General features: G+C 38.4%; 1 protein-coding gene across 3 annotated transcripts; it reads right to left on the reverse strand.

Annotated features, from left to right (window-relative positions):
* Nucleotides 1–11,659: 11,659 nt before the first annotated feature.
* On the reverse strand, nucleotides 11,660–664,225 carry CSMD3 (CUB and Sushi multiple domains 3; the record flags this gene model as incomplete). 3 transcript variants are annotated; one of them, XM_080610433.1, is made up of 71 exons in its annotated part: nucleotides 11,660–11,819; nucleotides 13,068–13,203; nucleotides 19,108–19,195; nucleotides 21,081–21,193; nucleotides 24,053–24,211; nucleotides 25,292–25,357; nucleotides 29,956–30,135; nucleotides 31,430–31,541; nucleotides 39,387–39,460; nucleotides 39,707–39,880; nucleotides 44,101–44,274; nucleotides 48,308–48,487; nucleotides 51,478–51,654; nucleotides 53,315–53,497; nucleotides 59,519–59,692; nucleotides 63,980–64,165; nucleotides 66,259–66,432; nucleotides 69,690–69,863; nucleotides 83,415–83,588; nucleotides 83,996–84,190; nucleotides 85,502–85,687; nucleotides 88,034–88,222; nucleotides 90,440–90,586; nucleotides 91,063–91,251; nucleotides 96,109–96,222; nucleotides 97,314–97,394; nucleotides 100,097–100,242; nucleotides 102,810–102,987; nucleotides 109,485–109,673; nucleotides 111,585–111,794; nucleotides 118,487–118,603; nucleotides 120,297–120,366; nucleotides 122,503–122,621; nucleotides 126,621–126,725; nucleotides 127,643–127,739; nucleotides 137,418–137,542; nucleotides 140,608–140,811; nucleotides 142,362–142,457; nucleotides 143,097–143,210; nucleotides 164,473–164,589; nucleotides 196,310–196,504; nucleotides 205,844–206,031; nucleotides 207,986–208,124; nucleotides 209,443–209,634; nucleotides 226,058–226,260; nucleotides 227,073–227,199; nucleotides 232,308–232,499; nucleotides 236,229–236,385; nucleotides 246,308–246,477; nucleotides 258,715–258,903; nucleotides 259,466–259,681; nucleotides 271,124–271,240; nucleotides 286,542–286,730; nucleotides 288,163–288,350; nucleotides 293,043–293,181; nucleotides 299,494–299,688; nucleotides 313,442–313,768; nucleotides 314,870–315,052; nucleotides 353,319–353,431; nucleotides 359,504–359,607; nucleotides 372,929–373,050; nucleotides 380,572–380,696; nucleotides 387,674–387,761; nucleotides 392,962–393,039; nucleotides 403,543–403,851; nucleotides 432,292–432,404; nucleotides 462,841–463,048; nucleotides 494,441–494,635; nucleotides 548,246–548,358; nucleotides 573,381–573,603; nucleotides 664,048–664,225. In XM_080610433.1, the coding sequence occupies 71 exons, from the start codon at nucleotides 664,223–664,225 to the stop codon at nucleotides 11,660–11,662; spliced, it is 11,121 nt and encodes a 3,706-aa protein (XP_080466559.1). The 3 variants fall into 3 exon arrangements, with proteins under 3 accessions (XP_080466559.1, XP_080466560.1, XP_080466561.1); XM_080610434.1 differs by lacking the exons at nucleotides 83,996–84,190; nucleotides 403,543–403,851; XM_080610435.1 differs by lacking the exons at nucleotides 142,362–142,457; nucleotides 143,097–143,210; nucleotides 392,962–393,039; nucleotides 403,543–403,851.
* Between the last annotated feature and the right edge of the window lie 489,208 nt (nucleotides 664,226–1,153,433).

Here is a 1,153,433-nt window from a genome sequence, read left to right on the forward strand (position 1 = left end):
AGCAATTTAAAAGCTTAAAGAATCAGGAAAAAAACATCTCTTCACCCATCTTTTCACCACAATCTTTGTACAAGACTCACTAGAGGTGGGTTTTTTCCTGCCTTTTTACTGTAAAGCAGGATTTATTCATATATTGGTCTAATAGATTACAAATTAGTGATAGAAATGCATTATCTTATCTGAATAGTTCATCACATTTTGGACATTTGAGGAAGAACTTCAAAAAAAGTGATAGAAACTCTGGCTAGTGAATTTGGATCCCTATTCTGCCATATTTGTTTAATAACTTTGTTGCTTATCTAACAATTTGTTTAATGAACTCTAAAGGATTTCAAGTTCCTTTTTTTCCTAAAAGCAAATGCACTTAATTATTTCTTAAAACATTTCATATATAGTGCATGGAAACCTCTCTCTAGGACTATGTCTAATTCATGTTCTTGTTTTCATGTAATATTGTAAAGCTTTCACATGCTACCAGTTCAAAAGCAGGATAAAAACGTGGGTGATGGGAATAGACACAGTTACACTACAGTCACAATTGTGAAATGGTAGGGGAAAAAAATGTCAGTAGACCATGGTTTGTGTGTGGGTGCTTTTTTGTCTTGGTTTTCTTTTTTACCTGTGCTGTTTCTGTAGTGTTTCTCTCTTGCCTACTTCTGTATAGATTCTTCTAAAGCTTAAATGTTCCATGCCTTAAACAAACAGACAAGTATGCTGCCTAGATGGCATAAGAGTGAAGGTTATTATTTTACCAGGCTGAAAAAATTGCTCACATTGTTTTTTATTTCCAAGTATATTTACTTGTGACAGCTTGGAATAACAAGGTGGGAAAGTAGGAGGAAGGAAGTGCTGCTAAAGTTCAGATGTAGGAGTCTGAGGAAGAGGAGGGCAGGAGGATGCCCAAAGGAGGCTGTGACCCTATGGGAAGCCTCTGCTGGAGCAGGCTCCTGGCAGGACCTGTGGCCCTGTGGCCCCGTGACCCTGTGGCCCCTTGGAGATAGGAGCTCTGCTGGACCAGGTTTGTGGCAGGAGCTGTGACCCCATGGTGGACTCATGCTGGAGCAGCCTGTTCCTGAAGGGCTGCACCCATGGAAAGGACCCACGCTGGAGCAGTTTATGAAGAACTGCAGCCCATGGGAAGGACTCCATGCTAGAGCAGGGGATTGCCTTTTATAATGAAATTTACCATATTTGTAGATGAAGGGACAGCAGTAATGTCATTTGACTAAGCTTCAAGTCTTCGACAGTCTCCCAGAATATTCCTGTGTCTAAGTTAGGACATTATGGTCTGAATGGGTGGATAAAAAATTGTTTGGGAGATCATGATCAAAGGGCTGGTGGTGTTCCTCAGGGGCCCATTCGGGAACACGTCCTGTTTAATATTCTGATCAATGACTTAGAGGAGATGACAGAGTTAGTCAGAAAGTCTGCAAATGAGAAAGTGTGAGTAAGGGAATGGCCAACACTGGTGAGGGCACAGCTGCCATCCAAAATGATCCATGCAGGATTACAGGAACATTACGAAGTCCATCGTGAACAAACAGGAGATCTTGCACTTGACAAAGACATTCTACTGGCTGCAATTTGGTTGAGGGACCTGGGTTTATTTAACCTGGAGAAAAGATGACTTTGCTTGAGGACTTAACGCAATTCTTCTCATACCTGTGAGGATGGTCTCAAAAAGACAAAGAAAAATCTCTGCAGCAATACATGACAGGAAGGCAAGAAACAACACATAAAATTCACAAGGGGGGGCTCCAACTTAACATGGAGAGAAACATTTTCCCCAGGATAACAGTCAGACAGTGAAAGAGATTACCAAGGAAGGTTGTGCAGTATCCATTCCTGGAGGTTTTTAAGATCCAATTGGATAAAGCCCTAAGCAACCTGGCGGACCTCACAGCTGACCCTACTTTGAGCAAGAGGCTGGAATAGAGAGCTCCTGTACAGTCTGAATTTCTCTATGATCATATAATACTATAATTCTGTGAGAACAAATTCTGCTTGAAATTTTTTCCTACCCCTTGCCATATTCCTGGCTATCATAACTGTAGTTTTCTGTTATTGCAGATCAGTCCACAAGAATCTGAGCCTGAAGTTGAAAAATGGATTAGAAAGAAATACTGAGAGTTTTATATATATATATATACACAGATACATATTCTACTTCTGAGAACTTATAATTTTGTTTCTATGTCTGAGTTATATAGCCTTGCCTCCTTCAGAACATTTTCACAAACCCCACAGAATTTGTGGCTCTATCAAAACAGAAATATTTCATAAACACAGTTTAAATGTCAGCACAATACTGCCAGAAACGTTTAGCTGCATATAGTACTTAGATAGTCTCAGCTACCAGAGTCAAGAAGTCAAGGGCTTGGAGGTATCTGTGAACTGCAAGTGTTTTCAGAAGAGTAGCATGCAGAATGTGATTCTGGATGGACACATCTTTCCTTGTAAACAGTAAACAAGAATCTGAACTTTCAAAACCCTCCACAGAATGGAATTAAGTGACTGTTTTCTTAGTGATTTTCATAGACTTTTCTATGACTAAGAATCGTAACTGACAATCTGTTCTCCTGTGAGATCCATATTACTGTGATATTACTTATCACTTATAAATGCTATCTTTTCATGTTACACAACAGCATAGAATTATAGAATCATTTATGTTGGAAAAGATCCTTAAGATTATCAACAGTAGATGTATTATATTTTTATTCTTTAACTATCTCAGCTAGGGAAGAATGTGGTTGATGTTACTTTTTTTTATCATTTTTCTTTCAATTTTGTTTTTCTTTTTTTTTTTTTTTTGCTAAAAAAGCTGCAGTTAAAAGCAGTTTAAAGAGCCTTTGTCATATGTCCTGGGTTCAGCAGTAGCAGTCACTTTTTCTCCTTCTTAGTAGCTGGTGCAGTGCTCTGTTTTTGACTTTCAGCCTGGGAACAAAACTGATTAACACCGATGTTTTTAGTTGTTGCTAAGTAACGTTTAGTCTGACCAAGGACTTTCTGAGTCTCATGCTCTGTCAGGGAGGAGGGGAAGCCAGGAGGAAGCAGAGACAGGACACCTGACCCAAACTAGCCAAAGAGGTATTCCATACCACAATATGTCATGCCCAGTATATAGAATAGTGGGGTTACCTGGAAGGGCTAGATTGCTGCTCGGGTCAGGCTGGGTATCAGTCGGCAGGTGGTGAGCGGTTGTATTCTCTTCCCTTGTTATTTCCCTTATCATTATTATTATTGGTGGCAGCAGTAGTGATTTGTGTTATACCTTTAGTTACCGGACTGTTTTTATTTCAACCTGTGGGAGCCGGGGGGAGGAAGAGTTGGGGTGGGGAGTGAGCGAGTGGCTGCGTGGTTCTGAATTACTGACTGGGCTTAAACCACGACATCATTAAGCACTATATTCTGCCAGTTTTCCACATGTTTTCTGATAACCTAGTCCTGGAATGCTGAAGGATGGAAAGGAATAGATAAAAGAAGATCGATTTTAAGAAGACATTTTAAGATTTGAGACTAATAATGCCTAAGTTCACTGTAGGTGTCTATGAAGGTTGTTACAGCATTTGACACTGTACCTTTTTCCATTGTTCATAAGGTATTTTTGAAATTTCACATGAAAAACATCGCATGAAATCATAGTTTTAGTTTTCAGTCTGTAACATTGATGAATTGTACCTCAAAAAGCTTCAAGTGTTATTTAACTTCTATTGATCCATAGTTCTGCAACATAATGGAGCAGTTACTACTGTATTTTTTAATTCTGCTTAAAAAAAATCTTGCCGTATTTTCATGAAGACCTTTATAATACAGAAAAGTGAAAGGTCCTACACATTGACTGGGGCAAATCCAGACACATCAGCAGGTTGGGTGGAAAAGAGATTCAGAGCAGCCCTGCAGAGAACTTGGGGGTGTTTGTCAATGAGAAACTGAACATCAGCCGGCTTCAGTGTGTGCTCACAGCCCACAAACCAACCGTATCCTGGGCTGCATCAAAAGAAGTGCTACCAGCAGGTAGAAGGAGGTGATCCTGCCTCTCTGCTCTCATGAGACTTCACTTAGAGTACTGTGTGCATTTCTGGTGTCCTCAACATAAGAAGGACATGGAACTGTTGGAACAAGTTCAGAGGGGGCCATGAGGATGATCAGGGGACTGGAGCACCTCCCATATGAAGACAGGCTGAGAAAGTTCGGGCTGTTCAGCCTGGAGAAGAGAAGGCTGCGTGGAGACCTCATATCAGCCTTCCAATACCTCAAGGGATACAAGGATGCTGCAGAGGGACTCTTCATTAGGGACTGTAGTGATAGGACAAGGGGTAATGGGTTTAAACTTAAACAGGGAACTTCAGGTTAGATGTAAGGAAGAAGTTCTTTACTGTGAGGGTGGTGAGGTACTGAACAGGTTGCTCAAAGTGGTAAATGCTCCATCCCTGGCAATGTCAAAAGCCAGGTTGGATGGAGTCTTGGGTGACATGGTTTAGTGTGAGGTTTCTCTGCCCATGGCAGGGTGTTAAGAACTAGATGTTCTTAAGTCCTTTCCAACCTTAACTGTTCTATAATTCTGTGATTCTATAATCTCTGTATTTCTAAATTGGTGTAATAAAATCAACTTTCAGACAACTACGCCTCATCTTCCATGAACATAAAGGCATTTACAGGTTGTAATTCACACCTGTAATCTTTTAACACTAAATATAACATCTTACTAAAGATAGTAGATACCTTATTACCATAAGCATTTACATTTTGCAGTGATCTATAGACAAGGTCTTTTTGCAGATATGGCTCAGTATGTGGTAAATATATTGCAATTTGAAGCAATAAATATTTTATGAGGATTCATTACTTGTAAAATCAACCTAACATTAATATGAGTATATACATTTATTAAAATATATAAAGTATAATACACTAAATATTATATACATACACTATGTTATATATAGTATATATACATAATTTAGAGTATATATTTTATACATTTTGATTTTCTTTAAAAGAAAATAGGGAAAACTTCATCATCATACTTTTATTTTACATTATATGTTTGCATGGAGATATATATATAAAATTATGTTTTATATAGTGTATATATATGCCATATATATGTGTATAAATATATCTATACACAGATTATGTATACATAGTACATATATAGTCCTCACTATTTTCTGGACATGCTTAGGAACGATACAGGCATCTGCCTTAACTGGTTCTTCAGCTATTAGCTCCTTAGCTTCCTTAATTGCTTTTGTCACTTTGCATAAATCTCTGGAGTCCATGGCTGTGGTGAGGACAGTTGCCTGTTCTGAATTTTTCTTGTGCTATATAATCTCTTTCTCAAAATTGACAATTGACAGTTCATCTAAGCTCATTAACATGTGCTAAGTATTAATTTCTTCACTTACAGGAAAAAGCTCCTTACTCCAGGCCAAGCATTATTTTTGCTTTTCACTAGTAACAAAGTCCATCATCATCATATTTTAGAATCACAGGAACTGATTTTGTGCACTTGGTCTTTTTTTAGATTTGGTTAGAGATAATCTGTATCATGTTGACATAGTTTCAGCATCTGGAGAAGGTAATAAAAGGGGTAAAGAACAGTTACTTTATTGGAAATACATTTTAATTAATGAGTCTTACATAAGTCCTGCTTTGTCGTTAGTAATCTTAGGCGTTCTTATAGGCAACATAAAAAAAGCCATAATAAGTACAGTGAGAGCTTTTCATTAATTTTCTCTTTGTCTGTAACTTTAGAAATACATATTTTATTCTACATAACACTGACAGTGGCAGAATCTCATGACTATGTATGCAATTTAAAATACATTTACAAATAACATGAGAAGTATAAATTTACAAGTCTCAAAATATTTTTGCAATTTGTTGTTGGTTGAAGAGGTAGAATATATTAATTTTACTTTAATAAAATATAAAGCCCCAAAATGCTATCAAAAAGCATGTAAATCATAGTTTTTAGCAGATCACTAAAATAAGATGGACCCTGTTAGAATCATAGAATAGTTAGGGTTGGAAAGGGCCTTAAGATCATCTATTTCTAACCCCCTGCCATGGGCAGGAACACCACGCACTAAACTATGTCTCCCAAGGCTCTGTTCAACCTGTCTTTGAACACTGCCAGGAATGGAGCATTCACAACTTCCTTGGGCAACCCAGTGCCTCACCACTCTCACAGTAAAGAAAGACTTTCTAATTTCTTGTCCCCCTGCAAAATTTTTTTGGATCAAACACCTTTTCAAACCAGGTAAGAAATAATTCACTAGGTACGAGGTGGAGTAACAAAAACTGTTGTCAAGATATAAGTGGAAAGAACAGGTTAAGCTGATCTGAGGGCGTGGATGATAAAGTCACATCGGCTTCACATTACTCATCTGGTTTAAGAATCACTGATCAAATATAACAACATTTAGCATGCTAACATAAAACATTAATCTGTTTATTCCTTTACGCTTTCCCAGACTTGTGTGTTGGGTTTTTTTTTTTTCGTTTGATCTTTAGGGTCTTCTGACCACTTTTCTAGCATCTATCTATTTCCAAATGCATGAGTGAAAATAAAAGAAATAATCTTAGGGACTCATTACTCAAATTATGCTACTGGTCATTCTCTTGGTGGGCTAACGATAAATGTGATGATTACCCATGGATTCTCAAATACTGCTATTGATATACAGGAGCAGAATCCTTCTGTATTCTGCTTGTCTTATAGAAGAATCTATTCACAATTTGAAGAGGCTGGTATTATTTTTTTAATTTCCAAATTCTGATTCTAGCACTTAACTGGCAAAAGTCTGATCATTGCAGAACATGATAAAGCAGCAAGCAGAATGTCTCACAAGAGTCACCACAGGATACTTAGAGTGTTCAGATATAATCTCCTGTCATTTAAGTATTGGAAAAGAGGATAAATATCTAAATAATTTTCCCATACACAGCCTATTTTATTTTAGGAATATAAATTATTTTATCAGTACTAGGTTATTCAGACCAAAGTTCCCTCTGACAAACATTATGTAAATCAATATTAAAAGGAGCGTGACCAACAGGTCCAAGGAGGTGATCCTGCCCCTCTACTCTGCTCTCGTGAGACCTCACTTGGAGTATTTTCTGTAGTTCTGGTGTCCTCAACATAAAAAGGATATGGAACTGTTAGAACAAGTCCAGAGGAGGGCCATGAGGATGATCAGGGGACTGGAGCACCTCCCGTATGGAGACAGGCTGAGAAAGTTCGGGCTGTTCAGCCTGGAGAAGAGAAGGCTGCGTGGAGACCTCATAGCAGCCTTCCAGTATCTGAAGGGGGCCTACAAGGATGCTGGGGATGGACCCTTCATTAGGGACTGTAGTGACAGGACAAGGGGTAACGGGTTCAAACTTAAACAGGGGAAGTCTAGATTGGATATAAGGAAGAAATTCTTTACTGAGAGGGTGGTGAGGCACTGGAATTGGTTGCCCAGGGATGTTGTGAATGCTCCATCCTTGGCGGTGTTCAAGACCAGGCTGGATGAGGCCTTGGGTGACATGGTTTAGTGTGGGGTGTCCCTGCCCATGGCAGGGGGGTTGGAACTAGATGATCTCAAGGTCCTTTCCAACCCTAACTATTCTATGATTCTATGATTCTATGTATATTCTTGGAAATGTGGACATGCAGCTAGAGCATAAAATTTTGAACACTAATTCATGTTGGTTTAAGGTTAAAATTTATGTGCAGCCCCTTTTATAGAAGTTATTTTCTCTTTAGTCTCTTTGGGAGCTAGGGCACTTTCTACAAGTGTGTTCTCAGTATACTTCAGACAAAAAAGTACTTTGACCTAATCAGCTTAATATGTCTGATTTGGCATGATTTGTATGCAGCAAATATGGCGCACTGACAACATATTCACTGAATACTTGACTAATTGCTAGAGAATTATATATGTTTTCAAAATTAATAATTTTTCACAAAAGTATGAGACCTACTTTTCAGAACTACTCCTACTCTTACTCCTGGTTGAGCAAGTCAGGATATTAAGTTGCCATAGGTTCAGCATCTAGAAAATAATGAATGGGGAACACAGCTACTCCAGTGATTTTTTTTCATATAATCAAATGTTTTAGTATTGGTCCTGCTTAACTGTGTAAATTTACACTTCTGATTTTATTTGTAGTGTGTTTGCTTCAATAATCATAGCATCATTGAATTATAGAATGGTTTGGGTTGGAAATGACATTAAAGATCATCTAGTTCAACCCCCCTGACGTGGGCCAGGACACCTTGCCATAGACCAGGTTGCTCAAAGTCCCATCCAACCTGGCCTTGAACAGTTCCAGGAATGAGGCATCCACAACTTCTTGTGGCATCCTGTTCAAGTGTCTCACCACGCTCACAGGGGAGAGTCTAATTAATTTCAGCTACCTTCCTGAGAATAACAAGAAACAGTGAGTAGACTGTGTTAATGAACTCCAGTCAAGAACTGAAATATGAAATTCCATATGCCTCAATGAAAATTAACCACTCCGCTACTAGAAAGCTAAACAGTTCACACATAAACGATTTATGAGTCACACAGCTCAGGAACTACAGTAAAAAACAAACAACAAAGCAACAAACACCCCTAACCCAAAACAAAATAAAAAACCAAATCCAACTCAACAACAGAAATTCAACAAACTTATGAATAGTTAATTCTCTATTACAATGAAGTCAGCATAAATCTTGAAAAACGCAAAATGGATACTAGCTTGAGCATTAATAGAATTGTTGAACAAGTTCTATGTAAGTTTCATTTACTTTTATATGTTAAACATATAATGCATAAACCGAAAAAAGGAAACTTCAGATTCTGGGTTGCATATGAAAGTTTGGCCACTGTGAAATAGTGTTTTCCTTTTGCTTTTGAGAATTAACCAATTTGCTCTAGAACCCCTGCAAAAAAACATTAGCGCATATTCCTCATAGTATCATATTTACAGTGACTCCTTGCTCCTCTTTCCAAAGTATTTAACAACACAGCCTTCAGTGATTTCAGCATGGGCCAAAATGGGCCTTTTCAGTTTATATAGAGCACAAAATTGACAATAGAATTTCTTTTTCCACCAGTTATCCTATAAATATCATTTCCGATCAGGATTTGTCATCCACTTTCCATGCTTGCAAGCAAAAGGGATAGTTAAAAGATAGTTTTAATATTATAGTAAAATAATTAAGATCCTATGCTCCAGTTCAATGTCATTAAAAAAACCCACTGCTTTCTTATAATGACAGAACACACTGTATGCGTTGGTACTGTTTGTTAATATGCACATCCTCTACACTCCTGCAGAAAAAGGTAGCAAAATTCATGTGCAAAGTAGGCTGTCTACAACTTTGAAGAACGCTTGATTTTTCTTTTTCTTTTTTTACTCCTTTTAAAATAAAAATGAAGATTTTCTGTGCTTTTGATTGGATTGACAAGTATAGGTCTCTTTTTTTTTTTTTTTCAATGTAACACATTGTGCTCATTGTTATTTGTGAAAGAACTCTGAGTCTTGCTACTTCACCTAAAATTCTTGCCACTTCACCTAAAATTCACAGGAAGGTTCAGGAAAAAATAACTTGATTTTAAGACCCACAAAAATACCATATTTGAATTATTATTTGGTTATTCTCTTGGCTTCACAACTGAAATGAATTTAAAGCTCATCTTCCAAAGAAGAAACGTGGTTAAAAAAAGCAATTGTTCATTTTTATTTTGTTTACATTGCACTGAAAATTTACATCATACTCTTACAAATCCTTTTTCATAAAAATATACTTCTTTACAAAAGTGTATGCATTAATATAAGAGGAGTAGCCAGTTGCTGAAGAAACATTTTAAACGATCTCAAATGTATTAACTGTAACATTAATGAATGAATCATAGTTATTGCAGTCATTTGAATAAACAAGAATAAATAACAACCAATGGTATAAAATATAAAACAGCATCCTTTTAGTAGAATACAGTTTGACAGGTTGTATGAATATTCAAAACAAAGTGTTGTAAAATGGTTTATAAGAAATTCATCAAACATTATAGAAATCCAAGCAGCAATCCTGGGTACAATGATTTTTGGTAGGCACTCTCTATTATGGTAATAAAAAGTTTAGATTTTCATAGAATTATTAATGTCTGAAAGGGACAGTAACAGGTAATTCACACTGGCTAACACACAGCATTTGTGAGTCATGCTATGAATGGAAGACAATGACCTACATCAAATAAACTACTGAGTTGCCACTGAATAATTCTGACATGAAATAACTGTTCAACTGAAAATTCAGTTTCCTTAGAAGTGATTCTGGAATATCTAAAACTTCTATCTGAGGGTTGTGGAATCTGAATTGTCCCTAAAATGAATGTGTTGTCCTTAATAAAATCATGGCTTTTTTTTTTTTTTTTTTCATTGCACTACGGTAATATATTAAATTTTAAATCATTAGCTGTATGGATTTGTTTCCATAAAGTATGGAATACATAGATAAAAAGATGTAAAAATGGTATTTCCAAATTATAGCTTCCTCTTACCTTATAGGCCTGATCTCAAGTTCAATGAAGTCTGCTAAAATCCATCAACTTCAACGGGATTTCTCCATGCTTTGTGCATGTGTTTTAACAAAATGCCGAAGGAATAAAATGATGTGATACAATCTAGATTTAACTAGCATGGATTGAAAAATGGACTCTTAAATTTTTGATCTATGGATATCATTGCTAATGTTACTGTAAACTGCACTTTTTAATTGGAAATATCATTATGTTTTCACCTCTGAAAAAATTTAGGATGGTCACTCTTTTGAGTGGTCTTCAACATTAAGGAATATAGCCACATGACAAAGCTCAAATCATACTAGCTTCTTGATTGAAGAATTTGTCTAGTTGTATGACTGACAAAAGAAATGTAGACCATTTGTTTGTACTGTTAATGGAAACAGAAAAGAAGCTTGACTTGGAACATAAAAAGAAGGAAGATGTGAAGCAGGGAAGGAAATTCATTAAAGAAGAATGTGATATTTTAATTTTTCTTCTGTCACATGAAAATAGTTGTATTTGCTGAGTTCTAAATAGTACATCCTGGACTTGTAAAACTTAACTGTTCTGAGAAAAACAGAATACTAAACGGGCTCAATAAATGAAAAAAAGGTACAAACTCATAAAAAAGATGTAGCATATGACTGTTAAAGAGAAGTCAGTGACCTACTGTCTCCTGTAAGTATAGCTCTTATTTTCTACCTATAATGTTTTTTTAACCCAATCCCTCTATTATAGTTTTTATAAAGCACAGAAATACAGATAGTGGATGCTCCTCCAATATATGCAAATATGTTTTATGTTTTTAGAATGACCTCCTTTTTAAAAAAGCAAATAAAATGTGAGTAGCACTCATGGAGTGCAGCAATTTTTTTTTTAAACTCTCCATGTTACACATGAAGAAGAATTTTGATCCAGTTTATGAAAAACAAAATCAAAACAAAATAACCACAACCCATTCTTGTCTATCATTGTCAGGAAAAGGTGACCCACTATATCCTGAAAAGTGTGCTTTAATTTTTTTTTATTTTTATTTTTATTTTTTAATCAGTGAACTGTGTGTGCACTGTGTTGTGTCAATTTCCAGACTTTGAAGACATATCATTACCACATTATACCATTGTGCAGACGGTGTTCAAATTGGGGTCAAATCGTACTGCTTTCCCTTCCACAGACTTTGCATTTGTGTCATACATGGGGTTTTCAAAAGCAGCTTGTCCATTATTATTTTCATGTACAGAGCATCCAGTGTACTGTGTTTTAGGTGCAGTCCTGTAGAGGAAAGACAAAGAATGTTTGTAACTGCAGTTTTCCTTGCTGACTTCATGTGCTTTAAGAATTTGAACAAGGAGCTAAATCTAACATCTTGGGGTTTTTTTACAGTATGTGTGCTCAAAGTTAGTATTCTCTCAAAGTTTAAAGAATTTATGATTCATTTAAAATGATGATCACTTAAAAAACATAGTTAACCTGAGAAGTGGTACACATTTCCTTTTGGATGATCAGATGATAAATAGTTGAGTACAACAAAATCTTGCAAAAAATGCAGTAATTCCCCAGCCAGATGACTGAGATTTCCTTTTTCTATTTGGAGACTCGACAAATATATCAAGAATGATTTTATAGTTGAAACATTTTCTTATTCACTAAATAACTCAAAATATAAAAATTAAATCCCTTAAGGACATTTAATCTATGTCATTATGCAAAATGCATACTGCATTGTAAATGAGCAGTATAAAATGTAAAGACAAGTGCCTATCGCACACAGTTACAGCATGTACTAAAATGTTACATGAGCATTTTTTCATATTCTGAAGCTCTTCAAAACAAGTGGTACCATTTAGAAATGATGGAATGTGTTTCAAAGTAATGTTATCCAGCACAGTTTATTACAATTATTGTGGCTATGTAACATAATTACACATGGCAGTGTTCAAGGCCAGGTTGGATGAGGCCTTGGGTGGCATGGTTTAGTGTGAGGTGTCCCTGCCCATGGCAGGGGGGTTGGAACTAGATGATCTTAAGGTCCTTTCCAACCCTAACTATTCTATGATTCTATTAACTAATAATTTCATATGCAGAAACAGTTCCATAATGAAACCTCTCAGTGGCATAATAATTTCATGCACTTGCAAGGCAATAAACAGAGCAGTCGTTAAAATAAATTACTGAAGATATGACTCATAATTCTGTCACATATGAAAAAAAATACAGGCAATCAGCTGTAAATACACACAAAGTCTATTCATTATATTATTCTCTATATGCCAATAATTTATTACATCCATTTTGTTATGAAAAGAGAAATTTATAACATTTTAAATAGGTAGGAATGAAAGTACAGAACAGTACAACAAACTGATCTTTCAGTCATTATGCCAGACCTAATGGAGGAAGGTTTGCATACCTTGCAAACACTTTATGGTTTTACAGAAAAAATTATTTACACTAAAAAAGATTGAAGGCACTAAAACCACCAAGTCATACAGGAATTCTATATACTTCATTTGTACTCACCTTTGTTTGTAAAGATAAAAGCCAAACCCAGCAAATATAAGGGCAAAGAAAGGCACAAGGATAGCAATGGCCACTGAACTACTATTTGTACCATGTGGTTGATTGGAAGAATTTGAACCCTCAGACATGTTAAGACCTAAAAAAGAATAATAAGGGGAAAAAAAAAGAAAAAGTAATGTATTCTACATGTGTCTGTTACTGCCAGCACATAATACTCCATAAATTTCAGAATTCAATAATACCTTGAGATTGGGTCATTATAATTTGTTCACCTGTATACATACAATTCTATGCTGAGACCACCTGGAAAGTAAATGTAGTGTGGCATGCCACATTTCGATTAATAAGTGGATGCAAATTGTTGGGACAACAATAAATATATTTTGTTGCAGTAAATATCTTACTGCATTAATTCTGTATGGGATTCAAGTTTTGGATGTTATTAATACACATTAATGTGCCCAGGGAGGTTGTGAGTGCTCCATCCTTGGCGGTGTTCAAGGCCAGGCTGGATGAGGCCTTGGGTGGCATGGTTCAGTGTGAGGTATCCCTGCCCATGGCAGGGGGGTTGGAACTAGGTGATCTTAAGGTCCTTTCCAACCCTAACTATTCTATGATTCTATGATTCTGTGATTCTCTGTTACCAAAAGTCGATTATATAATAACGCACATGTTTGATTATATTACTGATGAATTTGTGTATTACTGATTAATTTGAAATTAATAAATACTGCATGTATGAAAAGCAAACATCATTTCAAGGAAAGGGTAAATTATCTGAAGAGGCAACCTGAAAATTCATCATGTTGATTTCATTTGGTGCTGCTATTCATGAATGAAAGAGGTAGGAACAACTGACTAGAGCTAAAGCCAGGTAGTGATGAAAAAATAAGAATATGATCTGCTGCATGGTTGAGGAATACATTACCTAGATTATTTACTCAGACAAGATATATAACTTTTTAATGTGAGGAAGTGAGTAACAATGCAGCTTCAAAGGTATTTTTTAAGCTCTAAAGGGGACTTTTAAAAATTGTGTAGGTCCTAATATTTTCTGACTTTCTTTATCTTACAAGGCAATATATAGAAATTAAAAAAAAACCAACCCAACCAACCAACCAACCAAAAAAAAAAAAAAAAAACAAAAAAACCCCCACCCAAACAAGTAATCAATATACTAAAACATAGAAAAGCAAAAAAAAAAAAATGGAAAAAAAAAAAAAGGAAAATTTTATGGGAACAGAAATAAAACTATTTTGTTCCAGATAAACCATTTCTGTGTTTGTGTGAATGAAATAATGGTAACAGATAACAAAATGTGTTCAATGTAAATTTCTCCCTAACTGTATTAATGTTTGTATTAACTACAATTAAATCTTGTACAGAATTTAAACCTTAGTGAACCACTTTGTTCCTAGAAGATATAAACGAATAAAAAGTACCTTCTCTATATTACAGGAAAAGAATCTTACAGCTACAAAAATGAAAAAATTAAAAAAACCCAACAAAATCAAATTAAGAATACAATTTTCAGAAAACTTTACCAAAACACATTGCCAAGGATGTCTTACATTTTATTTTTTATTAGGTGACTTTCAAATATTTTGAAGAAGTTATTAAAGGGAAATAAATTTTAATATTAATTTAAATATTTAAATTGCTGAATATTTAAATTTTGAATTGCTGAGGTGAGTAGCTCAAGAGAGGACGCCTTCAACACCGGAGCAGGGAGGAGATCAGCATCCAGGAGCCTCTACTGAGAGCAGCCAGAGCCACCGAGGGAGCCTCAGGTCCTTGACAGGACTTGCCCAGGAACCAGCAGCTCAGCTGACGCGAGCAGCTGACTCACAGGGGGCGGAGCCACGAGGAGCAGCACCAGCTCTCACTGGTCAAAAACCTGCCCCTGGGAGCGCAGCGAACAGAGTGGGCAAACAGGACGGGTCGAGGCAGTTTGCGCGGCAGTTCGCTTGGGCACGCGAGCGGGATGGTGAGTACTCGCTGTATGACCGGGGCCCGGTCTGGGAGCTCTGCTCTGGCTGCCCCGGCAGTGGCCAGCGTATGCACCCATACAGAGCCGATGAGAGGGGAGGCTGCAGTGCAATGCTCAGAGTGTAGAGAGTAGCTGCACTGGTCTCCTGAGGGAGCAGTGCCAAATGGGCAGGGCTGTACTCAGTGCTCCCTGGTGCAGGTCCTCCTGCAGCAGGTGGCTGAGCTGCGGGATGCTGTTAATAGGCTGCAAGATGTCAGGGAAGCTGAGAGGAAGCAGGACTGCCTCCTCCAGGCCCAAACTGTGCAGGGGCCTCAGGCGTCCCCTGAAGCTCATGGGGAAGTGGAGGAGGCTGTCAACCCAGGAAGCTGGGAAATAGTAACAACAAAAAAAAACAAAAAAAGAGGAAGAGGACAATTAAAAACAAGGGGCTTCCTCCTAAAGCTGTTGTCCCCACCCAGAACCGCTTTGCTGTCCTGCAGGGGGCTAAGAAGGAAGGGCACTTGCATCAGAAACAACTGGCTGGTGTGCTGGAAAAGAAGATCACTACTGGTGCTGCCAGGAAAAAGAGACGGGTCATAGGGGTAGGGGACTCTACTTTGAAAGGGACAGAGGCACTCATCTGTCGGCCTGACTCGGTCTCGAGGGAGGTGTGTTGCCTACCTGGGGCATGGATCAGGGATGCTGCAGAGAGGCTGCCTGCTCTAGTGAGACCCACGAACTATTACCCACTTCTGGTGATCCATGTGGGTGCTGGTGATGTTGATAGCAGTAGCCTGGAGAACATAAAGAAGGACTACAGAGCCCTGGGAGAGGTGGTTAGGGGCTCTGGAGCTCAGAGGGGACCTCAGGGTCCTCAGAGGGGAGCTCAGGGTGAGACCTTCAAAAAGCTAGGAGGATTGGCCAAGTTAATAAATGGTTAAAAGGATGGTGCCATAGTCAGGGGTTTGGGTGTTTTGAATACGGGACCCATGTTAGTAGGCCAGGTCTACTGGGGGCTGGTAGAGCTGATCCAACAAAGAAGAGGAAGAGAGGTTTTGGTAGGAGGCTTGCCAGGCTGGTCAAGGTTTCTTTAAACTAGATGTGTTGGGGGAGGGGGGCATCGTTCCATCCCAACACACCCAGTCAGTTGCCAGCACCTACAATAAATGCTCGGAGCGATGCAGAGAGATTCCAGCCGCTCCAGCCAATGAGCCGGCTTCATTTGGAGCTCGGCTCAGGTGCCTCTATACAAACGCCCGTAGAATGGGAAACAAACAAGAGGAATTAGAGATGTGTGCACGACTATGGGAGTATGATATAGTAGGCATCACAGAAACATGGTGGGATGGCTCCTATGACTGGAGTGTTGGAATGGAAGGTTACAGGCTCTTTAGAAAAGACAGGCCTGGCAGGCGGGGAGGGGGAGTTGCTATTTATGTTAGGGATAGGCTGGAGAGTATGGAACTCTGTCTGGGAACGGGTGAGCAGTCAACAGAGATTTTGTGGGTCAAGGTTAAAGGGAGAGCAGCGATGGGGGACATTACTGTGGGGATCTGTTACAGACCGCCTGATCAAGAGGAATCTGTGGATGAAGTGCTCTATAGGCAGATAGGAACAGCCTCATGCTCACAGGCCCTTGTTCTCATGGGAGACTTCAACCACCCTGACAGCTGTTGGAGTGAAGGTACAGCCCAGCACAAGCAATCCAGGAGGTTCCTCGATTGTGTGGAAGACAACAATCCTGCCTGACCAACTTGGTGGCCTTCTATGATGGGGCTACGAAACTGATGGACAGGGGCAGAGCCGTTGACGTCATCTACCTGGACTTGTGCAAGGCCTTTGACACTGTCCCACATGACATCCTTGTCTCTAAATTGGAGAGACATCAATTTGATGGGTGGACCACTCGGTGGATAAAGAACTGGTTGGATGGCCGCACGCAAAGATTTATGGTCAATGGTTCAATGTACAGCTGGAGACCAGTAACGAGTGGTGTCCCTCAGGGATCGGTGTTGGGACCAGTCTTGTTCAACATCTTTGTCGGTGACATGGACAGTGGGATTGAGTGCGCCCTCAGCAAGTTTGCCAATGACACCAAACTGTGTGGTTCGGTTGATATGCTGGAGGGAAGGGATGCCATCCAGAGGGACCTCGACACGCTTGTGAGGTGGGCTGATGCCAACCTTATGAAGTTTAACCATGCCAAGTGCAAGGTCCTACACATGGGTCGGAGCAATCCCAGGCACGGCTACAGGTTGGGCAGAGAAGAGATTCAGAGCAGCTCTGTGGAGAAGGACTTGGGTGTGTTGGTCGATGAGAAAATGAACATGAGCCGGCAGTGTGCTCTCGCAGCCCAGAAAGCCAACTGTATCCTGGGCTGCATCCAAAGGAGCGTGACCAGCAGGCCTCTCTACTCTACTCTTGTGAGACTTCACTTAGAGTATTGTGTGTAGTTCTGGTGTCCTCAACATAAAAAGGACATGGAACTGTTGGAACAAGTCCAGAGGAGGGCCATGAGGATGATCAGGGGACTGGAGCACCTCCCCTATTAAGACAGGCCGAGAAAGTTGGGGCTGTTCAGCCTGGAGAAGAGAAGGCTGCGTGGAGACCTCATAGCAGCCTTCCAGTATCTGAAGGGGGCCTACAAGGATGCTGGGGAGGGACTATTCATCAGGGACTGTAGTGACAGGACAAGGGGTAACGGGTTCAAACTTAAAAAGGGGAAGTTTAGATTCGATAAAAGGAAGAAATTCTTTACTGAGAGGGTGGTGAGGCACTGGAATGGGTTGCCCAGGGAGGTTGTGAATGCTCCATCCTTGGCGGTGTTCAAGGCCAGGTTGGATGAGGCCTTGGGTGGCATGATTTAGTGTGGTGTGTCCCTGCCCATGGCAGGGGGGTTGGAACTAGGTTCTCAAGGTCCTTTCCAACCCTAACTATTCTATGATTCTATGATTCTAAAGGAAATATTTATTGATAAAGATATTTCTAAAAATTCTTTTCAAAGAAATTGCCTATGCAAATACAGGGAAAAACAAGACCTCCCCCCCAAGTATTTTACTGTGATTTATAACAGTGAAAAACAGAAAAAAAATGGCTTTACTTAATACATCCATTAATAAACCCTTCCAGCACACTCAAAAATTAAAGAATTTCCTGGTTTTACTGAAAAAAAAAAAAAAAGAGTGGACAATACTTTGCAGCTGAAAGAAACTAGTTGCATTCACATGTAGGAATTTTATGTGAAGATATGCACTCTAAGGACCCACTTCATTAGTGAGAAGTAATTCCTCTTCTAAAGTTTTCTCGATAGTATTTTATCATTCAAGATTTCAGTATTAATAAATACAAATTCTTGTGGTAGGAGAAATATCACAGTTCTTGAGACAGTATCAAACAAGTAAATGATTTTTTTTTGCTTATAAAGCACAACAGTATGCTGTTACTAGAGCTTTGTTATCAAAGCTGTTTTCTCCAAGAAAGGATAAATAAAAACTATTAGTTAGACTAGAAAGGATAAATAAAGACTATTAGAACTGAATGTATAGAACTAGGAAGTCAATTTTTAGGGCAAAAATAGTGCTTATCATGTAAGATTTGGGGGTTTTAAGAGTAACATAAAAAAATTACTTGCAAATATTTTTCAGTTGCACTCTTCTATGTTTAGATGAAATGTTTTTTCAGCACCATTAGCAAGAAATCAGATTAGGAAAGCATTCTGTAACATGGGTTTTCTAAAGAGTTAGTGAGAAGTGAAACTTCTCATTTTATAAAATTTTTAAAATACATTTTTGAAATGCATTTTTAAAATACATTTTACATGTATTCATAGAAAAAACATTGCTCAAAACATCACAAATGATAGCTATACGAAGCAGTACATTTCAAGGTATACATAACTCCTTACAACTTCTGAGAAAACACTTAAAATGAGATTTTAAAGGTATGACTAGCTCAATTTTCTATAAAATTTCAATTCTGTTAACATCCTGTGGATACCCTTATACTACTGGACATGACAAAAGAGAATATTGAACAATGAAGTGGAAAAAAAAAGTGGTAATTGCTGAATACCTAATCGTTGAAGTCCAAATTGTCCATAATCTTTACCCTGGATGAATCCTTGAAAAACATACGTTGCTCCATCAGGTTCAGCAGAAACCTGTAAAAAAAAAAAGTACTCTGAATTAAACGGGGGGAACTTCGTTACAAGCTATCTATTTGTTATAGAGATACCCTAATATGCTTTACTGGTAGTTGTTACTCCCCATTAAAAACGCTCTCCTTTTTTCTAGGAAATCTATGAAGTTCAAAGGAAATGACAACTGTTGAAGGAACAACTTAGACATGTTGGCTTATGGTCACATACAATACCTTATACTACCTTTAACTGTATTATTTTTAAAAAACAACAAAACAAAGTTTCTAGCAATTAATGATGTCAGTATTTTTAAGCATTTTACATACTTCATAATTATCTGATTTATTTAGGTAGTAGATGGTCAAGTTATACTGTAGATCATCCTGTTGTGAGAGGGAGGAAAGGGTTGTGATCCTATGAATATCTCCTTTGTTAGGGTAAGTACATGCTAAACTAACACTGTATTCAAATTTACAGATACTTGCTTTCCAGGATAGTTTTTAGGTTTAAATTCAGTTGTCCTGAGACAGGTTCCTTGAGAAAGGGAAGTTTAAAGGAACCTTAAGTATGTCTTCATCAATGACCTGAAGCTGTGTTTTCACTGAAGAACGTGAATTTCTTACTTTGGGTTAAAATAACCTGTTTGGGCTATTCCCAGATTGAAAACAAAAAGAAACTGGTAAAATAGGAGCAGTATGTATACAGCATGGAATTTAGCGACTGTACTGTTACCTTTGTACATTTTGAAGTCTGAAAGAAAATTTCTTGCTTTTACTTTTTTTTTTTTTTTTTTCACCTCAGGAGCATGTTCATGAAGCCTAAAGTTTTTACAAGCCAGGGATTTAAGCCCTTTTACCAGTATACTTATTAAGCTCTTTTAAGTTTGTTTTTTTTTTTTTTTCTTTGGTTTCACACCTTTTTAAAATTATTATTGAAGCAGTGCCACAAGTTGTATACATTTATTCATGCACTTCAATGTTGACCTCTTCTGTTGGCGTGTGTACTTACATTGGTGTATCTGCAGTACTTTACTAGTAGGTGAAACGTAAGAAAACAGACAAATTCCATAACAAATGAGATGGTGTAAAAGGGATGTATGTGTTCATAATCAGCCAATTTAGGCCCTTTGTTTTCTGAAAAATCTATTTCCTTCTCTGGCAAATAAAGTGTCTCAAGCCTTCATCACACTCAAGCTTTTTCCAGCCTTATCATTATCTTGGGCAATGTTTGCCCTTCCTGTCTGTTCTCTGAAAGGATTTTCTTTTCATGGTTTAGACAAGCCCTAGTCACCTGGGCTGTTATACTTCATTTTATCCCTTTCCATCACTTCTCCTTTTCCCAGTCATGCATTCTCTTCTCCCTTTTAAAGTATAACCTCATATATAACCCCATAAAAAGTATATTTTTAAAACATAACCTCAGTCCCAGAACATCAAAGGGGCTTAATGTTTAATTGGAACAATCTATTTTGTTTTCTCCATACACATAACAATTCAGCTTTTTCATCGTATTTCTCAAAACATCACCAAAAAATAAAACATGACTGCTAGCCTAATGATAAAAAATTGCTATTATATTAATATTATATATTAAAATACTACTACAAATTCATATATTGTCATGATGATGAAATTCCTCAATATATTGGAATTAGATTCAATGAGAAGTACGAGAAAGGTTTCTCTGTTAACATGCATTATAATTGTGCCTACACAATAGGACTGTTCCCATATTTTTCCTCAGACTGGTTTCCTATATCTTACAATAAAATTTCCATTTCATGTAATAAATCAGTATTGCTAACAAGACTCCAATTGATATTTCTCAGGATTTTTTCAATGTAGAAATAATCATTATTAAAAAAAAAAAAGTCTTTCCTTCTCTTTTGTAGCAGAAATATACTCACAAAACCATCCATAGCCCATTTTTCATCTTTCAGCTTGCTCACAGATGTATGGGAAGGTGCTTTAATGAGATATATGTGGAGCATTAGCCGAGCTTCCTGGCTTTTATACACTCCTGTAGAATATAGTTTTTAAAATTTATATTTGTGTTGAGAAGAGAAATACTTTCATCTTCAAGAATAAGCATTTAATCTGCTGCCTTAAAAGGGTAAAGCAAGAAGAATGTGTAGCATTTTAACAAACATTTTTGTTAAGCAAGCTGCATTCTTTTGTGAAATTATTTCAATTATCCCAAGATTTCAATGGAAACTGCTTAGCCTGCAGAGATGACAGAAGGGAAACCCTATACACACAATTGTTATTTAACAGTTATTTTAACAAGCATTAGACAGACAAACATTGACAGTAATCTGATTTTAGATGGAAAATACAGTTCTGAATCAGGCAGAATGCATTTGAACTTTGCACTCCTACTTTCAGTATTGCTAATTTAGTCATCAGGTAAAGAAGGTGATACTAGAAACATCCACATCTAAATTATTTTCCAATAGCTAGTGCTAAATTAAAAATTTCTGTATTTGTAAATATCTCAAAAATTTGAATTGTTCTTCATCAGTCAGTATTATGACACATTTTTTTCCAGACATTCCTCACTCACTAAGGTTAACAGCTCCAGTGCAGGTGTGTTCCACAACAAAACAGGGGCTTTGAAACAGGAATCACATAGTACTGGGCAGGTTTTCTGAAACAGGAAACCCCGGAAGAGCACCAAGACCTGCCAGGAGCTGGCAGCTTGCATGAGAGCAGTTGACAAGGTGCAGGCAGGGCCAGGAGTAACACCAGCTAATCCCTACTCCCATGGAGTGCAGCTCTAGGGAGCACAAGTGACCAGGAGTGATGTGAACAGAGTAGGCAAACATGGTGCAGCAGCACATCAGTCAGGGCATTGCATGGCAGTTTGCGCAGAAGGGAATGCAGGAAAGGCACCTCTTTGAGGGAAGGGCATTCCAATGGTCAAGTGGAGAGACCTGAAGGCCTCACAGCCCAGCAAATGGGCAGTGTCTGCACAGGCCAAGTACGCTCATCTTACCTGATGCTCAAGGCAGATTGGTGGGCACTAGCCTGACAGCAAAAGCTGTAGCTCCAGCTGGGAGGTCTGCAACGCCTACCCTGGTGTTGGCCAATGCCTCCACCCAGATGGAGCTGCTGAAGGAGTCTGCAGTGCAGACCTCAGACTGCAGGAAGTGCCCAGACCTCTCTCCTAGGGCAGGGACAGGCAGCAGACCTGCCTGCTGACGGTGTGCCCATGTGGAGGACCACATGGCTTGAGCTGCAGGAGGTGGTGAGGAGGCTGTGTAACATCAGGGAGGCTTAAAAGGAGTTGGACACCTCATTCCAAGAGCAGTCTGCAGTAGACCTACAGCCCACGGCCAAACAGTCAAGAAGTATACTGGAATACACAGAAAAAAGGGGTGCCAGTAATGCAGAAGAATGGAAGCTGGCAATGGCAAGGACCTGCAGGAGGAAGAGACTTCCCCTGGAGCCTGAGGTGGCCTTGGAGAACCACTTCACTGCTCTGCAGACTCAAGAGGAAAGATCTGTTGCATCAGGAGAGACACTGGAGCTCAGTACATCAGCATTATCTGTTTCCTGTGTAACAACCAGCACAACTAAGAAAAGGTGATGGATGATAGTAGTAGGTGACTCTCTTCTGAGACATGTGGAGGCATCTATGCTGCCCTGACACTCTCCAGAGAGGTTTGCTGCCAACCGGGGGCTCCTATCAGGGATATCACCGAGAGACTACCAAGCCTCATAGAGTCCACTGACTGTTATCCACTGCTGTTGTTCCACATAGGCACCAGTGGTGCAGCAAGGAACAGTCTGAGGAATATTAAGATGGATGACAGAGCACTGGGAGTGGTGGTAAGGGACTCGAGCACAGGCAGTTTTTCCATCAATCCTTGTAGTCAAAGAGAAGGAGTTTGAAAGGGCCAGTTGAGTATGGTGAATCAACGGATGTTATGGGACTGGTGCCACTGCCAGAGATTTAGCTACTTAGACCATGGGACTCAGTTTGAGAAACCTGATCAACTGGGGACTGATGGGGTCCATCAGCCAGAGAAGGGGAAGAACATCTTTGGTCATAAGTTTGCCAAGGTGGTGAAGAGTGCTTTAAACCAAAGTTGCCAGGAGAGGGAAACCTCAATCCATTCCATTCCTACCACGTTTGATGCCAGTATCAGTGAGAGATGCCCAGAGGGATTGGAGCTCAGCAGGACGGCACCTGAAGAGCAGCACAAAGGAAATCCAGCCACTCCACCCAGTAAGTTGGCTTCACTAGGAGTTAAGCTTAAATGCCTGTATGCAAACCCATGTAGCATAGGGAATAAACAGGAGGAGTCAGAAGCATGTGCACGCCTGTAGGGTTATGACATCATTGGCACAACAAAGATGTGGTGGAATGGTTCCTATGACTGGAGTGTTGGACTGGAAGGATACAGGCTGCCCTGGTTTCATCTGGGATAGAGTTAATTTTTTTTCCTAGTAGTTGATGCAATGCTGTGGTTTGGCTTTAGTCTGAGAATAATGCTGATAACACACCGGTGTTTTATTCTTTGCTAAGTAGCACTTACTCTGGTCAAGGACTTTTCAATCTCTCATGCTCTGTCACTGATGAAGGGCACAGGAAGCCAGGAGAAGCATGAGAATCAGGATGATTCTTTCACTTCTCCTTGACTATTAATTCCAAATATAATAAACCCCTCCAAAATTAAAAAGTGGGAGAGAACGTAAAGGTTGAAAAATCCCCACCTTTGAAAAGGAAGCAAACTAGAATGCAAATTTCTTTGATAAGCTAAAGAAGTTTGCAAAAGATGTTAAAAGTTTTAGTTTTATGCATAAAGTTATAGGGAACCAATTTATATACGGCAGAAAAAAAAAAAAAGAAAATAAAGGGGGTTTTATCCCATACCTGATAGCAGCAATTCCATGTTGCTGTTTGTAAGTGTTGCATTTACTCTTCCTGAAGTTGCATTGAAACTTGTGACTGTCAAAGTCATGGGCTGTTTCTTGCTTTTGTAATTATACGAGCCTTTCCATATATAATTTTGGGCAAATACATCATCTGGAACTATACAGATATCAAACATTTCCAAAACATTTTGAAATATTTAATACTTATGAAGTCAAGCATCCAGCAAAATGTATGCTAAATATCAGTATTTTCTCTACTTTATACTGTCTCGTTTTAAGTCTATTAAGCATAATAAAAATACCCCAACACTTAGATGTTGGATCTACAAACTGCAAGCAAGGAAACTGCATGGTGCAGAGTCTGATGCTGTTGATTTGCTATCTGACTGAAATTTATTTCTCTACTTTCAGGAAAACTGATCCTTATACAATTTATTTGCAATTAATTGGGATTGTACAAAAGTTTCTGAATGAAAGGAAATATGACTAATATGCAGTACATCATTGACAAACAGTTTTGAAGTAGTATATTTGTTAAAGAAAAGGAAAAAGAAACTGACAAAAATCCATAAAGCTCCACAAAACCCCCAAAAAACTCCTATGCAAAGGAATTACTTTTAAATCTTTATTAATTATCAATAAACATTTAATAGTGTTAGAGTTAAAAGCTAGTTTAAGTTAAGAAGACTGCTGTCTTGAAAAACACAGAATAGATTCTCTTGGATCTAGTCAGGACATCCAAAGATAGTCTTCTTTAGCAAACCAGTTAAAACTGGAGTTGACATTAGCCAGAGTTAGCTAAACTACTTTCTCTAGCCTAAAAATTAACTCTTTTGAAGGCTAAGTTGAAGGCTAATACTGAAGTATTTAGGTAAAGCAATTCAAATTAGCACTACATAAAAGAAGCGCAAGACTTAAAAATTGTGAAAAATCACATCTTTATTTCTGGGTGAGCAATATAGTATCTTATACAGAACACAGTGATTTCCATAAAACTAATAAAACGCTCCTCATGTAACAGCTAGAAACTGTAAATGGATACAAATAATAACATGCAGTATAGATGGACATAAACAATGGGGAATAATTTAATGAATACGGGTTTATTCTGTTAATGTAATGCCCAATCTAGTACCCTTTATTCATTCTAAGCCATTCATTGCAGTTTCACTAAATCAATTCTTGTTGTCCTTCCTACAGAAATTGTTTACAACTATATATTCCTCAAAGTACTCACCACTTAGTTTGGGACTTGGTGTTCCCAAAGCTGGTCTGGGATCCTTCACTAATATTTTGGAACCAGCTGTTAGAAAGAATAAATGACAAAACCAAAAATCAGTAGCAAATATATTACTCAGAAACTAGGAAAAAAATTTCCATAATGGAGTTTATTTGCTATAAAGAATGTAATATGTTTCAAACTTGATCAGTATCAAGGCTAAATATCACAGAAACACTGGTTTCTTCCATTGCCACATTTTCTCCCAAGTCAGTCACCTGGATGCGACAAACACATTTGCGACAAACACATTTGCAACAGTGTGGGCTTTCATTTCAGAATCCACAGTTCAGAATTCACAGTCCTGGACTACACACTTAATATGTTAGATGTTGTCTGGTTATGTCATCTAGGGCAAATTATGCCATTTAAATTGAGATTGACACAAAACAGCAGTGTCAATAGTGCTTTGACTAGAAGCAATTTAACACCAAACAATGAAGACATACGTAACAAGGGCATTTTAAATTCTGCTTGTCTTCAGAATTTAATTGTCTTTTACAGTAGTGAGCTAGATATCACTTAGGTTGCACAGAGAGATGGTAGATGTGCCATCCCTGAAGACATTCAAGGCCAAGGCTGGATGTGGTTTTGAACAACCTGATCTAGTTGAAGATATCTCTGCTCGTTGAAGGGACACTGGACTAGATGACCGTTGAGGGTCCCTTCCAACCCAAACTATTTTGTGATTCTGTGTTTAAGACTCTGAAAACCTAAAGATGCATGCTTAATGTCCTGCTAATGGAGGAGGTAGCTGTTTCTTTAAAGAATAGCAACAGAAAGAAACAAATAAGGCTGTCCCCAGCATCTTCAACTGCTCAGATGATTTGAGCATTGGAATTTGGGGAATTTATTTAATTTCTTCTGTGCTTAGAGCAAGAACTCTCCCACCACTGTAGACAATCAGCTAAATGCAATGGGACAGTGTAATTTCCTGCACCTGAAGCTATTTTATTTTGCAGAAACTAATTGGGATTCATTTGGCTATAAAGATGACACATAATTCTGTCTCCTAATGTAGCATAGTCTCATGCAATGCTAGGCTCCATTCCTTGCTTCAACAGTTATTTCAATATTTTGTATTTTGGATCTTGGCTTTGAACACAAGCCTTTTCTCTCTGATTGATACTTCAAAACCAACAGACAAGAAAAGGAACAACCTTCTCCCCAAGCATTTTTCTGCACAAAAAGGAAACTTTAGCAAGAAGCCCTGAGAATGTTTTGAGAATAACTTCTAGCTTATTACAGAAAGTTTGTTCTTGGTATATAGCTTAAAACTGACAAGAAACTCGGGCAGGGGTAGGAATTCAGCTTAAAGTTCTCATGACCAGTTACTATTGATGAATTAATCTCTATTTCCTCCTCATTTTGAACAGAATTTACTGAACTTCAGCAAATACGGCTGACCTGAAGGGTGTGCTTCAATAGCATATGCTTTTTGACTACATCAAGCTCAGGCTAGAAATATCTGGATCATACTTTCCAAACAGGTTTAGTATAAAACGCTGCCAAGTCAATCAGCCCTGTCAAGGTGAATACACTTCTAGTCAAGGTTAGGACTGACATTGTAAATAGAAAATTATATTTAAATACAAATTTTAAATACAAACTGAAAACTAAACCAAGTTATATATGAAGTTTAAGTTTCTAGGTCCAGATATTTGTTGAGTAGGATTTTCAAGATTTGTATTTAAAGGACTAAATTCTGATTTAGTTTCCCTACAGATCTTTTTAGAGCTTTCAACTTCAAATGTTTTATTCTTTTTCATCTACTTCCAATTGAAGTGAGCAACTTCACCTGGTGCTTTTCTCCCTTCCATAGGAGAGAGATGTTTCCCCCTCTGTAATAGGTAACATTGAAAATATTTAAGAGATGTTTTCCTTCATCTACATAGAGTCCATACTTTACAATATGTTGCTGATTCTTAACTTTCTCCCCTGCTAAAAAGGAAGAAGCAAAGCCTCTGATCTTAAGTTTTTCATTTCTGTGACAATTTTTCAGGACATTGGGAAACTAAGTTATATGACAAGGTAGATACACTCATAGTTACAACTTAATAATTTTTTAAAAAATGTCATATAGGTTCCTTACTATCAGATAGGACAGCTAATAGTACTTGTTTCAATATCATCAGCAGAAAATTCTTGGATCAAAATACAGTGCATGAATCACGTTTGGCCTTCTGTAACACTTCCTGAGTACAGAACAAGTCATAAACTTCCTGGCAGCTTGCTTTCCAACACTTTCCCAAAGCTCTACTCTGTTTTCCTGCAGTGCTTGCCTCGCATGTAATATAAGGACACCTGTTTTTTAGTAATACAAAATATTCATTTCGTATTTGTCTCCCAAGTAGCAGTGTTTGGCTATATCTTTTTAATGCCTCTGAAAGAACCCTGGGGATAACCATATCCGAAACATTAAGTACCAGTAATCTGGAAGGTGCTTTAACTAGTCAGGAAATAGAATTCCAAACAGTTGCTATACTTGATGATGTTTCTTATCTTACATGAAAAGCACCATTCTCACCATGATTTTGCTATGAGGCTTTTCATGCCCAGCCATGTATTAAAAAAATACAAATAAAATAAAACGTTGGAATATTAAGAGCAAGGTTTGATTGCATTTTGTTTGCAAGTACTATATTGTTGCTTATATACAAATATAAAATAATATTAAACCCTATGGAATCAATCCACGCAGTAATTCAGACACCCACATGGGACTTTACACATCCATCTTCAACATCAGAATAGAGTAATAGTATCACAGAATCATTTAAGTTGGAAAAGTTGATGACTTATAAGTTCATCAAGTCCAATTGTTAACCTTACACTGCCAAGTCCACCACTAAACCCTATTCCTAAGCGCTACATCTACATATCTTTTAAATACCTCCACCCTCCACTTCCCTGGGCAGCCTATTCCAATGTTTAATAACCCACTCTGTGAAGAATTTTTTTTCCTAAAATGCAATATAAACCTCCCCTAGAACAGCTTGAGGCTGTTTCCTCTTTTCCTAATGCTTGTTACTTGGGACATCCATTTCACCACAACCTCCTTCTACGTAGTTGTGGAGAGTGATGAGGGCTCCCATCAGCCTCCATTTCTCCAGCTTAAACAACCCCAGTGTCCTCAGCCACTCCTCATAAAACTTGTACTCTAGACCCTTCACCGGCTTTGACACCTGTCTCTGGATGCAATCCAGCATTCTCAATATCTTTCTTGAAGTGAGGGTAGAAAAAGTGAACATGCTATTCAAGATGTGGCCTCACCAGTACAGAGTACAGGGGGATGATCACCTCCCTAGTCCTGCTGGACACACTATTTTTGACACAAGCCAGGATGCTGTTGGCCTTCTTGGGCACACTGCTGGCTCATATTCAGCTCCTGTCAACAACACTCCCAGGTCCTTTTCCTCTGGGCAGCTTCCCAGCCACTCTTCCCCAAGCATGTAGTGTAGCATGGGATGTGATCGAAGTGCAGGACGTGGCACTTCACCCTGTTGAACCTTATACAGTTGTCCTTGGCCCATCAATCCAGCCTGTCCAGATTCCTCTGTAAAGCCTTCCTATCCTCCAGCAGATCAGCATTCCTACTCGGCTTGGTGCTATCTGCAAACTTACTGAGGGTGTTTCGGTAGTCCAAGGTAGCAGTCCTGCTGACCCTTTTCCTTACTTCTCCAAGAATCAAAAACTCTTATAATTTCAAAATATGGCCAAGACAGCCTCCAACCATTACATCACCCACAGGTCCTTCTGTTTTCAAACAACAGGTCCAGCAGGGCTCCTTCCCTAGTAGGCTCACTTACAAGCTGTGTCAGGAAGTTATCTTTCACTCCAGAAACTTTCTAGACTGTTTCTTCTCCACTGTATTGTTTTTCCAGCAGACATCTGAGAAGTCGAAGTCCCTCATGAGAACAAGGGCTAGCAATTGTAAGATTTCTCCCAGCCATCTATATATATCATATATCTCTTTGTCCTGGTTAGGTCCGGAAGAGACTCCCACCATGGTATTTCAGTCTTGTCCTTCCCCCTGGTTCTTACCCATAAACACTCAACCCCATTGTCACCATCATCAAGGCTCCAGAAAGTCAAAACACTCCTTAACATACAGGGCTTGCCACTACCTCTCCTTTATTGCCTATAACTTTTCATGAGTTCATAGCCATCTATTGCAGCACCCGAGTTGTGCAAGTCATCCCACCATGTGTCCGTGATGCAGCTATATCATAGTAGTGCTGGAACTGCAATAGCTGTCTTGCGGCTGACAATCTCTGTAAATAGAATTATCCTAATCCATATTTAGTAGGTATGTGCAAAACCCACTGAGATTCTTATTCTGCTGAGCTTACAAAAATGGAATCTACATCTGACTCAGTCAGAAGTCTGAAAGTAGGTGTTACCCAAATATTTGGCTTCCAGAATAGCAACTAGAACTGACACATCTGAACATGCAAATGAACGACAAGTACATTACACACAACAGGGAAAGGATTACAGTTATGCTTTCAGATGTTCTCCCTCCTAGTTTTCACTATTCTGCCTTATCTTATTGGACTGCAAGTAGAGAAAATCACTGAAATATGAGAGATGAGAGATGCAATGGGAACAGAACAGCTTACCTTCACAAACTGGAACCTTCCCAGTCCATGTACCATCAGACCTACAGGCTCTATGCTCTGATCCTCCTGCCAGGAAGAAGCCTGGCTGACAAGTGTAAATCAAAGTATAACCAAGTGAGGGAAGATCCATTCCTACAACATTAGCATGAGCTGGTGTTTCTGGTTGTTTACAGCTGTGAGCTACAAAGAAAAGATAAAATATCCTTCAGTTAAAATGTCGAAAATATTTCTGAAAAGATAATCTATACCCATTCTAACAGGTAACTAATAAAAAAAAAATCACTAAACATAAAATATTAATAAATTTTAAATTCACATTAAAAATTACTATACAAACTATAAATTACTGTCCTGAGCCTGTAAATACATCTAGAAAATGGACCTTTCAATTTCAAGGGATCAAGAACCAACTTAAAGGTACTTGCATAACCAAAGATAATTGGCTGCATATGCAAACATATACAGCACACATCTTACCACAGTTAAAAGCAATCATAGATTGTTAGTTACATGACTTATGATATCTGTGTAGCATTGAATAACAGTAAATAAATGGGTCATTTGGAAAACACTATGAAAGATTGTAGATGAGGCAAGTTTTAAATATCAGGTAGAAAAATAAATTACTATTCCTAATCTCATGACAGTGTCTTATGTCTTTAACAACCATAAGAATCTGAAAGTCTTGTGTTATCTCAAAAACAGCACACCTCCAAGATCAGACCTCATCTTTGAACACACTGAGCTACTGATTTGCTGTTTGCTTAGGGAGACTGCCAGCACCAACTGAAATGTTAATGCTGTTTTCTTCTGTGGATAAGCTCTCCATACACTGAAGTGATTCTGTAAGGTCAGACCTTATAAGGTGAGACTATTTTCAGAAAAATATAGCTGGCCAGCTGATTAACTATGATGTTATAACTTCAGTAAATTAGCACTGTTTACCAAAGCATAAAAGATCTAAAAAATTAAATGTCACTTCCTGTACTGAAGTAAGCATGTTCTCTCCATTGCAGATTCAAAACTTCTGAGTTACAACCCTCTTTTCCCCCTTCTTAAGATACGCTGATTCCTTAGTTGGGAAACAACTCAAAGTTTTTACTAGAACTGCTAGGAATTGTATGCTCTGGTAGAAGTTAGGGTTCTGCAGGGCTTTACCTACATGATCCTGTTCTCACCATCTCCTCTTTTCCTTGGAAGGGTTGCACCCTTTTACTTATTTTCAGGATATCTTTGGATGAAGAGCTGCCTGTTATTCTGTCTGTTATTATTTTGTGTTGTGCTTTTCTTTTAATTCTATAGGCTATTGCAGAAAAATTCACTCCAAAACCACATATCTAGCTTCTGTAAGATAGTAATGTAAATTTTTATTAACTTTAAGCTACTAAAGCTATATGAATTAACTTTATAACAGTGTTATGGTAACTAAATACCCTAGATAAAATGATTGATCAAAAATCTATCATTTACTTACGTATACATTCTGGCTGGATTCCACTCCATGTAAGATCAGGAAGGCAAGTTCGTGTTGTTGAGCCATGGAGAAGGTGTCCTTTTTTACATTGAAATTGAACAATATTTCCCACCTGTTGGAAAGTAGAAAATACAGTGATATTGTTGTTAGGAAATGTCACCTGGTTTATTTCTTCCAAATTCAATAGTAAACCCCTCCACATAATACAGCCTCAATAAGCTGTGATGCTCCTGCTGTAGAAAGTAGTTTCACAGAGCATTTTGATAGGAAATAAAAATTTATTTCATTCTTATTAAAATTCTCTCCCAACAACTGAAATCCTTTATGGAAGAGAATCGAAATTTCATCTCCTGCAGTATCTCTGGTGTGTCGCTTTTGGCCCAGAATAGCTGAGGCACTGTGAATCTGGAAACCAAGCTTAATGTGGCTTTGTAGCTCTCAACCAAGGATGAACCAGTTAGGCAATCTTGCAGAAAACCAGAGAAGTGGCAGAGATAAAATGGACAATAGATTCTGTTGGACATTTGCTGAACTAAACCCTCTTTGTGAAATGCTGCATGAATTCACAAATTATAATCAGAAATATTTCATCAGAACATGTAAAGTCTGGTAAACAAAACTATCTCATGCATCAGGGATTATAATACTCCTATAACGATTCAAATTTTTTGATTCTAAGAGGTAAAAAAATAATTGGTTTTTTATACCATACGGATAATAGAAACCAGAATGCAAGTACATTACAATTTACAACAGCAATTCATCTGAGATGAGTTTTTAATTATTATTATTGTGTGCATATGTTGCATGAAAAGGAAAATAGAATTCTTTAGTGAATAACAGTTTCTGCACAAACTTCTTCAGTATGTCCAGTTATGGTGACATTGATGAAAATGCAAATAATTCTCAGTTTCACTCAAGAGCAGGGAAATTCTCTTACAACCATATAATTCAAGAAGTAGTTTATTACATGCTCTGTGTGGTTAACTCAAATATTAAGGTGCAAAGATCACATCTAGTTTTCTACAGTGACATGTACTAATATATTTATCAACTCATGTTTAAACAAGAATTTGAAAATTTTGAACTCTGTCACAGCACATTTATGGTTCTGTGTGGTTTTTTGGGTTTGTTTTTTTTTTTTTTTTGTGTTGGATGATGATGATTATTATTATTTTGTTTAAATGTATAACACAATTCAAATTGATGCTCAAAGGTAAAATCTGGACTTGGCCACACCTAAAGCAAACCTCAGTTTAACTATTAAACATAGTTTCTTAAAAAACATAGGACTTTAATGTTCTTTCCACTTTATTATTTCAAAGCTGACTCTGATCTCCTTGAATATAAAACATCAAAGAAAAAATATAATTGTTTTGTGATGTGGAGTGGCTGTACATCATGGAAGCCAATGAGGTCAAGAGGTTAGTTGGCTACTTATACTCAGCTACCTAATTATAAACTGTAACTAAGTTAATTAGAGATTTAAACTCTAACAATCAATAGCAACTCCAGAAAAAGCTACTGTAGGGCTTTAACTCCTTAGTTATGCTACTTCACCTATTTTCAATTAACACCTTATGTGCTGCATTCTTTTAAAAAAAGAAACAACAACTGCATCTTCTCTTCAGAGTTCAGCAGTTCTTACAACATGATTATCTTTCATATATTAGCTCCACACCATGTAAATATGGGCAGTAGTGAATTAATCAGAAAACTGCAATCTTGAAATTTTCATCTACTTTTTTGGAGTATATTACCTAAAATAAATCTGTCATCATGTAGAATCTCTTTAGAGGAATAAAAAATCAATAGATCAGAAAAATGAATTCAGTATACACAGTAAAAATCAGTGTATTGTAATTCTACTCATCAGAAAATTCATACTTTGTGAGTTGAAAGAACTGGAGAATCATGTCCATAATAGTCTTAGACCTACAGGACTCAATGGGTAACAGCGGAAAAAAGGAAGGAAGTTTATTTTTTTAATTTTCTGTAACTTCTCACTCTTCTGTAGCTGCCTATTCATCACTTTGGATTAGTCCTTTATGAATGGAGTCTTCTGCTGGACAAATATATTGAAGGAAAACTGTTCACCTGAAGAGCAGAACCAAGAAATGCACAGATTTTTTTGTTTTCCACTGTCTACCCATCTTCACTGCAGCTCAGCCTACCTTATGGCTTTACTGCAGTTTGGTTGCCTAAACACCAAATGACTTCTTTAGTCTTCAGTAGCAGAAATATACCACTGAGATAAAAAAATGTATCAAGTTGCCAAGTAAGTGGCAAGGCCTACAGCCAAGTAATGAAGATGCTTTCAGAAGTGCTGCCATGTTAGTCAAAAAAAAAAAAAAAAAAACAAACAACAAAAAAACAAGCAGCTCCCTGCTCCTAAAAATTTTAACTTACTTTTTTGGGAAGTCTGTTTTACAATATTATTGTGCCAGAGGCACCAGGTGGCGCTACAATACAGCAATCCCTGGTCTTAAATAAATTCCCAGTCCAACATGTTCTGAGTTGTTCAATTTTTCTTTTTATACAGTTTGAATAGAAGCACTAGTGGGGAGAGCTGGGGAAACAGCTGAAATATCTTTGCTCACTGTACTCTCCTGTTTTAGGGAAGTGCACCAAACCAGCACAACACAACAGTGTTTGCATGCAATCCTGAAAGAAAATAGGGCTTTCCTTGTATACTGCTTTTCCATAGTGTCTGCTATGGTTTAAATATTTCCAAAATCAACATCACTAACTTTGCCTTTTGCTAAGAACCAAAAACCATGTATTTGCTGTTCTGTAACAGGAGAAATAGCAGCCCGAGAAGAAAATGCGTGAATATACTTGTGCATCCATCTATAAAGAACAGGATAGTACTCTATTTAAAAAAATAAATAAGTAAAAAATTACACTATAGTAATATATAATATTTATAAAAATAATAATAAATTATTACCCTTATTATTTCTTATGCTCCTTAAAAGAACATAAGATATTTCTAGCTTTCATGAGTTACTCTAGATTCAATTTTTCCTTAGACTTCAGTTTACCAAAGAACATGAGGGAACCCTAATAAGCTTCTCCATCCCCAGCAATTCCTGCCAAAGGATCGACAGGCTAAGGGAATGTCAGTTATTCTTCACTAACTTTTAGAATCACATTTTAAGTGAATGAAAACACAACTCATTAAGTCTTTGCTGTATCTGTAGTTTAGTAGCCCAGCAATACCCTATTGCCACTATTAGTAACAGGCTATTGAGATTGCAAGTCCTCTGGGCAGAGTTTGCCAGGACTCCTTTGTCTGAAAGTGTCCTGAGCTGCCTGGAGTTTTGTTTAGGTTTTTTGTTTGGTTTGTTTGTTTGTGGGGGTTGGGGGTGTGTGGTGGTGGTGTTTTTGTGGGATTTGGTTGGTTGGGGTTTTTTTTGTTTGTTTGTTTTATTTGATTTAGCTGTAACATCAGATTTTCTTGTGATCTGGTGTTTATGAATTATTTTTATGCCTTCATTTACCTTTTTGTGATAAACCACATTTTTATATCCATAGTAGTAACAAGAAGCAGTATGAGCTATTTATCCTTAGTGTGATGCAGTATAGCGTTACAGGCCTAAAACTGGAATGATAGCAAAGGCCTGGAGACTTCATTGCTGTGAAAACTCACCATGGTCGTTTAAAGAAATGCAGACTCAGACAGAATCAGGTTTCAGTGGTTAAAAGGAGCAAGTATCACAGAGGTGAAATGTGCCTTATAGAGTAGACTCAAATATAATGTGAAGCTGCATGGTGAGCGGTATAAAACTGTGTTGGAAAAACCGCAAATAACCCCAGGTGAACCAAGAATAACAGTGACCAAAAAAAAAAAAAAAGAAAAAAAAAAGAAAGGTCAGGAAGTCAAAATCACATTCCTGCCAGTGACATACTCCAGATTCTGATACCAACACACCCCACTGACACCAGGCTGAAGCCAGAGACCTCAGGATCCCAAGAAGTAGAAGAAACCAGGAAAACTGCATGGTGTCTGATGAGCCGCAAATTTCATTTTCATTGATGCAGTGATGATGTGAACTGTGTTAAGGGAGATGACTACATTAGCTGGGCTACTGGTAGCACAGCATTTCTCTTAGAATCTCATCCTACATTTCAATCAACTCTGAAGTTTTTATAAGCATTACATTCAGAAAGAGAGAGTATTTGCAGGGTTGCTCCATATCTACAGATCAAGTTTCATATGTCATTTCATAAAACAGAACCCAAGAGCTTACACAGAACTATCACTACTGTAATGAGGTTATTTTCTTTTCTAAATTTGGACTGCTGTTTGGCTCTCTTCAAGATTTAATGTAAGGGGAAATAGCTGAATTTCTACAAAAACATATGCTGGAAAAGTATGAGAAGTAATAAATCTTACATATACGACCGGTTGGTCTAAGCAGTTCTAAACTGTTCCTTCAATTCAGTAGTATGTTGTATTACAACAGCTTAAGATGAAAGTGCTATAAGCATTTTTCTACATTACTAGCAATATATCTGAAAAAGTATTTCAAAACCACAGTTTCTTTCCAAGGAGCAATTTATTTTCCAGATTACAGATGAAGCCAGCATTCACTAAGTTCTAAAGATAGCTCGTCTTCATTGCAACACACTGTTAAGGTAGATCTGTCAAATCAAAAATACTCAGATGAAAGGTAAACATCCTAGAAGTACATACTGATAACAGTTAAAACAGGTGATGCTACTCATTTACATGCCATGCCTGATATCCAAGTAGCACTCAACTGGTATTTTGATGTTATTTGAGCACTTGATGTTCTTGAACATTAAGAACACTTCATATTACTTGAACCTGATCTGCTTCTGCCTGCTGAATTCAACACTGAACAGTAAAAGCCATGCAAAATTCTGTTACCTCTGTGTAACAAAACTCCTATTTAACCACTGAAACACCACCTAAATGTGTCAGGTTTTGATATGCCTTTCAGTCAAACCTGGAATTATGTTATATATGCCTGAACTTTCAATGAAGTCAATGAGACAAGACTAGGAGAAACAACTAGATAAAACCCCCAGAGCTGTGGAAGTTCACAATGTGAAATCAGTATTGTAAAAAGCAAGTGACAGTTAGTGATATAATCAGGTAAAAGAGGAGGTATTGTCAATTGTTGAAAAGCACTTAAAACAGAACTCCACATAGGAAAACTTGAATTCTACTGTAAGGCTACAGCTGGAAATTTTTATGAGACAGGGGCATAAATTCAAAACTTAAGTTACTTAAGTCACTCATATTAGTTTAAAAAGTGAAATATTTAAGAGAGTTAAACCAAAACAAAACCATATAAACAAAAAGAAACCACCAAACCCCCAAATGAGAAAAAAAAAACCCAAAACAACATTCTAAGAGTCAGAAAACGGTCTTGCATATTCAACAGTAACAACTTCTTGTTATGCATTTGCCAACTGCAAAACATTTGGCTGAATTTTGCATATGCTTTTTTGTTCTGTTGTTTAAAATGGTAGACAATAGATCCATCAGACAAAAGAAAATCACAGCTATCTCATCTTCAGTATTTTGGTATAATTCGGAATTATTCTTTACCTTTCTGCTACGAATGGAGGCAAAAGTAATTAATACAGCAAGTTAATTATAGCACAAGTCAATTAATGTATAGTATATTTGTGGTTTAAATTACTCATAACATTATTGAATATACGGTGATGTAATATTTCTTTCCAGGATCTACAGACAATAACTTGTCTAGCACCAATCATTTTCACGGTTGTTTCCTCCCGATAAAGAGCTAAACTCAGCTTCAGCTGTATGAACGATGAATGATATTCCTACCCTTTCTGTATTAAGTAAGCAATCACATTTAGAGTACCCAGAAATTGCATGCAGACATTTAGTTACTGTATAAAACCAAATTCACTACACAAGCATGAGGATAAGCTGCTGTATAGGTAAGGAGACTATAGTTCATACAGTTTAAATCTGCTAGGCACTAAACTTAAAACTGTGGGATCAAGGTTGTAAAGTCTGCCAGCAAAAACACTGCTTTTAGAAAATATTTATCAGTTGACATTTAGCCTGGTATTTTGACAGTTCCATGTTAGCTGTGAGTGATGCTTTCATTCACAACTACAACTACAGAACAAATAAGAAAGTTGCATTAGCTTCTTCATTGATAGAAAGCTTGTTAATATGTCAGAGCAACTGTGACAATAAAACTGTAGAAAATGGTCATTGTAATGATTCACTTCTTACACAGTTGAATTGAGTTGCCCTCTAGCATAATGTTGTATTATACCTAATGAAAGTTAGCTGAAGGACTGCCCCTGCATATTCTCTATCTTGGCAGAAAACAGTGTTCTATTTCCTGAAGAAAACTGAGACTATTTTTTACCACTTGCATATGATTGTGATCTAGAAGAAACTGAAAACCCAAAGACAACTAAAACAATCACTAAGCATGAGGAGTGTTGCATAAAGGCCACAAAAAGTCAAATCAAATAAATTTTTGGCCACAGAACATTGGAAATCTTTAGCAACAACCTTTGTTTTCAAAACTAATTTCATTTTGTAAATTTGTTCAAATTTTAATCAGCTCTTTCTTGCATTTTTTGCAATCTGCAGTTATTGTTTCACTCCTGCTACTAGACAGGCACTACATACAACCGGGGAGCTGATAGCTTACTCTTCTTTCTAGTCCTCTTCACATGCCTGCAGTTTCAGCCTCGACACCAAACACAGTTGTTTAGACTTTCTCTTAATTTGTTTGCAGCTGCATTATCAGACTCCTAGCAAATTATAGGGCTCATTTTTGCATCTCTACACCATTCACCCATAAACCTCTCACTGATGTCACTGTTTGGTGTGATTCAGAAAATCAGAAATTCAGAAGCATTTTCAACACAACACAACCTCGTAGAAAAGGCAGCCAATAGCCTCCTGGGATGCACCAGGCAGAGCACTGCCAGTATGTCAAGGGAGGTGATTCTTTCCCTCTGCTTAGCATTGATGAGACACAAGTGGGTGCTCCGTCTAGTGCTGGGCTCACCAGCGCAAGAGAGGCAGGGACATACTGCAGTGATAGGCCAAAAAGATGATTAAGGGACAAGAGCATCTGGGATACAAGGGGTGGCTGAAAGAGCTGGAATTGTCCAGCCTGCAGAAGGAAAGGCTCAAGGGGAATCTTATCCGTGTGCATTAAAAGTTACTGGGGGCATGAAAAGTGACAGACTTTTTTTCAGTGGTGCCCAGTGATGAGACAAGAGGAAATAGGCACAAGTTGAAACTTACAAAGTTCTGTTTAAAAATAAGAAAAAACATTTTCACTGTAAAGGTGATTAACTTGGAACAGGTAACCCAGAGAAGCTGTGGAGTCTCCATCCCCACAAATATTCAAAACCATCTGGGCAGAGCCCTGATCAGCCTGCCCTAGCTGACCTTGCTTTGAGAAGGTGGGTTTAACTAGAAGCTCTTCAGAGGCACCTGCCAGCCTCTATGACTCTGTGATTCATTTGCAGTCACATCATTTCCAAATGTAAAAAAAGAATTACTTTCTAAAAAAACAAACAAAAAACAAAAACAAAAAAACCCCAAAAAACCAACAAACACAAACAAAACAAATACTGCTTTTTTAGAGTATGTTTACACTAGAAGTTTGGCATACAGTATACACATTCTTAAGGAAAAAAGCCTACTTGATAAACAGTAGGGAACACTTCTATATAGGCAGGGAGATGCTGAACTCCTTCAAGCTGAAACCAAGCAGGGTTTTACACAGTGTACTGCTAATAGGGACACAAGGTCAATGTAATCCAACAGGTAGAAATAACAAAACAGAACAACTTCAGCAACCAGCTCTTAAAAGGTGTAAACAGTTTCTGGAACTCTAATCAGAAGTTTATAGCCTTTGAGGTAGTATAAAAACATTTTAATATGCAAGTTAAAAAAAAGAGTATACTTTACCTGATAGCCAAATGTGTTGTTTTGCGATCCATGCCTTGGAACTCCTGGATTTTCACATGCAGTGCGAGTAGGTTCTTTAAAAAAAAAAATTGACAATAAAGACAAAATTAATTACAGTATTTTAATGATACATGCATTACAAAATTGAGCTTGTTCAACAACTTGCATTACACTTATGAGAGAAACAAAAATAAAGTTTCTTGATTCTTAGTGGGCATAGAATAACAACAGGATAATAGCTGAAAACTCCTAGATTGACTCATCAGGAAAATAAATACTAAGCATTTCAAGAAATCTCAATAATATGGTTGTAACTTTACCTATACATCGAGGGAAAGATCCACTCCACATGCCATCTGCTTGGCAAATCCTGGTATTGGAGCCAACCAAAATAAAAGGAGGATTGCAGCTGAAAGAGACTTCTGATTGATAGATGAAGCTTTTGCCTTCTCTTTTCCCTTGAGCAGGTACTCCAGGGTCACCACAGAACTTTGCTATGAGAAAAGACATGGTGGAAATGGAAAGTGTCATTTATAAAAATACACAAAAAATAACACTTACCTGAACTTGGTGACGCAGTTACTCCAAATTTTATATTTATTTTATTAAACACAGGTGTCCTGGGTTCAGCAGTAGCAGTCATTTTTCTCCTTCTTTTTAGCTGGTGCAGTGCTCTGTTTTTGACTTTCAGCCTGGGAACAGTGCTGATAACACCAATGTTTTTAGTTGTTGCTAAGTAATGTTTAGTCTGACCAAGGACTTTGTGAGTCTCATGCTCTGTCAGGGAGGAGGGGAAGCCGTGAGGAAGCAGAGACAGGACACCTGACCCAAACTAGCCAAAGAGGTATTCCATACCACAACATGTCATGCCCAGTATATAAACTGGGGGCAGTTACCTGGAAGGGCTAGATCACTGCTCAGTCAGGCTGGGTATCTGTCAGCGGAAGGTGAGAGGTTGTATTTGCTTCCCTTGTTATTTCCCTTATCATTATTATTATTGGTGGCAGCAGCAGTGATTTGTGTTATACCTTAGTTACTGGACTGTTCTTATCTCAACCCGTGGAAGTTACATTCTTTCAATTTTTCTCCCCATGCCTCCGGGAGCGGGGGGGAAGTAAGGGGGGTGGGGGGGTGGGAAGTGAGTGAGCTAATGGCTACGTAGTTTCTGAGTGACAAGCTGGGCCTCAACCCCAACAACAGGTTAAATAAAGAAACATTTAATAGGAATTCAGAGGGAAACTAGATAGCCAGTCTAGTATGCTTCAGTTTGCAGTAGTTTTCCTAGCTGTTCAAAATGCCTACATAGCAGGCTTGGTCAGTAGCTTAAAGTTGGCACTCAGAGTTACACAACTTCTTTTATTAAGGCACAAATAACCACAATTTACCTCTGCCCCAAGCCACATCAATACGCAAATCCTCCTATAGAGAGCAATCAGAGAGCGTATCAAAACTTTATGTCAATTTCCCAGCCTCTTCTGCTTTCTTTCTTCTGCCACCTAACATTTTTCAACATTTTTGTGTCATTAAATACTTGTCAGAAAGATTTGAGGAATTGCAAATTTTTACTTCCTCATCCTTCACTGAAGCATACGATTTGCTATGTATGGAAGTAAAACACTTAAAATTTGGTACAGCTAGCAAAAAAACCCTCAAACAACATAATAAATTTCAATAGCAATCTAGAAGTCAAACACTAATAAGCTGTTATTAGCCAGGATAAACTTGACTGATGAGAACATATTCTTAAATTGGTCTTTTTAATTTATACCTATCACCTAGAGATTCGTTATGTCTAATAGCACAGCATAACTAAGTGAATGCACTGCTGGCAAATATACTGTCTTCTGCAGCATAAAGTACTGATTATTGTAAGAAGCTGGATTTTTAATAGATTGTGGAAATGCAATCAGCTATGGCAAACCCTGTGTCATCAGACTATATTTTTCCCTGACACTCTATGAAAATGCTGTAATACACACACAAAAATAAAACACTAACCTGGATGTGAACAATGACATATTTCTAAAAAGACAATACTGTACATAGAGTGGAATTTTCTGTTCCACCTTTCACTTCTACAAATAAAATTTAAATTACATCTCTTAAACAATCACCTTCAAAATACATTTCTAATATCTCTTTGTCATTTATGCCTTAAGCTTTCCAAAGGACGTGCTCACATGAAATGCTCCTGCCCTCTACTTCTGTAGACACTGACTGTATGGGAAATCCATGCACACAAACTTCGTTGAAGAAAAAAGGCTTAATCTGTAACATACAAAAAATGTATTCAATTTCATCATTTTAAATTGAATGGGACTGCATGCAGTACTATAGGCCAACTTATGAAAAGATCTATGAATTGGGGATAGTGTCCCACAGAGAACCTCATTGTGTGATTGACAGATCATGACTGTAATTTATGTTTTCATTAAAAAATTCGGAGGAAGTCTTAATTTGAAAATACATTAAACACTAATTTTTAACACAGAGGTTTGAACTTATCTCCTGAATAGCTCCTTTCACCCACAAATTATCAACCACTCTCAGGAAAAAAAATAAAATCCTCACACTGAAAAATGTTATTTTTGGTAAGGATATTACTTTTCTATAAAACTAAGTAAACTCCACCACATAATTGTCAGTCAACTTTACTCAGTCATTGAAGAGCTATTGGATATCTGTATTCTATAAAAGTAACCATGGAAACCAGGCACCATCATAAAACATGGCAGTTTTCCTCTGATATTGGAACAGAGGATTACAGAACAAACTAATGTTGCAGCAAACTGGAAGCTCTGTGAGTGCTTCCACTGCCAGCGGAAGTATTTTCCAAAGGACTCTGAGAGCCACTAACAGAAACAGGGTCATGGAGCTTTGACACTGAAGCTGTGAAGCTAGTCTCTCTCTTCAAAGGCATTTAATTGGTTAAGAGCAAATTATATCTCTAGATGGGAGTTTTCAGGCATAGGCCTATGTATATTTTTTGCTACTGCCAAGCTTATAAAAACAGCAGTCCTTTATTCAAAGTACTATATGAATAATTAAACAGACAAATTTTCTAGATCATAGATGATGAATACTCACCCAAAGACATGACCATATTCCATTCTGAATAATTATTCCATGTTATAACTATACCATGCATATCTTCAGCTACAGGCTCTATGGAACCAAGCTGGGAACTAGGTTTCTGATGTCAAGAAATGCTTAAAGATTGCTCATTGAGAATGACTTTCATCATCTCCCTCTCATTTCTGCCAGATGGCAGCTAGTTTGAGCTCTTTGACAAGCACTGGCTGCCAATTGATTTTTCTTGCAAGCCAACAGGTAACCACTGCACATTAACAACATTCAGTTAATGTAATCTCTGCATGAAACAGACTTTGATTACCAGGCAACTGTTCTCTGTACTAACCATATCTTTTATAAAAATTAAAGGTGGAGCCCGTTTTTCAGAACATATTGCAGTATTGAGTATTCCAAACTCAAAGATGACAAACAGCTTGTGGTATCTGAAAATCATGTAAAGACACAATATTTGAACAAAAAGCAAGTTATGAAAATAATTTTTCATGGTCTTTGATGTTCACAATATAGTTGACCCTAGAAGAGCTCTATTTAGAAAACTTGAACAACAAATGGTGATTTTTCTTTTTCTTCCAGAACCAATGCCTTTCAACATGTTCCAGCTCTGACACACACAGTTGCACGATCATTAGGCAGCTGTTATTGATGGTATGAGACTATCATCAGGAAAAAAAAAAAAAATCTATATTGTGTGCATTCATAGTAGTAGGATATACCCAATTTTAAAAGGAAGAATGAAAAAAAAATAGTAAAAGAACGGAGAACTGCATTTTGCAATGTTTAGCAAGCTACCTGGCAAGCTCAGCTACTTGGCAAGCTTGAATTAAACTTCAAAAACTATAAAGCCACAAACAGTTTGATTCCTTGCTCAAGACCATCATAGAATTTCAGCAGAATAGCTATTCTGCAAATAACAGAACCTCCTTCTTTAGTGCAATCAATCAAATGTCTCTCAGAAGCCTCACAAGCACTTCTTTAAAAAGATTTTTTAAATAATGAGTCGAATGATGGCAACCTAACAAAAAAAAAAAAAAAAAAAAAACAACAAAAAAGCCACATCTGCTATTACAATGACATTTGTAGCAATATAAAAATCCATCAGTGTTGTAACTTTCAGGTTAACGAAGTTTACAGCATAAAACATGTAACTTAATTTAGTGTAGGGGGAAATACAGACAATTGTCCAGGAATCACTCTGGAGCCTAGCCAACATCACCAGCAGAAGAAACCCCTCTGTGACATCAGAGAAAGTTCAGGATAAGTAATGAGCAAAGAATAGAGATTATAATGAAATTACCCCTATTCTATATGTAGCCGTGCCTGAAAATAAGACAGCATCTCTTAATCTTGTTTTGCCTTGGATCATCTGGTACACATTGCCTGTAATATTTCTTTTGTGTTTGTGTTTAAGGCTTCCTATAAGCTCACAAAGGATTTACAGACATTCCTACTTCTTCCACAATCTATAAATTACGTTATAATTTTGAAAAATACAAAGGTTTGAAATTAACTTAGCCACTGCTGGGTGAGAAAAAGAAAAATTAAGAAAAAAGTCAAAAACTTTAGAGGAAAAAAAGCACTATGGTTGAATAAAGAAATAGAGGACTATAAAGTAAATACATACGCAAGCACTGAGGTACTTCACCACTCCATGTTCCATTCCCAACACAGGTCAAAACAGCAGGAAAAGAGAGTTCATATCCTGGAGAGCATACATAACTAATGCTAAATCCCCAGTCCAAATTTGTTCCTTCCAACCTTCCATTAGAGATCTGTGGCGGAGTTGGGCAGGTAACAGCTGCAATAATATTCAAAATAATTAGGCCCAGCTGCTGTAATATCCCCAGTGTACACAATTACTAGAAGAACCATATGTGCTAATTTCACCTTTTTTAGAGAACATTACAGTCAGGACATGCTATCTTCCACCCTGTATTTTTGCCTCATTTCCTGAAGTTAGTACTTCTGGTTTCCTTTGTTTAGGAGAAAGTGGCTGATTGATGGAGTGTCTTAAATAAAACTGGATGCTGCATCAAACTGAATAGGAAGACTACTTAAAAATCAGTATGGAGACTATGAAGTGTACAACATTTAAGAGAGGTCTAGTCTATTACAAAATTATTTTGTTTGTCTGTTTAGACCATATGGAGTACAATTATCTTCAGTTACCTTGGTAACAGTCAAATACTTTCTTCCTATTAAACCTATTAAACCAGTTTAGGTTTCGACAGATATTAATGCCCAGGGATGAAATTTCAGGACACTTGACTTGAAAGCCTGCTTCTAAGTAGCATAATCTGGTCAGTATTTACTTAATGAAGAGCCCTTCACCAAAAAGCATCTAGCTTCTAGCTAGAGTGAGAAAATGTAAAGATTTGCAACCTCTTGAAATGAGAAGGCCAACAATAAGTATTTCAGTGTAGTCAACCATATACTGGGCTGCATCAAAACAATCATGACCAGCAGTTTGAAGGTGATCCTGCCCCTCTACTCCGCTCTTGTGAGACCTCACATGGAGTACTGTGTGCAGTTCTGGTGTGCTCAACATAAAAAGGACATGGAGTTGTTGCAGCAAGTCCAGAGGAGGGCCACAAGAACGATAAGGGGGCTGGAGCACCTCCCATATGAAGACAGGCTGAGAAAGTTAGGGCTGTTCAGCCTGGAGAAGAGAAGCTGCACGGACACTTCATAGCAGCCTTCCAGTATCTGAAGAGGACCTACAAGGATGCCAGAGAGGGACATTTCATCAGGGACTGTAGTGATAGGACAAGGGGTAATGGGTTTAAACTTACACAGGAGAAGTTCAGGTTAGATTTAAGGAAGAAGTTCCTTACTGTGAGGGTGGTGAGGCACTGGAATGGGTTGCCCAGAGAAGTTCTTGATGTGCCATCCATCCCTGGCACAGTTCAAGGCCAGGTTGGATGGATCGTTTTGTGACATGGTCTAGGGTGAGGCATCCCTGCCCACGGCAGGGGAGTTGGAACAATATGATCTTAAGGTCGTTTCCAACCCAAACCATTCTATGATTCTATAGTTTCTCATTTCCAAGCTTCCCAGGAAAAAAAATAGAAGCATCTACTCAGTTGTAGAAAAGAGGGCTGAAAAATATCACAGGACAGTAGAAACAAACAGACATGACTAGTGACAAAGATAAAAGTGTTGTTCAGTGGTTAATGGTGTACTAACAGAAAAGTGCTACTTGAAAAGTGCAGGAAAAGGGGTGTAAAAGAAGTTAAATGAAAAAAAGGAGAATAAAAAGAGAAAAAGAAGAAATTTAGGTCAAAATTACTAGAATAAACAAGAGAGAGAAAAGGAGTAAAAAAGAGAAACTGCTAGCAAAAGAGAAAGAAAGGAAATGAAACTAGTATGATTTAATTTAGTGGAGACAGTTGGGGCAAATGAGAAAAGGTGGCGACCAAAAATAAAGCAGAGAACACAGGCCACAAGAATGGAGGAAAATAAACGCTGCACTCATAATCTTTAAACTTATGTTTAGACATCTGTCATCTTGCAGTCTCAGAATAAGTCAGAGGTGCTAGATTGGGAGTACTGCATATTTGAATATGACCTGCAGAAGGTTTATTGTGTGCCACTTCTCCATTCTTATACTCCTCATTGAGAGAATCTTAACTAATTACACCACAAAGATTCTCTGGAGCATCATGCATGGCTCTTTGAGAATGCTGGATGTAGTAATATTATCAAATAATCCTCTGCCAACCAGTAAACCAGATCTAAATCTTAAGGCCCTTTTTATTTATACTTTCTGTTTCTCTTGTTCACAGTCAAAAACCAAACCATCAACCAACCAACCAGAACCCAGAAATGGACATGATAGCTTTTGCCACACTTTCATGGTGTTTTAATAAAAGCAAGTCACAATAAGTACTCCAAGCAGCAGAAATTTGTGGGCATTCTCTAAGAACTTCATGACTAGTCCTTTTAAAAAGATCTGTATTTTTTAACCTTCAAGCTGAATAATATAGGAAGAAATACAGGTCTATAATTAGGAAATTAGACAGAAGTAGCATGAAAGTATATTAATATCAGAATTTTGAGGTGGAAAATGCAAAACAACACCCAGCAACAAGGCAGAATGCCTCTCTAAATATTTTGGTCAGAGATTTAACCATAAATATGTACATCCGTTTAAGACCTATAGGTATATTAAAAATGCAAGTCTGCAAAAAAGACAATGCTTGAATAGTTGAATATTTAGTTGCAGATGAAAATGCATCCTTTTCCAACTAGGCAAAGCCAGAGAATGATTTGTAACTTCTATTTCAGTGGCATGGCGAAAATTACGTATCCATTTTCTGCCTAGTTCATTTTCCAGTTATCTTAACTAAATGGTACCAGAAGACCCTGACACTTCCTCTTGACACTAAGAACTAGTTGTTATATATTTCAAACGTACTACTGCATATTATATTTTGCCTTTAACTACGCAAGTCAAATAAATGGGGTTTATTAACTTACCTACTGCACTCCCACAGACCTGTGTGAAGTACAGTAAGATTCTGAGAACATTAGAGATTCTGTATATGATTATTATTTACTGTTTATACAAGCCATACATACAAGCCAAAATCAGAAAGACTTAAAACTCAAAGCCAAAATTGACCTTACTTTGTATGGCTCCATTTGAATCAAATCAAAGTTAGATTTTCTGCTCCCGGTTATATGCCCAGTAGTCCTTCAGGATTTGAGGCTGTGAAACTCTCATAAATACTTGTTCTATCTTATGATCTTCTAGCTATTTACTTACAGCACTCTTGCAGACAGACAGACTCTAGAGCAATAGGACCAGTATGGTCATTCTTCTGTTCTTAAAATCAGTTTTGTAATTGAAGCTGAGGCTCACTCAGAGCACAATACAAATAGAAAAAAAAAAAAAAAAATTAAAGAGGATCTCAAAGTCTGACATTCTCAAGAATGCGTTTGGAAAATAACTTTTAAAAAATTATATTATATTGTCAGAGGTGAACCAGAATTAAACTGGACTTGGTAAGATATTAGGAGAACTGTACTCAGTGAGGAAAGTAACTGCAAACGGGGTGGAGATTTAAAATTTATTTTGTCTGTTTTGATGAATGAATTCAAGATTGGAAAATGAGAACTGCTGAGCAGGTATGTATCTGTGCTTTGTTAAAACAACATAGAAGGAAGATGGATGAAACAAAGGAAGTACAAACTTAGCCAACTAAATTTTAAAAGAAGAGAAATCAGACATACTTAGTGTGAACCCAGGAAGAAAATGCCAAAATGGTAATGCTGTGGTATCAGGAAGAGTGAGAAAAATTACTCTAGAGAGATGTTTTAGGATTTATCAAGCGAGTTTCTCAGAGAAAACTGTTTTGATGACACAGATAAGGTGGTCTTTCTGTAACATTCAGATTTGTCACTGTTTAAATTTCAATGGAGAGCAATAAAAATTTCCAATAAAACAGAAAAATGAGGAATGCAGTCTTTTTCTAAAGCCAGGGACATATGCAAGGTCATTTTTGGTATGACATGCTAACCTTAACAAGCAAAAAGAAAAGCTAAATTATCATTTCATATTGTCTAATTCAGCTTAGCAGCAAGCGGTAATAAAATGTTTTATAAAGCTACAAAGAACTGTTCAACATACTATGCTGGCATGAAGAAATAAAAGGGAAAAGAAGCAAAGGATGAAGTCACCATTCCTGCAGCCAAAAAAAATAAATTTGGTGTGCTCGTACTAACAGTAAGTTTTCATTTCTGTGGAAGTATTTGGCTGACTCATTACAATAAACAGTGGATGTAAATGTCACAGAAGAAATAATTGACAAGAAAAATAAACGTTGTACCTTTGCATGTTGGGATTACTCCACTCCATGTGCCATTGCTAGTACAAGTGCGAATTAAGGAGCTATTTGATTCCATCATATAACCAGGTTGGCACATATAAGTAACATTTTGTCCAACAACATAATCATCACCATATCTCATGCCATTGGCTGGGACTCCTGGATCTCCACAACTGATAACTGCAAGTAAATAGTTGAGGAACAGATTTTAGAACCTAAATGTGATTTATTTATATGAGAGAGTAAAAACATAGGGCAAAACTAGAAATTTACTGGGGAAAAAAGGAGAAGGTAAAATTATCATAAATCTCATCTCCATCAAGAGCAGATAAACATGTCATCTGAATTAGCTGCCAAACACAACATGTGGAGCTGTGTAACAGTTACATTTGGAGAATATCAATACATATATTCAACAGTAGGAACAATGGACTGTACAATTTGGATCAGTAAAATTTCAAAATTGTAAAATGAAAAAAAAACCAAAAAAGGCACGAAATAATCTGTATGTCATTACCACTCTTTGATACCCTCAAATTTTCCTAGCATTATGAAGGAAGCAGGTATCTATTATTACTTTTCCTTGGGTACATCCTGAAAGGAAATGGAGTCTGGAGAATTTCAGTTATACATCTGTAAAAATCTCATACTTTATAAATGCTTACATGCACATGGTCACTATGCACATAAACAGATGAGAATGTTCAGGCAACCCCAAACATGGGCCATGGTTTATGCCAAAATGGATCTAGACTACTTTAATGAGTGGTAGTGGTTGTAAAGCTTCTTGTGACTTCTAGTGTCAAGAGATAAATTCAATCTCCTAATGAGATTGTATATTCATAAGGAGCTAACAAAGAGTTATATAATTATAATCTGAGAATAGGTAAGTTTCTCTCAGATCTGGTGAACTGGGTCTATCAATTTCTGGAACAGTTTTCAAAGCAAGATATCTTGAAAACCCCAGTGGCAATGATAAAAAGCCATTGTTCTCAAAATAAAACAAAAACAAGAACACCAGGAAAAAGCCTCGCACATGGAAAAACAGCATCCATGTGTTTTACAGTTTATCTTATAGTAAACTTGACAATCCCCCTACAGCGTTGTTATTAATTCTGGAAAATTGTAGGAGGCAGTTTCCAGGGTAGAAAGCACATAGTGGCCACTTCCAACTCAAAGCCAAAGCATGACTGATGGGAATGACACCCTCTTTGTACTGTGGTTTCCAAAATGAGAAAACCCAAGGCTTCATGTCTGTAGTGTATTCTGACCAGGTCCCTTGATATAAATAATTGGGGAATTTAGAATCCAAGGTATATAGTATGCCTGCTCTACAATTCATCACAGTCTGAGTGAGCAAATAATAATTAAACTACATGTATCAAATTAAAGCCCAACACAGTCACTGGCTATGGATACAGAAGAGACTATAATATATACTACAGGGCTATATGGGTTAGCCTAAAGGTAGCTAGTGCAGTAGTAAAGAAAACTGGAGTTCAGCCTTTTTTATTTTGCCTAGTAACACAATTTATTAAAAAAAAAAACAAACCAACTTTAAAAGTCATAGCTTCTTTGTTTGCAGTTCTTAAAAAAATATAGACTGGCGAAAGACAGCTATTTTTCTTAGAAACACAAGTAAATTCAAATACTTCACATGTTCTGCCTTTCTTTATTTGGCATATTCCATTTACTATCCTTAATGTTGCAAGCTCAACTGAGATAATCCTTGATATTTTAGCAGGTATACTATTATTTTGACTCTATTACAACATAAAGCTTATGTCTTTATCCTTTTTTCTCTAATCCTTGTTTTACCTCTTTAGATTTTTCTGTATAAAGAATATTTCAAATCGTCTCCCAAATTTAAAAACACGCAAATACCTTGGCTTTAAGCAGATCTCTAGATTGTTCTACCTTCTCAAAATTCCTACCTTCTTATCATTAATTTTCCAAGTTATATTACAAAGAAAATAAACAAAAAAAAAAAAAAAAAACAACAAAAAACCCAAAAAAAAACCAAACAAGAAAAAGAAAACACAACCAAAACTCAGACCTGATTTTTTTTTTCTTATATTTTTGACCTTTTGTATTCACTAATCTTTATCTTACTACTGGAAAAAGAGTTGCATGAAGAAAAAGATTAAGATGGGGGAAAAGAGTCATTCTTCATATTACTGTGTTGTAATATTAGAACTGTTCATAGAGGTGAGTTAGGAGTAATATGGGAAAAGATCTGCTTGCTCTTGTGCCTTATGCTGCAATGTTTGACTTTCAAAATAAGCAAAAGAATATGTAAGGAGGTGACCTAGATTTTTACTGAGACACTGTGTTTTGTCATAAACATAAGAATGAAGCTTTAACTAAAAGCAACATGTAGTAGCTACTTAGCTGGCTCAGTGGTAGCTCACAGATGCAGACAATCAAAAGAATTACAGAATGGTGAGGTTGGAAGGGACCTCTGGAGGTCATCTCATCCAATACCCTGCCAAGCAGTCCATCCAATGACCCAAAGTTGGAACACCTCCATTTAAGTCACTGTAGTAGGCAAAAAGGAGCTTAAATTGTTGTAGTGATGCTGAGCAGAAGACCACTGTACATCGAGGAGTCAGCGAGACACAATACAGTTAGCTTGAGGAGCCTGAGACCTGTACCACATTTTGCTGCACATGCAGCATGGCTTTCAGACCTGTGCTGCACAGATCCTTTGGCCTGGGCACAACTTCAGCAAGCACATTGCAACACAGGAGCTTTTGGGAGCTCCCGCTCAGTATCAGCAACTACACCAGCTGCACATCCTTGCTTTTTATCTAGCAGCGTAGAAACAAGTTCTCATGAGAACATTGTTTCTCTTTGACTGTAGAAATTATTTGCTTCATCGTAAGAAAATCCTTTCATAGCTTGAATATAACAGCTTGATAACATTTTTATGGTATCATTACAGTTATGAGAATTAAAGTAGGTAGATCATGTAACCATACAACTCCCTTATTACACTGTCTTTAAAAAAACATATTCATCTTTTTAAGTATTTCATGTACACAAAATTATGTATGAACTAGTACAAGAAAAAGCTGAAGACTTAATTCATTTGCATCAAACTTTGATATTTTACTTTATTGTCTTTCAGATGAGAGAAAAACAAACACTATTCATTAGAGATGTCTTACTTGTGCAGTTTGGCAAGGATCCAGACCATGTTCCATTGGCAGTGCATTGTCTTACAGATGATCCGGAGAGTATGTATCCTTCCATGCATGAATAAATTACTGAATTAGAGAATGTAGTTCCATCAATACGAAATACTTTTCCATTAGCGGTTGTTCCTGGATTACCACATTGCACAGCTATAATGCAAAATGTTAAATATGTTTAAAATGTAGTAAAGATGATTTTTGACAGTCCTGCTGCCAGCAGTGTTATGTGGTAGAAATACGTGCTGCTGTTCTGAAAAATGTAAGTTTTGACCACCTACTGACAGGGCATGTTGTACAGTACATATCTGTTTCCATTAATTACTTGTTTTTACCCTTTTGCATTAGGGAAGCACAGCCTCCAAATTTAAGTTAAAAATATGAAATAAAGGAAAAATAGCTTACCTCTGAAAACAAACTCCCAATTACAAAACAGACAGATATACAGTTGTAGATTCAATTTGAATCCATAGTATGTATGCATTTATAGCATCACCAAAGTACATTTTCTACCTAATTCAAAGCACAGAATAGAGTCAAACTATTATTTCATAGGCATGTATAAGCCTGATGTTTCCCAGTTCTTTGATGATTAACTTTGTAATTGAAATGTGTCTTTCATATGTGATTACATATATACACATACATACATCTAATTGATATGTCCTAAACTATAACATACATACATGTGCATCACACACACACGTATATATATCTATATACCTATACACCTATATACCGTCTATGAACCAGATTCATAATTCAAGATTATATTTTTTTTGAGACAAAAATGACACCAAAACTATCTTAAAATGTAAAAGGGGTACTTCATTTCTGTAATAGATAAGATCAAAGAAGCACAGCAGACAGTTCAGCTGGGTTAAGCATACCCCTTTAGGTACCAGCATACAAACACATACACGTATTTATGTTAGGTCAGGATGGCAATCATTCAGCAGAAAGGGTATCAGAAAACCAGCATGTTGAATAAGGTTTTAAAATTAGATTATTTAAAACATATAATGCCGTCAACAGTGATAAAGTGGCAAGTAAGAGTACAGCTTCTCAAATGACTTTCTGCTTTTCAGGAAGCTTTTCTTTCAAAAGGAATCTCTTGGGAATTATTTCCTATTTTTGAATTAAGATAACTAAGGTAATAAATTATTGTCCAGAACTATTCCATTAGAACTTTCTTTAATGATAATACATCTGGCTTGAAATTTCTAGAATTATTTTTTCCAAATAAACTTGTTTCAGCATTTCATTTTTTATTGAAAAATGTCAACAGAATTAGTAAATAAAAATTTTAAGCCAACTGTTTATGACACAGATGAATCTAATGAAATCCTAACATTGACATTTTCCTAAAACTCAGTTCTTTTCTCTGATATCCAAATGTATGTATGTAATGGTTGCAATAAAAGATCAGGTGATGGTGTGATTTTTTTTTTTTTTTTAAGCAAAAATTGAGTTCTAGAGGCCTTACCTATTTCCTTTTCTGTTTGGTTTTTTTTTTTGTTTGAACTGGGTGACACAAATAGTTGATGCTAACACAAGATTAAGAAGAAATAAACAGTCCAGTACACCTTTTTTTTCTCAAAACTTTGAAAACATGCAGTTTTCCCATGGGTGCTGGGAGCTGATTTCAAATTTGTCACCTGACGCCAAGCTATTGTTTTGGTGTAGTAACTTACGAGAAAAAATTGTCAGTTCAAAATCAACTGTATACCAAAAATGGCAATATAAAATTGGTCTTCTGATCACTATTTTTAACAAGACAGTTTAAAAATACAGTGGATCCTCTGTGATTTACCTTTGCACTCTGGTTGTCTTCCTGTCCAACTTCCATTTGCCAGACATGTCCTTTCTTCTGAGCCATGGAGGATATAGCCAATATCACAGCTGAAATGGACTGTACTTTTAATTTTAAAATTGTTTTCTTCTCTAGAGCCATGACCTGGGATACCTGGATCACCGCAAGAACCAGCTGTGTCACCTAGAATTTAGAGTGCGAAGATCAGAATAAATACGAAACATTATTATGACACTGCATTTAAAATAATGTTTCTATATATTTATAAATATATTTGTATTTATGGAAAAAAGAAATCCATATATCTGAGTAGGTGTGAGTTCCTGTAATTACAAAATTACTGGATTCTCAAATAATTTCTTTGTACTTCTTTTATGTGAGTACAGAACAGAAATTGTAATTATCTCAAGATTCCCCTTAGATCATGCTAAAGTTTTGGTAACAGAATCATCAAACAAGAAAAGGGAAACAAAAAACAAGCCAAACAAAATACCCTTGACCATTTTTCATTTGAAATAAAGAATTCTGAGCAAAACCACAGTCCTGATCATAATTTTCTTGTTTACCTATACAGAATGTTCATATAATACTTCCTGTTTTTATTGTATCATTAGAGTTGTAGCAGTTTTATCAGTGAATGAAAGTTGTAGTCAACAATTTTACGTATATTTGACATGAAGAACTTCTCTGATTTATAGAGATGTTGAAAGTTCACTTCAAAGGCTGCCTAACAGCTAAATCTCCCTCAGCTAGAAATGCTTAGCAAATTCTAAGATAGAGTTACTGTTTTCTACTGTTTTATAGCAATGTCAAAATAATCAACATAGTAATAATATTAATAATAATATCTAAGACTATACATCTAAATCATTTATTGTGGGAGCTTTTAGGAAGCTCTAGGTAACACTGTATTTGCACAACAGATAAGTTATTCAAATCTTTTAGTATATACTTAGGATCTGCTGTTTCATCTGTTTAAAGGTCTTTAAGCTAGACTTCTATCTAATAAGAGATTAAGGTATATTGTGTTACTGAGAACACAGAAGAGTTGAATTCTAGAATCCTTGGAGCTGCTCTGTTCGGGTTTTCACCCATAGCATAGAGTTTTCTGTGAAACTTGCAAATAAACTGAACAGTCTTCTATACAAAAAATGTTTCAAATGTCAGAATATTTTTCAGAACGTTTTTTGTAGTTAGTTACACTAATGTAAGTAAAGAAGAAATATTTTAGGCAGCTAGAAGGCTTTAATTCAGATACTGAAGAACATCATATTACACATATATTCACATTTGTGACAATTATTAAAAGAGTTATACAAATTATGCAAAGAATGCCATATTTTTCTGGTATTAATTTAACTTTAAATAGCAGTAACAAGGGACGTTCTTACACAGAAATAGATAAAGTGGACTGCTCCAAGTACCAGAAGACCAAAAGTTGCAAACTCTGTATCATAGGGTTCTATGGGAAGTTAGGACTCCGGAGTTGTAAATGCAGAGAAAAACAGAGCTTCCCTTGTTTTGCTTGACACTGTATGTCTGTAAACTATACTGCTGGAGTGACTGGATGGACACATCTCTTTACTGACAAAAGCATGCACAGAACAGCTTTCTTTGCTTTGAGAATTACAGTGTCTGAGAAAATACTTTGTTTAGTCAAATGCATTTTTGTCACTTATAAAAGTAGTTCATATGGCTGCCTGCAGTTTTGTAGGTCATGCTTACTATTTTTTATTTCCTTTCATATAGGCCATGTTTCCTTCTTTCCCCACAAAGTCATTGAAAACCAGCATAACTCTAAGCACCTCACAGGAGCTGATCTGCACCATTACTTATAGGCTTATGGAAAGGAAAATGCAGTTATGGAGCCTCAGTCTGAAGGTGTATCTGGAGAGTCAAAGAAAAGGCAGAACTTTGCTTGAAAATGCAAAAAAGAACAAACCTGGCAGTTCATACTTATTCAACTCCTTTCTGAATCAGCTGACAAAGTAGGCTAATTGTGAACCACTCTCACTACTTTAGGAAACAATTTTATAGTTGCTTAAGTTAAACAAGCTTCAACCAACACTTTTCACTTGAGAATACACAAACTAATGTATCCATGCCTATTACACTGTGAACTGTTAGAGCATCTATGTGCAAAAAGTACATGGCCCTATGTATTCTAGCACCTTCAGAAAAAACAAATTAACTCAAGTAAGTATAAGAGCTAGCTGACTGGTTCAAAATCACAGACTCAAAAGTTTAGGCTCTTCTCTGTTTATGCACTTCATTATGTGAAACACATTAGTAAAGCAGCCTCCCAGGCCTGTTTAAAAAGAAACTGTAAATAGTTCCAAATTATTGTAAGCAAAAGACTTTTATAAGCTTGCAAAATACTTCATGTCCAAGTTACTCAGGTGACTTAACATCCCTCTAGTTTAAAATAGTCTGCTACATATTTTTACAATAATTTTAAAATGTCCTAGATCAAGATTTTTTTTTTGGTTTTGGGGAATCTGTATCTTACATTTTCCAATATGATTTATTTAGACTATGAAGGATTTGGAACCAGGCCTATTCATTATGCTATACTTGTAAAAACTCTACAATAACAGCTCATTTTTCAGCAAGTTATTTGGCATTATGCCTGAAAAAATTTTCAGATAAAAAAATGAAAATAGGTTTTTTACTATGCCAACTATAAATTACATATTCCTCGTGTAAATGAAATCTTGTGTTCCTTCCTAATGCCTAATTATTACTGTGAAACATTATTCTTGTAATCATAGAGAGGTCAACCACCAGCTCTTTTGATTGAAGGTTACAGAAATAATTTTTCTAAATGACTAATCACATCAGGAAGTTACAGAGATATAATCAATGACGTCACAACGGAACAATTTCTTATTACCTTATGCAGAGATTCAACTAAGAGATTTTCAAACTCAGTTATGAGCCATCCTTTACCCACATGTGTAACAAATTCTCAGTTGGCATTTAATCTTAATGCAAAGGAGGACATTTAAACCACCTAAGTAAGTGCATAACCATCTCTGCACTTAGAAGGAATTATAAGTTGGTGCAAATTTGTGACTCAGTGATGACCAGAAACTGTCCTTCTTAATGCTAACAGGCATCCATGAGATATGAAAATTCCTTCTTACTCTAGGAAGTGAAACATAAAGTACCATGTGACAAATGGAAACTGTCTTAGGGATGATGTGACAAAATCTGGTTACCTTGTATTTGCAGGCTTAGCATTTTCTCTTTGAATTCTTCCCCATATATTAAAAACACAAGCATGCTGTATTTTTTATCAGTTGAACATCCTATATTATGTATTATTAATATTATCCAAGAAAAAAAATACAATTTTTGAGGCTTTAATATGCATTAAAAATGAAGAAGTCAAGTTATTAAGGCTAATAATAAAATCCAATGATGTCACATATTTCTAGATACAAAATATGGAAATTCTGTATGGTAAACTGCAAATTACTTTAATATGAGAAAGCACTGGAGATAGATACACTCTTCGAAAACAATGTATGATACACTTTGAAAAACAAAATCTCAAAGTTGTCCAAAGCCAGAACTATAGTCAGGTACAGTTTAGCTACAGAAAAATAACAGTTTGTATCCTGTCACAATTTGATTTGCTATGATTAACATTTAAATCTATGTCAAAGAAATGTTTCTACATGTATTAAGAAAAATTCATCAGCTCTGATTAAAATTTCATATATGTAGCTAAAAAATTGTCATTAGAAAAAAAAAAAAAAGGATTTTCATATACCTCACTTACGAATGCTTATCCCAAGATATTTGAACATTTAATTTAATAGCAGGATGATTATAGAATTATTATTAACTTGTTTTCCAGTAAGTTCCTTTGATGTTTTCATATACATTTTTCAGGGCTCCTATTTCTTGTCTTGATATTTTTGTCTATTTTTTTTTTAATTCATAAATTAGATATTTTTTTTACGAAGACTCTAAACAGATTTTATCTAAAGAGGATCTTTTTCCCCAAACAAATATCTATGCACACTAGCTATAAAAAAAAAAAAAAAAATTTGAATTTGCAATTGATATAAATGTCTCATAATTTATTAAGTAATATTTAATATTAAATTTGATTTCTGGTGCGTAGCTCTAAACATCACAGGTTATAAGATCCTAATCTTTGTTTCCATTGTGGTATAATTTCCTCCGATTTTATTGATGGAATGTTAAGAAATCAAATTAGGTGTTCACATTTTCTAGTTTCAGTCACATTTTAGGTTGTAAAAGAAGATTATTGAAAGAAGACGGACTCACAGAGCAAGATAACATTTATATTTTCCTTGCCTGCAACCACTTCCTAGAAATTTGCAGTGGAAGCTTCAAATACTGAAAACTTCTTCCAACGATTTGGAATTTAGTGCAAGAAGCATCATTTAATTTTTTTTTTTTTTTTTTTTTTTTTTAATATTTCTGTGCCATGGGCTGTAAAAAAAACCAAAAACAAACCAAAACACCATATTCTGAAACTGTAGCTGACATAACTGGTTTATACCTGAATACACTAGAGAGATGAAGGCAGAAGTTAAAAAAAAATTTTGGAATATATGAGTATGTGAGACCCCACCTGGAGTACTGTGTCCATTTCTGGGGTCCACAGTTCAAGAAGGAGATACACCTGTTAGAGCAGGTTCGGAGGAAGATCACAAAAATTTAGCATAGGGCTGGAATACCTCTCCATGATAAAAGGCTGAGAAAGTTTGGGCTGTTTCATCTGGAAAAAGGAAGTCTCCAGGGAGACGTTACAGCAGCCTTTCAAGATGCATAAAAATATTAGGAAGATGGTGACTTTTTATCAAGGCCTTTAGTGACAGGACAAGGGGCAATGTTTTAAAACCGAAATAAGGTAGGCTTAGGTTAGAAATAAGGACATTTTTTGTAGGATGTTTGTGGTGGATATTGGAACGGGTTGCTGAGAGAAGTTGTGGATGCCCCACCCCTTGAAGTGTTCAAGGCCAGGTTGGATGGGGCTTTGAGCAACCTGGTCTAGTGGAAGGTGTCCCTATTCATTGCTAGGGGATTGGAGATGACCTTTGGAGGTTCCTTCCAACTCAAACTATTCTATGATTCTAGTGGAAGATGTCCCTGACCATGTCTGGGGGCTTGAACTAAATGATTTTAAAGACCTCTTCTGACCCAAACTGTTCTACGGTTTCATGATTTACTAATGCTGTAAAGAATCTCGTTTTTTTAGTGTGAAGCTAGTAGAGCAGTATTGTCAGATTTGCATATCAGTTATTTTTCATCTCTTGATTTGGCATTGTTGTAACCCAAGAAAAACATGTGACACTTTTCTTCCTATCTATCTTCTGCCTTGAAGGATATCTAAATACACTGAATTACATAGGTCTGAGTAAGGTCCAAAACCCCACTGATTTCTTTAAACTATATAATGGAAACATGACTATGACAAGAAAGAACCTCCCACAGTATTTACTGAGAATTGAAACTCTTAATATGATTAAACCGTGCTACAATCTGTGTTTACATACTCTACGATAAGAAACGGGATTTATCAAAATCCAAAATTGGATTTGTTTTTTCACTTGATCACTGATTTTAAAGTGAATCAAACAAATTGTGAAACAGAGCATTTCTAAGCATCAGGTTGTTGAGAAAAACATAACTAAATTTTCATGAGGGCTAATGTATTATAAGCATTAAAAATGCGTATAAAAAACCAATCACCCTATTTTGAAATTATGTGGAGCCCACTTGGCCTCATAAAGATGGATGTATCATGCAATTAAGACATACTTGTGGTGTCATTAAGTCAGTAGATATTTTGCTAGTTAAAAAAATACTCAACAAACCTACCATCTTGAAAAGATAAAGATGAAATGTTTCCCCATTGAAATTAGTACTTTCCAGAACTCACACAGGAAACATTTTCAAAATAAACTGGTTCCTTTAACATTGTACTGAATATACAATTTCTTTTTTGTATGTCACTGAGAATGAGACATATATGTATGCCATTGAGAAAGTCTACTTCTTCCAAACTATTTTCTTGTTAGTAGTTTATACCTTTTTTCACTTCTATTGAGATAATACGTCAGTTTTATGTATGACTTTCTAGGTTTTAAAATGACCTTTTGATAAAAATCAAAACACATTCAAAACAACTTCAGGACACATTCGTTAATTCAAAAATATTACCTGAGCAATGAGGAAGAGATCCACTCCAGTGCCCATTTAACTGACACGTGCGAGATGCTTGCCCTAACAGTGATCGTCTACCTGTGCAGGTATAATGAATGGTAGACCCAAACGTGTACTTATCTCCAGACAGGACTGCGTTAGGAGGAACGCCAGGATGGCCACAGTCAATCACTACAATGCATAATTATTGGAGATAAAAGAAGGTTATTATAACTGATCGAAAAGTTTGTAGTTATGATTTTCATCACTCTATACATCTATTTTGTGAAGAGACTGATATTTTTAGGGTTTGGGGGTGTGGGGCATATTATCTGATTGAAAATGCAAAATATATTACAGACCAAAAAATGTGAAACAAATATTTGGAGATGTCAAAAAGGTATTTAATTTATAAACATTCATGTCAAATTACATTAAATCACCAGGATGATCTTTATGGCATGAGCACACACACACACAAGCATACACTCATGTATATACTCTTCAGAGAAAAAATACACGAAGACAGTATCTGCCAAAGTCACTGCCAAGGTAGAGAATATGCAGACCTTCATCTTTCATTGACAGGTCCCAAATCATTGGTCATGACTTCTATTAGATCTATAAACAAAATCATTTTGCTAAATTTCACTATGAACCTTAATGCTAATATACTAATCTGAACTAATATACTAGTCTGGATCTACCTTCTTCTAGTTCAAAACCATTTCCCCTTGTCCTATCACTACAGGCACTACTAAAATGTCTGTCCCAACCTTTATTATTAGCCCTCTTTAAGTGTTGAAAGGTCATAATAAGGTCTCCCTGGAGCCTTCTCAGACAAAACTACCCTAACTCTCTCAGTCTTTCTTCACAGGAGTGGTGCTCCAGCCCTCTGCTCATTTTTGTGGCCCTCTTCTAGACCTGCTCCAACAGGTCCGTGTCTTTCATGTGCCAAGAACTCCAGAGCTGGATGCAGTACTGCAGGTGGAATCTCACAAGAGCAGAGCAGAGGGGGAGAATCATCTCCCTTGACCTGCTGGTCACACTTCTCTTGATGCAGTCCAGGATACAGTCAGCTTTCTGGGCTGTGAATGCACAGCTCACGTCCAGCTTTTCATCCACCAGTTTCCCCAAATTCTTCTCCACAGGGCTGCTCTCAATCCCTTCATCACACAGCCTGTATTGATACTGGGGGTTGCCCTGACCTCCAGCTGCAGAACCTTACACTTGGCCTTGCTGAAACTCATGAGGTTTGCATAGGCCCACTTCTCAAGCTTGTCCTCTGGATTCCATCCAGTCCCTTAGGCTGGTTAACTGCATCACTCAGCCTGGTGGTGTCTGCGAAGTTGCTGAGGGTGCATTCAGTCCCTCTATGTCATTGATGAAGATATTAAACATTACTGGTCCCAGTACAGACCTCTGAGGGACACCACTCATCACTGATATTCATCTGCACATTGAGTCACTGTTTGCTACCCTCTGTATGCAACCATTCAACCAATTCCTCATCCACTGACCAGTCCACCCATCAAATCCATCTTTCCAATTTAGAAGGATGTTGTGAGTGACTGTGTCAAAGGCCTTGCAGAAGTCCAGATAGACGACGTTCATAGCTCTTCTCTTGTCCACTGATGTAGTCATTCCATCATAGAAGGCCACTAAATTGGTCCAGGCATGACTTGCTCTTTGTGAAGCCATGCTGGCTGTCTTGAATCACAGGAGGATGTGTTGCATGATTTTCACAGGCACAGAGGTGAAGCCGTCAAGTCAGTAGTTCCCAGGGTTCTCCTTTCTACCCTTTCTAAAAATGTGTGCAACTTTCCCTCTGTATAGTCACCAGGGACTTGACCTGACTGCCATGACTTGGAGAGTGGACTCATGGACAGTGACTTGGCAACTACACCAGCCAGTTCCCTCAGGAGTTTTGGATGCATCTCGCCAGGTCCCATAGAGTTAGGTCTATTCAGGTTCCTCAGGTAGTCATGAACCTGATTTCTCTTACAGTGTGTGGCGCTTTTCTCTGCCAAGCCCTGTCTTGCAGTCCATCCACTCAATAGGTTTGCAAAGAGAGGTTGCTAGTGAAGACTAAGGTAAAAAAAAACCCAAAACAGTGGTTGCATACCTCAGCCTTTTCCTCATCCATGGTTACCACTTTGCCAGTTGTCTTCATCAGGGGCAGGGGTACGCTTCCTTTGACCTTCCTTTTCTGGCTGACATACCCATTTAAGCCCTTATTTTTCAGTCATGCCTCGGCCTTCCTGACCCCATCCCTACATAACCAGGCAGCATTCCTGGTACAGGTACTCTTCCCAGAATACCTCTCCCAGCTTCCACTACTTTTGAATTTCCTTCTTGGCCTTTCGTTTGACCAGCAGGTCTCATCTCACCCACACTGGTATCTTGCCATCCTTTCCTGATTTCTTATGCTTGGGGATTAAGAATTCTCACTTTCTACAGAAAATGTCCTTAAATATCTGCCAGCTGATCTCATCCTGTTCCATCACATACCTGCACAGTAACTTTTTATAGGTGTGTAAATTTAATCTTACATTAAGCTTTGATTCAGATTTAAAGGACAAAGAAGAAAAATAAAAGAGAATAATATTATTAATCTTCAGAGTATGTAAAATATCAGGTCAAATGTTATTTTTTCAGTATTATGGACAATTACCCATCAATCTCTGTCTCCCCCAGAACCTCTCTTTCCTAAAATAAATAAATAAATAAATAAATAAATAAATAAATAAATCCGAAAGATATGCAAATTTTTTTTTTTGCCAATGTGCCATTTCAATGGCTATTTCTTTTCCCCTGAAACCCATAACCCTTAAAACCCCAAACCAAAATACACAGTCAATACTGATAATGGGTGAGGTATATAACATTTTGGAAAAACAGAAAGAAGCGTAAATTCACATCTGCTTCTGGTCAACTATGATGACATACCAGTAAAATTACAGCATTATTAGTTTAAAGCCTGATTAAATTTACAAATGTTCAATTAAATGAAATGTTATACCCTAATTCTTGGGTATTGAATTAAAAAGTAGGCTCAAGGGTTTTTTAATCTGTATAGTTGTCAAAAACTTTTATCATTCTACCTGACAGCTATGAATGTCTGTATATGTCATATTGTGAGGGAGGAAATGTCAGAACAAGGTGCTGCAATAGATTTATCAAGAGGATGGCACACACACTAGCAAAAAACTAGCCTGTATTAATTGGAGATTTCAAGCTTGGAAGGTGTGGATTGTGTGCACTCACATCTCAGCAGCTTAAGAATAACAAATCAGAGCATGTCTATCAGAACTAAATCAAGAATACTTTGCCATACAAAATCCCTCTGATATAGGCACTGGAATTCTTTGACATATGTTGTCCAAACATGTCTTCATTTTTAGTACTTTTCAAATCTATTTTACTGGCCACATGTAATCAAATAGTGTAGGTCCCTGGAAGTCTTTAATTAAAAGACAGAGTTGAAATGGCATTGTGATCCAGGCCAATGCTGAATTCTGCTTCTTACAGGATTTACAGAAACTAGCAATCTAGCTATAACACATTTCAAAGGAATTGAGCCCCTTTACAAGTGAACAACTTCTTTTCTCCTGTTACCATGTCTCTTCTTCATGACTCTAGTGATATTTCAAAAAAAATCTCTGTACCTTTAGTTTTAGGTTTTCTTTCTCTTTGGGGACACATTAGTATTAAGTAACATTTATCTTTCTGAAACTGGAATGTTACCTTAAAGTTTAATGTGAAACTGTTAAACTCATTTTTATAAGCTTATCTGTGACTTGCAATCAAGCTATTTATCCTATCTAAGAATGGGACAACCTCCAGAACCACGGATATGAACGACAATAACAAAGTTTCAGGGGGGTTTATTTATTTGTTTATTTATTTATTTAAAGAGAGAGAGGAAAAACAGAAATGGAGAACCTTCAGTTAGGAACTAATACTGCAAATATCAGTCCATGAATCCTACATAAGGAACCCTTAGCCTGTTTTCCCCTTCAATCTCCAGAAAATAAAGATTTCAGCCTTTCTCAGAGAAAAAAACTGATCTTCAAGCAGAACGTTTTTCACAGACTTACAGAAAACTGGGTAAACCAGCTGTCCCATACAATTAAAAATATATGAAACATTTATGGGTGTATCTACATCACAGTTGCAAAGTTGTCCATGAAAAGCCAGAACAAAAACTACCTGCTCTTGCTGATCCCCTTCCTTAGTGGATCATATTACTATGATGTTCAGATACATAATTCACAGATATTTGTTTCATTTCCCAAAATTTCTCCAAGAATATAACTGCACTACTTCAGCTGCTACTAAGACCTTCCATCATTATTGCACACACACAAATGTATATGATTATTCTAGTTGCTGTCATGAGACTGATGGAAATGTTATGTAAGTTAATACCTAGTCCAGTCCACATTCTTTGTAGAAACATACACATTATCTACTTACTAATGCAGTCAGGCAGAGGTTTGTCCCAGTGACCATTTGGTTGACAAATTAAAACTGAAGAGCCAAATAAAAAATATCCAGGATTACAGTCATAAAATACCACTGTCCCATATGTGAAATTTCCATGTTCAATTTTACTTTCTCTTATGGAATTTGCAGGAATTCCAGGATCAGAACAATTGACCACTAAAAAGAAAAAGAGCACAGACTTGAGAGTCATACAATCTACTAAAATGGCCTTTAAATGGTCTCTTTTTATTTCTATGACAAACTTTCAATATGTTGATACCCTGATTTTATATTTAATGATACTGAATTAGGAAGATAATATGAAACCAGGAGATGCTAAACTCAGAGCAAATGAAAGGAGATGTTTCTTCACAGAACGTGATGATGCTGTAAAAGTATTAGCCACGAACAGTGACTGGACATAGCAACATATTGAATTTATACCCTTTTATAAACGACTGCGCACAGCTGGAAGGCTAGACATGCCTCTGGTCTAACCCAAACAGCCATGCAAATGTACTTATGTTCCTATACTAACATTTTGATAATGAAGCACCTTTGAAGCAGATGCTTTCAGCTAAAGGGCACACGATCAGTTAGGTAAGACTGTGGTGCTCCTACCAGAACAGGGAAATATCCCAGCAAATGGGTATGTGCTTTTTTAAAAAAAGGGTATTTGATGGTTAAGAATACTGATGGACTTTTTTTTGAGTCTACAATTTAAGATTCAGATGTTTGAAAAAATCAGTGAAGATTTTTATTTGATTGATTGGTTGGGTTGTTTTTTTTTTCCTTTTTTGATACATACAGCTAGTGAGGGGACTATAATACTTATTCTGGGGGTCATGAAGATTTTTTTAGAAGTTTCCATGCAATAGACTCCTCTGGTCAAGTAAACACATCATCACCTACTCAAAAAACTACTTACTCCAGAAAACTACAGTTCATGTAAAAATTACTATCCCTATAAACTTAGAATCAGTTTCATGTTTATATGCATAGATGTGTATGTATCTGTGTGCACGTATATATATTTCTGCATGTGCATGAATGTTTGTACATAAAAGTATCAGAATATGCTGAAAATCTTTGTAATCTAAAAAGAAATAAAGCTATTTGTCAGATGCAATTTAAAATCCTTTTTCTTACCTACATCACTCAATACAGTTATTTTACAGCTCACCTATTTCTCTCTAGTCATTACCCTAAATGTTGGAGTCTGCTTGTGTAGGACTCCTGGGAGTTCTCAATTATTGGTACCACAAGACTAGAATAGATATATTTTTCAAGGACAGAAATAACTTTCTAGCAACTGGACTGAAAATGAGGTTTACTGGGTACCCTTAATACATGGTATGTGTTTAGTATGGCAAATTAAAAAAAAAACAACAAAACTTCTCATCAAAAAAGGTCCTTGGAAGTTTAAGTTCTGTAAACTATTTGGCAATACCACTTAAGGCAAAGTGATCAAAGGAAAGTGGAGAACACCTACTGGAAGGAAAGTACAGTAAGTAAAATTACTATAAATACATAATGTGACCGAGTCTGTGTACAGGTAAAAGTCCATAGAAACTGCTGGGAAGATGTTGAGAATCAATCAGCACAATTTCTGCATTTGTGCAATCAGGTTACAGGAAAAAAACACATTTTTCTAAATTAGAACAATTAAAATATTTAAAAAGCACATAAGAACAGACTTTAAATGGATAATGGTGTTAAAACCTTTCTAGAATTGCTTATGAAAACTCAAACAGAAATAACTTCACATATTTTTATTTTCAGTGGAATAATTTTAAATATAATATCTGGAAGTGTTGATAACCAACCTTAACGGATTATGTTAACAAATTAGAATAAAAATTTAAAAATTTAAGATAAGCAGTCAGCTCACTGGAAATGAAAAAGAAAAAACATGTTTTCTTATGCAACTATTAGAACTATGTTGGCTAAAAACACAGGGAACATTATTCTGGGACTTAAGCTCTTCATTATCTCTGCATAATTTTGCTTAAGGGACTTGTATAAAACAATTAAAAAAAAAAGAATACCAACTAAAGAAACCTAAGAAAGTTTCTCTGCAACAGTTATCCTGGCAATGTGAATGTAGAACAAACCTAACTGAAAAATAATAGAATCATGAAACATCTCTAATAATTTGATGCCTGTTAATAAGGGAGTTTCCAGTTTTTTCTTGATAGAGTCCCTTTACCTTCAGTTTATTTTCACATTAATTTTCTAACTAAGTTTGAAATCTGTAAATACATTCTTACCTTTGCATATTGGAGGTGGGTGGCTCCACTGCCTATTAGCCTGACACTGTGCTTTCATTGGTCCTTGCATAACATATCCAGTATTACATGAGAATGTCACAACGTCATTGAAGTTGAAGCCATTTCCACTTGTTCTTCCATAAATAGGACTACCAGGGTGACCACAGCTAATGGCTAGCATAGCACAAAACAAAGAAACAAAAAACAGTGCATGTTGCTATCACTTTTCATGCTTTAAGATATCATTAAGATAATCATTATAATCACTAGATAATACTATTTTAAAGTTTGATATTCTAAGATTCTGAGTACTTTCCATGAAAGATTCACATTCTCTGAACTGAATAAGAACTAAGACATACATTAGAAAATGTTGGAGCACTTATCTAAATATGTAAATAAACTGAATAGAATTTGCCATGCAGAATGAAGAAAGCTTTTCTGAAGAATCAGAAGAAAAGCAAGCACTTGATTTTCACTACATATAGCCTGAAATCAAAAGGAAGTATTTCAGTGCATTAGTTCCTCAGGTATTATTTCTTTACAAATACGTCCTAGTATCAACTCACTCTGTTTTATCTTTCCAGCTTAAGTACTTAGTGAAGTTATAAATTTATGACTAGATATATGACTAGATGTCGTGGTTTAAACCCTGTCATCAAGTTAGCCATGCAGTCCACTTCCCTTCCCCCTGCCCTTTCTTCCCCCCCTCCCCTTCTCCCGGAGAGACGGGGAGGAGAATCGAAAGAATGCAACTCCCACGGGTTGAGATAAGAACAGTCCAGTAACTAAGGTATAACACAAACCACTACTGCTGCCACCAATAATAATAATGATAAAGGAAATAACAAGGGAAGAGAATACAATACCACCTGCCGAAAACCAGCCCGACTGAGCAGTGAGCCAGCCCTTCCGGGTAACTCCCAGTTACATCCCGGGCATGACGTGCTGTGGTATGGAATACCTCTTTGGCTAGTTTGGGTCAGGTGTCCTGTCTCTGCTTCCTCACGGCTTCCCCTCCTCCCTGGCAGAGCATGAGACTCAGAAAGTCCTTGGTCAGACTAAACATTTGAGCAGTAACTAAAAACATCGGTGTTATCAGCGCTGTTCCCAGGCCGAAAGTCAAAAACACAGCGCTGTACCACCTACTAAGAAGGAGAAAAATGACTGCTACTGCTGAACCCAGGATGCTAGACAAGTATCACAATGACTATGGGCACTTGTATTTATACAAGAAGGTAAAATTTCTTTTCTGTGCCCACAAAGACCAGATGCAAAAATTGTAAGGAAAAGAAAACATAATTTTATAAAATTAATTAAAAAAATGTGTAAATATTTTCTTCCATGTTCCAACAAACCAGTTGTTGATAAATAACATGTTCATAAATAATTTTAAATTAAAAAACCCAACCCAGAATAAATTATTTAAATCAATTTTTGATCACTTTAAAAACCATATTTTTTTCTAAATTAATTTTTTTAGGTCTAACAATGTATGTTCTTTTTCTCTGTGTACAACAGACTCATCATGATAACTCTAAAAGAAACCCACTAATATAAACTAAATAACTTTTTTAGCAACAATACAAAACTGAAAATGGTCCTTCAGAATGAGTATAGCATGCAGACCAGTCACAGAATAATTTATGAAGTCAAATTGAATTCTGCATGTTTTACTAATATCATCATTTTTTTTAATTAAATATATTACCTTTATGTTACTGGTAACAGAAATTTTTATATAAGGAATTGCATTTTTTTCCCCCAAGAGAGTAACTGGAATCACACACTGAACTGCTAACATTTGCAATACTGTCAGGCAAAGATATGCACTCAGCCTACAGAGATTTTGGGGCTTTTTTTTAAAGAAAATATAATAACAATAAAAATTATTCTTTTAAAAACAGAAGTATGAAAGTGCATAAAATTTTCATTAATACACATGCATATTCAGTAGCAATACACAACAATAGCAATATGTCTGCCCACTGTATGAGCAAGAAGAATGATGAATCCAAAAGTGAAAAGGTCAGAATTTTTAATTTTAAACACATCTCAAAAATGCAATTAAGTAATCTAAAGTGAAATAAAAAAATGCAAGAGTATTTTTCTACACATCATTTGAACCTTTGATCTGAAGTGGAGCTGCTCCTGATTAATAAAGATAAATGCAGCTGTTGTTTATAGCAGCCTTTTTGCACATATAAGGTCTTTCCTAAACCTTGTGTCCTTTTCTGAAGTGATATATTGTACAGTCTCCTGTATTCACAGAAGCAGCATCCATTTGATTAGAGAATACATTCATCTTTCTCTGCTGTTAGCACATCGAAAATGCACTTTTTTTTCACTAATTCAGTTCTAAAATTAATGTTAATATTTTAATTTAGAATTATTAACAGTGTCTAATTTTATTGCCTTAAAAGTTAACTATAAAGAAGTGTGCTGATCTGAAATGTAATATAAAGAAGTAATGATCTATTACTATTTCATAAAGTGAAAACAAAATTAAGAAATACAATTATTTTAGTGGTTTTATGTACATCTAGTTCTCTGTAAAACAAAGTAAAGAGTGAGTGGTAAGGGTAATGAACTGACATTGTGGATTATGATTCATCATTCAGCTAGTTTCTGATACAAAAATGTAGGTGTAAAAACAGAATATTTGGAGGTCGACTAATACATTTTCAATAGACTGATATTAATGAACCTGAACTAATGAAACATAATTGTAGTTTCCTTGAGAATCCTTCAAGAACTCTCCAATTCTCTTAACTGGAACATAGCATTTTTATTTATTTTTTTTGTTACTCCTTAATGTGATATGTTGAAATACTTATCACACAAAAGGATCCTCATTACCAAAATGCAAAATTCATGCTAAAAAAGCCAAAACCAGAAAACAAAGTAACAGTATCTCTGTGAGGAGAAAAAAACAAAACAAAACAAAACAAATAAAACCAGTGTATGCTTGTTGCAACAAATATTTTAATCATCAATGCTGACAGTGTAATTCAAGAGTATCTACTTATCTAACGACAGCAATGAAAGTCAATGTACATTATTTCCAAAAGCCACTAAGGAACATGAAGCCATTTTCAAATTTGAGTAAGACCTAAGTCCCATCACTTTTTGAATAAACTCTATATTCATATAAAAATCACAGGTATTTAGTAGCCAAAAGAAGCAATGGAAATTTTAAGTGACAACACAGAACTTCAACTTATAGATGAATCACAGATTTGAGGTGGCCACATAATTTTTGAAGATCTGTTTTAAATATTCTGGGGGGTGGATGATAGGGGTGGAGGGTGCAGACAAGAGTTTGCTTGGGTTTTTTTCAAATGAATACTAAGTTGCAAAGTAAGTCCTCATCTTGCCTGACACAGACATTTCTGTAATATGGATCACTATGTGCTGCCATGCTTACTTACGCACACAGGATGGAAGCTGTCCAGACCAGTGATGATCCTGTTGACATATACGTACAGAAGAACCAATCAACCGAAACCCAGGACTGCACTGATATACAACTGTGTCTCTATATCCGTAATTTTCTCCAATTACTTGACCATTGACTATAAGATCTGGAATACCACAGTGACCAGCTATGTTTTTTTCAAAGTAAAAAAAAACACAAAGAAAAATTAGTAAATATGCCAGAGAAATTTTTAGCTATAATTACTTAATTAAAACAAAGAAATGCTGAACAGCTTTAACATTTTTTTTTTAATTTATTTCATTTTTCATTACTTCATTCTTCATAGAGTTTATTTTCATTAATTTGGGGAAACCTGATAGAACGCAATTGTCTAAGCAGAAATGTACACATATAAAAAATTATAAAAAGACACTGTATTAAAAACATTAAATGTCATATATGTAATCAAATTTATTTTCAAAAATGTAAATCCTATTTATTAAAACTTTTATAATTCTATATTATTTCCCTTAGTTTTCTCTTAAGATTAAACTCAACAAAGTTAGCATTACACCACTCCATATTTAAATGAAAATTAAAAATACATATAAGTACAAATAAAAATAATATAAATATTATAAATATCAATCCACATGAATTTCTTCTTACAATGGAAACAAATTAATTTGAACAATACATTGCTGGAATCTGACTCTGGATTGACTTCCATTTTTATTTTCTTATTGATCCCAGAGGAATCCCCAAAAAGATTAACACATCTGGGTTACAGACAGTCAGTGCAGCTACATCCAAATGTCCTGCAAACAAAAACCATTGTATATCTCGTCATAATCTTCTACCCTTATTCTCAAAATACAAGAATTTTTTTATTTATGCCACCAAAGTCACAGACAGTTAATCCAGACAGAGTCTGGGAAAAAAATGGACCATGTGTCATTTGTTATTATTTTCCTTAATAAACTCTGGAAAATGGGCACTATTATTCAGCAAATAATGTGGTAATGCAAAATGCTCTGAGAGTGGTTGACCTCATGAAGACTGTGTCATATGGCAGAGAAGTCACTGCAGAAACAATTATGGCAAGCAAGAAAAACAACCAGTGTTTCATCTAGTACTTTAGTGAAAAAGAAATATTACCAGCCACTCAAATTTCTCTGTTCTCCTTTTCTCCACTACTTCCCTTCTTCCCTCCCAAACAAATCTCCAAAACATGGGTCTGACAATAAGAAAGGACATTTAGCAGCAGTATAGTTTGGATTGTTTTTTTCCTTTGAACTTTCAAGTGTTTATAATACTCTGGTGTAATTTTCGGCATTTTGCCTCATTCTTTCAGGGCTAGAAACTTCCTATATAAAAAAATAAAAGAATAAAAAAACCAAAACAAAACAAAACACCCCCCCCCCAAAAAAAAAAAAAGTTTTTCTTATAACTTACATCTGGCAGCTTAAGCTTCGTATAGTATTTCATCACATGAATCATGATAATGTCTGAATCTACAGTAGAGGTAGAACATGAAAATATACACTTATTAAATTGATGAGTACAATTTGACTTCGTCATTAAGAATGGGAGTCCAAATCTGGTACTGTTCAAGGGTATATTCCACCCTTGTTTGCTCCTTCCCTATTTCCCTCATTGTTAAATAAGGACCAGACATACTTGAAATTTGTTTGATGTTTTCTGAGATAAGATGGCATATTAAATGTTCATATAATTTTTGTCAAAGTACTTCGTGATTCTCCAGGGAAGTCATAATCTGTTTAGTCAGCTGATCGGACCTAGCACAGCTAGAGCCGGAGCCGACACGCTTCAGAGACCACGAGATTCAGAAGAGATTAGGAAAATCAGAGGGGATAGCGCAGAGACATCGCAATTCCCGACATCGCGATTCCCGACATCTCCTGATCCCCGAAGCCCCAGCAGCCCTTGCGAGAGAGCGGCTGATGTGACAGGGGGCGTTTCCACGGTAACGGCGACCGCACCCCTGCCCCTTGCCTTGAAAGAGCCTCTGAGAGGGCAGCGACGTCTCTGCCCACCGGGCGCAGGGAGGAACAAGCAGGTCGTGTTGCGAACCGTGTTGCTGGTGTCCCAGACTGCTGACCAATATGGTCGCCTCCAGAAGGAGAGCTTGCAGTAAGGAGACTGTAGCAACTCAGACAAAGACCCCGTCCCAAACCGTGGCTGTTCAGGTCTCTGGCTGCAGGGAGTGCCAGAGCCTGCTGCTGCCGAGGGAGGGAGGCCAGCATTCCACCTGCGTGAGGTGTGAGCAGGTAGAAGATCTGCTTAGATTGGTGGCAGAACTTAAGGAGGAGGTCGAGACACTGAGGACCATCAGGGAGTGTGAAAGGGAGATCAACTGGTGGAGTAACTCCCTGGCGTGCCAGTCGGAACGGTTCCAGGGAGATACCCCCCAAAAGGGGATGGACCCCCTGCCCTCTCAGACAGAGGGGGATGGCCCGAGACAGCTCCTGCCCTGTAGCTGTCGCACAGAGGTAAGGGACCAAAAAGATGATGAGGGCTGGAAGCGAGTTCCAGTTCAGAGTCGTGGGCAACCCTCCTCCCTTCCTGCCCTGCTTCCCCAGGTGCCCCTCCGTAATAGGTTTGAGGCCCTGGATCTTGATGGAGAGGTAGGTGAGGATGTGATGCAAGGCCAGACTACAAGGTCACATAGGAAAAGGCGGTCGACTTCGCACCTCAAGACTGTCTCTGATAAGAAAGAAAGAAAGGTCATTGTCATAGACGATTCGCTTCTGAGAGGAACAGAGGGCCCGATATGCAGAGTTGACCCTCATCACAGGGAAGTGTGTAGTCTGCCTGGAGCCCGGATCAGGGATATCACCAGGGCGCTCCCCAGCCTGGTGCACCCGACAGACTACTACCCGCTGCTGGTCTTCCAGACAGGTGGGGGGGAAGCTGCTTCCCGCAGTCTGAGGGGGATGAAGAAAGACTACAGGGCCTTGGGGCGGATGGTGAAAGAGTCTGGGGCTCAAGTGATCTTCTCCTCACTTCTTCCATCTTCCGGTGATGATGTGGGACTGAATGGGAAAATTCAGTCCATAAACGATTGGCTACGAGACTGATGCTTCAGGCAGGGCTTTGGGTTCTTTCATAATAGCTGGTTTTATAAGGCTCCAGACCGGATAATGGCACGTGGGAAAGGTTTATCTCACCGAGGCAAATGGATGCTGGGGCATGAATTAGCAGGGCTCATTTGGAGAGCTTTAAACTAGATTCGAAGGGGGATGGGGTTGTAACTGGGCTTGCCCCAGTGGGGCAGCACTCTAGGATTGATGAAGACTGGGAGGCCTCCTATAATCCTAGGGTGAAATCGGTGAGCTCAGCTCCCTCCTTGAAATGCCTATACACCAATGCGTGCAGCATGGGAAATAAGCAGGAGGAGTTGGAGACCTGTGTTAAGTCAGGAGATTATGATCTGGTGGCAATTACAGAGACATGGTGGGACAGCTCGCATGACTGGAATATACTCATGGAGGGCTATGTCCTTTTCAGGAAAGACAGGCCAGCCAGGCGGGGTGGTGGGGTTGCTCTTTATGTGCGAGAGCAGCTGCAATGTACTGAGTTCTGTCCAGGGACAGGGGACGAGCGAGTTGAGAGTCTGTGGGTGAGAATTCAGGGGCAGGCTGGCAGGGGCGATACTGTTGTGGGTGTCTGTTACAGGCCACCAGATCAGGGTGAGGAAGTTGACGAGGCCTTCTACAGGCAGCTGAGAGCGGCCTCACAGTCACAGGCCCTGGTCGTCGTGGGGGATTTTAACTTCCCTGATGTTTGCTGGAAGGACTACTCAGCAACCCAGCCACAGTCCAGGAGGTTCCTCCAGTGTATGGATGATAACTTCCTCATGCAAATGGTGGATGAGACAACCAGGAGAGGAGCGCTGCTGGATCTCATCCTCACTAACAAGGAGGGGCTGGTCGAAGCAGTAAAGGTTGAGGGCTGCCTTGGTTGCAGCGACCACGAGATGGTGGAATTCAGGATCTTGTGTGGTAGGACCAGTACAATAGCAAGTAGAATTGCAACCCTGGACTTCAGCAGGGCAAACTTTGGCCTTTTCAAGCAATTGCTAGAGGAAATCCCATGGGCAAGGCTGCTTGAAGGTAAAGGGGCCAAAGATAGTTGGTTGGCATTCAAGGATTGCTTATTCCGAGCTCAAGAGCAGAGCATCCCGACATGTATGAAGTCAAGGAAGAGGGCCAGGAGGCCTGCATGGCTAAATAAGGAACTGCTGGGTATGCTCAAGTGGAAGAGGAGAGTTTACAGGTCATGGAAGGAGGGGCTGGCCACTTGGGAGGAATATAAGGCTGCTGCTAGAGGATGTAGGAAGGCAGCTAGGATGGCTAAGGCCTGCTTAGAATTAAATCTGGCAAGAGGGGTCAAGGACAGCAGAAAGAGCTTTTTCAAATACATAGCTGATAAAACTAACACCAGAGGCAAGGTAGGCCCACTGGTGAATGGGATGGGTGCCCTGATGACAGAAGATACAGAGATGGCAGAGTTATTGGATGCCTTCTTTGTCTCTGTCTACTCTGCCGGAGGCAGTCCTGAAGAGCCCTGTACTCCTGAGACCTCAGGTGAAGTCAGGTCACTGGAGCAGTTTGCCTTAGTCAATGAGGAATGGGTTAGAGACCAGTTGAGCAATCTGGACATCCATAAATCCATGGGTCCAGATGGGATGCACCCGCGGGTGCTGAGGGAACTGGTGGAAGTCATTGCTAGACCACTCTCCATCACCTTTACCAAGTCTTGGGAAACGGGAGAGGTGCCTGAGGACTGGAGGAAAGCAAATGTCACTCCAGTCTTCAAAAAGGGCAAGAAGGAGGATCCGGGTAACTGTAGACCGGTCAGCCTCACCTCCATCCCTGGGAAAGTGATGGAGCACCTTATCCTTGATGCCATCTTAAGGCATGTCAAGGATAAGAGGGTTATGAGGGGCAGTCAACATGGCTTTACCAAGGGGAAGTCATGCTTGACCAACCTCATAGCCTTTTATGAGGAAATAACACAATGGATGGATGATGGCAGAGCGGTGGATGTGGTCTACCTTGACTTCAGCAAAGCATTTGACACAGTCTCCCACAGCATCCTCATAGCTAAATTGAGGAAGTGTGGTCTGGATGATCAGGTGGTGAGGTGGACCGCAAACTGGCTGAAGGAAAGAAGCCAGAGAGTTGTAGTCTATGGGGTGGAGTCTAGTTGGAGGCCTGTATCTAGTGGAGTGCCTCAAGGATCAGTATTGGGACCAGTATTATTTAATATATTCATCAATGATTTAGATGAGGGAATTGAGTGTACTATCAGCAAGTTTGCTGATGACACTAAGCTGGGAGGAGTGGCTGACACGCCAGAAGGCTGTGCTGCCATCCAGCGTGACCTGGACAGGCTGGAGAGTTGGGCAGGGAGTAACTTGATGAAATTCAACAAGGGAAAGTGTAGAGTCCTGCATCTGGGCAGGAACAACCCTAGGTTCCAGTATAGGTTGGGGAACGACCTGTTAGAGAGTAGTGTAGGGGAGAGGGACCTGGGGGTCCTAGTGGACGGCAGGATGACCATGAGCCAACACTGTGCCCTTGTGGCCAAGAAGGCCAATGGCATCCTAGGGTGTATTAGAAGGGGGGTGGTTAGTAGGTCGAGAGAGGTCCTCCTCCCCCTCTACTCTGCCCTGGTGAGACCGCATCTGGAATATTGTGTCCAGTTCTGGGCCCCTCAGTTCAAGAAGGACAGGGACCTGCTGGAGAGAGTCCAGCGCAGGGCAACTAAGATGATTAAGGGAGTGGAGCATCTCCCTTATGAGGAAAGGCTGAGGGAGCTGGGTCTCTATAGTTTGGAGAAGAGGAGACTGAGGGGTGACCTTATTAGTGTATATAAATATATAAAGGGAGAGTGTCACGAGGATGGAGCCAGGCTCTTCTCAGTGGCAAACAATGATAGGACAAGGGGTAATGGGTATAAACTGGAACACAAGAGGTTCCACTTAAACTTGAGAAGAACCTTCTTCTCAGTGAGGGTGACGGAACACTGGAACAGGCTGCCCAGGGAGGTTGTGGAGTCTCCTTCTCTGGAGACATTCAAAACCCGCCTGGACACATTCCTGTGTGACCTCATCTAGGTGTTCCTGCTCCGGCAGGGGGATTGGACTAGATGATCTTTTGAGGTCCCTTCCAATCTCTAACATAGTGTGTAAATACTGTGTGTAGTACGCAGCAGACTTTATTGAACATGCCATAAAGAGCCCAATTTCCCTACCGTATTACATTTGTTATGGTGAATGGGACTAACTGTATGAGGAGGAGAAACTGAAGTTCAACTAGACAGTTTGCAGTAATTCAGGCCATGTTCAAGGAAATATTTTTACATTTAATTACAATGTTTGACCTGGTTCTTAATTAAGATTTTAGTGCTGCTTTATGGCAGTGAAGGAAGCAGCATACATCACCAGAAAGGTCAAGCACTGTTTCCTGTGCAGAGGGAATAAACCCGAAGTAATTCAGCACATCAGGTGACTAATATTGCAATGTGTGCTCATCACAATATTCCAGTACTTAAAAGGCAGGTACAAAGAGGATGGAAGCTCCCTCTTCACAAGGAGAGGAAAAGGGCCAATGGGTACAAGTTGCACTGGCAGAGGTTTCAGCTTGACACAAGAAAGAATTTTTTACAGTAAGAACAAACATTCACTGGAACAACCTCCACAAGAATGTGATGCAGTCCCCATCACTGGGAGTTTTCCAGATGTGACTGGACAGGGTGCTAGATAATCCCATCTCAGCTCCCCTTCCCCAGAAAAGTTGGACCGTATGACCTCTTGAGGTTCCTTCCAACTTGGGCTGCTCTATGATTCTATTACTTCCTCTGCCTCCATTATTTTTTCCCACTCTGTACAACAATTACATATTTGGAGTGCTAACTGTACTGCATGATTAATTGCGAATTAGTCACTACTAGTAAAGAAGTGTATATATTTTAAATAGTAGAGCCTACGCCTGTCCCTGTGTAAGGTTTCTAAACTGAAAAATAAAAAAATAGAAATGCATGGAGAATATTACAAAACTGCAGTTCTGTAATAACAGAATTCTAAATCAGCTTATTGCAAGTGTTAAGGAATTAAATATTGTTTAAAACCAGGATATGCCAGACTTCTGACAGGTTTTTAATCTCAATTAAAAAATAAAACAAAACTAAATACAGTAAAACAAATAACATTTGGGATTTGCAGGATTTGTATCCAGTTTTCATTCTGCTTTTCAGGGGAGGTTTTGCCTGATTGAGAGGCATAAAAAAATTTCAAAACAAACAGCACCCCACCCACCAAAACAAAACTGTGGGTTCATCCCTATTTGTTTCATTTTAAAAATCGAACAAATCTGTCATGTAGATGCATGTGGAAAGCAATTCAGTGTGTTTGCTTCTGAAAGTGTATGTAATGCTATACATAGTTCCTGTTAAAAGAACCTGTAAGAACATTAAATTTCCACTAATTTATGCAGTTGAATAAATTCCCTAAGTTGCCATGAAGTCAGAGACTCATTCATATTTTGCAGAAGTTTTTTGTTTGTTTGCTTTATTTTGCCATGCTATTTCATACATCTAGAGAACTGGTCTCCCTCAGAGGAAGCAGATCTTTCACTAATAATACTTGCTATCACTACTAATCTAATACCAGTTAAAAAAAGAAGAGGAAGGAAAAAAAACAGCTAACCCTTAAGACAACAAAAAAACCCCCGCTACTATCCATCCATATTTTAAAAAGTAACTGTTACTTAATTACTCTTCCATTCTATTCTTGCTCTGTTGTGTTTCTTCTAAAAGCAAGGTGTTTATTTATTTTTCTCATTACTATTAGTGGAATTCTTCCCTTTTGCCATTTTCCTCTTAAGGTACCTGTGAAGAAAAGAATTCTAAAATGTTCCTTATACATTAAAGATATTCTCATATTCATTATTGCTTATCCTGGTAGTTTTCATGGTCAATTCTGCTGTTAATTGTTTTTCAGGACTTCCATTTGTGACAAATAAAGATGTTTATTTCCTGTTATTAACATTCTGAAATGAGTTTCTGAAGCCTGTGATACTTTTCTTTGTGTATTATGTGTTTACATGTAGCTGCATATATACACATATAATAGTGAGTTTGGGGTTTGAAGTCTTGGGTTTTTTTTGCTTTCAGATTACTGCTGATTCTTTGGTAGTCTGAGAAAAACAAATACTGCATGGGTATAGTTTTTTTGAAAAACTACTTTTGTTTCTGAATGAGACATCTAATTGAACCATTACAGAAGATGAGCATTTTAGTTTTGAAATTTGGCATTTTGAAACTGAAGAAAAAATTATAAAACTGTCGTAATAACTAGCCTTCATTCAATATAGCCACAAGGTGTGGCTAACTGCCTTTTGTAATGAGATAGCTAAATTATTCCTCCTAAATGCAATCAAAACTGCTCAGGAGCTAAGTTCTGCAGGTAGACTGTTTTCACTGGGGACTGAACACAAATACTGCAAAATGGGTATCATATTGAAAGAGATCTCTGTAAAGACAAACATAATCTGACAGAAAAACTACAGCAGAAAACTGAAAACAGATGAAAAACGATAAAGAAATAGAAAGCAAAGGAATGGTGTGAAAAAAACTTAAAGTACTTTTGGGAAAACAAAGGTTATAACATTGAGCAACAACATTGACTTTTTTTTTTAAAATAATTTTTCTTTTTGACAGGAAATGTATTTCACGAATAGATGAGCAAGCATTTAAGAAATACTGATTCTATTATCAATTTGCAGCCAATAAGTCATCGAATACTTACTTATAATGGATAAAAGATTTCATAATACTGTTATTATCTAATGGAATATCACTTTTTTATCTCCAAAGTAATATTCTGATTCTAAGACCAATTACAAGCAAATATAAAACTTTGTAGCCACCTTGACAGGCTATTGAAAACAAAAATATGAAAAAATAATCAAGTAAGATTTGTGGAAGATACAGGAGGAAGCATCTCAAGCAGCAAGATCAATATTGTACTTCTGATCTGCATTTATCAGAATGAGAGAAAAATAAATACACTCTTGCCTGGTATATTGCCAATAAAAACAAATAATAAGTAGAACATTTACTGCACTGCATTAAGAACTGAGTTATGGATAGAAGAAAAGCTGAAATAAAATTAGCAAATGTTAAGCAAAATCTGCATTCAATGATTTGCAACAATCAGTTTATCATAACTACTATTAACTGGGCAGGAAAAAGAATATTCTAACACTCTAGCAGTAAATAGCTGACTTCACACTAGGTTAGAGTGTTAGAATATTATACAGTAAGCTATTCTAGACTTTTCAGAATAGCCTTGTTCATTGTCAATTTATTTTAGTGCTGTACTGTAAGACTGTGTAGTTCCATCTTTTCTATGTTATGGATATAAAAGACGTATACAGCAGTTCTGAGAAAACAACTGAGACCCTCAGGTCTTAATGTAACCCATAATTTATAATACTTAATCAAAAGATGTCACTTTTGCAATGGCAATGGGTGAATGCTGCAGCAAAGTCTCAGATTGAGGAGGGAAGCACTATAACATTCTCTATTTCCAGTCTAGAAAAGCTTGAGACTAATAACTACATGAAATATTATTAAGAAACAAAATTAGTCAAAAAGAAAGAATGAAGGATATTAATAACGTGTGAGCACCAAATAAATTACCTAATTTGACATGAAATCCAGCTTTAGCAATGAATCATAGAATCATAGAATCATAGAATAGTTAGGGTTGGAAAGGACCTTAAGATCATCTAGTTCCAACCCCCCTGCCATGGGCAGGGACACCCCACACTAAACCATGTCACCCATGGCCTCAAATGAAGAATGAGCATAACAGCTTGGCGTCAGAACCTTTGAAACCTCAGCTGCAAATGAGGTTTCTTGTCTGCTGATTAAACTGAGATGCAAGAGTAGGAAAAAATGAATACAGAAACATTGCATTATATGGCAAGAACATGCCCATTTTAGCTGTAAGCAATGTCAAACATGAGCACAGAAGTGAAAGAATTCTACATATCACGATATTATTGAAAAAAAGAGAGTTAGGCTATTATTCAACAAAGTTAATTAATCTGTCAAGATGACCTCAGCTGAGGAGGAAAGAATTATTTGCAAGAAATCCTTTCTTCTCTACAGAGCTTGCATGTCTTGGAAAGAAAGGGAGTATTCATGGGAGACTGTAGTGATAGGAGAAGGGGCAACAGGGTCAAACTTAAACAGGGTAGATTTTAGGTTGCATATTAGGATGAAATTCTTTACTGTGAGAGTGTTGAGGCACTGGAACAGGCTGCCAAAGAAAATTGTGAATGCTCCATCTCCGGCAGTGTTCAAGGCCTGGTTGGACAGGGCCGTGAACAGCCTGGTCCAGTGAAAGGTGTTCCTGCCCATGGCAGGGGAGTTGGAACTAGATGATCTCAAGGTCTCTTCCTACCTAAACCATACTATGATTCTATGATTAAATGTCAACCAAAGTAATACAGGAAACATTTTAAAATCTAACAAATGACCTCAAGACAATGTATTTTAGCACATACTGATCTCCACCATATCAACTTCAACACACAGCCATATCAAAAATTGTGTTGCTTTCTGGAAATGAGTATGTATTTCCTCCTGCCAAGCCACATTAGCCAACCCCTCTCCCAAAAAACTAAAAAACCCAACCCAACAACAAAAGGTGCTGCAAAATTAATGATCTTCTGATGTGCTTCTCCTTTGAGTTAAAAAGTCTAAAATAGTGTTAATGTAAAAAGGGAAGACAATCTCAGTCTCAGAAAAACTTTTGAAAATGTCGAGAAGTTCTATTCATCATTCAGATATCAGTTTAAAAATTTGAAAGTACTATCGAGCCGTCTATGAGGTAGATCCTATTTATTTTCACTCTGGGAAATGCTCAGCTTAATAAATGGCTGATTACAGGTATTAAAATAAATAAATAACCATAAAAATTTTCTATAGTTATGAAAATATTTGTTTTAATGATCATTGTTACTCATTTGATTTAAAGCTCATCTTGTTCTAGTACTCTTTTGTATCTAATTAGGTTCAACACTAACTAATTTTAGGTTCTGTTGCTGATACCTGTATTCTCATTTATTCCAAATTTCATAAAATCCTCAAATTACATATAACTAGAATGGAAATTAAGTCGTCTAACACAATGAATAAGCAAAATTGAGTAGTACTTTTGAAAAAAATAATCTGTATTTTTTAACCAAATACGTGGATATTATTTTATCCTGTAGGATTTCATTACTGTCATGTAAGCGTACTCTTAAGGGCACCTTCCACACAGAAAATAGAAATACACTGGTAACCACTTGAGTCCAAGCATAAGTACGTAATTTTTCAGCAAGTAAAAGTGGAAAGGCTCTAAGATAAAATATAAAAAAGGTTAATGGCTGTGAGCAGAAAAGCTTTAGAAGCAGAAAGTGAAATTTAAATTTTTCTTACTATTTTTTAGTGATTGAGAACAAACCCCAGAATTTATTCATAAGTTGCACAAAAATGTATTTCTTGGATCTTTATCTGCTCCATAGATCTTCCTGCTGTATTTTATTTCCCTTCTCCCACATTCTACCATATCCTTAATTTCCTCCACCTTCCATCAACCTTTTCTTTTTCAAACTTCTTAAACAAATTTCTGACTTCAGATTTGTCATTGGCTGAACCCATCCCTCCAGCTTAATCATTTGTTGAAGAAACAAGAATTTAACTAAGTTACTCTTAGTCATTCCAGAAAGTTCAGTCCTGCACAGTGATGTAGCACAGCAGGCAGTGGTGCTACTGCAAGAGCAGTTATGGTAGCCATTACCCTCTCCCTTTTATAAATTTGCTCTGCCACTACCTTTTCCTTTTTCTCTTTTCTTTGTTTTTTCCAAGGCATACATACTTTTTATATATGCTATATATAATGAATACTACACTCTATAAGTAAAACTTTTATTCATGTTCTCTTCAACAATTTGCAATCATTAAAGCTTTGAAGATATACATTTGAATATTAACTGTAGTCCTATCAGTCTGATACAAAAGGTATCTTTTAGATTATTGTTTTCCTCTGTAGTCTTATCGTTGTTTAAACACATTTTCTTAACTGCTTATTGTTACTGGATAATATAGCATATGAACCTAATTATAATTAATATCTTCTGAGAAGAGTTGAAAGATGATGTAACCTAGTAATATAAGATTATATTAATTTTTTATTTTTAAAGACAAATGCAGGAGAAATTGAATTCATTCTGTGTAATCTTCAATTGACATAACGTTATTTTGGCAAAATTCTTAAATGCAAGTATTTTTTCAAGGTGCTATTCACAAATAGGAGACAATTTGGCTGGTTTCATAGTAACATTTCTCTCTTTTTCTCTCCAAACTTCAGTAGCTGTAACCTTTGCAGACAACCCATTAAAAGAAAACCCAGACATAACGAAAACCAGTCAGAAAATTTTGATTACACACATGTTATGGTGTCCTTAAACTTTTAGATTTAGAAGTCTGTATTACTGTTTCTGACAGCTTAGAAGAAAAAGAAACTCCAACATGAAGATTTCATTTTTTTTTCTTATCTCTCTCTGCTAAATAGTTTTCATTGTAAAACTGAAACATAAACAAAGCCTGCCTATCCCCTCATCTATATGTCAGGAAACATTTCAGCTTCGGACCTGTAGCCTAATAAGCAAACCTTTTGCTCATTCATGAGTCATCTAAATTAAGCTTAAATTAAGATTTGCACAGAAAAAATGCTGTATTACAGAAATAAAATTGTTTGGGATGTAGAGTGGCCTAAAAAGGTAAACAGCAATCTGCACAAAAAGATATCGCAACAATCCCTATATTTAATGCATAGTTCAGAATCTTACGAAAGTCTCAGGCCATGGATGTTCTTTTACATTCTCATGTCGAATAACAAAGTATAATATGACCTTCATATAGAATTCTAAAACTGGAACACTATCGTAGCTTCGATTTCTACTGAAACTAAAATGTTTATTGCATGCAGTGTTAAAATCAATGCCTCTGCAGTTAACAAAACAACCCAGATCAAGTACATATGATGATAATGAATTAAAAAGAAGCCCTGAAATACTTTTGCCAGGGATCACATGTTCATTTCATTCATAAACTCTTCAGGGACTGGTGTCTGAGTATTTTAAATAAGAGAAGATGCCTAACCATGTACAACTAAAGTGTGTCAAATTTTATATTGTCTGGATAGAGATTTTCTTTGAGAAATAAAGTTGCAGTGCTCCTGCGAAGTTTCCACGTTTTTCTTTCCTGTATCTTTTGCAAGTGTATGGATTAATTCTGTAACATAACCACTGAGTTCAGGTCTACTATGCAGGTATTTTATTTTACTGGGAATATGGATTAAAGCCGATACATCTAGAATCAATCAGTCTTACTGCTTATGTACAGGTCTACTTTAGAGGCATGCACAACAATTCAGTGACACAGGTTTTGTATGTTGGGAAGGTACTGAAAAAGGGACTCAATCTGTGGAAAGGTAACCATAGTTATAATTAGATACAGCCACACAAATTTCTAAAATGCAGAACTCTCCTCAATGTCTGTGCTAACAGGAAGAGACAAGCTGATTCATTTCACTTACTTTTGTCTGCTAGAGAGAAAGAAAATAAGGAAGCCATGACATTAATATCCATACCTAAACATCTGGTCTCAATTCCCCTCCAGAGTCCAGAAGACAGGCATTCTCTCACTGCAGAGCCAACTAGCATGTATCCGGAGTCACAAGTAAATATAGCTGTAGATCCATATGTGATTTGAGTTCCAATCTTCTTCCCATTTGGAGGTGTAGGAAGTTCTCCACAAGAAATAACTTTATGGCAAAACCAAATCAAAACAGGTATGTACAGCTGAGTATCTCAAGCACAATAATAATTATCAACTAGAAATACTTATCAGTACTTTTGCCAGTTATCAACTAGTCCACTTACCCCTATATTACAATGAACCAGACAAATACATTTCAGAGTGTTAAGTATTTTTCATTAAAAAAAAAGATACAGGTCATGATTACAGCTATTTCCTTGTCACTGAACCTAATGGACTTTATTTGTAAATAATAGCCTTCAGGATACCCAGGAATTCCAGCCAGGAAAAAATTTTCTAATTAACAGATTCCAATATTTAATTAGTTAACTTTTATTTCAGCCAAGAAAAAAAAAAAAAATACATTTTTTATCTGAAATCTGTAGAGCAGATGCACATACAACATGTACTCACTCTGGCAGTAAGGCCGTTCATTTCTCCAACTCCAAGTGCCATTAGCAAGACACTCGATAGATGCTGGTCCTAAACCATAATATCCTGGATCACAGCTGAAAACAACTTTTGTTTTATACTCATAATGTGAGCCATTCACTATTTTCCATCTTCCATGTTCCAGTGTAAAAGAATTGATGCTTGGACATGTAACAACTTCCAAAAAAATGAAAATACATAGTTAGTTGTGGCTTAATACAGGGAAATTAGGAAAATCTGTGCCCTTATTAATTCAGAAATATATTTTAAATACAGTGAAATAATATTTGAAGAGCAAGGCTGTACTTGAAATTGCCTGTGGTTAGCATGTATGAGTTGTCTTATTTAGTAAATAATGATCAATGGCCCAGATAGAGCAGTGACTGTGTATACAGAGCTATGCAACTGGTGTATACAGAATCGATACTATGATTGAATTCACTGTAAATTGATAGTCATGGAACCACTGTGATACTTTATGTCAGCCATCAGAGTCTTTACTAAAATGTTAGCTACATTTCGATTTTTCTACCCCGGTAAATTCTATGAGATCTTAAACACTCATTCAGAGAGGCTATACCTTGGTGACAGATAAAATAATATCCATATCCAAGATGGTTTTTCAGCAGCTACACAATTTTATGCTCTTCCTCCAACCCCTCCTAAAAGTTCTACAACCCTAATCTAACATATCAAAAGACAGAGAATAACATTTTTGCTGGATACTACTTTCTCTCCATTTGCACTGGTTCTTTAGATAGAGGAAAAGGCATGAGAGAATGGAATTTTCAAGAGCAATAAAAAGAAGAAAAGAAAAAAGGGGAAATCTTTGAAAATTATTCTAGGGTATGCTTTCCTTTCCAAAATTCATTGGGTGAAATAAACAAAATCTTAATGTGCAACGATACACTGACATTTCTTTATCAGTCTTACAATCACCTGGGTTTTCATACCCCATTTATAATGGATGGTATCCACTTCTTTCTTGGACCGAACATGCATTTTCTTTCAGTGACACTCCCCCAAGTTTAGATGGTGTAGGATTATAATGATAAGCGGAATATAAATAACAAGCAACTGTTTCAACAAAGTATCCCAGAGTACCAGAGCCTTTTAAATTCTGGATAGTAAGCAGGTTTTTTTAACAGTATATAAACAGTGTGAACTGTGAAACTCTTACTAAAGAGATGGCTTTTGCATAAACCTCTGCAACCATTAACATAGATTTAGCTATAAATTAATCATCAGTTTGAAAATTTTCATAATCTCTAGTGTATTTCTTTTGCTGTCACAGAATGTTTCAATATATAGCTCAGGTATATACATTTCAAATATGTATTTCACAATAATTTAATACCAACAATTATTCAAAGATTAAAATAACCAGAAGCTGAGATTTTAAGTAATGTGAAGATTTGTGCTCTGGATAAATAAACAAAATGTATGGCCAGGTTCTTACTCACTGGAGAGTTTTTACTTGTTACGTACCTACACAGCGAGGTGTTTTATTGTGATTGCTCCAGGTACCATCTGGCTGGCAAACTGCAGTAGTAAGTTCCTTGGCTGATAGTCTATATCCATCATTGCAAAAATAAGTAACACGAGTGCCAACTAAGTAATCTGTGGTTAATATCCCACCATTTAATGGAGCTTTAGGAATTCCACACGATATTGCTGAGTAAAGAGAAAGACATAGTTATTTTCTATCATCTTCTGCACTATAAACTTCCGCTTGCTCACCTCAAAGAGTTTATGCATTTTAGTTCCCTGGAAACCATGCTAAGAAAGATAAGGAGGTGATTGGTGACAGCCAACATGGCTTCACTAAGGGCAAATTATGCCTGAACTGATTTGGTGACCTTCTATGATGGGGTTACAGCGCGGCTGGATAAGCGAAGAGCAACTGAGATCATCTACCTGGACTTGTGCAAGGCATTTGACACCATCCTGTGTGACAACCTTGTTTCTAAACTGGTGGAACGAACCACTGATGGACCTCTCAGTGGATGAAGAATTGTCTGGACAGTTGTACTGTAAGACTTGCTGGCAGTGGCTTGATGTCCAAGTGAAGACCAGTAATGAGTGGTGTTTTGCAGGGGTACTCTCCTCAGTCCTCTCTCTCACACTGCTGTGCCGTGTTCTGCCCTGTGTGCTTCTCCCCCTCAACTCTGCTTTTGTGAAACCCCTCCTGCAGTACTGCATCCAGCCCTGGATTCCCCAACATAAGATGTACATGGGCTTGTTGAAGCAAGTCCAGTGAAGGGCCACAAAGATGATCAGAGAGCTGGAGCACCTCTCCAATGCACACAGGCTGAGAAAGTTGGGAGTTATTCAGCCTGGAGATGACTTAGAATTACTCTGTAGTGAAACTGTACTGCTCAGTAGTAGGGGAATGGCAAAGCTATTCTCGTCTTGTCTTGTAAATACCCTTTATGAAAGAACTTGAGAGCCATTTACTGATGATGTTCTCAAACTTTTGATACAAGTGATTGTAGCATAAACTGACTGTATCACCCATGTATGTCGGATAATTCTCTCCTCAGTAAAACAATGGAAAATTAGATGTATGGAAGCAGCTTATTCCTGAGGCATTATGCAGTAATGTCTTTAGGTTGAACCTGAAGAGTTTGCTGTTGTGAGCTGCAGTTACAAATAGTGGCCACAAATTGCTTTCTGTGCATAAGCACTTGCTGGGAGAATTGAGTAAGTTCATATCATGTGTCAAAGCTCACCTTATAATGCATAATTATAATTAACTGTTATTAATGGTTATTCCATTAATACATACATAATTTTCAATATGCTAACGTTTGGTGGCAACAGTCTTCGCATTTGATTAGACACCATGAGATTACTAAGCACTTAACACCATTTGTTCTTAAAGTATTATCTGAGTATTACAACTATTTCCATTACTGAACTCAGTATGTTGAGAATAATTATCTGCTACTTGAATTTGGTAAATTGCTTGTTTTGATTTGTTGGTTTATTTTTAATTCAACATTGTTTGCAACATATAATTAACAATCTGATCAAGTTCTAGAAATAACTGACATGAAGGCAGTCCTTAGATAACTGATGTGGGAAAAAAGCTTAAGCAATATATGTGGCAAATGCATTGCCTGTGCTTTTTTTGTGGGGGAGGGGGGCAATTTCAGGATTTAAAAATACAGGCACACTTTTTATGTATTAAGACAGATTTCTCAAAACCTTTTAAACTGAGATTATTTCACCTTTGATAAAGGTTAGGTTGCTTTCCCTTAGAAACATATAGTTCAAAGACTTTTTGCCCATTAACATGGAACATTCCTATATCATTTATCTCTGCTGGTTTTTTTAAATAAAGACATCTCCAAAGTTTCATGAAAAACATTCATTCTAATAGCTTACTGAATAGTGACATAGGTTAAGCTATCAGAACAATAGCTTTTATTTTTTCAGGAAAGGCAGAATTAGAAGACGGTTGTGATGGGTATTAAATAAGCATTTCCTTTTCATTGTTAAGTAGAAAAAGATTTGCTTTTTATAAGGCAGCAGAACTAAATAAAAAGTTAACTTGATGAATCTTTCAAATTTTAATTCAATCCACAGAAGATTAGAATGGCATCATAGGCAATGCTTTTTAATCCAGTGTCCTGTTCTGGGAAATGTAGCAAGTTTTAGGTCCTTCTATTTGCTATATAGTTTTTGGATCATAAATGAACTTTACTAAATATTCAGTCTCAAATGAACTTTTTGAGTAATTTCAAATTTAAAATTTCTTTTTTATATATATATATACACATCCCTCACAGAGATGTAGATTATTCTCAGTATCTGCCAGTCTTAAGAAATTTTGTGAAATACTATTTCTTAAAAAATACATCTTTTTTTTTTTAAGTCTTATCAGGCAGAAAAATTCTGGTAGAAAGGCACGACCATGATGTAATTACCTGCTATTCTTTTTTAACTGATGGCTTACACTAGAAAAGGAAAAAGAAAGTTTCTTACATTGTATTATTTTATAATGAAAGAATTTACCTTGACAAGCTGGGACTGGAACATCCCATGAGTAATAACCATATGGAGACTTCTTGCATACAGCAGTACTTTTCCCAATAAGCCGAAAACCTCTATCACAAGCCCAGCGAACCATGCTGTTGAGCTGTCCACCTGTCTGACTGACAATGAAACCATGCGGAGGGGACTCTGGAGTACTACAGTAAAGAGCTTTAAAAATAAATATTGAATAAATAAAAGATACATTTAGAATCCAGATGACAACTCTTGACAATTCAGTGGACATCTAATAACAAGCTGAGAAAACAGCAATAAAAGTTGTTATGTGGTTGGATTTTGTGTCTTGATCATGCAGGTATTTCATGCAATTTCACAAAGTGTAAAGGCGAAAAATAAAAGGGCTTCAGGCTTTAGCAGTCTCAAAGGAAATACCGTGGTAGTTCACTTGTATAACTGTTTTATCATCATCTTTCTTTAAACCAAATATGCTAAAGAATTTCAGTTCATGATAAAATTTATTGCAATTGTATAAATTTCAGTAGTATGCAATTTTATTTTTTTTATGATGGAAACATCAAGGGCAAACTGCACATAACTTTTTAAATAATCTTTTCCTTCTGGTCCTAAATGAATCATTAATTTCAAGTTCTGTGATACAATGAACTGAAGTGAGCTAGCAAATCCAAATAGATTTTAATTCTATTCATGAGTGTCACCATAAACCCATTGAAAAAAACATTGAATCTCGTAGGCCACTTGGGTTTAGCCTACCTTGCTGAAGGAATGGACCAGAAAGGACCTGCGACCTGATAGCAACATTAAGATAAATGTTGTTTAAGAATTTTATTTCGTCTCTGGTTTTGAGCCAAGACTGCTTAGTCAAGACAGCAATTTCCCATTTTGAAGGAAAGAAAATTAAGTTGGAAGTTTGCCTCATGCTTTGAAGATACATTGAAAAGTACTGGTACATATTTTCTCAGGCAAATACAGAAGTGCTATTTCACTTGCTTTTTAGGCCTTCTGTGTTCCATGACTTCAGGGCAATGGTTTGCTTAGACAAAGGTTTCTTCTGATCAGGACAGAATCATGTGGCTGTTTACTCTTTATTAAAACACTGTCCTATCTTTCAGATCACATGGTATGAAAATATTTTCTTCCTTACACTAAATTGCTTCTGCTTTATACTCTTGAAAGAATCAGACATATACACAACCCTACTTCTTCAGTGTATAAGAAAATATACTGTGACATTTTCTGTGTGGTACAGATCACCAGTAAATATTTCCTGTCTACCTCCTAATGGTTCTCTCACTGCCAGTAGGAAGAGAGTTTTAAGAACTTTCTCTTCTTTCTAACAAGTAATATATGCAACAAAAATAGGTACCATATAATATATTATGTCTAGCCGAAAGTGGATTTTATCTAGCTATACAACAAACATGTTACTTCTGAGAAAACTGTCCTCTCCTAAAGGGAAAGATGATGCTGATACTGATTAACAGACCTTTGTTAGCCTAATGATTTTTCTGCAATAGTGAAGTAGCCAAAAAATTAGTCAGGAGAAAAACAAAAAAAAACATAGCAGAAAGAATTTTATATTTATTCTGTACTGCCTTCTCCACTTCGTAAAGTGAAATTGTTTTATGCCAGTAACTTCTCCAATATCTACAGATACTATCCCCAGTACTTTTCATCAAGTGTAATGCCTTTTGTCATGATAAAAAAAAAAAGTTGCAATTGCTGTCAACTGCAACAGATCTACTTTAACTTAATTAATGAATAGTAGTATCCAGTAAAAATTGATATTATACAATAATTCTGTAAAAGCAATTATATAAAAATCAATCTTTGTCAAGTACCATCTTCACATCATATGCATAAATATGTTTATTTGAATTAACAGCACACACAATGTTGGCTTTTTTGGCATACTAACTGATCTTTTCTAATACTGATTGCTGCTTCTGTTGAACTTCACGAAGTTCCATCCTTCTGAGTTTCACGTTTTTTCACCTTATATCTGTTTTCGCTCCTGCATTGTTACACCTCTTCCTCTGTACCACCTGAAGTGTTAATGATCCAGTAATGAAGAACACAGAGGCACATGAATGCAAATAAATGATGGGAGGGAGAATGGGAATGCTGCTTCTTTCATCTTTAGTATTGGCCTATGCCATTTTAAAGTCCTGTGAAATATTTGCTAAAATCTCTACAGAGCATGTGTTTCATATATTCTTCTTAGGTTGTGTGTGGGTTTTTTAACTCACAAGATTAGTATCAACAGGTTCATATATAAAGCAGGTTGGATTTCCTTTTGGTCTGGGAAATTAATGTAGCAAAATTTAGCTCACATTACCATTTTCACATAAGTAAATTGTGTTACACACTGAAATTTTACACACGTTAAAGACAGTCTGACTTACATACCTACATATCTTATCCTGAAACCTTTTTTATTGGTGCCATGATCAGCTGACCACCGGAGAAATACTTCATGGCCATGGCTGGTTATATTTAGAGAAGACAAATAGTCCCCACTGAGAGAAATGAGCAATGGGCTGTGACTATTTGGTCCTTGATACAAGGAAGAAAGAAGAAATAAAACAAAAAAAAAAAAAAGGAAAAAGAGAAGAAGGGAGTTACAAAGTTTAAAATAACATACAGTGAACTATATACATACAATTAATAGACATAAAAACATCCTCCAAACAATGGTAAAACAATATGAATTAAAAAATAGAAGTTGATATTGTATGTTATACATTTAATTTACATATTTAAAGTAAATTAGTTACTTTAATAATTTACTTTAAGTACATATTTATTCAGAAAAAAAATATTTCTAAACATAATTAATCCAGTACAATTTTGAAAAAGTAATCCAACAGTTCTTTTTAGCACAACAAATCAAAATAATTTTTCATTTAAGATTTTTATATATATATACTGACAAATTATGGTCTGCATAAACAATAGTTATTATATAGATGCAGCGTAAAATACATATATAGAGAAAAAGGATCATCCAAAGTTGTGCATCCCATAGTTACCATCAAACACCTCAAGTATATCAAATTCCTTTTCTGTCTGGAAGAATTCGAAGAACATGCTTATATTATAACCCTTTTCCACAGTAATGGTCCACGCACACATCTGAAGATTTGGGTAGCTGTCAGGATATCCAGGGCTCAGTATTACTCCTGTTGAATCCAGACGCATCTCATTGGCTGGACAGAGAACTGTGAAATAGGAAGACTGGTAAAAATGCTGAAGACCAACATTTCTATTTCATGTGATTGACAAGATTTTCCAGAGTTTAAGAGATCTGCATTACTTATTTTAGTTCTGTAAATCAGAAAGATTGTCAACATTCTAGAAAATAATTTCTAAGTCAATTAGAATAAAACTCTAAATTAATGTATATCTTGAAAATAAGCCCTGCAACCCTCAGAAGTTATCAATTCATTACATTTTTCTTCTTTCATTCTCTAGAAGATAAGATATTCTTTTGGGCTCTACTTAAGTACAAAATTGTTGCATTGTTCAAAAACTGAACTGTAGAATTTTTTTCTCCCTCAGATTACTATTACTGTCAGCAATAATCCCAGGTAAAGACTTGCACTGAAAGCAAAACTTGAAGACACTGTGATTCTTCATTGTCAGATTCTAAATAAAGAGTAACTAATCCCTCCCACAACCTGTCTGTATAAAGTAGCACATTGAGTTCCTCAATCAAGCTCCAAGAAGACTGATGTACCTGCACAAAATGTAAGCACTATTCAGACATGACACCTTTGTTCTAGTAAAAAAACCCCATGCTTCAAGCTGACATTGTGTTGCTCAGAAGGACTAACTAGACAAGCAGATGACTTATGCTAATCCAGCTACCTAGTGTTTAGATTCATAGAAACATCAGGAAATGCCAGGTTATTGCCTTTACATGCAACAAAAACCTCTGTTTTTATTTTACCACACCTAATACAATTCTGTGTCTTTCCTTACCAAAAGAAGTAGCAAAGAAGAGTCCTTAAAATCAAAGCTTATGACTAGCAGTAAGTATGTTGGTGTTATAATCCTTAATGAGCTAAAGAATCTCAGGATGACTTTGGGTTCCTCCTCTTAACAAAAATGTATAACAGGACAACATTTCACCATATGACAAACACTTTCTGAGGAAATTAAGATCAAATTATGAGAAAAGAATAGGGGATTTCTGCCCCACTTAGAAGTAAAAATCCAAATATCACCCTGATACATACATATATCTATGTCTATATTTTATTTATTTATTTATTTTTATTTATAAAAATAAAATCCATATTCCTCATCAACCTTCAGTTCTTTGGTAAACATAACAGATGTAACTGCAATATATGTGATGTGCAAACAATCTACAAACTGTTTCCTTTTTATTAAATTTGTGTATGATACATTTTTAGTCACACATTCACAAATCCTGTGAACTCTCAAATCCAGACAAATGGACACTTTCCTCCTTCTAACACAGAGACAGACTCTCTCCCTGGGGAACAGATATTAAGTCACATGAAGAAGAAATTATAAAAATCAGAATTTCTTAATTGCTGACAGCCTTTTTCCCAAATTTAAGTATAGGAAATAAGAAAAGGAACATGCTTCATCCTTTTCTTGAGAACATTGCTGGGAGACTCTAACCCCCACAACATGAGAGTGTTTCCTGCAGGGATGAAAAAAGACACATGCTCATCCCTGCTGACCTCTTCTGCGGGTATTGCCAACCATACCTTCACCATAGTCTAAAAAATTACTTTTTCTTATTTTCCACATCATATTCTGAAGTTATTCACATTCCACTTACAGCTGTGCTGGAAAATACACAGCAGCTCTGGCTATTCTTAACTGTCATAGTCTCAGGAGGAACAGAGGATGCTAGCAGGAAAAATGTTACTTTGTAAATAATTTATCACAAATATTTAAAAGAGCCGCTCAAACTGAGAAAAAAAGTGTTTAAAATATGATAGGCTTGATTTTGAATTTATCTTGATTCACTAGGTCTACACAGAATAACAATCCCATTTAATAAAAACATTCGATAATACCATTTCATCTGGAAGAGAGTTAAACTTTCTCCTAGTAGCTGTTAAAATCACTCATACTCTGCCAGTGAGGAAGAGCACAAGAAGCCAGGAGGGAGGAAAAACAAGACACCTAACCCAAACTACCCAGAAATATATTTGACACCACAGCCTGTCATGCTCAGTATATAAAGTGGGGGGAGCTGGTTGGAAGTGGCTGATTGCTGCTCGGTTTGAGCTGGGTGTCAGTTAGCAGGTGGTGAGCATTTGTACTGTGCATCACTTGTTGGTCCTGGGGTTTATTTCTCTCTCCGTCTGTTTGTTGTCTCCATTTTCATTACAATTGCTATTAGTAGCAGTCATTGTTATTACATTTTATTTTATTTCAATTATTGTTCTTATTTCAACCCAAGGCTTTCACCTTTTTCTGATCATCCTTCCTATCTCACTGGGTGGGGAGTGAGTGAGAGGCTCCATATTTAGTTGCCAGCTGGGGTTAAACCATAACACCATGTTGTTGAAGCTTTTTTCCAATAGCTGGTTTTGCTTCATGATAAATGAACAACTGCCTACAGTTTATTCAGAACTGAACACTACTAAACAGGAGCCTTAAATTCTGGGTTTTTTTCTATTCACAACTAACACACAAAACTGCGTTAGTAGTCAGCTGTCACAAGTTATACAAGAAAATAACTGGATCTTAGATTTCTCCAGAACACTGAAAACAATGTTGGCTTATTAAATACAGAAATCATACTTTTCTGGGGGAAAAGTCATTGGACTATGAAGACAGATAAGAGAACACAGAAAAGAAGAGAAAGTGAGAACAATAAAGAACAATCATCTTCATAAACAAACCTTGTAAGACTCATAGAATCATAGGATGATTGTGGTTGGAAAGGACCTTTGAACATCATGTAGTCCAACCCCTGCCACAGGCAGAGAGACATGTTTTACTAGATTAGATTGCTCAAAGGGCCATCCAACCTGATCTTGAAAAAGAGAAAGCAATCTGTCCACATATTTTAAAATACTGATCTCTCACTTTCAAAACAAGCATTTGATTGCTAACTTTAGAAAGTTGATTCTCATGTCCTGTGTTTGTCTCAATGCATCAAGAAGAGATTGAATATAACACCTTCACATGAGAAAACTTATGGCTAGAATCTGGCTGCCAAACTACAGTGATGGGCTACTTGAATTCCAGACTATTCCGAGCAAATGAAAGGATTGATCTTGTCAGCTCTATACATATATATATATATATATATATAAAAACACACACACAGAGAAGTGTGGCAGGAAGGCAGGAAAAGCATCTAGTAAATAAACGACATGCTTCTTTTTTTTATTTGGCTGCAGTGGTTTATTTACAGCCAGTTTTGCTGATTCTGTACGATTCTGCTTTGCAAACTCTCCTCAATTTCAGGATCTTCAGCTAAACATCCCTCAGGAATTTTATAAAGGGCTAAAGACTTCTTTCTGCTCAATGGATTCTCTTGGGAATCGGGTAACTAGGGTACTTTTTTTTTTTTTTTTTATGAATCTAGAGCTAATGTAGCTGAGATATAGCTGAAAGTCATCACTCAAGAATTTTTTCAGGGTCCTCTGATTAAGATATAAAGTACAGTTTGAATCTTCTTACTCTGAAGCTTTCATTTTATCCTGAAAGTAGAAGATAATTTCAAGGAAAATTAAGGGCAAATTTACATGCTGCATATGGGAAATATGTTTTAACAAAAGAAGATGATAAGCGTTGGCATAAGCTTGTGGAATTTAGTGATTATTTTCTGATCTAAAGAAGGAAATGCTCAAGAATTTTAAGAAATACTTAAAAAGAAAAATAGAAAACAAAGTGGCATAGTTTTAAATAGTACTAAGTGTGGTGTAAACTAACCTGGAACAATTAAAATCACCAAATAAAATCTTAAATATGTTTTGCTTCAATATTTTCTCCTAGGGATACTTTGTTATTGCCAACTATGTCTTTATGCAATACCTTGGATTCAACATTAAATTAATTTAAATTCTGTTCAGCAGCACTTTTCAGATTTAATAAATAAATGAATGTTGAATGTGGGTATTAATTTATTTCAAATTAAAAATTGAAGCAAAATTTAACCAAAACTCACCAAAGAGTTGGTAAAGTGTCTCACATATACACAAGGTTAAGGCAACCAATGTTAACACTGTGAAGTCTAACAATAAATCTATGCTCTGCCTAATAAGAATTAATGAACTAATACAAACGTGAACCAACAGAAGAACAGAGTTCATTTCTGGGGAGTGACTCTTATGCAGAGTGTTATAGCCTGCACAATTAAAGTATGGTAGCTTATACATAAACCAGTGTAGTATATTAAAGTTACAAAAGACATAAATTTTAGGCACAGAATTTTGTTTTGGGTCTTGCAATGAATATGAATATGCCTTCAGCAACAAATGCTGAAAGAATGCCTCAGGATCAGCACATAAGTCTCTGTTCATCATGTTTTAATCTCGTTTTGACCTTAACAGCGAGGTAATGTTATATCTCTCCATTCACAGTTTCAATAAAAGGTGGGAAATATGAATGTACACAGGTGCACACACACACACACGTACAGAAAGCCTATTATTTGGAATACCCTGAATAAAAAAGTAAGCACTTAAAGTTGCACTGAAATCTGGTGTTGGAATCTTGTTCACCCAAATCCATGCTATATTAATTTAGCATTTTTTAGAATTTCCATATTATTTTTCATATTATTATGTCTCATTATATATTAAATTTAGACTCCCTCCAAAAAAAAGAACTGTGAAATTTTCACAGAGCAGAGCAGCAGTCCTTTAAACTCATCAAATTTATTAAAACATTACTAATTATTTTGCATTAATAGGTGATGCTTATTCACCATAACCAACAGTGCTAACATTGGGAATAGTATCAAAAAGACTTAAATATTTTCAGTATGCCATCTTTCGTAAAGACGTAGTGGAGAGTATTTAAGGAATCACCATTCAGTTGGTCTGGCAGGAGGAAAAGAAAAAGGGTAAAAGAACCTTGGCAAGTAGGTGGTGCTCCATCCATCTGAAGCCTTTCACCAAGTCGGCAAGTCAGAATCTCATTACCAACCAATGTAAAGCCTGGTTGACACTGGTATCTTATTATGTCTCCTATTTGGAAAAACAAAACAAGACAAAACACAAACAAACAAAAGAAACATTAAACAGCAATTAACTAGGACTTTTTACTTTAAAAAACATTATTGATTAATGAGGTTTCTTGCCATCATATATAATGGGCTAAATGACCTCTGGCATAAACAACTTCGATTCGCCTAAGAAATGTGGTAAGTTGCACACTTTGCTGCTTGCTGTTTTCCACCACATTATTTATTGGATAGTTTGATAATTTGTCTGGGTTTGACTGATGCTGTGTGAACCAGCTTTAAGCAATATAATTTATTGGATAACCATTATGAAATAAATAAACAGATAAGACTGAGTCAGTAACTCATACAATCCTGAGGGGGGTGTGGAAAATAAATAGGAACTGGATTTAGTTAATATCTAACTTTGGCATAGTGAGAATTAGAAATTGTCATTTTTAATTAAGAAATTAAAAATTCATATAGGTTTATGTACCAATCAGAGTAAAAATATTGGTTTTCTCTTTGTTAACAGTATTGGACTCTAATATTGGACTCTACTAAAAATAAATTTATTTTTCTTTGCCATAATGTGAGCAAAACCAGTTGATCTGATATTTTAAATCTGATCATATAAATCATACTTCTTTGACAGATAGGTGTTTAGGTAATATTATTAATATGTCTTAGAAGTCCAGAATGTCCTCCCCTTCTCAGATCTTTCTAATTTTTACAAATTTGACTTTATTCTTCAGGTCACAATACTTTATTTCTGCTACAGAATAAACCACTGTCTTATGTCATCTTTTGGGTTTTGTTTGTTTCTGTATAAGGCAATGTTTCCTATTAAACATTATGAAAAATATATTTTAAAATGAAGTTAATTAGAAACAAATTACTATGTTGCTTATATATATGGGATTCACGAAGTTAAAGGAAGAGGAATGACTTTGTAAAAAATTTATTTTCAAATATAAATCTAATATCTTACAAGCATGGCTTGCATTCCGAAAAGCAAGAAATTTCTGTTTTCAGGTTTGTTGGGGTTTTTTTGGTTTTGGGTTTTTTTTTTTTTTAAAGAAAGAAAAAGTTCTTTTTATTTTTCTCTTTGATTACCTATTTCAAATTCATCATCCTCAGTCAGAATTTCAGCATTTGGTATACTTGTTGGAGGCTGGCACACCCGGAGCTGGTAGGCTATAAACAGAAAGAAAGCATAGTTGACATTCCCATACTTAAGACAGTTAACTCACCCATGCAAACATAACTGATTCAATAACTGCATTAATAGCATCAAATCAAACATCTATTAATTTACTTTGAAATTTTCATGAGAGTTAACAAAGGAAATATTAATTTCAGAATTGAAGAAAAATTGGAAGTTGCACCTGCGATCTTAGTTATTTAATTTCAGTGGCAAACCCCTCTTCATAAATACCTAAAAGCTTAGAAACAGGTGTCAATTTTCTCACTTATGTGATCTCATCTGAAAAGCAAATATTTTATGTATTATGCAATCATTATTTTGTTTGATTTGGGTTTTTTACAGCACATTTTTGCTGCTGAACGCTTCCACTTTTAAAACTGTAAAAAAGACAAGTTTTAGAATCTAAAATATTCTACCTACATGAAGCATAACTGATGGACAGAACCAGTTTCAATGTGAAATTTCCCAGTAAATAAATATTGTGGAGCCCATCTCACCTGCACATATTCTCAGAGAAAAATGTTGCTTTCAAACTTCAAATCCGAAGTTTCCCATGAAAAAATTTTCTGAGTTAAAACATATGTATGCACCAGCCAAGCAAAATAATTAAGTGAAACAAATGATAAAAAAGGACAAGTAGGAAGAGCAGGCAGAAGCCATATAGCTGTATTTTATTCACAGAGAACCTGTGCAGATGGGCCTGTGTTTGGACACAGAAAAAATTCTCTTCAATCTGAATTCAATTAGGACAGAAATAGGCCACAGAAATCACACTGAAGTACATAGTCATCTACACTTTAAGGTGTACCTTCAGGTTGATAAGTGTTTCTGGTTTTCACTGAAACTACATTTTCATGTAGCATCTCTCATTAGCAGGAAACATCACCTACTTATGGCAGATGATGATTCAGCTACATTTATATACCTCTTCCTTACTTCCTGTGCTGGTATCCTTTAGTAATTAAATTGGTCAATTTTGTTTTAGTCAGTCACAAAATTTATATTGCAACCAGGTAAAATCATTTGTTTCTCCTGACTAAACATATTTTAGATCTTCCTATTCCACTCATTTTTGTTGATCATATAATGAATAGCCACTTAAATCAGTGAGTCAGAAAGCTTACATCCTGCCTTAGGATATAGTAATTTAAAATAAAACACACCATGCAAACATGGCACAGCTGTGCTATTAGTATTTTTTTTTAAATAATAATAGTAAAAGACCACCAACATAATTCAAAATTTGATTCAATAATTAATGTAATTTATCTCAAATGTCTCTCATTTAGAGGTATCATTTGTTTTAATCTCCAAATTATCTATTTTAAGTAAATTTGAATACTCTCACTACTTCACCTTTATTGTTATTAAATTGTGTGTATCTGTCTGATGTGAAGGATCATAGACTCGAGGATACTCAGAAACTTACTTTTCTTGACAACATCAATACAGTGTTTCAATTTTCTTCATGAATAATGCTTTGTACTGCTCAGTTTGCATCTTCATTACACGTTAGAGCCCATGCTCATGGAATGACAATTTCCACAATAACAAAAGAAATAACTATAAGGAGATCAAGTTCTTTAGAGGCATTTTATTCTAGGAAGTGATGAGAAGAAATAGACTCAAGTTGCACCAGGGGAGATTTATATTGCGTATTTGGAAAAATTTCTTCACTGAAAGAGTTAAAAAGTATTGAAACAGGCTGCACAGGGCTGCCTGGGGAAGTGGTTGAGTCACCATCCCTGGAGGTATTTAAAAGATGTGGTGTTTAGGCACATGATTCAGTGGTGGACTTGGCAGTGCTAGGTTAATGGGTGGACTTACTGATTTTAAAGGTTTTTTCTATCCTAAATGATTCTATGATTCTTTTAGACCATTTTTTACATCTGTTTGGTCAAATACTAATGTATTCATATATATTAATATGTATGAATTCATATATAGAATCATAAAATCATAGTTTGGAAAAGACAGTTAAAATCATGAAATCCAACTTTTACTCCAGGACTGGCAAGTCCACCACTAAACCAGGTCACTAAGGGCCCTGTCTACATGTTTTTTGAACACTTCCACGGACAATGATTCCACCACTTCTCTGGGAAACCTGTTCCAATGCCTGCTTACCCTTTCAGTGAAGAACTTTTCCTTAACCAGTCTAAACCTCTCCTGGTGCAGTGCGAGCCTGTTACCTCTTACTCTCTTTTCATTGTCAGTATTTAATTCAAGGGCAGTTTAATATTAACTATACAGTGTAATTCACTTTCATTGGCATCTCTACAACAACAGTTATTTCTTCAAAATATCCAAATATCTAAAAGAAATTTAATGTCCCCCCAAAAAAAATTATATTACAAAGGAATTTCAGAAGCATTGAAAGCAGTGAGAGGATAAGTACCTTGAACTGTACGGTCTTAATGCTACATTCTTTGCCCATGGCTCTTCACAGTGATTTTGTTTGTTTGTTTGTTTTTTCTTGATTACTAGTAAATTTACTACATGGAAGGAAAATATCTTGTTTTCATAATTCGTAATTGTCTCTCATATGTTTGCATTACTTAAGTGGTGAGCAGTCCTATTAATAATAGCAACTCTTCCCCGAAAAAAAGTAATTAAAGTAAATCTTTTTCATGACTTTTCTTTCTGCAGTAATCTCTGCAGACAGCAAAATACTACAGTTTGTCACACTTACCATGATAACTAAGTACAAAGAAGCCGCTGGTAGTAAAGTCACTATGAAACTTGATCAGAATCTGATTGGAAGTGCTATAGACTGATTCTAATGCAGTGTTGCCACTAAATTGTCCAATCTGAGGAGAAGTTTGGTCCGGTCCATCCCTAAGGAAACAGATACAAAAATGTTTTTCTTCGTTCAAACAAATATTTTAATTTTGGCTGTACTTCATCTTCCTGTCACAGACTGATCACGTTTAAGTATCTGTATTTTCAAATGTGGCTACCAGAGAATAAATAAACCGAATACTGCTCATGTCCCCCAGTCTTCTGAATTTGGTCATTTCTAAGAAAAATAAGAGATTAGCATTATTCAATTTTAAAAAGAAAATAAGCTAATATTGGCTTCATTAAAAATGTTTATACTCTAATGTCAGCATTTTTAACATAGCTTCTCCTCCCTCCCCCCCATCCCTCCCCCAAATTAAATGTTACAATGCTATCTTAAATACATGTACTGCTGGTATGATCCCTACTACCTTATGGAAGACTGAAATACTCATTTAAATAGAAAAAATAAACCAAAGTTAGTTCTAAACAACAGTGGAACTGTACAGAAAACAGAATCATAATGCAAAGGCATTTTTTTTTTCACTTGATTCCTTCCAGATCAAAACTGATCAACATTAAATAATGAAAGTTTAAATTTCGTGTTATTGGCATAACACTCTAGGTGAAATCTGAAATAAAATATACATGAACAGCATAATAGATGCTTTAATTACAGAATATTCCCCTAAAAGTGACGTTATGCTAAACAGGATATAAAACATTTTTAAATATCAGCAAAGAACATACAATGAACAAAACCTGGGTCATAGTATAGACAATTAATTTTAGCGTAAGATCTAAATTTGTAACACAGCCAGGACAACTGTAAGCACACGAAATCACTTGGTAGAAAGGAAGAGCCAAATGGAAGAAGCACTAAAGGTGGACAGTGGTGTTCTAGTATTTGTGGAATAAAATAGAGAAAAGATGTCTGTATGCACACAAAGGTGTAATTTAATTCAGGAAAGATTCTGAAGGTCAGCTTAAATTTGATACACAAAGCACATGGTGAAGAATTAAAGGAATTCAAAATTATCTCTTTTTTATCAGAGCAATAGTCTGAGTACATATTCTGATCAAATTTTGGTTAGACTTTAAGGCAAAGAGATCAAGTATCCGGGATGCCGGCCAAGACAGTTTGTAGTAAACATGATGAAAAAAACTCCAGGACCTACAGAAACGTTCACAAAAGGGTGTAGAGAACTATTTAATGTTTAGGAAAGTCGGAATGAAATCCTCAGTTAAGTGAATTTATATGAATCCAAATTAGATTTTCATGCAACAGACACATAAAATTAATAATTAATATTCCAAATTGCCTCTCATTATTTTGCACTACTCAGACTACAAGACTACTGTCTCAACCTGTGGATTTTCAACCTGCAGATTCAATTACCAGTGGATTATTGTTTTAGGCAAGCTTCCAAAAGGTCTTAACCACTGTAGAAATGTCTAGGTGACTCACTGGTAGCAGTTTCAAGATTACTATAGGAGCTGCTACACTTCCTTACATCCTTCTGCCTTTACCAGCTTTGCAACTAAGAACAATGGGGGCTTTAATTAAGACTTTAATGTCTGAAAAGATTCATGATAGACATGGAATCAAGTATATAGAAAATTTAAATAGTTTACATTTATTGTCAGCTCAGCTCTTCTTGTCATAGCCAAACATAGTCTCTCCTTTTCTGTACTCTTAACAGTTTAGAAAAAAACAACTTGCAAGAAATTAAGAAAGTGTTGCTGTAGTTTTGTCCCGGGTTCAGCAGTAGCAGTCACTTTTCTCCTTCTTAGTAGCTGGTTTTTGACTTTCAGCCTGGGGATAATAGTGATAAAACCGATGTTTTCAGTTGCTGGTCAAAATGTTTACCTGATCAAGGACTTTGTGAGTCTCATGCTCTGCCAGGGAGGAGGGGAAGCTGGGAGGAAGCAGAGACAGGACACCTGACCCAAACTAGCCAAAGAGGTATTCCATACCACAGCATGTCATGCCGGGGGATGTAACTGGGAGTTACCCGGAAGGGCTAGATCACTGCGGGGTGGGGGTGAGTCAGCAGGTGGTGAGGTGTTGTATTCTCTTCCCTTGTTATTTCCTTTATCATTATTATTATTGGTGGCAGCAGTAGTGATTTGTGTTATACCTTAGTTATTAAACTGTTCTTACCTCAACCCGTGGGAGTTACATTTTTTTGATTCTCCTCCCCACCCCTCCAGGAGGGGGGGGAGTAGAAACTGCGTGGCTGACTTGCCAACAGGCTTAAACCATGACAAGTTTCATGTATTACACACATCTGCAACTGCTTATTATCACTCAAACATTTTTTCTCTTGGTTGTTGATGAACTGTCATATTGATTCTTCTGTACACTTCATTAACAAACTGAGGCACACTAGTATCGTTTTTGAATTCTTAAGACAAGGGCTATGAAACTTCATGTCCAGTGCTATCTAGAGAGAATGGTACATTAGAAAGCAGGAATTAGTGCAAAGTTTCCCCTAGAGAGAACACCAGTTTCAAGGGAAGAATCACAAATATACTCTTTTTAATCCATACTTTGCTGCATTGTGTCACAAAAAAATAAAATAAAAAAAAAATAAAAAAAAATGCTAGAAGTGTTTTCTTACCAGACAGTTATGAAGTCATATATTGGCTCTGTTTGAAGAATTGTGAAATTGATGTAGATTCCGTTACCAGGTGGTACTCTTACAAGCCAGAAACAGTCTTGAAAGTTTGGGTATTCATCAGGGTACCCTGGAGAGTATATGGTGCCATTCATTGCAGTTATATTTCCTCCACAGAGAGCTATAAAAAGACATTTGTGTTTAAAACACATTAGTTGCTTTTTGCATTCTACTTAGACCATGTAAAAGCTCTTCTTTTAAACACATTTGGTAAACTGTAACTAGATTGTGTAAAACCATTGCTGTAATTTACTGAGTTTTTTGCAGAGTCAGAAGTCTATTTTGACATTATTGATAAAATCTAAAAGAAAAAAAATTCTGATGTCATAAATGCTACCAGAACTGGAAACTAAAGTAATATTTAGACACTGGGTTAAATTATTCCCTGTACAATTGAAAACCACTTCGTTACAGCTTTGTGTAAATGGCAGCTACAAATTAGCAGTGAATCTTATTAATTGCTTCCATTTATTTTCACAAGAAGGTAGCTCACCTAAATTACCAAGTGAGAGAAAAGATATGCTAAGTGAAGGACAGAGAAAAATTGGAAGGGAATTCAAAAATTAAAATATTGTGTGCTACAGTATGAACAGCAATTTTGCATTTCTGAAGACAAATTCTGGTAGACAAAAAGTCCTTTCTGCAATTCTTGATGAAGTGCACTAATTTTAGACATCATACAGTGTAAGATTGACAATAAGGTTTTGGACTTCCGGAACTATGCATTTTGGGAAAACTGTTAAGTTGCAATTACATGATTTTTTTCACAGAAGTTTCAGATGCATGCTGAATATATAACATCACCATGTTTTATTTTTATTATATTTTATTTTTATATATTTATATAATATAATATAATAATATAATATATATATAAAATATATATAATAATATATAATATAATAATATATTTATATTATATTTTATTATATTTATTTTTATTACAGAAAAGAAACTCTGTTATAGAAACCTAGCTCTGGAAAAGTGAGGAAAGCCTAAAATTGTATAATTTTCTTCATTTTGCATACATTCCTCCTCACTCCACCCCAAAAAAAGGGAATGGAATGACAACCCAGATTCCCTAAAATATGCTTAAGAACCTATAAATAGAGAACAGACTGTTGGAAATATAGCTTTGAAATATAGGAATTATGCATTGTTTGTTTTTAGGTAAAGCATGCGTTATGGTTTATATATAGATATACTTTGATGCTGAACTGTAGGGTAAGGAGACTTTCAGTCACACCTCATCCATTCAGACTCAACAGCTGTTATAATGCTTTTCCTCAGCTTTTACCTTCAAAGACTTAAGGGGCTTTGAGCACTGCAGACAAAATTTTTCTGCAGCAGGGTCTTAGGGGAGTGAAGATATAGGCAGATGATTGTCAGGAAATGAGATTTCTTGGAAAAGGAGAGGGAACAGCTTCCAAATGGATGAAAGTGAGGGAGATGAGTTAAGAAGGGTCAGAGAGTAGCAGATGCTGCTGAGCACAGGTTAGAGGGATTTTAGGTGCATGAGAATTGAAGAACAAAACTGTTTACACAGGAAGCATGTCCAGTGATATGACTCTAGCTGTCTGTTTCAAGAAGTCTGAGGCATTGAACAAGACTTAGTATATGCTGCCTTACAATAATGATATTAAAGCAAATATGAATTTATAATATACTGTGCATTTCTGGAACTAGGCTGAAATTTCTGGAAGAGGCTGAAACTCGATACTAGCAGTCAGTCAGCTGATCGGAGCTAGCACAGCTAGAGCCGGAGCCGACACGCTTCAGCGACCACGAGGTTCAGAAGAGATTAGGAAAATCAGAGGGGATAGCGCAGAGACATCGCGATTCCCGACATCTCCCGATCCCCGAAGCCCCAGCAGCCCTTGCGAGAGAGCGGCTGATGTGAGAGGGGGCGTTCCCGTGGTGACGGCGACCGCACCCCTGCCCCTTGCCTTGAAAGAGCCTCTGAGAGGGCAGCGACGTCTCTGCCCACCGGGCGCAGGGAGGAACAAGCAGGTCGTGTTGCGAACCGTGTTGCTGGTGTCCCAGACTGCTGACCAATATGGTCGCCTCCAGAAGGAGAGCTTGCAGTAAGGAGACTGTAGCAACTCAGACAGAGATCCCGTCCCAAACCGTGGCTGTTCAGGTCTCTGGCTGCAGGGAGTGCCAGAGCCTGCTGCTGCCGAGGGAGGGAGGCCAGCATTCCACCTGCGTGAGGTGTGGGCAGGTAGAAGATCTGCTTAGATTGGTGGCAGAACTTAAGGAGGAGGTCGAGACACTGAGGACCATCAGGGAGTATGAAAGGGAGATCAACTGGTGGAGTAACTCCCTGGCGTGCCAGTCGGAACGGTTCCAGGGAGATACCCCCCAAAAGGGGATGGACCCCCTGCCCTCTCAGACAGAGGGGGATGGCCTGAGACAGCTCCTGCCCTGTAGCTGTCACGCAGAGGTAAGGGACCAAAAAGACGATGAGGGCTGGAAGCGAGTTCCAGTTCAGAGTCGTGGGCAACCCTCCTCCCTTCCTGCCCTGCTTCCCCAGGTGCCCCTCCGTAATAGGTTTGAGGCCCTGGATCTTGATGGAGAGGTAGGTGAGGATGTGATGCAAGGCCAGACTACAAGGTCACATAGGAAAAGGCGGTCGACTTCGCACCTCAAGACTGTCTCTGATAAGAAAGAAAGAAAGGTCATTGTCATAGGCGATTCGCTTCTGAGAGGAACAGAGGGCCCGATATGCAGAGTTGACCCTCATCACAGGGAAGTGTGTAGTCTGCCTGGAGCCCGGATCAGGGATATCACCAGGGCGCTCCCCAGCCTGGTGCACCCAACAGACTACTACCCGCTGCTGGTCTTCCAGACAGGTGGGGGGGAAGCTGCTTCCCGCAGTCTGAGGGGAATGAAGAAAGACTACAGGGCCTTGGGGCGGATGGTGAAAGAGTCTGGGGCTCAAGTGATCTTCTCCTCAGTTCTTCCATCCTTCAGTGATGATGTGGGACTGAATGGGAAAATTCAGTCCGTAAACAATTGGCTACAAGACTGGTGCTTCAGGATTCTTTCATAATAGCTGGTTTTATAAGGCTCCAGACCGGATAATGGCACGTGGGAAAGGTTTATCTCACCGAGGCAAATGGATGCTGGGGCATGAATTAGCAGGGCTCATTTGGAGAGCTTTAAACTAGATTCGAAGGGGGATGGGGTTGTAACTGGGCTTGCCCCAGTGGGGCAGCACTCTAGGATTGATGAAGACTGGGAGGCCTCCTATAATCCTAGGGTGAAATCGGTGAGCTCAGCTCCCTCCTTGAAATGCCTATACACCAATGCGTGCAGCATGGGAAATAAGCAGGAGGAGTTGGAGACCTGTGTTAAGTCAGGAGATTATGATCTGGTGGCAATTACAGAGACATGGTGGGACAGCTCGCATGACTAGAATATACTCATGGAGGGCTATGTCCTTTTCAGGAAAGACAGGCCAGCCAGGCGGGGTGGTGGGGTTGCTCTTTATGTGCGAGAGCAGCTGCAATGTACTGAGTTCTGTCCAGGGACAGGGGACGAGCGAGTTGAGAGTCTGTGGGTGAGAATTCAGGGGCAGGCTGGCAGGGGCGATACTGTTGTGGGTGTCTGTTACAGGCCACCAGATCAGGGTGAGGAAGTTGACGAGGCCTTCTACAGGCAGCTGACAGCGGCCTCACAGTCACAGGCCCTGGTCGTCGTGGGGGATTTTAACTTCCCTGATGTTTGCTGGAAGGACTACACAGCAACCCAGCCACAGTCCAGGAGGTTCCTCCAGTGTATGGATGATAACTTCCTCATGCAAATGGTAGATGAGACAACCAGGAGAGGAGCGCTGCTGGATCTCATCCTCACTAACAAGGAGGGGCTGGTCGAAGCAGTAAAGGTTGAGGGCTGCCTTGGTTGCAGCGACCACGAGATGGTGGAATTCAGGATCTTGTGTGGTAGGGCCAGTACAATAGCAAGTAGAATTGCAACAATGGACTTTAGCAGGGCAAACTTTGGCCTTTTCAAGCAATTGCTAGGGGAAATCCCATGGGCAAGGCTGCTTGAAGGTAAAGGGGCCCAAGATAGTCGGTTGACATTCAAGAATTGCTTATTCCGAGCTCAAGATCAGAGCATCCCAACACGTAGGAAGTCAAGGAAGAGGGCCAGGAGGCCTGCATGGCTAAATAAGGAACTGCTGGGTATACTCAAGTGGAAGAGGAGAGTTTATAGGTCATGGAAGGAGGGGCTGGCCACTTGGGAGGAATATAAGGCTGCTGCTAGAGGATGTAGGAAGGCAGCTAGGATGGCTAAGGCCTGCTTAGAATTAAATCTGGCAAGAGGGGTCAAGGATAGCAGAAAGAGCTTTTTCAAATACATAGCTGATAAAACTAACACCAGAGGCAAGGTAGGCCCACTGGTGAATGGGATGGGTGCCCTGATGACAGAAGATACAGAGATGGCAGAGTTATTGGATGCCTTCTTTGTCTCTGTCTACTCTGCCGGAGGCAGTCCTGAAGAGCCCTGTACTCCTGAGACCTCAGGTGAAGTCAGGTCACTGGAGCAGTTTGCCTTAGTCAATGAGGAATGGGTTAGAGACCAGTTGAGCAATCTGGACATCCATAAATCCATGGGTCCAGATGGGATGCACCCGCGGGTGCTGAGGGAACTGGTGGAAGTCATTGCTAGACCACTCTCCATCACCTTTACCAAGTCTTGGGAAATGGGAGAGGTGCCTGAGGACTGGAGGAAAGCAAATGTCACTCCAGTCTTCAAAAAGGGCAAGAAGGAGGACCCGGGTAACTGTAGACCGGTCAGCCTCACCTCCATCCCTGGGAAAGTGATGGAGCACCTTATCCTTGATGCCATCTTAAGGCATGTCAAGGATAAGAGGGTTATGAGGGGCAGTCAACATGGCTTTACCAAGGGGAAGTCATGCTTGACCAACCTCATAGCCTTTTATGAGGAAATAACACGATGGATGGATGATGGCAGAGCGGTGGATGTGGTCTACCTTGACTTCAGCAAAGCATTTGACACAGTTTCCCACAGCATCCTCATAGCTAAACTGAGGAAGTGTGGCCTGGATGATCAGGTAGTGAGGGGGAGTGTCACGAGGATGGAGCCAGGCTCTTCTCAGTGGCAAACAATGATAGGACAAGGGGTAATGGGTATAAACTGGAACACAAGAGGTTCCACTTAAACTTGAGAAGAACCTTCTTCTCAGTGAGGGTGACGGAACACTGGAACAGGCTGCCCAGGGAGGTTGTGGAGTCTCCTTCTCTGGAGACATTCAAAACCCGCCTGGACACATTCCTGTGTAACCTTATCTAGGTATTCCTGCTCCGGCAGGGGGATTGGACTAGATGATCTTTTGAGGTCCCTTCCAATCTTTAGCATACTGTGATATACAAAAAAGCCTGCTTCTTTTTAATACTTTTGAACACAAGGCTTTTATCTCAAATCAAACCAAGTACAACTAGAACATAACAATTTATCTTTTTCCTTCGATAATAAAAAATAAGCAAAACTCAAAAACATCAGTAGCTTACAAAATTGTCAAAAACCCTTAACTAAAAATACCATGGCAAATATTTACATAAACCCCTTTGTAATTTAAGGAATTTCACTGGTATCTGAGTAATGTTGTCAGGCCAATCATGCAGCATAGTACATATGTTAGAATTTGATTATCAGGGTGGGGTTTTTTCTGTTCATCTTTTCACATCACATTAAGTAGAAACAAAGAACTTTCCACCCTGTTCAGGAGCTTCATCAAAATTGACACTCAGAACAGCAGCATGTTTTGGGCATTTTAGAAATTTCTAATTAAATTCTTGCTTCCAGTAAGGCAATTCAAAGGAACAGAATCACTCCATTCCATAAATTATTTTCTTGACTCTGAGGCACACAAAATATGGCTAGAACTAAGTAATAGGGAAAAGCTAATCTGTTTAGTTGCTAAGACGTGAACCATTACTATTTCCTCAGGATCCAGAAAATGGAGGTTGGAACTTAACTGTGATAAACTAAATTCTTCCCCTTTCAAAAGACAGGCAGTATAGGTGTCATCTGTCTTCTATATGGTAAGTGTTCTCCTTCTGAATTCAGTATCAGTTGGAAATGAATTTAGATACCACATCCCTCAGAAATGCCTGTGGCTCATTGACTCCGAAAGGAATTTTAAGTAAGGAGGCTTCAAATTTAAGTACCTAAATTTAGGTAAATGATTCACAATAAAATGCAAAAAATCCAGAAAGAAGGCAGCTTGTTATTTTCTGGGTTTGATTTCTCCTTTCCCCTTCTCCCCCCACCTACCCCCAGGCATTCCTCTTCAACTTACTTGCTACTGGAGATGCTACTGGAGATCCCATTCTTAAAGCTGAACTTTTACCATTTAATATAGAGGGAAGTTAGGCCTTTAACTCAGGTCCTATGCCTATGTTTAGGCATGTAGAAAACTTTACAGTCAATTACTTAATTGCTAAATGTATTTGGATCTTGTAATCCCAGGATCGTAGGATTTTGGGATGACAGCTTTCAATATGAGTATCTTCACTGTGTTTGTGCTTTTTCAGGAATCTAAGGAAGATTTTCAAATAATGAAGGGCTCACAGGTCACCCAGAACATACCTTCACATCTTGGGAGAGGATGGTTCCAGTTACGGCTGATGCCATGGAGACAAGTCAGAGCTGAATTTCCAATTAACGTGTAGCCAGGGAAACACTCAAATGAAATAGTTTGTCCCACAGTAAAGTCATTCCCAATAACAAAACCATTACGAAATGGTCGAGGGTCAGGACAGCTTTGTAGCTGATATGCTGAAATAAATAAATGGTAATAACAATGGGGGTGAAAAAGTAAAATGCAAATTTTGTTACTTCAAAAATAAAAGCTTTTCATTAGATTAAAACCACGTCTTAAGTTCCATCATGGTGATAATCAAAACCATTGGTCCTACAACAGGAGAAACAGTGAAAAATTCCCACAGCAACTCCAGAAATATGCTTAGAAATTTCCAATTCCAAACCTCACGTGGAAAACATAATACTAATCCAAAGTTTAAATGATCTTCTGTTCCTTACACTTTGATAATCTAAGTGTGTGTGTGTGTGTGTCTGTGAGTAAACAAACACCAGACACCCTACCACATAGGTTTTTGGAGCGGAGTCTGTAAAGGCAAAAATGAGACTACCCTCTTAATTCTTTTAATTTCAATAAGTACAGAAGTAGCACAGTAAAAAAGAGTATAAGGGAATTCTGACTTTGTGTTCTCTTCAAAAATGTATGACCGTCTCTTTAAAGCTTCAAATTGCTTCCACCCTTAATATTTAAAAAGCTGCAGAAGACTGTCTAAAATAGAAGTGTGGGGAAAAACCTAACAGTTACAGAAGACTGATGTGATGCCATGACAGGCAGGAGGATAACAGCCCATGCACCTCTAAAAAAAGTGCAGGAGAAAGGCAAACAGCAGAATTACAATAAATATGAAAAGCAAATCAGATAGACTAAATTGCATGATGAGTGAGTGTTGTGTGCAGTATTAAGGAACAGAACAAGCATCTAACTAAAAAGCCCCTTCACATCAACAGCCTAAAAGACGAAAGGTGGATTCTAGAATGCTTGAACCAACCAACAACCCGTATGTCAAAGGATGCAGTGTTGCCAAGGGAACACTTTTCCAAGACTGAAAGCACAGAGAGATCCAGGTGGAAGAGCATTACTGCTGTTTAGACATTATATTAAATGCTGCTACTATTAATAGCAGTAATAGTATATGCTCTTACCTTTTACTGTCCTTTTTAGCAGTAGATAAGATTAATACTAGTTACTACTAGTAAGATTACTTACTTACAAGTAGTAGTAAGTTCCCTTACTCCTACAAATTGTATCATATTCTAAATAAGAAATGAAAATCTTACCTGGCAATTTAAGTCATAAATTGACATGTTAAGAAAAAAAAAAAAAAGGCAAGCACTTTTTTACAGTGGTTCACTTCTGGAATGTTACATAGAAGTCAAGTCAATTTGGACTTGTTACTATTGAAAGAGCAATAGCAGACTGCTGTGAAGTAAAAACTGTTTAAATCATCCTTGGACATTATTCGTATCATGAAAACAGGTACAGTTTAAACTATACAGTTGACCTTTTTCTGTGAACAGTGGTGCTCTAATCCTTTTTAAATGAATCTGCAATTATATAAATAGAATAATGATCTTGCAGTCTTCTTAAGCTCAGTGTGACCTATTTGGGTACAACAGAACAAGAAACTTGGAGGGAAATTATGAACTAGGAAATAAAACAGATTTGGAGATTTCTGGGTTGGCATTATTCTGTACTAGCCTACATCAATCCAGTAATCTAAAACAATATTCAGATACTTCCCTTCCATAACCCAAGACACAAAATTGAGATTCCCATATGCCTATAAAGATTGAACAATAGAGATGCTTACTTTGTAAAGCCATGCAATGTAAATTAATATACCAAGCAAATTCAGATATAGGCAGTTATCTGTTTGCGTACATTTGAACTCCTTTTCAGATAGACTATGCAATTATTTTTGCTTTTTCATCTTGATTTTCTCAATTCTTCTGTTTGATCTCAATGCATAACACTGGTTTGAAACACACTAAATCTTTTATTTCATGTTTATCCTTTAGAAATACCAAGAAAAAACCAGCCTTCAACAGTCACCTTGTTCTCACATAAGAATGTCAAAAAAATCTCACCTTGATATACGATATGAAATCCTTGTTTGTTCTGTGAGTAATCGCTGTGAAAGTATAAGCTGGTTTCATGAGTTGTGCTGAACAGAGAGGCTGGTAGCTGAGGACCACTTAGTCTCCCGATAACAGTGCTAGTTTCTGTAGATCCACTCCTAACTTCTAAGTAATCATGTATGGTCTCCGTCGAAAAATTCACAAATTGTAAATGGACACCTGAAAAACATCATCAGTAAATAAAAAAAAAAAAAAAAAAAAAAATCAATACCAGGAGGGAAAATTATATTGGTACATTGTACACTGAAAATATCAGTAAATAAAGTAATCAGTGGAAACGCATGTGTTAGGTCCCAGATGCAGTCCATGGAATTCAGTCTGAAGCATTCTCTTCATGCATCACTAATTCTGATGGGATGGCAAGGTAAAAAAACCTAAAACTGAAATACTAACATGATCCAAGGCATTGAATGTAGGTTATTCAGTGTTCACTGGCAAATGCTCTGACCACACCACCTAAGTCTTGGAAAGCAGACGCAGGAACTGTGAGAATGAAGACTCTAGGCTCACTGTAGGAGAGGGTCTGGTTCAAGACCATCTTAAGAACCTGAATGTACACAAGTCCATGGGACCTGATGAAATCCAGCCGAGGGTCCTGAAGGAGCTGGCAAATGAAGTTGCTAAGCCACTCGTCATTACATTTGAAAAATCATGGCAGTTGGTTGAAGTTCCCGACGACTGGAAAAAGGGAAATATAACCCCCATTTTCAAGAAGGGGAAAATGGATGACCCAGGGGACTATGGACCAGTCAGTCTCACCTCTGTGCCTGGCAAAATCTTGGAGCAGAATCTCCTGGAAAGCATGCTAAGGCACATCAAAAACAAGGAGGTGCTTGGTGACAGCCAGCATAGCTTCACTAAGGGGAAATCCTGCCTGACCAATTTGGTGGCCTTCTATGATGGGTCTATGGAACTAATGGACAGGGGCAGAGCAGTTGATGTCATCTACTTGGAATTGTGCAAAGCCTTTGACAGTGTCCTGCAAAACATCCTTGTCTCTAAATTGAATAGACATCAGTTTGACAGATTGACCACTCAGTGGACAAGGAACTGGCTGGATGGCCACATGCAAAGAGTTGTGGTCAATGGCTCAATGTCCAGCTGGAGACTGCTAACAAGTGGTGTCCCTCAGAGATCGGTGTTGGGACCGGTCTTGTTCAACATCTTTGTCGGTGACATGGACAGTGGGATTGAGTGCGCCCTCAGCAAGTTTGCCGATGAGACCAAGCTGTGTGGTTCAGTTGATATGCTGGAGGGAAGGGATGCCATCCAGAGGGACCTTGACATGCTTGTGAGGTGGGCTGATGCCAACCTTATGAAGTTTAACCATGCCAAGTGCAAGGTCCTCCAGCTGGGTTGGAGCAATGCCAGGCACAGCTACAGGTTGGGCAAAGAAGAGATTCAGAGCAGCCCTGCAGAGAAGGACTTGGGGGTGTTGGTCGATGAGAAAATGAACATGAGCCGGCAGTGTGCACTCGCAGCCCAGGAAGCCAACCGTATCCTGGCCTGTTTGAAAAGGAGCGTGACTAGCAGGTCGAAGGAGGTGATCCTGCCCCTCTGCTCTGCTGTCGTGAGACCTCACTTGGAGCATTGTGTACAGTTCTGGTGTCCTCAACATATGAAGACAGGCTGAGGAAGTTGGGGCTGTTCAGCCTGGAGAAGAGAATGGTGCTTGGAGACCTCATAGCAGCCTTCCAGTATCAGAAGGGGGCCTATGAGGATGCTGGGGAGGGACTGTTCGTTAAGGACTGTAGTGATAGGACAAAGGCTAATGGGTTAAAACTTAAACAGGAGAAGTCTAGATTGCATATAAGGAAGAAATTCTTTACTGAGAGAGTGGTGAGTCACTGGAATGGGCTGCCCAAGGAAGTTGTGAATGCTCCATCCCTGGCAGTGTTCAAGGCCAGGTTGGACAGAGCCTTGGGTGACATGGTTTAGTGGGATGTGTCCCTGACCATGGCAGGGGGGTTGGAACTAAATGATCTTAAGGCCCTTTCCAACCCTATCTATTGTATGATTTTATTCTATGATTCTATTCGTCTGGTACTTTTTTTGCAAAGTTACTTCTTCGTGTATATAGGGCAAATTTCAGTTCTGAACATTGAATGCATTCAATTTAGTCAAATCTTTCCTGTTTCCAATGGCATAAAATAATCTCTATTCCTATTAAAATGAATACTGTGCATACCATACCTGGAAAAAAATAGTGAGAGAACCCTATCCCAGAGACAGTGTATCCAGAGAGCTGTGGTCCCTCACTCTCCTCAGTAGCTGACACCACACTCTGCAGGGCACTCGTATCCCTGGTTTGTCTCCAGGAGCTGCCACCAGTTTTCATACACACGCACCTGCACTGGTCTCACCAGTAACTGGCACTGAGACCCCCACACTTGCTCCAGTAGCTAGCACCATGGGTCAGGGGCACCCACACTGCTGGTCTGACTCCAGTAGCTGGCACCAAATTCCACTCACAGATTTAAGTCTCACCAGTAGCTGGCACTAAGTCCTTGCAGCACACATGCACACAGGATAGAGTGAAGCTAAACTGAGACTTAGTTAAGATTTCATAAGAAGATAAGAGATAATAGGACAGACTGGTGATAACGTGCAGGGTTGAGTCAGACAAATGTACTGACTGGCCCCTTTTTGCATGCAAAATGACCAGGTGATGTATCAACCAGGTGATGTATCACAATGATTATGTGGCAGAAGGAAAAGGCGCAGCAGCTGAGTAGTCATAGGGCTCTTTAAACATTTTCCTGCGTATGCATATTTCTATATAATTTACAACAAAATAGAATTTGTATTTTGTCTGGAGCTAGCGCAGCTATGGAATGATAATGGAATATTTTCATTAAGAAGATGCTTGAGTCCCACTGGTGTTACTGGCAAAGTCAATCAACATGATTTCATATAAAATTGAAAGGAAAAGATGTAATGTTAATTACTGAGGAGTCATGAATAATTTTGTAACTCCTAGACCGTAATAGCTAAATAGTGTTTGTCACTGTCTTTTGGAGCTTTCTCCCCAGATACCATGTAAAGTATATGAATGGTTTTCTGAAGCATGTAGCATTTTATATGCTACAGGAAAAAATGTTGGTGCATAATTAAATTACAGTTACCTTGATCATGTCTGTCTCTCTTTATTTGAAGATAGTTTATATTGATGAGAAAGCTTCTGCTCATAAGTGTCATTCTTTGACTTTGCCAGCCTACAAATATATTTCCTACACAGAGAATCCAGTTATATTCAAACTTTGCTCTTTCTATATTCATGGTATTTGTAGGCTTGGCCTTTTATATGATCCTGTGAAACAAATGCTTGTCCAAATTGTAAGCTGTCATTAATAACTGCCAACTCATGCAATTTTACTGTCAATCATTTTCTCTTTCACCCATTTTGTTCGATATAAAACCAGCTGTAATATATTTTTGCCCATCATTCTGCTCTCTGTACCCTACTGTCCTTCACTACAAGTTCTGAACCATATCAGTCTTTCAAAGTAGTCATCCTTTGCTCAGCCTGTAACACCTGCCTCTGTTTGTCTCAAACTTCTGCTTTTTAGGCTGGCTTTTAATATGGCTTTTTTTTCAGTTTGGATGCACCTTTGAATTAGCATTTAACATAAAATCTAACCACAAATCTCAAAAAAGAATAGCAACAAATCATATAAAGTAACCTTGTATATTTATTCCAAATCAACATAATGCCTGTCATTGGTTTAGATTACACCATTAGCTGCCATAAAGTAGAAAAGCTTATGATACATAACTTCTAACTCAGAAAAAAAATCTTGTTAGAAACACTTAAACTGAAAGCCTACACAAAGTTCCCATGATAGCATTTCTGAGTATGTGCCACTACTGAACTAAAACCACAGCATCACTAAAACCAGTTATAGCCATCACTTTTTCATGTCACTTTTTTCATTTTTTTCAATGAAAATTGATTTTTATTTTCAATTCAGTTTTAACCATATCTTGTCTCAAGATGGTCAAAAATGTTAAGCACATTTCAATCTGTGCAGCTTTAATTTTCTTCTAGAAAAAGGAACATTTCGTTTTCCTGTTCCTGAACTGGAGAACAGTTCATAAAACAAGTGAATAAACAGTTGGTACAAAGCAGTGCAGAACTATTAATTTTGGTGGAATTCAATTTATTTATTTCATCCAAGAATTCGTTTCCAAAATTTCAATAGCTGAATTTCCTTCCTAATGGAAGGGAAATTACATAGTACATTAATAATATAATGTTTAAATAGGAGTCTGAAGAGTCAAACTAAAATTCTTGGACATGGAGTAAGAAATGGAGACATAAGCCTGGGAGACTGCAAGCAAAGCAAATGGATTGGAGTCAGGAGTCAGTAGTAGAAAAGAGGCAAGATAGCAGTAAATTAAGGCATGAGGCAGAATCACAGAATCATAAAAAGGTTTGAGTTGGAAGGGACCTTAAAGATCACCTAGTTCCAGCCCCCCTGCCATGGGCAGGGACATGAGACCAGGTTGCTCAAAGCCCTGTCCAACTTGGCCTAGAACACTTCCAGGCATCCACAATTTCTATGGGCAACCTGTTTGAGTGTCTCACCATCCTCAGACAAGACACTTGGGATAAAAAGACAGCAGTTTTTATATGCAGTTGATCACACCATGTTATGGAATTTGAAATTTAATCTATAGTCCAGATTTTTATTATTTTTTCTTTTTTAGCAAATGTCTTTGAAAGCATCTGGCAACATATGCTGTTCCCAGCTCTGAATATCCCTTTTCCCTCTAACTTTGACCCAGGGATGATGCACTTACTACTTCTGTAATTTTCTTTGATAACTCACCTAGCAGGGATCTGCTTGGGATCTGAAGATTCTAGACAGCATTATAACTCATGATTAAACAGCTGTTACATCAAGCTGTCTAAAATTCAGGTAATAGCAGAATTAAATTTTCAATGCTATTTCTCTAGAATGCTAATACAAAAAATCAATTATTGATTTGAATCCTGTGTCTTTTGAAAAAAATGCAAACATAAAAATTGGGTTCTATATGGAAATCTCTATCCTGACATAATTTATTTTCCACAGATAAATTCTGTTAAGTAGGTACAGTGTTACTGAAAGTTTAATATTCTTCAATTTAAACAACCCATGTAGAACAACTAGCTTTCATTTAAATCATAAGTGAACTGGGCTCATAGGACATACAATTAAAAAGATCAAAGAATTGATTTCAAAAAGAGGAGATAAAGAATCTGAACAGAATACAGAAGGAAAAACTGTTTAGCATGTCACATTCACTTACTGTGTAAGACCCAAAAATTCTATATAATCAACTAAAGAATATTGCAGAAGATGACAAGTATACAAGGAACATCTGAAAAAACAGTATGTCATTCAAGTAGCATATATAGGAAAAATGAAAGTGCACGTGCTCCTGCAAAAATGCCACAAGTGTAAAAAATTATATGGGACAACTGTATTGGCTAACTTTGAATAAACATTATGCAATGATAGATATATAGGATCCACCCAAAGTTGCTCAAGAGGTTAGCCTATGTAATTGAAATTCTGATACTACCTATGCAAAAAAATGCAAAAAAAAATCATGGTGAATGAGAAGTTCTGGTGACCAAAAAAAAGTCTGTAGACATATCCACCTTTAAGACATGAATGGGTGTTGTGGTAACTGCAGGTTCACTGCAGTCTATGGAAAGATTATGGAATTTGTCTAAATGGAGACAATTTCCAAATAGATAACAGACAAAAAGGGACTCAGGAGTAATCAACACAGATTTATTAACAGAAAATTACATCTAATAAACCATTATTTCCTTCTGTGATTAAAATGACAAGGGAGGATATAACATACTTTCATCCTGCTATGGCTTTTCACTGACTTGTATCAGAGTCTCATCTGGAAGCTGAACATGTATGAGCTGGATGAATGGAGAAGAAGTAGGTTAAAAATAAATGGAGCTTTAAGGCTCCAGGGATGATAGTCAGTCATTCAATGTCCGGCTGGTAGCCAGTAAAAAGCACAATATTCTATGGGTTGATATGGGATCTTACACTATTCAATGTCTTCATTCTTCAGGAGAAACCTGTAGAATTAGAATGCATCTTCAATAACTACGTGGAGGATTGTAAACAAGGGGGCATGGATGATTTACTAAATGGCACTTCTGTCCAACTTGAGGACTGAGAAAACAAACCCTTCTTAAGGGTTTGCAGAAGAAGTGTGAAGTTCTGCATATGGACCATAAGATCCCTTTCTGTTGGTACAGGCTGGGAATTGATTAGGTGAGTAGCAGCACTCCTGAGAAGGACCTGCCAGTTGTAGTGGACTTGATCTAGTGTTACTGACAGTTTCACTTTGAGTGGGAAGCTTGACACCTTTGAGTGAGAGGCTTCTATAGGTCTCTTCCAAGACTATTTGTATGATGCTGCGACATTTACCTAGCACATTCAAAGAAACTTAATGATAAAATAAGGAATTCAAATGCAGATTTAATTTCTCCTAAAGTGACACTAACTTGGTTTAAAACACTTGTATTTATTTTTGTTGGGTTTATGACCTCACAGAGAGAAAGCAAGCCTGTTAAGTTATAAAACAGTGCTTGATTGTAATATTTGTCTTCCTTTATTAGAAAATTGTATTATATGTTAGATGAAAAAACAAGAACCTTGTAGATTTTCTATTCTGTAGTTTTCCTTCAAGGCTTTGATAACTTCCTTAAATTAATTATAGCTCCTTTTTTTTTCTCCCCAAGATATATATTCACAATATTTGAAAAACTAGGTTCAGGGGTTTGAATCTGTAAAAACCCTAACAAATTAAATCCACAAAAGAACACATACCAAAACCAACAGGCAGCTTTATTGTCCATGTGCAATCCAAACTGCTAGGATAATTGCCAGGGAACCCAGGGCTGAGGATCACTCCACTGAAGTCTGACATGGCTCCACCACATTGTGCTGCAAAAAAAAACCCAGACATTTCTTCAGAGGAGTAGAATGAGCTAAAAAATTATCCATAACATTGAAGATTCTTCCAGTATTATCAATATCATAATAAATATTTTTAAAAACATACAAACATTCCTTCACCACTATTTGTAACAAAGTAACTTACAAATAGGCACTTCAAAAATACGTATCTACTCTGAATTGACTAGGCTTTAACTTAGGGAACAATGTGCCTGAAAAGAAAACAGATGTTTACTCAGTACTCTGTCCACATAGCCATCCTTGTGAACAGGCAAGCCACACATATCAATCATCCCATAGGAACATTGACACAGCTCCACATCAGTTTGTAAAGGAGCATCTTAATAATGTAAGATAATAATGTATTTTAAACAGGTCCTGTACTCAAAAGTGTTTTAAGAGGCCTTTTAAAAACTGCATTTGTATCCTGCTTTTCCAAAAATTAGATAAAATAAACAGATTTAGAAAATTTTCATGCATACACAGAATCATAGAAATATATATATTTCTGGGAATTGAACAAAACATGTTTGTTTTTTTTTTTTTTTTTTTCCAGGCATGGCATCAGTGTATAAAGTACCTTACAATTCAATACGGGATATGAAGATGTTAATTCTGCGAAATACAATTTTGTTTATTTTTTTTCCCAAGTAACAGTTGCTACATTCTTTGAAACAGTTAAAAATCATTACTTGCAAAAAAGAAGGAAAAAAGAAAAAAAAAAACAAACCTGAAATTTCAGCACAGTCTTCAGAATTTACTACAGAGCAGTGCAGTTATCATATCAGACTTTCTAGACATATACTACTGCATAATGACGGAAACTGAAGACTAACCCCTGAGAAAAAATCTTACAAATATCTGACTCTTGTTGAATATTTATAAATTCTAAGCTGAAGGATCTCAGTACCTCATAGGAGGTTTTAACAACTCACAGGATTAAGAACAGAATTATGCGAGGCTACTCAAGAGGATACATAATCTGGTTTGAAGAAAAGCAAAGTATAAAATCTTTAATGAGGTCTGCATCATCCTGCTTTCCACACATTAAACATTACAAAGATAGGTAACTTCTGCTGTTAAGAACCTGGAAAAGGGGCATTTCTATTCAGTGAAAGAGAATGCAGATGGAAAGAGTTTACATCCCTCAAATTTATTCATCATATAAAAAGAGTACATTTGAGTGCACTTCAGATGTTTTATTTGGGCTTCTGGCAGGCTTCCACTGCTTCTTCCAATAATATTAATATGGTCATGTATATAGTTTAATTTGAAAAATAATGTATCTTCTGGAATTGAGCAGACATGCCTATGCTGAAGTTATTAGAGATGAAAATGTTTCTGGTGTAGTATTTCTGTTACAATCATCACTCTGTGGGGAAATGATTCATAAATAAATTAACAATGTTTGCAAGAGTCTCCAGAGGTCACATCACTGATAGTGAGTTGATGATATATTCTGACTAGAACATATTTCATTCTTTCTTTTTATGATTGGACATTTCAGAAAAGGCTTGCCGAAATAACTGTGCAGAATACTTAGAAAATCTTCAGCTTAACTGACCATTTTCACTTCTAATTAAATTCTTCCAGTTCCCCCTATTCTTTCTCCTACATCTACCTCATTATTTCTGAGTCCTCTGGCTTTCTCATTCTGGTATGTTTAAGAAAGTTTACATACCTAAGCATATTGGAATCGGATAATTCCATCTTCTTACTGGTCCAGGCATACAGGTGATATGTGAATGTCCCTAAAATGATGCAATATTTGATAACTCATATAATAAAAATACACACAATACAGCATTAGTATCTCAAAAATATATTTGTAATTTAAAACATCATTGAAATATATAAAACTAATAAGATACAACAATTTTATTGTACATTGTAAATTATGCCTTCAATACAGCAGATAAGACTGCAATATTAACTGTTAGCCCACTAGATAATTGTGTCTGTGTCCTTAATGTTACTTCTAACAGTGTAACAGTATCCAGATGAGTTCTATAATACCAACTTTAGTATAAACCAAGGGTCTAGAAACAAAAAGCTTAACTGAAGCAACAATTACATTTGCATCAGTTGTTGAACTTGATAAAAAAGATATGAACTATATACATTATGCAGTACTGACTTTACATCTTAAATTCCTAATACCTATTCTAAATGCAGTCATTACCCTCATTGTCGAAAGAGCTTAAGTTGCCAAATGTTGAAATATTCAAGAAAATTTTACAAGAAGTGTCCTTTTACAATAGAGGTGTTATGATTTCAAGGCAATCTGCTACAAGTGAGTTCCAAGACCCACCATAAAAATGAGTGGCAAAATCATAGTATATAAGCTACAAAGATAACATGGAGGGAAAAAAATTTACATCTGTGTTTGCACAGTTCTTTATTTCAGACACTTACTGTGGCTTGTCTGCTTACATATTTGTAATTAAGTATGAAACTAAAGAAAAAAAAAAAAAGAATTAAAAAATTGATAAGTTGTTCCCAGGAATGACCAGTTAAAATAAGGCAAGATAAAAAGTAAACTTCAATAGTCATTGTCAGAGCTGCAATCAGAGAACATTTCAGTTAATTCTTGAAATGCTAGAAGGCTGCAGACATGATTAGGAACTCTGTCTTGAAGAGGAAACTGGGAAACCTGGGAAACAGGTCTCAAATCCAAATGGCAGTTGAGAGCTGGAAGCAGACAAGTTTGTTTAGGTTCTATCACAGTTCATATACTGCAGGGTTTTTTTAAAAATATCCAGAAAAGTAATTAAATTTCTATTTTTGATGCAGTATATATGAGCCCAGTATTCAGGTCTTCACAGACTTACGGAAAATAAATGTTTGAAATGTCATATAAAATAAATGTTTGAAATATTATATAAAATAAATGTTTGAAATTATTAGCTTTTTTTAAACTTCAGTCAGTTTGACACTCATCAACGTGTTGCAGGCCAGAGAGATGTTAAGGAAGGAAGGAAGAAAGAAAGGTATGTAAGCTACTCTTTTGTTATTTTACTTGGAAGGTATCAATAATTCCATTAGCAGTTAACCATGTGCTGTCATATACAAAACATTTTCTGTCTTTAAGACTTACTAAGCATGGGTAATGTGATTGTTTTCTCTCTTTTTAGACTCTCAAACAGCTAGGTAAAGTGGAAACTGTAGGGTCTTCAGAGTCACAAATGAGAAAACATAGTTGTTGAAAACAATAAACTATCGGTTGAAACTTCAGTCCTTTCAGGGACTCAGGTGGAAACAATACACAGTTTTGGATCAGTTCGACAGTGTAGCTGTACAAATTTTTGAAAATATTCTCAAGAACTTTCCTACAGGCAGACAGATTCCAACTGGTGATTTACGATCATTGCCTTGCCCCTAGTTATACCTTTTGCCAATGCAAGAGCATAGCAAATTTTCATGGCAAAAATACACCCATACTTGAAAAGAAGCCCAAGAAAATACTTAAAGAAAATAATTGACAAATCTACTGAGAAAAACAATTATTTCCTTCCCTTTAGTTTGTTTTTATTCCCCCTCCTCTCTTCCTCTTTTCTCCTATATATGGAGAACAAAAAAATCTTTAATGGATAATTACTTAAGTGATTTAACTTGATTTTCCAGCACTTTTGCTCAGCTATGAATACCAAAGATGCCATCAGTAATAGAGAACAACCTATAATCACTAATATAGAGCCATACACTTCTTATGGAATATATAGACAGTTGCTAATTTAACATTTGGCAGAAAAGCCTACCAGCTCTGCAAGCTTATCACATGTTCAAAACTTCTGAAGAGTTCAGTGTCCATTTCATACTGACAGACTCAAACGTAACCACTTTAAAAGAACTAAAATGCACTATTTGTAATTGAAAACTTGGCTCACCTGAAGAGAATAGCCCTGATCACACTGGAAAGACACCACATCACCAACCATGTATCTGTCTCCAACTTTAATCCCATTGCTTGGGGTCTGTGGTTCAGGACAAGAGTCCAAACCGATAGCTGTGAAAAATTGAGAAGTTTGGACAATTTAAGGAACATAAAATCTGGTTTTAGATTCACACAGAACTTTTGTGTATGCTGTACATAGGCATACTGTATTGATAAGTTTTAGGAAGCTCTTGGGTACCAGCAGTTTCTCTGTGGACAAGCAACTAGTGAATTATTTTGTACCAAATGTTATGTAAGGAGAAAAACTTTCTTCCCTGAGTAAAGGAAAAGGAAAGAAGAAATTAGGGTGGCAACAAACACTTCACAATAATCTGCAGTCTCAACTCAAACTCTTCTCTAAATTTCCACTATCTCCTGGCTCAGACTCATTCATTTTCACTTCCAGTCTCACTCCTAATTATAGCCACCTAATTCAAACTGGGAGCACCCCACTCTTCTTTCTCAGCATCTGTTCCAGCGAATGCTGGCCAATACCACACTAAGCACAGAACACAGAAACACCAGGGCAAAGTGTAACTGTTCACCTGCATTCAATTCTTCACAGGCCTGACTCTACTCTTTCATTCACGTACACACATACAGAGAGTAAATATTTACATCAAGTTTCACCTAATCTGCTATTTTTAATGGAATAGCTGTAGAGTCATAACACTAATATTTCAACTTTCTGATTGCAATAGAAGCTGGTTTGCCAAAAGACTGCATGCTTTTTTAATTCAAAAGAGAAATAGATTCTTCATTACATCTACCCAGGAAGATCCAGAAGTCATGGCAGTTCTTTGATGTTCCCACTGATTCAAAAAGGGGAAATGCCCCCATTTTTAAAAAGGGAAAAAAGAAAGACCCAGGAAAATACAGGCCAGTCAGTCTTGAGGGCCTTGGTGCATGGCAAGATCATGGAGCAGACCCTCCTGGAAACTATACTAAGGCAAGTAGAAAATAAGGAGGTGACTGGTGATTATTTCCAGCTTTAGCTAGTCTGGTCCTATAGGGTGATTGTCCATGTGTGATGGCATTAGCTGAGATATTGAAGTACACTCTCCTATTTAGTTTTGCATGGCAGGAATCCAGATTGCATCCTCTGAAACCATGCTTTAGTTCTGTGGTGTGAGTCAGAGAGAGGTAAACAAACAGGGATGCCTAATATATTGCATTTTTCCACAGGTATTCTCCAAAACCATGTCATTATTTTGCAATTTGCAGTATAGAAATTTACTTACAATGAACCTCTCTTTTAACTTCAAAATAATCTTGACAACAATTTCTGGTTTATTTTTATTAAAAATTTATAGACTATTCCACAGATTTTATGGAGTTATAATGTTCACTTAATTCTATTCTGTCCTTTGAATATCATAGATTTTACTTCAATAATTCCCACATATGCACAATATGATGGTTATTTTAGAGTGTATGTTTATAAAATGTACCACACATCACAGAAAATCTTAATTAAGAAGTCACCATAGTTTACTTTCCAACTGCAATTCTTTACTTCCCATGAAATTTCTGCTCTTAAAGTTTACATTTGTTTACAGTAAAGATAATACATTTAGACATTGCAATTTCCTAACTCCATCCCAAAGTCTGTGTCCTGTTTTCATCTCAGATGGATTTAATATTCTTTCTAGTAGCTGGTACAGAGCTGTGTTTTGCATTTAGGATAAGAATATGTTCATAACACACCAATGTTTTAGTTGTTGCTAAGTAGTGTTTACACTAAGGACTTCTCAGCTTCTCATACTGCCCTGCCAGTGAGGAGGGAGTGGGATGTGAGGGGTGGGAAGAACTTGGGAAGATATAGAGCCAGGATAGCCAAAAGGATTTCCATACCATATGATGTCTATTCAGTATACAAACTAGGGGGAAAGCTGGCCAGGGACTGCTGCTCAGGACTGGCTGAGTATCGGTCAGCAGGTGGTGAGCAATTGCACTGTGCATCACTTGTTTCGTATAGTCCAATTATTATTAAGAGGGGAAGAAGGAGGAGTAGCATGTTATCTTCCTTTTCTCGCCTATTAAACTGTCTCAGTGCATGAATTTTACTTTCCATCCAAATCTTTTCCCCATCCTAATGGTGAGGGGAAGTGAGCAAGCAACTGTGTTGCCAACCAAGATTGAACCACAACAGTCTATATGATGTTTTAATCACATATCTCTATCACCTGCACATGCAAAGTTAATTATTAATTAATTTTGTAAAATAGCATATTTCACGAAGCTGGTTAATTGTGTATCTACTGAGGGACATCAGTATTATTTCCTGAATCACAAATTTTCAGCATATACTTTGGGTTCAGGCACTTACACCAAAAATGTATTACATTTGTACAGATTCACGCATATACCCCTGTATAAATCCATATATACATATACAGCTATTGTTCTTGGTATGTATCACTACTTTAAATGATACACTGTGAATTCTTTATTTAGAGGTGAAAATTGCAAACCAGCAGTATACTACACACTTCTGTTATTTGGACACATAGGAATACACAGATGCAATTTCACTTTCACTAGATTCAGTCTCATTATACTTTGTTTTCCTAACTTTCTTCAGTTTCTTCCCCTCTGAAGTTGTAAGCAGCTGAAAGAATATCTGAATTTCAATCCAGAATCATTCTAACCTATAATTAATGTTTAGTTAAAGACAAGTGATCAGGCAGCAATTTTGGAATGCCATGCTCTCCAAACGGCTAATCAGACAACGAGAGCATAGGATTTGCATACTGTAAAACTGACAAGAAGTAACTGTGACACAATTATGTAGATCAGACACCAGCACCAATATGAGCAAAGGGAACTGCACAGCTGGGAAGTAAAAAAAAAAAAAATCTGCAACAAAATACTAGTGACTGCGAGAATTCCTGTCAGTCAGCTCAGGCAGTCTCATTGAGACAGAAAGCAAGTTTATAATTATAGCTTTTTCCACTGAGGTACTCAGCAATAATAAAAGCATTTGAAATAATTCTGCTGTGCTTTCACCAACCTGTGAGCATTTGTCATTTAAGAAGCACAGCTGCTATTTTCAGTTTATTCATTCTCTCATTTTCACTGAGAGTGACTCAGTGTTGTGTCCTACACACACATATAAAATACATACTATATAGTACAAACACATTATTGTATTGGGCAGAATTTGCAGATTGGGAGTGTGGGGCTGCAGGGATGGATCTGAGAGAAGAGATGAGGGTCTATATTAGACACAGACAGTTCCAGCCTACTCCAGCTGACCTGCTGCTGGACACAGATGCATTCACCAGAGGAGCCTGTGGTGTGTCTGCACCCATCAGATCTGCCTCCATGAAAATGTGCATAAATGTCAGTCAGCACCAAGAAAGGAGCCAAAAGGCCAGAGCAACCAGAGAGAGGAGACCTCGCTGAAGTAGGACAGAGAGAACATGACTGACCATAGACTGCAGCCAAAGCAGTTGGCTGAGCAGTGGCGGGAGCCTGAGAGCCTACCCAAGTGGGCATCAAGAGCCGGGATCCTTGGAACACTGACCCAGCCTGCTGCACTGCCCCTGCCTCACCAAATGTACAATGTAATATTTGATGAGACCAAAAGCATGTGTCCAGAGGGAAACGGGTGCTTTCCATAAGGGTTTGTTTTGTTATTATATTTCTTCAGTATCAGAATCAGTAATTAATTTTTAATTGGCAAATAAGTTAAATTGAAATCCCCCAAATCAGTGTGCTGGTTTTGCCTGCAATAATTATATAAATATGGTCTATCTTGGGATCAGGATTGTCATATCCGCTTTCACTCCTGGCTGTTGTGTGTTCAGAAAAGCTTTTCAGAGAGCAAAACAAATTAAAGGCAAAAGCAAGACAAACTAAATTTTGCAGCGCTTACAGTACAGCACAGGTTTCAAGCATGATATGGTTCACTTTTAATTAAATGTGAATTTTATCAATTACTCTGAAGTAACAGTATGTAGCACATTATGTGCAATAGGACTGAATATTCCTCTTTTCTATTGTTTAGGTACACCTGATGTCTGGAATCAGCAACAGATCTTCATTAATCTAACATGTTTGAATTACCTGTATACTCAAGATGAAATCCAGCAGCTGAAACACTGATATCAGACTGAAAATTTAGGTACAGATTATTTGATGTGCTGTTGAGAAGCGGAGGAATAGTTGTTCCTGAAATGAGAAATCAAAATATTACTGAAATGCACAGAAACTGAACTAAATACGTAAGTGTGTGTGTATAAAAAGAGAGAAAGCAAAAAAGAGAAAGGGGGTAAGGGAGAGGGGGAGGTCATATCACCAATTCCACCATATTTTTCCATCATGGATGCTACCAAGTATCTGTCCCTATAAAAGTTTTATTACATTTTCAGTGCACCACAATATCAGAGACATGAACTGTAGGCATTCAGGGAAGCAAGGTCTAATATAAATTTATATTACATGCTTTCATCCAGGAAAAGAGAAATATTCATGAGGGTTTTCATAAAAGCAAGAGCAAATCCTGTATATCAAGAAGCTCTTAACATATTTTGTAGGGCTATTCTTAGAAATGTGATTGATCACCTGTTTGTATTTCAGCAAAAGACAAGACAACAATATTATTGTCTGTGATCTCATTCCATAGACATGAACAAAGCAGAAGAAAGGAAAACAAAACAAATTAAGGCAAATAGAACTGTCATGTTTACATAAAATAAGTATAAAGAATGCATAATTTATTTCTTTGCAGTTTCAAGAGGCATTTTGTTTTTAGACCCTGCTGTTAAGAGTGAGCAGAACCTGAGATTAACAGATATCTACTTTGGGAGCCTCTGAATGTTATTTCATTTCTAACATTTTCAAATATCCAGCTTTATAAAGTCTGCTAAGATATGACTGATTAAATCAGAAAGAATATTACCCATTGTTAATTACAGGAGGAACAAACACACACACAAGAACTAGAAGTACAAGTCCATGGGAGCTAGCAAGATGCATCCGCAAGTCCTGAGGGAACTGGCAGATGAAGTTGCTAAGCCACTATCCATCATATTTAAAAAAGTCATGGCAGTTTAAAGATTTACTTATTGTAAAATCTTCTTAGTCACCTGAATAACTTCCAAGCCTTGGAGCATTGTTGTCAGCACCATCATAAAAGTCTAAGGAATCCCAGTTGTGTTCGGTGGCAAAACTCACCACTTGCACCTATGAAGAAAAATGTGAGGTGAAGAACATAAACTTGTCTCCTCTGTATTCAAGCACAGAGATGATTAAACTGTGGCCTCTGTTGCTTTCACAACTTTTCAGTCATGAAAAGTTGTGAGTTTCTCACACTGTTAAAGAGAATTGGAAATCATAATTAAGTGAATAAAACAGCACTACAACAGTGTTTAATTGCTAATTATGACTTATGAATCCTGTGACCCTTAGTGATAACCACATATTACCTCTGACAAGTCACACAACTGTGAAAATCATCTGGGTATAGAATGATCCCCATGTTAGAAGGACTCTCAGGGGAAGACAAAATGGTATCGTCAACTACTGTAGTTTCTTTGTGATTCTCTCTAGTTTATCCAGAGCTAAAAACAGTTCCACAGTGATGCACACTTCTTCACCTGTCTTGCCATGTTCAATTCTGCCTCAAGGTAACAGCAACCTCCTTTGTTTGGTTAGCTTCACCACTGACTCATCTCCTGACGAGAAGCAGTCACTAGCATGCTAAAAGCAAATGCCAGAACATTCACTTAATTCCTTACAGAGGTGGTAACATCCTTTCACTCATAAGGAGATGTAAAGTTGTAAGCAGATAGACTGCAAGAGGGAGGATATATCTGTTCTCACATAGTGAAAACACTCTCCACGAAACAGAGAAATTCCTGTTCCTGTTTTAGAGGGGAAAGGTTCTGGAGGGCTTTTTTTTTAATTTTATTTAGTGAAATAACTGTTCAATGAAAAGCATTTAAAGAGTGACAGAGGCATGGATAAAACCCCAACCACTCTCAAAAAGGTCTACCTTAGCCACTAAGTTAAAGAATCATGCTTCTTTTAGTGCTCTTTTCCTTCAATTATTCTTTTATTTTTTCCAAAATAGAATAGCTTCAACAGAAGAAATAAGCACTGGTTCCAGTACAACTAGGTAATGAAGTTATTTTTCTAGGTGAAATATACAACTTGGACCTTCTTCTATGTAGAAGGAAAGTTCAGTTTGGCTACCTATTTCTTGGATGGGGGTCTTAAACACTGTACTTATTTGTAGGAATTAGTCAGATACTACAGGGAAAAGACGACTTTTATTTTTAATTTTTTTGAAGTGAAGCAATGGAAAGGCTGTTACTGTTAGCATGTTTTATTACTTGGAGGAGGCCTAGTGGATCTGGTCTCTCAGAAAACTGTAAGGCATGGCTATTTATTTTTTGGTTCACAGGGTATTTAGATGAAACTTAGGTGTTCTGTCAGAAATATTTCTGAAGACTTACAGAATTGGAAGTACAGGCACCTAGGAAACTTTCAGAACAAAATTCAAATTATCAGATATTTTGACTGTGTTTCCAGGGCCAGATTGCTGCTGACCATGCTTTTTGTATTTGTCATAAACCACCTAATTTAAAATATCTATTTTACTGCAACTGATGCTATTTGCTCTAACCTCCCCATGTAGTCAATAAATACAGACATACCTTCAGGCAGTGATTTGGAGCCAGAGTTTGTAGTAGATGTTTTGAATCATCTACTCGAGGTGTCTTTCTGCTCTAACTTCATAAGGAACTACGGTAGATTAATTGCCTTATACAAGGCATTTAAGTTAGGTGCCTGAAGGAAGATCTGGTACATGCTTCATATTTACCTAAATCTATTTTTAAATGTTTGGTTCTCAGTTTAATATAAGACAGCTCAGCATTTACATCTGATCATAGTTTCAACAAATTCAACAACATAATCATACACATCGATAGTGTTATACCTAAATAGCTTAAATTCCATCTATACATTCCATAGAGAAATATGCATTGGTGACACATTTTTTTTATCTCCTTTAAAGCTGGAAAGTGTCTTTTTTACTTTGAAAGAATAAATATTGGTCAGGAAAAATGCCCAGATTTTTTATGCATTAAAAAAAATTGCATTAAAGCAAAAAAATATGCATTAAAGCATTAGCTGCCACAGTATCTTGAATATCCACATTTGCACATATTCTCAGGTTGGACAAAATCAGTCCACATTTTCAAATGCTGCCTCAAGTAGCTGATTTTGACAGTAATAATTACATTTTTACATATGTCTACTAGTTTTTTCTTTCTTATGAAGTGAAAAAAGAATTATGACAACTATTTTTTTTGTCATTAGTAGCTATAATCATGGCAGTCAGGTGAAGTTCCCGACGACTGGAAAAAGAGAAATATAAACCCCATTTTCAAGAAGGGGAAAATGGATGACCCAGGGAATTACAGACCAGTCAGTCTCACCTCTGTGCCTGGCAAAATCTTGCAGTAGATTCTCCTGGAAGGCATGCTAAGGCACATGAAAAACAAGGAGGTGCTTGGTGACAGCCAGCATGGCTTCACTAAGGGGAAATCCTGCCTGACCAATTTGGTGGCCTCCTATGATGGGGCTATTGAACTGATGGACGGGCAGAGCAGTTGACGTCATCTACCTGGACTTGTGCAAAGCCTTTGACACTGTCCCACATGACATCATTGTCTCTAAGTTGGAGAGACATCAATTTGATGGGTGGACCAGTCGGTGGATAAAGAACTGGCTGTCTGGCCGCACGCAAAGAGTTGTGGTCAATGGCTCGATGTCCGGCTGGAGACTGATAACAAGTGGTGTCCCTCAGGGTCCTACAGCTGGGTTAGAGCAATCCCAGGCACAGCTACAGGTTGGGCAAAGAAGAGATTCAGAGCAGCCCTGCGGAGAAGGACTTGGGGGTGTTGGTTGATGAGAAAATGAACATGAGCCAGCAGTGTGCACTCGCAGCCCAGAAAGCCAACTGTACCCTGGGCTGCATCAAGAGCAGCGTGACCAGCAGGTCGAAGGAGGTGATCCTGCCCCTCTACTCTGCTCTTGTGAGACCTCACTTGGAGTATTGCTTGCAGTTCTGGTGTCCTCAACATAAAAAGGACATGGAACTGTTGAAACAAGTGCAGAGGAGGGCCATGAGGATGATCAGGGGACTGGAGCACCTCCCGTATGAAGATAGGCTGAGAAAGTTGGGGCTCTTCAGCCTGGAGAAGAGAAGGCTGCGTGGAGACCTCATAGCAGCCTTCCAGTATCTGAAGGGGGCCTACAAGGATGCTGGTGATGGACTATTCATCAGGGACTGTGGATGACTTTCTGGCAAAGAACGGCCATGTACCCAGATCAGCAAGTGCCTACGTGGAGTTCGACATGAACCAAGGAACAACAAAAGGTGAAGGAGGATGGGAGCGAGGCACTGGGAGTGAGAATCCCAGCAGGATAAGAAGGAGCTGGAATTTACTGAGTTGATAAATTGAGGACTGTTGGAAAACTTTGAAGGTCAGGTTCTCACACCTGTGCTTAACCAATTATATGTTAGTTGTTAAGGGCCTCACAGATATGTATCCAATCACAATGGGCCAAGTTAGTGCAAACAACTTTAAGAAATAGTATATAAAGAGTTAGTTTTCTATAATAAATGCCTTTGTTTGATCACATTGATCTCCGACTGAGTCCATTCCGCGACAAATGGCTCCAAACAGGCTTTTTCACATTGAAAATGAAGAAAGCAGTGCCGCAAGGAAGTCGTTCCGGCAGGACCAGGATTCATCCGGCAGGACTGGGATCCGGCAGGACCAGAACGAAATGGAGCCTTTGATCCCGGGAGGCAGAAACCTTGGAATGGAACGGAGCCTTTGAGCCCAGGAGATACTACAGTGGAATTCAGGTGAGCAGCCGAGGAAAAGGATTAAAATGGGGACTCAATTGGGTAAAGAAGCAGCAATACTTAAGCTCTTCCAGCATATCCTCTTTATGAGAGGAACAGAGTATGATGACTCTATGTTGGAAAAGTTCTTGCTCTGGAGTAAAGAGAAAAACTTAATCCAGGGGGTTGGCGAAGCCTTTGAGCTTGGGACTTGGGAAAAGATGGGGGCACGCTTGTGGGACGAAATTACCCTTGGGTCTAAAGAAGCAAAATCTCTAGCTACCCTGTGGCAGTTACTAAAAGAAACTATATCCACAATGAAGGTCGAGGAATAAGTAGTAAAGTCTGCTTTTACGGCTTTTTCTGACACCTTCACAAAACCATGGGGGACCGGCTGCTGTGGGTCCGACACATGACGCCGTAGCTAAGGGGGAACTCCCTCCCGCTTCAAGCGCAAAACATCTGGTTCGAAAGCTTGTGCGCCCTAGAGTGCGAATGTTTGCGGATCCAGCACATCTTCCCTATCCTGTGCTGACAACGCCTTCACCGGCCACAGCAATAACTAGTGACTGGGATTTTGAAAAGGATGATGTACCGCCAAAACATCCTAACTCGAATCCTTTTTGTGCCACTACCATCCCTGAGCCCAGCCCCCAAATTCCCCCGCCTGCCTCTCACGTCGACGCCGGCCCCCCCGCCCCTCACGCCACCATCACAGCTCCCCCCCCACCTTATGACCACTTTTACACCGCCGCCACTCCTCCACCACCTGATGCAGAGGAATGAGAACCTCCAGAGGAGGACAGTGAGACTCCGAATTTATACCCACCTGTACCATGTACACCATCGTTAGCGTTGCCCCAACTGGGGCCAAAAAGTGAGCAGGACTGGGGGCAGTGGACTAAGCTTTTAGATAAAAAATTACAGGAGCTACGAGACCAATTGGAGCAAGGAGAGAGGGGCACAAATCAGAGAAGTTAAACAAGGTTAATCCTTTTGCTACGCCCTTGCCACCTGCCTCGAAGCCCCCTCTGCAAGCTAACCCTAGTGCCTTGAGATGGCGGGGTCTTATTCAAGACGCAATCATAGACAGCACGGTTCTACCGATTGACATTCTCGCTGCATTTCCAGTTATTACGAATGCTCAGGGACAAACCCAATGGACTCCTATGGAGTGGAAAATCATAAAGAAACTTAAGGGAGCAATTTCTCAATATGGCTTGTCTTCTCTGTATACACAACAAAAGTTAACTGCTTTGTTTTGTAGTATGGTCTTAACTCCCAATGATTGTCTTAAGGTAGCTTCAGGCCTGTTAACTCCTTCGCAGCTATTACATTTTAAAAGTGGGTTTGAGGAGCTTGCTGAAAGAGCCACTGATGATAATTTGGGTCACAATCCTAATGATCCCTTACATGGTGTTACATACGAAATGTTAATAGGGAAGGGACAATTTCACCCTGATGCAGTACAGGCTCATATGAGAACCGAGGTGTTACAGCAAGTGCAGCAATTGGCCTCAGCTGCTTTGAAAGCTGTGCCAGAAGCAAGAAAAGCTAATCCCTCCTATATGTCAATAAAACAGGGAATTAATGAGCCATATATGCAATTTATTGATAGATTGATGGCAGCTATTGAAAAGAATATTGATTTGGCACCTAATGGTAAAGAATCTGTGCTTATGTCCTTGGCCGTGGAAAATGCTAACCCAGCTTGTAAGCATATTTTACAAGTTTTACTGAAATCTGCTGGCTTGCAGGAAATGATGGACGCTTGTTCTAAGATGCTAGCAGAAATAATCACATAGCCGGATACGTTTGGAAAACAGAAGATGATTGGAAGAAACAGAAAATACCTGGTCACTCTACAGATTCCTTACAAACGTTAGAACTAAGTGTTATTGTTGTGGTATTTCAACGATGGCCTGATATTCCGCTTAACATTGTCTGTGATTCTTTGTATGTCATAGGAATTGTTCAATGTCTAGAGAGGGCAATTTTACAGGAAGTTATTAATTGCAGGTTATGGACTTTGTTGAAAACTCTGTTACATCTTGTAGATAATCGTAACTGTAAATATTTCATTATGCATATTCACAGTCATTCGGGCCTCCCAGGGAGCCTTAGTGATGGTAATGACAAAGCAGATAAATTAGTTGCTCCAGCTTGGGCAGGACCACATCTAGATATTTTTCAACAAGCCCGAGCATCTCATGCCTTCTTTCACCAGTCAGCAAAAATGTTAGTTTGCCAGTTTGGCTTGTCCCTGACAGATGCCCGAGGCATTGTACAGTCTTGTCCTGATTGTCAGACCCAGACAATAGGCATAGGCCTTGGAGTCAATCCTCGAGGTCTCCAACCTCTCCAACTTTGGCAGATGGATGTAACCCATGTATCATCTTTTGGAAAATTGAAGTATGTCCATGTTACTATCGACACCTTTTCTCACTTTGTTTGGGCTACCCCGTGACTGGCGAAACCGCACGCCACATAATCACGCATTTGCATGGCTGTTTCACAGTTATGGAAGTACCTTTACAGCTTAAAACGGATAATGCATCTAGCTATACTTCTTCAACGCTGTCTAAATTTTTAAATAATTGGGGCATTGCTCATATCACTGGTATTCCTCATTCTCCTACAGGTCAGGCTATTATTGAACGTACACATCAGACCTTGAAACAATTGTTAGAAAAATAAAAAACAGGGGAAGAAGGGCTTACCCCAGCAGCAAGAATACAGAAAGCTGTGTATGTTATGAACTTTTTGAGATTGGTAGGAGACTCTAGTGACCCTCCTGCTGTAATACATGGTCAAGCGATAGGGTCAGGTTTTGTGAATAAGACTCAGGATATACTGGTCCAGTATAAGGATCTGGAAACTGGTACCTGGAAGGGTCCTGTGGAAGTAAAACTAACTGGAAGAGGATATATGTGTGTAATCACAGACTCTGGTCTGCGTTGGGTACCAGCTCGATGGGTGAAACCTTGGAAGGAGCCAGCGTTGCCAAAAGAAGCCAGAACACCCTCATTGCCGAAGAATGAATCGGCTGGATGACAAGGCACGAGCCAGGCTTCACGCCTAGAATTTTTGAAGGACAGTTTGAGCTGCAGAGATGGGTATTGAAGCAGAAGAAGCAGATACGCATTATTCAGTTTGAATGTTCAAAGCCCTTACTGGTGCCATACAAATGGCAGATTCCTCCTGAGCATTGGGAGGGGACTAAGCGAAGGTGTGCTAAGCGATTTGCTTAGAAGCATGAAGATAGACATAGTCATAAGTGTAAATAGAACCTTCATTCTTTCAATATTCATGTTTATGTTACAGATAGCTATACTACTTTTAAGGCTAATGCTTATGTAGATCTGTTAGAAAAGGTAGTTAATTATACGCAAGTGAAAAACTGTTGGGTGTGTGGAAATGCAGAGCAATTTAATGCACCATTATTAGGAGTCCCTTTAAGTAAATGGGCAAGTCTTAACCCTTATAGCCTTTTGAACACGTTATATGAGTACCGTGGCGGACTGTGGACTTGGGACCCCATATACAACTCATTTGATAGTCTTTCTGTGATCCACATGTACTAGAAGATGGCAAATATAAGTATATCCACGTTTCTATCAACCCTTGGAGACTTTTATGGATATTGCTGACCACTTCTTCCGATATAGGCTGGCCACCTGCATCAGAATGTGTGTGCATTTTGGTCAGTGTAAAGGCCCAAGGCTCATGTGACGGAGGCAGAGCCTCTGCAGGGATGCCCACTAAATTTGAGCCTGCCACCTTACACTGCGATGATGCTTCTTGGAGCTGGTTTCTTGATTGTCTTCACGGGGTCCTTACGCCATGTTCTGTATGAGGGACCATGTAGTGGGAGTAATGATTGTCTGGGTTTTGTGTTTCAAATATTGTAATTGTATGGAGTTTGCTTGTGGGATCCCATGCATGTGTGTGTGTGTGTGTGTGTGTTGAGAGCAGACGGTGTTCTGTGTATTTTATTGCCGTGTATTTTTCAATGTATTCAATGCATGGTTATGAATGCTACAAAGCACGTTTGGCTTGTGTAAAAAGAAAAAGGGGGAGATGTGGATGACTTTCTGGCAAAGAACGGCCATGTACCCAGATCAGCAAGTGCCTACGTGGAGTTCGACATGAACCAAGGAACAACAAAAGGTGAAGGAGGATGGGAGCGAGGCACTGGGAGTGAGAATCCCAGCAGGATAAGAAGGAGCTGGAATTTACTGAGTTGATAAATTGAGGACTGTTGGAAAACTTTGAAGGTCAGGTTCTCACACCTGTGCTTAACCAATTATATGTTAGTTGTTAAGGGCCTCACAGATATGTATCCAATCACAATGGGCCAAGTTAGTGCAAACAACTTTAAGAAATAGTATATAAAGAGTTAGTTTTCTATAATAAATGCCTTTGTTTGATCACATTGATCTCCGACTGAGTCCATTGTGCGACAAGGGACTGTAGTGAGAGGACAAGGGGTAACGGGTTCAAACTTAAACAGGGGAAGTTTAGATTGGATATAAGGAAGAAATTCTTTACTGAGAGGGTGGTGAGGCACTGGAATGGGTTGCCCAGGGAGGTTGTGAATGCTCCATCCTTGGCGGTGTTCAAGGCCAGGTTGGATGAGGCCTTGGGTGGCATGATTTAGTGGGAGGTGTCCCTGCCCATGGCAGGGGGGTTGGAACTAGATGATCTTAAGGTCCTTTCCAACCCTAACTATTCTATGATTCTATTCTATAAAGCAAAGCTTAGTTGTGAAAAATAATGCAGTAAAAATGATATGAAGACTTCTGACTTACTGATCCTGTATTCAGTTTACTATACCTGAGACTTTATCTTCCACATATAGCCCTGAAAATCAGATAGGATTCAAAGGATGAAGCATGAATACCACATTTCATGACTGTCCTGCTTTAGTTACAATATTAGACTTTCTAGAGATATAGTTAAAATAATACAGGGTATGCCCTGAAACTGCCGTGCTGTCATTACATTTATAAAAGTATAAGTGAATAACTTATTCAGTTAGTGACAATATAAAGGAAGGATGGCTTTTCACTAGCTCAGGAAAAAAAAGAATTGGGAGAACTAGAAAAAAAAAAAAACAAACCAGTAAATATCTCTTTTCATTGTAACTCTGGAGCAAAAGAATATCATGCAGATTAGACACCTAACTTAAAATAAGTTAGTAATTTAATCAGTCTGTGATGAGAGACAATACTTCCAAAAAGCAACAGTGACTGCCTAAACCAGGAAGTCAATTAATGTGCAATTTAATTCCTCTGAACTACTCTCTTAGCGTTTAACTTCCATTACTGATTGTGTAAGAAATCTTATAGCTTTAGTCAACCATTTAAATGAAGTAGTGTTCCTCAAAATCAATCTCAAAACTGATTTAAGTTATTAAATATTATTGTTAATGGACTTAGCTTAATGGATACTTTGCTGCTATGTGTTCCATGTCTTAATTTAAGTAAGTAAACAAGAATTCTGCCAGTATATTAAAGGAGGAATTCCCATCTCATGCTGAAACATACTGGAGCGTCTTTATACCACGATGAACTTCCATAACTATAGAGTAATTAAGGAGAGTTTCTAGGAAAACATTTATAACTTGTCCATTGAAACAACCCACTTAATTTCACTCTGTTAGAAGAGATTTATCCACTTTGGGGAAAAAAAAAAATCACAGGAAAGCCTCTTAATTTCCTCTGGTTTACAAGGAGTCACTGACGTATTGAAATAAATAATTTTAAAGTATTGGTGATTTTCTTTTAAGCAAAAAAATTACAAGTGTATCTTTTAAGATTTCTGTAGTTCTTACAACTTCTAACAACTGTTGGAATAAAAATGATGTGTAATAAATTCCACTGTGAGAATCATTAGTGAGATAGAAAAATGTATGAATAAACGATCTTTTCATAGTCTTGCATCAGGAAAAACAGCCTTAGATGTGATGATAACAAGCAAATTGCAAGTATACTTACTTGAATCCCAGCTCCCTCTGGTACTGTGATCTTCCACACACAATTCAGGTTGTTGTCATAAGGCTCAGGGTAACCAGGAGACAAAATGGTCCCTTTGCGCTTTGTCAAAATTCCACCACAGGGCACTGTAAGGAAACGTGTAAGTCAAGAAAAGAAGTATGAAGCTTCAGAAGTGAGAACAGTTATTATAAAAGCTTACAAAATATTCAGCATACCATGGCTGAAAACTTTTTTTAAATTTGTGCCACATTAAAAAATTTATATTTGCCTCAGGAAAATAAAATCTTGTATCTCAAAAACCTTCATTTCCTACTAGTTTTCTACCCGGCAGAATCATGCTCATAATTCCCTTACTTGTCTGACCTTTAACAAAATTAAAACCAGTCTGTTATTTCTAGGGTTTAAGAATGAAGTTTGAACAATTATGTATTGTATTAGTATTAAAGTTCAAAACATGTTGTAAAAAATGGTATGTTCTTTCTTAATATTGTTGCTATGATGCTTTCTAAATAATTAATAGCATCAGTCTCAACTGCTTGACTCTTTGTGTATATGAATTAACCCATTACAGACAACGGATCTATCACATTAGTTAGTAAATTGGTATGTGTTTGCAAGACTGCACTCACCGTATCCATGCCCATAGATAAATAGAATCATAGAATCATAGAATAGTTAGGGTTGGAAAGAACCTTAACGCCTAGTTCCAATCCCCCTGCCATGGGCAGGAGCGCCTCACCCCAGACCATGCCACCCAAGACTGTCCTGTCCAGCCTGGCCTTGGACACTGCCAGGGATGGAGCGTTTACCACTTCTTTGGGCAACCTGTTCCAGTGCCTCACCACCCTCTCAGTAAAAAACTTCTTCCTTATATCTAACCTGAACTTCCCCTGTTTAAGTTTAAATATATTACTCCTATCACTGCAGTTGCTGATGAAAAGTCCCTCTCCAGCATCCTTGTAGGCCCCCTTCAGATACTGGAAAGTGGCTATGAGGTCTCTAAGCAGCCTTCTCTTCTCTAGGCTGAACAGCCCTGACTTTCTTAGCCTGTCTTCATACAGAAGGTGCTCCAGCCCCCTAATAAAAGTGTTATGTGTGAAACAGGACAGAGGCATTCAGTATCACCAAGTTTATCTTCTAAATATTCAACTTGAATGCATCTTGTCTAGATCATTTTAATAGGGACAAAGAATATTACAGCTTAATCTAGATACGGATACTCTATATTTAAGAAGTTGAAGGAAAAGATTAATGAGATGGTTTATCAAAACCATTAGAAGCTAATGTATCACTTCCATGCAGTGCTACTAAGTTCTGAATGGATTTCATTAGATATAAATATGAAGATTTAGAAAATAGGTAGGAGAATGCAACTTACCTTAATACACAATACTGTAGCTACATTTTGTGTGGTATATAATTGATAGAATTTGTTGGGAACTACATGGCTAAACTAAAGGTCAGTGTCACTTAAAATGTTTCAATAATTACTCATAATAGGATGAACAGACAGAACAATTGATGTCTACTATTTGTAAGGAAATACTCTAGCATTCACTAGAGTTAAGACAATTTAATACGGTCATGTCTACCACTTCAATTATTAAACTGATTTAGTTCAATGTAATCTTCACCTCATATATATTTTGATTGGCACAGTAATTTTCACACATAAGGTGACCTGTAACCCTTTCTCAGTTCAGCTTGTCTAGGGACAAATAGCATTGTCTTCCACAGGCTAAATTGTATACTAAAATATCAATAATATACTGTGATCAATGGTCAAAATAATTATTTCAACACTATGTTGAGTTGTCATATCTGAAAAAAAAAAGGAATACGTTTCAAGAGGATAAATGGTACAAAATCTGTAATCACTGAGAATAAATGAAACATATACTTCATCTTCTGATTGATATATAAATTGTGGTTCTGTGTCTGTGCCTGAAACAGTCTAAATAAACATTATTTGTGTATAATAGCTGGTTAATCATATTTTATTAATATTACCTCAGGGTACGTACTCTTGCTCTCTAGCAACAGCTTAGTATTTTTGAGAAAAATCTTGTATTTTATTGAAAAGTATTCAGACTCTACCATGCTTATTAGCACAAAAGATACAAAATTAACCTGATGAAAAACAATGTTCTCTATTTCCCTTACCTCCCACTCATGTAAAACTCTTCTTATGTAATTCTTAATGCTCATAATGTCTTTTTGTAATGAGTTAGGATAATTTTTATAAAAAAACTCTTCTCTATCAGGAAAACTAAAGTAACTTTAACTCATACATGACTAGGAATGGAGTTTTTCAGATGTCTTGATCTTCAAAATGAATACTTTTTAAAGTATTCAGTTTGCATAAAATTAATGTATAATGCAGTCAGTACTGCAACAAATGTTACAAGTGGAAAAATTCGGTGGCATTGCAAGAACATTTATGCAAATGATAATCAATTTTAATTCATTTATAAACAACTGGGGGTTTCCCATATAAAAAAACCAAGCCAAGCTCTAATAAAACTTAATATGCAAATATGCCATATTTGCCCTTGACATAAACCTATGGAAAAATGTACCATTTGAATTTTATCTCTGTATTGTGCAGCTTTTTCAGCACAATCACCAGATTTCCAATTGGTGCAAATCAGCTTTATAAATGTCAATGGATGCACATTAATTTGAAATTTTAATTCTGATAATTTAATCTTTTATGACTAGAAGCAAAGTGCATTTTCTGATCTGAAATAGTACTTTTTTCTGACAAATAATGAAATTTTAGTGCAACTACTTCTAAATCTTTAAAATAGTAGTGTTCTTTATAATAGCTTGCAATATCTCATTAGAGATCTGCAAGTTGAGAGCATCTTAGATTTGCAAGCAGTCAGGAAACAAACTCATATTTTTGAGTCTTGATTAAGGGACAGACAGGCACTGTCACTGATGTTAGTAAGAGAAGCTAGCATGTAATTTATAGCAGCAGAGTTTGTTCATAAAACTTGTGAAATGTCACAGCAAGGTTGCAATAGAAAGGGGAATAAAATCTTAACCTTGAATGAAGGAGAAAGTGAATAAAAGTAAGGAAGAATAAAATATTGTGCAGATAACATAGAAGGAACACGCTCAGCTAGAGAGAATGGTTTACACTTTAGTCAGTAATTAGTTCTACTAAAGAGACTTAACAACTCACCAACACATGTAGGGAGTGAATCATTCCACTGTGCCAATGCATTTGGTACTGTATCACATCTAATTGCTGTTGACCCGTGGAGGATATAGCCTGGATTACACTCAAAAAGAACCAATGACCCAACTGCAAATTCATTTCCAATCCTTTTTCCAAACCTTGGTTCAGGCACAGAGCTACACTGTGTTGCACTTGTTCTTGGAACAGCTGCAAACATACAAACAACTATGGATTCTTCATTTTAGATTTGGTGGACAAATACAGATTTTGAACCACAAATATTCAAAATGACTGGAAGAAACACATGGTTATTTGACAGTTAAAGAGTATTTTCACAATCCCCAAATGAATCTTCACTATATGGATGGCATACTTCTTTGATGTCAGAGCTTTTATTTAGAAGTGCATAACACTGATACTCTTGCCAAGATTAAAAGCAATGCATAAAATCCACACTGAAACCTTTCTAAAATGGCTCTGAAATACAACTATGAAATATTCAGCTAATACATGGTTTAAAAATAATGTTTTCTGTGTCAGATCATAGAATCCTAGAATCATAGAATAGTTAGGGTTGGAAAGGACCTTAAGATCATCTAGTTCCAACCCCCCTGCCATGGGCAGGGACACAACACACTAAACCATGCCACCCAAGACCTCATCCAACCTGGCCTTGAACACTGCCAAGGATGGAGCATTCACAACCTCCCTGGGCAACCCATTCCAGTCCCTCACCACCCTCTCAGTAAAGAACTTCCTTCTTATATCCAATCTAAACTTCTCCTATTTAAGTTTGAAACTGTTACCCGTTGTCCTGTCACTACAGTCCCTGAAGAATAATCCATCCCCAGCATTCTTGTAGGCCCCCTTCAGATACTGGAAGGCTGCTATGAGGTCTCCACGCAGCCTTCTCTTCTCCAGGCTGAATAGCCCCAACTTTCTCAGCCTATCTTCATACGGGAGGTGCTCCAGTCCCCTGATCATCCTCATGGCCCTCCTCTGGACTTTTTCCAACAGTTCCATGTCCTTTTTATGTTGAGGACACCAGAACTGCACACAATACTCCAAGTCAGGTGTCACGAGAGCAGAGTAGAGAGGCAGGATCACCTCCTTAGACCTGCTGGTCACACTCCTTTGGATGCAGCCCAGGATACAGTTGGCTTTCTGGGCTGCGAGTGCACACTGCCGGCTCATGTTCATTTTTTCATTGACCAGCACCCCCAAGTCCTTTTCATTTAATAAATATTTGCATCTATTCCTGAGGACTTCTAAATGTGTATTCTGATTGTCAGCTCATGATTTAAATTTAAGGAAAGAATGAATTGCAGTTGCAACTATTGATGTATAAGGCCAATAATGTAAACCAAGAAAAAGTATCTTAATAACAGTAAGATCACTGATTCACTCACAGCTAGTAACACAGTTATTTATATTAAAATTGAGAGATAAACCAGTTCGAGCAAACAGATGGATCTAGCATTCATTAGTCAATTAGATCAGCAAACAGAAACAGCTGCTTCATATAACTGTATTCTTAAATTTGAAACCTCCCTTATGCTTCTTAAATATTTGATTTAAAATTTAAAATACAGATAAAAGAATGGTCCTAAACACTTTTCAAAACATGCAGAAATAGTGAAAGCTATGATATTGCTAACAGGCTATTATTTTCCTTCCCATTCTCAGTCTATTACTCTCTGATGATTTAAAATTTGTGATGAGAGAATAAACGTACACATTTTTCCAGATTTTCTCACCTTGGTAAACAAAATGAAATCCTTTAGCTGTTATCGGTCCAACTGAAGTAAATCTAACTGTGATCTGGTTACCTGAGCTCAATGGAAGGGATTCACCTACTCAAACAAAGCAAATACAAAGCTATCATAACCACTTTTTACTAAGGAAGCATTCAAAATACTTGTCAACATGTTTGCAGCTAGAAATAATCCTCCTAACCCCCTGTTCTGCTTCAGTACACTTTGCAAGATACATGCAATTTCAGTATTTTATACTGGCAGTATTACTTTGTTCTAGAAAAGGGGGACAAAACTCATCTCAGGTATTAGGAATATTTGTTGTTCATTTCCTTTACCAAAAAAAAACCCCCAAACCCGGTATGTCTTTCAACTGAGTCACATATAACCTATATGGTTTTACTTTGCTACAAACATACAGTGCTTTAAAATATATAATACCCATTCCAGATTGCTCACTATATAAAAATCATAAAGGCACAGAGTAAGAAGTCCAAAACACTCACTATAATAACTAAGTTCTAGAAGAAAAAAAAAATCTAAAAATACAGATTCAATTTTACTTCATTTTATTCAATAATGCAATGAGGGTTGAGTGTTTAGGCTTTTAGTTAAAAATTTTGATTTAATATTTTTGCCTGAATTGAATCTAATAGATTGGGTTTTTTTCCTGACTTCACTATCTTTCTAGGTTTATAAAAATAAAAACATTTTAATAAGAGTTCTATTAAAGGATACCTGAATGAGATCCTGAGAGAGAGGATAACAAAGATGACTGCAGAGTAGGGCCATCATATACTTCAACTACATCATGGAGTGATGTCTGGAAAAATACAAACTGGCCAAAAACCACTGATGAAGCAGGAAGGAGCAAAAGCAAGAGACACCAATGCCCAAAGAAAGGGTAACAGAGTAAGAAAGGACAAGGAAAACAGGGGAAAAAAAAAAAAAAAAAAAAAGAAAGAGAACAAAATGCATTAATATATTGTTTTAAATATAAGTAAATTAAAATTATATATAATGATTATCTGCTCTGGTATTTAAAGTTATCTTTCATACCATTACAGCAGTAAATGAATAATAAATGCAATTTTATATATATATATATATATATGAAAGAGACAATGAAGGCACACAAACATACATATATTCATTAAAAGATTATAGCAATTAGGAAACAAACCCATTTTTCTGCTGTTTAATATACTTGAAAATTCTCTGTTCACCACCACTCAATTCACAGCTAAATTCTCATTGCAATATCTTCCTTTATAATTCTAGGTGTCTTGCATTTTATGAATTTATTCTGTTAAGTCTCTGTATCACAGAATCACAGAATTTTTAGGGTTGGAAGGGCTCTCTGGATATCCTCTAATCCAACATCCCTGCCAAGGCAGGGCCACCTAGAGCGGGTTATAAAGGAATGCGTTCAGGTAGGTTTTGAGTGTCTCCAGAAAGGGAGACTCCAGAACCTACCTGGGCAGTCTGTTCCAGTGCTCTGCCACCCTCAATGTAAAGTTCTTCCGCACGTTGAGTTGAAACTTCTTGTGCCTTAGTTTATGGCCATTGCTCCTTGTCCTGTCACTGGGCACCACTGAAAAGAGTCTGGCACCTTGCTCCTGGCACCCACCTTTGAGATATTTATAGGCATTAATGAGATCCCCTCTCAGTCTCCTCTTTTCTGGATTAAACTGGCCCAGCTCCCACAACCTGTTCTCATGAAAAGAGATGCTCCAGGCCCTGATCATCTTTGTGGCTGTCCACTGGACACTCTGAAGTAGCTCCTTGTCTTTCTTGCACTGAGCCCAGAACTGGACACAGTACTCCAGAGTAAGTTTTACTTACCCTTTACTTACGTTGGAATATTTATTTTTTTATTAAGAACATTAACATTCAGTGCATCTTTACCTTTGTGAAATAAATGAGCAACTGATCCAAAGCAGCAAACACTTTTCAGAATACACATACTGAATCACAAGTTATTTTTTGAAGTCATACTACTAGGACAACTCAATTGAAGAATGTTATTTTTGCACTTCAGTTCAAAGGTCTGTGAAACACATTCCCATCACAGGTGTTTACACTTGCAAAAAAAGAAAAAAAATAACTGTTTGGATTAATTCTGGCCCCAGTATCTACAAAACATTTACACCCTAATTTTATCGCCATTGCTAGCAAAGGAGGGGAAAATGACTTACAGACCATAAAAATAAAAAAAAATAGAAGCAGTTATATATATGTAAGTACTAGAACAGCTATAAAGAGTAACAGAACCAGTTCTAGTTCATTATCCAGGTTAGACATTTGGGGATAAATAGTCTAATGCGTTGCTACTAGACTGTATTTATTCACCATATGTTCTATAATATCTTTATCTGGTATATTTTGTTACAAAGGATGAAGCTAGGCACTTACAATTCCTCCAATTCATACATCCTTAAAGCATTAAAAATATTCTATTAAAAATGTAATGCCTTCAAATTGCCCTTTTTTTTTGACTGACTTAAAAAAAAAAAAAGGCAGTTCCACCTGGCTAACTAAGGATCTTGTCATACTCTCTTTTCAAGAAGAAAAGAAATTACTTTTTAAAGAAAACCTTTTTATACTTACTAAAATTTCAAACAAAAGTAATTTTAAAATTGATACACTTCTGAATATTTTTTTGTCCTAATTTAGGAGGAACCATAAGATGCCAAATTACATCCAGCATTTTTTCTTCAAATTAAACATTGAATTTTTTTTTTTACTAGATCTGCTTATTTTTAATAATATTTAATTTCAATAATATTTAGCAGCAGTCAAATCTTCTCTTTGGTGTTGCTAAAGATAACTAACAAAGTTAATCCAAGTAAATTTTTTTATCACATTTGCACTTTTATTAAATTTAATTTTCATACACAATGAATCTGATTTTGCTATTCAGCCAAGTAAAGGTCCTTGGGACTTCCAATGCTATTTCCCATTTTGAATTAAGTTGCAAACTGTATACGGAAAATTCAGGCAAGTGCTGAAGTGTAACTTAACAATCACATGTAACTATTATCAAGAGCTGTATCCTTGGAAAATTAAAACAGAATTAATAAGCTATATTTGTGTTGTAATGGGTTATCATAAAATATTTATACAGCAATTATACAGTATAGTGAGAGAAATTCAAAGGTCTGCTTCTGCATTTCATATTTCAAGATTGCTGTTGCCTCCAGTTTTGTCTGAAGCACCTTCTTCTCTAAAAGCATAACACAAGAAAGTGAACAAATATGTGACTTGAAATCAGCCATTTTGAAAAGAGAAAGCTCCACAGATCACCTGTGGTAACTTTTTTTTCACTGTCAGTTGAGTATTTCTTAATAAAACACAGATAAAATCTGAGAAGGTAACCAAAAGTTATCATGTTAGAAATAAAATACGTTATGAAGAGTTTTAAGGTGATTAGTATGGCTGAGACATGACAAAGTACTGACAAATAGCAGCTGCTAGCAGAAAGCAGTTAATATAAAACAGCAGTATACTCAGGTAAGGGGTTTTGAGTCCACTGCTTTATGATCAATTTAAGTTCAAGTGAATCCTCTTTTTGTGTCAGGATACTTCTTTTTTATTAAATCATCTGTGAAATACTGTAATGCATCTGATGATCAGCTGAGATTGTCACAAGAAGGGAAATTCTGACTTTTAGAACAGTTCATTATTCCTGTTTTCTGTGGATTATTGTTGTCTGCACATTTGGCATGTATTCACTCTCTTTATTTTTTACTGTTTGAAAATAATTTTCTTACTAACAATCCATGGCAAATGTAATTTGAAGACAAAAAATATCTGCTTCAAAATTAACAAAACCTGATAAAATATAAACATGAGCATTCAGTATAATCTGTACAATCTGCCCTTGGAAAACTCATTAAAATACTATTAGCCAGTCCAAATAAGGATCAAATCACTTTAACTGACAAAATTGGGGGTTGATATATAAGTGCACTACAGACTAGACGTCAAAATAAGGCTAGTGACGGGTGTATGTGTAAACCACTAGAAGAGGTATTCCTACTGACATGAGTAAGGGTAGGGAATTGCTTACCTGCAGCAGACAATTATTAACAAGAGTGACTGAGCAAATGGAACTATATAATTGATATAACGATACAAAAATATTAGATATAAAAATTAACAGAAAATATGAAAGAACTTAAAAGATGCTAAAGCTGTTATATTAATTACGGTATATACTATCTACAAAAATAATAAAAAAAATAATATGTTGTAACTGTTATGTAATACAGAACCCTGAAGGAAACATCACTCCATATCACCTTTTCTGTAAATAGGTATGTTTCAATTTGACAAAACTGAAATTCAAGTATCTATTATTATTTGTTTAAATAGGTAACAATGGCTTATCTACCCCTATGGACAGCAGCTTACCATTTTGAAAACTTTTAAAGCTCTGAGGATTGATTGTATACCTAAAATGTCGAATTTATCTCATTTTGTCTAAGCTACTTAAAATTTATATAGTTTGTGGGGACTTATTTTCTTGAATATTTTCTTGAAGAGGAATGAGTCATGCTCTGGAGGGACCTATCTTTATCCATTAACTAGAGTGAAACCTAGACAACTATTGTAAACTAGATATTCACCTTTTAGATGGCTGATGAAAGCTGAGATGAGCCTCATCCATAATATTTTGAACCTTACAGACACAAATTTATTTTTCTTTTTGCCTTACAAAGCAATCTTTTAAATACTTCAGTATAAACTGAAGACCTTAAATTATATCCCACTAAATAAAAAAAAAAAAGTGTGTTAAATAAACAAATGTGTTTTTACCTGTGCACAAGCTGAGATAACATGTCATGTGTACAGCAATAGAAAACGTTTCCTCCAGAGTATACTGTTTTGTTCTTAAGAAGGAAATAAGGACATATGTTGTGAAAAAAAAAAAAAAGGCAGAGGCCTAGAAGACCATAAGTTGCTTTTTCATCCAATATAAAAATCAAAGTATTCAATAATATACTGACAGAGAATTTATCTTTAATATCATTTATAATACCATATTTTCTCTTGTGTACTTTTGAAAATGAAAGAATAAGACTATTGCAAAATGTACTTTAAAATACCTAAAAATCAATGACACATTCAAATACTAGTAAATTAAATTAGGTTTTCCTTCAATTAATGAGATTCAACAACTATAATTAACAGAAGGTGTTCAATACAAAGTAAGTATCCATAAGACAAGAAGTGTTAAATTATGACAAGCTGTTCGTGTTACAAGTTTCTAGGGCATTAACTGGCTAGAAGCACCCCTGCTTCTAACGAGAGAACTTCACAAACGGTTCACTAATGTTTGCTTAGTTGTGTCTTATTGTGCTGCTAATGTATGTTCTTATCACATACAGATCACATTTAGCTGCTGCTTTAAAAACAAGTTGGATATAATTTTATCCAATCTTGTGGCATACAATCTGTAAAACAGTAACTGTTAGTGAAAACACAGTTCACAAATATTATCTTTTTGTGTGTTCTGCTCAGTATGGAGAACAATGACTAAACTTCCAGTCAGAAAACAGATTGTCTGCTGAATAAGGAATCAGAAAAAAATCAGACATCACAGGCTGGACTATTCAGTGTTAACATGCATGTTCTTTCATTTAGTTTCATTCAGTTCCTATAAAATACGGGTACAAAAAGAACACTTAGAAAAACAGACAGAATAATAATAAGGCCAAATGAGGGGAAAAAAAAAGAATTTGTGAAAGCTGGAGAAAAGTACAAAAGAAAAATAGATATACATATGAAAAATAAATTTCAAATCAGAATACAAGTATATACACTGAATGGAAAAAAAACCCAAAACTATTACATATATGATGAAGATATTTTCTAAAACCTGTGGCATGCTGGCAAGCTTTTGAATACTTCTTTTTTCCACTCAGATCATGACACTGCATTTAAAAAGAAGAAGGCCTCCTGTGGCATTTGCTTAAGACTTACTATTTTTTTTTCTTGTTCATTGGAAGAAGGTCAGTCTCAAAGTTTTGAGTGAAAATATAACTGAAATATAAACCAAGGAAAGGAAGTTGAAATTATAGTACAACCCTAGCAGAACAGTTTGTCAACAAATACAGATAGATGGCTATAAGCAATAACCAAATTATATTTCACAGATTGAGAGTGAAAAGACCCAGAACACTGACTAGAGTGGAAGTAAGTGATCTATAATTTATTTAATCTGAAGAAAATTTGCACAAAAAAGCCTACTGCAGGTATATATTTTTTGATGTGTAAGCACATCATTCTTTCAAAATCTCCTGCTAAAACACATGTATCATTATGCATAGGACCAGCTTAATAAATGGTTAGAAGGGTGGTGAAATAGTCAGGGGTTTGGGTGTCTTGAACATGGGACTCAATTTAGGAGGCCGGGTCTCCTGGGGGCTGGTGAAGCTGGTCTGACAAAGAAGGGGAAGAGTGGTTTTGGTAGGAGGCTTGCCAGACTGGTCAAGGATGGTTTAAACTAGATGTGTTAGGGGAGGGGGGCATTGTTTCATCCCAACACATCCAGTCAGTTGCCAGCACCTACAATAAATGCTCGGAGCGATGCAGAGATATTCCAGCTGCTCCAGCCAATGAGATGGCTTCATTTGGAGCTCGGCTCAGATGCCTCTACACAAACGCTCACAGCATGGGGAACAAACAAGAGGAATTAGAGATGTGTGCACGACTACGGGAGCATGATATAGTAGGCGTCACAGAAACACGGTGGGATGGCTCCTATGACTGGAGTGTTGGAATGGAAGGTTACAGGCTCTTTAGAAAAGACAGGCCTGGCAGGCGGGGAGGGGGAGTTGCTATTTATGTTAGGGATAGGCTGGAGAGTATGGAACTCTGTCTGGGGAGAGGTGAGCAGTGGACAGAGAGTTTGGGGGTCAGGGTTAAAGGGAGAACAGCGATGGGAGACACTACTGTGGGGATCTGTTACAGACTGCCTGATCAAGACGAATCTGTGGATGAAGCGCTCTATAGGCAGATAGGAACAGCCTCATGCTCACAGGCCCTTGTTCTCATGGGAGACTTCAACCACCCTGACATCTGTTGGAGTGAAGGTACAGCCCAGCACAAGCAATCCAGGAGGTTCCTCGATTGTGTGGAAGACAACTTCCTTCTGCAAGTAATAGAGGAGCCAACAAGGAGAGGTGCCATGCTTGACCTCGTGCTCACCAACAGGGAAGGGCTCATTGGAAATGTGACGCTCCAGGGCAGCCTTGGCTGCAGCGTTCATGAGATGGTTGAATTCGAGATCCTTGGGACAGTGAGAAGAGCGTGCAGCAAGCTCACTGCCCTGGACTTCAACAGAGCAGACTTTGGCCTCTTCAGGAACCTGCTCAGTAAGGTTCCATGGGATATAGCCCTAGAGGGCAGAGGGGCCCAAGACTCTTGGTTGGTATTCAAGGATCACCTGCTACAAGCTCAGGAGTGTTGCATCCCAACTAGAAGGAAGTGCAGCAGGAGGGCCAGGAGACCTCCTTGGATGGATAAGGAGCTGCTCAGGAAAATTCAAAGGAAAAAAGAGGCTTATAGAAGGTGGAAGCAAGGACAGGCAGCCTGGGAAAAATACAGAGATGTTGTCTGGGAAGCTAGGGACCAGGTGAGGAAGGCTAAGGCCCAGTTAGAATTCAACTTGGCTAGGGATGTTAAGGTTGGGCAGAGAAGAGATTCAGAGCAGCCCTGCGGAGACGGACTTGGAGGTGTTGGTTGATGAGAAAATAAACATGAGCCAGCAGTGTGTGCTCACAGTTCAGAAAGCCAACTGTATCCTGAGCTGCATCCAAAGGAGCATGACCAGCAGGTCGAAGGAGGTGATCCTGCCCCTCTACTCTGCTCTCAGAAGACCTCACTTGGAGTATTGCTTGCAGTTCTGGTGTCCTCAACATAAAAAGGACATGGAACTGTTGGAACAAGTCCAGAGGAGGGCCACGAGAGTGATCGGGGGACTGAAGCACCTCCTGTATGAAGAGAGGCTGAGAAAGTTGGGACTGTTAAGCCTTGAGAAGAGAAGGCTGCGTGGAGACCTCATAGCAGCCTTCCAGTATCTGAAGGGCGGCTATAGAGCTGCTGGTGATGGACTATTCGTTAGGGACTGTATTGATAGGACAACGGGTAACGGGTTCAAACTTAAATAGGAGAAGTTTAGATTGGATATAAGGAACAAATTCTTTACTGAGAGGGTGGTGAGGCACTGGAATGGGTTGCCCAAGGAAGTTGTGAATGCTCCATCCCTGGCGGTGTTTAAGGCCAGGCTGGACGGAGCCTTGGGTGACATGGTTTAATGGGATGTGTCCCTGCGCATGGCAGGGGGGTTGGAACTAAATGATCTTAAGGTCCTTTACAATCCTAACTATTCTATGATTCTATGATAGGACATTTTTCTTTTATTATTTCAGTCCTACACATAGTTTTCCTTAACCACAAAGGTAAGTCTTTGGTCACTAGTAATGTTTTTAAATTAGGTATTTTTCTGGTATCTAACACACAGAGCTTAAATCTATGCTGATGCTTTCCATATCCATTAGTGATTAATGCTATAATCACTATATGCAGAATATAGTGCAGAAGAATGAGAGACTTGTGTTTCATATCTGCTTTGCAAATGCTGTGTTTCTTTTACCAACCCAGTAAGCAGAGCTTGAGACCTTGAACACTAATGATACCAGATAAATTATTGTTACTCATGCTAAGTGATCCTGCAAGATGACTAAGCAAGTCCTTATATAGCATGGGTTTAACTTTACAACTATATTGGCCGAAATCACTATATGTTACCAATTAGAAAGCCTTTATCCTTTATTTCCACAGATTTATTTACATTCTATGGCCTTTCATTTAGGACACAAGTTAGAGTTTTATTTTTTTTTATCTTAAGGAAATGATGCATATGCTAACTATAAAAGGAATCTCCTTTCACAATTGCCAAAATCAGTTAACAAGGAATTTCAGCAAATGCTGTTTAAAGGAAAAACATTTACAAGTTTAGGAAATTTGGGAAAACAAGAGTAGGCACAAATAATTGTATTTATGCACAGAGCTGTGCAGGGATGTGTGCCAGGAATTGTGATTTTCAATATATTCTTAAATTATTTTAAAAAATCTAAGTAACAGTTACAAAATATGATGATGGCACTAGGCTGTCCAAGAAGTAAAAACAAGAATTAACTGAAAGACATTATTGCAATGAAAAAGTAGTGACAGAATAGTAGGTGAAATTTATTGTAAAGTACTGCACATTAGGAAAATATAAACCCACTTTATATTCACAATAGTGGGATTTGAATCAGCTATTAACCACCCAGGACTGAGATCTTGAAGTTACAGCAGGTAATTCCTGTGAAACATCAGTTCGGAGCTCAGTAATGACAGGGAATAAAATATTAGCACTTACTGAGAAAGGATACAACAACAAGCAATTATGAAACAAATGTGAAAATCACAGGTGAAAGGGAATAGACATTTTGGCCTGCCCTCTGCAAAAACAGCAACAGGAATTGTGCAATGACCTCCTTTCCATCACGAATAGATTTGAATTCTTCATTCTGCAAAGGAGATTATTAAGGGGCAAATATGATAGGAATTTATAAAATCGTAAGAGGTATGGAGAAATTGAAAAAGGGGATTATTTTTACACTCCTTTCAAATGTAAGAATTGCAGAGCATCAAGAGAAAAAAGAACAGCACGTTTAAAACTGGAACATTTCTTTACATAATACATGCGTAAGGAGTGGAAGTGCTTGCTCCAGGATGTCATAAATGCTAAACCTAAATAGGATAAAAAAGCAGTTTTGTAAATCAATGGAAGAACTCATGAGGGGCTATTAGAAATAAATGTAGATAAGCAGCTCCTTCAGTCACAGATTAATGGAGCCTGAGAAAGTACTTCTGAGGACCACCAGAAAACACTGTCCTAAGAATATGTTATACCTGATGTCCACGTTTATTGCTGCTAAAAGGACACTGTGTTGGGCAGACCCTTGTTTTCTGTCCTGGTATTATGATTCTTATGGTAGAGGTGTATGGCTTCATAATTTATAGCTACTTGTAGTGGAAAGTCTTGATGTAAATACTTTAAGTGAGGGAACTGCAGAATATATTTAGGCAAATTATTCCACTGTCCATTAATTTCATTGTTTGGGGTTTTTTTGCCCTCTGTGTATTTCTGATTTATTTAGGTCTAAGTTCTGATCAGTATGTACCAGACTAAGTCTGTAGACTTCACGATTTTGTTATGAATACTGATACACTCAGACTTTAGTTATGATAATACTTACAGTGATTTTTAATGTAGGTAAGTATAAGCATATTTTTTTAAGAATTTCTTTAAAGGTATCAGGTTTTGAAATCTGAAATTATTTCAATTCTATTATACATAGCATATGATATTATTTTCTTTAAGCAGAAAGGGGTATGGACTCAATCAAAAAGAACAGCATCAAAAATGTTTATACTCCACTTAACTCATTTTATATGCACATTACAGTCAAATATGTTGCAGATAGCATAACATCATTCCGTATTTGACTACACTACTGACGGACTTAATAGTCTCAATGGTATTAAAAAATCCAGAAGACTTTGATCTTAGTAACTGGTAATTTACAAGCATTAAAAATAGATACCTGATTGAATACATTAACATTTATTACATAGAATACATACAACCACACTTTGATCTTTTTTCTCTACTAGACATTGGATATTACCTAAACTGTTACAAGCAATGAACCTAACTTTGCCATTTAATTAGTGTCTTTAAAAAATATATATTATTTAATAAAGATTATACTTGCAAACAGTAACACTGTAAAGATTGTTTGTTGTATATTATACAACATATATAGCTGATATATGATCTTTGTATATCAGAAACAAATAGTGTTGTATTTGTTTCTAATACTATTTTATTTTAAGGAGCTATGAGGAATTCATGATGACATGGTTGAGGAAAAGTGCGGTAGACTCCTTTGCCTCCTTCAAGAAAATTTCTTATTTGTTTCCAGTGAGATACATTCTGAGGGAACAGAGTAAACTTGGATTATAGATGCACCAAGTAAAAAATTGAACACTTTGAATAGGATCCAGGAAACATGAGTCTAACAGTTACGTGGCCTTATTTTGAAAAATAAAGAGAGAATTTGATTTAATAAGATAAGTCTAGAATAAGCCCTCATTTTTAATTATGCAGTTTGTTTTTATTTAGTTTGGTTAAGTTTGGTTTTTTAATGCAATAATATTTGGAGGAACAGTGTTCACAAAATAACTAAAAAATAAATTATGAACATGATATGGTGAGTACTCGCCATATGACCAGGGCCCGGTCTGGGAGCTCTGCTCTGGCTGCCCCGGCTGTGGCCAGCTCAGGCACCCAGACAGAGCCGATGAGAGGGGAGGCTGCAGCACAGAGCTCGGAGTGTAGAGAGTGCCTGCACTGGTCTCATGAGGGAAAGGTACACAATGGGCAGGGCTGTACTCGGTGCTCCCTGGTGGAGGTTCTCTTGCAGCAGGTGGCTGAGCTGCGGGATGCTGTTAATAGGCTGCAAGATATCAGGGAAGCTGAGAGGAGGCAGGAATGCTTCCTCCAGGCCCAAACTGTGCAGGGGCCTCAAGTGTCCCCTGAAGCTCATGAGGTACAGGAGGAGGCTGTCAACCCAGGAAGCTGGGAAATAGTAACAACAAAAAACAACAAAAAAAGGAGGAAGAGGAAAATTAAAAACAAGGGGCTTCCTCCTAAAGCTGTTGTCCCCACCCAGAACGGCTTTGCTGTCCTCCAAGGGGCAAAGAAGGAAGGGCACTTGCATCAGAAACAACAGGCTGGTGCACTGGTAAAGAAGATCACTACTGGTGCTGCCAGGAAAAAGAAGCGGGTCATAGTGGTAGGGGACTCTACTTTGAAAGGGACAGAAGTACTCATCTGTCGGCCTGACCCGGTCTCGAGGGAGGTATGTTGCCTACCTGGGGCACAGATCAGGGATGTTGCAGAGAGGCTGCCTGCTCTAGTGAGTCCCATGGACTATTACCCACTTCTAGTGATCCATGAGGGTGCTAGCGATGTTGATAGAAGTAGGCTGGAGAACATAAAGAAGGACTACAGAGCCCTGGGAGAGGTGGTTAGGGGCTCTGGAGCTCAGATTGTCTTTTCATCAATTCTCCAGGATACAGGGGAGGACCTTAAAAAAGCTAGGAGGATTGGCCAGGTTAATAAATGGTTAAAAGGGTGGTGTCATAGTCAGGGGTTTGGGTGTCTTGAACATGGGGCCCGAGTTAGGAACCCAGGTCTATGGGGACCTGGTGGAGCTAGTCTGACAAAGAAGGGGAAGAGGGTTTTGGTAGGAGGCTTGCCAGACTGGTCAAGGATGCTTTAAACTAGATGTGTTGGGGGAGGAGGGCATTGTTTCATCCCAACACATCCAGTCAGTTGCCAGCACCTACAATAAATGCTCGGAGCGATGCAGAGATATTCCAGCTGCTCCAGCCAATGAGATGGCTTCATTTGGAGCTCGGCTCAGATGCCTCTACACAAATGCTCACAGCATGGGGAACAAACAAGAGGAATTAGAGATGTGTGCACATCTACGGGGGTATGATATAATAGGCATCAGAGAAACACGGTGGGATGGCTCCTATGACTGGAGTGTTGGAATGGAAGGTTACAGGCTCTTTAGAAAAGACAGGCCTGGCAGGCGGGGAGGGGGAGTTGCTATTTATGTTAGGGATAGGCTGGAGAGATGGAACTCTGTCTGGGGAGAGGTGAGCAGTCGACAGAGTGTTTGTGGGTCAGGGTTAAATGGAGAACAGCGATGGGAGACACTACTGTGGGGATCTGTTACAGACTGCCTGATCAAGAGGAATCTGTGGATGAAGTGCTCTATAGGCAGATAGGAACAGCCTCATGCTCACAGGCCCTTGTTCTCATGGGAGACTTCAACCACCCTGACATCTGTTGGAGTGAAGGTACAGCCCAGCACAAGCAATCCAGGAGGTTCCTCGATTGTGTGGAAGACAACTTCCTTCTGCAAGTAATAGAGGAGCCAACAAGGAGAGGTGCCATGCTTGACCTCGTGCTCACCAACAGGGAAGGGCTCATTGGAAATGTGACGCTCCAGGGCAGCCTTGGCTGCAGCGTTCATGAGATGGTTGAATTCGAGATCCTTGGGACAGTGAGAAGAGCGTGCAGCAAGCTCACTGCCCTGGACTTCAACAGAGCAGACTTTGGCCTCTTCAGGAACCTGCTCAGTAAGGTTCCATGGGATATAGCCCTAGAGGGCAGAGGGGCCCAAGACTCTTGGTTGGTATTCAAGGATCACCTGCTACAAGCTCAGGAGTGTTGCATCCCTACTAGAAGGAAGTGCAGCAGGAGGGCCAGGAGACCTGCTTGGACGGATAAGGAGCTGCTCAGGAAAATTCAAAGGAAAAAAGAGGCTTATAGAAGGTGGAAGCAAGGACAGGCAGCCTGGGAAAAATACAGGGATGTTGTCTGGGAAGCTAGGGACCAGGTGAGGAAGGCTAAGGCCCAGTTAGAATTCAAATTGGCTAGGGATGTTAGAAATACAAGGAAGGGATTCTATAGGTACGTAGCGAGTAAAAGACAGACTAGGGACAACGTAGGCCCCCTCCGGAAGATATTGGGAGAACTGGACACCTTGGATTTGGAGAAGGCTGAGGTTCTTAATCACTTCTTTGCCTCGGTCTTCACTGGCAAAGGCTCTGACTGCACCACCCAAGTCTTGGAAGGCGAACGCAGGGACTGTGAGAATGAAGACCCTAGGTCTACTGTAGGAGAGGATCTGGTTTGAGACCATCTTAAAAACCTAAATGTACACAAGTCCATGGGACCTGATGAAATCCAGCCGAGGGTCCTGAAGGAGCTGGCGAATGAAGTTGCTAAGCCACTGGCCATCATATTTGAAAAATCATGGCAGTCAGGTGAAGTTCCCGACAACTGGAAAAAGGGAAAAATAACCCCCATTTTCAAGAAGGGGAAAATGGATGACCCAGGGAACTAGAGACAAGTCAGTCTCAACTCCGTGCCTGGCAAAATCTTGGAGCAGATTCTCCTGGAAGGCATGCTAAGGCACATGAAAAACAAGGAGGTGCTTGGTGGTAGCCAGCATAGCTTCACTAAGGGGAAATCCTGCCTGACCAATTTGGTGGCCTTCTATGATGAGGCTAAGGAACTGATGGACAGGGGCAGAGCACATGACGTCACCTATCTGGATTTGTGGAAAGCGTTCGACACTGTCCCACATGACATCCTTGTCTCTAAATTGGAGAGACATCAATTTGATGGGTGGACCACTCAGTGGATAAAGATCTGGCTGTCTGGCCGCATGCAAAGAGTTGTGGTCAATGGCTCGATGTCCGGGTGGAAACGAGTAACGAGTGGTGTCCCTCAGGGATCGGTGTTGGGACCGGTCTTGTTCAACATCTTTGTCAGTGACATGGACAGTGGGATTGAGTGCGCCCTCAGCAAGTTTGCCAATGACACCAAGCTGTGTGGGTCGGTTGATACGCCGGAGGGAAGGGATGCCATCCAGAGGGACCTCGACACGCTTGTGAGGTGGGCTGATGCCAACCTGATGAAGTTTAACCATGCCAAGTGCAAGGTCCTACACCTGGGTTGGAGCAATGCCAGGCACAGCTACAGGTTGGGCAAAGAAGAGATTCAGAGCAGCCCTGTGGAGAAGGACTTGGAGGTGTTGATTGATGAGAAAATGAACATGAGCAGGCTTCAATGTGCTCTTGCAGCCCAGAAAGCGAGCTGTACCTGGGCTGCATCAAAAGGAGCGTGACCAGCAGGTCAAAGAAGGTGATCCTGCGCCTCTACTCTGCTCTTGTGAGACCTCAGTTCTAGTATTGTGTGCAGTTTGGTGTCCTCAACATAAAAAGGACATGGAACTGTTGGAACAAGTCCAGAGGAGGGCCATGAGCGTGATCGGGGGGCTGAAGCACCTCCCGTATGAAGACAGGCTGAGAAAGTTGGACTTTTTACAATGGTTTTAGAAACACTTTATGGTAATTTGCTTTTAATTTCTCAGTGAAATTGTTATGGTTGAATGGGAGGAATTTTCATGTAAGTACTCAGAGAGAAATCTTTCACTATACAGGCCTGTCAGATTATGGTATTTATTTAATTTAGGCATTCATCTTTGTAAATTAAATTTATCTGAAGTATACTACAGACATATTCTGACCTTTTGGTTCAGTTTAAGTTAAAATATCTGTTCGTATTTCTAAATCTTTATTAAGAGCACTGGCCATGAGAATTAAAGCAATGAGAATAAGTAAATGTGCAACAATCTTTGAAGATAATGAAGGGTGGATGGGGGGGGAAAGTTTTCTTTTCTTAGTACCAGGTATTAACAAATTCTTATCACTGTATTGTCACATTGTTCCATTTTTTGATAATCTCAGATCACCTTGAGGATCCTGGGTTTTGAGGCATAATATTCATAATCCAACACTCCTATTAATTTAAAATGTCTCCTGTCTGCTTGTGTTCAAAAACATTTCTTCAGATGCTAAAGTTAAAATGTACTTATTTCCTTCTCCTCAGACTCTTCTTTAAGGAAAAGACAATTAGTTATAATTATGACATGCAAGCAGTCAGGATACTCTGAAAGAGAAAACACAATTAGGTGGCACACTTCTCTTTAGACTCAGTAATTGTAGCCTATAGCTGGTTAAGTTGGTTTTTTTTTTTGTCTCCTGCAGTTGGTGTGTGAACAGGATGGAGAGAAAAAAAAAAATCCAAGGCTGTACAGATGATAACTACTGACATTTATTTTATGCTGAAAAAGCTACTGCTCAGAAATTATTCTGAGACCAGCTGCATGCACTTCATGCTCTGTGGTCACTTTGTTTATTCATTTTATGAACAAAAATAAGAGGAAGAAATTAGAAGAAGCAAAGTGTAGAAGGCCACTGCCCTGCTACTACAAAGATATTCTGAACTGTGGCAGAATCTCAAAATGTGAAAATCTTGTTAATTTTGAGCATAGGCAGCATTTTCTAGTCCTGCTTCATTGCTTTCCTATAAAATTGCGTATTTGCTTTTAGAAAATGAATCTGAATCACACTTTCAAAGCATCAGACTGTCTAAGCAAGTTTTATAGAAAGAAAGAGATGGTAAATGATCTGATTTTTCTGTTGCTTATTTTTATGTCTCTGAGCTGAAGAAGAAATAAAACACCTGCAATTTTTTTTCTAAATTTACAATTAAGTAAAAAATCTTATTAAGATGCCAGGTTTAATTCAAGCCATTTTATTAAGTAACAAGGCGTCTAGATTTAATGTAAAAGTCACTTTGAAAAATCTGCTTGGTTCTTCAATCACCTCTCAGCTAATTTAGAGTTACTAATTAAAAGTACAACAGCTTTCGAATATAATAATTATCTTTTATTATCCTATCAGTAAATGTTATTGTTTAGGTAGGGTGATTCATCAGTTCATTCATCTGAAACAAATTATCACTTCAGCTGAATCATGTGGATGAAATTAATACTTGAATAATTATTTTTTCTTTTCATTAGTAGGCAAAACAAAAACATCTCCCTACAAAAAAAAAAAAAAAAAAAAAAAAACAAAACAAAACAAAACCAAAAAAAACCCCAAAACCCAAAACAATTAGGAAACACTGAAAAGTTCTTTCACATCAATTATCAAAAAGCATATGAAGAAAACCTGTGAAGGAAAAGAATAAAAATATTCCAGCCATTCGATAGCTGTAAACAGGAGACACATCAATATGGTCCATAAAGTAGATGCAACCATTTATCAGAGTTTCCAGTCTGGCAACAGATGTTTTTAAGAATTTACTAAATATCATTCTACTCTTTTCATCTGCTAGTACAAGATCCATTGAAAAACTTTCCTTAAAAAAATGGTGTTAAGAGGAAAAATTACTACAGGACAACAGAGCTGAAAGGATATCAAGAGGAAAAAAAGGGGGTGTGAAATTCCCATCATCTATTTATATTGCTCACACATCAAAAAAGTTCTTCCTATTATTAAAAAGAAGTATTTGTATGTACATCCTCAGTATTGCATGATGTTCGCTCTGTACTTCAGAAAACTGATAAAGTATACCAGAAAAACTGAAGTACCATATTCCTAACCAGTTGTCATGCTAAACTAAATTGAATGTCATTAAATTTCTGGATTAAGTGATTCACCTTTTTAAAAATATTTTAATTTTTAAATGAAGTGTCCTGTGATACAGTCAGCTTTTCTGTCTTTATGCCAAATTCTTGTAAACACATACAGAAAATGCTGAAGATTTTGTCTTAAAAAAAATACAGTTTTATTTTGTTTTGTTTTGTTTTTAAATTATCTGGAAAGAGAAAAGTATTTTTCAAAATGCACAAATGGTCACTTCATGTGGCTTTGAAGTCATTCTCTTTTCGGGAAGGAAAGGTGGGCTGACTTACTTTTTATAAAATACATAGCACAAGCTGGATCATTGTCCCTTTATCCTGAAATTAGTGTCTTTGACACTTTATACAGCTGGGCATATAAGCATTTGGAGCAGTCTTTGTGGTTTCACTCAATATTGCTGACAAGTAATCATTATTTGGACATTGCAGTCACACTGACTTAGAAGTCGTTGCTTGTAGGAAAAGAGGGTAGGAAAAAGAGTAAGATACCTGTCTATGTTAGCATTTTGGTATTTCAGATCATCCTCTATCATCTCTACCTCCTATTCAGCAAATTGTTGGTTAAATTGTTCATGGATAAAAGTATTAAAGCCAGACTTTCAGCCGGACATATATATATGTGTCAGTCCATATATGTCTGCCAAATTTCTTAAATGAAAGTAAGATGGACACAAGAGTGCTGCTGGATCCAAGTTATGAAAAGTAAATGTTTTACTTTAAGGCTGCTACGTATTATCATAAATACAATTTGGTTCTTACTACTTTTTGATATGGGGTCACCATTTGACATATTCTGCTACTTATAATCTTGCTACTTATAATCTGTCCTGGCCAGCTTCTTTTCTTTCTTAATGTAAACTGAGTTTGAAATCAAATCAAGCAGCACTGAAGTAACTCTAGAGTGACACAGCTTTTAAGCTGTCTAACAATTCTAGATGCAATGAGCTGTCTAACACAAAACACATGTTGACAACATTGTTTGCTCAGTTTGTGCCTACATTGGCAGAATAAAAGTTTACAAGTATCAAGAGTTTCAAAAAATTACTTTTTACCTTTCAAGGATATTATTATTAATAATAATAATGATAATAATAATAAAATACCACCATCACGAAACCCCTGCTCATTGGCTCTGTTTGTTTCTTCTGTCACTTATTGACAATAGTTCAGGGCTACCTCATAACACAGAAATTCAAGAAAAAACACAAGGAAAAGATTAAAATTATATATCTTTATGATAGAAACGTGTCTGTGAATACAAAGCAGTTGCTCAGGAATTAAAGAGAATAGTGGCTTTTAACTTCCCTGTTTATAGTTAGGAGACAGGGTCTGCCTTCATTGCCAAAATTTTAAGAAATCTTGTCCCAGGATGTCATCCTTGTCAATAAAGTGCTTGTAAATATTATATCTTATTGTAAATGTATAGCAAATGCACAGTCTCCATGGAAACTAGACATTTTCTCAATGACATACATGGTTTTTTAGTTTCTTTGTAAGAAAAAAAAGCTCTGATTTAAATTTAATATTTTTGATGGCCTCTTAGAATTTGTACTTAATTTTCTGATAGACTAGCCCATAAACCACACTTATGTCTTACATATCTTATGCTACATCTTTTTGCTCTAAAAAATAAGCCATTTCCGAGGCAAGTTGATATGGTATTAATTTTACTGTTAAAAATACTAACATATAGAGAACAGAGTATGCAGAGCAGAGCACACACAATTAATTCATGTGCAACAGGAAAACAAAATGCAATCTTAAATACCTACAATTTAATTGTGAACAGTGCTGGATTTCATTGCTGAACAATCATTACACCATTTAAAAATATCAGTGGGAGAGTGTCAAAGAAGATGAGTCTTCCATGTTTACAGAAGGTTTTGCTTGTGGCATACTGTGTACTTTTGTGCATCATTTAGCTTCTAGCTTAAACCTGGCATGGTATGAAATATTGCAACTATGATTCTGCATGGCAGAATAATGAAAAATTGAAAAAAAGTCCACACTGCAATGATTTTTCCACAGAATTTGGGGCTTAAGAACCTGAAAAGCTGTACATGAAATAGCTTTCCTTTTCAACCCATCAAAAACTAATGCAGGCCTATGAGTTCTCTTCTACATACTGAATACGCTATTTCATTTAGCTTTTTTTTTTTTTTTTTTTTAGTGTCCACTATTATAAAATCTTGTCTACTGTACTGGATGCCAAAATAGTTCCTGAAGAGGTTCCATTCACAAAGTATTTTAATGCCATATTTCACACTGAAAGCTGTAGCCAGAGGAAAGATTATGGAAGCATTTTTTTGCTGTTTTCTCTAGGGATATTACATTAAATTATCTCATGTCAGCAGGTTTGCTGGAGTTCCCTCCATTCTCTAAAAAGCTTGTGTTAACTCTTTGTTGTGCACATTCTCTGTGTCATGATGCACATTAGTAGGTGAATTCAAGATGAAATCCTGTGTCTTTATTCACAAAGGCAAACATTTTTTGAGATAATTTTGTCAGTGATTGTCAAGCATTTCAAGGAAAGGCTTTTTTATCAATGCAATGTCTTCCTTCTATCAGGACCCAAAATAATGGAGTTACAGGGAATAATTTCTAAAACTGATCTTAAAAAGAGCTCAGAATTAAAAAATTATGGCTATCCTTCTCTGTAATTGTACTCGCATAAATTGTGACGAAATAGAGATGAAAGCTATTAGATAAAACACACACGTTACACAAATATTTAATATTTCAGATAGATAAATAATTATCTTGAATCTAGCAAGTGCAGGTTGAGTAGATTGTCAGTACTACTTTGACTTTCTTAATGGTTGTTAGCATAATAATCTTAGTAATGATAGATTAGAGAAATAGTATGGGTAAGAAAAAAACCCATATTAATATCTTATCAAAAAAAAAAAAAAAAAAGGTGCAAAACCCATCATTGTGTAATTCAAACAGATGTTCATATTTTAAAATTTGAACTTTTGAAAGCAGCTGAAATGGAAATACTTGTTTTGACTTATCCAATTTGTCATGTTAATCTCCTTTTTGAATGTTATACTGTTTTTTACCTTCCTCTTTTAACACACAAGCATTTCTCTTTACCAGATATGATATTTACCTTTCTCTTTCAACACAAGCATTCCTGTGTTCTGTATTCACAAAAAGTGAATTAAATACTTCCGTGATATATTCTGCAGCTACCTATTGTAGCTATCAAAATATGCTGCTTAAACACAAGAAAGAGAGTAAAGGTCCACCCAAAGGTAGGACAGACAAATTGCTTGAGAGAGATGAGAGATACTTTATGACAATGATATCCCTAATACATCACTGAATCCTGGTATGACAGTTAATAATATCTAAATCATGATCTTCTTTCTTTGTATGAGCATTTTTTCCTTCTTTTTTTTTTTTTAAACTTTGTATAAGCAATATGAAGGGGTCAAACAGAATTCTTCAGTACTGTTCTTAACACAGTGTGTAAAGAAAGTGAGTATTTGTTGACTTATTCAACTACGCAGAATAGCGGGATTTTTTTTCTTATATTCATGTCTTATTTTGGAAATTCTGTCTTTCTTTCCAGAAATCCCAAAATTACATTTACATCCAGAACATCAAAGATATGAAGCACAGAGCATGAACATTTTAATTCCTCTCCTGTAGTTAATTTTAATTCCTTAAATGTTGACACCTGTGTCATAAAGCACCAGATATGATGGAAATGGGAAGACATAATTTTTCCAGTTTATCTAAAACAAATTAGCTAGGTCAAAAGCATATGCTTGTAAAACCTAGAAACAAATCAAGAATTGTCCAAAAGTGTTTAACCTTTTCTGAATGTTCTAGAGGACTAAATACAGATTCCTGTGGCTTAGGAGACAATATTTTTAAAAATGTGTCTGGTAGTAGTCTATGAATCTCTGTGGTATACATAGGAAGAAATTAATTGGATGTCAAGGGAGTTCAGTCATCATGAGTATGGCAGATGGATACACAGCAGTTCAAGCATTGTCTTTAATTTGGGTAAATTGTTTGCAGAATCAACATGAAGGAAGATTAATATATATCCATCCCCATCCCCAGGCACCTGTTATTTGACAAGCTGAAATGTGAGCAGTGGGTCAGAATAAAGTCCTACTTATCCAAGCATAAATCTGAAGCATGGATATTTAAAGAATAAACAATATTCAGTATGTGGCATACCACTTACAAACAAGTCAAAGTGAACAACGAACTATCCGGACATGTCATTATAGGCATTGTTTAACAATAAAGTGAGATAAAATAATACATAAATCCAGAGAGATAAAACACTGCTGTAAAATCCCTAACTTTACATGGGACAGAAGACATTTTAAAAGATCCATTTAGCCATCAGAAAACATGTTAGGATGGGAGTGAAGTTTTGATGGAGGACCTCGGAATCTACAAAAACCTGACGGATGCATGCTGCTCTAATTCCTCAGGAAGGACTATGCCATTGCCTCAGGATGCAGAGAAGCCAAGGACTATGAGAGCAATACCAAACAGTTAAGGCAAATGTTCCTTCATCTGCTTAGGCGAACTTACTGGAGCTACACTACACTTTCAAGAACCTTGGCACATGATCTTGGGTGAAAAGAAACATTAACTGGTACCACTAGTATATTTGGCTAGCACCACAGCAATATGCTGTGTTTCATGTTGGTTGCCATAATGAGATAAAAATAAATTAACAGTAATTTCAAAAAATAATGGTAAACATAAGAATTTTGAGAAAATAGTGCACTATAAAAAATGGCAAAAAGTATAAACAGAAATATCAGTTTAAAGGAGCTTTTTCATACCGGCATGTTTAGTATAAAAGCAATCATACAAATCATCCAGAATTGCTGAAAGTATCCAAGCAACAAAAAGATATGAATGAGACGAGATCTACTTACCAAATTCCTTAGGAACAGTGATAGAATAAACACAATTGTGACCAACACTATAATTCTTGGGGTAGTTTGGTGATAATACAGTGCCTTCAGAGCCTGTTGACCGGCTTCCACAGGGTGCTAGAAAGTGAAGATAATCAGTTTTGAATAACATAAGAAAAAAATCAGCTTACAGCTATATGTTGGCATATGCTATTACAGTAAATTTTATTACACTTCTACACTAGATTAAATTTGTATACCCTGTGAAGTACTAGGTATGCACAACTTTCTCATGTGTCAAAAGAGAATTGATGACACCCTTCTGCACACTAGTAAATTCTTAAGCATGCTAATAGATACATAATTCGAAACAATGTACAGAAGTACTGAAATAAGCAAGTTAGGATTGCTTGACTGAAAATGATATACCATTTATCCATATCTCAGTTATTTAAAACATTATATATATTAAGTTATGAACAAGCACACAAGCATGATGTTTATTCCACCATTAACAGACATAATACTTTAGGTATAATGGCAGATAAATAACAATATTATTTACTACAACAATGTATGTTTCTAAGGTTAACAATAGAAGTTAGACTTGGCATTATTCAGAACTCTCAAGCTAGACACTGGGTTTTTTTTTATTTTTCTTTGTTAAATGTTCAGGTGCATTTAGATGTCATAAGTGTTCCGTGTTTTCCTATGTCTTTTACCTGCTTCTCTGACTCTATTGTCAAGATTATGACATCTTTTTAGAATATTTCTTCTAAACATCTTGGACCATAAAACATTTTTAAATGAGTTTAATGATAGCATGTCTCTCTAACAAATTTGTTTCCTCCGCTAACACCTAAGTGACTTTCTAAAATACGTACTACTCAAATGTTTCACTTGGCGCACACCAAAAACCCCTGGGTTTTCTGGTATGCTCTCAAAAGATTACTATCTTTTGAATTACATTAAATAACAAAAAGATGGCTTTCTTACTACTATTTCAGAAGATTTTATCTCATTATTTGTCATATTAAATACAAACTATTTATTAGTGTAGCTACAAAACCAGTTTTCAGGCAACTTTAAGTTAATTCACACAAAATGTATGGTACAGTATACCATGAAAAGAACACATCTTTCAATGCAGCAGTTTGACAGCCTGTGTACCTGAGAGAGGAGCAGATGGTATCTACTGCTTCAGTCTGCATATAAAATTTGTAAATGATTTAATGGGCTAGTGTGAAAGTCATGGTATTTGAAGTAGGTCAACAGAAGGATCTTGACTTTTGCCTGTGCACTGTGTGTGTACATGTGGTAGATGTAGCACATATATCAGAGATTAGCATATTGGTCAGGACCCAGAACAGAACATAGTCTTCGTGGCAGTACAGCTTTGCTGATAGGTACCGACTCTGGGATATGGAGTAAGCATGAAGACTACCATACGTACATGGAATATTGTTCTCTATGGCTGAAAGAACAATCCCAGTCTCTTCCCTCAATCTACCATCATATCAGAAATTCATATCAGAGATGTCAGAAATTCATGCTTTCTTGTGAAAATGTATTTAGGTAATAAAATAATTGGTACTTTTCGCCAAGAAGCAAGAGTCTTGGCTGAAAGCCTCACACCCAGTGACTTATTTGACTTGGGTTATCTGGAAAACACAAACTAGAAACTCTTCATTAACTGAATGTGGTAAGTATAGCACTCATATAATTTTTATACTTCCCTAATCAGAAGATATAAAATAATGTTCAAATTCAGGGTAAAACTAGGATTTCACTGAAGCCAGCACCACTGACACTAAAAGGGAGAGAATTTCACCCTTAATTTTTAATAAAACTTGTAGGAACAGCACACAATAGCAATACTTATGTTAATAGTTACCTATTCAGTTCTTAGCATATGGTGGACCATTACATATAAAGTCCAGACTTTCTATGTCCTTATTCTTTTTTATTCCTACATGTTATGCAATTAAGCAAGGTTTATGCGATTTTACAAAACCACTAATATTTTACAACAGAACAAAATTAAAAAAACCCCCAAGTTTCTTGCAAACATACATTTTTCCATAAATTCAATTAACATGCATAATTTTTCAAACAAAAATCAAATGTACTGCAGATTTTAAGAGTTTTTATTCACTTCAGTGCAATGTCTTACACTACAGATTATTGATATTAATAGTTCTGTCTCAAGTGATTTTTGAGTTCTATATTTACAAAATATGTAACACTATTTATGTTGTATTGTCATTGTAACACTGGATAATACCATAACATACTGTAATATCAAAGTGATGTTATCACAACATTTTTTAAAGCTATGAAAACAGAGAAACTAAATATGCTTGTGTAGTACACAAGAACTTAAGAAAACTACTACATTTTCAAAGTGTTCTTGATTTCTCTGAAGTAGAATTATTATTTAACTATATAAATGTCTAGCCAAAATATTTCACAATATTTGAAAGGTAGTATTTTCACAGGTGGTAGGGGAAAAAAAAAATCACACAAAATAATGTCATTGACAAAGGCACACAGATTTCCAGAAGTGATTAAACCCAGCAATTTTTTCAAATGAGAAAAAAAAAAAAAAATCAAAAATACAATTTGGTACTATCAATAATCTGTGAGTTCTCATTAATACTAAAGTCTGATTAAAACAACTTCAATGTCTATAGAAAATGGAGATAATGCCATTTTCTTTTTATAATTTATATTAATTAAAATGCCTATATGTCACATCGTCTGAAACATCTAAACATTGTTCCCACACACTGAATCCCACAAAAGCAGCACACATCTGCACTGGTCATATAGTGGGCACGTTACCTGGTCACATAAAAGGACAAGAGACATGGTGCAAGGCTGGAAGCAGAATTTCCAGCAAGGCTGCCTTGGGTGCAAAGTCTCTCAACAGAATTGCCTACAGCCTATGTATATGTTCAGTACAGTCTGGACTTAGGGATGAACTATTTGTCACCCTGACATATGCAAAGTTCAATTTGCAGCAACAATAAAATGTATAAAGTACTTTGTAGTATTTTTGTTCACTTGGTGTTCTCATTCTTGATTTTTTCATTCCTACCTTTCTTAGTTTACCTATCCCCTTATGGTCTTTCCCATTGTTTTCCAACTGCTGCTGTAATGACTCTGTCCTCACAAGAATTCACATACCTGGGTCTCAAAAACAGATAGTATAAAGACAGTTGAATCAAGATGTAAGCACACAGTTGACCTTTGCAATCTAAGAAAATATTTAACTTCATAGATCATTAAGTGGTGAAGCATTTAGTTCTTATAGCAGTAATACTGTTCTCCAAGACTTTTTATTTTGCTATAAAGCAGCAATACTGTTCTTCAGTCCTTCCTGAAAGTATCAGAAAGAAGGAAGAAGCTTATTTGATATTTTAGTAAATCCACCGAGCTCACTGACTGTACTTCCTTTTTTACCTTTTGGGAAATGCTTACTTTAAATAACACAAGTTTCAGGAATGGGAAATTCGACCCTGACCATCAATAAACATTACTATTCAGAAATCAAAGATGGATCCAAAGGTGTGCTACTATAGCTACAATGAATTAAAAATATTAATTTAATACAAAAATAAAACATATTTTTACCTCTGGAAAAAATCTAGTATGGAATCATTTGGTTGGATACAACAATTCCACTACCAGAATTTTACCCATTTACTTTCACTTACGCTTATTTCAGCTACGTAGGTCTCACTGTCTTTGAATATTTTTTACAGATTAATTTAGTTTCCAAATAACTAGTTAAATGTTACAAACTGAAAGGCTGTAAAAATCAACATCTCATTATTATCTCAATGCTGCTCATTGAAAGATCTACTTATAGTAAGAATTCTAACAGACACATCACACCTACAAATGTAAACTGTGTTATTTAACACAAAAAAAGCAACAAATGCTAAGCACCATTTCCCTAGGAATGAAAAAAAAATTACATAATAAAACACAGAAACAAACCAACCAACAACAAGAAAAAAACTTCAAATGGCAAATTATATTGTCTGATGTAATTCTCTGATAGTATTCCAGTATTTTTAATAATGTTTGCTTAGGCACTGAAATGCTGTATCACTTTATTTCTGCTTTAGTTTATTTTCTGACATATACAAATACTACTCAGTATGCTGCCCTTGTCCTGCCTTTCAGGATCAGCAGTGGAACACTAATGTGAGAGAAAGGGACTTGATTGTGGTAAGAATGTGATAAGAATCAGTGTGGTGATGCACTGCTCACTGTTTCCTTGAAACATTACTAAGCATTAGTGTGAAAAGTTCCTTCTCTCTGTGTGCTGAATTTTCTGTAATGGTATCTTGTCTCATAAAATAGCACTTCCAATAGCCCTTGAAAAAGCCCTATTGTAACAATGAAGTATCACCCACTCTGTATCTTAAATTGGTAAGCTTTTTTGTCAGGAAGATTACCCATCTTGATCATCGGTATTCATGCACCTTTGTCAAATTCTACCTCTTTATGGCAATGTTTTAGTACATAGAGAATACAATATAAAATGCATTACCATCAGCAGTGATACCTTTACTCATATTTCAGCATGTGCTAGCTGTAACAGAAATACAGATGATCACTGCACAGAGGCAAAATCACAGCAGAACCACATATCCTTGTAATCCACAACCAACTACCACTAGAAAGTAAAATTTTCTATAGCTACAGCAAAACAGTACAGGGTTAAAAGCCCCTCCCATATGCTTATTGTTCATGTGTTTTCCACCATGCCTTTGCAGTTTAATTAAAAAAAAGAGCCCATACAGAAAAACTTCAAGAAAAGAACTGTGAAGAATGGACTATGTATGTATGAGAATCAATCTCAAATCTCTTCACCTTTTGAAGAGTTGAGTATTTTTCCTACCAAATAATTTTTCTGCAGCTTGAAGCTTTTAATTCCTATTACTGCTTTCAGATTAAATACTTTCTAGGTCCTAAAGCTAAGATTCAATTAAATTTAATGCAACTACAGATTTAAGTGCCATATATTGCACCATCCATTTATAAGCAGCATTCCTCAGTGGAATCAGTGGGGAATATGAATGAATATTACAATATTCATATATATTAATATATGAATATAAAAAAATGAATGGCACAGTACACGTTTATGTCACACAGATGAATTTGATTACACAGCTATAAATACAATAAAAAAAAAGAAGAATAATAGTGTATAAACTCTGCAAAAGGAGAAAAAATTGACCTTGAAGAACTGATAATGGGATACTGACTTTTTTTCTAATGGGCCACTGTTTCATAAATCCAGACTAGGATACCTACAATTCAGTTGGTCTAACTGAGTAGGTTAAGCAAAAGTAATTTGGTGACATGATATATGCTTTTAGAGTTTAACATATTGTCATGGTTTAATCACACACAGCTACTAAACAATGCACAGCTTCCCACCCCCCACACCCACACACACACCCCCAGCAGGCTCTGAGGAAGAGAATTGGAAGAGTACAAGTGAGAAAACTTGTGGGTTGAGATAAAAACAGTTTAATAATAAGAAGGAAAGAAAAAGGAAAAGGGAAAAGGAAAAGGGAATATAAAAGGGAAAGAAATTGTAATGAATAGGAAAATAATGAGACAGAAATAAAACCCAAGAGAGACAAGTGATGCAGACAAGAACAATTGCTCACCTCTCACAAACCGATGCCCAGCCAGGTCCTGAGCAGCACTCCCTCCCACCCCCAGCTAACCTTCCCCAGTTTGTCAGTGAGCATGATGTTATATGGTATGGAATATCCCTTGGGTATGTCGGGATCAGCTCTCCTGGCTGTGTCTCCTCCCAGCTTGCCCTACTGGCTGGTAGGGCATGGTGAGGAGCAGAAAAAGCGTTGACTCTGTGTAAGCACTTCTCAGCAGTGACTATAACATCCCTGTGTAACGAACATAGTTCTCAGCACAAGGCCAAAACACAGTCCCACACTAGCTAATATGGAGAAAATTAACTCTACCCCAGCCCAAATCAGCAGATATATTAAATAATCATGGTTTTTCCTAGTCTGATATAATAAAATGTCATTCTATAGCTTTTTTAAGCCAAATGATGAGATTTTCAGTTGTAGTGATTTCTTGTAGTGGTTAAGTCAAGACTAATATATAGATAGCAAGAAAACAAATAAAGTAACTGATAAATCACCACTGGGAAATAAAATAATTTTTAAAAAGCATGCAAAGGAAATCTTAACACATAAAAATGGTAGACAAATTGCTTCCAAACTTCCAAATGACAGATACTTTTATTGTGGATATCAGTGTGCAAATTTGAATGTGATGAAACACCTAAAATTGTTTTGACAATACACTGCATATGGAAAAGACAGTCTGACATAGAAATACATGTTTTAGTTGCTGTTTGGAAATACAGAAATACATCAGAAATAAAAAGACACCAACAAATACACAGAGAGAGTGCACCATCATACACCTGGAAAGCAGTACCAAAGAAAGCAGTATCATAAAAATATGGAAGCTTTCCACACTGTCATCTCTTCAGTCTTCACAACACAGCTTATTTATGACAATCAAAATTGATTTAAAAAATGAGAGAGAAGCTCAGGCCAACATACGTTAATAGTATTTGAAAGTGGTTTGTTAAAACAGAGGGCAGCAGAAGCCGGTAAAATCCCCTCAGGAATATAGAAACTTATCAAAGCAGGGCCTAAATCATTAACAGAAACTGAAGAAATGATGACACTATTAAAAAAGAAAATCAAACCAAACCAACCAACCAAACAACAAACAAAAACAAAACCACAACAAAAAATCCAACAATGAAATTCAAAGTTGCAACTAAAAAAAATAATAATTATTTCCAAATGTAGAAATACAAAATCAAAAGCAACTCTAAGCTAGGCTTTCATGTATGAGACATAGAAGGCAATATTTCTGCTTCATCCAAGAGCAGTAAAGTGTCAGCAGGAACATCACACCAAGTTTTTGGCATTCAAAAATACAAAAAAAAAAAAAGTCAAAAAAGATTCCATTATGATCTAGCAGGAAATTTTGAACTAATTGCTTTTGTTTTGTCTCTTTGAAGTTTTTTTGTTTTGTCTCCAAGCAACAGCACAGAATAAGACTATGGGCAGCCTATGGGCAGGATCACCTCCTTCAACCTGCTGGTCACATTCCTTTTTGATGCAGCCCAGGATACAATTGGCTTTCTGGGCTGCGAGCGCACACTGAAGCCGGCTCATGTTCATTTTCTCATCCACCAACACCCCCAAGTCCTTCTCCACAGGGCTGCTCTGAATCTCTTCTCTGCCCAACCAGTAGCTGTGCCTGGCATTGCTCCAACCCAGGTGTAGGACCTTGCACTTGGCATGGTTAAACTTCATCAGGTTGGCATCAGCCCACCTCACAAGCGTGTCGAGGTCCCTCTGGATGGCGTCCCTTCCCTCCGGCGTATCAACCGAACCACACAGCTTGGTGTCATCGGCAAACTTGCTGAGGGCGCACTCAATCCCACTGTCCATGTCACTGACAAAGATGTTGAACAAGACCGGTCCCAACACCGATCCCTGAGGGACACCACTCCTTACTGGTATCCACCCAGACATCGAGCCATTGACCACAACTCTTTGTGTGCGGCCAGCCAGCCACTTCTTTATCCACCGAGTGATCCACCCATCAAATTAATGTCTCTCCAATTTAGAGACAAGGATGTCATGTGGGACAGTGTCGAATGCTTTGCACAAATCCAGGTAGATGACATCAACTGCTCTGCCCCTGTCAATCAGTTTCGTAGCCCCATCATAGAAGGCCACCAAATTGGTCAGGAAGGATTTCCTCTTAGTGAAGCCATGCTGGCTGTCACCAACCACCTCCTTGTTTTTCATGTGCCTTAGCATGCCTTCCAGGAGAATCTGCTCCAAGATTTTGCCAGGCACGGAGTTGAGACTGACTTGTCTCTAGTTCCCTGGGTCATCCATTTTCCCCTTCTTGAAAATGGGGGCTATATTACTCTTTTTCCAGTTGTCGGGAACTTCACCTGACTGCCATGATTTTTCAAATATGATGGCCAGTGGCTTAGCAACTTCATTCGCCAGCTCCTTCAGGACGCGCGGATGGATGTCGTCAGGTCCCATGGACTTGTGTACGTTTAGGTTTTTAAGATGGTCTCGAACCAGATCCTCTCCTACAGTGGGCCTAGGGTCTTCATTCTCACAGTCCCTGCGTTCGCCTTCCAAGACTTGGGTGGTGCAGTCAGAGACTTTGCCAGTGAAGACCAAGGCAAAGAAGTGATTAAGAACCTCAGCCTTCTCCAAATCCAGGGTGGCCAGTTCTCCTGATAGCTTCCGAAGGGGGCCTACGTTGTCCCTAGTCTGTCTTGTATTCACTACATACCTGTAGAATCCCTTCCTATTATCCTTAACATCCCTAGCCAATTTGAATTCTAACTGGGCCTTAGCCTTCCTCACCTGGTCCCTAGCTTCCCAGACAACATCCCTGTATTCTTCCCAGGCCGCCTGTCCCTGCTTCCACCTTCTATAAGCCTCTTTTTTCCTTTGAATTTTCCTGAGCAGCTCCTTATCCATCCAAGGAGGCCTCCTGGCCCTCCTGGTGCACTTCCTTCTAGTTGGGATGCAACACTCCTGAGCTTGGAGCAGGTGATCCTTGAATACCAACCAAGAGTCTTGGGCCCCCCTACCTTCTAGGGCTGTATCCCATGGAACCTTACTAAGCAGGCTCCTGAAGAGTCCAAAGTCTGCTCTCTTGAAGTCCAGGGCAGTGAGCTGGAGTGGCAGTGAGCTGAATAAAGAATTTCAAAATGGGAGAACCCCTAAAAGGCAATTCTTCCACAATTTAAAAAGTATAATAACTTTTAATAACAAAAAAAACCCCAAAACACAAAAAAACCACAAACCAAACCAAACAAAAAAAAAAAAACCCCAAAAAAAAAAAACACCTGGAGTTTTCTGAAAGATGTTTGCTTGAGAAAATATGCCTTATAAGGAGAGAACCACGAAACTGAAGATCTGTGTGGCTCAGCAGAGAAAGATAATTTGACACAGTTTAAGAAGGACATTTCAAAAGGATAGTATCACTTTCTTTTCAGCAAAAGAGCAAACGAAATTTTATCAGAAGCTAAAGCTAACTTTCATCTTACGCTTTTATTTTATATATAAGTATAGATATAAAATGCAATTAATCACACAATTATTTCTATGTAAACTTATTTAACCATTCATCAACTTTTACCACCAAAACCAGCAAAACTCAAATCAGATCCAAATAACTTTTGTTTCATCAGTTTCCTTTCTTTGAAATCTTCAAAACAAAATTAAATGTCTTCCTGAAGGTATGACAAGTACCTCACTTTAAACAGCTGAAGATGAGAAATCTTTTTACATTCAGGGGAAAAAAATGCGAAGGAGAATTGGTTTAGCCTAACTTTAGGAACAATGTTTGGTCTCAGTTTAATGATTAATAAATTTCAATGATATTCTTTTTATCCTTATGAACTGTGATGCATACAGTTTTAAAAAGTTCTAAATAGTTTTCTTTGATACTGAAATCGTGTGTTGCTTGAAATTAGTTTATCAAATTTACCCATTTTAGTCAAGTGCATGTAAAGTCTGAAATGAATTTTCTGATATGAACTGAGATGCGGCAGAAGGTCAAATCCTACATTTTTTTCTGCTGTGGAATGTGATCACAGCTGAGGGCTCCAAAATATTGGCTGTTACCCAAAATAGCCAAAATATCACCTATTTGCAAACTTACTACCTTCTTATTGATTTTTCTTACATTTTTCTGAACAAATACAATTAGCTGAAATTAAACATATTTCTCTTATGTCCTGGCTGACTTAATCCATGTCTATTTTAGTTGGGCAGTAGAGTGTGGAAGCATAAAAGCAAAATCCTGTGCTTCTATTTAAATTGTCAAAGTACTAAAGAGAAAATTAAAGAAAATGTGTAAAGTGAGATTCCTACTTTTCACAACCCAAAAGCTTATTCTGTATAAAGTTTCCATTTCTAAAGGTCAGGGTGGAGCTACACATCTGGAATTATTTATTAACAAAGCCTGTGGCATTTAGATGTCAAAAAAATCTACTAATTAAGCATAATCAGACAGTAAATACATACATTTATTGTATTACTAATTTATTGATTGTCCTGGGTTCAGCAGTAGCGGTCATTTTTTCTCCTTCTTAGTAGCTGGTGCAGCGCTGTGTTTTTGACTTTCAACCTGGGAACAGAGCTCATAACACCGATGTTTTTAGTTACTGCTCAAATGTTTAGCCTGACCAAGGACTTTGTGAGTCTCATGCTCTGCCAGGGAGGAGGAGGAAGCCAGGAGGAAGCAGGGACAGGATACCTGACCCAAACTAGCCAAAGAGGTATTCCATATCACAGCACGTCATGCCCAGGGATGTAACTGAGAGTTACCCAGAAGGGCTAGATCGCTGCAGGGTGGGGTCGAGGTATTGGTCGGTGAGGTGTTGTATTCTCTTTGCTTGTTATTTCCTTTATCATTATTATTATTGGTGGTAGCAGTAGTGGTTTGTGTTATACCTTCATTATTAAATTGTTCTTATCTCAACCTGTGGGAGTTGCATTCTTTCAATTCTCCTACCTGTCCCTCCAGGAGCGGTGGGAAGAAAGGTTGCGGGGGGGAAGTAGACTGCATGGTTCTAATTTACGGCCTGGGCTTAAACCACAACATTGATAAAACTAAAAAAAGTAATCTGATTGAAATCAGGATGAAACTAAGTGTCTTGTTAAATCCTTGTTTAAAAGATGCACTAGTGAATTCCGAAACTAATATAGCCAAATTGTAGACAATTATTAATTCTTCATTTTTCTACTACTACTGTACATTACATTTAAATACTTTACTGTACTTTACATTTAAAATGATTTCTCTACCAACATAATAAATGAATAAAAAATAGGAGAAAAGAACATTGGCAGTAATAGTTTTCTGGGGGAAAGTGTTTCAGAGTCTTTCAAGTCTATTTAGACAGCAAAAGGAAAAGAGCATTACATGACAGATGTGTAGAAGTAAAAATAATTCAGAGATTAACAAAGCTTAACACATTTTTAGCTACAGTAGCGGAGTTGAAACATTGACTTATGAGAAAGTATGAATGAAAAATGTGCAAAGCTTTACAGATCTCTTCACAAGAAATAATCATTCCTTCCTTAAAAAAAAAAAAAAAAAAAAAAAAGGAAAAACCCAAACTCATACACAATCTGTAAGTACGATCACATTCACATTAGAAGCAAACAAAAATAACTCATGCCAAAAAGTGTGGAACAAGGACTGAACTCTTGAAACACAGGAAATAAAAACAGGGTAAGAAACAACTGCTAATAGTAAAATAAACAATAATCAAAATAACTGGTTCATGGAATGAACAGTTATGAGCATAAGTATCAATCGAAAATATAAAAAAAAATAAATACAAGATTGGCCTTTAAAACAAGTAAACAGACAAAAAATAAATATACTCAGAATAGTCACTGATCTAATTTACACTGCTTTTGCTACACCTGGTGCAAGTGGTTTCTGTAAAAGCCGGTTACATTACTCTGACATTACCAGTAATAACTCTACTTGATTTTAAATTACAGTATGGCACGTCAGCACCCATCAAGACATTTCAAGCACCGGTTACAGATTTACAGGAGACAAGAATTGCCATTTTTATCACATGTTGCACAGAATTTCACTAGTGTTAAAATCTCAAACTCCTGCTTCTTGACTAAGTAATATTGATGCATATTGTTTGCCTCTTTTATGTCTAGCTACAGTCTGATTATACTGTATCTCTTTCTAACTCTTTAATGATTATACTTAAAGCAAGATTAAAACAATTACATTTCTAAGTTCTAATATTCTTTGTATATCCATGGCAAGTCATGTTTTGGGTACACATAAGGAAAGCAAATGTCTAGGACAGCAGATAACTAGGAAGGAGAGGAAGGAAAAGAAATATATGAAAAAGAGGGAGAACATGGTTTAAAGTGACATAGTCATGACAGTTTCTGTTACAAGTGTGTAGGGTGATGACAATACAACTTTAAAGATGTCAGCTTCACGGTTTTTATGAGACTCCAAAGAACACCTTTCTTTCAGAGCAGATTTTGTCAATAGCAATAACATGATCTTCTAAGTGTGAACACACATTTAGATGAACAGCCTGTCTTATGTCATGTCTGATACGTCCATAAATATTGTTAAGATAATTTTGAGTACATCTTCAATTAATTTTCAATTAAACCTTCCTTTTGATTTCCTTAACCTTCCTCCTGATTCTTTTTATTTTAATATGAAATGAATTCAGTATGTTACATTTGCAATGAACTGTACTGGTTAGAAATTAATAAAAGATTTAGGAAGGAACCATTTACTTTTGAGCCCTGCTCAACCTAATATTTGAGGTTTTTTACTAGTTTAAGAAAGAGTCATTAAAGGTAACATAATTTTTGTCCTGAGTGGCGACTAGTAGTTTTCAGCTTCACAACTGCAACATCATTCTAAATTCAGTTGAGGTGACAGGTTGAAACGCAGGGAAATACATGTTTTACCCATATGAGCAAAAGTTAGAAACTCACTATCCTGTTTAGAGTACACTGAAATAACTTAATAGCTTGAGCATATATTGTGTTAACAGCCTTCAATTCTGAACGTGTCCATGCCTACTTTATGGAAGTTGAACTGTCCACAATTAAATATTTAGCTACAAGTTGCCTTTTCAAATCTGCCAAAACCAAGTATTGAAACAAGTATCTACTTTCTGAAGAAGAGGAATCATACCAGCCATTTTTTGCTGTGATTTTTAATGGACTTTGAATTATGTTAATCGCAGAACATCCCAATCCCTTGGGATGCCATAATACAAAAACAAAGCAAGGCTGTTGATTTTAGTGTGTGTAAAAGACCTTTCCACGTTCTTCACTTGTATCACTAGGATTCCTTAGTGATCAGCAACCCAGAGAATCTTGTTTGTTGCATTTCAAATCACCAAGTTGAAGAAGGCATAAGCTACAGATCTGTCACTTGATAACAGAAAGATAGATTTAAGGAGCTTTTCAGTCAGCATTTCTCAACAATCTAAGACTCTTTTATTTCCTTGTAATACAGATAATATTTGAGAATGTCAATTTTATTTTTCCTTGAACTCTGAGCTCTGAAAAATAAACTCTTCTATATCTGAAGGAAAGAAGGAGATAGTATTTTTGCATTATGTTTATTTGTTCTAGTGTTAACAGGGACACATCAGAATACATCTCATGGGCTAGAACGCTCTATGAGGAAAAGAAAGTCCTCAAATATCCTTATAAAATTTTAGTAATCTGCGAAGAACTATCCATAATGATTTCAAGGTAGTTTACTTAACTCCTAAAAGCTAATTGTCTACCACCACATGCCTATACTTAGGGTTATTTCTTGTATGAGCATTTATTCTGCCTTTAACAAAATTTATGCCCATTTTACTCCCTAGTCACACAGTATTGAGGAATAACCTTTGTGGATTTTATTCTGGATTTGATTATGCAATATAAGTCTGTGATATCTGTGAAATATCTTTGTCACCTTAATTTATGTGAAGCTGTATTGGATGGCACAATTCCCAATATAAATACATCTGGGATCTTTATGGTAACCTTCTTTTATTATGATTTTTTTCTTTCAATAATATAAAACCCACCACCACACCAACAACTTTCAATTCATACTTTAATAATAAGTATTAATCCTACACATTGTATTACATTTCCCTTAAAAGACAACCTTTCTTCATGGAAGTCAGTCAAAACTTTTCAAAAATTCAATTATATCAACTGTTGTTAATTTCATTCATATGCTTGCTGAGTTTTAAGACTTATCAATATGCTCCACGTTCCTCCTCAAAAATTATATTGATTTTTCTTCAACATGTTTAACTATGCATTTCCCAGTTCTTTCTTTTTTTATAGTCTCTACCAATTTTTTAACTGTGGAAAATGACCAGTTGCTCATCATGGAAGATTTCTGACATGTTCATCACCTTCCACTATTTTGCTAGAAAGGCTAACTTAACCTTAAGGTCAACATTTATACTTCAAACACTCCATATCTATGATCCTTCAGAACTACACAGAAAAGACTGTCACATTTTAGCAGCTTGCTACGGTTCTGTTTATTGATTTTCTTTAACATCTCTTCTATAACTGCTTCCATTTTGACACAATTCTGTAGAGCTAAATGAATGGTTCTAATGCAGAACCTCTCTGGTTACCTCAATAAAGTAACAAATATATAACATGACATACAACATACAACATAATATAACATATCATATAATTTAGTTAAATTTCTGCAATAATGCTGTCTTTGAATGTATTTTTTGGCCTTGAACTTCTGTTGACAATTTAGTATGTTTCCTACTTTTCTCATCTTTAAAAAAGTGTGTTAGTGTTTAGATTAGGGTCCCATTTTCTACATTTGTTTCTAAAACCCCTGTTGGCCACATTTTCTACTGTCATCTTTTAAAATTATTTCCTCTTCATGGAATATGTATTTTAGTTTCTAGAATGCTAAATTTTTCTTTTGGCTGGTGAGACTCTAAAATGGTATTTCTACACAATTTCCAGGTCACCAGTAAATGCATACCTTTTTGACGTTGTCTTCAAATTCATTTCAATTACCTTCTTCAGTGTGATATAGCTCACCATACAAAGCCAAAAATTGCTTTTAGGTTTTTTTCTCTTCCCCTCCTCCCGGGGTGTCCAATCTGAGTGCATTATGGACAATTTGGATACATTCTGAGCATATTATTGTCACATTTACTCTCATTGAGAAAATCTGCTCTGTTTTAGGCCAGTTGTTTCTCTACTTGATACTTTTATCATAATGCTGAAATAAAAGATGTTAACTAAATAATATTTGAACTGAGGATAATTAAAATATCAGTGTAATGTTCTCTGATCTTCACTTACTCATCTGTGCTCTCAACTGTAACTCTAAATATAGCTTAATTTCTGAACACATCTTTTAATAAAAATTCACTTAAGAACCAAACCAGTGCATTTCCTAGCATGCTATGTAAGTAGAAATTTAATCTACCAACTTAATTACTCACTGTCAAAACAATAGAAAAATAGAAAATGAAGTGCAGTAAAACAGGGAAGAAAATTAAACTTCCAAAAGTCAGAGCAAAAAACAACTTCTGAGGTAGCTGGGAGTACACAAAGGTGTGTTAGAGTTGTGAATTATTATATTAACCTCTGTCACCACACAGCTACACTTCAGGATATAGAAAAGAAATCCATAATTAAAAAGGTTCCAGAGAATACCTGAAAAGAAGTAAAGTTTTGTTGTGGAAGATATTGTCCCTTAAAAATAATGTTAGATCAGAAAAACGCTGTTATAAATGCAACTTCTGAGTGAAACATCAAGAACACGAAATCTGAAAAGAGGCAGTTATAATTTAAGATTAATTTAAGAATTGCTGGGGTGAGTAGCTTGAGAGAGGACGCCTGCAACACCGGAGCGGAGAGCGCGGGGAGATCAGCGTCCAGGAGCCTCACCTCAGAGCAACAAGAGACACCGAGGAGGCAGCCTCAACTCCCGACAGGACTTGCCGAGGAGCCAGCAGCTGAGCTCAGTGAGAAGCTGATTCACCGGGGGAGGAGCCAGGAGGCTCGGCGGCAGATTTAAACCGGCCATCATCGACCATTCCCCGTCAATTGCTGGGGTGAGTAGCTTGAGGGAGGATGCCTGCAATACCAGAGCGGGGGGGAGATCGGCGTCCAGGAGCCTCAGCTCAGAGCGACAAGAGCCACCGAGGAGGGAGCCTCAAGTCCTCGACAGGACTTGCCCAGGAGCCGGCAGCTCAGCTCACGCAAGGAGCTGACTCACCGGGGGCAGAGCCAGGAGGAGCGGCACCAGCTGTGAGTGGTTAAAAACCTGCCCAGGGAGCACGGCGACCAGAGCAGGTCGAGGAAGTTTGCACTGCAGTTCACGCGGACAGGAGAGCGGGATAACCGTCTGATCAAGAGGACTCGCCTAGAGCGCAGGAGGAGGAAGGACTGCTTGCTTGTGCGGAGAGACATAGACGGACCAATCGACCAGATAGATCATGGTCACAACACGATCAAAAGCTGTAGTGAGAAATAATGTGGGTACCCAGACTGAGCCTTCCCGCAGACATGCGGCCATGCAGGTCTGTGGTTGCAGCGAATGCCTGAGCCTGACACTTGTATTGGAGGGAGCCAGTGACACCTCTTGTGTGCGGTGTGAGCAAATCAATGATCTGCTCAGGCAGGTGGTTCAACTGAGGGAGGAGGTAGAAAAGTTGAGAGCCATCAGAAAATGCAAAAGTGAGATAGATTGGTGGAGCAACACCCTAAGGCAAGGGCAGAGGGAAGTAATTGAACAAGCGATGGACCCCTTCCCTCCAACCATCAGATAGAAAGAGCGAACTTAAGGGACAAGGAAGTATGGAGGGAGGTCTCTCCTCGGAGAGGTAAGCGAAAACCCTTGCATTCCCTTCCTCCCTCCCAGTTGCCCTTGAATAACAGGTATGAGGTCTTGGAACTACAGGGCCAGGTAAATGGAGATGGAGGGGTAGATCTATCTAGTGAGTCACCTAGGGCTTGTCACTCACCCCCATGCCTTAGAACTTCCTCAACCAAGAAGAAAAGAAGAGTAATTGTGGTGGATGACTCCCTTCTGAGGGGAACAGAAGGGCCCATTTGTCGACCAGATCCATCTCACAGGGAAGTCTGCTGCCTACCTGGGGCTCAGATTAGAGATGTTAAAAGGAAACTCTCTGATCTGGTGCAGCCCTCTGACTACTATCCGCTGCTGGTTTTTCAGGTTGGCAGTGATGACATTATTACAAGGAGGGCAAGGGCAATGAAGAGAGACTCCAGGACCCTGGGACAGTGGGTTAGAGGGTCTGGAGCGCAAGTGGTGTTTGCCTCCATTCCTGTTACAAGCAAGGGTGAAGATATAAATAGGAAGAGTCTGCAGATTAATGTATGGCTATGTGACTGGTGCCAAAGGCATGGGTTTGGGTTTTTCAATCATGGGCTGCTATATGAGACACCTGGTTTGCTGGTGGCAGGTGGGATACAGCAGTCCCAGAGGGGGAAAAGGTTTTTGGGGCAGGAGTTAGCAGGGCTCATTGACAGGGGTTTAAACTAGATATGAAGGGGGAAGAGGAGATAACTGGGCCTGTTAGGGACAAGCCCAAGAGAAACATGCTAGGGCTTGAAGGATGGCGGACTAGGGAGGACTCTCAACCTATTGTTTCATTTGAGGGAAAGGATAGTTGTTTAGACCCTGTCCCGCAGGTGAAAAAGGGTACTAGGGCAAGAGTTAGCAGAGCTCACTCACAGAGCTTTAGGTTAGATTCAAAGTGTGAGGGGGTTGTAGCTGGGTTTGAACTAGTGGGGCATTGTGCTAGTATTAATGAAGACCAGAAGGCCTCCCGCCTCCCAAGGGTGCCATTAGCGTGCTCTGCTCGCTCCCTGAAATGCCTGTACACCAATGCACACAGCATGGGGAATAAACAGGAGGAGTTAGAAGTCTGTGTGCAGTCTAAAGGTTATGATCTGGTGGCAATTACAGAAACATGGTGGGACAGCTCACATGACTGGAATGTGGTCATGGATGGCTATGTCCTTTTTGGGAAAGATAGGTCAGCAAAGCGAGGTGGTGGAGTTGCCCTTTATGTGAGAGAGCGACTAGAATGTATTGAGTTCTGTCCAGGGGCAGATAAGGGGCAAGTGGAAAATCTGTGGGTACGAATTAAGGGACAGGCTGGTACGGATGATACAGTTGTGGGGGTCTATTATAGACCTCCTGATCAGGACGAAGGAGTTCATGAGGCTTTCTACAGGCAACTGAAAGCAGCCTCGCAACTACATGCCTTGGTCCTCATGGGGGATTTTAACTACCCCGATATTTGCTGGAAGACTCACACAGCCAATCATTCACAGTCTAGGAGGTTCCTCCAGTGCATTGATGATGACTTCTTAATGCAAATGGTGGACAAGCCAACAAGGAGAGGAGCGCTGCTGGATCTAGTACTCACCAACAAGGAGCGTCTGGTTGAAGTGGTGATGGTCAATGGCAACCTTGGCTGCAGAGACCAGGAGATGGTGGAGTTTAGGATCCTGTGTGGGAGGAATAGAATACCTAGCAAGGCCACAATTCTGGATTTCCGAAGGGCCAAATTTGGCCTTTTCAATCAATTGCTAAGGGAAGTCTCATGGGAAAGGGTACTAGGTGGTAAAGGGGCTCAAGATAGTTGGTCAGCATTCAAGGACCACTTCTTCCAAGCTCAGGATCAGAGCGTCCCAATGGGTAGGAAATCAAGTAAGGGAGCCAGGAGACCAGCATGGTTAAACAAGGAACTGCTGGGCAAACTCATGTGGAAAAAGAGAATCTATGGATTATGGAAGGAGGGGCTGGCCACTTGGGAGGAATATAGGACAGTTGTTAGAGGATGTAGGGAGGCAATTAGGACAGCTAAGGCCTCCTTGGAACTTAATTTTGCAAGTCGGGTTAAGGACAATAGAAAGGGCTTCTTCAAATATATAGCAGATAAAACTAACACAAGAGGCAATATAGGCCCACTGCTGAATGAGAAGGGTGCCCTGGAGACAGAGAATATAAAGAAGGCAGAGGTGCTGAATGCCTTCTTTGCCTCTGTCTTTACTCCTGCAGACTCTCCCCGGGGGCCCCAGATTCCTATAGCCCCAGAAGGAGTCAGGATAAAGGAGGAGTTTGCTTTGGTAGATAAGGATTGGGTTAGGGATCAATTAAGCAATCTGGACATCTATAAATCGATGGGTCTGGATGGAATACACCCATGGGTGCTGAGGGAGCTGGCGGAGGTCATTGCTAGGCCACTCTCCATCATCTTTGGTAAGTTATGGGAAACCAGGAGAGGTGCCTGAGGATTGGAGGATGACAAATGTCACGCCAGTCTATAAGAAGGGCAAGAAGGAGGACCCCGGTGATTATAGACCGGTCAGCCTTACCTCCATCCCTGGGAAGGAGATGGAACAATTTATTCTTGACACCATCTCTAGACATATCAAGGATGAGGGGGTCATTAAGAGTAGCCAACATGGTTTTACCAAGGGGAAGTCATGTTTGACCAAACTTATAGCCTTCTATGAGGAAGTAACTAGGTGGATGGATGATTGTAGAGTGGTAGATGTGGTTTTTCTTGATTTCAGTAAGGCATTTGATACTGTTTCCCACAGCATCCTCATAGATAAGCTAAGGAAGTGTGGGCTTGATGAACAGGTAGTGAGGTGGATCAAGAACTGGTTGAAAGGAAGAAGGCAGAGAGTTGTGGTCAATGGGGCAGAGTCTAGCTGGAGGTCTGTGACTAGTGGAGTCCCCCAGGGGTCAGTGCTGGGACCAGTGCTGTTTAATATTTTCATCAACTACCTGGATGAGGGAACTGAGTGTACCCTCAGCAAGTTCACTGATGACACTAAACTGGGAGGAGTGGCTGACACACCAGAAGGCTGTGTTGCCATTCAGCGAGACCTGGACAGGCTGGAGAGTTGGGCGGGGAGAAACTTGATGAAATTCAACAAGGGCAAGTGTAGAGTCTTGCATCTGGGGAGGAATAACCCCATGTACCAGTACAGGTTGGGGATTGACCTGCTGGAAAGTAGTGAAGAGGAAAGGGATCTGGGGGTCCTGGTGGATAGGAGGATGACCATGAGCCAGCAATGTGCCCTTGTGGCCAAGAAGGCCAATGGCATCCTGGGGTGCATTAGAAAGGGTGTGGTTAGTAGGTCAAGAGAGGTTCTCTTTCCCCTCTACTCTGCCTTGGTGAGACCGCATCTGGAATATTGTGTCCAGTTCTGGGCCCCTCAGTTCAAGAAGGAGAGGGAATTGCTTGAAAGAGTCCAGCGCAGAGCCACAAAGATGATTAGGGGAGTGGAACATCTCCCTTATGAGGACAGGCTGAGGGAGCTGGGTCTCTTTAGCTTGGAGAAGAGGAGACTGAGGGGTGACCTCATCAATGTTTACAAATATGTAAAGGGTGAGTGTCAGGATGATGGAGCTAGGCTTTTCTCAGTGATGTCCAGTGACAGGACAAGGGGTAATGGGTGTAAACTGGAGCATAAGAGGTTCCATATGAACATCAGGAAAAACTTCTTTACTGTGAGAGTGACAGAGCACTGGAACAGGTTGCCCAGGGGGGTTGTGGAGTCTCCTGCGTTGGAGATATTCAAGGCCCGGCTGGACAAGTTCCTGTGTGATGTACTGTAGGTTACCCTGCTCTTGCAGGGGGGTTGGACTAGATGATCTTTTGAGGTCCTTTCCAACCCTCGGGATTCTGTGATTCTGTAAGATGGACAATGATCTTGCTTACCATTCCTACAGTAGGTTGACTAACTGCTCTATGTAGTCCAGTCAAAAATGAAAAGAAGATTGAATTTCATTTTAAAACAATGCAGTCTCTTAATTGCAGTTTTTTCAATTCCATATAACTTCCCTAGTCTTCACTGTGACTTTTGCAAAGAATGAAGTATGCATAAGTCTCATACATGTAACTACCAATCTATCCCACCTAATAAAATCTTCTTTCAGTTGTATGGGTTACTGAAGTCTTATAAAACAAGCATGAAGACCTTCAGACTGCTGCTCAAGGTTAAGTTAGACATATGCATATTTATCAGATATAGCCACTGCAGATGACTGGATCAGTTTATTTAATTCCAGTAATTAATTAACTGACTTACCTTGATTACTGACTGATACTACACTATCCTACCCTACTTCAATATCTTTCAGCTTTTGGAAAAGACGTATTTGCTTATCTGTGTGAATAAATGGCAAGGGTTTATTTTCCTTCTAAGAATAGAATATCCTGCAGGCACCTTGTCTGTTCTAAAAAACCTTCAAAGAAAGATACGTACTTATGATGTTAACACTTAATACAGAAACAAGCATATATTTATTTAAACTAGTCCTAGAAGATGTTTTTCTCTCCACCTCAAAATACACAATGGAATAACATCTTTTAAGAAAAAAAAAAACCAAAAAAACCCAATTTTCTACTGGAAAATTCACATACTCAAAGCAAACAAATGTCACTATTTAATATTCTAAATTAAAAAAAATCACATGCTTTATTCTGCTTTTTCACCTGTGATTTCTATATGTTTTTATTGACAAATTAATTAGATACCATATGTTAGTTAATTTACACGTTTTATCATTTATGTTCTATACTCTATAAAACTAAATTTCCCTCATACATTTCCCTTGCTTGTTCATGATGTTTATTCAAACTAACAGTTGCATCTACTATTACACACAGCATTTAGTATACAAGGGACATTGTAAAGCTGTATTATGAATTCCAAATGTGTATGTAAAAGGTAAGCAAAAGTAGTACTTGGTGTGAATACATGTATGTGTCTGTACTTATTTTTAATTGTTTTCTGAGCTTTCTTGAATTACTAACCTTTAGAGCTCATTCAAGTAACATTTTCAAGCTTTCTCTGATATGAAGAGAAGAAAGGCTTAAGAAAACCTGAGATTTTAGCTTAATCACATTTTCAAAAAAATGTATAGTTTTTTTGCAAAATACCAGCTATCCACATAGCCCTATCGAAAGATTTTATTTTTATTAACTGTTTCCAAAACCATTTATATATTTTACAGTAAACTCTCAGTGGCTTGTCAATGGAAAAATGAGCCTGCTTTCTCCAAGAAATACATACTGATAACCAAATCCCTACTTAATTACTGCCAAAGCCTCTGGGTGGAAATTAGCTTTTCTTTTTTTGGCTTTTTTTTTGCAAAATACCAGCTATCCACATAGCCCTATCGAAAGATTTTATTTTTATTAACTGTTTCCAAAACCATTTATATATTTTACAGTAAACTCTCAGTGGCTTGTCAATGGAAAAATGAGCCTGCTTTCTCCAAGAAATACATACTGATAACCAAATCCCTACTTAATTACTGCCAAAGCCTCTGGGTGGAAATTAGCTTTTCTTTTTTTGGCTTTTTGACATCATAGTTCTTGGTGTACAATGGCGAAAAGTAATGACTGTGCTCATACAAAACAGTGTCTTTAGGGTGAGGGTTCTAGGGTAAGGTATACTCAGACTTAGACGACTACTCTTACTTTCTCAGTAATCTTCTGTCTTCTTAGTGCTAAGTTTTTACACAGATACGCAAAAAGTAACCCTACAATCCCTCCAAAATAGTGCTTGTTGTATGCTTTAATATCAAGCAGTATTATTGTCAGTGTATTCAGATACTTCACTATAAGTTGTATTTCTTATGCTGCTGGTCTAAAGTCACACGCTGCTGAGCAAGCAAGCACAGTAAATCCTGTTCATGCAGTCCAGATGGAAACATCAAAATGTACCTTCTTGATAAGCTCTTTGAATCTCCTTTGGTGATCTTCTAAGAAACCTGTCTCTCTCTACTGACTACATTGGAAGGAAAGCTTGGAATTGTAAAGAAACTGGCATATGCTTGTAAAAAACAGGCAGTGGAAGATTGCAACCAAAAATTTATTATTTGGAAGTTACTTCAGTCACAACAAAATATCTCATATTTTCTTCACAAGTCCTTCAACTGCCTTTTCAAGTTTTGACTATTAAGAATGAAGTTTTCATAATACATAGCATTTGAGTAGCATTTTACGCAGTCAAAACACAATCCTAATTGATTTAAATTATACTGCTAAACACTCAGGACATGGTCTATGTGCCTTTATAAAATAGACATGCTATTCTGTCCACCACTGGGGAGAGGTGAGCAGTCAGCAGAGAGTTTGTGGGTCAAGGTTAAAGGGAGAACAGTGATGGGAGACATTACTGTGGGGATCTGTTACAGACTGCCTGATCAAGATGAATCTGCGGATGAACTGCTCTACAGACATATAGGAACGGCCTCACTCTCACAGGCCCTTGTACTCATGAGTGACTTCAACCACCCTGACATCTGTTGGAGCGAGGGTACAGCCCGGCACAAGCAATCCAGGAGGTTCCTCGACTGTGTGGAAGAAAGCTTCCTTCTGCAAGTAATAGAGGAGATGACAAGGAGAGGTGCCATGCTTGACCTCGTGCTCACCAACAGGGAAGGGCTGGTTGGAAATGTGACGCTGCAGGGCAGCCTTGGTTGCAGCGTTCATGAGATGGTTGCATTCGAGATCCTTGGGACAGTGAGAAGAGCGTGCAGCAAGCTCACTGCCCTGGACTTCAAGAGAGCAGACTTTGGACTCTTCAGGAGCCTGCTTAGTAAGGTTCCATGGGATATAGCCCTAGAGGGCAGAGAGGCCCAAGTCTGTTGGCTGGTATTCAAGGATCACCTGCTCCAAGCTCAGGAGTGTTGAATTCCAACTAGAAGGAAGTGCACCAGGAGGGCCAGGAGGCCTCCTTGGATGGATAAGGAGCTGCTCAGGAAAATTCAAAGGAAAAAAGAGGCTTATAGAAGGTGGAAGCAGGGACAGGCAGCCTGGGAAGAATACAGGGATGTTGTCTGGGAAGCTAGGGACCAGGTGAGGAAGGCTAAGGCCCAGTTAGAATTCAAATTGGCTAGGGATGTTAAGGATAACAGGAAGGGATTCTATAGGTATGTAGTGAATACAAGACAGACTAGGGACAACGTAGGCCCCCTTCGGAAGCTATCAGGAGAACTGGCCACCCTGGATTTGGAGAAGGCTGAGGTTCTTAATCACTTCTTTGCCTTGGTCTTCACTGGCAAAGTCTCTGACTGCACCACCCAAGTCTTGGAAGGCGGACGCAGGGACTGTGAGAATGAAGACCTTGGGCCCACTGTAGGAGAGGATTTGGTTCAAGACCATCTTAAGAACCTGAACGCACACAAGTCCATGGGACCTGACGACATCCATCCGCGCGTCCTGAAGGAGCTGGCGAATGAAGTTGCTAAGCCACTGGCCATCATATTTGAAAAATCATGGCAGTCAGGTGAAGTTCCCGACAACTGGAAAAAGAGTAATATAGCCCCCATTTTCAAGAAGGGGAAAATGGATGACCCAGGGAACTAGAGACAAGTCAGTCTCAACTCCGTGCCTGGCAAAATCTTGGAGCAGATTCTCTTGGAAGGCATGCTAAGGCACATGAAAAACAAGGAGGTGCTTGGTGACAGCCAGCATGGCTTCACTAAGGGGAAATCCTGCCTGACCAATTTGGTGGCCTTCTATGATGGGGCTAAGGAACTGATAGGGGTAGAGCACTTCATGTCATCTATCTGGACTTGTGCAAAGCGTTCGACACTGTCCCACATGACATCCTTGTCTCTAAATTGGAGAGACATTAATTTGATGGGTGGATCACTCGGTGGATAAAGAACTGGCTGGCTGGCCGCACGCAAAGAGTTGTGGTCAATGGCTCGATGTCCGGCTGGAGACTGGTGACAAGTGGTGTCCCTTAGGGATCAGTGTTGGGACCAGTCTTGTTCAACATCTTTGTCAGTGACATGGACAGTGGGATTGAGTGCGTCCTTAGTAAGTTTGCCAATGACATCAAGCTGTGTGGTTCGGTTGATACGCCGGAGGGAAGGGACGCCATCCAGAGGGACCTCGACACGCTTGTGAGGTGGGCTGATGCCAACCTGATGAAGTTTAACCATGCCAAGTGCAAGGTCCTCCAGCTGGGTTGGAGCAATCCCAGGCACAGCTACAGGTTGGGCAGAGAAGAGATTCAGAGCAGTCCTGCGGAGAAGGACTTGGAGGTGTTGACTGATGAGAAAATGAACATGAGGCAGCAGTGTGCGCTCGCAGCCCAGAAAGCCAACTGTATCCTGGGCTGCATCAAAAAGGAATGTGACCAGCAGGTTGAAGGAGGTGATCCTGCCCCTTTACTCTTGTGAGACTTCACTTAGAGTATTGCTTGCAGTTCTGGTGTCCTCAACATAAAAGGGACATGGAACTGTTGGAACAAGTGCAGAGGAGGGCCACGAGGATGATCAGGGGAGTGGGGCACCTCCCATATGAAGAGAGGCTGAGAAAGTTCGGGCTGTTCAGCCTGGAGAAGAGAAGGCTGCATGGAGACCTCATCGTTGCCTTCCAGTATCTGAAGGGCAGCTATAGAGATGCTGGGGATGGACATTAGGGACTGTAGTGATAGGACATGGGGTGATGGGTTCAAACTTAAACAGGGGAAGATTAGATTGGATATAAGGAACAAATTCTTTACTGAGAGGGTGGTGAGGCACTGGAATGGGTTGCCCAGGGAAGCTGGGAATGCTCCATCCTTGGCAGTGTTCAAGGCCAGGTTGGACAGAGCCTTTGGTGACATGATTTAGTGTGGGGTGTCCCTGCCCATGGCAGGGGGGTTGGAACCAGGTGATCTTAAGATCCTTTCCAACCCTAACTATTCTATTATTCTATGATTCTGGCCAAAATGTAAAATGATAAATGTTTTTTGAGTAGCCAACATAGAAGAATTTTAAGTAAAGCATGCTACATAAGTGGTTAAACTGAACATTACTTTGAAATTATAAAACACAGAAAGTCTCATTCACAGTAACATTCAACTTCATTAGCTGCAAGAATACCCTGTGTCTTCAGCAACTGCTTGACTTATTCCTTATACACTTTCAAGTTTTGAAATAGATTTAATAGTGGCCCTTCAGAGGGTGACTTCAAACATAAGCAACGCCTTATCGCTGGATGAAAACAAAACTATTGATGCCCTCTTCCAATCACACTAGTGTATATAAGATCACTGTTGAAGATATCCAAACACACTCTCACCTGCGTGACAGCCTTAATTCTGCCATTGACTATCTTTTTAATGTTAGATTTTTTTATCCTTAATTTTTTTCTTTTTTTTTTTTTGTAACATATATGCCATGTCAGTTTATTACCATAATGTTATGATACTTTTACACACATAAATGAAATATTAATGATGACTTAATACTTTTATATATATGTACACTATACTATACTGTATAATGAATATAATTTTTGTTATTTTAAAGAACAAATGTTGCCTCTACACACTTCCTCTTGCCTCTCTTCATGTGTCATTTCTTCTTCACAACTTTAAACACAAGATTATGCAGAGTTAACAAAATAATGGGTGACATTGCACAGTAACATAAACACAGTCACTCAAAAGGGTTATGGCTTGGGTTGTTTGCTTTTTTATTCCCTACTACATGTTTTACAAATTTTCCTCATAAAGATTTAAGTGAACTATGGAGTAGTTTTAAATCAAGCGCAAATTCTGTCTTCTTGTTATATGGTGTGTATATCAGCAAGTTGAATTCTTTACCTACTCAAAAGATGTACAAGCTTGACAGTGCATGAGAAAAGTGCATAATATAAGAAAAATAAGTTATATGCTGTATGAATGCTCATTTAAGAAAGGTTTCTGAAGTAGACAGTAAAGAAATTTAGTCAGAATGGCCCCTCAATAGTCAAAATCCAAGAGCAGGTGGTGCAACTTGTTCACATTCCCATGGTGATTAATGAATTTCACTCTATTTTACGTAGTCATAATTCAAATGTAAAATAAGAATAAACTTCTTTTAAATAAAACTGTCATGCTTCAAGGGGAGGTGAATGGATGACTACAATTGCGGCATCACCTATACCATCCTTTCCATGTGTTTAATGCCTTTAGTACATTACTACCTTAATGGAATGCTGACAAACTTTGTTCTCTGCACTCCAATGCACAGTAACTCTATCAATGACTGCCTTCACTCTACCCTTTACACCACAAATATCAATCATTTAAACTCATGCCATCCTCAAAGTTTCTGGCTGAGGCCCTTTCCTAACATAAGAAAGATAGGCATTGGATTTCTGAGAATTAATTTCAAATTCATTTTGCAAGATTTATTTTTTTAGTGATTATAAGGTATCCTGCCTTTGTATCCTCACTATCTCTCTACTTCTCTTCCACTATCTTATTCAGTCTTCTGCCAACACCAAAATATGATGACAATGTGTTTACTGCAAACTTAATTCTCTGCCACAGATACATTATTTTAAAGCAATTAATCATGTTGAGGAACAAGCTTTTTGCAGAGAGTTGAAAAAGCCAGCATCAGCCTGGCACATTAAATTAATGAAAAAATTAAAATAATTTAAAGCAAAAAATACTTAATAAACAGTAACTGTAGCCAACCCAAAATATAGTCATTAGTATCTGTCTACGGTATCCCTATAATAACATCTAATCCTGATCTCAGTCACACTTTATATATACATTCAAGCTGTTCTATTAAAAGCAAGTAGTTTTGTCTAGAAATGAATTTTGATTTTTTTTTTTTTTAATAAGGACAAAAATGTTAAATACCATAGATGGTAGTTAATGAATTTTAGGTTTCTAACAACTGTTTTGTGCCTTTCAGTACCTTGTTTTTAGTTGCTTATATATGATATTTAAGGATTTGGGAGTACAATGAAGCACTCTACATTTGTATTCCAAAAAAAAAAGAATGGAACAAAAAATGTTATTGAAAGTTCCAAGTGATCAAAATCTTTACATCCAAAATACTATAAACACATAAAAAGTGTCTTCACTCTCACATATTTAAAATAGATCATGACATGACAGGTCTGATTGTTCTTATAACATGAATTTTTAAGAAATGTAAACTAAATTACATAGAAATTCAACTTTGTATTTATTTATCTATGGTAAATAAATATCACCCAAGAATATGTTTTATCCTGATGTGCCTTAGTCTTTTATCTTATTCTAGTCTTATACGTTGTCAATAATGTTAAAAATTATGTAATAGTACTCAGTCTGACTATGATTTATCATGTAAAAATATTGGCTGACTAAAGTCATGGTTTCAAAGGACCACACTGATATCTGATAACCATGTTAGAATCATAGCTACACTGCATAGAAAGTGCATAAAAATGTGACCTATGAAACATCTAATTAAGGAATCAGTATTGAATGATTGATGAAAAAGCTGTCAATATTTAATATATTGCAAAATAACAAATATTAAGATTAAGCTTTTCTGTGCAGTATTCCATCCTAAAATTTTTCAGGTATAAACCTGATCTGAGCTACCTCAAATATCTGTGACAACTTAATACAGATAGAAAAAAAATCATATAGAGGAGCATGAATTACTACAAATTAAAATAAGAGCTACTGTCAGTGCCAAAACAAAGTATAGGTACTTCCTCTGACATTTCAGTTTTCAGGAAAACATTTCTTTGAGTGAAGATGAGGCTGTAGGCACCACTTTTCGCAGCTCCTAACAAAACAAATTGTCCTCCAGATCATATGATAGTAGACCGAACATGTAGTTTAAAGACTTCTCTCCTTCCTCATAATGCACATGCATCTGTTTTTTAGCATGGTCTTTAATCACTAAACCACCATGACTACAGTATGCAATTGTGTACAGAAGACTGGGAATTCAGTTGTAAATAAGAATGTTATTGTTACTTTTAAATATCATGGTATGTAATATTCTGTGAGAAACCACAGGATTTTTTTGTTTTCTTTTGTTTAAAAGACAAACAGTACATATAAATATTCTGATTATTGATGTTTTGTTCTCCCCCCCAAGGCAAATAAGCCACAGGCAGCTCATGACATATTTGAGATTATTAGACATATCTTTCAGCTTGAAATATTTTGAGGCCTGGATTCAAATATTTCCAAGGACTAAACAACAGACTGAACAACATAATGAAATGTAGCAATATCTTTAGTGACCAATAAATTATTTCTTCTGTTAGGAACTAAATTTTTACACTCAAGTCATAAACATGATTTGCAACTACAAGGTTTTTTTTTTTTTTTTTCATTCTGTAAACAATTGCTTGTTACCAAAAATTTAAAATTAACTACAGTGGGTGAAGAAATCATTAATCATCATCTCTGTCACAGTAAAATTGCATCTGCATATGCTAATTACATCCTGTTCTTAACATCCACCATGAAATGGCAGATAGCTTAGCATATTAGCCTGGATAATATTTGCACGTGTTCATAAAAGAATTAAGCCAATGATTTAGTTCACTTCCCACACTTATTAGAGAGGCTCAAGGCCATTTTAAATAATGATTTCAACCAAATGCAAGTCATGCCTAATGCACATAGGACTAGGTCATAAAAAATACTTAGTGCAGAAAGGTACAATTACAAAAAATTTTTGTATTTGCTTTATGCACTGGGCAGATTTTGGAAAACTAGCCCTCTACAATCCTGAAAGCCTCTGCTCAGCTTTTATCTAACTCTAAATTCATGAGTTTCTGACTATTGGGGTCTATAAATACTCACATTCTCTAGGTATACACATTTTCCAAGAAAGCAAGTTTTGTCAGACTGAGGAATTCATCAGCCAGTTCATGCTGAAGCCTGACCAGACCCAGAAGAGCAAATCAGCAAAGATTTCTTATGGGGCTTGATGAACCAGACATTTTCAGAGAAAGCTTAAAGCCATACCAAATGGTTGCCCTTCATTTGCCTTTTAATTCTGAATGGAGAATGAGGTTTTTTCCCCACATTTTATCTAAAAGGCTGGACTTCAGAACAAGTAAGATCCGTAACTCCTTTCTCTATGTGAGCCATTCAAACTCATCTAACATTTCTCAGCAGTATGCCTTAAGTTACATCAAGCTGTTCATAATGGCTGTAGAGATGGTACTCTATTCTCCTCTACTGAGATTCTACTCATCAATGAAAATCAGAATCAGAATCAGAATTACCAGGTTGGAAGGGACCTTCAAGATCATCAAGTCCAACCCATGCCCTACACCTCGACTAAACCATGTCACCAAGTGCCACATCCAATCTCTTTTTAAATATCCATATAAATTGCAAAAAGAAGTGTTTTTATTGAATTTCTCCATTCCTCTTCTCTGACCTACTTAGCCACAAACATGAGCAAAATGAGGATTCTTATTCATAATACTCCTCTTCTTCATATTCTGAGATGAGGGCACAAAGACAGAACACCTGACTGTGGTACTCAGTTGCTGTCTGGGTTTAAATCATGACAGTAGGTGAGACTGGTGGTCAGAAGGCAAAATTTAGGTCTCAAACTATTTCTACCAGCTCAATGTAATTGAAAGCTAGTCAATTGATACCATCTTTCTCACAGCTGCATAAATGTTTTGTTTTTCTTGAGCTAAATCCCACTATAACAGAGTATTGTTTACATGGTAAAAATATACTATAATAAATCACAGCAACACGCCTACAAACCTACACCAACTCTGAATTGGGTGAAAAGCCAAAATAAGAAAAATAGATGAAAATTCCAAGCCTAAGTCACTTTATGGAGCCTATTCTGTGATACCATACCCTAAAGAAGTGTGGGGTTTGTCATCTTTGAAATAAAGCCTTGTTCATCCAGGAAAGAAAATGGTTCAGTTAGAATCAGTGACAGATATCAAACAACCCTTTCATTACAAGATTTTTTTTTTCCTTTTATTAAACTGACAGTTCTCCCAAGTAAAACAGTCTCCCTTTAGTGAATGTTAAAATAGATAGAACTTGAAGACTGATAAGCAGATTATAAGTGAATAGACACAATTATTGCATCGCTGACAAACAAACTACTTATCTTTTGATGAAAAAGATCTTCCAAAAGAAGGACACGTTTAGTCTCTTATACACAACATTCCTCACTGACTGCTATCCTCTCCTTCCAACATTTATATTCCATTTTAAAAAGAAAAAGAAACTTCTGCCTTCCATTGTGCACAGTCTACAAGTCGGAAACACTTCCAAGAGTTTCCTAGGACAAGTTTTCCAACTTGATGCTACTGAATTTTATTATTCCGTGTTATGATGGTTTTGGTGGATAATGAAAATTCCAAGTTTTTCAAATGCTTACAAAATTGGTTATTTTTTTATAGTTGACAACTTACATATTTTTTAATTTTATTTTTACTCTACCATCTAATCTGCAAAAGAAATTTAAGTACACAAAAGAAAGAAAATCCACACCATAGTTAAAACATTAAAATTGGAAATTGAATTAGCAGGGTTTGGTGTTTTTTCTTCAAATTATTAAAAGGAATTGAATTAACATGGTAATGAGGAGATTTTACTTTGATAAAGAAAATATTAATTTTATGATCTGGTATTTTTGCGTTGTTCATAAATATCTGGATAGATGGGAGGGTTTTATGCTCAGTTTTACAGATTATGTGAAAAGAATATTGTTTTGTTTTTTTTCTGAAGTGACTATCAATTGCTGGCAAGAATTAACACCAAATCAGCTAAACAAATATTGAATCTTTTAAGAGTTTAAACCTAAAAATATTTACATTTGAGATATTGGTAGTATAACCAAAGTCAGGGGATTCCTGAAATAAGTGGAGTTTTTCATAAAAGTTTGAATCGTTGGATCTTTGGTGCATTTCAAGGCTGCACTTTCCTAAAGACCACATGTGCAACAGGCTAAATGATGTAATGTTGCGTATACAAAATACTTCAACTATGTGATTTAAAAAACAGTAGTAACAAAAAGAAACAAACATATATTGTGACATCCAGAGTATACTTCATGCTATGTTTAAATACATATATATCGCTATACTCTGATGTAAATTTGCTGATTCAAGAATACAAGTTGGCATAGAGGATGATATTACTATTAACTTCTATTTACAATAGTAACTTGTAGCGCTGTTTAGTCACTTATTAAAACCTTGAAACAATATTTATCTAGAGTTATTAAATGCTATTTGTATTAAGTATATAATTAAAAAGGACTTTGTCCTAAAAGATAAGTTTATTAAAATGTCTTAATCTAATTTTATACCTGTTTCTTCCATGTGACAAAGCAAGAATAATAACAACAGCAACTATAATAAATGAAAAACTGCTCTTACCATGACAACTGGGTAGGGCTCTATTCCATCCAGGTCTTCCATCGTCTCCCATGATACATGTTAGTGTAGAATATCCTTGAAGTATGTAACCTGCATCGCAGTAATACGTGACAGTTGACCCCAGTTTATAATCCATTCCAAGTCTTGTTCCATTCATTATATTTCCAGGATCAAAGCAAGACTCACGCAGCTTTGCTATAGCAGAAAAAAAATGCAAACTTAGTTCTGAATATAATCTAAAACATTAGAAATATTTTTCTGGAGTTTCATAGCTTTAAAACTGTGGTCTGAACATTTTGAAGTGGTAGAAACCAATACAAGTAGTTTGTTACAAAATAAGAAGTATCCAAATGAATGTCTTCAAAATTAATAAATCGCAAATGAATATCTATATCCATGCAAATGATATACTGACATATTTTCAAATAGGGGTGGGAATTTTCCCTCACAAGATGACAAAGCATACAAATACTACTTAAAATTTATCTCCTTTTTTAGTTGTTCTTGTTATTTAGAGCTATTTGTTTAAAATTTTGAAATTCAAAAATATGAATATGCTCTTGTCTTTGCTTCCCTGTTCCTTCTATAATGTGAATACCTTTATGTTTAATATCCAAGACCTAACAAACTTCACAAAAATAACCACTCAGTGTTTCTAATGAAGAACATTACTATGCAGAAGGGGAGAAATAATAAAATTCCGGAAAAATTTGCAATATGTGTCCAGTTAGAAAACAAAAAAACAACAGAAAATGTTCTAGGACATGGTAGAAGCTGGAATGAAGCAGATGATTTTGTGCTGTGCAGGATGGCATTTGAAGTAATTTCTTTTATGAAGCACAAGATAGAAATTTCAGATTTTCTTCTTTACCAATTAAGACAGTTGTGGAGAAGGTCAATAGGAACACTTATTATTTTCTGCAAGATCGGTGCCTACTTTCTAATGCATCAAAAGAGGTGTTAATTTACCAGGCATATTTGTACTGCAGAACTTTCAGCTACGGGTAGGTACAGTTGTGAAAAGACAATATGAACTTTGAAATTTGAGGAAGGCTATTTAAGAGCTTCAAATACAAAGAACTTTATCTGATTCTGGCAGTATCAAAGCTGAAGTTTCTGAAAACTTAGAGATAATATGGCGTAATTATTATATATTTAACTATCATACAGTTTAGCCACATATCAGCTATTGATCACTGTGAGAGACAAGCTAATGAACTAAAGAGATCACTGGTTTGATCCCCTAAGGCCATTTTTATGTTGTGGTATTTATGAGAGGAAAGAATTACATTGCAAAAGTATTGCAGTACATTTACAATTGAAGAGGGAAATACACAATAATTCTGTTGAAATTTCAACATCATATCTTCCAAAAGAACATGAAGACCTCCTAATGTGATTAGCTGTTTATTATGATTTACGTATCTAATTGTTGTGTTTTAAACCCAGATGGTAACTAATCCGCTCTCTCCCACACACACCCTTCCCCCTCCCTGGGCAGGATGGGGAGGAGAAGCAAAAGAATGCAAATCCCACAGGCTGAGATAAGAACAGTCCAATAACTAAAGTACAATATACTACTACTACTACTACTACTACTACTACTACTACTACTACTACTACTACTACTACTACTACTACTACTATATATATATAAAACTAAAAGGGGATATTAAACCAAAACAAAACAAAAAACCCACACACAAGCGATGCACAATACAATTACTCACCACCTGCCAGCTGATACCCTGCTTGACCCAGGCAGTGATCAGTCCTTTCCAGGTAACTTACCCCAGTTTATATACTGGGCATGACGTGCTGATGGTATGGAATACCCCTTTGGCTATCCTGGCTTCTTGTGCCCCTCCTCACTGGCAGAGCATGAGAGACTGAAAAGTCTTTGATCTGGGTAAGCGCTATTTAGCAACAACTAAAATATCAGTGTGTTACCAGCACTGTTATCAGATTAAAGCCAAAGCACAGCACTGTACCAGCTACTAGGAAGAAGACTAACTCTATCTCAGGTGAAACTAGGACACTAACCTACAGAGTATGCTTCTGATATGAAAACCAGTATAATAGTACATAATAGTTACATCACATCGTTAATTGTTAAGAAAAGGTATTTGATACCTACACTGATTCACATAGGTAGTTGCATGGTGCCTGTAACATCTATCTCCTGTTCTGAATGGTAAGTTTTAAAAATACCATGTGACACTGGAAAAAGAAAGGCTAAAACTTTTATAACACTCATTCAAAAATTTGGATGGAAAATCGAAAGTTAAAAGATAAAATTTACTAGAAAGTCTGACAGTTACCACATAGAAATTAATAATTATTATGTAGGCAAATCACACTTTCACTTGAGAAGTTTGGCAGACCGTAGGGTAAACTAAAAATTCTTTCAAGTCCAAATTCTCAAATAAAAAGTAAAAGAGAGAGAAAAAAAGGGTGATCTAATTTAGGACTATAACACTTTGACAATAGCGAGGAAATATTGTGCTTTCTTCTTACTGAACTGATGTTAATATATTTGTATTGATATTAATATATTTTATATTAATATATTAATATATTTGATATTAATATATTTGTATTGATACACAACATCATATATTTATGATAAGAAACCTATATTTCATAATTCTAGAAGTCCTTGAATAAAGTAGAGATTAGTACTACATGAGAAATTAAAGACAGAAAAAGATTATGTCTGGTGCATAAATCAAAAAATGAGAAAAGACATGATCTGTCACAGCACAAATTTTCTCTAGAGAAAACTTACAGCCCTGTAATTTTCTTTTCCCCAAAGTACAGTTGTGACAGACTCCTGAAGTTGCTGACTAAACAGTAATAATGTCACTATAGAAATACAACTTGTTAATAACTATTCTGAAAAAGTAAAGCCTTGAATACTTAGCACTTTCAGAGTTCTCTGGCAAATCTGAAATAGCTGCTAAGTGAACTTGTAAAGAAAGTCAGTATGCTACACTACAATATATGAGGAAAAAGTCAAATGTAACAAAAGGATTCATTAGGTCAAGCTCAGAACCTGGGGGGAGGGGGGGACAAAAAATTGTAAAATAAAACAGATATGCTCCCAGGAGACAGGAGGAGAAGTTGTTTACCATCTATGTCATATTGCTCCAATTGAAGAAGTCAAGACACTGATGACCCCTTAACCTGTTCTCTTTATTTCCTAAGAATACTAGTATCATTAAGTTGAAAACAAAGAAGGGCAGTGGCAGGTTTAGCAGAACAGAGAATATGCTGGAGAGTGTGTGTGTGTGTTACAATTTTAGGTGTATTATTATAAGCTGTATTATTATAAAGACTTTTTCTGTAGTTGTATTTTTTAAGTTTTTTCTGTAATAGGAATGAAATAAAAATAGTCATTTCATTAGACAGGTAAGATTTCAGTTACAGTAACATTATATTTTTGGTTGCACATACTTTGCGCAAATTCCTTTTGCCGATAATAAAAGCCCAACAAGCTTCAAGAAAAACAGCAGTTACTTCTCCGGTAACATTCACATACTACTGGATCAATTAAGGCTTCTGAAATACAGGCTGAAAATAGGTAGCGATATGTGCTACCACAATCTCAAATTCAACAAGAAAGTCTCTTTTAGCTAATGTGGTAATGATGCTCAAATCCCTGTGAATGGAGAACATCATTGAAAGCCAAAAGAAGCAGGTGCTTTGCCCAGAACTTGATGACTTACTACTCCATCCATAAGTCTCAAAGAGAACACAGACGTAATAAGCTTCTTAGAGACAGTGTTACAGACATACCTAACTATAGCAAACATTCCACAATTATTCTTCAGAGCATATATTAGAACTAGCAACCTGTTCTTCCATTATAAACTAGAAATGAAGGGAGGGAGGAAAGGAATAACAAAACCCAACCAGAAATGTGATTGTAGACCAGACCTGAGACATGGGTGAGGTCTGAGATTTGTATCTGAAAAATACAGCCTGTTGAAGCACAGTTTGAGTACTATTGCCATTTAAGATAGGACTAGAGTAGTGTAGTCCAATGTGCTCACCTGGACAACAGCAAAATCTTTTAGCATATCTCACAGTTTACTCAGGCAGGGATAGGAATCCACTCTTTACCGCCTTGTTTACGAGTACTGCCTCTTTCTCCTCCTCTCCTCACGATGGCCCTGCTTCAGCGTAGCCTGCCTCATCCATTTCTTCCTCCTTTCTCTTCATAGCAGGAGGTTTTTTTCTTAGTAAATGACCTGACTTTCACATCCAGTATTTCGTTTTGCTTATAGGGGCAACTGATACTGGCACAGGTTGGCTCTCTGATTCAGCTGCAATGCCTAAATAGTGTTAAGCAGGTATTGGCAGGCATGGGCCAGGCCCCAGAACATTGCAGTGATTTCTGTCTGGAATTCCCAGGGTGACAGCATGTAATTCCAAATATTTTACTAGTTTTTCTGGATTCTGCACTAGTTCAGGGGTGGAGTTCTAAAACACTGGATGTGCCCACTGTTCTAAGTACTTTCCCACACTACCCCACACACCCTGCCTCTCACAACTATCCAGCCTTGGGACAGATCTCTCAATGGTATTCTTAAATAGTTTTTTATCTCTAAGCAATACCTGTAACACATTCAGGAGACATAGCAATAGGAACATGCTAGTTCGCACATCCCAGGGATGTCCAAAATTCTCAAGAGTTTTATAACCAACCTGGAGGTGAAAGGGAAGGGGAAGGGACAGGTGAAAGTGGTCCACCTTGTCTCATGTACAGATTGGCTCTCCAAGGAGAAAAGGTAAAGACTGTAATCACTAATAATTTCTGAGACATGGTTTCAAAAGTGTGGAGATGACAGCAGTGCTGAGTACAAATAACAGATTAGTTTCATGAAAAGTAATTTTATCTTATCATAAGCCAGTGTTACACAGTACAGCAAAACGATAACTTTAATCTGGCCCCCAGAGATGATAAACAGCACAAGAGGAAACAGAACCAGCAAATAAGTTGTTACATAAGACAGCTCTGAGAAGAAGCACAACAACTGTGAGAAAAAAAAAAAATCAATATTGTGACCATCAACTATTAACCTAATATAATGAATGCTTATAACAAATTTGTTTTAACACGATCTGGTCAGATCTGTTGTTATCTATTCGAGACCCGTGTCAGGTGCCAAAAGGACTGTTGTGGTTCAGCAGGCAGATAAACACCACAGAGCTGTTCAATCACTCCTCACCAGTGGAATGGGAGATAGAAAGGGAAAAGAGGTAAAATTCAAGGGTTGAGATAAAAAAAGTTTAATACAACAGAAAAGGAAGGAAAAATAATAATAACGATAGAAGAATATACAAAACAAGCGATGCACAATGCAAGCACTCACCACCTGCTGACCAGCCCACCCCTGAGCAGTGGGCTGCCAACCACCAGAAAACTCCCTCCATTTTTCTGTTCAGCATGACATTCTATGGTATAGAATACCCCCTTGGTCATTTGGAGTCAGCTGTCCTGCCTGTGTCCCCTTCCAGCTTCTTGTGGCCCAGCCTCCTCACTGACAGGGCAGCATGAGAAGCTGAAAAGTCCTTGATTTAGTGCAAGCACTGCTCAGAAACAGCTAAAACATTAGTGTGTTATCAATGTTACTCTCATCATAAATCCAAAATACAGTACAATGCCAGCTATTAGAAGAAAATTAACTCTGTCCCAGATGAAACTTGGCTCCTATAAGCCTGATTCTCCAACCTCATAGGATACTTTTAAATAGCAATGTACCTTCCACAGTACGGATACTTCCATCCAAACTGCTGCTGTCCACAAACTTGTTCTGGCTCATTGTACAGTTCATCAATAAAGAGAGCACTGCCCATATTATGAATCACAATTAAGACTAGCCAGAAGTTCGAGCTCAGCAATCAAGTCAATTTTCCACCCTCCTTACTATGCTCTTATCCAGCCTCCATTTCAGCTCTCAGGATACTGGGGAAGAGTGTGTTAAAGGCCTTTCTAAAGTCAGGGTATTCAATGTCCAGTACTCTCCCCTTGTTCACACAGCCATTTATCTTCTCATAAACAGTGATATGTTGATTGGGCATGATTCCCCACGGTAAATCCATAGAGACTGTTCCCAAAGAGCTACTTGTCCTTGTTTTCAGGAATAGTTTCCAGGTAGATTTGTTCCATAATCTTTCTGGGCACTAAGTTTAAAACTGCCAGCTCTGTACTTTGGTGGGTCTTCTTTTTTTTTTCAAGGTGCACATATTTATCTTTTCCATTCAACAAGAACCACCCTGACTGCCATGACCTTTCAGACATGATTGAAAGCAGCTTTGCAGTGGCATCAGCCAGCTTCTCAAGTCTCTTGGATGCATCTCACCTGTTCCAATGGAGATATGTGCAACCAGATGGCTTAATTGTTTCCTGACTATTTTTTCCTCCTTTATGGATAATGTTTCACTTCCACAAATCCTAGTCATAGGTCCAGGAAGGACTGGAAGCAAAACAGACCAGTAAAAAACAGTGTAAAAAGGTATTCAGTACCACAACTTTTTCCACTGTCTTTTCCTTGGGTCTTCTGCCCTAGTGGTGAGTAACCATTCCAATAGACTATTTTCCATACTCAGCTAGGAGATCACCTGCATCAAAAAATTGTCATGAACACCATCAAGAGATCCTTTGGACTGCTTCTGGTAAGCCATGTCGTCCTTGAAGCAGCTATGGGAGTGTTAAAAATTCCATGTGAATATGAGGACTATGCTTCATCCAGGTACCTATTTTCTCTTGGACAGCTGGTCTGTTTCTGACACCTACAACAATATCATCTGTATTGGTTTCCTCAACTAACTGAATCATTCTCTGCTCTTGAAAATGATAATCCTTTACAAAATGGAAGATCTTATTCAAAGTAATTTGGGACTTTCAGGTGTACACCTTAAATGTATTCTCTACCTTTCCCTGCCTTTTCCTTCCTAGTTATGACTTATTACACCACTAAAAACTTCTGAAATCTGTTGCTCTGCAGGCTCCCTGCCCAGTCATACATTATAAATAAACAAACAAATAAAACCAAAACCAAAACATTGGTTCATAAAAAATTCTAGTAAGAGTTTTCTCCTCAATAATGTAATTCTTAATTTAATCTCACACTTACAATATTTTGCTGCTTACAATATACTATCCAAGAAATTAACAAAAAATTTTTAAGAATCTTTACAACTGCTCTTTTGCCAAATAGTAAGTTATATCACTTTCACATATCAAGACATAGACTCGTAGAATCATTTAGGTTGCAAAAGACCTTGAAGATCATTGAGTCCAATCGCTACCCTGACACTGCCAAATCCAGCACTAAAACATGTCTCTAAGCGCTATATCTACACATCTTTTAAATACTTCCATCAATGGTGACTCAAACACTTCCCTGAGCAGCCTGTTCCACTACTTCAGAACCCTACCCATGCAGAATTTTTTTCTAATATTCAATATAAACCTTCCCTGGTTCAATTTGAGGTCATATCCTCTTGTCCTATCACTTGTTACTTTAGACAAGAGACGAACACCCACCTTTCCACAGCCTCCTTGCAGGTAGTTGTAGAGAGTTATAAAATATTCCCTGAGCCTCTTTTTCCTGAGACTAAACACCCACAGTTCCTTCAGCGGCTCCGCATAAGACTTATGCTCTAAACCCTTTACCAGTTTCATTTCTCTTCTTTGAACATGATCCAGCACCTCAGTTCCTTTCTTGTAGTGAGAGGTCCAAAACTGAACACAGAGTTTGAAGTGCAGCCTCACAGTAAGTGTCTTTATGATACTACTAAAATAAGTTAAGCAGAGCAGTGTCATATTTAGCAGTTATTCCCAGTAGAAACAAAATAATTCACTGAGTAAGCTGGTCCTCTGCTTATGGAATTTCGAGCTGTCCAAATTTCATAATTCTTGACATTTTTTAATGGGAATTGAAATCCTTCCTTTTGTTTATGTCTCATTGTTCTAAGGTAGATGCTGAAATGCATACTCCAGATATTCTGAGAAAAGCAGGAGATATAACCATATCAGCTGAACAGGGAAAATTAGGATTAGGTTGATTCCTTTCTCAAACTTCCCCTCACTTACATATAAACAGAATGCATAAACAAATGCCTAAATGCTCCCATTGCTTGTATTTCCAGAATCTTTACAAATGTGATGAAAATTTACATAATTTCTTTGGCATCATTACTCCTGGAAGCACAGAAAGAAAAGAGATCTTAGTGGCACACACAGGCAAGCAGTTATGTTATACTGTATTTCCCCTTGATTCCAGTGTGCAGCGCTTCACTTCTTTGTTTAAACCTAGATCAAGAATAAGAAGAGACTGCATCCTTAATGATCATCCTTCATACTTGGATTGGTGAATGGGAAAAACATTTAATTCCATTAGACAAGACTGTATTCAACAGCACAGCAGAAAAAGTTTTGGCCCTTTGAAAAATCAATATACTTTCTTATTCTTCAGAAGTTCTGTGGTCCTGAACTGCTTTCTATAGCACTTCAATTTGCATTTATCATTCTTCAACTTAATTGAGAAGGAAGAAGAAACATTTTTAAGTAATGTGGAACAGTCTCGGTCTCACCATACATCTGGGCTCACTATCAACATGTTTGACACCTACTTTTTATGCTTAGGGCTAGCTTAACTGTGGAGACATCCTTTACATCTGTTGATTCCAATGACTGTAGGAAAGTAAAAGAGGACTTTGTGGGTTTGCCAAAGCAATAAATGCATCAGTCTTTCCCTTGTAAATCTCTTAATTTATTAATTGCTTTTAGAATAAATGGAGAAGAAAATAAATCCGAAGAGGTTAGCATGCACTGCTCCTAAACCAGCAGCATCTATATTTTCTCTCTGGTTGTCTTTAAAGATTATTGGATATTTTCATATTCATTTAATACCAAGTATTTGTTTCTTGAGCCACAGAGGGGCAGTTATGAAAACTCCTATTTATTCTGAATTTTACAGGCCTGTATTTTCTTTTTTTACTGTGTTATGACCTCAGATCTCTCCAGGACATGCAGACAGCTCTACCATGGCCTATCATACAAATGTCTAGCCAAATATTTTTTCATTTTCAGTGCTTGTCTACTAGATCCTAGCACATTGTTTCATCTTACAGGATCTTAAACATATGCCAACATACCCTACTATGTAATGAAAAAATAGAAATAAATTATATTCTGAAAAATACATGTATGTATGCTGCTAGGTTTTGTTACTGAATCATTATTTTGGATATCTGTCAACTGTTGTCTCATTTTGCTTTTTTCCTTTGGAATCATGCATTTAACATCATTATGTATCAGCTAAATAAAATCATATTAGAGCTTTATCTTAAATTAGTACCTTTGTAACATTATATTTTGTATTTATAGATAATACACGTTATCATACTTCTAGGCAAAACCAAAATATTACCAAGCAGAAAATGATGAGAAATTCAAACAGATTAAAATTTAAACTCATACACTAAATGTTTTTAATAGAAAAGAAAACTCTCTTTATTTACCTTTGTACTCTAGATGGAATCCGGTAAAACTAACAGATCCATCACTCCGAAAAGCCAGATGCATGGTATTTGAACTGCTTTCTATCCTCTCTGGCAGCTTGCTATCTTGAAAGCTCCCAATAAGAGGGCTATTACTGTCTGGCCCATCATAGATATAAAGAAAATCATAATTTGGTTCTATACTGAAACTGTAGAACAAAGAAGAGGATTGTTAGATAGAACACGCTTTGCTAACATTTTCACTCTTATTAGCTTAAATAAAAGTTTGCTATCACTGTTTTCATAGAACAAAAAAGAAACCCTTCACTATCAGAATAGTGGTTTTCAGAAATGTTTGATTAGAAAACAACAGAAAAAATGTATTTATTGATCCTCTGCTTAGAAAAAGCATTTTACTGCTGGCCAGCGGGGAAAAAAAAAAAAAAAAAAAAAAAAAAAAAAGGTAAAAATTTTAAATAGAAAAAAATAACAACAATATTTCTAAAACCTCAGAGAAATAAACAACAAAAATTTACTGGAACCCCTGGCAGAAATGCTCTATGATACAATGCAGTCTGCTGCAGAGTGCACACAGCTTCCAGTCAGACTGAACACTTTCACACACCCAGGGAATGATCTTCCAGTAACCTTAAAAGCAAGATGCATTTTGCTTACAATCCCTTTAAATGAAAAGTAGTTTTGAAAGCTCATTTTTTCTTTTGAAATTCATTTTAGTTAATTTTTAAAATCTAATTAATTATGTAACTATAGACAAATTAATTAGCTTATTTTTAACTTAAATTTCGTTAAGGGCAGAGAGCTAACAAATTTACTTATAAGATTATCCCTGTACAAATGCAGTTTTAAAAAAGATTATTAATAAAAAACTGAAAAATCCAACCATTATTTTGTCTCTACTTCATACTAGTTCCTGATTAAAATTAATGGAGGCCTTAAAGACCTTGTCAGCTCCTTCAGGGAAAGTATTATTTCACTACTGGATTATTTCAAAAATATTTCCTCGCAAAATATTTGCAAAACTCACTCACATGTCAGCAGCTTCAACTTCTGAAGTGCCATAGTCTGTACTGAGTTTAAAAGGGTTAGCTGGGTAATTCCCACTCAAAAGCATATTTAACAGTATTCAGTGGAGTATCCAAATTTTTGTTTATATGTAAAGGGTTTTTTCCTCATTTGGCAACAGTTTGCATGTCATGAGTGAGCCAAGTCTCATAAGTGTGCAATCTGATGTGACCAAGACTAAGCTTGTCAGCTTCTGTCAAGAATCATAGTGATTGTCTAGATTTGAAGAACAACTCGGGGATCCCGCCCCTCTACTCTGCTCTCGTGACACCTCACTTGGAGTATTGTGTGCAGTTTTGGTGTCCTCAACATAAAAAGGACATGGAACTGTTGGAACAAGTCCAAAGGAGGGCCACAAGGATGATCAGGGGACTGGAGCACCTCCCGTATAAAGATAGGCTGAGAAAGTTGGGGCTGTTCAGCCTGGAGAAGAGAAGGCTGCGTGGAGACCTCATCGCAGCCTTCCAGTATCTGAAGGGGGCCTACAAGGATGCTGGGGAGGGACTATTCATCAGGGATTGTAGTGACAGGACAAGGGGTAACGGGTTAAAATTTAAACAGGGGAAGTTTAGATTGGATATAAGGAAGAAATTCTTTACTGTTAGGGTAGTGAGGCACTGGAATGGGTTGCCCAGGGAGGTTGTGAATGCTCCATCCTTGGCGGTGTTCAAGGCGAGGTTGGATGAGGCCTTGGGTGACATGGTTTAATGTGAGGTGTCCCTGCCCATGGCAGGGGGGTTGGAACTAGATGATCTCAAGGTCCTTTCCAACCCTAACTATTCTATGATTCTATGATTCTATATTTGGGTCCTATGAACTGTCCACATACCATACTATGCCACACTATAAAATATTTTCATTCTAAGATGGAAGATATCTTCTACATAAATGTACAATGTAAAGAGCAGAATGCTATTAAATATTTTAGGTTCATGATGCGTCTTTCACTAAACAAAAAAAGAAGTGCTGCTGCACAGTAAAAAATTGCTTAGATTTCATCATTCTACAATCACCAACAAAGTAGTTAAATTGAGCAACTCCCTGTAATAAAGTTACAAACATGAGCAAGTAGCAATTTACCTGATAAATGCTAATGATATAACATAATCATTATTAACAGTGATAGTCCAGTCACAATCTCTGCTGTGAGGATAAGGATGAGGGAAGTTTGGTGAAAGTATAAAGCCTGATGAGCCAGTCAAGTTTCCTCCACAGGGAGCTGTGAATAAAAATAAATTAGAATTGAAGAGAGAAGGTGAAATAAAAAGAAGCAAGTATCAGCAATCTGTTCACTGACATTTAACGTCCTCCAAAAGTTAAAGAAGAAACAACTGAAGTATTTACAAAACTTTAATAGAAACAAAATACGTATTCACATTTCTCCTTAGACAAATACTAATACTCCTAAGTGAAAAACTTGTTTTTTGAACTCTGTGTCCTTTTATTTGCTTGCATAACATTATGTCAAGTCTTTTCTGAAAATACCATGAACTTGAAAAATGCTCTAGCTGTACATATAAAAAAACTTAATTGGATAAGCTTTCCACTTTCTTCTTCTTTTTAAAGGCATTCTAAAATGGGTTATGAAATTTGATCTACTTACACCGATAATGCAAGTATCTGCATTTTCACCAGACATCACTGACTGAGATCAAAACTGATACAATATAAATAAAAATTGGACAGAAACATTCTAATAATTGCAGAGATAAAGAAAATATTTTTTAAGCACACATAGAATTTAACGAATGTATTTCTCTATGTGATTTTGAGGTTCCTAAATATTGTTTGTTTATGGTCCAGAAACAGAAATACTTAATAAAACCAGTACAATTACCATTATCCACATGAAGTCTTATACTTCAGCATCCTTTAATTAAGAGTTCACATAACAACAAGGGAATAAATGTGTTTTCTAAAGACATTTTCTGAAAGAACCTAAATTTTATTAAAAAGATTCTAGATACGGTTCATAGAGACTTGTAGAATCGCAGAATCATAGAATAGTTAGGATTGGAAAGGACCTTAAGATCATCTAGTTCCAACCCCCTGCCATGTACCAGAGAATGTAATTGATTGCTAAGGTCTTCTGTAACAGAGATTCTGTAAACTCAAAAGTTACCTTAATCACTTAAAGAATTAAAGAATCATTTAAGTTGGAAAAGACCTTTAAGATCATCAGTTCCAATTGCTAACCTTACACTGCCAAGTCCACCACTAAACCATGTCTCTAAGTGTCACATCTAGACCAGACTACCTGGGATAGTAGTCACTAACACTGACTTTTTTGCTTTCTCTGTCACAGATCATCAAATTATAAATGATACGGCCTTGAAAGGGACAGGATAAGAACTATTATGCTAGCAATTACAGTGTAAAGATTTTGATAATGTCCATTGGAGCTTCATACAGAATAATTCATCAGATGTGCAACACTCCTGTGCATTTGTTTTTCAAAGAAAGTTCCAAGAGCAATGTGATTCATTACACCAGAATTTCAAAATTTAGGTAAGCATTATTTGATTTTTTCTGCATACCTATACAGACTGGTGGATTGGGCTGCCAGAAGTACCGATTTTCTACCTGAATGCAGGTTATTCTCTCATCTCCTTGCAGTTCATAGCCAGGGTCACACTGAAAAATGACAGTGTCTCCAGGTTCTCTCCCATCCCCATTTCTAGTTCCATTCATGGGGACACCAGGATCACGGCAGGCAGTAGCAACAGAACCTAGCAGAGAAATAAAAAAAATATATATTTTTTTTAAAGTCAGCTTTTCAATCCATTTTTGTTCCATTACATTTTTCCTACTCAATTCTAAAATTTCGAGAAATAATCCAACAATCTGCTGCTTTAATACTATTAATTTATACCATTAATTTTTGACACCTGCTTTATTATTGGAAGTATTCATTTAATCTTTTTTTTGGAGTAAAGTCAGTAGAGCATTGTAATACGTAAAAATAAGAGTAGATTTCCTAGTACCCTAGACACTCAGCATTTCTACCTTAGAGGAATTGTTGATAGGAATAATGAAAAGAATGGATTATACCCTTGCACAATACATTTACCGTGCTTGGCTTTTGTAATAATATTAAAGAAATCACCTATACACAAAAAAAATACATATGGACTTAGCCTGATAGAAAATACAGCTACACATAATGCATAAGTGCAGATTATTACTAAGACCCCCCACACAATCACAATGACTATGAAAGAAGTATGAGAGAATTACAAATGTTTCCCCCGGATTTAACATAATATGATGAACATATTCTTTAATATACTATGTACCAAAATATGTAAGCTTATGTGGAAAGTAAACACATCAGTATTTATTTAAGTAAATATTATTTCCTAGTTACATTATAAAACAGCAATATGTTATATATATTACAAATAAATAACAAATGTCAGAGTTTCCTGTTGAACTAGTCCCATTGAGCTCAGCAACCTGTGTAACAAACATGAAGTGGCTGTACTAAGATTTAATTCAGCTGTCCTCTTTCTGGGGACCTAATACCAGCAGATAGCAATGTATTAATCTGAAATATTCACGATGGTTTTGAAGAACAAATCTTGATTTAAATGGGTTATTTCCCTAGAAAAAAAACACAAGCATCTTGCTTTCCAAGACACACTTAATAAAAAAAGAATAAAATAAAATAATTAGATCTATAAAGTTATGAGGCTTTTTATGGAGTTTTTTTCAACACAAGAAGTCCTGAGTAAAGGGGAAAACAAACATACAAGCAAAAAAAACATAAAAAAAATCGGCTATGTCCAGAAGTTAGAGAAATTTTTCCTCCTTATTCCTCAAAGATTAAATATTTTTTTTTAAATATTTACTGCATGATAAATGAAAGATAATATTTTTTTTAATATAAGTATTGAAGATCTTAAATTTTCTGCTTTAAAAACAAGGATCAGCACTCTTGTTTATATCTTTAAATAAGCTGCTAGTTTTTAATTTAGAAACAAAAATATTACTAAAATACAGAATTGCTAAATTTCACAGCACTATACTAGCAGATATTGCAAATGTTGCATGCAAGAGTATCAGATACTGGAGCTAGATCACACAGGAATGAAATTTCAACAAATATGAAAATATTAAATACACAGACAACATTTATAAATTAAAAGTCTGCTTTAAGACTAATTTTGGCATTGTAGCACTAGAATGCAAAAGACAGGTTCTCTGTGCCTACAGCAGAAGTAGATACATCCCTAATAGGTTTGTGGTTTAGGCTTGTAAGTACTCAATCTTTGAAAGTCTAATGCACATTTTTTTCAGAGATTGTTTGGTGATTTGGAAGGCTCTGTTAAGAGTATCCATTCTAACTGAAGGATTTATGAAATAATCTGACAGACAAGGTGAGCTATTATTTTAGAACCAACCATGAATGTCATACAGAAATTCTCAATAGGCTGATTAAAAGTAAATTAATGTAGTCTCAGTGAATAAAATATAACAAAGGGAAAGAACCCAGAATGCTACTGACTGCACCAGGATGCATGAAATGATGTATTTTAATTTTACTTTCTCATAAATGCATAATGATTGTGTTTTGATTTCTCTAAAATGTGAGGGAAACTTTGTTTCTATGGTCTCTGTTTTTAAGAAAGACAGAAAAAAAAAATCCATAATATTGCTACTACATGATACATGATTTATTTATTCACATAGTTGTATGACGTTATCTTCAATATCATCAGCAGATTAATAAAACCTTGATAATGTATTAGTGCAAACACACTGCAGAGCTGCAGAGCTACAGAGCTATGTTTTTCCCACAGTGTTTGGGATTGTGGTTGGGCAAATATAGTTAAACCCCTTGTATAGGTATGTGTACTGGAAAAGTCAAAGATGAGCTTTTTACACATCTTTAAATTTTTAATTTATATCTAGATAAAAATCTCCAATATTTTGTTGCTGTTGTTGAGAGCAAGCACTCCAATCAATTATGTTTATCGCATCTCCATTTCAAAATATACACACACCTCGACAGAGCATTTCAACAAATGTAACTTAACAGAGTGAGGCACAAAATTTCAGCTGTCATTTTAATTTGATTGCCATTTTAAATGGCAATAGAGGCTTATATATGCATAAATAATGGTACAGGTTTGTTTGCTTCTCTTAGCTGTTCCTATATTTTGTTGTGGGAATAAGTAAGCATTGTAGAATTCCTGAAAAAAAAAAAAAAAAAGATACTTTCTAATCTTCATTTTTTTTCCTCGTAGACAGGTATACATTAGGAGAAGGTATCCAAACAGATTTCCAAGCTTACAGTGAGATTAAAGCATAAATTATTCCTTTACAGTATTTCTAGAAACTGCATGTGTTTCTTTGTAAGCATGTGTCTAAATTCAACTCGCTTAACCAGGAGTGGAATCAATTTATATGAATGTTGGCCATGTGAAAGTTAGTTGTCTTATTAATGGGCCTGTTTCTCAGATTCCCTCTACAGTCAATATCACAAGGGAGACACATCACATTTATTTCTATCTTAGACACTTAATATTCTCATGTGATAGATAAGAAGGAAACATCACCCTGATACATCAATCTTTTACTATTGAGAGAAAAATGCGCATGAGTAATTCATATTAGACATGTAACCTCTATCTTAAGAATAAATTTGTTATAAAAAATTTGGGTTTACTTACTTGATCTATTTGCCTCAAATAAAGGAGATGGATTTTTTTTCTTTTTTTTAATAGATCAAATTGTCAGAATACGAATCCACAAATAAGGAATACGTTGGGGGGAGCAAGGTTAAAAATAATGATGTAAGAAGGAAATTCTCAGTACTGTAGATAGAACCAATGCATTTCTTGAGAGCTAGCATATGTTGACCATATATTCAATGAAATTTATAATCACATCTTTCCTGCAGTGTCTGCTGTACTCTAGTTTTTGTTTCATCTGCCTGACTCTAGTCCATCATCACTACTGTTAAAAAACTATAAAAGTATGTTTGTTTGTTTGATTTCAAAGATCTCTATTACAACTGTCTTGATAGGACATATTCTGAATTGCATTCTCAACTTTGTTTACGTCTTTATTCTGTTTATTTTTTAATATTTATTTTCATTATCTACCTTCAACCTACTTTTTGTCTGCTTTTGAAGTTTCTACACTGTGTTACTTATGAAGTGTCTATTCCAGTACAAGAACTGTGGGTTTTGGTTTTTTTTCTTACTATATATTCAGACACCTCAATCACTGCCTTCATCATTCACCATCAAACTTTGTGGAGTAAGCAAAAAACTTGGGAATTATAAAAGTCCCTTATAACTTTGCTATCATACCTGCAATGCACTCTTAAGAGCTTTAGCGAAAGAAATGGAGGAGACAATCACAATTCCCCTTAAATTCACATATAGGATCTGAAGATGTGACATATTAAAATTGATAGATAAAGTAAGAAAAGAATATATCAGGTTTTATTCTGTTATAATCATTGTAAACTCAGAGTTTAGAAAAGACTTAAGATCACATTGTCTTGAATCTAGTGAGGTGTGACTTGTAAATGTAATCAATTAAATTGCTATAAACTAGATTTTAGATGGGAAAAAGACAAACTCCAAAAAGTGGCTATTACCTATTACATGCAGCATGACAGGTACAAGGATGACGGTGTGCAGCATAAACTTGTGTATGATCATCTGAGAGGGTTTTTTTTCCTAATAAAGATAAGGAAATGCAGAAACCTATTTTGTTCTTTCTCTGGCAGTGCCAGTTTGGAAGAATTACATCACAATCAAAGATTTGTACTAGATTAAGAATTCCAAGAGGCAGTTCTTGACTAAGAACTCCAGCTTCAGGATGGGGATGAACTGTTCAACAGGTGAGAGATTATTAGACAGATTAGATACACAAAGTTTGTATGCCTTTCTACATGGTCAAAGTGACAGAAGGTTTTTCAGCATTAACATGTCACACTTCGGAGCTCGGTGTGTTTGCAAAATAAAACTCCAGATTGTGTTTTATTTTACACTGGGGTACGGGTTTGGAGCACATGAAGTGATTCTTTTGGGATGAAAATAAACTGAAAGATAGATACGCTTCTGAATTACACTGGAACAACTCTGGACTAAGAATATCTCTGAATATGAACAGCGTTGCCAGCAGGGTTTCAGTACCAGCTGTTTCAATTTATATATCAGCACTTAGTCTATGTTACTTGCTAATACAGAAATAGCCAAAGGACCCACAAGCCAGATTCCATACAGATTCCATACAAGATATTTTCAAATGTAGACTTTGAATATGAGACCACCGATTCTCCATAGAACCTGTGCCAATGAAGAGGCACAAGGAATAGTTACTCTGAAGAGTTATTTATTTTACCCTGTTTCTGCTACGTAACTTGAATGAACTGGGGCAGAATCTTGTTTTGGAGTTTCATAGCAGCCAAGCCACGTAAAACAAACAAAAAAAACCACTCCCCAATCTTGTTTATATTTTTCCTAAAAGCACTCACATAAACAGATTTATATGTTCTGAGCAGTTAAGATGAGAGGAGGGAGTATCTTAAGTCATCACCTGACTAGCTGTACATGACTGTCAAAATGCTCCTGAAGAGCTGCAGAAGCCATTAAACCAGCATTCTGTCACATCGAGAAAAAAAATTAAACACAGGTCTGTCTAAAAATGTCCTTGATGTGGGGTATAAAAAAAAATTGTTATAGTTTTAATAGTAAGGCACTGAAATACACTTAAACAATAAATCAGATAATTAAATTATTGTAAATTGATCATTCCTGCCTCAAAAATAGGAAGTTATCGTGGGGTCCAAAGGTTTCTGGTAGTTCATAAGTCCGGGCAATTTCATACATGACTGTAATGATCTAAGATGACAGGTCCACTTTCATGCAGGAAAGATACTTTGAAACATGGTAGTAGAAATGTGACAAAGCAGTAATAGACTCCTTTGATGCTGGGATCAATATAATAAATGTCATTGGATTTCTTGCTGTTAACAGTGATTTCTAAACTTAGTTTTCTAATGCATCAGATTGATTCTAATGATCTAACGTATCAGTAAAGAGTCTGTATCCCAACCCTGAGATAAAATTACTTGTTTATTTTGATTAATTTGTGCATGTCTTCTTGCTAGAAAAGAAAGAGGAATTTTATTTATTTGAGAATTAGGGAAAAAACCAAACAAATAAACAAACCAAACAAAAAAATCCAGACTTTTTTGTCTTATTTTCTGTTTGATTTTTTTTTTTCCCCACAGCACAAAGTCAGGGCAAATCATCCAAATTTCAAGTTCTTCATAACACGCAGCAGAAAAAAAACCCCATTATTCTAATTTAAACTGATATGTTCTTCTTAACTCTTCTCACTTTAAATAAATGCTTTCTGTAGTTGATCTTTCACACTCACATAAGCCTGACCCACTCCTGACAGACTGGACCTTCAAAATTCAATCTGTCCCAGACCCTATGTAATACCTTTACCCACACGGACACTACAGTTTCTCTGAATTTCTAATACTGTTTGAGAATCAGGTCAGCCTAGTATTTGCTATCTCAAATCCACCCTTCTATACAACTTTTCCTGAGAATGAAAGAATAAAATAGCCACGTGTTTTTATTCAGTCTTCTACCAACAGAAACATTGCTGATTTTTAAATTTTTTTTTGTCTATTTTTAACTTTTTTTCTGCTGTAAATCTAACAGAGATTTAGGAGCACAGCCATTAAAATTCTAACCATAGATTCAGTCTGTTGATTTTGCACAACTTCATAGAATCTATCTAAGTTTTTCAGGTATTGTTTGAAGATTAAAATGGGAAAATACTAAGAATTAAGCACAGAATCAGGATTTCATAAGGGACAATGAAACCCTTCAACAAAAGAGTTTAATTAAGATTTTGCACAATTATGGTTGTCTAGGTAAGCTCTCTGTTTGCCTAGACTTTTACCCACATCATTTTAGTCACTTAACCTTGGGTTTCACTCCTGTTAGATTCTGCAATAGCAAATAAGTTAGGAGGTGTAAGATAGGTGATGTTTATTTTTCATGGGAAACAAACAGAAAGCCTCAAACAAAAAACTCAAACAAACAAAAAAAAAACCACGAAAATCAGTAAACTGGGGCAGACCACAGTTCCAGTCTCTCCTGTCTAATTTGAAGCAAAAGACAGAATACATATTGCTGTGGCTTCTCTTGTAGAACTTTCTAACCAAGTAAAGAGTCAATAGCTCTCAGAATGTAATGAATAGGCTTAGCTTCAGTTTTGATTTCAAATAATCCTTAGATATTCTAAATGAAATAGAAGCTTTGAAAAAAAAAAAAAGCAAAATCATCAGTTTAAGTTTCAGTTTCAGATGTTCCAAGAAGACCAGACGACAAATTAAGCTCTTGATTGAACTTCTGTAAGAAGAGAAGGTCCATGTTGAATATTTAGAGCTGGGACAGCAGACTGGCTTACTTCTCTTGTTGTATGGACTGTGATGGATGACAGAGGAATTGATGCTGTGGATTGCCAATAGCATCTTCCAGGTCACACACTCCAAACCAGCTCAGAACAGCAGCAGTAACCACCTTCACAATCCAAGGCTCTGGCGTATCTTACAAGTCATAGGAATGGTACTTATCCTTGCAGATAGCAAGGCCCATCTCCACCAAATCTCTGTAACTCTCAGTGAACCTTTCTGAGTCTTATTTCCCTCTTACACTAAGCACTGACTTGGTACATCCTAGCACCAAGCTCAGTACCACACATCACAACAGGAAACAGATGGGTGAAGTTACACATTGAAGATGGTTACACGTTGGAAAAGGAAGGATAATACTCCTCCCCTCCACGGGAAATTCCCTGGCTGCCTATGAACTCACAAGGACTACAGCTTGAGCAGATCACAAAGGGAAGTGTAACACAGTCTGAAGGTCCTGACACCCCAAGCATTCCATGTATTTATCTACTTGTCCTTGTAAACATGTAATTGTCAAACACAGGTTATGTGCATGCTATTGTCAAAACAAGGGTTAAGTCAAGTAGACTGTTCTGTCCTGACAGACAAATTACAGATTTCTTGTGAGTTTGTGCACCTGTGTGGGGATTTCACTGGCGTCCCCAGGCTCACAGAAACTGGCAAAGCACAACTTGTAAAGTTCCATGAAAAGATACCTGGTGGAGACTGCTGCAAGGTCCTTTACAAGCTAATGGCTTTTTTTGTTGTGTGTTGTATGGTTGTTTTTTTTCCCTTTCCCTGTTTCCAAGTGCATAACAAATAATATTCCCATTTTGGTAATATTCTCCTGACAATAAATAACCAGTAAGGTCTTTCTGTGGTGTTGTTCTCTTAAACTTCTTGTTGCATTATATGTGAGGTCATGAATTCACATCCACACATAAACCGAGTACAAAGTTTTCTGGGAGATCCCAACCTGCAAAAATGCATCTGAGGTGACTGTGACTAGCAATCTTTAAAAAGCAGTTATTACCAGAAAAAATGTGGAAAGTAAAGCCATGCCTGGTAACCCCTATAACGTACTACATTCTAAGTATATATTTCACAAGTGGAAACAGGAGAGATTTTAGGAAAAAGCATCTACTCTCTGCAAACAACTGCTGAATCAAGCAATATAATCCAGGGATATGATTGGCTTGCAGTCTATCCATGAGCCAAGCTCCCCACAGTATAGGGCAGAAGCATCTTTTTAGAAGCCAAGCTCCTCATAGTGTAGGTACACGGCTGGAGACCAGCACTCCTACAGCATTTCTCAGGAGCTTTGTACTGAGCTGAAGTGGGGCTCCTAGGCAAGGGGATACCCAGTGGAGGATGCTCAGGGTCAGTAAGGCCTGTTCAGTGTACTGAACTCCCACAAATGGCACAATGTAGTAAAAGATCAGCTCACCCCAGAACCTGCTGGGCATGAAAAGGACACTCAACATAGAAGTAGCTCTGAAAGACATGACAGAATCTTAGATGCCAAGCCCTATGTTATTCATCATGTTCGTTTCATTTTGTATTGCATGCTTCTTTATGAAATCTGGAGATTCATACTTCTGTCTTCACAAAAGCAGTGGTTTGTATGACCAGTAACAGTAAGTTTTATAATCCTTACCTGGTAACACCAACTGAAAAACACAGACTACTTGGCCAGCTGCATACTTCAATATTATTGCATTGCTATTGTATTCAGAATTTGTATCCAGATTATTGTATGCATTCTACTGATTATCAACCTAAAGTATTTAGTAGCAATTGTTAAATGAACTTCTTTCAAAAGTGTTGTTTGCATTGTAACCTAGTATTGTCTCATATCTTTTTTTTGTCAGGGAATAGTGGAAATCAAGTTCTTTCCTGAGGGCCTTTACCTGACAGTAAAATCTTTCTGATACATTCTAGTTCTTGGGGAGATAACAGCTTTAATAATTAAAGATAACCTAATTTTTTTTTTCTTATTGTTTTTGTTGTTGCCAAGTTGCATTAGTTGTTAAAATGCATTTTGTTACAACCATCTGAAGTACTACACTGCTCTTAACATGTCTTACTGGACAACTTTATGAGTATTCTTTCATAGTTCATAAGTAGATCTCTTTTTTCCATAACTATGAACTTTTCAGTTCTGAACATCTATTATTCCTTAAGCATTTGCTCATAGCTTTGGCACCAAGTATAATACCCAGGCCCAAATAAATTGATTGACATATGGTTTCACATAATTGCTGGAACTCAGCAGAAAATGGATACTCATAGTATGAAATGACAATATGTATCTGTTTAATTTTATTCTTTACAGAATAGTGTGCAACCTGTTCTGTTGCAACTTCTGAAGATCCAGCTCAACAAAGAACAGCACTGCTTGATTTTGCACTTTGGATGAACTGAAATCCTCTGAAGAGAAAGCGAGATTGCTCCTATCTTAAAAGTTAAATTTTTCTTTTGCTTTTAGCATCGCAGATTGTATGTATGCATGCATTATAGCCTTACAGTTTCAGAACCCTATTAATATTTTGGGAGTTCTTACAGGTAGGGCCGAATTTGGAGCTCCTGACACCCAGTAAAACATGAAGGTGTTAAATCTGCCTGAAATATTCATCTTTTGTTGACTTTTTGCTACTTTTTTATTTATTTTTTTTTTAATATAATTGGACATTTTCACAGTGATATAGAATTGGCCTCATTATTTGGTAGCATTCTGTCCATACGCTGAATGTCATTACGCTGATCTGTAAGATTGCTGTATTTTTTTTTTATTTAAGAAAGCATCATACACTTGCAAAATTTAGAAAACTATCAGAGAACTTCTGTTTCCTTTACTCTTTGTAGAGATTGCAACTTCTCAAAACAACAATGGGAATATAAAAAATAATAAAGATTTGATTTGTCTTTTCATTTTCTTTGGCAAAGGTTTAAAATTCCTCCATGTAAGTGAAATATTTCTCATATGCATGTCTGAACAAGTCCAGCCAGTAACTGAAGTTACAAGTCCACAAATAACATTTTCTACAGTCATATATAAAAGACTGAAAGATGAACATTCCTTCAGTCAAATGTCTGCTGGGTTTGTTCTTTATAAGATCAGGCGGTTTACTGGCGTGCTTTTAAGAAAAAGATAAATATTTCTATGGCAATGAAATAGTAGCCTAAACCTCTTTTTAATTTAGCTACATTACAAACACCCAGCCTTAACCAGGAATGGGGTAATAGCGAGAACACACAGCAGACAAACTTGAAATAACCTCTATATTAAGCAGTCTTCTCAAAACTAAAGAATCAAAACTAAAGAAAGAAAATGCATATGGGAAGTAAAAATCCATATAAAGAATTGAAAGAATTATGGATTAAGAGAAGAGGAACTAGGATCCACCAATGAAAAAGCTTTTCAAAAGGTAGCAAGATTTGTTAGAGAACATGAAAAATTATCACTGATCGAGTGTAAATCTAGTTTGACTGCCTTCAAGGAATTTCACATTTATATTTTGGTCATTTTCCCAATATATTACTTCTCTTTGGAAACAGTTTTGCATTATCTTCCTTCCATTGCAAGCTAGCAAGAAAACCTCCAAAACACCTTTCTTTTTTTTATGGTATGTATAAAAGATCTGCATAAAGATCTGTAATGGATTTTGTTTGCAAGTAAAATGACCCACCAGAATTACAAATTTTATCAGAAAAACCTGAAGTACACTGTTCAATTTTGTATGGCATTAACAAAAAAAAAAAAAAAAAAAAAAAAAAAGAGGTGGTTTTTCAGATTCAAGTAAGATGTCATTCATATGAAGTTAAAAGAAAAATTAAAACATTAATTCCCAATTTGGAACCAGATCAGCTTGAGCTCACTAAAATGCAACATCACTAATCTGACAAAGCCTGTTTTAAACTCTAAATCTGTAAATTTAGGGCAGGTGTGTAGGCTTTGTTTTGATGTAAGTCACAAGTGTATTTGCCTGCATAAAATACACATACCCTATATACTACTTAACTAAAAAGTAACAGCTACTAAGCAGTTAACATCATTTACAAACCTGTTACAGGAATGGCATTTTTTGCCACTGAAAGACCCATAAGTTACTATTCCTTTTACTAATATCTGCTGCTCAGAAAAAAGGCAGTAGCTGATAGAAGGAAAACAAAACAAAGCCCATCTTCTTTCTGTTAAGCCTCTTGAAGATAAAAAAATAAATAAAATAATACAATAGAAAATCCTTGAAAAAAATCCAGACACAAGCAAACAAAAAAACCCAGGAAAACACCCCATCATCCCCCCCAGCAAAGTCAAAACTAATACACTGGGCTAAATTTAGAAGTGTGAATATTCACAATTATTTCTCATAGTCATCCTGAAATCTCTAAATCCAAAGGACTCCTCTCAAATTTAAAAAAAAAAAATTATCAGGAAGCCAGTGTATGAAAACATTTTAGATGAAAAACTGGTTCTGTCATGGAATAGATACAAGGAAGAACAAATTCTATCTTACTGATTTCAGAAAACTGAAAAAGTTATGTTACGAAGTGATCCCTACACCAGCTGTGATAGTAAACAGCACTCTGGGGAAAAAAAAAAAACAAACAAAACAGTTAAATCCCCCAAATACATTATCTTTGTTACTGGAAAAAAAAAAAAAAAAAAAAACAGAGAAAAGGAACAAACAAAAATGTACTGAGCAAACAGCAACAAAAAGAAAATCAACCAAAAACAAACAAACAAACAAAACCAAACACCACCACCAATAAAATACAAACAGACACACAGTACTAAAAAAAACACGAGGCTGTTCAGTGTCAAAAAATCTTCCTAAATGACACTGTGGTAAATATGCATTTCTTTGAACAAACAATCCCCCCACCCTCCCACCCTGCCAAAAAAAAAAACAAAAAAAACCCAACAATGAGAGCAAATAACCGCAAAAAAACCCAAATCAAATACAGGATATTTAAAAGAATGCATGGCTATAAATCAGCACTAAACCTAAATATAGAAAGCTGATTTGTAAGCATTTAATCACTAAATGTTATCAAAGTAAGCAATATCATGCATTATATTTCTAGAATGGAAATTAATATTGTTAAACTTAAGTCATCCAGGTTGGTATCTGACACAGTTTTTCTAGGCTTTTTCTGTAGTCTACAGAGACAATTAACTCCAAAGGACTATGCACCCAGTCTGAAAATAAGGAGGGAAAGCTGTAGTTTGACAGTAAATTAAATCCAAGCATTTTAAGGCATATCCTGTTATATAAAAAATTGCTCTTATATAATATAAAATACTGCTAAAGCATCTACTTACAAACCCACCCCACCTCCCACCCTGCACAAATACTCAAAACATACTTACAGGTTAGTTCTGCACAGGCTGCCTTATACTGCTCAAAAAACACTCTATACTGTGTGCTGTTTAATGAGCCAGAAATGTGACTGCACCTTACGCCTGAGCAGAATGCAGTCTGTAATGCTGAGTGACTCAGTAGTGCAGCTATTAATGGTGAAATAATGGTCTATGAAAGATGAATACAGATCTTGTCTGAAAAAATGATATGTGGCACCTGAACTGTTAAAAGCTAGCAGAGAGGAAACTTCCCTGCAATGCCAGATTCAAAGGCCCTTGAAAGCTATGGAAATAATCTCAAGAACTTCATTAGAATATGATACTGCATACTTCATGCATATTAAAGGAACTAAAAAGATTATTTTAGGCACACAAGATTACTATCACCCAATTTTTTTACTTCAGTATTCTCATTCAACTTCTTTCATTTCACTTTCTCTGACTTCCTTTCTCAACTGCTACTTGGTGACATAAAGCAACGGCAGCTGAAGAAAATGTTTCATTATACTTCATACTTCTGTCTGATCCTGAGGTGGTCATGTCTCTGGTAAATACACACTGTTTTCGTTCTCTTTCTCCTTCACTTTTCTTGAAGTTCTATATTTCTATTTTGTGCAGAATTCACTGACCAAATGAAGCTACTGCTGATTTCATTGGTGTTTTTTCAGTGTGTACTGGGCTTTTCATGTTGTCTGACAGTTCAGAGTAAATATGCTGTAAGAGAGGCTTCCTGTTTGCATGCTACTTGTGGCCTGATGTCAACCTTTCATTCGTCTCCTAATTTAAGGGAAGACCTCTGGCACCTGTTCTCTAGATGTATTATTCAATCTGTTCATTCCATTTAGACATGTTCCAAAATACATCCAAATCTATGCCAAATCCATCATGTTATCTTATCCTTTTCCGAGTAATGCACAATTGTACTAACTTTAAAAATTAATCTTTGTCAATGTCCTGGGTTCAGCAGTAGCAGTCAGTTTTTCTCCTTCTTAGTAGCTGTTGCAGCACTGTGTTTTTGACTTTCAGCCTCGGAACAGAGCTGATAACACAGATGTTTAGACTGACCAAGGACTTTGAGAGTCTCATGCTCTGCCAGGGAGGAGGAGAAGCCAGGAGGAAGCAGGGACAGGACACCTGACCCAAACTAGCCAGAGGTATTCCATACCACAGCACGTCATGCCCAGGATGTAGAATGGAGAGTTCCCGGAAGGGCTGGATCATGGCAGGGTGGGGGTGAGGTACCGGTTGGTGAGTGGTTGTATTCTCTTCCTTGTTATTTCCTTTATCATTATTATTATTGGTGGTAGCAGTAGTGATTTGTGTTATACCTTAGTTATTAAACTGTTCTTATCTCAACCTGTGGGAGTTGCATTCTTTCGATTCTCCTCCCCATCCCTCCAGAAGCGGAGGGAAGAAAGGCTGGGGGGAAGTGGACTTCGTGGTTCTGATTTACAGCCTGGGCTTAAACCACGACAGTCAACCATAAAAATGTCTGCCATATTGCTTAGAAATTTAGCATAGAATAGTTTCCTTCATATTAATTACCTGCTGAAGAGATTATGACAGTTAAAAATAAGGAAATACTTCTACTATTTCAGATAACAAAAAACCATGTCAGCTTCTCTAAGGTTCCCCCTCCCCCCACCTTTAAGTTGGTGAAGGTTGTTATCTCACCTGGAATTTATGTACCAGATACAAATCAATTTTCTGTACATATCAGATGATTTGTAAAGTAGTCAAACTCAACTTGGAGTATTGTGTGCAGTTCTGGTGTCCTCAACATAAAAAGGACATGGAACCATTGGAACAAGTCCAGAGGAGGGCCACGAGGATGATCAGGAGACTGGAGCACCTCCCGTATAAAGATAGGCTGAGAAAGTTGGGGCTGTTCAGCCTGGAGAAGAGAAGGTTGCGTGGAGACCTCATGGCAGCCTTCCAGTATCTGAAGGGGGCCTGCAAGAATGCTGGGGAGAGACTATTCATCAGGGATTGTAGTGACAGGACAAGGGGTAACGGGTTCAAACTTAAACAGGGGAAGTTTAGATTGGATATAAGGAAGAAATTCTTTACTGTTAGGGTAGTGAGGCACTGGAATGGGTTGCCCAGGGAAGTTGTGAATGCTCCATCCTTGGTGGTGTTCAAGGCCAGGTTGGATGAGGCCTTGGGTGACATGGTTTAGTGTGGGGTGTCCCTGCCCATGGCAGGGGTGTTGGAACTAGATGATCTCAAGGTCCTTCCCAACCCTAACTATTCTATGATTCTATGATTCTATGAAATGATACTACATTATCAATGGGGATTGCTCCCACTCGTTAACTAAATGACAGATGCAGAATTGTGTATGAACAGTTGACGAAATGAGATCAAAAAGTGTAAAGAATGAATAAGATGGTTAATTCACTTTTTACAGAAAGATTTTTTTTGTAAAATTAGGAAAATAATAAAAAAAGTATTCAAGGTCTTAAAAAGGTTTGAACATGAAATATCTTGTCATTGAATAACATTCCTCTTGAGGTAAAAGGACAAATAGTCCAGTTAAACACTCATACCTAATTTTGTGAAATCGTGAGAGGAATGTAAAAGCAGACACCTTCCCTGTGCAAGCTTTCTGTTCATTAATTACAGTGTACTAAAGTACACAGACACCATCTGTTTTGCTCAGACTACATTATATACTCAAAAAAAGTATATAAAAGCTTGAAAAAGCATTGCATAGAGTTATCTTTCCCTTTCCTCCATGTCTTCAAATATATTTCTTTCTCAGTTAGTAAAATAGCATGAAATCTATTAAACCATAAAGCAGCAGTGACATTCAGGTTGTGTATTCAGGAAAAAAAAAAAAAAAAGAAAAGATCTCTGCTATTCTAATATGGTATACCCCAACTGTGCAACACCAAGTACTGGACTGTGATTTTTGTGAACCTGGAATAAGAGAAATGCTGATACAGTAACTCTTCATGGATACTTTAAACTTTCATGATTAGATCTCAGCAGACTGAGCATAGAAATCAAATAAAATACCTCTCCATTCAGAGGAAACTCTAAAACCTCTTTTCAGGCAAAGCTCTTTAAGTACATCAGTATCTGTTTTATGGCTTTACTCCCATGTATCATCCATTTTTCCTTGCAACTCCATTCTTAGTCTGCACCAGTCTCTTTCCATTCACCCTAAATGACTGCCTGAGGAAGTTTCAGTGCATAATGTTCTTCCCATTCCCTTTTCAGCCTCAACATTAAATAAAGGAGCATGGAAGGCTGGAAAAAAGGTATGTGAGACTCTTCCAAACAAGCTGTGGAAGGCGGAAAGGTGGTAAAATGGCAAAAAATATCTTGGAGCCAACGAATTAAGAACTCTGCTCATGGCTTCAAAAACCATCAGATGGAGCAGATTCACTACTAATGAAGGATCATTTACTTTGTCCTCTCATTCGTATAATTTTTCCTTCAAATTACTGTCTGCACATGCGTGTATCTGTCATACACATAGAAAGAATGAGAGTAGGGTAAAACAAAGGCTAATACAACTGCCAAGCACAGGAAGCACAAGGTAGATTTTATTAAGAATCTCTCTGTAGACACAAGTTAGAAACCTAAGTTTATTTTGTTCAGCTACTGCAGAACAAATTGATGATACTAGGATAGACCTTGCTCATCTTAAAAAATGCATATATATATAAAATTAACTGGCCAGGAAAAAAAAAAAAAAAAAAAAAAGAAGCAAAATGGGCTTCACTCAATGATTTCTTCTTTTTCAGCACTAAAACTGACTAAAGGCATTTAATAACAGTTAAGTAAGCATTTAGATATGTCATCATGCTGCCTGTAATAAGACAAAATAGAACTAAATGGCAAAAGGGAGACGGACACTGCTGTTCCTGTAATGCTGTTTCCCATTTCATCCTATGCAAGTGCAGCAGGAATTAAAACTCCGCACATATGTCTCCAAAACCAGAAACTCTTACTGATTAGAAAAGGATGGAACCTTTAACATACCTCCATCACCAGGCTGAATGTGGTTTTGAGCAACTCGATCTAGTTGAAGATGTCACTGTTCACTACAGGGCGGCTGGGCTACATGACCTTTGAAGGTCCCTTCCAACCCAAATTGTTCTATGACTTGGGAAAAACACTAGTCATAATTACCAGCATTCTGGCACTGTCCCAGCTGCACTTGAAACAAAGCCAAACAAGCTAAGGACATGGGGGGTCTTTTTAAGATACAACAAATCTGAATCTGGGCAAATTGTTTCCCTAATGGGGTCAGAAATGTCACTGATCTCAGTTGTTCCCAGCACTATTCATCAGTGCGGTAATTTATTAAAAGAAAGAAAAAAAAAAATTATAAACTTACTTGAAAACTGTATGGCAAATCCAGATTTGCTGATATAAAAATCTGTGTCAAACTGGATAGTTACGATGTTGAGTGTACTGTGAATGCCTTCAGGAACAAGGGATCCACTAATTTCTTTGAGTAACATCTCGTTCTCAGGTGGACCATCCCAAACTCGTAGAATGTCATGGGAAGCCTCAGTATCAAAAGCAAGAAATTGAAGGCTGAAAGGATACAATAATTTTATAGTCAGTTTTCATATTACTCAACAACATGCCAGTAGCAACAAAAATAAACCAATAAAGCAAATAAAGTTTGAATTCCAAGGGTGATTTTCCAAAAAGTTTCACACCTTTACTTTTGGATGCATAAAAGCCCGATACATAAAAGTATTCGAATGGAAAAAAAAAAACAGAGACTAAAAATATTTTAATTTTTTTACCATAAAATGGTATGTTAATTTAGCCAAATAATCTGTAAGTATCCACACAAACTTTTCAGAAAATAGTTTTCTTAAGACAATATTATATATCACTTGTAAAAAAAAAAAAACCAACTGTAAATTCATGTAATTAGCGAGACAGTGTGAATTAAGTGTCTAACTAAGAAGCGCTATTGAATTGGAGGGTTTAAAAAATATATACTCTTCCACTAAATGGTTCTGCTGGCTCCAGCACTTTCTACATACTCAATCTTATAATTTTGGCATTAAAATGGCATTTGTATTAGATAGTTTTTAGATCAGATTTCCAGTTAACAGTTCCAGTTGGTATATATGTTTGCATTGGTTTAAAATTCATCATCATTTAAAAAAATTATATCCAATCTTAAATCTTGAGCTTCATCAGGCAATGTTTATTGAAAAACACAGTTTCAACACAAACCTACATACTCAAACTAAGAATGCCAAAATACTGGATGTTAGCTGCATCTTAAATTTTAAATCCCAACCCCCTTTTTTCTCCACTATACAGGTAAGATTTGGTTATTATATAATCAAAAAGATTTGTTATAATTGCACGATTTGTTTCGGTACCTGACAATATTTCCTGGGTCTACTTCAATCACCCACATGCAACGCAGGTTGTTGTCATAGGGAAACGGATAGCCAGGCGATAAGATTCTTCCTGATGATTCTCCTTTAAAACGGCCTCCACATTCAGCTAATAAAAAAACAATATTACATAATGTGTTACTTTTGATTCGTTACAGATAGTCTTCCAGCCAATCATCTGAGCAAACAATTTGTACATCTACTCTCTTACTTGAAGAACTTACACAACTAAACTGACTGCATGCCCTAAGATTGCAAGACAACATATAAGGACTTGAAGTGGTTAGGGAAAGGATCCTGCAAATGTGGTTTTATTGGAATATTTTTTATATTTTCCTTTGTCACCTATGTTTTTCCAATAATTTTGAACGCAACATAATTACTAGAAAACATATCATCATATACTGAAAGGAACACGGACTGTTACTTAAGAAAAACCCAAACCAATCAAAAAAAAAACCCCAACCAAATCAATCAAAAAACCCCACAAGAACACCATGTTTCCCTAAAATAGTAGAATAAAATTAAGAAAACTAAATAAATCACTAAGTACAAAGTAAAAATACATTGTGGTTTTTGTTGTTTTTTTTTTTTTTTTTTAATAAAAAAGGAAAGCATACTTAAAACAGGCTATTCAGAGAGAAAATCATCCTTTCAGTCTAGGAAAAAAGGTTGTAAAATTTCTTACTCATCCTCACAAGTGGAGGTGAAGCTATAATACAGTATATAATAGCTATAACATTGTATATAACATAGTGAAACTCTATAATTCTTAGAGGATCACAGATGGTAAGTAGCTCCTTCCTAGCTGGCCTCAGCCAGTCACTAGGCAAAACTGAGCATTTCATGATCTTAATACCTAATCTTTGAGAAAACCTATTGTTTTATCTTTTTTTTTTTTTTTTTTTTTTTAATGTAGATCCCTGGAACATTTGAAGCCTTCTTGTTATGCTTTCCTTCCTTTTAAAGTCACTGTACTGATTTCCCTCTTGTGAAGTGAAAAGCCAAAATAACTCTTTGATTAGAACTCTCAGTATAGTTAAAATCAGTTTAGTTTTGATTTAACATCACCTAAATATTTTTTTTAGACATTTATTACCTTATGATCTGTAAGTTCTGTGATAAAATATAACTAAAATGCCACACTTGACAGATTTTCTGACATACTAAACGCAAATCTGCAGAGACAAGTGGCCCTTCATACCTTTTTTAAGCTCTTTGCCAATCTGTTAATTTCTACTCTTAAAAAAAAAAAAATCCAAATTATTCAATTCAGAAGATATAGAACTGTAGAATCATAGAATCATAGAATAGTTAGGGTTGGAAAGGACCTTAAGATCATCTAGTTCCAACCCCCCTGCCATGGGCAGGGACACCTCACATTAAACCATGTCACCCAAGGCCTCATCCAACCTGGCCTTGAACACCGCCAAGGATGGAGCATTCACAACCTCCCTGGGCAACCCATTCCAGTGCCTCACTACCCTAACAGTAAAGAATTTCTTCCTTATATCCAATCTAAACTTCCCCTGTTCAAGTTTTAACCCGTTACCCCTTGTCATATCACTACAGTCCCTAATGAATAGTCCATCTCCAGCATCCCTATAGCCCCCCTTCAGATGGAAGGCTGCAATATCACAGTTTATTATTCTTCCAGCAGAGTAAGGATGTAAATAGAGTACACTGGAAGGAAAAAAATTACCCGCAAGCTGGATGAAACGTAAAATTAATTGCACTTCATCCAGAACCACTGATAACAAGCTTATAATTTCTGTCACAGAATGTAACCTGTTTGCTTTTGTTATGAATTTTAAAGGTTCCCTTTCTCTCTCCCCAGTAGCTTATTTCTGCCTCTCCATCAAGGTTCCAGCTCCCCAGTTTTGCTAGTTGCTAAATAAGCTGTGCAAGTGATGACTTCTCAGAAATTAGCATCCTCTCAGGCTGCAGTGAGGAGTAAAGGAACAAAGCCATTTTTTATCCTCCATCTCCAGATTGCTAACTATGAAGACAATCCTAGTAAAGAATTTTTGCCTCCAAGTGTTAGTGCTAAAGATTCTTCTAAGGATGTCAAGTTAAAGGAAATGCATTTCTGGCTACAAATTCCATTGATGGTATGTTGTATTGTAACATTTACTACCTGTTTAAAATTTCTGATTACTACAACTGCTTTAAAAAAGTTTTGCTATTGTCTTGTCAATGTCGCATTTTTCTATGAAATTATATTAAAACAAGAACAGTAGCAATTTTAAGTTAATTCCTGACAGTAGCAGCAAATCAAAATGTCTGTTGACTTATGTTGCTCTTAAGTATGCCAACCTAAAATGTTTCATGAAAAATATTGCTGTTTTCACATATTCTCAGAGTTTTCCTGAATGATCTGACCCTAATAAAACATCTTATGGTGGGCTGAGACCAAGTTCTTGTAAGCAAAACAGTGCATACATCTGCCTGATTCATAAACAAATACTTTGGAAATAAAGGGCATCAGTGTTTCAAAAGCAATTTTTATGGTTTGGGATTTTTTTCATTTTCTTTCACAGCAAAGAAGCTTAGTTTCTAGCTGATTATAACTAAAATTGAATGTTGAAAGGACTACTATAAACCAGAAATGTTAGAACAGTTTTACTGCTGATTTATCTCCACCTCTTGCTATTTAATCATTACTAAATTTAAAGTTTTGAAACTGACTATTTTGATCACAGATGAGTAAGCGATATTCAGACTTAGGCCATTGTTTGGACATATTAAAGAGGTATCTAAAAGAGGCCTCAGTTCTGTACAAAAACCACTGTGATGTAATTTTGCCGTTTTCTTTGGGGAACATTTCTAATCTCAGCATACTTTTTCTTACTGAGCTTGTGCATTTCTTAATTGCCCTTCTGCTTCCCAGATTTCTTCCACCCAATTTCTCCATGTTGTATCATTACTAAGACGTCATTAATCTCTTCTTACATATTTTTCAGCCCAAGAAGACATCAACAGACATTTAAAGACACATTATAGTGTTCATACTACATCCCTTAAAAAGTATGACCATTGATTAACATGAAAAACTAGAAGGCATGTGGAATTCAGAGTCATTATTTACAGCTGGCATTCAAAGCCTTTTTGATTTCTAAAGCTTGTCTATACAAAATCCTCACTTGTTTTTACTAAATTATTTTAAAATCTGTTTAGCCAAACCTATGAGATCTTCAGGTTGGAATGGATACTGCTGTTGATACAGACAACAGCCTTACAGCTGCTTACCTCTTCTCTGGATAGAAGTAATATGTTTTACTACTTTCCTATGGAGAAATACCTAATTGATATCAAGAAAATACATTATTTCTAAGCTAAGACAATATGTGTACTTTTGTTTGCTTAATTAACAGCAATGCATACAAATACATGGTATTCTGAACTGGATGGATAAGTAACCTCCCTGTGAATAGCAGACTAATAAATATATTTTGAGTATGATTAATTTAAAACTCAAGAAGTTTACACCACAGACTGAGTCACATTCTAAATAGATTCACCTACACAGAACATTTTGGAATAATTATAACATAGTTTTCCCAAGAAGTCTGGTGGCATTGCAAAACCCAGGTGCTTAATTTGTGTAATTTTTTTTTTAAATATAGTGATTTGAGTTGGATGGTTTACCAGTATTGAAACAAAAAAAAATATAAACCCTTAAAGTAGATGCAGCATATCATCACTTGTTAACAGAGGTTCAGATTCAGGTCTGGATTTCAGTTTGTTGACCCAATTCTAAGGTTGGCAACCTGTAACTTTTTAGCTATATGCATCTGTTCTGGAGAGGGACTGCTGAATAATTAAATTCAGGGACCTTCTTCCAAACAGCCTCTGTCATTTACAGGACACATGACAAGAGCATTAACCTCCCACGTGTGAATTATTCTACTGACCTCCCCTTTCAGCAGACCTTCTAGATCTTAAGTATATAAGGTTTTGCATATTAGTGTAGAATACAAGAAGATTGAATCTCACACTTAGTGTGAATAGTGCACACTACATAATCTAGATAATCAATAAAAAAAACAGAGGAATAACTTAAGACATATTCACCTTGGTCTGTTTTAAAACTAAGCAAGAACTCACATATATATATATATATATATATATATAAAGTGTTACTTCAGTGATACATACTATGTTTTTTAATGCTTATAAAGGGACTGAAGATGTAATTTGTTGTTCAAACTTTAATTTCAATCTTCTGGCACCTTCACATTTTATTGATATTTTCCTTTCAACTTCCAGCATACGCTGTTTGTACATCTATTTGCTACTTGCATATTCCTGCACCATACTTTCCTCTTAATTCTTTAGTTTCATATATCCTAAATTATGTACAAATTAGTTAAGACTTATCACAAAAGCATCTATTCCTTAATTATCATTCTAAGAGAGGTGTTCATTCCTTATTTGTTGCATATTTTTCCTAAATGGACTTTATTTCTTGATAAAGATATGCCAAAGCACATTGTTTTCTGACAAACATAAATCTATACACAAACTGCAATTCACCCCTTGCTTCTCCTATATTCTTCTCAATACCAATTTTATAGTATCATAGAATCAACAAGGTTGGAAAAGACCTTTAAGATCATCAAGTCCAACCTTTATCCCAGGACTGCCAAGTGCACCATGAAACCATGCCTTTGTCTATACTTATACTATATAAAGTATATAATATTGTGTTATTCATCACAGCAACATAATAGAAGCCAAGTGAAAAAAAAACAAAACAAAACAAAACAAAAAAACAAAAAACCCCTCTTTGTGTCTTTAAGTTTTTCTTTTAATTTATAGTATTTATATGTAAATATATGAAAAGTTTTGTAGCTTAATGATATTTAGATATCATTAGAAAAAAAAAAAGTTTTACAATACCTCATAAAATACCTATGGTCCTTGCTTTTTGTATCTAGCTGTATTTTTATGTTGACTATTTGCTGACTATACCCAGTTTTTTACATATTAGGAATTTCGCTATACATGAATGTTTAATAATTACTATCTTTTTTTTAAACTGAAAAAAGCAACAGCACTCACACAAATTTGGATGAGATCTATGCAGAGATTGTAAATGTGTAAATAGACCTAGACCTGTACACATATAGATCAGATACCACGCAGATCTAACAATCCTTACAATATTTTTTTCTTTCTTATACAATAGTTTAAGTAATAATAAAAATCTAATACCAATGCATGAAGGCAGAGGATAGTCCCATGCCCTTCTTTCCCCAGTCATACACTTTAGAAGGCTACTTCCATGGAGTGTGTACCCTGGATTGCATCCGTAAATTATAGTGCTTCCTGCAAAATGCCCTTGGTCACTGATTTTATATCCAAACTGTGGCACACCAGGGTCCTCACAATGTGAAAGCTCAAAACCTGTGTAGGAATAAAACATTATAGTTTCAAAATCAAACTGATAAATACATTAATGAAATGAAGATTTTCTGTTTTCCAGTGGAAAGCAAACATTTTCAGACTTCATGTAACAACATGTTTAAGGTTTCTTCCCTAGTTTTCACAGTCTAAGTAGGATAACTGCCTATACCCCTCATAGCATACAAACAAAAAACCTGTGCCATAACATCATTCTTCCCCATGTCCAATTAAAGACTGAAAAGGAAATCTCTTATCATTATCAATGAGTTCTAAAATTATGCAATAACTTATAAAATGGCAATTAAAATGACTGTCCATTTACTTTGAGGACAATCTCATTTGTGAATAGATATTTGAAGGCTCACAAACAAAACCGCACAGTAGATTTTTTACTGTGCATAATAACATCAATAGCACAATACCACCTACAGCACCAAAGAAATAATGCTATATTCACCAGTCTCTACCCTAATCCTGTGTTCAGTAGTTTGTAAATTCAAAAACAACATGCAGGAAGAAATTATAATGGTGATACAGAGAATTCAAGCCAAACAATTTGGAAAATTTGTAGAATTAAGAGACATAGATCAAGAAGGAAACAAAATGACTTAAACATACAGAAACAGGCAAGCATATTAGCAGTTAGGGAAACATAAAATGCAATTCAGAAGGAAGATTTTCTATTCTAAATAAGGTTTTCTCTTACTGACTGAGAAGCAGCTCAAAATCTCACTGTGCTCAAAACTAAATGTATTTTATAAATATCATTCATATCAAAGAGCTTGTAGTTAAAAAGGTAATTTTTGTCAGATTGGTATTCTTGTATGTAGGTGACATGGGAGCAAATGAAGGCCTTTTCATGTCTGCATTGTTCAGTAGTCATTTACACAGTATTTGTCCATCTGGTCAACAGTTGGTAGCCTTTCACAATCTCTCCTCAGGTACCGAGTCATTACTGTTGATTGACAAAATGTTCATTATTTTATTTCACAGACAAAATGCTTCATGTTGAATAAGGCTGTTTTGCTGAAAAATAACAGGTCAAATGCTGTATCTTTCCTGTTCTTCCATCAGCTCACTTAACGTCTGACTCAAAATGGTTCACCTCCTGAAGAGCCTACACCAGCTCAGAGCTGAACTTTTCTCATTGCAAGCTAAGCTATTGCTTCCAAGTACAGAATGCAGTGCGGAACCTCTGCAAGAGGCTTACGTGAGAAGAAACTTTTGTTGTATGAAGAAACTTCTTCGATATTGCCATTCTAGATACTTACTGACCAGTTAGAATTTCTTGTCATCTAAGAAAATGCTGGATCACACTGTATGAAAAACAAAAGTTAAAATGTGTCTTGATCCCCAAGATGTCCTCATCTCTGGATGGCCTGCTTACAGACACAGAACCAAGTAGTCTTTTTAACTGATCACTTCCCTCTTGAGGGTGAACACGTAACTCCATTGCCTAACCACTGGTGCTAGCAGCAGTTTTGCCGTCCTAGTTGTATTTCAGGTAACCACACAGTGCTGGCAGTTCTAGACACAGAATCAAAGAGAAAACTGTATCATTCTAGAGAGGCACCTGGTAGCAACAGGCTTAGTGAAGCAGATACAGAATGGCAATAGCTAGCTATTTTAGATAACTAAGAGAGTAGAAATTATAGAATCACAGAATCATAGAACAGTTAGGGCTGGAAAGGACCTTAGAATCATCAAGTTCCAACTCCTCTGCCACAGGCAGGGATGCCTCACACTAAACCATGTCACCCAAGGATCTGTCCAACCCCGCTTTGAACACTGCCAGAGATGGAGGATTCACAGCTTCCCTGGGCAACCCATTCCAGTGCCTCACCACTCTCACAGTAAAGAAATTCTTCCTTATATCTAATCTAAGCTTCCTCTGTTTAAATTTGAACCCGTTACTCCTTGCCCTATCACTACAGTCCCTAATGAAGAGTCCATCCCCAGCATCCTTGTAGGCCCCCTTCAGATACTGGAAGGCTGCTATGAGGTCTCCACGCAGCCTTCTCTTCTCCAGGCTGAACAGCCCCAACTTTCTCAGCCTGTCTCCATAAGGGAGGTGCTCCAGTCTCCTGATCATCCTCGTGGCCCTCCTCTGCACTTGTTCCAACAGTTCCATGTCCTTTTTATGTTGAGGACACCAGAACTGTGCACAATACTCCAAGTGAGGTCTCACGAGAGCAGAGCAGAGGGGCAGGATCACCTCCTTCGACCTGCTCGTCACGCTCCTTTTGATACAGCCCAGGATGCGGTTGGCTTTCTGGGCTGCGAGCGCACACTGTCGGCTCATGTTCATTTTCTCATCAACCAACACCCCCAAGTCCTTCTCCACAGGACTGCTCTGAATCTTTTCTCCACGCAACCTGTAGGTTTCTCACAATATGTCCCTGAAGACACAAAATGTTTCATTACATCTTGTGGGGATTTTGTTTACTGCTTAAAAGCAATAGGGCAAGCCCATGGTACTTATTGAACATTCCAGTGCCTACATCTACAGAAAACAAATATTAGCTGTATTTGCCAAAATGGAAAATGGCCAATGAATGATGATCAGTGGCACGCTTGGAAGCCAGTAACTAGCAGCATACCCTAGGAGTCAATATTGGGTCCAATATTTCAACATCTTCATTAATGATCTGGATGGTGGGGCAGGGTGCACTCTCAACCAGGCTTTCTGGTAACACCAAACTGGAATGACTGGCAGTACTCCAGATGGTCATGATCATCCAGAATAACCTCAACAGGCTGGATAAATGGGCCAGCAATGAACCTCAGGAAGTTCAACAAAGGGAACTGCAAAACCTTGTACCTGGAGAGGAACACTTCATCATCAGAATATTTTGGTGGCCGCCCAGCTTGAAAGCAACTTTGCAGAACAGACTTGGGAGTCCCTGGTAGATGCCAAGCTGAATATGATCCATCAATGTGCCCTTACAGCAAAGAAGGCTAATAGTATCCTGGTCTGCATTAGGAAGCATGTTGCCAGAAGACTGACAGAGGTGACCTTTCCCCTCTACCCTAAGCACTGTTGAGGCCACATCTGGAGTATGGTGTCCAGTTCTGGGCTCCCCATACAAGAGAGATGTGGAATTAATGAAGAGAGTCCAGTGAAGGGCCACTAAGATGATTATGAGATGGAAGCATCTCTCCTATGGGTAAAGGCTGAGAAAGCTGGGACTGTCCAGCCTGGAGAAGAGAAGGCTCAGGGAGATTTTACTGATGCAAATAAATCTGACAGGATTGTATAAAGGAAATGGAGTATACAGAGCCTGGCTGGGATGGGGTTAGTTTCTGTATCAGACATAAATCTTCAGTCTTAAGATGGAGAATCTTTTACGTATGAATTATCTTCATGAAAACATGGGGTTTAGTTACACATTTAAAACTACTTGCATGCTTAGATATATTTTATGCACTAGCACAGCTAACTGAAAATTATATTATTTTTTATTATCTTTTCCAAGACTGGAAAAAACTTCAGAATAAAAACCATAGTGGTTTAAGTATCAAACTACTTGAACTGCCATCAAAGTAAAGGCTTTTTATGCTATGTGTATTGATTTTTTTGAGGTTCAATTATGAAACTATATTTTGATTAGTGATTTGCTGTTGATATAATCATTATTTGTCTTTTGATCACATTTTCATTTTATGAGCAAAGAATTTTCATTCCTTCAAAATTAAAAATCTATTACAAATGTTTTCACGAATACTTACTGGTATACACAAGCTGAAAACCTTCATCAGTGCCTTCCAGGTCTGAGTTAAATTCCAACCATAAGTGATTTGAAGTACTACTTAGCGTCAGGCCTCTTAATGATGCCCCAGTATATGCACCAAGCAGGTGAGCAGTGTTGTCTTTGCCATCATAGATCTGTAAAATAAATGTCAGTTTTATAGTTTTGAATTAAAACAATGATATATTTGATTTACAAAATAATTCTGTACATTTCCACTAAGAGGGAGGTCAGCTTTGACAAGGGAGTTCTATTGCCACTCAACCCACAGTACTATCCAGATATGCCGTTAGCCTTTCTTGAGTTAACTTCATTGTGGTGATATTTCAAATGCAATTTAAAATATGCCTGTTACTTTTTTTTTTTTTTTAATATAAAAATAGAAGTGGGAAGACGTGCCATATCAGCTCAGTGTTTTACAACTCCCTGTTTTCTTTTTCATTGTCAGTATTGCAATGCTGGTAACAACCTATTAGCAAACACATATTTTGTGTAGCTACGTCCGACTCATGTCACTGAGGTGACATAATAAAAGCTCACATCTTCTCAACCTTGGCTTGCTAAATAAACCTGTGATTTTATTTTTTTTGTATGTGAAGAGAGGTTTCAAATTTAACTGTAAAGTTAAAGGAAACTAAGAAATAAAATAAAACTGACACCTGCTTCTGTAAATTTAAAGAGTAATGTAATCTATATGTAAATTGTAATACAGCATTTTTATTACTTATTTTTCTGCAAGAGTTGCTCTTCACCGTATGGAAAACAGAAACTTCCACCAGACTACTACATATATTAGAATATAGAATCACAGAATAGTTAGGGTTGGAAAGGACCTTGAGATCATCTAGTTCCAGCACCCCTGCCATGGGCAGGGACACCCCACACTAAACCATGCCACCCAAGGCCTCATCCAACCTGGTCTTGAACACCGCCAAGGATGGAGCATTTACAGATTCCCTGGGCAATCCATTCCAGTGCCTCACCACTCTCACAGTAAAGAAATTCTTCCTTATATCTAATCCAAACTTCCCCTGTTTAAATTTGAACCCGTTACCTCTTGTCCTGTCAATACAGTCCCTATTGAATAGTCCGTCCTCAGCATCCCTGTGGGCCCCCTTCAGATCCTGGAAGGCTGCTATGAGGTCTCCACATAGCCTTCTCTTCTCCAGGCTGAACAGCCCCAACTTTCTCAGCCTGTCTTCATACGGGAGGTGCTCCACTCCCCTGATCATCCTCGTGGCCCTCCTCTGCACTTGTTCCAACAGTCCCATGTCCTTTTTATGTTGAGGACACCAGAACTGCACACAATACTCCAAGTGAGATCTGACGAGAGCAGAGTAGAGGGGCAAGATCACCTCCTTCAACCTGCTGGTCACGCTCCTTTTGATACAGCCCAGGATGCGGTTGACTTTCTGGGCTGCAAGCGCACACTGCCAGCTCATGTTCATTTTCTCATCTACCAACACCCCCAAGTCCTTCTCTGCAGGGCTGCTCTGGATCTCTTCTCTGCCCAAGTGACCTTTTAATAATTCTCTGCAAATTTCCTGAAAAACTTGGCTGCTTTAAAACATCACAGGTTGCTGCATTACTGAAATTCCTAAAAACAATTAAGCTATAACTTAACTGTAATTGTTAAGCCAACCACTATGTCCTACAGGATTTATTTAGTGACTTGTATAATAACTAAACATCAATAAATGGGTTTAAAGAAAAATTTCACTTGCAAACCAGGAAATCAACCTTTGAACAGCTTTCAAAATGCAATATAGGGAAATGCTAAAGCTTTAGTTAAAAAAAAAAGAAAAAGTATAGTCTCCGGTTCTGCATAAGATCTAATTTTATTAATATGAAATGCAATTAAAGCTTGCATTTGTAAACAGGAATCCATGTCACAATGCCACAAAACAAACACACCACCAACAGTAGTAAGGCAACAAATTAAATGTGAAATATTCTGATGCCTGTTCCCCATCTGAGAGAATGACTTACACATGTAAATTCTCTTTTGCAGAAATCTTCATGTCTCATGTAATAACTTTAGATTTACATTTAATCATAGGTTGAAATGAAAAAAAAAGTCATTTCTAGCCTTCTGTAGCAAGCTAATTGCACAGCAATTTAATAAGCACAGCAAAATGATGTAATTTCTTGCTTCTAAGTGAGCTAGCAAACTTCCAAGCAAATTTCACATTTAAATGACATGTATGCAGTAAAAAAAAGAAATTGAAGACAAAAAAAAAAAAGGTGCCAGTAATAATTAGCAATGAAAAATGAATTTTAAAATATCTGTAATAGTATTAAAGTTGATGTCTTAATTTTATGTAAATCTTCTTTAAAAGTAAATTGAGATCAGTAATCAAGCCAGAAAAAAAACCCAGCAGAAAAAATAGTTCTAAAATGGACATAGGTTTATTTCGGCAACTGCAAGGAAAATGTCCATTCCAGAAGAATTACTGCTAACCTCATGACAGACTTAAAGAAAACCCTGCTTGAATTTGATGCTCTGTCTTCTAATCTCTCCAAGCTGCTTATAACTAATAACACCCAAGGATTCTGGATTTATTTTATTTTTAAACACTACATAAGAGTAATCCATTTCCTGCCATGTGTGCATCACTAATAATTAACCAAAGAAAGTTACTGCAAGTTATACCAATTATTCACAATGTCTTGCCAGGACTTCATGATACAAATTTTCTTCATGTTAGAATTTTCCCACAAATACTTTATTGCAAGTTTCAATAACTGTACTACTATATTAAACTTTTCACACTGACATACTGACATCTCTCCAGACACTAATTCTACTTTATGGGCTAACTAGCTGTCCCTCTGTATAATACTTCCAAGCCTATATCATTTCTATGAAGGAATAAAATTTATTTGAAGAACCCTAACATTTCAGAAACTATGATTCTTTGAGGAGAGCTGCATTTGGTTGACGGAGAGATGTGATTCACTTGAACATGAAACTAAATTTTTTCTTTTTTTGGTTGCCGACCTTCAAATAGTCAAAGTAATATATACCTCTCTTTTTGAGACAGTTGGTTCTTCTCCCATAGGACAATCAATGGATGCATGTTTGGTAGTACAATTCTCAATTTAAGTCACTTTGTCTCTTTTGTGCTTCATTTGAGTTAATGGGCACCATTATACAATAGATATTTCTAGTTGTAATTTAAATTATACAGTTAAGTTGCAAAGAAGTGGTAACAGCCTACATTCTCTTGTGGGATCTGCAGAACGAGCATTTTTTTCCTCCCTGAAATAGGTGGGAGTTTTGCTAAAGATTTTGAATGAGGTAGTAATTCAGCTTCAGAATGTGATCCAGAAGACAAGATGGTATGTGAATTAATGTAGCATCATTATCTTATTTTCTGTATAGGAATATTCTTTCTCCTAGGCCTAGCCAGAACACCTGGTTTCATGTCACTTGGGTGCTAAATGTATGGCCAGGAATAACCATTATGAAAATACTATTTGCTTGGATGCATTCTGCCTTCAAGTTCAATGGCTCGATGTCCGGCTGGAGACTGGCAATGAGTGGTGTCCCTCAGTGATCAGTGTTGGGACCGGCCTTGTTCAACATCTTTGTCAGTGACATGGACAGTGGGATTGAGTGCGCCCTCAGCAAGTTTGCCAATGACACCAAGCTGTGTGGTTCGGTTGATACACCGGAGGGAAGGGATGCCATCCAGGGGGACCTCGACATGCTTGTGAGGTGGGCTGATGCCAACTTTATAAAGTTTCACCATGCCAAGTGCAAGGTCCTACACCTGGGTTGGAGCAATCCCAGGCACAGCTACAGGTTGGGCAGAGAAGAGATTCAGAGCAGCCCTGCAGAGAAGGACTTGGGGGTGTTGGTAGATGAGAAAATGAACATGAGCCAGCAGTGTGCGCTCGCAGCCCAGAAAGTCAACCGTATCCTGGGCTGCATCCAAAGGAGCATGACCAGCAGGTTGAAGGAGGTGATCCTGCCCCTCTACTCTGCTCTCAGAAGACCTCACTTGGAGTATTGCTTGCAGTTCTGGTGTCCTCAACATAAAAAGGACATGGAACTGTTGGAACAAGTGCAGAGGAGGGCCACGAGGATGATCAGGGGACTGGAGCACCTCCCGTATGGAAACAGGCTGAGAAAGTTGGGGCTGTTCAGCCTGGAGAAGAGAAAGCTGCGTGGAGACCTCCTAGCAGCCTTCCAGTATCTGAAGGGGGCCTACAAGGATGCTGGGGAGGGACTCTTCATCAGGGACTGTAGTGACAGGACAAGGGGTAATGGGTTAAAATTTAAACAGGGGAAGTTTAGATTGGATATAAGGAAGAAATTCTTTACTGAGAGGGTGGTGAGGCACTGGAATGGGTTGCCCAGGGAGGTTGTGAATGCCCCATCCCTGGCGGTGTTCAAGACCAGGTTGGATGAGGCCTTGGGTGGCATGGTTTAGTGTGAGGTGTCTCTGCCCATGGCAGGGGTGCTGGAACTAGATGATCTTAAGGTCCTTTCCAACCCTAACTATTCTATGATTCTATGATTCTAAGTTATCCTGTAGCATTCATGCAAAGATAATTGGTTTGTGATATAATGTTTGAATAGGCCAGTGACAACCTATTCAGAAAACTGAAGTCCATCTTTGTGAGCTATTTAAAGACCTGATCTGTTAAATGATTAATTCACAAAGAGCAGCAAAGCCACAAAAAATTGTGTTAATGGCTTCACATCACAATGATACTTTGAAATGTTATTAGGGAAGGATGCGAACAGTTAACACTGTTTACGGAAATATGATTTGAGCTGACAAATGTAATGTTTAATTTGGGGAGGAGGAGTTATGTTTGCATATGATTTACAGTCAGAGAATAAAGAAATCTTCCTAGGCTTTTGAGGGGCTCTATTGTCAAGAAATTTAAAATGGAAATTTTCAACTAACATATTTAACTCCATAAAATTTTAGCAAAGGAATAGCATAAAGTGAATGTTTTAAATTTGTGCATTTTAATAAAACTATTTTTAAGATTTGCCATTGAAACATAAAAGGCATATGGATATGAAGATCTGTGCCTTTATAAAGAGAAGAAATAACATAAAATCAGCAGCTCAGAGCTGAGGCTGTCGACACCCTGTCAAATGTATAATTTATATCGCATGCAAATAGAAGCACTAATATAAAGACAGAAAAGGGCCCATATGTTTGGGGCTTTTGTTTGTCCCCTACATTTATTATCTATTTATCACTTATGTTTTCAGCATGATATTGCTAAATTATTATGATGGCAAGCGTGAAGATTCTTAAGAAACAAATTAGCAAAAAGCCCAAACATTACCTCCCTTCAAAGTCTTCAAAACCCTTCAAAAATTGAATCCTGTGCACACCTTTCAAAGCTATCCCACAGGTGAGTCAGCAAAGGCAGTAACACTCAACCCTCCATATTATGCAGGAGTAGAGTGCTGAGCTAAACACAGGCAAAGGGGACTCTTAATGCCAGTTCTATTTGGTTTAGTGACACACTGTGACCTGCCTGTTACTGCACTGATTGTTTTAGTGGAAGTAAAAAGAAAGATTGCTTCATTACAGTATAGAAAATAATTCTTAAATCCATTTTTTTTTCCACATAGGTGCAATCTCATCTGGCACATCAGCGTTCACTGTACATACTGCCAAGCACACAACCTACTACAAAAAGAAAAAAAAAAAAAAAGAAAAAAATCCCTGCAAACAGCTGCTCTGTTGTTCTCTTTTCATACTTGGTGTTCCTTTCTCTTTTATTTTAGGTTCACTTATGGAATCTGACTGCAGATTTTTGAGGGGCAGTGATTTGGTTTTTAACGTGGACAGAAAACTACTTATTAATTATTACCACGCATAGGTACATATTTATTTTTGTTGAAATCTACTGAAAATAAACAATCATATTCAAACTTATATTTCAGTAAAATATGTCTTTCCCCCAGTAAATTGGCAAAGTATACTAAAAGATCTTCGACATAAAAGAGTACTTTCTATATTCAACTGATTTCAACACAAATTGTTTTCACCACTAACAATGAACTATTCAAGCAAATAGAACGACAACTCTGTTCCTTTCTATGCAAATCTAAAGAGTTTGCTTACAGCTATCAGAGACTACAGATTTTACAAGCAAAACTGGTAAATGAAGATAAAAGCAGGGAAAAAAGGCAAACAGAAATGTTCTCATACTTTGGAAACCATGTATTCTTTCCCTCTGCTTCCCACATATGCAGTTTACTCTAAAACTGTTGAATTTTGGAAACAGCACAGAAACTCAAGTTATCAGTACAATTACAAAGGAGACAACTGTCATTCTGTTTCCAATTAAATGGATGGGCATGTAGTGACTGTACAGATCTTAAATTCTTCATATTCATTCATGAAACTTTCATGATTAGTAATACAAGATGTGAGACTATCAAGAGCAGGTTAAAGCCCTACACAAATAAAACTAAGAGATATATATTTCTCACAATTTCCAATAAAAAACAAACAGCTAAAAAAACCCCTACAACAATAATGTATGTAGCCAAAGTAGTTACATCAAAAAGAAAAAGAGAATTGCATACTAATTGAAGCAAATGAAAAACAAATTACTTGTTCTGAAATCTCTATTCTATACCAGTTCAGAATTGATAAATGGGAACTCCTCCTTCTCTGCCTGGGGAGTACCAGTAAGGGCGGTGATTTATTTGTGCTAAATATGCTGTTTCCTTCTAATACTGTATTTTCAATCCAGCTGTTTCACTGTTTCAATCACAGTGCTTGTCAGGTATAAATCTGGTCCATGGTCACTTAATTCATGTGGTAAGCAGCAGACCACACGACTTAACAATATATCAAAAGTTCAGTAGCATATTCAGTCTTTTCAGATTTTGAATGGAATTTTATCTACATATTGCTGGTAATCTAAACTAGTAGCCGATAAAGTAACAAAAAGTTCATGATTAACTTCTTTGCCGACATTTTCATTTATCATAATTGAAGAAAAGAGATGCATCATCCATTAAATGTCTAGCTCAAAACCTGAGCTTTAACTATGAAATATTCCGAGGTTGCTTTACTTGTGTTTGGGGAAAGGAAGCCCTTTCTGGAAGTTTTTGTAGAAGCATTTTTGTTTCCAAATAGCGACTTCCTTACACTCCCTACCTCACAGTTAAAAAACAAAAAACCAATGGTATATTCACAATACATCATTCAGCTGTTTGCTGTAAGACTGGATGATTTTTGGTTTTCTTTTTTTTTAACTTCTTTCCATTGCCATTTTTCATATCAGAAAAATCAATTATTTTTTACTTACTCAGAGATTTTAGTTTTGTCAAGGCATTAATGCTTATATCAATTCACAAAGTAGTGACTTATATTAGACAAGTTTACACTGCTGACAATTACTGACACTTTAAAGTATAAACCTAGTGTCCTACTCCTGTAGACAAAAGTGTATTCTCCGCAGAAAGCAAAATAGGCAATTTATGCAACATTTTCCCCCTTTTTTTTAATTTTAGTTACCGGTTCTACAAAAATAAAAGGAAATTCCTGCAAACTTATCTTCAAAGATATTTTACTGGGATATCCTAAAAGAACATTGGGGGGAAAAAAAAAGTGAAGAATTAAGACTGCTTTCCTGATCTTGAAGATATTAATGATAAATACTAGGAATATTCCCAAGTCAGCCACATACTAAATCTTCCACTGATTGTTTTTCAGCTCCTGGAGATGAGAAATAACCAATAATATTAGGGATCAACAAACAACTTCAGAAATGGTTGTTATGGAATGTGTAACTGCTGCTTTCTGTTTTCTGAAACAAAACTCCTTTATCAAATAAACATCTGAAAAGAAGTCTGATGGTGTTAAGACAATCTGTAATAAGAGTGTCATCAGAAGGGTGAGGCAAGGGTTTGACAGGATATCATTCCTTCCCACAATATTAAAGGTCAAGTGCCTCTCTCTTCCTACAATATCAGATGGAAAAAGTGATAAACATACTAAATAATACCTCTGGTAAGTTTTTTTTTTTTTTTAATAGAGTGGGAGGAACTCCAGCTCATTATTATACTTCAAGGCTGCTGAATCAAAAACCAGTCTAATTACTAGATATTACTTCCATTTAATAGACACATCTACAAAACACTGCAAGTATTTCTGCTACTGACATTTACAGCTGAGTGGTGGCCTCCCTCCATCTATAATTAATTTGGCATTCCTCTTAGTTAACAGCTTCTAATCAAACCTCTGTAGTGCATATGGTTGGAATGACAACTGAGAAATCTTAAGTGTACAGATCTTTTCAAAATTGCATGTTCATTAAATGAAGAAGGAAGAAAAAATTTTAACTGTTTTTATTTGTGTTCATCCACATTTACATAATAACTAGCTCCCTCCCTACAGTGCTATGACTTTTACACTAAGATAATAGATTTCAATGGTTTCAACCTAAAGAGTCTTGAGGAAATGCAAATGTATGCTTTCACTGAATGGGCATAAAAATTGTGGACAGAAATATGAGGATTAAGATTTGGGTGGATAAGGATTCAAGTTCATATGTAACACCTGAGTTTAAATCTTATGCTGATGTTGGTTGATTTAAAGATCTTACCATAACTTCAGCAATTCTTCTGCTTCACTAAGCAATTCCAAAACTGTTAAAATTATCTGCTTACATACATCATCTGGATGTTTTCAATGGAAACTTGAATAAACAGGGGGTTTGTTTAGGGTTTTCTGACATTCTATTTATATGTTAATAAATACTATACATCTTTCAAATTGAATCTTTCTGCATGTATTAATGTAAATATCAAAAGGTATCCAGTTGGTTCTGAAGTAAGTAGTGAAGCCAAAATAAAATAAACATACCTGTGCATGCTGGGCATCTATTAGTCTTTGGTTTATTTTTGTGTGTTTGTTGTTTTCTTTAAGAAGAATGTAATACCTGGTTTTATTTGAAAACTTTTTCTTTTTTTTCCTGTTGCCTGATTTCATTTTATATTGGTTGCTTAGGTCTGCTTGTGCCTTAGGTGTAAGTAATCCGTTTTTGGAAGTGCTTATGTCTGACAACTAATGACAGAAATCGTAACCTGATGCTCAGGTGGTTAAAGTTACATGAGTCTAACAGTCTGAATCATACTTTTTTTCTTACAAATACATCTTTCCATAATCCTTCTCATTTTAATAACTCAACTGGCACACTGTGGCAGAAAAACTTTTTCTTTAAATCAAACATGATTGACAGAGTACATCTTGTTCCTTTCATTTCTGGGAGGCAAGTTTAATTAATTTGAGTATTTTTAAACATTAGACAATTATTTAATCTCTTTTATTAATATCTTATTGCATTTAGTGCTAAAAGACAGCCACTATGATCATCATCAACTTTAAATATGTAGTTTGCTAAGCAATATGTGCCTCTGGAAATGTGTATTTTGGGGAATACAGTAATAAAATCTATGAACAAATCAAAGTAAATGCTACTGAATTTATGGAGCGAAACTGCTCTATAAAAGGCTGGAAAGTTCTAGTTTCCTGTTTTTCCTTTGTTATTTGTTTATTTAATGCAAAAATTCTCTTCACATGTAATTTCTGTGATTATAATTTTGCAGGAGATATTATGTACCACACAAGACTAATTTAAAGCATAAAACTCATATATAAAATGCAGTATGTAGACTGTGTATTAAATTAAGCTTCTGGCTGTAGTATTTATTATCTTTATATCATATAGCTCAAGTTATGAAAATACTGAGGAAGAAAACAGAGTTTACAAAAGATGTAACTGATAAATATTTAGCACTAAAAGTAGAATAAAAATACACATTAACGCAGTGTTTGTTTTACAGTTTCAGTCTCTTTTTTGATTATATGTAGTCAGAAAAATGTGTTTAAGAAGCAGATTACAGAAACACCTCAGGGTGCCTAATTTACAAATGGAACTGGTTTAGATACATATTTTCCAAGGAATCTTTAATATAAATTTAAACGATACTCTACTATCACAGATATAAACTTAAACGGTATGAGGAACTACAAGTAAGTACTAAGTTACATGATTACATACCTTAAGAACATCTCCTTGGGCTAAGTGAAATGTTCTGGCAGAAATATTGATTCCTTTCCCTGCTTGTACCTGGATGCTATAAATACATTCATGGTTGTTTTCATAATTAAGAGGATAATTGGGGGACAATAAGATTCCTTCATTATTTGTCGTGGAGGCTCCACATTCAGCTGCAATCAAAAGAAAATGTTAAGGTATATTTCAGTAGAAATCATAGATAATTTTAGTAATGCATACGATGGGAATGTTAATGCAACCTAGTCCAACATTGTTAATGTTTACTGGTATCTAGAATCTAGTTCTAAATATATATTAATGAAAATGATTGAAGACTACAAAAATATTTCTGAGCTGCAATACTTTAACAGAAGTTTGTTAAATAATAAGGAGATTTATAATGGTATTAATGGCATATTCCAGAATTATAATGTTTTAAATGATCTTTGTTGGAAATTGTTTTGGAGGAAATACACTTGCTTTTACTTCTCCAACACAGACATTCATGAAGACACACAGATTACATGAAAATAAAAGTACTCTAGAAGTCTAGATGTGTATATGTTTATATATACATACACATGTATAAATATACATACATGCAGATATAACATTTTCACAGATTAATGAAAATGAATCTTTCTCTATTACTAACTTGCTAAAACATAGTCAATAGTATAAATTTCAGTAGAAAAGTTATGCTAGATCTCCCAGCTAAACAACAACAACAACAAAATAATTTCATTAATAAACAACTACAAAAATAGTACCAAAAACCCCATAAAATCTTGTTTCAATGCCACATTGGGCATTAATATCTAACTTTCACTTACTATCATATTTTGGACTACTCATGTAATTTTAATTAAGACATTTTTAGCACTGAGGCATTTTAAATCAAGGACAAACTACAACAGTTCTTTCCTTCCCTTTTTATTTAATTTTAAATTTAACATAAATTTTCTGTCTTATATTTGTTTCAGGATCACTTCAATATTCTTGCCACTTATTTTACGAGTCTCATGAGAATATACCCATTTATTTTAACCTGGGAAATTCACTGGTTTATAATTTAACAGAATAATTAATAGTATTGTTCAAAACTATGTGGTACACTTAATGGTTTGAAAAGATGTTTAAACAATCTATGGTATCTATTTTAAGAACTATTGTTGTTTATTAACATTATTATAATTCCCTCACCAGACTTGTTTGAGCAAAATCAAGATATTGAAATATATATTATGTATATGAAATCCATACATTATGTAAAAAATCCATTGACAAACTATTTATTCTGCATGTAGCTAGCCCAAATATTATTCAGGGCCAAACCAGGCAGAGATTAAAGTAGGAGAAATGCTTGATGACTGTTTATTTAAATAGTGATACAGAACAAGTACTTCGGTGTCATCATTTTTTCTTAGAGCAGCTGGATACACATAATCTAGGCAGAAGTGGAAAACCTTCTAGTCCACATGATCATGTCTATCCTTTTATTTCATTCTCAAATAAATAGGCATTTGCTATTCTCAAGGTGCATAGGTCAGTTTGAATTACAACACATTGGAGTAAGATGACTGTAGTTTCAGGTTTGTGGGACATCCTTTTCCATTCCAGAGATAAAAAAGTCAAAAGACACAAGGTAATGATAGTATTAAACTGACCCCAGAGCTCTGGTTTTGTCAGAACTGTAATTTAAGGCAATTGTTTTTAAATCTTAACACAGCAGTGAGCTGCTAGGACATTTTAAAGTATTACTTGAGAACCGTGTTTTCTGTTAAAATAATGAAATTTTCATGTTGTACTATTTATGAATCTGATTGTACTTAACTCAGAGGTAGAATTTTGTGTTCCAAGTTGTGGATGTTCAGGGCAAGGCCGGATGGTGCTTTTTGCAACTTGATATAGTGAAAGGTGTCCCTGTCCACGGCAGTGGGGTGGACTAGATGATCTTTAAAGTTCCTTTCCAACCTAAACTACTCTGTGACTCTATGTACTATCTCAACCCTTGTGTTAGCAGACAAGTAAGCAAGTTTAGTAACAGTAGTCTTGAAAAACATATTAGAATTTCTCTTATAGCATTCAGTTACATCATTACAGTTCCATGGAAGCATACACTGCAGCCTACAATAGCTTCTTCTCCTGTGATTCTCAGAAATCCCCCTTCTAAGAGGGATTCTCACAAAATCAAGTTAGCTCCTGGCTTCTCTACTTGCCTCTTGTTCTCTTGTTACTATGACTTTGCACACACACACAAAAAAAAACCCCACACAACAAAAAAAACCCCAACAAAACCCAAAAATACGACCCCCCCAAAAAAAAAGGAAAAAAAACCCCAAACACAAAAACAACAACAAGCAAGCAAAAAAACTCACAAAAAGCAAATAGAAAGCCCCAATCACAAAATGCCAAACACAAAAAACCCCAATTCTGAGTAAGTGCTGAATCAAACTATTAACACTGCAAGACTTTGAAAACCATACCATAGGTTATTCTGTCTGCCCATCTCCACTTCTCTCTGTAAAAACAAACAAGCAACTACATTGCTTAAAACTACATGGAATTTCAGGTAGCCTGTGATTGCCTTCTGTTCTTTGATAGTATTAATACTATGGCATAAATGAGAAAATATAATACTTCTATGTGCAGATAAATGCTGAGTTTAAAAGTGTCAGGGAAGAAATGTTAACTGAGTTCTAAAGTTTAATATAAATAGAAATATTAAACACAAGTAATTTGTTTAAAGTATTTGGAAAAGCATTTTGACAGACGTTAAAAAAAAGAGACTTGAGAGCAAAGTTAAAGGATAAAATTAAGTGAAAACATGTATAGAGGGAAATATAGAAGAGGAAAAAAAAAGGCACAAAACACTCTCGAAGGTAAAGCAAAAATCACAGAGGAGCAGAAAGTCTGTGACAATTTTTTAAAATATATTTAAAGATGTTACAAGAAATTGAAAACATTTCTGTTCTGCCTTCATGTTTTGGTTTAGTAACAAACCAAATTTGAATTACAACAGGTGAAATTCAGCTTGCTTTAATGACAAAGTTAACAAAAAAAGTCCCTAAAAAAAAGTTAACAAAAAATGTTAACAAAAACTGTTAACAAAAAATGTTAACAAAAACTGTTAACAAAAAAAGATGAAATTCAGGTTGTTTTAATGACAAAGTTAACAAAAAAAGAACCTACCCTACACACTTTGATTGTAAGAAATAAATGAAATATGTGAAATATTACAACATCCAGCTACATTTTCATAATGACTTTTATTTAGCCTTTTATAAAGTACAAAGAAGTAACACTAAGACTGAAGTAAATAACTGTTTCTGGACATTAACAGAAATTTACAATCATGTCAGAATCATGTCAGTATTAGAAGGGAGAATAAACAAAAATTCAAAAAATAATGAAAGGAAAATAGTGATATAATCAGCTATTATACAAAATTACTGTTATGCTTTTGGTTATTAATGTGTGTTCATTGCACATTTCCATAATAAAACAGATGAGCTTAAGTTACTGTTTATTAGTGTGTTTGAATTCTGTAATCATGTAAAATGCCATTGTTATTGTAACCAAGGAAAGAAATGCATCTGTTTGGGTAATTTAACCTTTTGAAAACAATTTTTCAATGAATGGCTTTTTCAAAAAAATGTGCTCTATTGAGAAAATTTTGCAACATTTCTCACAATTCAGCTGATGGAAGGCTCACCAGAAATAATCATCAAACAAGAATATGTGACACACTGCTACAGATTGAAATTCAGCATTGTTTTCTTCAATGCAATCTTTGGAATCAAAAGATAACAGCTACAAATAGCAGTTCTGAATTCTGAAAAGATGGTAACTCTTGATCAGGACATTAAGACCAACAACTTGACCAGGCAAGTAACTGGAAGCATAATAAAAAGGATTTTATCAGGAGTGGTAGTAGGCTGCAAATTGAGTGTTATTTCAGAAAATATATCTAAATTCAGTGCTCAACTAGTGGTTCTTAGAGAATCATAGAATAGTTAGGATTGGAAAGGACCTTAAGATCATTTAGTTCCAACCTCCCTGCCATGGGCAGGGACATCTCCCACTAGACCATGTCACCAAAGGCCCTGTCCAACCCAGCCTAGAACACTGTCAGGGATCAAGAACTTCTCTGGCCAACTTGTTCCAGTGCCTCACCACTCTCACAGTAAAGAATATCTTCCTTATATCCAACCTAAATTAATATTAAACCTGTTTAATTTTGAACCCATTGCCCCTTGTCCTATCATTACAGTCTCATTGACCAACACCCCCCAAGTCCTTCTCCACAGGGCTGCTCTGAATCACTTCTCTGCCCAACCTGTAGCTGTGCTTGAATTACCCTGATCCAGGTGGAGGGTCTTGCATTTGGCCTTCTTGAATATGATGAGGTTGGCACTGGCCCACCTCTCAAGTGTGTCAAGGTCCCTCTGGATGGCATCCCTTCCCTCCAGCATGTCAACCGCACCACATAGCTTGGTGTCATTAGCAAACTTGCTGAGGGTGCACTCAATCCCCCTGTCCATATTGCCATCAAAGATGTTGAACTGGATTGGTCCCAACACTGACCCCTGAGAGACACCACTCATCGCTCATCACATGGACATTGAGCCATTGACCGCAGCTATCTGCATCCAGCCATCCAGCCAATTTTTTATCCAGTGGGTGGTCCATCCATCAAATCCATGTCTCTAATTGAAGAAACAAGGATGTCGTGTGGGCCCGTGTTCAATGCTTTGCACAAGTTCAGGCAAATGACGTTAGTTGCTCTACCCCTATCCAACAGTTCTGTAGCCCCACTGTAGAAGGACACCAAACTGGGCAGGTATGATTCGCCCTTAGTAAAGGTGGTAATCTTCAGATGTTCTACCTCTCCAACTGATAGCAGGCGTAAGCAAATAAATAGGCTCTTGTCAAAACAAGACAACAAAACAGAGGATAACAAAACAATCCTGAAAATATTAAGTTGTGACCAATACATTCTTTTCCCGAATAACCTGAGTTATGAGGTCATCAAAATTTTTCAAGGTGGTTTTGGTATACTAACAGAGTACAGAAGAAGATGAAGAAAATGAATAGACCATTGTCTTCAACCAGTAAGAACAGTGGGTTTTATTTTTATTTTATATTGTTCTAAAAGACAGGATATATTTTCATAAGGACAAAAACTAGTAACTGCAATATCTTAGCATGTATCTGCAATACATGCATCTACATCATCGTTGATTTGAACATCAGAAAAATCATGTAGCTGTCTGTGCATTAAATTTACTCTCAATATATTTGCTCATACTTTTTTTGGCTTTTATCTGACTGCATTGTTTATGTTATCATGAAAGACAGTATTGTCAGATTTGAGAAAGTCCTGTATTTAAGATCTAAACATAATTATAGAGCAAGTTGATGTTTCTACTAAAATGGACAAATATGAAAGAAATTACTGTCATAAACAATTATTTAAATTATTATTAGAAGCATTACTAATAATAATAACAGGAATTGATGGCTGCAGCTGACAAGAATTGAGTGGAGTCATATTTAAACAATAGGCTCCTGCACTGCAAAAGGATGGAGAAATAGCATGACAAATGAGATTCTGCATTTGTATTAACAAGATAAGATGTATTAACACATACATATTTTACATTAGGACAATTCAAACAACCAAAGTGCACAATTTGCCTTTAAACTAACTATAAAATTCTTATGAACAAATAAACAAACAAAACAACGCCCAACATGAAAATCCAAAACAAAGCACAAAATAGAATCACAGAATCATAGAATAGTTAGGGTTGGAAAAGACCTTAAGATCATCAAGTTCCAAACCCCCTGCCATGGGCAGGGACACCTTACACTAAACCGTGTCACCCAAGGCTCTGCCCAACCTGGCCTTGACCACTGCCAGGGATGGAGCATTCATAACTTCCTTGGGCAACCCATTCCAGTGTTTCACCACCCTCGCAGTAAAGAACTTTCTCCTTACATCCAATCTAAAGTTCCCCTGTTTAAGTAAAAACTTGAGAACTGTTGGGATTTAGTGGAAATTTCCACACAGTGAAGAATAATAGTTAAAAACTTTATATAAAATATTAAAATACACAAGATATGATAAGAAAGTGGTTATCACATTATAATGCCATTATGCTAAAGATGGTGAGTCCTCAACGGCTATATTTTGCTGTCTTCAGGATATCTGATCCTTGAAGAAAATAAGAGAAATAATAACATACTCAGAAATTACAGGAGAAATATTTAAAGAGATAAAATTATTTCTGACAAACAAAAGAAAGCTTAGGAGTAGTTTGTTCTGAGAGGAATCAATGACACATTTACAAGTGCATATCACAGTCCTTAAACTGTGAATTCATGCTGCCATAACATTCCACTTATTAAAAAGAAAACTTAATTAAAACTAGCAAAAAGGCAATTTTTCATACCCAGAATATTAAAGACAACCTTTGCCTTATATTTTGTGTATGTATAGAAACAAACAGAACTACGCAGCAAGACTCTAATAGCAATAACGAATAAGAGGCACAGAGGGTAGCTAACGGCTATCCTGCTATTTAAGAGACTTTGCAATTAATGCAGATTTATCTGTGGTAGAACCTTCACTTCATTGGTTACATAACTGTACTTTAGTTTAACACTGAATTTATTTTTTCTCTCATACAATATAACCTTTCAGACATTTCTGTTCTTCACTCCCCAGGTATTCACCGAAAAGCACCTTAACTCAGACTTGGCAAAGAAGCTACACCAGTGAACAGCAAAAAAACCTGTCACCTTCACAAAAATATAAGGGCCTACGCAGCAGGGAAGCCATGAGGATACTAGACTGTTTTCTTTGTTTAGACACAGAAACAGTTTTGGGTTATAAATTCTGACTTGACAGTTATAATGAAAGGCCATGCAATTTGGCTATTGGGAAGCCTTATAAGGGAAGGAAGAATAAAGGAAAATAAAAAAAGAAAATAGAAGAGGGCAAAGGTGAGAAAAAGAAGACATGAGAAATCCTGGCATAAAAGAGATTACTTTCTACATTTCACTAGAAATTGAGGTAATTACAAGAAAGCAGTGTGTGTGCTTAATATGAACACTGCATTTCGTTATTATTTGAAAAAACCACGAAAAGGAAACATGAAACTAAGGAATGACAGTATTCTTCCAGATCTTTAATCATCTTCATTCCACTACTGATTATCAGAAAAGTTTAATTGTATCTATTTTACTATTTGCACTTTAAAGTAACAATAATTTGTTTGTTCTTGTCAATAACCGTTATAGGGAAATTCAAACTGTCTTCCTGTAAGCTAACTGTGGAATTGAAAATTATAAAGAACACTAGGCAGAGACACCTGAACTCTCAATGCATCAGAACCAGTTCAAAGGCACAAACCTCTGAAAACAGCAGAACTGCATCTTTACAAAATTAAGATGATACCTGTACTCTATATCACAAGCTGGAGACATACCACAAACATACTGTTGAAAATGTTGATTACTTTGGACTATCCAGAGTTTAGATTTTGCTTCTAGAAAAAGCTAAAAATGAACAAGTTTTCATAATTAAGGTGTTGGGGTTTTTTTTAAGAATCTATTACTCAGAATCAGTATGTGGTGGTTTTGGTTTTTGTTTGTTTTGGTTTTTTTTTTTTCACTGCATCTATCTATCAATAGACTGTCCTGGATCTGGCTGAGATGGAGTTAATTCATAGGAACCCATATAGTGTGTGGTTTAGATCTGTGACCAAAACAGTGTTGATAACAAACCAGTGTTTCAGCTATTGCTGAACAGTGCCTGCCCAGCACCAATGCCTTCTCTTTCTCACACTGTCCCCCCAGTAAGTAGGTACAAGGCTGGGACAGGACACAGCTGTGACAACTTACTTGAATTGATCCAAGAAGTATTTCATGCCATAGAGTGTAATGCTCAGCATAAAATTATGGGAGTTTTTTCAAAGCAGTCATTGCTTGGAGATCAACTGGGCATCAGTCTGCTGGTGATGAGTGACTGCCTTTCCGTTTCTTTTCTTCTCATCGCTTATTAAACTCTTTGTATTTTGACTCACAAGTTTGTCTTTTGTTTGTTAATTGTTTTGTTTTTCTTTTTTCCTTGCTTTTGACCTATTCTCTCCCTTATCCCGCTGAGGGGAGTAAGTAAGCATATGGGTTCAATCCGTCACACAGATCAAGATCCTGTAATATTCAGTCTATTCCATGGACTTTTCAGACTATTAAAAATATGCAGTAGTAAACAAAGCAGTCTCAATAAAATAGTCCCGTGTGAAATTACCAGCTACTGGTTTTCTTTTCTTTTGTTTTCTCCTATAACCAGCACTTCTGAATGTTCTTGAAAAAAAAATAGGGAATTTGCCTGAATAAACAGAGGGAAAACTCAATAAAACAAATCAAAGTTTTATGATTAGCAATCAGCTGCACCAAAAGATGTAAGGACTAACAGTAGATCAAAAACTTTGAACAGCTGACTAGTATGTCTGACTTCCTCATAATAACGTGAGATTAAGATATATAAGTATTAACTTTCACAGGCTAAAGTATTTGATATTGTTGCTTGCTCATCATGAGTGTATATTCAAATAAGTATAAAAGTTTTCAGAATTGAATAATGATGTGACTAATTTCTCAATTTTTGTTACAATTTTTACAAAATTATTCATTGCATGTCTCCAGATGTACTGAAAAGGAACATTTATTTAGGTACCAAAAAAAACAGCCAGCAAAAGCCAAGTGAATAAAACAATGACAGTATGTTAACTTTGTTAGTTAACTGAAACTGCTATATATATACTAGAAACATAAGTGATACAATTCACAAGTGACTACAGACATCTAACCCGAAAATAAGCTGAATTATACAGTGGATTCTGGTAAATATATTGAGAATAAGTACATTTATTAGAAAGGAAATGTTGGGATATTAGGTATGCTGTACAGGTATATAAAAGTCATACATATGTATTCCTGTGAACTTCTACCAATCATGTAATCAGTGACTGTGTTTGTTCATGTTCATCAGGATTTACATACAGTAGTATTAATTATTTGAAGTTATTACTCATTTAAAGGAATCAGCTAAATATACAGAAATGTGCAAAATATTTCTGAATTTGTAGGAAAATCTTGTTATAAAAATTGTTCCAGCGCAACATCAAGCCCTATGTAATTCATATATTGCTATCATTTCAGCTGTTCATCTTTAAATATTCAGTAACAAATACTTTTTTCGCTATTTGAACATTACTTTTTATTTATTGATTATTTCCAAATTTTAGTCTTATTTTCATTTTTGAAAATAATGTCTTCATAAATTGAATAATAATATTATTCAATATATATATAATTTGTTTATCCATCTTCTCAGTAAGAATAGGGAAGACAGCTTCTGAGTCACTGGCAATTTATTTGATTTGGAATATATTATGATTGGCTACTCTGTTTCAGGACTCAGCCCACTGGCCTTTTGTTTCCAGAAAGGGATGCTTGATAAATGTTCTGGCAAGAATTCCAAATAATCTTGTAATCCACATACATTTACAACTGCTTTTTTAAATTTCTGTATATCATTGCCCAGAACTATGTCCACAATTGAAATGATGTTGAAAGAAAAAAAAATTATTTCTGTTTTACTTTAAAAAAGTAGGATTTTCAGCTGAACGTCCCTTTTTCTTGCACTAGTGGAAGAGAGAATTGAATCTCCTGACCTACTTAATTTTGCCATTTATTATAGGAAAACACTTTCACCGTTTCTCTGTTTATATTAAAATGTTTACAAGCTCATTATCTTTCTACCTTTCCTCCTAGCCCTTCTCAGAACTCCTACCAGCTCTAAAGTATTTTTACGTAGATAGTTTTGGAAATATTTCAGGTGAAACTAAAAGTTGCTACTTTAAAAGTTATTGTCCTCAGTCTTCTATATTATTTTTTTTTGGTCACATGACTAGAAGAACTGTGACCATCATGTGAATGGAAGCACTTTCATCATATGTTAAGGAAGCACTTGGGTTACATGACTTTTGTCTATACTGCTAAACGCATCCAATCCTGGAAAAGATCCTGGCTCACTGGCTAAATAGTGAAGTATGGTATCCATCTACACTGCTCAGAGCTAAGTCTGTGTAGAGAAGTCTAGTCATGTCTATAATAAATACTACATGGTTGTGAGAATCTTCCAGGTTCTATGTGGTGCTTCTGTGATCCAAAAGCACAAGCTTTTTTTTTTTCTTTTATGTGTGTGTGTGTTTGTGTTCAGAATACCCAAAGGTATTTAAGAACAGTGCTACATCCAAATTAGTTCTTATTCTTTTTTTTTTTTTATTTTTTTTAATAGCAAGAAGTAACACAAATGTGCAATATGACATGAAGATTTGAGTGGCAGTATGACAGTGACTGGTCTAAAACAGGCTTTGCTTACGTATGGCAAAAATCTGTTGTTAACGAGATGTCTTCTGGCAAACAGGACCAAGACCAGTGCAGTCTTACACATATCACCTACTGGAAAGGTATTCTGTAGTGAACTATCATTATATCCACTACCAAATTTTCTCTGTTTACTGGTGTCTGTCTTATACTGTATTTTTGTATTGATAAACTGAACACAAATTCTATGAACAGTGGTTGGTTCCCAGTTGAAGTTATGTGTATGTGAGTATGTGATGTCAGAAGCATTAATGCTCATGAATCACTTTGGCAGAAAATACCCAACATAAGCAACAGAAAAAATATGTAAATGTCTGAATTCTATACAAGTGATTCAGCATGAATTTCTACTCTCCAGCAGTTTGAATTATAGTATATAAATTAAATACAAAATCAACAAAGGCCTAATATTTATGAGGGGAAAATAATCAAGCCGTTCTTTCATTTTCAAAGATAAGAAGAAAACGCCTGGAAAATAACTGACCTTTGTGTTCCAGCTTTTTTTTTCTTCCCCCCACCCCCACAAACGTAAACATTATTTTCTGTATCATTAAAACTAAATAGCAATTTCTTTTTCATTTATGCTTCTTCACAAGTTCTTCTTTACTGATAATTTATCAGGTAAGCGTCAGTATATTAACACTTCCAGATATTACTAAAATTTAACCTCTCTTCACAACTATGCATGCATCAGTTTTCTTACTTATATAATTTTAATTCAGACTTTTTTAGCACTGAGGTGTTTTCAATTAACATGGACAAAGTATCACAGTTCTTTCCTTCCCTTTTTATTTAGTTTTAAATTTAACTGTAACACTAAACTTTCTATCTTATATTTGTTTCAGGATCACTTCAATATTCTTGCCATTTATTTTACCAGTCTCATGAGAACATACCCATTTACTTTAACCTGGGAAATTCACTGGTGTATAATTTAACAGAATCTCTTCCGTACATACATATGTAAAAGTCGCTTATGCACATGCCAAATTCAGAACTTTTGTTATACCAAGGTAAGCATCGGAATAGAACTAACACAGTGTTAATTTCACATCCATACATGTGACTGTGTAGCTCATAATCAGCAATAGTTATTATACAATCAGATTCTGAAGGGAACTTAAGTTTTGCTACCATACAATTCAGGATGAAAAAATAAAATATTTCAAATGCACATTGATAGAGATGTTTAACATACAAACCTTTCCTTATAGCATTACTTTTAAATAAATGAACAGACACTTAAGCAATTCTCCTACTTCTTAGAGATTTTGTTGTTGTTCGCATAGTTTTCAACAGAACTGAAAATCAAGATATATAGGAAGAATTTAGCTCTGACAACACTAGCCATTAAAAGTTTCTAGTCAAAGCTCTATATGTAGGCTAACTCTGCAGTGAGTGGAGAGTGTTAGGAATCATCGGAAAGTGTTTCCTCTCAGTTATCCTACTTACAATTTTAAAAGCAGAACAACTCTTCTGGGGAAATTCTGAGGATATGGTTCTCTAATTTATATAGGAAGCTGAAGTTGACTGAAATCCTATACATGGACCTAGTTTTATGAAGTAACTCTGGTCTAAGTGCTCTAACTACATTTACACAACTTTGAAATACAAGTATCACTTGGAAGCTTTCACTGACTGTGATTATTAGGCACTTGAAATAGTAAATGCTGATTTAAATTTATAGCCAGTTTTCCTAACTTACTAAACAAAATAAAAAGAGTATTGTGCTCTCAATTTGAAATTCTTTGAAGTATAAACTATGAAGTTCACTGACAGTTCTAATACTAAATATATTAAGAAAAGATTGAATCTGACTAAGGAGATACAGGGAATAGTAGTGTAGATTAAAAAAGTAAGAGTATTACAATGCTTTTCCAATCTGTAAATCTTCAATTCCATGGACAATGACTACACATACAAGCAAATGAAAGCAGCTGACCACGTACCCACACACCTTGGAAGAGGTGCACTCCATACTCGTCGGCCACCACCAAGACAAATAATCTCTGAAGCTCCTTCTAAACGATATCCAGACGAACAGGAGAATGTCAGAGTATCTCCCACTCCAAAATTAAATCCTATTCTGTTACCAAATTGTGGGATCCCAGGATCTTCACAAGGTTCAAGATTGTATTCTTAAAAACAAGAAAACAAGTCATCTTGTGTGGGCGAGAACATTTAAGTCATATTTGTAATCTTGAAGTTCAGTAATTTCTGTGTATTTCCACCTAAACTACCAATACAGATTTGAGATTTAAACCAAAATGAATGCATAAATTTTAAATTAGCAATTATACTACATTAAAAAGTACATTCACAATATATTTAAGATGCATAACACAACAGACTTTGTCAGTCTGTAACATCCATAAATGTCCCAGGTACATGAAGCAAATTAAAACAATAGCACAACATAAAAACTTAAACAGCTGACTCGGGCTCATCTGAAATTTCACTAACTGAAACTGGACTAGTTCTGCCATGTTTCAGATATGCCTCTACAGAGGCACAGAGGTTTGATTGCTTTGAAACTGTTGTACTAAAAACTGTTTCCTAAAACAACTTCCACAGTATTATGATTCAGTATATGTACTCATCAAAATAACTCAATTTTACACTTTTTTTTTTTTTTTAATCTTTACATAAAATACTGAAAAAATATTTTTCAGGTGCCAGGGATTGCAGGTATTTCCTTACCGGAAAAAGAGATATTAAATCCTTCATATGATATTGAAAAATCTGAAATAAAGCGCAACTGAGCTCTGAAATTTCCATAGAGACCAGCATTGATTGGTGAAGGAAGCTCTGAGCCAGTCAGACGTGCTAATGGCTGTGTGAAACTGCCATTCTCTGTTATTAGTAAGTAGTCATGATGATCCTCCAAATGAAAGGTGTAGAAAGTGAACTGAACTCCTATTAGAAAAAACAGAATTAGATTTACATATCACACTGTTAACATCAATGTAATTAAATCAAGGATAAAATTCATTCATTTCATGATGAATCAGTTCAGAAAATTAAGATATCTAATTTTTCTAAAAATTTATATTATTCCTGATTTTAGTGTTAAAATATTTTTGCAGCAGGTCTGGGTTTTTTTGATACTACCTTTCATTTTTGCCTTTACCTGCAAAACATGGATGCTTGATCTATAGTATTCAAAGACATATGCTTGCATTTTTATATGAAGTCTGATTATACACTATGGATGTTCAAAATTACAAAGTGTTTATGGCAGAATGGGAAAGGTAAACTTTATTTCTTACAGTCCCTGTACAGCAGCAGTACAGGGAAAGTACAAGAGAAGGTTATAAAATGTATGACATTATATTCTAATGGCACGTACAGTAACAGCAGCACTTCCTAAAAATAGGGAAGACTCTCAATAAGCTGTGGCATATGTCAACAGTATGTTCTTTTGCAAACCATCAGATAGAAATCACACATCAAGAAATGAAAATATATCCTGGAACACAACAGCAATAAGAAGACTTTAAGATCAAGCAGACAAATTACTTTTTCTGCATTTCTGTAACTAAGAGACCATGATCTTTGGGTAGAATGCACAGAAAAGTCACAAAAAAGAAACAGTTCTTTTAACTTTTAAACTCTGTTCCTGACCATTTAGTGTGTGAGTCCTCTGTCCAGAGCATGAGCACATGTGTAGCCACTAGCGAATATCAATATGGACTGCCTGGTGAGCAGCATGAGGTCAAGGGGCAATACCTAGAAAACAGGCCATCGGTACAGAGGAACAGCACCTGGACAGAGTGGGATCTGGGGGCCAGCTCCTGAGCCAGGACCTCAAAGGTTGTGGAAGCATGTTGGTGTTTCTCTGTATGACAGTGAACACACTTGTCTCTCTCCCTGTTAGCCTTTGTATGTATATGTGTTTGTACATACTGGCATCTTTGGAATACATGCTTAGGTGTGCTGTCAGCTGGACATATAAATGGGAGCAACAAGAGAAATCCCTTGAATCTTAAAGGCCTCTAGATTGTGCTTCCCTTTAAAAGGACTGGAAAATTGTTCAGTTTTTTTCAAATAGATACCTCCTTCTCTTCTTGGAGCTCCACTACCCCCAATTACTGTAGCTTGCAGAGCCAGATAAGCACACCCTTAGTAGCACTGATACAGAAATTACAGGATGGAGCTGCACTTTATGCACAGGATAAAACAAGATAAACCAAGAGATCTAGCCTGGATTTTAAAAATTCCTGGTTTGATAACTATATGAGCAAAGCCATTTATCTGCTTTGAGCATCCTATTTATTCTCCTAGACTGTGTGACAATAAACTGGCAAAAATCACACACTGAATCTTGGAATTAATGTTGTTTATCTTTTGAGCTAATGCATACAAATTTAAGTTTGGGATTGATAAACTAGTAAATAGTTTAATTTTTATTTTCATAGTTTTACACAGGAGACAGCATTGATCTGACATAAAAAGCTCTTAAAAAAGAAAAACTAGAAATACAGCATGAGGCTGAAATTCAGGTAATATCTGTTGCACTTACTGCATTCAAAATTAATTTTGGTCATTTTTTTGCATGCATGTATATTGCAACATTAAAATCAGAAATGCCAAAGAAATCTTATGGTAGTAACCCAAAATAGTGGAATTCGTGTGAATCACAGCTGAGCATCACTGAGTATTGTCCAAACACCAAACTCAAGGGAATGTTTCAATCAATTTTCCAGATTGCAATGTGTCGTGGTTTAAGCCCCGGCTGTAAATTAGAACCACGCAGTCTACTTCCCCCCCACACTCCCCAGAGGGATGGGGAGGAGAATCGAAAGAATGTAACTCCCACAGGTTGAGATAAAAACAGTCCAGTAACTCAGGTATAACACAAATCACTACTGCTGCCACCAATAATAATAATGATAAGAGAAATAACAAGGGAAGAAAATATGATACCGCTCGCCGGAAAAGAGCCCGACCGAAAAGAGGACGTGCCCTTCTGGGTAGCTCCCAGTTACATCCCCGGGCATGATGTGCTGTGGTATGGAATACCTCTTTGGCTAGTTTGGGTCAGGCGTCCTGTCCCTGCTTACTCCTGGCCCCTCCTCCTCCCTGGCAGAGCATGAGACTCACAAAGTCCTTGGTCAGTCTAGACATCAGTGTTATCAGCTGTTCCCAGGCCAAAAGTCAGAAACACAGTGCTGCAACAGCTACTAAGAAGGAGAAAAACTGACTGCCACTGCTGAACCCAGGACAGTATCCACCCCTTATTCCATACCATTCACGTCATGCTCAGATCCCACAGTTTCCATATACCCTCACTCTCATTTCAGTGCACTGTTATCTTAGTGCACGGACCAATTCCTATAAAGCTACTGAGTCCATTCGGTTCATGATGTTGGGCTCCATCTCTTGTAACAGTCATTCAGGGCAGGAGAAGCTGTATGCAGTGTTGGATCGTTGTCTGCTGATGCTGATCATTCCTTTACTGTAGAACTCGTTGGTTCTATCAAAGTTCATTCTCTGTTGGGATGATGGTCGGAGGGAAGTCAGGGCCAGTCGCTGGTGCCCTGCAGACTTCTAGTTGATGGCTATAGCAGGCAACAGCGTACAATTGAGTTCATTGTCTGTTTTCCCCTAAAATCAAATCCCTTTGAGGTACGCATCGGACTTCCCCATCTTCCTGCATTACCCACCAAGTATATCCAGGTCCCTGAGCAAAAGCAATCCCACGAGTGGGTTTGCCTTTACCTGAAGCAGGAATAACCCAGACTGTCTTCCCCAGCAAATTCTTCATGTGCACCACAGGAACTTTGTCCCCCTCTACAATATGTAAAAGTTCTGACTGGGCTGGGCCAGCCCTGTTAGCAGATCCTCTGGTGTTGACCAACCAGGTGGCCTTTGGTAAGTGTGTATCCCAATGCTTGAAAGTTCCCCCACCCATTGCTCTCAGTGTAGTTTTTAACAGCCCTTTATACCGTTCGATTTTCCCAGAGGCTGGTGCATGGTAGGGGATGTGATATACCCACTCAATGCCATGCTCTTTGGCCCAAGTGTCTATAAGGTTATTCCGGAAATGAGTCCCATTGTTTGATTCAATTCTTTCTGGGGTGCCATGTCGCCACAAAATCTGGTTCTCAAGGCCCAGGATAGTGTTCCTGGCAGTGGCATGGGGCACAGCGTATGTTTCCAGCCATCCGGTGGTTGCTTCCACCATGGTAAGCACATGGCGCTTGCCTTGGCGGGTTGGTGGGAGTGTGATATAATCAATCTGCCACGCCTCCCCATATTTATACTTCAGCCATCGTCCTCCATACCAAAGAGGCTTTAACCGTTTGGCTTGTTTAATTGCAGCACATGTTTCACACTCATGAATAACCTGGGCAATAGTGTCCATTGTTAAGTCCACCCCCCGATCACGGGCCCATCTGTATGTTGCATCTCTGCCCTGATGGCCTGAAGTGTCATGGGCCCACCGAGCCAAAAATAATTCACCTTTATGTTGCCAATCTAAGTCCATCTGAGCCACTTCAATCTTAGCAGCTTTATCCACTTGTTGGTTGTTCTGGTGTTCCTCAGTGGCCCGACTCTTGGGTACATGGGCGTCTACATGGCGTACCTTCACCACCAGGTTCTGCACCCGGGCAGCGATATCTTGCCACAGTGCAGCAGCCCAGATGGGTTTACCTCTGCGTTGCCAGTTGCTCTGCTTCCATTGCTGCAACCACCCCCACAGGGCATTTGCCACCATCCATGAGTCAGTATAGAGATAAAGTACTGGCCACTTTTCTCGTTCAGCAATGTCCAGGGCCAGCTGGATGGCTTTCACCTCGGCAAACTGACTCGATTCACCCTCTCCTGCAACAGTTTCTGCAACTTGTCGTTGAGGACTCCATACAGCTGCCTTCCATCTCCGATGCTTTCCCACAATACGGCAGGACCCATCAGTAAACAAGGCATATTGCTTTTCACTTTCTGACAGTTTACTATATGGTGGGGCCTCTTCAGCACGCATCACCTCCTCCTCTGGTGATATTCCAAAATCTTTGCCCTCTGGCCAGTCCATGATGACTTCTAGAATGCCTGGACGACTGGGATTTCCTATTCGAGCTCGTTGTGTAATTAGTGCAGCCCATTTACTCCATGTCGCATCGGTTGCATGATGTGTAGAGGAGACCCTGCCTTTGAACATCTAGCCCAGCACGGGCAACCGGGGTGCCAGGAGGAGCTGTGCTTCAGTGCCAATCACCTCCGAAGCAGCTCGAACCCCTTCATAGGCTGCCAGTATCTCTTTCTCAGTTGGGGTATAGCTGGCCTCAGATCCTTTGTATCCCCGACTCCAAAAGCCGAGGGGTCGACCTCGAGTCTCCCCTGGAGCTTTCTGCCAGAGGCTCCAGGTAGGACCATTCTCCCCAGCTGCGGTGTACAGTACATTTTTTACATCTGGCCCAGTCCGGACTGGTCCAAGAGCTACTGCTTGAACTATCTCACGTTTAATTTGCTCAAAGGCTTGTTGTTGCTCAGGGCCCCATTTAAAATCGTTCTTCCGGGTCACACGATAGAGAGGGCTTACAATCAAACTGTAATTTGGGATGTGCATTCTCCAGAACCCCACAGCACCCAAGAAAGCTTGTGTTTCTTTCTTATTAGTTGGTGGAGACATTGCTGTTATTTTGTTGATCACATCTGTAGGGATCTGGCGACGTCCATCTTGCCATTTTATTCCCAAAAACTGAATCTCCTGTGCAGGTCCCTTGACCTTACTCCGTTTTATGGCAAAACCAGCTTTCAGCAGGATTTGGATTATTTCCCTCCCTTTCTCAAAGACTTCTTCCACTGTATCACCCCACACAATAATGTCATCAATGTACTGCAGGTGTTCTGGAGCTTGCCCCTTTTCCAGTGCATTCTGGATCAGTCCATGGCAAATGGTAGGGCTCTGTTTCCACCCCTGGGGCAGTCGGTTCCAAGTGTACTGGACGCCCCTCCAAGTAAAAGCAAACTGTGGCCTGCACTCTGCTGCCAAAGGAATTGAAAAGAATGCATTGGCAATATCAATCGTGGCATACCACTTGGCTGCCTTTGACTCCAGTTCATACTGAAGGTCTAGCATGTCCGGTACAGCAGCACTCAATGGTGGTGTGACTTCATTCAGGCCACGATAGTCTACTGTTAGTCTCCACTCTCCGTTATTCGGTTTGATGTGATAGATCATCCCTACGATGGCTGATTCCCTCAGAGACTGGATGCCTTTGTCTAAAGCAGTCCACTTGGCCAAACGACTCGTAACATCGTCCTTGTATGGAAACCTTTCTTTCACAGCTGCCAAGAGCCGCCTCCAAAGACTGAGGGACTTTTTCTCTCTTGCAATTGCTTTGTCAATTCCCCCTTCTCTAGCAAGTGATCCCAGCTGCTTGGCTTCCGTACCTCCTAGTTCGTGACCATCGGCCCCATTGTCCCAGCATCGTAGCAACCAGGTGATGATGTGCTCCCCTGGTTGACGGGTAAAATCTTTTCGCATATTCCGTAGCTCAGTTGAGGTCCGAGGTCGAGAAGTCACCTCTTCTTCTTCTTCGTCATGTGATGATGACTCCTGATCAGATGGTGGCCCGGGTGGTGAATACATTGTTTCTTCATCTTGCTTCACCCTTCTTGCCTCTTTTTTGCTTTTTCTCTTGCGTAGAGGGGCAATCGATATTGGTACGAAATGGTCCTCTGGTTTAGCTGCAGTCATCACTGTGGTTTGAGTAGCAACAGTACTTGTCGCTGGGGGTGGTGTAGCTGCTGTGGTTGGAGCTGGGGTAGCTTCGCTGTCTGTTGCAGTTGAAGTTTGAGTAGCGGCTGTACTTGTCGCTGGGGTAGCTGCACTGTCTGTTGCAGTCGAAGTTTGAGTAGTGGCTGTACTTGTCGCTGGGGTAGCTGCACTCTCTGTTGCAGTCGAGGTTTGAGTAGTGGCTGTACTTGTCGCTGGGGTAGCTGCACTGTCTGTTGCAGTTGAAGTTTGAGTAGTGGCTGTACTTGTCGCTGGGGTAGCTGCACTGTCTGTTGCAGTCGAAGTTTGAGTAGTGGCTGTACTTGTCGCTGGGGGTGGTGTAGCTGCTGTGCTCGGAGCTGGAGTAGCTGCGCTGTCTGTTGCTTCGCCCTCAGATCCAGGGACATTTTTTCCCTTTTGAAGGTGCTGGATAGTGTTGAACAAGGCCCGGTAAGCATAGGCCAAGCCCCAGCACGTTGACATGATTTGTCCCTCTCTGGTATGACCAGGATGACAACACACCTCATTTAAGTGTTTTACTAATTCTTCTGGATTTTGCAGTTGTTCGGTGGTGAAATTCCAAAACACTGGAGGGGCCCACTGACCTAGATACTTGCCCATACTATCCCACACACCCTGCCACTCATGGCTATCCAACCTCGGGGAAAATCTCTCGGTCCCCCTATTTTGTCGTCTAACCCCAGACAAGACCCAAACCCGACTCTGCTTAACTCTTGGGATCAGACGTAATGGTTGTGAACAAAACACACTCTGTATGCGTGCCAACATGGTGACCCCCATCACAATCAGCAAACAGGTCTCAACAATATTAAAAGGCCACTCAAAAATTTCAAAACTCTCAAACGATGCTGCAAACGGTCTGGGAGGGGCACTGGGAGGGTAAAAGAATGTCTCCTTCATAGGTTGACCACCCAGGAAGGAGAAAAAAGATGTATAGTTGCTAAGCATTTGTATTATATACCTCCCAAAGTATAAAGGTGGTGACCACACTGGGAACACAAGCCAGATCAGTTTCATGATCAATCCTTCTATTGTATTACAAGTCATTGCCACAAAATACAACGAGACAACAACCTTAGCCCAAGCCCCACACTTGAAAAACACCAACACAGCAAATACCGGCTCTAAGTAACCTACGGCATATTGAGACTGTGAGATCAAAAACAACAACTTTGAGAGCCAATAAATCAGCATTGTGACGAGTGGCTATTAATCCAAAACACTGAATGCTTATCACAAATACGATTAGACACACTCCGGTCAGATCTGTCGTTATCTCAACCCTTCGTGCCCCATGTTGGGCGCCAAAAAAGAACTGTCGTGGTTTAAGCCCCGGCTGTAAATCAGAACCACGCAGTCTACTTCCCCCCCCACTCCCCAGAGGGATGGGGAGGAGAATCGAAAGAATGTAACTCCCACGGGTTGAGATAAAAACAGTCCAGTAACTCAGGTATAACACAAATCACTACTGCTGCCACCAATAATAATAATTATAAGAGAAATAACAAGGGAAGAAAATATGATACCGCTTGCTGGAAAAGAGCCCAACCGAAAAGAGGACGTGCCCTTCCGGGTAGCTCCCAGTTACATCCCCGGGCATGACGTGCTGTGGTATGGAATACCTCTTTGGAGAGTTTGGGTCAGGCTTCCTGTCCCTGCTTACTCCCGGCCCCTCCTCCTCCCTGGCAGAGCATGAGACTCACAAAGTCCTTGGTCAGTCTAAACATCAGTGTTATCAGCTGTTCCCAGGCCAAAAGTCAGAAACACAGTGCTGCAACAGCTACTAAGAAGGAGAAAAACTGACTGCTACTGCTGAACCCAGGACACAGTGACATTTCTGAGCAAAACCCTAAGCTATATCCCAGCAGTTTCAGTACAATTTAGTTTTCTTCAGAAAATATTCTGACATTAATATATGCCCTGTGACAGATTGTGTCTTCTCTAGAGAAGAATTTTAAAAGATATGTTCAGGTAGATTCTTTCTCATAGGCCACCTATGCCCCTTTTATATAAAGGGAATATTTAAAATCTGAAATGAAGACAGGAAAACATAACACTTTAATGTCATTTCTCAATATTATAAGCCAGACTGTTGGGGGATGGGTAAGTTAACTGTTATTTTAGTGAAGGGTTTAAAACACACCCCTGATACTCCACAAATTCAATTGCATCATATATTTAATTGCATGGTAACCACAGAAAAAGTAAAATACTAACTACTAAACATATTAACTATATTTAAAGTACACGTTTCATTCCTTGACTAACCAATCAAAAAAAAATAAAAAAGAAAATAAAATCATATCAAGTTTTTATGGACATTCAAGAATCATAATGTTGGTCCACAATAAACACAAATAAAAAATCATTACAGAATTCCAGAAGTTTAGGTACACATGAACAGTAAAATTAAAACATATATCTATTTATATTGTAGACATACAATGTTATTCAAGACAGCATATACAAACACAGAAACAGTTTTTCTTAGCAATATAACATATCCAGATGTAAAATTTAAATCTGAATGAAGCATATGCATTTAATTGCCCACTGTTATGTAACAGCACTATGAAAATGCAACATAGAATCATAGAATAAAGATGTATTTTTGAAAAAGTACCTCACAGCATTCTGGAGCTACAAGTTTTCCACATTTTCTTGGCAGTGTGACATTAAACTACAAAATTTCGTAAAAAAAAAAAAAAAAAAAACCTAAAGAAAACTTGAATTATTTTTTAAAATCATTATCACTAGTTAGTGACCACTAGAAGATACTCCTTGAAATTCTGAAGTTGAAATTATATTTGACATGAAGTAGAGCAGAAAATGAGATTTCCAGAACAAAGTTTTTCTCTTTCACTTTAAAATAATCCATTTATGTGTATGCGATTAATTTTCCCAAATGGAAACTATCTAAAACTTAGTCTTCCCAGTGACAATTCAACCAGGACTGTATAAACCCCTGGACATTAGATGATAGAGATAAATAGGCATCTTCTAGGCACCTTCAAAGGATGGTTCATTTCATCCACTTTAAATAGTTTTTCAGCATGAGAGGATTCATATCCTGAATATATATGCGTTTATCCATTAAATACAGAAGTGGCCTAATGAACTAGCTTACTCAGTCACAGAACTTTACTGTTAGAAATTTAAAGTTTAATTAAGAAAGTCTATGATTTATCGTCATAAAAGGAGAGCTATTTTCCTCAGGCAGTACCTACAGGAAGAGCTTAAAGTATTAATGCCCTTTTGCCAACAAGAAAAAAATAGGAGACACTCATACAATATTTCCTATTTCCTTCTCACAACAAATCCCCCCTATTCAATTGCTTCCAGCAGAGCTTTGAGCTGCATGAATCAAAATGCCCAAGTCAAATTACAACACAGCATTTATATTTAATGTTTTTATTAACAATTCCATAATATAAAATGCATTGACACAAGAATGTGCTTCCATCAACATAAGTGCATATATATAAGTACAGATGTGCTTATAAGTATAGATGTGCTTATATATGATTACCCTCTTTCCCTATATACTTTATTTTGATGTATTTGTTTTCTTAGGAGTCTCATTATATATAGTAGGGTTTTTTCAATAGCCTTATCTAAAATGTAATCACATTGAGAATTTCAGCTTTTATTTACCCCATCTTTTAAAGATTAAAAAAGTAAAATCCATAATTTTTTTTAAGAAAAATTAAAGTGTTAGTGTCTTTCAAGAAACCTGAAAAATACGGCTTAGCCTGAGCTCATGTTTGCTGTAGAATTTACATAATTCTCAGTCCCATGTTACTCCACAAAGCTAAAAGCTTATCCATGTCTGCTACTTCTCTTCAATGCCCATATTATAAAGCTTGGGCTGAGTATCCAATGGCTTTTCAGATAGGGTGTAAACTAGATTAATACAGGGCTAACAGTTTTCTTACACTTTATATCAGTTTTTCTTGCTTATCCAGAAGAACAATTATATACTTCCCACATCCTTTCTCCTTTGTGAACGATCCACAGTACCTTATATTCCTGCAAGTCTAAAAGCCATGTTTCGTACCTATAGGTAGCAAAGCCAAATGAAGCTTCTGATGGAGGCTTAGTAATTTCAGAATGCTTTTTCACTGTGGATACTTGGAAGTAAATTATATTGACACAGTGGCAGCACTTGATAGCAAAGAGAGACTCCAGAATAGCTGGAGCAGTAATTTTGAGGGATACACTTTGCCACTTTAACATTTTAAGGAGTTTTAAATGGGACATCTAGTCAGAGGGATTTAATATCTAGATGAGGAACTATTGTACTATTTGTACAAAATAGAACAAGGGAATCACACATCAGCAAAATTCCCTGTGAGGGATATCATATTTTTATGTGATCATGACAGTTTTAGAGGAATATATCATCAGTATGCTTTGTCTCATTTTCACACCCTCCCAGAGAAAACTGATTAAATTCAGAATTGAACTTCCTCTCCTTCTCTAATTCCTTTTTCTACATTCTTTCCAGTGTTACAAATGCAGTTCTCCATTTTGTGTTCTTATCACCTCACCCTATTTACATTCAGTTTCTTTTAGGATACCTGTCTCTATTTCCTTAACATTATTTTTTTTATGCTTCTCTAGCTCTTTCCACTCATACTAGAATAGCACTATGCAGTCACTCTCATATCTGAAAAAAAACCCCACTAAACCCAACAAAAATCTAAAGTTTGAACCATCTTCTCTCACCTAGTCCCAAAACCTTTCACCTTAAAGTAAAAAAACCTACTATTTCAAAGAAATTTTGCTGTCTGGAAATCCCATGTGTCTTTATATTTCTTTGAAAGAGCTCTTACTAAGGTCCTTTCTCAGAGCAAAATTAAAAACTTTATGTCTTTATCCTGAAATCTAGCTTCAACAAGCAACACGTTTCTTAAAAGTCTCCTGTCCTTAAGGTACTGTGATCAGTCATTATTTCTTTCTCACCTCCCTAACTATTCTCTTCCTGGATTTTGTTATTTATTATTTTTTCATCCCCCATTTATTTCAGTGTATTTATTCAACTCATAAATGCAAATGAAACTGCCATTTATATGCTGCTACTCTGAAAATGTGTCTAGGCAAGCTGGAACAGTTTCTTTTCTTCAAAATAATAGGACTTTTCTTGCTGATGTTTCCTTGTAGACAGCTAGCCATAATGTAAATTTAGCATAATGAGCAATATTTTAAACAACTCCATCCTCATTAATGTCATTCATTTCTTGTGCCATGAGTAACATCTTCACTTTTGTCTTCACTTCAATTTTTTTTTTGTTAATACCAAATCTGTATATCTGTATTCTGGCTAATCTCTCTCTAAGACATTTCCTCATCAGAAAAGGCATCCATTCTCTTTCACCTGTAAAAATTAATGTGCACACATCCAACTATAAATTTCTAGGGACTTTCTCTCTGTGGAAAGCATTAGGGCCTAGTCCATTTCTGGAATTCTAGGAATTACTATAATAAAAATAAAACCACAAATCAGCAATACAATTGCTAGTTCACTGCGGCTAACCTAGATCTACACGTGTAGAAAGAACACTGGACTTAGAGATTTAAAAAATACAGGTGCAAAAAGAGAAAGATTTATTTACCTTTTCCATGTGTAACATCCACCGTCCATGTACAATTCAGTGAATTTGGATACAGATCAGGATAACCAGGGGATAAAATTGTTCCACTAGGTCCTCTAACATCTCCACCACATAAAGCTAGAAATAACAAAGAAAATAACAATAATAATAAAAAAAAAATATAAAACTTACAGATGAGAGAAAATACAAAAAAAACCAATTTTTTTTAAAACTTCTCTCTTTAAAGCTACTTAAAAATAGTTGGTCAAAATATTTGCAATTGCACATATAACTACAGCCTGTTTTCACAAAATATGAAAAGAAATATACTCAATGAATAAGCAACACGTTTTAATAGGTACTAAGAAAATTAAAAATAATTTCCTTAGCTCTGTTTTCATATTTTCTTGAGACTCTGTGAAAGTCAGAAGTTCAGCAGGAAGATGAAGGCAGAAGAAGACAGTGAGCCAGTGTCCAGAAGCTGAGGCCGGAGAGTTAAAATAGTGTAGAGTGGATCTCCTACTGAAGAATTACTGACTGAAAATATTATTGCAGGGAACCATGACATGCTTTCTTGTATCTAATTACTGGATATGCGGGCATATCTATAATCAAAGTGATAACGGTAAATGCAAACATATGTCTTTCTGTAGTATCAACAGTGACTTCTTAAAAGTAATCAGTAACAAAGCATTATAAAACTTGAATTACAGCTTGAATTAATGCCAAATACAAGAATTAAATTGGCATGAATATCTTTACAATTCACCATTGCATTTTAATGGTGAATTTTCCATTCTAGAACTTTTGAATTGCTAAATTAATTGAGTAATTTTTAGTAAAGAAGAGGTTCTTGCACTTTAGAATTATCTTTTATCAATAATATTGATTAAAACTCAGTACCAAGCAAAATTTGCATCAGAGTTCTCTGAATATGTAGCGTGACCAGCAGGTCCAAGCAGATGATCCTGCCCCTCTACTCTGCTCTCGTGAGACCTCACTTGGACTATTGTGGACCGTTCTGGCACCCTCAATATAAAAAGGACATGGAACTGTTGGAACAAGTCCAGAGGAGGGCCATGAGGGTGAGCAGGGGACTGGAGCACCTCCCGTATGAAGACAGGCTGAGAAAGTTGAGGCTGTTCAGCCTGGAGAAGAGAAGGTTGCGTGGAGACCTCATAGCAGCCTTTCAGTATCTGAATGGGGCCTACAAGGATGCTGGGGATGGACTCTTCATTAGGGATTGCAGTGATAGGACAAGGGGTAATGGGTTCAAACTTAAACAGGGGAAAGTTTAGATTGTATATAAGGTAGAAGTTCTTTACTGTGAGAGTGGTGAGGCACTGGAATGGGTTGCCCCAGGAAATTGTGAATGCTCCATCCCTGGTGGTGTTCAAGGCCGGGTTGGACAGAGCCTTGGGTGACACAGTTTAGCATGAGGTGTCCCTGCCCATGGCAGGGGGGTTGGAACTAGATGATCTTGAGGTCCTTTCCAACCCTAACTATTCTATGATTCTATGAATCTATGAACATAGATTATCTCAGAAGGGCATATATTTCTTTTTATTTTTCATAGCCTAATTACATGCATTACTAAAATTACTTTGTAAAACAGTTGATCTTTAAGGTTCTTTCCAATCCCTGATCATATATGCCAGGATACAAAAAAACCCAGTAAACTATATTAGTACTATGAGACTTAAGCCAAATAACATAGTCTGTTTTAGGAAACATGATTGCAGTTCTTCCCATGAGCAGTTCTTCCAAAGTAGTTAACACAAACTCTCCCTTCTCAGCCTTAAGTAGTCAAGTTCTCAACCAGCATCCTTTAAGAATTTTCACTGGTACCAATTGTAGTTTTTCTGAGCCTGCACCCTAACCTCAGCCAGTATTCAGCACTCCATGAAGTTTTCTCTTTAGTGCACGCTGAAGCTGCAGAAGGATAGTTTGGGAGATAGGCAAACAGCAGTTACTTCTCTGCAATTCCAGTTGATATAACTACCAATCCCTCTTCCCCTTGTTATATAAGCTGTTGCTCACCTATTGCTAGTGTCTGTACTTCCCAGCTTGCTGCTGCACCAGTGAAGGTGCCCCACCTGCATGAGCTGGTTAACCCTGCTCCTACTTCTGCAACATCAGCAGCAGCTACCAACATAGTACTCTACACTATCCATTGTAAATGTGGGAGAAGTTTTTGGCCTTTCAGTTTACAAAGAGTGCTCAAACAACATCTTCATACTTCTTCAGAAGAAGGGTGTTGTGAGTAATTTGCTACATCATGACATTTATTCTAATCTATCTTGATCTATGTTCTACTTATGACAATTTATGCTTAAAGTAAATCATGAAAGTGGTACCTGTCTTTGCTTTTGCTACCAATGCTATTTATTTGGCAATGGGAACGTTCACCAGTCATGGCTTTCTGCTTGTAGAAGTACATTCAAAACTGATGTGAGGATAAGCCATACAGTGAATTGAGAGAATATCCAGAATGCACCTTCTGTCTTATCCTGTACCTAAGCAGACACTTGTCTCAAAAAAATAAAGGCATTTTTCAGACATTTCAGTAGCACTGTGAAATGTTTTCATAAAAGTCAGTAACTTTTCATAATGAGGTTACTGCAATGCATGGCATCACTATCTTTAGGGCACTGAATAAAAAGTATACATTAAATTATAGTTTTCTTATAAAGCAGAAATGGAACTTCATTATATACTAGGATGAAGCTCACCCTATTTGCCTATCTAAATTTGTTTGATCGTTCTAATTAACCACATTTATGTTTTAAACATGTATATTTGTCTGGTTAGCCTCATAATTTCTTTGTGTATGCTGCTTTTCCTACCAACTTTATAATTTTTTTGGCCTAGCTGTAAACCAAAAATTTGAAGATCCAGTAACACAGGCTAAAAATAGGGCATTCTAGGAATACAACTGCCCAATCTTTTAACTGTTGACACAGGGAAATAACCTTCCATCATACTAATTTTCCTCCTATTTCTTTGATGCAGAGACAATTAAGTTAGTCAATCACTGTCCATTTATCACCTGATCTTGTTACATTTAGGTATTCATGAGGGCTATGACAGCATGTTATTGGAGCTTCTGATGGTGCTACCTACTTTGCCCATACCTTAGGTCAGCCCTATTAAATAAGAAAATGCAATCAGTTTTTATAATCATGGGAAACAGTCCAAACAAATAATGTATTTTGCAGTGAGTGTACGGAAAACCTTTCAGGAATGCATATGGTGACAAACATCTTTGTCACACCATCAGGCACTCAGAGTTCTATGAAGGCTAGCAGATGGCAAAAAAAGGCATCAAGGGACCAGCATTTTAAAAAACAAAGCCAAGTTGACAGATCTGAAATACAAAATGTGCACTGGCCCTGATAAGATGGCAAAGAGCCCAAGCATATAATATCACTGCTAGCATCTGACTCTGTTTCAGAGTGCAAAGGAAAACAGAAACACAAAAATAAAACCAGCAAAAGATAAAGTCCCCACATTTTTCCAGATTGTACAAGAAGCCCTTCTTTCACTTTATCTTATTATACAGAGATGGTGGCTAGTAGAGACTAAAAAGTAGAATGAATACATAAGCAAATAACTGAAGCACTACCTTGGTGTTCTAATGTGGAAAATGGAATATTGCACTGTTAACACACTAATAATTTCTTTGTTATGAAAGAAGACATGCCTATTTTTCCCCTTCCACTAATATGTTTTCAGAATAGTGAGAAACAAAATAACAAAAAAAGAGAACAAAAATAAAGAGAACAATATATAGAAGTAGCTGTATGAAATACAGATAGGTATGTGGATGTATAGTACGAAGTACCTCTACAGCACTGTGGTGATCAGAAATGATATGACAATTTAAAAAGCAGGTTTTATATAGCTCTAAATTAAGATTAAAATTTAATAGTGGAGTTCAGTGGCTAATTCAGTTGTCTAGGTGAAATAATTTCTCATAATGTTAATTACTTACACCTCCTTTTGTTGTAAAAGATTGTAACTGCATTTGTTTTGCTCAGTAACATCACTCACAAAGAGTGACATCAAGAAATTCTAGCTTAGAAAACAGCCCTGTATAGTTGAAAAATAGTTTTGGCCCAATTTTAGAACCTTGATTCAGGCTACTCATATGTGTCTCAGTGGGAGACATGAAATAGAACAGTTGTAATGAAAGTACTTGACTTGTGTCATTCATAAAACTATCAAGTTCCATTTCAGGCCATATTTCATGCTACTATAAAACTGTTACAGAAAATCAATGTTCCAATACTAGAAATAGTCTCATAATTTATAGCCTAAATTTATTCATGGTAAATTTTTACCCATTTGTTCCTCTGCTTAACTGTCATTATGCTCTTTTCCCTCTTGGGGACTCCTGCTGGAAGGCTGGCAAAGCACATTAGTATCTCTAACTGAATCAGTTACATGAGACAGGTTTTCTTTACGTACTTCTGTAAAATATATGTTTCATATCCATGACCATTGCATTAACAATCTCAAGTACTTGCCTGTTTGTCATTCTTGTGCTACACATGTTTCAAGGACGCTTCACATTAGATTGTGACATTATTGTTCAGAGATGAGGGCGGTTTTTTCCTTCTTTTTTTTTTTTTTTTTTTTTTTTTTACATATATATATCCTTTGTTTATATTTTACTACAGAAGTCAGTCTGTCTTATCTCTTCCTGCAGAGGTCAGCCTATATAGCTTAGCTTAAAACTTTCACAGAAAAGCCTGTTACCTCTTAAATTTTGCTTTTTATACCATGAAATAAAATCCAACAATCCCTAATTATGTTCTCTGTCATACAAGGTCTTTGAATATGGATTACTATCTATTTAAAGATTATTTAGTTTGATATAACACAAACCAGTCTCAGAATTATGAAGGTTATACCAATAATACAAAGTTATCAAGAAAACGATGTGAAAAGGGGGTTACCATATGCAAGAAGGACAGAAAACTATCAAGAGACTGTATTTGTTATCTTAGTAAAGTAAAAGAAAATAATACAGATATACATAAATGTATATATCCATGTATGTCTACTCATAATGTTCACTAGCAACACGGTAAAAAAAAAAAAATATTGTTATCCCTTTTTAGCCAGTCTGAAGATGCTGATATCTGCGCAATTAACATTTTCCACATTTTCCAATTATAGCACCTATGTATAAAGATTTTTCAAGAGACTAGCCATAGGTTACCAACCACCACTCAGAAACAAGCATACAATGATGTATTTCATAATTTCAAAAGAGAAAATACACATAAGAATGAAAGCTTTCAGAAAAAATAAAACAAACTACTTTTTTTTAGTAAGACCAGCTTGCTTCAAAAACAAATAATTATAAACTGTATTTCAAAAGTGATGGGAAGAAAACACATTTATAACTGATCAGTAAAAATTAATAATTTTACAAATGGTTTCAAACATCAAAAAAGACTAACATATGCTAGTTCTGAAAGAAACATGGAGTAAAAAGCAGATAAACCTATTTATACACAGATCTGTTTGTGTATAAATACATCTAAATACAAATATATCTACATCTAAATACAAGTATATATATGTGCATAAAGACAGACATGCCATAATACATTCATTTGCTTAATTAACTTCCAACTAAGAACCTAACTCTGAAGTTATTTTCGCTTACTGTATAATTTGATAATAAAAGGAAAATATAGTTAAAAATTATTGAAACAGTGGGTTAGCATTTGAATCTTCTACATCGTTCTTCATAGACTAAGAAACTTCACCATGTCTTCTCCAACTACAGAAGATGCAATGTGTCTTAAAATGGGATGCAGCCAAGTAGTAACAATATAGAATCATAGAATCATAGAATAGTTAGGGTTGGAAAGGACCTTGAGATCATCTAGTTCCAACACCCCTGCCATGGGCAGGGACACCACGCACCAAACCATGTCACCCAAGGCCTCATCCAACCTGGCCTTGAACACTGCCAAGGATGGAGCATTCACAACCTCCCTGGGCAACCAATTCCAGTGCCTCACCACCCTCTCAGTAAAGAATTTCTTCCTTATATCCAATCTAAACTTCCCCTGTTCAAGTTTGAACCCATTACCCCTTGTCCTGTCACTACAGTCCCTGATGAAGAGTCTCTCCCCAGCATCCTTGTAGGCCCCCTTCAGATACTGGAAGGCTGCTAGGAGGTCTCCATGCAGCCTTCTCTTCTCCAGGCTGAACAGCCCCAACTTTCTCAGCCTGTCTTCATACGGGAGGTGCTCCACTCCCCTGATCATCCTCGTGGCCCTCCTCTGGACTTGTTCCAACAGTTCCATGTCCTTTTTATGTTGAGGACACCAGAACTGCAAGCAATACTCCAAGTGAGGTCTGACGAGAGCAGAGTAGAGGGGCAGGATCACCTCCTTTGACCTGCTGGTCACATTCCTTTTTGATGCAGCCCAGGATACGGTTGGCTTTCTGGGCTGCGAGTGCACACTGAAGCCCGCTCATGTTCATTTTCTCATTGACCAACACCCCCAAGTCCTTCTCTGTAGGGCTGTTCTGAATCTCTTCTCTGCCCAACCTGTAGCTGTGCCTGGCATTGCCCTGACCCAGGTGTAGGACCTTGCACTTGGCATTGTTAAACTTCATCAGGTTGGCATCAGCCCACCTCACAAGCGTGTCAAGGTTCCTCTGGATGGCATCCCTTTCCTCTGGCGTATCAACCGAATCACACAGTTTGGTGTCATTGGCAAACTTGCTGAGGGCGCACTCAATCCCACTGTCCATGACACCGACAAAGACGTTGAACAAGACCGGTCCCAACACCGATCCCTGAGGGACACCACTCGTTACCGGTCTCCAGCCGGACATCGAGCCATTGACCACAACTCTTTGCGTGCGGCCAGCCAGCCAGTCCTTTATCCACCGAGTGGTCCACCCATCAAATTGATGTCTCTCCAATTTAGAGACAATGATGTCATGTGGGACAGTGTCAAACGCTTTGCACAAGCCCAGGTAGATGACGTCAACTGCTCTGCCCCTGTCCATCAGTTTCGTAGCCCCATCATAGAAGGCCACCAAATTGGTCAGGAAGGATTTCCTCTTAGTGAAGCCATGCTGGCTGTCACCAACCACCTCCTTGTTTTTCATGTGCCTTAGCATGCCTTCCAGGAGAATCTGCTCCAAGATTTTGACAGGCACAGAGATGAGGCTGACTGGTCTGTAATTCCCCGGGTCATCCCTTTTCCTCTTATTGAAAATGGCGGTTATATTTCCCTTCTTCCAGTCGTCGGGAACTTCACCTGACTGCCATGATTTTTCAAATATGATGGCCAGTGGCTTAGCAACTTCATTCGACAGCTTCTTCAGGACCCGCGGATGGATTTCTTCAGGTCCCATGGACTTGTGTACGTTTAGGTTTTTAAGATGGTCTTGAACCAGATCCTCTCCTACAGTGGGCCTAGGGTCTTCATTCTCACAGTCCCTGCGTTCGCCTTCCAAGACTTGGGTGGTGCGGTCAGAGCCTTTGCCAGTGAAGACCGAGGCAAAGAAGTCATTAAGAACCTCAGCCTTCTCCAAATCCAGGGTGGCCAGTTCTCCCAATATTTTCCGAAGGGGGCCTACGTTGTCCCTAGTCTGTCTTTTACTCGCTACATACCTATAGAATCCCTTCCTATTATCCTTAACATCCCTAGCCAAGTTCAATTCTAACTGGGCCTTAGCCTTCCTCACCTGGTCCCTAGCTTCCCAGACAACATCCCTGTATTCTTCCCAGGCCGCCTGTCCCTGCTTCCACCTTCTATAAGCCTCTTTTTTCCTTTGAATTTTCCTGAGCAGCTCCTTATCCATCCAAGGACGTCTCCTGGCCCTCCTGCTGCACTTCCTTCTAGTTGGGATGCAACACTCCTCAGCTTGGAGCAGGTGATCCTTGAATAACAACCAAGAGTCTTGGGCCCCCCTGCCCTCTAGGGCTGTGTCCCATGGAACCTTACTGAGCAGGTTCCTGAAGAAGCCAAAGTCTGCTCTCTTGAAGTCCAGGGCAGTGAGGTTCCTGCACACTCTTCTCACTGTCCCAAGGACATCTTATTATCATCATATGGACATCTTATTATTATAATCAGCTTCCAGAAAGAAACCTTAGACTTGAGTTACATTACACAAAAGACTATCTTAGTAGAAACTAATGTAGCCTAGTTTACTCACAGCATAAACTTCATTTTACCTTCTGATTTAACTGAGAGCAAGACATGCTATCTATTTCCAGTTCTGGCATCTACCACACTGAATATTTGCAGCAGTTTTTTTAATTATTTTAGTAAAATTATTGGTTTAGCTTAGAGATGTCTTAACAGAAATGGCATAACACCTCTGTCACATTGTCACGGAATCAACAAATTGAGGCTAAATTAAATTTATTGTTCAAACTCAATTAAAGCTCCACCAATTAGGGTATCATCTATATACTGATATATGTGGACACCTGCTGGCACCTCCAGAATATGTAGGAGCTTGGCCAAAGCACTGTAAGCAATACTGGGGGAGCATTTATACCCTTGCAGGAGTTGGTTGAAGGTGTATTGCATCCCCTTTCAAGTGAAAGCAACTGAGGTTTATCTTCTTCCCTTAGGGAACCATAAAAAAACATATCCTTAACATCTAGAGTGGCCATCCAGGGATGGGCAGCAGCCTGTACTACTGTCACTACAGAAGTTATGCTCCAGACAGCAACAGTCAATGGTGGAGTATTATCACTCCATTTCCTGTGATCAACTGTTAAACACCACTGGCCAATAAACACATTTGTTCTTTCTCTTTTCAATTCCTCTTTCAAACAGTCCATCTCCAACTCATTCTCCAAATCACTCCTTGTAAAATGGTTCTGTGCCTGTACTGAGCACATGCCCAAGATGCACGCATGGCCTCTACCACCTCTCCCACATCCTCAGGATTGTCCTATGCTCCCCAGGGCCACTCCTTGGTCAAACCACTTCTCCTTCTCCATCATACACCTGGGGGAGAAGGAGCACATCTGTGCTTCTGTAATAATTCCTCTATGGACATCCTGCTGAATATACCCGCTTATATGCCACAGAACCAGTAAATCGAGGCTAAACGAAGTTAATTGCTCAAGCTCAATTTAAATCTCCTTTAACATCAACTACAGATTTGCGATGTCACACAGATTCATCGCCACTCTGCTGATTCTTAAAGTTCAGGCCAATGATCCAAAATGTGCAGTCACTCATCTGAAAGGGAGGGCTCTTGACCTGTAAAAGTTAAAGGGCAGGCCTACTGTTCCCAGGAAGACCAACAAAAAATGGCTCCCCAGGGTCTCCACTGCTGTTCCGATCGGATCTGAGCTGTGGTCACATATGGTCACGCAGCCCCCATGGGCTCAGGACCAACTTTCCTGCCCCTACACGCTCCACCACGTAGGTGGGACAAGAGCTGTGTAGAGGGAACACTCCTGGGCTCTGGCCTGTGGGGGGAAGCGTTTGTAGGCTTGGTATGGGCAGGTGTACCTGCTACATATTTTCCCTGGAAATGGTCCTCTCAGTACTGCACAAGTCATATTTGCCAATTCGTTTGCACATCTAGGTGTTTTCAATTTAAACAGTAAATGTTTTCCATCTTGATTGAACATTTTTCTTGCTATTTATTAATTTTCTTTTGTAAATAAAGGCCAAGTGGAATGACTATATTTATTTTTAATTCAAATAATGAACTAAAATTATTATGTATTAGCATTGAATTTCATGTTATGCTGAAGGGAATAAAAAGTACTTTACACTCTTAATTAGGTATCTAACTTTTACATTTATTTTCCTGTCATTTTTAATTGGATTAATACAATATTTTATATATTGGGTAGAATAGGTTTTCATCACATATATTCAAAGATTAAAAGCAAAATTCTATTTTAAAATTCATGTAGGAAGGGCAGGATAAGACAAAATTTTGTCTTATTTCTTAGGCACTGGGAGGATAAGGTCACAGTCAAGAAGCTCAGGGCTGTCCAGATAGATAAGTATGCAACGAATCATATTTAGATGTTAGCTAGGAATAGTGTACAAGTAGTATTTTCTAAGCAAATCCCCAAATCATTGATTTTCATTTTCTCAAGTATGACTGTTTTTGAAGGCCTGTACATATTCCAGTTTGAAAAGAACAGTAGTTATTTATTTGCATGTTTGTTTTCCTAGGTTATGTCCTATGTTTATGGTAATGACCAAGCCACATCTTCAGATGAACTATTTCAAAATAAATTAATGTACATGGTAGTACCAATCATTTTTCTCTAGTCTGTGTGGATAAAAAAGCTGTTTACCCATGAAGCAAAGAAGAAAAAATAATGGCAGAAGTATTAGCCTTGATAAGTGCCACCTCTTTTGAAAAGGAATAAAAAATTATTTTGCCAAGACAACTATCCAGAAAGTTGCCATACTTCACAAACAGTAAAGTGCTTTTTACAGTATCTTCTTAATAGTCTACAGACTAACTCATTTGTTGAAGGGAGACTCATGGTTTGATAAAGATCATTGGGTTTACTTTTTATGCTTTGAAGAAGTCTTAATATTATGGTTGTATAACTTTTTTTAACATACTGGAGTTGTTGTCTTGAAAACTGTAAAGCAATTCAATGACTGTATAAATTAAAGTAGCTTTCACCACAGTGAAAGGATGAGAGGTAACGGATGTAACTGGAAGACGGGAAGTACTCACAAGATGTTCAAAATGTATATTGCATGGCCAAACAACACTCAGGGAATAAATGGAATCTTCCTCCTTGGACACAAAGCATAGTTGTATAGAATCATGAACAACCTGAACTAACATGCAGATTAGACCCATTTTGGGGGGTATGGGTTTGGACTAGATGACATTCTGAGGTTCCTTTCAGCTGTAACTGTTTGAAAATATTTTCTGTAAATATTTAGAGAACAGAAATAGATTCTACTATACTCAAAGGTCAGAGCTCTATTTTTTTCTCCCCCAGAAATGCTTTGCTACACTTCTGCAAATATAGAATTTTATTTGCTTATGTATGTATATACACACACACAGAGAATACATATGTGCACTAACAAAATAGTGTGCACACCTTATCTGTATAGATACACACAAAAAATAAAAATAATTACTTTTGACTGAATTACACAGCCTCTCATAATCACCCCCTCAGACCAGAATTTAAGGAAGGAAAACAGTTTGCCTGTTCACTTTCATATCATCATTCTTAGTATTGTCTAAATGTTCCTGTAGACAATGAAGTATGAATTCTCTGATACGCTTTTTTTGATGCATATCTGCTTAATATCCAAACCTCATGAAATATAATAGAATTGTAATCAACACCATCTACCTCGAGGAAGAACTGTTTCTAAAAAGTCTTTATTTTTTTCCATTTCTACATACCTCCTCCTCCAAAACACTTACAAATTGTCATAATCTGTCTGCACCATTATTGTGGTCTGTCTGCACATCACTACATGATGTAATTATCAAAAAGACTTATAATTACCAGAAAGAACAACCAAGAAAGAACTTTGCTCCTCAGAAACTGACAGAGTAATATACTGAATGACCAGGAACAAGGACCAATGAGTTTACTAATGGCACAATTATTGCCCTGGATTTGGCTGGGATAGAGTTAATTATCTCCCTAGTAACTGATACAGTTCTGTGTTTTGGCTTTAGTCTAAGAATAGTGCTGATAACACACCAATGTTTTGGTTGTTGCACAGTAGTGCTTATCCTGATCATAGAATCATAGAATCATAGAAGAGTTAGGGTTGTGTCCTGGGTTCAGCAGTAGCAGTCATTTTTCTCCTTCTTAGTAGCTGGTGCAGTGCTGTGTTTTTGACTTTTGTACTGTAAGAGTGGTGAGGCACTGGAATTAGCTGCCCAGGGAAGTTGTGAATGCTCCATCCCTGGTGGTGTTCAACTCCAGGTTGGACAGAGCGTTGGGTGACACAGTGTAGTGGGAGGTGCCCCTGCCCAGGGCAGAGGGGTTGGATCTAGATGATCTTAAGGTCCTTTCCAACCTGTCCTGGGTTCAGCAGTAGCAGTCATTTTTCTCCTTCTTAGTAGCTGGTGCAGTGCTGTGTTTTTGACTTGCAGCCTAGGAACAGCACTGATAACACCAATGTTTTTAGTTGCTGCTCAGTAATATTTACTCTGACCAAGCACTTTGTGAATCTCATGCTCTGTCAGGGAGGAGGGGAAGCTGGGAGGAAGCAGAGACAGGACACCTGACCCAAACTAACCAAACAGGTATTCCATAACACAGCACATCATGACCAATATATAAACTCGGGGGCAGTTACCCAGAAGGGCTAGATCACTGCTCAGGTCAGGCGGTGTATCAGTTGGCGGGTGGTGAGCAGTTGTATTCTCTTCCCTTGTTACTTCCCTTATCATTATTATTATTGGTGGTAGCAGTAGTGGTTGGTGTTATACCTTAGTTACTGGACTGTTCTTATCTCAGTCCATGGGAGTCACATTCTTTAGATTCTCCTCCCCATCCCTCCAGGAGCAGGGGGAGGAAGTGTGTGTGGGGGGGTGAGCAAACGGCTGCGTGGTTCTGGTTTCCAGATGGGCTTAAACCATGACAGTTCTTTTAAAAAAAAATAAAATCAATAAATAATTAAAAAAACATAAAAAAAGATATCTCCCTGGCAGAGCATGAGACTCAGAAAGCCCTTGGTCAGAGTAAACATTACTGAGCAGCAACTAAAAATATTGGTGTTATCAGTGCTGTTCCTAGGGTGAAAGTCAAAAACACAGCACTGCACCAGCTACTAAGAAGGAGAAAAATGACTGCTACTGCTGAACCCAGGACAGGTTGGAAAGGACCTTAAGATCATCTAGATCCAACCCCTTTGCCCTGGGCAGGGGCACCTCCCACTACACCGTGTCACCCAACGCTCTGTCCAACCTGGAGTTGAACACCACCAGGGATGGAGCATTCACAGCTTCCCTGGCAACCAATTCCAGTGCCTCACCACTCTTACAGTAAAGAATTTCTTCTTTATATCTAATTTAAACTTCCCCTGTTTAAGTTTGAACTGATTACCCCTTGTCCTATCACTACAATCCCTAATGAAGAGTCCCTCCCCAGCATCCCTATAGCCCCCTTCAGATACTGGAAGGTGCTATGAGGTCTCCATGCAGCCTTCTCTTCTCCAGGCTGAACAGCCCCAACTTTCTCAGCCTATCTTCATACGGGAGGTGCTCCAGTCCCCTGATCATCCTTGTGGCTCTCCTCTGGGCTTGTTCCAACAGTTCCATGTCCTTTTTATGCTGAGGACACCAGAACTGTCCACAATACTCCAAGTGAGTTCTCATGAGAGCAGAGTAGAGAGGCAGGATCACCTCCTTCGACCTGCTGGTCACGCTCTGTTTGACGTAGCCCGGGATACCAAGGACTTTTCAGTCTCATGCTCTGCCAGTTATGAGGGGCACAAGAAGGTGGGAAGGAGCAGAGACAGGACACCTGGCCCAAATTAGCCAAAGGGGTATTCCATACCACAGCACATCATGGCCAGTATCTAAACTGTATAAAGTGTGGGCAGTTACCCAGAAGGGACGGACTGCTGCTCAGGGCAGGTATTGCTCAGCGGGTAGTGAGCACTGTATTGTGCATCACTTGTGTTGGTTTTGGTTTGCTTCTCTCTCCCAGTCCCACTTTTAGTTTTACGTTCTCCCCCCCCTTCTTACTTCTCTTATCATCATTATTATTACTAGTAGTAGTACTATATTGTACTTTAGTTATTAAACTGTTCTTATCTCCACCTGTTGGGTTTATATTCTTGTGATTCTCCTCCCCATCCTACCCAGGGGATAGAGGGGGAAAGGGAGGAAGGGTGAGCGAGCAGCTGCATGGTGCCGAGTTTCCAGCTGGGTTTAAACCACAACAAATATACGAACCCATACTTGCAGTTTATGGAAATAAAAGCCCATTTAGCAAATGCCCTTTTTCCCTGGGGGTGCAAAGACTCTGGATACTATTTAAAAACATTCCACCAAAGAAGAAATTCAGCAATGAAATTAACATGAGTTCAACCATGAATTGATTAAATTTACTAGAATAAATGTACTCAATCATAACTTTACAGCATATTTATTAAATGGACAATTGCCATTCAGCAATGTGCTCTGGAGAAAAAACGTCTAATTTACTCCATGAGTTGCATGCTAGCTCAGCATCTTAAGGAAGGAATTTATCACAATACGTAAGTTTATTTCACAGCAGAGTACAGTATTCATAGGGAGCATGTTAATACTGTTTAGTTTAGATTGTTACCATCTAGTGACTGTCACCATAAATAACCACATCTTATGTTTATCCCTATTCAGCAAAATACAGTCCCCTTGACAGTGAGCTGTGGGAATCCTATGATTCTTCATTCAAAAACCTGACTGAGAAGCAGAATCCTCTAGGAAATGGGCTTGCTGAATGAGAGTGCCATTTTCAGGAAAGTGATTGATTCTTTACGCCCCTTTCTACCACCACAAATTTTGAGTTTCATCATATACTGACATGCTCATCCTACTTAAATATACACCCAAGGCATTTGCTAACTAAATACCCCTCTAGAATTAAGTGGGTACATTATTCCTGATAACATTTTTATCATCAGAAAAGTGTTTACCATGCTCAAAGGGAAAAAAAAAAATATTTTGAGAGGAAAACATCTCAAACATACAACCTAATAAACATTGCAATATACATTCTTAAAATTGAATATAATTGATATCACCCTAACTAGGAAAGCAGATTAAAATAAACAATTTTGATAACAAGAGATTACTAAATCTATTAGGTAATTTTTCAAACAGACTTTTTTTAATGATATGATGGAGACTCCAAAATACATGACATCTTATTTTATGCCATTTTTGTCTGGTTTAACAATCGTAAGCTTAATCATCATGCATAATGATGCCATAATTAATTCCTGCAGTGATTCATGGATGTCAAGTTCTGTTAACAACCTACAAACACAGTGATCAACACAAAAACAGGACAAAATGCAGTTTTGGGGGCAGCTATAAATAAACCACATCTCATGTTTCATATGCCAGCATGCCTGTGCCCATAGATGGATACCCAGCCAAAAATATTTGTAGCTTGCAATCAGTGTTTTACAAACAGATATACATTAACCTTGCATACTGTTAGCTAATCGGCAACCAAATCATGGTAACATACATTCAGATAGATGCATCTTCAATAATTTCTTGATTTAAAGACTTATGTATCATTTTCTACTTTTATTAATATCTCATCACACGTAGATATTACATTCATTTTCTCTACTTTTTTTTTTTTCTGCAATAAATGCATTACAAGCTTCAATGTTTAATTCTTTTCGACTAATAATAGTTTAGCAAAATGTGTATATTTTAAGGCACTTCGTATTAATCCATTCATCCTTACCATCACAAGTTGGGAGTGGGTGACTCCACCAGTGATTTTTTTCACATAGCAAAGGCTCCTCATGACTCAGTCTATAACCTGGATCACAACTAAATGACACAGTGGAACCTATAGAGAAGTCATGTCCATAACGACGTCCATGCACTGGTATGCCAGGATCCAAGCAGGAGTAAGTATTAACCGTTACACCTAGATGTAAAAAACAATGACAAATGAAAAAAGTCAAATAAAGTTACACATTTTTTAAATGATTATTAATTTAAGTAATTCACTGTGCTGTGGGTGGGGGGTTAAGGCTTCATTATGACACATTTTCAGTGAATTAACCTTGCACTCTATTTCTCTTTGTCACCATTATAAGATATTGTCAATAATGAATTGCATCCTGCCACTGTTGCAGAGAAAAACATCATATAATTTACAGGATACTGAGTTTGATCCTACTTCAGTAACATTAAGTGATTTTGTCCCTGATGCTGATGTCAAAGACTTTGACGATCACACAAGATTATGATTTCCAGCCTTTATTTTTTTCCTGATCAAACTTTGTTTTCCTGGCTAAACTGCTTTCTCTTTCTTATGAAATTTATCCTTGAAATATTTACACTGATCAATTATTTACATAAAAAAATTCTCATATCCAATGTTATTTGAAGTGTGAGATATTGAGGAAATAAAAGGAGAAAAGAGAGTAAAGAGTAGTTGACTTGATAAGAAGAATTTTAATGTGTACTAAAAAATTAAACCTTTTAGATTTTTTTTCCTAGTGAGTTAAACTTCATCATACAAGAGTCAGGGAAAAACAAAGAAACAAAAAACTCTAGGAATATTACTGAAGCTAGCAAATTAGAAGTAGTATTCAGCGTAACAATTCTTATGTGTGTTATTCCTCTTATTCCTACAGAAAAGCCATAAAATATCCTTTCTCACAGATAAATTCAGTGTGGAAAGAAATAATTAGCATAGAAAACAAGAACTTATAAAAAACTTTAAATTTCAATAGGATACTTTAAAATAGAAATGCTGAATAGAGGACCATTATTCACTACTATTTTCCAGAAAAGGGAGATCAGAATTGAACTGCACTGGAAGACAATGAACCAGTAAGAATTAAACAAAAATATATGCAGAACAAATCACATAAAAATGCTTATATGGTCCCTAAAAAAACATAATAAAGCAATTCCACAGCTTGATTTTCATCTCATTAGTGTAAACTACATTTCCTATTACCTTCAGGTAGAGCTTCAGGTACATCAATCAGGACAGTAATTCAGTTATTTGTTTAGATTTTCATCATCTTTCTGATATCGCGCAGTTTTTCACACACAAAAAAATGTATAAAATACAAGAATACAGAGACATAAAAGCAACATCCAGAAGAAAGACATTTGTTTCCCATTCCTACCTTCTGATTCTTAAATCATGGATCAGTACAGCAATGACATTAAATTGTAAGTGAAATTACTGATCTTGCCTTTTGCAGTTTAACATCACTAAATCTTCCTCTGTCTGAAAATTAACATAAATTTACTAAGACAACACCTGTGCATCTTTAGTTATTTATGACTAGGATAGGCATTGATGGGGAAATCAAATAATACAATTCAGAATGACCTACTTTCATAGTGAATCTTGAATCCATTGTTAGAACGACTGTTGTCAGTTGTAAATAGAAGATAAATGAAATTGCTACTGCTGAACAGGAATTGTGGGACTTGTGTACCATTGTAGGATCCCAAGAGTGGAGATAATAAATTTGGCCCATCATGAACTTCCAAAACATCATAATTGAGTTCTGTCTGAAATCTGGAATTGAGGAAAAACACAGAGGCACAAATATAAGGACCAGTTGAAACAAATTCAGTAAACTCATACAAAGTAAGCCACATTTTTAAACCATGTTTTTTTCAGATCATATTCTTTTAATTAATTCTCTACATATTTATTTTACAATATAAATATAATAGTATTAATTATCCCATAAAATAACACAATAACCAAATTTTAGGTTAGTGCCTTAGAAAGATGAGGAATAATTTTAAATTCCTTGAGCTGTTTTGTATTGCAGGAAACAAAAGCCAGACTTATTTTGTTAGGAAAGATTAATATTACTTGCATATACTATTTTGTACAAGAAACGGATTTTTCTTTTCGGAAAAATTAAGTCAACTATATAGAGCATATGTTGATGCATTATTTTATTATAACCTTTCCATTTACCACAAATATCATCAAGTTACTTTATATTACAAAGGAATCATGACCTGAGTGCCTACTCTTAAAATCATCCATAAGCGGATAGAAGTCATTAAGTCTGCTCTGAGACTCCAGTGTCTTTGTGCCACTTGAGGCTTAGTACAAAGTAATGGGAGAAGTTATGGGAAAAAAAAAAAAAAATCCTATTTAGAAAGCCCTACAAAGCAAAATGGTTATTTAGAGACAGCATATGTGCTGTCTATTTCAAGGAAAAGCTGAGTGTGACAGTGCCGCTCATTATCTCCTTGCTTGTCTTGTTTTAGATGGTATCAGCAATCCCAAACACCTGTTTGGTATTTGTGTCTTCTTTCTTGCTATGACAGACCTTATATAAGTCATACTGCTTTAATGGACTCTCTGATGGATCATTGAAAAACCCTTTCAGAATTAAGAAGGAACAATTAACAGCAGGATCCTACAAGGAGCCTACAGCTATTCCTAATTCTCTCTCTGATTCACTTAGATGCCTAATTTGGTTTTGAGAAATCCATTCAAGGAACAGCATGACTAAAGCAAATGTTCTGTGGTACTCTGTATTTCAGTATTTATGTTCCATGAGCCTGAGCCTAATGATCTAAAGGAGTCTGGTGAAATCCAAATTAAACCTCCAAAACATGTTTTCTTTTATTTATGTCCCACTCCCATGAAAGAACACAGAAATAAAGTAAGGAGTTACAGAAATGAAACAGGATAAACCTAGAAGCAGAACTGTTTGGTTTTTTTTTCTAGTTCCCATATGAACCAACAATATTATGCTGCTAAAAAGCTACAAGGCTTTCCAGTACTTGTTTTTTTGCCACCAATCCATACAAAACAGAATCAGTCTTGGAAACAGATTATTTAGTCTTGCTCTGCCTTCTTAGTTCCCTTATCAAAAGCATACTTGGGACAGAAAGTGTAAAAAGGCATTGACCCCATAAATGTAAAGCAACTATTAGGCCAGTCAAGGCATGATGAGATGAAGTTGAGTCTCCAAAGTCATAGCAGAAATCCTCTTGTTGCTCGAAGATGACATACAATACCACAAACAACAGCAAAATAAGGAGATTAGGGGGAAAAAAAAAAAACTGTCAGTTTTTTAGTGAGATGAGCTGAAGGAAATTTGAAGGTGTAATTATGTACCTGATTATTGATCAGAAAACTGATCAATTTACATTTACTTTATAAGCCTGATGCTTATATATTTGTTTTCTTGAATACTTTCATCTTGATGCTCAACTTACCTGTTTACCTATCACCTGATTATTCCCCCGTGTTAGAAAACTGTAGGGATCTGTAGGAAACTGAATAAAAAATACTTTGTGCTCATGTGAGACTACTCCAGTGTTCTTCGCTACTTAGCTAGCCACCTTTCTTAAATTAACCTGGATGACTTTATTGCTATGTGAGGGCTATTCTTATGGTGGACTCACAAAAAAATCATTCAAGCAGAAAGGAGTGAAACAAGCTTTAATACAGGAGATGATACACATTTTTTAATTTTTTAATTTTTTAATTATTTGAACAGATAAAGCTGCCTTAATACAACATGCATCTTCGTTTCTAAGAGACAGCCTATCAACTCAGTGCAGTGTCAGGATATGAGTAGAATATCCTCCTGCACAGTGTATACTCATTAGTCAAATGTGACTATTACTCCAATCAGTACTGTGCTGATCAAGATCACTAGCATTTAAATACTCATAATTAGGCTTCATGATAAACACTTCATTACAATGAAGAATAGCACCTGCATTTCTCACTTCTATCATTTCCATTCAGCCTAAGAAGCTACTGATTTGTAACAAAAATCAAACAGATTATCATAGCTACAAAAAGAATAAATCATTTAAAGTATGCATGCCTGATCATAATACAGAACATGAAAAAGTTACCATGAAACCTCTGAAAGCACCCTGCAGAAAATGTGTTAGTAAGACCTGTTCCCTTCCTCTTAGAAAATCCAAAAAGAAAGAATGTAAAGATTCTAGACATGTACTGTAAATGTTTTACCCTCACTGGGAAATTAAAAAACTTTCAAATAACTACACATATTGTGGAAGTCTTGTTATTTGCACCAAGAAAAGCCAGAAAAAACAGTTTCTCCTTGTTTTTCAGGACAATGGTTAAATGTAAAGAACTGGCAAAACATGACAGGTTGGTTTTAATCATATAAGAAAGCCCTTTGGCTATATTTTTTAAAGTATTTACTTCAACAAAATTAAACTCCTGTCTTTAGAAATTCCAGCAGCAGATTTGCAAACAGAAGGAGCAGAACAAGGATAGTCAGAATGAGTGTAAAGAAGAAGGCAATGTGCCTCAGAATGTAAATTTTAATTATGTAAAAAAAAAATATTTTTAATAATACAGACTAAATAAAACTACTAACATTAGTAGTTTACAAAAGGTTTTCTTTCAGTATGCAAGAAAGATTTTTTTCATTATTTGGTGTATGTCACAACTTTTGCTTTACATCCAAACATCTAATTATATTTCTGTAAACTTCTATACATGTATTTTTCACATGCACTGCATTTTTCACTGCACTGAAACAAATAAGCATACACACACCTATATGTAAAGGGCCTCTCTAGACTGATGCATCTGAGCAATATGCATATCAATCCAATTTTCAGTAAGTGACAAGCATGTCAAAAATAAGCAGCACGGGAAAAAGAAGTGTTATAATGTCATACTGAGACGAGGTTATAGGGAGGCCAGGAGCTTTCTCTGTCATCTGAGGAGACCACATCTTGTTCTTATTGCTCTTACCTACAAGACTAATGAAGGTCGAGCAATTTTGTGACAAGGCGTTAATGCATTACAAAAAATCGCACACAAGATCCTGTCAGATATAATAAAACTCAGGTGCAAAGGAAGAAAATCCAGTTGGCACAGAATTCTGCTAATAAAAAGGTAAATACTTTTCACAAAATGTTGAATTAAAAAATAAATAATTTGAAATTAAATCTTTCTTTTAAAAATCTTGAAAATGCCAACATTTCTATTTTTAATTTTGATTTACAAGTCAATAGAGAAAACTAATAATTTTCTTTTAATTTTTAAATAGCATTAGTTTGATTAATTTCTGTGAAAGGGAGTTACTCACTTCTCTTTTGTATTTTAATTCGCAGAAATTTGCTAAAGCTTCCTTTTAAGCTGATGTTTACCACTAGTGATTTTAGAAGACTAGCTTTCATTACCTGTTAAGGGTAGGAAATACCATTGAAGTATCCCTATTGCTTGTGCTCTGTATATAATGTTATGTGAACACTTTTTTATAGTGTAAGCTGTAATACTAGAAAAAAGTGTTAAACTCATCACCGTGAGAATTTTTCCCTCGGAGAAGACGGTAATTTTCATACCCTGCTAAAAACAATTTTTGAACTGCATTAAAATGAAGTGGTATCTTCTACGTTAAGTGTGACCAGGAAAGTCAAAATATGCTGCATAAACACCAATTGAAAAGTACTTGCATGATATTTGTGCGCTATAACTTTGATCATCAAAGGCCCTTTTTGTTAGTTGAATCATCATAAAACTTTATTAATATTTACAAGTAAAAAGAATCTAAAACATCCTTCAAAATATGTAGAACGTTGCATTTTTCTAATTATACTTTCTGGTTCAGTTTTTCATAAAGACCTTAAATGTCTTGCTACCATGAGAAATTTAAGGTCCTCAGCACATTATAATCCTTGGAATCAGGAAGGGTCTCAAGTAACAGGCAGTTAATGCAGGAAAAGTGGAATCCTGCAGTAATTTGGGGAATATGGCATTCCATCCTGACAGCACACAGTCCTTTGACAACAAAAGATCAGCTGATTTGATAATCAAATGGTGGATAAAAATATGAATGCATTCAATTCAGTTTTTCTAGTTGATTCAGATTTTCAGAGTTGAAGATTTCATGGGTTTGAGAGAAAAAAAAAAACTTCATAAACATAATTCATCATAGAAACATGGTTACAAGCAAATAAAACATGCTAATCTTTAAAAACAAACAAACTTTTTTACTGGGCCAGACAGGCTTAAATATATGAAAGAGGGCAGGAATTTCAAAAATTTTTCAATGCATCAAATTAGAAATTACAACGAAGATAAAATTTATGCTCTGAAGGCACTGAAGGTCTTTTGGAAAATCCTACCTGATAATACAATTACTTGATTTTAGAGTGCAAATGAATGTTTTGACAAAGCTAATAAACTTCTGCTTCTGGGTAAATACTGGAAAATATTAAATAAGAAAAACATTATCAAGACCTTTCAAATGTAATTTTGATAGAGTGTCCTGGTTCAGCTTCTATCACCCACTCACAATTCAAGGAATCCTTATAATACCCTGGCCAGCCTGGAGAAAGGATTACTCCACTGGGAGATGAAAAATGCCCACCACACGGAGCTAAAAATGAAACAAAGAGAAAGGTATAATAAAAAACACTTACATGTAATTCACAATTATCACTTTCAATATAGTACATCTATAAGAAACAAATTAAAAAAATAAAGTTCAGGAAGATGCAACAAGGCTTCAAAGCTGACAGACTCTGTGGGGTTCAGAAATAGATGGAGACATCTGAATTAATACCTTAAACAGATAAACTGTTCAATCAAGTTTTTGCTATTGTATTCTTAAAGGTACAATCTAATTTCCTGTAAGAAACAACATACAGCAAAACATAGTATTCAAAAAGTAACATTATTTCTTCTTGTAATTGTGAACAGAGAGATTTTAAAAACTTGCAAAATTTCAGCTGAGTATCAAGCTAGAAACTAGTGAAACTTTATTTTAACATAACTTCACTGTCATGCCACATACATTTAGCTTGTCAAGTTGGCAGTTCAAATTCCTAAATCATGAAAAAGACATACTTAACATTCTTACAAGATTTCTTGATATTTTTGAAGCATTTGGCAAATATATAAGTACTGTAAAAATATAAATCTGCAAGCAGAATTACGAGAATTACATGCATGTTTTATCTCCAAGATAATGAGTAAATATAAGCTGGGAAAACTGTGCAAAAATATAATTGGAACCAAATTGTTGGTAATCATATTTTAAGTTTTAAAGTGGCTTAACGACACATTAATAATCAGGAATGATCTCCACACCTGTAGATACTGCAATGATGAAGAGCCTTTCTTTGAGAACAATTCTGAAACAGTTAAACAAAATCTGGTACAGACTGCGGGAAGTTTCCATTAGCTGATCAGTGTCAAGACAGTTAGTTATAGGGCAAAGACAGATTCTCAAAAGTAATAATCATTTTTTACTGATGTTGATTTTGGCTCTGGAGATTGCTAGTCTTCCTTTCTACTGGTGAGAAGAGCAAGAACGGTAAGACCAATACTGCTAAAGGACAGACCTTTCTTAGGTTTAAGTCTTGCAAAGCCGTGTGCAGGTTTTAATTTCATGCATGAATGCAAACCCACTACATCTGATGGATTTATACGTGTACGTACAGTCAAGTGAATGTGTCATCAGACTTCCATGAGATCGTCTTCTCAGTGATATGGATGGGTAAGGAAAAGACCATAGGAGAGCTTAGCATGTATTTGTTTATTTGATTTCAGTAGGAGATTGATATTCCTTAAGTAAATTAATTCACAGAATTATCTTCAATTCTAGGCATCTAAGAAATGCAGTAATTCTATCACTGGAAGTATTAACATTTTAAAAACAGGAAACAAATCATGTTTTTCCAGCAATTTAAAATGTCTAGGACATCTTACAAATTTAATGAATACTCAGTATGGTAAATTGAACATACATTGTTCAGCACAAGCAAGAACATCCTCAAAAGACCATACCCGTGTATCTTTCTATACATGTATTATGCATATATATATATGAAAATACTAAACATATATATATAGACAAATATATGTCTCCTTGATCCACAGGAGACAAGACAGAAAAGCAACTGATCTCTGAATATATTTTCCTCTAGAAGATTAAAATATATTTTCCTTGAGGTACAATGTCAAATAACTGATTTCAAATACTTATTTCTGGGAAAAAATAATTTGTGAAATACTTGACTCAAAACTAAACCTTTTCAATCACTGAAGTTCTTGCAAACTGCTGTCCTTTAGTGCATTCACTACTTCAGTAAAAATGGTTTCAAGTACGGACATTTAGTAAGTAGTTTTTTAAAATTATTATTACTTATATTATTTTAACTACAATGAACTACCAAGAATCCGAAGTATAGAAGGGGCAGTTAGGAGTAAAAAAAACCAAACAAAACAATTCCTTTTCACAGTTGCTTGAACTTCTGTAAGTATTACTTGCAACCTTACAAAGAGAGCTAATCAAGCTTTCTTTGATGAAAATAAATATAAGCACCTATTAAGCTGTTAAGCCTTTTCAAAAGGAAAAAGAAAGTTAAGAAAATATAATTGTGTTAGCTGATTTTCACTAACTACCATAACAGCATAAATATGTGAAGCCTTATTTAGCGTAGTGGATTATACTTTAGAAGCTATAAAATGTGAACTATATATTATTTATTCTCTGAAACAAAGATGTTTTTCATGATAGTAACAAAGCAGTATTAAAGAGGAAAGCATTACATAGAGCATGCACTTAAGCTGGTGACCACAGCCTCATATGATCAGCAATGTGCAATTTCTTTATCTTCACGAAAATGAAACCAGCAGAATGTATTAAGTATTCAATTCAAACTTTACATTAAAACTTTATATTTAGCAGCCCAGAAAGCCAACCGTATCCTGGGCTGCATCAAAAGGAGCATGACCAGCAGGTCAAAGGAGGTGATCCTGCCCCTCTGCTCTCGTCAGACCTCATTTGGAGTATTGTGTGCAGTTCTGGTGTCCTCAACATAAAAAGGACATGGAACCGTAGGAACAAGTCCAGAGGAGGGCCACGAGGATGATCAGGGGAGTGGAGCACCTCCCGTATAAAGATAGGCTGAGAAAGTTGGGGCTGTTCAGCCTAGAGAAGAAAAGGCTGCATGGAGACCTCATAGCAGCCTTCCAGTATCTGAAGGGGGGCTACAGGGATGCTGGGGAGGGACTCTTCATTAGGGATTGTAGTGATAGGACGAGGAGTAACGGGCTCAAATTTAAGCAGGGGAAGTTTAGATTGGGTATAAGGAAGAAATTCTTTACTGAGAGGGTGGTGAGGCACTGGAATTGGTTGCCAGGGAAGTTGTGAATGCTCCATCCCTGGTGGTGTTCAAGGCCAGGTTGGACAGAACCTTGGGCGACATGGTTTAGTATGAGGTGTCCCTGCCCATGGCAAAGGGGTTGGATCTAGATGATCTTAAGATCCTTTCCAACTTTCCAAGTATTCTATGATTCTATGATTAAAATTCTTTCTTCTGTTCTCAAAATTCTATTTTTATCAGACCTATCTATATGTCTACATATATTTCAGTGCCTTACACAAGCAGGCAGATGCAAAATTCATTGCTTCCTCAAAATGTCAGCCATGAGAAGTAGGTAGCAAGTTCTGTGGACAGTGCTAAATCATACAAAGCAACAAGTAAAACTGAACCATCTACATCACTCTCTTTTCCATTACCATCTGTTATCTGGTACAGATGTTCACTGATGAAACCTGGACGAGAACAAAGATTTATTTGTCAAAGAGTTCTCAACATCACAGTATCAAGCACTGGATATCACTTATAGCAGATGAAATCCTACTAAAACTACTTATTTTTCCTGTGTTATAGAAAGAAGAATTGAACTAACTGGATAAGTGGACTTTCCAGGTTTAGCTTAAGGAGATTACCAAGCAAGAATCTTATATCTCATTTTATCTCCTCATTGAGGAAATGATGTTTTTCAGGGCATTCAAAACTTTTACTCTTTTACAGCTCTCTTTCCACAAAATGTTCTGGCCATATCAATTCCACTCCTGGAGTGAGGGCACAATATTCTGGAGAGCAGAACTTTTTAACACTACTGAGATGTAAAAGGTATCATTGATCAGATTCTAAGCTGCAAACTCCAGTAGAATGTGTTAGGATACGGTGCCTTAGGGTTGAATAAACAGATACATTATTAAACTAAGGACCTTTGTCACCTTAATCTTTTCTCTTGCATGTGACATGGATATGCACCAAGAGTTGGATTTGTTCATCTACACAAATAATTAGAGAATAACATGATGAACTTTATTGTGGCCTTTCAATATTTGAAGGGGGCTTGCAAGAAAGAGAGACTTTTCATCAAGGCCTGTAGTGACAGGAAAATGAATAACAGTTTTAAACTAAAAGAGCATAGATTCACACTGGATATAAAGAAGACAATCTTTAACATGAGGGTGGTGAGGCACTGGAACAAGTGGCCTAGAAGTTGAGGACGCTCCATACCTGGAAGAGTTTAATGTTAGATTGGACAGGACTTTCAGGAACCTGATTTAGTGCAAAATATCTCTGTCTATGGCAGGGAGATTGGACTAGATGATATTTTAAGGTCCCTTCCAACCCGAAGTATTCTATGATTCTATGAGGACATAATGCTATTGCTGCAAAGATGGTGTGATGTAAATTACTACTGCATGTAGATTTAATATAGACTTGATCCAGTTTCCAGTGAAGACAAGGGATTGCCTTAATCTAATTTAACAATGAATTGGTAAGGGACTTTATTCACTGAGGTGGTGAAAGAAGGATGAAAAGTGAATTCTGCTCCAGTAGTATGTTTAAAGACATAATAGCCTACTTTGTAGGAGCAAAAAGGTTTCTAAAAGCTATAAAAAGCTTCAGAATTCAATATGCTGCAAACATTTCTAAATATGCAGATTTATTTTATTTTTTTTACTTACTGATGGTTTTGAGTGTTTCTTTCCTTTTACTTTAAAGTCACCATTTACATACCAACTTCAGCAAAGAGTACCAGTCAAACAATAAGGTATTTAAACTCATATTCACCTCAGCAACCAGAAGATTAACTGTCCAGCATTCATCATCCCTGCATTTTATTGTGTATAACCACTTATACATATTCATAATACATATGAAGCATATAATCTTCAAAATATATCACTAAGAATAGGAATACCAGATGGCCTTATTCTGAGCCAGTATACTACCATTGCTGGCATACAGTGTTGCTAAACTTGTACACAGGTCCATTTTCTCACAAAACTGTTGAAGATTATCTTTGTAATACAAAAAAGGAACTTACAGAAATACTTCTATGAATATTACATTAAAAATAATGCTCATTTTAAGATTGCCTAAATTCAGAGTAATTTCTCTATTAGGGATCTGACAATAATAGACTGTTTTGCTGTTTTGGGGTTTGTTTTTTTTTGAAAGATCTTTATTGCACTTCTCCTGATTATGGTTCTTCCCGATTCCTGCAGCGCAAGATTCAACAGAATTTTTTTATTTGACTTTCACCATCTGATGCTGAAGACCTATGAGTCCGTCCCTTCAGAGTAGCTGGGTGACTGGCCTTATTTTAAAGAGCCTTGGCTTTTAAAAAATAAAACTCTCCAGTCATCTTGCCAAAAGACTGTTTCCTTGACCTTTTTTACATTGATTTTCAGCTCCTATTTTTCCCCTTTAGGTGAAAGGATCATAAAATATTGACAATTAATGAAGCAAAGATTGTATTTTTTATACTTATTAGCATAAATAACTCCAAGGAAATATGCATAACACTGTGTTTTAGAGGTTGTGATGTATGGAAGTATGTAATTTGTATACATAGGAAGACGAATTGCTGTAAGAATCTTCCCTAGCCTAGGTGTCACTGTGGATAAAAGAAACATAAACACTGCAACAGTTTCTTAAAACCTCTCAAATCGTTTTACATACCAAAGCCAAAGACCTAAAAAGAGATTAATATCTTCTTTCTAATCTAATATTCTATCAGCAAACTTCACTGAGCACTCAAACGATTTTAAATTGTTGATTTGTCTGAAGCAGGAAGTCAAAAGCTTTATTTTGAAGAAAATCTTCTAAATGAAACTAGGTGAAAAAAAAACCCCCAAACATACTAGACTTCTTCACTCCTTAATAAACTTGAGTGCCAAGATGAACAAGAGATTTAAATATTAAACAACAGAAACCTTCAATATACTAAAATAAGATTCACTGAAAAGAGAAGGATGTTCTTATTTTCTTCTTCCCTGCTATTTATTTCTCCAAGCTACTAACAAGGCAAATCATGATAATTGGACTGCAATTCAAAAATACAGAGATGAATGTTACTGGTGTATTGCTAGCACTGAAGCCCATTGCTTTAAACAGTTTCCCAAATCGGACGAATACATGCTTTAAAAAGAACAAAAAAATATATATAAATAAATAAAAGGTAGAAGTGATCCTTTCAAGCATAAAACGTATTTGGGCAATTGTAGTTCCACCAGTGCCAAATGAGAGCTATCTGAAAATACGAACAGTGCAAAACTATTACCATTCCAGTTCTAATAAGTTTCCTAGATGAGCCTTCATTGTTACAGAGGTTATAAAGGAGTGTTCACATCACTGATGTTTATACCTATTTTTTTGTGTGTTTTTCCTCTGTTCTTGCAACAGCTATAAAAAAAAATTCACTCCTGCAGACAGGCTTTTAACAACAGCTCATGCCTTACTAGACTCCTTTATTAAGGACTAGGTTTTACAGGAGCTTTTTGCTATCTGCTTGCAAAAATCTGAACTTGATTTGATGACAACTTAAAAGAACTTACATCAATTTCTGAATTAGAAAGAAGTATTATACGTACCTCCACATTTAGGAATAGGTCCACTCCACATTACTTTTCCATCCACTAGCATGCAAGTAATTGTTTCAGTTCCTTGTGTTTTAATAAATCCTTCCTCACATATAACCGAAATCGAGCTCCCCAGCTGAAAGTTGTCACCAAAACGTCGAGCGTTGATTGGAACTCCAGGATCAGGGCACTCATTATGTCCAAATGCTTTTCAACAGAGGAAAAAAAAAAAAAAAGAAGAAATGCACAGGGGAATACTGTGATAACTCTTGCAAGTAAAATAACATTTTTAGGATTTTATACTGCTAGTAAGAACAAACAATTTATATTAGGAAACAGTAAGAAACAAAAGCTTGACCAACAGCAGAAAATGTATTAAAAAAAGGCTTAAAATATGATAAAGTTATACCAGCATGAATCTTAGTTTGTACAGCTAGGTGCTGGCAGATTTCAATGATGGCTAAGTTATTGTTTTCAACAGCCTGTCCTATCGAACGTTACAATGGGCCAGAAGCTTCCATCAGAAAGGCAGCATTTATGGTATAGTAACTTCCGTCATCTTTTCCATTTTCAATTCACTGTCACAAACATTCAAGCCCTAATGACCTCAGTGGGCCTGATATTGCTATAGTCTGGTTTGTTTCCTGCATGGATACCTGGTGAACAGCTACAAAACGGTAATGTTGGCAAAGAAAGAAAACCTGAAACTTTAACCATATATTTAAGGTCAATGTATCATGCACAAATCTCTCCAAAATGTAAAGTTCTTCTACAGGCAAATTAAACTTCTGTAATTTCACCATATATATATATACTATAACAAAGATAGTCTATGTCTCTTCTACAGAATGTACCTTAAGCTGGGTGAACAAACATGCTCATCTTCCTAACAGACATGAGCAAAGTCATATGTACAGCCTTAAAATATATGCATTAATTAGTTATTGTATTTTTATGTTTTATTTATTAAGAACACTGCACATAAATCTTAGGTTTTTTAAAAACTTAAGGTTGATTTTTCAGTGATAACAAATATTATAAGCACAATATTCACTTTCCTCAGATGTAATGACTGAAAATTAAATCTTCATAAATAGCCTATTTCCTAAAAAGATAATTTTCACAATATTTTTCTGAAGTTTTACTAATGTGTCTGCATACAAAACATATCCAAACTCCCTATAAAATTTAACTTCGCAAAAAGATTACTCAGAAGTTGCATTACAAAAGTATTAAGAATCATAATAAGAGACAAGAGAAAGCATTCATTTATGGACATTTTGACTTAGGAAATGCCACATATATTAGGAATGAAAATAATGCTTTCATTGAGTAGTTGAATACCATTTGAGGATGGCGTTAAAAAATTATGCAATCCCACACTTTTTCATAGAGGTTACAATAACATTTTCAATACTTTATGCACAGCCATCATGTTTAGTGAGGGGATTGATTGTCTGTTTTTCTTCCTACCTTCAGGCAACATAGACATAGATTTTCAATACTGTAATCTGTAAATGTAGATAAATGGTGACTCAAGGTATAGCTTGCTTGTGTATGACACCAGTTTATTAAGTCTGCAAAATCAATTCATTGTTCTATATTTCAGCTCCAGAACTGAGAGTTGTGGCTGCTACTGCTGCTCCTACGAAAGCAATTGTACTGTATAGGATGCTATGAAAGGTAAGAGAGTGAAAGTCAACCCTTCTCAACAATAGTCTCTCTCTCAGCCTAGCCTGGCCACAGTTTCATTAATGATGAGCAAAATTCAGCCTGCCTATACTTCTGAAAAGCATCCTGGTGAACCTGTAATATTATATACAATCCGTAAGCTGAAAAGAAAAATAACACATGGGCATATCACCACCAATCATCAAGAAACTATGGAAATGTTCCTTACGCAATATTACATGTAAAGAAGAGATCCAGTGTCCTGGGTTCAACAGTACCACTCATTTTTCTCCTTTTTAGTAGCTGGTGCAGTGCTGTGTTTTCAACTTTAGCCTGAGACCAGCACTGATAACACCAATTTTTTAGTTCCTGCTAAGGGATGTTTACTCTGATTAAGGTCTTTTCAGTCTCATGCTCTGCCAGGCAGGAGAGGCACAAGAAGCCGGAAGGAAGCAGAGACAGGACACCTGACCCAAACTAGCCAAAGAGGTATTCCATAACACAGAACATCATGCCCAGTATTTAAATTGGGGGGGAGTTACCCGGAAGGCCCACATCTCTGCTCGGGTCAGGCTGGGTATCGGTTGGTGGCTGTTGAGCAATTGTATTCTCTCCCCTTGTTATTTCCCTTATCATTATTATTATTGGTGGTAGCAGTAGTAGTTTGTGTTATACCTTAGTTACTGGACTGTTCTCATCTCAACCCGTGGGAGTTACATCCTTTCCATTCTCCTCCCCATCCCTCTGGGAGCAGGGGGAGGAATTCTGCTTGTTTCTGGGTTGCCAGCTGGGTTTAAAACCACAACATCCAGCTTTCTTGTGCTTCTTTGATTGTACAGGTTTTTTAAGTAGGATCTGGAAAAATGCCAGGCAGCATAACTGTAGCACAAGGTAATGTTGAAGTACTTTGCTGACATCATCTACCTGGATTTGTGCAAAGCGTTTGACACTGTCCCACATGACATCCTTGTCTCTAAATTGGAGAGACATCAATTTGATGGGTGGACCACTTGGTGGATAAAGAACTGGCTGGATGGCCGCATGCAAAGAGTTGTGGTCAATGGCTCGATGTCCGGCTGGAGACCCATAACAAGTGGTGTCCCTCAGGGATCGGTGTTGGGACCAGTCTTGTTCAACATCTTTGTCGGTGTCATGGACAGTGGGATCGAGTGCGCCCTCAGCAAGTTTGCCGATGACACCAAGCTGTGTGGTTCGGTTGATACGCCGGAGGGAAGGGATGCCATCCAGAGGGACCTCGACACGCTTGTGAGGTGGGCTGATGCCAACCTGATGAAGTTCAACCATGCCAAGTGCAAGGTCCTACACCTGGGTCAGGGCAATGCCAGGCACAGCTACAGGTGGAGCAGAGAAGAGATTCAGAACAGCCCTGCAGAGAAGGACTTGGGGGTGTTGGTCAATGAAAAAATGAACATGAGCCGGCAGTGTGCGCTCGCAGCCCAGAATACCAACCGTATCCTGGGCTGCATCAAAAGGAGCATGACCAGCAGGTCGAAGGAGGTGATCCTGCCTCTCTACTCTGCTCTCGTCAGACCTCATTTGGAGTATTGTGTGCAGTTCTGGTGTCCTCAACATAAAAAGGACATGGAACTGTTGGAACAAGTCCAGAGGAGGGCCACGAGGATGATCAGGGGAGTGGAGCACCTCCCGTATGAAGACAGGCTGAGAAAGTTGGGGCTGTTCAGCCTGGAGAAGAGGCGGCTGCGTGGAGACCTCATCGCAGCCTTCCAGTATCTGAAGGTGCTGGGGATGGACTCTTCATCAGGGACTGTAGTGACAGGACAAGGGGTAATGGGTTCAAACTTGAACAGGGGAAGTTTAGATTGGATATAAGGAAGAAATTCTTTACTGAGAGGGTGGTGAGGCACTGGAATGGGTTGCCCAGGGAGGTTGTGAATGCTCCATCCTTGGCGGTGTTCAAGGCCAGGTTGGATGAGACCTTGGGTGACATGGTTTAGTGTGAGGTGTCCCTGCCCATGGCAGTGGGGTTGGAACTAGATGATCTTAAGGTCCTTTCCAACCCTAACTATTCTATGATTCTATGATTCTACTTTCAGTTTTGATATTAACTTAGATAGATGTTAAAACTTGCATTTTGCATCAAAAAAAAAAAAAAAAAAAAGTGAAGGGAACAAACTGCAGAGATCTCAAGAGATAGGAAGGCAGGAATGAAGCTAACCGTAACTCATCTGGTCTGAAGTGTGCTTTGAAAGGTCCTTGGAAATAGGGCCAGAAAGGAGTGGTCCACTAGTGTGATTGTTTTGGTAGATTGCCCTACAAAGAGTTTTAGCTGGTAAGTCTAGCAATGGCTCTGAAGTAAATGTAACCCTCTCAGAGGAAAATATCAGAGAAGAAACAAAAGTTAAGAGAACATAAACTAATAATAGATATTTCGTTAAAAAGGATTTTGAAAGTTTGTTTGAAGCTACGCAAAAACTAGTTGTCAGTACCATCACAGGTAAACTCATACTTCTGTGTAGAACATAACAGTTTGAAGAACTCTATCTTGTGAAGTACTGAGATCGAAAAGCCCATCAGGAGGGAGTGCTAGCAAAAATGTGCCATGATGGACATACCCTATTACAGCAATAAAATAAAGAAGTCTTTGGATATCAAATTAGCATCTGAGATTGTCAATGTCTTGGCCTAGTGAACTGAAATCACTTGAGTAACTAGGCTGATGTCAGAGGCCCACAGTCTGACCTTTGGCGTATCGCTATGTAGTTCATAGGGTTATAACTTTTTCTACATAAAGCACAATTAAACAGTTAGAATGAAAATAGCAACAACAAAAACAACAAATCTGCATAACTTGCTGTCCTGGGTTCAGCAGTGGCAGTCAGTTTTTTGTTTTTTTTTTCCTTCTTAGTAGCTGTTGCAGTGCTGTGTTTTTGACTTTTGGCTTGGGAACAAAAAAAACTGATAACACCGATGTTTAGACTGACCAAGGATTTTGTGAGTCTCATGCTCTGCCAGGGAGGAGGAGGGGCCGGGAGGAAGCGGGGACAGGACACCTGACCCAGACTGGCCAAGGAGGTGTTCCATACCACAGCACGTCATGCCAGGGGATGGAACTGGGAGCTACCCGGAAGGGCACGTCCCGCTTGTCGGGCGGGCTGTCTTTTCCGGCGGGCGGTATCGTATTCTCTTCCCTTGTTATTTCTCTTGTCGTTGTTATTGTTGGTGGCGGCAGTGGTGATTTGTGTTATACCTTAGTTATTAAACTGTTCTTATCTCAACCCGTGGGAGCTGCATTCTTTTGATTCTCCTCCCCGTCCCTCCAGAAGCGGAGGGAAGAAAGGTTGGGGGGGGGGGGGGGGGGGGCAGTAGACTGCGTGGTTCTGATTTACAGCTTGGGCTTAAACCACGACAGTTCTTTTGGCGCCCAACGTGGGGCACGAAGGGTTGAGATAACGACAGATCTGACCGGAGTGTGTCTAATCGTATTTGTGATAAGCATTCAGTGTTTTGGATTGATAGTCACTTGTCACAATGCTGATTTATTGGCTCTCAAAGTTGTTGTTTTTGATCTCAGAGTCTCAATATGCCGTAGGTTACTTAGAGCCGGTATTTGCTGTGTTAGTGTTTTTCAAGTGTGGGGCTTGGGCTAAGGTTATTGTCTCATTATATTTTATGGTAATGACTTGTAATACAATAGAAAAATTGATCATGAAACTGATCTGGCTTATGTTCCCAGTGTGGTCACCACCTTTATACTTTGGGAGGTATATAATACAAATGCTTAGCAACTATACATCTTTTTTCTCCTTCCTGGGTGGTCAACCTATGAAGGAGACATTCTTTTACCCTCCCAGTGCCCCTTCCAGACCGTTTACAGCATCGTTTGAGAGTTTTGAAGTTTTTGAGTGGCCTTTTAATATTGTTGAGACCTGTTTGCTGATTGTGATGGGGGTCACCATGTTGGCACGCATACAGAGTGTGTTTTGTCCACAACCATTACGTCTGATCTCAAGAGTTAAGCAGAGTCGGGTTTGGGCCTTGTCTGGGGTTAGACGACAAAATAGGGGGACCGAGAGATTTTCCCCGAGGCTGGACAGCCATGAGTGGCAGGGTGTGTGGGATAGTATGGGCAAGTATCTAGGTCAGTGGGCCCCTCCAGTGTTTTGGAACTTCACCACCATTGAGTGCTGCTGTACCGGACATGCTAGAACTTCAGTATGAACTGGAGTCAAAGGCAGCCAAGTGGTATGCCACGATTGATATTGCCAATGCATTCTTCTCAATTCCTTTGGCAGCAGAATGCAGGCCACAGTTTGCTTTTACTTGGAGGGGCGTCCAGTACACTTGGAACCGACTGCCCCAGGGGTGGAAACACAGCCCTACCATCTGCCATGGACTGATTCAGAATGCACTGGAACAGGGGCAAGCTCCAGAACACCTGCAGTACATTGATGACATTATTGTGTGGGGTGATACAGCGGAAGAAGTCTTTGAGAAAGGGAGGAAAATAATCCAAATCCTGCTGAAAGCTGGTTTTGCCATAAAACGGAGTAAGGTCAAGGGACCTGCACAGGAGATTCAATTTTTGGGAATAAAATGGCAAGATGGACGTCGCCAGATCCCTACAGATGTGATCAACAAAATAATAGCAATGTCTCCACCAACTAATAAGAAAGAAACACAAGCTTTCTTGGGTGCTGTGGGGTTCTGGAGAATGCACATCCCGAATTACAGTTCGATTGTAAGCCCTCTCTATCATGTAACCCGGAAGAAGAACGATTTTAAATGGGGCCCTGAGCAACAACAAGCCTTTGAGCAAATTAAACGTGAGATAGTTCATGCAGTAGCCCTTGGACCAGTCCGGAATGGGCCAGATGTAAAAAATGTACTGTACACCGCAGCTGGGGAGAATGGTCCTACCTGGAGCCTCTGGCAGAAAGCTCCAGGGGAGACTCGAGGTCGACCCCTCGGCTTTTGGAGTCGGGGATACAAAGGATCTGAGGCCAGCTATACCCCAACTGAGAAAGAGATACTGGCAGCCTATGAAGGGGTTCGAGCTGCTTCGGAGGTGATTGGCACTGAAGCACAGCTCCTCCTGGCACCCAGGTTGCCCGTTCTGGGCTGGATGTTCAAAGGCAGGGTCTCCTCTACACATCATGCAACCGATGCGACATGGAGTAAATGGGCTGCACTAATTACACAACGAGCTCGAATAGGAAATCCCAGTCGTCCAGGCATTCTAGAAGTCATCATGGACTGGCCAGAGGGCAAAGATTTTGGAATGTCACCAGAGGAGGAGGTGATGCGTGCTGAAGAGGCCCCACCATATAATAAACTATCAGAAAGTGAAAAGCAATATGCCTTGTTTACTGATGGGTCCTGCCGTATTGTGGGAAAACATCGGAGATGGAAGGCAGCTGTATGGAATCCTCAACGGCAAGTTGCAGAAACTGCTGAAGGAGAGGGTGAATCGAGTCAGTTTGCCGAGGTGAAAGCCATCCAGCTGGCCCTGGACATTGCTGAACGAGAAAAGTGGCCAGTACTTTATCTCTATACTGACTCATGGATGGTGGCAAATGCCCTGTGGGGGTGGTTGCAGCAATGGAAGCAGAGCAACTGGCAACGCAGAGGTAAACCCATCTGGGCTGCTGCACTGTGGCAAGATATCGCTGCCCGGGTGCAGAACCTGGTGGTGAAGGTACGTCATGTAGACGCCCATGTACCCAAGAGTCGGGCCACTGAGGAACACCAGAACAACCAACAAGTGGACAAAGCTGCTAAGATTGAAGTGGCTCAGATGGACTTAGATTGGCAACATAAAGGTGAATTATTTTTGGCCCGGTGGGCCCATGACACTTCAGGTCATCAGGGCAGAGATGCAACATACAGATGGGCCCGTGATCGAGGGGTGGACTTAACAATGGACACTATTGCCCGGGTTATTCACGAGTGTGAAACATGTGCTGCAATTAAACAAGCCAAACGCTTAAAGCCTCTTTGGTATGGAGGACGATGGCTGAAGTATAAATATGGGGAGGCCTGGCAAATTGATTATATCACACTCCCACCAACCCGCCAAGGCAAGCGCCATGTGCTTACCATGGTGGAAGCAACCACCGGATGGCTGGAAACATACGCTGTGCCCCACGCCACTGCCAGGAACACTATCCTGGGCCTTGAGAACCAGATTTTGTGGCGACATGGCACCCCAGAAAGAATTGAATCAGACAATGGGACTCATTTCCGGAATAACCTTATAGACACTTGGGCCAAAGAGCATGGCATTGAGTGGGTATATCACATCCCCTACCATGCACCAGCCTCTGGGAAAATCGAACGGTATAATGGGCTGTTAAAAACTACACTGAGAGCAATGGGTGGGGGAACTTTCAAGCATTGGGATACACACTTACCAAAGGCCACCTGGTTGGTCAACACCAGAGGATCTGCCAACAGGGCTGGCCCAGCCCAGTCAGAACTTTTACATATTGTAGAGGGGGACAAAGTTCCTGTGGTGCACATGAAGAATTTGCTGGGGAAGACAGTCTGGGTTATTCCTGCTTCAGGTAAAGGCAAACCCACTCGTGGGATTGCTTTTGCTCAGGGACCTGGATATACTTGGTGGGTAATGCGGGAAGATGGGGAAGTCCGATGCGTACCTCAAGGGGATTTGATTTTAGGGGAAAACAGACAATGAACTCAATTGTACGCTGTTGCCTGCTATAGTCCATCAACTAGAAGTCTGCAGGGCACCAGCGACTGGCTCTGACTTCCCTCCGACCATCATCCCAACAGAGAATGAACTTTGATAGAACCGGATGAGTTCTACAGTAAAGGAATGATCAGCATCAGCAGGCAACGATCCAACACTGCATACAGCTTCTTCTGCCCTGAAAGACTGTTCCAAGAGATGGAGCCCAACATCATGAACCGAATGGACTCAGTAGCTTTATAGGAATTGGTCCGTGCACTAAGATAACAGTGCACCGAGATGAGAGTGAGGGTATATGGAAAATGTGGGATCTGAGCATGACGTGAATGGTATGGAACAAGGGGTGGATACTGTCCTGGGTTCAGCAGTGGCAGTCAGTTTTTTGTTTTTTTTTTCCTTCTTAGTAGCTGTTGCAGTACTGTGTTTTTGACTTTTGGCTTGGGAACAAAAAAAACTGATAACACCGATGTTTAGACTGACCAAGGATTTTGTGAGTCTCATGCTCTGCCAGGGAGGAGGAGGGGCCGGGAGGAAGCGGGGACAGGACACCTGACCCAGACTGGCCAAGGAGGTGTTCCATACCACAGCACGTCATGCCAGGGGATGGAACTGGGAGCTACCCGGAAGGGCACGTCCCGCTGGTCGGGTGGGCTGTCTTTTCCGGCGGGCGGTATCGTATTCTCTTGTCGTTGTTATTGTTGGTGGCGGCAGTGGTGATTTGTGTTATACCTTAGTTATTAAACTGTTCTTATCTCAACCCGTGGGAGCTGCATTCTTTTGATTCTCCTCCCCGTCCCTCCAGAAGCGGAGGGAAGAAGGGGGGGGGGGGGGGGGGGGGGGGGCAGTAGACTGCGTGGTTCTGATTTACAGCTTGGGCTTAAACCACGACACTTGCAGAAACAAGAGACATAAATTTATAGAGAAATATTTGCCCAGCACCTCCTACACCCCAATCAATGAGCAGCAGCTAAAAACAGTCCAATGACTAGCAAAAATAAAACAATCTGACAGATGCTATCCACCTCAAAACACTCATCCATCTCAGCCTGAAGAAAGGTTGGCATGACTCTGGCTTCTGGAATGCCTGCCCATGGAGGACCTACAGGGACCCTGGGACCAAACTTTCAAGGCTGGAGCTGACACACTTCCTCCCAGCTACTGATAACTTGTGATTCTACCAGTGAGAAAACAGGAGATAATCACTCACAACTTTGCAGTCTTCTTCAACTCCTTTGTCACAGAAAATACCCATTCTCTATCATATGGCATCAACTGGCTATGCTACTTGCATGGCTATGCTACTGCATAGGAATTAATGTGTGCATGTTATCTGTCCTGAACTAAACTAGGAAATCCAGACTGAAGCAGAGAGACTATTCAGCTTCATTGCTTTTAATTTATGTGACCATCTTCAGATCCTATGTTTAGTTCTGATCAACATAATTGAGGAAAGATGTAAATAAAGTGGGAAGCATTCATAAAGGAGTCACAAATATGATAAGAGGCCCAGGTTTCCCTTTAAATTAGGGAGTTCAATGCATATAGCTTATTAGAGTGAAGATTAAGGGACGACTGAGTTTATAAATACCTTCAGAATGACCAGGAATGTTGATTAAGGGCACCTGGGTTGGGGATATAACCTGCAAGCAAGGAGCCAGGAGCCAGGTGTAAGTATGCAGTTCTGTAGCAACTTAAACCAATATAATTTCAGGTCACTATGTTTCTGTTTTCTGCTGTACCCAGAAAGGCACTCTCCTGCTTCATGCCCCCTTTTGCATCAAGTAGTGCATAGCCAGCTATAGTTAAACCAATACAAGGATCTGACCAAGCTAAAAATCACAGCCTTTGTATTTCCTATTCTTTCGGTTACTGGAACATTCTCTGCAAAATCCATTTTCAAGTCACATATTTCTATGGGCTTGTCCCAAAATTTAACTCATTAGAGATCTTTGTGAAGAGAGATTCAGTGAAGTAACTCAAAGATGAATCATTTGAAATCTATTTTTTCTTTACTTCCAGAAAAAGTTGAATTTGTTTTTATTGGAATGAGAATAATTATTTGAGAACACATATGTTACCACAATATAAATAAATGTGGGATAAAAAGAGTTTCTGAGAAATACTATTTAAAAATCAGATTATGTACTAATAAGTCAGTTTTCTTCTTCTCCATACTATACCTCAATAACAGTAACAAAGTTAATTTCAGCTAGCAGCCTACAGTCTTTTTAGGAAAGATTGATCTTGTTCTACCTTTTCTGTGACATATTCTTTCTATTTTTGAAAGGGGCAAAAAGAGACTGAGAGCTCTGAAATATATAAGCTGGAGTGTTAGCAGAAAATGGATATTTTTTAATTAACTTTGAGTTTACAAATGCCAAGAAAGAGTGAAAATGATATTAATTCCTTTTTTCCTCTCTCTTGGTCTTAAACTACTTGCTATGGACAGATTACTCCTGTAATTTATCACATTGCGGCTGTCTTTACAGAAGAAAGATTAGACACATTTTCTATAGTTACTTTTACTTTTATAAGTAGATTTTAACTACAGAGTTTAATAAACACATGCACGCCTCCATTTTACAGTAAACACACACATAAAAAGAAATAAAAATGTGTTAAATACAGAAAATGCTTTTAAAAAATAATTCTTTTTGGAGCAAGTGGTTTTCATTTTACAACTGGTAAAAGTTAATATTCCATTGTTACTTCCTTATAAAAATTAAAATTTGCTACTATTGGTGCATAGTTTAAGTGACTACTAATGCAGAGATAGCATGAGCAGACTACCACATGCCCAAAGTCTGGAAATTTTTTAAAGGAACAGAATTTAATCCTGATAAGTATATTCATATGACACTGAAACACTAAACCTGAATATATAATTCTCATAATAATTCCCATAATAAAACAATATAATATTTGAGAATATCTATTTATACACAGGTCTAATTTTTATCCAAGAAGACTGCCTTAGACTCTCCAATTTATTTTTTTTTTTGTCATCACTAGATTTAGGCTTGACACCATTGAGCACATCACAGTGAAACCATGAAGAAGTAAGCAAAACTCTTAGAAATGTTGAAATTACATGAAACAGAAGAAATCATAGAGCAAATATTACAACTTTTGTTAAGAAAGATGGATCCAACATCTTACTTTCCTTACAACTGATTTCATATTTCAATAGTGTTGAATAACTGAAGAATTTCCAACATATAATAGTTATAATAGTAACATACTACAGCTCAAAGTTTAGTTTGAAATGATGAGTGGTAGCTATAGAAACCAATAAGGGAGACACTACATTTTCCTCATGCTTACATTCTGCATTTGTGAGAAAAGACACAGGGATGAAGCAGCTAAGATAGAAGGGCTGAGTGGTGAAATATCAGACAATATCAGAAAAAGAATGTTTACACAGTAATCTGGTGTCAGTTTAGCTCTTTCCTATTTAGACATCAGTATTCAAGATAAGTCTTAAGAAATATTTCTCTGGAAGACTGACAACCTAATCCAAAACAAAACAAAGAGAAAGGGGAAAAAAAAAATAAAAGTTTGGGAGGCGAACTACAATGCAATAAAATTAGAAAGCCACAGGGGGACTTAGTCCTGGCAATACTATGAAAATAATATTAATTATTAACATTCCTTGGAGAAAAACATGGAGTCTAGGTCTCTCAGTTGCCAAGATCACTTAATCTCATTTCCTCTTTGTTTAATGGATCCTTTTTTGTTTGAGTTTCAGGGTTTTTTTCAGAGTAAAACATCTTCAACATTAAACGAAACATCTTCACTCTTGAATGCTTCAGGTATCAATTAGACTTTTCAGAATATCAAAATATCCATCATCTCTTGCCTGTTTTGTCTACCCATCAGCATGGAAAAGTACTCTGATACCTCTACAATCAGGAAGGTTAAAAAAAGGGGAAAACAAGTCCAAAAATGTGAGATGGGTCAGCTCTGTCTGAAGGATATGATGGCCCTCCCAGTAGCCACTCCCTCATCCCCGTGATCCTCTACACATAGTAGCAAGCCTGACACTGGAGGCATTTCTTCCTGATTTCCTTCCAATTTCCCCAAGAAGAACAACTTGGCTAAATCTAGTCCTGCTGGGATGGCTAAATTTAAATTTACATATGCTCCCAGGAAAGTTTCACATTATATTTTGCAGTGTTATTCATGCTGTGGGCTTACATACTTCATCATCATGCCCACCCTAGCTGGAAATATATCCTGCCTGGACTTCAGTATGGGATAAATGCCAAATAACTTAATAGCAATGTAACACAGGCAGTTCTTCATATGTCTTTCAGAAGAAATGTAACAAGTTTGCCAGGAAAAAGTAAGGTGAATAAGTGACAATGCTTTTTAGTACTGGAGAAGATATTTAATGTCACCTTCAATTATTATGCTGTCAGTAAATGTAACGCCAAGTAGTAAATGTGGAGTTATTTATGGTTTTGATTAGTTTCAACCTTTTCGCCTTGCGGAGGATAGAAGAAAGTGAAACACACAGAACTACATTTTAATGGGAAACTCTCTGTTTCTGTGTAACAGATAAATTAAATACAAAAGGTTGCATTTCCAAAAGTAGGTAGGTACAATTCAGAGTGCACAAGACAGGTGCCTAGCTACTATTTACTGCAATTGCTCTGAATGGCAGTCTAAAAATTTCTCTCCCTTTGGCTGTTAGTTGAAAATGTATCAACCAGGATATAATTAATATGAACTATATACAAGCTTATAAACAAGCATACCAAACCAGAGTAACCAACAGTACATAACTATTCTTTTTAAGTTGTAATGGTGTAGCCAGGCACAACGTACAAGCATTTTACATAAGCAAGTGAGCAATTTGATCGCAAGAAGAGCAAAGCTAGACAGGTGTAGTTGCATACAAAAGGCATCCAAGTAGCAAAAAAATTGCTCAACACAAGATAAGTGTAAGGCACTGCAAACAGGGCAGACATCCTTGTGAATATACAAGGATGACTGGTAAGACAAAAAAGAACAAGGAGACTTCCTTTTCTGTGCACGGGGAAAATAGCTTAAAATCATAAGCCATAAGAAGGCAAGAGAGAGAAAAGAACACAAGCCTATTGCGATTTGACTTCTCTTATCGAAGAGCTTGTATAGCTGTTCATGTTAACCATGATGACTAGGAGCTAGCATAGACTGCAGCTATCAGCTACAGGGTATTATAGACATTCACAGCGAAACCAGCATATGAGTGTTCAAGAGAAAGTTTTGTACATGTAATGAAGGTGATTAACATTATGCAGGATTTAACCCGCAGCACAAAGTAAGCCAGCTTACTAAAGTTCTTTTACAGTCTGAAATTCTCCTGATTTAATTTTCTGAACACTCCCATTACAATGATCCCTAATGCTGTAAATGATAAATATACATGTATTTTCAGCCCTAATACTGTATTTGAAAGGCAATCTAAAGACCTAAATTAGGTATTTGTAAGTACATAGGATTTGTTTGAAGATGTATTACCGTAATGGCATTTTTACATACTTATACATATCTTCTAAACGGTATGTTGAAAAACAAAACACACACATAGATTTAGAAAATACTAGTACTCACTGTTATAAGTGATGTTAAACCCACGTCCTGACATTGAATGGTCAGCTTGAAACTCCAGACGCAAAATATGACCGTTACTGGTAAGATGGGAAGGGACTTCAGCACCAGTAAATGTTCCGATTATGGGGGAATCTGGAGAGTCACCATCTTTAACTGCAAGGAAGTCAAACTGAGATTCCAAGTCAAAGTCGTTAAAAGAGAGATGTATTCGGCTCCCAGGGTCTGAAATTATTGTCCAGATACAGTTTAAATTATTCCCATACCCCTCTGGATAATCAGGTGAAAGAACTGTTCCCATTGGTGCAGTGAAATTGGAAAGGCAAGGAACTGCCAAAAAAGAAAGAAATTAGATAATAGAATGAAACATTTCAATGAGGACTTCTCTGTTACTAAGTTTTTGTAAGAGATCCTTAAACTTGCTAATTACATCAGCTGAATAATTCAGCATTTGTTCTCATCTGTGAAGCCAGAAAGAAGGTTGTTCTTTTTTTATCTTCTTATTCCCTTCCCCTCAATAAAACTACCTCCCAAGCAGAGCCCCCAAGTAATAAAGAACATCCTCGTTGCATTGAAAGCCCACAGCAGTCCTTAAATTTTACCCATGTTCTACAATCCTGAATCACTTGGCACCACTTATTTTCTCTTTTAGGAAACTGTTTAGATAAGCAGACCTCCCACTGAGCACATTAAAGAGGCAGAAAGTTAATAGTGCCCTTGTCATTTGTTGTTCACACAGAAGCACAAGAAAATAACTATTCTCAAAGAGACACAGTGTTGTTCTGTTGTTATCAGGGTAATATTTTATAGTCAACCATTTCAGTTAAGACACACTAAATTGAGTTGCATGGATGAAAGCAACTGATTGCACTCTGAATATATTTGATCTGTACTGTTCTAGTGGGAAATTTAAGAAAAGTGTTGCCACAAACACGTGTCACAACATTAGCTCTACTTATGCTGTATAATGTAACTGAACAGAGCTATAAGCGTCTATGATGATTTAAGTGCTGAAATATGTTCATATATAATACATGGGAAAAATGTAAATAATTTAAACCCTTGATTACAATTCAGAAACTTCCAACCTAAGGAAATGCATTAAGTTATCAGATTAGCTTTAAAAAGTGAATCATACATATAATATACATAGAATCTGTTAAAAAAAAGCTAGTAATAAAGCATATATCAAATCACATAAAGACAACTTCTTTAATAGTTGCCAGTAAAAAAGTATTTTAGCACTTCTAGAACCTCTCTTGGTCATAATAATTAAGCAAACCCACCACTGAACAGAAGTAAATTCATCCTGTTAACAAAGTTAATTACATTGTGCTAACTCTGCACTCAATCACAAAATTGTTACATATAAGGAAAAACATCATAATTTTACATACTAAAAATAATAATAAAAAAATATTTGGTACATACAGATACAGATTGGTATGTTTGCAGACCACTGGTTGTTTTCTTGGCAAATGATAGATTTCTCTCCAATTAATTCAAATCCAAACTGACACTCAAACCTTAAAACATCACGGTTAGAAAATCCATCCCCTTCTCTGATACCATACAATGGTGTTCCAGGATCCCCACAGCTTTCCTTTTCAATTTCTGTTGAAATAAATAAGGAATTTATTTCTAGAAGAATAAAAGAAACTCCCTGTGGGTATATGCTAACATCTAGAATATAACTATACATTATTATAAGCAAATGAAAATCATCTACATAACAACAGTTGCTGAAATGTACTACTGAGTTTGATTCTATACTCCAGGTCCTTAAGGATGAAATTACATGTAAGGATTTTAGAAAAATCAGAACTCTTTGTTTTAATAGACTACTTAAGATCAAAAGGATATAAGGAAAAGTATTACTATTTTATTTTATCTTGCAAAATTTTAGGCAATAATAACATTAAGTAAAATATCACATATAGTACATGTGCATCTAAAACCAGCAACAGAGACCAGCATCTCATTGTGTAAACACTGTAAATGTTCCAACGCAGCTTAAATTGATGAACCAATGACATGGCAAAAAGGGAGTAAAGACACAAAGGGAATTGCACAAAACTAAAAGGAGATTATAGATAAATCTGTAAGTATATACACACATTTATATACATACACAATGCACATAGATGTAAAAATAACTTCTCCCGAGTAACATGTTACCTCAGTAGTCTTAACTGCAAGGTATCTGAATAAGTCTTTTCTACTTCTACAATTTTTACAGCTATGATATTATCTCAAATTACATATTGTCTTGAACTTTCACTGGTAGTTACAAGCACAGAAGGATCTTCTGTAAAGCACTGCTACCTATATGCATTTCACAAGCTCATAAGGCAATTTGAGCTGAAATCATAGGCCCTTAAAGATCATACAGTTCTAACCCTCCAGTTACCTCTAACCAGTTCCAGTTCTTGACTGGCTGCATGGGAACATTTCTTTATTTAGTCTGAGCTTCTCATGTTCTAACTTACGCCCATTGTCCCCACCAACCTCTCATCATGTAAAAAGCCTGCTTCTTTCTTCTTAACCTCCTCATAGCTACTCAAAGGCCAATATTAGACCTTACTTCTACAGGCTGAAATAGGCCACTTCCCTCAGGCTCTCCTCAAAGAGCAAGTGCTCCAGTCCCTGATCGCTTTGGTGGCCCTCCACTGAACTTGTTAATCTATGTATCAAAACTGGATGGGCTTATTCTAGATAGAGTCTCATGAGGGTCAAGTAAAGAAGAATAATCACTTCCATCAATCTGTGCTCCTGTTAATCTAGCCTAGGATGCCTTTGACCTTCTCAGCTTGTTGGCCACTAGGATAACAAGGCCTTTTCTGAAGACCCACTTCCCAGATTTTTCTGTGTGCAGTATTCATTTCCAGGTTCAGGATGTGGCACTTGATCCTGTTGAATTTCATAGAGCTTTTGTAGGCCAAGTCCTCTGGGCTGTTTAAGTCCCTCTGGATAGCAGCACTGTTCTTGAAGAGATTCAACTGTTTCTCCCAATTTGATGTTATCTTTATACCTGATGAGAGGGCATTTCATAGACTCTTCACAGTCAATGACAAAACGGGATATCCCAGAGCAGAAATGTGTGGTACTCTTCTTGCTCCTGGCTTCCAGTACAGTATGATCCATGAACCATTACCCTCTATACTATCATCTAACCTGGTTTTGTTTGCATGTTTGATTTTTATTTGCTTATTGTGTTTGTCTGGTTTGTGGGTGGTTTTGTTGTCTGGTTGGTTTTGTTTTAGGTTGGTTTGAGGGGGGTTTTGGGGGTCTTTTTTGTTTTTCTTTATTGTTTGTTTGTGGGGTTTTCATTCTTTTTTTTTTTTTTTTTCATCCAATCAGTTATATCTCACAGTATTCTTGCATTATGTTCACATATCCACCTCTGGATGAGCAGAATGAAAAGCCTTAATAAAGCCAAGGTAGGTAACATCCACTATTCTCCCCTTGTCCAGCTTTATTATAAAAGAGCAATCAACTTGATCAGTTGTGATTTACCCTTGATTAATTCATGCTACCTATTTACAATCACTTTCTTCATGTGCCAGGAAATGGGTTCCAAGAAGACTTGATCTGTGATTTCCCCAAATATTAAAATAAAGGTCAGCCTGCAGTTTCACAACTCAAGCTTTTGGCTTTTGTTGAAGATCTTACAACTGTTTTCCAGTCTTTGGAGAACATTCCTAAGCTCGACAAATTATCAAAGAAGAGAGAACGTTGCCTTTCAGGGAGATTCACCAGTTCTCTCAGCACCCTTGGATACAGTCTGTTATGTGTTAGAAACTTGTAAAGAAAATGTTGTGCTGAGGATATGAAACTTGCTTAGGAATGCATTCATCTACAATTACAGGAAACGCAGTACACAGGTGATGGAAATTCAGTGCAAAATATATTTTTCCTTGTCTATTCAAGCTATCACAAACCTCTTTCATGAGAAATTCTAAGTATAAAAACCACAGCAAACTTAAAATTAATTTATCACATTTTATAATAATAGCAACAAATATCGCTGTACCATACTTTGAAAATTTCTCTTTAAAGGTCTTGCTGCCATTTTGTTATGCTTCCATATTCTGTTGTTTGACTATGAGAAAAAAACCAAGCAAACAGCACCTGTTTTGATTTTAACTCAAATATTTTTTCTAGGATCATATTGTCAGCAGCAAACATATCATTTCTCTAAGCTTTCAGCTATTAATGCTCTGAACACAATTGAAATGTGACAAAAAGTAAATAAAAACATTCCATTTAAACAAGGAAATGAAAAAGAGTTAAAGATTATTTTAGAAAAGACTTTGCAGTGATTTGAAAGCCTTTACTATTCTGTTTAACTAAAGAAAAATCAAAACCAACAAAATGAAAACAGCTAATAAAAAGCAAAACAAATATCAGCATTTCTTGTTGCTTTATTTGTATTTATTTAATCAGTTCTAGGAAAAGAAGAATATAAATAATAATTTTCATAAAGCTAAAATCCATGTTCAAACTCTCCTCAGAAGACAGACCTCCAATAACAGTTAAAGCTGTCCTGAACAACATGATATCCCAAAGAAGACACAAACTCACTCCTACTATATTCAATGTTGATAAGGCAGTTAGTGGCAAACCTACAAAATTTCTGGTTTTAACTGATGAAGACATACAAAGTTTTCCTAGGCTGTCCTGGTAGATTAATCCTGGTTGATTTTCCCTGGAAAAAGGGAAATATAACCCCCATTTTAAAGAAGGGGAAAATGGATGACCCGGGGAACCACAGACCAGTCAGTCTCACTTCTGTGCCTGGCAAAATCTTGGAGCAGATTCTCCTGGAAGGCATGCTAAGGCACATGAAAAACAAGGAGGTGGTTGGTGACAGCCAGCATGGCTTCAGTAAGGGGAAATCCTGCCTGACCAATTTGGTGGCCTTCTATGATGGGGCTACGGAACTGATGGACAGGGGTAGAGCAGTTGACATCATCTACCTGGACTTGTGCAAAGCGTTCGACACTGTCCACAGGCCATCCTTGTCTCTAAATTGGACAGACATCAATTTGATGGACGTCCATTGAGTGTGCCCTCAGCAAGTTTGCCGATGACATCAAGCTGTGTGGTTCAGTTGATACGCCGGAGGGAAGGAATGCCATCCAGAGGAACCTCGACACGCTTGTAAGGTGGGCTGATGCCAACCTTATGAAGTTCAACCATGCCAAGTGCAAGGTCCTACACCTGGGTCGGAGCAATCCCAGGCACAGCTACAGGTTGGGCAGAGAACAGATTCAAAGCAGCCCTGCAGAGAAGGACTTGGGGGTGTTGGTAGATGAGAAAATGAACATGAGCCGGCAGTGTGCGCTCGCAGCCCAGAATGCCAACGGTATCCTGGGCTGCATCAAAGGAGCGTGACCAGCAGGTCGAAGAAGGTGATCCTGCCCCTCTACTCTGCTCTCGTCAGACCTCACTTGGAGTATTGTGCGCATTTCTGGTGCCCTCAACGTAAAAAGGACATGGAATTGTTGGAACAAGTCCAGAGGAGGGCCACAAGGATGATCAGGGGAGTGGAGCACCTCCCGTATGAAGACAGGCTGAGAAAGTTGGGGCTGTTCAGCCTGGAGAAGAGAAGGCTGCATGGAGACCTCATCGCAGCCTTCCAGTATCTGAACGGGGGCTATAGCAATGCTGGGGAGGGACTATTCATCAGGGACTGTAGTGACAGGACAAGGGGTAACGAGTTCAAACTTGAACAGGGGAAGTTTATATTGGGTATAAGGAAGAAATTCTTTACTGTTAGGGTGGAGAGGCACTGGAATGGGTTGCCCAGGGAGGTTGTGAATGCTCCATCCCTGGCGGTGTTCAAGGCCAGGCTGGATGAGGCCTTGGGTGACATGGTTTAGCGTGGGGTGTCCCTGCCCATGGCAGGGGGGTTGGAACTAGATGATCTCAAGGTCCTTTCCAACCCCAACTATTCTATGATTAATAATATTCTCAGTGCCAAAGTCACCTCACATTTCATTTGGGAAAACAAATGTATACTTGACAGTGTTGGTTGAGAAAAAAATCAACATGAGCTGGCAGTGTGCACTCACAGCCCAGAAAGACAGTTGAATGCTGGGCTGACTCAAAAGGAGCGTGACCAGCAGATTGAGGGAGGTGATTCTCCCCCTCTACTCTTCTCTGGTGAGACCCCACCTGGAGCACTGCATTCAGCTCAGGGGCTGACATAATTAGACATAATTAGAACATGGACCTCTTGGAGTGAGGCCAGAGGAGGCCATGAAGAAGATCAGAGGGCTGGAGCACTATGACAATAGGCTGTGAGAGTTGGGCTTGCTCAGCCTGGACAAGAGAAGGCTCCAAGGAGACCTTAGAGCATCTTCCAGTACCTAAAGGGGGACTGTAAGAAAACTGGAGAGAGACTTTTTCCAAGAGCATGTAGTGATAGGACAAGGAGTAATGGTTTTAAACTGAAAGAGAGTAGATGTAGATTAGATAGTAGGAATATGTTCTTTACTATGAGGATGGTGAGACACTGGAACATGTTGCCCAGAGAAGCTGTGGCTGCCTCACCTCTGGCAGTGTTCAAGGCCAGGTTGGGTGGGGCTTTGAGCAACCCGGCCTAGTGGAAGGTTCCTCTGCCCATGGCAGGGGTTTGGAACTAGATGACCTTGAAGGTCCATTCCAACTATTCTATGATTCTACAACTAGTATGAGTCTATCAAGAAATGAGACTCTGTCAGGCTCTGAGTCTAACTTCTTAGGAGTTGTTGAAATAAGATGTTATTTGAATGACTGTCTAAAATCAAATAAGCCATCCCTAAACCCCATTCATATTCATTTACATTTTTATTAAATCTTTCCTTTATTTCTTTAATCTTTACTGCACGCCTTGCTTACAACATTTTTATACTCTTTATAAAATTGATGTTAGCATCAGTTAATTTCTGAATTTGAAACAGAATACTTTTGTTATTACTTAGTTATCCTTAGAAGCAGAAATTATAGTTACTTTTTTTGGATTGCAGTGCAAATAGTGTTTAGATTTGGGTTTTTTTGCAGAACGTCAACAAATTTCCTTTGAAACAGACAGGAGAAAAGAAGTACTGCTTACTGGGCTTTTTTTCAGACAATCACATTTTTAATAACGCAATTTTTTGGAGAGACCATTATTTCATCTTGTTTAAAGTCACTAAGGGGAAAAAATATATTCATATTCACATATTCACATTTTACTGTTATCTCTACCGCTCTTATTTCCGCTTCCCTGAATTACATTTTAGTTTCAAAAACTCCTAAGAAGTTAGGTTCAGAGCCTGGCAAAGTTTCATTTCTTGGTAAACTCACTAGTCATAGAATCATACAATAGTTAGAATGGACCTTCAAGATCATCTAGTTCCAATCCTCTGCCATGGGCACGGGCACCTACCACTAGACCAGGTTGCTCAAAGCCCCCTCCAACATGGCCTTGAACACTTCCAGGAATGAGGCAGCCACAGCTTCTCTGGGAAACCTCTTCTTGTGTCTTACCACCCTCACAGTAAAGAATTTCTTCCTAACATCTGATCTAAATCTACCCTCTTTCACTTACTGAACTCCTAAGATTCACTTCTTAACTAAGGTACTCAAGCTTATCAAAGCGCACAATATTTGTAATTTAAGATGACATCCCCTTGCTTTAGGGTGTGATGAAGCCTCAGGCTTCCTCCACCCGCTTCAGTGCCTATCTGACATTATAGCATGGTCTTCATCTAATAATTCTTGAGAAACGAAATATAATTTACTCTTTAGGAACTTTCTATTACAAGGAAACAGTTCTACATAGAGCAAACATACTATTTGTAAATTTCGCTTCATAATTCAGGTACAGTTCATTTATTTTGCAGTGCCATTTTGAAATAAACTATTTTGCTCATCAGGAAAAATTAGATCTAGGTTGTAACTTCACCTACTTTCACATCTACACCTACAGTTCCTCATTGTAAATAATTCATTTATGAAAATAGAAATTATTTACCATTGTTTAAGATTACCAGAAGAAACAGCTCAACTATTAATGCAATAATTCAAAGTAAAAAAATAACATAAAATTGGAAACTTCAGTATGAATTGCCAAATAGTAAAGAGAAATAAAAGGTATTATGAGCTACCCTCCTGGAACATAGCTTGAATTCCCACCAACAAAGCTGCAAGTTAGGGTCCACTGCTTTAACATCTTAGCTGGACTAAAAATGTGACTAATAATAATACATTCATTCATATAGTGCATATGTGTAACAAAGCTTCATTTCACAGCAGAAGTTGTTGCAGAGTATATTTCAGTGGAAACTATTTCTACAGGATATTGTATATTATAATCATTTGGAAAAAAAATATTATACATAATACAAGGATGCTGGGGAGGGACTATTCATCAGGGACTGTAGTGACAGGACAAGGGGTAACGGGTTCAAACTTAAACAGGGGAAGTTTAGATTGGATCTAAGGAAGAAATTCTTTACTGAGAGGGTGGTGAGGCACTGGAATGGGTTGCCCAGGGAGGTTGTGAATGCTCCATCCTTGGTGGTGTTCAAGGCCAGGTTGGATGAGGCCTTGGGTGACATGGTTTAGTGTGGGGTGTCCCTGCCCATGGCAGGGGGGTTGGAACCAGATGATCTTAAGGTCCTTTCCAACCCTAACTATTCTATGATTCTATGATTCTATAATGACTGCCTTTGAAAAGTCAAAAGTAATCTTATTGCTTAAGCACGTTTTTGTATTTTATACTTTGGTTACATTCTATTTTTACATTTTAACTTATGTTCTCTTTTATGGTTTATTCTGCTTTTTGAGATTTACAGTTCATCTTAGCTACAATAACAGATGCTTACGATGGATATTTCTTTTCCTATGGTCACTACCACTGACTCACAAATCTGTGATATAAAAGCAAGTATTGTTATTTGTGCCTAAGGAAAAAAAAAACATTGATGCTTTCGGAACTAGATGATTTTAAGGTCCTTTCCAACCCTAACTATTCTATGATTCTATGATTATTTCTGCAGATAGCCCTTTCTTTCTTTGTAGTCTTATTAAAAAAAAAAAACACACAACAAAAAAAAATCCCCAAAACCAGGAGAAGCACTTCTCAGCATACACACAGTTTGTTAAATGTGTCAGTTATGAATCAGGAAAGATCTCTTGGAGTCTGAGGCTTTTGAAAACAAAAATCCATTGTTTTCAGAAATCATTTTACATAGAAGGATATTACAGCAAAAGGAGTTGTGATTTCTGGTAATGTTAGAGATCTAACTTTTTTTAACAGGCTAACTCCTGTTGAGACTGTTTAGGATACTCATTATTTTGGAAACGTGGTATGTCAAATTGATAAATTTCTCGTCTCAGTTCACTGAACAGATCTTATATCTGCCAACATATTTTCTAAGGAAAATCTAGAAAATGTATCAAATTGAGGGGAAAAAAAAAAAAAAAGAAAAACAGACGGAAAATTAAGGTAACAATTTAATTTTATTTTAAATTATCCTTTTGTTATTTTTGTGTATCTCACTGAAAGGTTCTGTAGATTTCCAATCAGTGATGTACTGAAGAAAGAGCCCAAAGCTGCAGTAGCCAGTATAGGGACAGCAAGATAGGAATGTTCTTTTTCTCTTACCCTCTGTCTCTGTGAAGGACAGGCACATTCAGGAGGTGAATAAATGTGCCTTGGGGAAAAGAAATGGTCACTTACTACACAAATGCATTTTGACATGAAATTACACTGAAGAATTACACTAAAGTTAGTGCTTGAAGGGGTAACTTGTCTATCTTTTCCCTCCTGTAACTCAAGGGAAAATGAAAGATAAGAATGTGATTCTTATAAGGGAAAACAATTTTGAAAGAAAAGAGATCACTGGTGCACAGCGGAAAAATACGGTACTGAAGATTTGCTATCACTTCAGCAGAGGCTCACAATCTATAGTACTTCAAGGAAATACCAGGCAAAGACCAGTTATTCTATAACAGTATTTTAGAATAATGCTTTTTTTTTTTTTTTTTTTCCCCATTGATCATATCAATGGAAACATGAGATGAAATTTGTTTAGTCGTTAGTAAAACTGCACTTGAATTCATTACATGTTATTTGTTGCAACAAAGCATACTGGTCTAACTAGACACTAGTTTGTGAAAAGAAGCAGAGTTTCATGTTATTAAAATAAAAAACAAAACAAAAAAATATACCTGGCTGTTTGATATTTGAATTTGTTATGTCAAAAGTTACAAATATTCGCCATCATACATTGACACAATGACAGCTTGCAAGATAATGGGGAAAAAGTCTATATAATCCCACTCTGAAACACAAAGGTATGTGCAATTTATATATACATTACTGAATACATATTACATATCTCATTTAGTTGTCAAATTGCCATGCCAGTGTTTCCGCTGCAGGACTTGCATATTCAAAGAGCTAGGAAAAGATACCATTATGTACTTGTACAATTTTTGCTCTCATAGTACAAGGAACCAGCAATAGTATAATCATCTGTACTGGATTTGCATGACAAGGTTTCGTTAGCAGGGCGGCTACTAGAGTGACTTTTGCAAACTGCTAGAAGCTTCCCCCATGTCTGATAGAGATGGGGAAGAGTGTGAAGAGTCCTCCCCCTAAAGAGGAAGGAGCAGCAGAGACAACATGTGGTGAACTCACCACAACCCCTATTCCTCATTCCCCAGTGTTGCAGGCGGGGAGGAGTTAGAGAAAATCAGGAGTGAAGTTGGGCCTGGGAAGAAGGGAGGGGTGGGGGGAAGGTGTTCTAAGATTTGGTTTTATTCCTTGTTACCTCATTTTGATTTGATTAGTAATAAATTAATTTTCCCCCAGTTGAGTTTGTTTTTCTCTTTACAGTAGTTGGTGAGTGATCTCTCCCTGTCCTTATCTCAACCCATGAGCCTTTTGTTATATTTTCTCTCCCCAGTCAGTTGAGAAGGAGAGTGACAGAGTGGCTTTGGTGAGTACCTGACATCCATTCAGAGTAAACCCACCACATCTTGGACATAAGAACTAAAATCATAAGAGAAAAAGCACTCAAAAAGCAGCAAGCAAGAAAATAAAAATTAATGACTTATGAATCAAGACCATATCTTCATATCAATTAGGATGATAAATAATACAAGCAATTGTTAAATTATGCTATTTGTCTTCACAGTATATATAATCAAGAAAAGGAATCTTAAAGACACATAACAGACAAACAGTTATGGACTAATTTCAGCAAGATCTTAGGCTACCCTTACCAACTTACATGGGAAAAGATTGGAGGTTTGGTCATATTTACATGTAACAAGGTTTACATATAGCTATGATTGCTAAACAAAACAGAAAGTAATTTGCATCACGTAACAGATGATACCTTCTCCTAAATATTATCATCTTTATATGTATCTTCAAATAAAGGAAGTAGTTTATCTATTAACTGTTAAAGCATGAGTATTTACATAAAATTGGATGGAAGTTTATTTTCAAAATATCCAGAGCCCAGTGTCATGTGATTTTTCAGTCATATTTTAAAGGTTATCAATACCCTTACTTCATTCTATCAGATTTTTATCTACAGATTCCATATCTTGGGAATTACTAATGTATAAAGGAATTTCCACCTTAACCATGATTCAAAACAACTAGCGTGATTTGTTTAGCCTCAATTCTGATCACAATAGGTTTTGTACGTGTTTTGATTTGTTTGGTTTTGCTGGCTTATTTTCCTAAAAGAAAGACTTGCTCTTACTTGTGGTGTGCCTATTTTTCTAGCAAATAGTAAGTCTGAGAATAGGGAATGACTCTTTTAAACACAAACAGGTTGTAATGTCTGTATCAAAAACGTGAGAAGGTGCACTCCACAGGATCTACACTTGTGCCTGACTGCCCCAAGCGAGAGAACAATCACAGTGCATAGCAGCAACTTCTTTGTGCTCCTGGGTTCCCTTACAGAAGAAACAGGTATGCAAAGGCAGGAAGGGAGAGGAGAAGGATATAGAATCAGTTTTGTCTCTGTATGAATTCACAAGATGTTCATTGTATAATGTGTTATACAGAACATCCATCCAATGGTATAGAGTCAGTCAGTGAAATAGTGAAATTTGGAGGGGTGGGGGGAGGAGGGGAGAATAAATCTATAAAAGAATCACAGGGTACTTCTCATTTCCTGATCATGTAAATTGATCAGCCAGAATGTGGGCATTTCACAAAGAAAAAAGCATAATTAATTGAGGGAGAGTAATGGGGTTAAGGTCACTTTTGGGAAAGTCAGATGAAGTTCCTCTGAGGATGCAGTGGGAAAACAGTGGCAGCCACCATTGTATTTTACGTATATCACAAATGCTCAACGTTTCTAGTATAATGAAAAACTAGTTGCATGACAATAGATTTTTCAGAGGGACAGCAGTTATAGCTGCATGATTTTTATTTTATATATTACCTAACATTTTTTACTATAAGCAGAAAACATTTCATAATTACAATCTATTATGCATTGTAGGTACTTATGAACTTTACGGATAGATATACTTTCTTCTTTTACTATTCCGTGTCATTTTCTGTCTTTTAAAGCTCAGTTATTTACTAGTCAACCAGCAATAGGCTGCATTACCTAATGAATGAGCCCTGTGAGACCTTATATAATAACTGCATCTCCAATAAAGTAAGTTACTCTCTTCATTTGGTTTAGAAAATTAACTCTTCTGTAGAAGTCTATCCACACACAGTTTAATAGCACCATGGGACTTTTCATTCACATAAATGTACACAAAACTGGGGTTCAAATACATATATTTTTGGAAGGGAAAAAAAAATCATTGTACAGACTAACTGCAATACCACAGCATTGGTTCAAAAAATAATGTTTTCATTTATTTTTGCTCAAATACTCTCACCTGTAAGTTGTACATTTCTTGTCTTTATGGAATTGCTTTTAGAATTTAATTCAGGACAGTACTATTTCCACAACCCTTTAAAACACATATTAAAATTTACAGGCACCAGTCTATAGTATAATTTAAAAATTCTGGTAGAACAGTACTATTTGCTAAGTTTTAAATGTTTTTTCTATAACATTCAACTAGGTATTACCTTTACCTTGCTGGCATCTCCCATCATTCACTTTGGTTAAAAGCTATTTAGAATGTCCAGAAGCCTACCAAGTTAAACAGCTGGGGCATTAAGTCTAATTTCAGCCAAAAGCATAAATAGAAATATCTAAATTCTAAGATAAAGACAGAATTAAAAATAGTCTGTATACTGAGGTTTATCAGCATGCTTAGCAGTATTCAGAACCCACAGAAAAACAGTTTACCCTGTAAAAAATGTTGAGTCCTATTTTACCAGAGCAGGTAAGAATGCTTTTGTCTTTGAGTATATGCTTTGGGGCTGAAGTTAATTTTAAGTACCACTCATAATAAAAATACTGTCTGATTTGATGCCTGAACTAATGAGAAAATACAGTTTAAAACACAGAAAGCTCCCAAGATAACTCATATCTACTTTATTTGTTACCTTTAACAACATGGTCTGTCAAACATATTTTAGCTGATCAACTCTTACTATTTTCAAATTCTTTGTATAAAATGAAATCTTCTTTAAAGCTTAAAAAAAAAAAAAAAAGTAATTAAGAAATCATTAGTAGCTCCAGAAGAATATTCATTTAGTAGTATATTTGGTTGCATAAAAAAAAACTTAGCTGTAAAGCATTCTGTAATTTATTTAAACATACAAGTTAATGCAAAATTTTATCTCTTATTTGGATTACTGCTTTTGTCTATGAATTTTACAGATCATGAAGTTTTCCAAATTTTAACAAAAATAGTAAGAATGTGGATTCAATTCAACAAATATTCAAGATATTTCACTCTGTCTCATGTTCAAAGCCACTGCTGTTGGATGAACTTATTCATTTACCTTAGGGGATCATAGATTCCTATAGAGTACTGCCATCTCCTTTTTCATCGTTTCTTTGTTTTCCTTGCATTACTCATTTTGTGCCATTCCTCATGTATTTGATCAGATAGTGGCAAACTCCACTGACAATACACTATGAGCAGTATAAAAAAAATATGTATAAAATTTTCACCAAACTGGTGATAAAACTACGGTAGCATAACATGAATGAAAAAGTGTATCTGTTTCATTCCTTGGTTCTAATTGGCTTTTATTTAAAAACCCAGTCATAAATAAATATAACGAAGGTAATGCACTGGGGTATGGGGCAGGGAGGAGGAGAAAATTACGATTGTATGTCAACTCCATATGCAAATCCCCAAATATAGGCAAGTCATTTAAGAGATATCTCCAACTTACTTTGTACAGGGAGCAATAAAAGTACTTTAGAGAATGTAAGATATACAATACTCAAAGGCAATTAAAAGGACTGTTAATAGCCTTGAAGGCCAGAGACTACATAAAAAGTTTATCAGAGGCTCAGATCTGACTAGCTGGAAAATTTATATCACAATTGCCAAAGAGGTGAGCAAACCATAAAAATACAGCAAGAAATTCTATATAACTACAGGGCAGCTGGAACATATCAACACAGACTTTTCAACATACAAAGTTTCTAAAGAAGATCATAAAGAACATTTTTTTAGACTTAGTACTTGAATCCTCTGAAGTCAATGACGAAACTATCATTAAGGTGGTAAGTTTTGAATTTCGTTTTTTGATTTTATGTTACATACTGTTAATAGCATAATGGACATTACAGAAAGTAGTCATTCAAGTAAAAAAATAAAAGAAAGAAAGACGTAACCATTATAATATGTAGTTTATAAGCATTAAAATGAACACAGTATAAAGCATACATAAAAAGCTGTATTGTAATTTCTTTCCGTGCTACACTAAGGCATAAAAGGGGCTCCCTGCATTGTCCAAAAGCTAGTTTCCATACTCAACTTTTTATTCAGTACTTTAATTTCTGTCAAACTTGACCTTAAATACATTCTTCACTTTGACTTAAGAATAATTTAACATTAAATCAGAATTTTTCTGGATTCTGGGTTTGATGCTAATAACACTTTCATCCATTTTAGGTAATTGCACTGAATAAATAAAACATTTACCACTCCTTTATTGGTATGTGTTCAGTCACCAACATTTTAGCTTTTGGTGGTTTGTTGTTTGGGTTCCCTAATCTAAATATGAGTACGTATCTTTTAATTCAACTATTATTTTGCCCTGGGAGTATTACAGTGAATGAAGGAGAGCAAAGTAGCTAGAAGCCAGTAACCATGTACCAGTACTAGAGTACTGGTGCATATCAAAGAAATCAGATAAATGGGTAGTCCCATTTTTCCTCTTCTAAATCTCTCCTGCTTCTAGTAGTTACTACATTTCTGTGGAAATACTGCTAAATCCCAGTACCTTGTTAATTTCAGATTTGCTTGCAAAAAACAGCTGGCATTTTATCATTTGATGAAATTTCACTTAAACTTTTCAAAATCAGCAACAATGTTTGTCTTCCATCTATGCTGTGCTCAAGAGATTTCTGTTTAATGCATAAATTTATTCTCCTAAAACCAATCAGTATGGCCTTCCTCCTTCAGCCTTATTGCAGTAATACTTGAGTTGTTTCAGTATAATTTTGATGTGAAGAGAAGATGCATGTCAGAGGAGGCATGTTTTATCCTCCCATTATGTTCTTCTGAAGCTGCAGTATATATATAAACCTTTATATTCCTGTTTGCCTACTCAACCCTTTTTGCTCCTCAGCCACTAGAGCTTTGAATCAGCCACAGCTTTCATTTAAGGCTGATTTCCCTCTGTCAAGAATCTAGAGAATGTGCTGAAAGTCATGTTACTTTTGCTCTAATTAAAACACTTCACCTTGGAGGAATGGCATTTGGGCATAGTTGACTAATTCCTGGCAGCTTCTTCTGAATGTACTTGACTTTAGAAGGACTAAAGACGAATCAATGCATAATCTGAAGAAAGTTTCATGCAACTATCAACACTTTTATATCAAAGATTGAAACACATTTTCACTTTCTGGACTGCTACACCACATAGTTACACCTCAAAAAATAGAGTAGCTTTGCTAAAGAGAGAAAACATCTACCAATTTTAGCAGCTCTCCCTTAATTTAACTTTTAGCAACAGATCACTTAGCTGTTAGCTTTCTTTATAGAACTGTAGAAACTAGGCACTAGGAAGAAAGAATAAACGGAAAAATAATACCAAGGAATCTTATCTAAGTCTGTGATCCTTTACGTGGACAGTTACAATGACAACACACAGTATAGCCCTTAGACTGCCAGTTACTGCTTGGCCTGTCAAAAGGAAATAACCATGTGAATGGGTAGTCAACATATGCAGAAAGGTCTGAAATAGCTTTTAAGGTAGCATTAAGCCTAAAATACATTTATTAGCAGCTACATAAATTCTATAATTTCTGTGTGTGAATCCTCCTTAGTTTAGTGGATAGGGTTTTTTTCTCATTTTTAAAAAAGAATGGTTTTCTTCCAAAGGCTAAATAATATGATTTCCATTAGAAAAATGCAAGCATGCTGTTAATAATTATAAAGAGATTGAAGGCTGTAATTCATTCAATATTTACAAAATATTCTGAGTTTTGATAAAAATATCCAATATATTATTTTACTAATATAAGCAGCAGTCGGAAATTCATGACCCTGCTAATTTGACTAAGTCATTTCACTCTTATCTTTAGAAAATCTTTTAGAAAATAGAATTTTCAATACATTCAATAGAATAGCTTCAATTCCATCTGTCAATATGCTTTTGAAGATCATATAGATTGAAATTAACTATTTCAGAAGATTTCTGCTGGCACTATGGAAGTCAAGCAGACTTGTACATACACTGTTGACTCTTCTATTCTGAATAGTGCTGTCCTTTTTCTTCTTATGTGGTAAAAATATGCAGATAGAAGTCCAAACCCAAAACTATTGAAGCTATCATCCAGAATTTATCTCTTGACACATCCAGTTTATCTGTTGACAACTGTGAATTTATTTGCAGCTAGTACAACATGTGTAGAACCTTTTAAATCTGTTGAGGTTACTCCTACTGACAATATCAAGGCAGATAACGATTTCAACCTGCACCAGATCTGCAACTCTTCTATAATGGCAACCAATAAATCTTTCCCTGTAATGCTGTGAATGATTTCATGATGGTTATCTGCATCATACTCTGAATACATTGTCCTGGGTTCAGCAGCAGCAGTCAGTTTTTCTCCTTCTTAGTAGCTGGTGCAGCGCTGTGGTTTTGACTTTCGGCCTGGGAATAATACTGATAAAGCCGATGTTTTCAGTTGCTGGTCAGAATGTTTACCCTGACCAAGGACTTTGTGAGTCTCATGCTCTGCCAGGGAGGAGGAGAAGCCGGAAGGAAGCAGGCACAGGACACCTGACCCAAACTAGCCAAAGAGGTATTCCATACCACAGCACGTCATGCCCGGGGATGTAACTGGGAGCTGCCCGGAAGGGCACGTCCTCTTTTCTGTTGGGCTCTTTTTCCGGCGAGCGGTATCGTATTCTTTTCCCTTGTTATTTCTCTTATCATTATTATTATTGGTGGCAGCAGTAGTGATTTGTGTTATACCTGAGTTACTGGACTGTTTTTATCTCAATCCGTGGGAGTTACATTCTTTCGATTCTCCTCCCCATCCCTCTGGGGAGTGGGGGGGGAAGTAGACTGCATGGTTCTAATTTACGGCCTGGGCTTAAACCACGACAACATGTATGACTATACTGCATGGTTCTAATTTACGGCCTGGGCTTAAACCACGACAACATGTATGACTATACAACACCACCAAGGTTTTAATTATTTTTTTATTTTTTTAATTAATTTTAAAGTATCTTTATTTTTATTAAACTTAACAATTCTGCTGAGCTAAAAACCTAGTCAGAATGTAATACTCTTAGTTCTAGTTTGCTCTCGCTGAAGGCCACGGAACAGAGTAAAATAGAAAGTCTGTAGACAGTTACCAATTCCTATTAAAAAAACCCCAACCAAACAAACACATCTGATCTGTGCATTGATCCACCCACACAGGAGTAGTAACATGAATGGTAAAACTAAACACCTACACAGCACTGAAAAAAAAGGAGATATGGGAAATGATGAAACATTCTGAACTAGTCAACAGGAATTAGACAACATCAATTATGCAGCAGGAGACTACCAATTATCATTTATTGTAATATTTGTTCCTTGATATCAACTTTCATTTTTGCTGTGTCTTTCTATTGTCCGATGACAATATAGGGATGCTGGGGAGGGACTATTCATCAGGGACTGTAGTGGCAGGACAAGGAGCAATGGGTTAAAACTTAAACAGGGGAAGTTTAGATTGGCTATAAGGAAGAAATTCTTTACTGAGAGGGTGGTGAAGCACTGGAATGGGTTGCTCAGGGAAGTTATGAATGCTCCATCCCTGGCGGTGTTCAAGGCCAGGTTGGACAGAGCCTTGGGTGACACAGTTTAGTGGGAAGTGTCCCTGCCCATGGCAGGGGGTTTGGGACTAGATGATCTTAAGGTCCTTTCCAACCCTAACTATTCTATGATTCTATGACTCTATGACATTTTCTCAGAGAGTAATCATACTACTGCAATATACCTGTCCATACCATCAAAATTCTCATGTCTGTAACTTGTTACTCTGTGTTATGATAAATGGTATTATATGGTTCATTAATATTACTACACATGTCAAAATTATTCATCCCATATTCTTTATATTGGGTTTAACTCATGTACCTCACTTATCTAAGGGGTAGAGTTCTTATGTTTCACTGCTGTTTCAAAGAGCCCTCTCTACTTCTACACAGAGCTTTAGCTTCAGATGTCTTCAGACCATCTAAATAGCTTGCTCTCTTGCTCAGGGTTCCGGTCTCATGATTCCTCATCTTGCTCCATTCTACTTTGGTCAGTTACTGTCTTTGGCACAAGGCAGTCATATCATTCCAAGAGGAAACTAGAACAGACTAAAATGAAAACCAACACCACCCCCCCAAAAAAAAGCAACCCCCAAACTCCAGAACAAATACCAACCTCAATCAAAAACAAAAAATACAATTCCAGATTCATTGTAATAGGACAGAAACTTCATTTATTTATTCTGAGACTAATAAGAATTTCATGTAAAAATGTTCAGTATAAGTACTGAAGAAAAGCAGATGTAGCTTGATAAAGTATGACATAGCTTTCCATCTAAGACTAAGTATGCCTACTTTTTGCAGCTTGTAGAGAGATAGAATAAGTCTCAAATACCACAGCTACATACTTCCTGTAAATGGCTCTGCTACCTCAGAAAACCATCTTAGACTACCTGAATACATTCTGAATATTCTGAAACAGAAGGTACATTAAAATAACAATGCCATTCTTCCCATGCTTTTCCTTCAAGCGTCCCTGCTCACCATGAGAACTTGGGCCCCATTATTTGCTCTCAAATCTGCTATTTCTAAAAAATCCTATCTGCTATTTCTAAAAAATCCTATCATGCTTAGGAGAAATTATTACGTTGTTTTCACCTGATGGTTTTATCCTCTTTTCTTTGTGTTTATTGTTCACTCCTTTGTAGACAAAGAAAGCTTTACCACACTTTTATTTTTTTTTTTTGGATTTTGCTAGCTTTCTCCTTTTCCAGCTGTGACCTGCCCATCTCTCAGCTGTGCAAAAAACCCAGACTGGCAATCTGTTAACCTCTGAAAGAGTTTGAAGTACATCTTGGGGTACTACAATTCTGTATTATTCATCTGGAGCATTCTAAATTAAGTGGGTTTTGATCTCATGGATAACAAAGGAACTATGGGGTTATTCCAGCTAGTCTTAGTTCAATGCAAAAGAAATAATGGATTCAGCTGGATCTGGACATTGAAAATACCACCAACTTACAACTCTTCTGATCTTACAATAACCTGATTTAGTCAGAGCTTGTCATTCTATCCCATTTTTCAAAGGTGCGATAAGCAGGTGAAACTACTTCCTCCCAAAATTACAAAAGTATAGCAGTTTTAAAAGGAGGGGAGAAAAGAGAAGACAGAAGACAAATAGCATATGCTTAAGTACTGGTTTTATGGGTGAACTTAGTTTTATTTATGTCAGTTACTCTAGTTCAAGAAGTTGGACTATGTCTACAAATCAGCTTGAGATGTCAATTTTTGAGATACTGCCAACACAGAAGAGAAAATAAGATGAGTAAAGTGTCAGCTGAACTATCTGAAGAGAAGAGCATGCTGCTGCAGTTAAAAATGTGATGAGAAGAATCCAAGAAATTAAAGTTTGTGATGTGTTATATGTGCTAGCCTCATTAGATGATGATTACAATTAATGCATATGCCCCAAGAGAACAAAAAACCCACAATTTTAAAATCTGGACATTTCTTATTTGAGTTTTATTTCTGGAATGTTTTGGTTGAGATCCTGGTACCTGATAAGTAAAAAGTGTGAGCAACCTGAAATATCAGGAAAGTAAATGAGAGATGTAATGCATTAGCTCCACAACCACATAAATCGCAGTTGGGCTACAAGCCCGAGTTGTGCATCATGAAAAGGTCCCAACAATAGTTTTGCCACTGAGTCATTAATAGGTTCTGATTTATCCAATTTTTTCCACATTTAACACAAGGACGATAATGATTTTTTTTTTATCTTGAAGTGGAAAAAAAGGCATTACAATCTTTGTTGTGGTTAGAAAATAAGTTCATAAATATGCTAAAACCAAGATAAAATCATTGTGTATTTATTGCAGGCTTTAAAGAGTGTGCAGTAAATATGGTAAAGGCCAACACTTGAAGAATTATGAGGTTAAAAATAATAAACAGCTGCTACATTTCCCAGGCACCATTCATCCAAAGTAATGAATAAGATATGGAGCCTACGGGAAATACTCAGTGACTGTGTAATTAAAGACCATATGATAATGAAGGTGTGCAGAGGCTGCTTTATGCTTTCACAGATAACATTGACTCTGACGCTTCCTAATTTTTAAAAAATTGACTTTGCAAAAAGACTGTCCTCCAAAACCTTCCACCACAAAGTTCTTGAATTCAATCCACTCCGTAATTAGCTTAAGTAAAAGGAAAAAACACATGTTATTTAGATAAATGTTTCACCTCCATCACACCATGTTTCATTAGTAGGTATTGAAAACTAAATGTTTCAGCATTGCCTGAACCATAGATCTAATGTTAAACAGCTTCTGGAGAAATCCTATTTTCAGCAGAGTGCAAAAGGACCACTGGGACCCGTGTAAATGCTCCTCTCAAATGCCATCCACCCATGTGCCAAAATACAAGTCTTGGGAGACTAAAAAGGTTTCTGATTCATGCTTTCCTTTTTAAATAAACAGCTCTGTCATTTAAACTGTTACTCAGTATATGAATTATCTCTTCAGTAAAATGAAGAGGTCAGTTCAAATATCTCAAAGCTATAATTATGGACTTATCAAGAATTTAAAATATTAATTAAATTTGAGCTAAATTTTCTAGACAAAATTATTAAAAAATAAGGTATTTATTTTAGAATCATCTAAATTTTAACAGAATGAGCACACAGCCAATCCCATTTACATTTAAATGTAGATGTTTTCACTATGACAGTTAATGAAGAAATTGTCTTGCTTTGAAAACGTTATTCAATTAGGGATGTGTATGCTTATGTTAGCATAACATAAATTAGTTATGTAATAAGAACTGAAAGGGAATGACATTCAGTTAAAATCTATCTTTTGGGGTTTTATTATGGTCCAGACTTTAGCTGATATTTTTATCAAAACTAAGTATTAAAGATTTTAAAGATCTGAGACAATGCTAAGAAGTTATCAGGTAAGTTCCACTTAGAATTCATAGTCAGAATTTTATTATGTGGGCAGGCTATTTAGCAATTGAGACATTACTCCTTTTATAGGTTTATGGGGAAAAAAGTAGATATCAAAACTACTGCCAGAATATATATTGCAATTTCAGCTTGTGCTGTTGAGATTTTTTAACTGAATGTGATATTTATTGATGTGCATGATGTGATATTTGCAGTTTCTTCAATCGTGTATAAGAATTTTTTTGACAATAGACTACAATCTCCCTTCATGATGTACCTTTTGAATGTAGCCTGATTAAAAATAAAGTAATTGTTGCTTTTCAGTGATAGGCAGAATAGAATTAAATTACTCATTCTATTCAAAGCACCCTAATTTTGATAAAAAGGCAGACAGGCAAGACTATTACCATCCTTAATACCAATCAAAGAGCCACCACATTCTTTAATTTTTCTCTTGTTTTCATGGAAGCCAATAGATTAATTGATATCTTTTTAAGAAGGACATTTGAGGTACTTCAGAAATTATGAAGTCTGGAAATCTTCGTTTTCTAGAAGAACTGCATATTCATGGATCACGCATTTTTCAAAACAAAAACTAAATCAAAATCATATGCCTCATTTCTGAAAGAGGTGATACCATATAACAGAAAAATCAGTTGGAACTAGAACAATTATCATTAAAAAAAAAAAAACAAACAAACCCAAGACATAATTAGCTCTACATCATTCCTGCAATTTCAAGGTCAGACTGTTAACATTTACCACACTCATGGCGAACAAAATAAAAGAAGAGAAATGCCTCAGTGACAAAGTAGGGAAAAGCATATAAAAAATGAATTCCAACAAATAAGGGTTCTTCATAGAATCATAGAATCATAGAATATTTAGGGTTGGAAGGACCTTAAGATCATCTAGTTCCAACCCCCCTGCCATGGGGAGGGACACCCCACACTAAACCATGTCACCCAAGGCCTCATCCAACCTGGCCTTGAACACCGCCAGGGATGGAGCATTCACCACTTCCTTGGGCAACCCATTCCAGTGCCTCACCACCCTCTCAGTAAAGAATTTCTTCCTTATATCCAATCTAAACTTCCCCTGTTTAAGTTTGAACCCATTACCCCTTGTCCTGTCACTACAGTCCCTGATGAAGAGTACCTCCTCAGCATTGCTATAGCCCCCGTTCAGATACTGGAAGGCTGCGATGAGGTCTCCATGCAGCCTTCTCTTCTCCAGGCTAAACAGCCCCAACTTTCTCAGCCTATCTTTATACGGGAGGTGCTCCAGTCCCCTGATCATCCTCGTGGCCCTCCTCTGGACTTGTTCCAACAGTTCCATGTCCTTTTTATGTTGAGGACACCAGAACTGCACACAATACTCCAAGTGAGGTCTTCTGAGAGCAGAGTAGAGAGGCAGGATCACCTCCTTCAACCTGCTGGTCATGCTCCTTTGGATGCAGCCCAGGATACGGTTGGCTTTGTTCAATTTTTCATCGACCAACACCCCCAAGTCCTTCTCCACAGAGCTGCTCTGAATCTCTTCTCTGCCCAACCTGTAGCTGTGCCTGGGATTGCTCCGACCCAGGTGTAGGACCTTGCACTTGGCATGGTTAAACTTCATCAGGTTGGCATCAGCCCACCTCACAAGCGTGTTGAGGTCCCTCTGGATGGCATCCCTTCCCTCCGGCGTATCAACCGAACCACACAGTTTGGTGTCATTGGCAAACTTGCTGAGGGCGCACTCAATCCCACTGTCCATGGCACCGACAAAGATGTTGAACAAGACCGGTCCCAACACCGATCCCTGAGGGACACCACTCGTTACCGGTCTCCACCTGGGCATCGAGCCATTGACCACAACTCTTTGTGTGCGGCCATCCAGCCAGTTCTTTATCCACAAAGTGGACGTCCATCAAATTGATGTCGCTCCAATTTAGAGACAAGGATGTCATGTGGGACAGTGTCAAACGCTTTGCACAAGCCCAGGTAGATGACGTCAACTGCTATGCCCCTGTCCATCAGTTCCGTAGTCCCATCATAGAAGGCCACCAAATTGGTCAGGCAGGATTTCCCCTTACTGAAGCCATGCTGGCTGTCACCAACCACCTCCTTGTTTTTCATGTGCCTTAGCATGCCTTCCAGGAGAATCTGCTCCAAGATTTTGCCAGGCACAGAGGTGAGACTGACTGGTCTGTGGTTCCCCAGGTCATCCATTTTCCAGTTCTTTAAAATGGGGGTTCTATTTCCCTTTTTCCAGTTGTCAGGAACTTCACCTGACTGCCATTTCATCTTCCAAACAAAACTACAATCCTCATGACCACCAAGAAAGATATTTATATTCAGGTAAGTTACACTCCCTTGCATTCATTGGAACTCTTTCAAATCCATTTACAGTTTCTAATGGATGCAAACACATGCACAGCAACAGCCTAAACCAAAATAACAGATTTAAAACCAGCCAGAAAATATGCAAGTGCTAAATATGAGTACTGCACTTATGTTATGCTTTATAATATTCTATTATAATGAGTTTTATTTAGTGACAGCTCCCTACAGTTTCTAGGTTCACACGTTAAACTGAGATTCCTAATTCTCACTGAATTTAATTCACTGATTGAAGAGGCTGAATGTAAATTATACTCACTATGGGTTAAGCAACTAAGAATATACCATGTATATGTTCACTGTCATCTAAAGGAAGCCTGAAAATGAACTAAAGGCATATAAAATATAAGAATTATGGAAGGAAAGACATAGTATTATCATAAGCTGGTCCCCAATGTCACAAATTTTGCTGAGACACAATTCCACTCCCTACATGAAGACAAGAAAAAAGAAACATACCTAACAAGATTTGTATTTTAATGAAGTTGGGACAAAAAAAAAGTCCTTTTTTCAAAGTAACCACTGTAGATGATAGAGAGGACTCAAAGGTGGGAATCTTTGACTTCAACAGCTAGAAACTGTTTTGTCTATCTGAAAATTGGTAAGTACTAGAGTAAAGTAAAAGTCAGATAAATTCTTACAGATGCCGATTACTGAAAAAACATTCAATACACCTTGCTGACAAAAATATATTCCTACACACTTATTTAAATCTATAAATACGAGTGTTAAATGAAAACTCCTGGTGAGATGGTTTGTATTGGGGTCACTGGAAATAAGAGGGTTAGAGTCACTGAGGAAACTTATAGAATGATGATTCTTTTGATCAGGTTAGCTGTGGCTTGCTAACAACAGACAAAAGGAATTAGCTAGCTTTGTGCTGGCTTTCCATAGACTTCCTGCACACAGTTTCACACTAACAGAATGCAATTCTTTGCACCTTTTCAGCTTTTTTAGCCTTATTAGAATAATATTTTAAGTGTAAATATTTACTCCAGAACTTACCTAATAGAATGTTGTGCTTTATCACACATATCTATCAAAACAGATTTCAGATAAATGAACAGAGGCCATGCGCAGGAAGAAGATCCTGTCTTGGCATAGGAGGTAATAAATAGGCACCATTTAAAGAGCAGAGAGAACAAAATTCTGAAAAATTTAGAAAACATCACAAATTTAGTGATTTAATTATGATTCACATGTCCAAATGGGTGCCCTAAATATAACATCATTAAGTGCAAAAGCCACTTAAAAGAAATAAAAAGCTGGTAGAAACCATGGTAAAAAAAAACCTCCAGGCAGCAATTAGCTGAGCAGTAAGACCATGTAAAAGCCTATTAATTTTATAACCCTTAATATCTTGTTGAAGAGATCAAAACTAGCAAATGTCCAATCTCTACTGTACATCTTAATGGGATTATTTCCAACCTACAATAGCATTTTAGATAAGAGGGAAAAAAAAATAAAGAAAAAAAGGAATATACTTATATAAACAAAAATCCAAACCAACACAAAACAAAACTAAAACCCCACAGTTTTAAACAGTCTTAAAAACAAGGCACTGGAGAGTGGGGAAAGAAAAGCAAGCAATTTGAAAAAGACACTGGCAATCTCTTTTAAACTACCTACTGGGTTATTATGAGCATATCACCAATAGGTGTGGAGTCAAAATTGTTGAAAGTGAATAAAATTTGACCCACCATCTGTTTTTCTCAAAACCAGACAATTAGCAATTTAACATTTTAACACTAGATGAAGTGATTTAGTTTCAACAAAGTTGTAGAAAAGGTGCCTTGAAGCTTTTGGATTATTCTTATTTCTTGGTGGTTGTATTTTAGAAGGTTGGTTTGTTGGTGGTTTTTTTGGTTTTGGGGTTTTTTTAGACAAAACTGTGCCCAGCGCTCAAATTCTTCCATGTGCAACTTTTTAAATGCAGAGCTAAAGTAGGATACAAGGCACTATGTCACTATGCCAAGTGTTATTCATTACACTGTGTCCATCTTTCATTTTATGAAGCCTGAGGCTGGACTGTCAGATTTTAGGTGCCCTTTAAGTTGATATAAAAAGTTAACAGTAGAGATGGATATGTTAACAGAATACATAATAATTCCCTACAGTCTAAGTATAAGACATTTTCCCAGTTTTAGCTACAGTAACACAAAGTACATTTTCAGGATTATTTTTTATTTCATTTCTCTGTTTCTTCCTATATATTTACATAGTAAAGCATATGGGGATTTGGAGTGTGGGAGAAAAATAAGCAAACTGAAGTGAAAATAATATTAGCACAGGAAGGTTTAACAGACAGCAGTTGCAATACAGTACCTTTAGACATCAATAGCTCAATTGCTTTTATCACTGTATATGAAGGTATTTTAGAACTTAAATATGATCTACAGATATAATGTAGAAAGTAACCATAACACTTATATACAGATCTTTTCATATTTTTTATAATTAAGCTTATTATAAGATTTATTATTGCAGCTACATGTATAACCTACAGCTATTACGTTCATATCTGTTTTAAGTAACTGCAAGATAACTGTCTAAAAAACATAAATAGTGGTAGGCAATAAATAATAAATTGGTGATAGCCACTAGGACTTAGCAACAATGTAAACTATGCACTCCATTTTTGCCACTAACAATGAATGCCATCACTTTCCACTTTTCCCCTCAATTCAGCCAAAGTTTTAATTGGCCAATGGGTTCTGCTGAAGTGCAAGTTACTCATATCACTTTTTTTGGCTAAGTCTGGCACAGCACTCATCATCCTAGTTTCTTCAGATCACCTCTCTGAAATGCCTCCTCAGGGAGGAAGGATTTTAAACCCCACTTTTTGGAACTGAAGAAGATTTTAGGGATCCGGTGTTCAAAATCTCAAAGTTCCTACAGTTCAGTTTGTATCCCTGACTTTTTCTGAGAATTGAATTTGGTCTTAAATAATGTCACCAATAGATCTTAGTAATTTCCACTATTATTAAATGCCTGCTAAAGTTCATCTTTCTAGTGTTTGACTTGTGAACTAATATGTTTAATGTCATCAATTAATTCCATCAGGTTAACATCTGTATTTGCTCAGTAATTTCTATTAATACTCAGAGAAAGTTGTCATAATCTCTCTTTGATTATAATTTAATAAAGTTACTGGTTATGGTTCCTACTTAGTAAATTTCATTTTCTTCTCAAATTGGTCTCTGTAACAATCCAAACAGTTCAAGTGAAAATACTTGACTAACAAAAGCAATAATCAAGATTACTTAGTTTGCAGGCTCACATCTCTGTATTTTTGCAAGTCATTTAAAATGCAGACTAAATTGATATCCTACCCTGTGATTTCACAAGAAGATATTTTTCCAATTTTTGTTAGTCGTTAAACAAACAAAACAAAAAAAACTACTATCAAATGGCTCTCCAGTTCCACTTAAAAAGAAAAAAAAACAAGCAACCTATAATTTGCAGAAATTAAAACAATTCCCTTAATTGCCTTTCTGTCACATTGAAGTTCCTTGAAACAATTCAGAATTCCCAAGACAGAGTAATCTCAAATGCTCTAAATCCGAGGAGTCTACTATAAATAGATAAGAATAGTTTCTCCAGACACTGTTTAGCTGAGAAGTCAGCTGTGGCCTTCTTTCATTAGCTGTCTCCATCACCTCTCAATCAGCATTAGTAAATCATTCACCACAGAATCAGCAAATTCATACAGTTGTACCTTTATGATGCAGTTGTACGTTCATGTACATGTATGTTCATGTTCCAGTTACTGGCTCCCAAGCACTCATTCTATCTACACTCTAGGCAAAATGATATGTTGTTCAATCTGGCAAATAAGTGAAGTGATACATTTAATTGAAAATGTATTCAGCTGGAATGTCTCTTTTCTTCTTTCTTTTTTTTTTTTTTTTTTTTTTTTAATAGTGAAGGTGTTCCAACCTGAGGGAATCTAGTTTCTTATTCCAAGGCAAGTGAAAAAATTCAGTACTGTAGATTTTACAAAGCACAAAGGAAAAGGTATTTTCCTGGCATTTCTCAGTGTATCAAGACTAAATCACAGAAAATCATCTCCAAGGGATGCTGGATTGATATAAAATGTTTTATTGCCAGTCATACGAAGTTAGAATCCAAAGAGATTTAAAATAATTTACAGGGGAACAAAGTAAACAAAAGAATAAATGTGAAAATTACCAGCTAAAAAAATTTTTTTCCTGCTTAAAAAAAGAAAATCCATCTTAAAACCCCCTACATTTGTTTCCCAGATTATTTTCAGAATGATATAATTTATAAATGTTGACAATTCTATAGAAACATTTGATATTTTGTGAAACTTTGAGACAAAGTAAAAGAAGGAATTTTTCACAGAAAGCATAGGGCAAGAGTTATTTACTCTCACATTATTTCCACACACACACACACATTTAAAAACAATAAAGATGTGTCTTAATCATTCAAGCTGGAAAGGGCCTCTAGAAACTATCTGGCCCAATCTCCCTTCTCAAACAGGTTGGCCAGAACCATGTGCAGCCAAGTTTTGAGTGATCTTCAAGGATAGGTATTCTGCAACCTCTCTGGGCAACCTGTTCCAGTGTTTGACCATCCTTGCAGTAACAGAGTACTTTCTTGTATCCAGATGAAATTTCATATGTTTTAATCTATGACAATTGCTTTTTCTTGTGTCAGTCTATTAAGTTCAGTTTCTAAATTCAAAAGTCTAGAAGCTTGCACCTGAACTTTAGAGATTAAAAAAAAAAAAAGTTCTGAACATTCATTGTCTCTTTAGAGTCAATGGGACCAACGATTGCACCAAAAGCATTAAATTCCACAGCATATTTTCTAGAAAATAATTAAGTTTACCTAGTCATACCAAGTATTAGAAAGGGTGTGGTTAGTAGGTCAAGAGAGGTTCTCCTCCCCCTCTACTCTGCCTTGGTGAGACCGCATCTGGAATATTGTGTCCAGTTCTGGGCCCCTCAGTTCAAGAAGGACAGGGAATTGCTTGAAAGAGTCCAGCGCAGAGCCACAAAGATGATTAAGGGAGTGGAACATCTCCCTTATGAGGACAGGCTGAGGGAGCTGGGTCTCTTTAGCTTGGAGAAGAGGAGACTGAGGGGTTACCTCATCACTGTTTACAAATATGTAAAGGGTGAGTGTCAGGATGATGGAGCTAAGTTTTTCTCAGTGATGTCCAGTGATAGGACAAGGGGTAATGGTTGTAAACTGGAGCATAAGAGGTTCCATGTGAACATTAGGAAAAACTTCTTTACTGTGAGAGTGACAGAGCACTGGAACAGGTTGCCCAGGGGGGTTGTGGAGTCTCCTGCGTTGGAGATATTCAAGGCCCGGCTGGACAAGTTCCTGTGTGATGTACTGTAGGTTACCCTGCTCTTGCAGGGGGGTTGGACTAGATGATCTTTTGAGGTCCTTTCCAACCCTTGGGATTCTGTGATTCTGTGATATGACTTTACCTAGTCATATCAAGTTGCAACTCTCTAGGGTTTTTCTGTTATGCACTTTTTCAGGTATTCAATTAGATTTCACAAATGTTCCTGAAGCTACAAGGAATTTGAGATCATCTACTCTCACCTTGTGTTAAGAGAGAAGGAAAAGCGGAAGTGAGAGAGGGGGAGAGCAGAGAACAGTGCCCCTGGCAAGCAGATCTTTTCATGTAAATGGAAGGAAACTTCTACAACCGGATAATCTATTAATTGCAAATAAAAAGATATGACCAGATATGAAAATACTGAACATGAAATAAAACAAACTTGGCAGGTAGCTTCTCTAAGCTGCTGCTTAGAGAAAACAAAGACTCCGTTGAACACCTCAGCACCATCTTGGAGCACTGCCAATCCATGCATGGTTTCTGATAAAATTAAATCTTTCAGTGTTTTGCACATGCTGCAAGTGGTTAAATGGGCAAAACAAAAGAAAGCTAAAGCCAAAGACACATGCCATTGTCTACCCATCCATACACAATATAAAAAAGAAACTATAATATACCTCAGAGTAAATATTCCTTTTAATTAACAGCAACTGACCAGATGACACTTACATGCAGTAAGTGCCTTGACTGCTTAAGAGCTGTAAATTAATCAGTTTGGAATCTCTTCTTCATTCCGAGAATACATTAAAAAAAAAAAAAAAAAAAAAAAAAAAAAAAAACAAACTTGGACTTAGAATTCAAGGAATGACAACGATCTTTTGATGTGACAACACAGAGACAAAGTCAGCCTCTCATGATATTAGAGACCGGGTTTCTCTCTCATATGGTGCTATGTTTTGGATTTGTGTTGAAAACAGTGTTGATAACACACTGATGTCTTACCTACTGCTGAACAATGCTTACACAGTATCAAGGCCTTTGCTTCTGATCCCACCAATGAGTAGGTTGGGGTGCACAAGAAGCTGGGAGAGAACACAGCCAGGGCAAAGGTGACCCCAGCTGACCACAGGGATGTTCCATAACATATGACATCAGGCTCAGCAGATAAAGCTGGGGGAAGAATGAGGAAGATGGGGACTTTCAGAACTATGGAGTTCATCTTGCCAAGTAACCATTACAAATGATGGAGCCCTGCTTTCCTGGAAATAACTCAACATCTGCCTGCCAATGGGAAGTAGTGAATGAATTCCTTATTTTCCTTTGTTTGCATGTGCAACTGCTTTACTTATTAAAATATCTCTAGTTCAGTCCATAAGTTTTCTCACTTCTACCCTTTGATTCTCTCCCTGATCCTGCTGTGGGGGCTGTGAGCCAGAAGCTGTGTGAGGCTTTGCTGTGGGTTGGGGTTACCCACAACAGCTGGGTAACTCTAAAGCTTTATAGCTCATAGGCATTTTCTCTGGAAATATGTTACAGAAAATGCCAACAGCAAACTGAAATAACAAGTGATCAATAAATTTAAGATACAATCTACTCTAATACAATATAATTAATTGATGTTTCTTAGAACATGAAATTACATGGTGAAAAGGCACTGCTGATGTGGTTGTTTTCTCACATAGCAGCACTTACAGAAATTAATTATTGACTTGAGTGAAAAAGGTAAAAAAACCCCCAAAACATTCCCATGGCATAATGCTCAGCATTATGGAAGACTCAGAAGTTCAAAAGTGCAAAACCTCAACTGATTATTCTGAGTATTTTAGATGGAAACAGTGAAAATCCTTCTACACACATATATTTTAAATTTAAGTTCTGACTGTATATTAAACACAGTGTCTACCTACTTGTAGTTATCTTACATAATGAAACATAGAATCATAGAATCAACTAGGTTGGAAAAGACCTTTAAGATTATCAAGTCCAACCACTACCCCAGGACTGCCAAGTCCACCATTAAACCAGATCACTGAAGGCCTCATCTACAGGGGTTTTGAACACTCCTAGGGACAGCGATTCCACCTCTTCCCTGGGCAGCCTGTTCCAATGCCTGAGCACCCTCTCTGTGAATAAATTTTTCCTAATATCCAATTAAAGCTCCACTGGTGCAGATTGAGGCTGTTACCTCTTGTTCTATCACTTGTTACTTGGGAGAAGAGACCAATATCAGAGCAGAGAAAATCCTCCACTCTTCTTTATTAGATAATACTATCACAAATGGTTTCATTGCTAAATTCTTTTCATTAAATATTGTAACGCAGAAAGGATGATTTACAGTTTTATTGCACAAAATTAAAAAGTAGTGGGAGTCACCTTCAAACAACAATTTGTCTGACCAGAACTCTACTGACATGAGAGTTAGAGAAAAAGAAATCAGACATTATGTGTCATGGAAATAATTACCTTAATTTTAAACAAATAAAACCATTAAGTAGAAAAAATATTATTAAATTAAGTCTTGCTGTCAATAAATATCCTCATTTTATAAATCAACTTAGATAGCATAATATTAAACAATAGGAAGATGCAGAGAAATTAGAATTAAAATCAATAATCAAAAAGAAGCAGTAATCACATCTAGATAACTATTTTGGGGAAATAGGTGAAATTAAGATAAACTACACAATTTCATTTTCTAAGAACATGCTTTTAGACTGAAGACATACTTTCATCAACCTTGTGAAGTTAACAGAAGCGTGAAAATTTCTTGATAACAAAAAAGTTCTCCTTCTAGAGATTATTTTAAAAGACAGCTAAAAAACCCACACCCATATGCATTCTGATGTAACAGCTTTTTGAGGCACAGTTTACTGTTAGTTCTCATATGACCTTAGACCAATACATTTGTATTGAAAGATTGCAGGGTTACAAGCAATACTGCCAATAATCTTTGAAAAGCTAAATTCCAGCAGCTGCATACAATTTTACACTTTTTTTATCCTCCTACTAGATGAAATTTTTAAGACCTTCATTATAATGTAACCTGCACAGCCTCTTAAGTACTCAGAAATACCATTTAAGGAGCCACAAAAGATCAAATTTGATGCAACATCAATCTATATTTCTCTCTATAAAAATATATGAACTAGGTAAATTGTTTTGAACATTTATAATTTACAAATTACATACTAACATTTTACTTTTTCTTGGATTACAAGTATGTAGATGGGTGTTTAAATACACATATACATGGTCAAACTGTTGCATGCAATCTTGACTAAGAGTAGACAATGGGTGGGTAGAACAGCACAAGTATTTCTATTTAAAATCAGATGTAAAACAAACAAACAAACAAAAAGTATCCTGAGACAGGAAATTTCTTATCTCAGTAGTAAAATTAACATAAACTTTTCTAATAATGAAGATGAATTATCGAAGACTGAGATGCCAAAAGACCTCCTGGATGAAATTTGTAATTAAAAGGAAAAAGAAAAAAAGAAGAACAAAAAAAATCCACAAAGAATTCCCCCCTCGCACCCCAAAACACAAAATCTATCCTTAGGCATCAAAGTTTTGAAAGAACTTAGTTTCCAGCAACAACACATGATCATTTGTAAACTGCCCCTGACAAATAAAACACTTACCAACAAATAATAATTAAAAAAAACTCCATCAAAGAGGACAGAAATCTCTGATCTGCATCGCCATTTCTGTTGGTTGCTGAAAGCAATAGCAGTAAGTTTTTGGACCTATAGTCACAGGAATAGAGCTTGGATTGGGGTCTCCTTAGGCATACAATTTGAAGTGTGGGTAAAAAAGTTTAAGGAATGTCTGACTTCTTTAAGGTGATCTTACTACCAGAGAACAGAGGGGCAAACACAATGTCTGTTTACAGAAAGAGTTTCAAGGGGCATCTGAAAAATAGAGATTTGTAAATCTGAGATGTAACAAAACTGCTGAAATTATAATAAAAAACAGATTAATCTGAGACATGCATAAAAATTACATCCACAGAGCAGTATGGCTTTTCTAAAGGAAAGTCTTGCATTAAAGCACAAATAGACGATGGGCAGTATCTTCAAGAGAGATCTGAAATAGGAATGAGCTTGAATGACAAAACTTGTCAATAACACACTTTCAGCAGAACTGGCATCAGGTTCACAGAAAGTTGTGCTGTATTTGTAAACTACTAGTTAGTGATCTTTATTTTCTTTTTTTTTATAAATACAAAGCATTTTTGTATTTGAGAATTTGAACTACCCATGACACTCAAAAGGTTTAAAGCCATTTATATTGATTTAGCACAGGGATTTTTGCTGTTAATATAAATCTCTTCTTTCTACATAATTAAGTTAGGATAAACAAGGAATAGAATTGAGGGGATCAGAATGCAATTAAAATAAATCATTGGCATGATCCTGTTCAGTTACTTCACCACAAAATACACACAAAGCAAACACAGAGGAAAATGTGTACAAAGGCAATACAGCTCATCAGAACAATGAAAATACCTCAAGAGAATATAAACTGAAACACATAAGATCAAAAAGTTCAAAAAGGAAACATGTCAGAGATTTAATTCCTGATTTTGATGTGCATAAAGTACAAAAGCTTCACTTTTCCCTTCCTCGCAAAAAGAAAGATTAGGTAGAATTTAACAAAAAAAAAAATCTGTTTTATAAAACCCAAAATTATGCAATGAAACTGCCCATGATCTCACTGATTCCAGTATTTTTTTTAATTAGTCTATTATATGAACAAGAATTAAAACCATACTTTTCTTCATAGAATAGGCATGAAGATATATGTTTCATAGATAAACTACTCTCACAACCTGTTGAGATGAAACCTTCCTGATCTTACAGGACTAACACCAGATTAATCAACCTAATTCAGATCATCTACGGTTCTGTCACCAACAGAAAAGCAAATGCTGTTGAGCAGTTAGTCATTAAAAAACAGCTCCCTGCCATCTGTGACAAGCCTCAGATACGTCTGAAACTCAGTGCCTACTGCTAGGAAAATAGAATGAAATGCAGCTCACAAACTCCAGAAGGCTACCCCAGGCTGCAATAGTACCCCAAGCACTCAGGAACACAAGTCACACTGGTTGAAGCAAGATGAAAGTTATGCTTAAAGCAAAAAGAAATGTTATGAAATACTGGGTGTCACAGTGTGAATCCCGCATCCTAAAATTAGATCATTGATGAAGAAAACTGAATAAGCAAATCTACTTTGCTTCAAATGCACTGTTTACCTAAACTCCTATCTCGCTTGGCATCTCAGACAAACCTCTACCAAAACTTACATTCCAGTAAAACTAACCTTCTTCAACTTTATTTTCTGATAGTATTAGAGTATGTCTGATATATTATTAACAAAATATATTATTAACAAAAACACAGATTCTGTCCTGATAGTATGCAGGGCTATCAGGAGAACCTACTGATCTAAGAGGTGTTATTAGTGTGCAGCCAGTTATCTGGAAAAAAAATAAAGACACACCAAAAGGAAAAAAAATTCCCTCAGATCTGGCTACTGCTTAGAAACTGAACACATGATATTGAGACCCATCAGAACTAGGCTGCTCTGTGGATAGTTTTCTTTGTTTCAGACAACTCAAATCTGACCTAAACAGATGTTTTGGGTGCCCATATTATAGTAAAACAGGATGGTTTTGTACTGTGTGTTTACAATACTGACTTCATTGCTTAAATTAACTTTTCCTGTGAATATACACCATGATTATTTACTTTATTCTTTAATCCCACAAATCCTGTGAGAAAAAGTTTACTTTGAAAAAATTTATAAGGCATATTTTTTATTTAATTTATTCTTTCACATATGTCCAAAGTTACAAAAGGAAGCTACTGCACATGAAAGCTACTGCAATTAGAGTTCTCATGTATAATTTTCCAAGAAATATTCCATTACTAGTTTCTCAGATTTTGCAAAATGAAATAGTCACAATTCTTCAAAATCTTATGTTCTTACAAAAACAGTTTTCTAGGTTTTGAAGGCTATGCCACAGTTCTATCAGTTTGTCTTGTATTCTATGCAGCTGGTTTGTTTGGTTTTTTTCCTTAATTATAGATGAAAATTATTCATCTACAGTGTTTAAAATTTTTTTGGAGATTGTTTCTATACTGTTTCTTTGATAGTTTCTTCTTTCCTCTTCACCACAGCTGTGGGAATAGAAGTACTACTGTGACAATATAGTACTATTTCCTGAAATACTGAGTGATTTAAAGTATCACGCAACTTGTCATCAGTAATAATTATTAATTTGTAATTTGGAAATAATCCACTTCAAAATGCAGATTGTTAAATATTGCATATTTTCACATTAGAAAAAATCTACACATACATTTGAAGCATGAAAAGAAAACAGCTTACACATTGTTGAGATTACATGTAAAATATATCTCTAATGAGGCACTGCTTGTATTTCTGTCCTGCTCTTTCCTGTTATTTATTCTTCTACTTTCCAGAGTAGTTTTATTTTCCGAGATAATGGAAAAGGAATTTTAAAACAACAACAACTGATTTACTTAAAATACTCTCTCTAATGTTTATATCTTTATTTCATATTTAAGTAATTATAATGTGACCTAGCTATTAAAACCATAAAACAACATCATATGCACCATATCAATCTAGAAGAAGACAAAGAGTTTTATTATTTCACAAAGTCTTACTAGATTCTGTCAAATGGCAGATACATAAAGGGGAATAAAATTTTAGTTCCTGTAAGAACAAACAACCTAAACTTAAAAGAATTCTTCAGCTGAAAACATACTAATGCAGAGGTATTAAAAATTCATTTGTCTATTTCTGTCATTACAGATGATATGGCATATGCAATTCTAACACAGTCAGAAAGGATGTGACCTTCCATCTCACACCTTGAGCAAGTATACCATTTCAGAGAACAATGGTAAAGGGCATTCAGTAATGACATCCCATAACCTTCTGTTCCTTCCGTCATATTCTGTGTAGGACTCAGAACAATATATATTCTTGAAAATGCCTGCCAGAATCAGACCTAAATGTCAACTAGACTGAAGAATGTCTTTATAAATTTTGATGGGATCAGGAATGCACATTTCCACTGCCTTTGTAGTTAGCTGAGTCTCAGGATGCACAGAAGCAGGTATTTTGACATCAAAACATTCTAGTGTTAAATTATTTTAGCTATTAGCGAGTACTGTTATCAAATGCATTATCAAGTAATTATCTATGACATAAGCAAGTCTGTAAAGTGAAACAATAGAAGATACAGTATCTATACAATCTATGAGAATTTCATTATGGTTTAGTGGTTTTACTTTGGACCAGCCTTTCAGGATGGATGCATGATGAAAACTAAAGCAAGGGGAGTAAGAATGATCAGAAGATTCCATTCAAAAATCATGCTACTGGATCTAATTTAGAATATTAATGTATTTTCACCAAAGCAGAAACTAAGGTATATAAGTAGACAGAGTATCAGCTGTAGCTAGGTGCTTAAGTGGATACCAGAAATTATGAGAAAAATTGGTCGATGAGAAAATAAACATGAGCCAGCAGTGTGTGCTCGCAGCCCAGAATGCCAACCACATCCTGGGCTGCATCAAAAGGAGTGTGACCAGCAGGTCCAAGGAGGTGATCCTGCTCCTCTGCTCTGCTCTCGTGAGACCTCACTTGGAGTATTGTGTGCATTTCAGGTGCCCTCAACATAAAAAGGACATGGAACTGTTGTAACAAGTCCAGAGGAGGGTCACAAGGATAATCAGGGGACTAGAGCACCTCCTGTATGAAGATAGGGCTGTTCAGCCTGGAGAAGAAAAGGCTGTGTGGAGACCTCATAGCAGCCTTCCAGTATCTGAAGGGGGCCTACAAGGATGCTGGGGAGGGACTCTTCATTAGGGACTGTAGTGATAGGACAAGGGGTAACGGGTTCAAACTTGAACAGGGGAAGTTCAGTTTTGATATAAGAAATTCTTTACTGTGAGGGTGGTGAGGCACTGGAATGGGTTGCCCAGGGATGTTGTGAATGCTCCATCCCTGGCGGTGTTCAAGGCCAGGTTGGACAGAGCCTTGGGTGACACAGTTTAGTGGGAAGTGTCCCTGCCCATGGCAGGGGGTTTGGGACTAGATGATCTTAAGGTCCTTTCCAACCCTAACTATTCTATGATTCTATGAGGTTCAAGGGAACAAGTTATAGAAATAGAATTTTATTTAGTCCATTAAACAGAAATATAATTAACCTGGGCATACATTCTTAATAATCCATGTAGTCACTTAAACTAAAATATCCTTTGATCCTGACTCCTAGAAATACAATTCTCTTTATTTCTGAACTTTTCTAAAAGAAAGGTCTTGGCAATTTTCTGATTCTAGTAAAGAAATCAGTGATATTTCATAGTCCTACATGCACTGTTCTAACTAAATAACTCAGTTTACTTCACTGGACTTTCAACTTGCAATTCGTAAGTTTCAAAAATTTAGTTGCATAAGATCATTAATAGAAAAAAAATTGATTCCATACGCTAGATAGGTGGGAAAAAAAACCCAAAATATAACAAAAGCCTGCCAACCCTCCACACAGTACTTATCCATTGAATGCTTGATGCTTTCAAATGTTATTTAGTGAGCTAGTGTGAAGTACCAATGTAATGCAAGACAGAAATACAGACTCAGTATCTAGGTGTGTAATCACAAAGTTGATTATGTGGAGATGAGATTGTGAATGTTCACCCTTTCTGTCCCCTTCTACCTGTTCATATTCAATTAATTTTATTCTTGCAGAACTATAGCTTCTAAGAATAAATGTAACTAATTAATAAAACAAAACACAGTGGTACATTATAGGACACTAGACAATAATCCTCTGCCTTTTGCAAACTAAAACTGTTGCAAGTAAAATTAAGTTTTACTATAAAAGAATCCTGTAAATAAAGGAAACAACTATTTTAGATGTACAAACTATTGAATTCAGCTCTAAAAATCTTTCTTTTCCACTCAACTATGGTTTAGGTTTTCCTATATTAATGCTTAAACTTGTTTATAGTAATCATTCTTCTAGCCCCTTTCAGCAGCTGGAATGTGGAAATCCTGAGTCTTGATAACTACAATACAGTAAAGTAGTAAGATTTTTCTTTCTTAGTCCACTAGATCTGAATATGAAGAATGACAGAAGCACAGTTGTGCCATACCACTGTACAGTTTATTATACACAAATAGCCAAAGGGAAATTATGGACAGAAAAAAAAGAGGCAAGTCGCATTGTGCCAGTTTACTCCCAACATGCTTATACACTCCAACTGCCTATCTTTAGTAATATCAGCTCCATTTCTAATACACAACTGCTGGTTTAACTTTTGCCTTTTCTCTCTCCCCTTCTGATGAATCATTTTAATGAAAAATTATACTCTCTATTATCCGGTTTTGGTGGTAGGCAGGAACCATGCAATTTAATTTTTTATTTTTTTTTTAAGAAATACATGCAGCTATGTTAAATCTAATATAAAAATAATAAATATAACTAATTCTGTAATAATACAATAGTGCATATGTGCATATATATATGTATATATATATGTTATTCTTAAGTTTTGGGTTGATTTTTGCTGCCCATGCTCTATGAGAACTCTATGTTCTCCCAGAAACATCAAATAGCAACAGCTATTTACGTTATGCATTATGAGGTCCTCACATTTTAAGACTATAAAGAACAGCATTATTAGGTAAATTTTAATTTGTCTTGGCTCAAAACTCATCAGTAATTCAAGTTCTGTGATTTTTTGTTTTTTTTTTTTTTGTTCTGGTAGGCATACTGAATTTTCCAGAGAATGCAGGAAGTATTAATTTCATAGAATCATAGAATAGTTAGGGTTGGAAAGGATCTTACGATCATCTAGTTCCAAAACCCCCCTGCCATGGGCAGGGACACCTCACACTAAATCAAGTCTCTGTCCAACCTGGCCTTGAACACTGCCAGGGATGGAACATTCACAGCTTCCCTGGGCAACCCATTCCAGTGCCTCACCACCCTTACTTTACAAATTTAGCTTTACATAATCACAGCATTATTTACTTTAATATTTGTCAACATGAAATAACAGAAAATGATTATAAAACTACATGCCAAAAAATCAACCACTATAAGAACACAAGAAACAAAAAGTATGCAGTTTCATGTGACATAAGACATTTAAAGAGAATAAATTTATCTTTTGTACTTTTTTTTAACTCAGCTTGTATTTTCTTGTTTTTAAAACTTTTAGAACTGAAAATAGAATGCATCCAGTAATATGAAAGAAAAAAATTCATAATATTGGCATAATTTTTAGTACACCATTAAATTAATTTCCAATATTGTATTGTTACCTTTGTAGTTAACCTTGAAACCGATTGAGCCCACACTTTCATCCGTTTGAAGATGCAACCACATCTGATTGCTCATGCTCACAATTAAGTCCGGTACAAAGCTCCCAGTTAACCTATAGAAAAAACAAAACAAAACAAAACAAAACAAAACAAAATAAACTAAATAGATCAATTATTAAGTAGCTAGATTTGTTTTTTTTCTTTTTATAAGGAATCTATATAACTATTACTGTTTCTTGTTTGTTTGTTTGTTTTAAATTAATTGTATTCTGCTCACACCAATTTAGTTACCTGCTGGCTGGTTAGTCATTGCAGCTTTCAGTGTTCCAATGATGCAGATTTGGCAGCAGTGTATAAATACAAGCAATTACTGCTTGTGTTCTACCGAAGTATTTAATCACACCTTCAACTGCTGATCCAGAAAGACATGCGCCTTCCCTAATCCGGAACCTTTTCTAGAAGTCCTGTGTGCATGACTCAGGTATATGCAAGCATACCAAATGGCATTAGAAGCCCACAATAAGGCACCACATTTATTATTCCAAAATGTGTTTCTCTTGTATACAGCTACCAACTTTGGAATACACACATTGTGTATTTAAGAGGAATTAGATAATCTTAAATTGCAATATTTAATATTATTATGGCAGTCCATGTGTTCCATGCATAATCTCACCTCCTCCCCTACCACAACAAACAAAGAAGCTGCCTGACAGACTCAGTTGACATTCATTCCTTCATTAACAAAAATATCAGAAGTCACAACTTTAAAACCACTCCGTGTTACACGATGCTGAGTAATTAAAAAGACCTGAATTCGGGTTTTAGTTTTTACCTTCTTTTTTTTCACTTTTCATATAGTTTGCAAAAATTTGCAAGTCAGTGATATCCTAAATGCTCATTCTGTTTGCTGAATGAAATCCTGCGATAGCAAAAAGGAAATGTTGTGAAAGCTGCAGCTTTATGCTAAATGGCATTTTTTCCTCAAATCTGCCTCAAATTTGGTAAGGATTTACCAGCTAAAACAGAATGGTGGAAAGTACTGAAACAATTTACCCTGTTGCTAAATGGATCACAAGCACAAAACTGTGTAAGAGTGAAAACTCTTAGTTTCAGTTTGAACAATTCTTTAAAGCTAGCTGAAACTTTAAATGGACTACTTTAAATATATTTTGCAGATAATTATAGTTCTCCCCTCTGGTCTTTTTTAGCTTGATTCTGTATGAAATACTCTGCTGTAGGAGAAATTCCTGTCTATTTCCCACATCTGGGTTCACAGATGGAGCTACTACAAAGACTCTTGCCAGGACTGAATAAGTAAATGCCTGGCCAAAATAATGTACTAACTGCTCATTCCTGCACTAAAGGAAAGTATCTTCAGTCAGTTCAGTCTTTGCCAAATTAATAGATTAACAGAATGTTCCTCAGAAACGACACTGATGTAATGGCTAACAGAATTTTGTAATTGCTGCTAGTGATTGACAGTACATTTTGCGATTAGTAAAGCCATTGGGTATATTAATCTCTGTTGTGTCAGACAGAATAACTCCTTTGATAAACAGCTACCAAAATTCTTGAAGGTTCTATTTTCTGAAGTTAATTTTAAATACTTTTTTAAATGCATAGTTTTCAGAAATAACATTTTTCCATTAAATAGGATGTGGGAAAAATACCATTTGAATATAAGAATCAATCAACAGAATACAGATATCAGTGCTCTTTTAAGTGCTTAGAGATCACTGTACAAGAATAATAATAATTAAAAAAAATTAGAAAAGGAAGCTACTTAAGATAATAATGAATTTCTCCAGTTATGAATTATCCTGTCTTTCCTCCTGAGGTTTATGTGACTTCCTCTAGCCTGGATTTATTACCTAGATTCCTGTCCAGGAAGTAGGTTCCTACACCCTCCCTTTCAAATCTGAGCAGTGAACACTCAACAGTAAAGATAGAAAGATGCGATTACGATAACTCCCCTTTTATTAAACAGTTTAACAGTTATGACACAGTTATGGGTGCTTCCCATCTCCTTTGGACTCAGAAACTACACCTTCCACATACTAGTGACATACATTCCTCCGGGAGAGCATACTTAACACTAGGTTAGAGGATATTCAGAAGATTGCAACACTCTCCCTCTGATGAAGACAATCTGTAATATGGGACACTGTACACCCAAACCAACAAGCATACTAAAAGACTAAGAGCAAGTTTCATGCTTTGTGCACTGTATTTTCCAAATGCATGTTACAGGAATGAGCACCCAGATGCACATTACAAGTTGCCCACAGCAACCGTTAATCCAAGCTGCTGAAAGCAGACTTCCAAACATCTTGAAAGAGTGCTGTGACTGATTTCTGAAGCACCATTATTTTTTTCTTCTTCTCTATCACTTGGTAGTAAAACTTAACAATTCTCCACCATACAAAGATCTTAGTTCTATAAGAAAGCACTAAGAAAGCCCGTATTAGTCATCTTGTCAAACACACAAAAGAAGTATTCCATTCAGATTTGAGTTCTCTTAGGTGCTAGGCTCCCTAGGTTGGAGCAGTCTGTCATGTTGCTGGGTGTATGTATATGGGCACAGAATTATAGGCACCTGGGGAAACTTAATGGCAAGTACTGAAATGGCTTTGGAATTTTAGCCACTTCTGTGATTAACATCAGCAGAGTAGGAATTATCAGGATTGTAATATGTAATTCAGGAAGCATAATTCTATCTAAATGCCACTTAAATTCAGTTTTTTATTCTGAACCTTCCTAGCTAGCAGTGCTCAGTAATACTACTGGATTAAACACTTGGATAGTTTTCCTGATTAATTTTGATAAATTGGAAGCTAAATGTTTTAGCATTGCTTACACATAAGCCACATATATTCAAACCAATGTTGTACAGCAATTTGCTGGAGGAAAGATAATTATTTTAAAATTTAAAATCTAAAATTAAATAATACAATAGCTGATTTATTTGCTATGCATCGTATCTCAGACAAAATCTGCATGGCTCACAGGAGAAAACATTTACAAGTTTTTTGCAGTACTCAGTTATGTTCTATCTTCCATGTAATTCTTTTAATACATTTTAATCCTAATAGCTTCAACATTGATACTTCTGATCACAGAATAACCAGATTATTCCACTGATAAATAAAAATAATATATGTGTGGCTGATTTTACAATATTTTTTAATATTAAACCCCTCCAAATTAATTAGGGGATTTTTGCTTTTCTAGGATCTCCACAGCAATAATTCTTAAAAAGTATTTATTTAGTTATTTAAAGAACAGGTTCCCTTATCATATGTTAATACTTCACAACTCTAGTTAACTCTTTTATTAAAAAAAAATATTCAGAATACCTTTACATTCATGACAGGTTTAATCCTCTAATTTCATAATTTCTCCCCCACATATGTCTCATTATCAGACAGACTTTTACAAAAAACAATACTTCAGTTAAATGTTAAGACCTGGTGAACCAGTACTTAATAAATGCTCTTTCCACATGACAGGATAACTAATATAGTTTAGGAATCTAAGAATTTCTGAAACTGAATTCCAGCTTTATCAAAAATTTATTTTGATGGCATGGTACTATTTATAAAATAGAAATTACAGTATTTCCCCACTTCTCAAAGCTATTATTAGTAACAATTAGAACATCTACAATCCACTGAAGAAATTTTGCATTATCCTAAAGTAACTGCACTTGAAATACCTGTAGCTGGTCTCCTAATTGATAAGAATCTTAAATCATAGAATAGTTTCAGTTGGAAAAAAATTTTAAGATCATCAACTCCAAGCATAAAATTAATACTGCCAAGTCCACCACTAAATCATGTCCTTAACAGTCACGTCTACATGTCTTGTAAATACCTCTAGGGATGGTGACTTCACCACCTTCCTAAGCAGCCTGTTCCAATGCCTGACAAGACTTTCAGTGAAGAAATATCTCATAATATCCAACCTAAGCCTCTCCTGGTGCAACTTGAGGGCACTTCCTCTCGTCCTATCACTTGTTACTTGGAAGAATAGACCAACACCCACCTCACCACAACCTCCTTTCAGGTACTTGTAGAGAGCCATAAATAAAGTCTCCCCTCAACCTCCATTTCTCCAGGCTAAACAACCCCAGTTCTCTCAGCCACTCACCAGACGTGCTCTAGACCCTTTACCAGCTTTGTTGCCCTTCCCTGGACATGGTCCAGCACCTCACTCAATGTCTTTCTTGTAGTGAGAGGCCCAGAACTGAACACCACATTTGAGATGTAGCCTCACCAGTGCCTAGTACAGAGGGACAATCACTTCCCTAGGCCTGCTGGCCACACTATTTCTGATACAAGCCAGGATACTGTCGGCTTTCATGGCTACCTGGGCACACTGCTGACCCATGTTCAGCTGGCTGTCTTTCAGTTGACAAACACTCCCAGGTCCTTTTCAACATCAGCTTTCCAGCCACACTTTCAGAAGCCTGTAGCATTGCATAGAGTTGCTATCATCCAAGTGCAGGACAGCCTTCTTGAACTTCTCACAATTGGCCTTGGTCGATTGATCCAGCCTGTTCAGATCCCTCTGCAGAGGCTTCCTACCCTCTAGCAGATCAACACTTCTGACCAAGTTGGTGTCGTGTACAAACTGATGGTATACTCAGTTCCCTCATCCAGATCATTCTGTTAACAGAACTTAACAGAAGGGATAGAATGTTGCAAAACTAATTCGAAATAGGTGAGATAGACATCCTATCTTCTGAAGGATAGATATAAGGGGGAATTCACAAGGAAAACTTGCAAATCCGGAAACAACTGTATTTTCTGCTCAAAATTTTGCAATTAACAATACTGAGCTGAAATTAGGAAAGATAGAAAGGTAAAAATTGATCATAGGATATTCAAACCAGACCAATTCTTTATGTTCTGATGGTGAACAATGGAAAGTTACAATAATAATTGTAATAATACATTTCCATTAAATATCCTGTGGAAAGTATCATTTTGCTAAATCCTAATTTTGCTATACTTTGGGGGTTTTCTGATTAAACGCATTTTTACATTTATCATATCTGCTTCTGTTCTGGCCTGAGTTTTAAACTTGTAACTCATCTGAAGTAATGATAACATGAGACACTCTCTGAGAGGCAAGCTCATTTAAAAATAACAGCTAAATAGTATTTGGCCTTTTCCAAAAATATTTTGTAAATATTAAAAAAAAAACAAACAAAAAACCACCAAAAAAGCAAACAACAACAAAAAAACCTGGAAAAAAACCCCCACCTTACGGGGCATTCATTTCTCTGACAAATTATTGTATTTATTCAGAATGGAACTGGACCTACATAAAATGACGGACTACAAGTCTACAAGTCAAAAGACTAGGGAATAAACACAATCACTGGATTATACTGCTGTCTTCAAAATATTATAAATAAGCAATAAAATCTTGAATTTGCCTTCTTGATACTGTTATTATTATAAGACCAGTTAGCATCACAATTTTAGTATATGAGAAATATGGATTCTGAATTTAGTCAGTGGTTTTTAAGTCTCTACCCCCCACACCCCAACCCCTTCTCTCCCCCCAGATTCATACATTCTAGAAGAATGTTACTGGATGGACAAAATCCTTAATACTCAGCACAATCTGATTTGTAGTCATATGTGGGTTTGGTAACATCCTACTCAGATTTTCTCTATAGTAATTTTCTTCACTATACTAACTCATGTTTCGAATTATCTAGAATAATCAGGAAACATTGAAATGTCAAGATACTATAGTATACCATAGTACATCTTTCTACATACTAAGCCTGCTAGGAGACTGTAAAAGTTTGTAAGTTGCTTATTAATTTATTTGCAATTACATTCTTACATATTTTTAATTTGATAACCCACTTTTAAAGGGCGCACAATGGCCCCTAAAATATTTACATTTCTACACATGGATGTACAGGCTATGTCTTTTAAAATTTCTGATTTTATTTTTTTATTTTCTTATGTCTAGCCCATCTCTTTCTGACTTCAAAACAGTAAACATATAGCCATGTAGTTAAACTATGACCTTGAGTAATCTTAGAAGCTCAGTAAGATTAGGGTTTTTGGGGATTTTCCTGATTTTAATCACTGTCTACTGTCATCAAAACTACATTAGTTATATTCTGTCATGCATAAGTGTAAATGCAAAAGACTTACACTTGAAGCACTGTTTTAGGATCACCCACTTCTCCTCCATCACCAATTGTCAGCGTGTCATATCCAATCTCCAGATCAAATTCTTCAAAATTTATCTGAATAACCTAGGAAATAAAATAAGTAAATATATTTTAGAAATAAAGGAACATACCTGAGAGTTTAGTCTGTACATAAGCTTTTCAGCAGTGCAAATATATGAGATTTTCTGATTAACAATTATATGTAACTTTAGTATATTTTACAATCAATTATCATAATTAACCCAACAGGTTTGGTCCATGAAATACGAATTATAATAATTTTAAGGTATCATCACTCTGCTGACCTCCTCAAAGCATTGTCATTTCACTTTTTAAAGTAGTTGTTACATGTTTAATACAGTTCTGTATAATTGCATTACATTTTGGTTAAGATATATTCAAAGGGCAACATAACTAATTGCACTTCATGCAATACAACTGTCTGCAAATAACAACTGAATAATTGTATTTCATTGAATAAATGCAGTGGAGGTGAAGAACATAATTTACTCCTGACATCTATAATCTGGCTCAGGCAGGATAAAGCTGGATCAAAGGTAAAAGTAATTTCTTATTTCATGAACCTGAGTAGAATCAAACTATTAGAAGCATAAGCATTTTTTAATATCCTGTAATTTAAACCACAGTGTAAAACTTTCACTTCCATTTTAAGAATACAATGAATTATCCACTTAGAGCAATATGTAGCCATATTATTAGAAAAGCAAATAAAGCATATTTTCTCCACCCATTTATTAATCATGCTAACTCTGTCTTAATGAAAAGAATAGAAATTCCTCAAGTTTTCATCCAGGCCAGAGTACTTATGCAGAGAAATTTTTATACCTATGTCTGTAATAAATGGTTTTCAATTACTGTTATAATTGAGAACTGAGAGTGTTTGTGTTTAACGCTGTGGATGCCATCCTGATGATTAATATAATGTCCTTGAAAGCTCATATTACTTCATTACGCTGGAGTTCTGCTAATTGTTTGAAGGACATGTTTCTATGAATAAAATCCAGTACAGGCAAGTTGGAGAAACTTTATATATTTACTGCATTTATGCTCCACCCCACCATCGCATTTAAAATAAACAACAAACTGCAGATGGACCACAAAACATTTTCAAATGGTCAGGTAAAATTTCAGGGAAAAATACTATGAACAAAAAAATTATCATTTGCCTGAGCTGTAAGATTCTGGATGAGAGGATGGTACTATAAAAAGTAACTTATGGAAGGCAAACATGAGGACATTTCAGACATGAAGAATTCCAGTTGAGACAATTTGCCACAATAGTCATGATCTGTCAATTCACACATAAGTCAACTAATGATATTGTATCTGCAGGGTTTCAGAATTGTGAAGAATATCTTTACTTAAAATCAAGCAATGTAATAATTACTATTCTCTTCTTTTTCAGAAATAGCCATGCAGTAGCCCCTGAAGCTTTGCACCTTTATAGTAGCTTTTGTGAAGTAAACAGCAGGTAGCAGACTACAGCAATTATCCTGATACAGATTAATTATATTTTGAGTTTTGTTTCAGTGAATGTTATTAAACATGTCCCTAGACGCTACAGTCAGGAAAAAGGAATCTTTTCTTTCTTCTTCCCCTGTATAAACACGTATACATGAACAACAAATTTTATTTAAAATAAAATATCCCGAGTTGTGCACTCTTAATTCACTGAAGTAAATATGAAAGTAGCTAAAAGGAAGGCAATAGTCTCTCTACGTCCTGGTCTGCTTTTGTTGTTTACAAACCTAGAAGCAATAAGCAATTTATAATTGCTGAATTAAATTTATAAACCAAGAAGCTTATCAAGAAGAAGAAAAAAAGATGGTAATAGTAATGATTATTATCCAAGCTACCAAAAAAAAAAGACTTTCTGAAAAGTACGATAGTGTACTTTGTTTGGACTTTTCCAAAAGAAGAAATGGCAGCAGAAATGTGTTTCCTTTCTATTCCTTGGTACATGTCCTGGGTTCAGCAGTAGCAGTCAGTTTTTCTCCTTCTTAGTAGCTGTTGCAGCACTGTGTTTTTTGACTTTTGGCCTGGGAACAAAGCTGATAACACTGATGTTTAGACTGACCAAGGATTTTGTGAGTCTCGTGCTCTGCCAGGGAGGAGGAGGGGCCGGGAGGAAGCGGGGACAGGACACCTGACCCAAACTAGCCAAAGAGGTATTCCATACCACAGCATGTCATGCTGGGGGATATAATTGGGAGCTACCCAGAAGGGCACGTCCTCTTTTCGGTCGGGCTCTCTTTTCCGGCGGGCGGTATCGTATTCTCTTCCCTTGTTATTTCTCTTATCATTATTATTATTGGTGGCAGCAGTAGTGATTTGTGTTATACCTTAGTTACTGGACTGTTTTTATCTCAACCTGTGGGAGTTATATTCTTTCGATTCTCCTCCCCATCCCTCTGGGGAGTGGGGGGGGGGGGAAGTAGACTGCGTGGTTCTAATTTACAGCCAGGGCTTAAACCACGACAGTACAGAACTGAGTCTGTTATCCAGCTCAGAAGTAACACCGGAGAAGACTTTACTGCACAATTAATGGCTAACTTGAGAACTTCCTACAACTCTTCAGAGAGAGAACATGCTTAGGAGGATGCTTTCCAGACAGCAATCTTTCCCAAAAATTGTTCAATATGACTGTGTGTCTGGTTACTGATGGAATTAGCTCCCCAAAGATTTTTCAAGGAAAGTAGTGTTCCAGGTTATGTATTCAACTTTTTAAAACTTCAAAACATTCAAAGCAGAATGCTGTGTAACAGAAGAAAGCATAAGTGCTTCAGAACTGCTTTTAAACAGGAAGTATAGTAAGGAAGAGATTTTAATTAAAACATCCTGCCAAGTACACAACATTATTACATACTATTTTGTTGCACATTGCATTTATTGATTTATAAATCAATATTCAAAATATCCAAGAACTGCTGTGCAGCATAACAGTAGTTTACCTGGCTTTTTGGTAGTCGCTTATTGCATGAATAAACTCCACAGCTCAAAATGAAACAGCCTAAATATTAAGCACTTCCATCCTTTCAAATTTAATTTAATCTTTGAGTATCAGAGGGGATGAGAAAATAGGAAGAGGGGGAAGAAAAAAAAGAAAGAAAACTTGGAGATCATTAGAATGATATAGAAAAAAGCAGGTGACACACAAAGCTGTAAGACAATTCCAGGAAATAAATACTCACTAGCTGAACTGGAAAGTTCCTTCTATATTGTTGAGTCCATTTGCTGGCAATAGAATTCATCATACTTAACTGCAGACATCTACAGTGCAAACATCTATATTTGATGTAGGTTTCATAACCAGTGAAAAAACATGTCTGGATTGTAATCTATTTCATTAAAAGGTAGATAACACCCACTAGATCAACCACAGCTTAGAAGCATCCATTTATCTTCCTTGAATATAAAGTGAGACTAGGCATTTATATATGGATGCCTACACTGCGGACATCTAAAATTGAATTCACCCAAATATGTTTAAGTAGCACCATCTGAGATGCTGTAAAGCAGCCAGCAGATTCACACAAACCTGGCAGATAAAGGATCTTCAGGAGAGCTGTGCTCTTTTGGGAAGGCAGCTGAAGACCATATGGGGTTATCCCAGAGTATTACATGCCAAAGGTAATCTCAATCCTACAGATAGCAGATGAATTCTTGTTTGCAGAGTCATTGGTAAAGACATTATGCAGCTCTGTAAAAGGCGGTTTTGTTTTGTTCTGGTTTGTTTTTTTAAACTGCAATACTAGTGTTAAGTGTCCCTTCATTTTCCATAGAAGTTAATCCTGAAGTTATTTATAAAGGTAATTTAGAGTTACTTACTTTAGGGCCACAATAACTGAAAAAAAAATATATAATCCTTCCCTATCCTGAGAAAAAATACTATTGGAAAGTCTTAAAATGAAATGATAGCACATTAAAATAACAGCATGAAGAGATTTTATTTTTCATGTTATAGTTTTGTGTTTGCATGTAAATATGACCTGTATGGTGTTGGCTTGCATCCACAAGTTTCTAACATTGATTAAACAGAGAAATACAGTCTCAACAGTTTATCAACTTATGCAGCCCCAATTAAAAAAAAAAAAAAAGAAGTAATCTTGTAAATAAGACCTCTAAAGGAAACAAAAATAATATAATTACACAATTTAATTGAACTATCAATAAAATATTCCTTAAGCAAACACATTGGCTCTTACTTACATTAGTTTATTATGGTCCTAACAATGCAAATTATTATATAACTTTTACCTTGTGAAAGAGTATTGTGTTGTGGGTTTGTTTTTGTGTCTTTTTTTTCCTCTAAGAAATTTCAGATCGTATTTTGCCACCTTTTCACACATCAAATATCTTAACCTTTGCAAATGTCTCATTATACGTCCAAAAATTGCTAGTAGTTGTGCACAAAATTAAGTTTCACTCATTTTTATTAAGCTAATAGAAAAAAAAAAAAAAAAATTCTTTTTTTTTTTTTTTTTTTTTTTTTTAGCTGGGCACTGAAAGTAATGACTGGTTATTTGGTAGTTTTAATATCGTGGGTGTGGGAACAGCATTTGCTGAAGATAGCAAGAGATAGAAGACAGGAAGAGATAGAAAGTTTGGTCTTCAAAATTCTGGCCACCTCTCTAGTGCCAGAACATCTATTATTGATTTACAAAGAAATCTATTTCTGCAAACATTATCTTGTGAAAAGACACAGTATGAATGATCCAAACATACCAGCAAAGGCAAAAAATCCACTTCCCTGATACCTACTGATATCACAAGACGTCCACTTTAATCAGTTTTCTCTAGAAATTAGAGAAAAAAAAAACCTGTAGACTGCTTATAATGCCATGCCTACCCTTTGCTTATCAATCAAAAGGAATTCTCTGGTTACTTTCTTCACTGGTAGAAGTGAAACTAGGCAAGGAGAACTAAAAACATCCCGTTCATGCACCCTGAGGATGGCTAATTGCTTTTTTTTGCTGAGGATGTCTGACTGCTTCCCAGTAAGTAAATGATGTGCATTTGTATCTGATGGTATAAGCTAATGAAATGCTGCTGTCTGATTGATAGGCTTTAACTCCGTAATTTTCCATAGAATCACAGATCCCTCCATCAAAATAACTGTCATTATGTATTAGATTATAGATGAGTAGTTTCAGTAGGAAAACCTATTGAATCCATCGTTTATTGTAAGAACTGAAGTATAATTTTATTTAAATTATTTATACTGAGGTATAATTTTATTTAACATTAATACTACCATGGAGCAGTTAATCCTGGAAATCACTTCCAGGAACACTAAGGACAAAAAAATCATCAGCAGTAGTCACCACAGCTTTACCAAGGTGAAATTATGCTTGACGAACTCTGAAAATCTTCTATGATGAAATGACTAGCATGGTAGGTGACAAAGGTAGATACTGTCTACCTGGGGAGGTCTTTGAGATTGTCTCCTGTAAATTATTCATAGACTGTTGATATATGGGCTGGCTGAACAGGCATTGAGGTGTAATGAAAACTGCATTAAAATCTGGGCCCAGAGGGTAGTGATCAGCAGCACAAAGTCTAGTTGGAGGCCAGTAACTGGTGGTGTATCCCAGACGTCAATACTGGGACAAATCCATTTAATATCTTCGTTGGTCATCTGGATGATGGGACAGTGTATCCTCAACAAGTCTGCCATAACACCAAACCAGGATCAGTGGCTAATATGCCAGAGGGTCATGCTTGCCATCCAGAGGGACAGGCTGGAGAAACGGATCAACAAGGAGCCCCAGCAAGGGGAAGTGCAAAGTCCAGCCTCTAGGGAGGAAAAACCATACACCAGTGTATGTTGCTGGAAAGCAGCTTTCAGATGTGTATCTGGTGGATACCAGGTTGAACAAGAGCCAGCAATGTGCCCTTGCTGCAAAGAAGACAAATAGTATCCCTAGCTGAATTAGAAAAACTAACTTACCCTCTGCTCATCCATGATGAGACGCATCTGGATGTGGTATCCAGTACTCCCCAGTACTAAAGAGATTGGCACATAGTGATGGAAGTCCAACGAAGGGCCTCAAATATTATTAAGGGATTCAAGCATCCATCTTATGAGGAAAGACTCAGAGAGCTGAGGCTATTCAGCCTAGAAAAGACTCAAGGGGATCTTATTAAAGTATATAAATACCTGAATGGAAGGAGCAAAGAGGAAAGAGGCAGCCTTTTTTCATTAAAGGGACAGTACCTGAGGCAATGGGTGCAAACTGAAATACAGTAATCTCCCTCTGAACATCAGGAAAAGTATTTTTACTGCAAGGGTGATGAGGCACTGGCACAGATTGCACAGATTGTAGAGTCTCCCTCCTTGAAAATGTTAAAAAGCCATCTGGACATGGTCCCATGGGCTACCATCTGTAGGTGGCCTTCTTGAGCAGGAAGGCTGGACAACAGGTCACTTCCAACCTCAGCCATTCTCTGATTCTGAGAAAACCGAATCAACTAAAATGTACGCATCTGTTCAAAAATGATCACTTACTACCTCCACAGCTAATGCTTTTCTACAGATAAAGGTATTTGGAGAGAAATTAATCTTGCTTATTTTGTATATTCCTCTTAAGATAAATAATTAATCAGTACATTGGGATTCGTACCTCTACTGAAAACAGTATCTTTTCATTAACTGGAGAGAGTGTTTAAAATAAAAAGTCTAACAACTACAGCAATTACCCTTCTGTTGACCAAAGTCAGATGACACTTAGATGATAAAGCTTCTCTCTTCCATAAAATTGCCCCTTGTGTTTCTTCTTTACTGCAGTTGTGAGAAGGATGGGTATGACTGTATTGAGAATAACATGCTAATTATTTCCTATTACATCTAGCTGAACACAACTCCCTGCCTGAAAAGCACTTGATATAGTAGCATGAGGAATGAATGAAAGGAATAGTAGATTTTAGAGAAAGGTGAGAGAAGATTCAATTGATTACAATTTATGGGCTATAGAAACACAAGGCTATGTGATTAAAAATATATGTATAGCCATATTATGAAGTTGGACATCTAATCTAAGATCACATTTGTTTTCTTAGGCTGCCAAAATTCCTCCTGTCTAACCTAGTCTTTTAAATATGTTTCATATATTTTAGCAAAACATTCTCCAACGTTACTTTGAGAAAATGATGGATGAATGTCACTCCCAGATAAGTATAAGTTTGACCCGCAATAAGCTAAAAATGTTCTAGTCTCTTTCTTTCTCCTAATAGAGTGATTTGTACTTTCTATTAATAGGAAGGCTTTTTCAAGAAGAGTTGTTATACTTGGAATTCATTTCCTCACTGATTTTTACTGGTGTATAAGCACTTAATGCTACATCTCTTTGATACCACAGATCTTAAGGCTGAAAGGTTTAAAAAGCCATTTATTTAAGCTTCTGATGTTATTAGAGAGGTGAAATGCATTTCATTGATAACTCCATCCCAGTTAACAATAAATAAAAAGAGCTGAGACTAAAAGACCATACAGCAGAATTAGTAGCAAAAGTATATTAGACTGAGATTCAGATCTATTTCTAAAGAAAACAAAAGTAATCTTAAACCATTGCATTGTTCTTAAATAGAAAGATGATTGCAATCATAGGAAGGGGCTGAGGACTTCTAATTAACTTGCCCCTGCTTCTGTTCTTCCATTCACGAGTTAGCCAAAAAGGATACCCTTACGTAGCATAGATGTCTGCCCTTTTTCACTCACTAAGGGCAAGCAGTCTGCTCCAAAAAAAACCCACAGAGATGTCACGAAGTGAAGTCAGCCTAACTTGGTGAGCAGCTATGCACGCTAAAGGGAACAGAAACACAGGAGTAATGCTTGTGACTTAAGTCTCAATAAGTGTTCCTGTGCCTTCAATTTCATTGTGAATGTGCATTGGGTTTACGTGGCAACGTTTTGTTACCAGGGAGGGACTGCACGAGTAGCTTCTATGAGAAGAGATCAGGAGCTGCCCCCAGATTCAGACAGAATCAGTTGCAGCTGGCTCCAACTGATCCACCTCAGGCCAAAGCTGAGCAAATCAGCGACCCGTGCTGGAAAAGGCCTGGAAGGACTACTGCCTGTAGAAGGGACCCAATGCTGGAGCAGGGAAAGAGCCTGAGGAGAAAGAAGCAGCAGGTACACAGCGTCACAAACTGATCACAACCCCCATTCCCTGTCCCCCTGTGCCACTTGGTGAAGAGGCACAAGAGCCAGGAACAAAGAAGATGAGCCTGGGAAGAAGGGGGATAGGAAGAAGGTGTTTTTAATTTCGTTCTCCATGCCACAGCAGGTGTGTGTACCCTGTAAAGAGCCCACAACACAGCAGGCTTCTGGCAGGACCTGGGACACTGTGGAGACCCATGCTGGAGCAGTCCATTCCTGAAGGACTTCACTCTGTGGGAGGGACCTGACACTCGAGCAGGGGAAGAATGTGAGAAAGGAAGGAGCAGCAGAGACAAAATGTCATGAACCGACCTCAATCACCATTCCCCATTCTCCCTGCGCTGCCTGAGGGGAGGAGGTAGGGAAGTTGGAAAGCCCCTCTGGTAAGAAGAGAGGGGCTAGCAAAGTGTTGGTTTAGCTTTGTTCTTACTTCTCATTATTGTACTATTTATCCTGCAAATTATCCTAATTTAATTGGCAATAAATTAATTTCCCCAAGTCTGTTTTGCAAATGATGGTAATTAATGAGTGATCTGCCTGTCCTTATCTTGATCCATGAGATTTTTTCATCATATTTTCTACCCATGTCCTATTGCAGAGGGTGAGTGAGAGAGCAGCCTGGTGGGCATATGGCAGGCAGCCAAGGCTAACCCACCACAGAACAGTACCATCAGCCTTTAAAGCAGTCACTTCTTAGAAAACAAACAGCAACTCTATTTCTCAGTTAGAGATCAGAAAAAGTTACACGTTGAGCACAACAATTTGTTATAAAGATCACTCACAAGAGCAACCAAGTGAACTCAACTGTGGAGGAAAATAACAGGTCTCTGTGCCAAAAATTCACCAAACAAAAAAGACTGAAATGTGTCAATTGCTCACAGTGAAAGCACTGAAAATTTCCTGTCAAAGTCTCTGGGTCATATGCATATGTCTTTTAAAAAGTTCTGGCTTGGGTGTGCATATACTTCATAAATACAGATAAAAAAATATCTTTGCATTCAAAGTGTATGGGCAGCATAACTTAGACCAATTTTAGGAACTTACAGAAAGTATAACTAAAACTCTGATTCAGCCTTTAATTTAGTATGAAGTTTTAATCAAAGGTAGAGTTAATATCTGAAATTCAGATATGGCTAGAATTTAAAATTGCTGATGGCTGAAAGTAATCACTTCTGTTGCACTTATTGCAATAGGTAGAATCACCCATTTCCTATGGGTAGATCATATTTTCAGAGTGAAAAACATTCAGAAATGTCAGGAAAATATTAGGTGAGATAAAATCTACAGTAATTAAGAAAATGGACCTGTCCTCCTTTCATAATGAAAGTAGAGTAATAGTAAAATAGCAGTATGGGAGGACAAGTCATTTTTTAGCTCTGCAATTGCATTGCTTTATTTTTCTCCATGTCTATTATACCATTTTTTCCAATGATTAACCCAAAGCACATGCACATACCACCTGACTCCAAATTCTCTCATTCAATAATGATTCTATCCCCTCACAGTCAAACCTGCTAACTTCCTGCCTTAAAAACAGCTGTTCTGAACAGAATTGAAATATTTTTATGCTTTCTAGTTTCATATAGAATAAAAATACATTATCTCCTATCAATAAGCACAGTATCAGCTTTTTTAATCTGCATGGATGAAAAACAGGGTTGTGGTTAAAAATGTATCGTTAAGAATGAGCTTAAGCATGCTCATATTTTCTCATCATTTATCCGACTGTAACACCCACTGTACATCTTCATGACAGGTTTTGGAAAAGCCAAGTTTGAGATATTTGCTTGTAAAAAGAGCTGCAGTGTAGTTTGTTCCAACAGGCCTGACCAAAACAGACTTCATGAAATGAATGTTTGAGTTCATGCTAAAGCAGCCAGTCTGCTTGAGATTTATACTGTTAACAATAATAAATATGGATGTCAACTGAGCATAGGCTTCACAGTAAGCCTAGGAAATGTTCCACTGACAGTTTTGACATGGTTACCAAAATAACACAGCTGTGGTAAATTAAGTGCAAACACTCAGCTTCTTGCTCAGTTTGTTTTGCTTTTTTTTGGCTTGTCCTAAAGAAGCACAAAAGCACAGAAATGAAAAGATTACATTTTTTTGCAGGATGAAAACAGAAATATCATGACATAAGTAAGGAGGAAGGAAAGAGTGGAAGGTAAATAAAAAAAAATCAAGAATATCTTAATACGAAGTGATTAAATGAGAACCATATTTATTATAAATTCAGTAGCAGTTGCAAGTTATTCCATTAGTAAACTTCAGACTTGCAGAAAATATGTGACGGATTTCCCAGATATTTGGAACAGTTTTAACAGTTTATCAGAAAGTAAAGGACTACAGCAGTTGGAAACAGATGTAATGAATTTTCAGTAAGCTCTGCCACTACAACAGAATTCAGATTATAGCTTTACTAACAGATACTTGACACCTACAAAAAAAACCCTAGCAAAAATTATTAAAGACCAAACAAACAAACCAAACCTAAACCCCAAACCCAACTATCTCCCAATTCTCAGGCATACATCATTACTGGTTTGCAAAGTACTTCAAAATACGATAAAAAAGAGGAGAATGTGAAGACTGGCAAAATTTTTAAAACTGTATTCTAAAGACTATATCCTAAAGAATAGATTTATGCAGGTAGTAAGAATACTTTTATGCTTGATATACACTGAATGTAAGATTTAAATATTATGGTGACAAACGAAAAAAATAACATCTAATCATGTAAAATTTCCTTTTTTAAAAAAAAAAAATTCCTGCCATGTAAAATTAACAGAACTAGGATCTAGTTTTCTGATCAATCTAGATTTAACAGTGTGTTTATATATTTAATTCCTCTTTACAATTTTAGAAAGAAGCCTGATTCTTTTTTTACAGAAATACTTTTGCTTATTTTTCTCTTTCTTAATGCATGGCGGTGAACAATATGTAGTGTGAATATGGCTGAGATCTGTCAGAAAGGCTGTCATTCTAGCACTGATGTTTTCCACAGTGTTTCTGTCACTCTGGATTAGAAAAAGAATCAGCAAATATAATTCATAAGACTGGAACTTTGGTTAACTTCAGCCTTAATTCAGATTTCACTGATATTTTAGCCTGTGGTTAAATTTAAACTTGTAATTTTGTAACCACTCCTCTAAAGGGCAAAAGCAAGTCACAACTGCAGTTTTCTTATCCCACATGCTATTTAAACAAACAACATGAACTAGGCTTTAATGCAGAACAGCAAATAACATTTTTGCCATTAGTAATAAAAATCCCAGAGGATTTGTACTGACCTGACAATGAGCATCTCAGAATTATTTGGCTTTCTCTTGGCCTAAACTAGTTTTAGCATGCTTGTATTATGATAACAATTATCTAGCAATTACTGCCTAAGAGATCTGATTCAGCTCTGTGAATACCATACACGTCAAAAAAACCCCTAACAAACCAGGGCAATAGCTGTCTAACAAACAACAGCCTTTTATGTTAAGTGAAGCTGAAGACATTGTGCAATTTTCAAACTTCACCTAGTAACATATGAAAAGGAAGCAAGGTACTGCCTTGGTGCAGTACTGGAAACAGTCATCTTACTTCATTAGCAAAGAGGTCAATTTGGTCAAGCTGGGGTTTTAGGTAGCTAATAATGAAAGAATTACATTGACCATTGGAAAAATATCTACAGCATTTCAAGCAACATAAAGTAAGAGCACCTATAATGGAGAATTATTATAAGATTTCACTCCACCTGTCAAACAGGTAATTTGCAGATTTATAATCTACAAATCTGCATATGTCTTTCATTTCTTGAATATTCAGGCAGATCCCTAGAACTATAGTTTTGTTCTTTGTGATCAATAGAGCTTTGATTCCACGGTAGCCATGGGTAAGATGGTGGCAAAAATCACTTGCTTGACATATATAAAAAATGTGTGGAAACCACATTAAGACAATCTAGAAGTGAGAAAACTCTTCATGAACTTCCTCTATCATATACTGTTGGAGAAGCCCACAAGTGCAGGTACTAATCCTCACATGGAATTTCAACCACCCCAATATCTCCTAGGAGGGACTACATCATCTTTCAAGGACTCATGACACATAATCTTTAAATTGACTATCTATAAATTGTGTAAATTGGATTAGCTGTCCTCAGAACAAGCATAAACCCAACAAACAGCCCTCTCTCTGCCCCTAAACACATTACCATCTTCATTACGAATATCTTAATCACTTGATTAAATAATCCTTTTTTCTTCTTTCAAAATGGAACATAAGGATGGCCTCCACACAAGACTTCGTAAGATTAGAGGCAGAACTGCAGCAGTGCAGCTAAATGGCTTCTGAAATGTAATCAGACTTTTACTGAGTCCTCTGATAATCTCAGGTATAAAGGTGTAGGCCTTCTAGGCCTCTCTTATCAATTAATGGAATGTGATATGTAGATAGCAATATAAGACAAAAGTTAGGAGCTAGGAATATATCCCTGTACAAGCAAACATAGATGTTGATAGTTCTTTATAAAACATTTCTGAGCTGTACAGCTAATTTTTGTTTCAGTATATCTAAACAAGTCCATTACAGTCCATTCAGATAAAATGATACACCTGGAAACAGAATATAGCCATTGCTGCCAGGTGCCTAGCTCTTGAATTTAAAGACAAGTGGTGTCATAACTCAGCTTTATTGCTGTACTTTGACTCATCTGGCATTATCAGAACTCCCAGTACTTCTGGTTTAAAGTGTAGGCATAAAAAACATGGGAGTTTAATACAGTGGTTCACACAATGAAATAATTACAGAACTTTAGAACAGTCCTTCATGAAGTGAAAGAGAATTCATAAACTTCATTGATTTCTCACATAGTCTCAGGCCAAACATAATATACACAGTCTTATACACAAAACAGCTCTACTGATTACAGTGTAATATTAGTGGACTCATGACATTGCTTTATAACACTGGATAGATGCTTCTGGGAATAATCTTAAAAGTCACATGCAAACCTGATAGCATCTATTTGGCATACAAAAAGCAAAACACTCTTAGGGGAAACAACAGGTTTTAACATCTGTCCCTACCCATCCAACATCAGCCATATCTTAGAAAAGTCTGAAATGCATCAAATACAGCCGGACTGTAAAGATAAATTATATTAGTCAAAAATGTCATGGTCTACATGTACTTTTTGTGTTTCATTTTAAAGCTAAGCTAGAATTTTAAACTTACTTTATTAGTATTGATAGCTGTGATGACCCACACACATTGAGCATTGCTGTCATACTGGAATGGAAAATTGGGTGATGTGAAAGCACCTCCAGGTCCCTGAAGATTGGATCCGCAAGTCTTGACTGAAATAAAAGAAAGGTCACTTCTTAAATAACATACAAAATACATGCAGCAGTTTTACAAACCAATCTCTAATTTATATTAATCAAGGTGTGAAGGATCAAAACCAGAACCACCTCATACAAGACCATGGAATATTCATGTTAATTTTTTCTGACATAGTAAAATAGACTTTCTTATGTCAAAGTTTGTAATCTTAAAAAAAAAAAAAAAAAAAAAAAAAATTTTTATATGTGAAAATTACCATAGAGTTGTATTGCACTTTCACAAAGCGTGTTTATTCAATCAATACTGAACACAGGAAGATGTATCTGCTGCTGGATCAAGACTTGTTCCTTCCCTCACAGTAGCATCTAGAAAGAAAGTCACAATTTCCACCCAACCTACACCACGTTTACCCCTCAGAGAAGGACTACTCCGGTGAAGTCTGTTCAAAGCCACACCAAAACCCTGAAAACAGGGAGGGAGGAGAAATGAGAGAAAGGGTCCCCATTTATGAGCAATAGCAAATGTCATTGAAGTCATAAGTGAGACTAACACTGAGCACAAACTTTTATCTATGTTTATAATTAAGAAACTGCACGACTCTTGCAGGCTGTATCTGTGTGTGGGAAGAAAGTCAGGAGGGGAAAAACAGTGTTCTAGACAATCTGCTGCTTTATCTGAACATGTGAATCCATCCTTAGGGGCAGAGTTGGCATGTAAAGCACATGTCCTTTGTGTGCAAGCTGTAGTAGAGATATGAGCTGTGTTCTGCGCAGTCAAAAAAATCTTATGTGATTTCTTTACCCAGTAATTTATATTTGCCTCTGAACCTCAATACTGCATTTTCTCCTTCAATATCCCCATTTTGCTTCCACCCCATTACCTGTGGTTTTTATCTCTATACATATCACAAGTTCCCCGTCTCTTTTATCTGTGATGCCTCTGTGTGTGAATCACATGAAGATTTGTTCTCAATCACTGCAACCTTTAAAGTGCTGCAGGGTGCAGACATATTTTTATTTAGCTTTTACTGAGCACAGGAAAAATCTCTCAGACATATAACAAGTGGTCTGCATAACCTTTCTTTATTGAAAATTAGAAATAATTCCTGTATCTTTTAAGACATTTTTTTATAACCCTTCTGAATTCAAGTAGTTACTCACAAGACAGTTCATCTAACTGTGCGCTGCCTCTAATGGCTCTGTGTTGACTCTTACAACACTACAAAGATTAAAATTGAAAATTTTAAAATTGAAACAATAAACTGTTTCCACTGGATTTTGGAAGTACTTCCTCAGACAATGATTTACACATCTCTTCACATAAGTCTATTTAACATTAGAAGAGTTTACAGATAAGATGAAAGTTGCAAAATTGTAAAAAAATATATACATATAATGATTAATTAATATCAATAATGCCTTTTCCTGGACTTCTTGAGTATGTCGTCAATTATTTTAAGGATCTGAGAACCCTGAAATACAATCTTAGTATCAGTTAGCTGCCACCCGTAGGGGTGACTGGCTACCTGTTTCCAAAATGTAATGAAGGACAGAAGTTCCACTGGCATTTTCACCACAGTTCTTATATGTGAAATATATTTTAAAAAAAAAACCAAACATAGCTATATGTGTGTATATGTATGCATAGATGTAGAGAATGAATTGTATAGTAACTGCAGAAAAGTGCAAATTTGACATACAACTTTTTCCATTTTTCCTTCAGTATTGAACTAAAGAAAGGTGATCTTTTTAATTACTATTATTGTTATTTTTAATGAACCACTTTGTTTATTGCATTTTTGTGCTCACTGACATTTGCAAAATTTGCCCTTTAAAATAATAATTGTAAATTTTTTTTATAAAAACTTCACCTTTTCTGGATTTAACTAGGTTGTGAAAAATAGAAGCTCACTATTAGCAAAATTGTTAGTATATTTTGGCTGTACTTCACAAAAGTAAAAGGAGGTATGTTAGGAATTTAGTCTCATCTCTTTTGAGTTGCAAAGAAAAATGAAAGTTTTACTTTAGAAAGAGTAACCTGTTTACATTTGACAGTTGCAGCTATTCAGAAATTATTTCTGGATACTATACAAGTTTATTCAGACTGCATGTCTCAATAGATTTTTTTCATTGCTATTGCTCGTACTGTACAGCAATGACACATTTCAAAATAATAAAAAGAATACAACATAGAATTCAAAAAATTAGATCTAAGTAGTGTACTAAGAGCTTATGCAACAGTAAACAAATTCCAGTATTGCCAAAGAAAATCTCACTGAAATTTTCCAGACTAAAAAGGTCTTTCATTTTTGCCTTTGCTTAGGTAGAGCTGGGGAGCACCAAGAAGGGTCCCCCTCAGGGGCCTTACAAGTATTTTACTCCTAAATTGTTGTTGGTAGTGCCTGATAGGAGAAAAAAACCAAAACAAACCAAAATAAAACACAGCAAAATATCAAGTTTGTATTAGTAGAATATAATAGAAAAAAAAGATTCTTTTGGTAGAATGATATTTTTTAGGATAGCTTCTAAGATAAGCTTTTAAGAGCTTCTAAGATAGCTTTTAAGAGCAAATCTGAATTAATTTTGTCACTAATTCCCATAGATTGAGAATTTGGAATGCATCCAGTGGAAGATCACCAAGAAGACTGAAGAATTCGACAGGTAAAAAAAAAGACTGAAGGGACTGAGTTTCTTTAACCTAGAAATAGTACCTTCAAGAAGGAATCTAATCACAGACCTTTGCTATCTAAAAGGCCGTTACAGAAAACATACTCTTTGCACAGGGATGCATGGAAACAGAATTAAAGGCAACAGGCACAAGTTTCTTCAAGAGAAATTCCATCTGGTTATAAGAAAAAAATTCTCCCTTGTATGAACTACTAAATATTGGAATAGGATGCTGAAAGATATGGTAGAATCTCCCCCACTGGCAGTAGTGAAGACTTGGCTTGAGATGGCCATGGATTACGTAATCTAAGGCCCTGCTTGAAATAGATCAGATGATTTTCTGATGTTCTTTCTAGCCTAGACTTCTCTGATTCTTGATCAGTGTCTCAGTGTCAAAAGGAAAGAATAACTGAATGAGGTTCACAGAGGTTTGTTCTGGGTCATGTTCATTCAATATTTTCATTATCAGCTTGGACAGCAGAATGAAGTGCATACTTATTTAATCTGCATCTAACAAAGAGCTGGGAAGGACTGTGATTATATTAGCAAACATAATTAGAATTAAAAATGAGAAATTGAAGAAATTACATTAAAATAGGATGCAGTTCAGTAGAGACAAGCATTGGACAAAGCACAAAAGCAGTAATAATCAATTCACAAATACAGTGTAAGAAGCAAGTAATTTGGAAGAAAATGTTCAGTAGCTCAGAAACATAACCTGAGTAAAAAATATCCTACTGTTATGAAAAGACAATCAAACTGGAAGATACGCACATAGCTATAGGTAGAAAAACATGAAAATGTGAGAAATAATTAATTTCTCTTCACCACTTAGAACTGGGAAAGCCTCTTCCAAAATATCAAGCTCATATTTAGAAACTATAATTTAAGAAAGACATGGACCCTTTGGGAAAATGATTAAAAGGGCTGGAGGCCTATAAGTAGGACTCATGAGGAAGAAATGACTGAACTGCTGTTGGTTAGTTAAAAGAAGAACAGGTATTCTTGAAGTATACAGTAAGCTGCTGAAAAGACAAATTAAATTATCAGCTCTTTATATGGAAGCACCTTTTGAAATAAGTTAGTTTACAGCAACAAGGGTTGACATGTGATTTAGAAAAATTCTTCTTTTGCAACACTAATGAAGGACTGAAGTGCTTGAGTAGGATCTAAGAGCACTTTCCTTGGGAAAAAATAATGTTAGACAAACATCTTCAAACAACAAATACAGCTGGAACAAAGAAGTAGGGCTGACCTGTTAGGACCACTTTAAGCTCTATCTATGATGTGTTGCCTGCATATATGGGTGTGTATATACATACAGCATGTATGTTGTGTCAGCAACACATTTAAGAGTTCCAGCGAGATGTCTGCATTTTGGAGAGAAGTGGGGTTTTTTTTCAAAAATATACTATAGGCAAGTAAAGTACTTATGAAGGAAAGATCTAAAATTCATAAAGTACATATCCATGTTAAACAAACTGATGTTTACAATCTATCAAACTAAAGAGATTGAGTCCATTAATTCAATGTTGTTTTAAAAATCACTTTGTCAGGAAATGAACCGGCCAAAATAGCAATACGAAGCAAAAAAACTATTCTAAATTTGTCAGAACCCAATTCAAATGCAGACCACCAATTGTTTCTTTTTTTACTAATAATCTAAGTTACTTTTTATCCTTCTTATTAATAGATCATGATTTAAATCATAAATTGTGTGTCTCCTTTAGTTTTCTCAGACACAAATGATTATTTTAAAACTACATTTTCTTTCTCCAGAGTTTCCAAAATACTGTACTTGTTGCAGAACTGGCTGCTGACTTGCCAGTAAACTTACAAAAGGCAGCATTCATAAACATTTCACAGGGCCTGAGAAACAAGCAAGCAGAAAACAGGAGAGGCAGGCATGAAAATAAAAAGACTAATCAACCAACTGTGAATAGATCTATCTGTTTCATTTCCTGAAACATAAATGAGAGGAAGAGATTTATCAACTGGCAAATAGTTTCATAAGGTAGATAATTGTCTCTGCTTAATCAAGTTGGCTTTTTAAAAATGGCATTACCCTGTAGGGGAATACTGAATTCCATGGCAGACAAATATGCAGGGTCTCAATCCTGAAGTGTTTAAATTTTCTCTCTTTAATGAAGTCACAAAGGGGTTGATGTAAGTAGCCATGTTATTACAGCCACATGTATTAATCATTTACTGGTATATGAAATAATTAACAACTACAGAAATTTTCATCTTTCAAATAACATCCTTCAACTGTAACTCAATGTGCAATAAATGCCAGGGCAAAAACTCTCAGGTCATTTTTTGAACATTTTTTTTTTCTTTCTCAGGAAGAATGGGGAGGCATTGTTTGCTCTGCTGTCTTGTAACAATTGTATGCTACAAGATTTGCATGAGGCAAATTAAACTGGAACAAATTTTACAATCTCCAGCAGAATTTTGGTCTTGCATGATGCATTGATCTTGAAAAAGTCCAGCTAAAACACCAAATGTTTTAGAGGATGAATCCACTTCAAAATCTCAGTCAAATGCACGAAAGTGACCAGTTAATTTTCAGCTGCTGCTTACGTTAATTTATCTGCTTGACTTTAACATAAGTCCATACTTTCCTCATAGCTCCAAATTCTAACTTCTTTTCAATATATTTTTTCCATAAATCACAGTGGGGAAAATGCCGTGATGTTCCGCCATCTTTCTTCACCAGGTCCATATACCCGAGGAACTGCTATTTTGCTAGGGTGATGGGAGACAACAATTATATTTGAAAAATAAAAAAAATTAAAAAATATAATTGTTGGTAAACTATAAGATATTCCAACTGCAATTAAATCTAGTTAGGATATATGATATAACTTTACAATTCTCAGTATTTTCTAGAAGTCAAAAGGTTTAAAAATCAGCCAAATCTCCAGAGTAGCATTTTCCTGGAAACTACCTCCTTAGGTTCAAAAGATGTTGATAATCTACAATATTTGCTTGTATTTTTAAAGTGATACATCAGTTTTCCTTTTTTAATTCCTTTTATATTTCTCCTGTAGAAATGCTTCAGACTTATTCCAGATTCACTTTCATGATCTTATGCCAATTCCAGCTAGTATTACATGATAACTCATAAAGAGAATTACATTTTTGGCAGGCAGTTATACGCGGCCACTTATATGACATATGAGAACAAGTCCTGAGGATTTCATTATGTCACATTAAATGCATCTAACAGAATTGGGAAGTTCCTGCTTAGAACTCTGCCCACTTGCAGTATATGACCATAACTAACTATTGATATTCACATGCCATTTTGGAAAAAAAATATATCATTACTGTAGTACTTTTAGTATGTGCTCAGTATATGATTTATGTAAGTGAATGACAACAATTTCAAGCTGTCCTTTTCAAACAGTAAATACTATTTTTACTATTATTCAAATAATAAATATAAACCCCAGCACTTTAAGTCACATTTTAAAGGCTAACAGGTGAAGTATCTAATATAACACCTGTGCCTTCAGTACCTTCAAATCTGCATCAGGTCAGAAGAAAATACTGATTTCTTGCATAAAAGAATATTTGTGCATGATTGTTTGCCCAAATGTTTTGTACATATATATACAAGTTCAACAAGTAAATGCACACATATCTTTGCAGCTACTTTCTTTATGTTACGTATTTCTTTGTAATTTTTATACCTATATAAAATCCTTTCAAAATGTTTACGGTATGTTTTGTGCATGAAACTTGAAGAGAAGACATAATTATTAGTCTAGAAGGAATGTTTGTATTTCAGCTTTAGGATATCTAAGAGCCTAATTGAAACATCTATCAACCACTACTGTATCAATTCTTAATAACATTCTTAATATTGGTCCTCTGCTTTTTAAGGTGGAATTAACTAGTTCTATAAAGTTAATGAGTGTAAGGAAGTGAAACACACTCCTTTTGGTTGTGAATCACACGTTCTAACTGTGAATAATGGTGGGTTTGGATATTTAATTAATACATATTCTGCAGTTTTACACTTAGAAGTTTATCAGAATAGCTAACTTCCAATGAATTTACTGCTTTTTCTTTTTAGTTCAGTATTAATGCTTACTTTATCATTAGACATGTTTAAAATGTGATTTGTAAATCATCATAAAATATTAATTCTGAACATAGTCATACTAGGGAAAAAATAAAAAAATGCACTGAAGAATGTGGTTACCCTCCTGTATTTAAGTACTTTGATACCTGCTGCTATTCAGAATGCAAAACTTATAAAAAAGTAAAAAGCACACTAATATTTTCATTATATATACTAATATACGCATTAAATATGTATAAACTAATACTTTAATTCCTTGATTCAGGTATTCATCATACTACTTGCCACATATTAAGCAGAATAACTTTGTGTTTTTCTTCTCTTTTTTTCTGTATTTTTGCCCTTCATCCATTTGGTTAGGGTTGAAACAAGGTATAGACTTACTTCTCCAGTCCTTATCCATCCCAAATTAAAGTCTTCCTCATATGCTTAGCAAATATATAATTCATGAGCTATTGACTGTATTTTGAATCACTGCAATTTTGAAATCCATCTTGGTGAGTCTTAATATTTAGTATGTGATACATTTTCATCAGCTCATTATGAAGTGAACTTCATAACATAAGTTCCCAAGTGAAATAAACATACTGAAATACAGATAAAGTTCATCTTAAACAAAACAGTACTGGTGATATGCCTTTTTTAACTAAGGAAGTGGGGACACTAGGATTATAACTCCAGGTACCTATAAAATATTAATTTAATAGGATTGGCTATTAAACAGTAACTAACTATGAAATGAGCAAATCACTGTAAGGGTAAGAATTCCTCTTTACCTTTGCACACAGGTCTGTGATCACTCCATGCAGCAAAAACTTCAGCTATCCTCTGACAGGTGATAGTTTTTGAACCTTGTAGCACGTAATCTTCATCACAGGAGAACTGTACTGTTGCTCCCAAGCTAAAATCAAACAATATAAAAAGAAGAGGCCTTTTTTTTTTTCTTTTTACAAATAGATATCAATGAATTTTTCCAGTCTTTCACTTATGACAGTACTGACAAACAATACAAATATGTAATTGAGTAATTTTTGCTCTTAGTACTAAAAGGCTATGTACTAGCTGACAGTACACAGTGTTAATCCTTCTCTGGCCTTGCTTTGGCCAGAGTTGGTCTACCTCTTAACAGTCATCTGGAGATCAAGTAACTATTTTCCAACCTAACTTCTGATGTCCATATAGTAAAGGTTTGACAAACCTGGGCACTGTGTAACAAACAGTAGCTGTATACGTTAATTGAAGCTAGGAAACAATTATAAAGAAATATAAGGAAATCACCTAGAAGAGCCAAAAGGTCAACCACAAGACTGAGGAAGAAAGCCCCACTATAAACAATGTATTCCAATAGTAAAGACCGTAGGACACAGACGAATCACTGTAAACGTCCCCACCCCTGATTCTTCTTGAGGAAGTCTGATGCTTTTGACTTTAGAACAAGAGGGGCATTGGGAGGGGGAGCACAACACCAGTGAAAAGAGTAGATACTAATAAGGTTTATTGTATTTTAAACAAATGTATATTATTAATAAGACTTTCCTGTACTAACTTGGACTGAGAATGCATTATTGTAAATAGACAAGTTATAACTGGTTTTTATATTTTGATTAGTAGATTAAGATTTTCATTAGACTAGCAATAAAGTTTTGACTCTGTCTGTATAAGTGATTTTTTTCTTTTTCCAGTAACAAGATTCTGAATGTAACAACAACTAGACAATGAAAGTTACAAGGTCAATATGAACATTTGCTCCTTTAACTGGCATATGTTTCTCAAAATAAATGAAGAAAATAAAGAATTCTAAAAATGACTTTCTAGGTATTTAGCTGTGATTATTTATGATGTGACACTTCTGCCTTGAAAAGATTTTGTACTTTTCCATATGGAGCTGACATTTGCTGTTGCAAACTTGGCACAGAACAAAAGAGGAAATAAGCCCAGAAAAAGTTTTGCTGTTATGTTTTTTTTGGGGGGAGAGGAGGGCGGGCAGGAGGGGAAAGGTGGGAGAGAGAGACTAGGGGGGAGGGGTGTTCAGTTTTGAAAAGTTAAAAACCTCAATATATAAATGTATATTATTGAGATAATTATTCTTCTCCATTAATATAACTTTTGTTTCAAGTTCTCACTGCAGTTGAAAATAGTCAATATATCAGCCCTTTCTCAGACATCAGTATCTTCTTCTATAATTGAACAGAAGAAGATAGCTTCTTTAATTAATTATCTGTGCAGAAAAGCAATTTATTTACTCATTTATTTTTATTTTGGTACACTTCCTTGAAAAAACCTCCTTCCTAATTTGGTCTTTGGGGAAATAGAAGAAAATCAATACCACACAGCATTTCTTTTTAATTCGAACATATCAAACTATTAGATCGCAGACACACATTGATTTCAAAGAATTCTGCCTAGATTTATATTCACATTCAATCAAGACCTGAGTTAACTCTTTTTCTGTGACAGTGATCACAGTAAGTGCTTTTCAGTTCTACTCTAGCCAAAATACAAGGTGACTTTGGTAACACACTTTTTGTATAGAATATTAGCTACCAGACCTTTGCATCAGGTCTTTATTTAAAATTTTTCTCAACATATAGCCCCTCAAAGTACCTCAGACGTTTTCCTAAGTGCATTTGCCTTGATAAATTAATTTATACATACATACTGTTCACAAGACTTTAGCTACAATATGCATCCAGTTCTCTGGGTAATTTAAGATTAAACATGGATTAACTCCCCAAAAGTTTGTTATAGCAGCTTTCCTGTGTGACCCTGTAAGTAATGGAATTATCTGACCCTCCTCAGATGGACGCCATAGATCTCCATCCCATTTTGCAATATTACCTATTTTTTAAAAAACCCTAGGTTTTAAATCTCTGAAAGCAAAGCCTCTGTAATGGCATAGTTCTTATTAATCTAAATAGATGTTTTAAGGCTCTCTCTATATAACTCTCTAAAGCTGGCACTTTTACAAAGAGGTTGGAAGAAGCATGAGGGTGTCACTCAATGGTGATAGAGTATCTCTGTTGATTTGGCAAGGATTTCGAAATCTAGGCTTGATCCCAAAGAGTATAACATTCCTTTTTGCTGAAAGACTTACTAAACTTCATTTTTCTCTGCAGGGTTTGGCTTGTAAAGAATGTGTCCTGATTTTCTTTACTTATATGTGGGGATTTAGTGCTGTAATAGTAATTTCAATTTCAGTTCAATTTACAAAAGCAGACAAAAAATTTAAAAGACTGAACACATCTTCCAGAGATTAAAGTTAGGTAATTACTTCAAATACACTTATGATGAAAATAGCTACTAAATAAGATTGACAGTAAACAGAACAAGAATAAACTTAAGGGGGTTAGAAATCTTACGTGTTTGCAAAAGAATGGTGTCAGCACAATAGAGTTGATGAGATCGGGGGAGTACCTGGGCTTTACAGAGACATAGATAATGAGGACAGAGGCCATGAAAAAATTATATAGTCACCCGAACAGAAATCTCAGAAAAGGAGGATCTGATAGTGGTTAACAGCTCTAAGAACTATTCCAAAACCAGTTCCTGTTTCTACAAGAAACAAGAATGTTTGTGAAAGGAGAGAGAGAAGGGCTGCAGCTTCCATGAAAAACAAAGGAAGATATACAAGTGAAAAACTGAGAAGAATAAAATGTAAACATAATGTAAAGGCACTAGCAAGGTAAAGCTGAAAAGCTTCTATCCAAGACTGAGGAAAAAGAGCCACAAGACAGATCACAGAGTTGGAGGAAATGTCAAATTTGTGAAATAGAAAGATGATCTATCATTAATGTTAAAATTCATGTTCAGCTAGTCCAGGGACTGTACAGTTAGGGAGGTTCAAATGGTTGTAATTGGGAAGACATGAACAACTTTCTCAAGATTGGATTTTCACAAGAATTCACCTGTTGTAGAAGGTCACGTTGAGAAAATCTGATTACCCAAAGAATAAAAAAAGGAGGACCTGAAAAAAACCCACATGGAAATCTATTTAACTGTAAGCATAAACACAGTGAGAGTGGAAAAATTATAAGATCTGTAACATGTGACACATGAATGAGAGGTAAAATGGCAGTTAGATAGGAAGATGATAAACAGCATTCTAAGAAAAAAAAAGAGTAAGACACAGACATGAGCTCCTATGGCAGATAGATAAACTCCAAAAGACAGTAATATAAAAAAATCAGACAAACACTTCCTGTCTGAAAGGTCAAAAAAAAGACTGAAACATAAAATAAAATCCTGCAGAATCTTCTGGACTTGCAGTGTAATAATGGCATCCATAAAGACCAGTGTATTGACTATCATGAGCTTGTCAAGAAAATGTTAAGAAACTGGGTCTCTCAGGAACTTAAAAGCCAGACACTGAAAAGCATTAATCTTTCACAATTATCTAGTAGGAGAAATCCTTCTTGTTTTTGATGATGACTTTTTTTTTTTTTAAAATTCTTCAATGTGCTTTATACATACAAGAATTCAGTTCAAAATCTATTTTTCTCTTAAAAAAAAAAATAAATGAATTGGTAACTGAGTACAGGAGGGTAAAGTGTCACTTCCTTCCCCAGGTATAGTAGATGAGTTGAATACAATAAAGATTCAAAAAGGACATGAAGGTTACCAGGAAATAATTATTAGCTCTAAGACAAAATGAGAAAAGGCTTACATCTACATTCCTTAGACTAAGCTTTCTGTAGAGCACTTGGCCATGGTTTTGATGTGAGTCTGATGTGATGTGGTGACATAGCAGCAATTTCAGTAGGATTGAGGATTTTTTCTTTCTGAAATGTCATTAGGTTTGCATTTTCAAGAAAAACAAGCAAACAAACATTGGTTATATTTCTATTAGAAAACAAAAAGTATGTGTAAATATTAAATAAGTTCTACAAATTTGAGAAAACAATTTAATCTTATATCTCTTTTTGAAGTGTTCTTCATATGCCCCCAATTTCAGATCCCTCCTTAAAGAACATGAATTTAAAGCAGTAAGGAGTCTAAAATGAAATTGAAATTACAGACTCACTAAAGGATATAAAAGAGCCGGTTTAAAATGTTAAACTTCATATGAAGTTTATATAGAATATTATTATTTTAATAGTTGGCATATGTGCAGCAAACTAACTCATTTTAGATTATATTCCTCTATTATTTGATATATTTTTTAAATTAGAGATCAGGAATCAATTATGCAAGGAATCAAAACCTCAAGCTAATCTATAAATTATATTATTCTGCATTTTGAACTTTGTAAATTTTGTGATGGATAGATGGGACAGACTAGAAAAAGGAATCAATGCAGTCTGGATTTTTTGCACTGATGTACAGGGAATACATTTGAATTCATACACTGCAGTTCTATTCCGTTTCTGTGGAATCAACTGAAAGGTCACATACACATTATAGAAAAAAAGTGTTTTCCAAGATGCACATCTTTCTGCCCTATTAACCTATTCTGTCCACACCTGCAACCAAACAAGTTTGAGAGTACACCTTTTTTTGCCATAGGAAAACAAACAAACAAACAAACAAACCCACTCAATATCAAAAATACCTAAACATCAGCTCTTAGTCTGTTCCCATCAAAGGATTAACCTGATGATACATTTTTAGGCTACTGTATAGTATATAAATAATCAGTAAAGCAACAAATACATTGTTTTCTCCATCTGCAGTGAAAGAATCTAAAGCCTTCAAGGCTATGCAGTGAATGACATTTTCTTAACCTAGCAACTTTCTGCACAGCACTGATACATAACTATTTATGTGCAAGCTACAGATAGAATTTACCATAGTCTTTTTGAGCCTCAGTAGGAGAGTTGAGCTATGCCACAACATCTGTAGCAAGTTAAGAGCATGCATAGGAACATTTCTGTAGATCACTTGATATGGTACTTGGAAATATTACTGCAAAATATTAGGATTCCAAGATAGAATGTTAGAATATCTAAATTTTCAAAAGTTCTGGTCAAGAAGAATCCTTAACATATGCTGAACAAACTAAAGTGATGACAAAATTTCAGTTGCAGAGGAATTCCTGACACTCTGGAGATAATTGGTAATTCTGTTTACACAGTTCTTAAAGTGTTGCCATTTCCCACAAAGCTTGTACTGTGAGAGGCTTCTGTTCGACAAAGGAGCCAATTAACTGCTGACAAATGAAACATGTAATATTCTACTTCAAACTAGCCTCACATCTCACACTACAAATCATCAGAGTTTTGTTCAATTTTCAGGATGCTTTACTTGACATTCAGAGTCTAGGAGCTCACTGCATATCTGCAGAGAAGGGAATGTGATTCAGAGAAACTTTAAGGAAAATTAAAAGTGAAACTTCCAGTCTATCAGTGTAGTTACACTTCAAATTCATGATTCTGGAGAAAATAACTATAAAGCAATTTACAATATAAAATTAATAAATTATCATTACTTATACTGTAACTCGACTCATTGGGTATAGTAGATTGTCTTCTTCCTTCTCTCAGTAGAATCTGTATTTCTAAGACCACACTGGCATCTTTGTGGCTGTTCAACATTATTTACTGCCTTGTTGTCATCAAGTTTGATCTGAATCTCGTCTTTAAGTACCTAACTAGACTACACTACAGAGGTAAAGAGATAGGCTCATTCATTTTGTATAGGCAGAACTTCAGGATGGAGGGGGAGGAATGCATTTGGTTCACAACAGAATTCTTGTCCAGGTATAATTCAGTTTGGCTATGTTTATCCCAGTATAAACAAACAAAGAGAAAACGCCTCCAAAACCCAACAATTAAAAGGAGCAACAAGACCACATGAAAAATTTTTTTCTCTTCATCTACTACATCTTTCCTGTATTTACCACAGTGGCATTAATGCTAAAACTTGATTTAAATGTCGAAAAGATGTGTATTTTTAATGTATGACAGGTAACATAAAATAAACTGTTGGAAATTCCAGCAGAACGAACACTGTTACAACTAAAATTCTAAGAAACTTCTTGAGAAGGGAAGATTTCATTACTCCATAAGACAGCTTTTTCAGTACAGGAAAAGCTGGCAGGTATTAGTAAACGTTTCTGACTTTATTTCAATCTGCAAAGGCCTGTTATGCTCAAATAATCATCTAGCATCAGAAGCGATTCAGAAACTCAGATAGACAAGAGATCAAAATTAACTCAAAACATTTTCAAGAAGTGATTATATATGTGTCTCTCTAGTCATACATCAACCACTGCTGTTACTGACACCTGGAGTCATATGTTCAATAAGAAAAAGACATACATAGAATGTTTTGAAGGAGTATTGCAAACTTTTTTCCTTAAAAGATAAATTTGAAAGATAGATGAGAATGGAGAAGTATATATCAAAATTAATAGAAAAATAGTCTGCACTAAGACTGCTAAAATACTCTGAGGACTACTAGAGAAATGCATCTGCATGTATCAAACTTCTGGGTTCCTGAAAAACGTACTATAGAAAATGAAATATTCTTTATTATATTTCAATGAGTACTATAATAATATCTGAAACTGTGAGGTTTTATTTTCTTTTTGCATTGCATTTTTTTCTTTGTGCCTCACAAAAACCTCCAGTACCACATGTATGCTCAATATTTATAAATCTAATACGGTATTTACATGAGAAAATAATTTTAACTTACCTTCTTCAATCCAATTTTTGCTAGATTACTCGTGATATATGCTGTTGTCCAAATAGATATTTTATCATCATTGCATATTAATTACATGCTATATTGCACTACATAATTTTATACTGAATTACATTTCACCCTTTACTGAAAAGTTCACTTTTGAAAGAGTAGCACAACAGCAATACATTTTGAACGGTTACATTTTCAAATTCAGTATTAGAGAAATTATACAATGTAGGGCTTATATTTTACCTAAAATCTGAGCCTATCCGTTTTCCATTTTCTGGTTCTCCAGGATCTGGACACAAATTGGACGCCTGCTTAATACCTCCCTCATTTACTGCAAAAAGACAAACATAAAACACAGAAATAAACAAACAAAAAAGTTGAAATAATGCAGGGGTTTTTAGGAAATTAAGAGTTACGCAATTAACAAATATGAAAAAATATATTATCTACATTTTAGGTCCTTTAAAACAGATTTTCGATAGAATATAATCCATACATAAATTTCTTTTCCCTATAATAAGCAAAGCATGTATTTTCTGGTTAGTTTGTTTGGCGGTTTTGGGGTTTTTTGGGTTTGTTTTTGGGTTTTTTTTTTAAATAACAGGTTTTTCTATAAGTTGGACTCATAAGCTATTTTGTTTGCCTGTATTATTAAACCCATATGGAAATGTTATTACTCTTCCTTTACAAACATTAACATTTAAAGGAATGTTCATTAAGTTTAGGTCTGTAAGATTTTATTATGAATATAAACTAATAAATGTCATTTCCACTAAAAGCTGACCTTTTCTCCTTGAATTATAATAAAACTTGAACGCATAGGCTCATGCTGAGAGAATTGTCCTTAACCAGTATTGAAAATGCAGATATCTGAATGTAAAGCCTAAATGCCAATTTGATTTGCATGCATTTATCTTACAGTAAACTAAAATGGATCTTCAGAGAGAAACTTCCTGTGAACCTTTCCATGTGTTTTTCCAGAAATTTTTATGTACCAATCTAGCCCTCAGCATATTCAACCCACTCTTCACACATTTTTTTTTTCATTTATTATGTATGTTCCTGTAATTTTTTACAGCTTGCAAAGGTATGTCTTGCAAAAATAATTTCAGACCAAAATAATTCTATTAACTTTGTATTTCATTCTTTACCTTCACTGAATGATAAGGGAGCAGTTCCCCCCAAAAAAAGAAACCAACACATTAGCGAAGGAGATTGCTCTGCTATCACTTGGTAAATTGGCACAATAGAAGTGGGGTTTTTTTAATACAAGTTGAGATGAAACCAAGTGATTTACAGTATGCAGAAAGAGATCTCCACTTTTACGTATCTTTATTTCTGAGGAACTAGACCAATTGATTTTAACTTTCCTTTAAACAAAAAGTTTGCATATAATCAGGCTAATCACATTACATTGTAAAGTGAATCTACTCAAATAAACAAATCTAGTTTCTAATTATACTTCATGAAATTTCAGCTTTTAATGAAGGACAATAACATTCAGAGTACTCTGGGGTTTTCTCATACTTGAAACTTATTACACTCATTGAAAGGGAATAATTGATGTGATACACCTGAGGAAGACAATAGCCAAATGAAAATGTTGCAGATGGTTAAAATAAAAACCTCTCACTACTCAAAAAACCTATGAAGCTCAGACTTTGTCAACTGGAACCACAGTATTTATCCTTCTTTGCCCCAAATACCCATGTCCAAAGTTATTTTAATAGCATACCAAGGCATTCACTGTTCATCTCAACCTCTATGCTCTTTTGGACGAGGAAGGCTCTTCCTCAGAACCTATCCGTATTACCTGGTTTCAGTCTTGCTCCCTCAATAACTGGGAGGTGTGATGAAAGCATATTGACTATAGAAAGTTCCTGCTAGTGCTGGAGTAAACATATATATCAGGCTGAGAAAGTTGGGCTGTTCAGCCTGGAGAAGAGAAGGTTGTGTGGAGACCTCATATCAGCCTTCCAGTATCTGAAGGGAGACCTATAAGGATGCTGGAGAGGGACTCTTCATTAGGGACTGTAGTGATAGGACAAGAGGGAATGGGTTCAAACTTAAAGAGAGGAAGTCAGGTTAGATATAAGGAAGCAGTTCTTTACTGTGAGGGTGGTGAGGCACTGGAACAGGTTGCTCAAAGAGGTGGAAAATGCTCCATCCCTGGCTGTGTTCAAGGCCAGGTTGGATGGAGTCTTGGGTGACATGGTTTAGTGTGTGGTGCCCCTGCCCAAAGCAGGGGATTGGAACTAGATGATCTTACAGTCTTTTCCATCCCTAATCATTCTATGATTCTATGATCAGAAAAGTGCAATTCCATAAACTGCATTTCATAAGGCCATCTAGTAGGTGTTTCTTGGATGAACATTTAAAATTAACTCTTTGAAATATCATGGTACTTTTCTACAATTCCAAAGCCTATATCCAGACATGACAAATTCAGAATCATCTTAAGTAGCCTGTATATAGAAAAGACTGAACAATGCAGGAAGGCAAAAGAAGTATACTTGAGAACAAGCAGGGAAAAAGACACCAGCTCAGTTTTGTGACAGTCTGATATATTTTCTGACATTAAATATAAGTTAAAACTATAGCTGGGAAATAACTCATGATGCCTGGTAATAAAATCAAAGAAATTAAAATAAAATAGTGTCATTTTCAGGCTGTATTATAGAACAGTACACACAGAAGTAATTCTTTACTATGAAAATATAAAAATGTTATTTAAACAGAACTATGTCTATTTACTGTAACTCATGGTTTAGTATTTCAAAATGCAATTTTATTTTTTGTAGACTATACTTCCCCATGCACAGATAATAGAGTGAATATTCATATAAAAAAGAATGTTATATTGGATTTCAAAGTATGAGAAATATTATATACTCCAATATCTACCAAAAATGGAAACTTGATAATACTATTGGGTTTATGACATCTTCTGTATCAAGTTCCATTCTTAAAAATACTCTATGAAATGGATTTTTAAATTATAAATTATGAAATTATTAATAATCATAAACAAAATAAAAAGGCTTATGTTAAAGGAAGTCATTAAACTAAATACAGCAACAAAATTAAAATAAGACATATACCACAGTAAACATTCAGAAGAAAATGTTGTAAGCAAAAGTCATTAAACAGATTTCTGATTTGGTCCCAAACCAGAAATCTGTTTGAACACAAACTTCAATCCATTCTGATTTCTATTAAGTACTTAGTGAAAAATAAATGCAGATATTATTTTTTAACTGATGTTACTTTCCTAGACGTAATGCTTGATCTTTCAGTCTACTGAAATACAGCTTTGTGTAGTTTCCCAGATATCTGTCTATCTGTATTTGTATGGTTTACAGCCCAGATAGTCATATGACAATAAGCAATGAAAGAGTTCCCTTTAGTAAATTAAAGGCTCCTCTAGAAAAAGCGTTAATTAGGTTCCCAGTGTTGATTGGGTTTTTTTAATCCTAACACTTGTGAAATGACGTTGATGCACACTTGGTTCATCACACATTGTGATTGTAAATATCAAATATTGCCATTCTGACTTTACTATGTGCAATATCCCATGCACTAGTATTGAATGTTATATACCCGAATCATTAAAAAAAAGTAATGTGAAAAGTAAAGGAAAACACATACATCTGAGAAATGTTACATGATATTTTTTAAAGACATTCCTAATATAAGGCCTAATGTAAAATACGTATTCACTTGTCGTTATCTTATTTCCACTAACAGTTGAATGATGTCATTGTAATGCAACTACAGATAATCTGAAACCACGCTGGAAATTTTATTTGAAGTCAACAGCTAAATATAGAGGCTTTTCATGAAATAACTGCCTCAATGTCATCAGCTACCAGAGTGACTAGCTAACCAAAGTCTAGCTAGATAACAATATAAAATCTTAGACTTCTGTTTATGACTAGATTACAACACTAAAGGTATAAATCCTCAAGGCTTTTGCCTTCAATTATTATTGAATCATATAGGTAATCTGCTCTGCATAAACAGCAAAACAAGATACAGATGTTCTCATCTTTACATAGAATATCATAATGTGAAATTGTACAAAGACTTTCAAAAAATATATTGATAAATTTCATCACTGATGTCATAACAAGCATCTTCAGATATCACAAGCGTCAGGTAATTCACTTTAAATCTACAGTTATTATTGTTTATATAGTGGAATGTTTATCAATTTGTGCAAAATAAAACTTTAGATAAACATTCTATCAGCCATTGTACTATTCTCATCTGTTAGTATTAAATCATAGATAGACCATCAGAGACCTCACTGTAACTATCTTGCTGCTATTTTTTTCTGTATGAGCATTCTAGGTTTCAGTCATGCAATATGTGTAAAAAGAATACTTGGGTTTAAGTGTAATGTTACAAAGTTTTCAAATAAACCAGAAATGCCTTACAGAACTATTTAGGTGATGCAGTTTACAGAAAAGGTGAATATGACAATATGCTACATTATAAAAACTGAACAGAAGTGTGTTTTGCTTTATTTTTCTGACTTGTCAAATGTTAAAGAGTCTTGCTGTTTGAGACACCTCTTTAGAAAAAAACACACTTCTTATATTGACAGTTTAAAATCTAAAACTAAAAAAAAAAAAGCACTAACAGTTATGACAATATGCCCTTCTAAGTTCTTGGAACTGAATTTATCACTGGTACTTTAAACAAAAAATTAGTGCAAATATGTCCAACCTAAGGACCTTTGAAAGCAAGTCCTTTCACTCCTGTGAAGAATAACGAAATGTAATTTAAGCACACATAGGCTAAACATTTAGTCCATCTTAATTTTAACCAATTACTAATAAATATTTAAAATGCGGTTCTAATCCAAAAAGGAACTCTATAAAAATGGCACGTTCTTTTGAACAAGATATCCTCTTTAATGTATTCAGAGTCAAACCTGTTTATTTTATGTTAGAAAGTTGCCTGACTCCTCCTTATGAGTTAATCAGGACTTAGTCCTCTAAGATGCCAAGCCCTTTCAAGTTTCTATTTTCTGCAATTAAAGTCGAAGGCACTAAGCATCTCCAGAATTTTTAAATCTAGAGCTTGTTAATCAGTTCAAAATGTCAAAGTTAATGAAGAAAAAAAAACCCAACAAAACAGAAAATTTCCTCGTTTCTCTTTAAAAAGCTACATGGTTGAACATTTACAAATGAAGATAGGCTTTGGTTTGTATAGCTTTTTTCTGCTAGTACTAATTTTCAATCAAAATAACGCATCTCCTGTTCACAGCTAAGATTTCAGCGGGCACCTGGGAGCCTGAATATTTACTTGCAAATACTGCAAACTAAGTGTGAAATGCCAGATTTATAGAAAGCCTGCCTTTAGAGTAGAACCATATTTAAGAATTCACCATGCAGATTGGAGAAAGAGATTTAAGTCAGTTATATTATCAGAAATACATAATTTTGAAAACACACAAACAACACAGACAGCACAAACTTCACTCTTGCACTAGAAAAAAAGTAAAAAAAAAGGAGTACACTCACAGATAGAAAACTTGTTGCTGTTGTCTTTCCCTGGAAACAATTTAAATCCTCTAGATTTAAAATCTATGGCCTTTTTCACTAGTCAAAAAAAAACAAACAAAAACATATATCAGGCAATGCATTCTAAAATATTTCATTTCATTTGACAAATTTTATCATGGAAGTATATACCAATTAGAGTACCAGCTATCTAACAAGCTCACAGTGTGCACCTTTTGTGGAAAACAAAAGGAAGCATTGAAACCAATTTGTACACTTGACAAAAGAAAGAAGTAGAACTTGTAACTTAATTTTTTTTCTCCTGCATGAACAAGTTTAAAAAAAAAAAAAAAAAAAAAGAAAAGAAAAAAGAAAAAAAAAAGGCCAAAAGTGTTTGTTTTCATGCACCACTTGGACGTGTTCCACATTTTTGGAACCTGAAAAATGTAAAGAATCATAGATGTGTCTGCTGTAAAACAGCTGAACAGCTGACTCTTATCTGGTGTGCTTTCTGTGTAAAGAAACAGTAGTGGTTATGCCTCACCTACAAAAAAAAAAATGTTAAAAATAAAAATCCTACAGAATACTATTATATCTTCCAACTAAAAAGTGAGCAACCTTTTAAAAATAGGTACTATAACATTTTTTTAAGCAGCTGATTTTCTGAGAAATTTTAATTCAATTATTCTTTTCAGTGATAGAGAATTTAAAAGTAAAAAAAAAGTCATCCACTACATGCTATGGAAAGAACACTGAAATCCAATATATATGCTCAGATCTTAATTTCCTAAGCACCCAAGCAATACAGGACATATATTAACCCACATACATTCTGACAAGGTTTAATCAGCAGTGGAAATGCCACCATATTTCTTGGCAATATATTCTGCCTGTCACTTAAGATTTTAAAATCTGCATTAAATTCAGTATTACATTCGGGGAAAAGACAAAACAGAGGCAATAACATAAAAAAAAAAAAAAAAAAAAAAGCAGTATTATAGCAGACAAAAAGATCCTTCTAAAAATAATATATTCTGAAGATCTACAGGTTTATCTCCCAATTCTGAAAGTATCTCCATTAGTTTTAAAATTCTAACTTAGCTATGTTCTTAGCATTAATACGAAAGAATAATTTTTATCCATGAAACACTGACATTTTATTATCTGTGTTTAGATCACATAGGCAAAACAGAAATATTTTGATCATAGGAAATATATTACATTATTAAATTAAGCATACCAGGCTAATTTTCTGTTTTAACTACAGAGATTTAGATACAAAAAATAAAATACAGTCTACTGTTCTGTTGTTGGTTCTGCAATTGGTTCTCTTTCTAGCTTTAAAATTGTATTTGCAAATTGTGATATGAAAGGTAGTTGGCTCCCACTTCACTCCTAAGCCCACAGCTGAACTATTTCTGTAAAAGTCTTTATGACATCTTTATGGCTTTATGATAAAGGCAGTTAATCCAGTCAAACAGCAAACCATGTGGCCTTAATTTATTTTTGAAACAAAATGACTAATGGAAAGAGCAAACCCAAAACTTACAGATATCAAAAAGCAAGAGAGAATAAAGGAAAAACAGCAGAAAAAAAGCTTTTTCTTTCAGTCATTAAACTATGTGCATCTTTTCTCTATTATATTTTGCCAGTGAGCAATGAACCATACATAATTATGGACATCCTATGTAAAGTTTAATTTCAAGTACATTATTCTCAAGAGACTTTTTAGATTATATGCATTTAAAAACTATACAGAAGAAGATGCCTTGTGTCGGCTACAAGCAAATAATGCTGATGAAGACAGTGAAGATGAAAGGAACTACTTTTAAGGGAAGTTAATACAAGAAGATAGACAGTACATGATCACAGGATTTTTCAGCACCTGTTAACTTGTCATATAAAAATCAATGAATAATCAATTAAACCCTTACATGAGACATAAATACCAATGTACCAAAATACTACTGATCTTTTTTATAATTAAAATTAATCATTATCACACACGAGAGCTGAACAAGATTCAGAAGAAAACAGCATACAACTAAGAAAGACAATTTAGAGGATCAATACAGGATGTGATGATAAATATTTTTACACTTCTGGTGGAAGAGACATACTTTCTTCTAAATGCATAAAGGCTCTTTATCTCAACCGTTAAACTATCAAATGTAAATTTCCTTGTGTATCATCATAATGCAACCTATAAATGTTGCTAATGGTTCTGGAAAATATCTGCAGAAGCACAACACATCTGTTGCCACGAAATACTATTTTTTATCTTTTTTTTTTTTTTTTTTTATAAAAAAACCTTAATATGGAAATCACCCCCAACCTCCATTAATTGAAGTGCATAAGCAATTCTACCCTCAGTGGAAGTCATGGACACAAGAACTGTACCTTCACACAATAGGGCTATACTGGAATAGCAGTAATGCCCTCTTGTCAATTGTGTGAGATTTCTAAGATGCTATTTTGACATAAATATGAATGTAGGAGTATAGCTATAAGCTTCTTTTGGCCTTCTCTCAGCATCAGTATAAAATAACTCCTACTCAATCACAAGATAGACCTAGCTACTCTTCCAACCACTAAGTAAAATGGGAATGAGCTTGAATACATGATCTTAGGTGGTGGGATGCATTTAAATACTCACAATTAGGGAGAGGTTTGTCCTTTATTTTCAAAAATCATCATAACAACATATTAAAGAATGGAGACTGGTTTAGGTTCTTTGTTTCTTTTCATCCTCAAAACCCACAGTTTATGAACACAAGAAAGAGAGTTCACAAGATCTAAGTTTGAAATGAAAATAGTTACAAGAGTGTCTTGTTGAACACATGTAAAACAAGCAAAGATTTTTGTAACTATTTGCATCACTTTGGCGAGGCTAATAGCCACTGATAATAATAATACCACTGAGAAAACGAGTGACTCAAGACCTCTGAAGAATCTTTACACTACAAGAGAAGAATTTTACTTTCAACTGGGTTTTTGTATGTTGATTTATTGAGTGGTAGTTTCTGAATACACTGTGAAGCACTAGAAATAGAAATGTACTTGGTCCAAACATGCCATCACTAAACTATGTGTCAGGCTCATACGCATGCACGTACATAAAAATAGCCCCACCAAAAATGGCATACCCAGGACACAATAAATATATTCTTTAATTCTCAGCAAACTAGGCATTATTTTGCACATGCCAATGTAGAAAGCAGTGAGGAGAAGAGTAACAGGTATACCATACACATGACAGTAAGTACTGAAACTGGATATCACTCTTCAGAAGTCTCAGAGGATGTTCACGTCAGCAAACAGTGCAGTTGCACACATTATGCTAGTCCACAAAGGAAAACAGACACTTTAAGGTCTCAACTCATCTGGCTTAGATTTCTACTTTCTCACAAAATAAGTTTAAACTTTGGTATGCCCATTTCTCTCAAGATAAGTAGTTCAAATGTGATAAATTTCAAGATGGGAAATCTGCTTCTAAAATATGGCAGCATCGAGCTATATAGCCAAGCAAAGGATATCTTTTTAAACACTGACAACTCAAAAACTCATGTCTTTGTTTTAGTTACGCAACAGCATTTATGTAAAGAAATTGTCTAGCCTGTCTTATCTGCATTTTATAAACTACTAAACCAAGTATAGAATGTTATTTAAAATGCTGACGACTAAACCACCACATTTCTACACTGAACAGGCACTCAAGTTGTGTTTGTACCAGTAACTATACAGAGTATTAAACATGGAATCTTGGGCCTTTTCTGACCTTATAAACTTCTTTCCTTGGGTATAAGTAGTTCAAAGTAGTTCAAAGTAGTTCAGACACTGAAACAGCTACTCCCATCTCCTGAATCTTTCTTACATTATATTCCCTACCTCTCAGCTAATGTAATGGAGAAAAATATCATAATGTTAATGCCATTATTTCAAGATTTCACATACAGCTGTCCTTAAATGACATCTTCAGGAATACAGTATCATGTGAAAAAAGGCAGTAGATTGCTTATCTGACTGTACCTAAATGTGTACAGATTTTACCTGCAGCAGCTGCAATATCTAATGACAGAAACAGGAGTCCTATATACTCTGGACTTCTGACATTTGGTGCTCACGTGTAGACATGCCAAAGAAATCATGAATGATATTTCCAGTTCATCTTGGGCTTAAGTCTAATTCATTCTATGTTCCCTAGGAGTTGATCTACATTCGCAGCACAGCGGCAGCCTGAATGCACTGAACTTACTACCCATGTACAGTTCTATTCCATTCTTCTTTGTGTGCACTTTATGTTCATTATGCATGCGATGCAACTATCCAAAATTTCCAAACTCTGACAACACAAGTGCTAGATATCCATATATTTTAGGGGTCACCACTTAAAGGGATTACATAAATGGGGTAGTGATGGTGAGGAAGACACAGCAACCCATTTAGCACCTAGCACACTTAACTGTACAGAAATTTACATTAAAAACTTCTAAACCTAGCAATTACCCAATTAAACTTGGCTGTGATCCTACACAATGACTGATGCAGCACTATCTTCTACAGCCTTACTGCACCTTGAAAATTGGTGTAAGAGGAGATGAATTTTCATCAGTTTTTGTTGTAAAGCATGAACTGCGCAGCTTAATCATTTCTTAAATATTCATATTTAACCATTTAGAAGATGAATAATCAAGACTATAGTGAACCATCCAATTTTCATGTTATTCTATTTTTACTTTTTTTACATGAGCTGATCCACCTTTCCCTTTCACTATTCACCTCTCCCTTGTTCCTTCCTCTAAAGTGTCCTAGCCAAAGCAGATTGTGTAGAGGACTTCAGATTACTGCAGCCACTGCACTACCGTCCTGAATTACTGTACTGTACTACTAATTACTCCACTAGCATACTGCATTAATACAACACATAGTAAATATTTGTTTCTTGATCCTACACTATTTTAAACATTATGTGGTGGACAATAAACAGAAAGACAAAAAAATTGAAAATTACTTAGTGTCTCCTTGTTAAAAGTAGAGATGTTTAAACAAAGTAACTGCTCATTATGATCTATTACAGATTAGACATTTTATTTTCAGGTATCATAGCTTTGCTGGCAAGCTCTATTTTAGTGTTACCCCACAGTCTAGAAGTTTATTCAGAATGGAAGAAAATGGAAATGAGAATGAATGTAAAATTCTCTCCATAAAATGAAATGCTCTGATAGCTCAATGAACACAATTTTATACTTTAATGAAACATGCCATAGGCATATGATTCTAACCTAATGTGTGAATTTCACCTTTATATTAAAATTTAATGTATTATGATTTTATTTTAATATGTTGCATTTACATTTTAATTGTGAAACTTTTCAGGTTCATTTTTCATCCATAGATAAAAACCTATGACAGTTTTCAGTGAACAGCATGTTATAAGCTATGTATAATTTAGTATGCAGTTGAAAATTTCTGATTGAGTTCTCAGCTCAGTTAAAAATGCATTGGTGAGACACATAAGGGAAGTTTAAGCGTTACTGTGCTACCTCATTTCAAAAAAAAAAAAATTATGTATGTGGAAAGGTTCTACTTTACATTATTTTCAATAAAATTATTTAAAATATTTTACTTCCTTAGGTCAGTTCCAATTCACATAACAAACATTTTTAACAGCTCTTCAGAAAACCTCTCCTTCCCTGCTCCTCCTTTCCTCTTCCTGTTTCTAAGTAAATCTCAGAAAAAAAAAAAAAAAAAAAAAGAATATATATTTTCTAACAAATCCTTAAAACATGTACATTGAATTATTCCAAGGCAGTGCTTGATCAATCACTGAGTTTCTCTTAAATCCATTTGGTTTTGAAAGTTTCATTAGCATCTGATTTAATTAGTCATAGCAGATCTTAAAAGTATTTAAAGAAATCTTTTTGCCTCCTACCATCATAAATTCTCCTGTAATATACAGCAAGAAGAAATGTTGGTTCAGTGCGGAGCACCTAGTAACTACTCATAATGTAGGGGGTTTTTTTCTCTGATTTTTCCTGGCTATTACTATGATACTACATAAAATCAGATCAAAAAGCATACTGTAAGGTGTGATAGGTAAGTCCAAGATAAGTGTTCTTAAAGAATAAAGGAGAAAGGGTAGAAAAATTATAAAGGCTTTATAAGAAAGTAATAAAAAAATAGAGCTGAAACAGAAAGAAAAAGAGAACGGAGTTATCCATAAAATGAAGTATACTTTGAAAACGAATAGCTAAGTAAAATCATCAAAACCTGTATCTATACATTAATTCTAGAAACCAGCAGATACGGTTAAAAATTCACAAACGCTTGGTGACATTTTTGCTCTTTCAAAAGAGAACAGAAGTTCAGAGTAGTGAAATGTGTTGGACTCTAGAGCTGTCTTGAAAATAAATGAGATATAAAACCCTAAGGAAAGCAGTGAGTTACTTTTGGAACTGCTAAATGATGACTAGTGTTACCCATTAGGATTTCATTGTACTATTTGAGTTTGAGTTTACTAAGCAATTTTTTTCTCCATCCTTGATATCTCTGTTTCAGACTGATAATTTCAATATTTCAATTAAGAACTATGAACTGTACTGTTAGTCTTGTTACATCACTGTATTCATTTGTGTCTATAGTACAGAGGTCTTACTTCAGAAATTTGGGGCGACTATTGTTTTAGAATGCAGGACTCCTTAACGACATAGTAAAATCAATTACATAAAAAAAAAATAAATTCAATCTTTTCTTCTATGTGACTTTCTTGGTACATATAGGATTTTTTTTTCCTTTTTGTGACTTTCTTGGTGCATATAGAGTGTTTTTTCCTCTTTGTGACTTTCTTGGTGCAGGTAGTTATATACCTGCCAATACTGTAAATAGTTTTTGCAAATATTCAAAATGTTGGAAAAAAAGGTCAATAGTTTATTTCTTAATTTTTTATGTAAAAAAGTAAACCACTTCAATTGCCTATACTGATTATGATTGCTGAATAAAAGGATATAGCCAAACTTTATGGCTCATACTTGAAAAAGAAAAACTAATGCCTTCTGAAAGTTGTTTATACTGAGTTCATCTTACGTGATATGAGTTAGTCCTTATTTATTATTTCTGGGGCAAAAGTCAAGGTTCACTACAATGAAGAACAAAAGTCCAGTAATTTGATAGGAGAGACTTGAGATTCAATCCACCTCCTTTCCCCCCCTACTTCCGAATAAAAGAAGAGGATATACTTTTTGAGTGCTTGGTTTCATTAGAACTCAGGACCTAAAAGATGCTGTTTCTCTACCCAGATATCATATCTAAATATCTTTTTCATTAGCCTATCAAGCTGTATCTTGAAAGTAAGCTTTTAACCCTTGATCCACTCTCTTCTTCTACCAGAAGGCTTCATCATTACAAGAACTCTTCTAGCTCCTCCTCCTAATGTATCTATTTATATACTATAAAACCATTTGTCCTTACCTAAATTCTCAAGATACTAGTGTTCACTTCTTGAAACATTTATCCTTTCATGCCGCCTTACATTTTGTTTTGTAAGATGAGAAGATCAGAACAATGTAAAACCATTACAGTTCTTATAGTCATCTGATTCACTCTGAATTCTTTTGATGAAAGAACTATATTCATGTACAGTATTCCTCATGAGATCTTACTACTGCCTTATAAAATGATGCTTGTACTTCCCTAGCTGTAATGGAAGCATTTCACCAAATATATCTAGGTTCCTTTTTCCTCTCATAAATAGTCATAACACCTTCAGCTAGCCTTTGACACAACCTACAATTATTGTTGAAGTCCAGATAGTAAGCGTGATAGACTAACTTCACCTAGAAGTTTCATTTTAGCCAGACAGAAACCTCTAGTTCTCTCTGCACATCTGTTTCATACATATACTTCAAAAAATACCAGTTTAGGAAACAAAACAGTATTGTTAGTGTTTACTCATTCTGAAAGATCTTATTCATGGAATAATGCTATGGAAGCCAACAGTACTACTCTTATTCTGTAATTATGTTTTGCATCAGTGCTAATGTACCATAAACCAGCACAATTCTCATCTCACTAGCAACATGCTGAAAAAAGCCTACAATGAAGACTACATGAACAGTACATTTTGACCATTTAAAATATACACATATATGACATAGTAAGCTTCAGTAAATTATATTTGGTATATCAAATTTGGTCTTTTCAAGTATTCATTCATTTGCGTAGGTTTGGGAGCACAATTCTTAAATTATGATCAAGAGCACAAGAAAAAAATATATTTCCAAAGTAAAAACTAATCTTTATAGACGTATATATATATTTTAAATAGTGAAAGAATTAAAAAAGGAAATTACATAAACTTCTTCAGTAGCTCTTACATATAGTTCCAAAGTAATTTAATATGCAGGGCAAGACAAATAGTTTTTATACTTTTGTGCATATTTAATTGTCAAAGAGACTAAAATACTTCAACAAAACTCTACAGAAAACTCCACAGAAACACCTGCAGAATATCTTTCCATAATGGAAATTTCTTAGTCAGTTAATAATAGTTTCACATTCACAAATATTTCTTCAAAATATATCTGTGTCTTTTTAATGAGGACTATTTTATAGAAGACCATTACAGGTTATTTAATGAGGGTCATTTGTTATGTTTTCATGGCTATTATATTATCAAGTATTGGTGTTAGCCAAGCAAAAATAGTAATTTTTTTATTCAGTATATGAATAGCCACTTTAGTAGTATGCTTAAGTATGCTGTTCAGTGTGTATGATACAGTAATACAAAATGTTTCAATGATTTTGTATAAAGAATTCTAGCAAAATCAAGAATTTAAATGTGGCATGAGAGAATAATGTGCACACAGGACTAGGCATGGGCTTCCTCCTCCAGTACAAGACTGATTTAATCTGTATGTTGGACGTGGTACCTTTTATTATCTATGGTACTACTTTAATATGTGACAAATAAGCACCATAATATTCTTTTAGAAATATCTTAGTCTCTTTTTCCCTTTTTTTTTTTTTTTTTCATAATGGAAGCTTTAGCACTTTAAGTGACACAGTTCAGAAGTATATGCCTATATGCCTTACTTATATGCTATATTAAAGGATACATTCAGAAAAAAGGACAGTGAGAAAACAGAGGAGAGGACATTGTAGTGTGAATGATTACAAACAGGAGATGGAAGAAAGTGTATGTATATCAAAATTACTGCCAATTTAATTGCCAAATTAGTATGCTGTCACATATTTAAATTAGAAGAGAATACAGGCCCTCAGAAACTCCCTTGAACAAAGATCATCTGAAGTAAATGTAGAGCCACAACACCAGTACAAACCAAATCACTAATTTTTAACAGTTGATAACCACAAAAAATACTGGACTGAAATTAATACAAATGAAATATAAAGAGTTGTTCAATTATATGTTTCATATGTAAACCAAATACCAAGCTTGATTTTCAGTTATTCTACTTAAATTACATATCTTAAAATTCTGCAGAACTGCAGCTCTGGGTTTTTTTCAGTAAGTGTTAGTAAATGAAGCTACAGTAATTTTCAAGAAAGTAACTTTCACTAGGTAACTATCTAACCCAGCTGTCTTTACAAAATATCAACCATATGAGTCTTCTACAAACTGCTAGTGCTATAAAAGATGTTCCTCTTCATTTGTGTTTAAAAATTCTTCATGCACAATAGATTAACATGAAACAATGGATTAGCACACAGTAAGTTAAAAATACATAATAAGTAGTATTCAACATTAGCCTGCAAAATTAAACTGCTCCTTCCCTGAACTTGCATATGTGTAAAAATATACCACTTACAATTTGCTTCTGAATGTCTATGCTGGTTAAATTAAGATATTCTAGCATTGCTTTTTCTCAGTCTCATGAATCTTAACTTTTAACATTTCCCTTTTAACACAATAAACAATGTTTTGTTTATACTCCAAATGTTGGTCACTCTCAGTATTTTAGCATGTAGATTAAAACCACCTGAATATAGAAACACATCAAATTTTTAGCTTTACTACTTTAATACTTACAATTGAATTCCCTAGTTTTCTAAACTTTGTTTCATTCACTGATTCCATGTATGATTGATAGAATAAAAATGTACAGATGTTTTAAAAAGCTAAAATTTTGATTAAGATTTAAGGGAGATGACTACAACTGCATCACTGATTAATTTAGAACAAAGCAGCCATTTACAAAACACATTTTTTAGACTATAGTTGATTATGTCTAAACACATATGCAGAATAGATTAATATTTTAATCTTTATTGTCCAGACTTTCATCAGACCTAATTTACACTGCGCTTGATAGTGAAATATATATAAAGTGGCATCAAAAGAAAATCCTTATCTTTCCTTTTTGACTTTTTATAAATCAAATTAATTTAAATTACTATGACAATATTATTATTAATTTCATTTTCCCATCTGGCTGCCCACTAAAACTCAGTTTTAAGCAGATTTAATCCCTTTCCCATTTGGTTCAATTACTTTTCCTGAATGGATACCTGACCTTTCACTTTTAATTTATACAAAATACTTTTCCATAACTACAAGGGCACAAGTAAAATAATATCCAATACCTCTATGAGTAACAACTGCAAGTTCTTTAGTTCTTTCTATCTGCTCAGCATTTCTTGGTCGTCTTCTTGTGCTTTGTAAATTTGCTTGATGAAGGAAGAGTGCTTCTTTGGAAGCGGCCGACTCTGGAACTGATTTTCTTATATTCATAGCTTGCACTTGCTGTTCTTCAGAAGGTTGTCTATAGATGGTCACTGCACTGGATACAGCAACATCAGCAGATGTGCTAGCAACAGTAATAGCACCAGTAGTGGCGGCAATACGCTCCTCTAACTCACCAGTGGAGGCAGTTTTGATCAAAGTGGAAGAACCTGTGGGACACACAGTAGCACTGGATGCTAACTTTTTCTTTAGAATTTTGTTTTCCTGATCAACCTAAGAGATCATATCTCCCTCTGTTTAACACAGTAATGACAACTGACATGAAAAGAAGAAAGTCAATATGATTTATTTAAAAAATTGAAGTAATCAGAAATTCTTTAATGCTAGTGAACATCTTGCAATTATAGTGATATTGCACATTCAGTTTTAAATGTCCTCAATAACTTGATAGAATAACTTGATAGAACTCCTGTACCAGTCAGTGTGACAGCACATAATTTCCACCCCTGAAAATTCAGTCCTGAAATCAACATGGCTAGGGTAAAATATACACCTATATCATTAAAAGGGACATGTAAAAAAGTGATAACCACCCTATCAAGCAGCGAAACAGCAGCATTATACAGTAACCTAGGTAGCAGATGAAGCTTTCATACACCAACTGCTAATAGGGCTAACAAATATGTTCATACATTTGATTCTCTTAATCAAAGCTTCATAAGGCTCTAAAAGCTCATTTAGACTTGATACAAGGCTAAGGGTGGATGGATAGTAAAATGTACATGTATAAACAAAACATCTAAGCATAATTCTCTAAACCTGGATAAAGGCTGTAATTCTCTTTTTGTTCTGATTCCTGCAATAGGCTAGATTACATTCCTCAAAAAACTCACCCACAGAATGTTTGGAGAGTTAAAAATCTGTCCATGCACTGCTTGTAAAAATACTAAGTGAACATTCCTGGCTTGTCTAGTAGCTAAAACATATAATCCATGTGGGAATTTTTAAGATTTTATGAACTTCTTCATCCTTCCCTATTTCCTCAATTTGGCTACAAATGTTTGGAACCCAAGTCTCTCACCTGTGAGCCTTTAGGATATGTAACATAGTAGCAACTCTATCTTGACTGGAATGAATAAATGACTGGGCAATGCATAATAAAATTCATAACAAATTAGCATAAACAAAATTAATATAGCATGAACTGTACTATGTTATACTAGTATTTTAAAAATATGGAACAGTTATTCCATAATAATAATTATGGGGCTCTTGAACAGTCATTCTAACAATAATATTCCACACGTTTTACTGTCCTCTCACACAGACTTTGAGATTTGTCCTTTTAAGTGTAGTGGGTGATGACAGGATGGAAACAAGAGTTTTGGCACTGCTAGAAGAACTTATACACTAGAAAATGGAAGTACTACTCCCAGAGGAACTGAGTAGTATATAGCACCTTTCGTACACAAAGTATATCAAATCTCTTGCTAGAATTACCAAGTGTTCTGTATAAATAAACAAAACAGATCCTAATTCCAAAAATAGTCTTATTAATAAAGTCTCTTCCGTTTACTGCAGAAATTTTAGGCTGAAAATGTTTCACTTCGCAATACTACTAAAAAAATACTGCCATAACAGAATACATAAGCATTATACAGACAACTAAAAGGCTGTTGTGGGTAAATATTATTTTTGCTATCTTACATTGCATGTCTTAATACCTGTTCTGCACTGCAGCACCTCTAAGTCATACACTGGTGGTTCCCTCTACAAAATTAAATGACCTTAGAAGTACCAGTAAGATTCCAGTTTTATGCGTCAGAGATCGAACCAAAACCTGCTTAATGTCCTATGATGAGAGTACTATAAGTAACTAAAATAGACCAAGACATATTTCAGTCTTTATTTCAGAATAAAAGAAGAAAATTGCCAAAACAGTGAATAATATTGAAAGACAGGGCTAGTTGTGATTCAGGATACAACAAATTTTGAAAGACTGTTATCAAGATTAAAACACAAAAAATACAAGTGCGTGGTCTAGAGATATTTTGGAACAAGATAATGCTGATTAAAACAAAGAAAATTTATTGCATGTTACATAACCACTACTATTGACACAAGATCTGTGTGGACATGTTTTTACCATGCAAGAAAGTATACAAGAACAGGTAGTCCCTTGCTCCCAGTATCAAGCTCAAAGCAAAACTAAATTCAGAATCTCAGTCAAATGGCGTGTTATACTCTACTGCTTTAAAGAGGCACAGCACTTTAATTGAAAGCAATTTAAGAGGAAGCTCATCTCAAAGGAGAAAGGCAAGAAAAATTATGCTTGCTTAAAGCTTCAAAGCTTATACATTGAAAACAACTGTACAACTTGGATACATAGGCAACTTTCAAGCAGAACATCTAACTTGTTAGGCTTCCATATACACTTACACTGCAGAAAAATAAACATGCAGGTCAGTAAAAGTTAAACACTGTGGTGTGATTTGCATGGAAGATTTTAAGACAAAGTTAAGGTTACGGATAAACAATCTGGTAAGTACCAGTTATTGCATAGAACACATACATTCATGTTTGCCTAAAGTATCATTTGTAATCTGAAAAAGCATGAACTTTGGTGTCTTAGTATTGTATGAAAACTGGCTTAGATCAATTGAAACACCTATGTTGTATGGGCAATGTAACATACTCTTCAATTCAGCCACCTGCAGTCAAATGTGATATTTCAATTTTTCAAAGAGACTATTTTAAAAATTGCAATTTCCTATATGACACAAAACAACCCACACATGTTATTTTCCCTGCATATTACAGTTCAAAAGGTAAAATAGAAAAAAGAAGCACAAACTCACCATGAAAAACAGTGCAAGAAGGAAGAAAGGAAGACTGATTTCTGCTTTTCCGATAAAATTTAAAACAATTTTCAGTCAGTTGAAGTCAACCCAGAGGTAGGTCATCACTTTGAATTCACAATCAGCAACTAAGAAAATCTGAGGCTTAAGGAACTGCCAGGCTGCACAATGGGAGGAAGCAATAAGGATGTGGAATCAAGAAAGAGTAATCGTTGCTTTGGACATGGGTTCACAAGAACGGATCCTGACCAGATCCCAGACTAAAGCAGTCTGAGACCTACTAGGCTGCACAGTCATTTCTCTAAGTGAGTCCCTGTGGCTGGAGAAGAGATTAAAATCATTAAAATTGAGGACTTTTATGTGTCAAATTATACTGCCTCCGCGACTAAAGATTTGAAGCAGTATGTACACAAAAAAGAATCAGAAATATGTATAAGTTGAAGGAGATGAAGCTAATGATCTACTGAGCAATTCAGTTCAGAAAACTAGTCTGAATGAACTAGTACTCAAAAGTGTTGTAACTGCTAAATCTTTGGATAACACAAACATATGGAAGATCCATAAGCCTTTCTATTTATAAAAGAAGTGGATGTTGCTCCTGATTCCAGGATCATTTTCAGTAGAGGCAAGAGCCTTTGACATTTGCCTGAGACAAAGCTTCAAAAATAGACTATGAATCTGTGCTAGATGCACACACTTTGCATATGCAATATGCTACAAGTAAACACAGGGTTCTTGTTGTAAACATGATAGCAAAAGAAGTTTACCCCAGATAAACTCCTAGTGGAAGTTCTTACTTAAATTAATCTAATGGACTAACTTTTTATAAGTACTCCCTAAGAAAATAAAATAATGTAGGGAGATAATGAATACCTTTGCTCACTCTGCAGAAGCATTCATCAGCAAAGTACCTGAGGAAAAAAAAATGGCATCTAATACAATGAAAATGCTTTTATTGAAAATGATGTTTTCTTCTCTTTTAGAAGCCTATGACTTGGAAAAGCTTCCCTTTAAAACAGGAAATACTAAACCAGTGTATTTTACCTCTCCAATGAGGACAGATACTTGAAATGTATTCATGTAAGCAATGTGCCAATATTAAATTAAAATTTAACAACTTTAACAAACTGTTCTCCTGAAAAAAAAAGTAGTCGTGGTAATTCATGCATTGGAAACCAGAATCAGTCAAATGCAATTCTTGTTCTACATCTTAATTTGAATCTCTATGCAGTTTAGAAATAAATTGTTTTCTTAACAAAATCAATCCATTTCAGACAAGACCACCTGAGTTTCATGCTTTCAGTTTAGAATCTTGAGCTCTGTGCTATGTTAACATATTGTGTTCAATCACAGATTAAGATTCAGATTTTAGATGTGGCAGTTGTATCCTATTAAATCGGAATTGTTTTTCTCTTGTAGTTCCACAAGCTTCTACAATATAAAGTATTAGCAATTGGTCAACATACAATAATGCATGATTTAAGATTTTATTTTTTAATAGTTAACATAATTAGCTACTAATATTTAGCTACCATTCTTTAAGATATGACAAAATAATGTTTCAGCAGGATTAAACAAATAAATTTTGAAGAAAAATTAATTCATTCACTAAATTAAAGTGAGAGTGTGGAATTACAAAATTACCATGCTTTCAGATATTAAAGATCAACTACATTGTATTAAACTATTTCTAGCACAATGCAGTTTTTAAATAAAGCTTTGACATGAAGTATGCTACTATAACTTCAGTTATAACAAGTCAAATATTGTAATTCCATAGACTGAAAGCACAGCCAGTGAAACTTGACTCAGTTGAAATCCCACCATTAAATGTCTGAAAAGTAACAAGATGATTCATAAAGAAGTATTTTGCAAAAGCTTTTAATTTTTTTCTAGATTTTCTTTTATTGTAGAGACAACTGATAAACAAACATTCTAATACCATTTCTTTTTCTGCTGATTAGTAATACCACGCTGACTGGGAGTCAAACTCATGAAAAGAAAGCAATCTGTAGCATGAGTTTCATTCATGTAACACTGGGATTAAAACAATTTTTATCCATAGAATACCTCAGGGCAAAATGGACTTCAGGAGGCCTCCTGTTGTCACAACAACCTAAAGCAGAGTCAGCCATGAGGTCAGACTGGTTGCTCAGGGCTTTATTCAGTCAGGTCTGAAGAAAACCCCCTAGAATGGAGACTACGTGATCTCCCTGAGCAATTTGCTCAAATGCAAGACTTTCTTCACAGATCTGACTGTTTCAGATTTTGCCAGTTGTCTCTCATCCTCACACCACACTTCACCATGAAAAGCTTGGCTGTCTGTTCATGACACCCTTGTAGGCATTTGGAAGCTGTTATTAGCTTTATTCTCTTCTCCAGGTTGAAAAAGCCCAGCTCCCTCAGCCTTTCCACACAGGCCAAATGCTCCAGTCCCTCAACCATTCTGGTGGTCTTCCACTGAATCTGCAGCAGCAAAGAATTTACCTTTCCTGTCATAGGCCCCAGACTCAATTCACTGTTCCAGCCATGGAATAGGTCACAAGAGTGTTTAGGAAAAGGCAATAATCCTTCTTTTTGATCTTATGACTACATTCCTCTTATTATAACTCATCATGCTTTGCTCTCTGCTGTGAGGGGACACTGCTAGCTCACACTCAGCTTGCTGTCTCCCACAACCCACAGGGCCTTTTCATCAGAGCTCCTTGCTATCAGCCAGTTCTGTTGCTAGGGGTTCTTCCTACCCAGGTACAGGGCTTTACATTGGCCCAGTTTGAGTTGCATAAGATTCCCATCAGCCCATTCCTCCAGCTTGTCTGTCTTATAATGGATGGCAACCCTGCCCTTGACTATATTGATTTTTGACTGACATCTTGGTGTCATCTGCAAATCCAATGAGACTGCACTCTGTCACTGATCCAAGCTCACTGATAAATACATTGAACAGAACTGGTACATTGTACCAGGATGTAACCCTGCAGTACTTCACTTCCTATTGGACTCTAGGAAGAGTATAGCCCATTTATGACTATTCCCTAAATTTACATATTTTAACTTCAGTAGTGGAAGAACAGATGAATACTGGCAAATTATTCATAAGACCAAATATATGGCATTCAAGGCTACTGTTCACAGATACTCTAATTCATTAGAAATAGTTTTGCTGACCAGTTCCTAAGCAACAGAGTTCAAAATGTGAGAGTAAGTAGGAATATTCACTATCTATCTTGTTTATTCAGGATGAATTCAAGACGCAGGACTTTATTAGGACTTGTGACACATATGATCCAACCAGACTTCCCAAAAAAACCTAAAGGTTAATGGAGATGATCCTAGATTGTGGAGACGTGGTTAGCAAGCAAAGGTCATGTTCCCATGTCTGAGCTTAATTAAGCACAGATTCTGTGAAAGTGAGAAAAAACACCAGTTGTGTACAGTTGCCAGCAGTGGAAAAACCCTGGAAGTTAACCAATAGAGATAGAAGACCAGCCGGCCAACCTTGTAGCTAAAAATTGTCTGTCAACTAGGAGCAGAGACCTTGAGAGGAGGATGTGTATATGAGCAGGGGAAATCACCGAGATGCACCTGGAATGTACCCAATGCTGTATATGCCAACCAATCACTACGGGAAGCTGTGTGTACGTGGCAGTTTGACACCATATATACCCACTATTTGAGCACAATAAACTGATCACTCTTATCAATCATATTGATTGTGCTGGTGTTCCCTCCGTGCGCGACGACATATTGGCGCCCGAACAGGGACCAACAGAGGAACCCGGGTACCCGTAGTGGCTGGGAGAATTGCACACGGAGCGGGAAAGCACCGGAGAAGCAGCATCCAGAGGGCTGAAAGAAGAAAAAATGCTCGGTTCTGCTGGTCGAAGATGCCGGGCAGAGAACGGGCAGTGAAAGAAGGAAAAAGAGGCCAATCCTGAAAGAGAAGAGGAGCCTAAGAAAAAAGAGGCCAATCCTGAAAGAGAAGAGGAGCCTATGATAAAAAAAAAAAAAAGGAATCGGACTACTAAGTAGTCCTAAGGTAAAGCCCGGAGAAAAGACAGAGGTCAATCCTGAAAGAGAATAGGAGCCTCTGAGCCTGGAGGACGAAGAGGGAGCCTCCGCCGCCCGCTGAGTTGGCCTGCTTGCTGGTGAGCTGCATTGGTACCAAAACTTAAAAAAGAGAGAGTAGTGAAAAATGGAAAGACAAGCGGCCTTTGATTTATTTAAGTGCTTCTTAGAGAAGTGGGATCTAGGAAAAGGGCTTACTGCCCTCTTTGATTATGGAAGGAGACGTGGGGTGCTATCGAGAAAGTTATCTCCAGGAGAGGAGCTGCCGGAGCGGCTGCGGGACACCGGAGCGCTGTGAGCGGAGGAGCCGCAGGTGCAGACCTTTGCGCGGGAGCTGTGGAGGAAAGTGCCCCGGGAGGCGCGGCCGGAGCTCTCGGGCCGCGCGGCCGAGCAGACAGCGCTGGAGCTGCAGCGCGACTGCCAGAAACAACAGCAACGGCAACAACGGCAGCAGCAGGAAAACGCGAAGTGGAGTCCTGGTAACACTCCCCTTTGTGCGACAGGGCGAGGGACAGGGGGGTTCCCCACAACGAGCAACAGCAACCCTCAAAGCCTACCCTGGGGGTATCCTCCCTGCTGACGACAAATTGGCCCCTACAGAAAAAAAAAAAAAAAAGAAGTACCCTTATAGCCTTTTGAATATGTTATATGAATACTGTGGCAGGCTGGGGACTTGAAACCCCATATACAACTCATTTGATAGTCTCTTTGTTATCCACATGTATTAGAAGTTGGGAAATAAATATCCATGTATATTTGTGTTTCTATTAGCCCTTGGAGACTTTTTAAGGATATTACTGACCACTTCTTCCAATGTAGGCTGGCCACCTGCATCGGAATGAGTGTGCATTTTGGTCAGTGTAAAAGCCCAAGGCTCATGCGATGTGGGGGGGGCAGAGCCTCTGCGGGGCTGCCTGCTAAAGTTGAGCCTGACACCTCACACTGCGATGATGCTGCTTGGAGCTGATTTTTGATTGTCTTCACAGGGTCCTTACGCCACATTCTGTATGAGGGACTGTGTAGTGGAAGTAATGATTGTCTAGGTTTTGTGTTTCAAATATTGTAATTGTGTGGAGTGTGCTTGTGGGATCCCATGTGTGTGCATGTGTGTGTGTGTGTTGAGGGCAGACAGCGTTCTGTGTATTTTTTGTTGTTGGGTTTGTGTAAAAGTTTTAATGGATAACAGATTAACATTTTGGACAAGAAAGGGTTAATGCAAAAGTGTGGTTGCTAGCAGGTATTTATGGCTGCTGCTAAGCAGGCAAGCAGCTGTAGCTTCACATTCCTTTCCCATCAGAATGCCTTTGAATCACTTTAACCCAGCTCCTTCTCAGGAGCTGATAGCGTAGGATAGGGGGTATGTTTGTATCCTCCTACCTACAGATCCATGGTGGCTACCTGCAAAGTTTGTTAACCCTTACCATAAGCTGGACAGACAAGTGGAGAAACCTGATACCTCAGCTGTAGGAGCTGACAGTAAATACCCCAAGCAGAATGAGATAGAGGAAGAGAAAAATGAATGATTGCAGGACATCACTTGGGGGTAACTGAAAAGTAACTGGTGCAAGGCCAGACTACAAGGTCATATAGGAAAAGGCGGTCGACTTCGCACCTCAAGACTGCCTCTGACAAGAAAGAAAGAAAAGTCATTGTCGTAGGCGATTCCCTTCTGAGAGGAACAGAGGGCCCAATATGCAGAGTTGACCCTCATCATAGGGAAGTGTGTAGTCTGCCTGGAGCCCGGATCAGGGATATCACCAAGGTGCTCCCCAGCCTGGTGCACCCGACAGACTACTACCCGCTGCTGGTCTTCCAGACAGGTGGGGGGAAGCTGCTTCCCGCAGTCTGAGGGGGATGAAGAAAGACTACAGGGCCTTGGGGCGGATGGTGAAAGAGTCTGGGGCTCAAGTGATCTTCTCCTCACTTCTTCCATCTTCCGGTGATGATGTGGGATTGAATGGGAAAATTCAGTCCGTAAACAATTGGCTACAAGACTGGTGCTTTAGGCAGGGCTTTGGGTTCTTTGATAACAGCTGGTTTTATAAGGCTCCAATTCGGATGATGGCACGTGGGAAAGGTTTAGCTCACAGAGGCAAAAGGATGCTGGGGCATGAATTAGCAGGGCTCATTTGGAGAGCTTTAAACTAGATTCGAAGGGGGATGGGGTTGTAACTGGGCTTGCCCCAGTGGGGCAGCACTCTAGGATTGATGAAGACTGGGAGGCCTCCTATAATCCTAGGGTGAAATTGGTGAGCTCAGCTCCCTCCTTGAAATGCCTGTACACCAATGCGTGCAGCATGGGAAATAAGCAGGAGGAGTTGGAGACCTGTGTTAAGTCAGGAGATTATGATCTGGTGGCAATTACAGAGACGTGGTGGGACAGCTCGCATGACTGGAATATACTCATGGAGGGCTATGTCCTTTTCAGGAAAGACAGGCCAGCCAGGCGGGGTGGTGGGGTTGCTCTTTATGTGCGAGAGCAGCTGCAATGTACTGAACTCTGTCCAGGAACAGGGGATGAGCGAGTTGAGAGTCTGTGGGTGAGAATTAAGGGGCAGGCTGGCAGGGGCGATACTGTTGTGGGTGTCTGTTACAGGCCACCAGATCAGGGTGAGGAAGTTGACGAGGCCTTCTACAAGCAGCTGAGAGCGGCCTCACAGTCACAGGCCCTGGTCGTCGTGGGGGATTTTAATTTCCCTGATGTTTGCTGGAAGGACTACTCAGCAACCCAGCCACAGTGCAGGAGGTTCCTCCAGTGTATGGATGATAACTTCCTCATCCAAATGGTGGATGAGCCAACCAGGACAGGAGCGCTGCTGGATCTCAGCCTCACTAACAAGGAGGGTCTGGTCGAAGCAGTAAAGGTTGAGGGCTGCCTTGGTTGCAGCGACCACGAGATGGTGGAATTCAGGATCTTGTGTGGTAGGACCAGTACAATAGCAAGTAGAATTGCAACCCTGGACTTCAGCAGGGCAAACTTTGGCCTTTTCAAGCAATTGCTAGGGGAAATCCCATGGGCAAGGCTGCTTGAAGGTAAAGGGGCCCAAGATAGTTGGTTGACATTCAAGAATTGCTTATTCCAAGCTCAAGAGCTGAGCATCCCGACACGTAGGAAGTCAAGGAAGAGGGCCAGGAGACCTGCGTGGCTGAATAAGGAACTGCTGGGTATGCTCAACTGGAAGAGCAGAGTTTATAGGTCATGGAAGGAGGGGCTGGCCACTCGGGAGGAATATAAGGCTGCTGCTAGAGGATGTAGGAAGGCAGCTAGGATGGCTAAGGCCTCCTTAGAATTAAATCTGGCCAGAGGGGTCAAGGACAACAGAAAGAGCTTTTTCAAATACATAGCTGATAAAACTAACACCAGAGGCAAGGTTGGCCCACTGGTGAATGGGATGGGTGCCCTGGTGACAGAAGATACTGAGATGGCAGAGTTATTGAATGCCTTCTTTGTCTCAGTCTACTCTGCCGGAGGCAGTCCTGAAGAGCCCTGTACTCCTGAGACCTCAGATGAAGTCAGGTCACTGGAGCGGTTTGCCTTAGTCGACGAGGAATGGGTTAGGGACCAGTTGAGCAATCTGGACATCCATAAATCCATGGGTCCAGATGGGATGCACCCGCGGGTGCTGAGGGAACTGGCGGAAGTCATTGCTAGACCACTCTCCATCATCTTTACCAAGTCTTGGGAAACGGGAGAGGTGCCTGAGGACTGGAGGAAAGCAAATGTCACTCCAGTCTTCAAAAAGGGCAAGAAGGAGGACCCGGGTAACTATAGACCGGTCAGCCTCACCTCCATCCCTGGGAAAGTGATGGAACACCTTATCCTTGATGCCATCTTAAGGCATGTCAAGGATAAGAGGGTTATGAGGGGCAGTCAACATGGCTTTACCAAGGGGAAGTCATGCTTGACCAACCTCATAGCCTTTTATGAGGAAATAACATTGTGGATGGATGATGGCAGAGCGGTGGATGTGGTCTACCTTGACTTCAGCAAAGCATTTGACACAGTCTCCCACAGCATCCTCATAGCTAAATTGAGGAAGTGTGGCCTGGATGATCAGGTAGTGAGATGGACTGCGAACTGGCTGAAGGAGAGAAGCCAGAGAGTTGTAGTCTATGGGGCGGAGTCCAGTTGGAGGCCTGTATCTAGTGGAGTGCCTCAAGGGTCAGTATTGGGACCAGTATAATTTAATATATTCATCAATGATTTAGATGAGGGAATTGAGTGTACTGTCAGCAAGTTTGCTGATGACACTAAGCTGGGAGGAGTGGCTGACACGCCAGAAGGCTGTGCTGCCATCCAGCGAGACCTGGACAGGCTGGAGAGTTGGGCAGGGAGAAACTTGATGAAATATAACAAGGGAAAGTGTAGAGTCCTGCATCTGGGCAGGAACAACCCCAGGTTCCAGTATAGGTTGGGGAACGACCTGTTAGAGAGTAGTGTAGGGGAGAGGGACCTGGGGGTCCTAGTGGACAGCAGGATGACCATGAGCCAACACTGTGCCCTTGTGGCCAAGAAGGCCAATGGCATCCTGGGGTGTATTAGAAGGGGGGTGGTCAGTAGGTCGAGAGAAGTCCTCCTTCCCCTCTACTCTGCCCTGGTGAGACCGCATCTGGAATATTGTGTCCAGTTCTGGGCCCCTCAGTTCAAGAAGGACAGGGACCTGCTGGAGAGAGTCCAGCGCAGGGCAACTAAGATGATTAAGGGAGTGGAGCACCTCCCTTATGAGGAAAGGCTGAGGGAGCTGGGTCTCTATAGTTTGGAGAAGAGGAGACTGCGGGGGGACCTTATTAGTGTATATAAATATATAAAGGGGGAGTGTCATGAGCATGGAGCCAGGCTCTTCTCAATGGCAAACAATGATAAGACAAGGGGTAATGGGTAGAAACTGGAACACAAGAGGTTCCACTTAAACTTGAGAAGAAACTTCTTCTCAGTGAGGGTGACAGAACACTGGAACAGGCTGCCCAGGGAGGTTGTGGAGTCTCCTTCTCTGGAGACATTCAAAACCCGCCTGGACACATTCCTGTGTAACCTTATCTAGGTATTCCTGCTCTGGCAGGGGGATTGGACTAGATGATCTTTTGAGTTCCCTTCCAATCTCTAACATACTGTGATACTGTGATACTGTGATACTGTGAAAATGTGTGCTTGTAACGTAGCTATTATTAGAGGCTGTGATTTTGTGTATAAAACCACCTGTATTTACTAGCCAGTTACTAATGAGAAACTATACCTTGTACTGTGTGGATTTGTTACTTGTAAAAGAGATGTTAGAGCATGCAAATTTGCAGCAGCTACTAGAAAATGCTAAGACAAAAACTAGAAAGATTCTAATACAATGGTAGTGTAGAGGGTAAAAAAAAAAAAAAAAAAAAAAAAAAGCCGTCATCAACATCTTCAACATGCTGCACAAGAAGCTGCACCAGTAGACCTGGACGAGAGCCTGAACATCTGGACTCTTATCAACCATAAACCTTGAAAGAAGTGAAAGGGACAAGTTGGGAAGAACCGGAGAAAGAACATCGGGTGGAACCAAAGAGAGAACAGCAAGATAATTTCTGAGGACTGTAAATTTGGAAACAGGAGGATGCTTAAGACATGATAAAGAATGTGTAGTCAAGGGAAAGTGAAAGTTTCGATATAATGAGTAGTGATGGCAAAGAACTATGTTTAGAAATAATTGGTCAAGCAAAAGTGCGTGGACAGTAATGTGATTGGCTGAGAAAGTGCGTGATCAAGAAGATTGTTTTGTGATGGAAAAGTACCAAAGGAACTAACCCACTGCTAACCGCTAGGCAGAATACTACAAAAGCCTGTAAGCTCACTCAATAAGGGATTTTGTTTGTAGCCAGAAACGGAGTCTGTGCCTTAGTTGCCACAGGATCGGGCCTGGCAGGGGGTGCCGTCCCATATAAAGTCCCATATAATTGCCCATGTACAGTAGGTATCTTAGGCATGTTTATCCCTAATAGCACTATGATAATATACAAAAGAGGATTGTGTTCTTGAAGGTCAAAGCATGCTTTTCATTTGAGCTGTCATGACAAAGTAAAGTTTTGGAACCTGGGTGAAATAATAGCTGCCTCATTTTTAGCTCCCAAAGTAGCTAGAGCTTAAGCTTTAGCAACATTAAATAAACCAGGTTGTTGACTTGCGAAACAGACAAATGCTACTATGCTTGCACTAAGTGGACTTTTAACTGATGTCGATAGTATTCGTCATGCCACCTTACAGAATAGAGCAGCAATCGATTTTTTGTTGTTGGCACAAGGACATGGTTGCGCAGAGTTTGAAGGGATGTGCTGTATGAATTTGTCAGATCATTCGGAATCAATTTATAAAAGTATACAACAATTAAGAGAAGGGGTCAAACGACTAATGAAAGATGATGGTTTGTATTGGTTGACAAAACCCTTTAAAGGATGGGGAATTTCTGGATGGCTTAAAGATTTGCTTATGCAAGGTGCAACTATATTATGTGCAGTAGTCTTATTCATATTAATAGCAAGTTGTATGCTGCGATGTGTGATATCAATGCTTAACAAAAGTGTAGCGTCCGTCTAACTTGCTCAAAAAGGGGGAATTGTGGAGACATGGTTAGCAAGCAAAGGTCATGTTCCCATGTCTGAGCTTAATTAAGCACAGATTCTGTGAAAGTGAGAAAAAACACCAGTTGTGTACAGTTGCCAGCAGTGGAAAAACCCTGGAAGTTAACCAATAGAGATAGAAGACCAGCCGGCCAACCTTGTAGCTAAAAATTGTCTGTCAACTAGGAGCAGAGACCTTGAGAGGAGGATGTGTATATGAGCAGGGGAAATCACCGAGATGCACCTGGAATGTACCCAATGCTGTATATGCCAACCAATCACTACGGGAAGCTGTGTGTACGTGGCAGTTTGACACTATATATACCCACTATTTGAGCACAATAAACTGATCACTTTTATCAATCATATTGATTGTGCATGTGTTCCCTCCGTGCGCGACGACACTAGATGGGATTTACGACAGTCCAGTGCTAATGAGGTCAGTCTGGGATTTTTCCTGTATATCTCAGTAGCATGAAGTAAGCTATTCTATCCTTTTGCAATGGGCAATAGAGAATGAAGTGTTTACAGTTTTAAGTAAAAATAAAATGCATATTTCATTGAAGAATAAAAAAGGTGGTTACAATTATACATAGAAATGCAAAAAAAGAGTAATTGCTATATTCAATCTTCATTCTTCCAGATGTTCAAGGACTTTCAGTCAAGACGTATTTGCTATCCTTACTTAAAAACCTTACCATAGTTAACTAACTTTGCAGTGTCTTGGGTTTAGCAGTAGCTGTCATTTTTTCTCCTTCTTAGTAGCTGGTGCAGTGCTGTGGTTTTGACTTTCGGCCTGGGAACAGAGCTGATAACACCGACACTTAGTCTGATCAAGGACTTTGTGAGTCTCATGCTCTGCCAGGGAGGAGGGGAAGCCGGGAGGAAGCAGGGACAGGACACCTGACCCAAACTAGCCAAAGAGGTATTCCATACCACAGCGCATCATGCCCAGGATGTAACTGGGAGTTAACCAGAAGGGCACTCTGCTAGGTTGGGCTTGTTTTGGCGAGTGGCATCGTATTCTCTTCCCTTGTTATTTCTCCTATCATTATTATTATTGGTGGTAGCAGTAGTGATTTGTGTTATAGTTACTAAACTGTTCTTATCTCAACCCAGGGGAATTGCATTCTTTTGATTCTCCTTCTCATCCCTCCAGGAGTGGGGGGAGGAAGGGAGGGGAATGAGTGAACGAGCTGTGTGCCTGGGCTTAAACCATGACAGCAGTCACCAGTGAATCCCATTAAGAAGTTGTTCTGGGTTGTTTGGGTTTTTTTTCTAACAAAATAACTTAATTAACTTTTCGCTTTGATGTTCTCTCCCATTAAATATCTGCTGCCTGCAAGACTTTCCAATATAGTTAGAAACCTAATTAGAAGAATGTATTCTGGATCTGTTAAAAGAATTTTCAACTCAGTGTAGGTACAGCATCTTATCTAACATATTTTCCTAGATGTCATTCTAGACTCGATATTTTCACAGATCTCCTTTTTATTCTTTATAAATTTCTAGTAATTTTACCTGCTCTTACGTTCAAATTACATTTTTGCTTCTGTTGATTTTCAAGAAAGTAATAGAAAAGAATCCAAAATGCATATACACATTTGAGAATCTAAAGTCAGTATAAAGGGCTGACAGAAAAAACTTCTGACCAAACTGATTTTCAGTCTCCAGATATTCGGGAAGGAAATAAAACTGTGAATTTGAAGAAATACATGACTGAAAAAATGTTGTTCAAAACAAGTTTCTAGCCTTCACTTCAAAAGGCAATGATCCTTGGATTTATCCAAATAGCAAAGACTTCAAAAGCTGGCTAGACACCATTATATTGTAGTGCTCTCATTTCCTATCAACAGAATGACATTCACACTTTCCTTTTACTGCCAGAGGGATAGTAATACTAGTTGTCTAATATACGTTCAGTGCTATAGGTAAGTAAATTAGCATGCATAAATCAAATATACAATTCCAGATAGAACAACACTTGCTAAATCTGTAACTACATATTGCTATGACTTTGAATCTTCTACTTTTTTTTTTTTTTTTTCTAATGAAGTATAGATGTGTGGAAAAATAAATAATAAAATAAAGGCTGCTCTGAATCTCTTCTCTGCCCAACCTGTATCTGTGCCTGGGATTGCTCCAACCCAGGTGTTGCCTTGAACCCTCTCTGAGGGCAATGGAATCAGCACTGGCTGCAGCGGCTGGCACTGGTGACTCTCATGCAGATCCCCTGCGGTCCCCAGCTTACCAGCCCTCAGGGAGCCATTGGCTCTTGCTGCGACCTGAGACAAGTACTGTCTCTTAATCACTTGAAAAATACAGTGCAAAGCATTAAATTTAACAACAGCTCTTCTTCCTTTATTCTGACTCTCAATGCTTATTCTCAGAATATATAAATGAAGTTTATCTCTAAACAGAGTAAATGTTTATTACAAAGCAAGACAAAGTTGAATGATTTATAAATGACACTGGACCACCTTTTATTTTGGGGGTTTATTTAAAAGGTCAGAACAGGCTAAAAAGTAATACCTTTACAGAAAGGTCAAGTCCTAAGTGAGATGAAAACATTTCTTTGCAAAGGAAGAAGGTTCCTTCACTACAGAACTTGATTCAAAATCCACTTAAACTTTACAGAGATAAAGATACTCATGCAGAATATTATGTGCAGTCAGCATCAAGAGGACAATAACTGAACTTTTAAGCTATGAAGTAGACATCCAGTGCAAAACAAAAGCTTTGCCTCAAGAAAAGCTACCCCAGGACATGTCCCCAGTGATTCGTTAGCCAACAATTTCAAGATGTCTTAAGCTAAATGCTCAGACATTAAAATAAATTTCAAAAGCATTCTTCGAAGTGTTACACATGTGTTGCCTTAATGAGCATTTCAGACAATTTTGTACCACAATACAATGATAGTAATGAAAGAGCTCTCTTTTAATAGTCAAAATGTTGCTAACATCCAAAATAGCTTCCTTGGTTACTGTAAATGTCTTTCTTCAGCAGAGGATTATGTTGTACAAAGAAATGCTCACAAAGCAGCATCTTCGATAGGAAAAAGATATATTGGTGTGTCTAAAAGTACGGCAATTTGATTTTCAGAAATGGCAGATGGATACTTCTTACATTCCTTAGCTGACAGAACTAAATAAGATTAACTTTTGAGATGACTCTTTGCTCAGCACATCTGAGCACTTCAGACTTAAGCAGAACGATTGAGGTTGAATGACACCTCTGCATATTGTCTGGTCCACCCCCATCTGCTAAAAGCTGGGTCAACATAGCAGGTTGTTTAAAATGGTGCCTGGTTCATGTTCAGTTTCTAACCCTACAGGGATACAGACTCCCACAACTTTCCTGGGAAACATGTTCCTTTCTTCTATCACACTTACAGCAAAAAGGTTACTTCTGTTTAAATGGAATTTCCCATATTTCAATATGTGCCCATTACCATTTGTTCATTCACTGGGCACCACTGAGAACAGCCTGGCTTCATCTTCATTACTCCTTCTTGCTCAGCCTTTATCACTCCTTCTCATCAGGTATTTATACACATATTCACCAACATCCCTGTTTATTTTTTAAATTACTGATAAGTTGAAGTGTCTTAAAAAATTATATTCTTTAAATTAGAATCACATTTATTTGGAAGTGCATATATGAATCAGAAATTTGGAATAACACATGCTCTGAATATTCTTTTCACTTTTTCCTTTTCTTATAAAAATACCATACTCTCAAATCAAATTGTCTACTGTGACAATCATCTTCTTGGATACAAGTTCTATTTTCCAGAAAATCTCAGAGCTGAAACTGGAAAAATCTCTCTAAGATCATGTTACTTTCACTCTGAAGAATACTCTCAAAACTGAAAATTAAATTTGTAGAAAGTTATCAATATTTTTAAGTTTGTTGAGATGGTGAAATACCCTTTCAAGTCTGCACAATTTTCCGGAAATTTCTGCTTTATCCAAATCAAGGACATTTAGATTTCTGGACTCAATCACAAAAGCTATTCTTCCATTCAAAAACTGAAACTTCCATTCAAAAACAAAAACCTGGACAGGCTGGAGAGCTGGGCAGGGAATAACTTGATGAAATATAACAAGGGAAAGTGTAGAGTCCTGCATCTGGGCAGGAACAACCCCAGGTTCCAGTATAGGTTGGGGAACGACCTGTTAGAGAGCAGTGTAGGGGAGAGGGACCTGGAGGTCCTAGTGGACAGCAGGATGACCATGAGCCAACACTGTGCCCTTGTGGCCAAGAAGGCCAATGGCATCCTGGGGTGTATTAGAAGGGGGGTGGTTAGTAGGTCGAGAGAGGTCCTCCTTCCCCTCTACTCTGCCCTGGTGAGACCGCATCTGGAATATTGTGTCCAGTTCTGGGCCCCTCAGTTCAAGAAGGACAGGGACCTGCTGGAGAGAGTCCAGCGCAGGGCAACTAAGATGATTAAGGGAGTGGAGCACCTCCCTTATGAGGAAAGGCTGAGGGAGCTGGGTCTCTATAGTTTGGAGAAGAGGAGACTGTGGGGGGACCTTATTAGTGTATATAAATATATAAAGGGGGAGTGTCACGAGGATGGAGCCAGGCTCTTCTCAGTGGTAAACAATGATAGGACAAGGGGTAATGGGTAGAAACTGGAACACAAGAGGTTCCACTTAAACTTGAGAAGAAACTTCTTCTCAGTGAGGGTGACAGAACACTGGAACAGACTGCCCAGGGGGGTTGTGGAGTCTCCTTCTCTGGAGACATTCAAAACCCGCCTGGACACATTCCTGTGTAACCTTATCTAGGTATTCCTGCTCTGGCAGGGGGATTGGACTAGATGATCTTTTGAGGTCCCTTCCAATCTCTAACATACTGTGATACTGTGAATACTGCATATAAAGAGTAAACCTTTTAATTCAGTTTATGAAAGTCATGATACTTTTCAAATGCAGATACTTCAAACCAAAAATGGAATGTTCCCTTTTATCCAGCATACTAATATTACTGCAGGATCAGACAGTCAACAAGAATATACTGTAAAGAACGTGAAGCTGTTCCATGTGCTTTCTTCTCTGAATCCCACTGAGACTACTGAGATGGGAAAAATACATTCCAAGAAAGCACCTGAAACTAAAGTCAACAGGCTAAATTTACAGTACTCTAAGGTCCACCACTGACACAGTAAGAAATAAAAGAAAGCAGGAGACACTATATGAGATTGAGATGCTCTTAGCACCATAATGAATACTAGAGTATGAATATTCTAAAACCTTCTCTTACATTAAGGGCAGCAATTCTCAACTTCACATCAATGAGTTATGCAACAACTCATGGGGTTTTGAGGTATAGGGTTTTATTGGGGATGCTATGACAGTCAGTAAGCTGATTTTTTTCTATCTGTATTTTTATTTATTTCCATTAATTTATTTTTATTCCTTTTAAATGAGTAATGTTCCATTTTTAATATCCCTGAGAAAAAATAACATCCTAAATAAGAGGGTTTTTGTGTTTTTACATATGGAAGATACTATGTTTTCCTACACAGGAATGTAACATTCTTTGCAGTATACATAATTTCCTAGATTTTAAGGTCCTTAGTAGGTAACAAATGAAATAACTATCACTTAAATACTCTTGGGATTAATACCAGCAAAAAATATGAAAGGCATCTCTTAAACAAGTTTCCTATCTTCTCCTGTACAAATCAACTCATACAGTGCTATGATTTGAGAATGACTTATGTAAACTTAAATTGACAGAAACTGATCTGTACTAAGTACGTTTATCCTGGAATTATGTGAGCATTTCTGACTGGCAGGAATTTTTACTGGGTTGTTTTGAGGGACAAAAATTTCATTACAAATTTTTCTCTTCTCAGAAATTTAACCATGAAATACATCAGAAACCGTCTGCATGAGTCTTGAAAAATACTGACATCCTGTTTCTTTAAAATGAAGTTCTGATGCTTATGGCATATCATGTTCTGTGTCTCTCATTAGGGTCTGGTTATTCCTACTCAGAGTTCAACTTCTGTCAAAACTGTCAGTAGGTTTTACCGTCATTTCTAGATATTTCCTGTACCTAAATAAAACGGCATTATGAGAGTCTGCAGAAGCAAGAGCTTCTGAAAGATTCTACAGAGTTCCAAAGCATCTTCTTTCACATGTAAGAAAAGGTTACTGGATATCAGTGATTGAGAATTTTCATCAAGTATCGAGTAAATTCATTCCGCCAGAAAATAATAATAAATAAAATAAAACCAACATTAATTCTAACACAAGATGAGTACAACGACAAGTACAAAAAGAAACATTTTTGCCTCTGTATAAATAAACTCAGATACATTGACTTAAATGTTAATTAAATCCTCAAGACCAACATTGTGATAGCCTCCACAAAAGCTAACAGGAAGAATTTCTTCCAGGTTAGTTAATGCTAATAAATTTCTATTAGAGTGATTGCGAAGCTAAATGATTCTTAGCTTAGGTACTACTGACTGGTTTGCTCTAAGTGTCAAAAGAGTGTGCTCAAATAGCTTCAAAAAACAGCAAAAGATCAATTTCTTAAAAAGGAAATCTCCTTCAAGACCATGATGATAAATTTTTTTTATCATTAATTTATTTAATATGTATAGGTTTAATACTTTCCAGGAGAAAATACAATTTAAGCATGCGGTTTATATATAGAATCACAGAATAGTTAGGGTTGGAAAGGACCTTAAAATAATCTAGTTCCAACTCCCCTGCGTGGAGACCTCATAGCATCCTTCCAGTATCTGAAGGGGGCCTACAAGGATGCTGGGGAGGGACTCTTCATTAGGGAGTGTAGTGACAGGACAAGGGGTAACGGATTCAAACTTAAACAGGGGAAGTTTAGATTGGATATAAGGAAGAAGTCCTTTACTGAGAGGGTGGTGAGGCACTGGAATGGGTTGCCCAGGGAAGTTGTGAAAGCTCCATCCCTGGTGGTGTTCGAGGCCAGGTTGGACAGAGCCTTGGGTGGCGTGGTTTAGTGTGGGGTGTCCCTGCCCATGGCAGGGGGGTTGGAACTACATGATCTTAAGGTCCTTTCCAACCCTAACTATTCTATGATTCTATGATTCTATTACAAGAGTTCCACGATGAGAGGATATTTATTTTAATAGTTAATGTTTCTCAAATTTTAGGTGGTTTCCTTAGAGGATTAATTTTTTGTACATATTTATAGAAATATGTGCACACATAACATCTATTTATATAACTACAGATATTACATACAGTTACATATATTTAAAATATTTAATTTTAAAAACACACTGATTTTTTAAATACCTTCCTTTCCATAAACCAGGACTATTCATATTACCTATGGATTTTATATTTTAAACATCCAATTTTCCTGGGTTTTTTGTTTTAAATTTTGGTTTTCGTTTCAATTTATCAATTCCCAAACTTCCAATAAAACTGACCTAAGTAAGGAAAATACTTCCTTTGTAAGTATTACATAAATTGAAACATAGAATAATTCAGTAATTTTTTTTTTCTTCTATGAATGCTCCATCCTTGGCGGTGTTCAAGGCCAGGTTGGATGAGGCCTTGGGTGACATGGTTTAGTGTGGGGTGTCCCTGCCCATGGCAGGGGGGTTGGAACTAGATGATCTTAAAGTCCTTTCCAACCCTAACTATTCTATGATTCTATGGAATTGCTTGCAGTCAGTAACATTGTAAATATAAAACACTGACATTTTCTCTTTTGTAAACAATGAACAGATAGATGTGTGTAGAATAGTAAATGAAACAAATATATTAAAATTTTTGAATGCACATAATATATTAGAGGTTTTTCTTCATGCCAAGTATGAAATTAAGAAGATATATCTGTTGAATCATTAAAAAATGGGAAGGACTCTTTACTGCATCACTTATTTCAGATGTAATTTAAACATTAACACAAACTAACATGCCTTCATATTTAACATTAGTTCTATTGTCTTTCTTCAATGAATTATGATATTATATGAAGTAGAAAAAAGTGAATTAAAATTTTAGAAACAAATCTTTCTTGATACAGATACAGCATCAGAACCAACTGAACTAACCACCAACAGTGCTGTTATTGAAAACTTTAATTGGGAGAAATCTAAAAATAAATACTTTAAAATGGGTGAGGGTCAAAAAATAAGTTTTTCTCTTTTCTAACTTGACTACAGCAAAATCAATGTCATTCTGCACATTGTCATTGTGTGGGTGTATAGATGTGAATAAAAGACATCTCAAGAGTGCAAAGGTGAAAAATCATCTGTTCAGAAAGTATAGCTCAGTATAAGATGAAGTGGAGCTAAAAGACCCATGAGTATGAAAATTCACTAAAAGCATTTACTAGTGTGACAACGTACGCAATTTAAGTTCTTGTTATGCTGGGCGGGGGTGGGGGGGAGCGGAATCTGCTGAGAAATTCTGGTAATTTCCTTTCACTCTGTGAAGAGCTTTCCTTTTTCCTACATCCATTCCAAAACCAGGTAGCGCGGTCTGTTTTGAAAATAGGAGTTCAGGGTCTGAAAAGTCACAGATTTACAATTTTTAGAACTAAGTAGTTGTCAAATAAATTACTATGCAACCAGCAGCTTATTTATATTGCCCTAAGCAGAAGCAGGTACAGCCTTTATTTTAGTAGCAGGCTTCTCAGATGTGACTCAAATGATGCAGCACCTTAATTTTTCCCAGGGAATCTTATGCCCAAGAGCGCGCTGTTAGTAAAAACCTATTTCAGTAAGTTATATTATGTGAGATTCAACCTGAAATTAACAAACCCACATCTACGAGTCTGCACTAGGTATATAAACTATCATAATACATGCAAATCTAGTCAATGTAATCAGTGGAATGCAGTATTTTTATTAATCTTAAAGTATACGTCTCAGAGAGGACATAACAGCTGCCTATAAGCTCTTTGTTGTCATATTAGTTCTTCCCTGTCTTCCAGTTTCTGTGCCAGAATGGCATCGTGTGCTGGTTCCAGCCCTGGTTTCAGCTGGAACTGAGTTAATTTTTTTCCTAGTAGCTGGGACAGAGCTGTGGTTTGGATTTAGGATGAGAATAATGTTGATAACACACCAATGTTTTAGTTGTTCCTGAGCAGTGCTTACACTAAATCAAGGACTTTTCAGCTTCTCATGCTGCCCAGCCAGAGAGGAGGCTGGGGCACAAGAAGCTAGAAGGGGACACAGATGGGACAGTTCACCCAATCTGCCCAAAGGGATATTCCGTACCACAGAACTCCATGTTGAACAATAAAACTGGGAGGAGTTGTCTGGGGCTTGGCAGCCCACTGCTCAGGGATGGCCTGGTCAGCAGATGGTGAGTGCTTTATTGTGAATCAGCTGGTTTGTATATTCTTTTATCACTATTTTCCCTTTCTTTTCTGTTCCATTAAACTGTCTTCATCTGAACCCATGAGTTTTTTTACCTCTTTCCCGATTCTCTCCCCTGTTCCACTGACGTGGGTGTGACTGAACAGGTGTGTGGCGGTAATCTGCTTGCTGGGTTGAACCACGACATGTGGTCTCCTGTAAATTTCCCAACACCATGCAGATGTCTCATTTACTCTAAAGCAGCTCTACCAAACCCCTACCACATGGTCAATTGAATCACTCTGCAACCTGCACTGAAAGGATTAGCTAGGTCAGTTACCCATACATAGCTTAGGTTCATGCAGTTTTGTTACTTCATAACACACCATTTTGCAACACCTTCGTTTGTCTGCCAGAAGAGCCTCTGCACTTCTGCCACTGCCATAAAAACATCTTGGATAACTAGGTGATTTCATATGTGCATGTAGACTCAAGCAGTGGAACTATGCCCTACAGCTCTCCAACTTTAATTGTCATTTAGATATCAATAGGTGTTTAAACCTACAGGATACCATACAGAGAAATCTACATTTTGGTGTCTTGGAGCTGAATCTCACATAGGACTTCATTATGACTTCTTAGTCTTAAGGCAGTAGCACTGTGTACTGTTTTGAGCCTGTTTTCCCTTTCTGGCTACTTAAGACATGATGTTCTGAGGCAGCTTAGTACCACTTACTTTTGTTCTTTACCTGATTGCCAATTGCTTTGTATTCTCTTCGAAAGCAAAATCAACAAATAATCTAAGAAAAGTCTAACTCCATAAATCTTTCTGAATTAAGATACATTTCTATTCATATGCAAAATGACTAAGAAAAAGAAAAGAACAATGGAAAATCAAGCAGAGAAATAGAAACCTTTCCAACATCTGTTTTTACTATATTGCATCACACACTGAAAGTGCTGGCATTTATCCACCTTTGGCTCTACACAGTTGACTGTGAAGTATTAAGCATTGTAACAATTTGCATGTATTTCAGTATGAGCATGATAGCTGAAATTTATTCTGTTCTGAAAAGCCCATTGATATATTCATCTCTTCATCTGTATTTTTCTGTAAGCAAAGATTCTTGCGGAAGGCAGATGCCACTGTGCACCCAGTCAACATATTTGAGACTATTTTGCTCACAGTAGGAGCGCTAGTTTGTACATGGCTTAACTAGAGGTAGAGGAAAGGGGGAAGAAATCAAAGCTAATTAAGAAATGGATTTCACAAGTGAAATAAATAGCAAATATAGAACTACTACTGAAACCTTTCAGAGCTTAAAAAGGGGAGGGAAAGAGAGACAGAGAGAGGAAGGATTCTGGATCTCAAAAAATAGGAAAGTTATAAATTCTTAAAGTAATGTTTACTGATAAGAAAATGAAGAATTCTTTTCCAAAAGCCCTTACATAGTCTAGATATGCTTGACATAAAGAATATTGAAGTTTATGTATGCCAGCCTGTAAAACTGTAAGCCATGAAGATAACTTAATCCTGTCTGTCTACTTAGGTAATATTATGGATTCATACATAAGTGATGGAGTGCAAAGACTGGCCAACAGAAAGCAGTAAGTGACAGGAACCTTTACAGGAACTGCAAATGGGTGGAGTAAAAAAGGACAACTAATTTTAGAAACAGCAAAAGAGGATTGCCAGTGCCAAGAAACATTGAAGCAGCAGCTTCAGGAAAATCCAATGAAGCTTTGGTTTTACTTCAGCCAACAGTTTCTAACTCTTTTAGGGTTTTAACAAAGCAACAAGGATAGAAAACATCATGACAATGAACCTTCAGTGAATAGAAAGAAGTGCTGAAACACTGGTGATCAGACAAGCAAGAAAAAGCATGTCTTGGTGATAATCTGCAACCTCAGTAGGGAAAGAGTCTGATTCTCTGCTAATTGACATAAAGCACTTTAACTGTCATTTACCAAACATCTTTTAAAAATTGTATCATTCAAAATCTTTTGTGGATTAGAATGCCCATTAAAAGAAATCAACAAACATAACCTGCATGACAATGTATTTAAATGAAGCTGAGAATTTCCCACAGTTTCATGTGCCTCAGTAAATTTGATTTGTTCTGTATAAGACAATTTAAACAGCCACAGGTGTTTGCAAGGCCTGAAACAAAAAAATCAGGCAAAATTTGAAAACTAATGAAATTAGAAGGACGTTTATAAAAGATTATGTAATACCCTTGGTCTTCTGTTTGTTAGCTTTTTCATATGTAGCTAGATTTTAAGACTTCTAATTGCATCATTTTTAGTCTTCTTTTCATGAGTCTAGCTTTAGATATACACTGAATAGCTTAGATATTACACTGAAGCTTTAGATATTACACTGAAGTTAGGCCATGTGAAGTTGCCTTGTGGAGAAGAATCTTAGAAAAAAACATTTCTATAAATTTAAGACAGCAAGATTTGGTTATTTCATATCTTGCCTAAAAAGTGGCCATAAAACTCATTTAATTTCTTTTGTTCCAATAAAACAACAAACTTTTTTTTCAGACTGTAATTGGTATGAATGGCAGGGGGTTGATAGGAGGGGTCTGGGGGACTACACATGTGACCTCTGTGATGGGAGGTCAGGGGCTGCCCCACACTGATCATAGCTGGTGCCAGCTGGCTCCACAGTGGACACACCACAGGACAGAACTGAGCCCAGCAGCAGAATCTGTGGCATCTCTGTGGAAATGTATTAAAGGTAAGACAGTAAACACTGAGAGAAAGGAACAAGACCAGAGCAGGAGTGCTCCATTCCAGAGATAGTAACACTCTCAAAGGTACTGGAGCATATGGATAACCCACACTGGAGCAGCTTCTTCCTCTAAGAGGCTGTGTCCTACAGTGGATGCACATCAGAGCAGAGCCAATGAGTAAATAAGGAATAATAGAAGAGAAGCGTGAGAAATAAGGAATAGCAGAAAGAAACTCCTACTCCTTGACCTACACCTTGGCATCTCACATCACTGAAAAGACAGAGTAATTTGTGGTGGAGTAGACAGAAGAAGAAGAGATGTCTGGAATGAAGTTAAGCCTCCAAAACTGGAGAGGAAAGCTGTTTTCCCTAATTGTTTGACTATTTTCCAATGCTCAAACCAGTAATTCATTGCTTTATATTAAGACTGGTTTACCGAAGACAACAGTTGAGGAGTAATGAGTTTTCTTACTCTTGTTCTTCCTATTTATTTTCTGCCCTGTTCTGTTGTGGGGTTGGACTGAATGGCTGTGGGAATGCTTCACTGACACTAGGTCACACCACCCACCCCCAAATATACTTGCACAAAATGTGCAGTTGTTCAAACAAAGACAGCAAGCCAATGGAGTGATGAGATGAAAAGAGCAAGTACCAAGAAAGTGCCAAGCAGTGATGGAGTAAAAATTATGCATTCACCTGAAGTTCAGAATTTGGAGTCATTCTTTGAAAGATGCAACAATAGAATAGAAAAAGTTAAAATAGATGAAGTGGTAAGAAATTAGTAATTCTGGTTATAGTGGAACTACATAGGAAAGATGAAGTTTGAAGGAGGGAAGTCAGTAAGAAGTTACAGTCATATAAAGAGTGAGTTTTTCAACAGTTATTACAGTGATAATACAGACTACTGAAAGGATTAACAGACACCCTCTCAAAAGTGATACAAGAAAAAACAGGCAGATGTATATATTCTACCTGGTTCTTTGGAAAACTTTATTTTTATTGTGACAACTCATGTCAGGGCAACAGTGAAATTACTCTTTGAAAATGGTCTTTACAAAAAGTCTTAAATTTGTCTTTAACTGGAAAAAAACACAAATGGAAATATTTTGTGCTGCATATTTTATTTTTTTTGTCTAAACATATGAAATATTTTTAATATGTTTATATAATTTCCTCACACTATCTCTTTTACCCTACAATCAATCCAGAAGCCACTCCTCCCTATTACCTGACAACGTATTTTTCCATTTTTGACTATCAAGGTTAATTTTTAATGCTCATACCTTATGGAGTATGGACTTCAATGCTTTTACATGCTGAAATTATTTACTCCCTACTTTTTTTTTTCAAAGAGTTGTAAAAGGTGCTTTCTTTATTTTTAAGAATGGTGGACTACTGCAGAATTTCACAACTTAGTATTCAGTACAATTTAAACATGCTTTCAGCAATATGCCATTAGAAATTAAATGAGCAAACCAAAATAATATTTAAAAAAAACCATAATGTAATCACTACAAAATTAGATGGTAAAGACAAATAGAAGATACACAGCACATTAAAATTTTCCCCAACTACCAACTCACATGTTTTTTTATGACTTGAAGAAAACATATTTTGAAACTAAAAAAAAAGTCTGTTCTCTTTCAGTAACTATTACCTCACACTTTCGGCAGGAATCCAAGTATGTGTGTTGTCTGAGATAGTTTGTTCTTCTTTTCCCAGTAGTTCAAAATTAACTTCTCAACAATCCAAGTTACTTCATATAAACCAGCAAAACAGTTAACACGTGGTTCTCAATTTTGAGGTAGGCTTTAATAGATAAAGTTTCTACTTTATATCTCTTAACAGTCCCATAAGCTAGCAATTTCCCAGTAAAGAAGTGTGTTTATCATGTTCAGTGTGAAGGATACCATGCAGAAAATGAGTCAGTGCTTTTCAGTTATAGCAGCCCTGGAGCAACACTAGGAAGGCTCTTTTTATCTAAATTCACTCAGAATACACATTCCAGAACTTCTCTGAACTCAGGAAGTTCAAAGAGAGACATACAATATTTGTTAACATAGTAATCAAATTTGTTGTGTTCTCTTATAGAATATGTTATCTGAGGCAATCACAGAGTTGTGAAAAATTTATTATTACAAAAGACTAATTAAATAAAAAGGAGCCCTAGTGTTTTGTTAGTTGCAGTTTTTACATTAGTTGATTAATTTTATCAGATTCTCCAGAAGTCTATGTACCTCATCTCTTCCTTTGCTGAATTTCCTATAGAGAACTGTAAAAGAAATTCACGAACTGAATTTCACTCAGAATGCCATGATTATTTTTTTTTTTTAATCAGATGCATGGAAAAGCACAAAAGCACAAAAACGGTTACTGTTCCCTGAAGATCCATTGACACACTGCAGATATTGAAAAATATTATTTACAGTTATGCTCGTGAAAAAGCAGACAGTATTACCATGCACTAATGAAGCTCAGTTTTCATTAGCACTTCATCATTAGAATGACCTTGTTCCAAATGGTGATATTCCCAAGTTAATACTTCAGATGCTTTCACTCTTAGTCAAAATAATGCTTGTTCATAAAACAGTGGATAAGAATCTTATAGGTTAATTAAACCCTTAATATCACAATACTTTCAGAAATAGGTAGTAAGAGTGATTAAATGCCACATTAGTAAATAGAAACTCACTCACTGTTTTACAAGCATGACATATACAACCATAGATGCAGATACATATTTTAATAACAAAAATATTATTTCTGTATCTGTTACACACTATCTTTCAGAATATTAGGATCATTTTAACACCTCAGAACTTGCATAGGATAAAGTGAAGTAGATATCTGCTATAATTTTTTTATAACTGTATGTAGGTAAACTAGATAATACACTACCCCTACTCTAACATACTGTAAAATTTTATATAATAGGTTGCACAACTGAATTTATCATTATGCAAATACAAACTACACCTTTATGAGGATTTTTAAAATGGCCCTTCCACTTCCTCTATAACTTCAGGCACAGGATTTTTTTAACAAAAAGAACCACAAAAAAAATTTATTTCCTTAAATGTACCTTGGTAGTGAGCACTAAATCCACTGTATCGGTGATTGCTGTCTGTTACAAAATGTAGTCTGAGCCAGTTTTTGTTACTGATAACTGGAGGAGGTATATTCATTCCAGAGAGCCTGAATTAAAACAAACAAATAAAAAATATTATTGAAAGATTAATTATCAGAGATGAAGAGCAGTAGATTTTCATAAAGCTTTGATAAAGCTCTTGTGTGGAAAACTTTTTTCAAACATACATTTATTGACTGCTTTCTGTAGGACTTTTTATTCATCAATTAATAGTATGTTATTACAAGTATGAACAGACAAGACTGTTCGCAATAACGAAGTGGTGAGATATAAATCAGTGCTAATCCAGACACCACACAGTCACATAATTGGTCATGAAAAGCACTACCATGATGCAAGCACATGACACTCAGGCTAGAAAGAGTTAGTGTCTATCTGGATCAGTTAACAGGTTAGGCAGAACACTGCTTTGGGCACCAGGAAAAGGATTACACCCTGTGACTTTCAGGTTCATGACACGGAACAAGAGAGCTTAGGTTATGCAGGCCAACACATAAAACTATAAAACAGACATCTATTTTTCCAAGAGCAAGTAGTTTTCTAAATTCAGGGTAATATGAAATAAGAAATACTTAATCACTTCATTGAATCTGAAAATACATTATTAAAAGTACAGGAAGAGTAGAGAGCTGTGGATTGATCCCAGCTAGCTGCTAAGCACCACACTCACTCACTCCCCTCCCTGTCCCCAGCAGCAAAAAAAGTAAATCAAAACAAAATATTTCATCATGTAAATATAATATTTTGACTCTAATCCACTTCTCATTAGACATCCCATTTTCTTTAAACAGTATTTCTGAAAATAAATTTACCACATTGTCACTAGTAATAGAAGAAAGCTTCAACCAGCCAGAACAGTGGCATTCTCTAAACTTTTATTCTTTGCACCGTCAGTGTTCTTTTTGCTCTTTGCTTCTTTGTTCTCATACAGTGCCTAGACCTAAGTTTGAGCTTAGTCCTGACTTAGAGCTAAAAGCTGACCAGCTCAGGCTTTGAAAATTAATGGCATTTTAGATGCAGCTGAGCATCTACCTAGTTAAGTTTACCTGTCAAATCAGTTATTCATTAGCACATCTATCCTTGACAGCTATAAGTTATACTTAAGATGATTCTAACTTAAGCACATGTTGATATCATCTGAGTTCTAACTAAATTCACAGTTCCTAAAATCTGATCTTTGCAGTTCATGATTTCTATGGTATTGTTCCCAGAAAGTAGATTTGCAAGCTGACAGAATTTATAATGGAGACTGGCATGAAATGAATGCTTATTCTGCTCATATAACTGCTCTCTTTCTCACATCAATTTATCTTCTCATCAAATTATAAAGCTCTTCACCATTATCATAATGCATTGGCAGTCCAACCTACTTCTGTGCCAGCTACTGTTCCAAGCATAGCTAAACTTCATCGTCTACAATATTTTCCTAAATTCAAAGAAAAACACCATATCTACCATAAAGGAAATGCAGTCGCCTCATCTTTTTTTATTGTTCAAAAGATGTCACTCCCCCTAAACTGCACAGAAACTCACATAGCAAAAGTAACAGACAGTAGGCTTCCCTTCTGCAGTTGTCTTTCATAAACTCTTAGAAATGTCCATGAAGAATCTTCAGATCAGTGGTTGTGAACCAGAGATTTTAAGTATCTCACCGCTATGTGTAGTCAACAAAGACTACCCTAGATAGTCTTTTATCTAATGTAAAAAAAAAAAAAAAAAAAGTGCTTACTGAAAGTAAAAGTGTAGAGTCAGTGAAGTTCCCATGTTTGCATCTCATTTGGTTTGTGACAGTGGGTAAATCACAGTTTACAGAAGAAATAAGGAACTAATATTTTTGGAAAATAAAAGTCTTCTTTCAATTCATTACAACACTGTGCCTCCATCTCCTTTTCTGCGCTATTTAGGAGGTAATTTTCAAAAATCTGCTTTAGGCTAACACTGGTCCAAGTGAAGTTAATTAGTATTTTATTCTCCCTCAAATGTCTAATGTGATTTCCACTTTATATTGCAAAGTACTGGTTTGGGTTTTTTAATAACATGGTGTGCATCCTCCATTTCTTCTGAAGACATACTCACATATCCTAAAATACTCTACACTTACTTTAACATCTGAAATGCACACTGCCGGCTAGCTATAATCTTGACAAATAGGTTTAAAAAACTTGTCTCATTCATGTACTAAACTAGCTTTAATTACCAAAAATCTTCTAAAATTATAGCTCTTAAAACAGAAATTAAAACAGACAGAACTGTCTTTTCTCTTTTAAGTCGGGTGCCAAATAAATGAGGATTAGTAGAAGACACAAATGATAAAACAAAAACATTTGATTTTGTACAAAGTTCACAGATATATTTTCTTCACTTTTACAATTATAATAGCCGAAGTATTTAACAACTACTTCCATTCACAGCACTGTTTTCTATTTCATACATTGCACATGTGCGATGATTGTCATCTTGCTAAAAAATGGCTCAGAAGCTTATTCTGGACCAGTATTATTAAATAAGGTATATAATATACAAACGAAGTAATCTAGACATGATATGTGTATGAAGAGAGGCAAAAAGTGCCCACATTGCAAAGGTCCAGTCAAAGCTCAAAATCAGATCAGTTAATAAATGTGTAAAAACTTCAAGGAAGGATACAAACACTACAAAATATGAATATAAAGGGTAGATGGTACTAAAGAGTCAAACAGGCAGTCATCACTTTAAGTGCCCAATGCTATTTTATTATGTTTGAATTTGTATGGAGAGAATGGTATTGGAATTAAAGCTTTGTATGTTACTTATTTATTGGGAGCAGAAATCAATGACAACATATCAGGTATTCTTTCAGTGAAACTGATTCATTCACAAAACATATGCATTTTAGTTTTGAAGAATGATTCTTATCAAGTAACAGGCATGCAAACCCTGCAAATAGAAGCAAATATTAAACATGTCCAAAAATATTCCAAACAGAAAACCACTTATTTTTGTTGGAAAAATATACAGCAGAGTTTTTCACAAACTTTTTCATGAAGCATATAATTACTGCATTTCCTCACAAGCCAGGATATTTACAGAAACTGAATTGATCAAAAAAGGAATTTGCAGTCGATAGCCGCTCTATAAGCACTGCTGAAATCCATTCTAGTTCTACCAAAGCTTTAGGCTAAAAAGAATTACATCTTAGTATATAGATCTCATCGCTCATATGTATGCACTACAAAATCTTAAGTGCTTGTTTTGATTGTAACTGCAGCTGTGTGTAATCCTTCTCATTGGTATTATTTGCTTGTTGAAATAAAACTGCTATATGGAACGCTTTGATTAAAAAAAGTATCACATATTCTGATAAGACTAATCATGCGTTATCCATGTACACATACATGCTAGTGGGGCTTAATACTTCCATAGCATAATACAAATACTACAAAAGACCAAGTCGTAACCAACAGAACAGCACTCCAGCAGTGACTTATACCATTTGGTTATATTTTGGTTAATTTAGGGAGCAGGTGCATTAAACACAAATGTGAAGTATTAACTACTTACAGCTAATTGTGCTTCCTGGTATGAAACATATCAGTAAAAATTTCTCATCCTTTACTTTGTTCCTTATGATTGCCTTGATCCCATAAAACAACTCTTGTAACCAGATTCATAATGAAGATCTTTTACAAAAAGTTCCACCCCACAATGTAGATGTAAGGACACTCACTCATGGATAGAAGACTAAAACTGAGATCTCTGGTTTAATAAACCCAAATCTGTTTATAAAGAACAAGATTCACATTAAAGAAGCAAAGCTAAAACTAACTGAATATTCAATACATTGCTTAATTTGAAAGATTGTGAAGGATTTAATGATTAAATTAACATACCCCTCTTGTTCCATCAACGCAGTTAGTACGATGTTTACACTGAGGTTCAGACACTAAGCTAACCATTAACCTTTTGGTCAAACAGTAAACAAGCAAGTTGACTACACCTATGAATATCTGTTATGTTTCCAGTTCCAGTGATGAGATTAATAGGTCTTAATGGCAGTCATTATAAATGTGAGTATCTATCACATGACAATTTTGGGTACTGGCCTTTTATTCCCTCTTTTTTTTTTTTTTTTTTCTGGAAATGTTTTATCCAAATTCTATTTAAGCATCTTAGAACAAGGACACTGTGACATATAATGTCAAACAGCCATAAATAAACCCTCTTCTACCTCTTAAAAAAATCTAATGCTGCCTGAACTAAGAACTCAAGATTTTAATTTTTATGAAGATATGAAATAAATGTTACATGCAAATAGATATTTTCAGTTATCTTTGGATAAGAAGATAGGTCAGCAAGATGAGTAAATTGCCTGTAAATTGTTCTTTTGTCAAGTATTTAAAATATAAATATTCAAGTAGCATGAAAGTATTTTCAGAGCTGTGGATTTCCTAGAATTTTAATTGCAGCTTACATTTATGAAGCAACATATATAATATTGGTATATCTGTATTACAATAAAAGACTTAATGAGATGTCTCTGTGACAGAAGCTATAGAACTCTTACGTAAGTGTAATATTAATTTAATTGTATGTGTGAAACTCAAGCTGTAGGTGGGTATCAGGCTGCTCTTCTGTTTGCATCCAGTACACTTGAGTCATTAATCCCTGGATGACTCAGGGATTGCTATCAATCTGCTATTTACTAGATTGACCATCTAGTGACATAGCAGACTGGCATGGGAAAACAGACCAATTTTAAAGGTTATTACAATATCAAAATATGAACTTTCCCAACTGAGTATTCAAATAATGAAAACAAGAAACAATACAGTGAAAGAAAGATTAGGTTGGAAATACAGCAAGCAATTAAATTAAATTAAAGAAAACAGGAGATGGCAGTTGAGTTAATCTTCTGCATTACCATAGCTCAATGTCCAGTCATATGGAATGACAGAACATGACTTTCTGAGAACAGAGTAAATGGTACTAATTCAGTCTTGAAGGAATAAAGAAAACAGACTCCTCTCCCTAAAGCCAATTCTTTCTCAAAGTTAAACATGCATCAGAAAAGGAAAAGTTTCCAAAAGAAAAGTGTCTAAAATATAGCATTCCATTAGCAGTTTGAGGGTAATATATCGCTCAAGTTTTAAGCCATTAAAAAAGGCACAAGTCAGTGAAAGACCTAGGTCCTAAGGCTGGTTCCTGTAAAATTGTCTGTAGTAGGACTAAGCATTTTATTCAACTGAGAATCAGGGCATTGACAAGTTTGAAGCTACATACAGCCTTGATTGTTGCTTTCGGATCTTAGAACTGCATCCAAATGACTGACAAAAAGCTATTTTTTTTTTTTACTTTTAGAACAGCAAATTACCACCCTTTAAATTTAACCTAATGAACTATTTAGAACTAGACAAACAAAACTTAAATAAGCCAATGTTTGGGAAGAAGGGGGAAAAAAGTTCTATGTTATGTCACCCTGAAAAAATACTTGTTCTGTAAAGTACTTTAACAATCTGTTGATTAATTTTTGGAATTATTCAGCTAAAAGGATAAAAATAATTCACCTTATGGCTCTTTTTTGTTAAGTTTGGTATGATTTCTAGAGAACTGAAAAAAAGTCTTTGTTTTAAAAATGTCAGTGTTGAAATAAATGAAGGACAGTCATGCCTCTGCAAAGTTGGAAAAAGTTCAATTTTGAAGCAAAGTTACTGTCATATAAAGCAAGTCTATGAGAAACCACTGTATGATCATTAAGGACTGAATAAAGGTCCAACTGATGATTAATGAAAGTTTGTAGTACTGTTGATATGAAATGTAAAAAAGTGCCAAGATTAAGAAATGCTTTTTAATTTCAGAAGTAAACTGCAGCTTATAGAGCCAGATGTTCATATGTCAAAGATTTTCTAATTAATCTGTTGACTTGGCAGAATAATGAAATTTGATGAAAGGTAAAAGGAGACTTCCAAACACACATACTCTGAAATGTTAGTCTATGATACAAGGAATGTGTTGTTTGTGATGCAAGTAATACATAACACTGATAGACATGTTGCTGTCCTGATTGCATGAAGGACTAGTGTCGTAAGTCGCTGATTTTAATAAAGATGTTAGGGACTTACAGTCATTACTCATAAATGTGATGCAAATAACCAATACAAAAAGTGACCTTGTGATTACAACCCCATTTTCCTGAACATATAATAGAATTAACATAAATACAAATTAAATTCACCTGGGCTGCACATAATGGCTAACATATGAGTTTTTCTACCATGCAGACTGTGACAAGTTGCATAGCTCCTTGGTACAACTGATGAGACCCAGCCATGGTCAGGGCAGTCAGCAAGGAGCAGAGGCAGATAAGTCTGAATGCACCACTGAAAAGATGCAGCCACAGCTTCAGCAGACTATGCAGTGAGACCTCCCCCAAAGGACTCATTCTAGTGGCCCAGAAGCTATGATAAGGTGGACACCAAGAGCTGCCACAGGATTTCTTTTCCTGGAAATGCTAAAGCAAACCTCTAGGGCACTGTCTCCTTCAAGAATCAACGTATGCGATTATCCGAGTGTTTTCCCTGGAATCCTGCACGATTCTTCTCTCTACTTTCACAGCTACTCTAATAAAACTGAATTGAATACATCTTGTATCTGACCAATTACTTCTTTGTGTAACAGTCAAAATGAATAATGGGCCATTATCTCTCAGATGTTTACACAGTTTACCTCTCTTAAAATGTTGTCAGTATCTTACTATTTCATAGTATTTCACAGTTATTTTCTCAATTTTCTTTTTTTTTTTTTTTTCCTTTAAATGTTATATAGAAAATTGTTATACAAGTCTGCTGTCCAAATAGGGGAAGGAAGCTTGTTCCTACACCTTTATGGTAAGTGTTAATAAATGAATCAAACAAAATAACCATTGCACCTGGTACTACAACTTGATGCTCAACAGACTATATATGCAGTAGTACTGCATAGTTGGTTACACAAAAAATCATGTTGGGACAGAAGAGCACACATGATATATGGAGCCAAAATTTACTGTTAGTTCAATTAATGCTTTAATGGACTAATAGTCTAAGTATCAGCAAGTCTCACTAATAATACTAGTAACTCCTTTAATTAATCTTCCTAGTACCTATCCCTTTTTTCTGCTGTTATGGTCACTCTTTCAGTGACTGTGTCCTGAGATCAGAGCCTCATCCTTTCCCAGACAGAAGGGGAAAAACATTTATTGTGAGTCATCAGTATCCTGAGGTCATGCCTGGAAAGATGCTAATGATAAAACTCTCCTCTCTCAGTCCTGAATCATCTTAGAGATATTTGATGTTTTCTTATCAAAGCCTCTTATTGATTCCCAGCCCCCCCAGCCCCACTTAGCACAGAGGGCCAATGTGTCCCACAGCAATTGCCTAGGGTTGTCAAACCTACCTATATGACATATGACATATATGACTATACATGACAGTCACATAGTCTCTTGACCAGTAGGCAACTGTCAGAGCTCAAACAAGCTAAAACCAGCTCAGGTCAAGACGCCTCAGTAGAATCCTAAGACAATCCTACTGTCAGATCAATACAAAGATTGTGGTCACTTCTCAGTAATAAGGCAAAAGTCATACTTACTGGACTACCAGTTGATATCAGTATTGCCAGATTCACACTAAAGAAACTTGGAGGCACTGGAAACAGGAAGGAAAGAGTTGTTCTTGCAGGTAATTCTCATTTAACTTCTCTCCCTAATTCTTCGTACTTGACGTAACCACAGTAGTTAAAATGAAAAGCACATACAAGTATGCAATATTCAAACTGGCAAAAGCCTCTAATTATATTTTCTGTACAGCATAAAGGGAAATTGGAATGAAACTCTGGCTGGAGATAAAGTTTAAAATACAAGTCAAATTACTCCCACTCTGCAGCAAAATTAGGGACCCCATGGGTCTTATTAGGAAAAGTGCTTTCAGAATCTGAAAGTTTTCCTGAATATCTGCCACTCTAGTTACTCATAGTTAGATATTAAATCCAAATGTAAATGTACCTTAAAAGAGCTGTTCCTTAAAATTAGAATAAAAATTAGAATAAAAAGTACTGTCATGTTAGGCCTGAGTCAGTTATGTTATTTCATCTTTTTTAAGGGTGATATTAAGACAGTGCAAGTCCTGAAATGCCTTTAAAAAACAGCTCATCAGTACAAAGTAAGAGGATAAAAATGAAACAGCTCAACTCAAAATACAGGTGATCTTTTCTGAGAGTTCACTCCTTATTTCCTATTTTCTGCCTCTGAAAAATCTATCAAGGTAGATACCAAAATCTGTCAGAAAAGGCTATTCTTATTGTGTAATCTAAATATAATTACTGTCAAGTATCCATGCAGGTTAGTCACAGAACCATTCATCTCAGTTTCCACCTTATTTTTTGTGAATTAATGTTTTGCTCAGTTATATTTTGGGCAACAACTTTCTTCTCTATCTCAAACATCTGGACTCCTAGTTCTACTGTATTTATCACATAAGACATCTACCTTCCGCTCTTCTGCAATATATCTGTAAGCCAAAGAATTTGTTACTCAGTAATTTTATAGAACTTTCATCTCAGAGCGCTTGACAAGTATCAGGGAACTGCACCATCCCTTATTTCATAAAACAAAAAAAAAAAAAAAAAAAAGAAAATTAAAATTCCAAAGCATAAAGAGACAATATGTTGTGCTTTACCACAAAAATCTAAGACAAAACTGGAAACTGCTAAAACTGTAAGGGCACAATCTTGGCCCTGCCTTGGGACCCTGATGATCCTCTCTGCCTTTGGCCCCAGGACTTCCATTCAAGCTCAGCCTAAAAGCCTGTCCCAGCTCTTTTCCTGGCCATCCTCTTTTTGACTGGGCTCCTAAAGGGACCCTGCACCTAGTTCATCACTTACTGCATTAGGGGCTGTCAGCTGACTCTGTTATCAAAGTCCCCAACTCTGACCCCCATGTTCAGCCTCTGCAGGACTGCACATCTTTGGTGAGTGCATGGCCTGAGTGGGGTCACCTCAGCTCCCGCTTGTTCCTTCCTTGCTCCTGATACTCTCAGACAGAAACAACTCAGATATCCCAATTAAACTGCTCTAATTACTAAAACTGCACTAATTTCCTATGATAAATTATCTTATTTAAACCACACTATGAATTTTCTTTGTGTATTTGAGCATACTTCTCTTATCCTATTTGTAATATTCATACTCAAATATTCTCCTACTGAAATTAGGGAAACCTTTATTCCATCTTTTGTACGGAAGAACTTTAAGATGTTATGAAAAAATTAACATGGTATCTTAACATTAAGATTTCATACACCTCCATCATTGTTAATCCATAAAGATATAACTGACAGAAATTCTCTAAAACCAAGGACAAAACCTCTGAAATTATCTGTGACTAATAAGAGGAAGGACAGTTCACATTTAACCTTATTAGATAAGTCAAAAGGGTAGAAGGAGATTAGACAAGTATTATCAGCACCCAAACAAAATGTCGCATTTTGAAATAAATTATTTTGACACTTTTCAAGATTTTAGACTTTAATTCCAAGTTTGATGGTTCATCATAAAAAAACCCTCCAAAGCTGGAAGTTGAGAACTCATGATCTGTGTTTCTATGACTGGGTGAGATTTAGTAATCCAAAATGTGTTTTGTTTGGGGTGGGGGGAAGGTGTCGTTTTTTCTTGTTTTCATGGATTAGCAGCTCCTAAGAACATTTTTATTTCTTTACCACAAACAGCTGCATGAGTGGTCTGTGCAAGAAGAGACCAGGGGGGCTGCCCTGTGCCTGACACAATTCCAGTCAGATCCGCAATCAGTCAACCACAGGATACAGCTAAACTCATCAACCAAGCTGGTGTCACCTCTGTGAAATGTATTTAAGGGCATTACACTGCACAGGCATTGAGGGAAAAAAGTGTGAGAAACAGCCCTGTGAATACTAAGGTCACAGAAGGAAGAAGGGGAGATGTGCTAGCTATTCCCCTGCAGCCCATGGAGAGGACCACGCCTAAAAAGAACTGTGGCCTGAGCAGGCCTGTACTGGGTTTCCATGGCAAGGTTCTCTTAGCGAGGGGCAGAGCTACAGGGAGGGCTTGTGTGAGAAGCTGCTGGAAGCTTCCCCCATGTCCAATGAGGCCAATGTCAGCCAGCTCCAAGATGGATCTGCCACTGAACAAGGCTGAGCCCGCCAGCAATGGTGGCAGCGCCTCTGTGCTTAAGCATTTAAGTATTTAAGAATTGTGCAGGAGCAATTGCATCTGGAGAAAGGAATGAGAATATGTGAGAAACAGCTCTGCAGACACCAAGGTCAGTGCACAAGGAAGGGCAGGCAGTGTTCCAGGTGCTGGCGCAGAGATTCCCCTGCAGCCCATGGTGCAGACCATGGTGAGGCAGGCTGTGCCCCTGCAGCCCATGGAGGTCCATGGTGGAGTAAGGACGCACCCAAAGGAAGATGTGACCCCATGGAGAGAGGAGCCCACATTGGAGCAGGGTTGTGCAAGAGCTGTAACCCTGTGGGGGACCCATGCTGGAGCAGTCTGTTCCTGAAAAATGCACCCCACGGAAGGGACCCACATTGAAGCAGTTGATGAAGAACCGCAGTCTGTGGGAAAGACCCCTATTGGAGATGTTCATGTCTGCCATAGGAGGGATCCAAGATGGAGTGTGAGAAGGAAGGAGCAGCAGAGACATGTGATGAACTGCCCACAATGCCCACCTCCCTGGTGTCTATGAAACACATACCAAATCTTAAAATATTACAGCAGTTGCTTTTTTCATCCAGAACAATGCTTTCATTACTGACCCCAGAGACTATTTCTTAAAAGTGTCTGAAATTCTCTCTTCTGTTCTTTACTGAGAATCAATGACCAGTTCTGTATAGATTCTGTAGATGGCTGACATATCTAGGCAATCAAGAACAATACTTCCAAGATATTCAACTCAGTGTCAAGCATCTCATTAAATCTGACTTCTGAACATCACACTTCTGCTTGCACACTCTTCATCACTGGAAAACACACAATGTGGATATCAGATACTGAATGAAATAGGCTTGCACCACAGAGAACCACAGTCCTTCCCTCCCCTTTGTGCCAGATACCTGGCTGGAGTTAAAATATTCCTGTGTTTCAAAGTGAAACAACATACTGTCCTGGGTTCAGCAGCAGCAGTCAGTTTTTCTCCTTCTTAGTAGCTGGTGCAGCGCTGTGGTTTTGACTTTCGGCCTGGGAATAATACTGATAGCTTTCAGTTACTGGTCAGAATGTTTACCCTGACCAAGGACTTTGTGAGTCTCATGCTCTGCCAGGGAGGAGGGGAAGCCGGGAGGAAGCAGGGACAGGACACCTGACCCAAACTAGCCAAAGAGGTATTCCATACCACAGCACGTCATGCCCAGGGATGTAACTGGGAGTTACCCGGAAGGGCACACCCTCTTCTCCGTCAGGCTCATTTCCGGCGGGTGGTATCATATTCTCTTCCCTTGTTATTTCCTTTATCATTATTCTTATTGGTGGTAGTAGTAGTGATTTGTGTTATACCTGAGTTACTGGACTGTTTTTATCTCAACCCCTGGGAGTTACATTCTTTCGATTCTCCTTCCCATCCCTCGTGGGGGGTGGGGCGGGGAGTGGACAGCGTGGTTCTGATTTACGGCCTGGGCTTAAACCACGACACATACAGAGATACTCATGCACATCGAAGTAAGAGTAATAGCCCTGAGCAAGAATTCTCATTGATGCAGCTGTACTGCTCCCAGCTCTAGACCTAGACTGGTATGGCACTGAGCTGAAGACTGACGTGTGTAAAGCAAAAGTCTGGGCCAAAAGCTACCGACTTTCAAGAGATCATGGTGAAAACGATGCACCAAAATATATTATTGATGTAACATCAAGTATTGAGTTTATATATGTTAAAATATCAAGAATAAAAGACTTTTTTTTCAGGGTTTTTTTTGTTTGTTTTTAATAAACATTATAAAAACATTTTAATAATGCAACATTTGTGACAAATCTCATGAGAAATGAGACAAAAGTGATTTTTGTTTATGAATTTGATGAATAATTATGAAAACATGTAAAAATTGTTTTATATATATCAATTCTTCATACACAGGTGTGTGTAACATCACCAGTTTATACAATCATTTTCTTTCAAGTACCAAATGCTGCTCTGATGAGCATGCACTTCAGAGACACCACTGCATGGGTCTGACTGCTAGCCACCTGCTGTTTCTAGTAAATTAGACTGTGAATTAGTGATCCATGTCACAGCATTTTAACCTCTCCATACTTTGGAACCATGCCTCTGAGCTGAACATTTGTAGTTTAATTTGTCCAACAGAAGACATCACACTCCCTATTAACAGAGGCCATACTGAAGATTTAGAGAGTAATAAATGCCGAAAAATCCAATACAACGAGAAATTACAAACTAAGAAAAATGTATAAGACTCTCTTGAGTGCTATAAAATCTCATAGTATATTTTTATTTGTGGATAATTAATATAATTTAACAAAAGGTAATTAATAATTAGGAATATTTCAAATTTATTTTATTGTATCAATTTGTGTAAATTATAAAACCCCCTAGATTCAAAAGTCTTCACTTTATAATTATTAAAAAGGTAAATATTTAAAATCTATGTTTGTGTGTTAAAATGTAGATGTAACATATTCATTGTGATATAAGCAAATAAAATCATTTGCTTTTAAGTGTCATGTCTTTGCCTCTCCCTCTCTCCCACATCCTCCAAAACCTGTGAGTAAAACAGGCCCACTAAAGAATGATGGCTTCTACATAGGACACAAAGAAAATGATTATTAAAAGACTTGTTTATAATAAAAATTAATGCAACTACGTGTTTTAATATATTGGCTAATACATACAAAAGTTTTGCTAAAGAATAAATACAAAGTTTATCAGACTTATCAGTATTCTGTGGCGTTAGAAGGAAATATATTCAAGGAAAATCTGGTGCCTTGTTTAAAAGGCCAGCTCATTATGTAGATTTTCCAGGCTAAACAAATTAGAAGTAAACATTCTTTAGATTAATAACTCTGATTTACTTTACTATATAAATCTATTACTGATAAAATTTCAGATCCATTTCAGCAAAAGAATTTTAACTTTGCACATGACATTTGGCTGTAAGGTGGTATCATGTAAATTATGCAGTAAAAAGCCAACTAAATTAGTTTAAAAATACCTTGTATGACTTTAGTACCTATTAACTTCTTGTAAGATGCCCTTTAGTGTTATTAGTAGTAATGATGATATGTCATCTGTGCACTCTGAGAGACCACTATTCTGATACATCTGAGTTGGAATTTTTCAAATATTCAGATCTAAAATTGATAAAAGATAATAGGTCGCTAATTCACCTATTATAATTTAAGACTGACCTTTAAAGTACTGCAATTACAAGAATGCAGTAATCAGGAAGATAACCACAGCAGACTATATATAAGCATGAGCAAGGAAAAGAAAGCTCATGCTCCACAGCTGTGTTAGTGTACTTAAGTCCTTACCTTTAGTACCCATACTAGCATGACACAGAGAACAAACGTTAGGTTTACTGAGCTACAACACCAACTAATGATATAAAATTGTTTCCTTTTTTTTTTCCCTCTTTTTTCTAGCAATATATTCTGGGATATACCTGATTAGGAAACATGAAAAGATTCGTGTAACTGCTAATGCAGTTTTAAAAGATTTATACTTGTAAATGAAATTTTCTGATTTTGGGAATGAACATCAAATTAAATTGGAAGCTGCTGTTCAAGATTGGGTTTTTTGAAAGACATGGTGTCAGCTACTAAACAGAAACTAAGCCTTATTACAACAGTGTTTTACCTTACCCTTAACTTCACTTTAAGACATGCAGGATAGTATGTTCTCGCTCAACAAACAGAGATGATGGTAAGAGTTTATCTTCTGACATAAAAAGCACTGGGGAGAAGAAGTTGTGCAGCAGTGCAGTATATCCACATAAAAGATGTCAGAACCTGTGTTATATGCTTCAGGGATGACAGAATATATGCTATGCAGTAGTTAGGTTTTCTGCTGATTCAAATATACAAGTCCAATACTACAAGTTTGGGTACAGAAAAGGCTGATCAAGAGATGTGAAGGCTCCAGCAACTTACTTACTGGATCTTACACAGAATGATCAAAAAAAAGTCTAGAAGCAAAGAAAGAAGACTAGGAGTTCAATTAATCAAGATAGATAAATATCTATATTAATAAGCTTTTTAGTAGAGGGAAGAAAAGTCCAAGAAGAATTCCATACTGGCTTGAAAAAGAAACCAGACAAAAATTAAATCAAAAGTAGTATAATCATAATCAAAACACTGATTATGATTAAACACTAGGTAATATCTGGTGAAATTAGAGTCCATATTTGCTGAAGCCTTAAATAATGATTTGGCATCTTCAGGTTTTCTTATCACAAGCCTTAAATGAAGGCAGAATAATTCTACAACATAAACTGAAAAGTTCTGAACTTCAGCCCTGAAGATACTTTGCAGATGCAAAACTATTACTCCTGATGCATCCCAGTTATCATAATTTCTTCGGTTTATATGAATAATGCAAAAATCTCTTGTTGCCATGACTGGAATTATCCTACCCTGTATACTACCTACCATAACCGTGATGGTATCTAAGAACAAGTGCAGTGGTGTGTTAGATCAGAAATACACTGAGACTAATATTTTATTTCTGACAATGAGCAGTAACAGATAACTCACTAGGAGTGTCAGAAACTATGATTGTACAGAATGAGATTCATCCCCTCATACATTGTCACAATTCCCAGGAATTTTATGGACTGCAGGCTTCTTGAAGGGAGCCTATGTTCAATCTCCTTTGATAAATTTTCCTTTTATGAATTTCTGATCCATTTTTCAATCTTAGTTTTATATCTATAATATCCTATGCTGATGACTTTCACAACTTAATTATGTATGCTACAGAGAAGTTCTAACTTTTTTTTAAAATCTTCTGCCTGATAAATCAAGTATCCCTATTTATTTTAGCATAAGAAATGAATTAATGTTCTTTATTTATGTAGCATATAATATTCATAATTTTATTAATCTTTCATATAGTTTCTTTCTTATTCCTTTTCAAAATGTAAAAGCTTTAGCCTATTTTATTCCTCTCCCTATAGATTATTTTCCCCATATCTGTTTCCACCCGTTTCCCCTTTTCGGTACTGTTTCTCATGTTATTGCAGCTATCTTGACATAGGGTTTCAGAATATTAACATGGTTCAGGAATTAGGTCACGGTGAAATTGCATTTAACTTTCAAAAGTTTAAATTTTTAAAGCATATCTAGATGAATTTATCTTCAGTGTTTCAAAATTTTGAAAATGCATTGCATTCCATTTGTAAACACCTAAAACTGTTAACCTTAGAAACAGTTTAAAAATTATGGGATAAAAGTATTTTTAATATCTGTGTATATATAAAATATTTACTTTCATGGCCTACTGTAGGCACAAGAAATAAACAAAGTACACATGAATGGATTATTTTCTTTTTAGTGACTGTTATATCATGCCCAGGACGCTATGGCATGTGATTATTAAAAATTGCTCTGACACTGGTTTGACATTGAGTCTACCCTTAATATAAAGAAATTGCATAAGCAGGGTCATAGGATGCTTAATGGTTTGGCTTAGGTTCATTTTACAAGTGAATTTGCACTCTAAATCACTTCAAGTGATTTTCATAAGCAAAACAGATGGACAATCACAAAAAGTTTTGAGTAGACTGTAGGCCCCATATAAGTGATGTTTTATCTTCTTGTCAGGATTTATTCATGAACACAAAGAGTTTCATTCATGCATCCAAAATAATGTATTTTCGGCTGCTGTGTCCAGACACATAAAAGAAGGAATTATGCCCATGGCAGGGGGGTTGGAACTAAATGATCTTAAGGTCCTTTCCAACCCTAATTATTCTATGATTCTATGACTCTATGACTGTATGTAGTTTATCCAATGTAGAAAGCATAGTAAAGATTTTAATCCAGAATCTAGGAACAAGAGTGATTTAGGATTATCTCTGCAGCAATTAACTGTTCTACCACAGGCCATACTTTTCTCAGTGAAGTAAATGAGATCATAGCAGGGACTCAGTATATATGATGAGGAAGTATTAATTTTTAATTACTCCAGAGTGATAAATGAAATGATTACCTGCTTTGGTCTGGGATCATTCTTTCATTTGTGTTTGGTTGTCTGTTGTTTTTTTTTTCCCCTGTCTGGTTTTGAGACTTATGTTATCTCCTGCTTTATGTGTAATACCCTTTCTCCCACCATACAGCTCACGTAGCATAACATACAGCTGCTGTTCCAGCCTTACTTGCAAGTTCAGTCACTGGAGTTTCAGTCAAGACAAGAGCAATCAGTCTCCCTCACCACTCCAGCAACTGCCATCCTGAGACAATAACAAATGATCACATCAAAACAAGTGCAGTATTCTGCTGGAGTAAGCACAGTGAGTGTTCCCTGTTAAATTATGAAGCCATCTTCCCACTATATTTCTTCCAGAAACTGCTGATTCACAGACTCAATTTTTGAATATGCTTGGTTTTGCTACTGATCATGATTTTTACATATTCATTATTAAAATGCCTTACAAAATGATCTACAAAACAGAATTACAAATACGCAATATTGGTCCGTCCAGAGAGTGTTAAAAATGTCCATGGAAGAACTAACACATTAGCTAGTAAATGTCTCCACAATTGGGATAGTGTAAAAACCTGAGGTTTTCTTCTACCATATAAGGATTCCTGAGAATTATGTTTCAACTTGTTTCTAAACATGGATAAGACTTCATGAAATTATATGATATAGAATCATAGAATAGTTAGGGCTGGAAAGGACTTTAAGATCATCTAGTTCCAACCCCCCTGCCATGGGCAGGGACACCCCACACTAAACCATGTCACCAAAGGCTCTCTCCAACCTAGCCTTGAACACCGCCAAGGATGGAGCATTCACAACCTCCCTGGGCAACCCATTCCAGTGCCTCATCACCCTCTCAGTAAATAATTTCTTCCTTATACCCAATCTAAACTTCCCCTGGTTAAGTTTGAACCCGTGACCCCTTGTCCTGTCACTACAGTCCCTGATGAAGAGTCCACCCACAGCATCCTTATTGGCCCCCTTCAGATACTGGAAGGCTGCTATGAGGTCTCCACGCAGCATTCTCTTCTCCAGGCTGAACAGCCTCAACTTTCTCAGCCTCTCTTCATATGGGAGGTGCTTCAGTCCCCTGATCATCCTCGTGGCCCTCCTCTGGACTTGTTCCAACAGTTCCATGTCCTTTTTATGTTGAGGACACCAGAACTGCACACAGTACTCCAAGGGAGGTCTGACGAGAGCAGAGTAGAGGGGCAGGACCACCTCCTTCAACATGCTGGTCATGCTCCTTTTGATGCAGCCCAGGATACGGTTGGCTTTCTGGGCTGCGAGTGCACATTGCCACCTCATGTTCGTTTTTTCATGGACCAACACCCCCAAGTCCTTCTCTGTAGGGCTGCTCTGAATCTCTTCTCTGCCCAACCTGTAGCTGTGCCTGGCATTGCCCTGACCCAGGTGTAGGACCTTGCACTTGGCATGGTTAAACTTCATCAGGTTGGCATCAGCCCACCTCACAAGCGTGTCAAGGTCCCTCTGGATGGCATCCCTTCCCTCCGGCGTATCAACCGAACCACACAGCTTGGCGTCATCAGCAAACTTGCTGAGGTCACACTCAATCCCACTGTCCATGTCACCGACAAAGATATTGAACAAGACCAGTCCCAACACTGTTCCATGAGGGACACCACTTGTTACCGATCTCCAGCCAGACATCGAGCCATTGACCACAACTCTTTGCGTGTGGCCATCCAGCCAGTTCTTTATCCACCAAGTGGTCCACCCATCAAATTGATGTCTCTCCAATTTAGAGACAAGGATGTCATGTGGGACAGTGTCAAACGCTTTGCACAAGTCCAGGTAGATGACGTCAACTGCTCTGCCCCTGTCCATCAGTTTCGTAGCCACCATAGAAGGCCACCAAATTGGTCAGGCAGGATTTCCCCTTAGTGAAGCCATGCTGGCTGTCACGAACCACCTCGTTGTTTTTCATGTGCCTTAGCATGCCTTCCAGGAGAATCTGCTCCAAGAGTTTGCCAGGCACAGAGGTGAGACTGACTGGTCTGTAATTCCCCAGGTCATCCATTTTTCCCTTCTTAAAAATGAGGGTTCTATTTCTCTTTTTCCAGCCGCTGAGGACTTCACCTGACTACCATGATTTTTCAAATATGATGGCCAGTGGCTTAGCAACTTCATTCACCAGCTCCTTCAGGACCTGCGGATGGATTCCGTCAGGTCCCATGGACTTGTGTACGTTTAGGTTTTTAAGATGGTCTCGAACCAGATCCTCTCCTACAGTAGGCCTAGGGTCTTCATTCTTATAGTCCCTGCATCCGCCTTCCAAGACTTGGGAGGTGCAGTCAGAGCCTTTGCCAGTGAAGACTGAGGCAAAGAAGTCATTAAGAAACTCAGCCTTCTCCAAATCCTGGGTAGCCAGTTCTCCCGATATCTTCCGAAGGGGGCCTACGTAGTCCCTAGTCTGTCTTTTATTTGCTACATACCTATAGAATCCCTTCCTGCTACCCTTAACATCCCTAGCCAAGTTCAATTCTAACTGGGCCTTAGCTTTCCTCACCTGGTCCCTAGCTTCCCAGACAACATCCCTGTATTCTTCCCATGTCACCTCTCCTTGCTTCCACCTTCTATAAGCCTCTTTTTTCCTTTGAATTTTCCTGAGCAGCTCCTTATCCATCCAAGGAGGTCTCCTGGCCCTCCTGCTGCACTTCCTTCTAGTTGGGACTCAACACTCCTGAGCTTGTAGCAGGTGATCCTTGAATAACAACCAAGAGTCTTGGGCCCCCCTGCCCTCTAGGGCTATATCCCATGGAACCTTACTGAGCAGGTTCCTGAAGAGGCCAAAGTCTGCTCTCTTGAAGTCCAGGGCAGTGAGCTTGCTGCACGCTCTTCTCACTGTCCTGAGGATCTCGAATTCGACCATCTCATGGTCGCAGCAACCAAGGCTGCCCTGGAGCATCATATTTCCAACCAGTCCTTCCCTGTTGGTGAGCACAAGGTCAAGCATGGCACCTCTCCTTGTTGGCTCCTCTATTACTTGCAGAAGGAAGTTGTCTTCCAAACAATCGAGGAACCTCCGGGATTGTTTGTGCCGGGCTGTACCTTCACTCCAACAGATTTCAGGGTGGTTGAAGTCCCCCATGAGAACAAGGGCCTGTGAGCGTGAGGCTGTTCCTATCTGTCTGTAGAGCACTTCATCCACAGATTCCTCTTGATCAGGCGGTCTGTAACAGATCCCCACAGTAATGTCTCCCGTCGCTGTTCTCCCTTTAACCCTGACCCACAAACTCTCTGTCGACTGCTCACCCGTCCCCAGACAGAGTTCCATACTCTCCAGCCTATCCCTAACATACATAGCAACTCCCCCTCCCCACCTGCCAGGCCTGTCTTTTCTAGAGAGCCTAAATGATATATGATAATAAAGGCCTAATATGATATGATATGATATGATATGACATGATATGGATATATCATCCAGCCTGGATAAAGCCCCGAGTTACCCTCTCTCACCTCAAGAGCTGAGCCTGCTTTCAAATGTAGGTTGGACTAGACAGCTCCTGATTTCCCTTCCATGCTGAATTATCCTGATTATAAGATTCTATCATTCTCTCCTTTGTTCCCTTACAACCTGCTTACCGAGACACATACCTAACATATTGAGTTTCAGGATTAGTTTGTTTTACAGCTTTGGGTGATCTGCATTTCCAGGGATATGACAGTTTCTTAAAGTCAAATTCTTCCTTTACTAAGAATTGTATCTATTTATTGTAAATCTTACAAAGTAACAAAATGTCTTAAAAAAAAAAAAAAAGCATAGACTACAAGCTCTTTACTCTTAAGTGGCAGAATGAAGGTTTTCATATGAAACTCATGGCTACATGTGTTTATTCTGCATGAGAAGTTTGAGAAATGTTTCTGCATTTCATTTTGAAGTACAACCTGAGAAACGAATGCAGAAAATACCACTAGAACAGGGTATCATGAAAAGTACTTCTGCTTATTCAGGAACACACAAGAACAGTACAAAATAACACAGAGAAGCCTTCATCTCTATTGTTAAGCATGTGATTCCTTTTTTCTCTCTAGATTCAAATCTTCTTCATGTTTCAATAAGCATTTTAAGAGGACCAGATGCAAAGCCAGTTTCAAAGTCCTTTTCAAATGATGGTTACCAAACAGAATCACACAACAAAACAGCAAAAAAAAAAACAAAACAAGAATGTGCCATTAACCTCCTCAGTCACTGCAACAAATTCCCCTCCTAATAGTACCACTGGGCCTGACCCTACATATTACAGAATGCACTGTGCTTCTTGGACTGTTCTGAATGACCTCATGGAAATGACACGTTGAAATTCAGGTGAATCCGTATGGAGACAGGCTGAGAAAGTTGGGGCTGTTCAGCCTGGAGAAGAGAAGGCTGCGTGGAGACCTCATAGCAGCCTTCCAGTATCTGAAGGGCGCCTACAAGGATGCTGGGGAGGGACCCTTCATCAGGGACTGTAGTGAGAGGACAAGGGGTCATAGGTTCAAACTTAAACAGGGGAAGTTTAGATTAGATATAAGGAAGAAATTCTTTACTGAGAGGGTGGTGAGGCACTGGAATGGGTTGCCCAGGGAGGTTGTGAATGCTCCATCCTTGGCGGTGTTCAAGGCCAGGTTGGATGAGGCCTTGGGTGACATGGTTTAGTGTGGGGTGTCCCTGCCCATGGCAGGGGACTTGGAACTAGATGATCTCAAGGTCCTTTCCAACCCTAACTATTCTATGATTCTATGATTCTATGAAATCCTGAATGACCACATACAAAATCAGACCACAGAGGCAAAGACTAAAGGATAGAAATAACTGATTTCTATGGAAAGCTTTTGTTTCCAAACAGCCAACCACTTTATTTCTCTTTCTCTTCAGAAAAGGGGATGAAAATTATAACACAGAATGCATAGATAATCAAAGACTCAAACCAGGCAATAATTTAGCTTCAGTATTCCCCCCATTCCTGGCTTTCTGCTTACCCTGTTCATTGTTAAGCATTCTCTCTCTTATCTTCTATTACCTGTTTTAAAAGGGGAGATGGACTTAGTCACTCCAAAACCTGGCTGCCTTTGCATTTGCATCTATTTTGTTTCTGCAGTTTAATCCAATAAAAAAATTAATTGTATCCACTGTCAGTTAAACCTCTGCTTTCAGCAGGTTTTTATGACTGCATTTTGTTTGCCATACGAATATTTTTTTCCACCTATTTGGCTACAACGGCAACATTCTTCTGAAGACATCTTTGCTGTGATAAGCAGTATCATTTCTGCCACCACTCTTTAAATTCGAACTCAGTTGTATCAGAGTATAAACCATCTATCATCTGGAGCGTTTAACATCCTTATTAGGATTACATCACTCATTAACATTACTTTCCTGTGTCTTTCTTCTGAGCATTAAACAAGACATAAAAACTTTGTATAATAACTAGGGAGAAAACAGCAACAATATCTAAGGCACTGTCACAACAGTCTTCATTAATAAAAAATAAACAATTGCACTTGTCACTTTCTAATTTTAAGAGATTTTTCAAGAAAACAATTGCTGGGCCTGAGGTCTGCCCTCTCAATTTAATCTCTATTTATGGTCACCTCAGCTTCTTGTCTTGTCTTGTCCATTCTGTTTTTTTTTTCTCCAGCACATTACTATTTTCATTGGTACTTGTACTACTTACGTGTGATTGTCAGCAAAAGCATGGAAAACGACACATAAGATGCAACATATATATTTCATAATAAGTATTGCTGAGGAATATGAGAGACTTTGTATTCTATATACTACCAGAGTCCTTTAGTGCTAAAACAAACTGTCCCAAGGAATGATGCCAGGGCATCAGGCCACAAATGCAGAGTGACTCTAAGGCTTCTTTAGAGTGAATGGGCAACACTCAGGTTGAGTATTACTTGGACAAAATTTGCCTAATATTTTAAAACTTCATTAACAGAGTTTGTAAGCTTAGATTCAGAAAAAAGCCAGTAAGTGTAATATTACAAGAACACTTGAAGTTAAAATCTAATTACCTTTTTACAATATATAAAAAAGAATCAGCTGTGAAATTGAAGAATGCTATGTTTAAAGTTACTAGACAATCACTACACTGACACTGTTTATTAGGAAGCAATTTTAAATGAGCTGCCAGATTTCATAATTTTTATTTATTTTTATCAGAAATGGCTTCACAAAATTCTTACAGGGAAATTATGATTGCTGTAAATTTGAATAAAGTGTGCTCATTAAATTGTCCTTAGCTGTGCTATACAGAAGAGTAAACAACTTAATTATAAAAATAATACAATAGAATATATCATAGTATTAAAAAAAGAGAAACATGTATAGAAGGAAAAGTTGTCAATGTTTTTTCAACAACAGCTAAATTAAGCTGATGATAAGGAATAGAAAATACAGATTTAATGTCTTCGCTTAGGACAGTGTGCAAAATAACCATTCCATCTTCACACACTCTCATCAGGAGAATGCTCTAAGCACATCTTTCACAGAATATTCTGGGAAGGAAGATCTACCACTTTGTCTATGCAATTTAACTGGAGTCTTAACAATTATCTTAACAATTCAGGGTAAAGTACATGCTGGAAGCCAGATACTCATATCAAAGCAGCCTAGAGAATCACTCCACTTTTCTGCTCAGTGATTATTAAATATTCCATTAAAAGTGACCAATGGCAAAATAAGAGAAATGCTCCAATTCCAGTATCCTAGAGGCAAGCATTAGAAAACTCTTCTGTGTTCAGATGCTCTCAGAATATATAGCTCTGAACTTGGAGACGCGGCATAAATTATCCTATAATGACATTGCAATTTCTTTCACCAATGAATATCTGAAACCGTAAATCTTCACTTAGGCAAAACCTAGCATTTCATAATTTACTTTCAGTTTCTTTGGTTTGTTGATAAAAGATAGGAAAAGCAGTTACCTCAAACTAACAATTTTCGCTTGGTTTCACTTCCAAAATGAAAAAAAAACATCTTCATTCAGTTCAAATTACCAAACGTCAGAATCAGTCCTTGACAACAGACAACAAAAACTCTGAAGGGAATCTATACAATTTTTCCCCACTGCTTAAATAAAAATGGCCTATTAAGATTTTCTTGAAGAAAAGACTTGGAATAACTGAAATATTGACTGACTGGAAGACTACAGAAAGTTAGAACTTCATAAAGAATTCTGGGTCTTGTCTTATGGATAACCCCAGACTACCTACTTGGTATCTCCTCACACAACAATCCTGGTATCTAAACTGGACAGGCATGGATTTGATGGACGGAACACTCTGGATAATTGGCTGGATGGTCGCACTTAAAGACTTCCAGTATCTGAAGGGGGCCTACAAGGATGCTGGGGAGGGACCCTTCATCAGGGACTGTAGTGACAGGACAAGGGGAAACAGGTTCAAACTTAAACAGGGGAAGTTTAGACTGGATATAAGGAAGAAATTATTTACTGAGAGGGTGATGAGGCACTGGAATGGGTTGCCCAGGGAGGTTGTGAATGCTCCATCCTTGGCGGTGTTCAAGGCCAGGTTGGAGAGAGACTTGGGTGGCATGGTTTAGTGTGAGGTGTCCCTGCCCATGGCAGGGGGGTTGGAACTAGATGATCTTAAGGTCCTTTCCAACCCTAACTATTTCTATGATTCTATGACTTCTGGTCAATGGCTCAAGGTCCAAGTAGAAACAAGTAATAAGTGGCGTTCCTCTGTGGTTGGTATTGGGACCAGCAATGTTTAACATCTCTGTCAGTGATATAGACAGTGGGATTGAGTGCACCCTCAGCAATTTTGCTGGCAATACCAAGCTGTGTGGTGCGATCGACACACTGGAGGGAAGGGATGCCATCCAGAGGGAACTGACAGGCGTGAAAGGTGAGCCCATGTGAACTTCATGAAGTTCAACAAGGCCAAGTGCAAGGTCCTGCACCTGGGTCAGAGCAATCCCAGGCACAAATACAGGCTGGACAGAGTGTGGATTGAGAGCAGCCCTGAACAAAAGGTTGTGTGGGTGTTGGTTGACAAAAAACTTGACACGAGCCAGCAGTGTGCACTTGCAGCCCATAAAGACAACCGTATGCTGGGCTGCATCAAAATGACACCTCACTCACCAGCAGGTTGAGTGAGGTGATTCTCCCCTCTGCTCCACTTTTGTGAGTCCCCAGAATCAGAATCAGAATCAGAATTACCAGGTTGGAAGGGACCTTCAAGATCATTGAGTCTAACCCATGCCCTACATCTCGACTAAACCATGTCACCAAGTGCCACATCCAATCTCTTTTTAAACACATCCAGGGATGGTGACTCCACCACCACCCTGGGCAGACCGTTCCAATATTTTATTATTCTTTCTTTGAAAAATTTCTTCCTAATATCCAACTTGTACCTTCCTTGGCGCAGTTTGAGACTGTGTCCTCTCGTTCTGTCAGTTGCTGCCTGGTGAAAGAGACCAACCCCCACCCGTCTACAACCTCCTTTCAAGAAGTTGTAGAGAGTGATAAGGTCACCTCTGAGTCTCCTTTTCTCCAGGCTAAACAACTCCAGCTCTCTCAGTCGCTCCTCGTAGGGCTTGCGGTCCAAGCCCCTCACCAGCCTCGTTGCCCTCCTTTGGAAGCGCTCAATCATTTCCACGTCCTTCTTAAACTGAGGAGCCCAGAACTGGACACAGTACTCAAGGTGCGGCCTCACCAGTGCTGAGTACAGGGGAAGAATAACCTCCCTGTTTCTGCTGGCCACACCATTCCTAATGCAGGCTAGGATGCCATTGGCCTTCTTGGCCACCAGGGCACACTGCTGGCTCATATTCAGCTGGCCATCCACCAATACCCCCAGATCCCTTTCTACCTGGACACTATCCAGCCACACTGTCCCCAACTTGTAACATTGCAAGGGGTTTTTATGGCCAAAATGTAGGACCCGGCACTTAGACTTATTAAATTTCATCTTATTGGATTCTGCCCATCTATCCAACCTATCCACGTCTCTCTGCAGAGCCCTCCTTCCTTCCAGAAGATCGACACAAGCTCCCAACTTAGTGTCATCTGCAAACTTACTGATGAAAGACTCAATACCCTCATCCATGTCATCAATAAAAATATTGAACAACACCGGTCCCAGCACAGACCCCTGAGGGACACCACTGGTGACAGGTTGCCAGCTGGATGCAACACCGTTCACCATCACCCTCTGGGCCTGGCCATCCAGCTAGTTACTGACCCAGCAAAGTGTGCTCCTGTCCAAGCCGTGAGCTGCTAGCTTTTCCAGGAGTATGTTATGGGGGACAGTGTCAAAAGCCTTGCTGAAATCCAAATACACAACATCCACAGCCCTTCCCACATCCACCAGGCGGGTCACCTGATCATAAAAGGAAATCAGGTTGATCAAGCATGACCTGCCCTTCATAAACCCATGCTGGCTGGGTCTAATACCCTGGCCATTTCTTAAGTGCTGCTTAATAACACTCAGTATGAACTTTTCCATTAACTTTCCCAGCTCTGAGGTCAGACTAACTGGCCTGTAATTACCAGGATCCTCCCTCCTACCCTTTTTATAAATGGGCATCACATTGGCCAACTTCCAATCATCTGGAACCTCACCAGTGAGCCACGACTGTTGGTAAATGATGGAGAGCGGCTTTGCAAGCTCATCCGCTATCTCCCTCATCACCCTGGGATGGATCCCATCTGGTCCCATTGATTTATAAATGTTCAGATGCCTCAACAATTCTCTAACTTCCTCTTCTTGAATAACAAGAGGACCATTCTGCTCCCTAACACCACCTACCAACCCCAAAGTACAGTTATCTTGAGGGCAAGGTGTCTTCCTACTGAAAACTGAGGCAAAAAAGTCATTAGGCACTTCTGCTTTCTCCTCATCTTTAGTTACTAAGTTTCCTGCCTCATCCAATAAGTAGCAAAGATCAGTCTTACCTTTCCTTTTACCATTGATATATTTATAAAAACTTTTTTTATTATTCTTTACGGAAGTTGCCAATTTAAGTTCAAACTGAGCTTTGGCCTCCCTAATTTTCTTTCTACATGCCCCAGCAGCCTCCTTAAACACTCCCTGAGAAACCTCACCCTCCTTCCAAAGATGATACACCTTCTTTTTATTTCTAAGTTCCTTCATAACCTCAGTACCCATCCAGGCTGGACGCTTGCCTCGTCGGCTCATCTTTCGGCACACAGGAACAGACTTTTCCTGTGCCCTCAAGATCTCTGTTTTGAGGCACACCCATCTTTCCTGAACTCCTTTATTTTCAAGGGCAGTTTCCCAAGGAACTCTCCGAATGAGTCTCTTAAACAGGCCAAAATCTGCCCTCCGGAAGTCCAAGGTATAGGTCTTATTGATGTTCCTCCTGATTTCCCTGAGTATTGAGAACTCTACAATTTCATGATCACTGTGCCCCAGGCAACCTTCAACCTTCACCTCCCCCACCAGTCCATCTCTATTAGTGAACAACAGGTCTAACATAGACCCTCCCCTGGTAGTCTCGCTCACCAGCTGTGACAAAAAGTTATCCTTCACACACTCTAAAAACTTTCTGGACTGCCTTTTTTGAGGTGTATGAAATTCCCAACATATATCTGGTAGGTTGAAGTCGCCTACAAGAACAAGGGCTGAAGATCCAGAAACATTCTCCAGTTGCTTATAAAACAAGTTGTCCACTTCTTCTTTCTGGTTGGGTGGATGATAACAGACCCCCAATAGGATATCAGCCTTCCCAGCCTTCCCCTTGATTCTTACCCATAAACATTCAACTTCATCATCATTAATTTCAATACCTATAACATCTAAGACCTCCCTAATATAAAGGGCCACCCCTCCACCCCTTCTCCCTTTTCTGTCTCTTCTGAAGAGCTTGTAGCCATCCAATACGATGTTCCAGCTATTAGACTCGTCCCACCACGTTTCTGTGATGGTGACTACATCATAGCTATATTGTTGCACCATGGCTTCCAGCTCTTCTTGTTTATTCCTCATACTACATGCATTAGTATACATGCACCTCAGCTGATCCACCGATTTCACCACCAACCCAGGTTGTGTCCGACCTGGAGTACTGTGTTCAGCTCACAGGCCCCCAGCACAAGAGGCATGTGGACATGTTTGCGTGAGTCCAGAGGAGGCCACAAATTTGATTCGAGGGCTATAGCATCTCTTCTGTGAAGACAGGCTGAGGAAGTTGGCCTTGTTCAGTATGGAGAATAGAAGGTTCTGGAGAGAGCCTTCCAGTACCTAAAAGGGGACTACAAGAAAGGTGGAAAGTGACTTCTTACAAAGGCATGTAGTGATAGGACACTGACAGAGGGGAGACTTAAATTAGATATTAGCAAAAAATTCTTCACTATGAGGGTGGTGAGGCACTGAGACAGGTTGTTCAGAAAAGTTGTGGCTGCCCCATTCCCGGCAGTGTTCAAGGCCAGCCTGGATGGTGCTTTGAGCAATCTTGTCTAGTGGAATGTGTCCCTACCCATAGCAGTGGTGGTTAGAATTAGATGATCTTTAAGGTCTCTTCCAAACCCAAACCATTCTATGATTCTATGTATTGGTTAACTTGGAATAAAATAGGGTTATCTTGTTATACAGCAGATTAGCAAAAAAACTTCAGTTTTGTTGTTTGTTGTTTGGTTAGGTTTTTTTTTAATTCAAGAAATATAACAGTCACATAAAGCAACAAAATGTCTAAGAAATTATTTTATAATGCTACTTACTATTCAGATATGATATTACAAATTATGTACTATTTGTTTTCCAGAATGAAAGATCAAGAGCCTGGTTTTAGTTTTAGAAGTATACTGCTATGTAGACTTTAGAAAGTAAGATATCTTGAAATAAACCTATTGTCTAAGGAGAAATAAAGTATTACCACTGCAAATCTAATTAACAAATTATTATTAATTAACCTTTCCAAAGCTATTTTTCCTAACACATCGGGGATACTTTTGCATAATTGAATACATCAGTCTAGTTTAGGGACTATAAATAAAAAGCTAAAAAAAGAATATGCTCTCAATCAGCTTCTATACATGAGCAATTATAAAATTCCTATTGTAATTTTTATGTTTTGTAAACAGATGAGAATTTCCCTATAAAATCTTATTATATCATTTAAATATAGCCAAAGCTTTTTGCAGAAAAATCCTTAAATCACTGTTTGAAGTTCATGATTGAATCATAAAACTCATTCAAGAGTAATCAAATGCATGTTTAGCTGTTCAAGCAATTCATATTATATATGTCATTAGTGTTACCTCACTAATAATTATTATAAATTATTGTTTAAAAATTACCTTAGCTGACAGCTAGTTCAAAAGATTTCAGTTTAACAGCTTGAAAAACTCAATGGTAATTAAGCAATATTCTAATACAGGTAATTAACTATGTAGGTGGCAGCATGAATGAACTCAAATTATGAAATACTGTTTGCTAAAGCTCAGACATAATGTATACCCTGAAGTATGAGGAATATTACTTACAAGCATCACTTGTAGGAACTGAGACTGATGCTTTCAAAACAATGTAATTATCTAATTTTTAGCTATTTGCTTATTATAAAAAAAAAATACTTTTTTTTATTTGGCCTATGTTATGTTTGGTGTTTTCTTGTACTGATAATAAGAAAACAAGACTCTACTAATATGGCTAGCCAACCACCTGTTGTATCACCTGTTGTCCTGGGTTCAGCAGCAGCAGTAAGTTTTTCTCCTTCTTAGTATCTGGTGCAGCACTGTGGTTTTGACTTTCGGCCTGGGAATAATACTGATAAAGCCGTTGTTTTCAGTGCTGGTCAGAATGTTTACCCTGACCAAGGACTTTGTGAGTCTCATGCTCTGCCAGGGAGGAAGAGAAGCCAGGAGGAAGCAGAGACAGGACACCTGACCCAAACTAGCCAAAGAGGTATTCCATACCACAGCACGTCATGCCCAGGATGTAGAACAGAGAGTTCCCGGAAGGGCTGGATCACTGCAAGGTGGGGGGCGAGGTACCGGTCCATGAGCGGTTGTATTCTCTTCCCTTGTTATTTCCTTTATCATTATTCTTATTGGTGGTAGCAGCAGTGGTTTGTGTTATACCTTAGTTATTATACCTTAGTTATTAAACTGTTCTTATCTCAACCCATGGGAGTTGCATTCTTTTGATTCTCCTCCTCGTCCCTCCAGGAGCGGAGGGAAGAAAGGTGAGTGGGGGGAAGTAGACTGCGTGGTTCTGATTTACGGCCTGGGCTTAAACCACGACACCTGTTCAAATTACTATTGTGCCAGACCTTCTAATGATTTATGAACCAGTTAAGAGCTTAAGATTTTACTGGAGAGCATCCCGATTATTTCTGGTTTTGTATACATCCTCCTTTGTGAACCAATAGTGTATTTAAGCCATCATAACAAACACAAAGATTTGTCATACTCACACGTTTCTTGAGTGGTATGATGTTACCATAAAACTACCTGTCCAGAAAACCACAGAATGTATAATTTATTTTTTCACTTAACTGAATCTGATCTTGAAAGAGATTGTTTACTATTTTTACTATTTGTTTTACACAACGCATCCACACTGAGATCAAGAACTGCAGAAGCCATCCTAGCAAAAATATTGCTACTACTGCTAAGTCAACAAGCATACACACACACACAAACAAGCAAACAGAAATACTCTCTAAAGGCAGCATATCTGGAATAAAAACAAACCCAAAAAGCGCTGTGGCCACTTAGTTCAGGGTGTTGTATATCACAGATCAGGATGCAAAATTTTAGCTGCAGCACTAGCTACACTCTAACACATTATTTAGTGAGACCACATATACAGTTCTCTCTACAGAAACTCCTCCAGAGATAATCTGTGATCAACAGATGTGACCAATGCCACAGTGCACAGCTCTGTGCCGACAGGACTCCATGCCATTAACTTTCTGACATTATGTAATTCCCTGAAGGCTCCACCTATCCTTACCAGTACAACAGTCCATCCATTCTGCTTCTAAATATACACATTTTTAATACTAGAATGATTAGACTGTTAGACCTACAGACAAGAAGGTGAATGAGTCTACAGAGCCTTTCATCTTGATGTTACATCCATGAAATATATTTGGAAATTATTTTACAGCTGCAATTAGAAGAATATCAACATTTATGTTATAGTAGCAACCATTACTGTTTTTCTTTGTTGTTTTTTTTTCAGCACAATTATCTACTGATAAAAGTCACAGAAGTTATCCTCCTACATTTCATCATCCCTTTTCTTTTAAAACATTAAAATTCCAGTAGTTGACTTACCATATTGTAGGTGGTTCAGAACCTTCTACTTCCAAATAATCATATTTTTCTTCCATTTGGAAATCTGTGAATATGAGCGAGATAGTATCACCAGGCTCTGCCACAACTGTCCATGTGCAATCTGCGTTATTATGATATTCATTAGGAAAGTTGGGGCTTGAGATGATACCACTGGATCCTCTCATAGTTCCTCCACATGCATCCTCAGCTGTTAAAAAAAAAAAAAAAAAATTATAAATGTCATTAAAAATCACCACTTGGAAATGTATATTTTCTTGTTGAGAACAGAAGTTTATTACCAGTTAGGGGGAAATTGCTTGAGGTTTTTTAACATGTTAGACTTGGAGTCTTTGCTGCTGCAAAGTTAAAGAGTTAATAAGTAATTGCTTCAGATTTTAATTATTTAAAAATTATTATACTAGTGCAAGCACATATTTTACGATCTACCATTATTTTGATTAGCGTTGTTTCACTCACATTACAACAGCGAGGAAAAAATTATTTTGTCTTTTGCTTTAACCAAAACTGTTTTCATAAAACAAGTTGAATTTAATCCCTATCATATGCAGTCTGATGCATGACATGCAGCAGTCAGTCACACTATACTGAAAAAAGAAGCATGAGAATCCTACCCATCTTATTATCATATTTTAGTTTAGTGAACATCTAGTGATATTTAAGATTGTTCTCGAATCATCTTTTTCCAATTTTCAAACAACTGATCAGTTTAAAAATCAAAGCTGTTCATAGGTGATTTACCAAATGTCAGATACAAGACACTTTCACAATTAAGATGTTTACCTCAGAGTCATTTTAATGGATGTAAGTTTTAATAGATCAACTATGTCAAGTTTACCACAGGAATAAGTTTTTCAAGCTATGTGAATAATCACAAAGTTATTTGATTATATTATCAATTGATATCAATCACAACCAGTAATTTATTGGTTATGAATACACCAGTAAATCCCTAAAAAGGAAGAAGGCTCAGAAGAGATGGGTAAGAATGATGTACCCATAAAATTCAGGAAATAATGCATTTTATGACTGAGAACAGGTGTTGCAAAGACTCTGACTTTCATCTCAACACAGAGGACCAGAGGGTGGCCTTTGTTTTAAATAAAACAGCTATCAACAGCTGAGTGGATTAACTGGTGGTGGAAATGTTTCCCTCAGAGTTCATTAAGAGTGTGAATGTCTTCCTGAGCCAGACTAGAATGGAGAGAGAGAGTATATGGCACAGCCCGACAGAGAGTATAAAAACTATACAATTAAAAAAAAAAGAACTTCAGAGAGCAATGGGCTTCAGCTGGCTTCAACCCATGTATTTCTTCCAGCGACTGGAGATGGCTAGGGTTGTGATTATGAGCGTATTTTAGATACCTGCAATTGAAATACATTGGTATTGTGATAAAACTGGACGTGTAGCTTGCTAAGTGTAATACATATATGTGTTATTATGCAATATATTTTGTATCACTCTGCGAAATTAGAAGTCCTGTGTCACAAACTATCTTTAAATATGTAAATTTTATATTAAACATGATGTCTTTCATATGTGGCATATATAAAAGAACTTGGTCAGAGTGTATTTGACTCTGAAACAACCATGCTCTATTTTCTAACATACAATTTTATGCTGAATAAACTAGGTAAATAATGGAGATTTACAAAATCAGTGCTAACAGCAACAGAACTAGTTCTATGAGCAAATAATTCTCAAATGACTGATATGTATCTTCTACCTAATTAAAAAATTGGTTGTGAGGATCTCATGTCATTTTTTTTCTGTTATCTAATAAAATTGACTGTGAATGTACGGCTATTACTTTTAGAAATGGAAATACCTTTCAGATAACTTACATGAAAATACCATGTTACTAGATGGAAATACCATGTTACTAGATGGAAATACCGTACCACATTGCTTGTTTGTTTTATCATCTGTATATTTGAAACATACCTGAAAAGCAATTCTTGTTTCTGCTTAATTAGAGTGCTACTATGAATAAAACTTGCCCTAGAACCTAAAAATCAAGTCAATATTGCTGAAAAAATTTATGACAAGGATTAAAAAAAACAAAACCAAACAAAAAAAAAAAACACTATAACATCACAGAACAAAAGCTTTAAATAATTCTGCAACAAATAATAGCTCACTTCTCATGGAAAGAAAAATGTTAATGACTGCAAGAAACCTTTTAATTACAGTAATTGTGGAGTTTAAAATACCAGGTTTTGTCTCTTAAAAAAATCTGCTAAATTATTATCTGACCAGATAGAAAAAAATAAAGTAAAAACACACCTTGAATTCAGAATCATAGAAGCGTTAGGGTTGGAAAGGACCTTAAGATCATCTAGTTCCAACCCCCCTGCCATGGGCAGGGACACCTCACACTAAATCATGCCACCCAAGGCTCTGTCCAACCTGGCCTGAACGCCGCCAAGGATGGAGCATTCACAACCTCCCTGGCCAACCCATTCCAGTGCCTCACCACCCTTACAGTAAAGAATTTCTTCCTTATATCCAATCTAAACTTCCCCTGTTGAAGTTTTAACCCGTTATCCCTTGTTCTATCACTACAGTCCCTAATGAAGAGTCCATCTCTGACATCCCTATAGCCCCCGTTCAGATACTGGAAGGCTATATGGCAAACTTGCTGAGAGTGCACTCAATCCCACTCTCCACATCATTGACAAAGATGTTGAACAAGACCGGTCCCAATACAGATCCCTGAGGGACACCACTCATTACTGGTCTCCAGCTGGACACTGAGCCATTGAACACAACTCTTTGCGTGCGGCTATCCAGCCAGTTCTTTATCCACCGAGTGGTCCACCTATCAAATTGAAGTCTTTCCAATTTAGAGACAAGGATGTCGTGTGGGACAGTGTTGAACACTTTGCACAAGTCCAGATCTTACTAATTAGCCACTAAATACAACAGAAATAAGGAACTTCATCACATCACAGGTTCAGGTTCTTCACTGTGAAAGGAATAAACATATATTAAAAAAAAGGTAATAATGAAGTTTTGTTTCATGTATTAAAGACATAAGGAGAATAACTTTTAATTGTTAATCACATAAGTAAAATATCCATTGAAGCAATGAGTAACATACTGGCTCAATGATTTTGAAGCATCTGTATCTTGATTTTTATATATTGATTATGTTTTATCAAGTACTGATTTATAAAATGTCTTATAGGTAAATTTTCATAACTAAATTACTGAAGCTTATGCAAACTAGAAAGACAAACAATAGCATGTGAAATAGCTTTTCAGCTCATGTGACAAGTTAAAAGCAGAAAACTAGGACTATCATGCATGACTAAAGACTTTGGAATAGCTTTCTGACTTAAAAAATAGAAATGCTTTTGTAAAATACAGTTCTACAGAACTCTTTTTTTTTTTCTTTTCCCAGATGAATTATAGAGAAACTTATCCTAGTTCCTAGCAGTATTAAAAAATTGCTCATTGAAAATGTTGCTTTACACTACCAGTACTTAAAAGAATAAAAAGTTTAAAAACACAAGCTGTGTCAATGAGCATGTCTGCTATTCTGAGCCACATCTGTTTAGAGACTTTTGTCAAAATGTCATTTTGCTACCACAAGCATAATGGCCCAGATAAATCATCTTGTATTTTGTTCTGATTCATGTAACAAATTTGCTACAAAGAAAATCATTACTAACTACATTTAAGTGCTGTGAATATAACCAACAGCACACCAGATACCATCTTAGGCTCTGTAATGAAAGCATTAGCTCAATAAATAGCGAAATTGCTGTAATGTGTTCCTATATTCCTCCACCTACAGTACCATTTGCTTGGGATTTATTTGGCTCCAGTCTTGCAGTCAGGTCTCATAGGTAAAAGCTTACATATGGGACAAGGCTAACAAACAGTAATCCCCTTGAAAATGTCTGGTGCCTTAAGTTGTGAAGCCACTGGAAAAAATAACTGATCTTCAGGTAAATTGGCAAACACTAAAGTTGAGAGTAGTGTTACCACTGACTTCATAGTGCACAAGACAAATGAAAATGTGCAATCTACTTTTAGCGCCTCCATTTCTATCACATTGAAACAGCATAATTGCTTAGATGTCAGCTATAAACATTACAAACAGAAGAACTGGAAGGAGAACATTTATGAAGACTAATGGTGGCCCCTCTTTATCAATGCACAAGCCAAATAATGACGTGAACAAGGCAGAAAGAGGGGAGAGATAATCTTTGCAGCAATTTCCTTACAGAGCCCTGAGAACCTCTCTTTCACTGGACTTTCCACAACTTTCTGATCTACCTCTCCCAAATCAGGGAATTAAGAGTCCTCAAAGATGCTTAAGTGCCAAACACTACAATCACTGCAACCAGAATGTAAAAGCTAAACAGCAATTAAGCACTCAAATACCTTGAAAGATATTTACAGTGTCGTGTATCTGTCCCTGTTCTTTTAATTTCCACTTACCAAATATGGAGAAAATCATTCACAGGAATGGTGAGAAGACAATACTTCAGTTAAGAATTGATAAAATCTGATATATGAAATTACAAATAAATAATTAATATTGGTGACATCTTTATAAAAAAATATTTTTAAAATTCCTACCCCATATATTCAAATTAAATTTGCCACGTATTGGGAAAATTTATCTAACCTACAGACTCACAAATGTGATATGAAGGCATAAACACAAAAAATCTACATAATGCCAAGATGTCATTTTTCCAAATATACTTCTCTGATCTTAACCATATGCTGAAAGGAGAAGATTTTTCAGTGATATACAACTGGGGACTTGGTTTAGAAAAGCTTTTCAAGGTATTATGAATTCAAATTCAGATCTATATTTGAATATGTATAAGGGCTCTTATGCAGAGGAAACATCACTGATATTATGATATGAGTGATGATTATGAGAGTACGAAAATACAAAGGTTTTGCGGGTTCGTGTTGGTAGGTTGGAGTTTTTTTGCTTTTTGTGGGCATAGACTTTTTTCTTTTTATATATAGATACACATGGCTTTTTTTCTTTTTTTTTTTTAATGATAGCTAAATGCCTGTAAAAAAATAATGTAAAATGAGTACACATTTAAATAATTTTTGGTGAAAATGAATAAAATTTTATATTGCTTTTTTCTAAACAATTTCCTGGTTTGTTCTTCACTGGTCCTTTTTCATAATACATTTTGAAAATATATTTATTTAATTAGTCTTGATTAAATTTAATTTTCTGCTTATTCCTGTAGGTTTCAGTGTTATTCACAATAACGTTATGTAAGTATTGAACTGCAATTTTCATGACAGATGATCAAAGACAGACAATGTTATCAGTGATTTATAAACTATGCAAATTCATAGACTTCAATGAGAATTCAATGAGATTGCGTGGTTGATCAAGCATTAATCTGGAACACAATGTATCGCTTCATCTTATCTATCTAGATATTTATAGTGTACCAAACAGCTAAACTTAAGTGCATAATTCAATTCATCACAGAGTAATAGACCTCTGTTATCTATTCATGAAAATAATGCTAGGAAAAAAAGGTTTAAAGAATGATCTTTAAAATAGCAAATAAAAGCAAGCTGAGCCACTGTTAAAGAAGCGCATCAAGAAAACCTGAGACGAGCTGCAGTAATCTCTTTATATCTTGATTTTAGCTACACAGACACTCTGATATTCATGACTTGCTCTTCACAGTGTAGTTCAGGTATAACCCCAGACATACTGTTTTCTCATCTTTCAAATTTTAGACTATTATTTCAGAAAAATTAGCTTAGCAATCTAAGAGAATCAGCACTTCATGACACCCTTTTAAGGATTTTACAGTCATATTAATTATTGCTCTTAAATATGCATATTAATAACTAGATTTCAGCTGAAGATTATGAAAGATCTTTATATTAGAAAGCCATCAATTCTTTGAGAAACTCCAGTGCTCCTCAAAAGAATTTAAAATAGGTAAACACGTAACACTACCTAGGGATTGCATTAGTGGAATGAAAAACTGCTTCACCTGCTTCTGCATAGCAAAACATGCTTGTTTACACCTGTCTACATAAATCCTAACCATCTACATACAGATAAGGCTTAACTGCTGCCTTAAATACTGGTTTCTCACTCTTAAGCTATCTGATGGGCAACTGAAGAAAAAAGGGGCCTTGAAAAATGTCATTCTCTATCACCCCATATTTAGCATACATCAAAAATAAACTAACAATTTACATGCATAAAATAATTATGTGAAAAGTGAAGCATAATTCAAGTATTTTCAGATGTGTCTAAATGAAAGGTATTGCTTTTTATATCCTCTGAAGCAGCTCATGATTATTTGATGCAATAAAATATAATGGAAATGGAAACAAATTATGCACTTCATACTTTTCTGATATTCTGATATTTTTCCAACACCCCAACCCTTTAGCTGAATTCTCAATTCTGACAGAAAATACAGTGTTTTGTTACGAAATTCTACCACTGTTTTCTAAATACAATTTTTAATCAACTTCCTTCATTTTCAAACTAAATGAATTCTCCAGGCAGGAACTTGTCTTGAAAAAGCAAGCACTACAGTTTGTTAAAAAAAGTTACAGTCTAAGTTATGCAAACATTTCTGAATCAGAAGGCAGCTCCTTTCACAGGAATCTTGTTTCTTTTTGTTACTTCTGAAAGTTTCTCAGATCTTAGGTCTAAATAAAACATAAATATAAAATCTCATTTGAATAGCAGCCCTACTGATCACTATTCAGGGAGAGGTTTTTCTATTTTCAATAGGTGGTCATTATAAATGCTTTAAAATACATCTATAACAACTACATGATTTACTGATTTTTATTTTTTTTTTTGGGGGGGGGATGAGGCTTAGAATTATCTTGACTTAAATATTATCACTACACAAATGTCTTATGCTTATTATGTTCCCCTTTATAGGTCTGTATGTTTATAAACTTATATTGCTTTTACAGAGCATAGCATTGAGAAGAACTTCATAACACATTTTGAACTTAATGTTCCACAAGTTTGAATTTGCTGGTTTATCCATCAGCAACTTTCACAAATTTCCAGTGTGACACTTGGCCACTGTTTAATTCAGTGATCTTATATACACTCCAGCTTTCTAATTTTCTGCACATCCCATAATGCTCCACAGGCAATGAGATTTTCCCTCTTTTGCACAAACTACAAAACTCCTTTTGTTCCCTACTCACCTTTCTTGGAGAGGGCCAGTGAACATCTATCACAGGACTCCAGCTGTACCAGCTGTTCTGCTATGGCTCTGTGTTTTTTTCTGCTGGCTGTCAAACATGTATAAATTTTACATCTATACTGAGCATACAAGTGCAAAGTGAAGGATTTGAGGATGTGAATCATCAATTTATAATCACCCTTGGTTTATTTGGAATTTACAAACTGCATAGACAGTCAGTACATCAGCCAACTGTTCCTTCCTTCACTGCAGTTTTCCAGCAAGAGAATGAAATACATCTTTTTCTCACATACAAAAACTTAGGAGTGGAATTGGTGCTTTTATTGTTTACAAACAAATCAAGGTAATTTAAACGAAAATGTTTGGACAGGCTTTCCTTGTGTAAGTACAACAGAAGAAATTAAAAGATTTCTTGCTGATCAAACTGTTTCCAATTGTTTTGTGACAACTTAACAGTTCTGCAGTGTTAAATTAATATATTAATTCAGATTTCATAGTTCTCAAGCCTGATATTGACTGTTTAAGTTGCTGAAGAGCACAGCGCTTAAGATCCAGGCTAATAATGCTTAAACTATACAGATTTGTATTATACTAGCAATAAATTCTGGGCTTTATAGACAAGGTATGCATCCACTTCATCCTTACTTCCAGTGTAACAATATGTCTTTAAAGAAGTGTTTGTACCTATGAGATACTGCTGTAAAGGATGTTTATTATACTTGCAAAAAAAAAGAAAGAAAAAAACCCCTTCTTTGTTTTAAATCTCATTCATAAGAATTGTGCTATCTGGAAAAGTAAGTTTAAATATATAGGAAAGAAAATACAGTTTAAAAGATTTCAATACTGTGGACTTATTTGGATAGAACACCCAATCCTTGACTATCTGAAAGGAGGCTACGGAAAAGATAGAGTCAGACTTTTTTCCAGGGTGGACAGCAAAAAGACAAGGGACAATGGTCACAAAATGTAAATTTGGATATTCCATTTAGACATCAGAAATGTAAAAAATTGCCATTTGATAAGTTGATTGTGATACCAGATGTCCTGGAGAGGCTGTGGAACTTCCGTCCTTGGAGATTTTCAAAAGTGAAATTAAAAAGACCCTAAGAAAATATATTTGCCTTTAAAGTCAGATTTGAGAGGTGTCTTGGATTTGATAATCTCTTTAGGTCCCCAAATAAGTTCTCCTCTTATTTCTGTGATAGCTCAGATATAGGAAAGAATAGTAGCAACCAAATAAATTGAATAAACAAAAAAGAGGAACCTATATTATCTGAATTAACTTACTATTTTTTTACACCATCCAGTGGAGAAAGGATTGCAATAAGTATACCTTCAATCATTTTTATCTTTGCTATAAAAATTATGGAATGAGACCACTTGAATCTTTATGTAAACCACCATGCAACCAACTCTTACTAATTTTCTACATTACATTCAGAATAGGAACAGGTTGTCCAGGGAGGTTATGGGATCTCTATCCTTACAGATACCCAAAACCCAACGTGACATGGTCCTGAGCACCGCACTCCAGGTGCCCTTGCTTTGAGTAGGGGACTTGGACTAGATTATATCCCTGAAGGGCCTTCCATTCTCAGCCACTGTCTATTTCTCCAGTTCTGTGACATGGGAATACTATGCTCTCACCTAGTTCAAGAGCTGAGTACATTTCAGACTGTGGTGAGTCATGGCAAACATCACAGTGTAAAAAAGCACTGAGTGTTGGAACTAGTTAGAGATCAACAGCTGTCAGGAGAACAATACTAGACACTGGCGGAATGATGTATAGTGTGGGTCATTGTGGGCTGATGTGATTCACTATAGAGACCCTTGCCTGTAGTAGAGATCTGATGGAAGTATTTGAACACAGCCATACAAAATCATATAAAAGCAAAATGCCCACAGTGGAACTGTTCTGTGTTGAAGCTGAGCCCCCGCATAAAAGCACCTGCACAGAGACCAGCTGCAACAAGCATTGCCTTTCCTGGGCTTAACTGACATCCTCTCTGGGGTGGTGATCTTGGTGTATATCAGTGTGAGTAAGATAAAAGCTTTACCCTGACACATCCATCCCTCCATTGTTCTGCTTAAAAGATTGAGCTCTGGCAAATTACATTTTTCAGTATTCCTTTCCCCTCTAATGACAAATTGCATACACACATGCATACACAAAGTTCTTTATATCTGTACATTTTGTCCTTTCATCATAATCAGAAAAATATATGTAATGGGTCTTTTAAGAGTTGTTTCTTTAGAGCCATTAAGGCCTACAACATACATCCTTCTTATTTCACACATCATTTACTCAACAGGTAGTAAAGGCATCTTCAGAGCCATTCTGGTTTATGATAGGAATCCAAATCATTAAAAATATGTGCTCAAAATCAATACAGAAATTTTCCTTGAAAATTACAGTGCATGTGTAAGAGTAAACCTAAAATCCCAGCTTGGTGTCCATTTTGCTACTTTACTTCAAACTTAGAAAGTAACTGAATCATGGTTGAAATGCTTATCTTTTATTTTCATTAGCTTGTTTTCAGATACTAGTAATTAGCATATTTCAATTACAAGGACTTAAATATATGCCAAAACATGGAATAAAATAACCTCGTGGAAAAAGCAATGATAGCAGAACTAAGCTAATCATAAATAAATAATAACATACATCTTTCCAATGCTGTTTTCAAATCAAGATGTTGTAATACTTTTATTAATATTAAGCGTCACAGCACTCTCTTTGTGACAGTATGAGTACAGCTGTTGCAGGCATTTCCCAGAAAGAAACAGAGTTGAGCTGAACAGCCAGTATATAGGGAAGTATCAGTCTCAGAAGTAGAACTCTGAAGTCCCTGATGACAGACCTTGAGCAACAGCTACTTTGAAAAAACTCTGCCCTCTCCCGCATTTTTATTGCTCAGCATGGCCGACGGCATGGAACAGCTCTTGGGTTAGCTGGGGTCTTCTCCCAGTTTGTTGTTAACCCCCAGACTAATTCCTGGGGGATGTGGAGACAGTGAGAAACAGAGAAGAATGCCTTTACACTTTGCATGCACTGCTCAGGAATAGCTAAAACACTGGTGTGTCATCCACACCACAGATCTAAAATAGATGTCATAGGCGCTGCTATGAGGAACATTAACTCCTTGCCAGCTGAACACAGTATACCAGGTAAGGAGTTCTGTACTTCCAGCTCACACTGGTTTTACTTTGAAGTGAAGACATAAAGCACTTCTCCTCTTGAAAGGATACAATGGTTCAAAATACAAGGCACTATAAACTATTCAGTTTTATAAACCCTTATGAAGTATCCTTTTTCTTAATAAGTTTAAAACCTTTGAGGTATTCAAAAAGCTGAATACTTACTGTTGTTGCCGAAGTGCTTTCCCCATAAAGGTAATTAAAATCAGGATTTACAGTATCCTGATATCACATGTAATAATCCATTGCTATTTATTTGCAGCATGCCAAAAATGGAATATCAGAATACAATGCACTCATGCTCTTTAAGTGTCTGAATGAAAATAAATATCAAAAGGGAATGAATACAGACCTCTTATCTCAGTATCACCAACTTCAAGCCAGATGGGAAGTCAGTGAAAGAGCTAGAATTCCTTTTTTTTCCATTTTTCTTTTTTTTTTTTTTTTCACCTCCCACTCCGGTAGCTAAAGCAGATATCTGTGACATGTATAAATTAAAGTGCATAAATCAGGGTATCATTAATACTCACTTACCTTGAACTCAAATATAAGTGCACTGAAAAAGCGTAACCAATGTAACAGCATAATGTAAGCATTCTGATGATGTTCAGATGCCATAGAGAGACACAGGACACAGGCATTTTGGAAAAGTATGTAGGCAATGGCATCACCAAAGGGACAAAGATGATTGTAGCTGCACATAGGAAGCATCCAAGTAAAAAAAGTTGCAAAATAAGATAAGCACAAGTCACTACAAATTAATGTTTTGAAGTCACATATCCCTGTGACTTCATTTTGAAGAATAACTAGCAAGGATATGCTTTCACAACTCAATAGTTTTGTTTAAGTGATACTAATTAATGATAGGTAAGAACTAACTGCTGGCACAAAATGTGTGGTTAATATGTGTATTTAGTAAAATTTTTCATTTGGTTTCATTTGCCAGTTTTCTAAATACTCCATGATAATAGACTAACTCCCTGATACATACAAGTAGAAATATTCAGTTGCAACACTCCTTATCCAATACTTGCTGTATCATACTGCTTATGAAGATGCTGGGATGGGATGTGTACTTACGGACAGATTTTGCAATTCCATCTGGACAGATGACATTACACAGGATTTACTAAAGCAAGAGTTTTACTCCATAAAGGTATTTAGAGGTACATGGGGAAAACACCACTAGGTCAGCATACTAAATTTCCCATCAGAGACTTTTAAAATATTGATTCTAAAATTAATTGGGTTTTAATGCCGATGCTGACACAACACAAACTTGTTATGTGTATGGACATCTTCAGTGCAGGACAGCAAAGAAAAACAATAAGGAAAAACAAATTGGCTGATAAAGGTAATACAATTCATTGGCTGACAGAATATTTGTATTTAGTGACAATTCTTAATGCACACAATGTAATAATACAGTAATAAAATGCATAACGTGCTATTTTCAAAATTATGTCAGTGTAACAGTTAGAATCAAAGAAAAAAACATTCCTTACATTACAGTGCAGACTACCTGAAAGTTAAATAATTCAACAGCAACATAAATTATTGTCATATAAATTAAACATTGTACTTAGCAGAACACAGCACATATGATTACTTGTATGGGAAAAAGAACAAGAAACCTGGGACTGCATTGTTGAAACTCATTGCTGAATTGACTATACAAACAGTAAGAATTTCAGCTTGGCTTCTTCCCACTCCAGCAGATTTTGAATCTATAGCCTAACTTTAATCAAACTTGCAGTAATGACACATTTTGATAAACATTTCATTCATTAAAGATTTTCATGAAAATAGGCAGCTGGATAGAGGTAGATTGCTCCTCCCATTGTAGAAAATACGGGAGTGTGAATACAATCATATTATTAGGCACTGAAAATCCAAGAAGGAGAAGTACTAGAGAGCAAAGATTTGTACATTCTACCGCTCAATATTTCTATTGCTTTTGTACTACAACCAAACTGCACCACAGAAAACAAGCATTTTTTACCTTGCTTTTTTGGTTTGCTTGATTTTGAAATACTAGAGGTGTGTCTGAATAGAACTAAGTAATTTTGATACTTTGTATTTTAACTGTTGAAAAATCCTCCATTGATTACTTTTTTCTCATATTCTAAACATAAATTGCTTCAGTCTACAATAACCTCAACTAAATGAGGCTGAGTACTATTTTAGAACCATGCTCTACTGTCTTCCTATCCCATTCTCTGATACAGGAATTTCATATGCTTCTGCAGAAATTATTAAAAATTAAGATTTGTTATGCCTTTAAAATATTAGAACTTGTGAAAAATCAAAAGTGCAGCTATCAGGCTATGGCATACCACTTCAAAAATGTGAGTGAACTAAATTACCTCAAAAATAATATTACAAGACCATGGACACAAATAGAAAGTTACTCTATTACAGTTTTAATAGATAGACATTTATTTCAGAAATAAATATTTATATAAAATAAATAATATATTCAGTATTTTTGTATTTATGAATATTTTTTGAAGGAGACAAAAAATGTGTAATATTCTTGTTAGACATTTCTAGCAAATGTATACTATTTGTTCATTAAAACTGCAGCAGATTCATGAAGTTTATCTTGCTGCATTTTTTTCTTTTCTTTTTATGAACATAGTATGCTTTAATCAACAAATCCTTACATGCCTCTCTAATGCACTTGGATTGCTTCCCATTCAGTCTGTTAGCTTGCGGATAATTTTCATGTTTTTCTTCTTGCTACACTCAAAATCCTTAACTGAATTCAGCAAAAGGGAACATAGTTTTTTTGGCAGAACACACTACAAGGGTTATAGAGAATGAAAAACAGCAGCTTCTCAATATAATCATATGTTTGACAGGGAGACAAGAGAAAAGAAAATGTATATGTATACAGTTCATATTCAAAAGTTGGTTTTTTTCAAAACAGATTCATACACATGCAAGGAAATATACAAGTAGCTGTTGATCTGGAAAAAATAAAGATTGTTTCCAATTTTATATATTTATATCTTCTTGTATAGCTTCTCCATTCCCTCATCAGTGCCTCAGCTTTGACTTTCTACTTTGATTCTTTGATCAATACCCTACAATCACTATATATTTTTACATATTCTTCTATCTTCTGTCTCATCATTGAGTTATAGAATCATAGAATCAGCTAGGTTGAAAAACACCTTTAAGATCATCAAGTCCAACCATTACCCCAGGACTACCAAGACCACCACTAAACCATGTCACTGAGGGCCTCATACACACAGTTTTTTAACACTTCCAGAGACAGCAATTCTACCTCTTCCCTTGGGAAGCCTGTTCCAATGCCTGATCACCCTCTTGGTGAAGAAATTTTTCCAAATATCCAATCTAAACTCTCCCATTTGAGGTCATTACCACTTGTCCTATTGCTTCTTACTTGGGAGAAGAGATCAACCTCCACCTCATTGCAACCTCCTTTCAGGTAGAGAGTTGTAGAGAGCAAGAGAGTTCTGGGGTATTTTCCCTTAACAGTGTCAAGATTGTGCCTTCCATTCTCAGAAACTTCTTGCCTGCTATCACTGTCTTCTCTCATGCTTATCCTTACTCATAGTCTGTTACTTTGAGATAGATTTTTCCAGCAGTTTCTTTCTCTTTGCATTTGCAGAATCCACTTAACATATGGGACTGGATATCTCACCTAACTTTTGATATACATACATAGTAGACTTCTAAATTTGAGCTAGTCACCTTAGGCTCTTTTCATAATGATTTATGAGAAATAGGCACTTTTAAGGTGCACCATATCTCATTTGAGAAAATTAAGAGTATAGTTAAGTCTGCAAAGAAGGGACAGTTGAGGGCAAGGTGGTATAAGATTTGAGTTTATTTCTCATTATGCTACTCTGGTAAACTGAACTAATTTCCCTAAGTCAAGTCTGGTTTGTCCATGACAGTAATTGGTGAGTGATCTCTCCCTGTCCTTATCTTGACCCAACAGCCTTTTGTTATATTTTCTCTTCCCTATCCAGCTGAGGAGAGTGAGCTGTGGTGGGGACCTGGTGTCCAGCCAGGGTCAACCTACCACAACAGGAAAGACAAAATGGACTGAGTCAAGTAGAGAGCTGCCAAGACGATTTGGGGTCTGGAACATATGATCTTACTGTTGTCTTCAACTACCTACTCAGAAAGCACAGAGTAAATGGAGCCAGTTTCTTCTGAAAGATGCACCATGAAAGGAAAACAGAAAATAAACACCAGCTGGAATGTAAGAAATTCTGATTCCATGGAAGTAACAAGAAATTTTCTGAGTGAAGTCAGACCCTGGAACAGAGATATTCAAAACTCAACTAGACAGGACACTGAGCAATCTTGCTTTAAGCTCAAGGTTGGACTAGAGGCCTCCAGAGGCCACCTTCCAAACTATGTGATCTCATAATTCTATGATCAGACATTAGACAGACCATAAATATTTTATTCTCCCTTGTGGTCCTAAATGTAGTCTAGACAACTAATGTACATGTAGCCTTCCATATTGAAGTTGAAGGAATCCCTCAAACCCTGCGTATTCCAAATTCAGCTAAACACCACTGTGGTTTGTAGCTTCACTTAAGTTGATGCTACAGGAAGCTTTTAAATCTTTGGTCATTGAACAGCCTTCATAACTTCTAAACATTTTGAGAATTATCATGAAATGAAATGGTGTTTATGTGAATCAGTCACATAATATAAATATTAATTATCATGATCTGCTGATTTCATCTGAGATAAGAGTTCATTTTCTTCACAGTAGCTAGTATGGGCTATGTTTTGGCTTTGTGCTGAAAACAATGTTTATAACACAGGGATGTTTTAGTCACTGCTGAGAAGTGCTTACACAAAGTCAAGGCCTTCTCTGCTCCTCACCCCATCCCACCAGTGTGTACACTAGGGGTGCACAAGAAGTTGGGAGGGGACACAGCTGTGATAGCTGACTCCAACTGACCCAATGGATATCACATACCATATGGCACCATGCTCAGCATGTAATGCTGGGGGAAGAAAAAGGAAGGGGGAGATATTCAGAGCAATGGTGCTTTGTCTTCCTAAGTAATCATTACATGTGATGGAGCCTGGCTTTCCTGGAGTTGGCTCAACACCTGCCTGCCCATGGGAAGTGATGAATGAATTCCTTGTTTTGCTTTGCTTTCATGCTTAGCTTCTCCTTTATCTATTAGACTGCCTTTTTCTCAAACCACAAAAGAGAGAGTTTTCTCACTTTCACCCTTCCAGTTGTGTCCCCCATCTCATCAGGGTGGGGAGTGAGTAAGCATCTGTGTGGTGCTTATCTGCCAGCTCAGGTTAAGCCATGACATATGAGAAGAAAGACACATTTGAGAAATGCAAAAAGTCATTAAAAAAAAAAAAAAAGACTTCCTTAAACTCTTTTCATAAATCCCATAAGAGAATGTGATACTTCTCCTACTAAGATAACACAGCTTCATTTCCATTAGAAAGACAGATTTAACAATATATTTACTGCTATCCTGTTGAATGAATCTTTCATTAAAATGTTTTCTCAGCTAAACAGTATTTTTTTTCAAGTATGCTTCCTCTGCAGTTGCCATCAAACATCTTAATTGCTTATGAACACAGTTCAGACCCAAGCAGAAAGGCTCAAATGAAAATATTTCAGTCCAAGAAAAAAAACCCATTCTGAGATGGAGTAGACAAGTTAATAAGCCAATGTAAGTCACATGGCATGGAAGTGACCTTGTATTTATTTCTCTTGTGTTTTTTTTTTAAGCCACTGGAAAAAATTAGTACGACAGTCTTGGTCACTTTTCCTCCTTCACCTTCTGTAAATGAATACCTGCATTCCCCCTAATGTAAAACTGCCTAAAATATTGACAGCAGCACAAGGGTGGAACATCAGAGCTTATTATGGATAGCAGTATATTCCTTTTAATGAGGGAATGAAATTCTTCCATTTATTGCACCATTTTAAATGAAACACTTATGCACAATACAAGTGATCTAAAAACAAGGCAAGGGGGAACTGGAGAAAAGACAGGACTTCTTGGAGGATTTAATAGGATTGCTGTTTCCATGGAAACCCTGCCAGTGTGCTGGATAGAATCCTCCAGGAACTGGTGATCAAATAATGCAAGATCCCTAATTGTCTAACAACAAATTGGTTTATGCTTTTAAGTACAACTCTTCACCTAATAGCACACTTACATTGCCAGAGTTTTATAAAGAAAAGGAAAACAATATAAAATTAAAGTACCCTACACAGGACAAGGTAATGTTTTAGGTTGACGTACACCAATTCTACATTTGCACAAAGTTTACATATATACTTATCTATATGCACATAATAAATAATATAGATATGAAGCAATCAAAATTTTAAGCAGCAATATTGTACACAATATTCCAAATGACTCTGTAAAGAACATCCTAAATCTACTTGAGCTAACTGAACCTAGCCAGCTAACACTTTTGGTCTCAAAGACAATCTGCACAAACAATGCAGCATTTTTTCTGTGTTGAAGCTCAGAGAGAATACTCTCATTTTTATGCATTTGTGTATTTAGTAGAAGAAAACATCTGCATATACATATATGCATGTATAAAATGTTAGACTTGCTTTGTGTATGAAAAACACCCCATCACATACAGTGAACCTATAAGTGCTGTCAATGGAATTGAGCCCTGAAACACAGCACACACCAGCTCTTCAGGCACTTGCAAATAGTTGCCTGCTGCCTATTTTTTAAAACAGGACTGTCCCCAGTTCCTTTCTTTGGGGCAGCCTGTAGCTCAGCCTAATTTCTATAGGGACTTTCATATTTGTCCTTATTAGACAGCTCTGCAAAATGGTCTTCACACACTTCTCATTTCCAAATTCCACAAAAGTCTCTGGTTTGCACAGTGCTACTTTGCTTGTCAAATATTTGTTTACGTTAAATACTGTCAACTGTTTTCTGAGTTTTTAATCTACAGTGCAACAAAATAAACTGCATCAAAGTTTGCAACCTCTGATGAGGCTGTTACAACACCTTGAAAATTGCGTGTTGACTGTTTACCTACCTGCTAGAAGAGTCTGTGACTTAATCAGTTCATTTATCTTCATTTGCTATTTTTGGTTTGCTTTAGATTTTCATATAAAGCTGAAATGGTAGTTTGACAACATGAAATGTTTGGAGGTAGCGATGACAAATGTTATGCTTAGACATGAACAGTTTGTCTTCAGAACTTCTTAAATACATAGATAATGGCGGGGTGGGGCAGAGAACACAACTCAAAAGAAAAGTGTATTTTTGCTCCAGAATTCCATTTTCTTTCCTCAATTTACAAATTATATGACAAGTATTATTAAATCAAGGAAGTTTATTTGTTTGGGCTTTTTTTTGTTAGTTTTTAATGCTTGTACTTGTACCTTCACTTGGCACATATTGTTCTATAAATGTGTGCAATACTGATCCCCTAACTGAAAGTTCTTACCTAACAGAGGTATCTGAACACTGGCCAGTAATAAACTAATTCTGTTAATATTCCAGGGCTTGTTGATAAATTTCAAGCTATTCTTCATAATGGATCTAAATATTGATGGCAAAGATTTTTACTAGCAACTTCTTGATGTGGAGCATAGCTCTTCCAGAGTGTTATGCAAATGATGATACAAGGTTTAAGAAGGAAGACTAGAAAGACTGGAAGGGTGAAATACTGGGGATAATAGAAAAGGAAGCTTTTAGTGTAATTATTTGGGCACATTTAGAAAATCTCTCAATTGGACTCTCCATGTGCTAGCCTAGCCAGGAAACGGCTGAAGTGCAGGAGTCTACCAACCAAGCCTGCCAATTCCGGAGCTGTCAACATGCAGACTATACAATAATTTATTCTGGGACTGCAGGTCTACAGAATTACTAATTCTGTAAACCATCTCCATAGTTCTGGCACAAAGCAGATAATATGAGGTGTTGGAATTTATATCTGAGAAAGAATTATTTGACTAATAACAAGATCATTATAGCATCCTTGTTCAAAATGGCAGATAGTCCTGCAAATAGCAGGGTAGATGTGAGTCAAATAAATTTAATACAAAGATAATTGAAATTATTATGGTTGTAAATCTATATGCAGTAGCACAAAACAAACTGAATTAACATGCAGTGCCATACTTAGCAGTTCAGGATACATGGCTCTTTTTGTCTGGCTGTTCTATGCACATACGAAACTTAGGCCAAGCAATATATCTAAGACTCTAGGTAGTGAGCAGAAGTTAGCATTTGTAATGGAGAAACAAAGTCATGTAAACACCAGTGTGCTATCACAGGCTGAAGAAGATACTGCAAAACAGATTAACCTGTATTTTTTACAGGAAACAGAAACCTGAGACTTCAATTGGGCACTGACAGCAAGGCTTTACAGTACCTATGTGCAGCAGAAAAAGTTTCTTAAGAGAGAAATCTGTGCTCCAAATACTGTGTTAATGCACTGAGGCAAAGATAAAGAAGTTGTCCTGAGTTATTTCTCCTTTTCATCTCAACATATCTGTATTATATAGGTGTTTTACCTCAAGCTGGTTTTTACTGGTATGTATACCTCAGGTTTCTACATTTTTATGATATCCTAGTAGCTGATGTACTATTTAAAATATGTTTGCTAAATAATCACAGAAGTGTATGTCAGTCAAAACTAAAAAAATCAGCAGGAAGCTTAGTCACAAACATGAATATTCCCTTTTGCATGCTCTCAAGAGAATCACAATTCAGAGGAAAAATCAGATACCATGTTAGGCATGTGGAACCATTGATTTTAACAATAACAGAATACTGAATGAACCAATAAAACATAACCTATTAAGCAGCATAATCATTGGTTACCTTGAATCCTAAAGAAGACTCCAAACATCCAAAAAAACCTCATGTGCATCAAGAGACAATCCAAAATATGGAAACGGTATTCTAAAAATGGATATATTTTTACAATACAAATCCAGTACACAGCACTAATCCAATGAGTTCAAATGTTAAATTTTTTTTTCTGTTCTAGGAACTAAGAAGAAAATAACAGTGCTCAAGTTTTTCATATCACCTTCCTTAAAAAAAAAGAAAAGCATGGAAATGTAGAAAAGTTTTGGTTAAAAAATACATTCCAGTTACAGTTCTAAGACTCTCAGATGTTTGAAATATATTTCCTTAGTTTCTTTTTATCTCTTTAATACTGTAAAAATAGATATTAAAATCAGTGTCTGTCCAAGGAAAATACTTAGTTAACCTCTGCAGGAAATTAAAGTCACACGCCCACACACTACACTGCTAAAATGTAGTATGGTAGTATAATTTTCAATATAACTAAGGATGTAGAGGAAAAAATATACTGCAGAATAGAAATAACTTGTTTACAAAGGTCTTAAGCACTTTTGTGAATTTTTGAGTGGAAGGGCTCACCACTGAAAAGTCACTGAAACTATACTGAACTTTAAAAAGCCTAGAAAAGCTCAGTCTTGGCTACAGTTTCTCTACTCTTACATAAAATAATGGACTTGTCATCCTGAAATATCTGGAATTCAACCTAAGAAGCATGGAGTGCACTCTGGCCTCTTTGATAACCACAATTCTTTAAATAACAGTGAAAGATGATTTCATGGCAGTAATGTAATTCTTTAAATAACAGTGGGAGATGAAAAGGAACACCTGGTTTATCAATGTTTGTTGGACAAATATACAGAAAAATGTATCACTACTGGGACTGAAATAAAGAAAAATATTATAAACATCACTGGGGCCAAGGGGTCTTTTTCCCCTTTTTTGTTAATGAACAAACTTTAATACTGCATGTGAACAGCTGCACCAGTAAAGGAACATCCTTTTTGTTTTAATTTAGGAGAATTGTTCTTAGCACAGGCAAACGCCTTTTAATTAATACTCACAAAAGTATAAAAGAACAGAATGATAGCAATGAGGTAGTCTCACATATATCAAAAAATCATGCACCAATGTAACATAATGTCTTTCACCTGATGATCATACGGCCATTTGCAAGTGAAACACAGCTTACAGTTAAAAATACAAATAAAAATAAAATTTAAAAAAATATTGTCATCTATACATCACTGAAATATTCAAACACTCTTCAAGGCAGCACCAGATGAAACAGCATCAAAAGGGGATATATGGTTGACAGAAGGCAGGATAACTGAATAGGACTATGAACAGATCTACCATATGTCAAATTCATATATTGGTTTTCAATTGTAGTTAAATCTGTTTATGAAAAAAAACCAAACAAACAAAAAAACCAACCAAACAGACTAAAAACAAAACTCATGAACCTCCAGACTGTAATAAAAAATATGTTTTACTGGTATGCCCACAAGAGCCATCAAACTATGTCTGAGTGTGAGGCATGCAGTGGCTGACCTGAATTTCAGGAAACAGTTTACAGACCCAGAGAGCAAGTCATAAATTTGCAAGGTGAGGATTCAAATTCCCTTTTAAGAGGTCTTTTTAAATAGGAGAGACTTTTCTAAGTATGCACATACAGCTGTTACGTATACTTGCTTTTCTTGCACAGTTAAAGCTTACCTGAAGAGCTACAGTGACTATAAAAAGTGGATAATGTAGCAGCCATGCATCTATCTACAAGAATAACTAAAGCAAGCATGGCTGCTTGGAACAGCTAGAAGGATCAGTGGACAAGTCACTTTGCTGACTTAGCAGCATCTTAAATGAGGCTATGCAACTAAACAAGAAAGATGAGAGCATCCTGGATTTCTTAATCCTGTACTACGAGCAATGCATAACTGCATATTATAAGTGATGCACAATTGTGATTGTGCTTGCAATTGCATCATTGGGGGATGAGAAAAGAGAGCTGTCATTACTGTATTTTGGGTACCCAGAGTGGCCAGTTATTGATTATTCTACTACTCATTCTTTTGCTTTCTCCCTTCAGTGAAGAAGTACTCTTAATCCATTTTCTGTACCATTTAAACCTCAGTTAAGTATCAGACACCGTAATTCGATTTACTCAGGCTCCTGGGATGCCAGTGATTGTTAATGGTTATAAAATTTGAACTCAGTCTTTGGCGTTCCTAGTAATGCTAGAAACTGAACACTTTACAAAATCCTTGGTGTTATGGATGATGTCTACACAACTTTGCCAAGTGACAGAAACCCTTTGAACTTTCATACACAAGGAGAGGAAAATTCCCAAAATAGTTTATGAAGTTATGATCATTACTGTTATTCATAAATCACTGCTTTTCTAAACCTCTTCAGATGAACAGATATATAGATCATAATTTTCATTACATGTTCAGTTTGACAGAAATTAAGTGCTGCCTCAGCATTTTACTTGATGCCCAAAGATGCAGGAGGACTGAATCACCAAGAAATCTTTTTCAGTATTTGAATTAAATAAAATAGGAGTAAATGAAGAGTTAAGCCACAAAATTATTTTCATAAATGTGTGTACTTTGGTTTTTTACTTCATATAGTTAGAAAATCGGAATTTGTCACTGTATTTTTGGCCAGCCTGGAGATTTATAGATTGCAGTAAATAAACACAATATTATTCTGGGACTTTGGCCAGGTTTTTCTACAGCTCCTGGAGGCCTTACAAGTGCTTTATTCCATGGGCAATAAAAATAATAAAAGCCTTGCCCATCTACCTGGAATTCAATAATTAATCTATTCTGACCAAAAAAAAAATCCACAAAACAAACCAAAACTAATCAAGAAAGCATTCTTCATTAAGAGTGTTATTTAAAACCCAGACCATTATTTTTTAAATGGAAAATAATTATAATAACCCTCATAGACTACATGGGTGAATAAATGGACACACCAGCACCTCAGACAGCAGAGTAGTGCATGCTGTAACTATGAGCTGTGATCAATAAATTACAAAAATTCTTATCTATTCTTCACCAGTTGGGGCCAAACACGTCAAAAGAAAACATGGATAAATTAAAACCAGTCTAGAGGAAATGAACAAAAATTACTTGTGGTCTCAAAAGCATGACTTCTGAAGTAAGAGTGCATTAGCACTATTGTAGTTAAAGAAGACCAAAACTAAACAAGTAAAAGGAACTTGTAACAAAGAAGAAAATACTTGGTTTCTAATACAGATATATTAGGAATCATAAAGCCCCATGAGAACTAGAGTCAGTGGATTACAGACTTCCTTGAGTTATTTAAATAACACTTCACATATTTCCTCACCTTTACGCAGTGGTGTGCAACAGACTCACAGTGTGAGTTCTCTGATTGTTTTATTCTTCTCTGATCCTAATCTCCAAGCTCTCAACCATCCCATTCTGCAACCCCAACAGCAGATCCATATATCCAAGCTGCACTTTCACACAGAGGCCACCATGCCATCTTCTCTGCTGCTTCTCCTGAGAAGTTTGTGTCTATCCTTCACCACGTTCCAGCTATAGAGCTGGAGCTCTATATGGAGCTCTCACATCATGTCTCACTTACTTCAACAGAATTACAGTTCTCTGACTGCACCTGGAGCTGAAGTTCGTCCTGCCTAGTTTTATACCAGGCTGGCTAGAGGCAGATGCCCCAATGTCCCTTTAGCCGGCTTTATCGTTTCCCACATTCCCATCACTCTGCACCTTTTGCTTATGATCCCTGTCCACTGCTACCTGTCTTAAATGTGAGTCAAAATGTCTGTTTCCCATAACAGTTAAAGTTATTTTGTTTCAATACTGATATAGAACAAAGTTTCTTTTTAACTCATGGTTTACTCAAGAAGAAGAAACTGGCAATTAGCAGGCCTCAAAACAAAGACTTTTAAAAATTATATTATACTGTAAAGTTTTTTTTAAAAGTTCTCTGACATATATACAAAACACACATCTTTACAATGTGAACTGGGTTTGCACGCCAAGGTGTTCAAGGCTACAGAGGTGGGTTCTGTGAGAAGCTGCTGGAAGCTTCCCCCATGTCCAATGGAGCAAATGCCAACCAGCTCCAAGACAGACCCACTACTGGCCAAGGCTGTGGCCATCATGATGGTGGTAGCGCCTCTGGGATAAGATATTAAAGAAGGGAAAAGTTACTGTGCAGGAGCAATTGCAGCTGGAGAAAGGAGTGAGAATATGTGAAACAGCCCTTCAGACACCAAGGTCAGCACAGAAGGAGGGGCAGGAGGTGCTCCAGGTACCAAAGCAGAGATTCCTCTGCAGCCCATAGTGCAGCCCATGGTGAGACGGGCTGTCCACCTGCAGCCCATGGAGGTCCATGGAGAGCAGATACCCACTTGTAACTTGGGGAGGACCCCACACTGGAGCAGGGGGATGACCAAAGGAGGCTGTGAGACTCTGGGGAGCCTGCACTGGAGCAGGCTTCTGGCAGGATCTGTGGCCCCATGGAGACAGGATCCCACATGGAGCAGGTTTGTGGCGGGAGCTGTGTCTCTGAGGGGACCCACACTGGAACAGGCTGTTCCTGAAAGACGCATCCCATGGAAAGGACCCACGCTGGAGCAGTTCATGAAGAACTGCAGCCTGTGGGAAGGACTCACACTGGAGAAGTCCATGGAGGACTGTCGGCTGTGGTAGGAACCCCACAATGGAGCAGGGCAGGAGTGTGAGAAGTCCTTCCCTGAGGAGGAAGGTGCAGCAGAGACGTGTGATAAATTGATCACAACCCCCATTCTCCATACTCCTGTGCCGCTGAGGGACAGGAGGTAGAGAAAATCAGGAATGAAATTGAGCCCAGGAAGAAGGGCGGGGTGGGGAGAAGGTGATTTTAAGATGTGGGTTTTTTCTCATCCTGAGATCAATCATAATCAGAATTACTTTGATTAGTAATAAATTAATTTCCCCAAGTCAAATCTGTTTTGCCCATGATGGTAATTGGTGAATAATCTCTCCTTGTCCTTATCTCAACCTACAAGCCTTTCTTTATATTTTAGAAAATATACGAAGTATGTAATGTTGGGACATAACAGCAAACTTACATTTGTGAGAAAGTAGAAGGCTTATGGACTTAACCATAGACCATTGTTCAAATTCTTGATTAGCCAACTTGGAAATGTAATTACATAAAATTTTATACTCTCAAACCTAGACAAGGTCCAACTTGGCCTTGAATACTTTCAGGGACAGGGCATATATATTAGAAATACTAATATTGTCATTATTAGCACAGTAAAACTAGTACATTTTAGCATGTTAGGAATATCTGATAATTCTAATATAATAAACATTCATATTTCTCTAACAATTTCCTGATATACATTAATAATGACTTAGTCTCAAATAATTCAGAAAAGTTTCACCACTATTTTGAATAATAAGAAATCCATGGATCTGATCACATTTTAAAATTCACGTGGGGATTTCCTGTTCTTCAGGATTAGACACATTTGCTCACTTAAGTAGACTGTGCATTTATGTGAAATGCTCCTGACAGTGAGAACCAGATACTACCCTGAGAATAACACTAATAAAATGAAACGATAGAGAGAGAACTTCCATTATGGATTCACAAAGTTCTTCTATTGCAATAATTTGAAGCAACAAAAGGTAACGTAACGTCCTTCATTAAAAAAAGTCATTCAGGGTATTATTTTGCAGAGCCTCTGGGCCCTGCTTGAAAGCATCCACCACTCTACTTGAAAACACACATTTGCATTATACTCCTATAACACTATTTCAATGGTAGTAGTAGTCCTTCTTCATCATCCTCATCCCTCACACACACACAACACACACACGCACACACACACATCTTAATTAACCTCTCTAATTTTGGGGAAGCAACATTGCCATTTGTAGACTACATTTTTTAATGCATCAGCCATAAGACCATGGGCCTTTCTAAGGCAATGATTTATAATGTTCCAAAAAGGACCTGTGGAGCAATGTCTGAAAAACTGCTCATTCATTATTCATCTTCATGTCTTATATAAAAATACATCATTCTAAAAAATATTTTTGCTGGTTTTCTTTTTAGCTTTCCTTAAATAATCCAACATGTTTTAAATCCAATCTGACACAGCTATATTGTGGCTTTTCCAAAGAATAAGTAGTAACAACTGTTTGTATATAAGAACTGGTTTCAGATGAAAAACTGCTTGTTCCCTATGAGATGTAATTTATTCCTTCTTTTAAGTTAGTGCGCTTTATTTTCCTCTGTGCATATTGTCAGCTCTACCAGTTAATGCACTGCATGGCACCAAGTGCTGTAGTGGGACTTTATTTCCTGCTTTGTTCTCCCCACAGCCTATAAAACCCAGCTTATAACTAAGATAGAAAGACAGTGTCAGCTAATTTAATGCTTATATTACTAGATTATATTTGCCACACTTTCATATAATCATTTACCAACCTGCAGCCAAATTTCCCTGTGAAATTCTTACACTGTTGTATGAATATTTCTTGTAGTTATGTGAAGTTTAATTCTTTTTTTTTTTTCCCCACAATTCTGTACTATTTTATGCTGTGCAGAAACAGATGTACTTCTTCAAGAAAGTACACTGGAGAGTCTGCAAGACTCTCAGGCATACTTTTAATTCATTTGAAGATACTCTCTGTTTTATCTGATCTAAAACTTAACATATGTAGTTGAAATATGTACAGTCATGTATCTATGGAGTCACAGAATTATACCAGTGACTACAATTAAAAACAATTCCTCTCCAGTGGGTTCTGCACACAGGAAATAGCACAATACTTCAGTAGTGAGAGGAATATGCTAATATTCAAATTTGATACCCATTAGATCACTTTTTAAAATATGAACTTATACATACCTTAGTCCACTTTATTTGGAATAAATCCACTGAAGAAGATTAAATTAAGTATACCCTTATACAAACAGGTATAAATAAACATGGATATATATGTACAGGGGAATTACAGAATTCCCAGACTTAGAATTTAGTAACAACCTCTTTAGTCTTTTACCTGTCGTGGCAAAATATAGAAAAATACTCAATATGTTCCCAGCTCAATAATCAAAAAAGCCAAATTGCATTTTGTCCACGTAAAAAAAATATTTTGCAGCTATACATATAGGCAAGAGTGACAACACTTCTAGAAATACAAACAAACATCCATTTTACCCTGGAATAGGAAAATCTTTAAAAATAGAAAAGTTATAATACTTCCTTGATTGTGAAAGTGTCTAATTATTATAACCCTTATGGAATGACAATATTATATGTAAATGTAACCTTATTTATTAGCCTTAGTAAATTACTCCTAGCTTGCTGCATTATGGAGAAACTGCAAGCTGCAGCTTTATCTCAGGAATAGGTGATATGATAAAGCTGCTGTCATATTCCACTGTTGAAAACAACCTTATCGGAATTAATTTGTCAAGGAAGAAGACATTATGTAAAAACTAGTCATGGGTTGTGCACAGTATAATTGGCCACAACATAATAAATCCAACTGAGGTTTATTTTAATTACTTTTGCACTTGTAGTAAATCTAATGAAAATTACAGTATTTTTGTGGATGCCAGATTATGCAAGTGACAGGTGGAAAACACTGTGTATTCGAAATATGTTTCGTGAAAAACAGGGCATGAAATAAAGGTATATGCATTGATTTTGCAATAAAATCTAAGTAATGAAAAAGGAAGCCACTTCAGGAATAACTCTTTTCTTCATGAATAAAATTTGGCCCCAAAATATGTAACTTAAAAAAATAATATATCAGAGTTATGCACCAAATTTAAACCATAAAAATGTAATAGGGTGTCCTGGGTTCAGCAGCAGCAGTCAGTTTTTCTCCTTCTTAGTAGCTGGTGCAGTGCTGTGGTTTTGACTTTCAGTCTGGGAATAATATTGATAGCTTTCAGTCGCTGGTCAGAATGTTTACCCTGACCAAGGACTTTGTGAGTCTCATGCTCTGTGACTTAACAATGGACACTATTGCCCAGGTTATTCATGAGTGTGAAACATGTGCTGCAATTAAACAAGCCAAACAGTTAAAGCCTCTTTGGTATGGAGGACGATGGCTGACGTATAAATATGGGGAGGCCTGGCAAATTGATTATGTCACACTCCCACCAACCCGCCAAGGCAAGCGCCATGTGCTTACCATGGTGGAAGCAACCACCGGATGGCTGGAAACATACGCTGTGCCCCACGCCACTGCCCAGAACACTATCCTGGGCCTTGAGAAACAGATTTTGTGGAGACATGGTACTCCAGAGAGAATTGAGTCAGACAATGGGACTCATTTCCAGAATAACCTTATAGACACTTGGGCCAAAGAGCATGGCATTGAGTGGATATATCAAATCCCCTACCATGCACCAGCCTCCGTGAAAATCGAACGGTACAGTGGGCTCTTAAAAGCTACACTGAGAGCAATGGGTGGGGGAACTTTCAAGCATTGGGATACACACTTACCAAAGGCCACCTGGTTGGTCAACACCAGAGGATCTGCCAACAGGGCTGGCCCAGCCCAGTCAGAACTTTTACATATTGTAGAGAAGGACAAAGTTCCTGTGGTGCACATAAAGAATTTGCTGGGGAAGACAGTCTGGGTTATTCCTGCTTCAGGTAAAGGCAAACCCACTCGTGGGATTGCTTTTGCTCAGGGACCCGGATATACTTGGTGGGTAATGCGGGAAGATGGGGAAGTTCGATGTATACCTCAAGGGGATTTGATTTTAGGGGAGAACAGCCAATGAACTCAATTGTATGCTGTTGCCTGCTATGTAATACTTTTATAGCTCATCAACTAGAAGTCTGCAGGGCACCAGCAACTGGCCCTGACTTCCCTCCGACCATCATCCCAACAGAGAATGAACTTTGATAGAACCAGACGAATTCTGCGGTAAAGGAACGATCAGCATCAGCAGGCAACAATCCAACACTGCACACAGCCTCTCCTGCCTTGAAAGACTGTTACAAGAGATGGAGCCCAACATCATGGACCGAATGGACTCAGCAGTTTTATAGGGATTGGTCCATGCACTAAGATAACAGTGCACTGGGATGAGAGTGAGGGTATTTGGAAACTGTGGGATCTGAGCATGACGTGAATGGTATGGAATAAGGGGTGGATACTGTCCTGGGTTCAGCAGTAGCTCATTTTTAATCCTTCTTAGTAGCTGGTGCAGCGCTGTGGTTTTGACTTTCGGCCTGGGAATAATACTGATAGCTTTCAGTTACTGGTCAGAATGTTTACCCTGACCAAGGACTTTGTGAGTCTCATGCTCTGCCAGGGAGGAGGGGAGGCCGGGAGGAAGCAGGGATAGGACACCTGACCCAAACTAGCCAAAGAGGTATTCCATACCACAGCACGTCATGCCCGGGGATGTAACTGGGAGTTACCTGGAAGGGCACGTGCACTCTCTGCTCTGTTGGGCTCATTTTCGGCGGGCGGTATCGTATTCTCTTCCCTTGTTATTTCCCTTATCATTATTCTTATTGGTGGTAGCAGCAGTGATTTGTGTTATACCTTAGTTACTGGACTGCTCTTATCTCAACCTGTGGGAGTTACATTCTTTCAGTTCTCCTCCCCATCCCTCCGGGGGCAGGGAGGGAGTAGAAACTGCGTGGCTGACTTGCCGACTGGCTTAAACCACGACATAGGGTCTCATTTAATGGCAATACTGGTCATCCCAATGAAATTATCCTCACTGAGACATCAGTCTCTAAGAATTACATTGCTAAAACACAAGCATGACCTTCTCCTGATCTCTTCATTCACAGTGAATGCAACATAAAAGATATGATCTAAAAAAAAAAATTAATCCCCAAATTTGTTTGTTCTGAATTAAAAGAGGCAGAGAACAATGACATTTACACACAGATGATCTGAATACATCTACAAGCTTAACTCTGCTGACATATATATAAGCATGCTGTAAATTCAGAGCTTTGTTTATTTTCCACAGATAAAAATAAATAAACAAACAAAAATAAAATCCCAGTAAATATTGAATAAATCTACTTTAGTGCTATTCTTGAGGTTTTTACCTAACAAATCAGACAAGAACATTTCCTAGGTCATGGCACTGAAATACTCTGTATTTCCTCAATCCAACTAATCATATTAAAATTAACAACTAGTACATGCATGTCTAGAGGAGACCTGGCCATCTACCAAAAAACAAGTAGTTGTTCAGTGTTGAGAAAAATGAATTCGTACACATTGTCCTGCTTTCATCTGGGATACAGCTAATTGTCTTCCTAGTAGCTGGTACAGTGCTGTGTTTTGGCTTTAGTTTGAGAATAATTTGAGTAATCTCAAAATTACACACTTGTTTGTCTCAGGATCTCTGGTTTAGATGTAATGACCATTGGCAGGGAACAATAAGATATTTATCATAGCAACTCTTAAAAGATGAGTGTTTAATGAAAAGAGCCTCCATGACAAACAGAGAGAAAGGGATAAGTAGTTCATTAGTGGGTAACTACCTTTAGCAACCTTCTGCAGAATTCTGGTTTGGATAATTGCATTAGCAAAATCAGGACAAATTTATTAGAATGGAAACACATAGGGCTCTGTATTAAAAGTAAAGTTAGATGCCTCTGATATAGAACACGGACTCATAGAAGGAACTACTGAAAATAATTAGGGTTTTTTTTTTTTTTTTCAGTTGAACATAGACCAAAAATATCTGAACAGTAATTTGATGCATTAAGCCTTAAGCCATTATGCCTGACATTAAAACAAGAATCTGTCACATTCCCAGGTTACGTTTCAGTAATTTGTTACCACTACTACTGAAATGTGCACCTTGCTTTTTGAAGTCTTTTATTGTCAAACTTTTAACCCTTAGATTCTTCACATTCCCTTGGAATAAAAATAACATCTATCTAAAGTTCTACTGAAAAATGTAGCAGCAAAAGAAAGCATGTGTAACACTATGACTGTGATGACTGACTGGTAAGTGGAAGCATCAGGTTCAAGTCTCTCATCTTCTTCATTTAAGAGTATAAAATTTTATGCCATTACATTTCCAAACTAGCTGATCAAGAATTTGGACAATGGTCTACAGTGAAGTCCATTAACCTCTACTTTGTTCCAAATGTAAGTTCTGTGCAAGTTAATATATTCTTATCAAATCTTTTCTATGATCATCTCCACAAACAGAATTTGGATATATGCCTTGATTGTGTATCTTTAGTATTAGCTACCATTTTTTCTGAGAAGTAGGAAGGGAAAATTCAGGAGTTACAGTCTTATTAGAAAATAGTATTATTAATAAGAATAATTTCTTATTTTCTTCAAGGTCAAGATCTGTATTTTCTTCAAGGTCATGTGAAGCCATATTAAATAGCTCTAAGCCAATAATAGGAAACAATAGAATGGTATTTCCAATTATACACATTTCCTACATATAACTGCTTTTTTGAGATACTGGTTAACCAGGTTTTAATCTAAGTGAATCCTGATTATTTTTTTTCATTTTAATCAGAGATTTATCAGGATGTTAATTTACATTGGAATGTTTTTGTAGCCCTGCAAGACTGCATCAGATTTCTTGGGACAAATATAAATTTTACATTCTACAAAGCTAACCTGTGAAACCAGAAAATCATTTCAAGCTTGCCTGACATTAACAGTGCTTCATCAAAATATGACCTTTATTGTATTTTGTATGTAATAGTGATAATTTCACCATTTTATCATCTTAGTTCCTTTCATTACTCTGCAAATGTTATAGTCTCAGAAAATAAAATTCAGCCATTAAACAGGATTCCCTACTACTGCAATAATTCTAATGCAAGCAAAGTAAACAGACTCGAGCTACAATATTTGTTAGAATACAGCGGATATCATATATAGAAATCTTAAGGTATCAATTCTGACTGCGAATGAGAGGAAGCCCTCAAACTCAACAGTCTTGGTAGCTTCAGACTTCAGTTTGCTCAATATCCAAGTTAATACTCGACAAAAAGTCATGCATTAGAAAGTATTAATGTACCCAAAATTTCCATTCCAATAGCTGCAACATGTCGAACACAGACATTTCTGTCCTGCTTATTACTAGGTTTCTAGTTCTTATTTCATTACATATATTTTAGAATAGATAAGAAATATAAAAGGATATTGACTCAAAAATTTGTAGGTGCATATGCTGAAATATATGTGAGCAAGAGATCAAAATATTTTGAACAGCTTTTCTTTAATCTCAGTCTAAAAGTTAATAATTAAAACAGAGATTTTAAAGTTGTACATAATAATAAATCCAATATATATTCTAAAACATTAATGTAGCATTTCTTTTACCTCTACAGATAGGGACAGGGAAGTCCCACGATGCTGTATTCACAGAGTTAGCTATGCAAGTAAGCTGAGGGTGGCCGTCCAAAATATATCCAGTTACACAGCTGTATCGGATTTTGTCACCAACATCGAATCTTGTACCATACAAGATACCCTTTGGTGGAACTCCTGGATTGCCACAGGAACTACTCTGTAATTCTGGAGAAGACATATTTTTATTACTTATAATGTTTTTATAAATCAAAACTACTTTTTCCGAAGAATATAGAACACAAATTATGGCAAGTTTGGGCAGATAGTGTGTTTTCACGGATATTATACAACTTCTAACACTGAAAAGCCATTACTGACTTAAGTCTATTAAGTATCTGCTTATGTACCCAAATAGCCAAGGTAGAATATTACATGAAATAGAGCATAAGGATTCCCTTAAGCTACAGATATACAGTCACATTTTTCTTAATTGATAGCAAAGAACTCATTATATAGGAAAAGGAAACAAAGGAACTTGATATATTTCTGACTGTTAAGTTATACAACTGCAAAACAACAAACAAAATTGCAAATACAGACATGAAGGAACATTAGATTTTTAACCAACCAAAATCTGGAAGAATAAACAAAACTAAAGACAACATTAGGAGAAGGTTTCAATAAACATAAGCCTGAGCATGATCAGGAAGCTGTTGAATAATCTAATACATTTTAGATAACAAGGCAAAAACCGGTAAGATACTGTGGATAACTGATTTCTGAAAAAAGTATTGGTTAATTTAATCATATAGAATAACATAATAGACTTTTATTCTAATGTCAAGCTTAGCCATTTAGAATCCAAAATGAGTCACGGCTCTGCTGTTAGGTTGATCTCTGTGGACATTAAAGTTTAGTTTTACTAGCTGGTACTCATACTCCAACTGTGTACCCTTATTTATAATGTTTCAGCATTATAAATAGCTTTATTAAAAATCTCTCATCATTTACTACTGAAGTCCTTTAGTTAATGGCCATAAGAAGATAAGATTTTTTTTTTGTATAAGTGTGACCACAAGAAATTTCATATCATCCTGAGCTCTTAAAAATTGGTACCATGTATACTCACCATCCTAATGTGAACAAGGAAGAGACAAATCAGGTAAACCTGTACTTGGATTCATAACAAATTTCCCTAATCTACAAAGTAAGGAAACAAGATGTAAGAACAGAAGGGTATGTATGTATTGTCTTAATTTCTTTTCTTCAGTGCCATGTAACTAAATTCTTCTTCCATTTCCCTGATGTGTGCATGGGTGTGTGCACACAGGAACACACACATATATAAGTATAAATGTATTATGGAAAAAATTATTCAAACTGTTATAGTAGGTTTCAAATAATAATTAAGAAGGTAGAAATGGTTATCAAAACAAGCAGTATGGCTCATACGATACATTACTCCCATGCAAAGAACTACCAAGAACTAGAATGCAATATTAGATTTGTGATATTAGCCATGAAAGAAAACTATATAGCAATTATGAAAAGAATCCAGTATAATCATATATATATGCTATGTATGCTATACATGTCTATATACATATGCTGTATGTAAAATACATATTAACAATGTGTATCTGCAAGACTTGCTGTAACAATCATGTTTGATGTAAATTTGTTAAATATGTAGATTATTTGATGCTGTTGTTGCTGATTCTTTCTCTTCTATAATAAACTTGATGGGCCTTGATTTGACTTTCATTGCCCTGAACAAGGATACAGAACAGAAGTAAAAAGATAGCCTGTCTCATCTTGGTCACTTCAAAGCTCACTCAAGTGGCTGGCATTCTTACTACTGTTTTATCAAACTAAGTGTTCTGCCCTCGAAGAAAAACCCTTCCCTATCCTCATATCTGCTTGCAAGAAGGCGGCACTGCTGCAGTTGACTCCTGTATATTTGTTCAAAGTGATTGCTTTAAATCCTTTAAAGTTTTTTTCAAGGCCACTACAGTTATTTATCATCACAGCATGTCAAAATAGAGGCAAGAATACCATCCTGTGGATTTTGGTTATATTATGTATCACAGTATATTAATTTGAAAACTCTGCCTGTACACACTGTCTTTATTTTCAGCTTCTCCAAGAAGAATAAACCTTTCAAACGCTTGTATTTCTGAGTGCTTTGTAAAAAGGTCAAGAAAAGATTCCTTGTCCTTTGAAATGATGAATATAAAGATTAGTGATGCCTTTAACAGTCACTGCCTAAAATTGCTTGCTTTACTCTTACTGCTGTTTCATCAGGAATTACCCACAGAAGGCAATATATTCTTCTGAAATTATATTATATTTTAAAGCACTAATTAAAAATTACCCTCCTTCTAAAATAAAACTCATTTTTCCAGTTGCAATACTATATGACTTGTCTACAAAGAATACTTGGCATTTTCCATCAACTTTTTAAAATTATGAAAGTGGCTAGTGAGTATATGTCTACTTCAAATAATTTTGTTCCTGATTTAGGTAAGAAAGTAAAAAAAATAAAGCATACAATTTAAAATATATTAGTTTCTGCTGCTGAGTATTTTAATTTTTAACATATACAAATACATTATTTTGAAGGAGTGTGTGTAATTCACCAAGTAACTGCATTAGTCTTTTTTGATAGATAGTATCTATTTTCAAACTGAATGTTTAACTGATTGTTACCTTGAGATTGTCAGCTGTCAGGGAACACAGGAATTGCTAAACTAGATCATAATTTTTATTCTGCTCTGCACAGATTCTTGACTTCAATGACATTCTAATATTCAGTAATGATACGAAGTGCGGAAAAGTATTTCCTTTTAAATTTGCCACACTGTAATTTGGTTGAAATTCTCCTTGTGCACGTACTCTGAAAATAAGCATAATTGAATTTTTACATCATCCTACTTTTTTTTACATTTTTTTTATTGTGCATTGTTGCTCATCTTTTTCAAGAAAGCAGTCCCAATTGTTTCAATCTCTCTCCAAGTAGGAATTTTCTTTGTCCTATTTTTAATTGTCAGTTCTCTCTGACATGAAATCATGTCCATTATTTGCTTGTGCAAAACCAAAATGCTTTCTAAAATAAATATTTCACCTGTAAATGACATACATACTAACTCACATGATGATCAAACACTGAGGTCAAAATATCCTGTAATGCTTTTCAGTAAGTTTCTGTTTCATTAATTCTTATTAATGTCAATGGAAATTCTTTTCAAAGACTGTGGGTAAAATATGCCTCAGAGATTTCTGCTTAGCAGAAATAGACACTTGTTTAAAGAGTTTAATTATCAGAAATTCAGCCACTTATAAATATTAATTATCTATTCAAATTAAATCACATTAAATATAATTTCTTTGTGACAATGCTTTCAAAAACACAGCTAGGACAAGTTGAGACTCTTTTTCTCAGCATTCATTCAAATCATAACCATACATGGAAATTTCAAATTTACTTTCTTTTTATTCAGATTTTATGTCAGGATTTTTTGGTTTTTTTAATGTTCCTTATTAAAGCAAGAGTAGAACCTCTCCTCCCTACACTGCTTGAGCATGATATTTATAATATGATGTCCAGAACACGTATTTCCAAATGTTCCAGTAAAAAAAATAGTGTTTGCATTGCATTCATCTTGGTGAAAAATACTTGTATATTCTCTGCTGAAGATCACTGTTCTCCGCATCCTAAATCTGATTAGAAATTTAGGAACATAAAGAACTTTGTCTTTTTTTAAATTATCGAACCTCGTCTTTTTCACAATTTCTGTTCACAGCTATTACAAAACATTATGGTCCTATTTTTCCCAACCTTAAGTGTGAAACACTGTCAATATCAACTGCATATCTTCATGAGTATTCACTCACTGGAAATGCTATGAAGTACCCCAATAGAGGCTAATGTTTATTTTATATTTTATTTTTGAAATTGAATACTCATGGTATTCCTACACTGTCCATTTGGATATTACCCTGTATTACTGAGTGGCAGTAGTCCTAGGCTGCTTGTTCACTCATGTCTACTATTTCAAACAATTCTTCTGTAATTCCTCTGCCAGCCAAACCTGAGTGCAGTCCAAGTAAATCTTTTAAACAAAAAGTTCAGGTTAGATGTTATGAAGAAGTTCTTTACTGTGAGGGTGGTGAGGCACTGGAACGGGTTGCCCAAAGAAATGGTGTGGTGGCAGTGTTCAAAGGCCTTGGGCAACATGGTGTATCCCTGTCCACAGCAGGGGGGGCTGGAACTCGATGATCTTAACGTCCTTTCCAATCCTAACTATTCTATGATTCTAAGTAATATGTCATTCTAGGGACCATTCAAGTCATCTTTTGGTACAGTACTTGGTGTAACTGGTAATACTAGAATGCAGCCGTACACAGATATCCCTTAGAAAAGCAGCACATATGAAGTTTTTCTTACAGACAAGCAAGAATGCTTTGGTATTGAAGACTGATTTCAGAAGTGCTGCATGTACTATGTGTATAGAGTACTATACAATTAAAGGGTCACAAATATTAGGAAAGCTGATACATTTGTAAGAGTATGAAGTGGCCTGAAATTCACTTGCCCAAAATTCACAAAAAGCAAATCTTCTAAGGGTATAATTTAGATGCAGATAGTTTTCCAAAGGTTTTAGAAACTAAAAAAGTAACTCTGATGCATAGTTTCTTCTACCTCATAATATTCTGCTTTTTGTCTCAAAACCACGTATTTTGTTTACTTTCTTTTCTATTCTGTTCTCATTCAACATTGCTCTGAATATATGAGTAAGCATGGCCTAGATTTAGATCTAAAAGGGACTAGAAGAATTAACTGATGAGTATAGAAACAACATTATCTTCCTACACACATATTGAAATGTACATACCAATCCCACATGAGTGTACAGGGTGAGAGAAACCACAAGAAAAAAATGGAGTAGGCAATATCAGTGCAGTGAAGGAAAAACTTAGTGTCTAAGAGGAAATTTAACTGCACAAATACATATGCTTAAGAGAGAAAAGAAAGAAGCAATACAGATTTATTAAGAGAGATCAAATGGGAAAAAATTCACTCCCCAAAAATCTAGGTCTCTCCTTCGTAGTAACTGAACAAGAAAAGTGGTTATTCCTTGATTCTAACAGATCTCTCACCTCAAGATACAAGTGCAAAACGAAGAGTCACTATTCTGAAATCCACCTGTGTAGGTGGGCAAGAGGAAGTGCGAGAAAGATTTCTTTTTTTTTTTGGGGGGGGGGGGGTCCTAAAAGGAAAACAAGATAAAATGTGTTGTTTCTTCTCTCGTTCTTAATTGCTCTTTCTTGATAGAGAAATTTCTTTGTAATAGTAACCTCACTGAGGGTCTCTACTGTTGTCTAAAGATAACACAGCTAATTACATTGCACAGTTTCTTAAATATCTTTTAATGAATAAACATAAATTTGCTCTTTTTTTTCCCTTTGAAATGAATTTAATGCCAAAAAATGACAGAGGAACTTGATTATCAGGTGTAAAGCAACTGCTTAGTATAAGGGTGTCTTTTAAAACTGTGTCATGAGAGAACTTTAAATGCAGACTTTAATATACAGTTTGATTTTGATTGTAAGTACATCGAAACAATCACTGCATTTGCCTTCTTTGCAAACAACACAGGACTGTTACTATTTATAGCTTTAAAGTCACAAGTTATTTTCATTAGGCACAAACCATTTCAGCATTATTAGAACTGCATTAATAGAATTCTTCTAAAAGCATGGGAACAACAGCAGTAGGAAGAAAAAAACCCTCCAGGATATGTGAATGAGACAAGTGATAAATGTAGTTGTGTAGCAACATTGATATAGTGAGCGTGACAAATGTAATACAAGAAATGGTCCAGGGTTTGCCATACACATGAAATACACTGTTTAGAATGTGTGTTTAAATCAGCCAAAGACACAGAACAGCACTAGAGAGCTGAAAGACCATGCAATATAAAATGGTAGTCTCTAATTTTACCACGTAACAGCATAATCCACCACGAAGTGAAATGAACAGAAAGACGACTATAACTTTAGTAGCAGTGGTTAAATCTGATATTTCACCATTAGACACACTTCTAAAATGTCACCTGAAGGGAATGACAAACAGGTAAAGACTGAATAGTTAGCTAGGACAGCTCTAGAGTTAACAGCACCAGCCACCCTTTACAAATTCCACTTGACTTTGACTAAAGCTTTATCTGCAGTAAAATCTTGTACAGCTGCTGAGAGCAACAGTTAAACTGTGAGTATGGCTGGAAGGTAAATTCACATAGTGCTTGGACTGAGAAAGAGTCCTGGAGACTACATGAAGTTTTGGAATGGGTGTAGAATTGAAAGTGTCACAGAGATTGCTCCATCCACACTGTGTTCTTAAAATATTCAATGCCATGAGTATAGTCCAGAGCCTGAGGTACTGTATCTGTCCCATGTGGTCATTCTTCAGTTTCCTAGTTGAAGCCTAGACAGATGCACCCTACTTGCCATGCAATGGCTGTGTAGATACATCCATATATGAGTCATAATAGGATTCTTCCATTTAGACTGCAGTGATTTTGAGCACATTTTTTGGTATAGCTGTATTCTGCAGGCAGTTTGGAAGAGGCTTTCATGATTAGAGCTAGGATAATTTCAGAGCCCAGGACAATCTAAAATATAATCCTAAAACCTGTACCATATCCCTATTCCTTCGGCAAGATGTGTTTCTTACTATGCCTCTTAAAACGTATACAAAATAATTTCATCTACAATTTTTGAATATTTATGGCAAGAATATTATATCATTCATATATATATAGTTTTATATATATATCTATCATAGTATTACTTATTTTCATTCCACTGTTGCCTCAACACCTCACCTTACTTTGCCTTATGCTAGGTACTTTATAAATGTTGCATTGCTCTTCATTGCCTGTCCTTACCTGGAGGACGTACAGTAACCAAAGATACAGAAAGCTAACTGAATTTAGGAAAAGGCAGTCTGCCCACCAAAGGAGGATGTCATAGCACAAACAATGATATCTGTGATATCATATAAACAGTGTCTCCACAAAAAATTTCAAAGACAGGAATGGCTATTTGTTAAAAAAAAAGTTATTAATTTTACGTATTTGTTGTACTGTCATATCTAGATTCCTACTGCAAATAGGGTTCCATTTTGCAAAATAGGGTTCCATTCTGTTAACACAAATACTAGGAAGACATAAAGTTTTTATATTCAGGATGATAGGAATACTGAAAGTAGAGAACAGAATGAGATAAAACACATTTGTGGAAAACTACTGGGACTTCTTAAGAGGACTTAAGAAGAAACGTAAGAGTTGACACCTGAGCACTGGCAGGAATTGCTAATTAGTGAATTGACTCTTAAAGTGTTATAAAGGCTAATCTGAATTATTTAAATGGTTTAAATGATTATAAAACTAGAGACTGGCAAGTTTTAAAAAGAAAGTATGCAACATCTCTTTCAGTTTCCTGTTAGCAAAGGTCATCTGAACTGACCAGTATATAGTCTGAGGATACACACACATGTCCATGGGTAATCAAACTCATGTCTGGACAAGGTTTCCCTGCCACTGGTCTTCTCCACAAACTGGCATTACATTGTGTCGTGGTTTAAGCCCAGCCATAAATCAGAACCACGAAGTCTCAATCTCACTCCACCCCTTCCCCCCCAGCCCCGCTCCCAGAGGGATGGGGAGGAGAGTCAAAAGAATGTAACTCCCACGGGTTGAGATAAGAACAGTCCAGTAACTAAGGTATAACACACACCACTGCTGCTACCACCAATAAGAATAATGATAAAGGAAATAACAAGGGAAGAGAACACAACTGCTCACCACCCGCCGACCAACACCCAGCCTGACCTAGCAGTGATCTAACCCTTCCAGGTAACTGCCCCTACTTCTACATCCTGGACATGACGTGCTGTGGTATGGTATACCTCTTTGGTCAGTTTGGGTCAGGTGTCCTGTCTCTGATTCCTCCCGGCTTCCCCTCCTCCCTGACAGAGCATGAGACTCAGAAAGTCCTTGGTCAGACTAAACATGACTTAGCACCAACTAAAAACATCGGTGTTATCAGTGCTGCTCCCAGGCTGAAAGTCAAAAACACAGCACTGCACCAGCTACTAAGGAGAAAAATGACTGCTACTGCTGAACCCAAGACACACTGAAGACAGAAGATTTCTGCTATGTTGAACTTTTCAACTTTTTTTTTTTTTAAAGGGAAATATTATTTCTGCTTCAGTAGGTCACTCAGGGTTTAATATTGGAATTGAAAGTGTAAAATGTGGATATGGCATACGCCACGAATTTATTGTTAGATAGTGGCATAAAAGAGCACAAAGAAAATCAGTTTTCACTTCATGAAAGTGACTAGGTACTTAGAGTTGGGCACTAGGTGGCACCTGAAACATTCAGAGATGCATAACCTGGCAGAGTAACAAACATTTCCTTCCATCTATATCACTGGTAACATAGAATTCCATTGGTTTCATATCTATAAATAATATTAAAACCATTTCCTTAGTACATGTATGTGCTCGTATGCTTATATATAGAATAACTATTAGGAGATATTACAGTGCTCTGTTAAAAGTATAAATGTTTGAAGCAATTGTATCATTTAATTGACTACTTGCTTCTTTTTCTCAAAGGACATGCTGTCTCTTACAGTGAAGTTTCAGTCTGGTTTCCACCACTATTGCTGGTATGAATGATTCCTTAACAACAGTTTATAAAAACATGTTTACAAAGTTCAAGTTATATCCCTATACTTATTTTCTAAATGTTTAGCCATTTTGACAACAGAAATGTAGGCCTTAATTCTTCAGTTTTCATTTAGAAACTTTAATTTTAGAACTTTCTTTTGGAAGAAATCATTATTCCCTCCAAAATCTGTATCACAGTTGTCTTTGCAGTACACCATTTCTTGATATAATTAATGCCCTTACTGTATTTGGTGGCATAATCAAATAATCAGTCATAATCAGCCTTCTGAGATGTCATGAAGACATTATCAAAGTCTTCAGAGGTCTTTTCTTTTTCATAGTGAATCTCAACTGGCAGGTTGAAACTACTGATGAATCAGTAGAATATATAGTGGTTAGGCAGTTCCTCTGTTTTGTCAAGACTAGATTGATGTAATTACTTTTCTGAATGTTCTTATAATATCCTTTTAATAAAATATCTTCTTTAAAAAACATAAACTCTTTACCCTTTAATGTGTCTCAAGATCTCAGCACATCAGGTGAAATTCAAAATCCTTAACCCAAGCTTCCTTTTAAAATATTTTCATGAATGCTTCACAAAGCACCACAACATCTTTCCGACTCTGTATGGATATGATAGAATTTACTCATTTAAGAAACGCACAAGCCATCTTTTATCATATTGCATAGCTGTCATTAATAAGCATTTCTACTCTCAAAACTCTAAATTTGAGGTAATGCATAAATAAAACTAAAGCAAAAACATTATGTTCTTAGGTACAACATGACTTATTGTGAATCAAAATATTTTACCAAAATGCTGAAATATAATCTCCATTCCAGATCAGGGTGGAAATGTAATCTCTTCTCTTTAAATCACACCATACTCAAAGATCCTGCATTCAGAACATAGATGAAATCTTTTATTCTCCTCATTTTTCTCAGTTTTGTCCTAAACATAAAAAGGACATGGAATTGTTGGAACAAGTCCAGAGGAGAGCCACGAGGATGATCAGGGGACTGGAGCACCTCCCGTATGAAGATATTCTGAGAAAGTCAGGGCTGTTCAGCCTGGAGAAGAGAAGGCTGTGTGGAGACCTCATAGCAGCCTTCCAGTGTCTGAAGGGGGCCTACAAGGATGCTGGGGATGGACTATTCGTCAGGGATTGTAGTGACAGAATAAGGGGTAATGGGTTAAAACCTAAACAGGGGAAGTTTAGATTGGATCTAAGGAAGAAATTCTTTACTGAGAGGGTGGTGAGGTACTGGAATGGGTTGCCCAGGGAAGTTTTGAATGCTCCATCCTTGGCAGTGTTCAAGGCCAGGCTGGATGAGGCCTTGGGTGGCATGGTTTAGTGTGAGGTGTCCCTGCCCATGGCAGGGGAGTTGGAACTAGATGATCTTAAGGTCCTTTCCAACCCTAACTATTCTATGATTCTATAATATGACTCTGAAATACATCAAAAATACAAATCTTGTATAATAAAGTGCTATTCTTAAGACTCCTTTTCCTAATCACATTCATATTTTTTATTACAAAAGGTTTCTTTGGTTAATGTCCATCTGACATACAATATGAATTTTTCACTAAAAATGTACAAACATGAGAACATTAAAAAACACTGGCTCAAGAATATATGCATGATTCTGGTTTTAATGGTGCCTACCCAGATCATTTCACTGTTGAATTGCATTATGTCCTAATGCCTCAACTGCATAAGGTGAAATGATACAACATTACTGATCATGCCCAAATTACTTACATGGTGATTCATTAACCAGGAAAGACAGTGATCAAATTAATGGATAATAATGTGAAGAAATAAACATATGCGACAGGCTACTCATCAAGAGCAAGCACAAAACGTGTGAATAACATGTTACATAAAACTTTATTATAGAATCATAGAATCATAAAATAGTTAGGGTGGAAAGGACCTTAAGATCATCTAGTTTTAACCCCCCTGCCATGGGCAGGGACACCTCACACTAAACCATGTCACCCAAAGCCTCATCCAACCTGGCCTTGAACACCGCCAACGATGGAGCATTCACAACCTCCCTGGCCAACCCATTCCAGTGCCTCACCACCCTCTCAGTAAAGAATTTCTTCCTTACATCCAATCTAAACTTGCCTGTTTAAGTTTGAACCCAATACCCCTTGTCCTGTCACTACAGTCCCTGATGAAGAGTCCATCCCCAGCACCCTTGTAGGCCCCCTTCAGATACTGGAAGGCTGCTATGAGGTCTCCACGCAGCCTTCTCTTCTCCAGGCTGAACAGCCCCAACTTTCTCAGTCTATCTTCATAGCGGAGGTGCTCCACTCCCCTGATCATCCTCGTGACCCTCCTCTGCACTTGTTCCAACAGTTCCATGTCCTTTTCATGTTGAGGACACCAGAACAGTACACAATACCCCAAGTGAGGTCTCACGAGAGCAAAGTAGAGGGGCAGGATCACCTCCTTCAACATGCTGGTCATGCTCCTTTTGATGCAGCCCAGGATACGGTTGTCTTTCTGGGCTGCGAGTGCACACTGCCGGCTCATGTTCATTTTTTCATGGACCAACACCCCCAAGTCGTTCTCTGCAGGGCTGCTCTGAATCTCTTCTTTGCCCAACCTGTAGCTGTGCTTGGGATTGCTCCGACCCAGGTGTAGGACCTTGCACTTGGCGTGGTTAAACCTCATCAGGTTGGCATCAGCCCACCTCACAAGCGTGTTAAGGTCCCTCTGGATGGCATCCCTTCCCTCCGGCGTATCAACCGAACCACACAGCTTGGTGTCATCGGCAAACTTGCTGAGGGCACACTCACTCCCACTGTCCATGTCACCGACAAAGATGTTGAACAAGACCGGTCCCAACACCGATCCCTGAGGGGCACCACTCGTTACCAGTCCCCAGGCAGACATTGAGCCATTGACCAAAACTCTTTGCGTGTGGCCATCCAGCCAGTTCTTTATCCACTGAGTGGTCCACCCATCAAATTGATGTCTCTCCAATTTAGAGACAAGGATGTCATGTGGGACAGTGTCAAATGCTTTGCACAAGTCCAGGTAGATGACATCAACTGCTCTGCCCCTGTCCATCAGTTTCGTAGCCACCATAGAAGGCCACCAAATTGGTCAGGCAGGATTTCCCCTTAGTGAAGCCATGCTGGCTGTCACCAACCACCTCCTTATTTTCCACGTGGCTTAGCATGCCTTCCAGGAGAATCTGCTCCAAGAGTTTGCCAGGCACAGAGGTGAGACTGACTGGTCTGTAATTCCCCAGGTCATCCATTTTTCCCTTCTTGAAAATGGGGGTTATATTTCCCTTCTTCCAGTCGTCAGGAACTTCACCTGACTACCATGATTTTTCAAATATGATGGCCAGTGGCTTAACAACTTCATTCGACATCTCCTTCAGGACCTGCGGATGGATTTCATCAGGTCCCATGGACTTGTGTACATTTAGGTTTTTAAGATGGTCTCGAACCAGATCCTCTCCTACAGTGGGCCTAGGGTCCTCATTCTCACAGTGCCTGCGTTCGCCTTCCAAGACTTGGGTGGTGCGGTCAGAGATTTTGCCAGTGAAGACTGAGGCAAAGAAGTCATTAAGAAACTCAGCCTTCTCCAAATCCTGGGTAGCCCGTTCTCCAGATATCTTCCGAAGGGGGCCTACGTTGTCCCTAGTCTGTCTTTTACTCACTACGTACCTATAGAATCCCTTCCTATTATCCTTAACATCCCTAGCCAAGTTCAATTCTAACTGGGCCTTAGCTTTCCTCACCTGGTCCCTAGCTTCCCAGACAACATCCCTGTATTCTTCCCATGTCACCTCTCCTTGCTTCCACCTTCTATAAGCCTCTTTTTTCCTTTGAATTTTCCTCAGCAGCTCCTTATCCATCCAAGGAGGTCTCCTGGCCCTCCTGCCGCACTTCCTTCTAGTTGGGATGCAACACTCCTCAGCTTGGAGCAGGTGATCCTTGAATAACAACCAGCAGTCCTGGGCCCCCCTGCCCTCTAGGGCTGTGTCCCATGGAACCTTACTCAGCAGGTTCCTGAAGAGGCCAAAGTCTGCTCTCTTGAAGTCCAGGGCAGTGAGCTTGCTGCACGCTCTTCTCACTGTCCTGAGGATCTCAAATTCGACCATCTCGTGGTCACTGCAACCAAGGCTGCCCTGGAGCGTCACAATTCTAACCAGCCCTTCCCTGTTGGTGAGCACAAGGTCAAGCATGACACCTCTCCTTGTCGGCTCCTCTATTACTTGCAGAAGAAAGTTGTCTTCCACACAATCGAGGAACCTCCAGGATTGCTTGTGTCGGGCCGTACCATCACTCCAACAGATGTCAGGGTGGTTGAAATCTCCCATGAGAACAAGGGCCTGTGAGCACGAGGCTGTTCCTATCTGCCTATAGAGCACTTCATCCACAGATTCCTCTTGATCAGGTGGTCTGTAACAGATCCCCACAATAATGCCCCCATCGTTGCTCTCCCTTTAACCTTGACCCACAAACTCTCTGTCGACTGCTCACCCGTCCCCAGACAGAGTTCCATACTCTCCAGCCTATCCCTAACATAAACAGCAACTCCTCCTCTCTGCCTGCCAGGCCTGTCTTTTCTATAGAGCCTGTAACCTTCCATTCCAACACTCCAGTCGTAGGAGCCATCCCATGTTTCTGTGATGCCTACTATATCATACTCCCGTAGTCGTGCACACATCTCTAATTCCTCTTGTTTGTTCCCCATGCTACGGGCGTTTGTATAGAGGCATCTGAGCCGAGCTCCAAATGAAGCCGGCTCATTGGCTGGAGTGGCTGGAATATCTCTGCATCGCTCCGAGCATTTATTGTAGGTGCTGGCAACTGACTGGGTGTGTTGGGATGGAATGATGCCACCCTCCCCTAACACATCTAGCTTAAAGAAACCTTGACCAGCCTGGCGAGCCTCCTACCAAAACCACTCTTCATCTTCTTTGTCAGATCAGCTCTACCAGCCCCCATAGACCTGGCCTACTAACTTGGGTCCCGTATTCAAAACACCCAAACCCCTGACTATGGCACCATCCTTTTAACCATTTATTAACTTGGCCAATCCTCCTAGCTTTTTGAAGGTCTCCCCCTGTATCCTGGAGAATTGATGAAAAGACAATCTGAGCTCCAGAGCCCTTAACCACCTCTCCCAGGGCTCTGTAGTCCTTCTTTATGTTCTCCAGCCTACTGCTATCAACATCACTAGCACCCACATGGATCACCAGAAGTGGGTAATAGTCCGTGGGTCTCACTAGAGCAGGCAGCCTCTCTGCAACATCCCTGATCCGTGCCCCAGGTAGGCAACACACCTCCCTCGAGACCGGGTCAGGCCGACAGATGAGTGCCTCTGTCCCTTTCAAAGTAGAGTCCCCTACCACTATGACCCGTCTCTTTTTCCTGGCAGCACCAGTAGTGATCTTCTTTACCGGCACACCAGCCGGTTGTTTCTGGTGCAAGTGCCCTTCCTTCTTAGCCCCCTGCAGGACAGCAAAGCGGTTCTGGGTGGGGACAACAGCTTTAGGAGGAAGCTCCTTGTTTTTAATTGTCCTCTTCCTCTTTTTTTTGTTGTTTTTTGTTGTTACTATTTCCCAGCTTCCTGGGTTGACAGCCTCCTCCACTCCTCCATGAGCTTCAGGGGATGCCTGAGGCTCCTGCACAGTTTGGGCCTGGAGGAGGCAGTCCTGTTTCCTCTCAGCTTCCCTGATATCTTGTAGCCTATTAACAGCATCCTGCAGCTCAGCCACCTGCTGCAAGAGGACCTGCACCAGGGAGCACCGAGTACAGCCCTGCCCATTTGGCACCGTTCCCTCAGGAGACCAGTGCAGACACTCACTACACTCTGAGCATTGCACTGCAGCCTCCCCTCTCATCGGCTCTGTCTGGGTGCCTACGCTGGCTACTGCCGGGGCAGCCAGAGCAGAGCTCCCAGACCAGGCCCCGGTCATACAGCGAGTACTCACCATCCCGCTCGCCTGCCTGCGCGAGATGCCTCGACCCGCCCTGGTCGCTCGCGCTCCCAGGGGCATTGTTTTGACCAGTCAGAGCTGGTGCCGCTCCTCCTGGCTCCGCCCCCTGTGAGTCAGCTGCTCGCGTCAGCTGAGCTGCCGGCTCCTGGGCAAGTCCTGCCGAGGACCTGAGGCTCCCTCGGTGGTTCTGGTCACTCTGAGTAGAGGCTTCTGGACTCAGTGCTGAGCTGTGCACATATGATATTGTACCTTCCAAAACAATCAGCTTTCCACATGGGAGGAAAAGCACATTCTACTCCAAATACAAAAGAATTAGGTCTAAGTTTTCCCTTCTACTCCATCTTTCCTTTACACTTTAAGCCAGAATTTGCAGATGCCCTTTCCTTGGGAAGCAGTTATCTGTAATGGCTATTTTATATCAGCATTATGCTATCATTTTTCTTTTGCAAGAATTAACATTAGTGTCAGTATTTAGCATTCTATTATCACCTTCATTGCATGGGCTTGTGCACTTCCTAGAGAACACCTTTTGAGCCTTGAAATTTGTCCGCTTTGCGTTAGGTGGAGGCAAGTTCTCTAGCACATTTGAGAAAACATTTTCAGAATTCTTAAGAATGGAAGAATGAAAGTAGTGTATTTTCTGATGAAATATATGATTTCCTTATGCAGGAATGATGTAAAATGTCTGAAAAGCACAAATACAGGCTGGGCAGAGACTGAATTGAGAGACCTGAGGAGAAAGACTTGGGGATGCTGGTCGATGAGATCCAGCAATGTGTGCTTGCATTCCAGAAAGCCCTGGGCTGCATCAAAAGGAGCGTGGCCAGCAGGTTGAAGGGGAAAATTCTGCCCCTCTACTCTGCTTTCATGAGAATCCCACTTGGAGTTCTGTGTTCAGCTCTGGGGCTCCCAACATAAGAAGGACACAGACCTGTTGGAGTACATCTAGAGGAGGGCCATGAAGGTGATCAGAGGACTGGAGAAGAGATGGCTCCAAAAAGACCTTGTAGCACCCTCCAGTATCAAAGTGAGGACCTACAAGAAATCTTTTTACAAGAAAGCTTTATGCATGAAGTTTTTTAAAAGAAAGCCTTTTTTTACAAGGGCTTATAGGGATAGGATATTGGGTAATGGCTTTAGATTAGATATAAGGAAGAACTCTTTCCTAAAAGGGTAGTGAGACACTAGAGCAGGCTGCCCGGAGAAGCTGCAGATGTCCCATCCCTGGCAGTGTTCAAGGCCGGGTTAGAGAAGGCTCTTTAAAGTCCCTTGCAACTCATAGCATTCTATGATGTTATAGAAAAGAAAGAGCTTTCAAGTTGAATATTTACCAGCATGGGGGGGAATTGCTTCCTTTAGGAAGTAATTCCATAAGGGGAATTACTATCCTTCAGGAAGGTTTGTGAAAAGTGCTTAATTATAATTTTTTATTCTTTTTAGTATCAAAAAAATACATAATATAGAATGCACATGATTCAACACACTACTGCCTCTTGGCTGTGGACCCTTATGGGCACCTTTTCCCAAAGGTTTTAAAATCAGAACAGGCTATGTGTAATTTCTAGTCTGAGTCCTGTAGAAGCAGAGATCAGACAGTTCTCCTTTGTTATTGCTGTATCAAAATAATTGTGTTTTAAGACATAAACAGTAAAAGGCATTAAATCTTACAGATGCAGTGACAGAGAGAATCTGCAAAGTAATACTTGTGATACACGCATATTAACTTCTTTCCTTCAAGTCTCCTTTTGTCCCCATCCATTCAGGTTACCTGCTGTGGGTCATTCCTCTTAACTAATGTTATTGGAATGATTAGAAATTATCATAATTTAAGGGGAAAGAAAGGTTTTTCATTAACATAACTTAAGATTTGAATTAACTTCTCATTAAATATCTGTGTAGGTCACTGTTTCTCTGGCTATCTGTACATGACAGGTTAATATTGATACAGCCATGCCAGTCATGTGCCTCTGAACTTACTCATACTTCTAAACTGAGAAACTACTTAAACATCCTTTCAACTTCTACTTTTAAATACTTTCAGTATTCTCTACTTTTATTGAGAAAAAGAAAAATGTTCTAGAAATTTAATAGCCTGCTGCAGTCCCGCACAAATCAGTTTGAGAGAGCATATGAAGTGTTCTTTGTGGTGCTAACTCACTGAAAGATCATATAACTTATAAAGATCTTTGCAAAACTTCTTTAAAGAGTGACAGATTGGTATGCTAGAAGAGCTAAACAGCGTCAAAGAAATAAATGTTCTACCAGTAGGCTGTTAACACGGTGTGAAATGGTAAGGAGTACGCAGAAATGTATCCTCAAGTCTAGATCTGACATGTTCAATCATGTGATATAGAATTCAACTTTAATGTATAAGGAGAAAAAAATGCATATGTTACTTTATGGACAAAAAAGAATATTTTCAGCATTAATTTTCCGGTTTTGATGGAAAGAGGCTAATGAACTGATGACTATTTCAGTTTGATTTCCACTCTTTTTTCCTCTGCAAAACAGAGGTGAACAATAAAAATAAGGAGAAAGATCTTTTTATAATTTCTTTCTTGACAAGTTAAGAAAGGTATGTTTTCACACTGGGAAAGAGTCTATTTTCATGAGACATGTCTGTAACAATTGGAGCACTTCTGCAATTAATGTCTCGGTTATCAGATATTTACTGTATTAATGTGTTGGCTAAATGTAAATAGAAGGCTGCAAGGAGAAGAAAAAGATGGAGTCGGGGGCAAAGAAATTTATGCCTTTCCAGATTTCTCAGGTTTAGTCTCAGCACCTGTATTCAGATGTGATAATTTAGGCAGTGAATTTTCTGGATGTTAATGGTGGCTCAGCAAACTAATATATATTACCATATTAGCATCTGGAAATCCTGAAAAACTTTTTGTCTTTATCAATTATACCTGATCAAATATTTACGAACAGACATATGACACTACCTAGACAGAATCAACGGTATCAATGTGATTTCTGTAACGTCTATCTTGTTTCAAGGAAAAATCAAACAAGTCTTCTTTATGATGTATTTTCTTTCCTCTACATATTTTTTATATTAAGAAAAATGAAAACTGAGTTATTAACTCTTAGTTATATTAGTATGTTTTATAAGCTGTAACATTTCAGTATACCTTTGCTCTGTTTCTGCAGTAGTTTATTCCATTTTAAATTTCTCAGTTATTTAAATAAGTCCTGTAAGGCTCTGCCTTCTCTTACATCAGCAACCTTTGCACAAATATACTGAGAATATGCTGGGACATAAATGTATAAACTCTTAAGTGGAATCGGCATATGCATTTCCAATTTCCTATGCTATTTTTACAAAAGGATTTAAATATGAAGTCTACCGTTACAACAGAGTTGACTATTGTAAAAATGTAACAAAAACTAATAAAGTAGATCTACAAACTGGAAGAAAATTGGACATCAGCACATCAAATGCATATTGTGATCCCCTTAATTCACAGTTTTTAAAAGCATTCTTCAATACAACTGAGAAAGCTTCAGGGTTAACTGTCTTACATTACTTCTGTAACATCAAAAATTAGTTTGAGAGTAGGGAATAAAAATCCTTACTTGTTTACAGTTTTTTATTTGCTTTGTGAAACAAACAATATTTTGAAACACCTAATGATTTACTAAAATTGGGAGTTACTACTTTCCTTAGCAGCTGTTTTGTGAAGGACAATATTACTGATATTGATACATTGCTGATAGAAGTAAAGCTTTCCCCACCAATATTATAATTTATGAGATTACTTAGTCATTAAAATCTTTGAGTTATTTAGTTGTATTTGAGCAAAATTTGAACTATGTGAATAGTTATTCAAGCTCCAGATGACTAAGGATTTACTGTTCTTGGTAATGAAGATTACTATGACCAAATAAAGAAATAAAACTTATTATTATTTCCTGGTTTGTTTTGTTTGGGTGTTTTGCTGTGGTTTTTTTTTTTTTTTTTTTTTACAGAGATTGTGTTTGATTAATTTTATTTTTTTTATCAGGATAAAATCTCAGATGTAATTTATTTTCTGGTAATAGATGAGTCAAATCTACTTTTGTTTATGCAAAGCCAAACTTTGGTCTAATCATTTGTCTTGGAAAAGTATATTAAGTTCTCTGCACTGCTTTCTACTTCAGTCTTTACTGAAATCAGTCTGTGATGGTGGTAAAAATGGAAAACAATCCATAGAACTCTTCAAGAATCAACTGCATCATCAGCTACATGAAATTCTGCTTGCTCTTCAAAAGTCAGTGCTCTTTTCAGCACTACAGTCCTCTGGCTCATCACCAAAACTCAAATTCCAAGTGTCCAGAATCAGCAGTGTCCAGTAATGCCAGTTATTGCTTATAACTACAGCTATTTTCAATCTGTACATGTCAGAGTAACAAATGACTCTGAATTGGTCTTATTCACCTCATAATTGGACTAACAATTTTTAAAATTTTTAACAAGGGGTTAGAAATGGTTGTCAAGGCAACCTCAAATACAGAACAATCCACATATCAAGTTCAAGAAATCAAACTACATCAGTTCCTAGTAAAATTCTTTCCTAAATGCCACTCACATCTAATGGATTATGGATTCATTCTATAAATTTTAGTCCTGGTTAATACTGGATCCATTTGAAAGACTTGTTGACAATTACATCATTTTCACTTGACAATGTAATTATTATCCTTCCAGTATTTCTACAACTTAAAATTCTTTACTTCATGGAATACTCATTGCTTCCTGTTTAAGACAGAATGTTTTCATTTAAATACCTTCCTACCCTTAACAACTGGAATATGCATACAAAGTATGTGGAGTGTATATATGACATGCTTCACAACACAAGTTTTCCTTTTGTATATTGACCACTTAGAATTTTTTTCCAACAAGATATCATCTGGAAAAAGAACAATAAAAAAAACATACGTATGACTTATGAAACAAATCCATACATCCATATATTTATATACACTCTTTCATGTTGTAAAAACCACACTAGCTTGAGGTCATGATGATTTTGAATTACGTGAGTCAACAGTTTCCAAGATATACTGTAAAGGATGGTGACACAATTACTGGCATGTCTGGAGTGCTCACATACTGGATTTTTTAAAAAAGACTTTTCATATCTTAATTTTTCAAGGTGGTTACAACTTATTCAATAATTAGTTACGATCTGTAGTGCTAATCATACAATAAGCAGATGATAGGTATGAGCCATCTGCCTCTAAAACTGTGGCAGCTATTTTACTGTATAATGATTTTATGGTTGGTAACCAAAATAACTGAAGGAAAAGTAAAAATTTATTCAGTCACAAATTTTACACATTAGGCACAAATCTCATAATTAAAAAAAATAAAAAAATAGAATTATGAAAGGAGAAATTATTAAGTTACATGAAGCACAAAGAAGGGATTGACAGGGATAAATATAAATTCTCAAGAAAACCCACCAAAAGAACTTTATTATACCGTTCCTTCTCATTTTACCAACCATCATCCAGTTTCTGTAAAAGACAAGAATGAGTTTCTGCAACTGCATCCTCCTTTACTCCATAAGTACTACCTCACAGTCAGAATATGTATAGTCCTTGCACTGTTTCATGGCCACTCTGGAAAAATGTGTCCTTCATTTGGTGTCAGCAGCAGAATCCTGGTCCAGCAGGGACCAGAGGAGAGACAGATGACACCATCTCAGTTCAAGGGTTTGTCTAACTCAGCTTGGGGAAGCAGTGAGAAGCCTTTATCATAAAATCACAGAAGTTTTATGCCAGTTGTTTGACCACATACAGTCCTCGTCTGTTAACAGCAGACCTCCTGGAGGTGCTATGGGACTTTTTACAACCACAGTCTCAGAGTTTAAAGCATTTCCTTGTTTCCTAGACAGTCTCACTAAGCCTGAGATTTCTCTACAGTTTTTCAGTATGATAGCCAGAGTTACACAAGGTAACAAAATGCATAAACATTATCATGTCATTTTCAAGATAATCTCTGAAAATATATAAAGTTTCTAAATCTGTTCAAAGCTTTCAGCATGAAGAAAAAATTTCACTTTAAAAAAATTGAAAAAAATTAAATGAAAAATGGAAAACATTCATTACAAACATAATATTTAACATTATAAACAACAGAAAATATCAGGCATCTTTATTAAATAAATAATTCTAAGTAATCCTTTGTGCTATATTGTGAAGGAAAGCTATTCCTGAAGTTAAATATTAAATACAAATAATGCAAATAACCTGAAAAAATCTGGATTTTTTTAAGTCACCTGCAAAGATAGTTCTGAAAAAGTAGCTAATGAAGTGAAAAGTTGTGATGTAATCATAGCACACAATGGCAGACAGATTCAATTAATTGTCTGAATATATAATGTGCATGAAACGTATTCAGATAAGGGTCTGTATTGTTAATTAACTTTATCAATATATGCTTCATGCACTGATATATGATTATTTCAAACTTTTTGATTACATAAAATACTTATCTATGACTTTGCCCATTTCTTATGGAGATTACTATTTTGATTAAAATCTATTTTGAGTTGATTTTTCATTTGAAGAATGTTTACCTACTGAAATTAATTAGCATCCAGTTTGTTAAAGGTGCTTTTGTATTTGTATTGATAATTACATCTTCCTTGAACTCAAAGATACTTTTTACTTAATTCAGAGTTTACGTAAGGTTTACCCTTCACTCTGTATTTTAGCTTTTAATAGTCTTGCTTCCAAAAACATTTATTTTGGTCAAAATGTATTGCTTTGTCATTCTGGAAATATCATTTAATTGTTCCTTTGAAAACATTTCATACTGCATGATGCACTACTTATATACGGGTTTAGATTGATTAACTAAATGGATTTTCATGAAGATGATAAATCCCATTTTTTTCAGACCTGTCTGTTTCCAAAATGTTTTAACAGGGTAATGTCCTGATGTCACCGATAAAACAGAGCAAAAAATGTACACTATCAGGGCATTGTATCTTGGGTTAGGAAATAATATCTTTTATTTCAAAGTAGGTTGGCAGAATGAATCACTCATACTGCAACTGGCAAGGATATTGGATTTAATATTGGTATTGGCATGAAGGTGGTGTGAAATTTTTAGTGGTTTCCTTGGAATCTGTTTTCTCCTCCTATTTTCCTTATAAAAGGTTGTCATTGCTAGATTACAAAAATAATTCAGCAAACCCATAATTTTGTGCCATCTCTATGGGAAAATTACTACAAAGGAGAATTATTGCAAATGCATCTTCTAGCAGGAATCTGGGACACTAGATATTTTGCACATAAACTGAGACATACAAAGACATGAAGGTAGCTCTCTCATTATCATCTGGCCATTTTATTCACTGCAACTTGCTATCCAACCTGCTGCCACAGACATTAAGGCTGCTACAGGTGCAACAGGATATTTTGAGGGCACAATGTATTTTTTTCTTTATAGTGGAAAGTGCAACAGTGGAAATAGGGGTTATTTCCACTACTGCATGCAAATACTTTCCTGTTCTAAGCCTGTGAAATAGGATCACAGCAGAAAGAGGGACTCATTGCAGGAGCAGCAGAACAACAGACTATGGTCTGTCCATCTTTCTCTATTTTACTTTGATGTTAATTAACATCAGTCTTTGTTTTTAATTAACAGTTATTCTACTAGGCAGAAAGCACCTAAATTACTCTCCGAGGCAGGAGAGTGGCAATCAGGGTCTACTTTCTCTAATACAGGAGTGAAACAAGTAACAATGTTCTCCTTCCTGTAAGAAGCAGAGGAAGGATAAGTTGGTTATATGTCAGCATTTTGTGATGTTTTCATGATGAAAAGTAATTTTGGTGATGGAAGAAAAAATAGTACCATGGTGTTCTAATGTGTAAATCTTCTCTTAATTTTTACTTCTGTCCTGGGTTCAGCAGTAGCAGTCAGTTTTTCTCCTTCTTAGTAGCTGTTGCAGCACTGTGTTTTTGACTTTTGGCCTGGGAAGAGCTGATAACAGCGATGTTTAGACTGACCAAGGACTTTGTGAGTCTCATGCTCTGCCAGGGAGGAGGAGGGGCCGGGAGGAAGCAGGGACAGGACGCCTGACCCAAACTAGCCAAAGAGGTATTCCATACCACAGCACGTCATGCCCGGGGATGTAACTGGGAGCTACCCGGAAGGGCACGTCCTCTTTTCGGTCGGGCTCTTTTCCGGCGAGCGGTATCATATTTTTTCTTCCCTTGTTATTTCTCTTATCATTATTATTATTGGTGGCAGCAGTAGTGATTTGTGTTATACCTGAGTTACTGGACTGTTCTTATCTCAACCCGTGGGAGTTACATTCTTTCGATTCTCCTCCCCATCCCTCTGGAGAGTGGCGGGGGGGAAGTAGACTGCGTGGTTCTAATTTACAGCTTGGGCTTAAACCACAACAGTTCTTTTTTGGTGCCCAATGTGGGGCACGAAGGGTTGAGATAACGACAGATCTGACCGGAGTGTGTCTAATCGTATTTGTGATAAGCATTCAGTGTTTTGGATTAATAGTCACTCGTCACAATGCTGATTTATTGGCTCTCAATATCAAGTTGTTGTTTTTGATCTCACAGTCTCAATATGCCGTAGGTTACTTAGAGCCGGTATTTGCTGTGTTGGTGTTTTTCAAGTGTGGGGCTTGGGCTAAGGTTGTTGTCTCGTTGTATTTTGTGGCAATGACTTGTAATACAATAGAAGGATTGATCATGAAACTGATCTGGCTTGTGTTCCCAGTGTGGTCACCACCTTTATACTTTGGGAGGTATATAATACAAATGCTTAGCAACTATACATCTTTTTTCTCCTTCCTGGGTGGTCAACCTATGAAGGAGACATTCTTTTACCCTCCCAATGCCCCTCCCAGACCGTTTGCAGCATCGTTTGAGAGTTTTGAAATTTTTGAGTGGCCTTTTAATATTGTTGAGACCTGTTTGCTGATTGTGATGAGGGTCACCATGTTGGCACGCATACAGAGTGTGTTTTGTTCACAACCATTACGTCTGATCCCAAGAGTTAAGCAGAGTCGGGTTTGGGTCTTGTCTGGGGTTAGACGACAAAATAGGGGGACCGAGAGATTTTCCCCGAGGTTGGATAGCCATGAGTGGCAGGGTGTGTGGGATAGTATGGGCAAGTATCTAGGTCAGTGGGCCCCTCCAGTGTTTTGGAATTTCACCACCGAACAACTGCAAAATCCAGAAGAATTAGTAAAACACTTAAATGAGGTGTGTTGTCATCCTGGTCATACCAGAGAGGGACAAATCATGTCAACGTGCTGGGGCTTGGCCTATGCTTACCGGGCCTTGTTCAACACTATCCAGCACCTTCAAAAGGGAAAAAATGTCCCTGGATCTGAGGGCGAAGCAACAGACAGTGCAGCTACTCCAGCTCCGAGCACAGCAGCTACACCACCCCCAGCGACAAGTACAGCCACTACTCAAACTTCGACTGCAACAGACAGTGCACCTACCCCAGCGACAAGTACAGCCACTACTCAAACTTCGACTGCAACAGACAGTGCAGCTACCCCAGCGACAAGTACAGCCGCTACTCAAACTTCAACTGCAACAGACAGCGAAGCTACCCCAGCTCCAACCACAGCAGCTACACCACCCCCAGCGACAAGTACTGTTGCTACTCAAACCACAGTGATGACTGCAGCTAAACCAGAGGACCAATTCGTACCAATATCGATTGCCCCTCTACGCAAGAGAAAAAGCAAAAAAGAGGCAAGAAGGGTGAAGCAAGATGAAGAAACAATGTATTCACCACCCGGGACACCATCTGATCAGGAGTCATCATCACATGACGAAGAAGAAGAAGAGGTGACTTCTCGACCTCGGACCTCAACCGAGCTACGGAATATGCGAAAAGATTTTACCCGTCAACCAGGGGAGCACATCATCACCTGGTTGCTCCGATGCTGGGACAATGGGGCCGATGGCCACGAACTAGGAGGTACGGAAGCCAAGCAGCTGGGATCACTTGCTAGAGAAGGGGGAATTGACAAAACAATTGCAAGAGAGAAAAAGTCCCTCAGTCTTTGGAGGCGGCTCTTGGCAGCTGTAAAAGAAAGGTTTCCATACAAGGACGATGCTACGAGTTGTTCGGCCAAGTGGACTACTTTAGACAAAGGCATCCAGTCTCTGAGGGAATCAGCCATCGTAGAGATGATCTATCACATCAAACCAAATAACGGAGATATACCCATAGACCCAGATGAAGTCGAATGTACACGACCCATGTGGCGAAAACTTACACGGAATGCACCGTCATCATATGCCCATTCATTGGCAACAGTAACCTGGGGTGACATAGTAACACCAACAGTGGATGAAATGATTCACAAACTCCGAGAGTTCGAAGACAATCTCACCCCTTCCATCATCTCAGCTGTGGAAAAACTGTCCCAGGATGTCAATTGAGGGACGATCTATCTGATTTATCCAGCTCCTCACGTGTACCAACACACGTCTCGGCTGTTAACAAAAGACGTCCTATTGTTCGAGACAGAAGATATAGAAGGCAAACACCACGGGCCACCCTACGGTTTTACCTGTGGGATCATGGAGAAGACATGACGAAGTGGGATGGAAAACCTACTTCAGCTTTGGAGGAACGGGTGCATGAATTGAAAATAGGAACAAGGGTCAAGACTAATCATCCCATGAGAGCTGCGGCTTCAGTCTCTGGTGAGCAGGTTCCCAGATGGAGTGGAAAAGCTGATTTTACTCCAGCTCCTATGATAACGAAGAATAATCCCTTTCAATACGACTTAGGTGTCCAACGTTGTGATGACTGTTAGAGGGGCCCTGCCTCCAGCCAGGTGGAGGTAGGGGATAATCGGATTTACTGGACTGTGTGGGTCAGATGGCCTGGCACATCAGTCCCACAGAAGTATAAAGCTCTCGTAGATACCGGTGCACAGTGTACCCTGATGCCGTCAAGCTGTCAAGGGGTGGAACCCATCTATATCTCTGGAGTGACAGGAGGATCCCAAGAGTTGACTGTACTGGAGGCTGAGATCAGCCTGACTGGAAGGAAATGGCAAAAGCACCCCACTGTGACTGGTCCAGAGGCTCCATGCATCCTCGGCATAGATTACCTCAGGAGAGGGTACTTCAAAGACCCAAAAGGGTACCGATGGGCTTTTGGTATTGCTGCTTTGGAGACTGAGGAAAATGAGCAGCTGTCCACCTTGCCTGGTCTCTCAGAGGATCCTTCTGTTGTGGGGTTGTTGAAGGTCGAAGAACAACAAGTGCCAATCGCGACCGCAACAGTGCACCGGCGGCAATATCGCACCAGTCGAGACTCCCTGATTCCCATCCATAAGCTGATCCGTAGTCTGGAGAGTCAGGGAGTGATCAGCAGGACCCGCTCACCCTTTAATAGCCCCATATGGCCAGTGCGAAAGTCTAACGGAGAGTGGAGACTAACAGTAGACTACCGTGGCCTGAATGAAGTCACACCACCATTGAGTGCTGCTGTACCGGACATGCTAGACCTTCAGTATGAACTGGAGTCAAAGGCAGCCAAGTGGTATGCCACGATTGATATTGCCAATGCATTCTTTTCAATTCCTTTGGCAGCAGAGTGCAGGCCACAGTTTGCTTTTACTTGGAGGGGCGTCCAGTACACTTGGAACCGACTGCCCCAGGGGTGGAAACACAGCCCTACCATTTGCCATGGACTGATCCAGAATGCACTGGAACAGGGGCAAGCTCCAGAACACCTGCAGTACATTGATGACATTATTGTGTGGGGTGATACAGCGGAAGAAGTCTTTGAGAAAGGGAGGAAAATAATCCAAATCCTGCTGAAAGCTGGTTTTGCCATAAAACGGAGTAAGGTCAAGGGACCTGCACAGGAGATTCAGTTTTTGGGAATAAAATGGCAAGATGGACGTCGCCAGATCCCTACAGATGTGATCAACAAAATAACAGCAATGTCTCCACCAACTAATAAGAAAGAAACACAAGCTTTCTTGGGTGCTGTGGGGTTCTGGAGAATGCACATCCCAAATTACAGTTCGATTGTAAGCCCTCTCTATCGTGTGACCCGGAAGAAGAACGATTTTAAATGGGGCCCTGAGCAACAACAAGCCTTTGAGCAAATTAAACGTGAGATAGTTCAAGCAGTAGCCCTTGGACCAGTCCGGACTGGGTCAGATGTAAAAAATGTACTGTACACCGCAGATGGGGAGAATGGTCCTACCTGGAGCCTGTGGCAGAAAGCTCCAGGGGAGACTCGAGGTCGACCCCTCGGCTTTTGGAGTCGGGGATCCAAAGGATCTGAGGCCAGCTATACCCCAACTGAGAAAGAGATACTGGCAGCCTATGAAGGGGTTCGAGCTGCTTCGGAGGTGATTGGCACTGAAGCGCAGCTCCTCCTGGCACCCCGGTTGCCCATTCTGGGCTGGATGTTCAAAGGCAGATCTAAGAGTCGAGCAATTGCCAAATCCTGTGTTGCCTTATCTAAATTTCAAACACTCATCCTCCAAAGTAGAAATCTAAAAAGCTACGTTACATGTCTTAGCCCCACATAATGTGCAATGAAACAGTGCCAAGGAAAGATAATTCATAGATATGGCTGTTGAGCAAGAGAACACACAGAACTAGCTAGATGGTAAAACTATGTACAAAATGTGTATTTTATATGTAAGTCACCTGGAAGGTTGAGGCTACATATATGAAAGCAAAGAAACAGGTCAGCAACTATTCCCTACCCCTGGGACCCAGTGTCAATGCACGGCAAAAATCCTTATGTCCTAGTATTTTTCACAAAACATAATGGCTGCACCCATACATGCTATCCCCCGTGTCATATCTGGAATTGTGTCAAGACACAAACTGATGCAAGCAGAAAACATGCCAGGGAATAAATACTCTGACAATTAAATGGCAGACATGATCATCTAGTAGGCTGACCACCCATTCTATAGACATATTTGGTTTACTAGTACATACACACTGAAGTGACTCAGTCAGTGCTGCGTAAGTGCCTTTCCATCTGCTCTAATCAGGATCTTTGTTAATTAAAAACCCTGGAACTACTCTCACAAAGCTCAAGCTGGGATCACTGGTTTAGCTTTCATTTTGGCGCGGTGGCAAGAGGAAGATGTGATGCGGATGGAGGAAAGGCATTCTCTAAGAGGAGTCTATGAAAGACTCTGGAAATCACTCTTAATTGCAGCATAAGCAGAAGGAAAGCTCCTACCGTAAACATTTGAAATTAAATTTCCAGAATAATGGAAATACTTTTTTTTGAGAAGCACTCCATGTGGAACAAAGAGACTTCTGTTTATTTGCATTGACATCATTTAGATAAGATCTGGGTGGCAGCAAGACTGGTCCTAGGGATTATGAAAGATGCTGGCGTAGGACTTCAGCTTCCTAATGTAGATGACTAACACAGACCAGGCAAGTCGCATTCTTAGAGCATTCCTCTTTCCCCTACAACTAAAAAAGGAAGCTTACAGTGTCTAGGTCACATACTATATATATATATATATATATATATATACACACAAACACATATATATGTATACTGTAAATGCCTTTAGTTAGCCGATCCAAGTCCCAGATGATATTTCACACAGATATGCTTATACTATTAGAAGTTTATCTGCTCTGGTGGTATCTAACCAGACTATTTAAGCTCCCATATTACTTTATAGGCAACTAAAACAGAAAAAATGTGGGGTTATCCATATCCTTTCTCAGCTTAAATAAATATAACCTTTTTTTTGACTTTGCGTCTGGGTTATTTTATGTGAATTAAAATATGTTACTATTTTCCAACTATCTATTCAAAAGATAGCAACTTACAGTCACTTCTTTTCATATTAATTTGCTAAATTACATTAAAATCGATATTCATGTCCTCCAGTTAACATTTACAAAAAGGCATAACAAAAAAAAAAAGGAAAAATATTTATACCAATGAAAACTGTAAGACTAAAATTTCTTTTAATCTTATACCCCTTACACATATAAAATCAGAACTTTAAAAGCCTGAGAGTATCCAAAATGCTTTCAGAAACAGCTTCCTGTGGATCAAGAAACAAAAATAAAAGGGCTGTTAACCAAGAAGTTTTCCCATGACCAGTTTCACAAACAGCAACTAATTTAAAATTAACCAAGTTGTTATTTTATTTTTTTTTCCTCCAAATACAATACTACACACCCTTTGAAGTCTCATGAAGCATCAGAGAGAGGAGAAACACTAAAGAATGCATAGGGTTTGGAAAAAGCATGATGCAGTAGCCACTAATACACAATGCATACAATTTGCCAGCGAAGTTTAAACCACTTATAATGATTATCAACTGTGCCGATAACCCAAATTCAGCTTCCTTTGTTTAAATCCTTGGGAACTGTTAGGTGAAATCTCTGCTGACAATTTTTCTTTCTTTCAATGTGGAAATTTTGGTTCAGTTCTACTTCCTGATCTTGACTGTGTTAGCATGACCTGAGTTACAGAGATAACAAACAAGTTGGGAACATTACTAGCCCCGAATAACCTGTTAGAAAAGTTGGCAAATGGCCAAATGTGAACATGCCACAATAATTCCTTTTAATTAAAATTTGGTTCCCAGGTGTCATGGTTTAACTCCAGCTGGCAGCTAAGTATCACACAGCTGCTCACTCACTCTCCCCTCAGTAGGATAGGAAGGAAAATTAAAATGAAATAGGTAAAACCCATGGGTTGAAAAAAGAGATAAAATAAACAAACAACAAAAAAAGCCCAAAAACCAGCAGTGATGCACAATACTCACCACCTGCTGACTGACACTCAGCCCAACCCAAGCAGCCATCGGCCCCTTCCAAATGGAACACCCCTTTGGCTAGTTCAGATCAGCTGTCCTGTCTCTCACCTGGCTTCTTGTGCCCCTCCTCACTGGCAGAGCATGAGACTGAAAAGTCCTTGATCAGGGTAAGTACTACTTAGCAACAACTATCAGTTTATTATCAGCATTGTCCTAAGACTAATGCCAAAACACAGCGCTGCACCAGCTACTAGGGAGAAAATTAACTTTATTCCAACCGAAACCAGGACACCAAGTTGTGATTAATAAAGCTGATAGTAGTGCTCCTTGACAGACACGGCACAATAGCTGAAATCACTATTCCTACTCCATAGTCATATGCATAAATCATTACTGTTTTCCTAGATCAAGTGCTTAAATATTGCCTTCATGAAAAAGCAAACCAAAATACAGCACCAGGATGCAAAAAACAGATTTTGAAGACAAGGGATTATTACAATAAATGCAGACATCTATTGTATAGATATCTAAGAACTGCTCGTCAGCATTTCATTTATAATTAATTGAAAGTAGCATCTTTAAAGAATTAATCAGCTTAGTGAATCACATCAGCTTTAAAATGAGACCATATAAACCAACTTGGGTAGCCCATGTTTTATTTCCCTTCTGCTACAGTAAAATAAAAGTAAATTAGCTCACCTTCATACATCAATATTGCAAAAAATTGTGATTAAAGAAGATGAACCCAACACATAATCAATATTAATTCCTAACCTCATTTCCATAAATTAGAATATAAGAAGTCTTGTCCATGTTATTTTGTCTTTTATTTCCACAAGTAAAACTTAAAATTCACTATTAAGTTTTTCTGCATATAATGTAGGTTTTAAATCAGTCAAAGATGCAATCAAAGTCCTCTAGCTACACAGCGCAGAACAGATTAGAAATCTTCCTCTCACAATTATTCTGTCTATAAGAATAACTACTACAGATACTGCAGATAGGATTTTCTATTTAATTTGCATTAAACTGAAAGTGGCTGTACTGTGACCCAAATAATTAGATACACAGTCTCAGTCTTCATCTTCTTCATGTCTGTCAGAAGCTGATTTTATTACTTTGCAATGTATCAAAATTCATTCTGATCTCCATAATCTTTGACACAGGGATGAAGGCTGGAAGTCTAGAAATATGTTTTGTGGATTTATAAACACCACAAGACATATGCAGAAACATGATATGAGTAGGGACTTCAGATGCCAAAATAAATACAGTTCCTTGGAATAACTGCCTTTTAATAAAGCTGGAACAAAACTTTAGCTTTCAGTGTATAAGCACTTATTTTTAACATACACATTAATAAGGAATGATTCAATCACTATGAAAACATAATAAAAGTAACAAAATAACAATAATAAGACTAATATTGAGAACATTCACGGAAATGTACAAACGAAATATAAAAATACTGCAGTATTCTCTCATTCCGCTCTATTTTATAAAAAGAGCTGGTACAGTGCTGTGTCTTTAACTTAGCCTGAGGATAATGTTCATAACACACCCATGTTGTAGTTGCTGTTAAGTGGAGTTTACACTTAAGGGCTTTTTAGCTTCTCACACCACTTCACCAGAGAAGCACGCAGGAGGGCACAAGAAGCTAGGCACTAGGACAGCTGACCCTATTCCATATAATACAATGTCATACTCAATATATAAACTAGGAAAGCTGGCTGGAAACTGCTGCTCAGGAACTGGCTGGGTATCACTTGGCAGGCAGTGAGCAACCGCATTCTGCACCACTTCTTTTGTATATCCTGATTCTTTTATCATTACTATTGTAATTATTCATATTTTCCCTTCCTTTTCCATATACTGCCTTTATTTCAACCCATAAATTTTAATTTTTTCCCCAGTCTTCTCCCCCAACCCATAAGTGGCTGAGGAAGGAGGGCTAGTGAACAATTAATTGGCTTTGTGGTGTCTAACTGCCATCCAGGTTAAACAACATCATGCCAGAACCTACAGGCAAAATTTGACTGGTGTCCAGATACAGCAGAAAAGAAAAATGCTGTCATTCAGAAGCAGGGCAAACAGAAAATAGAATACATACAGACATCAGTTCATTTACTCTTCATTTTTAATGCTTTTGTTTCAGCTTTATCAGACATATTTTTCTACTAAAATATCAAATACCACTTCCCCAGCTTGCTCAAGGTTCATTGTACTAACCCTGTCCTACCAAACTGTCCATCATTGTCATTGACTAATGTAAGTAGAATTTGTCCCTAGTCACCTTTATGAAGAGGCTATTATAGCTATGCATATCCTAAATAAACCACTTATCCTGAAAAATAGATTGCTTTACACACTGACTATTTACATTTCTATGTTGCTACTGTATGAGAAAGATTTGTTTGATGCATATCAATTACTGCCCAAGTTCTCTGTGCAATCTAACAATCTAAACCACACTTTGGTAGTGGAAATGATAGGAATGGCATACCAGCTCAAAGACTGCTTTTTACAGCAGTAGAGGCTGGGCAAAGGCAATATGCTTATAAACAAACTGGTAAGAGATATAACTGTTGTCTTTAACTTTACATGTCAGTATTGGTATTTCATTTTTGTAGGTATGTTCAAATACAGGCTGGAGATAAAATGGTAAAGAAAAATGGTAACTAAAAGAAATTTGAAAGGTAAGATGAGGAAGATTATTAAAGACTATTCCTAGCTCACTATCCAATCTCTTTTACAACTCCACTTCTGCTGGAGTTTGTCAGCTTGAAGTAGCGCTCTCAGATACCACAGCTCCTCTGCTGTCCACACAAGCAGATCATAGGAAATAAAAATACAAGGTTCCAGCCTGCCCTGGTGCCAAAGGCCTGGGACTTAAGGCACCTGAAAACCAAAAGGGCCTGCACAGTTCTCCCTTCACAATTTAAGAAGTGTCTTATCAGTTTTGCTGCTGTTATTATGGTGTAGGCGCAAGAAATGCTGACAAGAAGCATTTTTAATTCAAAGCTTCTGTTCAACAGTTCACAACAGAGAAGTGACCTAGAATTCTCTAGATTTTCTGTGGCAGCCAAGCTGGCAGCTACAGACCCTGTAGAGATCATTTTAAAAATATCACTGTTTCTGAAATGAAATATTACAGCATCCCGGGTCCCACCTGGTCTATACAGACTTGGGGTAGGGATGACCGAATAGACATGGAGTAATTTTTTCTTATCTTGCAAATTTTTTAACCTCAACAGCTAGCTTCTCATGAAGGTCTTTAATAACTATTTCATTTTCTCATTTTTAACTTTTCATCTGTGTCAGTATAGCCAAATGCTACTTGTTCACTTTTGCTTTTCCTATTTATTCATTAAATTCTAGGAGATGGAAATTAGACTGAAATAGATTTAATTTAAAGAGAACGTATGAAGGGTTAATAGAATTCAGTAAGAATTTAATGAATGTAGTAAAATTTATTTGCAGAAAAAAATCAACTTTCTTAAAGTTTATTTTCATTAGCTGATAAGACTATGCTCCAGAATTCTCAAGGCTTAATTAAATACCTACAAAAAGAGTAAAAGAGCAATTTCAATCACCACAGTGAAATTCTCTATATAGAAATTATTACTGTATTTGAAATAAAACATATCTGAATATGGTTCTATTAATTAATAATTTAAGCTGCTTATTAACGTTATTTAAATACTACACTCATAGCAGAATTAAAATGCCTTTTTTTTTATAATCTTAAAATAACTTAATATGATATAGTAGCATTTAGGAGAGGGTTTTTTTCCCAGTTTGCTGGCTCAAGACACCACACCAATATTACATTAATGAAAAAGTAGGGAAGGAAGTTACAGTGCATCAGATAAGAGTGCTGGAAGTTGTCACCATACCTAAAACAATGAGCAGTCTCAGAAAAAAGTTAAATACTGAACAGCGAAAAGTATTGATCTACTCCATGTCGAGCTGATACTGAATTGCAATCTCCACTAAGATACAGGTTTATGAGCCCCTGAAATGGACTCTGGAAGCAGACATCAATGACTAAGGTCATTTTAGTTTATCGTTTCAACATTGCTTCCAAAATGCAACAAATATGATAGCTAATTGTGCCTTTTCTTTTTCTTGTTTAGTTTTTCGGAAGGGTCATTCAAGAAAAAAACATCATGAACAATCAGTTAGAGTTGCCTAAGAGTTCTCCCTCATTCTAGGTAGCTGGTAGCATTCTAGGGATGAGAACAACCTGCAAGTTTGCTACTGTTTTGCTGCTGTTTGATAGAACGGGAGCAAGCTTTAATGGAAGTCACCACCAGGGCTCCTCATTCTCAAAAATCACACCAGTAGTGCTATGTAATAAGACACAGTGTAATAGCCAGATGTTTTTTTATAAGGCCTACGACTCCATACAAACTGAATCTTGCCTTTGCTCCTGCTGTGAGAAGCCAAGGTATTTCACGTGGTGCTTGGCTTCTTTGGATGAAGGAAAAAATATGAACATAAATATACACTAGTATGAAACTTGTATTTCAGTAGAGTGAACTATACAGGAAAGAATTATAATAAATAGATCGTAATAGTATGCAACCAAATAAAATTATACATGCAAACATTTAATTTTATTACTTTACTTTAATAGCTCTCCATGATTTATCAGGCTGTACCTATTTCTATTCTCCTTTGTTGATCTGATCCCCAATAGGTCCACATCATTAAATATTGCTGGTTTAAGGAATTAAATTTAGGTCTAATGTGCTTATTTTTTTAGTGATTAAAAAAAAAAAAAAAAAGTTTCCTGTGTACCAGTGTTTTACCAGTTTGCTTCAACAGGGCTGAGGCTGACACCCTTTGTTCTATCTCACTTACACAGACACCTGTTCTAGTTAAACAATTTTTGTTATCTAAATTGCTTGTCACAGAATGTACAGAAGACAGCTCAGTTCACTGTCTGCCAGGCTTAGCCCAGTCCATAAAGATTAACCCTTTATGGTCTGAGCAAGTTGAGTATCAAGCTGCAACAATTTAGGTTGAGAGATACCCAACAGAGTATCTGGTAGCAAGTTAATTAATAAATTCACACAGTCTCGACCTTGAATAAATGCCCAGTTTGAATTTATTTAAACTTGGCAGCAGGATGGCAATTTAAATTTAGGTGTTTTCTTTAAGAAAAACTTTTCTAATCAATACAAGGAATTCCTAACCTGCTGACAGGTATCTTTTGCAGACTGCGAAGCTATTCAGCTACTGCACCTGATTCTTCTGAGAAATAATTTTTAATTGAAATAATTTTTACATTTGCATACGTTACTGTAACATTGAGACTCATTCGGAAGATGAGTTACTCATCTAAGATCTAAATTCCCCTTTTCTATTTCAAAATTTAAACAAATTAACTGAAGAGGTCTTTCTTTCTGTAGACTCCTTCCATTCCTATTATCTTTTCATCACTCTTTCAAGTTCACAATAATCCAATTATTTTTCTTGAACTGCTCAGCTTTTCTTGAAGTCTCAGTTCAATGACAACTCTCTCACTAGTTGGAGCTCTTTGATAACACCAGATATTGTTTCCTTTTGTAATCTTTCAAACTTTCTGACAACCTCTCTGCTTTCTTGGTTCAGATTGTGAACTCATGTTCTTACAAATTAGTCTCTCTAGTGATCTCTCTAGTGACAGTACTATGCACTTTAGAGACTTTTGCACTTGAAATATATCAGTGACAATATAGCTGGATCCAGGTAAATCACAGTGGATCACTCATACTAAATGGAAAAAAAAAAAAAAAAAAAAAAAAGAGAGAGAGAAACTGAAGATTAAAAACAAATCCAACCTCTAGGATTGAGGTTTACATTATACTATATACTAGAATGGGGGGGGAGGGACCACACTGGGTTTTTTAACCCTTTCTTTATAAAACAGTTCTGTTTACCAAATAATTCACAGCCAAGTAAGTTCTGCTAATAAGTACTTCTGCTTCTTGGACTAAGTAGATGAACATTTACTAGAAAAGTTAAAAGAATATGCCATCTATTTAAGAAGCTAACATACCACAAGGTAAAGATGTGTTTAAACAGAATAAGGCACAAATCCTTTATTGATAGTAATAGCCATTTAACCACATTTATGTTTTTTTTAGTTGGTAGTTGGCCAGAAAAACAGCAGAAAATACGCAAATAGTTCTCTGCACTGAGTTTATGCAGCTTTAATTAATGTAATTTAATTAATTAAATGCTGCTCCAGAAAGAACAAACATCCAAGAAGGTATTCTGTAGTGGCAATGTACTTTATGTATTTAATCTGCTTTTATAAACTTGAAGTAGAAATATACTCTTTTAGCCTTTTGTCTTGTTTATAGTCTGCAACAAATTCAACTTGCAAGCCCTTCAGGATCAGGAAATGTGTTTTACACATCTTCAAAAAATGACATGTAACTTGACAACACTTTTAAAATATTTGAAATATAATTCACTTAATTTCATTTCACCAGCTGGCAAAGTGGGTACAACTGCATTTTTTTAAAGAAAATTAAAGTCACTATCAATATCAATCATGAGTTTTGTTTCACTTCGCATCTGTTGCATCAAATTCAGAAGACACCCCAATAACCAGAAATTTACCATAATATGCAATAATATTCTAATTGGCTGAAATGCTACACAGCTTCTGTATATACACTTCTATGCTTAAGATTATGACATACAACAAAGAAGCGAACTACTCTATTATAGAAACCTTCTAAGTCTCAGAGCTGAGCATGCACATATAAAGGGCTTTTTCAGTTGGTTTTCTGAGGACCACTCTGACAGAAAAGACATGCACTGAACTCTTTTGACAAGTTTTCTACTGAAACAAAAACATAATAGTTCTGTCCAGTCAGGTTCCTTTCTTGTTTCTCAAAGTTGAGAGACAACATTTTAAAAAAAACCAATGGACATAATAGTTCCTTTTCAATGGATAATATGTTAGTGTCCAACTTAAATGCTCTAAGGCAAACTAAATGCCTTGATTTAGCGGTGTAAACACTCCTTCATCAAGCTGTATGAGGTATTTTGAAAGTAGAGGTTACCTGGTTATAAATGTTAAAATTATAGTCCTGAGAAACTTCCCATGAAGGAATTTCTGACCTATAGTTTCAAAAATATAAAGAATGAATGATGTAGTAAAGCATGTCTGCTTCATTATAGATTTCATGAACAAGATACCTAGTGTTAACTGCAGGGTCTGCACACTTGGAGCTATCACAGTTCAAAAAAGGACTTAAAATATGTACAGAAAGTACAAATATCTTTCAATAACCTGAGACAGAACAGTATCAAGTTCCTGAGAACAGTCCCTGACAGAGGCAAGTCCCTGAGTCCTTTGACCACCCCCATCTGCAACCTTCATCCTGGCCCATGGGCGCAAAAGTCACATTTCAGCTCAGCCCAGGGCCATCAGTCCCCTGTTGCAACAATACCCGTAGGATTACCAGTCTTTAGCCAGCCTCCAGACGTCTGCTGAAATCCGTATCAAGCTTACCTTAGCCCTGCTGATACCCTGCCACCAGGTTGACCCTGGCCCCGGCCTCATTTCTTTTTGCTCTCTGGATGCACCCATCCCTGGTCCATTATTTGCCCTGTTGCCATGGGTATCAAAGGATCCTGTTAGTAGCTCCCTGGTCTGAACTCCCATACTCAGCCCCTGTGGGGCTGTGCCCAATTGAAGAGGGTACAGCCTGTCTGGAGTGACCCTCAGTTTCCTGTTCCTTGTCTTCCAGCTCTTGCTACTCTCTGACAGTAAACATATTTAACTGGATGTATTTCAAGCCAGCTCCAAAATCTGTCTTCATTTACAGAGCAATAAATCCTTCAGGAGTGTACATTCAATTTTCACATTAAACTAGGAAATTAAAATCATTACTTTTTGTTACCTTCTGTGGATTATTTAGTATAAAATCAAAAAATAATTCAGGTTAGGGACCTCAGGAGGGCTGTATTCCAACCTCCTGCTCAAAGTGAGGTCAACTAGGAGATCAGACCTTAGAAGAGAGATTCCACAACCACTCTGGGTCATCTCTTAGTTTTGGTTAGGATACGTTTCTTGCCAATCACCTCAATGGAGATATGATCTTTACTTCAAGAATGCTCTAACACCTCCCTGCCCCCAGCCATCTCTTCTCCAGGCTGAAGATTTCCATTTCCCTTAGCCTCTACTCGGAGGGCAAGTGCTCCATGGTCCTCCCCCCACCCCAAAACTTGCTGCAATTTATCACCATCTTTGTTGTACTGTTGTACTAAGGATCCCATATTGGATGCTGTATTCCAGAGCTGAGGAAAGGGAAGAAGAGGTGCTTCCCTCAGCTTGCTGACTACACTTCTGTTGATGCAGCCTAGTATGGTATTAGCTACCATTGCTTGCAGGGTGCAATGTTGACTCCAGTAACAAGTAGATGAGACTTTTACCTTTATCCTATTGCAAGAGAATATTCCATTACAGATTGCTGTTTTCCCAAAATAACTCACTAATAGAAAAGATGATTTTAGGCCCAAAGGGATGAAATGAAATAAACAAGATTTCCAGATACCTTCATTTTCTTTTAAAAGACAGCATAGCATCTCTATGAGATTTTTTTTTAAAAAAAAAAGTAAAACACTCAAAGGAGTCCAACTGAAATCACAGAAAAGCTTTATTTTTCTCTGAAGATGACCCTCTCTGTAATGTGAAAATTAACACTGGATATATCTTATGATGTTTCATGGAAAGGCAAGACGGGTCTTTAGCTCAGGCCTAGAAATAACATCTTTGATTTGCTTCAAAATTCTAATGGTATTGCTCTTTAACAAGCTTACTGCTTGAACATCTCGATGCAATAGCAAAGAATATCAAATAAACAGCTTTAATTGTTGCCACAGAATAAAATCAAGTAACTCTAAGTAGATGTCCAGTCTGTTGCCTCTAGTTAGCTACTTTAGACTGTCCCTAAATATAACATTTTTCCTGATTTAAATTTCCTCATTTCTGAGAAAAAGAAGGAATGCAACCTATTCTTTCTGTATCATTTAATTTGGGGGTAAAATCAAGTGATAGCCATCCTTAGAATTCTGTATAATTTCTGTGGAAAATGCAAAGTAATGTTTATGTTCTCCTATGCTACACTTAAAGATTAAAACTGGCAGATGGTACACATGTGAATCTTAAATTTTTATTCTTAAAATATTATCAATATTTATTAAAAAAGAAAGTAAACAGAAAAGTACTTTGTACTTCTATGACTCTATGATTTTAAATAGTGTAAGGAAAAATGAATCACTAACTTACTGAATTCGTCTTTATTTTTTCTGCTATGAACAAAACTGATTTATGTGATTTTTAATTAATTTCATTATCCTTCAAGACAAAATAGAAGTAATGGATCAGATGAACTGTAGTGAAGTCCTAACTTTGATCAGGAATACTTAGAACATACTTACGTGATCAGCACATAGTTAGGCTAGATCTGTAGGCCATATCATGAAATCTGGAGCAAACCCAAGCAAATTCTGTGAATAATACATTTCCTATATTCACTTTCAAAAAATTGAACAATTCAGCAATATGATAAAATCTAGTCTTGCCTTCATTGCAAACAGGCTAATATCAGAAGAAAAATCCACAATAACATAAAATGGTCAGACAAATTGCTTGTCAGTAGCAGTATGGAAGTCTCTGACTCATTCTGGTGTTTTAATGAGGAAAACGTGAATTCAACTGAAATACTGCTGTGGCCTTTCAGCAGACTCACCAGCTGGTAGTCCCAGATGCTCTACAGAGCCCACATGAAGTTCATACGAAATTCGTCTGCTTTCGGATACAACCTGAAGGCAGGCACAGCAATAATGCCACAAGGACTTAGGTTTTCCACATCACCTGTACTTACACCACAATAAGGGCCTTTAAACTGATGAAACTGAGGGGGGACGGGAAGTCTGGCAAGGTGAAAAATGCTAATTTGTAATTTCTGTAGTAGTGTGTCATATTTTCTGTCAAAGAGAAAAAAACCCACCCAGGTTACACTTGTAGCTAAGTATGTCTTCTCAATACACCTACATGTACTAGTCATTTATGCCTACTTTATAGCCAGTAGCAAGAAAAGAAATGGGATGGCACGCTGGAATTGTTTCTCTCTCCCCTCTACTGTGCAGATGCAGGAAGTCTGCAATGATAATACAGAATATCGATATCAGCACTATAATGTGTATTGGAAGTCTTCAGGTGAACCCCAACGACTTAATCCCTCACATGTGATAACATTTAGACACTGGCATAACCGTCTTTTAAAAGATATAATCTACGGGATAGCATGCTTGGCTTACAGGAATGAGCTAAAAAAACAATGTAACAGAAATTAAAATGAAAACTAAAAAAAAAACTCTCTCAAGAAAGGAAACCAATTCCAGAAAATAAGGCAGTATCCTTTTCTTTCACCTGCATTTATACCACACGTAGTACGGGAGGTAAAGACCGATGAATATCATGATCATCATAAATTCAGGACACACTGACTGCCAAATAAATGAAACTGGACAGAATTTTAAAATATAGAGACAGAAGAAGAGAAACTGAGCCCATCCCTCAGAAGAGAGCAGTGAAAGTATAATCTGAAATACTTCATATTGGAAAACCAACCTTAGAACCAAAGGGGTTTACGGGGAGACCTAAATCTCACAGGAAATTGAGGCAGCTCAGGAAAAAAATAATGCTATACGTATATTAAGATTGCAACTTCTTAAGTTTCTTTTGGAACTATTTCCAACCTGTAATATATAATTAATCTTGCAGGTTATTTTTCTTTTTTTTTTTTTTTTTTTTTTGATTTCTCATTTCAGGTCTGTATAGTGATGAAACTGTATTCAAGTGAATGTAACAGGCAATTCCTATAATAGTTTCATGAAAGACTCAAATCTAAACATGACAAACTTGCTCCCTGAAGCATCTGCAACCTGAAACAATCTTGGGAATTCAAGATATTGTGACGCATTTTCTTCTAAGCAGCAAGAGTCAATTTTGTGTGCTCAGTACATCTGCCAGCAGGCAATAGAGACAAAGACAAATGAGGAGACAATTTACAACTGTAAGCCTGTTATGATCTCCTATTGTCATTCTGCATTACACTTGCTGCATCAAGAATGCAGTTTGCTAAATGTTTTAGATTAAGGTAAATGGGCTGTTGTCAAAGGAACAGTGTTTTTTCTATGCCATCGGCAGTACATAAGGTCATTCATGCCTTGGGTTGCTGCTAGCATTTGTGAGCCATGCAGCAGGCAGCAGGCTGGGCCACAGAAAAGGCTGAGTGAATAACATTAGATGCAAAAAAATGATACGTTTTTATCCTTACTAATTTCCTGATCTGGCTCCCTACATAGCATTGTGAGTGATACAGTGAGAAGGAGAAAGGAACACGAGGCTGGGGACCAGACTAAGTCCATAGCACCTCAAAAGTAGTAATAGCATTTAATATTAAAATTAAAGTAATATTCTTTCTACTCTTTTTCAATTCCTTTGCCTTGCTTAATCTCACCAAGTTGATGGTTACCCCTCTGAAAACTGTGCTTGTTTATATTGGTCCATTGGTCAAAATTGAAATGTGTTGCCTACCAATATCACTGTGAGAATCTCTTGTGCTGTAACAGTCATACCATTTTAAAGTTTGAAGTCTCCTTTTCTATTATTATCTTACAATAATTTCTTCTTTTTTTTTTTTTTTTTTTTTTTTTTTTGTTCAATAAACTCCTTGGGTTTGAGCAACTTTTCTTGGGTTTGTTAGGTATTCTTTTATGCTGTACTTTAAAATGCATTCTGTGAATAATAAATAAATTAATGTAGTTAATTGATAAAGAAGGTTTTTATAAAAAAGGCTTTATGAAGACCTTTTCAAGTGAGTGCAGAGCCCTGGGAAAGGTTGAGGTGTAAGAAGTCTCTACCACCTTGCACCTCAACAATACATGAAGCTGAAGCATATTTCAGATGCAACAGTAGCAGATCTGTGAATAGACGTAGAAAATTTTTCCATATGAAGATTCTTCATGCTCAGAGTAACACATTCTTATTGCCTACAATAAAAGCTCTTGTGACAAGTACAGAATTGAGTAATGCTACACTGTAATTAAAGATGACATAGCATGTTGTTATTTTACAACACTACTTGTCTGTAAACATCATATTCTGTCTACTTTCTAAAAAACTTGTAAACTAGAGAGACAGAGTGTTGCGAGGAATAAGCATACAACACTGGCTTTCATTTTACAGCACTGATTCAGACCCAGACACAAACGCTCATGTGGAGAAGCCATAATTTAGTAGCATTTTCTTACTCTGTGGTTTTAAATAATTTCCCAGATGATGCATATCTTCATCACAAAATCAGCTCTAAAACTGCCACTGAGTGCATCAGTGTTGATTACGTCTTTAGAAAGACTGGGAATCGAATGCTACAAGTGGCAATGATATCTGGTCCTAAAAGAACTAAGAACACTTACTCCTGAGAGAGACACTGACAGAACAGGGAAAAATGACATAAATGCTAAATTCAATTAAAGTATTTGTTATCCTACTACTTTAGTTTAATCTTTAATAATACAATAATTATGCAGCGAAGTCTCCTAATCCTGTATTTTTTATATGACAGCAGTAGGATTTCTTTCTTTTATCAGGTCACTGTATCTATACTCACTTCAGATACTGTTTTATAGCAAGGAAACTACATAATGTAAGATGAAAACCAGAAGCAAAGAAAGTGGAAAGTGTAAGAATTATGCACCAAAACTCAAGCTGATATTTTGTATGAACTTTGAGTGATTCCATTGCCATTATTTTCAGAAAATTCTTTTAAAAAATGTCCCAACTACAGTGAACTCATGTCTTTAAAGTTTGTAAATTTCAAGGGTTTTACATAAACCATTTATCAATAATTCATTAAGATTTTTCCTCTGCTTAAAAGAAACAGGTTAGCTGTGGAGTTTTAAAACATTTCTACTGCAGAGCTGCACTTAAAGTTATAAATTTGTGTCAATATTTTGGGACAACTTTTCCATTTATATCTGTAGTGTGGATCTGTGATAAGCAGCTTAGCTAATTACTTTTTAGCTGTAGCATGCAACTTGTGTTCCATGGGATTTTAGTGGCCTGCTACCAACCATCTAATAAAGGAATGGCTTTTTTTCCCTCTTTATGTTGTTTAGGTAGGGATTCGTCGACAGAAAAGCAAAATTACCAAAGCAGCATGGCTTCTCCACCCAAAAGAGGGATTTCTATTTGTAGATAAAACTGGTTTCAATTTTATTTTTCTTTTTAATTGTAGAGCATTTCACTAACCATTTATTCCACTGTCAAAGCTGTCTAAATTTACAGTGAGGTTTGTATGTAGGACCTCATCAGTTAATGAGCAATTGTCTGCCAAGAATAAATCAAAAAAGCAAGTATCTTCCAAAGCAACTTCTAACAAATTTTGCTTTATTTCAAAAGATAGGAAATTACAGTGCTGAGCAAGCAATTACTCCTCTCTTCCTGTTAAAACTCATAATCATAGCTAACTGGTTATAATGGTACTGCTCCAGATGATGTCAATAACTTACATAACTGGATGCTTAATTTACAAACCTAAAAAAAATTCACCTATTCCCAAGCATTTTCCATGTCACATAATTTATATTGAGTTTAGTGGGAGCTACTGAATGCCCAACAGTATGAGTATCTTACTATGGATCTAAGTGTCCAATTAGGAACAATACATGTGAAAAACTGAAAAACTTTGAAAATCTGCGAAAATGATAAAACGAGTCTGTTCCTAGATTACAGTTCTGTATTACCGAGACGCATGTTCTCATCATGAATAAACCTCTTCACCTGTAGTTTCCTAGTGACTTTTGAATACTTTTTAAGATTGCATGCTGAATCTGCTATTATATATTACTGATTCAAAATTTCACTGAGCTGTAAATTAGGGAAAGCATGAAAGAAGTAGATGCTTATAAACATGGAGCTGCATTTATTTTGGTGCTTTTATAAGCAGCACATTAGCTCCTACAGAATAAAGTTTCAATTATATTGGATTACATACACTACTTTCCTAGACATGGGATCAAAACAAGAATCTTAATTTAGGCTGTTTTAAGATTTGCATTTGTTAGGATATTGTATTTATCTTAATAATATGACAGTCCAGTAGCTGAAGGATGTAAGTTCACAAAGAAAATCTCAGAATCTCTTGGGAAATTTCTCTCAAGACGTGCCATGTATGTTAATTTAGGGTGGGTTGGTTTTTTTTTTCACAAAAAATGACACTGAAAATATAAGAAAAAAACCTGAAGACTGACATATAATTAAGATCTCAAATTAATCACTGTCTTAGTTGAACTGCAATATGAGGCGTGCATCAAAATGACAAATTATAGTACCATAGGTTGACAAATATTACTTACTTAACAACATTATTCTGAAAGAAATAAATTTAACAGTATATTGAAATCTTAAGTAGATTTTTTCAGTAAGGGAGAAACGTGTTTTCTTCCAGTAAGTAAATATTACTTAAGGCAGAAGAAAAAGGAGGTTCGCATTAACTTTCAAATAATTATTTGCAGATGTCAAAACAAATAAATTTATTTTCATCCATTTTGCCTGTAACAAAATTATGCATGTTTCTGTGTCTCTCTAATCAATCAGCTTATTTATTTAATTTATCAAGATTTGTCAAAGAAAATTTAGCACCTAAAGGACAACAACTGAAGTCCAACTGGTAATTATGGTAGAAACACTAGGTCTAATCACATGTGCATGAGCTTTTTTTCCTACAAATGATATGCTATTTTGCAAATGAAAGAACAAGGAAGACAAGTCTATCTAGATGAATTTACCATATATTCTTCCTAAAATAGAATGGCAAATTCTTTGCAGCAGAAACTATCTTTAACTGTGCTTTTGTGCACTGCTAGTAAAGTGCCACTACCCTCAATACTGACTGTTTGAGAGGTACTAGTATTTAGATACTCCCTCCTACGTGGCACAGTCCCCCTGCCTGCAAGCCAGAACTGTAGTCTTGGACACTGTGCTTGTTGACTGGGGCCCAGACCCGTATTTCACAGAGGAACTGCTGTTTGCCCAGCTTTGCAACTGCTACTTCATGCTATTCACCCATGAGTGGTAATAACATGACCAAGGGAAACTGTAAGCAGATCAAAGGTTAGTATGTATTTCTGAGGGTGAAGAGTGAGGGGAGTATGATCCCAGATGGTGTTGGTATGTGTTTCAATCCTTCTGCTTAGGAGAACAGCTCATAAGCAAGTGCATCTAGCAGACCAATGCCTAGCTACACTGTTGTCCTGAAGGATCTGGGCTCCTTAATCATGGTACCTCACGTGAAGATGTAGGATTGCTAGGAAGAAATTAAACCACCTGATCAAGGCAAAGAAGAACATAAGCAAGTGTGCTTGAGGTTATCTTATAAAGAGGTCCTTTAAAAACAGTCTTGTCAGTGGATAGGAACTTAATCACAAATGGAAGAGAAGAAAATTGAGCGCTGGATTATAAAGCTGGGAAGTAAGTAGTAAAACTGGGATGCGAGGCTTTGAGACATCACATTTGGACTTATTTGGGGAATTGTTAAGCAGAATCTCCTGGGAAGCAATTATAAGGAGGAAGGGCTGCCAGAGGCAGCTGTTTTTAAAAGACAACCAACTATTTTAAGGGTAAGTGAACTTTGGCAAATGACTCACGAGGCTAACAAAGGCGCTTCTTAGTGAACTAAAATGAAAAGAAGTACAGATACAAAAATAATAGAAAAGAGGATAGATAACAATAAAGTAATATGAAATGCTTTTGTGCCTCATTCTTTCACAAGAAACCTCTTCATGTATCAGTACAGGTGGGAAGGTGAGAGACAGTTCTGGATGTGCAGTAAGTGAGGGATTAGGTAGAGAAGTCGAAATACAGTCACATTCACCCAAAAGTACATTTAAGCATGTGAAGGAATGTTATATTGGCCACTGCCTCCAACAGTTCTGGGGCCTGGTTTCTCTCACTCGGCCATAGGATTCCAGTCCGGGACACCTGTGGGCTCAGGCCAACGCCCCTCACTGCCGCTTTCCCATTTGCAGATTTAACCAGTCACACAGCTGAGCAAGAATCCTGTCACCGAAATCCGGGAAAATATCCAGGGAAACACACCCTCACTTGTCAGCCCCACTTCCATCCCTGGGAAAGTGATGGAACACCTTATCCTTGATGCCATCTTAAGGCATGTCAAGGATAAGAGGGTTATGAGGGGCAGTCAACATGGCTTTACCAAGGGGAAGTCATGCTTGACCAACCTCATAGCCTTTTATGAGGAAATAACACAATGGATGGATGATGGCAGAGCAGTGGATGTGGTCTACCTTGACTTCAGCAAAGCATTTGACACAGTCTCCCACAGCATCCTCATAGCTAAATTGAGGAAGTGTGGTCTGGATGATCAGATAGTGAGGTGGACTGCGAACTGGCTGAAGGAGAGAAGCCAGAGAGTTGTAGTCTATGGGGCAGAGTCTAGTTGGAGGCCTGTATCTAGTGGAGTGCCTCAAGGGTCAGTACTGGGACCAGTATTATTTAGTATATTCATCAATGATTTAGATGAGGGACTTGAGTGTACTATCAGCAAGTTTGCTGATGACACTAAGCTGGGAGGAGTGGCTGACACGCCAGAAGGCTGTGCTGCCATCCAGCGTGACCTGGACAGGCTGGAGAGTTGGGCAGGGAGTAACTTGATGAAATATAACAAGGGAAAGTGTAGAGTCCTGCATCTGGGCAGGAACAACCCCAGGTTCCAGTATAGGTTGGGAAACGACCTGTTAGAGAGTAGTGTAGGGGAGAGGGACCTGGGGGTCCTAGTGGACGGCAGGATGACCATGAGCCAACACTGTGCCCTTGTGGCCAAGAAGGCCAATGGCATCCTGAGGTGTATTAGAAGGGGGGTGGTCAGTAGGTCGAGAGAGGTCCTCCTCCCCCTCTACTCGCCCTGGTGAGACCGCACCTGGAATATTGTGTCCAGTTCTGGGCCCCTCAGTTCAAGAAGGACAGGGACCTGCTGGAGAGAGTCCAGCGTAGGGCAACTAAGATGATTAAGGGAGTGGAGCATCTCCCTTATGAGGAGAGGCTGAGGGAGCTGGGTCTCTATAGTTTGGAGAAGAGGAGACTGAGGGGGGACCTTATTAGTGTATATAAATATATAAAGGGGGAGTGTCATGAGGATGGAGCCAGGCTCTTCTCAATGGCAAACAATGATAGGACAAGGGGTAATGGGTAGAAACGGGAACACAAGAGGTTCCACTTAAACTTGAGAAGAAACTTCTTCTCAGTGAGGGTGACAGAACACTGGAACAGACTGCCCAGGGGGGTTGTGGAGTCTCCTTCTCTGGAACCTTATCTAGGTATTCCTGCTCTGGCAGGGGGATTGGACTAGATGATTTTTTGAGGTCCCTTCCAATCTCTAACATACTGTGATACTGTGATACACCCTGGACACCGACACGACTACCTACAGACTGCCACAGGCAAGGCACTGCCTTCAACAGCACCCACCTACTGGTTACACATAAAATACACAAGCACCAGCAGCCAGCTCCCCCCTTTGGCTGGCCGGCACACGAGGTCGCTCATGCGGACATGCACATGAGCCTGTGTGGGTTCACAAGCACACATACATTAGCGGATACACCAAGTACTAGCACGAACTACCTGTGCACCCAGCACCCCTGTCCGCATCACAGGCCCTCTCACCAGCCCCATGGGTCCCCTACTCACTGGCGGATCCAGCTTGGTGCTCGCTAGCGTGATTTTGGCGACACACACCATTCCCACCCCTCCTGCTCGGCGGGTGAGAGGGCGAATTGATCTTTTATCACACTGCGCCGTTCACGGAGGAAACCACAAGGTCTCCAGACGTTGAAAAACGAAACATGAAGTAATTTTATTGTAAATTTCCCTAAAACTGTGTCAGGAGGAACAAAAGTTTTGGCAGGTTCTTACTCTTACAAAAAGATACGAAGTAGGAGGAAAGGAGAAAGGAAAGAAAGACGGAAAGAAAACAGAGAAATAGGATCACCATCCCCTGGATACAGCGATGTCTTCTCGGTCAGCACGTGGAAATTCTTTCATCTGTGGTCCTTGTGTTCTGTTGATCCGCTGGAGTCCAGGGTCGACGCTGCTCACGACACAGCTGAAGCACAGGTTTGCCGTTTTCTAGGGTCAGGCTCTGTTGGACCCCTCCTACCGATGCAGACTCATCCTCACGGGATGTGGTGAACCCCAGACTCAGCTCACGTTGTGCCCTGGCAGGCGCCGCAGTGCCTGTCGCTGTCTCCGGGCAGTTCGTTGCCGAGGCAATTGATTTTCATGGCCTCAGGGTAGGCACCACAGAAAAGCACCCCCCACCTCGGTGGAGCAGGATCTCTGCTCTGCCCCCCTGCCGTTTGCCCAAGTGATAACGAGCTGTCAGCTCCTATCTTTGGAGTTGTTTTGAGACAAACACAAAAAGAGGTCTCTTGGGCATCAGACCCCCAACCCCGCTCCAGTAGCTGATAGACGCAGGCCGGGGGCACGTGCGTCCCTAGTCTGACTCCGTAGCTGGCGCTCGGCCCTTGAAGCCCTCACACACACACAGGGTCAAGAGTGAGATTGCAGCGAGAGTTAAGAGAGGATTTAATAAGAGGATAGAACAAACTGGTGATGAGGTGCAGGGCTCAGCCAGGCCAGCTTAGTGACCAGACAGACCCGTTTTTCATGCAGACATCACAACACTCTCAAAATGATGAAAATGCATAACTAGCACAAAATAGTTTGTGACTTGGAACAAAATGCTTTACATTAAGACTTTAAAAGCTTATATTAAAGTGAAAGAATACTCTGAAGTGTGTGGTTTTATTGCAGTACTTAAGAACGAAGCATAAGAACTAACAGATGCTAGTAGTAAAGGTCCTGTAATTTAGCAGATAAAGGCAGAACAAGAGCCAGTGACTGAAAAATTAAAAATCAGAACTAAAACGTCTTAGTTCTAAGTAAGAGAGAGTGATAGGTGGAATCAAAGAAAGTGATAATTTTCTTATATCTCGGTGTCCTCAAGAGCTGAATTTCTTTCCAGATGTTATTCTTTAGACAAATCTAAATTAGTGATTGCAGTATCAAGAAAACTGTGTGAAATGCAATAAAATAAAAATTAGCCAGATTAAGTCCACAGGCCTATTTTTATTTACTCTTTCTGTATGTATACAAGAGTGGTGGGAATGATGCAACACATGGGTAAAATATTTAAAATTAATAAGCACCAAGGTAATCTGGTATTGATTTCATAAACAGTGATTTCCCTTCTATTTTGTATATGTATTAAAGCATTATATCCAAGTACTTCTGGCATTAGGATTACAGTGGTAGTCCTGAGCAGTGCTGTGTTGTGATACACAGGGTGACTGGATCAACTGGAAGAAAAAAAGTGTTTTTCCCTGCCAATACTTATTTTATTCAGTGATAATGTTAGGTATTAGCTGACAGTGCAACTGGTAAATGTTACGTATGATTTTAAAAAACATTGCCTAGGAAGATGTCATGTGGGTATACATTTCTGTATGATATGTGGGAAAGAATATTGATTTATAGTTTTATCAGATAAAATATATGAGACATTTTGAAATTTTTTATAGGGTGAACTAGTTTTGCTTTTTGTTGTCTGTATTGATGCTGAAGTATAAATAATACGACTGAAAGCAGGATAATATTTTGCTATCGTTAATCACAGCACAAAGTTGGTGCAACTTCAGTTCTGTTAATGTAGTTAAATTGGAAACATCAATACAAAAAAACCCCAACTTTGCATCATGAGCTAGCACCATATTTTATAGCTTAGATATTTATTTATTCTTTCATGAAATTTTGCGTATATATTTGATAACTCCCCTTCATTTACTAAATTAATTTTGAAATATTGCAAATCACACCTTCCCCTTTGCCTTCCCTGTACTAAGGGAGTTCAGAACTACCTACCAATTAACGACTTATATTAAAGAATGCTACAACAGTCAAAGCCTGATAAGCGTATTTGATGTTTTCTATTTCCTTGAATACACAACTGTTTTATTTCTACAGATACAAGTATACAAACAGGCATTGTTGGTATGTTTATGCCCACAGTTAGTGTTCCAAGACCAGAAGGATATGCTAGATAATTCATATGACTTCCTAGGCAGTGTGGCAGATACAAAGACATTTAGCCAAAAGAAGGAAACTCAAGCACATTTTCTTTTCTTGTTGTCCAACATGCTGAATGGAAGTAAAAAATACGAATTTAGAGTGACTTCAACTGTTTAATATGTTTCCTTGCTAGATTTAGTATGATTCATTTTCAAAACAGGATTTTCCATTATCTATTTAGGTAATTTAAGCAGTCTCAATTTTAATTATTCTTTACTTTGTGGACTTTTCTTTCCAAAATGCTAGGAAAATTCAGTTTAATTCCATTTTTACCAAGGACTTGCTGAAGCAATCTTATGACAGAGAGCAGCCATATCCAAAATAGCAATGGCAAAATATGAGCCAAAAAGAAAAAAGCCTATGACGTCTGTCTGTCAGGTAGTAAGTGAAGTGACAACTTTACAGCTTAGAGTCTGTGGCTTTTACGACTCCAACGTGGCAAACACTTTTTGAGTGGACCTATTATAGAGACCACTCCAATATTAAATGATAATTCATTGGCACTCCCTTAAATTTTTATATGACGTTAGTAGTGATGTTATTAGCTTAATAAAAGTAGTACTTCATGAACCTTATCTAAATCCAAAGTTTAAATCATGTGTAGCCACATTTCATAATTTTGTTATGCAGAAGAGCTAAAAATAGATTATCCTATTTGTTCATATTTTCTAGCTCTATACCAACTGCCAAAATTATTTTTAGCATCCACATCCTGGCACATTTAAGTCCTACTAGTATCTCTGATCTGCATGCTTCAATAATCCTGTACATCAGCTACCAATTTTTCTCAATATTGCTGAAAGAAATGCATGATATGTCCCTAGAAGTCACATCATCCTATTCTGTTAATAAACACCATCTGCTCCCTTCTTTCCTTCCCCCACCACCCATTACCCATTAAGATGAGATCAGTCTTGAAAGTTTTAACATTGCTCTCAAATCCCTCTCAAAAGCATTTCATCAGAATTGCTGAATTTCTATAGCACCATTCTAGTACAAGCATGAAGAATATTTCATTATTTAAAGCGTCTAATAATTCAGTTTTATAGTTCAGTTTAAAATTAAGTGTAGCAGTACAAAACAGATAAAATTGTATTTCATAACACTATTATAAATAATTGCAATTCATCACCAGGACATTCAGAGTTTTCACTATAAGAATATATATTAAGGTGGGTTTTTTGTTTTTTGATCAATAGGATAGCATAAAAATATCTATCATATTTATCTTGAATAAAGGTGGCCATAAATTCTAGCAGCAGGTTTGTTAATGAAGTCAGTGATTTTAAAAATGTCAGCTACCTGTTTAATAGCAGTAAAATAACCCAGTAAGAACAAAACGAAGCAGTGCTCAAAGCAGGACTAGGTTCAATGAAGCCCCTTGCTGTATAGGTCAAGCTGCTATGTTGCTTTCTTTCTCAGCAGCTGTATTTTCCCTCCCATGCTCTCTATGAACAAAGTTGCTTATTTATCTTAGGACAACAGAAAATGGAAAAGTGCATCAAATTCTTCTATCCTGAAACCAAACTAATCTTATCATAAATAAAATAAAAAGGACACAGCTACACTGTGACTTGACCTAATTTGTCAAGTAGGGGATGAAGTATAGCATTTCTTCTCCATATATTAATACATATACATGTTATACAGACCCTGAAAGCAATTAAAAAAAACAAGAAAATATGCCAGAAAGCTCTCCAAAAAAAAAAGGTATGGAATCAGCAGACTTGTAACTCCCCCATTTCTCACTCCAGCCGGCAAAGCAGTGTCGCAAAACAGAAATTAAATGATAAATTGCTGACGGTAATTATTGCAGCTGAAGTGCTTTTCTTAAAATCCCTCCTTAATTTTGAATGCATCTCAGCATTTTCTGTTGTCACTGTAAGTGAAATTTGGTGGGTTTTTTTTTAAGTAACTGTTTCTGTTTTCTCTCATGAGATCCTTTTTCTCCAGGGGTATTGTGCTATATAGAGGTGTATTTCTCAGATGTGTTCTTTCCCAAATAATAGAGAAGCTGAACATAAAGAATTATGTGCAAAATGGTACCAAAGCTAACCCAAATAGGCCACTTGACATTGAGGAAGTTAAAAAGGCGAGAAGGAGAAAAGGAGGGAGGGATGCAGGGAACAGATTGAGGCTTATGATATTGATGGTAGGAGGCCAGAGTGAGTATTTCTGTGGGCTATCCTGTACTTAGTTTAACTGGATGCAATTGTAGGGATTTACATATGATGGCCCAGCATGGTAGTTCTATTGATGACATAATTTTATATCTTTTCATACCCATTTTTATTCTCAGTAGACCAGAAAATTAATACATTCTTTTATGTTATGATCAAGAAAGCCCACAGTAGATTCATGTTTCCCAGAGAGTCTGTCAGGTACTCTGTTGTTTCTTGTCAACTTTCAGCTCAGCTGCAAATCTGTCAAGGAGGATGGTGGGTCAGAGAAAGAGATGTTGGTGGGCTTTGTTTATTTGGGCCTTTTTGTTTGGTTAGTTTGCTTGTTTTTAAAGACAGTGAACAGTAATTCACCCCGTATAACTGTCTATGTCCTCTATTTCCAAACATTTCAAAGGAAAGTATTTTAAATGATCAGTGATTATGAAAGGTACGTTCCTTTTTCAAATCACACCCGGATCTAATCCCTTCAGATGCGTGTCTCTACTGCTCATCCTGCCCTCTCATGCTATCTCTATCATTTTTCTTTATTGCAATGACAGGTTGCTAATCATTTCTATCTTAGGTTTTAAATTACAAATCCATAATGAAGCACTTAAGTATGTGGTCTGATATTTAGGGGTACTAAGTATGCAGATGTTTCATCAGGGAGCTAAAAAGGAGCTACTGAGCAATCAAAATTTTTTAAAATTGAATACTAGGTAGAACCAGCTCTGAAAATGTTGATTGCAGGGTTATACACATTCGTAAAAAGTACAAGAACAGAAATAGAGAATGCCTTGATGTGATTATCATTTAAATGCACCTATCCTGTCATGTCAAGGAATGATTCATGAAGTGAATGTAATGTAATGAGTTTTCATTTCTTTGCTAGCTGGATATAAAGACAGGTAGTTTCATAGGAAGTTAGAAAAACAGGAATTCAAAGAAAGATTTTTTTAGTGAATGGAGCTGCCTTGGTGCAGCTCTTAAAAAAGTAGAGCTGGCCATATGAAGCGAGACTCCAATGAACTAAAACTCTTTAAACCCTTTTAGTATTCCTGATTATACAAACTGAAGCATCAGATTCAAAAAGGATGAGTATCAGATTGAAAGGATTAAGTTTACGTTTTGTTCTAAAATGCTGATTTCTGTGGTTGAAGGTAAAATTCCCCCTTATATGTCAGTGATTCAGGAGCTCGAGTTCTGTTAATCAGCACGTTATTTTTAGCCCAGAAAGGAATTATATGAGGAGTCAATCGTATGTGCAAACTGAACTCCATGGTGATAAGCACGTTAGAGCTCATTGTCCCAGTGCCAAGAAATTTATTAAAGGAAAAATGAATGGATAGCATATTCTAGCTCTTCAAACATGACTAAAGAGAGCTTGATCATAAAGAAAATTCTTGAACATGCATACAATGCTATGAACTTCTAGACTTCAAGAATACATGTGCCAGCTCATTCACTCAGTGTCTGGGTGAAAACTCTCGACAATTGTGAAAACTTCAGTACAGAAGTAGGTTTATGTTAGTTTGGAGAACTGAGTCAGCATTTCTCCTATCAAAAGCATGAGAAAGAATCCATCCATATAACTTGGAGATATTAATTTGACTATTTAATGAAATTCAAGAGTAACTACTAATGTCTTGGCATTAATTTGAAAAAGCATACATTTGAAGGACCAGAAAGATTAAGGTTATGTTTTTCAGAATTTAAAGAATTTGGCATTATTAAAGGAAATGTCATAAAACATTTGTGTCTGTATGGTACTGTAGACAGTAGAGTTTTAAATATCTTGGTTTCAGATGTGAGTCTATGCATCTGAATGACTGCCTGAACAGCAAACACTGTAACTTGGTTAAGTTAGAGATGTGTATTTGTATGCATTTCTCTGGGACATTTATGATTCATAGAGATCAGAGAAAAAAAATACAGAATCTTTTATTAAGAATATCTTACCTTCATAGTAAACTTTAAACCCATGAGCACTAACTGCAAAGTCACTTGTCAAGCGCAGTGAAAATACAGATTTTGTACTTGTCACAGGTGGAGGAAGATGAAATCCTGTTAACCTAAGAAACAAAAAAACACAACTCATGGTTAATTGTCTGAAAAATAAAACTGTGTGTGACAGGTTGCTGTTCCAAACAATATTTCATCATGGAAAGGACAACTGACTTAACAGTATATAGTTTATAATACCTGAGAAAATGATTTTTAAATGACAGTTTATGGAATCAATATATAATTTTAGTGGCTTTCATGGACACTGAACCAGGTAAGGTACATTGGTTTGAGAAAACTCTATTTAGTAGAGATGATAGTAATATAAACTTGATTTTTAAAATGGTCCAGATTATAATACTTATTTTCTTTATTCCAGAAGAATAACCTCATCAGGGTTCATACCAGGCAAGCAAACACATAGTATTTACCTGTCAAAATGTGCAAAGGACAAGTTGAACAATTTAGCTGTGTATACTCATCAGTGAAATCTAGACATACTCTCAGAGCCCAATTAGCCTTGTGTGGCAAACACAAGATTAGTGTGATTCATTGTATTAATGATTAACATTAAATTGTGCTTATTGCTTAACCTTATTTTTACTTATTACTTTGAATTTAGAATTATAGAAAAATTTAGGTCAGAAAGGACCTGTGGAGGTCAGATAGTTCAATGTCCTGCTCAAAGTAGATTTAACATAAGAGTTGGTTCAGAGTGTTCAAGATTTATTATTTTCCTTTACATTATTAGAATAATAAAGTCACTGGGGTTTTTTTCATATATACATTCAGGATCATGTTTTAATTTACTATTATATGTGATTCATTACCCTATGCCTCTATTAAAACCATTGTTAAAGACACTGCACTAGCCAGGGTATGCTATTGCTTACAGTCATGACAGATATGAAAGCCAAATGATAAGATAATATTACTTACAGCATAATAGCCAGAAAATTGAAAAAGAAGAACAAAAGTAGCAATGACCCATAAAGAGGTGTATGTACAGATCTATATATATGCAGCAAGTCATCCGTGTGTGTATCCAGATACCTACTCTTTATTTTGGCATTGGCATCATCATGAATAATGTCGTTAAAACAATTATTTACAGATTATTTAGGATTTAGGAAATGCATTTGTTTTACTTGATTAAGAGAATATATTTTTGTTCTAACAATAAAATGAATTAATAAAATGCTAACCTCTCTCAAATGTGCATATATATAATGATTTGACAAGTTAATATTAATGCAATTTTCCCATTAACTTACAAAGCAATAAATACATTAATTACATTAATTAAATACATTAATACATTAATTGGTAAATATCACCACTTGCAAGTCAGCTGACCTAACATAAAACCAAGCCAATAATTTGAATAAAAGTTTAATTTTCAGCACAGAGTAAGTCTAGCGATATCTTTTTGGCTACTCAATGAGTTGAGGAATTTGTGAGTATAAATGCATATCCAGCATAAGGGAAATACACATTTATCCCAAATTATTTAATTTTATATGTGGTACATATGCACAGCTTTGATAGGAAGGGGATTTTTAAAATGAGCATGCATTTTACTAGCATGGCAAGTGTTACAGCTCCTCATGCAAAACACATCATTATTAGAACTGTTTGATACCATTTAACTTTCAGGGTTGTGCCTTTTATCATCATCATTATGCTGCATGAACTCAGAAAGGTTCAGATTATTTCTTTAAATTGGTTGCTACCCTTAAATTTGTATGAAAAATGCAGAGGTTTTATTTGTAGTTTAGTGGATGCAAAATTAATTAAAGTTTTTAACAACAAAACCATGCAAATATCACTTGGCAAAATACTGCAAGTTTTCAAAAGAGAATGTAATTTAATGTTATCAAACAATCAATGTCACCTAACACTTGGATATTATTCATTGAGTGCTACAGCACGTTGACCTCACAACTTAAGTATCATTTTTATGTAAAACTCTACAAAAAGTCATAAATGTTAGCCAAAATAGTTTTTGTTGCCATTTAAAATGAAACCTAACACGTACATAAAAAACACAAAAGAGAGGTGCCAGGTAAGCAGCAATACGTCTGTAAGATAATGTATGTGCATAGTTCTGTCATTTATTCAGATCAGTCACAACTAAATGGCTAACTTAAAGAGAGTACCCTCGTAAAAGCAGAACTTTAGGTGGGACACTTATGCAAAACAAGCAGTCATCTTCTTAAGCTCGTATCATCTGCATATTAAACGCATTTAAAATTTAAATTTCCTATAGTAGCTGAGAATTTTTTATCTACAGCAATTTTCTCTCTTACATTACAATTGCATATTTCATTCCATTTGCATCAACTTTTTTCAAATTTAAAATACGTAATGGAGTGATTCAGGTGTCTATCTACTGCTATTTTAGACACTTTGAGGTATTTGAAACATAAGCACAGAGTTGGTAGATATGACACTGAACCAACATGAGACCCATGCTCTTCTGGAGAGCTGGAGGCCAGGCAGGATCTGTTAGGATTTTACATGTTATGTTAGGCACTTCAGTCACCCCTTTTATAGTCTACCACTTTTCACTTTGGCAGAAGAAACTTATACTATGACAGTATTTCATTCACTCAGTCCTTATCCTCTTTCATTTTTTGGTTTTGGAATTAGATTATCTAGTGTTCCCTGAAATACACAGAGAGATCCCATAAGCAACGGATACTGGCTCCTGTGGCAAGAAACCATGGGAGCTAAAAGGCGACATCTACGGAAGTTGGAGAAAGAAATACAGCTTTTTCTGTCTCAACTCTTAAAAAAATTATGAATTGTTCTGTTCTACTGAAATATTTGATTTGAGGTGCTGTAGTTCAGTTACAGTGTTATCTAACGTAACACTGTCCTGGTTTCTGCTAGGATAGAGTGAAGTTTTCTTTCTGGTACGTGGTACAGTGTCGTGTTTTGGCTTTAGTCTGAGAATAATTATAATAACACACTGATGTTGCTTGGTTGCTTAGTTGTTGCTGAACAGTGCTTACCCTGATCAAGGGCTTTTCAGTCTGTCATGCTCTGCCAGTGAGGAGGGGCACAAGAATCCACGAGGGAGCAGAGACAGGACACCTGACCCAAACTAGCCAAAGGGATATTCCATACCACATAGCATCTTGCCCAGTTTATAAACTAGGGGGGGATTTCCCGGAAGGGACCAATGCCTGGGTCTGGCTGGGTATCGGTCAGCGAGTGGTAAGCAGCTGCATTGTGCATCACTTGTGTTTTTGTTTTTTTCCTCTTCCTTTATTATTATTTGTAATAGTAATACTTAATTAGTAATATTATTAGTACATAATATAATGTACTTTAGTTATGAAACCGTTCTTATCTCAACCTATGGGTTTTACATTCTTTTGATTCTCTTCACCATCCCACCCAGGGAGAGGAGAAAAGGGAAAGAGGTGAGCAAGCGGCTGTGTGGTGCTGAGTTATCAGCTAAGTTTAAACCACAACAAACAGTGATACAAATTGGTAAATTATTGCACTGCATATTTATGCATATGTTTGCTTTGTTTTTGCTGGTGTCTTAACAAGCTTGTCAGGTACTTTATGCCCAGAGGAAATGGACACATTATGTGCCCACCTAGTAGACTTTAAATTGTGAATGTGAAGTATGAAATTAGCTGGGTGGATACTCAAACACTACAGATAATTCTGGGAGTGCAGGAAAAGGTTGACAGGTATTTTTATTCATTCAGCTTTTCTATATTATAAAAATCAGGTGTTCCTTCTGAAAAACATCTTGTCTACAGAAATTCTGAAACTCCAGTAGCAAATATCATGGAATTAAAGATGATATATGTGCAGATTATGTGCAGATGCAATAACTATTTAGAATTTAGATATTATTTACATGCAAAAAAATATGATGCTTTGTAAAGTAGGTTCAGTAATGTGAGTCTGGAAATGTTTTTGTAATCACATCACTGTATAAGAATGAATAGAAAACAGAAGCACATGGTAACTGGGAACCAGAGAATATATGAGTATATAGTATAGTATATGAGTATATAGTATATGAGAGGTATACTCTCAGTATATAGTATATGAGAGATATACCAGAGATATATGAGTATATAGTATATGAGAGATATACCAGAGATATATGAGTATATAATATATGAGAGATAATTAAAGATATCTCTATAAATAACCCCAAGTAGAGCCAAGACTGAGGAGAGGAGAAGAAAATTGCCATCATCACCATCATACTCTTTGTCAAAGAATTCATCCTGCTGGTTGTTTACCATAACTACCTTGTGGTGCCATCTTCATCCTACTAAGGCAAACCAAAGCTGCTGAAGATCCAGAGGAACATCAGAAGGGTGAGAACAGACCAGACAAAACAGAATCTAGGAAGTTTCTGTACAATTTTAGCTGTATTATCAATGAGATTTTTCTGTACTTATGAGTTACTTTGTGCATGAAGTTAAGTAATATGGTATGTGGATTGGTAATAACTTACATTCACTGTTATATTTGTTACGACTTCTTGGCCAAGTAAGATGCATGTCTCTAAGAACTCAGGATACAAGTGCAGAAAATTTCCTGATGTACAAATTGAGTGACTAAATGACATTGGTTTCCATCTGAGAGACTAGTTTTAAAGGAATCTGTGTCATATGTGAGGAAATTCTCTGACTTCATCCTTACATGTTTCTTCAGTAATGGAAAGGGTCAACAAAACATTGTCTTATGTGTGCAGGAATTCGTAAATATTGTTTCACCATTAATACAGTAAATAAATTATAAGAAATTTTGATTATGTTTGAATCTATATGAAAATCTGTAGTAATTTTTTTTGTTTTGTGACTGAAAATGAAATAATCGTTTTCTTTCTAACATGCCGTTTACAGCATGTGTCACTGTGTCTGTTCTTCCTATGAGTAACTATATTTTGGCACATGCTGTAGATTCACACAAAAAAAGGTGCATTCAACAGTTAGCAGTTGAATATCCGTCTGTTTTCCTTTTTTTAGGTGGATTTTAAGAGACTATTACTCCAAGAAGAATTATAATCTCTCTCACTCTCTTTTTTTAATCATCTGTATCATAATTTAAAAATGACAGATAAATTTAGATGTGGTTTCCAAGCTTTTAAGAGTTCTCACTAGAAATTTCTGAAGTTCCATCAATCATTTTTTTTCTACTTTTACTGTGATGCTTGGGATTAACCTTTTAAACATATAACAAATAAACTTTTAGCTATATGCTGTACTTACTTTGAAACTCACAAGCCCTTAAGGAAAGGCAAACTCCCAGCTGCAGGGTCAAGTTAGAGTAATCTTGTCATAATTGCAAAATTAAAATGATGGAAAGCAGTCTTGATTAGTTATACAAAAGTGCTCCTAGATGGATTGTTTACTTGAGATTGTAGTGCGATAAATGACGGCATTTCCTCATTGCCTGTATATCTTAGATAATTGGTGTTTGACAAAGCAATTACACATTTAAATATGTAATTAAAAAAGAAAAAGTAAAGCTTTATTTTTTTTTTTTTAGGTACACAGAATTCTAGCTTTTCTACACTCTGTTACTAATTTCCAAAGAAAATAGAGTTAATCTACAATATTGCAGTTTAGATTGGATATTGTACAAAGAGATTCACACAAAGATTTTAAATTAATAGCAGTCTTTTCATTTGATCTCAATAAACTTTTGATTAACTCACAGAAATTTTACAATAGGAAGAGTTCCTGGCTAATTTGAAAGGTGTAAAAAATGTTTGTCCCCAGTTTATATAAAATAATGCAGAAAATTAAAATGTGTCAACATATCCATTTATTAGAACTTTGACATAAACTAGATCAGGTTTCTCAAAGCCTGACCTCGAATGTTTCCAGGGATGGGGCATCTACAGCCTCTCTGGGCAACCTGGTCCAGTGTTTCACCACCTTACTTGTGAAAGACTAGTTTTGCTGTGACAGCAAATAAAGCAGTCAGAAATAATCATAGAAATATTGTTGCTAAAATCGATCAGATTAGATATAGAACTCTCAGATCTTCAGAAATTTAAATTCATATGTACAATGTAAATAGTTATTTTTACTCTCAAAAATGTTCTGGTGCACTCATTTTATTTTTAATTTTTTTTTTAGTGTCAGAGCAAAACTAGTTTACCTTTAGCTTTTCAATGCTGTGTCCTTTCCTCAAGCCCATAATCTATACACCCATCTATGCATCCACGCCTTTCTGAAATTTGAGCAGAACCAACCATGTCCCAACAGTGTGTTCCAAGAACACTATAAAGTCAAGCAGCAATAGTAGCTAATCCAAGATAGGATCAAATATGCTCCAAAAGAATTCTGATGAATTGGAATGCATGGATGAATGGATGTGCATGATGGCAATCAAGTCACAACTCATTACTGAATTTTGGAGGGAGAAATAATGATTTTCTGTTGCAGTTTAAGCCCAGCCAGTAACTCAGAACCACGCAGCCGCTCTCTCACAGTCCCCCCACTTCCTCACCCTGCGCCTGGAGGGATGGGGAGGAGAATCGAAAGAATGGAACTCCCACGGGTTGAGATAAGAACAGTCCAGTAACTAAGGTATAACACAAACCACTGCTGCTACCACCAATAATAGTAATGATGATAAGGGAAATAACAAGGGGAGAGAATACAACCGCTCACCACCCAACGACCAATACCCAGCCCAACCTGAGCAGTGATCTAGCCGTTCCGGGTAACTGCCCCCAGTTTATATAGTGGGCATGACATGCTGTGGTATGGTATACCTCTTTGATTAGTTTGGGTCAAGTGTCCTGTCTCTGCTTCCTACTGGCTTCCCCTCCTCCCTGGCAGAGCAGAAAAGTCCTTGGTCAGAGTAAACGGTACTGAGCAGCAACTAAAAACATTGGTATTATCAGCGCTGTTCCCAGGCTGAAAGTCAAAAACACAGCACTGCACCAACTACTAAGAAGGAGAAAAATGACTGCTACTGCTGAACTCAAGACACTTTCACATTGAATTTCTGTCTTTTTAGAGATGTGTTCTAATTATTTTTCTGATATTATATTAGAAAGCAAAATAGTCCACCACAATTAAAGTTGTAGTAGGTTCCTTTTTAATCTTTCCTACATCAAACTCTTTCCATTGACCCAATATATATTTTCCTGTAGTGCTCAAATAGGCAAGCACCATGCTTTTTGCTAGTGTTCTGCTATACTTTATTAGAAAAAATAACTAATTTAAAGAAAAACTATTAATTCATTCATAATAATAGAAGGAACTCTAGGAAAATCTAAAAATGGCAGATTAAAACTGATAAGATGAAGTTCAATTACCTTGTTGAACTAATTCTTTTGTATTAATCCAAGAATTTAGAAGCATTCAGAAAGGGATTGGCCATGTAGCTAATAAGCAAATTCAGAGTTTAGCAGTATTATCACTGAAAAAATTGTTAGAGTTTTAAGAGGCATATGAAAATCTCACGATTTAACAAATCAATCTATTTCTAGGCAGTGAGCTGAATTGATGCTCTGTAATGTGTGTCATTCATGTGTGCACTGAGTGCAGGTGTCACAGCTTTGGTGAGGAGAGTCCAGGGGCGATCCAGTGCTCGACATAGCTGGTTCCACCCAGGTCCCCAATAGATACATTGCAGAACACAGGTGAGTGCATCAGCAAAGCTGCTGGCACCTCTGAGAAAGCATATTTAAGGAAGGGCAAAAAGCTGCACAAGCAGCGAGGAGTGAAGAAGACAAGTTTGAAAAATAGACCAGTGAACACCAAGGTCAAAGAAAGAGGAGGAGGAGATGCTCCAGGCAGTGTAGCAGAGATTTCCCTGCAGCCCATGGCGGACCATACTAGGGCATGTACTATGGCACTGTAGACCATGGAGGACCCCACACAAGAGGGAATGGATGTTCCCTAAAGTAGTTCACAGCCCACGGAGAGGCCAAACATTGGAGCAGCCCATGGAGGACCCAGGCTGGGACATGTATGAGGAGAAAGGAGCAGCTGTCTCCCTTTCTCAGAGGGGAGATGAGATTCCCATCTGCCCTCTGTTGTTCAGGGAAGGGGAAGGTAAAGGAGATAATAAAAGAGTGAAGTTATGCTGAGGAATAAAAGGGTGAGGAAGAGGGGCAAGGTGTTTAATTTTATGTCCTTTTTTTTTCCTCACCATCCAAATCTCTCATTGACTGGCAATTAATTAAATTAATTTTCTCCAAGTTGAGGCTGTTTTGCCTTAGCTGTTTTGATAGTGTCCTGGTTTTGGCTGAGATAGATTTAGCTAACTGTCTCAGCCAGAACCAAGGCGGACAGTAATTTCCCCATAATTTCCAGTAAGTGATTTCCCCATCTTTATTTTGATCCAGGATTTTTTTTCACCTTATTTTCTCTTTCTGTCATGTTGCTGAGGGGGAGTGGTGGAGTGACTGAGTGGACACCTTGCAGGCAGCCAAGGTCAACAAACCACAACCTCTAATGTTTACACACCAGTCAGAACAAACATTTTTGAAATCTCAAAAGAGTATTGGAAAGGGAAAGCACCATCTTATTTACTACAGTTAAGTTTGAATCTAATTGGTGTTTAAGTTTTTGGGTGTGCGTTTGCACATGCTTGTGTACATGTTGAGAAGTTATTAAAGGTGCTGAATTTCAACTGAGAGTATTGCAAGCTTGATCTGCATTGTTGTGGTAAAATTCATCTGAGTTTGGTCTTCCAATTTTCCTTCCAGGGAAGCAGTTGCTTACCCATTGAAATAGGAAGAAAGTAAGGAGTGTAAAGGCTTCTTTAAAAGTATGCCAATTCAAATATGAGTGGGAATAACGCCTACACTTCTTATATGTCTATTCAATAAGTTTAAAATAAGCAAACAGAATTTGTCATAGTGGCCTATAAAACAAAGCAAACAAGATTGAGCAGAAGTGGCTAACTGGGTTTAAGTTTTGCTCTCACTAAAAATGTTCATAAAAATATACTTTATTCAACAATTCATTAACAAATCAACATATGATTTATGAACTCATTTATTTTTGTCAAATGCTAATTTTTCCCTGTCAAAATGCAAAACTGCTCATGCAATCTATTATTTCAAAATAATGATCATAGGTCAAGGCTGAACATTTTTAATTGAACAGCTGCTTTGAACTAAACAATAAATTACTCATCAGGTTCTGGCATGATCATTATATTCTTTACAAAGACTTTTTCTAAAAACTGCTACCATCCATTATCAGTGTGAAACTTTTATTATACGACTCAACTGTTTTCTAGCACCAAAACCGAAACAGACTTTATAAATAATTGTCTTTCCTATAACAGTCAATTCATTTTAATACATAAAAAAGTAGGAAGAGCTTCAAACAGTAACTGAGAAGAACCAGATGTCTCAGTACCATAGAAATACTATTTAAAAGTCTGTAGGGTGAGGATTTGCATGGTTCATGGGTAGAAAACTGATCAGAGCAAAACATATCTAACCAATTACTTTTAGAGCACTCAAAAACATTCTAGGTCCATTAATTAACAAGAATGAAAAAATCATGAAGCAAGCTGTACAAATTTTTAGCCTGTATCAGCCTGAACATTATGACAATATAGTTAATTTTCCTCATCTTTTTAAAGCTGGGTAAAGATGTACAGTACGTTTTAGCAGCTCTTGGACCTTTCTAAACATGAAAGAAAGGAGCCTGCTCCTTTCAATTTTCCCACAGATCTGATACTGACTTGACAGTGGTGCTGATGATTTACACACTTCTCTCTGAATTGATTCATTTAACTATCCTGATGAACTAATCCATTAAAAATGAACCCCAGTCAATTCAGTTACCAAGGGGAAGCATATGCACAAGGGAATATTGCCTGGTAATCCCCAGAATATCAGTGCCAGAGCCAGACAGCAGTGAAGGGAAGGATCACACACCCAAAGTCAGGGGAATACGTGAGCTAGATTTGCTTCTGTAAGTGACAACAAGCTTTTAGATAAGCTTAACTATCTTTTGTAACTTGCCTTAATGTGTGGAAATAGCACAATATGGAAAGGAGAAATGCCATGTTTGGCTTATCACTGTTGTAAGTGCCAGGAGCTTCCAGAAGAGCTTCAATTTATACCAAATATTCTGTGGAGTTTTGGAAGTCATCCATGAGCAAAATGCTTGTGACATTATCACAACACGTTATTTCTATTCTGGTACACAGATAAAGTTGTTGTAACACGGCATGTTAGGAGGAAAAACTATCTGCATATATCTCAGAATCTATGATTTTAATATGAAAACCTTGCTGTCTTAGAATATAAAGTCATTATTGAGTAACATCAACAAATAGAATAAATCAATCCTGAATTAAGCCTCACTACACTGCAGGGGAGAAAGAAGTATGTATAAAGTTTTTATTTTTGACCACTGCAGTGAGAAATTAAGCTCTCAGTTTCCCATATCTGTCCTGAACTGCACTTGGCAGGGTGGGTAGAGGAACAGCAAAACTTACACTTGCATGGGAGGGAAAGCATTTCAAAGCACAGGAAGAAATGAAAAAACATAGGGCAAGAGAGACAACCAAATAAAACACCAAGTGGAAGAGAAAAAAGCCAGGGTAATGGAGAAGAATTTTCATTTACAGGTCAAAAATCCTGAGACAGATCTGGTAAAAAAGCTGTGACACTATTTGGCCTATCAAGACATAAATGTGACTCTATAATGATCTTTACAGAACCCAAAAAGTAAAGGATTGTAAAATAATGTATCTTTTACATAAGCACAATGTATATACTATATTATAACTAAAACGCTGTAGCAAAATTTCTAGCAGTAAAGTGAAAAGCATTTGTAAGAAAGCTGCATCTGAGATAAAATAGAAGGTAAGGTCCCTCTTCCAAGAGAGAAAAATCTAAATCAAAAATTTTGACTTGGAAAACATAGATTTTCCTTTTTAATTTTTCTCTTTCTGTTACATATAATCAGTGCATGTGGGTTTTTTTTTTCTCTTTCCATCCCCACAAAACAAAAAGGAGAAGACTTCCTGGGAGGAAATAAACTCCTTACAGTATAATTAAGTTTCAGATTTGTTAAAAAAATTCTCTGGGCCGTGGACTTAATACAAAACCCATTTTAACCAAACTGCGTCAATTTCCATGGGCTTTGAGTCAGACCTTTAGTTCCTCTTAAAATAAATGTGATCTACATTTATTCAATAATTGTAAATCAGGCTTTCACTTGGTTTTCAGACAGAGAACACAAAATGGACCACTGGAAAACAGCACATGTTTGAAACAGACTAGTTAGCATGTAAAAATGCAGAACACTTCAGTTTTAGGGGCTTTTTTTTTTTTCCTAATAGTTATAATAAATATAGATAGGCAAGCACTACAAAAGTCATTAGTGTAAGGACAAAATGGAGCTTATCCATTGACAACAATAAATGCACAACTAGAATATTTTTCTCTTCTATATGCCTTGACAATATAGTTTACTGCATGTCATTCTGCTAGGTATGAAAGCAAACAATGTTGTGCTATTGAAAAAAAAAAAAAAAGATTTTTTTTCTAATATTTTAAAATATTTAGGAATAATTAGAATTGTTATTGCAGTGGGAACCAAATAAATACTTTTCCAGTTTTAAGACCACACTGCTGTGTGAATATCTGCACTGCTCCAGTGGTAGATACAGTGATTTCAAAATACACTACTTTTCCTTATGAAGTAACACGTTTACTAAACATTACTAAGAAAATTCACTATGACAAGGGGTTTTTTTTTATTACATGCAGAATATCCATGGTTTTGGCATGCTTTTTTCACACTTTGAGTACCACAATTATTTCAAGAAATAAATTTTCAAAGATTTTCTTACTTTTGCTGAAAACAGGTGAGAAAATGCAGCCAGTGTTTGTCTTTTTATTTAGGATTGGATAATAGCTATGCACATCTATAGTTACATGTCTGCCAGATCTGCATCTAGTATGTACATGTTAATAAATGAGGGTAGCTTTAAGTAAAAAATAAGTGTATTATACATTATTATAAGTCCACTTAGCCAATCTTTTCTGTAATCATCAAAGAATAGGTCAGGCTGTGTTATCTTAATTCCGTATATGAGTAATTTTGCCTGGCATTAACAAAAAAACAATTTTCAGCAAACTTAATCAAGATAGTGGAGTAAAAAAGACTTTTAAGGGAAATAATCATTGCTGCAAAAAAAATATTTCCCTAAAAGTAGGATGACTGAGCGACCCACATTTCATATCAACATAAGCAGTTACAGTTGTTACTTTTTACTACTCTAACTGATAAAGACAATCAAACAAAAACACCTATGCAGAAACTTTCAGTCATTTTCATTGTCCCTGCATTATTTGGATATATGTTTTACAAAAATGCTTATAACTTTTTGAAACCACTGAGACATAATGCAAAGTGTGAAATCAATGCAAAATTATTCTCAGGACACAATCCATTTACCAGATAACAGTGAATAGGCTTTCTTAGAACATTAAAAGTTGATCCTGGTCTGTATCTTTTTTAAAATTTTACCTTTGAATTCATTACAAGGAATAACTGAGCAATCTGAAAAAAACACTTTGTTTAAGCAAGAAAATTTTTATTAAAAAGATAACAACACTGGAAGGGACTTTTTACAAGGGCATGCTGGGATAGGACAAGGGGGAATGGCTTTAAACTGATGAATAGGGGATTTAGATTAAACATTAGGAAAAAACTCTTCACTATGAGGGTGGAGAGATGCTGGCACAGGGTGCCCAGAGAAGCTGTGGCTGCCCCAACCCTGGCAATGTTCAAGGCCAAGTTGGATGGGGCTTTGAGCAACTTGGTCTAGTGGAAGGTGTCCCCGCCCATGGCAGGGGAGTTAGAACTAGATGGCCTTCAAGGTCCCTTCCAACCCAAACTGTTTTATGATTGTATGAAAAAGCACAATTCATTGTTTGTGTGCTGAGGGTTATAACTTTGGAAAAAAAAAAAAAAAAGGGAAAAAAAAAAAAAGGAAAAAAAAAATCAACAACCCCACAAAACCAAAAACCAACACAAACAAACAAACAAAACCAAAACAGTAATGTCTTGGTTTTTGAAAGGGCTTCTTCATAGCTTATTTTCAGTTAAAAATTTTCTTACAGCTGCACCATATAAATCAGTGTTAAGAACTGGATTGTGTTAGCATAAAAATGAAACCTGGTATTACAGCATATTGGTCATTAACCTAGTGTGGTTCTAAACAAGAAAACAATGTCCAATAACATTCTGAGGAAAAAAAAAAACAGATAAAAACCCCCAGATTTAATTTCTCTAGACAGCCATCAAGAAAACCTTAGTCACAGAAAAATTAAATCTACTTCACCTGAAATACAGAGATAAATAAGCTTTCAAATCCTTCACATAAAACTCAACAATCATATAACTCCAAAGTTCAATATATGCAAAGCTGAAAGCCCATCAGAATCTTGTTTATTACAGAAGCTGTTATGCTACAAATAGAATCCTGTCTGGATTTTTTTTTTAGTTGAGGGCTTTTTGTAATTTTTAGTTAAGGCCACTGTGAGATCTTAAAATAAGTGATCTTCAAAAGTGGAAATTTCACAGATAGGAGCTACAGATAAGAAATGTAGTAAAAAAGAGAAATTATGAAAGGATAATTAATTAAAGTGGGTTTATAAGATAGGACAAATAAAACAATTTTATTAAAGAATGTGCAATGGAATTGAATAAAAAATAAATTATAGACCGTTGATTGATAGTGAAAGCAATATTGTGGAAACAGGAAGGTAAAAATCCATTTATACTTTATTTTTCATGGGAAAGCCTAGTCAAATCCATTCTTTTCCATTTTAACTCCAAAAAGAGAGCTATCTCCATTTTGATGTTTTGCCCTATTTGTCACCATAATTACAAAAATTATAATACACACCCTGAGAATAAAGCATATATATAGTATTTATGTGTGGAAACATAGTTCCTTTCTATAATACCCTTTTATAGTATTTTATCTGGAAAAAAAAAAAACTTTAACTTATGTACATAGTGAATAATACTATTTTTCATACCTCTGGGTCCTCTATTTTGGCCAATCAGAAAGTTTACTTGATTTTCTTTTTTTTTTTTTTACTTGACATGGAGGACTATGTGATGATTTCATATTTTAAATATTTTTTTTTAGTTCTGTATTTAAATATATTTTCACTTCCGATAATCACTTGAAGTCACAGAGGAAATAAAAATAATTAATAGAAACTATTACAGCTGTGATTCATTTTCATATGGTCTGCTATGCAAGCTTACAATGACACTGGGACTAGGCAAAGAATATTTTTGCAGTTATTAATAATCAAAGGGCTATAAGAGGTAATTACCTTGATTAGCATGTCACTGTGACTTTTTCAGTTTATATTTATAGAGCTGGATTACCAAATACCATACTGCACACTTCCTATGAAGGCAGTAATCTAAGAAATTACTTAGTTTCAAAATTTTAAAAAAACCTATACTTTGACTTGATTCCATATTTTGCCATTGGAGGAAACTTGTTTCAGTGGTTATGATTCAAAAATTTTTTCCTTTAATACTTACTGTTACCTTTCAAAAGAACAAAACTTTTTGCAATTTATAAACAACTACTTTCTAAATGACAACTAAAATACTACAGTATATGAACATCTACAGTACAGAAATAGAAGTACAGCTGTTTTCACTTAGGATTTTGCCACTTTTGTGTATGTGGGAGTTTGCATGGGTCTGCTACACCCTTTATAGCATCTGTCTCTTTTCATTCCTTTCATATCTTACTTGTTGCTTACTAAAGTTTCTTGTAGAAATTGGTGTAATAAAACACATACATCAAAGACGCCATCTATCTATGTATTCTATCTCTTCACATCATTCCTTATTTTTATACTTAGTGTTTATTAATTAGATCATCACCTTGGGCCCTTTTCATTTCACTTTTTCCAACAACCAATACTCCACCAAAAAATACAGTCTCCATTCTTTATACATAGATGCTTGTTACTCTAGAGAGGAGTTCTCATCAACTTTAATCACCTTGTAAAAGAATATCACAGAAAGGTCCATCTGCAGGCTTTAGCAATTGATGTCTGTATTGGTTTCCTGCAGAGCACAGATAAGAATGAACAGCATTTGTGCAAGAAAAGGTTCTTCCTTTTATAGTATTAGAAAAAAGCCTGAAGGAGACGAGGATTCTCTGCTTGTAAGTCTCAGTTGAAACCTAGTCTACTTGTATAAGCTTATATAGTTTTAGTATGGCAGATATACAAAAAGGGACTTTAAACTGTGACCAAGAAAAACAAATTTATTTTATCTTAGAGGAAATTCTAATATTGTTTAAAACTGGATAAAATATACATTTCTCTCTAGACACAATTAATTCCATATTATGAGGAAGCAATATTTAACTACCAAAATTACTTCAGACTTTGTATAGATGTTTAAGACAAATACTAAGGAAAGAGAGAAAAAGTTACAGAATTATAGAATAGTTTGGGTTGGAAGGAACATTCAAATGTCATCTAGTCCAACCCCCCGCTGCAATGAGCAGGGACATCTTCAACTAGACCAGTAATAGTGTATGGTTGTTCTAGATACATTCTGATTCAATTATCAATTTTATGAGGCATGTTCATAGATATTGTCAACTAGAATGATACAAGGTGATTTTAACAATTGGTTTAAGAGTTACTTTTCTGTCATGTAAGCAAGTCTCTGCAACAGGTAGACACCCCTGCATTAGTCTTTTCCATAGACTATAACTTTCTGGGACAAGATTATTACTGTGAGCTTTCATAGCTGAAACATAGGTGGAAGACTAATGGCCCCAGTCTGTGTTGACATGCTGTGGTATAATGCCATATATGTAAGTCGTATATAAATGGTCTCCACAATGAAAAGCAATGTTGCTTCTTAAGATGTTTCAAATCCCATCAAGCAATTTAGCAACACAAAGAAAAATTTGATAACTGATATTTAGCAGAGCTGTTTCTCAGAGATGACCCTGCTCATCTCCCTATATATATGGTATATAAACTCTTCATCTGCAGGTACCAGCGTTGCCAAGAAAATAATTCTCACAGGCTTTTCTTGCTTAAATGAGAAGTCAAGTAAACAAGCTAGTGCAATATCCATCAGATATTTCAAAGTAGCCAAATTGGCCATCCCAGTTGCTTCAGAGAAAGATATCCCATGGAAGGTCGAAATGGGAAAGTCTGTTTGTATTGTTAGTTAGCAAAAAGTTACCTCCACCTTCAAATAATTACAAAATTTCTTATTTTGTTGGTTTGGTTTTGTTTTTAAACCATTGTCATTTAACTTTGGACTTCCTTGCTAGCTAAATGAATGTCTAACCCTTTTTTCCTAACCTGCAAAAATCATGGCTTCTTTGCAATAATGTGAATATAAGTTCAAGAGGCCAGTTGCACCTTGTCTGGTGCACATTCTTTTATCAGTTTTATTTTCTACCTTTCACTCTCAATGGGTATCTAGAAATTTAACATCATATCAAAATATTCCAAACAGTATAGCACAACTGATGTCAACTACTGTTCTTTCAGCTTTGTATATATAATCACAATGCAAAGAAGTTTATTACTTCATTTTTTTTTTTTTTTTTTTTCATAAAGCAAGCTTTTCAGACTGGAAAAAAGAAATCTCCATTTAAATGTCTTGCTTACTCAGAACCCATATCTTACAGATGAATAGCTGTTTACAATTACATTCTGCTAATTCTTTTTTTCAATTATCTTATGCACAAGCTTTGCTGTATTTGTTGCTGTGTCCCTACACTGTTCAGTCCATTTTCAACATTTTACACATCTTCTGTTTACACCATTGCCATATTTATTTTTCTGTTTATGCAGTGGAAATGTTCTTGTTTAGGATCACTCAGTTCTGTTATCTATCCCAGTTCTGTTATCTATCCCACCATTTTCCACTGATTGCTAGTTCACTGTGCCTCTTTTCTTACTTTAAATATCATTGTTCTCTCCTAGTCTGCTTTGGTCTTTGTTCTTTTTTTCTTTTTTCCTTATCTATTCATTAGTCTTTGACTACCACTTATACCTTTATATTTTCTCTTTCTTCATAAGAGATAAATCCCATTTTTTTTATTTCACTGGTCTCTAAATTCTCAAGTGAAATTCCTTTTCTTCTCTTTCCATGCGAATAGTGGAGAAAACTAGAGAACTGTGGATCAGCTTTCTTTCAGAAAGAAAAATCAATGACTCAGTAATCAGAGAGGTTCCAAGGTGTTTCCAAAGTGCTGAATCCTTAATTTGATTTTAATCAGCTCACAGCTTCTGCTCTGGTTGCCAATTTCAGCAGAAAGTGAGCAGTGACAAGAGACAAAAAGTACATGTACTTAGGGCATAATAAACAGATTGAACAGAAAAAAATCAAAGAGCTATGGTTGCCTCTGATGATAATGGAAACTTTCTGAGGTTCAGTAAATGGTCCATTGTCTCCCTATCAACAACTCTTGGTCTACATCAGTATCCAAAGAAATTTAAACAAAAGAGTGAAAAAGGAAGCTTTGCACTTTTGTGTTGTCAAGGTTAGTTGGGAATGAAGACCTGAATGACTGCAAATATTCCACTCTGATATGTCTTAAAGACTTGATAGCCAAAAACTCAAAGAGATTTTTGTCTTCGTCATGCTTAATCTGGAACCTCACAGAGTTGTCATTTTTTTCTTTATTTTATTATTACTGAGTCTGCTAACTTGATCCCCTATTATGATAGTAGATGGAAGGTGCAGAACTGACTTGGAGATAGATAACTGAAACTGCCTTTTGACATGGCAATAATGTAAGACAAACAATAAGAATACTCAAAAAAGGGTATTTAGATGATTTAAATAAGCAAGGCATTTTTCTTAGGAAAAGGAATTTACAAAGGATATTCCTATGTGAAGGAGGTTGGAACTAGATGATCTTAAGGCCCTTTCCAAACCTGACGATTCTATGACTCTATGATTCTATGAAGTAAAGTGAAGGTACATTCGAAGTTTGGATTCAGAAAGGAGAGTTAACACAGCATCACAGCATATCGCTAATTCTGGACAAGCACATTGTCACTAGCTCTGGGCACCCTGTACAACATCTTGTAGTACTGTAGTTCCCCCAGAAAAGTAAGGTAATGCATTTAGCTGGAAGATAGTAAAGGACATAGCATAGATAAAAACATTCACAAACAATTAAGGTCAAAGTTCTAAGGATGACAATAAGGAAAGAGTCTGAGTCAGAAGAAAAAGATTACTCTGGCTACCACGGTGGCATTAGCTGACATGTAACGAGCTGGAAGTTGCATTAATGTTGATAGAATAGCCTAATTGTGGCCTGTTTGACCCAGACTTCTGCATATTAAAAAGAGAAACACATATTCAGCATAGTTAGAATAAGAAATGGAAAAATAAGCAGAGCTAATACATGAGGGCACTGGGAGTTTCTGCTATTGCCAACATTCGTTCTCTTGCTAGCCTACCTTCGTCGTCAAATTTCTATAAGATAGAATCATAGAATAGTTAGGGTTGGAAAGGACCTTGAGATCATCTAGTTCCAACTCCCCTGCCATGGGCAGGGACACCTCACACTAAACCATGTCACCCAAGGCCTCATCCAGCCTGGCCTTGAACACTGCCAAGGATGGAGCACTTGCAACCTCCCTGGGCAACCCATTCCAGTGCCTCACCACCCTAACAGTAAAGAGCTGCTTCCTTAGATCCAATCTAAACTTCCCCTGTTTAAGTTTTAACCCGTTACCCCTTGTCCTGTCACTACAGTCCCTGATGAATAGTCCATCCCCAGCATCCTTGTAGGCCCCCTTCAGATACCGGAAGGCTGCTATAAGGTCTCCACAGTTTAGCACAAGCAAGATATAAATTATAATTCTTCCAATTTAAGAATATGAAGTTTTATAGACAATATCTAGTCAAACAGAAATATATTTTTACCCTTTTAAAACTGGAAATTGTAAGTATTTTACTTAGTGCTATTTATTTTTAAGAATGTAAAATTATTAAAATATCCTTGATTTTATTGTGGGGAGATTTTTTTGTTGTTTGCTTTGTTTTGTTTTCATTTACCATATGCCCTGAATGTTTTTCAATAAAATTTAAATGTAGAAAAAAGGGTGGATGGTGCTAGCATTTCAAAGCTGTAAAATCAAAATAATATAAATTATTCAGAGAAAGGATACCTTAAATCTGTTTTGAGCTAAACCACAATGTTTGATTATATTGTCAGTAATACCTGGCACATTTATAATGGAGAGACAGGTATCTGACAATTTTATTAGGCCAGGAGAAGGCACTAATGGGGTAACAACAGGGTGCTCAAGTCGTCCATCTGGGTGTTCCCTTACCAGCCAAGGAAAGCACTCATACTGCACCTACTGTGGTTTGGTAGACCACTGAAGCAGGTCCAATTCCTATGGCACGGTCAGAGCAGCCAGTTTTGCTTCTTGTCCTGGCATGTCCAACAGTTTTCCATACCCATTTCAGTAAGGATAACCTCAGCCAAGAGTCAAGTAAACAGCCTGCAAACTTAATAATATTTAATATTGATCAATATTAAGGATTCATTGTAATTTTACATTAAAAAATGGGAGTAGAAATCTCCTTTTTTTTTCTCTGCTTTTCATTAGTTGGATCAAAGAAATTAATTTTAATTTTATAGTCAGTACCACCCATTCAAAGAAAAGCAATATCTGTTATTCCATATGCTAAGAAATTAAAAAAAAAAAAAAAAAAAAAAATTAGTTTTATTTAGGTTTAGTTTTGAATTTATTCATACTTCTTTTCACTTATGCAAATAAATGAATAGCTGTCACAAAATGATTATACCCTTTTGCTAACAATAGAGCTTTCCAAACTCCCATACTATGTATGTCCTTTTGAAGACCACACATAGTGAAATTTTCTGATTTTTTTTTTCCAGAACATTCTGGTAGACTTGTCATTTTCTATATAATTTTCACTTTAGAAAAATATATAATTTTGGCTACTACAAAATGACTTTCTGAACATAAATGTATGAAAGATTATTTTAGTCAACACAATGACACAAAAATATACTAGTTTGAATTATTGAGTTTATCCCAATATAATTGAAGCAGCTATGCAGGGGTTTTTTTTCTCTGTTTAAAATATATATTAATTTGTTTTATTGATTTCAATGCAATGTTAATTTTGTGATGAATATTTAAATTTCAAATCAATTAACTGTTTAGGTACTGGTGATTTTGGAAAATGCATTCCCTTGGAACTGTGAACACAGCTTGGATATATAATCACAGGTTATTCAATCATTTAAAGATATTTCTAATATCACGCTGCAAGTTGGGGTAATTAATTAAAGGCAAAAGTTTAATTTTAAAAAACTATTAAGTATGACATCTCTTAAAAATAATTCTCAAGTTTAAGCACCTTACTCCTTAAAAAAAAAAAAAAAAAAAAAAGACAAACATACTCTTTGGTATTTACTGATAATATATCATGCATTAGTGTGAGAGACTGAACTGAAATCAGACTCCAGCAGCCAGTGTCTCAAAGATTGGTGTAAGAAGCTGAAATGGGACTCCACTATCCATTGCCTGAGAGATGGGTGGGAGGAGCTAAGACTCCTCTGCGCATTACCTCAAGAACTGGTGTGAGGAATTGCTGCCCATTATCTCAAAAATTGCTACAGGAAGACCTGGCTTCGAGGCCAGTGAAATGGTGCATGTGATCAATCAGGAATGTTCAGTACATGACATTAAGAACAGAGGTACTTCCCGTAATGCATTGTAAAAGGGGAAAAAGGTAATCACCATTGTGGACACTCACCACTGATGATGACTAAGGACCCTGGGGGACACCCACCAATGAAGACAATAACTACAGAGCCTCAGGACACTACTGGATCCATGCTGGTGACTGTCTATCTGAACTCTGAATGCTTGCTTACTTTCTATCTTTTTTCCCATCTGTCTTATCACTTTTTTTTTAATAATAATTTCTTTTTTAATAATAATTGCCCTTATAAAAGGCAATAAACAAACATCGGTTGTGGTACTTGACCTTGCTTGCATCGTAATTTCACTCTGGGGATCACAAGTGACGTTTCTGACACTCGGTTTTTCTCCAGTCAGATCCTGACGGTTATGCTCAGAAATTTCTTTTTAAAAAAGAAGAAAACTGAGTATTACTCAAGTTGTAAAGTAAAATACTTGCAAGAAAATATCAGAACTGATGTGGCCATTCTCTCATCCGCCTAGATACGCACTAGAACACAGACACTAATAGCAGTTTTTATGGTTTCCATGTGACTGTTCAAGGAGTGACATGGAGTACCCAATGAACAATTGATGTAGTTAGTCCCGTATTTGGTTTTGTACAATATCTAAAGCTTGCTTTAAAGGTAAGTATTAAATTATTAAACACTTCTAAAATTATTAAATACTTATATAAAGTACTTGCTTTAAAGGCAAGTATTAAATAATTTTCTCCTAGATTTTAAAAAATATTTCAGGATCCTGAGGAAACCAATAGTCCTTCCTGGTCCTGACTAGCCTCAACTGGGAGTCCCACCACTGTCCATGGCTCTTGGGACTTCGTTTCAGCCCACAATCAGCCATCCAGTCCCTGCTACAGCTCTGTCCTTGCCTCTCAGTCCTACTCTGTGGGGAGCTTAACTGGCCCCGTTTCTCTTTGTTCACAGCTAGACTCCTTGGAGGGACTCTGGACTTGGTTCATCACTTGCCTTGTAGGGCACTGACTCTGTTATCAGGTGCCGGCTCTGCCCCTTGTGTTCAGCACCTGCAGGATTGTGCCCCTCCTGGAGCTGCCCTGCTCCTGCCATTCCCTAATATATGGCAGGAAGTACAACAGTAAATTATTTACAAGGTATACTAAATATACTTTCATAATATGCAAGAGGTATCACCGTGTGACTTTTTGCAAAGCAGTTGGTTTATGTGATTTTATCAATTCCAATCATGCCTTACATTAACTTCAGTTAAAAGTGGGATTTCTTACCACTTGTGGAAACAAAGCTCTTGGTTTTCAGGCTGGGCACCCAGAAAATTGAAAGAGTGTTATTGATATGCATCTTCAAAAAGCTTGTCTGAAACAACTGATCTAGTAACACACAGAAATTATGTGAAAGGCATACATTTTGAAAAAATGGAATTGGAGCTCTATCTGGAAATGCAACAGAATCAGAATCAGAATCAGAATTACCAGGTTGGAAGGGACCTTCAAGATCATCGAGTCCAACCCATGCCTTACACCTCGACTGGGTGTAAACACTTTCACTCAGAATAGCAGCCAGAAGTATTACCTACCTTCCTGAATAAGGTGTACACAAAGTTGCAAATTACAAGTAATCATTTAAAACTGAACTCTCTTTTTTTTTTTTTTTTTTTTTAGGGGAAATTAAGTGTATAAATGTGAAAGAAAGGTTACAAAAAAATTCACAAAGTTGCACAGGGAAGGCAACAAGAAAGCCCTAAAATTAGACAGCATTTATGATCTGACCCATAAACACTCCCAAGTATGACATTTTGCTGAAAGCTTGGTTTAAATACAGGAAGTAACACTGTCTTTTCGCAAATTTTTTGTAGGTGTTTACAACTGTGATTTATGGAAAGACATTATTATTTTGCATTTAGTTCACAGTTTAAACTATTCTGTATTTTCTCTATTTATAGTTTGAGGAAAAGGTCTATGCTAAATGAAGCATATATAGTAATACAAGCATGTAAATGTAATATTGACTGTACACTTCCTGTAATAGCCACACCTGACATGCTTCTCTTCCATTTGTTATTGTTAAGATGCCATTTAAGTGCCATCAAAACCAGTTAAGGCTGTTAAGCATTCACTGAAAATAGTCAATGACTGCAGATTTCAACAAGATGCAGTTCTGAGGAGATCAATGAAACAAAGAACAAAACTGGATCAAGACAGTGCTAGAGGTTATGAGCTTCAGAAATAGCCCAAATGCAAAATCTTTTTCAGTCATGTAGAAACTCTTTCAATCAAAATATTGAAGTGGGAAAAGAAATAGTGGCCTTGTCTGAGATTTTTTTTTAGCTGTCATGTTATATATTTTACAAATATACAAATTATATATATACACTTTTATAGAATATATTATATACAAATAATGTATATATTATATACAGATATAGTCCCCTGAAAACATTTTTTTTCCTGCTGCAAAATTAAGGGGTGTGTGACTAGTGTAATCTAATTACACTTTCACTAATATCAATAAGTAAAATGATAAAATCCACTCCCATTCTAGAAAGTTTCCACAATCAGCTGTACCTCTGTAAAACTTTAGTTAAGTAAAAATCTTTTGCAAAAAACTCTAGAAAATATGACCTTACTACTTGCTACAGCAATCTGAGAAAATAAACGTCACCACGATTTAGTAAAGCTTGCATAATTTCACTATCACACTTCCTTAATTTAAAACACAGCGCTCCACTCACACAAATATGTACTATTTTTCTACTGCACCCACACACTGGCAAGATCTTGTAAGTCTTGCAAAAGTAGTCTCTTTCAAGACCTATGAAGACTTAATCATCTTTTCCTTTTTAAGTGCTGACTTTCTTTATTCTTTTCTACAGAAATCTTTATCCTATTCTTCACCAGCATATAGTGGCATCCTAAATATACAATACCAAAACTTTTGAGCATGCCAGGCTTCCTTGACATAATTCTAAAGATAATGACATTAAAAATATATACATATATAAATACATATATACCAAAGCTCCAGCTTTGAAGGCTTAGTTTGATATAAAAAAATTCTGCACACATATATCTATATATGTACATAGGTATCTACATATCTATGTGGACAGATAGATACACACAGATATGAGCATACACTTGCACACAGATATGCATAATCCTTCTCTGTAGCTTGAACAAGACATACGAAGAAAAAACTTTTGTCTTTGCAAGATATTATTTTCCTCTTCCTTCTTTCTTCCTAGCTTCCTCCACCTGTTTTTTTCTGATGCTCATTAAAACTGTAACTCAGAAATGTAAGTTCCTAATAGTAATAAAAGTTTTATTCTTTTGTACTTGCACAGAAACTATACTCTGAAATCACAATTTAGAGTGAATTAACCAATAGAAGTCTTGATTGACAGTGAGGGCCTTTTTGGGTTCCTACATGTGATCAGACCCCATGTAAGTTTTATCATTATCAGTGAACCAACTGTATTATGGAAACACATCCCTTTATTAGAGCAGCACTATGCAAAGTAAAATGAAACTGAATGTTCCATGATTAGGAATATGTGTTACATTTTTCATCACAGTATCATAGAACCAAAAAAGACAGAATGGTTTGGCTTAGAAGGCACCTTTAATGACCATCTAGTGCTATCCCCCTGCCACAGGCAGGAACACCTTCTACTAGACCAGGTTGCTCCAAGCACCATCCAACCTGGCCTTGAACACTGCCAGGGATAAGGCAGACACCGGTGCCAGTGTTCCTACACTAACCTCATAAGGAAATATTTTTCCTAATGTCTAATCTAAATCTCGCCTCTTTCAGTTTAAAGCCATTTCCCCTTGTCTTAACCTTATATGCACGTAAAAAGTCCCTCGCCGTCTTTCATATAAGCCCCCTTTAGGTATTAGAAGGCTGCTATAAGGTCTCCTTGGAGCCTTCTCCTCTCCAGGCTGAACAATCCCAACTCTGTCACCCTTTCCTCATAGAAGTGTTTCATCCCTCTGAACATCTTTGTGGCCTTCCTCTTGACCTGCTTCTACAGGTCCATGTCTTTCCTGTGCTGGTGGCCCCAGAGCTGGATGTGAGAGCAAAGAAGAGTAGGCAGATTCAGATCCCTCAGCCTGCTGGCCACATTTCTTTCTATGCAGCACAAGAAATTATTTTCTTTCTGGGCTGCAAGCACTTACCTTAACTAGAATTAAAGTGCATCACATAGATTTTATGACATTTATTATTAGTTAAGGAAAATGCACCTTAAAGTCTAAACAAGAAAGAATTCATAATTCAAAGAAGTTAAATATTTTCTCAGATATTTTAGGATATGAATATAAATTAAGTTTTAATAATGTTTATTGTTTACCTTGTCCTAAAGTTTGCAGGGTGAGGATGCCCATCATATAATGACAAATAATCATATTCTTCTTCTAGAGCAAAAGACTGAAAGACGATCTGTATTCTGTTTCTTTCTTCTGCTATTATAACCCATGTACAGTTGGCACCATTTGGATATCCATATGGGAAGCCAGGGCTTTCTATAGTGCCATTAAGTCCTTTTAGAGTTCCACCACAGGTATAAATAAATCCTAAAAAACAACACGGAAACAGAAGTTAGCAACCCATTTTTGTATCAATCTTCAATAAAATACATACTTGGTTTTCATTATTTCTAAAAAAATTTCAGAATACTTCTTTGCAAGTACTGCATTTAGAAAGGTAAATCCCATGTGTTAATACAAATCCTGGCCACTTAATGCAAAACAACCCCACCCACCTAACAAATGTGTTTTCCATACTGTTTATGTAAAGACATATGGTAGCATATTTCCAAATAAATATATGTAACAACATCTCTAACTATATTTGGTCATCTATGAAGCAAAGTATTTGTAACAATTCCCTTTCTTGTAAAAAGACAGAGAAGCAGACAGAGCAAAGTAAATGATTTATTTTGGTTCAGGTCTGATGCAAATTAGATCTATTAACCTTCTGCTGTTCCTTCCCAGATTTTGGGACTGGAAAAGGCTGAAAAGCTATTTATTATGAACAAGATTTTTCCAATCAATATTTCTGGGTTATGAAAGCTCTGTACTTAAAGACTCAATGTGAAATAGCCATCTGTTGCATCATTAAATTATCTGACATAAATAATTGCATTGTGCATTTGTAACCAGAAAGCAGTAAGATATTCTATATCAAAATAAAATATTACGATGAAAACCTTATGTGTTTTGACTGACCCTAAGGACGGGGTGTTGTGTAACTCCAGCTAAGTCCCACATATTCGCTCAACCACTCTCCCCCTGGTGGGACGGGGGAGAGAATTGGAAAAGTTAAAAGTGAGAAAATTTATGGGTTGCAATAAAGACAGTTTGATAGGTAGAGCAAAAGCTGCCGTATAAGCAAGGCAGATTACAGAATTCACTGGCTGCTTTGGGCCATTTCCAGGAAACCAGGGCTCCAACCTAATGTTTACTTAGGAAGACCCTGAATGTCCTCCCCTTCCAGCTTTTACCACTGAGTATGATATCGGAGGGCACGGAACACCCCTTTGGTCAACTGGAACCTGATGTCCCAGCTGTGTCCCCTCCCAAATTATTGCCTGTCCCCAGCTTATTTACTGGGAGGTGCAGCATGAGAAACAGAAAAGGTCTTGACTCTGTTTAAGCTCTGTACAGCAATATCTAAAACATCCTTGTGTTCTCAACACTCTTTTGATCAGTTTTCAGGAACATTAACACTATCCCAGCCAAAATCAGTACATGGGTCAAAGCTGAAATGTAGATCTGCCAATAGATCCTTTTTAACATGAACATCCCAAAATGTCAGAAAAGGCCTCTACATTCAAACCCCAAATTTTCTCAGACTATAAGCAATTTTCCTTTTATATAGAAAATCCGTTTTCTGAGAAAAAGTAGACAACAAGAATAATTGTTAAAAGATCTCATAAGTCACTGTGTCCTAGCAGGACAGGTCTTTTTCTATACTCCTGTTCTCAGTAAACAGCAGTTGCTAACTGCTCTAGTCCTTAGGACATGCTTTTTCTTTCAGCCAGCTTTGCAGTCTGTCTGTAGGCCTACCTCCCTTCTACAGGTGTTATGCTTTCTTATCCATTAAATACTAGACCAGTTTTCTTGCTTTGTCTTTTGCAGTCTTCAAAGCTTTTCTTCCCCAAGCATGCTCATAGCAAGCCCCCCCTGCTAGCGGGGTGATATCAGCTGAAAAAAAAAACCACAAGCACTCAGCTGCTCAGCATGCTCTTTCAGGGAAATGGAATATACATTTCATAACAAAGTACAAACAAACCAGATGCCATCTCTTCAATTATACACATGTGTATATATTTGGGCTCATTAAGTCATCTTCTTTATGGCATATTCACAAGCTTGTCTTCGTGTTGAGCATTTAAATGTGCAGAACCCTTTCTCAGAAGTACTAAGCAGAAATCTCATTAGATTTTACACTTTGTGTACACTTGCTACACTCTAAAGTAACTTTCCTTGATAACAGAAGAAGGATACAGCCAATATTTTTGTCTTGGCTTTTGCATATTTATATGCAGAAAAGATGCTTCTTATGTAGTGTGATTACTCTTTTACTACAAATATCTCAGTATATCACTCTTTTACTACAAATATCAGTATATCATAGATATATAGGGAATGGAAGATCCTCTTAGAAAAAAATTAGGGCTTTATTTACCTCATTGGACATGTATAGCAAATTTCATCTTCTACTGCAAGTTAGCTTAGAGAATTTATTTTCCTATCAGTGCCTGCAAACTTTCATTTGTTATCAACCTTCATTGCTAGGAGTCTTTTATTTATATCTTTCTGCATCTCCCTCATATACTCAAGCTATTTTTAAATCTCCTTTATGTGCTATTATTTATTATTTAAGCTCAGCTGTTTTATTTAGCACTTTAAAAAAATCTCTTGGAATGCAGTTTGTGCACCAGTCACTTTACAAAACGAAACTATCCTAAGATCTTCATCCTAGAAATCTAGTACCTCCCACCAAATATAGCTACTGGAATAAGACTTTTAAAATAAGCAAATGTGCATATAGTTCTCTGTTTTTTTCTAGAAATCTCTTCCTGAGGCTTCTTCACTTGAATCAGAGAAGAAAGAATACTAAAGAAGTGAGAGAGGAGAGAGAGAGACAAACTTAATAGCATGCACTGTTAATTGCTATGCATCTCACCAGACCAGGTGTGGAAAGCAGTGTGAACTTTGGCTCATCGTTATGATGTAGCTCCGTAATTCAGAATCTGTGCCACTTTTTCTGTATCTAAGTCAGGATAGCTATCAATTACATAAGTACTGTTCTGTTAATTCAATGCCAGCTTTAAAGAAAAAGTCAAATAACAGCTCCTTTGTGACCAAAATAAAACTAGATTTTTTCCAATAAAAAGAAGAGCAGAACCATGACAATGAGAAAGTACTTTGTGAGATAACACATGACTTATTAAGGAATGTAATGCTTCATATTGGATGCAATACTTGTTCTTATATTCCTATGCATATATATGAAATATATTTCCATGATATATGAAAGTTCTATTATTCCTTTTACTCCATATCCAAACAGTACCAAAAGATAATTATTCGTATGCTGCAAGAGAAAGCAACTTGGCTAATTCTCAGCAATGGCTAGCAGGATGTAACACACTGTGCATATATCAGAAAATATATTTTTACTTCCAACTATGGAAAAAACAAGCAGCTAAGTTTGGCTTTGATAGGTCTACTTTGATAGTCTGTAAAATAAAAAAAATCCTGCCAATGGAATCCATGCAACATGCACTTTAATCCCTACTTTCATATGTTAATCCATTCTGTAATGCTCTTCACCTTGGCAGACCAAATTGGTTATATTCGAAATAGACAGCATGAAGTACCTGACTGGTCTGATCAAATGATGAAAACATGACACTTACTTTTATAAGGCAAACTTCATGCTGAAATAACTGGTATCATAAACTGTGATCTTTTTAATCTAGATTTCAGAATTAGCATTCAAAATAGTATTTACTTGCAGACTGTTTTTCATTAATGTGAAGGTTTGATTCAAAACATGAGATAAAGAATTTTGAAAAGCTTGAAATGAGACTACAAAATTAAAATACTTGCTGAAGTCAGTGTGAAGATGACCAACAACTTCACTGGTTATATTCTCTTCATATTTCATATGATTTAAAATTTCCACTGTATTATATTCTACCAGATTTTAAAATTCAGCTATTTAATTCTCATCAATTTCACATGGATAGATATTGCTTGAAATCAGAAAACACTGCTTCTCTTCCTGATCTCATTAATCCTTGTATTTATTGTGGGATTACAGTATCCGTTCTTACTTAAACTATTTATTAAACTTTCATTGCCTTCTATCAAAGCAAGTAATACTTATGCCATATCCATACCCCTTGCCCTTGGATGTCCCATAACTGTACTCACTCAGTACACTACAACATTGTGTTTTGCTTTTTCTTTTCATCCAGACCATTCAGTTATATTATTTCATAGCATATTTCCACACTTCTTACTTTCCAAGTACACCTTATCTTTTGTTTAATTTCCTTTATCTAATGTATTCTTTTAATAGTAGTCATCACCATAATTATACTGTGTCTGCAGTGATTAACATGTTTCTAAGTTTTTTGTGTATTTCCTTTATATTTACATATAACATATATTTAGTTGATTTTAGACTGTTTTCTCTAGTCTAGAGAAATTCTAGATATGCCTAGTAAAGCCTTGTAAAACCTACTAAAATCTTCTGTTTGTGAAGTGCACAATGTAATCACACAATTGTAGTGCCACTATTAAAAACAGCACTTAGGAGTTCCAAGAACTTTAGGATTTCTTAACTAAACTGCCATTTCAGTTCAGTTTGTTCTTAAAGGCATTTGCTTTCACAAACAAGGTATTTGAATGTTTATTCTCTCCACAGCTTACTGGAAATTGTGCCAATATGTAGACATTATAAAGTGTTCAAAAGTAGTTTGTTTAAGACTCCTTCTTTGTCTATGATTTGTATAATTTTAAGCTTATGAGAAAAGACAGTTATACATCTTTGCAACTAATTGGGTAAGATAGTCTGTCTTGCTCTTGCATAAGCTGTAAACAAGGTGCTAAAATGACTTTTCCAATCTGGGCTGGCTGGAAACCCCATGACAAGCTCAGTGGAACACGTACAGAGTACCATCCAAAAAGAAGCTAACACTGTAAAGTAATTATCACTGCATATGAAGAACCTCATGGAAGTACTGATTTTCCTCCAAAGAGTAATTTCATATCTCTGTTTCAGCCACCTTTTCTGAAAGAGGTTCAGAAATATTTTAGTGTTGTCTTCCACTTGTCTCTGCCCTGAAAAATGGAAGGACAAAAGCTTATGCCCCCTCATGTCAACATTGAGCATGTTCCTTCTTTTAAGAAACATAAGGTCTAAAAAGCTGCAGTGTTGTTCATGTTCACAGTGCATCCACCCTGAGCAAGAGAAAGCGTAAAATGGCAAGGTTGCTAAGTAAAAAAATGGATCTCATTTAACAAAAGCATCCACAGTATTTTTGTTACAGATATTGAAATAAATACTTATTGCCATTGTGTGTATCTCTTGTTCTACAACAGAACACTGTTAGTCACTTCCTATAACTGCAAGCAAAAAGGCTTTAACTTCAGTAGTATCACCAGCCTTTAAGGAGCTTTAAAAAAGATGCAGCATAAACCTACTGTCCTGTGAGTCATTCAACAGAAGATTATCACTTTCACACTTACCCTTAGGTACTTAATTATTTTAGTTTGTATATAAATCTTTGACAGGGAAGAGCCTTCTGCTTCTATTTTAAAAGCATTGCTACCACAACCACCGATGAAAGTCTGTTTTCAATAAAGTCAGCCGAAATATACTCAAGATTTTATCCCAGTATGTTATTAACTTTCCACCTAAGGATATTTCAATATTTCTCTCCTATTCCTCATGTAATATCTCAAATGCCTTGTAGACAAGGGATCATCTGTTCCAAAATAACTGCCTCCTTGCTCATGCAGCCAGAGAAGGGTAATCTCTCAGATGTGAAAAACATCTGGGCAATTAAACTAGACATAAAAAAAAGAGACGACATTTAGATTCTCATCACAGAATGAATTAAAAATACACGCTGGGATTGAAAGCTTGCCATATTTAATACCCCTCACACATGCTAGTGCTGCCAGACTTGCAGAAGAATCAGAGTTCTTATGTTTGTGGAGATTGTAGAGAGATACTAAAGATGTTTGAGGGTTTTAAAGATATTTTGGATTTGAAATAATAGAAATTTTGGTCTCCATGGCATTTAGCCATCCTGTTTCTGTCTTCTTTGTTTAAGAATAAATATTTTGAGCTATGGATTCCTTATTTTATGAGAATACCTACTCTTCCTTCAGTTCTTCCACTTGAAAAGTTCAAAATAACCAGCATACAACCAGAAAATCTAGGAATCTTCCCAGCAGCCCTAAGGGAAAACCATATCAAAGGGATGGCTGAAAATGAATTCATGCAGGTTTTGTGTTTCACTACTTGGGAAATTTACTCTGTGGAAAAGATATGAACAGATATTCCACTGTAAATATGAATTGTTGAAATATTTCTTTTACATTTTCTTTTCACTGTTCCCTTTTCTGCAAACACACACAAATATATACATATGCATATAAAATTCAATAGGGATATTTTTAGTTAGCTTAGAACCATCACTTAACAAGTCCAAATGGCAAGGAAGACCACTCCTGAACACTATGAACTGCCAATAGCATTTTGAAGCATTTCTGCTGTTTCAGAAATAACAAGTCCTAGTTTGCGTAGATTTCCTAATTGATTTTAAAATAACATAGATTTTAAATCACAGCAAAATTCTCTTTTTGTTAAAATGTGCTGGTAAATAGTCAGCCCTTTCCACGCCAACTGCATGAAATGCAGTAATAAGATACAACCACTGCAGTAGCTGGTCAAACTAAAACTTCTGAAAGAGTCTATCATTAACATGAAACCATGCAATATATTGCTTCTAAACCTTCTTCACTACTATTGTCTCTATTTCTTAGTGTATTTTACATGTTGATAGAGAAAAAATTTTGCTGCAAATACAGGTTTTTTGCTCTCTAGGATATAGGTATATAACAGGGCTTGAAAAAGTTGTATTTGGGAAAAAAAGAAAAGAGTAAATTATGTTGTCCACAGGAGAATGATTCCACATTTTCCATGTTCTAGTTCCACTTCCACATTCTATGTTCCACATGGAACAATATCATGAAATTGGTAAAATCTGAATTCTTAAATAACCAAAACAGTCACACAATGAGATGTTTAAAGAGTCTTTGCTCTTGTCATTAGTGGAATAAAAGCAAATACCCTCTTAAAAAAAGGGCCAAAAAAACCCCAACCAAAAGTATCTTCTGAAGAAATTAAGTACCACCCTTTTAAATTAAAGTTCAAATGTTCAAATACCTTAATTACAGTTTTCACACTAATTCTAATCTAACAGGAGAACACTCGATACAATGCTGATTTGAATTGCTTAAATTTAAAGCAAACCTCTGTCATAGAATCATAGAATCATAGAATCATAGAATAGTTAGGGTTGGAAAGGACCTTGAGATCATCTAGTTCCAACCCCCCTGCCATGGGCAGGGACACCCCACACTAAACCATATCACCCAAGGCCTCATCCAACCTGGCCTTGAACACCACCAAGGATGGAGCATTCACAACCTCCCTGGGCAACCCATTCCAGTGCCTCACCACCCTCTCAGTAAATAATTTCTTCCTTACATCCAATCGAAACATCCCCTGGTTAAGTTTGAACCCGTTACCCCTTGTCCTGTCACTACAGTCCCTAAAGAAGAGTCCCTCCCCAGCATCCTGGTAGGCCCCCTTCAGATACCGGAAGGCTGCTATGAGGTCTCCATGCAGCCTTCTCTTCTCCAGGCTGAACAGCCCCAACCTTCTCAGCCTGTCTCCATACGGGAGGTGCTCCAGTCCCCTGATTGTCCTCGTGGCCCTCCTCTGGACTTGTTCCAACAGTTCCATGTCCTTTTTATGTTAAGGACACCAGAACTGCACACAATACTCCAAGTGAGGTCTCACGAGAGCAGAGTAGAGGGGCAGGATCACCTCCTTCGACCATGGATCATGCTCCTTTTGATGCAGCCCAGGATACAGTTGGCTTTCTGGGCTGTGAGCACACACTGCCAGCTCATGTTCATTTTTTCATCCACCAACACCCCCAAGTCCTTCTCCACAGGGCTGCTCTGAATCTCTTCTCTGCTCAACCTGTAGCCGTGCCTGGGATTGCTCCGACCCACGTGTAGGACCTTGCACTTGGCATGGTTAAACTTCATCAGGTTGGCATCAGCCCACCTCACAAGCGTGTTAAGGTCCCTCTGGATGGCATCCCTTCCCTCCGGCGTATCAACCGAACCACACAGCTTGGTGTCATCGGCAAACTTGCTGAGGGTGCACTCAGTCCCACTGTCCATGTCACCGACAAAGATGTTGAACAAGACCGGTCCCAACACCGATCCCTGAGGGACACCACTCGTTACGGGTCTCCAGCTGGACATTGAGCCATTGACCACAACTCTTTGCGTGCGGCCGTCCAGCCAGTTCTTTATCCATCGAGTGGTCCACCCATCAAATTGATGTCTCTCCAATTTAGAGACAAAGATGTCATGTGGGACAGTGTCAAAGGCTTTGCACAAGTCCAGATAGATGACATCAACTGCTCTGCCCCTGTCCATCAGTTTCGTAGCCCCATCATAGAAGGCCACCAAATTGGTCAGGCAGGATTTCCCCTTAGTGAAGCCATGCTGGCTGTCACCAACCACCTCCTTGTTTTTCATGTGCCTTAGCATGTCTTCTAGGAGAATCTGCTCCAAGATTTTGCCAGGCACAGAGGTGAGACTGACATTATATGGATGATTCATTAAAATCTAGGAACTGGGATATGGATCTCTCTAATGAGATTTACACAGAGACTTAATCTAGTGAAGATAAAAATAAAAAAAACAACCCACAACTGCATTTACATCTGGTAGTTTGAAATCTCGCAGTAGTTTCAGGTAAGTAACAGAGAAGAGATTATTGAAAAGCTAAGTAACTTGTTGAAATTAGTATATAACTTTAAAGAAAGAAAAAAACAGTTTCTGTAATCTTTCTAAAACATCATAGATTTAGTCAAACTCAAAAAAGGAGGGGAGAGATGGGAGAAGAATACCCAGAATGTTCAAAAAGTTCCAGTAAGCATTCAGATAGGAAATAAACATTATCAAATAAATATGATGCTGGTTTGAAGTGACTTCAACAAGATTAGAAAAGACTTTGAAGACTCAGTGCTTGGAAAATCAGGACGAAATTAAGGCTCTGTTTTAAGTTTCTGCCAATAGAAATTGAACATAGGAATCACTCTGTATTTACTGCACACTGCTGCAGATGGTCTTCCCATATTCTGTTTCCTTCTTTCAAAAAATATCAGACAACCTTCTATGGCATCTTAGATTTCTTCAGATGTAAACAACCTACAAAGTCTTCCCATTCACTCACAGAGATTACCTTCAGAAGAAATGCAATTTAAAAACAAACAAACACACAAACAAACAAACAAACACCTTCTTGCTTTAGACCACAGGGAAATCCAGACCTTTGAATCTCTGCTATAAACTTGGAAAAGAAAAAAAAAATCTAACTAATGTTTTATGCTGAAACATTATGATTTTCAGTGAAACATTTATAAAAACCTGGTGTCAATAGCTACACTGTGCTACCATTGCTATGGGGTTTGGACCGTTGTACCATTGCAGTCCATGCGCTTTACAACACCCTAAACTACTTGAGGGTAGCAAAATTAAAGGTGTGTTCAGAATTATAGGAAGCAGCAGTTGAAAAAAAACAACTGAAGTCTTTGATCTACTCCAAACAGTGGCAAAACATTTTGAGTTAAATAGGAGACACATTTAAATTACTTAGACATGATCTCAACCCCTGTAATGAATGCATTAGTAAATACCACCTCTGAAGGTGGGCAAGCAGAACAGAAGTTAAAAAGGGAAAATACAGTGAAAATCACTATAGAGTAAAGAAAAAACTATCATTCCAGAAACAGGCACATAGACACTCAGCTGTCACAATATGGCCCACTGGAGTAGGTTTTATGGTTTTCATTTTCTAGGTCATATAACAGTGAAAAAATGCCCCCAATTCAAAAATCAAAGAGCCACAGACTGTAAAAATGTGAAGTGAATGCAGGGAGGTTTGCAGAAATTCTTATGAAGGACTGGACATCACAGGACAGTTTCTGACACGGTAATTAAAAATGAAGGGAGAACAAATTAAACATCTTGGAAACAAATGATTGTCAGTGGTAGATTTTCCAGAATTACATTTCTGCAGACTTCTCTGTTTGAAGTCCAGTATTATGATTTAGGAATCTCATACCAAGTTATGGATTTAAAAAAAAAAAAAAAATGCACAATTTTCTATTTTTTGAGCTTTTAACAGGTATTACCACAGTCTTTGTGTAAATCTGTTTGTGATTTTGTGCAAAGCGTTTCACACTGTCCCACACGACATCCTTGTCACTAAATTGGAGAGACATCAATTTGATAGGTGGATAAAGAACTGGCTGGATGGCCACACACAAAGAGGTGTGGTCAATGGCTCCATGTCCGGCTGGAGACCGGTAACGCGTGGTGTCCCTCAGGGATCGGTGTTGGGACCAGTCTTGTTCAACATCTTTGTCGGTGACATGGACAGAGGGATTGAGTGCGCCCTCAGCAGATTTGCTGATGACACCAAGCTGTGTGGTTCGGTTGATACGCCGGAGGGAAGGGATGCCATCCAGAGGGACCTTAACACGCTTGTGAGGTGGGCTGATGCCAACCTGATGAAGTTTAACCATGCCAAGTGCAAGGTCCTACACGTGGGTCGGAGCAATCCCAGGCACGGCTACAGGTTGGGCAGAGAAGAGATTCAGAGCAGCCCTGTGGAGAAGGACTTGGGGGTGTTGGTGGATGAAAAAATGAACATGAGCCGGCAGTGTGCACTCACAGCCCAGAAAGCCAACCGTATCCTGGGCTGAATCAAAAGGAGCATGACCAGCAGGTTGAAGGAGGTGATCCTGCCCCTCTACTCTGCTCTCGTGAGACCTCACTTGGAGTATTGTGTACAGTTCTGGTGTCCTCAACATAAAAAGGGCATGGAACTGTTGAAACAGTTACAGAGGAGGGCCACGAGGATGATCAGGGGACTGGAGCACCTCCGCTATGAAGATAGGCTGAGAAAGTTGGGGCTGTTCAGCCTGGAGAAGAGAAGGCTGCATGGAGACCTCATAGCAGCCTTCCGGTATCTGAAGGGGGCCTACCAGGATGCTGGGGAGGGACTCTTCTTTAGGGACTGTAGTGACAGGACAAGGGGTAACGGGTTCAAACTTAACCAGGGGATGTTTCAATTGGATGTAAGGAAGAAATTATTTACTGAGAGGGTGGTGAGGCACTGGAATGGGTTGCCCAGGGAGGTTGTGAATGCTCCATCCTTGGTGGTGTTCAAGGCCAGGTTGGATGAGGCCTTGGGTGATATGGTTTAGTGTGGGGTGTCCCTGCCCATGGCAGGGGGGTTGGAACTAGATGATCTTAAGGTTCTTTCCAACCCTAACTATTCTATGATTCTATGATTCTATGATTTTAATGATGCATTATTAAATTGAAGTTTCTGTACTGAGGTATCCAGGGTTTTTCTAAAGTAAAACACACCAAAACCTCCAGACATAAAGAACGCTAGACCAAGGAGAAAGTTTTGTCAGTAAAAATCTTTTGAAGAACAATGTTTTATGTCCACTTCTTAAAATATTTATTCTGTAATGGGATTTCCTTGAGAACTAACATAAATTATTTTAAAACTTAAATGATTTCTGTCTTCATTTACTCATAAACTTTTTTAAAAAAGGTAATTTTTGGTTGAAGCAGCCTTTTACTGTACAAAAAATCCGTTTCATCTATAGATCTACAGACTTGCGATTTTCTAAATGCTTTCATGCCTCTGACTGCAAAGGTAATTCTTCAGGTACTATCAGTTCTGCTCACTTTTTAATTTCCAATGAATTCCATTGTGTATTTCTGAATTTTCAGTAGGTCACAGTATCAACATCTTTACCATATATTCCTTTCTAAGTGTCATAAATACTTTTATAATCCTAAATTTCAGTAGTCCATTGAGGCAATAGAGATTGAGGCAAGATCAAAAATAAGTTAAAAAAGAAGAACAGTTTTAGTCTTTGAGTTATCTCAATTTGTGTGATTTTTTAATGAAAACTCATTTATTGATATTAATAACTTTAATTAAGGGCAGAATCACCTCTCTTTACCTGCTAGTCATGCTTCTTTTGATGCAGCCCAGGAAACAGCTGGCTTTTTCGTGCTCATTCCTATGGAACAAAGGAACTTAGGATATTATTTACTTTTTTATAGTACCCACTGTTTGGAATTTGGACAGATTTTAGCTAATGTTCTAGGTATTAAGTATTCACAAATGTTTCTTATGCACTATAAATTATTCCTGTTGCCATATAAACACCTTATGAATGAGTATATGTAGATCATAGACTCATAGAATCATAGAATAATTTGGGTTGGAAGGGACCTTCAAAGGCTGTCTAGTCCAAACCCACCCTGTAATAAGCAGGGACATCTCCAACTAGATCAGGTTGCACAATCACACACAGCCTGGCCTTGAATGTCTCAATGTACATCTGCCACCTCTCTGGACAACCTGTTCCAGTATTTTACCACCTTCATTGTAAAGAATTTTTTCCTCATATGCAGCCTGAACGTCCCCTCGTTTAGTTTAAAACCATTACCCCTTCTATCACAACAGGCCCCGCTAAAAATTCTCTTCTCATCTTTCTTACAGACGCCTTTTAAGAATTGAAAGGACACAATAAGGTCTCTCCAGAATCTTCTCCAGGCTGAACAACCCCATCTCTCTTAGCCTTTCCTCATAAGAGAGGTGCTCCATTCCCCTGATCATTTTTGTGGCCCTTCTCTGGACTCTCTTGAACAGGTCCACGTTTTTCCTGTACTGAGGACTCCAGAGCTGAATACAGTATCTGTGTGGGGTCTCACCAGAGCAGAGTAGAGGAGCAGAATCACCTCCCTTAACCTGCTGGCCATAGGTGCTAACTATTTCCTGAGACTTTATGACAATTTGTGATATAATAGCCTGGGACATTCAGTTCCTCCCTTCTAGCAATTACTACTCAGCAGGGCCCTGTGTTTTTTTTTATCAAGTAAACAAAATACATGATTTTCTATGAAACTGTGTGACCTTACATCTCTAATTGAAGTGCTCCTTGGTTTTAGCTCATTTCACTTTTTGGCAACTGTTACTGCGAGTGTCTCATCCAGTCTGCAGTACTGATGTCTGCTTCCAGCAGCTAATATTTCTGAAATTAATCGATACCCCCCATTTCTACAAAATTGCCAGTAATAGTGCCACTGGCTTATCATGAATAATCATCCCCTTTGACATGACAAACTAGCTCTAACAGAAAAGCTATTACTTTGAAACAAATTTTACTGCATTGAAACATTCTCAGTAGTAAATACTTTGGATAGAGCATTAAAGCTTGTTCAATTCTGAACAAGGAGAAGAGACACCTTTTGTCTTTCTCAGGCTGAATCAGTCATATTCTCTATATTAAATATTAGATAATAGCAGTATCTTAACTAACAAAATTTTGAGGTGGAAAATGCTTTTCTGTAAGTCTTTAAAAATCGTATACCTTGATTTTTATTTTTGTTTAAAAAAAATAAACATTTTATCCTCTTGGCATCTTAGTATAAATGTTAAGGAGCTTGTTTTTTTTTTAATATTTTCTATTTTATTCCTAAAGACATGTTAGTGTGTTGTTGGTTACAGGTGCCCTTCTTTGGAGTCACTGAAAATGTCTTCTTACAACAGAGCAAAGACTAATGCAGAGACAGGCATTTTCATGGGAGGCCTTATGAAAATGCTTTATTTCAATACCTATGCATGTGTGTGAATGCATCAGGGCAGATTGATAGATACTAAGGCAAACAAAGCACATACCTCTAATACTTCTCTAGGAAACTAAAATGTTCTTTCTAATACTCCACACTGATCACTGTGATAAAGAAATGCTCAGTCTCATCCTGCAGAAGGTGTAGTTATTCATAAGAAGGAAGACTTTTCTAGTAGTTTGGAAAGTCAGATAGTGTCTTTGCATTGTTGCAACAAGATTAAAATACTTACTTCTTGAAGAAAGGGGAACTTGGGGAATCCAAAAGAGGACTGCAATACAAGTCTCTTCAGAGGAACCTGGAGACACTGCCTTCAAAAGTTGTGAATATTTTCTCACAGCCACATTATAGTAGAAACATTAAGGACACACATGGCAACTTTGTTTGGTATCTTGGGATTATATTTTAAGATCTGTGTTTAGTCCCTAGATTACAAGAGAAACATCATCAGTTGATCCTTTCTAGCTGTCAAGCAGAATCATACTACAAATGCATAGTATATTGTTTAATGGTGCTCAGCCTGAGGCAAGAATATGGAATTTGGATTGAGTTTTGGTAAAAAAATACCAGAAAAATGGGGCATGGTAGAAGACTGCACCAGAGTCAAAATGTTTTGACTGTGTCTAAAAGCCTGTCTCAGAGAAGTGACTACCTTGTGTGGCATGGTCTATTCAGTGATGGCTGGTGCAGTTGGAAGCAGAATTAACTGGAATGTTTGGATATAACTTTTCATTTTTGTTTTTGCTATATAATAAGAACTTTTAAAATCAGAAATCTTTGAATATACCCAAATGTTTTATTAAGCTTTCTTACTGCCAACATGAACTCCTGGTCTAACTAAAAGTGACATCCCATGTAATAGCTACCTGTCCATAGTAATCACCAGGGTATACAAAACTCAATTTTAAGTCCTTGTTCTCTGTGTTTTCCCAGTTTATGTGTCCTGCAGAGTACTGGACATAGGTTACTTTGCAAGTCAGCTTCATGCTTTTATCTTCTAGGGTATCTTAGCTATTATTTAAGTACTCAGGATTAAAGCTAAATTTGCAAACTTCTGTATTTTGTTTCTTTAAAAGCAGATTTATTTTCCAGCCTTAATTGTATGTCCAGTGACTCCTCTGCCAGTGTATTTAAAATCCTCTAACTGCTGAATGCAGTCCAGGGGTTTAAGTCATCTTTATGTTCCAGTACTGACATTTATTCTTTCATCTGCTTAAAAATGAGACACAAAGACCAGAATCTGATTAAATGTGGGTGTTTACAGCATCCTAACAGCAAGGCTCCTGTTGTTATCAGTGAAGTGCTGAACAATAGATTCAGTGGTGCTTACAACATCCTAACAGCAAAGCTCCTGTTGTTATCAGTAAAGTGCTGGACAACAGATTCAGTGGTGCTTAGTTGTGTACATCAGACTGCAATCAAATAAACTAACCCCACATAGTCTCTGTTGGCTGTAACACAGATGTAAATACCTAGATAGACTTAGACAACTGCTCTGCAGGTGCCTAATGTCAAGTGAAGAAATCCTGCCAAAGATACATCTGCAGTTTAGTTCTTTCCAATGATTATATATATTAATGCATTTTTTCTTCACAAGCAAGACAATAACAGAGGTAAAGTCAGGCAAAAGTGGGCAATTCCTTACAGTAATCAGTATTCACTTGTTCCCTTAAAGCTGTAGCTGTTATTGGTGTAATGAGAGCTGGGGCACCCAGTGCAGAGCATTCATTTGCACCATTTGTATCTGCAAGGTTCATGGTACTTTCATGTTCTCTGCCTTTCCTGAAGGAGATAAGGGCCAGGGACCCTACCAGTGCATACCTCGTCTCCTTTTCATACTTGCACTTTACAACACAGAATTGCCACCATTGCTGCCATCACTGTAGTATGCACAGAAGAATGCAAGATGGACAGCACTGCAAGGGGAAATCTGACAGCATTTTCCATCAGTACTAACTGAAGCCAACACATCTTTTTGGTAACGGAAAGAGCATCAAGCCATTTTATTTCATTTTCCTCTCCGTGTTACAGGTTCCTCCCAGATCCAGGAGATGCAGAAGGTAAGTAGGCTGTTCAGCTGCTCTGTGGGAGAGGGCAATGCAGGGAACCCCAGGACAGACTCTAAAATCCTAAAATAAGGCCTTTATGTGCATAGTGTGGAGTTGATGGAGGGATGGCAGTGAAGAGGGAGAGAACAGTGTGTAATAATGATGCTGCTTAACCAGCTTTTCAAGAGAAGCACAATGAAAATTGTATCAGCTCTGCAGATGGTGCAAATGGATGCTCTGAACTGGGTGCCCCAGCTCTCATTACACCAGTGAGTAACAGCAACAGCTTTAAGGAAACAACCATAAGCATTTCAACAAGGCTTAGACAGCAAGAACAGTACTCACTGAAAAATATCTTAACCCTCTGTCTTCCTCCTTCCCATACATAGTATCTTCTTTTTGTTACAAAATTTCTGTATCTGTGCAAAATGAGATGCAATAATGAATTTTAATTAGTGCTTAGTGTGCCAATAGAAGTTTCTGCAGGAGTGAGGAGTGGTATTTTCTATTCTCTCTTATTTACTATCTCTGTAATTAGGACTATGTGATTATGCTATCAGCGCAGTGAAACGAAAATGGAATCCACACCCAGTATGAATAATTTCACCAGTCTGCATGGAAATTAGAGAATTTTCAAACAAAATGTAATTACATTTTTCTGTTTTTCTTAATTACTTTGTTGTAATTTGAGAGATGTGACTAAGTTATTAATGCAGTGTAATAAGCTGAAATCAATGCCCAGTGAACCTAACAATTTTTAAAAAATAGCACTTACTGCTTGTTGAATTACTGCGGCAAACTGCATGTGATTTATGCTGCAGGGGGGGAAGATAACTGCTGCTCATTGCATTCAAAAATCCAGATTGCTAGGCTATAATTGTGTGCTACTAAGACAGTGTAATTGTTAATATTGCAAAGACTCTTTGAATATGTAATATGAAGTAGTGTATTAAGGCTAAACACTGTTATCGTCATTGGGTTGATTAACAGAGTAACTCTTAGAACTCACCAGAAAGCTTAAAGATAGCAGATCTCCATTTGAGAAGCTGAATATCTGTATGCTAGATTCTGTGCCTGCTTTTAAAGCTTAAAAGTTCATGAAAGCTCTCTGAAAGTTCAGCATATGTGCAATAAGAATTCAGGGAGGACTTCTCAGTACTTCAAAACTAAAACAAATCATTGGGACCACTTCAAGAGGCTGCCTTCTCAAAGAGTCATGAGAGAATACACTGCATTTGTACTTGTCTGAAAAATGCTTATAAGAATTTGAAGAGGAAACAATTAATTTTAATTATGATACTTTTTTTTTTTAAAAGTGACACTGGACTTCATGTATGAAACACCAGATAAAATTCATCCATTAGCTGTACTTTGAAGTAAGAGATAAGATATCAGTCTGTTTATTTACAATCAAGCTATTTTTAGATTTCATTTAGATAATGTGGGAAACTTTCTCTAGATCTTATTTTCTTTCTTCACTTTAGGATTCTGCTCATACAACTTCATGAAAAATGTTCAGTCACAAACATCCCCCCCATGATAGTCCAGCAGAAATTGTAAAACAGTGAAAAAAACCACAACCATATCCATCTAATGAAATGTATTATTTAATAACATCATGATATATTTCAAGATTATATTAAGAATGAAGAAAATCAGAAGATTTAAATGTCTTCCTTTCTTTGTACATTACTCTCTTATCAAAACTTCATAAAAATCTGTATTTTTTTTTTTCTTTAGAATGTTTTGACAAAGATCCTTAATCGTGGATAACATCTTCCTAGATGGTCCTATTCAATAAAACAAGCATATTCTCAGCATGAGACATTCTGTTCTGCTTTGTGTGTAGATTTGATTAATATTTCGCTTATATAAATCTGTAATCCTAAATGTTTGCAGGGTTAATGACCCCATGTGGAGTAATAAACCACAAGAATAATTGAAATAATCTATTTAAAGGGTTGTTCCTGCCTCTATGAAATTCTGAATTGATTTTTTTTTTTTTGCAAGAAAGAGTAAAAACAACTTGTTTCTTGTAATTCACAAGCAATTAAAGCTGCTGGTTTTATAAATATATAAAATATAGATTTAATTTATAATCCATAAACATTGAAGGCCCCAATATTATATTAAACCCGTACTTTGGAAAACATATCAGCCAGCTTAACACATCTCCTTCTGAGCATTAAGCACTGTACTTAAATACATCTCAGTTTTTGATGAAACAGAGCACTCAATCTGTGCCATCATGAAAATGCATTCTTTTCACAGGTATTTTTGCATAAATCAGTCTGAGTTATCTTAACGTGTTATGTACCCATACAAGAAAAGCTTAAATAAAAATATATAATTATTGAAAGATTCTCTGTATTCCTACCTTTGAGAATTCATTATACTTAGGACACCAAACACTAAAGTTCCCAGATATGAGGGAAATTATAAACATTACTATGCTTGTATCATGCTTGTATGATGGATGGTATTTTAACATCTTGGTAAGCGTATCTATTTGGTTTTGTTTGTTTTTTTTCTTTTTGCTACTCTATTTTGTTTCATTAATTATTTTTTTTCATTCAGCTACTCCATTTTCTTCTTTTTTTTTCAGTATTAACTTCTAGCTACTGCATGCTTTCTTTTCTTACTCAAGTCTTTATTGCAATAAATTGTATACTGCTTTTTTCCATTTTAGGTATGATTCTGCATTTTAAACTATTTGATTAAATACTATTTCTCTTTTTTCAGATTACTGTGAAAATTAAAAAAGTGCAGATTTTAGGAATAAGATAAAAGAAAATATTAATTTATTGTCCATGATAATTGTCTTTTAAACATCATCAGGGGAAAAATCTCTTGATCTGTCTTATAAACTTTATGTTACGGGAATTCATTGACTGCTTAGGTGGGCTGTAGTAATGTTTCTGTGGCTTGCATTACCTGTTACAGGGGAAGATAACATTGAGATATTGTAGAGAAACATACTGGAATATTCCATCTGGTTAAGTTACAAGATTTGCAAAATGCCTAAGGAATAATGCAGAAACATTAGATGCAGTTACTGTTCTCATTGGTCCCTAGATGTCAAAAAAAATTAAGTCTTAACAACAGGTAAATATAATCGTATCCCTGTGAGTTTTACACTTCAATGAGTGACCCAGAATCAGGAAGATTATTACAGCTAATGAGCTCAAGAAAGATGAAAGAATGCTTCCAGGTTTACACTGAGCTGTTATGGGGTTCACAAATGATGACATTCTTGGCCACTTTTCTCTATAATTTTCTCTAACATAATGTTTCTTGGGATTTATTGCTGCAAAACATTTATATAAAAAGTTACAGGAAGGAATTCATATATCATATCATTAATTCATGAGAATCAGACCTAACTGATTACAGAATGATGTTGCTACATTGACTTTGAGCTAACCATACCACCTGATGATCTAAACGTCGGAAAAAAAGAGAAAGCAAGACACTACGGCTCTACACAATGCTATATATAAAGTGCATTGCCTTTCAAACATCTGTAGATCATAGAATCACACAATCAACTAGTTTGGAAAACACATTTATGATCAAGTCAAACTCTTACTCCAGGACCCCCAAGCCCTCATCTGCAAGGGTCTCATCTACACAGTTTTTGTACTCTTCCAAGGATGGTGATTCCACCACTGCCCTGGGCAGCCTGTTCCAATGCCTGATCACCCTCTCGCTGAAGAAAGCTTTCCTAATATCCAGTCTAAACCTCTCCTAGTACAACTTGAGGCTGTTAGCTCTTATCCTATCACTTGTTACCCAGGAAAAGAGACCAGCCACCCCCTTGCTCCATCCTCCTTTCAGGTAGTTGTAGAGAGTGACAAGGTCTCCCTTGAGCCTTCTCCAGACTAAACAAACACAGTTCCCACAGCTGCTCCATTGAAGATTTGTGCTCCAGGCTCTTCACCAGCTTTGTTCCACTTCTCTGGACCCACTCCAGCAACTCAGTATCTCTCTCATAGTGAGAGAACTCAGAACTCATGGGCTCAGAACTGAACACGGTATTCAATGTCTTATTAAACAAAAAAGCAAAAAAAAAATATCTGTAAGATAAAAGACAGGAAAGTCATATCTGCAGAATCAGCAGAACACTTCTGAATGAAATGTACTTTATTTTTCTGCCACTAGTATTATTTTTTTCTCTTTTATTACAGTACAAAATGCACTGTAAAATATTTGCTTTATCACAGTATCACAGTATGTTAGAGATTGGAAGGGAACTCAAAAGATCATCTAGTCCAATCCCCCTGCCAGAGCAGGAACACCTAAATAAGGTTACATAGGAATGTGTCCAGGTGGGTTTTGAATGTCTCCAGAGAAGGAGACTCCACAACCCCCCTGGGCAGCCTGTTCCAGTGTTCTGTCACCCTCACTGAGAAGAAGTTTCTTCTCAAGTTTAAGTGGAACCTCTTGTGTTCCCGTTTCTACCCATTACCCCTTGTCCTATCATTGTTTGCCACTGAGAAGAGCCAGGCTCCATCCTCATGACACTCCCCCTTTATATATTTATATACACTAATAAGGTCCCCCCGCAGTCTCCTCTTCTCCAAACTATAGAGACCCAGCTCCCTCAGCCTCTCCTCATAAGGGAGATGCTCCACTCCCTTAATCATCTTAGTTGCCCTACGCTGGACTCTCTCCAGCAGGTCCCTGTCCTTCTTGAACTGAGGGGCTCAGAACTGGACACAATATTCCAGGTGCGGTCTCACCAGGGCAGAGTAGAGGAGAAGGAGGACCTCTCTCGACCTACTGACCACCCCCCTTCTAATACACCCTAGGATGCCATTGGCCTTCTTGGCCACAAGGGCACAGTGTTGGCTCATGGTCATCCTGCCATCCACTAGGACCCCCAGGTCCCTCTCCCCTACACTACTCTCTAACAGGTCGTTCCCCAACCTATATTGGAACCTGGGGCTGTTCCTGCCCAGATGCAGGACTCTACACTTTCCCTTGTTATATTTCATCAAGTTACTCCCTGCCCAACTCTCCAACCTGTCCAGGTCCCGCTGGATGGCAGCACAGCCTTCTGGCGTGTCAGCCACTCCTCCCAGCTTAGTGTCATCAGCAAACTTGCTGATAGTACACTCAATTCCCTCATCTAAATCATTGATGAATATACTAAATAATACTGGTCCCAGTACTGACCCTTGAGGCACTCCACTAGATACAGGCCTCCAACTAGACTCCGCCCCATAGACTACAACTCTCTGGCTTCTGTCCTTCAGCCAGTTTGCAGTCCACCTCACTATCTGATCATCCAGGCCACACTTCCTCAATTTAGCTATGAGGATGCTGTGGGAGACTGTGTCAAATGCTTTGCTGAAGTCAAGGTAAACCACGTCCACCGCTCTGCCATCATCCATCCACAATGTTATTTCCTCATAAAAGGCTATGAGGTTGGTCAAGCATGACTTCCCCTTGGTAAAGCCATGTTGACTGCCCCTCATAACCCTCTTATCCTTGACATGCCTTAAGATGGCATCAAGGATAAGGTGCTCCACCACTTTCCCAGGGATGGAGGTGAGGCTGACCGGTCTATAGTTACCCGGGTCCTCCTTCTTGCCCTTTTTGAAGACTGGAGTGACATTTGCTTTCCTCCAGTCCTCAGGCACCTCTCCCGTTTCCCAAGACTTGGTAAAGATGATGGAGAGTGGTCTAGCAATGACTTCCGCCAGTTCCCTCAGCACCCGCGGGTGCATCCCATCTGGACCCATGGATTTATGGATGTCCAGATTGCTCAACTGGTCCCTAACCCATTCCTCGTCGACTAAGGCAAACTGCTCCAGTGACCTGACTTCATCTGAGGTCGCAGGAGTACAGGGTTCTTCAGGACTGCCTCCAGCAGAGTAGACAGAGACAAAGAAGGCATTCAATAACTCTGTCATCTCTGTATCTTCTGTCACCAGGGCACCCACCCCTTTCATCAGTGGGCCAACCTTGCCTCTGGTGTTAGTTTTATCAGCTATGTATTTGAAAAAGCTCTTTCTGTTGTCCTTGACCCCTCTCGCCAGATTTATTTATTATTGCAATTAAGATATGTTTAGAATAAGACAGGACAAGGAAGGGATTATGTGTTGCAGTTTTGGAGGGTCTGGATGTAAGGACTTCAACAGTTATTAGAACATTTACATTAGATGTGGAAAACCTCCATGCAAAATAGGCTTATTGGGTAACTTCCATGGCCCTCATCCCACCCTTCCACTTTCAGAAACAGAAAACAAACAAAACCAGTCATGTATTATTCAGTGTATTTGTTTTGAAGGCAGATTGGTATAAAATTATCTAGTAATCTTAATTTTCATATAAAATTGACAGTTAAGATGCAATGATAGCACTATCATTTCAGCAAGACTACTACGGGAAACTGGTAACTAAAGGGACATATACTTCAGCTTTTGGAAACTAATTAAAACAATCATGAAAGCCACAGCATTCAGGAAAGCACAGCCCAGACAGTGTCAATGGAGCAATTAAACACAATCTGCACTACAAGAAAAGCACAGAAAAATTGTGCCTGAAGATGACAGAGTCATCAAAATAATGTCACAAAAAGGAAACAGTAGGTCTGACTTACGTGAATGCCTAAAATGGTTTGGATTAAGTCCTTCAGAAAGGCCTTTTAAAGACCGTAAATTAAGCACAAAAGCCTTTCTTAACATGTTGGTACAGATGGTAGTAAGGAGGTGAGTAGAAATATGTAATTAATCCTGCTTACTATGGCAGCATCTAGAACCATAGAATCATTGAATTGTGCAGGTTGGAAAAGACCTTTAAGATCATTGAGTCTAACTGTCACCCTAGCACAGCTAAATCTACTACTAAACATGTCCCTAAGTGCCACATCTATACTTTTTTTAAATACCTCCAGGAATGGTAACTTCACCACTTCCCTGGGCAGCCTGTTCCAATGCTTGACAACTCTTTCGGGGAAGAAATTTTTCCTAATATCCAATCTTTCGTGTTGCAACTGGAGGCCATTTCCTCTTCTCCTAATGCTTGTAGCTTGAGTGAAACAATAACATACAACTTCCTTTCAGGTAGTCATAAGGAGGCATAAGGTCTCCTCTCAGTTTCCTTTTTTATTCCAGGCTAAACAACCCCAGTTGCCTCAGCTGTTCCTCATAAGACTTGTACTATAGACCCTTCCAGCTTTGTTGTGCTTCTTTGGATGCACTCCAGGAATATAGTTCAATTTGATTTTACAGACTTCTGAATGAAAAGTGGTTAAAAATTAACAAAACAAACAAAGAAAAAGCTATCTTAGTAAAATGTATGATCCCACAAAATTCATGCATTGCTGTTATTTTGAATCAATGCACTTGAAAGTTCTTCCCCTGAAGTACTAAATCACATCCTCCTCTGGCATGCATTGAAATAAATCCAATGAAGTCAAGCAAGTTACAGACATATAAGACAGCTGATAACTGTTCAACTGCATTCATAAACAGAAAGAATACAGGAACAAAGAAAAAAATATGCAGAGACAATGTGAGACTGAATGAAAGGAGGTAATTTAAAAGAGATTAAAAGAGATAAGTAAGAATAGGATATATAAATTGATGGGTCAGACAGTTCAGATAAGATGCTCTGGAATGATTATTTTGCCTAATTCTTGAATATTAAAAAAAAGAGCATTATACATTCTGAAGTTCCAAAATCATATTCAGTTTAACCAGGGTGTTCTGTAGAAGTTATTACTACAAGAAAATACTTAACACATGAATTTACTAAAAGTGCAAGATAAGCTATCTTAATGGAGAGAAAAGGAATACATTACATAGCAATACAACAGTTGTTCTAGATGCTAATATCTGTAACAGCGTTATGTGATTATGAAATTACAACCACTGAATTTTCTCTCCTGATATAATCTCTCTAGTTCTATAACGTCTAAGAATAAAAAAGATAACAAAGCCTTTTCTTCAGAAATCTTCCTTTCTTAAACCTGTATCATCCTATAAAAAACTTTTGGATGAACTATTAACTGAAGCTGCAGTTGAACAGCCAGTATTTAGCTGCATCACAAAGTGCTCTAGAGACAACTTTTCCATGTTTTATTCCTTCCTAACTAAACAATGATAGTGAATATGAGATTATACATCCCAAATAATAAATGGAACATATCTACAGTGACTACATCAAAGTCTCTGAATCTCTGTATATTTTCTTGTTTATTGACTTAGAAAAGAATGATGGAATAAACTACCAGTTTATATATGTTTCTCCTATATTTCTTCTCTATAGTAAAGAGAAGAAATTCTCTATATTCTCTACATCACTATGACAGATTACAGACTCACTTTGATGACTGTCACTGTCATCTTAGAGATCTTCAGTATTTACTTCTTTCGGATTTAATTTTTGTTAGTAAATATTGTGTTGGATTTTTGGGCTGTGATTCCATTTTTATTAACCAAGTACACTGATCTATTTTTTTCTATATGAATTTCCAGTGCACACAGACAGGTGCCTTCTGTTTTCCTTACTGTTGCATACAGTGCTTCCCAACCAAACAGTACAGATTGTCACTGACAGCCTCTCATGGCAAGGAAGGAAATAAAGAATAGGAGAAAGAATATCTGGTATTGGCTGAAGTAATAGGAAAAAATGTACTTCTGACTGCATCTAGATTTTTCATAAACATATGTGAAAAAAACAAAATATGCTATAACAACACTCTCCCTTTCTATAAAATCTTGATGAGATCTAATATGCTTGTTTCAAAAACACTTCTTTTAAAAAATGGGTAAGATTTGACCTTTTCAGTATGAATAACTTTGAACTGCATTGTGAACCTACAGCCAGTATGATCTTTCTACAACTCTTTCTCCAGTTTGAAAGAGACAAAAAAGCCAAAACCAATCAGCTTGAAGCTCACGTAGAATAGAAATATTTTTGTTTTGCTTTTTCTCCAAGTAATAATTCCATCAATGAACCATGATAAAGACATCCACCTCGGATCTTCCCACACGAAAACAATAGACATCAACATTGCTATTTATCATATTTTTTCTTATGCGATTACTGTTTTGATTTACTCAAGAGGAGATGCAACATTTTAATTCAAAATTGAATGTATTTTTTCAGAGAGCTCAGTAGTGTTAAAATTGACATACTGCTTATTTTATCACTGTTAATTTGCAAAATGTTGAGATGAAACAGCAGGTTTTTTATTAATTAAAATTGTCAATGTAGTAAATACAGTAAATTATACAAAGATGTCAGTGTAAATAATTTACTAGAGAAAAAAAATATTTCATGTATTAAAAATTGTATTGCAAAAATATTTCTGCTCAACATTGCATACAAGACTTATTCATAGAAGTATTCTTTCAGGTAAAATTACTTTTACTCGGGTAAGCAAAATTATACATGAATGTAATTCTTTTTATGGGTATAAACTTTGAGATTGAAAGGAACTTTTGCCTTTACGAACTGAGTCCTTTAAAAAACCACAATATTTATTTGTTTGGAAGATGTCTTTTCTTATGGAGCAGTGAGAGTTTAATGTGAACAGGCACTTATATTTTTTTCTGATAAGTTCAAAAGTGATTGTTCAAGCTACTATCAGTAGCTTTAAAAAAAAAAAACAAGCAAAAAACGAAAATGACAAAAAAAAATTCCCCATACCCAACCACCTATGTTTCTAATTTGGAAGAACCTATGTATTCTCCCTAAATTAAAAAACACACAAAGCCTCTCCCTGCTAAGTTCAAAAGTCTCAACAGGCCCAGTAACAGTTCAAGCTACTGAACAATTTGAAGAACAAAAATGTAATTTCAAAATTTTGCATCTCATTTAAAAAATAAAAAAGTTTTTTTGTGGCAAGACCAGCTTATATCTGAGCTTTCTAAGCACAGTGTTAACATAGTGTTAGCTTCTATGAAAACTGCCTCTACACCCACAACAGAGGAGAAACCCCCATACCCCAGTCAGAGACTTGAGTCTTTCTCCGTAAATTTAAGTTGGTTTGCATCGCATCTTCTTTGCATCTCAAAGCTTTAAAGCATTTGGTTGCTTAGAAGGCAACGTGTAACTACTGCGATGCAAGGGTTAGGTATCAGTTGTTCTGAAGAAATTCCAAGTAACTGTCTTCATTAGCGTAACTGAAACACTCCATCTGCTGGCTTTCAGACGCATTGCGAAAAATGCGGTGCTGTATTAATTTTCCGCGTTCTCACAGTTCCCTTAGCCAGCATCAACTGAGCAGTAGCATCAGTAATATTTTTCCCAGCTCACAGGCGCACTCTCTGAGATGGTATCAATAACATATATCATCCACATGAACATGTTAGCTAAATAATTTTTAATTAGCCATTTTTAACTGGCTAATCTGTAAGTGTTCCGGAAGTGAAAACATTACGGATTTGTGGGTTACAGAAATCTGAAATGCCACAAACTTTAATCAGTGATGTGAAAAATTTAGCAGGGTCTAAAATGCCAGAATTATTTTAAAGCCCTTTCTATCCTGCTCCTATCAGTAAATTCTTACAGCTTTAAAATTACAGCAACCCCCACCGTGTAATACAGAGTGAGAATGGATCTGTTCCTTGGTGCCTTCTACTGATGAAAGCACTCATATTGTTACCTCTCTGTTCTATCTACTAAGAAAAATAAATGTTATTGAATTACCTTGTATCAAGCTCTAAAACAGTATAGATTTTGTAGCAGTAAGGAGCTGAATTGGCCAGCTAAACAGTAATATGCACTGTAACAACAAAGGTCAGGATATCTCCGGACATAAGTTTCTGAGTTCTAGGCAAATGCAGAGGACAATCTCTCATGTCGTGTAGCAAGGGACAAGAGGGAAAGACCACTTCAGAGATAAGAAGCAGTTAACTACAGAGAAGGATACTGATACTGCACACTTGTAAGTATCATTGCATATCTGTACTGTGCTCTTGCCTTAATTTAAAAAAAAATATTCTGAGGTATAACTTCAATGCCTGTGTAATTTCAGATGGAATTCTACAATGCGTTTGAAAGTCACTTGTTCATAATAGAGAACAAATTAGTGGTTTTCTTCTAATTTTCCTTTGAAGACAAAGCATAATAAACTTAATTCCAATGTTTATTGAAATCAGTACATGAAAATTGTGTGCAGCTATCCTGTGCTACATGCTATTTTCTCTAGTATATTTTTTAAACTGAAAACAAAAATTGATCTGGAAATGCATGTAGATTTTAGAAATTGTTCTGATACTGTAGGTTCTTTAACTTGCAAAATTAAATACATTAAACTAATATGAACTGTCATTTATCTGTATACAGCAAGTTCTAAAACATAATAAACAAGGACTGTATGAAAAGTTGTTTCAATGTGGACCTTAGATTCTTTTATTCCTAATCATATTGAGTGGGCCCACTAAAGTAACTGCAGATTTGGTTTTACATGGCCAGATGGTAAAAATTCAAGACTTTTTCAGAACAATTTATATTTCTTACGTATATTTGAAATCTATATTTAAGACAAAAAAATCAAAAAGAAACAAAAAAGTGTATTTCACTTCTTCATTTTACCTAAAATATTAATGATTACTGGCACAAATATACTATATTATTTTCACAATTACTCTAGCAATTGTGAAATTAATGCCAGGAAATGTGTGTAGTCATACACTGCATATTATACGTATACTTATTACACGCTGAATAATACTTCTTTGTGTGTGTGTGTGCAACTACAGAATTGTCAACAGCTACAGAAGTGGACACAAAGGACAACAAACATGAAAACAAGTGCTATGCATCGAAGCAAGGATTACAGAGGTAGAACACTAAGCGTAGGAGAAAATTGTATCATAGAATCATAGAATGGTTTGGGTTGGAAGAGATCTTAAAGTTGCTCAAAGCCCCGTCCAATCTGGCCTTAAACACTGGCAGGAATGGGGTAGACACAACTTCTCTGGGCAGCCTGTGCCAGCGCCTCACCACTCTCACAGTGGTAAGATGATACACATATACATATACATACACACATACACATACATATATATACACATAAGAAAATATAGATGAGTGGAAGAATTTAGCAATCTAGGACTCACATATAATTCTTTAAGGTTCTTATTCCATCACTTTTTATGCAATGTTATGATCTGAAATAAATTTTTGTGGCTCAGTATCCATCTACAGAAATAGAATAATAATTTTTCTTTCATTCAGGCTTACATATTTAGATTTTTAGTTTCACAAAGCATAGTCTAAGTATTTTTTCTTGTCTTTCATTTCCCACTATTTGTAAAAAATATACCACTGCCAAATATCAAAGGTTACTGCTGCTAAATTATTTGACTCTAGAAAAGGTAATACTAGAAATTTTTAAAAATCCAAGCCTGTTTACATGCATGCAACTGAATTTTTATGAATAAATGTTGTGGTTTAAACTCAGTCAGCCGCGCAGTCTCTCTCTCACTCCCCCCGCTTCCTCCCCTCTGCTCCTGGAGGGATGGGGAGGAGAATCGAAAGAATGTAACTCCCAGGGGTTGAGATAAGAACAGTCCAGTAACTAAGGTATAACACAAACCACTGCTGCTACCACCAATAATAAATAATAATAATGATAAGGGAAATAACAAAGGGAGAGAATACAACCAGTCACCACCCGCCAACCAATACCGAGCCCGACTGAGCAGTGATCTAACCCTTCCAAGTAACTGCCCCCAGTTTATATAGTGGTCATGACATGGTGTGGTATGGAATACCTGTTTGGTTAGTTTGGGTCAGGTGTCCTGTCTCTGATTCCTCCCAGCTTCCCCTCCTCCCTGGCAGAGCATGAGACTCAGAAAGTCCTTGGTCAGAGTAAACATTGCTGAGCAGCAACTAAAAACATTGGTGTTATCAGCGCTGTTCCCAGGCCGAAAGTCAAAAACAAAGCACTGTACCAGCTACTATGAAGGAGAAAAAATGACTGCTACTGCTGAACCCAGGACAATAAATCTTTGTGGATTCAACTTTCATATTGGAAATTCAGTAGACTTCAAGACTGACATTAAAATATTAAAAGATATTAAAAAAAAATCTTGATTTTATTTAATGGGAACCAAGGTGTGAACTTATTTTCCAGGATATCACTGGATGTTAGTAAATCTAATATACAGGAGATCTTTAGGGTCTAATATACAGGAGGTCTATTGCCACATATGGGGAAGTCATAGTTTTAGAACCACATTTTATTTTTCTTTCATATTTTCTGCGATGTGGTAAAACATGTTTGCAATAAAAACATTTCAACAAAGATCAACTGTTCAGTTTTACCAAACATGTTCTTTTCTTTAGTAGTGTTTTATGTATGATATTTATATAGTTATTTAAAAATGTGTAACAACTTTATGTGGGCAAGAATGTTACAAATGTATTTTACTCCATCTATCTAGTGGACTACTTTTATGCAGTTAATGTAATGCATCCTGGCCTTTGTTTATCTGCGTAAGCATGCCTTGGAGTCTCTGCACCTTGGGGTACTTCTAGCGCTTGGCACTATTTTTGCTTACTGGCATTGAAATTAATTCTTGCATCTTGCAATATGAAGATCCTAATTGTGTCTGCTCAGCAGCAGTTCAAAACCAGTCATTTTCAATCACTGAGGTAGCACTCTCAGTTGGATCAGCCTTTTGTTTTTACAGGGTTCATAACAAATTGCCACCTTTTGAATTATATGTCAGTCTTCTTAAAAGCAAAGATCAGATATGAACATTCAGAATTAGTATTTTTATCCTATGGCAAAAACCATACAAAAATAACAAAAACAAAGCCTGCGTGCAATATGAGAGCGATGATTTTACCATTGAAATAAAGTGTATGTGCCTCAGATACAGTCAGTCTTCTGCAAGTATCTAGTTACCAAAAATATAAATATGGCTTCACCAGTAAGTATCCATAAGTAATAATAACTAGTAATAAGTATCCATAAGTAAGTAATATAGTTTACAGGAGAGGAATTGAAGCACATGGTCTTCAAATCCAAAAGTCATTATAAAGTTTACATTTAGAGTAATCTATTTTTTTACACTATTTCATACTCTGCAGCATTTTGTAAGTTCACAAAAGTTCAAAATCATATTACTGCTGGCCTCCATTGGAACTGGAAGTCTCAGCACTCCCGAAAACTCTGCCTCTGGGATCTTGATTTAGTTACTGACAAACACACAACTACTGACTATCTTCAAAGTTTGTTTTAAGCCCCTTTTTAAGGACTTATTAAGGACATCATTAAGGACTTTGGATCACAGAGAATATATGTGGATTTTAGGCACCTAAAACCAGACTTCTGATCCTGAAAATCCTCACTCAGCTTAATACAAGAAGTGTCTACATTTCATTGACAAAATAATTTATCACTTCAAGCTCTTTAAAGGCTTAAAAAGGCAATCTTATTCTATGATGATTTCCAATCTAAGCAGTGTGCCAGTTTGTCCTAATTACTTCTCCATGAACCCATACTTGTTTGTATCCGTGAGTAATTTGTCAGAAAGCTTTGTTGCTTAGTGTTAAAGGGCTTTGTAATCTTCTAAAAGAAGTTATAGAAGTGTGAAATGTTATCGGGATTCACATTTTCATTGTAAATAAATTAAATACTTGTTAAAGTCCTAATTCTACTTTGTAAAGTATGAAAATCCTGAAATGAAAATATTAGAAACTTTAACAGTGGGAAGTGCCACCCACTTAGTGACCAGTGTTACCCAGCCCAATTGAGACTCTTCATTGTCAACTTTAACTTCCCATCCTCCTGACTTAGAATATTTCCTTCATTCTACATGTATCATGCGTCTCTTACTGCCGTCACTGCACAACAAAAGATCCACTGATGCATTAAAATATGAGAAACAGTGATTGCCTATTATTGACAAAAGTTAATTGTAGCACAATGTTATTAATGGACAATATAATGTGATATTTTTTGTTTCATGTTTTTCTTCCATACTTAGCTTTATTCTCTGGTAGTGCAAGGAAAAAGAAAAAGCTCTTTCAAAAATTGTATTAGTATTCCTATTCAGCTCTCCTCATCTCAGTGGAGCCTGAAGCACCATGTATGCTTATCAAAGTGCTGTTTAAAAATACAGTTTTCTTTTAAACAGAAAAGGTTAAAGAGTCTGAAAGATCTAGAGCTGCAGTTCCTGAAATACCTCTGCTGTCCTGGGAGTCTGACAGTCAGCAGAGATAAGATGCTTCTTGCATCTGTTGCTATGCAACCTCTGTGGCATCCCACGAGCAAAAATGTCTCTGTCTTATACTTCACGCACAAAATGGGAAGAAGAACTGTCAGCTTGGGGGGTTCTATCAGTATTTTCAGCTTTGTATTTAATCATGAGAAGTTGTCTAGAAAGGTCTAGAATAAATGAAAATAAAGACCGAAAGTTTAACAATGAGCAATAAGATCTTAAAAAAACATTCTCTATCAATAGGAACAGAAGAGCAAGAATAAGATAGAAAGACAAGGAGAAGGAAAAAGAACTTTACTTAGATCTCCTGCACCCTGGTGTCCATTTTGTTAACTGTTATATTCTTAATTACTGTAGAAATTAAACACACTTTTTCCAGTTAAAAGTTGCTCAACTATAAACTGAAACCTTTTTTCTTTCTATTATGCCTGGGCTAGTCTACTCACAGTGCTAACCTCTACTCCTGCTCCTTTTGTTGCTCTTACAGACAGTTTTGCAAGCAGCTTAACATTATAGTTATGTAGGCAGTTTCTAAGTTCCTTCAGTTCACCTGCATTCATAATGATGAAATAAGTGATGAGTGTAATATAAAACCACTTGGCAACAAACTACTTTAGCGGTTTTTATATAATACCATGTAATTTTTATCAAGAACTGGCACCCAAGTTAGTAACTCCATGTGTAGTTAAAAGTAAGTGTTTTATGGCATCAAAACTCATGATAGTGGAGAAAACTGGTTCTATTATGTCCTAATTAAATTTAATCAGTCATTACACTGATATCCAAAAAAACCCAAAAAAAGCCATTTAACTTTCTGTTGCCTTACTTAGAACAGCATAGTAGATTAAACCTCAGACCTAGCAGCCTGTGTAGTAACTAATTTTGTGATATCTCCCAACACACCTTGCTTTCGTTTTCTCCACCATTATGAAATGTTCCACTGAAAGACTGCACACTGAGTCCAGTCAGGAGCAGATTTTAGTTCATAAAGGTTTATAAGGTTCTTCAAAGGACTGCAGAAACAACAGCTGTGCTGATAGAGGAGTAAAACAGTCACGGATTTCTATGGTAAATAACAAAGGAAAGGGAAATTGAAGGAAGGGCATTTATCATCCTTGAATGGAATTAAAGACACTGTTTTCAAATGGTATTTATTCCCAGGTGGCTGGTCTGGTTTTCTCTGTACATAGATAATTTACAGAATAAGAAATGTTAGACAGCCTTTACTGAGTTTTAAAAGAATAGTGAAAAATTAGACATTTTTAGAAGCTTATCTACAAGTTTATCTGAAAATTCTGTGTGAAATTCTGAGTGTTCCAAACTTAGAAAATTAAGTCATATATTCAAGATGGTTAACTAGGTATTTGGAAGACAGTTTTATTTAGGTCTTATTCACATTTTCAAAACTTGATCATTTGAAATTGAAATCTAGAAAGATATTTCTCCTACATTACCTTTAAATGAAAGCAAGCAAAGACTGACCTATGAGATGTAGCTGTACAGTGGTAATCTTTTTGCAGACACTGCATCTTCCTGAATACTCATTTTGCTGTATTTTATAATAGATTAGTGAATTAACCTGACATTCAGGTTAATTCATTCTATTCTTTCCGATATATCTTTCCTCAGTCATTTAGTTTGTGTGGCCAGTTAAAGCATTTTAAAGGAGATTTTACTGAATATTAATTTTTACATTTATTTTTCACCCCTTTTAATGTCATCTACAAACTTGATGACAGTCCACTTCGCAGCCTTTTCCCAGTCATTGATAAAATTTTCAAATAAGACAGACCAAAGAACTTCCACTTGTTAGCAGCCTCCAGATAGAGTACAACCCCATTAATCACTGTTATCTGAGCCCAACCACAGAGTTTTCACCTTCTAGTTTTCCACCCATACAGATCATAATGTTTAGCTATGGGTGATAGTGTCACAGGTCTTGCTAAAGTCAAGGTAAATGATATCCAGTGCTGTCTCCTCATCTTCAGACCCAGTTATTTTCTCATAGAAGACAATCAGATCAGGCAGGTGTGATTTCACCCATGGTAGTCATGGCCCAGACTCTGCTGAGCTGCACATTATTTTTTGCTTCCGTGAAATTACGTTGGGTTCACTTCTAGGAATCCTGATGACTTCCTTTTTCCACCCTACCCTCAAATGTTTCCCAGATCATTTGAATCCAAAATTTGATAGATAGTTGTTGAGTTTACTTTAATCTCACAGAAAATATTTTTTTTTTCATTTGATGTTAAGTTCCTTGTTGTCCAAACTATATCTGCATTTTATATTCTGGCTATATCCTCATATATTTATATATATTTTTATATATGTATGTATTTGTGTGTGTGTGTATATATGTGATTTTCCACAGCAAGAAAAGATTCCTTATTGAAGACTTGATGTAATCACAATAAAAAATTTTAGAAAGCCACTAATTCCAATTCCAATTACAACTCTATTATCTTGAAGCTTGAAAGAATAAAAAAATTTAGATAATCCATGATTTCTTAACATCAAATAAATTCTCAGAATAATTCAAAACAAGTGCACAACTACATGGGAGAATATGAAAACACAACAATTATTAATACTTATTTAGGTATGCAGACCTATTGTGTAGTCACCAGACAAATTACTAAAACAACTATCTGAACAGGGACCCACATGCAGGAGCAAACTGCATCTGATAAGTGGTACCTGATATGTGATATCACTTTCTGATATGTGGTAACAATAGTTCTGATTTTTTTCTATCACTCTTTCTTTAATTACTTGAATTATGTTATTTAATTTCTAAAACTGAATTATGATCAAGAATTTACATAAGTAGAGTAATAATAAGAAAAAAATAAGTAAAATTAAAGCCAATTTGACTACTGAAGAGAAAAAAAGATAAAGTTTTAAGATGATCCTCAGTAAGTGACTGAAAGAAATGAGCAGTGAGTGCAGGGCATACTCCAAACTTTTGCTGCCTCAAATAGGAATGAATATCTATCTGGAAGAAAAAACACCACATTGTCTTTATGGGCAAAGATAATGAAATCATCTTACTATGATCCTATTATAAAAGAAAACAATCCACATTATTTGTAACTTTGGCTTTCAAGGCAGCCTGAATCTGACAGTGTTAAATTATAATTCCTAAATCAAATAGTACTACAGGCACTGAAAATAGTAAGTCAACATTTTCTCTTTCATATAATTTTTTTTTTTTTTTTTTTTTTTTTCACATAGAGATCTCACATCAGTAATTTGGGTCAGATTTGTAGCTATCATAAATCTTAACAGTGTTCCAAATTTAAGAACATCTTATTAGGACTTTAAAAAAATAAAAAACAGAAGAAGAAACCATAGAAAACTCATGTCTTCACTGCCAAATTCTGAAACATGCTGTGATATTTAAAGCTTCTAGTTCTTTAGAGAAAAAGACACGAGTTCAGTAAACATATTCTACCATCTGCTTGGGATTCCATAAATTAAAGATGTCTGGGTATTTTTAACTGCATTCATACAGACTTGGATATCTTTTCTCTGTTTTGCATCTGTTGTGTTTAGCTCTTTGGTATAAAACTGAAAGATATGGAACATGCTTTTACTTCTGGATTATGATGGAGTACAAAAAGATACCCACAACTCTGTTGAAGATGTTAATATTTACTATAAGATGTTTACTATCTTTCTATTAAACCATAAAATTCCTTTATCATCTATTATCTTTCTATTTGTTGTCAAATTCTAGGAATATCAGCTGGAAATATAAATGTAGAAAGAAAGAACAATCTTAAAAACATTTGCCTCAAAAACCAAGATTCTGTTAACTGACTAGGTTACTGGGTTTAGACAAATAAAGGATCACTAACATTTTTTATCTTTTGATAATAGATTATTTTTGTGATTTCACTACATTGAAAAGTAATTTTTTTATTTTCTAAATGCTTTCCTGAAAGACTGTGGAAATCAGATCATTTTAACTACAGTTACCAAGAATTTTCAAAAAGAGACTGGTAAAAGAAAGAGTGCATCTGGAAATGAATGGCATGTGGTAAGTTCCCATTGTGGTTCTTAATGAGGCCTCCAGCAGAGATAAAGGCAAGTGTCAAGTTTGTTCTATTTTATAGTTAATGGGTGGTAGCAGTCATAATTATTTATTTTCTTCTTTATGCAATATGGAAAGAGTTACAAGGTGGTGACTCTATTGTCTACAATACAGTTTTCCCCTTGTAGGCTATGCCTAAAATACTTCTGTCTCCCATACAATCCTCATAGAGAAGATGATAAAATATGGGCTAAATGAGCAGACAGTGAGGGGAACTGAAACTTGCCAAATGGCTGGGCCCAGAAGCTGGTGATCAGTGGCATGAAGTCCAGTTGGAATCCAGTAATTATTGATGTACCCCAGGGATCTATACTGGATCCAACCCTTTGTAACACCTTCATTAATGATCTGAATGACAGTGCAGACTATACCCTCAGCATATTTGCAGATGACACAAAAATGGGAGGAGTACTTGATACAATTGAGGGTCACGCTGCTGTTCAGGAGGGACCTTGACAGGCTGAAGAAATGAGTCAATGGGAACCTCATGAAGTTCAACAAAAGGAATTGCAAAGCCCAGCCCTAGGAAAAAGCCCCACCCACCTTCGTGGTAGGGTCCATTCCTACATGAACTATTGTATGATCATAGGTTTGTAATCACATATTGCATTTCATGGCTGACTTGGAGAGTATTAAGATTGGAAGTAGTTGAAAAGGCATGCCAAACAGAAATGATGTATTACCAAAATGTGAATTACGGTACTGAAACAGAAGTGCAAAATATTTTAGAATATCATTAAGGCCATTTTACCCATATAATTAGCAAAGTATCAATTTAGGAATTTCAAGGAAAATACTGAACTATCTTCTAGAAATCAAAGAAGCATATTGATGGTATGCATATCTTAGAAAAGAGATCTGTGAAAGAACTGAACAAGTTTTTTTCTAATTTTTTTTGAATACTAGCTATGGACATAAGTAGTAGTTTGTACTTTGTATATTCAGGAAGTTTTTCTCACTACATTTGCAAATGGAGCTGTATTAATGCAGCATTGTCTTTCATTTAGTGTAATAAATATCCAACTGTGTATCCAACTGTGCATTCACACTTTATTTTTCCAGAATATTATAGGAAATAATAATATGACAATCCTTCTCATAATGATGCAGTATCATCATTAACTAAAAGTTAAGATATGAAATATATGTAACCCATTTTTTGACCAACTCTCAATTGGAAGCTATAAAAATGTCTGTATTTGCCCAGGTGACACAAAGGTCCTTGTCCCATTCTCAAACATGAAGAAAGCATTGGTTACCATCAGAAAATTTTTTACTTATTTTTTGCATCCTTAGATTAATTTTCTAAAATACAAATTAACAGTAGTATATGATAGCCCTATGGGCTCGTCAGCTGTGAATACTATCTCACATGGCTTTAGAATATGCTGCCATCCTGACTTTACTTGGACATACGTACAAATATAAATACACAATGTACTATCGTCAGACTGACATCCCAAATCTTAAGGACCAGTTAGCCTCTGCAGGGAATCACACATCAGAGGTAGAGATAATATCTATCATTCCCTTATGCAAACAATTGCAATATGATAATATGACAATACACTCAAGTATTTTGAAGTACTAAAGGAAACAAAACATTCAAATAATTGAAGTTTTTTGTAATTAAAGGAATTCTCAGTTTAATAATGACAACCTTTTTAGGAAAAAGCTTCTATGTAACTGAAATCATGGTTTGATTGCATGAGGAAGAAGCTTGTGGGAAGTAGTCACATTTTTGTGGCAGATGTACGTTTATAAAATCAACTTCATGTGAAGAGCTGATCATCATGCCTTATTTTCCCAGCTGGCCACATTGTTTCAGGCCATAAACTTGCAGCTTGCATATTGGAATCAATCACATTCATCAATACCATTTATGGTTGCATATCACTCAAGGAAGGCAAACAGGAATCCAGACATAAGTCCTTTCATCCAGTGAAAACTACATTGTATCAGATACTTGTACTAATGGTTCCAGAAGCAAGTATTAATATCATCAGATAGGCTGAGCATTTCCATCATAAATTAAAATGATGCTACAGATCATATGGTCTTGCCTGTCTAGGAAGTTTCAATCAGACTCTTTCATCCTACAATAAGAAGAATAAACCTCTACTGAATGGAAAAGTAATTACAAGCTATAGTGAAATTTAAAACTAGGCAGTAATCATTCAAGCAAATCACAGAATACATATAATACGCTATTTTCTGCCACTTCATTTGTGATCATATTTTACTGTCACTACTGAAGCTTTTAAAACTGTGGCTTTGTGGCTGGTTTTTTTTGTTTGTTTGTTTTGTTTTACTTTTGGGTTGGGTTTTTTGGTGTGATTCCAGTGCTAATTAGGTTCAATAATATATCTGAATGTACCCTTATCATCCTGTATTTCAGACAGGGCACTATGACCACCTATTTCAGCCCAATAACTACATCTGTGAGCTGAGAGGAAGAGAGAGAGCTACATTCCCTTTCGTTATCTTTAAAGCAGATGGATAAGAAATAACCTCCAAAAGCCATTTTCAACCCATTCTGAGAGAAGAGCACTTCCCTATCCAGAAATACCACAGTGGGACTAGACTTTTTTTTTCTGTTGAATGATTATTAACTCCCTTGACAAATATAGGGTTTAGAAAATACAATTGCTTTATCAAATACTGACAAAAGCTTTGCTAGGTCTACTTCTCTGTAAGCTCAATTTTTAAAACATTATAGAGACATCCTTAAAAATCTTACAAAGGTGTAATTTTCTTCTCCTAAAATAGAGTGCCTATGTTTGAATTACTAACTTTAAGACACCAAGTTGTTTTGGTACTGTGTCACTAGACATGTAAGAATCTGACTCAAATATACAAGCCAAGAATGTATTTTAAAATTAACATGCATTTATTAACTCATATGTTTTCCTTTTCTTTGAAAATTTATTTCTTTGCTTCTCCATCCAACTGACTTTTTGTGAGACAAAAACTTACATTTCATGCCACTTTGTTTCTATAAAGATATAGGAAGGACAAAACCTATTCTAGGAAGGATGGAAATATAATCAGCTTGTGACCTACGACGTCACTTCTTTTTCATTAATGATACATTGTGTTTAAAAATGTGTTTTAAAGTATTTATATTCAATATTCAATAATGGGGGAGGGGGATAGATTTTTTTTGGTTTTTTCTATATTTAACATTTTCCAAAGCTACATGAAGTCAGAACATGCTACGAAAAGTTTAGCAGCTTTTCCTCTGACATAAATTAGATAGTTTTTTCTAGCCTGTGTCCACAGTTCAATATAGATAAGGAAAGCTCCAATTGGCTCTGAGTGTGATCAGATGTAATTCCATTGATTTCAGTGAAAATTTTAAGCAGTTTTGAAAAAAGCCAACACGATGTATTTTTTTCCAGGTAAAATTACTGTAGTAATGATCTTGCTACTAAGGTGTCTGCAGCGATGACTCAGTAGTGTATTAAAGAACATAATTCAGAGCTGATACAGAGTTGTACTGTGAAAAAGATGTAAATGAACTATATAAGCAGATTTTTTTTTTTTTTTTAAGAAAAGGAAATGTATCACAACCACTCTTTGTACGAAAGCTGTTACATCTGGTATCTTTAAGATCAGTTTTCTCCATGTTGCAAAATCCAAAGAGCATTTGAGAACTATGGAATTTTAACGAAAGCAAACATAAATGTTAATGTTTTTAGGAGATGGAGGGAAGAAAGGATAATTCCCAGAACACAACTGCTTCCATACTGTTTCCTTCATCCCCCTGCTGAGATTTACAGGACAGGTCATGGCATTCATTTACAATACCCATAAACTGTATGGATAATCATATGCATTCCATCAGGTGCATTTTACAAGGTAGCCTAACAGTTAACCTCACAGGCCATTGAATATCCAAATAATGAAAAACATCTGATCTAAAACTTAAGTCTGTGTCCTAAATGTTGATGTTCTCTTGTCTTATCACTAAATTCAACTTATTTGATATTTTAAAATTCAGTGCTCTGAAAAAACACTTGTTTTTTTACAAGGAGATTCTTTTCTTATTTACTTATATTCTCATTAAACAAAACAAACAAACAAACAAACAACAACAACAACAAAAAAAACACCTACTGGGAAAGGACCAGAAATTTCAACTGTGAAAAATTAAACTATGTATGTGTTTTCCACTGATTATGTTGGATGGGATTTTTCTGATCTGATTCAGGCATCCGAAAGTTGTGCTTTTAAGCCTGGGTTAGTCATTCTATGCTTCCTTTATACACAAAAGAGACAAAAGGACACCTCTACGTGCTTCGTCTTGTCATCAGATTAACAACTCAGGAGGACTACATGAGCTGCCCTCTTACTATCTGTTTCTTTATGTTGATTCTATAAATTAACTTTGGCTGACTGGTAACAGTTTAGCCACAACTTCTAAGCCTCCAAATTAGATCTTACTGTTGCTTTTCACTTTAAATGACAATTTTATTACACTTCTAGTTGGGAATTGTTTAGTAAGTGGTAATTAATCTCCAACCTTTTTCTGCCTACACTGAGTTGATGTCCAATTCTTCTCTTAGAATAAATATATCTAAAATATAGCATGGCATAAACTTTCCACAGAACTTTATGCATTTTCTTGAGCCTTCTGGAATTATAAAAACCAGGAAATTTTGATATCAGCTGATATTATGAAAGAAGCTATGTAATTCCATGAGGGTTGCTTGAAATTATTATTTATCGCAATGTTTTATAAGAGAGAAAATCCACTCTCACATATTTCTGACTTATGCTTTAATTCCTACCATTACATCATCTCATAAAACCAGACACAAAAAGCAAAAAACTCCTTTGAAAGGTGGTTATCAGTACGTATGCCCAAACCAAACTCAATATGAAATTAAAGCATTAGAGAGCAGGGTGTAGAGGTCAGTAGATGTCGAAGATTATTTTTTTGCTTTTTGTTAATTCATGCTAGTAGCAGTGTTACTTGTTGTCTTCTTTCCTATATAACCCACCAAAATTGTGAGGAGGAAAGTGTAAGAAAATATGGGAACCTCGTTAATAGAATAATGAATATGAAGAAAATAACACTATGCACATAGTAATTCTACAGGCATCCTAACACAAAACAAGACCATGAAGAGCTGCAAATAAGTTAGGAAAAGCCCAACACATGCAGAGCTGTTGAATGATACTATTTGTCTTCATTAACTCTGTCAGGTTATAGTACCAAAAAACACAAACTAAGAGTCTGCACATTGGTTCACATGCATTCAACTCTTCTCACAAACATAAGAAAACACAGTTTCGTTTTATCAGAATGCTTGTATAACAGAATCCTTGAAGAACAGAAAGAAATAATCTAAAAAGGACAAAAGCAGTAATAGCAGGCTTTCACCAGTTTCAACACAGAAATCTATGGCTACCAGCTATCCTTACTTGAGTTATGTATCTTCTGCAACTAGTGATTTAGTAACAACACATTGTTCAAAAGTAAACGTTTTGCATAACATTTTCACATAAATGTATTCATCCTCTCAGGTGTACCTTAGTCAGTAAATTAAATTATTGGAAAAGAATATGAAACAAGGCAATCATGCAGTAAAACTTCCCTGGTATGTTCTACAGTGAAATTCCTTGGAAATTTGTGAAGATGGATCCCTTCGTATTTAATAGTTCTCAATGGATTTTATTCCCCCTCCCTTTTTTTTTTTTTTTTTTTTTTTGTAGGGGAGAGGGGGGAAGAGAATGACCCAATTTAAATGTAAGCCAGACATTCAATTAAGAAGCAATATGTATTATGAAAAGCTTATGCATTATGAACCTCTGGGTTCTTTTTGTGGGGAAAACAAATTCTTCTTAAAGAAGGAACAAAATACACTATGTATAATAGTAATAGCTTACTACATGTGTAAGCCATTTGTTTTACAAAATGTTTCAGTTCTTTTCATGGATCACCATAATCACTGTCCCTAATAAGCACTACTGTTCCTGGTCACTGCTGATTTGACACTATTTCTTTTAAGTATATCCATGATAAACTGAAATTATTTAGAAGTGTAAATTTGTTCCTACTTTACTATCTTCATTCTTGTGAATGCTCCATCCTTGGCGGTGTTCAAGGCCAGGTTGGATGAGGCCTTGGGTGGCATGGTTTAGTGTGGGATGTCCCTGCCCATGGCAGGGGGGTTGGAACTAGATGATCTTAAGGTCCTTTCCAACCCTAACTATTCTATGATTCTATGATTCTATGATTCTGATTTTTACACTCCAAATTTTGTGGGGGTGAGAACATTGTTTTATGTTGAAAACATCTACTTCATTGAAACCAATCAAGAAGAAATAATAGTAAAAAAAAAATAAATCTTAAAATGTAACAGAGTCCAGGTCAAGGAAGAAATGTTGAAAGACCAAGAGGGGTCATGGATACATAAGCTCCGTAGACATTTCCCCTTCATTTCAATCATAAATGTTAACGTAATATTTATTTTGCTTACCTACTTTTGCTCATGTAATTTCCAATTAAAGCTGGTGACAATAAGTATGCAGTAATTTTTAAAATTCTTTGTCTAATTAAGATTAATTTTCCTTGTCTATACCCAGCATATGCTGTCAGGACACTGTAGTGTGTGCAGTGGAACATCTGTATCCTACATTCCCTGAATATTTACATTACAGGCACACTATTTTCCGTAGTTTATAAAGCAGTTCTTCCTTCCATGTGATTACAGTAAGTGCTTGATGAGGGTGGTCATTAAAATCAGTGGGGAAAAATACCTCAGCAGTAGAATGTTGTTCTGAGTTCTTATCACACTGAGTGGTAATTGCCATAGCAGCTGAAAATTTTAACTGATGAGTTTTATGGCTATGAAAAGAGAGTAAAGTTATCTTGTAGTATAGGTGTTTTTGAAAAACATATTCCTTCTCCACTGACATCCTTCATTTTTAGCTCTCCAGTAATTAAATGCCTAAGCTTTAGATTTCTTCAAGATTTTGTGTGCGATCTCATATATTTAATAGATACTCATGGGAAAATTCTTTGCAAGGATATCTGCACATTGAGCTGTAGTGTGAAGGCTACTTATCTCTAATCATTGGCCTTGTGGATGAATAATGAAAACATTGCTTAGTTTATAACCTTGCTGTGGAACACTGAGGAGAAATCTTTTCCACCATGTCTGTGCGTGCCTCTGGTACGGTTTCTCAGTTTTCCTCTCATGGTTTTATTACTTCCCAGGTTCAGTGGTGGGCCAAAAGTCTATTCTATTCTAGTAAGCTCATTTTCATGTCCCATTAAAATTCTATTAGTTTTGAGAGCTAGTGACCATATCCGGAATTAATTTTCTTGGTGATTTGCATTGGGAGTGATGACTGACATTAGAGTTCTGATATTGTGTTACTTCATACGGAGGATGAAATCAGTGCATTATAAGACAGTCCTGTATTTCATCCCCAAGTTTAGCTGACAAAACTTGAAAAAAGTAAATTATGAAGTAAGTACATGTATGATATGGTACAAGCTAATTGTTATCAGCATATCACCTATAAACCAGAACAGTAGCTAAGCCTTCCTGTTATCTTCATCCAGCCTGAAAACAGCATCCTACTAGTAGGATTACCCATGTAAGAAAGCAATCTAATGTCCAGTGTGCTGTACTAATTTTTTGTTGTGAGTTTTTTCAGCGCTTCATGATTCAAAAAAACATGTAAAATGCTAGGAATTCTGTTCACTGTATCTTGCACACCACATGCATACCAAAAGGGTAAAATCTCAGGGAAGCAGAAAGGATTATCTTAAACTTCTAAGGGACTGGGTGAATATGAAAGCACAAATTTAATTAATCTTAGTTTTACATGCTTTTATAAGGTCAAAATTCACAGCATTGGAATATACAGAATCTATTTCTTGGAGATTAAATACCTGGCTCTGAAACTGGAAGCACTTTTGTATTCGTATAACAGGGACTGCCATGTTAATACTACTAAAAATGCTTATCAGAACTACATGAAAATTCGAGAAAGAGCACAATGATTTTAATATCATGATGCCTGAATAAAAATCAGGTCATACAGCCTGAAACTATTAATGTGAGTTTTCCATTACTTGTTTCTTATGTTCTACATAAAATTTAGACCTTTGAATTGAGAGCAAGGCATCTGCTGATGCAGCTAGATCTGTAACTGAATTATTTATGCACCATCAAAATTATTAGTAGATGCACAACTGCATCTTTTGACACCTACCTTTGAGAACTTACTCTGTACTTTAAAGAGGATTATTACAAAAGTAAATATGTTAGTAGTTATGAAATAATCAATAAGTGATATATTAGGAAGAGGTTATTCCTCTGTACATGAGGGAGAAGAGAAAAAACCCAACTTGTCCAGCACAAGTTCCTATTTCACAACTAGAAAGATGTGTGTACATGCAAGTGTGGTCTCAATGTCAGAGAAGAAAATAACTTTCCATACTGAGGTTTTCGTGATGAATACAACAGCTCCAATACTCAGTTTTGCAAAATGTATTTACTGTACAAAACATTTTTATTTTGGGACATAGTTTCAGCACAGTGTCTGGTTTTAAAGATTAAAGATGCCCATCCTTAGGAAACCTTGGAGGAACAAGTCTCTGAAGAGAAAAGGAACCAATTTTCTTTTAAGTTTTCTTTTATCTATTTCTATACAATTTAATTGTGATGACCTAGATAGGTACTTTGTGCTAACACCTTGTGTTAAATTTTCTGGACGGGGAATACAGTTTAATGACAGCTACAGAAAATGGGAAAATATTTACCACCCATAGGAAATTTTAGCAAACATCATTATGTCCATACCACAAAGAATTGTTATTTATGGAGCAGAGAATAAAATTTATTTTGAAAGGAAGAGGTATGAAAATAATTTCTATGGAGAATGCTGTAGACTTTAAAACAAACTTTCAGGTTCAGTCAGCTGAAACTGTAAAAGTTGAGGCCAAGTAACATCAAGTATCGTTATTTGTAGAGCACCACAAACTGCATGGTTCTTTGCAGACATAAAGATGTATGTAGTATTTTATAAGACTAGTTATTTTGGTCTTACTAGATATTAAAAAAATTATAAAGATTTATTTTCACTTCATGTAACTGGGTGAAAGAGAGCATCAGTTGTGTTTCTCACATTATAATTCACTGAAGCTGTATTTTAGCCATGTCTTCATAATCATGTTTTTTTCTAGATATTATTTAAGGCTTAGATTAACCATTGCTCACCGTAAATATTAAAACCTCATTTTAAGAATAACTGCTTTCTGGCTTAGATCAAGTTTCAGTTTCTCCTATGAGACTAGAGGTCTAACTTTCTCTTCTGTTTTCATGAAGTCGAGTAGCAGAAACTGGACTCATAAGTACAACATTTTAAATAGCTCTTCACTGAGACAAAATTAAGAGCACTACATAGCGTACTGCAGTCACCCAAAAAAGTGACTAAATGCAGCTACTTCTGGTAATAGATGAGGAAAGTTAAAAGCAGATTTTTTGGGGGTAGGAGGAAAAATGAAATTGCAATTTCTCCAGTTTAACCTGGCCATTCAGCTACTTTTTCTGACTTGTACCCTTTCAGCATATCACTGTTCTCCTCTTACCAATATAATCTTTGAATTCCCTTAGTGTTTCATTCAAGTAAATGAGGACTCTGTGTGTTTGTGTCAAGGTTAAATTTAGATTTATATGACAAATTATAATCTCAGTTTCATGTCTCTGTAAATAATGAGTAGTTGAAATCAATGAACCTACTCCTAACTTACACAAGTGTTACTAAATGCAGAATTTGTTGTCTCTGAGGTCAATATCAAGGGTCTTGCACAAAAAAATTACGTTAACTTATATCAGGTCTACAGCTACATCAAGGAAAGCTGCAAAATTTTATCCAGATTAAGAATTAACTGAATCCAGAACTAAGTCTTCTTAATATGGAACTAATGAGTTTCCATCATGGAAGTTGACAATCATTCAAAATATAGATCCTGGTCATCTTAATGCTGATACATTGGCAATAGAATCATAAACACTACCTGCATGAATATGAAGCCATTCCACCATTGAAAGGAACTTCTCTTTCCTTTTATGACTTCAAAATATTAGAATTTTTCAGGGAAATAAGTCATAGTGAATCAGTAACCAAAAAGACTGCTAAGATTATACAAAACTGGTTGTTTTTCGTTTATATTTAAAACCTTATTATCAAGTAAACATTAAATTATTATAAGTGCAGGTAAATTTTATACATGTGCCATCCATTTTAAAAATCGAATTGTACTGGTTTAATATTTTACTCAGTTAAGATATTGAAACTTTTCTCTTAAAAGCAGCCACAGGGGCAATATTTTCAAATGGACAGCTGAAAAAAAAAAAAAAAAAAAAGTGCTTAAGTCAATGCCTGATTTTCAGAAATACTTAGATTGTTGATTTTTAAGTTTAAATGAGATAAGTGCTGGAAACAATGACACTATTCCATACTGCAAACAAGAATATTTCAATAGTAGAATCCAAGTTACACTTAATTAAGCTGGTCACTTACAGGTTCCCCAAGTAAGAAGAAATTAGTGATGTCATTGACCTTAGTGAGTAATTGTGTGCTGCTTGCAGTACTGTTGCATACATGACAAACTAGTAGGATAAATATCTGGCTCACAAAGCAGATATGTGGAATTAATGGAACGTGAAGAACCTTTTTATTTCCAAGACAGAAAGATTAATAACTAGTTCTGTCAGGGAAAGTATGAATTTTATGCAGGGCCACTATATTTGATTTACTTCTTTCTTCTTTCCTCGTTCTCACACTAAGTGGTCTGGTTTTTGCACCTCTTTTTGGTGATGATTTCTATCTAATAAAAATTTTATAAATTATTTTGAAAGTTTCAAAATCCAAGAGGAATAAAGTATCCTAGGTTTTCATTCTTACTTCCTAGACTTCCAGCTTCATGTTGATGACCAGAATATTTTTATATATATTTTTCTACCCAAATGACATTTATGAGTGTATTTTCTTCATATTTTTTTAATTTGCTAGTAAGAATAAATAAATAACAGAGCTAAATTAGAAGATGTAAGGATTTGTCACATAAAGCAAATCTGAAAGCTCCATTTTAGGCAATGCCAAGACTTCTCTCCCCATTTCCTGCAGCTTTCCCTTTCTTCCCTTGACAGTTTGCCCTGGCACACACACAAGCAACTCTGCTTGCAGTTGCTCCACAGCAGTCTTTGGCAGGGTCACTTTTACAACACAGATTTAAGCCAAAGCTAAGTATCTTCACCTTTGAAAAACTGTATAAACACTGAAATAAATCAGCCTGCTATGGATGGAACTTCTCTAAGGAAGGTGAGAAAAACACTCACTACCTTTTGGGAAAGGGGATAAAGAGAAGGCAGCACATAAACAGAGATTTACAGAAAACCAGGAACATATTGAAAGTAAATGCTACAGCTTTTAAGAGTTTGACTTTTCTGCAAGCTAAACACTTCTGGTTTTGTACACAAAAGCAGCAACTCAAACGTCTCCACTCTATCCACATTAGTGTGACCTGGAGCAGCCACTTCCCAAACCAATCCTTCTTATACAAGACCAGTCAGCAGTAGCAATATTGGCTGTATTAATGCATTTAGTGCACTGGATGCTCTCCAAGTTTGATTAGAGTATCCAAATTAAGACACAATTAGGAAAAAAAAAAAAGCTTAAACAAGACAGATATTTATTACCAAGAATCATAAGAACAAGAGATAATATGGCATTAATTCTAAAAGGGCCTTTTCCATAAAGAAGCCTGCTTACAATTTTCAGGAACAGTAAAAATGTAGCAGAGCCCCACACAGACAGTTCACCATAGTTACTCTCTCCCTGTGCTCACTGTCATGCTCAGTATTCCCTGAACACCTGAACTCCCAAGACGTACTTTCAGGCTCTATAGAGTTCATTATTTTAAAATCATTCAGAATGTTGAAAAAACAGAGAAAATTAATCTAGAGCTCTCCCACACTCAGATTTCTGTAATAATCTGAATGATGTTTTTATGAGAAACCAAGTTACCTGTCATTCATGTTGTTCAAGTAGTTTCACTGAAAGAAGGAAGAGGGAAGAAAATCTGACTGAAAGGCCAGTGGATAGTAGTATAAAAGTTGAGTAGATAAACCAAGAAAATCTTTAATTAGCAAGGTAGTTATATTTTTATTCTGTAAAAGGGCTTTCAAATTCAAATTGTAAAACATACTTTTTTATTAATTCATTCAAAATGCAGATTTGAGGATACTGCACGCTAATACATGAGGGACATGTGGTGACCTATAGATCTGAAGGTTTTATACCTTTTACTTAATCTGTTGACATTACAGCGTAAAAGGTTCATTTAAAAAGATATATATCTGCAGAAATTACTGGTTATAAAAAAAGTGATCAGAATAAAACTGTATTTCTGACAGTCAAACATCTTTTCTGTTTGTCGCTCTCAAAGCCATGTTAACTTATTCATCCTCATACAGTGTAGGCAATTTTAACTTAAAAGTAGATGCAGCATTTTCAGGACTATAAGTGTTTGTCTGAAGCTGCAGTTTCTTATATCACATTGTTAGCACTAATTAAATGCTTAATGCTATAACTCCAATGTCACAGCTTTTTCCCTTAAGTTGTTTGTATGAGACTTTCTATTCATAAAACAATACAAAGTGATAAGTACTAATAAACAGGATGGATAGGATTTTCAACAGCCCTCAAGCTTGACAGATTTTTGCTGTCACTAGAAGTGTCTGAAATGAGAACAAGATTAGGTCAATACTAAGGGCTTTCAAAATGCCACCCCCTATATTTCATTAAGTGAAAATGTATACACCTTAAAAAGGCAGCACACTCTGTACATATCCATTTTGCATCCAATATTAAGCAATTAAAACTTTTTTCAAGAACAAAAAATACGACTCAGTGTCCAAATGGAGATCAGTGATGAGTAGCATACCTCAGGGGTTGGTGTTGGGACTGGCACTATTTAACATCTTTGTTAAAGGCATGGACAGTGGGATCAAGTGCACCCCTAGCAAGTTTGCCAATGACACCAAGCTGAGTTGTTCAGTTGATATGCTGGAGGGAAGGGATGACATCTAGAGGGACCTTGACATGGCTGAGAGGTGGGCCAATGCCAACTTCATGAATTTCAACCAAGTCAAGTGCAAGATCCTACACCTCGGTTAGGGCAATCCCAGGCACAGCTACAGGTTGGGCAGAGAAGAGATTCAGGGCAGACTTGCGGAGAAGGACTTGGGGGTGTTGGTCAATGAAAAAATGAACATGAGCCGGCAGTGTGCGCTTGCAGCCCAGAAAGCCAGCCGTATCCTGGGCTGCATCAAAAGCAGCATGACCAGCGAGTCAAAGAAAGTGATTCTCCCTCTCTGCTCCACTCTCGTGAGACCCCACCTGGAGTACTGAGTTCAGCTCTGGTGTCCCCAAAATAAGAAGAACATGGACTTCTTGCAGTGAGTCCAGAGGAGAGCCACAAAGATGATCAGAAAGCTGGAGCACTTCTCCTGTGAGGAAACGCTGAGAGAGTTGGGGCTGTTCAGACTGGAGAAGAGAAGGCTCAGGGAAGACCCTGTAACAACCTTTCAGTGCCTAAAGGGGGCCTATGAGAAAGCTAGAGAGAGGCTTTTTACAAGGGTATATGGTGACAGGACAAGGGGGAATGGCTTTAAGATGGAAGAGGGTAGATTTAGAGTAGATATTAGGAAGAATTTCTTTTATGCTGAGGGTGGTGAGGCACTGGCATAGGTTGCCCAAAGAAGCTGTGGCTCCCCCATCCCTGTAAGTGTTCAAGGCCAGGCTGGATGGTGTGTTGAGCAACCTGATTTAGTGGAAGGTGTCCACTAGAGCTAGATGCAGAGCTAGATGATATTTAATATCCATTCTGACCCAAACCATTCTATGACTCTGTGATTCTTTGAAGACACTGAGATGTTATGAAAGCCAAAGGCATATTTATGCCTCACATAGGAGTCACACATGAGCAGGTAATGAGTGAAAGAGGAAAAAATCCAATACACTGTGCTTGAAAATGCACTCTGGTTTTCAAAATAATTTGGAAGTGTCAGTTATGAGTAGTGATAAACAGTGTTGGAGAATTAATGTTCTATAGAATGGCAGTTTACAACCAAACTTAATGGACCTTCTGGGAAATAACTGGAGCTCTGACAGGTTAGGTAAAAGTCTGGGAATCCTGATAGATTCATAGCAAATCTACCAGTAAAAAACTGTTGGTTGGATATTTAAGATAATCACAATGAAAGTAGGGTGGAAAAACCTTATCATTGAGAGGTTCCAAATCACACAATGGAGGCTTGCAAAAGCACACTCATTTTCAAGCAGTGCAGAAAAAGAAGTGACAATAAAAGCCAACGACACACAAATCTACACACCTACACACATTAGTTTAAAACCATTCAAAAGTTTCTTTGCTTCAGATTAAATATATAATACAGGAGAGATCTTTTACCCAGAAGTTTGATCAGAAAGAAATGTCTTTTGTAAGGATTCATTTTTGCATTAGGTATCATTCGAATCCCAACTATAGTCAAATTCTTCAATTTCTTTGCCAGTGTATTAGGTCTGCATGGCAAGGTGTTGGTAGCCGGGGTGCTACAAAGATTGCTTCTGTGAGAAGCTGTCAGAAGCTTCCCCCATGTCCTATAAGAGCCAATCCTAACTGGCTTCAAGACGGACCCACTGCTGCCCAAAGATTAGCCCATCAGCCACGGTGGTAGCACCTCTGAGATAAGGTTGGCAGATGCCAACCTTATGAAGTTTAACCATGCCAAGTGCAAGGTCCTACACCTGGGTCGGAGCAATCCCAGGCACAGCTACAGGTTGGGCAGAGAAGAGATTCAGAGCAGCCCTGCGGAAAAGGACTTAGGGGTGTTGGTCAATGAGAAAATGAATATGAGCTGGCAGTGTGCGTTCACAGCCCAGAAAGCCAACCGTATCCTGGGCTCCATCAAAAGGAGCGTGACCAGCAGGTCGAAGGAGGTGATCCTGCCCCTCTACTCTGCTCTCGTCAGACCTCACTTGGAGTATTGTGTGCAGTTCTGGTGTCCTCAACATAAAAAGGACATGGAACTGTTGGAACAGTTACAGAGGAGGGCCACGAGGATGATCAGGGGACTGGAGCACCTCCCATATGAAGATAGGCTGAGAAAGTTGGGGCTGTTCAGCCTGGAGAAGAGAAGGCTGCGTGGAGACCTCATAGCAGCCTTCCAGTATCTGAAGGGGGCCTACAAGGATGTTGAGGAGGGACTCTTCATTAGGGACTGTAGTGATAGGACAAGGGATAACAGGTTCAAACTTAAACAGGGGAAGTTTAGATTGGATATAAGGAAGAAATTCTTTACTGAGAGGGTGGTGAGGCACTGGAATGGGTTGCCCAGGGAGGTTGTGAATGCTCCATCCTTGGCGGTGTTCAAGATCAGGCTGGATGAGGCCTTGGGTGACATGGTTTAGTGTGGGGTGTCCCTGCCTATGGCAAGGGGGTTGGAACTAGATGATCTTAAGGTTCTTTCCAACCCTAACTATTCTATGATTCCATGATAGCATAGTTAAGAAGAGGAACCCCCACTCTGTGCAACCCCAGCAGCAGGTAGAAGAGATGAGTGATAGATGAGATGAGAATATGTGTGAGAAACAGTCCTTCATACACCAGTGAAGAAGGAGGGGCAGGAGGTGCTCCAGGCACAGGAGCAGAGATTCCCCTGCAGCCCATTGTGCAGCCCATGGTGAGGTAGGCTGTGCCCCCACAGTACATGGAGGCCCACACTGGAGCAGGGGGATGCCCAAAGGAGGTTGTGATCCTGTGGGAAGCCAGCACTGGAGCCAGCCCCTGGCAGGACCTGTGGCCCCATGGAGAGAGGATCCCACATGGAGCAGGTCTGTGGCGGGAGCTGTGTTTTGGGGGGGACCCCATGCTGGATAAGTCTATTCCTGAAGGATGCACCTCTTGGAAGGGACCCACGCTAGAGCAGTTTGTGAGGAACTGCAGCTTGTGTGAAAGACTCATGTTGGAGAAGTTCATGGAGGACTGTCTGCTGTGGGAAGGACCCCAGTGCTGGAGCAAGAGAAGAGTGTGAGGAGTCCTCTCCTGAGGAAGAAGGAGCAGCAGAGACAATGTGTGATGAACTGACCACAACCGCCATTCCTATCCCCATGCAGCGTAGAGGTGTAGAAGGTAGAGAACATCAGGACTGAATTTGAGCCTGGGAAGAAAGGATGGGTGAAGGGAAGGTGGTTTATGATTTGATTTTATTTTCTCATTATCCTACTCTTTTTTTATTGGTAATAAATTAAACTAATTTCCCCAGGTCGAGTCTGTTTTTTCTGTGACAGTAACTGGTGAATGATTTCTCACTGTCCTAACTTCAGCACACAAGCCTTTTGTTATGTTTCCTTGCTCTGTGTAGCTGAAGATGAGAGTGATAGAGCAGCTTTGGAAGACACATGGGGTACTGCCACAGTGACCCCACCACAGCTATTTTTAATACCAGGTGAGTGAGCAGAAAATAAGTAACAGGTATCTGTTGCTCAGACATGTTTCATACGATAATATCTGAGAAACTTCTGGAAAAATAAGAAAAAAATTACCTGTAATTCAAGGAAGTACATAAATTCAATTGCCTAATTTTAAGTATGTGCTGAAATATCATTTATTTTAATGTAACTTCAGGTTTCTACATAACGCTATTGAAGACACTTTCTGCTGCCAAATAGGAGCAAGGTATTCCTACATCATTAGTATTTGTTTGTTCTGAATTTCTCTGCTTTCCTTTGTACTTTCAAGCGGTTTTGGATCTCCACTTTTCCTAATAAGCTCTGAAAACCATCTTCTAAAAAAAAATTAGAAGAAAATAAATTGGACTTTTTTTTTTCAGTTGGAATTGTTTTGCTCTAAAATATTCTGGGAAATATGCTATAACACGTAGCACTGAAGATTTCTATCATATCATAATTAAAACATCAATTCAAATGTAGAATTATATAATTAATGGAGACAGTAAACACATTCTAACTCAATGCTTCTTCCATCAGCACTCTTACCCATTATGATGGTGAATTTCTGAAAACAAAAGCAATCATTCCATACATATGCATTTATCGCATGCACTTTTTTCCTGCTTTGTGCTTGGTAAAAGTGGATGTGCAGGCTGCAAGGTGATCTCTGTGAAATCTATGAAATGTCTGAAATGACTTCAGAATTGTTGAAAAAGAAATGCAGTGGAGGCAATCTAAGCTTTTACCTAAGTTAAACACAAGCTGCACACAGACAAGAGTCAAACAGCTCTGCTCTAGCTTACAACATGCTTTTTTTATATGGCTTCTAGAAAGAAAGGAGGGAAGACAACAGTACTTAGGCAGTAGGTAAAGCCTGTTTGTTTGCAATACCCATGTAGTTGAACCTAGCCATGCAATTAACTTTACATATTAAGAAATCTGTCTTGTTCTTAAAGTCCTGTGCGAGTTTTCCCATTCAGTTCAACAGGAAAAGAACAAGAAAGAGTTAATAGGATCATTTCAATATACATGGAATTGAACCAGTGTGTGTGGGTCAGACATAAAAATAAGAACATAGAGATAGGTATTATGCAGCATAAAGCATAGATAATTCATCATTTTCCTTTGTATTTCAGCTCAGGATCCTAGAACCCTTTGCAAATATTAATTGGTTCCTATGACACGTCTTTAGGGAAAGAAAAGGAATTTTCTCTACTAATAAAATATTTTTTCAGTAAAAGGTGAAGCTTTAGAAAAAAATTACTGAATTTTATATAAAGGTTTGAGCATACATTTTGTGATCTATTATGCATTAGAAGTATTACATAAGCAGAAAGCCACATGTGGCTTGTAAAAAGAATGTTTTACATATGATGAAATTGATACAATTAAGAATTCACAGGCTGTATTAATCTCATACAGTTTAGACCCACAAACAAAAATTTTCAGAGTTGTCAGCTTATGGGAATGAATTAGCAAATGCAGGATAAATAATGTTACAAGCCTGCCAAGAGTAGCAGACTAAAGAGATGAGAAATTGACTTTCAAGTACTTCTTGAATACTGAAATATTATTTTAGTATTATTGTTTTGAACATTTCTTCTTAAAAAAACCCACAACAAAACAAAAAAACACAAAAAGAATTAAAAACAAAAAAACAAAAAAACAAAAAAAAACAAAAAAAAAAAAAAAACAAAAAAAAAAAAAAACAAAACAAAAACAAAACCAACAACACCAAAACCAAGGTCCAGCTGGTTTAGTTTCAGCAGTTGTGTACAGTAAATGAAAGCAGCTTTCTCTCCCAGCAATATAGATAATAAAGAAGGTCCATGTGCATGCCAAGTTTTCCTGCAGACGTTGTAGCACAAAATAGAGAAGGTTTAATCCCTAATAGCACAAAGAGTTTCATTGGCTTGAACTCAGCTATGAGAAACAGAGCAGTTACTGTTTTTTCGCACGTAGCCGTTTCATGCACGGCCAGTGAATTACTTCTGATGCATTCATATTTGGGGAATTTACAAAACTGGGGGAAGGAAGGAGTAGACAACCACATGAAAATAAATCCACGCATTTCTTTAAATACCAATCTAGTGAATTGAGAGAAGTCATAAACAAAAGTAATTACTAGAACAAACAATATATTATTCAGCATTAGTTGTTTAATCCTGGTTATTGAAACAGTTCCCAGTTCAAGAAATTTAAACCAAGGTATTTTAATTCAAATATTTCTCATAATTATTAAGATGTATCTTTAGTAAGTGTTCTTTTGATTTGGTAAAAAAAAAGATAAAACTTTTTTCCAGTTTTTCAGCCTACTGATCCCCCAGACATAGAGTGATGGATCATAAAAATGTAAACATAAAGAACATATCCATGATGTATTCTGTCAATTGGATAAGTGTTGATGTAATCCAAATATCCCCTTCAGCTACATTTTGTTTTTAGAAAGCATTGGGCAATACAGAAGTGTTACGCTACACTGGAGATTAAATACATAACTTGTAAAGCTACTGAAGCAACTGGCATCAAAGTACCTCTGAAGATTTGAGCATCTCAAATGTGAAACCTCCTAAGTCTGCTTGGCTACCATAAAAAAGGATGTCCTATGAAATAACCTGAAAAGCCTGGGTTCCTTTAGCCAACAGAATGAAGACTAGGTATTCAGAAAAAGACCTGTATGGAGCTCCAAAACAGATTAACATCTGATGTCAATCAGCACCAGTCATGGCACTGCTCTGGCTCTGGTTTTGCTATTCCTTCTTAATATTTTTGAATTTGCCATGTGAAATTATTTATGTAAATCACAACAAGTTGTATAAATAACACTGCAAGGTAGGACATGTTAGGAAAAGATGGATTTGGTTTTTGAACTACGCATCCACAATAAAATGTGTGGATTTATCTTCCTGTGTTTTCCCCACTGCTGGATGAAGTAGGATTCGGGTAACTAAATTTTACTTCTGTGAATATAATGAAATCTAGAATATCATTAGTATCATTAATGAAAGTCCAGAAATCTCCTTTTCCACTCATTTCTCATTTGGGGAAGAGAATATACCCACAGTTACTCAGTATCTTATACAAAATTTCCTTGGATGCCTAAAATCCACTTTGATCATGCATTGCTGTGCTTCAATATGGGTAGGGGGAAGACACTGAGCAGCTATACTGATACTTAGCCTGACCTTGACCCAGACAGGATGAAGGCCATGCCTTTGTTCATGCCTTCAGAACTAGTGGGCATTCTCAAAATATATCTATCTAATATATTAGGTCTTTTATAAAATGCTATGAGGGTCATAACTTTACCCTAAATATGCCAATAGAATGTACAGCTCTGTTCCTCTGTCTGTCCTTAAAAACCTCCCAGAGAACAAAAACTAGGCAGAAACACTACAATGAAGCTTAGTATTATAGTATTCTTCGTGATTCAGAAATTTGCTATTCTGCCTGAGAGAATTCAGTTGTCTTCTAGATTTCCCTAAACAGCAGACTATGGTTCTTGGACGTTCTCCAGTCTTCCATTTGCAGCCATTCTATTGCTGTCTATCAAAAAGAAGAGACAAAATAGAAAGAACTGTTCACAAGGACAGAAGGGAAGATCAAGAATACATGCCAGAAAATGTCCTTGATTCAGGCACTAACAATCCCTTTTTTTATTTCTTTCTGTGTCTCTTGAGTTATACATCAAAACAAAAGATGGCTGTAAAGCTGTAAGCAAATTCCTTGCCTTGAGTATTGTACTAGCTGTTGGCAAATACAACCACAGCAAACATGGACAAACCCCTCCAAATCTCAGGAAAAGAAAAAAAGTTTATATCAATTTGAATTTGTAATGGATATAGCACCTGCATACTGGGGCAGAACACTTGCATGTGCCTGAGACACTGAAATGTTAACGTACAAGGCAACTACTGGAGCCTAAGTCTCTGTTACTCTGCATCTGGCCTGATTTTTTACTACCTTGCAGCCTCTTTTATCACTGCAAAATTATTCTTAGAACCACTAAAACAGGGAGCTAAAAAAGACTATTAGTATCTTATACACCTACTTATGACTAAACACTAACAGTGTAGTGCAGGGGGGATGGAACTAGATGATCTTAAGGTCCTTTCCAACCCTAACTATTCTATGATTCTATGATTCTTTATTATAACAATCATCATTCTGTACTGGCTGTTTGGCTGGCGTTTTTAGATACAGGGATTAAGAAAAAGGTTTAGCTCATTTTGTTTCTGAGATTTCTGTGTGTTTCAGTGTATTGTGTAGCTAGTTGTGTTTTACTGCAGCCCAGGGAAGGGAGTATAGGGTGAAGATGTCAAAATGACAGTTAATGTCTGGCACTTGTATTAAATGGAATATCGGGAAAAATACAGACCTTCCCAATGCATATTTGAGAAAATATTAGAATATTTACAGATTGGTAGGCATATTTTTATTGAGTATCTTATCTGTAATGTGAGAATTCATTGTTCATTATTTCATGCTAGAAAAAAAATCCTTCAAGAAATCAATAAATTTTCTTCATTACATATTGATAACTGATTAAAATATGAGGAAGTTCCAGTTAAAGTATGAAGTTGTTTGTGACATTCAAGAGAAATGTTTTCCATTTTGGACTTTAACAAATCCAACACAACAACAGCAATGGAAAAAAAACCAAACAACAAACAAAGTAAACAAACCCAAATAAGTTTGCATTAGGCATTTTAGAATCATAGAATCATAGAACAGTTAGGGTTGGAAAGGACCTTAAGATCATCTAGTTCCAACACCCCTGCCATGGGCAGGGACACCCCACACTAAACCATGTCATCCAAGGCCTTATCCAGCCTGGCCTTGAACACCGCTAAGGATGGAGCATTCACAACCTCCCTGGGCAACACATTCCAGTGCCTCACCACCCTCTCAGTAAATAATTTCCTCCTTACATCCAATCTAAACTTCCTCTGTTTAAGTTTGAACCTGTTACCCCTTGTCCTGTCACTACAGTCCCTGATGAAGAGTCCCTCCCCAGCATCCTTGTAGGCCCCCTTCAGATACTGGAAGGCTGCGATGAGGTCTCCACGCAGCCGCCTCTTCTCCAGGCTGAACAGCCCCAACTTTCTCAGCCTATCTTCATATGGGAGGTGCTCCAGTCCCCTGATCATCCTCGTGGCCCTCCTCTGGACTTGTTCCAACAGTTCCATGTCCTTTTTATGTTGAGGACACCAGAACTGCACACAATACTCCAAGTGAGGTCTCAGGAGAGCAGAGTAGAGGGGCAGGATCACCTCCTTCGACCTGCTGGTCACGCTCCTTTTGATGCAGCCCAGGATACGGTTGGCTTTCTGGGCTGCGAGTGCACACTGCCAGCTCATGTTCATTTTTTCATCTACCAACATCGATTATTTTGATTAATCACTAGCCAGTCTATTGAAACATGCTTAACAGGTTAAAAACTTTTGAAGTCGAGATTATTTCCAGGCCAAGAACTCCACAGAAATGAGATTTGATTCTTCATCTCTGTGACTCTCCTTTTGTCATTAATGTCTTTCTTTGAAAATTGGACATAAATTGCTGTTGCCATTAGAAATGCAAAATTATGACGTGGTATCATTTGCAGCAACTGTGCTTGTCAAAAGCACCAAGCAACAGATAATCAGACACACTGAATTAACTATATTCATAGCTTCCACCATTATTATGTGACAATACTCCTGAAATATTGACATATACAAGGTATATGTTGTGCTAGGAATTGCATAGATACAGGAAAGACACAGATTTTGATTTGGAAGGACTTCAGTCTATACAAAACCAGGATAGCACAAGTGCATGCAGACTAGATAGCACAAATATATGCAGACTAGGGAGCACAAGGAAATAATGAGATGGCGCTAATCACCACAATGTGAGGTGGTCTCAGTTCACCAGCTGCCTGACATGTGCCAGGTTTGGAGAAATTGTAGCAACACAGTATTTGAAAAAAGGAACATTCACAGAGCATGCTAAAAAAAGCAATATGAATTAATTTTTTACAAGACTTATTTACCAGAGCTCACAAGTATTTTACAGAAGTACAGCTATTTGTATATTTAAGTTAATACTCATGATTCTCAAACGTGCTCCTTGTATGTGTGTCCTTTTCCAATGTATGTACATCTACATGTATGCCACTGACACGTAGCTTCATTTCATGCTTTAACATAAAAAAGGGGATTCTTTTAGGGTTTGTCAGAAAAAGTAACACCTAAAAAATAGAGATTTTTGATGCTTACATTTTATTAATTATTGTACTAGTCTGATTATTTTTGATGGATGGCTGTTACCAGTACTGAAAAGTGGCATGCAATCTAATGCTCTAATAGAAAAAAATAGTAATTTACAACAATATGAAAACTCTTAGAGGTTATTCCCTTACACATAGTAAGATATATATGGTTAATATTTTAGATTTATCATATAAAAGGAGAGAATCTGTCATGGATCCAATGTTAACAGAGGTGTCCTGTAATCAGGAGACATGGCTTCAACTTTCTGCTTGACCAAGACTTCTGTAACTTTGGGAAATCACTTGGGACATTTTAAAAATTCTTTAGGATTTCTGAAAGCTATTTGGGGTCTGGAAATACTGATAGGCCACAGCATGATTCGAAAAAATGTAGTTCCTAATACCTAGTGAAATAACAGGTCTTAGACATTAAGGCTTCTGTCAGTTCCGCTAGGAACTTGCCTGAGTCGTTGGGTACATAAGTACCCTTAAAAAATCTTGCCTTTAACTGACTTGTAGAAAGACTTCCTATCTGCAAGGAAGGTAACAGGTTAGAGGTAATAGTATTCCCTCATGACATTGGTACAAAGATACATGCATTAGATATCACAGCACTGCTAGATATTAAAGCATGGGGTAGTATATCAGTATGTAAAATAGATCACAAAGAAATGCCATTACATAATATAAATGGTGCAGTCATTGATTAAAAGATGTACATGACTTGGTACTTAGAGACTCTGATTTGGAAAGGCCTTTCAGTATTTTATAACACCAGAAGTACATAAGTTGCACTAAAAAAAGAGGTGATTAAGAAGAAGAACAATTGGAATTAGGCAGAACACTCATTTTTGTGTATGGAATAAGCTAGACATGAAATAGAGGTATTGAGACTTATGACATTTACATAAGAAAATATTTCCATTTCTGAATGTCAAACCCTGTCATAATGCCAAACTTTCCCATTTTCTAAATGCATCACTAGTTGGTACTATATGAGTTTGTCTGTAATATTGTTTAACAAAAGCCCTAACACTAACCCAATGAATTAAACCAAGATATTCTGAGCATCTTTTCTTTGAAAACACTGTTTCTGAAGTACCTTTTCTCAAATGCCCTGATTATACATCAGTTTTACTCGAGATAAACAGGTAAGATCTGTCAGAGCAAGAAAAGAAAATTTCAGGAGTGTCAGAATTTGGCATAATATCAGAGTTTATAAAGGTTAAAAAAACTTTGAAAAACAGATTTTGGATGCGCTTTTTATGCATACAGTAGAGTACTTAGTGGCTCCAAATAAGTGGTAATAAAACATCATTTGTTTCTTCATGTATGGTTAGTCTGATTCTTTCACACGTTAGTAAAAATAAACAGATATTTTTAAGTAACAAAGGTATTTTATATTAAAAAGTTAGTATCTGTATGTACTTAATTTCAAGCTATAGCTCTGTCTGTACTTCGTTTGTTTCTTTGTTTGTCCTGAATTGGTTATACTCTTTTCTTAATGGAAAATGAACAGATCAAAGCAACACTTTGAATGCCTGAGAATGTTCATAGAGGAGAAAGTAATTCTACTTTATCCACCACTCAGTGCATAAAGAACTGGCTGAATGGCTGCATGCAAAGAGTTGTGGTCAATGGCTCAATGTCCAGTTGGAGACCAATAACGAGTGGTGTCCCTCAGGGATCGGTGTTAGGACCAGTCTTGTTCAACATCTTTGTCGGTGACATGGACAGTGGGAGTGAGTGCGCCCTCAGCAAGTTTGCTGATGACACCAAGCTGTGGGGGTTTGGCTGATACATTGGAGGAAAGGGATGCCATCCAGAGGAACCTTGACACTCTTGTAAGGTGGGCTGATGCCAGCCTCATGAAGATTAACTATGCCAAGTGCAACGTCCTGCACCTGGGTCGGGGCAATCCCAAGCACAGCTACAGGTTAGGCAGAGAAGAGATTCAGAGCAGCCCTGCAGAGAAGGACTTGGGGGTGTTGGTCAATGAGAAACTTAACATGAGCTGGCAGTATGAGCTTGCAGCCCAGAAAGCCAACTGTGTATCAAAAGGAGTGTGACCAGCAGGTCGAAGGAGGTGACCCTGCCCCTCTACTCTGCTCTCCTGAGACCTCACTTGGAGTATTGTGTGCAGTTCTGGTGTCCTCAACATAAAAAGGACATGGAACTGTTGGAACAGTTACAGAGGAGGGCCACGAGGATGATCAGGGGACTGGAGCACCTCCCATATGAAGATAGGCTGAGAAAGTTGGGGCTGTTCAGCCTGGAGAAGAGAAGGCTGCGTGGAGACCCCATAGCAACCTTCCAGGATCTGAAGGGGAGCCTTTAAGGATGCTGGGGAGGGTCCCTTCATTAGGGACTGTAGTGATAGGACAAGGGATAACAGGTTCAAACTTAAACAGGGGAAGTTTAGATTGGATATAAGGAAGAAGTTCTTTATTGTGAGGGTGGTGAGGCACTGGAATGGGTTGCCCAAGGAAGCTGCGAATGCTCCATCCCTGGCGATGTTCAAGGCCAGGTTGGACAGAGTGGCTTGGGTGACATGGCTTAGTGTGGGGTGCCCCTGCCCATGGCAGGGGGCTTGGAACTTCCAAACCTAACTATTCTATAGTTCTTTGATTCTACTTTAAGTATGATATTGATAACAATAATCTTGACAAGCAGAATGTCCACCATGTAACCAAAAATCAGACAAGACTATGCAAAACACCTGGCACTGGCAGACCAAAAGGTGTCTATAAGTGGCATTAAAAGACGTGTGAATTTAAAGTGTGGTTCTGCTAATGACTGAAGATTTTGCATAGACTTAATATACTGATGAGATGATAATTTTTAATAAATTGTGTGATAGAAGATAATCCAAAGTGCAATGCATGATAGAGTTAAAAAATCATAAATACTCAGAATCAGAAGATTAAAGACTATGTCTAACCAATCTCTTCACTATCAGCTGCCACTAGAATTTGTTCTGGAAGCCTTTTTTCTTTTCTTTTTTCATCCTACCAGTTCTGCTTCACTTATAATACATTTGTATTTTAGTATCACTTCATATTCTCTCAGTGGACTTTTGGACCAGGAGTTCTTACAAGAGCATCTTTGTCTATATTTGATAGCAAGGTTGTTGTCCCAAAATGGAGAAAACCATATCTGGAATGTGAGTAAAGCAATTCAGTTAGAAATGGGTAAGGTAAGGCAGCTATTATTAGGAAAGAGACTGAATATAACAAATAATCCCAGTATCTAATAAATTACTTTGAAAAAGAATATGATGAAGAGAAATCACTGAGAAAATTGCTTGACTCTTAATTACCACAAAATGATTTACATCCAACTAATAGTATAAATGTATATGAGAGCTAACATATTGATAGAGACTAAAAAGACAAGAACAATTAAAATCCTTATAGTCAGCATGAAAGCTTTTCAAACATAGTCAACATTTACTACCAGAAAGGACTATCACACTTTTGTATGTCTAAGCAACATTATGGAAATCCATTAAGAAAAAGTTAGCTATGCCAGAGATAATTAGAAAACTAGAACTCTGTTAAAGATGCTGTTTCTTTACTAACACCTCGAAACAGTGCCAGTGTTTACTAGCTGACACCGCATGAAGTGCAGCTTTTAAACATGGTGCTCCCGATCAGTCTCGAGAGAACTGAGAATTGCATTTTAGAATAAAAATAACAGAAATTGCTGGGTAGATCATGTGCCTGGGTGTCACCTTTTCCCCTAGTTCAAGCATAGAACATCTGTGGCTTATTTTGAATGTCAAACAATAATTATAGAATCATAGAATCATAGAATAGTTAGGGTTGGAAAGAACCTTAAGATCATCTAGTTCCAACCCCCTTGCCATAGGCAGGGACACCCCACACTAAACCATGTCACCCAAGGCCTCATCCAGCCTGATCTTGAACACCGCCAAGGATGGAGCATTCACAACCTCCCTGGGCAACCCATTCCAGTGCCTCACCACCCTCACAGTAAAGAATTTCTTCCTTATATCCAATCTAAACTTCCCCTGTTTAAGTTTGAACCTGTTATCCCTTGTCCTATCACTACAGTCCCTAATGAAGAGTCCCTCCTCAACATCCTTGTAGGCCCCCTTCAGGTACTGGAAGGCTGCTATGAGGTCTCCACGCAGCCTTCTCTTCTCCAGGCTGAACAGCCCCAACTTTCTCAGCCTATCTTCATACGGGAGGTGCTCCAGTCACCTGATCATCCTCGTGGACCTCCTCTGGACTTGTTCCAACAGTTCCATGTCCTTTTTATGTTGAGGACACCAGAACTGCACACAATATTCCAAGTGAGGTCTGACGAGAGCAGAGTAGAGGGGCAGGATCGTAAATTCTTTTTAGCAATGGAGGCAATTAGTGCTGGATTTGCCTATGTTTCACTACTCGTATCTGTGAAGTCTATTTTGCTCGTTTTTAGCTACTGCTATGGACCTGAAACCCTGTGAAGTCTACAGTGGGCCCAATGAACTTTAGATTTATATTTAGCACAATACTGAATTACAGTGTGATTTATTTCAGTATTTGACAGTGCAAGGAACTGCATGTAATCCAGAAGCAGTATGGTATGTATGGTAATCTTGTGAGATACTGTGTATTAAAGACTTGCCATAGGATCTTTTGTTTAATTAATTATTTTATCTCTGTTTCCTCTCTATTGAAATGGTTGAGAAAATAGTAACTAAAGCTGATTGTTATACTACTTTCTTTTATAAGTCAATTAACAGTTTAATTTACAATTGTTTCATTTTGTGTCTGTACATATTTTATGTCCTTGCTAATTTGATATGTATATGTATGAAGCAATGGAGAAAAGAGTCTGCTTCAAAGATCATTTTAACTTTTCCTCACTGCTAACACAGTGAGGTTCTGACACTTCCATTATAAATACACTGGCTGGCTCAGATTATATTTTCACGTGCTAAACTCAGGAATATACAAGTTAATAATTACATATTTCCCTATTTTCAAAAGTGTTCTTCAGGAAATACATTAATATTTTCTCTTTCATATGCTGCATGAAAACAGGGTCACTGCCTAAAGAAGGTTGGTTGAGATAAGGCAGAACTGAGGTAGAATGGAAATCTATTTATTCTGCTGTAAAATTCCTTAGAAAGTCTTTTTCTGTTTGGGGAAAAAAAAAAAAAAAAAAAAAAAAGAAGAAGAAGTTAAAATAGACCTTCTTCTGCTTTTTCGCTGGGTTGAATGATTTTGCTTTGAGATCTACAGATGGCTCCCTGAAGCTGCGATTCCCCATTACATCTCAGCATGTCTGAAGTTCAGACATTGTCAATAATGAAAGCACTTCTAACTGAACATAGTTTAGCTTTCTTTCATTATGTTCCTCTAGAAAAATCACCTCCCATTCCCTTATCATTCACATGTCCCTCAAAGTACAAATGATTTCATACAACACAAGCACAATACAGTAACAGGCATGAGCCAAAGAGACCCATGAACATACAGAAGGATGTTGGATGCTAGGGAAACTGGCCTTCATCATGACTGCATTTTCTTGTTCTTTTCTAGGAAAGGGGAAAGCACAGGGGCTGTTGCCAAAGGCATCATGAGCCTGACAAATTTGCTACAAATTTTAACCAAAGTGACAATGATAGAAATATTGAAAGCATCCTCATTTTTTTATGCAGTGAGGAAGTGAAGAACTGCATTTTTGTTGAAAGTTTTTGTCACTTTTGTCTTAACTTTTCTGATTAGCTTGGTATGAATTGGTAAAACATAATATTGAAATATTGCTAATGTTCTTATCATTGTGTAATTTAGCTCATATTCAAGGAGAAAAAAATCTGTTATGTTATGCAACAAAACATTAATAGGAGAATGCAGATAGAATGGGCAAACTTCTTACAGGCTGAAGAAAGCATCCTAGGAAAATGAGAAGCATAAAGATGACAATTTGAAAATAATATGATGTTTGTATGCAAATAAGATGCTGATGATCTTCCTTTTCTTACAGTATATTCCACTAATTTGCCACAAGGCAATATAAAATGAAATAACAGTGAGCAAGTACAGTAGGAAACCTTTGAATGTTCAAAGAGTACATTCAATCATTTAAGACTCACAATATAACCTAGCGTGAAATTGTGATAATACGGTGGGAAACAGCCTACTTAGCACAGAGGATGCTCACTCGGCAAGGCAGCTTTGTGCTCTGTGGAGAAGCATCCAGCATTCCCTGCAGGTCTGCTTGCTCTATACAGGTGAGCAGCTAGGCTGGCTCACCAACAGACAAACCTCCCAGCTGAGGGGAGAAAACAGCAGGAGGATACCCAAAAGAATTGTTACTGAAGTAAGGTTTGCATGGAAGTAACAACTTTTAACTCAGAGGATCACAAAGTGTATTATGAACTGAAATTCAGACTGTCCTTTATCTGTCTCTATGGAGCAGTGTTTCTGGAGTCAGGCCAGAACATGTTAACCCCAAATGCACACACAAGGATGATTTGGCTTTTTTCCTCCTTTCTCACTCCCAACAGGGAAAGTCATCCACTGTTTATGAAAGCTCAGAATTATGCTGAGATAAAAAGAACCCCCAAACAGCTTCTCAAACAGGAATGATTCAACCAAACAAACAGAAACCTACCACAAGAATTATAATGAAAACAGTAACAGAAATGGATTTTGGTGAGGTTGCTTAAGCAATTTCAACATACAGGTGTTTGAATTGCATTAGGGAGGAAAAGTAGGATTTCAAAAGTAAAACTAAGATCATTAATTTCGTTTTTTACAGTTAACTAGTAACCTACAGTACATTTTTCTCAAAAGAAACAATTCCTTTTTCTTATTATTTTTGCAACTACAGAACTGAATGTCTCAAATTTATACCTAAGTCTTTGTAATACGTAGAATGAGAGGCTCTTGGGTAATCCTTTTTTTCTTTTGTTTTTTGAAATTGGAACTTTTTTCAGGAATTGACATAAATAAGAAAAAAAGGAAAAAATATGCTCTTACAAAGGACTGAGTTCACAGCTGGGAGTAAGTGAAAAAGGAAACACATACTCATGTGTTCATTTTGTAGTTGTGTGACAGCAATTCAAGAATCTGCTGCCTTCCAGCTGAAATGTGCTGATGGATTGTAGGAAGTAAATTATTTCAGTACTTGTAACTGTGTAAGTTTGGTTGTTTTGTGATATTCTTTAAATTGCATGAATGGACACAGAGAAATTTTCAGAAGCTAATATAAATGGTCAGCAAGTTCAGAAGGATGGGATACTGAGCAGATGCATGGATCTAAATGGCAATGTTGATACAGTTGTTCAGTTATGTTTTTTATTTTTGGTATATCCCAGCATTTTAAATAAGATTATTCACTCCATCAGACAGCAAAGTGGCAGATGCAAGACTTAATATATTAATGATGCGAAAGTCAGAAATAACCCTTATATAAATGCAAAATGAAAAGAAATAGAATTATGAAAGTGGGATAATTCTCAGAAAAAATAGAAATAGTTGGAAGTTTGGGAGCAAATCCTTCCATACAGCTTGATCTTAAACATTAGATTTTTTCTGATGTCTGCACTGGATTTGGACCCACCCAGCTTCTCAGAACAGTTATAAAGCAAACCACTGTTTTTTCTTAATATGCAGATATAAGATAATATTACTTGCTCTTTCTTAATTTGCTATTTATGTAACTGAAAAAAAAATCTTGCAATCATAACCCTAGAAAGGGCATATAAATAGGTTTTTATGAATAATTATTCATGATTTCGATCTGTTTAAAGTAACTAAAGCAGATTATATTTGACCCACTAACTTCAAGATTTTATTTTTGTTTTTCTCTAGCAAAGGACAGTAGCAATTCCCTTGAAGCTAATTCTTATACAGCTCTAAAGAACTGAAGACTTCAAAGTGCATTTCAAATGTATATAATGTTTATCCTGATGGTTATTTTGGCAATCTATTCATAAATTGCAAACCAAAGTACCTGAGTTTTTACTAAACCACAGATAATGAATCTTCTTTACAGAGAAATTTACTTATTCTGCTTTTCTCCTAATCATTACCTGCAAGAATGCATTATTTGGTCTGGAACTGTGCATATGGTATTAAACTCATATTTATTAATTTAAAGGAGACTCCAAAATAGCAGTTAATGCAGCTTTTGGCAACAGTAAGTCATAATAATAACCAGTACAAAAAGGTCTTTGTACTTCTGCAACATCCAAAAAAAAAAAAAAAAAAAAAAATTCAAGCTTTGAGATCACAGTAAAGACAAATATCTGCACTGTAATAACACTGTTTTCTTAAATCAGATTTAAATTATTTCTCCAAGGGCTATAAACACAAATTCTGCTTCCATTCAATCCAGAGATGCATCAACCCCATGAATACCTAATTTACATATAAAATTATGTAAAAAGCTCTTGGTATTATGGGGTTTTTAAACATATAGGACTAAGTTTAGATGTAGTTCAAGCAGACATGAGTATGTGAATAGTATTATGATGTTTTTGTCTTGATCTAAAATAGCAACAGCAAACAAATTGTTACAAACTTGCATTAAGTATGTTGAATTGTCCTGTGTAAACCGCACAAACATAAAGTTTTCCCATAAGCCTGCACAGAGTTTGCAAAATACATGGTGGAACAATCATGAGCAGAAATATCAACTCTGCTGTCCTTTTTTCATGGAGAGCAAAAATCATCTTCTGGCTTGATAGAGAGTATTCTGCGGAAATGTTGTGGTTTAGCCCCAGACAGCAACTAAGTACCATGCAGCTACTCACTCACACACATACCTCGGTGGGATGGGGAGGAGAATCAGAAAAAGATAAAACCAGTGGATTGAGATAAGAGTAGTTTAACAACTGAAATAAAGTAGAAGAAGAAGAAGAAGAAAAATGAAAAAAAAAAAGAAGGAATAGAAGAAGAAAAATGAAATGGTAAATAACAAAAAGAGGAATAAAATAATTTAAAAAAAAAGTGCTGCACAATACAAATGCTCACCATCTGCCTACAGATAGCCAGCACAACCCAAGCAGTGCTAGGCACCTCCTGGCCAAATTCCCAGTTTATATACTGGGCATGATGTACTGTGGTATGGAATACCCCTTTAGCTAGTATGAGTCAGGTGTGCTGTCTCTGATCCCTCCCAGCTACTTGTGCCCCTCCTCATTGGCAGAGCATAAGAGACTGACAAGTCCTTAACTTAGTGTAAGCACTTCTTAGCAACAACTAAAACATCAGCATGTTATCAACGTTATTATCATTCTAAAGCCAAAACACAGCATTATACCAGCTACTGGGAAGAAAATTAACTCTATCCCAGGTGAAATCAGGATAGGCAGGTAAATAATATTGGAAGAAATAATACAGGATGTGGTTTCTCCTACTTTGACAGAGCTATGCCAATACACACAGAGAAAAATACACACAGAGATATTGACCTTTAGATCATCTTTTGAGGCTGGACATTTTTGTGGACTCCATTTGCTTTCTATCTCTTTTTCACTTTGGTGAGTGTTGCTATTTACAACAGGACAGAGAGGGAGAAACAAACATCAGGTTTTGCTGCAATGATGTAGCTCACCAAATTATCCTTAAACACTTCAATAATGAGGAGTGTTCAAAAACATTTGTTTGTATTAAAAAACAATGTAATATGCCCTTCCCTTAATTATATTTTATTTCTCCTTTCTCTTTTTTTTCTGTGTTTCTCTCTTTTCCTTTTTTTTTTCTTATCACACTGAAACAAAGGACTGAATGAGTATGTGCTTCAAAAAATGCTCTACTCAACTATATCTGAAGTGTTTAATTTTTATCCATTTATTGCAAAATTGAGACTTGGTTTCATGACTTGCCCAACTGACAGATTTTGTCCCTTTGATTTTTTTTATATCTGTGACAAATTTGAAGTTTTGCACAGGTTTACATTTTTTATATTGTACCACTATAATAAATAATGTATTTAATCCTTATCTTGAATAAAAAAAATTGTAACTTTTCCAAAACTTTCTATGTAGACATCTCCAGGCTCATACTCATCTTGTAATGTAGAACATATTGTATTATTTATCTAAAATGTTTCCATGAACTCTAAATTAAATTGCAGCAATCTTGATAAGGAGATAGTTTCCTTCAGTTTTGTACAGTGCTAAGGAGCTCTTCCTAAGTGGCAAGCATCACCAATGCCACTGTGTAATTTAACACTGAGCGCTGAATAGTCACACACCTAAACCAGTCACTTTCCCTTAGCATTTAGAAGCAGTTGCATTTTAGATTAAGAAGAAATATTAGTTAATAAATCTCAGAAATGACCTTCAGAAGATTAGGAAAGGAAGTGTAGAAGGTTATTTAACATAGTCTGCTTCTAGAATTTAGATAGCAGACTGTAATTATACAAATTGGAATTTAGCCAGCAGATGAAGACTAATAACAATATCCTGTGAAAAATACCATACAATCTTTTAGGACCAGACATGCCAGCAACACCTCATCTGAAACATTGCAACTCCAACAGCTCAGTGTCTCTAACACTTTGCTTGGAATATGAGTTCAGTTCAAATTCTAGAAAGAAAAGTGCTTTCAACACAATCAGCACCATTTTCTGAAACTCCAGAAATACATTTAAGTCTGTTTTACAGCACTAACCAATCTCATCCTACCTTAGAAGTCCCATGAAAAGCAGTCTGACTCAGCCCACAGGATATTTATTGCTTTTCAGTGTAATTGGAGAAGGCAGCCCTCTTCTCCAGTGGTTTTAGGGCTTGACCTAGTGAGGCTGGGTACTTACAAGTCAGCTACTGCAAAGCTGAGATGGATTCTTACCTTTCTTTCAACAGATTAACATAAGATAGGAGATCCAAGACTGGACTTCAGAAATGTAGGTTAGGTCCTTTGTTCCACATACTTCATGTATGTATTCATGAAAGAATTTAACTCCACTTGAATAAACAGCAACTTATGTGGTAAGGGCTGGGATATCTGTGGACTGCCAATAGGGACCTTTCAAGAGGAGCTCTCAAGAAAGAGAGACTCTGGAAACTGCCACAGGTTTACATTCTTGCCTCATGTAAGCACCTCTATGAAACTAGAAGCCTGTCTCTTTATATTGGACCTTCCTGCCTGGGCCTTCAACAGCTCTCCCAAACACTTTAAGTGAGTGGTTGAACTCATCTTTTTTCATATACTACATAGTGGCTATAGCTCTTGTCAACTGTCTTGTTCTGGATCTATAATTTTGTATGCAAGCTTATGAAGGGAGGTGTGAGACAGGCAGAATACTACTCCACTAAGTGTTTTTGTTTAAAACTGTCATCAAGGAAAAAGGAATTCTGGATCCATTAATCACAGTAACTAAACTTTTTAAATGTAGTCACTACCAACACACAAGAACCCTTTGACAAGACTCCCCAGCAAAGGTTAAAAGAAAAGAGAATAAGCACAGGACAAACAGAAAGAAAGATCCTTCTAAAAACGTAAAGCTGGTTAAAGAATAAGAAGCAGAGTACAGCTTAATGATCACGTGCTTAGATGGGGAAGAATCAAAAGTGCGGTTGCCATAGGATCAGTGATAGGATCAATGATAGGATCAGTGATAGGATCAGTTTTCCTCCAAATCTCTATCCCCAATGAAGTAAGGAGTATGCAGTGAAATTTGCAGGACTGGAGATGATGTGAAGATCCTTCAATCAATCAAATGGTGCACCAGTACCGAGGAACACCAGAATGTCCTCACAAAATGAATGGGTGTAAGTAGGTGAGTTTTAGAGATTAATATTGTCGTGGTTTAAGCCCCGGCTGTAAATTAGAACCACGCAGTCTACTTCCCCCCCGCCACTCCCCAGAGGGATGGGGAGGAGAATCGAAAGAATGTAACTCCCACGGGTTGAGATAAGAACAGTCCAGTAACTCAGGTATAACACAAATCACTACTGCTGCCACCAATAATAATAATGATAAGAGAAATAACAAGGGAAGAAAATATGATACCGCTCGCCGGAAAAGAGCCCGACCGAAAAAGAGGACGTGCCCTTCCGGGTAGCTCCCAGTTACATCCCCGGGCATGACGTGCTGTGGTATGGAATACCTCTTTGGCTAGTTTGGGTCAGGCGTCCTGTCCCTGCTTCCTCCTGGCTTCTCCTCCTCCCTGGCAGAGCATGAGACTCACAAAATCCTTGGTCAGTCTAAACATCGCTGTTATCAGCTCTTCCCAGGCCAAAAGTCAAAAACACAGTGCTGCAACAGCTACTAAGAAGGAGAAAAACTGACTGCTACTGCTGAACCCAGGACAGTATCCACCCCTTATTCCATACCATTCACGTCATGCTCAGATCCCACATTTTCCATATACCCTCACTCTCATTTCAGTGCACTGTTATCTTAGTGCACGGACCAATTCCTATAAAGCTACTGAGTCCATTCGGTTCATGATGTTGGGCTCCATCTCTTGGAACAGTCTTTCAAGGCAGGAGAGGCTGTGTGCAGTGTTGGATCATTGTCTGCTGATGCTGATCGTTCCTTTACTGTAGAACTCGTCTGGTTCTATCAAAGTTCATTCTCTGTTGGGATGATGGTCGGAGGGAAGTCAGAGCCAGTCGCTGGTGCCCTGCAGACTTCTAGTTGATGGCTATAGCAGGCAACAGCATACAATTGAGTTCATTGTCTATTTTCCCCTAAAATCAAATCCCCTTGAGGTACGCATCGGACTTCCCCATCTTCCCGCATTACCCACCAAGTATATCCAGGTCCCTGAGCAAAAGCAATCCCACACGTGGGTTTGCCTTTACCTGAAGCAGGAATAACCCAGACTGTCTTCCCCAGCAAATTCTTCATGTGCACCACAGGAACTTTGTCCCCCTCTACAATATGTAAAAGTTCCGACTGTGCTGGGCCAGCCCTGTTGGCAGATCCTCTGGTGTTGACCAACCAGGTGGCCTTTGGTAAGTGTGTATCCCAATGCTTAAAAGTTCCCCCACCCATTGCTCTCAGTGTAGTTTTTAACAGCCCATTATACCGTTCGTTTTTCCCAGAGGCTGGTGCATGGTAGGGGATGTGATATACCCACTCAATGCCATGCTCTTTGGCCCAAGTGTCTATAAGGTTATTCCGGAAATGAGTCCCATTATCTGATTCAATTCTTTCTGGGGTGCCATGTCGCCACAAAATCTGGTTTTCAAGGCCCAGGATAGTGTTCCGGGCAGTGGCATGGGGCACAGCGCATGTTTCCAGCCATCCGGTGGTTGCTTCCACCATGGTAAGCACATGGCGCTTGCCTTGGCGGGTTGGTGGGAGTGTGATATAATCAATCTGCCAGGCCTCCCCATATTTGTACTTCAGCCATCGTCCTCCATACCAAAGAGGCTTTAACCGTTTGGCTTGTCTAATTGCAGCACATGTTTCACACTCATGAATAACCTGGGCAATAGTGTCCATTGTTAAGTCCACCCCTCGATCACGGGCCCATCTGTATGTTGCATCTCTGCCCTGATGGCCTGAAGTGTCATGGGCCCACCGAGCCAAAAATAATTCACCTTTATGTTGCCAATCTAAGTCCATCTGAGCCACTTCAATCTTAGCAGCTTTATCCACTTGTTGGTTGTTCTGGTGTTCCTCAGTGGCCCGACTCTTGGGTACATGGGCGTCTACATGGCGTACCTTCACCACCAGGTTCTGCACCCGGGCAGCGATATCTTGCCACAGTGCAGCAGCCCAGATGGGTTTACCTCTGCGTTGCCAGTTGCTCTGCTTCCATTGCTGCAACCACCCCCACAGGGCATTTGCCACCATCCATGAGTCAGTATAGAGATAAAGTACTGGCCACTTTTCTCGTTCAGCAATGTCCAGGGCCAGCTGGATGGCTTTCACCTCGGCAAACTGACTCGATTCACCCTCCCCTTCAGCAGTTTCTGCAACTTGTCGTTGAGGACTCCATACAGCTGCCTTCCATCTCCGATGCTTTCCCACAATACGGCAGGACCCATCAGTAAGCAAGGCATACTGCTTTTCACTTTCTGACAGTTTATTATATGGTGGGGCCTCTTCAGCACGCATCATCTCCTCTGGTGACATTCCAAAATCTTTGCCCTCTGGCCAGTCCATGATGACTTCTAGAATGCCTGGACGACTGGGATTTCCTATTCGAGCTCGTTGTGCAATTAGTGCAGCCCATTTACTCCATGTCGCATCGGTTGCATGATGTGTAGAGGAGACCCTGCCTTTGAACATCCAGCCCAAAACGGGCAACCGGGGTGCCAGGAGGAGCTGTGCTTCAGTGCCAATCACCTCCGAAGCAGCTCGAACCCCTTCATAGGCTGCCAGTATCTCTTTCTCAGTTGGGGTATAGCTGGCCTCAGATCCTTTGGATCCCCGACTCCAAAAGCCGAGGGATCGACCTCGAGTCTCCCCTGGAGCTTTCTGCCACAGGCTCCAGGTAGGACCATTCTCCCCATCTGCGGTGTACAGTACATTTTTTTACATCTGGCCCAGTCCGGACTGGTCCAAGGGCTACTGCATGAACTATCTCACGTTTAATTTGCTCAAAGGCTTGTTGTTGCTCAGGGCCCCATTTAAAATCATTCTTCTTCCGGGTTACATGATAGAGAGGGCTTACAATCGAACTGTAATTTGGGATGTGCATTCTCCAGAACCCCACAGCACCCAAGAAAGCTTGTGTTTCTTTCTTATTAGTTGGTGGAGACATTGCTGTTATTTTGTTGATCACATCTGTAGGGATCTGGCGACGTCCATCTTGCCATTTTATTCCCAAAAACTGAATCTCCTGTGCAGGTCCCTTGACCTTACTCCGTTTTATGGCAAAACCAGCTTTCAGCAGGATTTGGATTATTTCCCTCCCTTTCTCAAAGACTTCCGCTGTATCACCCCACACAATAATGTCATCAATGTACTGCAGGTGTTCTGGAGCTTGCCCCTGTTCCAGTGCATTCTGGATCAGTCCATGGCAAATGGTAGGGCTGTGTTTCCACCCCTGGGGCAGTCGGTTCCAAGTGTACTGGACGCCCCTCCAAGTAAAAGCAAACTGTGGCCTGCACTCTGCTGCCAAAGGAATTGAGAAGAATGCATTGGCAATATCAATCGTGGCATACCACTTGGCTGCCTTTGACTCCAGTTCATACTGAAGGTCTAGCATGTCCGGTACAGCAGCACTCAATGGTGGTGTGACTTCATTCAGGCCACGATAGTCTACTGTTAGTCTCCACTCTCCGTTAGACTTTCGCACTGGCCATATGGGGCTATTAAAGGGTGAGCGGGTCCTGCTGATCACTCCCTGACTCTCCAGACTACGGATCAGTTTATGGATGGGAATCAGGGAGTCTCGGTTGGTGCGATACTGCCGCCGGTGCACTGTTGCGGTCGCGATTGGCCCTTGTTCTTCGACCTTCAGCAACCCCACAACAGAAGGATCCTCTGAGAGACCAGGCAAGGTGGACAGCTGCTCAATTTCCTCAGTCTCCAAAGCAGCAATACCAAAAGCCCATCGGTACCCTTTTGGGTCTTTGAAGTACCCTCTCCTGAGGTAATCTATGCCGAGGATGCATGGAGCCTCTGGACCAGTCACAATGGGGTGCTTTTGCCATTTCCTTCCAGTCAGGCTGATCTCAGCCTCCAGTACAGTCAACTCTTGGGATCCTCCTGTCACTCCAGAGATATAGATGGGTTCCACCCCTTGACAGCTTGACGGCATCAGGGTACACTGTGCACCGGTATCTACGAGAGCTTTATACTTCTGTGGGACTGATGTGCCAGGCCATCTGACCCACTCAGTCCAGTAAATCCGATTATCCCCTACCTCCACCTGGCTGGAGGCAGGGCCCCTCTAACAGTCATCACAACGTTGGACACCTAAGTCGTATTGAAAGGGATTATTCTTCGTTATCATAGGAGCTGGAGTAAAATCAGCTTTTCCACTCCATCTGGGAACCTGCTCACCAGAGACTGAAGCCGCAGCTCTCATGGGATGATTAGTCTTGACCCTTGTTCCTATTTTCAATTCATGCACCCGTTCCTCCAAAGCTGAAGTAGGTTTTCCATCCCACTTCGTCATGTCTTCTCCATGATCCCGCAGGTAAAACCATAGGGTGGCCCGTGGTGTTTGCCTTCTATATCTTCTGTCTCGAACAATAGGACGTCTTTTGTTAACAGCTGAGACGTGTGTTGGTACACGTGAGGAGCTGGATAAATCAGATAGATCGTCCCTCAATTGTTTGACATCCTGGGACAGTTTTTCCACAGCTGAGATGATGGAAGGGGTGAGATTGTCTTCGAACTCTCGGAGTTTGTGAATCATTTCATCCACTGTTGGTGTTACTATGTCACCCCAGGTTACTGTTGCCAATGAATGGGCATATGATGACGGTGCATTCCGTGTAAGTTTTCGCCACATGAGTCGTGTACATTCGACTTCATCTGGGTCTATGGGTATATCTCCGTTATTCGGTTTGATGTGATAAATCATCTCTACGATGGCTGATTCCCTCAGAGACTGGATGCCTTTGTCTAAAGTAGTCCACTTGGCCGAACGACTCGTAACATCGTCCTTGTATGGAAACCTTTCTTTCACAGCTGCCAAGAGCCGCCTCCAAAGACTGAGGGACTTTTTCTCTCTTGCAATTGCTTTGTCAATTCCCCCTTCTCTAGCAAGTGATCCCAGCTGCTTGGCTTCCGTACCTCCTAGTTCGTGACCGTCGGCCCCATTGTCCCAGCATTGGAGCAACCAGGTGATGATGTGCTCCCCTGGTTGACGGGTGAAATCTTTTCGCATATTCCGTAGCTCGGTTGAGGTCCGAGGTCGAGAAGTCACCTCTTCTTCTTCTTCGTCATGTGATGATGACTCCTGACCAGATGGTGGCCCGGGTGGTGAATATATTGTTTCTTCATCTTGCTTCACCCTTCTTGCCTCTTTTTTGCTTTTTCTCTTGCGTAGAGGGGCAATCGATATTGGTACGAATTGGTCCTCTGGTTTAGCTGCAGTCATTATCACTGTGGTTTGAGTAGCAACAGTACTTGTCGCTGGGGGTGGTGTAGCTGCTGTGGTTGGAGCTGGGGTAGCTTCGCTGTCTGTTGCAGTTGAAGTTTGAGTAGCGGCTGTACTTGTCGCTGGGGTAGCTGCACTGTCTGTTGCAGTCGAAGTTTGAGTAGTGGCTGTACTTGTCGCTGGGGGTGGTGTAGCTGCTGTGCTCGGAGCTGGGGTAGCTGAGCTGTCTGTTGCTTCACCCTCAGATCCAGGGACATTTTTTTCCTTTTGAAGGTGCTGGATAGTGTTGAACAAGGCCCGGTAAGCATAGGCCAAGCCCCAGCACGTTGACATGATTTGTCCCTCTCTGGTATGACCAGGATGACAGCACACCTCATTTAAGTGTTTTACTAATTCTTCTGGATTTTGCACTTGTTCGGTGGTGAAATTCCAAAACACTGGAGGGGCCCACTGACCTAGATACTTGCCCATACTATATCACACACCCTGCCACTCATGGCTGTCCAGCCTCGGGGAAAATCTCTCGGTCCCCCTATTTTGTCGTCTAACCCCAGACAAGACCCAAACCCGACTCTGCTTAACTCTTGAGATCAGACGTAATGGTTGTGAACAAAACACACTCTGTATGCGTGCCAACATGGTGACCCCCATCACAATCAGCAAACAGGTCTCAACAATATTAAAAGGCCACTCAAAAATTTCAAAACTCTCAAACGATGCTGTAAACGGTCTGGGAGGGGCATTGGGAGGGTAAAAGAATGTCTCCTTCATAGGTTGACCACCCAGGAAGGAGAAAAAAGATGTATAGTTGCTAAGCATTTGTATTATATACCTCCCAAAGTATAAAGGTGGTGACCACACTGGGAACACAAGCCAGATCAGTTTCATGATCAATTCTTCTATTGTATTACAAGTCATTGCCACAAAATACAACGAGACAACAACCTTAGCCCAAGCCCCACACTTGAAAAACACCAACACAGCAAATACCGGCTCTAAGTAACCTACGGCATATTGAGACTGTGAGATCAAAAACAACAACTTTGAGAGCCAATAAATCAGCATTGTGACGAGTGGCTATTAATCCAAAACACTGAATGCTTATCACAAATACGATTAGACACACTCCGGTCAGATCTGTCGTTATCTCAACCCTTCGAGCCCCATGTTGGGCACCAAAAAGAACTGTTGTGGTTTAAGCCCCGGCTGTAAATTAGAACCACGCAGTCTACTTCCCCCCCCCACTCCCCAGAGGGATGGGGAGGAGAATCGAAAGAATGTAACTCCCACGGGTTGAGATAAGAACAGTCCAGTAACTCAGGTATAACACAAATCACTACTGCTGCCACCAATAATAATAATGATAAGAGAAATAACAAGGGAAGAAAATATGATACCGCTCGCCGGAAAAGAGCCCGACCGAAAAAGAGGACGTGCCCTTCCGGGTAGCTCCCAGTTACATCCCCGGGCATGACATGCTGTGGTATGGAATACCTCTTTGGCTAGTTTGGGTCAGGCGTCCTGTCCCTGCTTCCTCCCGGCCCCTCCTCCTCCCTGGCAGAGCATGAGACTCACAAAATCCTTGGTCAGTCTAAACATCGCTGTTATCAGCTCTTCCCAGGCCAAAAGTCAAAAACACAGTGCTGCAACAGCTACTAAGAAGGAGAAAAACTGACTGCTACTGCTGAACCCAGGACAAATATGCATATAGGACAACATATCTAAATGATACCTGTGTGATGCTGAACTTGGAACTAAAAGTTTTCATCTCAGAGTCATTACTGACATTTCTCTGAAATCATCGACTTCGTGTTCCACGGCAATTAAGCCCCCTCTCCCCACGTATTAAGCATGAGCTGGAAGAGTAAAACAATGAGATTAAGACAAAGTGTAATTTATAGACTACAGAAAACCCTGATGTACTCATATCTTTAGCACTGTCTGGAGTCCTAATTGCCACTTGTCAAAAAGGGCAGAGTGATGTTCCAGAAGATACAGAAATGGGCAAATAGCTAATCTTGGGACTGAAACAGCTGCTTTATAAACAGACATTTGGAAAGAAGGTATAAGAGCAGTATATTCCTCTGTTTTCTCTCAGGATATTTTCTTTGAGCTTTGTCAGTCCTTGCTGTGGGAGCCTCAGAGAAACACATTTCATCCTCACAGTAAACCACAAAGGCTGACAATGCCAGAAAACATCCTGTTTCAATGAATGGCTACCATGATTGTGTGATAGTTGTTCTGCAGAGACAGCTATGTGCCCTGGATAGTGCACAGAAATTATGTGGAGATGGAATAAAGCTGGTATGTTTGAATCACCCATCCTAATCAGTTTCTGCAGGGCACATGCTGTCTAGTTTTTCAGGTATTTATAGACAAACTGATGAAGATTTTCAGGGGGGGGAATAAAAAAGACACTAAGAAAAAGCTCTTCCAGAGAAAACTCGACTTTAAATTTGGCAGATAATGGAGTTCCTAAATTATGGAGTTCAGGTAGCTACCTTTCTCTCATTTTTATTATTATTATTCCACTTCATTTTCTGAAGTTGTCTAAACATAGTATCCTCTATTTCATTCTCCCCCCAAGCTCAGAAGATTTCAGCACAGATGGTTAAGGCACTGAAATGTTAATTTCTATATTTTTTGTCGGCTGCAATTTTTTTGCCATGTCAAGGCAGAGTCACCTTTCTTCTATGATAATTCCTCATTGCTATATTAAAAATGGTTGATTGTATCTGTTTACTCATACCTTACCAGAAAGGTGACTCAAAAAGATTGAAAAATTGAGGTTAAGTTAAACTTTTAAGCATCACTGGCTGCTTTTACAGTTCCACAGAAAATGCCACATCTTATTTTCTAATAACTTTTTCATTACTGGTATCTCTGTTAAGTGGATGTCTGGAAGAAAACACAGCAATACTACAGTTCAGCATTTCCAACATAAAGTTCCTTTTTTCCCTTCTTTCAAGAATTTATATATTTAACTCCATTGTGAAAGATTAGACAGATAAAGAAGCTTTCAGCAGAATCACAATACAGGTAATTACAGGTCTGTTGGCATTTCCATTATGAACTCCATTTAGCATTAAGGGCTTAGCATTTTTCCATCATTTTGGAAAATGCCAAAATGAAGGCTGGCATGCAGATTAGCAACCCAGATGCAAATTTGTTTACACAAAATATTTAAATCTTCTCAGCTGTTTTTTATTTAGAGATCAGCCAGAAACTTTAAGCTCTTCAGGTTTTTCATATGCTTCTGCCAACTTCTGGACCAAATCACAGTTTAAAACCACTACTGGTTAATAAACTGTTAATCCATTGTCTTCTAAACTTTTGAAATTATTTTGATTTTAAAATGGATTTTAGAATTTCTGCTCATTTTGCAACTTTAGCCTTTCTCCTGCCATCTCAGTAAATTAATGATGAGTTAGAATAGGATTCAAAAGCTATAATAAAAACCGATAGCAATCTTAAAGTCTGAAACATCTTTTTAGACTCACTTAACTGTCATTATAAACCAGTGACCAAAGCCTGTAAGGTTTCTGACAGTGTCAACTACTTAGCTCATTACTTCTAGTGCCATCTTAAGGTACCAGCCTAAAACAATCTGATGGAGTTCAACTGCTACAGTTTTTCAGCTTCATCGGTTTAGTCCCATGCATGGTATGAACAATTTTGTAACTGTCATATAATAAATAATATACCTGTATTGAAAGGAAGTATTTTGCTCGTTACAACAATCTGCTTTGTTCTGCTGAAAATCAATGACAAATCTTTTCATTTCAGTGGGGACAAGCTTCAAAATAACCTACTGTTAAATACTTCAATAAGGTTATAATTGAATAGATGATTATTCTTGCTCAAAAATATGCTTCTCAGTTCAGAAGCTTTGAATGGAAAGAGTTACAGCCACCAAGCAACATGAAGTAGAAACACTGTTAAAAACATTAATTGAGCCATCAACAGAAATGAGATAGGAAAAATAGCTTTAAGTCAGGTAGAAAACAAATAGAAAAGATGCCGAGATTGTAAAATACAGATGTTCAAGGAGATAGTGGGTATATTTAAAATCTTGGTAAGACATAGTCAAACATGAAAAATCAGTGATTCAGCTTCTGAAAAAATGCACAGTCATCCAAGTGTGCCAGACAAAGAATAGGAACCTAGCCCTGAGCAGTCTGTAAATTAAAAGCACAAAGAAAGTACGGTACAAAAGTAACAGTGAAAATAAACTTTGTGTCAATGAAGCACGGAGGAAGCAGCTGAGGAGAAAACAACAGATCAACTAAATATATCCAAATCAGTTTGGCAAGAGGATGTTCACCTACAGGACACTGTGTCCTGGCTAAAAAAATAAAATTAAAAAAAACCAAAACCAACAAAAACCCAAGCCAAAACCCCAAAACTTTGATGAATTAAGAAAATGTTCTTCAGAAAACATTAAAGTACAGCTAAATCTTCAGAAGTACCTGCAAATTTTTCAATGATGATTCAGTACTCATTGTACTGTCTTATACATTTTTTAATAAATGGGCCATTTTTAATTACCTCAGACTTGCCCTAAATTCTAGCAGGAAATTCTTGCCTTCTTAATAATTACAGAGCTTCTGCTGAGGAAGTTCTCTGCTTAGCTGGTATCTGTGGCACCCTGTGATTCGTAAGATTAGAGACTGACTCAACTGTCTGGATTTCAAAGAGGTGACTAGTCCAAGAGGCCCCATAGGGAGCAATTTGGAACAGTACCTTTCACAAGTCAGATACACAGCAAATTCTCCTGATTTCATTGAAATGCTCAAAGTCAATCTTGGAACAAGTGAGTAACAGAATACCAACGTATCTGGGTCTGATTTAACCTAGGTGATTCTTTTTTCTCCCCTTTTCTATTGCACCATTTAAAAAAAAAATAATTAAAAAAAAATTCATATACTATATTCTGTAGAATCCAGAGACAGACTAATCTGTTCTGGTCATCCCAGAATGATGATATCGCTAGGATACAGAAGTAATATTAGATCTGTAAGATTTCCCTTACTGTGTCACATCAACAGTATACATTGGAGCTTGAAAAACAAGAGACACTGCAACACAGATTTCCAAAAATATAGAATGGTTAGAGCTGGAAGGGACCTTAAAGATCATCTAGTTCCAACCCCATTTACAAGGATTTATGTAGAGTATCCATTACATTCAAATGTAATCTGATTCTATATTGTTCACTTGTGTGCAAATGACTAACTTACCCTTAAGTTACTATTAGGTTTTGGCCTTTTTTAATAATGTGTTTTGATGTTTCATTGTTTAGGGTGAAGGGGTATTATTTGGTTAACAAAAAATAATCATGTAAACAGCCACAATAGACTGAAGAATGAAAACAAATATAACTGAAACTCCACTCTTCCAATCTTGCTTTCTTGCAGATGATTTAAAATCCAAAGAACATCTTGAAGATAGTTTGTAAGTCCAATCTATGCCTGTAAAGCTGGGAGGATATTTCATTTCCTAACAGATTACCCTTACACGTTATTACTTCAGGCCACAAAAGGACTTTACAAATGATATAGAAACTGAAGAGAACTTTCTATATTTTACTGCAGCTTTATGGTTTTTGGGACTTCTCCAGTGGTACTTGTGGAGTGGGAAGAGAGTTTGGGAAGGGAGCCCAGAAGTGCAGAGGAGGCTGGATAAATTGGCAAAAATTACAGCAGCTAGCTGATGAGCTAGAAACTGAGTGTAGTAAAAATATATAGACAAGAGTTTAGGGGAATGGTGGGGTTTTTTTATGGGTAGCTTAATTTAAAACTAGTTGAAATTAGTGTAGAAACTCATACAAATTTAAATGACCTACAACTGTAGTACTAAAGAAATTTAGGAATAGTTGAAGCATATCCCTAGAAAAGTTGTGGAGACAGGCATGCAGCAGTCACCATCGCTGTTGAACTCATTCTGTATTAAACATTGATTCTGTTGCTCATTTCTATTTCAGATAAAGAGCTTTCAGAAGCATAAATTTGTCAGGATGTCTCACATTGTTGATTGTTGCAACTCTCCACTGCTGACAATGACAATGCCAATAAAATATATCTCACCTATTTGTCAGGGGAAAATTGTTATCCTTGTATGAGAAGATATGGGAGGTTCTGTTGGCACTGTACCCTCTATGAAAAACACAGAAATGATATTGCTAGTCTAGTGTCTATGCCATTTTTCTTCCCACAGAAAGGGCTGAAAATTAAGCCTTCTCAAGACTGCTGAAGTACTTGAGTAAAAAATTGGGACACTGAAGAAATATAACATTCACATTCTTACAAGATGTCTGTAATTGCTATAAGGAGAATATGGTTGCATTTAGGATATATGAAAGTTCATTAAATAGAATCTATAAAAACCTCTAAAGAAATATTCTCCCAAATGTCAGAGGTATTTTATTTTCCCAGGAAGTAGTTGCCAAGATTGAAATAAAGGGTAAAGAGGTGATATTATCAAAGTCTCTGAAGCTAATAACTATGTGAATTGTGTGAGAGAAATGACTGGCCCCCTTCAAAAGAGCTTGCAGAAAGGAGCAGCTATTGAAAAGAATTATGAATGAAAGTGATAGAATAGTGCTGAATAGTAATGTGGAAAGGAGTAGGTAATGTTGCTTCTATTTGTTTCTGAGTTGAAAATCACACCAAGAAACCGAGGACTGAGCAGTCAGTTTCCCTCTTTCAGGTAAAAGTAGACATTTTTCAAGCCCATCAAATGTAATTTTTTTTTTTTTCCTCAGTTCCAGGAAAATTTTTCATCAGTTTTATATGGACGGATTTAATATTTAATAAATAATGTGAATGCTGTGAAAATTTTAGCCATTTTAGTAGTAGTCTTAAGTGGGAAGTATTGTTGCCATGAGTACTGCTAGAACATTCACTTGATAAGGTACAATTTGTATCATGTTACTTCAATATGCTAGAATGATGAAAACTCTCTAATCAGATAAGCACTTCTGTGTACACTATATTGATGAAAAGATTTTGGAGAAGATGTCTTGCCCCTTCATTCTGAAATATAAATTGTAAGTATTTTTTCACTTGTGGTCATTAAAACTGTCATGTCATGCAATTAGCATTGCTAAAATAAGTAGCAGTAGTTGTATGGTTAAAGTGTCAGTTAGCATAGATGTGTTCAAAGTAAAACATGTAAGATGAGCATGGCCATGAATTAAGCATATGTTCTTCTTGATAGAGCACACAGCTACAGATGCTTGCTACCAGAATTGTTGGTATGCATTGCCAACAGAATCACGAACAATTTACTTCTGTAATCATTAGATTTATAATGCAACGTGAGTTTTCCAAAGAGCACTTCTATTGAAAATTTCTAGTGTATTGTGAAATGCATGGCTTCTGTTATAATTTATATTGCTGACTCAAACGAAATACATGTACAGAAAACTGCAATTCAAAACTCAGTATGAAAAGAAGCAGAGGCAAATCTGCTCTCAAAAATAGTAGATTTGGACTCTTCTGTTGCTTTCAATGGGCTTAACAACAGGCAGCTTAGAAGCTCATTTTATATCCTGTTTCATAACTTCCATTCACCTTTGGATCAAAGCTGATATACAGAAGCAAAAATGCAATTTTTAGTGTAGACTTTTAAAAGATTAGTTTTAATTAGACTAAGCTTTGATCCCCAAAGAAAATTGCACAGCAATCAGGAAAGCTATTGTAGAAAGTGAAGTTTCCCTTCTGGGTCAGATTAAATAGTGGAAGAAAGGTTTTGTAATTCAAGTAGTTCCATCTCAATGCTATGCTGAAACAAGAAGAATATCTGTACTCTGCATTTATTTAGTTCATTTTAGCCAAGGACTCTAAACTAAACTCGTAGATATCCACTTGCTGGGTATGGAAACAGTTCTGTAAGAAGATAATGATCACAGAGGGATCATTTTAACTGCTACTGAAATACAGCCACCTCTGAGATGTGATGTGTCAACCTCTTTAAATAATACTAGTGTTAAAATAAAAAAGAAAATAGCACAGAAACATTTCTTCTACATTTAAAAGGTGATTAGAGGTTTTCTTTCTACTAAAAAGTTTTATAGAAACTATATTAAAAAAAAAATCCCAAAATCCATGTGAATAAATAATTATGTCAGTTAATTTTTAATGTGCTAGGATCAGGTTTTATTAGTATTTTAGAAATGGGTGGTTTTTCTTTTCCTCAAGCTTTCTTCTTAACATTTGTTAGCTATCACTGCTTGTACTCTTGTTTGGTTAGTGAAAGCAGTTAAAAATTATAGTAGAACTTCCTTCTGAGATTAGAAATACACAATAACTTAAGCGGTAATGGATGGCTTAGGAAACTCATTTCAAACATTTCAAGCTGTTACCTGTGTCTTTGCAAGATAACAATGAAGGCTCTTCCATTTATTCATAACATAACCAAATATATGAAATTGATTTCTATACGTGCATATTATGTATGCACGTGTACACATATGTGCAAACAAAATTCTATGAGAATGACATCAAAAGAGTCACAATGCATAAAGATAGAAAGCTAATAAAAAGGTATATATGGGAAAGAGAGAAAATATAATTCAAGGTCAGAATCTCTATAATTCAAGTAATTACTCAGTCATTTCTGCCTCAAGCCTCCAGATTCCTTTAGTCCTACTGCAAAAATAATTAGTGTTACTTACATGCCTAGGGAAGTGAGAATTCATCACCCCGTGAATCCTGCCGTTAAGTTACTTCTTGTTATTTACCTTATTTCCATGATTCAGTGTGAATATAATAAGTGACACTATGATGCATCTTGTACAATCTAAGGGAAAATGGCAGTCTGTCTGTCTATGGCCATGCTGGTTGCATCCCATCTTACTCTTTGACAATTCAGTTCTGAGAGGACCAGTCCTGGTGGAATCCCTTGTATGTCATTCCCCGATACTTTGAGTATTATATTTGACTATATTATAGAATATTATTACTCTATAAGTAACACTGTTCCTAAATCTATAAACTTATCCACCTAATACTTCAGACACTAGGAAAGAGATGATGAATTTCAACCATTTTCTTCTTTGACATTTACAACAGTATTCAGCAATCGTGATGCTAGAATTACGAAGCCATAGTAAATCTTATGTAGTCTGTAACAACAGGCCAGTGAGACCATGAAGGCAGATCTCGAAACAACTAAATATAAGCATCTACAAAAAACCTGGTATGTCTGTCTGTGTGTGTGTATGTGTATTTAAAACCATCTTCTGTATAGTCTGATAGCCTTGTCTATTCCATTTCCCAGAAGAAATGCTGAATGTTGGGAAGGAGATACTCAACATCTAATACTGCTAGCCTTTTTTTTTAAGACACAGTTGAGATCCTATAAAGTACATATTATGCACCCTTCTATTTATGTCCAAGATAATTGCCATATATTGTCCTTGAATTTTCCATCAATTCGAAGATTGTCTCTTTTTGCAAAGAAATCATACAATTTCACTGACAAGGAAGCATTCTTCCATAGAGTTGTTTGAAAGGCATGTGAAAAGCTCATACGAGTTCTGGAATTTTGCAATAAACCTTAGCATTAAAATTATTCAATCAAAATGGTTTTATAGCCTTTTAATAACTACTTCTATCATATGCCTCTCTGATTTGTTACTTAAATATCACTTCTTCAAATCTCATGTAATAAGAACTGCCTTAAAATTATACAGATCTAAGAAAAAAAAAAAACAACTTAGACCAAACTGTCTGTTCTCAACTGTTCTTTCCTGGAAGATTGCTTTGGAGTAACCGGAAAACTAATTTCCCACAAAGGCTTTGTTCTATCTTTTCAACTTTAACTATTATGTCCAGAAATACAAGCCAAATGATACTTATAAGCAAGAAGTTGAGTCTGAGATGTCACAAGCCCCTTGAAATAGAATTGAAGTTTTCTACTAGTGGAGAAGGAAAAAACACAACAAAACAACAAAACCCAAAACCAACCAACCAAAACCAACAACCAAAAATACAAAACAATTTTTGCAGCAGATTGTAAAACTTTTCGTATTACTACCAATTCCAATTTCTCAGATTCTTTAGAATTAATGTTTCACAGACGATTTTAAGTTATTTTATAGATTTTTTTTCTTTTGACTTATACTGTCTCTCTCCCAGCATTATGGCGATGGACTCACTTGGCCTTGTTTCAGAGGTGCTAACTAGTTCCCCAGGCTCTTACCGAAGACAGCTAAAATTGGAAATGCTCAATACCTCTGAAAGTCAGATAGTGTCCAACATACTTCTTTTTATAAAAGGAGAGATACAAGTCTATGCTATTCTTCACCACCTTTTCTCTTAAAGGGTGTTACAATCATGCAAATTGGGCCACCCCCACAGGATATTTCAAAATATTTTTTAAATTTCTCTGAATAATTCTGTGCTTTTCTTTGTCTTTGCTAGATTCAGTGGTCACAAATCTCAAATTTTTGGGGTTGACCTGTGTAGCACATTAACAACACTGGGTTGTTGCCAATTTTATTGCAAGCTTTCATACTACTCAGTGCTTTCAGACAGATGCAGAGTGTGAAGGATGGAGGATGTATGGGAAGAGAAGGGAAGCAGAAGGATATAGAAAAATGAGTGGAGCACAGGCCAGTCCATGTCTCTTAAAACATGGTGTTCCAAAAGCAGCCTCTAGCTCAAAAGACAAAACTGTTGGCTGCTGAAATCCAGGATAGCATGCTAGTCACTCTGTGTGTGTTTTTTCTCATATCTTTCCCTAGACTGCTGCTAATAGTCACTGTTGGAGACAAAGGGCACTAAGCTAGATGGGTAATTGATCCTATTTGATTTGTTCCTCAAAAAACAAACCCAAAAAATTCCCACAAGCAAGCAAAATACCAGGTAGACTACAAGTTTCTCCTGTTTATTGTATGGGAGTTTTGGAAAAGGAGAGATTTGAAAGTACATCCACGGAATTCTTTAGGTCTTCTGAGATTGTGCTTCCAAGTCAAGATGTTGATAACAGAGTTGCAGATAGAACATGTCCCCTCTTCAGCCTGTGGGTTGCTGGAGGCCCCAGCCTGCTCTCTCTAGGAAGGAGCTCACCGTGGCTATTTCTGTCCCTAGTGCTGTCTCAGACTTGCAATCAAAAGATTTGCAGGAGTCACCACGTCAAAGTAAGCAAAGTCAAGCGATGGGATACAGTATTAAAAAGGACTCTTTGGAGGTGCGGCCCCCTGAGGCGGCTGCGGAGGCCGGTGCCGGACGCGGTGGAGCCCGCCGGCGGGGGTTTGCCGCCGCTCCGTGCTGGCGCCGCGTTGCGACAGCTGCCTCCCGCAATGAAAAACCAGAGTCTGCAGGCGATGTTCCTCTGTGCCTTTGAGGGTCCCTGATGCCATCGGGTAGGGAAGGGCGCGGTGATCCCCGCGATGCTGCTTAGAGGGGTTGTGTGTTCCTTCATTTCTAACCTGCCGAAGAGGAGTAGGAGGAGCTGTGCGCTACGCGTAGGGGCTCACCGGAGACTTGCCTTACCTCCGAGAAGGCGGGAGTGAGACAGGGTAACTTTGCATCCCTGCAGAACTGTTCGGCTCCAAAAAGACGCGCTCTGCGCAGCTCGCTGAGCGAAGCCCTGCGGGAGCTTGCGGGAAAGAGGCACCGTGGAAGAGCTGAGCCTGTGCGTAAAGAGGAGTTGAAACCCAAGGACGACGCTGTCCCTTCTCTAGTCAGTGTCTCCGGTACCGTGCGTGCGTACAAACGTACAGACACACAATCACACGCGCACACACACAGGCACAAAGATGCAGCAGCGGCAGCGACCATCTGGCACTGGGGAAACTCGGACCCGTCGTTTCTAACCCAACAGTTTCCGCTCCGGAGACCGAGCGAGCACCTCGGTGTGCCCGCCCCTGCCCCGCCGAGAACAGCCATCGCCAGGAACCCCATAAGCCAAGGGCCGGGGAAAGAAGCAGTGGGGAGGAGCTGGCAGAGCCTGAGGGGAGCGGGGTTGAGATGGCGACGAGGTGAAGATAGGTGAAGATAGACTAATGGACTTGATGATCTTAAAGGTCTTTTCCAACCTAGCTGACTCTATGATTCCATTCTATGATTCTGTGACTGCAGAGGTGGCTGAGAGCATCAGGGCACACTTTGTCCCTGCTAAATATTCCCACATGCCAGGTACCCATCACTGGAAATGGAAATCCTTTCCATTTTTTCATCACTGCTTCTGTCAATGAGCTGTTTAAAATCTCACCGCTTCATCTCCCTTTCATTTTGAAAGCTGCCCTTGTTCTGCTTGTCACAACTGCAACAGGGGAACAGAGGAACAACAGCAAAAGCAAAGCCTCATTTTATCCAGGCAGACAAAAAAGCAGACTTTGGTGCTTTCTGATCTCTGTCTTGAAGCGACAACAAACCAAAGAGATGGAGAAGTCTTGTGGTCTATGGTCATTTCGCCTTTTTCCCCTCTGGTTTGCTCTCACAAACAGATCACAAACATTTATAGGTTTGGGGTTTATATTTTATTTATTTTTTTAATTTTTTTGGTGGTGAAGGGAGTTGCCAAACCAAACAGGTGTAGGTATCAGTGATTTCTGTCCTAAATCCCAGGAGGCAGAACTCACTAATGCAGCTTCTTTTTCTCCCTCTCCTCCCCTTTCTGTAAGGAGTTGGATGGTGGAGGTTTCCACTCCCTGCTCTTCCAAGTTTGGTTTGTATCTCCCATGCCTAAATGTTGCTCCTCATTTCTCTTGTGGTAGGAGTGGAGGAGAGGAAGGAACTTTCCTAGGTGTCTTGCACATCCAAAGGGAGAAGTGCAGGAACCATCACCCCCTGCACCTGGCCAGGCATCACCCTGCTTTGCATTTTCTAAGGGCTGGGTAGTGTGTGTGGGAGTTGTTTATTGTTTCTGTTTGTTTGTAAGCATTCCCTCCCTTTTCAATGATGTAATTTGTTTGCTTTGTTACTCCATGTCTATCTGAGGAGATTTTTGTTGGAGATTGATCCATGATATAAGATACTCTGTAAGCAGCTAAAGATTTTCCTTTAAGAAGGTACAATTCCTCTTTACCTCAGGTCTTCCCACCATTCCTTCCCCAGCAGTTCTGCCAATTTCCTTCCTTCCATTTTCTCTTTCTTTCTTCTTTTCCCTTTTCTAGCCTCTCCCAAGTGTTGTTGGAAGGTGCCAGAGAAGCACAAATTTATGGACCAATCTGAAGATAGTTTTTGTCTATATAGATATGTACAAGGAGCACATAATTAATCACATCAACATGGCTCTGTAAGCACCCTGGGATAGTTTGACACCTGTAACAGTAGGATAGCTGGGGATTGGGACTGGAGAAATGGCGACAAGACAATGACAAAAGAAGGGTCTGAGAGGCAGATACCAAGCAAGGCTGTGGAAGTAGTCTGTATGACAGAAACCTCAGCAACAGTTTTGGTGTTATGATGTGGTGCTAGCCTAGTCAGTAGAGGTAATTAAATTAGGAAGGGTATGGACTGGAGCTTTGTGGAAGTGAAGGGTATGGGCTGGAGGTGGGGTTTGGTGACAAGACCTTGCTGGGCAATGGTACAGCAGATGCAGTATGTGGGGAGTCAACTTGCTCCCAACATCTGGAGTGTTTTAAATGAGCAGGTATTCATTCATTGTTTGCCTTTGACATGGTTTCTGGGAGCAGAAGCATGTACTAACACAATGGGTATGTAAATCAAGGTAGAATGTATTCATTCATGGGAGTGGGGAGAGAATGTGAATGCCCAGAATAGATTCAGTGCTGCAGCGAGTCTAAGCCAGTTCTACGGAGCTTGGCTGCCTAAAGAAGCCTACATCCAGGATGTAAAATCTGACCTACTGTATCTGCAGTTGCTGAGACGAACCCCTCGGTCCAAAGAAAGTGTATGGAAACTGCCAAGGTCAGCACCTGAGAGGCTCAGGCCCTGACCATAGAAAGGAAGCCGCTTCGCATCTCTCTGGGACTGCACGTGGGCAGGAAGAGAAAGGGGGCATCCAGTGTTTTTTCCTTCTTCCATGCCCAACGGCAAGCGAAGCGGCTTCTCAACAGGTGCTGTGGAAACTTGCACAGCTCCGCGGCCATCGCGGCGGGGGGAGAACCGCCCGAGCCCTGAATTTTGTAGGATGCTGCCGCCCCGCGACTCGTGCTCACCAAGCAGCTGCCGCGGCGGCAGCCCCGGCGCCCCCCCCTGCGCGCCCGCGGAGCGCCACGCAGCCAGCCCATGGCTTCCAGTAGTCGCACCAGGCGCAGGGAGCGAGTTAAATGACAGCGGGCTAACCCAGGGAAAAGCCCGGAGCTGGTCTTTGATCGCAGACCTCCCCTAGAATGATGCAATGCCCATGGAGCAGCTACCGTCAATAGATGCAAAGAGAAAGAAGCTGCCTGTAATCCAAATGTGCATTAATGTCGCAGGCAAGCCCCCTCCCCTTGGATCCCCCGTGTTAGGATAACGTGGGATGAGGTAAAAGCCCTCAACACCCTCTCCATGAAACATGAATTATCTTTTCCACAAGATGTAAATGAGGGGATAAGCAGCTGTAAAGCTCTACAATAAACTGTTTCATCCAAGGCAGAGCCAGCTTGGGAAGGCACGCTTTTGAATGCCGCCTCCCCCCAACACCTCCTGCCCACCGTGCAGGCAACCTCTGTAGGCGATAACCAAGTCTAAAAACTCGGAGAGGATCGATAATGTCTACTAAATATTCTGGGAGAATACGAGTGAGGCGGGGAAGAGGGATGAGGATGAGGAGGGGGATAAAAGGGTGATTAATCAGATATTAATCACTGGCCACAAACAAGTGGAGATTATTTCGGGTAGGCAGCCGACTGTGGAGAGTTGCAGAATAGATCCTTTTACTGAAGGCACGCGTGATGGGATCAGCACTTCACCCTTTAACGATGCCTGTCTAATTTTGCAGGTGCACATTTTTCAAACCTCATATTTCTTCTTCTCTCTGTGTGTAGCATTTCCCTTAACTGTCTGCAAGCACAGACTTCGTGAAGATATTTATGCCGCTAACTAGAGGTTTCCTTTTGCTCTCCTTTCATGAACACAGCAGCAGAAAAAAGCAAAATAGCCCTTGCCCAGAAAAAAATAATTAAAAAAAAGGACAGACAAAACCCACCCCAGTACGCAACTCTTACCACATACATCAGAGAAAGGGACCAGAGGAGGAAAGAGAAAAGGTGTCAATCTTTGCACCCAGCGCCAGACCATGCCTTCAAGGCTGAATTACTAACGCACCTTGTCGGCAGGCGGTGAGCCCCGCATGCAAGCCAGCAGCTCAGCCAGAAACGCAATTCGGGCAGCGAGACCGCTGAGCGCACGCTGGGGTCCTCCGTAACTTTCCCCACACAACGGGTTAAACTAATAAGTGCATCGATACAGGCATTCCTGCAAAGAGCCCGTGGCTCGACCGAAACCCAGAAATGTAAGTAAACCTCCTCCCTCCCCTCCCGCAACGCACATAGACACTACCATCATTATCCCCTTAAAAAAGTCATCCGGTGGGATTTGCTGGAATATACACTAGTTAGAGGCTATATGAACCAACTCACGTCTCCGTTTGAGGATACTGCAAGAATATTTATTGAGCCCCAGCTCAGTCACTGCATTGAACGCCAAGCCTGGCAAGCAAATATATTCCTATCTCCGAAGAGAGCTCTGAATCAACTCCTTCTTTTCTCCCAGCTTTAGCCGTCATTTATATCTTTCCATTGCAAAGTACTCAGGATAAAAATGTAAATTAAAAGATAAATATATTTTGAATCACACCTTGGTATAACAAGGAGAGAGGTTGCAACGCCCTGACCGAAAGCAAACAGACCCCTAAAAATATACCCCTCAAATGGTACCCTACCTTTCACACACGAAACCATCAATAAAAAGACGAGGTTCCAAAATGTAAATCCACTTTTAATCTCCATTTTCTTCATCAGGATGAAGTCCAGCCGGCCGCATTTAGTACATTCCCTTTCCCAAAAGTCTGCTAATTTCGATTCCTTTGTACGGATTTCCCCTCTGCAGATCCCTTTCATATTATTCTCGAGAGCTCCTAATTCCTATTCCTCGGCCAGGCGCCGCGGAGTTGTTGCTGTTGATGGTGCGCGGTCACAGCTCGGAGTGAATGGTGTTTCTGGGATACCACAGCAACCTTGACGAGGACTCAACCATCTCTCCAATGGGGGCACAAAGTCTCAGCTACTCTCGATCGTGTCTTTTCCTTCCCCCACCCCCCCACCCCCGCTACCTCAACTCCCTGCGCAGCCGAAGCCCACCACAATCTGGGCTCGTTACAGCATCCTCCGGGAGCCACGGAACAGCATTTTAAAGCTCAGGCACTCTCTCCAATGAACTCCAAACAGTATTTGCATTCGAGATCCTGCCCCCGCCCCCCTGCTCCCCCAAGAGGATCAATTCTGCTTGGAAAAACGGTTCGGGAAGAGAGCGCGGTGGCGAGGGCTCCGCAGCCGCCAGCACAGCCCTGGGCAGGAGATGCGTCGGGAAACGTCCACCCCCTGCCACGCGCGGAAACAATCACTGCCTCATTATTAACGATTCACGTGCGGTGCGTGGGGCTGCTGGCGTCACCGTCCGCACACACACACACAAACGCGCTTTCGGGCTCACTCCCCGCCCGGCAGCAAGCGCGTCTCCGAGGGGTTTGCAGGCTAATTGCTCTGCGCGGAGACATTAATTACAGGCCTTTCTCGGGGAGGCGGCGGCCACAGCAGTGCTCGCAGCGCAGGGGGTCATCGCCGCAGGGAGCGGCGGCCCCGCACAGCGGACACTGGGGGGATATGGGGGAGCGGCGGCGGTTCCTGGCGGGCGGAGCAGTGCCGGGCCGGGTTGGGCTGGGCGGGAGCCGGTGGCGCGGCCGCGGCTCCGCCACGAAGAGCGCTGGCGCCACCTAGCGGCCTCGCCGCTCCGCGGGGCTGGGAGGAGGGCGTTGCGGGGGGAGCTTCGCGGGAAGGGGGAAGGAGGAGGGGCGCCCGGAGCACGGTAGCGACCCGCCGCGGGGGGCTCGCGCTGCCGGGCTACGTCCTCGGCCGGCGCCGCCGCAGCGCAAGGTGCGCGTGGTTCACTGCGTCGGGAGCAGCGTGCGGAGGGTGCGGGCAAGCCACGCCTCTTGTGCAGAGGTGTTCGTTCCACGGAGTCCGGGGAGGGGTGTGCGTGTGTAGATGTATGCGCACACGTGTAACAGGCCCTGCGGTGCGAGTGCGTCTGTGAGGGCCTGCCCGTGTTAATGCATGTGTGGTGCGGTGTTTGTGTGCGTGAGTGTGAGTTCGGGTGCGTGTGCGTTGGCGCGTGTATTTGTGTGTGCCTGTGTGTCTCTGTGTGCTGCTTGTGCTGTGCTGAACGTGGTTGCACATGGACCTGTGGTGTGTGAGTGTGTGCCTCTGTGTGTGCACGTGTTCATGTGTATGCCTCTGCTTGTTATTCTGTGCATGACAGTGCGCGTGTGTGAGCCTGCATCCAAGAGTGATAGTCCATGGATCTGCTCATGCATGTCTGCATGTATTTTGTATGTGCATCTGTGTGCATGTGTTCTTACACATGTGTGTGCCTCTGCACATGCTTTTGCCATGCTTTTGTGTTCCATCAGCGTGTGTATGTGTTTGTTGACACAGTTTTGCATGTGTATGTTTTCACACGCGTGTACATATGATGCACAAAGCTGCATGTGTGTGAGTGCATGGGTATAATCTGAAGTGAATTGCGCATGAACTCGAGTGTGTGAGCCAGGAAGTTCTGGCAGGCAATTGCAAAGTGTAGGTCTGTGTGACTGTATACAGGTTTGCTTTTCCCCATGTTGGGTGGAATGTGGGGGTGTTTTTTGTCTGTGTGTGGAGTGCATTTGGGGAAAGGTATGCCCTGGTTAGGAACTGTTTTCAATGGGTGTGGATCTGAGGAGAGGTTATATATATGTGTAGGTGCATATGTGAATTTGTATGAATGTATGTATATATGAATAATATATACATGCAGTAGTATCACACTGTCATTGAAAGTAGTACCCTAAAGAATCTAGAAAGGTAAAGATTCGTGTTTACGCCAAGAGCACAATACAGAGGAGGAAGTTTGCATAACGAAGGGTCTTCTCCCTTGTGGGTGTAGGGGTGAGCAGTGTGTCTTCCACTTTTACTTACACCCATGCTCTGTTCTAGTGAGGCTGCCAGCATTTAGCTGAGTGTGACCCCACATATGGCTGACTGAACTCGTCTCTGGAGCTGTAAGACTGTGTGTAGCTGGCATGAGAATTGAATATATTTAGCTGCAAGGTCTCACAGTAACCAGCCCCATTGGATCCAAACAGGTTTGTTTACTGGGGAGAAGCAAAGGTATATATTTCATGGCCTCGTGAATTGTCTATAGCCCTCTCTTGCAGACACAGAAGTCTTGGACTGTGACTGCTGTAATTGAAACTTGGTGGGCCTGTTGGCTTCCTCTGCAGTGGCTCAGAAATGTGATTTCACAAGTGATAGCAGCCTTATGCTGGTGTTAAGGGCCTTGCCACATTAGGATCAACCTTTTTGACAAAATTTAAGTGGTTCCTGTCTTAGGTTATGTGGGATGGGTGAAAGAACCTGCCTGCTGTATCCATTAAAAGAATTCCAATATATCTTTACTATATGCATGTGTTTACATTTATACATGCATTGAGTGTAACTGAATCCATTTTTCAAGAGTGATTGAAAACTGAAAGAGGACTTGTGCTTTCAGAATAGCACGAATGGCCTCACTTCTAGTATTCACTGCTTTTTATGTGCTTGGAATAAAGTTCTGCCCTTATTCCCCCAAGAACGCTTCCCAGCTCTGGAACTCAGAATCTCCTTGGGGTAAGTACTTACCAGTTATAAAGGATAAGAAGTAGATATTGAAGACCTAGACTTTTTGTTATTATCATTTCTAATTCATGCATTGCATTGGTCAGTACTTCAACGCCTAACTTAGGAGTCTTATTCTAATGCTGTTAGAATTCATGTCTGTTTGACATCCAGTAAGATTTACTCTGTAAGTTACCTGTATTACTTATGAAAATGAAATTTTGGCTCATCAGTTAGATGTTAAATGTGAATGAAGAAATGTTTATAGTTAAGAATGGGATGCCCAATAAATGTTTGTGGACAAAATTCTTGCTATTTTTCAAAGACCTTTAGGTTTCCAAGTAATTTAGATGCATTTTAAAAATAGCACTTCAGCTACTAAGGCAAATTTTAGGCATATGTGATAGGATTGATTTGAATTTCTTTATAGAACACCCCCAGCCTCAAACAGATCAACTCCTCAAATGCTATAGCGTTGCATTTTTATTGTGCTTGTTTTGTTGTTAAATACTACCATCCCATAATCTTTTGAATGATTCTGTGTTCAAGCTGTAGATTATCCTATGTTTCATATTCATATAATGTCCTCCCTCTTACTGCTCCCTTTGTCCATTCCCCTGTCCCTCCCATCTTCTTGCCTTTCTTCTCTGCTTTCTTTCTTTCTTCTCCTTTCTCTTCCCTTCTTTTTCTCTTTCATTCTTGTGCTCTTGCTCTGTTTTCCTTCCTCCCTTTGTCTGTCCCCTGCTTCTGTCCCATTCTTTCTCTTTCTTACCCTCTTTTTTTTTCCCCTCTTTCTTCTTTCTCCTGTCTCTTTTTTTACGCTCTTTTGGCATGGTCAAGATTATTGATCATTTGGGTACTAGTCAAGGATGAAAGTGACTTGGCAAGGGCCATTAAGTCAATCACTATGATTAAATACTCCCAAGAATTTTAAAATGTGCTGAAATCAGAAATGAGTAGGCACTTAAATGCCTGCCCTGTTAGGCACATGAATATCAGCATTGTTAGTGGAAAATGTGTATTCAGAGACCTGAGAGTAATGGTGTTCCTTCATGGTAATATTGTTAGATGTTTCATAAGGTAAACTATGCTGTGATGTCTTAATTATAGTATCTGCAAACAGGCACTCTTGTCTCAGAACCTCCAAGAAATAAATATACTAAAATAATTCTATGGAATAATGTATTACTATTGGTATTCACATTTCCCACCCTCACAGTTCCCTGTTCATTTTGCCAAGGCAGATCAAATTTAAGTTTTGATAATTACATTGCAAATTCCTCCTACATTTTCAGCTGCATTTGTTATTCTTCATTCACTGTCATATGCTTTTGTGTAAGATAGCTGTATTTTATTAAATAACTCCTACATTTCACCCTGGGTAACTTCACTCTAATTGTAGATAGACTGATTGCTTTGCTTTAAAAAATGCATGGGGTCTTCAGTGACAAATAACACTGTGAATAATAAGATACACAGTGCTTGCAAGCACAGACAGCATATGTAGGCATGTTTAAAGCATATAGGAGTAATATTTAAAAATGTGTATTTGACTTAGGATTCAAATCTGTTTCACTCATATCACACAATTATTTTGAACATCCTGACTTTATGCAGAATGTAGAATTTTCTGAATTCCCATAATTTAGTCCATCTGGTTATTAACCCAAGTGTGATTGTTAAACCTACCTATGATTGTTAAACCTGAACTGCCTGCTCGTCTTTCTGTGGGCTCTAACATTGTTCTCTTACTTTGAAGATAGAAAATAAGAGCATGTTACAGATATACTCCAAAACTTCAATTTTCCCACACTTTTCAAATTGTGTTGGAGTCTTTCAGGAGAGATTGTAAAAAGGAGGACACCATTGTGCCATCCCCAGGTACGTGGCACTTCATTCCTTACCTCTGTTTACTCAGACTAGAATTAGTTTTACTGGCATGAAACAGATAATGAGGTTTGGATGGAAAAGAGTGAGGTAGCGATCATTCCACAGATGTTGGGCTGGAGCCATGTGATGATGTTACTGCCACATATTCACAGTACAGAATACAGCCAAAGTATGAAGATCAAGTATAATACAACCCAAGCGAAGATGCAGTAAAGCAAATATAGTGATGGAAGTAGCTGGAGGGGAAGGGTGCCATAATACCCATATCCTCTTGACGACATTTTAACTTAAGTTTTCATAGATCAGATTCTGAGCTGCCTCTAGCACAAAATTTCTTTGTTCAGGAAAACTAGATAGCAGCAATATTCAAAAGTACCCATTTACACTCCCAAACACAGAAAAAAAAAAATAAATAAATTCAGTTGCACTGTTTACAAGGGGGCAGGTATCATATGTTTCATTATCACTATTAGCTGTGATTTTGTTATTTCTCTATTAAATATTCCTTGCATTCTGCTAGAGGCCACATCTGAAATCTCTTTGGAGATGAGAGAGAATGCAATTCTGTTTTATGCATAATTTCCTGATTTAGATATTGTACTATGTAGCGCTTAATTCTCAAGTGGAATTCAAGGAATTAGTTTTGGTCTACAGCTACCAGATTTTGCAGATCTTGGTGACTAAATTTATTCTTACTGTATCAGTCAAGCTCAGTCAAGATGATCTTGGTGTGTAGTTCTGTTTGTCTGGGTTTTAAACAACTGACATTCTCAGCAAAAGCTGTCACCGCTGTAGTGTTCTCCCAGCTCTGGACAGCAGAGTTTGTGTTTGATGATTTGAAAGTCCTATAGGATGTGTGAAAATAAGAAGTGTCTGGTTTCTTTACACAGGCAGAACAGCTTTTTACATGGTAATGTGCAATGAGGCCAAGCTCTCTAAGATGTGCTAGGCAGTCAGCTTGGGCAGAATTTAGATCTTGATTCCCCTGTCCTTAGCAATTGTGTGGCATATGTTCAAATAGCTATTTGAACAGTAGCTGTATTACCCCTTAGATCTGGCAGTTTAGGACCTTTGATCCATGACCAAAGTTGTCATTATTTATTCTGCTGGATGGACTGCTTTGCTGAGATATGTAAGTAGCTCCCGACAAGCTCATGAATGTGATACAGTACAACACTGTGCAGTGAAAGCTTGCCAAAGGAACGCTTGAATGGCAGATTCTAGAAAATATATTTAATGTGATCCTTCCACCAAATACAATTATTTAATATATACCTAGTGTATATACATATATATATCTAAGACAGATTATCACTGGGAGTTCTGGATACCATGGACATAAAAAAGGGAAATTCCATATTTGGGAATGGCTGCACATAGTGCCAGTAGAACAAAAGAGAAGAAAAGGTAAATTATAGAATCAACTAGGTTGGAAAAACCTTTAAGATCATCAAGTCCAACCATTACCCCAGGGCTGCCAAGACCACCACTAAACCACGTCACTGAGGTCCTAGTCTACACGTGTTTTGAGCACTTATGAGGACAATGATTCCATTCCCCTGGAATTTTTCTCTTCCTCTAGAAAGCCTGTTCCAATGCCTGATCACCCTCTCAGTGAAGAAATTTTTCCTAATATCCAATCTAAACCTCCCCTGGTGCAACTTGAGGCTGTTACACCTTGTTCTGTCACCTGTTACTTGCGAGAAGAGACTGATCTCCACCGTACTACAACCTCCTTTCTAGTGGTTGGAGAGAGAGATAAGGTTCCCCCCTGAGCCTTCACTTCTCCAGACTAAACCCCCCCAGGTTCCTCAGCCGTTCATCTTCAGACTTATGCTCCAGACCCTTCACCAGCTGCGCTGCCCTTCTCTGGACCTGCTCCAGCACATCAGTGTCTTTCTTGTAGTGAGAGGCCCAGAACTGAACACAGGATTTAAGGTGTGAAAGAAGTGTGCTGGCAAAGTGCTATGCTTTATTACTGAAGTAATAAAAGAGAATTGTCCAGAACTGTATCAAATATTATCCTTCTGTCATAATAGTACTACTGCAGTATGTAAAGGAATAGAAACCAGGAAAGGGTGGTGAGGTGCTGAAATAGGAAGAAAAAAGATCTTGTTTTTTAAAGTGGATTGTGTAGGCATGAAAGTGGGTGAGCTGGTTGGGGGAGATTAAAACATCCTTCCAAATTCCACTTTCCTGTTTGCATTAGATTAAGACATAGTAAAAGTATATTAAATATGTCAGTTATTTGCCATTCAGTGATAGTCAGATGCAGCGTATGTACTGTCACTCTTCATTGAGCAAATCTGAAATGCATTCTCACTGGTGATTGTAGATTTTGTCAGTAAACTACTATTTGTTAGCCAAGGAGTGAAAGAATACTTCATAGAAAAAAGGTTTCTGCAACATCTCAGATTTTAATTATTTATGACTGGATTTTTATCTGTGCTTTGTGTTCCATCATTTAACGTTTAATGGTTTTAATGTCTTTTTATGGTTCTTGGAATGTTAGTGAAGATAAGCACTGTAGATATAAAATTAATAATTATTCTTGATGATACTTGTAGGAGTTATATGTATAAATCCTCTGGCGTCTGCAGGAGAACAAGTCTAGAAGGCTGCTGTTTTGCTGTTATTCTACATGAAGGATTCTCCTTGGCTTGAACAGGAATTCTGTGCATGGAAGAAACTAAGCCCGTAAAATATTGGTAACCTTGACTCTAATTTCAGATTGAAAGTTATGTAATGAACAATTATAAGTAATTCATACCTAGGAAGAAGACTGGCATTCTATCTGCCTGCCATGTATTGTTTAATAAAAAGAGTATACAGACTGTTGACATTGCAGACAGAATTGATAACCTGGTTTAGAGATGTATTTCTGGATATGCAACTAAAGTATACTGATGGCCTTTAGATGCCATATGCTGAGGCTGTAAAGGCACAGACAGGTTAGGAAATTTTGGTGGCAAATGTTTGCGATTTTTAATCTTGAAGAAAAGACAGGCAGAAATAGAACTTAAGTATATCTGATGAACACAAATATCACAGCTGAGACATTTAATTTTGATTTGTGACTGCATTATTAATTTGTCTCTGAGTGTTCAAGGTAGCCTAGTAAAATATTTCAGACTTTTGTTTGCATTATTTAATGCTAGACATTGATCAGAACCTGGGGGGAGGGGGTTAAAGAAAGTGAGTGGAAAATATTATTGGGCTGGTTTCAGGCTATTTTGTTTCAGCTAGGTATTTGGTATGCGTGAACATGGCTAGACCTTTTTTGCTATCTGTTTTGCTCTGTACTCCACTCTCAAATGATTTATAATGTTTGAATCTCTACTCCTGTTTAGCCAAGTGCAGTATTACAGTAAAGAGTATATTGGTGCTGATTTTGAATAGCCTTTCACAACCACCTTTGCCTCTTGGTTCTTTTCCTGCATGGGTATCACATAGCACTTGGAGAATGATGACCTAGAAGTAAAGACTGGTGATGTGGTGATGCTGTCATTTTTTGTGTGGCTTGAAATGCAGATCTGAGCTGACCTTTGTTTGAGTATGTGATAAAAAGCTCACCTCCACACAAATAAAGGAGCAAAGACATGAACCCGTGACCTGACCTCCCCAGGGCTGTGCCAGGAGACCGTCAGCCCCACTAGCCAAGTGTGACCCAGTGCTGTGAGACTCTGGGGCTGGTTCTGGCACTCCTCTGACTTGGGAGTCCCTGCCCAGACTGGGGAGTCCCTACCCTATGGAACAGGGCTCATTATAGGATGCAGGATGCTGGGGAGGGACTCTTCATTAGGGACTGTAGTAATAGGACAAGGGCTAACAGGTTCAAACTTAAACAGGGGAAGTTTAGATTGGATATAAGGAAGAAGTTTAGGAGAAGTTTAGGAGAGGATCTGGTTCGAGACCATCTTAAAAACCTAAATGTACAAAAGTCCATGGGACCTGACGAAATCCATCCGCAGGTCCTGAAGGAGCTGTAGAATGAAGTTGCTAAGCCACTGGCCATCATATTTGAAAAGTCATGGCAGTCAGGTGAAGTTCCCGACGACTGGAAAAAGGGAAATAGAACCCCCATTTTCAAGAAGGGGAAAATGAATGACCTGGGGAATTACAGACCAGTCAGTCTCACCTCTGTGCCTGGCAAACTCTTGGAGCAGATTCTCCTGGAAGACATGCTAAGGCACATGAAAAAACAAGGAGGTGGTTGGTGACAGCCAGCATGGCTTTACTAAGGGGAAATCCTGCCTGACCAATTTGGTGGCCTTCTATGATGTGGCTACGAAACTGATGGACAGGCGCAGAGCAGTTGATGTCATCTACCTGGACTTGTGCAAAGCGTTTGACACTGTCCCACATGACATCCTTGTCTCTAAATTGGAGAGACATCAATTTGATGGGTGGATCACTCGATGGATAAAGAACTGGCTGGATGGCCGCATGCAAAGAGTTGTGGTCAATGGCTCAATGTCCGGCTGGAGACCCGTAACGAGTGGTGTCCCTCAGGGATCAGTGTTGGGACCAGTCTTGTTCAACATCCTTGTTGGTGACATGGACAGTGGGAGTGAGTGTGGCTTCAGCAAGTTTGCCGATGACACCAAGCTATGTCGTTCAGTTGATACGCCGGAGGGAAGGGATGCCATCCAGAGGGACCTCGACACGCTTGTGAGGTGGGCTGATGCCAACCTTACGAAGTTTAACCATGCCAAGTGCAAGGTCCTACACGTGGGTCGGAGCAATCCCAGGCACGGCTACAGGTTGGACAGAGAAGAGATTCAGAGCAGCCCTGCAGAGAAGGACTTGGGGGTGTTGGTCGATGAAAAAATGAACATGAGCCGGCAGTGTGCACTCGCAGCCCAGAAAGCCAACCGTATCCTGGGCTGCATCAAGAGGAGCATGACCAGCAGGTTGAAGGAGGTGATCCTGCCCCTCTACTCTGCTCTCGTCAGACCCCACTTGGAGTATTGTGTGCAGTTCTGGTGTCCTTAACATAAAAAGGACATGGAACTGTTGGAACAAGCCCAGAGGAGGGCCACGAGGATGATCAGGGGACTGGAGCACCTCCGCTATGAAGATAGGCTGAGAAAGTTGGGGCTGTTCAGCCTGGAGAAGAGGCAGCTGCGTGGAGACCTCATCGCAGCCTTCCAGTATCTGAAGGGGGCCTACAAGGATGGTGTGGAGGGACTCTTCATCAGGGACTGTAGTGACAGGACAAGGGGTAACGGGTTCAAACTTAAACAGGGCAAGTTTAGATTGGATCTAAGGAAGAAATTCTTTACTGAGAGGGTGGTGAGGCACTGGAATGGGTTGCCCAGGGAGGTTGTGAATGCTCCATCCTTGGCGGTGTTCAAGGCCAGGTTGGATGAGGCCTTGGATGACATGGTTTAGCGTGGGGTGTCCCTGCCCATGGCAGGGGGTTGGAACTAGATGATCTCAAGGTCCTTTCCAACCCTAACTATTCTATGATTCTGTGATTCTAAGTTCTTTACTATAAGGGTGGTGAGGCACTGGAATAGGTTGCCCAGGGAAGTTGTGAATGCTCCATCCCTGGCAGTGTTCAAGGCCAGGTTAGGCAGAGCCTTGGGTGGCATGGTTTATTGTGAAGTGTCCCTGCCCATGGCAGGGGTGTTGGAACTAGATGATCCTAAGGTCCTTTCCAATCCTAACTATTCTGTGATTTCAGATAGTGGGCCATATAGTAGTATACATCTATAGTTCACGTACTTTGATGCTCTTGAATGTGCTGCTTTTTACCTATTTATAGTTTTGATGAGTTGCAAAATTTGTTACTGTGGTATTTATACTACTTTTGATTCTGATCAGTTCTGTGGTGATTGTTTTTAATATGAAAATGTAGAATGTATAATACTACCCATTCTCATTAAAAGACTAGATGAACTACTGTTTTAAGTCCCCCAAATCCAGTTCTTAAGAATAAAGTACTTCAATTAATAGAAAATATAGTATTAATATCCAGAGGCACTATTTTTTTATTTTCTGTACTGTGGTAATTTATCACATGTATAGAATTTATATCATCAAGTTCCTCTGATTTTTTTTCTTCTGATGTATCTTTACTGCTTTAGGATTTCCAGTTACCTATGAATGCGTTAGCTACCTTTCTGAAACAGCAGTCAGTTGCATTTTTTATTTCAGGCATATTGTGTATCCATATATATTTATCATTATTGTAGAAACAAAGAGAAATGGACTGTATTGTCTTACTGAATGTATGACAGTATGCATCTCAGTCTGTTTGTCTTTTTAAGAAAATGGTTTCATTTATAAGCGAGAAGTTTCTTGTCTGAAATCCTAATAGCCTCTAGCAAAAGTATTTTAGAGATACAGTAAATGGCATCAAAATATTTTATACTAAATGAGAAATAAGATTTGCACTAGAAACATTGAAAATCTACAAGTGAAGAAAATAATATCCTTGAATATTGAATATGTTGAGAAATTGAAAATTAAGTCTGGTGAGTGTAAAAGAATCTTTAATAGCTCTACGATCATTAAATGGAGCAACTTCATTTTATTTTTTAGATATTTCAGAGTTATTTCAGGAAAATAGTTGGAATATTTGAAAAGCTACTAAAAATAATTTGGTTTCATCACAGTAAAATGTTGGCATATGTCTAGAATAAGATGGAAAATAAATAGCAAAATACAGTATATAGAGTTGAAACTGTCCAACCTTGTGTCAGACAAGTAAGGCTTTTTAAAGTATGCTAATAGCAAGTGGAGGGAAATGTTGGATTGATACATGATGGTCATCTGAGAAATAGGGATGAAAAACAGGCAGAAACATTCAGTGGTTTTGATGGGGTTTTTTTTTGCCTTAGTCTTTAATAATGCTGATAGAGCTTGGGATGCCCAGTCCTCTGATTTGGAGGACCACGACTGTAGGAACAGTGTTTCTCCATTCGTAGGCACTGAAATCATAAGAGACCAGTTGTATCAGTTAAATATCCATAAGTCCATGGGGCCTGATGGGATTCATCCCAGAGTGCTGAAGAAGCGGATGTTATAGCAAGACCCCTCTTGATCGTCTACGAAATTTCTTGAGAGTCTGGAGAGGTTCCACTGACTGGAAGCTAGCCAGTGTTATTTCAATTATGTAAGAAGGGCATGAAAGACACAGGAAGCTACAGACCTGTTAGTCTAAACTTGGCTCCTGGAAATATTAGGGAGAAGATTATAGTGGGTGCTATTAAAAGGCATTTAAAGAACAATGCAGTTATCAGGCAGAGTCAAATTGGTTTCATGGAGGGAAGTCCTATCTAACTAATTTAATATCCTTCTATGATAAGGTCACCTAGGTGGTGGATGAAGGGAAGGCGGTGGATGTAGTTTTTCTGGATTTTAGTAGTGCTTTAGATACTGTCCCTCACAGCATCTTTCTGAACAAGTTGACGAACTGTATGGTGAGTGGGTTCATGGTGTGTGTGGTGAAGAACTGGCTGAACAGCAGGGCTCAAAGAGTTGCAGTGTGTGGGCCTGCATCTGGCTGGTGACCAGTCATCCGTGATGTTCCTTAGGGTTCAATTCTAGGGCCAGTTCTGTTCAATATTTCTATCAGGGATCTGGATGCAGGAGTTGAATACACCGTTAGTAAGCTTGCTGATGATACTAAATGGGGAGGTGCCACTGACTTGAGGGACAAGAGTCCTTGCAGAGAGATCTAGATCAATAAGAACATTGAGCAATCACCAGTGGCACAAAGTTTAACAAAAACAAATGCCAGATGCTGCGTGTAGGACACAGTAATGCTAGGCACAAATATAGGCTGGGAGAGGGGTGAATGAGAGCAGCCCTGCAGAAAGGGATCTGGGGGTACTGGTTGACAGCAGGTTCAATAGGAGTCAGCAGTATGTCCTGGCACCCAAGAGGGCAAACCACATCCCAGGGTTCATCAAACACAGCATAACCATTAGGTTGTTATCCCACTGTATTCAGTGTTATTGTGGTCTCACCTTGTGCAGAACTGTGTGCAGTTCTGGGCCCCATGATTTAAGAAGGATATGAAGTCTTTGAATGCACCCAGAGAAGGGCAACAAAGCTGGTGAAAGGGCTGTAAGGAATGTCCTGCAAGGAATGGCTATGGACTTTGGGCTTGTCTAGTTTGGAGAAAAGGAGGCTGATGGGTAGCCTTGTTACTCTCTACACCATCCTGAGGAGGGGAAGCAAGGAGGGAGGTGCTGATCCCTTCTCCCTGGGATCCAGTGACAGGACATGTGGGAATGGTTCAAAGCTGTGTCACAAGGAGGTTCAGACTTGACATTAGGAAGCATTTCTTTACAGAGAGGGCAATCAAACACTGGAACAGGCTTCCTAGAGAGGTGGTCGATGCAACATGCCTGTCAGTGTTTAAGAAACATTTGAGCAATACACTTAATTATATGCTTTAACATTTGGTCAGCCCCAAAATGGCCAGGTAGTTGGACTAGCTGATCCAGTTGATGCCTTCCAGTTGAACTGTTCTGTTCTATTCTAAATTTTTTTTTTAACATTATAATAAAATTGATTATATATAAAGGAAAATACACCTCTGCATATAGAGGTATATATATGCATATATGCATGTATGTATGCACCTGCTGCATATAGATATTAACTGACAAGTAAAATGGTGCCGTTTCACATTAACAGTTTATAATAGCCCTTACTTCTATCTCTTCTCACAGCATTACATACAGAACGTAGGTGAAACAGGATGAATACAGAATGGAAAAAATATTAGACATGAGGAAGTATTTCTTAATACAATAAAAGAGTTGGAACTTCCTAAATTTTACTTTTTGTAATGTCTGTTTAGAAAGGTTTTCATGTCATACTTACTAGGACTAGACACGTTTCTCTTCTTCCAAGAGAATGTATTAATCATTGAATGCTTATTCATGAGTCTTTCTCAAGGGGATGAAGCATGTATTTCTCCTTTGATCAGTGTCCATACTTTCCAGGTAGTACAACTTCTATACTGAGCATCCAGTCAAACTCTCAAATCCTGGCAAGCTCCTGGGATTTTTACTAAGCACAATTCCTTCCAGGCATCCTTTGGAATAAATGACTCAGCTGTGTTTCTTAAAAGAATCATTTAAGAACCAGGGTCCAGAAGAGAGTTCTAGGCTGATAATCCTCACATAATAAAATAATTTCCCTTTAGATGAGAATCAGGTGTGTAAACTCCTGACATATTTCTTCATCGTTCTTTATTTGTTAATTCAGGGAACGCAGTACTCAGATGGCTGGCTGTTGTCCATCTGATTTCTGAATGTCCACATCTCTTTGTGCATTTTGCTTGGAGCTTAGACTTTGAATTTAGGGCTTAAATAGTTTCTCTTGGTGCCATACACCTTGCAGGCAAAGCAGACGCCTATGTCAGCTAGAAGTTACACGTGCTCTAATCAGTATTAACTTGCCTTGAACCCAAATATAACAGTACTAAAAATAAGACAACCAGCATCAATACTTGCATGTTTTGTAATGCTGTGTGGCAGAACTAGATGCAATACATAAACACTTCACAAAGTATGTGATGAATATGTTCAAATGGACGAAGATGTGTGTAGTTGCATGCAGGGCAATTTGGGGAATGCACAAGAAGTATGACTTGCAAGCCAAGAAAAAAAGCAATATAAGCAATATGGGGAGCAGATAACAACCCTGCTTCCCCTTGAGAGTGCTAAATAGCACAAAAACCATCAAACAATTTTTTTCATAAAAGTCTTTCAGGCTTGATCACCTTAACCTTAGCAACTGAGAACCACGAAGCACCAGACAATAGTGTCATCATGAGATCCAGAGTGTTGTATACTCATAACTAATGTAGCATATTGGTGTTACTGACTGAAAGTGTTGCATATGTAGTGATGATGATCAGTAACAAGCAGTAGCTAATTACTAGCACAAATTGTGTTGTTAATGAATAAATTTAGTAAAGTTTGGCTTTACAGCTTAAAACTGGCCTCAATTTGTCAGTCTTCTAAACACTTTATCACAGCAATCTCTTACTGAACTGACACATACATATATGCATTATATATGTGCATATATATATTTAGACACATACGCATTCAATTGCAATAGCCTAAAAGTTGGATGTTAAAGCACTGAGTGTTGGAGAAGGAGCACTTCAGCCATGTCATCTTCTGCAGATATGGCTTCCATCTTTGAATCCTTTCAGGTCAGAGGATGTCCCATTTTCTTGCTTCTCCAGGCTACGTGACTCCTTGTTGCTTCTATCACCTCTTCCCCATGCTGACGCAAGGACCTGGAAGCTTCTTGCTGGCAACGTTTATTGAAGCAGCGGCCATTCAACTTGCAAATAGTTGCTTACTCAGAAGGACATTCTTGTCCCATGCTTAATACTGAGTTCTTTATTCTCACCAGTCCTCAGAGAATCCTAGATTCATAATTTAATAATTTCTAAAATGAGGATTTTGTAAACAGAACCATTCAACATGACAGCTTTCACAGCATGAAACACAAAGTGTTTGAGAGTTAGATTAAATGGGTCTCTGATGTTGCACATCAGATGCTGTGTTCCTGTGAAAAAGATACGAGTCAAACAGCTGAAAATAATGGTTTTTTTTGTATTTTTAATGGACGTGTGTAAAAGCTGTTCAAAGCAAATAAAATCAAAACTAACATACCTAATTCGGAGGGAGCAGAAGTGAAAATATTGAGGAAATTAAGAGTTGCTAAAGCCTGTGGATTCCAGGACCAGAGTTTCTTCTTTGTACCTGCTGAAGCAGTCAGGTGCAGCCTGGGAACCCAGGGTTCTCTCCATCCCACTCCATGGATGCTGCTGCCGCTGCTTCTGTTCCTGCGTGCAGGTTTGGCAAGTCTTTTGAGCCTGTGTTCCAGAGGGGTGTGCACACACACGCACAGAGGACTTTAACATGGCTGGCAATGCAGACTACCACAGACAGGGCGCTCTCTTTAGTAGCAGCACAATGAATACTAACAGTGCTCACATAAAGCAGCCCAGTCCTGCAGCCCCTCTCTGGCTGATCTGAAGTGAAAACCCACCCCCCACCCTTACTCTGTCTTTATATACTTGCTCTAAGCATGGAAGAAACTCACTTTCTGTGACTATCACAATGTATCTTTTCATCAGTGCTAAATTTCTCTTCAAATACTTCATTGGAAAAGAGGAAAAAAGGAAGACCTTCCACAAGGGACATAAGGGAAAGTCTGTTTCTTTAAATGCCTGAAGACAACACTGTAAAGTTATGTGGGTTTTTTCCCCCAAGTATGAGATTGATGCTCATTAGGGAGAGCTTTCTAAAAGAGCAAAATATTGAAAACATTTATATGTAATAAAAAAAATCAAACTTTCCAGTACTTGCAGTTCCTAAGTGTAGATTTTAATAAGAGATGGCTATTACTGAATAATTTACCAGAGCATATATGTCAGAAATAAAAGCCATGGAAACTTATTATTTCCATGACAGTACTGTTCACTCAAATATATTATAGACACAGACTTAGAATTCAGCCAGCATTTCTGGAGCAAGTAATGATGTTCAAGGGTCTTAAAAGACAGGTGAAAATTTCATAAATTTTTGTGAACTATACTTGGTTAGGGCTAAAAAGGAAGGGAAAATTACCTTTTTGTGAAAAATTGTCAGAATTAAAATGTATTACACAAAAAAAATTCAAGAGGACAAAATGTGTACAGTAAATTAAAAAGGCTTCCTAAGGACTAGTAAGTTATGCTCGAACCTTCTTTGATATCATAGAATTTCTATTATATGTGTTGCATAGATTTTTATATAAAGTATTCACTGACTATATGTAAGTGTGATTTCACTGTTCAGTTGTTCAGTACAAAGTTATTCTTCAATAACTAGTGGAAAGTTCTAGTACCCTGGTTTTTTTTACTCTCTTTTGTAATTGTCAGGCTTTGTAGTGTGAGATGACTCATTTCTTTTACCATAGGTACATATGTTTGTCCTGTAGCATAGAATCATAGAATAGTTAGGGTTAGAAAGGACGTTAAGATTATCTAGTTCCAACCTCCTGCCATGGACAGGGACACCTCACAATAAACCATGTCACCCAAGGCTCTCTCCAGCCTGGCCTTGAGCACTGCCAGGGATGGAGCATTCACAACTTCCTTGGTCAACCCATTCCAGTGCCTCACCACCCTTATAGTAAAGAACTTAGAATCACAGAATCATAGAATAGTTAGGGTTGGAAAGTAAAAGAACTTCTTCCTTATATCCAATCTAAACTTCCCCTGGTTAAGTTTGAACCTGTTAGCCCTTGTCCTACTACTACAGTCCCTGATGAAGAGTCCCTCCCCATCATTCTTATAGGCCCCCTTCAGATACTGGGAGGCTGCTATGAGGTCTTCATGCAGTCTTCTCTTCTCCAGGCTGAACAGCCCCAACTTTCTCAGCCTATCTTCATAGTGGAGGTGTTTCAGCCCCCTGATCACTCTCGTGGCCCTCCTCTGGACTTGTTCCAACAGTTCCATGTTCTTTTTATGTTGAGGACACCAGAACTGCACACAATACTCCAAGTGAGATCTAACGAGAGCAAAGTAGAGGGGCATCCTCTATTCATGAGAGCATCCTCTACTCACTAGGGGCATCCTCTGCTCACAGGAGCATCCTTATATTGAGTACGTAAAAATCTAGATTCTCAGTATTCAACTTGGTTGCTACTTACTGCAAGACTTCAAAACATGCAAGAATTATACATCCTTAAATTAAGTTGGTATCATACTAATTTCATGAAGATACTTAGCTTTACTAGATAGCTAGTAGCAATCAATATGCTCCCAGCAGAGTCAAAGAAGCTAGACCCTGAGTAACTGGCCTTTTCCATGTTGTATTTAATCATGTATTTTAAAACAAAACTTGAAAAAATGTTTTCAAATATTCTGAGGCACTTTCGAAATAATTCATATTCTGTCATTCTAACTGATGATAGCATTCATGTAAGAAATTACAAGGCCCAGTTAGAATTGAACTTGGCTAGGGATGTTAAGGATAGCAGGAAGGGATTCTATAGGTACATAGCGGATAAAAGACGGACTATGGACAATGTAGGCCCTCTCTGGAAGATAGCGGGAGAACTGGCTACCGTGGATTTGGAGAAGGCTGAGGTTCTTAATGACTTCTTTGCCTCAGTCTTCACTGGCAAAGGCTTTAACTGCACCACCCAAGTCTTGGAAGGTGGATGCAGGGACTGTAAGAATGAAGACCCTAGGCCCACTGTAGGAGAGGATCTGGTTCAAGACCATCTTAAAAACCTACAAGTTTCTACCAAGAACGTACAAAAGTCCATGGGACCTGACGAAATCCATTCATGGGTCCTGAAGGAGCTGTCGAATGAAGTTGCTGAGCCACTGGCCATCATATTTGAAAAATAATGGCAGTCAGGTGAAGTTCCCAATGACTGGAAAAAGGGAAATAGAACCCCCATTTTTAAGAAGGGAAAAATGGATGACCCGGGGAATTAGAGACCAGTCAGTCTCACCTCTGTGCCTGGCAAGCTCTTGGAGCAGATTCTCCTGGAAGACATGCTAAGGCACATGAAAAAACAAGGAGGTGGTTGGTGACAGCCAGCATGGCTTCACTAAGGGGAAATCCTGCCTGACCAATTTGGTGGCCTTCTATGATGTGGCTACGAAACTGATGGACAGGGGCAGAGCAGTTGATGTCATCTACCTGGACTTGCGCAAAGCATTTGACACTGTCCCACATGACATCCTTGTCTCTAAACTGGAGAGACATCAATTTGATGGGTGGATCACTCGGTGGATAAAGAACTGGCTGGATGGCCCCATGCAAAGAGTTATGGTCAATGGCTCGATGTCTGGCTGGAGACTGGTAACGAGTGGTGTCCCTCAGGGATCGGTGTTGGGACCAGTCTTGTTCAACATCTGTTGGTGACATGGACAGTGGGAGTGAGTGTGGCTTCAGCAAGTTTGCCGATGACACCAAGCTGTGTGGTTCGGTTGATATGCCGGAGGGAAGGGATGCCATCCAGAGGGACCTTGACACGCTTGTGAGGTGGGCTGATGCCAACCTGATGAAGTTTAACCATGCCAAGTGCAAGGTCCTACACGTGGGTCGGAGCAATCCCAGGCACGGCTACAGGTTGGGCAGAGAAGAGATTCAGAGCAGCCCTGCAGAGAAGGACTTGGGGGTGTTATCAATGAGAAAATGAACATGAGCCGGCAGTGTGTGCTCACAGCCCAGAAAGCCAACCGTATCCTGGGCTGCATCAAGAGGAGCATGACCAGCAGGTTGAAGGAGGTGATCCTGCCCCTCTACTCTGCTCTTGTGAGACCTCACATGGAGTATTGTGTGTAGTTTTGGTGTCCTCAACATAAAAAGGACATGGAACTGTTGGAACAAGTCCAGAGGAGGGCCATGAGTATGATCAGGGGAGTGGAGCACCTCCTGCATGAAGATGGGCTGAGAAAGTTGGGGCTGTTCAGCCTGGAGAAGAGAAGGCTGTGTGGAGACCTCCTAGCAGCCTTCCAGTATCTGAAGGGGGCCTACAAGGATGCTGGGCACTGTAGTGACAGGACAAGGGGTAACGGGTTCAAACTTAAACAGGGCAAGTTTAGATTGGATCTAAGGAAGAAATTCTTTACTGTGAGGGTGGTGAGGCACTGGAATGGGTTGCCCAGGGAGGTTGTGAATGCTCCATCCTTGGCGGTGTTCAAGGCCAGGTTGGATGAGGCCTTGGATGACATGGTTTAGTGTGGGGTGTCCCTGCCCATGGCAGGGTGGTTGGAACTAGATGATCTTAAGGTCCTTTCCAACCCTAACTATTCTATGATTCTATAATAAATTGAAATTGCATAGTATGTGCTAAATGAATTAATCGTGAAGTACAAGCACAAAATAGATTTCCTCTGTTACAAACATGGACATTCTTGCATAAAGCAACAGTCAAGCATTTGCTAGTATATTTTAACGCTAATATATAAACGCTAGTTCGGGGCCTAACTACTGCATTTAAGTTGAGCAGAATGCATATTGTGATGGCTAAATACGTATCTAATGAAAAGTGTAGGACTCTGCCAACCTTACTGCTATAATCTCAGCCTGAAAACTGTTTATAAACTCATTGAACCTTTTAACACATTATTCTGTTTACCAAGGAAAACATCAATCATAAACTCATTTTGCCAGAGAGGGCAGAGTGATTCGAAGTTCTCGAAGATGTCATATCTAACACATCAGAAAGATGAGCACTTCACTGAAAGTCTTCTGTCATGTTACACTGGTGCATCTTGATTATGACAATCCATTTTTCTTAATTGCTTTCTGCGACAATTTTGTAGACATATATACTGAAGAATAGTTGTACACTCATCTTAGATAGCAGACTTATCTGTAAGGAAAGGTCATTCAATTCTTATTCTAAACTGAAGAAGACTGAATGAGACAAATTTTCAACAGACAGTGATGGTAAACATCTAAAGTTGTATGCATAATGTTCAAGCTTTCAATAAAAATGTATTTGGGAAAGAATTCACAGAAAGTTCTAATGAAAAACAGAAAAAAAACCCAGTGGTGGAAAATTATGTTTTGTTAACTTTCTCAGAAAAATGAGAGGTTTGGGTCTTTACTGTCTTTCATGTTGGGCTGGCTTTTGAACATGTGTGTATCCCACCAGCTTCTTAATCTCTAAACTACTGGATGCCAAAGAGTTCATTTCATACTGCAGTTTCTCATTGACACTGACATTTTTGAATGATGAGAGTTTCACTGTAGTGTGTGAATTTTTAAAATCTCTTGTCTAACACTTCTGTTCAGTACAAAGAGTGTGTGCCAAAAAAAGAGCAACTGTTGCTGAATCATTAAGTTTTCGGTATATTGAGCTCCAGAGGGGACAATGAATGTGCATTTTTCCTTCCACAACACCACCAAGACAGAACTAGAACTCAAATAAAATGGTCAAAACTGTTTTTTCACCTGCTGGTTCTCTGGCTTGATGATAGGTCTGTTCCTCAATAGTTTTGTCCTCAGAGGCTGCCACAGAAAACAGAATTTCAGCATGATTTATAATGGCTTGACAAAACACTGAAAAATAGATGAAGAAAGATACAAGTACAAATGCAATTTGTCTCTCAAACAAAGTTCTGCTAATGCCAGTAGAAATGGAATTAATTAGAGAAAGCATTCTGAGCACAGTACAATATGAAAATAATATTAAATTGTATTTTCAAGGGGATATTATTAACAAGCAGCCATTTAATTTCCCATTGTGCTGGGGTTGGCTGGGATAGAGTTAGTTTTCTTCATAAAAGCTTGTATGGGGCTATGTTTTTAATTAGTGCTGAAACCAGTGTTGGTAATATAAGGATATTTCAGTCCCTGCCTGAGGTATGTTGTAGGTGTGCCCATCCCTGACACTGTCTCCTGCATGGGCCTGGGACCTGCACTGCAGACTGCTGCTTTCCTGGATGGGCCTATCAATCAGACCTTGGTCATAGCTTGTCATGCATAATTATGGGCATAACATAGCATAACCTCTTCCATTCCCTTTCCTGGGCTCACGAGTCAAATAATGATGAGACTGTTATTTACCTGAAATGCTAGCGGGTTTTCAGCTCCAAAAACACTTCCAAGGGCATATATGACAAAGATTACAAGTGGAAACATTTTATTTTATTTTTGTTTAGTTTAGTTTAGGTTTAGGTTTTTTAGTTTGTTTTTATTTTATCTTTCTGGGTCTGTTTCAGAGCAATGCTCACAAGCATTAACACAATGCATATGTGTTGCCAGGAGCAGGCTGATGCATACTTCAGTTTAACTTGAAAATATATCCATTGCAATCTGGCAGAGGCAAGTTACAGAGCTACCGAAAGCAGCAGCAGCAATACAGGCTGAGCAGTCCCTGTTTCCTTGAACAGTGAGAAGCTGAAGGATGAGAGTCAGGACTGAACACACACACACACACACACACAAAAGGTGTGTGGTACTGTGGGGTATTTTCAGAAGCATGACAAACATATCAATGACAAGCATACTTTTTGCCTTCAAAAACTTGCTCTGCTGTGCTTCTCTTATGCTTGTATTGCATGCAGAGAGCACTGAAAAGTGGCAGCTCCTGATGGTTCAGCAAGCTTGGAGCCAGTCCAAGCACAGGAGGTTTTGCATAACCCTGGGGAAATGGAGCCAAGGGAAGACCAGGGTTCCCTACTGCTACAGACTTGCAATGGAAACCAGACAAAGAACCAGTGCAGAAGTGGTGCGCTGGTGATGCAAGAACCTAGCCAGAATGGCCCAGAGGATCCCTGACAAGGGGCTGTGCTCAGTGCTACAGGGGAAGAGAAAAATCCTCAAGTGAATATTTCCGTCCTGCCCTGAGGACAAAGAATGTTCTCGCACACACAGGTCGGGGTGCAGGGCACAAAGGGCCAGCTTTGGGGAGCAAAAGCAGCAGGCACCTAGCAAAAATGTCCCAGAGGAAGCCCTGACAAAAAGGCTGTGCTCAGTGAGGTAGAGGAAGGCAAAAAGTCCCTATAGAGCACTGCTTGTCCACCCTGGGGGATAAAAGCCTTCATTGCCTTGGCTACAGGGCATGAGAGTCCACTTTGTGGTGCATGAGCAGCAATCAGGAACCTAGCCAGAATGGACCAGAGGAGGCTTGACAAGAGGCCATGCTTAATGCTGCAGAGGAAGACAACATCATGCTTCTGAGCATGGCTTTTGCTTTACCTATTAAACATCCTTGTCTCAGACCATGAGTTTTCTCACTTTCACCTTTTGGATTTTCTCCCCTATACCTCCAGGGGTGAGTGAGCGAGTGGCTGTGTGGGCCTTAGTTGCCAGCTGGCCTTAAACCACAATACCCATAAGTTTTTCAGTAAAGCATATTTTAAATTCTTAAATTGTTCCTAAATTTTCACATAACAGTGTTAGCTATAGAGGTTTTTCAGTTTCTGCACGTGTCCCAGAATGCTGAGCTTTTACCACAATCTATATTTTTTTAACAACTTATCTGCTGTAACAACCTCGTCGAATTTACTCAAGAGGCGAAGTTCAGTGGTTCAGGATTCAGATATCTTATGTAGCAATGGTAGCTGTGGGTAACATTGCTAATTTAGCACAAATGTGTTTTAGAAGGATGTACCTTTGTGACAGAAAGTAAAGTGAGTTCAACATTTTCTTTAAATGTATGTTTAATTACCTCTTTCCTTTCTTTCTTGAAAAGAATTTGTCTATGTACCTTTTAAAGAAGTAATATCTGAGAATGCAGACAAATCTACTAGTTTACAGAGTGCATAGCAGTTTGTGGTTTCACTGATTAGTAATTAAATATAAAAATAGTAATGTATCAGGTAATGAATGCCAGCTGAGTGTGAGCTTTTGCAGAGATCAAGAAACTATATCTAAAATACAGAAGATGCTCAAATCCACTAATCATAGGAATTATGTAGGGAACAATGTACTGCTAACAGAAGAAAGACTAATTGCTGGACCGAACTGTAGCAATTAAGAAATATGTCAAGGGCTAACGGTAAAATATCACTGAGCTAAACGTAAAACATATATCCTCTGTGATTTTTAGTAGCAGTTACAGCAGTGATCTAATGAAATGCCTGAATTTCTATGCAGAAATGGAACGATGTTGAAAAACTCTCTCAGAGCATCCCAGAGAACCACATAAACAAATTACTACTTTTTGTTCTTTTTAACTATGTGGGATGTATTGTACCTGCTGCTGGTAAAGCGACAATAATAACTAGGCATTTTAGAGCATTTTGATCAATAATGTCCTGAGGGAAGAACCATCCTCACTCCTTACCTAAAAATATCACTCACTAAACAGACCAGTATTGATGCTAGAATGGAACCAGAATTCCATTCTGAAATCTTCAGAATACAGAATAACAGCGTGGGCTTTCTAATGAGTTTTAACAGCCAATTACCTAAATTCATTGAAATATGCCTACAGAAATTTATATTCTGGAATAGCAAAAAGGCTGCTACCTCAAGCAGGTGTGTATAGGTATAGGTCAACTAATTAAGGTTTCTGTGGATGTATGTACATAAATAGAAATAGCTGTATGTAAATACAAATGCTGTAGATATATTTATCCTTGGAAGAAGACATTTATTTGAGATCTATCATAATAAATTGCCATTTAAGTTCAAGGGGTTTATTTTTTGTATTTATTTGTACCTACTTCATGTTAGCACACTGCAACAAGAATGCAAGACATTTTATTTATTTTTTTTAAATACATGGCACACTGTACCATAATGTGCCATCTTAAATGAAGAGCAATTGCTCTCTTCTCATCAGCTATTCTTACGACTCAGGCAGTTTACTTTGCCATTGTCTTACTCATGTAAGTAAGTGAATTATCTTTGTGTTGAAAATATAGTGTAAATTTTTCTTGACACTGTATGTGAAGCTCATAAAGTGAAAGCAGAGAAAAAGTGCATGTAAGGTCATATTCTTAATATCTTTTTATTATAATGAATTATTTATCTTACAATTGTAACTAAAGGCCTCATCAAAATAATACAAATGTTCTTTGTCATAAAACAAAGTGGGGAAAAAAAAACCCTGTTTCTCCAAAAATTTACTGTGCAATTGGAGAAGATAGATGAAAGCAGTGGGTTAGGAAACCCAAAAAACAATCAAGGTGTAGGCTGACAAATACTTACTTTAACTTTTTAAAGTTCAGTAAGGAGGTAGGAATGTATTAGAACTCCTCAGGGTTGGTTAACAGGGTCAAAATAAAATGAAGCCAAAGGAAAGTGAAATTGGAGAATGAAAAGAGAAAAGACCACAAAAAAAAAAAAAAAAAAAAAAAAAAAAAAAAAAAGGCAGAAAATGGACAGATAAAGTGTGTAGTAGAGACCAATCTTTATGTTTACTTTCCTTTTTAGGATGGATTTACCCCCTGTTATGCACATGAAGGGAATGAGTTTCAGGTCCATATGCTCATAAGTACATTGTTGGTTCTGAGCTAATAAGCAGTGATATTATGTTCAATTATGCTTACAGTTTTTCAGGTTTTATTTGAAGACTCAGGAATTGTATTTCTCTTGCAAAATGTCTGTATCTTCAGTAACACCCTTTGGCTTGCCAAATGCAGTAGATTTAGAAGATTTTTGTTAGGCAGCCAACATATTTTCTTTGATTTGATAAATTTCGCATGTGAATTTTTTTTCACATCAGTAGGTTCTACAAAGCCCATACTTTCATCTTTGGAAACTGTTTAAAATGGAATAACATCTAAGCTCCCAAGTCCCGTAACTGCAAAATATTTCTTCAATGAGAAATTTCAGCTAGGAGCTCAAAGACTTCCTGTTTCAAAGGTGATTTGTGTTTCTCAGCTTAAAAATATGAATCACTCATCAAAAATCTGGAATATAAAATGGTCCTTTTAAATGGTGTGAAGATGCCTTTTGAATATTTCTAACATCCACTTGATTTATTTTTCTGACTCAGATCAAATGCTAACTGACCTTTTTTCTTTATCTGGAGAGTACAAACACAGAGATTCACAAAGTTAGAGGAAAAAAAATAGTAATTAGCATACTGAATGTGGCCAACTCAGTCAACTATGTGTTTTCCAGGAGTACATCTTTGATGGGTCAATATGTTTTATATGGAAATAATTCTAGATGGGTACCTAATAATGCTATACTATAGTCCCATGCTGCCATTAGCTGAAGCATAACAGAATAATTGTAAGGAAAACATAGATTACATTCTTTAATGTTAACAAATGTAAATCATAGTGTTAGGGAAGGGTGAAATTTTGTTTGTCATAATCATATAAGAGTGATAGAAATGATTTTATTTAAAAATTTGTCAATCAATAGAAAGCCTTATACCTTCATACTTATATCAAAATGTGTAATTTTGCTACTTTGTGTTTTAGTCATTTTATAACTAACTTTGTAGTTCAGTTACTCTGTAGCTGTTTCAATAGGCTATTGTGTTTAGGAATCATAAATCATTAGGAAAACAATTGTACATTTATCTTTAGTTACTTTATAACTAAGCATTATGTTAGAAAACTAATCAAGGAACGATTTGTACGATGACTGAAAATATCCAAGAATAAAGTTAGAACAGAAAACTTTGTTCGAAACCTGGCTGGAACTATCGTTCTGACCAGTTGCACTTAAGAAACTAGTTAGCAATAGTTCCACAGTTTGGACCAAGATTAAGTCATCAGAGTGCAGGTGCAAGTGTGAAGATCATTATAATACAAAGCGGGAATAGATCATAAATCTGTATAGGCATATTGCATCAGCCAATTTGTAGTGTAAAAATTGCGAACGCAATGTGACGGGGTTAGAACCAGATTTGGGTGAGTACCCCTGGTTCTCGGCGCCTTAATAAAGCACCTCATATAACCATTCCGGTGGTTATGTGTTTGTTCTGACGCTAACAATAGAACTACTAATATGATGACTTTTTATGAAATAGACATTTCTTTTTGTTAAGATTGGTTTAACTGAAGTTTACCTTATATACCTTGCTGTGGGTTTTTTTCTCAAAAGTTAGTGAATATGGTATAAATTTCACTGAAATAAATATTTTCAGTCTTTTGATGAAATTGAGATACATCTGATTTGCTTGCATTTGTTACGCATGTGACACTAATCAACTGATTGCTTGCTTTTCTTCTTGCATCTGTAATTCATATAAGTCAAGTAGTGTTTGATATGAGATACACTAAATTGTACACAAATATATACCTGCATGCATTCTGGTAGGAAGAGATACTCACTTCATAGAAAGTCAGGAGGAAGATTAACTTTTCTTTCTTGAGAACCAAGAAACTGCTTGAATGAGGATTTCTGTTCAACCATTACATTATCTACTTTACTGCTGGAATATGTTTAATTCAATAGCTCTCTTAAAGCCTTTGTGGAAATTTACCTCCTTTCTCCATTTTTGCAGGCTTGTTTAGTCAGGTCTTAGAGAGCAGTTTATGAAATCAATAGACCAACTTGCATAAAGAATTATATTATAAGTTATTATTTGTTTAAAGGACTTTAAAACTACCCAATACATTTTAAATTAAAAGGAAGCCTACTGCATGAGGAAATGATCCATATAGCTAATAAGTCTGATGCAGTAATAAGTCTGTTCAGATGAACAAATTGATACTTCATATGCCATTGATGAATTATTCTCTTTTCTTCATTATTACTTCATATCTGGCAATTTGGCTAATCAATTGGATGCATGTGTAAGGACTGTGTGAATGGCTGACAGAGCCTTTTAAGAAAGGTAGTAATATAGTCTACAGATTTCATACAAAAGAGCCAAATAATATGTTCTTATGGCTATTAATGCTAGGAAATGTTTTTCTTACCAGGACACATTCAACTGGCAAAATTTTGAAATACTGAGAAATGACAGGACTCCTAAATAGAGAAATTGATAAAATGCGTGAGATGACCTTTTTTGTTATTCTTAGAAAAGATTATCTTTAATGTTTTATTTCTCTCTCTTTTTTTTTTTTTTTTTTTTTGAGTAATTTCTCCCAAACATAAAACTTAAATATTGTAGCTGGTCTTACTGTATTACTGATTCTACTTTGCTTACACCTAATGGCCCTTTTTCTGAGGCATGTGTGTTTTGCAGAAGCCTAAGGCAAGGTCTCTTATGTAACTGTAACTTCCATAATCTGTTCTTCAGAGTATCTGTAAATTGTTTTTAGTTAACATAACTGCCAATGCTCTGTGTTACAAACAGATGAATTCTGTGATGTGCTAAGTATCGTTTGAGTTGTAGTGAGTAGTCTTGTTCAACTCAATAGGACCCTTAAGTGTGTGCTTAGCTTTCATCTGAAACCAGTGCATATCATGAATGTGATTTGCTTTGAATGTCATTAGGGATAGACTATTCACTACTTTCCAAGCTCATTTTCAGAAATAATTGCAACCCACAGCTCTCAATCTGAGTGGTGATGGTGGTGTGCGGAATAAAAAATAAACAAACAAACAAATTCCTATAATATCATATAGTTCATGCATACTCATAGGTCATCAATCTCTGTAGAATCATTAGAATATCTTCTGTTATTTTAGTGTTTAATACGAAGCTATGTTATGACATTCGTATTTAGGTATCCAGGTGTTTTATGTAATCACAGAATTATCTGTTTTCTCACAGTTCTTGAGAATACCACAGGATTTTTTACAGGGAACAGCTAACATTGATTTTTCTGTTGTTGTTGTTGGTTTATTCAGTGTGGTGCCTGAAAAACATAAAAATTCTTTTTAAATAAACAACAAACCATTGGTTTACAAGATTCCTTCTCTAGTGACACATATCTTTATGTAAGTCTCTTGACACTGGAAGGCAAGGCTGTTTTCAAAAATGGCAATTTGTTTTCAAATCTCTAGATACTCTGTTAAATAACTTACTTTGTTTATTATAAATCAATGCATGGATAAATTGAGTAAAGTATAAAATAATAATAATATAAATATTCAGTGGAGCTCTGAAATCTCACAAGTCAATAAAATGACACTCTGATTATACAATTTCATTTACTGGTCCTTGTCCAGTGCATAGAGCAATGAAAAAACACAAGTCCTAATTAGTGAAGTAGTGAATGTAAAGCAATTGATGTTAGACTTCATTGTATCTCAGCAAAGTAAGAAAAAGTTGTCATCTACATGTTGTACTCTTGTTCTTTTGCTTCAGGTACAGATCTTATGTCGCATAACTTGCTTTTTGTTAGATGTATGCCAGAGTACACTGCTGTTAAGTATATGAACAATTATTGAGCTGGATGAAAATATACATTGTACAGTGGAAAAGAAAGTAACATGGTGTTTATGCATACTCATACACTGCTATCATCCTGAGAGGAGGCATAAATAAACACAGGATATTGAGCAAGGATTGACAAGACTTTTAACTGTCTGGAAAAGCCAGCTGTAGGAGAGAACAGTTATTCTTTGGTTACAGTCCTCAAACAGGCAGTTCTCTGAATTCATATGTAATTTGGTTATAATTAGAATCATATTTGCATGTGCCATGTGCATTCTTACCATCTTCAATATACTGTAGAAACTCATATTTTAGGCAATGGAATATCACAAGGAAATGAAGCCATTCATGTTCAAATTGGGAGGAATTTTGTGGTGCTTCATTTGTGAAAAAAACAATATTGCTTACAAGTCCATCTTCTGACTCCTTTGTTTGTATTAGTAATTTAGGAATAAAATCCTGTTTATTCCTGAAAATAGGAGTGGACTAGAAAATTATTTTAGAGTAATCTGACAGGGTGAAAAATCTCAAGTTAATTTGCGTGCCTAGACCAATTAATACCTGCTGTTACTTGTATTATTATGGAATCTGAAAATGCATATTGGATGTGGCAGACTGTCCTGGGTTCAGCAGTACCAGTCAGTTTTTCTTCTTCTTAGTAGCTGTTGCAGCACTGTGTTTTTGACTTTCGGCCTGGGAACAGAGCTGATAACACAGATGTTTAGACTGACCAAGGACTTTGAGAGTCTCATGCTCTGCCAGGGAGAAGGAGAAGCCGGGAGGAAGCAGAGACAGGACACCTGACCCAAACTAGCCAAAGAGGTATTCCATACCATAGCACGTCATGCCCAGGATGTAGAACTGAGAGTTCCTGGAAGGGCTGGATTACTAGAGGGTGGGGGTGAGGTACCAGTCGGTGAGCAGTTGTGTTCTCTTCCTTGTTATTTCCTTTATCATTATTATTATTGGCGGTAGCAGTAGTGGTTTGTGTTATACCTTAGTTATTAAACTGTTCTTATCTCAACCCGTGGGAGTTGCATTCTTTCGATTCTCCTCCCCGTCCCTCCAGAAGCGGAGGGAAGAAAGGTGGGGGGGGAAGTAGACTGCGTGGTTCTGATTTACGGCCTGGGCTTAAACCACGACACAGACATAACAGGTAAATATAATGGAAGGAAGCTGTATTCATAACCTGCTTTGAAGCAGCATATAACAAGATCCTGTTAATTCCAAAATAGGAAACCAGAAAAAATGAAGACAGGAAAAAAAAGAAGTTGCGTGGCCATGTTGCTTATTTGTTGAAAAGCTTGCAAGTTACAAACATAATAGAAAAACAATTCATAGATGCCTGTCTTCAATGTTGTACTGCAAAGGTTTGTTTAGAATTATATCATAGCTGGTTAATGTTTATAGCCTGTATTTAGTAGCATATCAAAAAATACTTAAAGATGATGAAGAGAGCTGAAGCTGTGTGTCAAAATGCAGATTTGAAAGATGAATTCAAAAACATTTTTGATAGTGATTTCCTTCACTGTGGCTGACACTATTGTAGAAATTACATTTATGACAAGGCAATCTTCAAAGAAACCAAGAATGATGTATAAGTATTTTAATGTACAGAAAATTCCAGTAAATTATTGGGCTTTTTATTTGGTAGAGAAATGTATAAGAATAATCATAGCTTGAAAGTATAAAATCTAGTGAAATTAGAAATAAAAGACACATTTTTGATAAAAGTATCCTTTTAGCCTTGCAATTAGATAAATGAAATCAGTAGAGAATTGTAAAGCTTTCTCTTTCTGACTCTTTGAATAAGATCTGGATGTTTTTTGAAAGATATAATTTATTGTGTCCAATCACTGAGATCAGTAAAAATTATCTTTTAAGGAAGTCAACCTGATAGTCTAAAAGCTTTGTCTGGATCAATCCAGACTGAGTTACAGCCTTCCAATAAGATAGCAGGCAGCTGCTGTATCACTGCAATGGACTACATGTCATCTTAACCTTGCCAAAAGATAAAGTAAAATTTATACCCCAGTGAAATTAGTTTAAACTAATGCATTTTACCTCATAAGTTAGGGTGAGCTAAATGTGCTCATATGGTCTGTTGTAATTCACCTGATGAACAGGGACTTGCAAAGCTGCCATAAATTGAGAGCTTTTGATTGTGTGCCCATATGCTTATATGAACAGGAAATATTCCATACTTTAAAGCTCTTACAGCTTGGTCCTCCATGGTTAATAGTACTTCTGTGAAATCTGATGGATCTGTAATTCTAATGGGAATAAGTGTTGGATTTTGTGTTTTGTTGTGGTTTTTTTTTTTTTAATTGAAGTACAAATGAACAAGTACCAATGAGTAGTTACAGGATCTGTTACTGTGAAAATTATGATGTGATTCATGGATGATAATAATGCGAAGCATTTGATGTAATATGATATACTTTGAGACCTTTGCTAACATGATTATTTTAAATCCACTGTTCTACTCCTTGGAAACTCCTGGAAACAACAGGGTTGAGATAACGACAGATCTGACCGGAGTGTGTCTAATCGTATTTGTGATAAGCATTCAGTGTTTTGGATTAATAGTCACTCGTCACAATGCTGATTTATTGGCTCTCAAAGTTGTTGTTTTTGATCTCACAGTCTCAATATGCCGTAGCTTATTTAGAGCCGGTATTTGCTGTGTTGGTGTTTTTCAAGTGTGGGGCTTGGGCTGAGGTTATTGTCTCATTGTATTTTATGGTAATGACATGTAATGCAATAGAAGGATTGATCATGAAACTGATCTGGCTTATGTTCCCAGTGTGGCCACCACCTTTATACTTTGGGAAGTATATAATACAAGTGCTTAGCAACTATACATCTTTTTTCTCCTTCCTGGGTGGTCAACCTATGAAGGAGACATTCTTTTACCCTCCCAGTGCCTCTCCCAGACCGTTTACAGCATCGTTTGAGAGTTTTGAAGTTTTTGAATGGCCTTTTAATACTGTTGAGACCTGTTTGCTGATTGTGATGGGGATCACCATGTTGGCACGCATACAGAGTGTGTTTTGTCCACAACCATTACGTCTGATCTCAAGAGTTAAGCAGAGTCGGGTTTGGGTCATGTCTGGGGTTAGATGACAAAATAGGGGGACTGAGAGATTTTCCCCGAGGCTGGACAGCCATGAGTGGCAGGATGTGTGGGATAGTACGGGCAAGTATCTAGGTCAGTGAGCCCCTCCAGTGCTTTGGAATTTCACCACCGAACAAGTGCAAAATCCAGAAGAATTAGTAAAACACTTAAATGAGGTGTGTTGTCATCCTGGTTATACCAGAGAGGGACAAATCATGTCAACGTGCTGGGGCTTGGCCTATGCTTACAGGGCCTTGTTCAACACTATCCAGCACCTTCAAAAGGAAAAAAATGTCCCTGGATCTGAGGGTGAAGCAACAGACAGCTCAGCTACCCCAGCTCCAAGCACAGCAGCTACACCACCCCCAGCGACAAGTACAGCCACTGCTCAGACTTCAACTGCAACAGACAGTGCAGCTACCCCAGCGACAACTACAGCCGCTACTCAAACTTCGACTGCAACAGACAGCGAAGCTACCCCAGCTCCAAGCACAGCAGCTACACCACCCCCAGCGACAAGTACTGTTGCTACTCAAACCACAGTGATAATGACTGCAGCTAAACCAGAGGACCAATTCGTACCAATATCGATTGCCCCTCTACGCAAGAGAAAAAGCAGAAAAGAGGCAAGAAGGGTGAAGCAAGATGAAGAAACAATGTATTCACCACCCGGGCCACCATCTGATCAGGAGTCATCATCACATGACGAAGAAGAAGAAGAGGTGACTTCTCGACCTCGGACCTCAACCGAGCTACGGAATATGCGAAAAGATTTTACCCGTCAACCAGGGGAGCACATCATCACCTGGTTGCTCCGATGCTGGGACAATGGGGCCGACGGTCACGAACTAGGAGGTACGGAAGCCAAGCAGCTGGGATCACTTGCTAGAGAAGGGGGAATTGACAAAGCAATTGCAAGAGAGAAAAAGTCCCTCAGTCTTTGGAGGCGGCTCTTGGCAGCTGTGAAAGAAAGGTTTCCATACAAGGTGATTGGCACTGAAGCACAGCTCCTCCTGGCACCCTGGTTGCCCGTGCGGGGCTGGATGTTCAAAGGCAGGGTCTCCTCTACACATCATGCAACCAACGCTACATGGAGTAAATGGGCTGCCCTAATTACACAATGAGCTCAAATAGGAAATCCCAGTCGTCCAGGCATTCTAGAAGTCATCATGGACTGGCCAGAGGGCAAAGATTTTGGAATGTCACCAGTGGAGGAGGTGATGCATGCTGAAGAGGCCCCACCATATAATAAACTATCAAAAAGTGAAAAGCAGTATGCCTTGTTTACTGATGGGTCCTGCCGTATTGTGGGAAAGCATCGGAGATGGAAGGCAGCCGTACTGACTCATGGATGGTGGCAAATGCCCTGTGGGGGTGGTTGCAGCAATGGAAGCAGAGCAACTGGCAACGCAGAGGTAAACCCATCTGGGCTGCTGCACTGTGGCAAGATATCGCTGCCCGGGTGCAGAACCTGGTGGTGAAGGTATGCCATGTAGATGCCCATGTACCCAAGAGTCGGGCCACTGAGGAACACCAGAACAACCAACAAGTGGATAAAGCTGCTAAGATTGAAGTGGCTCAGATGGACTTAGATTGGCAACATAAAGGTGAATTATTTTTGGCCCGGTGGGCCCATGACACTTCAGGTCATCAGGGCAGAGATGCCACATATAGATGGGCCCGTGATCGAGGGGTGGACTTAACAATGGACACTATTGCCCAGGTTATTCATGAGTGTGAAACATGTGCTGCAATTAGACAAGCCAAACGGTTAAAGCCTCTTTGGTATGGAGGACGATGGCTGAAGTACAAATATGGGGAGGCCTGGCAGATTGATTATATCACACTCCCACCAACCCGCCAAGGCAAGCGCCATGTGCTTACCATGGTGGAAGCAACCACCGGATGGCTGGAAACATACGCTGTGCCCCATGCCACTGCCAGGAACACTATCCTGGGCCTTGAGAACCAGATTTTGTGGCGACATGGCACCCCAGAAAGAATTGAATCAGACAATGGGACTCATTTCCGGAATAACCTTATAGACACTTGGGCCAAAGAGCATGGCATTGAGTGGGTATATCACATCCCCTACCATGCACCAGCCTCTGGGAAAATCGAACGGTATAATGGGCTGTTAAAAACTACATTGAGAGCAATGGGTGGGGGAACTTTCAAGCATTGGGATACACACTTACCAAAGGCCACCTGGTTGGTCAACACCAGAGGATCTGCCAACAGGGCTGGCCCAGCCCAGTCGGAACTTTTACATATTGTAGAGGGGGACAAAGTTCCTGTGGTGCACATGAAGAATTTGCTGGGGAAGACAGTCTGGGTTATTCCTGCTTCAGGTAAAGGCAAACCCACTCGTGGGATTGCTTTTGCTCAGGGACCCGGATATACTTGGTGGGTAGTGCGGGAAGATGGGGAAGTCCGATACGTACCTCAAGAGGATTTGATTTTAGGGGAAAACAGCCAGTGAACTCAACTGTATGCTGTTGCCTGCTATAGCCCATCAACTAGAAGTCTGCAGGGCACCAGCGACTGGCCCTGACTTCCCTCCGACCATCATCCCAACAGAGAATGAACTTTGATAGAACCGACGAGTTCTACAGTAAAGGAACGATCAGCATCAGCAGGCAACGGTCCAACACTGCACACAGCCTCTCCTGCCCTGAAAGACTGTTACAGGAGATGGAACCCAACATCATGGACCTAATGGTCTCTAGCTTTATAGGAATTGGTCCGTGCACTAAGATAACAGTGCACTGTGATGAGAGTGAGGATATATGGAAACTGTGGGATCTGAGCATGACGTGAATGGTATGGAATAAGGGGTGGATACTGTCCTGGGTTCAGCAGTAGCAGTCAGTTTTTCTCCTTCTTAGTAGCTGTTGCAGCACTGTGTTTTTGACTTTCGGCCTTGGAACAGAGCTGATAACACTGATGTTTAGACTGACCAAGGACTTTGTGAGTCTCATGCTCTGCCAGGGAGGAGGAGAAGCCAGGAGGAAGCAGGGACAGGACACCTGACCCAAACTAGCCAAAGAGGTATTCCATACCACAGCACATCATGCCGGGGGATGTAACTGGGAGCTACCCGGAAGGGCACGTCCTCTTTTCTGTCGGGCTCTTTTCCAGCGGGCAGTATCGTATTCTCTTCCTTGCTATTTCCTTTTTCATTATTATTATTGGTGGCAGCAGTAGTGATTTGTATGATACCTTAGTTACTGGACTGTTTTTATCTCAACCCGTGGGAGTTACATTCTTTCGATTCTCCTCCCCATCCCTCTTGGGGGGTGGGGGGGGGAAGTAGACTGCGTGGTTCTAATTTACAGCTGGGGCTTAAACCACGACACAAGGTGATCTCAAAGTTATACAAAATTAATCAAACGTTTGAGCAAAAAGGGGTCAAAATTCCAGAATGCAGGTACCAAAATGACAGTATCTTTCAATAGTGCAAAATGTATCAGTTGGTTCAAAACTACAAACTATAGCAACAATTTATATTACCACAGAGAGATGATTACATATTCAGGCTGAACAGATGAGCTGTTAAAAAATAAAAATTTCATTTACATTTAAAGTGCTTGATAACACTGTGTGAAGGAAGATGAAAAGTGGGGTTTTAAAAAAAACCCCACAGATTAAATAAAATGTTTATATTGATTATAAACAAAGCATTCTATAAAGAGTGCTAAGATGCACCTGTATGTAACAAATCAGAATTTCTAAATAAAAGTGGTTTGCTATATCTCTCATAAAAAATTGTACAGCTTTTCTCAAGCTATGCAGTGCTTCATCAAATGTTTTTCAGAAGGGGCTCTATCATTCTCCTACAATAACTGGCCTCTGTGTCACCCTTTCTTTGTGAACAAAGAAAATCAACAACCTTCTCACACTCTCTCAGATGTGCTTCTTCCAAAACAAGTCTGGAACACCTACCAGTATGTCTGTGTGTGAGAAGCTAAAAGTAATGACACCTGCTCTGCAGATAAACATCAGTCTTCAGTGCTCTCAGCACAGTGTCTACTGATTCTGTGTAATTTTATATAACCCATTTTCTTATTTTCTATATGGCCAAGAACCTTGAATGAAAACAGGATCTTAACTGCTCATCATCTCAACTTGAATAATCTTCTGTTTGTGATATCACAAATTATCATGAAAATGATTATGATTTCACAGAAGGCTCTTGTAAAAAATAAGATGTAAATGCTTCTAAACAAAGATACTATTTTCATGAAAATAAAAATCTAATTAGAAGAGGAAACAGTCTAGTTTTACAGACTAACATGAAAAGAGCTGCTCAGCATTAAATATAGTTTGATAAAGATGTTAGTCTGACAAAAGCTACCAGAGTAAATAAAAGTTATTGAATAGTTAATCTGGTTAATCTGGCTTTTAGGACATAATCCTAAAATATTCAATCCATAGGACTTCTGAAATCAGAATAACTTCTTCTGTTGAAGTCTTTGCAGAAGTAAATCACTCAATTCCTTAGAAGTGTTAAAGGCTGCTTCATTGGAATGGGGAATTCATGTTAGATAGATTACTGAAGTTTAGTCTACTTGCACGCAGGATTCCATCATATAGTCTAATGATTGTCTCTAAGTACTGAAGACTATTATGCCAGTGTTCCAATGATAACCGTCACACAGTATATAAACCAGTAATTTAGATTGTTTGAATGTTTTGTTTTCCTTTAAAAGTCTCTTCTGTCATCTAAACAATAAATATTTTACAGTAGAAGTTCTTTATTGATGTTTTTAACCCAAAAAGGTGGTTATTTCTTTCATCTCTGTTCCTTCAGGACTCTGTTCCCTAATCAAACCCATCATCCTCTCTCAGAGCAGAAAGATGTCTTTGTTTTCTTGTTTCCCATGCAGGCGGAACCACAGCCACAAGAAGTTCTGGTTGGTGGGCTGTGGTTATCCGACAGGACCAGGCTGCTGCTAGTGGGCTTGGATGGTGGTTCCATTCTCCAAGTGGCTTTGAAGCTTTCCTCTCTCATTTTTGTGTCTTGCTCCAGCTGAGTGGGAGGGACTCCAGTGGGGACTGGAGGCACTGACGTGATCTTGTCTTTGTCTGGTGTTGCTGGCTGGGTGGCTGCAATGGGTGTGCTGGGTCTGGATGCCTCTGAGGCTTGTGTATCAGGTACGGAACTTTCAGCTGCTGCATGAATGTTCATGTGGAGCTTCCTCATGTGGTGCACAACAGCTGTGGTGTTGAAGGCTTGCTGGGGGAGAAGACAAAACCCCATAGTGAGCACCTGGTGAGAGGTGTAGCCATGAGGGGACATCTTGAGGGGAGATGAGGGGTGACCATGAGGGGTGAAGGTGGCAGCTGTATAGTGTGGGGCCACTATGAGGGGTGACTGTGACTGGAGATCATTAGGAGAAGCCATGAGGGGAGATCAGTTTGCCCTTAGTGACATGGTTTAGTGGCGGGCTTGACAGATGGGTAATGGTTGAACTTGATGATGTTAAAGGTCTTTTTCAACCTGGTTGATTCTGTGATTCTGTGATCCTGATAAGGACACATTTCAAGCATCGGCTTGCAGGATCTTGTAGGTATGTATCTTGAATTAAAGTTAATAGATATAAGTATCATAAGCAGACACAAGTATAACAAGGAAATATATTTTATTAGAAAATACAAGTTTTTAAGGAGAGATCTTCAGAGAAGGAGACTGATCTTGTGAAAAATGTAATTAAGAGAATCTTTAAGTTTGACAATGAAAAATTTCAAGCTCATGAAACAGTGAATTTGAAGAAAACCTGGAAATAACCAAAAATATTTAGATTAAATCTTTCCATTATTGTGCCTTCTCACATTAATGAAATCTTGAAGATCAGTTCATTAAATATGATTTGATTGCTTTGCTCCTTTAGATACTAGTTTGTCTTGCTTTTCTCAGTCTTTTTTTCCTGTTCAGTAGAATATAATCACTAGATGGAGAGAAATGTGTAGGTTGCTGGTTATAACATATCATAGAATCATAGAATCATTGACTGGTTTGGGTTGGAAGGGACCTTAAAGATAGAAGATCTTTAGTTCCAACCCTTCTGCCATGGCCAGGGACACCTTCCACTAGACCAGGATGCTCAAAACCCCATCCAGCCTGATCTTAAATCCAGAGATGGGGCATCCACAAATTCTCTGGGCAACTTATTTCAATGTCTCACTATCCCCACAGTGAAGAATTTCTTCCTGCTATTAATCTAAATCCACCCTCTTCTAGTTTAAAGACTGATTTCCTCTTTGCTGAGGTGCATCACTCCTGAGCTTGGAGGCAATCCTTGAATATTAAGTCCGTGGGACCTGATGACGTTCATCCATGATCCTGAGGGAACTGTGGCTAAGTGGCTAAGCCACTGCCCATCATATATGAGAAGTTGTGGCAGTCTGGTGGAGTACCCACTGACTTGAAAAGGGGAAACATAACCCCCATTTTTAAAAAAGGAAAAAGGAATACCCAGGGAACTGGAGACCAGTCAGTATCACCTCAGTGCCTTTGAAGATCATGGAGCAGATCCTCCTGGAAACTATGCTACGGCACATGGAAAATAAGGAGGTGATTGCTGACAGCCAACACAGGTTCACTAAGGGTCAGTTGTGCCTGAATAATTTGGTGGTCTTCTACTCCTTCTAATGGAGTCACAGTGGTGGTGGATAAGGAAAGAGCGACTGATGTCATGTAGCTGGACTTGTGCAAGGTATGTGACACTGTCCCACATCCTTCTCTGTAAACTAGAGAGACATGTATTTGATGGATGGGCCACTCTGTGGATAAGGAATTGGCTGGATGGTTGCAAACAGTTGCAGTTAATGTCAATTGACATTGTCAATTGCAGTCAATGCAGTCAAGGCTCAATGTCCAAGTGGAGATAGGAGACAAGTGGCATTCCTCAGGGGTTGGTATTTGGACAGACGTTGTTTAACATCTTTGTTAGCAATGCAGACAGTGGGATTGAGTGCATCCTCAGCAAGTTTGCTGATGACACCAAGCTGTGTGGTGCAGTTGACACACTGGAGGGAAGGAATGCCATCCAGAGGGGCCTTCACAAGCTTGAGAGGTGGGCCAGCACAAACCTCATGAAATTCAACAAGGTCAAGTACAAGGTCAGGGTAATCTCAAGCACAACTACAGAACGGATTGAGAGCAAACCTGTGGAGAAAGACTTGAGGATATCAGGTGGACAAATGGGTGCTTCCTCACCTCTCAGAAGAGAGTCACCTACTACTATCACCTGTTGCTCATTCTTAGTTGCATTGGTTGTTATACAGGGAGCAGATTGGGCTGCTGTACTTGCCTCCAGCACCTTTCCTGCTGCAATGGGTTCTTCCTTTCAGTCTGCAGAGCAGGTTTTCCATGGGCACCTTAGACATTGGGGAAAATCTCTTCCTCCTGCAGGTCCTTGCCATTGCAAGCTTCTGTTCTGAATTGTTGGTCCTCCTCCATTCTATGTGTTCTGGTGTAGGAGTCTTAGGCTGATTGGCTGAGGGTTGTGGGCCCACTGAAGAGTGCTCTTGGAGCAAGGTGTCCAACTCCTTTTAAGCCTCCCTGAGGTTATGCAGCCTCCTCACCACCTCGTGCAGCTCAAGCCATGTGCCTCAGGAGGTCCTCCACATGGGCACACCATCTGCCAGCAGGTCTGCTGCCTGTCCGTGCCCTAGGAGAGAGGTCTGGGCACTTCCTGCAGTCTGAGGTCTGCACTGCTGACTCCTTCAACAGCTCCATCTGGGTGGAGGCATCAGCCACCACCAGGATAGGTGTTGCAGACCTCCAGCCAGAGCTGCAGCCTTTGCTCTCAGATGAGTGCCCACCATTCTGCCTTGAGCATCAGGTATGATGTCTGGGCAATGGGATTTAGGTATATACTATTGAACTGAATGGGGCAAAGTAAGTGTTTGAAATTATGCCTGCTATTTCCCACACTGGTTTTAGAGATTGAAGTTCAAGGTTCCTTATTTTAACCAGGCAAAACAGGGATGTGGATAACTCCATAGTTACAAACTGATTGTTTGTAGCTTTTTAGGATGGTGCTGATTCAGAAGTATAACCAGTTCTAAAAGGATGAGAACTAGGTGGCCTTGAGGTCGCCAAGTAATGACCTCAGAAATGCAAAAGCAGACTCACAATCTTCCAATAAGTTTGGGTTGTTCAATGTAATTTCTGTAGCTGAAATACAAAAAAATTAAATTCATGGCTTTAATAATGAAAAAAGTCCAAGGACATTCATGCATTGTGCGCATTCCCATTATATGAAAAGGCAGATATATGTTGAACATATATTGTATATTATTCACTGAGTGCATGGTATAGTACAGACAATTTTTAAAAAATATTATATTAAGAGACTATGTGAATCTAAGCATGTTATCCATTGAAATACATCCCCATATTACAGCTTCTTTAATTGATAAATACACTAAAAATATATATTTTTTATTTTTATAATTTTTATTTGCAATTGGATCTATTATTATAAGAGTCAAGCAAAGAAAATTGGATTAAACAGTGTGCTCAATATTAAAAAAATAGGGTTTGCAATGAAATGTGTGAATTTTGGAGAAATCCAATGAACAGTGTCAACTGGAAAAAAAACTGGAATGGGCTATTCTTATTTTGCCCTTTATTGTGCTGTTCTATTTGTTTAATTATTATATGTCGGATTTAATAGTTAAATGTAAGTAGTTATTTAACTGATTAAGACCAGGAAACTGGATTTTGCACTTCCCAAAACTGATGTCTTACTGAGCTACAGTGGCATTTAATTAGGTGGCTGAGGAGGGAAGAGGGACTGTGCATCTGAACTCAATGTCAAAGACTATGCATTTTACATTTCAAGATACTTAGATGAAATGTACGATTGCTGTTGGGAATGTTGACCAGAAATGAAGAAGGATCTTAAATCTCAGCAGAGATCTTGTCATACAGTAATCAGGCTTCTTTTTGCTTATGCTTTGTATGACTTCCCTAATGCTGCATTTGGTTCCTAAATATAATCTCCTACTCATCAGAAAGGGTAACAGCTCAGCCCCAGGCTGCTGTTTGAAACTCCAGACGCTTTCTCAGAAGGCAGAGCTGTAGGTTTAAGCCTTTTCAGGATAGGGAAGACATAATGTCTCAATTCTGTTACTTTAAGTACTTTCACACAGCAGTACTACTTGACTGCTGTGTGAAAGAAATCTGTGTTTGCTTCACTGGTCCTGTCTGCTCAGAAAAGTACTTGGCATCTATTTGTAATAAAGTATTTTGATGTGGCTCATGTTCTGTGTTGACTGGTTCTGTTAGTTGATACATCATTTGGAAATGCAGGTGGAGAAAAGTAACTTCTCCAAAAGATCTTGTTGTGGAAAAAGCTGTGTAAAGAGCATGACTGCCTCACTTAGGAACCTGCTGGAGCTGGGAGACCACTTCTATATATGTTCTATCTCAGATAATATAGGTTGGCTGCATCATGCCCCATGCTGCTTTACAGACCCTCAGCTGATAAAAGGCTAATGTAAGTCTGAATGATGTCAAGACTGAACCTTTAATATTCATTGGTAACACCTTGAACCCTTTTAGTAGCATCTTGTCTTCATTAACTCTCTCTTCTGGTGACACATCAATTTCAGTATTTGGACCTACATTTGCCTCCTTATATTGATTTTTTTTTTTTTTTTAAATTAAGTTAGAAAAGGTTGTGAAGTTCTTGTGAGTAGTTATGAAATGATTTATCACTACAAAGAACTATATGCCTCTTCAGTGGAATAGGAAAGAAGGGCTCAGCTCTCACTGTTAGCTAGGATCTCTTTTGTATATTGAGCTACACTTTAAAAATACAGGAAATCTAGCATTTATTTAGGTAAGATTTTACCATGATGCAGATATCCTTTTAATATATGTAGACTTAAATAAATCTACACATTTTCTATAGCCTTTGGAGAATTGGTGTGCTTCATATGACTGAGAATTAATTGGTCACCTTGCCATTTAGTTATTTCAATTTCCTTACCCTGAATTCCTTCTTCTTTAGAGAGATGCAAGGAATGCACCTGCACCAGATCTTTAGTCCAAGATACCCTATACACTGTGGTGATAAAAAAATTAAACTCCAGTCTCATTTTAGCTGTGAATAGCTCATATTTCAATAAATAAATCTTTTATGTAAAACAATGATAAGTAGTCTAGTAAGTGGTAAGCTTTCCTGAAATGGCAAAGATGGCAGTTATGAAGATAGCAACTTGGTGACACCTTCACTTGAAGACTGAAAGTTTAGAGTGGAAAATTATGCCACTGACTTCTGTAATAGTATTTTGAAGTAATACTGGGGTTTAGTGCACTAAAACCAGTCTTCTTCCTGTGTCATAGCCACTTCCACAGCTCTTCACTGTTTCTGCATCTCATTCTCATCGTACTTCTCATAGCACACCTATCCTTCACACCCTTCATCCCTGCTCTCCTATTTCTCATTATCAATTACTTTTACTAACCCATCTTTCCTGTGTTTGGGGTTTTTTTTGTTTGTTTGTTTTTTGTTTTTTGGTGGGTTTTTTTTTATTTGTTTGTTTGCTTGGTTTTGTTGTTGGGTTTTTTTTTTTTTCACTTTATCCAATCATTTTTCCCAGGTTTTGTAGACTCAGCACTTGTTTGTGCTTGTATTGATGTCAGTTATTTTATCTTGCTTGGGATATGTTAGCAATTGTCCAAGTAACTCTGAAATTTTGCTTTAGTTTGTAGTTATTCTGTACAGATTAAATTGTCTTTGAATAAAAAGTGGTATGGATGAATGAACACAGAATGATACCAGAGGTTATTCCCTAGTATTGAAATCTTTTTATGGGCAGACACTTTATATGTGCAGCCAGAAGTTTATTGTTCATACAGTTCAAATCTTAACAGTCTAATCAAAGTATTTCTATTAGTTCAGATTTAGTTATTAGAGAAAATAAGTTATTACAGAAAATAAAGTGCACTACCATTATGGGGGAAAAAACCTCCAAACAACAAAACCAAACCAAACCAAACACACACAAAAAAAACCCCGCTTTTATAATACATATAAAATTATTATACACACATCCAAGTACCTACCCCTTTTTCTGGAGTTGTGCCCATCTTTCCACTGCTCCTCTGTAACCTGAGGTAAATGTATTCAATCTGGAGGGACTGGAGCAGATTCTTGGAGCAAATCTTGGAGCAGATTCTCCTGGAAGGCATGCTAAGGCACATGAAAAACAAGGAGGTGGTTGGTGACAGCCAGCATGGCTTCACTAAAGGGAAATCCTGCCTGACCAATTTGGTGGCCTTCTATGATGGGGCTACGGAACTGATGGACAGGGGCAGAGCAGTTGACGTCAGCTACCTGGGCTTGTGCAAAGCATGTGACACTGTCCCACATGACATCCTTGTCTCTAAACTGGAGAGACATCAATTTGATGGGTGGATCACTCGGTGGATAAAGAACTGGCTGGATGACCGCACGCAAAGAGTTGTGGTCAATGGCTCGATGTCCGGCTGGAGACTGGTAACGAGTGGTGTCCCTCAGGGATCGGTGTTGGGACCAGTCTTGTTCAACATCTTTGTCGGTGACATGGACAGTGGGATTGAGAGCGCTCTCAGCAAGTTTGCCGATGACACCAAGCTGTGTGGTTCGGTTGATACGCCGGAGGGAAGGGACGCCATCCAGAGGGACCTTGACATGCTTGTGAGGTGGGCTGATGCCAACCTTATGAAGTTTAACCATGCCAAGTGCAAGGTCCTACACGTGGGTCGGAGCAATCCCAGGCACGGCTACAGGTTGGGCAGAGAAGAGATTCAGAGCAGCCCTGCAGAGAAGGACTTGGGGGTGTTGGTCGATGAAAAAATGAACATGAGCCGGCAGTGTGCGCTCGCAGCCCAAAAAGCCAACTATATCCTGGGCTGCATCAAGAGGAGTGTGACCAGCAGGTTGAAGGAGGTGATCCTGCCTGTTTACTCTGCTCTTGTGAGACCTCACTTGGAGTATTGTGTGCAGTTCTGGTGTCCTCAACATAAAAAGGACATGGAACTGTTGGAACAAGTGCAGAGGAGGGCCATGAGTATGATAAGGGGACTGGAAAACCTCCCATACAAAGTTAGGCTGAGAAAGTTGGGGCTGTTCAGCCTGGAGAAGAGGCGGCTGCGTGGAGACCTCATCGCAGCTTTCCAGTATCTGAAGGGGGCCTGTAAGGATGGTGTGGAGGGACTCTTCATTAGGGACTGTAGTGACAGGACAAGGGGTAACAGGTTCAAACTTAAACAGGGGAAGTTTAGATTGGGTATAAGGAGGAAATTCTTTACTGTGAGGGTGGTGAGGCACTGGAATGGGTTGCCCAAGGAAGCTGTGAATGCTCCATCCTGGCAGTGTTCAAGGTAAGGTTGGACAGAACCTTGGGTGACATGGTTTATGTGAGGTGTCCCTGCCCATGGCAGGGGGGTTGGATCTGGATGATCTTAAGGTCCTTTCCAACCCTAACTATTCTATGATTTTATGGCAAGTCATCAGCATCCTAAGTCCTTCCTATGGATGAGTATGGTGTTAATTATGATGTTTTCTTCCTCCTTCTCTCTTCAGGAGTCACCTGGGCTATTTTTATATCGTTGTTAAACTCAGTTTGTAGTTTGATTTTTCTTCAGTGGTCTTTAACCATTTTATACATCAGGTGCATTTTATATATATTACTTTTTCTTCATTCTCTTTTTGGACAAATCCTAAAAAGAGCTCTGTGTCTTCATTTCTCTGAGTTGTTTATAGCCCTGATGTCTGGATCCTGTGTTTTGTCTCTTACCATCTCATCCTTGTTCTTTCTATCTGTACAAAAACTACAGCTACACTACACAAACATAAGTAAAAATAAAACAAATTGAGCATAGCTCCAGTTGTTGGAAAAGTTGCTGTTACAGATAAATCAAATAAAAACAAAGTTCCAGGAAGGTTCAAACAAATTCAGACAAAGTAAACTTTGTCAGCCTCAGTCCTGAGGCCCCACAAAGTCATTACAGAGCCTGTTACTAGCAATGTCAATCATGTATTTACTGGGCTATGATAAAAGTCCTAGTCTGCAGAGATCCTAAACATCACACCTGGTAGTGTTTAAGGGAAAATCAACTTTAAAGTTAACAAAGGGGATAGAAAACCCGAGTAATTGAGAATCACTGAACAAAAGGGTACATAGAACAAACAAGAGGACTCTCACTGAACAAAAGGGCACATAGAACAAACAAGAGAACTCCCACTGACTACTAGGAAGCTGACTCCCAAGCTACTAGTGAACAGCTTTGGATTTTGACAACTTGCTGTGATACTCTGTTTTATTTTTATAAGTGCTGTATTTTGATTAGACTGTTAGCATTATTTTAATTGACTCAGAATAAATTCTTGGCTTCTCAAACAAAATGTGTTCTTTTCACGCCAATAAAAGATTTTGAATACAACACTCATTATTTGTTTTCTAACAGGCAAAAGAAAATATTGATCAATTATTTGACTAGAAATGTTAAGTGATTATTCTGGGATTTTCAATGCTTAGTACATCAAAAATAGCAGCAATAAGGAAGATTTAGTTTTAATTTACTACTTCCCAATGAAAAAATTAGTATTCGTCAGCTGTTGGGACCTAGTTTTTGAGACTTGAATTCAAACATCTAGAGAAATGAACCAATCTGTGAATTCAGCTCTGGATTCATGCTCTATCTTATTCTAAACTAAAGCTGAATTTTCTTATTTCTATTGCATTGTAAGTTGTGAAAGTCATAAATGTCAACTTTTAAAGGCATTCTTATCAGTTGGTTTTGTCATATTTGCCTTCATAGGAAGAAACAGAATCAACAAGTAAGTTGGGAAAAGTCCCAACTAATACTAAAACTCCCTCCCAAAAGTTGGAGTGGAACAGCTTGTTCCTCATCTGAAAGCTGGTGGATGGATAATGTGGAGAAAGCAAAGCAACACAGATGGAAATTTTTCATAGTGCAAAAGTGAAAATCTGGATTAATTTAATGCCTTCCCCCCCCCCCCTTTTTGTTGGATCTCTTTTAGCCTGTCCTTGATATATGATTTCATTTTGTGAGTTCTTTGAGTGTCTACCTGTTGATGTTTGTAGATCTCCTAGTTTTGCTGTCCTAATCTGTAGGAACTATTATGAGCAATATGGTTAATGCAATTTACACCATTTAGTATATCTTAAATGACTACTAAGTAATTAATTACATGTCCAGTTAAGGCATCTAAAATAAGTTGTAAATCCAAGCATCTCAAGAGTCTATTTCATTTTTGGGTGAAGAAAGCAGTAATTACTCCATTAAGAACATCAGAGCACCCTAATGAGCAGGACTAAGATATGGCAGCTTTTAAGATTCCAAAAGGTCAGGAATACAAAAATCAGTATCAACATCATGCTAGGACAAAGCTATAAAAAATTTATGTGACTAGGGAGCTTTACTAGTTTAATAGTGTTATGGCTGCACAGTATTTTATTTTCTCAGTTGTTTACTGTGGGTGGGAGGAGTTGTTGCTTGTTATGAGTTCTTTTTCAGTGAATCTCTTTTCTCTGTTCAGCTTTCATGCTGAGTGCCAGATAGATGTCTCTCGTATACCATGTTTATTTATCTACAAAGAAGTTACAAAATGTACAACAGTCTGAATGCTGATTAAGGTAGGTCTGTCTGCATATCTGAGTTTGGCTATGCTCTGTCTATAAAGGCCTAGCACTCAAAATTTGGATTTTGAAAAATTATGATCTTTACAGGAAGAAAGAGAAATGGAAGTTAGATTCAGAAGTTGAACTGGACTGAGCATTGTTGTTATAACTATCTACAGCTATTAATGTATTTTATAATCCATGTTGTAGTGTAACACATACAAACTTTCCCTCTTTCATTCTGGAAATACTGCTTGCTTTCTTTGACTGTTGATCCTGAAATGGTGCATTGGCTTCATATATTCAACATGATTATAACCTACAAGAGGTTATTTGATGTTTAGCAGGTAGATTGGTTATCAGATTGTTTTTTCATGTCTGGTTTTAATGGTTATTTCATAGAATCATAGAATCATAGAATAGTTAGGGTTGGAAAAGACCTTAAGATGATCTAGTTCCAACACCCCTGCCATGGGCAGGGACACCTCACACTAAACCATGTCACCCAAGGTTCTGTTCAACCCAATCTTGAACACCAGCAGGGATGGAGCATTCACAGCTTCCTTGGGCAACCCATTCCAGCGCCTCACCACCCGCTCAGTAAATTCTTCCTTATATCCAATCTAAACTTCCCCTGTTTAAGTCTGAACCTGTTACCCCTTGTCCTATCACTACAGTCCCTAATGAAGAGTCCCTCCACATCATCCTTATAAGTCCTCTTCAGATACCGGGAGGCTGCTATGAGGTCTCCACGCAGCCGCCTCTTCTCCAGGCTGAACAGCCCCAACTTTCTCAGCCTAACTTTGTACAGGAGGTACTCCAGCCCCCTGATCATCCTTGTGGCCCTCCTCTGCACTTGTTCCAACAGTTCCATGTCCTTTTTATGTTGAGGACACCAGAACTGTACACAATACTCCAAGTGAGGTCTCACAAGAGCAGAGTAAACAGGCAGGATCACCTCCTTCAACCTGCTGGTCACGCTTCTTTTGATGCAGCCCAGGATACGGTTGGCTTTCTGGGCTGGGAGCGCACACTGCCGGCTCATGTTCATTTTCTCATCGACCAACACCCCCAAGTCCTTCTCTGCAGGGCTGCTCTGAATCTCTTCTCTGCCCAACCTGTAGCTGTGCCTGGGATGTATTTGGATATGGAAAATATGATGTTTGGAATTTTCTATATAGTGAATTTTCACTTAATTTATCTGATTTTTTTCTTTTTTTCACCAGTGGATCTTGATATTTTGTTTATGAAACTTTAATAACTTTCTGAAACACAGCACTAGCCAATCGCACAACCATTGAATAGTTTTAGGCTGCAAAAGCTACTGCTGGTGCTGTGTAATTAATTACTTCTAACATACACAAGTAGCAAAATAAAAACTTTAAGCCCTATGTTGTTTTACATTTCTTGTTTCCTTGTGATCAAGAGCATCAAGATTAATACTGGATGAAAATCCATCTTACTCATTTTCTCAGTTGGTCCACTGTCGTGGTTTAAGCCCAGGCCATAAATTAGAACCACGCAGTCTACTTCCCCCGCCACCACCACCCTTTCTTCCCCCTGCTCCTGGAGGGACGGGGAGGAGAATCGAAAGAATGCAACTCCCACAAGTTGAGATAAGAACAGTCCGGTAACTAAGGTATAACACAAATCACTACTGCTACCACCAATAATAATAATGATAAGAGAAATAACAAGGGAAGAGAATGCAACACCTCACCGACCGATACCTCGCCCCCACCCAGCAGTGATCTAGCCCTTCCGGGAACTCTCAGTTCTACATTTTGGGCATGACATGCTGTGGTATGGAATACTTCTTTGGCTAGTTTGGGTCAGGTGTCCTGTCTCTGCTTCCTCCCAGATTCCCCTCCTCCCTGACAGAGCGTAAGACTCACAAAGTCCTTGGTCAGACCAAACATCAGTGTTATCAGCTCTGTTTCCAGGCCGAAAGTCAAAACCACAGCGCTGCAGCAGCTACTAGGAAGGAGAAAAAATGACTGCTACTGCTAAACCAGGACATCTACTTAGAAATCTAATGAAGTATCTTTTCTAATTTTGAAACTCTGAAAGACTTCATGTGGAAATAAACTTCATTTGTTAAAAAATAAATTAACAAATAGACACAAGCATAAACTCAGTATAGAGGAACTCACACTGGTGATAAAATTCTGATCAGAAATACAGTGTTTAGATTTTCAGGTTTAAACACTGGGTTTGTATATTGGTGGCAAGAACTGCAAGCAGTTTCGTTCAACAAAAAATACTAAGTAAATAGCTAAGTAAATAATTTTATCACTGTGGGTAAATTGTGTTCACTTTATAAAAGTAAAACCAATCAATCATTGAGTAGTATCTCACCAGAAACTTCATATCTCCTATTCCAAGAATTGCATGATTTGCTGGTGTTAAGTACAAAGGAAATCTATACTAAGTGGCACTGGTCCTAAACCAATCCATATAGTTTTTGATAGGAAAGTTATATACATTAATAAGAATAAATATATGAATAAATTCCAACAAATCTTCATCTTAAAGATGAAAAAGCAAAGAAAAAAAGTATATGAAGCAGTGAGTCATTTGGATAAACCAGATCATCTTATCAGTTCCATAATTTTACTGAGTATATTCAAACAGAAAACACTTGAAAATATCAGAAAGGGTATCTGTCTCACCACACTTATCTTTTTCAGTTATATGGTAATTATATTTTTCTATTTTATCACTTCCTACCCATAAGCAAGCTAAAAGATCTCTTGAAGTCATTTGGAGACTTTATTTTAATCTATTTCTAAGGAAATTTATTTATAGTTGTTAGAAACATATTGTTTCCATTTCTGAAGCCTTTTCCTGATGTCCCTGGTGACCACTGATAAAAATTTATTTCATTTCAGGTGTCAATTTTTTTGTCTATGGTGCTTTAGAGAGAGGGAAGACTCCTGTATTGATTTCACTGTTTTCTGAATTCATGTGTCTTTTCAATTCAGCTATCAGTTAATTTCTGAAGAACTAAAAGTGGGCCAAATGCTAACTTTTTTTCTGAATAGAACAAGTTTTGCTGTGTCAAACATTTCACTCTATTTAGTAGTGTGAATAAGGTCTTATTCATCCAGAATAAGATTCAGACCAGTAGGTAGAAAGGACCTGCACTGAACTTGGAGTGAGCTGTCTCCTTAGAACCATAGGAAACTAACTTCTTGACAACTGGGGAGACCGCAGGTGATAAAAAGGAAATAAGTGAATTATAGATGACTATCCTTTGCATTATGGGATGAAGAACTGATAGAGATTTCATTTTAGTGAAAAAATATGTAGGAGCACTGCTGACAAGGCTTCATGAGGCACTACTGGCAATACAGACTATGTGACTAGAGAGCAGCAAACTGCGTCTCCCTTCTGCCTCTCCTGGAGGATTCCTGTGCTGGAGACTCAGGTTGCTCTAGCTTAAATGCAAGGCTTCAGTGAAATCTTAGCACTTCTTTAATTAAGTAATGCCTCTGTGATGTAGTCTAGTTTTACTTTTTCAGCCTCCCATATACCTGTTTTTCATCTCTGCAGTTTAGCTTGCTTCCTGCTGTAGTCTGCAACAGTGCACTTGTCCTCAGAAGGACACACTCAGGCTACAGCATCAGCCTGATTGTTACGTTCAAGGGCAAATAGAAGCTGTGAGTGGCCTTTTAAGAAACTCAACTGTTCCTGGCATCTGGCACTTAGAAAAAGAAAGCAAAGGAAGTTGTATTATTGTTATTGAATGCAGCACTTGAATTTGTTCTGTTGGTGATATTTTCACAAGAAAGATGGAACTTTCGTGTATATCAGGAGCAGTCAGAGACTGTTCTTTCACAATCAAAAAAAAAAAAAATCCATTTAATTTATAAAGAAAAATGGTTCAAAATTGAAATGGAAAAAAAGTTATCTATGGAAATGTGCAACAGAGTTTGCTGACAAATATGTATAAAAGTTATATCCTTGTCCCTAAACTCATGAACTTGGGCTTTAAGTGGCAAGTATATTTGATCTCCTACAGGTATGGGCTTTGCAAGTAATCTCAACATCCATACTATTAAATAACATTACAGGAGTATTATGCATCCTGTTCTTGTTGAAAAATAAAATGCTAAAAGCTTATCCCAAATGAGCCAGAAAAATGTAGCACTTTTCAGAATGTTATTAAAAAGCTGTGTCGTGGTTTGAGCCCAGCTGGCAACTCAGAACCATGCAGGCGCTTGCTCGCTCCCACCCTTCCTCCCCCTGCTCCCAGAGGGATGGGGAGGAGAGTCGAAAGAATGTAACTCCCACAGGATGAGATAAGAACAGTCCAGTAACTAAGGTATAACACAAACCACTAGTGTTACCACCAATAATAATAATGATAAGGGAAATAACAAGGGGAGAGAATACAACTGCTCACCACCCACCAACTGATACCCAGCCCGATCCGAGCAGTGATCTGCCTTCCAGGTAATTGCCCCCAGTTTATATAGTGGGCATAACATACTGTGGTATGGAATAGCACTTTGGTTAGTTTGGATTAGGTGTCCTGTCTCTGCTTCCTTGGGCTTCACCTCCTCCCTGGCAGAGCATGAGACTCAGAAAGTCCTTGGTCAGAATAAACATTACATTGAGCGTGAGAGACCAGGAGAGCAGTGAACAGGGCGGGCAAACAGGACAGGTCCAGGCAGTTTGCGCGGCACTTCGCGTGGGCAGGCGAGCGGGATGGTGAGTACTCGCCGTATGACCAGGGCCCGGTCTGGGAGCTCTGCTCTGGCTGCCCCGGCAGTGGCCAGCGTAGGCATCCAGACAGAGCCGATGAGAGGGGAGGCTGCAGTGCAATGCTCAGAGCATAGTGAGTGTCTGCACTGGTCTCCTGAGGGAACGGTGCCAAATGGGCAGGGCTGCACTCGGTGCTCCCTGGTGCAGGTCCTCTTGCAGCAGGTGGCTGAGCTGCGGGATGCTGTGAATAGGCTGCAAGATATCAGGGAAGCTGAGAGGAAGCGGGACTGCCTCCTCCAGGCCCAAACTGTGCAGGGGCCTCAGGCATCCCCTGAAGCTCATGGAGGAGTGGAGGAGGCTGTCAACCCAGGAAGCTGGGAAATAGTAACAACAAAAAACAACAAAAAAAAGAGGAAGGGGACAATTAAAAACAAGGAGCTTCCTCCTAAAGCTGTTGTCCCCACCCAGAACCGCTTTGCTGTCCTGCAGGGTGCTAAGAAGGAAGGGCACTTGCACCAGAAACAACCGGCAGTTGCGCCGGTAAAGAAGATCACTACTGGTGCTGCCAGGAAGAAGAAGCAGGTCATAGTGGTAGGGGACTCTACTTTGAAAGGGACAGAGGCACTCATCTGTCAGCCTGACCCGGTCTCGAGGGAGGTGTGTTGCCTACCTGGGGCACGGATCAGGGATGTTGCAGAGAGGCTGCCTGCTCTAGTGAGACCCACGGACTATTACCCACTTCTGGTGATCCATGTGGGTGCTAGTGATGTTGATAGCAGTAGGCTGGAGAGCATAAAGAAGGACTACAGAGCCCTGGGAGAGGTGGTTAAGGGCTCTGGAGCTCAGATTGTCTTTTCATCAATTCTCCAGGATACAGGGGGAGACCTTAAAAAGCTAGGAGGATTGGCCAAGTTAATAAATGGTTAAAAGGATAGTGCCATAGTCAGGGGTTTGCGTGTTTTGAATAGGGGACCCAAGTTAGTAGGCCAGGTCTATGGGGGTTGGTGGAGGTGATCTGACAAAGAAGAGGAAGAGTGGTTTTGGTAGGAGGCTTGCCAGGCTGGTCAAGGTTTCCTTAAACTAGATGTGTTGGGGGAGGGTGGCATCATTCCATCCCAACACACCCAGTCAGTTGCCAGCACCTACAATAAATGCTCGGAGCGATGCAGAGATATTCCAGCCACTCCAGCCAATGAGCCGGCTCAGATGCCTCTATACAAACGCCCGTAGCATGGGGAACAAACAAGAGGAATTAGAGATGTGTGCACGACTACGGGAGTATGATATAGTAGGCATCACAGAAACATGGTGGGATGGCTCCTACGACTGGAGTGTTGGAATGGAAGGTTACAGGCTCTTTAGAAAAGACAAGCCTGGCAGGCAGGGAGGGGAAGTTGCTATTTATGTTAGGGATAGGCTGGAGAGTATGGAACTCTGTCTGGGGATGGGTGAGCAGTCAACAGAGAGTTTGTGGGTCAAGGTTAAAGGGAGAGCAGCGATGGGGGCATTATTGTGGGGATCTGTTACAGACCACCTGATCAAGAGGAATCTGTGGATGAAGTGTTCTACAGACAGATAGGAACGGCCTCATGCTCGCAGGCCCTTGTTCTCATGGGGGACTTCAAACATCCTGACATCTCTTGGAGTGACGGTACGGCCCGACACAAGAAATCCAGGAGATTCCTCGATTGTGTGGAAGATAACTTCCTTCTGCAAGTAATAGAGGAGCTGACAAGGAGAGGTGTCATGCTTGACCTTGTGCTCACCAACAGGGAAGGGCTGATTGGAAATGTGACACTCCATGGCAGCCTTGGATGCAGCGATCACGAGATGGTCGAATTGAAGATCCTCAGGACAGTGAGAAGAGCGTGCAGCAAGCTCACTGCCCTGGATGTCAGGAGAGCAGACTTTGGCCTCTTCAGGAGCCTGCTTAGTAAGTTTCCATGTGATACAGCCCTAGATGGTAGGGGGGCCCAAGACTCTTGGTTGTTATTCAAGGATCACCTGCTCCAAGCTGAGGAGTGTTGCATCCCAACTAGAAGGAAGTGCAGCAGGAGGGCCAGGAGACCTCCTTGGATGGATAAGGAGCTGCTGAGGAAAAGTCAAAGGAAAAAAGAGGCTTATAGAAGGTGGAAGCAGGGACAGGCGGCCTGGGAAGAATACAGGGATGCTGTCCGGGAAGCTAGGGACCAGGTGAGGAAAGCTAAGGCACAGTTAGAATTGAACTTGGCTAGGGATGTTAAGGATAACAGGGATTCTATAGGTACGTAGCGAGTAAAAGACAGACTAGGGACAACGTAGGCCCCCTCTGGAAGATATTGGGAGAACTGGCTACCCGGGATTTGGAGAAGGCTGATGTTCTTAATGACTTCTTTGCCTCTGTCTTCACTGGCAAAGTCTCTGACCGCACCACCCAAGTCTTGGAAGGCGAACGCAGGCACTGTGAGAATGAAGACCCTAGGCCCACTGTAGGAGAGGATCTGGTTCGAGACCATCTTAAAAACCTAAATATACAAAAGTCCATGGGACCTGACGAAATCCATCCGCAGGTCCTGAAGGAGCTGTCGAATGAAGTTGCTAAGCCACTGGCCATCATATTTGAAAACTCATGGCAGTCAGGTGAAGTTCCCGACGACTGGAAAAAGGGAAATATAACCCCCATTTTCAAGAAGGGGAAAATGAATGACCTGGGGAATTACAGACCAGTCAGTCTCACCTCTGTGCCTGGCAAACTCTTGGAGCAGATTCTCCTGGAGGACATGCTAAGGCACATGAAAAAACAAGGAGGTGGTTGGTGACAGCCAGCATGGCTTCACTAAGGGGAAATCCTGCCTGACCAATTTGGTGGCCTTCTATGATGTGGCTACGAAACTGATGGACAGGGGCAGAGCAGTTGACGTCATCTACCTGGACTTGTGCAAAGCATTTGACACTGTCCCACATGACATCCTTGTCTCTAAATTGGAGAGACATCAATTTGATGGGTGGACCACTCGATGGATAAAGAACTGGCTGTCTGGCCGCACGCAAAGAGTTGTGGTCAATGGCTCGATGTCCGGCTGGAGACTGGTAACGAGTGGTGTCCCTCAGGGATCGGTGTTGGGACCGGTCTTGTTCAACATCTCTGTCGGTGACATGGAAAGTGGGACTGAGAGCGCCCTCAGCAAGTTTGCCGATGACACCAAGCTGTGTGGTTCGGTTGATACGCCGGAGGGAAGGGACGCCATCCAGAGGGACCTTGACATGCTTGTGAGGTGGGCTGATGCCAACCTGATGAAGTTTAACCATGCCAAGTGAAAGGTCCTACACGTGGGTCGGAGCAATCCCAGGCACGGCTACAGGTTGGGCAGAGAAGAGATTCAGAGCAGCCCTGCAGAGAAGGACTTGGGGGTGTTGGTCGATGAGAAAATGAACATGAGCCGGCAGTGTGCGCTCGCAGCCCTGAAAGCCAACTGTATCCTGGGCTGCATCAAGAGGAGCATGACCAGCAGGTTGAAGGAGGTGATCCGGCCCGTTTACTCTGCTCTCGTGAGACCTCACTTGGAGTATTGTGTACAGTTTTGGTGTCCTCAACATAAGAAGGACATGGAACTGTTGGAACAAATGCAGAGGAGGGTCACGAGGATGATCAGGGGACTGGAACACCTCCCGTATGGAGACAGGCTGAGAAAGTTGGGGCTGTTCAGCCTGGAGAAGAGGCGGCTGCGTGGAGACCTCATCGCAGCCTTCCAGTATCTGAAGGGGGCCTACAAGGATGCTGGGGATGGACTGCTCATCAGAGACTATAGTGACAGGACAAGGGGTAACAGGTTCAGACTTAAACAGGGGAAGTTTAGATTGGATATAAGGAAGAATTTACTGAGAGGGTGGTGAGGCACTGAAATGGGTTGCCCAGGGAGGTTGTGAATGCTCCATCCTTGGCAGTGTTCAAGGCCAGGTTGGATGAGGCCTTGGGTGGCATGGTTTAGTGTGGGGTGTCCCTGCCCATGGCAGGGGGGTTGGAACTAGATGATCTCAAGGTCCTTTCCAACCCTAACTATTCTGTGATTCTATGATTACTTAACAACTAAAAACATTGGTGGTATCAGCATTGTTCCCAGGCTGAAAGTCAAAACTACAGCACTGCACCAGCTACTAACAAGGAGAAAAATGACTGCTACTGCTGAACTCAGGACAAGCTTATAAAAGTCAGTGCATTTTTTCCTCCTATTCTTTTTGAACTATCTTGGGATTCCCATTATTATTTACAATCTATTCAAAAGCATTTATTCTCCTCAATTACAACTAGAACTGTAATTTAGCTTTTTTTTTTTTTTTCTGTCATTGAGGTTGCACTAATGTAGGAAAAGAAGTGATAATGTTCTCTTTCATCTCATCTAGAATTTTCATGTTTGTGCAGATACAGAAGGCCTCATGCAATGAGATGCTTGCCTAATAAGACACATAAATATATTTCAAAACTGGTCATAGGACCTGTGTTTTTCTGTTAATAATTTGTTCATATTCCCTTTCTTCTGTGGTCATAACATCAGAGAATTTAATTGGGAAAATTCTCCTGCTCCTTGAGTCATGTGCTTTGATATATACCCCACTCATATTTTGCGAACAAATTGAAGTTTGTCAATAATGTAAATTGAGGTTTATTATTAAAGTGATTTTTGCATCAACTTCATCTTTCTTTGTTTCCTTCCCATTTATATCCTTCAATCAGATAGAATCATAGAATGGTTTGGGTTGGAAAGGACCTTAATGATCATCTATTTCCAAACCCCCTGCCATAGGCAGGGACAACTTCCACTAGACCAAATTGCTCAAAGCCCCATCCTATCTGGATTTGAACACTGCCCAAGATGGGGCATTCACAGCTTCTCTGGGCAATCTGTGCCAGTGCATCACCATGCTCTCAGGAAAGAATTTCTTCCTAATTGCTAATCTAAATCTACTATCTTTTAGTTTAAGTACATTCTCCCTTATCCTACCACTATGTGCCCTTTTAAAAAGTTCCTCTCAGCTTTCTTTTAGGCTACTTTTAGATATTAGAAGGCTTTTATAAGGTCTCCCTGGAGCCTTCTCTTCTCCAGGCTGAACAACCCCAGCTGTCTCAGTCTGGCATCACTGTCACTGAGATACTGCTAGTATATTTCCACCACTTTCATGGGCTAAAAAACAAGTTTAATAATAGCTTTATTAAAACTATTAATTTATTTCATATTTCTAATATTATTTTTATTCTACTAACAATGCCCTTTTATTCATGGTGTTTATTTCCCACATGATTACAGCTCTTAATCTTCTCTCTTCTTTGCTGTTTTTTGCTTGTAAAAATGTCTTTATTGCCTTTCTTCCTCTCCTAGTGGCTCTGATGCAGATTTACTTTCCAAGATTGCATGAATCTGAGTAGTAATTGATCAGGGCTTCAGGAAGCACAGTTCAGATTAAACCAATAGGAATCTACCTCTAATAATGGTTCATTCACCATAAACTGTTAACAGTATCCAGCATAGATAAGTCTGAATGGGCCAGTTTGGGTTTTTGCCTGTAAGAGGGATGAAGAATCCTTGAAAAAATAACGTTGTTCTCCTTGGTATCCTTTATGTGATAAAATAAGATAAAGTGAAAAAGAGAATCAATTCTATGAGGCAGCAGAGTAAGGCTAAGATACCAGCTATGGGAAGTGCTTTGAAATGCAAGAGGTAAGCATTCAGAACTTCCTTCCAGTGTTAGTTCAGTAAAAGTAAGTCACCTGTTTAAACTCATCTATCCTCCAGTCATGGAGGCAAAATGATCTAAAGAACTAGCAACATTTGAAATGTTTCATTATTCTATGATAAAAACTTTTGAATTCATCAAGATTCTACCATTTGTATCATAAGAAGTCTCATTTTTACAAAGTCTTATTTGAAATAAACCTTACACTGCTTCCTTTCTCATGTGGTTCTGGGGGACCCATTCTTGAAAATTTCCCTTTCTTTGAGTGGAGCACTCTAAAGATAATGCATTATGTAAATTAAGTAGATAGATATCTTACACTACTTGATTATTCCTAGTGCTATTGCCTTTTAATACTGCTGTTTATTAGTTCTAGTGCTGCTGAGTGGGTAAGGTGAATGACTTACTCACTTTTTCACATTTTCTTTTGATTTTGTTTGTCTTGGATGTACCTGTGTGTTTAGTAAATGAAAACAAAACAAAACCCTGAGTCCCAGAGGCATTTATATGCCATAAATGTCTACTGACTGAGCATCTTATGAATACATGGAAGAGTCCACTGCCATAATCCTTAACACATCCATGTGGCATTTACTGATATAAATATTCCCACTGACTGCAATGGCACTTCAGTATGAAAGCTTGGGTTAATAGCTACTACTTAGCCCAAGTAAAGGTTATACTATAGAGTCTTTTGTTAGAAGACTGAAATATCAAGGGAAGTAAGCAATCAAGTGGCTGCCACAAAGGGCTGAACCTTTTACAGTCACGGTATGTTTTGACATAGATTTCTTTAACCAGTTCCATTGCTGCCATTTACAGCTGCCCAGGCCCTTCCTGCCCCAGTTATTCCAGTGATACAGCTATCTGTGAGGCATGAGATTAGGCTCACTTAGATTAGACTGGCTCAATTTGCAGCTACTTTCTGTTTTCCTTTTTTCTTCCTCTCCAAATTATTTTCACGAAGACCAGCTCCTTCACCTAGCAGTTCTGGAGTTCCCCAGAAATCCTGTTGGTACAGAGGGAAGACTGTGTAGAGAGGTTATTTAATTGGCCTTAAACATAAACAGAGGAACTCTATGTTTAAAGAAATAGAAAGGGGAAAGAGAAATTCTTTTAAAACATTCTCCTTTAGAAAGAGAAGACCAACAAAAGACTCTTCCTGTTCAGTGGAGCTGTCTATGAATGTAAGGATAGTTTGAGTCTCTGTCTAACATGTTAATTGAAAGACCATCCTTAGGAATAAGAAGATACTTTTTTTATCATGTACATGAAGTTATCCATTCAGGAGTTCACTGCTATCATCAATATACATTTACTAAGGATATCCAAAATTTGGTATGCATATTTAGGGGATCTGGATATGTAATTTCTAAATATGCTGAAGAACTTAAAATGGACAGATTGGGATTCACTTAATACAAATCTAGCAATGTATTCCTATCTAGGCTTCATCAATATGTAGGGGCAAGGGACAAGCACCTCTAATCATTCTGTGATATATATCTCAGGCAGATATCTTAATTGACTATAGAGGCATCCTAAATACCTAACGCTTTTAAAGGCTAACGTTCACTGAAATCAATCATGTTCTGAATTCCAACTGGATATGAAAAATGGGAGAAAAAAACAGAATGGTAGAAACAAATGGTTTTGAACCTCATCGAAAGTCACTAAAGAAAATGAAAGTCCTTTTATTGACTTCAAATTATTTCAATATATCTATTAAAGATATCCACTTACAGAAAGGTGATGGTGCAAGGCTATTAGAGTGTGGAATGTTTTATTTTAAAATATACCTCCAATAGCTGAAAGGAGTTGGACATTAGGTTTCTATTGCCTTCACATTCTACAGATTTTTATAGGGAAAAAAATCCATCTTTTGATATGAAAATTGTTGTATTTTTATTTCCTGAAGCTAAAGGTAAAAATATTATAATGTTGTTCCCCATAAAATTGATTTCCTTACAAAAAGCTCTGTAGTTTTTGTAGTTAACATAGAATAAGCCTTTAATGCAGAGGGTATACAAGTATATGTATAAAGACACAAAATGTATTGGTGTTTATCATATACACAGAAAATCAAGTAAAAAATTTGCATATTTGAATAAATTTGGTGGATTTCTTTCAGACATCACAAAAAATACTGGAATTAACAGCTATTACATTTAAATATAGATATCTATTTCATTTGAATGGCAGCTAAAAATCCCTACATTAATTACATTTTGTTTTCATAAGATATGCATTCAAAAAGAGGTCTGGTACCAATTCAATTTTTGGGTTAAGAGTAATAATAATAATTTGTGATGAGGTAACATTGAGGAATCTCTGTTTTAGAGGATACTACACAGAATAAGGATAAGTCTCTGAATAAGTTATAGCAGCCTTCCAGTGCCTAAAGGGAGCTTAAAAGAAAGCTGTTGAGAGGCTTTGAAAAGGGCACATAGTGGTAGGATAAGGGAGAATGTACTTAAACTAAAAGATAGTAGATTTAGATTAGACATTAGAAAGAAATTCTTTTCTGAGAGCATGGTGATGCACTGGCACAGGTTGCCCAGAGAAGCTGTGAATGCCCCATCTTGGGGAGTGTTCAAGGCCAAGCTGGGTGGGGCTTTGAGCAATTTGGTCTAGTGGAAGTTGTCCCTGCCTATGGCAGGGGTTTGGAAATAGATGATCCTTAAAGGTCCCTTTCAAACCAAACCAGCTTATGATTCTATGATTCTTCTACTGTTTCCCTGTGCAAAACACAGAGAAGATATCGAGAATGACAGTAAAATCAGAACTGAATAAGCCTAGTTTGGTTCATATTAAATTTATGCCTGATGCCTATTACATGACCACATGACTCCTACAAAATAAAAAGGAGAACAGTTATAAAATTGTAATATTTTTTTACAGGATACTGGGTTCCTCCATAGTTTTACAATCTGGAATACTAGCATCAGAATACTGCATTTCATTACTTTATTGTTCTGTTGATAGTGTATTAATGTATGGAAACTCACTGGACCAGCTCCCACTCATGTCATTTCAGCTAGAAATGGATTGCAATGCACAAATGAACAACTGTGTTGAATTTAAAATATTTTTCTCTAGAATATTTTCTGTATACTCTATTTTAGCCATGTTATGTTGGAAATGATATTTACCATTTTTTACTTCAGCTGGATGGGATCATTTTTCTTTATATGTACTCATTTCCATTTTTGTAAGTTGGCTGTGACAGTGTTTTGGTTTTGCCAAAATGTCTTTAAATTTTCTGTACCCTCTATTTATTTTTCCTCTCACTGAATGTCAAAGGAGTTTACATCTGTACATTACAAACTTTCTGCTAATAGGATTTTTTATTGCAAAGATTTGATTACCTTTCAGTCAGTTTTTAGTTCTTCTTGAAGTATTCATATCAAAATACCAATGCATAACATGTATCTTAATTTCTATAATAATTACTGTTTTCCAGCTTTTGTTTTTGGCAAAGAAATGTTTTGTAATCCTAAAAGAAGACAGACTGTGTTTTCCAGCTGAGCTACAGCTCAGCTATTTGCAGCATTATTCCTTTACTCATTTTTCTTTGCAGTGGTGGAACATTTCTGGGGAACTATTTGACCTCTGAATTTGTCAGAGTTACAGACTCTACAGGGTGCTATTAGTATTCACTGGGACTGAAAACAGATGGCACCTCTATTTAGCAATAAATGTTGTAAAAAAAATACGAGTATAATGACAAATGTATAAGCATCTTTATGAATTTGATAGATGAAGCAGTTTTGCAGTCTTCAGAAGGTAGATTTGTGTTCATGCATGCTTGTCTTCGACTTAAAAAAAAAAAAAAAAGTAAATGAAAATGTAAAGTAGTTAGCAATACCCCCTAACCAAATACACTCATCGCTATACCTCTACAGATCCCAGCTGTGTATGATTTCTATCTCAGATTTTCTGAATTCAGAAAATATTTCTTTACTGATGCCTCAAAGATTTGCTCCAGTAGCCTTCTTGGATTAGCATAGCTCGCATTGCAGAGCACATCCTAATGGGAATAACGATTTTTTTCTGACTTGAAACAGGGGTAATTAAACATGCAAAAGAGAATCCTTATGTTTTCTACCAGTCTTTGAGATTTTATTCTGAAGGGATTTTTTTTTTAAGATAAAATATTTCTTTTAGGAATGAGCAACTCTCACAGACACTGAGTATCTATGTTTTGTGTTCTGATGACTTCTGCTGTTTTTTAAAGCAATGATGTGCATAAGCCACAAAGACTGCTCCCATATTTATAGTATGTTTGGATTTATGTTTGCAGTTTAGTTGTGAAAACTGAATCAGGATCCTGCTCCAACTTCAAGGAAAGCAAATTAAGATCAAGTGAACAGATTTAGATTCAGTGAAAAATCTACACCACCAGTTTAATCCGAGTCTTATTCTTTTGCACATGTGTAAACACACTCTTCATGTAGAATACAGACTAAAAATATCTGTGTGACACTTTGTCAAAACTAAATGTCTTCTTTGTGGCCAGAATTTAGTGATTTATTTACATTTTTAAATAAATTAATCCTTTTCCTTTGTTCAGTACTAGTGGGTGCACTATGACTTTCTCAAGCCTGTCTGAAAAAAAAAGTGGATTTTATCTTCATAGGGCTTCATAAATACATAAGGCTTCAGACTCAGATTCTGTGGGTTGCTTCTGACTAATTATAGAGGTCTCATGTCATTATAGCTATTTCTTTATTTGACTATTTCTGATATTGATATTTGAGTGTACAAGTTTGTGAACTAACCATATCTATGTTGTCAAATTTTAAAGAACAAGAAAGACTATTCCCATCTGTGGGTCCACTGGAACAGTAGCCCAGACATTTTTCTTTGCCTAATTAATTTAGCAAAGAACGTAGATGGACAGATCTTTGGAGTTAAAGAAACCCCTGTCTTTGGTATATGTGAGAGGAACACACATTAGAGCTATCATGTAAGCTTCATTAGTGCAGATTTTTGACTCTCATTTTTCCAAAGCACTATTAATACTTTTTTGCAAACTCAGATCTTTCAATGAAGGCAGCCTGATGTGAAAATAAAAAAAAAAAAAAAAAAAAGAGTGGAAAGGGCTGTTAGAGATGACTTTGATACCAGCTCATGTATCACAGAAATTTGGGATCTCAGTGCTTGGGTAGGTCAGTGAAATTAAGCAAACTCTCATTATACCTTTTCTTTCAAGCATTACATGAAATCGAAATTATAATACATTGAAGACAGAGAATGATGATGGCACAAGGCAACATTTGCCAAGAGACTTGAGACAGATTGGCTGAATACATTCCTCATTTGGGAACTGAACACCAAACTGTGATATGAGAACAGTTTTCTGGATGGGAGAGAGGTAAATGGTGTGGTGCTGGACTGCTTATCTACTAGGTATTCATGCCAGCTCCTGAGGAACCAAGGTAACAGTTTCCTGATCTTCTGACTTTCCAAGATGCTACAACTGTTTTATTTATTATGGATCCACATGTTATAATGATGTGCTTCATTTTCTAATGAATTTTACCTTGTTTCATACACAGAATCATATACAGCCACCTCATCTGGCTTTAACAACAAAGTTAAGTATCTAAGGAAATATTCCTGAAGGCTAACTGAGCCCTAATGATTTCAATTTCCCTTTGATTCCACTGTAATTGATGGAGACAATTAGGCATTTACACCAGGGGAGAGAGGTGGGGAGGGTTAACTGCTAAGGGTACCAATAGAATGTAGTTAGTGATTTGAAAAATTCTGACTGGGGATTCAAGTCAATAATGTTAGTTATGAGAGGAAAACCTACTTATTTAAATTTAGTTCTTGTTTTCAGTGACCATCTTGCAAAACTGTTGAGTAACACTGTAAGAAATTGAATTTAAAAAGAATACAAACCAATCAATTTATTAATTAAATGTTGGTAAAAATAGATTTTTGTCTGTTGGGTATTTTTTGTTTGCTTTGTGGTTTGTGTTTTTTGAGGTTTTTTTGTTTGTTTGTTGTTTTTTTTTTTTGTTTTGTTTTATTTTGTGTAGAATTAAAAATAATTGCTATTCCTCAATGGAAACAGATTATCCAAGGAACTGAAGAACTTAATCTAGGGTATGTTTATCGTATTGCATTCTCATTTTGTCATGGTTTCTGTAGTTAATTTTACATTATTTTTATTGGATTATTTTCATTGGATTATTTTCTTCTGCTTCTTGCTCTTTGTATTTTTCTGTACTAACGAAAATGGAATATAGGAAAACATGGCTTTGGAGCATACTTTGGGGGGTAAGTTTGAAATAACTTGCAGTTAGGTAATATTACTACTTTCATTTCTTCCTAGCAACTTTCCACTTTTCATTTTAAGATTTGATTGCAGAATTAATCACATGGCTTGTAGTTCTAAAAACAAAAGTATATTGCCAAATAACTGGTGAAAACACAGAGAAGTACTCTTTTAGCAAATGAAGTACTACATAAAAATGACCTCTGTGTTCATTGTATTTTCAGTATTATTTGTCACAATAAGAGACATAATGGGTGAGATTTTATGAGAACATAAAAGAGGTAATGTAAGATTATTGCCATTATTAAACCTACTCTGGCATTCTGCTTCCATAAGCAGCTGCCTGTACTTGGTGTTTCAAATAACAGCAAAAACCACCATAAAGTACCTGTCCATTATTTAATGTCATAGACGAAAAGTTCTTTTTCTGACTCCCACAGATTATCAATTTATGCCCTGAAGCATACGATTTTTTTGTAATTAAATTGTTAGCTTGCAGAGTTGTAAGTGTTATTAATGATCATAAAGTTGTAGCTTTGCCATATAAATATATTGGAGAAAGAAATAGGACAATGTAAAAAGTAGCTAACCTTGACTTCAGTAGGAGCTGTGGGAGCCCAGTACCAGGTCATTTACTGAGGTGCTGAAAATAGCTTTGGTACTAAGACATACATATCTAATGCAAGGAGGAGGAGAAAGTAATCCTCATTCTTAAGAGTCATTATAATTTTATGGGTTGCAAGTCATCTAAAGATTTGCACTGAAAATGTGCAATGGATGTCATACTTTCAAATTGCCAGAAGGTTAAGGTAATGGCAGTCTAAATAAAGAAGGATGAACTGACTAGATATTTTAGCTGAGAACAAAACCTCTTTAAGTTGTTTTTGGAAAAATGGAAATCTCTGTCCAAAGTGCCAACAAAATGCAGTCAGGGGTGAATGGAGGCTTAGCATTATAATGAAAAAAATTTAAAGCCCAGTCTACACATGTCTAAATATCTACTGAAACACATGTAATTAAATAGATTTTCACCTCACCAGCAAAAGATTTTATCCATAAGCTACATCATGAAAGGATTAAAGTAATAAAGGAGTTTAACCTTTTCTTTTTTTGTTCCTGATATTCAGATTTCCCAGATTTCATTATTCTTGTTTTCCATTCATTTCAATATGCAAATGTGCCATGTTGCAAAGACTAAGCATATTGTACAAATTAGAAATGAAAGACTTTGCATCTAACATTGTGGAAAAAAACCCCAACAACCATTGATTGTTAAAAGGTGGAAATGTGTGATGTTCTATGTCTTTCCATTCTAGGTTATGTTAGCACAATTACAATTTCCTGCAGTGTGATTGTGACTAAGTGAATAAAATGCCAGTTGGGATAATGAAATAAGTGTAGCAAGATGGTGCCTAAAATTAATTGCAGAACTAGTGGTTGCATTAGCATATTTATGTTTGTTTCAGTCTTTGACTTTAACAGGTTTGAACAATGCAAAAGCAAAATGCTCTGTACTTTTTGTTCCTGGGTAGACCCTCCAGGAAGGGTCTACCAGTGCTTGTTTGGAGTAAGCATCTATGATTAAGGCAGCTAGCCATTTTTTGAATATAGGACATTTCAAGAAGGTTTGACATTTTGCTTGGGAAACTGTCATCTAGTCCCACGACTAGAACAAGCATGTTTTTTGTACCACAGAAGCAGAACCCTCTTGTTTCTTTTCTGAGGATGCTTACTTCACTGTGGCGTATCAAAGATGGACTCCAGTTCTGGTGAAATCTGAAGACCTTTATTTCACGGCTCCCATCCCTTTTATAGTCCACTAAGTGCTAAGCAGTAGCTTTCCACTCTTTTACTTCCTTATCGTCCCGATTTAGCAAAACTACTAAGGGTTACAAATATTCACATTGTTTGATCTGTCTTTGAGATACACATCCTGCTTTATCTTGCAAACTGTCTGCTTTGTTTTGCTAACCAGTCTTTACCCTTCATTGTTCTCTTTACAGCTCCCAAGGCTTAGGCCGGACCAGGGCATTAACACCTGGTGTTTTCTTTACAGTTCCCAGGACTTAAGCTGGATCACAGCGATAACGCCTGGATCCGTTTCGTTAACTATTTCTATCCCATCACCCACACTTCACTGCTCAGTACTGTCAGTAAACAAAAATTCTTTTCCACTATGTCTCCAGTAACTGACTATATGACACTGTAGCCACATACAATGTGTTTTATTTTTTAAAACCTGTGCCTGTTACTAGTGCTAAGTCTTAGAAGAATAAGGATTTATTTTAGCAAGACACATGCAACACTGTTATGTCTAGAAAACAACTAAGTTGTATTTGTAACTCATATTAATACATGGGCATAAATCAAATAGATAACAATATCCTGGTTAAAAGATTGCTTTAAACATATTGTACTATAGTACTATATTACAGTGCTGTATTATAGATGTTACATATACATACGTTTCTGAGCTCTATCACTGTGCAGAGAAAATGATAAATAAACTTGGAATAAGGATGTATGTAAACAAATTATCATAACACTGTAGCAATCACATCTAACCTTGCTTGGACTTCTCCCACCCAAGAAATGTCAGCAGAGATGTTGAAAGTTCAGGAGGCTCTAAGGCTGTGCAGTGGTGTGGTCTGCTCCTTCCCACACCCGCCCTTTATTTCCCAACTCTGCTCAAGTAATAGTCATCACTCGTGGTGGTAATGGGTGCTTCTGGGTCCTGATGGCCAGTTCGGGGAGATGGATAACAACATCATAGCCAAGGGCTAATCTGAAAAATGTGCACCACTACCCTGTATCCATAGTCCTAGTCAAAATTGACTCAAACCAGGTTTCTGTAGTCGGTATGCAAACAAGATTATGAGTCAATCATCTTACTCCATAAATCATGGACATCTCAGGGCCCACTGAGCCCTCCTGCATGGTGGTGGGCTGTGTGCCAGGATCTCCCCTTGAATAGGGATGCCTCTCAAGGTTACTTCTTGAAGCTGAGAGATTCTTTGCCATAGCAGAGCTTCGATAAGTGATTAACAGCATGCTAAACTTTGGAATCTTAGATAAGCGATATTAAAGATTGATTTTGTGTATATGGTCCTTTAGACATAAACAGTTGACCAAGTCTGAGACCAGGTCTGGATCTAGCTGCACCTAGACTCCTTTCTGAGAAGGAGTTTAGAATACAGAGTGGTCCTTTCTGAACCTCATGACTCAATGGGACAGTCTCCCTGACAGTTTTGTCTGATCCAGTCTATGCACTAAATAATCAAGTGCACCTCACCATTAAATCTTGTTAAATCACTGTCACATTTATTATCAAACTTTGTTAAATTGGTGTTTCATATCAATAATCATATTGTTACTTCTCTTACAAGTGAAGTGTGTCACTCCATTTGTGACAGTCTCTTTTTTCAAGACTTCTTACCGATGTGAAGTTGTGTTGCAGCTTAATGAAGGAATCTGTACACGACAATATAGGCAGAGCTGTCTGCAAATTCTGTAGAAGACTACAAAAGACTCCAACAGAAAATAGACGGGCGATTAGCAACATACTTGAGAAACTCATATGCAGATTGATCACTCATGTCTGCTGCCTGTGTAAGCATTGCCATTAAGGGGAACTGTAGCTTAGCATTTGCTCTGCAGTTTTATTGATTGTGTTTCTCTCCTTGTCTTTGAAGACTGGCTATCAAATATGAATGCAAAGGCTCACCACTACTTTATAAGAGGTTTACTTCTGCCGATTTCTTTGCAGGAGAAGACGGCAAAGGTAAGACAAATGAGAAAGGAGAAGAAGAAATATTTCTATCATCTTCAATTGCTATCACTCTTGATATTTATTCTACTCAGCACCCTTATTTTGTTGCTCTTCAAGAAGAGAAATATTACTTTTTTCATTTGGTTCAGTTTTGCTGGCTCTCCCACTGGAAATGTAATACTGTCACACTTATCACATTTTCCTAAGGAAGATGAAAAAATTAGATGATCTTTTTGGTAATCTCTGCCCATAATTATTTCCTTCATTCTCAGTTACTGGGATGAATTAGAAATTTTAAGCATTAGAAGATGTGAATGTCTTGGTAATTTTGCACTATAAATTAAACCTTTTTATACCCTTTGGTTTCTGTATGTGGAGACCTATTCTATACACTAGAGTAGATTCATCAAAAGAATTTCATAAATGCCATTTGCAGTACATCAAAATGTGTAGCTACTTTGGCTCAAGTAACACGTCTACTGAAGAGGTATTGAAATAATACAAAAATGTTATCAAGTGCTGTGAAAAAAATCTCAGCTTTCTTCAGAAAAAAATCTGCTGCAAAATCTGAAACATTCTTTGTAGGATCCTGGTATAAAAGCTCTTGTGTAAGTTCCAAGTATAAACATACTAAATGTAAGCCCAATAATCATTTTAGGTTGAAATGTGAGGAACTTTTTAGCAGTGGTCTCTTGAACCCTATTAGGTTTACATTACTAGCAGATATCCCAAACAGTTTGTAAAAAGATATTTGGAAGCAAGAACATTTATTTCCCTATAGAAATTCAACACAGTATACCAAACAGAATACACAAAAGAAATATATATATTCTTGCATCTGGCACTGATTGAGGCAATGTATACAGTGAAAGTTTTTGTTGGGAGTTGTTAACAACAGATCATTGCAAAAGGAAAAGTTGTGTCTGTAAATGCTTTTGAGATTACATTCTGAAAAGGGTTCAGGATAAAAGAAACAAAAAAATTAGGAGCTTTATGCTATTTCACACAATTTTGAACTTTATGTCCAATTACTTTCCAGTAATTGTGTTATTTAATTTAACTTTATTTCATTTAAATGAAATTCATTTATGTTATTTAATGAAATGAAAGTTATTTCATTTAACTTTAGTCTGTGTGTACTCATTTATGCCAGTGCAAAAATTACCAATGCTGGGTAGAATTCGTAGGTTTTAAGTACAGAACACATGAAGTTATCTGTGTAATTTGAATAAAGTGAAATGTGGTACTTACTTAATATACTATAGATAACAAATTCATTATAACCAAATCTCCAGTCATGCACCTTTTGCTACTTGAACGCATATGAAAGCAAGTATATGGGCTAATAGGAGGAATTTAGAACTCTTATTTTCTTGGGATGACAGACTAATTTGTACCAAGACTTTTCTCAGGGACTCTATTTATATGTGTCTTTTAGTGGAACAAAAGAGTTAATATTTTATACCCATTATCCAAATAAGGTATTACAGAAGCTTTTCACCAAAGTCACAAGTGACAAAAAGAGATGCATTTTGTCTGGTTGGTTGTTTTTCTTTGATCTGTTTTTCAAGCAGCTTTAGGAACAAAACTAGTGAGATTTTGTACAGATATTGAGAAATCATGACAAGGGGTAACGGGTTAAAACTTCAACAGGGGAAGTTTAGATTGGATATAAGGAAGAAATTCTTTACTGAGAGGGTGGTGAGGCACTGGAATGGGTTGCCCAGGGAGGTTGTGAATGCTCCATCGTTGGCGGCGTTCAAGGCCAGGTTGGATGAGGCCCTGGGTGGCATGGTTTAGTGTGAGGTGTCCCTGCCCATGGCAGGGGGGTTGGAACTAGATGATCTTAAAGTCCTTTCCAACCCTAACTATTCTATTCTATGATTCTATGATTTGGTTTGTAAGGAGCAACAAAATACAGGGGGGTGTTTTTTTTTTGGTGGGTTTTCCCTGCCCCCACCAAGTGTTCAGCTTTCTGCAGAGCCTGGGGATAAGTCTGCATAAATCTATTTCCTATTTGTGACAGCTAACCACTGACAAACATTTTATGACACTAATCATTCAGTAACCATTCACTAATCATGAATGAGAAGTATCAGAGCAAATGGTAAGGGAGAATAAGATGTGGAAGTGGTACTTTTGTAGAAAACATTTGTAGTATCAATCCTCATTTCAAGAGGAAGCTGACACTTAAACCATACTTACCCTGCTTCCAGTGACACCTGACAAAAACATTACAAAGCAATATAATATAGAAAGCTGAGGGTCTTAATTTTGGGTTGAAACCACTATCTTTATTTAAAAAAAGATCATTCAGATAGGAACAGTAGGGGCAATAGTGCAGTGCTCAGGCATGTTAGCAGAGCATTTACATGCTGGCATAATCTCTCTGAGATGAGTCTCTTTGCATTAGAGATCACTCACCAATGAAGCCAGGGAGCCTTACGTTCACTTGTAATTGTAGAAACAATCAGACTATGTCTTTGAGACCCCTTGCTTGTATTTTATGTATTCAGATAAAAATAGTAGCATGTTTCATGGAAAGAATTTCATAAATTGCTTTTGAATTTTTGAGAGGGTTTTTTTGTTGTTGTTTATTTTGTTGCTTGTTTAGGGGTGTGTATTTTTTTTTTGTTTGTTTGTTAAAAAAAGAAAGAAAAGGAGAATAAGACTGTCAGGCTTTCTAAGCATTATTTGGTTTTTACTTCATACACATTTTGTGGAAACATAATTTAGAGACAACCCAAATGTGTCAGAACTGTAATAGTCATAGCATTTATGTAGCAACCGGGAGATGAAGCTGTCTCTATTTGACCCTTAATATAAGGGTTTAGATTTCATCACTTCAATTTTGTTCTGTGGAATCATAAAAAAATATTCTACTATTAATTTAAATGTATACTGAGTTTCTATAACTGTTTTTTTTTTTCCTGAGCTGAATTTTAAGAAAAAACAAATGAAAACCACAAGACATCAAAAGATTTGTGCTTAAGAAAGAAGATCTGGCAATCTGTGTGTCAGAGGTGTCAAACCAAATTAGAACCAGGAAGAACACAGTGAGTATTCTAGTGTCAGTAATGGAATGTAAGAGAAATAATCATGCCTGAAAAATAGGGAGGTATTTGGATTCAACTCTATCTCTGTCCCAGTCTGAGTAAGTCATCTTAGTTTTTCCTTCTGATAGAAATTCTGATGAGAATTTCTATGGTATGCTGTGATTACAAGGTTGAAGAACAGTTTTGGTTTTTTTTTCTTACAGAAATTATGTGGGGAAATAACATAAAGGGCAGCCTAGATAAAGACATAGCAAAAACCCACTAGAGGATAAAGATGGCTTTCATATTATGTATTGAAACCACATGTTTTAGAGATATTTGGAATGAGAGAGAAGTAGAAAATAGTACTCAAGAGTAGAACATCCAGAAATCTTTTACAGTTTTGCATATTAATTTGGATAGAAGAAAGCCAAATAAATTAAACTTTCTGAATAGTTTATAAGAAAGCTCAAATGAGCTGAAAATGAGCAAGTGCTATATTTAAAAATATGAAGATTTCTTTGGAGAACTATGGTTTCCAGATTCTTACCTCTATAACATCATGCAAATTCTATGGCTTTGAAGCAATGTCATTAACTGAAGTATTGTTCAATGATTTTTCATTCTGAGATTCTTTTTATTGGACATTAAACTCTTGCTGAAAAATGACCAATGTGGAGATTTTTATCCCTTCAAGATTTCCCTACATAAAGTTACCTAAAAGTAAGAATGTTGAGGCAGCTGGATAGGTTGACTTTGGCAGAATAGCTGTGTTTTGTAGTCCTCTGCAGGACTGGTGCCATCTTGTGTGACAAATGAAGTACTGTTTGCTAGGAAAGAAAGGCAACAGAAGAGGGACTAGCTCATCCTCCTAACATAAAGAACAGATTCTGACACTGAAACTGTAAATGGAGCTTTCTGAAAGGTTCTGGGTCATGATTCAAGGACAAAAGGAATAGGATTATTAACATTAAAGGAGTCCACATAAACCAGTAAACCTGGAAGGTCATATGAATCAGGCTTTCTGTGAGCAACCTCACATAACTACAAATATGCACAATAGAGACATGTAAACTGGTAATCATAAATTCTGTCCATGGCAGCGGAAGAAAACTCTCTGTCTGCTGAAGGTTAGGATGTGCTGAATTGAATTCCAGGAGTATTCATTTCACTATGTCAGCACAGTCATGGTAGATATTTAAATGTGATCAAATAAATTAGTCTCTCCCAGAATATAGTGACAGACCACTGGACTGACTTTTAACTGACCGCAAAACCAAAAAGGTATACAGAGAGTGGAAGCTGGTTTACTAGTAATGGGTCCAGTATTTTCAGAGTAAGAAATCACTGGCAGATGATGCTAAGAAAGTTGACATGCTTAGTAATTTTTGTATAATTTGTGACTAAAATATCAGCTGCAGCCTAGAAGTAAATGTAGTTAAAACCAACAATAAAAGAAGATTTCAGCCTTGAATAAATCAAGAATAGGTTAGCAGCTACTCATACAGGTTATTTGTTTTTATATTGTAAGACTGATATTTTTCATTCTGTGTAGTTAAAGAATTGACTAGTGAAATGAGAAGTAGAATTTGAAAATAGAATTTATAGAACAAAGTTCAAAAAGACAATTGTTGTGCCACACTTTAAAAAAATTGTAGAAAAGGAAGACCCGAAGAATCATGTATTTGTCAGCAGTAGTTTAATTTCCAAATAGTGATGAACAAATAGTCTTGCAAACTCCAAGGAGCATCTGGAAATAAAATAGAAGACTAATAGAAAAGATGTGTCAAGACAAATCACTTCAGAACAAACTAATTTACTTCTGCAATAGAATAATAGAATCATAGAATGGTTTGGGTTAGAAGGGACTTTAAAGATCATCTAGTTCCAACCCCCCTGTCATGGGCAGGGACACTTCCCGTAAGACCAGGTTGCTCAAAGCCCTGTCCAATCTGGCCCTGAACCCTTCCAATATATAGGATAATGGGCCTTGCAAACAGAAGAGAAGTAGTAGACTTTTTGATTTAGACTTAATTTTATTTTTAAAGTCTTTTGACATTAGGCCTCATGATAGTACTAAGAAGGCTGAGAAAAAAATGCTTGAATGAGAAAAGTTTAAGGTGGAATTCCAGCAAATCTGGCAAGGAAATGGTGCCTGTGTTGTATCCTCAATTCACTGCCAAAATGATAGGGTTTTGCACTGATCACTAAATATAACAAAGCACTAAAAGTCCTGCTTAGGAATGACTTGGATTCTTCTCTCTGGATCTTTAACAGTGGATTAAAATGTGTGTTATAAGTTCCATCTAGATATGGTCAGTATAGAATAGAATGTCCTGCTGTAGACAGGTGAAAAGGCTGGATAATGTCGTGATAATCTATAAGGTCTGTGATTCTTTGCTCCTTTGCACATATAAATATGTGTGAGAAAGTGGTCAGGTTTTGACTTCCAGGTTTTATTTGTCTATTCACTTATGTAGTTAAGAGTTTTAGCATCAGTGGGATTATTTGGAGTTAAGGGCATCCAGAATTACATTACTAGATGTTTTTTAAATACATCTAATTGCTGGTTAAAGACAATGTGTGATTCAGTACTTGCAGGCAATTCCTATGTCAAAGGCAGAAATAGAATTTAGTTATATGGATAGTTAATTACTCAGTCAAAAATAAGAAGCAGCAGTCTCCTGTTTCCATGAACAATGCTATTTATAGAGATCAGGAAGAGATGGACATTTTTACAGAGAATTTGAAGCTTTAATGCTGGATTGCATTGTGAAGAGCTTTTGGGATTACATGCATGTTATATAGTATTTACTAAATTCAAAACTTAGGTTTTAATTTTAACACTGCCAAGAGGCTGAAGTCTTAATTCTAGGAAAGGTTTAAATGATGCCCTGTGCCTCTAACTAGACCATATGGTCTAAATGCTGAGTATCTTATAAACATGCCCGACACAGCTCTAAATTAGGTCATGGCTAAAACAGCAAAATCAGTCAAATTTGGGTCAAAAGGATCTGCTTTTCTTTTCTGTGTTACAGAGAAATAATTCAATGCATAAATCATGTACATCTGCATAGATGTCTAATTTGTGAATCATGTTTATATTAGTAAAATTTGATATGTTGAGTAAAGCCACAGTGTTCCATCAGTATCAAGTTACTCTTTACCCAAAGAAAAAGCTGTCCTACTTAGGAAAAATATGTTATGCAGGCATAAGTATTAAATCCATAGTTAATAGGCCCTTAAGATTTTCTGAGATCTTTCAGTGGAAGCTGGATTAAAATTTCCATGTCCTTCAGTTCAGTGACTAAATTCATTCTCTGCATCTGTTGCTATCATTTTTTGCTGGGTACTCGACTCTTCTGCAATATTGTGTATTAATCCAGAATAGTCATATATTACATTATGCATATGGAAAGCTGTTAGCATTGTAAAACATGTTAATTTCTTTCCTCAGAGCCTCCTAATCTTTTGATGAATATCACTGCTATGATACGAAGTTGATGGATCTCTGCAGACTAAGAATCTTGGGGCAATCAACTACAAAGGACTCCTAACATCTCAAGAATGAATCTGAATCAAGATAAGTTTCTTAAGAAAGCTTGTCTTAAAGTATTTTCAAATACCTTAGCTTAAAGGTAGTATTCAGCTAATTTAAAAGTTATATATCTAATGAAACCATATGCCTACAACCAACAGCAGAGAGACACCACTAGGGACATTTTCCAGAAGATATTGGGAGAACTGGCTACCCAGGATTTGGAGAAGACTGAGGTTCTTAATGACTTCTTTGCCTCTGTCTTCACTGGCAAAGGCTCTGACTGCACTACCCAAGTCTTGGAAGGCGGACGCAGAGACTGTAAGAATGAAGACCCTAGGCCCACTGTAGGAGAAGACCTGGTTCAAGACCATCTTAAAAACCTAAACGTACAAAAGTCCATGGGACCTGACGAAATCCACCCGCAGGTCCTGAAGGAGCTGGCAAATGAAGTTGCTAAGCCACTGGCCATCATATTTGAAAAATCATGGCAGTCAGGTGAAGTTCCCAATGACTGGAAAAAGGGAAATAGAACCCCCATTTTTAAGAAAGGAAAAATGGATGACCTGGGGAATTACAGACCAGTCAGTCTCACCTCTGTGTCTGGCAAACTCTTGGAGCAGATTCTCCTGGAGGACATGCTAAGGCACATGAAAAAACAAGGAGGTGGTTGGTGACAGCCAGCATGGCTTCACTAAGGGGAAATCCTGCCTGACCAATTTGGTGGCCTTCTATGATGGGGCTATGAAACTGATGGACAGGGGCAGAGCAGTTGACGTCATCTACCTGGACTTGTGCAAAGCGTTTGACACTGTCCCACATGACATCCTTGTCTCTAAACTGGTGAGACATCAATTTGATGGGTGGACCACTCGATGGATAAAGAACTGGCTGGATGGCCGCATGCAAAGGGTTATGGTCAATGGCTCGATGTCCGGCTGGAGACCGGTAACGAGTGGTGTCCCTCAGGGATTGGTGTTGGGACCGGTCTTGTTCAACATCTTTGTCAGTGACATGGACAGTGGGAGTGAGTGTGCCCTCAGCAAGTTTGCCGATGACAACAAACTGTGTGGTTAAGTTGATACGCTGGAGGGAAGGGATGCCATCCAGAGGGACCTCGACACGCTTGTGAGGTGGGCTGATGCCAACCTGATGAAGTTTAACCATGCCAAGTGCAAGGTCCTACACGTGGGTCGGAGCAATGCCAGGCACAGCTACAGGTTGGGCAGAGAAGAGATTCAGAGCAGCCCTGCAGAGAAGGACTTGGGGGTGTTGGTCGATGAGAAAATGAACATGAGCCGGCAGTGTGAGCTCGCAGTCCAGAAAGCCAACCGTATCCTGGGCTGCATCAAGAGGAGCGTGACCAGCAGGTCGAAGGAGGTGATCCTGCCCATTTACTCTGCTCTCGTGAGACCTCACTTGGAGTATTGTGTGCAGTTCTGGTGTCCTCAACATAAAAAGGACATGGAACTGCTGGAACAAGTGCAGAGGAGGGCCACGAGGATGATCAGGGGACTGGAGCACCTCCTGTATGAAGATAGGCTGAGAAAGTTGGGGCTGTTCAGCCTGGAGAAGAGAAGGCTGCGTGGAGACCTCATAGCAGCCTTCCAATGTCTGAACGGGTCCTACAAGCATGCTTGAGATGGACTGTTCATCAGGGACTGTAGTGATAGGACAAGGGGTAACGGGTTCAAACTTAAACAGGGGAAGTTTAGATTGGATCTAAGGAAGAAATTCTTTACTGAGAGGGTGGTGAGGCCCTGGAATGGGTTGCCCAGGGAAGTTGTGAGTGCTCCATCCTTGGCGGTGTTCAAGGCCAGGTTGGATGAGGCCTTGGGTGGCATGGCTTAGTGTGAGGTGTCCCTGCCCATGGCAGGAGGGTTGGAACTAGATGATCTGAAAGTCCTTTCCAACCCTAACTATTCTATGATACTGATTCTATTTTTCCTGAAATGAATATCTCAAGCTGAGTCACAATCCATTGTGTCTGGCTGTGTTGGTTTGCTAACACTCCCCTTAGATGATGTACTGGTTTCTTTCATGTCCACATACCTAGATATACATTCTTACATTTTTTATGCCATAGAACTTTTGTGGTTTCTCTAGTTCACCTCCATACACTCAAATTTCTCTTTTACAGGCAGTGCAACTCCACCTCCTCTTCTTCCCTTTCCAGTCTTTCTGAAAGAGTTTGTAGCCATCTGTTGTGGTCTTTCAGTCAAGTAAGTTTTCTCACCAAGTTTCTGTGATTCCTATATCATGACTCACAGTGGGAACAGAGCTCCAGTTCCTCCCGTTTGTTGCCCAGACTATGTGCATTGGTATATATGCATTTGAGGATGTATGTTGGGGACCATTCCTTCCTACTCTGTAAAGTGCAAGTAGAGAAGGGAATTCTCTAATGTTAGTAAAAAGGAGATGCTGATTGAACATAAATGTCTATGAATGGCTCCAGTTTGAAATGGCTATCAGAAGAAAGGCTCAGGGGATGGATGTGAAATGGAGCAGATACTAATTCTTTGATCAAGACCAAAAGTTCCAGCTATGATGGGGATCCATAGTGAAAACTGGCAGACTTTCCCAAACCCTGTTCCTGTGGAGAAACAAGACCAAGCCATCTTGTACTGCTCATGTTTGTGCAAATGCTGTGTCTTAATGTAACTGCTGGTAAAGCACTATATGTGTGATCCTATTTGGCAGCATGTGTCAGGCTGGACTCAGAGCCATAGCAGCCTTGCTTCTCCCAGGCTACCCAATCCAGCTACCTTTAACATGGGATACATGAATCTTCAGATTGATCTTACGCATAATACTGGTAGGAAGAAGGGTATTTTTCTACTGCAGGTTAACCTGATCCGAAGCAGGGGTGGAATATGTCCTTGAGGAATGAATTTGTGGTCTGAGATTTCTGTTTTTCTTCCTATTTACCTTTTTTGCCTAGTTGCTATTTTCATTCACTTAGAGGCAAAATAGTTTATTTATAGCTACTTGGACTAGCTTATCTTGATATGGAGATAAAGCTATTTAAAATAATGTGGGGATCAAAGTTTGTTTACCTTATACACAAACCACTTAAGCAGAATAAACATTTCAATGCAAGTTTAAGTTTTCACTGTGGTATCTTAACAGGAATATAGATTTTCAGTAGTAATCTTTCTTCCTGTTATACCTTAAAATAGTCAGAATCATTAACAGTAAAGATTGCTGCTGGAATAAGTACAGCACATCTTTATATTTATCACAGAGGGCAATTCTGGGTCCAGACTATGACAATCAAATTGCTCCAATATGACTAGCTATTATACATAGCAATTACCAGACCCAAACAAACAAGAAAGGAAAGCTGTTTGCTTTCAGGAAAGCTAAATAAATTGAGAATGCTGCTGCTATTGTTGTTGTTATTATGTCAATAGGAAAAGGTTATTTTGGGGCTGGCCTAATCTCTTTTCTCCAGAGGCAGAGAACCTCCTTGTAAAAGTAAGGCTTTTATTAAACAAAAGAAAGCAAACAGATAAAGGAAAAATCTGAAAGAAGCTTTTGAGAGGAATTCATACCTGTCATCACTTATTCTAGGAAAGAAAGGAGTATTTAGCTGGAACATGGAGGATATAAACTCAAATAATTTATTTGTCTGAGGAAATATGGGCTCATGTTACACATAAACCTTCTTTAATTCCCTTACTATATGGTATTTTGGAATCTCTGAGGCTTTATAGCATGGAACTCTCTATAAATTGCATAAACCAAAAAGCAGGAAAAAATTCTATGGAGGCTAATTGTATTTTGCTATGTTATTTTTCAAGTCAACTCTCTGTCCCTGTTCATTTTGTGAAGCTGTTCACACACTCACGTGGGCGTAGCATAAAGGTACCACAGAGGACATATGAACATAAGAAATGGTTAATGACTAGATTAAATAGGCATACTTGGGTAATATTGAAGTGCTGAGGAATAAGGCGTGTAACTACATTCTTATACATTCAAATATTGAAGCTCTATCTACTGGTGTCAGTAGCTTCTCATTTGGCATTCTGGATTTTATTAATTTTTTTCTTGGTTTTTAATTATTTTTTTTAATTAGTTGTAGACACAAAATAACGTGAACAGTGGTGTCATGGTTTAAACTGGTCAGCCACAAATCAGCCATGCAGTCTCTCTCTCACTCCCCCCCTTCTTTTCCTGCCCCTGCTCCCGAAGGGATGGGGAGGAGAATCAAAAAGAATGTAACTCCCATGGGTTGAGATAAGAACAGTCCAGTAACTAAGGTATAACACAAACCACTGCTGCTACCACCAATAATAATAATGATAAACAAGAGAAGAGAATACAACACCTCATCACCTGCCGACCGATACCTCGCCCCACCCAGCAGTGGTGAACTAGCCCTTCCAGATAAACTGCCCCCAGTTTACATCCTGGACATGACGTGCTGTGGTATGGAATACCTCTTTGGCTAGTTTGGGTCAGGTGTCCTGCCTCTGCTTCCTCCTGGCTTCCCCTCCTCTGTCAGAGCATAAGACTCAGAAAGTACTTGATCAGACTAAACATTTGAGCAGTAACTGAAAACATCTGTGTTATCTGCACTGTTCCCAGGCTGAAAGTCAAAACCACAGCACTGCACCAGCTACTAAGAAGGAGAAAAATGACTGCTACTGTTGAACCCAGGACAAGTGGGAATTAAAATAAGTTTTAAGGTGACTAAATGTTAGTAACTGCCGTGGTCATTACAAGACTCTGTGAATTCAACCTTTCAGGGATTTTAGTTTGATCCAATGAAAGATCATAATGTTAGATAATAATCAGAAGATCCAGATTGCTTTCACAATTAATTCACTTTTTTTTTATATATAGGGTTAGGATTAGCCAGTGAACTGTACAAATACACATTTCAGAAAACCTCACACATAACTGTAGAGAATGGACTGTGTTCCAAAATGAATGAACAATGTTTGTAAAAAAAGATGATAAGGAATCCTTTTTACACTGAATTTAAATTTATCTGAACACAAAAAGATCGTGGTGAGTATCTGTTATAATAGAACTTGGACTAGCTTATGCTGTAAATTGTAAGTGTGTTTGAAAATATTTAAATAAAACTAAATTTGCAGTATGTCAGTTATGCATATAATGACATGCACATTATACTTTCCATATCAACGGAGTAGATAAAATTTTATATATTATGCCACACAATGTTTTTATTTGGAAAACAACAGTTTACTGTATTTCAATCCCCATTGCAAGTCTGACTCTTACATCTCTTTGGTTAGTGTGTCTGATCTCCTTGTACTGTGACTCAGTTTTAAGTTTCTCTGTTTCCTGTCTTTAAAACTGGATAAAATATTGACCTATATATAATTTCTACTGTAAGTTTAATGTACACATTATGGTAAGAAGCACCATTATTTTAGTCAAAATAAGATTTCAGTTACCATGAACATTTCCCTGGTAGCTCAAGGAAGGAAAATTCTGTTATTATTTTTTACAATAGATTTCAGGCAAGGAAAAGAGTAATGCTTTGTTGAGGATACTGCATCACTGAGTGAGACTTTACTTGAGGACTTAATGAAAATTAGTCAGAATAAATTAGCTGAGAAGATCTTATCTGGAGTTATCAACAGACTGTTAAAGAAAAATTACATAAGTGAATTAAAAAAAATTAATACTGGGCTGCTCAATTTCAAAAGAGAAGGTCATTTTTTTTGTTTTGCAAGGTACTCTTGTTCCCTTTTATGTGACATACTGCTGTCTAGTTCTTACAATAAGTTAAAATCTTTGTACAAGTTTTGTTCCATTTTCTCATAACAGGTTTGTTTGGGTTTTTTTTATGACTCATTAAAATATTCTTATGCAAGTATGAAACAGTCTCTTTTCCCAGAAATTTTAATTGTTCTGGAGTTAGCAAATTTATGGTTTATATTTCTCCACCTGCACTACAAAATATGAATGCTCTGTCTTAAAATATGGCCTAGTTCTAGTAACATTACAATGAACTATATTAATAAAGACTATTTTTACTGTAAATATCTTCCTAATCCAAATTTATTTAAGAGGTAAACTGAATGGGAAGGGCTACTGTCCCATAGCCAAATAAATTTCTCCAATAGATAAAAAGTCAATAATATGGAAAGCAAAGACAAAAATAGCTGCAAAAGTAGCCTCAAATTCTGTGTTAAAATACACAGCATCAGATTGCCTTCCTGGTGGTTTTATCTAGGAGGTCAGTTTTTCAAGATCTGCCAGAGACCTGGTTGCACTACGTTGTGGTTTTCTCTTGGGCCTCATGCCTGAGTTCTCTTCCCTTGTTTATATATGCAGTTAGAATTTCAGGAATATAAGAAAATTATTAAAATCTACTGCTAGATTTTAATACTTCTTTATCTTTTTAACTTTTATACTAATTTCCAAATTATTTCTTGTTTGATACTACTTTTTCCAGTCCTTTTTCTTCTAGCTCTCTATTTTTCTATTTTCTATATTCTTTACTGAAAGATCATGAATTTCTTCTCAGAAGAGCAAATACTGTTGTATTACAAAGGGAATATTACAATCCTTTCCTCTTTCCTGTGGCTGTTTACAAGATGTACAGGTCTGATTCATGATTTCCATCACTTTTTCCCTTGCTATAGTTTTATTTAACTTTTCCTACTTTATCTCTCTCTGTTACCATGCCTATTCTACATATAATTTCTTGCCAAATACTTGTGTTTGAACTCCTATCCCCTTTTCTGAGGATATGACTCCAAAACTATGATAAAGCTCTGTCAGAATCCTTACAGAGTAAATCAGCCAGTTTTCTGGCACCTCATGCTGTCCAATCATACAGGTTTGGGGTTTTGTCTTGTTTTGGTTTTTAATGATCTATAGTCTTTATTTTTGGTTATAAAACAGATCAGTGAAACTATTTCTAATAAGAGGGAAATAAATTTCACATTGTGGTGCTTTCTTCTTTCAAGAAGTAATCAACTTCATAATGTTATTGTGTTTGTAATTGTTTTTGAAGGAATGAGGAAATTTTTAGGACTCTGTTGTTGTCTTTAACATTTACTGGGACTACAGTACTATAAGGAAGTGCCATCATGCTAATCAGTGTACAAATGGATAGTAAAAATGTCTCTCTCTGAAGCAGCCTTGAGTCTGACTAACTACCCAGGAAAAAACGTTACACACTACACAAGTAATCAGTCTTTCAGAGTCAATGGCATTTGTCCACTTATTTCTTTGTATATCAAACCCTAGCCTATTTCCAAACCTGTCCATATATGCAACCACTTGTTAACAGAATTTCACCATATAACTTCAAATATTTGTGTTTATACATAAGTATTAATATATTTCTGTATACATGTTTATGAAAGTAATTTATATCTGCTGTCCTAGAAGAGGTTTCATGATAACAGAGTTAAGAATTGGAGAGAAAAGATCATAGCTCAGAAAGTATCACTAATCAAGCAAATCCTAGCCATCGGCAAGGTGGGAAGTAATGTAGCTTGATGCTGGAAGGACAGCCTATGAAAATCAGACAATCTCTTGATGCTTGGTATTAAAAGTGCTATATAAATGAGTAAAATGTATGGTAATATAATTAGGGCAGAGCTGAGGTCAAGTACCCTTTCAAATGAGATTAAGCATATTATTCATGGCAGTGTAGACATCATTAGACATATATAATGTCTATGAAGAACAATCTGTGTGAAAGGATATCAGTAATAGAGCTTGACATCATCAGACAGTCAATTCAGACTTCTCTTGTGATGCATAAGCTATATAAATCTTCAGAAACATTATTCTGTGCTAGAACTAGGAACATAAACCTGTGCAACATCAAGTCAGGAACACAAATCTCTATACTAACACAATAATACATTTGTTATTATTTTGCAATTGATAAATGATACACATAACATGAACAGAAAAGTGGGAGGTAAAAGTGGGAAGGTAAAGATATAAAGGTGAGATAGAAATGGTTAGGAGGAAACAAAATAAAGATGAATGCATTTCCCAGAAACCATAAAACCCAAGTCAACAATTTTATGATGAAAGATGAGAAAGTTTAATGAGAATAGAGGTGAAAAATACGATGAAATTCAGTGCAGTTAACTGATGTAAATTATGCAGTCAAATTCTGTTACAGTAATATCACCAGATACTATGAAATTTTAATATTTTATGTAAAATGGTAAATACACCTTTGAGAATAAATGATGTCTGGGATTTTTGTCCAAAAGAAATTAGAGTCAGCCTTGTTCAACTAGGATAGTGCCACCTTGCTCACAGGCAAGTTTTGTCATAGAAGTCTTGTTAATTTGGGCACTTGCAAAGGGGCAAAGGATAATATACATGTTGACAAATATATTTTAAAATATAGTAATGGAAGGTGTTGGAGCCACATAGCAGGGAGTTAGATTTAAAATGACAGAAATAATACTAAAGTATTTCTTTAATTTTGAGCATGCATTTCATTATTTTTTCTTCTCTGTTCCTTTTCTCTACCTGTTTTCTTAATTAATATCTAGGTGAAAAGTAGCTCCGATGGTGGCACGATTGGCAGCAGATCACTCTAGTGTGGCTCCGAGAGGGTTTCCTGAACGGGAGGAGCAGAGACACTTGCCACTTGAATGTATAAGAAGCCCTTAGGGAGTGTGAGTGAGCAAGAGCACTGCCAACAGGGTGAGCAAACAGGGTGTGACACGTCTGCAAGGGCATGGCATGGCATTTTGAGTGGAAGAGCATGCAGGACACCAGGGAGCTACAGTGGCCACCCTGCTGAAAGCAGATCTGCACCCACCACAACTGACAAAACAGCTACCCAAACAAAACTCCGGTGGGAACATGCTGCCACCCCGGTGCCAGGCTTCAGGGAATGCAATGCTCTCGAGCTAGTATCAACAGCAGCAATAATCACACCTGTGAGAGGTAGAAGAATTTCTCTGCTTAGTGACAGAGCTCTGGGAGGAGGAGACGAGTAGGCTGAGGACAGCAAGGGAGTGTGAGAAAGAGATAGACTACTGGAATCGTGCCCTACCTTCCCTCATTTTCAAGGTCTTTTTTCACCTAAGTGATTCTATGAATTAATGAAATTGAGTCAGTTTTCAAGTAGCTTTGGAAATACAAAGATGAGTTTGCCTGAAACATCATCAGCACAATCTCATGGAACTGAGTAAATCCATTTAGTTGCATCTGAGTCATGGATATTGAATATTCGTGTAACTTCTTATTTATGTTTCCATGCTGCAAATATATTGCATCAGCCATATACAAAGTGATAGATTTCACATCAAAATATCTCAGGGAAGGAGTGCATTGCAAAAATCTGTATGGTTACATGACGCAGTTTACAATAGCAGGTAGATCAAAGATGAGGGCAGGAGGGCCCAAGACTCTTGGTTGTTATTCAAGGATCACCTGCTCCAAGCTGAGGAGTGTTGCATCCCAACTAGAAGGAAATGCAGCAAGAGGGCCAGGAGACCTCCTTGGATGGATAAGGAGCTGCTGAGGAAAATTCAAAGGAAAAAAGAGGCTTATAGAAGGTGGAAGCAGGGACAGGCGGCCTGGGAAGAACACAGGGATGCTGTCCGGGAAGCTAGGGACCAGGTGAGGAAGGCTAAGGCCCAGTTAGAAATGAACTTGGCTAGGGATGTTAAGGATAACAGGGATTCTATAGGTACGTAGCGAGTAAAAGACAGACTAGGGACAACGTAGGCCCCCTCTGGAAGATATTGGGAGAACTGGCTACCCGGGATTTGGAGAAGGCTGATGTTCTTAATGACTTCTTTGCCTCTGTCTTCACTGGCAAAGTCTCTGACCGCACCACCCAAGTCTTGGAAGGCGAACGCAGGCACTGTGAGAATGAGGACCCTAGGCCCACTGTAGGAGAGGATCTGGTTCGAGACCATCTTAAAAACCTAAATATACAAAAGTCCATGGGACCTGACGGAATCCATACGCGGGTCTTGAAGGAGCTGGCGAATGAAGTTGCTAAGCCACTGGCCATCATATTTGAAAAATCATGGCAGTCAGGTGAAGTTCCCAATGACTGGAAAAAGGGAAATAGAACCCCCATTTTCAAGAAGGGGAAAATGGATGACCTGGGGAATTACAGACCAGTCAGTCTCACCTCTGTGCCTGGCAAACTCTTGGAGCAGATTCTCCTGGAGGACATGCTAAGGCACATGAAAAAACAAGGAGGTGGTTGGTGACAGCCAGCATGGCTTCACTAAGGGGAAATCCTGCCTGACCAATTTGGTGGCCTTCTATGATGTGGCTACGAAACTGATGGACAGGGGCAGAGCAGTTGATGTCATCTACGTAGATTTGTGCAAAGCGTTTGACACTGTCCCACATGACATCCTTGTCTCTAAATTGGAGAGAGGTCAATTTGATGGGTGGACCACTGGTGGATAAAGAACTGGCTGGATGGCTGCACGCAAAGAGTTGTGGTCAATGGCTCGATGTCTGGCTGGAGACCAGTAACAAGTGGTGTCCCTCAGGGATTGGTGTTGGGACCGGTCTTGTTCAACATCTTTGTCGGTGACATGGACAGTGGGAGTGAGTGTGCCCTCAGCAAGTTTGCTGATAACACCAAGCTGTGTGGTTCGGTTGATACGCCGGAGGGAAGGGATGCCATCCAGAGGGACCTCGACACGCTTGTGAGGTGGGCTGATGCCAACCTGATGAAGTTTAACCATGCCAAGTGCAAGGTCCTACACGTGGGTCAGAGCAATCTGAGGCACGGCTACAGGTTAGGCAGAGAAGAGATTCAGAGCAGCCCTGCAGAGAATGACTTGGGGGTGTTGGTCGATGAGAAAATGAACATGAGCCGGCAGTGTGAGCTCGCAGTCTAGAAAGCCAACTGTATCCTGGGCTGCATCAAAAGGAGCATGACCAGCAGGTCGAAGGAGGTGATCCGGCCCGTTTACTCTGCTCTCGTGAGACCTCACTTGGAGTATTGTGTGCAGTTCTGGTGTCCTCAACATAAAAAGGACATGAAACTGTTGGAACAAGTGCAGAGGAGGGCCACGAGGATGATCAGGGGATTGGAGCACTTCCCGTATGGAGACAGGCTGAGAAAGTTGGGGCTGTTCAGCCTGGAGAAGAGAATGCTGCGTGGAGACCTCAAAGCAACCTTCCAGTATCTGAAGGGGACCTACAAGGATGCTGGGGATGGACTATTCGTCAAGGACTGTAATGACAGGACAAGGGGTAACGGGTTCAAACTTAAACAGGGCAAGTTTAGATTGGATATAAGGAAGAAATTCTTTACTGAGAGGGTGGTAAGGCACTGGAATGGGTTGCCCAGGGAGGTTGTGAATGCTCTATCCTTGGTGATGTTCAAGGCCAGGTTGGATGAGGCCTTGGGTGGCATGGTTTAGTGTGGGGTGTCTGTGCCCATGGCAGGGGGGTTGGAACTAGATGATCTCAAGGTCCTTTCCAACCCTAACTATTCTATGATTCTATATAAGGTAACTCTTAAAGAACTGTGGGTAAGCTGTGCAATAAACCTCTATTTCTCAGTGAAGAGAATGGGAACAGGCATATATGCCTATCATAATACACAGGAATAAAGGCACAGGAATGTAGGTATCAATATGGATTGGGTGGCAAAGGGATTGAGAGCAGCCCTTCAGAGAAGGGCTTGAGGGTACTACTGGGTGAAAAGCTGGACATGAACCAGCAGGACGCGCTTGCAGCCCAGGAACCCAACCATATCCTGGGCTGTATCGAAGCATGGCCTGCAGGTTGAAAGAGGTGACTCTCCCACTTTACTCCACTGTGGTGAGACCCCACCTGAGGTACTGAGTCCAGGTCTGGGCCTCCTACACAAGAGGGATGTGGACCTGTTGGAGTGAGTCCAGAGGAAAGCCACAAAAATGATCTGAGGGGTGGAGCACCTCTCCTATGAAGACAGGCTGAGACAATGGAGCTGTTCAACATGGAGAAGAGAAGGCTCCGGGGAGACCTTAGAGCAACTTCCAGTGCCTAAAGTGGGCTTATAAGAAAGATGAGGACAGACTTTTTAGCAGGGCCTGTTGCATTAGGAAAAGGGGTAATGTTTTTAAACTAAAAAAGGGTAGATTTAGATTAGGTATAAAAAAGAAAGTTTTTTATAATGAGGTTGGTGCGACAATGGAACAAGTTGCCCAGATAAGTTGTGGCTGCCCTATCCCTGGAAGTATTCAAAGCTAGGTTGGATGGGGCTTTGAGCAACCTGGCCAAAGTAAGGTGTCCTTGCCCATGGAATGGGAAGTTCGAACCAGATGACTTTTAAAGGTTCCTTCCAGCCCTAACCATTCTGTGATTCTATGATCATTAGGTGCAGATGTGCCTGGGTTTCATTTCATATTTTCTAGGCTTTTGGAAGTAACCCTGCTTTAGAAGCTAAGAATATAATGTACGTACCATGTGGAAAGCATTCAAGACATTTTTGTTTGTTTGTTTGATTTTTCCCTATAGCTTACTATTCCTTTGATGGACAGTTAACTGCAAAATATATATTAAAATATATAATATAGTGCTCCATTTATTAGGCCAAATGTGTACAAATATTTGCTAGCATTTACAGACTGTATGAGGACGTGTATGTTTTTACATTACATTTTTAGTGAAGTATTTTTGCATGGTCACTGAGATAAGTCTTACTATATAAACAAATTTTTTTGCCATTTAAATATGTCATTATTTAAATCTGTCATCCTGGATGCTGAATTTGGTATTAATAAAATGGACTTTTGAGAGATGAGAGGTAGCACGATGTCTTATCCAAACCAAAAGAGAGAATCTCCATAAGTAACCAAATGACTACCAGAAAAATGAGAACAAGTCTGTAAAGATGGCATTTCAATTCATTAATTTAACCTAGCCTGTGAGAATAAAAGTAATGAAGCATAGATGAAAACATTTTATGAGTAAACAAAAGAAAGAAAAATACTGGTTGCCTCATTGCATGATTTGAGTAAGTCAGACTAGATCATGAATATTTTTTGCCAAATATCAATTCAGTCTTCTTCTAGATGCAAATAACTTTGATCTTATATCTGTACAGTCATACTTGCATTACACAGTAACAGAATCCTTAATATAATTAATGTTAGAGGAATATGATGATACAGGCATGTCTTCTGAGATGAGTCAATATATACATCAACACACAGTTATGTAGACATGCTTTTTATGCATTTTTGAGCAAAACTGGGATAAATGACACTTAACAAGTATGGTTTTGTAAAACAAGCAGATGGCAGTGCCTTATACAAAGAAACAAACAAGGAGGAACAGCACTATTACAGACTTTCCTTACTTTCTGTCAGCTTCAAAGGTGTCCCTGCCCATGGCAGGGGGACTGGAACTAGATGAGCTTAAGGTCCTTTCCAACCCTAACTATTCTACGATTCTATGTAACCATGTCAAGTGCAAAGTCCTACACTTGGGTCGGAGCAATCCCAGGCACAGCTACAGGTTGGGCAGAGAAGAGATTCGGAGCAGCCCTGCGGAGAAGGACTTGGGGATGTTGGTCAATGAGAAAATGAACACGAGCCGGCAGTGTGAGCTCGCAGTCCAGAAAGCCAACTGTATCCTGGGCTGCATCAAGAGGAGCATGACCAGCTGGTTGAAGGAGGTGATCCTGCCCATCTACTCTGCTCTCATGAGACCTCACTTGGAGTATTGTGTACAGTTCTGGTGTCCTCAACATAAAAAGGACATGAAACTGTTGGAACAAGTCCAGAGGAGAGCCACAAGGATGATCAGGGGACTGGAACAACTCCTGTATGAAGACAGGCTGAGAAAGTTGGGACTATTGAGCCTGGAGAAGTCTGCATGGAGACCTTCTAGCAGCCTTCCAGTATCTGAAGGGGGCCTGTAAGGATGCTGGGGAGGGACTCTTTATTAGGGACTGTAGTGATAGGACAAAGGGTAACAGATTAAAACTTCAACAGGAGAAGTTTAGATTGGGTATAAGGAAGAAGTTATTTACTGAGAGGGTGGTGAGGCACTGGAATGGGTTGCCCAGGGAAGCTGTGAATGCTCCATCCCTGGTGATGTTTAAGGCCAGGCTGGACGGAACCTTGAGTGACACGGTTTAGTGTGAGGTGTCCCTGCCCACGGCAGGGGGATTGGAACTAGATGATCTTAAGGTCCTTTCCAACCCTAACTATTCTATGATTCTATATATATGCATACACACACACATCAAATGCTTGCATTATTATTTGTAAGCTCAACCTAGTGAAGTTTATTTAGGAATAAACTGTCCTCTTATTATGTATTAGCTAACAGACAGACATCAATATGCAGTAGAGGACATCTCTAGCTTTTCTTGTTTACAGCTCTGTATCACTATTTAGACGCTCGTGTTAAAAAGGTGATACATTAATCATTTCATGAAAGTAATGAAGTAGCAATGTAAGAAGATGAATTAGGTCTATTCTGTAAACTGTAGTTTTGATATCTGGCTATTGAACACAATGCTTACCCTGCATCTCTGAAATACTATTGCTGCTACATAAAACTTGTCAGTCTACTCAGTCTTTACAAAAAATTTAAGATAATACTTAGCTCATACATTTAAATTGCAATTAGACAAAAATAAACAGAAGTGAACAATGAAGATATTAACGTATAACATATATCTTGAGAAATAAGAGAGACATTATTTTTAATGATTTATTCCAGCCATAACATTAATGCATTTATAGTTGCAATTCTTTCTGAATTTCTTTTTTACACTATTTCTTTGGGTTTTGATATCTTGGCTATTCCTCATATCTTCTGGCTAAAATTTAACATGCAAGTAACTTTATGTACAAGATGTCTGTGCAGATGTAACTTTATAGAGCTCCTCATAAAGCTTTACTTTTAATTTCTGTTTTTAAGGACTTTTCAGTTAATTTTGAATACCTTTCATATGGTTTTCAATGTTCCTCTGTCATTTCTTTGTTATGAAAAAGGTAGGCCATACAAGACATTATTTAATTTCTGCTTGTATTAAAAAAAAATGAGGCTGTTGAAAAATATTCTATGAAGGTAGTGAAGAGGAATTTCAGCTAGCAACTTGGGCATCATTCTTCCACAGGATCTTTAGCTGTTTTCTGACAGTTTTGATGTATGCAAAGTCCCTTTCAAATTCTGTAGGAATAAACATGACTGCTATATTCTACAGCTGACTCCTCTCTCCACAGGGCCACAGGTCCTGCCAGGAACCCGCTTTAGTGCAGGCTTCCAACAGGGGCACAGCCTCCCTCAGGCATCCCCCTGCTCCAGTGTGGGGTCTTCCAGGGACTTCAGGTGGATATCTGCTCTCTCGTGGACTTTCGTGTGCTGCAGGGTCACAGTCTGCCTCACCATGGTCTGCACCATGGGCTGCAGGGTTACCTCTGCTCCAGCACCTGGAGCACTTCCTGCCCCTCCTTCTGAGCTGATCTGGGTGTCTGCAGAGCTGTTTGTGTCACATGTTTTCAGTGTTCTCTCTCTGTCTGCAATTGCTCCTGTGCAGTAACTTTTTCTCATCCTAACTACGTTATCCCAGAAGTGCTACCATCGTCATTGATGGACACAGCCTTGGCCAGTGATGTGTCCAACTTGAAGCCAGCTGATACTGGCTCTATTGGACACAGGGGAAGCTTTTAGTGTCTTCTTCCAGAAGCCACCCCTGTAGCCCCCACCCTCCCGCTACAGAAGTCTTGCCCCACAAACTCAACACAATATTATGTATATCAATGGCCATATTCAACCAATACTGCTGCTTCTATTGTTGAAGCCTGTGTAAGGATGAATAGGTAAAAAGGCAATAAATTATCAGCATATGCTCTTAGGTTTGGTTATGGATCAGTTTCTTTCATAGTTCAGTGCAGATGTGCTGAATGTCACTGAATGTCAGCAATGTCAAGACCCTTGAAACCAAAGCCAATCCCAAGATGTAAATTGTGACATCAGGGTTCATAACATTAGCCTCGGAGGGGTCTGTTTGATTTTTCAGAATGTTCACCTTAGTTTAATTTTTCATTGAAGTAGTTAGTGTTTTAATGGGTTTTACACTCTAAAAATGTATTTAAGGAGGGAGTGAAAGGAAATTCCACAATAAAAAGTGTTATTGAGATTAGAACAACAACATGAAGATCCAGATCTAGAATTTATTTTTAATCTTAAAATATATGAGACTTTTGTTTTCTAATCGCACACTTAAAATCATTCTCCATGGACAAACATCTTTTTGTGTGAATCATCATTCTCAAAAAACTGCATGTTACGATACAACTTATCAGAATGGTATTAGCTGACCACTCATTATTTCTCTAAAATGAAGCAATTAATTTCTTCTGCTGTAGTCTGCTTAGTGCTGAGAGTTCTAAAGGATGATATTCCTCTTATCCAAGTAACATTGCATTTTATATTTGAAATCATATCCTTTGTACTGTGTTTAATGGACAAATCTACAATATTAGTCTGATACAAATTTTTGTGTATATATATATATATATATATATTACTTATTTTCTCCTTTGCAATATCTGAATTTTTTGGTTCATTTTCAGTCATTTTAATTTCATTTATCCGACTCTTTAAAAAAATTACCCTATTTATTTACAGTGCTAACATTGGTTCTTTTTTTTCTTTTATGGTAACAGTCACCTTAAAATAAAAGTAGAAAAGGTGAAGTCATATTAGTAGATCTAATTAGTTCTTATAATTTAATTATTTAGAGGGAATGTCTAACATCCACAACATCAGCCGTAAATCAAGAATTCTTGCATTATTTCTTCAGAAATAAGGAATATATTGAAGAATGGACTTCTGACATAAGTTTTTAATACTGATTAGTGAGTAACTTTCCCTAGTTGAATTTTTTTCTTTCTCCATGGAAATAACTGCAAAGTGAAATCATACAGAAAGTTCAGAATTTTAAAAATATTATTTCTCTAATTATTATTTTAAAGACATACACTATAGATGCATTAGGAGAAAATACACAGGGGAAAATGCGTAATGATTTGATCAGCAGGGTAGTACTAATGGTCACTGACAAATATACTTGTGTTTTTTCACCTGATCTGCAAAAGGTAGTCATGTCAACATTGTTATAATTTTAAATACTGCTTTTGTAAAAGCCATGAAGTTTCTATGGATAAAAGTGAGAGAGTTTAGAAGGAAGTAATAGCTTTTATATAAACAATATAGCTTGGGGTAGAAGGAGAAACGAAGATAAGGTTGAGCAAACACACCTTTCTTAGTCTCTAAAGTCAAGAAGATGCTTTAAGCCAAAAATCATTATGAGTTTTACTTAATTATATTAATGAATTAGATAATGTAAAGAAAACTGACTGACACAACATAAAGAGGGATGTTAGGAAGAAAGGGATAAATTTTCTGCATCTTTATCAGGTTATGGAGAATTTTTCAGAGAAAAAGTAATAGTTTTATGTCAACCAACATGAACTTTCTGCTGAAGCATGGCTTATGTTTTGCAAAAATATACCAAGAAGGCCCAGCCTAACAGCTTCTAAGCAGCTAAGCTAGATGATTTCAGAGTGTATGCCACATAATTTCACACATAAGTTTTTGTCTTTAACTATTTGATTAAATAAAGGACCCACATAAGGGCCAAGGGACTCACATTGAGTGAGGAGCATGCTTGTATTGATGTACTGCAGAGAAAACACTTCCTATAAGTGCACAGCACAACCTTTGCACCTGCATTGGTCAATTATGAGATTCCTTATCTCTGAACTGAGCATATATAGAATCATAGAATCATAGAATAGTTAGGATTGGAAAGGACCTTAAGATCACAGAATCACAGAATCTCAAGGGTTGGAAGGGACCTCAAAAGATCATCTAGTCCAACCCCCCGGCAAGAGCAGGGTAACCTAGAGTACATCACACAAGAACTGTCCAGCCGGGCCTTGAATATCTCCAACGTAGGAGACTCCACAACCTCCCTGGGCAACCTGTTCCAGTGCTCTGTCACTCTCACAGTAAAGAAGTTTTTCCTGATGTTCACATGGAACCTCTTATGCTCCAGTTTACAACCATTACCCCTTGTCCTGTCACTGGACATCACTGAGAAAAGCCTAGCTCCATCATCCTGACACTCACCCTTTACATATTTGTAAACATTGATGAGGTCACCCCTCAGTCTCCTCTTCTCCAAGCTAAAGAAACCCAGCTCCCTCAGCCTCTCCTCATAAGGGAGATGTTCCACTCCCTTAATCATCTTTGTGGCTCTGCGCTGGACTCTTTCAAGCAATTCCCTGTCCTTCTTGAACTGAGGGGCCCAGAACTGGACATAATATTCCAGATGCGGCCTCACCAAGGCAGAGTAGAGGGGGAGGAGAACCTCTCTTGACCTACTAACCACACCCTTTCTAATGCACCCTAGGATGCCATTGGCCTTCTTGGCCACAAGGGCACATTGCTGGCTCATGGTCATCCTCCCATCCACCAGGACCCCCAGGTTCCTTTCCCCTTCACTACTTTCCAGCAGGTCAACCCCCAACCTGTACTGGTACATGGGGTTGCTCCTCCCCAGATGCAAGACTCTACACTTGCCCTTGTTGAATTTCATCAAGTTTCTCCCCGCCCAACTCTCCAGCCTGTCCAGGTCTCGCTGAATGGCAACACAGCCTTCTGGTGTGTCAGCCACTCCTCCCAGTTTAGTGTCATCAGTGAACTTGCTGAGGGTACATTCAGTTCCCTCATCCAGGTTGTTGTTGAAAATATTAAACAGCACTGGTCCCAGCACCGACCCCTGAGGGACTCCACTAGTCACAGACCTCCAGCTAGATTCTGCCCCATTGACCACAACTCTCTGCCTTCTTCCTTTCAACCAGTTCTTGATCCACCTCACTACCTGTTCATCAAGCCCGCACTTCCTTAGCTTATCTATGAGGATGCTGTGGGAGACAGTATCAAATACCTTACTGAAATCAAGAAAAACCACATCTACCTCTCTACCATCATCCATCCACCTAGTTACTTCCTTATAGAAGGCTATAAGGTTGGTCAAACATGACTTCCCCTTGGTAAAACCATGTTAGCTACTCTTAATGACCCCCTCATCCTTGATATGTCTAGAGATGGTGTCAAGAATAAGTTGTTCCATCACCTAGTTCCAACCCCCCTGCCATGGGCAGGGACACCCCACACTAAACCATGCCACCCAAGGCCTCATCCAATCTGGCCTTGAATGCTGACAGGGATGGAGCATTCACAACCTCCCTGGGCAATCCATTCTGGTGCCTCACCACCCTCTCAGTAAAGAATTTCTTCCTTATATCCAATCTAAACTTCCCCTGGTTAAGTTTGAACCTGTTACCCCTTTTCCTGTCACTACAGTCCCTGATGAATAGTCCATCCCCAGCATCCTTGCAGGCCCCCTTCAGATACTAGATTGCCTAGTCCATTCCCATGCTCAGTGCAGATAGGATTGGCTAAGGTGGATTGCTCGAGTCTGTGTTGTTGGGTTTTGAACATCTCCAAGTATGGAGACTCCACAACTGCTCTAGGCAACCTGCTTCAGTGTTTCTTTTTACTATTTCCTTGAAGTAATAAAGCAGAGGTAGATACATAAAAATAGATCTTTTTTCTCTCTATTTTCATTGGAAAAGCATTCCATGGTACAGTTTTTGTGGAACAACCTGACACAATATGTTAAGAAAGTTGCTAAGGACTGAATTTTGCTTATGGCTATAGATGTGAGCAGGACTGTTGGAAGACTTGCTATAGAAATACTCTGAAAACAATTATTTTCCAGAGACATTGTAAGGATGAAAAATACTGTTGTTCTTGCTACTACTACAGACGCAAGGAGTTGGTGATACATTAACTGTTACTAATATTTTGAATCTGTACTAAGTTAGCTGCATGATGCTAGAGGGCACGGACTTGCTAAAAACGTCATATTTTGCATGAAGCACAAAAAGGTAAACCTATGAGTGTAAAAGTCTGAGATTTGTGCTGACATGAAGAGCATTTCAAAGTACTTTTGCAAAATTTTCTAACTTCTAATATTCAAAATGTCAGTTTTCACTTGTTTCTTTGCTGGATTTCTGGAACCTCAGAGTGTTTAGATGACATCTGCATTAACTGAAATTCTAATCTTATTTAGGAGCATTAAGACTGCCTTACAAGCCTCTCTCTGGTATTGAGCCCTTTTTTATAACCCTGAATAAAGCATATTCATATACCATCCAGAGGGACCTCAACACGCTTGTGAGGTGGGCTGAAGCCAGCCTTATGAAGTTTAACCATGCCAAGTGCAAGGTCCTACACCTGGGTCGGAGCAATCCCAGCCATGGCTACAGGTTGGGCAAAGAAGAGATTCAGAGCAGCCCTGCAGAGAAGGACTTGGGGGTGTTGATCGATGAAAAAATGAACATGAGCCAGCAGTGTGCGCTCGCAGTCCAGAAAGCCAACCGTATCCTGGGCTGCATCAAAAGGAGTGTGACCAGCAGGTTGAAGGAGGTGATCCTGCCCATTTACTCTGCTCTTGTGAGACCTCACTTGGAGTATTGTGTGCAGTTCTGGTGTCCTCAACATGAAAAGGGCATGGAACTGTTGGAACAAGTCCAGAGGAGAGCCACGAGGATGATCAGGGGACTGGAGCACTTCCCGTATGGAGACAGGCTGAGAAAGTTGGGGCTGTTCAGCATGGAGAAGAGGCGGCTGCGTGGAGACCTCATCGCAGCCTTCCAGGATCTGAAGGGGGCCTACAAGGATGCTGGGGATGGACTCTTCATCAGGGACTGTAGTGACAGGACAAGGGGTAACGGGTTCAAACTTAACCAGGGGAAGTTTAGATTGGATATAAGGAAGAAATTCTTTACTGAGAGGGTGGTGAGGCACCGGAATGGATTGCCCAGGGAGGTTGTGAATGCTCCATCCTTGGCGATGTTCAAGGCCAGGTTGGATGAGGCTTTGGGTGGCGTGGTTTAGTATGGGGTGTCCGTGCCCATGGCAGAGGGGTTGGAACTAGATGATCTTAAAGTCCTTTCCAACCCTAACTATTCTATGATTCTATGAAGGCAAGTCAAATCAAAGGGCTGAGGGCTATATCCAGGGGACAGGGACAGGGCTACAGACCAGCACTTCCAACAGTGCTGCTAGGCAGGGACTGATCGCCCTGCCTGCAGCTGAGAAGAAATGAGGTTCTAGGTCCTTCTGCAGGGCGGGGTGGGGTGGGGTGGGGGGTGGAGATGAGGGTCTCAGGTGAAGCTGTTAATGCCCTTAGGGCTGTGATAATATGTTATGAATTCTCCACCACCTCAAGATCTTTCAAGTGACATTAGTATTGTAACTCAGCCTTGATGTGTTGCGTACTTTTTTTCAGACAGATTGAACATGATTCCCTTGCTTACACAGCTTTCTAGGTTCTTACAATTCTGCCTCAAGGGCATTAATGTATATGGTTACATTAACATTTATAGCATTAAATATACTGTAAATGGATACCTTTTAACCACTTTCAGATGAGAATGAGACTAATATTGAATGCAATAGTATGCAATTGAGTCTGTTTAGAAGTGGTATTTTTTGTTTCCTGTCTTCTTGATCATGCATAAATAAATTGAAAAGATTTTGCTTTGAAATTTGAATTTAAAATATTCTTTCAGTCTTTTTTTTTTAATTTTCTTTCTTTCTTCTTTTTTTTTTTTTTTTTTTTAGGTATTCAAATGCATGTTTTAGATCAATTTATGACCAGCACACATGGTTAATTTATGCCTAAATATGTGGATAAGAAGTTATATTTAGGAATCTGTGTTTGAAAACTGAGCCTGGAAATTCATTCATATTACATGTATGACTATTTGATGTTACCTTATCACTTGATAAGGGATTAATAAACACATAATATAGTGTGTATATGTGTGTGTGCAGATTCCTCCTCCTACTTCTTAGTCTATTTCCTTGACACTATCATATCTATTTAGTAATTCTTTGTAATGTCATCCCACTTTATAAGTTTATTTCTTGTTGCATTCACTCTATCAGGAAGATTCAGGAACTTCTTCCAAATTTTAAGTAATCAGAATTCATACCTAATCACAGGTCTTTCAAAGCTGCCTGTCACTTCTTTATCTGACATGTTCTGCTTAGCCTTCAAATAGCAATTTTGATTTTGATACTGTCTTGATCTTTGATACTGTCTGGATTTTCTTGAAATGTTATGCTCAGCTACATCCATACAATTTTATTTATACATTTGGTTGTGACTGTGTTTCTGAAATGGATCCATTACTGTCAATGCTATTGTTCCATGAGGAACACCAAATTAGGCATTCCTAAAATACATATATTTATCTATGACTGAGTGACTCAGAATCTTTATGTTACCTGTTCATATTATAAAAGCAATTGACTGATTCAGTGTTCTATCAGTCTGATAGTGGGCTTGCACTAGTTACTCATCAGAAATATTAGCTAGAAGTATGATTTCCCATCTATCTGAAATTCTTGTCAAAACAAATGACTTTTCCAGCATGATATGACAGATAATAAGGACAAAAAGCTCTGTTGGGTTTTGCCTGGGACAGTTAGTACCTGAAGATGTGATAGTCAGAAGCAGTAAGCTTACTAGAATAGCAAAGGATATATAATAATATTTATGGCACTTTTCTAGCAGTGTACATTTACGTTCTCAACCTAAACCCATACATTTGAGTCAGAACCAAAAACAATTACATACTGAGCCACACCAGCTGGAACTGAGGGATAGTCATTGTGCTAAAACTGAACTTCAGTCTCCAACATTTTGCAGCACTCTGTGTTCATATAGGCAGCAATATTTCTCTAGCTTGTAATGTTAATGAATGAAACCATACTAAATGTGCTTGCTTTTTTTTTAATTTTTTTTTTTATTTGATTTAATTCTGTATATTTAGGTAGGTTCAGAGCACATTAGAACTCCCTTGGGACTTTGGAATTTTCACCAAGCTCTTTCTGAAGGTAACAACAGCACTGAGACACCTAAATATTTAGTGCCTCTATTCATTAAAACAAAATACATGTTTAAAAAAAAAATAGCCTAGGTGGTTACAAGGCTTACTGGTCTGAAATGCTAATGTTGACTGAATTACACTCTCCTTGGCTAATACATTAATTTAAATTTTAAATTCTCTTTTCCACAGATGTAACTGAATGCATGCTATTGACTTGTGTTATTGAGATGCTCAGAATCTCAACCATTGAACAAGAAACATAATGTTATGTCATATTTGTTATTGAATAAGTGTTATGACTTCAGATCTCTGCTTATTGCCTGGCTTGTTTGCCAGGCTGTAAGAATTTTTAGCTTGTCAGAACTTGTACTGCAGAAGATGCTGAACTGCATGACATTTTCTCTTAATTTCAAGCACAGTGCATCCTGCTCGCATGCAATCCATTATTATACAAATTTAAGGGTTGTTTTTTAATTATTTAAAGGACATCTATACAAACTAATATGTTTAAAAGAAGCAGTACTGTCTTCTGGTTTAACATAGATGCTGCTTTATTGTCTAAAAAGCTCATCTTGCTAAGGTCATAGGTTGCCTTCAGTTGCCTCCCTGATCTCCTGCCTTTCTGTAAAGTCAGGAGGTCACTTAACTCTTTTGTGCTTTGTTGACATGAAAAAAAAAAAAAAGAAGAGATACTGTCTCATGCATGCCATGAATTTTAAAGCTTGCATGGAACTTCATAATAATTCTATGCTTTCTTTGTGATCAGATGCTATTTAGTAGTCTAATGCAGAATATAAATGAAAAATTAGTACCGCTATGATCTTATTTGCCTTCTAGCCATTTTCTAAGTGTTTTTGTCAACAATATCAACTTTACAGATCTGACTTATTTACATAACTTGTCAAGGAAGACTAAAAGGATATAATATTTACATATATATTTATATATAAAAAAGTGAACTGAAAATGAGGGTAACTGGTTAGGTGAGGCTGATACTACTAGACCTTCCCTACTTCTGGTGGGGATATGTGCGAATGTACTTTACATTTGTTCTCCACGTGATTAGCAGATCTGATGTTTCTGGGAAGAATCAGGTTTAATTCTATCTACAAACTGCTGGACAATGCATGTGTAGAAATTCCATTGAGGATTTCTGGGAAACAATGGATTTACTGTGATGCCAGGCAGTCACTGCTTGCTTTAAAGATTAAGTGAACATTTTTTTTTTGAGTTGTCTGGATTTACGTCAACATCTTGTAAGAAGTTTGGCTGTCGCAGCCTGATATATGCATAAAATAGATCCAATAGGATTTCCAAGTTTTATTGCATTCAACACTAGAATTTCTGATATATGAATCTTTACTGAGGACAGCTGACCTTTTCTGGTCATCTGACTAAGAAAATCTTATTGCAAGGCAGCTCTATATATAGCAAAGTGATGAATATAGCAAGGGACATTTAGACAACTTAAATTTAGGAAAAGCATTTATCTAGTCAGGCAAGAGGTTATTGTATTTTTCAGTTTGCTCTCCTGTGATATGATATTTTTTTCTCTACATTCTTCAGGACAGGACCTACACATGCTTTTGACTGGAAAATGGCCAGTCAAAAATGTTTTGGGTGCCAAAGTATTTTAATATTTATGTCAGGATAAATACTAGTAATGACAGGTTAGAATAAAGTGTGAGAGAGGTCGTTAGACTCTCATATCATGGGAAAACCAGGAAAGATGGTTGAGTTGATAGTGTAATGTAGGACTAAGAGCATGTATGACATGTGCACAGTCATAGCAATGACAGTCATTTATCTGGGATTTCTTTGGAAAAAAAGTGCTGTATTCTGCAATTCTGCATGCAATTTTAAATCATATACATTGCTTGCTATAAATGAAGATTGATTTTATTTCTTTCATGAATATTGCAGTGTAAAAGTTTTACTCAAAAGACAAGAATATCTTGAGAGCAATAGAATTGACAGAAAAAAAGCTTCTTTGTTTGGTATGGTTTGATTGTTTTTTTCTGTCTTCTTTAGTCTGTGGAACTATATATAGTACAGTATCCAATCACTTCTTTAGAATTTTTGTAAATCTTAAAATAAAATGCTGGTTTAACAGAACTTGCAGAAAAGTAGATAAATTGCAGATTTAAAATTTGACTTAATCAGCTAATTAAGATTTTAAACTTTGAAGGATATTTCCGTTTGGTAAATATGCTTTAATCCGGTAAATATGCTTTAATCCAGTAAATATCAACAGTCTGGGAAAACTATTTCACTGTTTAAGGTATAACTGATAGGCACAGCGTACACAGCCTGTACCTAACATCCTGTTCAATTTCAGCTGACTCTTATGAAGGCTTCTAGGTTACATCTTTTCCAGTAAATAAAAGGGGCTGGCCCTGTTTTTTTGTTAGAAAGCAAGTGACCCAGTCTCATTCACCTCTATATGGTTATATTGTCTTCCATGGTAGAACAAGGTAGCTTCATTCATGCTGCCTACACTTTAGCCCATTATTCTGACCAATGCTCAGGCATTGTCTGGGAGACAGATTTGGCATGGGATAATTCTTGCAAGTGAGAGCTACACAATTAAATCATAAAAGTGATTTTTCACCAGTCTTTGAGCCAATACAACACCTCACTCTGTTTATTTTGTTAATATAAATGTCAGCTTGAAAGTCCCTGTGAAACACGGAAGAATTTAGGGATGAAATATGTTGGGCATTGTCCCTGTTATATACATAAAAAGCAAAAAATTCAGTCCTTCAGTACATATAGCATAAAGGAAACCAAAATCATCTTCCTGGATTGCAAACCAAATCTGTTTCCTTTCCACCTCCCCCCTTCCCCCCTCCCCCCCCAAACATTGTGGACTTTCTCATAATACTTTTTTTTTCTACTTGCCTCTGTACTTCTCTTGCTGATTTTTACGTTGCTCCCACATTCAGACATATCCATCTCCATTATTTTTAATACGACATTCTATTGAAACCTTTTTTTCTTCTGTGTATTTAGGTTTTGACCAGCTTCACACTGTTCACCTTTTGTGTGGTTGTAGCCATTGTTTCACCTATCATAGAATCATACAACCATAGAATAGTCAGGGTTGGAAAGGACCTTAAGATCATCTAGTTCCAACCCCCCTGCCATGGACAGGGACACCTCACACTAAATCATGTCACCCAAGGTTCTGTCCAACCCAATCTTGAGCACCACCAGGGATGAAGAATTCACAACTTCCTTGGGCAATCTGTGCCAGTGCCTCACCACCCTTACAGTAAAGAACTTCCTCCCTATATCTAATCTAAACTTCCTCTGTTAAAGTTTTAACCCGTTACCTCTTGTCCTATCACTACAGTACCTAATGAAGAGTCCCACACAGCCTTCTCCTCTCTGGGCTGAACAGCCCCAACTTCCTCAGTTTGTCTTCATGCTATCCTTTTATACAAAGAAGCCTAATAGCTTCTTAAATATATCTCCAGAAAAAGACAGATTGCATATTCTCCAATTTCAAATAGCCTTGTGATTGCTTGTAGCTCAGAGATACTCCTGCTGCTAGAAACCAGATTCTTTGTCATAATACATAGTTCAATGTAGGCATCTCCTATGGTTGATGTCTTTGAAAATTGCATTTCCTGCTGAGAAAAGTCACTCTTTTTACTACAAATTTATATTTTTATGTGATGAACTTTTCTTGAAAGCATTCAAGCACTTCCAAGAAGCAAGTGTTTAAATGCAGAATGCAATAAAAAATGAGAATTTCAGCTAGCAACTTCCACTATTGAAAAAAAGAATCTAAGCTGTGGGGTGAAATATCCTAGAGTATTAAAAAGACTTAATCAAGGCAAACCAGCCATAAATCAAGGCTGTAATTCTGCAGGAACATGTAAAAAGACAGTAAAAAACAAACCAAATCATAAACAAAATATTGCCTTTTGTTTAAGAACTTGGCTCAGAGCAGCTATGTATAAAACTAGATTACACAGAAATATTCACTAAAGCACTTTCTCTTAATCTGTGTTTTGTCTTTAATAAAAAGAAGAGAACCAGAGTGTTATAATTGTTTCTAGGGTAGTAGAAAATTTTATCAACACGCTAATCTACTTTAGAAAATTCCTACTACAACAGTTGCATGAAGAACAAAGGATCATCACTAAGAAGAATTTCTTAACATCTCAGAAAATGAAACAATCTTTTTGAGAGGAACCATGAAGGAACACAGTCACTGTGAAGCAGCCCAGCAGTCAAATGCTCAAGATGGAAGGCCATTGTGAGGTAAGGAATCAGTGCGTAGTGTGTGCTAGTAGGCCAGAAAGCCAACTGTATCCTGGGCTGCATCAAAAGAAGTGTGACCAGCAGGTCAAAGGAGGTGATTCTGCCCCTCTACTCTGCTCTTGTGAGACTTCACTTGGAGTACTGTGTACAGTTCTGGTGTCCTCAACACAAAAAAGACATGGAACTGTTGGAACAAGTCCAGAGGAGAGCCACGAGGATGATGAGGGGACTGGAGCACCTCCCATATGAAGATAGGCTGAGAAAGTTGGGGCTGTTCAGCCTGGAGAAAAGAAGGCTTCCAGTATTTGTAGGGGGCCTACAGGGTTGCCGGAAACGGACTTTTCATCAGCAATATGACAAGGGGCAGTGGGTTCAAACTTAAACAAGGGAAGTTTAGATTGGATACAAGGAAGAAGTTCTTTACTGAGAGGGTAGTGAGACACTGGGATGGGTTGCCCAGGGAAGTTGTGAATGCTCCATCCCTGGCGGTGTTCAAGGCCAGGTTGGACAGAGCCTTGGGTGACATGGTTTAGTGTGAGGTGTCCCTGCCCGTGGCAGCGGGGTTGGAACTAGATGATCCTAAGGTCCTTTCCAACCCTAACTATTCTATGATTCTATGGGTCTATAAGATTCCAGGTAGTAACAGTGGATTAGTGTTTGCAGGATATTTGGCTGTGTAATAGTCTGTATAATAAAACTTAGGTTGCCTGGAAAGTTCATATGGTAACTTGTGACTACCACACTAACTCATGCCTCCCCTTGTGGATCCTGTAACATGTCAGAAGATGCACAACTGATAAATTAGGGCATGTAAAACATTTGGGTCAGAAACTACTCACCTCACTCAAAATTAGCAATTTTTAACTAAAATTTAGGAAAAGAACATTTCTCCAGTGTTCAAAAAAGATAGTTTAAAAATATTTGAAGGCCAAAATTTAGAACATTATGAGCCAAGCCTCTAAATCTATGAAAAGGCTTAAAAATAATGAATGAATAAATTAATAAATTAATGAATTGATAATAGCTCTTTTTTTTGTGACTTCTAGTTTTGGACCTTCTAGCTGATATGTGAGTAAACATTTAAGACCTTTTCTGAAGCTATGAGAACTGCACATTTATATAAAAAATTAGACTAGGTTAGGCTAGACTGGACTAGAATAGTTGCAGTTGGAAGGGATATACAATGATTATCTAGTCTGTTTTGTTCAGCCGCTTTAGGGCTGAACAAAAGTTAAAGCATGTTATGAAGTACATTGTCCAATTGTCTAGTAAACACTGACGTGCATGGTGCATTGAGCACCTCTCTAAGAAGCCTGTTCTAGATTTTGATTGCCCTCACTGTAAAGAAACACTTCCTAATGTCATCTGAACCTCCCGTGACGCAGTTTTGAACCACTGCCACACCTCCTGTCACCTATTAGCAGGGAGAAGAGATCAGCACCTCCTTCTCTGCTTCCCCTTCTCAGGAAGGTGTAGAGAACAATGATGTCTCCCCTCAGCCTCTTTTTCTCTAAGCTAGACAAGCCCAAAGTCTTTAGTGTCTCCCCGTAGGAAAGCCTTACTCCTAGCTGTTTACCAGCTTGGTTGCCTTCCTGGATGCATTAAAGTACCTTAACATCCTTTAAAATACCATTCAAGCAATGGAAATGAAAGTTATTAGACAACACTGTTTAGTCTAGTTTAGACAATACTGTCAAGTTTTCAAGTTTAGACAACACTGTTGTCTAAAGACTTGGCCCAAATGAAAGTGCTACATAATACCCCCATATATTACATCCAACATGAGAATATATAAGCATTCAGTCTTGTTAACATTCACTGTATAATCTGCAGGACCTGCTTTTGAGTCTAAAAATATATTTTTAGACAAAAATATGGAAATAAGATTGATTTTTCATAGGATATCTTTCTTCATTAATTTAGTGATTTATATGGAGTACCAGTGTGATTATAATTCTATAAAAAATGGGGAATATTCAATCTTAGATTCAACAAGCAAAAGATGTGAAGTAAGAAATTAGTAGATTTCCACTACGTTGTTTCCCTCTATGAACTCATTTCATTCGTTTGAAATCTTTCTGTTAAAATTGAACAGATAGTGTTGACTGGCTTGTTCCTAAGTGCTGTTTGAGATCAATAAATTCAAAGGTTGGACATTTATCTGTAGAATCAGAATTGCAATTTGCTTTATGGGATTGAACCGCAATTTATCACCCACAATATTTCTCACACATATTCTGACTGGAACTTACTTTTAGGAAATTATGTAATTGGTCTTGTATGACAACACTTTCTCAACTGTAAAGAAAATGGAAGTTTTCACTGATGTATGGTCTTGGCATACATAGATGACAGATTTATTTATTTTATTATTTACATAAAAAATAGAAGTTTTGGAAATAGGACATATTGGTTAGGAACAGACATTTACTGCAAAATGTCGTTGGGCACTGCAATCTCTACTCTTTCCAGATTTGGTTGACAACATCTCCTTCCCTACGACAGCAGCACTCCAGCAATGCAGCAGGAGCAGCTGGTGGAACTTGGACACATTTGTTATAATTTGGCATTTCCCTCCAAGAGGCATCTAGGTGCCTTTTTTTCCAAGTGCTTGCTCTCCTATTCTTCACTTTCACAGATATTCTAGTACAAGTATAAAACTACATGATTTGGATCTTCACAGATTAAAAATACATGACATGTCACACATACAGAACGTAACCCATTTTGGTTTAAAACAGTAATGATATTTATTGCAATTTACTCTGTAGCTATTGTTGTTTAACGTTATTATACTTTGAAATAAATCTCGAGTTTTAAGATAGTAATTGACATAGAATAGAATCATAGAATAGTTAGGGTTGGAAAGGACCTTAAGATCATCTAGTTCCGACCCCCCTGCCATATATATAGAATCCCTTCCTGTTATCTTTAACATCCCTAGCCAAGTTTAAGTCTAACTTGGCCTGAGCTTTCCTAACCTGGTCCCTAGCTTCCCAGGCAACATCCCTGTATTCTTCCCAGGCCACCTGTCCCTGCTTCCACCTTCTATATGCCTTTTTTTCCCTTTGAATTTTCCTGAGCAGCTCCTTATCCATCCAAGGAGGTCTCCTGGCCCTCCTGCTGCACTTCCTTCTAGTTGGGATGCAGCACTCCTCAGCTTGTAGCAGGTGATCCTTGAATAACAACCAGCAGTCTTGGGCCCCCCTGGCCTCTAGGGCTATATCCCATGGAACCTTACTAAGCAGGCTCCTGAAGAGGCCAAAGTCTGCTCTCTTGAAGTCCAGGGCAGTGAGCTTGCTGCACGCTCTTCTCAATGTCCCCAGGATCTCGAATTTGACCATCTCGTGATTGCTGCATCCAAGGCTGCCCTGGAGCGTCACATTTCCAACGAGCTCTTCCCTGTTGGTGAGCACGAGGTCCAGCATGGCACCTCTCCTTGTCAGCTCCTCTATTACTTGCAGAAGGAAGTTATCTTCCACACAATCGAGGAATCTCCTGGATTTCTTGTGTCGGGCCGTACCGTCACTCCAACAGATGTCAGGATGTTTGAAGTCCCCCATGAGAACAAGGGCCTGCGAGCATGAGGCCGTTCCTATCTGTCTGTAGAGCACTTCATCCACAGATTCCTCTTGATCAGGTGGTCTGTAACAGATCCCCACAGTGATGTCCCCCATCGCTGCTCTCCCTTTAACCTTGACCCACAAACTCTCTGTTGACTGCTCACCCATCCCCAGACAGAGTTCCATACTCTCCAGCCTATCCCTAACATAAATAGCAACTTCCCCTCCCTGCCTGCCAGGCTTGTCTTTTCTAAAGAGCCTGTAACCTTCCATTCCAACACTCCAGTCGTAGGAGCCATCCCACCATGTTTCTGTGATGCCTACTATATCATGCCGAGGTAGACGTGCACACATCTCTAATTCCTCTTGTTTGTTCCCCATGCTACAGGCATTTGTATAGGGGCGTCTGAGCCAAGCTCCAAATGAAGCCGGCTCATTGGCTGGAGCAGCTGGAATATCTCTAGATATTATAGTTAGAAAATGTATAATAGGTTGCAGAAAGTACGACTGGGAATGCAGAGAGATGTAGTAATGCATTTCAGAGGAAATTCACTATTTGCTGTATCAATAATGAAATATAATTTAATCTTTAAAGCTATCAAACAACTAAGGAGTTAATGAAAGGTGTACAAAACCTACATTTTTTTTAAGGTTATCTAGTCACACTCCATGTCAATATGGCATTTATAAAAGTAGATTGTCACTTTAAAAACAATTGAGAACTGATATTTTTCAACCTAATAAAGTTTAATTGAAGTTTTACAACTTAAATTTTGTCAATGTATTTGAACATCCACATGCAGCATCTTTAGCTGGATGATAGTCTTCTTTATTGTGTTTTCAACTGTGCAACCAGAAACAGTATTTGGATCAAAAATCCAATTAGCTATAAATTAGAATTCATGAATCAGCTCTTAATGTTGCTACTTAGATAAAGGATGACATCTTATTATATTTTTGGCCCAACAAGGGTATTTCATAATATAATCTGTTTTACTGAAATTTACCTTCTTCTGACTGAAAATATGGCCCACTCTTGAAAGGATGAGACCTCCATTCGGGGAAAGTGATTTATTTCTTGCTTAGGGTGAACAATGTTGTTTTCAGATATATAACCACTCATTAGATGCAAGCTCAAATGGCATTCAGGAAAACAGTAACTGAAATGTGTGTCCCATTTCTCCTGTAAGACATAACTTTAGTTCCATGCTTTCTAGTACTGTTATTTTCCTGAATGGTCCATCAGTTTGGGAGGTAACAGTGCTTATTATTTTCCAGTCAATATGAATTGGGTTTTGTTATATATATTGGATGAATTAATTAAGCCGCCCCTAATTTGTCTTTCTCATTTTTTTTCTTCATATTTTATAAAATAATTTCTTAAACTGGGAAGCCTCACAGAATGAATCCCAAGGATAGAAAGGCTGCCAGACACGAAGCTAAGGGGAGAAAAGTGACAGAGGTAACTGGGATAGGGCCAGAGCATGACATGGGATGCTGGGCAAGTTATCACCTGCCCTGGGTTGACAGGCACAAAAAAAAGACCCAGTTGAGAACCAACATCTCTACAATGATGTAAGGAATACCAGAACTAGCTAACAAGTTTATAGGAGACTTGCTAGAGCAATTCAGAGCCCAGGACAGAGTATTTTGGTTTTGCTACCCAAACTGCATCACTTAAAGAAAACTCAGTTATCTGCATAATATGACAATTGGTAAAATTGTTTCTAGGTATTTTTCTGTTTGTTTCACTGTGTTGGTTTTTTTTGGTACATTTTTTTTTGCTTCGCTGCTTCTTTTTGAAGCATTCATAAAGTTAATCATCAAATTTATGGACCTTTCACTTAATTGTTTTTAAAATTACTTTGTCTGACACCATGGATAGAATATCTGCAGAAATAACCTTTAATGATGTCAATGAAACTTTTCTTATAATCATTTTGGCAGCGCACATAAACTTTAGAACTTTCATTCACTTTTTTAACTTCTTCCAATCATCTTTTTAACTTCTTCCAATCATCCTTTGCTGAATGTCCATGCTTAAACTGCTTCTTCGGAATTAAGATGTATTTTTAAACCCATGCCTATATTTGCAGCTTTTTTGATATATTTTCCATAATATTGGTTCCATTTCAGAACAAAAGTACACTTATTTTGAAATCTATCCCCATTTTTGGATATAACTATTGCAACTATGTTATTTCTAACTGAATTTTTCTTCTCAGGTTTTATTGCTCTCACACTTTTTAACATAGCATATGTAAGCAGTAGATTTTTACAAGGATATTCCACCTGCCTTTTTCTTCTTGATTATATTACTGCTTAACTTTATCTTTAAAAACCAGTCATAATTCCTTGGCACAGACTTTTAAGGAACTGCATTTTTTTTTTTTTTTCTGTCACATAATTTCCATGGTCTGTGCATTCTTGCATTTTTTGTATTTGAATCCTGTCAGTAACTAAATATCTTTTAAACAGGGCTGAAGTTCCCCATTCTTGCTACTTTCAAATCCAGGAATATGGATGAAATTATTCAAATAATGTTTTTCATTTTTGAGAGGCTTAATTTTTAAAATATCCTTTTTTTTTGAGATTGATTTTTATTTTTTAAGTACTTATTTCAAGCAGTGCTTTAGAAAATAGCTTATTTAGATTTATTTTCTTCTCTTGTGTTTATTATAAATGTATGCATGCTTTGAAAAAAAGAAATAATTTCTTTTAAATCTTGCTTTTGAATCATATAGTCCTTCATAAAGAAAACATGGAGCCCAAAGCATATATATGTTAATATTTTCAAAGCAACTACTGCATATAGTTTCTAATGTAAATGTTCATTATTAGGTTCTAATGTTCAAGTAAAAATACTTGATATTTTTAGCCCATTGAGAAGAACAACATGCTTTCATACAGTTTTGCAAACAAGGATCTTAGAGCAGTGTGTAAGTGCTAGCAAAACCTTTTCATGTGAGGTTGATCAGAACTTTTAAGTATGGCCCAACTTGCATATTTCTTTACAAAAACACAAAGTGCCTCAGAGTAGGAAAGTGATTGAATGTAGTTTTAGTATCAGAGACTCTGCTTTTCTAGCTTGAAAAATAACATTTATAACCCTCAGCTCCCCTGACTTTCTCAGCTGAGCAAAAGTGCCTTTAATATTCATGAATAATCTAAGTGTGCTCACATAAAAAGAGCGCTTGACATGTCAAAGTATTTGCAGAAAAATTATGCCATAAAAAGGCATGATGAAATGCACCTATCAAACAACTTGGAAAACATTGTAGAATAGACTACACATTAATTGTTTTGTCTGTTTGGTGAGACAGATGGGAAATCTGTGGTAAAGAGAATTTAAAGTCAAATGTCTAATATAAGTGACAGACTTACCTGCTCCCCCCCACCTCTCCAAATAAATAGATAGATAAATAAATAATTCCTAATGAATAGTAAGGACAATGTGCTCTGAAAGACTATACAGTGTATTTAAGAAAACACTAAGATAACCAAGATGAAATATTAAGCAAAAGTGTGCTTTTTTGAACTTCTCCATTCATGTGGATCTTAAGCGTGTATTTCTCTGCTTGGAATGTAGATCCTGGAGCACTCATCTAAAGATAAGGGCTTGATTTAGGTATTTTCATCCATCAGGAACAGTGGCACTGTCACCTAATTCTGCACAATTATCTGTTGATTGTAGTAGTAGTAACCTGCATGTCTTTATTCTAAAGTCAGTTCCATGATATTACTTGCTTTCTGTTCAGAAGTGATGAAAATTGAACAAGGAAAAGGGTGCAAAAGCTATAAGCTGGAACAAAGGAAATCTCAGCTTTCACAGACTTCCTAGAAAATGGAGATGGCAGAACAGGATAGTGTCCATCTCTGCATTCTTCACTTTTCACAGTTGAATGTGTTGAAAACATCTTAAAGAGAAAGTCTTAATGTGGTTTTGACTGATTTGTCTTTCTTACTGTTATGTGGGTTTTTTTCTTTTGTTCTTCTCTCCCATCCTCCTACTAAGGGCTGTTGTGTTTTCTTGCTACAGTTTTGAACATTTGGACAAACCAGAATTTGTAGCAAAGTGTTTCTGTGATATATGTAAAGGTAAATACAGATTGAAAAAGAGTAACAGGAAACATTTTACTCTAGTTAACCTGTAGTAAAATGATCAAGTTACTTAGCTTTGCAAAAAGAGTTGTGACAGTCTACTGAAACTTATTGTCCTCTAGTTATAGGCCTCAGATGTATGTGCTATAGTCTTGAAACTTCCCCTCCCCCTTCTCTCCAGTCTTGTAGACCTAGCATACTCAGATTTCTCACTGGTTTCAAAAATAGCTTTTGAAATTTCTCTAAGAAGAATTCCTTGTCACTTTATTATATGGACTGGTGTATTAAAAACATCACCCCCAAGCCCTAGGAAAAATATTAAAGTAGTCACTAAGTCAGACAGAAATTGTGGTTAAGGGAATCTACATGTGCTCCTCAGTGGGAAAATGCCTACCACTTCTTTTTTTGAGAGAGGATAATTATCTTTTAGAACAGGTAGTAAAAAGATTTTTCACAGTAGATTCACCTTCCTTCTACCTTAGGGGACAGAGAGCAAGGCATAAAATATGATGGTATAGTTGAGTTATGAAGACTGCCTGAATATTGGAAATAGAAATTTCTCCTAAACTGTCTTTATGATTCTCTCCCATGAGATTTTTTTTCACCTGTGAGGGACATCACAGCAGAGGTATCAGAAGGCTTTAGGTTACCAGGAAAAACCCCACATCTAATTTTGAGCAGAAATAAAATCTCAAGGCTCTTAGAAATATGCACTCACTGTTGACACACAGTTGGAGAGATTTATCATGCTGTCTAATGAATTACTTTGACTTAGATAAGGGCAGGAAGAAGTGGTGCTCAGAATCAAAACTACTTTTTATCAGTGCTGACAGCTGAGTCCTCAGTAATGGTCACTTTGGGCCTTAGACACCTAACAATAGTGTGTTTCCTTTGGGGTCCTTTTATAATTTTCATTTCTGTTCTTGACAAGATAAAGTTCATCACAAAAGCCATGCCCATCTTTTCACTTGCTCTTGTGTATGGGAATAGGGTAGGAGGGGAGGATTTCAGTGTACCAGATCCCCCAATTCACGACAGAACTTCCATGGTCTGAATGTCAAAATTTCTCTGGAAGTCACAAAAATGGAAATTTTAGAAGAGAAAGGGGTATTTGAAATCTTAGAATTACAGAATAGACTGAAAATTAAACTAAAAAACATGATCAAAATGTGCCATACAATATAGTAACCAAAATAGTAAGGGAAAGATAGCCACATCCTAAAACTGCAGACAATGAAGAACAATTGAGCATGTTTGATAATTTCAATCTATGACTGCAGAGAGAAAAAAAACCTCCACAGCTTGTATCAATATTGAATACCATTGAATATCAATGCACTTACTTTTATGGAGGCGGAAATTCATACACAGTAGGGATAAATGGTTTTCTGTAAAGGTAAGAATGTTATACCCGGGATGAAAACATCTCAATGGTAGGGAACAGCAGAAACAACTATTAAAGGAAAACACCTTAAAATAATTTGTTATTATTCAAGTGAAAACTTGAAAAAGCTTTCTGAACAGATTCTACTGCCATCATTTATTTTCTCTTACTCAAGTTCAGCAAGTTCTTCATGATAGAATGATGAAAAATGCATTTAGTTTGTTTCTTTACTCAATAGAGGTAAAAGTATGCTCATAATTTTCAAGCATATAACTAAAATCAACGTATTCTCCTATATGTTACACCCGTAAATCACATTATAACTCACATTTTAACTCATTATAACTGCACCAAGGAACAAAAGCACTTTTATTAACAAGTTTTAAATGAAAGAAAAAAGAATGATTTTTACTATGTAAAAGGATATCAGATGTAGTGAAGCTTGTTCTTTTCTAAAGCAAAAGAAGAAAAAGAATGAGTAACATAATGGACTTTGACTAACACCTCAATGGTAATGCTATATAATCACTTTCCATCCCTTCCAGTAACAGTGGAGATTCAATACATTGATCAAAGATGCTTGGGCAGCAACAAATTGTTACAAGTCCTCATCCTCGTAATAATTGTAGTGGGAGGCAGTATAGAGATTAATATTTTTTTTTAAATGGCTTTTCAATACAGACAGATAGGATTAAAAGATTCTGACAGGAAAGAGCTGTATTAGAACATCAGTGTCAATAGATATATCATGGACAGTTGGCTGAAATGGATAAAAACACCCTGAACATTTTGCTTTACTACACAACGTAAATGCATTACTTACTTTCAAGCGCCTGTTCGACAGAGAAGTCATATAAAGCCTCAATTGGCAAATTGCAAACTGAAGCTGAAATTAAACGTATTAGAAACATAGAATCATAGAATAGTTAGGGTTGGAAAGGACCTTGAGATCATCTAGTTCCAACCCCCCTGCCATGGGCACGGACACCCCACACTAAACCATGCCACCCAAGGCCTCATCCAACCTGGCCTTGAACACCACCAAGGATAGAGCATTCACAACCTCCCTCGGCAACCCATTCCAGGGCCTCACCACCCTCACAGTAAAGAATTTCCTCCTTATATCCAATCTAAACTTCCCCTGTTGAAGTTTGAACCTGTTACCCCTTGTCCTGTCACTACAGTCCCTGATGAAGAGTCCATCCCCAGCATCCTTGTAGGCCCCCTTCAGATCCTGGAAGGCTGCTATGAGGTCTCCACGCAGCCTTCTCTTCTCCAGGCTGAACAGCTCCAACTTTCTCAGCCTGTCTCCATACAGGAGGTGCTCCAATCCACTGATCATCCTTGTGGCCCTCCTCTGCACTTGTTCCAACAGTTCCATGTGCTTTTTATGCTGAGGACACCAGGACTGCGCACAATACTCCAAGTGAGGTCTCACGAGAGCAGAGTAAACAGGCAGGATCACCTCCTTCAACCTGCTGGTCACACTCCTTTTGATGCAGCCCAGGATACGGTTGGCTTTTTGGGCTGCGAGCGCACACTGCCGGCTCATGTTCATTTTTTCATTAAGCAACACTCCCAAGTCCTTCTCTGCAGGGCTGCTCTGAATCTCTTCTCTGCCCAACCTGTAGCTGTGCCTGGGATTGCTCCGACCCACGTGTAGGACCTTGCACTTGGCATGGTTAAACTTCATAAGGTTGGCATCAGCCCACCTCACAAGCGTGTCGAGGTCCCTCTGGATGGCATCCCTTCCCTCCGGCGTATCAACTTAACCACACAGCTTGGTGTTATCAGCAAACTTGCTGAGGGCACACTCAATCCCACTTTCCATGTCACCGACAAAGATGTTGAACAAGACCGGTCCCAACACCGATCCCTGAGGGACACCACTCGTTACTGGTCCCCAGACGGACATCGAGCCATTGACCACAACTCTTTGCGTGCGGTCATCCAGCGAGTTCTTTATCCACCGAGTGGTCCACCCATCAAATTGATGTCTCACCAGTTTAGAGACAAAGATGTCATGTGGGACAGTGTCAAACGCTTTGCACAAATCTACGTAGATGACATCAACTGCTCTGCCCCTGTCCATCAGTTTCGTAGCCACATCATAGAAGGCCACCAAATTGGTCAGGGAGGATTTCCCCTTAGTGAAGCCATGCTGGCTGTCACCAACCACCTCCTTGTTTTTCATGTGCCTTAGCATGCCTTCCAGGAGAATCTGCTCCAAGATTTTGCCAGACACAGAGGTGAGACTGACTGGTCTGTAATTCCCCAGGTCATCCATTTTCCCCTTCTTGAAAATGGGGGTTATATTTCCCTTTTTCCAGTTGCCGAGAACTTCACCTGATTACCATGATTTTTCAAATATGATGGCCAGTGGCTTAGCAACAATGATATAATATGATGATATCATGTGCTTATTACCTTACCTTGTGTGATTTAATTGGATTTGTTATTAATATTAATTTTGAATGGTACTATTGAGTAAAAGTTGATTAAGAATTTCCAATAGTTTTGTAAAGGTGCTAATTAATCAGAACCAAAACTAACATTGGAAAGTGTGATATAATTAATGAATTATATATATGGAAACAAGAGAAATATTATTAATGAGTAATGATAAAGATTTTTCATGTGGGTTGCTATATCAAATTTGTAAATATGAGCTTAATTTGTAACTAAAAACATTAACACTCAACAAATCAAAAGGAAAATAAAAGCAGCTAAAAGTTTTGGACAAGAGGAATTTATTCTTTGGAGAGTGATAGCTTGGAAATATTTCTTGGAAATATTTAAACAATCTCTTCGCATAATTTATGAAAAACAATTTCCTGGTTATGGCTATTTAAGTTTCACAATGTTTTCTAATTCATTTACAGATCAGATTAGTTTCACTTAAAGCTGTTAAATGATTTTTTTTTTTTTTTTTTTACTTCAGGTTTAATTATAAACAGCCAATTATAATGCTGTGTACTATTAAGAGCTTATTATTGTAGTTCTGGAGAATGTTATTAATTTAATTTGTAAATTTAATGTGGATATACGACTTGCAAGAAATTCAAATTCTGAGTCAATAAATCATAGAATGCACCACATAAATTATTTTCTAAAACATCTAGAATATACAGGAGTATGAGTAGTTTTTTGTTTTTTTTTGTTGTTTTTTTTTTTTTTTCGGGAAGTGGTGCATTGTGGGAAGCAAATTTAATTATTTTCTCAGTGGAGGGATATAATGGTGTTATGTGTTTGCTTCCGAAGCACTTGGTCAAAGAAGAAAACATATTTTTGGCACAGAGCCCTAAAAAATGCATTTTGGAGTCTCTTCATTTCACATCTGCATCAGGTCCAATAACAAAAAATCCATTACCAAACGAGTTAGTTAAATTCATAGTGCATAGATATTTCTGCAATAAAAATCAAGCTCTCAGCATTGCTTATATGGCCAAGTAAAAGGTCAAGGAATCACTTTACTGTGGCTTTTGGCCTCATACTTAGAGATGATCCTATGCATAAGATCAACGTATACTGCCAAAGTGATACAGAGACCCTTCTTTGCTATAGATTCCTCTGCATCAGGTCCAGCAAATCAAAAAGCTAGGGACTACAAGTCTGATATTTTTCAGCCTTTTATTCACCCTATGTTAGATTCACTTTTCATGCAATGTGACAGTGCTTTACTATATTCTTTATTTTTTTTTTCTTTTTGCTAATTCACATTATTGAACTCAATCTTGCTCAGAAAAAAATTAATGTAACATAGACTTCTTAGTCCCATTCTAAAATTTTTCTAAATTGTTTGATTGCCATCTACTATCCCTAATCTTGGAGTAGGACTTCAGGATGCAGAATGTATTGTAAACTTCCTAAGTTTTAAATAAACTATGATTTTGTATGCTACTTTTATTTTTTTTGCTTCAGCTTTCAGTAACAAAAAATTTGTTAAAACAGTGAAGCTAATAAATTTTCGGGATGTGCAGGTCATTTCATTTTTTATTTTCCTGTTTCTATACTTTTTGCAGGATGATGGGGTGACTAAACATTCACTTATTACTGTTTCTACCACAAGAATTTTCTTTGGTCAGTTCTGAGGAGTTTACACTTCTGTACGGGATTCTGGATAAAGTAATATGTCAATCTTCTGTGATCCAGCTGCCCCATACCTGAAAAGGCCAACACTGAACATGTTCTGATCAAATCTAGCTCTTTCAGATTTAAAGCAACCTGTTTATGGTTAATATATATAACTACTTTGTTTTCTAACCACATTCAGTACATCTAGCACTGAAAGACCTAAGACATTTTTCAAAAGCCTCGTATCAGGCAAGGGTCCTGACATTTATGTTCTCTTTTTCCTCCTCTTTCAGTCTTGCACAGAACGCAATAATGCAAGATAAAAAAATAGTTTTCTCATAGGTGGTTTTCTTGGGAGCAAATGCCTTTTTATATGATAGCAGGGATGAAGTCCAAAAGTTTATCTGAAAATCATGTGTGATCTAAGGCAACTCAACCCATACACAGGATATATGTAGGCTATGAAACACTAGAAGAAGTTCAATGTGACAAAATGTGTATTGCTATATTCATGACACACATTTCAGCTTTCCTTCATTTGCCTGTGTTCCTAAACAAAGATTATTTCACTTCAGCCTTCAGGCTGGATCATACTGGCAAACAGCAGAAGGCTGCTGCCCTTTGGCCATCCACAAATATGTGTCTCAAAATGTTAGCACTGTTCACAGTAGTTAGTAGCGGCATTTGTCAAGTGCAATTGTGTCTCAAGGTACAGCAAGGATGGACGGCATGTCATGCTGCTTGTAAAAGAAGCTGACCTGAAGCGCTGTCTAGAATGCTGTATCATGAATGGGAAGTCTTTTGCTTTGACTGGTAGCCCATAGTGTCTTAAGGAAATTGCTTGAATTTACAAGAAATGTAGCTTACCTGACCAAAGATTTAAAAAGTATGTGAAACTCTTGTTAATTATAGACACTGTACTAGCTACCTCTTGATGGACTTCTTGTTTTGAAATGATTAATGGAGTTAGAAGTTCATATCTCCTATGCTGCTATACTAACTGAGTGGGACATAAACTTCCTACAAGATTTCATCAGTCCTAGTCATATTTCCTTAGTGCTAGTCATATTTCCTAGTAGGAGTGAAATACTCTTGCCGGAATACCTATTAAATCCCCATAAAATTTTAACATTTACAATCAATAGCACAACTGTGTTGAGTAATATTAGACACCTACATATGTGAATTGTGTATCTTTCTGCAGAATGAATGGTTTGGATTGAATGTGTGGATTACAAAGTGATTTAGTGGTAAGTTGTTTTCTTAAAAAAAATGGATACTGAAAAATAATAAATAAATACTACAATGCTTTTAGTTATAGATGACTACATGGAGCTGTTTCCTATTTGAAAATCATGGTCAATAAAATATAAAATTTTGGTAGGAATGCAAGTGAGGGATGTGTCATGGATTCAGGAGAGAATCTTTGGTCAGAGCAGAAAACACCTGTGCAAATTGTGTGATAAGTGTGCTCAGTTGTTTTCCCGAAAGGAAGAAGTATTAAGTTTGTTCCAAAAAAAAAATTACTTACATGAGGTAGAGCAGATCCAGAAGAAAGAGCCCCAACCTGGAAACTTGCATTAGCACAGTCATGAAGGCATTGTATTTGGAGAATGGCAGAAAAGTGAATGATGCCTAACTTTTTAATATCTGAGTACCACAAACAATAAACTATGACTGCCAATGACTGCATGACAGAAAGTCCTTTTCTTAATCTTCTTTTTCATTAAAGAAATAAAAAAGATTTTGAAAAGTCTTAGCTTTTTCCTGATGTGGCATAGGAAGCATTTGAAATTTATGCTAAAAAATAGTTTTGCAGTTATTCCAGTTATCACAGATCAAGAGTATTATAGATTACCATTCAACTGGAGTCAGTTGTTCTGACAGAAACATGAAGAAGTGAAAAGAAAAGGTTTGTGGAGAAAATGATAAGAACTTCAAGATTTAAACTTGTCTAAGGAGAACTGCTGCAGGAAAAAACCTTCAACTACTATGTAGAGGGCTAAAACAAATTAAATAGAGCTACACCATACTGGGAATAGTCAGCTGTTATTCTTGTTGCCCTGAAATAAATTAGAACTGTGCAAAGTTCTTTTAAAAACAAATGAACACTATTTTGCATGTCAATTCCCACATATCTAAGCAACAAGCCAAGGAAGATTTTGTAAGCACACAGGGCTTTCTATAACTAAATTCTTTTTTATGTTGAATTCCTTCAGAATATGAAAGTAGAACTGTTGAATTATAGGTGCCTTTTTTTTTTAACTGTTCCATTTACAAACCGATATACAAAGAAAAATAGCACTGAGTTAGTATGGAGTATCAAAGAAGCCTGGTTCCCACAGTAACCTTTCTAATATTTTCACTGTGAATGGTAGCCTGAATCTTGGGAATTCACCCCTGGTATTTTATAAAGATTTAACTATATTGAAATATTTTCTAGTAAGTCATGTCCCTGTAGTTATAGTCTCATGCTTAATCACCCTTTCTACAGAATAGATTTTTATGGCACTCAGGATCTAGCTGAGGGAACAATAATACAGGCTTACCTTAAAACTCATTTATACTTGGACAAGAACCTTTATAAATGGTACTTAGTCAGCTCCATTTTTGTTATCATCTATTGTCTTTCATATTAAAGGTTATCAATAATTTTTGAAAATCAAAGATGATTTCTTTGTAAGAATCAGACTTGCAAAATCCAAGCATATTGATAATATGACTTGTATCAATAACTGGACTTGTGCAAAGAGTTCAACACTGTCCCGCATGACATCTTTGTCTCTAAATTGGGGAGACATTAATTTGATAGGTGGACCACTGGTGGATAAAGAACTGGCTGGATGGATGCACACAGAGTTGTGGTCAATGGCTCAGTGTCCAGCTGGAAGCCAATAAAGGGTGGTGTTCGTCAGGGATTGGTGTTGGGACCGGTCTTGTTCAACATCTTTGTTGGTGACATGGACAGTAGGAGTGAGTGCGGCCTCAGCAAGTTTGCCGATGACACCAAGCTGTGTGGTTTGGTTGATACGCCGGAGGGAAGGAATGCCATCCAGAGGGACCTTGGCACGCTTGTGAGGTGGCCAGATGCCAACCTTATGAAGTTTAACCATGCCAAGTGCAAGGTCCTACACGTGGGTCGGAGCAATCCCAGGCACAGCTACAGGTTGGGCAGAGAAGAGATTCAGAGCAGCCCTGTGGAGAAGGACTTGGGGGTGTTGGTCGATGAGAAAATGAACATGAGGTGGCTTCAGTGTGCGCTCGCAGCCCAAAAAGCCAACCGTATCCTGGGCTGCATCAGAAGGAGCACCCATGAAAGCTTGTGTTTCCACCCCTGGGGCAATCGGTTCCAAGTGTACTGGGCGCCCTTCCAAGTAAAAGCGAACTGTGGCCTGCACTGTGTTGCAAAAGGAATTGAGAAAAATGCATTGACAATATCAATTGTGGCATACCAATTGGCTGCCTTTGACCCCAGTTCAATTGAACCAAAATGAAAGATCATAAAAGGAAACAAAAGAAGACAAACCAGGTAAAACTAATACTGACATAGATAATTCCCATTCTTTTCTTCATCAAATGGAAAGAAAAAATATTTGCAATTTCTCTTGTTAAAAAAAGCTCAATTAAATTTGAAATGCTTATCTTTCCACGAATTTTTTAACTAACGTGTTTCTGCTCTGGGTGTATATACTTGAACACAACTGGTATAAAACCTTATACTTCTGAAATAATTATGTTTTACACTAACTTTGGACACTTAATATGTCTGAACAGCTGCCTGTCAGAGGCCAAAGATAAAGTGTTATTTTCATTTTCTGATAGGCAAGTACTCTAAGAACTATGCTGGCCTTCTTAGCTGTAATGGTATTTTCAGTGTGACATCCAACATTCCAAGTTGGTCAAGATTTTTAGCCAGAGCTTCCTTCTCCTTTTCAATAACACTGGCACCAAAAACAAGAAGAAAATTTTAAAAGACTATTTGTTATTTAAACATAAAATAGATCTTTTTTCCTTTTTTTTTTTTTTTTTTTTTTGACAATAAACTATTTTGTAAATGGCTCTCCCCTTCCTTCTTTGCCAGGTAAGTGCATAAGTTCTCATTGTGGACCAGCATCTTTTAGTGAATTCTAAGACTGAGACATCAGTCCCTCCAGTTCCCAAGCACAGAGATATCTGTCTGTAACTGTCTATGGGGTGAAAAGAACTACCAGAATCAATGCCCTGTCAAACTTGTGTGTCAATCAGAAGAACTAAGAGCACAGCTTGTGACAAAACTCTTCCTGAACACCAGAATAAATTAAGACATCTTTGAAGGGAAGAAATTCTTAGAGTTGTTTTTGAGAGTGTAGTTATTGCTTTTGTTTCACTTTTTTTTCCTTTTCCTAATCAGCTGTATCAATTTGCTTTTTTTAATAAGATGAACATAATTTATTTGCCCATGTTTTTAATGTGACTCTTGCAGTTTTCATTAGTAAGTCAGTATTTGCCAACATGGCTCATGCAGACAGATTTCATCATATGTCAAGTGTAAAATTGATAGCAATACAGTAATGATACCATCTCAGTGATACTTATTGAGAGTATGATTGACTTAATATTGGTTGCCACTATATGTTCATTTTTATTCTATTTTTTTTAAATAATCTGGGATTAAATTTTAAAATACCTCATGAAATTCATATATACTTTATTTATTCCCTCTCACAGAAAATTAACAAAATACAACCAGAATCTCTGATTTGTTACGAGTAGTATCTATCATTGTTGCCAGTAGTTTGGTATCAGTCTCAGATAGTTCTGTCTCCATGCCCATTTCTACACCATGCTGAATTTTCTGAGAACCAACACTACACACTTCAAATAAAATAGTCATACACTGCTTTTACTTTATCCATGAACACTGTAGTATTTTACATGAAATTTCCATTATTTTTTCTGCAGTACTTAAAAAAAAAAATCTCTGTAGTTAACGTAATTATAGCTAAAGTGATCTTCACTAAGAACATTTTTCAGATTGTAATTAATTCTATTCTATCTGGAGGAAGGTTACCTACACATTAAACAGACAGCAGTCTTAGTTGCCTTGTGATCAGCCCCCCTATAGGGTCAGGTGAATTTTCTGGCTATAGAGTGTGCTAACAATAGTTACACCTAATTTATTTTTAATATTATTTCTTATCCTTTTCATCCAGTATTTGTGTCCAGCCAAGTTTGTCATCTGTATTTTTGACTGAAAAGGAATTGTCTTCATTCACATACTGCGAGTATATGGGTTGCAAAGCCACATATGAATATGATCATGTGTAGACAGTGCCACCATTGACAGTAATAAACTCTCTTATTGTAATACTGTCATGTAATTGGGTTGTGAAACTGGGTTTTGTTGAATTTTTTTTTTTTACTTTACAGAAATATGTTGGTGACTGCAGAGATACTTCAGCTTTTCTAGGAGTTTTAGCAGTAGTCAAAAAGAACTGAGTTTTTCTAATACTTCTGAGAATCATTCTATTAATTTTTTTTTTTGAATTATCTGGGCAAAGGTTTATTAGAATGCAGTGCAGATCCTTTCAGCATTGTGAACCCAGAAGCATTGTCTTCTTTGAATTATAGCTAGTGAGAATGTGCAAATTATTTCCTTGGTGATGAAATGGTATTCTTCTAAATGAACACTTGAAGTGTTAGGCACAGCTATGATGTTATATTAGTGTTATGAACAGTGATTAATCTGAGAACTTGTGACTCAATTTTTTTAAGATAGACAATGATTTCACCGATTTAGATTTTTATGTTTGGTTTGCCTCATCAGATATGTCTAAAGCATTTCCTTTCTCCATTACACTGGCCATTGTCCTCACCTGGACTACCCGTCACATTTAAGTTAAAAAATAAAAATAAATCGCCAATGCATAGTTCATCTGCAATGATTTGAGTAACATATTTGTTGAAACAGCACAGATGTATTTATTTGCTCCTTTCTGCACAGGTTTATTAATAAATTGCATTTTTCTGGATGGAAATCTAGTAGAGAAATAACCCATGTTTGAACTTGAGTTTTCTTTCCCAAATTTGCCCAATTTGCCTCTCCTTAATTATAACAGAAGTGTTTACTGAATGCCTAAAATGGCCCTTTCTAGCTGTTAGTATCAATACTTGATAATGTTAAATACCAGCACTTCTATTTTCGTAACATTGATAGAAATTACCATGTCATGCCTCTGATAAAAACATATGTTACTTAATACCTTTCTTAGGACAGTTCTTTTCTTACTAATATATTGTACTTTGACATATTCTCTCCCACACTTCCAAACTGCAGAACAAATAGGCAGAATTTTTGTAACAATGCTTCAGTAGTGTCAAAACACTTCAAATAGGCATCTTCATTTTGACTATTGTATTTTATATTCTAAATGATACTACTGAAGTGAAACTTTCATCTTAGCTATATAACATGCTTTGACCTTATCAAACAAAAATGTTTTGACAAGACAAAATGTAATACTTTAATAGTATTTTGTTTCAAAAAAATATTGACATCTCATATTTTGATTCCAACCTATGATGCAAAAAATGTGCAATTTCATCTAGCTCTGCTAAGATCTTGGCTTAATATTTATTTCTATTAACATGTTTTCTGGAGTAATATTTTAATAAGCTTTATGACATCTCTGATCCATGCTAATGAATTGTTTAACAGAAAACTCATAAATCACTTCCTCAACTTACTAATGTTCTCCTTTACCTACCTTTCTAGTTTCAGTGGTTTTGGAGAGAAGTTGCTGTTTATGTTTTACACAAAGTCTCAGCTGTAGATGTTTCATTAATAAAAATTACACACTATCATGACTTTCACTGAACTGTTTGAGAAGTAGTCCAGGCTTGTCTTACAGCTGCAATTCTTCACTTATTTGTCCTTCAAAAAGCGTTTATAATATCCCACATAAGCAGCCTCCTCAAAAGATAAAAGCTGTGTTCTACTTGGGGTTTCAGCTACTTATTAGCTTTTTTTCTGTCCTACTATTTCAATGTTATTCCAGTGCTAATTTTCAGTGATTTTTCTGAACTCAGTCTCAAATTCATGAAAGCTGATTTTTCAGTTCTTTCTTACACATATCTGGGTCTGCTTTTCACTACAAAGTTCTGTTGTCTCTCAGGAGCAAATCAGAGTAATCAGCCTCTATCTGGTGAATTCACACACACACAGTATCACACAGTATGTTAGAGATTGGAAGGGACCTCAAAAGATCATCTAGTCCAATCCCCCTGCCAGAGCAGGAACACCTAGATAAGGTTACACAGGAATGTGTCCAGGCGGGTTTTGAATGTCTCCAGAGAAGGAGACTCCACAACCTCCCTGGGCAGCCTGTTCCAGTGTTCTGTCACCCTCACTGAGAAGAAGTTTCTTCTCAAGTTTAAGTGGAACCTCTTGTGTTCCAGTTTATACCCATTACCCCTTGTCTTATCATTGTTAGCCATTGAGAAGAGCCTGGCTCCATCCTCATGACACTCCCCCTTTATATATTTATATACACTAATAAGGTCCCCCCGCAGTCTCCTCTTCTCCAAACTATAGAGACCCAGCTCCCTCAGCCTTTCCTCATAAGGGAGATGCTCCACTCCCTTAATCATCTTTGTCGCCCTGCGCTGGACTCTCTCCAGCAGGTCCCTGTCCTTCTTGAACTGAGGGGCCCAGAACTGGACACAATATTCCAGATGCGGTCTCACCAGGGCAGAGTAGAGGGGAAGGAGGACACAGCAACCTTGCAAATTTACGTGAGGAAAACAAAAAAGATACTTAAAAATGGCAGAGCATAAAGAGAATAGACTCAAAGTCTGGACATATATAATATTTCTTTCTGTGAATGGCAGATGACCTTTTTGTCATTGCTAAAGGTGAACACTTTTCAGGAGAAACACTATTATATGTGATTATATCTGAACAGTGGAATTCTTATTTGAAGTTTTAATTCGTAACTGCTTCAAATACAGATAAACAGAATAAATTTAAACCTGCACAATATAAAATTTTCAGGCCTCTAATGCCTAATACTCTGAATGGTTGTTTTACACCAATGTGATAGAATTTCAAAGTGATAGAAAGGATTTCCTGTTTAGCAGGTCATCTAGTTAAAATAAAAATCAGTGTGTAAGGAGCAAGACATGGAAAACTCTGGGAATGTTCCAGAGCTGTGGAAGGTGCTGTCTGAGAATGCCTGCCAGCCTCATGCGAAGCACACCTAGAAGCTCACTGTTCTACTTTGTATTAGAAGTCTTCACAGAAAAGCAGTCACACAAAGTGTAGGAGACCCAGCTTAAATTCCTTTGCAGTGGGATTTGATTGTCATCTGCCCTTTGCTGGAGTGTTCTCCACCTACCAGACTACAGTGCTTCAGGTAAGCTAAGGAGGATTCAATTCAATGTTTCTTGTAAAAGACCACACACCTTAGCTGGCACTAAACAAAACCAAACCAATCAAAAAACCCAGCAATCAACCCCTCTAAAAAAAAAAAAAAGCCAAACAAAAGAACCCAACCCAAAACAAAGTAAGAGCCCCAACACAACTGGATTAGAGGAAGTAAGACAGTGTGTCAACTTCAGCCTATTATTTCAGCTAGAAAAAGGGAGAGGTAATGATCGTTAATAATTGTGTCACTGTTTTGCATAAAATAGGAATTTTTCAGCTATTGAAACAGAAAAAACGTCAATCAGTAATACTCCCTGGTCTGTAGGCTGCAACTCTTTGCAGGGAGGTAAATGATACTTTTCACATTGTGTGAACTTTTGGTTTCCTGTATTGTGTGTTGTTTCTCTGCTGCTTAGGGAGGAGCTGCTATGAGCACTATGCCACATAACCTGTGTATTTAGTATTGTGAGAAGTAGAAATAAGTCTGCCTCCATATTTACTAGATCAACATGTTGTGATAGGCAAATCTCATTTTCAGACACCATAACCAATTATGCAGTGTCAAAAATCTAGTTTTCAGAGCTGTAGATGAGAACCTTATTGCAGTTTTTATAAATAAAGCACAGTAATAACCTAGGAAAATTGGTAGTACACTTTCAGAAAAGCTAGATTGTACATATTTAGATAATGTATGCCATTATTTTTCTTTATTTATTTTTTCACCAATGAAGCCTGGAACTTGACTAAGCTCATAGGTGCAAATGGTTTGCAGATGTCCTACTAAAAATTTTTTAAATTACTTCACTTTATGTTAGTGAGTGCAGTATTTGTTTTAATGCCTTTAACCAGAAATATAATTGCTTATGAAACATACAGAAAATAAAGTTTCTTCAGCATTCATACTTCATTGCTTAATTTTAATAAGAATTTTTAATAGGGTCCTGTAAAGACACCATGCAGGTATTGGAAAATTAAGTTAAAGCTTTTTATTATTTCATGTATAAAGTTAGGTACAACTAATATTGAAAATAGATTCTTTTCCCTCTGTTTATGCTGATAAACAGATCCCTATTGTATGTGGGATTTTACAGGCAAATATTAAGAGGTAGGTGGTCAGCACTAAGCAGTGAATGAAATATATGATGTAGTAAAAAAAAGCATTTGGCATGTTCGTGTACTTCCTTTGACAGTGACTGTTAGTACAGGAGAAAAATGTGAAATACATGCAAGAGGCTGTGATAATCAAGGGAGCTTGTCTTATAATTCTCAGTAGTGCTAAATTTATGTCAAAACTGTACCTTTTGTTGGAAGCAAGATTTTACTTCTAAAGCATAGGACAGACTTATAGGAAAGAGGACTTTGCAAACAGTAATGTGAAGCAGAGGCAGAGAAGCCTGCTGACCATTCTTGAATCCTGAAAGGGCAAAATGGGCAGTGGGTGAATTATTTACTTACATTTTGTCCTTCAAAGTTGCAATGTAATTTATTTATTTAGAATACATTATTTGTTCTACCTTCTGTTCACAAACCTTCTTTTGAGCTTTATAACCTCTTCGATCTTTCTTAAGGTATGGGTGCAGATAACTAGGCCTGTCCTATGACAAGACTAACTGTATCAAGATGAGAAATTCTAGATCCTGTAGGAAATGTAAGGAGAAAAGTAGCTGGCTCCACACAGCCTGGGCCAAAGCAACTGACAGAGAAAGGCAGAAACTGAGAGGGGAGAATGAGGAGCTAAATCTAAGCAAAAAAAAAAAAAATAGTGAAACAGATGCCGCTGGTTCATCAAGGGCTTGATGTCTAAGGATGAAATTAAAAGCCAAGGATGTAAAATCAGTAAAACTGGAGCAAACGGAAAAGAGTTTGTTGGATGAGAATTATTTACCCAGGGAGAGGAAACAGGAGCAAAAAAACCTGACTATAAGGTAAAGCAAAGCATGTAATTTGGGCTGTTTGGAGGTTACTGAGCATCCAGCCCTTGCCTGACCAGCAAAGCCTGGAACAGAACAACAAACCTGTTCTGATGAGAACACAGGTGTCTGACAATTTTGCAGTCAGGGGACTTGGAGTTTTATCCATAATATTTGTGAGGGAAAACCACATTCTTTTAGTGAATTCAGGGACAAACATTTACGCCACCAGCTGAAACACTCAACTGTTGATAGCTATTTATCTAAAACAAAAAACATCCTCTGTTCCCCTTTTTGATGAGATACAGAGAGCTTCTTTGTGTGACATCACATAGCCTGGAATATCCCTTTGGCCATTTTGGGTCAGCTGTCCCTGCTGTGTCACCTCCCAGCTTCTTGCCCACTCCTGGCCTACTCTCTTGGTGGATGGGCAGAGTGAGAAACAAGACAAAATCTTGACATCACAAGAAGTGCCCAGTAACAATGACAAAATAGATGTGTTATTGTCCTGGGTTCAGCAGTAGCAGTCAGTTTTTCTCCTTCTTAGTAGCTGTTGTAGCACTGTGTTTTTGACTTTTGGCCTGGGAAGAGCTGATAACACTGATGTTTAGACTGACCAAGGACTTGGTGAGTCTCATGCTCTGCCAGGGGGGAGGAGGGGCCGGGAGGAAGCAGGGACAGGACGCCTGACCCAAACTAGCCAAAGAGGTATTCCATACCACAGCACGTTGTCGTGGTTTAAGCCCAAGCTGTAAATCAGAACCACGCAGTCTACTGCCCCCCCCCCCCCCCACCACCTTTCTTCCCTCCGCTTCTGGAGGGACGGGGAGGAGAATCAAAAGAATGCAGCTCCCACGGGTTGAGATAAGAACAGTTTAATAACTAAGGTATAACACAAATCACCACTGCCGCCACCAACAATAACAACGACAAGAGAAATAACAAGGGAAGAGAATACGATACCGCCCGCCGGAAAAGACAGCCCCCCCGACCAGGGGACGTGCCCTTCCGGGTAGCTCCCAGTTCCATCCCCTGGCATGACGTGCTGTGGTATGGAACACCTCCTTGGCCAGCCTGGGTCAGGTGTCCTGTCCCCGCTTCCTCCCGGCCCCTCCTCCTCCCTGGCAGAGCATGAGACTCACAAAATCCTTGGTCAGTCTAAACATCGGTGTTATCAGTTTTTTTTGTTCCCAAGCCAAAAGTCAAAAACACAGTACTGCAACAGCTACTAAGAAGGAAAAAAAAACCAAAAAACTGACTGCCACTGCTGAACCCAGGACAGTATCCACCCCTTGTTCCATACCATTCACGTCATGCTCAGATCCCACATTTTCCATATACCCTCACTCTCATCTCGGTGCACTGTTATCTTAGTGCACGGACCAATTCCTATAAAGCTACTGAGTCCATTCGGTTCATGATGTTGGGCTCCATCTCTTGGAACAGTCTTTCAGGGCAGAAGAAGCTGTATGCAGTGTTGGATCGTTGCCTGCTGATGCTGATCATTCCTTTACTGTAGAACTCATCCGGTTCTATCAAAGTTCATTCTCTGTTGGGATGATGGTCGGAGGGAAGTCAGAGCCAGTCGCTGGTGCCCTGCAGACTTCTAGTTGATGGACTATAGCAGGCAACAGCGTACAATTGAGTTCATTGTCTGTTTTCCCCTAAAATCAAATCCCCTTGAGGTACGCATCGGACTTCCCCATCTTCCCGCATTACCCACCAAGTATATCCAGGTCCCTGAGCAAAAGCAATCCCACGAGTGGGTTTGCCTTTACCTGAAGCAGGAATAACCCAGACTGTCTTCCCCAGCAAATTCTTCATATGCACCACAGGAACTTTGTCCCCCTCTACAATATGTAAAAGTTCTGACTGGGCTGGGCCAGCCCTGTTGGCAGATCCTCTGGTGTTGACCAACCAGGTGGCCTTTGGTAAGTGTGTATCCCAATGCTTGAAAGTTCCCCCACCCATTGCTCTCAGTGTAGTTTTTAACAGCCCATTATACCGTTCGATTTTCCCAGAGGCTGGTGCATGGTAGGGGATGTGATATACCCACTCAATGCCATGCTCTTTGGCCCAAGTGTCTATAAGGTTATTCCAGAAATGAGTCCCATTGTCTGATTCAATTCTTTCTGGGGTGCCATGTCGCCACAAAATCTGGTTCTCAAGGCCCAGGATAGTGTTCCGGGCAGTGGCGTGGGGCACAGCGTATGTTTCCAGCCATCCGGTGGTTGCTTCCACCATGGTAAGCACATGGCGCTTGCCTTGGCGGGTTGGTGGGAGTGTGATATAATCAATTTGCCAGGCCTCCCCATATTTATACTTCAGCCATCGTCCTCCATACCAAAGAGGCTTTAAGCGTTTGGCTTGTTTAATTGCAGCACATGTTTCACACTCGTGAATAACCCGGGCAATAGTGTCCATTGTTAAGTCCACCCCTCGATCACGGGCCCATCTGTATGTTGCATCTCTGCCCTGATGACCTGAAGTGTCATGGGCCCACCGGGCCAAAAATAATTCACCTTTATGTTGCCAATCTAAGTCCATCTGAGCCACTTCAATCTTAGCAGCTTTATCCACTTGTTGGTTGTTCTGGTGTTCCTCAGTGGCCCGACTCTTGGGTACATGGGCGTCTACATGACGTACCTTCACCACCAGGTTCTGCACCGGGGCAACGATATCTTGCCACAGTGCAGCAGCCCAGATGGGTTTACCTCTGCGTTGCCAGTTGCTCTGCTTCCATTGCTGCAACCACCCCCACAGGGCATTTGCCACCATCCATGAGTCAGTATAGAGATAAAGTACTGGCCACTTTTCTCGTTCAGCAATGTCCAGGGCCAGCTGGATGGCTTTCACCTCGGCAAACTGACTCGATTCACCCTCCCCTTCAGCAGTTTCTGCAACTTGTTGTTGAGGACTCCATACAGCTGCCTTCCATCTCCGATGTTTTCCCACAATACGGCAGGACCCATCAGTAAACAAGGCATACTGCTTTTCACTTTCTGATAGTTTATTATATGGTGAGGCCTCTTCAGCACGCATCACCTCCTCCTCTGGTGACATTCCAAAATCTTTGCCCTCTGGCCAGTCCATGATGACTTCTAGAATGCCTGGACGACTGGGATTTCCTATTCGAGCTCGTTGTGTAATTAGTGCAGCCCATTTACTCCATGTCGCATCGGTTGCATGATGTGTAGAGGAGACCCTGCCTTTGAACCTCCAGCCCAAAACGGGCAACCTGGGTGCCAGGAGGAGCTGTGCTTCAGTGCCAATCACCTCCGAAGCAGCTCGAACCCCTTCATAGGCTGCCAGTATCTCTTTCTCAGTTGGGGTATAGCTGGCCTCAGATCCTTTGGATCCCCGACTCCAAAAGCCGAGGGGTCGACCTCGAGTCTCCCCTGGAGCTTTCTGCCAGAGGCTCCAGGTAGGACCATTCTCCTCAGATGCGGTGTACAGTACATTTTTTACATTTGGCCCATTCCGGACTGGTCCAAGGGCTACTGCATGAACTATCTCACGTTTAATTTGCTCAAAGGCTTGTTGTTGCTCAGGGCCCCATTTAAAATCGTTCTTCTTCCGGGTTACATGATAGAGAGGGCTTACAATCGAACTGTAATTTGGGATGTGCATTCTCCAGAACCCCACAGCACCCAAGAAAGCTTGTGTTTCTTTCTTATTAGTTGGTGGAGACATTGCTGTTATTTTGTTGATCACATCTGTAGGGATCTGGCGACGTCCATCTTGCCATTTTATTCCCAAAAACTGAATCTCCTGTGCAGGTCCCTTGACCTTACTCCGTTTTATGGCAAAACCAGCTTTCAGCAGGATTTGGATTATTTCCCTCCCTTTCTCAAAGACTTCTTCCGCTGTATCACCCCACACAATAATGTCATCAATGTACTGCAGGTGTTCTGGAGCTTGCCCCTGTTCCAGTGCATTCTGGATCAGTCCATGGCAAATGGTAGGGCTGTGTTTCCACCCCTGGGGCAGTCGGTTCCAAGTGTACTGGACGCCCCTCCAAGTAAAAGCAAACTGTGGCCTACACTCTGCTGCCAAAGGAATTGAGAAGAATGCATTGGCAATATCAATCGTGGCATACCACTTGGCTGCCTTTGACTCCAGTTCATACTGAAGTTCTAGCATGTTCGGTACGGCAGCACTCAATGGTGGTGTGACTTCATTCAGGCCACGATAGTCTACTGTTAGTCTCCACTCTCCGTTAGACTTTCGCACTGGCCATATGGGGCTATTAAAGGGTGAGCGGGTCCTGCTGATCACTCCCTGACTCTCCAGACTACGGATCAGTTTATGGATGGGAATCAGGGAGTCTCGGTTGGTGCGATATTGCCGCCGGTGCACTGTTGCGGTCGCGACTGGCACTTGTTGTTCTTCGACCTTCAGCAACCCCACAACAGAAGGATCCTCTGAGAGACCAGGCAAGGTGGACAGCTGCTCATTTTCCTCAGTCTCCAAAGCAGCAATACCAAAAGCCCATCGGTACCCTTTTGGGTCTTTGAAGTACCCTCTCCTGAGGTAATCTATGCCGAGGATGCATGGAGCCTCTGGACCAGTCACAATGGGGTGCTTTTGCCATTTCCTTCCAGTCAGGCTGATCTCAGCCTCCAGTACAGTCAACTCTTGGGATCCTCCTGTCACTCCAGAGATATAGATGGGTTCCACCCCTTGACAGCTTGACGGCATCAGGGTACACTGTGCACCGGTATCTACGAGAGCTTTATACTTCTGTGGGACTGATGTGCCAGGCCATCTGACCCACACAGTCCAGTAAATCCGATTATCCCCTACCTCCACCTGGCTGGAGGCAGGGTCCCTCTAACAGTCATCACAACGTTGGACACCTAAGTCGTGTTGAAAGGGATTATTCTTCGTTATCACAGGAGCTGGAGTAAAATCAGCTCTTCCGCTCCATCTGGGAACCTGCTCACCAGAGACTGAAGCCGCAGCTCTCATGGGATGATTAGTCTTGACCCTTGTTCCTATTTTCAATTCATGCACCCGTTCCTCCAAAGCTGAAGTAGGTTTTCCATCCCACTTCGTCATGTCTTCTCCATGATCCCGCAGGTAAAACCATAGGGTGGCCCATGGTGTTTGCCTTCTATATCTTCTGTCTTGAACAATAGGACATCTTTTGTTAACAGCTGAGACGTATGTTGGTACACGTGAGGAGCTGGATAAATCAGATAGATCGTCCCTCAATTGTTTGAGATCCTGGGACAGTTTTTCCACAGCTGAGATGATGGAAGGGGTGAGATTGTCTTCGAACTCTCGGAGTTTGTGAATCATTTCATCCACTGTTGGTGTTACTATGTCACCCCAGGTTACCGTTGCCAATGAATGGGCATATGATGAGGGTGCATTCCGTGTAAGTTTTCGCCACATGGGTCGTGTACATTCGACTTCATCTGGGTCTATGGGTATATCTCCGTTATTCGGTTTGGTGTGATAGATCATCTCTACGATGGCTGATTCCCTCAGAGACTGGATGCCTTTGTCTAAAGTAGTCCACTTGGCCGAACGACTCGTAACATCATCCTTGTATGGAAACCTTTCTTTCACAGCTGCCAAGAGCCGCCTCCAAAGACTGAGGGACTTTTTCTCTCTTGCAATTGCTTTGTCAATTCCCCCTTCTCTAGCAAGTGATCCCAGCTGCTTGGCTTCCGTACCTCCTAGTTTGTGACCATCGGCCCCATTGTCCCAGCATCGGAGCAACCAGGTGATGATGTGCTCCCCTGGTTGATGGGTAAAATCTTTTCGCATATTCCGTAGCTCGGTTGAGGTCCGAGGTCGAGAAGTCACCTCTTCTTCTTCTTCTTCATCATGGGATGATGACTCCTGATCAGGTGGTGGCCTGGGTGGTGAATACATTGTTTCTTCATCTTGCTTCACCCTTCTTGCCTCTTTTCTGCTTTTTCTCTTGCTTATGGGGGCAATCGATATTGGTACGAATTGGTCCTCTGGTTTAGCTGCAGTCATTATCACTGTGCTTTGAGTAGCAACAGTACTTGTCGCTGGGGGTGGTGTAGCTGCTGTGGTTGGGGCTGGGGTAGCTTCGCTGTCTGTTGCAGTTGAAGTTTGAGTAGTGGCTGTACTTGTCGCTGGGAGTGGTGTAGCTGCTGTGGTTGGAGCTGGGGTAGCTGCACTGTCTGTTGCAGTTGAAGTTTGAGTAGTGGCTGTACTTGTTGCTAGGGGTGGTGTAGCTGCTGTGCTCGGAGCTGGAGTAGCTGCGCTGTCTGTTGCTTCGCCCTCAGATCCAAGGACATTTCCTTCCTTTTGAAGGTGCTGGATAGTGTTGAACAAGGCCCGGTAAGCATAGGCCAAGCCCCAGCACGTTGACATGATTTGTCCCTCTCTGGTATGACCAGGATGACAGCACACCTCATTTAAGTGTTTTACTAATTCTTCTGGATTTTGCACTTGTTCGGTGGTGAAGTTCCAAAACACTGGAGGGGCCCACTGACCTAGATACTTGCCCATACTATCCCACACACCCTGCCACTCATGGCTGTCCAGCCTCGGGGAAAATCTCTCGGTCCCCCTATTTTGTCGTCTAACCCCAGACAAGGCCCAAACCTGACTCTGCTTAACTCTTGAGATCAGACGTAATGGTTGTGGACAAAACACACTCTGTATGTGTGCCAACATGGTGACCCCCATCACAATCAGCAAACAGGTCTCAACAATATTAAAAGGCCACTCAAAAACTTCAAAACTCTCAAACGATGCTGTAAACGGTCTGGAAGGGGCACTGGGAGGGTAAAAGAATGTCTCCTTCATAGGTTGACCACCCAGGAAGGAGAAAAAAGATGTATAGTTGCTAAGCATTTGTATTATATACCTCCCAAAGTATAAAGGTGGTGACCACACTGGGAACATAAGCCAGATCAGTTTCATGATCAATTTTTCTATTGTATTACAAGTCATTACCATAAAATATAATGAGACAATAACCTTAGCCCAAGCCCCACACTTGAAAAACACTAACACAGCAAATACCGGCTCTAAGTAACCTACGGCATATTGAGACTGTGAGATCAAAAACAACAACTTTGAGAGCCAATAAATCAGCATTGTGACAAGTGACTATCAATCCAAAACACTGAATGCTTATCACAAATACGATTAGACACACTCCGGTCAGATCTGTCGTTATCTCAACCCTTCGTGCCCCACGTTGGGCGCCAAAAGAACTGTCGTGGTTTAAGCCCAAGCTGTAAATCAGAACCACGCAGTCTACTGCCCCCCCCCCCCCCCCCACCTTTCTTCCCTCCGCTTCTGGAGGGACGGGGAGGAGAATCAAAAGAATGCAGCTCCCACGGGTTGAGATAAGAACAGTTTAATAACTAAGGTATAACACAAATCACCACTGCCGCCACCAACAATAACAACGACAAGAGAAATAACAAGGGAAGAGAAGACGATACCGCCCGCCGGAAAAGACAGCCCCCCCGACCAGGGGACGTGCCCTTCCGGGTAGCTCCCAGTTCCATCCCCTGGCATGACGTGCTGTGGTATGGAACACCTCCTTGGCCAGTCTGGGTCAGGTGTCCTGTCCCCGCTTCCTCCCGGCCCCTCCTCCTCCCTGGCAGAGCATGAGACTCACAAAATCCTTGGTCAGTCTAAACATCGGTGTTATCAGTTTTTTTTGTTCCCAAGCCAAAAGTCAAAAACACAGTACTGCAACAGCTACTAAGAAGGAAAAAAAAACAAAAAACTGACTGCCACTGCTGAACCCAGGACACACGTCATGCCCGGGGATGTAACTGGGAGCTACCCGGAAGGGCACGTCCTCTTTTCGGTCGGGCTCTTTTCCAGCGACCGGTATCATATTTTCTTCCCTTGTTATTTCTCTTATCATTATTATTATTGGTGGCAGCAGTAGTGATTTGTGTTATACCTGAGTTACTGGACTGTTCTTATCTCAACCCGTGGGAGTTACATTCTTTCGATTCTCCTCCCCATCCCTCTGGGGAGTGGCGGGGGGGAAGTAGACTGCGTGGTTCTAATTTACAGCCGGGACTTAAACCACGACAGATCTTTTTGGCGCCCAACGTGGGGCTCGAAGGGTTGAGATAACGACAGATCTGACCGGAGTGTGTCTAATCATATTTGTGATAAGCATTCAGTGTTTTGGATTAATAGTCACTTGTCACAATGCTGATTTATTGGCTCTCAAAGTTGTTGGTTTTGATCTCACAGTCTCAATATGCCGTAGGTTACTTAGAGCCGGTATTTGCTGTGTTGGTGTTTTTCAAGTGTGGGGCTTGGGCTAAGGTTGTTGTCTCGTTGTATTTTGTGGCAATGACTTGTAATACAATAGAAGAATTGATCTTGAAACTGATCTGGCTTGTGTTCCCAGTGTGGTCACCATCTTTATACTTTGGGAGGTATATAATACAAATGCTTAGCAACTATACATTTTTTTCTCCTTCCTGGGTGGTCAACCTATGAAGGAGATATTCTTTTACTCTCCCAGTGCCCCTCCCAGACCGTTTACAGCATCGTTTGAGAGTTTTGAAATTTTTGAGTGGCCTTTTAATATTGTTGAGACCTGTTTGCTGATTGTGATGGGGGTCACCATGTTGGCACGCATACAGAGTGTGTTTTGTCCACAACCATTACGTCTGATCTCAAGAGTTAAGCAGAGTCAGGTTTGGGCCTTGTCTGGGGTTAGACGACAAAATAGGGGGACCGAGAGATTTTCCCCGAGGTTGGATAGCCATGAGTAGCAGGGTGTGTGGGATAGTATGGGCAAGTATCTAGGTCAGTGGGCCCCTCCAGTGCTTTGGAATTTCACCACCGAACAACTGCAAAATCCAGAAGAATTAGTAAAACACTTAAATGAGGTGTGTTGTCATCCTGGTCATACCAGAGAGGGACAAATCATGTCAACGTGCTGGGGCTTGGCCTATGCTTACTGGGCCTTGTTCAACGCTATCCAGCACCTTCAAAAGGGAAAAAATGTCCCTGGATCTGAGGGCGAAGCAACAGACAGCACAGCTACTCCAGCTCCGAGCACAGCAGCTACACCACCCCCAGCGACAAGTACAGCCACTACTCAAACTTTGACTGCAACAGACAGTGCAGCTACCCCAGCGACAAGTACAGCCACTACTCAAACTTCGAATGCAACAGACAGTGCAGCTACCCCAGCGACAACTACAGCCGCTACTCAAACTTCGACTGCAACAGACAGCGAAGCTACCCCAGCCCCAACCACAGCAGCTACACCACCCCCCGCGACAAGTACTGTTGCTACTCAAAGCACAGTGATAATGACTGCAGCTAAACCAGAGGACCAATTCGTACCAATATCGATTGCCCCCATAAGCAAGAGAAAAAGCAGAAAAGAGGCAAGAAGGGTGAAGCAAGATGAAGAAACAATGTATTCACCACCCAGGCCACCACCTGATCAGGAGTCATCATCACATGACGAAGAAGAAGAAGAGGTGACTTCTCGACCTCGGACCTCAACTGAGCTACGGAATATGCGAAAAGATTTTACCCGTCAACCAGGGGAGCACATCATCACCTGGTTGCTCCGATGCTGGGACAATGGGGCCGATGGTCATGATCTAGGAGGTACGGAAGCCAAGCAGCTGGGATCACTTGCTAGAGAAGGGGGAATTGACAAAGCAATTGCAAGAGAGAAAAAGTCCCTCAGTCTTTGGAGGCGGCTCTTGGCAGCTGTGAAAGAAAGGTTTCCATACAAGGACGATGTTACGAGTTGTTCGGCCAAGTGGACTACTTTAGACAAAGGCATCCAGTCTCTGAGGGAATCAGCCATCGTAGAGATGATTTATCACATCAAACCGAATAACGGAGATATACCCATAGACCCAGATGAAGTCGAATGTACACGACCCATGTGGCGAAAACTTACACGGAATGCACCCTCATCATATGCCCATTCATTGGCAACGGTAACCTGGGGTGACATAGTAACACCAACAGTGGATGAAATGATTCACAAACTCCGAGAGTTCGAAGACAATCTCACCCCTTCCATCATCTCAGCTGTGGAAAAACTGTCCCAGGATCTCAAACAATTGAGGGACGATCTATCTGATTTATCCAGCTCCTCACGTGTACCAACACACGTCTCAGTTGTTAACAAAAGACGTCCTATTGTTCGAGACAGAAGATATAGAAGGCAAACACCATGGGCCACCCTATGGTTTTACCTGCGGGATCATGGAGAAGACATGACGAAGTGGGATGGAAAACCTACTTCAGCTTTGGAGGAACGGGTGCATGAATTGAAAATAGGAACAAGGGTCAAGACTAATCATCCCATGAGAGCTGCGGCTTCAGTCTCTGGTGAGCAGGTTCCCAGATGGAGCGGAAGAGCTGATTTTACTCCAGCTCCTGTGATAACGAAGAATAATCCCTTTCAACACGACTTAGGTGTCCAACGTTGTGATGACTGTTAGAGGGACCCTGCCTCCAGCCAGGTGGAGGTAGGGGATAATCGGATTTACTGGACTGTGTGGGTCAGATGGCCTGGCACATCAGTCCCACAGAAGTATAAAGCTCTCGTAGATACCGGTGCACAGTGTACCCTGATGCCGTCAAGCTGTCAAGGGGTGGAACCCATCTATATCTCTGGAGTGACAGGAGGATCCCAAGAGTTGACTGTACTGGAGGCTGAGATCAGCCTGACTGGAAGGACATGGCAAAAGCACCCCATTGTGACTGGTCCAGAGGCTCCATGCATCCTCGGCATAGATTACCTCAGGAGAGGGTACTTCAAAGACCCAAAAGGGTACCGATGGGCTTTTGGTATTGCTGCTTTGGAGACTGAGGAAAATGAGCAGCTGTCCACCTTGCCTGGTCTCTCAGAGGATCCTTCTGTTGTGGGGTTGCTGAAGGTCGAAGAACAACAAGTGCCAGTCGCGACCGCAACAGTGCACCGGCGGCAATATCGCACCAACCGAGACTCCCTGATTCCCATCCATAAACTGATCCGTAGTCTGGAGAGTCAGGGAGTGATCAGCAGGACCCGCTCACCCTTTAATAGCCCCATATGGCCAGTGCGAAAGTCTAACGGAGAGTGGAGACTAACAGTAGACTATCGTGGCCTGAATGAAGTCACACCACCATTGAGTGCTGCCGTACCGAACATGCTAGAACTTCAGTATGAACTGGAGTCAAAGGCAGCCAAGTGGTATGCCACGATTGATATTGCCAATGCATTCTTCTCAATTCCTTTGGCAGCAGAGTGTAGGCCACAGTTTGCTTTTACTTGGAGGGGCGTCCAGTACACTTGGAACCGACTGCCCCAGGGGTGGAAACACAGCCCTACCATTTGCCATGGACTGATCCAGAATGCACTGGAACAGGGGCAAGCTCCAGAACACCTGCAGTACATTGATGACATTATTGTGTGGGGTGATACAGCGGAAGAAGTCTTTGAGAAAGGGAGGGAAATAATCCAAATCCTGCTGAAAGCTGGTTTTGCCATAAAACGGAGTAAGGTCAAGGGACCTGCACAGGAGATTCAGTTTTTGGGAATAAAATGGCAAGATGGACGTCGCCAGATCCCTACAGATGTGATCAACAAAATAACAGCAATGTCTCCACCAACTAATAAGAAAGAAACACAAGCTTTCTTGGGTGCTGTGGGGTTCTGGAGAATGCACATCCCGAATTACAGTTCGATTGTAAGCCCTCTCTATCATGTAACCCGGAAGAAGAACGATTTTAAATGGGGCCCTGAGCAACAACAAGCCTTTGAGCAAATTAAACGTGAGATAGTTCATGCAGTAGCCCTTGGACCAGTCCGGAATGGGCCAAATGTAAAAAATGTACTGTACACCGCATCTGGGGAGAATGGTCCTACCTGGAGCCTCTGGCAGAAAGCTCCAGGGGAGACTCGAGGTCGACCCCTCGGCTTTTGGAGTCGGGGATCCAAAGGATCTGAGGCCAGCTATACCCCAACTGAGAAAGAGATACTGGCAGCCTATGAAGGGGTTCGAGCTGCTTCGGAGGTGATTGGCACTGAAGCACAGCTCCTCCTGGCACCCAGGTTGCCCGTTTTGGGCTGGAGGTTCAAAGGCAGGGTCTCCTCTACACATCATGCAACCGATGCGACATGGAGTAAATGGGCTGCACTAATTACACAACGAGCTCGAATAGGAAATCCCAGTCGTCCAGGCATTCTAGAAGTCATCATGGACTGGCCAGAGGGCAAAGATTTTGGAATGTCACCAGAGGAGGAGGTGATGCGTGCTGAAGAGGCCCCACCATATAATAAACTGTCAGAAAGTGAAAAGCAGTATGCCTTGTTTACTGATGGGTCCTGCCGTATTGTGGGAAAGCATCGGAGATGGAAGGCAGCTGTATGGAGTCCTCAACAACAAGTTGCAGAAACTGCTGAAGGAGAGGGTGAATCGAGTCAGTTTGCCGAGGTGAAAGCCATCCAGCTGGCCCTGGACATTGCTGAACGAGAAAAGTGGCCAGTACTTTATCTCTATACTGACTCATGGATGGCGGCAAATGCCCTGTGGGGGTGGTTGCAGCAATGGAAGCAGAGCAACTGGCAACGCAGAGGTAAACCCATCTGGGCTGCTGCACTGTGGCAAGATATCGTTGCCCCGGTGCAGAACCTGGTGGTGAAGGTACGTCATGTAGACGCCCATGTACCCAAGAGTCGGGCCACTGAGGAACACCAGAACAACCAACAAGTGGATAAAGCTGCTAAGATTGAAGTGGCTCAGATGGACTTAGATTGGCAACATAAAGGTGAATTATTTTTGGCTCGGTGGGCCCATGACACTTCAGGCCATCAGGGCAGAGATGCAACATACAGATGGGCCCGTGATCGAGGGGTGGACTTAACAATGGACACTATTGCCCGGGTTATTCATGAGTGTGAAACATGTGCTGCAATTAAACAAGCCAAACGGTTAAAGCCTCTTTGGTATGGAGGACGATGGCTGAAGTACAAATATGGGGAGGCCTGGCAGATTGATTATATCACACTCCCACCAACCCGCCAAGGCAAGCGCCATGTGCTTACCATGGTGGAAGCAACCACCGGATGGCTGGAAACATACGCTGTGCCCCATGCCACTGCCCGGAACACTATCCTGGGCCTTGAGAACCAGATTTTGTGGCGACATGGCACCCCAGAAAGAATTGAATCAGACAATGGGACTCATTTCTGGAATAACCTTATAGACACTTGGGCCAAAGAGCATGGCATTGAGTGGGTATATCACATCCCCTACCATGCACCAGCCTCTGGGAAAATCGAACGGTATAAAGGGCTGTTAAAAACTACACTGAGAGCAATGGGTGGGGGAACTTTCAAGCATTGGGATACACACTTACCAAAGGCCACCTGGTTGGTCAACACCAGAGGATCTGCCAACAGGGCTGGCCCAGCCCAGTCAGAACTTTTACATATTGTAGAGGGGGACAAAGTTCCTGTGGTGCATATGAAGAATTTGCTGGGGAAGACAGTCTGGGTTATTCCTGCTTCAGGTAAAGGCAAACCCACTCGTGGGATTGCTTTTGCTCAGGGACCTGGACATACTTGGTGGGTAATGCAGGAAGATGGGGAAGTCCGATACGTACCTCAAGGGGATTTGATTTTAGGGGAAAACAGACAATGAACTCAATTGTACGCTGTTGCCTGCTATAGCCATCAACTAGAAGTCTGCAGGGCACCAGCGACTGGCCCTGACTTCCCTCCGACCATCATCCCAACAGAGAATGAACTTTGATAGAACTGGATGAGTTCTACAGTAAAGGAATGATCAGCATCAGCAGACAACGATCCAACACTGCACACAGCTTCTCCTGCTCTGAAAGACTGTTACAAGAGATGGAGCCCAACATCATGAACCGAACGGACTCAGTAGCTTTATAGGAATTGGTCCGTGCACTAAGATAACAGTGCACTGAAATGAGAGTGAGGGTATATGGAAAATGTGGGATCTGAGCATGATGTGAATGGTATGGAATAAGGGGTGGATACTGTCCTGGGTTCAGCAGTAGCAGTCAGTTTTTCTTCTTCTTAGTAGCTGTTGTAGCACTGTGTTTTTGACTTTCGGCCTGGGAAGAGCTGATAACACTGATGTTTAGACTGACCAAGGACTTTGTGAGTCTCATGCTCTGCCAGGGAGGAGGAGGGGCCGGGAGGAAGCAGGGACAGGACGCCTGACCCAAACTAGCCAAAGAGGTATTCCATACCACAGCACGTCATGCCCGGGGATGTAACTGGGAGCTACCCGGAAGGGCACGTCCTCTTTTCGGTCGGGCTCTTTTCCGGCGAGCGGTATCATATTTTCTTCCCTTGTTATTTCTCTTATCATTATTATTATTGGTGGCAGCAGTAGTGATTTGTGTTATACCTGAGTTACTGGACTGTTCTTATCTCAACCCGTGGGAGTTACATTCTTTCGATTCTCCTCCCCATCCCTCTGGGGAGTGGCGGGGGGGAAGTAGACTGTGTGGTTCTAATTTACAGCCGGGGCTTAAACCACGACAGTTCTCAACACTGTTTCAGTCACAAATACAAAACAGCACCATACAGGCTCCTATGAAGAAAGTTAGCTTTCTTCAGATCCAGTATAAGAGTGCTGCTTAAGCATAACATAAGCTATAGAGGTCATGTGAGCACACAGGATCAATAATAAAATTGAGGCTGTGTTTCATCTTTCAGGTCTTTATAAACTTGCTTGTAAAAATGCCAGACTTAGGACAAAATTGAGTCTTTAGGAAAGGACTGTTTCAACACCTAGGTACCATGAAGTTGAGCAATGTTTTGTGGTTATGTAAGACTAACCTATTGTAGGCTGTTGTCTAGCTGTCAGTATGAAGTTCTATTTACGGTTTTTCCTCTACAGCTATAGAATTGGGACTGAAACACTCAGACTCATGTTAGAGAACTTAAAAAACCCTATTATTATTATTATTTGTAACTGCTTATTTTGAAACAATTCTGTTTTGAAGCTTATGGCTTCACCTGTACTGGTGGTAATAGAGGAACATCAAGTTGGTGAAAATACAATCTCAAAATGTTCTTTAATTGTTGGTATTACATAATTTTTAACATCTGAAATGTTTTTAAACTGACAACTGTTAGACCTTGCCTCTGCAATGAAAAAAGAAACTGGATTCTTCTGAAGTCTGGTGCCACAGCTGCTTGTCTGTGCAAGTTCTGCACAATATAATCTGATGCATAAGCCTATGTTTAGTATGGCTCAAAGAAGCATCTTTCACAACCAGCATTTAGTTCTCCTGTTTGTAAAAAAGACTTCCAACAGCTGTTTTCCTCTGTAACTCACAGCCATTATTCAGTTGCAGCCTGGACCTTTTAATATATTACAGTAATGTTAGTTCTCTGAATGCATGCAACAAATTTGAACATCTTACAGTGAACACTACATTAATCATAAAGAATAATGTTTCAATGCAGTGCTGTTTTAGAAGAAGGATATGTTGTCAAGGTTTAATCAGTTGCCACTAAAGCCTGGACTATAAATTAACATTGCTGTTTCACTGAAACATGTCTGAGATCTATAGCACAACCCTGTTCTTATACGCTATCCTTTGAAGAGTTTGGTAATTTTACACTTTTTTGTAAAAGAAGAAGATTGGACTAAAAGGTGTCATGCTATCTGTATCAGTGTGGTTTAGACCTGCTCCTACACAAGATATTTTAAAAGAAAGATGATTAACTAACTGCTTCACCCCTCTTGCTGCAGCATCGATAGATATGCAGAAAAATTAATTGTGTTCTATTCTCAACATATAATCATCAGGACTGTTGACTAAATAATTGCTGGAGTATTTATTGTCAGGAGATGCATTGAACAGAATTCAGCTTGGCTTTTACACTTCAGTTTACTATCATCAGATGAATTTTGAAAAGATGTCAGATTGATCTACTGCTTTGCACAGGCCAAGTCTGAGCCTTTTCCTGTGACCTGTGCTTCAGTCCACTTTGGTCGGCTCTGTCACTCATTTTCTGAGGCTTGATGTCTGGCATTCTTCAAGTGTTCTGCTACAAATTTATTAGAGTTTCTATTAGAGTTTTGACTGCAGGATCACTAAAATGTCTTAATGCAATTTTCTATCCATCCATCCATCCATCCATCCATCCATTTATGCATCCCTTTATTTATTTCAATGTTCACTGAATTCAGCTCAACCAAAGCCCATAATTTAGGGCTATATTTATTGCAGTCTGAACAGATTGCTTCTGGGAATCATTGTGAAGCAATAAATATTGGGACCCACAGTGTCATTTTGTTTGTAGTCAGACAATATCTACTTCTCTATAATGAGCAAACTAATCTCTGAGGCAGTTCTACATACTTCTGAAAGGTACATGCCAGGTATGAATTTGCTGAGCATCTTTCAAGTAAAAGCAGTATTCAAAACTATTAATGTATGCAATATAGGATAAGACAACAGAATAAGTGCTAACTAATGGAGAGCCTTACTAACATCTATGAGCATCTCAGTATTGAAAATTTATTTCTATGAATTAAAAGAAAAATTTATATATAATAAAATGGAAATCAGTATCCTGCAATGTATTCTGATAACATGTCATTGAGCTAATACTGAAAGCATCATCCATTTAACACCTTTTTTTTAATCTAAAGGAATTCAATAAAATATCACCTCAGCAATTTTCTGTATGTTACTTTATTTTAAATTCTTGGTGTCTCTTTCTGGCTTCTCCTTATAAAAAGAAATAACCATAAAATTTAACCATAAAATATAATCATAAATTAGATTAAAATATAGTTATATACATCACACATCACGGTTATTTTAAATGTTTGCTCAAAAAATTACCAAGTCACACATCTACTATAGGAGAAAAGAAGAAGAAAATAAAAGAAGTCATAGACCCCAAACAAGAATAAGTCACTGCAAGTGCAAATTTTTAAGAATTAGACAATTTCAAATTAAGATAGAAGTAATGGGATGTAAGGTACAAGGATTCTGTGAGATGCGATGGGCTTTATGACACGTGTACAAAATTATTAATTCATTGTGTACAAATTGATAATAATTCTGGGTCTTGATCTATTACCCTTATTTATGTTGAGACATAACATTTGAAACCGCCTTCCCAGTTTCTTTGCTGCAACAACTAACCTGCACAGATCATGGGCAGAGATGGAAGTTGCTCAGACCAGGAGGAAACTGGACAGAAGGAAAACTGCAACTGTGATTTTACCCCTTTACTTCCAGCAAAATCCCATGCAGTGCTCAGTGTCGCTGAGACAGCATCTGACGTTGTTCAGAGCTAGTAGCAGATTGCTAACCTCTGGAAGTAATGAGAGAACAGGGAGGAAATTATGCCTTTGTGATTGAATATCTTTCCTTGGCGCTTCCTGAGGCAATGCAGTTATATGGTTCTTTTTAAATAGGACTACAGAGAAAGAGACATGCTACTTGTGAAGAAACAAAATGCTGGTTTTCTTCAGGCTTTTCCATTCTTCTTTCTTAATAGCAGATAAATTTCTTAAAGCCTTCCTTAATATTTGAATTTACATAATGCATTGATGGATGTGCTGTAAACTTCTGCATCAATTAGGCTGATATTGATGGTAATAACATTGTCACAAATACTGCCATAGTACTAAACCCTATTATGATGACAACCTGGAAGGATAAGGTTGATAATAATGGAGAAAAATCAGATTTTGCTTATGATTTGCATGAGTTGCAAGAAGTTTGGATGCACCTCCCAGTTCATAGTTATGTTCCTACTGGCATCAGAAAGGACATGTTTACGTGTTCTTGGGTAACGAAGACCGCAGAAACAAAGTGATCAGCTGGCACTGCTTGCTAATGTCTTCAGTTTTAGATTGTTGCAGGACACAGTGACATATGATGTCCCGACCTGTTCCTTCTTATAAATAGAAGAACTTCTGTTATTTACGTCCACTAACTACTCTCCTTGCCTATTTGAAAAATTTCTCCTGTGGTCTTATTTAAGCAGTGCTGATTAGCAGAGCATGTGACCAATTTGGCTTGTCTGCCTCAGGCACTTCTTATGAACACAACAGCAAGCTCAATAGAAGTGCTCATATTTAACAAATCTCTTGTGCTGCCTTTCACACTCACAGCTTGGAAGTGCAGCTGCTAGGGTTTTTAGGATGGTCACATAATAAGCCACACCTAATTGCATATAGACTGAGGAAAGGTTCACAGTGCTTCAAGCCATTTTGGAATCTCTTTATCAATCTCAGTGTTTCAAGGAAAAATAAGAATAATTTTCCATTGTATGACAGTGTCCTTTATTCTTCTTCCCTGTTACCTCAGTTATTACTAAGTGCCATGGCTGCTGTTTTCTCTAGTCTATTTGGTATTCAAAGTACTGTTGGTGAATGGGAGAAGTAGCTGTCTGTGCAACCATGGTAGCCCCTACATCTTGAATGGCTTGTGGTAAGTTCAGCAGACTATGAAGGTCACATCTTTTAATAACTTATGTCTCTCATCTTCCTGTCCAAGGTGGGCACTATCACACCTGGGAGCCTGGACTACTCTAACACATGATGATTACTGGAAAACCAGCTTCTGACATAAGCAAATTCACTATCAATGTCACTGTATTGAAAATATCTGAAGCCGTCCTCCAAATCTTCTCTTCCTTGCTATCTCGAAGCTTATCAGCAGAAGGTTGGGAAGAAGAGGCTTATGAGAAGAACAGGATACGTTACCCGGCACAAGTCTTACAATTGTGGTTCTATTTATAGTATACATATTCCTATACATTATTTGCTGCAGAAATCTTATGGCTACATAGTTTAGAAAGAGTATAATTCACTCTCTGTAGAAGCCTGTCAATCAGATTTACAATAGTACTGTAGGGATTGGTGCATGGACGGGAAGCTGCTAGGAGGGACAGGAACCAGCTGACCCTGGGGAGGTGCTTGGGCGGCAAATATAAGGAATTCTAACTGCGCAATAAATCGTTGATGACCCGCATTCCGTGAATGCTCTATGTCTCAGCCCTAGTTCGGAGGGAACTAGTGCTTCCGTCCCTCACCACACGAGCAGCGAGAAACTACAAGTGGTGACCCCGACGTGATAGCGATGGATGTGAGCCACGTGGTACAGGTACTGGAGGCCCTCGTGCAGCAAGCTGGGTTGCCGAAGGCGATAAACTCGGAGCCAGCGGGCCACTGCATCCAATGGTTGCGAGGCCGGGGGGCGGTGGAGGCCCCCGTGGACGTATTAGATACCTCCCGATGGGGACGGATCTGCCAAGAGCTTTTGGAAGCGGCCTTGGCTGGGGAAAAGAAAGCAGGAGATCTAGGGGAGACGTGGGGTGCCATCGAGAAAAGTTGTTTCCAGGACAGGAGCTGCTGGAGCAGCTGCGGGACGTGGAGGCGCTGCGAGTGGAGGAGCCGCGGGTGCAAGCGCGGGAGCTGTGGAGGAAGGTGCCCCGGGAGGCGCGGCCAGAGCCCCCGAGCCGCGCGGCCGAGCGGGCAGCGCTGGAGCTGCAGCGCGACTGCCAGAAACCGCGGCAACGGCGACAGCAAAAAACCGGGAAGTGGAGTCTTGTGAGCCCTGGCAACACTCCCTTTTGTGCGACAGGGCAGGGGACAGGGGGGTTCCTCACAACGAGCGACAACAACCCTCAAATCCTACCCTGGGGGAATCCTCCCTACTAACGACATTGTCTTTATCCTTGGCTACCAGGCTGGAGTGTTTAGTTTGTTTTTGATTTTCTAGGGCGAAAAAAAAAAAAAAAAAAAAAAAAGGGTACCCTTATAGCCTTTTGAACACGGTGTGTGAGTGCCGTGGTGGGCTGTGGACTTGAAACCCCATATACAACTCATTTGATAGTCTCTCTGTGATCCACATGTACTAGAAGTTGGCAAATATATATCCATGTATATCCGTGTTTCTATTCTTGGAGAATTTTTATGGATATTCCTGACCACTTCTTCCAATGTAGGCTGGCCACCTGCATCGGAATGAGTGTGCATTTTGGTCAGTGTAAAAGCCCAAGGCTCGTGCGATGTGTGGGGGGGGCAGAGTCTCTGCGGGGACGCCCGCTAAAGTTGAGCCTGCCACCTCACACTGCGATGATGCTGCTTGGAGCTGATTTTTAATTGTCTTCACAGGGTCCTTACTACACATTCTGTATGAGGGACCGTATAGTGGGAATAATGATTGGGCTTTGTGTTTCAAATATTGTAATTGTATGGAGTGTGCTTGTGGGATCCCATGCGTGTGTGCGTGTGTGTGTGTGCTGAGGGCGGACAGTGCTCTATGTATTTTTTGTTGTTGGGTTTGTGTAAAAGTTTTAATGGGTAGCAGATTAACATTTTGGACAAGAAAGGGTTAATGCAAAGTGCCGTTGCTGGCAGGTATTTACTGCTGCTGATAAGCAGGCAGGCAGCTGTAGCTTCACATTTCTTTCCCATCAGAATGCCTTTGAATCACTTTAACGGGCCTCCTTCTCAGGAGATGATAGCATGGGAGAGGGGGTATGTTTGTGTTCTCCTACCTACAGGTCCATGGCAGCTGCCTGCAAAGTTTGCAAAGCCTTGCTATGAGCTGGACAGACAAGTGGAGGAACCCGATGCCTCAGCTACAGGAGCTGACAGTGAATACCCCGAGCAGAATGAGATAGAGGAGGAGAAAAATAAATGATTACAGGACATCACTTGAGGGCAACTGAAAAGTAACAACTTCAATATGTGTGCTTGTAACGTAGCTGTTATTAGAGGCTGTGATTTTGTGCAGAAAACCACCTGTATTTACTAGCCAGTTGCTAATAAGAAACTATACCTTGTATTGTGTGCATTTGTTACTTGTAAAAGATGTTAGAGCATGCAAATGTGCAGCAGCTGCTAGAAAATGATAAGGCAAAAGCTAGAAAGATTCTAATATGATGGTAGTGTTATAAAGCAGGTAATGGAACAAATTAAGGGGGTGGAAGAACTCCACTGGTAAGAAAATTCTTTGGCTAGTTTCTTGCTGCCATCAGCATCTTTAACATGCTGTTGTAACCTGTAATAGTTACTCTGGTAATGTAAATCTGTGTGTGCTTTGCCACAGTAGCAACTTGTTACTGGATGAAGCAGGTGAAACTCTGCATTGACAATGAGGTACAAGAACTGAGGTTGACCAAATGCCTGCTGCCACAGTCAAGGGCAAGACTGGGTTGGCCTCTGTGTTTGCCACCAAGAAGAACCTTTAGCTCTGCTGTTGGCTGCAACCCGGCAGGTGTGGAGCGGTGGGGACACATGCCATGCCAGACCTTGATGTGAGGGGATGGCCTCCCCTGTTATCAGAGAGACATCCAGGAGAAAAAGGGCAGACCCAGCAGCCTGTGACTGACCTGTGTTGAAGAAATATGGAAACATGCTAAGATCTTACACATGGTGTATGAGGATGGGCAAGCCTTTTGGCTGGACAATTTGTTAGGTGAATGGGGACTGGCAGGTTGGCTGGTTGCTCTAGTAAAAGGTGGACTAATGGTGTTTATTGTCATTTTAACGATTTTGATTTTGTTGCTGTGTATTTTTAATGTATCCAACAAATGATTATGAGTGCTACAAAGCGTGTTTGGCTTGTATAAAAAGAAGAAGGGGGAGATGTGGATGACTTTCTGGCAAAGAACAGCCATGTACCCAGATCAGCAAGTGCCTACGTGGAGTTGGACATGAACCAAGAGACAACAAAAGCTGAAGGAATCCCAGCAAGATAAGAAGGAACTGACAAATGCTACTATGCTTGCACTAAGTGGGCTCTTGACTGATGTTGATAGTGTTTGTCATGCCACCTTACAAATAGGGCAGCAATCGACTTTTTATTGTTGGCACAGGGGCATGGTTGTGCTGAATTTGAGGGAATGTGCTGCATGAATTTGTTAGATCATTTGGAATCAATTTATAAGAGTGTACAACAATTGAAAGAGAGGGTTAAATGGCTAACGAAAGATGATGGATGGAGTAACTATATTATGTGTGTTAGTTTTATTTGTATTAGTAGCAAGTTATATGTTGTGGTGTGTGATATCTATGGTTAAGAAAAATGTAACATCCATCTGGTTTGCTCAAAGCCAAAAAGAGAGAATTGTGGAGTGGCTGAGGGACGGTGGACATTTCGTGACCAACCCAGAGGTCAGCCTTAGGAGATGGTGGTTATGAAGAATACAGCTGAACAATGGACATGTGAGCAATCCCAGCTGTTTGGTCTTAGCCAAACTCTGAATTAAGTTGCAAGGTCTGAAGTCAAGTTATCCAGGCTGCAAGGCCTAGCCTTAGGTTACTAAAGGACAGTTATGTGCAGTAGAATAAGGAACTTGGCATTTGCTCAAGGCTAACAAGATGTGGGAGCGGGATGGTGAAACTGCAAGTTATGTGAGAAAGGTAGCGAATGGATAATTTTAGCTGGCTTGTTATCTGCTTCAAAAATGTGTGGACTGCACTTGTGAGCCAATCACAATCTATATTGGTTACGTCTAGCCAATAGCAGTTCAATTTCTGGAAGCATATACTGTAGCTACTGTGCTACGACAGTGGTCTGCGGACCCCATTAGCCATTGAGGCTACGATGGAGTGTGCGCAAGTCCTTTTTCAGGCTTTGTCTGAGCGAGCTGCTGAAATTTGCCCGAAACACTGGTGATAGTCATTCGCACATCCCTGGACTCCTGACTGAAGGTAACAATAGTGCAGACCGTGTTGCACAAGGTCTGCCAGTCCCTGACTGTTGTGCTCCAGTTTTTACGCGCTATTTACATGTCACGGTTGATATCTGTAGCAGTGTCATCTTGGCTACGGCGCAACGCAAGCAAGACGCTAAGGTGGCCATTTTGCATTGGCACGACGTCATGGCGATTTTGGGAGTCCCTAGCCAGATCAAGACAGACAATGGTCCAGCATATTCAAGTCAACTGGTGGCTTCATTTTTATGACAGTGGGGCATTGAACATAAGACTGGTTGTCCTCATAACAGCACTGGCCAAGCTATCGTCGAACGCGCGCACCGGACTTTGAAAGCTCGCCTCATGTGTCTTGAGGCGGGGGAGACCGTACCCAGAGGAGCTCCCGCAGTCCGTGTGCGCCGACTTTTACTTTCTGCTCTGACTAGTTTAAATCAATTCTCGCATGGATCAAGTGAACAATCCCCGATGAGCTCGCACTTTGCTCCACCTCTAGACAAACCCCCATATCCACAGGTACGGGTGAAAGATCTGGAAAAGGGTAAGATAGGTCCATTTGCCCTACGTGCTCATGGGCGAGGCTATGCCTGTGTGGAGGGGGAGACTGGGCTACGCTGGGTACTGGCAAAATGGTTATTACCGTATTTGTAGCTGTGTCTGTAAGTTTGTATTTGAGCTATATTTCACAGGTGGTGATTGGCGCTCGTCTATATCTGGGAGAGAGTGATGGAAAGAGGTGTGAAATGACATCCATGGCCCTTATGTGTCCAGATGACTTCACTCACGGATCCAGTCACGACATGCCTTACGAACTTTGTGGCCGGCTGTTGAATACGACATCACTCAGGCTGGAAACACCTGCGTCTAGGTCCCTTTAGGCTGACGCTCTGTGTTTATTAGTATTAGGATGTTTGTTTCCTTCTTGTTTGATTATGTAATGTGCACTGTGTGTGAATACTTAGTGGCACAAACCTTTCTTACTTAGTTAATTAGAGTTATAAGTTGCGTATCTGGAATAGCTGTTAAAACCCTGAGTTTTCTAGTCTTGAGGCGGGGGAGATGTAGGGATTGGTGCATGGACGGGAAGCTGCTAGGAGGGACAGGAACCAGCTGACCCTGGGGAGGTGCTTGGGCGGCAAATATAAGGAATTCTAACTGCGCGATAAATCGTTGATGACCCGCATTCCGTGAATGCTCTATGTCTCAGCCCTAGTTCGGAGGGAACTAGTGCTTCCGTCCCTCACCACACGAGTAGCGAGAAACTACATAGTAGTTATAATAATGCTTGTTGAATTACGAATTTACCCTCCTTTCCTCTCTTGCAGGAGCGCATATCTAGCAGATGGTAAATAAAATGTCCTGCCTAGAGTCCTGGCAGCGCTGAAGAAAGACAATTCCTCAAAATGTTATTACTGAAAATGTTTCTTGTGGGAGGGAGAGGTGTATGCCTCAGATATCATCTTCTTGGAGCACGGGATACTGTTTACAAGCTTGATCCTTTTGAAGATATGTGAAGAGGACCACAGGCATGATGGCCTAACTGTCTGCATATATCTGATGACCAGTAGTTGTAATGCCACACCATACAGACACAGAAGAAGCAACTGCCTGAGCTAACTTCAGCCATAGACCATGAAGCACTTCATATTCCAAGACATAACTTTGGTGTCTGCAGTCTAATGATGCAATTTTGCTGTAATAGGTAGTCAGTCATGGAGGCTGCAATGTATTTACTCTGAGATACGGCTTTGTATAGGACAAACTGTCCTTCATACTTCCTCCTCTGTGAGAACAGAGCAGGGAAGAGTGCAGTGCTTCTGGCAGAGAGCCCCTGCTTTTAAGGGGATGGAGTATTTGGTCCTATTCACATCCTATCAATGTAGATTTCCTGCTGTGGGCCACCATATACCTTTGAGTATAGACTATGTGATTGTCGCAGAATGGACTCAGTCGGAGATCAATGTGATCAGACAAAAGCCATTTATTATAGAAAACTAAGTCTTTATATACTATTTCTTAAAGTTGTTTGCACTAACTTGGCCCATTGTGATTGCATACGTATCTGTGAGGCCCTTAACAACTATCATATAATTGGTTAAGCACAGGTGTGAGAACCTGACATTCAAAGTTTTTCAACAGTCCTCAATTTAGCAACTCAGTAAATTCCAGCTCCTTCTTATCTTGCTGGGATTCTCACTCCCAGTGCCTCGCTCCCATTCTCCTTCATCTTTTGTTGTTCCTTGGTTCATGTCAAACTCCACGTAGGCACTTGCTGATCTGGGTATGTGGCTGTTCTTTGCCAGAAAATCATCCACATGTGATTTCCCTTTTCTGTTGTGTTTCATCACTAGACTGGCTGCCTACATAAGGTATAGAATCAGTTTCATGGTATATGCCTGAATTCAGCTACCTGACCATATGATCTCAGTGAGTTCAGATGGATTCAGTGAGTAAGAAAACTATAGTTTTCTTCTGTTTTTCCTAGTTAGAGTAAGCAGAAATCTGTAGCAAAACATATTTGAATGTAACTAGGTATTGTTCAAAAAGCACAAGTAATGTCAGAAGCTTTGAATCAGCTCTTAATTTCACCCGTTCACTCATCTCTAACAGAAATACTTTCAAGTACTGATTAATACAAAAACCTAGGCAACATATAATTTTAAGAAGCAGTGTGCTATAGATCCATTTAGGCAAAGAATTGTTTTTCCTTTCTTTAGTGTGCTTATGTCTTCAATTAATTCTAGAAACTCAACCCAAGTACCTTGCTTTTGGACTTTTCCTACATTATAATGCTCTTGAACTTTTCTTTCTAATGTGTGACAGAGCAGTGCTTTTAGTATGCAGTTACAGTAAATGGAGACATGCCCTTAGCATTTTAAGCCTCTAGCAGGTCTTTCTTTCTACACAGAGGCTCACCAACTGAATATTAATATCATGGTTGGTAATTCAGAAACACACGGCGAATTTCCTTTGTCTGTAAATGTCTGTTTAACAAGTATTTAATATTCAGGCAAAGACCTTAGTTTCTATACCTACACTTACTCTTAGAATCTGAATGAATTATTAGCAAAGTGCGGTGGCATTTTATACCTTTACATTAATTTGGAAGACTGTTGCAAGCTACTGCTATGAGATTTCCCATTCTAAATAATCAGTGTTGTATTTTAGAAGTGTAAAAGAGCCTGTAGCTCATACATTTATATGACTCTCTTGTTGAAACCTAAAACACATTAAAGAAAATAATTTCAGTTCTTGTTTTACACTGGAATTACCAGCTGCTTTTCAGTGTTTCTGTATGAAATTTTAGCAGCTGCATATTTTCTATATTTAACTTCCCTTAACTCAAAACTCCTATCTTGTAAATGTATTAAATTCAATGGTAGACTGTATCAACAGTTAAATAGTTCTTGAAAAGGGGGCCAGATAATTATGTTGTTTTATATTCTCTCTTGTCCATTCTTGCAGTTTCTTTTTCTCTTCTTTTTTAAAATTTCAAAAGAAATTAGGGTTGATATTTTCACTGGTCCAATTTAGAACAGTTAGAGAGTTATTTTGAACCATGTTAATTAAAAATTTCTCCTCCTCAGTTTAAATAATTATTACCAAGGGTTTTGACTGGATTTTTTATACTCATCATTAATAAATCATCCTCTGCTTTACGTTTCTGGTCCTTCAATGTGAAAAACTGCAAAGGTAGTTAAATGCTTTCTGCGCTGTGTTTGTACGGCCTGTTGTACAGTTACTTTTCATTGTTGGATGCCTATAGGAAGTTTGGTAATGAGATACAGGAAGGGAGTAGCATGTAAAATTTGCTGTGCTGGGTTTGTTTTCATAAGAGCTTACTTATCACAAACTATCATTAAATGGCCAGTCAACTGATTAAGGGTACCTTTAAGCATAGATAAGGAACAATAGGGCGACTGCAATAATTTCTGCTATGTTTTAACTCCGCACATAGCTTGCTTGTACCACTTCCAGTTAACATTAAAATGCTCGTGTGGTGTTGGCAGAACTTTTGGAGATCTATGGTAATAGAATTAATTTTATTAATAATTTGTCATATTTACTCCTATTAAAAAAGAATTTATTTTTTCTCTATTGTAAACTGACTGCTTTTTGACAATATTTGGTTCTGTTCTTTGATGCAAAATATTACAATGAGGTAAAAAGACCTATTTTTTAAAAAGGGAAAATTTTTTCCATACTATCTATAATGTCTTTTTTCTTTTCATAAATATTCAAAATTTGATTGCATTTTTAAAAGGACAGAGTTCATATGCATACATTTGGTTTTACAAAAAATTTATTTCCTATTTTTGACAGAGATTGGAACCCCAAGTTTAATTTTTAAACTTTCTGATGAATGCTTCTTCTTGAGGGATGTATTCCATCTCTTTTCCAAAATTTATATTAAATTTTGATAAAGTTTTTAATAAGTTTTTTTTTTTACTTCTGTTTAGATGAGTGGCATTTAGAGTACGGAATAAGGGAAAAGGAAAAAGAAATAAGATAGAAATGAATGAAAGCTTACATAACTGTGGTTACACTTCATGAAAACAGAAATGCATTGAATATGATTTTAGCATCCTAAAACCCTCCTTCATGACAAAAATTGAATTTAAATCTACTTTTTCTTTAACCTATTACAGTTCAAAGCAAAATTCCAAGGGGTAAGTTGTTCTTTTGATCAGGTTACTGTGCAAAGACAACCCTACTTTTCTCTCAGAAATAACCATGACTTAAGCAACCTTATAATAATTCAAAAATCAGGCAGAAGCTATCTGGTACCCTGTAAGTGAACTGAATAATTCATCATTTCTACTACTGATGTCCAATTCAGTAAAAATAGATGGCCTAAGAAAACTTTCCTCATCTTCTTTAAGTAGCTAAAAAGTGTTACAGAGAAAACAATGTTTATGTGGGACTACACTAAAATGGCTTGGTTCTGATGCCCATAATTGGCAATATTTTTAATACTGTAATAGATACAGAAAAATACAACATCAAGTATTTGGTTGTGCAAACATTTCTAATACAAATTTGAGAAATCAGTCTGTTTATTTTATTGAACAGGAATTTATGCAGTCACCTGAGCAGCTAATACGTATCTAGCAAGGAGATAATTTATTGTAAGTCAGTTTAATTTAGCAAAACAGCTCCATGTTAAAGTTAAAAAAATCAAAACTAGAAATACATAAATATTTGTGACCCTGATAACAGTTAACTGCTGGAATGCTAAAGGTGATGCAGAAGAGTGAATGACTCTTTACATGGAATGCCCAATTTGTTCCAATACAACATGCATCTTTGACTCCCTTTGACTCCCTTTAGTGCATTATGTAAAATGAGATTTAACACAGCTAACTTTTGAGGTAACGATACTAATTCCTTGACTTATAATCATGTCTCTTGCTTCTAGATTTTTAGGCCATGCTAGTCTCTCAGTGAGCTAACAGTGCTATTAAAAAGTTGAAAGAGAGCCTTTCTCTGGCACAAGGAATCATAGAATCATAGAATAGTTAGGGTTGGAAAGGACCTTAAGATTATTTGGTTCCAACCCCCTGCAGGGACACCTCACACTAAGCCATGTCACTCAAGACTCTGTCCAACCTGGCCTTGAACACTGCCAGGGATGGAGCATTCACAACGTCCCTGGGCAACCCATTCCAGTGCCTCACCACCCTCTCAGTAAAGAACTTCTTCCTTATAGCCAATCTAAACTTCCCCTGTTGAAGTTTGAACCTGTTACACCTCGTCCTATCACTACAATCACTAATGAAGAGTCCATCCCCAGCATCCTTGTAGGCCCCCTTCATATACTGAAAGGCTGCTCCTGGCTGAACAGCCCCAACTTTCTCGGACTATCTTCATACAGGAGGTGATCCAGTCTCCTGATCATCCTCATGGCCCTCCTCTGCACTTGTTCCAACAGTTCCATGCCCTTTTCATGTTGAGGACACCAGAACTGTACAGAATACTCCAAGCGAGGTCTCATGAGAACAGAGTGGAGGGGCAGGATCACCTCCTTCAACCTGCTGGTCACACTCCTTTTGATGCAACCCAGGATACGGTTGGCTTTCTGGGCTGCGAGCGCACACTGCCGGCTCATGTCATTTTCTCATCGACCAACACCCCCAAGTCCTTCTCCACAGGGCTGCTCTGAATCTCTTCTTTGACCAGCCTGTAGCCGTGCCTGGGATTGCTGCAACCCAGGTGTAGGACCTTGCACTTGGCATGGTTAAACTTTATCAGGTTGGCATCAGCCCACCTCACAAGCGTGCCAGGGTCCCTCTGGATGGCATCCCTTCCCTCCGGCATATCAACTCAACCACACAGCTTGGTGTCATCAGCAAACTTGCTGAGGGCACACTCAATCCCACTGTCCATGTCACCAACAAAGATGTTGAACAAGACCGGTCCCAACACCGATCCCTGAGGGACACTACTCATTACCGGTCTCCAGCCGGACATCGAGCCATTGACCACAAATCTTTGTGTGGGGCCATCCAGCCAGTTCTTTATCCACCAAGTGGTCCATGTGTCAAATTGATGTCTCTCCAATTTAGAGACAAGGATGTCATGTGGGACAGTGTCAAATGCTTTGCACAAGTCCAGGTAGATGATGTCAACTGCTCTGCGCCTGTCCAACCTGCTCCAAGATTTTACAAGGCACAGAGGCACTCAGACTGGTCTATAATTCTGTGGGTCATCCATTTTCCCCTTCTTGAAAATGGGGTTATATTTCCCTTTTTCCAGTCGTCAGGAACTTCACCTGACTGCTATGATTTTTCAAATATGATGGACATTGGCTTAGCAACTTCATTCGCCAGCTCCTTCAGGACCCATGGATGGTTTCCATCAGGTCCAACGAACTTGTATGCGTTCAGGTTCTTAAGATGGTCTCAAACCAGATTCTCTCTTAAGGTCTTCATTCTCACAGTCCCTGCGACTGCCTTCCAAAACTTCGGTGGTATGGTCACAGACTTTGCCAGTGAAGCCCGAGGCAAAGAAGTCATTAAGAACCTCAGCCTTCTGCAAATCCTGGGTAGCCAGTTCTCCCGATATCTTCCAGAGGGGGCCTACGTTGTCCCTAGCCTTTTATTTGGAATGTAACTATAGAATCCCTTCCTTTTATCCTTAACATCCCTAGCCAAGTTCAATTCTAACTGGGCCTGAGCTTTCCTCACCTGGTCCCTAGCTTCCCGGACAGCATCCCTGTATTCTTCCCAGGCCGCCTGTCCCTGCTTCCACCTTCTATAAGCCTCTTTCTTCCTTTGAATTTTCCTGAGCAGCTCCTTATCCATCCAAGGAGGTCTCCTGGCCCTCCTGCTGCACTTCCTTCTAGTTGGGATGCAGCACTCCTGAGCTTGTAGCAGGTGATCCTTGAATATCAACCAACAATCTTGGGAACCCAACCAACAGTCTTGGGCCCCCCTGGCCTCTAGGGCTATATCCCATGGAAGCTTACTAAGCAGGCTCCTGAAGAGGCCAAAGTCTGCTCTCCTGACATCCAGGGCAGCGAGCTTGCTGCACGCTCTTCTCGCTGTCCTGAGGATCTTCAATTCGACCATCTCGTGATCGCTGCATCCAAGGCTTCCCTAGAGCATCACATTTCCAACCAACCCTTCCCTGTTTTTGAGCACGAGGTCAAGCATGGCACTTCTCCTTGTCAGCTCCACTCTTACTTTTAGAAGGAAGTTGTCTTCCACACAATCAAGGAACCTCCTGGATTGCTTATGCCTGACCATACCGTCAGGGTAGTTGAAGTACCCCATGAAGACAAGGGCCTGTGAGCGTGAGGCTGCTCCTATCTGTCTGTAGAGTGCTTCATCCACAGATTCCTCTTGATCAAGCTGTCTGTAACAGATCCTCACAATAATGTCTCCCATCGCTGTTCTTCCTTTAACCCTGACCCACAAACTCTCTGTTGACTGCTCACCTGTCCCCAGACAGAGTTCGATACTCTCCAGCCTATCCTTAACATAAATGGCAACTCCCTCTCCCCACCTGCCGGGTCTGTCTTTTCTAAAGAGCCTGTAACCTTCCATTCCAACCGTCCAGTCATAGGAGCCATCCCACCATGTTTCTGTGATGTCTATTATATCATATCCCCGTAGACATGCACACATCTCTAATTCTTCTTGTTTGTTCCCCATGCAACAGACGTTTATATAGAGGCATCTGAGCTGAGCCAGCTCATTGGCTGGAGTGGCGGGAATATCTCTACATTGCTCCAAGTATTTATTATAGGTGCTGGAAACTGACTGGGTGTGTTGGGGTGGAATGACGCCCCCCTACCCTAACACATCTAGTTTAAAGTTTTCTTGACCAGCCTGGCAAGCCTCCTACTAAAACCACTCTTCCCCTTCTTTGTCAGGCCAGCTCCGCCAGCCCCCAGTAGACCCGGCTTCCTAAATGAAGTCCCATGTTCTATGGTGACCATGTTCTATGGTCACCCAAACCCCTGACTATGGCACCACTGTTTTAACCATTTATTAACCTGACAAATCCGCCTAGTCTTTTTAAGGCCCCCCCCTTTATCCTGGAGAATTGATGAAAAGACTATCTGAGCTCCAGAGCCCCTAACCACCTCTTCCAGGGCTCTGTAGTCCTTCTTATTGTTCTCCGGGCTACAGCTGTCTATATCACTAGCACCCACATGGATCACTGGAAGTGAGTAATAGTCAGTGGGACTTACTAGAGCAGGCAACCTCTCTGAGCACCCCTGATCCGTGCCCCAGGTAGGCAACACGCCTCCCTTGAGAGTGGGTCCAGCCAGTAGATGGGTGCCTCTGTTCCTTTCGAAGTGGAGTCCCCTACTACTATGACCCGCTGCTTTTTCGTTGCGGCACCAGTAGTGATCTTCTTACGTAGAATGTAGAATTTTATTTCGTATATGAACTTTCTGACCTCTCACCACTCTTTTTTTCATCTGAAGTTGCATTTCTGCAATCCTTGTAAGACCACTGAGAAGCCAAAACTAAATCGGGATGTAGCTGTCCCTTATTAAAATCTCTCAGTCAGAATATAACCATGGCACCTTGTAACCTCTTTTGACACCCTACAGGTTGGTGTGCTGTATTCAGGGTAGTTCTATTTCCTAGCATAGTTTTATAAGTTCAAATGATGCTATCCGAGAATCTGTCTCCATAGAAATTAAAATACTAAATCACAATCAAAATGCCAGTTCTTAAAATCAAGAAAAGGCCTCCAATTTTATTGACGAATGTTAGACATAATTTGGGGGTCCCATCCTTCCTTCTTTATGTTGCAATTCAGAAAATGTTTGGTTTCTAATCATTAAGCATGTTTTCAAGATACACTGTAAAACACTTCAACCTCCAATTTTCCTTATCTGTATCAATCAGCAGAATATAAGCTCCTTGCATTACACTACATCATAAATCACCAGAAGTGTTCATGAAAGAACAGTATTAGACCCTGCAATAGGAAATATTTATGTATTTAATAAGTCCACTTCAGTTTTTCTTGGAAATTCTAGGAGAAAAACTATATCTTCTCATAATTCATTATAAGCTACAAAGCTATTTAAAGAAAGATACATCTAGTTATTATGGCAGTACTGTTAGGGCTAGTATAACTGTTTTTCAGCCATTCCACTGTACTTCATTGCTGTTCCTGAGATCTAGAACATGGCTGCAGAATTATCTGTTTCAGAATTTGGTGCCCCTCTTTTTTAAAGACGAACACTTCAGTGCACACACCATGGAAAAAACTGTCTTTAGTTTTGTATACCTAGATACTCTTTAGGAGTTCATACCATTTTAACTACTTCAGTTGAAATGGGAAAAATTATTCTGTCGTTAAAAGCTGTGCAGAAGGAATCTCACTTTTAAAAGGAAATACTTAGAAAGTAGAGGTTGCATGGTACTCAATTAAACATTTTTTGCTGTTGTCATCTAACAATTGGCAAAATGGTATATTATAGCCCTACAGTGCATATGTAAAAATCTTATTGATATACAGGTACTAAACTGATAAACCTGATATTAATTGCTGCTTAAATAAACTGTGTAAAAGAGTTATTATATCTGTCTTAAGTACTGTGCTGCTCAGAGTGTTGTGCTATAGAAAATAATTAATTTGGAAATATAACTGATTGCTCCTAGCTCTGTAGAATCATAGAATGGTTTGGGTTGGAAGGGATCTTTAAAGGTCACCTAGTCCAACCTCCTTGCAATGAGAAGGGACATCTTCAAATAGATCAGGTTTCTCAGAACCACATCCAACCTGACCTTGAATGTTTCCAGAGATGGGGCATCTATCAGCTCTCTGAGGAACCTGTTCTGCTGTTTCACCACCCTCATTGTAAAAAAATGTCTTCCTTATATCTAGTCTAAATCTAGCCTCTAATTATTTAAAAAACATTTTCGTTTGTCCTATCACAACAATAACTATTAAAAAGTCTGTCTCAGTCCTTCTTATAAGGCCCTTTTAAGTACTGAAAGGCTGCAATAAGGTATCCCCAGTGTCTTTTCTCCAGGTTGACCAGCTCCAACTCTTTCATGTCCTCATAGGAGAGGTGTTCTGTCCCTCTGATCATTTCTGTAGTCCTCCTCTGGACCCAATCCAACAAGTTCATGTCTTGCACTGAGAACTCCAGAGCTGGATGCAGAACTCTAGGTGAAGTGTTATCAGAATGGTGTAGAGGGGCAGAATCACCTCCCTTGACCCACTGGTCCTGCTTCTTTTGATGCAACCCAACATACAGTTGACTTTCCAGGCTGCAAGTGCATATTGTCAGCTCATGTCCAGCTTTACACCCACTGGTACTCCCAAGTCCTCTGCAGAGCTGCTCTCAGTCCCTTAATCCCCAGCTTGTATTGATACTGGGGGTTGCCGTGACCTGCATGGAGGACATCGCACTTGGCCTTATTGAACATCATGAGGTTCACACAGGCCCACATCTTGAGCCTGTCTAGGTCCCTCTGGCATGTTCCCATCCCTCGGGTGTGTCAGCTGCACCACTCAGCTTGGTGGTATCTCCAAATTTGCTGAGGGTACACTTGTTCCGACCATATTTATTGTAGTTTATGTAATGGATTCCTTGGAGGAGGCTTCTTTTGGGGATGAAATATTATAATACTAGAGAAGGACAAGACTATTCTTACAAACTTGAACTGTGAACTCTCTCTGTAAAACTGCCATTACATTTTTATTATTTCAGTAAAAATCAAATGGCAAACATTGAAATATTGCTTTATAGCTTTTAAAAGACTTCTTCTACAGAGGCCCTGAGTTTGAAAAAGATTACTATCCAGTCTGGGGCCTAAAGCAAATTTGGACTACACAGATGCAGTGTGGCTAAAAGGATCCATGATTTGGGCCATGCTCTGAACAGTCATTAAGAATACTCTGATGAGTATTTAATTAAGATTCAAATGTCAAAGTTAATAATGGGAAAAAGTCGAGAAGAATGTGATTTCTTGTGCTGGGAAATGATCTTCCAATTAAAGATCTGAAAGATAAGGGACAATTATTTGGTAAAACCAAGCTGGAAAAAATCTATAGCAAGTGGCAAGAGAGGGGAATGTGCACTGAAAAGGTGACAGGCTGTATGGCTCTTCCATAGATTTAACATCTCTACCTCCCACTCCTTGGTAGTGCTTTTGCTTTATTTTGCAGCATTACTATAAATGTCTGCTTCTCATGCACTGAGCACCATCTATATTTCTACTCTCAGTACATAAATTTAATCAAGTCCAAAGATTTTCCTGTAGGATTAGAACTTAGGTGTATCCTTGAAGCATGAACTCAGCTTGATGCTTACACCATCAGAGACAGCTTGAACAACAGTAGGGGACTATCTGCATAAAGAAAAATGTATAGAAAATTGGACTAGTAACTGGAAATCATGCAACTGGTTTAATCCATGTCATATTCTTATAGATTGCTCAGTATGGAGTGCCTATAAAACTACACATTTACAGGAAGTTGCTGTCACATCTAATTGGTTACTGGATTAGTTTATTTCAAGAAATGTTTCTTGTGTATTTTTGCTTTTTATAATGATTCCCTGCTAATGAAACAAACGTAATTCTGCCAGTCTTGAAATAATTCCCACATCACACCATCATGATTAGTTTCACTTTCACATCAAGTCTGCCTGTCGTGGTTTAAGCCCAGGCTGTAAATCAGAACCACGAAGTCCACTTCCCCCCCCACCTTTCTTCCCCCCGCTCCTGGAGGGACGGGGAGGAGAATCAAAAGAATGCAGCTCCCACGGGTTGAGATAAGAACAGTTTAATAACTAAGGTATAACACAAATCACTACTGCTACCACTAATAGTAATAATGATAAGAGAAATAACAAGGAAGAGAATACAACCGCTCACCAACCGGTACCTCACCCCCACCCCGCAGTATCCAGCCCTTCCGGGGACTCTCTGTTCTACATCCTCGGCATGACGTGCTATGGTATGGAATACCTCTTTGGCTAGTTTGGGTCAGGTGTCCTGTCCCTGCTTCCTCCCGGCTTCTCCTCCTCCCTGGCAGAGCATGAGACTCACAAAGTCCTTGGTCAGGATAAACATTCTGACCAGCAACTGAAAACATCGGTTTTATCAATATTTTCCCAGGCCGAAAGTCAAAACCACAGGGCTGCAACAGCTACTAAGAAGGAGAAAAAGTGACTGCTGCTGCTGAACCCAGGACACTGCCAATTTTTTAAAGCAGTCTTTTCATTAATAATACTGCCTGGTATGAGCTGCCAAAAACTATTTAATGTGTGATATGAAAAATCTGGCATTATGTGGGTGCTTAGTAACAGCCACTAGTGTAAGATTTTTACATTTCCTCCAATGGATTTGTCTGAAAGGAACTCTGTGTAATCACTGGTAGAATAAAATTGCTATTATTCATCATTCAATTTGCACATTTATGAATTCAGAGCAATACAATTAGTATTATTTTAATCCTGGTTTTCTGGATGCTATTCACATGTAAAGAGTAATTTGTTTGATTTCAGTGCCAAAACCTGAAAATATATTCGTTTTTTTATTCCTATTGAGCTTTAGCCAGTCTACCTTTTCATCACAACGAGATTCACATTCTCACTTTCCTAGCCTGCTTGCATGTGTATTCCTGTTTTTTATCCGTTTCCCCTTATCCTGCTGATTCTGCCAGATATTTCTGTCTGATTCTGTGTTCTTCCCTCTGATACCAGCTCCATGCTCCACACAAGCTTACCTCTTTATACCACTGGACACCATTTCTGATTACTTATTTGGTTACTTCTGCTCTCTCTTCTCTAAAACTAGATGGTGAGCTCCTCATTTCATAGATCATGTCTTTTTATCTGTCCCATAAAGCTTAAATGGCATTTATGGGAGCAGTGTAAATTAATAATAAGCATTTTATACTCTACTGATATATGTTTGGGTATTAAAACTGTGAAATACTTCCTTCAATCCAAGCAGATTTCAGTGTGCAGTCGACAGAGAGTTTGTGGGTCAGGGTTAAAGGGAGAACAGCGATGGGGGACATCACTGTGGGGATCTGTTACAGACTGCATGATCAAGACAAATCTGTGGATGAAGTGCTCTATAGGCAGATAGGAGCAGCCTCACGCTCACAGGCCCTTGTTCTCATGGGAGACTTCAACCACCCTGATATCTGTTGGAGTGAAGGTACGGCCTGGCACAAGGAATCCAGGAGGTTCCTCGATTGTGTGGAAAACAACTTCCTTCTGCAAGTAATAGAGGAGCCGACAAGGAGAGGTGCCATGCTTGACCTCGTGCTCACCAACAGGGGAAGGCTGGTTAGAAATGTGACACTCCAGGGCAGCCTTGGATGCAGCGACCACAAGATGGTCAAATTCGAGATCCTCGGGATAGTGAGAAGAGAGTGCAGCAAGCTCACTGCCCTGGATGTCAGGAGAGCAGACTTTGGCCTCTTCAGGAGCCTGCTTAGTAAGCTTCCATGGGATATAGCCCTAGAGGCCAGGGGGGCCCAAGATACTGGCTGATATTCAAGAATCACCTGCTACAAGCTCAGGAGTGCTGCATCCCAACTAGAAGGAAGTGCAGCAGGAGGGCCAGGAGACCTCCTTGGATGGATAAGGAGTTGCTGAGGAAAATTCAAAGGAAAAAAGAGGCTTATAGAAGGTGGAAGCAGGGACAGGCAGCCTGGGAAGAATACAGGGATGTTGTCCAGGAAGCTAGGGACCAGGTGAGGAAAGCTAAGGCACAGTTAGAATTGAACTTGGCTAGGGATGTTAAGGATAATAGGAAGGGATTCTATAGGTACGTAGTGAATAAAAGACAGACTAGGGACAACGTAGGCCCCCTCTGGAAGATATCGGGAGAACTGGCTACCCAGGATTTGGAGAAGGCTGATGTTCTTAATGACTTCTTTGCCTCGGGCTTCACTGGCGAAAGCTCTGACCGCACCACCCAAGTCTTGGAAGGTGAATGAAAGGACTGTGAGAATGAAGTCCCTAGGCCCACTGTAGGAGAGGATCTGGTTCGAGACCGTCTTAAAAACCTAAACATACACAAGTCCATGGGACCTGACGACATCCATCTGTGGGTCCTGAAGGAGCTGACGAATGAAGTTGCTAAGCCACTGGCCATCATATTTGAAAAATCATGGCAGTCAGGTGAAGTTCCCAATGACTGGAAAAAGGGAAATATAACCCCCATTTTCAAGAAGGGAAAAATGGATGACCCGGGGAATTACAGACCACTCAGTCTCACCTCTGTGTCTGGCAAAATCTTGGAGCAGATTCTCCTGGAAGGCATGCTAAGGCACATGAAAAAACAAGGAGGTGGTTGGTGACAGCCAGCATGGCTTCACTAAGGGGAAATCCTGCCTGACCCATTTGCTGGCCTTCTGTGATGGGGCTACGGAACTGATGGACAGGGGCAGAGCAGTTGACGTCATCTATCTGGACTTGTGCAAAGCGTTTGACACTGTCTCACATGACATCCTTGTCTCTAAATTGGAGAGACATCAATTTGATGGGTGGACCACTCGGTGGAAAAAGAACTGGCTGGATGGCTGCACGCAAAGAATTGTGGTCAATGGCTCGATGTCTGGCTGGAGACCGGTAATGAGTGGTGTCCCTCAGGGATTGGTGTTGGGACCGGTCTTGTTCAGCGTCTTTGTCGGTGACATGGACAGTGGGATTGAGTGTGCCCTCAGCAAGTTTGCCGATAACACCAATCTGTGTGGTTAAGTTGATACGCTGGAGGGAAGGGATGCCATCCAGAGGGACTTTGACATGCTTGTGAGGTGGGCTGATGCCAACCTGATAAAGTTTAACCATGCCAAGTGCAAGGTCCTACACCTGGGTCACAGCAATCCCAAGCACAGCTACAGGTTGGGCAGAGAAGAGATTCAGAGCAGCCCTGTGGAGAAGGACTTGGGGGTGTTGCTTAATGAAAAAATGAACATGAGCCGGCAGTGTGCGCTCACAGCCCAAAAAGCCAACCATATCCTGGGCTGCATCAAGAGGAGTGTGACCAGCAGTTCGAAGGAGTTGATCCTGCCCATTTACTCTGCTCTCGTGAGACCTCACTTGGAGTATTGTGTGCAGTTCTGGTGTCCTCAACAGAAAAAGGACATGGAACTGTTGGAACAAGTGCAGAGGAGGGCCATGAGGATGATCAGGGGACTGGAGCACCTCCCATATGGAGACAGGCTGAGAAAGTTGGGGCTGTTCAGCCTGGAGAAGAGAAGGCTGCATGGAGACCTCATCGCAGCCTTCCAGTATCTGAAGGGGGCCTACAAGGATGCTGGGGATGGACTCTTCATCAGTGACTGTAGTGACAGGACAACGGGTAACGGGTTCAAACTTAACCAGGTCAAGTTTAGATTGGTTATAAGGAAGAAATTCTTTACTGAGAGGGTGGTGAGGCCCTGGAATGGGTTGCCCATGGAGGTTGTGAATGCTCCATCCTTGGCGATGTTCAAGGCCAGGTTGTGTGAGGCCTTGGGTGGCATGGTTTAGTATGGGGTGTCCCTGCCCATGGCAGGGTGGTTGGAACTAGATGACCTTCAGGTTCTTTCCAACCCTAACTATTCTATGATTCTATGATTCTATGGTTGTTTCAGGGCACAGCATGGGCTGGAGTCTTTCTGGGATTTGGGAATGGAGGGGGGTCCCATGGGGCAGTGGGTCTGGGTCTGGCAGCCAGGGCTTTCCCATTGTCTAGGCAGAAAGCAGGGCAGACCAGGGGGCAGACAGGGCTGTGGTAGATGCCTTTCTGAGGCAATAATGGGCCAACGCTGGTCTGGAACATTGGCCTGAGGGTGGGCCAAGCATGATGGGGGCCATGGCTGGGCATGGCAGGGGTCTGGTGAGGTGATGACTGCTCATGCTGTGGCATTACTAGGACAGGGGCTGACAGTCCTGTGGGGCTGAAATGGGATCCTGAGTCCAGCTCATGGGAAGCCTGATGGAGGCGGGGCAGAGGCAATCAGGGCTCTCAGTGCTCTGTGTTCTGCCAGATGGACTGTTCAGGACAACCATTAATTTATTAGAAATATATTTTTAAAATTTTTGTTTGCATGTCTCATTAAAATGCCAAGGTTAAGACAGCTCTGGAAAGGAGAAAATAGATCTTATAGAGATGGAATTCTTTCTCAGAATGAATGAGCATGGGCAGACACAAAACTATTTGCAGCTGCAACATTTTGCGTTTAGTCTTTGTCTAAGTGTGCACACACATCCACTGGCATACACATCCATAGACACACACTGGGATGGTGATGGGCAGTGCTCCTCCAGATGCACAGTGCAAGGCAGTACGTACAGTAAGTACACGGAGTCAGTACATGCATCTTACTTTCGCATCACACAAATGATGGCAGTGTGAGTGCCTGCTGTTTGGGAAACCAGCATGTGCTACATGAGTGTGCACCAACGGAACAGTGAAGAGAAAAGTAACCTGTGCATTTAAACATACATGGAAAGGAACATAAGTTTTACTCTTGTTTATTATGCTTATGTTTGGTTGCAAAAATGCACTTATCTATATATAAAAGATATGAATTCTCATTAGATGAACCTTATACTAAAGCAAACTAATTTAGTATTTAAAACCCAAATGGAATTTGGGCACAGGCCAAATTCTAAAGAACAGACAGAACAAGATATTGAAATAGCTGAAGATTAGATTTGACACTGAAGTATTTAGTTTACATCTAGACATCTTTAACCGTGAGATAACCACCCTGTTTTTATTTGCCTTAATATATATTAGGATTTTATTCTGTCAGCATACATACACTTGCGTAATTTTGCATTAAAGAATCCTGTTTAATTTAAAGCTTAATTTCATCTACAACACCAGATATTCAGCATTTTCTTAAGTAATTTAGGGACATAAGAAATCAGATATCAGAGTCTGGGTTAGTTTGTGCTCAGCAGAATTCCAGAGCTCTTCCTCACAGGCAGCACATATACAAGAAAGAAGAAAGGTTCTTTTTATTTTGTGTATCAATAACATTAAGATTTTGTATGAAGATATCCATTAAATTAAACTATTGCAGCTTGAGCCTTTCTCATCACATTTTGCCATTCAGTGCTAACAATACTCAGGAAGAGGTGAAACTATTTGCAAAGTCTCCCAAATGATTTCTTTTTATTACAACATTAGCATCTCCAGGTTCTCGTATGTTCATTACAAATATGTTATATAGATGCCCCCTTAAAAATTTATGAGAAATAACTCCCACTTGTTCTATTTTAAATCATAGAACATGAAAAGATAACAAGGATGAGGTTCAATTGCCTGAACACAGACACACAGATGTTTTAACTCCAGGTATGTAATGTACACTGCCTTACTTCAAGCAACCTGGCCCCAAGACCCTCAAGAAAGGTAGGTCCTCTGTGATGCCTCCCAGGATCACAAAGATGCTTTGAATGTCTCAAGCGTCATCTGTTACGTCCATTTAGGGAAATCAGTCCCACTCTAAATTTTAAATTCATCACACAGTTTTAGATATCTACAATGTAGACACCAACATATGAGAAAGATAATAGGTTCCATTTAAAGTAAAAATAAAAATCCTTACATAATGATTCAAAGAACTTATTTTATATGGGCATTTAAAAGTAAGATTAATTTTTCAGTGAGTGTTTATTCTTCCACCGTGGCTGTATAAAGGTACTGCAATAATCTGCTAAATTAAGAAGGCAATATAGTTTATGTCCACAGTCGATGAGAGTGTGATTCTAGTGATGCCAAATAATAATAAGAAATTATTATGAACCATTAAGGAAAATATATATAGAAGTATGTTGTGTAAGATTTTCTTTATTATTTTGTCAAGGTACTAATCTCTTTCTCTATGAATAGCTCCCACAGAACTCAAGTTAAAAGCATTTTTCCTTGAGCCTAAAAATGAAATAAATGTTTATGTTATATGAACGTACTGTTCTCATGGGGAATTTCAACCACCCTGATATCTGTTGGAGCGTCGGTACAGCCCGGCACAAGCAACCCAGGAGGTTCCTCGATTGTGTGGAAGACAGCTTCTTTCTGCAAGTAATAGAAGAGCCGACAAGGAGAGGTGCCATGCTTGACCTCGTGCTCACCAACAGGGAAGGGCTGGTTGGAAATGTGATGCTCTAGGGAAGCCTTGGTTGTGGCGATCATAAGATGGTCGAATTCGAGATCCTCAGGACAGTGAGAAGAGCGTGCAGCAAGCTCACAGCTCTGGACTTCAAGAGAGCAGACTATGGCCTCTTCAGGACCCTGCTTAGTAAGGTTCCATGGGATATAGCCCTAGAGGCCAGGGGGGCCCAAGATACTGGCTGATATTCAAGAATCACCTGCTACAAACTCAGGAGTGTTGCATCCCAACTAGAAGGAAATGCAGCAGGAGGACCACCTCCTTGGATGGATAAGGAGCTGCTGAGGAAAAATCAAAGGAAAAAAGCGGCTTATAAAAGGTCGGAGCAAGGACAGGTGGCCTGGGAAGAATACAGGGATGTTGTCCGGGAAGCTAGGGACCAGGTGAGGAAAGCTAAGGCCCAGTTAGAATTGAACTTGGCTAGGGATGTTAAGGATAACAGGAAAGGATTCTGTAGGTACATAGCAAATAAAAGACAGACTAGGGACAATGTAGGCCCCCTCTGGAAGATATCGGGAGAACTGGCTACCCAGGATTTGGAGAAGGCTGAGGTTCTTAATGACTTCTTTGCCTCAGTTTTCACTGACAAAGGAACTGTGAGAATTATGACCCTAGGCCCACTGTAGGAGAGGATCTGGTTTGAGATCATGTTACAAACTGAACGTACATGAGTCCATGGGACCTGATGAAATCCATGCATGCGTCCTCAAAGAGCTGGCGAATGAAGTTGCTAAGCCACTGGCCATCATATCTGAAAAATCATGGCAGTCAGGTGAAGTTCCCAACAACTGGAAAAAGGGAAACAGAACAACCCAAATTTTCAAGAAGGGAAAAGCGGATGACCTGGGGAATTACAGATCAGTCAGTTTCACCTCTGTGTCTGGCAAAATCTTGGAGCAGATTCTCCTGGAAGGCATGCTAAGGCACATGAAAAACAAGGAGGTGGTTGGTGACAGCCAGCATGGCTTCACTAAGGGGAAATCCTGCCTGACCAATTTGCTGGCCTTCTATGATGGGGCTACGGAACTGATGGACAGGGGCAGAGCAGTTGACGTCATCTACCTGGACTTGTGCAAAGCGTTTAACACTGTCTCACATGACATCCTTGTCTCTAAATTGGAGAGACATCAATTTGATGGGTGGACCACTTGGTGGATAAAGAACTGGCTGGATGGCTGCATGCAAGATTTATGGTCAATGGCTCAACGTGCAGCTGGAGACCAGTAACGAGTGGTGTCCCTCAGGGATTGGTGTTGGGGCCGGTCTTGTTCAGCATCTTTGTCAGTGACATGGACAGTGGGAGTGAGTGTGCCCTCAGCAAGTTTGCCGATAACACCAAGCTGTGTGGTTTAGTTCATACGCCGGAGGGAAGGGATGCCATCCAGAGGGACTTTGACATGCTTGTGAGGTGGGCTGATGCCAACCTGATGAAGTTTAACCATGCCAAGTGCAAGGTCCTACACCCGGGTCACAGCAATCAGAGGCACAGCTACAGGTTGGGCAGAGAAAAGATTCAGAGCAGCCCTACAGAGAAGGACTTGGGGGTGTTGGTTAATGAGAAAATGAACATGAGCCGGCAGTGTGCGCTCGCAGCCCAAAAAGCCAACCATATCCTGGGCTGCATCAAGAGGAGCGTGACCAGCAGGTCGAAGGAGGTGATCCGGCCCATTTACTCTGCTCTCGTGAGACCTCGCTTGGAGTATTGTGTGCAGTTCTGGTGTCCTCAACAGTTGGTGTCCTCAACAAGTGCAGAGGAGGGCCACGAGGATGATCAGGGGACTGAAGCACTTCCCGTATGAAGATAGGCTGAGAAAGTTGAGGCTGTTCAGTCTGGAGAAAAGAAGGCTGCGTGGAGACCTCAAAGCGGCCTTCCAGTATCTGAAGGGCAGCTATAGAGATGCTGGGGATGGACTTAGGGGCCTAAGTCCCCTAAGCATTAGGGACTGTAGTGACAGGACAAGGGGTAACGGGTTCAAACTTAACCAGGGGAAGTTTAGATTGGATGTAAGGAAGAAATTCTTTACTGAGAGAGTGGTGAGGCACTGGAATGTGTTGCTCAGGGAGGTTGTGAATGCTCCATCCTTGGCGGTGTTCAAGGCCAGGTTGGACAGAGACTTGGTGACATGGTTTACTGGGAGGTGTCCCTGCCTGTGGCAGGGGGTTTGGAACTAGATGATCTTAAGGTCCTTTCCAACCCTAACTATTGTATGATTCTATGATTCTTTGAAATTGTTATCTCATTTAGTAAGAAGATAATAGAGCTTTACAAGAGAGAAAAAAAAAAAAAAAAGCAGTCTTTGCAATTTTGTAACATTTTAACTTGTGAAAATGGTAAAAATCTCATTATAATCCCACCGAAGTGGTATGAATCTGTTATCAGTGGCTGAAGTGTATAGGCTTTACATAAGTAGAGTTAAGTAATTTGAACTCATATTTCTAGTTAAAGGATAAAGCCCTGATGTATTTTGCTACAAGGACATTAATGAAAAGTTTAAGCAAGTGTGAATTTTTTAATATTCACCCACTATTTGAATATTTACCAAATAGTTAAAATTCACTAACTTACTAGAAAAATCATTGAAAAAATAAAGCTATCTGTGTACCATATATTTTTTTCTTAATTATTGCAATTCTTTCTAAAAAAAAAAGCATTTCTAAAGGTATAAATATTTTAAAGTGTACCTCTGTTTCTAAAAAACATAATTCTATAAAAGTGGATCTATTTTATATCAGAGGACTAGCCCTGTGGTGTATTTAGAATCATAATTACAGACTTTAGTCATGAAAATAAATTTAATATTTTATTACTTTTAGTACAGCTTTACCAATAAAGTTAGAAAGAAATTTAACTGGAATCTGCTGCATTCTGTTCGTGAAGTGCATCAGTACACCTAACTCACTGAGAGCAATAACATCTCAGAAGAGTTCCCTAAAAGCACAGTCTAAATTAAATGTTATGGATATTAATGCAGAACATGGGTAAAAATATTAATGATTGTAATAAATAAGTAGAAGATAAACCAACTGATTTTTCAGAATGCTAGATTTGCAAGTTTTTCTTAAAAAGTAGCACACTTTTTAATGGTTTAGGGAAATGTACTTTTTCTGTAAATCACTGGAATAACAAAAGCATCAAATCTCCAACATAACTGATGGAAAAACGTTTGATTAGACTAGAATCATAGAATCAACTAGGTTCAAAAAGACCTTTAAGGTAATTGTGTCCAACCATTACCACAGGACTGCCAAGTCCACCACTAAACCATGTCACTAATAGACTCATCTGTACTGTTTTTTGAACACTTCCAGGGACAGTAATACCACCATTTTCCTGGGAAGCCTGTTCCAATGCCTGACTACCCTTTTGGTGAGGAAATTTTTCCTAATAACCAATCTAACCCCTGCCTTGGTGCAACTTGAGGCCATTTCCTCTTGTTCTATTGCTTGTTACTTGGGAAGAGAGACCAGCCACCTCCTGGCTCCATCCTCCTTTCAGGTAGCTGTAGAGAATGATAAGGTCCCTCCTAAGCCTTCTCTTCTCCAGACTAAAATATCCCAGTTTGCTCAGCAGTTCCTCATAAGACTTGTGCTCTAGGCTCTTCTCCAGCTTTGTTGCCTTTATCTGGACTATCTTCTTCTTTCAGGCAGAATTGTCATTTTATTTTATATTGCAACCTGCAAATATAATTAGGTGTAAATATTACTATTATTGTTACCACAAAATGGTGCATATTTGCTTCCCATCTGCATCCAGAACTGAGAAAGTAAATGGCACTCACATTGGAAGAAGCATGGAGTTGCTCTCATCACAAATGATGCTCCCACATGCATATTACATGGAGATTTCTTTAATGGCAACTCCATGCCACTTTTAAAACTTGTGTATGCTAAAAAAAAAAGAAAATAGCAGGCGACTATGTTGTTCCATTTGTTACTATTTTTCATAGAATCCTGGAGACTTACACAACATAGCATCATAAAAGCTTAGAATCATAGAATTATAGAATCATAGAATGGTTTGAATGGAAAGGACCTTAATGACCAGCTAGTTCTAGCCCGCCTTCATGGGCAGAGACACCTTCCACTAAATCAGATTACTCAAAGTGCCATCCAGCCTGACCTTGAACACTTCCTGAACACTTCCTGAGTGGAATAGCCACAGCTTCTCTGTTCGAACTGTTCCTGTGCCTTACTAACCTCATAGCAACACCTCTGTTAGCCCTAATCATGTTATCACCTTCAGTGTTCAAGGAAACAGGTGAGTAAAGCGTTGGTTGTGTGAGCAATAGTTAGTCCTCTGCTTCTGGCTGTGACACTAAATAGACAAGATGGGCAATATATTACTTTGAAAATAGATTTCATTATTCATTATTCTGTATAGTGTGGTAACTATGTTTCAAAATTACTTTGAATACACACTGAAAGATTCAAGCATCTAGTGATTTATAAAGTATGATTCAGGTGTACTTGCACTAAGAACTGTCTTGTTTCTCAAGATGCTCACATTTATGCAGAGCACTTCTACAGTTATGTTTTTGTTCTTTACATTAAGCTTCTGAGTTCATTGTCATTCATAATTGCCTCAAGGCAATGAAGAAGAGAAACATTAACTTCCACAGATTTTAAGTGGCCACCAGCAACTATTATTTCTTTTTCAAAACTATATTCTCTGAATAGTGCCCTCCCTCCCCAATACTGATCTGTCACCTATTTCACTGATCCATAAGTTTGCAATTCATCTCTTTTATTTTCTTTTGGTCATTATAATAAGAGGTAAACAAGATAAACAAGCAGAAGCCAGACACTGTAGTGGCACAACTCTCATTAAACCATTGTTTTCCCCCAGAATTCCTTCTTGGTATGTGACTGTTTTCATATATATTTCTAAGTTCTACTGAATTATGCTATGTTACACCCATTAAAAGACTGATAATCAGTAAGTCCATCTACTTCAGGCTGATAGATTCATAGATGTGCATGAGGCATTTTCTATCAACATTTTGGCACCCAAGTAATAACAGGAGCCTTTGCAGTTTTTACAGTAGAAGGTGACTCACATCAGATATCTTATTTTGTTCCAATTAATATGGCAAAACATTCTGTGTATTATCTAGAGGAAAACAAACAACACTGACAGTGAATAAGAATGAAAAGCTTTTAATATATTGAATGAATATTTGAAAACAGCAGACAAATACTGATAATGTCTCTATTGGCTTGTGATTTTTTGATAGCTTATGCGGTTCTAACTATTTAAAGTAGAAATAATTTGCCAGGTGAGCTTGCTAAGCCCTCACAATTGCAAACCAGCTTACCATGCTTCTGACAGATTAAATGCCCGCTTGATATTAATGTACTCATTGATTTTACTTTACATTTGGGGCCTAATGATTCACAAATTCACTTTTTAGAAAAGTTGCAATCAAAGAATGAATGTAAAAATAATGAAGTAGAAGAGGCTTTACAGTTTTAGGGATGTTGCATTTTAAATTTAGTTAGATTGATTCATAAATTGTAAAACATAATAATCAATTAACCAGTGCAGATCTGCATAAAGAGGAACTGATCATATGATGCAATTGCTCAGTCAGCTCACAATGATAACATGTTTAATCATTCAGTAATCACAATAAAGAAGTTAAAAAAATAAAGGAATATAAAATCCTGCATTCCAATTGCACACACACACAAATGTCACTTTTTAAAAATTGTAGGGTTTTAAACGTGATAAAAATCACAAAATACCACTGGTTTTACAAGATCAAATTCAGTTCGCATCACAGTGTTTTTAGGATTATAGGGTTTTTTAGGGGAATGAGGAAAGAGATTTGTTAAGAACAAGTTAAAGGTCTTGATTATATCAGTTTTGTACATTTCCAAACTTTTACCTGCAGGGTTAAAAAAATCATGCCACCAATATAAAATAGAAAACTTTCTTTGTTACAGTCTGTATTGTGCCCAGTTGCTGAATATAAGTAATTTATAGTCTTTTACATTGCAAAAAAGCTAGTTATAACTGTGACATGATTTCTACACATTTGTTGTACTAAAGCCTGAATTCATTCCACTGTTTATTCAAGTCTACATTTAACAAAACAGTTCAGAATCACTTTTCTTCTGTGCATTAATTACTGCATGGTGTTTAAAATTGAACTTCTGCTTATGACTTTTAATTTTAAATTAATAGCTTTTTCAAAAAATGGGTATCATTGTTCAGTTGTTTTCTTTCTAAGAGTATGTACAGGTTTGTGAAAACATTGTTGCTATTCTTTCTTATGATATTGATACCAAGTTTCATTAACTACTTATGAAGCCATAAAATTATGGCTTACTTTACCTCTATGATAAGTCACAGATGTGAAACATTTTACACATCATCATATTTTGAAGAGCTACTCTGAGTTTCATGTATAATAGCAGGAACAAAATTTTCTGGACTTCTTTTACCCATGCAATACAGCTTTAAGAATAAAACAAAAAGCAAGGTACCTACATAGCACAGGAAATTTTCTACTTAACCTACTGGAAAGATGTCCTTTTTACTCCTCTACAGACTTAAAGAAAGAAATTTTCAGCTGCCATAAATAAGCTAGGTAGGGCAGGATGAAGTATAAATCTATTACCTGCTTTCCTTCCTCACTCAAATAATCAGTTACTTGACAGAGAACATTTTACTTTCTCTGCATTAATCAGGCCCAGCAAATTAAACAAACTTCCAAGTGAATTAGTTTCAGTCAGAATCAAATTTCTTTTTAGTGAAATATAAATTATATAACAAACCCATATTCATAATAATTCCTCAAGTTTACTTAGCATATTTATAGATTTATGTATGTGCTACCATTTACAAGAATTTAACTGTCATCCACTACTCAGGGCCTAGAAACAAATTAGTGTTTGAATTTAATGTCAGCTAACTTTAAAGAGAAAATCAGAATGCTTGGACTAGCTTTTGATTTGTTGCACTGGGAAATACTGTTGTGGGTTCTTATAATATTCATTGAGCACATTACACAGAAGTCAATATATGCTTGTATTTCACTGAAAGTTCCACCACCACTGCCTGCTTGTTTGGGCCTCAATTTAAGAATAATACTCCCTTGTCTCTTGTGCTTCTACTAAAACAAACAATGGTTAAGATATTCTAAAACTTTGAATAACTTAATTTAAATATTTTTTTTTTCTGTTCAAAGGAATCATAATATTCCTACTATAAAGGATTTTGGTATGTTAAGTTCTCAGCATAAATCACTACAAGTTAACAATTAAAAAATGCATTTAGCTCACCAGCCTACTCACTTTTAGAGTTCCAGAAGGTTACCAAGAAAGAGTGAGATCTGCAACTGTGAGGCTTTTCTTGACAACAAGCTCTCTGTTATTAGAAAGGGATGACTGACCTTTGTTTATTTAGGCCCTCATGATTAAAATTTGGCATAAAGGTCCTTAAACATTCTGTGGCCCTTTTGTGGATCAAGCTGTTGGGTAATGAGTATCTTGAGTCACATTTTCACTGTCTCTTAAGTGGATCATCTTCCCAAGCAGCAGTCTAGGGTAACCTGTTCCGTTGTAGTTAGGTCAGGCTTCTGTGACAGTGGAAGTGACTTTCATTTCATCAGTGAGTTGTTGGCACCTGAATCCAGGTCTTGGGTGAGTGTTCAGATACTGGATATAAGAACACAGAAAAGGAAATAATGCCAATTTTGCCATCTGTCTGTTGTAAAATACAGTCTTCTGAACCTGCTTCCAGAAAGGCATAAAGCAAAATGAGAGAAGGGATATTTTTGTAGCATACAGTCTGAAGAGCAACAAAATTTAAGAAATGTCTCTGTCCTCAGCAATTTTTCTGGCTACTTCAGGCATCTGCCATTCAGCACATGCCTTTCTGGGAATTCAATTTTTCTAATTTTTTCATGTTCTTACAGGCTTTATGTGTGGAGCTAATGTGAATAATGGTAGTTGAATACCATTTAGGAGGCAAATGCCTAAAGGTTTGGTGCAGCAAAATGCAAAGTAAGAAAATTAAAATCTCCTTCTGGAATCCAGAAGACCTTCTCACGGTTAACTCTACTTTTTAACCCTACACTAGAAATGGCAGTGAAACTAGAATGTGAGAAATCAGCTTCCTTGCTATTTTACTGTTTGCAATTGGGAATTATGGTGTGATGGGTTGAACCTGGCTTGATGCCAGGTGCTGACAAAAGCTGCTCAGGGGAGAAAAATATAACGAAAGATTATAAGGACAGGGAGAGATCATTCACCAATTACCATGGGCAAAACCAATTTGACTTGTGGAAAATTAATTTAATTGATTACCAATCAAATCATAGTAGGGTAATGTGAAATAAAAACTAAATCTTAAAACACCCCCCCCCCCCCCGCTTCTTCCCACCCTAACTTCACTCCAAATTTTCTCTACTTCCTCCCATTCCAGCAACTCAGGGGGAAGGGGAGTGGATGCTGTGGTCAGTTCATCACGTTGTTTCTGCCACTCCTTCCTCCCCAGGGAGAGGACTCCTGGGGACTCTTTCCCTGCTCAGGCATGAAGTCTTTCCATGGGAGACAGTCCTCCATGGACTTCTCCAACTTGAGTCCTTCCTACAAGCTGCAGTTCTTCATGAACTGCTCCAGCATGGGTCTCTTCCATGGGGTGCATAATTCAGTAACAGGCTGCTCCAGCATGGGTCGCCTGCAGAATCACAGCTCCTGCCACAAACCTTCTCCAGCATATGGGCTCCTTTCTCCATGGGGCCACAGATTCTGCCAGGTGCCTGCTCCAGCACTGGCTTCCCATGGAGTCACAAACTCCTTTGGAGGCACCCCTCTGCTCCTATGTGGACCTTCATGTTCTGCAGAGGTGCAGCCTGCCTCACCATGGGCTACAGAGAAATCTGCTCAGGCACCTGAAGCACCTTTTCCCCCCTCTATATCTTCACTGAACTTGGTGTCTGTGCAGATGGTTTTTTTGCATATTCTCACCCTTCTCTGTCTGGTTGCAACTGCTCTAGCAGCTTCCCCCCCCCTTATATATATTATCGTAGAGGAGCTACCACAGTCACTGATGGGCACAACAATGAGTCCAACTTTGAGCTGGCAGGCATTGGCTTTATTGGACAAGGGAAACTTCTAGCAGCTTGTTGCAGAAGCCACACCTGTTGCCATGCAAACCCAAGGCATATGATAAAAGTTTCTAAGTTAATGTGATTTTTAACTATTTAGTCAATTTTGACACCATCCTTCAGTGAAATAGTTCAATAGTGTTTTTTTTGTTTTGTTTTGTTTTTTTTTTTTTTTTCTTTTTTCCAATAGTATAAATTGGTAATTTAATCAAAAGCAGAGAGTAGATTTGAACTGGGCTAAATTTAGTGTTACTGCAGCTATCTTTAATGAGGTTGCAAAGGCCATGTGATAATGCAGATTTTGGCCTTGGATGAGAATATTTTTACTAGAAATATCATTTTAATCAGGAAAGAAGCAGAACTTCATATGAACAAAAAATGGTAAGTCACAGGATATAGTGCTAACAGGACATTTTAATCTACTATAAAAAAATACTTTCTGAATTTCTGTAAAATACTGTGTTAATCTTAAGGATCTGTAAAGAAACTCTTTGCATACAGTTATTTAATTTTCAGCTTCACCATTTAATAGAATAATTCCAAATGAATAGTGCTATACAAATCTGATAACTGTATCAATCTACCAAATGATGGGCAACCAATGAGATTCAGGAATTTTTTACAGTTTTATAAAGCACAGGGTATAAATAAGAAAGGACCACAGCTGTCTATAATAGAACACATACAGCTAACTCAGGTGAAAAGGGCCAGAAAATAATTCAGAACTAACTGATATTTTCTCCCAGTGTAATAGACACCATGGCAGTGTCAAGAATCAGCAGTCATTTAGACCCAGTTGTACAGGGTTTGCAAGAAGCACATACAGTGCAGAATGTGAGGAAGCAAAAGATGAATGTTTAGCAGATAGTCACTTGCAGGGAATAGAAATTTACACCTAGAAATCTGTTTTTTGATTGCTTGTTTTTCCTGCATGTGTCACTTCTGATTATTTTTTTGATCAAGGCAATTAAGTATTACAAGAATTAGTTCAGGTGAATTAGGCTTATATTATTTAAAAACTTACTAAAAAGATGTAGGAAAGGAATTAGGAGTGCATTACTTTAGAAACCTATTGCAAGAATATTAAGTACCATAAAAAAAAAAAAAGTATTTTACAAACTAAACCAGTGCATTTCTTCCTGATCAACTCTTTGTACTGAAATTTACCTCGCTTTTTTATTTTTAATATTAATATTAATATTACAAGTAAATGAATGTATACATATATATATCAATCTGTATGTCACTAAGAAATTAGAGATCATTGTGATGGGAATGTTTAGAAGACTGACAAATCAGTTAATAACCAAACTTTACTAAATTATTTCGTTAGCAGCACACTCTGTGCTAATGCTTAGCTCTTGCATATTATTGATAATTATCACTACCTGTACAAAACTATTACTCTTTGGTGCTTACATACTCCTTTAGCTGTGTTTTTGCAGCACCTCAGAGCTGATATCATTCACTAAGCACTGATGACTGTGGCCTTTGGTTGTTCTTAGTCACCATTCAAGGTGGTCATGTTTGGCAGGTCTTTGATAAGAGATGTTAGGACTGATGCAGCACTGTATTCTCTGTATTTATTCCTAATGATTAGTGATTTTGTCATTTGTTCCTTTCCTAATGATCCTCCTCATGCTGCTTTTTCTTGGTTTTGGGGTTAGTATCGGGCTGCCCTGGCTAAGCTGGGAGGTCTCAGTTGACTGGAAGTTAGCACATGTGATGCCCATCTACAAGAAAGGGCAGAAGGAGGATCAGGGGAACTACAGGCCTGTCAGTCTGAGCTCAGTGCCAGGGAAGGTTATGGAGCAGGTCATCCTGAGTGCCATTAAGTGGCACATAGAAGACAGCCAGGTGATCAGGCCCAGCAAGCATGGGTTTATGAAGGGCAGGTCCTGCTTGACTAACCTGATTTCCTTCCATGACAAGGTGACCTGCTTAGTAAATGAGAGAAAGGCCGTGGATGTTGTCTACCTAGACTTCAGTAAAGTCCTTGACACTATTTCCACAGCATTCTGGAGAAACTGGTTGCTCGTGGCTTGGATGGGTGCAACTCCAGTGTAAACCATTTTGCATTAGCTGCAAAAAAAGAAATGGTTTTCCAGAGATTGTCTCTGTTTTTTTTTTTTTCTTTCTACTTTGAAGCTTAGTAAGAGAGGAAGACTGAATTCTTCCAAGCTTATAGTGGTAGCTTGGACCAAAAACTAGAAATGGAGCTCAATACAGTATGACAAAGATTTCCATAAATAGAGTGACTTGATTTTTGCATATTTTTGAGATATTTCAATAATTTTTTTTGTGGGGGTCAGTAATTGATACATGCCAACTTAGAGGATCAAACCCTAATCAAATATTCAAATTTGTCCTTTCTGAAAATTTCAGTTGATATTGTCACAAGAATTATTGAAGTGATCCTTTAGAAGGTTACTTTATTTTGAATGAACTTTTGAAACTTTTAATTATCTGCAGCCTTACTGATCATTTGACTGATTTTTGTGTCGACCTCTATTTTTTTTTTTTTCCATGAAAAGCTATCCTTTTCCTTTCACTCATTTTCTCCTGTTGACAGTCAAAGATGAGTTTTTTGCTTGCTTCCTGCCAGTTACTTCTTTGTGAAATCCGACAAAGTTTGGGTGAAATCAATGATATCTTTGTTCCTAAGTTAATTAGGCAGCGCTTTGCTAGGTATCAAATAATTCGGCCATGAGACTAAAATCTGCTTGGTTCTCAATTTCTGTAACTTTATTTGGTGGAAAGTAGATTTTATCTAAAAGGGTTAAATGTGTTACCTGAGCTTAGACCTTAGAAATACACAATATGTATACATATGCATATGCGTGTATGCATGTGTGTATAAATAAATACATATGCTAGCAAATGGATATCATAGAGGAAATTATTTGGCTTCCAGCTACCATGGACATTACAAACTATGTATAGCTTTACTATATCCATGTTTTGAGGCATTTCTCTTCTCTGTGACATACAGTGAGAAGTCTACTTAGGATTTTTGACATAAAACAAGTCCTTACTTTATGTCACTTTACTTAATGGTCACTTTACTTAATGGTCACTTTACTTAATGTCTACCTTTATGAATCAAGACCTATATTTCCCCCAAAAAGACTTTCTGCGAGTATTCAACCTTTCTGCAGCATGTTTCATACCCTGCAGCTGGCTGGTACCTTTAAATATGAAAGATTCAAGGTTGTCACTGGATATGGTCATGTCAGGGACAGCTGCCTTTATGTGACATAGAAGATATTAATTTCTTTTAGTAATTACTTAAAATGGAAGAAAAATGTGTTTTCTGTACTATCATTATTATTTAGCAAATATATCTGCTTTATATCATGTAATTATAATCAGCACATATGGTAAACTAAATGTCGCAGGCTGTTTTCTTACATGTTTCTTTAGAAATCTTTAGAAATCTTTAGAATCATTTCTTAGAAGAAATGATATTTCTTCTAATATCATTTAGGTTTTCTGTTGGTCATTTATAGAAGAAATCCTGGTTCAAACATTTTTATAGAAAATAAGTTAGTTTGATTTCTTTTTGGCAATGTTGAATCCAATTGTGTTACAGCCTAAGTACATATTCCAAGTTTGAACATACTAGATTGGAGAAGGATGAGAAGGTGAGTAAAAATGAAAGTAGCTATCCCGTGCAGTTTTCAGAGACAGATTTTTGAACCTTTCTCATTGTGCTAGCAATCTGACACTTTTTTTTCGATAACAATTTATTGATTTCTGGAAGTGATGAGTAGGTAGCTGTTCCATGAATGCAGATCAACACATGGGCAGTGGGTCCAAGCAGCATTTGATTTTCACATCAACAGTGAATCTAATGTATCCCACATGTGTTAGACTTGCATGAGTTGAAACCTACTTGTAATGATTTCTGTGGAAAACAACCATCAACAACCACCTTCAGGGAAGAGCCTGACTCATCTCACACTTGGGTAACTTCAAGTTGCAGAACAGAATCAGAATTTAAGATCCAATCTTGTCTGCAGAACTTCCTTATATAGATGCTAGGTTATGAATATATTGATGCACTCATAAAAATCCAGGCAGGTTTGGAAAGACAGTTTATAGGCTGACTACTGGAAATGTAGTGTAGAGACTGCTGGAAATTATATATCACGGAATCATAGAACGGTTTGAGTTGGATTGTCTACTTCCATTCACACACACACACACCCCCCCATCTTCCCACCACCATGGACAGCATAGTTTTGCTGTAGGAATAAACAACACTTTCATCTGGTGGAAAGGTCTAAAGGACTGTTTGGAGATAGATAAAGGTGAATAGAATTTTGACATAACAAAGACTGGTTGGCCTCTTTGAGGTAAAGACACACAAAGACATCAAGAAATTAAGTGGCGTCTTTCAGTGAAGGATAAAAGGAACAAAAAGTAAGACTCCCATAAACTGAGGTTTTATAGCCATACTTTTGAGACTTTAACCAAACTTAGTAATCAGTGTTTGTTATGAAAATGATCTTTGCTATGTGAATAGTTTTTCCACTGACACAACATAAATACACATAGTCCAAAAATATTTACAGCAATTTCAAATTTTAAAGCCAAAACAAAGCCTTTGCTCATGGGCAGAGTGGATGCTATCTGGATACGTATATTCTTCAATATACTTCACCATACTACAATTATCATTCAAGAATCATCACTGAGCATTACACATAAAAAAAAAATGTTCTCTTCTTTATTCTTTCACTCTGCAAGAGTTGCTTCTGTATTTTTTAATAAGAGCTTGTATTTATAAAACACCTATCAACCCTTTGAAGATGAAGACTTCTGCTGCAGCCATGAGTTGGGAGTAAGCATGATAACGCAGTGAAAGCTGCAAAATGTTTCTATTATAATTAACTGTTTCATTTGTTCTTATATATCTCAGCTGAAATTTTGAACTCTTTGAGCTGTTCTTAATGCAAAATTCCTTAGGAAGTTTAGTTCCTCATCTCCTGGTTTATTTCACATAAGTTTTCTTTTGCCTTCTCAATCCTGTGGAAATAGAGCTAAGCTCTATAGAACTAGAAGCTCTGTGAATTTTTGATGCCCTAGGAGGTTAATGGCGTTTAGCTATTTACGTTATTGCCAAATCTGTGACCCCAAATAAATGTATTAAATAATTGTATTATAAAATCCTTTTTCCAGAGTATAGTCCCCAGCACATGAAGTGTACATGAAGAAAGTCTACCATGAAAAAATTACCATCTAATTTGAAATGTCTTCTTTGAATATAGTAGACAAGAAAGGAGGCAGATGTCATTAACTGTGGTACTAGTTACACTGATTGTCTATGTGTAAAATTTAATTGTTTTGAATAATTTGAAGACATTTTTCATATTTATAAATAAATAAAATTATAAACTCGGCTTGCTTTATTATTAGAAGCTAGTAGCTTTTATGTGAGCATTGCAGTGGATGGAGTATAGATCAAGATGTGAGAATTGGTGTAGGTTAACCTAGTTCTAGCATCTCATTCCATATATAAGGTTCTGCAGGAAAAAAAACTCAGAAACTGGTGATAACAAAGAACAAAAAGTAATTTCTGACTAATGCTTACAGTTACAAATTGTTGATTTACCTTTTGTTTTTGCCTCTTCTTGCAGCTATTGTAATGTCTCCCACCTCCTATGTCCTTCCAGGTGGATATGCCAAAATTTGACACTGTGAAAGTTCTGATTACAAAAACAATGGTGATTTGATATTAGTCTGAGAAAGATCAAAACTATGACGTAAGTATTTAATAGCTATATTCTGAATCAGAAAAAGAATATTTTATTGTTATGGTCATTTCTCATTTGCTTATTTTGTGATATATATAATGTTTTTATGGTTTTTTTTCCTTACACTTAAGAGTAATATTAAGTATTGATAATGGATTACTTCCAAAGGTAGGAAAGAAGAGCTGCATCTGATAAATTCAAACTTTAGGTGAGTTCCACAGAGGCTAATTCAACATTCTCATCTGACTAATGTTCCAAGAAAGTCAGGGTTAGACCTCTGTGCTCCCCACACAATCAGTTAGAAGCATCCATCGCTTCCAAAGTGCCATCAAAAAAGATTAATATGCTGCAGAAGGGTTGACCTAACATTAGTCAATAGGAAACGTCAAATGCAGGGCTATCTATTTCAATGCTGTTGAATCCAATTTTGGAACTTAAAAATCAGATTCTTTGAAAGGTTATGGTACTTTCAGGATGAATGTGCTCTTTCCTTTGGAACAAAATGCTGAAGTAATTTTCTGCAAGTGTGTACATTGAACAGGACTTAAGTATGGTTTCCAGAAGGTATCAGTTCTGTAGTACTCAACTGTCATTTAATGAAGACTTACATATAGGCCTGTCTCAGTTTGAAAGGAACCAAACCATTTTTCTAGAGTGTTCTGTAAGTAACAGGTTATCAAGTAACTATTGAGAGTTCATTTATCATGAAGACAGAAGAGAAACATCTAGGCAGAGTCTGAAATCTTTTTAAAAATCAAAAAAAGGACAGACCTGAGCTCTGCTTCCAAGTTTCTTTTTAGATTTGTATTTTTTCATTTAGTCAGTGTTTTATTGGAAAACATGAGACTGTTGGATGAAGAACAAATGCTGGTATAAATCACTTTGGGTTGAAAAGGTCAGGAGACCAGATCTCCCCATTTCCTTGGTGATTACCATAATCCTCAGACTGCAATACAGAAGTCAGCTCTTTTCCTGGCAGGGTTTTTTTATCCTCAACAATGTCTTTAAACACAGCTGAAGCTCTGCTTTATGCTAGATCCAGTATTGTTGGTTTATACTGTTTATTTAATAAGCACAGGTTTATAAAATCTTTGTGCATTGCCTTAATAAAAGTCAGCATAAAAATCTTTGAATCTGCTCTGTGCACAGTGAAGTTATATTTACATTTTAAAATAAGTTTTATTTCAACAGGTCTCAACTAATCCCAAAATAGCAATTCCTTTTGATTTAAATGGACATCCATTAAATAGGAAGAAATACACACTATGGAAATGCTTTGTAGAGTTTATGTAGGCAAAATGATAAATATAATTCTTAGAAAATCAACTTTATTACTCCTTTGGGATTCCAAGAATTGGTACCAAAAAATCTAATATGCAATTCTTTAATAAATTCAATGAAGAAAATCTATAACCTGTGCACAGCTGTTTTTATAGTCTCTGATTACTTTGCTATAAGACTTATTCCTAATTAAAATCTTGAATAATTCTATATGATGGATAACACTATGGATAATATTTCCTGTTCATTTAAATCAGTGATCCTTTTAAATTAGTGATCTGCGGTCCCTAGTATTTCAGTCTTTTTTCTCAGTGGTTTGTCATACATGATGAAGAAAATCAAGGCCATATGTGCTCTTTGACAAGCCACGTTTAAAATTCCTAAGTTGTTTTTCCATGTCTGTTGAAACCTATAAATGACCCAAATAGAAAACACTGGCTTAAATAATTACTGTGGCAGTGTTTGCAATGTACCTGGTACTGAAAGAAGCTGGACATGCTAGCGTGGTTCCAGTACTGCAGTTAAACACCTGTATAAGTTTACATGTGTGAATATTCTCACCGCAAAGTGATTTTTATTGTCTGCTTAAAGACCAGCTTGTTTCCTAGTGATTTCTTTTACAACAAAATACGTTTTGTTAGCAACTGCATGATGCATGAGCATCTGGATAAGAGCAAGTATCAGCAATATGCTGCTTGATTCCATTTTATGTGACAAATTAATATATGATGCACCCTGCAGTTTGATATTTTCGTATCTTTTTACATGTACTACTTTACCTGTGTACATTGCTCTTTTCAGAACCAAGAAAAATGTTTTGGCTTTATGTGTTGCATGCCTTGTATTTTGTCTGGAAAGAATGTTTATTCTTTTATTTCCTCACACAATAGAAAGCAAAATAGTCTTCTTGAATTATACCTTTCCATATGTAAACATACACATATAAAATTGTATTCTTCATTTTGTTCTTAGACAAATAAATCTACAGATTTATGAAGGAACAGAAGAATGGAAACTTGGGGGAAAAAAGGCCTCTTCCTAATTGGCATTCTTCCAAATACTGTTGAGATTGTAGATTATAGAACTTGCTAGTTGTAGTTCATATTTGAGGATCTGTCTTTTTTTATTTTCCCTCCTTTTTTTTTTCCAAAATTTATTGAAAACCTACTGAAAACGTGTTTAGAAATTGGAAGGTCCTGGAATCAGAAAGCACAGGGAGCCAAAAGGTATATCTAGGATAACTGATATAATGAACGGGACCTTTGAATCTTTGAGTAGAACTGAAGTCCTAGAAGTTGCTAGATAATGCTGTTCTGGACTGGTAAGCAGAGAAGTGACTGTTGAGGGTTTCGTTGTTTTGTTGGTTTTTTTCTAATAAAAGCTATAGACTTGCTTAGTTTTATAATGGTTTAGGGGATGTTTTTCACAGTAGGGGAAATTTGCTGCAGTAAAAATACCTATGGCTACAACTGTGTTTGGAATTCCAGCATTACACGTTGATTTCATTAATAAACCTGTTGTCAAATAAAATGTCTGAATTAATTTTCTGTATGCATTCATGAGTTGAAACTTAAAAACAGTCGTAATAACATGACTTATTATTCCTATGATGATTGTTCTTTTATATTTTGATAGCAAGCAAAAGGCTCATGCCAGATATACTGAAAACTGGAACATGTATACGGTGAGGCAATTCCCTGAAGATATTTGCAGCCTGTGTTTTATATGGATTTAGCAAATAAGCTCAATTGAAAACTGGATTTCCAATAGCCAGGCAAATCAGCATTTGAAATGGAATTTGCAGGAAAATTGTGGAAATGTAATTCTTAGAATTGAGAATTCACCAGATCGTCCAAATGCCTGATAAACATGCTCAATTGTCTTTCTTTGAATATTTATTTTGGTGGATGCAGTTGTAATAATTTTCATCAAAGGCAACTATGTTTTGCTTTTTCAAAAATAATTTTCAGATCTTCCTGGAAATGTGAGACATGGAGTGCTGTTGACACAAGTGTCTATTACTTCAGGTGTACAGTACAGGGTCTTCAGAGAATTAGCTTAGTGTATTTCAATTGCCCAGGGATTTCTGCTCTTCAGGATTTCTGGAAGAAGCGTAACTTGGTGGGAATGGACACATGTGAAAGACATTGTGTACGATAGCCAAGTAACTCATCTTGTGTGTAAAGGAAATGCTGGAGATGACAGGAGAAACATTGAAATGGATGAAAATCACAGTTATTCGACTGATCCGTTTCTCATCTGGGCTATGCTAAAAGAGAATGCAGCTGAGTGTTTACAGCTACTTTTGAATACTTCATACAATGAAAACAATAGCTTCCAGAGGGACACAGATTTCTGCTGTATTATTTGTATATCATTGTGACAGAAACAAAAGGAAAGTATGGTACACAGAACAAATTTTAGTTCTGCCATAATGCTGAATAAAAGATAGTTCATTCTTTTAGGAGAGGTCCCCTCTCTGGCTTCACTGTCAAAAAAAAGAAATAAATTAACAAACCTTTCATTCAAAGCATTTGATTAAAAATATCAATTGGAAAAACAGGTCTAGAAATGAGAATGTTGCTATGAATACCACCCAATAAAAGAGCATGGCTAATTTTTTTTACATTATTTTCATTTCACTGCTGAATTCTTAAACAGCAATTTTTATACTGCTTTGAACTCTGAAATAGCATTTTCTGCAATACTTATGTTCCGTGGTACACCGCATCAAGCAAATCTGGCTGCCATACATTTCAAATAGCCTGTTGGAAAACCAGGTAATTTAACATGCTGCCTGGACTGGACCACTTGACAAAGCTGTAAAGTAGTCAGAACATTTCCATAAAAAATAATTGTCCATTATTGGCTTCCTAATGGAGTCTTGGTTAATTGACAATTATTTACATATGAAATATTAAGGGAGTTTAAACCACCTTCTATTCTTCATTTGCTTTACTACAAAGTCAAATGAAAATGTGCAAATGCAGCTATTGCTGAATCGAGGATTTTAGCAATGCTTTTGCTAGATAATTAGTTTTAGAAGTAATCAACGCAGTTACACTGACACAGAATTATGCCTCAAGGTGCAATAATCAGGCTCAGATTTATCAAGTTGCAGAGGGGGTCCCCATCCTTCAGCCAGGGTAATAAGTGCCCTTCTGCATTGTATGACATAGTTGCAGGCATGTGGCTGATGTCTGTGTCTCTATAATCAGACTCCTCCTTTGCAGGAACACAAAAAAATTCATTTAAAGGTACACGTTGTATTTCTTCAGTAGGAAAAAGTTTTGCTTCTTAATTTTTTATAATCATAGAGAAAATATTGCTAACAGTTTAAATGCAGTTCCCTATGTACTACAACACGGTGAAAGAATGATTTCTCTTGCTGTTAGAATCATACAGCCATTGAATGATTTATGCTGGAAGGAATCTTTAAGATCATTTATTTCCACCCCCCTGCCACAGGCAGGGTTACCTTCCACTAGACCAGGTTGGTCAAAGCCCCATCAAAGCTGTCCTTGAACACTTCCAGGGAAAGGACATCCACAGCTTCTCTGGGCAACCTGTGCAGGTATCCCACAACTCTCATTGAGAAGAATTTCTTCCTAAAATCTAGTCTAAATCTACCTTCTTCTAGTTTAGAGGCATTACCCTTTGTCCTATCACTATATGCCCTTGTAAAAAACTAAAGACAAAGTTGTTTGGATTGGACATGATCTGAGAATCCCAGTTAAAATAACAACAAGAAAAGAAATCAGGGTTGCACATCTAGAATCAGAAATCAAGTGAATCAAAAAACCTCTGTGTTCAGAAGTATTGACCAAATGAAAAATAACAGACTGACATTAAATTACTGGTGACAGCCCACTAGGAACTGAAGCTGTTTTACGGCTGTTTTCACAGAATAAGACTCGTCACTGAGGTGAACCTGACAACAGGGCTGAGCATCTTGCGCTTACACTGCTATTTCAGCATTCATGCTCTTTGGATCAGCTGAAATGGAAGCTATGGGGAAAACAGAGGGTTGGGAAGGAAAAAAAAAGGGCTGACAGGGCTGCTGCAAGGTTGGGTAGCCGATACCTAACTTACTGCCTGGGAATAAGGTAGTGGCGATAGGTTCAGGAGCTTGGACAACGTTAAACCCAATCCAAGCCTGTGTGGGGATTGCAGGAGGTGACTGGGGGACAGTGGGAAAGAAGGTCAGATGGCTGCAGGCTGAGCAGGTGACACCGTGGCCTCTGGCAGTCAATGGCCACAATTGCTGTTTTGCCAGCAGGAAATGTGATACCTCGGCTGGGCAGAAGGACGCTTTACAGAGTTGCCAGATGAACAAGGCTTGGCAAGCCTAAAGGTGAGGATAGAAATCTGAACCCTCCGGCTAAAGGCAGGGAATGAGTCAAGTCCAGTCTGGATGCAGAACATGACAAAGAGAATTGCAGCTTATTCAATTTTCCTACCTAATCTTGTCTTTATAGTGATTTCATATGTGTGAATTGTCGTTTAATGTGCTGCCTTACTTTTAATTGTATAAAACATAATAGTTTTAACTAGCTCTGAAGTTAATGCTAGAAATGTGTAGAAGAAAACACAACTTTAAATCTCAAAAATATTCTTAGTTTGCACAAGAAACAAACTTGCCATTTTATTTTTTTTATAAAAAAAAAGCACGAACTTTTCTTATACGAGCATCCACAAAAAGGAGTGAAAATGAGAAGCCCATCTTTCTAAAACCAGTATGTATAAAAACAAGTTTCTAATTGCTTACCAATGTTGATGTGAGCTGAGTTAAATAGCACCTAAAAACAGATATTTGAGCGAAATCTTATGCAACTGGTTTTAGAAATCTTGGCTTAAGAAGAGCATAACATATGCATTCATCCACCGTTAGTGATTCTGGCTTACTGAATTGGCTGGACACAGTGCAGATTCCTGCCTTGTCAGCACTTGAATTTGGGGGAGGCATTGCCACAGATGTGGATCTACATAGCCAGGAAACAAAAAGACGCTCGGACAGGACTTCATATCCTCTTTGCTCTCTTTTATTCAAAACAAATATTCAAACTTTTGTTTGATTAAAAATAATCAGTCTTCTGGACTACTTTGACTGTATTTTGCTTTGACAACCATATAAATATCAAATTTTACAGAGCATTAGAGGGTTTAGAATTTTATTCTCAAAGTTTATATTTCATATCCAGTGATTCGTAAGTATTTTCATGAAATTATGATCTAATATATTCACACTATATATTCACACTATATAGGAAGCCAGCTACAGAGATATGTTTGATGAGATCTCTTCAGACTTACATTTTCAAAAATATGAAAAAATATTATTGTAAATATATATATATATATAAAAATTATTATTGAACTGTAAATTCAAAGGTAGAGCTGTTCATTGAAGAAGAATGGCCAGGCTACTGTGAAATGAGATCTGTTGCATGTAGCATTTTTTTAAAGAAAATTTTTTCATGAAATTAAATACATTATGCAGTGATGCCAGCTCACTATCTTTGGGTGCAATTAGGTTTGCATTTCTAAACATTCTAAAAAAAAAAAATCTGAAAATTTCTTTAAAATTTAGTATCTGCATAATGTCTGTGGTTTATTTTTACTTTATTAAGCAGTGACTTCTCTAAGAGCTAGCTTATGTAGGATATTTAGGAGAACACGTCAGCTACAGACTTCCATGCAACAAGCAAATCGGTCTACCCCATACTGGATTTTCCCATTCTATGAAATGGAGATAATACTTTTCAATCCCAAAGTTCTTTTTACAAGAATAATTATTAACAGCAGAAAAGAATGTGAATACTATGATGTTGAGAGCACTATAAGTTAATTGCTACTGTGTATGAAGGGGTCATGATGATATGCCTTTTTGCAGCAGCCTGCTGTTTGCTGAATAGTTTGCCTTGTGAAGTACTTTGAATACTGACAGAATGTACTCCAAAGATGTACATGTGAATAACCTAAATGTGAATAGTTTGAACTGTATAACTAAGCAAGTAGGAAAAACATTTTAAGTACGGATTCCTTTTACAAAACACTAGGGTGGGAAAATTAGTAAAGAATGAAGCAAATGAAACATAAAAAAAAAAGGAGAAAATTATCTATGAAATAAAACCCCTATAGATTATCAGAATATGGTAAAAAAGAAACATCAGTGACTGTGGTAGGTAAAAATGGCTTTAATAAATAAATATATTAAGTAGTTCAAAGTAGAATGCAAGACCAGCAAAAGTAAACAAAGTAAACATTAACCCTACTGAAACGTGCAAATGCTCAAATAAATGATAAAAACATCCTAATGCATGAATATGTAAAAATATTTTAAAAAGGAGAGAAAAAAAAAAGACTTGGAACAGGCTGAGAAAAGCTTAACTAAGAAACAAGAACACATCTGGACCATGGATATATCATATTGCATAGTATTTGATAAATTTTAGTTCACATTGTTATCAGTATTTTCTTATTTTGTGATTGAAGAAAAATTTTTATCAGCTTGAACAGTTTTCCAGGGTTCGTTTCAGGTTTTTTTTCTTGAACTTGTAGAAGAAGTCTAAATCTAATATTTTTTCTAGTCAACAAACAATATTGTGAAAGATGAAGAGAAAGTTAGCCAAAATATTTGATCTGCTTTCTTTTAATTTAACTTTCCACAAGTTTCAAAATAACAAAAGTAAAAATTAGTACAATTTAAAACTGAAACATTAATTAAAAATCAAGAAAGATCAAAAAGGAAAAAAAATCAAAAAAATTCAAAATTTGAGATTTAAGAAAGCTAATCATTTTCATACTAGTAGTACAATGTCTTTCCAGTTTACAATTTTCTGATGAGAAAATATATTGCTAGAAAGACCCTTGCCAGCAGTAAGAACTAGCTTTTGTGATGTTTTGGAAAGAGATTGCATATTTTCAAAAATGTTTTTTATCTCACTATATTTTTTGTGCAGAATCCAGCCCAGTGACCTCATTAATGCTTCTGGATTCTGTTGTAATAATAAGTTCTGAAAAGAAATTGTGTAGTTTTAATGATTCCAGGAACTATTTTTCTTATTATGGATTGGGTTTCTCTAGCCAAACAGTCCATCTGTCTGTGAGCAACTTAACCAATAGCATATGTACATAGATGAGTGACAAAGAAATTTGAATTTGTATGTAAACACAGAGGTAAAACCCCCAGAAATCCTGTGCTTTGTCTATTTTGGAGGCCTCATTGTTTGGCTTTTAAAATTTCATTTTTCCTTTATCTTTAATTGAAAAATTGCACAGGAAATTTGCATACTTGTGTGATCTGGTAATGATTTACAAGTATTTGATGCTTCATTTTGCAAATATGAAGCTTCCCTACTTAGTATATGAAGTGGAGAAAAAAGACACAGAGAAAAATAATTTAAGAAAGGGCTGAAAAGAACAGAGAATGAGAAGTATCATATTATTTAGTTTTTGTTTCCACGATGATAAAATTTTGTAGATGACTGTGTTTCATTTTATCTCAAATGAAAATCTTACTCAACATGTAATTTTGGGTAAAAAAAATTACTTTCTATGTTTGGATATTATAGCGTGCTTTCTTGAATATTCTCCTGAAAACTCCCTCTTTTCTTCTGCTCTTTAATAACTTCTAAAAAAAAAAAGTCAAGAAAGGCTGCTTAAGCTATATATAGTGACCATTCATATCCACCTGCTTAAAACAGAGATGTTCCCTTAGCAGTAACTTTAAAGACAGAGTAGGAAAACCTGCTGTAATACTTTACAAGCTTTCTTTCCTCTAGAAACTATATTGAAATGTTCAGTTCTTTTTTCTCTGTCATCCAGTGGATTAAATCTCCTCTTGCTTTGACATCCAGGTTTCAGATCTCTCAGATTCTGTCTCCAGGTTCTTACTCTTTCTGTCTTTTTTCCTTCCTTTCTGTAAGGCCTTCAAAATTTAAAGTTATGCCACGTTTTAAGACCTGTGTAGATAATGCTTAATACATTTGAAAATGGCAAACTGTTTAGTTAAAGTGTGAATATAAATTAAGTACTAAATAGCCTTGCAGCAGTAGGCTTTCAAAATAAACTTGCTAAAATGTTACATCACACATCTCAGATCTAAATCCTAGACAATGACTGTATATTGCTGGTACCTATTTCCTTTTTCTCTTTTGTAATTATATGTAAAAGCTTCACGTTTTTTCATCCCTCCTTTCTTTCTTTCTCTTCTGTCATGGTTTAAGCCCAGCTGGCAACCCAGAAACGACATAATCATTCGTTCACTACCCCTCCCTTCCCCCCTCCACTCCCGGGGGGATGGGGAGGAGAATTGAAAGAATGTAACTCCCACGGGTTGAGATAAGAGCAGTCCAGTAACTAAGGTATAACACAAACCACTATTGCTACCACAAATAATAATAATGATAAGAGAAGTAACAAGGGAAGAGAATACAATTGCTCACAACCTGCCGACCGATACCCAGCCTCCCCTGAGCAGTGATCTAGCCCTTCTGGGTAACTGCCCCCAGCTTACATCCTGGACATGACGTGCTGTGGTATGGAATACCTCTTTAGCTAGTTTGGGTCAGGTGTCCTGTCGCGGAAATGGACTCAGTCGGAGATCAATGTGATCAGACAAAGCCATTTATTCTAGAAAACTAACTCTTTATATACTATTTCTTAAAGTTGTTTTCACTAACTTGGCACATTGTGATTGGATACATATCAGTGAGGCCCTTAACAACTAACATATAATTGGTTAAGCACAGGTGTGAGAACCTGACCTTCAAAGTTTTCCAACAGTCCTCAATTTAGCAACTCAGTAAATTCCAGCTCCTTCTTATCTTGCTGGGATTCTCACTCCCAGTGCCTCGCTCCCATTCTCCTTCACCTTTTGTTGTTCCTTGGTTCATGTTGAACTCCACGTAGGCACTTGCTGATCTGGGTATGTGGCTGTTCTTTGCCAGAAAATCATCCACAGTGTCCTGTCTCTGCTTCCTCCTGGCTTCACCTCCTCCCTGGCAGAGCATGAGACTCAGAAAGTCCTTGATCAGAGTAAACATTACTGAGCAGCAACTAAAACCATCGGTGTTATCAGCGCTGTTCCCAGGCTGAAAGTCGAATCATAGCACTGGACCAGCTACTAAGAAGGAGAAAAACGAATGCTACTGCTGAACCCAGGACAGCTTCTCACACTTCCTCTGTTTCTTTTTCCTCTCCCTTTCTGTCTTGCTTACTAGCCCTTCCTCCTTACATTTTTTCCTGGTGGGCAAATATACACAGATTCCACCTTGGTACCTAGCTCTTTCAAGAAGTCTTCAATGGGAATTGTTCCCCACTTTGTGTGGTGTAGGTCATTGCAAACCCTGGTTCAGATGACTGGTTTAGCATAGCTGTCTGGATAAGTTTGTACAAGTCACTTGAATTCCTGGAATTCCTTCAGAGCTTTTCTGGCAATTCTGCAGTGATTATTCATCAGTTCATACTCAAGGATACATAAAAAGGCAAGAGAAAGCCCAAGTAATGAACTGTGGAGTAAATGTGAAATAACTATTGGGTTACTCAGAAGAGACAAAGGCTTTCAGGGAATATGTGTACTCAGTGTTCATCTCGGGAATTATAGAACATAACTGTAGTAGCAGTAGGGCAAGACACAGCTGTTTATTCAGCTTCCAACACAAGCTTTGCTTGCAGTAACCTGTTCTGTTTATGTCATTCTAGTTATCAAATTGTTTGTTTAAAGACAAGATGAGTATGTTGACAAAAGTTGCAACACACTCAGATAATCTGAGTTGGGACCGGTCTTGTTCAACATCTTCGTAGGTGTCATGGAAAGTGGAATTGAGCGTGCCTTCAGCAAGTCTGCCGATGACACCAAGCTGTGTGGTTCGGTTGATGCGCCGGAGGGAAGGGATGCCATCCAGAGGGACCTTGACATGCTTGTGAGGTGGGCTAATGCCAACTTGATGAAGTTTAACCATGCCAAGTGAAAGGTCCTACACCTGGGTTAGAGCAATCCCAGGCACAGCTATAGGTTGGGCAGAGAAGAGATTCAGAGCAGCCCTGTGGAGAAGGACTTGGGGGTGTTGGTCGATGAGAAAATGGACATGAGCCGGCAGTGTGCGCTCGCAGCCCAGAAAGCCAACCGTATCCTGGGCTGCATCAAAAGGAGCGTGACCAGCAGGTCAAAGGAGGTGATCCTGCCCCTCTACTCTGCTCCTGTGACACCTCACTTGGAGTATTGTGTGCAGTTCTGGCGTCCTCAACAGAAAAAGGACATGGAACTGTTGGAACAAGTGCAGAGGAGGGCCATGAGGATGATCAGGGGACTGGAGCCTATGAAGACAGGCTGAGAAAGTTGGGGCTGTTCAGCCTGGAGAAGAGAATGCTGCATGGAGACCTCCTAGCAGCCTTCCAGGATCTGAAGGGGGCCTACAAGGATGATGTGGATGGACTGCTTATCAGGGACTGTAGTGACAGGACAAGGGGTAACAGGTTCAAACTTCAACAGGGGATGTTTAGATTGGATATAAGGAAGAAATTCTTTACTGAGAGGGTGGTGAGGCCCTGGAATGGGTTGCCCAGGGAAGTTGTGAATGCTCCATCCTTGGCGGTGTTCAAGGCCAGGTTGGATGAGGCCTTGGGTGGCATGGTTTAGTGTGAGGTGTCCCTGCCACAGGCTTTGAACTAGATGATCTTAAGGTCCTTTCCAACCCTAACTATTCTATGATTCTATGATTCTATAATCTCTTTCTGTCATAGTTCTTGAATGACTGGACTGTTTTTCACAGATGGTAGTATAGCCTGTGTGCAAGTGTTATCTGTCCTGACTTACTCAGCTCTTCTACTTTGTATTGACTATTTGACAGTTTCCATGTGAAATAATAATGAGGAAAGGCTAGTCACTAACAGTAGAAACATGGTTAAGATTCACATTTTCTAATTTTTATTTTTGCAAGTTATTTAAAAATTAAAGCTACAAGATACTCTTTTAGTTATTATTATTGTTCTTAAATATGATTAATAATGCACTAGATAAATTTTCTTTCACTTTCCCCCCTCCTTTTCAAATGGGAGAATACCCTAGGGCTCATATGTACAGCCATATCTTCCCATTCTAACAGTCACATCTAAATTCATTGTATTTATCTCCATTCTCACCATCTCTTCTAGTGAGAACACTACATTGTCTGCTGGATGGAAATGAAAGATAAGAAAATAACAAAAACTCTCAGTCAGGAAATAAAATCAGTTATTTAGGGCTCAATATTTCAAGGAGATTGCTTATAGATCTACAGAGCTCATTTGACAAATTTGAATATTGCATTACAAAACACTTGCTAAAGGAATAATATATTTCAGCTCTATACTGGAGGAAAGGGAAATACAATGGACCTTACAAACCCTGTCATAGCTCATCCTCACATTCATATAGACACACCACATTTTAACCTTGCACAATCTTCTCCCTAGTGCTTCATCTGCAGAAGTCCAGTTTTTTCGGTGGCTATTTTTTGTGAGCCAATCTAGGAATCTGGCTGACAGAATCTCAGATCTGTATAGTTTAATGTCTGAGTTACAATGGATATTCTAACAGAATTGCTGAGGTATCAACAATTTTAAGACCAGTGTTAAGACTTAAGAACATGAATATGATTGCTCTAGGAAAGACTTCTATCACTGTTCTCCAGGGACTGTAGTTATAGAGTAAGAGGTAATGGGTTCAAACTTAAATGGGAGATTTGGGTTATATTTAATGAAGAAATTCTTTACTGTGAGAGTGGTGAGACACTGGAACAGGCTGCCCAAAAAAGCTGCGAATGCCTGTCCTGGGTTCAGCAGTAGCAGTCGTTTTTTCTCCTTCTTAGTTGCTGGTGCAGTGCTGTGGTTTTGACTTTGGGCCTGGGAACAGCGCTGATAACACCAATGTTTTTAGTTACTGCTCAAATGTTTACCCTGACCAAGGACTTTGTGAGTCTCATGCTCTGCCAGGGAGGAGAGGAAGCCGGGACGAAGCAGGCACAGGACACCTGACCCAAACTAGCCAAAAAGGTATTCCATACCACAGCACGTCATACCCAGGATTTAAACTGGGGGCAGTTACCTGGAAGGGCTAGTTCACTGCCGGGATCGGGCTGGGTATTACTGGTCAGCGGGTGGTGAGCGGTTGTATTCTCTTCCCTTGTTATTTCGCTTATCATTATTATTATTGGTGGTAGCAGTAGTGATTTGTGTTATACCTTAGTTACTAAACTGTTCTTATCTCTACTCGTGGGAGTTACATTCTTTTCGATTCTCCTCCCCATTCCTCTGGGAGTGGGGGGAAGAAAAGTTTGGGGGGGAGTGAGAGAGTGACTGCGTGATTTATGGCTGGGCTTAAACCATGACAGTGCCCCATCCGTGGCAGTGTTCAAGGCCATTTTGGACATGGCCATGAGCAACCTGGTCTAGTGGGAGGTGTCTCTGCCTGTGGCAAGGGGATTGGAACTACATGGTCTTTTTCTACCCAAACTGTTCTATGATTCTATGATTATATCCTTCTCGAGTAGGCTCTGGATATCCGTCTGCTCTTCCCACATGGATCCATTTCTTCAGTTTCTCCTACAGGCTGTTTGCTTTGCTAGGAATGTACCAACCCATCTAAGACAAATAAAGATAACAGATGTAGTGTTAGTAATCAGAGGTAAATGGGAGCTATGATACAGTAAGTAGCGGTACGTGACTAAAGAACATTAGCTATTTCTCATAGAATTGGAATGAGGATGCGCATATGGGGTCCCAAGGTAAGACAGATAGCAAAGTCAGGAAATATGTAAGACTCAGATCTATCCTCCACAGACAAGGAGGAGACTGAACATTTTCTGCATCCTCCATGTTTGTAGGAGAGCTGCTGCTGGTGATGGCATCTATGGATATCATGTGTTTTAACTCCTGAAGCAGTGGAGCGGAATAACTATTACCCTGACTATCCTCAGGGGTATGTGATACCTTAAATATGCTTGTGGGACATTCAGTTGTTGTGTAAAGAGAAGTGATTTATCTGGATTGTCAAGGGGTCTTTCAGTTAGCACCAGCATGTGCAGTGCTTCCACTTGCTGTGGCAATGACAGATATTGTTGTATACTCTCAATATTTTTCTAACTGCATCTGGCTCTGCCTCGATTGTATGTGTGACAAGACTCATCATTCAAACAGTGATATCTCTTTCAGTTGGTTTATAGCTATAACTCTTTTCTATGCATTTATTTTAATTTACATGCTGTCAGCTGGGAAGAAGAACAATTTACAGAATTATTGCTGTAGTCCTTTACAGTTGTATCAAATAATCTAACCTGTAGTGCCTTCCACTTCCTGTGAAATTGATTCTTTCTTTATACTTCTATTTATTTATTTATTTATTTATTTTTAAAATGCAATTAAACTAAAGGGTGGATTTTTATATTCTTAGTTATGAAATAATGGTGTTTGTCGATGAGAAAATGAACATGAGCCGGCAGTGTGAGCTTGCAGCCCAGAAAGCCAACCATATCCTGGGCTGCATCAAGAGGAGTGTGACCAGCAGGTCGAAGGAGGTGATCCTACCCCTCTACTCTGCTCCTGTGACACCTCACTTGGAGTATTATGTGCAGTTCTGGTTTTCTCAACATAAGAAGGACATGGAACTGTTGGAACAAGTGCAGAGGAGGGCCACGAGGATGATCAGGGGACTGGAGCACCTCCCATATGGAGACAGGCTGAGAAAGTTGGGGCTGTTCAGCCTAGAGAAGAGAATGCTGCGTGGAGACCTCATCGCAGCCTTCCAGGATCTGAAGGGGGCCTACAAGGATGATGTGGATGGACTCTTCATCAGGGACTGTAGTGACAGGACAAGGGGTAACAGGTTCAAACTTCAACAGGGGAAGTTTAGATTGGATCTAAGGAAGAAATTTTTTACTGAGTGGGTGGTGAGGCACTGGAATGGGTTGCCGAGGGAGGTTGTGAATGCTCCATCCTTGGTGGTGTTCAAGGCCAGGTTGGATGAGGCCTTGGGTGGCATGGTTTAGTGTGGGGTGTCCGTGCCCATGGCAGGGTGGTTGGAACTAGATGATCTTAAGGTTCTTTCCAACCCTAACTATTCTATGATTCTAAGTGAGGGCCTAACTCACTTTGCTGTTATAAAGCTTACATTGCTTTGTATATCAATTATGCAATACAGATGACTTCGTAAAAATTCAGCAGTGTGTTGAAACAAGTTTATATGTAAGTTGCTACATCTTGTTGCCACTAAAAACCATGCAAAGGCATTGTCAGTTTGAGCATGATAAATGAAATTGACATAAACATTTTTTCATCAGTGTTTGCACAGTCCTTAAAACAAAGTTGTTTTAGTTACACATTCATTGCTTTGAAAATATTTGTACAGCCATGCTTATTGAGTTTCTCCAAAACAACTTGTGAGGTTACATATGTGAAAATTAACTTATTTGTGTATTATGTTGATTGGTACAACTGAAGGGTGAAGGTTTTTGAGACCTCTTATGAATGCCTTCTCTTAGAGGCTATGATCTGACACAACTTTACAAAGTTAAATATGCATAGACAACAATTGTTCTATGAAAGAACAATAAATGAAAAGCATGAAGTACAAATTATATTGTATTAAATCCTACTCTTCAGTTACATCCAAGCCAGTTTGTACGAGTTTTGTATGACTAGTTCTTGAAAATAACAGACTAGTTTTTTGAAAATGTTGACCATATTTACCTCAGTCATAGAAATTACATCTTTGGAATGTTTGACTGGATTTCAGTTTTTTACTGATCCATGTTCATCAGGAAGTGTGAATTCAATCATTGAAGTCTAAACAGCTAAACAAATTTATACCAGTTTTTGTTCTTAATATTTTAGCTATGAGATTTCACTTGCTCCACAGCAGTTTTGATGACTAGTACATAATTTCTGGGCTGAATAAATTGGTTTTATGACATATCTTTCTGGTTTATTTTTTTTACATTCTACACTTATTAAAACTCCTACTTCAAGTGGTAAACGCTAATGTTTTATACTGCCAGACATGCATATATTTTTTTTAATATTAGAGAACTCCATCATGCATTAAGTATTTTTAAAGTATTATTTCGGTGGCTAAGAAATACATTTTTCATTTGTCTTCTGCAGTCTTGTCCCTCTGAAGCTTCAGATAAAAGATTTCTATTAACATCTCTAGCAGACCTTGAGGGTAAATTTCCTAAACATTACATTAGAGATGCAAGATTATTATTTGATGGGTTTTACATGCTTTTCTCCAGCACTATGTGTTAAGCATTTGTCCAACAGAATTTATTTGCTAAAAAAACCTGCATATAACAGAACATGTATGTTGATTTGATATTAATGTTGTTTGCAGTATGGTAATATTAGTGTAACATGCACTAAAAAAAGAAACCAAAACAGCAGAGTTTACATTGTAGGCTCTTTTTTTGTGTTTTCTCTCATTAACCCACAGCATTTGAAGCATGTGAGTGCATGTGTTTTGAATGCAGAAAGAAATGATTCAGCTTAAATTAACTCTGAACTCATCTTTAAGCTTATCGCTCTAATATGAGAGATTCCCAATGCAGAATGTGCCTGGCCTGCTCTATAGAGACAATTAAATAGACTTCGGGTGATGATTTATTTGTCAGAGAAGTAGGAACAGTAGTAGCAGAAGAGATGAAAAGGGGTATGCTGGATTCAATAGCCCACAGGAGCTACACTTCACTACAGATCAGGCAGTTATGGACTGAAGCATAGGATTTTGTGTGTTGCGCGTGATCTGCGATTTCTTCTGCTACTTAAGTATCATTTTAACCATTAGTCTCTGGGATGTGATGCTGGAAAACGATATGCTTTCTACAGTTCTGAATGACTCTTAAATTATATGTTTGTTTTTTTCTCACTAATAGAAACAATTTTGGTATCCCAAAGAAAATGCCCAGTAATCATGTTTACATTGAAATGGACCATATCAGCTCTGAAGAACAACTAGACATAGGGGGATTTGAAATATGAGAATCATGTTTTAGACAAAACAAAATCAGTCTAGAATAAAGAAGATTGTTCATCTTTCAAATATGAATATCTTAAATTTCTACAGTTGCTGTGTTTATTTTAGAGCTGATTTTGAATTCAAAATTCTACTAGGTTTGTCCCACAGTTCATAGCTGAAATCACTGGTCAAGAAAATTTGTAGTGAAATGTCAGGATTTTCTGCTTTGCATGACACATTCGAGTTGCTCTGTAGGATCTGAACATATCTGAGATAAATCATAAATTTTTTGACAGTTAAACACTCCCATCTATTTTCTTTCCTCTTCTGCTGTCCATTTGCCTAGAAGATGAAGCTGAAATGATGAATTCAGCTGGAGAACACCTGGACACTTATGGCTTGTGTTCATTTTCATGTGAACAAAAATCAATACAAGTTCTGTCTAAAGTATTCTGGAAGAAAAAAAGCCATTGGATTGTTAACCAAATTTCAAACAAAAGGTGCATCATCGAATTGCTAAAATCAACAAGAATGGAAATAAACTGGTGTGCTCTGTTCATCATAGAGTTTAAAATGCCACATATATTCTTGTTAGTCAACAACACACTTCATGGACAATATGCTGCAGTCATTATGAAAACAAAGTACTGAAATCAATATGACTTTGCATTATCTACTGTCATGAAGAGGGTTACTGCAGTAAGTTAAAATAAAATTTGAGTTACTTTTGAATAAAATAATACACCAAACTTTATTTTTTGAAAAAGAAAAAGCTTTTTTGTGCATATGTATAGCGTTGAAGTATGATGAGATATAAAGTATTTTGTGGACAAGAAGTTATGAAGAAAAACTATGGAAAACTTGTAAATTAATACATAAATTTGCTTTCATGGCAATAATCATTGGTTCTTCAAATAAACATGTTCCTTTTAATAATGAAATATTACCAGTGTCCTACAAAAAGCTAATGGCAGCAAAGTAGAAATGCTGTAACGTAATCTTCAGCATATAGGAAAGCTTAATTCCACTTAGGAACCATACACCACCAACACTCACTCCAAACTTCTTGTCCAAAAGCAAGGGGATCTCAACAAAGAAACTAAACAAGTTTTTGGACTGCCTAAATTCTGATGATCTATTGGTAGCTCTGTTGATCTGGTGAGTTAGGGGTAGAGGCTGCTTTTCCCAGGAGAGTGGATTCTTAAATCTTCTGTCTTCTTATTTATCCAGACTAACATTTTTGTTAATTTTGGGGAATGTTAGGGAAAGACTGCTTTTCCTCTCTTCCCAAAGTCTTCAAGTAGTGAAACCATTACACAAGCAGCTCATCAATTGAGATATCCTTGAAGTGACGGGTCTCTCTGCTTTCTAAGCAAACAACACCACAGATTTGTCCTTTCTCACTCTGTGAAGAGTAACTGTTGCATATCAAAGCTTCACATCTTTTCTAAATCAAAATGGTCTGTACTGGGCAGAGTCAATAGGTTGAGTGATTCATGTAAAATGACTTCTGTTGTCAGTGTGATGAGTTATCTACATCTTTTGCCTGACTCCATGATACAGAGTCCATGATCCAGGACCAGAGCAGAAATTATGTAGAGAGTCATAGTTATTTCTTTACTCTTTCCCACTTGGCTGTTTGTATGAGTCATGTGCCAAGGTACTTCCCTCATAATTTGCAACATACTCTATTTGCATATATCTTAGTTTGCTTCTCAGATACAGTCATAGAATCATAGAATATTTAGGGTTGGAAAGGACCTTGAGATCATCTAGTTCCAACCACCCTGCCATGGGCACGGACACCCCACACTAAACCATGTCACCCAAGGCCTCATCCAACCTGGCCTTGAACACCGCCAAGGATTGGGCACTCACAACCTCCCTGGGCAACCCATTCCAGGGCCTCACCACCCGCTCAGTAAAGAATTTCTTCCTTAGATCCAATCAAACTTCCCCTGTTCAAGTCTGAACCCGTTACCCCTTGTCCTGTCACTACAGTCCCTGATGAAGAGTCCATCCCTAGCATCCTTGTAGGCCCCCTTCAGATACTGGAAGGCTGCGATGAGGTCTCCACGCAGCATTCTCTTCTCCAGGCTGAACAGCCCCAACTTTCTCAGCCTGTCTTCATACGGGAGGTGCTCCAGTCCCCTGATCATCCTCGTGGCCTTCTTTGCACTTGTTCCAACAGTTCCATGTCCTTCTTATGTTGAGGACACCAGAACTGCACACAATACTCCAAGTGAGGTCTCACAACAGCAGAGTAGAGAGGCAGGATCACCTCCTTCGACCTGCTGGTCATGCTCCTCTTGATGCAGCCCAGGATATGGTTGGCTTTTTGGGCTGTGAGCGCACACTGCCGGCTCATGCTCATTTTCTCATTAAGCAACACCCCCAAGTCCTTCTCTGCAGGGCTGCTCTGAATCTCTTCTCTGCCTAACCTGTAGCCGTGCCTCAGATTGCTCTAACCCAGGTGTAGGACCTTGCACTTGGCATGGTTAAACTTCATCAGGTTGGCATCAGCCCACCTCACAAGCATGTCAAGGTCCCTCTGGATGGCATCCCTTCCCTCCGGCGTATCAACCGAACCACACAGCTTGGTGTCATCGGCAAACTTGCTGAGGGCACACTCAATCCCACTGTCCATGTCACCGACAAAGATGTTGAACAAGACCGGTCCCAACACCAATCCCTGAGGGACACCACTCGTTACGGGTCTCCAGCTGGACATCGAGCCATTGACCACAACTCTTTGCGTGCGCCCATCCAGCCAGTTCTTTATCCACCGAGTGGACCACCCATCAAATTGACCTCTCTCCAATTTAGAGACAAGGATGTCATGTGGGACAGTGTCAAACGCTTTGCACAAGTCCAGGTAGATGACATCAACTGCTCTGCCCCTGTCCATCAGTTTCGTAGCCCCATCATAGAAGGCCAGCAAATTGGTCAGGCAGGATTTCCCCTTAGTGAAGCCATGCTGGCTGTCACCAACCACCTCCTTGTTTTTTCATGTACCTTAGCATGCCTTCCAGGAGAATCTGCTCCAAGATTTTGCCAGGCACAGAGGTGAGACTGACTGGTCTGTAATTCCCCGGGTCATCCATTTTTCCCTTCTTGAAAATGGGGTTATATTTCCCTTTTTCCAGTCATCAGGAGCTTCACCTGCCTGCCATGACTTTTCAAATATGATGGCCAGTGGCTTAGCAACTTCATTTGGCAGCTCTTTGAGGACCCGTGCATGGATTCCATCAGGTCCCATGGACTTGTGTATGTTTAGGTTTTTAAGATGGTCTCGAACCAGGTCCTCTCCTACAGTGGGCCTAGGGTCTTCATTCTCACAGTGCCTGCGTCCGCCTTCCAAGACTTGGGTGGTGCAGTCAGAGCTTTCGCCAGTGAAGACTGGGGCAAAGAAGTCATTAAGAACATCAGCCTTCTGCAAATCCTGGGTAGCCAGTTCTCCCGATATCTTCCAGAGGGGGCCTACGTTGTCCCTAGTCTGTCTTTTACTCGCTATGTACCTATAGAATCCCTTCCTGTTATCCTTAACATCCCTAGCCAAGTTCAATTCTAACTGGGCCTTAGCCTTCGTCACCTGGTCCTTAGCTTCCCGGACAACATCCCTGTATTCTTCCCAGGCCGCCTGTCCCTGCTTCCACCTTCTATAAGCCTCTTTCTTCCTTTGAATTTTCCTGAGCAGCTCCTTATCCATCCAAGGAGGTCTCCTGGCCCTCCTGCTGCACTTCCTTCTAGTTTGGATGCAACATTCCTGAGCTTGTAGCAGGTGATCCTTGAATAACAACCAAGAGTCTTGGGCCCCCCTGGCCTCTAGGGCTATATCCCATGGAAGCTTACTAAGCAGGCTCCTGAAGAGGCCAAAGTCTGCTCTCCTGACATCCAGGGCAGTGAGCTTGCTGCACGCTCTTCTCACTGTCCTGAGGATCTTCAATTCGACCATCTCGTGGTCACTGCAACCAAGGCTGCTCTGCAGCATCACATCACAATCTAATTCCCTTTAAGTAGAGTTTAAGACTAATTCTGTAAAAGCCTGTATCTTGAGTTAATTTGTAGCATGGAAGACTTCCATGTGATATATGTCAGACGAAAGAAAAAGAAGTCCAAATGTATGAAGATGGACATGGACATGGAACTGTTGGAACAAGTCCAGAGAAGGGCCACGAGGATGATCAGGGGGCTGGAGCACCTCTCGTATGAAGATAGGCTGAGAAAGTTGCGGCTGTTCAGCCTGGAGAAGAGAAGGCTGCGTGGAGACCTCATAGCAGCCTTCCAGGATCTGAAGGGGGCCTATAAGGCTCCTGGGGATGGACTCTTCATTAGGGACTGTAGTGATAGGACAAGGGGTAACAGGTTCAAACTTCAACAGGCAATGTTCAAGGTCAGGTTGGACAGAGCCTTGGGTGATATTTTTTAGTGTGAGGTGTCCCTGCCCATGGCATGGGGCTTGGAACTAGATGATCTTAAGGTCCTTTCCAACCCTAACTATGCTATGATTCTATGAGTCTAAGATGTATAGTGACATCCCTTTTTTTGAAATTCTGTCAAAAGGAGTTTAATACTAGAACACTTTTGTGATGATTATGAGCCTTAACCTAATAATATGAAGACATCTTAATTTTCCAAATGAAAGATTTGGAAACCAAACTTTTGGCCATCCCGGATTACAGATCCCAGAGATGGAAGGAGTAATATTCTGTAAAACAGAGATATGGTTCAGTTTTTTCTGAAGTTACTGATGGAGGCTTTGTTTTTTTATGTGTGTGTTTTTTGTGTTCGTTTATGGTAGGGATTTTTGGTGTTTGTTTCTTGGGGATTTTTTTTTTTTTTTTTTACTTTTACTTATTGACTCATACTATTAACGTGTTTATATTTCCAAGGAACTTTCAAGCTTATCTTGATTTTGGTGTGATTTCTACTGTAATATAAAAATAATTAAGCATAATTTTGTATTTTGATTTATCAGTTTTAACATGAGGTATCTATATCTCAAAGTCACAGATATATGCTACATTTTCTTCTAACTTATTAATGTAAAAGTGAGTTTAATGAAATCTAAATAAAGAGAATAACAGAAAAAATATAAGCCAGAGCTTTTTGAAAGATCAAGAACACAAATGGATTTATTATTTGGAAGGTAATAAGAACCTTAAAATTCAGATGAAAAATGTGTGAAATGAATAATTTTGGCAAATATATGACACTCTCCTGGTTTCAACTGGGATTAATTTTCTTCCTGGTTATTACAAGGCTGCGTTTTGGCTTTAGTCTGAGAGCAATGTTGATAACACACTGATGTTTCAGTTGCTGCTAAGTAGCACTTACTGTGACCAAGGACTATTCAGTTTCTTATGCTCTGCCAGTGAGGAGGGGCACAAGAAGCCAAGAGAAAGCAGAGAGAGAGTACACTTGACTCAAACTAGCCAAAGGGGTATTCCATACCACAGCATGTCATGGCCAGTATATAAACTGGGGGGAGTTACCCAGAAGGGACCAGTCTCTGCTCAGGTCAGGTTGGGTATCAGTTGGCAGGTGGTGAGCATCACTTGGGGATTTGTTGTTTGTTTGTTTGCTTGCTTGCTTTATCCCTCTCTCTCTTTGTTTGTTACCTATTCCTATGGCTATGAATATAACTATTACCATTACTATTATTAAAATATTTAAGAATACTTCAGTTACTAAGCTGTTATTATCTCAGCCCATGCTTTTCTACCTTTTTTTCTGATTCTTTTCCCTATTACACCGAGACAGGGGAGGAAGTAAGCAAACAGCTGCATGGTATTAACAGGTGGGGTTAAACCATAAAATCATAGAATCATAGAATCATAGAAGAGTTAACACCTGAAAAATTTTGTTTGATTTAGGACATAAAAAGCTCTGTTAGTTCAGAAAAATATCTATATAAAATCAGAAAAGATATTTGAACTTTGTAGTTTGTATACTCGGAATAAATAATTTGAAACTGAAGATGAAACTATACAAAAATTCTTTGGCACTCTTGCACTTAAACAGGGCTTTATCATTTACACAAAGCATAACTACATTTTTCAATAGGTGTCGTGGTTTAAGCCCAGGCAGTAAATCAGAACCACGCAGTCTACTTCCCCCCCAAACTTTTCTTCCTCCCGCTCCTGGAGGGACGGGGAGGAGAATCGAAAGAATGCAACTCCTACGGGTTGAGATAAGAACAGTCCAGTAACTAAGGTATAACACAAACCACTACTGCTACCACCAATAATAATAAGAGAAATAACAAGGGAAGAGAATACGACACCTCACCGGCCGGTACCTCGCCCCCACCCCGTAGTGTTCTAGCCCTTCCAGGAACTCCCAGTTACATCCCCGGGCATGATGTGCTGTGGTATGGAATACCTCTTTGGCTAGTTTGGGTCAGGTGTCCTGTGCCTGCTTCCTCCCGGCTTCTCCTCCTCCCTGGCAGAGCATGAGACTTACAAAGTCCTTGGTCAGGGTAAACATTCTGACCAGCAACTGAAAACATCGGCTTTATCAGTATTATTCCCAGGCCGAAAGTCAAAACCACAGCACTGCACCAGCTGCTAAGAAGGAGAAAAACTGACTGCTGCTGCTGAACCCAGGACAATAGGTAAAAGGCACGTTAATCATTCAAGGGCTAGAGCATACTTCGAAGAGTCACATTGCTATGTGTCAATGTGAGGACTTTTCATAGGCACAATGATTGTTTTAATTTCAGAGTGAATATAAATTATACCAATTTAACCAAGTATTTAATAATTTAGACAGTTACACCCTAATAAAAATAATATGTTTTTATTTTCATTGCAAACAGGCTGACCTTTAAAATTAGAAGCAATCTCTCTTTTATAGCGCTTGGATGGGGAGATTTTAGAGTTTTATTTTCTTTCAGGGTTTTTTATGTAATTCTGTTTCCTATATTCTTTAAGAATCCTGCTGCGTTCCTGCATTTATTACAGAGAGCACATTCTAATTCAACTTATATGTTTCCTAAAAGGGTGTAGATAACAATCCTAAACTAGTTATAAAATGTTTAAAGTAACATATCAGATTATAACTGTTATAATAGATCTGAAATGGGCAAAGAGAGGGACAGTTTCATTAATGATGGTCATGCATGTTCTGTTGCGCCATTAAGGGATAACAAAATGTGTGTACTTGGAAGCATGCTTTTGGGATTACTGCTGAAAATTCATTTTGGTTTGTTGCCTGCATAGTGCAAATGACTCATAGTTTATGCTTCTCATGGGAGAGTTCAGGGGCCTGGTAACCTGAAGAACTGAAGCACAGTAAACACTATCAAAAAAATAAAATCCAAAACTTAATTCCTGGATGGGATGTGTACACTGGGTGGATTGTGATTTCTGTTCTACAAAACACCTGCATCTGTGGCACATACACACAATTACACTGTAGAGGACAAACTCACATAAGTCAAGGCTTCCGGTCCAGCTGTGGCCAGTACCACAGACTCAAGGGAATGAGACACACTACAGATGGTCAAGGTTCCCTAGGCCCTGCTGGTGGTCTGCTTGGCTTTATACATAATTCCACACTAGGCTCAGTTTTTGTTATGGCTTTGAATGTGTTTTCCCCAGGGGAGATGAAAGCAAAAGAGGATTTGTTTTGGACTGTCACGAAACTTGCTAATGACTTTGCTACTCACATTATTCCTAGGCCAGCTACTTGTTACCTGGTTACTTATTAGTTTCTGGCTTCCTGATATAAATGTGTTACAAGTATGTAAAGTTGTTAAGAGTGCCTTTTTGGTGTTTCTTGTGAAAACCTAAAACACTACAGCAAAGCAGATGTACTCCACTGCTTTTGGCCAACCTTCCTCATAACTATTTTCTGTGCTCAGTTTATTTTTCCAGCTAACACCTGAACATATGAATGAATTAAGACTGGGCAGATAGAGCCATCTCTCACAAATGTGAGCATGGATTTTGTTTAGTCTTCACCCAATGATATGTGTTTTAAGGGAAGAACTACACAAAACATGAGACTGGCCAACAGGAAACTATTAAAATATATTTTAGGTTGTCTTTTTTAACAAAATTTCAAAGGTATTCCGCATTTCAAAGCTGATAATGAACATGCAAAGGCTTAATGTCATCGAGCTTTGTACATTATTCAGTAACTGTATGTGTCTTTGAAGCAGCATCCTATGTTTGAAATATCTGTAGTGAAAGGCAGTGAAATTTCTCTCATCAGTGACATTAATCTTTGCACCCCAAATTCATCCCTAGTGTTTAAAAGCAGAAGACAGCTTCTTTTGCCATAAGACTGAAGAAAATATTATCAAAGGGACCATAAAAGAATGCCTTCTTCCATCTATTTTGCACCACAATTTTTTTTCTTTTTTTTTTTTTTTTTTGTTGCTCTTGTTATCATATTTCTAGGTGTGGGTCTTTGAGATTTACTCATCTTTAAGGTGAGCTTTCTAGCTCTATTCATTTTAACTTAAATTTGAGCTTAGGTAACTGTGAGGCTTCTATGTGGACCAAAGCTGTCATGTGCCATTCTAGAATTCAGTTTTATTTTATGGTAGATTAATTTAAATATACTATTTTAATTCAGATTTAAATGTCTTATTTTAATCATGATTAAGTTAATTAAATTTAATTGTAAATTTCATTTATTTTCTTCCTAAAGATAGTTTCAGTCTTATTCCTTTTCATAAACATTAAACTAAATACAGCCTTTGCCATAAACTTAGAATTTCTGTTACGTTTTTAGTAACCTAAAATATGCAACACAATAATTTTCTTGACAAAGGAATTAAAAAGGAAGTATGCAAAAGGTGCATATATTAGGTCAGATTCTTTAAACTTTAGAAATAACCTCACTGCAATAATATACAGTCTATCTATCCCCTCTGTCAGTCACCTTGTTTCTTGACAGAAACTGGGAAGGAATTAGATGTTTCCTGTTAACAGTTTAGACATAGCAGAAAGGAGATTGCAGAAAGGAAATGCAATTTTGCAATAGGATCCACAACAGGTATGTTTTTTTGTATACTGGCTTTCTGACGTAGAAAGGTAAAGAGGAAATCTTCCAGAACCCTACCCAGTGGTGTGCTAGGGAAAGGGTTTGTGCTGACCACTGTGCTCCTGTTAATGAACCGCACTCCAGGGAAAAGACCTAAAAGTGATTCAGGTAACGTACTGAATTTTTTGAGAGCTTCAGTGAAAACTCCCAATGTGCATTTAGTATATGGGAAATATTTGTTTTCTAGCAGGTAATAATTACATCTTCAGACAATGTTTGTGGTAAGCCTCATTAGCATGAAAATTGAAACTCATTTAAGATACAGGAAAGCTGTGGTCTTGAATTGTTTTTGATAGCTGAATAAAATTACAAGTTTGCAGTGTTGTCAGTTGCTGAAACTTCCACTTACCACTCCAGAAATGTATGCTTCAGAGCCCCACTGTTACAAATGCTGTGTGATTGATGAGTAGATTGCAAAAATGCAACTAACGTGTCTCAGCTAAATGTAAATTGAAAAATTAGCATCTAAAAAGAAATTAGAAGAATTAAGAATTTTACATTTAAATGAAAAATAATTTTCTATAAAATGAAGATAATTTATAAAAATGGAATCTTATCCTTTTTTGCCCATTTAAATAGTTCAAACCCCATGGAAATACTGCTGAATGAAATGTCTAATTCTTTTCTTATTTGTGTTTTAAGAATAACAATGAAGGTCTTAATTTTAAATTCAAGCTTTTGTTTAAAGAAAGGAAGAGCACATATCTATTTTTTTTCTGATAGGATTTCAATAGGCTATGTGGTACTCGGTTTATGCACAGATTGAGATTATTTTGAAATAATAATTTTTAGATATCTCAATTAAAGAAAAAGACAAAAAAAAAAAAAAAAAAAAAAGGACCAAAAAGCCTTTAAAAAAATCATTTTATGGACATACCCTATTGCCCTCCTCTATTGCTTGCTGGAAACATCTCTCTGGTAGTGCCAGGACTAGTGTTCCTCACTAACTACTGTTCTTCATTCAGCAGTGGCAATTATAAAATTGTCTCTCTCTGAACAGCAAGCAAGACCTCCACCCCAGATCAGTCATTCCTTCTTCTTAGCCACCACCTCCCTCATTAGTGGAAAAACATAACTTTTCTTTTGGAAGGCGTGAAAAGATGTATGGAAATAGAAAAGAAATTGTGGAAAACAGAATAAACCTAGTAATGCTACCAACAAGCAGCAGATTTGTTGCAGCCTTTTCTGTTGATGTGTTGATTGTTAACAGGTCTGAGAATGGAGTCAACCCATATATAATGGGGCATAAAATTAAAATATAAAAAAAACCTATATATGTTGCAATACTTTTAAAGGAAATGTCTAACAATAAAATAAATATTTTGCCACAGAGGCAAATACTTCTTCTGATCTACAAGACTCTTCCCAGTGCAGTGGATATCTTCAAAATTTTTCAGTATGTGTTGAAAACATTCATTTTTTTCGTAGAAGGACTATCTTTTTCCAGCTGGTTTCTAAACAATCAGTATTTTCCATTCAGATAAGTTCAGGTTTTGTCCTAAGATTACTTTATAAAGGAAGAATTATTACCAGCTTTTGCCTCTTTTTAAAAATAAAAATTACAAAAAATAATTCCACAGTTCAGATCCATTTTCAGTTTATGATCTGAGAGGAATCCAGAAACTGATCTGAAATGTTGTCATTTAGTTAGAGATTATGTGATATATTCTGATATTCTCATGCACAGTCAACGAAATAAGTTTTTTTATCATAACCATATCCTATTTCAACAGACATACAAAAAAGGATGAGTGAGGGAATAATTTCATCTTCTTATATTCTAACTTTGTGACTGTTAGGATAAGAAAATATCATTCTCATTATACTCAAAAAATTGGTTGACTAGTTCTTAATTAAAAATGTGGCATCTTGGATGATGTAACCAGCAAGATATTCTCAACCAGGTATTTCAGACGATGCCATCAAGTATAGTCAAAGTGTGTGTATATATATATACAATACACACAAAACAGAAAAATGATTGAGAAAATAAGCTGAATATAAATGTGTCTTTGAATATATATGACAGCATAATGGGATGAATGAATAAAAATGGAAGAGAAACAAATTCATTCATGAAATAGAGTGTATACTTGTATCAAAGTACATAATTAACCTTTAGGAAATGTACATGGAGAGCTAGAGGACTTTTCATTATGTGAAATCTTAAGACTGAAATTGGTTGAAGATTAGTTTTGTTCTTAAGTGCCATACTATAGCTGTACCAGAAATTAAGGTCATGGTGTAAGAAATAATGAATGTAATTATTTTGTCTGATTTATGCAGAGGATCAGAGTACAGAGTATACTTCTATCTGATTCTGACTAAACACTTTGTCAGCTGATGATTATTTCATAAATATATCCAATTCCAGATTCCTGAACTCTCTTTGCAAGCTTTTTCACTTGAATTTGAGTCAGGTTCTATAGAAACGTGCCAGTACCTTATAGTATCAAACACACCACGGTTTGAGTTTGGCTTTTTAAAATATCAGTCTTTCATTGAAGTAGATCTAGTTTGATGTGAACTCAGCCTAAGATATCTAGCAGTCTTTCAGTGCGTAGCGTATTTGTCAAGGTGCTGTATATTGTTGTTGAGAGGGTCCTTGGTCCCAACTTGAGATTTTTCTTCTGTCGATTTTTTCAAACTTAAGAAGTTAGAGCTTTGATGACTACATGGAAAGCACTGTGATGTATAAGACTAAGAATAGATAGGAGACTATCATCATCTGCTCAGTATTTTGAAATCAAACCCTGGAGTACCTAGTGTGTGGCGTATCAAAGATGGACTCCAGTTCTGGTGAAATCTGAATACCTTTATTGCGTGTCTCGTATTCCTTTTATAGTCCACTAAATGCTAAGCAGCAGCTTTCCACTCTCTTACTTCCTTGTCATCCTGATTCAGCAAAACTACTAAGGGTTAAAAATATTTACATCCTTTGGTCTGTCTTTAAGCTGCATATCCTGCTTTATCTTGCAAACCACCTGCTTTGTTTTGCTAACTGATCTTGACACTTCATTGTTCTCTTTACCCTTCCTAAGGCTTAAGCCCGACCAGGGCAATAACACCTGGTGTTTTCTTTACAGATCTCAAGGCTTAAGCCAAACCAGGGCAATAATGCTTGGATCCATTTCATTAACTATTTCTGTCCCTTCACCCACACTAGTGCTTTACCATTGTTCAGAATATCGTCCTAGATTCATTAGTTTTCTTTAAAATAAAAGAGAAATTCAAGATGCCAACTTTGATTTTAATTTTGAAAATGCTGATCAAAACAGGAACTACTAAGAACCATTTGCCTATATCAAGTGAATGGTTTCTTTAATGGTTGGTTATATAAAACTAAACATCATTAGGTAGAAAGGCAAGAATTTTAAACACAACTACTGAAGAATACTAATCGTAGGTATATATGTTATTGGGATCAATAATAGGTACAAGAAGAATAGTAAAAGAAAAATATTAATATAGAAATATTAGCTCCTCTTTCAAGTCTGAGGAGAGACTTTTGGGAGTCTTTAGCCTTTTTATGGGAGTGGAAGGGAATGAATCTTTTGCCAGCTACTTTTCCAGACTGTTAAAATCACTGTAAGCAGCAGCCTTACCCTACAGCATATCACGTAGTCCTCATCGGTATCAGCTATGAGCTTTCAGAAGTTCACCTGCTTCTGTTCCATCATCTAGGTTGCAATTGAAGAGGTTTAACAGCATCAGCACCCTGAGTAATACCAATTGTAAAAGGACATCAGCTGATCTTCCTGCTGCTGATGACAATCTTTTCAGGTAAGTTAGCTTTTGACACACCATTATTAGTTTTTCTATCAAAACCACATCTGTTTAGTTTGATTGCAAGGATACTCTGAGACACTAGGCGGAAAGCCTTGCTAATATCAAGATAAATAAAATCCACAGTACTTCCTCCTTCCAACTTCCTTGAGGCAGTTGTCCCATTGGAGAAAGGAAAGCACTTGATCACTCCTGTGGATCTAATTTCCTAGAAGGAAAGCAAAATTAATGTACATTACATATGGCAAAACTAATTATACATTACAGCTTCAAAGTTTCCCTTAAATAACCAGAAAAATAAAGTATTCCTGTAATATTCCTTTATGATGGTTGTTATAGTCTGTCATTTGGTATAGGGATATTTATTTGAATCCCAAATATGAGTTCAAAACAGATTAAAGAACCTGCTCCAAAGAGGACAATGCAATCCATACAACTAAGTTCAAAAGCACTTTACCAAAAACATTCAGATGGAACTCCTCAGATTAATTAAAAAAGCATAGATGTTACCTTAAAAGATTATATCAATAACATTTTTATAAATTTCACAGAAATAAAAGATCCTTACTCCTCAGGGTTTTTTCTTTTCTCATAAATTTTAGAATGCTAGAAAAATGTATTTTTTCTTAGCTAATATTTCTAATCTAAATATTGCCTGAGCAAAGTGTTAAATTGTGAAGCAGTAGGTGTCTTCTTGAACTTGCAATTGGAAATCTCAGTGTTTCTTCAATGCCAGAAGAATTTCATAGCAAAGACCTTCTTTTATAACCACTAACATACAGTTGAATTCTTACAAATATGACTGTTATTTAATTTCTCACTCTGTCTTTGATATGGCAAGAGCTATAGAACTTAAGTCATAAGTGTGATATGAGATTCAAGTTTGTCCTATAATTATGGTGTCATTCAGTATGAGGACACCCTGGATATCAGACTGTGTGCACACACAGTAGACTTAAGTTATTGATTCTCTGGGTGGTCTAAGAAAAATTGTTTTTGAAAAATGAGACAATTAACTGATTTGGGGCACCATTTTTCCATTCTGAAAATATCCTTTACGTCAGAATTTTTGACTAAAAAGTTTTCATCTTAGGGTTAAAGTGGCCAAGGGCAAAACACTGTTGTAATGCGGATGCCATTCAGCCTCAGGGACAGACAGCTGCTCCAACCCCTGTTTAGTTTTGAAGCAGCTGCAGTCTGGAAGGAAAGATGTTTGGTTACTGAGAGGATGGCTCAGAAAAACCCTTAAGTTTTTCAGTGGATTGCAGTGCCTTTTGGACACTGTCAAAAAAGTGTTATCCTCTAAATCCTGTTACGCATTTACTATGCAAATAGACTTTTATTCCTTATATGGCAAAATTATATATGTTTGATTTCTTCTTTCTCTATTAATTGTTGGATTATATTACTGTGAGTCAGATGTTTTGAGCTTTCAACCTGCATCCAGTTAAAAATCTCAATTTTTAGTTATTCTTTGAAAACACCAGATAAAAGCTGCAGGAATCTTCGGAATGAAAAGTGTTATATAAATGTGAGATCATTCTAATGCTTTTTTAAAGAATATTAGAAATGATAAGAAATAGCAATTTTCTCTCTGCATTTCATTACTAATTTATTTAGGTGACTATACCTTTGTAAAGATTATTAACTATTTACAAGTAATATAAAACTAATATTAAAATCAGGGTGTTGGTAATTTGCTTTGTTATATCATGTCCTTCTCTTTTTTCCCAGTCTATCATTGAATGTTGTGAAATTTTAGTGTTATTTTTCTAACATAAACAAATTCTGCAAAATGTTTTCCTACAAAACTAGCACATGAACTTTCTCATGCTTCGTAAAAGGACTTATGTGATTATGTGCCTTATTTACCGAGAGATCAATCTGAAGTGTTCTTGATGACAGCTTGAATTAACTGAAGTGGAGCTGTTCCTCACAATTGTCTTTAAAGATACTCAAAGAGGTCTTTTTTTTTCAGTTTCTGATTGTGCTGCTAAGTTTGTAGAAAATGGAGAAATTTCTCTGTTAGAAACTACAGGATTCTAAATGGCTTCTCAAAGCCAGTGACCTGAACAAAATGATTTGCAAACTACAGTTATCATTTTTCTGAAGACAAGCATTCAAAGTAGAAAGCAGTTCTTAGAGCATCTGTCCTAATACCTAAACTGTAGCCATAGCAAATTCAGGTATAAATCTATATATAATTTCCCCATGTTCATCAATTATTTCATGAACAAACAATTTTTATACCTATAGTCACTGCACAGCAGCTAAACATTCATTCAGGCCAGGTTTTATACATTCTGAGAGCAGACTTGCAACCGCTGGTGATTCTGCTGATAGCCAAGGTATTTAGCACAGAAGATGTCTATCTTGCTTAGCATCTGTCACATGATAGTAGACTCAATCTTCTGTGTACCTCAGATAAGATTCCCGTATCAATATTTTTAAAAGTGACTATTTTAGAAGCCTCTATTTTTAGATGGCATTTTGGTAAGTACTCTCTGTTCCTCCTCCCTTCCCTCTCACCGTTTTTTATTTTTCACTTGTTTTTTTAGGAGCTGCTGAACAATCTTTATTTGCAGGTCAAGAGACAGCTTCAGAATTTCATACCAGAGCCTGGAAATTTGCTGGTAAATTCTCAGGCTACTAGTTAAAAAGAGTTATAGCTAATTTTAGTGTTAAAAGAACAAGTGAGAGAAACTTCAAGGTCTTGTAGGAAATCAACAGTTTAACACAGAATAAAAAGTAAAGGGAAGTTAAAATAAATAGGACACTTAAAGAGAAAAAAAAATAATGCAAACTAGATGGCAAATTGCAGACCTATGAATAGTTTGGACAAACATTGGTAAACTACTGCAGCAGAGAGTGGGATCAAACTTTACTGGGAAAAACTTAAACATATTGGTGATTGTGTTTATCTTGAATTTCAGTATTCAGATTGGAATTTCCTGTGTATATCAGTGGCGAAGGAACGTCTGGATCCTGATATTGTTATGGCTACAAGTGAACCTCTGAATGATGAAACCAGCTGTCATGGTTTAAGCCCAGCTGTCAACCCAGAAACCACGCAGCTGTTCGCTCACTCCCCGCACCCCTACACCCCCCACTTCCAAAGGGATGGGGAGGAGAACTGAAAGAATGTAACTCCCACGGGTTGAGATAAGAACAGTCCAGTAACTAAGGTATAACACAAATCACTGCTGCTACCACCAATAATAATAATGATAAGGCAAACTACAAGGGAAGAGAATACAACCGCTCACCACCTGCCGACCAATACCCAGCCCAACCAGAGCAGCGTTCTGGGCCTTCTGGGTAACTCCTCCCAGCTTATATACTGGGTATGATGTGCTGTGGTATGGAATACCCCTTTGGCTAGTTTGGATCAGGTATGCTGTCTCTGCTTCTTCCTGGCTTCCCCTCCTCCCTGGCAGAGCATGAAACTCAGAAAGTCCTTGGTCAGAGTAAACATGACTTAGCAACAACTAAAACCATTGGTGTTATCAGTGTTGTTCCCAGGCTGAAAGTCAAAAACACAACACTGCATCAGCTGCTAAGAAGGAGAAAAATGACTGCTATAGCTGAACCCAGAACACCAGCTCTGAGACATTATTAATCCCGTAACAGAAGAGGAGACAGCTCTATTAGGAAGTACAGATATGAATTAGTATTCCTCAAACTTTGATGAATATTAAAGCAAAAAATAAAAGAAAGGTAATAATAAAATTGTTGAGGAATTAGCAAATTTTTTTATGATGAAGATATATATTTTTTAAATGTTGCTTAAAAAAATCTCTAGACCAGTTTTACATGAATGGCAATTTCTTGCAAAGTTTATTGTTTGTAGAATGCTCCCTGAATGTGTCTCAAGCCCAGTGTTAAAAAAAAAAAAAATTAGGAAATAAATCTCTACCTGCATTCTCAATGAGGTTTTTTTTCTTTTTTTTTTTTTTTTTAGGGAGTGGAGTAGGTTGCTAAACAAGCATGAAAAAAACCCCTTGTTTAAACAAATATTTTCAAACAAACAGTCTTAGTCACACTGTGTGGAGATAAGTTTTCTTTAAGCTTTCTGGGCTCCAAATGCACAGTGCCGGCTCATGTTGAGCTTCCTTTCAATCAACACTTCCCAGGGCTGCTCTGGTTCACTTCTCTACACAGCCTGTAGTAGTGCTTGGGATTGCCCTCATCCAGGTTCAGAACCCTGCACTTGACCTTCTTGAACTTGCTGAGGTTTGTGCTGGCCCCACCTCTCAGGCCTGTCAAGGTCCCTCTGGGTGGCATCCCTTCCTTCCACCAGTTTGGTGCTGTCAGCAAGCTTCCCAAGAATGCCATCATTCCTACTGTTCAATGTCACTAACAAAGGTGTTAAACAGTGCTGGCCCCAACACTGACGCCAGAGGAGCACAACTCGTCAGTGATTTCTACTTGCATATCAAGATGTTGATTGCAACTGTTTGAGTGCGACCAACTTCCAACAATTCTTTGTCCACCGAGTCATCCAACCATCAAATCCATGTCTCTTTGGTTTAGAGACAAAGACAGTATGTGGGACAGAGTTAAATGCTTTGCACAAGTGCAGGTAGATGACATCAATCATTCTTCCCTTATCCACCAACGCTATGACCCTGTTGTAGAAGGCCACCAAATTTAGCAGGCACAATTTGCCCTTAGTGAAGCTATGTTGGTTGTCAAGGATGTTCAATGAGAAAATAGCTTACAGAAGTGCCTGATCTTGGTCCAAGCACTATTTCTACAGTTGCAAAATTTAGTAACTTTCTTCTAGAGCTGGGGTCAGGGTGTCCACAGAAACTATTTTCAGCCTAAAAAAGTTGAGAATCTGTTATTAAGAAAGTGTTTCAGAATGCAAAACTGGTGTGGGTGCCCTGAGTTTTAGTCTGCGGGAATATCTCTCTGAGGACTATAGACAGCCTTGGAAGACTTATCTCCCTAACTAAATTTAATTTTTAATTTCTTTCCACTGGGAATGTTCTTAATATCAACAAAAGTATGAATTATTGATTAAACTACCATAATTATCAGTGTATTCCAATACCTGTCCTCCAAGCTTTGACACTCTGAGAAATAATTTATTGAGAGCATTATCTTTAGAGGCACTAGGGGTTTAGTTTAGTGCAGCAAATCACATAAACATAAACCTTATTTTAAGTATTTAAGTTTGCACTACTCATATATATATAAGGATTAGCACAATATTGAATTATGCATCACACACTTCCTTGGATTAAGGGAGAAAGCATTTAGGAATACCTAAAAAAACAGTCTTATAAAATGATAAAAAAAGAATATACAGATTTAAATGTTTACTAAAGAAATATATTTTTGCTGCAGCAAGGAAATAAATTTTGGACTGGTTGGATTATCATCTTGTTCAATAAAGCTTAGAAATTTGATATAAATGTAAGAAGCAAGTGCAATTTCACATGCTATAGCACTTATTATCCAGATGACACACAAAATACCTGGATATGAGGCACAATTTGAAATAACGTGCATGTTTGTGATCATCACATTCATTTAAAGCATCTTGATAAAGTCAAGTTGGATATTGCATATTTAAACTGGATAATAATTTTTTTTAAATTGGGTGACAATATTTTCTTATGTGTAAGACTTTATTATTAAATCATTCACATTATCCTGTGTAAATATCTGAAAGCAGAGAGCAGTGACAGTCACTTCAGATCTGCAGTAGCAATTTAATCACACAGAGGCCAAGAATAACTTATTAAATACCTTATGGTAGATAAAAATTTACTGAATTGAGTTTTGCTGTTTGCACAAAATTCACATTCAGTGCAGCTACAGCAGATACCTCATAAAAGCTATTTAAAAAGGTATCACTTACAGCAATTGAAGGACTTTTCTCCTTTCCTGAGATTCTACTGAAAACAGCTGGAATAAGATTGATTGTCCAAAACCTAATTATTATTATTATTATTATAATTATTATAATTATTATTATTATTTCTTTAATAACCCTTTTTTTTTTCAGGTAAGAAAAGGAAGTGAAGTTACAATCTGGAGTTTGGGTAGTGGAAAGAACTTGCAGAAGGCATTGGAAAGCAGTACCAAAGAGATAAAACACACAACTAAAACACTAAAAAACCCTCCCAATTGTACAACTCGTCTAATGAAGTACATTGTTTCTCAATAACTCAGACTTAAAATAACTCAATACTAAAACTAATGTTCAGACATATTTCTTGTCCCTATAACTTGATGACTTTGGGGGGAGTTTAGTTACATCTTTGAGAGGAGGTTTACACAGAATTTTAAACTTCTTGCATTGTTCTGTGCTTTGATGTGTGATGAGAATCTTAAATCAATGTTCTATTAGTATGTGGGAGTAATTGCCATGGTATGCTTCTAGAGATAAATATCAGAGCTAATGCGTGTGACTGTTATCTTCATTCCTACATTTAGGATGTGTGATCTTTGGGGAATGTAAATTTTTAATTATTCTTTTCTATTGCAAGTTTGATACTATTCTCAGTGAGTTGAGTGAAATCAGTAAGATTTTTTTTTCACTGGCTTCAGTTACAGAAGTCTGAAGCTTGGTAGTTTATCTTTTGTGAAACTTCCTCCACAAGCTTTTTTTGCACAGAAAGTTTTCCATTTCATATACAGTTTACATACTGTGTATGTCTAAACAATCATCAATATTAGCAAGTGGAGGAAGGTAAATCTGAAAATAAAGCAGAGGAGCCTATATATGTTGTTACATAATGGGTAACCACATTGAAGAAAACCTGTTTACAGCACTAATGATACCACAAAAGTCATTTTTCATGTGGAAGGATGGTAATAGAATCATAGAATAGTTAGGGTTGGAAAGGACCTTAAGATCATCTAGTTCCAACACCCCTGCCATGGGCAGGGACACCTCACACTAAACCATGCCACCCAAGGCCTCACACAACCTGGCCTTGAACACTGCCACGGATGGAGCATTCACAACCTCCCTGGGCAATCCATTCCAGGGCCTCACCACCCTCTCAGTAAAGAATTAATTCCTTACATCCAATCTAAACTTCCCCTGGTTAAGTTTAAACCCATTACCCCTTGTCCTGTCACTACAGTCCCTAAAGAAGAGTCCATCCCCGTCATCCTTGTAGGCCCCCTTCAGATAATGGAAGGCTGCGATGTGGTCTCCACGCAGCCTTCTCTTCTCCAGGCTGAACAACCCCAACTTTCTCAGCCTGCCTTCATACGGGAAGTGCTCCAGTCCCCTGATCATCCTCGTGACCCTCCTCTGCACTTGTTCCAACAGTTCCATGTCCTTTTTATGTGAGAAAATCCTTTAAAGCTTCTAGAGATTTTGAACTCTTTCCTGTCTTTTATCCACATGAAGCTAAGACCATTTTGAGGTGTGGGGAAAGAAAATAAAATAAAAAGAAAGGAAGTAAATCATGAGTACTACTAAAAATTAAAAATTCTAAGGCACCAAAATGAGGGAATTGTCCTTAAATGACCCAGATTCAAATTTAAGCTATTCATTCATTCATTCATTCATTCATTCATTCCTTCCTTTCTCAGGTGAGAATCACAGGCTTTCCAAAATGACTGGAGACTTTGCAGATATGAGGAACTCCTTTGTTCTTAGATCTGTTAAATAACTGTCGTGGTTTAAGCCCAAGCTGTAAATCAGAACCACGCAGTCTACTGCCCCCCCCCCCCCCCCCCTTTCTTCCCTCCGCTTCTGGAGGGACGGGGAGGAGAATCAAAAGAATGCAGCTCCCACGGGTTGAGATAAGAACAGTTTAATAACTAAGGTATAACACAAATCACCACTGCCGCCACCAACAATAACAACGACAAGAGAAATAACAAGGGAAGAGAATACGATACCGCCCGCCGGAAAAGACAGCCCGCCCGACCAGGGGACGTGCCCTTCCGGGTAGCTCCCAGTTCCATCCCCTGGCATGACGTGCTGTGGTATGGAACACCTCCTTGGCCAGTCTGGGTCAGGTGTCCTGTCCCCGCTTCCTCCCGGCCCCTCCTCCTCCCTGGCAGAGCATGAGACTCACAAAATCCTTGGTCAGTCTAAACATCGGTGTTATCAGTTTTTTTTTGTTCCCAAGCCAAAAGTCAAAAACACAGTACTGCAACAGCTACTAAGAAGGAAAAAAAACCAAAAAACTGACTGCCACTGCTGAACCCAGGACAGTATCCACCCCTTGTTCCATACCATTCACGTCATGCTCAGATCCCACATTTTCCATATACCCTCACTCTCATCTCGGTGCACTGTTATCTTAGTGCACGGACCAATTCCTATAAAGCTACTGAGTCCATTCGGTTCATGATGTTGGGCTCCATCTCTTGGAACAGTCTTTCAGGGCAGAAGAAGCTGTATGCAGTGTTGGATCATTGTCTGCTGATGCTGATCATTCCTTTACTGTAGAACTCATCCGGTTCTATCAAAGTTCATTCTCTGTTGGGATGATGGTCGGAGGGAAGTCAGAGCCAGTCGCTGGTGCCCTGCAGACTTCTAGTTGATGGACTATAGCAGGCAACAGCGTACAATTGAGTTCATTGTCTGTTTTCCCCTAAAATCAAATCCCCTTGAGGTACGCATCGGACTTCCCCATCTTCCCGCATTACCCACCAAGTATATCCAGGTCCCTGAGCAAAAGCAATCCCACGAGTGGGTTTGCCTTTACCTGAAGCAGGAATAACCCAGACTGTCTTCCCCAGCAAATTCTTCATGTGCACCACAGGAACTTTGTCCCCCTCTACAATATGTAAAAGTTCTGACTGTGCTGGGCCAGCCCTGTTGGCAGATCCTCTGGTGTTGATCAACCAGGTGGCCTTTGGTAAGTGTGTATCCCAATGCTTGAAAGTTCCCCCACCCATTGCTCTCAGTGTAGTTTTTAACAGCCCATTATACCGTTCGATTTTCCCAGAGGCTGGTGCATGGTAGGGGATGTGATATACCCACTCAATGCCATGCTCTTTGGCCCAAGTGTCTATAAGGTTATTCCGGAAATGAGTCCCATTGTCTGATTCAATTCTTTCTGGGGTGCCATGTCGCCACAAAATCTGGTTCTCAAGGCCCAGGATAGTGTTCCGGGCAGTGGCGTGGGGCACAGCGTATGTTTCCAGCCATCCGGTGGTTGCTTCCACCATGGTAAGCACATGGCGCTTGCCGTGGCGGGTTGGTGGGAGTGTGATATAATCAATTTGCCAGGCCTCCCCATATTTATACTTCAGCCATCGTCCTCCATACCAAAGAGGCTTTAAGCGTTTGGCTTGTTTAATTGCAGCACATGTTTCACACTCGTGAATAACCTGGGCAATAGTGTCCATTGTTAAGTCCACCCCTCGATCACGGGCCCATCTGTATGTTGCATCTCTGCCCTGATGGCCTGAAGTGTCATGGGCCCACCGGGCCAAAAATAATTCACCTTTATGTTGCCAATCTAAGTCCATCTGAGCCACTTCAATCTTAGCAGCTTTGTCCACTTGTTGGTTGTTCTGGTGTTCCTCAGTGGCCCGACTCTTGGGTACATGGGCGTCTACATGACGTACCTTCACCACCAGGTTCTGCACCCGGGCAGCGATATCTTGCCACAGTGCAGCAGCCCAGATGGGTTTACCTCTGCGTTGCCAGTTGCTCTGCTTCCACTGCTGCAACCACCCCCACAGGGCATTTGCCACCATCCATGAGTCAGTATAGAGATAAAGTACTGGCCACTTTTCTCGTTCAGCAATGTCCAGGGCCAGCTGGATGGCTTTCACCTCGGCAAACTGACTCGATTCACCCTCTCCTTCAGCAGTTTCTGCAACTTGTCGTTGAGGATTCCATACAGCTGCCTTCCATCTCCGATGTTTTCCCACAATACGGCAGGACCCATCAGTAAACAAGGCATACTGCTTTTCACTTTCTGATAGTTTATTATATGGTGGGGCCTCTTCAGCACGCATCACCTCCTCCTCTGGTGACATTCCAAAATCTTTGCCCTCTGGCCAGTCCATGATGACTTCTAGAATGCCTGGACGACTGGGATTTCCTATTTGAGCTCGTTGTGTAATTAGTGCAGCCCATTTACTCCATGTCGCATCGGTTGCATGATGTGTAGAGGAGACCCTGCCTTTGAACATCCAGCCCAGAACGGGCAACCTGGGTGCCAGGAGGAGCTGTGCTTCAGTGCCAATCACCTCCGAAGCAGCTCGAACCCCTTCATAGGCTGCCAGTATCTCTTTGTCAGTTGGGGTATAGCTGGCCTCAGATCCTTTGTATCCCCGACTCCAAAAGCCGAGGGGTCGACCTCGAGTCTCCCCCTGGAGCTTTCTGCCAGAGGCTCCAGGTAGGACCATTCTCCCCAGCTGCGGTGTACAGTACATTTTTTACATTTGGCCCATTCCGGACTGGTCCAAGGGCTACTGCATGAACTATCTCACGTTTAATTTGCTCAAAGGCTTGTTGTTGCTCAGGGCCCCATTTAAAATCGTTCTTCTTCTGGGTTACATGATAGAGAGGGCTTACAATCGAACTGTAATTCGGGATGTGCATTCTCCAGAACCCCACAGCACCCAAGAAAGCTTGTGTTTCTTTCTTATTAGTTGGTGGAGACATTGCTATTATTTTGTTGATCACATCTGTAGGGATCTGGCGACGTCCATCTTGCCATTTTATTCCCAAAAACTGAATCTCCTGTGCAGGTCCCTTGACCTTACTCCGTTTTATGGCAAAACCAGCTTTCAGCAGGATTTGGATTATTTTCCTTCCTTTCTCAAAGACTTCTTCCGCTGTATCACCCCACACAATAATGTCATCAAAGTACTGCAGGTGTTCTGGAGCTTGCCCCTGTTCCAGTGCATTCTGGATCAGTCCATGGCAGATGGTAGGGCTGTGTTTCCACCCCTGGGGCAGTCGGTTCCAAGTGTACTGGACGCCCCTCCAAGTAAAAGCAAACTGTGGCCTGCATTCTGCTGCCAAAGGAATTGAGAAGAATGCATTGGCAATATCAATCGTGGCATACCACTTGGCTGCCTTTGACTCCAGTTCATACTGAAGGTCTAGCATGTCCGGTACGGCAGCACTCAATGGTGGTGTGACTTCATTCAGGCCACGATAGTCTACTGTTAGTCTCCACTCTCCATTAGACTTTCGCACTGGCCATATGGGGCTATTAAAGGGTGAGCGGGTCCTGCTGATCACTCCCTGACTCTCCAGACTACGGATCAGTTTATGGATGGGAATCAGGGAGTCTCGGTTGGTGCGATACTGCCGCCGGTGCACTGTTGTGGTTGCGATTGGCACTTGTTGTTCTTCGACCTTCAGCAACCCCACAACAGAGGGATCCTCTGAGAGACCAGGCAAGGTGGACAGCTGCTCATTTTCCTCAGTCTCCAAAGCAGCAATACCAAAAGCCCATCGGTACCCTTTTGGGTCTTTGAAGTACCCTCTCCTGAGGTAATCTATGCCGAGGATGCATGGAGCCTCTGGACCAGTCACAATGGGGTGCTTTTGCCATTTCCTTCCAGTCAGGCTGATCTCAGCCTCCAGTACAGTCAACTCTTGGGATCCTCCTGTCACTCCAGAGATATAGATGGGTTCCACCCCTTGACAGCTTGATGGCATCAGGGTACACTGTGCACCGGTATCTACGAGAGCTTTATACTTCTGTGGGACTGATGTGCCAGGCCATCTGACCCACACAGTCCAGTAAATCCGATTATCCCCTACCTCCACCTGGCTGGAGGCAGGGTCCCTCTAACAGTCATCACAACGTTGGACACCTAAGTCGTGTTGAAAGGGATTATTCTTCGTTATCACAGGAGCTGGAGTAAAATCAGCTCTTCCGCTCCATCTGGGAACCTGCTCACCAGAGACTGAAGCCGCAGCTCTCATGGGATGATTAGTCTTGACCCTTGTTCCTATTTTCAATTCATGCACCCGTTCCTCCAAAGCTGAAGTAGGTTTTCCATCCCACTTCGTCATGTCTTCTCCATGATCCCGCAGGTAAAACCATAGGGTGGCCCATGGTGTTTGCCTTCTATATCTTCTGTCTTGAACAATAGGACGTCTTTTGTTAACAGCTAAGACGTATGTTGGTACACGTGAGGAGCTGGATAAATCAGATAGATCATCCCTCAATTGTTTGACATCCTGGGACAGTTTTTCCACAGCTGAGATGGTGGAAGGGGTGAGATTGTCTTCGAACTCTCGGAGTTTGTGAATCATTTCATCCACTGTTGGTGTTACTATGTCACCTCAGGTTACCGTTGCCAATGAATGGGCATATGATGAGGGTGCATTCCGTGTAAGTTTTCGCCACTTGGGTTGTGTACATTCGACTTCATCTGGGTCTATGGGTATATCTCCGTTATTCGGTTTGGTGTGATAAATCATCTCTACGATGGCTGATTCCCTCAGAGACTGGATGCCTTTGTCTAAAGTAGTCCACTTGGCCGAACGACTCGTAACATCATCCTTGTATGGAAACCTTTCTTTCACAGCTGCCAAGAGCCGCCTCCAAAGACTGAGGGACTTTTTCTCTCTTGCAATTGCTTTGTCAATTCCCCCTTCTCTAGCAAGTGATCCCAGCTGCTTGGCTTCCGTACCTTCTAGTTTGTGACCATCGGCCCCATTGTCCCAGCATCGGAGCAACCAGGTGATGATGTGCTCCCCTGGTTGACGGGTAAAATCTTTTCGCATATTCCGTAGCTCGGTTGAGGTCCGAGGTCGAGAAGTCACCTCTTCTTCTTCTTCTTCATCATGGGATGATGACTCCTGATCAGGTGGTGGCCTGGGTGGTGAATACATTGTTTCTTCATCTTGCTTCACCCTTCTTGCCTCTTTTCTGCTTTTTCTCTTGCTTATGGGGGCAATCGATATTGGTACGAATTGGTCCTCTGGTTTAGCTGCAGTCATTATCACTGTGCTTTGAGTAGCAACAGTACTTGTCACGGGGGGTGGTGTAGCTGCTGTGGTTGGGGCTGGGGTAGCTTCGCTATCTGTTGCAGTTGAAGTTTGAGTAGTGGCTGTACTTGTCGCTGGGAGTGGTGTAGCTGCTGTGGTTGGAGCTGGGGTAGCTTCGCTGTCTGTTGCAGTTGAAGTTTGAGTAGTGGCTGTACTTGTCGCTGGGGTAGCTGCACTGTCTGTTGCAGTCGAAGTTTGAGTAGTGGCTGTACTTGTCGCTAGGGGTGGTGTAGCTGCTGTGCTCGGAGCTGGAGTAGCTGCGCTGTCTGTTGCTTCGCCCTCAGATCCAAGGACATTTCCTTCCTTTTGAAGGTGCTGGATAGTGTTGAACAAGGCCCGGTAAGCATAGGCCAAGCCCCAGCACGTTGACATGATTTGTCCCTCTCTGGTATGACCAGGATGACAGCACACCTCATTTAAGTGTTTTACTAATTCTTCTGGATTTTGCAGTTGTTCGGTGGTGAAGTTCCAAAACACTGGAGGGGCCCACTGACCTAGATACTTGCCCATACTATCCCACACACCCTGCCACTCATGGCTGTCCAGCCTCGGGGAAAATCTCTCGGTCCCCCTATTTTGTCGTCTAACCCCAGACAAGGCCCAAACCTGACTCTGCTTAACTCTTGAGATCAGACGTAATGGTTGTGGACAAAACACACTCTGTATGTGTGCCAACATGGTGACCCCCATCACAATCAGCAAACAGGTCTCAACAATATTAAAAGGCCACTCAAAAACTTCAAAACTCTCAAACGATGCTGTAAACGGTCTGGAAGGGGCACTGGGAGGGTAAAAGAATGTCTCCTTCATAGGTTGACCACCCAGGAAGGAGAAAAAAGATGTATAGTTGCTAAGCATTTGTATTATATACCTCCCAAAGTATAAAGGTGGTGACCACACTGGGAACATAAGCCAGATCAGTTTCATGATCAATTTTTCTATTGTATTACAAGTCATTACCATAAAATATAATGAGACAATAACCTTAGCCCAAGCCCCACACTTGAAAAACACTAACACAGCAAATACCGGCTCTAAGTAACCTACGGCATATTGAGACTGTGAGATCAAAAACAACAACTTTGAGAGCCAATAAATCAGCATTGTGATGAGTGACTATTAATCCAAAACACTGAATGCTTATCACAAATACGATTAGACACACTCCGGTCAGATCTGTCGTTATCTCAACCCTTCGTGCCCCACGTTGGGCGCCAAAAGAACTGTCGTGGTTTAAGCCCAAGCTGTAAATCAGAACCACGCAATCTACTGCCCCCCCCCCCCCCCCCCCCCCTTTCTTCCCTCCGCTTCTGGAGGGACGGGGAGGAGAATCAAAAGAATGCAGCTCCCACGGGTTGAGATAAGAACAGTTTAATAACTAAGGTATAACACAAATCACCACTGCCGCCACCAACAATAACAACGACAAGAGAAATAACAAGGGAAGAGAATACGATACCGCCCGCCGGAAAAGACAGCCCGCCCGACCAGGGGACGTGCCCTTCCGGGTAGCTCCCAGTTCCATCCCCTGGCATGACGTGCTGTGGTATGGAACACCTCTTTGGCCAGTCTGGGTCAGGTGTCCTGTCCCCGCTTCCTCCCGGCCCCCGACAAGTGGATTTTCTTTGGACCAGGGAGTTGTATCAAGTCCCTTACCACTAGGCCACACAATGCATTTCCCCACCTCTTTCTATCTTTGCATATTTAGTAACTGTACCAAGACATTCATATTAGTATAATGTGTGACCATGGCTTTCACTAGCTCTGTGGAAGCTGAATTAAGCATACTCTAAAAAATTAAAGAAGGAATTCTTACTCCCAAATTAATAGACCAGTCTTACATTAGACCCTCATATTAGTACTTTTTAGTCCTTATAAAGTTCTGTTAAGCTAGCAACAAAGTAAGTACATCCAGTATGGCAAAGAACACCATCTTGGGAAGCTATCAGAATTTTACATTGATGTGCAGTTTGTTTCTGATTTCAATAGCATATACAGGTGTACTTAGACTGAAGAATTAGAATGACTTCTTGAGTTTCAGTGTCATTCCAGAAATCAAAAAAGTCTTTCCCTCCAACATAGGAAAAGGCCTAACATGTCTCTTCTGTTTCTGACTGATGTTTGTTTAATGTGTTCTTAAATACCTCCACTATTAAGGACTCCACAACCTCTCAGGCAATCTAAGTCTCACCAGCATTACCACTAGAGAGCTTTTTCTGTAACTTAGATCTAACTAACCTCTCTAACACATTCTGTTTTTATGAGACTGAGGTCTTCTCCTCTGTCACTGATAATAATTATCATAACTGTTTGAATTCAATTAACTTTTAAAATAAAAATTGATGTGAAAATTTAGGTCAGATCTTCACCATCAACTGTCAGTAGCTTTTCTTCTCCACTGAGTGGCACATCAGCCCAGTTCCATGTTTGCCTCCTGCTGCTAATGGCTTCTGGTTGTTGTTGCATCTTTGTGCCTCCTTTAATTTTGTCTCTCAGAGCTTGTAGTAAACATCTGCATTCATCTTTTTGATCTTTGTGATTGAGTGGTATATTGAGCTCATCTTTCGGCCTGGTTGCTCTCTTATACTTTCAAAATTTCTTCCAGATTTGTTTTCCAGTAGTACAATTTTCACATGAAGGAGCTATTTATTGCAGTATATAATATGATTTTTTTTAAAATTAATGTTTTCATATGATTTTTCTTTCTGTACTAAGTTCCATGAAATCTCTCATTTCATTGTCATCATCGTCTGAGTTGCCGTTCACTATGAAATTCTCAACCATGTCCTCCCAGTTCATACATTTGCTTTGCAGAAGCAAGGTTTCCACCTACTTGTCCTAACCACTGTGAAGATCAAAAAGTGTTTCAAAAGTGCATTCCCAAAGCTTGCTGGACATCTTGTTCTCTTCTCAGTATACTTAGATAAAGTGTTTTCTCATCACCCTCTGTCTTTAATGACTTCTACCTTCAATTTCAGAACTCATAAAGCTGGACATCAGTTTTGTTGACTTGCTTTTTAAGAGATATTTGATATACAATGTACCAGATGTTTGGAATAAGATGCATCTTTTATTTCCACCAAAGCTGTCAGTTGTCATCCCTGAGATGTATAGATATGTAATGCGCAGAGCATGCCACCTAAAGATTGGAATGCTTAGACAGTTAGTTAGGCTGGAAAATTTGAAGTTTTGTATTTTGGGACAGCTTATCCTTGGTCTAAGTGCAGTAGTAATCACTTTCATAGGTGCTAACAACATTCATAATTTTCTAAATTTATTTAAAATGAAAGGCTTTTTGGGCTTTAAATTTTGCATTTTTTTTTAGCTATATCAGCTGGTGTAACAAAGGATATTTGTTTTGCATATATATATTACATGTTTAGGTTTTTTATATTATTATTACTATTACTGCTATTATTATTACTCCATTAATTATTAATTAGGTGCTCTCTACAGGTGAAAAACATGCTGCACATAAATATGCTTTTTATGCTAACATCATTTTGGTTAGCTCAGACTTCTGTAGTGCACATATTTCTTGTAGTCATATTAACAGTAATCCTAAGAAGTGGAAAAGTGAAAAAAATGTGAGAGGACAATCACGAAACTGTAGAGGAATCCTAAGAGACAGTAAGACTTCAGGTTGATCTTCGCAATAGCTGTTGAGAATCTGCAGATATTTTCTGTCATCATGTACCATGTTAACCACTACCACCACTAATATAATCTTTTTAAGATCTTAATAAAATTGTGAATAGAAAGTTCACACCACAAAGTGATACCAAGGGCATAGATTAAACTGCCAGCAAAGTTGGGACAAATATATTTCCTATGGAGAGAAAAGCTAATTTCTCAGAACCAGCTAATGCATGTGCCAGATATACTGTTCACAAAAATAGGTTTAGCTTTCCATTGCTTCTGAGTTTCCTGGTTTAGAGTTGGGTACTGGGTTCCTGATGCTTAAGTGTTCCCAAACCAAATGGCTATTCTGGTGGTGGGGTATGACCTCATTTGACAGTGTATTTGCCACACAAATTTACCTGTTGTTATCCGTCCTGCCATGCCCTGGCAGAAGGTATTGGTAAAGCAGCTAAAACTAAAGCAGATCCATTTTTTTTTTTTAAGTAACTGAAGGTGATAAATCAGTTGTATTGGGAAACTCACCTAACACAGAGATTGTGGCTTAATTCACCTTCTGTAGGGAGAGACACAGGTAACTTATAACAGAGCAATGCTTTCATTGCTCAATATTCCTTTTCACAAAAGGCCAAGAAAAAGCACTTCACTAAGAGGTAAGAGATTGAAATTCAAATCTTTGTCACAGTTTAATTCATACATTGAAATTAAATTACAGAAACAACCAGGCTTCTTTTAAACCAGTTTGAGATCTGGTGTGTAATCTTTGCTCCTTAGTTTTAATTTTTTTTTCCCTGGTGAAAAAGGATAAATGTCTCTGTTTTATTCCAAGTGACATAAAACTGAATTGCAATACTTTGTAATTGTTTACGAAATAGTATCCTTATCTTCTGATCAACTGTGTAGATTTCTCAAGTTGATTGTTGTATTTGTTAGCCTCTTGGCTCTTTCATCATATTTTAGAAAAGGTTATTTTCTACATTATTTTCCTAGGATGAAAATAATGGGAAATTTAAACAAAAGAAATCAAGAAAAGGGCATGGAGTGCTCCCTGGCAAATTTGCCTGGCACTAGATTTTTTCAAGATGTCTTGACAAGAGGAATTATTTACTACAGTAACCAGTGCCAAGTCCTATCTGTTCTCTGGCCTATGGCTGTGGCAAGAGCTTGATAAAGCTTGGCAAGCTGACAAATAAAAATTAAAGTAGTAACAGAACAAAATACTTTCTTAGACCCTTATCACTTCCAGCTGGCAAGGAATTTTAGTTCTAATAAGAAAACAGGATTTAAAAGTGATGAAGCTTCATGGTTTCAGTTGTTTACTTTTAAAAGGTCTTATTCTGCAGTGTGCTTCTTTTCAGTTCCAAGTCCCAACAAGAACTGTGTGTGTCACAGTAGGGCCAGTACCATTATTTTAAAAAATAAACTTTAAATGGTATTAGCTTTATAGCAAATGTTTATCTCAGTTCCTAAATTATCTCTGTTCATACATCTTTGTATTATGACAGTTAACACTGAAGAGGGAAAAAAGCATACTTCAAACCTACCCTTTTCTATCTTTAAAGGAAAAAATATATTCTTCTCTGGAAATGTTGACATATTGACACTAACAGAAGCTATAATATAATTAATATAATGCACTAAAACTAGTAAAGGTATTTATTTAAATACTCAAAATGATTTGTTTTGATTTGAACAGCTATATTTAAAGATTGTTGACATTTTATCTTCCTTAGTATAGATATGAGCTAAAATTTCAAAATCAAAAAGTTTGGCTTTGTGGTTTGTTTTTTGTTGTTTTTTTTTTTTCTCATTTCTTCCTGTCTTTAACCAAGTGATATTTTATAAAGATTTAAGTTTCAGTGACACCATAATGAAAAATAAACACAAAAACCCAACTGAAGATATTATTTCTAAAAAATTTTTCACTTCTATCACTTTATGACTTAAATGGATGTTGTTTATTTTTACTTCACCAAGGCTTTTGACACTGTCACCTATAACATCCTTGTAGACCTACTTCACTGTAGTAAAGGCTGTGAGCACTGGAACTATTCAGCCTGCGGAAGAGAAGGCTCAAGGATGATCTTATCCATACGTAACCTGACGGGTTAGTAAATAAGGGAGCTAGGATCTTCTTAATGACGCCTAATGACAGGATCAGGGGCATAAACTGAAACACTGGAACTTATTTAAACACTTAAAAACTTAAACTTTAAAATTGTTTACTGTGAAGGTGATTAACCACTGTAACAAGTTGCCCAGAAAGGTTGTGGAGACTCTATTCTTAAAGAAACTAAAAAGTCAACAGCAAACAGTCCTGGGCAATGCCCTCTAACTGACCCTGCTTAAACCATTTCTAGAGAAGTAGATGTCTTTCAGCCTCAACAAGTCCACAGTTCTGGAAATCACAAGAATTAAACCAGTCTGTTTCATCTATTTAAAATATATTTATACATTTTGCATATTAATAAGAATTCTATTAACAGGAAAAGAATTATATAAATATATTTCTTCTTTTTTCTTTTTCTTTTTTTTTCTTGTTAGCAATATTTCTCTCTGTTAATTGAAGCTACAGAATGTAATTTACTTACATACATGTAAGTAAAGGATAACAAGTACACCAACTATTCCAATTACTAACTATTCATAAAGAAAGCACAGACTTGTTTTGCTGGATCGGACATGAGCTAAAGCATACTGAGAAAGATATATTTCATAAAAAAACCAAAAATGTTCTTGTCTACCCAGTATATCTAATATTATGAGTAAATATATATATAATATGTGATTGTAGACCTGATCTTGACATCGTTCTGAGTGTGATTTCACAGTTCGTATGAAACAACTGCATGAAATTAGTACATATTAAAATGTGCTCTTTCTGAAATTGAGATTCCTGTAAAGCAATGGTTTCCGGCTGTTCAGACATCTGTAGATGGCCAAAGAGAGCTGTGCAGAGACTCCGATTTTGTCTATGTGTTTGAAACTGGGATTGCAAATGGGTGGGAATTTGTTATGTGACAGCAGAGGAAAACAATGACTATTTTTAAAAGGCAATGTTTGATACTGCTTGAGTATTATTTGTATTCTGGAGTAGCATGTGAATGTATGTCAATGATTACCACATTCATAGAATCATAGAATCATAGAATAGTTAGGGTTGGAAAGGACCTTAAGATCATCTAGTTCCAACCACCCTGCCATGGGCACGGACACCTCACACTAAACCATGCCACCCAAGGCCTCACACAACCTGGCCTTGAACACCGCCAAGGATGGAGCATTCACAACCTCCATGGGCAACCCATTCCAGGGCCTCACCACCCTCTCAGTAAAGAATTTCTTCCTTACATCAAATCTAAACTTGCCCTGGTTAAGTTTGAACCCGTTACCCCTTGTCCTGTCACTACAGTCCCTGATGAAGAGTCCATCCCCGTCATCCTTGTAGGCCCCCTTCAGATCCTGGAAGGCTGCTAGGAGGTCTCCACGCAGCCTTCTCTTCTCCAGGCTGAACAGCCCCAACTTTCTCAGCCCGTCTCCATACGGGAGGTGCTCCAGTCCCCTGATCATCCTCGTGGCCCTCCTCTGCACTTGTTCCAACAGTTCCATGTCCTTTTTCTGTTGAGGACACCAGAACTGCACACAATACTCCAAGTGAGGTCTCACGAGAGCAGAGTAGAGGGGCAGCATCACCTCCTTTGACCTGCTGGTCACGCTCCCTTTGGTGCAGCCCAGGATACGGTTGGCTTTCTGGGTTGTGAGCGCACACTGCCGGCTCATGTTCATTTTCTCATTGACCAACACCCCCAAGTCCTTCTCTGCAGGGCTGCTCTGAATCTCTGCCCAACCTGTAGCTGTGCCTCAGATTGCTCTAACCCAGGTGTAGGACCTTGCACTTGGCATGGTTAAACTTCATCAGGTTGGCATCAGCCCACCTCACAAGCGTGTCGAGGTCCCTCTGGATGGCGTCCCTTCCCTCCGGCGTATCAACCGAACCACACAGCTTGGTGTCATCGGCAAACTTGCTGAGGGCACACTCAATCCCACTGTCCATGTCACCGACAAAGATGTTGAACAAGACCAATCCCAACACCGATCCCTGAGGGTCACCACTCGTTACCGATCACCAGCCGGACATCGAGCCATTGACCACAACTCTTTGCGTGCGGCCATCCAACCAGTTCTTTATCCACCGAGTGGACCACCCATCAAATTGACCTCTCTCCAATTTAGAGACAAGGATGTCATGTGGGACAGTGTCAAACGCTTTGCACAAGTCCAGGTAGATGACATCAACTGCTCTGCCCCTGTCCATCAGTTTCGTAGCCCCATCACAGAAGGCCAGCAAATTGGTCAGGCAGGATTTCCCCTTAGTGAAGCCATGCTGGCTGTCACCAACCACCTCCTTGTTTTTCATGTACCTTAGCATGCCTTCCAGGAGAATCTGCTCCAAGATTTTGCCAGGCACAGAGGTGAGACTGACTGGTCTGTAATTCCCTGAGTCATCCCTTTTCCCCTTCTTGAAAATGGGGGTTATATTTCCCTTTTTCCAGTCGTCGGGAACTTCACCTGCCTGCCATGACTTTTCAAATATGATGGCCAGTGGCTTAGCAACTTCATTCGACAGCTCCTTCAGCACCCACGGATGGATGTCGTCGGGTCCCATGGACTTGTGTACGTTTTGGTTTTTAAGATGGTCTCGAACCAGATCCTCTCCTACAGTGGGCCTAGGGTCTTCATTCTCACAGTGCCTGCGTTCGCCTTCCAAGACTTGGGTGGTGCGGTCAGAGCCTTTGCCAGTGAAGACTGGGGCAAAGAAGTCAGTAAGAACATCAGCCTTCTCCAAATCCTGGGTAGCCAGTTCTCCCGATATCTTCCAAAGGGGGCTTACGTTGTCCCTAGTCTGTCTTTTACTCGCTATGTACCTATAGAATCCCTTCCTATTATCCTTAACATCCCTAGCCAAGTTCAATTCTAACTGGACTTTAGCCTTCCTCACCTGGTCCCTAGCTTCCCGGACAACATCCCTGTATTCTTCCCAGGCCGCCTGTCCCTGCTTCCACCTTCTATAAGCTTCTTTTTTCCTTTGACTTTTCCTCAGCAGCTCCTTATCCATCCAAGGAGGTCTCCTGGCCCTCCTGCTGCACTTCCTTCTAGTTGGGATGCAACATTCCTGAGCTTGGAGCAGGTGATCCTTGAATAACAACCAACAGTCTTGGGCCCCCCTGCCCTCTAGGGCTGTGTCCCATGGAAGCTTACTAAGCAGGCTCCTGAAGAGGCCAAAGTCTGCTCTCCTGACATCCAGGGCAGTGAGCTTGCTGCACGCTGTTCTCAATGTCCTGAGGATCTTCAATTCGACCATCTCGTGATCGCTGCATCCAAGGCTGCCATGGAGCGTCACATTTCCGATCAGCCCTTCCCTGTTGGTGAGCACGAGCTGAAGCATGGCACCTCTCCTTGTCGGCTCCTCTATTACTTGCAGAAGAAAGTTGTCTTCCACACAGTTGAGGAACCTCCTGGATTGCTTGTGCCGGGCCGTATCTTCACTCCAACAGATGTCAGGGTGGTTGATATCTCCCATGAGAACAAGGGCCTGTGAGCGTGAGGCCGTTCCTATCTGCCTATAGAGCACTTCATCCACAGATTTGTCTTGATCATGCGGTCTGTAACAGATCCCCACAGTGATGTCCCCCATCGTTGCTCTCCCTTTAACCCTGACCCACAAACTCTCTGTCGACTGCTCATCCATCCCCAGACAGAGTTCAATACTCTTCAGCCTATCCCTAACATAAATAGCAATTCCCCCTCCCTGCCTGCCAGGCCTGTCTTTTCTATAGAGCCTGTAACCTTCCATTCCAACACTCCAGTCATAGGAGCCATCCCACCATGTTTCTGTGATGCCTACTATATCATACTCCCGTAGTCGTGCACACATCTCTAATTCCTCTTGTTTGTTTCCCATGGTACGGGCGTTTGTATAGACGCACCTGAGGCGAGCTCTAAATGAAGCCGGCTCATTGGCTGGAGCAGCTGGAATATCTCTGCATCGCTCCGAGCATTTATTGTAGGTGCTGGCAACTGACTGGGTGTGTTGGGATGGAACGATGCCACCCTCCCCCAACACATCTAGTTTAAAGAAACCTTGACCAGCCTGGCGAGCCTCTTACCAAAGCCACTCTTCCTCTTGTCAGATCAGCTCTACCAGCCCCCATAGACCTGGCCTACTAACTTGGGTCCCGTATTCAAAACACGCAAACCCCTGACTATGGCACCACCCTTTTAACCATTTATTAACTTGGCCAATCCTCCTAGCTTTTTTAAGGTCTCCCCCTGTATCCTGGAGAATTGATGAAAAGACAATCTGAGCTCCAGAGCCCTTAACCACCTCTCCCGCGGCTCTGTAGTCCTTCTTTATGTTCTCCAGCCTACTGCTATCAACATCACTAGCACCCACATGGATCACCAGAAGTGGGTAATAGTCCGTGGGTCTCACTAGAGCAGGCAGTCTCTCTGCAACATCCCTGATCCGTGCCCCAGGTAGGCAACACACCTCCCTCGAGACCGGGTCAGGCCGACAGATGAGTGCCTCTGTCCCTTTCAAAGTAGAGTCCCCTACCACTATGACCTGCTTCTTTTTCCTGGCAGCACCAGTAGTGATCTTCTTTACCGGCGCACCAGACTGTTGTTTCTGGTGCAAGTGCCCTTCCTTCTTAGCACCCTGCAGAACAGCAAAGCGGTTCTGGGTGGGGACAACAGCTTTAGGAGGAAGTCCCTTGTTTTTAATTGTCCTCTTCCTCTTTTTTTTGTTGTTTTTTGTTGTTAATATTTCCCAGCTTCCTGGGTTGACAGCCTCCTCCACCCCTCCATGAGCTTCAGGGGATGCCTGAGGCCCCTGCACAGTTTGGGCCTGGAGGAGGCAGTCCTGCTTCCTCTCAGCTTCCCTGATACCTTGCAGCCTATTCACAGCATCCCGCAGCTCAGCCACCTGCTGCAAGAGGACCTCCACCAGGGAGCACCGAGTGCAGCCCTGCCCATTTGGCACCGTTCCCTCAGGAGACCAGCGCAGACACTCACTATGCTCTGAGCATTGCACTGCAGCCTCCCCTCTCATCGGCTCTGTCTGGGTGCCTACGCTGGCTACTGCGGGGGCAGCCAGAGCAGAGCTCCCAGACCGGGCCCTTGTCATACGGCGAGTACTCACCATCCCGCTCACGTGCCCGGGCGAACTGCCACGCAAACTGCCTCGACCCATCCTGTTTGCCCGCCCTGTTCGCCGTACTCCTGGTCGCTCGTGCTCCCAGGGGCAGGTTTTTAACCAGTCATTATGTGCTTTTTTTTGCCCTTTCCCAAATATTTCTGAGTCTTTGCTTCTTATAGCTTCTCAAATGTGAGTAAGATCAACATAAATTAAGTACAACCTTGGCTATATTTTAATTTTTGTTTTATTAATAAAATAAAATAAGCATAGTCCTGGCTGACAAATTTCTATTTTTCCTTTTCTTATGCTCTAGAATACAGCTCCTGCCATTTGCAGCTAGTTGCATGTGTATGCAATAGGTAGAAGAAAACTTCTAATTTTTTGTATGCTTAATACGTAGTGGGAAGGAGAAAAGGGAAATATTAACAAGAAAATTACTTTTATTTCCCAAATGTTATGCCTATGATAGTGTTTTGTTTCAGTCTTGTCCCTTTGGGGTACATACATATGCAAATGAAAATGTTTTATTTTTTTTTTTTTTTAATGTAAGTGTTACAGAGGTTTAGTAATAAAAATTGTAATTGTCTGTCCCTAAAATAAGTTAGTTACACAGAAACATGCTTGTGTAAACTGATGAGCAAGCTGAAAAAAGTTACTTTTTAGAAACCAGCTGCTGCCAGCGTTCTCTTGGTAGTTTGAAAGTGTTTAAGGATGAGAAGTTCAACAGAAAAGCTGTTCTCTTTATTTCTCTGATCAGAATCCAAAATGCATCATACTCAATTCCTAAGCCAAAGAACTAAAAAAAAACCCAAACCACCTCTCTTTTCTTTTTAAATGTTGCCTTTTAAATTTTTAAATCTTTTTTTAATATTTAGTTACACAGAATAATAGATTAGCATCTCCTGGCATCTTGAAAAATACCATCTACTAAAATAATTAGGCTTAGGTATTATATTGATACCCAATCTATGAGCTCCTGACAAACCGAGAATGAAACTTACATTTGTATCATTATTGTTATCTAAATATCTTGATAGTACAACATTAGATTGTTAGGTTTGCGGGTTTTTTTTCTAATGTTTGCAATAATTTATTTCATTCAGTAAATTAATACATGTATTCTTCAGTTCTTAATCTGGACAACATTCAGTTGTATTAGAAACTCTTGCCAAGCATTAGAAAGTTAAGAAATATTTTGTTGCACTTAGTAGACTTCTTAGTGGATGAAATTATTAAAGTTACAGCGAAGAAATGCTGAAAAGCTTTGAGTATCTGAGTGCAAACGTATATTGCTAGAATTAATCATACATTTGAAACCAAGTGTAATATTCATACTCAGTTTACTGAATTTAGGCAGACATATAAGCATCCAATTTAGACAGGCAAACTACTAAATATCCCTTATGAATAAATTTAATTTATTTTCACTGAATGATGAAAATTAGTACTGAATGGTTTTTTTTGCTCCTATCAGAAATGCTCCGAAAGGTATGTTAAAAGATGTAATAATTCGACAGTTTCCTGCTATTTTTCCTAGAATCACAAACTTATCTTTAACCACAGGTAGTTAGAATAAAGAAAAATCATAGATATGATTATCTCTATAATGTTTATGAATGAGAGATCAGAATTCTATGTCAATGCAAAAGTTCAGTTTCTGAGTCAACACTTCAGTATTTGCACTGATTATATTCAGTCCCCAGGAAAACCTTTTTATTGGAAAAGAAGAAAACCTGTAAGATTTCCTTTTATATGTCTTGGGAAGGTGGAAGATTTCACTGAAGTATTAATTTTATTACTAATTAATTCCTAATAGATAAGTGAATTGAAAAGATATCAAATGATTTTTCAAAGTCATGTACAACTTATGTTCTACAGTTGAAGGCAAGAGATGAAGTGGAAAAACCTGTCACATACCATGAATACTATTGAGAAATCATTCCTGTGCCTAGTTGAGTTTTGTTCACATGCTTTAATTTGGAATAAGAGCATAAAACTTGTGTTCTTTGTTCTGGGTTACCAGGAGACATTATTTTGTTGCTAAGTTTATTTCCCTCTTCCATTGCATTTTTCTTCCAGACCTCTTGAGCTTTTTACCTAAGACGTGCTCCACTAATGCAGAGATGCTGGGCTTTGTGTACTCTGGACTCTCCCTGTAGCATTCTGGGTTTCTTGAGATTTTTGGTCTAGGCTTACAAAGCATCACAGTTTATTGGTATCAGTATTACAGTCTATCGAGAATAAAATTAATTGGATACTTCTGGGTATATTATGTACTGGATGACTGGATTTATTCTACACTTGACTTGATAGTGATTGCTCCTTTTGCATTCAACAGCAAGAAAAGAAATTATCAAAACTTAAATGTTTGGTCCTACAGGAAGCAAAGTTAATCCACTTGTGGTTAGGTTTGTTTTTGTTGGTTTTTTTTTTTTTACTGAAAAGTGGAAATCTTTTCCAGGAAAACACAAGTGCTTATGAATTATGACTTTATTCTCAGTGTTATGTTCTATTGTGTGGATGCATGTGTGTATATATATAGATGGAAGTATATCTATCTGCATTTAGAGCATTTATATTCAATCTTTGATTCCTTTCTGTGTAACAGATAGGAATTTCTGTGCAAGGTTTTGGTGCCCTGTGAAGATGGGGATTACATCAATTATCAATAAGACTACTACAACATACATCAGATTTCTTCTGGTAGATAAGTGAACACATGTATTAATATCATTCTTCTACATACCAAATGTGAAGATTTCTTCATACAGTGCTACAATATAAATTACCAAGGTGACAAAAAAATGACTAACCTATTACACAGCATAAAAATTGTAGGATGAAGTATGTATCCATCTGCAAATGTACACAAAATTGTGGTTCTTCCTACATATTTCAGGGATGGGCTTACCTTTCTGCAGAAGGAGAAAAGGATAAGCTCCACTTTAGCATACAGAGACCTACCCCCTGTTGGCACGGGAGTCACGGACAACGCAGAGACGATCAATGTGATCAAGCAATTGCCAAATTTATTCACACACATCAAGAGTTTTTATAGTTTACAGAACTAGCTGATGTAATCAATATAGATTCTGATTGGCTCAAAAGTGCAATCCACACATTTTTAAAGCAGATAACAAGCTAGCTAAAAGTGAAGCAGAGATAATAAGCAAGCTAAAATTATCCATTCGTTACCTTTCCCACATAACTTGCAGTTTCACCATTCCGCTCCCACAACCTGTTAACCTTGAGTGAATGCCAAGCTCCTTATTCTACTGCACGTAACTGTCCTTTAGTAACCTAAGGCTAGGCCTTGCAGCCTGGATAACTTAGGTTCAGGCCTTGCAACTTAATTCAGAGTTTGGCTAAGACCAAACAGCTGGGATTGCTCACATGTCCATAGTTCAGCTGTATTCTTCATATCCACTGTCTCCTAAGGCTAAGACGTCTGGGTTGGTCACGAAATGTCCGCTGTCCCTTAGCCAATCCACAACTCCCTACCTGGGATTTTATATATGTTGTGTATAACACTATCTATTCCAATTCCATATAAAATTTAGTTTATTGTAAAGTAAATTTTTTAAGCACCTAGTTCTTGGCCTCTGGAATGAAATAAATAGCAGACCTTTGGCATCGCAAAAGATACATTTGTAAAAAATTTCAGAGGTTAAATCTTTTTTAATCATCATATTGGTACATGAATGAGGAGCCATGTGACAGAGAATTATGGCAAAAGTTACTTATGTACATGTCCCAGACTGAGTTGTTAGGAATGTTCTGGGAGGGAAAAGATAAAAGATCATGGTGACCCTTTGCTTCTTCATACCCAAGATTTTTTGTACTCTCGTACTCCAGGTCTGGAAACACCTCAATCCTACTACCATGTTCTCAGGACCATCGGGGGCGACCAAGCCTCCAACTGTTTTAGGCCTTCAATCTCCCGAAGACAGGTCTGTCATCTCTGCTCCTACCACATTGTCAACTGTCATCCTCCCACTGCTTTCCACCTTTCCTATACCTGTTTCCACACTTAAACCTTACATATGTTCCCAACAAATCACATCAGTCTTTCTTGTGACAAGGAAAATAAAATAAAATAATAAAACTAAATTATTAAATTAAATTAAATTAAATTAAAAAAAAAAAGTTTTAACAAATATCACAATCATTGAAATAAAAACTTCCAACTGGGTAGGGATATGGGGCAGAAGAAAGTGACTGAATTTCTAAAGACACAGAAGCATTAAAGACCCCTTGATTGATGACTGGAAGAAAGGAAATATAACCCCCATTTTCAAGAAGGGGAAAATGGATGACTGCTGGTTGTTATTCAAGGATCACCTGCTCCAAGCTCAGGAATGTTGCATCCCAACTAGAAGGAAGTGCAGCAGGAGGGCCAGGAGACCTCCTTGGATGGATAAGAAGCTGCTCAGGAAAATTCAAAGGAAAAAAGAAGCTTATAGAAGGTGGAAGCAGGGACAGGCGGCCTGGGAAGAATACAGGGATGTTGTCCGGGAAGCTAAGGACCAGGTGACGAAGGCTAAGGCCCAGTTAGAATTGAACTTGGCTAGGGATGTTAAGGATAACAGGAAGGGATTCTATAGGTACATAGCGAGTAAAAGACAGACTAGGGACAATGTAGGCCCCCTTTGGAAGATATCGGGAGAACTGGCTACCCAGGATTTGGAGAAGGCTGATGTTCTTACTGACTTCTTTGCCCCAGTCTTCACTGGCAAAGGCTCTGACCACACCACCCAAGTCTTGGAAGGCGGACGCAGGCACTGTGAGAATGAAGACCCTAGGCCCACTGTAGGAGAGGATCTGGTTCGAGACAATCTTAAAAACCAAAACGTACACAAGTCCATGGGACCCGACGACATCCATCCGTGGGTGCTGAAGGAGCTGTCGAATGAAGTTGCTAAGCCACTGGCCATCATATTTGAAAAGTCATGGCAGGCAGGTGAAGTTCCCGACGACTGGAAAAAGGGAAATATAACCCCCATTTTCAAGAAGGGGAAAAGGGATGACTCAGGGAATTACAGACCACTCAGTCTCACCTCTGTGCCTGGCAAAATCTTGGAGCAGATTCTCCTGGAAGGCATGCTAAGGCACATGAAAAACAGGAGGTGGCTGGTGACAGCCAGCATGGCTTCAGTAAGGGGAAATCCTGCCTGACCAATTTGCTGGCCTTCTGTGATGGGGCTACGAAACTGATGGACAGGGGCAGAGCAGTTGATGTCATCTATCTGGACTTGTGCAAAGCGTTTGACACTGTCTCACATGACATCCTTGTCTCTAAATTGGAGAGAGGTCAATTTGATGGGTGGTCCACTCGGTGGATAAAGAACTGGCTGGATGGGCGCACGCAAAGAGTTGTAGTCAATGGCTCGATGTCCGGCTGGAGACCGGTAACGAGTGGTGTCCCTCAGGGATTGGTGTTGGGACCGGTCTTGTTCAACATCTTTGTCAGTGACATGGACAGTGGGATTGAGTGTGCCCTCAGCAAGTTTGCTGATGGCACCAAGCTGTGTGGTTCGGTTGATACGCCGGAGGGAAGGGATGCCATCCAGAGGGACCTCGACACGCTTGTGAGGTGGGCTGATGCCAACCTGATGAAGTTTAACCATGCCAAGTGCAAGGTCCTACACCTGGGTTGCAGCAATCCCAGGCACAGCTACAGGTTGGGCAGAGAAGAGATTCAGAGCAGCCCTGCAGAGAAGGACTTGGGGGTGTTGGTCAATGAGAAAATGAACATGAGCCGGCAGTGTGCGCTCACAGCCCAGAAAGCCAACCGTATCCTGGGCTGCACCAAAGGGAGCGTGACCAGCAGGTCAAAGGAGGTGATGCTGCCCCTCTACTCTGCTCTCGTGAGACCTCACTTGGAGTATTGTGTGCAGTTCTGGTGTCCTCAACACAAAAAGGACATGGAACTGTTGGAACAAGTGCAGAGGAGGGCCACGAGGATGATCAGGGGACTGGAGCACCACCTGTATGAAGACAGGCTGAGAAAGTTGGGGCTGTTCAGCCTGGAGAAGAGAATGCTGCGTGGAGACCTCATCGCAGCCTTCCAGTATCTGAAGGGGGCCTACAAGGATGACGGGGATGGACTCTTCTTTAGGGACTGTAGTGACAGGACAAGGGGTAACGGGTTCAAACTTAACCAGGGCAAGTTTAGATTTGATGTAAGGAAGAAATTCTTTACTGAGAGGGTGGTGAGGCCCTGGAATGGGTTGCCCATGGAGGTTGTGAATGCTCCATCCTTGGCGGTGTTCAAGGCCAGGTTGGATGAGGCCTTGGGTGACATGGTTTAGTGTGGGGTGTCCCTGCCCATGGCAGGGGGATTGGAACTAGATGATCTTAAGGTCCTTTCCAACCCTAACTATTCTATGATTCCATGATTCTATGATTCACTGCAAACTCTAAAAGACAATCTCATAGAGCATCCTCTTAGGAGAGCTCTTCTAAAGCAAGATAGTTCGGAAAGCCACTTCTATCCACTCCATTCACTCCGAAGCCCCTCTGGAGTGATCAAGTAAATTAGTTGACCATATTATTGCTTAAAATTGGTTCTTTAATGCCTTTACAAGCCTTTAAGTTATCTGATCAAAGTGCCTCTTTTTAACTTCCTAATGTATCTTTTTGCAGGTATGTTTTTAGAGCAAAAGACAATATAAGGTAGTGCTTAGAAAAGTTATCAAGTAATTTTGTCTAAATGAAAACAATCACATAATAAAAATTATAATAATCAAAATGTGCCATCATGCAATCATTATGAAGGTTTTTAACCCAAACTAATTCACTAATGAAGTTTTCAGAGGTACTTTACCAATTGAGTCAGAATATCTGAAGGATGCCTGCAGAATGAAAATAGGAAGGAAAGTGAGAGGAGGGGTCCAGGAATTCACACATGACTTTAGAAATCCAAGAAAATATACAAGAACTGTATGTGAAACCTGTTAAAAGCGGCTTTGTACTGAGCGATTAAGGGTATTCTCAAAATCTTTTACCACAACAGATTTGTGGGTGTGGTAATGAACAGTTTGAAAGAGGTTACATGTTAAGCCAATACCCTTTTCAAAGCGATCACATGAATTTACCTAAACACTGTGCCATGGAAACAAATACCATGCAAAGCAGCAAAAGGCTGCAAAAGAATTTCTAAGCTGTAGAAATCCTTTTTAGAAATTCACTTCTGGTAAAAAATTGAGACTGATGCTGCTTTGTAAGTCTTTCAAAGCACTTAGAAGCAGATGTCTAGAGCAACTGCTAGCTGTTTCTTGTATTTGCTGGCAGATACAGATCACTGCAGAAATATAGACAAACTGGTGGTGACAACTCCACTGAAACCTGAAACTCTTTGACTGACATCTTTTTTCAGCAGTGCATGGAGAACACTGGGAATATGGAAAGGCATATTGTAGATGACTTGCTACCCTGCTAACTTATGACTGCTTCTTCATAAATTTATTAATTGACCAGTCTCCTAAGAAATATATTTTCATTTTATTTCCAATTTATGGATAAACTAGGAATTTTTTATTACCATTGTAGCCTATCAAATTAATTTACTTTCCAAGGGATATAGACTTATTAATGAATGGGGTGTGGGAGAGCCAGATTTTGTTCTCTGTTGATAAAGAATCTGATCCAAAGCCTATTTTGCATGGGATTTTGGACCATTAACTTTAATGCCATTAAGATGCAACTTTGAATTGTTTTCTTGTCCTCTCACTTATCATCTACTTGTTTTGTATTTGACCTATTAAAAAAAATAGTAAAAAATTCCCACTTTATTCACTTAGAGATCAATCTGTTTAGAAATCTTGGTTTATCAGGGCATAAAGTCTTGTTATGTGCCTGTATAGTGATTGAAACAACAACATAAGAACTCTAACAACTGTTGTTATGGTCAATTTAGAAAGTTTTTTTATCTGGCTGAAGATTTCAGGTAATGCAGTGCCAGAAATCAGAGGGTCGTGACACAGGACTTAATTCTATTTTACTACATTTACCTGATGGCCTGAGTCTGTGTAAATATTTGTGAAATATCTGAGTTGTGACATTGCTATTGTTTGCTAATTTTCATTACAGCATTATTTAGATGTTCTGACTACAGAAGCTCAATTATACTAGTAACAAAACAAACAAGCAAGAATGCAGTGTCTTTGTTCAGAACAGTTGACTAAGATAAGATGAACAAAAATTGAAAAATCAAGTGTGCAGAGAAAAACCTAAGCAAGACAATTCACATATTTGGATAATATGAAAGCCAGAAACAAAGCCTTATCTGCCAGAACATACTCCATCTTATTTGTTATTTTTGTTTTCAGTCCAAATATTATTGATATAGAGTATGCTACTGTAACCTTTCCTTATGTTCAAACTAGTGATAATAATAGTAGATCTTTTTTTGTAAAGTATCAACAAAACTAAACTTTTTTAAGTTACTCAGAAATGAAAAATGCTTTTCCTTTTAATGTAGAAACTTGCAGTCAGATAACTGAAAACTTATTGTATCAAGAAACTTTAACTTGAGTCATTCTGTGAGTCTCCGTAAGAAGATAATCTTCAGATTGAAAAGATTAACTGAGACATTTTCAAGCCATCATGAGAAACATTTAGTTTTTCTTATTTCCAGCAAGTGCAACAAGATATTTAATCATACTTTCTAGTTTGAGGTGCAGTTTTTGGATTTCAGATCTTAAAACTCTGGACTCTACCAACTTCTTCCCTTCGGCTGGTTATTAAAAGAGTTCACATCAAGAGAGGAACTTCACTGGATCCTCCTGACAAAAATGTCTGAACAGACATGGAACTCTAGTCAAGTATCCTAAACACCTAAAAATTCCTTGTGGATCTAATGGGACACATTTTTTTGAAAATCAGCTTCAGATAAGAATCATGTGGCACTCTTAAATATTGTCCACTTTCACTACAAAAGACTATCAATCTGTATTTGGTATCAGTATAAACTTTCTTGTCTATTCTTGACATGATTACCAATATAGAATTTACCAAGAAATTTTGTCTGGTGCAGCACTGAAGTATCAGACACAATTGTTTGTGTCTGTTTAGTAAAATTCCTCAAACCATCTTTCAGAAGTCTGAAAGGCAAAATAAATATTGTTATACAAGAAGCTGACCACTTTCAACAAACCCTTTTCTCAGTTTCATGGAGTGATAGAAAAACACAATTTAAAAAGCATTTCTGAAAGTGATCTGGTCCAAACGTCTACCTAGAACAGGGCCAAGCCAGGGAAGGTTGAATATGGCAAGTCCATGAAGGTTGAACAGGGAGCAAGTCTAGAGGAGGGACATGAGGTTGGTAAGAGGGCTTGAGCAACTCCCGTATGAAGACAGGCTGAAAAAGTTGGGGCTGTTCAGCCTGGAGAAGACTGCGTAGAGGCCTCGCAGCAGTCTTCAAGTATCTGAAGTGGGACTATAAAGAAGCTGGAGAGAGACTTTTCATAAGGGACTGTAGTGATAGGACAAGGGGGAATGAGTTCAAACTTAAATAGGGGAAGTTCAGGTTAGATATAAGGAAGGAGTTCTTTACTGTGAAGGTGATGAGGCACTAGAATGGGTTGGCCAAAGAAGTCGTTAATGCTCTATCCCTGGTGGTGTTCAAGGCCAGGTTGGACAGAGCCTTGGGTGACATGGTGTAGAGTGAAGTGTTCCTGCCCATGGCAGGGGGGTTAGAACTAGATGATCTTAAGGTCCTTTCTAACCCTAACCATTCTATCATTCTATGATTCTATGGCTTTGGGCAGTCAAGTTTTAAGTAACTTCAAAGAGTGTTATTCCACAGTCTCACTAGACAACCTGCTACAAGCTTTAACCAACTTCACAGTGGAGAATATTTCTGAACTAGAATATCTGGTTTAGCAATTTTTGCCATTGGGTTTTGTCCTTTCATGGTATATGTCCAAGAAGGGACATATGATTAGAGTGTGTTCAGAGTGATAGGACACCTCCTATAAAGAAAGCCTGAGAAAGTTGGGGTTGTTCAGCCTAAAGAAAAGAAGGCTCCAGGGAGACCTTGTCATGGCCTTTCAGTACTTAAAGGTAACTTTAGGTCGAAAGGTAGAGGAGGGCATTACAAGGGCCTGTAGTGACCAGAAAAGGGCAAAGGTTTTAAACCTAAATTAGACATGAGGGAAATTTTTTTATGATGAGGATGGTGAGACACTGGAAAAGGTTGCCCAAAGAAGTTAGGGATGCCCCTTCACCATTGGAAGTGTTCAAAAATCAGGTTGGATGGAGCCTTGGGTTTATTGCAATTTGTACCTGCCCCTGGAAGGGCAGGGTTAGACTAGATGATCTTTAAAGGTTCCTTCTACCCAGACTGTTCCATGATTCTGTAGTATGTCTTTCTACAGCCCTTTTGAAGATTTTAATTTTCAGCATATTTCACACTCCCCTTTTCATAGCTTCACTATTTCTATGATATCTTTTTGAAAATGAATGATCAGAACTTCTCAGGGGAAATTCTGAGTCACGTCACCTTGCACATAATTTGAATTCTACAATATTTTCTATAATTTTATTCAATGTATGATTCTGTATTAGTTCTTTGTAATATTTGAGACATTTTAGGTTTTCCCACCTTAGATTATTTTTTTCTGTTTGGTGTTTTAAAGCAGCAGATTATTAAATCATGCTTTTTCATTTTGTCAATTCCTACAGTGTATTTTATCTGATGAACTGTTTTTTATTTCCTTGCTTAGTTAGTATTTCACTGTCCTTTATAAGATTGGCTGTTCCCACTTTGAAGCATATTTACTTCACATTCATCCTTTCAGTTAATTTTTCTTGGCCGGTGTCCTCCTTTCTGCCATTCTGATGAGGATATAAAGGTCTGCATTAACAAAAATGCAATGTTTCTACATTTACGTAGCGTGAGAGAGCAGAATCTGTCACCTTTTATCACAATGCTTTCTTATGGCTGACCTTAAAGCGCAACAGTATGCTTGCAGAGTCTGATTCATCTTGGCTCTTTCTAATTGCTAGCATCTGATCCAATCTTATTTCCCATTACAAATTCAATAAATATAATAATTCACCTTTGTAAATGCCAAAATAGCTGAAAATGTTGATCACCAGGTGAGACTTCTGAAACTTTATGACCTTCTTAGTGTTTGATTTGTCATTTTACAATCCTTGAATTTTAACCCGTGTGTTACATTTACTCATACATAGACTTTTTGAATGAGCCCAATGGAATAATTATACCCTTTTCCATTTTGAATAATGTATTACATTTGTGTGCAAATTTAAAAGACAGTAACTGGTAATTCAAGGACTCTTTAGAAAGTACTTGTTTTAATACCTCGAGGTGATTGTTCTTTAATCTATTTACACAAATAATGTGACAATAATTAATGTTATATATTTTATAAATCAACCTAATTGCTATTCATGATAAAATCAGATCTGATTTGGACTTCAAATGGCTTGGTGGCTGGAACAGATTGAAGCTGCTGATGTGCCTCTCCCTTATAATCTAGAAATTAAACTTGCATCTTTACATTTGGTGAGATATTTTAGAATTTATTTTCAGGACTAACATTCGAAAAGTAAAATTTTGTAATATAGGCATGAAATATGAGATAAGAAATGCTTATGGTCAGTGGAAAATATGACAAAGCGTTCACAGATGTGAATAAAAATAAAAAAGAAAATTCTTCTTTTTAACTTTTTTTTAATTATTGCATTTTCTTGGCTTCATTTTAGTCTTGGCTCATTTTATTTGCATTAATCATCAGTACTATGAATTTGCTGTTGTCTGTAGGCCTGTTTATCATGTTAGACTTTCCTTAAACCTGTTCTTTTAAAACATCTTTTAACAAAGAAATAGGGCACATGTCAAGTTTAGTGAGTCTAGCCTTGTTTTACTAGCAAGTACAAAATGAATTTGTAAGAGCAAGACAATGCAAAACTGAAGTCTACTGCATAATAAACATGCTGTCACCACAAAGACTGAATTTGAAAAAAACTTGAGAGGCCTTTTGAATGAATTCAATCAAAACCCTATTAACCTCCTGTGTTTGTCCTTCCTGTGGCTGGCTTTTGTTAATCAGAAATATTTCTGTTGAACAGTTGTTTCTTATTAGTTTTGTAGATATCTAATCAAAAGAAATAGGTGCAGTTAAAGCTGAGCAAATACATAACAGTAATGTGACTCCTGGTCAGTAATGAGTGACTCACACATTTCCAATATTAATTGGAAATTTCAGTAGTACAAACTAAATGTGCTTTATGGTACAAAAGCAGAAACTAATAGTAGGAAGAAATTATATGTCTAAAAAAGCATGAATTTGAATTTGGAAAAAGAGTTATCTTTAAGTCTGTTGCAAATACAGAGTGGTAAATGAAACTCCTTATCTAACATCCTTCTCACATTCTTATGCACATCAAAAGCATGGTTGAACTAATTGAGAAGATGTTAAGTACTTGGAAAGATGAGAAAGAAAATAAGGAAAACAGGATTGGACACTTAGAGCAGATCTGAGGGCAATAACCTGCTAGCATAGATGGGCAGCAAATGGATTAACACTGTTCACTCTGGACTTTCAGTGAAAAAGTGTGTTTCAGTTGGTCTAGATGCATGTTTAAGACTTCAGAAGAGTAAATTCACAGGCAACACAAAGGATCATTACTACTTGGTGCCATAGCTAAATGTTGCATCAACAACTAAAGGATTTCAGAGAGGATGTGAGACCTCACCTTGGCAACTTTGGCAGTGGTGAAAGAAGGCAGTTGCAGCATTCTTGTATGTCTTTGTGGGTTGAGATAGTATTATCCAGTTGATACACATAAACCTAACTTGAACTGAATATTTCTCAGCTGCACTTTGTAAACTGAAACATCATCAACATTGACATCACACCAAAAAGAATGCAGACAATTTAAAAAATTAAACATGGCAAATATATTATTCTTAGCCTTTCTTCCAATATAACATCATGTTGCACTAATTGACTAGAAATCCCCTTCTTGCACAGAGCTGTTGCAGTTGATAAGGAAACCAAGAGAACTTGAACATATATGCACTTGCTCCTAGTGTACGAAGATTCATGTATTGCCAATCTTTTATTATACCAGAATAGTAAGTGTCAGGAAAGGATAAAAGTCCACAGGGACTAATCATTACTCCCTTCCCTCCTCCTCCCCCTCAAAAAGCTATTAAAATTCTGTATGATTATAAATCAAATTTAAAAAAAATCGTTCACAGGACCAACTGTAAAAATTACTTCTCTCATGAGCCCACTAGATTCTATTTTTATTCTACAACACAGGTTGCATTCTTCAGAAAATCCCCTGATAATCCATACAGCTCTTTCTAGGTTGTCGTGGTTTAAGCCCAGCCTGTCACTCAGAAACCACGCAGCTGTTCTCTCACTCCCCCCTCTTCCTTCCCCTGCTCCAGCGGGGATGGGGAGGAGAATCGAAAGAATGTAACTCCCACGGGTTGAGATAAGAACAGTCCAGTAAATAAGGTATAACACAAACTCACTACTGCTGCCACCAATAATAATGATAAGGGAAATAACAAGGAAAGAGAATACAACCGCCCACCACCTGCCAACTGATACCCAGCCAGACTGAGCTGTGATCTCATCCATCTGGGTAACTGCCCCCAGTTTATACGGTGGGCATGACGTGCTGTGGTATGTAATGCCCCTTTGGTTAATTTGGGTCAGGTGTCCTGTCTGTGCTTCCTCACGGCTTCCCCTCCTACCTGGCAGAGCATGAGACTCAGAAAGTCCTTGGTCAGACTAAACATTTGAGCAGTAACTAAAAACATCGGTGTTATCTGAACCGTTCCCAGGCCAAAAGTCAAAAACACAGCACTGATCAACTACTAAGAAGGAGAAAAATGACTGCTACTGCTAAACCCAGGACAGTATCTACCCCTTATTCCATACCATTCATGTCGTGCTCAGATCCCACATTTTCAATATATCATCACTCTTATCTCATATATATATACATACATATACATCCACACAGAGGAAGAAAGAGATCATTCCTTAATGCATGGACCAATCCCTATAAAGCTGCTGAGGCCATCCGGTCCATGATGTCAGGCTCTATCTCTTGTAACAGTCTTTCAGAGCAGGAGAGGCTGTGTGCAGTGTGCACACTCGTGAATAACCTGGGCAATTGTGTCCATGGCTAAGTCCACCCCTCGATCATGAGTGCATCTGTATGTTTCATCTCTGCCCTGATGGCCTGAAGTGTCATGGGCCCACAATGCTCAAAATAATTCACCCTTCTCTTCAACAGTTTCTGCAACTTGTCATCGGGGACTCCATAGAGCTGCCTTTCATCTCCGACGCTTCCAAAGCACTGGAGTGGCCCAGTGGACTACATACTTGCCCATACTGTTCCACACACCCTGCCACTCATGACTGTCCAGCCCTGGGGAAAACCTCATATATTGGTCCTCCTATATCGTCGTCTAATCCTAGACAAGACCCAAACCCGACTCCGCTTAACTTTCGAGAACAGATGAAATGGTCGTGGGTAAAACACACTCTATGTGTGCCAACATGCTGATCCCCATCACAATCGGCAGGTGGGTTTCAAGGGTACCCAAAGGCCATTCAAAACCTTCATAACTCAAATGATGCTGTTGTACTTGTTACTGGGGCTGGTGTAGCTGCTGTGCTTGGAGCTGGATTTGCTGTGCTGTCTGCTGCAGTCAGAGTTTGAGTAGCTGCTGTACTTGTCGCTGGAGCTGGTGTGGCTGCTGTGCTTGGAGTTGGAGTAGCTGCGTTATCTGTTGTAGTCAGAGTTTGAGTAGCTACTGTACTCGTCACTAGGGTGTGTGGGAATGTCTCCCTCATAGGCTGACCACCCAAGGAGGGGAAAAAAGATGTACAATTACTGTACACTTCTATTATATATCTCTCAAAGTATAGAGGTGGTGACCACACTGGGAATGCAAACCAGATCAGTTTCATGATCAATGATTCTATTATATTACAAGTCATTACCATAAAGTACAATGAAACAAGAACCTTAGCCCAAGGCCCCCAGCCAATAAACATTTAAGACAGCAAATACCGGCTGTAAGTAAGTTACGACATGCTGAAACTGTGAGATCAGGAATAACAACTTTAAGAGCTAATAAATCAGCATTGTGACGAGTGACTATTAATCCAAAACAATAAATGCTTATCACAAATATGATTAGACACACTCTGGTCAGATCGGTCGTTATCTCAACCCTTTGTGCCCCATGTTGGGTGCCAAAAAGAATTGTCATGTTTTAAGCCCAGCCTGTCATTCAGAAACCACGCAGCTGTTTGCCCGCTCCCTGCCCTCCTTCTTCCCCCCTCCTCCCTGAGAGACCTGGAGGAGAATTGAAAGAATGTAACTCCCATAAGTTGAGATAAGAGCAGTCCAGTAACTAAGGGATAACACAAACCTCTGGGAGTGGAGGGAGTACAGTGAAAGAGAGACTGTGTGGCTGAATTGCCTTCTGGGCTTAAACCATGACACAGGTGTCACATGAAATTTCAATGCAGATTCAGAAATATGATATACATGTTGCAAAAAACCTGTTTCCTCCTGTACCAGCTTTACTTCTGTGAGGGTCTGGAGATCAGCACAAAACTACTCTCCTGAACATGCAATTGTGTGATTCTTTCCTGGGATGTATGACGTGTCAGGGAGACTTCTATGCTACAAAATGGTTGAACATCAGCATGATGGGATGGCATGTGTGCATAACTTCAGCTGATTCTTGCTAGTGTTGCTCACTACAGATGCATCAGGGAAATTTTTCACGTAACAAGGTGATAATTTCTACTTTGGACTAATTTCATAACTAACCTTTGTCTGAAATCCTGAATATTTCTCATTCCTTTTATACTGTAACTGCCACTTTATCTGCAAAATGACTTTTTTTTCAGATTCTATCACTCTTACCAAATATATATATTATATATATACACCAATATGCAATGATTCTACTGTAACTTTTTAAGGCTTATAAACTGATATGTTATAGTAATGTGCAAAGGCAGTGAAAGGTAGAAAGTATTCCTTCTGAACAATGGACATGAGAGAATTAAAGTAAGATACTATTTCATAATTGTATTTATAATTGAATTTTCACTTCTTTATTTTTTTTCTTTGACACTAACACTGTTACCATTGCAGTGCCTGCAACGAAGTACAACCAGTGCTTGAGAACATTACATACATTAAATAAATGACCATCCTCTAGAAGACACCTTCCGAAAGACATTTAATATGGCATCCAGCACCCAGGCTTAATTTGGAAGTTATGGTATAGTACTATAGTTCTATTGGTTACTAGCAGTTGACTAAATACAGAATTTAGTGTTTGAATAATAATTCAAGGTCTTTTTTTCTTTTAGGTAACTAATAAACTGGATATTTTGAACAAAAAAACTTTGGAAAAATTATAATCCTTACGGGTACTATATTACTTATTATAACTGTAGCTTATCCCTGCTTTTTTTTTTTTTTTTTTTTTTTTTTTTTGAATAATGTATGCTTATAGAGGTGCCATTATTAAAGAATCATAGAATCATAGAATAGTTAGGTTGGAAAGGACCTCAAGATCATCTAATTTCAACCCCCTGCCATGGGCAGGGACACCTCACACTAAACCATGCCACCCAAGGCCTCATCCAACCTGGCCTTGAACACCGCCAGGGATGGAGCATTCACAACCTCCGTGGGCAACCCATTCCAGTGCAATAACTGTCTTCTCTTTGGTAACAGGCTCTAACAATGTATGATTAAATCTATTCAGTAGCTGCTGGGAACCTTTTTACTTCTTTGATTTTTAAGAGTATATTGAAAAAACCCCATAAAAACTCTAGAATGAGGATGACTTTGGATGATATTCCAAAATTGCTCTATATTGTCTGGTCAATCTTTATTTGAAAAGTAATCGGACTTTTTTTTGGGTCCTATTATGTTCAAAAACTGTTTCAGAATGCAACTGATAAGAAATTTCTTTTCTTTTTAGATATAAGTTACCTACTGGCTAGCAGAATAAATGAATTTATGATGAAATTCACTCATTTATTAAGTAATTTATTAAGTAGTAAGGAGACTGTTCAGATGACCCAACTGAACTTATTAGCATAGCACTAATAACTCAATGCTTTTTAGAGAAAGAGAGGACCATTATGAAATGCAAGACACAAATCCAGTTTCTTACCAATCTTCTTGATTTTTTTCCTATGGTGTCACTGAATGATGCTCAACAGATCTGTCTGTTACCAAATGATTGATTTAGCATTATTTAGAGACTGATTCTAGGCAAAAAAGCCTGTATTCATGGAGAATTACAATAGTTCTTCTTTTCTCCTTTTTTATTTGGAGTTACTTTGAACAAATGTTTGCTGGTCTAGACACCACTGAAGATAATTGTTGTGGTTTAAGCCCAGGCCGTAAATTAGAACCACGCAGTTTCTACTCCCCGCCCCCCGCCCCAGAGGGATGGGGAGGAGAATCTAAAGAATGTAACTCCCACGGGTTGAGATGAAAACAGTCCAGTAACTAAGGTATAACACAAATCACTGCTGCTACCACCAATAATAATAATGATAAGAGAAATAACAAGGGAAGAGAATACGATACCGCCCGCCGGAAAAAGAGTCCGACAGAGAAAAAGGACGTGCCCTTCCGGGTAACTCCCCGTTACATCCCTGGGAATGATGTGCTGTGGTATGGAATACCTCTTTGGCTAGTTTGGGTCAGGCGTCCTGTCCCTGCTTCCTCCCGGCTTCTCCTCCTCCCTGGCAGAGCATGAGACTCACAAAGTCCTTGGTCAGGGTAAACATTCTGACCAGCAACTGAAAACATCGGCTTTATCAGTATTATTCCCAGGCCGAAAGTCAAAACCACAGCACTGCACCAGCTGCTAAGAAGGAGAAAAACTGACTGCTGCTGCTGAACCCAGAACAGTATCCACCCCTTATTCCATACCATTCACGTCATGCTCAGATCCCACATTTTCCATATACCCTCACTCTCATCACAGTGCACTGTTATCTTAGTGCACGGACCAATTCCTATAAAGCTACTGAGTCCATTCAGTCCATGATGTTGGGCTCCATCTCTTGTAACAGTCATTCAGGGCAGGAGAAGCTGTGTGCAGTGTTGGATCGTTGCCTGCTGATGCTGATCATTCCTTTACTGTAGAACTTGTCCGGTTCTATCAAAGTTCATTCTCTGTTGGGATGATGGTCGGAGGGAAGTCAGGGCCAGTCACTGGTGCCCTGCAGACTTCTAGTTGATGGGCTATAGCAGGCAACAGCGTACAATTGAGTTCATTGTCTGTTTTCCCCTAAAATCAAATCCCCTTGAGGTACGCATCGGACTTCCCCATCTTCCCGCATTACCCACCAAGTATATCCAGGTCCCTGAGCAAAAGCAATCCCACGAGTGGGTTTGCCTTTACCTGAAGCAGGAATAACCCAGACTGTCTTCCCCAGCAAATTCTTCATGTGCACCACAGGAACTTTGTCCCCCTCTACAATATGTAAAAGTTCTGACTGGGCTGGGCCAGCCCTGTTGGCAGATCCTCTGGTGTTGACCAACCAGGTGGCCTTTGGTAAGTGTGTATCCCAATGCTTGAAAGTTCCCCCACCCATTGCTCTCAGTGTAGTTTTTAACAGCCCATTATACCGTTCGATTTTCCCAGAGGCTGGTGCATGGTAGGGGATGTGATATACCCACTCAATGCCATGCTCTTTGGCCCAAGTGTCTATAAGGTTATTCCAGAAATGAGTCCCATTGTCTGATTCAATTCTTTCTGGGGTGCCATGTCGCCACAAAATCTGGTTCTCAAGGCCCAGGATAGTGTTCCGGGCAGTGGCATGGGGCACAGCGTATGTTTCCAGCCATCCGGTGGTTGCTTCCACCATGGTAAGCACATGGCGCTTGCCGTGGCGGGTTGGTGGGAGTGTGATATAATCAATCTGCCTGGCCTCCCCATATTTATACTTCAGCCATCGTCCTCCATACCAAAGAGGCTTTAACCGTTTGGCTTGTTTAATTGCAGCACATGTTTCACACTCATGAATAACCTGGGCAATAGTGTCCATTGTTAAGTCCACCCCTCGATCACGGGCCCATCTATATGTTGCATCTCTGCCCTGATGGCCTGAAGTGTCATGGGCCCACCGGGCCAAAAATAATTCACCTTTATGTTGCCAATCTAAGTCCATCTGAGCCACTTCAATCTTAGCAGCTTTATCCACTTGTTGGTTGTTCTGGTGTTCCTCAGTGGCCCGACTCTTGGGTACATGGGCGTCTACATGGCGTACCTTCACCACCAGGTTCTGCACCCGGGCAGCAATATCTTGCCACAGTGCAGCAGCCCAGATGGGTTTACCTCTGCGTTGCCAGTTGCTCTGCTTCCACTGCTGCAACCACCCCCACAGGGCATTTGCCACCATCCATGAGTCAGTATAGAGATAAAGTACTGGCCACTTTTCTCATTCAGCAATGTCCAGGGCCAGCTGGATGGCTTTCACCTCGGCAAACTGGCTCGATTCACCCTCTCCTTCAGCAGTTTCTGCAACTTGTCGTTGAGGACTCCATACTGCTGCCTTCCATCTCCGATGCTTTCCCACAATACGGCAGGACCCATCAGTAAACAAGGCATATTGCTTTTCACTTTCTGACAGTTTATTATATGGTGAGGCCTCTTCAGCATGCATCACCTCCTCCTCTGGTGACATTCCAAAATCTTTGCCCTCTGGCCAGTCCATGATGACTTCTAGAATGCCTGGACGACTGGGATTTCCTATTCGAGCTCGTTGTGTAATTAGTGCAGCCCATTTACTCCATGTCGCATCGGTTGCATGATGTGTAGAGGAGACCCTGCATTTGAACACCCAGCCCAGCATGGGCAACCGGGGTGCCAGGAGGAGCTGTGCTTCAGTGCCAATCACCTCCGAAGCAGCTCGAACCCCTTCATAGGCTGCCAGTATCTCTTTCTCAGTTGGGGTATAACTGGCCTCAGATCCTTTGTATCCCCAACTCCAAAAGCCGAGGGGTCAACCTCGAGTCTCCCCCTGGAGCTTTCTGCCAGAGGCTCCAGGTAGGACCATTCTCCCCATCTGCGGTGTACAGTACATTTTTTACATCTGGCCCAGTCCGGACTGGTCCAAGGGCTACTGCATGAACTATCTCACGTTTAATTTGCTTAAAGGCTTGTTGTTGCTCAGGGCCCCATTTAAAATCGTTCTTCTTCCGGGTCACATGATAGAGAGGGCTTACAATCGAACTGTAATTCGGGATGTGCATTCTCCAGAACCCCACAGCACCCAAGAAAGCTTGTGTTTCTTTCTTATTAGTTGGTGGAGACATTGCTGTTATTTTGTTGATCACATCTGTAGGGATCTGGCGACGTCCATCTTGCCATTTTATTCCCAAAAACTGAATCTCCTGTGCAGGTCCCTTGACCTTACTCCGTTTTATGGCAAAACCAGCTTTCAGCAGGATTTGGATTATTTTCCTTCCTTTCTCAAAGACTTCTTCCGCTGTATCACCCCACACAATAATGTCATCAATGTACTGCAGGTGTTCTGGAGCTTGCTCCTGTTCCAGTGCATTCTGGATCAGTCCATGGCAGATGGTAGGGTTGTGTTTCCACCCCTGGGGCAGTCGGTTCCAAGTGTACTGGACGCCCCTCCAAGTAAAAGCAAACTGTGGCCTGCACTCTGCTGCCAAAGGAATTGAGAAGAATGCATTGGCAATATCAATCGTGGCATACCACTTGGCTGCCTTTGACTCCAGTTCATACTGAAGGTCTAGCATGTCCGGTACGGCAGCACTCAATGGTGGTGTGACTTCATTCAGGCCACGATAGTCTACTGTTAGTCTCCACTCTCCGTTAGACTTTCGCACTGGCCATATGGGGCTATTAAAGGGTGAGCGGGTCCTGCTGATCACCCCCTGACTCTCCACTCTACGGATCAGCTTATGGATGGGAATCAGGGAGTCTCGGTTGGTGCGATACTGCCGCCGGTGCACTGTTGCGGTCGCGATTGGCACTTGTTGTTCTTCGACCTTCAGCAACCCCACAACAGAAGGATCCTCTGAGAGACCAGGCAAGGTGGACAGCTGCTCAATTTCCTCAGTCTCCAAAGCAGCAATACCAAAAGCCCATCGGTACCCTTTTGGGTCTTTGAAGTACCCTCTCCTGAGGTAATCTATGCCGAGGATGCATGGAGCCTCTGGACCAGTCACAATGGGGTGCTTTTGCCATTTCCTCCCAGTCAGGCTGATCTCAGCCTCCAGTACAGTCAACTCTTGGGATCCTCCTGTCACTCCAGAGATATAGATGGGTTCCACCCCTTGACAGCTTGATGGCATCAGGGTACACTGTGCACCGGTATCTACGAGAGCTTTATACTTTTGTGGGACTGATGTGCCAGGCCATCTGACCCACACAGTCCAGTAAATCCGATTGTCCCCTACCTCCACCTGGCTGGAGGCAGGGCCCCTCTAACAGTCATCACAACGTTGGACACCTAAGTCGTGTTTAAAGGGATTATTCTTCGTTATCATAGGAGCTGGAGTAAAATCAACTCTTCCGCTCCATCTGGGAACCTGCTCACCAGAGACTGAAGCCGCAGCTCTCATGGGATGATTAGTCTTGACCCTTGTTCCTATTTTCAATTCATGCACCCGTTCCTCCAAAGCTGAAGTAGGTTTTCCATCCCACTTCGTCATGTCTTCTCCATGATCCCGCAGGTAAAACCATAGGGTGGCCCGTGGTGCATGCCTTCTATATCTTCTGTCTCGAACAATAGGACGTCTTTTGTTAACAGCTGAGACGTGTGTTGGTACACGTGAGGAGCTGGATAAATCAGATAGATCGTCCCTCAATTGTTTGAGATCCTGGGACAGTTTTTCCACAGCTGAGATGATGGAAGGGGCGAGATTGTCTTCGAACACTCAGAGTTTATGAATCATTTCATCCACTGTTAGTGGTATTACATCATTCCAGGTTACTGCTGCAAATGAATGGGCATATGATGACGGTGCATTCCGTGTAAGTTTTTGCCACATGGGTCGTGTGCATTCAACTTCATCTGGGTCTATGGATATATCTCCGTTATTCGGTTTGATGTGATAAATCATCTCTACGATGGCTGATTCCCTCAGAGACTGGATGCCTTTGTCTAAAGTAGTCCACTTGGCCGAACAACTCGTAACATCGTCCTTGTATGGAAACCTTTCTTTCACAGCTGCCAAGAGCCGCCTCCAAAGACTGAGGGACTTTTTCTCTCTTGCAATTGCTTTGTCAATTCCCCCTTCTCTAGCAAGTGATCCCAGCTGCTTGGCTTCTGTACCTCCTAGTTCGTGACCATCGGCCCCATTGTCCCAGCATCGGAGCAACCAGGTGATGATGTGCTCCCCTGGTTGATGGGTAAAATCTTTTCGCATATTCCGTAGCTCGGTTGAGGTCCGAGGTCGAGAAGTCACCTCTTCTTCTTCTTCGTCATGTGATGATGACTCCTGACCAGATGGTGTCCTGAGTGGTGAATACATTGTTTCTTCATCTTGCTTCACCCTTCTTGCCTCTTTTTTGCTTTTTCTCTTGCATACAGGGGCAATCGATATTGGTACGAATTGGTCCTCTGGTTTAGCTGCAGTCATTGTCACTGTGGTTTGAGTAGCAACAGTACTTGTCGCTGGGGGTGGTGTAGCTGCTGTGCTTGGAGCTGGGGTAGCTTCGCTGTCTGTTGCAGTTGAAGTTTGAGTAGCAGCTGTACTTGTCGCTGGGGGTGGTGTAGCTGCTGTGTTTGGAGCTGGGGTAGCTGCACTGTCTGTTGCAGTCAAAGTTTGAGTAGTGGCTGTACTTGTCGCTGGGGGTGGTGTAGCTGCTGTGCTTGGAGCTGGAGTAGCTGCGCTGTCTGTTGCTTCACCCTCAGATCCAGGGACATTTTTTCCCTTTTGAAGGTGCTGGATAGCGTTGAACAAGGCCCGGTAAGCATAGGCCAAGCCCCAGCACGTTGACATGATTTGTCCCTCTCTGGTATGACCAGGATGGCAACACACCCCATTTAAGTGTTTTACTAATTCTTCTGGATTTTGCACTTGTTTGGTGGTGAAATTCCAAAGCACTGGAGGGGCCCACTGACCTAGATACTTGCCCATACTATCCCACACACCCTGCCACTCATGGCTGTCCAGCCTCGGGGAAAATCTCTCGGTCCCCCTATTTTGTCGTCTAACCCCAGACAAGACCCAAACCCGACTCTGCTTAACTCTTGAGATCAGACGTATTGGTTGTGGACAAAACACACTCTGTATGTGTGCCAACATGGTGATCCCCATCACAATCAGCAAACAGGTCTCAACAATGTTAAAAGGCCATTCAAAAACTTCAAAACTCTCAAACGATGCTGTAAACGGTCTGGGAGGGGCACTGGGAGGGTAAAAGAATGTCTCCTTCATAGGTTGACCACCCAGGAAGGAGAAAAAAGATGTGTAATTGCTAAGCACTTGTATTATATACTTCCCAAAGTATAAAGGTGGTGATCACATTGGGAATATAAGCCAGATCAGTTTCATGATCAATTTTTCTATTGTATTACAAGTCATTACCATAAAATACAATGAGACAATAACCTTAGCCCAAGCCCCACACTTGAAAAAGACTAACACAGCAAATGCCGGCTCTAAGTAAGCTACGGCATATTGGAACTGTGAGATCAAAACCAACAACTTTGAGAGCCAATAAATCGGCATTGTGACGAGTGACTATTAATCCAAAACACTGAATGCTTATCACAAATATGATTAGACACACTCCGGTCAGATCTGTCGTTATCTCAACCCTTCGTGCCCCACGTTGGGCGCCAAAAAGAACTGTCATGGTTTAAGCCCAGGCCGTAAATTAGAACCACGCAGTTTCTACTCCCCGCCCCCCGCCCCAGAGGGATGGGGAGGAGAATCTAAAGAATGTAACTCCCACGGGTTGAGATGAAAACAGTCCAGTAACTAAGGTATAACACAAATCACTGCTGCTACCACCAATAATAATAATGATAAGAGAAATAACAAGGGAAGAGAATACGATACCGCCCGCCGGAAAAAGAGTCCGACAGAGAAAAAGGACGTGCCCTTCCGGGTAACTCCCTGTTACATCCCTGGGAATGATGTGCTGTGGTATGGAATACCTCTTTGGCTAGTTTGGGTCAGGTGTCCTGTCTCTGCTTCCTCCCGGCTTCTCCTCCTCCCTGGCAGAGCATGAGACTCACAAAGTCCTTGGTCAGGGTAAACATTCTGACCAGCAACTGAAAACATCGGCTTTATCAGTATTATTCCCAGGCCGAAAGTCAAAACCACAGCACTGCACCAGCTGCTAAGAAGGAGAAAAACTGACTGCTGCTGCTGAACCCTATACAATAATATATCCAGTCCTTTTATCAAGGCTAGCTAGCATTTGAAAGTCCTATGCAATTAAGTTAATCAAGGTTCAATCAAATTTCATTAGACTTTAGCACTCTTGTCCCTGCATAAAGGACAGAACGAAGATATGTTTGGAAAAAATTGATCAAGAGATCTAACTACAAATATATCAGTATACTACTTATAATTTCATGAAATGTGATATGCTAGAAAAAGTCTTTTTTAAAAAAACTGTGTTGCCATGATCTTTTATCATTAAGTTTGAATAGTTGTTTTCTTTCACAAGTGTACACCCATGATATATTTTTCTTAGCTCTGCACACCTGTCAAACATTCACAGAGAAATTGCATAAGCAAAATATATTACCTTTACTATCTTTTTTCTTTTCTATTTTTTTTTGTCTTAAATTAAGTAGCTTGTTTCTTTTAAAAGAACAAAATGAACTACTCCTAGTAAAATCTGTCCATCAGTCTCTCTAGCTTCTTGATAATATATTTAAGCTCTGAAAGACAGCTTTTAGGTCTGATCAGTTTTGCCACTGGCCTCCTAAAAATGTTTTCTGTATGAGAATAAAATATATGTAGGAAAAGATTTATCAGCTCTGGGGGTTTTTTTCATGCTTGGTTATGGAAGCCGAGTGAGAGAGACAGTTCTCAGTGATTCTGACTTATTTGGTCTGAATTACGTCCTCCATGCCAGGATAATGCACGAAAGCCATGTCAAGGACACTGGAAAAAAAAAAAAAAAAGCTCTAAATCTGAAGTTCAGTCCTTTAAAAAAAAAAAAAAAAGAAAAAAGAAAAACTCAATGGCTAGCAGATGTGAGGGCATGTGCACACAAGTTTTTTCAAAATATATTTCATGACATTGTACAGTATTGTTCATATCTTGATCTGGAAATACATATTTTGAACCTTAAAGATAGTACCACAGAGATAACGAATGAATGGTAGCTGTTGGCTGAGGCCAACAGACAATGCAGATGTGTGTTCTCTGACTTTATAATTCATAGTTCGGATAGACTAATAGATATTATTACGAAAATTTGGGAGGGAAAATATTGCATGTTCCTTGTGAATGATTCTATGTAAACCTAGGCTGTGTTTGTCAGAAAAGCTGAGTGCATCTCCTAATTGCTGCAGCACTATTCAGTGCAGAGAGACTGTTACACTGTATCACAAATTGGGGTAAATTATTAGTAACTTGTATAAATCTAAAGAGAACACTGAATTTTAGGGTAAATTCTGGTTCAGTTTATGCTTTCTGTTGCATGACTTAATTCCATTACCTGTTTTATTGTCAGTAGTCACTACCAGTTTATGCTGGTATAAATGAGAACTGTGTTCATTTATGAAAATGTTATGTGTTTTGGCATACAAATCCTACATAAATTCAGCAAGTGTTTTAGTTGCGTTTTCTCATTTCTGTCTAGATGTCAATCAGACACAATTTTATCATCTGACAGTACAATAATTTCTGGCGAATATTTTTTCATGTGAAGCTCATCAGGCAAAGGTTCTTTTTCCCCCAGTAATAATGTTCAGAATATATTTCCTTGTTCTGTGACAAATGAAAATGAAGACTGCTTGTGGCTTTATGAGAGTATCCACAATAGTCATATGATTTTTCTTGTGGCAAAGTATGTAATCTAAGCAACCTTCCTGACCCTACAAAAAGAGGGTCTTATTTGATGTTACTAAAAGATTTAACAAGATTTTCTTTTATTTTTTTTTCCCCCTCCCAGATGTGACAGTACAAGGAACTTCTAGGTGAAAATTTGGAAGAGCTATGTTGAGAAGTACTATTCACTCCTCAGTTCAGATATTATACCTAAAAGTTAGTCTCTAGTATGGCTACATATAACAGTTCTATTTTTTTAAGCTCTTAATTAGAGATAAAACTCATGATTTTTTTATTGAATTATAATAGAATATGTATTTACTGTGGGTTATTTATAACACCTAAATTCTGAAACCTTTTTATTATCTGTAAAATATTTAAAGGAAAAAAATCTTCTATGTTTAGGCTCTCTCTGATGTAAGTATTATTGAGTTCCTCCAGCAGCTGGTATGCTATAGGAAAAAGGCTGGTCCAGTTACTACCACATCATGTAATAAAACTTGCAGCTAGCTCCTTCTTTGGCACAGACTTCTACTGTAACCCAGTGAGAACTTTCGTAAATGTCTGAATAGAAAAGTATTAAAATCCTTGATCATCTGACCTTCTCACATTTCAAACACAAATCAATATCTTGCCAAAAATTGAATGAATGAAACATAGAATTCTTGCTTGATGACTTTTCATTCTTAGCTGTTATCAGTACTTCATACTGCCTCCCATTTTAGTGTTTATTCAACATTTCCATTGAATTCAACACTGATAGAGCTCATCTATACATTATTATTCCAGACTATTCCTTTCTGAGTGCTTAAAACCGACTGGGTAGTTACTGAGAGTTCCGAATTTAAAACAGTGGCCAGTCGTCCAAGGCATAACATTAATAACTCTGCTTCAACACAGGAAAGTAATCTATAATACTTCTAGTTTCAAATTATGCCATTTGGTTTATAATAAGTGCTTCATGGGTTTTATGTCATCCTGCCAAATGTGCTTCTCATCACTCCATCATCATAATTAGCTTTTCAATTAGCAGTTTCATGTTTGTACAAGATTAGCAGCAGCTCAATCAAATTCACTTTGCTCATGGTGGCAACTTTTGCAATGACTCTTGCTGTTAAATAACACAAATATAAACAATAGAGAAATAGGACTTCAGAAAAAAAATTCTGCCTTCTACATTCCCACTCAAGTTTAAGGTAATGCAGTTTTTTTTTTTTTTTATTCATATTAAATCTATATATGTTGAACAGAAGTAACCTTGAAAAAGCCTTGTGCATTCCTACCAATTTTCTATGTTAATTAAAATTGATGCATAAATAGAAATAATAAAGCAGAATGCAAAATAACCTGGATTAAAATCTAAAGCTTTTTTTAGTATATAGACTTGTAGTATTATTAAGAATAGAGGTATCATACCTGAAATGAAAATATTTGCAAAATAATACTGAAGAAATTTTTAACAATAAAAAATAAATAATCTGATATAGCTAATTCTAGTTAAACTTTACTCTTCTTTCTCTGTGATATTTACTTTTATTTTCTACCTACCAGCTAGGATGAGACATTGTGTATTATTCTTAGATATTTCTACCTGGCAAATGTAAATGAGAAACAGATGATACAGGCTTCTTGTAGTGATAATTTTGCTGGGCATACAGTTTTTCCTTGATGAACTTAATGGGAGTTTTAAAAGAGTTTGACATGGAGGCTGGATCGTGACCTTTTTGTAGGATAAATCTAAGCACAAGAGCATAGCAAATCTCCACCTTCTGGACCTCCGCTTTCCCAACTATCAACACATACATAAAAGTCAAAACAGTTCTTGAGTATCTGCTAATGTTTATTCAAGACATTCTTAATTTTGAAAAGGTTGATTTACAACAAATCAAAATTTATAATTTTTGTGTGGATACTTAGAGATGATTACTTAACATCATTTTTCCACTGGAAATTTAAGTTTCTTCCTCGGATACTGAAAATGAAGGGACATATCATCTTGTCTAAAATATGAATATGGATTACTAATATTAAATCACAAGGACTAAAAGTGTGTGCTAACAGACATATTTCAATAGTCATATCCTCTCTGGGATTGATCTTGGACATCCTTCCCAGGAAAAAAGTCTGTCTCTGGGTCTGGGACTTCAGTGCAATGTTCATATGTTAATCTGTAGTGTACCACAGAGATGCTATGGTTAAATATAAAACAATTAACTTAGGTTTTAAAAAAAAATTAATTGTATCTGGTTGTGTTACTGTTTTCAATTCACACCTACTGCATCCAGAATAGGTGTGATACTACTCTGAATCACACCTATTCTGTGTGTGTGTAGTAGATATACACATAGCTACTATATCTGTAGTATACATGTAGAATGTATCTATAGTAATACATTAAGAATAATTCTTATACTGTGTTAACATTTTTACAGTCATTTCAAGTATGCTTAACTGTGTTGTTAATAGTGTTGTCTATACTTATACCAGTAACTTTAAGATCCTTAATGAGAATATTCAGCTGACTAGACAGTGCTCAGAGCTGATGCTGGAGACTGGAAGTGAGAGGAAAATTTAAGAACTCAAATCTGCCTGACAAATTTAGAAGGAAGGGAAATAAGAGATACAGCTAACAAAGATCTTAATATACAATTCTTCTGCAACCTCAGCTTCCTCTACTCTGTTTTCCTTTTTTCCTATTGATCCTCTCTAGCCTTCTTCCTGTCTGATTCACTTTCCTGAAAATGTTCTTATTAGCTGCTTGAGCTTCTCTTGGTAAAAATCTAGCATACATTCAGGAGTGGTAGAAAAGCAGTTCACTGTGGCTACACAGAAAGAGCAATCTTCCTTTTTTGAATACAGAATTTTGCATTTCAAGTGGCTGCAAGCTGTTGTCTGTGTAACGTTTTGATTGTATATGTCTCAGGTAGAGAACTGTATTTCTTAAAAGAAAATATTTAATAAGGAGCATAAACATTTTTCAGATAAGAAAGGCAAAAAAATTCTCCTTGACTCATTTGCTTCCCTCCTTCCATTCTTCTTTTAGATTATTTGCTTTCCTTCCATATTTTCATGATATTTTTTTTCCTTCATAACATTATCGTATTTGGTTATTTTTCTATTCTTGCAAGGGAAAGACTTTCCTAAGTCTTTATAACCTAAGCATTGGATGGTATAGATAAATCAGAATGATTTAGCTTGGTAATTTGAAAACATATTTATGAATTGAAACTCCAAAACCATTTTGATTCCAAAAAATGAATAAATTTAGAAAACTTCACACTGCACTTTTGTCAACTGCTGTCCTTTCCCAATAATTCTTTTGTTTGAGAAAAGAGCATTTGCCAGTAAGGAGATATTGAAACTGCTTGTCCTGGGTTCAGCAGTAGCAGTCAGTTTTTCTCCTTCTTAGTAGCTGTTGCAGCACTGTGTTTTTGACTTTCAGCCTTGGAACAGAGCTGATAACACTGATGTTTAGACTGACCAAGGTCTTTGTGAGTGTCATGCTCTGCCAGGGAGGAGGAGGGGCCGGGAGGAAGCAGGGACAGGACGCCTGACCCAAACTAGCCAAAGAGGTATTCCATACCACAGCACGTCATGCCCGGGGATGTAACTGGGAGCTACCCGGAAGGGCACGTCCTCTTTTCGGTCGGGCTCTTTTCCGGTGAGCGGTATCATATTTTCTTCCCTTGTTATTTCTCTTATCATTATTATTATTGGTGGCAGCAGTAGTGATTTGTGTTATACCTGAGTTACTGGACTGTTCTTATCTCAACCCGTGGGAGTTACATTCTTTCGATTCTCCTCCCCATCCCTCTGGGGAGTGGGGGGGGGGAAGTAGACTGCGTGGTTCTGATTTACGGCCTGGGCTTAAACCATGACAGTTCTTTTTGGCGCCCAACATGGGGCACGAAGGGTTGAGATAACGACAGATCTGACCGGAGTGTGTCTAATCGTATTTGTGATAAGCATTCAGTGTTTTGGATTAATAGTCACTCATCACAATGCTGATTTATTGGCTCTCAAAGTTGTTGTTTTTGATCTCACAGTCTCAATATGCCGTAGGTTGCTTAGAGCCGGTATTTGCTGTGTTAGTGTTTTTCAAGTGTGGGGCTTGGGCTAAGGTTGTTGTCTTGTTGTATTTTGTGGCAATGACTTGTAATACAATAGAAGGATTGATCATGAAACTGATCTGGCTTGTGTTCCCGGTGTGGTCACCATCTTTATACTTTGGGAGGTATATAATACAAATGCTTAGCAACTATACATCTTTTTCCTCCTTCCTGGGTGGTCAACCTATGAAGGAGACATTCTTTTACCCTCCCAGTGCCCCTCCCAGATCGTTTACAGCATCGTTTGAGAGTTTTGAAATTTTTGAGTGGCCTTTTAATATTGTTGAGACCTGTTTGCTGATTGTGATGGGGGTCACCATGTTGGCACGCATACAAAGTGTGTTTTGTTCACAACCATTACGTCTGATGTCAAGAGTTAAGCAGAGTCGGGTTTGGGTCTTGTCTGGGGTTAGACGACAAAATAGGGGGACCGAGAGATTTTCCCCGAGGCTGGACAGCCATGAGTGTGTGGGATAGTATGGGCAAGTATCTAGGTCAGTGGGCCCCTCCAGTGCTTTGGAATTTCACCACCGAACAACTGCAAAATCCAGAAGAATTAGTAAAACACTTAAATGAGGTGTGTTGTCATCCTGGTCATACCAGAGAGGGACAAATCATGTCAACGTGCTGGGGCTTGGCCTATGCTTACACAGCCTTGTTCAACGCTATCCAGCACCTTCAAAAGGGAAAAAATGTCCCTGGATCTGAGGGCGAAGCAACAGACAGCGCAGCTACTCCAGCTCCAAGCACAGCAGCTACACCACCCCCAGCGACAAGTACAGCCACTACTCAAACTTTGACTGCAACAGACAGTGCAGCTACCCCAGCTCCAAACACAGCAGCTACACCACCCCCAGCGACAAGTACAGCTGCTACTCAAACTTCAACTGCAACAGACAGCGAAGCTACCCCAGCTCCAAGCACAGCAGCTACACCACCCCCAGCGACAAGTACTGTTGCTACTCAAACCACAGTGACAATGACTGCAGCTAAACCAGAGGACCAATTCGTACCAATATCGATTGCCCCTGTATGCAAGAGAAAAAGCAAAAAAGAGGCAAGAAGGGTGAAGCAAGATGAAGAAACAATGTATTCACCACTCAGGACACCATCTGGTCAGGAGTCATCATCACATGACGAAGAAGAAGAAGAGGTGACTTCTCGACCTCGGACCTCAACCGAGCTACGGAATATGCGAAAAGATTTTACCCATCAACCAGGGGAGCACATCATCACCTGGTTGCTCCGATGCTGGGACAATGGGGCCGATGGTCACGAACTAGGAGGTACAGAAGCCAAGCAGCTGGGATCACTTGCTAGAGAAGGGGGAATTGACAAAGCAATTGCAAGAGAGAAAAAGTCCCTCAGTCTTTGGAGGCGGCTCTTGGCAGCTGTGAAAGAAAGGTTTCCATACAAGGACGATGTTACGAGTTGTTCGGCCAAGTGGACTACTTTAGACAAAGGCATCCAGTCTCTGAGGGAATCAGCCATCGTAGAGATGATTTATCACATCAAACCGAATAACGGAGATATACCCATAGACCCAGATGAAGTCGAATGTACACGACCCATGTGGCGAAAACTTACACGGAATGCACCGTCATCATATGCCCATTCATTGGCAACAGTAACCTGGGGTGATATAGTAACACCAACAGTGGATGAAATGATTCACAAACTCCGAGAGTTCGAAGACAATCTCACCCCTTCCATCATCTCAGCTGTGGAAAAACTGTCCCAGGATGTCAAACAATTGAGGGACGATCTATCTGATTTATCCAGCTCCTCACGTGTACCAACACACGTCTCGGCTGTTAACAAAAGACGTCCTATTGTTCTAGACAGAAGATATAGAAGGCAAACACCACGGGCCACCCTATGGTTTTACCTGCGGGATCATGGAGAAGACATGACGAAGTGGGATGGAAAACCTACTTCAGCTTTGGAGGAACGGGTGCATGAATTGAAAATAGGAACAAGGGTCAAGACTAATCATCCCATGAGAGCTGCGGCTTCAGTCTCTGGTGAGCAGGTTCCCAGATGGAGTGGAAGAGCTGATTTTACTCCAGCTCCTATGATAACGAAGAATAATCCCTTTCAATACGACTTAGGTGTCCAACGTTGTGATGACTGTTAGAGGGACCCTGCCTCCAGCCAGGTGGAGGTAGGGGATAATCGGATTTACTGGACTGTGTGGGTCAGATGGCCTGGCACATCAGTCCCACAGAAGTATAAAGCTCTCGTAGATACCGGTGCACAGTGTACCCTGATGCCGTCAAGCTGTCAAGGGGTGGAACCCATCTATATCTCTGGAGTGACAGGAGGATCCCAAGAGTTGACTGTACTGGAGGCTGAGATCAGCCTGACTGGAAGGAAATGGCAAAAGCACCCCATTGTGACTGGTCCAGAGGCTCCATGCATCCTCGGCATAGATTACCTCAGGAGAGGGTACTTCAAAGACCCAAAAGGGTACCGATGGGCTTTTGGTATTGCTGCTTTGGAGACTGAGGAAAATGAGCAGCTGTCCACCTTGCCTGGTCTCTCAGAGGATCCTTCTGTTGTGGGGTTGCTGAAGGTCGAAGAACAACAAGTGCCAGTCGCGACCGCAACTGTGCACCGGCGGCAATATCGCACCAACCGAGACTCCCTGATTCCCATCCATAAACTGATCCGTAGTCTGGAGAGTCAGGGAGTGATCAGCAGGACCCGCTCACCCTTTAATAGCCCCATATGGCCAGTGCGAAAGTCTAACGGAGAGTGGAGACTAACAGTAGACTATCGTGGCCTGAATGAAGTCACACCACCATTGAGTGCTGCCGTACCGAACATGCTAGAACTTCAGTATGAACTGGAGTCAAAGGCAGCCAAGTGGTATGCCACGATTGATATTGCCAATGCATTCTTCTCAATTCCTTTGGCAGCAGAGTGTAGGCCACAGTTTGCTTTTACTTGGAGGGGCGTCCAGTACACTTGGAACCGACTGCCCCAGGGGTGGAAACACAGCCCTACCATTTGCCATGGACTGATCCAGAATGCACTGGAACAGGGGCAAGCTCCAGAACACCTGCAGTACATTGATGACATTATTGTGTGGGGTGATACAGCGGAAGAAGTCTTTGAGAAAGGGAGGGAAATAATCCAAATCCTGCTGAAAGCTGGTTTTGCCATAAAACGGAGTAAGGTCAAGGGACCTGCACAGGAGATTCAATTTTTGGGAATAAAATGGCAAGATGGACGTCGCCAGATCCCTACAGATGTGATCAACAAAATAATAGCAATGTCTCCACCAACTAATAAGAAAGAAACACAAGCTTTCTTGGGTGCTGTGGGGTTCTGGAGAATGCACATCCCGAATTACAGTTCGATTGTAAGCCCTCTCTATCATGTGACCCGGAAGAAGAACAATTTTAAATGGGGCCCTGAGCAACAACAAGCCTTTGAGCAAATTAAACGTGAGATAGTTCATGCAGTAGCCCTTGGACCAGTCCGGAACGGGCCAGATGTAAAAAATGTACTGTACACCGCAGATGGGGAGAATGGTCCTACCTGGAGCCTCTGGCAGAAAGCTCCAGGGGGAGACTCGAGGTCGACCCCTCGGCTTTTGGAGTTGGGGATACAAAGGATCTGAGGCCAGCTATGCCCCAACTGAGAAAGAGATACTGGCAGCCTATGAAGGGGTTCGAGCTGCTTCGGAGGTGATTGGCACTGAAGCACAGCTCCTCCTGGCACCCCGGTTGCCCGTTTTGGGCTGGATGTTCAAAGGCAGGGTCTCCTCTACACATCATGCAACCGATGCGACATGGAGTAAATGGGCTGCACAAATTACACAACGAGCTCAAATAGGAAATCCCAGTCGTCCAGGCATTCTAGAAGTCATCATGGTCTGGCCAGAGGGCAAAGATTTTGGAATGTCACCAGAGGAGGAGGTGATGCGTGCTGAAGAGGCCCCACCATATAATAAACTGTCAGAAAGTGAAAAGCAGTATGCCTTGTTTACTGATGGGTCCTGCCGTATTGTGGGAAAGCATCGGAGATGGAAGGCAGCAGTATGGAGTCCTCAACGACAAGTTGCAGAAACTGCTGAAGGAGAGGGTGAATCGAGCCAGTTTGCCGAGGTGAAAGCCATCCAGCTGGCCCTGGACATTGCTGAACGAGAAAAGTGGCCAGTACTTTATCTCTATACTGACTCATGGATGGTGGCAAATGCCCTGTGGGGGTGGTTGCAGCAATGGAAGCAGAGCAACTGGCAACGCAGAGGTAAACCCATCTGGGCTGCTGCACTGTGGCAAGATATTGCTGCCCGGGTGCAGAACCTGGTGGTGAAGGTACGCCATGTAGACGCCCATGTACCCAAGAGTCGGGCCACTGAGGAACACCAGAACAACCAACAAGTGGATAAAGCTGCTAAGATTGAAGTGGCTCAGATGGACTTAGATTGGCAACATAAAGGTGAATTATTTTTGGCTCGGTGGGCCCATGACACTTCAGGCCATCAGGGCAGAGATGCAACATACAGATGGGCCCGTGATCGAGGGGTGGACTTAACAATGGACACTATTGCCCGGGTTATTCATGAGTGTGAAACATGTGCTGCAATTAAACAAGCCAAACGGTTAAAGCCTCTTTGGTATGGAGGACGATGGCTGAAGTACAAATATGGGGAGGCCAGGCAGATTGATTATATCACACTCCCACCAACCCGCCACGGCAAGCGCCATGTGCTTACCATGGTGGAAGCAACCACCGGATGGCTGGAAACATACGCTGTGCCCCATGCCACTGCCCGGAACACTATCCTGGGCCTTGAGAACCAGATTTTGTGGCGACATGGCACCCCAGAAAGAATTGAATCAGACAATGGGACTCATTTCTGGAATAACCTTATAGACACTTGGGCCAAAGAGCATGGCATTGAGTGGGTATATCACATCCCCTACCATGCACCAGCCTCTGGGAAAATCGAACGGTATAATGGGCTGTTAAAAACTACACTGAGAGCAATGGGTGGGGGAACTTTCAAGCATTGGGATACACACTTACCAAAGGCCACCTGGTTGGTCAACACCAGAGGATCTGCCAACAGGGCTGGCCCAGCCCAGTCAGAACTTTTACATATTGTAGAGGGGGACAAAGTTCCTGTGGTGCACATGAAGAATTTGCTGGGGAAGACAGTCTGGGTTATTCCTGCTTCAGGTAAAGGCAAACCCACTCGTGGGATTGCTTTTGCTCAGGGACCTGGATATACTTGGTGGGTAATGCGGGAAGATGGGGAAGTCCGATGCGTACCTCAAGGGGATTTGATTTTAGGGGAAAACAGACAATGAACTCAATTGTATGCTGTTGCCTGCTATAGCCCATCAACTAGAAGTCTGCAGGGCACCAGTGACTGGCCCTGACTTCCCTCCGACCATCATCCCGACAGAGAATGAACTTTGATAGAACCGGATGAGTTCTACAGTAAAGGAATGATCAGCATCAGCAGACAATGATCCAACACTGCACACAGCTTCTCCTGCTCTGAAAGACTGTTCCAAGAGATGGAGCCCAACATCATGAACCGAATGGACTCGTAGCTTTATAGGAATTGGTCCGTGCACTAAGATAACAGTGCACTGTGATGAGAGTGAGGGTATATGGAAAATGTGGGATCTGAGCATGACGCGAATGGTATGGAATAAGAGGTGGATACTGTCCTGGGTTCAGCAGTAGCAGTCAGTTTTTCTCCTTCTTAGTAGCTGTTGCAGCACTGTTTTTGACTTTCAGCCTTGGAACAGAGCTGATAACACTGATGTTTAGACTGACCAAGGTCTTTGTGAGTGTCATGCTCTGCCAGGGAGGAGGAGGGGCCGGGAGGAAGCAGGCACAGGACGCCTGACCCAAACTAGCCAAAGAGGTATTCCATACCACAGCACGTCATGCCGGGGGATGTAACTGGGAGCTACCCGGAAGGGCACGTCCTCTTTTCGGTCGGGCTCTTTTCCGGCGAGCGGTATCATATTTTCTTCCCTTGTTATTTCTCTTATCATTATTATTATTGGTGGCAGCAGTAGTGATTTGTGTTATACCTGAGTTACTGGACTGTTCTTATCTCAACCCGTGGGAGTTACATTCTTTCGATTCTCCTCCCCATCCCTCTGGGGAGTGTGGGGGGGGAAGTAGACTGCGTGGTTCTGATTTACGGCCTGGGCTTAAACCACGACACTGCTGACACATAATGTTTGCTAGGGGTCATATCTTTGGTGATGCTTTGGTGTTTGCTACTTTTGTACAACTTGCTCTGACATTGTAATTCTAAAAGACATAATATAGTGAACAGAATAAGAATTAAGTGTGTTAATCTGCATCTATCTTCTCATTTTTCACATAAAGGAGTCATTTAACCTCTCTACATATTCCTGCACTGTTAAAGAAAAGATAATATTCAGGATTTTTGTACAATGAAATGTTCATAGGAGTACATTCTGTATTGGTGATCAGACCATGTATTCTTAAATCTCTTTTTTAACAAGCTTTAAACAGCTTTCAGTATTGCCTAGCTAAAATTTCTGAAGCTGCATATTCTCACTTTCAGTGAAAAACCTTTTTCATTGCAAATACTAACAAAAAACTCACTGTTTACCTTCAAAATTTCTGGGGTGGTTTGTGAACTCTGTTCTTATGACCTTGAAGACACTGTTGGAGTTTCTATCATTCCTCTTGCAAAATATTGCAAGGAATTGCAGTCTCAAAGCACTGAGCTGGCTTGTGACACTCATGTCAGGGGTGATTCAGTGAAAGCTTGAAGTGTGCCCACATATTTTTTTTTCTTTAATAAAAATAAAATCATGTTTCTGCTCTTATAAAACATATTTGGGTTCCACATTCTTCAGATCATTTCAGATAACTTCAGTAAACATACCACATTGCATAAAGTGTAGACCTAGTTAACAAAACTTACTTTATGTGAGAGGGAATGCCCACATTCAAAAAACCCAGCAAATTTAGAGGATATCCACACAACCTTCACATTATTCCCTATGTCACGCTTTTCACAACCTGAATCTTTGAAGCAAGAACTAGAGTTTTATCATCTACAGGTTACTTAGTAGTTGATTTTTCATCCTATGACTAAGCTAATTCTTAATGGGTGTGCCTTAAAATATTTCCATTAGTTTTAGTTTCTACTAATATCTTAAATATACATTGTGTATATACAGTGTACAAGCACTGCACAAAACAGAGAAAAAGAATAAGCATTTCCATAAGCTTGAGGATGTATCTACAATTTGTTCAGATTAAGAGTGCAAAACAAATCTGCTAATTGCTCTCAGTCATTGCAGTTCAGATTGTACCACAGTGCAGGCTTGGAGCTCACAAACTAGATTCTTCTTAGATGAAACTAAACCATCTGATGCACCTCAGAAGCACACCAAATGCTCTCTTGGCAGTAAAGAACATTCATCTCTCAAGATCAGAAAACAGTTAATCTGAAGAACCCTCCCTGAAAAGCAGATGTTGAATATTGGATCTTCATTGCCACCTTTTTTTGCTCTATAGATCTTTTTCTTAATAGCCAAACTAAATGTATACTTATCCTGAGATTTCTGTTTTCTTCTCCCTCTATTACATTGGCGCAGTCCCTTAACATCTGTTTCAATCATTCCATGTATTAGGCAAAGGAATAGTCTCTGTGTTACATAACCTGTAAACTGTATCCAAGCACAAAGTAATTTCTTTGCCCACTGATGGCTAGGAGACTGAATGTGCGGTTCAGACTCAATAGAGCTCAATAGAGTAGCTTGGGTACAACCTGTAAATTGGCTAGTCCATCAACCCATGTATTTCTAGTGGTCACTCGAGCAGGGTATATGTAACTCTTTGTTTACCTACCAAACGTAATCAGTATTCCTCCCAGATGGGTGGATGGTCAACATAATGAAACTATTTTGAGGAGAGTTAGCAGTAGTAGAAAACTGCATCTGTACTATTTTCCAATAACGCTATTATTAAGCTCATGTAACTGTTACTGTTTCCACAACATTTCCTGTTTGTGACAATGTACAAAAAGAAGTGGGCAAAATGTACTGCAAGAGTTGATGGGAAGCTGTGTCATATGGTAAGCAACACTAGGAGTAGCCCAGTTTCTCATTTGAGAAATTGTATTGTATTGTATTAACTCCTGATATTTTCTGTCATCTTGTACTCTTGTGTTTTTGTAGAGGGATATTTTGTTTGTTTGGTTCTGATTTTGTTTGTTTCCTGTTGTTCGGTTTTTGGTTTGTTGGGTTTTTTTGAGGGATTTTTTGTTTTTCCTGAAGAAGTCTATTCATGAGTACTATAGAAATACTGTATTATATAATATCCATGGTTATGCATTAATAACTAGTATTTAATAATAATAATGATTATGCCATCTGCCCAAAAAAGAATTGCTAAGAATATCAGAACTTGAAAATCGTCGTATAGTTTCAGTGAGGCTTATGAGAAAGAAAATGAAATACATTTACTTTAACAAGTGCTGAAAACTCATTGCTATACTTACTAATTTTAAAAGTACACAGCACAAAACGACAGTATTTGAATTCCTGTGCACTGTAGGTGTAAAGATTTGTGACACCCCCAGAGAGTTTGTCAGTTTGTAGTTCACTCCATATCATAGAATCATAGAATCATAGAATAGTTAGGGTTGGAAAGGACCTTAAGATCATCTAGTTCCAACCACCCTGCCATGGGCAGGGACACCCCACACTAAACCATGCCACCCAAGGCCTCATCCAACCTGGCCTTGAACACCACCAAGGATGGAGCATTCACAACCTCCCTGGGCAACCCATTCCAGGGCCTCACCACCCTCTCAGTAAAGAATTTCTTCCTTACATCCAATCTAAACTTCCCCTGGTTAAGTTTGAACCCGTTACCCCTTGTCCTGTCACTACAGTCCCTGATGAAGAGTCCATCCCCGTCATCCTTGTAGGCCCCCTTCAGATCCTGGAAGGCTGCTAGGAGGTCTCCACGCAGCCTTCTCTTCTCCAGGCTGAACAGCCCCAACTTTCTCAGCCTGTCTCTATACGGGAGGTGCTCCAGTCCCCTGATCATCCTCGTGGCCCTCCTCTGGGCTTGTTCCAACAGTTCCATGTCCTTTTTATGTTGAGGACACCAGAACTATGATTAAAAATAATCAAATATTGCCCTTTTTGAAGATACTAGAGGGCATTGTTTAACATATTAATGACTTTCTCTAAATTATACATCAGCATGGAAAAAAGGAGTAAGGAAGTTTGAACTAAAGGAAAGAGAAGAAGAGCAGAAAGTCTGTGGTTAGCTAGTGTTTCTGCAATTTCATTTATGCAAAATATTAATAACATCCAATTGGCCTTTGTACCAATATACATTTAGGGTTTTGTAGAAAATAATTCCTGAGGTGGAAAATAATTCTTATGAGGTGGGCTGATGCCAACCTGATGAAGTTTAACCATGCCAAGTGCAAGGTCCTACACGTGGGTTGCAGCAATCCCAGGCACAGCTACAGGTTGGGCAGAGAAGAGATTCAGAGCAGCCCTGTGGAGAAGGATTTCGGGGTGTTGGTCGATGAGAAAATGAACATGAGACGGCAGTGTGCGCTCGCAGCCCAGAAAGCCAACCGTATCCTGGGCTGCATCAAAAGGAGCATGACCAGCAGGTCAAAGGAGGTGATCCTGCCCCTCTACTCTGCTCTTGTGAGACCTCACTTGGAGTATTGTGTGCAGTTCTGGTGTCCTCAACAGAAAAAGGACATGGAACTGTTGGAACAAGTGCAGAGGAGGGCCACGAGGATGATGAGGGGACTGGAGCACCTCCCGTATGAAGACAGGCTGAGAAAGTTGGGGTTGCTCAGCCTGGAGAAGAGAAGGCTGCGTGGAGACCTCATCGCAGCCTTCCAGGATCTGAAAGGGGCCTACAAAGATGCTGGGGATGGACTCTTCATCAGGGACTGTAGTGACAGGACAAGGGGTAACGGGTTCAAACTTAACCAGGGGAAGTTTAGATTGGATGTAAGGAAGAAATTCTTTACTGTGAGGGTGGTGAGGCCCTGGAATGGGTTGCCCAGGGAGGTTGTGAATGCTCCATCCTTGGTGGTGTTCAAGGCCAGGTTGGATGAGGCCTTGAGTGACATGGTTTAGTGTGGGGTGTCCCTGCCCATGGCAGGGTGGTTGGAACTAGATGATCTTAAGGTCCTTTCCAACCCTAACTATTCTATGATTCTATAATTTTCTAAGGAACTTCTCAGCACATGCCAGCCTCATGATATAAATTGTTTGAGAGCTTGACCCTAAAAATTTTGAGAGCCTCTAAAGTACAATTTTCTAGCAACTTAGCTTGATATAGTTGAAGCAACAGAATAATACTGAGAATGTTTTACTTCCCACATGCATATTGGAGGACATTTCCAGCCCTTTAACTTTTATTTGCTCTTTTTCACACCATAGAGAAGAGTGAAGCATATTAGCTAGTATTCATGGTAGAAAACCTAATTTAGAATTCACAGCATTTGCTTGCAATATGTTTGATGCTTTAGTCATGATAGAAGTGTCTAGAGATTAAATCTACAGCTGTTGGAACATTTTAGGATACTGGGTGAAAACAAGTTATTAAGTACAGCTTTAAAGTAGAATTAAACCTCTGAAGTGTAAGGCTTTCTCTACTGTGGCAATCTAAATTTGCATATGAAAAAAGTCAGGTAATAATTTAATTATTAAGGTCTTCACCCAGCTCTGCATCAGTGTACCTTTGCAGCTGCACAGGGTTCCACTGGTTTCATGGTAGCTTGAGTTTAGTTGAGGGTAATTTTGGAATCAAAAGACAATTTTTTTAAAGATTTATTTTGTGTATCATTATTTAGACATTTTGTTGGATTTGTGTCCACAAGGATGTAAGATGGCTGTTGTGGTAGACTCAGATGAAAAGATAGATTGTTCTAGAAGTTTTAGAAGAAGAATTTTTTCCCTTTAATAATTGACTGTTCTGAATTTTAGGATTTTTGCTTGCTGCTTTTTCATATAGAGACTTCCTTTGTCAAAAAAAAAAAAAACAAACCAAAAAAACACAAAAAAACAAAAAAACAAAACCATCTTAGAGCATCCTTTCAAAACATGTTTTTCTTGCACTCTAATACTTTTACATACATAGTAAAGGAAAGCCAAGCTTGACATTGGGAAATTTTTTTTCAGGCTTTCACTTTCAGATAAAATATGCATGAGATGCTTAAGCCTAAGAGGTAACTTGCTTTTTCACTGTGAATTGAATTTTCAGTGAATAATACAGTGAAAAATTCATGTTGTGAGATACTTGGCTTGCATCATAAGATATTGATAGTCTATGCCTTGACTTTAATGTCTTTTATAGAAAGCTGAAAACGAGATTAGAAAAGAACTAATTGGTGTATCTTCCTTATAGGAAGCATTCATTACTTCTCATCTTAAAAAAAAAAATAATGTTGTACAAAATGTAATATCTAAACAATTCTTTGACATTCTTTCTAGACTGTTGAAACTATAAAGAATATGACTATATTTCCATTTGATGAGACATTAGCTATTTTCTCTTTTACTATGCTTTGATTAAATACTTGAGTTGCAACAGCCTTATAACGTAATTTTTCAACTTTACCCAGAGTGCCATCTAATGGTGCTGTTGTCTCAAATGAGGGAATTAAAAAGAAAAGAAAAAGAAAAAGTGTGGGTCATACTGAAGATTTCATTTTCAGGTGCAAATGAATTACATCACTACATTGGAATGTAGCCATTGATTTGTTCAGATAGTAGAGCAGGACAGAGCTGAAGTGATCCAATCTTCATACTGTTTTCACATTGGATTAATCATCAACATAAATTCTGCTATTTTTGTGAAACAATAAAACTACAGTATGAAAATTAACAGATGAACAGAGGTAGTATGATAACCTCATTGTCATTTCCTTCATCCTCCTTTTTCTCTTCTCCTTTAGGTTGCTCTTATTTTCTGCAGTTCTGAATGTTGCTCGACTCTAATGCAGCAAAGTGTTTAATATTAAGCACAAACTTAAATTTCAGCTCCAAGAATCTGTATAACTGAAACCACAGAATAATTTCAGAATTTAAACTGAATTTGTTCAATGAAACAGCTTGCATATATGTGGCACCTTTAAAACCTGGTATTAATGATGACGCATGGCTTCAGCTGTTGCCTGCAACAGCTATCTCATGAATTACTTCAATTTTGCACAGATTCTCTTGGTTTGACCTCCAATCTCTTGTTAGTGCTTTCATTGACAGTAAATATTACATATACTAATGCCTGTTGGTTAACTCGTCAGGCTCACTTGACTGTGAGGAAAAAAATTAGCTTGAAAAGCCTGTACTGTATAACATCTTGGCCCATTATACTACATTTACTTTTATTGCAGTCAGGGAGACCTGATTTCATCTCACAACTGATGCTGGCTTCAAAGGAAAAATGAACTGTTAATAATGCAATTTATGTTGGTCCCTGGATAATGGCTTAAAAATTGAATTGATTTTTTTAATCACATGCAATTTTATTCTTCTCAATGTAAGAACATTGTTGAGATTGAGAAAGTACAACAGAGGGCAAACAAAACTATTCATATTCTGCAAGTCTAAATTACAAAGAGCAATTTGCCTGTATAGTATGGAAAACAAAAGTCTAAGCAAAGAACCTGTAGACAGGGAAATAAGATTTTTTGAAAGAAAAGAGCACACTAACACCAACATACATTAAGTGTTTAATAATAAAACTCAACTAACCTGAGTGGCAGAATATGGTATAGAAATTATGTAATCCAAATGCTTACACCCATTCAGTAAAATAAATCAATTCAGTGAAGAATAGTTTGGGTTGGAAGGGATGTTAAAGATCATCTAGTTCCAAGCCCCCTGCAGGGACACCTTCTACTAGACCAGGTTGCACAAGGCCCCATCTAACCAATCGCCTTGCTTTACCTGCTAGTCACACTCTTAATGCAGCCCAGCCTATGGTGGGCTTTCTGGGCTGTGAGCACACATTGACAGCTCATGTTGAGCTTCTCATCAACAAAAAAACCCAAGGCCTTCTCCTCAGGGTTGCTATCAATCCCTTCTCTGCCCAGCCTGTAGCTGTGTTTGGGATTGCCCTTGCCCAAGTGCAGAACCTTGTACTTGGCCTTCTTGAATTTCATAAGGTTTACATAGGTTAACCTCTAAAGCTGTTCAAGATACCTCTGGCATCCCTTCCCTCCAGTGCGTCAAGTGGATCGCACAGCTTGGTGTCAGCAAACTTGCTGAAGGTGCACTCAATCCTGCTGTCCATGTGATAGAAAGAAAATACAGAAAGAATAAAGTACAGAAAGAATAAAAGGTTCCTTCTTAATATAGTAATACAGAAATACATCAAACTGTCATGAGAATCATCATCTAGGTTCCAACAGGACCTGGACTACAAACTGTGTATTTGTGGTAACTATAAGCTCCTTTGACTAGAACATCATAACTTTCATGCATACTTAGAAAGCAAAATAAGACAATGGATGTTTCAAGTGTGAATTATTAAGTCCAAACATGACTGTAAGTTTGTATATATCACCTGTGTGTACGTTTGGACATATTTAACCCCTGAAGCATTTCCATTCATTTTTATGATCAAGATGTTGAACTGAAACTGTGCAAGCTTCCCATATATAATTTTTTAAAAATCAATAATTCAGTTTGAGTCTCAAAACCCTCAATAAAACCTCAATAGCTTTCATTCTCCATCTCTCTCTCTTTTTTCGTTCTAAAGATGAAACCATTACAAGTCGCAACAGTTTTGAGTCCTCTTTGCCTACAGCCACACTCACAAAAATGAAAAGTGCTTTTCAAATTCAACACAGAAATTTTAAGATAAAAGGCTCAACAGCTGTAAGCTTTTTCCTTAAGACATACTGTATGATGACTAAAAAATTTGAGCCATCCGTCAAGAAGAAAATACTCTAAGCTTTATTTTTTATTGTTCTTCAGACAGGAAACATGAAGTCTCGAATACTACTTTTCATTCTCTTTAATGTATCTTCAAGGCTGACAAAGGAAAACCAGAAAGAATAAGAAATTGAAACAATGAATTTGCCAGTAGATAATTTCGTGACATGGTGATTTTATCAGACTATTTCTTGAGCAAAGATATCCTTGCTGTATAAGACTGTGGTGTGATTTTTCAACTTCACATTGAAGTGTGACTAGATCTCAGAGAAAGATTATAGAATCATAGAATAGTTAGGGTTGGAAAGGACCTTAAGATTGTCTAGTTCCAACCCCCCTGCCATGGGCAGGGACACCTCACACTAAACCATGTCATCCAAGGCTCTGTCCAGCCTGGCCTTGAACACTGCCAGGGATGGAGCCTTATAACTTATTCCAGAAATTTATAGAGTTTTCCTGAACTATTGCTTGTTATTTTGCTGATCTGCTTTTTGAAATAACTCCTAGAGAAGTTTCTGCCAATTGTCTTGCCTTGATATATGCTAAATTTTTCATCTGTATTATCTTTCTGAAGAAATAATCATAAATACCTGTGGTAGTATTAGCTAACTATTATTAATATATAGTTCACTACAAAAAAAATTTGCTAATTCCACTGCACAGATGGTCACTGATTTTCCTCTCATAAAAGAAATAATAATGAAGTACAGCTTTTATTTTTTTCTTAAAATAACAATACACCTTATGCTTTAAAAATGACTGAGCCTAATTTCAACCTTTTTTTTTCATCTGCTGTTCACTGTTTGCCATTTACTCCAACACTAGTTACTCCTTTGAGCACAGGTGGGAAGCAAAGTGGAAAATGTGCTGATATGACAAAAGGTTTCTATGTTTATGCTGCTTGTGTGTGTATTGCATCTCTGTTCTCTTTTTTTGTATTTTCCATGCACATGTATAATCTAACGCTGTTGCACTCATGGTCAGAATGTCTATTAAAAAAAAAACCCCACCAAACCCAAACAACTGCAAACAACCAAACAAAAACCTGGTTTATTGGGATCTTTTGACTAGTGTAATGCTTGCTTAGGGAATTGAATCTCTGTGACAGGATGGTTGGTCACAGACCAGAGGGTGATAGGACTCTTTGCTGCAAAAGTCCTTGCAGAGACATCCAGCTGGATTGGAATGGAACTCCTCGAACCACTGATCCGCTCAGTTCTTACATCCAGTGAAACCGTGGTCCCATATCACAACCTCAGCATATGCATGACTCATTTCTATTAAATGTATCAAACTATGTACAAACGAGCTCTAAACTATCTTATCTATTTAGAAAAGTTTGTTTTATGTGAACATTTTGCATCAGCAAGAACAGTTTTTACTGAATATTTACAGGATTCTTATTTATGTATAATTTTCATCAGTTTTACAGCAGGAACGGCCTGTGGCAGTCTCTGGCCACATTTTCCATCCACGGGGTTTATCAACACCTCAGACACACAAATAGTGCCTGTCAGTTGGTCTAGGTGCAGCAGAAAACGCCTGAGGAATCTTCGTGACCATCTGAAACTCATAATGTTGAGGGTGAATATTTTTTCTCAGACCAATTTGTTGCTTTTCTGTGGAGAAAAAGTGGGGAGCTCCTTGATCATCTAGAGAATTAATCACTAAGGGCCCTCGGTGTATACAAAGGCACAGCGCTGGTAACATACTATACCACAGCTATAGCTTAAATTCTGTAGGTTTTGTAACAAGACTGTCCAGTAAAAAAAGAGTGACTTCTTCAGTGTAAACATTTTAAAACTTGAAACCTGACTGAACAGCAAAGTTTCCACAACCCCTCTACCCCCAAAAAAAAACCCCAAAACAAAACCCCACAAACCCCCCAAAACCAAAAAAAAAACCCAAAACCAAACCAAACCAAACCAAACCCCAAACCATCTTTCTGTACAACATTGTTGTGGCTTAAGCCCAGGCCATAAGTCAGCCACGCAGCCCTCTTGCTCACTCCCCTCTTTTCTTCCCTCCCCCCCCCCCGGAGGGATGGGGAGGAGAATCAAAAGAATGTAACTCCCACAGGTTGAGATAAGAACAGTCCAGTAACTAAGGTATAACACAAACCACTACTGCTACCACCAATAATACTAATGATAAGGGAAATAACAAGGGAAGAGAATACGATACCACCTGTCAATATGCAGCCCGACCGAGCAGTGAACTCACCCTTCCGGGTAACTCCCAGTCTACATCTTGGGCATGATGTGCTGTGATATGGAATACCTCTTTGGCTAGTTTGGATCAGGTATCCTGTCTCTGCTTCCTCCCGGCTTCTCCTCCTCCCTGACAGAGCATGAGACTCACAAAGTCCTTGGTCAGAATAAACATTACTTAGCAACAACTAAGAACATCAGTGTTATCAGCGCTGTTCCCAAGCCAAAAGTCAAAACCACAGCGCTGCACCAGCTACTAAGAAGGAGAAAAACTGACTGCTACTGCTGAACCCAGGACAAACATAAAGGAAACTATTCAGAATTTTATACTGTATCAGCGAAGATTAATAGTGATGAGATGCATCTCTTCCACTACTAATAGCTACAAAGGAGGAAGAAGAAGTATTTATACATATGTCTTCTCCTTCTGAACATATATAATTTGAGCAAGGAACAGAGATGCTTGGCTACAAATCCTATTAAGAATAAGTTTCTGAAAGCCTCAAATAAGCTTCAAGGATACTAGTATATATATGCATTTATTCATCTGAGGTAACAAAAATAGGTGTGCACAGAAATAAATAAATTAATAAATTGAAAGAGTATTGAAGGCTATAAGTTCCAATACCTTTTATACTTGTAGACTGACTTACATTGATGCCATAAGCAGCTTTATTTCCTACTTTGTAGCTCCTCTAAATCACAGTATGTTGTAAATGCATATTTAAGGGACTCAGAAGCAAAATCTCAAAAGAACTCAGGTATGTTGAAATAAAAGTTGGAAGTGTGCCTGATTCCCAAATTCCATTTGAGTTCAGAAAGATAGCCATGAAAATTGTTCACAGCTTTGAGCTGTGGAGTCAGGGCCTGAGATGTAAATTGTGACCTCTGTGCAACTGTGAACACTGATTTGGTCATTGCATTAAAATAAGTGTATAAAGTTACTTGCAAGAACCAGCATAATGTTTCTTTCTACATGCTCTACTGGAAGGTTCATAACATTTTTGTCAATGATCTATTGAGTTTTCCTTCCAGTATAAATTTAAGAACATGTTCAATACAAAACACATGAATATGCTGTTCTAGCTGAATGAGCCACATTTTCAGTCATAAATTATTTGGGTTATTGAATGCAGGGGGTCAAATTTATCCATGGTGTGATAATTCTCATTATACATGAATATTACTGCATGCTTCGTCATATGTGTTTATCTAGTCAATCAGTACAATATTATTCCATTTGTATCTTATTGTATATGTTACATTGGAGAAAACCCCAAGTGTTCAGAGATCATCAAATTTATAGAGGACAGAAGAACAAAATATAAACATCGATCTCCACTGTAAAGTGCTAAAGCTGCAAGGGATGGGGGGGAGGATCATGTTTTCATCAAAGCAATAAGAGCCTCATGAGGAACTAACATCCAGCTATCATTTTCATCCACCTTAGTCTCTAATTTTGAATTTATTAGACTTCTTTCCAAACATTGCTTATTTTTCTCTTTTTTTTTAATTCCAATGTAATTTTTTATTTGTAATTTTTACAAAGATGTACACTGATATATGATTATAACCCCCCCTACATATTTAATAAATTTATTTAAAGTTGATCACTATACCTGGGTGTCTCTCACACTGATTACAACATATATGACAGAAGCTGAAGCACTGCATAAGGACAGATTAAAAAATGTTGTTCTGGGATGTAAGATGATGATTCTGTGTACATAAAGAACAATATTTAATCCCAGATTCACTCATACATCTGTTATGTACTCAAGTTGGACATCTTTCTAGTTTGCTCATTTAGAATTATTAGGTAGGTAGGAGTAAGCATTTTTATTGCTCACAAAGATAAGTTTGTTCACTGGATTTTGCTTTTTTCCCCTGCATATGAATATCATGAAAATAGGGTAGAACATTCTTTGAACACTCTTATTTGTCACCCTTACACAGCAGCCTGCATAATTCTTCCCATATCTTTAAAAACAAAGACTTCATGTGCTACTGCTATCAAAAGCTTTTAGTCTGCTCATCTGTCCAGTTCAGATCATCTCAGATCCAGGTCAGATTTCCTGTTTATGTTTGTTACCATATTGCTTTTACCTATCTCCCTGGTAATATCTATTAATCATTTACAAGTTGAATCAAAAGGTCTAATATTCTTATCCTTTATAGGTGGATGATTTTTTTCCCCTACCTTAGATATTTAGTTGTAATCTCCTACTAATCCCCCACCCTGTCTCAGAATAATGCTTTGCATCTGAGAGAAGACAGTGCGAAATATGAGTTGCATGATTATTTAGCATCTCTCTGAAAATCTTTTCTGCTAAACTGTGACCAAATACCCAATTGCAGGAGCATTTGGTGAAATGTTCTAGAATCCTTTCTCTGAATAGTATCTTACTCATCAAGATGTCCAGCTCAATGCAAGTAAAGTATGCATGGAGAATATATCCAGTAACTATGCATAAGGGAGATAGAATACAGTCTCAGTACAACGTTCTGCCAATCATCAGAAAAAATATTTGATAAGTATTTGAATAGCTAAAAACTGAAAATAATGAAAATTATTTACATTTGCAGATGGATTTGCAGTTGTCTGCAAAACTGATTTGTATTTTATTATTATTAATGCATGAATGGATGACATCTTTCACTGTTCATTCATATAATTATCCTATCAAAATTATTGGTCTTCTACCTGTTTCACATTAACACAGGCCAAGTGATTTAAATGCTAAGTTTGCTGGTTATGTTTAAGGTGGCTGCTATCATCAGTAAAATGAGACATATGTGATACAATGCTTGCAATACTAATTAAAAACTTTGAAAAAGGTGGTACTTACTATGATGAGAGAAGTAAGTATAATTTCTGAGAAAATCCTGCAGTCTTCAAGTTGAGATTTTAAAAAAAGCTGTTCATCATCTAAATCCAACATAAGCCTTCAAATCAGAATATATGATAGATTTTAGTTCTGCTTAAATTTTGCTCTGGCCTCCTTCAAAGACATGCATGTCATACTCTGTCCTCACTCAGGCAAAATTACCATTGAGTTCATTGGGAATTTGTATCGATGAAGGGCTTTAGATTTCTGTCTACTGAAGATTTAGGTTTATTATAGTAGTTTAAACTGCAAGATAATTGTAAGGCATAGTTGTATTTCTGTCACAGTACATCCAGAAATGTTATATAAAGCTCTAATAACTGGTCAATTCCCTGCCCTCATAAGCTTCTCTTTCTTGCCCCTCCTCCTAAACAAGAGAACAAAGCTGAAACCCCCAAATACCTAGTGCAACCCTCTCCTTACAAGAAGAATCCAAACAAAAACTTCGTTATAGTTTCTGGATTTGACTGGCTTATATGCTTATTTGTAAAGTGTACTGCTGACAGTCCTAATTTTCAAGTTATTATCAGTTCTACACAGCCCAGCATGTTGAAAAATACTAAGCATTTTGTAAAAAAATCTTCTTTCTTCTTAAGGAGGAATCATAATTATACATTCTTACAATGTAAAGGCTTGTGCAACCACTCCATCCCTGGTCTAACATTGATAGAGTGTATTTAATAAATCAGGTTTATGGTTCATTCTGAAATGGCAATACTTGGGCTGTGTTATATTTTCAGCTATATCTGTATTGAGCAGACTTCTGTTCTGTACCTCAGTGTTTGCCAGTTTTGAGATATAAATAAGGGGGTAGATGACAATGGCACTTAAACCATGTGTTTTAGAATGCGTTTGCATCACAGCATTTAAATCACCAGTCTCCGGCAAGATGCCTCACAGCAGTATGTTGTCTTCTGCTATCTTATATGCGTAAGACTAATAATTCTGCAATAAACTGCTCACAATTATGTTTAGTGCAATGAAGCAAGTTGAGATAAAGGGCAAATGTGTTACATAACTTCAACTACTCCAAAAACTACTTACAAAGCAAAGAAGTTGTGGTTGTGGCACAGTCCCAGAATTACACTTCTAACATCCATGGCAGTGAAAACAAATTGGGGATTGATTTAGGGATCAAGCTGAGGTATAGCTGTCCTTAAAGTTGTGACCTGTCATTGGTGAGTAAGCTAAAGACTAAGAAGAGCGTAAATTCTGTGAACATTTGCAAGGCAGACTATGAGAGAGACTGCACAATGCCCTTCACTCATGGCAACCTTGTGGTTTTCCCTTTTTCTAAACAGACTCATCGTGGACTAAGAAATAAATTGTACCAGGTAAAACACAAAATACACACAGATTACTTGGTTTTTCTAAAAAATTAGGGATTTTTACATTCTCTTGGAGCAACACAGAAGCACACTGTGTAGTCATTTATTAACCACTAGATCAGATACCTAATTTTAAGCACATAACTCTAGATTTATTTGCCTGAAGTCAAGTGTATTTACAAAATCTGCAACAGCAAACTACACTTCTTCCTCATTCTGAACAAAACCCAGAAGAGGGGGTATTAATTCCAGTGGCAAACACACAAGCTATCACTGCTCATGAGGCCAATCTGATGATGAACATGTTATCAAAGTTGAAATAGTGTCTTCTGTGAAAGCGCTCTCACACTGCTGTGCCAATATGTCTCAATTCTGACACTACTCAGTGATGGACCACTGAAATTCCTCTTACTCAGTGTTTAAATCCAGTTTGATTAGACAGACAGTAGGAATTTTAGCAAGCTTTTATGTTGCTACAAAATTTTACTGCTTATAGCTCACTGATTACACACAGGCTGCCAAGCACTAGCAGTGTTTAAAGTTGCCCTGATACATTTTTAAATAAAACACTCTTATTGTCATAAGCAGAAAACAGGATATACAGAAGGTAGAATTCAAGTGTTGGGTATTAAACAGTGCTTTGTAACCTCACAAGAAAATGTCAGCAGCAGTGATTTTTTGGATTAAAAACCTTTTTAACAAGAACAATCTGGATGATGCCCACTAAGGACTTTCAGATTGTGCATATTATTTGGACACTTCTTTGCTACCTACAATTGCCTGTTTGAAATGGTGGGTGATTTAGAGTGTTCTGATCCCTTCCTATTCCTTTTCAATTTATTTCCCCAGAGAGAATGGCTTAGGCACAGCAGCTGGCTGTCACTGTGACTTGCTTTTTACTCAGCTGTGCAGCTGAGTTGAATAAGGAACAAGGAGAAAAAGTCATCAGAGTTGTCCAAAGTCACTCTGTGCGCTGGCTGAAACTGGAACGTGGACTCATCTTGACTCCCAGTGTAAGTGCTGTAAGAGTTGTTTGCTTTTAATTAAGTACTGTATATTTTGAAAACTTTCTTGCTATCCTGTTGCATTTTACTTAAGCAATTCCTTGGGGGGAAAAAAAAATAAAATTGGTGGTAGTTGTGAGTTAAAAAAAAATGAAAAAAAAAAACCTTCCCCCCAAAAAGACCCCATCCTGTGGGATAGATACTTTGATTTACAGCAATTTCTGTATTTTTGTATACATGACTACTTGTTGTATCAATTCAATATTCAAGATGTATGAATTCATTGCAAAACAGTAAAGTGGGTCCAACATGAGGATGAAGGCATAGAAAAGGGGACAGAATGGAATATGGCTTTTAATGGTCTTATCATTGACGAGTAATCTATTTTAATATATTTCAATTTATGTAAACAAAATAATATTATTTTTTAAAATTCCAGCCATATGTCTGTCCTGGGTTCAGCAGTAGCAGTCAGTTTTTCTCCTTTTTAGTAGCTGTTGCAGCACTGTGTTTTTGACTTTCAGCCTCGGAACAAAGCTGATAACAACTGATGTTTAGACTGACCAAAGACTTTGTGAGTCTCATGCTCTGCCAGGGAGGAGGAGGGGCCGGGAGGAAGCAGGGACAGGATGCCTGACCCAAACTAGCCAAAGAGGTATTCCATACCACAGCACGTCATGCCCGGGGATGTAACTGGGAGCTACCCGGAAGGGCACGTCCTCTTTTCGGTCGGGCTCTTTTCCGGCGAGCGGTATCATATTTTCTTCCCTTGTTATTTCTCTTATCATTATTATTATTGGTGGCAGCAGTAGTGATTTGTGTTATACCTGAGTTACTGGACTGTTCTTATCTCAACCCGTGGGAGTTACATTCTTTCGATTCTCCTCCCCATCCCTCTGGGGAGTGTGGGGGGGGAAGTAGACTGCGTGGTTCTAATTTACAGCCGGGGCTTAAACCACGACAATGTCTAACGAGAACTTATGTCTAAATAAGGACAAATAGCTCCATTCTACTTGGCTCCAAGTTATATGCTGATATTTCTTTACAATGAGTCAAAGTGTAGGGTTATTTCACCTCTTGCTTTACTCTTCTGGAACTACCTATAATATCTACTGTGTCTTGGATGTTATTTGCATGATTTACACTCTCTCCTTAAGATTTTGTTTGTTTATTTATTTGTTTTAAATAAAACCTGTTTAATTTTAGAAATATATGTAATATCTTCTCCAAGTGAGATAGTGTAATTCAGAGACATTTAAATGAGTTATACATTAGCTAGTTTGATAATGATATATGCAACAGCTGAGTTGGTGAAGTGCTTTATTTCAACTGAGTAATCAGTAATCTTGTTGAGAAACCAGGTAACTGGCTTGGGATAAGTAATAATCTGAACTAGTGCTTCCACAGCTGCTATGTTATTTCATGTAGGGATAATTGAATGTTTGGAGCTAGTTTATGTCTTGTCAGTGTACGCATGGAATTTTATATGATAAATGAGAAGTAGTGGTAGTACTCAGACTATCAGGACTCACAGAAAGGAAAAGAACATGTTTAGAAGTTAGGAGGGGAAAAAAAGGAACATGTTGGTAATGGAGCAAACATATGGCTGGGGAACTAAAACTAAAGATATGATTGTGAGAAATTATTGAAGTAGTATAAACACTTAAAGGTAGATTATGTGAAGGCTCACACAAAAAGTCATTCAACTTGTAAAGACAGTAGATTTGTTTTAGGAAAGACTCAAATCCTGCAGAAGTATATGCAGGCTTAGGCAAAAGAAAACCAGAGAAAGAACAAAAAACTTGAGCTTTCTGGTGTAGTGTCTGTAGTGTAAGAGTAAATACAGTAGACTGGGAAAAAGTAATAGTACAATCACTGCGTAAGGTGAAACTTTAATCTCATGTCTTAGTGTTGCAACTATCAGGTTTCTTAAGATCATAAGAAAACTCAGGTTGGAGGAGCTCTCAGAAGGCTGTCTTCTTGATGACCCTTAATATGGGAAGGCTCACCTGAAGCCAAGTCTTCCCCAAGTTGAATAAATCCCACTCCCTCAGCCTTTCTTCACAGGGCAAGGAGTTGTGCCTCCCACCATCCCACTGCATTTGCTGAATTTGCTGCAGCCTTTCCCATACAGTGGGTCTAGAGCTGAATGAAGTATTCCAGACTTGGTCTAATGCTGAGTACAAGAGCATAATCTTCCAGGAATGTTTTTCCTAATACAGCACAGGATGCACTGGCTGCCTTTGCCACCAGGGCACGCTGCGGACTCATGCTCCTTCCTGCTGCCAGCCAACACCCCCAGCTTTGTGGAAAGGGCTTGTTTCTTTCCCAGGTGTGTGCAGTTGCATTTCTCTTTGTTAAATTTCATAAGATTCTTGTTGGCCTGATCCTCCAGGTCCCTCTGGTTGGCAGCCTTGCCTTGAGAGGTACTAAATGTTCCCCTCAATTTGGTGTCATCTACAGAACTGATGAGAGTGCTTCCCTCTGGTTATTGATAATGATGTCTAACAGGATGTGACCCATGACAGACCCTTCTGTTATTCTAAATGTTACCTACCTTAAGGCAGAGTATGAGCCACTAACCATTATCTTCTGAGCTTGAACATGCAACCAGCATCTACATGCATAATGGCATATCCAAAATGAAGACATTTATCTTGTAAAAAGAACCAAAAAAATCAGTAAAAAAGTAAAATACTTCAATATCCCTACTGCAACTAACATAGCTAAACACAGAAATTTAATAATGTGAGAAATGTTCAGATTAATTAATACAAAAGCACTGAGCAAAGCAATGAAAAAGGATTACTAACCTTTGCCAGCTCTTGAGGACATTCTACGTGATTTACAAAATTAAACTGCTGACTCTACGTATTTTTACACTGCAGTGTCATTGGAACAGCCTGGCAATGGTTCACATGTCTCTTGGCAAGTATTGTTGGGTACAAATGACTTTGGGTGTGAACAGAGCCTGCAAGTCATTACTGATGTAACATAAACTAGGCTTTGACGTGAAGTACAAGAATCTTGATTATAAGATGATATTCTTACTTAAAGAAATGAAAAGATAGACAATCCATAACAATGGTATGGAGATGCAGTTGTATCTTCAGAAAGCATTTTAGGTCAAACTGAAGCTGTCCTCCTTCAGATATCTTTTGTTTCTGAAAAACTCTCTTAAGGTACTGAGAGCCAGAAAGCCATTGAAGAGATATCCAGGCCATAGGATATGAGAGGAGGCCAGCAATTCACTATACAAAAATTAATCAAAAGCATGAGAATATTCAAGTAACACAAAAAAGATGTGTCATGGTTTAAGCTCAGCCAGTAACTCAGAACCACGTAGCTGCTCTCTCACTCCCCCCATTCTTCCTTCCCCTGCTCCTGGAGGGATGGGGAGGAGAATTGAAAGAATGTAACTCCCGCAGGTTGAGATAAGAACAGTCCAGTAACTAAGGTATAACACAAACCACTACTGCTACCACCAATAATAATAATGATAAGGGAAATAAGGGAAGAGAATGCAACCACTCACCACCTGCCGACTGATACCCAGCCTGACTCGAGCAGTGATGTAGCCCTTCTGGGTAACTGCCCCCAGCGTATATACTGGGCATGACGTGCTGTGGTATGGAATACCTCTTTGGTTAGTTTGGGTCAGGTATCCTGTCTCTGCTTCCTCCCGGCTTCCCTTCCTCCCCGGCAAAGCATGAGACTCAGAAAGTCCTTGGTCAGAGTAAACATTCTGACCAGCAACTAAAAGCATCAGTGTTATCAGTGTTGTTCCCAGGCTGAAAGTCCAAACCACAGCACTGCACCAGCTACTAAGAAGGAGAAAAATTACAGCTACTGCTGAACCCAGGACAAGACGTAGCATGGGAATAACTGGAAATTTTGAACCAATATTTAATGAAGTAATTAAATGCATATGTTAGTCACTGATCCTGAAGTGCTATAATCCAGTGCAGTAGCCTAAAATGTAAAAATACTACACTGCTTTTTAAGGATCCTGAAGAGTAACATTTAGAAAATAGAGATGAAAGCATTTTCTACATACAAACAAGGACAAGCAACATTCAGGAAAGCAGCTCCTGGCTGCACTCTTCAAAATGGAATACTTCTACTTTCCTCACCTTTGGGCACAGGATATTTGTGCAGGCAGATCACAGGTCATTAAAAAGCATCATGAAGAAACCACAGCCAAGAGCACCAAGTGTGCACAACAGATGCTACAGGGACTTGAGTGTTATGATGTCAGAATAAACTGCTACTCTGGAAAGCTACTCATGTTTTTAGGATGGTGTGCAATGCAGACTTTCCTGAACACAGCAGAAATGCCATGACTCTGTCGTTACTTTTTTTTTTTTTTTAAAAAAAAGATCAGCTAAGAAATACTAGGAATGAAAAATAAAACAAAGCAATAAGTAATTATGCCAGTACATAAATCTGTGCTGTCACTTGAACATTGCTCTTACCTCAGGTCAAACTGTCTCAAGAAGATGAAGCATTAGTTGAACTAGAAAATGTTCCAGGGTAAGCTGCAAGAGATAAGAATCAGAAAACCAAATAAGATTTTAAACTTAAAAAAAAACCCAAAACCAAAAAACCTGCTCCAGATAAAATCATGAATGACATGCAGATGCAAGTAAGTAAATATCCCTTTTCTTAGAAAAAATAAGGGGAGTGAATTGAATTACCAAAAATCAGTTGGTAAGGAAAATTAGTAGGCTTTTTTCACATGATGCAGTTACTTTGTAGAACTTATTCCTACATGTTTTGGATAACAAATAAATCAAGAATTTGAATTAAAGAAACAGCTTTTTACTGAAAGTAAATTCTCAGTTACTGCATTCTGGAAACTTTTAGTCCAGGATGGACTTATTTTCATACTCTTACTATGTCTGATATTTTTTCCCTTCAGATGTTATTACTAATCACTTTCAGCCACTTTGGATGCAACTGGCTCTTCTTACCATATGCACATTGACTATAATACCTGAGTACTCCAAAACAGATACAAGAGAGAGTGCATTTATTTATACTTTAGAGTTGATTAAACTGAAAGAAGCAAATACCATAGGTACTTATCCCTATAATCGTAGGAAAAATAAGCTAGTGTGTAAGAAGCATAGGTGGGACCTCAGCTGGTCAGAAGCTTAACCTGAAACTGCTTCTAAATAATCATTACAAAAGATATGTTTTCTAATCTTTAAAACTTGTAACAAAACATAAAGATATAAACTAGTATGACAGTGCTATCAAAAAAATAGAGACAACTCCAATGTGCAGAGTGACATGAACTTTATTTCAAAGTAAGCTTTATCAGAATGCATAGTATTGTGGGTTTTGTTTTTTTTTTTTTCTCATTTGCATCTTTACAGGTACTGATTGACTGAAAAAAATCACTCTGACTGTAATATTTGCATGTTTCTAAACCAAGGATAACTACATGAACAAGAAAAGGATGCAGAAATTTTTACATAACTATTGTTACTAGGGAGAGTGCTCCACTGGGATCCCTCACTAAGCTTGTTTGTCTCACTCTGCCTGGGATTTTTGAAGTGACAGCTCAGTGACATAGAGAAAACTGAGAGTGCTGCAGGTTTTTCTGTTTGTTTTTCCATCATCTTTAGTTCTGTAACTGTGGAATCTCTAAAGAGTAGGTCAAATCCTCGGAGGATATTAAGCAGTTTTGAGTTTTTTGAAACATATGGAGCTCCTTCTCTGGAGACATTCAAAACCCGCCTGGACACATTCCTGTGTAATCTCATCTAGGTGTTCCTGCTCCGGCAGGGGGATTGGACTAGATGATCTTTTGAGGTCCCTTCCAACCTCTAGCATACTGTGATACTGTGATGCAGCAATTTCACAGCCCAAGGTTGGTAGCCTGTTAGTGCCTACAGAGAACTAAAAAATCTCAGTGGACTCAGAACCAGTCAATTACCTGATTTGAGGTATGATCTGATTCCTGCTAAGTTCATTCTCAGGTTTTATGACTGTCTTGAGGAAAATTACAATCAGTCTCAAAAAAATATTCATCGATTTTCTTTTTCCTCATTTTCTTACCTTCGGTTTTTCAGATTTTGCTCTTGATCTTTTTTTTCTCTCTCCGTCTTTCTCTTTTTAAAGTATTCCTTTCTGTCATCCACTTATACATGTGCATATATATACATAAACTATTATGTAATCCATAAAATATTATGTCGTCCACTTATATATGTGCATATATATATACATACAATATTTACACATATATATTATATATATACATAAACTATTATGTAATAATAGTTTAATATTATCCAAAACACAGTGTGGGAAAGTGTATAAAACAGTCTACATATTTTAAAACTGGATATGTTAGCCCTACAATTGTCAATTGTTAGTGTGCGACTATATAGTATTATGGCTTACTTCCTGTTTGACCTGTTGTTCAAGTCCAGCACAGTTTCTATGGAGGATAACAACCACACAGAACATCCAGCATGTTTCATACTTTGTCTTGTTTGGTGCTTGTTTTTTAATTTCACTGATTTCTCTGAATAGTTAAGTTGTAACATGTCTCGCAAAATGACAAAGGAGAAGTGTCTGTGGAGAAAGAAAACCAGTAAGTAGTATAGAAACATGAATTACAGTGGCTTGAAAAAAAATATGAACTCAAACCCTCAAAAGCTTTTGAACCAAGCAACCTTGTGTGGTGATGATTATTTTCATTCCAGATAAAAGCCAAATTTCCTAAAGAATTTTCTGCATTTGTCAGAGCATCTCAAGAAGAGGTACTTTCTCACAGGTGCAAACGGCTTAAAGTATGTGCCACTTGACTCATTTCTTAAATTCAGTTCCTCTTCCTGACTTTCTTCAGGTCTCTTCAATTAAATGTAGCTTGGTTGGCCACCCTTCATAATGACATTAAATTTCATTACTAACATTATATGCTGTAACACCCCTGATAAGACGTATAAAAGTCTGATATTTATGGGCTTTCTTATTCCTAAATGACTCATGAGACGTATAAACTTAAAATACTCGGAGATGAGATGAGATACATGATATAAATTTTCCAAAATACTGTAATTTGAGGAGCTGATCATTGTATGAATGTATCCCAGAAACCTTTGGAATCCTCTTTTTCTTTTTGAAATCGACTGTTTATCTAACAGTTGATGGTATCGATACAGAATTTGCAAATATCAAAGGGTTTTTAATCCTACAAAATGTCTTTCCATTTGATTCAGACCATACAAGATTATCTTAACCCCTTAGAAGAAGGTTAAACCTGGACTACAGATGTTTTTCTTAATATGTTTATATTTTCAGTAATAACTCTTTCTTGAAAATAAGTTTTTTGTTATATTCAAGAATTCTATCTGTAGAAAATATCAGAGAAATTAGGTAATTTTTCTCTTGTCTCTAGACCACTGGCATAACCCTTCACCTCCCAGCTCCCCTTTTTATTTTCCCAAAAACAAAAGGGTTTTTTTGTGATGTTCTCCTGGAGCCAGAATAGCATTAGAATGTCAAACACTGATTTTTTTTTTTTTCGAGGTTCAAAGAATGAATTAAAATAATTTAGTATGTAAAGGGCCCTCAGCTAATGGAGAGGTCTTGGTGTCAGTGAAGAGTGCTGATATTCTGACATTAAAATGTATGATGACCATCCATACCACTACACCTCCATTATATCAGATTCTTTTATTGCATTTTACACCAGTATGATATTTCATGTATTTAACTCTAAAAACTGATAAAAAGGATGGTTTCTTGCTGTCAACATTGAAATACATAGCACAGAAGAAATATAGTAAACATTTAAATAAATGAAGCTATGCCATTTGTAAGGTAAAGCCAACAAGTATATTAAACTGTTAATCTAATAAACATCTCCTGCATAACTGGGACAGAGGCCAGGCAGGAAAAATAGTCTAAGCTATTTAATTACTGAACAACAGATAAATACAAGGTGTTCTCTAACAGCTACCAGATACCTCATATAACATGGCATTTCTCATGCTTCAGCCTCAAACACCTTGCCCCTTACTACTGAAGAAAAAAGGAGATTTTTTCCTACTGATTTTCTGACTCTAAGCCCATAGCAGTTATAACAGTGAAAAGAAAGTATCAGACAAAAGAAGAAAAAAATATCTCCTAGGCTTTTAATACCTTTCATAATATTTCAAATGGAAGTAGGAAAAGTCCTAAATCCCAGATTCTGCTGCAGATTTTTTACTATCTTCTGTTAAACAAGTTGAGAGCTGCTGCGGACAGTTTCCTTTCTAGTCCTTAAAGTCTCCTCTGGTTGAATACCTTTAATTTAGGAAATGGCAATTCTCTTGTTAGGATTGCTAATTCCTTATTAAATAATTATATGCTTTGGTGTTTGATAACATTTATCTCACGTTGGGAGATCACAGAGCCTTTGGGCACAGACACAGACTGTCATGTTCTTGTTTTACTCTCCCGTTTCACTAACACAGAAGTTACAGGAGCCATGAGTAAGAGCTACTATGTGATATCTGGAAAATTACAGGGGTGAAGACATCAAAAGAGTCAAAGGTGAGGAGGTTCTTTTTGTGGTCTTTCCATACTGGAGATGGAAAGGAAACTTGATGCAGCAGAGTAAAGCAAAAGAAAAAGTGGCCAGAATTAGAAGCCCATGGCTACAATTGTTTGCTAAATTGATTAATTTTGCATTTGCATGTTCCTTTTTCCCCACTGTATCATTTCATTGATTAATTGTAATTTTTGTTTTGTGTGTTTTAAAAGAAACAGTTACAGCATAGTGGTCTTTCAACCAACTCCCATTAAGTCATTTTAACAATATTTTGTAAATCCAGCAGTTGAAGATCTCCTTGGTAAGAAGAATATAACTGTTACGCTATTGGTATTACAGAGAAGAGATTCAGAGCAGCCCTGCAGAGAAGGACTTGGGGGTGTTGGTCCATGAGAAAATGAACATGAGCCAGCAATGTGTGCTCATAGCCCAGAAAGCCAACCATATCCTGGGCTGCATCAAGAAGAGTGTGACCAGCAGGTTGAAGGAGGTGATCCTGCCCCTCTACTCTGCTCCCGTGAGACCTCACTTGGAGTATTGTGTGCAGTTTCGGTGTCCTCAACAGAAAAAGGACATGGAACTGTTGGAACAAGTGCAGAGGAGGGCCACGAGAATGATGAGGGGACTGGAGCACCTCCCGTATGAAGGCAGGCTGAGAAAGTTGGGGTTGTTCAGCCTGGAGAAGAGAAGGCTGCGTGGAGACCTCCTAGCAGCCTTCCAGGATCTGAAGGGGGCCTACAAGGATGCTGGGGATGGACTCTTCTTTAGGGACTGTAGTGACAGGACAAGGGGTAACGGGTTCAAACTTAACCAGGGGAAGTTTAGATTGGATATAAGGAAGAAATTCTTTACTGTGAGGGTGGTGAGGCACTGGAATTGGTTGCCCAGGGAGGTTGTGAATGCTCTACCCTGGCGGTGTTCAAGGCCAGGTTTGACAGAGCCTTGGGTGACATGGTGTTGTGGTTTAAGCCCAGCCAGTATCTCAGAATGACGCAGCCACTTGTTCACTCCCCCTCTGGCCCCTTCCTCCCCCTGCTCCCAGAGGGATGAGGAGGAGAATTGAAAGAATGTAACTCCCATGGGTTGAGATAAGAACAGTTCAGTAACTAAGGTATAACATAAAACCACTACTGCTACCACCAATAATAATAATGATAAGCGAAATAACAAGGGAAGAGAACACAACCACTCACCAACCTGTATCCAGCCTGACCCAATCAATGATCTAGCCCTTTCGGGTAACTCTCCCTAGTTTATATAGTGGGCATGACGTGCTGTGGTATGGAATACCTCTTTAGGTAGTTGGGGTCAGGTGTCCTGTCTCTGCTTCCTCCTGGCTTCCCCTCCTCCCTGGCAGAGCATGAGACTCACAAAGTCCTTGGTCAGAGTAAACATTACTGAGCAGCAACTAAAAGCATCGATGTTATCAGTGCTGTTCCCAGGATGAAAGTCAAAACCACAGCACTGCACCAGCTACTAAGAAGCAGAAAAATGACTGCTACTGTTGAACCCAGTACACATGGTTTAGTGTGAGGTGTCCCTGCCCATGGCAGGGGGGTTGGAACTAGATGATCTTAAGGTCCTTTCCAACCCTAACTATTCTGATTCTATGAAATGAGGTTTTTGCACATTATCCAGCAATTCTTAATGTTTCAGGAACATTTGTGATTTTTATTTTGTACATCGGAGAGAACAAGATAATGTTTTCTAGCTGACTGGAATGATGAAATGTATTTAAGCAAATAAGGATTAAGTATGTCTCATTATAATGTTAATTTCAAAGTCAGATAAATTATAATACTTCAGATTTTTTGAGTTATGTTTGTTTAGAAACAGCTTCTTCATTATCAGACTCTCATCAATGCAAATTTTCTTTGAAGATATGTCTGAAAGACTTTTTTCCCCAATTTCTAGCAGGCAGATTTGAAGGGTGGAGAAGAAGAAAAAGTATATATAACAGTGACTGCAACAGCAAGAAATTCTTATCAGTGGAGAAAGCATAATTTTGAAGAAGGTGTACAACTTCTTTTTGAACAACATATATTCAAAATAATTTTGGGGAAAAACAGCATACTTTTTTTTTTTTTTATTAACTAAATAAGCTTGTGGGCTCTTGGTTTGTTTGTTTGTTTGTTTATTTTTCTTGAGCAAGCAGCCATTATTCTGAGGCTTCCAGGTTGTTTCCATTGCTAAGAAAAATTACTGATAGAACATATTTATTTTGGGTTCAGTCTTGTTGGTTTTCATGAAGAAGTCAAAAATGGCTTTATCACACCACAGGAAAAAATTTGCATCTTCTAAGTTTTCTAACCAGTCAGTTCAGTTAGTACAAGCACTAGTCCACAGTTGTTTTGGCTCCCCTAAATCTTTCATTTCTCCTGTTACCTTTTGCTTCCTTTCATATACAAACACCATTGCATGGGTAGAATGCAAGTGATGCAGCTCCCACATATTTTATACAGCTCCAGGAAACTTATTCTGAATTTGTTCTCAGATGTTTTATTGAACTCTTTTTTGGGAGAGTAACTTTAATTTTTTCAGCCACTTTCCACCTCTATGTTGTTTTAAATGCTTCCTCTGTTTATCCAGGCTGACAAGTCGATCCACTGATTTTGGTGAGGTAACACATTGCCTATTTAACAAAGGCAAGAGGACAGGCAGCTTTCAGCCTTCTCCAGATTCTACTACTATAAAAAGTAACATGTAGGCAGTGGGGCTATGCTCATTAATACTGCTCAAGGAGTTACAGTATGTGTGCTTGTGAGGACAGAAGGATAGAACCTTGGGCTCCTTTCTTATCATTGACATTTGGAGTGGGTGTCTCGCAGTTGTATACATGGGACAATCCTTCTTCAGTGAAACATGGTACAAACATAATTGAAATGTGTGAAGAAGAGAAGGAGAAAGGGAATAATTACTATCTTCTAACATTTGCTCATGAGCAAAGCAAATCTGCCTTACAGCTTTTTGCATCTAAGAAGTCAGGAAGGATCCTTGGCCTTACTGTAGATACAGTTATTTGCATAAAAAATTAATGTGACTTTTCCACAGCTGAAAAGCACAATTAATGCTGATAAACAACATTAAAATTGCATATGTTGTTGTAGCTATTTATCTTATTTGAAAAGCAGCATTTTAAGTCAATAAAGTATCCTAAGTGTCCACAGTCTGAAGTTATCCTGCAGATGAGTGGACAACTCAAAGCTTATATATGTAAAAACAGAGATACAGATATAAAGTCTGAGTGTCCAGAGCTCAGGGCCATTGCTTTCTGGAGTCTGAGGTGGTATATCTATTCTGTTTTTTATTGGGTGTCCACGTTAATGTTTGGGCACCGGGGAGACTTCAAGGTTGGCCTCTGTGAGATGGGACCAAGGGCTGACATGCTGGATACAGCCAGTTTCAATCATACATACAACAGACACCACAGGACAAAACTGAGCCAACAAGCAAAAAACCATCATTGATTTATCATAGAATGGTTTGGGTTGGAAGGGATCTTAAAGATCATATAGTTGCAATCCCCCCTGCCATGGTCAGACACACTCCATTAGACTAGGTTGCTTAAAGCCTCATCCAGCCTGGCTTTGAACACTGCCAGGGTTGAGGCAGTCACAGCTTCTCTGGGTAACCTGTGCCAGAGTCTCACCATCCTCAGTAAAGAATTTCTTCCTAATATCTAATCAAAATCTACTCTCTTTCAGTTGAAAACCATTCCGCTTGAGCTATCCCTATATGTCCCTGTGAAAAGTCCCTCTACGGATTTCCTGTAGGCCCCTTTGGGCACTGGAAACTGCTCTAAGGTCTCCCCTGAGCCTTCTCTTTGCCAGCCTCAAAAAGCCCAGCTCTCTCAGCCTGTCTTCACAGGAGAGGTGCTCCAGCCCTTGAATCATCTCCATGGCACTCCTATGGACTCATTCAAGCAGGTCTGTGTCCCTCTTGTGCTGAAGGCCCCAGAGCTGGAAGCAGTACTGCAGGTGAGATCTCATGAGAGCGGAGTGGAGGGGGAGAATCGCATAGGACACTTAAGGAAAAACACTGTGCAGAACTGTGAGAGAGGAATGAGGAGGGAAAAGAATGAGAAACAGCCCTGCAGACACCAAGGTCAGAGTAGAAGGAGTTGTAGAGATGTTCCAGCTGCTAGAAATTCTCCTGCAACTTATAGAGGAGACCATGGTGGAGCAGTTATCTCCCTGAGATCACAGACAGAACTATGCCAGAGGAGGTGGATGTTTCCTGAGAGAAGCTGCAGCTCATGGAGAACACAAACTGGAGCAGGTTCTCCTGACAAGAACTGCAGCTGGTGGAAAGCCCACTCTGGATCAGGTTTGTTTTGAATGACTTGAGCCTATGGAGAGACCTTGGGCAGGAACGGTTCTTTAAGGGTGGCAGCCCATGGGACAGACTCATGTTGGAGCAGGGGAAAGGTGTGAGGGGAAAAAAGCAGCAGAGTGGGATTGTCATGGATTGATTCACCCCCTATTCCTCATCTCCATCGTACTTTGCACTGCTTAGGATGTGGGAAGGTGGAGGAGTCAAGAAAGAAGGAGTGAGGTTTAGACTTGGCAAAAGGGTGGAGTGACAGGAAGATGTTTTAGGTTTTTATTTCTCAATGTCAAAATATATTTTAATTGGCAATGGATTATTTTTTCCCAAGTCAAGTCCATTTTGCTCATGATAGTAATTGGTAAGTGATCTCCCTGCCTTTATCTTGACCCACAAGCTTTTTCATCTTATCTTCTATGTCTGTTTGGTTGAGAAAGGGATGAGAGAAAAGCTGGATGGGCATCTGGCAGCCAGAATAGTTCGATGCACCTTGCTGAAAGCTAGATATCTAAGCCCTTTCTAGTCACTTTAGGCTTCATTTTGTAATCGGTGGATAGAAATAGGCACATTTAGAAGGCAATGCATCTGACCTGTCTAAGGAAGAGCCGAAGTGAGCGTTACCTTGATTAGAAAGAGACACGGGAGTGACTAGCGCAGGCTTAGATGTCAAGATTTTAGGCATCTAGATTTCTATCTGTGTTTCGTTCTTTTAAGTTCTGGATACCAACTTTGATGCGCTGTCAGAGAATATAAAGCCTTTGGATTTTAGACTTTGTTAGCTCTGTTTCCTGTAGTAATCATTAGCAAGGGTTACTTTTCTTCCTTTTGCAATTAATTTTAATATATTTTTTTTCCCCTCCTTGCTTTTATGTCAGAAAAAACAAGGGTAAATATAGCAGTTAAAGAGGTTTGGAAAAGCATTTATAAAATGTTAAGGATTATATTGTGCTATATATCTCTTTTCTCTATACGGGCATTACTACACTCTCTTTATTGATCCCAGTAACACCGTCCTTTTCATCAGTATCCAAAGGAAAAAAGCATTTTTGATCCTTTCAGCAGAAAAGTGAATCGGTTTATTCTTTTGGCTGTTTATCAATGCTGTTATTATACAATAATTGACTGGTGACAAGAATTTAATTTCTCAGTGGTGTCTAATGCAATCTGTAAATTATATTACTGAGTCTTACTCACTGCATCTAACATACTTTGCATCTTGACTGTCTGGCCATACAGCCTCTCTTTTGAGATTTAGATTGCCAGAAATGTAACAGAGAACAAGAATGGCTTCCTGCCAATCAAATTATAGAACACTGAAAAGGTCAGAGTTACATACTATATTACTGTCTTTCAGAGATTGTACTGGGTATTAAAATTCTCTGATGTCTCATTTCACTGACAAAGATTATAATGAGAACAGGAAACAGCACAGGATGGATCAGGCTTTGTGACTACAATTTTTATAAGAATGAGAAATGGAAAAAAAACCCAAACAAACCAAACACCCAACCTAAACCCCAACCACCTGTTATTATATTTAGACTTCTAATATATGGGGTTCTTCAGTTAGGAAAATCCAAAGAAAAATTCCTTAGATCAGAACTGTCCAGGCAGCCCTGGATTAAAGGCAGAACATAGAAATTCTGTCTCAGGAGTTGAATGGGAAATGAAATGTGAGAGAAAATGAACAAATTTAAAAGGTAGCTAAATTGCACCAGGCATTTTCCTGCTGTAATTTACTGTGTGCTGTACAAAATTCAAACTAGATGTTCTAGCTACCACTTCAGAGTAGAGTGAAATCAAAGCTCAAAACACCTTCCACACTGGATGAATTCTTGGATGAATCATTATTGTGTTTTAAGCTCAGTCGTAAATCAGCCACACAGTCCTCACTCACTTCCCCTCACTTTTCTTCTCCTGCTCCCGCAGGGATGGGGAGGAGAATCGAAAGAATGTAACTCCGACGGGTTGAGATAAGAACAGTCCAGTAACTCAGGTATAACACAAATCACTGCTGCTACCACCAATAATAATAATGATAAGCGAAATAACAAGGAAAGAGAATACAACCGCTCACCACCTGCCAACTGATACCCAGCCCGACTGAGCAGAGAGCTAGCTCTTCCAGGTAACTTTCAGTTTACATCCTGGGCATGACGTGCTGTGGTATGTAATGCCCCTTTGGTTAATTTGGGTCAGGTGTCCTGTCTGTGCTTCCTCACGGCTTCCCCTCCTCCCTGGCAGAGCATGAGATTAAGAAAGTCTTTGGTCAGACTAAACATTTGAGCAGTAACTAAAAACACCGGTGTTATCTGAACCGTTCCCAGGCCAAAAGTCAAAAACACAGCACTGCATCAACTACAAAAAAGTGGAAAAAATAACTGCTACTGCTGAACCCAGGACAGTATCCACCCCTTATTCCATACCATTCATGTCATGCTCAGATCCCACATTTTCAATATACCATCACTCTTATCTCATATATATATATATACACATCCACACAGAGGAAGAGAGATCATTCTTTGATGCATGGACCAATCCCTATAAAGTTGCTGTGTCCATCCAGTCCATGATGTCGGGCTCCATCTCTTGTAACAGTCTTTCAGAGCAGGAGAGGCTATGTGCAGTATACACACTCATGAATAAACTGGGCAATAGCGTCCATTGCTAAGTTCACCCCTCGATCATGAGTGCATCTGTATGTTGCATCTCTGCCCTGATGGCCTGAAGTGTCATGGGCCTACAAGGCTCAAAATAATTCACCCTTCTCTTCAACAGTTTCTGCAACTTGTCATCGGGGACTCCATAGAGCTGCCTTTCATCTCCGACGCTTCCAAAACACTGGAGTGGCCCAGTGGACTAGATACTTGCCCATACTGTTCCACGCACCCTGCCATTCATGACTGCCCAGCCTTGGGGAAAACCTCTTGGTCCTCCTATATCGTCGTATAACCCTAGACAAGACCCAAACCCAACTTCGCTTAACTTTCAAGATCAGACAAAATGGTTGTGGATAAAACACACTCTGTATGTGTACCAACATGCTGATCCCCATCACAATCAGCAGGCAGGTCCCAAGGGTACCCAAAGGCCATTCAAAACCTTCATAAATCTCAAATGCTGTTGCTGTACTTGTTACTGGGGCTGGTGTAGCTGCTGTGCTTGCTGGCTCTCTCACCACCAGCTTTTCCTTTTCTGAGTCCACATCTTCCTCCTCTGCCCTGTTGGGAAATGCTGCGGGGTCTCCTGCATCCTCCACTTGTCCCAAATGCACGAGGCTGGACCCAGCTGAGGCTTCCGAAAGTGGTATCTTGCAATCACAGGCTACAGGTTCGGCAGAGAAGAGATTCAGAGCAGCCCTGCAGAGCAGGACTTGGGGATGTTGGTTGACGAGAAACTTAACATAAGCCAACTTCAGTGTGTGCTCACAGCCCAGAAAGCCAACCGTATCCTGGGCTGCATCAAAAGGTGTGTCACCAGCAGGTTGAAGCAGTTGATCCTGCCCCTCTATTCTTATCTTATTGTGGAATCACAGAATCATAGAATCACAGTAGAATCACAGAATCATAGAATCATAGAATAGTTAGGGTTAGAAAGGACCTTAAGATCATCTAGTTCCAACCACCCTGCCATGGGCAGGGACACCCCACACTAAACCATGTCACTCAAGGCCTCATCCAACCTGGCCTTGAACACCGCCAAGGATGGAGCACTCACAACTTCCCTGGGCAACCAATTCCAGTGCCTCACCATCCTCTCAATAAAGAATTTCTTCCTTATATCCAATCTAAACTTCCCCTGTTTAAGTTTGAACCCGTTACCCCTTGTCCTGTCACTACAGTCCCTGATGAAGAGTCCATCCCCAGCATCCTTGTAGGCCCCCTTCAGATCCTGGAAGGCTGCTAGGAGGTCTCCACGCAGCCTTCTCTTCTCCAGGCTGAACAACCTCAACTTTCTCAGCCTATCTTCATACAGGTGGTGCTCCAGTCCCCTCATCATCCTCGTGGGCCTCCTCTGCACTTGTTCCAACAGTTCCATGTCCTTTTTATGTTGAGGACACCAGAACTCTACACGATCCTCCAAGTGAGGTCTCACGAGAGCGGAGTAGAGGGGCAGGATCACCTCCTTCAACCTGCTGGTCACACTCCTCTTGATGCAGCCCAGGATACAGTTGGCTTTCTGGGCTGTGAGCGCACACTGCCGTCTCATGTTCATTTTCTCATCGACCAACACCCCCAAGTCCTTCTCCGCAGGGCTGCTCTGAATCTCTTCTCTGCCCAGCCTTTAGCTGTGCCTGGGATTACTCTAACCCAGGTGTAGGACCTTGCACTTGGCATGGTTAAACTTCATAAGATTGTCATCAGCCCACCTCACAAGCATGTCAAGGTCCCTCTAGATAGCACCCCTTCCCTCTGGCGTATCAACCGAACCACACAGCTCGGTGTCATCGGCAAACTTGCTGAGGGCGCACTCAATCCCACTGTCCATGTCACCGACAAAGATGTTGAACAAGACTAGTCCCAACACTGATCCCTGAGGGGCACCACTTGTTACCGGTCTCCAGCTGGACATTGAGCCATTGACCACAACTCTTTGCGTGCGGCCATCCAGCCAGTTCTTTATCCACCAAGTGGTCCACCCATCAAATTGATCTCTCTCCAATTAAGAGACAAGGATGTCATGTGGGACAGTGTCAAATGCTTTGCACAACTCCAGGTAGATGACGTCAACTGCTCTGCCCCTGTCCATCAGTTCCGTAGCCCCATCATAGAAGGCCAGCAAATTGGTCAGGCAGGATTTCCCCTTAGTGAAGCCATGCTGGCTGTCACCAACCACCTCCTTGTTTTTCATGTGCCTTAGCATGCCTTCCAGGAGAATCTGCTCCAAGATTTTGCCAGGCACAGAGGTGAGACTGACTGGTCTGTAATTCCCTGGGTCATCCATTTTCCCCTTCTTGAAAATGGAGGTTCTATTTCCCTTTTTCCAGTCGTCGGGAACTTCACCTGACTGCCATGATTTTTCAAATATGATAGACGTAGGATATGTGGACTCATGATAAAATGGTCTGAAAATTAAATGACTCTAATTAAACTTCCACGTATATGTTGTCTTCTGCTTTTTTTTAATCTATGTTTATACTTTTCAGATCACAAGGGCTGCCCATAGTATCTGATCCACCATCTGCATTTTGTATAGAAATCTGAAATAAGCCTGTTAATAAGCTTCCATACCTCAACCAATTAACATGTAGAAGTTTAGGAACCTTCTAAAAGAGGCACAAAACAGTTGTGAAGTTCAAAACTAACACTGATGAATAACCTTAAACTCTGATCATGTTGTTTTCTGTTTTCTGCATATTTTTATGAGAGTAGCTTTTGCTTCCATGATTGAGGAAAGGAAGTAGGGGTTGGAGGAACTACAAGATCAAGAAGGAAAAGGAGAAAGGTTTGTTTGTTTGCTGATCTAATTAAGAACTGTATTTTTTTGTGTGTGTATTCTGAAAGTTGTGATGTAATCAGACTGCATTTATGAGAGGAAAGAAGTAGTGCCAAGGTCCTACTTTGTTGCAGTCTGTATTATAAATATAGATGAAAACCAGACTGTGCTTACACTATAAAGGGAGCCAAGGACAGAGGCAGAACTGATTCTTTTCTCTTTGTTCGTTCCTGCACAGGAGAAAAAAGAAGTTTCACGTTTCTTTCAGTAAATGTCATATATGAAAAAGGAGACAAAAAACTGCTTATGTCACTCTGACTAAACAATAATTTCACATGATTTAAATGGAGGTAGGTGATTTTATATTTCAACACTGATGTGGAAATGGGATAATTTATAAAACTCCCATATAAATATATATCTTTATTTTAATATTTAAATATTTCTATATTTCTATACTTATATCTATGTAAATTTAATTATGAAACTAAAGGAATGCACAGCATTTGTCACTGTCCTGCATGGCATCCTTGTCTCAAAATTGGAGAGGCATGGATGTGACGGATGAACCACTCAGTGGATAAAGAACTGTCTGGATAGTCACACTCAGAGAGTTGTGCTCAATAGCTTGATGCTCACGTAGAGACAGTGATGAGTGGCATTCCTCAGGGATCTGTACTGCTACCAGCGTTGTTTAACAACTTTGCTGGTGACATGGACAGTGAGATTGAGTGCACCCTCAGCATGTTTGTTGATGACACCAAGCTGTGTGGTGTAGTTGACATGCTGGAGGGAAGGGATGCCATCCAGAGTGACCTTGACACACTTGAGAGGTGGGCCAGTGCAAATTTCATCATGTTTAAGAAGACCAGGTGCAATGTCCTGCACATGGATCCAAGCAATCCCAAGCACAACAGGTTGAGTGGAGACTGAATTGTGAGCAGCCCTGAGCAGAAGGACTTGGAGAGAAGATCAACATGAGCTGGCAGTGTGCACTTGCAGCTGAGAAAGCCAACCATGTACTGGCTGCATCAAAAGGAGCACGATCAGCAGGTCAAGAGAGATGATTCCATCCCTGTACTCTGCTCTTGTGAGATTGCACCTGCATTACTGCTTCCAGCTTTGGGGCTTCCAACACAAGAGGGACATGGACCTCCTTGAGTGAGTCCAGAGGACAGCCTGGAGCATCTCTCCTGTGAAGACAGGCTGAGAGAGTTGGGCTTGTTGATCTTGGAGAAGAGAAGGCTCAGAGGAGATCTTAAAGCAACTTCCAGTGCCTAAAGGGACCTACAAGAGATCTGTAGAGGGACTTTTCACAGGGACATATAGGAATAGTTCAAGGGGAATGGTTTTCAACTGAAAGAGGGTAGATTTTGATTAGATATTAGGAAGAAATTCTGAGGATGGTGAGACTCTGGCACAGGTTGCCTAGAGAAGCTGTGGCTGCCCCACCCCTGGCAGTGTTCGAAGCCAGGCTGGGTGGGGCTTTGAGCAACCTGGTCTAATGGAATGCATCTGATCATGGCAGAGGCGGTTGCAGCTATATGATCTTTAAGGTCCCTTCCAATCCAAACCATTCTATGATTTTATTCTGTGATAATTGTAAATAGGGAATTATCACTTCCTTAGGATTATTCCTAAATGAGATTATTCCTGGTGGGAATCCAGAATTCTTTTAATTCTAGTTATTCCTTCTATATAAATATTATAATCACTGGTAAACTATTCAGATGGTGCAAAGTGTGAGGACTGATAAATAGCAAACATTATCTTTCACCAACATGATGTCATGCATTGATTTGTAAACCAACAAATAATGCATATTTTACTGTGGGCACGTACAATTCACTTATGTAAGGATAAATTGTATGGGACATTTCACAAGGTGAAGATTTTCAAAAGATGTCGGGATAATGGTGGATAATCAGCTGTACATTGTCTTCTAAAACCACTTCTTTGGCTAACAGAGGTAGACCTTGCACTGGTTTTCCCCCAGTGAATGAAAAACCAGCCTCACAGGATTAGGAACAGAGTTTTAGTAAAGCCAGAAGTAAGAGCGGCACCAGATACATCCATTCATCAGCAGCGTTGTTGCCATTGGTGCAGCTTCTGAACAAAAGAAGGACTTATTCTTCCTGGTCCATGGAGGAAGCTGGTAAAAAGAAAGACAGCACCAGGGTAGGAGGGAACGTTAGATGGAAAAGAATTCCAGATCAAAAGTATCTGCAGTCACAGCTTCCTTCAACCTTCACATCTGCAATGAGCACTTCCTTGTTTGTGAGTATGGGGTCCAGCAGAATGACTTTGCTCTTTAGCTGTTCTATCATTTGGGTCAGGAGGTTGTCATCAGTGCTCTCCAGAATCTCCTGATGATACATGCGCTGCTGTGTTGTCCCTCCAGCCCATATTGAGGCGGTTGAAATATTCTACGAGAACCAGAACCTATGAATATAGGACTACTTCTGTCTGTAGCAGTCTACTAGAAGCAGGAAGTGACGGGGATTTTCAAATGTCCTAGCTTTCAAGCACTTTTGTATACTTTTGACTCTCTAATTCTGCCTTGAACTAATTTAAATGTATTTACAGTGAACTCTAACTTAATGAGGTATTTCTGACCAGGATGGGGAAAAAAATTAAAAAGCCAGCAGTAGATTGAAAATGATGGATGTCAACAAAGAGAAATTTTTGATGTTCATATTTAACATTGCACTGAGCCTGAATATTTCCACCTGGGCTTATTAATCTCATTTACCTCAATGACAGTAGATGCATATTTGAATGAGTTTAATAAAAGCCTTGTTTCATTACCGCAACACTTCTGTGTTAGGCTATTATGCTGAGATATGTCAGTAAGTAACTGGAGCATGTACTGGGAAATTCATTGTGGGCACATAAAATGAAAAGTGATTTCTTTTGCATGCCAGAGATACAGAGCAGGGAAAAGCAATGGGTATTGCTGTATCAGAGCTTCACAGCAAAGTATTACGATCAACATACTTTGTTTTCCAATATGTTAACTCTTCCCAAGGTTGTACCACAAGTACATTCAATCCACATGTGTTGGATCTGAGAGCGAAGCAACAGACAGTGCAGCTACTCCAGCTCCGAGCACAGCAGCTACACCACCCCCAGCGACAACTACAGCCACTACTCAAACTTCAACTGCAACAGATAACGAAGCTACCCCAGCTCCAAGCACAGCAGCTACACCACCCCCAGCGACAAGTACTGTTGCTACTCAAAGCACAGTGATAATGACTGCAGCTAAACCAGAGGACCAATTCGTACCAATATCAATTGCCCCTGTACGCAAGAGAAAAAGCAAAAAAGAGGCAAGAAGGGTGAAGCAAGATGAAGAAACAATGTATTCACCACCCAGGCCACCACCTGATCAGGAGTCATCATCACATGACGAAGAAGAAGAAGAGGTGACTTCTCGACCTCGGACCTCAACCGAGCTACGGAATATGCGAAAAGATTTTACCCATCAACCAGGGGAGCACATCATCACCTGGTTGCTCCGATGCTGGGACAATGGGGCCGATGGTCACGAACTAGGAGGTACAGAAGCCAAGCAGCTGGGATCACTTGCTAGAGAAGGGGGAATTGACAAAGCAATTGCAAGAGAGAAAAAGTCCCTCAGTCTTTGGAGGAGGCTCTTGGCAGCTGTGAAAGAAACGTTTCCATACAAGGACGATGTTATGAGTCGTTCGGCCAAGTGGACTACTTTAGACAAAGGCATCCAGTCTCTGAGGGAATCAGCCATCGTAGAGATGATCTATCACATCAAACCGAATAACGGAGATATACCCATAGACCCAGATGAAGTCGAATGTACACGACCCATGTAGTGAAAACTTACACGGAATGCACCCTTATCATATGCCCATTCATTGGCAACAGTAACCTGGGGTGACATAGTAACACCAACAGTGGATGAAATGATTCATAAACTCCGAGTGTTCAAAGACAATCTCACCCCTTCCATCATCTCAGCTGTGGAAAAACTGTCCCAGGATGTCAAACAATTGAGGGACGATCTATCTGATTTATCCAGCTCCTCACGTGTACCAACACACGTCTCGGCTGTTAACAAAAGACGTCCTATTGTTCGAGACAGAAGATATAGAAGGCAAACACCACGGGCCACCCTATGGTTTTACCTGCAGGATCATGGAGAAGACATGACGAAGTGGGATGGAAAACCTACTTCAGCTTTGGAGGAACGGGTGCATGAATTGAAAATAGGAACAAGGGTCAAGACTAATCATCCCATGAGAGCTGCGGCTTCAGTCTCTGGTGAGCAGGTTCCCAGATGGAGCGGAAGAGCTGATTTTACTCCAGCTCCTGTGATAACGAAGAATAATCCCTTTCAATACGACTTAGGTGTCCAACGTTGTGATGACTGTTAGAGGGACCCTGCCTCCAGCCAGGTGGAGGTAGGGGACAATCGGATTTACTGGACTGTGTGGGTCAGATGGCCTGGCACATCAGTCCCACAGAAGTATAAAGCTCTCGTAGATACCGGTGCACAGTGTACCCTGATGCCGTCAAGCTGTCAAGGGGTGGAACCCATCTATATCTCTGGAGTGACAGGAGGATCCCAAGAGTTGACTGTACTGGAGGCTGAGATCAGCCTGACTGGAAGGAAATGGCAAAAGCACCCCATTGTGACTGGTCCAGAGGCTCCATGCATCCTCGGCATAGATTACCTCAGGAGAGGGTACTTCAAAGACCCAAAAGGGTACCGATGGGCTTTTGGTATTGCTGCTTTGGAGACTGAGGAAATTGAGCAGCTGTCCACCTTGCCTGGTCTCTCAGAGGATCCCTCTGTTGTGGGGTTGCTGAAGGTCGAAGAACAACAAGTGCCAATCGCAACCACAACAGTGCACCGGCGGCAATATCGCACCAACCGAGACTCCCTGATTCCCATCCATAATCTGATCTGTAGTCTGGAGAGTCAGGGAGTGATCAGCAGGACCTGCTCACCCTTTAATAGCCCCATATGGCCAGTGCGAAAGTCTAACGGAGAGTGGAGACTAACAGTAGACTATCGTGGCCTGAATGAAGTCACACCACCATTGAGTGCTGCCGTACCGGACATGCTAGACCTTCAGTATGAACTGGAGTCAAAGGCAGCCAAGTGGTATGCCACGATTGATATTGCCAATGCATTCTTCTCAATTCCTTTGGCAGCAGAATGCAGGCCACAGTTTGCTTTTACTTGGAGGGGCGTCCAGTACTCTTGGAACCGACTGCCCCAGGGGTGGAAACACAGCCCTACCATTTGCCATGGACTGATCCAGAATGCACTGGAACAGGGGCAAGCTCCAGAACACCTGCAGTACATTGATGACATTATTGTGTGGGGTGATACAGCAGAAGAAGTCTTTGAGAAAGGGAGGGAAATAATCCAAATCCTGCTGAAAGCTGGTTTTGCCATAAAACGGAGTAAGGTCAAGGGACCTGCACAGGAGATTCAGTTTTTGGGAATAAAATGGCAAGATGGACGTCGCCAGATCCCTACAGATGTGATCAACAAAATAACAGCAATGTCTCCACCAACTAATAAGAAAGAAACACAAGCTTTCTTGGGTGCTGTGGGGTTCTGGAGAATGCACATCCCGAATTACAGTTCGATTGTAAGCCCTCTCTATCATGTGACCCGGAAGAAGAACAATTTTAAATGGGGCCCTGAGCAACAACAAGCCTTTGAGCAAATTAAACGTGAGATAGTTCATGCAGTAGCCCTTGGACCAGTCCGGACTGGGCCAGATGTAAAAAATGTACTGTACACCGCAGATGGGGAGAATGGTCCTACCTGGAGCCTCTGGCAGAAAGCTCCAGGGGGAGACTCGAGGTTGACCCCTCGGCTTTTGGAGTTGGGGATACAAAGGATCTGAGGCCAGCTATGCCCCAACTGAGAAAGAGATACTGGCAGCCTATGAAGGGGTTCGAGCTGCTTCGGAGGTGATTGGCACTGAAGCACAGCTCCTCCTGGCACCCCGGTTGCCCGTTTTGGGCTGGATGTTCAAAGGCAGGGTCTCCTCTACACATCATGCAACCGATGCGACATGGAGTAAATGGGCTGCACTAATTACACAACGAGTTCTAATAGGAAATCCCAGTCATCCAGGCATTCTAGAAGTCATCATGGACTGGCCAGAGGGCAAAGATTTTGGAATGTCACCAGAGGAGGAGGTGATGCATGTTGAGGAGGCCCCACCATATAATAAACTGTCAGAAAGTGAAAAGCAGTATGCCTTGTTTACTGATGGGTCCTGCCGTATTGTGGGAAAGCATCGGAGATGGAAGGCAGCTGTATGGAGTCCTCAACGACAAGTTGCAGAAACTGCTGAAGGGGAGGGTGAATCGAGTCAGTTTGCCGAGGTGAAAGCCATCCAGCTGGCCCTGGACATTGCTGAACGAGAAAAGTGGCCAGTACTTTATCTCTATACTGACTCATGGATGGTGGCAAATGCCCTGTGGGGGTGGTTGCAGCAATGGAAGCAGAGCAACTGGCAACGCAGAGGTAAACCCATCTGGGCTGCTGCACTGTGGCAAGATATTGCTGCCCGGGTGCAGAACCTGGTGGTGAAGGTACGCCATGTAGACGCCCATGTACCCAAGAGTCGGGCCACTGAGGAACACCAGAACAACCAACAAGTGGACAAAGCTGCTAAGATTGAAGTGGCTCAGATGGACTTAGATTGGCAACATAAAGGTGAATTATTTTTGGCCCGGTGGGCCCATGACACTTCAGGCCATCAGGGCAGAGATGCAACATATAGATGGGCCCGTGATCGAGGGGTGGACTTAACAATGGACACTATTGCCCAGGTTATTCATGAGTGTGAAACATGTGCTGCAATTAAACAAGCCAAACGGTTAAAGCCTCTTTGGTATGGAGGACGATGGCTGAAGTATAAATATGGGGAGGCCTGGCAGATTGATTATATCACACTCTCACCAACCCACCAAGGTAAGTGCCATGTGCTTACCATGGTGGAAGCAACCACCGGATGGCTGGAAACATACGCTGTGCCCCATGCCACTGCCCGGAACACTATCCTGGGCCTTGAGTGTAGGGATTGGTGCATGGACAGGAAGCTGCTAGGAGGGACAGGAACCAGCTGACCCTGGGGAGGTGCTTGGGCAGCAAATATAAGGAATTCTAACTGCGCAATAAATCGTTGATGACCCGCATTCTGTGAATGCTCTATGTCTCAGCCCTAGTTCGGAGGGAACTAGTGCTTCCGTCCCTCACCACACGAGTAGCAAGAAACTACAAGTGGTGACCCCGACGTGATAGCGATGGATGTGAGCCATGTGGTACAGGTACTGGAGGCCCTCGTGCAGCAAGCTGGGTTGCCGAAGGTGATAAACTCGGAGCCAGCGGGCCACTGCATCCAATGGTTGCGAGGCCGGGGGGCGGTGGAGGCCCCCGTGGACGTATTAGATACCTCCCGATGGGGACGGATCTGCCAAGAGCTTTTGGAAGCGGCCTTGGCTGGGGAAAAGAAAGCAGGAGATCTAGGGGAGACGTGGGGTGCCATCGAGAAAAGTTGTTTCCAGGACAGGAGCTGCTGGAGCGGCTGCGGGACGCGGAGGCGCTGCGAGTGGAGGAGCCGCGGGTGCAAGCACGGGAGCTGTGGAGGAAGGTGCCCCAGGAGGCGCGGCCGGAGCCCCCGAGCCGCGCGGCCGAGCGGGCAGTGCCGGAGCCACAGCGCAACTGCCAGAAACCGCGGCCGCGGCAACAGCAAAAAACCGGGAAGTGGAGTCTTGTGAGCCCTGGCAACACTCCCCTTTGTGCGACAGGGCGAGGGGACAGGGGGATTCCCTACACCGAGCGACAGCAACCCTCAAAGCCTACCCTGGGGGAATCCTCCCTACTAACGACATTGTCTTTATCCTTGGCTACCAGGCTGGAGTGTTCAGTTTGGTTTTGATTTTCTAGGGAAAAAAAAAAAAAAAAGGTACCCTTACAGCCCTTTGAACATGGTGTGTGAGTGCCGTGGCGGGCTGTGGACTTGAAACCCCATATACAACTCATTTGATAGTCTCTTTGTTATCCACATGTACTAGAAGTTGGGAAATATATATCCATGTATATCTACGTTTCTATTAGCCCTTGGAGACTTTTTAAGGATATTGCTGACCACTTCTTCCAATGTAGGCTGGCCACCTGCATCGGAATGAGTGTGCATTTTGGTCAGTGTAAAAGCCCAAGGCTCGTGCGATGTGGGGGGGGCAGAGCCTCTGCGGGGACGCCCGCTAAAGTTGAGGCTGCCACCTTACACTGCAGTGATGCTGCTTGGAGCTGATTTTTGATTGTCTTCACAGGGTCCTTATGCTACGTTCTGTATGAGGGACCGTATAGTGGGAATAATGATTGTCTAGGTTTTGTGTTTCAAATATTGTAATTGTATGGAGTGTGCTTGTGGGATCCCATGCGTGTGTGCGTGTGTGTGTGCTGAGGGCGGACAGTGCTCTATGTATTTTTTGTTGTTGGGTTTGTGTAAAAGTTTTAATGGGTAGCAGATTAACATTTTGGACAAGAAAGGGTTAATGCAAAGTGCTGTTGCTGGCAGGTATTTACTGCTGCTGCTAAGCAGGCAGGCAGCTGTAGCTTCACATTTCTTTCCCATCAGAATGCCTTTGAATCACTTTAACGGGCCTCCTTCTCAGGAGATGATAGTGTGGGAGAGGGGGTATGTTTGTGTCCTCCTACCTACAGGTCCATGGCAGCTGCCTGCAAAGTTTGCAAAGCCTTGCTATGAGCTGGACAGACAAGTGGAGGAACCCGATGCCTCAGCTACAGGGGCTGACAGTGAATACCCTGAGCAGAATGAGATAGAGGAGGAGAAAAATAAATGATTACAGGACATCACTTGAGGGCAACTGAAAAGTAACAACTTCAATATGTGTGCTTGTAACGTAGCTGTTATTAGAGGCTGTGATTTTGTGTATAAAACCCACTTGTATTTACTAGCCAGTTGCTAATGAGAAACTATACCTTGTATTGTGTGCATTTGTTACTTGTAAAAGATGTTAGAGCATGCAAATGTGCAGCAGCTGCTAGAAAATGCTAAGGCAAAAGCTAGAAAGATTCTAATATGATGGTAGTGTTATAAAGCAGGTAATGGAACAAATTAAGAGGGTGAGAGAACTCCACTGGTAAGAAAGTTCTTTGGCTAGTTTCTTGCTGCCATCAGCATCTTCAACATGCTGTTGTAACCTGTAATAGTTACTCTGGTAATGTAAATCTGTGTGTGCTTTGCCACAGTAGCAACTTGTTACTGGATGAAGCAGGTGAAACTCTGCATTGACAACGAGGTACAAGAACTGAGGTTGACCAAATGCCTGCTGCCACAGTCAAGGGCAAGACTGGGTTGGCCTCTGTGTTTGCCACCAAGAAGAACCTTTAGCTCTGCTGTTGGCTGCAACCCAGCAGGCGTGGAGCAGTGAGGACACATGCCATGCCAGACCTTGATGTGAGGGGATGGCCTCCCCTGTTATCAGAGAGACATCCAGGAGAAAAAGGGCAGACCCAGCAGCCTGTGATTGGCCTATGTTGAAGAAATATGGAAACATGCTAAGATCTTACACATGGTGTATGAGGATGGGCAAGCCTTTTGGCTGAACAATTTGTTAGGTGAATGGGGACTGACAGGTTGGCTGGTTGCTCTAGTAAAAGGTGGACTAATGGTGTTTATTGTCATTTTAACGATTTTGATTTTGTTGCTGTGTATTTTTAATGTATCCAACAAATGACTGAGTGCTACAAAGCGTGTTGGGCTTGTATAGAAAGAAAAAGGCGGAGATGTGGATGACTTTCTGGCAAAGAACAGCCATGTACCCAGATCAGCAAGTGCCTACGTGGAGTCGGACATGAACCAAGGGTCAACAAAAGCTGAAGGAATCACAGCAAGATAAGAAGGAACTGACAAAAGCTACTATGCTTGTACTAAGTGGGCTCTTGACTGATGTTGATAGTGTTTGTCATGCCACCTTACAAATAGGGCAGCAATCGACTTTTTATTGTTGGCACAGGGGCATGGTTGTGCTGAATTTGAGGGAATGTGCTGCATGAATTTGTCAGATCATTTGGAATCAATTTATAAGAGTGTACAACAATTGAAAGAGAGGGTTAAATGGCTAACGAAAGATGATGGATGGAGTAACTATATTATGTGTGTTAGTTTTATTTGTATTAGTAGCAAGTTATATGTTGTGGTGTGTGATATCTATGGTTAAGAAAAATGTAACATCCGTCTGGTTTGCTCAAAGCCAAAAAGAGAGAATTGTGGAGTGGCTGAGGGACGGTGGACATTTCATGACCAACCCAGACATCTTAGCCATAGGAGATGGTGGTTATGAAGAATACAGCTGAACAATGGACATGTGAGCAATCCCAGCTGTTTGGTCTTAGCCAGACTCTGAGTTAAGTTGCAAGGCCTGAATTCAAGTTACTCAGGCTGTGAGACCTAGCCTTATGTTACTAAAGGACAGTTACGTGCAGTAGAATAAGGAAATTGGTGTTTGCTCAAGGCTAACAAGATGTGGGAGCGGGATGGTGAAACTGCAAGTTTTGTGAGAAAGGTAGCGAATGGATAATTTTAGCTAGCTTGTTATCTGCTTCAAAATGTGTGGACTGCGCTTCTGAGCCAATCACAATCTATATTGGTTACGTCTAGCCAATAGCAGTTCAATTTCTGGAAGCATATACTGTAGCTACTGTGCTACGACAGTGGTCTGCGGACCCCATTAGCCATTGAGGCTACGATGGAGTGTGCGCAAGTCCTTTTTCAGGCTTTGTCTGAGCGAGCTGCTGAAATTTGCCCGAAACACTGGTGATAGTCATTCGCACATCCCTGGACTCCTAACTGAAGGTAACAATAGTGCAGACCGTGTTGCACAAGGTCTGCCAGTTCCTGACTGTTGTGCTCCAGTTTTTATGCGCTATTTACATGTCACGGTTGATACCTGTAGCAGTGTCATTTTGGCTACGGCACAACGCAAGCAAGACGCCAAAGCGGCCATTTTGCATTGGTGTGAGGTCATGGCGATTTTGGGAGTCTCTAGCCAGATCACGACAGACAACGGCCCAGCATATTCAAGTCAACTGGTGGCTTCGTTTTTACGACAGTGGGGCATTGAACATAAGACCGGTTGTCCTCATAACAGCACTGGCCAAGCTATCGTCGAACGCGCGCACAGGACTCTGAAAGCTCGCCTCGTGTGTCTTGAGGCGGGGGAGACAGTACCCAGAGGAACTCCCGCAGTCTGTGTGCGCTGACTTTTACTTTCTGCTCTGACTAGTTTAAATCAATTCTCGCATGGATCAAGTGAACAATCCCCGATGAGCTTGCACTTCGCTCCACCTCTAGACAAACCCCTGTATCCACAGGTACGGGTGAAAGATCTGGAAAAGGGCAAGATAGGTCCATTTGCCCTACGTGCTCATGGGCGAGGCTGTGCCTGTGTGGAGGGGGAGACTGGGCTACGCTGGGCACCGGCAAAATGGTTATTACCGTATTTGTAGCTGAGTCCGTAAGTTTGTATTTGAGCTATATTTCACAGGTGGTGATTGGCGCTTGTCTATATCTGGGAGAGAGTGATGGAAAGAGGTGTGAAATGACATCCATGGCCCTTATGTGTCCAGATGACTTCACTCACGGATCCAGTCACGACGTGCCTTACGAACTTTGTAGCCAGCCGTTGAATACGACATCTCTCAGGCCGGAAACACCTGTGTCTAGGTCCCTTTAGGCTGACACTCTGTGTTTATTAGTATTAGGATGTTTGTTTCCTTCTTGTTTGATTGTGTAATACGCACTGTGTGTGAATACTTAGTGGCACAAACCTTTCTTACTTAGTTAATTAGAGTTATAAGTTGCTTATCTGGAATGGCTGTTAAAACCCTGAGTTTTCTAGTCTTGAGGCGAGGGAGATGTAGGGATTGGTGCATGGACGGGAAGCTGCTAGGAGGGACAGGAACCAGCTGACCCTGGGGAGGTGCTTGGGCGGCAAATATAAGGAATTCTAACTGCGCGATAAATCGTTGATGACCCGCATTCCGTGAATGCTCTATGTCTCAGCCCTAGTTCGGAGGGAACTAGTGCTTCCGTCCCTCACTACACGAGTAGCGAGAAACTACATTGAGAACCAGATTTTGTGGCGACATGGCACCCCAGAAAGAATTGAATCAGACAATGGGACTCATTTCCGGAATAACCTTATAGACACTTGGGCCAAAGAGCATGGCATTGAGTGGGTATATCACATCCCCTACCATGCACCAGCCTCTGGGAAAATCGAACGGTATAATGGGCTGTTAAAAACTACACTGAGAGCAATGGGTGGGGGAACTTTCAAGCATTGGGATACACACTTACCAAAGGCCACCTGGTTGGTCAACACCAGAGGATCTGCCAACAGGGCTGGCCCAGCCCAGTCAGAACTTTTACATATTGTAGAGGGGGACAAAGTTCCTGTGGTGCACATGAAGAATTTGCTGGGGAAGACAGTCTGGGTTATTCCTGCTTCAGGTAAAGGCAAACCCACTCGTGGGATTGCTTTTGCTCAGGGACCTGGATATACTTGGTGGGTAATGCGGGAAGATGGGGAAGTCCGATGCGTACCTCAAGGGGATTTGATTTTAGGGGAAAACAGACAATGAACTCAATTGTACGCTGTTGCCTGCTAGAGCCCATCAACTAGAAGTCTGCAGGGCACCAGCGACTGGCTCTGACTTCCCTCCGACCATCATCCCAACAGAGAATGAACTTTGATAGAACCGGACAAGTTCTACAGTAAAGGAATGATCAGCATCAGCAGGCAATGATCCAACACTGCACACAGCCTCTCCTGCCCTGAAAGACTGTTACAAGAGATGGAGCCCAACATCATGAACCGAATGGACTCAGTAGCTTTATAGAAATTGGTCCGTACACTAAGATAACAGTGCACTGAAATGAGAGTGAGGGTATATGGAAAATGTGGGATCTGAGCATGACGTGAATGGTATGGAATAAGGGGTGGATACTGTCCTGGGTTCAGCAGTAGCAGTCATTTTTCCTCCTTCTTAGTAGCTGTTGCAGCACTGTGTTTTTGACTTTTGGCCTGGGAACAAAGCTGATAACACTGATGTTTAGACTGACCAAGGACTTTGTGAGTCTCATGCTCTGCCAGGGAGGAGGAGGGGCCGGGAGGAAGCAGGCACAGGACACCTGACCCAAACTAGCCAAAGAGGTATTCCATACCACAGCACGTCATGCCCGGGGATGTAACTGGGAGCTACTCACTTTTCGGTCGGGCTCTCTTTTCCGGCGAGTGGTATCATATTTTCTTCCCTTGTTATTTCTCTTATCATTATTATTATTGGTGGCAGCAGTAGTGATTTGTGTTATACCTGAGTTACTGGACTGTTTTTATCTCAACCCGTGGGAGTTAGATTCTTTCGATTCTCTTCCCCATCCCTCTGGGGAGTGTGTGGGGGGGGAAGTAGACTGCGTGGTTCTAATTTACAGCCGGGCCTTAAACCACGACAGTGTGCCTTCAACACTAAAAACAAACTCTTTTGTCTTCTGCTCTTACAGCTACTTGAATTTATTACCCAACAATTTCTTATTTAAGAAATACCATTCTTTATACTACTTAAGGGAAATCTCTGCTGTATAAGGGCTTGTGTATTTCCACCATTCTGTTGCCTTTTAATTCATGATGAACTAGCAGAGAATGTAAATATTATGCTGAACTGGGATTCACAGATAGCAGTAGGGATTAGGCGCCCTTGTAATAAAATTATCATAGTCAATAATTGTTGGAGTTATATCACAGGCATAGAGGACTGTCAATCAGTTATTTTCTTAAGTAATTACGTTGATAGAATGTCTTTTCATAGTCCAAAGCAAGCAAAGAGGAAATTGACAGCTAAATGACTTCTATGCCTTCTCATTTTAGAAGTTCTAGGCCACATTCAGAAGCAGTTGTTCTGTTTATTTTGAGTTCAGGTGTATAAGCCTTAGAGACCATAGTGTTTCAAATTCACTGGTGATGCTGGGAGATGCATCTTTGCATGTATTTATCATATCATTTTTCTTACAGTTGAAAAAAAATTAAGTTTCTATTCAACTAAAAATTGAATCTGTTCCTGTCACTGAGTTGGCCATTAATGTAGCTGTAGAAAACATGCTTTTCCATTATTGGTTTTAGAAGGTTTCAATTTGAAGTTCCCACTGGGGCAAGTAACTGCTTATACTACACACTTTGATATCTTTACTTTTGCTCATGACATGAATATTTAAATTTAATTTTTTTAATATTTATTTATATATTTATTTAGACATTTATATATATTTTTATATATATTTATATATAATATACTTATATATAATTTTATATATTTATATATTTATATATCTTTATATATAAAATTATATATATATTTATATATAAATTTACATATAATATATTAATATATAATATATTATATATAATTATATAATATACAATTTTAATATATAATATTAATATATTAATAATATAATATAATTCATATGTTAATATAATATTAAATATATAATTATATATTTTTATATATTTTTAATATATTTATTTATATAAAATTTATTTAATATTTAAATAAAATTTAAACAGACCAAATTAACCTCTCCATCAGGAGGAACCGAAAGAATCACTTCTCAAAAGTGCAATAGCCAGATAGACGCAAAAACTTCTTCAAAGATGTGACATCAAATGCTTGAAATCCCTTCAGACATCAGAGAAAAGCGACAGTTTTCCACAACCTAGATATGGATACAAAACTTTGTGCTAATGAATCAAGAAGAAATCATGGTGTTTTTACTGGGTTTTCCTAGATTAGTGGAACTACTTTCCTGCAACCACAGCTTTCATTGAAACAACATTTCCTGGAAAGAAAGAAAAAAATAATTTCTTTCAGTTATATAATCCATAACCATTTATTTGAAATTTAGAGATATATTTTGCCAAATATTAATGTTTTAATATTAAAATACTTCAATTTTAATATTGTGATTCTAAATCCCAACAAAATCATTATTTGGGGTTTTTTTTTTTGCTTGTTTGATTGATTTTTGTCTGTTTGCTTTTCATTAATGGGGGCACATAACAGACTTAGAAAGTTATTTATTTCCACTTGATTGTTATGATTCTAAATTAAATTGATTCTAAATTAAATATGATTCTAAATTAAATTAAATTAAATTAGATGTTATGATTCTAAATTAAATGATTCTAAATCTAAATCTACTGAAGATTGGATGACATTAGGTGTGAAATAAGTTGTAAGTGTCTCGTAAGTCAAGAATAAATAGAATTTTCTTTCCTTACTGGTTTAGGATTTGTTGGGGTTTTGACTTGGTTTGGTTTGTTGGTTTTTGTTTGTTTGTTTTTGTTTTAGTTGCTTGGGTTTATTGCACCTTTACATTGGATTATGCACTTTAATAAAGAAAGAGTGAGATTATAAGAGCAATTTCTGCTACATGCAATTTAACTGTCATAATTTGAATTTTCTATTATAATACAGATGAATTAGAATTATTCCGGTATTTTTTTACTCATTTCTTTAAAAAAAATTGCCTTTTTTGCTTTCTCAAAGAGTTAAAAAAAGATAAAAACCTTAGGACAAAACCAAGTTCTCAAGATTGCAATCATCGAGAGATCTGCATTGACAGAATTGTTTTGAGAATCGGAAACAAATCAGAAAAGAATGTGGTTAAAGGGGGTAAAAATTCTGCTCTTTGGAAAAATATATGTAGAGAATAACTTTTAATTCCCTTCAAAATGGGTTGAAAAGATCGAACTTAATACTGTGAAAAAGAAGCAGGAAATTCCTTGAATACTGCTCATTTGAGTGCTGCAGAATGATGTCCATTAATATGGTGGAGGTCAGCATACCTGTTGTCTTCTTTATTTATTATGTAATTATAAACTTACTCAGGTGAAAAATAAATCACTATGATTCCTTTGGGAATAGGATAGGAATCTGAATAATTTTATTTTTTAGATGAACCATTCCAAATCTAATGGCACATTTTTTCTGAAATTATGGCAGAGGGCCTGGCAAAAACAAAACCAAACAGAAACAGTGAAATGCAGCCTATATAAATTTATAAGGAATAGTGTTAATTCATTTCTTGAATCATTGTTTAAAATGTCTTTTATTTTTTATTATATTGTCATGATTCTGTGCTTTCTACCAACCCAAATGAGTTATATAATAATTCAAATATTTCCTTGTGTGCTCTGAGTGCACAGATAAAAATTACATTGACTACAGAAACAGTAAGACCTGCAGGAAGATTTCAACAAGAACAGTAAATTTGACAATGGCCTTTTAAAATAGATGATCTACTTGCTTTTTTTTATGCAGATCAAGACTGCTTCTTTTAGCATGTGCTTGTATGATTTGTGTAAGTTAAGGGAAAAAAAATCATTGTAGATTTTGTTGTAGAGATTTCTCAGATTTCTTACAGAAAGACTGATATTTATTGCTAATACAATTCCATATCAAGAAAGAAGTAGCATATTTTTGCTGTTAATAAATGATAAATATGTTTAGGCTTATGATTAGTAAATACAGACTGATAATTGCACTGCACTTAGAGTAGATTATTACTTTGGGAAATCGATATAGATGTAATTTTATAACTGCAAAAGCTAAGACAACTTTTTTTTTCTGTGTTACCATCAAAACTGAATTACATTCACTGTTTTCATGTTAACATGCTCAGAGTGAACAAAGCCCTCTTCCAAGGCACGTTTTGCCAAGATATGAACTTGAAATATCCTTCTTTAGTCTGTAGAGAGTCATGTGTCAATTGTTTTATTTATTTTTTTAGTATAAGCTAAGTGTTTAGTACCCCTAAAATATTTAAATGATACGTGATATAATTTAGGTCACATGGAGTTGTTAATATAATTATTATTACCCCTATTTGATATTTCCTAATCAGATTACTTTTTTAAACTGTTTTGAATTTTCTTTTATCTTATACTGCAACACCAACAATAGCACCTGAAGAGCCTATGATTTGTGTTGCAATTATTGAGAAGATTTTTTTTTTCAATGGAGAGGAGGATCAAACTCTTTGTTATTTTCCATTGACATGCACTGATTTTTAACTCTGGTGCTTCTGAAAATAATGTTCTAGGGAATTCCAACTATGAGACAGCGGCTGTTATCATCTCTTGATTTCCATCATTGCAATTAAGGAGTGTTGGCAGTACTTGCTCATAAGCTTTTACTTGATTCATAAATTATTCTGTCACTAATGCTCAGCTTGCCCATTCTGTTATTGTAATTTAAGACAGTGATGACTTTCCTTGTCAAATCAAATAGTCAGAGGGACAGTAATAAGCAAGATCTGAGTGGAAACCAAGAATAAAAACTAATATTACTGTATAATTTTTTGCAAAGTCACTGAATATTTCCTTTCTTCATCCCTCCCAGTATCATTTTCTATCTTACCCTGGAGCTGTGTTTGCATAGGCAGATATATTTCTCTTTGTGGAAGTACTCCAGGTATCTCCTGAAATGTGAATGTCTTAACAAGTCCTAGGCCAGTTTAATGCTTTGTAAAACTTATTAGCCATCATGTAATATTATTCATTTAGTACTACCAGCACCAAGCCCATCAGTCTCATAGCATAAGAATTTATCTCTTCTGCTAATGGCAAAATCCATACGTAGGTATTATCTTGAGCTACTGTTATGCCACACCATTCAGGTTTGTAAGCTGAATTATTTTATCTTCATGACTATAACACCATGAATTAAGTATATGAAAATAGATGACTGCAGTGAATACATCACAATCTGGTGCAGTTACATTAAAGATTTAAGATGAATAGCAACAGTCTCAGAAATATTCATTCAATATCATGTTGCATCTCTTTTCTGATTAATGCAGAAAAGGTTAGCACTTAATTTATTTTAGTCCTCAAGCTCTGTAGGTGTTCTTAAGGTAAAAGGACGAAATAGTTGCTGCATGAGTGAGGATCCATCAGGGTAGTGGTGGCTGGAGTGGGAGGTTAGGAATGAGTCTGAGAGGTTTTTTTAGTTGGGAAATAAAATTTTTCTAATGTAAAGGCTTTAAAATGTGAAACTTTCAAGAAGTTTTCCCGCTTTTTTTTTTTTATGTTGTTGCACACAAAATATGAAAACATGGATTCAGGACAGTTGCTGAATTAAATTTCATCACTATTTATAATTTATTGCTCTATTAGAATGACAAAAGTAAACCACCTTCTAAAAAGGTTGTCTTTAATTCTCCTTATAAAAAGCAAATATAAACCATATTAGTATGTCACCAGTCTACCATGCAGTAGAATTGCATACAATAATTATTTTTAACGTCACCTAAATTCCCATCAGGATGAGGAGACTGGTTTCTTTCAATAGGTGCTTGTATGCTAAGTGTCCTGGGTTCAGCAGTGGCAGTCAGTTTTTTTTTTTTTTTTCTTTCTTAGTAGCTGTTGCAGCACTGCGTTTTTGACTTTTGGCTTGGGAACAAAAAACTGATAACACTGATGTTTAGACTGACCAAGGACTTTGTGAGTCTCATGCTCTGCCAGGGAGGAGGAGGGGCCGGGAGGAAGCGGGGACAGGACACCTAACCCAGACTGGCCAAGGAGGTGTTCCATACCACAGCACGTCATGCCAGGGGATGGAACTGGGAGCTACCCGGAAGGGCACGTCCCCTGGTCGGTCGGGCTGTCTTTTCCGGCGGGCGGTATCGTATTCTCTTCCCTTGTTATTTCTCTTGTCGTTGTTATTGTTGGTGGCGGCAGTGGTGATTTGTGTTATACCTTAGTTATTAAACTGTTCTTATCTCAACCCGTGGGAGCTGCATTCTTTTGATTCTCCTCCCCGTCCCTCCAGAAGCGGAGGGAAGAAAGGTGGGGGGGGCAGTAGACTGCGTGGTTCTGATTTACAGCTTGGGCTTGAACCACGACACTAAGTTAACTCTATCTGCATAATTGGTAGTAAAAATGATGTAAAAATTATTTTTTAGTTGCTTGAAAAATTTTTTATTGGTGATGGTGGTGGGTTTTTTGGTTTTTTTGGGTTTTTTTTGGTTTTTTTGGTGTGTTTTGTTTGTTTGTTTTTCTTTTTTTGTTGTTAGCATTTTTTTCCCCCTCCAGATTTACTTCATGGTCATAATAAAAGAATGATGTGATGATTTTTACACTGAGGCACTTCCTATTTTGGTTGTGAACACCATGTTATGAAAGGTAAAGAGTATTTGAAGTGAGAAAACAGTACAAGTAGCAGTAACCTTGTGTTAATTTTGCAGGAGGGATTATTTTGGTTTGTTTTTCTGCACATGGGTTTAAGGTCATAATTAATCAATATAGTTAAATCAGTTTGAGCAAAGGTGCATTGTTACACAGCCCTAAAATGAGTTCAAACTGTTAAAAAGACAAATGAACAATGAACAACAAAAATGAGTCTTCTGTGCTGCTACCAAAATCAATTTCAATAGCAATCACATTATAGTAATCTGCTTTTAATACAGTGAAAAGTTCAGTACCATTTTTTGCCTAGTTAGCAATGTAATTTTCAAGCTTCCCTGGTCAGGAGTTGTGATCACAGTGTCTAGCAAAGTCATTTTTCCACAGACCTTGTGTTTGTCATGTTATTCTCCGGAGCTCAACAGTTTGTCTTTAGTATTCTTAACTTCACAGCCTGTTTCTCTTATTTCTTGATTTCTTTTAGCAAAATTGATGATAACTGCACACTTCTTGTCCTTAAGAACCAAAGACACAGAGCAGTAATAAACAATGGCTGGTTTTCATGTTACTGTTCTTAAACTTTTCACCCTTAAACCTTCTACAGCTTTGTCACTGCAAGGAGAAAATGCTACTGCTCTATGGTTGCACCATCCCAGAAAGTAAAAGATGATTTGAGCAGTCAGAAGAAAGAAATGTGGAATATAATTAGGTAACATGTTAGTTGCTTTTAGGAGATGATATCTCTGTTCTGACTTTCGGCCAGGGGACAGTACTGATAAAACCGATGTTTTCAGTTGCTGGTCAGAATGTTTACCCTGACCAAGGACTTTGTGAGTCTCATGCTCTGTCAGGGAGAAGGAGAAGCCGGGAGGAAGCAGGCACAGGACACCTGACCCAAACTAGCCAAAGAGGTATTCCATACCACAGCACATCATGCCTGGGGTTGTAACTGGGAGTTACCCGGAAGGGCACTATCTGCTCAATCGGGCTCATTTTCAGTGGGTGGTATTGTATTCTCTTCCCTTGTTATTTTTCTTATCATTATTAATATTGGTGGTAGCAGTAGTGATTTGTGTTATATCTTACTTACTGGACTGTTCTTATCTCAATCCGTGGGAGTTATATTCTTTCGATTCTTCTCTCCGTCCCTCTGGGAGAGGGCGGGGGGAGGAGTAGAAACTGTGTGGCTGACTTGCTGACTGGCTTAAACCACGACACCAAGCTGAGGTGTTATACTTTCTGACCAGAAACTAAATTTCTGAAAAAAAAACAAACCAAAAACCAACAAACCCAGGCTGTATGCTCCATGTTCTCAGGTAGCAGAGTTGGGTTAGCCAAGAAGCTGCCTTACCGTTCTTGAGATGGGTTCAGAGGGAAAAAGCTCGTGTTCACCTGTAATGAGCAGAATCAGACAGCACCTAAGTGACATAAGGGCTAGTTTTTTAGCTCCACCTAGTGGAGTCTTGAAAGGTCTTCTCTGCAAATTTAGATTGTTTCAGTACGTTTGCATGTAAACAATCATGATATTTATCTAGCAGTGGGCGTCCTCCAGCCATTTCAGCCACTTCAGTCTCGCTATATTTGTGTTCTCGGCGTCTCCCTCTCTTTGGAACAGTGCCATACCAGTCTCTCACAGTGAGAGCTCAGTGAAGGTTGCCTAGTGCTCAAAAAACCATGTATTCATTTGGATTGGTTTGGAAGTTAAGAGTGCATAGATTCGATACTATAGGTCTAGGCAAAAGGCTTCTAAAAGAGAGAAATTTGGGAAAAATCTTGGAGCAGATTCTCCTGGAAGGCATGCTAAGGCACATGAAAAACAAGGAGGTGGTTGGTGACAGCCAGCATGGCTTCACTAAGGGGAAATCCTGCCTGACCAATTTGCTGGCCTTCTATGATGGGGCTACGGGACTCTTGGAGAGTAGAGCAGTTGATGTCATCTACCTGGACTTGTGCAAAGCTGTCCCACATGACATCCTTGTCTCTAAATTGAAGAGAGATCAATTTGATGGGTGGACCACTCGGTGGATAAAGAACTGGCTGGATGGCCGCACGCAAAGAGTTGTGGTCAATGGCTCAGTGTCTGGCTGGAGACTGGTAATGAGTGCTGTCCCTCAGGGATTGGTGTTGGGATTGGTTTTGTTCAACATCTTTGTCGGTGACATGGACAGTGGGATTGAGTGCGCCCTCAGCAAGTTTGCTGATGACACCAAGCTGTGTAGTTTGGTTACTACGCTGGAGGGAAGGGATGCCATCCAGAGGGACCTCGACACACTTGTGAGGTGGGCTGATGCCAATCTTATGAAGTTTAACCATGCCAAGTGCAAGGTCCTACACCTGGGTCGCAGCAATCCCAGGCACAGCTACAGGTTGGGCAGAGAAGAGATTCAGAGCAGCCCTGCAGAGAAGGACTTGGGGGTGTTGGTCGATGAGAAAATGAACATGAGCCGGCAGTGTGCGCTCGCAGCCCAGAAAGCCAACCGTATCCTGGGCTGCATCAAGAGGAGTGTGACCAGCAGGTCGAAGGAGGTGATGCTGCCTGTTTACTCTGCTCTCGTGAGACCTCACTTGGAGTATTGTGTGCAGTTCTGGTGTCCTCAACACAAAAAGGACATGGAACTGTTGGAACAAGTGCAGAGGAGGGCCACGAGGATGATGAGGGGACTGGAGCACCTCCCGTATGAAGATAGGCTGAGAAAGTTGGGGTTGTTCAGCCTGGAGAAGAGAAGGCTGCGTGGAGACCTCCTAGCAGCCTTCCAGGATCTGAAGGGGGCCTACAAGGATGCTGGGGATGGACTCTTCTTTAGGGACTGTAGTGACAGGACAAGGGGTAATGGGTTCAAACTTAACCAGGGGAAGTTTAGATTAGATATAAGGAAGAAATTCTTTATTGAGAGGATGGTGAAGCACTGGAATTGGTTGCCCAGGGAGGTTGTGAATGTTCCATCTTTGGCGGTGTTCAAGGCCAGGTTAGACAAAGCTTTGGGTGGCATGGTTTAGTGTGAGGTTTCCCTGCCCATGGTAGTGGTGTTGGAACTAGATGATCTTAAGGTCCTTTCCAACCCTAACTATTCTATGATTCTATGATTCTATGAAAAGAGAAAATAAGTGGCTTTCTTAGAGATCCATAGATTCTTCCTCAAAGCTTAGGCTAATACTGTTTGAAATCAGATCCTCACTGGTTTTGAATAGCAACACTATTTTTCTGAGAAAGTGGAATTTGAAATGACAGCCTTGAATAAGCTAGACAAAGTCTTGCTGTCTGCGCATGTAGTCTTACAAATCAAATCACTGTGGAAGAAGGGACTGAATTGCAGAAATAGTTTTCAATGCCCCAAAATCCTACCATTTGAAAATACTAGCTACCTTAAGGTGAAGGCCCTTTTGTTTTCCCTGTGTACAGTGTAAATCAAAGCCAGCCCTTATCAAGAATTCAAGGTATGCATTTTCCTGCAATCTACTTCCAAAACAGGCTTCTTCCTACAGATGGGGGTGGAGAATGCAACAGGACAATGGAAACTGGAAGGTATATAAGCCTTTTGGAACTTTCGCATAGTTAATTATATTAGGCATTTGAACTTTTCTCTCTGTGTACCTTGGAAGTCATGTACTTTTGTGTGATAAATGAATGGATGTGCTCAGAGTATGCAAGGAGCATACAGATGAGCACAGATGACATTACACTTCTCAGACCTATGATTTCAGAGTGTCTTCATCTGCCTGGAATTACTTTGTTGAGCTGAAAATCTTATTAAGATCTCTACCATAATATTTTTTTTTAATTTGGATTCTATTGTAATTTGTTGCATTTCATGAGTAAGACAAAAGTATCCAAAATACGTCATTTGACACAAGCCTCTGGAAATACAGTGCTTTTGAAGGTCAGCAGTGATAGATGCTGCGCACTCAGTCTGTGGTGTCATTTACTAGCCCGCAACTCCTTGAGACAACACAGTTACCTCAGTGTGTTCTGGTCATTCCTCATTCTTTTGGGAAAGTTTTTAACATGGCCCTGAACAAAGTATTCAGACAGTCTAGGTAGTCACAAGCCTAAATATTGGGGTCTGTTGGAGAAAATGGGCTCCCTGGCTGCAACTAAACTGCTTTTCCTTCATGTCACACAAGCTGGGTTTCCTCACAGGTTCTAGGAAGTCACAGGGAGTGAGCTGTTTTCTCTTTTCCCAGACTGTGGAAATGAAACAAGAGTTGCAGAGGGCTACCATTTGGGGTGGGTCTGAGATACTCTATGCCTCTGAAAAGGTAGCAACTAGGTTCAGAATAACTGGAAATATGAAACATCTAGAAGTTGAAATGCAAAGCTTAGGCATGTGTGATTCATTAGAGTGGAGGAACTGATTGTAGGGAGGTGACCAGCATCGGGACTGAGTGAATAAGACCTGGGTCTAGCAAGAAAGTTCTGGCTCCAGCAAAAACAAGGGGTCCAGCTGGGTTAAGCTCATAAAAAAAAAGAAAAAAAGAAAGTCTAGATTAACACTGTAATACACAAGACCTATACTAACTTGTAACATGCTCATGTCTGTAATAAAACTGTAGAGCAGCAGAGGGTGTCATGCAGCAAAGAGCAACTTTTCCTACACTAGTATTATCCTAATGATGTTGACCTGATGAGTCATCAGAATAAATAAAATTAAAATAAGTTCGAATGGTGACAAACATGGTTTGATTTTCAGGAAGGACAAATGAAGAAAGAAAGAAACAGAGGATTCTCACTCGTATTCATAATTTACTCTAGCCACTGCCAGTATTTTGGGATAAAGATTAAGCTCTATGAGTGCTCTACATTAACAAATTAGTGGAACGGGTCTTTTTTGGTGTGAATTTGCTTTTTGTCTGTATTTGGGAATCCTTAGTGCACACTCAGGAGCATCAGCAATGCATTCAGTGCATCAAAATTCATTCATTGGAGAACCATTCAGAGCACCCCCTGGCAATGCAGGCATAAGGCCTTCCAGCAACTGCCTTTCTTCATAAGTTGTGTATGACCAAAAGCAGCACCAGGTGCAAGCCCCATTGTAGTTAAACACACAAGTGTGCATCTAAACACACAAATATCAAGCAACCATGATAATTTCCTCTTTGCACCTTATCAGTAATTAACAGAAATAGAACCAGCGATTCCACAGAATCACAGGAAAGCTGAGGTGGGAAGGGATCTCTAGAGGTCATCAGCTGAAGCAGGGTCACCTGGATGCAGTTGCCCAACACTGTGTCCAGGCAGCTTTTGAGTATCTCCAATGTGGGAGATTCTACAACCTCACTGTGACTTGTGACAGTGCTCAGTCACCTTTACAGTTAAAAAGTGTTTCTTCATGTTCAGACAGAACTTCCTGTGTTTCAGTTTGTGTCTGTTCCCTCTTGTCCTGTCACTTGGGCACTGATAAGAACCTAGCCTGTCTCTATCCTTTTTGCATTCTCCCTTCAGTTATTTCTATACATTAATAAGATTTCCCTTTATCCTTCCCTCCTCCAGACTCAACAGTCCCAGCTCTCTCAGCCTTTCTTCATAGGAAAGACATTCCAGATCATTAATCATCTTCATGGCTCTTAGCTGGACTCTCTCTAGTATGTCCAAGTTTCTCTTGTACCGAAGAGCCTAGAACTGGACACAGTATCCCAAGTATGGCCCCAGGAGTGCTGAGCACAGCGAAAAGATTAACCTGATAGCATTACTTTGTCTAATGCAGCCTAAATACTTTGTCCAAAGCCTTCTTTGCTAGGCTTATTTATATCATAATATATTCTTTTATACCTACATGTTCAAATATAGGGAAAAGTATTTAGGAGTCATATTGCATCCAGAACCTAGGTATGTCTGTATCTCAACCTAGCTAATAAAATTAACTATGTAAACAACTATCATCTCCTATGAGAAAAATGTCTTAATTCAATAAAGAACAAATAAACTAGAAATCCCTAAAGAAATTAGCTGGAAAGGAAAAATACTTGTCCTTCATTAATATGGAGTTACAGTTTCTAGACAATGTCTTCCAGTGTGCCACAAAAGTTCAGTTCACTAAAATGCAGGTTTAATGAAAATAAACACAGTAAAATCTGAAAAGTACTGTTGCCTAATTCTGAACTATTCAGCAAATGCCCTTGATACGATGCACAGTATCCACATAACTTCTGTCTTTGAAGTGTACGGAAGGTAACAGTATCTACAGTTACCCTGTAGTCAAACCAGGTAAATTTAAACTGTGCACTGGAGTACAGTGCAGAGTTTTGAAGGCTTGAAGAGAGAAGAACCAGTATAGCTGCATAACCACAGCAGTCTGGAGAGGAAAGATTTATTATTTTGGTGCAGAGTTGCGTTAATGAAGCTATATTTCTTCCGGACTGTCGTGGTTTAAACCCTGTTGTCAAGTTAGCCATACAGTCCACTCCAACCCCCACCCCTCCGCCCTTTCTTCTCCCCCTCTCCCACTCCCAGAGGGATGGGGTGGAGAATGGAAAGAATGTAACTCCCACGGGCTGAGATAAGAACAGCTCAGTAACTAAAGTATACCACAAACCACTATTACTACCAATAACAATAATGATAAGGGAAATAGCAAGGGAAGAGAATACAATACCACCCGTCAAAAAACAGCCTGACCGAAAAGTGAGCCAGCCCTTCCGGGTAACTCTCAGTTACATCCCAGGCATGACATGCTGTGGTATGGAATACTTCTTTGCCTAGTCTGGGTCAGGTGTCCTGTCTCTGCTTCCTCCCAGCTTCCCTTCCTCCCCGGCAGAGCATGAGACTCACAAAGTCCTTGGTCAGATTAAACATTTGAGCAGTAACTAAAAACATCAGTGTTATCAGCACTGCTCCCAGGCCAAAAGTCAAAAACAGCTCTGCACCAGCTACTAAGAAGGAGAAAAAATGACTGCTACTGTTGAACCCAGGACACAGACTAAATCTGACTTGTATGCAGGCATTTCAAGCCCAGTGCACCCTCCAGAATTTTGCATTGGCCACATCAGCATGTATAAAGGTCCTACAGACATTCCCTTAGTTTAGTCCACACAGATACAGAAACTTTTTTCCTGTACAAATTACTTTTATTTCTTAATTCTGTTTATCCTTATACTCTGCAAGTTTTCTTTCAGCTGAACTAGGCATAATGGGAAGGCTCAAGACACCACCTACTAAAATTAATTTGAATGAAAGACATGTTTTTGTTCTTTGAAATTGTAACAAATGCACCATGCAGAAATGCCACAATATACGTTATGTCATATATACAGACTTCTTGCAGGGAACCAACATAACACTGTCTTAGTGAAATTCATTGTACAGCCATCAAAATATGAGGTCGAATTTCCCAAAATTACAAATTCTGACTTAAATAAAGTCATACAGGTTAGAGATCTGACAGGAATTGATTCCTGCGTTCTACATGTATCACTAGTTATAATGTGGTCTCTATAAGACTCTGAGATTAATAAAAAAAAATATTACTGAGAATATCTTGACTTTATTTCAAAATCTTTTATATAAAGGTGTAGAATTGTGGTTTTGGGTTTTGTTTTTTTTTCCTTGTGTGGTTCTGTGAGCAGAGTAGCGAGGCCTGCTACAAAGCCAGTCCAAAGTCAATATATTGTAGAAACTGTTGATGTATTTTACAAACGATCAAGAATTCAATATTATGCATATTGGTGTTTCATTTTAAATATGTTTACAACAGTTGTGAACATCCAGTGCAACTCCAGGAATCTATATTTTATAATTAAAGCTTACTTAGGCTTACCAAAGACTCATCACAGTATGCAAAAAAGTACAAATTGCTCTTGAGCTATTGCTAATACAGGATGCTTTTTTTTTTTTTTTTTGAACAAAAAATGTACTTATGAACATATATATATAACATTTTTTATACACTTTGTATATAACAGTGAAAAGGTAAGAAAAAATTCTCTCAGGAAACACTGTAGAAAAAGCAAAAAACTCCATTCAATTTCAAAGGTCAGATACAAAGTTAAGGCACATGATGAGTAGGTGAGGGACCAACACACAACCTTCTTAGTTTATTTGGTGGACAGGTTGCTTCTTGCTGCAGGGAAAAAAGGTCTTGTGTTACATTCCTTAAGGCCAGTGACAGCATTTTCAGAGCCTTTGATTTATTAATTCTACAGGATGCCTGAGACACTGATTTTCAAGCAGTTCCTTCAGCAGGGACTACTCAAGGAGCACATGCTTCTTTTTTGCAGAGACTCTGCAAAGGGACTGACAGTATATCCATTCTCCTTCCTATCTCTGGCCAAATCCTTATAGGGCACAGTGTATACATTTAAGAGAACAATCAATGATGACCCAGTTCCCTCCACAGACTTCAGCAGGCTGACAGATCATTATCTGTCTGCTCATGTTCTGCATATCTCCAACTACCGTATCCTGTTTATTTTCAGGAATAAATTACAAAGGGCAGCTCAGCCCTGTCATCCTTGCTTCATATTAAGTGTTCTGAAGGAGTCTGGAGAGCTCATTCACTTCACTGGAAGAGACATTATTAGCAATGAATCCCCAAACGCGATATCAGTTTTGGATCTTAAAGGCTAAGGAGCAAAGGTCACGATAACCTGTGACTGGTTTTGCCTATCTGTTAGCCTTCTGTAGTTTGTACAGTTTTGCAAGCTAATAAATTGAATTTTGATGAGAGAGTTGTTATTTCTTTCTGTCACGGCTATTCCCAGCTTTAAGCTAGACAGAATTATTCTTTGAGTCTTGAATAGCTGAACTGTTCACATATATTGTGTATATTGTTGAATTATCACGATGAAAAGCAGGGAAGCAAAGGAATTAATGGAAATCTCTAGAGATTCTAATTCATTTTGTATGAAATTAGACAGATAACATGACCTACACTCCACTTCTTATTTGTTTAAAAAGAAAAAAAAGAAAAAAATATGGAAACAAACCCCACCATTACTTTGTATAATGTGCTGGTTTTCCTCTTAAAATTGTTTTTTCTGCTGGTTCTAAGTTGTAAGAAATTACATTAGAGTTCTCAAGACTCCATTCTTGGAACTGAAATCCTTTAGGCTTCTTTGTTCAGCATCTATGAGACATCAACATTTTCAAAATTACGACTTGGTTGCAGCCTAACCTCATGGGCTTGAAAGATCTCTCAGATACTTAAGTTTCTCACTGCTGTGAGAAACAAAAGCTATCTAAATTGGGATGTTTCCTTTAGCAAAAAAGGCATTATTAGCTCTTGGCAATGATCTGGGAGCTCATACAGTTCTCAAGACTAAATACCAATACTAATATCCCAGTAGAATTGGGATAGTCAGAGTTTGATTAATATGTTTGAACAATCAATCTCTGGAACAGGAAGATTGAAGACAGGTTACCAAACAGTGGAAAAGCAACATGTGCACAAAAATGGATGGGAATAAATAAAACTTAAAGTGCAAAAGAAAAGTAAGTTATGTGCCAAATATAGGAAGTGGCAGCAAATTTTGTCTTATAAGGTTGCCTGGTTGTATGATTTAGGCTTTTAAATCCAAAAATGGGTTCATAGCTGAGGAACTGAGAGTTATACCAAGTCAAGGAAAGAGGAGATTAATAGAAGAAACTAATAATCACCTGAAATAAATTTTCCTTTTAATTTCATTGTAAAAAAAAAAAAAAGTATTTTCTACTTTGCCTTTTGTCTACACTAGCAGCATGACAAAAAATTTTAAATATTTCAGAAGAGATCACAGTGTATTCTAATCTTGTTTGAAAAAAATCTCAAATTTCTTCATTATGTTGAATGTAGTATAGTATAAATCAACAGAATTGAAAATTGCAGTAAAAAGTTCTAATAATATTGGAATATAATGTTTTGATTTTGTTCATGGAATCTGTGAGCCATATATTGCCTCTTATTTTCTTGTAAGTAGTGTCAAAATTTGACATATGCTTGCAAAAAAGTTGTTTTTTAGATAAAACAGCTTGATGGACATCTGCTTCATCAAAAAGGAAGTTCAGTTTCCTTTACCTTAAAGAGTTGTACACACAGATTATCTCAGGATAGGACATAGGAATAAGGACATATTATATATGCTTAAATATCAATGGGACCAGAGTAAAAACCTGTTTCAAAATCAGAAGTACATCGTCATGGAAAAAATATGAAAGTTACTGTTTCTTGTGACTTAGTTTGTATGTCAAACATAGGTACTTTCCAACTGTGTGTTTCTCTAAGTCTGGAATTTTCTGATTTGAGGTGGTTGCTGTGTGCATGTTCTGCTATCAGTGGAATCAAATATCATATCATATGCATTATCAACAGCTCTGATTTATTTCATGCGTCTTCCTAAGACTTTTTCTAAGGTTTTCTTTCTCTTCCCTCATGCGTAGCAACTGCCACGTAACTTAGGTATTTTGAGCCAAGACCAGGTGAGTTTTATGTTTTTCTTTCTTTGTGTAGTCGTCAAGAAAAAAATACTTTTTATATGCTTAAATTGTGTCATTATAAGTATATAGAACAGGAAACCCAAGAAAGTATAATTCATGTTCATAAGGAAGAATGTGAATTCTTCCAGAGAATACTTTGGAACAGTGATGTTGTTATCCTTTTCACAACCACCATGTCCTAGGTCAGTAAAAATCAAAAGCATTTGTATTTTGATTTTCTTAATTAAAAATTGATTTTTGCTGTGATATCTTTCTCAGTAGCTAAAATATCTCTCATGGAAAGTGTCGTGGTTTAAGCCCAGGCCATAAATCAGAACCACGCAGTCTACTTCCCCCCCCCCCACCTTTCTTCCCTCCGCTCCTGGAGGGATGGGGAGGAGAATCAAAAGAATGCAGCTCCCACGGGTTGAGATAAGAACAGTTTAATAACTAAGGTATAACACAAATCACTACTGCTACCACTAATAGTAATAATGATAAAGGAAATAACAAGGAAGAGAATACAACCGCTCACCAACCGGTACCTCACCCCCACCCTGCCATGATCCAGCCCTTCCGGGGGCTCTCCATTCTACATCCTGGGCATGACGTGCTATGGTATGGAATACCTCTTTGGCTAGTTTGGGTCAGGTGTCCTGTCCCTGCTTCCTCCTGGCTTCTCCTCCTCCCTGGCAGAGCATGAGACTCACAAAGTCCTTGGTCAGGGTAAACATTCTGACCAGCAACTGAAAACATCGGCTTTATCAGTATTATTCCCAGGTCGAAAGTCAAAACACAGCACTGCACCAGTAGAAAAAATGACTGCTACTGCTAAACCAGGACAGTATCCACCCCTTATTCCATACCATTCATGTCATGCTCAGATCCCACATTTTCCATATACCCTCACTCTCATCTCAGTGCACTGTTATCTTAGTGCACAGACCAATCCCTATAAAGCTGCTGAGTCCATTTGGTCCATGATGGTGGGCTCCATCTCTTGTAACAGTCATTCAGAGCAGGAGAGGCCCATTGCAAAGTCCACCCCTCGATCATGAGTCCATCTCTATGTTGCATCTCTGCCCTGATGGCCTGAAGTGTCATGGGCCCATCAGGCTCAAAATAATTCACCCTCCCCTGCAGCAGTCTCTGCAACTTGTTGTTGGGGACTCCACACAGCTGCCTTCCATCTCCGACGCTTTCAAAGCACTGGAGGGGCCCAGTGGATTAGATACTCACCCATACTGTCCCACACACCGTGACACTCATGGCTGTCCAGCCTTGGGGAAAACCTCTCGGTCCCCCTGTATTGTCTTAACCCAGAGAAGACCCAAACCTGACTCTGCTTAACTTTCAAGATCAGACAAAATGGTCGTGGGTAGAACTCATTCTGTGTGTGTGCCAACATGGTGATCCCCATCACAATCAGCAGGCAGGTCCCAAGGGTACCCAAAGGCCATTCAAAACCTTCAAAGCTCTCAAATGATGCTGCTATGCTTGCCGGCTCTCTCACCACCAGCTTCTGTTTTTCTGAGTCCGGATCTTCCTCCTCTGCCTTGCTGGGAAATGCTGCGTGGTCTCCTGCATCCTCCTGGGGATCAGGCTCGCAGGGCTCGGCGGACAGCTGCTGGAGAATGCTCTCGGCCGCCGCGGGGCTGGGCTCGGCTGTGGGGCTCGGCTCCTCCGCCGCCTCCTCCCGCTGCTCGGCAGCCGCCTCCTTCCCCTCCTCGGCAGCCGCCTCCTTCCCGGCCTCCGGCCCCGCTCCCACCGCCGCTTGGTCCCCGGGGCCGCTCTCCCGGGCTGCTTCGGCCGCCGCTGGCTCCCGGGGCCGCTCCCCCTCAGCTCCCCGCATCCTCACAAAGACGGAGGCGAGGACGAGGGCCAGGACAGTGAAGAGCAGCGGGACGGCCAGGTACAAGTCCACGGCCACGTCCATCCCACCCTGCTGCCGGGGCCCCCCCGTATTACAAGCCATTACCATAAAGTACAGTGAAACAAGAACCTTAGCCCAAGGCCCACACCTGATAAACACTAACACAGCAAATACCAGCTCTAAGTAAGCTACAGCATACTGAAACTGTGACATCAAGAGAAACAACTTTGAGAGCCAATAAATCAGCATTGTGCCTCGGTCAGTTCTGTCGTTATCTCAACCCTTCGAGCCCCACGTTGGGCGCCAAAAAGAACTGTCGTGGTTTAAGCCCAGGCCATAAATCAGAACCACGCAGTCTACTTCCCCCCCCCACCTTTCTTCCCTCCGCTCCTGGAGGGACGGGGAGGAGAATCAAAAGAATGCAACCCCCACGGGTTGAGATAAGAACAGTTTAATAACTAAGGTATAACAGAAATCACTACTGCTACCACTAATAGTAATAATGATAAAGGAAATAACAAGGAAGAGAATACAACCGCTCACCAACCGGTACCTCACCCCCACCCTGCCATGATCCAGCCCTTCCGGGGGCTCTCCATTCTACATCCTGGGCATGACGTGCTATGGTATGGAATACCTCTTTGGCTAGTTTGGGTCAGGTGTCCTGTCCCTGCTTCCTCCTGGCTTCTCCTCCTCCCTGGCAGAGCATGAGACTCACAAAGTCCTTGGTCAGGGTAAACATTCTGACCAGCAACTGAAAACATCGGCTTTATCAGTATTATTCCCAGGTCGAAAGTCAAAACACAGCACTGCACCAGTAGAAAAAATGACTTCTACTGCTAAACCAGGACAGAAAGACACAGGAAAGCTTTAATGTATGTAAGCCTGAAATGTACCCCAAATGTTTACTTAAATTCTGTTGGGTTTAGAGGTTTTTATTTATAAACCTCCTGTTTGATACATGTCCAAATACTTAAAAAACCCTTAGTTTTAAAATAGTATTTTAAAAAGGAAAAGATTATCACTTTGTTGTTAAATGTATGTGTCATGAAGTCTGCATTTCTACCAGATCTTCATATTGCATTATATTGGGGTATCCAGTATCCATTTTGATTGTTAGTAGAAAGATGGATTAACAGTTTGGATAAAATAAATACTGTTCTGAAGTTTCACACAGCAGTGAATATAACTCACATGTACTAGATAAAGGAAACCATACAACAAGCTGTAGTGGCAAATCACCTGGTCAGTGGAAAATAAATAGCTCCTTGAGAATTGCAGCTGCTTCATTTGTTTTCTGCTCCAGCCTGTTTTTCAGTATTGTAGCATATTGGGACCTCACTGCTTGACCCTCCAAACATGGCACATTATATCCTGGAAGCCTCAGAGAATGCAAAACCTGTATCTAGGAGCAAAGAAGCAGTGAACAATCTGTGCTGATTGCCAGAGAACTACCATTCCCAAATACAGGTCTTGAACTATCCTTCACAGAGAAATCTTGCCAGGAGTGAATGATTTTAGAAGGCGGCCAAACGCTAACAGTGGAAGACAGAATAAAATTACTTTAAAAAGGAGGTGCTAGGATTTTTTGTGCAGTTTTAAGTAAGCTCATCAACACAATTTGTAGCTTAAGGAAAAAATTAAATAAAAATTGAGAAAATAATTATGAATTTAATTTTTTTTTTTTATTGACTGAGAACTAATTCTATGTTTAGTTAAATCTAATAAATGACATGGTTAGTCTCTAGGTCTATGGATAAATGTGGGTATAATAAATTTATCTTATCTAATTTGCATAGTTTAAAAGGTAGCCATTTATCCTTCCATAATAGTCAGAATTCAGATAAAGCTTATTAAGTGATATATTAATCCAGGCCAACAGAGCCTGGTTCATGTAATATTCCTTGGGTTTAAACTGTTTGCGGTACTGAGTTACAATATAATTTATTCTTCTCTGACATTCCACGTCAGTGAAACTCAGCAAATGAAAGATTTCTCTTTTTATTTCTTTTTTTTTTAATCTTTCTATTTTAGGAACCAAACACCACTGCAGTCATGTCAGGTAAGAGCCCACATTTTATCTTTATGTACAGGTTTACTCAGGATAGTCACTGGAGGTTGTACATCAGAGGCACACAGTGCAGGTTAGAGGCCACACACATCTACTATTTTTGGCTGAATGCAAATGTAATTGCAACTGAAGGAAAATAAAAGGTGCTGTGCAAATTTTCATTTATCTCAAGGTCTGAAAAACTTAGATTGCCTGAAGATTTTAAAGATACAAGGTTTTCAGGTCTTCCCAGTCTCCTTTCTTTCCCCTTTCTTTATCTGTTGTTTCTGCTTCCAGCTATATTTGATAGTATTCAGTCTTTACAGCATGTGCTTTTTTGCAGTTGTATTATTGATGTATCTCTTCTTGTTTACCTGTATTTCATTTCAATTAAATATGGGAAAACAAGCTTGTGGCTTTTCTGTCTCCAAAACGGTCTCATGTTGTTGTCAATTCACATTTACATTTTAGTGTTTCAAAAACTTCTTTAGTTAAGAATGTCATTGGCAAAAGATAAAGAAACAGCTACCAACACAGTTATTATTATCCTTAGCTTTAGATAACTCTTACACTGCAGAAGTACAGTACCTGACTCCAGAGCAGCAGGTGGCATTGGTAGGGGTAAAAAGTTGAGCCATGCAGCTCTTTTATAAAATAGAATAATTATATTTCATAAAATAATAAAAATCCTTTAATCATGACTATATTTATCATAACTTCTAGAATTTTGTTTAATTTATAATTGAGCAGATGGGAAATGTAAAATTCCCATTCACTCTCCAGCAATTATGGCAGTGTTTAAAAATTTCCAGTCCAAATAGTCTATGTAATTGCTCAGGTCAAGACATAGAAATATATTATTTCTAAAACTGCCAGGGAAGGAAGCCTGACAGAGGGGTAGACAAATTAGAAGATGAAAAATGACATGCATCAGCATCTTTCCTTGTGCTTGTACAAGCACTAGAAGACTATTGCACATGAATTTACCATTTGCTGCCATAAATAAGAAACAAATCCACTGAAATTGAAAGCATTGCAACAGTATAACTGAAGGAAATTAAATTTAGAAGCAGTAGACCATACAAAGCTCTTTTCTGTGCAATGGCAGCAAATATTTACATATAATCTTTACAGACCAAGCCTGCTCTTAGAGTCTTTTCCTTCCTTTTGTTCTTGTTAGAATACTGTCCTAATGTTTCACATTAGTGATGAAACATCTCCCAGATTTCATCTTAAATTTCATCCTGACCAGTTTAAATTTATTTATCTGTTAAGGTTATTTTTTGTTATGTTTGGTTTTCCTCCTGGATAATTCCTAAGGAATTGAACTGTACCCACCCTTGATCTTATTTTCCTAAGCTAGAAAATCAATTTCTTTTAGTGTCCTTCAGAAAAAGTAAGTTGTCTATTTTCCCATTCATTGTAGTAGTAGCTATATGTTCACTGCACACCAGCCTGAACTAATCTTTGGTTGGTACAAAAGAATGAGTACGCATCAGTCTCTCTTCCCTGCTTCAGTTACAGTGGCCAAATGCATTGGAAGCATGAAGAAAACTATAAGAGGTAACACCAAATTCAGAGGAAAATACTGAGCTCATGCAAAAGCCCAGAGCTCACAAGAACTGACAAAAAGCACTTGTTTTTTACTGTTAGCTAAATTCAGAGTGTGGGTACCAAGAGTGTGCCCAAGCGAGCTCTCAAAAACTTTAAATTTCACCAGTAACTAGTAACTAGGAGTCACAAGCATTAAAACCTGTTCAAAATAATTAAAAAATCATCCAGCAATGCTTTACCCTCCCATTTCTGACAACGTCATACATTCTTAATCCTGAGAAAGCATGCTTAAATATTAAATTATTGTCTTCAGGCATTATGTATAAAGCTGTATGTTTTAATCCTGACAAAACTTCCTATTTAGGTGCTAATGATAAATGTTGCTATGTTAAAATAAATTATTTGAAACCTTTCTAAGCAACATCAGCTGTGCTCAATAATATAATTGCAGTAATTTACAATAATGTAATAAAGTAATATAGTAATATATTAATCAGATAATTGGCATGGATGTTCTCTATTGCTAAGTTGACTGTCTTACCAATAATTATTATTAACATTAATTTTCCATATAATCAAGGAATTTGAAATACACTGAAATATCAGTTAGGTTATGAAGTACTTAAATTTAGACTAGTTTGACTGTAGCTAATTAAAGTATATATTTTATAAATATATATACACTCACATTAATGTGCCTGGAAAACTAAATATATGTTAAACTATTGGCATAGCATTTCAGTATAAATATATAAACATGTTCACATATAGAATCATAGAATAGTTTGAGTTGGAAAGGACCTTAAAATTATCTACTTCTGACCCCCCTGCCATGGGCAGGGACACCTTACCCTAAAACATGTTGCCCAATGCTCTGTCCAGCCTGGCCTTGAACACTGTCAGGGATGGAGCATTGTCGTGGTTTAAACCCAGCCACACAGCTCGTTCACTCGTTCCCCCCTTCGTTCCCTCACTCCCCGAGGGACAGGGAGGAGAATCAGAAAAATGTAGCTCCCACGGGTTGAGATAAGAACAGTTTAGTAAGTAAAGCATAACACAAATCACTACTGCTATCACCAATAATAATAACGATAAAGGAAATAACAAGGGAAGAGAATACAACATCTCATGACCCATTGACCGATACCTCGCCCCCACCCCGCAGCGAACTAGCCCTTCCAGGTAACTCTCAGTTACATCCCGGGCATGACGTGCTGTGGTATGGAATACCTCTTTGGCTAGTTTGGGTCAGGTGTCCTGTCTCTGCTTCTTCCCGGCTTCTCCTCCTCCCTGGCAGAGCATGAGGCTCAGAAAGTCCTTGGTGAGACTAAACATTTGAGCACTAACTAAAAACATCGGTGTTATCAGCGCTGTTCCCAGGCTGAAAGTCAAAACCACAGCACTGCACCAGCTGCTAAGAAGGAGAAAAAAATAACTGCTACTGCTGAACGCAGGACAAGCATCAAGAACTTCTCTGGGCAACCTGCTTCAGCATCTCACCATCCTCACAGTAAAGAACTTCCTTATATCTATCCTGAACTTCTTCTGTGTAAGTTTAAACCCATAACCCCTTCTCCTATCACTACAGTTCCTAATAAAAAGTCCCTTTCCAGCATCCTTATAGGCCCCCTTCAGATATTGGACGATATTGGAAGATATTGGAAGATGTTGGATGTGTATTCTTTCCCAAATGAAATGTTCTTATAGTTGTCCCTGGTATCAGCATAATGCTTAGTGGTTGTAGATCTGTCAAAGACATTATTCTTCCTGTATATTCTTCCTACAATAAAAGGCAAAACTTGTGAGATTAAGTTACAATTAACTGTACTGTGTAGTTACATCGGAATTAATTTCCTTAATATTGTTAGAGATGCAATTTTGGGGTATAGTTCAAGGAAATGCCTGAGCTACCAGAAAAAAACAGACCTTCTTACAAAAGTTAAGTTGTTATTTAAGAAATATCCATCCCAGTAATATGTTTGCTAAGAGTGAATAATGTAAGATTTCTGATATTTTCTCCAAAGGGAAAATGAAGAGAAAATGTGATTTTACAAATAAAAGGAGAATTAATTTCCATACAAGATTTCTTTTGCTGTATGAGGAAGCCATGCCACATAGTCACAGAAATCTACAAAAAGGAAAAGAAAAAGGAAAAGAAAAAGAAAAAGGAAAAGAAAAAGAAAAAGAAAAAAGAAAAAGAAAAAGAAGGAAAAAGAAAAAGAAGGAAAAAGAAAAAGAAAAGGAAAAGGAAAAAGAAAGGAAAAATTAAAAAGAAAAAGAAGAAAAAGAAAAAGGAAAAGGAAAAGGAAAAGGAAAATGCAAAGGAAAAGGAAAATGCAAAGGAAAAGGAAAAGAAATGAAAAAGAAAAAAAAAAGAAAAAGAAAAAGAAAAAGAAGAAGAAAAAAAGAAAAAGAAAAAGAAGAAGAAAAAAAGAAAAAAAGAAAAAGAAAAAAGGTAAAGGTTAGGAAGATGCAGTCTTCTTACTGTTGTGGAATGGTATTCTGGATTTTCTTTTCCATTAGGTACCCCTAGTGTCAAATCTGAAAAAGTAATGTCTGTGGAAATGAGACTTGTTTTTGTCTTGGCCAGGGATGGTGTTCCACTAGTTCTGACACTCAGAAATCACTATCTCAAATGTGTCTATTGCTTAGTCATTTAAATAACACAAACAAGTCAAGGAATGTTGGTGGCTCTGACAAGGTTGTCTACAGACTACTGTGTTGCTGCTAATTCTGCTCTATCCTATTAACACTGCATATATTTGATTTCAGTGACTGTGACTCAAATTCTGATCCTTTGCCAGCCCATTGGAGATTTTTTGGTGACAATTTGCAGGTGAAACTATGCAGTTTATAGTTTGTCATAGTTCTTGGAGCATATGCGATGAACAAAAAAAAAAATTATGTTCTATTCTTAGTATGTAAATTTGTGACATTATACCTTCTAACATTGAGGTGAAGTAATTAGCTTGTAAAAAATATGAAAAACTGCTTGGAAAAAAGCCTGATTTATTGAATTCCTTATTTGGGTACATATCCAATAACAAATTTTTCAAGCAAAAATGTACCAGTACTATTTTATACCTAGAAAACTCCTACCACTTTTTTTCTGAACTTTATATTGCCTTCTGCCTTCATGTCTTTTCTAGTCTGACTGCATTGTCACACACAGCAGACCAGCTGCACTGTATACTAGATCCAGAAATATCCATATAATAAGAACCAATTTGCAGAAATTATATCTTAAACAATTTACGATGAGGATAGAAAAAACACAGAGAGAATAAGAAAGTCTGTCCTGCTGTCAGAGTTAAGGAACAGAACAATTAATTCTGTCCACATCTTGGAATACATTGTTAAAAGCTACAAATTAGCTGATGCTATTTAAACTTAAATGAGGGGCAGAGGACAAATGAGGAAAAAGTGGTGTGACTGCTACTGTAAAAGTGTTGCAGGAGTATGCATATGGAGAAGGGCCTTAGTCATGGTAAATTCTTTGCTGCATGCATCCACATAAAGAGGTGTACTGCTCTGCAGAGGCGTTAACTAACATAGCTATATGATGCAAAACTGTGTTACAGCTAATTAGCAGTGTGTCCCTAATACCTATGTCAATTTTGATTTTTCAAGTTGGCTCAGTTATGACTTGGCACTGCTTAGTGGACATCAACTTGATGGGTGGACCACTCGGTGGATAAAGAACTGGCTGGATGGGTGCACGCAAAGAGTTGTGGTCAATGGCTCAATGTCTGGCTGTAGACTGCTAACGAGTGGTGTCCCTCAGGGATTGGTGTTGGGACCGGTCTTGTTCAACATCTTTGTCGGTGACATGGACAGTGGGATTGAGTGCGCCCTCAGCAAGTTTGCTGATGACACCAAGCTGTGTGGTTCGGTTGATACACCGGAGGGAAGGAATGCCATCCAGAGGGACCTTGACACGCTTGTGAGGTGGGCTGATGCCAACCTGATGAAGTTTAACCATGTCAAGTGCAAGGTCCTCCAGCTGGGTTGGAGCAATCCCAGGCACGGCTACAGGTTGGGCAAAGAAGAGATTGAGAGCAGCCCTGCAGAGAAGGACTTGGGGGTGTTGGTCAATGAGAAAATGAACATGAGCCGGCTTCAGTGTGCGCTCACAGCCCAAAAAGCCAACCGTATCCTGGGCTGCATCAAGAGGAGCATGACCAGCAGGTCGAAGGAGGTGATCCTGCCCATTTACTCTGCTCTCGTGAGACCTCACTTGGAGTATTGTGTGCAGTTCTGGTGTCCTCAACACAAAAAGGACATGGAACTGTTGGAACAAGTGCAGAGGAGGGCCACGAGGATGATGAGGGGACTGGAGCACCTCCCGCATGAAGACAGGCTGAGAAAGTTGGGGCTGTTCAGCCTGGAGAAGAGAAGGCTGCATGGAGACCTCATCGCAGCCTTCCACGATCTGAAGGGGGCCTACAAGGATGTGGGGGAGGGACTGTTCATCAGGGACTGTAGTGACAGGACAAGGGGTAACAGGTTCAAACTTAACCAGGGCAAGTTTAGATTAGATGTAAGGAAGAAATTCTTTATTGAGAGGATGGTGAAGCACTGAAATGGGTTGCCCAGGGAGGTTGTGAGTGCTCCATCCTTGGTGGTGTTCAAGGCCAGGTTGGATGAGGCCTTGGGTGACATGGTTTAGTGTGGGGTGTCCCTGCCCATGGCAGGGTGGTTGGAACTAGATGATCTTAAGGTCCTTTCCAACCCTAACTATTCTATGATTCTATGTACCTTAAGTGTCTCATTCAAGATTGTATTAGAGGCCTGTAGCGGAGATCACAGCTAATCCCATTTCTGCACTTGAAGGTGACCTCTCAATCATAAGACGTTTGTGATCTCTCAAAGGTATTGGCATATTTAGATACTAGTCAGCCTCAGAAATGTCTTTATTTTTTAATGACTGTATAGAGAATATAGTCTACCTTCAGCACTCAACTGTTTCTAAACTTTTGTTTGTACTCAGGAAAAGCACTATTTTAAGCTATCCATGCAAGCACAAATTCAAGAATATCTAACTAGGTGAAAAATTTTCCAAATTAATGACCAAAGAATATCAAATCTACTGCTAAAAAGTTTCTTTTCTTTTTTTTTTTATTAACCTCTTTGATTTTCCAGCAGCCTTCTTTATCAATGTGAAGTATGTTTAATTCAGTTTTTTTTGTTTTAGCTTGCTCTTGAAAGGAACCTCAAAACATAAATAGTAAATTATCAGTTTTCTTCTTTCTCAAATACATTTTTAGTATAAAGGAATTTGACTTTTTTCACTTATTTTTAATTTAATTGCATAACTCCATTTTCTTCAATGACATATGGGTATGATTAGTAAGTTTTGTAGACTCTCCAGTTTCTATGTGAATGTCAGTCTGATAAGTCTCCATTTTCTCTCTCCTCTCTTATCTGTTCCTTCTTTCTCAAACACCATTCTCAAAAAAAAATCGAGCAACCCTTCAACATGGAAATGTAAATCAGCTATATTGAATTTCTTAATCTTATTTATGCCATGATATGGTAAATAATTCTATGAAAGATAACATTGCCTAAGTCAAGTCTTTATTTGGCAGACTCTCAAATTGCTCATCAGAGGACCATCTCACAACTCTGGAACAGCTTAGGCAGAAAACAACTATAATAAATTTGAGAACAGTCAGAATAGATGCAGAAGAACAAATAATAGACTGAAAATATTTAATGCTAATAGGAAAGTTCTGAAATAGCTATTTTTCTGTTCATAAGTACTGGTAAAATAACTGTCTCATTAGTAAATTAATTTTAAAATGTTTTTCATATTCTTATTTTGATTAATGAGTCTCACAGGGGCATCTTCATACTCAGTAAAATAACTTGTGTAGCATCCTGCAAGAAAGCCTGAAGGGACAAGTCAAATCATTCTCCTTAGTGAGATTGTAGAGAGCGTCAAAGGGTAGTTTATGGGGTTGATCCAGTGGAGTTACTCAGTAAAAATGCAATTTCCTGGAGGGGAGCAGGAAAATAGACTACAGGACTCCTTCCCTTCTTCAGCAGCCACAATCTACCATCTATAGCAACCTCTCACATGGTCAGTTCAACTAGTTTAGCAAAAAGAAATTTTGAGAGCTGCATGTGTTGTCTGGCTGGGATAGAGTTAATTTTCTTCACGGCAGGCGATATGGAGTGTGCTTTAGATTTGTGACCTGTTTCTCGTTGTGCCTCCACAGTGATTAGGCTGTGAGTGTGCAAGACATTAGGAGAAGATGCAGGCAGCAGAGCTGACCCAAACTAACAAAAGTGAAATTCCATGCCATACTAAGCCATGGTGAACAATAAAGCTGTGTCAAGTTTAGGGTGACTGGGGGGGAAGCTTTCCTAAAGTAGCTGTTCCTCAGGAACTGACTGGACACTGGTTTGCTGCTGAAAGGTGATGAGTGATTGCTTTGATTGCTTTTGCAAGATTCAGGTTTTTCAATCTCTCTCTTTCATTTTCTTTTTTTTTTTCTCTCTTTCTTTCCCTTCAGCTATTAAACTGTCTTTATCTCAACTTTGTCTCAACTAAAGGGGGATGAGGGAGGGAATGAGCAACTGACTGGATGGGGGCTCAACTGCCAGCTGGAGTCAATACCACAGGCAACAAAGATAAATTGCTATTCTTAAATATTCTGATGAAACAAGAAATATTTGAAAACTAGATGGAAGATGAAGTTAAGTGCGGGGAAAAAAAAAGAAACAAAGACAAAAAGAAAAAGACATTGCTAATGAGAAAATGAGGTTTGGGATTTCCACATCAGTGTTGTTAACTAATGAAACAGCTTTTCTAAGGGTATACTGGATTCTCATAATATTCATTTACTGAATCCAGATTTAACGTCTGTGTAATGCAGTACCCATTTTTTTTTACCGGGGTAATGAAACTTATATTAGAATCACTTGTCAGAATTGTTCAGCCTGTACTAAGCAGGAAATTAAAAGATATTCTTTCTCATAATTTCATAATCACTGACCCTAGTCTTTATCAAATATATCTCAAGACTAGGTGTGGAATGGTATTAAGACAATTCAGGTCACTCAGTTATCATCTTCTTAGATTCTAGGGTTATTTTTAGCATAGAGTCGTCATTTGGTATGAACCACAGTATTTATAAATGATATAAATTTGTTTCCTCAGCGGAAAAAAAAAGAATGCTATTGCTCTAGTGAATCCAGTGGTTCCTCTGACACTGTTTAACTGGGGAGGTTCACAGCATGAAACATTGCAGTGAACTTGCATGTATGCACAAGAGTGTATGATGCAACAGAAGCTAAAGAACAATAGCATATAAAGATCATTATCAGTTATTCACTATCAAGACAATACTAACCCCAAAAGAATATTTAGTAGTTATACATTGGAAACCAGAAAAAATCTAAAAATATTGCAAAAGCCTTCGCAACTTGAATACATGAATCTTATTTTCTCCTCCTGTCATGGTGAGTCAGAGAGGCTGGGTGGGTGTCTAGCAGCTAGCAGAGGTCAACCCACCACAATGAGTGAAGTGGAGGAGAAACTGCTAATTCAAATTTAAACTGACTTAATAGAAGTTCCAAAGGAATAAAAGTAACCTGAAAAGATATTTAGTTGTATCTTCTTCAAAAGCATTGCTATTTCATTCATGGAACATTTTCATGTTGATTGCAAACATGGTATCAGAAGGTAGTATGAATTTGCCTCAAGACACAAAAATATTTTTCTCTTAAAAAAAATGGATTCTGCTTTCCTCTAAGAAATTCAGTTTGTCTCTTTTTCAGAGTGAGGATACAAAATTAATATAAAGGACAATGTAGGACAAAATTTAAATAAAGATCAGTAATCCTTTTGGCTTTACACTTTCCCCATCCTTGTTTTCTCATTGGATTACACCATAGGGTCCCAATGAATATGATAATTTCATCCCATAACCTTTCTTAAATATCAAGTGATTCTACAAAATCTCTTAATATCATAACTGCTCTTTTCAGATTCCTACTGCAAATGGTAGATTCAAAAGTTTAATTCAGCCAACTTTTGAGAAAGATATGATTTTTTTAATCTCCACAGTTTCTTATGCAAAAACAGTTAGTGAGAAAGTTGTGCTGGTTTCCTACCCTACTGATATGTAAGAGCATAATATTTGGCATAAGTCAGTAAGCTTCTTTTATGAAAACCATCTATGAGGCATCAAGCACATTTTGACACAATATTTGTGTCAATATTTGACAGAACAAAGTTTTCTTTGCTAATGTTATATTAGTAATTTTTAATAATCTTCTGCATGTTAATCACTTAATGCTAATGCAGTGCTTCTCTCTCTCTACCAGCTGTGATCTTATGGTCTTTTTACTGTGTATCAGCCCTCCCACACATTCTGGCTAGGGTTCATTTTCATTTCATAGAAATGAAAATTTCATAGAAACTTTTTTCTACCCTGTAATTGTCAAGAAACTTAAATTAAATGCTGGTATATTAAGAATTCATTTACTGACCTAGAAGAATCATCTCTAGGTATATCATAATCTAGAATCTATCATTCAACACGCAGAAAACAAGCGTGTTGTGAAAGAGAACTACAGTAGAGCAAAAGTTCCCCTACAAAAAAAGGACCTTTTGCCCTGAAAACAACAAATGTTACATTACATATAGGAGATTTATATGAAACGAGTGTGTAAGAGAAAACACATATAACTGTATATGAATAAGAAACTTAAAAGATTTATGAGATTTATGTGAAAAGTGAAAGCTATGTTTCAGAAACCTTGAGAATTTAGCTAAACTGTGCTTCATGGCCTTTCCACTATGTGGGTAGGAATATATTTAATGTTTGAAATAAATCAGTAAGACTCTGTGTTTATTTTTAATGTAGGCAGAAATGTACATATATTTAATAGGTGCTTCTTTTTATTAATAAGTCCTGTTACTTTGTCTTTGACCAGTCAGGCAGTCTGAATTTCTCTAGAAACAGAATTATTCTGTTGGTCAATAACTTTTATCCAGTCTGGATCTTCCAATGCTCTCCTCTAAAATAAGCTAGTTTCCCACTTTTAAGGAAAAAGTATTTTTGCTTCTAAGAAAATTGTACTGCTAGTTTGATACAGTTTTCCTACCGTAACACCGAATATCTTTTTCAATATATTCAAAGGAATATTGAGTATTCATATGTTATACGAATGTATGCATATAACAAACATATATGAATATAATATTAAGTGTCAGCATCTGACACAATTCTCTGTTGCCTTTCTTCCTGTTCTATTCCCTTTCTGTTCTTTCATTTCCACTAAAATGTTAGTGATTAGCATAAAATCAATGATCTGTTTTGTGTAAGAATGAAACAAAACCTACCTGTAAGATACAACACTTCTTTTTATTTTAAAATTATACTATTGAAAAGAAGAAATCTTCAAAACATGTTATTAGTGTAAATCAACAAATGATTCATCAATTCTTCAAAGGAAGCAAAAAAAGCTGAAACATTCAGTAAAGTACAAGTTTCCCAAAGCGTTTTCATGTACCTTGCAATCATATAGGTCCAAAAAATATGCAGTCATGATTACCAAGCAGAATTAAATTTGTATTTCTGTTGGTCCAGTCATCAAGACAGAGAATCTCTAAATTGTAATTAACATTAATTCTCATAAATTCCTTAATACGGTAGGCTACTCTTTCCCTCTTCTGTGACTATTTTTGCTGTTGTCAGTCTGAAGTAAAATATCTGATGCCCAGTATTAAGCCTTACCAATTTATCTAGAAAAAAGTATAGAAATATAAAGTTGCATTGTACACAAGAAACATTTTTTTGTTATTATTCCTTGGGAAGCTGAAGAAAGCCTAATGATTATTTTTCTCATATATCTCCAGGTACTGTACGTTTACTATGCATACAACAATCAGGACAAATATAACAATTTAGACAAATGCTACAGGCAAGTAAAGAAGCAATCAACCCATGAATCAAATCCTTATGCGATTAAGGAAGTTAAGTATGTGTTCATAGTTCTACATTTTTTCACAAAGATCCAAAATATATTTTTTATTTTAGTGCACTAAACATCAAAAGTAAATATCAGGTTTATTTTTTAGAAGCACAGAATATCTTTACTTCAGTAGATTTAATTCAATAAACAAAAGGTGAAGCAGATGAAAGCATTAGAATGAACCAGTGAAAAGGGATGCTTCAAACTGAGGAAAGCTTTTACTATAGGAAAAAAAAAAAAAAAAGAATCTTCATGCACACCAAGCCCTCTCTATGGGTAGCGTGAGTAAAATAGTTTGCCAGGGCACTTACCCAATAGGAACACATTCTTGGTTTGAGTACCTTTTTCATAAGCTAGAGAGGAACTCTGCTATCAATGGATGGCTTCTTTTGTGCTGAACCCTTTCTGTTATTACATTGTGAAACAAACAGGGAAACAGCTTGATTTAGGCTGAAAAAATAAATGTGGAGCTGTATTTCAGCTTTGTCATCTCTAGGCAGGATGAAATGACAACCTTGGTACTTTGAAAATACTTTAAAAGTACTTTTACTTGTCAATGGACTGAGATCATGAGAACAGTGAAAAAAGACTGACTAGATCAAAAAGAGATTATGATGCTATCAAGGATGGTTTGTACAGACCAACAGCACAACTTTGTAGCAATCAATTAAGAGAGAGAACTCAAAGCAATATTTTTGAAAAAAATAATTACTATTTCTTGTTACAAGGATGGTATTAGAAGAAAATTTTTATGCCTTCTGAAATGTGTATAAACCAAATCCCCCAAGGAGTCCTACAGAACGACTGGACAGTTAGTAACTCCAGTCACTGGTTATCAGAGAGAAAGTGTTAAGTGTTTTGTCTTCATGTTTTGAGCTGCCTTCAGAAACATTTTAAGATCTCAGTGAACACTATCAGCTTTTACTGCATGTGGAGAATTTAGTTCTGTTACCTACAAAGAATTTTAACTCAGGGTATGAAAATCAACACTGCCTATCTTGATTAGATTTGGACTTTAATTAACCTTTTGACTTGTAAATTACCAGATTTGGAATTAATCCATATCCCACCTTGTATATATTTTTAGGATTAATAATTATTTCTATTTGTAATACAGAACTGTCTAAAAATGAAATACATTTCTCCTACCATATTAGGTAGTCTCTTAGAAAGATGAAAAAGAAATCCTGTCTCAAAGGGTTTGCAAATTTAAGAAAGAGAATATACTTGCAGTAGTTCTTGGGGTGATATAATGTGCACAAACTAAGGTGCAAGAAAGTGTGACCAAACCTTCTTTTTTCTTTCTTCGTTCTTTTTTTTTTTTTTTGTTAAGGTGTATATCTTAGAAGAGGACTGCTGTACGTCTTTTAACCCTTCCATAAAGTATCATCCACATAACTAAAGAAATATGTTATGTATATGAAAATATGCATGCATTTTCATAATGACCATGAGTCCATGAAATTATGAAAGTATCGATGCAAACAGACTCATGAAAATTGTCATAAGGAAAAACGGCTCAGTTCATGCTCTTTAAACCAGATCAGGATTAAAAAGTTTAATTGATTTGTTAATGACGCATAATTAGTAGGCAATCAATGATTTATTAAGGGTCAATATCAGCAATATAACATAAAAATCTCCATATTAGAAACTTCTAAAATGCTAAGAAACACCCCTCCATAAGCAATTCTAAAATGCTGTAACTTCACACTCATATACATGCACACATAGAATTATGTGCACATACTCTCACAGACAGTGCATGCCCTTTTCCTGGGTATATGTATAGTCCTACTTGCACACACGTGCTGGGACATATCTGCATGCTCCAGCTTAACGTGCGCATGTGCTGCACCCCAGCGAGGTCACATTCACCCACAGATGCCAGCATTCAAGCTTGTCACAGCATCCAATGGCTTTGGGTGGCCAAGGCAGAGGTCCTTATTCCTCCTTCTGACAGATTTCTGGGAGTGCATAAACAGATTTTGATTACTGCTGTTTGCACATCTTGGTCTTTCCCTCTCAAATTCTACAACTTAAAGTTATGCATATTCTTTATTCTTCTTTTTCATCTGAGTTTTTCTTCAATTCTAAAGTCTCATTGTAATTCTCAGGATGCTCTGTAAGAAACTGATGGCTATCTTTATCTGTAAACTGATCAGTTTGGGCAGAGGGTCTCTGAGGCAGATTAGGACGTCTGTTTCACAGCCGATGTTCACATACCTGTCTTAACAGTTATTAGCCAGGCCAAGGGTTGGAAGTGCAAGTATCCCACAGTAGTCACAAGTATTAAATGTAAGAAATTGCTTTAATCTAACTTGCAGGGTGAAGAGTTTGACACTTGAAAGATTCGGTTATGTTCAAAGTCAAATAGAGATTTATTTTAACTTGTAATATTCAACCACCAATCAAAGAAATGTGAAAAAATTGCTACTGGTATTTTATACTTATTATGGAAGACTACCTCATGCAAACCAATGTCAAGCAATCAGATTTTGCTAAAGCACTGAACTGAGTTGAAGTGAAAGGAATGACAAGGAAATCCACATAGCTTCTTCGTATGACAATCTCTCAGACACAGACAATAAACCACCACTTCCAGATATTCTGAGGACTTCTTTAGCCTTCACGTTAGTCCTCAGTCACATTGTAATAACAGACAACTTGAATAATCCTCATGTTGTTTATCCTAAATCCAAATTGCCTGAAAAGTTCATATACTTAATTTAATCATCCATGGGAAGAGACTGGGAAACAATATTTTGGGTATATTCATGAAGCAAAAAGATTATATTAGATAAACCCTAACCCCCTTCATAATTCAAGTGTTCATACTGCTTGAGAATTAATAAAGGAAAAATGATCAAAAGTTTTTGTTTGTTCATTGATTTTACTGAAAATAATAAAAACCTTCCAACCCTGTAGAAAATTATTGGTGTAGAGATGTTACAGACAAATTATCAGGCACATAGATAAAGCATTTATTCTTACTGACATGCACCACTAGCAGCAATAGTTTAAGACAGCCCAAAGTTCACACTCAGAGAATCTATAAGTAGCTAAATAAGAGCTATTAATCACATAAGAGTATATTTGTTGACTAATGGCTTCTTTCTCTCCTTATATCTGGTTTCAAATACATTTCATTTTCAAATAAATTGTGATAATATACTTGAAATTTAATAGAGAATCTTTATTAATGCTTACATAAATTAGTGGCTAGACCTATGTTACAAAGAAGTAAGAATGGAAGAAAGTTAATAATCTAAGAGCAAGATACCAAAGTAAATAAAATAATAAAATGAATATGCACAGGTAGGCACGGAGAACGGAAAATACCAAAGAAAATATACAAAGTTACTTCAGGTACTGGGTGTGACACAGACATTTGAAATAAACCTGAAAAAACACACAGGAAAAAGCTTCATTTTTATTACAAATGCATTTGAAATCATCTGTTAAACCATGTAGTTGGCCATGTATTTGGTAGTAGAAAAACATACGTACCAAAATTTCTACATTACTTAGCCTTCTAAGTGTCAAATTTTAGAATGATCTCTTCAAAAAAATGTCTGATATACCTCTAGCTAAAGAGCTGCTTCTTAATCTTACAGAATTCAAGTCAACAAAGGTTAAGTTAATAGCGAATTAAGGTTCTATAAACTGTGACCTTATGCTGAGGTTTCTGTGAGAGGTTCTATGATTGCAGCATTATTTCCCTTATCATTATTATAATCGGTGGTACCAATAGTGGTTTGTGTTATACCTTAGTTACTGGACTGCTCATATCTCAACCTGTGGGAGTTACATTCTTTCAATTCTCCTTCCCATCCCTCCAGGAGAGGGGGGGAAGAAGGGGGTGGAGTGAGCGAGTGGGCTGCGTGGGTCTGAGTTACTGACTGCACTTAAACCATGACAGCTCTTTCTGGCGCCCAACGTGGAGCACGAAGGATTGAGATAATGGCAGATCTGACCAGAGTGTGTCTAATTGTATTTGTGATAAGCATTCAGTGTTTTGGATTAATAGTCACTCATCACAATGCTGATTTATTGACTCTCAAAGTTGTTACTTCTGATCTCACAGTTTCAGCACGTCGTACCTTACTTACAGCTGGTATTTGCTGTGTTAGTGTTTATCAAGTGAGGGGCTTGGGCTAAGGTTCTTGTCTCATTCTACTTTATGGTAATGGCTTGTAATACAATAGACTCATTGATCATGAAACTGATTTGGCTTGCGTTCCCAGGGTGGTCACCACCTTTATACTTTGGGAGGTATATAATAGAAGTGCTTAGCAATTATATGTCTTTTTTCTCCTCAGGTGGTGAATGAGACATTCTCTTATCCTCCTGGCCCTCCCTCCCCCCCCACCCCGACTGCTTACAGCATCATTTGAGAGTTTTGAAGGTTCTGAATGTCGTTTAAGTACCCTTGAGACCTGTTTGCTGATTGTGATGAGGATTACCATGTTGGCATGCATACAGAGTGTGTTTTGCCCACGACCATTTTGTTTGTCCTTATTGCTGTACCACTCAGTTATTAAAATATTTTTTTCCTGGAATTGAACACCTGAGGTCCTGCTGCGGGAAACCTGGGGCTGAGCCTGAAGGAGAAGGAAGCGCACCTGAGAGTGATCGTGTCTGTGAGCATGGGTCAAACAGGCACCCATTGGCTCACTGGAGACGCCCACTGCAAAGCGACCATTAAAGTTTCAGGTGGGGTGTGAATGCTCAGGCAGTGGCTTCTCCACTAATGCATGTGTTTCCTAGAGGTCAGGATCTTCCTTTAGATAGGCATAAGGCAATATGAAGGCTGGGATCATAATAATTGTAAGCCTAATTGCCACATTTTACTTTTGTGATTCTACGTAAAAGTGAGCTGATACTTGCAAAGTTGCAAGTATTCTTTTATGGCTGGAAAGTTTCTCAAATTCTTTGTTCAAAGTGTGTTCAGTTATGGCTGTGATAAGACTTCTGAGTATAACATGATGTTCATAGATATAACCCTTATAACAGCTTTTGTTCCATGAGGTGTCTGGACTTTAATTGAGCAGATGTCCTGTCTCTAAGTCAGCCTCAAATATTAACAATTTCACATGTGGTAATCTGACTCTATAATTTAAACTCCTTAGTAATATAACTCCACCAAGCCTTGTACTGTTCTGATTTATGATCAAAAGCATTTTTTCAGTGACTTTGCCCTTTCCTCTAAGACAAAGCTACATATCTCTTCTGGATGATCAGAGGTACTCTTTATTTGCTCAATATGCTGAGCTATGGAGAAAGATTGCTTAACCAAGAAGAAGGCATCCCTGGCTGTGAAAAGCTAACCTGCCAGTTAGGGCTCAGACCAAGGAATGTAGATGTGATAGTATTAGATACTCCCAAGGAAAGGTAGCTTGTGTAGAATCACAGTCATCCAGGTATGAGTTTTAGGACTTGATCAGAACACTTTTTAAATTAGGACTTGGGCGTTTGTCTTGAGGTGTTAGCAGGCACTAGACTAACCTCACATCGGGTAACCACAATTGCTATTAGCCATATGTAACTTCATTGTTCCTCTCTTAATGTCACTTTTTAATCACAGGTTTTTAGTTAATCTATTTATATTTGAATTAGAAGGCAAGAGGATATGTGTTTTTGCAAGTAGGCCTAGTGGGAAGCATAAAGGGTTTATCTTAGACCAGGGCCTGTCTCAGCTCTCCTTTCATCTCAGTCTTTCTGTTGAGAATGCAGGAACACCTGAATCAAGCTAAAACATGCTGTCTGCAACTTTCTTAACTGGAAGTGCCAAATAATATTACTGTTACTGTCTGAAATTCCCATGTGCTCAGCATAGCACAAGAAAAGATATAGTAGCTATAGTCCACCAGCCTAATTATCTGGATTCTGTCACTGATCAGGAAAAAATTTCAGGAAAAATATGTAGCAGGAAAAACAAAGAGTGAGTTGCCACAAGCAGTGGAGTCCTGATTCCAGTCCTATTCTACAGTCTTTAGAGTGGATGAATAGTTAAACATTGCATATGATAATAAGGGTTTCTTTTTTTCTGTGGTATGAACTCTTAAAAAAACTTTTCCACTGCTCTCGTTTGCATGCCTTAGGGAAATGGTATTTTGCTTGTTAAACTCATCAGCATCTCAAGCTTGGACACATGAGCGTTAAATTAAAAACTAGCACACCATCGAGAAAAGTCCAGGACAACAGTAAACTGTGACTAGAGATCTACTGTCAGAAAATCTAGCTCTCCCAGAGATTCACCAGTAGTTATTGGTTATTTTACTTTGTGTGATGCCAAAAAAAAAGCTCCAGCCCACCGCACCCCACAAAAAAAGTATTGTGGGTTTTTTTTTTCCTCTAATTTTCCTTGTATTCTCCTAAATATCATTGATATGTAAACATGTATGTACTTACAATACTGCAGAATAATATTTGCACATAAAGCAAATAAATTTTCATTTCAGACTTACACAAGTTCTGTCTGATCTTTTGCTTAAATTCCCACATAATCAAATATGCTTGCAAGGATTTCAAGCCTTCTAATTACATCATCATTGATCAACACATTTCTAGTTAATTAAAAGAATCTGTGATGGCTCTGTATAAGAATGCAAAAGAATGGCACTACCAAGTCAAGCCAAAGATTTAACCTTGTCTCCCTTCTCCAAGGGCACCAGGAGATGTACTTATTGAAAAGGTGTAAGAGGACAAACATAGAGTGATACATGCCCCATGATATAATTTAACCACTTGAAATAAGAAATCATCATGCTTTATAATCTTGATGCACCTTTATCCCATTAATTTTCTTTTGATCTCAGTTATATTTTTGAGGCTTAAGACACTCTAAGCATGTTATGTGGAAAAAAAAAAAAAAAAACAAACCAAAGAAACAGGTTTTACTTTATTTTTTTTTTCTTCTATAAATTTTATTGGTGTGCATTGGTTCTTGAATTTGAAAAAATACTGATTGTTTCTGATTCAACTTCTTGTAACTTTCTTGATTTTGCAGATCAGCAACACATATCCCTTTTTATTTATTTATTTTTTAATTCAGGCTACCCCATTTAATCTGAACTTAATCTTTACTTATCCTATATTTCCAGATATCTACCTTACCCTTCTCTTTGCCTTTTACAGTTCTATTAACTCTGTTCTTGAGTGACCCTGGGAGATGGGATAATCAGAATTACATTTGCTATTCAAGATGTTGATGGATTATGGACTTAGATAGGGAAAGAATGGGGTTATTTTCACTGTATAGAGGGCTGCACTGTGCACCCAATTTTCTTCTCACAAGATTATCTCTTTAAATCTGAATAAAAGGAAATTAAATACATGATAACTATAAAAGTAAGTTCTTACCTAGTTTTTATCAGATCTGAGATTTTTAAAAGCAGAATTTCTTGTGAAAAAAGGCTGAGACTAGGAAGTTAATGGGAAGTATAAAAACTAGTCTGTTCTTTTAACTCACAAACAAAATCTATGCCAGCTATACCATAGACAAAGTAACAGTCAGTGATATTTATGCATTTGCGAAAAAAACAGGGACTGTCTGAAAAAATTTCTCCATGGGGTCCATAGTAAAAGAGATTACCAACCTTCAGAAAAAATAGTTTCTTGGCTAAGGTTATATAGATTAAAGAGAATAAAATGCATCATCAGATGAATAAAACTGACTCACACTTGCTGCAAATCCAACTCGTGCTAACCTTCAGTGAATTCTCACCATCTTTCAAAAGATGCTCTATTTTATCTATAAGTGGAGATATAAATATTTAATACTCATAAATTTTATAAACAGAAATCTGTGACATGCTTTATTAGATAGCTATATTATATGTTTATATACATTACATACATAAATATTTTTGTGTAATATTTATTCTGTATTTACATAATGTGTTAATGTATATGCACATCACGTTCTTGGGCACTCTTGGCACAAGTAATAGATTCTTATGTAATGCTTTGCTCATAATTTATGTGAAATGTAGCAGTAAAATTACTGTAATGATCAATAAACTCATTTAACCCTCCAACACTGATTGTGCAGTGGCAGCTCTGCTGCTTTCTAGCTGGTGGAAATCTCAGCTGGCAATATCCTTCCTGATTGTGTGCTTTTTCTTTAGGTGTGGTGCCAAGACTGGTGCTGGCATTCGTTTTCTCTGGTTAGTGTAGGAGGGAAATGAGATTAAGAAAGATATCATAGAGGGTTCGACTAAAGGTGGATTTCACTCTTCTCAAGGAAGAAGTAGCCCAGCAATCAGAGATTTGCCAAAAGAACCTAGCTTGACTAGAACATTCCAGAATTAAATTTATAAGATATTAATTTTGTAAGACATTAATTGCATGTTTTCATAATTTGTTGTTCATGTTTATTTGGGTTTTAGGCAGAAATTGATCTTGATGGATGTGATAAACTCAGGGTAAATTTTTTCAGTACTTTCATCCAGTACTTGCAAACAAAAACAAGGAGGAAAAAAAATGAAGAAAGAAGAGGAGGGAGATACAAAAGAGTACAAGCACGTAATAATCAAAGCCACTGCTTAAATAGCTTCTCCCACGTATGCATTCCCTTTTACAATGTGTGGTATTTGTGAATACATGGGAGCTACACTTTTAAAAGTTACTGGCAGATGTTTTCAGATGGCCTGAAAAAATTATAGTTTTGTTCTTGATAAGTGATAGCCAAAGTCTTTCTTATGCCTGCACAAATCATTAGGTAATATAGCTAACACATGCCAGGGTCTGAAGCTAAAGGCACATAAGGGAATGGTATTTATACTTGGGTCCATCAGGATTTACCCCAGTAGCTCAGCAGCCACAGGCTTGGGGCAGCCTTTGAAATAAACACAGCAGGAGGCTCAGAGTCACCCTTGTAGATTGATGTCCTGCCTTCACTGTCTTTTAAAATAAGATGGCTATAACAAAGTCAGTCTTACTGTTTGCTGTTCACTGTTGTTGAGAGATATTATTGAAGACTTTTGAATGCCAGTGCACAATTAACAGTGAAATTTTATAGTCTTTTTTACCAGACTTTTTATATACGTGTGTATTGGATGTCCATATTTTGTCAGTGGGGAGACTGCAGGGGTCTTTCTGAGGAGAGGCCAGGGGCTGCCCCATGCCAGGCACACCTGGGTCTAGCCAGCTCCAACAGACCAACTGCATGACAGAGCTGAGGCCATCAGCCAAGTTGATGACACCTCTGTCATAGCACATTTAAGAAAAGAGCCAAAATACTAGAGAGCAAAGAGGAAAATAAGTATGAGGTGGGTTGACCCTGGCTAAATACCAGGTTTCCACCAAAGCTGCTCTATCACTCCCTTCCTCAGCTGGATAAGGGAGAGAAAATATAATGAAAGGCTCATGGGTCAAGATAAGGACAGGGAGAGATCACTCACCAGTTACTGTCACAGGCAAAACACTCTTGACTTAGGGAAATCAGTTTAATTTGTTACCAATTGCATCAGAGTAGGATAATGAGAAATAAAACCAAATTGCAAAAACACCTTCCCCGCATCCCTTCCTTCTTCCTGGGCTCAACTTTACTCCCAATTTCTCTAAGTCCTCCCCTACAGCATTGCAAGGGTGCTGGAAATGGAGACATGTAGTCACATGCCTCTGCTGCTCCTTCCTCTCCAGGGAAGGACTCTTCGTGCTCTTCCTGTGCTCCAGTGTGGGGCCTCTCCCACGGGAAACAGTCCTCCATGAACTTCTCCAATGTGAGTCCTTTCCATGAACTGAAGTTTTTCAGGAACAGGCTGCTCCACCAGGGGTCCCTTAAACGGGGTGCAGTCCTTCAGGAGCAGACTGCTCCAGTGTGGGTCCCCTGTGGGGTCACAGCTCCTGCCAGCAAACCTGCTCCAGCTCGGGCTCCTCTCTCCACAAGGCCACAGGTCCTGCCAAGAACTTGCTCCAGCGTGGACTTCCCACAGGGTCACAGCCTCCTTCTGGCATCTGCAGCTCTGGCATGGAATCCACCATGGGCAGCTCCACCATGGACCTCCATGGGCTGCAGGGGCACAACCTGCTTCATCAAGGTCTGCACCACAGGCTGAAGGGGAATCTCTGCTCCAATGCCTGAAGCACCTCCTCCCCTCCTTCTTCACTGACCTGGGTGTCTGCACAGCTGTTGTCTGCAGCCTGAAGGAGAGACCATGATGGAGTGTTTCCTTGCAGGCTGTAGAGAAGTGCATGGTGGAACAAACACCCTATGCCCTATGAGGAACCCAGGTTGGAGCAGGTGAATATTTCCTGACAGGAACTGTGGCCAGTGAAGCAGATTTATCCTGAAGGTCATGGGAAGGACTCACATCAAAGAAGTTCATGGAAGGCAAAGTGTGGAAAAGAAGGAGCATCAGAGAGGAACAGTTATGAATTGACCTTATCCTCATGCCCTCTGTGCTGCTCAGTGTGTGTGGGAGGCTAGATGACTTGGGAGTGAAAGAGTGATGTGGAGCGTGAGTAAAAAGTGGGGGCATGAGTAAGGTGTTGTTTTAATTTCTCTTTATTTTTCACCATGCAGCTCTATTTTAACTGGCAATGAATTACATTCATTTTCCCAAGACAAGTTTGTTTTGCCAGGAATGGTATTTGCTTATTAATGTCACTGTCTTTATCTTGCCCCATGAACTTTTTAGTCTTATTTTCTCCCTTTGTCTTCTTGAGGAGGAGGAGTGTGAAGAGAGAGCAAATGGGTGGACATTTGGTTGTTGGCCTTCCTTGTAAGCAAGGTTTAAAAAAGCTCTGACAAATATGGCTTATATGTATCAAGGAAAGCTAAATACTCATTGTAAAATTTTCAGCCTTCACATAACTGTGCTGCATTTGCAAAGCTCCAGGGAGGAGTGGAAACACATTTTTGCAAGAAATGATCTGTAGTTTGTTAAAGTTCAAAGTTATTAGTTATTGGCAGATGGCCAAGAAGAAGCAGCATGATCCTTTAATCTGTTGTGAATTCAGATTTTTTTATCCCAAACTTAGTATTCAGCACCTCTAATAATGACTTTGATTTTTTTTTCAGATTAGTGGTTGGGTATCTTGAAGAATTTTGTCTTTAGGTTTGTGATAAATAAACTCTTTTATAGGTATGATATATGTCACATCAGTGAAGGCCAAGATAAAAAATATTTTTAAATATAGCCTTTCATTTCAAAACTTGTACCCCTCTACACTAGTGAGTACTAACAGCCAGCTAGTGTTGGTTTACTGTATCCTAGTTTGTATTAGCTATTCCAGTAAGAAAGGTGTTGACATGTGTGTATGCATTTATATAATACATCTATACGCATATGTGTAAAGAAAAATATCCAGATCAGTCAGGTTTCTGTCGACTGGGTCCTTCAATATGTACTATTCCATTCTTTGTAGAATACACTGCTCCTATGAGTAGTTTTGATAATGATTAATTTCTATATGCAAATTTTTTTTTTTCTAAAATATTTTCTTTGTGGATATATCTATCTAAATAGAAAGGATTCTAGTTTTGCTTAGTAAGTTTCTCTATTTGTATCTTAAATTTTCTAGTATTGCAAAACACATGAAATCATATATTAATCAGGAATAGAGTTTCTGTTTTTACTGTATTTTGCATTTTGCTTTACATTTGAATGTATTCCAAAGTCACTCAAAGTATCTGTCATTGTTCCTAATTACCTTGTGTTCGTCACAAATAATATGTTGCTATAGAAGCCATTGTGTTATTGAAACCCATATTCTTTTTATTTCAGTGGTTCTCTATACCAAAATCTGTTTGGAATGAAAGAGAAATACTAGATTTGAAACAGAAAAAAATGAAAAATTGTCTTATAGCTACAGAAAATAATTTTACAAATGTCATGTTTCACTTTCAGAAGGGATTGGATTAGCCTCAATTTGGTCTTTTATCTCTGTAGCTACAATATCTCTTAATGAACCTTGATTGATAAAAGTGAATTTGATTTATGTTTTGGTAATACCAGAGTAATACAGTGCTGCTGATAAAAAGAAGTAAGCAGGAAGAAGTTCAGCTGTATCTCTTCTAAGTAATTTTCAAAGATACAAGCATTTGTACACTCTGTAAAGTGCACATTTTACCAGATAATTTGGTTCAAATAACTGAAAACTTTGATATTTCCCACATGCTTGTCCCTCTGCATAAATTAAATATAGCAAATCTTTTAGCTAAGAAATACATTTCAGAGCCTGGTTTGCACAGTATTGGTATTAAAAAACGGGGGATAAGAGCTTATCCAGCATGCAGTTACATTTCTATACTATACACCTCTGCAAAGTCTTATAAAATTCTATTACAAGGCTATCAAATTTAATCAGCCAGTGAGTTTTGAGCCAAAGCCTTGCACTCTCTACATCTTAAGCCTGTCATACTAATATGAAACAGGCACTAGCTGTTTCCAGTTTTGAAATCTTATTTTGATCACATAAATAAGTAAAGCGAAAGATTGCCTTAAGCTGGGTTGTTTTTCTTTCTTGTCATTAAAGCAACCATTTCCTTCCAGTCTTCCTTTTCTTTACAGTTCTGTGATTACAGATACATTGAGACTACATGAAGGCGTGGAAAGGAGGGATACAGGATTTTGAGGAGCGGCGGAGAAGGCAGGGAGGGGGAGTTGCCTTTTATGTGGAACAGCTGGAATGCATGGAGTTCTGCCTTCATGGTTCCACCAGGAGTCAGTTAAGAGCTTATGGATAAAGAATTTATGGGCAGAACAACATGGATGTTGTTGTAGTAAGTATCTGCTATAGACCTGGTGAGGAAGAAGTAGATATGATTAGATCAGACAGCTGGAAGAAGCCTCACATTCACAGATCCTGGTACTTATGAGGGTCTTTAGCCACCCTGACATCTGATACACAGACAATACAGCAGGACTCAGGTAATTTGGAAGATTTTTAAAGTATGTTAAAGACAACTTCTTGGCACAGGTAAGTGAAGAAGTAGCAAAGAAAAGCACTTTGCAGTACCTGATACTTATGAATAAGAAAGAATTATTCAAGTATGTGGAATTCAGGGCAGTCTTGGATGCAGTAACGAGGAGGTGGTAGAGTTCAGGATTCTAAAATGAGTTAGCTTAACCTCAGTCCTGGGGAATGCGATGGACAAAATCACCTGGAATGTATTTCCAAACTCAAAAAGGACAAGAAGGGGTCATCATGCGTAGTCAGCATTGATTTATGAGGAAGAAATCATGATTGACCAACCTCAGTGAGGCGACTAGTTTGATAGACAAAGCAAGAACAGTTCATGTTATTTACCTTAACTTTAGCAAAGCTTCTGACACACTCTCTCATAACACCCTCATAGAGAAAAGTGCAATTAGTAGATTAGTAGACAGTATGGTGGATTGAAAACCCACTGAACAAACAGGTCCAGAGGGTTGTGATAAGTAGTGAAGGGTTCAGCTGGAGACCAGTCACTGGTGGTATACCCTAGGAGTCAATACTGGTGTCAATACTGTTGAAAGCTTTCATTAATGATCTGTACAATGGGATGGAGTGTACCATTAGCAGTTTCAGAGAATACAGAACTGAGAGAACTGGCTACTACACCAGGATGTTGTCCTGCCGTAGAGAGCAGCGACCTGTTTGACAGGTTGAAGAAACTGAAATGAATGTCATAAAGTTCAGCAAGAGGAAATTCAATGTCCTGCACATGGCAAAAAATAACCTCAGCACCAGTATACACTGAACAGAGTAACAGATATTCAGTGACAGTCGCTTTTAGATGAAACTAGTAAAACATTCACCTTTAATTAAAGTGTCTTAACTGTCTATCTTAGTTGTACTCCATGGTTCTAAGGTAGCAAAGGTCTTTTGCACATTGCGTGCAGCAATGTCACCGAAGTCCTAAACTATGGTAAAGATGTTGCCATGTCCAGAGTTGTTCATGACACATTTAATAGCTCTGCTAGGCAAGAATTCCAATCGACAATGCAAACTGTGTAACATGTGGATATGACTTCATTTCATTTAGATAAGGGTTTTACTCACTGCAATATATTGCAATATATTTTTTTAACACAATGACAAGAAGCAAGATATTACTTGATAATAGTTTTCTGCACGCTTGGTCAGAGTAAGAAGAAAAAGAAGAAAAGGAACCAGCTGCACCGTTCCACACAGGTGAAGGAACTTGTGGACTTCCTTTCTTCCTCCTTTCCCTGTCCTCTAAGGCTGTTAGTTAGATATCTTTTCTATATGCTGTATTAGCAAAAAGGTATAGGAAGTTAGTGACAATGAGAGATGACAACAAAGTGTATTAAACTTGGAGGCAGGCAACAGAGTTGAGCTCAAATATGTAGCCAGTGGTTTTGGAAGCAGTTATCATTCTCACAGTTGATTAGATTGAACTTCATCAAATTACATCCAGTGCATTCCTGTGCAGTATGCAATGCTTAGTTAATTATTAAAGAAAGTCCATACTAAAGTCAGGCCACTGAAAGGAGAAGGGGCTGAAAAAGACAGACTATTAGTTCCAGCAGCTGTGCAAGACAAGCAGCTATCCTTTTTCCTTTCACTTCAGAAATTTTAATTAATGGGCTACTCAAGGATGCAGAGAGGGAAGAAATGAGCTAAGAGAAAAAGAAGGAAGAAAAAAAAATCAGTCTACTAGAATAGTGAAATTGGAAAGCATGTATTGTCTGCTAAGAGCTGAAACCTAGGAAACCTAGCAAATAAACTTATACAACAGCTGTTCCTAATCTTGGCATTTCTGCTGGTATCCAGGCTAAATTTAAAACTGCATGTTATCACACACCAAAACATCTCAACCCATACTTAAAAAATACGTAAATCTGAAGGTGATTCCTCATATCATGAAATAATGTGTGCTCTGGAGACAGAGAAGATGAAATTGAAACTCTTTGCATTCTGAAAAGGAATCTTAAATCTAACCTGAATATTATGTGAGTAAACAACAAAGAGGATTTATTTTTTAATCTGTCAGTTCCTTTGTTCCTATTTTTTTTAGTCAAGTAAAAGTATTCCCAGAGTACCTATTTTAAACCAAGTTTCTATTTTTTACTTAAATCCTTTTGAATACCTGTACTCCTTTAAAGTCATACAACACTAGTTACCACAGCTCTAGGGAAACACATATCTGATAACATCTCTTCAGTCAGTAATGGTTTGGGAAAAGGAATTTTCATACCCAAGCAAGCTGTGGTAATCACATATTTATGCTACTATTACTTGATCTTCCAAGTCTTATTTCTGCCTCCAGGAGATATTTCTTGGAGATATTTCTTAGATATATGTGGGACTGAAGAACTGCTATTGTTGTAAAAAAAAAAAAAAAAAAAAAAATCTATTTTTTTAACATAATAGGAAATAATTATTAATTACTTAATGTTAATTTTGATTTCCTGTAGTATGCTCACTGCTTAACTGGATGCAGTAAGAACACAGTTCTTCTCCTGAGACAAGCATAAATTTCTGAGGGAAATAGTTCAAAACTTCCAGCATCATGCTGTCCCTTTAGATCCACAGAGAGTCATAGAACCATAGAATCAACTAGGTTGGAACCATCAAGTCCATCCTTTACCCCAGGACTGCCAAGTCCTAAACCATGTAACTAAGGGCCTCATCTACACTATTTTTGAATGCTTCCAGGGATGGTGATTCCACCACCTCCTGAGCAGCCTGTTCCAATGCCTGATCACCCTCTCTGTGAAGAATTTTTTCCTAATACCCAGTTTAAACCTTCCTGGTGCAGCTTTTGCTGACACAGGCCAGAATGCCATTGGCTTTCTTGGCTGCCTGGGCACAAGCTGGCTTATGTTCAGCAGCCATCAATCAGCACCCCCAGGTCCTTTTCCACCGAGCAGCTTTCCAGCCACTTTTCCCGAAGCCTGGAGCATTGCATAATTCTCATTTTTGTCTGTGAGGTGATCATTTAGCCTATTCCAGGATTTACAGTGACCCAGTCAGTAATATGTTCTGCCAGAAATGCATCCTCAACATCCTTCAAGTAGCTATGCTTCAGTGTGCATAGTGAGAGATACGGGGTAAAAAGAAATGCACTTAAAACCAGCAATCTTTCTGAAAATTTAAGATTTTCCTTTCTATATGGCATGTAATAGCATGTCTTTGTTTCTTCAGTAGAAGCTCAGGACTGTCAGACTGATAATGGTGGGAACATACATGTGTTCTTATTAGTTTCTTTACTTAAATTGCTTTCCAGTAAGAAATGGATAGAGAATGGTGGTTAAATTCTGAACTGTTCTCTAGTAACTCAGCTGTTCAACTAACTAGTAACAGCTTTTAAAAAATATAGTCTTCAGGTTATAGTGATTATAATTTATGTCCAATTATCTTTTCCATCTTCTCATCCTGAGTTCATCTGGCATAGAGTTAATTTTCTTCCTATTGGTTGGTGCAGTGCTGTGTTTTTGCTTTAGTCTGAGAACAATGCTGATATCACACCAATGTTTTAGTTGTTGCTAAGTAGCACTTGCTTACTCTGATCAAGGACTTTTCAGCCTTTCATGCTGAAAGTGAAGAAAGAGACAAGAAGCTGGGAGGGAGCACAGACAGGACACCTGACCTGAACTACCCAAAGGGATATTCCATGCCATACAACGTAATGCTTAGTGTATAAATTAGGTGAGTTGGATGGGAGGGGCCAATCACTGCTTAGGGATAGGCTGGATATTGGTCATCATCTTGATGATGATGATGATTTTTATTATTATTTTGTTATTAACTTTATTTCAATTATTATCTCAACATATGAGTTTTGCCTTTTTCATATTCTCTTTCCCATCCACTGGGAGTGAGGGGTGTGCATGAGCCAGTGACTGCGTGTTACTTAGTTGCTGGCTGGAGTTAAACCATGACTTTGTGAAGATAGCATTGACAGTATAAATTAAAAATTGTTCTTGGCTCCGAACAGACAAACTGAAATATCAGAGTATGAATTATATCAGTGAGCTTGAAATGCAATTTTTATGGAAAGCACTGGATAGTTATTCTATGAAATATTTCTGGGTAATTTCCAATTTTACAGGGAATAGTGGGTCCATGATAAGAGAGACTGATGCAAGTGTAAATGGTGAAAATAGCCACTACTCCAGATATTCAGAATCAGTGATGCAAAAGTGAACCTGAGTTTTGCTCTAGAAGAAAGTCAGGATTTGCATTTGCCACCTACATGCTCAAGATGCACACAATTCATCAAATTCTCTGACATTTGGCTGCACCCTCCTTTGAAACCTCTCAGATAGCCTTTCCTATTTGAATCCCCTGTTAATTCCTCAGAAACATGACCCGGTCATGTGCCAGAATATCAAATTTCTCTACTAAAAGCAAAGATTAATATGTAGTAATATTAATCTAAGTTTCATTAGCAGTAATTTCAACAAAATTAGTACAGCAATAATGTATCTATAGGATGCCCTCTTACTCACTTACATTAAGTATGTTCTTGTTCTTTAAATTGAAATAGATGCCTGATCTTGATATCCAAAAAACTACCGTGTTCTTCATAATAATGTTGTATTTTAAATAATTATGCATTTTGTATTAGCTATGTCTCTTTTGTGTCTGTCAGTATTTTCTCTTTTTCTCATTCTCCGACTAATTTTTCCTTAAAAATAAGAAAACCCACCCACCTCTGTTGAGGATTTTTGAATTTTCTAGAAATATTTGCTTAAAGAAAACTCACTTAAAAAAATAGTTATTTATTATTCCCATGATCGAGTTCCATATATTTTGATAGCAGATGAAATTACCAATAACTGGATTAAATGGAAGTCATTATACATGAAATAGGAAAGCTGCTCCATAATACAATAAGAAATAGATAAAATTCAATATATGACGAAGTAATTTCAGAGACAATTGCTGAATCCTGAAAATAAGCTTTACTTAAATATATATAATTATGTATTGCATAATACAAAATCTCTTTTTTCTTTACAGATAATTCTGCAAAAACACTTTGTAAGATTTTTCTTTTCATTAATTTCACTATGAATATTTGATACTTGCCAAACATTAATAAAAAAAAATAAATTCTAGAACTTAACTGCAGTCTTCAGTGCTTGTGTGTAGAATGACTTTTTGTAATACAGAAACGCATTGCACAATTGCCTACTTTAAATATTTCATGTTGATTGCTTCTTATGAGGAAAGAATGAGTTGAGATTTTCCAAGAATTCCACTTTATCTTTCCAAAAGTGAATTGTCCTCTGGTGTGTATTATACAAATAAGTAGATAATGTAGAAGGGTTGATTTCCAAAGATTTCCATCTTTTCACTTGCATTTTTGATACTGCAAGCAATTATATTTGCAAATAATGGTGCATGTTCTCAAGCTCTTAGATGTCTAAATACCAGATTGAGCCCACCAAAGAAGTAATTATACTCAAAAGTACAATAAAATATGACTTTAATTAATTACAGATTTAAAAATACAAACAGAAAAGTGGAAATTGAGCTACAATACTATTGAAAATGAGAGAGAGAAAAGGAATCCTTATATAGTAAAATACATATTCCATTATTTCTGCCTAACCACAATACTTTTATTTAAACACTCCACTTCACAGCAAATAACCACAAAGACCTATCCCAAGATTCTTTTAGAAAATAATAATTCTGCATATTATAATAATAAAGCTTAAACAGAAATAGTCTTGGCACACCCATAGCAATAGCAATGCAAGATTCTAACTAGAAATGACTGAAATTTTCCCACAGTTCTTAGCAAAGTGGTCAAGAGGTTAGAATTGTAACTTTCATGTGATGTTTTTTATTGCACTGTTTTCTGAGATTTTTAAGGAAGTATGGTGTCTGAATCAGAATCCTTACACTTATAACATGGCTTATTTCTATAGGTTTAGCCTTTGATCTTCAAAGGTTTCTCCTTTGTATCATCTATTTTATTCTTAGAATTGCCTACTATATGAGCCAACCCATTAATTTGGCTGCCAATGTTTCTGATGTTTCTTCGTCTGTAATCACTTTGCAAGAAAATGTTGCAATTTCTAATTTCTGTAGATGAATTTCTCAGGCTGTTCTATTACTGAATGATCATGGACTTGTCACGTGAGCAGACTATTAACTTCTTTTAATATTATGTTTTAAGGAAGTTATTATAAATTTATTGTTGTTTTATAAAATCCTGGTTACCATATTTGCTTCCTAGCAACAGCATAATATTTCCTAGTGAAGTGAAATCTTCATAGGTAGTGTCAACAGTCAGATGACAGAAAGATGATCTGAAGAAAGATTTAAGATAGCAGTATGAAGCAGTCTAAAAGACTTAGAAGTGGAAGTCACATCAGCTTCCAATTGCCTGTTTTTTTTAAACACCTTCCCCTTCCTCTTTTACTTGTCCATGATTTTCCTTTGGCTCAAGGCTTATTTCACTGATTTTCCTCTGATCGTTTGCTGAGATTGCTGTCCTGCTACACCCACCACTTCCTCTAACACTTTAGAAGTGTGATGTGAAAACAGAAAGGATTTTTTCAACAAGAATATGTTGTTCCACTAAATAGCAATGAAATGTTAACTGTAACTTTTAGTGGCAATGTTTTCACAAAGATATCACAGGAATACTTTACAGTTCTGGAGTCAAACCTTAGAGTAGAAACAAAGGAAACAAGACTCATCACTCTATAAGAGACAGCACCCTAATGATCCATACTTGCATGAATGCATTCATGTGGGTGTGGATATTAGCTTTCATCCCTGTTTACCACTGGCAGCTCACATCAGCCCACTGTTTGTCCCTGGCATACTGGTTGTAGAGCAGGAAAGAAGCCTGTGGCTGCAGTGCTGTGTTCCCACCCCTCTTGGTTTACACAGCTGGGAACGTGCAGGCAATTTACTCTTCATGTCTTGGGACTGGCTCAGGAGCACACAGCTGTGCAGCCCTTCACACTGCAGATGTGAACAGCTCTGGTGGAAACAGACCTGTTGGAGGAGCTTTGAACTTGTGTCTGTTATATGCCAGAAAAATGGCTTAGCCACAGAGCTGTTGACTGAGAAGAACGGAAGGAGGAGAGGAGTAGGCAGTCTCATTTGCTCATTTGTTTTTTGGATGTGTAAAGCTGGAATTTTCTGTGATAAATGAAGGATGAGGTTTGGTTTAGGGTCTTGGTGGGTTTTTTTGTTTGGTTGGTTGGTTTGTTTGGTTTGGTTTTAGTTTGGTTTGGGTTTTTTTTTTTTTTTTTTTTAGTTTTTTATTCCATGATGTAAAATTCCAGTTATCTAGCCAGCTGTAATTCACGAGACACATACTGACAGCCAGTAATTCCCAGACTTTCAAATCCAAAAAATAACACCTCATGCAGTATAATCTACTGAAAACATATCCTTGAATTTATGAAACATTTACACACTAACATATTCTCACACTAAACAAGGAACTGGATTTAGATGATAGATACCATATGTAGAGATCTGTCTACAGCCATCTTAACTTCCTAAAACTATTCTGTCTTAACTACTTGTTCTCTATAGTGAGGTGCGACTTTTGGATCCAACTGGCAAATGGCTTTCTTTTCACCAGGTGATGGCTGCAGTCAATTAGGAGATTGTCCTACTACCTGCAATTGCAATTTGTGAGATATATGGGCTTTGATCCCAAAGCAGAAATCAGAAATACACTTTCCATTGAATTCAACAGGCTTTAGCAGAGCATTCATTGCTGACAGAGGATCTGGCACCACAAATTCAAATGGAAATGGAAAATACAACATGGTCTGGTTAGAAATATATGAATAACCTGTGGAAAATGCAAAATTCTCCAATTAACTGTGCCAATAAGCCAGATGCTGAAGTTGGAATAAATTTCATTATTACTAACCAAAAGAAGAAAGGAAGTGAGAGTAATGTCATTGATCCAACAAGTCACTTTAAAAATTTAATACAAGTTTCTATTCAAGTTTTTCCTAGATGTTTTTATAAATACTCAGTTTTATTATTTATATACTGTGAAAATTATTCCGCTTCCTGCTCTTTTCACCTGACATAATACTTTAAGGCTGTGTCTATGGAAGACCAAAACTTTTCACTTGGAAAGCTGTGCTGAAACATGAAGGCTTTGTGCTTCAAGAGCACATTGATGCAGAAGCCTTGTGCAATACTGATGCTAAGATAAAGGTTTTTTTGAGGTCACCCACCTTGGTACAGTGTTATCCTATCAATAAGGAACATGAATAATTTACTTATATCTGAAGTAGCTGATAACCTGTAACTACAGATGCAAGTGGAAATATGTCTCTGATGATATCTGCTGCTGAACATTGCCTCCACTTATTATAAAACTGTAGTACTAAAAAAATGTTAGAGATATCTTTTAACTGTAAGACCAAACAACTCAACAAAATATCTTTCTTTTTTTTTATTTTTTCAGAATTAACTGGTAAAAGCAACCTTCCTAACACACTGGGTGTATGTATGTTCTCCATTTAATATGGAGAGTATAAAGCTGATCTGATACAATTCAAAACAGTATAGAGGTACAAGCTTTAGTAATACAGGATGATGTTCTTGTAATTCAAATTAATTGTGGTGCTTTATAGTTTGTTGCAACATGAACTGTAGGTTACACGGCACCCTGTGTAAAGCAGTTTTAGCTACTGGTCCTCCAAAAAAGAGCTATAGAGTTGTCCACTTTAATATGGTACATCAAAATCCTATGCTGTAGAAGTGAAGAGGATATGGATTTTGGAGTGAAAGCTGCTACTAGATGGGGGAAGGAGAAGAAAGCATGGCAACAAAAGCAGCAGAAGCAAGAACTAACCATTCTTAAGAGCTTCTTTTTTTTTCTGCTTATTTTCAGTATGGCAGTATTTCATTTGTCAATCTTTCTAAGAAGTCTTGATCTGAGACTGTGTGAAAGAATGGAACCAAAATATTTTCTTTTTTCAAATGTATCTTTATGCATGGATTTTTTCACTAAAATTAGTACTTATTGTCACTGACATAATGGTTATCATTAGGAATATGTTCCAGAGTTCAAGGATTCCAGGTTGAGAGAGAGGTGAGACACAATAGATAAAAACCAACTAGTTTATTACGATATGAAAAGATAGGGAATAAGAACTGACAAAGGGTAAAAGAAGCAGTGATGGATATTTTTGGTGAGTGTCTACCTTACCATTCTCAAAGACCATATGATGACGATCAGGAAACCAGCTCCGAGAGGCATCATGGCACTGCGAGGTGGCAGGCTCAACCTTAGAGTGCATCCTTGTGGAGACAATGTTGACCTCAGTGGTATGAGGATCTGCCTCCCTGCATTGCATGAGGCTCTGGCTTTTATGCTATTGAAAGGGCACACTCATTCTAACGTAGGGGGCCAGCCTACACTGGGAGGAGTGGCCAGTTATGGCTATTTGCTACGACTGCACACTTGGCACAAAAGGGTCTCTGTTCAGGGATTTCTGAAGTGAACTGCAGGACTTTTAGGGGATTTTCACGGAGGAGCCACCATGGACCATTATCTCAAACGTCTTTCAACTGGTATAAGACTCCCTTTTCTAACAGCGGTGTTAACTCCCCTATTTTCAAAGTTATTTTCCCACAACCCATGCCAAACAGTACTGTTCTATTTTTGCATGTTTCACCATGGACCATTATCTATTGTCACTGACACAGAATGAAAAAGTAACATTAGTAAGACCGTGTACAGTCCTGTTGCACAAGGAAAGTCAGTGCTTTGTTGTACAAAATAATACTTTATAAGAAAAATAGACTGCAGAGAATGACCAATTCCCTATATTTCAGACAAGAAGGAATAGATAGCTAAGAGAGACAATCAGTGTCATATAGTCAGATCTTTAAAATGAGGTTCATGCTCAATTTTACTGAGCATAGACAGCTGTTTTGTGGTTGCATCACACGTGTCTTGCAAAGAACTTTAGAGAGGAATACTTTGGATGTTTGCTTAGATGGACTGTAAATCCTTCTAGGAAGACATGGAAAAATGCACAATGCTACTTCTCAGGAAATGGAAAATCAAGCACTGCTTCTGTCAGAGAGGGGAAAGAGTCTATAGCTTTATATTGCATAAATGAGAATATGCACTGGTTAGGTTATTCAAGGTCTTAAGAATAAAAACTAATGAAAAGAAAAGGGACCAGGGGTACCCCAGGTACTAAGAAGGAGAAAAATAACAGTTACTGAAACCAGAACAGTCTCCTAGCCCAAGATATGGAAGTATTTTTCCTTTTCTGTCCTGTTTTCTTGATTTAAATGATGAGCTTTATCTGGACCAAGCTAATTTTGTATAAAATAATGAAACATTTGTAAGTATAGATTTGTCCTGGGAAAGCTTGCTGCAGTATTAACAGCCATATTTTTAGGGACTGAAATACCCAAAGGAATTCTTAGACAGAGCTAAAATCCTGTCAAATGCCCTTTAGTATGCCAACATCAACAGTATGTTTCTGGTTTACAGTAGTGCTGAGCCCGATTCCTGGGCTCAAGCCAAAAGTTTTAGGTGTTTTAGCTCAACGTGCATTTGTTCATACTGTTGATTATTTTCTCCTACATCTTGTGTAACAAGTGAAAAACCTGTACATGCATTTACCGAGTCAGAAAAAAGTAAAACTCCAAAGGAAAAAAAAAAACCCACAAAACCAAACCAGGTTAGAAACGACTGATAAAAGGAAAACCATATTAATTGGCAGTAGTGCTATGGGTATTTTTCACTCTTGCTCCTTATGTTATAAAAGCAAGCTTGTCAAGTGGACAGTGTTAAAAGGAAAAAGAGGGGAAGATGTCCTGGGAGATCTGAGGAATGTCTTCACAACATGCTTTCTGCTATGTGAAATTTGCATGCAACAAGCAAGAACCCAGGGAATTACAGACCAGTCAGTCTCACCTCTGTGCCTGGCAAAATCTTGGAGCAGATTCTCCTGGAAGGCATGCTAAGGCACATGAAAAACAACAAGGTACTTGGTGACAGCCAGCATGGCTTCACTAAGGGGAAATCCTGCCTGAGCAATCTAGTGGCCTTCTATGATGGGGCTACGAAACTGATGGACAGGGGTAGAGCTGTTGATGTCATCTGCCTCAACTTGTGCAAAGCGTTTAACACTGTCCTGCATGACATCCTTGTCTGTAAATTGGAGAGAAATCTATTTGATAGGTGGACCACTTGGTGGATAAAGAACTGGCTGAATGGCTGCACACAAAGAGTTATGGTCAATGTCTGGCTGGAGACCAGTAACGAGTGGTGTCCCTTAGGGGTATGTGTTGGGACCAGTCTTGTTCAACATCTTTGTCGGTGACATGGACAGTGGGATTGAGTGCACCCTCAGCAAGTTTGCCAATGACACCAAGTTGTGTGGCTTGTGAGGTGGGCTGATGCCAACCTTATGACGTTTAACCATGCCAAGTGCAAGGTCCTGCATCTGGGTTGCACCAGTGCCAGGCACAGCTACAGGTTGGGCAGAAAAGAGATTCAGAGCAGCCCTGTGGAGAAGGAATTGGGGATGTTGGTCGATGAGAAAATGAACATGAGCCAGCAGTGTGCGCTCACAGCCCGAAAGCCAACCGTATCCTGGGTTACATTAAAAGGAGTGTGACTAGCAGTTTGAAGGTGATCCTGCCCTTCTACTCTGCTCCCGTGAGACCTCACTTGGAGTATTGTGTGCAGTTCTGGTGTCCTCAACAGAAAAAGGACATGGAACTGTTGGAAGAAGTGCAGAGGAGGGCCACGAGGATGATGAGGGGACTGGAGCACCTCCCATATGAAGATAGGCTGAGGAAGTTGGGGCTGTTCAGCCTGGAGAAGAGAAGGTTGCATGGAGACCTCATAGCAGCCCTCCAGTATCTGAGGGGGGTCTATAGGTATGCTGGGGATGGACTCTTTGTTAGGGACTGTAGTGACAGGACAAGGGGTAACGGGTTCAAACTTAACCAGGGGAAGTTTAGATTGGATATAAGGAGTAATTTCTTTATTGTAAGGGTGATGAAACACTGGAATGGGTTGCCCAGGGAAGCTGTGAATGCTCCATCCCTGTCTGTGTTTAAGGCCAGGTTGGACAGAGCATTGGGTGACATGGTTTAATGTGAGGTGTCTCTGTCCATGGCAGGGGGGTTGGAACTAGATGATCTTAAGGTCCTTTCCAACCCTAACTATTCTATGATTCTAAGAAAACGTTATTACATGAATAGCTTTCAAAGCAGCATTTGTTGCCGGCATGTTCTGCGATGTTGAAAGTATAATGCATTGCAGTTGTGATTCAAGAAGCTGGTGGTCTCAAGGTTTCTCAGGCTTCCAAGGTTAGGAGAGTGACTGCATTACACAGACAGAAAGACACTTACAGAAGAACTTAAAGTTCTTGGATGTCATTTTATGTTTAGGTTTCCTGCAGGCATCTCATATCAGGGCTGTCACCAAAAGACTACCAAGCCTCATGGAATCCACTGACTGTTATCCACTGCTGTTGCTTTATGTGGGTGTCAGTGATACTTCCAGGTGCAGTCTGAAGAGTATCAAGGATTAAGAGCCTTGGGAGTGGTGTTAAGGGACTCTGAGCACAGGCAGATTTTAATCAATCCTCCTGATCAAAGGGAAGGCGTTTGAAAGGTCCAGTTGAATCTGATGAATCCACCAATGGTTACAGGACTAGTGCCACAGCCAGGGGTCTGGCTGCTTGGATCATGGGACTCGCTTTGAGAAACCTGGTCTTCTGAGAGCTGATGGGGTTCATCTGTCAGAGAACAGCATCTTCAGTCACAGGCCTGTCAAGCTGGTGAAGGGGGCTTTAAACTCAAGCTGCCGGAGGAGGGCAACCTCAATCCGTCTCACTCCTACCAGTTTGATGCCAGTGCCACTGAGAAATTCCCAGAGCCTGGAGAGGCATCACAGGTTGTTGACGTGGGAGTCACGGACGACGCAGAGACGATCAATGTGATCAAGTGATTGCCAAATTTACTCACGCACACCGAGAGCTTTTATAGTTTACAGAACTAGCTGAAGCATCCAATACAGATTCTAACTGGCTCAAAAGTGCAATCCACACATTTTTAAAGCAGATAACAAGCTAGCTAAAAGTGAAGCAGATAACAAGCAAGCTAAAATTATCCATTCGCTACCTTTCCCACATAACTTGCAGTTCCACCATTTCGCTCCCACAATCTGTTAACCTTGAGCGAATGCCAAGCTCCTTGTTCTACTGCACATAACTGTCCTTTAGTAACCTAAGGCTAGGCCTTGCAGCCTGGATAACTTAAGTTCAGGCCTTGCAACTTAATTCAGAGTCTGGCTAAAACCAAACAGCTGGGATTGCTCACATGTCCATAGTTCAGTTGTATTCTTTATGTCCACCGTCTCCTAAGGCTGACGTCTGGGTTGGTCTCGAAATGTCTGCCGTCCGTTAGCCAATGCACAACAAGTCAGCAAGAAAGCACCTGAAAAGCAGCACACAGGAATTCCAGCCACTCCAGTCAGTAAGTTGACTTCATCCGGGGCCCAACTTAAATGCTTCTATGCAAACATACATAACATGGGGAACAAAAAAGAGGGCTTAGATGTGTGCACACTTGGCCTGCAGACCACATCCAGAAGGTGGTAGTAAATAGCTCCTTTTCAAATAGGTGACTGTCACCAGTGGGGTCCCTTAGGGATCTCTATTGGACCCAATGCTGTTCAATGTCATTATAAGTGATCTGGATGATGGAATCAAGTGAACCCTGACAAAGTTTGCTAATGATACTGAACTGAGTGGAGAAGTGGACACTTCAGAAAGGAGAGCTGCCCGGCAGGAAGACCTGGATAGGCTTGAAGAGTGGGCTAACAAGAATCTTACGAACTTCAGCAGAGACAAATGTAAGGTCTTTCAACTGGGTAAACAAAATCCAAGAGTGCAGCACAGGCTGGGATTTACCAGCTGGGGAGCAGCTTTGTGGAAAGGGACCTGTGAGTCCTGGTAGACAACGAGCTCCATATGAGTAAAGAGTGTGCAGCTACAGAAAAGAAAGCAAACAGGATGCTGTGTTACATCAACAAGAGCATCACCAGCAGAGATAAAGATGTTGTTGTCCCACTCAACTCAGCTCTTGTCAGGCCATACCTGGAATACTTTGCTCAGTTTTGGTCCCCACTATACAAAATATGTGGGCAGTCTGGAGAAGGTCAGAAAAGGGCCACAAAGATGATCAAAGGACTGGGAAGCCTGTCACATGAGGAAAGGCTCAGAGAACTGGGTTTGTTCAGTCTTGAGAAGAGAAGGCTCAGGGGAGACCTAATCACCATGCTTAGTTTTTAAACAGTGGCTACAAAGAAGATAGAGACTCCCTTTTTACAAGGAGTCACACGGAAAAGACAAGAAGTGATGGGTACAAGTTACCCCTGGGGAGATCCTGATTGGACGCAAGGGAAAATTTTCCACAATGAGAACATTCAGCCATTGAAATAATCTCCCCAGGGTGGATTCCCCCACACAGATCGTTTTTAAGATTCGGTTGGTCAGGGTGCTGGGCCATCTTGTCTAGACCGTGCTTTTGCCAAGAATGGTTGGACCAGATGACCCTTGAGATCCTGTCCAACCTGCTACTCATAGCAAACCCAGAGCAGTGTTGCCTTTGTCTAACGCTGCCTACATTTGGCAGTACTGTGCAGAATTTTTGATTTTTGTTTAAGTCAGTGTTTATTCCAGCCTCATTTTGCTTAGAAGCAGATGTTGCTTCTTCTTTATAGAACCATTTCTCATGATATTTCAGCTTGGATAAATCTGTAGTATCTTTATTTATTTCAGTTAGGATAAAGGAGAGTAACAGTCAACCTTTGCCTTTAAATTAAATTTGTTTCCTGTTATATTCAATGTCGTTTCAAATTATGCATAATTTTAGCTGAATATCAAAGGTGAATTTCCAGGTTCTTAGGACAGGAACTATGATTTTTATTTTATCCGTAAAGTATTTAACACACTAGAGTTCAGTGATCCTAACTGCCCCTGAAGCAGAACACAGAAGCTAAATAATACTGTGGGAATGCTTAAAATATATCTGTATAATAATAAAAACATACTACTAATAATATTCATAAATATGTTATATACCATGTAAACACATTATATCCTATATTAATTTCCATAATGCATATATTATTATATCTCATACTTATTAACATATTTTATACTGATTGTAGATTTTATAACTTATATAAAGTATTTATAAATTATAAATGTATAATAGAAGCATAGTAACTTCAAGAGCTTTTACTCACACTTTTGTTTTTCATTAGAGATGACTAATTTTTACATTTGCTTATATTCATTTAAAAGTACTGTATGTATAGTGCTTTTGGCTCTTCTGCATTTTTTTTCTCGGCAGTTGTCTAAAAACCATATTGTATTTTAATAAAGAGTGCTGAACTGTAAATAAATCTAAATTAAGTTCCTTTGGCCTCCTTTTTATCTATTTTTTATTTTTAAAAAAATTTCTTTTAAAAATGAAGTAGTAGATCAATATGATAATCTTTCAACAAATGTTGAAATTTAGTTATGACTGGCTTTCCTATGGCTGTTATAAACTGAATATTTTTCAAATTGGCTTCAATCTTTCATCTAAATGACTTGTTGCAGAAGATATCCACATTCATGTGCTGCTCAACATTTTTGTTGTTGACATGGACTGTGGGAATGAATGCGCTCTCAGCAAGTTTGCCAATGACACCAAGCTGTGTGGTTCAGTTGATACGCTGGAGGGAAGGGATGCCATCCAGAGGGACCTTGACACGCTTGTGAGGTGGGTTGGTGTCAACCTCTCGAAGTTCAACAAAATGAAGGGCAAAGTCCTGCACCTGGGTCAGAGCAATCCCAGGCACAGCTACAGGTTGGGCAGAGAAGAGATTCAGAGCAGCCCTGCAGAGAAGGACTTGGGGGTGTTGGTCGATATAAAAATGAACATGAGCCGGCAGTGTGCGCTCACAGCCCAGAAAGCCAACCGTATCCTGGGCTGCATCAAGAGGAGTGTGACCAGCAGGTTGAAGGAGGTGATCCTGCCCTTCTACTCTGCTCTCGTGAGACCTCACTTGGAGTATTGTGTGCAGTTCTGGTGTCCTCAACATAAGAAGGACATGGAACTGTTGGAAGAAGTGCAGAGGAGGGCCACGAGGATGATGAGGGGACTGGAGCACCTCCTGTATGAAGAGAGGCGGAGAAAGTTGGGGCTGTTCAGCCTGGAGAAGAGAAGGCTGCGTAAGGACCTCCTAGCAGCCTTCCAGTATCTGAAGGGGGCCTAAAAGGTTCCAGAGAGGGACTTTTCATCAGGGATTGTAGTGATAGAATCATAGAATCATAGAATAGTTAGGGTTGGAAAGGACCTTCACATCATCTAGTTCCAATCCTCCTGCCATGGGCAGGGATGCTTCACACTAGACCATGCTGCCCAAGACTTTGTCCAACCTGGTCTTGGTTCAAGGGGTAATGGGCTCAAACTTAAACAGGGGAAGTTCAATTTGCATATAAAGAAGTTCATTACTGTGAGGGTGGTGAGGCACTAGAACAGGCTGACCAAAGATGTGGTAAACGCTCCATCCTTGACAGTGTTCAAGGCCAAGTTGGGCGACATTTTCTAGGGTGAGGTGTCCCTAGAACTAGATGATCTTAAGGTTCTTTCCAACCCTAGATATTCTATGATTCTATAATTATAAAGTGTGTCTGATTTGCTTTTAATGTCTGCAGCTTTTTGTGATCGTTATGCAGATCCTTTCGTTCTTCATGTGCTGAGACAACAATTTATTTTATCTCCACTCTAGCCAAAGATACTATGGCAATGTCTTTCCACTTCAGTATCCAGTCCAAGCCTTTGATCTGATTATCTTCTACATTTGTCTGATATGCATTTTCTAAGATGTACGACAACCAACCACTTTTCTTGAGGATGAAAGTTCAGTTAAGCACAAATATGAACCCAAATTCTAAAAGAGAATAATAAAATAAAAAAAAATTATCCTATTCATAACAACAGTGTTAATGAGTCTATAAAACCAACCAATCTGAGTTAATTTGCACCAATAGCTACCACATTGGTAGACATTCTACTACTGATAGCGGAAAAGAAAGTAACTCATCAAGAGGTTCTCAAGTTTGAAACCTGCAGAGAGCATTGCACTGCTCTTTTAAAACACTGATTCTTTTTAATTTGTGTCACAGTCTTACCATCAGAGTCTGGAATCTGAGACAGCATCATTTCTAAGACTTAACCTTTATTGGCAAACTGGTGATGACTTTAAAAATATGTAGATAGACAGATATTTCTTTAAGTTGCCATCTCACTTTTTGTCTTGATCTATCGCTGCTCATTGGCAAGTTGCTCTAATATTGTTTGAAGAAACATTCAGTTCAAAACTTTCATGGGAGCTTCTCTACCCTGAAATTTATTTTAAAATCCAAGCTTGTCTGTTGTAGGGAAAATTAAATTATGTAGGTTTGCACAGATTTTATGCCCATGATAAAATTTAGTGTATTCTTTGACACATGATCTGCAAAGAGAAAATCCTCTTGCAATATCTCAGTTTAGTTACTTCTTTTATATTGGAAGTATGTGCCTTTTTTAGGAAATCTTTTGCTACTGGATGAAAATAGCAATCAAATGTTCCTTTGAGTGTATAAATTTAGAAGCAACAGTACCTGTCCTGGAAAAATTTGACTAGTGCTATTAAACCTTTTTTTTTCTTTACCAAGAAAAGCACTGTAGGATTGAATAATTTTCTTTTAGGCCATGCAGTTCAGACAAAATAAGTTCTCCTGTTCATCATCCACACAAAACAGCAGTGGATGTGAATCACTGAATTAAATGTTATTATATTCTAAAAGCTTATCTTCCAATAACACTCACACTGCAATTCATATTGCGTAATCCTAAAGAAGTAAAATAATTGAATTGGTTTAGAGTGTCAGATACTTTGAAACTATCTAAACATCACAAAGTCTGTCAAGATTTTGAAATTCAATAAGATGTTTAGTTTCCCCTGGGATAAAAATATTTAAAGCCATTTTGCCTCCTTATTTTTTTAAATGATTTGTGTTTGTAAACAGCTCCCAGTGCAGAGCGTATAACCTGGGTCCAAAACGACTTCAAAAATGAAAAATCACAGAAGTAATGGTCCCATATATAATTATATACATAAAAAAACCCAAATGTTTTAATTTGATAATAACATTTAATAAGTTTGCAAAGAAGACATCATAAAACAGTTGTCTGCAACAGGCAGACAACTAAACTCAGTCCCCCATAGGGGTTTTTTTTCAGTTCTAAACCACTGATGAACATAAGCTTTAAACCACTTCAGGTAATAATTACAGTTCTCTTTTTTCTTTTCCTGTGCAATAGACCACTTTGCTTACCACACCAGTCTTTGGTATCTTATGAAGAACTCAGGGAGATGTCCGAACAACTTTTATATGACAAAATACAAAGTAATTGGGAGCTACGTGAACATGAAAGTCCAAAAAATGGATCAGCAATTCCCACCTAACTACTTAGGTGCCTAGCAGTCTGCAGACAACCAAAGCTGTGCCAGAAAAGAATGTTAATGCCCAGAGTTTGGCAATGTACATACTTAGAGGCTCTGCCATCTTGGCTGAACCAAGCTGTTCAGGATGTCATCCAGCCTTAAGTTGCTTATGATTCACAAACTGATGTCTCTGGGCTTCAGGCCCCAAGAAGCTAAACTGATATGCACATTCTTTGCACATTTAATGCTCTCTGACAGCGGAAATCATACTTGCAACGACTTTCATTAGAAGCACAACCTCTGGAGGAAAAGTTGCAGACTATCTTTTTGGTAGCAGCTTAGAGGTGAACATAGATGGCCACAAAGAGCATGGTCCAGCTTCTTGGCCATGTTTAGCCTATACAGCTAAGGACTTTCCTTCAGAAAAGATCTGCTGTAACTACCATGTCATTTACAAAACTGGAACAGAGACACTTCCCATGTTCTTATTCAAGCTGCAGTACTCTTAATTTAAAGATAACTGTAAGGAAAAGGTACATAACTTTGAGGCCTAGAGGGTACTGCATTTATTTTTAAGCTATCAACACAAAGAGCAGTCACTGGGTCCATATTCTGTGAGCTCTGAACTTCAGTTTCACACATCCAGATTCAACTAGATTATTAGTGCTGAGCAACTATCAGCTTTTAGGCATGAAACTAGAAAATAAGGGATCAAAAATAGTAATTTATAGTAACTGATTACAAGTAAGAACAGGCTTCCGAAAAAATAACTATAACAGGGAAGATCTTCAGCAAGAAACTGCTATACAGTAATGGCAGTAAAAACTCTGATTCACTCTTTCTTAATGTATTTCTTAATTGGAAAAATCTGGTTTACATAACATAAACATACACGGATCACCATTTGCTCAATTTAACCACATAAATACTGTGGCAATGAAACTTGGTTCTCTGCTTTAAATGTCTTTTTGCTTGTATTTGTGACATTATTGCATTCAAGGTATCCACTAGCAAGAAAAATGATCATGCAATGATAGTAAAACAGTCACACAGATATCTGTTGGATATATAATTACAGTATATCATTTCAGATAATCTATGGCCTGGTCTACCCTCTGCGAGGAAATTTATGACCCATCTCTACATTGTAGGCATCTAGAACTGAACTAGTCCTCAAAGCTCCTTTATTAGTCTATGAAGAGAAATAGGCCCTTTCACAATTTCATCTCATTTTGTTTCTGATATCTAAATTGATGTGGAAATACTGCACTGCAAAATCCCCTCTGTTTCTCACAAGCAACTCTAAATCATCTGGAATGATAAGCTCACTGTAGATGAATTTGAGCCCAGTCATTTAGTTTGTCTTACAGGTTTGGACAAAAGTGTGTTGGAATCTTCCACATAAAAGTCTCTGTAGTGTCTTACAGGTATTATAAAATTTGATCCTCTGATTGCAAAGCATAAGGTATCTTCTTCAGACAGCTTGTAGCAAAACAATGAGATGGAATTTGTACAGCATTTAAATCTACTTATATAAGGAGCTTTTTTTCGTCATCTTGAAATTGTTCTTACCTAAAATTAAAATACCATATGAGCACTTACTGTTTATTCTTTCACTGAGATTTTAAGTTCTTGCAAACTAACCCTCCATTGTTGGCAGATAGAATTGTTCAATATGTTTCTTTTTCTCAGTGGTCAGCAATCTTATGACATAGGCTGGTAACCTGGGGAGTGCTTTGTCTGACAACCAAACATTCAATGTATTGTTGTAAACAGGCTGCAAACCTCAGTGTAAGAAAAGATATCCTTCCAGCGACTGTTGTTACCTTACATCATAAATATTTTTTTCCAGATAAGAAGGGAAGACCTGGATTTGTTAATGAGGCTCATCACTGTGCTATTCAGAAAGCTGTCAACTAGTGAACAGAATGTGTTTCTTGAAGCAGGAAGTCTTAATCATCTGAATTTGTCTTGTTGGAATATTGCCATTGTAGCCAGCAGGAAAAGAAAGCTCTGTGCTTGTCATGGAGACTAGGGACTAGAAGTAAGCCTCTGCTCCATGTCTTGTGATGTGGAAAGAAATTATATTTTGTTTAAAATAAAAAATAGTATTCATTACATAAATATGACATCTACACAGCCCAACCAGAAGACAAAGCTGTTGATCCTAGAATGAAGACTGAACCATAGAAAAACATTCATTTACACAAGATGAAGTTATCTGACCTGTAAAATAACTCCAGATGGCATAAATGTTCTCCAGAGATCACCTGTTTCTCTCTCTGCAAATCAAATGCCAAGGTAAAAATGACTGTTGGCTTTTTTATCTTAATAGATACCACTCATCACTGCCTTACAACACACCATTTTGCTGTTGTAGTACTGGATACAGGACAAATAAATGCAATTTTCGTGCCTCAATCTAATTGTGAATTCCTGCCATGTCAAGAACTAACGAACAGTTGTGCAGAGATTAATAGAAAATAATGCCTGTCTAGTATGCTGACCACATCACAAAGCTGTTAAAAAATGGAAAAATATCTGAACAAATTAATATTGATTTTTTCATGTTCTTCTTAAACTCAAGTGTGCTCAGCACTTGTTAAGAGTACGCTTGGGTAAAAAAAAAAAAAAAGTGAAATTCATAAGTTGATTTCTTTAAGGACCTAATTTCAGCTGAATTTGAAGAAGTTGTTATAAAAGAAAAAGATCCAGTGTTACATTATATATTGACAAGGAAGTATAATTTCTCATAACCATTGACACTGAGGAATAACTTCATTAAGTTTTAAATACTATGATATGACTGAGCTAATCTGACTAAGTGTTGGTGACTGCAATGTTAAAATCACCTGGGGTACCTCACTGCTGGCAAAGAGCTGATCAGTGTGAAACCTGAAGTGTGATTTGTTCATTCAAAATTAAACCTCTACATCTGGTCAACAGTCATCTCAACATGAGACTTAAACTGAAACTCCGGTGAATATACTGACAAGACCTCTGTTATGTGTAATGAGAAATTAGACAACTAATTCCACATGAAGGCACTTACTTTATTCATACCTAGGTTTGAGTGAAATGAATCCTACTCACAGGTGAATTCATATATCTTTTCCATGTAATGAGAAAATAATTAAATTCATTTCATTATAGCAACTACGTATTATTTCCCTATTTCAAGCTTTTGTATCTTTTGTGTTGCTGTTTTCACAAAATGTCTGAGGAATGATAAAATTTGGAGCCAAATGTAGGCAGGAGAATAAAATCCTTGGTTTTCTGAGGGCCTAATCTTGCAAAGTGCATGCATATCCAAACCATTCCAGGGACAAACACTGATTTTTTTTTTTCTGGTTTTGAAGATCAATCCACTGCTGCTTGAGTAACTGTCTCTTAATGAGAGATTTATTTAACCTTCCTAATTTTAGGAGTCAGGTATAAAAATTTTGGACATAAAACCTTATTTAGTCACCTAGATACCTTTTTAAGCATTAACTTAGTGATTTACTTACTGCAGTAAAAAGGCATCTCATGTGGTCAAGCCTGAAATCATGCTCCTTCAGTGCCAGCAGAGTAGCAAACTGGAGGCACGCTTTTACATTTATGAAACAATAAGGCAATTGATAGAAGCTCTACTTTTTCAGAGGAAAAACAGCCAAGCCACTGAAGTGAACAATTCCATTTATTAATTATTTTAAGAAACAAATGATCTTAAGTACATGAATTCTTTTATTACAGTATTTTTAAAGGGCTCATTGAAAACTGAAGAGCTGTGCTGTCTTTGGCTGCTGTTTGCTTTTGGTTTTGCAAGTGGTTTATCTTTAATTGAGTACAAATCCATTATCTAGCAAGGGAATTGAGAACAAAAAATGTAGCCAATGTGCTCTGACTTCAAACATTTGTCAGAGACTGTTTTATAGCATTCCAATAAAAAACTCTGCAGGTTTGAGGAAAAGACACCTTCCATATAGTCAAAAATTTTGTAGTATCAGTAACTGAAAGGATAATAAGACTGATTCTGTAATGTTAACAGATGCTCACAGGGCAAGATTTTTAGGGCCCTGAGGAAACTAAAAACCCTTTCTGGCCCTGCCCAGCCCTGTTTGAGGCCTCCCCCCAACCTCCCCATCAACACTGTAGGAGTGCCAGTTTCCAGCACTGTCTCTGTACCCTGAATGGAGCGTTTAGCCCTATACTCTAGCTTCTGTCGTGGCCCTTTCTCCTTTTGCTACACCGTGGCTCCTGGAGGGAACCCAGACCTGATTCATCACTGCCCACTTCATGTGCTGCCAATGGACCTTGCTACCATTGCCAGCTCTGCCCATTGTGTTCAGCCCCTGGCAGGACTGTGCATCAGTGGTGGGAGCACAGCCTAAGCAGGGTCACCCTCAGCTTGACCCCCTCATAGGGCAGCATGTCCCTCAGTTCTGTATCATACTTATTACTGAGTACGTCTGTGACACTGGGACATGATTCTCCACAACTGGCATTGAAACTCCTTTGAATCTTGCAAACAATGCCATGTTTGATTAATTTCGGCACAAAAATCATAGTTTTAAGTAAAAACATTTACTAGCAATGTTGCTGAAAAGAAAAACAAGCAGGCAATGGTTCATTTAACTGTGTTTTACTGTTGTGATGAAATGCAATTAGAGCTCAGGTTTCAGTTTTCACTCATCCTTCACAGCAACAGATTTCATGAAAAATGTTCATCATAGAGATGACAGTGCTTCTTTTCCAGCTAAAATAGCTCAATTTTTAACATAATTTTCACACTAAATTAATTCAGTTTTGTCTATTGATAAACATGTCAATTTTTAATAAAAAAATAATCAGGCAAAATTATTTCTTAGGAAACTCAATGTAATTACCAGGTTTCCTTTTACTAAAATATATATCCATACTTCCTGCCACTGACAGACATAAAAAATTATTGCTATGTATGTGATGAAGATCTGCTGATGTTTCTGATACACCTGGAAAAGAAACGGAAAAGAAAAAATGATTACGTATTTGGAGACTCATTTGATTAAATTGAAATCGCTTATCTTAGTCAACCTCCCAGCCTTGTATGTAGGTATGCAAGCTATCAAAATGTAGACAGTCTAGGTCCATAGAATAGCCACTACTTTAAGTAAAATTTCTCTGGCTTCAAGATGTAATGAGTTTCAATGAGAATGTCACAAGATGAAGGGTAATCTGGTGCTAAGAAAGATGTTATTGGGTGGAGATGTCTTCCAGTCTCCTGATTACCCAAAGCTAAGAAGACCTTGTGTTACTGTCACCCATTAATTAAAAATTGATCTTTTTTTTTAATTTTACAAAATAAAATGCACTATCAGGAAATGAATTTGAAGTTACCTGTAACTAACTCTTCCTTGGATGATCAGTCTGCCAGACAGTTCTACTGAAGTTGTTAAGCGTTTTGAAACAGGACCTTGGTGGCATTTAAACAGAAGAAAAGTAAGATCCGAAACACAGACTCACTAAAGCAGAACAGAAGAGGAAGGACTAATAGGCAAAGTAAAAATAACTTTTTCAATAAGTAAAGGATTTTCTGCTTCTCCACCTAAAACCTGAACAAACCACCAAATATATAAAACATGTTGTAGGAAAACATGAGTGGATATATCTGATTACAGCCAAGTGTTAAGCTTTCATTGGTTGAATGGATTTGAGACAGATTCCAGTGTTTCCGTAAACGTGAATGTAAAGAAAAATGTAAATGCCTGAGGATTTGTTTGCTATTTCAGTATTTTAATTCCTTTTGATTTTTTTTAAATTATTTTTAGGGTTTACTCGATCAGATAAACTTTTAAATTATTCTTTCATTAGTTTCTATTGCAACTAAGCCAATATTTTTATTCAATATTGCTTAAAAGAGAAACATATGTATAGCTATTACTCTTCAACACATTTCCACCTTATTTTTGAGGTTTTTTTTTTTCTCTCTTCTGGCTTTCCTTCTGCGTTCCTCATCCTCCAAACTGGTACACTTATTCTGCCTTGTTGTGAGAAGGTGTCTAATAACATCCTTGTCTGCAAGGAAAAAAAATTAACTTAAAAAAAAAAAAAGGTAAGTAAATAATTCATAAAAGGAAACTGAACAAGAAAACAATGGAACTTTATTGCCTTTATTCAAATTTATACAGCCATAAGTTTAGAAAGTAAGAATACATTCCAAAGCAGACTTTGCAGAGGCATTTAGATACTGACAGAGATTAATGCAAAGAAATTAGACTGTAAATAAGCCTCCAAGAAAAACCAAAAAAACTTACCAGGTAATATTTCTCTTTCTGATTAAGCGTTGCATACAGATCTCATCAATTATTAAACACAGACCATCTGCAGTTGTAGACCTGCATAAGATGAGTCTTTGATGGCAAATTAAAACTGTTTGATGATGTAGGTAGCTGTTCTTCGACCTTATAACCTTAAATAAATCAAAAGTTAGATCATTGGATCTATCTTGAGCTTAACCAACAAATGATGCAATAAATTTTTACAACACCTAAGAGCAGTTATTCCTCAAATCATTAACCATGTGAGCAGTCAATTGCTGAACAGAATTATGGAACTTCAAGGCATCCTCAATATTTTCTGTGGCTGCTTTCAAAACTGCATCTTGTGTACTGTGCTTGTATTTTCTTTAAGACAATAGTATCTCAACATGTCAAAGACATTAATGAATTTTATTAGCACTAATTCTTGGGAGGTTTTGATTTTTTTGTTTTACTTGTTTTCAAGTAGAGAATGGAGACAGGTTTAAGAAGCTGTCCAAAGCTTCATAGGAAACCTATCCATGCTCGGAAAGATAGATCTGAGATTATGTTACTTTAGGGACTGGCAAAATATGTTTTATCTTTACATCCCTATCATGTATTTGTGCAAGCATGTGAAATTTCACAGCCTTTCTGAAATGTTCTTAAAATCTGATTTAAATATCAGATAGGTAAAACAAAATTAATGGATTTCTGAAGTTCATTAAGAAAAAAAAAAAAAAAGACCTTGTATCTTGAAAATACAGAATTAATTTAAAATTTTGATTCCTTGTTGGTTTTGCTTGTTGGTATTATTGTCTTCCCCAAGCGAAATGCTTAAGAATGTAATCGTCATTAAAATATTGAATGACTACGGAATTCATCATATACTACTTCAGGAATAAAATGAGGAAATTTATTTGAAACAATCTCTGAGTCTCTTTGTATACCATCAGGTAAAGAGTAGTTAGGCAGAAGTCATCAGAACTTCACCAGCCTCAGAAAAGAACACAAGGAATTACTTCTTTTCTTACAGAATTTTCTTACAGAATTTTTGTAAAACCAAAATCAAAATGTACCTTTTCCATAGTTTTTATTGCTCAAAACTGAAAAATTTTTCAATGACACTTGTTCGCAGTGTTCAGGCTGAATGAAGTAAAATTCCTTTGAAGTCACTGAAATGTCATTGGTGAATTTTTCTAACATGTTGTTATTCTGTATTAATTTCTGTTCATCTAAAAATAAATTATTTTAAAAAGGATTTAGATAACCTTGTATTGCTGAAAAGGAAAAGTAACCTATTAAAACACTATTTTTTAGTATATTCACAAACACATTTTACAGTGGTTAGGAGTGTATTAAAACTGCTTATTCTATCTATTCATAAAAATATAACGTATTTGTTTCTTTTAGAATACCATTTCAAATAAAAAAATAACAGTGGTAACATCCATTGCATACTTGTGGTCACACACAAATAAACCTTGGTCATTTTTATTATCAGTAGGTATAGTTTGGAAGTCTTAATGATAATTTAGTAATTAGCTTGGGTTATACAATTAGTTAACTGCTCATTCTAAGTTTTTTTTTTTCCTCTCCTTTTTTTTATCTTAGTCATCTTTACCTCAAGCAGGTAAACTTATAATCCAAATGTAAGTAACACTTTCAGATACAATCCACTGAAAAAAACTTGCCATCAGTCTTAAGGGAAAAAACATCTATTCTTCCAATTAACAATTTTTTTTCTCTCTTTTTAAATGTACATTTGCATTTGTATTATAAAAAATTTCAATAACCCTAGCATATAACTGGAAACAGAAATTTTTATTGTTGTCAATAACACTGGTCTATTTTCTCCTTTCTGTTTGCTTCAAGACATTGATTTTCACCTGTATTATCTTCTATTGCTTTGTTCAAGCTCTGGTGATTTTGTTAGCTTTTATTTTATTTCCTTGACACTGATTTTTCCTTTAGCTGTTTTTTTCTTTACTAGACTTGCTAGTTTCTTCTCCCACCAAAAAATCTCGGACATCTCCTCAGGTCACAGTATCCTAATTAAAACTGTTTATTGATGTACTACTTAATTTGATTTAGTAGTACATCAATAAAGTAGACAGCAGAGTGGAAGCAAAGTCTCCCAGAGCATTATGAGTTATTTTGTATTGATTTAATTTACTTCTATGGAGTAATTTTGTACTTCATCTGGTGCAGATAATATTATGCTCTCTGGAGCTATTAATATGATGTTGATTTCATAGAATCATAGAATCATAGAATAGTTAGGGTTGGAAAGGACCTTAGGATCATCTAGTTCCAACCACCCTGCCATGGACACGGACACCCCACACTAAACCATGCCACCCAAGGCCTCATCCAACCTGGCCTTGAACACCGCCAAGGATGGAGCATTCACAGCCTCCCTGGGCAACCCATTCCAGGGCCTCACCACCCTCTCAGTAAAGAATTTCTTCCTTAGATCCAATCTAAACTTCCCCTGGTTAAGTTTGAACCCGTTACCCCTTGTCCTGTCACTACAGTCCCTGATGAAGAGTCCATCCCCAGCATTCTTATAGGCCCCCTTCAGATCCTGGAAGGCTGCTAGGAGGTCTCCACGCAGCCTTCTCTTCTCCAGGCTGAGCAACCCCAACTTTCTCAGCCTGTCTTCATGCGGGAGGTGCTCCAGTCCCCTCATCATCCTCGTGGCCCTCCTCTGCACTTGTTCCAACAGTTCCATGTCCTTTTTGTGTTGAGGACACCAGAACTGTACACAATACTCCAAGTGAGGTCTCACGGGAGCAGAGTAGAAGGGCAGGATCACCTCCTTCAACCTGCTGGTCACACTCCTCTTGATGCAGCCCAGGATACGGTTGGCTTTCTGGGCTGTGAGCGCACACTGCCGGCTCATGTTCATTCTTTCATCGACCAACACCCCCAAGTCCTTCTCTGCAGGGCTGCTCTGAATCTCTTCTCTGCCCAACCTGTAGCTGTGCCTGGGATTGCTCCAACCCAGATGGAGGACCTTGCACTTGGCATGGTTAAACTTCATCAGGTTGGCATCAGCCCACCTCACAAGCTTGTCAAAGTCCCTCTGGATGGCATCCCTTCCCTCCGGCATATCAACCGAGCCACACAGCTTGGTGTCATCGGCAGACTTGCTGAGGGCACACTCAATCCCACTGTTCATGTCACCGACAAAGATGTTGAACAAGACCGGTCCCAACACCGATCCCTGAGGGGCACCACTTGTTACCGGTCTCCAGCTGGACATCGAGCCATTGACCACAACTCTTTGCGTGGATTTCAAACATCATGGTCAAAATTCTGGTCACTCTTGCAATGGGAGACTGCAGGGATGAGAACCATACGGGCAATTCTGTTTCTCTTTTCCCTTTTCTGTGGCAGCCAAAATCCTGCACACAGGGAAAGAGTCTTACGACATGGACACCCTCCCCACCTTTACCCTCCCTATTTCAAAGGTTGCCAAGAGTATGATTACTAGTGGCTTATCTAAGCTATTATAATGATCAATGTAGGGTGCATTCCTATAAGATCTTAGTGAAGTGATGGAAACAGCTCTGAACAGGTAATGGCATACTGCAGACATTCAAACTTCTAGCAGCATCAGCCAATGTTGACACTCAGAATTTTGCTTTTGATTACCTCCTCCACTCTTCCAAAACTTTGCTCCAGGTCATCTGTCCTTAAACTTTCAGGTTTCTTGTGATGGTTACTCACTCACCTGTTATGAGTCTCTTCCTCCTGAAGAAGATGAGAACAGAACTCCCTTTAAGCATTTTAACAACCTGTATAGAAGAAAAGATGTACTTGCCCTGAGGCTTATAGTTCAGAATCAATGTTACACAAGCTAGGTCTGGAGAAGCTTCTATCTCATCACTTTTCCCAAATGAAATTAGGACAAGCTGTTGAACCTGGATGCTGATATCAACATTTCTCTGAATCCTCTCTTCTTTTTTCCTTTTCATCTCTACTGCAGTTGGTGCTCCATAGCAGACACAAACAGGAGTGTTGGACAAAATTTAGGGAAGGAGAGATTTCTGGTGCATAGCAGAAGAAAACAAGAGCCTCTGTGACCTGGGATTAGAGAAATTCAAATATGGCAAGGGCTGTGATAAATTTACTGCAGTGGCTATATACCTCCTTAAATGAAGAGTTTGAATGTAGAAAAGCAGGCAATAGCCTTCCCATAATGTCTACCTTGTTACGTATCCAGACTCATTCTGCCTGCAAGCACAACTGCCGTAATCCTTTGCACAGCTCTGAAATCTGCCATGCCATTTACTGACTGAATATTTACTTCTGTTTATTCTGCTCATCAACTTATTTGCCCATCCATGTATCCATCCACCTTTTTGCCTTTCTTGGGAAGCACTCATTACCTAACACTAAACACTAAACACTAAACTGTGACTAAAAACTGTTTGGAGTGAACTTGATATTAGTTTCAGACAGTTCTGGCAGTTTAGATAAAGTCCAGTTAGGAATCCTTTTACAGAAATTATTGGTCTTTCATCTGTTTTATATGGGCTCTTTTGAGACAGAAGTAAAACTGTTGGGATGGCAAGAACTAAAATCAGTCCTTCTCCAGAGAGATACCTATGAGCCGTTTGCAAGTATCTTACCTAGCAGAGCCTAACGAGTGAATTATTTGTGGATGATTATGTGTGGTGGCCTCATTTTCTAGTGGTTTAATTGTGTTATGTTGAGGGGAAAGGGGGAGCTGATGATTTGGTGTATATAAGATATTGTTGGAGATAATTTCTCATAGAATCATAGAATGGTTACGGTTGAAAAGGACCTTAAGATCATCTAGTTCCAAACCCCCTGCCATGGGCAGGGACACCTCACCCTATACCAAGTCGCCCAAGACTCCATCCAACCTGTCCTTGAACAGTGCCAGGGATGGAGCATTTATTGCTTCTTTGGGCAACCTCTTCCAGTGCCTCACCACCCTCACAATAAAGAACTTCTTCCTTATATCTAACCTGAACTTCTTCTGTTTAAGTTTGAATCCCTTATCCCTTGTCCTATCGCTACAGCCCCTAATGAAGAGTCCCTCTTCAGCATCCTTATAGGCCCCTTCAGATACTGGAAGGCTGCTATGGGGTCTCCATGCAGCCTTCTCTTCTCCAAGCTGAACAGCCCCAACTTTCTCAGCCTGTCTTCGTACGGGAGGTGCTCCATCCACCTGATCATCTCTGTGGTCCTCCTCTGGACTTGCTCCAAAAGCTCCATGTCCTTTTTATGTTGAGGACACCAGAACTGTACACAATACTCCAAGTAGGGTCTCATAAGAGCAGAGCAGAGGGCCAGGATGACCTCCTTCTACCTGGTTATGCTCCTTTTGATGCGACTCAGGATATGGTTGGTTTCTGGGCTGCGAGCGCACACTGTCAGCTCATGTTCTTTTTCTTGTCAACCGGCACCCCCACGTCCTTCCCCACAGGGCTGCTCTGAATCTTTTCTCTGCCCAGCCAGTAGCTGTGCCTGGGATTGCCCTGACGCAGGTGTAGGACTTTGCACTTCACTTTGTTAAACCTCAGGAGGCTCTTCTCTCACTTTGCTAAACTTCATGAGGCTCTTCTTTCCTTTCCAATTGCTTTTCTGTGAATCTCTTGTTTAAAAACCAGATACTATGATGTGTCCACCAAGGTGAAGGTATCAAATTGTGTTAAATGTTCTGTATGGTCTTAGGAGAACAATAAACAAGTTACTCTTCAATATATAACAGACAAAACAAAAACATTGTAGACAGCATTAGAAATGAGAGCATAAGCAAAACTTTGTGGTAACCCAAAATTATGAACCAAGCTAAACCTTCTGTGGAAACATCTGACTCATAGTGGTTTCTTTGCATGTGGTGCCACCTGTTGCCAAGGGCCCTACTTTGTAATTTTCCCAGACATATCACCCAGTAACCCATTTTTAATTCCTTAAAGTACTCAGCCATATTTTCTTTCCCTATTCCTATTCAAAGGGAATGATTCAAGAATGCCTACTTTTTTTCTTGATAGGTTGTTGCCCAGCAAGAACACATTAAAATGATCAGCCAACAAAATCTTAATTACACTGAAATCATAACAGCTCCCTGTCAGCTGTTATGCTACCATCAGTGTATAGCATGGATATAATTAGGGAAAGATTAGTGGTGCTATCAGTTTAGTAATTCCTTCAGAGCATAAGTAATGTAACTATATATGTATACCACCTTTAAAATCAAGTTACTAACAAAGTGAAAAATGTGTATTCAACATCAATATGTGGTAGATAGGTAAATGTTGTTCAGTGTATCATGACCTGTAGTTTGTGAAAACAAAGCATAAAAGTAGTCTTTATTACTTGTCTATATAAATATTTTATGTAGGCACTCTATTTAGTCTTGTTCAAATTCCAATTTGAAGTCCTTAAGTTTGACCCAAAGAAGAAGGCATCATTGAGAAAGCAAAGGAAAAAAATAAATTATTCCTTCCCTCTGACCTCCATGTCCTAAAATCTATGACTTTATGTCTGTTCTCATGAAAATGTGGAAAAAAAACCCTTCACAATTTTCCATTATGTATTTCTTCTACTTCCCACAAATATTTGGACTACCTACCTGCAGATTATGCATTGTTCCAGTGCAACTGGATCTTTGAAAATCAGAGCTCAAAATGGATTTATTGTCATGCTTTGATCTGTAGTTGTGAGGAAATATTAATTAGCATTTTTTACTGTTATGCAGTTGAGATGAGACATTTGAAGTCTGCTGGAGACAAGATAACCCCTTTTTTAATTTGTTTTTAGAAATAGGTGCTTCTTGTATGCAACACTTCATCACTTTTCTCTAAGACTTTTATATGACAGAAACCTTTGTCATTTGGGACATTTAACTTCTGCACTCTGGTACTTCTCCTTCCACTTTGAACTGTGACACCAGTGTCAGAAACACAGCTAACGTTAACTAAAGCTGGATTTCACCTGCTTGCCTCTCTTCAGTGCTGTCTACACAATGGATTTAGATGAATGAGTCTAAAAAGAAGATGAAGGTATTGATTAATAAGAAATTGGCATAAACGTACTCATCACTTAACTTACTTGGATGGAAACCATTAGGTTTCCCACCAAAGGGATAGCAAAATACAAAAGCACATCTTTAAACTATTTTCCAACTGGTCCTTAAAATTACGCTTTCCATTTACTAGCTTCTAAAGCCACCATATTTCAGTTGGCAAAATCTCTATTTACATCTGACAAAATTGTCCTGACCACAATGAAGTTACATTTGCCTTAGATGAATCTTTCACCTTGCTTAAGACTGAGTATAGCAATTGCATAGACTCCTTAGTCCTTGCCTTTTTTTTGGTAACTCTTCCAGTAGGAGAAGATATATGTTAATGAAACCTTTTGAATTTTACACCAAGGGAATTTATCTGTATTTGTCACAGCTTCCAAATTCTTCAGCACAAAGAAAGTCCCATTATTCATTACTTACACAGAAAGCAACATGATAGTTGGCCTAAGGCAGCCCTAACCACCATGAAACCTGAAACTTCATGCTAGACTTGCATTACTTCATCACTTAACAGTGATGATGAGGCCTGAAATATCATTCCATTTTCTTGAGCTACGACTAAAACCTGCTTTTTTATGGTCTGTTGGATATTAAACATTAAAGAGTTCTAGAAAACTAGGTTGACTCTGACAGACTTTATGTTGTTTTTTGCATCCAAACTGATTAGCAGAAATACAGTGAAAACAGAATAGACTGTTTTAAAATCCTTCTTAAAAAAAAGAAAAAAAAAATCTTCTCATGCCATGTTCAGATTTCTGGTTTCTTTTGCAACCAAAAAAAAAAAAAAAAAGAAAGAGTAATTGGGGTAACTGAGAGAACACTTATAGAAAATCTGAGTTTGCCTTTATAAATGTTGAAAAACAGTAACCGTGTTAGCCGTAAGAGATTTATAATGTCTGCTATAGCAACTGGTTTGTTGCAATTGCATATAGTAGAAATAGGATGTGCTTCAGTAATTCTAAAAATCAGACAGGTAATACCATCTGATTACACACAAAGAGATTGTCTTCTTTTCCTTAACAAATTTTTCTAATCTTCATTTAGGAACCTTATGTTAGTACTTAAAAATAAATAATTGGTTAATCTTTCTTTGTATGTTTCTTAGTCTCATAGACATTTCTGCTGTTCAGAAAATAAGCTTTTCTTGTCTTTTGGGGACAAAAAAAGATATCTAATTGTTTATGATCCTGATGTTTTGTGCATATTTCCTGTGGCAGACAAGTTATGCTACAGTGACAAAGCAGGGTATTGGCTTCACCTTGCTCTTTTACACAAGGTATCAGTGAGAGCTTCTAAGAGACAGCCTCAGATATGACTTGGAAATTGTTGTAGTGAATTACTAAAAGCATTAGGCTATACAGGCAGCATGGTACTAAAAACCAGACGCGAACGTTTCATCATGTAAGCATTTAACTTTTAGATTTTGCAACAAACTAATCATCAATTTGCAGATGACTGGAAGGTAATTTGTCTTCATCCATTTGTATTCTTAGGACTAAAACTACTACGGTAGTCCCTGGTGAGCTTTACTGAGCAAAACTGATGCTGATCTTGGCAGGATCACTGCAGATAAGTGCTAAGATGGAAAGTGCATCCTGATTTGTTTAAAGAACATGCGACTGGCAACAAAAATATATTGAAGAAAAGACAGAAGAAAGGGTAAAAGAAGTGAGCTCTTATTGCATTTGATTGATATTTTTGGCTGCAAACTGAGACAATGTAAAAGTCTGTGTTGTTGCCCAAAGGCTGTTAGTAGTAAATGTGTGTCATATGGTTAGTCTGTCCCCTGTGGACCTACAAATAAATTCACGAACAAAGAAGAATGCGTGCCTATTTTATACCACCTAAAGAAGAGTGGGATTTCAATAACCTTTTGCATAGCAGTTCTGGAGTAACTGAAGCATTTTTATGTCAAGAAGTATATGTGACAATCCAGGCAAAAAGGGAAACTCGGGTATCTTGAACTGTTGAACAGGCATCAGCACATACTGCAGACATTTTCGTAGTCCTCTAAATGGTGCAGATCCCCAAGACTGATGAACTAAGGCAAGTGACAGTGTCAGAGTTGCTAGATTTTATGCTAAACCTCAGAGAATAATTCCATTGGCTCTGTCTTATTAAAAAACTCCCCTGTGCAGAACCCCTTGTTTACCTGTAGCCTGCCAGGCTGAACAGCTAGGTCTCCCCTTGTTCCTTGGGCAGATCATTCACATGTATTTCAAGAGTGGGAGAGTGAGACACCTAAATTCCTGAAAGAACCTTAACTCTTAGACTCCTCACATTCAAGCCTCAGTGGCATTGAAATTAGTCCAATATACAACTGAAAGGACCATTTTTGGTCAGAAGTAGAGGGGTTTGATGTTGTATGGTACCCTACTGACAAAGTATTCTAAATGTGAAATGAAAATAACTTCATAGCCCAGGATTGACACCACTGAAAAGAGCCTGGTTCTGCTTTCTTTACACACTCTCTTCAGATATTTATAGAATCTTAGAATCACAGAATGGCTAGGGTTGGAAAGGGCCTTAAGATCATCTAATTCCAACCCTCCTGCCATGGGCAGAGACACCTCACACTAGAACAAGTTGCTCAAGTCCCTATCCAACCTCACCTTGAATACTGCCAGGGATGGGGCATTCACAGCTTCCTTAGGCAACCCATTCCAGTGCCTCACTACCCTCACAGTAAAGTATTTCTTCCCTTTCTATAAGCTAAATCTTTCCTGCTTAAGTTTGAAAAATATATGCATTGGTAAGGTCCCTGCATTGAGCCTTCTCTTCTCCAAGCTATATGGTCCCAGTTTTCCTAGCCTCTTCTCATATTAGAGATGCCCCCATCTCTTAATCATCTTTGTGGTCCTTTTTTGGCCCTACATGTTGGACTCTTTTTAGTATGTCCATGTCTCTTGTACTGAGCCAAGAACTGGACATGTTACTCCAGGAGTGGCCTCCTCACCAGTGCTGAATGGAAGGGAATGATCACCTCTGTTGACCTGCTAGCAACACTCCTTCTAATGCATCCTGGGATATCATTAGCCTTCTTTGCTTCAAGGAGACATTGCTGGCTCATGGTTAGCTTGGCGTCCACTAGGACCCTGAGGTCTGTTTTCTATAAAACTGCTTTCCAGCTCAGTGACCCCCAGCATATATTCATGAATGGGATTGTTCCTCCCTAGGTGCAATACTTTGTACTTTGTCTTGTTGAACTTCGTGAGATTACTGTCAACCTGTTTCTCCAGGCTGTTGAGGTCCATCTGGATTGCAGCATGACCAACTGGTGTATCATTTTTTCATTATCAGAGAATATCCTGAGGATAAATTTTGCCCTATTACACAGATCAGTAATGAAGATAGTAAAGAGGATCAGACCTATGATTGGCCCCCAGTGTACACTGGTAAAGATCATGCTCTGAGCCTGGACATTTATCCAATTGTTACAACTGAACCCAGGACAAATCCACCACCTCACTGTCTACTCATGCAGCCCAAACTTCATCAATTTCTCTACGAGGATCTTATGGGGGGCAGAGCCTTACTGAAGTCTAAGTAAACAGTGTAGGCTGCTGTCCTGTCATCTAACAAGCTAGTCATTGCAGAAGTTTATCAGATTGTTTTCCATATCAAGGTGACAGAAATGGGCACTAATACACAGTAAAGGAGAAAAGGTATGTAACATAAAATTGTCGTTGACATTGGAAAAGATTTTTGTGTTAACAGAAACTCTAGTGAAGCTGTCCATTGCATACAGTGATATCAAGAGACCTACAATGTGCCTGGACAGGGCCTGTTTCATAATCTACCAGAGAAAAATTAATGTTAAAATTTTAATATATTCAGCTTTTAAATAGTCAGTACTCCAGCACAACAGGTGATAGGTCCCAGCAAGGCTGAAGAAAGAAAGAAAAAAATCCTATTTTCCTTATTTTTTTCTTTTCTTTTTTCCCCCCAATATGATATAGTTTGAAACTGATTGCAGGAGGGAGTAGAATTCCCAGCTCTTTCTCAAAAAAATGGTCCCCAGGTACTGCGTTTACATGCTGATAATCTTCAGATTAAATGTTCTTAGACGTAAAAACTTGGCTGGAGATCATAGTGGTTGGTGCCGACTACCTGAATATTCAGCTGATGATATGGAAAATATACAGCATCCTCCATCCTCCTCCCTGACATCTCATTGTCCTTTATCCCCCAGAACCTTCTGGGTTTCATGCCCAATATATTTCAATAGCTTCTCTCACTAGAATTCTGTTCACAATTCTTATTTGGATTATCTTTGCCTTTATTTTCAAATAAATCTTCAGTGAAAGGAGTAGAAGTGCAGTGAAAGGAGTAGAAGTGCAGTGAAAGATAAATCTGAAGCAGAACATGTGACTCAAAGCCATTGAAGGATGTGAAATATTTTCTGTTTGTTTCACTTGTTCCACCCTCTTTCAAGGTGGTGTCATTTATCTAAGGACTGTATGCTTAATGAATGAAACAGTTAAACTGTTCTTTATTTTATACCTAATTTTTTAAAATTACTTATTTTAGAAGATTGGTCTTTGCTGATTGTAGGACGTCACCTATTGAATTATAATCTAAAAAAAATAATAGCTTCAACTGGGTATAGTTTGTAAGAATACAATTTGGTACAGTGGAAGGAAAAAGTACCTTGGCTTTGCCTTTTTAAGTTATGAGCAATGATGTTCTAATGCTAGCCCAGAACTGTCTACATAGCTCATCATCATTATTGTATTGAAAAGCTGAGGGTAATAGCAGAGCCTTCATGTCAGGAAATAGAATTATGATTTCACAGACAAGCTCATCACAAATGCAACTGTTCAGTTTATCTCTTATGAATTTAAAGATATATAAAGAGACTGAGTTGAAAAAATATAGAAAAACGATTTTCAGGTTGCTAGTGGAGAACTGTGAGGGTCGAGCGATCTGGCACTGTGTGCTTCTGCTCCTATGTGGTCGTGCATCAAAGTTTACAGAACTGCATAAAATGAATTCCAGAAGGAAAAAAGGATTTCTTTAAAAAAATGTTGAAAATATTAGTGGAGACAAAATTCTGCTTCAAAAGGAATTATTTTTTTGTACTAAAGGTGGACATAAGACATGTGGTAGGCAATGTATATGCATTTGGCTGAGAATCATAGAATCATAGAGTAGTTAGGGTTGGAAAGGACCTTAAGATCATCTAGTTCCAACCCCCCTGCCATGGACACGGACACCCCACACTAAACCATGTCACCCAAGGCCTCATCCAACCTGGCCTTGAACACCGCCAAGGATGGAGCATTCACAACCTCCCTGGGCAACCCATTTCAGTGCCTCACCACCCTCTCAGTAAAGAATTTCTTCCTTATATCCAATCTAAACTTCCTGTTTAAGTTTGAATCCGTTACCCCTTGTCCTGTCACTACAGTCCCTGATGAATAGTCCCTCCCCAGAAAGACTATTATTCACCAATGTTCTTGAAGAAATAAATCATATACCTGCTGATGTCTTAGTACTTTTTGTGTCCAGCTGCCTTGTGTGATATGAAGATTGTGTCAGGGTGTAGTGGAGGGTAAATTTGTCAAGGATTACATGATCCAAAAACTACTGAAAGCAATAAGATGATTCCTTTTCACTTCATCTGGCCTTGGATCAGGCTTGTGATGGTTATTGTTTCATTGTGTGGATACCTGATGGGCTTCAGAATTGTGTAACTTGCATGTGCTGTCAGGCCATTTTGTACTGAACTAGCTAGGAAAGCAGCTCAAAGGAGATATTTTCTTATGCCAATTGCACGTCAGATTGTTCTGTTTTTAATGCAGACAATACTTGCTCATGTTCTTATTGTGCTGCACTGAGTAATAGTGTAAGCTGGTAGGATTAGCATTCACAAATTTTATGAACACTTAATAAGGAGACAAACTGTAATACTGAGCACAAAGAACATAAGTACTTCAGTCTGACAACAGCATATTTCTATTTGCAAAAGGAAGATTCTTTTTGTAATTGAGAATTCATTGCTGTGTGAGTTGGCCTTTTAAAGGATGTTCATAAATGCAAAATTACTGACAGTGGTTCCTCACAAATGTATACTTAGGCTGTGTAATTATAATTTATATTTTATTTTTATAGTTTCAGTTCTTGAAGGCTTTTCTCAACAAAATCAGAAAACAATCATCATTCTGTTCAGTCATTGCAAGTAATTTTATGATATTTTTAAGCTGAGCCTTCAGTGCTTTATTGTCCCTCTTTAATTATGCCATAGTCAACAGTACTGCACATGGTCTTTTCTGCATAATTGTCTCATCATTCCCAGAAAACACTGGGGATGTTTAGACTGCAACCATAGTCCAACATTTCCAAACTGGAATGTCTGCAGTTAAGACTTTAAACCCATATTAAAGCTCAAAGATAAATATGACTTAACTTTCATTTCTCTAGCTCTTTTCAGTTGATTCATGGCCACTGACTGTGTTTAAAAAGAAGGCCAAAATGATGTAGAAATATCAATATGGATTTCAAAATCTAATTTAGGATGCTTAGCTGTGGTCTAAAAGATTGTGCTGTGGTTCCCAGTTTCAACATGAGCATCATTATAACTGTCTTTTGGAGGCAGGTCTATTTTCCTAAAATCTGTGGGATCTGTGCCAGTGTCCACTTGAGGTGGGATTTGGATGTTATAAAGAAAATGTTTAATTGCAAATAATAAGGAATTGGAAACTATGGTACAGTTTGCAGTATTCAAAAGATGCAGACAGATAATTTTGCTTTCTATGTGTTTGTAATAAAAGAATATTTTATTTAACTTTTGTTTGATCTATTCTTTGGCATGATGTCAGTGTTTATGAATGAGTCTTCATCTGTAGTCCTGTGTATTAACATATACCCTTTTACAATTCAATGACAGCTACTCCAGATTAATAGATTGACCTGCTAGAAGCTTCCAAGGTCATTGTCCTTCAAAGCACTGTTTGTCAAATTGCTCTGACACCTCCTACTTGCAGGGTGTTAATATTTTATTATAGAGACTCATGGTTTTGAAAATTGATTGCAGGCTAGTGTAGAAATGTCAGAAAGCTCAGGTAGACAAAGGCAACTGGTAATGGTGATGGCAGGAATCTGGTATGAGCAGCAGAAAGTTTTGTCAGAAGAAGCAGACATTGCACAGGCATTTCCAGCCCTTTACAGGATGTTTAAAAAGTGTTAAAGTTTGTGGAATGAGAACCATACATTTTTGTAACATGACCATGAAAGTTCATGTTGAACCCTAAGATTTATATGTGCTTGCTACCATTGGTACACTTGCAGAATTGTAACTACAGAGAAAGTGCTTTCAACAAAAGCAAAGAGTGTGCTAAAAAATAAACATTTGGTTCAACAGTTAACTAATGTTGCCAGGAAAATAATTTAGAATATCAAACTTGGTTTTATTTTCATAATTACCAATATAAGATTAATGCTTAGGTATGTTTAAGTCAAAGCTTCATGCAGATATAAGTCAGATCACAATTAGATCCTATTATTTTTTTCAAAATCTGATACAAAGGAATTCTGATATTGTAGCTGTCATTGAATAAGCTGTTGCTTATAAAAGCAAAGACACATTTTGGGCTTAAAATTTTTGTAATCATGAATTTAATAAGGGAATTCAAATGAAATTGGAAATACTCTGTCTGTAGTTTATGCATCTTACAGTGCTCAGCAGCAGATGAAATATGTTTTTTTGTTACTCTAAGGCCCTCAAAAGAGATGGTTTCCAGAGTCTGAAATGCATACTTGTTTCAACAAGATGGAAAATTAATCATATAAGATCAAATAAGTAAAGTGCATATTTATGCAAAAAACCACATGCTTAAAAATTGAATCATCAACTAAAAAACAACCAGCTGCTTGTGGGTATATTTTATAGTACAGGCATAATCAATAAGACAACCCGTGTTAGACCCTATACTAACAATAACTTCAGAAGTGTCTTTGAACATTTTTTGTTAGGTTATACAGCACATCATTTGACTTAGGCTGCTTTTGATTACATCAATGCAGCATCACAAGAATTTTAAATCTCATCGGCAGTTTTGTAATTCTTTGGTAAAACAACATTACAAAAAACTTCTTTCTGTCTTTTCTTTTCGTCGTGGTCTAAGCCCAGAAGGCAGCTCAGCCACACTCATTCACTCCCTCCCCTTCCTCCCCTAGGTTCCAGAGGGAAAGAGAGGAAAATCAAAAGAAAGTAACTCCCACGGGTTGAGATAAGAACAGTCCAGTAACTAAGATATAACACAAACCATTACTGCGGCCACCAATAATAATAATGATAAGGGAAATAACAAGGGAAGAGACTACAACTGCTCACTACCTGTCAACCAATACCCAGCCCGACCTGAGCAGTGACCTAGCCCTTCCAGGTAACTTTCCCATTTTACATACTGGGCATGATGTGCTGTTTAGTTTGGGTCAGGTGTCCTGTCTCCGCTTCCTCACGGCTTCACCTCCTACCTGGCAGCATGAGACTCAGAAAGTCCTTGGTCAGAGTAAACATTCTGACCAGCAACTAAAAACACTGGTGTTACCAACGCTGTTCCCAAGCCAAAGGTCAAAACCACAGCACTGAGTCAGCTACTAAGAAGGAGAAAAATGACTGCTACTGCTTAGCCCAGGACAGTATCCACCCCTTATTCCATACCATTCACGTCGTGCTCAGATCCCACATTTTCAATATGCCATCAGTCTTATCTCATATATATACATATATATACATCCACACAGAGGGAGAAGGAGAGATCATCCCTTAATGCATGGACCAATCCCTATAAAGCTGCTGTGTCCATCCAGTCCGTGATGTCGGGCTCCATCTCTTGTAACAGTCTTTCAGAGCAGGAGAGGCTGTGTGCAGTATATGAATAAACTGGGCAATAGTGTCCATTGCTAAGTTCACCCCTCGATCATGAGTGCATCTCTATGTTGCATCTCTGCCCTGATGGCCTGAACTGTCATGAGCCCACCAGGCTCAAAATAATTCACCCTCCCCTTCAGCAATTTCTTCAACTTGTCTCTGGGGACTCCATACAGCTGCCCTCCATCTCCGATGCTTCCAAAGCACTGGAGGGGCCCAGTGGCCTAGATACTTGCCCATACTGTTCCACACACCCTGCCACTCATGACTGTCCAGCCCTGGGGAAAACCTCTTCGTCTTCTTATATCATCGTCTAATCCTAGACAAGACCCAAACCCGACCTGCTTAACTTTCAGGAACAGACGAAATGGCCGCAGGTGAAACACACTGTATGTGTGCCAGCATGGTCATCCCCATCACAATCAGCAGGCAGGTCTCAAGGGTACCCAAAGGCCATTCAAAATCCTCAGAACTCTCAAATGCTGTTGCTGTACTTGTCACTGGGGCTGGTGTAACTGCTGTGCTTGGAGTTGGAGTAGCAGCATTATCTGTTGTAATCAGAGCTTGAGTAGCTGCTGTACTTGTCACTAAGGTGTGTGGGAATGTCTCCCTCATAGGCTGACTACCCAAGGAGGGGAAAAAAAATGTGTAATTGCTATCCACTTCTATTATATACCTCCCAAAGTATAGAGGTGGTGACCACCCTGGGAACATAAGCCAGATCAGTTTCATGATCAATGATTCTATTGTATTACATGTCATTACCATAAAGTACATTGAAACAAGAACCTTAGCCCAAGGCCCCCAGTCGATAAACACTAAGACAGCAAATGCCGGCTCTAAGTAAGCTACGACATGCTGAAGCTGTGAGATCAGAAGTAACAACTTTTAGAGCCAATAAATCAGCATTGTGATGAGTGACTATTAATCCAAAACTATAAATGCTTATCACAAATATTATTAGACACACTCTGGTCAGATCTGTCATTATCTCAATCCTTCGTGCTCCACCTTAGGCACCAAAAAAATCTGTAGTGGTTTAAGCCCAGCCGTAAATCAGAACCACGAAGTCTCAATCTCACTCCACCCCTTCTTACCCCAGCTCCTGGAGATATGGGGAGGAGAATCAAAAGAATGTAACTCCCATGGGTTGAGATAAGAGCAGTCCAGTAACTAAGGTATAACACAAACCACTACTGCTACCACCAATAACAATAATAAGGGAAATAGTGAGGGAAGAGAATGCAACCATTCACCAGCTGCTAACTGATATCCAGCCCGATCGAGCAGTGATCTAGCCCTTCCGTGTAACTGCCCTCAGTTCTACATTCTGGGCATGACGTGCTGTGGTATGGAATACCTCTTTGGTTAGTTTGGGTCAGGTGTCCAGCTTCCTCCTGGCTTCACCTCCTCCCTGGCAGAGCATGAGACTCAGAAAGTCCTTGGTCAGAGTAAACATTCTGACCAGCAACTAAAAACATTAGTGTTACCAGCGTTGCTCCCAGGTTGAAAGTCAAAAACACAGCACTGCACTAGCTACTAAGAAGGATAAAAATGACTGCTACTGCTGAACTCAGGACACTTTTTATTGTTTTTTAAAATCAGGTCAAAGGTAAGTTCCTTTCTTTAACTAGAAACTCAATCCAAGTCTCATTTCATTCATTTATGTTCATACATTAAGTTTTTTCTCTCAGTCTTGTACTCTCTCTTCCTCCTCAACCCCCTAGTCTCAACAGCCACACTTTCTTAGACTTGAATGCACACCTGCTCAACTTCTAAAGTAAGTAAAGTAACTTTGTATGAGAAAATGTCAGGAAATTCAGAATCCAAAATTTATTAACCAAGACACGGAAAATGTAAATGTCAGCTTGCATAACTTTGGGTACCTTGGGTTGCAATAGATTTTTCGACTCTCTGGGAAAAGAAAAGTGAACTTTTATTTCAATGACAGTGATATTGCACTATACCCAATATAATAAAATATTCTTTAGCAAGAGGGCATTTTTTAATCAAATTAGTTTACACTTACTTATGCTCCAAAGTTTTAATGTTAAAGTTAGCATATGTAAACCACACAGATACATATTTTTCATGTTTTATCATTGATTTTTTTTTTATTTACACAAACAAAGACAAAGAGATATGTGTCAGAATGTGTTCATATTAATAATATTCCCAAAGCATGCCTGTAGACTATTAAATACTGCTGAATGAGAACTTCAGAACAACTCAGACTCAGGAGAGCATAATGGACATCGAGAGGAAAAAAACAGTCAATGACTAACTTCTCTTCCCAGCTAGCACAGAGAGTAAAACAAATATTAAAATTTTATTATAAAATGAACTCTAAATTTTGTAGTTTAAAACATTCCTTCCATTTTAGCACAAAAAAAAAAAAAAAAAACAACCAAAAAAACCCCAAACCCAAACCAGCCAACCAAAACAAAAAAAACTACCCCCAACCCAAAACTTAAAATACTTGTTAATCTATCAGTGCTGTATGATCATGGTTTGGTGTGCTATCTCCACTTGTAGAGAAAAGAGACTAATTCAGAGGAAAACACCCCTTTCATGTAGTAACTTCTGTGAATGTCAGCACAGATTTCATTGTGGTAACATTAACATTTCTTCCCATGGAATGCAAAATCAAGCTATGATAGAGGAGCATAACTCAGCTGACTGCTCAGAGTTGAGTTTCAACTCAATGGAATTAGTGACGTTGTCAAACCCACCTCAACCACCCCTTCCCCCCAAACTGAAAAACAGTAGCAATTATAAATGTTGTCACTACTTTTTGCTGTCTCATGTGTTTTACATTTGATAAGCAATAGAACTGGGAACCGTTCATATTCTTTGTCTACCTCCTCTTTTGTCTGTCATGTACAACCACGTGCACATTGTTTACTATTTTGTAAATGCATGGTAAAATTTTCCATAGAATGATTTTTATTTCCTAGCTATATTTACTTGTTGAAAGTAGAATAATCCAGAGAAGAATGTTCAGAATATATTTCTCAAAGCAAACATATATTTTAAGGGCATTAAAGTCACATATTCTTTCAAATAATTAACAGTGCATTCAGAAAAAAAGTGTTTGTTACAAGGCAAGTCATATATCAGGTCACTTAAAATTACGTTGAAATAAAATTTATATCTATGACCTATATTTAGACATCTTTTTAAAACAAAATGGGTGATGGCAAGTACAAACAAATACGCACTTTATGAAAATATTATGTATAATAAAAATTTTATTTTCAAGAGGTATTTACCAAACAATTCTCACAAATGGATGACTATTCCCATTTCACATCTTCAAAAACCAAGGCAATAACTGTAAGAAATAAGAATCTATAAAGAAAATTATTCTTAGAGTGCTCACAGTAAAGATAAAAGTCTGTACTGATAAAGTACTGTAGAAATGAACATACGGCAATAGTTCAATCATTACTCTTCACTTCTTCCTGAACATTCTGTACGTATTTTCATTTCACATGGTCAAGTCTAACAATGCATTTTATGTCAATAGACTTCTTTTTTTTTTTTTTTTTTTCAGATAAAGCCATAGCTTTTACCTGAGTGTGAAAACTCTTGCCACATTTGTACATCTCATTTGGCACCTTTATTATGTCTTGCAAGACCTGAAAGGAAAATAAGGAGGGGTAGGGTGGAAACAGTCAGCCTGCAGCTAGTTAATATCTTGTGATTCATTCTGCTTTGCTTCCCAAACTGGCATTAGTTGAGACTAAATAGCAGCACTTTTCTGCATTAAGTAGGTACATGTTTAAGACTTAGACTCAGAATGGAGCTGGACTGAAAGCAAGGTGATAATTGAGATGTCTAAGATGAACACTGAAACCAACTGAAACTAGTTTATGTTCAAACTGGCTATGTATCAGATATAGGGACAGATCTTCATTTCCTCTGTTGTAGATTTTTCACAGTGAAAAATCCAAATATTTTTAGGGAATTCATATTTTCTGCTCTAGACCAAAGGATATTTGATTCTTCTGGTTAGTGGCTTCTGCGCTTATGAAGAAGGGAAAGGTTCTGGGCTTCAGCCCTTGCTTAGTAGTTGCTTCTATGTATGGTGTAATAATGGTGTATACCCATTGAATGAGATACATAAGCAGGTCCAGATCAGGAATCACAATCTCCACAGATAAACACCCCAGGATTTACAATTCTGAAAATGTAAAGGGCTTGATATGTTTTACATCATTTAGTTTCTTTGCTACCCATTTTTTTCAGGACTTGACTGCTCCACACACTTAAAAACACAGAGTGAGTAGATCAGCCTTGCAAAAATTAAATTAATCTCCAGTCCTTTTCATAGAGCTCATTAAACTGAGAAGGATGCTGATCCTCGATTGCTAATTTAAAATCTTGCTTTAGACAATAGGTTATTATTTAAAAGGAGAATGGTTGCACCAGCACCATATTGCTAAAAAAGGCTGTCATTCTATTTGGAGCCTGTCAAGGTGCTGATGTGCTGAGGAGCAGTTCAGCCCCCACAGTGGAGTTAAACAAAAGTACACCTCATTCCTTCACCTTGAGTAGGCTAAGGTGTGGGTTGCCAAGCTTTTAAGATAGCAAGTTTAAATATAGGCAACTCATTCCACCTACATTCTATTTCGGGTATCTAAGTCCTCTGTAGATTTGAACTCTAAGTTTCTAGTGTAACCAAGATTACATTTGCTGCAAACCTTTTAACCTTAATTAGGATTCTTGCCTGAAGAAAGAGAGTATCTGTCTATATTCAAATTAGTGCTCAAAAAAAAAAAAAAAGCTTATCAATATCTAGTTTCCAAGAAGAGAAAAAACAATCAAAACTTTATTCAGAATGAAAAACTGGAAGCTGATTTAAGATGGTAAAGAGGATGAGGGCAACAAGAGGAAAACAAGCATGTTAAATAATATCTGTGTCTTGTCTTGTCTTTCCCATGAAATTATTGTCTTCAAATGCACATTATTTTTGAGCATTCTGACAATAAAATTACATGAGAAAGTTCTTCCTTCCCAAGACGTCATTGCTGAACTATTATTGTCAACACAGCCAACTCATGTTCATCAGATTACTGTCTACTTATTGAAATTCTGTAGGCAGCTAATGAACAAGAATTTTCTAAAAAGTGTTTTAAATGATTAGAAATAGATGTTAACACTGGTTACATAAACAAGCTATTTTCATATATCTTCTCTGGCACTATTTTGTTTAACCACGACTAGGAAACCCTTAGGCATAAAGACAACATTAATTTTATATTGCTGATTTTTTTGAGAGAAATAGTGAGGATGATCGCAGAGGAAATACATTTCCAAAATATTTTTAAACTTCAGTGTAATGATCTTTAAAATCTGAGTTAAAAAATATGAAAGATGATTGCGAAATACTTGGTTTTTATGAAACTTTATTGTTGAAAAAAATATCTTTTTTATTCATAGGATTATCCCTCTTTTTTTTTTCATTCAGAATCATAGTCAACAACAAAATATTTTATTTTAAGTTTATATTTAAATTAGATTACTAAATTTTGATGGGTTTTGTTCTCCAGGTTCCAATTATATAATTTTGTTTAAATTGCTTTATTTTATGTAATATACAATCTTATTATTCTGCATTTTGGCATTTTCACAAAATGTAAAATGAACAAGAGAAAAATAACCTCCAAGCAAAGAAGAAGAAAAAAGAAATGCAGTAATTTTAGAGGTGCACTTGCAGGAAACAGCAATAGAATCAAGACACACTCTAAAGATGGCTTCAAATACTGAAAATATGCTGCCATTCAGTGCACAGATGAAAAGCTGTCCTGGGTTCAGCAGCAGCAGTCAGCTAAATGTAGTCCTCTAATAGTAAGGGATCAGGCAGTATTGCTGGCTATGAACTCACAAAATTGTTTCTACACTTTCCTTGTGCAAAGGAGGAAATGAAATGTTCCAAATTTCAGCAATTTTAGTCTTAATCTAGCACTTAACTATTTTGACAGCTGAACTTCTAAATATACTTTAATATATTAAGTATATATAGTCATGATACATTAAAGAAGACTTGAGGAGTGGAACCAAAGACCTGGGCTCAGAAAGAAGAAAAGTGAGAAAACATATGCTTCTTAAAGAATGAGGTAACATAACTGACACTTAATACAACTTGAGAACTCTTCTAAAACAAAAATGGGAAATACAGTTTTCTGGCTTGTACTGTGTGCATGCCCACTGAGTATGTGAATGCACAAATGGTTTAAACTCCACTCCACTGACAAACCTCGACATGATGCAGAATACCACTAACTAAAATTCTCCAGTTAATTCCAAAGAATATTCCAGAAGATCTATAAAGAACCAGCACAAAACCTTGCAGGGAAAAAAAAAAAAAGTCATAAATGTTTGAATTTACACAGCTATTTTATACTCCAGCAGTTTACCCTCTAGTGCTGACGCAAACACAATTACTCTGGAATGCAGTTTCTGAAGATAGTTAATAATTTGGGTTGAAAATAACAATCAATAATTAAAAAAAACCCAGACGTAATTATCTCCAGTGTAATCACCTCCACAACAATTCCCATATGATTTGTTTTAATCAGCATCAATGTTATATTACATACAAGAAGGCTTCTTTGCTTCATTCCATGGCCTACATGCTAAAGGACAATACAGGCTTAGCTTTAATTGATCCAAAACAGATTTAGAGGTGTTTAAATCAGTAATTTGGTCTGAACAGGTCTAGCTTGACTGAGAGCTGAGCACCTTTCATCAAAGTTTCCTTCTCAGAGACAAGTTTCTAGACAACCCTGTGGTGCATGTATATATCAGAGCAACTACATCAATGTACTGTCAAGTTCCCCATATGCATGCAAGGTACACAGTGGTTCAGGAGGGCTTGCATGTAATGATATTCTGGAGTGGCACTTTAGGGCTTTGGTGACTGGCTTTTTATCATTTGGCTCTCTAGGTTGCACAGGATTCTTTTCACATGTCATATGCTTTCCCAGTTTCTACCAGTGCAGGGCCATGCATGCATGAATATTAATAAAACAGAAAAATAATTGAAGTTATATATATGTTGTACTCATATAAACTGAACATTTCTAGGTTGATATTACTCTAATTACAGTGATGATTACATGGTAAGAGTCATCATGACTAAAAAAACATTCATATCTCACCCTAAATAATACCACAGTAATAAGACTTTTGTTGTGTGGATCTATCATAAAATATGGCAAAATGGTATGAATGGTTTGCAGTAGCATTTTCTCTGATAAAAATTACCATTTTAGCACCCTTTTAATTCAGCTAATACTTCACCTCTACCTTGAATGTACAAACTAATGGGAGATTATGAAAAGTTGATAAGAGGCTGGAATACTTCTAGTACCATCCACTGTAATAGAAAAATAAAAAAGTACACTGAATGAATTCATGCGTTTATATTTTTCAAAATTAAATATTTGGGCTTTTAACTTACTTATCTTCTCCCTTCAATCTTGTAATAGTTCTTTTCTTTCCCTGTCTATCCTATTCACTTACTTTTTCTGCAACATACTTACGCAGTGATTAAATGGAGTACTGGAACATATGAGTTTATAACTATGAAGCTTCTAATATTAAAAAAAATGCTACCAAGAGATGGAATATACAAAGACTAGAAAAGATGTAAATGACAAATTCTGTATGCCAACCTGGGCTTCAACAGACAGAACCAAACCAGAATAATGTAATACTTTTTTGCCCATACTACTAAAAGGCACTCTTCACCACACTGTGGGGAGTGAATGTGATAAGATTTGCATGAAAAAGAGTTTGGAAATGAGCTCTGAGGCCTTGGTGCTTGACAAGCCATGGGGTGATGAGTTGGAACATTGAAGGACAGGGAAGGTAAACAAGCAAGCCTTGGGAGGATGGGCCAGGATGTAGTTGTGGCAGGAACCTCAGTTGGAGGTCAGAGGATGTGGGGGTTGTGAGACTGTCTGCAACATCGTGATTGGACTATTTACCTGGAGAGTTTTACAGAGGCAAATGACACTGAAGGTTGTATGTACGTGCAGGCTGGGAAAGTACTGAACAAGGGGATAAAAAGGGCTTGGTGGTAATAAAAGAGGATTTGAGTCTCTGCATCAACTTGAGTCCGTGTCATGAAATGCCACACACACAACTTCTACTTCTTTCACATTTTATTCACAGCTTTCTTGCATTTAAAATACATTCAGGAAATTTATTTCCTCTCAGCTTTTCCATTTTAATCACTGTATTCTTTCATTTGGTCCTTTCACTCATCATTGTCATTTTTTTATTCAGTGCTGAAGTTCCATGTTACTGCTTCACTTTCTCACATTGTTTAACCACCAATTTCTGCATGGTGGTGATTAAATGAAAATTAATTTTAATGCACATAAATGTATCACTCAAACTCAAACTCTGAAGTCTGACACCCCATGCACTTCGTGTGGTTTTTTACATGCAGAAGGTAAACTGATCATTGATCTCAAAGCTACCTTCCTTAAGGAAAGGCTCATAGAAAAGAAAGGGCAGAATGGGACAATTAATACACAGTAAACCAATTTCATTCTATAAATGCAGAGTTTATTATAAAAAAGAAAGAGTAGATGGTCTGCAACATCTCACAGCAAGCTTGCTACCCTGGACTTCAGAATCAACTTTGGACTCTTGGGGGATCTGCTTGGTGGAGTGCCATGGGATAAAACCCTGGAGGGAAGAGGAGCCCAAGCAAGTTGGATAGTATTCAATGATCACCTCTTCCAAGATCAGCAGTGATACATCCTGACAAAGAGGAAGTCAGGTAAGAACATCAGGAGGCCTTCATGCATGAGAAAGTAGCTCCTGGAAAAACACCAGCATAAAAAAGAGGCCTACAGAGGGTGGAAGCAAGGACAAGTGGCCTGGGAGGAAAATAGAGAAATAATCAGAGCAGTCAGGGATCAGGTTATGAAAGCTAAAGCCCTGACAGAACTCAATCTGGCCACAGACATTAATGGCAACAAGAAAAACTTCTGTAGTTACATTGGGTATAAAAGGAAGATGATGGAAATGTGGGCCCCCTCCAGAGGGAGCCTGGTCACTCAGGACATGGAGAAGGCCGAGGTACTTAATGACTTTTCCACTTCAGTCTTCACTGGCAAGAGTTCCAGCCACATTGCCCAAGTCACAGAAGACAAGGGCAGGGACTGGAAGAATGAACAACAGCCTGTGGTAGAAGATCAGGTTCGAGATCATCTAAGGAAGCTGAAGATGCAGAAGCACATGGAACCTGATGAGATATATCAGCAGGTCCTGAGGGAACCGGTGGATGTAGCTACCAAGATATTATCGATTATATTTGAGAAGTTGTGTCAGTCTGGTGAACTTCCTGTTGACTGAAAAAGGGGAAATATAACCTCCATTTTTAAGAGAAAAAAGGAAGACCCAGGGAATTACAGACCAGTCATTCTCATGTTGGTGACCAAGCAAGATCATGGAGCAGATGCTCTTGGCAAGCATGCTAAGGAACATGGACAATAAGGTGACAATAAGGACAACATGGCTTCGCTAAAAGCAAACTGTGACTGACAAATTTGATGGCCTTCTGTGATGGGACCATGACATTGGTGGATAGGGGAAGAGAAACTGATGTCGTTGAGCTGGACTTGTGCAAGGCATCTGACACTGTCTCGTATGCAATCCTAATCTCAAAATTGGAGAGGAATGTATTTGATGTATGGACTACTCCGTGGATAAGGAATTGTCTGGATGGTCTTACTCAGAGAGTTGTGCTCAATGTCCGGATGTTCAAGTGGAGACTGGTGACACTTCACATTCCTCAGGGATTAGTACTGGGACAGGCACTGCTCAACACCTTTATTGGAGACATAGACAGTTGGATTGAGTGCACTCTCAGCAAGTTTCCTGACAGCACCATGATGTGTGATGCGGTCAACACACTGGAGGGAAGGGATGCCATCCAGAGGTACTTTGATGGGCTCAAGAGGTGGGCTAGTACAAACTTCATGAAGTTCAACAAGGCCATGTGCAAGGTTCTGCACATTGTCAGGGCAATCCCAAACACAATGACAGCCTGGGTGGAGACAGGATTGAGAGCAGCCCTGAGAAGGACTTGGAGCTGTTGACTGTCATGAAGGTCAACATGAACCAGCACGGTGTGCTTGCAGCCCAGAAAGCCAATCATATGCTAGGCTGCATCTAAAGGAGCATGGCCAGCAGGTGGAGGGAGATGATTCTCCCTTCTATTCTGCTCTTGTGAGACACCACCTGGAACACTGCATTCAACCCTGGGGCCTCCAACATGGAGGGATGTGGACCTGCTCAAGCAAGTCCAGAGGAGGCTACACAGATGATCAGAGGGTTGGAGCATCTCACTTAAGAAGACAGGTTGAAGGAGATGTGGTTGTTCAACCTGGAGAGGAGAAGGCTCTGGGGAGACCTTGAAGCAAGCTCCCAGTATCTAAACAGGGTCTACAAGAAATTTGGAGAGGGACTTTTTACAAGTTCATGTAGTGATAAGGGGTGATAGCTTTAAGATGATAAAGAGTAGATCTAGATTAGATACTAGGAAGAAATTCTTTACTGTGAGGGTGGTAAGATAATGAAACAGGTTGCCGAGAGAAGCTATATGTGCCCCATCCATGGAAATGTTCAAGGCCAGGTAGGACGGGCCTTTGAATAACCTGATCTACTAGGAGGTGTACCTGCAAATGGCACAGGGGTTGGAACTAGACGATCTTTAAATTCCCTTCGAACCCAAATAATTCTAAAGTCCTATGTTTCTGTGATTCTATGATCAAATAACCCTTTGTAAATAGTAATCTTCTTGAACAAAACTGTGTTTGTAGGCCAAAATAATGTGTAAGAAATGCTAATGTGGTTTTAATGTAAAAACCTTTCCACATTTTCAATTGACTGCTTGATTTTAGTATATGTAATGTCTTTGATAGATGATGGAATGATGAGATTATGGCTAAGATTATAACTGGTTTTTTTAAGATTTATGGGTTTAGACAATCACTTGTCAGGGGAGAAGATAGAAAACATTGTCTTAAACAATGAATAAAGGATTCATAGCAAAAGATTATTTGTCTCATTTTGAGATGATGACTTTAGCAACAGAAAAGAATAATTCAATTATTTAAAAAAAATTAAAAACACATAAATCTATAAAGTTTGCAAATAATGTATGTCTGGGATTTCTTGGAATGGAACCTTTTGAGCCATCTGTAAGTTTTCAGTGAAAAAAGTCATAACTAAATGAGTTTTAATTTCCCCATTGTGGGTTAAACCCAAGTTGTAAAATGTCACCAAGGACTACAGCAATGCTCACTCATAGCATTGCTTGCTAACAGTACTGAAATAATTTTATCAGGTTTCCCACTAAGGAAAACAGCTGACATTCAGCTTGGCTGAGTGAATTGTTACATTCTTGGCTCTATTTCTAATGACTTTTCCATGATATGACAACTGATACACCACAGATGAAACTCAGACATATACCTGAAACACATCTCAAGTTCAAATTATTCTTAGATTTGCAGAGGGATTTTTTTTTTTTTTTTAGACTTGGAATATGTTTCCAGTTCCCAATTCAAAAATTAAGGAATTTGTGATATTGTATGATTAGTAGCATTCTATAATCAAAGAACTTTCAGGCACTTAATTGTTTGTCTGTTTTATAGTAAAGCGTAGCTGAAATCACATTTTCCTATTTCCATTTGTTTTGAACTCTTTTCCTCTTCCCAGTCTTCATATTTGTATTGTAACCAACTTTTTGAGAAGTTACTCTAGATTTAACTTCTGTGTAAACGTATAAGCTGAAGATAATTACCATTTTCTGCATTGTTTTCTTGCTATGGTCATAGAATTCTAAAATCATAGTATAGTTAGGGTTGGAAAGGACCTTGAGATCATCTAGTTCCAACCACCCTGCCATGGACACGGACACCCCACACTAAACCATGTCACCCAAGGCCTCATCCAACCTGGCCTTGAACACCGCCAGGGATGGAGCATTCACAACCTCCCTGGGCAACCCATTTCAGTGCCTCACCACCCTCTCAGTAAAGAATTTCTTCCTTAGATCCAATCTAAACTTCCCCTGGTTAAGTTTTAACTCATTACCCCTTGTCCTGTCACTACAGTCCCTGATGAAGAGTCCATCCCCAGCATCCTTGTAGGCCCCCTTCAGATCGTGGAAGGCTGCTAGGAGGTCTCCACGCAGCCTTCTCTTCTCCAGGCTGAACAACCCCAACTTTTTCAGTCTATCTTCATACGGGAGGTGCTCCAGTCCCCTGATCATCCTTGTGGCCCTCCTCTGCACTTGTTCAAACAGTTTCATGTCCTTTTTCTGTTGAGGACACCAGAACTGTACACAATACTCCAAGTGAGGTCTCACGAGAGTAGAGTAAAGAGGCAGCATCACCTCCTTTGACCTGCTGGTTGCATTCCTTTTGATGCAGCCCAGGATACGGTTGGCTTTCTGGGTTGCGAGTGCACGTTGCTGGCTCATGTTCATTTTCTCATTGACCACCACCTCCAAGTCCTTCTGCACAGGGCTGCTCTGAATCTCTTTTTTGCCCAACCTGTAGCTGTGTTTGTGATTGCTGCAACCCAGGTGTAGGACCTTGCACTTGGCATGGTTAAACTTCATCAGGTTGGCATCAGCCTACCTCACCCCTGCAGAATTTTTGCAGATATTGCCTGTTATACATAGAACTGTTTTATCCAAGCTAGAAGATAGGCTTAACCTCCTTCCTTCTGTATATAAGAATATTCCAATATTCTTATTAAAGTGGGTACTTTGAGATACGCTTTAGTTTCCACTTGTTTGAAGATTGTTTTCAGATACACATCAACCCAGCTTCTTTTTAAATAATGTAATGCTTTTTTTATTTCTACAGAATATGGGCTTCTGATGTTTCATTCTTACACTGGCTTTGTCATTATGCAATTTCCAAAAGAAGTAGCCAAATGCTAGAGTTAGAGGTGCTAAAGGTTTATATATGGTCATGTCTTGGAGAAGATTAGACCTTTTCATATCAATTATCCAGGCTTTACCAGGAAACCTGATAAATCTTTATGAAAGGGAAAATTGTGGGGTTTTTTTTCCATTTCTTTGGCAGCATGTAAGTAAATGAGAAAATTCAAAGCCAGACTCCTCAGACACTGTTGAATCCCTGCTGACAGCAAGCAAAGAACATCCAATGCCAATGCAATCCTTTTTCATTACTCCCCTGGGAAGAAACACAGTTTTTCAAAAGCTTAGTTTAAGTGAAGCAGAAGTCCAGTTCAATGATTCATGACCTTTTTAACAAACCTGGACTGAGTTTTCTTTTTATATTGGTGGAGTTAAATATTTAGTTTCTGGAGTGTGCAGTTTAATCCCCATGACCTCCATATTTTGATTATTTTGCAACTTACTTTCCATTTGGTTTGTAGTCCTGTGGAGTGTTTTTAAGCATCTTTGAAAGTTTCTACATATTTATTTATTTATTTATTCATTCATTTTTTGTCACCAGGGTGGAAATGTGAAGGTGAAAGTGCAGTTGTATCTCACAGGTTTTGGATAGAAAGAAAATGCTGATTGCCTTGGTCAGTGAATAAGCATGCTCTAAAAATATCTAACAGCATGGAAACTGGCTGGTTTAAAAGCTTTTGCTATTCTAATTCTTGTACTTGTTACACAGCTGAAAGCTGAGATGTTCTAGAAAATGTCCTTTCAACATGCAGTTAGACAATTATCCAATAGCAAAGACAAAATAGCCCCAAATATAATATTCAGTGGAGATCAGAATTATTGGGTTCAACATGTGCCACTGCAAGATGTCCCACTCAGAATCCTGCATATTCAAGACTGAAAATCTTTAAAAAAATATTTTTTTCACTGGTTTATATTGCATTTGGTCACCATTTGCCATTAGCAATGAACAGCCATGTGGACCAATGAAGTTTACTTTGTGCTGCTGAGCAATCGGTCATATTTTGTCCGTGTTGATTGTGACACCTGATTATCTTTCTGCCTAAAGGTGAATCTTTTAGGAAATACCAAGACTGGTAGCCCAACAGAGGAAGGTTGCTGCAGCTTCACAACCACAGGTCAAGCCAGTAGTGAGGCTGAGCATGTACTCATAATAGGTGTATATTCTCTCTCTCTCTATCTCTCTGTACGTATGTATATATTTCTATGGTTGACCATACAGCTCAATACATATAAAACCCACACAATACTCATTCAAATACGACCAGAACAGATGGCCCGATCCTGTTTCTTTCTTGGCTGACCAAGATGAAAACACCAGTGGAAATTTATATGACAGCTGGCCCTGGATCGTCACTCTCCCCAGTGGCTGGCACATGAACCCACAAGCCCCTCATGCTCACAGCGCAAATCCAGATGAAGGATTTTTTAGATTTTTTAGAAGAATGGCCGCAGCAGCATAGATTGAGCATTGGCTGACAAACTCAACCAATGTCAGTAAGCTTCTATAGACAACTTTTACAAATTAACTTAAGTTTTATCACAATATATTTTGAGTGCAACTTCCAAAATTTTGTTAAATCTAGGTATGAGACAATTGTAACTCTTCATTAAGTCATTCTGTCAGTGACATATAAATTTTTTCTGTGTGTCAGTGACATCATTGTAACTTCTGATTCCTTGTTCAATAAGCAGTATAATTGACCAGGGAAATTAAATAAGAAAAAGAAAGAGTTAACCTTTAGTGATAGTTTGGGAAACAAAATACAAATCAAATCATCTGTATGAAGAATGATTACAGTCTCAGCTTTTCTTCAAAATATATAATTGTAATTGTTCTGGTTTAAGCGTTGTCAAGTGTCGTGGTTTAACAGAGCTGTAATATTACCATAGAATCACAGAACAGTTAGGGTTGGACAGGACCTTGAGATCATCTAGTTCCAACCACCCTGCCATGGGCAGGGACACCCCACACTAAACCATGCCACCCAAGGCCTCATCCAACCTGGCCTTGAACACCGCCAAGGATGGAGCATTCACAACCTCCCTGGGCAACCCATTTCAGTGCCTCACCACCCTCTCAGTAAAGAATTTCTTCCTTAGATCCAATCTAAACTTCCCCTGGTTAAGTTTTAACTCATTACCCCTTGTCCTGTCACTACAGTCCCTGATGAAGAGTCCATCCCCAGCATCCTTGTAGGCCCCCTTCAGATCGTGGAAGGCTGCTAGGAGGTCTCCACGCAGCCTTCTATTCTCCAGGCTGAACAACCCCAACTTTCTCCGCCTCTCTTCATACAGGAGGTGCTCCAGTCCCCTGATCATCCTCGTGGCCCTCCTCTGCACTTCTTCCAACAGTTCCATGTCCTTTTTATGTTGAGAAAACCAGAACTGCACACAATACTCCAAGTGAGGTCTCCCGAGAGCAGAGTAGAGGGGCAGGATCACCTCCTTCAACCTGCTGGTCACACTCCTCTTGATGCAGCCCAGGATACGGTTGGCTTTCTGGGCTGTGAGCGCACACTGCCGGCTCATGTTCATCCTTTCATCGACCAACACCCCCAAGTCCTTCTCTGCAGGGCTGCTCTGAATCTCTTCTCTGCCCAACCTGTAGCTGTGCCTGGGATTGCTCCAACCCAGATGGAGGACCTTGCACTTGGCATGGTTAAACTTCATCAGGTTGGCATCAGCCCACCTCACAAGTGTGTCGAGGTCCCTCTGGATGGCATCCCTTCCCTCCGGCGTATCAACCGAACCACACAGCTTGGTGTCATCAGCAAACTTGCTGAGGGCACACTCAATCCCACTGTCCCTGTCACCGACAAAGATGTTGAACAAGACCGGTCCCAACACCGATCCCTGAGGGACACCACTCGTTACAGATCTCCAGCCGGACATCGAGCCATTGACCACAACTCTTTGCGTGCGGCCATCCAGCCAGTTCTTTATCCACCAAGTGGTCCACCCATCAAATTGATGTCTCTCCAACTAAGAGACAAGGATGTCATGTGGGACAGTGTCAAACGCTTTTCACAAGCCCAGGTAGATAACGTCAACTGCTCTGCCCCTGTCCATCAGTTTCGTAGCCCCATCATAGAAGGCCACCAAATTGGTCAGGCAGGATTTCCCCTTAGTGAAGACATGCTGGCTGTCACCAAACACCTCCTTGTTTTTCATGTGCCTTAGCATGTCTTCCAGGAGAATCTGCTCCAAGATTTTGCCAGGCACAGAGGTGAGACTGACTGGTCTGTAATTCCCCGGTTCATCCATTTTCCCCTTCTTGAAAATGGGGGTTATATTTCCCTTTTTCCAGTCGTCGGGAACTTCACCTGACTGCCATGATTTTTCAAATATGATGGCCAGTGTGGCTTAGCAACTTCATTCGCCAGCTTTTTCAGGACCCGCGGATGGATTTCGTCAGGTCCCATGGACTTGTGTACGTTTAGGTTTTTAAGATGGTCTAGAACCAGATCCTCTCTTACCGTGGGCCTAGGGTCCTCATTCTCACAGTCCCTGCGTTCGCCTTCCAAGACTTGGGTGGTGCGGTCAGAGCCTTTGCCAGTGAAGACCGAGGCAAAGAAGTCATTAAGAACCTCAGCCTTCTCCAAATCCTGGGTAGCCAGTTCTCCCAATGTCTTCTGGAGGGGGCCTACGTTGTCCCTAGTCTGTCTTTTACTCGCTACGTACGTATAGAATCCCTTCCTATTATCCTTAACATCCCTAGCCAAGTTCAATTCTAACTGGGCCTTAGCCTTCCTCACCTGGTCCCTAGCTTCCCAAACAACATACCTGTATTCTTCCCAGGCCACCTGTCCTTGCTTCCACCTTCTGTAAGCCTCTTTCTTCCTTTGACTTTTCCTGAGCAGCTCCTTATCCATCCAAGGACGTCTCCTGGCCCTCTTGCTGCATTTCCTTCTAGTTGGGATGCAACACTCCTCAGCTTGGAGCAGGTGATCCTTGAATAACAACCAGCAGTCTTGGGCCCCCCTGCCCTCTAGAGCTGTGTCCCATGGAAGCTTACTAAGCAGGTTCCTGAAGAGCCCAAAGTCTGCTCTCCTGACATCCAGGGCAGTGAGCTTGCTGCACGCTCTTCTCACTGTCCTGAGTATTTTGAATTCGACCATCTCGTGGTCACTGCAACCAAGGCTGCCCTGGAGCGTCAGATTTCTAACCAGCCCTTCCCTGTTGGTGAGCACGAGCTGAAGCATGGCACCTCTCCTTGTTGGCTCCTCTATTACTTGCAGAAGGAAGTTGTCTTCCACACAATCGAGGAACCTCCTGGATTGCATGTGCCGAGCCGTACCATCACTCCAACAGATGTCAGGGTGGTTGAAGTCTCCCATAAGAACAAGGGCCTGTGAGAGTGAGGCTGCTCCTATCTGCCTATAGAGCACTTCATCCACAGATTCGTCTTGATCAGGCGGTCTGTAACAGATCCCCACAGTAATGTCCCCCATCGCTGCTCTCCCTTTAACCCTGACTCACAAACTCTCTGTCAACTGCTCACCCGTCCCCAGACAGAGTTCCATACTCTCCAGCCTATCCCTAACATAAATAGCAACTCCCCCTCCCCGCCTGCCAGGCCTGTCTTTTCTAAAGAGCCTGTAACCTTCCATTCCAACACTCCAGTCATAGGAGCCATCCCACCATGTTTCTGTGATGCCTACTATATCATACTCCCGTAGTCGTGCACACATCTCTAATTCCTCTTGTTTGTTTCCCATGCTATGGGCGTTTGTATAGAGGCATCTGAGCCGAGCTCCAAATGAAGCCGGCTCATTGGCTGGAGCGGCTGGAATATCTCTGCATCGCTCCGAGCATTTATTGTAGGTGCTGGCAACTGACTGGGTGTGTTGGGATGGAACGATGCCACCCTCCCCCAACACATCTAGTTTTAAGAAACCTTGACCAGCCTGGCGAGCCTCTTACCAAAACTACTCTTCCTCTTCTTTGTCAGATCAGCTCTACCAGCCCCCAGTAGACCTGGCCTACTAACTTGGGTCCCGTATTCAAAACACCCAAACCCCTGACTATGGTACTATCCTTTTAACCATTTATTAACCTGACCAATCCTCCTAGCTTTTTTAAGGTCTCCCCCTGTATCCTGGAGAATTGATGAAAAGACAATCTGAGCTCCAGAGCCCCTAACCACCTCTCCCGCGGCTCTGTAGTCCTTCTTTATGTTCTCCAGCCTACTGCTATCAACATCACTAGCACCCACATGGATCACCAGAAGTGGGTAATAATCCGTGGGTCTCACTAGAGCAGGCAGCCTCTCTGCAACATCCCTGATCCATGCCCCAGGTAGGCAACACACCTCCCTCGAGACCGGGTCAGGCCGACAGATGAGTGCCTCTGTCCCTTTGAAAGTAGAGTCCCCTACCACTATGACCCGTCTCTTTTTCCTTGCAGCACCAGTAGTGATCTTCTTTACCGGCACACCAGACTGTTGTTTCTGGTGCAAGTGCCCTTCCTTCTTAGCACCCTGCAGAACAGCAAAGCGATTCTGGGTGGGGACAACAGCTTTAGGAGGAAGTCCCTTGTTTTTAATTGTCCTCTTCCTCTTTTTTTTGTTGTTTTTTGTTGTTAATATTTCCCAGCTTCCTGGGTTGACAGCCTCCTCCACCCCTCCATGAGCTTCAGGGGATGCCTGAGGCCCCTGCACAGTTTGGGCCTGGAGGAGGCAGTCCCGCTTCCTCTCAGCTTCCCTGATACCTTGCAGCCTATTCACAGCATCCCGCAGCCCAGCCACCTGCTGCAAGAGGACCTCCACCAGGGAGCACCGAGTACAGCCCTGCCTATTTGGCACCGTTCCCTCAGGAGACCAGTGCAGACACTCACTACACTCTGAGCATTCCACTGCAGCCTCCCCTCTCATCGGCTCTGTCTGGGTGCCTACGCTGGCTACTGCGGGGGCAGCCAGAGCAGAGCTCTCAGATCGGGCCCTGGTCATACGGCAAGTACTCACCATCCCGCTCACGTGCCCGGGCGAACTGCCGCGCAAACTGCCTCGACCCGCCCTGGTTGCCGCGCTCCCAGAGGCAGGTTTCTAACCAGTGAGAGCTGGTGCCGCTCCTCGTGGCTCCACCCCCTGTGAGTCAGCTGCTCGCGTCAGCTGAGCTGCCGGCTCCTGGGCAAGTCCTGCCAAGGACCTGAGGCTCCCTCCGTGGCTCTGGCCGCTCTGAGTTGAGGCTCCTGGACGCTGATCTCCTCCCTGCTCCAGTCTTGAAGGCGTCCTCTCTCGAGCTACTCACCTCAGCAATTGACCGACAATAGTCGGATATTACAGTATCATTTGTACTCTGACATTACTAAAAAAAAAAAAAAAGATATAAAATCCTAGAGAGAAATACACTGTCATATGTTTAGTGGTAAAACTAGAGCCTTGACCTGCAAACATTGCAGTCTAAATACCTAAACAGAAAATCCTGATTATCACCTGCAAAGCTTATGACCTGTATAGAAAATCAGTTGCTGAAGGGTTATAAGTCTGTATTAAACAGGCTACACACAAATAAAATCTGAGGTTTCTGAAAAAAAAAACAACAAACCAACCAACCAACCAAACAAACAAATCCAAAACACAGAAAAATACCAACAAACTTTTATGGTTATTTGAGTGATATATACCTTTTTTTATACAGGTTCTTAGTCAATACAGATAATTTGAAATTGATGAGTGGAATTTCTTTCACCCACAGTTTCATGGCTTACTGGACAGAAAAGAAGAGATCAGTGTGAAATATTTTTACTTTATTAGACTTCTGAGAGACAACATTCTGAAATGTGTAGTAAAATAAAAGCTTCAAAGATATATTATTGTCAGTTCATAAAATTTAGTCAAAAGCAAGTGACAATAAACTTCTGCCAAATTACAATGACGAATTTGTGAGAAAAAATAATTTAAATATGTGAAAAGCATGTTAAATTAATAGTTAATGTAATTGTTCACAAAAAGATCTTATACGACAGTAGGTAGAGGGATTAAATACAATTTATCATTGAAGTGTTGCTGCAGAAAAAAAACTTATCCTGGATGCATGAAGACAAGTGTCAGATGTAAAAAATGTAATAATCGCTTCTCTCCCTTTAGTTCTGCAATGATTTTGGCTCCTTAGTTAAAGACAAAGACAATTGGGTTAGATTTCCAGTTAGAGTTATAACAGTGGCAAGAAGTTCTGAAAAATACAATTTCCACAAACCCCAAATGTTTGTCTAGGTTGGAGAAAAGAATGAGTTGCTATATGAGGATGTAGCACTCCAATTGAAGTGTTTATTTCAGAATGCCTTTCTACTCTGTACGCGGTGACGGCGGGAGATTTAAAAGCGGCTGCAACTCGATCCTAGCAGTCAGTCAGCTGATCGGAGCTAGCACAGCTAGAGCCGGAGCCGGCACGCTTCAGAGACCACGAGGTTCAGAAGAGATTAGGAAAAGCAGAGGGGATAGCGCAGAGACATCGCAATTCCCGACATCTCCCGATCCCAGAAGCCCCAGCAGCCCTTGCGAGAGAGCGGCTGACGTGGCAGGGGGCGTTCCCGCGGTAACAGCGACCGCACCCCTGCCCCTTGCCTTGAAAGAGCCTTTGGGAGGGCAGCGACGTCGCTGCCCAGCAGGCGCAGGGAGGAACAAGCAGGTCGTGTTGTGAACCCTCTTGCTGGTTTCTCAGACTGCTGACCAATATGGTCGCCTCCAGAAGGAGAGCTTGCAGTAAGGAGACTGTAGCAACTCAGACAGAGACCCTGCCCCAAACCGTGGCTGTTCAGGTCTCTGGCTGCAGGGAGTGCCAGAGCCTGCTGCTGCCGAGGGAGGGAGGCCAGTATTCCACCTGCGTGAGGTGTGAGCAGGTAGAAGATCTGCTTAGATTGGTGGCAGAACTTAAGGAGGAGGTCGAGACGCTGAGGACCATCAGGGAGTGTGAAAGGGAGATCGACTGGTGGAGTAACTCCCTAGCGTGCCAGCAGGAACGGTTCCAGGGAGATACCTCCTAAAAGGGGATGGACCCCCTGTCCTCTCAGACAGAGGGGGATGACCCGAGACAGCCCCTGCTCTGTAGCTGTCGCGCAGAGGTAAGGGACCAAAAAGACGATGAGGGCTGGAAGCGAGTTCCAGTTCGGAACCGTGGGCAACCTTCCTTCCTTCCTGCCCTGCTTCCCCAGGTGCCCCTCCGTAATAGGTTTGAGGCCCTGGATCTTGATGGAGAGGTAAGTGAGGATGTGGTGCAAGGCCAGACTACAAGGTCACATAGGAAAAGGCGGTCGACTTCGCGCCTCAAGACTGCCTCTGACAAGAAAGAAAGAAAAGTCATTGTTGTAGGCGATTCCCTTCTGAGAGGAACAGAGGGCCCGATATGCAGAGTTGACCCTCATCATAGGGAAGTGTGTAGTCTGCCTGGAGCCCGGATCAGGGATATCACCAAGGTGCTCCCCAGCCTGGTGCACCCGACAGACTACTACCCGCTGCTGGTCTTCCAGACAGGTGGGGGGGAAGCTGCTTCCCGCAGTCTGAGGGGGATGAAGAAAGACTACAGGGCCTTGGGGCGGATGGTGAAAGAGTCTGGGGCTCAAGTGATCTTCTCCTCACTTCTTCCATCTTCCGGTGATGATGTGGGATTGAATGGGAAAATTCAGTCCGTAAACAACTGGCTACAAGACTGGTGCTTTAGGCAGGGCTTTGGGTTCTTTGATAACAGCTGGTTTTATAAGGCTCCAGTCCGGATGATGGCACGTGGGAAAGGTTTAACTCACAGAGGCAAAAGGATGCTGGGGCATGAATTAGCAGGGCTCATTTGGAGAGCTTTAAACTAGATTCGAAGGGGGATGGGGTTGTAACTGGGCTTGCCCCAGTGGGGCAGCACTCTAGGATTGATGAAGACTGGGAGGCCTCCTATAATCCTAGGGTGAAATTGGTGAGCTCAGCTCCCTCCTTGAAATGCCTATACACCAATGCGTGCAGCATGGGAAATAAGCAGGAGGAGTTGGAGACCTGTGTTAAGTCAGGAGATTATGATCTGGTGGCAATTACAGAGACGTGGTGGGACAGCTCACATGACTGGAATATACTCATGGAGGGCTATGTCCTTTTCAGGAAAGACAGGCCAGCCAGGCGGGGTGGTGGGGTTGCTCTTTATGTGCGAGAGCAGCTGCAATGTACTGAGCTCTGTCCAGGAACAGGGGATGAGCGAGTTGAGAGTCTGTGGGTGAGAATTAAGGGGCAGGCTGGCAGGGGCGATACTGTTGTGGGTGTCTGTTACAGGCCACCAGATCAGGGTGAGGAAGTTGACGAGGCCTTCTACAAGCAGCTGAGAGCAGCCTCACAGTCACAGGACGTGGTCGTCGTGGGGGATTTTAATTTCCCTGATGTTTGCTGGAAGGACTACTCAGCAACCCAGCCACAGTGCAGGAGGTTCCTCCAGTGTATGGATGATAACTTCCTCATCCAAATGGTGGATGAGCCAACCAGGAGAGGAGCGCTGCTGGATCTCATCCTCACTAACAAGGAGGGTCTGGTCGAAGCAGTAAAGGTTGAGGGCTGCCTTGGTTGCAGCGACCACGAGATGGTGGAATTCAGGATCTTGTGTGGTAGGACCAGTACAATAGCAAGTAGAATTGCAACCCTGGACTTTAGCAGGGCAAACTTTGGCCTTTTCAAGCAATTGCTAGAGGAAATCCCATGGGCAAGGCTGCTTGAAGGTAAAGGGGCCCAAGATAGTCGGTTGACATTCAAGAATTGCTTATTCCAAGCTCAAGAGCAGAGCATCCCGACACGTAGGAAGTCAAGGAAGAGGGCCAGGAGACCTGCGTGGCTAAATAAGGAACTGCTGGGTATGCTCAAGTGGAAGAGGAGAGTTTATAGGTCATGGAAGGAGGGGCTGGCCACTCGGGAGGAATATAAGGCTGCTGCTAGAGGATGTAGGAAGGCAGCTAGGATGGCTAAGGCCTCCTTAGAATTAAATCTGGCCAGAGGGGTCAAGGACAACAGAAAGAGCTTTTTCAAATACATAGCTGATAAAACTAACACCAGAGGCAAGGTTGGCCCACTGGTGAATGGGATGGGTGCCCTGGTGACAGAAGATACTGAGATGGCAGAGTTATTGAATGCCTTCTTTGTCTCAGTCTACTCTGCCGGAGGCAGTGCTGAAGAGCCCTGTACTCCTGAGACCTCAGATGAAGTCAGGTCACTGGAGCGGTTTGCCTTAGTCCATGAGGAATGGGTTAGGAACCAGTTGAGCAATCTGGACATCCATAAATCCATGGGTCCAGATGGGATGCACCCGCGGGTGCTGAGGGAACTGGTGGAAGTCATTGCTAGACCACTTTCCATCATCTTTACCAAGTCTTGGGAAACGGGAGAGGTGCCTGAGGACTGGAGGAAAGCAAATGTCACTCCAGTCTTCAAAAAGGGCAAGAAGGAGGACCCGGGTAACTATAGACCGGTCAGCCTCACCTCCATCCCTGGGAAAGTGATGGAACACCTTATCCTTGATGCCATCTTAAGGCATGTCAAGGATAAGAGGGTTATGAGGGGCAGTCAACATGGCTTTACCAAGGGGAGGTCATGCTTGACCAACCTCATAGCCTTTTATGAGGAAATAACATTGTGGATGGATGATGGCAGAGCGGTGGATGTGGTCTACCTTGACTTCAGCAAAGCATTTGACACAGTCTCCCACAGCATCCTCATAGCTAAATTGAGGAAGTGTGGCCTGGATGATCAGGTAGTGAGATGGACTGCGAACTGGCTGAAGGACAGAAGCCAGAGAGTTGTAGTCTATGGGGCGGAGTCTAGTTGGATGCCTGTATCTAGTGGAGTGCCTCAAGGGTCAGTATTGGGACCAGTATTATTTAATATATTCATCAATGATTTAGATGAGGGAATTGAGTGTACTGTCAGCAAGTTTGCTGATGACACTAAGCTGGGAGGAGTGGCTGACACGCCAGAAGGCTGTGCTGCCATCCAGCGAGACCTGGACAGGCTGGAGAGTTGGGCAGGGAGAAACTTGATGAAATATAACAAGGGAAAGTGTAGAGTCCTGCATCTGGGCAGGAACAACCCCAGGTTCCAATATAGGTTGGGGAACGACCTGTTAGAGAGTAGTGTAGGGGAGAGGGACCTGGGGGTCCTAGTGGATGGCAGGATGACCATGAGCCAACACTGTGCCCTTGTGGCCAAGAAGGCCAATGGCATCCTGGGGTGTATTAGAAGGGGGGTGGTCAGTAGGTCGAGAGAGGTCCTCCTCCCCCTCTACTCTGCCCTGGTGAGACCGCATCTGGAATATTGTGTCCAGTTCTGGGCCCCTCCGTTCAAGAAGGACAGGGACCTGCTGGAGAGAGTCCAGCGCAGGGCAACTAAGATGATTAAGGGAGTGGAGCATCTCCCTTATGAGGAAAGGCTGAGGGAGCTGGGTCTCTATAGTTTGGAGAAGAGGAGACTGCGGGGGGACCTTATTAGTGTATATAAATATATAAAGGAGGAGTGTCATGAGGATGGAGCCAGGCTCTTCTCAATGGCAAACAATGATAAGACAAGGGGTAATGGGTATAAACTGGAACACAAGAGGTTCCACTTAAACTTGAGAAGAAACTTCTTCTCAGTGAGGTTGACGGAACACTGGAACAGGCTGCCCAGGGAGGTTGTGGAGTCTCCTTCTCTGGAGACATTCAAAACCCGCCTGGACACATTCCTGTGTAACCTTATCTAGGTGTTCCTGCTCTGGCAGGGGGATTGGACTAGATGATCTTTTGAGGTCCCTTCCAATCTCTAACATACTGTGATACTGTGGTACTGTGATGGACTCATGATCGAGGGGTGGACTTTGCAATGGGCCTCTCCTGCTCTGAAAGACTGTTACAAGAGATGGAGCCCACCATCATGGACCGAATGGACTCAGCAGCTTTATAGGGATTGGTCCGTGCACTAAGATAAGAGTGCACTGAGATGAAAGTGATGGTATGTTGAAAATGTGGGATCTGAGCATGACGTGAATGGTATGGAATAAGGGGTGGATACTGTCCTGGGTTCAGCAGTAGCAGTCATTTTTCCTCCTTCTTAGTAGCCGTTGCAGCACTGTGGTTTTGACTTTCAGCCTGGGAACAGGGCTGATAACACCGATGTTTAGACTGACCAAGGACTTTGTGAGTCTCATGCTCTGCCAGGGAGGAGGAGAAGCTGGGAGGAAGCAGGGACAGGACACCTGACCCAAAATAGCCAAAGAGGTATTCCATACCACAGCACGTCATGCCGGGGGATGTAACTGGGAGCTACCCGGAAGGGCACGTCCCCTTTTCGGTCGGGCTCTCTTTTCCAGCGAGCGGTATCGTGTTCTCTTCCCTTGTTATTTCTCTTATCCTTGTTGTTGTTGGTGGCAGCAGTAGTGATTTGTGTTATACCTTAGTTATTAAACTGTTCTTATCTCAACCCGTGGGAGCTGCATTCTTTTGATTCTCTTTCCCGTCCCTCCAGAAGCGGAGGGAAGAAAGGTGGGGGGGGGGAAGTGGACTTCGTGGTTCTGATTTACGGCCTGGGCTTAAACCACAACAGCATCTCAAACCTATTCATGGTTTTTTTTGGCAATATTCCTATCTGCCTCACCTCTCTTGTCCATGCCTTTTCCTATTACCACCGCACATGCACCCTGTCTCAGCTCCTGCAATCCAAGCCCTCCCTGAGTCTTACTGCATTTGATGCCATTTTTTTCAAATACAGACTACTAGAAATCTAGCCTTTATTTTATCCAAACTAAAGCCCCTTCCTTCTCAAATCCAGCTTCCCTTGGAGACACTGAACACTTTACAGCTGAGCCACCTTCTTGCAGTTGCAGTCCCTTCACTTTACACCACCTTCCCTACTCCTGCCCTCCTTATTGCACAAATAGCTTCTTTTTTGATTAAATGCTTTTATGCATTAGGAGTGTACCTCAGTCTCATTTGCAGCTTGTAGCCGCATTTGCATCCTTGATTAGTGCTTCCTTTGGGTGAAAGGATGTGTTGTTACTGCAGTTGTTACTGGAGAGGAAAAAGTGAAAAAGCAAGAGGAGGGGAGACTCAAAAACTTGACAGACTTTTCTCTTGAAAGTCTTGAACTATGGCAGAAATTCCTTTTTCTACTTACATTTCATGCTTCCCTTCCAACGTTTCTTATTATAGAAATATGGATTTAAATACAAGATACTAAAGTTTTTCAATGGTTTATAAAAATGTCACTAAATTCTGGGCCTTTTTTAAGGGTAAACAGTCACTTATTCTCATGGGAAGCTGGAAGGCAGCAAAAGAATATAAAAGCAAATTAAAACTATGATTCAAACTTCATCTGAACTATAGTTTGAATTAACAAATGAGTAAAAATCAAGAAACCTAACTATATAGATGTGTTGCTGGTAAACAAACATGATAAACGGTGGAGTGGCAAAAAAGAACTCCTTTCCACTCTAGAAAATAGCTTAATGCATGATTGTCTTTATCTTTCTCCTACTTTTCCTCAAGTCCTAAACTACATGCCAGAGTATGTACTTACCTATAGTTGCTCATTCTAATATTAGCACACATAGTATTAAGAATAAAGATAGCGGTAAAATAGTACCTGCAGAGAAGCAATTTTTCTTAAAATTATTTTGATAACAACGAAGAAAGCAGTTTCCAGAAAAAAAATCACCAAAAAATAAATAAATGATGATATTGTTTGCTAATGACTTCAGTGTTAAAAATTAGTTAAATGTATTTATTCACTCAAAAGATTTGACAAGCCTAGCTTTATCTTGATAATCTCACCATCACTCTGAATTGGCTATTACCATTGCTTTTGAAAACAAAGGAATATCAGGATAATGCTGAGGATCGGTTTTCTGCAAAGGCATCCTGATGTTAACATCACTTTTTACACATTTATAGAAGAGTGAATGACAGCTGTTCACTTATTATTCACAGGTAGCGAATGGCTAGATATAGTCTGAATTTTCCTTCAGTTACATAGGAAAGCGGATGGATTCCAAATTCCCCTAAGCTTTGCATCAGTAAAGTATAACCCAGAATCAAGTTTAATGTATTAGAAACATGCAAAGGCACGTTTGCCTAAGTCACACTCAGCTGAGCATAAAATCAGTAGGAAAAAGCCGCTACTAAATTGCCCCACTACATATTTAGTGTTTTTATCTTATATTCATTGAATGGGTTTACCTGTCACATCTTGACACTGTCACTTATCCGACTTCCACGTTATCACTCAAATAATATTTTCACATGAAGTTTTTAAAAAACCTTTTTCTCTGCCTGTCAATATGATTCCTTCTCATTCATCCTGAGTATCAGATCTTGATTCTGACTGCATTTTTCTTCTTTGATCAACTCCTATTTCTCCAAAGCCTGTATTCTGCTTAGTCCTTGACTACCTTTTGCACAGGTCTTGTGTCAAAGTTTTGTGCTGGACATCATGTTATTGTTTAAAATGAAGTGAAATTAATAGAAACTAATGCTAGAAAAGAACTCACTAACTTATCTATTAAAATCAGCCACACAGAGTGCATTATTTAGCAGAAGTATAACAATTTGAATCTAATGAAACTCCTAAGAATTTTGTTACTCAGGAGTATTTAAAATAAATTGGGGGCTTTATATATCCATTTCTTTGGTCATGGGCTTTACTTATTTTGCTAAATCTTTGTCCGTCTCATACGCTTGACTAATATTTTACCAATTGCAATACCATGGATCTCCTTGTCATTGCTGATAAATTGTGTGTATGTACTCTTTTATCATCCTTTCAACTTCTTAGTTCTGAACTTTCCTCCAGTGTGTTATTTTTTAACTGTGTCACACTGGACTTATTTCAGATATAAAGCACTATAGCTAAATTTGATCCACTGGGGGAGAAAAAAACAACAAATTCTTTTCACCTTCTAACATTTTTAACAGAAATACAGGACATTTCACCAGGTATAAAATTAGCATTAGGCTTGAGGGAATAATTCGTACTATAAAGGTTTTTGTTTTCTATGTACTGTTCTATGCATCTTCTTCTAATAGCTACAGTTTTCCTAGGTACTCAGTTTATATACCATGTCTGTAGAATTTTTCTCCAACTTTAAAACAGTGGGCTTTAAATTTATTCACGTATTTTGGTATTGACAAGCTCTGAAACTTCATGTTACTTCTACATAAATTTTCCTGTATGTCAGTTTAAGCTTCATGAGACAATATGCTGCAACTCATCTACTAAGGCTAGATAGCAGAATATGGTTGAGATGTAGACAACCAATGCCACTGCTGTCCAAACCACTATGCTGTATGAGAACATACTCCATAGTAGGATGTTTCAATGAGGGACATCATAAGTATTATATTCAGAATGTGTATATTCTTTCATATAAGAATGTATATTTTCACAGAGTTCATTTTCTTCATAATAGATCCTGTGGTATTATGATTTGGATTTGTGACCAAATGAGAGAGAATAATGCTGAGCTTAGTCAAAGAGAGCTTAATTTGTTTGAAGGAATTAGAAATTAATTTCAACACATGTATAGCAACAAGAGAACAGGTAGGGATAACTAGCTGGTGAAAATAAGTGAAGGGAGTCTAGTTTTTTCACAAAAGGAACAAACTGAAATAAGAGACATTTGCCAGCAATCTGCATTATATTGTGCTTTCTCTTTTCAGGGAGAAAAACAATGGTATCTTCAGAAATTTGATACAAAGCCTATGTGCTGCTGTAAGCATTTTCCCATGACTATTAAGTGTCATCAAAGAAATGTTAAAAAAGGCCCAACCAACCCACCAACCAACCAACCCACCAACCAACCAACCAACCAAACAGAAAACCTAGGAAGTCCACAACTCCAGTAAGGTCTGAGGAAACCTGTGAGGTTCTTAGTAAGTGATCCAAAGTAAATGCTCAGGACAGGTGATTGGACCCAAAGTTCTGTCTTGCAGGGGCATACACAATACTGCCATTACAGAGAGGAATGTTAACACTCTCCAGACCCCAGAGGTAAAACTGTAGAATCATAAAATAGTTTAGGTTGGAAGGGACTTTTAAAGGTCAACTAGTCCAACCTCTGTGCAATGAGCAGCAACATCTACAGCCGAGTCCCATCCAAACTAACCTTGAATGTTTCTAGGGATGATGCATCTACCCAGCCCACGATATAGGCACTTTGTGGCTGGATTCCCTGGCAGAAATTATTGGTATCTAATAGAAGTCATCCAGCCACCATCTGCCACAGATGACTTAAAACAATATTTTCACCAGACAGTGTTATACTCACTTACATGGATAGATCAGCTTGTAAACTAACTTTCACCTACATGAAGGAAAAACTGCTTTCAAATACAGCTCTGAAACCCAGAACTATATGGCTCTCCTCTCAACAGCTTTCACTCCAGCACATTCTAACATGCTTTTTTTCCCCCTAGATGTAGCTCTGTTCCTTGTCAGGTAAACGCTCTTAGCAATCTTCCACTGCCAGCAGCACTTTCTAAAGAGCAGTTTCTAAACTTTCCTCATGGGATAATTTTTACACACCATGAATTTTACTGGCAAAGCACAAAGAAACTTTCCATTTTAAATACAAAATTGTGAAGCATCTTTTATTGCCTTCTTCATGTCTTAGCTCTACTCAGAATTAGTACTCTGTGAAATGAACCACAGCACTTATACTGCTTCTACTTCCACACCATATACTGCTCAGTCTGGATTGCCCTTGGTATAATTTAATGCTCCAGTGCATTTTAAAAAAGAATAAATAGCTAATTGTTTTGTTATTTTTTTCCAAACTATCCAAATGAAATAGCAGTAAAGCACTGGGTTTTTTAGTTACCAAGAGGTGGGCAGCAGATAGTCCCTGGGAGTCCTGGTTGATAGCAAGTTGACCATAAACAAGCAACGTGCTCTCATGGCAAAGAAAGCCAACAGTCTCCTGGGCTGCACTAGGCAAAATGTTGTCAGCAGGTCATGGAAGGCTTCTCTTCTGCTCAGCTCTGGCAAGACATATCTGAGTACTGTACCCAATGCTGGGCTTGCTGGTACAAAAGAGACACGGACTTACTGGAGTGAGTCCAGCACAGGGCCAAGAAAATGATTAAGGGACTGGAGCATCTTTCATATGAGGAGAGAATGCGAGAGATGGGACTACTCAGCTTGGAGAAGAGAAGGCTCAGGAGGATCTTATCCATGTGTATTAATTCTGATGTGGGACCCAGAGGTGGAAAGAAGAGGGAGCCAGATTCTTGTAGTGATGCCCAGTGACAGGACAAGAGACAACAGGCACAGGCTCAAATAAAAGAAATGCCAATAAACCATAAAGAAGAAGGTTTTTATTATTATTAATCTATTTATTTATTTATTCTGAGGATGGACAGACACTGAAATAGATCAACCAGTGAGTTTGTGGAGTTTCCACCATTGTAGATATTAAAACATGGCTGACATGACTGGGCACAGTTCTGGGCAACATGCTTCAGCTGACTCTGCTCTGAACAGGAGTTTAGACTGATTGTCAGAGGTTTCCAGCCCTAAATATTCTGTGATTCTGTGGCTGTAGGTGTTGGACTGTATGGAATTTCAAAGCATATGGGCACAGTACTAGACCCAGACTTGGTAGAGAAATTTTCTATGTAATTGTTCTTGGACTGAATTACCCTACTGAAGAATATTTTCTGTTCACTCCAGAAGGCACCTAGGACTGGTCTGCAGGGAAATGTGGAAGATCAGAGAAAGAAGGGACTAGAAAAAGATGCATCCAAAATAACCTGACAGTTCAATTAAGTTATTTACTTTCTTTTTGTAATAGCTTTTCTACAAATATGAAGATTTTATTCAGCCTAAACTACTCCAACTCTTTCTGTATTTAAAGTCATGCTTACTATAGCTCTGACCATTATTTTACATTAATGGTGCACCTTTCTTAAGAGCTGATTGATTTTCAGAAGACAAATGCATTAAACCAATGTTGAGAATAATACAGCACATAACATCACTTATTAGCATTGTGAAGGACCTCTTCCTAATATATCAAAATTATCTAATTTGCATATGATTTCTTTTATACAGTTCATTACCAACTTTCTGTTCTCATGTGATGGGGAGCATTTAGAAATTATTTTGCAGTAAAAACCTAACATATTGTTTCTTAGAAGTTACAAGGATTCTACTTTTTTGATATATCTCAGCAAGCATTCTAGTCTATATTTTCTGTTTAAAAACAAGAAAACTTTTAACCATAAATTATTATTTCTCAGTAATAGCTTGACTAAAATTCCAATGGTAAGTCACTGGAAGTACATTTGCCAAGTGGGTTCTAGGAGTAGCACCAGTCCAGACTTCATGATTCTGACTAAAGTTGTGTTCTTACTAAATACGGAACTGTAGAGAAATATTTCAGTTTTAAAGAGAAAGTGTTTCCTCCTACTGTATACTGCTATATAATACATCAAATTCATATCAGCTCAGATTTGCTATCTAAAATAACAGGAGTCAAAGATTAGTCCTAGGTGACTTTAAAATACCTACATATTTTCCCTTGTATAATTATTAGGAAATCGTTTATATAATTTTGTAAGTATATAACTAGGTTTTAGAACTTAATGGAGAAAATATGAACTGCCTGGAAGCACTATTACCTATAAAAATTGCTGCTGCTTTTTTTTTTTTTTTTTTTTAATCTTTCTCAGTATCTCATCTATTAGCTTGAGCAGAATTCCACAGCATTTATTTTTTGTATGAGTGAATAGGCTTAACTGTGGAAGAAAAGAATGATTGAAGTTCAGGTAAATATTCCCATAAATTCAAACATTAATTGCAACAGGTGTATCTGAATGCCATCCACAGAGTGATGAGATGGGTACAAATCCAAAAGTTAAGGAAGAAAAGCTTTTGTAAAAATAATGCATAGGTAATAATGTAAACAAATGAAAAGACTAAGACATAATCTGCAGTCCTACATTCACATATGGCTAGAAACAACTCAGGACAGGTAGATGTTCATGAAAAGCTACCCAATAAAAATAAGCTTCTCCAATCTGTCTCCAAACTAATTTTAATATAAACAGTCTAGAACTATGAAAAAAGCCATCTGCTAACTAGTGAACATAGTGTCCAGAGTCAGTATTTTACAAAGGCAAAGTCAATTAACTTTTATTTGAAACTCTCTTTGGTTCACAGATATCTAAAGGTTTTTCTACTGAAATGAATCTCAAAATGTTGAGTAAATGCCATCACTCCAAACATCTGCCCCTTCCTTCTTTCCCCAGCTTTACATAACCATGATGCCATATGCTATGGAATATCCCTTAAAATCAATTGGGGTCAGCTGCCCTGGCTGTGTCCCCTCCCCATTTCTTGGGCAGCCTCTGCGCTGATGGGGTGTTGTGAGGAGAAGAAAAGGCCTTGACTGTATACGCACTGCTCACCAGTGATTAAAATGTCTCTCAGTTATCAACACTGTTTCCAGCACAAATCCAAAACCTAGCTCCAAACTAAATAGTATGATGAAAATTAACTCTATCTCAGCCATAAGCAGCACAACTGTGATTCAAACTGTTGATTCAATGGCAAAATCAATTAGAATTTTTTTTTTTTTTTTTAAATTTACTACTACTGGAGTTGTGTGGAGCTCTTCAAATCACACACACAAAAAAAATCAATCAGGTTTTACCCAGAAATTCTGAGGATCTATATAGTCTATAAAAATAATTTTGAAGAAAATGTGTTTTTCTCTGAAAGGAAAAGACAATAATTGCATCAGGTTTGACTTTGCAGATTGTTCTTTCTTTTTAATGCCCACTTATTTTCTATTTTCATAGACTTTATAGCAGTTAATACCATATTTGAGACATGTTTTTAAGTTTTCAAAGTCTGAAGGTCAATTGTCCTTTTTCATGTCATGTCAGCCATTGATAGACATCCACTTCAGAAACAACAAAAAAACTTCTTACTTCATATCTGTCTACAACATTTAAAAAAATTATGTATTTAATTTCAGTCCTAGCGAATAGGCTTCCCAGACACACACACAAAAAAGGATCATCAAATTCTTTAGATAATGGATGCTAGATCCCTTTTATTGTAAGTATAAAATGTGAGGCAGATGGGGGATTGGTCTATTGGAAACCACTTTCAGACTTACTTTAGTTTACCATAGGAGTTAAATCCTTTTTCTGGTTTCCCTTATTGTTTCTTATTGTGCCTGCTAAATTGCAGCATGTTTTACTGAATGTCACAGAACAATAAAATAAATTAAATAAAGATGAAAAAAAAAAAAAAAGAAAACAAAACATAACAAAACCAAACCTCCTTCACGTTTGGTGTGAAGATTTTTTACTATAACACAAAATAAGGTGTACCATCATCCTGAAGTGTTTCTTTCAAACCCTGTTCATAGGACACATCAAATCAGTTTTTGCAAGAGAAGAAAAAGACAGACGCAGTAGTAGAGGCATTTAATGCAATTTGTTCTGAACTTGTTCTACAATCTTACTTTAGAGATATTTTAGCAATCATATAAATTTCTACCAATTTTAAAAATGTCAAACATTGGAAACTCATCTATCTCTCTCTCCTTTTTTTTTTTTTTTGTAAAAGAAAATAGTTTTCTGAAGCAAAATTCAGACGTCTTTTGAAAGTGTTGAAAATCAAGTTAGCCTTGCTTGTATTTGAGACTAATTCCACAGTTCCTTCAGCATGATTACACTGATTTATATGAAAAAATAGCAGTAATAAAAAGAGGATGGATTTTTTTAGAGTTTTTTCTATTAAAAAAGAAAAAAAAGTTTTTATTTTAAATGCAATCTCAAATAAATCTTATAGATTCATGTAAAAAAGATGTTAAAGCAAATCTTACGGAAACTTTGATTAAGAGACACTAATGCATACTGACTCATGTGTGTTGGCTCCTTGGTATAGGTTTTTCAGGCTTGTACCTTGGGTAGATTCAGAGAGGTTATCTCCAAGAAATATCTATCCATTCTGAAGTACCAAATGGTGAAGAAAAGTGTTCCTGGATTTACCTATATGATACCTGGCTGCTGTAATGAATCAATTTCAGCTATTTATCTGGCCAGTATCACAGTATCACAGTATGTTAGAGATTGGAAGGGACCTCAAAAGATCATCTAGTCCAATCCCCCTGCCAGAGCAGGAACACCTAGATAAGGTTACACAGGAATGTGTCCAGGCGGGTTTTGAATGTCTCCAGAGAAGGAGACTCCACAACCTCCCTGGGCAGCCTGTTCCAGTGTTCTGTCACCCTCACTGAGAAGAAGTTTCTTCTCAAGTTTAAGTGGAACCTCTTGTGTTCCAGTTTGTACCCATTACCCCTTGTCTTATCATTGTTTGCCACTGAGAAGAGCCTGGCTCCATCCTCGTGACACTCCCCCTTTATATATTTATATACACTAATGTCCTGGGTTCAGCAGTTAGCAGTCACTTTTTCTCCTTCTTAGTAGCTGGTGCAGTGCTGTGGTTTTGACTTTCAGCCTGGGAACAGGGCTGATAACACCGTTGTTTAGACTGACCAAGGACTTTGTGAGTCTCATGCTCTGCCAGGGAGGAGGAGAAGCCAGGAGGAAGCAGGGACAGGACACCTGACCCAAAATAGCCAAAGAGGTATTCCATACCACAGCACGTCATGTCCGGTGATGTAGAACTGAGAGTTCCCGGAAGGGCTGGATCACTGCAGGGTGGGGGTGAGGTACAGGTCGGTGAGCGGTTGTATTCTTTTCCCTGTTATTTCCTTTATCGTTATTACTATTGGTGGTAGCAGTAGTGATTTGTGTTATACCTTAGTTATTAAACTGTTCTTATCTCAACCCGTGGGAGTTGCATTCTTTTGATTCTCTTTCCCGTCCCTCCAGAAGCGGAGGGAAGAAAGGTGGGGGGGGGAAGTAGACTGCGTGGTTCTGATTTACGGCCTGGGCTTAAACCACGACAACTAATAAGGTCACCCCTCAGTCTCCTCTTCTCCAAACTATAGAGACCCAGCTCCCTCAGCCTTTCCTCATAAGGGAGATGCTCCACTCCCTTAATCATCTTAGTTGCCCTGCACTGGACTCTCTCCAGCAGGTCCCTGTCTTTCTTGAACTGAGGGGCCCAGAACTGGACACAGTATTCCAGATGTGGTCTCAAAAAAAAAAAAAAAAAGAATCAGCCCCGCTTCGCGCCCCAGCCCGACCGACCCAGCCCTTAGAGCCAATCCTTATCCCGAAGTTCCCGAAGTTACGGATCCGGCTTGCCGACTTCCCTTACCTACATTGTTCCAACATGCCAGAGGCTGTTCACCTTGGAGACCTGCTGCGGATATGGGTACGGCCCGGCGCGAGACTTACACCCTCTCTCCCGGATTTTCATGGGCCAGCGAGAGCTCACTGGATGCTGCCTTTTTAGCCTTTTTAGCAAGTCCAGTTTTGAGATTTATTTAGATGAAAGTATATTTTTAAAATATACATTTTAATCAGTTCTAAGCCATAACTTCAGAAAATACTACTTTTTAAAGGTTAAATTTAAAGAATGCATGCTAAAACACATTAAAATGTGTGAGGCATGCTAAATAAATGGTAAAGAAAGAGGAAATAGTGCAAAAAAAAGCAAAGACATATGGTAAGAAAATGGCAGTAAATGGCAGTGAATAAAGCTGGGATTATTTATATGCATATATATACATATATACACATACATATTCTGCTAGAAAAAGATGGAAGCAGAAGGCAGAAATGGAAAAAAAAATACCCAACAAATTACAGGGGAGGAACAGAATTAAAAAATAGTAAAAGATAATGAAAATGAGATAGCCATTAGAAGACAATAAACCTCAGTAAAAATGGGATTTCACTAAGTAGAGTAAGGTAGGTAGAATTTGGAAGCACAGCTGAGTGTTAGGGAAAGTAAATAAGAATGGGAAATTATAACTTAACATGCTAAAGGAATAAACAAGTTTGCATATTAAAAGCTCATACCTCTTGATAACATCTGCACCTCGATGAGGTATCAGATAAACATTTGCATTCCTAGAGTGCATGTTGACCTTAGTCACGATTCATAGATATTTTGATTGTGTATCCTTGGGTTTTTGTATACCGCAAGGATAATGCATAAAGTCCAAAGATTTTGAAGGACTAGCCAATCATTCCGTAAAAACTGTTACTGAAACTAAACTAATATATATATTTTAGGAATAATGGACTTTTTAATAAAAATAGTGTCTGTGGTGGTCTCCAAGAAGTGGTTGCTTTATTTTGTGTAGTTATGATTATGCTCCAACTGATGAAAAAACTCCATCAAATACTTCTTAGAAATTATCCCCTTTTTGTTCAGGTTTTCTGAGTTTGCCAAAAAAGCAAGACCTTTTTCATATATACTACTTCAACGCCCTGCTAACCTAATGATAATGAAATAATAATGAAAAAGAACAGTTTAATGTCTTTTATCTTCCCCTTCAAAAATTGGACAATGTTTACTGAACACAGTTTCAGAAATCTCTTTCAAATATCAGAAAAACAAAGAAAAAGAAATCTCCTCTGATTTTAATATGTACTGATTGTAACCGTATTTTACACCATGAAGCAATCCTTCTTTCCTTGGATGGAAAAGCAAAACCTGCTTTAATGCCTATTTCTTAGGTATTTTGTTGTTTTACTTTTTAATTGGTTCCTTGAATTTTGTTCAAGCCACTGAGGAATCAAAATACAGCTCTAGCTAATCTTTGGAACTCTCATGGAAGGGCTGGTAATAACATCTGGATTTATGCTTTTGAATAGTGCACAATTTTCTCATATCACCTTCAAGGTTTTCACAAAGAAAAAGAGTCCTATCTCTTTGGCAGGCCGAATGGCTCGTATTAAAGTCGTATTAACCCCTTTTAAATTATGCTCTGCCATTTATGACACTACTTGGAGTGCTTGCTTAGGTACCAGAAGCCCATAACCAACATTGTGCTGGATGAAACAGCAGTTTAATGAAAAAACTTAGATATTTTGAAGGTGGGTGAAAGAACTACCACTTAGAAAGGTTTCTCAATAAGAAAATATGGAACAGCTTGAATGCAATAGGAAAAGTTGAACTTATTTTAAGTGAAATGTATATTTTTGCAAGATATCTACAAAGAAGAAAACAAAAAAAACTTTGGGGTTTTTTTGGAAGAGTTTTTTTCTATTTTTTTTTCTACTTGTCGATGTGGTTTAAACGAAGGTTCAGGAAATGGGATTTTGCAGATATTGAATACATTAAAGGCTTTTAATGATTTTCATTATATAATCCTGTGGTCCATGTTGAATTTTGAAGAGGTTTGGAAAATTGATTTACTAGGAAAATATATGCTGGCCTATTTATTTTTCCTTAAACAGATGGATCTTATTGGATGATAAATAATTTTTTACTTTGATAATGATGAAACCATGTATTTTGTTTATTTTAGGCTAGGGGTTTTCTTTCAGCATAAGTGACTAGGGTTCAAATTCAGCAAAAATCCCTTTGAAGTAATTTGTGCTGCTACCCTGTGCTTATACCTACCCACATTCTTAAGTACTTTGCTGAAGGAAGACCCAAAAGGCTAATTAAAAGTGTGAGAAAGTCTTGGATCTAACCACAGCTGGAGGTGGAGCTCCATAACAGATGGATTTTCATAGAAATTGAGCTATTACATAGCCAACCCCTACTCCCTTAACACAAATCTGGACCAAAGAATTATATACTACAAATTGCCAGAGCTAGACGTCCTTTGCATTACAAGAGCAAAGAAAGAATGAAAAGTGGCTTCTTATTTCTTACTTTTCTTTCTATTTTTTCCAGAAACTATGTAAAAATGAAGAAAATTGTGCTTGTATTAGAAACATTGTCTTAGATCTAGCCTCATTCACCTAATTTCAGGCATACCAGTTAGAAATATAATTACCATGAGCTCCTTTTACAACATTTGAAGAGGTTTTACTTTACATGGAGTGTTACATCCCCCATTCTCGCCCCAAAGTGGATGATGTTTCTGAAATAATCTTTACATGCAGATGATCAAATGATGTAATGCTAAGTCTGAGTGCTTTTAAGCTTATTTATAATTATTTAACTTGATTTTCCATCTATCTACAGACCAACTGAAAACTGATACACTGTTGCACAAAACAGTATGCACAAAACAGTACGCACAAAACAGTACGCACAAAACAGTATGACATAGTACCAAATTAAGAGTATAATATGCTCTTTTTACCTAGAATCATTACAGTATAGCAAATAAATGCACAGACTTTCTTACACTGGTGTGCAGTTGGGCTGTGGATTTTATTTTAAAAATTTATAAATAAAGGTGAGAGAAGAGTGACAACATTACTCATTGTGAGAAAGATATATTGGGACCAGAAATCTGTCATATTGTGGGATTATGGATAGCCTTTGAGCTACCATGTAGCTCACTTCTACCCTCTGTATACAATGCAAAATCACACAGGATAGCTCTAGTACATTTTGAAGGGATCCGTATGCCAGAGAATGAATGTTGACCCCTAAAATGCATTAAAAACTTAAAAACTGATTGAAGAAAATGTAAAATGAGTTCGCATCCGTTAGTGCTTCATGTGATTAATTAGCACTCTAACAAGCTACAAGACAATAAGCAAGTTACTTCACAAGATAACAGAGTTTTAAACTTCTATAAATCAGGTTTTTCAAGATTACACTAAAAAAAAAAAAAATTACACAGTCTATCTAAAAAGTAGACTTGGATTTAATCCCTATTACTTAAGTACTATTGGATCCAAGAAGAGTTTAAACTGATTACATTTTGAAGAATTTGGCCCAAATTATACGTAATTTTTCTTTCTCTTTCATTGGTAAGGCAAAAATTATTGGTAACTTCAGAACAGGCCATGAAGGTATTTATATTTCAGTTAAGGAACTAAAATGTAGCAGTATGCAACATGTATCTGCAACAGAAGTTTCATTTTGCAGGTGGCTCCTGTCTTCCAGATATCATCTTGAAAAAAAAATTGCATTCAGACCTTGATCTGTCTTGTCATATTTCTCAAATTTTTAAACAATCTTTGAAAAAACTTATCTTGCTAGTTAAAATCTAAGAACTTTTATGAGCAAAGGAACATAAACTAGCTCAGTAATGATCTTATTATTTGTATTCTTGTATGATCTGATCATTATTCTCCTGTGGACAGCTTAGTAATTTCCTAATAATACCCTGTTATAATAGCTTTTTTTTTTTTTTTTTTTTTTTTTTTTTAAGGTAAAGGTGGTGGCTGACACCACATTTAGGAGAATACAACCATATTCATGTTCAAATAATGCATTTAGAGCATACATAAAGGACAGTGACCGCAGTGAAATCAAGACTTATTGACTGCTAGGTACTGTGAATTAACAACTTTCCTTTGTGCTTTAAGCACTGCACCTGTTTGTGTAGTCTTTAATAATTTCTACTGAATTTTCTATGAAATGTTACTTTGTAACTACTTTAATTAGTCAAGCTACAAATTCTGCATTTTAGGTAGTGTATTAAAGATTTAGCTGTTTGCTATGTTTTTTTTATTTTGTTCTTTTGTTCTCAGTGATATAAAAAGTTCTTCACATCCTGTTAACTATCAAGAATAAAGGAACTACTATAAAATATAACTATTTAAAAAAAAACCACCACAGTGCTTTTCAATATTTACACTTGGTCTCACCAGTTTTAAGACTTCATTTAACTGAAGGAATGGATTTCATCTTAAAAAAAAAAAATAAAAATCAAAACAAAATAGAACAAAACAAATCCAAAAACCAACATAAAAACATTCAATGGTAATTGGAAGGAGAATACAGCTCAATACAAGAGCTAACAGTTTAACTTTACACTTCGTGATTTATAGTACAACTTGACCATCAAAGCATTCTGTGATTGACCAACTGCAAATTCTGCAATATAGCACTGAGTCAAAACACAACAAATTTTTATCCTACATTGTCACCATTTTTTGCCTTTCTTTACTCCTTTAATCCTACCCTGCTTTTCTTCTTACTGGTTATCTCTTTGATCTTAATTCATGCTGATAGAGTACATTTAGACTACTGTGGACTTCAAAAGCACAGAAATTTAACTGAAGAAACTTATCTGGCATCAAATGTAAGGCAAACAATATGAGACACTTTTTTCCCAAACACTGGAGTAGTGAATGCATTACACAGACAGGGAATACAAAAGTATAAGTGGCATTAAAAAGGGTCAAGAAAATGTACAGAGAGCACATTCTCTAGCAGTTATAACTATGATTGTTCAAGTGCAAGAATTTCATCTGGGTCTCTAAATCTGTGGTAATTCTTGTGTTCTTTCCCTACATGTTATGCTAGGGATAGCTATCTGGGTTAACTTGAAAAACTTATTAAAAACAAGTGTCCACTAATCTCTGCTCCTGAAGCAGAGGGGTCATGGCTCAGCGCAGCTCATGGCAGCTTCTGCCAGCTCAAGGTTGCATCCATATGACTTTGTATATACTTCATCTTCTTTGTTCTTGGTCTTTGCCCCTTATTGTAAAATCGCTATAATTATTCAAATCTTATTCTTCTACTCATGAGCATAGTGTCGACTGCAGTTGAAATAAACGATGGGGTCAGAGAACTTTTTTCTGATCTACTTAGTATGGCAGGTTTTATGTAAACAGAAACAAATCTAACAAAAATCTTCACTAATATTAGTTAAATAAAGCTAATGCAATTTTGTGCATGTCCACTGCTTCTAGATTTAAGTCTAAGAGTTTTTCTGTAAAATAGATTCCTTCAGGAGTAAATTAAAGCAGAAGCTCTTACCTGGGTTTGCTTCAGATGCGCTTCAGCCATCCTTGGGAAGGACAAAGATCTGAAACAAGTCTGAAAGGAAGCTGGGGATGATATTTTGGATTAAAAGGTCACAGGATTTTTTTTTTTTATATATATATTCTAGATTCAATGATGGATTGTCTTTCTTACTTCACTTTATAGCTTTCTTTTCTTTTTAATTTCATGGAACATCTATGTGTAATCTTTTCAAAAACAGAACACTTTTTTTTTTGAGCTGCAGGCATCACATGTGATGAGTGCTATAAATAGATGAACAGATTATTTTGATTCTCTCTCTCTCCAGAAAAACATAGGGTGAAATCTAAAATGATATCACTTCAGTTTGAGATTCAAACTGTGAATGGATTTCAAAAGTCTTAGAAATGGTTCTCTGTGTATGGCAATTGCCTTAACTTTTATAATTAAATTGCTGTTCAATTTCTGTTCACAGGACTACAAGTTAGTGACAATAGCTTATAGTTTATGCAGTATAGCTATGCTTAGTCCATGAAAGATAGATTTGTGATGTGTGGAGATGAGCTAACCAGGGCCTATGGTTGCAAAGCCAAACACGTATTCAAGTCTGTCCCTCAGCTTTAACTAACATACTTTTGCCTCTGGCACTAGAAGTTTTCCTTGTGAAGCCGAAGTACATTGGCAGTCAGAAAAGTTTAGAGTGAAAACTGAAGAAAGCTTTGAGCATTTCTTAAATTAGCTTTTTTAAATTATGGCCAAAACAGAACTCACTAACTTTTATAACAAAACAAAGAGTTTTCAAAGACTTCATAGGATCTTATTTCATAATGTTACTACTCGAATATTTTAGATTTTGCCTTGACTATCATTATGAAATACTTTATCATCAAACACACTTGACATCAAATGGATTTGACTTTTGTTCACATTGCAGGTCTCTTTTCCCCTCCAAAACATCATAACAAAGTCACTAGATTTTTCTTGGTTTTATTTGTGTTCACTTTTTTATTTTCAATTTTATATATATATATATATTAGGAAATGTAGAGTTGATTACAGATTAATGGCAGATTTTGGAATCAATTGTACTTATATTAAAACATACATAAAAAAAATGTTTCTTATTGATAAGCTATTGTTGGGATAAATAAGTGAGTGAAACTTCTGTTCTTGGGAAAAAGAAATACATCTTCCCTAAAATTTAAATAAGCTTGTCAAAATCATATGAATTGCTGAACGGGATTTAAACATAAAAAGATTAAGCTCAGGCTGTTTGCAAATTCCAGAGAAAATTAATAGCAATTAGTCCTTGATTCTTATGTTTTCAAATACCTCAATCCAAAAACTACATTTGCATGGAAACTGAAGGAAAACAAAAAGCCTGCAGCCGAAAAAAACAAAAATAACTAAACTCTTTCATCTCCATTTAGGTGCAAAGTGACTTTTGCTACCTCTGCACCTAACTATATGAGTGCCTACTTCTCGCAGTGTTCGGACATTACTGAACTTCTGAAATGTTCACCTACTGCAGCTCATGGCCTAATCACATTTCTGTGCAGCCCCTCCACACTGCAAACATCTAACGACTCTTTTTTCCAGTAGCCTTATTAACATATTAAACAGAAATTAAGAGCATCTGTGTCTAACCAGCGTTTAGCTAGCATATTGCTGCTTCTTGTCAGATCTTGTTAATTTGTTTTAAGCTTAAATTTTAGCCTAATAAAAGCTACTGTCTCTCTCTACAACATATTAGCATGATCTCTATCAGCTCTCTGTTCCATAGGTCAGAGAACCCAGTAGTTCCATTCATCTTCATAAAATACGTTTTCAAAACTTCCAATGACTCATGAGGTGAAAGCCATCTAGCTGGCCTTGGACATTTCTGAACGAAATGTACTTTATACTGACTCATGGATGGTGGCAAATGCCCTGTGGGGGTGGTTGCAGCAATGGAAGCAGAGCAACTGGCAACGCAAAGGTAAACCCATCTGGGCTGCTGCACCGTGGCAAGATATCGCTGCCCGGGTGCAGAACCTGGTGGTGAAGGTACGCCATTGTCGTGGTTTAAGCCCAGGCCGTAAATCAGAACCACGAAGTCCACTTCCCCCCCCCCCCACCTTTCTTCCCTCCGCTCCTGGAGGGACGGGGAGGAGAATCAAAAGAATGCAACTCCCACGGGTTGAGATAAGAACAGTTTAATAACTAAGGTATAACACAAATCACCACTGCCGCCACCAACAATAACAACGACGAGAAATAACAAGGGAAGAGAATACGATACCGCCCGCCGGAAAAGACAGCCCGACCGAAAAGGGGACGTGCCCTTTCGGGTAGCTCCCAGTTACATCCCCTGGCATGACGTGCTGTGGTATGGAATACCTCCTTGGCCAGTCTGGGTCAGGTGTCCTGTCCCCGCTTCCTCCCGGCCCCTCCTCCTCCCTGGCAGAGCATGAGACTCACAAAGTCCTTGGTCAGTCTAAACATCAGTGTTATCAGTTTTTTTTGTTCCCAGGCCAAAAGTCAAAAACACAGTGCTGCAACAGCTACTAAGAAGGAGAAAAAAAAACTGACTGCCACTGCTGAACCCAGGACAGCCATGTAGATGCTCAGGTACCCAAGAGTCTGGCCACAGGAACACCAGAACAACCAACAAGTGGATAAAGCTACTAAGATTGAAGTGGCTCAGATGGACTTAGATTGGCAACATAAAGGTGAATTATTTTTGGTCCGATGGGCCCATGACACTTCAGGCCATCAGGGCAGAGATGCAACATATAGATGGGCTCATGATCGAGGGGTGGACTTAACAACGGACACTATTGCCCGGGTTATTCATGAGTGTGAAACATGTGCTGCAATTAAGCAAGCTAAACTGTTAAAGCCTCTTTGGTATGGAGGACGATGGCTGAAGTACAAATATGGGGAGGCCTGGCAGATTGATTATATCACACTCCCACCAACCCACCAAGGCAAATGCCATGTGCTTACCATGGTGGAAGCAACCACTGGCTGGCTGGAAACATACGCTGTGCCCCACGCCACTGCCCAGAACACTATCCTGGGCCTTGAGAAACAGATTTTGTGGTGACACAGCACCCCAGAAAGAATTGAGTCAGACAATGGGACTCATTTCCGGAATAACCTTATAGACACTTGGTCCAAAGAACATGGCAATGAGTGGGTATATCACATCCCCTACCATAAATTGGATAAAAAGAGGTAGAAAGAGGATGAATTACTCTATATAAAATAATAAACCTATTACTAGTTAGCTGTAGAAAAAAAAAAAAAGGTACAAAGGTATACACACATTGTTATTTAGATTATAGAAGTAGAGATGTCCTAATAGACCATTCCCTCCCCAGTCACAATCATCATGTGCTTCTGGATGTTTTTACTCCATCTTCCCATGGACTAGAAGAATTCACTCAGATAGCCTGTCTGTTTCTACATAATTTCTTAGTATCTGTCTCAAATTTCCCATGTGTTTCATGTAAAATAAATGCATTTATCATTGCCTTTGGTAGGTACAACCGTCATATGATCACCAAGTTGTGAAGAGAATATCTTGAGCAAATATAAGTATGTAAGCACAATCTAGCTTAGAGAAAAATTTGACTTCCATTTAAATCAGTAAGAAAATTGATGGAGACTTTATTTTACCTGCTTTCCACTCAAGACAAGTTTTCTTGGAAAAAAGCAGGAAAAAAAAATCCACAGATTTTACCTTCAAATTATCCACCAGACTCCAAGAAGAAAGTACATATCTTAGGATACTAGGATCATAGAATACTAGGTTGGAAGGGACCTCAAGGATCATCAGGCCCAACCTTTCTTTGCAAAGCATGATCTAGACTAGATGGCTCAGCAACTTGTCCTTATATCAAGTCTAAATCTACTCTCATTTAGTTTAAAGCCATTACCCGATGTTCTTTATCTCCCCAGTGTCTCTCATGGGAGAGATGTTGTATCCTTGGTCATTTTCATGGATCCACTCCTACAGGTCTGTGTCCTTCTTGTACTAATGCAGTACTCCGGCTGGGGTCTCACCAGGGCAGAAAAAAGGGAAAGAATCACCTACTGGTCACAATTCTTTTGATGCAGCCCAGGATATGGATGGCTTTCTGGGCTGTGTGCACACACTGCTAGTTCATGTTGAGTTTTTCATCCCCCAGTACCTCCAAGTCCTCTTCTGCAGGGCTGTTCTCAAGCTCTTTATCCCCCAGCCTGTACTGATACTGAAGGAGAGACACTGACCCAGCTTCAGGACCTTGCACTTGGCCTTGTTGAACTTCATGAGGTTCACATGAGCCCACTTCTCGAACTTGTCCAGGTCCTTCAGGAACATAAAAAAAATTAGCATATGCTAGTTGTATCACCACATAACAGGTGAAAGATATGAAAACAAATGATCAGGTCTTATCAATCTTCTCAGAAACTTCTCCATAGCAAAACTGGAATGGTTATGACTGTTTATGATTCTGCAGTGATTTTTGTCAGGCTCTATGGTAATGTTCTTATCCAAGCCAACTTGAATTAATTTTATATGGTTTCACAAAACAGCACATCAAATGCTTTAGTAAAATATAAATATATTGCATCTGCTGTGTTCTCTGAAACCGCTAATCCTACAATTTTATCAAAACCAGCAATCAGACTCGACTAGCAAGATTTAAACATCTTAATTTGATGCCTTTTTTGCTTGAATTTCAGCTATTTCTGTCATGAGTTCATGTTCTACAGTTATGTATTTGCACAGTTACTTAAGAATATTTTGATGGATTTGAATTTATGTGAGAGTTCAAGTGTCTTTGCTCATCATCACAGGTAATGGAAAGCTAAACACAGAGTAATCATAGCTTATCTCCAATAATAATAATAATAATAATAGAAAATATTTTACTTTTTTTCAGCTGTTTTCCAGAAAAGGTGTTTCATGCCACTGTATTTGTAATTTATTTTAATATTTTAAAGTTAACCTTTTTGATTACTTTGATAAGGACAGTATGGAATTGCTTATTAATAGAACAGTTACTACAAGGACTATTATTTTCCAGGGAAATCACAAAACATAAAACTGTGTACTGGGACAATACAGTGTCCTAATAGAAGATCAATACATACCATTATAATAAAGAAGGAAGACTAAGCAGAGTGGTCAAAATTTTTTTCTTTTTTTTCATATAATACATTGTACAATGTGAGGCAGAGAAAAGATTAAAGAAGCAGAAAAGTGAAGACTGAAGTGAGTGCAATAGAAATGGATGTATAGAAATATCCTGTCTGGATTTGGGTTAAAATTCAAGATGTAAGATGCATGTCTTGAGAAATTTGGAGAGCAGTGAAATTTCACTGGTAAATGTGACAAAGATAAATGTTGCTAATGATGATAATTTGCATACATTTATAAACTGGAAGACTGCTGTCAATCTTCTAAATGCACTCTGCAACAAAAGTTTTGAAATTTTTAAGATCTTCATGTTGTAACCTTAGTATTCATTTTTTATTTGTCATAAAATTTCTGAGCACCAACAAACATACTAGTTAAAATAAAATAAAGTGTGACAGTGCTTTAGTGACCTTAGGATTGAGTTACCTTTCATCCTACCTGAACTGCAGTCATACATTAAAAAACAACTCACTAACTGATAAATGTACCAAAACTAGATATGTTGTATAGTGTTTCATCAGTATAGTCTGATATGTGAAATTATGGGGATAAATGTCTGTATGTATTTTATAGCATTTGAAAATTGATCATTTGGCAACAGTTTAAAAATCTTTAAAACCATTTCCTGAATTCCTCAGTAGTGATAATTAAACTCTTGCACATTTGTCATGGCTTTAGAAAACTTGCTGCAGGATATTACTCCAACTATTCTGTCTCTGGTCATGCCCACTAACTCCTATTTTGAAGCCCATGAAATTATGCAGAAAATAAATTTCTACCTACAAAAATTACACTCAGATTTACTAAGTCGCTTAAAGTTGAATTTTAGCCTTTCAAAAAGGAGGAGATCAGCATCATAATCTTGAGTCAGAGATTAATGTTGCCACTCCATCTGTGTATGTTATTTCCCACATAACGTAGAACTGATAGAATTTGACTTCTGAGTTCAGACTCAATTGGCTAAAGAAGCAAAAAAATAATTTTCACACAAACTATGTTTTATACCAGAATAAGCAAGGATTTTTTCTCATTAGTGATATTTTGTGCTGGACAACCTTTAGATATATGAAATGTGAAGTTGGAGATGTTACATTGTATTTCCTAAAAAGGGATTTTATAAGTAAACCTGTAGGCATTTAAACACAAAGATAAATACTCCAGTGAGGATCCTAAAAAAAAAAAAAAAAAAAAAAAGACAAGAAAAAACAACAAGAAAAGCCAACAAACAAACAAACAAAACCCAACAAAACAAAATAAAGCATACATTGTAAAATTTTCTCTTTTCAGAGATCGACTTAACAGGAATGTATTTATGAATACATGAGGATTAAGATTTTACTTTCTTCTTAGAAAATTATTGTTGTTATACTGAAACACATCCATAGTATAATACAAGAAGAGTAGTACTCAGAACTAGTCATGAGCCAGTAGTGCCTGTTCTGGGTATCTGATATTTGCTGAGCCATCTGTTTCAAGAGAACATATCTCCATTGATAAAAAGTGATGGGATCTCCTCGATGGCCAAGGTGATACACTTCCCTTCAATAAAAAGAAGTATAGACTGGAAATTTTCTTTGACTCCAATATGTCCCAGCTTGTTTCTTCATCCCAATAAACATGAAGACACCCTGTTCAAACTGACACGCACTCTATTTTTCAAATGAAACCAAGGAAGGATGTCGTATATCTGAATGAGAAGAGAAAGGGTAGAATGGACAGGAACTGTTCATTGTTCAGATGAAGCTATAGGGTGTGAAAGCCATTTATTACAAAAATTCTGTGCAAAACATGCTGGCCTAATGCCTCACCTTCATTGTATTTCTATTAAAATATTTGGATGTGCTATGCATAGTTAAAGCTGTCCCCTGTAAGAGTAGTAAAATCAGAAAACTATGTTTGTTTGTGACTTAGATAGGTGCTTATGGGCCTATTTGGCCAGAGTAATGAATCTAAAACTGTTCACAGTGTTTTGTCTGACATGGTTTGCATGGCAGAGATGAAAAGAAATTGTGTAAGAATATTTTCTTGCAACACTCCAAAAGACAGTTTGAATTATCTATACTGTTATCCATCTGTTCACACAGTACTATTAGAAGTTTTGTAAAAACCTGACAACCATTACTACTTCTGAGTAACTCTACATTAATGGAAGAAGAAAACAGTGTTTCAGCTTAAGTTGTCAAATTTTTTCTTCAAGTCAACTATAGTTACAAATGAACAGCAATTAATCATATTAAATTCCCATACCTAAATAGGGGATAGGGGTTTGGAAAGTGCAGCAAGAGACAAAAATAATAACTTGCCATTATTAAGCTAATGATAATGCATGACCTATGGCAATTTTTTATAAAATAGAGCAGTGCTGAAGACAAATAATGTCTATAGTCATTTGTTTGAAACTGATATTTCTCTCTTTTGCCATACATATGATGAATTACATGCAGATTTGTAAAAATATGTATATAGTCTTGCACTGTTGAATAACGAAATAACTAATATGTTTAATATACCTTCACAGTGACCAACATTGTGCCAGGAATACATTAATTAGTATTAACTACTGTCACAATATCGGTAGCATCAAGTTTCAAATATTCATATCTTTATCAAGACATATTTTGTATGTGGCATGTATCAATGTATGTAAGCATGAATGCATATGTTGCATGTGTCATTTATGGAAATAAATAGAGTTACTGTAGAAGACCCTTTCCTTCCAGTTAACACTGTGAAGGTCAGTAACTTTCCTTTCTTACCTCAACACAAAGTTGCTCTTCCAATTACATACAGCTTATCATATCTCTCATAACATGTAGTCATAACATTTAGAAAGAAAAGCTGGTGCTAGTTTCATCGTCTTCATGACTGCTCAAGTCATTAGTAATGTCTCAGCTCTACAGAGCTGTTGCATAGTCATAGGCAAATCACTCATGGTTTTTCCCCAAATCTTTGTTATGGTTAGCCTTATCTAAAGCAGTATTTTTTATTTACCTTTGTTTATCATTATAAAATAGAATAATAAAAAGACCTCATATAATTTGCTACTTCTTTGGGAATGCAGTGTTTATGTTCATTTACTGTATTTAAGATCTATACAACATGAATTCTATCATGTTAATGCCCGTGGTTCAGAGGTTTATGTCCTGTTAATTTCTTTACATTGCAATAGTAATAAATATATTGAGTGGCATAAATCAGATAAAGATTTATAAGGAGTATTAGGGGATCTTAATCTTGTAAACTCACTTTATAACTGTGACAGTCACTAGTGATACAGTTTCAGCTACTCTTTTGTGCATTCCTTTTATGCATTTCCTTTTCACTTTCTTGTCCCATCTACCTCAAGTAAATTAGGACTGCAGGTTCAAACATTCTGCAGCATAATTCAGTTTTCATTTGCATGACTTTCTAAGTGACAGCACTTTAAAAATGTTCTTGACAGCTAAACAGTGAACAAAGAAACTGGTGCATAGTTTTGTCTGCTATTGATGGACAAATTTTCTTCACAAGTTGCAGGTATTTGGGAATAGCCATCAGAAAAAAAAAAGTAAGAAGAAGTTGATCTCTATTTTAAAGTACATTAAGCATTCCTTACAATAATTTTTATAGGTTGCGTATCTAAGTTCAAAGTTGACACTAAAAATAATGAGATTCTGGGTTCAGGCTCTCAGACTCCAAGAGATTCTACAGAGGAATAATTTTCAGAAAGAGCTTCTCAGCAGCATTTTCTGAGAATTTCTTTCTGAGTGTAAATAGTTGTGGTACATTATTCATCAGAACACTTAATGCTCTTTTAGAACTTTGATTCCAAAAATATATAAACTTACATCATTTTATTCTCAGCAGCCAGAAAAAAATAGTGTGGATAGCCTTGAATGCTTATAGAAGTTAATAGAAATCTCGTGCTGATATCAGTCTTTGGATCAGTCCTTAAGTATTCTGATGTCCCTTTACAATTATATTCTACGGCTCCAAGCTAAGGAAAGGTCTTACTGAGGTTTTTTTGTGAGCAAGCAGAGTGAGTGCAAACTGTTTTGATGCTGATCTGCATGTACAAACTGCAAACAATAACTGTGTACATCTACAGTTAAAGAAAAAAAAAGTATATCATGGAAATGAAGACCTCCACACAGGTAAGTCCAGTCTGATACATCAGGTTATAAATGTCCTTGGACAATAATTCAAACTGGATCCTATTAGTTTTAATGCCAGCACCACTGCCTTGTTCTGTAGAACTTCATTGACAGAAACAGCTTCAGAGTGGCTAGCCCATTGATCCAGTGACTTGGAAGAGATTTTTTGACTTTTACACCATATGATTTTTAAGATTTTAAAAAATATAGCTGCACCTCTTCAAAACATTTGCATTCTTAGAGTTATCAAAAATGCAGTCGGTGTATGCATGCCTTTCTTCAAAGTCCAAAGGAAAGAAACACATCTGACCTTGGTGCCCCACTACTCCTTGCCCAACCCCTTACTAAAATGGCTAAAAAGAAGAGGATACAGACAGCAGTTTATTAGGCTGAAAGATCATCAGTAAGATCTGGAAGACAACTTTACTTACATTGACAATTTGATAAACTCTTCAGGCTTTAGCAGTTACTGGTGGTTTATTGAGGCCAATTATTTGCTTTATTTTTTGAAGATTGTGAAGGACTGCTATAATTACTCAGTGTGACCTTCTTATCATTTTTCATCTGTGTTGGCAGGTACTCCTTCCATTGTACCAGCAGCCTGTGGTTGGAGACAGGCTGGAAGCATCTCCTGTTCCTTCTGTTGAAGGAATTTTACCCATTTGCACAGAAAATGCTTGTCTGCCTCAGCAGGAAAAGCCATGGGTAAGAGACAGGAAGCTGAGACAAAATATCATAAACTATTAAAAAAGAAAAAAATTACGACAGTTTAAATGTGTTAAATTCAGCTATTAGCCAATGAGGATAGTGAGCAGTAACAGAGTGCAGAATTTTGCCCTTTATTGTTCAATATGTGGGTGATCTGTTCACATTCACACACAGCTGCTTTGTAAGCAAGCTGGATTTCAGGTGGCAGCTGCTGAACCAAAGAGCAGAAATTGGTTTGGGAAAAAAAAATGTTGGTACTTCCAATAGAAGTTTTCTATCTCCCTTCACTTCTGTGTGTTTCTTGATTCACCAGTTCAGTCCTTTTTAATAAAAGGCAGTGAAGGAAGGCAAAAGAATCAATAAACTGTATCAGTACAGGCTATAATTTCAATCAGTTTAAAAAGAAAAAGAAAAATCACACTGCATATTGTGTAGACTGCATACTCCTTTAGCACTCTTAGGTCTTTAGATAAGTTTACATTGAAGAAAGATGTCTATTTAGTCATAATTAAATCTTAATTATGTAAATAGTTTATTCATGAGTGCTGATTCCACTTGCTGAATGTTTTAAAGCATTATTTGCTGCAAGTCTGTTCTTCAATTCTCTAAATATTGAATTAATTATTTTTTTAATATAAGTGGATATTATTCATTTTTATGCGTTATATGTGTGTATGACAGTATTTGGCTTCATAAGGCACTATACAATCTAGTCATTGAGAAAAAAATCTTTGCCTCAAAAAGAGATTATTTTCCTCATTTTGCATTTTTGCTTTTCTGATGTTAACATCAAAACAGGAGATGGTATCTAGCAAATGTCATAACAAATATCAATATTCTGATGGCTGGTTGTATCTTTTACAAATCCCATAGTGTGACTCTGCTTACCTCGCATTGAGAAGTGCCCTATGTATAGTAGCAGTGATTCAAAACTCCAGGGGAAAAAATGCTTGATGACCTCATCAGATCCATATTTCCTTTTAATATTCCTTTGAGAAACTGTCTTACATATTGACATGCATAAAAGTCAAAGCAGATGCAGAGGAGCAAGCATGCTCTTTCGACCAACCCTGTGATGAATCTGAGGAAATTTTACTACAGTTCTGAGCCATATAGTTCTGTTGTCAAAATGAAATCAGTGGTCATCTTTTCAGACCAGCATACGTGAAGATACAAAAGATACATAGAGCTTCAGCTTCTGCTGTGCAAGGAAGAAAGGGAAAAAATCCACCTCACCCCACTTCTACCCTCACCAACAAAGTAGCTCCAGAAGCTCTGTATGAAATGTTTCTGCTCTAGGGAAAACAATCTGGCCTCATCAAGCCTAGTCGGAAAATGTTGTAATAACTTCTTTTTCTTTGAGGCAATTTCCATAATCCAGCTATCAGTTATTCAAAGACAGAAACGCACATTATGCTACTGTATTAAATACCGCATGTTTACTAATCAGTCTGAAATCTTTGAAATGAGCCCTTTTGTACATTTGCATCTCCCTGTAGTGTCACACTACAGTAGCACTGGAATCCCTGTAGATGCAGAAAAGCATTTGATTTCAGCTTATTTTGCTTAAACAGAAGTTAAAATATGTTATTCATGGTAAGCTTTCATATGATTAAATGCATTTCAGAAGCTGGATATCTTGATATGATCTTGAAAGGTTAAATCATTTCCCTTGGAGTACTCTAATTTTCATATAAATTACATTACTGAGGGCATAAACCCTATTTTCATAGATCTTGGAGACCCCATTAGCTGAATTAGTTGACAATTTAGTAGTATCTCCAAGTAGCTCAATGAATCTATGTCCTGGGTTCAGCAGCAGCAGTAAGTTCTTCTTCTTCTTAGTAGCTGGTGCAGCGCTGTGGTTTTGACTTTCGGCCTGGGAATAATACTGATAAAGCTGATGTTTTCAGTTGCTGGTCAGAATGTTTACCCTGAGCAAGGACTTTGTGAGTCTCATGCTCTGCCAGGGAGGAGGAGAAGCCGGGAGGAAGCAGGGACAGGACACCTGACCCAAACTAGCCAAAGAGGTATTCCATACCATAGCACGTCATGCCCAGGATGTAGAACTGAGAGTCGCCCAGAAGGGCTAGAATGCTGCGGGGTGGGGGTGAGGTACCGGTCGGTGAGCGGTTGTATTCTCTTCCCTTGTTATTTCCTTTATCATTATTATTATTGGTGGTAGCAGTAGTGATTTGTGTTATACCTTAGTTACTGGACTGTTTTTATCTCAACCCGTGGGAGTTGCATTCTTTCAATTCTCCTCCCCGTCCCTCCAGGAGCGGACAGAAGAAAGGTGGGGGGGGAAGTAGACTGCGTGGTTCTGATTTACGGCCTGGGCTTAAACCACGACAATCTGTGAATGTCAATGTTTCTCAAGATAAGCACTGGCTGGATTTTCATGTTAGCAGAGAACAACAAACGATAATGTCATTTGGGATAAAGTATATCAACATATCTTTACTAAGGTTAGTGAGTACAAATATATGTAGTAAAAACTGTAGATCACCATGAACCAACATGATAAGATTTCTTATAAGTGAATTAATATCTGCTGCTTAGGTGGGTGCTTTACAAAGCTGGCAGAATTAGAAGCACATTTTGATTTGTCATGTTGTGATTAAAGAAAAGTCTGTGTTTGCTCAAAATTTACAACAGAATTTGTAACCAGTAGAATTCAGTGTCCTGCAGATTCTAAAAAGATACACATTTTTCAGCTTTAAAAATATTTTCTGCCTTTGTCTGTAGTCTGTTACTTATAGCCTCAGATAGGGATATCAGACCTGACCATGCTATACAGTACACATACTAACACTAAAAATGTTTTTCCACTCCCAGAGAATTTTCCATTTAAGTTCATAAACTAGAACCAGTTTAGAAAAAGCACAGGAAACTGTGTGCTTTTGAAATAAAATATCAATTTGTTGTTATAAAAGTCAGGTCATTTGCTAGGTTAGACAAGCCAAAGCACAGAGTTCATATAATAATCAAAAGTTTATGAATCATAACATATAAAGTATATGTCTGACTTATTTTATGAAAAAACAAAGAATTTCATTACCAACATTCAATCACACCACAATACTTTATTAACCCTCTTTCAAGAGCATTGATCATATGAATCCTTGTGCCTTGAGGTACTAGAATAGTGTACTCTTGCAAAGAGATAATCAGAGGATGTGACCTCAGTGGGATCAAGTAAATTTCAATACTTTCTGGGCAATACAAGGAATTATGTTATTCTCATTTTTTTACTTAGTCACCTCTTCAGTTAAGTTAGGAAACAACTAATGAACGTAGGTACAAGGGAGTTGTGAAAAATGGGTAAGCTGGATTGATAATTAAGTCCAAGACAGGCTTTAGAAAACAAACACCCAGCCAAGGTTAGACTGTGTGTCTCCTAAGACCACAGAATAAGATGCCTTATAGAACTATCCCAGCATTTATGTCCTGTGCCTTACAAATAAATACCTTGGCTTCACTTCTACCTCATCACTCATGCTTAACAAAAGTCTTAGTACGACATTTATCAACCTGACCTGTATTTCATTGACTCTGCCTGTTATATGTCTATTTTTATGGTGAGAATAATTCAGGCCATCCATCCTTTTTCTTCAGTGTTTATTACAAAAATATCTACTTTCTGCTTCAGTCATTTAAGTTCACAAAATGGCTAATTAACTTTTTTTTTTTTTGTTCCTTTTATATGCAAAATCCAATTCTATGGGGGTTTATTGTTATCTTTCCTTCGATAATAAAGATGTGTTATACCTTGGGCCAAATTGCTCTCAGGTTTGGAGAAGCAAACCAAATTATTTTATCTTGTTTTTCAAACCACACTGTTGTGGAAAACAGTATGTTTAAAAATATAATTCATGCAGGACCACTCAAAAAAATGATCAAATTATGCTTTTGCTGAGATGTGTTTTTATCACATTGTTCTGCACAAAATTTAGGTATAGAGCAGGTCCTGCTTAAATGAACAATTCTCCTTTATCCCTTATCTCCTATTTTTTACATAAATATTACTGTATTGATATCAAAGATGCTCACAACATCTTGACATAGTATGAAGATGCTCTGCAGCAATTCATAAAAATTTCTTCCACCCTTAGGAAAGCATTAATGCAAGCAAAAATAAACATAATTTACATTCCTTGTCATATTGAGATATTGCCAGAACTTTTCCTATCTGGATCAGACAACTAATTAATGTTCTTATTGAGAAGCAAATAAAAAAGCCTTTGAAAAATGTCAGTCAATATTGATTACAGGTATGTTTGTGGATAAAACATTAGAGACTGACAGTTCCATAAAATTATAAATTTATCTATTAAAAAAAATTGACATGACAGTAAGTTAAAATAGTTTGTACAACTTTGCACAGCAAAGAAGCAAACCCGTCTTCTTTCCTGCAAAGCTTTCACAAGTTGAAGTGTCTGCTGAAATACTTAAATGAACAGAAAACAACAGCTGTGTATTCACAACAGCATCCATTATCTGATTGCTATGGAATATTATGTATGTTTTTCTTTTTGATTCATAAGTCAGAGGGTGGTTGAATTATTGGAGGAAGAGTTCTGTATGGCAATTCAGAGACTCCATAGCAACAGTATTAAACTCGTGGCAGCAGCACCACATGAAGCTCTTCAGAGCTCTACTTTTGGTTCAAGGAAGTGTCATATGAAGTCATGATGTCATGAAGGCATTGTCAGAGGAAAACATGTCCATTATAAAAAATAAAATAGATGGAAGTATCTTGCAAGCCTAGCCACCCAGAACTGGTAAAATAAAAATCTGGAAATAACAATGAACAATGGTAATTCTTATTATTTTCCCCAAACTACAAGCACTGAGAATCTCATTCAGTAATGTGTTAATAGAAAAGAGGTCACATGTATTCTTCTACTGGAATGGCATTTCCAAGAGATACTTTTTCTTTTTTTTTTTTTTTTTTGTAAAAGATTTAGAAATTTTCCTCTAAGAAACAATAAGAAATAGTCTTATTGACATGTTTCTTGCATAACTTTGACACTATAGTAACATCGTATTATAAATACAGTGTAATTTTCCTCAGAAGCACTGACTGCAGCCACCAGTCATTATAAGTGTAGCGAATATTACTATTTACAGTATTTTACAGAAGCATATGTGTCTAAGGGCAACCTGGAGATAATATTACATAAATTACATCAGCCTTCTGCTGCCTTTCATTCCCATTTTTAAAAAGGAACTTGCTATTTCCTTTGCTCATTACAAGATAATCTTTCCTGTTTTTAACTTCTGCTGTATCTAGAATGATAAATCTACCCAGATAATCATTGTAGCAGAAAGAAAATGTTTATTTAAAAATGAAGTAAAAAAATTATCTGAGCAAATTACTTTCTCTTATAACTTCAAATTTCTGTTTTGCATCTGCATTGTCATAGTATTTTACTAAGTTCTCTGTTTATCAGTTTTCAGATTATGTAAAATATAAAAATTGAGCAGGAATAATAATAAAAATTGCTCATTTCAGGTCAACCTTTTCCTAGCAAAAAATCAATAGAAAGAAAAAGGCTATTTGATTTCATTAGAAGACTTGAATAATACCATAACAAATTTTTAACCAAAACACTGTTGATATTGCTTTTATAATTATTATGTTATCAAGAGTCCAAACCGTGCACGAATCCAGAGTGGCAGATTCCTGGACTTTAAGATTTACATAAAGAGGATTTCATATGACCTGTGATTAGGTGCTATAGGACACATCAAGTGTCTCAAATGCATATCACACATCTAAACAAAAGGTGAACTACAAATATTTACAAATGGAGACAAACTGTCAGCTTTTCATTATGTGATCTGGAGTGCGTAAGGAAACACAGCAATACCGGCTTCTGCACTTCTTGTTTACTCATTTTGTCAACAGCCACAAAATCGATTCCTCCAGCAGCCCCTAGGCCATCTTATTCACTATTCAGGTGATACAGCCCCAATAAACCTATATTTAAGAAATGTTCATGCTCATGTGGTATGTCTTGGTCATACTAGTGTTAAGTCCCACACAAACATTAAAAAGTCTCCAATAATTTTGGAGACAAATTACAGGTATTTATTCACTGTATATTTATGGTAGTTCCCTAAAAGTAGGAGACACTCCCTGAAAGAAAATGAAGTTCAATTGAGAGTTCAGTGAGTATTGATATTACTAGTACTAAAAGAAATAATTTTGTTTCTCAAGTACTCCATGATGCTGTAGCACCTTTTCCCTCTCTTAAAAAGTGAATGATTGATTACTTGAGAAAGTGAAGACTTCAGTTAAGCTTCATTGATAATGTGCTACCATAAGCTCTGAGGATCCAAACCCCTTCTGTAAGAAAGTGGACAAATATTGCTAACATTTTATTCTTTGACTGTGCTTACTGTGATTTTCTCATTTATTGATCTGCATACTACTCAGTTATTCTCAGTGTCCAGTGCAAGCTTTGGAAACATAAAATTAGCTAATTACTGGGGGTTTAATATTACTTTGGGCTGAAAACATCTAGCATTTTAGAGTTGGATCCTTAATTCAACATCTTTATTTAATAGCTATTTTTACTAATGTGTGAAAGAATCAGACTAACCACACATGAAGAAACAAATTATGGTTTATTGCCACTTATTTGGAGCACTAAGCACTCTACTGTATGCATAAAAACCATAATCTAAAACCATAATCATAAAATCCAAAATCTGTTTTTCAAAGTTTTTTTAACCTTTATAAACTCTGACATTATGTCAAATTCTGACATTCCTGAAATTTTCTTTTCTTGCTCTGACAGATCTTACCTGTTTATCTCGAGTAAAACTGATGTATAATCAGGGCATCTGAGAAAAGGAACTGCAGAAACAGTGTTTTCAAAGAAAAGATGCTCAGAACATCTTGGTTTAATTAATTGGGGTAGTGTTACAGCTTTTATTAAACGATATTACAGACAAACTCATATAGTGCCAACTAGTGATGCATTTAGAAAATGGGAAAGTGTGGCATTATGACATGGTTTAACATTCAGAAATGGAAGTATTGTCTTACATAAATGTCATAAGTCTCAATACCTCTATTTAATGTCTAGCTTATTCCATACACAAAAATGAGTGTTCTGCCTAATTCCAATTGTTTTTCTTCTTAATCACCTCTTTTTTAGTGCAACTTACGTACTTCTGGTGTTACAAAATACTGAAACGCCTCTCCAAATCAGTCTCTAAGTACCAAGTCATGTACATCTTTTCATCAAGGTTCACATATGAATATCAACAAGGTAGCAGAAATATATGGCCTGTGATAGAACATCTGAAGATAAAGAACAAGTCTGTATTTGTTTCAAAGTTTTGATTAGGGATAAATAACTGAAACATTTATGCCTTCACCAATTATAACAGAATATGCATTAATAGAATTATCAAAAGGAAGCAAACATGCATAGAATTATCATGGAAAACATTAACATCCCCACTGACAAAGTCTGTAATCTGGAAATACGTATTTCATAAATGATGCATAATCCACATGTCAACCTTATTCTCAAATTCTTACACACTTTCCAAAGAAAAACACTGTCAAGTTGTTCCATAGAAGGAGTTAAGCTTTTTATTGTTTTGAAACCCAAAATATAGATTTGTTAATCATTGTTTAGCTTTTTTCAGACCCTGGATGTCTGAAATGTGTAGTTGTCTACATATCTAGCATTGTGTTTCTAGAAATTGCTTTCTTGAACACTCACAAATGCCTCAGACTTGAATGTGCTGAGCCAAATTATTCCAAATCTTCTTGTTAGGTATCTCAAATATGCAGTTGCTTCACTTCTCTCACCAAATGCAACCATACAAAAAAAAAAAAAAAAAAAAAAAAAATAGTGATGTTCCACTTTGGTAAGGATGGAAAAATGAGTGTCTTGGATGCTGGGGGTGAGGGGACGGTGTGTCAGTGGGACTATGTCACCTGACGGGGGAATGTGCAAGGGAAGATTATCAGGAAGGAACAAAGTGGACACAAAAGTGTCTGGTCATGTGTCGTGGTTTAAGCCCAGGCCGTAAATCAGAACCACGCAGTCCACTTCCCCCCCCACCTTTTTTTCCCTCCGCTCCTGGAGGGACGGGGAGGAGAATCAAAAGAATGCAGCTCCCACGGGTTGAGATAAGAACAGTTTAATAACTAAGGTATAACACAAATCACTACTGCTACCACTAATAGTAATAATGATAAAGGAAATAACAAGCAAGAGAATACAACCGCTCACCAACCGGTACCTCACCCCCACCCTGCCATGATCCAGCCCTTCCGGGCACTATCAGTTCTACATCCTGGGCATGACGTGCTGTGGTATGGAATACCTCTTTGGCTATTTTGGGTCAGGTGTCCTGTCCCTGCTTCCTCCTGGCTTCTCCTCCTCCCTGGCAGAGCATGAGACTCGCAAAGTCCTTGATCAGGGTAAACATTCTGACCAGAAACTGAAAACATCAGCTTTATCAGTATTATTCCCAGGCCAAAAGTCAAAACACAGCACTGCACCAGTAGAAAAAATGACTGCTACTGCTAAACCAGGACAGTATCCACCCCTTATTCCATACCATTCACGTCATGCTCAGATCCCACATTTTCAATATACCATCACTTTCATCTCAGTGTACTCTTATCTTAGTGCACAGACCAATCCCTATAAAGCTGCTGAGTCCATTCGGTCCATGATGGTGGGCTCCATCTCTTGTAACAGTCTTTCAGAGCAGGAGAGGCCCATTGCAAAGTCCACCCCTCGATCATGAGTCCATCTCTATGTTGCATCTCTGCCCTGATGGCCTGAAGTGTCATGGGCCCATCAGGCTAAAAATAATTCACCCTCCCCTGCAGCAGTCTCTGCAACTTGTCGTTGGGGACTCCATACAGCTGCCTTCCATCTCCGACGCTTCCAAAGCACTGGAGGGGCCCAGTGGATTAGATACTCGCCCATACTGTCCCACACACCGTGACACTCATGACTGTCCAGCCTTGGGGAAAACCTCTCAGTTCCCCTGTATTGTCTAACCCCAGACAAGACCCAAACCTGACTCTGCTTAACTCTTGGGATCAAACAAAATGGCCGTGGGTAAAACACACTCTGTGTGTGTGCCAACATGGTGATCCCCATCACAATCAGCAGGCAGGTCCCAAGGGTACCCAAAGGCCATTCAAAACCTTCAGAACTCTCAAATGATGCTGCTATGCTTGCCGACTCTCTCACCACCAGCTTCTGTTTTTCTGAGTCCAGATCTTCCTCCTCTGCCTTGCTGGGAAATGCTGCAGGGTCTCTTGCATCCTCCTGGGGCTCAGGCTCACGGGGCTCAGCAGACGGCTGCTGGGGGATGCTCTCGGCCGCCGCGGGGCTGGGCTCGGCTGTGGGGCTCGGCTCCTCCGCCGCCTCCTCCCGCTGCTCGGCAGCCGCCTCCTTCCCCTCCTCGACAGCCGCCTCCTTCCCGGCCTCCGGCCCCGCTCGCGCCGCCGCTTGGTCCCCGGGGCCGCTCTCCCGGGCCGCTTTGGCCACCGCCGGCTCCCGGGGCCGCTCCCCCTCAGCTCCCCTCAGCCTCACGAGGACGGAGGAGAGGATGAGGGCCAGGACGGTGAAGAGCAGCGGGAGGGCCAGGTACAAGTCCACAGCCACGTCCATCCCGCCCTGCTGCCGGAGCCCCCCTGTATTACAAGCCATTACCATAAAGTACAGTGAAACAAGAACCTTAGCCCAAGGCCCACACCTGATAAACACTAACACAGCAAATACCGGCTCTAAGTAAGCTACGACATACAGAAACTGTGATATCAAAAAGAACAACTTTGAGAGCCCATAAATCAGCATTGTGCCTCAGTCAGATCTGTTGTTATCTCAGCCCTTCAAGCCCCACGTTGGGCGCCAAAAGGAACTGTCGTGGTTTAAGCCCAGGCCGTAAATCAGAACCACGCAGTCCACTTCCCCCCCCACCTTTCTTCCCTCCGCTCCTGGAGGGACGGGGAGGAGAATCAAAAGAATGCAGCTCCCACAGGTTGAGATAAGAACAGTTTAATAACTAAGGTATAACACAAATCACTACTGCTACCACTAATAGTAATAATGATAAAGGAAATAACAAGCAAGAGAATACAACCGCTCACCAACCGGTACCTCACCCCCACCCTGCCATGATCCAGCCCTTCCGGGCACTCTCAGTTCTACATCCTGGGCATGACGTGCTGTGGTATGGAATACCTCTTTGGCTAGTTTGGGTCAGGTGTCCTGTCCCTGCTTCCTCCTGGCTTCTCCTCCTCCCTGGCAGAGCATGAGACTCGCAAAGTCCTTGCTCAGGGTAAACATTCTGACCAGCAACTGAAAACATCAGCTTTATCAGTATTATTCCCAGGCCAAAAGTCAAAACACAGCACTGCACCAGTAGAAAAAATGACTGCTACTGCTAAACCAGGACAGTATGTCAAAAATGTGAACAGCCATTACGCATGTCTGACCAAGCCCTGTGCCTTATCACGGCAATCTGTCTTATCTTCTCATCAAATCCTTTTTTAGTTGTCTCTCTGTGTGATCTCACCCTCTGTCCCATATAAGTGACCTCATGCATCCCTCATGTGAGAGCATACTGCTGGACTAGGCAGGGAGTAGAGGACCTGAGGACCTGGGGTAAGGGCAATGGTGTTGGAGACTTGTGTCAGTGTATGTGCTAGTGACCTTCTGCCTCTGCCAGCCCAAGAGGAGGATAGGACTTGCCGACTGCTTGTGTTTCATGTGAGTCCTGCACGTTGGTACTGTTGAAGGCAGCACCTTCTCTGTGGCACTCTGTGTGACCAGGCTTGTCAGTGTCCTGTGCATGTGTGTGTGTGTATCTGGGACTCAAGCTCAGCTTTGCTGGGCTCCAGCAGGAGGGTCCTGGGCTGGGGCTGGGGCTGGGGCTGCCTGAGAAGACAACCACTCCATATAGCAGAAATGACTCTGTTTAAACTTGGTTGTTTTCTTGGTTTCTACCCTTAGGTGCCTAAATTTTCCCACACAGAGGAAATCTGAAGAGTGGAAGGTTCCGTGGGCAATTAGCCATCAAAATGTCACACACAGATCGATGTTTGGAGAGTTGCTTTTCTTTAAATTGCGAATAAAAGTGTTAATTTTCAGTTTGATGCTCTTCCATGTAAATGAAATATTCCTTCAAACTCAAGAGACTGTTCTTGCATGCTCTTGGCTCTTTCCCTATACTATGCCAATCTTTGAAAACTAATAGCATTTTCACAAAGAAGGTAATTTGAAACTTTTCTTTATTTGACTTGAAATGGATGCAGATAACTTATAAGGGTTGAGTTCTGTGTCACGATGCATTTCTCAGGAAGTAAGAATTGAACTAAATGAGAAAAAGTGACTAAAATATTGCTGTTTATCTAAGAAAGAATGAAAGTTTCATGTAGGCTTTTTACTCCTTTTCACCCTCTAAGCATTAAAATGCCATTCATTATAATTTATTTCATGTTTTTTTCTAATTAAAATGAACTCACTAAGTTTGGATTAAAGTATGAAATTCAGGTTCATTAAAAAGGGAAAAACATTCCTTTTATTGATATTATCCTTTCTTTGAAATTACAGATTCTGACAATGATTCACACGTCCTTTAACAAAGCTAAATGGCATTTTGGGCATCTTAGATGTTGCTACCTTTGGGAAGATGACACTGCACTGTGTGAAAAATTGTTTAGATTTTTTAGCTCAGCTCAGTGCAAATCGGCTCTGTGCTTCCTGATAGAATGCTGCCCCTTTCAGATCAAGAATAATAGTTGAAAAAATTCAACATGAAAATAAAAGAATATGAAAGGCAAGTATAGTTTTTGCAGTCACAGGAAAGAAAGGGAGCCAAGACGAAAATTAAATAGGTGACAGACATTAGTTTGGTAACAGTCTATATACAAACTCATAGTAAAAAGTAGACATCAATTGAAAATACTAAAATGATACCAAAGATCCATAAAGTAAAAACTGATATGAGTATTTAGGATTTGGTACAAAATAAGCAAGGCCTAAGGAAACAAGGTAAAGACTGACAGTTGAAGATCAGGAGTTATTCAGAATTGTTACTGTATTCTGAGGCTCAAAACAGGTCCTTAGCCCTGTAGGCTACACTAGTAACAAAGGCCTCTCCAGATAAATTATGTTAATAGTTAAATCCTATAAACTTCTTGTTTAGGGCATTAAACTCAGCTGGACTCCGCATGTGTGTGTGTGTGTGTGCGTGTGTGTGTGCTTGGGAGAGAAAAAGACAGAAAAAAACAGTTTATATTACATGTAAAGGCAAAATGCAAAATGTTAATACGACAGCATGTTGAAAGGTAAATTTTACATTACAGTGTATGGGAAACAAAAATTATTCTTAAAAAAGGGGAAGCATATGAGCTACTTATGGTTCTGGGAGGTTGTGTGCCACCCTTGTTTAGATCTGGAGCTGAAATCGCCTTTTAATTTCTGCAAGCTACTTGTCTTACCACCTAAATTCAATTCAACATTTAATTGCAAAGATTATTGCTATTCCTTTAAAAAAATAACGTGTTTTTATTGATTACAATCTAGACCTTTCTGAGATCTTGTATTTATTAGAAGACAATCCTTAAAAAGGTTTCACAGCCTACAGGTTAGAAGAATATAAATTCATAGGCTTGTTTTTATTGACATGAAAAAGACTTCATGTGCAGTTAGAAGATTAACTGCAGTGTTGTGTGCAACAATGAAAGAAGAAATTACATGGTATCATTAGAATAGAATTATTCTTAAAGAGTAATTTTCATTTTAACTAATTTGTGATGAGTTAGCATAAAATCAACATAAAATGAATAGAAAATAGGATGAGTTTTCAATGAAAAATGCCAAGGTGCTCTATGTATCTATCAGGGTAGTTCCAGGAATATATTTCAGATATTCATAGAGTATCATATTCATAGTTAAAAGCCAAATCAGAGAAGACAAATTTTATATATATGCTGTATTTCTTCAGCAAAGGTATAAACTGAGTGTTTTTTTAAAAAAATTGTTGCACAGAGCTATTTGTAAACACCATATGCTGTTTTAACAGTGTGACTTGAGGCTTTTTTATTGAAGTAAATGAACATTTCTTAACTCTCTCACAAATTCATGTGGAAAAGGTTTAGAGAATAGTAAGGTTGCAAAGTCAAGAACACCAGAAAAAGGAATTAAAATAAGGAAACTGCTTATTAAAATGTGAAGTATGTTGCATTGTTCATACAAATCTTCATGTGAACATAGTGGTAAAGAGGCTGCTGAAGGTCTCCATCAGAGTCAGTTGTGGAATTTGTTGGTTTTCCAGTTTTATGTTTTAACCACAAGTGACAGTTCACTGGAGGAACAAGACTGATAAAATAAATATTATCTGCTTGATATCATTAGTGTCAGTGTGCCGAAATAGAAAAGGATGAAATTAAGAATGTACATGTTTTTCAGAACAGAGATTTGAAAAGCTTCAAGTATGATCATGAAAAAATAGCTTTGTTCCAGAGGTTTCAGAACTAACATAATTATATTAATTTCTGAAATGTGGTAGGCTGGGAACATCAAAGGTTAGATACAAATGACAGCTTTCTATGGACTGATCCCTTATTTTCAACTTTAAGGTTGCTCTTTTAATATTTTTGAAAATAAACACTGAAATCCTATAAAAAAATAACAGTTGAAGTGGCTTCTAAAAAAAATCTGTCCAGATACTTTTTAGAACTAATACTTGAGAGTACTTCAAATAACTTGAAAAAAATTTGTATATAGAAAGAAAAATATAGAAAAAAGAATGAGAGAAAATGTCATTTTTCATTTTTTAAAATTTGTTAGTGGGATTAACATTTGCTAGTAAACACATGAGCTCTCAATAAAAATCTTCATCAAAGAAAATTATGGGCATCACGATAGTTTCATCTGATATATGATATTTAATCATACTTCAAGGTTTCAGGTTATAGAATCATTTATAGACTTACAATAACAGAATGGTTTATATCTGAGATTATTTAATTAAATCTGTTTAAATCCTGAAATTACTTAAAAGCAAATTAATCACTTAGCATTTTATATACTAGCTGTGTGACAGATATATGAGAAGAAATTTCTCAATTTAAGAGGATCAGAACAGCATTCTTAATGAAGGATCCTCAAAAGCATCATCATATGCTCTCTAACATCAGATTACTTGTACTTTACTATGCAGTTCTGGCAGCCATACAGAATGGATGTTCTAGCGTGAGGGCTCTAACTTCCTGAAAAATGTTGTGACTGTCAGTACATGTGGAGAAAGAAACTGCAAAGGAAATTGAACTATAGGGTTACTTTTCGACATGATTTCAGTTCACACTGATTGTTTCTTAAATTCAAAGACATTCATTTCTATGATGAAGCTTGTTAAATTTTATAAGAAGGTGCCTTCAGTTCTTCGCTATCTCAAGAATGGCTTGTCCAATGAGCTAAGCAGCTGCAAAGGTATTTGGCTCTTAGAAAGCTAATACTAGCTTGGTTGGAAAGTTAAAGTTGGACTGATAGTTGCTTACTGCTAAGTCATCATCGGCTGTCTGTAAACTACAACTGACTTAATTCTATGTTTTACCCAGAGCAGGCTGCATCCTCTCTAACATGCCACACTTTTCTCACTGATAATCTAGGGCATACTTTTGTGTGAACTTTTTTAAGGATCAGGAAGATCTTCAGAAAAGTCTCAGTGGCTGCAAGACTTACCTTATGACAGAGCAAGTGCCAGAGATATGTGGAGTGCCCAGACTATACCACATGTTGTGCTTTTATAACACTATAAGGATTATTAGAGAGTTGCCCTCTGATAAAAATAGAAGTGCAGTACATACAGGCAAAAGATAAAATAATAGCACAAAGAAGCAGACATTTTAGAATTTCTGGAGGTGGTTGGGGTGGGAAAGGAGTAATTTTGTGAGGCTGTGAATACTTCAGAAATCCTTAAGCTATGCTGATCACAGCATGTATCCAGACAGCAGCTGCCCCAGTGATGCTTCGTGACAAACAGCAGTAAGCACAAAAGCCATACATCTGTTTGAGTGTATTGAACCTACTCATTTGTGATACTTACCTGCCACAGTACGGTGTGCAAAAGGGCAGAACAGAAAAGACTTTCAATCAGGAAATTCTTGTGGATTGGCTAAGGGACGGCAGACATTTCGAGACCAACCCAGACGTCAGCCTTAGGAGACAGTGGATATGAAGAATATAGCTGAACAATGGACATGTGAGCAATCCCAGCTGTTTGGTCTTAGCCAAACTCTGAATTAAGTTGCAAGGCCTGAACCCAAGTTATCCAGGCTGCAAGGCCTAGCCTTAGGTTACTAAAGGACAGTTATGTGCAGTAGAATAAGGAGCTTGGCATTTTCTCAAGGTTAACAGGTTGTGGGAGCGGGATGGTGAAACTGCAAGTTATGTGGGAAAGGTAGCGAATGGATAATTTTAGCTAGCTTGTTATCTGCTTCACTTTTAGCTAGCTTGTTATCTGCTTTAAAAATGTGTGGATTGCACTTTTGAGTCAATCAGAATCTATATTGATTACATCAGCTAGTTCTGCAAACTATAAAAACTCTTGATGTGTGTGAATAAATTTGGCAGTCGCTTGATCACATTGATCGTCTCTGCGTTGTCCGTGACTCCTGCGTCAACAATTCTTATGTTAAATTTTCTGTTCAGGGAGATTCTGTAGTCCACTTTCTTTTTGAGCTTTTAGCATAGCAACAACATCTTGTGCTACCAGGGGTTTCAGAAAATCTACTTTGATAATGAATAACAAACGACAAGAAGAAAGGTGTGCATTTCTGTCACTTAATAGGATTATAGCAAAATCAGGTTTGTATGTTTATTTTCAGTATTGCGTTTTCAAAATTGTTATTATTTCAACACCTTAAAATAGACAAAACCTTCATAAGCAACAAAAATGGCCTATTTTTTACTTTGAATAAAAAATGAAAGTTGGAAAGGATTACATAAATTTATGAGAGAACAGATATATTCAGTTAAAAGTGTGACTGATTAAAAATGGGGTTACACTCAGCCATCGTGTAGCATGACTAACACATGACATACCTAAGTGCCTATATATGTATTTATAAAGTAAACCAAGAAAAGATAAGAGAAATGTTGGAAGAAGTATGATGAAGAGATATGGTGAGAAAGTAAAGGTCTTGGAAAAAAGAAATTTTACTTATTTACTGAAAAAAAAGCCATTAAAATACTTTTTCGTGTGTCCTTGTGTCAGTGACCTGAAAAGAGATAGCTGAAAATGAGAGAAATCAACAATTTTATAGACACCTGATGAACAGATTTGATGTTCCAGAATAAATTAGAAATTTAATGTTTTTAACAGCACTTTAAGCCATCTTAGATTCTGACTCACCATCTCCTTAGTAACAGCTTAAACCATTTCCAGTTTGCCTAAACAGACAGAAATATAGCTATAACTTAACAATTCCTATTTGCAAACTTGAAGGTCAAGGAAAAATTTAATTGTTTTTTTTTTGTTGTTACTATATTTTTTCCTGTCTTCTGTAATTTCATCAGAGCTTGCCTGTAAGGCTGTGTGAAAACCTAATCTAAATCTACTCTTTTTCATCTTAAAGCCATTCCCTGTTGTTCTATCACTACATGCCTTTTTACAAAATCCCTCTCCAGATTTCCTCTAGGCCCTCTTTAGGTACTGGTAGACTGCTCTAAGGTCCCCACAGAGCCTTCTCCTCTCCAGGTTGAACAACCACATCTCCCTCAACCTGTCTTCTTAAGAGAGGTGCTCCAGTCCTCTCGTCATCTTTATGGCCTCCTCTGGACTTGCTTGAGCAGGTCCACATCCCTCCATGTTGGAGGCCCCAGGGTTGAATGCAGTGCTTCAGGTGGGGTCTCACAGGAGCAGAATAGAAAAGAGAATCACCTCCCTCCACCTGCTGGCCATGCTCCTTTAGATGCAGCCTAGCATATGATTGGCTTTCTGGGCTGCAAGCACACTGTGCCGGTTCATGTTGAGCTTCATGCTAATCAACAGCTCCAAGTCCTTCTCAGGGCTGCTCTCAATCCTGTCTCCACCCAGGCTGTCATTGTGTTTGGGATTGCCCTGACAAGGTGCAGAACCTTGCACATGGCCTTGTTAAACTTCATGAACTTTGTGCTGGCCCAGCATTTAAGCCTGCCAAAGTCACGTACTTGTTCTGAATCCTCAGTTATTCTTCACGAATCTCAACATTTTCGGCGCTCATTTACTAGGGAATCATTTAGATTGCAAGTTTTAATTTTATATTATGTATTATGTACATATAAGTTTTCATGACTGCCCACTGTAAAATATTACAATACGGCCCAAATATCCTGACAATAAATATTTTTTTCTGTAACTATATACATTTTTTCAGTAACTATATACATTTTGTCAGTAACTATATACATTTGTATATTTTTGTACATTTTTTTAGTGAACAGATATAGATTTTTCAGTAAATATATAGATTTGTCTAATGAAAAATTGAAGTAAAAAGAAATCTGTTCAAATAACATAACTTAGATGTAAAGACAATAAAAACAAGGAAAAGAATTCCCTATTCAACTCTTATGTCCACTCTAAAATAGTTAAGTGAGCTACTGGGTGTCATTTAACTATTTTCAAAGTATGACATGAAGTACATAATTTGTCCTACAAATGACAGTTGAAAGAGCAGGTCATTTTTCCAAATAGTGTTTTATATATAATTGTAACACCTTCTCCTGAAGTAATAAAGATCCTTTAAAAGTTGTTCTTTGGTTTCAAGTAGAAAGACCTTTTAAAAATACGATGTTAATGTCAAATCTAATTTCAGTCCCATCATATGAGCTGTCACAGGAGTGCTACATAACACAAGATGCTTTCGTATTCTTAAAAATTGAAACTGGTTTGCTTTTTCTAAGTTACATTATTTGGTGGTCCTGGGTAGAGCTTGACTCCTAGTAATTAGGACTTTTATTTTTCATGTGGGAGGCTGAGAGTCAAGACCTTGTTCCAATGAGTATTCAGTTACTTATGCAAAATGAATCAGCTCTATCAGGAGCAATACCTTTGCAGGAATAGCAAATACACTGGTAGTGACCTAACATGGAAGTATGGTAAAAGAAGAAACTCAAATGTTTTCTTCCTCATCCCAAAACCATGTTAAAATGAAACAAATTTTGAGATTTTTTTTCCTGCTTTTTCTATGTTAACTCAAATTCTACCTCTGGGCTTAATAAATACAGTATGACACGTTCTTATGAAGAGTGTCAGTTTCCACTGTATCATAAAATCATTGTATTAAACCATACACATAACAGTTCCTAGGAAGTACCATTTCCCACTACAGCTTCTACAAATATGTAAACCATTGTTGTAGATTGTACTTACAGATTTTCCTTCTTTCAGAAATGCTGTCTGGATAGACTTTGAGGATTCTATGAAACTTGCCCAGGATTTATAGATATTTTGTTCGTTGTCAGACTGGCATTAATCTGCCGCAGGTTGTGTAATTGCCGCAGCTTTTCAAATCCCTTAAATACTCATATTGTTTTGGCATGAAATGACAATTCTAACATACCTTGTAAATGCCTTTAACCTTAAAATAGATACACACTGTGTACATAGCCAGTCTGATACCTCTCATAATCACAAATACTGTGCGCATTTTTGTGCAACATATGTATAGCAAACCTGTCTACAGCTCTGTCAGAAATCAGAAGATGACAATGTTATTCTTGGCCAAGGATTATAAGACAAAGTAAAATCCATACAATTTGTGCCACTCTAATATTAATAACATTTTCAATCAGTTAATTATTGCATAACATGCTCCCTTTTAGTTGACTTCTTCTGATGACTGAAACTGTTAAAGTTGTAGAGCATCTCCTGAGAGATTTTTGAGACTATGGAAAAAAAATTAAATAATAATAAGAGGTCTGAAGTGGTTCATTTTCATGGAAAACTACTAAACTACCTTTTTTTTTTTTTTAATTGTGAAAAAAGTTTTAATAATTCCTTTTAAGATTTTGAGACAGGTGTATGACACTGCTTTATGCTTATGCTTAATGCTTATTTCTTGTACAGGGAGATAATCTTTTGGTGAAAAAATGTTTTATATATACTGCTTAATGTTGCTTTTTCTTTATTATTCTCAGAGCATACAACTTTGCTATTCGCTTACAGAATATCTTTACTCAAGCACTGAGCAGGTATAGAGCACAAAGAGATCATAGACTTTATTAAGGTTTTAATTTTTTTAAGCTTCATATAGGAAACAGAACACAGAGGAGTGTTAGGAAAACTGAGACACTAGTCGTTATTACAGTAAACTATGCTCTCTGCACTGAGGCCAAAAAAAGTTTCATGTAGGTCTTGGAAAGAGAAATATTAATTACTTTGCTGAATAACCTTTAAGGTCCTTTCCAACCCAAATCATTCTATGATTCTATGATTCTATATTCAAATTGGCTGATTACAGAGGGTTTTGTTAATGGCTATAGTAAAAATTTTCATAAAGAAAAGGTCACAGACTGAGTCACGTATACACTTGCAGAAGTAATGCACATGTTCCCTTAATAAAGCATCAATATTCTGAATTAAATGATATATACTGGGCTTCTATAAGCATAAGAAGTTATTGTCATAATTCATAAATAGATATTTGAAATTTCCTAATGTATATTATTAATTCTTTGAAGGATAATAGTTGCTACAGGAAGATGCAGTCTGTTAAATATTTGTAAAATGGAATTAAGGATGTCAAATACTACAGCTGCTGTTTGACTTACTTTTACCAGAATATATATGTGAGTAGTTTTTAATTTCAGATCTGGGCAGTTGTACAATGAATTATTGGGACATTCAGGACATGAAGTTGTGCAACTTATCCTTTGTAGGGGGAATTTTCAGTGGATTTAAGCAAGCACTGCAACTTCTAACAACATACAAAGAATTTCCAGAAAAGACCTCATAGCAGCCTTCCAGGATCTGAAGGGGGCCTACAAGGATGCTGGGGACGGACTATTCATTAGGGACTGTAGTGACAAGGCAAGGGGCAACGAGTTAGAACTTAAACAGGGGAAGTTTAGATTGGATATAAGGAAGAAATTCTTTATTGTTAGGGTGGTGAGGCACTGGAATGGGTTGCCCAGGGAGGCTGTGAATGCTCCATCTCTGGCGGTGTTCAAGGCCAGGTTGGACGAAGCCTTGGGTGACATGGTTTAGTGTGAGGTGTCCGTGCCCATGGCAGCGGGGTTGGAATTAGGTGATCTTAAGGTCCTTTCCAACCCTAACTATTCTATGATTCTATGATTCTAAGAATACAAGCGTACCTGTATAACACTGATTGGTTTCAAGAAGGTAAATGGAGCAAAGCAGTTTCATGTTACAATTAGAAGACACAAGTGTGAATAAGTGAAAAATCTAAACCAGCACAGGCTGTTTAAAGGTGATAAAGTACCCCTTTCTGGGGTCTTATGAAATCTCTATTTATTGGACAAGGCAAAAAAACCCCAGAAATTCTTGTTTTTATAATCTTTATGGTGGAGGAAGTAAGGAGCAATTGGTAATTATCTGTCCATAAAGTATCATTAAGTCTGTGACAGGGGTTGAAGCTAAACACAGACTGATTACATACTAGTTTAGAGCATTAATAAGAGTCATTTCTACAGCAACTTCCAAAACTATTTTTTTCCTGGGAAGTCTCCCTCATTTTATAAATAGAAATCTTCATTTAGACCAATTACAATTTTTTATGCCAGTGAGTACAATTGAGCAGAGAGATACACCCTTGTCTCTAAATTGGAGAGACATCAATTTGACAGATGGACCACTTGGTGGATAGAGAACTGGCTGGATGGCCACACAAAAAGAGTTCTGGTCAATGGCTCAATGTCCAGCTGGAGACCGGTAACGAGTGGTGTCCCTCAGGGATCGGTTTTGGGACTGTTCTTGTTCAGCATCTTTGTCGGTGACAGGGACAGTGGGATTGAGTGTGCCCTCAGCAAGTTTGCTGATGACGCCAAGCTGTGTGGTTTGGTTGATACGCTGGAGGGAAGGGATGCCATCCAGAGGGACCTCGATACGCTTGTGAGGTGGGCTGATGCTAACCTCATGAAGTTTAACCATGTCAAGTGCAAGGTCCTACACCTGGGTTAGAGCAATCCCAGGCACAGCTGCAGGTTGGGCAGAGAAGAGATTCAGAGCAGCCCTGTGGAGAAGGACTTGGAGGTGTTGGTCAATGAGAAAATGAACATGAGCTGGCAGTGTGCGCTCATAGCCCAGAAAGCCAACTGTATCCTGGGCTGCATCAAAGGGAGTGTGACCAGCAGGTCGAAGGAGGTGATCCTGCCCCTCTACTCTGCTCTCATGAGACCTCACTTGGAGTATTGTGTACAGTTCTGGTGTCCTCAACATGAAAAGGACATGGAACTGTTGGAAGAAGTGCAGAGGAGGGCCATGAGGATGATGAGGGGACTGGAGCACCTCCTGCATGAAGATGGGCTGAGAAAGCTGGGGCTGTTCAGCCTGGAGAAGAAAAGGCTGCATGGAGATCTCATAGCAGCCTTCCAGGATCTGAAGGGGGCCTATAAGAATGCTGGGGAAGGACTCTTTGTTAGGGACTGTAGTGACAGGACAAGGGGTAACGGGTTCAAACTTAACCAGGGGAAGTTTAGATTGGGTATAAGGAAAAAGTTCCTTACTGTTCTTGTATTGTCCTTCAGAAGGACAGTATAGTAGGGCATAAGCAATTCAGGTCTAAAAGGGAAGTGCAAGTGCTTCTGGGAAGAAACAATCCCATTCACCAGTACATGCTGCTGGTAGACCAATTAGAAAGAAGCTTTACAGAAAGAAGTCATCAGGATCCTAGAGGACACCAAGTTAATCAGGAGACAGCAATATCTCCTTGCAGTAAAGAAGGCTAATGGTATCCTGGGATATGTTAGGAGAAGTGGTGCCAGCAGGCCAAGGGAAGATGATCCCTCCCCTCCATTTAGCACTGGTGATTCCACACTTTGAGTACAATGTCTAGTTTTGGGCTCAGTACATACCATGAAGGGCCAAAAAATGGCCACAATGATGATTATGGGATAGGTGACTCTCTCACAGGATTAAAAGCTGAGAAAACAAAACATTTTGCATAGAGAAGAGAAGGCTCAAAGGGGAAACTCATCGATGTATAAACAAATCTGAAGAGGGCACAAATGTGGAGTCAGATTTTCACTGGTGTCCAGAGACAGGAAAAGAAGCAATGGATTCAGCCTGAAACACAGGATGACATTCCCTTGGAACATCAGGAAACACATTTTTACTATGGAGGTAACTGAGAACTAGTGCTGATTGCCCAGAGAGGTTGTGGAATCTCTATCATTAGAGATATTCAAAAGTCATCTAGATATGGTCTTGGGCAGCCTGCTCTATGAGGCCAGGTTGATCAGGGATATTGGACCAGATAACTTCCAACCTCAACCAAGCTGTGATTCTGACTTAGGTTAACTTATGGCTTTCACTGGGACTAAGGTGAAAAAAAGCAAAAAAGATACCAGAGTCCTGAATTTAATTAAAATGGCAAAACACAGTTTGGAGCAATGAATAGGAGTATGAACACTAATGATCAAATCTACTCCTCCTCAGAAGCAGACTAGGCACTCATTTATTTGTGGGTGTGAAGGATACTGGAACAGAAAAACTACTTTTTTATATTTTTAGAAATGCTATGAAACCGCAATTTTACATAAATGCAAGGGAGACATTAAGATACAGCAAGGTCATTCTGACATTCTTACCAGCAGGTTTGCTATTGCTGTTAACAGCGCTCCTCAGAAACAATCCAAGGATGCCGTCATGGTTTAAACCCATCCAGCAACTAAGTAAAACCAGGAACAGGATTTACTAAACACTTGTTTCTTATACTAAGAAACTAGGACAGGAGTGTCTTGCTACAGTAGATAAGTCTCCACTTTTCTTGAGCACATTCAGATTTCCCTTGACTGTGGAGTGCTCTGTGCTCAGCTGGGATCGTAGTTGCTTCAGAAATTCAGGTACTATGTTGGCTCCAGACTCCTAGGTATATAAAATTTTCACCCTGATACATATGAATTTCATCCCAAATACAATACAGACTAAACTCATAACTATTGTCCAGTGTCCTCATGAGAATCTTTTGCCGGATATTTCATGACAGAAATTCATTGATTGTTCCAAGGAACTATTCTTATCTTAATAAATTTATATAAGCTAACCTGTTACAAAACTAATTACTATAATAATCCTCTTTATTTATTTAGCATCCTTAATGTTAGCGTCTGCAACTGATTAAAGAATATTTCTTAGATTTTATATGACCCTTTTAAAGGAGGTGATTTCTGGGTCAAATCTGACCGCAGCTATGCAGCTTATGGGAGTTCATTCGTTTTCACATGCTGTGCAATCACAGTAGCTGCCTTGTAATTGCAGAGGCTAGGGCTAACTCGCAGAAACAGAAGACAATTCTAGGCAACCCCTGTACTTGATGATAATAACTAAGAAAGAAATACAAAAATCCTATACAAACAAAAGAAAACAAAACAAAGCACAATTTTTTTACATTCTGCTGATTCTTAGAGATAGGCCAATTTTCCCTATCTTCCTGTTAAACACTTGGGAGAGATTCTTTAGAAAGATTCAGTTCAGAAATAACTTGTATATAACCTGAACTTGAGAATTTTTTGCTCTCTAAAGCTCACTGAACTGTGCTTAAAACAAAAGGCTTAAGTCAGCGTGATTTGCATAAAAAAAAATATAGAAAAAAAATATTAGGGCCTCCTTTTTACTTTATGTCACCTGTTTTCAGCATCCTCTTCACTGTGATTTTTTTCTGATCATGTGGCTTTGATTTTCATTTCTTATTACCTGGTTTAACAAGTGGTTCCAGAATCTGCAAAAATTTCTGAACATGTATTTTATTTATGCGTGAAATGGAATTTATACATGAATCTTTTCAAGACTTGGTATCAGTCTTACAAGAAATTGTAAGGAACAAAAAAAGTAAACGTTTTGGAAAATTATAAGTCATCAAGTGAATAGAGGAAATGAAAATAATTAACTGCTATTGCCAGAAAAAGAGCTCCCTCCATAATATTCAGCAGTTTTATTCTTATAGATGTGTTCAGACTGGCAAAGGAAATAAGCTCTGCACTGTCACTATATCATCTTTGTGCTTCTTTAGTTCCTAGAGATTGTGTTGATATCATGTGGATAGGATGGGTGCAAATAGCTTAAGGGAAAAGTTACTGGAGTTTGAGGATGACTCATGAAGAGGAATTAAAAGGAATTTTTTAATATATTCCATAAAATATATTACATATTACATGTTGTTATATACATGATATATCATGTCATGTATCACATATCTTAGACATATTATGGAAAGATAGAATCATAGAATCATTTAGATTGGAAGAAGTCTTTAAGATCGAGTGCAATCGTTAGCCTACTGCTGCAACTCCACCAAAAAACCATGTCGTAAGTGTTGTATCTATATTCCTCTTAAATACCTCTAGGGATAGTGCCTCAACTACTTTGCTGAGCCTTTTCCAATATTTGACAACCCTTTAAGTGAAACAATTTTTCCTAATATCCAATCTAACCTTCCCTGGCACAACTTAAGGATATTTCCTCCTGTCCTATCAGTTGTTACTCGGGAGAAGAGACTGGCACTCACCTTGCTACAACCTCCTATCAGGTAGTTGTAGAGAGTCTTAAGGTCCCCTCTGAGCCTTCTCCAGTCTAAACAACCCCATTTCCCTCAGCTATTCCTCAGACTTGTGCTCCAGACCCTTCACCAACTTTGTTGCTCTTCTCTGGATGTGCTCCAGTACATTAATGTCTTTCCTGTAGTGAGGGCTGAAAACTGAACGCAGAATTCGAGGTGCAGCCTCACCAGTGCTGAGGACCTGGAAACAATCATTTCCCTTGTCCTGCTGGCCACACTATTTCTGATACAAGCCATGATGCTGTTGGCTTTCTTTACCACCTCTGCACACTGCTGGCTCACGTTCAGCTGGCTGTCAACCAACACCACCAGGCAACTTTCCAGCCACTCTTCCCCAAGTCTATCAAGGTATCTTCATATCTCGGAAAACTGATGTTTGCTTTAGCCAAATGGAAATTGAAGAGATATGCTATATATAACTCCATAATCAACTTTCCAGTCCTCTAAAACGTATTCAGTCGCAGTGTGGTTGGAAAGGACTTCTTCTGGCAATGTAGACTAAAGACTCAGAGCAGTGAATGTCAAGTGCCAGTGAACAAAAGTAAAAGCAATGATTCTGCTCCTGGATGAACTCCAAGTGCTTTGATGAGTGGAGCATCAGCAGTGAAACGTTTAGTGTTTTTCAAAGCAGACTTGACTTCATGTTGTGGAGAATGCTTAAAATGTATTGAAATTTAGAGCCATTAACTTTTAATAAATTTTAATTTTTTCTCCATCTGCTCTTTTAATTATCAGGGTTTTGTTCTTCTTCACACACCCACATTGTCCTGATCTCCATGAATTAATCAATCTGAAATTTTGACAGTTCACCTATTTCCAAGCAGTAGACTATGGTGTCATAGACATAGTGCTATAATTTTGCTAAAGAATAAAGGATATGATTTAAGTAGAATGACAAAGAGAATTTTTATTCAAACTCAAATGCCAACAATAGAAGCTGATGGAAAATAGAACATTTCTGGCAAAGAAAATTGCTTACAGAACCACTTTTTTTTTTTTCTTCCGAACTTTTTATATATCTTTCCATGGATACAGATACAAATATATAAACATAAGCATTTGCATACATAAATAAACGTAATTCCCTTGTCACCATGTTCCATTATTCTTACTATCTTGCTACTTACTTAAAACAATAAAAATCTTCAACAAGTGTTTCTTTTATAGAAAAAAATAAAATTTTTTCACGTATTTGAAATTTCAGTATGAAGCCTAAGCCCAAATAGTAAAAAAAAATTATTCTTTTACCTTCACATCTGGGTAGAGTTTCCAAATTGCTTTTGTGAGTATGAGAAAAACAAAAGGCCTTCATCCTTCCAGCCCTCATAGATTTGCTAACATCCAAAGATATTTTGTAGATCATAAAAATAAAAAAATCATATTTCCTGCATAAAAGGTTTCAGAAAAGAGATGTTGACAACATTTGCAACCAAAAGTAGTTACCTTAGCCAGTTTACATTTCAAAGAGAAAGAAACACACATTGCTTCCTTGTACGTTTCTTCCTCTATGGTTGTCCAAAGAGTGATAAAATGTATAGACTACTGTTACAGGTTATATTTTTCATTAGAAGCTACCAAATTTTGAGTTATTTTTCAGTCTGGGTCTTTTTTTTATTTTTCCTCTATGTCTTTATGTTTTGTCAGATACTTTATGTTTTCTTAAATGTTATGATACTTAGCACAGCCATTTCTTCTTATAGATATTTAATTCAAGATACGTGGTATCAACATTCTGGCTGCCACTACGTATGGATGAATATAGGGGAATATGAACTGCACTAGATGCCAGTATGATTTAACCCAGCTGGAGTGCTGACTTCTTGGACTTTGGATCAACTCCCAAGAGGGCTGATGTGTAGAACTCAGTTCAGTGTAATCTCTAATTTTAAATAAAGTTCTATGAATGTCTTGGATTTTCAACCATGTGGAGAAAAAAAAAAATAAAGAAAGAAATATTCCCAGATTCTTTCCAGCTGGTGAAATTACTGGCAGAAAACTTCAGTAGTATAAACCATTATCCATACAAAGTTTAAGTGCATTTTCCCATTAGACATAGATGTTTTCCCACTTCAAATCTCTCATGCTTATTTTCAAAGGTTATCTCTTTTGTGTTTAACTAACACTTTTCTTTCTGTGGTAGAGTAGTTTTTGCAAGATTTGCTGCTTCTAAACCCATTAAAAAAAAAAAAAGTAAACTAGAAAATGCAGACTTTTTTATTTAGAACTGTGAACGAGATTCTGACTGAAGTATAGATACTGAGAAGACAACCGTGGATGATTTTCAGAATCTGAAAATCTGAGATATTTGGAAAATCTTTATCCTCCCATACCTTTAAATACTTACCAGTTTTGCTTTCAAAGTATCCCATTCTGGATACCATAATGATAGGTAAGAATTTACTTTACCTTATCCAATATTTTCTAGTTCTGCTATATAAGTTCAATAGGTTCTTTCTTGTTGAGTGACAAGGTCTGTTTTAGAATTGACACATCTGACTTACTTGTTCCAATTTGGTTTATTTATGTGAAGTCATTCTTAACTTTGAAATTATGTGACATTATTTTGTTGTTTGTTTGGTTTGGTTTTTTGGGGTTTTTTGCCAATAGCATTTTTAGGCTTCTAAATTTTAGATTTCTTATGCTATATAAATAATGTTTACTTATTTATTAAACATTTCCAGACTGTAAAACACTACTATCATGGTAATTGCAATGCTTAGTTGATACGGAAAGAGTGTTGTATTTGGCTGTTTTTTCTAATCCTCACTTCAATGAAATCTTACTTACTCAGAGTACCAGATTAGATTGATAGAGGTTAGTGTACTTTTTATCTATGTAAACCTGAATAGATTGTTTACACTTGTCATTCAAACAAACATATTTTGGAGCAACTCAATACATCTAAATATCAGGTTTTTACAGTTTAATGCATATTCAATGTCAGTAATGACATCAATAATCTTTTAGTCCCTGGTTTAGAATGTAGCAAATACTGTCTAAATATGCGAAAAAGAAAAAAGAAAAAACCTGTTTGGGAATGATCCAGATCCTTTATCAGAAAGAGACAGTATGTTTTCAACAACCCCATTTGCCAAAGCAATGACACAGCTCCAAAGACTTGTGAACCTCAGCTAAAAAAAAAAAAAAAAGTAAAAAAAGAAACAGCAATAACAACAAAACCCCTACAATCTTGATCCAATAAACCTTAATTTAAAAGTGGTTCCAGGGTATAATCAGAAGCATGACTCCAGTGAAATGTGTGTGCATCATATTTGAAGGGAGTATGGGTAGGTGTACAAAGTAGCTTTCTTGTGATAGAACAGCTTAACCTGATTATCAGACTAGCATGTGCCTTTACAAAAATACATGAAGACTTCCCAGTAAAATCAACACAGATGGAATACTATAATAAAAATATTTTTAATTTCTTGAGTCAATTTGGATTACATTTCTGTCTCCTAGTTTCAAGACTTCTCTTAGTCTTTTGGATTGAATCTCAGAATATCTCTATCTTATAACACTTAAAAAACAACAAAACAAAACAAATAAACAAAATCAAACAAAACAAACAAATAAAATACCCCCTCCCATCCACTAAGCTACTGTTTTTAGAAATTGTCAAATGGGAATTTACAATTCAGAATGTAGAAATGCCCAAATGAGTCTCTAAAACCCGCAGTTCAATGAATGGCTTTGGAGTAGAGAATGTTATTTTGATCTGTCCATCTACAATACCCTGCACAATTAGGTTTTGGTCTATGAATGGTGCTCCTAATTACAATGGCAACAATATTGCAGAATAGTAATTATTTTCCTTTGCACACTATTTAAGGAGGAATACATTTTTGCCTATAAATCCCTATTGATAGTAGGTTTAATGTTTCCATGAAAAAGTACAGATTCTACAAATATTACAAATATAAAATTCATATGCCTGAAAGTTTTACAGCATTTCACATCAAAGGTTTTTTTCCTGAATAGAAGCACTTATCATAGTTTTTGCAGTTATAAAAAAGAGAGAAATACACTATTACAGTCAAAGTACATCAATATGGACAGGTGTCTTATCAGATTACAGGAAAGCGTATGTTTAAAATTATAAGAAACATATTTTAATGAAGTGTCCACCTATCACCATTAAAAATTGTCACTATCCTTATGTTACATTTTTATATTAATTCTCTTCTTGATATTACTAATCATTCCCAATAACAATTTTTCATTCTTCAAAGAAAGACTTTGTTAATGCAAAAATGGAAAACATTGAGAAACATGAGATAAGGCAATTCATTGTCTTTATTAACCCCTGCCTGTATACAAGCTTACTCCTATTATAGGCAAACAAATGAACCAACAGTTCTTCAAGGGACATAGGACATGCTATAGGTACAAGTGAAGGAATTACTCTCTAAATAAGTAAAAAATAGAGCTCCCATTGAACCAAGATAGCCAGGAATTTTACCCATACTTAGGAGTGAAGTTCAAATTCAGAGAGGGTTTAAATTCAGAAATTGCACTGCTTGGTTTGGATAACTTAGTAGGAACCAATGGCTTTTCCTAGCTGGAGAAGATTTGCTTCAGAGACAATTCTGTATGCTACAGAATGGATTTATTGGTTATGGTACAAGCTGATTGTTAAGGTTTAGGTACTGGCTGTACCACAAACTCTGTCTTCATATTGTCATGATTTCTCAGACTGATAGTCAACAAAAATTTTCTGATGAACCAGCTGGCTGCAAGGCAGTTCGTATTTTGGCTCCAGTTTGGACTTTGAGACATATGCCAGGGAAAGAAATGCAGGCCTAAGGATTCTGATTCATAGCTGAGATCTTCCCTTAAACTGCGGACACAAATTTCTTGAACCTTGTACCTCTGCAGACTTGAGTTTAGCTGCTTGGCCTCATGTGGTGCTGATGTAGTCTTGTGATCCGGGCTGAATCAGCTTTGTGTTCCCTGTTCTATGGTGTGGAACGGCACTTCTGCAGCTCATAGGAGTGATGCTAGAATTGCACAGTATCAGAAGTCCTTCTATGCTAAAATACTGTGCTAGAAGAGAACCATGGATAAAAAAAATATCTTACCAAGAATGAGAACCATAGGAGTCATAAACATTTCTGTTAGAGTGGTGATTGGAGGCTGGGGATGAATAATTTCCAGTTCTATGGCTATCTTTAGGGACAGGAATTATTTATGTAGTGTGGTAGAGGTTCCTTTGAATCAGCAAGTGGGTGTCTACTGCTTGAGCTATGAAAAGCAAAAGTAAAAAAGTAGGAAAATAAACAAAAATAGCGTGTTGTACATTTAAAATGTTTTCTCCTTTTTGTTCACTATAACTGTCTTGTCTGCTACAGTAGCAAACAACAGGACAACGTGGAAAAAGTTCAAACAGCAGGTACATAATATTTTACTGACTGATTAGGCAATGCAACCAAATGGAATATAAATGTTTAGCAAAAAAGTCTGCAAACTCCATCACAGTTTTGAATATATTATATCTTGTCACCACCAACAAAATTTTGTTTTCAAACTCTGCTTTGCAATCATTTGACCCACATATTTGCTAATAAATACTATTGAGGGTTAACAACTTGGTATTTAAAAAATTGATTTGTACCATTAATTTGTTCATTTGCAATGTAGGCATTATCAATTTGACTTATTAAACTAGTGAGATTTGTGTGAAATTCTAAGTCTGAATATAAAAAATTATAAAATCAGACTAAGCTGAAATAACGAATTATTCAAATACCTCTGAATAATGAATGTATCTGAAATATGTGTGAACTACTCTCAGAAAACCTAGGAATATACCATCTTCAGACTTGTTTGCTCAGGTCAACTAAGAAACTATACATGATGTTTACTTTAGTGCACATGTTCTTGGTTTCCCGGATGCCCCAGGAAATTAATGCATGAATCAGCAGAGACATCAAAGAAAACACCAAAAGTAAAAGATTTAATTCCTGAAAAAAGCACCTTTAAAGAGTCAAAGCCACTGCGGGGTCACAACTCCCAAGGTACCTGAGATGGATAATTTCAACCCTTTAATTTTTTAATTTAAAAGACATATGTGGGAGTTTTTACAGCTTAGAGTTAAATCACTTCTATTGAAAGCAAAAATTGAAGGAAGACATGAGTAAAATTCTAATGAAAATCATCACTTCATCATTAAATATAACTTTGAAAGCAACTTAAAAGTTCCCCTTTTTTTGCATGTAAATCTTCGTGTATATATTGAACATACCCCTATGTATTTGAGCAAGTAGTGTATATACAGCACGCGAAAGCAAAAATATTATGACTAAAATGATATACCAATCAGAAGTCTAATATGCATGCAGTTGGAACAGGTCTTCCATAGAATCTAGTCTATTACCTTTCACTAAGATGACACCTGGATTATTTGTGAACCATTTGTTGTGTTGTTCCTAGAAAATCTTTAGTAACAGGAATTCTTTCAACTCCCTAACTAGACTGTACATGCTCTACACTAAAAATTTTTTGGCTGGTTGCTTTTTTTTTTTTAATATGCAGTTTTAATTTCCCTTTCTGCAACTTGATTCTTGTGCTCCTCTTGGTATCACAGTATCACAGTATCACAGTATGTTAGAGATTGGAAGGGACCTCAAAAGATCATCTAGTCCAATCCCCCTGCCAGAGCAGGAACACCTAGATAAGGTTACACAGGAATGTGTCCAGGCGGGTTTTGAATGTCTCCAGAGAAGGAGACTCCACAACCTCCCTGGGCAGCCTGTTCCAGTGTTCCATCAACCTCACTGAGAAGAAGTTTCTTCTCAAGTTTAAGTGGAACCTCTTGTGTTCCAGTTTATACCCATTACCCCTTGTCTTATCATTGTTTGCCATTGAGAAGAGCCTGGCTCCATCCTCATGACACTCCTCCTTTATATATTTATATACACTAATAAGGTCCCCCCGCAGTCTCCTCTTCTCCAAACTATAGAGACCCAGCTCCCTCAGCCTTTCCTCATAAGGGAGATGCTCCACTCCCTTAATCATCTTAGTTGCCCTGCGCTGGACTCTCTCCAGCAGGTCCCTGTCCTTCTTGAACGGAGGGGCCCAGAACTGGACACAATATTCCAGATGCGGTCTCACCAGGGCAGAGTAGAGGGGGAGGAGGACCTCTCTCGACCTACTGACCACCCCCCTTCTAATACACCCCAGGATGCCATTGGCCTTCTTGGCCACAAGGGCACAGTGTTGGCTCATGGTCATCCTGCCATCCACTAGGACCCCCAGGTCCCTCTCCCCTACACTACTCTCTAACAGGTCGTTCCCCAACCTATATTGGAACCTGGGGTTGTTCCTGCCCAGATGCAGGACTCTACACTTTCCCTTGTTATATTTCATCAAGTTTCTCCCTGCCCAACTCTCCAGCCTGTCCAGGTCTCGCTGGATGGCAGCACAGCCTTCTGGCGTGTCAGCCACTCCTCCCAGCTTAGTGTCATCAGCAAACTTGCTGACAGTACACTCAATTCCCTCATCTAAATCATTGATGAATATATTAAATAATACTGGTCCCAATACTGACCCTTGAGGCACTCCACTAGATACAGGCATCCAACTAGACTCCGCCCCATAGACTACAACTCTCTGGCTTCTGTCCTTCAGCCAGTTCGCAGTCCATCTCACTACCTGATCATCCAGGCCACACTTCCTCAATTTAGCTATGAGGATGCTGTGGGAGACTGTGTCAAATGCTTTGCTGAAGTCAAGGTAGACCACATCCACCGCTCTGCCATCATCCATCCACAATGTTATTTCCTCATAAAAGGCTATGAGGTTGGTCAAGCATGACCTCCCCTTGGTAAAGCCATGTTGACTGCCCCTCATAACCCTCTTATCCTTGACATGCCTTAAGATGGCATCAAGGATAAGGTGTTCCATCACTTTCCCAGGGATGGAGGTGAGGCTGACCGGTCTATAGTTACCCGGGTCCTCCTTCTTGCCCTTTTTGAAGACTGGAGTGACATTTGCTTTCCTCCAGTCCTCAGGCACCTCTCCCGTTTCCCAAGACTTGGTAAAGATGATGGAAAGTGGTCTAGCAATGACTTCCACCAGTTCCCTCAGCACCCGCGGGTGCATCCCATCTGGACCCATGGATTTATGGATGTCCAGATTGCTCAACTGGTTCCTAACCCATTCCTCATGGACTAAGGCAAACCGCTCCAGTGACCTGACTTCATCTGAGGTCTCAGGAGTACAGGGCTCTTCAGCACTGCCTCCGGCAGAGTAGACTGAGACAAAGAAGGCATTCAATAACTCTGCCATCTCAGTATCTTCTGTCACCAGGGCACCCATCCCATTCACCAGTGGGCCAACCTTGCCTCTGGTGTTAGTTTTATCAGCTATGTATTTGAAAAAGCTCTTTCTGTTGTCCTTGACCCCTCTGGCCAGATTTAATTCTAAGGAGGCCTTAGCCATCCTAGCTGCCTTCCTACATCCTCTAGCAGCAGCCTTATATTCCTCCCGAGTGGCCAGCCCCTCCTTCCATGACCTATAAACTCTCCTCTTCCACTTGAGCATACCCAGCAGTTCCTTATTTAGCCACGCAGGTCTCCTGGCCCTCTTCCTTGACTTCCTACGTGTCGGGATGCTCTGCTCTTGAGCTTGGAATAAGCAATTCTTGAATGTCAACCGACTATCTTGGGCCCCTTTACCTTCAAGCAGCCTTGCCCATGGGATTTCCTCTAGCAATTGCTTGAAAAGGCCAAAGTTTGCCCTGCTAAAGTCCAGGGTTGCAATTCTACTTGCTATTGTACTGGTCCTACCACACAAGATCCTGAATTCCACCATCTCGTGGTCGCTGCAACCAAGGCAGCCCTCAACCTTTACTGCTTCGACCAGACCCTCCTTGTTAGTGAGGATGAGATCCAGCAGCGCTCCTCTCCTGGTTGGCTCATCCACCATTTGGATGAGGAAGTTATCATCCATACACTGGAGGAACCTCCTGCACTGTGGCTGGGTTGCTGAGTAGTCCTTCCAGCAAACATCAGGGAAATTAAAATCCCCCACGACGACCACGTCCTGTGACTGTGAGGCTGCTCTCAGCTGCTTGTAGAAGGCCTCGTCAACTTCCTCACCCTGATCTGGTGGCCTGTAACAGACACCCACAACAGTATCGCCCCTGCCAGCCTGCCCCTTAATTCTCACCCACAGACTCTCAACTCGCTCATCCCCTGTTCCTGGACAGAGCTCAGTACATTGCAGCTGCTCTCGCACATAAAGAGCAACCCCACCACCCCGCCTGGCTGGCCTGTCTTTCCTGAAAAGGACATAGCCCTCCATGAGTATATTCCAGTCATGTGAGCTGTCCCACCACGTCTCTGTAATTGCCACCAGATCATAATCTCCTGACTTAACACAGGTCTCCAACTCCTCCTGCTTATTTCCCATGCTGCACGCATTGGTGTATAGGCATTTCAAGGAGGGAGCTGAGCTCACCAATTTCACCCTAGGATTATAGGAGGCCTCCCAGTCTTCATCAATCCTAGAGTGCTGCCCCACTGGGGTAAGCCCAGTTACAACCCCATCCCCCTTCGAATCTAGTTTAAAGCTCTCCAAATGAGCCCTGCTAATTCATGCCCCAGCATCCTTTTGCCTCTGTGAGTTAAACCTTTCCCACGTGCCATCATCCGGACTGGAGCCTTATAAAACCAGCTGTTATCAAAGAACCCAAAGCCCTGCCTAAAGCACCAGTCTTGTAGCCAGTTGTTTACGGACTGAATTTTCCCATTCAATCCCACATCATCACCGGAAGATGGAAGAAGTGAGGAGAAGATCACTTGAGCCCCAGACTCTTTCACCATCCGCCCCAAGGCCCTGTAGTCTTTCTTCATCCCCCTCAGACTGCGGGAAGCAGCTTCCCCCCCACCTGTCTGGAAGACCAGCAGCGGGTAGTAGTCTGTCGGGTGCACCAGGCTGGGGAGCACCTTGGTGATATCCCTGATCCGGGCTCCAGGCAGACTACACACTTCCCTATGATGAGGGTCAACTCTGCATATCGGGCCCTCTGTTCCTCTCAGAAGGGAATCGCCTACAACAATGACTTTTCTTTCTTTCTTGTCAGAGGCAGTCTTGAGTCGTGAAGTCGACCGCCTTTTCCTATGTGACCTTGTAGTCTGGCCTTGCACCACATCCTCACTTACCTCTCCATCAAGATCCAGGGCCTCAAACCTATTACTGAGGGGCACCTGGGGAAGCAGGGCAGGAAGGGAGGAAGGTTGCCCACGGTTCCGAACTGGAACTCGCTTCCAGCCCTCATCGTCTTTTTGGTCCCTTACCTCTGCGCGACAGCTACAGAGCAGGGGCTGTCTCGGGTCATCCCCCTCTGTCTGAGAGGACAGGGGGTCCATCCCCTTGTGGGGGGTATCTCCCTGGAACCGTTCCTGCTGGCACACCAGGGAGTTACTCCACCAGTCGATCTCCCTTTCACACTCCCTGATGGTCCTCAGCGTCTCGACCTCCTCCTTAAGTTCTGCCACCAATCTAAGCAGATCTTCTACCTGCTCACACCTCACACAGGCGGAATGCTGGCCTCCCTCCCTCGGCAGCAGCAGGCTCTGGCACTCCCTGCAGCCAGAGACCTGAACAGCCACGGTTTGGGGCAGGGTCTCTGTCTGAGTTGCTACAGTCTCCTTACTGCAAGCTCTCCTTCTGGAGGCGACCATATTGGTCAGCAGTCTGAGACACCAGCAACAGAGTCCACAACACAACCTGCTTGTTCCTCCCTGCGCCTGCTGGGCAGCGACGTCGCTGCCCTCCCAAAGGCTCTTCAAGGCAAGGGGCAGGGGTGCGGTCGCCATTACCGCGGGAACGCCCCCTGCCACGTCAGCCGCTCTCTCGCAAGGGCTGCTGGGGCTTCTGGGATCGGGAGATGTCGGGAATTGCGATGTCTCTGCGCTATCCCCTCTGCTTTTCCTAATCTCTTCTGACCCTCGTGGTCTCTGAAGCGTGCCGGCTCCGGCTCTAGCTGTGCTAGCTCCGATCAGCTGACTGACTGCTATGATCGAGTTGCAGCCATCTCTATGTTGCATCTCTGCCCTGATGGCCTGAAGTGTCATGGGCCCACCAGGCTCAAAATAATTCACCCTCCCCTTCAGCAGTCTCTGCAACTTGTCGTTG

The sequence above is a fragment of the Psittacula echo genome (genome assembly GCF_963264785.1).
Source record: "Psittacula echo genome assembly, chromosome: 2".
NCBI lineage: Eukaryota > Metazoa > Chordata > Aves > Psittaciformes > Psittacidae > Psittacula > Psittacula echo.